A 1146255-nucleotide genomic window follows, 5' to 3' on the forward strand; every position below is an offset into this window, starting at 1 on the left:
AGCCAAACATCTGTGGAATTTTCCTACTGGAGAGTACATTATACGGTTATAAATATACGAAGGAGCTACTAGGCAGGCTTTATAAAAATGCTAATTATTTATTTGTATATGTACACAGATTTAAATGGGCTTCAAATGCCTTTTGCCCAGCTGGTGTAGGGTGCAATTAGCTTCGTAGAAACTGCAGATGCCTTTGAACCCAGTAATAATATTATCAGATCTTTTTGCATTAGCTAGAAAGTATTTTTATATAACAATTTTGGGGAGTTTTTTTCCTTATTTTTTCCACTGACCTCAAATACAATTACATGTGTGTTTCAGATGCTATTATTTGTGGCTTTTGAGAATCCCATAAATGTGTTTTTCTTGATGACTCCCCTACAGTAATGAAAAGGATCAATAATACTGTAAGGACTGTAGCAATCATAAAGAATTATGTGCTATCTTTAAGTGAAAATTGAATTGTGCTTTAACATAGTGTCACCTTGCTTTGATTATTTAACCTAAAATGTCAATATTTCATACACGCAAACAGCAGAAGTAGAACTTCCATAACACTGTAGAATGAATCAAAAGTATTAGATTCACGTAAGTTAGTTATTTAACAATAAATCAAACAGTGGTTTTACAGATCATTGATCACATATTTATTTCATCTGCTATAGAAGTTGCAATGTATTTGTGTAGCTTAGCTTGTTTTCACTGTTAAAGGTGATTAATAAAAAGAAAAGCAATGTGAAAAATCTAAGAAAGAATACCTATGAACAATGGCAGATTACCTCCATAAAAATACAATAAAAATCAGTACAGATTGTATTTAGACATACAACAACATATTGCAAACTCAGCTTTTAGAATGAAATACTGAGGCACAGAATGCAAAATAAACGTGTCAAATGAATACACTACAGAAAAGTCACGTGCCTTGTAATTTTAGTTTAGCAATATTTTGTCATGTCATGCTGATAAGATCATCAAATTTAGCAATGATAAGCCAGAGACAAGGTAAAACCTCAGCTGTAGATATGCTCAGTGAACCTCAAATTGTATGGCTGGCTTCCTAAGTGGAAGAAGTTTCCCCTTTACCAAATACTTTGCTTCCCAGAAATCCCTGTTCTATTTTCAGTCACTGGTAAAACTCCTATTAATATCATTAAGGCCATGGCTTCATCCATGGAGCAGCAACACAAGCTGTTTGAAATAACTGATCCAAAAGGGCTTATATATTCTCAAGATTGTATGTGAAGAATATGAGAACAATCGTATTGCTTGCTGACTGGGATACGAATTGCATTTAATTGGTGAAATTCAGCTGAAAAAGAGCCCAACCTCACCCACGATTTAATCAAACCTAGTTAGGGTCTAATCAATACAGCCACTGCAATTCTACAAAGTTTGCATCCTATCAGGTGAAAACAGGCACCTGCATGTTGACACATCCCAGAGCACATCCTCCTTACCTGCTCGTTGTTGTAGATGTCAGATTCTCCAGGAGGGGTTGGCACACAAGCACTGGCAAAAATTCGTTTACTTCCAGACTTGGTACTATAGAGATGAGCCACTTCTGGCACTGAGCCTAATATAGGCACATTTAACATGTCAGCCACTGCTAAATCATCTTTGTGGGGAACCCCTCCAATAATGTAGGCATCTCTGCTCTGGATAAGGATTTTTATTCTTTTGATTGTCTTGGGACTGTACTTCAGCTGAGTGGCTAGGCACATGTGATGCTTCTGTATAAAGATAACATTATTCTTGTTAAAAGGTGTTCTTTTCTATTCCATGAACCTAATTTATAATGTTGCACACAATAAATACATTATTAATAGCAGGCTGGGTTATGACCTATCCTGTAGCTTAGCAGTTTAAATTGATAAAAGCTGTTGGGGTGAGGCTCCATAATCGTGCACATCTTTAGTGTGTTGGAAATGGGCTCACTGGGAATAGAACTAATTACTACACATCTGTATTTATTTGATCCATACGGAATTATCCTTCTGTCAGTCGGCAGAGAGGCTGGTGGCCTTTGGATAATAGTGATTCATCTCAGCAACACTTCTGGCATGGTTTAACTCTAAAGCACCTAAAAATCAATACAAAAATGAAGAAAAACCCCTATAGCAGAGAATGTATTTCACCATACAGTTCAGCAGTATTTTAAGCGATTTTCTGAGAATAAAACACTTTGATTTACAAAAGCTTTCACTGATCACATTAAATTACTGGGGATATACATTTCCATTATACAGTAGTTCTGATAGCTACTGTAAACGCAACTGCAGAGTACTCAAGGTAAGAATAGTATTTTTAAAATTATTATTTTTTTACAGTACGTTTTCAACTTTTTGTAAGGAATTTTTCATTTCTTCTAAAAAAGAAAATCTCTATTGCTGAACAAGTTGCCTGTGACAGCCTTAAATTTAACCTAAGAATATCAGTCGTGGCAAGTGAAACCTCACAAGTATTTGCTGCAACATATCCTGTGTGTCGTTTGCAGACAACCCAATTATCTTTACAAAGGTATAGAGGTGCACTGACGTTGAGATGGATGGGACAGTACAATAGACGTCCATTGCAAAAGATTGCCATAAACAAGGAAAACTTCTTTACATTGAGATTTTATCTAATTGAGGCCCAAGTATTCCTTTACAGGGTAGTAGAAATGCTAGATTTTCTTAGGGATATGCAGGACTGAGGAACACAGCATATTTTCCTTCAAATTTCTGGATGCTCCTTCACATGGACTGAAGTATAAATCCTAATTCCAACTCCTTGGATGGGGATGATGGAGGAGCCCCCAGAAATGGACAGAAGGAATCCCTTTTGTCACTTGCTTAATGCTTTCTTGTACCAAACACATCACTCCCCAAAGTGCCCAACTCTCCCTGTAAAGGAGCCAGACGTACTGAAAGCAGAAGGGAGATGTGTCTCCAGGTCAGAGAAATGAGACAATTTTCAAGCCTCTAGTAGGAAAAAGGGAGTCACACAAGTAAAAGGGCAAACAGAACAAACACATTTTGCTGGTTTTTTTTTTCTTTTTTTTTTTTTTTTTTCCTTCTGTCAGTTTTAAAACAGAGACTCTTAATGTTCTGATTTGGTTGTTTCTTTTCTCTTGAGCACTGGTACAAAAGCACAGAGATGGCCCATTCTGTTGGTCTCATGGCAGAGTTCTGCCACGTCAAGAACAGGATCAATTTCCAGCCCCGGTCACTTACTCCCTGGGGCCATGGGGACAAGATTTGTTTTGTGTCTCTCAATAATAGATTTTACAGTTAATTAAGGAGTGCAAGAAACAGGCTGTAAAAGCTAGTTCATTCCTGCTTTGAGAGTGGTATGGCCGCCATGATATATGGTAGTGTGAGCAAAAGCAGGTAAAAGCAGAAGGACTGAGGAATCCCCAGAATTCCAGCACAACACAGTGGAATAATGGTTGATGGATTAGCCAAAGTGTAGTTCTTGCTTCTTAAGCCTGTCGATTTTTTTTTAAACTTCCCAAGATCAGAGAAGCTGAACTTGGCATCAACTTCTCCACAATGAGCAAAGCTACCACTACCCCACTTTGAATTTGCTGCTAGTTGAGGAGCAGCAGAGTGTAACGTTGCACCTGGCTGCACAGAGTCACACGAGATCATTCTCATAACTAGAGAGTAAAGGGCACAGGTACATGGACACCTCTTCCTCACATTCTCTGTCTCCTCTCTGCAGACACCAAGAAGTGGTGCAGGGCTCTCTGTGTCTGGTTTTCTTTTCCATAGATTTTCCTTCCATCCCATTCCACCAAAGCAACTAGCAAGCTGGTTAAGGTTGACCTGTGCTTCTGGAATTGCTCAAAGTAGTCTGCTAAGGTGGCCTTCAAGCCAGATGTTCATACTTCAGGAGTAATTTCAGATACACTGGTACAGCAAAAGGTTTTATAGAGTAATCCAGAAGAAAGATGCCCCAAAAGAACCTGTAAAATTACCCTTACACAGACAGAATGACAGCTAAATTCGTGATCACTCAGGCCAGCGGGTGACTAGATTCAGTTACAAGTACAGATTATTCCACACATATTGCAATTTCCCATTCTTATTGATGGCACTAGCATACTTCTCAGCATTCTGAATCTGGGTAGGGGGCACAGTCTATATCCACGAAAGAACCATGCAGCCCTTGCAACTAAAATTATCTCCCTATATCAAAGCATACAAACATTTCCCAGTAAATCATAGCAGCAGCAGCAATTTTCACAGGGTTGTTTGCTCTTCACCTGGTAAAGAAGCTTTGTTTGGAAAATTTCAGCAGAAATATTCCAAGAGTGGGGGCTTCAAATACAGACACTAGAGATATGCATGTATCACAAACTTTTACACAAATCAAATCTTAGCTAAGATACTGTGAACTTAATATTTACAATATAAAATTGTTTTTCACTGTAAAAGAGCTTCGCTGCATTGCAGTGTTATCAGAAGCACTGTATGTAGCATATAATAGTTAAGGTCTCATTTTAGATGATGTCCCAGCACGTGGATTTAAAAATGACTTGGCAGGTTTGGAAATCATTTTTCTATATTATCTAACCCAAATAGTTTTAAGTTCTGTTCTTTACAAAGTTCTAAGTTGGATTTAATTGCAAGAAACACTACCAACACATGGATGATTGGATGCTGGGCTACCCAGAGATAAAGTTTGAGTAATAAGAATGGTTTATTGCTGTGATTTGCTTACAGATATAAATCTATCAAGTTCACAGTCCCAAGCATATAGTAAGAATGAACAGTGGCCTACAAACAGCCAATATAGGACAATCTGAACTAAGTCTATAAAGCTAAACCAGGATATTTATTTCCAATGCTCTAACTAGTAGTCTAATCAGTAAAGCCCTTAAACTTGCAATAATATTTCACTGATGTGTACCAGAGCGTTACAAGTTATAAAATTTCCAATTTAATTTTACTGCATCCCTCAAGCTGTAGTAATTAGAAGACAAACTCACAGGGAAGCTGTTTATAGCTTCAGGGGTGAGAATTTTGAACCTGTCCTGCAGGTCACCCATGTCCTCAGGGTTCCCAGATCTAACAGCTGCCTGCAGACCCAGGAGTTTATTGTAATACTGCAGTAACTCCTCACTCAGATGAAGGGGGCAGATGTAGATGACGTCCACGTTGGCATCTAAAACAAAGGGGCACAATGCTCATTATTGGGAGAAAGGTAGACTCCATTCACAACAGCAATCTGATGATTCCTGAACATTTGCTAACAAACAGCTTCCCTACAAAAAAAGGCACTGGAAATAAAACCCGGATCTTTAATTCCCTAATCTGAGTGGTTTAACTGCTTTTTCTGTGCTTCAGCATTTCTCTGAAGACAGGTCAGCAACCCAAAGAAATAGCTAGTTTTCAGAATTCAATCTGCAGAACATATTGGGGGCAGAATTTTGAAAGTCTTGCAGGGGGATTTATCTACGCGACTCACATTAACATCAATGGGAATTGTACACTGCTTTAAAAATATATCCCATTAAGTTCAGTAAATTATAAAACTGAGCTATTAAGTTTAGAAAGCTGATGAAATCGCAATTTCATATGCTGCCTGGATTTTGCATGGCCTGCTCCTATTCTTGTCCTGTCCAAATAAAAGCTCACGGTAGGATACCATTAATAACTATTGTTGAGCATGTGAGTGTGCAGATTAGCTAGTTAAATACCACAGTGTGAAAATCTGTTTTCTGCATGTAAAACAACTTGGGCTGAAAGACTGTGTATGCACTAACACTAAGAGGTGAGAAAGTGAAAGTCTGTAATATAATCCATTTCAGAAAATTTTAACCACTGTGCTCTTCTAAAATATTAATAGATGAGTTAATGAACTAATTGCCTTGTAACATTGATAGGGTATGCTGCCAAAAAGCACTCCTAGATTTTTATCCAGCTCCTGCTGAAATCAGTAGGAAGTCTTTCATTGTCTTTACTAGGCACAGAAACAGGAGCCCTGAAAGTGCCAGGGACAACTGCTCTTACACATGAATGAATCAGAAGCAATGAAACTATTGGACTAAGGAAACCCTGAACCTATCGTTATAAAGGAATAAGAGATCCCACTCATTCACTTTTGTTTTGCCATACTGCTACAGGCAAACACCACACATTAAAAATGTAAGGCCAGAGTCTCAACTGAAGCATTAAAGCAGTACAGCATCCGACAGTCAGCCCTACATCTGAGTACTGGTAGAGCCTTTACATAATGCAGGTCATTACCATATAACTTTTAAAAATATTTAAAAGAACAGCTCACTAGAACTGTTAGTCAATACTCTTTTATGCAGATTTACAAAATCAGCCTGAAAATTTACCAGCTTGGCTACAAAAAAACCTACTTCCCCACGTTGTCTATATGCTGAAAGTACTGCACTGTCAAAAATTGATGAGCTCAAGTGCATTTGGTGAATAAAATGCTGCAACAGATTTTACTACTCTTAGCCCTGCCCTGTAAAGTCTGCTTCGGACACAGTGGGGCTTCAGAGACAGATTAACTAATAGCAAGTCACATCAAGCAAGGAAATCCTCTGGTATAGTAAACAAAAAGAAAACCAAGGTGGTAAATGTCAATGCTCTTCTGCCAGGCACAGGTAAGGCGTCTGATCTAGTTAATATTTTAGTTAACAATTAACTAGTTTGCATCTTACTCATGGTCTACTTTACATTTCACAGTGAAACCAACTTTCATGTTCATGGATTTTCAAGTAAGAAAGATTGTCTATATAACGCGTTGACTTTGTACCTTTAAGTTTCTAAGTATCATTTCAGAGACAAAATGAATGAATAAATAAATAAATAAAACTACTGTGGAAAAACAGTATTACTGTCTAGATAATATATAAAGGCAATTACATTATTATTTTAGGCAACTGTAAATTTCTGCATCTAATATATTTTTGTTAGAAACTTACTAAATGGCATTTATAAAATAATAATGATACTGAAATATATATGAATCATTTAAAATATGTCATTCCAGGGAGCCAATGAAGTTGGTCATTGACAAATAATATTCTTCATTGCTTTGCTTAAAAGAGGACTGTCATTCTAGGAAAAACTTTTTAATGCATGCCTCTTACCTCATTTGCTAATTAAAAAAAAAATGGTTTAAATAAGGGCTTGTTCCTTTCTAGCATATCCTTCTCTCTCTACGAGCTTGAATGAACACTAGCAGAATTAGCTACCTAATTTTGTAGAACACTAAGCACTTTTGCTCGTTTGTGGTGCTCAGCATGCCACAGGATGAGGCTGCTTTACATTACCACAGAGTCAGAAAAATCAGTATGATGTTCTTATGAATAACTTGGACAGGAGAAAATGGCATAATTGCTTCTGAGCTTATATGTTCTCTATAATACTAATACAAAAGTAAAGTCCTCACCCATCATTCTCTTTTACTCACAAGTACGGGCAAATAACAATCAAGATATAGGCAGCCGACAGCTCGTAACATACCCAGTATGTCACACAGTCTTCCCATCTGTAAATTCTGTTGGAGAGCAAAATCAGGAATGTGTTCACGAATGCACTGGGAATATCCTGGAAAACAAGTAAAGATGACCCCCCCCCAAATGTATTCAAAGAAGCCCTGATATATATTTAAAAGAAATCAGACTTTTATATTAAAAATCTGTAATATAAGTATTTCAAATCCTAAACATGATATTGCATAAATTACATCATCTGTATGAGTTTATTTTTACTAATGAACTGATGTAACGTCATGTTTTTGTGTCATGAGATTTTAAATAAAGACACTATAGACCTACAGAGCTTTATAATTTAAATGTGTAGCCACATCTGAGTATTTTGCTCATCTTCTATGCGTTTGGATTTTTTTTAAACACTGAAAAAAAATGACACCGTCATTAAACAAGAATCCCGGTAGAGCGGTACATTTTGTCCTTCACACAGATAAAAGGCAACAAAAACACTTCATTAAGAAGATGTCTCAGTGATACCTGATCACTTTGTTGCAGAGGATGAATGAGTGGCAGCCTGTCTGAGCTAGGATAATCTATTTGGAGGTCAGACTTCCAACTGATTGCAGACTTGCATTTGAAAAGACTGCTGCAAATGACATGACCACTGTGACTATAATCTCTAATCCCGTAATTTTTAAATTAAGTTAATTCTAAATAAATCAGTATGTATAGACAAACACACACAAGCACACAATGCGAGTTGCTCGTTGCAAGTTGTGATTAAATCAATATGGAAGTTCAGCCTAACACTCAGTACGTGGCATGAAATCTTAAGATTCATTACCAAGACCCTTACAATATTCCAATGTATCTGCACATGACCAGTCATTTATGAAAAACTTAGTTTGACTAAAATTTGCTAAGTATTTCACTGCTTTCATATTGGAATATGGTAACGGCATCTTTCATGTGAAGCCACCTGTTTTTTACTGCAAGGGCAATTATTAGAAGTAACAAACATTCTAAGGTGATGTGCCAATGCTGCCATTTTGCACACAGGAAAACAAAACAATGAAATATGGAGAAATGTAAATCACCAGATTCGCCCAGATGAATTGCATATACTGTGCTCATATTCCCAATGTTCCAGTACAACCATAGCCTGGGCTAATATTTCTGCTTTGTAATGTACTCGTGGTTCATGTGTCACTAACATTTTGAGCTTCTGCATTTGGTCTCAAGTGCACAAAACATTTCAAATAAATTTGCACTTGCCAGAAGCAAAAGCTCTTATTTTGATTCAAAGAACCTCTTCTTTAGTTGATCTATACCTGTAATCTGATTAAATTAAATTCCAAATCATGTCTGAAAACAGTGATATTGACAAAAGCTGGCAATGGCAGAGCACTTGAGGATATGGCTGTTCATTTGCACTAGGTGTCAGAGCATCACAGCATCAGACTGACAGAGCTGGTCTACAAGAGGGTTGACCTTGCAAGGTGAGAACCAAGAATTTTGATTTCTCAGTTTAGTGGCGCTGGAAGGACACTGAGGGACTTCCTCCCTTGCATGAGTTTTACGACAGCGTTTGTGCAATGACTTCGGTGGAATGCTCCCAATTTATACAGGGGTAAGTTATAGGGAGAGTTATAGAAGTACTAAAACAACGGGTGTAGGAAATAATGGTAAAGGGCCTGCTTTCACCTCCCCTTTCAACCTCAACCATGACCTAATGCCCCTTAATTGTGATTTTCTTAATAAATTTTGCTTGTCTCAAAGTGTCTTCCCTCAGCAAAGAATCCACAACACTTTTCAAACTCACCTTTGAAAACAGAAGGAGCAGCATGGATGAGGGGGATAGTTTGAGTAACCATGGGGCGATGTCTGAAGGGAAGGAGGAGAAGAAGCTATCTGGGATTCAGCCACCGTGTGCCTCCAAGAGCTTGGGACAGGTCTAGTAAATAATACTTAACTTTTATTCACCTACTGTTCAGCTGAAACTGCTTTTAAAAAGGATTCATGGATCACATGAGAAAGCTTTGATGAATACACAGCGGGCTATACAAGGAGCCAAATTTTATTTATTGTAAATTCAACTCTTTGGGTAGAAAGACTGATCAATCATTTAAAAATAGTTGAAAGAGAAGCAGTATTTGAATCCCAAATATTGCAGAAGTGTATTCATCCATTAGAGTGTGGGAGTAAATCTGATTAGAAACTTCCAACTCATTTTTCATTACACTAGCTGACAAAAATGCTAAACAATCTTTAAACATGGAAAAATATGTCCTTTTTTTTCAGCTGTACTAGAAACCAAGAGTTTTGTTTTGGGGCAATAAATGGAAACATTTTTTCCTTACAGTAGTATAATTTAAGCCCTTCACTATTCCTTTTCCTGGATCATTTCCAGAAACTTGACTTAAGTCTGAAAATGTTCTTGAAATGAAGGCTGACGAGAAATTCAGTTGTGACTCTATCTGCATCCATTGGAATTCTATTTGCACGAGAAGAAAAATCAGATTTGGGCTTGATATAAATGCTGAAGTCAAAGAAATGTGAGTAGAGAGTTTAGGGCTCTGCTCTTGGCTTACAAGGCAGAAGACAGAAACCACTAATGGCATATAGTCAAACAGTGACTCCGGGTGTTTATCTGCTCTGTCCCAGCTTTTATAATTCAGACATTCTTAGAATTACCCAGACTCAGGCCTTAAAAAAAGACAAAAACCAAAAACCTGCTGATATCAGCTGTCATTTTGCATATTTACTCCTCCCAGACTGAAGCAAATGTTACTTTTTTAAATTGCATAGTTTCCTGAAAGTCAACCCAAACAGCCTTCTGAATTGTAACATTCCAAAAGGATAAAGAAAAGAAAGCAAAATTTTTTCAGTATCATGGTAAAGGGTATTTAGCAGTTCCTTTTCGAAACCAAAAATGACAAGATAGGGCAGAGGAAAAGCGTAATTGGGAAACATTAAATGAACAAACTACAAAAATGTTGCTAGTGTTTCAGTAATGGACCCAAAATTTCACAAGTATTTAAAAAAATCGTAAATGTGTCATTGAATTTAGCATAAACAAACAAGAGTAACTTCTTCAAACAGCCTCTTCAAATCCCTCCCTTGGATGACGTATTTTTTGCATGCCTTATTTGAACAGGTTTCCTAATTTTCTAAGAAAACATTTGCATTCAAATTATCTTTACTGCTTACTTTTTTCCTCATTAAGGGAGAAGTTCCACTTGAATACCGCAGCCTCCTACGCGCACATACACAAATTCCTGTATTTACAGCAGAATGCCGTATGAAGCATGTTACAGCATCACAGCCTGCGCTCCAGGTGAAGTGCTAAATGAAGTGCTTTTTCCTATAGTTTTATTTCTGAGGTTGAAATAATTTCAAAATTTATGAATTCCTCTGGATGTTACATATCCTTTGCAGTAACAGGGACATACTGATTAATTTTTTAGGCTAGCCTGTTTTGATTATACCAAGATTATTTTTTTTTAACATATTTTTGAAAGCATCTGTTGTGCAACAATTCTGCTGACTTTAGATTTTACACACCTAATTAATAATTGCGTTTTCCTATATAAGTGCATTCCTTCATATTTTTACCCAGTTCAAAACACTGGAATGTAAAAAATTATTTTTAAACGATCCTGCTTTGGAATAGGATCCACTCGCATGATTTAACCTAACATTCAAATGAGACGTAAAACAGAGGTGTAATTAAAAACAGTTGTTCATCAAATTTATATTTATGTTAAATATAGTCAGCAGAATCATAAAATTAAAGGCTACCTGGGCTCCAAAAACAAGCTTAAAACTTATTTACAGTCTTCATTAATTCAAGCATTAACCAATTCACTTTACGAAATCCTAAAACTCTCAGGTCAATTAATTTGCTATGTAAGTACAAAATATAAATCAAATAACAAGTATTTTGACAAGATTTCATGTTTTAAGAGATTACTGGTGCATTTTAGAAATTCCCAGGAAATCATATTCTGTAATTTCTAAACACCTACACTTTGCCATTGCTTAGCAGAAAACAGCTTTTAAGCTCCCCAATTCATAAATGTAATTAAATAATTACATTAGTGCTAATTAACATGAAACTGCAGATTATTTAAGCGCAAAAAACACTATTCAACTTCTTAATTATTCTTGTTCACACAGCATTTCCTTTTGCTCAGGCGCCCTAGGTGCAAATAAAGCATCCCATCTGCTCGTAATTAGAACTAAATAATTTCAGAGAATGTAGCTTATCATTTTGACTGCACATTTGATTAAAAACAGTGTACAAGCAATATCCTGGCTTATTGCTGTAACAGCAACAACACACACAGGCCCATGTTTTCCTATCATTAAAGAAGACTGAAAACATTATCTGTTATTTCAGGGGGAAAAATACAACTTTTTAGTTCATTTCATACAGATGAAAGCAAATTACAGCAAATCACCTCTCCACTGAATAGCGGCCCCCACATAATGACTTTATTTGCTTAATCCCCAAATTAAACGCCGTTTCGAGCGAAGGCCCTGTGTTATTACTCTCATCATGTCGAGAACATTTTCCTGCCGAGACCAATTTGAATAAAACAAGGGGCCTTCCTTGAACTCAATCAAGGAGTCATAATGTGGTGGGTAATAGAGGTTGCTGATAGATTTGCAGGCAAAAGTGTTATACCTAATGATGGGATATGGATAATAGTCCTCCTGGAGGTCCTGATGCGATTCCAGTTGGCTGCCAGATGCTAAAAATCAAGAAGAGCATTGATCAGTGACAGGAAGCTGTAGTGGATTCATCTAGTCAAACTTCAGCTGTTTTTCCACTGTACAGTTAAGCCAGGCATAAATTATATTAATTGATTTAATTACATACTTAAAACATCTTCCCCAATTAATTTAATTAGGTGGCTACATGAAGCTACTGGCAGGGGAAGATTAGAGGCTGCTCACTTAATTAACAGAATATGAATGAAAAAAAAGAAAGCAAACATAAATGAAATTGTGAGCACTAATTAAGAGGCTGTCTGCAAACTTAAATACTTTCTGACAAAGTAGTGACAGGAATGTAGACAAGAGAGGGATTTTTTTTCAGCAAATTAAGTGCCACAAGGTATATATAGGGAACTAAGGTAATGCAGTTAAAACATTGATTTTCTGACAGAACTACTGAAGTCAAAGTGAAGGGACATTTTCAATAGAAACACTGCAACAGATTTTGCAGCCACAAAGGCTGAATCGCTGATGAAGGATGAAATATGATACTCGGACAAGTGTATGGTTAAAGGGGAAAAAAATGGAAACAGCTTATTGCAATCACTGAAGCAAGAGATGTTTAGAAAAGAAATGCTGCCGTAACAGCTGGTAGCACTGCACACCTTGGCCCTGATGTAAAAATTCTCCAGGTGTCTCTGACGTGATTCCTTCAGGGTCTTTTTCACACGTGCCATGTGGTTATGCAAGAGCCAAGAAATGGCAATCACACCTGATGCCCACTGCTGCTGCCTGAAACGGACGTAGGCTTTTCTGGCCCGGTAACATCTCCATGTTGCTTGGATCTTTATAGCAGCCATTTCAGTACCCCCTTGGCCTTTGTATCTTTGGCCAGGTCGATTTAAGATCTTTTCCACAGTTGATCGATTCTTTATCACTGACAGTATGTCACCTTTGGTGGGATTCTCATTAAGCACAAAGTCTGTTGCCACTTCCACCAACTTTTTACAGCTTATTGTAGCCAGCGGTACAGCGTAGTCCTTGAGAAGCTTCTCCAAGTGTTCCAAAAAGAAGACAATGCTCCCCCAGGACAAACAATAATGTTGCTTGAATGCCAGAAAGCCTGGAGCTTTCTGGTCTATGGTGCCGTGGCAAACATCAACATCGCAGTCAAAGGATGGATCCTGTAAGGACTGACATGGAGACCTTTATGGGGGCCGTGGAAAGAGAATAGCCACAAATTAAGAGTAACTGCTATTGATTGTAAACGACTGGTCAAGGCACACTACATTACCAGTTACCATTCAACTGTGGGAATTTATGCATCTGAAATACACTCCTTATATTGATTTATATACCATAACCACAATGTTTAACTCTTATTTACCATAAAAACCATTGCCACACAAAAACCTCAGAGGTCATGCACGATTATGGGCATTTTCATTGAAATACATTAATTGCAAAAAGGAGCTACTGATTTATCAAATATAAAAATGAAATTCCACAGCACTTCACATCAAACAGTAATTTCAACAGCAGTCTTCTACTCAAATTGCCTCCACTTATCTCAGGAGAATGGGTAACATCCTGACCTATAAATTCAGCCAAGGTAAAACTTGAAACAGAAATGTTCCTGCATCTTAACAGAACTTCCTATTTTCTGGCAACTTTAACCAGCAACCCATTAGCTCAGATTGTCAATCTAAATTCATTATTCTTAAAGACTTATTTTTATTTACATTAATAACTCATTGACTTCAATTTCTTGAGTTCATTTGCAAATAAAGATCTCAATAGCACACAAGTCAAAAAGTCTGGGAAGATCAAACAACACTCCAGACAGCGTCCTATGGAACATGACATTTAGGCCTAAAAAAATAAAAATCCCTTTTCCATGGGGATCAAGCATAATCATCAAGCATTAATCAGTCAAGGTCAAACTCCCCTATAGTTTTCTGTAAATCTAAGGGGAAACACTACATTTGCTTAACTGCAATGAGGGAGATTTAGATGAGACATTAAAAAAACTCTTTTATAACAGTAAAGATAGTTAAGCACTGGAACAGATGGCCTAGGGAGACTGCGGAGCCGCTATCACCGGAAGTTTTCAGAACAGGTTAGAAAAACATCTGTCCACATTATTACAAGTATAGGTAATTCTGCCTGGAGGTCTAGGTAACCTCATAAGATCCTTTCTAGATGGATTTTCTAAATTTCAGTGAAAAGGTAGATACATTTGAGAAAGTAGAAAATGGCAATATAGGAAGTATTTCTGACTTACTTCAACATTTGCTATTTACTGGCTTTGATTCAAACCCTCCTGTACCAATTCATTAATTCACAGTCAGTTCCTAAAACAACTCTGCTGAAGACAGTATTAAAAACATGGATGAAACTTTCATTATCCTCACCATCTAAATACCTGTGTCTGAAAGGGAGTCTGCAACTCAGACTTCATCTGTTGAGCTGGATATGTCCACACTGGCTTTGATTTTCTTGCTGAAACCATGGAGCTGCTGGATAGAGGTCGTGCTGTATTACCTTGGCTAGAGGAATCTGGGCCATCAATTGTTTCCTTTGAGTTTGGAAAGGTGAAGGTGTCTGTATTCTCAGGGTCCACCCTAGTACTAATTTCTCCTGTACCAAACAAATAAATAAATACAAGTTTCATTGCTAAACGAGTGCAACAACAGCATCACAGTGATATTCCACCATATACTAGTAGGTACTGGCATGTTCAAGTTTGCTCTCATGTCCAAGCAGGTTACAATTTTCAGGACATATCACCAAAACCCATGTAGAAATGTCACTGATTGACCTTAAGCCTAACCAAGCTGTAATGGGTTACTATTATGAAGACTGAAATTTTGTTAAGGAAAAATGTATCACAGCTTTAATTTATAATGTTCTAAAGCTCATAACATGCCAGCTAGTAGTAATATACAGCATAATAACACCAAAATATTATCATTTATACTCCATATTATTCCATATATATATTTTTTTAGTTTTCCAACTACTACGTTTCATTAGGAAAACTTGGAAATTTATATGTCAATTTGCTACTACGCCCACTCCTCATTTTGCTCATGCTCCTTTTCACATTGATGGTATGTTTGTCACATGCCACAAGCAGCTGTAGTGATAACAGTTTTGAACATTCTTTGTAGTAGATCAGCACCGTGTTACCCAGAGTACATTCATTTATGAAGAGCCATTCATCTCATCACACTGGCAAAACAGAGGCTTGATCAGATGTTATAAGTCATGTTTACCATCACTTGCAGTATCATTGGCTTTACTATAACTCTGATGGTCAGATATTAGATTCAGACACTTAGAATCTGAAACATGCAGGTAGGAACCTCTAAGAATTTTCAGAAATGAGCAGTGACCAAATCCTCACAGGGATTAAGAAATATGATTCCTATTCAATTGCAAGACACAGGATGCTCATGTGCATTTTTATGCACTAAGTATTTTTAAGAATTTTACTGAGTACTTGTTAGACAGCCTCTTCCTTGAGAGACAAAACAAGGGACTGAAAGTGAAGTTGGAGATACAACTCATGGTTGTTATCAATCATTTGTACTCACCTACAGTTGACTTCTTGTGCTGCCTGTGAAACTCATGGAGAGGAGCTGCTTTGGATACAACAGGAGGTGTCTGGAGAGTTATCTTTGCTGCTGGAGGGATAAGCCGTTGTTCAGTTAGGCTCAGAATACCTATGAGAATATGACATTAATGAACAATTCATATACATTCCAGTAATGAAAGAAAAAAAAAAAGTAACAATAATGAAAGAATTAAACAAAGGTAGTCCAAAGTTCTTTCAATTCCAAATCCGAACTAGAAAAGCAGCAGGTATTTTTTTTTTTTTTTAATGAGGACACTCAAGGAAGATAATCTTTGTAATTACGTAAACAATGTAATTATGACTATGGACCGATTGCTAAAATAGCCCAAGTGCAGGACTAATTAAAACTGAATGATTAATAACCAGAGATTAATCATGATTCTATCTTGATCATTTTATTTGGTCACACAAGAATCTTCCATCATACACAATTCTTTCCAGTAACAACTAAACTCTGTGAATTACAATATAACTTAATCAGGAAGGATGATGCTGAAAATAGCATGCTATCTCCTACGGTTAGCTACCACACGAAGTAAGTAGTCTGAAGTGATCTCTACCCTTTGCAATGTTTCAGAAGACAATTCTTAAAAGTTTTGAGGTGACGGAAAATTTGATTACCAGGTATCTGCTACAAAGAGCAACAACACTGATTATGTAGCTTACATCTGGTGCCTGGCAACAATACCCAGACGTGTTTCTGTGACTCACCTTTCTTTATATCTTCATCTAACAGGGGTAAGGTAGAATCCATGTGGTGAGAGGCAGGCAAAACCCAAAGGTTGCTAGCTGTGTGACTTTTCACTGTCTTATGACTACACATCTAGGAAGAGACAGAATCTTATTTTAACACAGAGAAATCCTGGATATGCAAAGGACACTTTTCTACTCAGGTATTAATGTAATTTCCACTATGAATAAGATTTAATAATGTAACAGAACAAGCACAGCTTTTACTACTTGTGAACATGCTACAGTACTTTCTACTGTTGTTACTTTATTAATTTAAAATAAAGTTAATTAAATTAAATTAAATTGATGCCTTGTGATTTCTTCTATGCAAAAATCAGTGTACCAGTTCCTAAAGAGATCACAAGGAGTTTGCTTAATTTTAATGAGTACATTGTAAACATAGTGCTTCTTGATAGAACAGTCTTCGCACATATAAAATGCATACACAGGCAAGGCACCAGAAAGAAAAGGAAGTTCCTTAAAATATGGAAATAAATTTTTACAGGGAAGAATACTAAAGGAATTAAAGTATGTGAAACTATTCAGAAATCAGGGATCAAAAAGTATCTCAGACTTCTGAAGTTTTCTTTAACTACAGCAGGGAACAACACAGCTTGATAATGTGATATGGAAGCATGTGCCACACTAGCTGTGCTAATGTGGGGATTAAAGCTCCCTTACTTCCCCAATTAACCTGTGCTTGCCAGAAAAAAATGGAACCTGCTGGTTCTAAGTGCCAGGGATTCAAGCAGTGACACATATCACTTTGGGATAGTGATATCACGTCTCTTATTGTTATGATCATTAGCACACAAACAGAGCACTGTGCAGGGAAAAGAACATATTGCTACCTTACACTTACATATTTTAAATACAAAATCTCTACATTATCATCCCACTTTTTCCTTTCTCCAATATGGTATCTTCAGTTTCTTTCTGCCTACGAATATACATACTATTCCATGTGGAATGTGAGTTGTACTCAACTCCTAAAGAAACAGAGAGCCAGATCTTCAGCAGGTTTAAAGCATCGCAGCACATGCAACTTCACAGCAAGTAACATCACTGAGATCTCTCACGTGAAGATAGTGAACCACTACCAGCAGAAGATGATACTATTTTCTCTTGCCTGGCTCATGCTAGAAACATAAGACAAAGATAAACATAGGGAAACATGAAAGATTCACCTTAAATGCAAGTGTTTTGATGAAGCGAAGGGAAAATTTAACCTTACTCAAAACCTTACTCTGTTGATGGATGTTTGGAAATCTAAGTAAAGTTTTATTAGTTTTAGCAGCTATATTACCCAAGGAGTAGGCGTGCTCTAATGTATGATGCTCAGAGCTTCCTTTGCAAGTGCAGCTGTACAGGTTCTCCAGTAACTTTCATGCTGTGTCCCAACAACACAAGAAGCAATTGACTAAAATTGAATGAAAAGGGTATGAAAGTGCCAGCACATGGGCGTAAATAATTATTAATCTGAGGAACAATAAATGTAGTGGAGGCACATATTAGATCTTTTAGGAACCAGGAAAGCCAACAGGTAGATTGGACAAGGTAAAAGATTTGGCAATAACGCGGCAAAGAACATTGAGACAGGCTGGACAAAGAGCTTGGCATAGGTTAGGATTAAAGGGTTTGGATGGGGACAGAGAATCAAGCACCTAAGATTAGGATATGCTTTATAAAGAACAGAGAAACTAGTGCAAGATAAAATGTGAGAAGGAGGAACTGGAGCACACTAAGACAGGGAAAACAGACTGGTTTGTACACAGCAAGATGCCTCTCCCTCACAATTTGGAGTGGACATCAAGTTCCCAGTCTCATCTTTAGCTGTTAAATAACTGTGAGGCCCAATAGAAAATGCCCCATGCTTTCGTGGGTGATGATCTGCTATGAGTTACTCTATTAGTCTAATGATTAGGAATTCTTATATTGGGTAAAAAGGTTTGAACCCTACTGATGAGCTATATGGAAGACAACCTAATAACATGTGCTGGACATTTTTTTAATCTACTTTAAAAAAAAAATCACTTCATTATGAATGATAAACTACCTTAAAATAACATGAAGTATATACGATCTGAAAGCTACAAAATACTGATAGATCTGCAAAATGAAAATACTTACTTCTTTCACAGAACACATCAGGACTACATTGTTTAAAATACTAGCTTTTAATGACTGATTATCATGCTTATGTGTATCTTTCAGTACACTAGGATCCAGGATGTGATTGGGATCCTTTGAGGACTAGTGTGTTGCAATTAGTAAATAACATCAGCCATTGAGTTTACAGAAAGGGATAGGAAATTCTAAAGGACTGTTCATAAGTCTAACAGGGAAATGAGATAGATCAAAATAAACTATTATAATTTTTCCTTCCAATTTGTGTAATAACACTGTCCACAAGAGACATTAGGGAGCTAGGAAATACGTAGGCTTTCTCATAATAGAGAATCTTTCAGAGAAATCATAGGCACTCATTTCAGTTACGGCCATTATGAAGCATTATGCTTTAAGGGATCTAGCTGTATGAATCTTCATGTCCTCATGTTCCAAGAAAATAGCAATAAGCATATAACCAAGATTAACTTTATACCAGCCAGCATATAAGTGGCTTGATACTGAGAAAAGGAAATAATAAACCACACTTTTATACTGACTCTCAGCTCAAGCAGTTTGTGGGGGAAACAAAAATATATAAAATGAACAAAATTTAATTAATCAGTGACTACTTTTTTTCAGGCTATTGCTATTGTATCAGGAAAGCAGCACTGATTTTACCATTGGTCAGTTTTATCCTAGTTTAAAACCCAGGAGTTTTGTTATGATAAACAGCACTATGTATTTTATTTGTGTTCATACACATGTTATAAGCAACATAGGAAAGCAATTCAGGTAGAGTGTATGAGTTCAAAGGCAGCCTAGAGGTTTTTATTTTTTACTGTACATATTTAATTCTTCTTTTTTATAAACTCCATGGTAGGTGTCAACTTCAAAAAAGGACACATGCAACTGAAATGCAATTTCAACTCTGCTTTACCCTGCACAGTGCCACTACGATCCATGAAATTACATGATACAGGCAACATAGTGGAAGTATGGAGCTCACCCAAAGCTGTTAGCTAAGAAAATCCCACACAAGCTTTACACCTTTCTTTTATGTTCTTTCAGCATCCTATTTGCTGCATTATCTGCCCTCTTAAAGACTTCAGTGAGATACCAAAGCAAAATTTGGCAAAACACTTTCCACCATCAGTTATTTTCATTAAAATTAAGGCAACTCAAAATAAAGATAGCTTAAAATACTAGTAAGTAATGCAATAAAAATGTTTACTTTTATCATATTATATACTTTTATTACTATTATTCAGTGACAAAAAGATCTTTATAAGATTTTATCTTTTTAAAGGGTTTTCAATGGATTTATGTCTACTTAGGTCAGCACATCTTAAAACCTTTATTCACACTTAAGCTTTCACGGTATAAACACAACAAATAGTGGATGTAACACCACATATTCCAGAACTGGCAGCTCCTAGAACTAGAGCTTTTATGTTTTCAGCACAGACAGCCTCAAACCAGCATGAAACAAAGGATCACACCTTCTGTAACCCTAACCTGTAGACACCTCACCTGCTTTCTGTCTGGCAGAACCCATGCTCAGAAGAGCTGCAATGTACCCTGACTGCTACGAGGTGAATGGAGTCACAGACATCTTCCTGCACAAATAACGCCTTCTAGTGAAGATTGTTATGAAGATTATAATTCAGCAAGTATATTTGTCTGAAGTCAGCACAAAGCCTGCTCGTTCATCATGGGTACTTTTAAAGTACAGTTTTATAGGGCTGGAAGGGAGCACTTCATCTGTAGTGCAGAGTAAGGCTTACTCTGTATAATATGCTTGGAGTGTGCTGAAAAACTATTTTTTCATTTCAAGCACTTCTGAGTGTAATTAACCTGGGACATGAGAAAAAACAATTCTATTACCCTTTCTAAAGTGTTTTTCTCCTGTGGATAAACCTCTCCCACTTGATTTTTTTCTTTTTGCTTCATTTTAAATAGGGCACTTGTTGTAACACCATGGGGATTTTCTGATTAGTTCCCTATTTGTTTTCTTTTTACCTAGACAGCAATATTTAACTAGAACAAGTGATTTTAAAAATACACTTATATATATATATATTTTTTTTTTTTTCCCCTAGAAAAGAATATAGGCTGGTATTAAATATAGAGAAAGGATAGTGTCAGAACTATGGTTTATCAACCCGGAAGATTAGATAAATCAGATTTTCTTATCAGAAAACCACACAGCTTGATAGCAATGGTGGAAAAGGTATACAGCAGCAATCTATCATTTCATGATTATCTGCTCCAAATTGCCATTTACCTTCATATTTTTGATTAGGAAGATCTTGCTGAAATTTGATGTTTGTAATCCCCACAAAGAGAAGGATGAAGCATAGTCAAATAAAATCAATAGAACTAAGGTCAGTTTTCCGTATGTTCAGAAAACTGGCAGGTAAGAGTTTGTAGAAGGCACCTCTAGTGGAAACCGGACGTCTGTCAAACTGCATGTTCCTCAGACAAAAAGCACTAGAGAAACAAGATCAAACTATCCCAAAGATGAAGCAGGATAAGGATAGCAAGGTTCAGGTTTTTAGAAATGGAAGAAAATCAATTCAGACTGCAAAAAATTCAAGTGAAATTAAGACAGAGGTGCTAAGCGACTTGCACTTTATCCTCAATCATACAATTTGTCCTCAATCATACAATGAATAGAAATATTGGTTAGAAGGGATCTTTTTTGGACATCAAGTCTAGTCTTGAGTCTACTAACCACACAAGATCAGGTCAGCTTTGTTTTTTTTTTTCTAGATGAGATTCCTGTAGGATTTAATTACATTCTGTAGTCTAAACTGATGTGTTTGCTTTGGTGTTGATCTATACAGTAAGCAGCAAAGCAAAGCACAGAACAGCTTCACTGACATTTCCATCATCTATCAGTTTCTGTTCTGAAAAGGAATCTCATTCTGATAATCAAGCCAAGTAATCTTAGCAATAAATAGTAAATAAATAAAGTGTTTGATACTGGTTTCCAATGACCTAATTTTGGTCCTCCGAGACTAAGAACCAGCATATGGAATTCAGTGCAGAAATACCCAATGTAAGTAAAGGACAAATTCTCATCAGTGTGAGTGGAACTATTTTACAGTCGGATGAGTCAAAATTTGTAACAGTCTCTATGAAATTTAAAATAGGAACCATTTTTAAAACTGGTTGTCTTTTTATTCAAGATTTCCAAGTAGGAAAATTATGTAGAAAATGCAAGTTTGTCTTACTCATTCCAATTTACGTAGTCCAGCATTTTATCTACCTAGCGATTAATACAGGTTCCCTGAGATGTAATACCGAGACAGTCATAAATATTTCTGTCACATTTTGTTTATCTAAATAGAATAAACTCCAATTTCAATGGAAAGCCTTCAATATGCAGCAGCTAGGCATCTTTAACAACAGGTCTTACACATTATTCTTACCTACTTTAAGTTCTTAAACTAACCAGAGATGGCTCTGAATCGTCAATTTTCCATGTAATTGGAAAAATCAAGCTTTGCTCCTTCATAACCTGCTGCTAGCTCTCCCAGAAATTTACCTCCATCAAAACTCTGCCATAGCAGGTGCAAGAGAGAATAGATGGAGAACTTTGGTGAATCCCACATCTGTTTTTGAAAAAGGGAACAGAAGCAGCACAGAAGGAAGTAAGGAAGATAATTGCTGGCTTGAACTACAATACATTTTACTTGCGGGCAAAGGGCCAGCTTACACGAGGCAGAATATGCAGGACCATCTTATTGGAATTCAGGGGTGGGCCTCCATTCTTGTCCGGAGACAGCTGTAAACCAGCAGCCCATAGCATCACAATCAGGCACTGAGTTTTGTCAAGGAATGCTGATATGTACGGAAGCAGCTTCAGCAGCTTTGGCTGCACCCCTACCTAGCAAAATGACAGTCAATCTCCAATTCCAGATGACAAGAACTGGATAAAAACTTAAAACAAATGGTGACCTTTCAAAAGATTAATTTGTTTACCAACAAAACGTTCAACGTTTGTCATCTCAGATGGGGGTGACCTTCACGTTCCCATTTCTAGGTTGAAAGGATGCTGACTTTAGTCATCTGTTAAGTTAACTCCATCTCACCAATTATTTCCTTTTTATTTTTACTGATGAGAAGATTTTATTAATCCACTGTGCTGCTTGTTCTGATTACATACCATAATACAAACGCAACAAGCTTATTTTGAATTATTGTGGTGTAACATTGATTTGTTTAGGTCTCATTCTGCTACCAATGCCAACTTATGCTTTGACTGTAATTATAGCCATATGCATAGGTTTAAAACAATCAAATTTTGAGGACCAAAACACCTGATTTTCTTCTACAGCTTCTTCTAATCATTTGAAATAAAAAGAATTGCCCTGCTCCGCCTTCCTTTATAATTTTGGAAATGAATAGACTCCCAGTGATAAGCATTAGTGATTAGTACGATGCAAATTCCAAATAAAGAACAAATAACTGAGGACGTGATTAGAGTGATTGTACTCAAATAACTTAGCTAAAAAAAAAAAACACCAACAAAACAGAATCACTGCCATCACCGTTAAATCCACACTGTATAAGATGCAACTCATAAAGGCTAGAAATCATCACCGTATTAAATTCTAACTCATGAATAAATTAAAAGGTTCCTAAGTTTACAGTATAATATATATTTATATGAAAACAGGGACCAAGAAGTGCCAGAATAATTCTATAAAAGAACAGCAGTCCTACGAAAATGAAAGGTATAGCTGTGAATCTTTTCTACATTGCAGCAGTTAGTCAGAATTATTTTTGCTGCAATTCAGATCACTATTTGTTTTGCTAGATCCTCCATGGGAAGTGTACATATTTAATAATTATCTACTCATCATTTTTCATTTATTATCCAGACACAGTCTACAAAATAAAGCCATGCCCAGTCTGCCAATGGTGTTTCAAACAGAATTACATTTCTTATTTTAAGGTAACTACGGAATGTTACAGAGGATGAAACATTAGTGCTTATCAAACCAAAAAAGTACAAAAGGGCAATAGTAACCACATAATTAATTTCCTTTAGTTTTTGTCATAAAATTCAGCATCAGTAAACACCAAAAGAGCAAGAAAAGAACATTTTCAGAAAAAAAATGAGATCTTTACTAAGAAAATGAAAATAATATTTCAAGCTACTAAAGTGGCAGGATAGGAAAAAGTCTGTGAACTTTGTGCTTGACCTAACTAGTTAGATTGTTTGATTGTTAGATTGCTTGATTGTTAGATTGCTTGACCTAATCAGTTTGTTTTTAACCTAACCACATTTTAAAATACTCAGGTCTCCTTGAAAACTGGGATACTGACAACTCTTAGAAAAAACTGAATGCAGTTAATCGAGTGATTAGTTTTTCATTCGTGTCAGTTTCTGACACTGATTTTTTGGGGGGCATAATCTTTGAATTTAGGTAGGGCATGTACATGGGTATACGCATATGTCCGCCCGTGTGTGTGTATGTACAAATATTGCCCTCTAATGGCAGACTAGAAAAAACAGGGTAGGTAGTAGCTAACCTAATTCTTCTGATAGGTACTTAATTGCTGTTTATTTTTCCAAAATGAAAGACCATATAATTTTAGACCTGCAACTACACACTAATTTATTTTAGCTACTCTTGGCAATCTATAACTATCATTTCACTGAGTGCTTGTATACATCGCATTTAACAGAAATGCCTTCATTCACAATCTTGGTAGTGGATTTTGCAAATCCAACTGCAGAATTCCCCTCCCCCCCCAGTGAAGACAGAACATTTCAAAACACAGATTGTGCCATGAAATTCAAGAACTTTTTTAGTGTCTACTTCAGTAAAACAGCAGAATAAATTACAGACGGAAAATACCTACTTGTTTTTTCAGCCAATCTCCCTGTCATAAACAGTTTCTAAGCAACTGTAAATATGTATCAGAGAGCTTGACTAATTTACATTAAATGTTAGTAATTTAAGTCAACATTAAGAAGTTTTCTCTGATCAGTATACATTTCAGTGAGAGTGGTAAAACACATGGCTCTCTGCAGTAGTATAATATTCCTCTCTGCGAGTGTTTTAGAGTGGTTCTAAAAAGCTATTAGCCATGATGCTTTTTTCTAATTAACTCTATATCACAGGGTTAGACAAATCACCTCTTAGTCTGGGCAACAGCTTTCAAAAATCATTTTTTATAAGTGGCAGCTTACAACTGTGCCATTCACAGATTCTGTTTGTGTTGTTTAATACCAAACACCCTAGAATCTTACGGCAATGGGCTTGCTGCATAATACTTCTATTACAAACATTACATTCTAGAAGAGCGTCCTTGTGTGAGACTATTGGGCATATTCTTTCATGTGGACAGTGCTGCGCTGAATTTGTGAACATAAGTGATTTTTGTGGATGTCTGTGGCTTTTTTTTTTTTTAAGCATACTTTAAAGAAAATCATCCTCATGTTTGTTTAAGAGGAGCAGCAGTTCTGCAGAACAGAAATTTGGAAGAATCAAAACTTAATGTTACACAGCTTAAACATTCTAAGGCCAGAGAGAAGAGCGATATCAGGGGCGCTGGCCAGGATTCTCCTACTAGCGTGTTGTGAGAAGTGCTCAGCCTCAGCTTTTCTAGATAATTGTACTAAGGGAAACATCTTGACCAGGGTAAAAGGAAAGCTGTGATTCAGAATACCTTGTAGCTGGACAGCAAATAAGCTTGGGATCTGTAAGATATTGACAGATCTCCACATGCAACAGAAGGATCTAAATCTGTCCCTCACGTTCCAAAGCAAGTCCTCCAGGTATGGGAATAAGAAGCAGAATAGGACATTCTCTCCTAACCCTCGTCAGAAAAATAAGATGCAAACAACACCTAAATTCATGCATTCAGTCTAGGATTCTGATTCTCATTTAGTATAACCCCTATTTATCTGCTGCAGTGACACTGATTTCTGGTGTGATAGCCCTATGGAAGGATTGCTTCTTTAAAAAAAAGTCAATTAAAAACAGCATCAAAGCAACATACAAGCATTTTTCACTCATTCATAACAATCCTATTGACATTTGAAAATTGAAGGCATTCATGTCTCTTAAAGAAACAGCCACAGAACAAACAACTGAAAGCCCATTCTTATCAACAAAACCCCTTTTACGTCTTCCTTGATCTTTGTGTCACATTCTGAACTCCACAAGCTCCAATTTATCTTCAGACCCTGATTTTACTGAGATTACTCACCATGCACATTCCCATGTATGCTTACTTTTGCTGTACTGGGCTCTTGCTACCTAAACCTGTTACATTCCATGTTTGATTTCCCTTTGTCACTTAGAATGTTTTGATTGTTACATAGGAATATCAAAAAATTGAAAATTATGAGGCACTTTCACTTACAATACATATTTTTTTTTTATTACTTAGGTCTGACATGTATTAACTTTAATAATGAACAGTCAATATATATATAAACCCATAATACATAAAAGTTACTCACAGGAACAGGTCTTTTCTTAGTTATAAGTGGCAGCCTGATCTCATAGTTCTGTGGTTTTAAAACAGCTTTCTTGTTGGTGTTCTCTGGGTCAAGCATAATTTTCATATCCATTTCCAGCTGGTGCTGAAACATAACATGCACAGTCTTAAAATAATTGCACTAAGCCAGAAGTATTTATAAACAGGAATTGACTAACATGTCCAGAAATTTGCAATAGGATGATTAAAAAATCATGTTATCTCACTGTCCACACAGAACTGGGCAAACAATGAAAAAGTGTTTTTGATTAGACAAATGACTTAGCAAGGCATAAAATTAGCATTCCTATGCATGCTTCTACCAAAATTTGTTCAATTAACTTCACTATAAGTACTGAAAGTTCCAGATTTGCATGTCTTTGAGTTAAATTTTAAGTGGAAAGGACAATCAAGCTTGACTAATTCGATTAACGTAGGCCGTTTGTTGATTCGATTTACCTTTGCTATAAAACAAATGTTTCGATACATACAAATTAAGAAACATGGACAAAACAAACAATATTTAAAGAAATCCCAACTCATTATTACAAATATTAGTACAACTTATCCTACTGCAAAGAGTTAATACAGCCACATTTTATAAATACAGCTGTTCATATAAAAATATTTTGATTATGGTGCTATCGTTTTACTTATTTTTATTTATTTATTTTTCCTGAATATTGTCTCAGGTAAGTCTCAGATCAGCTTTTTAACGTAATTTGCGTCTCTGCTTTATAAAACTATTTTGTGAACTAGCCAGGAGCATGTAAAGTACGTGTCTAACCATAAATGCAGATTCAGACATACGCAACACACAGTTCGAATCTAAAGCACTTACTGTATAGAAGCCAGAGGTGGCTTTTTCTACCATAAAAGAATCTTAAGGTGAAAACCTTTCAGTTCATCATGCATGTGCTTTAATTTACACCTGGCTCTGTATCTGTTGTAGTAATTTCTCCCAATGCTTTCATTGCTAACCAGTCTCTGCACTCAACAGGGTTGTTTGTTTGTGTTTTTTTTTTTACCACTCAGTGCCAAAGAGGGAGGAATCCTCAGATGGCAGGAACTAACGGATTGCCAGACAAGTCCACAGAGCTATGGCAATTCAGAGGAGCTAGGGGCCTGGCACTTTATGTGCTTATTTCCCACTGCATGTGTATGGGAATACAAAAACCCCTCTTACCATGTGAGATCCAACTAAACATATTTATAGATGAGAGCACTCTGCTGATATTTCCATTGTGTAAACATAAAAAGGAATTTATGATAATTATGTTTTTTGACAAATAAAATAGTCCATAAAAAGTATAAGAATTGTTAGAGGTATATTTGAACTATTAAGCAATTGTATTACTTTGTGAGAGCACTAAAACTGGTTAAATTTATTTATCTGCACAATATATTCCCTTCTTTTGATAGTAATTACAAGCAGATGTATCAATGAGACGCTCATTTAGATTTGGGTTTGTAAGAACAAAAGTTATTATCCAAGCCAATTACTCTTTTACCCACATGGCTGCACAGAGACAGAAAGTTCAATTTTCACCTCATCAGTGATTTTGTGGTATTTATTTTATTACTATAACACACCACTGTACAGAAAGGAAACTGCTTGTGCTATTAAACAAGAATTGGGGGAAAATTGAGCACCTTCTCAATTAAAATAGGAGATGATTCACAATTCAGATTCCCCAGTCAGACTGACAGTGAAGTGATCAGTGTTGGAGTGGCAAATTCCACTAAGTGTAACAAGAATTGAAATGCTTAATAATAAAATATAATAATAATCTATGGCAAGTGACAATTCTACACTTGCAGGATGGTATCATCGGTCTCTTCCATCTATATCATCCAAGGTCTTACATTTAAAGTGGCCTCAACCTTCTTGATGTAGAAGGAAAAAAAGGTGAGAAGAGCAGAGCAAACAGTGCATTATTACAAATATAATGCTCTACAAGAATTATTGTGCTCAACTATTAGCACAGAGTATAGAGGAATATACAAAACAAGTTGACGTGCAGCCATACAGTTAAGGATTCAAATCCTGTTTTATTTCTACACAGAAGTCATGTCAGAGCAGAGGGCATTTAATTGCATAGCAGGCCAACAAATCAGACTAGGTAATTCTATTTTGCAGATGCACCTGGTGCATGGTTTCAAATGGAGTCTAATTCCTTTATGAATGAGTTACATTATATTAATCTCTGAAACAATCTGTATTATCAGTAACTAAACCGCTTTTCGTGTCTGGCTATTTGTGGTATGTGCAAATTCTAGACCCTCCAGAAACAACTTTTTGTTTACACATTTAATTCTTTTAAAGAGAACAGTAACTTCTACTGTACGTTCACAATGTCAGCTTTTAGTGACAAAACAAAATAAAGCTGCACAAGCGAAAGCTTGTGTGTTTTCAATAATGCAGATATTTTTTACTTTTATTTTTAAATTTGAACTGATTCACATACTGGTTATGGACAACAGTGTCCTTTCAGCCAGTGCTGGGGGCTTTACATTTCTTGCAAGATGCCTCTTTATGGTTCTTAAGCCTCATTAGAAGAAGGAACCCAATTACAGCACACCATGAGGATAAGAAAGGGGGACAGTGCTTCACAATTCCTCCTATGAGCCAGGTTCAAACAGCCTCACGCTGCTGCTTTTATGATTCAGAAATAGTGTACATGTGACTAAACAATAATTTTAAGCCTATTCTGACACCTGTGGGCAAACTATTTCCCACATGACAAGTATTCTACGTGAAAATTGCATCTGTGCTCATTTGACTCCAACCTTATTTTATCCTAACTGCTACAAATACAACTTATGCTCCATTTCTACTCTCACATGGCCTACTACGGACTGCAAAGCACAAAAATATTACTACATGAATTATTCATCGCTCTCAGAACCTCTGTGGGTTGAGAAGTTGATTCCTTCAAGCCTACATACCTGGAAATACTGTCTGCAAATGGCAAACTATTCAGTTCACAAGTATTTCTTCTGAGTGGAATGAAATTTGGAAAAACAGGAAAGTACACTTAAATACAAAAAAAAATTGTTTATAGTTGCAAGTGAGGAAAAGACAGGAAGTGAGGAATTGTAGGTGAGAATTTCCCAGCTGGATTTCACAACTATTTAATAATAAAAGCTTTTTATGTTGGCATGACGGGCATGTTGAACAGCTGGCAAAACAGCGCTGTTTGTCATTTTCTTTATAATGGGAAATTAGGGCTAGCTTGTGTGTCACTGGATATGCATTTCTAAGCAGATGCCATGGATATCAAAAATTAAAAGACAAAGAGAAAGTCAAGGCAGGACATAGGATATGTTCCACTGTAAATTAAGCTCATTCATGCACATGAAGAGTTGAAAGACCAATGATAACATAGAATTTACAGAGTAAATGACTTTTTTTTTTTCCAAAACATAAGTGTATTCATATAGGACAGGGTTAGAGTACTGTCTGGAAACTGTATCCTGCTTTCAGAACACCATTAGACACCATCATTATCCATTCAAAATTGGGAAGGCCAGGGTACTCCATTCAACAAATTCCAATGTTCATATTCTTTGTAAATTATGAATGAAAACATTTCACAACAATAACAGTAACATTTTATACAAAGATATAAAATTTATATATAAAGATTACTGACTCTTTCAGTACAATCTCACAGAAATTCATTTTCGTACTTCTACTGCATCATGAAATTTGTTCAAGTTAAATAAGAACTAGAGATCTCACTATCTTATTCATCATTTCAAAAATATGCAATACTTTAATACTGCTTTACAGTGGGACTTCTTTTACAAAGAAAATCAGCAATAGAAGTGTTTGGCTGCTCATTCTGGCTATACGATTTTGTGTAGCTTCTGGTAAGCCTTAGTACAACAGATGGCTCCTCTTAAGGTTATCTTTCACCAAAGCTCCCTCAAATGTAAACCATAACAACATAAAATTGTGAAAATGGACATTTAAAAATATTTTATTAAATTGTTTTTAAAATGTTTGAGAAAAACAGCTTGAACTCACCAGTCAAAACTCACACCTTAGAATAAAATAAACAAAAAAACAACATTTCCAATACAACCATTTTAAGAAGGCTTTAAATGAATTTACATGGATTTCACTTATGAAAGACATAGAAACATCAGATTTCAAGGAAAAAAGCTACACTTATTACAGAGGTGACTGCCCTATATATGAAAGAAAATCTTTCCCACATTTCCCCATGTCTTCTACTCAAAAACAAAAGAGAGAACTAGCTTTAGTCTCAAATTATACAAACATTTATATCTGTGCTCATGCTACTCCAATATACAGTCCCATTTATTTCAAAGTCATTACTCACAGAGTCACAGTTAATCCTATGAGATTTGCAGAACCAGGACCTTAAAACAGAATAAACATCTAGTTTCAGGATTCTTTAACAAGGTACTTTTGGGAGAAAAATAAGGAATGGAAGGCTTGTGGACGCACCTATGATACTACTAATGTCCTTCATAACTTAGACTTTATCCTACCGTGAAGCAGGAAGAAAGCTCCTCCTTCTCAGCTCTCTCATTCTACTGAGAATTTTTAACATATTCAGTCACCAGATGGTGTATTATGAAAAACTGAATTCATGTGGAGTCAGAACATAAGGTCATGGGATCAACTGGTAACCTACAAGATGACAGCCTACTCATTTAATGTGGTCTCTGGCAAAACAAGTAATATGTTATTTCAGACCTGTGAACCTTGAGAAATACGTAGTGCTGATTTGCTGCATGCCTGGACAGTCATGGGCTCAACAGGCACTCGTGGTAAAACAAGCTGTTTCTGAGAAGCACCAAAATGAAGCCCCCTGAGTTAGAAAGAAAGAAACAGTGAGGTTTTTAAAATTTACTTTTATTTTACCTATTAATTCCATACTGCTTCCACGTGGTTAAATCTAAAATACTATATTTTTACTTAAACATGTTTAGTGAAAAATCACAGGAGTTAACTGAAGGTTGCTTTAACTTCTTAGGACTGCATTTACTTTTGTATTGCTTTTTAGCTTAAACAAAATAAAACTAAAATAGTAAATGACCAAAATAACCTCATTTGGGCCGATATTTCCATTTGCTTTATAAAATCCTGGTACCATAGTTTTTCTGTCTTGATGCATGCATTCGTCTCAGCAATAAAACTGCTGTTTCACTTACCATTTAGTGGCCTGTTTTGAATGTACTTCGTTATTATCAGTAGAAGAAATAGTTAACACTTGTCTGTTTATAGCATTTAAATAATTTTCAGCGTGTTTCTGTCAGAGGAAAAAAAAAATGTTTAGACTATTATACAGGCATGAGAGATACTAAATTTATTTAACTCAGTTAACTGGACAATCTAGAGCTTCCCATGACTGAAAAGTTGATACACTTTGTGCTTCTGTTGGACTAAATCAGACTTTGGCTAAAGTTAAGAGGCCCAAAATTAATTAATTCTGACCATGAAAAAAAAAAAGAAAAAAGAAAAAAAGAAATCTGTTATTCTAAACTGTAATATTTGATGAATCCCATCATTTGCTGATCAGAAAGGGAACTTGCAGGATGACAAACATATGTCCTTAAGTGAATTATTGACAGAAATCTCAAAGATTGAAGTGTCTTCTGGATCTGTTCCATTTTACTTACTCTCAGCCCAAGTTCAGCTCTTTCAATTGCCGTTTCCAGATCGCTGATATCCACATCTTCCACATTTCCCTTCAAGCTGATATTTTTCACTTTGTCTTTAAGCTTATGGAGGTCTTCTTGAACCTAAAAAACAAGTTATGACAGAAGTCATACCTATAACCCAAATCCGTGGGATTATGTATTAGCGTTTAATCCAAATTTTCACTGATTCTGCCTTGTCAAAAGTATTCCTAAGTGCCAATATAGGGGTTTATTTAGAGACCTTAGTCTCTTGTGCCACGTGGATGGTTGATGCCTGCTGGACTTTGTGGACATTTTTGCGTGACTTCCATTTGAAGCTGACAAAGTCCTCAGTTTGGAAGATTATTTGAGAAGTATGGAGGAAACGCAACTGAACAACAATGCAATTCTCCACAATAGGATTTAAGCATCTTATGATTCACAGAATATTTACTAACCATGATAAATTCACTCTTTAAAACACCATTTTGTGACTTTGGTTACACAAACAGCATCACAGAAGCACAAATTGTAAATACTCGAAGAAAACAACACCGTGGCTCACACATATTGAGAACTACAACGTGATTACAGCAAGATTAGCAACTCAAAGGTGCTCCAATGCGATTCCAACCCCAAACCCAAATCCCACAGCGTTTCTCAGGCACACGTTGCCAAATCCAACGCAGGTTTCACCAGTGCCGAGGGGACCTCAGGAAAGAACCCCAGCGGAGATGTACCCCGAGGAGACCCCAATGAAGATCGCAGCGAGGCGTTTATGTCACTGCGGGTGCCATTGGGGTGACATTTTAGTGACAGACACAGCCTCGCACCTCCACACAGCCCTCAGGGCACAGCTTTATGAGGCACCAACTTCACCCCTCCGCCCCCCCGAGCGAGCTACCACCTCCCCCAACTCCCCAGCTTCCCCCCCTTGGGCCAGGGGCAGCGCCTGGGCCCCTCCGGGCCCCACCTGCACCAGGGCGGCCTCCGCCCCCCTCCCCGGGCCCGGCCCCTCCGAGCCGGCCATGGCGGCTGCGGCCGCAGCCCTAGCAACGGGACGCGCGAGGCGGGCCGCACCACCCGCTCACACCGAGAGGGGGGTTTTAGAGCAAAAAAAAGCGGGTTCGGCCACCACTCGGCGCCTTTTCCCCCCGCCGTCCGTGTGGTAGCGGCCGGAAGGGGCGCGGCGGGCGCCATGGCGGCGGCGGGGCCCCTGGCGCTGGTGACCAGCTGCGCCCGCGGCTTCGCGGCCCAGGAGCTCGTCAGACGTGAGTAGGGCCCGGCCGCGACCCCGCACGGCCTAGGGAGGGAATAAATAAAATAATGAAGGAATAAATGTGTCAGTGAGGGGATAAACCGGTGTGCGGAGAAGGGTTGAGAGGCTGGTGAAGGGCCTGGGGCAGCAGGCCCGTGAGGAGAGGCTGAGGGGACACCTCATTGCTCTCTGCAACTGACTGAGGGGAGGGTGTGGGGAGCTGGGGTCGGCCTCTTCTCACAGGTAATTAGGGATAAGACCCGAGGGAACGGCCTCAAGTAGTGCCAGGGGAGGTTCAGGTTGGAAATGAGGAGACATTTCTGCTCAGAAAGAGCAGTCAGGCGTTGGGATGGGTTGCCCAGGGAGGTGGTGGAGTCCCCGTCCCTGGGGGTGTTCAGGGAAAGGTTGGACGTGGTGCTTGGGGACAGGGTTTGGTGGTGACATTGGTGGCAGGGGGGTGGTTGGACCCAGTGATCCTGGAGGGCTTTTCCAACCCTAATGACTGTGACACCATCACTGCAGGAGGGAGGAGAAATGAAACCCCACAGCCTCAGCTGTTTTGGTGTGAGCCAGCCACTGTCTCAAGTGTCTGAACCCTGCCTAGGATCACAGAATCATTAAGGTCAGAAAAGATGTCCAACCCATCTGGTCCAACCATCACCCACAAGCCACATCCCTAAAACCTGGCCTAAACCAGAGCATCTCACAACTGAACAAACATGTTTGTACAATAGCAGATGTACATTAAAAAAATAACAGCTTGGCTAGACCCTAAGCCCCGCTGTTAGCTGTTCTGGGCATCCACAACACAAAAGCAGCCTCATATTCCTCCAGGACACTCCAGGTGGCCACTAGAGCAAGACAGGGCAGTGGAGTGACAGCAGCAGCTCAGGACTGTGGGCACAGCAACATAAAAGCAGGCCACGCACAGTCCCATTGGTTTCACCTTTCCAATTACAAAGTGACTGGAGAATATCTCGGACCTTCAGTGCTAGAGAACTTCCTAAAGTTCCTGCTGGGTCTGAGCGCTTGCTTAGGTTCTCTTTGATGCATTTGGCCATTTGTCAGCACAGAGAAAGGGAAAGTTAAAGCAGCCTCTCTGCAGTTGAGAAAACTGCAGATTGCGCTTACCCCATGTGGAGTGACTACATTCATACAGTGGGAAGTGGTTTTCTTGAGACCTGGTTCCCCTTTTTATGGCTTGGAAAAGGGAACACTGGTAAGACCTAATAGTAGAGAAAACTTTGGTGAAATTTTTAGTAATTCTAAAAATCAGGGGCATTCCAGGAAGAAGTGTTTAGATCTTGGTGGTTTTGCCATTACAATTTGTTAGTACAGTCCTGCTTTTTAGGGAGCTGGCACAAGCTCTTTGATGTGCACACTGAGGTACATAACTTGAACAGCTTCAGTGCACACAAACATTTTCTTCTCCTGCTTTTGCAGTGATATCTTGCTTAGGAGAACAGTAAAGGGGCTTCCCCCAGGGACATAAGCACAGTAAGCTATAAAACATCTAAGAAAATGTTGATGAGGATATATGGCCATGGCTGGCTACAGTAGACTGGGTGGGCTGAAAGGTTTTGGTGGGTTGGAACAAAATGCTGGCGCTATTCTCAGTGCTTGTGCCTTCACAGCGAGAGTGTCACACCAGCTTAAAGGCATTACGAGATGGTTTGGCTCAGGGCTGAGAACAGGAATCTTATATTAGCACCTCTGAAGCAATTCAGTGTTTGATATGCAATATTTTTGGTTAAATATGCTACTAAATACTGTATTGCCTGGTAAGATTCATATAATAGCAGTGGGTTTGGGGTCTACAACATGACACAAAGATCTTACCTGTGTGGTCACCGCTGTTGCCACTGTGTTCCTGGACTTCCCTGGTACATGCTCTTTGTAGGCAAACCTGGTTTTATAAGTAGAAAGAAGCTGCTTAGAGGCTTTGCTGCTCAGAGGTATGCAAGAACTGAATTCTGCTGATTGCCAGAAGTTTCCATGCTAATTGCAAGGCTTTTCCCTGTTTTAATCCTTTTAAGTAGAAAATGGCTTGAGGAAGAGAATGTTATGGTACATTTGCTGGATACATTTTTATCCTTTCAAGTTTCTATGGGATACCTCGAATGCTTTATTTCATGGTATACTGTGGCAAACCCAATCTACAGAACACACAGGATAGGATTGGCCCTTACCAGATAAATTATTAAGATACCAAATAAGTATTTTTGTTTCTACTAAAAAAAAAAACACTGTCAGACAAATACTGTTTTACAGAACCGATGTCATCTTCCACTTTTATTTTTGACTGTTTACCTCTCCTTCCCCCCCCACCAGCAGAACACAGGGTGAGCACACATTGGAGGTCACTTTACTCCTCGCGTAACTTGCAGGAGCATTTCGCATGGTGTATTCCACCAGGTGGCTCTCAAGGCCCAGAATGCAAGAACTTGGTGTACCTACCAGCTGAGAGGACTGGGATCACTTGGGGCACAGCAGAAAAGCAGTTGTGTTCTTGCATCTGTTCAATCTAAAGACCACTAGGAAGAGTGATCAATACTTAAATCTGCTTGGGAAAGAATATCTGAAAAAAATGCAATGGTTCTAAAAAGATAGCCCTAACCCAGTGACCTTAAACACAAAATGTCAGAAGAGCATAAGTACCAGCTGGATGTCAGAACAGGGAAAACTGCAACAAAAGGCATGAGATCTGCATGTGACTCTGCATTCTGCTTCTCTGAGAAGTTTTCTGGTCTCTTAATGGTCCTTTTAAGGAAGTAATTAATTGCTGCCCTACTCTTCCAGAATACACAAGCCTCTGTTACAAAAAAGGGATGGATATGTGAATTTTTAGTTTAACACTGTCCTCTTCCTTGTCTTCTAAACCATTTAATTTACAAAGCCTACATGCAAGCCCATGAAATTAAAAGTCATCAAGTTTAAATCAGTAAAATGAAATGAGCAAACATTTACATAATGAGCTGAAATTCATTTCCAAAGTATATATCAGAATTTTTTTCTGATTAAAAATGACGGATACTTGCGAGTAAGGAAGGGGCACCACTAATGAGCTTCCTGGAAAGCCAGAAGGTGGTGAGTGACAGCCTGGAAGCAAAAGCATCTTTTTCGGACAGAAAGGTGGAAGTCCATTGATCTGTACTGTACCAGTCACTCCAGCACTGGACTGAGGCACAGACTGACCCTGTGCCAGCTGTGGCCTTGTTCCCAAATGGTTTGGAGCTGGAGGGTGAGCAGAGTCACGAAGCAGAGTAATATGCTGCACATTGCAGTGGAGAAAGATAACCATCCACATCCAGCAGAGGTGCTGATCACAGAGAGCTTTTAGAAGTGGGGGACACTGAAATACCTCCTAGTGTTCAGCAGTTACTGGTGAAGTTCCAATAAAAGTTATTTCAGTAAAACAAGTGCCCAGCATTAGCCGTGGCAGTATTTCAGAGAGGATCTTAAACTCTAAATCATGTTTTTGAATGACACTAAGCAATATTCTTTTGTGGCGTGAACTTTTCCGTGCATGTTTTTAGTTCTTTAACACCAGTGCCTTTGGAGCCTGTTTCCGTGCCTGTCATCCAAACCAGCCTCTCTGCTCCGTGGAAAGGCGAGCTGATTAAGTCAGCCCCGTAGCCTGCCTGCTGTTGTGGTCACCGAGTGACTCAGATGGTTTTCCGAGCTCCTTGGATGGCAAACCACTGACACTTTCAATAGCTGGGAAGCTTAAAATTAAAAATGAGTAACTCGCTGGAGATAAGTTGGACAAGTCACCTCCTTCTGCCGTGTTAATTGTCTGGAAGTTTATTCCATCTCCAAATAAAGCTCAGTGGAGTTTGTGGAATTTATTGATAAATATTTTCTCAAACTATTCTGGCTGATTTTTTTTTCCTCCATTAACATACAGACTGCGGGGAAGAAATTCCTGGGATTCCAAGGCAGCAAATACCATCCTTAGGCCTGGTGATATTTACCCTTGACAGCTCAGTTGGAGTTGCAGTGTCCAATACTTTGTAGTCCTTTCTTGGTTGCCCCAAAGCCCCAGACTAGTGGGTCGAAGTGCCTTTTGGGGGAGAGGAGAGCACCGTTCCCAAGCAGCCCCGACTGCGGTTGCTTCCTGCCACGAGCCATCAGGCTGCAGTGCAGTAATTTGCTACAACCCCACATGCTGTCCCAGACACAGCGAGCTGGAATCCTTTCAGAAGGGTCCCGCAGCACTTTGAGGTCAGTGCACAACATCCAGTTTTACTGGGAGAGAAATTTCACAGGGGGCTGGCAAAATCTTTGGGCAAATGACAGGTAATCAGAGGCACAATGGGATGAAAGGCTGCTTCGGATACACGAGCAGTAGCGTGTGATAGGAAATGGGACGTGTCCTCATTCTTCTAGCAGTACTTTGAGACCTAAATTTGTCCATGAACTCCTTTGTAAGAAAAAGATCACTTACAAAGTAGACATGAAAGTGTTTTTTTTTTTTTATCAGCTTATGAAAGTCTTGTGGAAGTTTTCCCTTTTATACTCTTGCTGCAGTGGGTAGCCTGAACAGATTTCCTTTCCTCATGCTGTTTATTTCCCTTTGCCCAAGTCTGACTGCTGACTTTCCAAGGTTCAATCATTCCTGTGGCCACGGAGCATCAGAAGCATGGTTGTACCCCTGAGCTGTCAAACAGAAGGAGCAACAGCTAGAAGTGACTACTGAGATGCTCCATTTTGCTGTTGAAATAGCAAATAGACAAGAAACAACAAAAAAATCTTTCAAGATTATCAAAACATCTAACCCAAATCAGTAGTCTCATCCATATTTATACGAACGTTAAGTTTGGAAGATTATGCTGCAGGAGCATAGAGTTCAGAGTCGAGGTTTGTGTAGGATTACCTGAGTGACGTCCCCAGCTGACTAAGGAATTGTCTCAACTCTTTTGAGATAAAAACCTTAAAATCTTTGAAAACTCACTTTTTAAAAAACTCTTCCAATACCCAGATGACTCAGTCAATTTAATGTGATTTACCTACATTACCAAACGCCCACGAGTTTGTTCACCTTGGACAAGATATCCTGCCCCTTCCAGCAAGGTGTGGATGGGACACTCCCCTGCTGGCTGTAATTCAGCTCCACCAGGTGGCTGTCATGCCATGAGCATTCTGCAAAGGCTGCCCTTCGTGTGCTGATAGCAACATTTAGCATTGCACTATCAAAGCACTGCCTTGGATTAATTGTTGAACTCCTACATGGAATTTAATGGGAATTACAAGTGAATTCCAGTCACTTGGTTTATTTTCTCATTAGTTACCTTGAGATTTCGGTCACAGGTAAACAGTTCTTTACATCTGAATGAACATGCAAGGTTTGTTTCTGCTGAAATGAAGCCTTTTATTGTCTCCATACATCCTGTTTACAGGTCGTGAGTTTGAGGCTAACACTTTAAAAGGCATTTGCAGGGGGGAAAAAGCTTACTCTCTCAAGACCTTCTGTACCATATTTTATTTTTGAAAGCTAGAATTCATCTAAGAGTACTAAACAGTAAGATCAAGTAAGGAATGGAAGTTTAATTTTTTTTACATCTTAAATACATATTCATTTAATTATAGCAAGTATGGCTCTGTATCACCATTGTGCCAAGCTTTGCTAGTTGAATTATATTAAAAAACCAGCATCAAGAAAATAATTTCTCTCATTTTCTTTTATACAGGTATCACAGGAAAAGATGACCTTACTGTGGGTGCTACTACGAGTGGAGGAGTGGATTTCTACCCCTGGACAATAGATAATAAATATTACTCCGCGGATATTCACCTCTGTGTAGTACCAAGCACATTTCTTGTTACTGCAGAAATTGCTGAATCTGTGCAAGCATTTGTGGTGTACTTTGACAGCTCAATAGTAAGATTCTTCTGCTTCATGGTATTGCTTTATCTGTATGGTATAGTTGCGTTATGGTGATAACCACAATCTATATTATGTTCATCCTGTGACCTCAATTCCTCTTAGGCTGTTCTATTAATTATCAGTAGATCAAAGGTAAATTGTGCATTCTAGCAACAGCAGATATTTCCTTCCCTTTTGCTGTTAGACTCCTAAATATACCTTATCCTAAAGATACCTTTAACCACACATCTCAGTACTGTCTCAATAAACTAGAGCAATGAGGATAGTTCATCAGCTACCACAACATCCACTTCAGTGTGGAAGAGGGAATAGCTGGACATCAAACCTGAGATCTGCTTAAAATACTAGTGATCGACATTAAGTGAAAGACTTTCCTGGTCTAAATTAGGGTTGCATAAATAACATTAAATAGGAAGGGGAGGTCCAAGGGTAAATCAAGAATCAAGAAGGCTGCTGTATATAAATCAACTTCAGTAGTTAGAACACAAGCATCTTAAACATACCTAATGTGCAGTCTGGTATATTTCCTTACCTCATTGCTGTTTTTCTAGTACTATTAATGATTAAAACTGGTATAAAACTTGTCAAGTATTTGAGGATGTATTCCAAAGATCTTTTCTTTCCTTTAGAAATCTGGACTTGATAGTGTCTCTGAATGGCTTCCTCTGACAGAAGAGTGGCTACCAGAAGTCATGATCCTGGTCTGTAACAGGGTATCTGAAAATGGTATGATATCCGTAGAAATCCAAAACTGACTTCAAGATTTCTTAAAATATCTGGGTGAAAATGGACTTCATATTTAAGAGCCAGGGTGTTCTCATGACCAAGAACAGAAGTACTAAACTAGTAGTACTTAAAACTGAATCAGAATTTTACAAGCTTGTTTAAAATGAACTTTGCATATCCCATTCCTAGTATGATAGTGTGCACTGCAAGGTAACTAACAAGGCAGTCTTATTACTGACGTTCACAATCTAGTGAAGAAAAAGATGACTGAGTTGCTTAACTCTAGTAGAAATTATATATAGGTATTTTTTAATCATTTGGGCATTAAATACACATGGCTGCTTTGGTTCTGTATTAGCACATTTGTGCCTTACAGTTTGCTGTTGTATTAAGGTAACACATTTCACGTTCAACTCCAGAGTAGTGGAAACCTTCATTCACTTTGAATTTAAAAATTATTTGAAATTTTTGAAATTTTTGAAAAATTTGAATTATTAAAAATAATTCAAAGACATTTGATTCTGGGGCTTTTGGAATTAAATTTGAAGCAATTGTAAGACCTAAACCAGCTACTACTTTTTTTCCCCCACCCATACAATCCAGAACAAGCAAACAACTTGGAGGGACTAAAACATAGCTAGAAATTCAACTGTTGGTATTAGTCTCAAATGTGTATGTTTAGAAGGCATTTTTGTTTCCCCACGTTAGGTGTTAACAGACAGAAAGCTCAGGAATGGTGCATCAAGCATGGCTTTGAACTGGTGGAGCTTAGCCCCGAGGAACTGCCAGATGAAGATGGTAGGTACTTGTAATTTTTAGAATGAAAAATACACTAAAATATCTTCTAAACAATTGCAAGGGGCATGATTATTTCTGTGCTACATGATTACAGCACGGAATGCACCCAATTGCTAAGGCTTAGTCTCTGCTATAAGCAGTCAGGAAGTAAAGGAGGAATTTCCTCCAAGACATCACATTTGTCTCCTCCCAACTACAACTACTGGTTTCTTTAGTACCTACATAAAACTAATATCAGCTCCTTTTTCTGGCACTAATCCTAGGATATTGATTGATACATAAAAAGCATTTATATTCCATTTTGAAATCAGTCTCGAAACAAGCAGCAGATAGACTAAGAATTTTCCTGCCCTTATGCATCTTTCTGAAGAAGATTTAAAGCTATTGTACATAAAAAGAGAAGATAGAGATTATTCAGTGACATGATGGGCTGAAAAGGGGAGATTATTGAAAAACATTTTAGAAGTGCATGCACTGTTACACAGGAAATAAACCAGTTTCAAAATCACTTGCCTAGCCATACAGTTATAACTTGAGAAAACCCGTAAAGCAAAGTCAGTACCGTGATGTTCCACTCTTGAAAAGTGACTCTGCACTTCCTGACAGCCTTATCAGAATTAGCCTTATCTCATCTCAATAATTAAGAAAGTTTCTAAATTTTACCACTACAGAACCAAAAATAAGATAACCAACTCCATTTCCAGTCTAGAGTGGAATAATTCACTAACATTTGCTCCATTTCAAGTTTAGCAAGTACATAGCTGTCACTAAAAATATGTCAAGTGTAAAGGCTTTCTAAAACTCAAGCTCTCCTCTCCACCAAAGAGATAGATAAATTATAACTGTATCCCAGGTAGGTAAGAACTCCTGCCCCTTTTAAGATGCCTTTCAGTTTAACACTTTTTAATTTGGGGTGGGAGGGATGCTTATAAGTCTGATTTATAGAAAACAGGAAGATCAGGAATTGATACCCGTTGAAGTTTTCTTCTGAAGTGCATTTAAAGGAAACATTAGTAACATTATTTTTCTACTGAGTAAGTGTTGTAAAGAACAAGCTATGCACCATTTAAATAGCATAATCACTTTAGATAATAAGTAATGGGAATAATAACTCAAGGTATTAATCTCTGGAATATTAAGATACACATTCTCTCCTGCACTTTTTAACATGCTGGTTGATTCACTGTGACTCATGCATGAGAGGAAATGCATTGCTCTCAGTAACATATTTACCTTGTATGCATTCGATATGAATTACAGAAGATAAAATAGATTCAGTAAACATACTGAGCCAGTATCTTTTTGAAAGTTATAACAACCTTGGTATCTCATCCCAAACAAACTGGAACTCTAACTACACTATCAGTCAGTTTTGTGTACTGAGAAAAAGAGCTGAGACTCTAGATAATGACCAACACAAAACTAAACAACATTATCATGGAGGGCAGAGTATTTGATCTAAGGTGTCACAGACAGCTTTAAATTCATTTTTAAAGGCAGTTTCAGTTATTACACTAGTCCCCAAGTCATCCTAGGAGAGCTGATTTTTAAGCAATCACATTTTCCTATCCAAAGGGTTTTTCTTCCCTATTGCTTTGTGAGACCTAAACAAACATGGGAAGCTGACTAAGCCAAGGAAATGGGAAAACTGACTTTATATGAAGTGGTGTCAGATCTATTCAGTAAGTAAGCTGAAGTCCAAACAATGCTTTCCCTAATCTTTGAAGTTACTGTAATTTACAGGATTACTACAACCATTAGTTAGATGTTGCAAAGATAGCTTTTGTATAATAGTTTTAATTTAACAAGCATTGCACCCTCATCAATGGTTGTCTGAAGTTCTTTACCTTCTGAAGGAATTCTAGAATCTATTTGTACTACACAGCATTCTGAAAGATCTGGGGTAACAGAGGTCTTGCTTCTAGCACTGACTTAAAAATTATCTATTACTTTAAAAATTACCTGGAAGTTATTTATTAATGTAGGTCCAAAGCTAAATATTTAAAGCTCCACTCAAAATATAGATTTCTCTATAAAAAATAGAGCTCACAGTTCATAACACCCAGAAGTCTAGACCAAGAGGTGTGGCATTAATCTAGATTTCTTTGGCCTTTCATGAAGGAAAGGCAAGAAATCTGTCTTTGCTAACAGAAGTCCTTTATATCCCTTGGTGTAAGATAGGACAGGTACTCAGTCACACATCATGTTACTTTGAAGCATGTACTGGTGTTTGGTCTAATTAGAAGGAATGAAACTTTTTTTTTCAGATGACTTTCCGGAGTCCACAGGAGTCAAACGAATTGTGCAAGCCTTGAATGCCAATGTGTGGTCAAACGTAGTCATGAAGACTGGTATGTAATACGGATTCCCACTGTGTGAATTCTGAAGAACGTGAAGCCTGGAGGCTTTTAGCAAAACTTTAAGTTTAGCAGCCACAATGCTACTGCAAATGCAGACAGCTACAGCACTCCAACCTTTTCCATGGAAATAGGCCTTCCAGGTATCACTTGTTGTCTCTTAATACACACAGACTTAGAGGCAATGGGTGAAATTTAATCCCATTTCAGTATTTGTTCCTCTATACTTCAACTTGCTCTCAAATGTCTGTTGAAGCTTGTAATACATTAAGTGCACTGCAAGAAGGACTGACTTCCCAGTAGAAATCCCACTTAAGTAAACGGAAACTGCAGAACTTTTTGGAAATAGTACAAAAACCACACAGCCCAGTTTCCTGCAGGTAATTGATTATCAGATGGAGATACAGTTTTGGAAAAATCACTTCACGATTAGACAGTAGAAGAGGAAATGTGTGGCTAGCCCAGAGTTACTACTAGTGTAAATACTTCTGTTTTCTTGAAAGCCTTTAATTACCTTTTTAATTACACAAGTTGTTGCAGGAAATGTAGGAAGATGAAATTTGTGTGTGGTGTTTGGCCTTATATTTCTTGTTTCAGAGTCATCCCACTATCAACCTTCTGATGTCTGCCTGCTCCCTGATGTACAATTTTCCACTGTTGTGGCTTTTTCCTTCCTACATCTTCTTACTGTGTAATGATTTCAAGTGCTGAGAGGTTTTTGTTCTTGTAACTGCAAGATGCTTATTGGGGATTCAGCATAACGAGGATGAGAACTCCTAAACTTTTTTTTAAGGTTGCCTTTTCAGTATTTCTCACACCACATCAGAATGAGGCTAAGATTGGTTCTAATTTACCATAACCGTCGTAAAGAAGCAGGTAGCTATTTGAGATGGCACGAAGTTAATCTTGCTAGTACAAAAACGGTTTTCTTAACATTTGACAGATGTCACATTACAGAAGAACAGAACTTAGTCACATATTCTGTTCTTCATGGGGGGAAATTCCTATGCATCGTTAGCATATCATGTAAAGGTCAAACTCCTTGAAAATCCAGTTGTTTTTTTTTATCTCCATGGTACAGAAACCACACAGTGTTGATATGTGTTACTACAAACCCCTCAGGAGGTGAGCTATATTTGGACGTTGTTGCAACCTGACTGTGCTTTCAAAGGGAAGTGGTTGAGTTCATTTTACCTAAAATAGAACTTTTTACAACCTGTAGCATATCTTTTGTTTTCAGCTTCCTCCTGATCCTGGAAACTAGCCACCATGTAAATAAAACCTTAGCTTTTCTGCTGAGTTACCTCTAACTGCTGACCATTTAGAAGTTATACAGTCACACTTCACATGAAAGATTTTTCATACAGAATATACGATGTTTGAGTAGCAGGAAAGGTTTATAGCACTGTTAAGTGTAGCCATCCAAAAAGCCAATATTACAGCATTGCCTTACTTCAGCTAAGTGTTTGTATGAGAATTTAGATTAATGGACAGAATAAGAATGATTTTTTTAAGCTATGAGCATTAAAACCACATTAAAGTGTGTTATCCTAAACCCAAGTGCAACTCTTCCGAAGTTTTCAAATACTGTATACCTATTAAGAAAAACTTGATCTTCTGATTTTTTCTCTACCTATTACACATACACTGATCCATAAGTATTACATATAACATAATTGAATTGTAAACAATTTTATATCATGTAATATTACATAATTTGTGTGTAAATAAAGCAGTTATTGTCTCTATTAAAAGGAAAACAAGCAGTCTTACCTGAGAAGACTTAGAGCGCAATCCCCTTTCCAGTTGGCATAAAGCTTTTTGTTTTCCAGTTCTTGAAGTTCTCTGCAGTCTAAGAATCAGGTGATTTTCTTCCCTTTCTGTAGAAGAACATCAATAGTTCTTCAGTTAACAACCCTCCCGTCCCCAAAAGCTCGTAACACCACTGTTGTTCATAGTTGTCCCAACAAGAACAAACCTAGTTGACCTAGGTAGCAGTAAGAGAAACAACTTACTGCCCTCTGGAAGAGGCTGCTTGCCTGCTTTCCTGCTTAAATATGTGCTTCAGTGATCCCAGCTGAAGCTGGTCACCTAGGGCGGGACCACTCATTAGCCTGGCTCCCTTTACAAAGAATTAGCCCAATTTATTGGGACTATTCAAGCTTAATTGTTTAAACAAATTTTGAATTCCAACTACTTAGTTCCATTTCTGTATGAATGTCACGTCAGCTGCAGACAGAGTATGGCAGAATAGTAGATAAAGACGGTAGAGAACATTTTGCTACGAAACAAGCATATATGAATTACTAAGCTGTGCTGACAGCAGCAACTGATGGCACCTGTGAAACCCTATAGACTGCATCATAATGGAGCCATCGGCTATTACAATAATTTGAATGAGATAATTTTTGGCTTTGATTCTGTAAGAACACTGTGTAAGACATCACCCACTTCCTGAATTGCACCCAGAAGTTGAAATAACTTTCACATCCAATAAAAAGAGTTTATAGGAAGGGTTTTTTTCAAGGGTGTGACTGGAAGCAAGTGTTGTGTCTGCCACCTCCCTAACCACGGATCGAGAAACAAATAGCTGCTTTTCAGAGATCCCGGCTGTACATTCTAGTACTTTCTAATTAGGACAACATTTTCTAATTACACAGGCTGAGGCTATGTGTATGTGCTGGTGGGGATGGAGACACTGCCATATTTCTGTACAGGATGAACTCAAATTGCAGATACAAAAGAGGTACATGATTAGGTCACTTAATCCACCCCTCTGCCAGTGTGGGAATGTTCTCTCTCAAGTACATTCTGGACTGCAATGTCCAATCTGCCTTCAGATGACTCAGAAATTGGCTAAACACTGATCCTTACTTTTTCCCTAAAGACAACGCTTTGCTCAGCTTGCTGAAACTTCGGGAAGCTACTTTGTTTTGGGTTGCACGTCCCAATCTTTATCACTCAATTGCCTGTTAATATCTCTGGCAGACTTCAGGGCTTTCAGATTTCTTGCAACTGAACATTTTTAAGGCGATTCATTCGGCTAGACTGATTCACTTCTTCCCAAACCTTTGGCAAGTGATCTGTAAAAGCAGAAAAACTGTATAGAACAGAGCCAATTGAAACAAATACCTGCCCGGGGGAGGGATAAGGGGGGACAAGAGGACTGGCACAGGACTCACGTTAGCCTAAGAACACAGTGGAGATTATTAAACAGGAAATGAAGTCTTAGTAATTCTCCAACTGAGACATGTTTACATGTTTTCTAGATAGCTGATGGTTTTAGTTACACATTCAGCTCTGCAAAATTTTGTATAAATGGCAAGTAAATTTGGAGCGTGTATAAGAATTACATCATCTCAGCATTTGAATCTAGAGCTTAGTCATTATTGTAATATTAATGTAGACCACATTTCTTTAAAGAAAGTAATATTAATCTTTCTTCTGGCATAAGTTGCTGTTTCCTAGCTATTCGTAGTATAATAACTTAATGTTATTTCTTTTTTAGTTGACTAAAATACTCATATTTTCAGAAAACTCTCCTGAGTCTCCTATGTAACTACAAATATTTACTATTCAAGGCAGAGCCGGCAGAAAACATGGCTTAGCAAAAATCCCAATACCACCTATTGCACATACATTTTTGTTTAAAAACAAAGTTTTAAAAATACAGTTAGCTTAATTTAAAAATACTGTGCCATATCTATCAGATGAAAAAGATGATTGTTTTGTTTCAGGTTTCAATTTACTTTTTTTTTTGAAGTTGGGTTATAAAATACCATTGAAAAACACAGTAGGTTAATGACTGTGGAAAGCCCAAATGAACTCCACGAATTCTGTATTAGATATTTAAAAACTGCCTTTGCCATTGCTGTAGTGCTCTCCTAGTTAGACGATACATGTATAAGCAAAAGCCCTTGATGCATTTCCTGCATTTAACCACAAACTCAGTGCTGCTTCCCATGGGCAGTGAAACCTGGTCCGCTGAGTATCAGTAACAGCAAATGCTCCAGCTGTCTTTTGAAAACTGCCTTGTTTGGAATCGGAAGACATTTGGCAGACCGAATCCTACCAGGGCAGTGATTTCAAATAAAAAGAAAAGAGTTCATCCACATCTCTTGTGGCTTACGTACCTGTTTTCATCTTGGTATTATTTAGCAGTGAATTTGTTAATATAATTACCAAAAAAAAAAAAAAAAAAAGCTTAGAGAATATGAAAAGTTCCTGCTTAAAATATATTTTAAGTGTACCAATACAGCTTTATAGGGTATTTTGTGTGGGGATTGTGGGGCTGGGAGTGTGTCTTTCTGAAAGTAATCTTTACCCACCAGTCAGTTGCAGCTCTTGCAATAGTACTGCATCTTCTGTCAAACTAACAGCTGTTTTGTTTCCAGACAGGACCCAGGGCTTTGGCCTTCTGAGTACATTAGCAGGGGCGAACTGTAGCATTGGATCAGAGGAGAACCAAGATACAGAAGTAAACAGTAATTCCTATTTCTTGTTCTTTGCTCTTTCCTGTTGTCGCACTGGGTGTAGTGGTGGCGGCTTTCATTTTTTTCCTCCTTACTCAAGGGATACTGCACAGCCTATCAGAATTTATTTTAAAGTTGGTTTCTGAAGCCTGAAAAACTGTCTGCATTTTTTTAAAAGCCCTCCTGAAACAGTTGTTCTTGGTAGCTGTCATCTCGTGGCTGTGAGCTCGCTGTCTTTCAGAACGAGATGCTGTTTCTCATTAATATCCAGGAGCAGTATTTTGAGCAGTATTTTGTGCAAAACAAAAACTATCACTTGAAGGTTTTGTTTAAAAAAGTAAGCAAACCTGTCATAGAAAAGCTTCATGTAGTAGCTATGTACAGTGTTGCAAAGGTGTGGCTTTTCATGATACACAGGGTACAGTAGGTAGCAGTTTATGATAAAGAGTAAGATTTTAATGTTAAAAAAGGAAGCACTTGATGTGCTGATGATGCTTTTTAGGGTGCAGTAGTTCCTGTAATATCTATTTGTTTCCTGACAGTCCAATCCCTCGGCAGCAGACAGAGAAGAGTCCCATTTAGACAACAGAGAAGATGCAGCTAGCACAAACAACTTACAGATTGACAACCACGTAGGTAAGCTCTTTTTCTGCTTGGCAGATGTGTTGGAGCAGGCACCCCTGCCTGGAACGCTCCCAGAAAGCTCCTGGCTTGCTCTCAATGAAAAATATGGCAAAAATGCCAGAGCCAGTAGAGGCTAATTGTTTGGCATTAAGGTGTTCTCAGTGAGAAAATGGGCCCAACTTTAGACAGGATAGGGCCCCTGCAGCTAAGGTCTGCCAGCAGTACCGCTGATTGGAAACGTTCAGATCTGAATTTGTGAAATTTCCCAATGAGGGTATTCTTTCTATTTAGAAACATCTTTATAAGAATAAATGTTTAAGCTTGGAGAGAAAAATAATTACAATTTGACACCCTACAGCCTCATTCAGCAGGAAGCACGCTCTACATGGGTCCATCCTAAATGGATCATTTTATATTAAAGCAAGAAACCTTAAATACTGGCTGAATTCAAAAATGCTACTGCAATATAACATACCCAAATTAGTTACCACTGCAGTGGTGCCATAAGTTCTCTTTCTGAACAATCAGTAAATTAAATGTTTCTTTCCCTCTGGGGGGTCAGAGTGGGGGTACGAATGGGATATGCAGATGGCGTAGTACTGTTTTTATCAGATTGCTTTTATGCTTACTGACAAAACAGAATAATTTACCTAGAACAAACCTATGTGCATTTATTTTAGATCCCATGTTAGATACGGACATTCAAGAGCTAGCCAACCTAACCACGAGAGAAGGTGACCTGGAGAACTTTGAAAGGCTGTTTTCAAAGTTGAAAGAAATGAAAGGTATGTACTGGGGAGAGTTACCAGCTCGCCTATTTTAATCAATCAAAGGCATGAAAGCCAGTGCGTGAGGTTGGAAGGTTGTACAAATCCTTCTGCTGCATGAGGTATTGTACAAGTAGCTGATCTTTTCATTAATTTGTCCATCATCTTAATAATGCTTTTGAAATTTGATATTGCTCAGCTGACTGCTATCACACAGTTCTAGTCCACCGTGAATTAACATTACACAGTTTTCTATCCAAGAAACTGTAGCAGAACCTTTATTCTAGCTCTACAACTGTGTGCCAGACTTGCAGTTTAAAGGTACAAACATTTGAAACAAAATCCAGTGTGCTCAGAAGCATTGGCTTTCTGGTCTTTGCAAGTTGCAATAGCACCTACTAAATACGCTTCCTTTTATATAAACTTAAATAAATTTCTTTGTAGTCCCCTAAAAATAACTGCTGTGGGCATTTCTCTGCCTGCTTGCTCCTGAGCGTGACAGCCTAAGTCATGTTCTTTTCCACAGAAAAAGCTGCAACATTGCCACATGAACAAAGAAAACTACACGCGGAAAAGGTGAGATTTTGAAATTCACATTGAAATTACTAAAAATGGAGTTATCCTTTCTGAGCTCTGAACTGCTAAACCTTCAGTGACTTGAGGGGAATTTTTCCCATTTTTTCATTGTTAGGTGGCCAAGGCATTCTGGATGGCAATTGGAGGAGACAGAGATGAAATCGAAGGTCTCTCCTCAGATGAAGAAAACTAAGTTCTTCTGTAGCCGTAAGCGACAGAGCGATCCTAAAAGAGTGATCTTTTCCTGCAATGAGTGTTTATTGCAAATAGCCCCATTTAGCTGTAATTGCTCTCTTTGGTTAAGGGATTCTCCGTAATCATTGTATTAAGTAACACATTCCACAACACCTAATGGTTAGAGTGGTTTTGTCTGAGCGTTCATTCTCTCTCTGAGAGTTTTAGAAGACAACGGATGGAGTTAGAGGAAATAATAAGTTAGTTTACATTTTTCAAATTAACATTTTTATTGTTTCCTCTTTTGAGTTTAAATAAACAAATTTACAACCAGTTATCTTTCTACATATGGCTAGTGGTTGTTAAATGAGTGCTTCATTCTAAATTCAACATTTTAGATGTAGGCCTGTTTGATGTTTTTATGTAGCTTTATAGCTGACTTACTAGTTAAAACAAACCAGATTTATATGAGCCATGAAGAGAAAGTTGGTGAATTGTGCCCTATTGTGAGCTGCTATGCCAAGTCTGCGAGGTTAATCCTGCTGAGTGCCAAAGCTATTAGAAATGGCCCATAGGCTTTGAATTCTATTTGCGTTTGTAAGTATGTGGTCCTTCCGTGAAAACTCAGGTGTCGTGCCACGCTCCCTGGGTTTCCACTAGAAACTAAATTTGAGATTAAATGCAAGACAGATTTTTGCTGTTGTTCCAGGGGTGAAGTTCCCTGCCCAAACCTTCTGCAATGCTTGGCCTCCAAGGCCTGGGAGAATGCGCAGACCTCCTGCTGGTGAATTCTAGCCTAAATATCTAAAGAGAGAAGCTGTGATTTCAAACACCCCACACTGGCACCTGGTGCATTTATTACAGACTTGTGCACCTGTATATTAATTAGAAGGTGCCAGAGTGCAAGTCTCAAATTGCTGCTTGATGTTATCAAGGACTAGAAAAATTCCTTCTTCCTCAGAATTGGTAATAATTGCCATCTTCTACATGGTCACATAGTGAGACTTACTGGAGAATGTAAATGAACGTGGCTTTAGGAAAACAAGAAGGAAGGCAAAGGTCGGTGAGGAAGAGAGAAGAGAAAAGGCAGGTGCCACATCTCCTTTTCTACTACAGTCAGCTGTCAGACACCGCCAGCAGATCAATGGAAGGAGGCAGCCAGCAGATTCCCGGCTGAAGAACCAGACTAGTCAGATGAACCACATGAAATGGCAGGTATTTCCCCAAGAACATGTCCTTATCAATCGGAAAATAGGCAGTGTTCAGCAATTTTATTTTGAAATTTTGAAATTAGCTTTTCCAGAGTCTCTTTTTTCATGTTAGTAAATTTAGTGAGTCTTGAACCAGTGGCTTTCCAGAAATTATTTGACAGATTTAAATTCTGAAAGCGCTTTCACAGTGGTTCTTGACATTCGCTGCCTGTTCTTTTAAGATTAAGCAAAGCGAAAATAATAGGATCCTTCGAATGCTGTAAATCATGTCCTGGGTAAAATCTGAAGTGTTTTCAACTCTAAGGAATAGAAACAATGCCTTCCTAGTAGCCTCAAAAGCTATATACAGACTGAGCCACAGTAAAACACGTATTTTTAAGAAGAAATGTTCCTTTTACGGGGACACACATAGGCATTCAAGGAACCACACCTGCCCGCACCACCTCTTCCCATCTGCCAGGCCTTGCCCTGACTTTGCCATCTCCTCCCATTTGCTCCTGGTTTGTTTGTTTTTTCCCCAACACAGAGAGCTGTAATAAAGAACTGAAGGTGGTTCCTTCCAAGTAGGGAACAGTTTTCTGTTTGCTTCTTGGTAGCTGAAGTTTTTTTTTCCTTTCTAAATAGCTGTTGTGCAATAGAGATAAGTGGCAAAAGTGCAGAGTAAATTAATCGAACACATTGAAGAACATAATACACTTGAATACTTTATAAAAACAATTTTTTATACATGTGATATAACATGTGATATAACATGTGATAGTTTATTTACATTGAATAAAATGATAAAAACTAAATTTTAAATTCTTTCCTGCCTGTTTACAATGTACAAGCAGATAAATTCCCATAAATGATGCCTTATTCCAGGGTCAGAGTTACCAGTCTGGGCACACTCAGCCTGCTACAAATAGGAGTGATCGTGATGAGAACAAGTATTTGAAAGCACAGAGCACGTGGTGACAGCACAAGCAAGCTCGATTTAATCAGAAGTACTCTGGTATAGTAGGAGGTAGGTCTGATGGCCACCATCCCCTAGGGAAGGCATCCTTATTGCTTCTAAGATTGGCAAAACATTTGTACAGATAGTATTTTAATGCAGATCTAACATGCTATGCACTGTTTGAAATGTTGTTGTAAATGTCTCATTAGTAGATGCTTTCTGTGCTTTTTTTTTTTCCCCCCTGTACTCAGCTCTGGTGAGGCCGCACCTCGAGTACTGTGTTCAGTTTTGGGCCCCTCGCTACAAGAAGGACATCGAGGTGCTTGAGCGGGTGCAGAGAAGGGCGACGAAGCTGGTGAGGGGCCTGGAGAACAAGTCCTACGAGGAGCGGCTGAGGGAGCTGGGCTTGTTCAGCCTGGAGAAGAGGAGGCTCAGGGGTGACCTTATTGCTCTTTACAGATACCTTAAAGGAGGCTGTAGAGAGGTGGGGGTTGGCCTGTTCTCCCACGTGCCTGGTGACAGGACGAGGGGGAATGGGCTTAAGTTGAGCCAGGGGAGTTTTAGGCTAGATGTTAGGAAGAACTTCTTTACAGAAAGGGTTGTGAGGCATTGGAACAGGCTGCCCAGGGAAGTGGTGGAGTCACCATCCCTGGAAGTCTTCAAAAGACGCTTAGATGTACAGCTTAGGGATATGGTTTAGTGGAGGGCTGTTAGCGTTAGGTTGGAGGTTGGACTCGATGACCTTGAGGTCTCTTCCAACCTAGAAAATTCTGTGATTCTGTGATTCTGTGAAAAAAGCACTATTTATTCATCAAGGTAGGAGGTGTGGCTGAGAGGTGCTGGGAACTAGTTTTAACGATCTGTAAAGATTATTGTGTTGTATTTTTAAAGTTTACTTTGCTGGTAACTTAGGTTTTTCTTTCTGGAGAAGCTTTGCTTCTGGCTACAGACTTTCTTTACAAAATAGTTATTACAGAAATGAATAAAAGGGGCATTAGTAGAAATGCAAACCTGAAAGTTTTTGCGTCTTAGTTTCTCTTTGTATGCCGCAGCATTGTTTAGCAGTAGCAGAGGAATTCCTGTCTTGGTTTTACATCCCTGTAACAGTTTTGAAGCTGACTTTCCCAGGTGTTGGTACTCCACTGCTGAGCAAGGCTCTGCAACAGCTCTGCGGTCCTGCCATGTGCCACAGTTGAGGTAATGCACTGTGGCTAGATGAAGCAGCTTTTCCTAGGTAAAGATGGTCACAAGAGCATTTAGATATACAGTGAATTATTTTTAGGATTTGATTCTGGAGAACACAACGATGCTTCAGTGCAAACGGGAAGGATCAGTTTCTGTCTGTGGTCTTTGTAAGAAAGCTCAAAGGAAAGCGATCGCATCTGTTAGCAAAGAGCACTTTAAGAGGTTACAGCAAACACTCCGAAGGCTGTGGAAGATTAGTTTAAACTAAACGGAAATGATTAAATTTCAATGCCATTGTTAGCCATGGCACAATTATCAACTGAATCTCATGAAAACACAGCATAACGAGTTGAACTTTGAAGGCTCCATCAGCCTACATGGTGCCTGTTTGAGCGCCTCTGGGTAGTTTTCCTTGGAGGTGCAGAGCTGTCATGCGAGGGGTGGCAAGGGAGCAACAGCATGGGGACGTGCCCAACAGGCAGTGTGTGAAAGGCAGTGAGGAAATCAAACAGCATCGTAACGTTTGGCTTCCTATTGCTTCACTCTGGAGGCAGCTGTGACCCTGCAAACACGTGCACTGCCTTTGGCAAGGAGCCGTGCTCCAGGAAAGGTTTGCAGAACGCCTTTCTCTTCCTGAGCCATGCTCTGCAGACCACTGCTGTTGGTTTAACCCGGCGGCCTTCGATGTGATTTAGTGCATTTCAGACAGATTTTATCTCGGTGCTCGGAAAGCAGCCTCCCCCCCTCCAAAGTTAGCAGACACAACGCTCTGTTGGGAATCCAATTCTCCACGTGCACAGAAGTCCAATCCCTCACAAAACAGCCAGCGAGGACCCAGCTGCCTAACAAGGGAGCTTCCTGCAGAACCCGGGGAGGAGACGCAGAGAAGGGAATGAAACCTGAACAGAATCACAAGTCTAACATCAGAGCCCCCTGGTCCCTTTGCTTCAGGGTAAGCAATCTGCTGTTACGGGCTGGCGGTGAGACGTAGCCCTACAAAGAGGGCTGCTGTCCTGACCAAGGTCTAGGATTACACTTGTGAGAGGACTTCCCTTGGCAGATAACTGTTGGTTACCCAACTTTCTTCTGAACTGAAACCTCCAGGGAATGTTGATTCACTTTTTTTTTTTTTTTTTGAAGGGGGGTTGCGCTAAATCTTTGTTTTTTTTTTTTTTTTTTTTTTTTTTTTATTATCAAACCTGTATTTTGCTCCAGCTCCCTTTTATCAGCACAAACCAGTTTTTGATACTGAAATCCGTGATATATTCAGGTGACAACTAGCAGAACTCACAGCTCCGAACTGGTTTACTACATCACATTTTGGCAAGCCTACTATAAAACCTGGACAAGACCCTTTTATTACCACATTGTTGGAAGAGAGAGTGGAAAAAGTATTCTCGTAAATCCTCTGTCAGGAAAAACAACAACAAAAAAATCTGAATTTCAGTGAAACCCTAGGAGGAACATGAGGAGTTCACAGACTTAGATCATAGTGTGCCTTGGCTTTGTCAGGAACGCTATTTGGAGAATGCCCTCTTTGAGGCTGGCTCAGTGCCAGCGTGAACGTACCTCGCTCCCCAGCCTGGCTCCTGCTGAAATAACCGCTTCACTCGGCAGGTCACAGCCCGGGCCCACCTCTAGGTGCAGCCTGGTACTGACAGCATCAGGGACACATCCACGGCATCCAGCTCGCTCAGGCTGGGTGCGAAGGACTCTACCCAGGTGGAGTTTGGCTGCTGTTTAATTTCTGGCTACGGTGATTGCTGAAGATGCTCTCCTTGAGTAGCAGCAGCAGCATTGCTGCAAAGAGACCATTGGCCTGAGAAACCTGTTATAGCAATGGGAAACAGCCAAAAATACACCTTAGGAGGTCAAAATCTAGGAACATAATGCAGCCATGCAGCAGCTTATGTGGGATAGGTGGACTAGGTGGGATAGCTACCTCTGACACCTCCAGCAATTCGACAATAAATCCTTTGAGCTGCAGTGCTCCACTTCTACTCGCCTTTGAAACCCATTAGTTAAAAGAACTCGTTGCATTTTTTTAAGCAATGCTATTTCTGGCTTTAAATTCACAAACAAACTGCCCAGAGAAAGACGACCTTACCTGTAACCGAGAGCCTGTGCGCACTGCTGGAAGCATCCACTGTCACACCTAAGGACACTGCTGGCTCTGTATTGTGTGGTTTCAAAACTCCAAATGCTTTCAGTTTCTGTCCTTAGATATATGTTTACAGTATTCTTGTTTGCTCGTGAGCCTCAGTTTTCAAATCAAAGTTTATTAAAATGTCAAAAATAGAACTTACAGTTTCACATATGAAATAAGAGGGCATACATAGTACAGGTCTTTAGTAACAAAATAGGTGAATAATGCTTAACAAGCTAAAGCATGTAGGTGACACCACCGGTCATTAACATACAATCTCAGGTTAAGAAGATCTAAACACTACTGCATACATGCTCATACATAGCTATCGAAGGGGGAATAGTTCCATCGAGAGTGAAGGAAGTAGGCTGCCTCCTTTGGGAGAGTGAACTGGATGCATCTCAGCAGCAGAGACCGGTGCAGATCCTCTAATATCCGCATACCGGAGGAAACATAAGATGAACCAAAACGTTTATGGAATAGCATGTTATTTTCTTTTTAAAGCCTCATTAATCTGAAAAGACCTGAAGACCACAATTCAAGGGCCCCTCCGGGAACCTGACTTATTGCTAAAAATACAACAGCGACTCGGGCAAAGACTCCTGCTGGAGGAGTCCTTATTTTGCTTCGTGTGCCAGGGCTTGTTGCTCAGCTCTGAGATGAGTCTCCTGTGCTCACGTCAGGAACTGCCTAATTTCTAGCAATCACCAGAAAGGGACGTATGAAGGATTTAATATCTGAATCCTTTATCGCCCTTTCTGTTAAATATTTGATTCATCTGAATATTCAAGAAAGACAACATAAATACAAGCATGTACATAATAAAAAAACATATACTGAATTTCTTAACCATACCGCTCAATCAGCTACTATATAGCGACTAATTATTTCTCGTTCTAGCTTACCAGCTTATTCGTGATATTCCATTCCTCCTACCTATCCAGTACCTTAGAGAACTAGGAAAGCTCATGGATGTTTTGCGATACAGCTGAAGTCCTTCACTGAGCTGGGTTCTTCTCGTTCCTCGTGCTTTTTCTAGTTAGGAAGTAGCACAAGGCGGGGATGCCAATACTTGCTGCTTGAGCTGGAGTCCTGAATATTCTTCAACCTGGAAGGGAGTCCTCTGCACGCTTCAAAGCATGTTGATCCTTTAGGGGAGGGGAAACTGATTTGCTTACTGCTTTCTCAAAGGTTACCCCCCAGTCTGCTCATGGTAACCAGAGCTTTGAGGAAATGTCACACAATCAGATTTCTCCATCTCTGTACAAACGCATGCTGATTCCTGACAATTAAATCAAATGGATAGCACTGGATTACTTCTAAGACAAGCTTAACACAAAATACACACTGCAATTCAGTTCAATACATTAATAATAATAAAAAAAAAATCACCACAGTCATATAAAACCACAAGGCCATCAATATCATCTGCCAGCAGCCAGGCCCTTGTGTATGGCTACACCAATTAAAAAGAGTCAAAGTTCCTGCTAGTGACTCTCTACTAGTAACAAAAATGTATGAAATCCTGGTAAAACTAGCCAAGACTACCACTAAATGAGAAGATATTCCAGTACAGTCGTGTAATCTAAGCTAGGGCATGGCTGATTGCATACATTTGTGCTACATATCAAAGCTACTTTAATAAAGTTTTAGAAAGAAAAGTAAAATCAAGAATTAGCCACGTGTACCTCCGGGGCACCGCTGCCTCCAACAAGCTGCAGCCGAGTGCTACCTCCTCCCTTCCTTAGTGTCCGCACGGATGGTGATTAAGCACACTTCAGACCTGGCAGGGGAATTAATTTACTTTCTTCTGTACAACTCACCTCAACTGCACAACTACAAGGAAACAACCGAAACGTCCCTTGGATCACACCCTCCCCAGCCTTTATCTTCTTATTGCGTGGGGCAGGACTTTCCATTTGCCTTTATAAGGTAACTTCAGAAAGCAGAAAGGTTTTATGAATTAGTGAGAAGGCAAAGGGGAGGAGAGGAAATTAATACTCGAGTGAAGATAACCTCGTCTCTATTTTATCTAAAGGTACTGCTGGACTGGCTTGCATTTTTCATCTGAGGCCATTTTCCTTAAGGGATGATGAGGTGACATTAACCAAAGGTTTTATCCATCATCCGAATCCTGTTTCAAAAGGCATCTATTGGCAGTGGGTGGTGATTCACTATCTGTTATCAAACAAAAGCTGCAAGTCTGGTCAGAGAGGAAACCCAGCTCCAGTCCTGATGGGCAGAGGCAGCGATTCTGCGTGCGAACCTGGAGCCAAAGCCAGGTTACTGCAGCTTGCGGCCTCCAGGTTGGGCTGGGTTCCTGCACAGCCACCACCTGTAACGAGCTTTCTGAGCCTTGAATTTATGATGCTAGTTTTGGTGTTAATGCACAAGACATCAGAGTCCAACCTCCTCCGTGATCATGGAGATCAAGAAAATTTCGGTAAAATAAAGCAGAAGTGACTTAATGCCACTCGGGGAAGGAATCCTGGGGCCATTTTTAGAGTTTTTTTTCCTCTCTCACTAGAACAGCAAGTCAAATATTTCCACAGCAGTTTGCATAAATTTGTTTGCAACTCTGTTAGAAAACTGCATCTGAAAGTACGTGCCTAACCAACCCACAAGGACAGACAGACCGACTTCAGTGGCTAGAGAACACTATTTTATACAATGCTCTTATTGCACAAGTGCATGCAATCAGAGATGGAACTAAAAAAAATCAGACACATTGCAAAAACTAAAAAAAGGAAGAAAAAAATCCTAGAAAACCTCCAGCACTATGCCACAAGCCACGCTGAGCACACAGTGAAAGCTCCAAAGTCCTGCAGGAGGCTGCAGATAAGTGCCTGCGTTGTCCCTGCATCATTCGGCCCACCGCTGAAAGGCTTCCCCAGATTTTACATTTCACATACAAATTGTTATTTCTCACTTCTGGAGGAAAACTCTCCTCTAAAGCCTCCCCCATGTGCCTGGGAAAGTGGCCAGGGGGCTCCCGGTGGTCTCTGTGCCCAGCGCACCCGGGGCCAGAAGCGCCAGGTGTTGGAACCCGAGCAGTGGGGCTGATGCAGGGTGGTCTCAGAGGAACAAGCACATCCCAAAAGCCTCTCCCTACAGACATGGAAGCTGCTGGTGAGTGTCTGGGGTCACACAAGTCCCTTCCCCACCGGGGAGCAGGGCTCTGGCACACAGAGAAACTTCCACCGTGCTCAGCAGGGCTGCTCGTGGTCACACCTGGGAGCCTGAAACTGTGCAGGATGAAAATTAACACAAACCACCGTAATGTCCCTCACAGCCTGGCCTTCCCAGAGCCAGATCTTGTGTCTCTGCCTTGTGGATATAGAAGGAACAAAAAAATAAAAAAGATTTCCATAGGAAACTGATTATCGCTTTCTCCCCTCCCCCTTCCATTTTGGCACAAAGGCGCACGATGTTCAACAGAGATAAAGGAACAGATCATTGGGTAGCACTGACAAAGCTCTGACACTTATTTGGCAAATCTGAACCATAAAAACAAGTGCTAAGGTTGTTTTTTTTTTCCAGTTGTGGAAGTTGTTTGCCATGACAGTTGCTACAGGGAAAAAAATATTGAACAGTCTGGAGCATGTATATTTAAAACGAACATTTTATAATACAGGTAAATACACTCTCCCAATTTCTCCAGGCAAAACCCCATCTCAGAGCAATTTAACCAGGTGAAATATGTTTTTTAACTGAGTTTTTGTGTGTCTGAGATGCCCTGATTTGTGCATGGTCATAGTGACAGCGTGGGATGACCTACTGAACTGTGTTTTCTGACAATGGCAGCAGGGGCCCCTTCACTCCCGTCTCTCGAGCAGACCTGGACACTGAATTCACTCCGCCCCTAAGACTTCAGAAGTGGCAGATACCATTCAACATACTGAGAAAATAGAATACAAACTTTCTGTAGTTAATGTAAATAGACTGCACAATAACAAAGGCTTAACTTATCCAGCAAGAGCTGCCCACATCACAAAAGTCTGTCTGTGAGCAGCTCTAGTCGAAAGTTGCTGCAGCAATACCAGAAGGAGCCTTAACTCAGGCCTTTTGCTTCATGTAAATCCAGTCTGAGGCACTCGGGGCATCAGCTGCATCTCTTGGGCACGAAGTAAGGCTCTGCCTCCTCGTTTCTGGTCCAGCATAGGAAACTCTTTCCTTTTGGGAGCATCTCTGGGGGAAATGGCTCTTGCATGTGCTTTAAATGTTTTCTTCCCCCCCTCCTGCTGCAATCGCAGGGAGAACAGGTGTCCTCGGATGGATGGAGAGCGTAACACATGAGCAAGAGTCACCCCAAAGTCCCGCCGTACCTGGCTTTTCCGAGATGCTGCAAGACCCGAGGCTGGAGGTGTGCGAGGCAAAGGGAAAGTTCCCTCCCGGCCGGCTGGTGCCAGCGGCACGGCACGGCTGGAGGCAGAGCACTGGCTTCTCTCCGCTGAAACCAAGTCCATTTTTTCATCATGATAAGCTTCAGCTTCATGCTAACTGCAATGGCCCATAGCATTGTAACCAAAGTGCTAACAGGTTCAGTGGAAGTGGCTTAAATGGGTCTTAAAGTTTCATTAAAAAAAAATAATAATAAAAGAAACAAAACAAAGACAACCCACTTTTTAGCAGATCCTTTTCCTTATCACTTCAGTAACTGGGAGTTTGTTTTCTATGCCTTTTGCTAAGGGTTAAGCCAATTCCATTTTCCAGTCCTTGCTCCCCCCGCCCGCCCCCAGGAGCTATTTCCTTAGGAGACGCTGGAGCAGCGGATGCTGGGGGAGCCCATCTGGGTGAGGACCTTGTCCAGCCACTGCAGGGGACCGTTGAGGTGCAGCTCGATCCAGCAGGGAGTGCTGGTCACAGTCTGCCGCCTGCAAGAAAGAAGGGGTGGGAGAGAGAGAGGGAAAAATGAACACAAATGTGACTTACAAAACTTCACAAATGTGAAAAGGTTTTACAGCTACCGAAGCATTCTTTCCTGCTTAGACAATAGTCTTGCATGCGGGGCCAAAGGAATGTCTCTCTCCTCTTTAACATGCTCCTGGCCTATGCTGCCGGCTTCTTCAACACCCGATCTTTTCTCTTTACATCTCTTATCTCAAAGGAAAAACTCCCTCTATGATCTATCCGCTCCCCAGATTTCTGCCAACAGGCAGCATCTGACTCCCTGAAGAGAAAGGAGGGCTTTTATCTGAGCAACACTCCAGTTTTATTTCGCAGGCCTCGCGCCTCCTAGCTGGTTAGCAACTTCAGCTGCTTACCAAACACATTCAATTTTGCTGTCAATACAACCAGGACATTTCTCTTTTCGCCAGCTCTTTCGGTTTTGGCAGGACGTGGAAATGATGGGGCCACTGCACAGCCACCTGAATTCCCTTCCCCAGCCCTGCAGAGCCCCTCGAGCAGCCAGAGCTGCTGCTCAGCACCTTTTCAGCACGGAGAGCAGCGCCGGGCAGCGAGGCACAAATCTGGTGTTAATGTGTGAGGTTAAAAACCCCTCAGGAGCTGGTGGTGGTGGCGAGAGAATAGAGGGGGGACACCCTGCTGGGTCCGAGGACTTTTCAGTGCCACAAAGCACCTTCCCCTCTCCCTTCTGCCTCTCTGTTGTTTGCCCTCAGGACCCCATGGAGCGTCTCCAGATGGCGAAGCAGGAAGAGATGGGGAGGAAGGGGAGGGAAGCGAGGCTGGGGCACGGGGTCCGGGGCTGTGCCGAGGGACGGCAGGACTGCTGGCCTAGGCTGAGAGGCAGGGACAGCTGCTGTGGAGGAGGAGGATTACGAAGAGAGAGAAACAGCCTGGAGACAGCCTTGTTTTACACCCGCGTTTCCCACAGAAGCTGTCCTTGGAATCTGCCCGTGGGAGGGAGAAGCCGAAGTCTGTGGGGCCCTGGGAGAAACGGCTGCTGAAAGAGGGACCCTTCCCTGGGGGACAGCCCCTCTGCTCCCAGCACCGTCCCTGCCCCTTCGCGGCAGGATAGAGGTGCAGGGCTCGGGGGCACAGCTCTGCGGGGCTTTGGCTGAGGGTGCAAGGCATCGTGTGGATGGATCTGCCTCCCTTCTGCTTTGAACCGAAAACAGCAGCGGCTCCCTGAAGGCACCCCACCCATTCCCAGCTCAGGCGTGGCCGAGCAGAGCTGGCAGGCGATGATGCCCCGAGAGTGGGTGTAGGGGCAGGGCCCGCCCCATGCAGCCACCTAAAGGAGCCTGGATGGCATTACGGGTACCCCGTGAGCTGTCCGGGCAGGAGGGCCGCAGGGCAGGGAGCTCAGAGCACCCCTCTCGCTCCATCAGCCTCAGTGGAGCACACAAAGCTCCAAGGGCGCAGGAAAAATGAAGTCCCCCTGAACCCAGAGCGATTCCCTTTGCTGCCCGAAGCCGGGCTAGGACTGAGCAATCCAGCAACTGTGCTGGCAACACCGCAGAGAAAGCCAGACCCAAGGGGCTGCCACGCTTCTGCCCTTTGTGAATCCACCATGGCAAGCTCCTCTCTGCCTTCTCCATGGCTTCAGCCTGCTCTGCTGGGCTCTTGCCGGGCAGAGGAGAACCTCTGCATCACCGGCTGCTTATGCAATCGGCTTCGCCCCGCTTCCCTCCACCAAACCCCTGGCACACACGAGCACCGAACACCCCACCGGCCAGACCGCTCGCCCGGCCGGGCGGCTGAACCAGAAATCGCTGGCACAGCGCTCTGGATGCAGCTCCCACAGTAACGTTTTTGTATATGAATCGGTTCAACAAATAAACGTGCTCTGACAAAGGCAATCAGATGGAGTATTTTGTGGCAAGGAAATGAAGGAGCAGGAGAGCGGCCTCGGCGCGGTCAGCGCGAGCGTAGGGTTTCACTGAGTGCAATGCTCTAATGAGATAGTAGACTTTCCGTAAGTCACGCTCATCTGGATTTCATTACGAGCCGTGGCCGCGAGCCAGGGCTGAAAGGCTCTGGCCCGGCTGCAGGACAATTTCAAAACAAAATGGACTCCAAACATCTGGAGAAATGAAGAAAGCGGGAGAGTAACGTGCGGGACCGGGGCTCCAGCTGATGCTGTGGCATCTCCCCCGTCTGCTGCAGGCAGCTGTGCGCGGGGCGCAGCGCAGACGGCCTCGCCGCGCCGCCAGGCAGGGGCTGCCCCCGGGTCTTAAAATAAGGCCACGGCTTTCAAGGGTACGCTGCGAGTAAGTATTTCAAAATCACATTTGGCCGAAATCCTCGCCAGCTTTTTCTCTCATAAAACAGCGTTCATTTTCCGATGAATTTTGTCTCCCCTACTTGTACTACCAAGCACTCGTTTTACTCCCTTTGCTGCCGAGGGACGTTTGCTTCTTAACGCAGCAGCAGCACAAGCTAGGCTGTGCTCTGCCCCTCACACTCTCCCTGTGTTGTCAGAAAATCCACACCGTTGGTTGATCCCAGACACCAGACCCCACCGCATCTCCTTTTTTACCTTTACTATTCACCGGGAAAAATAGTGACCCTGCCTCTCCCACCGCCTCAAGTCACATTTAAGCAGCTGCCCTATGACAAGCACTAAGAAAAGGATGAGGAGAGTTAACAGGAATTTTGTGGCAACTCTAACAGTTCTCCCACATGTAGATTTTCAAGCTGATCTGCTTTTATTTTAATCCCATTGGTCCCTGATAAAAAACAACCAACATCAAACCCAACCCGTATCAACTAGGAAGCACTCACACTGATGGTGTCCTGATAACAATGTAGACATAAGACACTCAAACTATCAAATATCCATCTGATTTTTAAGAAAAAAACTGTTCCCACACAGGCCATCAGGATTTATCTACTGTGCTTCAGGTGAAGCTCTTGGTCTGCAGAGCATTGTGACCAAATGCACGCGATTTTCCAAGCGTATCTCGATGCGTGTTTTACACCAGTAGGATGGGAAAAAGAAGACAAGATCAACACATTGACAATAAATAAAAGCTATCTGCATTTCTAAGGAGACACTCTGGTAACTCCTCCTGCCTTACAAGCTGAATAAAGAAGCTTTGCAGAACACTTCTCTAGGCTGTGAAATAGATGAAAAGCAAAGGGAAGCAGAAGCACGGTGCAAGCTTCCTTCAGAGGCTGACCTGTACTCTGCTCCCCAGCCCTTGACGAAGCTCATCCGAATCGTGCACATTCTGGTCAGCTGGTACACGGCCTCGAAGCCCTGGTTCACTGACTGAGCCAGGAGAGCTGCGAATTCCTGGTTGTTGAAAATCTTCAAGTTGCATCCTGTGAAAAAAGAACATGACAAAGATCGAGGCATGAGCTTAATCACATTAAGGAATCTATTACTTGCTGAGAATGGAAAGAAACCTGGTGCTGCTCTCCCGTGTCCCCAGAGCATGTGATAGCAGATACAGATTGATTTAACACAGGATTGCAGAAAAGGAATCAAGGTTACCACAAATCCACAGCTCATGGGCTGAGAAGGGAGAAAACCACGCTATGGACAGAGAACAACGAGTGCAAGTGCTCACAGCAGACTGCGATCTGCATGACCAGACTTGGGGTCCTCATGTAGAACCTCCTTCTACCTCCTGTACAACCATTTCCTTCATATTTTAATTTAAAAGCATAACTATGACCATAACGCCAATTAACAGCAGTTGCTACAGGGCCTGAAACAAATGAATGCCCAGGCGAAAAAGAGGAACTCGTGGTGCTGGATTTGTGTGGTGGCTGTCAGCAGAATTAACAGAGAAGTTCTGAAGTGAAACCGTTCTGGCAAGCTAGAAAACAGTTATCAGGGTTAAAAAGGCTCATAGAAGAGCTGTTTCTGCTATAATCCTCTCTTAAATTCAAGTACGATGTGCCAAAGAATTTTCCTTTAAAACTGAAGTTCTCCCTCCAGTGTTTACTCGCAGCTGAAAGGGCTGAGAACAACCTATTCCATTGTTCTAGGTGATAAAGGTGAAATATAATCGCATTCATCACGGTTAAAATTAAATAAAAAACTACAAAACTCTAAAAAAGACGTAACTAAAAAAAGCATCGCCATGCTTGCTTTCTCCCAGATAACCAGAAACAAGTTAAATGCTGAAACTTGGCGTGCAACTAGTGCTCATTTGGGATTACATATGGGCCAAGTCTGAAAAACAACCATTTGGACTATGATGAATTGTTTTTTTCTAAAATCACTTCTGAGCCTACTCTCTTGGGCTGGACTCATACTGTCATCTGTTTTGGGTCGAACCGCACAGAGCAAAGCGTAACCGCATTCAACGGCTCAGCAGCTGCAGAAAAAAACTACCATTTCTGTGACCATAAAAGAGCACAGCCCAAGAGCATCTTGCAGAGAGTTTGAAGGGAAGCTGTGTCAGGCATATTACAGTTTTCTAAGAGGAAAACAAGGGTGAGAGCATCAGGGCCAGGCTGAGCACAGAGAAAGAGCTGTGGCAAGGAAAGCAAACGAGTTGCTCAGCCTGCCAAGCTGTTCAGACCGCAGGACGGGATGGGAACAGGTCTCTCTGTGACTGTGCTGGGTAGGAGGGGGGCTACAACGTGGTGTGATCAACATGGGAATGAAGAAACTGGTTCGAAACCAACAAAGATTTGAAGGTGGATCTGAGAAGGCAGCCAAAGACTGTGGCAGAAGTGCGGAGAGCTGGCGTTCAATAAATGCGCCTCAGATGAATTTACAGCGGAAATGTGGGTTGTTTATGCTTTCAGATGTTGACTCCAGCCCGGGTGGACTCCTGTGATGTGGCTGGAGAATTAAGTCATGTTTGTAGCGCTAGCAGCTGCTTCCTAAGCATCTGAGAAAGGAAACCCGTTAACGTGGGCCAGGACTTGTAGTGTATAGATCTCTTCTCTAAAAAAAGAACAAGTATTTCTCAACAAAAAGTTATTTTTAAAAAGTATATACATACTTTTAACTTTAAAAAATAAGGATTTGTAAGCCTAGCTAAATATCCTTTGGAAAAGCATTTTCCCATCCTATCTCTTTCATGTATTTAACAGAAAAGTATATTTTTCCTAGATAGCTGCAATCAGTTCTTCTGCAACTTTTCAGCATATCTCAGAAGTGTTTGCTGTAACCAGAGCAACAAAGTACCTGTAAAGGGGATTTCCCTAGAACAAAACTCATTCACAAAAAATGGGAAAAATGTTTTCCTACAGAATAGAAAATAATAGTAATTTAAATTATTACAAGTTAATCTAAATTAAAAAAAAATATTATCTTCTTTTAAAGATAGGGACACAATTTTAAGCATGACTATCATGCTTAGAAGGCGAAGCCTGCACAGGATGACAGCCAGGGCATGCTTCCTTACCTGGGGGAATCTTGCAGACTGTTGCTGGGTGCCAGCCGTAGCGCTGGTTGCAGTTGGGAGACTGGACAAAAATGGCACTGTCACTAAGGCACTCGGCAAACACCTCGCCGCCAATGTAGTAGAGCCTTACTCCTCTTCCTAAGAAACACACAGCAGGGGTTTGGGTTAGTTTAGAACATTTATCTGCAAAACTGGAAGAAGGGTTAGCTGAGACAGACAATCTGCATCCAAGAGATCTCAAAAAGCAGCTGAACTGTGAATGAGGAAAATGAAACCCACGCAAAACTGCGCTCTCCAGCCCCGCTGTCAGTAGCAGCCTGGGGCTGCACGATCTTACCACCTCGCAGCCTGCTCATTCCAAACGTGCACGACTCTGCTATTTTCCATATGAAGGTACTATTGGTTAACATATGGTCTTCAACCTTATCCAAAAGGCATCACAGCTGCATACAGCTGTTTGTTTATTACTTACTGATTTGGAATTAGATTATACAACGTTTTCAACAAGTTACATTTTCTTGAGATTACATTTGTAAACCAGGACAAATATCTACTTCCCATTTGAGTTTATACACATTACTAAATTCTCAGTTAATAAAGGGACAAATTTCAGGAATTCATCCTCATTACTCAAATAAATATTTGCTGTGGTCTTACACTGCTATTTGAAAATCCTGCTTTCGTTCTTCCATGCTGCACAAGGAGCCTGCTGAATTTCAGGACTGATTTCTGAATCTTGGCTTGTTGCTTGTTTTGTGTTTGTTTGTTTTTAATCATTTGTTTATTTATTTACTGGTGCTACAAATCATTTCAAAAACAATTAAGGAAAAATTGTCCTGTAAAACTTTACTGCACAGAAAAAGGAATAAAGGGGAACAAAGTCAGGACAAAGAACGTGTGCATTTCTGACAGAAAACAGCAGAAAACACAGCAAAGAAATTTTGCCTTTTATTAAAATTGCATAGGTCTGGGATATTCTACTTAGCACCAGCTTAACTGAAAACAAAAATGAGTCTTACAGTATAAGCAAGGAAAGAGGAAATTGAGATGAAAATTAAGTTTCCATTTTTAAGAGAACAGTTAAGTTCGAAAATAAAAGAGTGCAGGAAGAAAAGGAAAACACAAGCTAACCACTAACATCCATTCAAAAAAAGTTCTGAAGAATGTGTGTAGAAATTTAAATTCTGTCTATCTCTATTACGTTCAGTGGTTTTAGCATTCCCCAGTGCTTTTTTTTGTATTATACTTCTATGAAAGAATACAATTAGTGTTCCTTTATGGAAGATTAGCCTGCTAAATCACCGTGAGTATTCAAGTATCACAGGGTTCTAAAACTGACCAAACTGCACGCCAGGTGGGTAACCAAAAAATCTCTGCACGCAGGTCTCCACCTTCCACCTTGAAAGGCACCAACGAAAATAAGGAAATAGAAATTACCAATGTGTCGTCTCGTGAGTTCCACTGCTGCATTTCTGTTCACGTTAGACAGCAAACCAAGGCAGAAGCGTTCAGAGTTGGATGGGTCGGTGAACCCATCCACGGTCATAGAGGGCTGGGAGGCGTGGAAGGTCTCCCCCACTCGCTGGTTGAGTTCATAGTAGGATATCGAGCACCAGAAAGCTGGCTCGCAGTAGGTAACAGGCTGCAGATCTGCACAAAAACAAAAAGCAAAGTGAGTCACAGGCCCTCAGGAGGGGACGGGGGGAATGAAGAAAGCACTTGTTTTGAAATATCGTTCTGCTTCATTCCTTGGGCTCACTCTAACAATCAAACTTTAATTACTTGACAGATTTTAATGGAGCGCAGCTAGAAAGTTACATCATCCCTCAAGCTTCTGGCACATGGAACAATCACAAATACTCAGAGATATTAGTCACTTGGTAAGTGGGGTGTCACTAAGCTATCCTCATACTTGGAGAAAAATCTTAAATAGAAAACTAGCTTTTTGATGAAATGTAGGACCACTTTTGGGAGACCAGTACCATAAAAAAAAAAAAAAAAGAAAAAGAAAAAAAGAAAAAGAGAGAGAAACCCTAGAAAGAGCAGACCACAAATCTGCTTTCAATGACACAGATCCCCTAATCCCAATTCTGTGCACTTACACCAAAGTAACCAGCAAATAAGGCAGTCTGACTTTTGTTCTTACTGACTCTGTTACAATCTCTCTAGCACTGCTGAAACCAATAGAGTTGTCTGCAATACAGACCAGACTGTCTATAATAATGCCATCGAAGTAATTTAAAAACTAGATCCTTTCTTCCAGTCTGCTTGATGTCAAGATCTCAAAAGAAAATCCATTTCCCCAGTAGATGACGACAAATGTCTTGTACCGGGGCTAGTTTGACTCCGCCTGTGGACCAAGTGAAATTAGTTCTGTGAACAGACTGAGGCAGTCTCAGGAAGACAATAAATGCGTGAAAGGTGGGGCATTCACATGGCTGTGGATGATTTGTTTAACTGCTCGCTGAGAATTTTGCTAGTAACTTCAGCAGAGGAAGGCCCAAGCCAAATATTCTTGGAAATGCTGCACTCGATGGCGTCCAGTCGTACTGTAAGCCACGAATCTGCTGAGCAGAGAAAGTGGAAAGCAGACTAAGCTAATTGATAGGCGCCCTATTTCCCACATTCAACGCAAGAAATAAAAGCCAGAGAAGAATTCCCTTCGTTCCCTCCTCCCCACCCCCGATTTATCACTTCATCCCCGTTCACCAGGTGCTTGACCGGAGAACAGAGCAGCTTCCCATCTGGCCAAGGGGCAACACCACCGAGCAAAACGCAGCCTTTTCCCTAGGCTCCCCCATCTGTTGCTCTGGAAAGGCTTAGGTGAATCTGGGCTTAAGAGCTCAGCTCCTTCCCAGCCTCCTCTCCCCCTGAGAGCGTCTCTGCAGAGGTCTCAGAGTCGTTTTTCATCCAGTACCTGCTTTGCTCTGTAACCCTCAGTAACAGGCTGCAGCAGCCTGGCTTCAGCCAGAAGGCACGATGGTTTCCTCTCCATTACTGCCACCTGAGTTCCCAAAGCAGCTAAAACCCAGAGAAACGCTTTCGTTTCTGCTTTGTTACAAGCTCTGCTGACAGCAAATAAGGAATTGAACAGAAGTGTATCGGGGGAACTCCGTCAATCCTTAGCAGATCTGCAAATCTGTGAATTTTGGAGCCTTTACCCAGCCCCAGCTTCTTTTACAGTCTCTATCTTTCCTTAACTATATCACCCGAAAGAAAAAAGCTCTGTCAGAGCAAATCCCACTGTTTCTGTTCTCCTCCACACATTACACCCACAAAAGAAAAACTGTCTCTTCCCCTAATGGAAGAGGGCTTAGTGTGCTAGTCCCTCTCCTGACACGCAGAGATGATGCCTTTTTCTCTTCTATTACATCTTGGTTGTCCCAAGAACAACTGCCACACCAGGTCTATTTCTCCAGTTGCAGCCTCATTTAATCAGTCAGCAGTTATCTGTGTGCACTGTAACTCCAAGTTATAAAAACAATGAGGCCTGTATTGCTCTCTATGGTTTCGTGGTCCTTTTCATCAGCAAACACCTTTGCCTGCTTGGGACTGAAGGGAAGTGGGGATACCCCACTGAAGGATGTTGAGAAATTTTATTGCAAGCTTATTTGCAATTTGAGGACAGACACAAACCAAAAAAGTCCTATTTTAAAGAAAAACTCATCTCTCAAAAAATGTAACCGCGCTTTTAATGGTGCTGCATTCTCCTGTGATTTGTGGTCTTGGGCTTTAGCGTAAGCTGTCATTGAACGGGTGAGCTGCATTAAAATCACGTAAATCCTGCCTGAATCATCTCCAGACATTTTACATTTTGTCTTGCTACAGCTTTGCTTTCATAGATGTCCACTGCCTGTTGTCATGTAACCCACACCGCATCTTCTCTACAAGGCCAAAGGACTGTTCAGATTCAGAGTTCAAAACTTGCCGTGTGCTTTGCATACTCTGCAAAGTGCTCAAAGGGTAGTTGTTCCCCCAGTTTCGGTTAACGTTTTTGATACACAACATACATCAGAAATTACTGATTTACGTTATCCCAGTGCATTAGTTGCAGCCACATTAGCTCTGCCTCCTGCAGAGGTTAGGAGATAAATGTGTGTGCACACTTCCCCTCTGTGCTTTGAGGAGGGCTGTCTCTTCCCTGCTCTGGGAATTGGTGTTTCAACACAGAGAGTCACAGAGGCTTACGTTCCTGATGGATTTGTCCATAGGGTATGTGCTTGTTTCACTTACAGCTTTTGCGTCAAGTCTTTTGCGGAGCAAACCCTGACAATGGATTTCCTGTACACCAAGGGACTGCCTCACTCCAAAATAATACGCATGCAACCTCAGGCCTGGCCCTCGGCCAGTGTAAACTCCCTGACTTCATTCCCAATGTCCACATAATGCTGGCAGCTCTGCTTTCAGTTCGGTTTTCTGTATTTTTTCCAATTCAAATTTCAGTGATACAGAAGAGATCGCTGGATATCTACAAGTTCCATTTATATCTTTTGTTTGACTACTGAAAGCGTGGACCCAATGCTTCCAGAGCAAATGCACAAGCTGAAAGGAGAAAAAAAAAATCCCCAAACGTTACTTGCAACACTTTCTGTGTCTGTGGATGAAAAGATGAACTGAAAGTCCCTAAGTTCCTTCAGTCCCATATTGCAGAGTTACAGCTTTATACTGAAATGCACTGCAGCTCAAACAAACCTTGCTTCTATTGTTCCAGTCAGTTTGCCTCATGCTAGTTTATTGTCTTCGTAATTCTCTGGAACACGGCCATGGGATGGAAGTCCAAAGTTCAGCTTAGGCAAAGTAAACTGCCTTAAAAGCTTCAGGCATTTCTGTTCAAATAAGCGGCCAGTTGCAGTACCGTGACATTATTTTCTTAATGGTGAAACTGCAAAAATACCTCACATTCTGCTGCTGGGAGCTTGCTGAGTTTCCCTCACTTTACACCGCTGTGTTTTTTAAATTCCTATTTAAATTTCTTAACAAACAGACAGAGGAATCCTGGTTCAACGTCTGCAGATTAAAGCAACGCCCTAGGCTCTGCTCATCCGAAGAACTGTGTGGCACAGCAAAAGCAGCAGCACTGCAGGCCACGAGCCACCAGCTAACTTCTGTCTGACTGGAGAGAGACTCAGCAAGGCTGAGAAAAAGTTCTGCTCTTACAGAGTATGCTTTGTGGCCTGCAAAGACTGGCAGGCTGACGGACCGTGGGCTGCTCGTGCTTTCACCTGCAGCGCTACAAGCAGCTCCTTCCTTCGGATATGCCATCTACAAGGCACGGATGATGAATAATTTTCACGGACAGTTGTTAAGAGCTGCTCAGGGATGTGCATTTCTATTCATTATTTTGTAGCTTCCTCGCATGCAAAAATTTACAATATGAGTTTAAAAAAAGAGACAAGAGGTTCTTAATTTGTGGGAGACCTTGCCTAAGAGCAATAAATATTTGGTTTGCAAAATTTAAAGATATCTTTTAATGTCAGTAAGTTGAAATGTTTTTTCTGATGTCTGCTCCCTAGACTACAAAGAGATTCCTTGTGGTTAACCAGCTTCACCTCCTCCTATTTAGTTTTTTGTCACCAGACTGCACATTAGACCTCCTCCAGGCCCATCAGCTGAGCAGCATGTGTTAATAAGCAGTGTCCTGGTTAGAAAGGATATGCGCTGGGGCCTCTTTCCTAGAAACTCCTTTTTTCCTTATGTAAGGCAGATGCCACAGTCAGCTTGCCAGGTTGGTTTTGTTACACATAATTGGCTTTTTATTTTTAGGTTGACAAAAAAATGCTAGAAATTCACATCAACTCCTAGGCAGCATACTTGAGCATAATGGATTCAGACAGGAGAAAAAAAAAAGAAAGGAACAGAGTCAGCTACATATTCTTCTCTGAGCCTTTAACAGTTAAAATGAATAACAAATTTAGTGGCACTGTGGCAACATATTCCGTACTTTAAAAAAAAAAAAAAAAAAGAATTTGAAAAAAAAAAGAAAAAAAGAAGAAAGAGAGAAAAGAAATCCCCTTCAACAGCCCCAAGATATCCACAAGTCAGCCAATGACTGACAAATTTTGGAGCAGTGTCAAAGTACCCTCTGCCAGGATTAAAAGCATATGTAAACTTTATGGCTATGGTTATTCAAGAGTAATCTCAAGTGGCCTGTGTCTGCTGGCTTAATGAACATGTAGAGAACTGATCCTGCAGCTAGCCCGAGCTGTGAGTATTTTTAGGAGAGACTGTTGAGAGCAATTTTAAATAAGGTGAGAGCTCAAGCTAATGAAGATCAGACCTTCCATGCCTGTAGGTATGAAAATGAGGAGCAAAACCATTTGGGAAGATAAAGAGAGGTTCAGGGAGAGCCACAAGACCTCTAGCAGTGTCTCAAAGGCAAAGGCCCTGTTCAACAGCTATTTCTACTTCTCAAGAGAACTCAAGATTGTGGCATAGCTTGAGCTCTCCTGAAGAAAACCAACGGTCCAGTCAATCACAAAAATCCCACAGGGCATCCAAGGTCTGCGTGTCTCACCTACAGCACTGCTCCAGGCTCTTGCAAGTTTAAGACCCCGCTAACACCTCTGATGCTCAAGCAAGGATGTCTGTGACTTCTGTCTCTCTCCATATGCTAGCATTCTTGATCTCTTGCTGGTTATTTGGGCTCTCCAAAAATGCACCAACCAACCAGCCTCCTCCACTTTGCTCTGCTCCGTCCATGCCCAATTTCATGCTACAGTAACTACAGTGACAATTGCCTGAGCTGACAAAGCAGTGCAGGCAAATCTGGTGCTCTGAACTTCACCCCCCTGTCCACAGTACAGTCCCCTGTACATGGACAGCAGCATTTGCCCTGTAATGGATGTAACACCAGGTTATAACAGCAAAAAGTTGTAAGGCACACTGGTACACAATAAAAGAGACCAGTAAACACCAAAAATTTATAAGGTAACTTTCCAAGAGACAGAATTTAACTACAAACTGTCCCCTTTAAAAACAAAAAAAAAAGGCAAGAACTCAAAGCCACCAGCAAAACAGTCAGATAACATTCCTTGCAAACTCATATAATCTAACAAGTGTATTTTTCCTGCAGTCCTTCACTCATTCTTTCTGGTATTCATCTGCCAACATTTCTTTTTTTCTTATTTCACACAGAGTTGCTATGAACCACAGTTACAACAGTGAACAGGATTAGCAGAAAGGACGATCAACAGTGCTCACAACCTCATCAAACATGCACAACATCAAGAAATAACGTCGTTATTAAAATGTCACTATCTTGACTGTAATTACACACAGTGCTCAAGATCACATGCTTACCCAGATTATTGTGTGCAGGAGACATAGGATTTGGTGATAAGTTTGGAGAACCTGAAAATCAAGACATTTTAATTATTACTATGGCATCTGCACACGGAAAAAACACTTGCATGAAATCTGTGCTGCCCAGGCTTGTTGAGAGGGAAATCCCACTTCTTAGCTAAGTCTTGTTTTGTGACACTAGCAACTTCTCTGATGCTGATTGCTATTTACATGAGCTTCTGAATGCTCTTACTTACGATATCAACTTGCGACATCTGCAGTACTACTAAACACCCTCAGAGAGTTTAATTCACTTAAACTCTACCCATTAATTTTCAAAAAGGCACATGCAGTTGTCTCTTTTATTTTCACATGCAGTAAACAAAACTCTGGGCACCATCATCACAGCTACACTCAAGCCCAGCTAGCTGGGCATTAAAGAACTTTATTGCACATTATTACATATTGTACATATCGTATATCACTCGATATATGAAGGAATCTTAACTGGTGTTGGGACAATGGAGTATTGGATCAAGCTATACAGATCTGACCAAACAATTGTCTGAATTTTATCCCCAGTCATTACAGTTTTGCCCACAAATTTTGTGTCTGTACTTTGATATCTGTACTTTGATGTCTAGAGCCAGTTCCACAGCCTCTGGATGCCACATGGATGCAGGTAGGTGGTACAGCCCATCCTTTCTTTCCTCTCACACTGACTTCATCTGGTTTCTTTAACATTTGTTTTTCTATAAAGAGGGAAATCCCTGACATCTGAAGGAAGGCATATCACATTTGAACACAAACTAGGTATTTATAGCATCTTCCAGGCCAATCCTCTTTCAGTCCACTTCCCAAAAAGCCATACATACATTCCAAATGTCAACCACATTACCAGTAATTGTATGTGCTGAAATGTATTGTGTCAATAGGCTTATGTTTGATGTAGACAAACAAACCCACACTCCCTTCCGCCATCTGTATAACTGGTGAGAGACTGCAAGTCATCCCTCTTTTAGAATCCCACGTACGCTCTACGGCTGAAAACATACAGAGAAACCAGGATATTTGCATGCAGTATTTGCATTAATTAGGTTCTGCATGTCTATCTTTATGCAAGTGCCACATATTTGCATATCCCTCTTGTAAAGCACCAGCCCTTCTAACCAAAGACATGTTTTTGTTTTTCAAGCAAAAGTTTTAGGAATTAAGCGTCTAATTCAGTAGTTCTTACTCACAAACACTGGCACAACTCAGATCAACAGGATGCCTTAAACAGTTACCCACAGAAAGACAAGACCCACATATTTAGTTTTAATGTGCTGATATAGGTTATCATGAAGTCTAAGGCTGCTCAGTCTAAATCTTGTTTAATGCCTCTTGTTTTCTTGGAAATATGAGAGAACCCAGACTTTCAACATTCTTTGGGATATACTCACTAAATGATAAACCCATTTAAAAACAAATCTGCTAGTGGTCATTTCATATACACTTAATCAGACATTTCAGCACATAGAGTGAACAGCCAAGTAATCAGAAAAATGCCTCTTCAGAAGGTGCCAGCTACTTGCCCAATTTTCATGTGCATAAAGATGCATGAATGCAGTACAATGCAAAATATCATTGTTAGGTGTGTCTCCACTGTTTCAGACTCACCAGAAGCTACAAAACATACTGTCCTGTGCTTTACATGAGATGGCAGGCTACATTTGCACTCCTTCAAGGATAAAATAACTCACCACCATCTGATTTTCAGTGCTTCAGAGAAAAGCTTTAGAAGTCTCTGGTATGACCTAGAAATCTACAAATGGCAAAAGATGACTTACCTGCATCCATGCTGGGGTTCATCTGGTGGTCACTAGTTTCTCCATCCTCACTCAAATAGCCTGGAGGGGGTGTCTCTAGAATCATAAAATGATCATACTGTCATCACAACTGGATGAAAAGTCTGGATTTTAGACACCAAATATGTTTACTTTGTCATTCACAACAAAGTAAGTTGTTGTGTTTTTTTTTTAAATTAATTTTCTTCCTTGAGCTTCTGAGAGTAGGAGCTGCCACAATCAGGGTAATAGGCATAGTACGCTTGTGAATAACAAAGAAGGGAAAAAACAAAATCAGGATTTTCAGTCCCATAAAACTTTAAGCCGTGTCGACAGTTTTCTGTCCAGATATTTTTCCTTTCCTGGTGTGCAGCTGCATAGTTTGCCCATGCAAATAAGGTGTAAATTGCTTGTAAAAAAAAGATGCATAAATAGAAGAGCTCAATTCCATCAGAAATTTACTGAGTTTTACTCAAATTAGAACGGCTGAATTTCATTCAAATCTGAACTTGTTAAGGGAACATTCAGCTTTAGATTCCACAATAAACTGACTACGTACTACCACAGGGAAGAGGTGAGTTTAAAGAAAACAGAACTATAAACAGCACTCCCGTGTGTCTACATTTACAGCTTTCATCTGCTTTCATTTAGGTTCCCACTTCTTAGCTTCATAGCAATGACAGAAACAAAGACTTTCTACTCATCCAGCTTAGCGTACACAGACACGATTCACTGTGCAACATGACCCTTTTCCCTCCGCTCCCTGGATGGAAGATATACGGTACCTGGAATGTAGTTGCTCTGTGGCTCGATACCTGCTGGGAAGTTAGTGTTCTCTGGAATAGAGTGACTGTAATCGTCTAACGGCGGGAACTCAGCTGGGATCTCCGTGTGCCGAGGCACCAGCACTGGAGGTAACACTGCACAAATGGAAAGGAAAAAATAGAGAGAACATTAGCAGCTTTAAAATAAAATGACTGAAACCCTAGAAAATGAAGAGAAACCAGTTTGGAGTAACACCCTTAAACACATGCAACACTGAAGTCGCTAATTAAGGGACACAATTTGATACTTGCTTCTGAAATAACAGCAGCAGTTAAAGATGCTATTCTTAACGTATCTCAGCTGGGGATGGGATACGTGCTTAGCTGAACACACCTACTCTGTCTGCCCCTTGCAAGGCAAAGAAACAGGTCTTCTTGAAAAACCATTTGAAGGAAGTTATATCACCTGATTCAAAATGAAGAAATTTCATGTAAAATAAAAACAGCGAGGTAGGATTAGCATAAACATCCAGACTGGTTCTGCAGATTTGTACTGACATGCAGCAAAACTATCTGCAGTTCCAGATGAAAGTCTCTTTCAGAGGCAGAAGGAGAGTTCAGAACAGGAAGTTCAGATGTGTTGGGAGCTATTCTTAGATCTACTTCAACTTAACAGTAAGGTTTTATCCTTAATTTAAAACCAACAATACCAACGGTTAGGGATGCACAACACTGCCGTAGTTCGTACCTGTACCTCCTATGTGTGAGCTGGTTTTTGAGCACACAATGACACATTAGGAAGCTGGCAGCTACACAACCTGCTCGACTTGGCTTTTATCGATTTTAAATGATATTTTCCCCCTGAGTGCAGATTCATAAATTATTCTGCTGCATACAGTAAGAGATTATCATCAATAATAGATACATTTAGGTTTTAAAAACCTACGCCTGCTGCTTTATTCAATTTAGAAATGCACTTATAAATCCCTTATGCTGCTACCGAGAAGCTGAGGTTTCCACACGCAGGGGCAGCAGTACCTGGGGTTTCCACTCTTTGGTAATGGTAAGGATTCACGCAGACTTCATCCTTCTTCATGTTAAAGGCGTACTCGCACATCTCCATGGCCCGCAGCTCATGGTGGCTATGAAGGTCTGGCCACCGCCACAGCCGGCAGTAGATCACATGCGGAAGGCCTTTCCGGTGAGACACCTGCAGCCGGCCATCTAACGACCTGCAGGCAGAACAAAAAATTGATTACAATGTAGGCTGGCGTTAATACACCTCACAGTGACCACAGACAGCCCAGAAAAAGCCAAATGTGAAGGCTGCCCAGCCAACTCCGTGCCCTGACACCATCCCCAAAGGCGCTAGGCCTCAAAACCGGCCGAGGCTGCAAGGAGGCCGTCTGCTCCCGGCCTTCATGCCAGGGAGCGTGTCTCTGAAAATGGCAAAACCATCTATTTTGTGTAACAGCCTCGCCCCAGATTTATTAACTTTCTGAAAAAAGCTACACCCAGTCAGAACACACGACTTCAGTGGTACTCCTGAAGCCTTTGTGCGTGTCCTAGCAAAGCGGCCGTTTGCACGGCTCTCCACATTTTAGTCTTAAAATAGGCGCTCATGAAACCGGACTTCTAGAACACAGAGACAGGAATTTCAATTGCGACACAATTATCCACAAATCACATAAGTACCTTTTATTTAAATGGTGTTCACAAACATTACAAACAAATGAGGTTTCCACTTTCATTTTCCAAAGTGCAGCTTGAAAGCAAAATAAAGATTTTTTTTCAGCATTGCTTGCTTTTGTTTTTACGTTTAGCCCATGTCTCCTCCAACTCATTTTTCACCTAATCCTGTCCTCAACCCAGAATAGCCTGTTCCTAACAGGCCTTCCTGGGAAGCAGGACAAGCGGCTTCAAATCCTCCCCAGGAGAGGCAAGAGTTGGAGCAGGGTCTCCTCCATCCTCAATGAGGGCTCCACTCCCTAAGCCACTGAATTGCCCCCAGGCAGTTTCTTTGAAGTCTAACCCTTCACTTCCCTTGCTTTTCTTAATGATTGAAACGAAACACTTTGGGGTTTTGGTGAAATGGATTTATTTATTTTTTTTTTTGATCAAGGAAAGAAAAAAAAGAAAATTTTATTTTTTCTCGGAATTATTTCCCTTGGTTCTTTGTGTTGGCTGCCAATCTAGAAAAGCAAAACAAACGCAAACCAAAACACACAAACAATTATTCAAACAGTGGTTGTGCTAGTCTTGGCTGCCCTAGGAGATGTTTCCCAAAAGCTTCTCTGGCAGAGCCTGGCGACACGCACACCTCTTGTACACACTGCTACAGCAACGGGGAAAGCAAAGCACACCCGAGTCAACCTCCACCTGGTGTAGGGGAGCAGGGAAGCACATCACACAGCTGGACACGTATCGGATACAAGGGGTCTACACCATCACCGAGGGACCTGGGGGTCCAGGTTTCAAAACACCTAAGACCTCCAAGTCTTAGAAACATGCACAACATCCACAGCTACTATTTATAACACATCAATTTATTAACGCATTGATCTGGTGTATTTTCCAAGCTCCTTCTGAGAACTACAAAGCAGAAAGCAAGCTTTCCACGTGAGACTCAAAAGGACGGCAGCAATGTCTAGAACTGATCTTGAGTGGAAGTGGGGATCCTGGTACTGATCTCAGGGAGGGCAACACTTGACCTACGCAACCCCTGTATCTGTTAGAGTGAAAAAAATTCAATATACATATTATAAAATACACACATACGCACTGAAAGAGCAAGAATCTCTAAAGAAAAAAGAGTTTAGGTCAGAAAGCTGAAGCAAGGAACACACCAAGACTTTTTTTCTGCTCCTCCTTCAATCGTCTTTGCCCACTTGGAAGGACGCCTTACCTCCTAGTGAGGGTAAAAGAGAGAAGAGAAGACTTGGAGAGATTATTCAAAGTGTTCTGCAGGAGGCACGACCGTGGCAAGGTTTCTTACTGTTGCCAGTCACCATCGGCAGCACGTTACAGATGGATGTCCCAGAAGCACAGGGAGGGCCTAACAGAGAGTGTGTGACTTACCGAGATTACTGGCAAGGACAGCCCTCTGCCTGCATTTCCCAGGAGAGAAGAATCTCCTTCCACCTACAGCAAACTTCCCAGCCAGCTGGGAGGCAAAGCGCACTTCTTCCCATTGCTCCAGGGTTCTCGGCAAAAGCTATCAGGTCTTACAGGAGACGAGCCAGTACATCTACATGCCTGACTCACTCTCTGGAAGCCATGCAAGAACACATGGACATCTCCACGCACTTTCCAAGCAGTTACCAAAACCCCATGAAGATGGCATCACGCCTTGATGCTTCCTCACGGGTCCTCTGAACTCCTGCACTCACTGTGCTGCTGGGATGCAAGTTGTACCTAAATCAACCATGCCAGGAAGGAGACATGCAGTAATATGGCAAACCTGGACATCATGGCTGCTACAGGGACTGAATTTGTGGCATTTTGCCCCCAGGAGGCAGTGGCCCTTGCTGCCCAGCCAGGTTAACGGAGCAGTTCTGATAACAAAGATCTCGCAGGAGACAGCAGCTAGAGACACCAGGCCACTGTTGTCTGTGCAGCCCCCAAATGCTGAATAGCTCCACAGTGGCTATCTAACCAAAACCAGCCTAAAATAGCTCTCAGTTGTTGGTATCACAGCTACTCACTGCCGTCAGCAGACTGCAGGCTGCAGAGAACACGTTGGGCTTGCTATCTGCCACTGCTCACAGCAGAAGAGATGGACTTCTTCATGATCTTATCTAAAAGGACTTTTAAAATGACAGAGCCATATGTTTTATTTTCCAACACAACAACCTCCCCCTTCTCCCCTCTCCCCCCAATAGGAAGATAAGGTAAAAGAAATGACATTCCCCCAAAGCCCTGGAGGCTAATTACATTCTTAGGATTGTGAAACCTCTCCTCAGCCTCACTGTTAAGAGACTCGGGACAAAACAACATCTTCTTGGGAAGGACGTGGCTGAGCGACAGGGCAGCTTTATCTCCTGTTGTCCTGCCTCAGCCCTCGAGGAGTATTTTTTCCAAATGATTTTGTGGCTGAGATGGGACACAAGATTAGATAGGCAAACACTGCTCTACTCCAGGCAGCTTTTTGCCCGAGGTAATTAGACAGCACTCTAATTACCACAATCAATTGCCACGTCTTTATTAGCTGGATGAATGCTCATTCCTGGGTGCAAACACTTGATGGGAGCACAAGAACTGGCTGAAGCACCCAAGTCATCGGACTTAGAAATTATTTAAGCTGCAGTCTCAAGGATGGCAGAGCTAGGAATGGGCCTGGCACTGCTGAGTGAGAGGCCTTCCTCCTGCCCCAGGCCTTCCCTGGCTGCAGCAGTTCCTGAAGGAACTTGATGAATGCCCAAAACCCGTGTCAGATGAGCTCGTGTATGCTGTTGTTAATGTGTACCAAAGCTCAGGATGTATTTGACTGCTTCTCAAGCCTGCAACCCTCAGGGACGACCCACACACGTGTCTGTCTCTCACATCCATGTGCAGAACAATCAGATAATAAAAAACTCCTTACAACACAGCCTTCAGCCTGTCGCAGTCGTGTTCTGAAGCACAGTCTGATCCTGAATCAGAGTATTCCCAAAACCAGCTGACAGCTCAGCACATCCAGGCTTCATCAACATTTACCGAATCTAATTGCCAAACTCTCTATCAGGTTACAGAACTGTTCCTTCCTCCTACCTTTCTTTTAACCAGCCTGTGCTGAACAGATCTCCATGTACAACTGACTTGATATATTTATTATTCCATACCACATAACAGGATTTCTTCTAAACATAACAAAGCTTCTCTGCCCAAAAATTCAGTGCAGGAAGGTTTTCCAAAGCAGCACCACTTATTCTGGTGGGGCAGTGTCTCTCTCTCTTCCCAGTCAAATGCAGCTGAACACATTCGTGTCTCCATGCTGCACTGTGGGATTAAATAGCAAAGGCTGGGAAGAAGTCTTCTTTTCACAGCACTGATGTTCAGACCCCAGTGGGTGATGCAGACTCCCACTGCCACCTTGTTAACTAGCACGTATCCTGAGCTTGCAGGGTACGAGTGAGAAAATATTGTGATCTACAAGCCTGTAGTTATCATTGCCTGCAAATGTGGGAGTGTGTTAGCCTAAGGCTTGAGGGCTACATTGTTGGAGAATCATAGAATGGCTTGGGTTGGAGGGGACCTTAAAGACCTGGCTGCTCACTCAACACAGTGTGTTCACACAGGACCAAGAAGCACCCAGGAGAGAGGTTACTCCCCAGCTAGGCCAGCGATAGCCAGAGATGAAAAATAATGAGTAAGGAAAAGAGACCAAGGCCCCAGGAATGCAGTCAGGTAATTTAGCTGCTTGCACAACAGCACGAGGCATGGTCAGGACAACGTTGCAGTAGCCACGAGAAGCAAACACGAAGCCCCTCAGGCTGAACACCTTCAGGATTGATCCATCCATACATGTACATGCTGGTACATTTGCTAGGGAAGTTTAACACGTGGAGCTGCTACCCCAAACTGTCCAGACTACTGCTGCTGAAAGAACAAAGGGCAACAGTGACTCTTAATAGCAAAAACAGAGAAGGGAAGAAAAAAGAATGACAAAAACACTGAAGTATTATTTTTTTAAAACAATCCTCTGTAACTGTTTGAAAAAGAGTGAGGAGTAAATAGGAGAACATTACATTGCATAACAGGAATTTGATTTCTAGGCCTGATTACAGTGTTTCTTTTTTCTTTTCTTTCGTCTTTTTTTAAACCCTGATTTAATTTGTAAGATCCTGAATCAGAAAAGAAATAAAAACACAACGCTTATTTTCCTCATTGGGCATTTTGCAGATATCTTCCCTCCAGAGAGGTAATAAAACTCTTCCTGGTACTCCTTCTCCTTTAAAAGTAAAGCTAAAAGCACTGGAATGCAGTAGCACAAATCATGCAAAGTGATGTAAGCAATAAGATACTGGAGGTTATTTCTGTCAAGGCTGAAATCTCCAGAAGTACTCTGGTAGATCAGAGGTCCATCCCACTGCTTCCCCTCCCTTTCCATGCACGTATATTCACTCCTGCTTGCAAAACCCATCAGTTTTCCATCACCGTCATTAATCTTCCAAGAGAGCAAAATGTCTCAGTGCTCAAGTATCCAGTAACAGCAGTATGTGCAAAAAGGGGTTAAGGAAAAGAGAAAAACAACCAGGAAGACAAAGTCTCAGTTACACATTTCCATGGGGTTCTTATTAAAAACCACGAGCAGAAGCTGTTTTTTAAAACCATGACAAATAAGTTACCAGTATGCTCTAAAATGCACCAGGAATTATGGCCACAGGCTGTGATTTTCTCTTGAGCACAAAACATGATAAGTAGTTCCTTACTGGCCCCGCATCTGGTCTCCACCAGGCAAGCAAGCACTTACTCTTGTAGCAGAACCTGGCTGTTGTGTGCAGAGCACTGAAATATCCACAGGGCTTCACTGAAAAGTTGGATAAAATCGCAACTTTCCCTGAATACTGGCCAAATGAAAAACACTGAATAAAAAAAAAAAAAAAAAAAGACCCATGCAGCACATTTGTAATTCAAAAGCTGAACCCTTGCCATCTCTTTCCCCTCAATTTGCTCAGCATCACTAAATTTTCCAGTTTCTGGTGCAGTTTTAACAATACTGTCATTCAAGCTCAAGAATTAGAAGTAACTGTGCCCAGCTGAGGCTTGCAAGGCACGTTATCACACTGCCATAGAGGAAACTGGTAATACTTTTACTTAGCACGTAAATTGATAGGAGATTAAAAGAATTAACAAGCTTCTAATTAATCTGCAACACGTCTCTGCGGAAAGGATAAGTTTTTACTACCCCAAAGCAAAGAAGTTAAATGATTCTCCCGAAGAAAACAGCAGTTTGCATCAGAGCCCCACCAGGAATAAGGACTTGGTACCCCCTCAGGGCTACCAAAGACCACCGCTGTTTTGTGCTGGCCTCTCATCTGGGCTGCTGATGTTTCCCACTCAAGCCCTCCTTTGGATTTGGAAGCAAACCACATCTCCTCTACCCTTGTGGATGGTGTGTGGGTACTTACAGGTAAGCTCAGGATCACAGCCAGTGGGTGGCACAGCTCCATGCATCTGCTGGCCATCGAGTCTCGAGCACAGCCTGCTCCAGCCTACAGCACCAGGTGAAGATTTGAAAGGTAGAGAGCAAATCCCATTCCTTCTGGGGCCGCATAATTCTTCTACTCTAGGCTCATTTGTTCAGGGCTTGCAAAGTAGCTGACAACACAGAAATTACCAACACGTCCCGTGTGCGCCTTGCTGCCTATTTACATCTCCGTCTTTACCAAGGCTTCACAGACTTCCCCAGCCCCCACTTGAAAGCTGAAGAAATACAGCACGGAGAGTTGATGTCAGGATCAGATTATGACAGCATGAGTCATTTATTAAGATTCCAGTAATGCTAAGCTCTTTAGCAGGTGCCTTGAGACCATATTTTTCAGAGTCTAATTTCAGATTCAGACATAAGTACGTTTTATTGGTTTACCATAAACTGTCCATTGCTGCTCCTTAAAGCCGCCTCCTGCTTGTCCTGTACTCCGCAGCTCTCTTCTCCCAGACGTGTCCACTTCTACTCCATGCTGGCATGCAAATAACAGCTTAGTTTCATTTAGTTTTCTTTAAACCTATGGACAGGTCTTTTTTTCTCACATAATATCATGATCTATTTTTCCTCTGTACCTTTTCATAATCTCTCTGTTGTTTACACCACTTCTGCATATGCCACAGCTACAGGATACTGGCTACTGGCTATCAAAGCCAGTCCCCTTTCTTCTACCTTTAACCACTTTGTAATTATATGCCCTACATCTTTCACCTCCTCCTTTTCCTGATCACCAGTACCACAGAAGACGGATAATTTGGAGACCCAACTGCGCATGCCCTTCACCGCCCTCTGCCCTAAGCTGGCCACAATCAATCCTACTGCTTCATTAAGGCTTGTTTAATCATGAACCCAGTTCTGAAGTTCCCAATATTCATCCAGATATTTCTACCATTTACACCTGTCCGATCACACTTGGACCTGCCAGGTGGATGGCATTTCTCACAAGACACACGCTCCTACTCCTGATGCCTAAAGGAAGGCGACGAACGGGAATTCAAGTGGCAGGACACTGCTCCCAGGACCTGCAGCAGGAATCTCGCAGCCAAAAGTTTTATTTTGGGAAAAAGGTAGTAAAGGTAGTACTGCACTACTACTAGTTCACCTTGAACAGAAATTGGTAGAGAATAAGGGATGCAAGCAGCATCTGAGAACCGAAGTATTTCTGAAGGTAGCGCATCCAAGCCCCTTACCACAGTTATCTTTTGTGGAGCAAAGTTAAATTTTGCATGATTTCCATAACCTCTCTCAATTTAAATCCTTTTTTTTTTTTTTTTTTTTCCTAGGCAGCCCTGGTCCTTTTGTTTATTTCTGCAAACTTTCTTTGCCCAAATCTGTCACACTCATCTAAATTTATTTGAGCTTGAGCCTTGAGGGGACCGGGGGTGGAGGAGACAGACACAGTAAGGAGCTCAGCCTCTCCCGAGGAGCGTGCCTTTTTGGAAACCCATTTATCATACAAGCTCGTCACTGCTTCCCAGAACCCTGCGTCTAACTCCAAACGTGAAATCCAAAAAGCAGCAACACGCTCTCGTCCAACCGAACCAGCAGCTTCCTTTCTCCGAGGAGATTCCAGGCATTCTGACGGCTCTGTGTGTTTCTGTGCTGGGAGGAGTTTGGTGAGGAGAAAAGGGATGGATGGAAATGACAAAGACATTCAGGTTACCTTCCATAATGCAGAAGGTATTCCAAACAAATGTGTTTCAAGAAAGACTGACTAACCAGAGCACATGGAGCTGATAGTAGTCTAGTAACACTCCCCACACACCAAAAAAAAAACAAACAACCAAACAAAAAGCTGCTGCAAAACTCATTTACTGTGTTAGCTTCCACGGCAATCACACTCCTTTACATTTAATAGCTAGCTTCAGCATCCATCTTCTTGATACTCTAAGGAAAAAATCTTTGTAGCTTCACTGAAGCCAAAAGCACTTTGCAAATTAGCATCAGCTGTGGATACAGCCTAAGTAAAACCAGAGCAAAGGACCCATGGAATGAACGTGCTTCTTAATTGCCCAAAGAGAAAAGAAATTAAGGCGCTGCACAGTGTTTAGACAGAAGCCTCACACCGAGAACTGCTGCCCCAAATATACCGGCTGCTAACAAAAGCAAGCATGATTACCATCATGAGTGCTGAAAAATGACACTTTTAAGGCCTTGGACACTCCCTCACAACATACACAATCGCCAGTGCCTCCAAGAGAGGCTTCATATAAATACCAGGAGTCGGAACTGACTGCTCAGATAAATGTTTGTGCATTCTATCAGGCTGGGACAAAGCCAGCATTTCTTATGGAAACATTTTTGGTGGTCCTGGGCAAAGATCGTGTTTACTTTATAGCAGATATAACTAAAAATACTGCACGCCAGCCTCCAATTATCTTGCTTGGAATAGTCTGAGGCTACTTGAGGCTCATTGCTGTTATTTTCTTTATTATATAGTGAAAACGCTGCTGCTTTTCCTGTAATTTGAAAAGCTGCTATTTCAAGGTCTGTGTTTGTACCTCCCCCGCGTGGATAACAAGATCCAGGGTGCAGTTTTCCCGAGTGCCCACCTCCCATTTTCAGAAGCAGCTCAGGTGCTCATCCCACAGATCTATAGGATCCTTGAGTTACGTGGGCCTGTCAAGTCCTTAATGTCATTAATTCTGCCTCTGTATTACATTGCTTTGGAGCCACTTTTTGCACAGCCAGGGCTAAGTGACAGCCCCACAGACACAGGGACGGGGTCCCACAGACGCTCGCCCTCGCCCCTGGACCCTGAGCCCTCCTCGGGGCCGTGCTTTGGGCTCCATCCAACATCAGGGCTGTGTGTGCTCAGGCAGCTCTGCCACGAGGGCCCGCTCGCCTGAAATGAAACGCAGATTGTTTCAAACAAAACAAACCAGGAAAAAAAAAAAAAAAAAACAACAGAAAAACCCTTTAGTCTGGGTTATTTCGCCGTCAGTCTCTGCCGCTGTCCCCAGCCATTAACCACCTCTCTTTTCCAAGCTTTCCCAGCCTCCGACCCACTCGGGCGTCCCGCGAGCTGTTAATGAATCAGTGGCAGATGAATCACTTCCCATGTGCTGCTCGTTTCGTCACACGGAGCCATTCTCACAGCCTTTCCTCTCCGCTCGCACGGACCCGATGACAAAGAGCGACCTCCGCTACCAAAAGCGGGCTGCGAGTTTCCACGAGGAGTTAACAGAAGGTGCGGGCGCCCTGCGAGAGAGGTGAAAAGGGTAGTGGAAGAGGGCTGTGTTAATTTTACAACCCCGACTTCCTTCGTTATGAGTCACCAGCAACGCAGGAGAAATCCAGCTTACAAAAGTAAACCTGCGAGAGTGTGATGTCTTAGGGGAGCGCGGCGGATTTAAGATGGAACGCCTCATTAAAAACCCACAGAAGTTAATATTTTACAGTCTCTCATGTCCGTAATTACGAGGGAAAGTGGAGTCAGGGCTCTGCAAGGGTTCGTGTGTATTTGGGGGGGGCAACTTTGTAAACTTCTCTCTCTCATAATCAGCTTTTACTGCACATCTGAGGAGGGCAGGCAAGAGAGGAGGTGATGTTGTGGGCTCTTGGTTGGTTCCTTTGTTTTATTTTGTGGGACTGCTTCTGTACAAGAAGAGAAGAGCGTTATTTGTACCAAAGAGATGGTACCTAATTTTGTAGCATAGAGATGGAAAAGGCTTCGGCTGAAATATTTGGTTTTTCCCACCAAAAGCACTTAACATCAAAGAAAAAGGCAGCTGTGTTCGTGGCCTACCTGAAAGCTTCCTTTCTTCTAGTAAATCTACAGATCAGCTGAAAGGGTTTTTTTCCGGCTGCCACTCGCAGCTGAAGGGCACAGCAGAGGAGTCGCTCCCTCAGCCCTCCCCTCCGGCCACGATAACCATCTTATTCACGGAAGCCCAATGCTGCGTTCCTAAATTACAGATTATGGTTTAAAAAATGCAAATAAGAAGAAAAAAACAAACAAACCTCAGCGCTTCCCCCATGCTGCAAGGCACGAGGAATTCCCTCGCTCACCAAACCCCATCAGGACACATCGTTTTCCTGGTGGGACACCAACAGCTCCTGCACTCGCTGTCTGCCTGTAGGAAAGCAGCACTGAGCACGGAGCTTTCCCTCTATCCTTCATCCTCCCCTGCCCTAAGCAGCACCAGCTCTGTACCGGTGACAGGGCTGGGAGCGAGGCTGTATAATTTCTGTGCTTAACTCTGACTAATGCAGGATGTGTGGGAGCGCAGCACCCGGCATGAATAACAGCTCCATAAAGCACGTATCAGTATCACGCTAAGTCATTCTTATCATCCAAACAGGATCTGAAGCATGTGCGTGCACAGTACCTTTCCTGTAAAGGTTTTTTATCGTTACCGTTGCTTGCATGGAAAGGCAGCTGGTATGACATAAAAAAGGAGCAGGAAAAAGCAAGTGGCCAGAACAGCCGAATCAACATAAACAAATACCGTATTTTTATGTAAATGTCACTAGTAATAAAAACTCGAGGCAAGAAGTGATTAGAGAACGCCCAGTAAAAACCAACACCAAAACAAGTCACCACTCAACCACCACGGGAGACGGAACGGTTCCTAAATGGGATGTTTTTCAGAAGTTTTCCATGAGGCGTCCACAACGAACAGCTGAAAATATCAGCTGCATGCAAGCTCCCATGTAAAAGTAACAGACAGGTTTTCAAGTAGCTTTCCTGTTGTCAGCTCCCCCTCCTCTCTCTCCAAACGAAAAAGAAAACAACGTTCACATCCTGGGAACCCCGCTGGATCAAGGCTGAAGCATGAAGCTTAAAACAGAAACAGATCTTGAGCCTGCCAAGGAGAGAGGAACGAGGAGGGAAGTAGACTCACAGGTAAATATTAGTTTGTACTTGAAAAAGCCTGAGGACATTTTAGAGATGCTTTTGATTTCCATGCCAGCTTTGCGCCGTCCAACGCTGGACGGGCACGGCCGTGCAGGGGGACGAGCGCCTGGAGTCTCTGCCAGCTGGTCCAGGGTGACGGTGACACTGCTGGCCATTATCAGCTGAATTTTGGAAAGCAATCAGTGGCAGTCCAGAAGTGAGACAGGATTTTCTACCTCATTTTCCATTTGGCCCCTCTCGGTTGGTGCCTTTAATGGCAGCCACACGGGAGTCTGGCTGTGCTGCCGTGTGTGGTTTTGGCACTTGGAAAAGGGGCGAGGAAACTCTCCTCACCTTCCCTCCATCCCATAACCATACAGAGCTCTCTTCCTGCACCTCACCTTGCCGTCTGGCAACCTCTGTGGGCACTGGCCTGAGCTACAGTGCTGGATAAATACCTGAGGCTCCCTAGGCCACCAGAGAGATGTCTCCTGGCCTCCGCTGTGACCTGAAAGGGGAATCCAAAGAAGACAAACCAATTTCTGGTTCTTCATATCCTAAAAGCGTTTTCAAAACTACACAAATGCATGAATAGATCCGTCCATCGCTGTGGTAGAGCCAAGAGAGCAGCTCTAAAAGGCTGCCCAGCAGCTCACGCCGCGCAGCACTTTTGTGGTCAGGGCGAAGACCACCGCTCGCTCCGAATCAAAGCTTGAGGGCAACTTGAGAAGCAAACCATAATAACTACCCAAGATGAAATGCAGACAGGAGACCCAGGAACGCCACCCAGCTTCTCTAAAACAACACGATGAGACACGTAGAGGTAACGAGCAATTACGGCCTTCTTTTTATGTCTCCTCTCCAGCAGCACAATGCACTTGTGCTAGGTCCCCGGGTCAGCAGTGACTCAGAGAACAGAGGGCTTCCAGTGAATCATCCACACCTTTTTAAGCACCCTCCAGGTCTTGTTGGAGATGTCTCACTACCTACACCTTCCCTAAATACTTACTGGGCTGTCCGAGGCTTGAGAGGCTGTGAGGGAGAGCACGTGAGCAAGGCTGCAAAGCTTTGTACTGCTCCCGACACCTGAGTGGTACAGAGGGGGATACGGGACACACACAGAGACCCAACAGCACAGCTACAGGCTACAGCCAGAAGCTATAGGAAGATAGGGAAACAATGTGGGAGAAGTCACAAATATTTGATTTCACAAGCCAAGACAGTTTTCTTTCCCCTCCCCTTGTGACTAAGCCTTTGGTCCGCACACCCACTCCCGTCCTCAGAAAACAACTCCGTGAAACAAATTTGATTGCTCTAAAATACACACGGGCAGTGACCAAGCACACCTCCTCCTCACAGCACGGAGTCTATTTACTGAGAATCTGCACCAACTGTCTGCTTTGTAGGGAACAGGATCCACCTCCCCCTCTCAATGAGACATTAAACACCGGCGAGCCCAGCTCCTCTCCACTTGCCTTATCCATTCCCAAGCCTCCACCTCTGCAGACGACGTCGTTCACGCAGACAAATTGCCTGAAATCTCTCCTAGCTGCTCCTGGGGGAAGGAGCAGTGCACAGCGTGCTGTGGGATCCCAACAGATCCCAACACAGCTCTCGGAAGCTGTGTCCTGGCACTGACCTGCTGCGTGTCACCTCTCGCCGTCCTCCCGTTTCTGATGCAGCAAGGATCCTTCTTCAACTCTTCAACAGGTTTTGGGATCATAAGATTAAAAAAACATGCAAAAATTCCTATTGAGGAACGCCTAAGGTTGGTAGCCTGATGAGAAGAGGCAAATCCTCTGTGCACGTTCATCTCTTGAGGGCTCTGCCACACCAGGATTCTGTCTTGGGGACAGATTTGTAAAACGCGGCAGTGAGATAAACAATTCCTCATGCATCAGGAAAACCACACAGGTGGCCTTTTACGGTCCAAACGTCATAAAAACAAAGCAGAACAAATTCCTGTAAGCCTAGCACGGAAGAGATCAGGACGTTTGCCCTGGTTACAGGTTGTGCTGAGATGTTAACCCTAACCCTAGGAACCTTCCCACCTTCGGCAGCCACTGCTCCACCCTGCCCCCAGTCACCTCCCCAGCTGCTCCTGTTGAGCTCACTGCTTGTGCCCTGCTACGTTTTCCTGCAAACACACACACAAAAAAAGCACCCTACCCCTTCTTTTTTCCTCTCAGCAACCAAAACAAGCTGCCTGTCCTTATGTCATCCCATCCAGTCTCTTCCTCCTCGCTGGCACACCACTTTAATATCTCGTTCCTTCAACCCCTCAAAAAACACAGCTGCTAAAATTATCATTCTGGCCCATCAATCACACTCCTCTCCTAATCTGTCTGGTATCTTCTGCAGAGTATTAAGTTCAAACAGCCCAGAGCTGTGTCCTCAAGGCACTCCAGCACTCTTTATAGCCCACATCTGAGAGCTCATCGCAGCGGCAGCTCCCTCCCCACCCCAAACTCCTGGCACCCTCTGGACACCCACCCCGAGTTTCCCCTTTGCTGCTCCTTCCCTGCCCACCTCATCCACCCCCTTCTCCCTCCTTTTGCAGCTTCCAGCATTTCTCTGGGGCACGGAAGAGGCTGCCAGCCCTGATGGGATGGAAGGATGATCCCTTTCTGACTCATTTAGCTGGAAAGGCCAGAGAAATGGAGCGTGCCACACGCCACCACCATGATGCAAGCAGAGAAAAAGGTTTACAGGGAGGGGATGGTGCAAAAATATTAAAGTAATTAATACAGCCCATGGTTACAGTTTTCTCCAGATATTCCCCTGGGTGCTGTCTTGCATCGGTTAGCCTGCCAGCTATTCAGTGCAGGGACAGTCTGTGTTTTTTCCCCCTTCTAAAGCAACAAGCACATTCTTGGCAGCTAAATTATTAATAAGGAACAAATGGGAATTGATTTATAGATGAGACTGAAGGAGAGGATTTGTCTTCCTTCAGTCCAAGCCATCATGCCCACACGGCTTTGTCCTGGTTCAGTCTCCATCTCCCACCCGGACCACGCAGCGCATCCCGCTCCCAATTACCGGTGTTTACACGACCTCTTTACCTCGTGTATCTGACCACTGACCAGATATTGCAACAGAGAAGCAAAGTGTTTATTGTTCTTTCTGTCTCTCTTTCTTCTCAGCCGGCAAGAAAAAGCTTAAGCTGGATTAGTTCGTAAGATTTTATTTTTATCCATTGTGTGCTCGTGAAAGAAAAATAAAAAAAACAAAAAACTACTCAAGGAAAAGATGAGTTTCACATTCAGGCTTTGAATTGCTGAGCTGGGGGAATCAGCTCTCTCTCTGCTGGTGGAAAGTTCCACAGATCTGGCCCAGCTCTCCACACCAGAAGCATCTGTCCTCCTCCTCCTCCTCCTCCTCTGAGCACGACTTTCTTGCATTTCAGCCCCAAGACCTGCACCAACCTTTGCTCTGCTCTGCTGAAGGTTTCCCCCTGTTCCTTACAGGTTCGCTTGCAAGACAAGCTTTTTGGGGCAGTCCCTGCGAGCCGCTGCCCCACAGCCTGTTGTGCTTATTCTAATTAACAGCACCACACACACATCCTATTGGTTTCAGAGCGCTCACCACAATTTGTTTGGCACGAAGAACCCATCAGCAGTCAGCCTGCCACAAACTCGCCCTTTTGAAGGCGGGACCCGTGGCTGAAAGCAACACAAAAGTTTGCTTCTAGAAACACGATGGAGATGGCCCGCAGGACTCCGAATCCCAGACAACGGGAACTCTTACACGAGGCAAAACCAGCCCTTCAAAGGCTTGTAGGCAAATGTACTGTCACCGAATATTTCTGTCATGGAAGCAAGAGCCTAAAAATATAACGCGAGCAGATAATGCGCTGAGACAGGCCGGCGCACATCCTGTCTTTGCTCTGTAAACACCACGATGCGCCTTGGCACTGCTGTACAGCTCAGGCCACCCGTCCCAGAAGTAGGGCAGCAGCTTGTATCAACTGCAGCTTCGCCCCAAAGCGGCTCTGCTCTGACCTGGGGAGAGCCACAAACCTGGGGGGAGCACGGCTGGGCTGCCTCCACCTCCGGCACGGGCAGCGGGGGCTCGGGGAGGAGGTGTGGGAGGAAGAAGTGGTGTTGCCATCCATCTTCTGATACGGCACCTGCAGGAGCACCGCGTCGTGCCGCAGCAGGAAGCACGGCCTCGAGATGTGCTGACTCACTGCAGTGTGGGGCCCTGCCTCCGGCGCAGCTTTTCGGGTCCTCCGAAGGCATCCCTGCAATCGAAGGGCCCTCGTCGGCTCCTGTCCCTCTGGAGAAAGGAGAAACCAGCAGAAAGGGCCAGGAGGAATCACCCGTCACCTCCTGCATTCCCTCTTCCCACCTGCGAAACTTGGGCTTGAAGGGGAAAACCCTCGTTTAGCACGAATGAGAAAACAAATGATAAAGGCTAAAAAGAACTGCAGCACAATGGGCATCCGAGGAAAGAAGATTTGTTTCTTGTTCTAAGACACGGCTTGCCAAGATTTGGGTGAATTAAATGCAAATCCTCAAAGCCTTCAGATATCTTTAAGGCTTTTTATCCTACCAAAATCACCCCTGTTGGTCCGGATGCTTTTATATAAAGTACGTGTGTTAGGTCCTCTCTTACAGGAGCATGTAAGCACACTGGAAACACTTTGCAGAGCTTCCATGCCATGAGAATGGATGTCAGACTTGATTTTATTCAGTGCAGTTACGTGTAGCAGTCACTAAAACAAAAAGCCAGAAACACCTGCAAGCGTTCAGACAAGCCAGGCTTTTCTCAGGACCCACGGTGTGCCCAGAGCTACCTAAAGGGAAGTTCTAAGCCATAAAGGATATTCAGAAAGACAAACAAAAACAGGTTCCCAAAACCTGACGGGTCACTTGCCTTTCAGGAAGGGAATGAGCAGAGCCGCTCATTTGCACGTGGGATGCATTCAGTGAATTCCCGTCCAGCCCCCTACATCACTCACTTTTGAGGAGACTAATTGTTTTATGGCACTGCCCACTAAACCCCAACCCAATATCCAGGCTAATACACAACCAGCATAAAAGAGAAAGTCCCGGACTCAAAGATTTCCATTTACAAGAGGATGCAACAGGTAAATGAAAAGGACCAACAGGACGGAGCAGCTGCTGCAGGAGGGGTTGCTCTATGCCAGAGGTGTAAAGGGTTTCACGGGGAAAAGAAATTAAAAGCATCACCCCCACGTTCTTCTTCCCGCAGTTAATTAATTAGATTTTACTTTCAAAACATGTGTGCTAAAATCCAGGTGGGCAAATCTGGAAAGTGTTTTATATTTAAATGCAGGGGAAGAAAAGGGGAGGGGGGAGATGTACACACAACTAAAAATACACGTTAGCAGGAAGAGGAGGCTGTGGGGAAATGTGTGTATCAGCAAAGCAAAGCGCACCAACCCTTTCTGTTTTCTTTTACAGATGACCCTTGATAAATTATCATGTCTCCTTCAGGGATTTTTCTAATCTGTTTTCCATTATTACTCCTCTTTTTATGGCAGATAAGGTTGTCTCTGGTTTTGAAACTTCGACAAGGGCCGCATCCTCCCACATACCACAATTTGCACTGCTGAAAAAGCTCCGGCTGCCCAGCCAGCTACTACTCGGTAGCCTTGGTGCGATAAAAAAAAAAAAAAAGGCAGCGCAGACAACTACGAGAGGCACTAAGACCCTGCTCCGTCCTCGGCTGCACGGCGCGGAGAAGATGAAAACAAACCTCCAGAATTTTGCTTGCCCCCAGAAGCCGCCGAGGGCTGCTCGGCGTGCCTGCACACCGCACGGCCGCTCACACAAAACCTCTGCAGCTCCCCACACGTGGGAGGAGCGGGAGGGCTGCGGTGGGAGCAGCACCGGGACCCCGCGGCACTGCGGACGCACGCAGCACCTTACCCGTGAGCAAGCCCCAAGCTCTGACCCACACAGCAAAAACCAGCGCTGTGGGGGGACTGTGCGTCAAGGTTTTTTCCTGGTTGAAATGCTTCCGACGGCAAAGACCATCAGAAACAAGACGAGGAGGGCTGGAGGAGGGCCAGGCTGTGCGGCAGCACCCGGGGAATCCTCGCACGACCACGGCTGTGGCTGGCGCGATCCTGACTCATCAGCTAAGGTGCATCCGGCGGCGGCAGCAGGTGCTGGATTGGCAAAAGCATCCCCCTCCTAATGGCTTCCTAATTGTTTTCTGACAACCACTGCGTGTTCTCCAGAGGGCTGTTAAGCCAGGGCTTTGGAAGAGGACGGCGTGCCGGTTGTCACGGGCAGGCACAGAGCAGCGCAGCCACCTGCTTCCGTTGGCATCGCTGCCCTACTCACCTGCTGATGGGCTCGGAGGGCTCCCAGCATGGTCCCCGGCAAACAAACCCTGTTACCCACGTTGGCACTCCAGAAACACACTGTCCATGTCATGTTTAAGCATTTGCTAGAGGTCGTGCATCAGCTCCAGCATTTTACCTCTGGGCTTAAGTCAAAGCCTGCACTCAGAGGGCTCTGCAGGACGGGGATGGGTTGGGGAAGCGCTTAAATGGTTTGCTCAGGTAGGATGTAAGAGGCTTTGAAAGCTTAAAACACTGCCGTTAGATAATGAAGTGTTAAAAAAAAGACCCGAAATATTTTATTTTGCGAGCACTTATTATTTCAGCTCCAGCAGGCAACACTAACACACCTCACGGCAACAGCTACGCGTGCTCATTTAAAGCCAGCGTTCAGCCCCACGCTGCTCTCCTATCTGAAGAAAAGCCAACGTATTTAGCATTTTGCTTCCTGCTGTACAGCCTTGACAATCGCAGGCCTTGTCTGCGAGATGAGGAAAACCACCACGGAATATCGGGTGTCACTTCCCCTCCACTGCCTGCACACCTGGGGTGAGCAACCTCCTCTCACCTAAGCTTTCTTGCACAATAAATGGAGGAGGAGAAGCCTTTACTCAGAGTGACTTTTCTTTAAGGCTCTGTATTAATCACATTCCTTTAGAAAAAAGAAAAAAAAAATCATTTGAAAGCATTTAATTTTACTTTGTGAGTGATAATAGCACAAGTGGATTGCATCATCTTCACCAGAACAGTAATGCCTTTTAAGTTACTTTTTAGTAGCTGCCTCAGACATGCCTTAGATAATTTTATTGGCCAACTGAGGACTAATGCAAGACATATTCTATGAATAAATGCATTTCCAGAGCCCCGGTCTCAGAAGGTGATTTTGCAAATGGCCAATGAGAAGTGCCTGCTTTGAAGTGTTCCTGGAATCAGTTACAGTTGCTTAAACCACCGATCAAATTCTACCAAAAAAGGCTTAGAGAAATGTTACTTCAGACTAGGTTTATCTTTCCTATAAATGCAAACTACCGCATTAAAAACACAACTTTCCCTCGCAAAATATGCACTTTCACAGCTTCTGAGTATTCAACAGCGGTGCTTAAAGTCAACATTTCATTTTCTTTTTTGGAACAGTTGAAAAAAAATCAAAGCCAAACTCCACTGAATGGAAAAGGTAACTCCGAATGCCTTTCCCTTCAAAATAAATAATTGCTGGAGCTACACCAGCCCGTGGAAGGGACCGGTTGGGTTCTCACAGTGACACTGGGTTACCATCCCTGCAGTCTGCTGTGCTGTCTCAGGGCTCCTCAGCCAGTAGGTCAGTAGTCTCCTGCCTGTCCTCCATCCAGAAGGCTCATTCCCTTCCATCACATCGCTCTACAACCGGCCTGCCTGATATTTTGGGGAGGGAAGAGGTGGACAGAGGCAAAGCGTTTATCACATTCCTTCTTTAAGACTACTTCGCTCTAGTCTGTATTTCTTGCACCATCAAACCCCTTTGACTTACATTTTACACAGAATGTTTACAACACGTGTGGGCAAATTTAGCAACGTATATTTTTTAAACTTGATCGCTTTCCCACATCCACAGGCTGAGTTACTCTGCTCATAAGGCTCCTTTCACAGTAACAACACTGGGGCTTTCCATACCCACTGCTGCTCGAGAGCAGCATTGCTGGCAGGGCTCATCCCATGCATGTGATCAGATTTAGCATGCTGGGAGCCCTACCTGAAGAGGGCACGCACCTGGGAAAGAAAAAAAGGCAAGGAAGCCATGAAAGAAACCACACCGAAGGAGCTCACAGATGAGGTAGATGAGAAAGGCCTTACTTGAAGTCCGTGGACGTTTCAAAGGAAGCACACAATGGTGCTGCCAGCTCGCTCTCGATGGAACATTTTGTTTTACAAGGCTGTTTTACAACAAGGCTGTTTTCTTCTTGTCAGGATCACAGGAATCCTCAAGGCGCCCTTCCTGAAAAAGTGGCAGCGCTGCACAAATGGGCTTCGGGAAGGAGGGGAGATTTTAAGCCATCTCCTCAGGGCAACGCCTGGGCCCTTTCCAGGCTGTGGTGTAAGAGTGGTGCAGGAGTGGTGCTGTTATTCCGCCTTTGATGGCATTATTCCTTGGGCACATGCCTTTGCTTCTCTCATTTTGCTGTGGTTTTCCTAACATTATGCTTTTATAGGAGAGTTTTGCAGCAAGTTGGAGGGAAATGACATCACCAGCCCTCGGTTCAATCAGCTTAATACAGAAAGCTGCCTTCAAAGAAGCTTTTAAAAATACATTTAAAAAAATGCTAGTGCATCCAAGCCTGTAAAGTCATATACAGAGCTTCCAATTCAAACATCTGAACACTGATACATATTCATCCTCTGTGCTGCTAATTAACCACAAGCTGATTTCCTTCAGCAGCCTGTTTATTTTAGCAGTATGGCTGTCCAGAGCCTACCTTCCAGAACCCAGCAATAATTAGGCTGCATAAAACAAATAGCTATGTTCACTCCTGAACTGAAGAAACCATCCCATGGAATCGGGGTTTTGCCTTCTATCGAGAGCACAAAAGGTAACAGCCACCGAAATCTTCCTCGAGAAGCTGGTAACAACCATATTTGCCTCTCGGGAGATTAATTAGGCCAAAAGTGCCATGATAGGGCAAAGTTAAAACCCAAAACACGCTGTTGTTTAGCCACAGATTCCTATCTCTAGCATGTTTTTCAATCTAGAGCAGTAACAGAGGAGGCTGACACCAAGGGAGCAGCACGGGGCACCCCCGAGCAGACCCAGCCTCAGCTGTGCCATCGGTGGCAGCAGCTTGAGATAAAAAGGCAGCGTGTCACAATTTGTCCCCAGCGAAAGAAATTAAGTCCCAAGGGAGTCTGCAGCTCCCTGAACTGAGCGGGACGAGCCCTCTAATACAAGATCTAGAAACAGAAAAAAGGCACAAAGAACCAGAGACAGGAAGGCGAGAGGCACAATGGGCTGTATTTAAAGCATGATAAAGCAGTTGTGCCAGCACAGGAGTGAAGCCCATCCATTGGGAAAGCAGGCTCTAGCACAGACATCAGTTTTAGGGACAAACAAAAGCAGACAGCCTGGCAAGGAGCATGGGGTGACAGGCAGGAGGGCTCACCTGCAAGCTGCCACCCCGCCTGCGCAGGACATCAATTTTATCCGCTTGGCACCCTCCTCACACACCTTATTTATAGCTGAAACCTCAACTTTTCGGGAATAATCAATGCTGAAAAAGAAGAAAGAGCTCTACACCATGTTTAACGAGGCACTTTGAAAGCCAGTGAGAAGCAGTCACTGATCATCCCTAAAGATCACCCCAAAGGTAATGAATTAGAGGCAACTTTCATTGCAAAAAAAAAAAAAAAAATCCTTGCTAAAAACGATGCTCTGACCTTGTCAGACTTGTGGGCTGCATGCATTCACCACTCCTTGTGGGAACTGCATTCCCAACGAACAAGCCCTCCTTCATGTGGGGTGTTACTGGTTAAAAACAATTCAGGAAAACATTTTGTATCCTTGTTCTTTCTCCCAGCAATTATTACCCATGTTTTGTTTCTGTTTATGCAATTAAGGCCTTTCACTCTTAACCATGATCTAACTACAGTTATAACCAACATATGGGCTTCATGTCACATGCCGGTAGGCAAGCGAGCACAAGGCCATATTTCAAATTGGCAGCAATCCCATACAGAACTTTGTGACTTTCTCTTACCCCCAGGAAGGTATTTCTGCTGACAAGGCACACACACAGACACATTTCAGCTCCGCATGTGGTACAGCATCTCATCGCTGCGCAGCTCTGGTTTGCTCTGGCCTGGTTTTCACAGCCCTAACTCCTGGGCGAATACTTTCATGATGTGAAACCTCAGCTCCTTTATCTTTTGTTTTTACCACACGAGGCCTGAAATCTTGATTGGCACAGCAATGTGAATTAAAAAGCGTGATTCTTGTAATCACGTTTTCACCAACAGCCCTCTTGTTGATGCAGTTGTATCAGTAAGAGATGTCTTTTCTAACCATTATAAAGTAATTAACATTTATAACTGACATAAAACCCTACTGGCAGACTGTAGCTATCTTGGAGAATATTGCTAAAGCACGCTACAGTCAAACTTCGCTTTTCTGTGAAATGCACGATTTTCAGCCTTGCTTAAACTCTCACAGCCGGATGGATTGCTTTGTTACCCAGAAGCAAGAGTTATACGGGACAAAAGTAACAGCTTTGTACGAACATCTTCACTTCTATTAATTCCTTTGCAGCAAGGCCTGGAGCTAACAACATTCCTTTTATTATTCCTATTAATTCCTTTGCAGTCAAGGCCAGGCACCCAGCTTCTCTCACCCATTTTGCTGCACAAGAGCCTCTCCTCTCCTGTCAAACATCCCCTGGGATCTTCCTTCTCTTGTTCTCCTCGCTGACAGAGGGAAAAGGGATGAAGAGCAAGGCTCCTGGCTCTGCGAGGAGCTCCCTCCCTCCCTGCTTTCTTCCATCTTTCATCGCCTTTTGCTGTCGTGGTGTGGTCCTATCCATATGTGCAAGACTAAAAGCCATCTGAAACGCCAGATCTTCATTAGCAGATGTCAGAATACTGCACATCGAAATTCTGAGAAAATTTAATGGCAATTCAGGATACATACTGATACAAGATCCTCTGTGCTGTGATGGGACCCTCCCATGAGACTGAGTTGTACAAAATAATTGACCAAAATTAAATGAGTGAAGTCACTGAGCGACCAAATGTTCGACCCATAACTTTTTTTAAATATTCACGATTTCAAAATATAACTCACTGATCATGCCTATTTGCTTTAAAAATACATTGCCCAATAAACATGTTTACTGACTGCTCTTTTCCTTCTACTAATCTGCTCGTGACTCTTGGGCAGGTCAAGTTTTCATTGCAATTTTTATGAAAACTGGGATTAATTTCTTTTAAAAAACACTAAACAATTCAGAAGCTCAAGCTGAAAATCCTGGTTGACTGTTCTCATAAAACCTGTAGGGTACCTAATGATATCTTTACTGCTTGCACCCCTCCTGGCACATACAGACCCAGTACAAATCCATATGGCATCAAGAAGTATTTTGCACCAAACCACCCTAACCTAGCACTTTAGGAACCCTTTTACTTTTTATCCTGGCTTTCTCTATGGACTATGCAGTCTGCTGCCTCCTGTGCCTAACTGAGGCAGGGATCCATTTTATTATTCCCCCAAGAGGAGGCACGAAAGGAGAGAGGGGATATGAGAGACAGCTTCGAAGAGCTGCCATTCACAGAAAACCAGTTCAAGCAGAACCACTGTCTAATAAGAAGCAAGGCTTGCCCATGACTACACCTCTTACTCAAAATAGCAAGGTGTAAGAAAGGCAAGTGGAGAAGATGAGCGTGCCCACAAGCCTGCAGAGCTCAGAGGTCTGCAGGAAAGGCTATGCGAGTGCTGTGACAATTTCACATTTCACACACACCAGCATCGGTAGGCATCTTGCTTCCCCTTCCTGGCTGCGGTCACGCAGTGGGCAAGGGTTAGAAGTCACACTTCGCTGCCTGCCTGCTACCGTGGCATCTGTCTTTCCTTGCAGCGCTGGGGCTAAACTTGAAGGCTGCACAAATTAACTTCATTAATAAAGAGATGCTGCAATACAGCCTTTACACCGTGCTCTATCCCCAAACATAAATATTGCTTGTGATGCTGAAATTCTATATGATGTTTACAAGCACTGTAAGTTTTCCCTCCTTACATCATTATACTGCAGTGTCATAACCAGCAAAAAAAAAAAAAGTATTCTGTATGTAATTATGCAATTATATGGCCCTCATTAACACAGTACCGAGTGCCTGCCTGATTCCACAAAGTTGTCTCAGAGCCCCCAAATAATTATTTGCTCCATTTTGAAGAAAGGAAACCGAGGCAAAGGGAGACAACCGATCTGAAGTAATGAAGGGAAGAGGAGCAGTAAGTCCACAAGTTCCCTGTTGTGTCCAACATTTAATACCATTTCTGTATCGCGTATATGCACATGCTCTTTGTGGAAAGCAAGAGCAACGAGAGAAATAAAATTTCTCATATCTGACAGTGACAGGGCAGGAAATTCTTCATACCAGTTTACGACAGCAAAGAGCAACATTTGCTGTTTATGTTTGCCTTTCTAAATTGACATTTTAATAGCTTCCCTCCTCGTTACAGTCCTTCTGCCTAAACATTTCTGTGCGTAGAGGCAGGGGAGCGCTCACGCTATGCTCCCCGCTATCAGGCACCCCTCCTCGCTATCTCCTTTTGCAGAACCACTCACCCCTGCTGTATCAGGGCAGAGCCCCAGGGAATCCCAATAAGCAACTCCTTCGTTCCTCTTCAGAGACTTAGACCTTAATCCAGAGCTCAGGGAGAGTTTGGGAAATGCAGATGGGCTTTGGACCAGGCCGGTCACATCTGTGTACATATTTGCTTTGTATGACTTTAAAAAAAAAAAAAGTCTTCTCACAGTCCAGGGCTTACACGTCATTCCCACGTTGCTTCAGCAGCACAGTCTGTGGATTGCCCTCTGCCAGTCAGCCTCGCCGGGTCTCTCACGGGTCACTGTGAAAACGAAATGCTGCACCCCCGCCGCAAATTGTGTCTTTCTCCCATCTACACCGTGTGGTTTGGTATAATCAAATACATTCTGAATGAGCATGGGGTGAGTGTATGCAGCGGCGGCCTTTTATTAATTGGCTGTTATTAAAAAAAAAAAAAAAAAAAGTTTTGGAGCGTCTCTTGTGGGAATTCCATTTGCTCAGTCTGTGCAGGAGGCCTCTGGAGTTACTCAGAGGAGAAGAGCTTCGCTGGAGCTGCTCCAAAAAAGTAAATGCAAAACCAACCACACGTACCCGTGCTACAGGCTTCACGCTTCACCAAAAAACCCTCCCCCTCACACTGAGAAAAAGCAGAATGCACCCCTCAGGAATCAGTAACGTGAAGTACACCCAGCGAAACCACAGCGCTGCCGAAACTGAGGGGCTCCTAACTCTGCGCAGCGTTAGGACAGACAGGCCTAGGGAAAAAAAAAACACTCTCCAAGTCCTTTGCCCCTCTGCAGGGTGATGCATCATGCAGGACCTCACTCTTCGAATGCACCCACGGCGGGCGGGCAGCGAGGCTCCGTGCTGTGTCTCACCGTGCTCTCACCGCGGCTTCCCCGGCGAAAACGGGGATCTTCTGGGGACTTCCCTCCTGCAGACGGGTTGCTCCAAGCCACCCAAGCACGACGCCGTGGGTCCACGGGAGCAGCTTCAGGCTGTTTCTGAGTGCCGCGTTACTCACGTGCAGATTTCATCCTAGGTCACCGCTGGGGCTGCTCCGGGTCCTGGGCTTTTTGGTCAGCCGAGCGCACGAGGCTGCCTGCACGGCTTGCTGGCTCTTCTCTGAGCAAGTGTTGGGCTGTGGTACTGGAACTTCTAAGGGCATTAGTGAGAAACCTCCCACAAAACCAGAATTCCCACTGTAAAGGACAGGAGGTACAGAAGAAGGCAGCATCTTGCCGATGACTTAAACCAGGCTGATAACAACCCACAGATCACCGCACGATTAACAGTATGTTAACACCTTGCAGCAAAGCATCCACGCATGCTGACTTTGTCTGTGGGTTCGGTACATGGTACCCTCAAAGTGAAGTGGCGAGGAAAAAGCACGTGATGGTGATGCAGAGGGAAATGGAAACACGGAGCAGCCTCTGTACGCGCTCGGGGAACGTCCCGTTGGCAAAGTGCAGCGAGACCTGGAGATCAGGAGTGGACTGGTGGGGACAAACCCAGCCCAGAGAGAAAAAATCGATGGATGAGGGCATGTGGGAGAAATGGAAAAGTGGCAAGAGGGGAAATTGCAGGGAGCTGCAGAGGCAGATGGAGTGGAAAGCATCCCAGTGGGGAGGTGACACCAGGCTTTTGGCACGGCGGGCAGGACGGACGATATATGGACCACGGGGAATGGTGCTGGTGGGGATGCACCTCCTGAGCTCGGGGCTCAAGGGCGAAGGAAATAAAGAACCAAGAGAGTTCAAGCCCTCATTAGACCGCTCTAAAGCCGAAGGTATGGCATCAAGTTCACCTCTCCTCTGCAGTATCGGGTTATACCAGCACACTGCAAGCAGCAGTTGGCACCCAGCTCTTCTGCAGGGTGCCAAGGCTCAAGAGACACTCAAAGCTCTGATTAAAAACCTCTGGTGAAGCCAAAAGTGAAACAGTTGCAACACCTGTGAGAAAGGCGGCAGTAATTAACTCAAGAATTTCCCAGCTTGTTAAGTGTTACTTTTCTTGACGGCATTTCAAGTGCCGGGCCAAAAAATACCAACATCTGTAAGAAAACTCCAAACGAGCGAGAAACACTTAAAAAGCTCCCCCCACACACCAAAACCAAGGTTTCAGTAGCAGAACGAGAAGAAAGGTCAGGGAGACACAGTCAGCTACCATCAGAAGAGTTAAATGCTTTTTTATAAGACGGATATAAACTGAAAAGCCGAAAAGTTTAGAGGAACAACAGAGTACTGATGCCAAGGGAAAGGCATTCTGCTCATATACCAGCTCTGGGCACCAAAAAAATAGCAAAACACTACCACGTTTAAAGAGATCTTTTCTGATAAATATCATATAAATCCACACATATATAATCATCTGATAGCTTGGATGTATTAAGTTGCCATTTTCAAATCTTTCCTTTTAGTGTTGTAGGAACTGCAAGTTTACACAGGGTGCCACTGACCTTCCTCTTCCTGCTCCGTGGAAGATGAAAAATTGGATAGTATTACAGACAAACTGTGTCGCAATTCCTAGGCACAGCAGGGTCAGATGAAGTTCAGTCTTCCCTTTGAACTTTCTTGCCTCTGTGGGCTATCTTCAAATCCTTCGTGTTATTTTAACATGGTTTTTAAAGTTTAATTTCCTTTTTGTGGCTTTGCGTGATTAACATTATTGACGTTAAAAGCGATATGCAGCCCCCTTTTCATCTTTCGGAAAAGAAGGAAATATTTGTGGGTTTCCCCCTCCCCCATTAATTAAAACCTTGCGGCAGCAATCCCTTCAGCTGCCGTGCTGGAGGCAATCGGAGGAATCCCGCTGCCCTCGGTGATCCTGGAGCCCACCCTGCCCAGGCTCCGGGGCTTTTTGTTCAGCAGAGCAAGAAGCCGGCGTTTGGCTTCATCAGCAGTGGTCTGAATGGGTTCCTTTCGGGTCCGAGTCTCAGCTCTGGATGCAGGGTCATGGAAAAGAAGCGGTGTGAAGAAGAGGATTTTAAAATTTGCACAAGACTCAGCATAAATCCCAGGAGCAGAGCGGTGACAAACCGGACTGCTGAAGTTTTGCAGCACCCTGCTTTAAATCTACAGCATCTGCACCCACCGAAGCAACTTCACAGCCTGCTAGAGGGCTGGATGCACTTTGTTTGGAGCCCATTTTTACCCTAAAGGCGAGACCCGTTGTGGCAGCCAACATCCCAGCATCTGCTGCCTGGTGCTGCTTTTGGGGACCAAGTTAAGGCAGGAGAACCTGGGCACCTGGCTGTGAGCAGGGCCAAAGGAGAGGGATGCAAAAATGCAGATCCAGGGCGCTTCCCAGGAAGCATCGCAGCGACCCAGGCACGGAGATAACCTCAGCCAAGTGCTGAGCTTTGCTCCTCCAGATAAGCAATAACAGCAAGTAATCAATAAGGGAATGAAGTGTTGACAAAGCAAACCAGCTCTAACATGCTCTGTTTTCACATGCAGTCCTGTTCTCGTTGCATATTAATGCGCTGAAATAGCCTGAAAAATTGTGTCTCAGCAAAGCGTGACTCCAAAAGGGGCTGGTGATCCTCCAGCACTCCAGGGGGAGAAGAAACCAAGGTGCTTAGTCAGAGAAACCTGCATCAATCCAGCAATGCAACTTAGTTTACCAGAATCTTTGATTCTGGAATGAAACAAGAAAAAGAACAATCAGGTAAATCCAGTGAAGATCCTATAAGTTTGTAGCAGCCACCACTTGCCATAGGAAAGCAGAAATGACTCATCTAAGGCTGAAGCACTGAAAAAAAAAAAAAAAAAAAAAAAAAGCACTTAACAGAAACAACTTAGCAAGGACAGTTTGATGACAGTTCTTCTGTGATGACAGGCTCCTAAAAGATATGCCAGTTGCAATAAATATTTCCAATTTAGATGTCTGGCATTAAGTGGAGAGAGCCAAAGGCTTAAAGATGTCACATAACATAAGCGCAGCTCTGTTTAATTTTGCAGTTTCTGAAGCAGTGAAACCCTGGGCTTGCTCTTTTTTTTTTTCCCCTCTCCCTTTTTTGATATGCCAAACCCATGACCAACACAAGAACCGTCTTTGCTCCGCTGTGACTAACGTTGTATCGTTTGTATATAAAGTAGCCATTATTCAACCAAATGCGAATTCAGCAAGTGCTTTTAAAAAAAATCACCCACCCCCTAGCAAGAACCGCAAACCAAACAGCCGCCCACACCCCGGCTGGAGCATGCCTCTGCATTCCTGAGCGCTGAATAACAGGAGGCGCTTGGAGCCCGCGCCGCTTTCTTACGGCTCCTCGCAGCCCCGAGAGAGAGCCCAGCGTTGGGGTGGCAGCTTGGGGCACCCCTCCTGCCCTCAGCTTAACTCCTTTCCAAGCGTTGCTTGAAAATGTGGTGCCCCTGCCATAGCTTTCTCTATTCTGTTTTGTAAACTAAAGCCATGAGGAGGGAAAAAAAAGGGAATAAAGTATGTGAGTGAGTCTCTCAGCACAGCACAAATCTGTCTCGGCATCACTGGGAGTGCGAGGTCTGCGATGCAGCCCCTGGGTGATGCTGTTACCTGCATGCTTCCCCACTGATTCAGGCAGGAAAGATAAACCCAAGATGAGGCCAAAGAGTGAAATATCTCCCCAGCCCCAGAAGTCAGGCCTGCACTCAGGAGGAACAAGGCACGTTATTCTAGAGGGTGTACAAAGCCCAGGCAGGCTGCCACAGCCGGGGGAAAGCTCAACCTGTCGGGCCTGGCCTCGCTCCCCTGCCCTCTGCTCAGCAGCAGGGACATAGCCCAGGTTTCTCTGTGGTACCGACCCCATTTCTCATTGCCTGTCCACCCCGCTGAGGCCTCCCTGCAGTGCTGGATATAACAGGGCTCTAGGGAACGGGGGGCAGCGCACACAGCTGCTGAGGGCTAAAACTGGAGAAGGATCCTGAGAAAGGAGCAGCAGCTCCGGCTGCAGAGCGTGGAAGGCTCGCAGCCTCCAGCAGCTGTGGAAGCAATTTGGGACGGTGGAACCACGGAAAGCAAAGGCTCTCCCCCCACACAGGACCAGAAATATTTCCAAACCGAGATGTCAGGCCACAAATAAATCCTCAACAACATACCGTCACGTTGCTTATGTTTCAAATCACTTCTCATCACTGCTAACGTGCAGTTCGGGCTCGGTTCTCAACTTCCACTGGCTCCATTTGGCCACAAAGAAGCCCAGCAATGGGTGAAGGTTTTGCCACAACATGTGCTGGGGATGGTAGCAGAAACTTCCCAGTGTGTCTCCATCATGTGGGTGCTGTGCACGGTGCTTACCCTCCACGTTTCCCAGGGCTGAAGCAAAGAGCCACTTGGAGAAGCTCTGAACCAGACAACAGGAATTCCCAGGGTGGCTCCCAGTCCTGCAGCAGCCAGCTCAGGAGATCGTTAAAAGAAAGCCAGACAGCTTTGCTGAATCTAAGTCCCTTGTTTGCCTTTTGACCAGTGTTAATGCAATATTCCACACTAGGGAAGAGTCACAGAGCAAAGCATCCCCATCCAAACACTGCAGCACCACAGTTTCTATTTATTTACTACCCTGGGGAAAGTGTCCAATGCTTTGGGCGTGCTGCTCTCCTCACCGCCTTCACGTTATGCCTTACCTTGACCAGATTTCTGTAAGTCTCTGGCACAAAAAACACAACACATCAAATACTAAAACCAGATTTAAGATGGGATTGCCGAGTAATATTTTTTCCCGTAGGAGGCCAGTCGATCATCTCACGCCGAGTGCTGTATCAAGGCACAGAGACTTTATTTTCTTTTGCTAGCAGCTTTGCCAAGATCTTTACGGGAAGGCCTGGGAACTCCTACCATGCATCACACAGCAGCGACAATCCAAGGCAGGTACCCAAGTTGCTCAGCCAATACGACAATCCCCTATTGCTAAATCCGCCGGTTCTTTGAAGAACCTTGAATCACTTTTGGCGCTGCGTTGGCCGAGGGAGCCGGATGTTCCTCTCTGCAAAACCTGTCACCACCGCTCCCGAGGCAGCAAGAAATTGCTCGAGAGAAGCAAAGATTCCCCCGGGCTCTTCCGATGGGAGTGTTTGGCCCCCTCGCCTTCCTCCCCTCACCCTCGTGTGCCCAAATGTGAGCAGTCCAGGAAATAAGGGCACAATATTTAAAATTAAAAATAAATAAATAAATAAATAAATAAATAAATAAATAAAATCTTTGCTCCTTTACAGCCTAGGAATTTAAACCCATGAAGAATTTGACTCTAGGTGTCAAAGCAACGAGTTATTTTGGAAAAAAGTCGTATAACCATATACAAGTAAGAACTTTTGGTGGGTTAAATTAATGAAATGATTCCAAGTAAGTTCCCTTCTCCCCTTACCGCCTATCTAGCACTTATCCCCGTGTAATGGTATCAACACAATCAATAGCTCTCCAAGTCATGTCAGCTGCTGGCTAATTTACACTTCCATAGTTGCCATCTGCTATTCAACCCATTGTAACACAAGCCATCAGCCTAGGATCTTAAACTAACATGGTCAAAACAAAACTATTGAAAGACAGAAATTTTATCCATATTCCCAAGGGGTAAAGGAATACATTTAATCCAATTATGGTTTCATCACTCTCTGTTTTTCAAGTTCGGTTCACACAGCAGCCAGGAAATTGTGTTACAGTATCTGCTTATTCAAATTCAGCCATCAGCCCGGCATTCAGAGAGAAATGAAAGGCACCCACTGATATTTTAGGTAAATTCATTAAAACCTGAGACTTCCAAATAGAAAAAGCTCAACGATCTTCACCTGCATCATCTCCTGAATGCTTCCTAGTTTTCAAACTACCATTTTGTCTAGCCTCTATCGAAGAAAAAAATGCCTAGCTTACATTAAAAGCAAGTGTCAGGGAGATTTATCGATTCATTTTTAACAGAGGGCATTCTGCGCATTATTTTTAAATCCATGCTATTGACCTGCCACTAAAAGTATTTCAAAAATAATCTGCATGTTATTTCCCTTTATAACTGTTGCTGGTAAAGTGCAAGACCATGGAAAACTGACAGAAACACGCGAAGCTCACCAAACACACCCTCAAGCATCCAGGCAATGCCCAGCGGCAGGGTTTGCTCCCCGAGACCGCTTCACAAAGCCCCCGGTTACTGCAGCGCAGGATGCAAATTCCAAATTTGATCAAAAAAGAAGAAGAGATCAAAGATTCAACAAAACGCATGACAAATGTTCAGCTCCGTGAGTCACTGCCAACAGAGTCAGCACGATAATGCTCAACCCCGTGGCCAGGATTGTGCCCAGGATGGAAACAATGGGACATATGGGCAAAAGTAATATTCCTCTTTCTTTAAAACTCTCTATTGTCTGAGAACAAAGCAAACCACATCCAAATACATCTGGCATCGACATCTAAGACTCGGCAAGTTGATCCTGCTTTCAGACACCGAAAAACCTGTACATCCGAGCAACCCGTAGGCTTTGCTAGAGTGGACGATGAGCCCAGACAGCAGCTCCAGGAGGAGGAAGGCAGCTCACATCTTGAGCTGCCCACCCAGCAGCGCAGTGGCAGGCTGCTTCTAAACCACAGCTCTTCCCTGTGGGGAACGGGCTGCCGGCAGGAAACGGGCTCATGTGCTGTGCAGAGAATTAAGAGCAAGGAACACGCTCCTGCAAAGCATCGGAGCTCCCACAAGCTGAGTACGACCAGGAAATTCAGAGCTCCAGAAAACGCCCGAGCTCTTCCTCGTTGTGCTTGTGTTATACCCTGGGTGTGCCCTCCTCTCTGCCCGAGGGACCCTGCACAGAGCCATGACAACCCTACAGTTTCCCCAGAAGATGACTAAATGCATGTCACGCTACAGGCTTACCTAGGAACGGGCCTTAACAGCACCCCCAGCGCTGAGAGAAAGTGCGGTTTGCAGAAGCTGGGCACCAATTTCCATTTGTATGTGCTATTTTGAGCAGAAACAAGCCAAAAGGCATGCAAGCAATCTCCTTTCTTCTCAGCCTGCATCTGAATGCTTGGTTCCCAGGGTGCAACTCTTGTCCAAGTATTGACTCCAGCTGAAGAAATGAAGTGGAAATTAATCACGTTGCCATTTGAAACAGCTTTCCTACAGCTAATGCGTTTCCAGGTTTCCCCAGGCGTACCATCTCTTTTCCATCCGAAAAAAAAAAAAGAAAAAGGTGTTCAGGCAGAGGGGGAAGATTTTCTACATTTCTTCACGCTTTCCAGACCTCCTGAAGCCAAGTCAAAGCCATGGAAATCCAGAAAGTCCAGATACATCCATTGTACATGCACCAACCAGCTGCAAACATGCATGCAGCGAGTCATCCCAGCTACTACACGTTTCGTAGAGCCAGTTCACACACGGTACAAACATCTGGGAAGCCACAGGTAACAGCTCTAACACCCTGCCCGAAGTGCAGGCTTCCTGCACGGGTGTAATTCCATGAACGCACACACGTTTCTGTCTGAGAAATCCTGAACAGAAGTGCAGCAACCTTTAGCTTTCCCCGCAGAGCTTGCATCACACCAATTAATAATGCAGATCCACTTTGGACACTGTCCACGCAACAAAAACCGTGAGCTTCCAGCATTAATCACCTTGTGACAGTTTCCACCACCACATTTAGTAATCCCATCTACTTTAATTCCCCCAAAGTGTCAGAGTTCATTCTACGCTGGATTAAAACCAAGACTGAAGCAAAGAAAAAGCTCCTCAAAATGGCAAATCTCTTCCTTTGCTGGTAAAAGCCCCTTTTCTGTAGCCAAGGCGCTGACACCGAAAGGGGACCCTCTAACTTTTATGAAAGCTAACGAAATAGCAGGCACAGGATGCTGCTCCTGGACCTTGGAGCTGCTCAAGTGACTGCTGAATTTCTCATCTTTTTGCTCAGGGGCAAGCAGCCCCGCTGCCCAAGGGCTTGAAGCTTTGCAAGAGCCTCAGCCTGTCCAGCAAACAGTCCCTTGCACTGCAGATTTTTGGCAGAGGAAGCACCAGCACCGGGTGTCTCAGCGCAGCCCCACGCTGCTGTCCTGATGCTCCATCCATCTTCAGCAACTCTGGCTCCGAGGCCACCCCAAATTCAGTCTGCCATCCCAACCCCAGTTCAGGCAAGTATTTGGGTACGTCCTCGAGTCCTGCTGCAGCGAGCACAAGGGTGCAGCCCCTGTAAGGAGCTGAGTGCCAAGGGACCCGCAGATGGCTTCTGCTGGTTCAAACCACATGGGGTGAATGAAAATTCCTCACATCTCCTTCAAGAGCATGCTCCTGACTGAGACTACAAACTAGTTTGCTTTGCTAAGCACTTGTAAAGCATATTTCAAATAATTATAATCTTGAGGTCTTCTCCAGCATTACCACAATGTATATTTATTAGGTTAAAAGCACGCGCGCTACTACCAAACAGTTATTCAACATTCATTATAACTTGTCCAAGCAAGCCTCGTGTGCTGTGTAATCATATTCTGCTCCTCGGGGCAGAAATGCTAAGCATAGCTTGGAACAACAAGATACTGTTTTGTCCTGAGTTTACCCATAAAAGAAATACTTGGAGCGTTGTTAACCTGTGCCTTTCCCACACCCCTCCTGAAACTGTGAAGGTGCACTAGTGTCTTCAATAAAAACAAATACAAATTGAAAAGAATATAGGAGACCTTAAATGGCCATTTTTCACAGAATTATGGAAATAATACTCACACATACATGTGTGCATGTGAGCCTGTTCACCACCCACCTGCTGTTCTACTCCAACACTGGTGATACTCACAGGATACATTTTTTTAAATGAAAGATACATTTTTTTAATGAAATCTTTTCAGACACCTTCCTGGACACTTTGCCCGTTTTCTGACAATACTCCAAACTATTCAAAACTACTTCTAAGCAGAATCAGAAGTGGTGAAAACGATCACAGGGCTTTGCCAGGCAGATAGGAGCGAGCCCCCCGAGGCTCATGGCCACCTCTCCTCCCTCTGGCTGTACGGAGGAGATGTGTGAGGTTTTATTTCTACACAGTCACAAGTGGCAGGCCACGGGGCCACCCGTGTTCCAACACGCTCCCTCCCATCCCTCTCAAATCATGAGGCAAACCACAGACTTCACTTCAGCCTAAGTCAGCAATGCATCACGCTGCCTTTACCCTCTTGGTGCCAGCAGATCAAAAGCTGTGCTTGCAGGGACCACTGCTCCTCTGAAAGCTCCTCTGAAGGATGGCCCAAGCTACAAGGGGACACAAAACAAACAAAACAACAGCACGGGACAAAATTTGGTGTCATCTGAGGGCTAGGGGACTTCTAGAAGCTGGTACAGGGTAAAATTTATCTCCAATGGAAAAAAAAACAAACACACAGTCACAGCAAAATTATAGGAGAACACAACTTTGGGCAATTTGGTTAAAAGTTCTTCTCAAATTCAATTTCATTCCTTTACTAGAGGAGAAGTTTGTTTGATGAAAAGCAGTTTTCTAGACACAGTATTTTTGGACTTTTGTAAGGCAACTGGCTGTGCATAGCTTGGTAAAAATACACCCACAGAAACAGTTTAGGGCTATAGAAAATGACTTAAAAGATAAGAATTTCAGTCCATTGTTTTTGATAAGACAATGACTGACTGACAACTTAATCACAGCAATGCAATATGTTAATCAGAGGGGAAAAAGGGAATACTGCAAGACCCTCCAGCCTAGCCAAGGGAGGTATATATAATGAAGCCATGCTGTAAGCTGACAGCAGGCAGCTTCAGCTGATATCTGCCACGCTTTTTTCAACAGCTAATAGTCTCTTCACTTTAAAAACAAGACTGGCATCCCTTTAAACGAAGACAGGATGCATTTCTAGAAGATACAGTTGTACAAGTTACCGAATTTGGCACCGAGGTCCCATCTCTAGCCACAAGCGCGATGCGCAGCGCTGCATTACAGGATATCACACGAGGTGATCTTGTCGCTGCAAAGATACAAAGCAGCTCTGACAAGCACAGCAAACCCCGCACAAGCAAGCAGCAGACTCGGGCAGGGACAGACAGAAATGGGATTGTGTCTTCTAAAAGCAATCTCCTATTAGACTAACTCAGGGTAAGCACAGAGCTGCATCCTTACTCAGCCCCTTTTGCTTTTTATTTGCTTGCCAGTAGAGGCTGGGTTTCTAGAAACAAGCACCTAAACTAATTACGACATGTTCCATTTTCTTTAAAAACCCAACTAACGATGTTAAATATATATTTAGTAAGCAGACTGCAGTCGCTGCAAGCTAGAAATCACTTCCCAAGCAATCCTCATCCAAAGCTCAAAACGCTTCCCGAGCCCAGCCAGCAGCAACCCGAGCACTGAACAGATCTGCTCCGAAAAGTGAAAAGGAAAATTAAAGAAATATCCCCGCAGGCTAGGCAGCCCCTCAGAAACACACGCATCTGACAACGCCTCGGGCAATCCCATGCCCAAGCAGCTGCAGATTTTGGGAAGGGAATCGCATGGCCAGACTCAGACATGTGAATAGTTCCAGTGGCTTTTACGAGACTCCGCCTGGCAAGGCTCTTCAGAACACGTCTGTCCTCGAGCACATGTGAATTTGGTGGGTCTGCTATTACTCATCCCAACGTTCACGGGGCAAAAGGGCTTCCTACAGCTCTGCAGGCACACCGGGCTGGCCATGGGAAGCTCGCTGCGGCACTGAGCTCATGGAAATCCTAATTTAAAGCAAGCTGTTCTTAAAGGAGGAGCTGGTGGGGGAAAAAAAAAAAAAAAAAACAACAACAAGAAAGTACCAAGCAGCACACACAAACCCCGAGACGATTTCGCAGCTTTCGTGCTTCGAGATGCCTTCCCCACTCCCCCTCCCCCCTATCAAAAATAAAGACAAAAATAAACCACGAAGGGAAGGAAGGAAAAACCTCACCAAAATTTATGTTTGTTTTAGGCCTATTGCAACAACTGCTTTACTGAGCTTTCATCTGCCTTTGCGGTGTCTCCTAGCCCTCGACTGTAAAAGCAAAGCCCTCTGTACACAAACAGCAAAGGGATTATACAGCACGCAGCGTCCTTTGTTGCTACCAGAAATTAGAGGCAGGTGTTGATGGCACAACGGACGGTAATTGCTATGCACAGGAGAGCCGGGGAGCTGAAATACCAGCGTCCCCGAGACCGTATTACAAAGATAGCTGCAAGCTCCTTCCCCCAGGCACTTACCGGACCAGCCCGTGAGAAAATAAGTTCTGGTGATGACTATGGTTCACACACACATTGGAATAAAGACTTCCAGATTTCATGTCTCGCAGCATACTATTACTGTTATTCATTATTCACCAAGAGATGACAGAAAGCAAAGTACAATAAACAAAAGAATAGAAAACTCCGCAGCTCCCGCCCCAGAAACCTTCGGCTGGTTTTGCATAGCGTCCCTCCAGGGTGCAAGTCAAGGCTGTTTTTCCCCCTCTGCCCTTCCAACAGAATAAATGAACTGGTTGAACAGCTTGTGATATTTGCATGATTGGGGGAGATCATCTGAACAGGCTGAGCAGCCAAAGTCTAAATAGTTTGCGAGCAGCAAAATCCAGCTTGTGACAAAGTCCTCTGAAGACCCTCGCCGTGCTGATTGCAGTGCTGGAAGTTACCACAAGTATTATGAAATGAATCAGTAATGACAAGCAAGCCCTCTAATTTCCACAGTAGGCTCTTTCTACTTACTTTCAGCTTAGAGATAATCCCACTTTTATTAGGTGCTGATCTATCACTTCAAGTACTGCTAGTGCAAGGCAGAGAAGAGACCGAATGCCAGAGAACAAGAGGGTTTAGCTGAAATAACCTCAACAAAGGGCTTCAACTAAGGCAAAAGACAAGGAAGGTACACTAGAGATGCATTTGAACATCACCACCTGATGGCAATGATATGTTAAAATTACACTAGATTATTTTATTTAACTTTAGCTGCTTAACTTAAAGAAAATAAGACTTTAAGTACACCTACATTTGGTACACTCAAGGCACAGTTCCTCTCGGTGGCAGTGATGCTGCTCTATTCTGGAATGTGCTCATCTCTGACAACGTGCACAGCGGTGATCCAGCCGATTTGCAATGAAGAGGAGTCCCATAAAGCTTCAACACTTCACATCTGCATTATCCCAGATATCTCGGTAACCAGTTATTGCACACGGAAAGATTAGGCAATCGCAGGGCAACGGTGCCTCCGGTATAATTAACTTATCTGTGTGCTAACAAGTGCTCGAATTGCAGGGCCAGACTTGGTTAAGAAGACAGAGGAATATTTCAAAGGCTGCTCATTTGCTAGTTGCACAAGGGTCAGCCGGCTGCTCACCTTCCACGAGAAGAACGCCAAATCCCTGCAGAGTCTGGCAACACCCAGCCAGTCCCGTACCCACACTTCGCTTGGCTGTAACACCTTGTTCCAGCACGCAAAACACTTTCAACCCTCATGAAAAGTGCTGGGCTAAGGATAGCTCAAGTTCTTCATTAGGGATGTGACCTCTAGCAGGCTCCTTACCTTGCACAAGGAGGCATTGTTCAGTGTTCTCTTTGAAGTGGACATCAGAAGGGAGCCTGAATCCTCAGCATCATTCACTTCAGAGGCACTTGTAAGGACAGTTGCCACATGGCCAACTGTGAAGGCTTTTCATGCGGTTAGATGCCAGTTAACCAGGGAATCACTACATACCTTTTTGCTAGCAAAGCCACAAACTTGTATTGAACAGTCCCTGGAAGCGACAAGAAACTACCAGTCACCGGCGTAGGACGTTGAGAAAACAAAATGCTTCTTCGTAGCTGCATCTTCAAAGCCAAGTGGTTCCCCCGGTGAGTAATGTTCCTACGGTGGTTTGTAGGTAACGAGAACTATGCTTGGAGAAGTGGAAATCATAAACAAAATGATGCTACTGATGGCTCATTATCATAACATGTAGAGATACGACAGCGTAAAAGCGCATGGAAACAAGATCATTTGGAGTTGTCACTTCTGTTGAAATGAACTTGGCTTCCACACAACGCTAACGAGACACAGAAGTGCAGCCTCAGATGTTGACTCTGCCCAAATCTGCTTTGCCACTTAGTGGCACAACAGCAAAGTATTCAGGGTTAAAGCATAAGAGAAAAAGTTGACAAAAACTGGGGGTTATTGCTCTCCCAACTTTCACCAGCCTTGCAATGACAAGCTGGCTTGGATGCATCTGCCAGCTAGTGGAAGACATTTGTAGTGGCTTTCTTCCACCTAGGGAAAACTTTGCTGAAGTTTCCCCCACGAAAAGGCCCCGTGAGCTGTTTCATCCACGTAGACCGCTGCTAACACACAGGAAGAGTTTCCTTTGTCACCTCTTCCCTCAGCCCCTACAACCCACTGCAGTAAGTACAAAAAATGCGAGATTTAAACCCTTCACTTGCTCACTCCGCCTGTCTTTTGTGCCAGGAGATAACACCAGAAACAAAACCGGAGAAAGGTTAGCTTATGAGCAAGCCTGTACACTGCATTCCCAAAGGGCTGCCAACGTCAGATTAAGAAGCAGACCTCAGTCCCCGTGATAGCTAGCAAAACAGGCTACACATATCAGTTTTTACAAAACAAGAGACTTCTGTGCTGTTCTAAGGAGCAGAAGTACCACTGAGTAACTCTACTTGCTGTAAAAATAATAATAATAATAAAATGTGTATATATATATATATATAAAAATAAATATAAATATATATCCTGCAAGCTTGCATTGGATTCAAGTCAATGGGAGGTGCAATCTCTGACCGACAGGACTAAGTTACTGAATCACTGGTAGAAAACTTACAGCCTGCGTTTTGAAATAATCCTGCTCTTCTAAAAATAATTCTTCAGTGATTTAATGTGTAGCAATACATTACATACGCAGCCACGCTGGACCAGCTTTCGGCCAGCTTTTGAGAACTATCAACCCTCAGATGAATCTAGAAAAATATTCTTTGTAGTTCCAAGTGCTGCAAACCACAACTAGGGATGAAATACAAGGTGATCTGTAAAAGCAAGATGTGATTCTAAAGCAAAAGTGTGACAAAGTTCGTTATGCTTCCCCAACTATTCTTTCGTCGTGATACAAACTCAAAGCTGCTCTGCACTTGCAAAAGGGACAGCCCAGAAGTCACAGAGATGAAAAAATGACTTACTGGACTAATAACAAGAATTAAATCCTGCTCAGGCTTCAGAAAGCAGAACACCTATGCCTGGGCTGTTTTACACGTTGCCACACTAACTTGCACTGTTTGCTTTTGTAACAAAGAACACTTTTGTTCATCCTGCCCTCCAAGCAGCCATCCCTCCCTCTTGTTTAAGGCTTAAAACAGGAAGAAAAACAGTATTTAGCCTAAAAACCACCCCAACCCCGAAACACACAAAGAAAAACAAACCAAGCCCGCAAGAAAACCTAAGTCCTAAAGGCACACATCACACCCATGGAGCACCTGGGATCCCTGACCAGCATTAGCACCATCCCATGAGTGCATTCATACAGGCACACGTATATCCTAAACAAAGGTTATTCATCTTTTGTTCAAATGCTGATAGAGTACTATGATTTTTTCCATTATGTCCCAATTCATTATTTTATTCTTCCTCCACAAACAGGCCAACTAAAATCCCGTTTTCTACCTGGAGCTAGTTCTGCTGGACGTAAAGAATTGAGGTTCCCAACTTCCCACCTCTCCTCTCTTCCACTGCAGTGCACAGGGACTGTCAGAACGCGTGAATTGATGGCTTCAAGTGCAAGCAGAGCTTTCATCCACTATCAGATAAATTGGAAACATACAAACTTCGAACGTAACACTCAAAACCCAAATTAATAACAGATTATGAGTGCTCATTAGCTCTACCTCCCACCTTTCTTTCTTTTTCTTCTGGAGTAGCTGGCCTGCCAGTAGCAGAAACTCTGAAATGCCATCCTAAAAATAGAAAGCAAGAAAAGAGAAAAAAAAAAAAAAGGAGGGGGGGAACGAACGGGAACTGAGAGAATAAGCAGAGTGAGAAGCTCTGTAATACAAAACTGTCTCCAGCTTCAAAGTCATCAGCCAATCATAATCCAATAAATGCTTTTTTTCTAAAATCAGAACACTCAAATGTCTATTTTTATTCCTGTTTAGAAGCAGCTATCTCAACAGGGCTTTCAAACCAGTAGAGCCTGGCATGCAAAGCAGTGGCTTAGAGAACTCAATTTCAAGCCATCATTTCCAAGGCCTCTGCTCGCTTGTGTGTGTCCATCTGTACCTGGCACTCCAATTTTACAGCACAGACATCATCTGCAAATGGAGAACTACAGGGGAAACCGAGGGGATGTTTACATGAAACAATTCTTCTAAGCCAGAGCACTATTTAAGGGTTCTCTCTTCGTGTACCTACACAGCTATACTGCTCTCCTGATGTCCCCAGGATATCTGGAGAACGGCAGTACCTACAGACAGGCTTGAATTAAAGTTTACTCTTCTGGCCTTCAGACATATCAATAAGAATTACAAGGGACCCTGAAGGTACCAATCATGACAGTAAAGAGATATTTATTTAAAGAGATATCCTAAGCCTGGAAAATATTCAAGTAAATAAAATACTAAATGATGTATCATCTTTCAACTACCTCCAGAAGTCCTCAGCACTTTCAGCCCTTCTTCACGTAGGTTATGCAGCCACATGGCCGTACACAAAAACACACAGCTCTACAGAGTCCTTTTTTTAAATAAAACATCTCCGCAATGACGTTTGCAGAAGGTCATGGTCAGTAGAAACAAACATCCCCGAGGCCACAAGTGCCTTTGTGTTCACAGGACACACCTTTCCCGAATGCCATCGCAGCAGAAGGTTTTGCAAGGACCGTGCCTGCTTACCCACAGGATAAAAATGCAGCAGCCAGACACGAGTGGATCCCAACACCACGGTCTCTCCTCCAAAAGCGTCAGAAAACAGCCTGGATAAAGACAAAATCCTAGCGGCCTCTTCCTGTATTTAAATGAGCTTTATGAATATAATTATGGGTGCTATGAATATGTTGGGAATTATCGGCATAACTCAGGAAGAGCAGCTTTCAAAACACCTCCTGCTTCCATCCAGGGCATGGGAAGATGCCCCCTGCAGAATAATGTCACACCTACCTTCAGTATAGAGTGCTGCAGCAGGCCCTAGGGTGCTTGAACCCTAAAGGATGCTTTGCCTCTGCCCCACGCACCTCAATCAAGTTCTCAGGACTTCACTATCCCCACCTGCAGAAGGGGACTAAAACTGTTCTGCTGTAAAGGGCTTTGAGGCCTGTGTTACGAAATGAGAGGTCACGAACGCCCTTCAGGCGTGCACGAGCCCTTCAACAGGCTGTGGAAAGACCGTGATGAAAAAGGTGCTTAAAAGGACTTGAGGGATACTGCATAGTAAAGATCTTTTTATTTTTAAATGGGAGTAGCAGACAGCGTTGGAGCTTGATTGTTGTTTTTCATATAAAGCAACTGTTTAAAACACACAAGGACTAACGCAGAGGTTGTTTTGCTCTTCAGAAATCTAAATAACCATGATCTCAAGCATTACTTCTTGATCCTTAACTTTGGTGAAGAGATACATTAAATGCACTGCTTCCCACCGCAAGAATTCAAATTCATCTTGCTTCAATACCTTTGAAAAGAGTATTTATTTCAAACGTGTAAATGATTTAAAAGAAAAAGAGAAAGCTTAATTAATAATGTCGTTTCCAGCCAGATGGCCAGCTATTAGTTTTCAGTCATCTCTTTCAGAACAACTCACCAGAAGTCTTCAGATGCAAAGGAGTTTTACAGCAAATAGATGCTCACAATTGCCCAGCACTCAGCGGCTGCCAAAAAGCTCGGTAAAAGAGCCCAGCTATAGGTACACAAGTATTTAGCTTTTCCAACACGTGCTGCCATGGGGCACGGCCGTAAAAGTCTGCTAGCAACAGCACAACCGCTCGACGAACACATTTGTTTCATTTACCGTGGTGTGTTTGGATGGCATTATATCCACATATGGTCATACAATATTACTTAAACGAAAACAGGAGGCGACATGTATAGTGTTTCCCCTGGACTTGTGCTAACAGACTCGCAGCTTCAGCTCGGTAGCAGACCACTGTGGCATGATGTGTATCAACCAGTCAAAATATGCCGTGCGGACGGGAGGTACCACGCCGAGATGAATAGATAACCATTATGCAAAGCCAGGGAAGGTTGACCACGAAACATCCATGGAATCCTAATATTCCCACTGACGTAGCACCTACATATTTTCAAAGAAAGTTTCCAGCGAAAATTAAAGCTGCTTTCTTAGTACGGAAGAGACGCTGAGCAGCAACAGAAAGCTTTTTAAAGGAGCGAGGCACCGAGTTTTGCAACTCCCTCTCAAGGCCTGAAGAGATTTTCACTACCGTTATTAAATTCTCTGACATCCTTGTGAGGTAAGTGCTGTATTTTCCAGGTAGTGAAGAGGGAGGTACAAGTAGGTGAAATATTTTGCTCAATGGTACACGGTGCTACGGAACAAAACCTGAGGTGGTTGGGGAAGACTGAAAATAACATACATCCATTAGGCAGTAATCCACAACCGAAAACCCATCTGAGTTCATTTATGGCTGGGAAAAGCAAAGATGCAATTGCAGCCCGATGCTCGAACTCTCAGCCTAGAGTTCTACCAAACAAACAAAACTGGATTTGGGAAAAAGCTTCGGTGATCAGCTGCCTACCTACACACAAGTTATTTACGGCATGAAAATCAGAGCAAAGCTCAAAACAATCTGCAGAATGCCAGCAGACTTCTACTGGCGACAGAAACCAGCCATACAGTAACATTAGCTTTGATAATCAGACAGTGATTTATTTTTTTTTTAAATTCACATTTAGTGATTTTCTAAAGCCCGTCTCTAATGCAGTGGTTTCCAATCAGCTTTATCCCACTTTCCATTGTGCTAACAGCAATCATCTGCAAAAAGACTCCACTGGTCATTAAAAAATGACAAAAAGGAAAGAATTTTGAAAATAAAGCATTAAGCAGGCAAAAAAAAAAGCGAGTTTAAGCAAACTTGAGCAAACCTGAAGACAGATTTGACTCATGGTCAGTAAATGAGGTAAATATAGGCCCAAGAAGCAGGTACAGGGCAAGATTAGCCCAACGGGATGCAAGTGTCACCATGCCCTGCCTGTGAAAATCGTACCAGATAATTATCCTGGGGTCTCCAGAGCTCACCCGAGTTCAGCCTCAGGTTCCAGGCCAGCATCAGTAACTCTTCTAGACCTTGCCTCCAACAGGCTGGCATGGGGGAAGAAAGAAAGGATCGATGTTATTAGCTTCTGAGTTCGAGGCCTGGATTGCTGGGGGGCTTTACTGAGCACACTGCCCGACTCTTTGCTCTCTTTGCAGGCTGTTAGCGGCGAGGTGGCTGGGGTGCTCGAGGAGAAGCACATTGTAATGGTTTCACCATCGGCATGCAAGCTGGCTAAACAGCAAAAAGGAGAAAAGAAAACACAAAGCAAACAACAACAAAAACAACAAACCCCGGTGAGAACAGCCAAATGCCTTGTGCACAGGCCTGGGAGCCGCTGCCAAGGGCAGCCCCGCTGCCAGGGGTATCGCAGCCACGAAACGCGGGGGCCCTCTGCCAAGCCACGCCAGCGCCCATCGGAAAACCCTCAATGAAAAGGGAGCGAGCACTCCTCCAGGAATGAAATGCTCCGTGGACCAGGCTCGTTTTCACCAAACTCGCAGCTCAGCCCCGCCTGATGTCCTGCCAGTGCTCCAGCCCAGGGCCGGGACACGCCGCAGCCACGCGGGGTTTGCTGGGCAGGCTCCAGTCCTGCAGAAGAGAGCCCCCAGAAGCCCCAAAAGCCCTGAATCTGACAGAGCCCTGACAGTACTCAACCTGCAGACACCTCTCTCCTCCATTTTCAGTTCACTGCCTTCTCGTGCTGGCCCAACTCTCCTTTTGGTTGCATGTAAATCAAGGAAGATTACTGCAGTCCATGTAATTACACAATTACAATGCAAAAAGAGTGGGAAAAGACCCACCTCCAGCTGCTTGTCAGCCTTTCTTTTAGGCAAAGTGTGTTGTTTAAACACTGATATAATTTTTCAGATACTTTTACAGGTGTGCTACAGATCGGCTATGCATCTGACCCAAGGGGAACAACAATTTCTTCAACAAGTAAGGCGAAGAAAAGGACATTTCTGTACAGTTCCACGTGTAGAAACCACAGACTTTGTATCTCTATGAAAAAAAACACATCTGCTCTTTCTGTGTACAACAAAATTAAAGGTGCTTGTAGTTGGGTCTTTGTCTTCCCACACAGCAACACTTACCATCCAGTTAGGGAAGGAAAATTTGGAAGAAGTGTTCTCCAAGTTGGGTAGGTAAAGCCCTAACAACAGTTGCAGGGTCGGCACAGAAACAAAGATGCGACCTCATGCCACAGATGTCCTCTGCTATGGCCCAACATTTTTGGGAATGTTAACTTTCTACGTCTGTGAAGAGAATCAGAGTCAACGAATTTCTTCTTTTATGTTAAAGCAACTAGAAGGGGAAGGACAAAGTTTTTCCTCTTTTATTGTTCGAAAAGAGTCAGTATCAGCATCCATCATTCAACTACGGCTGGCTGCAACCTCACCGCAAAGTAAGAAATTTCTTTCTTCAAGAAAGTTCCTTTTCTGGACGGATTGTGTTATGGTTAACGAACATCACCAATTCCAAGACAACCTCCAACCTCTTCTATAGCACAATTTGTAAGCCAAAGCTTACTGAAGTTTCCAGATTTCGTAAGAACAAATTATCAAGTGAGCTAAGGATGGTCCACCTAACACCTTGACCCTGAGGTCTCTCCTTCCTGAGGACCACGAAGCCTGGAAGAGGTGCTAGCAGGTAAATTTTACTGCATTTTTATTTTTAAGTACACTTTCTCATGAGGCTCGCCAATTAGTTTTATTATTTCATCTCTCCCACATCAACAGCAGCTCCTAGCAATTAAAAAAATGCAATCAAACCGACTCCTCGTGGAACAGCGTGATTCTGAGCACAAGCAGAAAACTTGGCACAGGCAAACCCAGAAGGAACAGCCACCGCTTTCTCCCCACGCTTCCTGGTGTCCTTTCCCCAGTGCTGCTCCTACCCACTGACATCTGCCTCTGCAGAAACGTGTTGGGGATGCAAGAGAGGCCAGCATTAGTGGGTATCACTCACGCTGAGCACATGGGAGACTTCCACTGCAGGGAAAGGAAGGTTCAATGCTTCAAACAAATGCTGGGGCATGCTGATATCCCGATCTGCTTGCTTTGAACAGCCTCAGGCTGTCTGTGCTACACGGAGCCACGCAGGACACAGAAACCTGCCTGTCCCTAAATGAGCAAGCGTGGACACCCAAAGCACCTACAACATCCACACTTTACTCAACCTTTGCAGTTGATGATGAAGATTTTGTATTCTGGAGCTCACACAATTCCTGTCCGATCCTCTAGGAAGCAGGATGTTGGGATTTCTTACCTGCCTGAGTGAGCTCTTCTGAAGATAAGGGTTAACTTATTTATTTATTAAAAGGGCTCCTACTATCATGTGTAAACAGTTTATTCATGCTCACGGTTCTGACCTGTGCTTCAAGATCAAGCCTTTAAGGGCAAAAGAGCGAGCTCTGCCCTTTCCTTCTGCTTCTAGCAGCCCCAGCCCAGCTGTCCTGCCTGCCTCAGGGCAGTCCAGGCTGACAGCAAAGCCAAAGAGACCTGCAAGCAGATGAGCATCAGGCCCACAGGGCTTCAAAACAGCTTTAAAAGCAGCAATAATTGCAAAAAGCGACACGTTACCGTCCCTTCTGTTGCACAGAAAGTTGGGCTGCCAGTGACAAGCACAAGAGCCCAGTTATTAACAACTTCCTCGCCTCTCTTTGGACTGGAGGCGCATGTAACCAAACGCAATTAGCAAACATTTGCTAAGCTCGGTGGAGTCAGCCCACTACAACTGGAGGGTCTGGACGAGAACCTCTGCCCTGTCTTTATTCCCCCCGCTCCCGGCTGCTCTCCTCGCTGCCAGTCAGCACGAGCAGCTTTGGACTGGGAAAAGCTTTCTGCACAGCACATCGAGGCAGACAAGGACAAAAGTTAATTAGGACTATTCATAAGCCTTACTGGAAGAGAGTGCTGCATCCCATCCCTGAAAATTTAATTGCACTCAGTAGAGGAAAGCTAGAGAAAATACCACCACCACCAACAACAATAAAAAAAAAAAAACAAAAAGATAATTTGGGAATAAAATCTGATTTCAATTTAATTCAAGCACCGTTTGGCCCTATTTATTTCAGAAAGTAGTTCATGCAGGATAATAGCATTATTGTGCATCTAACAGTGTTAGAAGCTCCTAATAAATTAACAAGTGAAAATTAATGGCTGCTCAGTCCATTAAATCTTGTTAATTTTATTTTTGTTGCAATAATAAAGCGATCACAAGTTTACATTATTAAACCAATATTTATTAGAAGAGCTCATTTTAATTGGATCCCTGATGTGATAATCCTGTACAGTGTGCATTTCTTGATTTCATCAATTTTTTGCATTTATTTCTCATTATATTTAAATGACTGCGATGTTCAGGGTCTTTTCCTAATACTATAAAAGTTAAGCAACCATTTTAAACATTTTATTTCACAAAGATTCAACACTTACTACACAATATAATGAGAATCTTATGAGTCTTTTCAGAAGCTATTTTAAATATTTAGTCTCTCGAGAAAAGGGAGCAGAAAAAAAGCAGAAATATGAATATTTGAAAGCATCTCAAGAAATGGTAAAACGCAATTTTTTCCCCATTAGCCCATCAGTGCTTCCACACAAACACTGCCCTGTGGTCTTTCAAGTCAAGAGGAGTTTTAGCACTGGTTTTACTGCAAAATGCTGGCTGGCCTACGCTTCTCAAGGAAAAAATACACACAAAACCCATGTATTGACAAGGTTTTGAATGTCACTGCCTGCTGACCGAGAGGTTACAATTTGAGACGATGCCTTACCAAGGACTGGGGTGGATGTGGCATTCCAGCAGCAACTGCTTTGAGCTAGGGGGCTGCGATGCTTTCTCCCTGACCTCCTTTCCCCAATTCCTTCGCTTTGACCAACATGACTGAATGTGGAGTCACAACATGGTTGTTTCAACATTATTGCTTCAGCTTATCGGCAGAGCTTTCTTTTTAAAAATGGCATAGTGTGAACTCAAAGTCAACTACACGTGCTATTCCTCAGGCTAACACCAGAGGCAGTGACTGATGGATGGGCAGGGAGAAGCTGGAGGGGCTGTGGGGAGAAGCCCCTGGCCGTGGGGCTTGGACCTCTGGCGAGATGACCAAGAGGCAGAGAAGGGCACTGAGTGGCATGAGTGACTGCAGGCAGAAAGTACATTGACTAAAGGCTGCGTGTCCCTGTGCACTTCCCGTATTTTCACCTTTAGACCGACCTGCGAAGTCACACGGATGCCACAAAAGCTGCTCACAAACAACCTGCAAAGCCGCTACCGCTGCCCCGGCCAAACCAGCTCACGTGGGTCCTGCCAGCAGCACGCCTCTGGCAGCACAAAGTTTAGGACAGGGCTGTAAAAACCCGCCCAGAAAGCTGGGTCAGCACGCAGGCCAACACGCAGCTTGGTAGCACTGAAGTTACCTGCAGCAGGGAGCTGAGCACGACAGGGACTGGGCTGCTCCAGCACGCCGCCGTACCGCCGAGCTCGGACTGAGCACACTCTGAAACAAATCTCCGCCATGGTAAAGCTCCCCAGGTACAACAACAGGCCGAACTAAAAAATAGATGGCTTAAAATGGTGTTATAAATATGATTTTGTGTGGCGATACACAGAACTGAGCAGCCTTTTGCATGCTGCTGAAGCTAGATGGACACCAGGCTCAAAAGGAAAACATACTTCGGTCTTGAAGGCTGCCTCTGCCACTTGCTGTATTTGTAGTTTTCCTATATTCCTGGTATCAAGGCAGCCTTAGGACCACGGTCACCTCTCGTAAATACTGTGCGGTCAGCTATCACCATAACAGCAGCTTTGCTCACACCCAAGATCTTCTTAAAATCACTTATTTATTATTCCTGGTTTTCCCCACCGACATGCAAATCACATAAGGAACACTTTGTTCAGCTTCTTTTAAAAAGCAAATGTGCCGTGTTTCCATTTCAGCTGGTACGTTCTATCCTTATCAGATGAGTTCCACAAGAAATAACACCCACCTCTCCTCAAAACTACTTTCTAAATTAAAAAAAACACACCACTTAAAAGAAGTTATTTCTTACACAGAAGATTCCTGGCTCCCCTAAACCCCCTGGTGATTTAAAAAAAAAAAATAAAAAATACAATAATAGGTTAAAAAAAAATATGCATATGAAAATATACTACAGAATGTCATAAGGTTTGTGTCTGAATGTGCGGCACCACTAGGGCTCTCGAAACAAAGCCTCTGCCATCTCCTGCCATCCTAGTCAGACCTTGTGTGCTTTCAGAAATTACTGAGTGCTTGCCACATGTTCCTGACTTCTACAGTTCCACCCCCTGTTTAGGTTAGAAGATAAACTCAGCCTAATGCACGGTTTCTAGGGCAAAATGCTAATGGCTTGCCAGGTGCACAGCGTGGCCTCTCTTCAGGTCAGGAATAGCATCGTGAACTTACTGCTCTCCTCCCAGGGATGAAGTCCGCAGGGATGCACCCGAGCTCTGCAGGTACGATTGACTTTGCTACCATCAGGTTCCATCCCCACCACACTTTTTGGTCTCAGAAGCTAACAGACCCATCAAAAATTCAAACAATCTGATAGCAGCTGGAGTAGGTCTGAGCTCATTTGCAGAGAGGCCATAAGCTCACACATGTGGCTGTGCTGGGGCACGTGCTGAAGGGACTCTACCCCCAGCTGGTCCAGAGAGTGATAAAAATGCCCACTCTGAAAGCTGGGCTTTCAAGATCAACGCAACCACCACGAAAGATTTATTTTAATGGGCAAAAGAACGAAGGTTTTCAAGTTTATTGTCTGATACAGTATGGAAAAATATCTTGCTGCCACACAGCCACAGCTTGCTACAGCTCACTAGGTCAGCTCCTAGCACCAGAGCTCAGTGCACCCTGGTTTAGAGGCAGCTCGCTTGTGGATCAAGGCAGATTTTGGTGGCTGCAGAGGGAGGACAGGCCTCTAAATGAGCCGCTCCATCCAACACTGCCAACAGCAGCACAAGAAACAACCAGGCGGTCTGAGACTGGCAGGTTTTTCAGGTGGAAATGACTTCTCGCTCCAGCAGAAAAGAACACAAGAAGATTCCTGCCAGCATCGGTGCTGTGCTGAAATCCTTGAAGGTCTCTCCAGGCTTTTGCTGCCTGCCGCAGGCCCTTCCAGCAGAAACCTGGGCCCTGAGGTGTCTGCCATCTTACAAATGGAGTGCTTGGAAAAGTAACACACGCTGAACAAATACACAAGCAAATAAGCCATTCTTTGTTTTATAAACTGTTGGGAGATTGTGTACTGAGGAGCATGCACATTTCCAGCTCCAAGCAGATAGAAATGAAAGCAGGAACAAATTTGGCCTTCTAATTCCTTACCCCACAACAAAAACTAACGTTATGTTTTTCTTGTACTGTCTTAAAACCTACATTCAATCCCACCTGGTCACTACAGGAACGCGACGCTGCCAGCTCATCTGCAGCCCGTGGTCCCACAGGCAATGTTCCTGCAAAGCTCCAGCACTTCTACATCTGAAACTCGCTTCGTCTCATGGATACAATAGCTAATTTTGGACTTACCCTGCTCCTGCTGGGCCAGAGTCATCACTGGCATAGCTCCACTGAAATTCAGCCTACTGATGCATTACAGACAATGCACAACATGAGCTAATCCTTAACGATGTTTTTTCCCCTTTTGTCCCCCCCACGTACTTATTTGCCTAAATAGTAAAATAACTTACGCAGTATTATTTAAGAAATAAATACTAAAACCACCCCAGAACAGTCTTGCAAACGTTAATTTCAAGTCACGCGATAATCAGACTTGTGGATACGTTGTGACAAACAGGACAGCCCAAAGAAGACCCAGCACAAAGTCACAAGGCCTTGTTGTAGTTGCAATCCTGCCACCAACTTCCAGACAAGCAGTTTCTCCTTTCCAATCCACTCCCCAGTCCGTAGATACCAGCCTCTCAGTAAGCTGCTGCAGAGGGCCCAGCACAAACTAACCCAACCACCGCCACTTGCATCTTTGTAATATGCACCTTAAACAATAACAGCCCTACACGTGACATTGTGTTTAAAAACTAGCACCAAGACAAAAGGAGCTAATTGCAAGTGTTACAGGTGGATATGAAATGTTTTAATGTCTGCATTGATTTCCTTCAGCAGAGCAAGGTCTACAAGAAACAATCACTTCTGCACAGAAGGCTCTTCCAGGACAATCTCTGGAGGTGATATTTATGACTCGTGACATCTGCTTGTCTTGTTACTCATTTTCAAGCTTTACAGTTGTATCTTTCTAAACTAAAACATCCTACTCCACCTCCCTCTTTGCTTCCTTTCAATCATGAAACACCAAGACCTCCCTCCCTTTTGCTACAACACCTTGTTACTGGTAAGAGCAGCACCAAGAGGCTCCAGGCTTTGCTCCCAAACAGGTCAGCATCAGCAAGACACAACACCCAGGGTCACATCAGCGGGGCTGCCCAAGTCATTTTCTCCTTTTGAAAAGGTATTTAAGGGAAGTGGTTTAAATAGGGCACTATTGCTGAGGAAAGCACACTGCTTACCAAGAATTTCAAACTACAGGTTTTAAGGCATTTGTGTCAGGTGGTAGCTCTCCGTGTTTTGATCCCTGCTTCCACTAGGAGAAGAGGCCAGAGCGACTCTAACAAAGGCAGGGGGGTCCATTTGTGTTAGTGGACAAAATCTTAGCCACGGTCATCCAGCACCACAAAGACCAGGAGACTTTATTTTTTTTTTTTCGGTTGGAAATAAATAAATAAAGAACCACAGTTGCTGGAAGAACATTTTCGGAGTTCCAAACATCCACATTTCCAAGCTACTTGCTTACTTTTTCATGCAACAGATGCTGCTTTGTATTAGCTACTGCATATTAAATCATTCTGACAACCAAGAAAGCATACATTTGTTTGCGCGAGAGAGAGAAGCATGAATACACACACACACGGATATCTTCTCAGGCAGAAGCATACAATTATGCAGCATTCAAATATTTGCGATGAACTTTGGCCTTTGTTGAAAACAACACACACACACACAAAAAAGTACCCCCCAAACAACCACCAGCAACAGCCTCGGCAGGCATCTGGCCGGGCTCGCAGAAAGCAACAGATCTGCAGCAATAAAACGCTGCTCGTGGCCAGCGATTTGAAAGTTTCTCGGGAAATCCTGCTTCGATGGGAGCCTCACACACACAGCCTTTATGATTTATAATGGTCTCACGGACCGATCTCGGGATCCAGGCTAAAAATAAAGTTTGTGCTAGCACAAAAACAGCATTAAAGGAGTCGGTTATGCTCAGTGTTCACCCCCACATGGCTTTTGGACTCCAGACAATCCCCTCAGCTCTGCCCTTTGCGTTCCCAATTGGAAGTGCCCTGGGAGCACCCGCACAGCTCCGAGGCGCCCTTGGGAGCGGTGTCTGCCCAGCCAACGTGGAAGCAGGCGGGCAACCCAAACAAACCCCTATCCCCGATACGTTTATCACAACCAAACCTCGCTGTAACAGCACTAGGGAACACGCCGAAACTCCCTGACAAGGAGAGCACCCCCAAGAAGCGGAGCTGTTGCCCACAGCGCTTCCAACTTTTTTTTTTTTTTTTTTTGTGGAATCTCGGCCGGAGACATATTTCCCCCCCTACATTCCCCTCTCACTTTCTTCCCATCTCGTTACTAGACAGCAATCCCGTTCTGCAGCCTGTTTTTTTTTCTTTTTTTTCCCCCCTTTTTTCACTATCCATAGAGCCCGCGGGGAAGAAGCGGCCCCAAGGCGGCGCCGGGGGGGGGGGCTGCAGGGCCCCGGGACCCCCTCTCAGGCCTTGGAGGGGGGATCCCCTGAGACCCCGGGTGCCCATCTCCGTGCTCTGCCCCCTCCTTTTTTTTTTTTTTTTTTTACCTGGGGATGGTGATGCACTTGGTGTTGATGTTCTGCGTGGTGATCGCCTTCTCCAGCTCGTCCAGCTGCCCCGTCTTCTTCAGCTTCTTCACCAGGCTCTTCACCGCCTTCTCGCACCATTTCTCCTCCTGCCCGTTCTGCTCCCCTTTCTTCCAGCCCAGGAGCCGCTTGACGATGGGAGGGGTGAACGGCAGGATGGAGGACATGCTGGCTCGCCCGGCAGCGCCCCGCCGCCCCCCTGCTCCGCTCCTCTCCTCTCCACGCCGCGCAGGCCCCGCTGGGCCGCCGGCAGCACAAAGCCCGGCCCCGGGAGCCCGGCTCGGTTCGTCCCGGCCCCTCTCCTCCCTGCTCGGAGCTGCTTTCAACACCCGGGGCCCGCGGCACCAAACTTTGCCCGGACTTCGCCGCCTCTCCCCGGCGGCGGCGGCGGCGGCAGCTCCCTCCTCCCCCCTCTCCTCCTCCTCCTCCTCGTCCTCCTCCTGCCCCGCTCTGTGTGCGCGGAGAGGCGCCCACTCCAGCTCATTCCCAGTCTGTCTCTCATGCAAATTGCCTGCTGGCCGCCCCGGCCCGGCTTCCACCCCCTCCTTCCCTCCCAAACACGCTCACTCACGCCGCCGAGGGAGGGCGGGGAGGCGGCCGGCCCGCCGGGAACTCCGCTCCCCCCCCACCTCCATCGCCACCGGGCTCCCTCCCTCGGCCTTCAGCCCCCTCAGCTTCCACCATTCCTTCAGGAGCTGCCTCACCATACACCAGGAGACCCCCACGGGCTCCACCCGGCCGCCCCCTCTGCTCTTGGCCTCTCTGTAATGTTGAGACCCTCCCTGAGGCAGCCCCGCGGTGTGGGATCGCCCTCAGGGCTGTGGGCTGGCAGGGAGGGTCAGCCCGGCCATAAACCCTTGGAGAGATCCCACCGAGGGGAAGGCAGTGAAAATAAACACAAAAAAAAACGAGTTCCCCCTCAGCAAGGGGACCCTCAGGCAGGGCACGATGGATGTGGCCCCTGAGGTGGCTGTTTTCTTTGTGGAAAAAAAAAAAGAAAAAAAAAAGAAAAAAAAAGTGTTTCCACACAGATAGCTGAGCACAACTTGGCCAGTCAGGCTCGGACAATCAGCAGTTTCTGTTTCAACCCCTTTAATTTACTGTTCCATTCCCTCATCCTCCCACCCTGGACTCCAGGTACCCGAATAATTTTTGCCCTGTATCAGGCACAAATGACATCCTGGAGATGTTTACCACCAGACCTGGTCAGAAATTCTCAGACGGAACATTTTTGTCAGAGAATGGCAGTTTGTTCAGATCTAGGTGTTTTGTAGAGATGCTTCGGTTTTGACTAACTCCGGATGACATCCAGGTAAATTTCCAGTTCCTCACTTCCCATAACTGGGCAGACTGGGCTGTCACACTCCCCAGTCTCCAGCATCACCCCCTCACGCTGAAAGGGAGCCTGTGTGAATACAAATCTTAGCTCTTCAGTGGTCCAATGCTGTGATAAATCACCCCAAAATGGTGCTGAGCAGCCTGGCAAGCAGCAAGGAGGCTGGGGGCCACCTGCAGAGCCACCAGGTGCCTCCATCGAGGCTGGTTCATCTTTCTGTGCTCCAGCTGCCTCGCAGCTCCCCACAACAGCTGCCCAGGAACACAGGGGTGAAAGTTTCAGGGGGCCTGGCTCCCAAATTCTGAGGTTTCAGCCTGAGAGAGGCTTCCCAGCTTCCTCCATCCTACCAGACGGGATGATGGGGAGCTGAATTTGGGAAGCCTCCGGGGCTGCTCGGCAGCTCCCAGACGCACAGGTCCTTGCCAACCCACATTCTCATATTCCAGGTTCCAGTGCAACCCAGTGGGGAGACTCCTCGAAAGCCGGCATCCAAAAACTTCCCGTGCCTGCGGATTTGAAGCAGCCAACCGTATGGATTGCCTTGTGGCAAGTTAGAAACCTATGGGTTCAGACAGCGTCTGAGGCTCAAAGGCAACTGGCTCGGCTTTCACAGGGATTTAAAACAAACAGCATGTTTTGTTCCAAACTGACTACCAAATTTTGAAATATCAGTATTGGGTACAAATTAAATACTCCCTCCCTATTTTTTCCAGAATTCTCATATTATTCCCCAACACACATTCCCCGAGTGTCTTGAATTTTGGAGGCTCACCACTAAAATTTTGGATCATTGCCCTGACCCAGTTTTTGGCTGCTTTGAGATGACTGAAGTACAGAGATGTGGAGCCCCTGTAGACGATCCCAACATCATTTGAGGAAGTAGTTCCTCAGTACTTCTAAAACAATGCAGAAAAAAAAGAATTAACACCAGTTGCTCTAAAAGCAGGATGCACAGATTACTGACTGTTGCTAGTTTCATTGACTTGCCGTGCATTTATGTTTTTCAGAAAAGGCCTAGTTCCTGGTAGCTGGAGATGAACTAATCTGAGCTTTCATTTTAAAAAGAAAAAGTTCCCACAACTGTAGAGAATAACTGAACATGTGAACCAAGTATTTAATAATTGTGTTCTACTTTTTTTTTTTTTTAAAGAGGTATAAACTTCACCACATCTAAAATCATGATTATTTAAAGTCATCATTTTCTGCCTTCCTAGTTCCTAGACCAGCACATTTTGCAACTGAAAGAAGCCCAGAAGACAACTAAGCCTGAAGGCCCTGCCTCAAGCTTGTCAAGTCAATGCTATGCCAGGAAAACCTTAATGCACATTTCTGCTGGTGACCGTATCCATCACTTTCTAGCCACTCTGGCTAGAAAATCATGGCAACCGTTCCATACTTTTTTCAGCCAGAAGGCTTGTAGTAATACTCAGATCTCGTCTCTACACTCAGAATTCATGCTGTGGCCTCAGTTCAGCATGGCTTCCAGAATTTTCTGTACATATTCATGGGCTAATCTTCAGTCCATTACAGTCATATCACAAGTGATCAACTGGGTAAATTTGAATAAGGGGAAGGAGAGGAAGAGCTGAGTGGTTTGCTCACACTTGTACAGTGATTTAGTGGCAAAAGGGTGAATAGAATTAACTAAACGCTAAACCAAATTGGGTCTCACTTTGCTTACAGCATCACAAATGAAGCGTAGGCAGCTAAATCACTGATCTAACCTTCAGGCCACAGCAGCACTGTGAAGACTAGTAAAAACAAATAGACTTTTGGTTTCAAGGTGTAGAAGTAATTTTTGAGATTAGGGATGTTACATTTTATGGAATGACTTGTATGCCTGCTGGGGTTATCTGTCAGAGTGAACGGTTCTATGAAAATAAGACTTCCTGAACCCCTAGACAGTCATCCTTTATTTCGGAGAGTTTTGGACACTATCATAGTGTAGAAGTTATCAGGCAGAAAAAAGCAGGACTGGCCCAATTTTGCATGGTCTGGATCTGTTCTCTGGTTTACCACATCTGACATTTTTGAAGCCACCTCTGGGCTGGATAAGTCTATCCATTCATTTTTGATATATATTTTACTTTCCTTTTCAAAAATCATCTTTGTGATGTAGCACAGGTTCAGGGACTTAACTTATTGCAGTTCGCTCTTACTGAAAAGTAAGGATGTAATATTGTCTGCAATAACATGAGAAAACCCAGCCCTCCGTGTTACATCCACCTGACAAAAAGGAACATACCCTTAATGGCTATCTTACATTTCTTAGTCATTTACTAATGTACTAGCACCTTAACACTTACTAAAAATAATCCTCACATACCGTGCTCATTCATAGGATCAATCAATAACTAGAAGCAGGATTTAGCATTTACTTTCACAAAGGAAAATTGGGCTTTGATTCAGGAACAACATAAAATTAGCAGGAAAAACAAGGTGTCCTCTGAAGCTCACACACACGCATCTGCACTTTTATTAGAAATACTTTAACAGCTTCTGAGACTGAAGAATCGCTTCTGTGCTTTGCTCTACATTCCCTTTATATCCTTCAAGCAGTGAGAAGGGAACGAGGGATATTTGGGCAGACACGAAGCCAGCTCCATCAGCGCCCTCCCCGACACCCTTGTGCAGGGGCCTGCTGGAACAAGCAGGCTGGAGGAAGCGTGGCCAGAGCCTGCTGTTCTCTGGCTACATGCAGCCAACAGACAGCTCTTTGGGGAGCCTGGTGCCTGCTGAAACAGCTCCCAGGCTGTCTTAACATGTAATTGTGGCTAGTTTGAAAATCAGGGAGTGGTTGAGAACCAGCTTTTACTGTACTGCCCCCATCTCTCTCTCTCACTCGCTCAGATATTAAGTATAATTTCCTACGTGGGCACTACCTATTTGTGGAAGGAAATTTTACAATGGCACTGACCAGGACAGCTGAGAAGCAGGTGGCCAAACCCGTGAGGTTCACAGCAGATAAGGATTTCCTGGAGCTGCTTGGAGGGCCGTGACCTCCTCAGCTCCATTTGTTCCACGTTACGCAAGTTGCAGCGGCACTGAAGGGTGAGACAGGCAGCTGAGAAAATGAGGAGAGAGTTTTAAATTAGGTTATATTCATACATTGTAAATAGGTGCTATGACATTTAACTTTCTATCTATGTCACACATAATATTCATAAACAAGGGAAAGTGTGGGAGCTTTCCTTGGTTAAGGTAATATATATATATGTAGAGCAGCATTTATATGCAAGCAAACCTATCTTCTTAATCACTCAGAACAAACCTACAGGAAAATAACTTTTGGGGTGAGTCACAAAAAAAAAAGCAAGGTCATTCAAAGTTAATGTCTTCAGAGTTAACTTCAGCTCTGTGAGACACTGCTCAGACAAATCCTTTCAGGGTGCAGCAATTATTCTCTTCTACATATGAGAAAAAGTACACACATCCAACAAAAAAGTTGCTTTGTTGAAAATTCATAATACTTAATGCACACAAGTTAATTCTCTGCATGTTCCAAGAGGCTCTGTAGTATAAAAGTCACACAACAACCTCTGACCAAAGGTCTAGTTAAGCCAGAATCCTGTCTGTGACCGTGACAGTACCTCTGGCCTAAGGAAAGAAGACAAGGTAGGAGCATGTCCAGGGCAATTTTTCTTCTAATATACTCTCCTAATTTTTGGCAATTATCTGTGTAGACACTTCTGACCTGGAGTTGATCTCCCCAGTGAGCCAATCCTAGCCTCCAAGCCTTCTCTGCCTCTGCCTTACATGACAACTGGCCTCTGCTGGGTCCTCACCCCACCCAGGACATCAAGCAGAGCTACTCTGAAGATGAACTGAAGGCATCTAGTTATATTGCCTATGTGATCTCCACATTATTTGTTTTACAGACTGGAAGAGACGTTTGCCACCTGAACACAGTCCTGGACACCCTCTCTACGCATCTCTGCTCAAAAAGTGTTTTGGACCAGATGACCCCCAGAGGTCCCTTTCAACCTCAGCCATTTTGTGGTGCTTGATGACAGTGACAGGAGATTAGAGAAGAGAAAGGGCAGGCAACAACTCTCCTAGGAAACTGGAGTTTACCCCTCTCTGTCACAGCATTCCCATGTGATACGGGACAACTTCAAGCAAAACTGTGCGTGTTTTTTGCGAGTGCCTCCCCCTGTGGAGGCCTGGTTGCTCCCCTGGGGTAGGTCTGCAGCCGGGCACACAGCTGCACGGGAAGCTGCTGAGAGCTCTGCTCCAGTAAAGCGGGACGTCCTGGTGCTTGGGGTCCCTACAAACCTCCTTAAAGAACCACACGTCTAGCACAGGTTTGAAAATGGCCAGGGTCCAAATCCTCTATGGTGTTTAGAGACCCAAGTCCCACTGAAAGCAATCTGTAGGAACCTACAGGCTGTTAAAAACCTTTATATTTCAACTTGCTGTCTCTGGAGGTCTAGCCCCATTTGTCACCACAGTCTAATAACGTTGCTGGCTGAGTACCCCCTGATGTCTGTAGAGCGCTCAGAGGCAACAGATTACTACCATATGCAAGCCAGCAGAGAGACGGACAATTGTTTCATCAGAAGATTGGAAAGTGTACCGTAAATAAGATAAGAGGCCCAGACATTGAATAGGGAGGACAGGACAAAATACTAGCTCAGTACCCACTGAGGAAACAAGGAACACACTGTGCGTGAGAGGGGAGACATTTGGAAAAATAAAATGTGCCCATGAGAGTAAAAACAGTGTGCTAAGGAACATACACAAGGAGTACTGAGGCTCTATGGGCACTTTTAATCCTGTTTTCCCTTGGTCATTGGAGGCTTGACTTTGAAATCTTAAAATACCTAGGATGGTAACTCTCAGGAGCCAGACTCAATGATCCTTGGAGGTCCTTTCCAAGTCGGGATATTCTACAATTCTTCACATGGTTTGCGTGTGCTCAGTAAGGGACAGGAGGTGGCAGTCAATGTAGTACAGAGGAGAGGTGCAGGCAGGGACACAGAGGCCTCCTGAGGCTGAGCCCTCAGTCGAACCACAATCACTTGGATAAAGCCTGATCTAATCTTTAGAAACGTGTTAACAGCCTCAAATTAATATGCTTCCAATTAACCCGGCGATAAAACTGTCTACTAGAATAGACATCCACTCGGCCGCGCAGATATCCTGACAGCACGGAGTGGGGGATTTTCAACACCCAGCTCTGCGAGGAGCCAGCACCTGCAAACGCTCAGCGCTGCCGAGACTTTGCATACCAATAGCTGCTGCCAGGCTGGCCCTCGAGAGGCTGCACGCACGCAAACACCAGCCTGCTCCACATCTTGCAACCTGAAGTTTCTTACTTAAAAAAGAAAAGTCATTCCAAATAAGATCCAAGTCCTCAGTTTTAGGGAAACTGATCCCTGTAAAACATTTCCCCTACTCCGGTTGCAGGAGTGATGGGCGTCTGTGTAAATAAAATGGTGCAAAAAGCTCCAGTAAAATAGCTGCACACAAAAAAGAAAGGCATGGGCCAGGCCCCAAAGTCCCAAGCCCAGAGGCTCGCTACAGGTAACACGAAAACTTGAGCTCCCAGCCACAAGCATTTCGTTTGAGATTCTTTTCCTATGCCCATATATGACTGTCTGTCCCTTCTGAATTCCTTGCTGTGTCTACACCCTTTTCTTTGCCAGGGCACATCTGTTAAAGTCTTCATTTTGGCTTTTGAAGTGGGCATTTTGTATCCAGCTGAACTTTAAAAAAAGATCCTGAGCACAGGCTTTTAACAAGTCAATATATTTATATTATTTTTATGAATAGGCCCCTGTTTTCACATGTTCCACTTGCAATGGCCTCTTGTCCACCACTGCTGGCATGTTGAATCCTCTAAGGGCAGAATGCACTTTCTGGAGGAATACATTTCTACTTGCTGCACACAAGAGGAATCCTCAAGGAACATTTTAATTAAAAATATTTTTTTATATACATATTTTTTTCCAGGAGGTAAACACCACTACTGTGCTGGAGACTTTGGTAGCGCAAGCCACCCAAAGCAGCGTGCTGGAACCGAGCTTCCACACTGCAGGAAGATCCCCAACCAGCTTCAAACTGCACAGCTCAGCCACCATCTGCCTGCTGCAGCCTTCGTGCTGAACCTGGGCAGGGCTTGAGGCTGCTGGTGACATACGCATGAACACCAGAGGACAAATGCCTTGGATCTCAGCCCTGCCTCACCAAAGTCAAGTGGGAGTTCACTTATTCCAATTACCATAGAGTTCAGCCAGTGGTTTTTATGTGGTGGCTCCTCTACATTAAAACCAGCAGTTAAAGGCTACTTACTTTTTCAATTTTTGAGGTTTACTTAATTAAGAAGTGCCATTGCCTTTTTATTTTATTTTTTTAAATTCTTTTGACCTGAAATGCAGTTGAGGCCCCACAGGAGACCATCATTCCCAACGGAATCAAGAATCCTCTTTCAGGGAGCAGCAGAAAGGAATGGCGTAGAATTATTTGCCCATGAATAATATGCTAATATTTGTACATTGCTTACTTAGATAAGAAAAACAACTTGCAGATTTACAGGAGAAGCTTTGTATAGCCATGCTTTGTGGAACAACATCTCAAGCTCCATGTAGAATCCCAAGTGTTGATTTTACCTCCTGACAAACTTAACGTGTAACCAGAGAAAGTGCATTCTTCAGGATCAAATAAATAAAAATCAGATCACTGCATCTGCCTGCTCTTGTCTTCTGCTGGGGATCTCACTAGGCTTTAGAGAGCACAGACACATTAGTGTGGTGGTCCTCAGACACAGCTGAGCTGGAACAAGCCCGCAAGCTGTGCATATAAAAAAACTTTTGGGTTTAGTTTTCTTTGGTCTTCTGGTTGCTCCCTATTGCAAAAAATGTAGCTTTGCCTTTTCATAACATTTTCGTAAAGCTCAAGCCCTGCTTTGGTTATATGAATCACACAGAAGGAGAAGAGAATCACGCTCCTGCTCTGTGCGTGTGAGGAGGGATGTTTACTCCTTGTTTATTTGTTCTGGGAGAAATAAAGTGCTTTGTGTGAGGGCCCTTTGCTGGTGAGGCTGAAATGCTCTCAGGGCTCTGCTAAAGCATTGCCAAGTCTGTCAGGAGCAGGGAAAGCAATCTGGGCAGACTGCCCTAAATTAAAGCTAAACCAAATCAGTTTAAGTATACAGCATAATACTTCATATGGATGCTAAAGGCAGAATTACCAACTCAAGCATTCAAAACTCCCAAGTCAAGACCCCACCATATCATGAAGTAGGCTTAAAATTGCAGCAATTAAATTTAAATAATAATGCTGTCTCCTTTTTCCTGCTTTCCATTTTCATCCATCTCAAAGGGTTCATGTTTCTTACCTTTTCTCATCCACCATGAGAGACAAAACAAAAGGAGGGCTGATCTTCTGATGCAATTATATGTTTCCAGAAGCTAAGGGCAATAAGTAGCATCACCTGTGTGAGGCCTGCAATAAACTCAGGAGAGGTGGGAACACTGCAGAGGAAGCCACAGCCATAGAACAAATGCAATTAATTAGAAGTTTACCTGAGATACTAAACAAATTAAAGAAACCTCAAATGCTACTTTATCATAACACTACGCTATCTATTTGTTCTTTTTGGATGAGCTTACCAGCAAAAGTTGGATCTGTATCAAGATTTCAAAGCCCAAAGCTGCCTATATAAGGCTGCTTGTTGGTTTTGATACAAGGTTTTAGGATATGTTTTTTTAAAAGAAGATGCCACATCACCATGTATATGGCTTTTTATAATGTATCAGAGAGCAATTTTTTCAATATTGACAGTCTTTTTCCCCCAGTGGAGCTGGGAGTAGACCTGAAAATCACATGCTTCAGCACTCAGAGAGTTCCTGTGAAGATAATGGAAGTTAATGAAAGTTAACACAGCCTTGACAGAGATTTTTAAAGGCGTATGATTTTGATGAACTTATTATATTTTTTGCCTTTAGAAATCTCTTCCATAGCTTAACTCAAACACCTCATCATGAAAATTCTGTCCTCTCCTTACCTGTCAACACTTATGCCTCTTAAAGATATACTCGTGTCCCTTACAGCTATTCCTATTTTAAAGTCAGTGAAACAAGTGCTTTGGGTATTGGAGGGAAGAATGAAAAGTAAGGAAGCTGGGGATAATTTCAGTTACCTAACATTTATTTCACTTAGTCACGCGGAACTGGATCAGTGCAGCTGATACGGAACGATGATTAAACTAAACCCTGAATATATATTCTCATGTGATCGGCCTCATTATTTCTGCTATCAAGGTTGATCTGACAAGTAACTTTTATTTAGAATCAACCATACTTCTTTTCCCCGCCTACCCCAAAGGCACCAGAGTTGTTTGCAGCTCCCTGTGTAGAGAAAGTCAAATGAAATTTACGCCTACAGTGCAAAGAAAGAGCTGGATAAAAGAGAATTGGCTTCTTTATTTTTGGGGGGAGCTGATCCAAAACCCAATACAGGCAAGAATTCGGGCTTTGTAAAGAGTTTGAAGACCCCTGGGCTAAAAAAGACAGAGTGCGTAGCTCAGTTATTAAAAGCCCATTGATTCCTCAGCTTCTCATATAAATTTCTCATTTTCACATAGAAAAGTGCATATATACCTCAGTACCATTTATAATACTGCATAAATTGTATTTGTTATGGCCTAAACCCAGAATGCTTAAACTTTAGCCAAGTAGACAAACTACAGAAAGCATGAGTATCTTTACAAAAAGAAAGCATAGCAAATATTAGTAGCAATCACTTTGGGTGGAAATTTCACTGTTCCATATATTTAAAGAACATTAAATGCAGTTACATTAAGCATATGCTTAGAAAATGGGCCCATATCTGTGCTCTGGTCTATAGGGGCTGTCTTCTTGGCTGACCTTCCTGCTAGTGAAGCTGATGCAGTAAATGGGAAACAGTTCACTCGTCTCCTGTACCACCACTCTTCCTGACCAGATGGGATAATGACAAATCAAGGGTACAGAGGTTCACAGAACCAGCCATTTCCAAAGACATGCACTATTTCTGAAAGAAAGGAGGGCATACTAGAAAATAAATTTGAAATTAAAGAGTACAAAGAGGTATAGTTTATCAGAACTATATATTAGTTCTGAATTTTCCTCAAAAATTATTAAGTTGTAACCTGAAAATCTCTTGGGTCTGGAGCCTGACACTGTGTGGAACACAAGGTTTTATGCAGCCAAGTGTCAACAGTTCCCACTGGCTATAAAATGGGAGCTGGGGAGCAAAGAGGAGGTGGCTGTATGGGTGCTGCGAGCAAGGAAGAAGGCCCAGTATCAGTGTCATTTCTTCACCGTTTGCTTGTGCTTTCATGGGGGAGGAATCCTAAAAAGGGCCATTGCTACTGGGGTTATGAGACCTCTGGAAGACAGGATGAACACAAAGCTGCTGCACTGCAAAGTGGGATTTGAATGCATTTAGTTGAGCTGAGAATTTGGCCTTTGCTCTGCGTTTTGCTTTGCATTTGCATGGTATGCAGTAGGTTGAGAGACTGTGGTACATAGCAATTTGTTTTGATATTCTGGGCCCTTTATTTTATGGAATACTGGCTTCATATTCTAAAATACCTCTGAGACGAGAATGAAAACCAAGCAAGTTGCAAAATAATTCTCTGATCAGCCACTCAAAGCCCCACAAGATTTATTATTCTGACAGCAAATCTCCCCATGATGCATGCAAACCCAATTCCCACTTTTGCACTGTCATGTCATAACTTGCATCCATCATGCTCCCACAGCCTGCTCCAGGCCTGTGCTGATGGTGCTACCTGAGGTACATGAAACAATGCTCTTTCTTCTGCTGTTTGAACACGGAGAGGCCTCAAGTAAGGGGAGAAATTCGAAGGCAGCCACCCAGATGTTGCTGCTGCGATGTGGGAGACAGAGCCTTTTGTCTCTGCTGTCACTAAAGCTAGAGAACAATTTATCTTATTTGTGCATGGAACAACATTATGTGTCTTTCCATTGTGTGTGAACATTTCTCTTGCTTAAAGTGTTACGCTTAATGGAGCAGTTAGTCCTTAAAGCTGCAATGTTTTGTTTTTCTTCAATGTAATTAAATCTGGAAGACACCAAGTCAACAGTTTGCCAGTATATAGGATTAGACTTCCTGTTGCTACTTGTATAACTCGATAGATTATGTGCAGTGCTTTGCACAAATACAGTAAGACCTAAATACCTTACCATCTATTCATCTATATCAGATATAACTCCCTTCTCAGCCCAAATAATTAATATATGTTGCCTGAGTCATTAATGCACCAGAGCTGATGAGCACTGGGCAGTTTAGAGATAACCTTAAGGAACAGAAAGCTGACAGCCAGCTGTCTCATTGCCATCCACCCATTCTACCCACCTCAATAAATGACTAAATAAAAGAAGACAATTGTTCAAATTACAATGGAGCGAGGACAAAGGCATAAAGCTGATTGAGGGAGAAGTGAAATGGCATCGTGAGGAGCCTAGTAAACTTAAACTCTGAAAAGGAAGAAGGGCAGGGCTGAGATGCAGCTGAGCTACGTGACATGTCAGAGGTGAGCAGAAAGAAGAGGACAAGGGAAGGTCGTGCACGGCTGGCAGGGATGCATGGGGAGGGCTGAGCAATAATATTCCCCCCATCCAAGCATGACACAAGCCTTGGGAAGGAACGGAGGAGAAGGTTGCTGTGGCAAAGGAGAAGACCAAAGTCAACAGGGTGACCTGGTGGAGCAAGGCAGGAGAAGCTTCTCAGGGAAGAAATAACAAAACTGTGTAGATAGAGAAGGACGTGGAAAAGAGATGCTGAATGAAGAGGTCCTGAGTTTTTTTCCAGGACTAGCATGTATAAGGGATTTTCACTGGACTGGGGGAAAGAGGATGACAGTCTGAGTTGGACTGATAGGGAGCTGGAAAATAAGAGTTCAACGACACAGCCAGACCAGCCCTGATGTCCTTGTACATAAACTGAAAGGTGGATGGCAGAGCTGCAAAGAAGAGGCCATGGAAAGGCAAAGGTGAAGCTGAGGAGGGGCTGGATTCCTTTGTCTTTAAGAGATTTTACAGCCAATGCGATGTTAATTTAGAGTAGTGCCAAAGACAATATAAATTGCAGAGCAAATCAGATCTTTAGTGGTTGAGGATGTAGAGAAACAGTCGATTGTATATTTAACAGGAAGTCAAGGAGATCAAAGAGTTTTCAAAATGGTTTTGTTTTTAAATGATACCCTGGCTTTATTTTGTTTATATTGAGCTGGGGGCCTCTCTGAAGAGGATAAAAGGAGAACAGAAATGTGTAACAAAGACATTTCCCCTCTCCTTAATAATCAAAGAACTTGACATCCCTGTCAAGCAATAGCACCATTATATGTACGCTCGCAAGAAAGGAAGCTATTTTATCCTTGGAAGGAAAGAGAGATGTTATCTTCTAGAAAAAGAGGTAAAGTTCTGCAGAAATTCAGTGCTGTTAATAGACTGTTATGACAGTGTGCAATTTCATTTCCAGTGAACAATGCATGTCAAAGGCCTGACTGCTGCAGCAGCTAACACAGTTAAAAGAGAAAACAAGTGCTGCAGAACCTACACTCTCAGGTAACATATACTGCCAAACATTCTCTTCATGTTAAGAGTTAAATTGGATTTTTACCTTTAGCTATTTTCAGCTCAGTGTGAAGGGATGGTTTTGCATTAATTCAAGTGGTGAAGTCTAGCCTGTAATGAATTAAGGTAGAATAATAACTTTAGACTTTGAAGACATCTCTGAGAGATCTTCTGTAAAGGGAACATCTCATAAGTCTTCTGGAGCAGGATAGGCCCAAAGTTTGCAAATAAATTAAGTGTATGCTTTAAGCTGCATTTGTTCACCAAAACACTGAAATATCTTCTTATTTCTTCTCTGAATTAGAATGGATTTGAGTGAATACTTCAACATGTATTTGTTTTGCTGGTCCTTAAACTTAATGTGCAGTCAATGCTGTGCTTCAGTTTCATACTCTTAGTACATGGGCAGCCTTATGAAGCTAAAATCTTAACTTCCAGTTAAAACAGGATATTAAAAATTACAAATTGGAGGATACAAGAGGAAGAAGGGGTTCTCCATGGGAGGTACGTATGCCCTTCCCGAATCAGAATGAGGAACAAACAAGCGGCTGTTTCCCATTTCTGCAGCCACGGCTGATAGCATCGGAGCTGTAGCAGCTCCTGCCAGTTACTACAGTTAAGGTGGTGCCAGCCTTTGCAAGAGAAGCCCTATAGACACCATCTAACAACTTGGCCATAAACACTTGTTTCACACTGAGACTTGGCACCAGAAGTATCAGTCCTTCGGCAGTTCTGAAAACATTTTCCTCCAGCCCGGTCCTGAGAATTCCACAAGAGTTTCAAAGCAGAATATCTACGATTTATAAAGTTTCCTTTTGGGCCTTCCTGTTGCTTCAAAACAACTTCGTATCTCTGAGTGAACTGAGACACCCTCTTGCTCATCAGAGCAAGGGAAAGCTCCACTTCTTAACCTCCTCAGCGTAAAGAGCATGACACATTAATTGTTTACTGTATGAATTATGCTGACAGGTATCTTTAAATATGTGCACGTCTGTATTTCCTCTTCTGATATATCCTGCATGTGAGGCCCTCCAAGTGATCCGTAAGCCCCGTGTGCTCTCTCAGTGTCATTTTCACCATCACAGCCCCAGCTTTTCATCTCCCTGCTCAGCCTACCAGCTAAGACCTGCATTTCCACCAACACACACAGTTTGTTCTTTTTTTCTGCTTTACTGCTCATGGATAACTTTCCATTGAACACAACTACTTCAGGGATGCGGGAGGCACCTACCCCTTGACGTCTCCTCCTGCTGGCAGGGCTCTTTGTCCCCAAGCAAAGTGACATTGCCGTGTGGCCACATTGCTGCTGAGGGCAGTGACTGTAGCAGGACAAGGAAATCACGCTGCAGGGCTCATCTCCTTGCCACGGAGAGGGCCTGGGTGGGGAGCAACTTGGCTTACCCCTCCTTCCCCTGGCATGCGGTCCTCATGAGAGAGGAGAGAGGCTGTGAAACCCCATCTTCCCTTCTCTAGCCACAGCCGTGGTTGTGTTGATGACTTTTGGTTCCCTTTTTGGTATTTGCTCCCATTTCAGCTTCACTCTAGCTCGGAGAGAAAAAGCCCCGCTCCAGCTCCCCGCTCGCATCCCATGGTGGCACAAAGAAGTGATCCGAGGCGGCGACTCAGGCAGCCTCCTCTAGCCCACAGGCAGCTGGCCTTGTGGCCTCCACTGGCAAAAGGCGAGGAACCTCCATGTCACCAACATTCACACGGGGCTCGCAGTGTTCTCCGTTTGACTGAGGTTGCCCTCTGCCCGTCCTTTTGATTTCAAACACCGGGGCCTCTTTGGTTTTGGGATTCCCCACGGCCTCTGACAGCTGCTGCTGTCACCTGGGGATCACCCCCTTCCTCCAGGGACCTGGAGGCCAGGCCCAGGATGGTTCAGGCCCAGCCTCAGACACCGATGGCGTGTCCAGACCAGGAGGGAGGGCAGAGCATGGGGCAAGGAGCCAGCAGGAGAATTTCCCTGCTGCAGGAAAGAGACGGCTCCGTCCCGTGAGTCAGCGCCGCGCACCTGCAGGGCTGGGGCTGTGCCGAAGAGCGCCCGTCCCTGCTGAAAAGGGCGTTTGTTCGAGGCAAGCGCTCAACAAATCTCTTATCTGCCCCGCAAATTGGGAAGTGGCAGCTCATTTAAACCATGCCGCACATGGGCCTGAGGGAGGGGATGTGAAATCAGGCAACAGTGGAAATCCCGCAGAAGCAGAGACGGTGAAAAGACAAAGCCACCCTCTGAATGTTGAACTTTTTTTTTTTTCTTTCCTCTGAATAAAGGAAATTTATCTGCTCTCAACAGAGAGGGGAAGAAATTACATTGCCTGTGGTAATGCTGCCCTGAAGGAGGAACTAACCAGGTTTGCTGTGGTGTAACAGAGAGCAGAAAGCTGCTGAGGTGTGGAGGGATCGTGTGCTGCTCACACTGGCTCTTGTGAAACAGCGTTCAGCACAGAAACACGCCTGGCACCCAGCCTCCAACCCAGCCAAACGTGGCCTAACAAGGATGTCTTCAGCCTGACATCCCCTTGAAGATGTGCAGTACCCACTAATTCAGTAGCTGTTGATTTTATTTTAAGGAACAAAAAGGTAGATTGGGCTCATGTAGCTCCCTGTACAGGGAGAAGCGGCTCTGAGGCAGTGAGCCTTGCTGCCTGCCATTTTCTACCACCCCTTCTCCCTGCTCCCCCCAGCTGCCAGTGGCTACCAAAGGGGAGAATTTCCCAGGTCCTTACGCAGGCAATTTGGCAACTGTGCTTACACCCAGGGCTCCTTGAAAGCTGGGGAGATCCTGCATGTGTGCAGCCAGCCTGGTGCTTTTTGGAAGTGTTGGTCCTATCTGGATTTTCCAGACCTTCTGCTGCTGCTGGAAGATATTCAGCAGGGAGTCCCCACGGTTCCTTCCACCCCAATAACCAAGCCCTGGGGGATGCAGGCACATTTTACAGGGACTTTGTGGTGTGTGGTGGCTGGGGACTGGGCAGGCTGAATGGGACAGGTTGTCACTGCAAGGGGACCTGTGTGAAAGTGACAAAGGGCGAATGAAGCCTGTGGTCTGGCTCGGGGTTTGCACCAGGCAAAGGGAGATCGCAATCTGGTACGCTCCGTAGTTTATCACTTCTGAAACAACACCTTACTCTATCAGTTCCTCTCTTTGTTATCAGAGCAAAACTCACACTTTCCTAGCTGAAAGTTCAGTCTAAACATAAATGTCACTGAAAACCCAGTGAGATCTTTGGTTTTCTAGTTTCATTCTCCTGAGCTGCGGGGAAGATTATGCAACAGGAACAGTGGGGTGAATCATCTTCTGGCATTGCAGTAAATTAGGAAATGTTTGCTGCGATGTAGTATGGGTTTCTACTGTCTATTTGTGGTCTTTTTTTTTTTTTTTTTTTTTTTTTTTTTTTTTTTCCAGTGGATCTTAGTGTCTTCAAATTTCAAATTTCTGTCCTTGTCTGAGTTAGGAAAAGGCTTATCAGTAGCTGCTGTAATGCAGCTTTGGAGATGAGCTGCTGTAAGGAAATGATGCTAAAGCAATGCTGAATTTCCTTGCTCAGCAGTTTTCTTCTTTTTCTTTTTTTCTTTTTTTTTTTTTTTCCCCAGGGAATATTCTTGCAATTGTTTGATTCACTTGCTTTGTTTGTCTCCTGTAACCCTTAACAATAAACTAACCCATTAGGTATCACAGCACTAAGGGGAGTAAAGGAGATTGTCCTCAAATGTTTTCTTCTTGAAGCACAGAGCTTGGCAAGATCACAGAGAGACCTCTAGGAGAGTCTGAGTACATCAGCGGAAGGATGAACTGAATGTAACAAACTCATGAGTCAGGCTCACCTCTCCTTCCTTTCAGATTCTTCTGTTTTGTGGGTTAAAAAAAAAGTGTTGTCTTGAGGCATAAGAATTCACACTTTCAGTCTTCCTGTTCCACATGTAAGGACATAAATCATTTTTAGTAGGAAACTGAAAGGTTAAGAGAAATATCAATACCGTGAGATTCAATGTAAAACTGTGAAAACTCGAAATAGTCCAAGGGACATTACCAGACACTTGGTTAAGATGTGTGATGCCACAGATACCCTCTGTGTAAAGATGCGAGCCTTAATTGCAACTTCATTTCTGCTTATTCCTTGTGCCACTCTATATTTTTAGATCAAAGGATTAGAAGATAGAAAGTCCTACAAACATATGAATATAGACCAGAAATAATACAAATGAACCCCCTTGTTGATAAAAAGTATGGTCCCGAGTTAGGGGACCAGTTCTGAGCTACACTATCTGTTATGCTTGATATAAACTTAAACTCCAGGCAAATAATAAGGGGCATGAGCTTATTAGCTTGTTCTGCATAGTACTTCATGTTCATTTTGTCCAAATAAGAAAATATGAACTTATTTTGCTGTGGAAATCAAATAAGGCATCAAAGCCCAATTTCCTAAAGAATATCTATCAGTTTGTTTGAAGCAGACATTTTTATGACTAGCTATGTTAACAAATCCAAACTAAGTATCCAATCTGTCAAGGAGAAAAATAAGTTTAGAACGAAAGTAAGTATTGCTCGTTAAACTTTAATGGCAAGGCATTTAAAAGAAGAAAGCCATCCATTATAATGTTGGTGGAATAGTGCGTTGTCAGATTCTCCGGAGAGGATTTTTGTCATGATGTTTAAATATATTATATTAAGGGATGGTTGTTACTCAGTTTTCTAAACAGAAGAATTTCTAGAGGAAAAGTTTATGAGCAGCATATATCCTCTCGTGAAAATTTCCTTAACAGCACAGCAATTAAAAACTGCTGGGCACCGATGCTCCCTGTCCCAAAGCACATACGTGGGGAAGGGTTGTACTGATGCTTATTTCATGCCAGCTTTATGCCCGACTGTATGAGAAGCAACAGAACAGCCAGCGCAAAGCTGGGCTAAAAAGCATGTATTAATATCCAGAGGAGAGCACAGAATAGCCTTGAATGGATTATTCCACCTTTGGGAACCTGCAGGATCAAGAACATCTGTGATTAGTATCTGCTACTAGTAAGAGAGCCATTGCTTTGAGCGCTGGTAATGAATTTAGACTCGTGTTGATAAATCCAGACACTGCTCACCTGCTTATCACATCTGAATTTTGTGTCCTGCTTGATCTCTGGTTAATGTAAGCTCACGCTGCCAAAGCGCATCGCCAGCAGTCTGTTAAGCAGTAAGTAGGTCACTATGAGGCCTCTAAGGAAGAAGCAGCCCTGCCTCTTCCTGGTGCCTGGGACTGCTTTCAGAAAGGGTCTCCTGAATAAGCCAGATAGAAGGTGCTTGAATGGAATTCTTCCCCCTTCGTATAGCTCCACTGACCGGATAGAAATTTTAGATAGATGCACTCTCATCCCTGACTTTATTTGCCTTTTGCAAGACAGAACTTGTTCTGCATTTCCTTTACTAACCCCTAGCTCAGTGCTCATATCACATGGCTCCCTGACTCAAATCAGTCTTGCACGTGCAAAAGAAGTGCTTTCCCTTTTAAAGCCAATTTATTTTTAAATGATACACGTGAGTGATTGTCTTTATTTTTTTTTATAAAGTACTTCTCTTCCCAGAAGAAAGGAAAAGAAAGAGCTAGAAAGGCTTGGTCGAGCTTTCTCTCTGTTAATCTCAGCACAGCCACCGCACAGTCTGGTGGTGCCCCTGCTGATGGATGCAGCCCTATCTCCAGCCATCTCTGCCTGGCAGCGCGAGAGCGTGCAAACTCTTTGAACCAAAGATTGCCACCTCTGCAATCTTTAATGATTTAATGCCTTTAATATCACTGTCTCGTCTCACTTTCTTTAGTTGCAAAACACTATGAGCTCACTGCACCCGTCTTGAGTAAAACACGGCTATTACAGCAGATGCTGCAGCTCTGCCTTGATGCTAAGGCTTGCTGAAATCTTTGCCAAACTTTCCTCACTTGGCTTGTTTTCATGCCAAAGGCCTTGCCATGGTCCACTTTGCCATGAGGTTTTGTTCGCTCTTTCGATTTAAATTAAATCAACTGACAAATTTCAGCCACTTCTGAAGGGAGGGCAGACTGAAATAGGTTATTTTACCTCTTTTACAGTAGCTCCTTGGCCTTTCCTCTGCAGCAATCCTGGAGGATAAAAGTGAGGGCAATGAAACTGGGAACAGCCACGTTAGGGGATGGGGCAAGAGATACATGCAGAAGGAGAGTGGGGAGAGAGACTAGAAATGGAAAGGAGTAGGAGTTGTGGAAGGAACCAGAGAAGACACAGACCTGTTGATCTGTCTGTGACCCCACCAACCCATTTATTATGAATTACAGAGCCACGTCCTGGATTTCCACTCAGTTTCAATCAGCACACAGGCAAGACCCTGCCTGGGGGTTAGTTAGGACTGAAAGGTGATGGAGGCTGTGGCCGGATGGGCCCCTGCTCCATTTCTTGCAGAAGGTGGGAAGCATATGGTGAATTAAGGAGGAAATTAGAGAAAGAACCAGTTAATGCAGCTGAAAACTGACCTGGAAAAGTGCATGTACAATCCTTGTCTCTTCAACAGAACTGTTGGGCAGTTTTAGGGAAGACACTTTACAATATTCCCAGATGGCCACTAAATTTACATCCTTTATTTGCCCATTTCCTGACTCCCAGCTGGATCTGAGGTCAGCCAGGCTTCGAGGGGCTGCAGCGCTACAGGGAACTACAATCTCAGACACATCGTGTCCCAAACCAGAATTGGTGAGTGCTTTTGAACTTGATTTCTCTCTGCCTCACATGTCATCTATAAACCAAGAATAATACCACCCCCACATCTCACAGGGGAACGGTGAAAAATAAATTATTGCCATTAAAATAATGCGTGTCATCAGTGCCCTATGAGAGCTCATAAGGAAATGAATAATTCTGTCTTCATAAGAGGATTTGAATAATGTGCAGTAAATAAGGCATGGGGCCACACGTTGCACAACCAGGAAGAACAAGAGGTTGAATAATGGTTCACTAAGCAAGTTTGTACATGGAAAGAGACAGGACTCCTACCAGGAAAATCTTGCAGTCATAGGGTAGAAGATAACATCGTAATACAAGGGCACGTTATGTTCAAATACACTCAGTGAGCATCCCTTCTTAGTGGCACTACCTACCTTGTGAGCACTTGATTTCATCACCATTTGAGTACTTGATTTTGATAAAATTAGTCTTCCTGTGAAAAAGAAGCACAGTTCAAGTCAGAGATAAGCTGGATACCTTGTGTGCAACAAAAAGGGTAGGGGTCACTTTGAGGTGGAAAAGATTTCTTGCTTTTCAGTCTCTGCCCACCACTGGTTCCCTGCCCACACCTCTTCGAACAATTGTCTAGAGAGTTTCCTGTTCTCAGAGCTACCACAAACCTGGGCAGAAGCTGCTGTGTTTGTCTGCACTCGTGTCCCCATTCCTGGGACGCCAGCAGGGAGCCCCACGGAGCTTTGGGGAAGGCTCTCTTTGGGGAAGGAGCTTTGGGAACAGCTCTCCAGCAACCTGCTAAACACCACTCACTGAGCCCTTCCATCACAGCCCCCCAGCTGTGGCTCGAGCTTTGCAGCATGGTGCTGGGGTTTGCCTCTGGCCATGGTCGTGTATGCTGGGGACAGTGGGTTGGCTGCATCTGGCATGAGATGAGTAGCAGCCGTGCACAAATGGTGGGAATGTCAATCTGCACTCAGAATCACCCTAGGATGGCCTTTTGGATGCAGCTTCTCAATCAGCAAAGCAGTGACACTGGCTGGAGGTCACTAGCAGCCCATTTGTTTTCTTCTGCTAGAGATTGGAGCAGCTCTGTTCCACCTCCATCCACAACAGCCCAGGTCATGCGCATGGAAAATGGCAGAACTCCCACCTGCTGCAGTGGGAGCAGTTTTGGAGCACTAGCTTTCTTTTCAGCTGGGTTGTATAGACATTTTTTAAAATATTTTTTCTTCTCTGAGGCTTCCCAAAAGAATTATAGAATCATTTAGATTGGAAAAGGCCTTCTGGATCAAGTCCAACCATCAAGCTGACCTACCAAGTCCCATCACACTAAACGAGGTCCCCTAGTGCCACAACCACGTCCCTCTGCACCACATTGACACTAAAGGAAAGCATCAGGGATGTACAGTGTTATGCATCTGTCCATGAGTAGACTGCTTATGGATGTGCAAGGGGTCTCCTGCTGTTTCCCACTGTAAGGTCCTGCTCTTTGCCTTTGAAGCATGGGGTGATGCTTCTTTTCGAGCACTGCTTGCTGCAGTTCTAAGTGCCTCCATCATTTCAAATGGATTTCAAAGTCACCTGCCAGACTTGGACTTCTGGTACTGCTCAGTTAAATAAAATAAAAGGATGAAAACTGTTGTAAACCTAAACAGCTATGTGTCACATGTCTGGCATAACAGGGGCTGTCTTTGCTTCCTGGGGAATGTATTTTCCTGCTCCTCTGTCTCTGAATATTTATGCGGCAACTCCCAGACACTTGGCTGTAAAGAGCTGACTGTAGAAATAAATGATTTACGAAACAAGTGACCTTAATCTGGGAGACCCACCAGCCTTGGGTCTATCTCGAGTTTCCCTTCTGTGGCTGCTGCAGTAATCTCCAGTTTACGAAGCTGAAGGCTGCGGGAACCAGGGAGACGAGCGATCCTTGTGCATGGCCTCTGCACAGCTGCACACTTAGCTTTTCTCTCCTGGGTCAGTCTTCAAAAGAACTTTGTCAAGGCTGATAAACTTAAAATTAGCCTCAGCAGCTCCAAGAGCAGCGTGAGCATATCTCCCTGTCTCTCCTCTGTCTCGTGGCTGTGTCTTTATTCGGCCGGTGGTGGCTGGAAACCAGACTTCTTGCATATTTACGTGTTGTGTGGACAGACATGCGGGAGGAGAGTGAAATAAATGTCTCGGTTTGTGCTGTCCTCAAGTCCACGTTTCCACTGACTCCACCAGGTGTTGGGTTGGGCCCCAGATGGGAACCAGGGTAGTGGGAGACAGTTCTATTAGCACAGGAGTGCTGTTATACGTACAGTGCATGCCAGTAAATGAGAATTTCCTGTCCTCCGCAGCTCTCTGTGTGTCTCCTCTGCCGGCAAATCCCGCGGGGAAGGGAGTGTCTCCGATGCCGTGTTTGTTTAGTGCCTAGTACAATGAGGCTGTCTTCCAGTTGGGGCCACTTGATGCGACCACAATACAAATAATAATGATTCTAATAATAAAATGCAGACTTCAATGGGATGTGGGTCAAGCTGCTCAGAAGCGTTGGCCTTTCTTGCTGACTTGCTTCCTCCCACTTCCTCGCTTCCTCCTCCGGTAGAAGAGCACTTCTACATCATCAATTCCCAAAGGTGGTTGTCCTCACTGTTGTTTGGCTCTGCAGGAAGCACCATTGCTTAAGACACTTGGCCTTCATCTTATTTTTTCCACTGACGTGTCGCAGAATTTCTCTTTCCACACCCTTGACTCCCCGGGAACATCTGCCTGCTCGGATCCTCCTCCCGAGCACACCGTGCGTGGACGTGGCATCTGTGGCTCGCTCCAGCCCTGAAGGCAGGGGAGAAGAGGAGATGCCATGAACAGAACAAGCTGGTGGGGGCTCAGCAGGGCTTGCACCACCTCCTGCTGCACGGTGGGTTTCTCGGCAGCCCCGCCATGGGAGCAGCGGGTGAACAAGCAGCTTCTTCCCACAGCACTTTGTGGATGTGGTGGCAAACCAGTTTAACTTTGCGACCAGGGCTGGTTTCAATTTTGCTTTTCACAGAGCGCTTCATTGACAAAAAGGGCCCTCGGCTAAAACAGTCCTTTGTTTTGGTTGGAATTTTCCAAGTTTTCCGACAAAACTGCACACAAGGGTTTTGATTTTCTGTCACTTAATCGGCTCCTCTATTGGAAAAACAGAATCTGAGAGAACATATTGAGACCTAAATAAATGCGTCTTCCTGTGAAATCTCAGTAGGAAGACGCAATAATTAAAGAAAAAAAAAATTGTGAAAATTTTGAACCAAACAGCCATTTCTGCAGAGAATATATATAGAGTTTTCCAACCAGCTTTACCAGTGACCTGTAATTAAAGAGGAGTCCAAGCCACAAAGTTCAGAACCAGACTTTCCCAGAATTTATGGGTGTCCCTGTCTGGGTTTGGTTCAGCCCAGTGTGAGCCATGCCAAATTCCGAGCCGAGATCCAGCTCCCACCTCATCCCGAGGAGATGGTTTGGGGGCACCTCTTCGTAGCAAGCACCAGCCCAGGGGCCAGTGGGCTGAGCATCCCACTCTGGCTCAGTGGAGCTGGCTCACTTCCACCCTGTCTGAGCCATGGGTACGGAAATCGGGACAGGCAGAGGTGTTTGTACAGCTCTTACGCTGGGAGAGCTCCTGCTAGAACACGATTGCTGAATCACAATGGCAAATCACTATGGCAAATCACAATGCTTTGGAAATTAAAGCCAGTTGGGGCAATAAAAAAAAATAAAAAATAAAGAAAATACAAAATGTAAGGAGAGAAAGCAAAAAGAAGGAAATTGCACAGATTTTATTCAAGAAACGGCAGCAGTTGCTTGCAAGCCACGGGCTGCCAGAAACCCAAAGGGATTCCTCATTCTCCCCTGAATGGCAGTAGGAGAGGTAATTAGCACAGCCAGGCTGTGTCCAGGGGTCTGGAGAGGGGTCTCAGGTCTCCTTGCACTTGGTGCAGTGAGGAAACAACTCGTTACACCCTCAAGCTATGTATTTCTCTGCTAGATGCTATGGGGCAGTTTTTCCAGCAAACGCTGCATCTTGGATGCTGACCTCCTTAGAAAATCTGGCCCCACCAGCCGGTGCCAAGTTCCTGAAACACTGTCCCTGGGCGATTTTGAAAACATGCCCACACCTGTCCTCATTTCGCATCGCTATCGACTTCAGAAAATCTTTAGATTGGCGTGATTTCAGCATTGTTTTTAATTCCCTCTGCCAGGTGTTGTTTGTGGAAACATGCTGTCCTTGCCACAGTGCATTATGTCTTAGAACAACTTCATCTCATGTTTTGGACCCAAACCAACGTGCTATTCCTAAAGGCTAATAAAAATGCTTATTCTATTTTATTGTTGTGAATGTGCTGGGGTGGTTTGAAAGGGATCCCAGGGTCTGATGAAAGCAGGTTACCTGTCTTGCTCCTTGTTGAGACTGGCCAGGGCAGGCTGCCAGCAACAGCTGTTTCTTAATTGCACAGACACTTATCTTGTTCTGACACCACATGCAAACATTAATGTTTTTCTGCAAATATGAATTTGGAGATTGACTCTGTGGGCTTTCAAAAGCCAGTGGTATTCTTCAGTGCATCAGAAGAGGTGGATGGAAGGGCAAAGTCTTGGGGACACATCTGACAACATCATCCACATCCAAAAGACCTCAAAATATTGGGAAGAAGATTGGCCAACACGGTGTGGTGACCCTGGGCTCAGAACCCACCTGGGGACATAACATTTTTTTGGTGCACGGTGCACACATGCTTGTCACAAGCATGCAGTAAAATCACGGGTGGAAAAAACACTGCACGGCTACGCTGGAGCTGCCCTGTCCATCGGTATGGCCGTGCTGCCTGTGCACAGTGAATGTTGGTGATTCACTGCTTTTAGAGTAGTTTTGCAAGACCTGGAGCTTTTCAGATCTGCAGGGCCTAGAGGTTCTGCCAAGAGGGTGCCAGCACCAGCAGATGGCTGCCTGCCTGCAGTCCTAGCTAAGAAGCCATTTGTCCGTGGTTTAAATCTTATTCTATACCAATACATCTCTGTTTTACTCCTCCATCTAACAACTCAATCCTCTAAAAATGCTCTACACCAGCTGATCATGGACTTCGGTAGACTCTTCCTTTTCTTACACCAGCTCAAGAAAGAGCAGAATCACACCACATGCCTTTAAGACATGGGGGCTAATCTAGTATGAAAATTAAATGCTGGTGGGAGCTTTAAACAGAGCAGCACTGACCCAGCTTCCTCCCTGACGTGGCCATCCCTGGTGACTTCGGGGCTTCTTCCTGGACCTCCTGGGCTCACACAGCCCATCAGGATCTCCTCACAGTCACACCAGCGTACATCTCTGGTTATTTGAGTGCTGGTGATGTCCATGGCAAGGCAGCTTCGGTTTCTGCAAGTTCCGCAGAAGTGACCTGCCGCCCACATGCTCCAACATGGATCTCTAATTTTCCACCCGAGGAAGCCCGGCTGTGTGTTTGGGCGGGAGCATTTCTCAAGGTTCCCAGTGCCGCGTGGCTTTTGGCAGAGGGATTTATTTTTGGTGCTGATCCCTAAAGCCAAAACCCCGCTCCTCCCTGTGCTCTGACCGCCGGTGCTGGGAGGCTGCTGTAAACAGCATCAGAGGAGGCAGCAGATAGGGAGGGCGAGCTGGGAGCGCAGGGATGGGCATGATACATCTCCCTTGGTGTTACTATGATTTGTAATTAAGGTTTCCCTGGTGAAGACATGAGATCACCGGGGAAAGGGGACCTTGAAATATCTCTGTCTCTTGTTCAAGGCGTGACATTTAAGATTGCCCCCACTAAAGAAGAGCCCTTGAACAGAAAAGAGCAGCTGGAAGAGTCAGCGTTGGTCATCAGCTGTCTGTCTTCCTCTCTCATCCTCAGTCCCATGAGAAATCCTATGGAATTTAACAGGCTTAAATAATAGCTTCCTGAAAGATTAAATTGAGTCATTGTTCTAAAAAAAAAACACCCTACAATATATGACAGTGATCTTTCTAAAGCTTCCCTTCAAAAATCTGCAGTGGGTTAATCCTTCTGCATTACATTAAACGGCTGATTCAAGTGATTCATAAACGAGGGCCGGGTCTGCTCTGGAAGCTTTCCCTCGCACAGTTTTGCTGCTCAGGACCATGAGTTTTCACCTCATTTATGGGCCAGCCGAGGCCCTTCATGTACCCCTGCCACCAGGCTGAGGAAAGCTTTTGCTGCTGTAACCTTGTGATGCCTTCATGCAGGGAAAGCATTTCTTTCACCAGTACAAACCCTCCTTGTGATGGGACACGTTGTGGTGTTAGGGACACATGGTGGTGTTAGGGACACACACGTCTTGGTGCTACTCACTGGAAACCACTGCTTGTGAGGCCCAGACTCTGCGGGGCTGAGGCCTAGCTGGAGACCAGCCATAAAACACCAGGGGCAGGAGAAGAAGCTACTGACCTGTGCTGCAGCTCCCTTGTGAACAGATGTCTCTGCAGCTCAGACATAAAAAAAAAAAGGGCAAAGAGCTGTTAAACCCACTCCTTCTCCATCCCCTGACACGTGGCACATAGCACTGAATCCCATCTTCTCTGAGGGGTAGTTCCCTCCTTCTGTTTTCTGAGTTTTGCTGCCATCTTTTACTTTCTCTTTCTTTCTTTGAAATGGATGAACCTCTCACATCCCACGTGCACACTGCACTTACAGAAATCACAACTTCCCGATTTTTCTTAAAATCAAGAGTGAAATGCTGCAGTGGGAGCAGAAGAGGGATGATCAGGCAGTAGCTGCCCAAACAGTACAGAAAGGAAAGCAGCCTGGAAAGGGAACAAGCACCCACAGCAACTCATCTGCTGGTGGCATGACACATCTCCACTGGCCTTTTTCCTCCCCAAAACCGAACTTGGTGGATGCCTGGGTGCTGTCCCTGTGCTGAGGGTGACGTGGGGACGTGTGCAGGGAGCAGGGGGCAGAGGAACCGGCCTGGCCCCCACCTGCTGGGGCTCAGGGCTTTGCAGTGGGTGCTTCTGAACAACACCAGTGACGAACTGAAACCTATCAACGTGCCCCAAAACATATTTTTTTTTTTTATTTTTCCTAGACTTGGTGCTGGGCACTGGTGAAACTGGCTCAGGTGGGTTCAGCTTGTGATAGCAATCCACCTGGGCATGGGCACAGGGCAGTGCCAGCGGGGTGCTGCCATCGTGCTTACCTCTTGCAGCATGCTGTGTGTCCTCAGGAGCATCCCCTCTGCCAAGAATTGTGTCAGAAAGCCCCTCGCTTTGCTTCGAAGCCCTTGCTCAAGTCTAGGAGCTGTCATCAGAGCATCCTGGGCGATGCCAGCAAAGCCTCCCTTTACCTGGCTGCTTGATGTGCTTAAAAGGAAGATTATTGTTTTGTCAGTCAAATACTGGGGCTCCAATGAGGAATATTTTCCGTCTGCAGGGGAAAAAAGTCTCTGTGAGTTCCAGGCAGACAGCAGGGAGGGATCCAAGGGGCTGGGTTTCCATGCACGCAGCCATCCCTCCTCGGTGCCCTGGGAGGGAGAGGAATAACCCCAGGTGCCGGAGCTGGTGGCATGAGCAGGGCACAGAGAGGATGCAAAACAGCCCCACTGTTGTGCCCACCCATTCCCATACAGCACACTTCTGTTGTCTCTGCTGGAGCAGTAAATCTGCCCACCTCCCTCCTGCATTCCCAGCATTGCACAGGCATGGGCTATATGGCTTACTGGAACGGGCTTGCCCAAAAGTTTTTCATTAATGTTTTACCATGAAAAAATATACACGCCAAGCCACACGAGCATGTGGTTTCAATCCCTTAAAACACTGATTCATAAAGTGTTTAGCAAACATTCTCTCCTGCATCTGCAAACAATAGCTACTCCCAGACTTTCACTGGCCTGTGATCACTGCTGCTAAAAGCATTAGCCCCTCCGAAATGAAAAAGGTGAAGCTGCTTTCTGAGTGACAGCCACCACTCCAAACAGCTCTGGCACTTAACCTGGTGTCCTGATATCCTCAGGAAGAGGGACGGTCATGATTTGCTCATTTGGCAGCACCTAGAGCAGCGGGGCTGCAGCAGCTCCGAGGGCTGGGAGAACGGCTTTGGTCCTTCTGAGCACCTTTAAAATGAAACAGAGGAAAACAGAACTTGAGAAAACACACACACAAACCCCAAAGCTGAAGCACCCAGTGTGAGCAAAACATAAGGATCAAATAAAGCCACGAGCTCTGGTGCAGGAAGACCTGGAGCTCCCCACTTTGGAGGGCAGGAGGCCACACCGTAACAGCGCTGCTCCCTGTTTGCTTCACCATTCTTTGCCTGGGGAGACCGCTGCCAGGGTCAGGCACTCGCCTCCACCTTTTTGGGGTGAGTGAGGGCTGCCAGCACCCCTGAACCACTCTGCCTTTCATCCTTGGCATCCCTGAGCTGCTCTCCCTTTTTGTCCTTGACGGCGGAGGTGAGTCACCGGCGGTGGCTCAGCACCAGGTGAAATACCAGCTCCCAGCTGAACCGCTCCTGACAGCTGTTAAAATAACCTGAGATGAACAGTGCCCTGAAAAATAACAACAGAGCCTGGCCCGGGGCTGGGTCCCTGAAATAAGGCTGCTCAGGTCCTGCTGCTGCCAGCACGCGGATGGATGGCAGAGGAGCACCCAGCCACCGAGATGCTGCTGCAGTTTCCCACACCGAAGCAGGTTTTCCTCGCTGCCCCGAGGAGGCAGAATTAGTCACAGGTGGTTCTTTTCAAAAATACATATGGGCTGACTGGGAGCATATGGTCTGATGGCATATTAATAACAGAGAGCTGAGGTTCCCTGTTACTCACCCGGCGGTGAAGCAGATTGAGGGACAGGCACCTTTCAGAGGGAATGCCTAACGCGGCAGCAGGCATGAATCACCCCTAACCAGGTCACCCTGTTCCTGCAGCCTCCTCTAAGAAAATTAGCCATTTATGGCTATGCGGAAATAGGGTTTTTCCCTGTGTTTAGATGCTGGGTATGAAGCCACAGACTTTCTCCAGGATTCCCCGAGTATTAAAGCACATTCCTGTGGGATACTGGTAATGAATCCCATTTTATGTCCAGAGAAGGAGTTTTGGGTATGGTTTTCTGTCCCTAACGCTGATGCTTATGATGGGCTCAGCCCCACAGACCCCGCTCAGCCACATCTCCTATGGGGTTTGTAGCCTGGTGGGGGCTGCAGCCTTGGCTGGGAGAGCTCTGCCTCACTCACTGCTTTCAGACGGGGATTTGGGATTAAATCCTGCTCTGCTGCCCCTGCCCTGTTGTGCACTGCTGAAAGAGCAGCCAGTGGTCCTGAACAGCAGCCTGCAGCCCCACACACAGTGCTCACCTCACCCTGGCTCCGGTGAGCAGGGTTTTCTGCCTCGGAGGTGATCTTCTTATCTCCTTCAGCCCTGGGGAAAGCTCCAGCTCTGCAGCCAGGAGCAGTGCTGCTTCACACAGACAAAGGAGCTGCTGGATGAAGATGCCTCTGCTAGCTCCAGCTTTGTGCACAGCAAATCCAGAGGGCCAAAACAGCTCTCCTGCAGAAGGATGGGGTCCCTCTGTGGGGGCAGGTAAGGGATGAGACCCCACAGCTTTCAGCACTGAGCTGCTTCTTGCAGCACGTGCCCAGGGATGCACAAAAGCCAGTAAGATCTCCTTGCTTTTGGTGTTAGAAGTGCCCTAACACTGTGTGTGCCAAATTTATAAACTGGGTTTAGCCTCTTTGGAGACAGAGATATGGCATTGTGGTAGACGCAGGAATCAATACAGACCTTATTTTGCCCTGTGTTAATAGCCACCACTTGTTTCAGGTTGCAGCACAAGGCAGGAAGAAAGCACAAACAAGCTGTAAGCCAGCGTTTGAGCCCCAGGGACTCTCAAAACCAACCAAAACCAGAAAGAAAGGGGCCACAACTTGGAAACAGCAACCGAAATGGGGTGGCATGTCCCCAGCTCGTGGTCCTGTGTTCTTCCAAGGTTTGAAGGCAGCACTGCCTGGCTATGCTGCAGCATTAGACCCCTAACACCCACTTCAACACGACTTGCCTACATGGCTAATTGGGTTTTCCTAAAATTAAAGCCAATTGAAAGTCAGGGCAGCTTGGAATTTGCCTAAAAAGGACCCCTTCATCCCCCCAGCATCCTCCTCTGCCTCGTCAGGTAGCTCGAGAGCTCTCAGGAAGGCGAAGCACGGCGATCCCGCTCTGTTTGATTCACACCAAGGAGAGCTCGGCCTGCTCGGGGTGAACATTCAGCTGGATGAAATAAATGTCCAATCTCTTGCAGCACACCGTAAAACAAAGGTGCATGGAAGATTGACTTTTATTGCGAATTTGCCACAGTTGAATTTTCCGGCTAAGAATGTTCCTTCTCTGCTGGGCCTTAAATTTGTCTGCGTGAAGGCGCTGCGGAAAGCCGAGGCAAATGAGTGAAGGTGTGAAATCAATGCACATAAATCCGAGGGCTGTAAGCCCCGAGGCTGAAGCTGAGGCTTGCTGCGATCCATGCAAAGTGCAGGGAGAGCCCTCTGCGTGGCTGCGGGCGAGCCTCTGGGCAGACCTCTCACCTCCTGCTCTCCTTCATTCATCTCTGCTTTTTATTAGTGGGACAGCAAACCTGGCTTTATGGGACAGAAAACCCAGATTTATGGGACAGCAAACCCATCTTTGGGGCAGCAAACCCAGCTTTGGGGCAGCAAACCCAAAGCAGTGCAGGCAGGGGGCCGCTCGGTGCCCGGTCTCGCTGTAGGGCAGCCTTTCCCCAGGGTTTCCACATCCCAAAACCTCATCCCAAAGGCAGAGGGAGCCGAGGGCCGAGCAGCACCCACTGGCTCGGTGTGGCCACGGCCCCAAAGAGTCCCCGAGAGGGGGAAGGCGAAAGCACCGCACTGAGCGCCGGGGCCGTGCTCGGTGTGCGGGCTCCCTCCGGTGGCGACCTGCGGCGGAGCGAGAGGAGTACACGGGGACTGGTGAATATACAGGGCATGGTGCACACAGGGCACGGTGAATACAGGGTGTGGTGCACAGGGCATGGTGCACACAGGGCATGGTGCACAAAGAACATAGCGCACACAGGACGTGGTGCACAAGGCATGGTGCACAGCACAAAGTGTGCAGCACATAGCACACGATACACACACAGCCCTTCTGGGGATGTTCCTGACCCCAAACCCATGATGTCAAGCCTCCAGCCTGGCCTGTGCAAGCTTCACTGCCTTGCAATTTGCCATTTTCCCCATGCCATAGCCTCGGCGCAAGCCCCCTGCAAGACTCCTGCTCCCCAGCTTTCTCCCAGCCCCGGGTTGTGTTGCTGCTGCTCCAGCAGCACAGTGGGTGCCCCTCACCAACCATGGGGCAGGACGGTGAGCAGCAGTGCCTGGTGGCTCAGTGCTGCTGCCCCACAGCAGGGTCTCACAGCTGGGTACCCGGGCACAGGGTGCTGGAGCACCCACAGCCTCACCTGCCCTGAAATCAAGAGGAGCTGAGATGCAGCTGCAGCACCCGAGAGCTCTCTGCCACCTCTGCCCTCCTGCATTTTGGGAGGAGGCTGGGGGAGGACACAGGCTGTGCCTGGGGGCAGGAGAGGAGCTGGTGGCTGCTCCCTGCAGGTGCTCGGAGGGCACGTTAATAATCCTGGGTGGCAGCGCTCGCAGGAGCCGATCCGCCAAGCTAATAGATGTGTTTAGACACGGGAAGGTGTCCATATGCTTTGGTGATTGCATCGCTCTCCCTTATTGCACCACATATGCTGTGCTTTTTGCACCTAATAGGTTTCTAAATTGGCTCTTTCTATCTGAGCGGTCCCCTTAAGTGTTTCCATATCACATCTTTTATGACTAATAAGGCTCCTGTTCACTTAACCTGCGCTGCAATCAGCGTGGGACATGTGCCCATGCCAGCTCTGGCCATGCCCTGCTCCATCCTCCTCCCCATTGTTCCTCTAGGTGGTGTTTGGGCATCGCCACCCCCAGGGGCGGGTGTCCCCTGGGGTGTCCTTGGGGACATCTCAGCAGCGCACCCCCCATTCAGCAGGGTCACAGAGGTTTGCACTTTCCTTGCAAGGCAAGACCAGAGGAAGAAGCAAGGCGATTAGCTGCCCTTTTTGTCACTCTCCAGGCCTTTAAACATGCCCCCATTAGAGAGGAGGACAGCGTGGAGGGACCCTTCTTTGGGGGGGGAGGGTATGGCTTTGAGCTGAAGGGATGAAAGAGGCTGTTGGAAAATGACCAGCGACAAAGCAGCGATGGCAGCACCTTTCAGGGCTGGGACCTGCTGACCCCTGAGCTGCAGACTGGGGCTGAGCTAATTAAATCGAAAATAAACAGCCCTGAAGTGGCACTTGCATGAGGAAAGGCGGGGTGGGTGCTGGTGCTGGGCTGGCTGCGGGGAGGAGAACCCCCCTGCTGGCTTTGGGTGCTTGCCCACTTATTGAATTTGGCTTTAAAACACCATTTTGTGTAGTTTTGTAAAGAAAGAGCGGGCTGAGAAGCTAACAGAGGCAGCCAGGCTGGTTTCCTTCATTTGGGGCACGTGTGACCTGACTTTGCCAGGTCTCCCCAGCACCACGTTCAGTCCGTACAACACTCCCCATCCTCCATGGAAAACATCCCTCTTTGCATGTCCTTGCTTTGCATTTTCTCACCCACCAACAGGCCCAGAGCCACCTGATGCATACACATATGGGCTTTCTGCCCCTCCATGGCTCCCGCAAACCCTTGCAGCCACTTTAATCCATCCCTGGGTGCAGCAAACCCAGCACCGGGCCTGGCCTATGGCAAGCAGCATCCCAGCACCCCGCCACGTGCCTGCTGCAGCCAGGCGAGAGTCAAAGGCAGAGTTCATGCCCCAGCTGGGCACAAGGTGCCAGGAGCAAAACCGAGGGATGCTCCGAGGCCGGCGCGTTTGATCGGCGCTATTAAACTGACAGATCGTTCGGGGAAGCTTTTCATCTCAGCCTTCACATCTGCTCCGCGTTTCGAGGCGGCGGGACGAGGCTGGTAGCGGAGAGCAGGTGCTGCCTGTGTCTGGTGAGCATTAGGGAACGTTCACTCGGAGGCTCGGGAGCTGCCAAAAAGTGTGCTGATTGGACAGATGTTACTTCATTACTGTCAACTCATCATCTTGGGTGTTTTAAGGGAACATTTGTTTGTAAAGGAAACACAGCTGTTACCGAGAAATTTGTTTTTCCTTGCTTTTTTTTTTTTTTTTTTTTTTTTTTTCTTTTTGGCTGAAGGGCAGAGAAAAAGCTCAAGGTGCTCATGCACCTGTAAGTCCCCTTTCTGGACCAGCCCTGCAGCCGAGGCAGGGAACAGGTCTAGGAGACCTTGCTCGGTCACCTGCCAGCCCTTGCCCCAAGGCCCAGCTCTCTCTCATCTCTCTGGACATATTTCTTGACCTGGTCTTCAAAATTTCCAGCAGTAAAAGCAGGCTGGCACCAAAGCAGGGTCACTGCTGGAGGCACACAGCAGAAATGGGCTTTCCGTGGACTTCTGCGTGCTGTAAGCTCCATCCCATTCAGGTTAAGGGCAGATCTTCCAGAAACTGTCCCCAAAGCATCATTTCTTTCCGTCAAGTGGATGGTGCTGTCCAACAGCTGTTACCCAGGGTGGGAATCAGAACAGGATCTGGCCCGCGGCCCTGCCACAAAATTCCTCCCCAGAGGGTGCGTGCAGGTGGTTTGTATCTGGATTACCCTCCTGCATACTTTCCAGGAAAAACAGGTCTGTAGGCTTCTCTGTGGTGTCCCAGCTAAGTTTCATCAAGAAATATTCACTGGGAATGCCAAATCTCTGCCTTTGAGCAGGAAGATTCCCATCGCATCCTACAACAGCCCTGCCTAGTGTCTGGGACCACCCTGCAAAAAGAGGAGCAGCCTACAGGGAGCAGCTATGCTGCGCATTTCTGATCTCATAGTGGGTCTCAAGAGCAACCAGGTCTTCTCCATCCTCCAGCATCCGCAGCATTTGGAGGCATTGCAGTGACCCAGCTGGCTGAGCCTGAAGTTGGCTCGAACCAGTTACTGCTGCTCTAAAATTGCCTTCAGCCCCCTTCTGGAGCTGACACAGATATCTGAGTGAAAGCAGAGCAGGCCTCATTCTGCACTCTGGAGACCAGAGGAAACCATCCCATCAAGATACAAGAGCCTCCACAGAGGTGGAGAGCCCAAAACAATCATCTGGGTCTGAGCGGGGCGGGATGCTGGGGTGAGCTCTGCCATGAGCACCTTCCCTGCACCTCAGTTTCCCCCCTGGGATTTTCAGACAAGGCCAATTCCAGCCCGGTTGGGAGGATGAATTAATCCCCCAAAGCCTTGAGATGTTTTGGTGGAAAGCAAGAAGCTGATAGTGCAGTTTTCGGAGGAGGAGCAGGCTGTGGGTAATGCACTGGTGCAGTGACAGCCCCTGAATCCATCCTGTGCAAGATGGAGTGGGCAATGACTATCTGCTGGAGGAGTGGGGGCACTTATTAGCAAAGTCCTGCTTTATTAGGTATTTAACCCAGAGCAAGGCTCATTTTGCTTCTCCCCTGGGCTATAAGCACCTGCCAATACCTGCTGCTGAGTGGGCTGGGAAGCGCGCAGCTAATCCAAGCATCCCTCTGTGAGAGCCTCTGGGCTGGGACTTTTGGAGCTGTGAAATCGCCTCGGCTTAGGCAGTGTCCGATCAATTCTGAGTTATCATCTCCCCATCTATTAGCACACTAAATAATTGCCCTGCACCTCTGCATCTGTATCTCTCTGTCTTACAATGCCCCGCACGTACTAGTTTTCCCTTATTGATTTTTATCCTCGAGCTTTTCCGCTTTGATTGATTCCACGAGAAATGTGCAAATGAGGAGCCAAGCATCTTTATGACTTGAGAGCCTACTGAAGGCATTCGCTGTTCTTAATAACCTCCCTCACACCACCGGGTGCGTGTTGAAAAGCCGATACGCTGTGTTGGGAGGAGCAGATCGCTCGTCCAGAAGGATGAGATACTTTCCCCTTTTGTTTCATCCCCCTGGCTGTGGGCAGTGAAGGATGGCTCAGTTTTCTGCCTCTTTATGACCCGTTTCTGGTCGATTCCTCCCAGGCCCCCAGCTCAGGTGCTGCTCTGGGGGGTTACATGGTGTTTGGTCCCTGGTGTTCTGCCAAGCTGCCAGGAGCAGGTCTGCTCCTCCTGCTGCATGCAGGTGGCTCCCTGCTGCCTTATGGGGTTGGGACATGGCAGCATCACTGCTTTAAGTCCCTGGGATAAGATACTGAAGGAAGAGAGAAAACATCTACAGAGGTTCTGCACAACACGGACTAATCCTGCAGCATCCACACAGAGAGTGGTTATGGATGGCTTTGGGAGGTTTCCAGCTATGCGAACCTCCCTTTGTCATAAATTCACCTTTTAAAAGGCTTTAGAAACGACCTTTGCTAAAAATACACACTTAAATAGACACTGAAATAGAGATGGACGCATGAAACTACAGGAATTTTGAAGGAGGCAGAAGACTATCAGTTAAATCCTTGGACTAAATCTCCTCAAAACCAAGGCCCAACCACAGGAAGCAGTGTGGGAGCAGCCCCGGGCTTTGCACCGAGCCAAATCACGTTTCAGACACACAGGTTGCGGTGTCAGAAACCCACCTCCTGCAGTGCCATGGGGGAAACCAGGAAAAACCCCAGCAGACCCAAACCACCTCCAGCAACCCCAGCTGGAGAGCTCGCAACCCCCCCAGGACTGCTCAAAACTCACCCAGCTGTGCTTGGCATTACAGCCAGTAAAACCATGCTGCTATCAGGCCACTGCTGGTTTTTAGGAAGGAGTCCCCAGGAGTTCCCTGTTTAAAATAAAGGGGACATTATAACCTGTGGTTTCCTCCCCAGCCTCACAAGCTGGGAATCAGCAGCCTGACATCGCCGCCCGCCCACATCCCTTCTGGAATCGCAGGAAGGTGCTGGTGGTACCTTAACCGCCAGGATTTTCCTTGGCTTATTAATGTTAAATAAAAGTTGGAGGCTCTTTGCAGTTACAGCTGGAGCTGGAGACTTTTCAGAAAGAATCTGCTGAAAATGAGTTTTATATACTGACTGGCTGAATGGATAATTAAACAAATAACAAAAGTGAAATGCAATTTTGTTTTACCTCCTGGGAACATTATTGTTAGTTTATTCTTTTTATCAAAAGACTTAAGAAAGAAAAAAAAAAAAACTATGCAATTTAACAATATTGCTTTTGTAAACAATTTGAAAATCCAATAACTGTAAAACTTATGACATGTTATTAAAATGTCTTTTTTTTTTTTTTCCCCCTACAAGTGAAAAAGCAATTCCAATCTCAGATGCTATAATTTAATTATACACTTTAGGTTCTAAAGATACCATAATTCTTAGCACTGAATACATTCCATTTAACGTCCTTCTGGCACGTTTCAGAAGCTCAGACGTCGCTGAGCACGGGGGTCCCATTTCATGGGGATGCTGCTGGCTGGTGACTCGCTGTTCTGGCCACTGCTCGCCCCACATCCCAGGGCACAGCACAGCCCTGGTTAGCCACAGAAGGAATTTCTGATTTATTTTTAAATAAAATATCTACCAGGCATGGTGAAAATATCTACCAGGCATGGTGCTGGAAGTGGCAGTGGGCAGCATCAGCAAAGCCAATCAAGCGGTGGCTTGGCAAAGGGGAGCGAAGGTGGTGACCTGCCTCTGCCTGGCTTACAGGGAATTTGATAGAGATATGACAGCAAAGGGAAACAGGATGCCTGCTTTCCTCCCAGAGCATCCTGGTGCCTGACAAATCTGCTCCCAGCCCTGAGCCACAGCTCTGCAAGGTGCAGCACCTGGGGCAGGCACTGGGAAGCGGCGCTCAGCGGCAGGGACGCGCTCACCAGGTGCCCCTGGCTCCCTGCAGGTGCTGTCATCGTCCTCAACCTGCCCGTGCCCGGGTCTGACCCTCCACAATTTCAGCTTCAGGGTGGTCTCCTGCTGAGCACGAGCAGGGCCAGCCCCGGCAGCAAGAGGGCTTCCACCGCAAGAACTAATTTGAACCAAATTGAAATGCTAACAAATAAATAAAGGCAAGCTACAGTGAGCTAGTAATAAGATACCTTTGGATGTTCATCACGCTGGATTTCCAGGCAGTTAAATAGTTTAATGCATTTCCCTTTGGCTTGAATATCAATCTCTCAGGCTGTCTGGAAAGAGCGTCTGACGTCCTCCCCCGTTATACATTACTGGCGAAATGCCTCAGTGGCACCAGCGGCGCCTCTCCCACCAGGTAGGGGCCGTGATTCATCGCCAGCAGCCGCGTGTGGATAACTGATGGCAAGTGATTGTCAGCAGGCGATGATTATCTCTTCGGGTTGTCTGCAAAACAATTAATGGCAACGAGAAGAATTTATTTAATTAATCATTCCCTGTAAATAAATGCATCAGAATGACATCAATCACCGCGTCGTTGCTAAAAATGGGTCTCCTAAAAAGGGCCGCCGCGCGTTCGCATGCTGGAGCTGATGGTGTGGAAGAGACGCCAGGCAGGCTGAAATATTAAGTGGGTGCCAGTCTCTCTTCCTCCAAATTTTTGGAAACCGGGGAAGTTTCTCAGGGAATGGGCTTGCTTTAGCTGGGAGGTGCTCGGGAGTGAGTGGGACACGGGGGATGGAGCGGCTGAGCCATGCAGCAAGAGCTCCTCTCCTCGAGAGTGAGCCGTCAGTGCCTCGCTCCTGGGCAAAGCCCTGGTGGCGGCTGTTTCTCTGCTCAGCCTTTGCCCACGCAGCACTGCCTGCATCACCTAACTCACCCCATTTAGCTCCCAAACAAACCCTGTGTCACCCCTTGCTGTCCCCTTGGGATGCTGTGTGTCTGTGCTGGGAAGCTGCCGATGGTTTGAGCCCTGTCGGACCATGGCAGGGTCAGGGCTGTGCTTGCAGCCTACAGATGGGAAATAACAGCGTGTGCCCCTCTGCTGTGTGTGTGCCCCCCAAAACCAAGGCTCCTTGCTTTTTTGGGGGCCAGGAATATGCCTCAAGCACTGATGAAACCATGAGCAAATTTAAACTTTTCTCTCTGGGAAGGCGCACGCTTTGTACCATTCCATCCAACACCTCAGGCTGGGTACAGGGTTCACCAGAAACCCCTAACAAGGCAAACCCGACAAGCCCTGGTGTAACAGTGAGCTTCCTCATAGGCGTTTTACTCTTTGCCTACTGGAGCTCCAGCAGCAGAACCGATGATGTTTGGTGCAGCTGGAATAGGGCTGGGCTTGTCCCGGACCCAGGGTGCTGGGGATGCTCCAGCCCCGCAGACATCCTGCACCTTGTGGGGCTGCGCCTGCCCTTGGCTGCTGCAAGAGAAAAAGCAAAGGGCAAACAGGAGGAGAAAACAGGTAGGTGCTACAAGTATTCATGAGGATAGATTCCCCTAGTGCCCATAAATAATCCCAACCAGAAAAATACACAAGACGTGTCATAAACCGGGAGTGTTTTAAGAATGCTGAAAGTTTCCAAAATTAATTTTCTTCATTTTACTTTATTAAAATTGCTTTCATTTATCTCCCATGTTAAATATTTTATTTTTCCATATTAATGGCTGCAATTTCTACTGCAGCTTGTTTCTGTCATTAACACTGTACAAACTTAATATCATTAGTAGTTTTTTCCCTTAATTATGTGAGTGGAGAAGAAAAACATCAAAGTTTCCGTGAAATTGGAATAGTATATCTAAATTGCCTCATGTTTATTTTAACATTAACAGTAAATGAAGCTAATGGGCTTTTATATTATTAAAAGCAGCCATTTGTGCCCTGCCTGCTGTAATATATAGCAAAGCTTTAAAAGATGTTAAATAATTAGTTATTTAATAGGGATGTGCAAAATAGATCAAACAAAAGGCAAACTTCCTGGTAGCAGAAGCTTTGGTTCAAACTGGGGCCCCTCTGTGATGCCTGGAAATTGGGTTTTTCCTCCACACGCCTCACGTCCCACTGTTAACCTGATTGCTTTAATTTACAGCAGGCCCCGAGGGCTCCCGGTGGAGTCTCATGCCCAGAAGCGAGATCAGTGCTGGCTCCGGGAGCATCCCCCTGTGGGGGGACTTCTCCTGCACCAAGGTCCTTGGCAGCAGGCGGCCACCTTCCCCAAAGACTGCCCTGCTCCGGGCTGTCCCTGCCCAGCAGGAGCAGTGCCAGGGGGGAAATCCCACGGAGAAAGAGCAGGACCCACTACGGTGCTCTGCTGCACCCATGCAAGCTGTGGTTTGCCAAGCATCTTGGTTTGGCAGAGGTGGCAGCAGCCTTGTGCTTCTCCTCCCCTGTTCCTAATTCCTCAGATCCTTTTGCAGATGGATCAGTTTTGGAGCTGAGACCTTCAGTGCTGCTGGGGCCGGCTGGGAGGACGGGGTTGGGGCTGCCCCATTTTGGGTCCAGCTCATGGGTTTAATCTTAATGAGCTTCTGCGTGCAATTAACATAACCTGGGCTCATCCAGCATCATCGGTGGTGACACTTTGGTAGTGGCAAAGGCAGCAGGAACCGGTGGGAGCAGGCAGATATCCTTGCCAAGTTCAAAGCTGGGGAGCAAAACAAGGCAATGACTGCTGCTGCTTTGTGCTTATTGATGTCAAACTTTACACCAGCAGATACGTTCCCTCTCCCTGAAGAGATGTGCTCTCCTCAGGCACACATTCATGCCAGCACGAGGGCAAACTCAAGAGAAAGCTGCCGACTTTTGGCCAAATCTCACCACTTTCTTTAAAGTGTGCGCACATGAGAGCACTGCTCTTTTTTGTGACCTGTCGGTGTTATTAAAAATGTGCACGGAGTTAATATTAATTACAAGCAGCTGCGGCTTAAAGAAAATCGATAACAAATGACAGATTTGCAGAAAGTCTTGGGGGAAGGCTGGCGGAGGGACAGGGGGACGTCTGGAGGGATGCTCGTGGGAGCAGCACTGGGATGGCAGCAAGCATCAGCGCTCCCTGCAGAGGGGACAACAGGGACAAGGCTGTGCAGGACAGAGTGCGCAGCCCCAAGAGGCCACTTGTTGTTTGCTGCAGGTCCCACAGCAGATTTTTTAATTTTTTTTTCCCTGTGCACAGCAGTGTGCTCCCCCGGCACCAGCCTCTAGCGTAAACGTACGTCTTGGCCCGCAGAGCAATGCTATTTCCTGTGCCTCGGAGAAATGGAAACAAGTCAGGACACAGATCACTCCTCCTCGCTGCAACATGGGCTGCACATGTAGGGCTGGAAAAAATAAATAAACTGGCCCCGAACTGCAAGCCACAGGAATTTGTCATCTGAGGAGTGCTGGAGAGGGGAGAAATCACGGCGTGGCTGTCACCGCTGTCTGGAAGGACGGGCTCCCCCCGGCAGCATGAGCGCACACCCACCCAAAATGTCCCGGCTGCTCTGGCTCTCCACATGCAGCTTGAATAAAAGGGTACGGCAGAGAAATGTGCTGGGGAATAAGGGTGAGGAGCTCAGGAGAGTGGCTTTGCTTCAGCCTTGGTGTGGGCCAAGGAGAGTGGGAGGTGCCGGGGGAGAGGAGAGGAACTGCTCGGGGGATATGGGGTTCCTCAAAAACATCCAGGTCTTGCACCCTGGGATGAAGCCAGGCTCAGAGCTTGCAAGCCAGAGAATTATCTGACTCAAAGCACCAGCTTTACACCCTCTTTGGACTGCAGAGTTGTGGAAATGCCATGAAATCCCCCAGTGCCAGCCCAGGTCACCTTGCTGAACTCCACACATCAACCCCAAAGACTCCAGCAGCGCACGAGGCAGCCAGGAGAAAATGTGCCACCGATGGCCCAAAGACACACTGAGTGTCCATTCCTGCCTCAGGATGCAATTTGGGGAAGTTTCAGTGCTTCCAGACACTTTTGTGCCCTTCAGCCTCACGGATGCCACATCCCCACCACCACTGGAGGCCATCCAATGCCTCCTCTGCTGGATGCTGTGAACGTGCAGCACCGCCGCGGCCCCGACGAGGGGAATAATTACAGGAAAGTGGCAGCTTTCCTTCTGCTTAACTTGCTTTGGAAGGAACAGTTGGGGGTACTACAGAAACTAATGTAAGGTAATGTAATCATTTACAGAAGATTTGTGGTAAATGAACGCTTGGCCGCTGTCCAAGCGCGCAGCCAGGGCTCATTACGGCGGAGGAGATGGCAGGGAGAGCTTTCAATGGCCACTGTTTGTCTTTCGTTTCATCTCATGTCTGACCCGCCTGACCTCGCCGAAGCCTGCAAAGACTTTTCTTTTCGCTGGCCGGCTTTCAGCAGTGGTAAATGTGATTTCTGAATGACACCACTGTAAGCGCCGGGTGCGCGGGACCTCTCGCGTAGCAATGACCCGCAGCTCCTCCGAACGCCAGTCCTTTAGTGAAGAACAGATTTTTTTTTTGATTTTTTTTTTTTCCACATGAAAACAGCAGCGCTGGGCCCTGGGATAGGGTAACTTAGCAACTCCACCGCAGGGATTAGGAAAATTGACTCCAGACCAAACTAAAACAGCAGAGTTTCCTGTTTTGAGCCACTCTGTACTATATTAAAATTATTTATGAAACGGGTAGCAAGGACGGGAAGGATGGGGATTCAGGGCTGCTGTGGGGGGAGAGGAGCATGCTGTGTTGTTTTTTTTTTTTTTTTATTTTCTATCACGCTACTGAGCTTGCAGTGCAGAGGGGCCAGGGTGTGAAGCCAGGGCTCAGCATCCACAGGCAGGACCTCTGCTTAGAGATGACCTGAAACAAAGACATGGGTGCAGACACGACCAAGGGCAAGTGCTGTCCTGCATCTCCCTCCTGCCTTGTCTGAGTCCAAATTCCTACCCTGCCTGGTAGAGCAAAGAGATGCTCGCACCCCTCGGGTACCACCCAGGCAGGTGAAGCTGGGGGGCCCTGTGCCCACCGTGCTGCCCCTGCGCCATCGGGATGGGGCAGCTCCAAGTTTCTGGAGCATTATTTTGGAGCATTATCTAAAATAATGTCATCCCATGTCCCAGGCCTTGCTGTGAGCTATTTGTGTGCCTCTGGGGCACCCAGAAGTAATTCCCCTCATCTAGTGATGCCAGTCCTTTGTGGCCCTTAACCAGAGCCACTGCGCTGGTCCAGTGCTGGAGAGGACAACCAAAATCTGCTCACATTTCCACATAGGATTTTATCATTATTTATTTATTTTTTTGTGTGTGGGATTTCTGCATGAGACATGCCCTAGATGTGCAGGAGGAAAACTCAAAAGGCACAGAAAAAATACCTTGTCAGAGCCCGCTCCTCCTGCCATTTATCTTCTAGTCCTTAAGACATATTAAAATAGATTTAAAAGGATGCTCTAAGTTTTTGCTCTTTAAGGAACACATTAGTGCTACATAGGCTTTTGTTTTAATTAAAATAGGTATTGAAATCCTCCATGAAGCTTCAATGGAATTGTTACAGACTGCAGTTTGCTTGTGTGCAGTGCAGCCAAAATATACTATAGCAGTTATTTTGCAACAAGGCAGAAGTCTTATTAATTTAGTTCAATCAAATCAAAGCCGCTTTAATTTACAAAGCAATAAAATCTGCAAGCATCACTTTAGATCAAAGAACTAAAAACAGCCTAAACACAAGTGGAATGTTTATTTTGTACAATGGTCCATAACTGCATTTATGTGATTTAAAAGCTTTTTGAAGCATGTGATAATATTACATGCATATAGAATTGTGTCCTTGTTGTGGATCATTACTCCCCACAGAGACCAAAAAACATTTGCTATTCAACTCCTACCTAAAATATTTCCTTTTACATATTTTTTTTTCCTTGCCTTAAATGGGATCTGTATGGTAATTTTTTTGCAGGGCTGTGATGCAAAATCATTTACTAAAAGGGATGGCGATGCTGTTATGGCATGGAGCAAAGGAAACTCGGCCAGTTTTTTAGCTTGGGATGAAAGGTGTATTTGCAACTTCCCCGGCACTGGTGGGGACGCTCCAGTCCATGGGTGGCAGGGTCTGGGCACCCCCAGCACCCTACAAGAGGAGCAGCACCCACAAGAAGCTGGTACCCTGCTCTGGGGCCTGCGGGCATCCTCCTGCTGACAGCAGGAGGTGTCAAGTGAGATGCTCCAATCCTTCCAAATTTGAAGCATGTTTGATCTGGGGAGAAGCCTGCTAAGGTTACCAAAAGGACTAGAACAGAGCCCTGCATTTTTTAGGTTTCAGCTCTGCCTGTAAATAATTTGGTGCAACAATGCCTACTGTACTTTGGGAGGAATGGAAACTATTTGCACGTTAACAAAGGAATTTAATGGCTTGGAAAATGACTGTCGCTTTAAGCACCAGGCTTGCCACTCTGAGAACTTGCACAAAGTGCTGAGAAACTGGGTGCTGTTTCGCACCTAGCCAAAAAGTCCTTCCAGATGTGGGAAGAGTGAGATCTCATCAGCCCCCCCGGTGCAGGGTCAGCTACTCGCCAGCACTGCTCACAGTACAAACATCTCTCTTTCTCTCTGTTGGGTATTTTTATAAATCTGGGAATATTTCTGCTGCAGTTTTTGGATGACGTTTTACACCAAAATCACTGGTGTGTAAGATTTAGGGTTAAAATAAATAATTAAAAAAACTAAACATTCTCCCATCTTTCTTTTCACTGACTTCTCACTCAGGCCAGGAGATGGTGGAAAAAAATGCAGGCTTCTACAGAAGACTGAAGTAAATACAGACCCAGCACTTAGACAGCAAATTAATAGTGAGAAAAATCAATCATAGTCGAAAGGTGGAAAACTACTGAAACTAGCACAGCTTTCTAAGAAAAGGAAACCTCAGCCTCAGCTCAGCCAGGCTCTTCTGTGCCACGGCTGGCTTAGCTGAAACGCAGCTAAGGGACTTTTAATAAAGGTGGATGTACAACAAGAGCTGCTTTTTAGCACTTGGCCAGCAAAATTAGATGTTCCTGGGCATTGCTGCCGTGGACCTGAACATCTCATGGGTGCCCACCTCCCCCTGCTTTGTACCCCCTGGTGCCCGCAGCCACATGTGCCCCCATTCCTGCAGGGAAGGCCCCGAAGCCAAGGGGATTTTTTTAAATTTTAGAGTCCCTGTAAATAATATGGAGCATGAGTTATGCGATGAGGGCGGCGGTAATTGCTGGCTTCTTCCCTTTTTATTACCGACAGCACGCCGGGAGCTGTTTTATCGGCGCATTTGACTGTGTAACAGCCCTGCTGGGGTATGTCCTGCCCTCCCTAAATCTGCCGTCCGGGCTCGGCTCTCCGGAGGCTCCCGCAGGCTCCGTTTACCTGGCTTGCAGCACGCCACCCTCCTCCTGCCTCCCTCTGCAGCTCCCAGGAGGATTGAGAGCTACTGGGGCCCTGAGCCCTCGTTGTATTTTCCACTGTATGGCCCACAAGCACCCTTGCTTGGCTTGAGATCCCTGGGGACTTTCATCCCCGTTTCTCTTGCTCATCATCAGCAGAGCAGTTTCTTCCCAGTATCCGTACCTGACTGCAATTGGTACTTCCTACAGGATTTTGTCCAGCAGGAACCCAAGTCCCATTCAAGGATCTGTTTAAAAACATCTGTGTTTCTGAACCAGAGTCCATTCAGACTGAAATCTTTCATTCACTGCCCCCGACTTGACTCAGGAGTGAATGAAGCACAGTCCTTCCTACCATTTACCCCAGTACAAATAGTGAAGCATCCGCACCGTGGTGCCTGGATCCCTACATGCAGCTCATGCATCTATTTACCCACATTGGCTCCAGAAAAAGCTCTTATTTACCACAATGGCCAGGACGCAAAAGACACACTGCAGAAATGCATGCACTTGTTTGTAATACTCAGCCCTCTTCCTGGTCCGCTACCTATTAATAAAACGCGGGAGAATTTTTTTCCCCCTCCTTGTCCTTGAATCTGGCACTTTCCTTGTTGCCGTTTAAGATGGCTTTATAAAGAAGAGGAAACTTCAATGGCAGCAGATGGCAGATAAGTAGGAATGGTAAATAGTTTTAATTACTGCATAATGTAAGTGAGACAATAAAGGGGAGAGAGCGGGAACAAGCTGCTGCCATGGCAGCCCTGGAACTGTTGCGGGACCCAATTTGTCTGGAAGGCAGCATGTGTTGCTCTTAGTCTTAGGAGGGCTTTAAAAGAGAATGCCGAAAAATATTAATTGCATGGCTCATCTGCCCATCCATCTTCACAACCGAGTAACACGCTTCCTTAATTTCAGGGGAATCGTTTTCAAATGGGAATCATGCAAATGAGTATTTTAGCTATTCATTTGTTTTACTGCAAGCGCTTTGTGAGCAAATGGCCTACAGCTTGCAATGAATTAAAAGACACGGGCACTGGAGACCGATTTTTAATACAAAGTCTTGACACAGAGACGACCCCGACCGACAACACAGAAAATGTTGGCATAGCAACTTTGGGCATTTTCATGCAAATTGGCTCCTATATAGATGATACGAATGCAATGTTTTCCTTCAACTAATCATCATAAAATTAGTTTCACTATATTTAAATGCTTCTACTTAATGCATTATATCCATATGCATGAAATTGCCTCAGCTAATGCAGTACATAAAATGCCAAAGATACAATGAATAGCCAAATTGCAAACAGTTATGTTATCTCCCATAAAAACTCCTTTTTTCTTATTGAATGCGGGGGCCCCAAAGGCATCTATCACAAATTGCTATTAATGCACATACACACATACGCGTGCACCCACACACAAAACACCTACATTTAAGTAACATTAAAGTTGTTATGCAATCTAATGCAGGCCAAACATCGACGCTTGAGCCAGGCTCTTTGCTTATTGATATCTCCATTGAACGCGTGTGTATACGTGCTCCTGAATGTGCTACCTAGTGGCTTCACAGGTGAGCTGGAGCCGGTGTCATAGTGCTATATGCACAGTTTTCTAGATTACAAAGAAGTGACATTCTGCATGAAACTGCCCGCATGACCCTGGATCTCATCCCACTGGCTCGTGTAACACTCAGGTCTGTTAAGAGGAGAGGGAGGAATTGCTGCTGCCCTTTTGAATTTCCTTGCTTTTGATGGTTTTATGCCAAGTTCTGCTACTGGACTTGTATTAATTTTCTGTTTGAATAGCTTTACTTTTTTTAAATCTGGGCAATAGTGGTCTGAAAGGTACAAGTAGCTTTATCCTGCACCTGCCCTTGCTTAACCCTTGCTCTTCCATGAGGGCAGGATCTCCCCAGGGCCTCTGCCTGCTCCCCTCCTGGACCCAGGTTCCCATGAGCATGCCTCGGGTCAGTCTGCATGAAAAACCTGACCCTGCAGTTGCCAAAATCAGAGAAACGGACTTTTGGACTCTGACTGAACTTGATCCAATGCTCAGATATGGAGGCTGATGCAGTGCTCACATACCAGAGCTCTCCTGGGCTTGGATGTGAATAGTGTGCTATAGGAGCACATGGAGCTTGGTGCTGGCCTGCACCAAGTGCGATGGACGCTTAGACCAGAGCCCAGAGGAATTCACATTTGCTTCCTGAGAGCCTCTTCGATGTCTTCAAGCAAGATGTTCTTCTCTTTCGGAGGGCTCAATATGCCAGCCCAGGTTTTTTGTGCCAGTATGGGCAGATAGAAAACATATTTTGTCTGTCCAAAACATGGAGGACAATAAATCATTAGAAAAGCTTCACACCATGCTAAATACCATCTGGGGAATTCTATATTCAGAGGCATTCAGCCATTCATCTCCTCCTCCATGAAAGAGTTCAAAGAGAGATAAATAGTGAAGTCTGTGTCCCTCCTTGGACATGTGGTGGCTGTATCTCTGACTTCTGCGCTCCCCAAAATTGCTGCAGACAGCAGAGGAACACCAGAGTCACACACACCAAAAATAAAATAAAATAAAAATCCCAAAAGACCAAATCTGGTATCTATAGACAGGGCACATAGTGCTGTACATCCTCCTCATCCCAAAATATCTGATTGATAGCATATTTGAATTTGTCTATGTATTTTAGTGCAGAAAACACAATCCTTTGGGGCCAAATGCACTTTCCAGAACATACCAGTTTGAATTGAACCAGTTGTAACGCTGTAAATCTGGATGGTCCCAAGCAACCACAAAATGTAACCCCCAAATAGCTGGATAACTGCTCTGAAGAAACCTCAACTTGTTAAATAACTCATCTGATCACAACGTCCAATTCTGGAACTCCCTTGCCGTGCATCTCCGGGGTGGTTTGGTACCGCTCGCATGCAGATAAAGCACCTTGCCTCATCACTCAAGGACTAATTGCAAGATGATTTAATTAAAGTATACCTCTCCTTCCCCCAAGTTAGCTGTATTTCATATTGCTCTAGTAGGAGTAATTTGCCGAAATTAAGCATTGCATGTCACTGAGATGGTACAGGTGCAATGGAAGGAAAAAAAACTTCATGCAGCAGCAGGCAGTGCCACCAGAGCTCAGTGAAATAACTGTAATGAGTCATTAATTCAGCAAATGCTGCACTTTGCAGCAAACATTCAAATTATCCACAAAGAGGCAGTTTTAAAAACTTGTGTGTTATTCATAATTGCTCAATGAACACTTCATGCAAATGTATTTTAGCCTATTGAGCAAAGTGTTTGCTTTGAATATTTGCTGCATAACGCACAATTAGCCCCAAGAATTTATTACATCATCATATCTTCAAGGCCAAAAGCATAGGGTAGTAGAAGTCAGCATAGAATGAGAGCATTGAGAGCTCTTTTGGAGAGCAGAGATGCACAGAACCAGGATAAATCTTCAAGTTTCGGTCAAATGGTCGGGGAGAGGTTGGGAAGAAAATTGCTTTCTGGGTCCTCTGGGTCAAACCATTGTGGCTTCCATCACTCACATGATGACCCACATAATGTGGGTCAAGTTTGGGTCCAAAAACTCAAAAACCAGGAATCAGACTGATGTTGAGACAGAGAGGGGGACCTGCTAGGGAGAAATCCTTTTTGAGGCCCTGCAGCTGTGGCTATAAACAGATCAATGGCTCTGCCCGCACACCGCAAGGTAAAAATTAACCCACAACTGTTCCTAGAAAAGAAATGGGGGAAAAAAACCTGCAGGCACCATGGAAGCAGATTTACACACACTGTGAATAGCACGTCCACATGTGCCTTATATTACACACCAAGAAGATCCTCCAGCCAGAGACTCCTACTCCTTTCCAGGTGTAACCGCAGTATTTCACCCATACTTGTTAAAAAGCTCCTAAATATCAGATGTAGGGAACAGGGCACCAATAACCCACTGCTGAGCCCAGATTTTTTGGGAGCTTGAAGAGAACAGCAGCTTCTGCACAGCCCTAACCGTGTCGATAACCTTGGTATTTGGGGGGTTGGCCTATTTCTCTTCTCTCTTTACACCTGCTGCAGGGCTTTGCACAGCCAAGGGCAAGAGGAGACTATTTCTCGTGAGGGCAGGAGAACGTCCCTGCTGACAGCAGTAGCACAGGGGAAATAATCCCGACATTTACAGTGTTGCTTTCTACCAGGGCCAACAATTTTTCAAGCTGTTAATTCGCTTCATCTTACAACTCGCGAGCGCGTGCCTCCCAGATATTGGCAATCATAATTTTTATTACTACTTATTGTAACACTGAAGTCAGATCTGTCTCCATCTCACCCCAGAGAGTCACGCAGCAGCAAATTAACGTGGTAAGCAAAGCAAGATAGGCAGGCGCTGGCAGGGCACCGTGTCCATGGCTCTCCAGGGACGTCGCTCCTTGCACACCAAGGGTGGGCACTGCTGGTGCCAGCAGTGAGCCCTCCAAGGCCACCACGTCACCATCATGTACGTGGCACTGAACGGAGCAGGGGACATGGCTGGGAGCACAGTTCCCACCCAACATCCAGGGAAGGCGAGGGATCGGCTGCCCATGGCTGCCACAGCACTCATTCCCTTCTCTCTTGCTCACGCGTGGTCGTATATATTTAAAAATAACAAAAACTGGAGCCAGATTTTGAAAAAGGGGTATTTCTTTGACTTGATAGAAAACACATTTTTGTCTGCAGATGTGCACCAAGTGGCAGGCACCATTTCAGAAGAAATTTGTCCTCGATGTAGCACTCCAGGTTAGCTCTGGCTATTTTCAGTTCAATCCCATGTTGGTGAACCCCATGCTCTGGGCGTGTCTGGATATGGAGGGGAGAAGGTGCCTAAAGAGCTGATGCATGGGCTGAAGGAGATTTCACAACATCCATTTCATAGCATTTGGGAACGTGCTATTTTCCAGACCCTACTGACGGTGCTGCACTGGATGGCACTTGGCTCTGTATCCAGGTAATTCATGTAACAAATAACACAATTCCATTTTAAGTAGACATGGAACGTCTCTTTTTTTTTACCAAAATTGAACCAACCAAAGTCACTTTATTTATTATCCAATGGGCAGAAGCTTTCCCTCTTTCCCTGGCTTTTGCCAGATTTTGGCAGCATCGATATGGAGGAGAACAAGAGTCAGAGCTTGTGTGTTGGCCAGGAGGGTGATGTGGAAAAGGATGAATGGCATCCCCAAGAAAAATGAAAAATAAGAGCAACTGGGAGGAGACGGCATCGACCTCAAATATAAAGCCTTCATAAAGAATGTAAAGCCTTTACAAAGGAATATAAAGACAACCAGTCTCCTAATCCTCCATGGCTCTCCCTGTGTACGCCGAGGCAATGACCTGGAAGGACGGGGACAGGGCAGGACGGGGGGTACTTCCCACCTGCCCTCCTCACCACGGGGCACCCAACTGCTGTTGGGTGCTTTCCAGCTCTGAGCGAGGCGGGATGGCTTCATCCCTGCTGAGCCTCCTTTTTGGCAGGCAGAAATAGGGAAGGCCAAACCGAGTGCCTCCCTCCCTCCCAGCCCTCTGTGCTCGAGCTGGTCCAGCCCAGGTGAGGGCACTGGGGCAGCTCCCAGAGAGGCGTCTCTGTCTGTTATTTAAGGCATAATTCAATATCTAGTAGTTCATTAATTTTTGAATTTTTTTTTTCATTTCACCTCTCCCCTCCCCCAGATGGGGAGCACTAATGCTTATCTTCAGCTAAATAGCTCAGGTCATAAAAGGTAATACCATGGGTAGCAGAATGTAAACAAACGCATTCTACCTCAATAAACATGCTAATTTCCAGCTATAATATTCACAAGTAAAATATCCATCACACAGACCCTATTTGGCGAAGGCAGCAGCCCTCATCAGTCAATGAAGTAGGCTCCTGCCAGTTCACTGCGGGAGGCAAATAGTACAACTTAACTCACTTGATGATGCCCTTGGGGGGAAAACATGAGCCTCATAAATGAGTCTGGAAATGTGATAAAAGGATAATCTTGCATAAATGAGTCTATATCATCATTACCTGCACAAACAGAGGAGCGCAGAGATTGTTTGAATGATGTGGCCACATTTAATATAAATTAAGCCACGGAGTACCCAGGCACAGGCAGCGCTCGCGGTCTGACTGGGGGTGGTGGGCGCTGGGTGTGGTGGAGCTGGGTGCTCCCCTCGGTCCCCTCGTGGTCCCTGGGGGCCTGGACCCTTGGGGCCAGTGACACTTGGCAGTGATCTGGCACTTCACCTGCATGGGCTGCGTCCAGCTCTCGAGAAGTTCTGTGTTTGTGTTCTGTTCAAACCAGGGGATAAACCAACGGCCCCCACATGGCAATAACCCCAAAGGGCCTCACTAGGTGGCTGTCACCCCTTAGAACAAGAAACGAAGCAAATGGTCGGGGCAAATACCAGAATCCCAGGCAGACACACACCTCCTGTGCACTCCCAGGCCCGGTGAGGACACCCCAGATGGAGGTGCCTTTTCTGGGATGCCCACAGGAGAAGCACTACACCAACAGGACTCTGCAAGCAGCTCCGTGCAAGCCCTCGCACTGGACTGCTTGCAGCTGGGACCACAGCCCACTGCAGGTTTTGTTCCTCTGGACTGTGCATTTGTACCCCCCTGCCTCAGTTTACCCAAATATAACAACAATGAAAGCACAGCTTTTGGAAGGATAAAGCCCAAAGCCTGGAGAAGGATAAAATCATTTCTGCTTTAATCTCCCCACCAAATTACCCGTCTGGGTATCAAAACCCATTTACATGGTGATGACCCAGCCCCGGAGCTGCCAAAAATCCTTTCTCAAAAACAAGGCAGCATTTGCTCGTCTCCCTTGGATCAGTCTCGTTGCAGTTTCAACGCGTCTCCGAAACAGAAATATATCGCAGCCGCTCCCTATATCAACAACCACATGGCTGATTTAAGCAGCATTTGAAATGCTTGTTGAAAAGGCACAATTAAAAACACGATTCTTAATTATTTGGACTATATATTGATCTTACGGTTCCATCTGTTGCTAACTGCTACGTAGTGTAAATGAAAGCCCTGGCTCACGTCAGACCTGTCGTGGAGCATCAGCCTGGGAAGCTCACAGCTGTCGGGGAGGGGAGGCTGGCGGTGCCTTTGGGTGCTCAGGGCAGCTGCGATGCTCCCTTCCAGGTGTGCTGGCAGACCTTTGCTGGCTGCATCAGGCAGGTTCAGGGGCCAGCACCCTGCTCGCAGACATCTCCAGGCTGTGCCCTGCAAGCATCCAGAGAGGCAGAGCCAGGAGGTCCCACACTGTCCCCATTCCTGCCTCTGAAAGCTCTCACAGCTGGGATATTCTGGGTGGAGCACACACAAAATGCTCCAGGCCTCACATCCCAGCTCACTTTGCCTGGTGGCATCTTCCCCTAACACATAAGCACAATGAACATTTCATATTCTCTCTCCTTTTTTTTTTTTTCCCCAGCTTCAAATGCAGCCCGTCCTGTTTGCAGCCTTGTAATCACACTTTGCACTAAAGGCTACAACATCTGAGAAATTCGGAGATCCTTTGAAATGAGATGCTAGGACACAAATTAACCTCTATTTGCAGAGGATTCAGTCCTTCCATTTAAAGCAACCTATATTTGCACCTGGAAAAAACAAAAAAACCTGGCTGCTGAAGAACATCTCAGGTGGAGCCATCCGCTGGCCTCAGTGGAAGGAGAAGGAGCAGGGACAATCTGGAGCAGCTGAGAAGGTTAAGGAGCAGCCCCCTGGTGCTGGGAAAGGCTGCAGATGAGTATGGACACAAAGCCATGAGCAGCAGAAGGAGCAGTTGCTGAGGGGTTTATATATATATATATATTTTTTTTTTTTAAGTGGCTATTTGTGCACTTGGAAATAAAAAATAATAATAAAAAAAAAAAAACACAAAAAACAAAAAAACAGAAGTAAATAAAGGAGAGGAGCAGAAATCTTAGTTGCAAAGCTTGGCTGAGAAATGAGCTGCCTGTGCCAAGAAATGACACATTTAAGCTGGTGTGTAATTTCGAGCTACATGTTTGAAATATTTTTCACCGTTTTGCAAATCGGGGGGCTGAACGAGACGGAGGGAGGGAAAGTACGGTGTCGTTACCAAAAACACACATTTCCAATCACACACGTTCAGCCCGTAAAATATGTTGTTGCAACGCGTGGTGCTCAGTAACAGGGGTGTGGAAAAGATGACTCACGAGAGCTGGGTACATGAAGAGCTGGAAGGAGGGAGCGAAACGCCAGTGCTGCTCTCCTGGGGGGGCACAGGGCTTTGAAAGCAAAGCCCAGCAGCCAGTGCTGCAGTGGGGAGGCTGGCTGAGTTTCTGGCAGGGTAGGAGACCTTGGGTATGTGTCATTAAGGTGATTTTAGGAGGACCTGCTGGCCCACAGGGGAGCTCTGGTAGCTGCTGGGTGACCCCACCTGCACCCATCCCCGTTATTTATCATAAGGTGCACAGGCAGCCAACGGGATGATGCTCATTTGGGTCACTTCTTACAGGAGAAAATGAGGCTTTTCCCTTGAAATTCCTCGAGGTTCCCATCTCAGCAGCACCAGCATCAGTGTTAAAGGTAATGGGGATGCTCTGACTGTGTGCAGGGTACTGGTACCGTGTGTGTGCCACCGTCCCCACTGCCCAGACCCCCAAATCCACTGCCACAATGGTGATGGAGCTGAGCCATGCACTGTACTTCAAAGTACAAAACCCCAAAGGTCAAACACCGACCTTTTCATTTTTTTTATTTTTTAATATAATAAATATTTGCAGCATGGAGTCTCGCTGAAACAAGACTAAAAACGCTATGATCTCATCCTCCTATAAATCCACAGCAGCCTTTGTCCTCCTCTGTGTTTCGAGGGGTTCTGTGACTTGTTATGGCATCAAGAACATTTGTCCAGCCCCTTCCCACTTTGCCCACTGCTGCAGGATTTCATCCTCCTGTTACAAACTAATGCAGGCAAACCCACGAGCCAGCCGTGCCGTGCAGATACCTGGACAATGCAGGAAAAAAAAAAACTGAATGACATTTCTCTGCCCCTGAGCTGCTGGGAGTTTCCGAGTGGGAAGCACACTCAGTTTGCTGGGACATTGGTCCAGCACCACTGGGCTGGGCTGCAGAGTGCTAGACACAGACCCCGCCGTCTGGATCAGGCTCCCAGGCTGAATTTCACCACTTGGGCCCATCTCTAATTTTATTATTTCCGTTGAAGTAAATTATGGACTTAATTGGAATTTCTGATTTGATCTATCTGCTCCCCATGCTGTATAAATATCCCTCAGCATTTATTTTTCCCCTTGCCCGTAGCTCATTATATTTTCCTGTCTTGGGATTCCGTATTTTTTTTTTATTATTTTTTTTTAATAGCAATTTCACCCCATCTGCTGGGGAAAGTCCTGGAGGAAATGAAGCTATTCAGGGGCTCTGCTTCCTTCCCTGCTCTGGGGGGTGTAGGCTCCCCGTGAGGACACTGGGACGAGGCAGGTCCTTGGGGACACCCCTGCCCTTGCTCCTTAACTTGCTAAAAAAAGCACAGACGCTATTAATTACCATTTAAATGACTCTGTGCAAAGCCTCAGCCCCTTCCTCACCAGCAGCCTGGGAAGCTGGTGTGCAGGATCTCTGCTGCTGCATCTTTGAGGTTGCTGCATGCTTTATTCGTTCATCTGAAGGGAAATTTTGGGTACCCGAATCCCAATTTGCTCGCCCACTGCAGCTTGGTTGTAGGGGCCTCAGGTCCCCTAGCAATCAGTGCTCAGTTAAGTGACACACCGAGGGCTCTTCACTTCAGCTATAAAATCCGATATAACAGGAAATTATTTAATTTAGAAATGATTTCCCCATGTTTTAGGATGCAACGATAGAAGGTTGTGTACGTCATGTCCTTAAAATACCCAAAAATAAAATAAATAAAATTAAATACCCCTACCAGCAGCTTTATCTTTAACCTCCAGAACACCTCTCCTGCTCCTCCTCATGTCACCCTCATCAGCACAGACCACGACTGATGCTCTGCACCCCATACCCCTTGGGTCCCCTGCACCCAGCGCACGTCCATCCAAACGACTTCTTCGGAGCTGGGGCAGAGACTCCTGGTGCTCACTTTTCCTGTGCTGCCTAACACGCCAACCCCTTTGTTTTTGTTGGAACCTCTGCTTTCTGCTGTAATAAGGCCAGTTGCCCCCCTTCAACCAACAGCAGCACCCAGAGACAGCCTTAGGCAGGTTTTGGCGAGCGCACGTGCAACAGCTCAGGCTAGCCAGCAGATTTGTCTTGTACAACCTATCCATTACGGCATATCGTGCATGTTTTACAGAGGCAGAATTCCAGCTCTCGTAGCAGGAATGGGTCGGGAGACTTTCTTCTTAGCAAACACATTAAAATAATGGAGACAAAGCAATTCCAGCAGACCCCCACTTCTCAGTCTTTAATCTTGGTGCACAGCTATTTCGGAGACCTTACTGGGTATCTGGTGTTTCTGTCATTTTTCTTAATGAAAAATTAGCAAGCATAAGGAATAACTTGTCAAACTATAGGGGAGCATTTCATGCATGACATATTTTTGCAGACGCTGTAACAGCAAGAGAAGCCAAAACAAATAGCAAGAAGTATTTTCATTGCCTAAAGTTGAATATGATTAGGATAAACTGCAGCCACATTTCTAGGGGAAATTTATGTGCTGGCAATAATCAGACAATTTCAGCTCTCAAATCACCGCCCCTTTTCCAAACGAAAACCAAATTAATTAGTACATTTTCCCCCTAAGAACAATCCTTTACGCGAAGCTGAGCCCCAGCCCCCCTTCGCCTGCAGATGAAGTGAGCTCTCTGACGCTGCTGACAGCGATGCTGGGCATCTCCCCCTCTGTCCTGGCCGCCACTCACTCCCTTTGCCTTTTCAGATATTTTTTTTTCTTGGAGCCAGACCACGTTGTGGCTAACACCGACCTGGAAATCTCAGCATGGGGTGGCACAGGGGGCTCCAGGGCTCTGGGGCTGGCGGTTTGGTGCAGCCCCAACAGCTCCTGGGCGAGGGGGGGCAGCTCCGGATCCTATCCAAGATTCTCTCTGATCAACTTCCCACACTTCCAGAAACCTTTGAACCAGCACAAAATGAGATCACTGAGATCATTTCTATTATTTTTCCTCAGGTTCTTCACTCATGCTGGCAGAGGGGGCTTTGTTTCAGACTGGAAATGCTGCGGTGAGACGTTGGCATCACCCACTTGGCTCTCCCACCCGCCCATGAGAGCTCCCAGCACTCATTTTGGCACCACTGCTGCAGGCCAAAGGCTGGCTTTGTGAGTGCTTTTAAACTCCCTGTTGCCCGTAAACATTATTTCTTCCTCCTCCAGAGCAGAAGCCCATTACGTGGACAAGCACGGAGCAGCCTGGCTGCTTGAACAAGACGCCCGATGCCGCTTGTCGTAAGCGGCGGGCGCCTGCACAGCTCAGCCGGCTTAGTAAATAAGGATCCTCCATGCTCATAAAATCTCAGCACAGCCAAGCATGGTGGGGCCATCTGCTCGGCGAGCGGCGAGACGCGGCGTTATAGCAGTCGGCGGCAGGACAGGGCCATTCCCCGTTATTAACTCCCAGCTGCACAAAGGCAGAGCCACCGCCGGCTTCTCCGTCCACCTCTGAAGGCTGCCGCTCGCTCCCGGTGGCCCTGGTGGCCACCAAGTTCCTTTCCAAGCTCAGGATTTCCTCCGGGGCTGAAGTCAGGAGCAAGGGCTCAAGATAACACATGCCGGCAGAAGGATTGATGGTAATTGTATAAACTAGCCCTTAGCTCACCCGTGATTATAATTACGTTAAATTGCTATTTAATGGTTTTCACATCATCTTTGACAGTAGGTTATTTTTGTAATCTTTATTTAAAATAAACTCTTTTTTTTTTTTTTTTTTTTTTTTTTTTTTTTTGTCTCATTGCTGAAACCCTTCTCTGTTTCCTTTCACACTCGGTGTGTTTGGAAATCAGTTCGTCTTCATTACCCCGGGACTTCTGTTTCATTTTGTTATTACTGCAAGATTAGAAAATAAGTAGCTCCCCCAAAAGGGCTTCCTGGTGAACAAACTTTCTGGTCAGAGTAAAATGAAGTGTAGCCTTCCCGTAATACTGTCCACACGCCACAGCCCATCACTTCTCATCGTTATCCCGTGACAGCAGCAGGGAAAGCCACGCTTGAAGCACCCTCCCTTTGGCTTTGGCAGGGGTTTTGAGGGGACGGACGGGTGCTATGGGGAGCTCTTCCTCAAAGGGCAGAAACGAAATCCAGACCAACAAGTGGGAAAGCCACACCAATATTTCATCTCCAGAAGGCCACGTAAATGGCCGGGTGCTGCAATCCATCACTGTCTGTGTACAACAAACCCAACGATACGCAGACCCAAGCAGAGATACCATGGTCTGGCTGCCCCCAAATCTCAGCACTTAGGTTTTGGCTGAAGCCCACCCTTAAATCCACCGCTGGTCACAAAGGTGGCTCTGTCTGCTGAAACACCAAGGAGAAGAAGCTCCAGGTGGATTCAGGAGCTGCTGAGCTGGAGGGATCAGGGCATCCTCCTGGCCTGCTACATCCCCACATCTGCTTGGCTGTACTGCATCTGTGCCTGCTTTGGGCTGGGCTTTCTCCATGTCAGCACTGACCCAGCCTCCTGGCTGGGAGAGAAATGCTCTCCCATTCAGAGAAGTGAAAGATTCACTTGTCATAAGCTTAAAGGATCACTTCTGTAAGCAATTTACTACAAATTATGTAATGACTTTATTACACAGCTTTAGTTAAAAAAAAAAAAAAAGAAAAAAAGAAAAAAAGAGCACTTACGGGTCAAGGGGTTTAGCCCACAATTACTAATAAACAAGCTAGATTCAATAATAATTGGCTTAAAACAAAAATTGCTAAAAGCTCATTTGAGCGTCTCCTTGCTGTGGCTCCACGGTAAATCATCTCTGCAATTAGCGTGCAATGATTTGCAGGGTCGAACACCTCAAATGGCTTCAGAGAACAAGACCTGGGTACCTGACTCCTGAAACCTAACAGAGAAACGCTCCTGGTGAATTTGGTGAGCCCTGATGGGGGTTACCCAAATCACACCCTGCCTCCTGCCACCCACAACCCCTGTGTGTGCTTGAGCAGGGGGCAGCACCGATGGCCCCCTCCAGAGTAGCCGCTTCCAGCAGCATCCCTGCAGTGGCAAATGAGGTACACGAGGGATGTGGAAAGGGTTTTGGGTAGTTTTGGTGTGGTTTGGGCAGAAGCCAGACCCACTGCCTTGGAGAGCCAAGGAAGTTACCTAACGAAGCGCCGTGACCCATCCCTGTCCCTCATTGTCCCTTGGGGACAGCCCCGCTGTCAAAACCCAGCAGTGCTGGGACAGGAACAACCTCGTGGAGCTGCATGGCTGAAAAAATCATCTCGGGCAGCTTGTGCAATTAACAGTCCCATTCCCAGCTGGAGACAATGAGGAACCTCTGTGTGCCAGGCAGGCCTCTTTCAGCAAACGCGGTCACACTCGTCACCCTCACTTCGAGCTGTATCAACAAGCCTGCCGGCCTAATGAGCCGAGCTTCGGCAGAAAATGACCTCATGGGGGACAGGACCCGGCCGTGAATTTGCTCTTTGTTGGTGCAGCACCTTGCCAGGGCTCGCAGCACGGCTGCGCCATCCCTCACGGCTGCGCACACGAGGTGCTTTGTGTCCCCAACCAGCGGGCTCCAGCAGAGGGTTTAAGCTGTTGGGCACCTCTGGTAAAACAGTTTATCCAGCCAGATGGGGGGAAAATATTTTATGGGGGACATGCACAGCTCTTTGTTTTCAAGCTAATGATTAATTTATCACTTCTCAGTTTTTTCTAAGCATGATGGGGTAATTAGCGGGGCTCTTCCCTACCAAACCCTAGTGACATTTCTCTGCACATCTACCAAGAACAGCTGAGCAGGAAAGAAATACCTGAGTTACCAAGAGAAGGCACTGAAAAATTATTAAACAAGGAGGAGGAAGGTCCTTAAGTATTTCTAAAAGCCCGTTCTTTTTTTTTCACACTGTATATCAAACCATGAGCATCTGCCCAAAGAACTACTGGCATACTCCAAACGGAGAAGGGTAGCCCCAAGCCATCGCAGCTCTTGCCTGGATTGCGGATCAGGCTGGATTTAAGTCACAGCTGATTAAAAATATTTCTTAAGTTGGGTTAATGCAAGCTGTCTCCACAGGGGAATACAGGATCCTCTCAACTTGGTCTCAGTTACTACACTCATTGATGCTCCTCATCCTCACACTGCAGAGCCCCAGGGGAGGAGCAGCCTCCCCGCAGGCTTCTGCTTGGAAGCCCCGAGATATTTAGCTCTGTGGCATGACAGGAGCTGGGTCCCTTGGGAACTCGTGGTTCAACAAAAGTTCATCACAACAGCTAAGTCTCCACGTAATGTGCGCTTTGAGCAATTAACATCTGAGACAATTGTGCTGGCTTGGAAGTGTCCGACCGGCAAACAAAGCCCACAGTTTGTTTGTGCTTTGTATCCGTGGGGCACTGGCATGTTTGTTGCCTTGCTGTGCATTGCTGCACATGTGGCATGATGCACCTGGCAGCAGAAAACCCATCATTGCTCCTAGGTCGCCCTTCACACACCTCTTTTTGCCTCCTGCCTTCGTGCTGTTAAAGCCATTGTAAGAGAGAAGCTTTCAGGAAAGGTTTCTCCTCACGGCTGCTCTCATAAACCCAGAACCCACTCCCTGAGCTGCTCCTTATTATTTAGGGTTATTTAAGGTGACATTCCTACATATGTACAGATTTGCCTAATACTGCTCTGACTGTTAAAATGCAGATATATTTATCTTCCAGTAGAGCTCCAACAGACCTTCCAATATATTTCACAGACCGGGCCCATTTATCCAAGCACCGAAATGGCCCTGTGGGGTGAAAGGCACTGTCTGGCTGCTCCAGCATCCTGCCCCTGAGAGCAGCCAGCATCAGGCACTTCAGAGGAAGGTAAAAAAAACAATGGTGCAGACAGACACGGGTAACCCACCCTCTTAGAAAGATTAGTTTATATCCAGCAGCCCCAGATTAAATGTGCTTTATTGGTTTGCCTGGTTCTCTTTACTGACAGATCTCTGTATTCCTGCCATAGCATTTTCCATTTCTATTTGGGAGTAATGAATTGGGGTCACAAATAACAATTCGCTGTTTGATTTTTTTTGGGAAGCCTGGCAGTTTTGGTGCAAAGGACGGAGGAAATGTTTGCCTGCAGGAGTCTGATGGGTGACGCTGTGGGCTCTAACCAAGATAAAAATAGGAACTGGTTACTTTCCAAAGGGAAAAATAAACTGCTAAGTTTCCACTGACTCGGAGTTGCAAAAATGCATCTTGGATTCTGGAGCACTTGGTAAAATATTGTGGTTTAGGCTTGGTAAATAGCGGAGAGCATTAGCTTAGAAATAGCAGCGTAAATACACAGCTTAATGGGTTGGTTTGTCTCAGGTTCTGCTTTTGGTTACAGACTCATCAACCTGCCTTAGTTTCTGTGTGACTTGCCTCTCAGGTTTAGGGGCAGCCCATGGAGCTACCAAGGAGCTACCAAGAGGGGGTTAAAGCTGTGAATTCTGGACATCATTCTCACTGCAGACTGTGTCCAGCCCCATGGAAGGAAGCCTGACACCTCCACGAGAGCTGGTTTTACATGGACTGGGAAGTCCCATCAGAGAAACTGTCTCTCCATGCCAAGCTGGAGCCCTGAAGATCCAGCTGGAGAAGTCCTCGTGCTGGGGCAGGGCAACCATCGGGGAGTCATTAGGCTTTGAGACTGCCCACCAAAGAACTTCAGGATGTGGAGGGAGCTGCCTGGCACCTAAATCCTGAAGCAGACGATGGCCAGACAGAAGAGGCTTTTGGTGACCTTTTCCTGTCTCTCAACCAGCAACCTAAGCAAGGACGGGGGCCGTGAAGCCTGAAGGACATGGTCTGTAGGAAGACGCAAGGGGCTTTAAGAGTCTATCTGAAGGAGCTGGGAAAATAAGCAGACTTTCAGGTATGTGAGACCGAGAAAGAGCCATCAAGTTCCCTACTTTACACCCTTGGAACACAGGGAATATCAAACCTAAGTACGACCTGCTATAGGAAACTGGGATTAGAGAGAAGCAGACGGAAATATTTCATCACAGACTTGGTAAGGTTCAGAATAAGATCATGAAACGCCACTGGCAGCAGAGGACAACGAAACACCAAGGTTTGGGAACACTCAGGGGATGCAGAAATCCTCGAAAGAGCTAAACCCTAACCTGAGGAGTATCTCAGAGCAATACAGAAAGAGAAAGGGGGGGCACACAAAGCACAGGTAGCCCCTGCTTTTGGCTTCTGTGTTGTAATACAACGCAATGCTCTTAAACCCTTTCCAGGTGATGCCTCCCCTACCCCAGCACACACCTGAAGCACACTGGGCTGCTGGCAAGGGGTGAGTATGGCTGAGACCAAGCCAAAGCAGGGAATTATATCCCTGAAGTAAAGATGTAAAAAAACAAAACAAAACAAAACAAAACAAAACAAAAAACAACAAAAAACCTGAAGCCAAGCCCGAGTGTGAGGCTCTCCACAGTGGCCACCACCACCACCACCACCTTTGTTGTGGCCTCTGCTCACTCAGCGCACGATGTGCTGGGCGCACGAACCTGCTGCTCGGCTGGCTCCAGCTCTGCTTTGCCACTAGATGGCACAGGCCATTGAGAAATGCTTTATTTTATCAATATTCAGCCCTATCCCCAGGCCCCGGAGCTAAGCCACAGCACAGGGCCAGGTACCCGCAGTGATTTTCCCTGTATGGTGCAGCAGGGACAGGGAACGGTGTCCTTGCTCAGCTGGAAAATGGGTGGCTGGGGACGCTGCCTGGTGCTGGGCACCTCTGCTGTGGTCCCATCCTGCTCTCTGACTTCCAGCACAGGCTGCTTTATTTATTGCCAGCTACGGTAATGCAATGTATCTGTACAGCTGCCAGACAATAAACCCTGTTTCATATACTGCATAGGCCTTCTAAAATTATTATTTTTTCATGGTGTAAAAAACTGAATTAACAGGTGAGCGCTAAGCCAGTTCATTTTTTTTTTTTCCTATTAATTCCGCAAATTCCAGATTTTGCATGCATGAATTGAACCCAGAATTCAGCATTGGAGCCCTGCATGTCCTGCTCACACCTGAGTCAATACCTGCCAAGAGCAAAGGAGGCAGAACTAAAGTGCTTTGGCTCAGAACAGAACTGGACGTATACCCAATACCTATATAAAGTGGTCACAGGTAAGCCTGTGCAATCGTATTTCTTTGCTATCACTCTGGATTTCTCTGCTTGTGGCCCCTGCCCCCAGCTCCCTGTCCTCGTGATCAAGTTTTACCAGCAGGAATAGTTCTGGAGAGAGAATTTCAAAGCCACATGGATTTGTGGAAAATTAATTTAAAAGCACATGCCTGAGCGTTTGCATGTGTCCAAGTATCCATCCGAGCAGAGGCTGGGGCCACTTCCAAGCACTGTTTACTCCCCAAAACACAGCACGGCCTAAAAACGCAACACGCACCCAGGTCACTCCAAACACCCAGGGGACAGCGATCATCAAAGGGGTGAAAAAGGGTTAAACTAACTGTGTAGATCAACAACCTGCTCATTGCCAGGCCATGCGTGGACTTCACGATTGTGGTCAAAGGCAGGATTTGTAAGGAGATGCAGGCAATGCAGGGCTGATGCTGCTTTCAGCATACAAAAACTGTTGCATAGCATGTCTGAGTGTTGCTGATGCTGTAAGGTTGACCCTTGTAAAGAGAGCAATGGGAAAAGCAGTTTTCTGCTCGGTGTGGAAAATAAGGAAAAGAAAAGGAAGATTTTCTGTTACAGCACTGGGCTTGGCAAATGGAGAAGGAGAAAATTAAACCTGGAAATGCTTCTGGGAAACTGAGTCTATCACATTTTAAAGTATAAATACACGCAAAAAGGAAGCCTCAGCAGCTTCCCTCCAGCAGGGAGGATTGCAAACCCCTGACAAGCAGAGATGCCAGGTGCAGGGAGCAGGCAAGCATCCCTGGCCACCTCCTAGGAGCCCATGGCCACGGCGCTGCTGCTTTGGAGGTGATGGGTCCAGGGCCAAGCCTGAGCACCAGGTTCCTCTGTCCCTTCCAGCTCAGACATTTCATCTCCTCTCGCCCAGCCCCAATCCTGTTTTTGACCTCTGGACAGAAGGAGCTCTCTGGGCCTTGCAGAGATCTTTCCAACTGGTTGTCATCTCCTCTCCAGCAGCCCAGCAATGCTCCAGCGCTGGTCTTAGCAGAGCATTTCCCTGGTGTGCCCTGCCTCTTGCCTTTCCCTGCCTGAGCTAAGAGCATCCTTTGGATCCTTACACGGATTCAAATGATCTTGTGTTTAATGCTGCTTCTATGCATATGTATCCATGAATTAGTTATGCATAACATTTATGCATAACATTTCAACGAGCACGAGAACTGGCTGATTTGAGATCGGTAAACAAACACTGAGTAATGTGAATTCCTAATAAATCTGCAATTCACATCCATTTAACTCAATGAAACAAGTCAAAACAACACAGCTAACAAAATACGCTGTCCATCAGTGCTAGACTCAGAGCCATCAGAGACTGCATTTAGCAGAGGTGCTCCCTGAAGACAATTCATTCAATAATTCTGGTATGTGCTACAAATCCACGTCCATTACAAACGATTTTGGTGCTTCGTAGAGCAAACAAGCCAGGCAGGCTCACTGTGATCCTCCTATTTCTACTTTGGGATAACAAAATATCACCCCAAATTCTGCACTGCACACACCAAGGAACAGACAGACGGATGGACTGCCTAACCAAGAGCCACCTCTGCAAGGTGCCCACACAGCCCAGCAGAGATCAGGGGGCTCTGCGAGCGTTGGCAAGCCACAAAAAGGTGGTTTTCAGGCACCTGAAGAACGAGGTTTTCAGATATTCTGGACCCATAACCAAAAATTCTTCCATGTTCAAAGTGCAAATCCTCTTTAATATAAAATAGCTTGGATCAAATATGTTTCAGGTTACAGTCGGGTTTGGGGTTTGTTTTGCTTTTTAATAACCCTCCTGCCAATAACATCTAGCACTCCATGAGAAATGTTTGTGACATTAATTGCAATAAAAAAATATAAATTAAAAAAAAAAAAAGTGAGCCAGCAGTCCAAACCAAAGTCTGCCTGGAAAGGCTTTAAAGGAGAAAATAAATAAAATGTTTCACAGGCTGCACCAATTCCTATTTGTGCCTCTGTGTGGAAAACTTGAGGCACATCCCCAAGCACGCGAGGGTCCCCGCAGTGCTGGGCACGAGGCACAGCACCCGGCGGCATCACCACTGCACGTGATCGAATGCCACTTGGCAGAAACTGGAATAAATCTGCTCTTTTTTGCCTGGATGTCAAGGATAAAACCCATCTTCCAAGCAAACCAACAAGCTGGATGTCAAACCCAAAGCCATTCTTGGGGATTTGCTTCTGGACAAGTGTTTCTGCTCCATGTAAAGGGCTGAGGTGGAGAGGGGATGCAGTGTGGGAAGTGCTGGAGGAGCTCCCTACATTTGGGGTCTCTCCTGCTAACCCAGTGGCTGGGACTGGGGGTATCAGACCTTGCTTTTCCCTTGTAACAGCATTTGCAAGGGTGAGAGCACAATAAATATGAAATAAGTAAAAATATTTGCAGTGTAGGAGGTGTGTGATAGCATAAAGAGACCTTCAGACAATGGTGAATTCTTTTTCTGATAGTCAAAGCAGGTTTGAATTGCAAATACGTCTAGCAAAAAGAGTCTCCACTCGGTACAAGAAAACAAATTCATTCACTTGCCATAGCAGCCGTAAAACCTAACTAAGACGTATTTTCATTTCAGGTAGTCAGGTTCGCTGGAGCCCAGTTAACAAACGGCTGGCACCGCAGAGGGACACAACGAGCTCCAGCTGCACACCCCGGTCTTCTGCAAGCTGCAGTGCCAGCAAAGTCCACGGGCTAGGAAGGTTTCACAAGCCAGCCCAGTGAAAATGCCCTAAGTAGGATACCCCACGTCCTGCACCACCAGCAGAAGGCACACCAACCCCTCCTGTCCCCGCAGCTCCAGGGAGATTTTTAAGTTGCTTCATTGCTGATTTGGCTGCGTGAGGCTTCATCTGGATTTGGGTGAATATTTAGCTGCGCTTGCTCTTCGTTTAAAGCTGAGGAAGCACGTAATCCTGACCAGGAGGAACTCACTTAAAGACAAAGCCGGATGGGTTGGGGTTCTCCTGACATTCAGCAAGGGCCGAGGTGACCTGTGGAGCCCGACGCCGCCGGGAGCAGCCTGTGCTGCAGACCTTGATTCAGATCCAAGCAAAACCGGGGCAATTCCTGGAGCATTAGCAGCACTCCCCACGCGCCAGTTTTCCAACACCTGTACCAGTCCTTACAGCCCAATAAAGTACGTTTCCTCATCAGTCTTGGCAGGAGGCAAGCGGCTGTGGGCAGGCCTCGGGGTGCCTCTGCCCTGACCCTGGTCCCTGATGGAGGCAGCAATGATGAGCCCAAGGTGCCCAGCTCAGGGTGACTCGGCCACCAAGATCCCAGCAGCATTAGGAGGAGCTGAGTAAAGAAATTTCATACTTCAGTGTGGAAGAGACATGAAAAAAGTGGGTTTTCAAATCCTTCTGAATCAACAGAGGATACGCCATTGGCAAGGGCCTCGTGGAAGGCTTGCTAGGAGCCAGGCACGAGCACCCCGTCTGACAGCACTTCCCACGATCGATATTGAGAAACCTTCTCCCAGATGGCCCTAAAGCCACTGCTTGCCTTTTCCGTGGGGATTAGAAATTCCATACCATCAGAAACTGAGAATCGCCACTAGCAAGAAGGGCAAAGCCTTCATTAGAAATACACTTGAGTCACAAATTAATTTCTGTTGTCAGAAGTGAATTTATCAGTAAATTACAGAAGCAATCATCACACAGACAGCGTCGGGTTGCATCAGTTGGCAGCATCCTCAACCCTGCATTACAGCAGCACTTCACCTTTGCAGATTTAAAAGCCACAGCTGAATTACAGCTCAGGACCAGAGCAGCAATTTATGAAGCTTTGCATTCAGAACTTATTTCAGCTCTTGATCAGAAATTTCCCCTGTCCTTGCCTCCCCAAATTGCAGGGCAGCCCTGGTGGCACCGGGTGCCCGCGGGCACACAGGGAAGGTCTCAGCTTTGTTCCATGTTTTCTCTGCATCTGCAGGAGAGTGGGCAGGCCGTGCCTCCAAGGGACTGCTTGGAGAAATCCTACACCATGATAATCACTGTCCACCCCCTAATTGAAGAAAGAGGATTAAGCGTGGATTCCCATACAGGTCTTTGACCTAGGAGCCACTCCCAGTGACTGGAAGGAGCATCGTGGCTCTTCTAAAAAGGAGAGTGACAGAGCTCAGCTGCCTCAAGGTGCTCTGCAGGGCTGAGCAGAGGGGGTTTCCCTCGCCCTGGGGTCCTCAGCATCACTGGGAGCTCTGGCAGGACCAAGCACTGCTCCACCACACACCATCCATCCTCTGCCCCATCCTGTCCACCACCACCCACAGCTACCACAGGTCCATACAGCTCCAGAGCAGCCCTTCTTTGGCCACAGACATGAGGCATCATCCAAAACAACAAGGATTGGGCAGGGAACCAGCAAAAAAAAAAGTTTTTTTTTTCTACAAACTTGCATTGCGCCCTGGGCAGGGTGATGGTGCAACAGGCAATGTCCTCAGGCCATGAGCCCTCCATTTTATTTTTATTACCCTTAAGCAAAATCAAAAGCAAAATAAAAGGCACAATAAAGGGCAATCTGGACGTCTCCTGATTGGATTTGCAGGCAGCTGCTCTCAGATTTTCCCCTGCTAAGGCAGCAGAGGGGGAAGGGGCTCTGCAGAGCAGCTGTGGGGCCAGCTATTTCTGCAGAGATTGTGCATCGAGGCGGAGACACGGCAGCTCACGCAAACACTGGCTGGATTATTTCTGTGTAATTGTTGCCATCAAACAGTTTCCCATTTTTTAACCAAAATAAGAAGCAGAAAACAAATCAATGGGGAGGGGAAACTTGTTCCTGCATGTTCTGCAGTAGGTGCTATGGGTTGGAAGCAAGCAGGCACAAAGTGCCCAGGTCCTGGCACTGAGACCAGCCAGCCACTGTCCATGCAGACTTCTCCCCATCACTCAGGACAAACAGCCACCTTTGCTAGGACAGACAAAGGGACCCTCAAGTGGAATGACAGCTCGCACGAGCCTTGGGGACATTGAGACATCAATTATCCATGCCACAGGATATCCATCCCCAAACCTGCTGTGAGCTCGGTGAGCACAAACACCCACAACTCAACCATCACGGGGGGAAACTGAGGCACAGGAAAGCTGAGTGGTTCCCTCTGTGTGTCCCCTGAGCCCAAAAACGAGGCAAACACCCAGGGACCAGCCCCAGCGCCTTCCCCGCAGCTGAGCTCTAATTGTTTAGAGGCTTAATAAGTTGTAACTTAAAACTAGTTTATGGCTGTACATAGAAAAAAAAAAAAAAGAGTCCTGTCGTAAAGTATTTATTACACTTCCTTTGGAAATGATGACAGTCCTCCAGTGAATGTTTTTATTGTTATTCATCATCTTTCGAGAGGGTTAGACAGCTCTGAAATACAGCTTTAATATGAGAGCCAAATGAGAAAGTGCAGATTTAAGGGAAACCTCGGCAGATCAGGTTTCACTCGGTGCCTGCAGCACTTACAACATGTGTTTCTGATCTGCAGCTTGACTTTGTTGTACCCAAACTTAAACTGCATTAAATTCACTTCACAGCAATTGCGAGGGAAGGAGAAACGCATCCAAAGGCAGCTCCCCTTCCCGCGTGACTCCCCGTAATCCCTCACCTTGGGAAGGGAAAGGGATTTATCCTGCCACAGGCTGAGGCAGTGTTGAAGAAATAAAACAAACAGACTTTGCTTCCCATTTTGCTGTGTTTGTGATTGGAAATGGCAAAACAAGAGCAACAAAAGCCCTGCCAGGCTGCCGGTAGGTGCTGCAGGTGAAGGCTTTGGGCACCTTGTTTGGAAAAATGTACAGCCAAGCTGGGTGCACGGCCACATGGCTGAATTCAGCATCCCTGAGATGAGGCTTGCTGGGGCAACCAGGGGTTATTTGAAGCTGAATTTGTCCCTGTGCTGCCAGCACCTGCACTGATGCCACCTGACTGAGCGATGCTGAAAGCCGCCCTGGAAGCCAGCTGCCAAATGCAGGGCATTCAGTCTTGAAAAATGGGACTGGAGCAGAGGAAAATCCATGGCAACTCAGGGAACAACACCGCATTCAAGATACCCTATGGCTATTTATTATTTCTATGCATTATATGCGTTAATGCAAAAAGTACCAGCCTGAGAAAGCAGCTACTTTGCCAAAAGCCTGCAGATGAGCTTTGCCCACCTGAAAACCTGGAGAAAGGAAAGTGAAGCTCTAGCTAGAAATGACTTCTGAACCCCATCGCATTTCTTTGCTCCTTGTCCCCAGGCAGCCCATGGACAAAGCAGGAGCACCGTAGCACCCAGAAACAGCCCACTCCGACAGCACTGGGATGGCAGGAGACAGCCACATCCTCCACACATCGCTTCAGCCATGGCCACGATGGATTTTTGGGCTGGATTATCACCCTGGAAATCCCCAGCGACACCACCCTGCTGCCTTCCTTGCCTCACCAAAGAGCCAGGGGTGCTGCTGGCGAGGAGTCCCAGCGCAGCGCTGGGCTGCAGCTGCTGCGTGCCGGGGAGCCCCGCAGCCCCGGCGCTGTTTTCACTTTGTTTAACAGCTGCCCTCTGTGCTGCTTCACAGGCTGCAGACCACGAGGCCGGCGCAGGAAACGCAGACGAACGTTTACCTACCCTGCTTTGATTTAAAACAGCCCGAGGAGGGCCGCGAGGCCACGCGGCGACATTCGGATAATTCAACCTTTCCTCCTGCCAGAGGGAGCGAGCGCCGAAGAGTTAACAAAAGTAACTCCTCTGCCCTAAAGAAATCATGGCTTGAGTCATGCAAGCTCACTTCACACTTGTGCAAAATTATTTTAAAGCTTGATTTTAATTTAAATAAACAGGCTCAGTGCTCTGTGGGAGCTCCCCACTGTCGGGCCACCGAAAAACAAGGCAGGAGGCATCAGCCCCTCGGAGAGGTCAGGTCAGCAGCATCCACATTGGGGAGCACAATCCTGAACCAGTCTCATCTCCCATCTGGGCTGCCAGCTCGGAGAGGAGCCAGCCGGTCTGAGGAACACTTGTTGTGTCCTGCTTATAAATGCCGAGAACATCAGATAACGGGGGAGGTCAGGGGCAGCTGCTGTGGCTGCTTTGACGAGCACCAGCCTGGGAGCTGTGGTTGGAAGTGACAGTCAGGCACCTCCAAACCACAGCATTTCTCCAAGGCAAATGATGGAGAAGAGAATAATGGCTTTGGGAGAATGATGGTTGGCTCCCTGGGCTTGGGAACACAGTGCATAACCACCCCTACATGATTTGCAAACCTCCCAAAAGAGCGAGTGATGGGCGATGAGCTGGGGCCAGGTGCTTCCCAGCACCCTGCTAGGGAACTCCTCTGCCCCCCCGACCTGGGGCTCTCCTGCTTGCTCAGCCATCGAGCATCACCTTCCTCCCCCCAGCCCGGATGGCGACAGACAAAACCCGATTTTCAAATATTCGTGCTATGGAAAAGCAAAAGGCACATTTACAAGAGGAAAAGCCTGCTCTGCCGGCCACGAGAGGGAGTTCCCCCTGCCCAGCTCTGCGCAGGCGAGAGCAGCCCCCAGATGCTCCACTGCCTGCACCACCAGCAGCCCCCAAGGGATCTCAGTGATGTTCTGCAGTCCCCGAGGCCCCATTGAACCAAAAACTTCCACCTTGCCCCAAATCCTGAGAGCAGCCCAATTCCAGGGAACAGGGCTGTAAGAGCCTTTCTCTGCCATGCAGTTCAGCACATTCATCAGCTGCCCCACGGACACTCTCACTTTTCATGCAATTAAATCTTTTTTTTTTTTTTTGCACTGTTTCCCCCAAGATAGGAAGCAGACAGAGGGGATGGAAGCGGGCATCAGGACGGGGAGAATTTGCAAAGCCGATGTGTTTGCAAAGGCAGCAGTGAACAGCACTGCACGACCCCACCACGTATTGACCCCTGAGTTAAAAGCGGTTCAAACATTAACTGGGGCAGCTGGAAAATGCCTGAAAGCAATGGGCAGAGCACCATAAGGTGTGCGCCTGGTAGGAGGCAGATTTGCCTTTGTTTCCAGGGTCTCACGCACACCAGCTGCCCGCATGCATATTTACTTCTTTAAAAGCATTTTCCCACTGTCACTTGGCACAAAATCTGATCGCCAGAGTATTTTTCATTCTTTAAATAAACAGAGCATTACGTGAGACAACTGCTCTCTGCAACTGGAAATGTAAGATGACCAAATGCAGACTTTGGGGTCGGTGCCTGTCAGGTCACCAATGGAACAACAAACTCTCACACGCGCCAGCCATCATGCTGCACCCTGAGAGAAGTGAGATTTATTTTTTTTTTTTTAAGGGATTATTTCTGCAGGAAGCATAGCTGGGTTGCTTTGTGCAGCCCCCATCCTTTATTCCCTGTCTGCGGTCACCGTGGCAGGGCACGAAGGGGAAGGGGCAGCACTTGCTGGGCACACGAGCCCCTGGTGCAGATCCTCACCTGTGCAGCAAGCAGCGCCTTGAGTTCAAGATGAGCAGAAAAATATTTCCAGAAACATAAACACTTTGTATGGAGAGCTACCATCCTGCACATCACTTTGGTAGCTGCATACAAACACAGGGCTCCCTGCCAGGAAAAGCTGCGCAGCTGAAGCAGCCTCTGCTCGCAGCCTGGGGCTGAGGCCCTGAGGCTGCATTGCTGGCCATTGCCCCGAGCAGATGGCAGAGCTTCTGCAGTTCCCTTCAAGTCAGGCGTGAAGGAGAGTGCACACCTCCTAGCAAGAGATCCATTGCTGTTTATCTTACATGGATGACTTCATCATAGAAATAGCACCGAGGAGAGGTTTAAAACCTGTGCCTCAAAAAATCACTCTTAACAGAATTTGGGATAAGAGCAGAGCTCAGAAATAAAAGAGAAAAAAAAAAAAAAGTGCATATTCTCAAACTACTGTAATTTTACAGATTTAAGACCTATCCTTTTCCTTGTGCAACAGAATAGAAACCACCTCACGTAGTTTGTTGTTGTTTTTGTTTTTTTTTTTTTGTTTTTTTTTTTGTTTTTTTTTAAAAAAAAAAGCTATATCCCATGTAAGATCCTCATGCAGCACTTTGGTTTCTTCTCCTTCGCTTATCACCAGATGCTGAGGGATTTGCTCAAAGTAAAGGCAACAGGGAGCATTTTAAGCAACCCGCCCCAGATCTGCAGATACCGAGCGTACAGGGAGATGCTCTCACCCCTGGGTCACCGCACCGCTCCTGTTGTTATTTTTAATGCTTCCTTCGGAGTGCAACAGGATGGATCTGGTGGAGGATGCTGATGGATGAGGCCGTGGGCAGGAGGGAAATACCTGCTGATGGCGCCTGGCCGCGTGCCAGCCTGCGGAGCAGGAATAGAGGGAGGACTAACAATGCGAGGAAGTTGTTGATAACTAACTCGACATTCACTAACGACATTCGCTTCCTTTATTTCCCACCTTTCGCTACCCAGGGCCTGGTGCCTCTGCTGCACAAAGCCTGTTCCCGTGCAATAGCAAGGCCAGGCATAACCCTTGCAGGGAAGGTTTCTGAGCTGCTTCTAGGGCTGCGCTTGGATATTACCATGGCTGGGGCTGCTCTTACTGCTGACCAGGACATTCACAGTTATCCCGCTAATTAATAGTGAACTTGAGAGTAAAGATACCCTACAGACTGACACAGCACAGCAAGAAGAGAAAGAACGGAGAAAGCTGAAAGCCAGCACTCCTGGTAGAAACCCCAAAGGTCATTCCCAAAAGGGCCGGGGGCCAGCCAGCCTCTGGGTCGTGCAGGTGATGGCTTTGCTGCCTACACGGCTCTGGCTGCTGGAAGGCAGCCTGCAAGAGGGGATGGAAAGAGCTGCCACAGCAACAACTCACGAGAAATTTCCCATTTCAAAGAAAAAATATTTTAAAAAGGAAAACATTCTAGAAGAAATAGACAAAGGTGCTTAAGGATTTTGCTTCTGGTTTTGCAGTAGGATACCCTCATGTAACCTTTCCAGGGCTTTCGCATCCACCCCTCCAGTGATGATGTGGATAGATGAGGTCCCTCCCAAGTCACCCCGAGGGGCACCCAACACCTGGACGAGCAGCACCCTGCCACAGCACGGCCACACAAAGCTTCCCTGCTGGTTTCCCATCCCTCTGCAACAGCTGCATCACCCTGAGCCTCCGAAAAAGCCTTGGAGAACACGCAGATGAAGCGATTAACACAGTGTACAACTTACTGGCTCACACAAAGGTACAAGCATCTGTTATTTCAGCAGGATGGAGATTAAAGCCTCCCTCGAGGCTCTGTAACATCGCAGCGCACGTGGACGGCGGTGCTGCTGCTCAGGGAATGCCACGGGGATGCCGAGATCATTGCCATGGGGTTAGTGACCCGCAAAGGGTCAAAACCTTCACGGTTCAGACCGTGGCACTCTGCGTGTCTGACCCAATTCTACTGTTTCATGCACTCACAGCCTCTTTGCCATCCCAAGGGACTCGGAGGAACACAGACAACTCCTCAAATGTTCACCGAGCTCGTCTTGAGAGCAGAGGTGTGCCAAAGACAGCAGTGGAAAGAACAGGGGAATCTGGAGACACAGTATTTTAGGTATGATTCGCTTTTAGCTCCTACATATGTGCTGCAGGATATATAATTATGATATCAGTGTAGTGCATGAAGCAACTCAAAACCTGCTTTTAACACTAAAAAGCAATGATTCAATATAAAGCTAAGTCAATGCAAATGATGAGCGCTGATTCACCCCACCCAAGGCTGCTGATTCATCAGGTGCTAACAGCAGTTAGCAAGCAAGAACAGCAGCTTGTTAGCTGGCTTTCAAAGGAAAACTTCTGAGAAAAACAGGAAAAAACAAAACCCAGTGGTTTCACTAGATGCTTGGATTTTTATCAAAATCAAACTGTGGGGAAGGTGAAAATAGAAACTTACAGATGGGCAGATGAGAGCTTCCAGCAGCTCTCTGGTGCATCCCCCCATCCTTTATTTTCAAGGCAACCCATTCCTCCCCAGGTGTTTTCCGTGGCTGGAGCAAACTTGACAAGTTTTCCTTCCTCAAGTAAACCCTCCTACATCATCCCAATCATCCAGCAATAGCTGGCAGCTCTATTTTGAGGGTGAAACAACCGCTAAGGTTTAACCAAGACATCCTTGGCTGGACTGTCCTCTATTTTGACTGAAAAAATACAGTCACTGTCTACAGGGAAGTATAAAATATCATTTTTGTAGTAATGCAGGCTGCAGCTGCCATCGCTATTGAAAAGGTCTGAAACAAGCAGATAAGACTGGAGCCGCTGCTCTGCTTCCTCATCTGCTGCATCGTGCTCCTGCACTGCTGTGGAGGTGCCTGCTCCTGGAGCAGCCACAGCTTCAAAAGCTCAGGTTGGAAGCAGAGCAGTTATTGTGGGCTTCATTCATCCCAAGACTTCTGAGGTCTTTCTGCCTGCTGGAAGACTTGGAACTGGCTTTTGCATATTTTGGATGACCTATTTATCCCAGAATTGGCAGGGCTGGGGAACCGTTTTCCTCACCAGGCAGGTCTGGGTCACGGGGAGTTGGTAGGAAGGAAGGAAGGAGGTGGAAACTTTGCGTAAATAACAGCCCTCGCCCCTTCCAGCTCGCTGCCTCATTGATCGCGCCCGCTCCTTGGCCGGGAGGAGGTGGGACATCGGGCTTGGGTTTGGTTTTGAAAAAAGTAAATCCCTTTTTGAACTGAATTACATAGCCAGAGCCTCAGATCTCTCGCCAGAGGCATGTTCTCACTGTCAGTAACAGACTTTAAAAATAAATATCCCCCACGTCTGCCAGCAATGGGTCTTCTCTAATTAACCAGGCATTCTGACTGCCTTTGCTCGACAAAGCTGGGTCTCTGGTGCTGGGCTGTAGCTGCCTGTAGGGACTGCTCTGTGCTACACAGGGCTCAGCTGAGTTCTGCTCCATCCCTCCCAAATTCAGCCCCTCCAAGAATATTACAGCAATTTATGCAGGAGATGGCTGATAGGGCGAGGAGCTGCCATTAATGCATTAATTGGGTGGAAATGAGGCAAGAAGGACACGGCCCCAAGGTCTGAATTCAGTCATGGTGAAAGCCTCGAGTCCCAAGAGACTCCAACATATACGGCACAGCATACTGAGCACCTACAGCATCTCAGGGGCTTTTCCATGCACACGTGTGCTGTAAGGTATCCCATGCTGTGTTATTCCTGTAACTGGCCCCGAAGATTAATTATTAGGAGCAATTAGGCTTCCCAGATTTCTCCACTCTAGGCATTTACTGGTCTGGGTGGATTTGCTAAGGAGCACGAGCACAGCGAGGAGATGTGGTCATGCTGGATCACACCCAACCCGCACACCTCTCACCTCATCCCCCAGAGCAGCCCCAACAGGAGCACAGGGAAAACACCAGGAGTTACCAGCAAAGATCTCAGGAAAGCTCCCTGACCTCCTGGTGAGCCCACCAGGGACATTTTTTTCCTTAAGCTATCTCATTGACATTAAAAAAAGAAATTGGTTGGTGCTAACTAGTGAGCTGTACCAGAAATAAGACAGGTCCTTATTCAAAAGATGGTGCTGTCTTTGGCTTGCTGCTGCTCTCCATCTTTATCTCCACATGGGATCCAAACACTAAAACACATCCCCTTAGCTTGCGCTACTGAATTCTCCATGCCTAAACTGCTCAGAAATAGCCACAGAGCACAATTCTGTCTTTAAATGGTATTGCGGTTGTTTTGCCACCATTTTGGCCCTTTTTCTCCCAGTTCTTTGCTGCCCAGAGCTGAAGCTCCAGCTCAACCCCAGCTTCATAGCATCGCGTGCTCCTGCCACCAGGACAGGCACAAGGGCTGAACAGAGCTGGTGGAGGACAGAGCTTGGAGCCCCGAGGCACTGCAGCCCCCTCCTCACTGCTCCTGCCCTCATTCCTGCTATTTTTACATTCCTATTTAATGTGTCTTTTCCCCCACTAGTTACACTTGAGACCTTCAAGGCACCGGCTTTGGAAAAAACAGCGCATTTTCCTAGGTGATGAGAAGTTCAGCTTCCTCCAGTGGTGAGCTTCCCCAAGCGCCAGAGGGGGATGGATGCTGCTCGGTCTCCGAAACACACACGAGAGAGCCAGCAAGAAAGACACAACGAAGCTGCTGCAACCCTCAGAATAGAGCAAGATTATAATCTCAGAGATAAAGGGGCTTTATTCCAGCCGTCAGTCAATCTGCCTCCACTCCACGCCTGCCCCCCCGAGAATATTTTTAAAGGCCGCAGACTTGTAGGTGATGATATTTTATTACATCTCAAAACGAAAAAAAAAAAAGAAAAAACACAGAGGAATGCAGTTTCATTTGCAGTTTCCTGAAACCTGAGCAGTAAGTTTATGAAAACCTTGGGTCATGTTTGGAGTTAAGAAACAGAATGAGAAATCGCTCTCCTTTTCCTCTTTCTGTTTGCTGAGCAGCACCACCAATCCCGCAGTGTTCCCACTGCCTTTTTTTTTTTTTCCAGAAGCATCGCGGTTCCAAGCCTTGCTCCGTTGGCTTGGACATAAATCAGCAAGCGAGGGTTTGAACAAGATCCTTCTTGTAGTTCACACACCCTCGTATAGAAAACAAAGGATTAAGAAAGCAATTCGATCCCCACTTCCTACGGCTGAATTGTCTGGAAACTGTTGTTACTTAAGGTCAGAAGAATAGAAGAAAAACCCAACATATGAATGCCCCAAAAAAAGATGTTTTCCCTAAAAAATAGGTGACATTGTAAGTGATCATAGGAGCCAACCTGGGCTGTTCTGCTGTCTTTTCCCCTCCCAGGACACTCGCTCCATGGTTCTCTAATGGCACATGGCAGAGCTCTTTGGGCACAAGCACACCTGCTCCTGGTTTGGCATGCACCACAGATGGGCTGCACCAGCAAGAAGAGCAAGGTGCAAGGGGCTGCTGCTGCTAAAATTTGGGCAATTGCAGTCTGGTCACAACTGGTGGTGGGCCCAGGAGCAAAGCTGGGCTTGGGAAGCTTCCCAGGAGCAGGGATTTGGGGAGGCAGCCCAGCACAAACAGCCTAGTAGAGGCCAAGCCCTATGTGCCTTATCTCTTTGCCAATGTTTCTAAGCTTTTGGGCATCACCCGTCCAGCCATCCCTGTCCATTTTATCTCCCAGATAATTGCCCCATGTGCTGCGCAGCCTCGAGCCTCCAGTTATCTCAGGGCAGATGCACAGCAGCCATGAGGCACCATCTGCACCTCCAAGCATCTCCCCCAAGTCTCTACAACAACCCATCAAGCACACACCACGCTATTCCCACAGCCATATACACCACAAAGCAAAGATCCAGAGCCCAGCAGGACTCTGCCCCCACTGCATCTCCCAGCTGCTGGCAGCGTTATGCTGTCAAGCATGAAAAAAGAGGATGAAAAGGCCATATGGCCTCTTCCATCGCTCCTTCCACTAGCAGCGGCACAAAGGAGAAAGCAGGTTGAAAATCAGGGCAGGTTATTGCACAAGGAGGTTGAAATAAGTTTGCAAAAGCAGCTTTACCCTAGTATTTCCCAATTTTAAGAGCAGAACTTTGCATCCTTCACATTCTTTTTAACATAGCTCTTCCTAGCGCAGTTTTGAAGCAAAGACGCTGGAGGTGGCACAGGATTGGGGCCAGAGGCTGTCTGAGCACTGGGGTGAGGGACCTGTGAGATTTCGTTCTGGGGAGGAATGTCACACTTCTCCTTCGGGCCAGGAGCACAGAGCAATCTGGCCAAGATGACAGAACTGCTCAGGAAAAGTCATTTACCATTTCTTACTGCTGGTAAGCCTTACAGGCCAGATCCCCAGCAGCTGTGGTTTGCAGTGGATTGATCCAGCCCAGCCTCAACTCCATCGTGGTCAGAGAAGTTAGTGGGGAGAGGGATTTTAGGTTCCTTAAGCCCCATGGCAGTCCTGCATCAGATCCCAGCACACAGCTGGATGCATTTTGATTTTTTTTCCCCCTTTTCTCCACGTATCCATGATAGCTTTTCAGAGCTAACAGACATTAAGGACTCCTAATGTTCACTCAGCCCACAGCTTATCCTTCTGCTTTCAAAGAAAAAAAGTCTGGAAAAAAAAAAAAAAAACACTCTAGGAAGAGTCCCATCCACCAATGTAATGAACTTCAAAGACAGGAACCCCAGAAACACTTTCCATCTCCTCTCCCTGAGGGAAGTGTTGCCCCTTGGCCACCTTAGCTCCCAGAGATTTAAGAGATTTTGCCAAGCTTTTGGCTGTGTAGGGTTGGGAGAGAGCTCAGCCAGGCATGCAGGGTGCCTTGGACTGCAGCTTTCAGATGGACCACAGCTGCCCCTAGGAAATTAAGTGAAAAGCGATGTCTCAAGCAAGAGGTGTTTCTGACATTACAATATATTTTGCTTTTAATTTTTCGTCTCAGATTATTAGTTGCTAGAAGTTTTGCCGTCTGAACAGGTCCGACCAGCTTTCACTGCATACCTCGACTGAAACCAGCTCTAAATGCGAATAGCAATTATGCATCGAGGGCAGAGGAGATCATTAAAATAAATTACTTGGATTCTGAAGCCTATAAACTGTCCTCCTCTGCAATTAAAGTAATTTCAGATTTCAGTTCACTTTGTCACCTTGTCTACCTTTCCCCAAGTAGTAAATTAAACCCGGGAACATATATTAAACGCCTGTGAAGTTCTCTCTAATAAATGGGACTGGAGCATTGGCAGGAGGAGCAGACAATACACAAGTCATGCTCTCCAGGCTGCAAACCTCCTTGGTTCATGCAGCTTGCCCAAGTGCAGCAGTGAGCTGGGGTGTTGATGAAGTCCTTCATCTTTGCACTCGCTCCTGCAGCTTAGGGGCTAAGGAAATTGTTCCTTATTATTTTGCACTGAAGTAAAACAATATTTTTTTTTTTGTATTTGGACCAGAGTATAATGAAGTTCAATAGAAAAAATCCCATCAACTTCACTGTGCATTTGATTTTTTATAGTACATTAAAAATGTCTCTGCACCACACAGAGACCATGCTGGAGCATCACCTGGGCTGCTGCACTGCCTTCATCACCCACCTGAGCAGCTCGTACCCATGATCAATGTGAGAATCACTCCATGGACATCTCTCACTGCCCAGCCCTTTGTCCTGGCCAGGGCTGGGGGACCTTCAACATGTTGAGAGGTGTTTGGATGCACATCAGGACTGGTGAGAGATGTTTGCACTGGTTACATGAAGCCCAATAGAGGGAGGTTGAGTGGGGTAATGGGATCTGTAGAGCCCTGAGTAAAATCACGTTCCTCATTCCCATTAGTGACCTGCCTTCAGCCACGAAGGTGGCAAAAAGTAAGATGACCCAGGTTAGCCACAGCTCGCCCCATTAGATGGATCCTGGTGCTCCTACAGAGGTTTTCAGTACTCGGAGGGGAAGCGGAGCCACCAGTCCTTGCCTGACCACCCAGTGGAAACCCAGAGTAAACATTTGACATCCACTAGATCAGCTCATTCATCCCACAACAACACATCCCTTATTTCTGCTGGACAAGCCCCCTGTGTTTCCCTCTCCCGACCTCCCCACTGGGGCCACGGTCCCCTCTGGTGCCGCGGCGCCCCGGGGCCACATTCCTCCCGCGCTGTGCCGTGCTGGCACACTGTGTGGCGAAACACATCAGCCTGGCCATCATCACGAGGCTGAAGCATCCGACCCCACATCCCTGCTGTCGCCAGCCCCGGCCCGCCGCCGCCAGCCCGCGTGGGCAGCGGCCACAGCGGTGCCGAGCCCCCGGCAGCCCTGGGAAAGCAGCACCCACGGGTCTGAATCCGATTAGCGTCCCCGGGGCTGGCAGCGCATCCATGGCATTTATTGTTCGAGGGCACAAGAGCCCTTTAGGGAGAGAAGTTTCATCAAGTGCCTTCGCGGAGAGATTAGGCCGCTTCCCTCCGTCGCTATTATGCTCCGAGATAAAACTGGCGACAGCGGCTGAGGGAGCGTCTGACGCTGCCTTTGTGTGCGCCGGGGCTGCCTCTGTTCCAGCTGTCCCCAGCGGGGAAAGCGACCCCGGGTTTTACAAAAAGGGACATTCTCCACATCCCGCCTGCCTCCTCCCACAGCTGTCCCCAAGCACTCAGCCTGGGGCTGTGGGAGGCAGCAGCGATGCTCCCGGGGCTCAGCCTTCAGCAAGCGCACCCTGTTTTGGGAAGTCCACCCCAGGAGCATGAGAGGATGCTGCAGGGACCCCGCTATGTCCTGTCCCTGTGGCACAGGGGACACCTGCAGCACCCCCAGGCCTAGAAATGGGCTTCCCTTACCCAACCCCATCACTTCCAGTGCCCTTGTCTTGGGGCATTCGCCACAACCACCGACCTCAGCATCCTTCGGGGATGCACCAAGGCAGAGCAACACTGGGTGGGATGTGCACCTCAATTTAGTGATTTATGGTGATGAAGCTGGGCAGCTCCCACTCTGCACACCTAAACATTTCCTTGACCTTTACCACGAGCATGGTGCTGACTTGGGAGCAGTCACTTCACCCATTTTCACTCTGTAAAATGAGCACACGCTGACCTCCTTCATCAAGGCCTACTGTGAATTCCTGCTTGAGAGCTATTTTTTGGCTAAGCACCAAATGATGCTGCACTTTTCACGTGCTTATAAGAAAAGCACACCTCTCAGGGCCACCTGCCCCACAATGTGAGTTCAACTCCAAGCCTCTGCAGTGACCATGGAGCCCGGGGGAAGTAAAATGGGACTGGGAGCAGCTCCTGGAGGGCAGAGAGCTGCCAGGAGGCACCACACAGATGGCTCCAGGCTGCCAGTGCCATGCAAGATCTGTCTTGCTGCCACCCACCCCACATCTAATTTTCTCTTTTCATGGTTTTGAGATGAAAAGCAATTACAGTCTAGTCGTATTCACGAATTCACAGGGCACAATGAACAGGTGCATCAGAGACAGGGTGATGGTGACACGGAAAGCGACCCCAGCTCAAAGCCCCAGCTCCCCCAGGTAGGAATCCCACTTGCACAGTGTGGCACTGGCACAGAGTTTGGGACAAAAGCGCTACAAAGAGTCCTCCTGCCCCACCTGACTCACAGCCCTGCCTGCTGATACAGCCTCAAACACAGTAATTATTGCCGGCTTTGAAGCCCGAGGTGTGCAGAGTGCACTTTCCACACCTCTTTCACCCCAACGCCACTTACCTCATCCCTGCGTACCTGCTCCTGCAGAGCCCTTTGTAGTGCTGCCAGGGCAGCTCATTACTGCTCTCCAGGCAGCTTCTGCTGGAAGAAGAGACGGGAACTTGATGCATTCTCCTCTGCTAAATGAGGAAGGTTGTCCCGAATTACAGCTCGCTTCGCCATGAGAAAACCTGTTTTATTATTATTATTTTGACCCACTTGATGAGGGGAAATTAAGGGATTAAGTTCCCAAGTGGCTGGCTGTTGCGTGCACCTCTCCACACCCAGCCTTGGCTAGTTCCTGACCTGGGACCACCTCACCTGAAGGACATGAAGGACCTCCCTCCTGCCCTATCCTCTCTCATCCCGAGGATCTGCATACTTCAGTGGTGCAGCCCAAAGCCAAATCCAACCAAAAAAAATATTGTTGGAGATGAAGGCTTCTTGTTTTACAGGAGTGCTCTAAAATCAAGGTGGGCCTTCCTGATGTGAGCAACTAGATCTTGGGTTCCCCTCTGCTTCCCCAGTGGCATCCCTGAGGCAATAACAAAGGTAAGCTCGGACAAGATAACATCAGAAAGCCCAAATAGCTCCAACCTGGTGATGCAGAAGAGGAAAGCATGACAGCCTGTGAAAATGCACAGAAGGAGATCATAAAGATGACCAGAACCAAGCAGAGCTGAGCCAATAGCGAATGCAAGCTGCACAAGCTGGTTTACATCAGCTGGTGCCCACCTTGCTGTGCTCACACCCACCCCATGCACACAGGGAGACCCTCGCAGGCAAGGGTCAGCAAAAGATAAGCAAATTCATGAGAACTAACATTGAAAGTGATCACCTGGACCCAGCATTAGCAACCATGCTGTCAGAGTAATGAGCTAAATTACCTGAACCGCTGCATCTAGCGGTGCTTGACCCCACATTTTGTAGTCCGCACTGATGTCTAAGTATCTTTTTTTAAAATAAGTCTCCTATTGCTTCAAAGAACAAGCACACACATTCAGAGCCACATCAAGAAGAAAAATGCTTTCAGGAACAGTTTTAACATTTTGGAGGTGGCACTCAGCTACCAAAAGTCATCTTTGCTTGTTGAGCTCAGCACCCTCTGAAGTCAGCCCCTGTCCCCGCAGCTCTAATCCACGTCAACTGAAAAAGCCTTTGGGTGTCTATTGATACAGTTTCAGCCTCAATTACAGTGCAGTATTAAGTAACACTATTGTTCCCTGAAAAAGCCTGTTGAGTTATTTATTAGGAAAGGATTTTGCAGATAGAGCCAAACTGCCAAACCTTTGATAAACTGAAACCTCACTTCCCCTCTGATCTCGATGAAGCGGATTTTTTTCCTTAATGCTTTGAAATCTGAAGTCAAAGCATTTGTCACTAAGTGATGAGAACACAGGGCTATTTTCCTGCCACTCAGGAAAACTGAAATTTTGCTAATTTTTACAGTGAAAAATAAGCTGGCCAAAGCAATAAGGCCAGGAACTTCTTGGTGGCCACAGCACTCAGATCTCTGTCCATCAGGGCACTGCAGAAAGCTCAGTGCATCGTCCCTGCTTTGAGCTGGGGAGCACAGAAATGAACCACGGGCACTGCTCGAGTGGAGAATCTGTTTCCCAGCAGGACAACCTGTTTAAGGCTGCATGTCCTGATGAAATAAGTGACAGTTCAACTTCCAGACCATTGCATTCTTAAACACTTTTAATTATCGTGTTCTTCCCATCATTATAGAAATCTCTTCCACTCAGTGCTTGCTCAGATGATCGCTGCACCTCCAAATGACATGGAGCTGACACTTGTGATTGATCTAGCCAGCATCCCGTGATGAATCCTCAAGTAACTGTCAGGAAGACAAGCGTTAATAGATGGATTTCCCTTCCTACTCCTCGCTAGCAGGACAGTATCGACCCTGATGGGCTTCCTCTGTTTCCATACAAGGAGGTGCTTTTCACTGCCAACAGCTAATTCCTAAGCAAATTCTTTTCAAATGTTAATTACAGTAGAACATGGTTGAATTTTACTGACCCCATCAAATTTGACAGGCAACTTCTCATCTTACCCAGAGCCACTTAAAAGAAAAATAAAGTCGAATATAACTCCAGGCTAAAATATTTGTTAGTCTAAAAACCTGCAAGCTTCAACCATAACCTTGCAATTTCCCTTGTATGTATTTACACTGATAACAGGTTCAGGACAGTAATTACTGGGCTTGTAAATACAAGCAAACATCAAGTCTCAGGGCCAAAGGCCAAAACAAAAGCGTGTCTGGTGTTCAGGAAGGCTGGTAACTTATTGTTACTCGGTGACACACACAGACAAAAGGGATTTTACTCCTAGATCAAGGCAAAGTGCAAGACAAGAAGTTGCTTGAGGTTCAGACGTCTGCCCATTTATCACCACCATCCCACCAGGCTGTGAAGCCTCAGCATAGCAAATCCTGCAGGTAAGGTGGCTGAAGGATTTGGGGGAGACATCCTGGGTGCAAACCAAGTTGGCCTGCAAGGATTCATAAGATCACACTGTGAGGGAGGATTACAGAAAAGGATAAGAGGCGAAGAGCTCAGTGCCACTAACACTAGAGGGGCAGAAGGTTTCCAGACCTGAATGAATTCATATAGGAATGAGACACCAAGAAAATCATTTCATTTGGAAGAAGTGACCTAGGGACACAGCAGATCCTCTCTTTTGCAGGGATTTGCAGTCTGCAGCCACAATGTACAGCCCCTACGTAACTGGGGACATCCATAACCTAACACCAGGACAGACAAAACCAGAATACAACCAGAAATGCCAGCCTTCACCCAGCACCTTTAAAAAAAAGAATCTATGAGGAATGACAAATCCTCCCTCAAATCAGGGTTCAGAGCAAGCTGCTGCTCTGGGCACAGGGGGAGGACGCTGCTGGGCTTTGGTCCCAGACCTGTGGCACACAGATGGGTGCTTTTTTCATCCCTGCTGTCAATAGGTAATGTTGCTTTTTGACATTGCAGCCTTTCCATATGAATACATCTGGGTTTACACACTGCTGAAATGTTATGTAAACAGCTTCCAAGAGAAACAGCGTGTTTTCACTGTTGATTATATCTGAGCTGCTTGTACACATGAGCAAATTCCTAAGAACTGCAGGGATTTGCATCCTGAAACAGCCCGAATTTTCCCTGTCAACCCCACTAGCCCCAGTCAAGTTACTCCAGGGATGACTTTGCTCCAAGAACAAACATTTCAGAGGGAACGTTTCACAGTGAGGCATCATGCAAAACCTCTGGTAAGAGTTCTCCAAAAGCACCTGCACAGAGCTTCTCAATCCAGACACAAAGCAAAGCATTTCTGCCAGTGTCATGCTGGACCCCAGCTATATCTGCACACTGGTATTTTTAATTCCACCCCATATCAGAAAGCAGCAGAACCATCATCATGTAGACACCCTTGGCTGTTGGAGAGTTTCCTTGCCCCAAACACAGCCAGATCCAGGACACTGGCAAATTGTGCGTGGTCACCAGCACAACACCCGCACACCAGCTTCCAAAACTCCTTTGGATGAGAAACCATCACTGCTGAAATTCTGTGACAGGCACAGCACAAGCCTGGACCTGCCAGCAAGCTTCAGGAAAGCATAAACACAGGGAAAATGTGCACAGTTATCCAAAGCCTGTGGTCAGCAGGATAGTTTCAGCAGGGAAACTTCACCACCCTGTCAAGGGGCTGGCTTCAGAGTGTTTATGCATCTGCTAATGAAGTCCTGCCATACCAAAAGCATCCGAAAGGGCAGCTTTGACTCAAACTTCTGAATAATTTTAACTTTGGCCACACGTCTCCAAGTGCCTCTTTCTCACAACAAGACAAATTGAAATCCAATGCTTTGGTTTTGTGTACCCCTCCATGACTATCTGTGGCTATGGGTAGACCTCAGCAGGCTGAGCTTCTCCAGCCAGAGCCCTGAGCTCCCACCTTATCAGGGTGCACATCAGGGACCCCTCCAAGATGGGGAAACACAAGCAAAACCACATCTTTCTCACCTCGATAATACCACTGCAGTGGATCCACCCCAGCTTTAATACATATAAGCTAAAATGGAACCAAGTGGTTCTCCACCTGGGTCATCAGCAGATATTAATTCACATTTCCCATGGGAAACGCAGTCTCCTAAGCCCCACACTGGCTTTCCACACTGCCCAAGAGCTGAATTCTCATTTTACCACCCACCCTGACCATCTCTGCTTCGCTGTGCAGCCCAGCAGTGGATCCACAGCTACAAAGCAGAGCATTATGCTTCCCAGATGCTCTTAGATAACACCGGGGCTCATTACAACTAATACTTTTATCTTGCATGAGTTCACCAAAAAAAATAAAAAAATCATATGAGAGAGACCGTAAAACATGTTGGCCGCCTAATTTATAAAGGCATGCTAGACTTTAAAAATACCTGCGGGGGTAAGTGAATTTGTGAACAATTGCTGTCAGCATATTGGGATTTCAGCCTGAGCCACAAAAGTCAAGGCACTGCAGTTTTAGCCTGATTTGTGTCTGCTGAGCAGTCATTCAGTTCAGCTCAGATTGGGCCAGCTTGCATTGATTTTTTGGAACAGCATTTTCTGATGAAGTTCCTTTTTACCACCCATGAATCCTGAGCTGCACAATCACCCTTGAAACAAGTGCAAATGTCCCTGTCTATGCTCCTGTGGGGAGGACAGGTCCTCTGATCCACGACAAATGCAAATTGAAGAGATTCAGCTAAACTTTCACCACCAAAAAACAGACAGTACAGCTCGTCCCACATATTTACAAGCTGTGTGGCATCCTCCAAGCACAGAGCTCTGAAGCAAAAGTGAAGCACAGCATCCCCTAAGGACCAGGCGGGTTCCCTGCCCTGGGCCACGCAGCACCCTCACCACACACAGGACATGGCCGTATCCCTGCCCAGGAGGACAGCAGCTTTGCAGGGATCCTTTCCCAAAACAGCCAGACAGTGTCCAAGCATAAATCATCCCTCCTGTTCCCTTGAGGGGGCAGCTCTGGAGCAGGTCATGCACAGCAGCTTTTTGAGCATCCCTCCCCGCTTCTCACCACAGGCGAGCTCAGCCCCATCCTCTGCCTTTCCAGCTGAGCCTGCCAAAGCCTGCATTAGAAATTAAAGCTATTTTTTGCATAATGAGGCCAATTTCTCAGTAGAAACAGCACGCCTCCCCCTTCGTGTGTCAGACTCTGAGAGGAAATTGCAATAGGGAGCACAGAAGGTCAAAACCACAGCTAAGCATGGGCCAGATAAGCAATCTCTCAAGCTCAGCTTTGAAAGCCCTTGTGAAACAGGAATGCTTTCCAGCCTCTAATCTGTCCCTATTTACCTAGGGAGCTCAACTGCCGCATCCTGTTTGTGAAGAGAAGGAGCAGAGGCTGTCCAGACCAGCACTGCCACAGCTTGGGAGATGTTTTAGGGCGCTGCTCCCCAAGTTCCCATGCCTGGGTGCCCCAGAGCTGCTTCACATGGCAGGATTGCAACTGCTTTTCCCCACATTACACTAGACAGCATCAATATGGAGCCTGATTATCCTATTACCTTCTGCCCCCCCCCCCTTTTTTTTTTTTTTCCTTTTTTAGTTTATCTTAAACCTCAGTTTACAGTCCAGCATGATTTCAAGCCTGATGAGAGTATGGGGAAGAAGGGCAGTGGGGCTGCAGGGCAGCCGGGGTGCACCAAGGGGACAGGCACACCTCACCCTTTGCCCTGACCCCACAGCCTGGGAGCCCAGCTCTGGCTGAAGGAGGCAGCTCCGCTCCCTGCTCCCTCCGTGCTTTCAGAGCAAATGCCGCCAGGAGAACAAGCCCAACTCGTCCCGTGACATTTTTCTGTTGGGAGCGCCTCTGGAAAAGCCCCACACAGGTCCCTGGCACCGCAAGCTTCAGCCCCATTGAGCAGGCTGCTCTCCGTCCTCATCCCCATCCCTTCTCCTTGCTGGTGATGGGCAGCCACCCACAGCTGATGTGCTCACTGGGATGACACCCAAAATGGGCCCAGGGTGGGCAGGGCAGCTCTGTGGTCCCCAGTCTCCAGCCCCACACCTCAGACACCTCCCCAGCCAGAACAGCCCAGGCGAGGACATGGGAACGGGCCCAGATGCTCCAAGGTCAGGGTGCTTCCCTGTGCCCCGTGCTCAGACGCAGACTGACATCGGGCAGAATTACTGCCCTGTGGGCCATTAAAGACACCCAGGGACCAACAGACCGCCCCTCCAAGAGCCACCCACAGCTGCCCACTTCTCAAGGCAGAGACCGAGACCCATGGGGCAACAAGAAACTACTGCTTCTGCAGCTAACCCGACCAGAGCTTCTCCTCATCCTCCCCATACACAGGACACAGGTTTGGGGATGATCCCACCCAGCCATGCCCTAGGTCTCCCCCAGCTAGGACTGGCAGCACCACCAAAGCGATTGCAATTTTATATACATACATTTATATATTTACTTTTAGTGGATGGCAGAGCAAACTAGTGTTGCTTGAATTTGCCCTGCACCAAAGCTTGCCGTAAAGACAATAAATAAAATTAAACCCCACCTCGAGAAACAAAAAGACTGTCTCAGCAACACCAATAACCCTCATACACATAGCCCTGCCTGGAAATAACCCTGGAGTGAGGCCCGAGACCCCCAGTTCTTCAGACAAAACCCATTCAGACAGCTGTTTGCTCAGTGGGGTGTTTTAAATTAAGAAAAAGGAGACATTTGTTGGGAAAAAAAAAAATTAAGTGAATTGACTTTATTAGAGACTGTGCCACAGCTTGAGCCATCCAGACCCCGTACCTGGAGCACAGCTGCTGATTCACAAGAGCAGAAGCCAGCCTTGGGCTGCCAACAAGCCTGATAATCCCCCCTGATAGCCTGATAACCAGCCCAATAACCCCCCCGATAGCCTGATAACCAGCCCCAGCATGAGGGCAGGTAAGGGAGGCACACGATCAATATTGCCAGTGCCTGACGCTCAACATACTGCAGGTGCTCATCTTGGGGCTATCCCAAGGCAGGCTCTCCTACACTCACATGCTGGGTATATATTTACACCCAGGAAACCAGGAGAGAAACCCAAAGCCACATGTAACAATTATTTTTGGAGCTGAAGACAGCGTGGGCAGCGTCACAAGGAGATGCAGGGCGTTAGCGCTGGCTCCGCCACCAACCTGACCATGGCAAGGCATCTGCTGCGCACCAGGGAAGAGCTGCAATATTTCCCAGTCCCTACGGGCACAGGGAAAGGCAGCTAACTGATCTTATGAAATCTCCTAATTAATGTTTGTAAAGATCCGGAGATGAGAGCGGCTATGTAATTACTCTCCAGCACGCCCCATTCCTTATCGGGGACTCGTAACCTGGCAGCCCAGACAGACGCCTGGGTCTGATCCTGCCCTTTTCCAGCCCCATTTAGCAGCGGCCAGGCAGCCGTGCAGGACGTGGCTCACACAGGCCCTCGGAGGACAAGGTGGGCTTCCCGAGTCCAGCCTAGATTTGCACAGTCCTTTTATTCCCAGCCATGACCAATGTGGCATGGATCAGGAGCAATTCCACAAAGGTGACCTTGGTGACACCCCTGCCACCATGGGAAGCGATGGGCAGCGAACAGGATGCAGCCAGGACCCCACATGGCACACACCACGCAGGGGCAGCAAGGGTAATCCTGGAAGGAGGTGGTTTCTTAATTGCCATTTTTTTTTTGCCCATTGCCCTGAATACCTCTCCCACCGCTTTTGGAAAGGTGGCAGCATCAGATTTTCCAGCAGGAAAAGTCTCCTGCGTAACAAACGTTTTATTTCAGCAGCGTGCTAAATAAGTGCAAAGGGTCACGGGAGCTTTCGGATGACATCAGCCCCTTTACTATTAATCCCGTGTTGAATATTATCCAGGAGAGAGTAATTTTTAATGGGGCCCTGGTTCGTCTTGTTTAAACTTGCACATACCTGAGCTACTTTTAGGCCTAAACCCACAGAAAAGAAAATAATGCGACTTGGCTTTAGTGCAAGCAAGAGAAGTGCTAATTCCACCTTCTTTTATCTCTGCATTTACTCAGTAGTACAGAGTAAATACAAGAAAATGGAGATTGTTACATTAAGGCACACCTAATAATACTACACCATTCTTAATGCCAATTAACTCTGGGGCCTTTCAACATTGCAATCACTCAGAGCACACTCCAGATAATACAGCTGATAGGGTGAGTGGAAAAAAATAAAAAGCAGTGTGATCAGCACTTGTGGGTAAGGCTGAGCCTCGGCGAGGGGAAGGGGAGCGATTATCACAGCAGCACACAGCACCTTTGTGCTGCGGGTCTCCGGGTGCTTTACCAGCAGCTAAACAAGCTCGAGCACCCCAGTGCCCTCATTAAATATTACACTTCGCATTTGCAATGCACAAGCCCTGAGCAGGGAGGGGGAAAAAAAAAAAAAAAATCAGCAACTTCATTTTGGTGCTAAGCTCGGGGCTTATCCCAGCTTTACCAATAAATGTAGGCGCATTGAAAGGCAGCAGCTGGGTCAGGCTTGCTCAGAGAGCAGGGGTGAGGAGGGACATCCTGCCCCTGCGAGGCTCAGAGCTGGCTTTCCTCGTGCTCCACCTGAGCAGGCACTGCTGGAGGTGCTGATTGTGTGAGCAAAGGGCCAAACTGGAACCATTAAATGGGATCTCTCACTGGGATGCACTTACACAGGTTTTCCTCCTATTTATTTGTAACAGGCAAATAAATCTGATGGTGTTCCCCCCCCCCAAAAAAAAAAAAAACTACAAAATGTTTAAGTTATCTTAGTCAAGAGACTCACATAAGATGCTTTTACCTCTGCTACCTCTCTCCTAGCAGTAGCAAGGTCTCCAACAAGACTTGGTGCCCTGGTTCTCTCAACACAGAGATGCTGCTGTGAAATTTGGCAGCTGGACACCCACAGAAGCCACCACTGGTGGAGAGGAGACAGGTCCATGTGGTCCAGCACACTCCTGCTCCCAAAGAGCTGTGAGATGCCCAAAGCTGACCAAGGCATGGCCAAGCAGCAGGCTACAGGAGCCCGAGCAGTGCTGTGCAGAAGGAAGCAGCAGGGAGCTTTGCATTTCTGTGCTCTAAACTGAGTCGCCAGGTTGGGTTATTTCTGAGATGGAAGGTATGATCTTCCTTTCTAAAAATATGCGTGGAAAGCTGCCAGGGGGAATGCAGGCCTCCAAAACCAACAGGCAACTCTGCTTTTAGGAGAAGAGAAGCCCTCAGAGTCCTCCAAGCTCTTTGAAAGTGTTTTTTTTTTTTTTTTTTTAAATACATCAGGGATGGGAGTCTTGGTAGGCTCTGCAGGTCTCAGAGCCTGTGTGCTTCCGATGCAAGCTAAAAATCAACAGAGCTTTCAGAGCAGAGACGACGTGTGTAAGCAGAGCAGCCCTGCAGATCAAACAAGCCACAGCACTCGATCCACCAGCTCCCCGTTCATGCGAGCGGGACGTCGCCCCGAGGGGAAAGCAAGCGCGGAGCTGGCGACACTCCCTGCACGTTTGGATCGCTCTCACATCCCACTGGATTCACTCAGCTCGTTTCAAACCTGTTCAGGGCAAGACCGCAACATTTTATATTTGTCACCAGGTACCTAAAGGCACAGGACCTGTCAGGCAGGCACTCTAGACAGCAACCGAGCCCACCAGGGCTTCGCTGGAGGAGGCTGGGGCTCCTTGCTGGGACACAGGCACCCACAGCACACTGCCCACATCCCGGATCCCACCATCCGAGGGATAAGGCAGCACCATGGACATCAAAGGAAGCCCCTCAAAGAAAAACCTTAACCATTTCTAACCCATCTACACCAAAAACGAACACCAAGGGCAAAAGCAAAATTAAATCTCTCAACAAGGAGCTGGTCGTTCAGGTACACGCGCACCACGTGGCCAGCAGGACAGGAGTTTCCTCCATAGTACATGGCTCTGAAAAATAGTTTGCAAGTTTTAGGAGATTCCAGCTTCAAAGCATTGCCTCATAGTCTTCTGCCCTAAAAATCCAAGATTTCTAAATGCTGAATAGTTTTCCCTTGGGCAACAAAAAGCATCTAGGAAAAAAAGAGGAGAATTATTCAAAAAATCCCTTGTTGATGGGGTAGAAGTCATCCGCAACACACCATGCCAGGCTAAAAATTGACTCAATGTTCAAAACCAAGCTTTTAGGACATCCTAACTTAAAAAACCAGCTTGTTACAACTCAAAAACAATTGATTAAATAATAAAGACTGACATTATTGAAAAAAAAGTACTTCAGGAGAGAAAGAATACTTGAACTTGAAAAAAAAATCACTGGACCAACTTGTGCCAAGTACTGTTTTTCATCTGCATTTCTTGTTCTGTGGCACAGACCAAGGACACCTGGTTTCAGCTCAGAGCTCGTGTTCAGAGGCAGAGCTGGAGCCACAGCATGGCCCAAGCATGGCACAACAGGGCAGGCACCCACACGCAGCAATGAGAGTAAAACACTCTGCTTGCTTGGAGAAGTGCTTTGGGATGGCTTTTTAAGCACAATGACATCCTATTAAGTGTACACAAGTTTTCAGTGGCATCATAACAAAGTTAAACTTATTTATAATGGCTTTCCCAGTTGCAAAGAGTTTTGCCTTTGTTTTATATAGGAAGGAGCCTAACTGGGAAGAGGCAAGTTATAAGAACAATACATGTGAATTTTAAACTCATTTGTGCTGCCTTTTATCTATGTGCTGCTGAGAACACAAGCAGGATGACACAAGTCAGGCCACCCCACAGCACAGAGCCACGCAGCAGCTCCCTGGCTCTCGCTGCTCTGCTGGGAGAGGGCTCAGGCAGAGCAGCGCTCACAGACACCCACCAGCAGCGGATGAGAGCAAAACTCTTCCAGCAGCCTTCCCTGCTAATCAGAAGCAGCCCTATCTGGCTTCAAGACTCAAAACCAGTCCCCAGCATTGCCTAGCTGGGAGAGCGAAACCCTCCAGCAGGTTTAAAGTTAATTTTTTTTGTCTTTCCTATCAGGCTGGATCTAATTAGGAAAGGAACAGCATCAACAGAAAGGCTAAAATTAAACTGTCCCTTCAATTAGCGGAGTGTAGCTGGCAGGAAAGCAGGACCTCATGGCTGGGGGTTGCTGTCTGTGGCTTTGGCTTTGCTCTCCAGGAGCACCAGGCGCTCCCCTGCCTTCAGACCCTGCTGGGCCTTTGGATGCTAATTGAGTGAAATCAGATTTTCAGCAACAAAATGACTTTCTGAAAAATGCATGAGCAGGGACGGGCTGCCCTAAAACTAGAGCTGCTCTTAATCTAAGAGGTGCAGAGGGAAGGCAGCTGGTGCCCCATGAGCCTGGGCTTCCAGCAGGTTTGAAGGAGGGAGAAGGGCCAGCCTGGACCCATATCAACCCCTTCTGCCTCACCCCACAAAGGAGCCACGCTGTCAGGCTAAAATCCAGCAAGATTTCACCTGAATGCACCACAACCACTGCGAGACGATTAACAGGTTTAATTACAGACCTGGGACGAGCTCCTGGGGTTGGGCTGTCACTGCCAGCTCCCCAGTGCACCACCACATCCAGCCAGCTCAGCTGAGTCCACCTCTCGCATGCCTATGCTCACGAAGATCAAAAGGCTTGGAGATGCTGCTCGGGATCAGGAAAGCAGCTATTCTGATGCAAATAGAGCCAGCCCCATCACCCAGAGCTCAAGAGCAAGGTTCAACCAGAAATGCAGCTTTACAGGCTGAGATCCCTTGCAACAGCCAGTCTTTCCTGCTTCTAACACAGCCTGGAATTGCTCTGAAAGAGCTTTTCTGAAAATACTGCAGATGACCTGGTTTTGGACTTCATGAATCCACACACCAATGCACCCACCTCCCCCAGAGGCCATAAGGCAAGAGGAGGGACAGCCACTGACCCCATCCCCAGCACAAGTCGCCTCCAGGTATCTCCTGCCTTGTGACAAGGATATCACAAGAGCCACACAGGTCAAAAGTCAGAGTGTCACCCTCCTTTTACAGTCCCTTGCAAAGAGGCAACATGCCTGGAGCCAGAAGTAGGATTGGGAACCACGAACCCCTCGTTCCCAGTTACTCAGCTGGGATACGCCTGACTCCAGGTTTTCCACTGGAAATAAGCATTTGCAATAAAGCCTCTGCTCAGTGCTCCAAAATGAGGAGTATCTCAATTTTTCAGTGAAAAAAATATTCTCCCAAAGGGCTGCGAGACTTATAAAAACGTACCCAAACAATGGTAAGAGAAGAGGTCATTCCTGCGCTCCGTTAATGGGGTGTTAAATTATCCCAATTACATGTGTTGCAATATCACATATTTAGCTCTGTAACAAGCACTAAAATCTTGGCATTGCTTTTGGCCAAAGGCAATTGCTTATCAAACACGGAACGCGGTGCCAAAGAAAAATGATAACTATTTCCTAACGCATTAGAGGAATTCTGCCCTGGATGCAGGGCTTCATTAGCCAGACACAAACGCGTTGTGATCGCGTGGTTTTAATCTCTGTGGGTCTGAGCCAGCGCTGCAGAGCTCGCCGAGGCAGGGAGCTCTGCACAAAGAGCTGGAGAGGGGCTCCCGTGGAAAATGAGATGAGCGGAGCACAGCCAAAGACGCATGCATGGATGCATGGTCGTTCACTTGCATTGCTGTTTATTATTCAGAAAGCTTTCCTGTGACGCTCAGCGAGCTGCAGAGTGACTTAGCAGCACAGAAAGGGGTTGTGAGCATTCCTCACTCTATGGGAAGGGTTTAGGAAGAGCAGCAGCTGAATTGGCAACAGCAGGCTGGGCACCCCCAAACCCTGGCCAGACCCTAGGAGAGCTCAGCAATCCTGCAGCACTGAGCACAGCCCCACACCGAGCACCTTCCCCACCTGTAGGAGATGGAATAACATTTACCAGCTCCCCAGGCGATAACCAGATCTTTGCTGGGCATGTGACACATCCCTGATTTCTTCTCCCTCTTTGGGGAGCCAGCAGCACAAGAGGGGGATTGCTCCCAGTCACATATTGAGGTTACCGGCCTCTTTCAGCCCGGTTTGGAAATCCTGCAGCGACAGCTACAGCCTCCCCCGGCGCTCCAGCAGCTCCGCAGCCAAGCCCTGCTGGAACCTGGATGAGAAGAGCCTGCACAACAGGGAAAAATAACAGGGGGAGGCAGAAAGCTAGCTGAACTTTCTTTAACCCCAGAAAGAGTGCAAAGGGATTTCTTATTTTCTTCCCTCTGGTTTGTCCATCCCTAATTAGTATCTCAGAAAGCCATGTCGGTATTTCGTAACCCTGCTAGGACGGCCAGGCTCAGCCAGGACTGCTTGGTGTTGCAGAAATTTATGCTTTACGCTCCATCCTCCTTGCAGCACTTCTCCCAGGCCAGACCACAGGGTTCTCCGGGGACCATGCTGCCAGACATGAAAGCACAGCTTGGTCCAGAGAATCCTAAAAAGGCGACTGCGGGGGGATCTGCTGGGAGCTGGAGCATCCTGACCCACAGCCAGCACCACGGTGGTGCTGGATCACGCTGACACAGAGGTGTAAGGGCTTCACCATCCACAGGTCACTCCATAAAGGACAAAGCACACAGCCAGCAGCTCCCAGAGCTGGGGGCAGCCCTCCAAAAATTTCATCCCTTTAAACCCAAAGGTGAAGAGCTGAGCCTGGGAGGTTGCAGCACCTGAGCTGCAGCCCCCGTAGGTGCAGAGGGCTGAGCAGGAAGGATGCAGCCTGCTCCCTGATGGTACCAAACAGTGACCAGAGGTGGGTCTGGGGGAACACAAGTACTTCTGTCAGGAAGCATTGGAGAGCAGGATTTATACCCTGTGGATATTCACAGGTACGTCCCAGGAGCACTACGGCAGGGAACCATGGACACAGCCTGAAAAGCTCTGGAAAGATTGAGGCAAGTTTAGTTGCATGCAGGCTCTGAGAATTATTTACTGGAAATGGGTGCGTGTTAGGGTTATTCACAACGGTCAATTTAAACCCCAAATGTAAGAAACTCTAGACTTACCATTAAATATTCACAAAGGCAGATCTAAGAGCTACGCTAACACAGGCCAGACAAAACCAGAGCTAAATGTTACGCAAACAAGAGAGTTAAATGAAATGCTGTGACTTACTAACAAGTTAAATAGGAGATCGCTGTTCTCTTGGATTGAAGTGTTTGAAAATGTTTCTGCATGAGCAATCTGCTCATGGCAAATCTCAGGAAGAGGAGTCAATTCACAAATTCCTCCCACTCCCGCATTACCAAGACCTGACCAGGACATGCCTTTGTGGATGGCAGGAGATTTTTAGACCAGATGTTGTCAATCAGCATAGCTCCACTGGGTTCATCTTCAGAGCAACTACACGGCTCTACAACCTATAGCATCTGGCTCGTGGGGACTTCCTACTGACCGGAGGGCCATAAGAGGTGTCCTTATATATAATATATATCACGCACCCACCATGGCAGGGTGCTTGGATGACTCCTCCTAGAGAAGCGCAGTCATTAACAGCTAGAGGAGGGGTCTCCATGGGAGGGATTTGCTCCAAAGAAGACACATCCTTCCTGATAATGTGTTCCAGTTTCCTTTTTCCCCCATCAACATCTGGGGTGTATTTATAGGTAGCCAATTTAGCTCAGAGATCCCACATATGGCACTGCAGCATCGCTGCATGCACTCGATAAGAGCGGGGAGAAGCTCTTCTGGAAACGGGTGGGAAACAACCCCCAGCTCTTTATAAAAGTTGAAGAAGTCACTAACACATGCAGAAACAACAGGAAAAAAGGAATATAACTTAGAATAAAGTGGTGCAACAGCTCTGGAAAAAAAAAAGTGAAAATTATCCAGTTTGTATAAGATATTCCGAAAGCCAGTGTCAGTCCATCATGTTTTGTATTAAACCCAGATGTATATCATCTTCTCATCAAAGAGAAGTGGCTGTAGTTGTTACAGTCGGCCAGCTGGTTTTAAGCTCCCCTTTTCCCCATAGTGTAATATATCCCAGGCTCATTGGAGCTCATGTCCCATGGAATATCTTTGCAATTTGTAACCAGTGCACAATACGGCTCAGCTGTAATTTCATAAATCACCCCGGAGCCTCCGTTTAATAATAAATCTTCTGATAGCTCCGGATTGCAAGGGACCAAGCAAAGGTCTGAAAGAGGATTTTTGCCTTTCAAAGAGGGAAAAATAGATGCAAAGACATTTGCAAAATCCACAAGGGGTCAGTGTCTTGGCAGAAATCCTCCTCCAGCACTGACGAGCACAAGCATGGTTTCAGCTCCAGGATGTTTTTAATACTCCAGGACAAGGGTAGGCTTCGTGGGGGCAGGGGGTCGCGTTGGATGTTTCTCTCCCTCCCACTCCTTTTAACGAGGAAAGGAGACAAGCAGCAGTTCTGCTTTTCTGCACTTCCCTGCTCACTTCAGCACAAGAGGCCCCTTAGGAGGGGAGCAGCCAGCCAGAGGCTGTCACCACACCTGGGGACATCAGCCTGGTTATCAGTCAGGATGGGGCAGCACCAGGTCAGGATTGACCCAGATCCACCCAAATTGCAGCCCCGGTTCGAGCAGACCATAGGGCCTGCAGGGCTTGCATAAATGTACCCCTTGCAGCATTGCACAGAGCTTGAAATAAATACGAGCCTCTTGAAGTCTTCCCCTCACTGAGAGTCACCTGAGGGAGACATTGCCAACAGCAGATCTAGAGAGAGAAGGAACAAAGCTTCCCAGCCCATCTCAACACCATAATCCCAGAGGTGCTTTGATATACAGAGTAAGAACAACCTCTCTAACATCCTCAGCCATGTTCATTTGCAACCATGTAAGTAGGGTGAGCTTTGAAAGTTTCTGCTACTTCCCCCTATGCTATTTTTCTGCCTGCATAGACTTCTGTGATTGTTTTGCAGATGTTTTCCATTGACTCCAGGACCACTGCTCTAAGGGGGTGACACCCAGAAGCTTTACCAACCTTTGCTCTGGTTCCCTCTCTGAGGCATATATATTACTGAAGCCAGCTCAGACACACAGAGGGGTTTTTACAGGACAGCACAGCTGTAGGACGATTTCCCATGGTCTACACAATCTGATCAGCAGCTCTGATCTCCCACCACCCCCATACTCATCCTGAAGGAAACACATTTCACAACATCCCATTAAAAGGCAGACTCATGGCTCTCTCCTACATTGATAATCCACAGTTTATGAATGTTAAGCTGAGGCACTTGTAATCCTTCTGACAATTTCAGAGCTGGCCTGGTTTTAGAGTGAATTGCTTCTTAGACAACTCCAAAATCAGCACATGGCCCCTTTTCATCTTGCTCGATACCAGCTCATGTACGCTTTTCCCTGGGATGTTTACTAATGCAAGAATTCAAGGACACGGCTATCAAGCCTTGCTAGAAAGGAAAATAAATATTGAGGTCAGTTCCCATCAGGGCACCACACACTTGGAGTCACCTCAGATGTTGTAGTCTTGCTGCCCAAATTACTCCACACACGCTGTGATTTAATAGGTTGCTTACACCAACAGCAGCACAAATCCTGCGTATTTAAGGCCTGCCCACTAAACCCAGCACAGGGAACAGGCTCGCTGTGGTTGGATTAAGTCAAATTTCAAGGATTGGTAAAACTGGGAAAAAGTCAGTCCCCTGATATGTTCCCACAGATGGAGGGCTGCCCTCCTGCAGGGAAATTCTCCCTCTGGAGGTTTATGTACGGGTCCCACTGGTGCAGCCCTTGCACTTTGTGCTGCACAACTACAGGGGGTGAGTGCAGGGAGAGGGCACCCACACGGACATGACACCTCGGTCCCCAAATTCCAGGAAAGGAGAATGCTCTCAGGCCCTGGGGGAATTAAGCACAGCTCCAGCAGTGGCTCGTGCCACGTGGAGGACCTGGATACAAACAGGTCACAGTGTGAAGTTATAACAAGTTACTTCTAAAGCAGGGTTAGCAGGCACTGCCTGCCCATAATAGAAACATTTTATTAAATGCATGGCATCCCCTAGAAATAACACTTGCTTTCTGCCATCTCAGTTAACCTGCTTCTTGGGATTTGCAATGACTTCATCTGCAAAACAGGAGGAACTTTAAGGGGCCACTCACAATGCACAGGTCGTTCCCAGAGACAAGGGGGAAGAAAATGCAAAAAGCAGAACACTAAAAAAAAAAAAAAAAAATCCCTGTCTGTCTTTTAGGTCAACTGATCATTGTTTTGATTTCGACTCCACAGCCAAGCAAAAAATTGTGAGAACGCTTTTCGATGAGAAAGTGCTGATCTAATGGAACTGCAGCAATTTGCAAGGCTGCATCTTTGTGCTAAGCTGGAGGTGAGAAACCACAAAATGGGGCATCCTTCAAACTAATCAGCTTCTAAGTTTCTTCGTGATTTTTAAAGCAGGAAATACAAGAAATGCAGTGTTACAAGATGAAGGAATTCTTGGCTCACAAGAGCATTCTGGATGTTTTTTCTCTGGAGAAGCTCTTTGGATGCCTCTGTCCTTCCTCCAGCTCCCCACAAAGCCCTCTAGATGCAGGTCTGGTGGTGCCAGCAGCTTGCTGATCCCACTCATCAGCTCTTCCCACACACACCTTGGAGCCTGGGGTCAATCTACCAACAACCAGCACCCCAATCCCAGAAAATGGGTGGATTTTCCTCCTGCTGCTCCCTTCCCCTTGCATTGTCCCAGTGTTCCTGACAAGAAGTCTCACCACCACACCATGGTGATAATTCAAACACCTGAAAACCTTTCTATATCCCCTTGCTGAGCCCCAAACCATGACAGCAGACTCCAAGCAAAGATTTTTGCAAGGAGCCAGCTCCTTGGCTTGCCCAGAGGCTCCAGGAAGGCACCTGAGCAGTGCCACTGGGACTACGAGGACCCCCAAGGAGGCAGAGCTCTCAGAAGCAACCTAGGACACTAATATCTCCTTCCAGCCACCACCTGGGGCAGAGCACAGGTCCTAGGATTGCTCTGCAAACACTTCACTGAGCAGACAATGGTAAAAATTAGCCCTCATGAAGTGCCAGAAGCAATGACAGCAGGGGAATCCTGTGCAGTTCACTGCATGCATCAGGAAGGCAGCTCGGTGGGGACTTTCCTCCTGGGACACATTTTGAGCAAAGCAGAAGAGCCTTTTTGACCATCTATGTGCAACTGGTCCTCGAAAAGCTGGAAGTGAAACAGCCAAAAAATCAGATGAGCAGAAGGAGCACGAGGGATACTTCAGAAAGGGGCACGGAGCCCCCGGGGTCAGAATACTGGAGGCATTCCCACAGGATTCAGGGGATCTGTGAAGTGTCTGTAGGAAGAAAACCAGATTTTGAAGTTTCCCATGCCAAGGACCCAGCCCCAGAAGTGGTGCTTTGCAGGGAAAAAAGCCTTTTACACAGCATTGAGGATGGGGAAGATCTGGGGGTGGCCCTCAGCTCCAAGGGGCAGCTGGATGAGTAGCAGCAGGTCACCACATCTAAACCATTGTATGCTCCAGTTTCCAATTTTATTTGGGAGACTTTGAGAAATTAATTGGTATAAAGGGAGCTGAGCTTCAGAAAGAGATCACAGGAATCCAAAACAGGGACTGTTCAAATTAAACTGTTCAAAACCTTATTCCCCTTAAACACCCATGCCAGGGACCACTCCCCAGTGGTGTTTTCACCTCCACCAGATTGAGGACTGAAATCCTGTTTGAAGGCAGCTGAGCCCCAGACACAGACCATGGTGTCAGTGGGGTGGGCAGCTCTTGAGGCTCCGCACTTTGTTTCCTCAGGCAGACAAAAGGTTAAGATCCTGCAGAGGGAGGACATGGACCACACATAGCCTAAAGATGACCCAGTAAGATCTTGTAGGACTCAGATTTTTCAACAGGAAGAATATCAAAGAGGTTTCAGCCAAAACCTCCAGCGCATTTCAACTTTTTCTCTTGGTCTTTCAAGGCCAAAGAGCAACTCCACATAAAAGCAGACCCCTTCCCTGTGAGAACTGCCAGTACGTGAGCCTAAGGACTACACAGACCCCTCAAGAGGTGAGCAGAGAAAATGGCCATTGCAAGGTCCCACCTGCGCCTCCCTCCAGCCAAACAGCACAAAGTGAGCTTCTCCTTGAGATCCAGCACCAGGCAGGTCCAGAAACTCGCATGCTTGGGATGTTTAAGAAATGATTACCATAGACTCAAAGCTATTTTTCTATTTTGAAACAGCTGATGTGACAGAGCTGAAGCCCTTACACCACCAGCTCCCTTGGACTGATGTGCCTACTCAATCCCCACCATGCAATCCGGACCATCGGCTGGCTCACAAAGTCCTCAGAAGAAAGAAAAACACACTGAATTCCCCAGCATTTGAATCACTCAAGCTTTTGCCAAGAATGGGCCTCCCTCATTACAGTTTCATAATTCTTCGGCCCTTTCAGACTCGCTCAGACACCGTTTGGGTAATAATTAACCATTGCGAGCGCTCGGTGCCTGCTCAGTTAAGATCTGCGTGTTCAAGCTTGGCAGACAAGACCTTCAAAACTAAATGCACTGTGACGCTTATTTCTGTCAAGTATGTTGTTGTGGAATAAGGGGAAGGAAAGCAATGTCCAGAGGGTAGTGGGGGTTTTCTTCTTACCTTGCCCTCAAGCATCCTTTGGGAGCAGGAACACCCCAGCCACCATGAATTTCCCCAGGAATTGGTTGGGGCTGCAGGTTTGCATCCCAACACCAAGCTCAGCAGCATGTCAGATGCCTCTGCTGAGTATCGAGGTCAGGGTTTCAGTAGGAGACCACGACCCTTCTCAGAGCAGGGCTGAGATGGAGCAGCATTGAGCTTAAAAAAAAAATAAATAAATAAAATACAGTTCAGGCTGGAAGATCCTAGAAGCCACAGATACTGGGTGAGCAAGCCATGGACAAGGTGTAGTCAAAACCAGGTAGAGAAGTTTCCTTCCAAAGCATGCAGCCAGACTGCAAAGGAAGCTTTGGGGACCAAGGAAATGCCCAAACCTCCCAGATCATAATCACATCACACAGCAGCACTGAGCTCCTCCGGGAAGCAGGCAACAGGTCAGAGATGTTTATTTGGAAAAAAAAATCCGTAAAAGCAGCCATTCTAGGACTCTTCTAGAGAAAGGATAATCCCATTACCTGCCTGTGTCATGGGCCCACATCCACCCTTCACAGCACCTCTGGGGGATGCAGACAGCCCCACCACACATGGCACAGGGCTGTCACCTAACCTCACACCTTGTGGCACCAACATGAGATGAGGAACCCCTGAGCAAGCACTTGATGGCAGATACAGAGCAATGGTGAAACCACTGGACCCAGGAATCCCTTCCCAGGGCTGAGAACAGGATGGGGAGATGCTACCAGCCCATGGGCTCCTGCAGCTGGCACTGACACCCCTGAGCACCAGTTCCCACTGCCAGGGCTAACACCCTCCCCCAGATGCAATCATGCCAAACAATCCCTTAAACACATCCAGATGTGATTTGGGAGGCTAAATAATAGTTCTTGATCTTATGACAATAGCGCCCAGAAGGACTTGGAAAACTCTGACAAAAAGCTTTGAAGCTTTGTGCAATGTGCCCAGGACAGTTTATTCCAAGAATTCCACAGTGACAGCTAGAAGTGCTCCCTAAATCCCCACCCGACTGAGCTAACAGCCTGAGCATCCTTCCCATACCCAGAGGTGCTACTGGACCATCCATGCCCTCAGCTGAACACAAAAAAACAGAACCAGAGATGAGCAGCCATCCCATACTTGTGTTTTACCAGGATTTAAAGTACAGAGACTGGAAACACACTGCAAAGACCTGCTAGCACATCCAGCTTTTGGCATCCTTTGTTTGCGAGCCATAGGAAACACTACACAGGACTGCTGCCATATAAAACACCATGAACCTAAAGCTTACACAGGTTTTGCACCGTGCATTCAGGATTACACACGGCTGGATGCTCCTCTGCTGTTTATCTCAGCCTCACTGGTCTAGAAGTCACACTGATGTTACCCAAGGAAGACTGAACCTAGGACATTTCCTCTATTTCCTGGTCCAGGCTGAAAATACCATGGAAATATTATTCACAGAAAATATCGGTAGCTCTAATCCCAGCCCAACAGTGAACGGAAAGCAGGAAGCAGGAAAACCAGCAAGCAGCATTTCCCAAAGCTAAGGCATGGCTGATTGGGTTTATTTTTTAACAAAGATTTTAAGGAAACATGGGAGTGAGCCACCCTGCCTGTCCATCCCTGCAATTTTTGAACCCTTTACTCAATTTCAACAAAATCCACGCAAGGATGAGCAAGCACAGGCTTCTCATGGGGTCTGGCATTGCTGCCTCACATGCACCGAGCGGTCCCTACGCAGGGAAAGCTGTAGCAGAAACTGAATGCTTAAATGAGATCCGACAAGATCCCAGCCTGAAAACCAGAGCCTGCATCTCCTTGGACAGGCAGGAAAACCTAATCCCCAGCACCATGGCAGCTGGAGCACCTCAAGCCACCTCCTCCTCAAGAAACACCTTCATTCCCCCCAAATCTTTGCCTCTGCAAAGGGGTCACATCCTCCACCCCCTGAGAGCTCCCTCGTGCGCACGCTGCTTTTCATCCCCCTTCCCCGGGCCCTGTCTCCAGCTCTGTGCCCCAAACCAGGGCTGGCTGTGAGAGTCACGTTTTCCCCAGAAATTCCGGGAAACAGGCTCCTGCTTTTAACGAGGAGAAGGTTTTTCTGCTGACTTCCATAGCCAAGCTAATAAAAACGGAAAGCAATAAGAAATTCCAGCAGAAGGGAGGCACGGGGGGGGGGGGGGGGGGGGGGAGGAAAGGGAAGATACCACTCTGCTCATTTGAACCTCTTCTAAATAGGAGAAGATAATTAGCCACATATATCCCAGAAAGAATAGCAACAGTATAAGCAGTTATTGGGAATGCACACTTTAAGAGCATTTGCCAAAAATGCCTGCTTTTATTAAAAAGGAATGGTTTCACAAAGGCCCAACTGTAAGAAAGGTTGTAATTTGCCCAAATAAAACTTAATTTGATCCATGAAATAGCTGTGGTTTATTGTGTAATATATGTGCTATGTGTTTTAATTTAATAGAATCCAATATAATTGTAAGCCAGTGAAGTTTCAGAGCAATTTTGGGTTGTTCCCACAGTGTATATAGTACAGATGCTACTTTGTCCATCGCACCAGCGCTTTCATAAATCAGGAATATAGAGGGGATTATCCACAAAGCAGCAAGCAATGCTTCATCGCACACCAAACGGAACATAAGGCCTTTGAGGGAAGCACAAGGAGTTATTGACAGGAAATAACCCCGGATGCTCCGCAGTCACCCACAGCATCTCAGGCTCTCCTCGACCCGATGTCAGGGCTGTACCTGTTGCAAACCCGTATTTTTGCCCTCTAGAAGGGCCGTGGTTGAGGCCAGGCATCCGGAGGCAGGATGGAGAGCAGCAGCCCCGACCACACGGCTGCTTCAGCCTCCATCCTGGTGCCACCAAATGCTTTGGGCAGCGGGTAAAGCTCATCCCCTGCCCCACTGCCAACAACAAGCACAGCTACAGCAGAGGAACAAACAAAGCCCAAGCCTATTGGGGCCACCGGGGTTTTGGAAGCGTGGGTATGCATCCAAGTCCTTCAGCAACTCTGTTAGAAATATTGGTTTTCAACCCAAACCAAGAACCAGAGCAGTTTAATTCCTTACAGTGACCATGAAGTCAAACAGCAGCACCTGGAGCTCATTCCTCTGCATCAACAGCATTTTTTTTCCCCTTGCCAGCCCATGCTATAGGGGAATAGTCAGCTTTTAATCATGCATTGAACACATCCCCCATGTTTCTACTGAGAGAGAAAGCCCTGAGAAGGAAGATTATGGTCTAAAGGTTAACAGCCTGTAGAACATTGGCAAAAACTACTACAATAGGATTTTAGCCTTTCTTTCCAGTAAGAGCTGAGCATGGTTCCTTTTAGCATTCATTTCTTTCCCATTCTGGCAAGCAAAAGATATTTCACAGTCTTAATAGCACTGAAAGTCAAGGGCAGAGAAGATGAACATCTTCAGGACCTACCAGCAGCAACTGGCTGCTTCTCATCAGCCCAGTGCACAGACAGCTTTAAAGCATGATGTTGCTCAAATTAAGAGGATCTTGTCAAATAAACACACTCCACACACCAAAGCCCACAAGGACTCAGGCCCAATTCCGGGAGAATTGTGCTTTTGGGTGCTCTTGGCAATAGGATGTTACCAGGCAGCATTAACACTCCTGGCTGGAGCTGCACCCCACAACCAACCATGGACTCCTCTCTTAGCACTCTGATGAAGGTGCCCAGCGAGGTTTGCAGCCCCGACACCCCATTAAGACACCTCCCTGTCCCACCACCCCTGGGGACAATCCCTACAGCAGCCAGCATGACCCAGATCGCTCCTTCCAGGCTCTCCTGCAGGATCAGGCTCTGCACGGACAAGGAAATTGTAGGGCTGAGGGAGCTCCACCAGCCCTGGCATTAAACCCACAACACCCCCATCCTGCAAGGGCCAACCAAGGCACACTCTCACCCACCTTTTTCACGGAGAAGCATCAAGTGGTGCAAGCACCTCCGAGCTCTGACACCGAGATGCTGCTGCTCAACGCTGCTTTTCGGCAAACCTCCAGCTCTCCAGCCCAAACTCCAAGCTCACAATGCTGCAAAGGGGAAAAGTGGGGTTTGGTCAGGGGTTTATTACCCCTCCTACAGGGGCTGGGGCTGACGAACAAACACCAGCAGCTGGGGGAGCACAGCTGGGACCCGTTGGGTCCGTAGCAGCGCCCAACGATGCCCAGCTGCTCCTGCAAACCCTGGCAGGGAGAAAAGTTCTTGCAGATAAATGCCTGCTCCTGCCCACCTGGCTTTCTTGGGGGGATTTAAAGTTAGCAGTGGGGGTTGTTGGTTGTAAATGGGAAGGCTTTTAGCAGGCAGTGCTGCTTGGAAAGTCCTACAGCTTCTTTAAAGGAGCCAAAGTTCGAACGATTACAGTAAAGCATTAAAGGGGAGAAAAGGGACAGCGAGGAATACTTGATGTCTTATTTCATTGCCTCTCCATAAAATCCTTTTCATTCCCTTTAAAGCCTCGCTGTCAACTGAAATAAAACTCTAGATTTATGCCCGGGGAAGCGCATGAGTAATAAAAAAAGAAAAATGAAGCACCGTCAGTGGGTTGCACAACGGAAACCCCGACCTTAACCCTCCAAGTTTCAGCACAGGGAAAAGCAAAAACCGAGGCAATCCAGGAGCTCGGTGCCACCACGGCAGTGCAAGGAGCAAAGCAAACAGCACCAGGGCATCCTCCCTTGTCCTTCATTGTCCTTCCCTGAGGACGTGTTAGAGGTGGGTGCACTGATTTGGCACTGCCTGGGGCTACGCTGCCACCTCCGCTCATGTGAGGGTGGAGGAGGAGAGGGCACAAGGGACAGGGCCCCAAAAGATGGTTAAGGATGTCCCACAAAATGACATCCTGACAGGGATGGGTGCTGCAGGGGTGTGAGGCCGTCTGGGTGGTGAGGGGGCAGCCAGGAAAGAGGAGGCTGGAAAAGGAAACCGGCAGCAAACATGGAGAAGCAAATCAGCTCTTGGCTGGCTCTTCTGAGTTGAAACGAAGGCAGTGTTTGCAAAACCCTCTTTTTGTCAAAAAAAAAAAAATAAATCTTAAAATAAAAATGATCTTTTAACCAAGTGCATGGAAGTGATACAGCGAGTGATGTAGGTGGTATGGCACAACACACCAAATCTAAGCCAAACGGGATAAAAAAACCCCGCAAAGCTCTTGAAAGCTGGCTTTAAACGATAGTGACATGTTTTGACACCATTCCCTGACAACAATGGCTGTAACACAAACAAAAATTAATGATGTCATATTAGTACCGATGCTGCGTGAACTCAACCAATGTGGTCCCAATTAAATATCATTTCAAGTATGGTTATAATTTGAAAAATGAGCTGCAGAAATGTCATTGCGACATTCCCTGCTCGCGTCTCTCCCCAACATCCACACCAGGTCTGCGCCTTTCCTGGTGCAGTGAGGTCCCCACCTGCCCCATCCCTGCTCATAGCTGCTGTCGAACCCCCCAGGTATTATCAGGAGGGATTTTTAATAGTAAGTCAGTCCCGTTTTAGACCCTGTCTGGGTTTGGAGCCATTAAGTTCTTGTTGCTTGCTTTTCTCTGCAAATATGAGGGCTACAAAACCATCCCCTTAACATTGAAAGCTGAGGAGCTCCTTAAAGTCACCGGACTCCAGAGGCAGGGACTTCACAAAAAGCCAACTTACACAGATTTGTAATAAACTCCAAGACTTGGCCACACCAGTCACTGGCAATAAATAACACAGCAAATAACTTTACTGGCAAAGTGAAGCCAAACACCACCCAACCTGCCCGTGCAGGCGCACGGTGCTACAGCAATGAGAGTAACAAAACCGATGGAGAAGTCAGCAAAATTGATTTTATCCAATTTCCAGAATGTATCTCTGCCGGGACAAGCTCATCGATCCAGAACTTCTGGCTGCAGCTGCTCCTTTTTAGGAACGATTTGGTATTGTGTTATTGCCTGGCAGACTGGGAGAGCCACGGGACGAACCTGCACAAGCCTCGTCCAACTCACTTCCACCTTATTTCAGGTTTCCAAAATTCAGGCCATTCCTCCTCCAGCAGAGGAGTCACCCAACTACGAGTTATCCAACAGCACCGTTTGTTTCTCAACCATCAAACGCATCCGGGAGGTACCCGAGGCAGTGCAAGGTCAGTAATGCAAACTGGTCCTACTGGACAATGAAGACTGGTCCTACTGGGTCCTACTGGCCTTTAGGGCCGTGCTCTGTTCTGCTCTTCCCACCAGCACTGCTACCCACTGATTTGCACAAACGGGAACAGGAACACACATCATCCCCACATCCCCATCATGTTGTATGTTACCAGAGAGCAGCGAGCCCTGAGCAAGGACACCTATAGGAAATTTCCCTCTCACTTTTTGTTTGCTCCCCGCTCTCATGCTGTCCCCATTTCCCCTCCTCTTAGACACTGCTGCAGCCGGCCAGCAACTGACCATTTTTCTAAGGGGCCTGGCTGGGATGGGAGACAGCAGTCACCCCTCTGGACATCCCTCCTGACTGCAGAGCCTGAGCAGATGCTGCTCTGAACTTCAGTCAGGGGAAAAAAAAAAAAAAAAAAGACAAAAAAAAAAAAAAAAGACAATTAAAAAACCCCCCTATAATGCGAATACTTTATTATCAATGAGTGACTGGTATTAGCTTTTTGTCTGGGTATTAATAATATTTTCAAAAAAACCATACATCAAAATTAGGGCTTTCTCCTATTTTTGCTGTATAATTTTTTTTAAAAAAATCTGTATTGAAAGAATTATATAAGCCAAAGTGCATTTTCTGTTTTTTGTCCATATACACATTGCACCATACATAAATAATTACATTGTAAAAATGACTCCATAATTACAAGTATAATATATATTTTCATATAATATATAAAACTTTATATTAAATCTAGGTAGGTGATATTTGGGATAGTCTGTGTCTTTTTTTTTTTTTTTTTTTTTCATTTTCCTTTCGTCAGAGGCTGACCGTTATCGATTGTTACTGAGCAAAATCTCCAGCCAACACGGACACGACGTGATGAACTGTCTCGAGTAACAGGGCCCCCAGCCCTTGGCGAAGCTGATCCGCACGCTGTTGGGGTCGTAGGGCCCGTCCGCGTAATCCAGCTCAGCGGTGTGCTGCAAGAGGCAGGACTTCTCGTAGTCAAACACCTTGATGGAATAGCCCGGCATCACCTTGCGCACGATCAAAGTCCTACAGTTGGGGATGTCCAGTGTCGGGGAGTTGACAAAGATGGGATGCTCGCTGCGATTGTAAGCCCACACACCGTCCGGTTCCTTGCTAAGTAAAATCCCGTAACCGATTTTACTTCGAGTCCTTCTCACAGTCTCGCTCCTGTTTTCCAGGTTTAGCTGTCCGAGGCAGAAGCCGTTTCCTTGAGGTAGGTCATAAAATATACTGACAGACTGTTCGTACACTGTGTAGAGGCGGCCGACGCGCGTCCGGTGCTCCCAGTAGGCCACGTTGCACCAATGGCTCCTTTTCACGGCATCGGGCGACGTGCTGGCATCTGTGGGGGAAAGCAGAGCAAGAGTCAGGTTTGCTGTGATTGCCTGGGAGAAGACAAGCACTGAGGGCAAACGAATGGCTTTCCCCACCCACCAGCTCTGTTCCTGTGGAAACAAAACTTGGCTTCAACCCAAAGCTCATCTTTAACCCAAAGCTCATCTTCAATCCAAAGCTCATCTTCAACCCAACGCTCGTCTTTCAACCCAAAGCTCATCTTCAACCCAAAGCTCATCTTCAACCCAACGCTCGTCTTTTAACCCAAAGCTCGTCTTCAACCCAGCGCTCGTCTTCAACCCAAACCTTGTTCTCAACCAATTCTGTCAAATGGCCCCAGGAAAGAAGGCTCAAGCAAGGGCTGGTGCCCCAGTAGGCCACCCTCCAGCTCCCACGGAGCCCAACACCCCTTTCTCTCTCCGATTTAAGGCTCAGCTCTGCGTCCAGCAGCCAGGACCCCATGAACTCAAAACATGACCACTTCCAGCACCCAGATCCCACTGGGACGCTGTACCCCGATACCCCCACCACGGCTTGGCCACCCTTGGATTTTGGCAGCTCCCCAAGCTCCTCCAGCACTGCTGTGGTGCTGCACCCCCACGTCCAAAGGCAAACTTGGGTCGAGCTGAAACGCCGAGGATGCCCACGAACTGCTCGGGTGAGGAGCTCTGCTTCGTAATATTCTTCAACAGCAGTGCTGATGTTCCCATGGGGGAACACGAAATCTTAGCAGGCACTTCATGCCAAGGGGGGAGTAGTTTCCCCGAACTATACATGTCCTCCTATAAAGCCATTGGAGTTCTCTCCAGAACAATAAGAAACGCCTTTTCTTTCTAGGAATTACATTCAGGGAAGACGGGAGAGATGCAGACTGCCAGAAATCTGCTCAAAGCTCACTGGAGTTTTTATGATGCCCCCAGAAGGAACATGGGAATCTGAACCCTACAAGGGCCCCGGAGGGGGCAAATTAACCTCTTGCTAGACATCAGCCCTGCTCCTACCTCCAGTTAAAAGCAAACCGCTCTGGGATTTCAAGCCAGGAGCTCTGCCCTGCTCCGCGGCCAGCATTAAGCTCCCTGACAATATATCACGCGCCCGCGGCCTGCTGACCCCTCCGCCTCCGTGCCATCAAGTCTGATTAACTCGCACACGGGGTGATGCCATTATTTTGCTTCAGAGACCCCATTGACGCACCGGATTTCAAGCACAGCCCCGCAGCCCCGTTTCTTTTCAGGCTCAAATTCCCCCGGAGGGGAATGGGCTCCCCTCCCCATTAACGATCTTTGAATTAAGCGGCTTTGTTAAGACTTTAACTTGAGTTGTAACTGTGCAAATTTAAGGGGAAGGGAGATGGGGGTAATCGGGCAAGCAGGGAGGAGGCAGAGCCGGCGCGATGCCCTTGGCCACGGGCAGTGCTCATCGTCCCCTCCACGTGGTCCAAACCCCCACCAAAACCCCAGATCAGACCCTTTTCCCCCCCATATCTGTTCAAATAATTTATTGGACCCCACACAGATGCCAACGGCCCCATTTTGGTTTGATGTGTGCTGTATCCAGAAGTGGGAAGTTTCTGGTGACCTACCATGGAGGAGCACAACAACAGCTTTGTGCCTCCTAAGACTGGAGCTGATGTCCTGGGCCTCAAAGCCATGGGAAAACGCAGGCCCTGCAGCGTCTGACCCTATAGATGTGGCAATGGCCAGGCTAAACGGGGACACGCTTCAGCTGGGGCTGCTTTTGTTTTCAAACCCCACAGCAAGAGCAGCAGAAAGCCAGGAGAGATGTTGACCAAGCAGCTGCTCTGCGGCCACCGGCCCGTTCCTGGATGGAGCAATTACAAAGAGCCACAGGTCTCCAAAGTGCATTTTGTGCTCCTCTTCGAGCTCCAAGTGCCTCTTTTTGCTCCCTGTTTGGAACAGCCCCTGACATGGGCTCTATTTAGACTAAAATCAGCAAACAGAAAGGTTTTTCCCCTTTTTCTTGCTCTTTAGCTGATAACCTGCACTTGCTTTTCCATCTCAAATGACCTCTCACCCCTGAATGCCCAGGAGCTGAAGAAACAACCCAATGCACTCCAAAAGGCTGAAATGCCTGATTGCAGAAACTGTTAACCAACGTGGCATTAACACAAATCTGACCCAAATGCAGTCTGATTGAATCAACCATTCCTGAAGCGAGACTGTCCTCAGCCACATCTGTACAAACCCCGAAATCAAGAGCTTGGCATCAACGAAAATCTTTTGGCCTTCTCCACTAACAATCCTTGGCCTACCACCATGCAGACGTCAGAGCATTTCGCTCTTTGAAAGGCGAGAGATTCCAGATTTTAGGAGATACAATATCACATAGCTCATAAATGATGGAAATACCAAGAAAGGAAAGCCGAGCACCCGAGTTTCACTGCAGGTACACCCCAATTGTCACAACCACCTCTCCCCTGGGACAGCAGACAGCCGAGATGCCCCCAGCACCTTTCCAAAACCCTTCACAAATGCTAAATTTTGCTCCTGTCCCATCCAAGTGCTGCTGGGGGCTACACACGAGCTTGGAGCTTCTCATCTGCCAGGCCCAAAAGCTGGCAGCAGTCATCTGCGTGTTTCATCCCTCAACATCCACCAAGTATTTGGGTAGGTAGGTTTGTTACCTCAGTTTTTAGAAACTACCACTCAGCCCCCAGATTTCCCTTCCTTTAAGAACGGGATAACTTCAAACCTCAGGAGGAAAGCAGCACATGGACTGGTGTGGGTGTCACCACCCTCAGCACCGTGTCTGCTTCCCATTTTGGGGTAAAGACATCAACCTACGCATGGGCTGAAAATCAGGTTTTTTTTTCCACCTCATGCTTTGCTGCATCTAGAATCCGAGACGCCTTATGGAAGGTCCATGGGCACACTAAGACACCTCGAGGAGACACCTGGAGGCTCAGCACCGAGCCTCTGACCCCGAGCCTCCCACAGGACCCTTCCCGTGCCCCGGCCACGCGGGCTCCTGCGCCTTCTTTTATCTCCCAGCGCTTTCAAACAACCCCTGGAAAGATGAACTCATCTTGCAGCCCTGACATAAAGCAAGCACTTCAGCAAGCCCCTAATACAAGGGGGCCTGTGCTGTGTCTTATCCGCTGCCAAGTATTAGTTTCGCCTCCAGCTATTAGCCGCTACCACTCAGCAGACAGCAGGGGCGGCCAGCAGAAAAGCAATTTAAATAAATATTCCATTTTTCCTCCTTTTTTTTCCATGCTGCCCTTTACGCACAGACAACAACACCCACTTTTTTTTTTTTTATATACTTTTTTTTTTTTCCCCTTCTTCTCCTGGAACAGAGGCATGCTTGTTGCCTTTCTTTTTGAAGAAAAGGAAAATATTTGAGTCCAGCCGTGCCTCCCTCGATGGTATACGCCGCATTTTTAACAACTATCATTGTAGGCAGCTCCAACTTCTAACAGCCACATTTCGGGCTGGCGTCAGGGCTATCTCCTCCATCAGAGCCACCTCCATCGATCAGATGTACGCGCTGAAACCCCGGCCCTTGTTTACTCGGGGGCTCGTTCCTCCCAGTCACCATTTCCTCTGCCGCTGCAGCGCCTTGCAGCAGGCACATCCAAAAGGAAATTCAAACAATTTGAGATAAAAAAAAAAAAAAAAAAAAAAAAAAGATAGGAAGCGAGATGGAGAATCAAAACCAGAACTTGACGGGAAAATGGTCTTGCATGGCTCGGGCAAGTGGGAGCTGGGTAGGAGAATAAATGCAAAGAGCACACGCTGTAAGCGCTCGCTCCCTGCGGAGCGTGGAGGTAAAGAAAATAACGGGAGGTTTCACATGATCTGGGATTTGACAGCACTTTATGCCAGCAGAGTTCAAAGCAGTTCATTAGAAGGGGAAAAAGAGAGATGCTTTTTCCAAGCCAGTCCCTGCCTGCTGCTTGGTGTCACACGTAGAGGCAGGATGGGATGGAAGACCCTCGCTGCGGGTCCCCCTACAAAATCAGATCTGGTGATGATGGGGCCCCAGAAATGGGGTGAAAAGGGAGTAGTGCCCCCATTTCTCCCCAAATATCATCCTGTTTTGGCAGCTGCCAGCCCGCAGGAGTGCTCGGTGAGTATTTGAAACAGGATTCTCCATCACTGTGGTGGAGCCACATGCCCCTCCCGAGTTGCTCCTAATGCTCCCATGGCCACTGAGCTCCATCACATCTGTTACTCAAAGGCCAAGCTCTTCCCATTCAGTTTTCCTCCTCCGTAGCCCCAATCTGAGCCTTTTTTCTGCCCTGTGCCGCAGCCCAGGAGCCTGTTTCCTGCACCCAGGGACAGCCACACAGGGACACCAGGAGCGGGCTCCAGATAAAGAGCCCGGCACAAAGAACACACACATTTCCCCCAAAGCTTTTAACAGTTCACCGGGGAGCCATCGGCTCAAATCCCTGATTAATGCCCTCAGAAACGAGCTCCGGGGGCAAGGAAGAGGTTAAAACTTTCCATGGCAGAAATGGAATTTTTATGGCCCTGCAAACTAAAAAAAAATAAAAAAAATAATAATTGTCAATCTGCCCCAGCAAAGCTCACAACCATTTTCGTTAAGCCAATATACTTAAAATACCTCAGCCTTACAAGTTTCAGCTGGAATGTGCCACTCAGCCCCCTCCGAGAGCCCGCACGCTGCGGCCAGCACCAGAGCAGGATGCGGGCACCGGGGACGTGCCACCCAGCCCCATCTGCCCTCACTGGGAGCAGGGGGGGTCCTGAGGGACCTGAGGGACTTCGAGGGGCTGCAGCCACTCTACCAGCTCCAGCATTGGCCCAGGAGTAGTTCACTTTTTGGTCTCCCTGCTGAAGCACAAAGGTCATGCTGTGGTGGGACCCAGGCTAGGCCAAGGAGAAGGGAGCTGCAGGGATTGGAGGTTGGACAGCCCCAGGCTTCTTCCTCGGCCTTCTCCTCATGTCTGTGCCTTCCCCGTGCTACAAAGCATCCAGCTCCATGCCAGGCCGAGGCACACGGCTCTGCTCGCCTTGGGCCTGCAGTACAAAGCGGCCTGCGACCGGCCTGGTGGCACCGCCACATGGCCCATGGGTCCCAGCTCCTCCATCCCCTGCACATGCTCCTGGCACCTTCCTCCTCCTCCTCTTTTTCTTCCACCTTCTCCTCTTCTTCCTCCTCCTCCTCTTCCTTCTCCTCTTCTTCCTCCTCTTCTTCTTCCTCCTCCTCCTCCAGCCCTTACCTCGGACCAAGGCTCTGCCGCTCCCCAGCCTCCTCCATGAGCCGATTTAATTCGTTAACCCAGTAGATGATTAACTCAGAAGAACACTTGCGCTGGGTTAATTAATTGAATTAGTTCAAAAAATAGGGTCTGGCGGGCAACAGAGCCGGTGGAAGAGGCGCGTGGAGAGGCCTGGGGGGAAAGGGGGACATTTCCATGGCAGCCCGAGAAACAAAAGCAACACAGGACAGCGGCCAACGCCAAGAACGAGGACGAAAACAATTTTCTGTGCATAGAAGGAACCACTCCATAAAATCATCAGCTCGTGCTGATTTCTGATATCCTTCAAAGACAAACGCAGGCCGGGTTTTGTTCTGCCCTGAAATTCGTAAGCCAGCATCAGCTGGGTTATTTTCAAGCTGAACTCGAGGGGGTTGTTTCCGCTGTACCTCCTCTAGCTGTTAAATACGCAGCCCAGGCGGTTGGTTAAGGGATTTTAGGACATTTTTTTTCATCTCCCCTGCGTGGTTTCCAAAGGTCTTTTCAGCCAAGGGTGAAAAAAGCCCCAAAAGTAAGAAAACTGGAAGAGCATCGCTCAGGTATTTTCACTGCTGTTTTTATGCCTTCCTTCCGAGGCCGATGTTTTTGGAGATTTGGGTGATTTTTTTGTAGTCCAACAGTCTCGGTGTAACCTCGGCTTCTCTTGCAGGCGTTGTGCAAGGAACCGCGCTGTGCCTGGCACGTCGGAGCGAGCACAACAATGTAAATACATCTTCAAAAGCAGCCCAGAACGTAATCACCTGCAGTCGCTGCCAATTATGAAAGCACCAGACCTGTCATCAGCCGTAATTTGGCTGAGGTTTCTCCGCTCCTGGAAGCCAGCCCTGGGCACGTCCGAGCCCTGCGAAATCCCGGCTTTGGGGACTGCGCTAACCGATGTGCCATAAAATCGGGGAGTTTTGCTGAAAATCTCCCCAGTGGTGCCTAGCAGGGGTTAGCTTTGTTTGCTGGGCACGGCGCACAAAATGCACTAATACCTGGGGAAAGGCCTCATTCCCTGAGTCCATCTGCAGGGAAAGAGTGCATGACAGCGAGAGGCTGCTGCAAAGAAATGGGAAGACAAAAATCCCTTTTTTTTTTAATTTTTAGGTCGAGCACTCTTAAGTTTTCAGCTCCTCCAAGTGACCCTGTAAGCAAAATGTGGCAAATCCCATGGGAGCTGCTGAGCTCTGCTCTTGTTTGAAGCCGTCTGTGCTGCTGGCTTTGGAGCTGGCCATGTCGGAGCAGCTCTGGGTGCTCCTTGAGATCCCCAGGGATGCTCTTGGGAAGGAAAATTGTCTGCTCCATGGCCAGAGCTGGAAACACTGCCACAACTCGGAGCATCCCCAGAAGAAACATACTGGAAAAGGGCTTGTAAATAACAACAGTTTTTGATTGAGGAGCAGTTGCAGCAGAGAGCTTCCAAGTGTTTTCAAAGCAAAAACTAATTACTAGGTTCCTCTGAAGAGAAATGGGAATAATTCTCCGTGTCGGGATCCAAGCCCTGCCTGGTGCCCACCAGCACTAAGCTGAGGGTTTTCTGCCCAGGGGGGCCGTGATGCTGAGGTTATGGAGCTGTTTTGGGAAGCCAGACACTGACGTGGTGAGAACGTCGCAGAGACAGTGGCAGAAATGCCTCTGAGGATGCTCAAACCTCCCCGCTCCCCACGCTCGCTAAAATTACAGAAGCATCCACGGCAGCAGGACCACTCAGGACACCACACACACACCCCTCCACCCACCACGGAAAGAAAACAGCGGATTTTTTTTTTTAAAGGCCCTTTTTAACTCCACTTATTGCACAATTCAGAGCTCTGAGCTCCTCCAAACAGCAGGCGCAGACACCCAGGCATGCAGCAGAAGCCGCGCCACCTCCCCAAGCCCCATCTCCTGCCACCCTGAGCCCCAAATTCCAGCTTGGCTCCATCCTGCCCACCACAAATCAGCCGTGTCCAGGAGATGGAAGCTCAGCACCTCCCAGCAGGGCCCTGCCCCAGGTGCAAACCTCGCTCCTCCAGCAGTGCTGGGGACTTGGGGCTGCAGCTCTCGCACGGGACCACCAAACCATCTGAGAGTGCACCAGCTTCCCCATGTTTTTCTGCATTTTCTAACCAGAAAGGGAGCTGAGATGCTTCCCTGAGAAGAGAATCCAAGCCACACCACCTCAACCACCACCACCAGCTGTATTTTAAGAGCCTGGGACCACGCTGCAGCCTGAGCCACCTCCTCCAGTGTGTGCACAGGCGCAGCCTCCACCTGCTCTCCTCTCTATCGCTGTGATGCCTGCAAACAAGCAGAGGGGATCTGGAGGGGGCAGGCGACGTGAGAAGAGGGAAAAAAAAACCCAAGGCCACCCTGATCTGGCCGGCTTGAGGCCACCGTGCAGCCCTGAGCAGCATCTTTGCGACGCCGGGCGCTGCAGACAGATGGCTGTCGGCTGGATGCCAACCCAACGGCGAGTGTCAAGGACTGCGAGAGCTGCAGGAGCTATCACCAACCTGGAAAACAAGCTGCCACGGAGGAGTGCTGGGCTGGGGAGGCTCCCTGGGGGCGATGAGCAGGAGCCTGTCAAGTGTTTTTCTTCAAGGGGGCTGGGAACGAGACGCTTTGCTCCTCTCCGGCCGCCTGGGTGCGGAGTCCGGCCCTGCACAGCTCCCAGATCCCAGCCTGGGAGCTCTGGGAGAACCAAAACCTTGGATTTTCCCCCAAAACCTTCCCTGATACCCACACTGGCTGCAAGCCCCACATCCCAACTTGTTCTCAGTCCCCAAAAGGGCTCTGGCTGTCACCTCCCTGCAGGCTTACCAATTCTCCCCAAGCCACCTTGATATATATATTTATTTTCCAATGCCCTTACATATACAGGAACCAGGCAGGGGCTCCAGGCTCTGTTCTCACTGCCCTAAGCCCAGGACCCTTCTCCAACCAGACCTCACCCCCAGCCCTGCTGCCCGGCCGAGCCCCGGGGCTGCAGCATCGTGGCTGCGCCCACCTGTGTTCACCCTGAGTCCTCTCACGGTGGCTTTGCAGAAATTCAGCAGAAATTTACAGACCTTGGGTTTGCAAGGAAACAATCCCGGCTGTGTGCAAGCCACGCTGAAAGACTAAATCTCTATGGGAAGGTCCCAGGGGTGTTACCTGGTGGAGAGCAGTGAAATGCTCTGGGATAGAGGTGGGGTGCTGGGGACGGCTCCTGCCCTCCGGCACCCGCTTGCTGCCGCACGTCTGCACGGCTGCGGCCGGGCCGAACGTGCAGAGGGCTGCGTGCATGCGTGTGCACCCACACACGCCAGATTTTCCGATAGCTGCTTCATGTATTTATGTGTAAACATCTTCTGGGGCTATTCCAGCCCTTCCCTGCAGCGAGCGGCTTGCTCCACCACCGATTGCTCGTGGCCAACGTCCACGGGCTCTTACTCCTGCTTCGAGCAAAGACTAAACAATGACTTCAGCATCTCCGGATCCAAGCCCCGTAGCCGGTCCCTCATCCTCACCAGCCAAGCAGGGAGGATGCCACGCTGGCCATTTCTGCCTCCTGGGAGGAGTGGTGCCACCGCAACGGCCGTGACCACCGAGCCTCCCATTCTGCAAGGGATAAACGGGAGGGACGAGGGAAAGCAGCGTTTTTGTAACCCCCAGGATGTTTGCAGGCCCCCACGGGACAGCAACGTGGGGTCTCCACGAGTCCCCAAAAGCATCTCCTGAGGATCTCTGAGAGGACAAAGCTCCTCGCCGCGTGTGTGCGCAGGGCGAGTGGAGGTGACTCACGCTCCTCACCCTCCCTGGCCACGGAGCGTTTGTTTTCATTTCTGAAAACCACAGTTTCTTTAAAAAAAAAAAAAAAAAAAAAGGAAAATACCAAAATACGCACAGCTCAGTGGGATGCATCGCGTCCTGCTGCACTGACACGAATCCCAGCCACCCCCATCCCCCTGCTTCCCTCTGTGGAAGGGGCTGGATGTGTTACAGTGGGGACGGGGCTCCAGGGCTCCCATTTCCAGTAACATTCAGCACAACCCAGCCAACAGCACCGGGTGTACCAGCGGGTATTGGCAAAGAAGGGCACCATTGGGGTTAAAAACCCTCCCACCCTCCTTGAACAAGCCATCCTCGTTCTTGGGGGCAGCTGAAATTTAAGGCTAAAAATGATCTTTTCCAGGGTGGGTTTGTGCCAGGCTCCTGGCTGCAGCTCCTCCGGGGCCATCCCCGAGATGCTTCGTGCGTCGAGGGGCAGGAGGGAGGCAGAGCAGGTCGGGCTCTTTGTAAAGCAAAGGCAGGGAGATTACCGGAGCACGTGAGCGCTTCGTTACGGCTAACGAGCTCAAGACCGCGCGCCCCAACTCAGCCAAGCGCTAACGGAGAAACGCCGAATTCCTCCTCCCTCCAGGGAAACCCAGCTCAAAAAATAAAGGGAGGCGTATTTGGGGAAATACATGAAAAACACAGCCTGCCAACCACCGGGGAGAGCCTCGTTTCTCTTTCTGGTCCCCTACAGCTCATCCATACAGCAGATACACACAGATGAATATTTTTGTACCCTCTGCTCAAAACCACCTGAAGAATAATTGCATGCAAGAGCAGTCCGAGATTTTGCAGAGATGCATGCACGGAGCAGCAGAGAGCTTCCAACTCTCGACGCTTTCCTCCTCTGGATTCCTTTTGCTCATTTATTGCAACATTTTGAGCGGTTCTGATGGGGAGGAGCGGCCGCGAGCGACATGGAAAGCCTCAGCCTTCAACCTCAGCCTTTGCACGGGACAAACAAACCACGCTATCGACGTTACAAACTCTGTCGTGTTACTGCACCAGAATCCTGAAATTGTTAAAAATAGGAAAGAAACTGCACAGTTCACATATTTTATAAAGCTGGGTTAAATCAACATCTGCAAAAAATATCCCCGTTAAACGAAATAGCAGGATTTCATTAAGTAAATTGCAAGTTGGCAAAAATTCTGAAAGAAAGGGAAAAAGCCACAGCCAGCCCTGTAATTTAAACCTTATTTTAACTGTGACAGCATGACTGCAAGAGGCTGCATTTCCCAACGAAAAAAAAATAATAAAATCAAGTCGAAAAACAAAGCCCCTGCTCCCCAGCACTGCCCTGGCGCACCGGTGCCTGCAGTCACCGCAGCGTCACCAAGACGGTCCCCAGTGAGATAGGGACAGGCTCCAAAATCACGGTTCTGCCCCAAAATCATGGTTCTTGCACTGCTGCAGCACCCCAGCAGCCGGAGGCTGATGGGTGATGGATTTTTGGGGGCCAGCAGCCGGGGAAGGGCTGGTGGCACCCATCCCAACCTGGGTACCAGTGGGGTGGGGTGTGGGTGCAGGCAGGGTGCAGGCAGGGCATCGCCTGCCCTCCCAGCCGCTTTTCCAAACCTCCTGAGCTTTTCCTTTCCTGCCCGGGCTGACTCACGCGGGCTGGGCTGTGCGGAGGCTGCAGAGCTCTTCCCACAGCCCCGGCCAAAATTCCCTGCAGGGGATTTTGGCCCTGCGGGATCCCAGCCCCGCGGGGACACCCCAGGGAGCACTGCCTCTCCCAACCAACATCCCTCAGGGTCACCTCGCCTCGGTTACCCCAGCACAGCCCCAGGCACTTTGGGTCCCAGCACTGGGTCCCAAATTGACAACCCGTCATTCAATTTCCCACCCTAAAGCCGCCCCGTCCAAGGAAGTCACCAGCGAGACCTGGCGCCTGCTGCGTGCTAAATCCCTTCGCTTTGGAAGGAACAGCTCACGGGGTTCAAAACCTCAAAACAAAACCTAAAAACAACGGGCCCGACGTGCAGACTTGGAGCAGCAGAGGAGGACGCTCACAGAAGGAGCAATTCTTTGCTTGCAACGCTTTGGCTCTGCTGTTTTTCCTGGCACCGCGAGGCAGGAGTTATTTTCGAGGGCTGTTTGCTGCACGCGGAGCCGAGAAAACAGCGACCTGATTTCCTTTCGGATCTAAACATCCGTTTGCCGTGCAAGCAGGAGGAAAAAAATAAAACGTGCATCTCGGGAAGCGCACAGGGACGTGCTGGTGGGGAGCCCCGAGAGGGGCTGCTGGCACCAGGGCCCCGTGTGAGCCAGACAATGCTGCACGCTGAAGAGGAGCAGCAGTGCTGGAGCCTTGCAAAATCTGATTTGATGGCAAAAGAAAGTTTTCCACCCCGGGGCAAGGGCAAGGCAAAGCAGGCAGAGCTGTGGCTGCTACCAGAGCATGCCCTGGGGCACGGCACAGCATTTTTGGAGCCGGCCAGGAGTGGTGAGGGATGCAGGGCTGGACGCACCGGGGATGCTCACGTTGCCGCAAAACCACCGCACCGCGACTGCGCCCTCGATGCCAGAAAAAGCTCCGTGGTCCAAGAGCCCTCTGCAAACCACGATATCAAATCCCAAACCCCTTGATGCTCAGCATCCCGGGCTCACAGCTCTCCCTGCCAAACGGGAACTGGCACGTGTGGGTCCCCACGCACCCCCCGTTCCCTGGGGACAGCCACCCCTGGGTGGCACCGCCGGGACGCGCGCTGCCCTCGCCCACCATCCCCTCCCAGCCAGGGCCGGGGCCAGCTCGCCGTCATGCCTCTAAATTTCCTGGCGTTTGAGGACACAAGCCAGGCCATTAACATTATTTATAGGTTCCTGTGTATGAATTTCCATTTGTTTGTCTGCTTCAAAACAGTTAGGTGAAAAAAAAAAAAAAAAAGAAATTCCTGGAGGTCAGACAATTAAAAAAAAAAAAAAAAAGACCTCGTTCATGGTCTGCTGGGCCCAAAGGAGCAGCAGCTCCTTCAGAGACATAACAGAGTTTCCTTAAATGCTTATTGTGTAAATATTTAAGCTACTTTAGAAAATTTCTGCAGTGTACTTAGGAAGCGTAAATCTCCACGTCGGAGCACGGCAGGCCATCGGTGCGGCACACGCAGGGACGTTTTTAGGAGCACAAATGGAGACGTTTCCAAAGCTAAGCCCAGACCCAATGGGCCAGAAGTGACAGTGGGGAGGCTGAAATGTGGCACAGAGCTCCCAGAGCTCAACGATGGGCTCCATCCTGCCACGTGCTCATCTGCTGGTGCTTTCTTGCACTGGAACAAATGGGAAATAACTACGAAGCTGATCCCCTTCCTTCACCCCAAAATGGAAAGTGTGTGTGCACCAAGCCATAGCAGCAAGTATAATTCCAGTGTCATCGTTTTTTAAAAAAAAGTCAATTTAAAGTTGCCACCCAGTGGGCCACATTCTGAGATTCTTCCCTTAGCAATGCAAGCCCTGGATTTTGCATCATACGGCCAACGCTGACGTACATCCAAAATCAGCCTCTGCTAAGCACCCACTTCAAGAATTAAGTGATTTTCTTTCAGAATTAAGTGATTAACTGATTTTCTTCTGAGTGCCATGTGCCAGGGCTGACCCAAACCTGGATTTCTTCGGCTGCCTTCTGCACCCCTGCACCCCAACACAGAGATGTGTTTCCCCTAGGTGGATTTTGGCTTGTGATGGGGAAAAAACATCGTGCTGACAGCTGCATCTGTACCCAGGGCGCTTTCCATATGGAAAGCTGCGCAGTTTTATGAGGTTTGCTCGGACACGGGGCCTTCTAGCTCCCATTCTTCAAATAAACGCACATCTCCCTAAGTAAAGCAGGGAACAACTTGTTCAGCAGTTTTCCCCGGAACTGCTCTCTCGCTGTAATTTAGGTGTGTTTGAGGCAACGACAACAAATGGGAACGGGGGACTCGGAGTTTATTCCCTTCGCGAGGCACGGCTTTGTGTTGTGCATGATGAAGTGCAAGGAAAGCCCAGGAAAAAAAAAACTTGGATGGAAGTTCAAACACTGATGTTTTAAAGATGAAAGCGTGCTTTTCGATTAAATGTTTAAATAAAGTTTTCTCCTACTAAATCATTTAAACATTTTCACATTCCTCGCGTTTCTAGAAGTGCCGCTCGCTTCTATTTATTGCCATAACCCAGTGCCCTCCGCAAGCGGCCGCTGCTCTTCGAGGCGACCCCTTTTTCCAAAGCACCAATTCTTACAGGAAAGCACCACAACACCCAGCCCGCACTGAGAAGCCTCTCACCAACCTGTTTTCCTTTTTTCCCCCTTTTTTAAAATCAATTCTTCCTTGATGCATATAGGGGAAGCCAGGTTCTGCCCCAAATACTGACCAGAAATGCCAAGTAACTCCCCTGACTTCCCTGAGGCTGAATTTAGACAGCTGTAACTCAGAGCTGAGACTGCCCACAGCACTCAAATTGTCTTTTTCAGAGTCTACCGGGCTGTTCGGGCTGCCACCAGCTACGAAGCAAGCCTGGGTCATACAAACTGCCATCAGTGGCACAAAACAGCTCCAACACACTTCAAATTCCTGGGTAATTCCTTCTTCTAACGATGCGGTTACACCCAAGGGAAGGGTCCAGCTGCCCAAGTTTTGCCCATTCCCTGCTTCTCAGCGACCGTGGCTCACAAACACCTCAACACCCACAGGCGATGGCAAAGTTGGGTCAGGGCCCAGCGCCTTCCCCAGCCTGTGCTGTGAAACCTCAATGACAGAGCAACTAGGAGAGACCCAGGATGAATGGGGGAAAGCCTGCTGTGAGTTAACCTGGAGCAGAGATCCTCTGAAAGGTTTTCTTGGAGGACAGTGCAGAAGCAGCGGATGAATGGGAACGTGAAGTTCCTTTAGGGCAGAGCTTGATCGACATAGTGCAGCCTCCAAGGACAGAAGGCTAAGCAACCCCATGTGCTGCTAGCAGCCCTCCTGTCCTCACCTCATTGTAAATCCATGCTTCAAGCCCCAGATCCCAACCCCAAGGGGACATTTGTCTCCATGAGCCCCGAGCCCCGCTCAGTGCCAGGTCCCCGGGTGGCTGCTCCCCACTCGCGAGCTGTTCAGTTAGCAAAACTCCCTGCTGATTTGGCATCTCTCATCTCAAAGGCCCTAAAACCCCAACCAAACCCCGCTCCCCTTTCTGCACATCTCCAGCTACTGACGCTGCTCGCCACCAGCTGAGCGAGCCAAGCGGCCGCGCGTTGTGTAACGGGGCTGGAAAAGCAATCAGGAGGGGCCGGGGAGGGCTGGAAGGGGCGGCAGCCCAGGAAAAGGCTGCAAGAAATTCAGCTTTTACTCTGATAACAACAAACACTGTTTTCTGCCCTTGACATCATGCTCCCAACTGCTATGAAACAACAGTCCCCGTCCAGAACCGTGCCATTCATTTCAGGGAGCGCAGGGCTGAGCCAGCGCGGTACGTTTCCCTCCCTTAAAAATAGTTTGGGTTTCCTGTGTGTGAGTACCTAAATCCCCTCTTCTGGCGTGGTGGGCATGAGGACACATCCCAGCACCCTCCTTCTCCCTGTAGCCTGCAGTGAGAGTCTATAAAAGTGGCTCAGACACGGACTTATGCATTAATCTAATATTAGATTGGATTAATCTCAGTACAAGGACTGCCACCCGGGCAGCCCTGAAGTGGCCCCAAAATCATCACCCCTTGACCTGCAACCTCTCGCTCAGGTACTTTGTCTCTCCATGGATAATGGGTCGTGCTCCTAGGTTACTCTGGGTGTAAAATCAAGCTGGAAAGGGACTGTGAGCATGAACACATCAGTGGATCCTTCCACCTGCAGACACGGAATGAATCTGGTCCCAGATCAATGCGCTCACCTGGGTGCTGAAGAAAAGCTCGTTTTTCTCTGCTAAGCCACAAACCAGCCCATGTAGGCACGCTCACCCCTCCCTCACGCAGTTTCCTTGATGGCTTCCAAACCCCAAGCTCGGCTCTTCCTTCCTGCAGGTTTTAACCCAGCCGAGGGCCGAGGCTTTTCCAGGCGAGGCAGCAAGTATCAGCACACAAAACACCGAGCACAGGCAGCCTTTGAAGCAGAGCCCTTCAAAGACAGACGCATACCGACTCCACCGAGGCTTTTTACACAAACAAATGCAGTACGGCGAGAGCAAAACTGATCTGCAAAGATCTTTAATGCTCCAAGTCTCGAATGACCGACCCTTTCGAGCACGGCTGGATTCAGGCCAGCTCCCGAGGCCCACAGCAGTGACTCTACGTGGAAAAGAGCAGGGGTGCTTCAAAATACGTGGCCGTGATCATCTGGGCATAAAACACAGCTTCGTTTTTCTGTTTCGGCAGCGAAGAGGCTGCCCGGAGAGCTCTTACTCCAAGCCCAGCGATGCGTGAGTGACATTTTTTTAAACACACTTTTGCTGACATTTCCCTTTCATTAAAATAGCTCAACAATGGGGGGAAAAGCAACTCGCCGCGCACATAGGATCTTTACCTTACTTTGTACTCGCAGAGGAATTTCCTTGATCTCCTCCGGAGTGGAAGTTTCCACGGATCCCCGGCTCACGTCACAGCCATTTGCCTCTTTTTACAGAGGACGGCTGTAAAATCTTCCGAGCTCGTGTGTAAATCAGCTCGGCTATGAGAAGACGGACGGGATGCATACCCCAGGCCCTGGGGGTGCAAGGAGTTGTGCCCCCAAGCCCTGGAGCTGGGCACGGAGCTGCCCTGCGGTGGAGGAGGCCGGGGTGCAAGCAGATGGTGCTGGGGAGGCCCAGCACCGCCTCGCCTGGACGCCAGAGCAACACTGTCCCCTCAAGGGATTATGTCACTGGTTCAGAATGGTTTGGGTCATAAAGGGTTTTTAAAGACCATCCAGGGACACCTCCCGCCAACCCAGGCTGTCCCCAGGCCCATCCTGCCCGGCCTGGAGCTGCTTGTTGCCAAAGCTACCTGGTCCTGCAGACAGAGCCCTCCAGTGCTCAGCTCTGCCAGAAGAAGATGAGGTAAATGCATCAGCTGGGCTTGGAAAGCCAGCACCCAGTGCACTACAGCTCACCCCTTGTCCCAGGATCACCCATCCCACAAGGCCAAGAGCTCCCGAAGGCCGTGGCTCTCCCCTGGCCATTACGGGTGCACAACGGCCATGCCACCACAGGGATTCTCTGGTGGGCTCATTCCTAACACATCAACCAACCACCACCGATGGTTACAGACTGCAGCAGGTCAACAAGTTACCTATCACTGCCATTCGGACCAACCAGCCCATTCCCTTCCCTGCAGACAGTATTTCAGTAGGTTCCCTGCAGGAAAACCAACCCAACGGGGCAGAAAACACGACACGAGCAGACACATCCAGGGCACCAGCACCAAAACCCAGGCTCCTTGCCCCACGTAAGGCTTTTGCCACGTGCCGCTGAGCTACCCAACACTTGGCATCCTCCTGCCTCAGCACGGCCACCTGCCCCAGCTCTCCTCTGCTTGCCCTGGATTTGGGGAGTCGACTAAACACGCCGTGGATCCGGCACCCAGCCACCAGCATCCCCACTTACACTGCAGAAACCCAGCAGAAACCCACGTGAGATGATGGAGGAGAAAGCCCCCAGCCAGCTTCTGCAAACTCCGGAGCTGGAGCTGTCACCCTTGCCCAACTCAGGCCCCAACCATAAAACAAGCTCCACAATAGCGTTATTTATCTTTTTAAGTCACAAATTATTTCCAGCAGCAGGAGGGTGGAAGGATGCAGTGTGCTGGACCCTGCTCGCCGGCACTGAGCCAGTCTCATAAATGGTTGGCAGCCGGCAGAGCAGCAAACCCATTTCTATTGAAATGAGCTTGTTACTACTAATTTTTACTGGCTTCCCAATTGATTCATAAAGTTTTGTTGGTTTCTTTTTTTTTTTTTTTTTTGGGTTGGTCGGTTTTTCTTTGCAGATCTCAGAAAGCACTTCCTGAGACACTTGGGGGAAAACAAGCCCAGGACTCCCCACGAAGGGCTGCCCCCTGTGTTCGTGCCCCTCCAAGCCCTGGCATCCCCCTTCCAGGCCTTCATAAAACCTTTCTATAAGGGGTCCTCCAGCTTTCAATGGGCTTCAATCAAAACCTCATGGATTCGGCTGCACCATTATCAGCCCTGGGGCAGAAATAGCTCGAGACCTGGGTGGAGGCTGCACACACACATCTTCTAGGGCTGGTTTGGGTGCACGATGTTTAACTCTCAGTTTTTGCATCTGCTCGCTCCGTGCACAGCTGGGTGCACCAAGCTGTTGCACTAAATAAACCAAACGGGTTGAAATTTAGAGCAGGAGTTTTTTTGTAATTACCAGCAATTTTTATCTGAGACCTGGGTCAACTTCATCCATGGACCTTTCCTCAAAGCACGAAGAGAGCTCCTCCTTTTCTTGGACAAGCAGGGACAGCCAAAACCATACTCCCACGCGGCCAACACCAGCAGGACCACACCACTTTCACTCCACCAGGAATCCCAACACAACCCAACCCAACCCAATTCAATACAACCCAACACAACTCAACACCATAAAATGCAACCCAACAGAATTCAACGCAACGCAACACCTGGACACGAGCTGAGAGCACCATCAGCCACTTAAGCCCAAGAGGAGGACACTACAGGAGCCAGCCCATTCAGCTGTCTGTGGGATATTTCAAAATGCCTTTTAATGCTTTAGTACGACACTCCCCATGTGCTATGCTTACTGCTTTGACTTAATTAGTGGGAAGACCCTTCCCCATCCATTTCTTTCCCTTTTGCAAGCATCAGACTCTAAAGAAACATGAACACAAGGCAAAACACAGTGCAATTCTCTGGTTCCCTTTTTGCAAAAAGTTATGCTGTGATTCCCACTCACTTTAAAACAGAAAAAGAAAGCACACAGCGATCTCATTTTCACACGCTGCTCACATCAAGGCTCAGAGAGCAAAAGGGCACGAGCTGCAGCGCACGAGGAAGATGTGACCGCGCTCGCCCGGCCGCCGCGGGGACACAACGGCATTTGTTCAGAAGGGGCTGAGAGCAGAGCCAGGAGCGTTTACAGCCACCACGGTCAATGTTTGCTTTCTCTGCCGCCCGGGCACGCTGGGGACAGGCGGGCAGGGAGCGCAGCGCCTTGTGGTGGGGGAAGATGGATCAACTGTGCCATTCTTCCAGCGCACAGCCTGGCGCGGCAGCTCACAAGCAGCCGTTGTCTGCGCCGGGCACTCTCCCCTCCACCAGAACCAGCCACGTTTTGTAAAGGACTGGGGAAAAAACAAGGAAATGAAGGCAAAGCGACGTGCTCTGAGCAGCACATCTGCTGCTCCACACCCTCCAGAGATAGGGTGAGCATAGAGGAGATGGCGCAGTGCTGTCGGTACCCACCGAGCGGATGCCCCAAGTGTTGCACCTCTTTTCAGGTGCGTTCCAGGCTGGTTTTCAAACCAGGAAATGCATTTTGTTCTTTATTATATCCATATTTTTTTCCCTTTCTTGAATAGACAACAGCGGTTTGCATCACTATGTGTGAAAGAGTAAAGCAGCTGGCTTTTTTTTTCTCCTTTAAAAAAGTCTTTAACATTCTTTGGCTCTTTGAGTGGAAAAATCTTAGCAAACGAGACCTTAATAAATGGAAAGAGCTGAAAAATAGCCTTTCTGCTGGCACAGTTCGCTCCTTCTAATGGAATATATAGATAAAACTGACACATCTGGGTCTTGAACCTTCCTCAGCGCTGCTGCGAGGAATCCTTCCCAGGTATCCCCAGCACGGCGCTTGCTGGATCCAGCACCGATTCCTAAAATTGATTCCTAAAATCCTGCAGCCTCTGAAGCCCAGCTGAGGCAGGGAAGGGCAGCCTGATCCTCCCACCTAGGACAAGGACCATCCCCAAACCCCAAAACCTCAGCATAGGTGGAGGAAGGGGAGGGAAGCCACCGGCACAGCTCTACAAAACCCAAGCGTGGAGACTGCCCATCTGCCATCAGTCCAGCTGGGACAGCAAATGTGAGACAGGGTACATGCATACATGGCACTTTGGGGAGAGAACGGGGGTTTTGGTGCAGGGTTTGCTCCGGGAATCATGCTCTGAGAGGGAAGGGAAGGAAAAAGAGAAGGGAACAGCTCCCGGTGGAGCTGGCACAGCCCCTGCAGGTGCCAGAAGCCACATTTGGAGGCTTCCCTCCAAATGGAGGCTAACAAAGAAAAGCCACTGGGAAAAACTCAACATCCTCTGGAGGCCTCTTGCTTTCCCAGGGCAGAGGGAAGAGCCTGACCCCACTTGCAACAGTGAGGCTGCTACAGGACTGAAGGTGATGGAGGGGAGCAGCAGGGATGCTGCAGGGCTGGATCACATCAACCCTGCTGCACAGGGCCCTCTGACTGCCAGGAAAGGCCTCCTGCTCCCCCAGGAATGAAAAACTGCTGAAATGAATCAATGCATACACAGATACAGAAATAATCTCTCCTGCCTCCCTCCTTGTATCACTGGGAAATTGGGAAATTTAGCAGGTTCTAACCCGGAACATAAAGCACCTCCTGCATGGAGAAGCATCGCAGTGAGGCTGCTCCCAGAGCAAGTCTGCACCCAAAAGGAGAGGCAGGAACGGGTTTTGTGGTGTGGGGGAATTCAGATCTGGTCATCTTGGCTGAAAACAGGCGGGTGAGCAAGGGCAGCACCCTGAGAGCCCGATACCCCCAGCATGGGGCATCTTCTCCAGGCAGCGGCTGCGCCCCGCAGCGCGATGTGAGCAGGAACAGCCGCGTGCCTAATCCCCAGCACTTCGGGAGGACAAAGAGCCGAGTCTCCTTCGCCAGCAGATTTACCCTGTGGTTCCAGGGACGCGAGGCACTTCAAAGCCGGCAGCAGCCCGGCCAGAGGCAGTAAAGGGATGTACTTTTCGGCTGCTGAGCGGCGAAGTGAAATCCACACAAATAAGCAGTGTTCCAGAGAGGCAGGTTTAACCATCAGCCGCTCCGAGGGACGGGAGATGTTTTTCCTGAAGTCTTTTTTTTTTTTTTTTTCCAGTTTGTCTTGGGGTATTTTTTTTTTTTTTTTCTCTTTCTTACTAAAACACGTCTCGAGCTCCCGCACCGCACACCCCGCTTGGATTTGAGCATCCTCCAGAGGTAAAATGCTGAGTTAGGGACTGGCGTCCAGGAAAGGAGGTGCCTTTGATGAATAGCAAATCGACGGACTTCAATCGTTTCGGTAAGCGCCACAGATTTAATAAGTTATTTCCGTGGAAAACCTTAGTAACTCGGGTATGAATCAAGCCTATAAACACCTCTCACTCATCAAAGTGCCACCAAAAAAAAAAGAAAAAAAATCTATTACTGTAACTCTGAATGCTAGCCTCTCTCTACAGGTCGCTCCAAGAAGCCAAAATTCCCCTTCAAAACATTCACCGTTTTCAAAGGTCAGCAATACACTGTGTCCAGTATTCAGCAAATCCATTTAAGAAGTAAAACACGCACAGAGAGGGAGTTCAAACAAAGCCGTGCCATCAGATGTGCACTGCTTGAAAGACACAACCGGAGTTACATCAAAAGGACTTTTACTACCTAGAAAGCCGTATCCAACTCCTAATAGGGTGCAAGAATGTAGTGTTTTGGCTACAAAGATTAAACTAATTTACTTTTAAGTAACTTGCTTACTTCCTGATGTTTCTTTTTTTTCTTTCTTTTTTTTTTTTTTTTTCCTCCAAGTGTGATGCTGAGGTGCTTGGAGAAGTGAGGGATGTGATTGCTCTGTGATTCAAGGCCAAACACCATAACTACTCAATGAACCACAGACAAAAACATATTTTATCTGGGTGTTGTACTTACTCCAAGAACTTCTACGCCGAAAACATCTCGGCTAGCTGCTGAAAGCCAGCGTGGATCCAGGTAAGGAAGGAAGAGGAAAGGCGACTGACTCCTCTACAACACATGCTGCAAAATGCAGCGTCCCCAGCACAATGCTGCTCCCCAAACTCTGTTCCCCAAATGCTGCTCGTGCTGTCCCCACACTGCTCCCCAAAGGCTGCTCGAGCTGTCCCCTTGCCCAGCAGTCCCTGCTGCAGAGGGACAGCACCTCTGGGGCTCCGTCCTCCAGGCACCCACCAGGTGCCCCATCCCCAGCCCTGCCACCGCTTCCCTCTGGAACGGGGCGCTGCTCCCCGAGCACCCCAGGCACACACACACACTGCCTTTACAGCATCCTACCGGCTCCACCACGGCCATTTCTCACGTCCCGAGGAGCTCTGTGTACACACACAAATGCAGAGGCATCGTCTGCAAAGCTGCTTTAATCCCTGCAGCAGGCACGGGGCCAAATATCGATGAGCCCAACCTCCTGCCGCTGGCTGTGCAAGTCGCGGGCTTGTGTTGCTGTAGACAAACGATCCCAGGGCTCTGGCAGCCAGCTCCCGTTTTTTCTGTCCTTCTGGAGCAGGGACAGCTCTGATTGTCCACATTTTTCTAAGTGCTGCCTGTTAAAGCAGGACCGATGGAAGAGGAAGGATCTCTTATAGGTGGAGGAATGCAGGCGGTGGGTGGTGACGGGGTCGATTCCAGTTCTACTGCCCCGCTGAGCCTGGATGCATCGCTGACACTTCTTCATTTTCCATCCCAGACAACACCTTTCCTCCTGGAGGACAGCATTTTTGGAGGCTGGTGATTTCCTCTCACAGCACAGCAGCTGCAGACCCTGAGAACAGCCTTTCCTCCCTTCTAGGGATGCCCGCAGAGCCAACTGCCCTCTCCTCGCACACAAATCTCTTCGCATCTCCAGCACATTCCCCAGCAGCCCCTCACCCTTTCTGAAATTCATTTCCCCTCCCCACACTACTAACCTGGCCCAGCTCAGAAATCAATTCCGAAACCCAAAAGGCTTGCGTTGCGAGCCCATAACCCGCAGGATATTTTTACAAACAGGTGGCACTCGCCTTAGAAACCCTTCCACAGCTGCGCAGCCGCCGCCAGAACTTCATCCTCGTGCCGATGGGTTCAGCACCACCTCCCTGCTGCTCCACACGGGGCGTTGGGTGTGCAAGGCGAGACGAAGGTGCATGGGCAGCAAAGTGTGAGCGAGCTCCTGCAGACCCCAAAACGCACCACGGGGCAGGGGACCTGACCTGAGCCACCCGCTGCACTGGAGGGCGCTCCGCATGCGGGAATGTCCCTGCAGCCTGGGTCTAAAGGGCTTTCTCCATGCATCATCTTGCCCCAGAGGGTGTGTTTGCTGAGACTTGATGCTCCAGATGAGTTCAGCTGCAGGTCGGTGAGGTCTCTGTGCTGCCCCACCTCCGGGCACCGCTCCTCATGGCCCTCCTGCCCTGCAGGAACCAACGTTTCCATGCCAGGAGCTGCCACCGGAGCCACCGCTGTGGCAAGCCCCAAGGTAAGAAATCCAACAAGGACCCTCCTGTAGATCTGCAGGCTCTGGAGGACTCATCACCAGCCCAGACAGTTTGAGGACACTTGCTGCACACCTTTGTCTCTGAAAGGGGTGAGTGCTGCAAGCCGGGGGTGCCATCCCCAAGGACTTCCCCACCTTCCCTGGGGGTTCACTCGGCGATTCGGGGCTGCCTTTGATGTCGGGGCCAGGCAGGGCTGGAGGCTTCGCTCCCACAGCGAGGTTTGGTGGTGTGAAGTCCTCGGGAAGGGAAGGGAAAGGAAAGGAAGGGAAAAGGGATGCTGTGTGGCTGCGCTCTCTGATCCGTGTTCCAGCATCCACGCAGCCCACGGGCCGTGGGGGAAAACCTTCACGCAGCGCGCAGAATTCCTCTCTTGAAGCCCATTGGAAAATAGATGCACTTTATTTCCCGTTGGCAAACTTAAAACTATGGAGGAAAAATGTTTAATATAAAAACATCTGACAAAGCACCTCCAGGATGTATTTTTTTGCATCAAAGAAGTAGCTCTTGGCAAGGCGCGCGCTCCTCCGACGAGAAAACCTTTTAGCCAAACCCTGATTGTTATGGACTGCTCCGAGTCAGACACGCCAGCGAGCTTTAAGTTAAATATGAAAGAAAAAGGAAACCAAAACCATTACTGGCCCAAATAAACATCTGTCTGTGATTAAGCTGGATGCACAGATACGCTCCGCTCGTTTTTTAGGGGGGATGGCTGTTTGCTGGAGCAGGACGGGGGCAGACAGGAGGAGTAGGGTCAGCGATGCTGCCCGCTCCCAACCTCAGCCCCCAGCCCCAAAATGCTCCCAAACCCGCTGCAAACCCCCCTGCCTCATCACCTCCAGCAGAAACTGCCTGCCTAACGAGAAAAATAGCAGGTTTTCTACTAGCAGGTAATTTCCCAGTCTCTCCCCCCGCCTGGAAAGGGCAGTGTTTGCCCAGTTTCCACACACATCCGCCTTACATATTTATAGGCTTTTTTTTTTTTTTTTTTTCCTATCCCTAACACAGAGGATCTTCATAAATTTCCTTGTTAGCATAAATCCTCGTGGTCTGTTATTTCTGGGGGGAGAGGAAGGGAGACGCTCACTTTCTCCATGCGGTGCATTTGGAAATCTGCTTCCTGAAGCCTCCCAAGGCTGCCGCGAGCAGAGAAAAAAACCCTGCAGCTCTCCCTTTGTACCCGGGACATCGCTGCAACGGGGCTGAGCCACCCCAAAGCATACAAGGATGCTATCCCTGCATCCCACCAGCACCACAAGCAGATCCTCTGCCATACCAAGACCTGAAAGAAGTGATCTAAATGAGCTCTGGCCCATCCAGTCTCTGTTTCTCCACTCTGTTAATTCACAATTGTCCTCTGCCAATGTTGGAGTAATGCGGAGCGCATCCTTTGGCAGAGCCCAGCTCTGCACACAAGCCCTTCCTTCTCCAGGTTTCGGATCCATCCATGTGTTTTCACACCGGCTCCATCCTTTCAGACGAGGCTCCCAAATGCCCCAAATTCATCCCAGATCTTTATCAGGGTCCCAGCCACACCTTTCAGATGCTACGAGCGAGCTCACCAGGGCTGAAACTCTCAAAGAGCCTGAGCACAGGGGAACTGAATTCACCTCTGGAGCAAAGAGCACGCCACTTTTGGAACACCTCAGGCAGCATCTTCCCCGGCACCTCCTGCAAAGCCCCTGGCTGCAGGTACAAGCCCTCGCCAGGACTTGTAGCCAAGAGACCGTGCAGGAGGGAGGCATGGTGAGGAGCAAAGCCCTGCCACACACGAGGCTGGAGCCCCGCAGGCAGCCCGATTCCCAAAGGCCTTTGCCTCGGAACAATGAAACTTTCAATGCGACGGAGCAGGCGTGCGGCGGCACACGAGGCGAGGCGGCGCGACCAGCGGCGCGTTTTGGGGCAGAGCAGCGAGCACAAAGGCTTGGCACCGGCTGCCGCGGGAGCTGCTGCCTGCTCCTACGGCTCAGACCTCCCCGTCCTGAGAGCTGCTCAAGGAAAAGAGGTGCCCCAACATGATCCCATGGACCCCAAAAGACAGATAAACCGCTCCTGACAAGCGGCACCACTGCGCCTGTTCCAGCACAGCCCTTGGAGAGCTCAGCGCCACCAAGACCACAGCACCTCGGGATCGCTGCTCGTGCAATTTTATGGGCTTTTGTCCACCGGGAAGGCAAGGAACGGGGTCTTTTGGGGTGAGGAAGAGCCCTGGGGGAGGCAGGGAACGGCGAAGCCCCCGGGGCCGGGCTGCTTGCTGCACCCCGAACCAGTTTGCAGAGCCGCGCAGCCCTCTGCAAGCCTGGCGAGTCGAACGGGTACAGCAGCTTCTTGGCACTGCTGGAGGAGCCAAGTCTGAGGGGAAGAGGGAAAAAAAAAAAAAAAGAGAGAAATTACTACAAATGTTCCACCAGTTATGAGTCACGGGGCTGAGCTTTGTTTCTGCCTCGCTGGATTTTGCCCTTTCCCTGGTATTTCCCCAGCCCCGTCCCGGCGAGCTGGGCTGGGGACGTCCCCTCCGGGGTGACCGCGGCACGGAGCCACCATCGGCAGCCCCAGGCTGGGGCAGTGACCTGGGTGTCCCCACGTGGCTGCTCGGCCCTGAGAGCCTGCCCACAGAAACCTGCCTGGGCTCCACAGGACCACGAAACCCCAGGTTTTCCTCTTCGGATCCCCCAGAGACCAGCCCCGATGGATCCCCAGGGTCTGGCTGCACCAGTAAATCTCAGGCACACCAGAGGCACCCCACAAACTCCTGTGTGCCTAAACGTGGTGCTGCTTCAACTCCACGGCTGGAAACTTGGGATCAAAGACCTCCAAGTGCCTCCCACACCACCCCAGACCCTTCCTGACCATTGCACTTTTCAGAGGAACAAGAAGCGCTCCCAACCTGCTCCCAAAACCCACTCTCCATGGGCAGACAGCCCCGTGTCATGGCCCAAACCTCAGGCTTCAGCCTTGCAGATGGTAAAGATCATCGTTGTAACCATGAAAAGGCCCAACTTCAAACAGCATTTTCAGTTTCTGTATATATATAGAGATGATCTTTCTACTTCACACTAAAGCTTCCCATTTAGAAGCCCGTCAAGCAAACGAGCGACAGCACAAGAATGGCTCTCTTTGTTACCCCAAACTGAATTCTGTGGTTTTCGGAGGAAAAGCCTTTTTGATGATCAAAGCCGGAGCAATAAATAGTAGCGGCTTGATGCTGGATCCAAAACACCCTTATTTCTGGAAGGGGAGCTAAACGCACAGTTCCTTCCTTCGGTACACACAGCGCGGGCAGGGCAGGCCGCGTGCCTCCTGTGTCGTTTGCACAGACCTGCTAAATAAGTCAGGATGGAGGATAAACAAACCGAAACGTGGCACAGAGACCACGGCCTAAGTGCTTTTTTTTCTCCTTTTACTCTGCAGCGATGACAAGCATGGGTTAACTTCAGTGAGGCTCTTATCCTCTTTCAGCAATCGGGAGCGCTGGGGAAAAATAAATCACGCAGCCCCAGACTCTTATTAAAAGTTACACCATTTGAAACCACGCAGGGGGAGAGCAGGGATCCGATTTCAGCCCGATCCTGGTCACATGTTATCATTATATTGTTCGAGTAAAAGTTAAAATCTCCCTTCCAGCCCAGAAACCCCACCAGATGTCCCATAAAGAACTCAGCTGTGATAGAAGCTAAACCATTACATCCTCAGGAACCCTGCTTTTAAAACTCCGCCGCTGTAATTAATGGCTATTATCAAGTTACAATAAAAGCCACGGGCACGGGGAGCTTTACGGGGACGGATCCAGCCCAGGAGATGTTTTGCTGGGCGCTGGGAGCACACGTTTATCACGGCACAGTGCTCCTATCAATTGTTCCCCTGCTGCAGCCATTTGGCACGCACATGGCAAGACCCGTGGCCACTGGGGAGCCTCCCAGGGAGACCATCCCCCAAAAATGCCCACGGGGCCACGTGCCATGAAATCACAACACCACCAGGCCATGCTGCTTGAAGGCTTGAGCATCCTCAGGAGTGGGTTTTGCCAAACCAGCCAAGTCACCGCCACCCCGTCTGCTCGCACCGGCCCCAGCGAGCACCAAACCCACCCAGGTGCTCAGCCCCGGATAGCTCGGTGGGTTTGTCCACCCCAAACCTATCTGCCAGGCCCTGCCTCACACCAAGTCCTTCCTGGCATGGAAAAAAGCAGGTCCCACAGACGGGTCCCTTCTTTCCTCCTCCCCGCCGCACAGCGCTCAGCCCCAGCCGGAGAGGTTCAACCACCAAGCACAGCCCTAGCGCCACGCGGATCCAAGTCCTGATCCTCTGCTCCAAGGCAAAACCGCCTCTGGTGGTGCCTGCGCACCACGAAATGCAAGAAAAGGTGCAGGGGTGGGGCAGAGCAAAGCCAGGGCCTCATTAAGCAAAGCCTCGACGGCTCTGCAGCTTGCAGCACAGGGCCTGGCTGCAGCAGGGAGGGCAGGCGGTGCTGCACGGACCCCACGAGCTCAGCACGGCAGCACTGCAGGGAAAACAGCCCCACTGCCACCCCGGTGGGGACAGCAGGTCCACGGCTACCCCAGGGACACGCGTGGCCACACAGGGCCACCACCAGCAGCATCTCATCGCAGCCCTTGGAGCCCAGACATCTCCAAGCAGCCACCCTGAGCGGCTGCCCCTCGTGCTCCCCGTTTGTGCCGAGCGCAGGGAGGGCGCAGCACAAACCCCCCCGCCCCATTCTCCTCCTCCTCCAGTCCCCGAGCTCCCCGGGAGCACGACCGCCTGCCAACCTGAGAACTCTCCGGGTGTGACATTGGGCGAGTTTGTAGCCTCTGTTTCAGTGTAAGACAACGTGGAATCCGATAGATCTGCAAAGAGACAGGAAAAAAAAAAGCCCAGTTTTTAATCCTCCTGCATTCGCAAGCGCTACGTGCGTGCCCGGGGCCCCCCTGCTTCCCATCCCCTGCCCACAGCTCCCAACAAACTCTCAGCTGGGCCAGAAAGCAGCATTTAGCTTTGTACCTCCACCGTGCAAAGTCTGAATCGCTTCGACCACAGAAATAACTGCAGCAAAGTCGATCAAACAAGTAGGAACTTGGTGCTTACTGGATAAGGTTACATTAAGCCTCTAAACAATTCATAGTTACTATACTTAATTATCGCCATTAAAATTCTTGAAGCTGTTTATTCTTGCTTCCTTCCTTCCTTCCTCTTTGCTGAAGCGAAGGAAACTTTGTTTTAACAAGTTAAGAGTCTTTGTTATTCTCTCTTGCTTACACCCCTCTAATTAAGTGCTCAACTGTTTGCTCACAGATTAACTATTATTTTTCCAATCAAACAAGCCAATGAAGCAGATTTCAGGCCCTGGCTGTTGTTTTAACCAAGTCACGTGTCGCTCCCTACCATCCCTCCCTGCAGCACCAGCAGTTTCTGAAGGGAATTACCCCGCAGTGGGGAGAACAGGGAGGGACGAGGTTGTTTTTTTTTTTTTTTTCCCTCTCTTTTTTCCCACACCTAACAAAGAAAAAAAAAAGGAGAAGGAAAACAAAAGCAACCCACGACCAGCAAAGCTCCTTCGCAGGATGCTCTGCACGCGAAGGCTAGGGTGGGCTTTTCCCTTTCCAAAGCTTTTCTGATTCGTTAGGAGCAGCAAAATGCCCTTCCAAAATTACAGAGCAGTGACTTTTGGAGAGGCTGCGTCTCGGGTTAACGAGCACAGGAAGGGCAGGAGCCGGCCGGGGCGCAGCCGGGAGCTCCCACGCCCCCCTCGCTCCGGCACCCGCGCGCAGACAAAACACGGCGCCCGGGAACCCTTCATTACGCCCCCATGGGCTTCGGCTCAGTTGGGGAAATCTGCATGTGCCTGCACGGCAATTTGGGATGATAAACCGGCCTTCGTTTACTGCTCGAAGCCCGTCAGCTGATGCTTGCTTAGAAGTAATGAGCAGGCAGAAAATCCCTGCCGCTGCCTGCTGCCCGCTGCGCCACCGCGAGGTGCCGGTAACCGGCACCGGGGCTGCACCACGAGAGCTGCAGGAGATCAGAAGAGGTGAAGGCACCTACCCAGTGGCTTTTGCTCATCATTAGGAGACAGCCGAGAGTAAGGAGGTGGTGGAGACTCTGGAAAAAAGGAAAGTTTGCGTTAGTGTTGTGTTCGGTCTATAAATGAAATCTCTTCTGAGTCAGGAGCGCTTTGAAGGCTGCAAACACAACGGAGGAAAGCCCACTCGCACTGGGAACCCACTAGGAACTCTACACCAAGTCTCGTCCATGCCTTTGCAGAACAGGGGGCAGCCCTGACCTCTCAAGGCAGACATTACGGCTGGGAACGTGGCCGTCCTGCCTCCCAGCACAGCCACCCCAACAGCGGCTCCAACCCACGTGCGGGGACCCAGCGAGAGCTCCCCAAACTCCGTATTACAAAGACTAAAAAATGGGATTTTGGGTGATGACGAGAGGCTCCTTTCTTGGCACGGACAGACCGATGCTGAGGGCTGGCCGGCTTCGGCCAAAAAGCCACCGAAGTCACTTTGGTGTGTCCAGCAGCACCTGGCTGCTCGGGGGCTTGGGCATGGGGGCCTCAGTTTGGTCCTCTCCTGGTCCTTCACCCCGTGAAGGTGCCCGGTGCTCAGCAGCAGCACATCCACAGCCACGTGCCCGCAGCAAGTCCCCAGAAGTGCCTGGACGAATCGGGTCAGCGATCTGGCTCCTGCTGTGCTTGGAAGCGTAAAGACCACGCGACGAGCTGGGGAAGGTCCTCCATCATTTTCTGGGGTAGAGGTGAGGTTTTCTTCTCAATCATGACCTCCTCCTAGAATTTGGCCTTGCTGCAGCTGGGCTGGTGCTGGGCTGATGCTGACGTTGGGGAGGCGCCGCACTGGAAATTCGGAGGCAGGACGCTGACCCCAGGCCTCTCCAACAAGCGTGCGCTCCTCAGCTCCCACACTGAGCAGAAGACCAGTCCCTCAGTGTAATGACCGCAGCTCCCTTGGGGTTATTTCATCAAAACCAACGTCAGCATCCCCTCCGTGGTGCTCTGGCGTGGCCTCTGCCCAATTAATACCCCTCAAAAAGGAAAGGTTCCTCATCCTCATCCCGAAACAGACACCGAAAGGCCCTAACCAAGCACGCTGCCAGCAGCTAGATGCTCTCCTCGAGGGCTCTTAACAGCCTCCAAGAAAAAAAAAAAAAAAACAACACACAAGCAGGAAACGGAGCCAACGTCCAGCCCTGGAGCAGCAGGTCCCCTGCCAGAGCTGGACCCGGTGCCACGGCGCGGTTCTTCGAAACACGACTGAGTTCTTGTGCTGCTCCATCCCATCACCCCCGGGGGATTTTGGGGATGAAGGCGCACCCGTGGCCAGAGCACGGGGACCATTTGTGGCAGCACCAGGGCCGTGCTGGGCCTCCCGCTGCCTTCCCCCAGTAGAGGCAGAGCTGGAGCTGGGGGGGCCCCCGGCCCAGGGACCCCCTTGCAGAGCAGGAACGCGCCAGAAGCGCCCGGGGCTCGCAGCCACAGAGCACTGGGAAAAAGCCATCGCTGCGGGAAGGCGGCTTGGAAACTTTGGCCGCTTCTAAAATAAACGCCCATCCCCTCCAATCGAAGCAAAAAGCTACTTCCAGCCTCTAGCGATCTTCGGGGCGGGGGGGGGAAGCAGCGCGCCGGCGCTGCGTGCCGAGCACAGAAGTTTCTTTCAACCAAGTGATGCAAAGCGAGGCAGGATTCCGGATTGCAAAATAAATAAAATCAAAGCCCTTGCCAAGAAGGGGACCGTGAGCAGGATTCCGATATCCTCCGGGGTTTCTCCATCCGCATCGAAAAAAAAAAAATAAAAAAAATAAAAAAAAAAAATAAAGAAGGGGGCAAAGCCAAAAGCCAAGCCCAGGGCTCGGTGGGGCTGTGGCTGCCCCCGCTCCCCCCCCGGTCCCGCAGCCCCGCGCGGGGCCCTGCGGCTGGAGGCGCGGCGGTAATTGCCCGGCTCCGCGGCCGCCCCGAGAAGCGGCGAGCCAGGCTGGCGCCAGCAGGATGCAAACTGCACATTATCGCCCCTTCGGCACCTAAATAGCAGGGGGACCTCCGCGGGGGGGGGAGGAAAAAAATAAAATAAAATAGGGGAAAGGGGGTTGCTGCGTGGGTCTCACAAGCGCCGCTGCCTGTCCCATCTTGGCCGGGCGTGGGGTAATTTGGGGTGGGGGATCCCCAAACTCTGGGACTCCCTCTTAAACCTCGGGATCCTCCTTCCTAAACTCCAGGACCCTGTCTCCAAAGCTCAGGATCCTTCTCCAAAGCTTAGAACATCCTCTCCAAAACTAAAGGACCCCTCTCCAAAGCTCGGGACTCCCTCTCCAAACCTCAGGACCCCTCTCCAAAGCTCAGGACCCCCTCTCCAAAGCTCAGGACCCCCTCTCCAAACCCCAACGACTGCTCCCCAAACCTCAGGCCCCCCTCTCCAAACTTCAGGCCCCCCTCTCCAAACCCCAGCCCTCCTTCCCCACCACCCCCTTGTCCCCCAACTCCACGGCCCCCCCCCGCCTCCCCACTTCTCACCTGGCCCACAGAGGCGGCTGAAGTGGTAGGGGTTGCAGCAGACGGTGGGGCCGTCGGCGACGCCGAAGCTCTGGCACTCGCAGAGGGGTTTGAGCTCGGCGGGGTGCTGCAGGTCGGGCCAGCGGAAAAGTTTCCCCAGCAGGAGGTGGGGGGGAGCCGCCTGGCCCCCCAAACGCACCTCGGTGCGGGCCACCAGCACGCAGCCGCTCGGCATCCCCCCGCGGGACTCCACCGCCTCCAGCAGGCTGTCCAGCGAGCGCTCCTTCAGCCGCTTCAGCAGCGAGTAGGTGACGGCCTTCAGCTCCTGCTCCAGCACCAGCAGCCGAGACCGAGCCTCGCGGCCCCTCCGCTCCGGGGAACCGCCGGGGGGGGCCCCGCAGCCGGCTCCGCCGCCGTCGGGGCTCGGGGGGGCGACCCGAGGGGCTCCTCCGGGCTGCCGCTCCCCGAACAGGCAGCAGGTCACCGTGCGCCCCCCGCGCTCCCGGCCGCGTCTCGGGTTCGCTCCCTCGGTGGCGTCCCGGCGGTGCCGACCCCCCCGGCGCTCCGCCATCGGGGGGCCCCCGCGGCTTCCCCCGGCCCCTCCGCAGCTCCCTAGGGCCGGGCGGCTCCGCTCCGGGCTTTTCTCGCCGTTTTCACCTCCGGCTCCGGGCTCGCGGTCGCCGCTCGTGGCGCTGCCATCGCCGCCGTCGCTGTCGCCGTCGGGCACGACGCGGCTCCTCCAGAGGCGCCGCACCAGCCCCGAGCGTTTGGACCTGAACATACGCCGAGGAGCGGGCGGCCGGGGGCCGGCGGCGCCGTTCGCCGCCCCCTGTGGCGCCGGGGCGGAGGGGAGGGGAGGGAGGGGACGGGAGGGGAGGGGGGGGGGGGGGGCTGGTGGCCGGCCGGCCGCCGCCTCTATCTCATCTCAGCCCCCTCCCGGCCGGGCCCCGCTCCCCGGCTCCTCCGTGCGGCGCCCCGCCACAGCCCTGCGCAGCGACTCGCCCCCGGCCCGCGGCGGGGCTGCACCATGGGGCGGGCGGCGGGGCGGGGGCGCCGGGCGGGCATAGACGGCGCCGCGGGGAAGCTCCCGGAGCCCGGCTCACGGCCGCCCCGCCGGGCCCTCCGCCATCGGCCGCCGCCGCGCCGGGGCCGCGAAGGGAGCGGCGAGAAGGGGGCGGCGGCGGCGAGGCCCGGGGCACGGGACGGGGCCGGGGGGAGGCCGAGCATAAACCGGGGGGAAGGGAGAGGGGGGAGGTGGGGGGGGAGAGAGGAGGCCTGGGGGGGTGTTAGGGAGGAGAAAGGGGGGATGCGGGGGGGGGAGGGAGGAATGGGGGAAAAAATGGGGGGAAAAATGGGGGGAAAAAGGAAAAAAATGGGGGAAAAAGAAAAAAAAAAAAAAAGGAGGGGAAGGGGGGAGGAAAGGGGGATTTAGGAGGGAGAAAGGGGGAAGTTAGGGGAAGTTCAGGGGGAAATTAGGGGAAAATTGGGGAAAAATTAGGGGAAAAAGGAGGAAGATTAGGGAAAAATTAGGGGGAAAAGGGGGAAAATCAGGGGGAAAAAAGGGAAAAATTAGGGGGAAAAAATCCCGGAAAAATCAGGGGGGAAAAAAGGAAAACGGTAAAAAAGGTAGGGGAAAAGGAGCAAAAATGGAAAACGTGAAAAAATAAGGAAAAAACTAGGGGAAAAAGCGGAAGAAAAAATTAAAAAGCGAAAAAAAAAAAAAAAAAGGCTGGGAACTAGAGACGCCGGCTTCAGGACATGGATGGCAGCGGTGAGGATCCGGGGGGCGGGCGGGGCGCTGCTGGCGCTGGGTGCTGGTGCTGGGTCCGGCTCGGCTCGGCTCGGCTGGGCTGGGCTCGGGCCGCCGGGTGCCGGCTGCCGGGGCCGCCGCTGCCGCCGCCGCCGCGCTCCGCCCGCCCTCGCGGAGCTTTTGTGTGGCTCGGGCGCGCACGCGGGGCCCCTGGCGAGCGGCGGCGCGATTGGCTGCGGCCCATCATGTGCCAGTCTAGACACTCCGGCGGCCCCGCGCCGCGCCGCCCGTTGCGCAAACAGCGGCTCGGCCGGCCGCGCTCTTAAAGGGACACGCGCCCTCTTTTTTACCAACACGCTCCCCCCCCCCCCACCCCCGCTCCAACATCCCTCGTCTCCCCCCCCGTAACGCCGCCGCTCGCCGCCTGCCCCTCGCAGCCCCTTCTCCTCGCAGCTCCTTCTCCTCGCAGCACGGAATGGGAATGGGAATATGGGGGGGGTTCCAGGGGGCTGCCCCGGGGAAAGTAGGTCAAGGCGGCGCTCCGGCAGCGAAAGGGTTAACGCCGCTCCTCCTCACCACCCCCCCCCCCCCTCCCGCCGGAGCCGCGGCGCCGGGCCACGCCCCCGCGCTGCAGCGACTCGTCCGCCGTGGCAAAAGTTCAGGCTCGGAGCGCGCCCATTGGTCAGTCGGAGAGTGACGCGCGGCCTCGCCGCCTCCCATTGGCTATTCAGCCGAGCCGGCTCCGCCCTCCTCCGCGCGCCGCGGCGTGGCCGTGAATGAAAGGCGCGCCGCGGGGCCCGCGCTGGGTCCTTGTGCCCGCCGGCGGCAGCGCGGGGAGAGGGGCGGGGGGGGGGGGGCGGCGTGCCCCGGGTAGGGCCCGGTGGGGGCACCGGGAGGGGTACGGGGGGGGGGGGTGCTGCCCTGCACGAATTTGGCGTTTCAGCACAAAAGAAAGTCAAAGGAAGAAATTAAAGGGATGGAAAAGGGTATGGAAGAAAAGAAAAAAAAATTAAGAATGAAATGAAAGAAAGAATGAAAGAAAATAATGAAAGAAAGTTAAAATAATAAAAGGAAATAATGAAAGGAGATAGAATAGTAAAAGAAAAGAAAATAATAAGAGAAAATAAATTAAAATAATAAATGAAAATAATAATAAAGAAAATAAAATAATAAAGAAAATAAAATAATAAAGAAAATAAAATAATAAAAGAAAATAAAAGAAAAATCCCCCCGCACCTTTATGCCGTGGTTTATGGGGATATCCCGTGGATACCCCGTGATTTACTGGGGATATCGAGCAGTTGGGATGCGGTGATGGCCCCGCAGGAGCCCCAGGAAGGTGCCCCCAAAGGGCAGCGGGCAGTGGGGCACCTTCACCTGGCGGCCCGGCCTCACAGCACCTGGAAAACTCCAGGAAGCAAACAAAAAGAAAGAAACGAACAAAATTTGTCAACCGAGATATTGTAAATCCCGTTTTGGGCAGGTTTCTGAGCAGCATTTTTGGGCAGCTCCTGCACCTGCAGTGCTCTGGAGCCCTGGCTGTACCCACACAGCTGAGAGCGAGCTTTGGGTTAATGAATCCAATTTCTTATGGAAACCTTAAAACCTCCTCAGAAATGTCCTGATGGACTTTGTGTGGAGATAACGTCGCGTGATGGCCCCGCTGGAAGCCCGTGAGTGCCCCAGCGTGCGCCCCACGGCACTGCCTTCGTAGCTCCGCGCAGGAACCTGGCAGCATCCAGCCGGGGCAGCCACGTGCCGGTGGGACAAAGGTAAATGCAGAGGCACGGAAAGGCTGCAGAAAGGGCTCGGCTTCAGGTGTGGAAGCAGAAATTGGGATTTGCCAGCTCTCGGACCCAGCAGGATCCCTGCCTGTCCCCGGGCGACGAACAATGGGGTTTTCACGGCGGGCGCAGGTACGGGATGGAGAAGCCCCAATTTCACCAGGAGTGGGCAACAAGGGGGCATTGTTCCACGCCCCAACGTGGGGCAAGAAAAACAGAGCCCTCAATTGTCCTCCCCGTAATGCACGCATCATTTATAGTAATATCGGTTATTAAAGGATTTTTGGTAATTAACAGCGATGTGCTCCCGCACTGCCTCTTTTCCCCCCTCTTTTTTTCTTGGCCTGCCATAATAACAAACATTCCTGCGAGATGCTCTGGAACGCGTCCTATAGGTCTTGGCACAAAAGCTGCAGAGAAGGTTTTGAAAGCCTGCCAGCGTTATCTGACATGCATCTCCCAGGTGCTATATAAAGCCAAATCCTCGTGGGCCCGGAGGACCGTGGGTGGCCCACGAGGGCCCCGGCACTCACCTCCTCCGAGAGCCAAAACGTGGCCGGGATGGGGCGACAGCAGGGAGGGGGCACGGCGAGGAACAGTCGAAGGCAACAGCAAGGCAGAGCATGATGAAAATCTCCAATTTTCTAGCTTCTTGGTCTCCAGTTCTTTTTCTCTGGTCAAAGAGAAAGGCGCAGAGGTTAAAACACAAAACTAAAAATTGCCATATAAAAAGCACTTAGTTCGGTTCTTGGGTCTTTCTAACAGCTTGAAAATGGGGTCGAGGTGGGGACCCCATGTGCTGGGTGCTGAAGGTTGGGTGGCCCGAGCAGGGGGCAGCAGAGGCTGGGGACCCCCCATGGCCCCATCTCACCCCATGCCCACGGGCACCGAGTGCCTGAACCCGGCTGGAGCAGCCACGGCTCAAGTGTTGCATGTGAGCAGGGGGCTCTGCCAAGAGCTGAAAGGCCTCATAAAACCAGGCTGGTTTTGCTGGAAGCTGAGTTTGAAAGGAACCAGAGAAAAGAAAAAAAAAAAACCTCTGACAGCACCAGAAATGTCCCATTTTGTTTGTTTTAATGACATCGTGGCGATTTTCCAGCTCAGGCTGACTTTTGGTGTTATATTCTGCACCACAACGTACCGTGATAGGACCTTGGGCGGTCTTCAGGATGGAAAAAGCTAAAACCAGAGCGAGGCCTTTGGATAAACCCAACCCCAAACCATCTGAAGGCTTCTCCTTCGTGGCAAATTTCACAACCGCTGGGCTCGGCGCTCCCAGGCCTCGGCTTCTGGAGATGCTCCGGGCTGAGGATGTGATCCCAGCCCAGAGGATGGGCATCGAGGGAACGTGGAGGCTGGTGCCCACCACTATGCATGGGGCTTGGAGCCTGTGTTTGCTATTTTCACCCTTTCCACCCCATTTTGGCTGCAGTGTCCCGTGCATTTCACCACCCGCGGTGGTGGGGAGCTGGCGGGGACGGCGCACACCGATCCGTGCCCGCGTCCCCACGCAGGGGCTGGGCAGAGTAAAGGGGTAAATAAAGGTGGGAGAGCACTGCCCCAGCCTCCTCTTGGCACGAGGAATTATGGAAATCCCTGCACATGAGTACAGCAGAGAGCAAATCTGCTCGGGCACCTTTCATCCAGGCGGCCCCATCCAGTGCCGTGGTGGCACCCAGGGGGTGACCCGGGGACGCAGCAGCGAGGCTGCTCGGGGCAGGCTGGAATGGAAGCTGCAAAAAATAAAAATAAAAATAAACGGGGAAAAAATAAATTAAAAAAAAAGATCAAAATTGGACCGAATCAGCCCACCGCTGCCTTTTGCCCGACCTGCAATTAATGAGAACGGGTTAATGGCAGCTCCGTGAGGAGAGCGCTGCGGCTGCCGCCTCTCCGGGCTCCGCAAGGCCCTTCCCACGAGTATCTCCTGTGGGTGGGACGAGCTGACTCACAGTTTCCAGGGCTGTAGTAACATTTCAACACCCCAGCGCTCCAGCCTTGGGGACTGATGGCAAAGAGCACATTCCCAGCAGAGCGGTCGGGAAGCTTTTGACAACATGTTTTCTTCTGTCAGAAAATGTCAGTGTGGCAAAACCTAATTTTTCTTTTTTTTTTTTTTTTTTTCTTTTTTTTTTGTAGCAACCTATCCGTTTCCACGAAGGGCTGTTTGGGGAGGTTGCCTGGGCTCGAGCCTGGGTTTCTAGTCAAAACCACGGGGTAAAATCTTCTCCCAGCAGGTCCTCACCTGCAGGTGATGGCACCCATCCGCAGGGCTCCCGGCCCCTGGAGAGGTCCCTGGCTGCCAGCAGGGACACGGGGACATGGGGACACAAATTCTCCCATCCCAGGAGAAGCCCAGTCTTTAAATCCCTTCTGTGAACATCTGGGCCAGTTTGTATACACAATTAAGCACTTATCCATGGAAAGAGAGTCCAATTTCCAGCCTGGATATGTGAGTGCCCATCTGGGATGTGGGGTCTTGGGTTCGGGTCCCTGGTTTGAGTCGAAGCTCAAGCATTTAACCCACCTGTCAGACAAGGGCCATGAGTACAGGGTTATCCCCTGTGCTGCTGCTTTCACTTTTTTAGGAAAACAAACTCAAAATGAGCCCGATGCATCCCCCACGTCAGCCGAGAAGCGAGCAGCATCTTCTGCCGGTCCCCCTGGTGCTGAGATCGCCTCTCTCCGAGCACACTCGAGCAGAGGCTCCATAAAACCCAGCACAGCCTTGGCAAGATTGCAGGTGCTGGGGATGGGGGAGACCCAGCTCAGCAGCCAGCTCCAGCCACCTCTTCAAAGCCAGCTCCCAACCCTCTGGCCACCTCCTGATGCTCCCCCCCTTGCCCACACGCCAGCACCGTTAATTCACCATCACCGTATTTATTCTCCCAACCCTCTAGGGAGGCGAGGGACTACTGCTAACGTCCTCGGGTATTCCTGTGTGTCCTGGTTTCAGTTAGCACAGAGTTAATTTTCCTCCTAGCAGCTGTTAAGGTGCTGCCACCGAAGCTTTCAGTGTGTTTCCTGATGCCACCGACAGTGATTTTCAGCGCCCTTTTGAACCCACAGCCTAATAAAAGGAGGTGCATGGATGGACAGGGGAAGGACATTGCCTCCTGAGCCTTTAGACCAGGAGAGCATCCCACCTGGTGGCCAGCCACCAGCAGCCACCCTTCTGGGGATGCTGCAGCGTGAGCACGGCTTGAAAGCAGCCATCCACCTGCACGAGGGCGGGTTGGGGATTTGGGAGCTCGCAGATACCCCCTCAGCCTCAGCTCTCACTTCCCCGGTCGCAGGCAGGCCAGCAGGGCTGGCCACTGACCTCCTGTCCCGTGCTGGCTGTAGGAGCCCAGCAATATCTCCCAGCACAGACGCTGTGCTCAGGAGGAAGGGAACTGCAGCCTCCCTCACCCACCAGAGGCTGCGTCTGAAAACCACACCGCCCAGAACAAACACAGGAGTTTGTCCTCTTTATCAGCATTTATTCAGCAGCCTGTGGAGACAGTCTGCCTTGCTGGACTCTTTTCCAGGCAGATAACACCCAGTTCTGAAACTGCCCTTTACTTTTTTTTTTTTTTTTTGGTGCATTGCCATTTTCGAGGACGACACCGAGCCCAGCACCTCTGCGGGGTATCTCTGCCCCTATACCCACATCTACCTGCACGATTTGCAAACACAAAACTGGAAGCTCCCCGGGGAGGGCAGCGTTAAAACAAGATTATTCCCTTTGGAGACGGTCCAAAGGCAAAAAAAAAAAAAAAAAGGGAGTAGAGGTGGAAGTCCAAAGGGGACGGTAATGGCCCATCAGCTGCGAGGGGCTCGGTGCGCCCGGCGGTGCTCTCCGAGCAGCGGGAGCTCACATCGCGGGGTGGCAGGACGAGGAGGAAGCATAGGTTGACGAAGACATCAAAGCAGAGCTGAGAAAGGTCAGATATAAATGGCAACCTGTCCGTTTGTGCACCAGTTTGCTCTTCTATTTACGACGGCATTTTCTGGGAAGGGCTGGACAGAGCCAACTAGGGCAGGCTTGTAAAAAGATAATTTTTCTCCCTTAGAAAACACAACGACAGACAGGCTGGGCTGCTGGCTTTTCTCCCTCGCCGAGATCTGCTGCCCTGGGCAATTTGTCCTGTTGCAGCAGCTCTTTGCTGGAGTGCCTGGCGTCTGGGCTGCTCCAGAGCAGACGCCAGTCACTGGAGCAGGGAGCTGCCTACCACGGCGCGGGGAAATATTTTCTGCAGCGGTGCAGGAGCGGCTTAAAGAGCAGCACTGTTATTTCGCAGTCATCTCCAATAATAACTCGGAGACAGCAGCCGCAAGACACATTAGCAAAAGCTGCTGCCACCGACCAAAACTTCAGAGGAGGAGGAACAGAAGTGGGAATAGAAATAGAAATGGGGGCTGAGTCACGGGCTGGGCAGGAGGCAGGCTTCCAGAGGGGTCCTGGGATGGGGCTGTGGGACCGGCACGCTCTGCTTGGGTCCTTCCCTGGATTTCTTGCAACCTCGAAATGGGGACGTGAAGATCATTAAGGCAGAGGAGAAGATTGTCTTCTCTGTTTTGAGGCTGGACCGGAGGTAGCCAGGGGCAGTCGTTACTGAAATACCAGGGCGACTTCTCTTTTTGTGTTCAAGCTGTGTTTTGAGTGTCTCCGTTGGCGGCAGGCTGCAGGATCTCCAGGGCTTGCTCACGCAGAAGAATGTGAAAATGGAAAGCGGGATTAGGGAGGAAAGGAGCTCGCCCTGAAGTCATTGGCACCGCTGGCTGTAACACAGGCAGCCAGCCTAAAACCCACACCAGGACCCAGGAGCAGCGGCTCCTCCGCTCCCGTGTCGGTGCCCGAACTACAGCTAATGAGAAGAAGCATTTGGGAGGAGAGAAAATGAATTGTGTTGCATAAAGAAATAAATTCCCAGAGCCAGGTTGTCCCCTAGCAGCTCCCGCATCACCTCGCCTGCCCATACACCAGGGGGACCAGCCCCAACACCCTCGCCCCAAAGATGCGTGCTCAGGAACGACACCAACCACCCCGACACGAGCTATTAAATATCGTCGTGAGCCAAACAACAAACGTTTCTCCCAAAGCCGTAAAGCAAGGGTGGCATTTTTATTAGCTGAGGTTTCCTCCTTTTTTTTTTTTTTTTTTTTTTTTTTTTTTTTTTTTTTTTATGGCCTTATCCACAAATGCTGGGAGCCAGAGGGAATTATTTGTTACTTACATTAAAGCAAGAAGCCTTCAGACCACAGCGCTGCAACCACTCCCCGTATCATTATTTTCTTCTTCTGGATTTATACGGAGCTCATTATTAAGCCTTAGCTAACGCAGACATCCTAACAATGCACTGAGTGCTAATAACTGCTAAGCAGCATTATTAATTATTGTAATTACGGCGTTTAAAATACATTTTGATTATATTAAAGAGAATACTTTCCTACTTTTCCGACCAAAAAAATCCACAAATGTAGCTTATTAACACTAATTCTATTCTTATTGGTGAGACTATTGTTAGATTTCAAAGGCAGCCAGTCTGGGCCCGAAACCCAGCCCGGGCTGCGATGGTTGCCCTGGGGGCCAGAAGGATCCTGGTGAAATCCATCAGTGGGGACCCCAATTTGGGGTGCAGTCGGGGTCAGAGGACCCCGACTTTAGGAGAGGCATCAGCACATGTGGACCCCATAGCAGGCTGACGTGTGGCTGGCTGCAGAGCTCCTTGTAGGTACAGGATAGAGGGATGTAGCTACAATCTGTGTAGGTACAATCTGTGTAGGTACAATCTGTGTAGGTACAACCTGTGTAGGTACAACGTGGGGTCGCAGCCGCGCTCAGGCTGTTAACCCTTGCTGCCAGAGCTCGCTGGAATTCTTCACGCCCGAGCCAGACAGGCAAATAGGCAGGCAGACACCCAGCTGCGCTTTTAATTAGAGCGCTGCGGAGATAAAAAGCTTCGGAAAACAATTTTCAACAATTAAAAATAATATTCCCGGCGCTTGGCTGCCCCAGCCCCGTGTGTCCTGGGCGGCTGGGAGAGGCCGGCCAGCCGCCCCCCGGCATGCCAGGTTGTGACTGCCAGGCGAGGGCTTGCTGCCCTTCCCCTCCACTTGGCTGAGAGCTTTCTGCCCTTCCCCTCTGCTTCCCGGACTTTTCTTTGCTACAAAGAGTTAAGATTTCACTTGTCGGGCTGTTTGTGTTTCTATTCACATGTCAGTGCCTGTCATTTATTTAGTCAATGGGACATGTCCAAGGGATGGAGACAGGCCGGGTTAGTCATTCTGACCGTGGGTCGCCAGGCTGCTGCAAACCGCCTGAGGTCATTTCCAAAGGCACCACTAACAATGAGAGGGAAGCTGGGCCCAGGAGACCTGCAGGAAACGGCGCGGAGATTAAAGACGGAGATAGTCCTCGGCAAAAGTACACTGCAGGAATGTTCCCTATGTTCTGTCAACAGAGTTTCTTCCTCGCCGAAGACTGTCTATTTTAAGGCCGAGCTCGCACCAAAAATGGAAATCCTTGCTCGATGGCTATCAGCGGATCTTCGCTTCCCGGGGCTGCGGCAGAGCTGTGGCCGAGGAAGCCAAGCCTCCAGCTCGCCCCGCGCTGCCCGCTCCGCTTTCGGCTCCGGCTGCGCCTCCCTGGCGCTCTCCTGCTTCCAGGAAGGGGATGGAGGAGAAACCCTGAACACCCCGCTGCAGATTTGTGGCAGGCTCAGGCTCTGAAATGAAGCCCCCGATGGCACATCTGGGGAACGGGCGATTCCCCAAGGCGGGGCAGGAGCAGAAGGGCAGTTTTGGGTGCAGAGATGCACGTTTTGCCTCTCAAGCGAAATGCCGCTGCCTGCTCGTACTTAACACATCGAGTACCTCTGGGTGTTTTGGAAACCATTAATAGCAACCACATGACTGGTGTAAAACACTGATTTTTCCATCCAGACACACTATTGTTTTCAGATAAATACATTCCATCGAGCTTTTTTGTATCTGAACTTTCTACATGTGGCTTCTGGGGCTAGGGCAGATGGGGCTCGGGGCTCGACAACAATAGCGGTGGCCCAGGAGGGGCCCCCGGAGCCCGCTGCTCGGGAAAACTGGTGACATGGGCTAAATCCTGCCCTCTGGTGCTGCTGCGATGCTGGTGACACGGGGCAGGGGCTGGAGGTACCCAGGGAACGGGCAAAGGAGCTGCACAGGAGGTTAGAGCTGCTCCAGAGAGATAGGGAAAGGCAGCAAACGCATTTCTCAGAACGCAAACATCCATCACCGACACACACGAGAGTCTCCAAATTCCTCAGTGTTATATTTATGAAGCCATTCGGAGACATGATACAGGCCAGTTCCTGTAGATTTTTCCATGTGCTGTTAAAGATTCAAATTACAGAGCAATTTTCCGCCTTTGAAGACGTCGGGCTTCGCGCTGCAGAGCCCGGGGCTGCTGCAGGCTGGGTCTGTCTCGCTGCAGCCCGGAGATAACGCAGAGCCACCGCCAGCGCTCGGCCGCGCCGGAGTCAGGAGCGGGCCAGGAATGACAGCACCGGGGGGAATTTACTCCGCTGGCAGATAAGGAAAGCATCCTGCTCGAAGCACGGGGTAAACAACTCGTAATGCCAGCGATCCACAGAGTCCCACGCGGCCCCGGCGGCACATCTGCCCCGCACGGAGCAGGGATGGAGCCAGCCCGGCACCGGGGTGCTCTGGGGACCCCCACGAGGCCGGGTGCTCGCTGGGGACACGGCTCCTCTAGTTCGCTCTGCTTGATGCAAAAGGAAATAGGAATGGGTGAGTTTGTCACCCGGAGGAGAACTGGGGCACCCAGAGCACTGGTGGCCACTGGTGGCATTGGTTGCGCACGTAGGGCTTGGGCCACTCAGATTAGAAATCACAAAAGAGTTGGGCAAAATCAGAAAGATGTTAAAAATAGATGAAAAATCTCCTTTTTCAGCACACAACTCCTGACACTGATTGTTCTTCCCCGTAATCTCACAGAACTCCCTACCAAACTAAATTCAGGTGTGTTTTCATCAATAAGGGCATGGAGACACAAGCTGGGAGCAGAAGTCGAGGCACGCCAGCTCCATGGGACAACATCTGGGGCTCTCCCTGGTGCTCGCCGGGTAGCTGCAGGGCTCACCCCTCGCTGCACAACCGGGGCCTGAAATCCATCCCTTAGCATGAGAGAATCACTGCCTGCCTGCGCCGCTCCTGAGCCATCCCCGGGGCAGCTGCCGTGTTCCTGTGCCCCTCCACTCGCAGCAGGGGCTGGAGGACGCGGATCAGAGCCGCCCTTCCAACCAAGCACTGGGGCTGAAACTCGCAGAGGCAGACCCCAGAAGATATGGGACAGCGAGGATGGCATCAGGAACAAATCTGTGAAAACCTGCCCAAGGATCACCAATGTCTGGATGCCATCGAGCCCCATCCTGAATGCTCTCCCCAGGCACTCAGGGGAAGGCGCACGAGGAGCAGCCCTTTGCCTCGTCGTGGGGGCACGGCGGAGCTAGGAGAGGAGCCGGAGGAGCAGAGCGAGCAGCTCGCGAGTTCAGAGACTGATTTACAGCCCAGGCCCCGGGCAGATCACTGGCTGGGTTTGTGGTTTCATTTCCTCATCTCCAGAATCGCTGCCGATGTGCGAGAGGGAATTAACATTCAAACTTTGCTTTCAATAAATGCTTGAAGATTCATTTGGTGTTTTATGAAGCTTTTGGAAAGATTTTGGAAACCTTCTGCCCTTGCATGAGGGTCGCTCAGCGCCAGCCCTTTCTTTGGAGCTCCTCTCCCTGCGGTGCCGATACCCCTGCTGCAAGGGCAGCTACAGGGTTTTCCTTTCATTGAGTAAAAATTGAGCTGCCTCAAAAGTAAAGGCACCTGAAGGAAGATTCTGCCAGTTCCCCGCAGCCCTGGACACCAGCTGGACATTTGGAGCACGACAATTCCTCCGTAAACCAAACCAAAGCAGGTCCAGGCAAAAAGGATGGGCTGTGGGTCAGCAGGCTCTGAGTGACCCTAAAAAACTCTGCAATTCTTCATCTTTGAGCACAGCTTCAGTACAAACCCTGTTTTCTACCATCCCTGCAGGATCTGGAAGTGAAAGCGTGGCCTTCCAGCTCCTCTGTGCTGAGGCCAGTGGAAATTTGGTGCGGGTTTCACCCGAGGACTGCGCACACTTCGGGCTCGGCCTGTTTATTGTTAACCTCATAAAAAACATCAGGGTTTTTTGCAACTTGAAAGTCTTTCTAACTTCATAAAATATGTGAATGCTTAAGAAAGAATCTGGGCCCAACTGCAGAAGTGATGACTAACAAGGAGGAATCTCGTGGTGTTCAAAGGGAGCAAAATGAGCTGGCGAGCCGTGGCATAATGAGTTAATTTGCCTCGCAGCCTACCTGGTGCCCAGCGCCAGCTCTTGCTCCCGCAGACGTCGCTGGTGATGGGTCATAGGCTCCTCCACCCAGATGAGTGATTTTAAGCTAAAGATCCAAAATTAGCTGTCTCAGACATGCACCAGCCCGAGGTCGGTCACTTCCTCGTAATATGGATGCTGCATTTCTATTAGAAGAGAATTCGAGTGTTTCGAAATGACACGTTTTGGTACTTTGAGGTGAAATAATCTCCATTTCTAAATGATATTTCTTTCTATTTTTAAAAGGCTGCGAAGTTTTGAGAGCAAATCCAACCATGCATTCAACCAAAACAACATTTTTGTTCAAAGCCTCAGTTCCCAGAAAAGTTGTAAACCACTTTTTTTTTCTTTTTTTTTAAATTCAGAACTAGAACAAACCTTTTCCCCAAGACTTTGGAGCTGCCAATAATCCATTATTATCCCAGATTTGATGTTTTCATAAAACTGCTGGATCTTGAAGATGCCATTAGGTGGATGCCTTGCTAAGGTCTGTGCCATTTTGTAAATCCCCAAACTCATCTCAGACTTCAGCACCCCTGTCCGAGGGATGTTTACAGCTTTTTCTTTTTCCTCCATAGGCAAAATTAAGCAAAAAGCTAAAACTGATGAAAGGCACATTGCTGTCTGCCATAAGGGGCATATGTTGAAATATGGCAGTGAAAAAAAACAGCTCTGCTCAAACCACTGCAGAACCCCAGCGGAATGAGGCACGTGAAGAATATTTTATATTTAGTCAGAGGAGGGGAGAGGCAGGAGACGGACGATGGTGGTTTTTTTGGGGGGATGAAGAACATTTCTAGGGAAATCTCCCTGCCATGGGAATAGCTCCACGCTTTATTTTTATAATGAACAACCCTCTCTGGCGTTTCACAGCTCCAGGTTACTTTGGAGAGCTGCAGCCATCCCACTTTCTCTGTTTATCATATCTTTATCAGCCGGGACGGGAAGAAGACATGTAAGTCATAATCACCACTCACGAAAACACAACACCAGTGGTGAAAAGAAACAACATCCCAGTGCCCGGGCAATCCTGGCTGAGAGGTCAATTCCCACGCTCCCTGGAAGGAACAGAACCTGCCTGCCTGGTGCTCGGCCGGGGTCTTCACCTGGCTTTTTTCTATCTCCTCTGCTGTCCTGCTGCACTTCCCTGCTGTGCTGCTGCCCTTCTCCTCTGTCCCGCTGCCCTCCTCCTCTGCTGTCCTGCTGAAGTCTCTCCCGGTGTCTGTCAGTAGCTGGCCACCAGCTGTGAGTAAGGCAAGGGAATGGAGCTGTGCTGATTACGGATGGAAACCAAGGGCAGAGGGCAAAGAAGGAGTGAACAGGTTCTCGAACAGAGGAGCCACACAAAAACTCGGGTTTAAGTGGTGCTTAAAAGCCGCAGGGCACTTTGTGGGGGGAACGAGTTTCCCTGCCTGGCACCTACCTCATGAACAAGGTGCTGCCCGTGGGGTTCACCCTCCGATTGTCTTGCTGAATGCATAAGCCAGTGCCTTGGCCTCACTTTGTGAAGAAGGAGCCACATTTCGCTCCTGAACCCTCTCCTCTCTGTGTCTCCTGCTGCAGAGCATCCCCGAGGAGGCCACGTCGCTCTCCTCCAGCAGCGGATGCTCCAAGCCAAATGCTGGCCTTAGCAGGGAAGAAAAATGCAGCACCCAACCTACAGACAGCACCACAGCTCCAGAGGAAGCAGAAAAGGACGAAGGCTGCCTGCCAGATCCTGCTCCAAGTGACACCTGAAGCCACTGAGTTCCCTGGAGCTGTGCTACAGAGGCTGAGGCCGGAGTCTAGAAACAATTCTGGAACGGGACGCACGCAAAAATGACGCACAGCGGTGAGACCAACAGAGAAGGCTGAACACCGAGTACAGGTACCATCCTGGAATGGATTTCTGAAAGATCAGAGGGGCTTAGTCCTTTTCCTTTTTACAGTTTATAAAATTAAGAGATGTCTTGGTGAAACAAGAAACAGAACAAGCCAGATGTTCAACTCCCAGCACTCACAAACCAGAAAGTAGCACCTGCCCTTCTCCCCACTTCTCAAAATAGAAGCGAGACTAAAAATCAGCCATTTTTAAAACGACACATTTCTTCCACTAAAAATCCCCCAATAGCTACCCGTTTCATTTTCTGCTAGCATCCCCTTCAACACAAAGGCACAGCAGTGTCATTTCGACATAGCAGCTGCCTTTGGATGGTGTTAGGAAACCCCACGGCTGCCCCTGTGGTGGGTCACCTCTACCTGCTGCTCTTTTCTTAAGTGGTTGCTTGGCCGGTGCCTTCCCTATCATCATTTCTCCTTGCCTTTGGCCTTCAAAGCGTGTTGTTTGTGGATTTCAGCTGATAGACTGGGAAAGCGCTCGCCGTCCCTCCCCGCGGAGCCGGGCTTTGCCTCTTCCCCCAGCTTCATGTGACTGCTTTGTAGGAACTTGCTTTGGCACCATCAGATTAGTCGCTGTTAACATCACTGATCCCGCGGAAGGTTCTTCCCAGTGAGCAATGAAACGTACCTAATCCCGGCAGATTAAAGAGGAACACGTTTCATCATCCCTCCCTCGGCTCCAGCCGTGGCGTTAGAGGAGGCTGGCACCGTGGTGAGAGGCTTTGCCCTTGTGCGCTGCTCGTAGCTCCATCGCATCGCAGCAAGAGCTGGCATCCACGACACAGACTGATTTCAGATATATGGGGATGCTGAGGGGTGAAAACAATTTCCACGGTGTTTTTTCTTGAAGCTGTTGCAGGGGCTTTGTACCTGGTGGCAGCACCCAGCTTTTGGGGCACGCTTCCCATGTCCTTGCCCCTCCGCCGGCTCAGCCAGCCCCGCTGCTGCTGCTCCAGCCTCCCGTGTGCCCTCCTTCAGCCTCACTTCAGGAGATCACTCTTCACTTGGCCTTCTCCAGCATCCATCTGCTGTGTTTTAACCTGGTCTTCGAAGAAAAGCTCTTGCTTCCATAGCAGGAGCTGCAAAAAGCGGAGCTCAGCAGCTGTCTCTCTAGCAGCGGGGCAGCAGGCACGGGGCAGCGCACGTGGCAGGCTCTGTGACAGCCACCGTGCACCGAGGGAAAAGCCAAAGTGCAAGCTCAAAAGAGACGACACCAAAGGATCAGTGGGCAGGATGGAAATGTCGTGTCAGAAAAAGCTTGAACTGGAGGCTGTGCTTTTTGTTACCAGGAATCCGATCGCGAGGCAAAAATCTGGAGGAACCCAGATTGTTCCAAACCATGTGCTCCTGGTGGAGCAAATTATTTTTATTGCCACAATAAATGGAAAAGGTTCTACCTCCAGAGCTGTGGGGGAGTACCAAGGGCTTTCCCTCTGGAAAAGGCAGAGACCAAGGGCTGCATGAAACAACTCCCTCGAGCCTCGGTCTCTCCCCAGCGCCTCACATCCCTTATTTCACCTGACTCGAGGGCTGCGTGCTCCTGGAGCAGAGGCTCTCCTGTGCCTGCCCATGGCACCACCAGCTCCTGCTCTCCAGGCAGACCCTGGCAGGACCAGAATGTAACCCACAAAGGCTCCCAGCGAGGTCCCTGCTGTTCTGAGACGTGGCTGGCCCCAGGGAAGCCAGAGCAGAGTCAGCACGGGCTGGCTGCAGCCTCCAGCACCGGGCAGAGCCCGGATGGGACAGCGTGAACCAGTTCAGATTCAAACCAAGCTTCTCACTCGCCACCAAAACAAGCATGCTACGGACTTGCTATCCTCCCCAAACCACAGTGTTGTTTTAATGACCTTCCATTTAGGCATTAAGGAGTGAAATGCCTAATCCTGTTGAGCGTGTAGGCAGGTGACTCACTGCCGTGGCGCTGGGAACTACCTCCCTCCTGGCAGCTGCCCCGTGCGCAGCCTTCAAAATGGCAGGGCTTGAATCTGCTAAGTGAAAATGATAAATAAAGGCTAACTGCAGGTAATGTCACCTGTGCATGTGCAATAATATTGTTCGAGTTGCCAAGCAACTAACGGGAGGTGGGGTGAAAGGAAGAGATAAAACCTCCTGAGCACAGGTATGCGCTGCGGCCGCTGCACGGGGACTCTGCTGGTGCTGGCTGTATCAGAGCCTCCCCAGAGGTTTCCATCACGATTTCTTCTGGAGGAATAAAAAGGAAAAGGTGCCCAATGACTTACAGCAACCCAGGGCATACAAGTCCCTGAGAGTCCTGCCCCTGGAAGCGCTGAGCTTTCAGCCAGGCTGGAAATGAGCGGTGTGGTGGGACAAAAGTAACGCCGGTTCTCCTCATCTCCCACGGGGATGGGGTCCTCTGCTGCACGCCGTGGTGGTCTCGAAGGCAGCTCCTCGAACCCTTCCCGTGATATAAGCAGCAGGCAAACAAGCAGAAACAACCCGTGGCTGCACACCTAAGGTGTGTGTTTAACTGCAGCTGTTGTTCATGTAACCACTTGTTTGTGCACATCTGTGCACGTTGCAAGGTGCTACTTGGGCAATTAATGGGGTGAGCTAGCCCCTAATGGGTTTTCATAAGCAGAGCCCAAACCACGCAGCCCTCTCTTGCAATTCCCCAAACAACAAGCTGCCGCCTTCCAGCTGAAAAAGGATAATTGCATTATCAGGAAGGACTTGAGAGCTCTCAAGATCTCCCAGGAGATGTTCTGGAGCTAGCAGGATCAGGTCCTAGGCACGCGTGATTCACTGACATAAACAGTGGTCTGCGTGTTTAAACTTAGCTTTTGGATTTGCTCCCAGGAGCAAATGGCCCACGCTGCCTGCAGCAGCATCGGATGGGCTGCCCAGGACATACAGGTGGCTGTGATGCCCCTCGAGAAAGCTTCCTGCAGCAAGCACGTGCCAGCCTGCTTCTTTTGAGTGTGAAACTGGACATTTCTACATTCTAGAGCTGCTTCTGAAACCTGGCGCACCCTATGCAGAAATAAGGCTCCTTGTGACCAGCAGGGCACGGAACCTGCTGCAGAGCTTGTGCAGAGCTGCAGCCAGAGGCTGCCACCCAGCAGGCGTGCCAGAAGGGGATCTTTTCCTCTTTCTTCCTCTCTGGACACCCTTTTGGCTGCTCTCCTCTGGCTGGAGGAGGTGATGCTCCAGACCCAGAGAGCCGTGAGCTGGGAGACAGCAGGATGTGAGAGCTCGTGCCGCCCATCAGTTCCCCCAGATGTTGCTCGTTTCTAGTTTGCATTAAGCAATGCATTGCGCATGGGTTGTGCATTTTAAGAAACCGCTCCGACTTATCTCTGGCTTCACACGGCTTGTTAAATTGGCAAGCTGAAAGGAATCGGACACAAACTCAATGTGACATCTCCCTCATTTCCCTGCAAAACTACTGGCGTACAGTTCCTCCATGCAAAGCACAAAGAAAACAAGTAAAAGAATTTTTTTTTTTTTTTTAAAAAAAGAGCAGAAGAAAAGCACCCAGCAAGAGAAGAGCAAAACAAGTCCCAAATAAATGCATCGCAATGAGCCCGGGCGCGTTAGATACCCAGTGCAATGTTTGCTGCAAATGCCACCCTATTTTTACTTTTAATTTTTCTGCTTGCAGATCTGTTGGGCTGCACGGCAAGGCAGATGCGCTGCGGGTGACACCCAGCTGTGCCACCTGCCTGGCCACCTCCTCGTGGCGATGGCACGGAGCAGGAGCCTCTCGCAGCCCTGCCGACCACCAGCAGCAAGCAGCCACCAGCCAGGGCCCGGCTCCTGGGTTTGGGGGCTGAAGGTTAAGGATTCTCAGTAGGAGGCTCTTTTGTGCCGACAGTTATGAGTCTCGGAGGCTCTGCAGACGTCTCTATCAGTCCTGGCCATCGCTCAAATCCTTGCAAACAATGACTAACAGGAGCCCACACAGAGCTCTGATGGAGCGCACCACCGCCGGCTGCCCTGCCAGCTGGGCCACGCCGCCTTGGCCATGGGGGCTTCCTGGTGGGCAGCAGACTATTTGTGCCAAAGAGTGGCACACACGTGCTCGCTTTAAACCCGAGGAACCCATATTCCAGCCCCAGGAATGGCCAGGTACCAGCATGGAAGCCCACTCTGCTGGGAAACCACCGGTCGGGGCACCCATGAGACAACCGGAGAAATTTGGGATCAGCGTCCACATGCTGCGGTCACACCTCTGGTGGCAGCTCCGGCAGAGCGCCTGAGTCACCAGGAAAAGATTAGAGGAAAGTTCCCTTCTGTTTTAATGAATGAATAAGCTCGAAGGTTTTCCTAGGGTGTGGAAAAAGATAAGGCTCGAGAAGGAAATGCGACGCCTGAGGAGCGGTCAGGTCTACCCAGCGCTCCTAGAAGCAGCTGGCATTTGGTGGTACGACCTATGGGTGGCTTCACATCCCCTGCTGGCCTATTTGAGCCACACCTGAGATCCTAAATGCCATACATTTCACTTGGGTGGGTCTGCAGACTCTACCTTCATGCCCCATCCAAGCCCTAGCGGCCGCATGGATCAGCCTTTAGGATTGTTCACCGGAGCTGCCTGCATACCAAAGGGACGCAGTACATCTCTGGCACCAGGAGCATCTCCCCCAGGGTTTTGATGCCCCAGCGAAGGGCAGGGGCAGGCTGTGACCCTTCCTTGAGCTCCTGGGCAGCAGCAGGAACCAGAAGTGGCCGTGCAGGCTGCAGCAGCACATTTCCCTGGTTCACAGCTCCAGAGGTTTTGGGGGGGTTTTCATGCAAGACGTGCCATGGCAGGGTGGGCTTGGAGCCTGGCGTGCCAGCACCACCCGAGGGGCATTTCTGCTGCTGGCACCCCGTTGCCTTGCTGAAGGGAAGGGCAGGCAGCGCTGAGCCGTGTGTGGCTGGGATGGGATCTCTTAGGCTGAACTTTTGGACTCCGTACAGCACGAAACCAGAGATCACCCCCCCACCGGCTCCGCGAGATGTCTGCGAAAGATGCAGCCAGCAATGCTCAAGTTCACCCACTGGGGAAACGTCGTGTGACGTGAAGCTCGCGGCCCTCTCCCCTTATCTGCGAGGCAGCTGATGAAGGGCCTGGCGTCAGTCTGGCAACGCTGATGGCTCCCATTTCGCACCAGCGAGGGCCGCCTATCAGCAGCACGCCGGGGCAGATAGCGGCCGGGCCTATCTAATCACATACCTTTTGCATTAGTGCTGCCATACAGCCCTTCCATTTACAAGCGGGAGACCGGACCGCACTGAATTTTCACAGGAATGAACTGTCAACAACCCCATCCTTCCCAAGGCCTAAAAATGGGTGCTTTATCACAGCGGCCAGTAGACTTCTTTTCTTAGACTTCCAGGCAATGGCCGGAGCAGACTTGGAGCCCCCACGAGCGAGACATGAAGGAGACCTTTTTGAGATAACAGCAGTTCACTTGGCTCTCTCAAGAATGCCTTATGGCTGTTCCTTTTCAAAGCCGAAGTAAGGAAACCAGCTCAATTAGAGCATATCAAGAAACTTTGTGTCTCCTGGTTTGTTTACCTTTTATCAGCGCTCTTAATACGCTTTCCTGCTTCTCCGAGAGGAGGAGGAGGGCTCTGCTTTGTGCGATCGCACTAGAAAAATCAAACGGGTAAGAGGCAGCTTTTTAAAGCAACACACCAGGGTTAATAACAGGACAGCAAACAACTGCTACCAGCCTCTCGCCAGCTTGGTGTTTCACCGCTTCTCAGTGCATCAATTTGGCCACACACTTACATTTCACTGAAATATTGCAGAAATACATAGTTTTATTTAACACACGTTGCCAACCTATAATCTCTCGTTGTGTTTAAATACTCTGTGTAATAGTCAGATCTTTCTTGAGCCAAGCGCCCATTAGGATATGTCCCAAATAAAGAGCCCACGGAAACATCTTCCCTAAGGATGGCATCTCGAAACAGCCTTCGAAGCCAAGCCCTGACCCTGCAGCAGACTCAAGTTCATCAGCTTTTGGAGCCTACGTCAGGCCATTAACTGCAGGCATAATTAATGATGCCCAAATCTCAAAAAAGTGCCAAATTAGATTTCACTTCAGACAAGCAGATGTATTTTGGATGCCTGGATGAGGCCTGATCCTGCCTGCCGCGAAAGCCCAGAAGCCTGCTCACAGAAGGAGCATCCAGCCTCACCCCATCCCTCCGGAAAACTAATTTTACTCATTTCCCACCGGGAGATAAAACTCAGGTCTGCTCCCATTGCAGGGCCCTTTGGCTGGGACACAAATAGCTTTGGAAACGCTCTTATCTATGCACAAATGTCCTTCCAGAAAATAGAGCGGGCCGCAGGAGGCTGCCTTGGTACCACCGAGCCTCTTCACGAGGAGCACGCGAGCTCAGCCCACGGGCAGGGTTTTTTGAGATCTGCTTTCCTCGTGGCACCCCCATCCCATGAGAGGGACATCCTTCCTGCTTTCAGAGAAGCCCTTCACGACTTGTGCCCGCCAGGAAAGGGAATTTTGGGGGAATCCCAAGAGGTCGCCTCCAAGGGCCGGGCCCTGTCCCTGCTCACGGCGAGGTGCCCGAAGCGCAGCCCTCATGGCTCTCTGCAGGCCCCATTTATCTCCTGCCGGGGTGCCTGGAGTGCTCTTCTTATCTGAGCTAGCTCCTCCGGGATCCCGTTTTACACATGCTTCACATTTTTGTACAGTTCCTCTTCAAACCTAGGCGTAGCCTCGGCTAAGGAACAGGCTTGTGTTGATCGCTGAGAGCAGAAACGGTTCGGAAACGTAGGCAAGTTGAAACCCAGTCTCGAGCGGCTCGGGGCTGGCCCAAACGTCCTCGGCTTCCAGCCCCGGTGCTCTGCAGGTTTCCTGAACCTGACCTCATCCTCCCGCCGGTGACACTCAGTTCACGTGGGTTTGGATTTCACAACAAAAGCGCTGGCACCGCTCCCGTCAGGGTGCCAGCAAGTAACAAGCGATCGCTAACTACCGACACATCTGCTGCCCGAGGACATTCAAACCCTGCCTGCCTAAACCATTAGATAAATTTCTGAGCAGAACAAAAAGCTCTCGGCCTTGCGTATTGGTAAAAGCAGAACCCCTGAACACCTCCCCTGCCCTGCACGGCTGCAGCGGGGCACCGGGGCCTGGTGCCGATGGGGCCGGCTGCTGGGGGCAGCGTGTCAGGCCAGGTTTGGTGACATGTCAGGAGCTGCTGCCCTGCCTTTGGAGCCCATTTTGGTCTCCTGTCTCAGCAACCATCAGGATTCCCTCTCCTGGTACTGGCGGAGATGGAGCAATGGGAGCAGAGGGGGTGGGCAGAGGCACTGCGCCAGGAGAAGTTTGGGGTTATTTTGACAGGGACCTCTTGCAAACCCTCACTGTACAGCCCCATCCTATAAAAGGTGCCTCCTCACATGATTATGCCCCAATAAAGTCTGAATTGAATCTCTCTCTGCCTGCCACGGAAGACCCTCGTTTCATTGACTTAATGGAACACATTTTTACAGAGCCTTCGCCCCGTTGTTGAAGCTGCAGGCTGCTTTTTCTTGGCCATCTTCTCCCCGCGCGCTGTTACCTTATCACGCCATGTAATTTGCAGACAAATGAAAATCTGGGCTTTGACTCGCACAAACACTTGGACATAAAAACCTTGCTATTGCCAGCTTGTACGGCTGTATCCTCATATTTGATGGGTTTTGTAAAGCCTCAGTCCTGGGAGAGCTGTGAATACACCAAAATCTCCACTTTCATTTTTTTTTTCTGAAGTTTTTTCTTCATGGTTATAGAGAACAGCAGAAAACCTAGGAAAACCAACAATGCAACAGGGAGAAGGCAGAGGAGGAAAACTGCCTCGCTGTGATGTAAAAGGACAAGCATTTGGTGGGGCTGAACAGTGGGAGCCCAGCCCAGGACCCTGCTGCAGCACCCGCTCCCCGCTGCGGGCTCCCACCCAGCCGCCTCCAGCAGGGTCTCCCCATCCTTGCTTCCAGGCCGGTTTTCGACTTGTTACAAAAACTGAAGTTGCATTGTATGTATTGCACCGCCTCTGCCAAGGTAAATAAACTCAAAGATGACTTTTTTTTCCAGGCATTCACAGTCAAATGAAGGTGAATATTAACAACCACTGCATTAGACCCAAACTCGGGTGAGATGATAAAAGGTGCCGCTGTAACCCCGAGGCTTCAATCACGCCTGTAATGCGCCCCTGTCCATCTGCTGTTTCTCATCCAAAGGCACGGGTAATTAATAGATAAGTGATATGACAGAAAGTACTAATTCCAGGAAGTGGAACAATTCATTTTTATGAACGACTGCGGCACCGTTTGCTCTCCCCAGCGGGATCTGGTAGTGGAGAGCTCCTTGCAGGCGCTGGTGGGGCTTGGAGATGGGGGGGGTCTCGCATGCAGACCCATCCCAGCAAGGGACATGGGAGCCTGAATGCCTGTCCCCCATCCTGTTCGTGCTGGGCACACCAGCACCACGCTGCGGGGGGCTCGATAAAATGATGGGCTTATCCCTGGGACCACCAAATTAACCAGCACAGTACAGGGAAGGCAGAGGAGGATGCGCATCCAGCTCTACACAAACCTAACCCAGCTTTTCTTCAAGGCAAAGCCATGAAGATCGGAGCACGGGGGCTCGGCACATACATATTTGAGCCTCGTATTTTCACACACCACCTCCTGGTCCTTTCCCGTTGCTATACGACTTGCTGGGAGCAGCATCTGCTTGCCCAGCTCCTGGGGTGTAACCGGGGCTAATGCCACGTGCTGGCATGTGGGCTGGGACACTACGTATGGTGGAGGTGCCTCTGGGAACGTGTCACTTAGAAAACACCCCCTCAGCCCACAGAAGGGCTGTTCAACAAGAGCAATTCCTTCAGATCTATGTTCATTCAAACTCTCAAGCCGCTTTTTGTTGCTATGCCAGGCAATAAAACAGTGATAAATGAAGGAGTTTACACATCAGACACATCAGATTCCTTTCCCTCCTTTCCCGAGAGCAGCACGAGGGGACAGTTAACGATGCTAGTTTATGGTATAAATATTTGGACAGAATATATTTTGATACCATAAATTTTAACAGTTCTGGCTGGTTTTAAACTCTATTTTTCCCCAACCAGGACTCTGTGCAAAGTAATAATGTCTGAAGTGTTTCTTAAGGAGCAGAACCTGTCCCTAGGAAAACATTCTCCTTCCCTTAAAATAATACCGCACTGCCTGACAAAGAAATCTCTGCACTTGCAGAGCCTTTGGGAGTTAAAGCCCTTCTCTCCATCTCGAGGTGATCACTGTGACCATTGCCTGCAGTTACTGTGCCTCCGAAGCCCCCCTGCATCCATGGCCCCAGCATCCTTCCAAAGCGCTGCTGGTCCTGCTCGTGCTTGGGAACACAAAGCAAAAGTCATCGACTTGCCCAAGGTCACGGAGAAGGAAAAACTTTAAGGAAACGGGGCAAGAAGCAGAGCATCAGTGTCCCAGGGGGAGGGCTGTCCTAGGGATGGGTTTATCCTACACGTGAAGCCAGCAAGAGAGGTTTTGTTTTTAACACTGCTCCATTTCTGCTTCTTTAAGCCTGGCGCCTGACCGTACGGCTCGGCCACTTCTGGTGAGAGCACAACCTGGCACGGAAAGCCCAGGGACCAGGGTTTGGTTGCTGTGGGGGCAGTGACAAAGTGCTCCTGGCTTCCACAGGAACCTCGCAGAGCCCCTGGCCGCCTGGGGAAGCAGGAGGAGGATGGCTTCGTGATGGGGCAGACCGTGGGAAATAACCCAGCACAGACGGGATGGCTGTAGGGGAGAGCAAAAGGGACAGAGAACACAAATTGCGACAGAACCGAGCTTCGTTAGTGCCACTTCTTAATGAACAACTTGTTTAATTACGCATCTGGAAAGGAACCGGTTTAGGACAGCTTTCCAATACACTTCTTGGAAGGTGCTGCTCCCGAACAGGTCTGCTGCTGGGATATTTCCACCACCCTGCAAGCAAAACGCAGCTGGAGCCCGGGTCCCACAGTGTGCCGGGACACGCTTCCCACAGCAGAGCTGAAATTCCCTGCAAACATGCAATTAAAATTCTCCGATTGCACTAAAAATTGCTACAGCTTAACCTTTTGCAACAATTGTTAATGGCCACATTTTTCTCTTTCGGAGAAAAAAAAATAATAAATAGATCTACAAAGAGCAGGGCCTGTGTCAATCTCCAGACGTGCCAGCTCAGGGCTGAGAACTAGATAGGAAGAAAAATGTTGCTCGGGGAAGGACCCGGCCGTATCTGCTTCAGAACTTTCCCATGCAAAGAAATGAAATGTGGACCCCGGCACCTCGGTGTCTGGCTCCAGCCCTAAAGTGGTTTCCACGAGTTATAGAATATGCTGACAGCCTCTCCAGATAAGTAGGGCACGGCGAGGGCACTCAGGCGCTTGGCAGCCGGAGACTCAGGCGTCCTGCTTGTGTGGCTTCGGGGGCAGCTTTTGAACCCCGGTTCCAGTGCCTGCGAACAATTCCTGCTCCTAAAGCATCTGACCCAGAAACCCCTTTGGTAATTTAAATCGTGCAAACCTCCAGTCGATAGCACAGGACACTTGGAAGCCCTCGAGTCCGTTCCTGTAAATGTAAGAGGAACGGGAGCGCAGTCGCTGCTGAATCTCAACCGACTTCCACCGCTGCTCCCAGTTGCAAAGGATCTCAAGCTGCCTGCACATCTTTTATTTCTACACCGCCACCCGGCACCGTGGTGCCCAAATCCCTGCCCCATCAAATGGCCAGATCTTCAGTGGGATTTGTGGTGCTGCCCTTCTTCTTCCCTCCTAGGGACGCGGTTTCAGGGGATCTGGAGCTCTCACGTGGTGAGCCGTCCGTTCCACAAGTGGCACGTTGGTTTTGGAAGTGCAGGAATTGCTTTGTAGCACCACAAAGCTCTGCTTGAGATGACAGGTCACCTTCATCAAGCACACCTCTTCCCACCATTAAGAAACCTGGGGGAAGAGGGCAGGAATCCGGGGTCACTGCGACATTTCTGCCCCGAGCTCCCCCGGTGCTGTGACCGGGGCTGCAGTGCCAAATGGCACAGGGACCCTTTAGGGCAGAGCAATAAGCAGGAAGGGATGCGGTGTCCATCAGCATCCCAAGGCTCTGGCAGGGCAGTGGCCACCGAAGGGGCTTTGTGTGCCACTTTGGGGCAGGAGCTGCTCTTTGGGACAATTTCCCCATCCACTCAGGACACGCTCCTGCCGTGGTGCTGAGCCAGGACTTTTGTGCACAAATGCTCCAGGATCCAAAACCTCCACAGAGTGGGCAGAGGCTGTCAGAGGGTATTACTTCCATCCTCCTAACGCTGCTGAAATAGAAGCAGAGGCTCTTTCACACACACAAATTACGCTGTAGCGTAAACATAGCCTAGAGGAATCCACTCGAATTTCAAAGCTCCGTCCCTCAGCCTCGCGCACACACACACACACACACACTTTTTCAATGACAATGAAGTACATGAAGTCTTCCTGACATTAAGGCAGGGTCCACAGGTACTGTTCTTCTCTTCTCCAGGTACCTCCAGGGACCAGGGGCAGAGAACGGAGCCTGGGGCGATGTCTTCCCCCAAAAATGTCCCTGGCCCGGTGTCCTTGTCAGCACGTGAGGATGTCTGCTGAGTGTCAGCATCATCCCTGGTGTTCTTTTTCTCTTACACTTGTGTGCGTGGGCTTTGCACGCTGTTCAGGAGGGTGTCCCCACAGCTCACTGTGCCCCTGCTCCAGGCAGTGTCCAAATGTCCCCGGGGGAGAGGAAGAGGTGGCACGGGGAGGAAGGCAGGGGGTGAATCCCAGGCAGCCCCGCAGCAAGGTCGGCTCCTCAGTCTGCTCCTTGGCGGTGTAAGGAACGTAATGCTCGGGGGGAAGTGGCTGAACTGGTTTCTTTCGCTGAAAAAGGTCCTGAGAAGAGCTGGAAATGTTTTTGTACAGCAAATGTCAACAACACAGGACTCTCCCCCCGTCGCTTTCAGCAGAGACCCAAAGCAGAGCCACGGAGAGGCACGGGAGGCGTAACTCCAGGCAGGCTATTTCCATCCCAACTCAGAATTACGCTCATATCAAGGAAACTTAATTATCTGCATTTTAACATCTTATCTCTGATCCGATTTCTCCAAACAAGCAGCAGTCTGGAAGCAGCCAGCAGATAACCCGCCCAGCCCTGGTGTCTCGGGCAGGGGGAAAGGGACCGGAGGAGCCGGGAGTGCCTGGTTCCCTGGGGATGGGATGGACACTTCTCATGGGGCATCACCTCCTGCCAGGTCCTGGGGTCAGTGCAGGAGAGGGCTGGGGGCATGGGGAGAGCATCATCCTCCATCATCTTCCACCAGGACCCTCTGTGAGCTCAGCGGGAGCTGCTGACCCCGGGGAGCTCTGCAAAGCTCTGCAAAGATTTCAGGTTTCCCAACGAAGAGTTGGGCAACAAGCTCCCACCCTCAGCAAAAATAAAGCCTGGATCCTGGCTCTAGCACCTCTAGTCCTTCAGGAGAGATGGTCTCTTGGACACTCCAGCAAGACCAACCAATTCTCTGAAAGTAGACTAAAAGAAGCCTGGAGATTCACAGTTTTTCGTTATTTTTCACATGCTCAGTCTGAATCACAAACAATCCTACAGCCGCATGAGAAAACCTGACCTACCTCTGGCCCCAAGTCCAGTCCTGCTGCAGCAGTGGCAAAGCTCCTTGCGATGACGACAGTACTAATGACTAATTCTGATAATAATTAAATGTCAAGGAGAACTTTTCAGCCTAAATGATAGCACAAGTACCAGCTAACATTCTGCAGATAGGAACAAAGTGTGTGGAAGTTCACCTGGGCGCCGCTCCCCAATTTAGCACTTTAGAGGGATGCAGGATGCCACTGTCCTGCAGAGCATGGGGAAGAGAAGAGACACAGTCCCTGGCATGGGTTTGGAGCCAGCTCTTGTCCCAGTCCTGTCCCCAGATCCTTGCCCTGCTCCCTGCTGCAGCGATTTGTTTGGCTACCTGTTTGCTGCAATCCACCTGAATCGTTCAGCATCTTCCAAAGAGGGAGAAACACACGCCACAGACTTGCATTTGTGTTTTCATGGTGATGCACAACTCAGAAAGGGCACAGGAGTGGACCTGGGCCATGGCTCAGCCCACCTTACACAGGCATTTTAAAGTCTTACGAGGCTGCTCACCTTGCATTCCCTCCACAGCGAGCGGAGAGCTGTGTGCATCTCCAGTGGGCACTGCCTAAGACCTTAATTACGACCTAAGATCTTAATTAATCCCTGGAGGTGTTCACCTGCATTCCTCCACTACAGAGGGAGCCAGGAGCGGTAACACTTCTGCTCCGTGCAAGGAGATGACCGAATAAGTGTGGGACGGATCCCCAGAATTGCAGAACTGCGGAAGGAATCTTGCTTCTTGCCCAGGTTTGGGCTCTTCCATGCACTGAGCGATCTTCTCGCTGTTGAAATTTCTATGGGAAGTCCCTCAGCAGAGCAGCAGCAGTGGGGCAGACAACATTTCATGGCAGAATGGCTAAAGCAGGGCTCTTTGGCAGCAGCTCCCAAACTCTCTCGAAACAGTTCTGCTGTGCCAAGACAGCAGCTTGAATCCTTCACCAGAGACAACGTCAGGGGTACTGGGGTGATACAGAGGGAAGTTCAAACAGGTTTCTGAGCTGCCCCAGTATCGATTAGAAATCTATTTATAGCTATTTAGAGTCTTTAAAGGTGACACCCTGCCCTGGCCAGGCTGCAGGGAGCAGCCACATTTCCAAAACCCTGCTCTGTGCCACAGGGCACGGCAGAGCTGCAGCCCAGCTCTTTTCTGGCCCTCGAGCACCGGCGGAGGGAGGAGCCCGCTGGTAGGAGCCTGGCAGAGCTGCTCTGCAGATCCAGGTGGCACAGCCCAGAGCAGCTCTGCCCTGCCCGTGCCTCCCACATGCCTTGGGTGCGACGTTCTCCTGGCTCTGGGCATCTCCAAAGCCTTCAGCACGGGACAAGCACCGTGAAAACCACTTGGAGCACCCTACGGGTGCAGCTCGCTAGCAGTTTTCTCCTAATGTAGAGCAAGTCTGCATCAGGAGAGCCTCCTGACCGAAGCACATTTGTTCATCCAGAGTAAATGTCTGGTCTCACACAGCCCCGAGCCGAAGCTCGGTGCCATGTTGGGCACCACAGGAGGGAATTGTGCTTCTCTTCTCCCCTTTGTTTTTTGTGAGACAGCTCGTGTGATGCCGATTTGCTCTCTGTATGTTCACTGTATGAGCTCCCGTTGCAATGAGGGATTAAGAAATAAAACGGAGTTAATGGGCCAGGGAAATGTTCCCCGGGTCTGGCAGGTGAGAGCCGTGAAACGCGACGGTGCAGCGGGTACAGACGAGAGGCACCAGATGCTGACGTCCTCAGATCCTTTCGTTAGCTATCGTCTGGTGCTGGGAACAGAAAACTGCAACAATTGGGGAAGCAAAAAAAAAAAAAAAAAAAAAAGAAAAAGAACAACAAAAAACCAAAGGGAAAATCAGAAGTAGGAATTTTAAACAGGAAAAGCATGGCGTCAGGACGGGCGGAAGATAACAGAGTGCTCTGCTGAACACACAAACAAACAAAAAATAACAGAGGCAAACTGGCAAAACATTCCTCTGGCTGACTTAACTGCTGCTCTGCTACAATCACAGGTCTCCAACCACCGCTGTACTCTTGTCACCGCTCCAGCATCCTTCCCTGCAGATAAATGCGAGTGGAAGGGATCTCTGCTGTTAAAGGGGCTCGGGAACAAAAGAGCACCGAGAGAGAAATGTCAAGAGCAAGATGAGTAATGGTTCCCCTCTTGTTGCATGAGGCTAATACCTCTGACCTCCCCGCGAAGTACTTTAAAACTCATTAGCACGGAGTCCCAGATAAGAGGCAGGGCACACCGCTGGTCCTGCTGACCGGGGCTGCCCACACCGAGCACGGTTTTCTCTGTAAAATCGTGTCCAAACAAACAAGGACCAATTCCTGCCAGCGCCCACAGCCAGCCTGGGTGATGGGGGCAGAAATATCGTGCATAAAAGCCCTGAGGAGCAGCGGGGCGTTGAGGGCCAAAAGGGGTCAGAAAGCCAAATCCAAAGCTGCCCGAGCCAGGCTCCCGGCTCCTCCAGTTCTGGGTTACTTCGGAGGAGTAAAATCATCTGGAGACCTCAGCAAATGGCTCTGAAGGGACCTGAAAGCAATGTTCAGATCCGCAGCCCTACTGGCAGCCATCGGGCAGGGTGAGGACGGAGCCCGTGCTCTCCTGGGGGCTGTGGGGTTTGTCCCAGTGACTCCAATTGTCCAGGGCAGCGTTTCCCAAGCAGCGCCGCGCTCTCGGGAGATGAGGAGAGGAGAGCTGCTGTTTATACCACGTGCGATAACTAAACAGTGCCGGAGGATTATCTTATCTTCCCATCGGGAGTCAAATGCAGAGGGTTCCTCTGCAAAGCCCAAACGAGCCCCCTGGAAGTTTTCCCAAACATTGTTTTACACATTACTTTATCCGCGGAAGTGAAAGGTCTCTCTTCAAAGAATGGGAAACCTCTCTCTTTGCTCTCCGTATCTCCATGAGAAATCATCCCAAGGGGAGAAACCAGCAGAAAGCTGAGCTCCCTCTGCTGTGTAACGGGGCACCAAGAGCTACCATCAGCTGCCCGTGCTGGTGGCAATGATGGGAAGCAAAGGGAAGCGATGTTTTGGGGTGAACCCAACCCTTCCCACTGACCCATCTCCAGGAACAGCGTGGCCAACGCTGGCGGCTGGGGCCCAAACACGGTGGCTCCTGATGGCATTCCTTATTTTTAGGGAAACAGCACCAGGAACAGAAAAATCACCAATGCCACCGACTTCTCAAGGGTTTTGGGGGGATAAATTTTCCAGAGTGGCAATAATCTACCTGCATGCATGCCCCTGATTTTCCACAGACCCCTGTTCTTCCAGCTACCCAGTGCCTTCGCAAATCCAGCCTTTCTCTGGTGTCCCAGAAAGACTGAGAAACGTGGGAAAAAAAATAAAAGAAATAGAATAGAGACCTAAGTATAATGACCAAGAGACAGGAAAAGCCATTATATACAGCAATAAAAAGACTGCTTCCCCCCATGTTCAAAACACGACCCGATTATCTTAGCAACCAGCGCAGCCGAGCAGATTTTACCACAGGAACTGTATAACCATTCCTAAAGAAACGGGAAGGGGAAAGCATTTATTCCCTTCTATATTTTATGACGTGAGAGCTGATATGACTTGCTGAGGTGGAGGCTGCACATATAGCAGCAGGGTGGGTTTCGGGCTCATTGTTTTGGCGTTCTGCTGCCTATAGGCTGCGGGGCGAGGTGCTTTGCTACCGCTGCTGTTTGAAGGGCCTGGAGCACAGGGCCATAACAGTCTCTCTGTAACATTCCCAAACATTGACATGTTTGGGGCCTGTTTTGTCAAGCAAACCTTTGCAATCTGCTCCGGAGTTGTCAAGGGCACGCTAAATTTGTCAGTTGTTCTTGTACTTGTACGCGGTGCTTTCTGCCTGGCTTCATAGAAAATCCTTCAGGAGAAATACAGATACATAAAAAAAAAAAAAAAGCCCACAGAAAAATCTTTCTTGTCATATAAAGAGTGCACTCAAACCCAATACCTCTGCAGTGCTCGCATTCCAGGCCCAGTGCTCCAAAAAGGGTTAAATGAGATTTACGGCCCTTCGCTGTGATTATGGCAATTTAATGCTAATTCCAGAAAGAGCATCTCCCAACAAGACAGACATGTCGGGAGAGCCACTCGCAGGAAGCTCTTCGGGCGAAACATTACATGTGCTGGTAATTAGGGTCATTGCCTCCTCGGCGCACCGATCCTTATCGGGGACAGCGCGGCGGCAGCACCCGGCCACCCCGCTTGCGGGAAGGCTCAAGGAAAACACCACTGGGTGAAGGTCCCTGGAGAACCACGTTCAAGCCCATACAACTTCTTCTTCCAGCTTTTTATTGCTGAAGGTCCACGGCAGAAGATGTCCAACAAAGCCAGGCTTTGCTCGAGGCTGCTTGTTTGCTTTCTGCTCTAGCCGGGCAGCGCAAACAGCTTCGCTTTCTGCCTGCCATGCTCTGAAATGCTCGAGTGACAAACATGGCAGGAGGAGGCGTCAGCCTAAACAAGAACCCGTTTTCAGTGCTTTTTCGCCCTTTTATTTCCCTGCAAGGTTTCTGCTCATGCAGGGTTTCATAAAATGTCACCGCACAGCTCCAATTTGGGGCCCCTGCTACCTGCCAGCTCTCCGAGCGAGAAAGTCTAAACCCTACCGGCGAGGACGGGCCCGCCGAAGGGCCAGCAGCTGAATAATGAATTACTTATCTTTGCTGTTGAGGCAGAACCATATTAGCCAGTACGAGCTCCGGCCTCGGATTCTTTGACTGGGTTCCAGCTGTAAACATTCAACAGGAAGAGGTTAATTTTTTGATTCGGTTAATATAAATACTGAAAGGTTCCTTACTTCGCTGTCCCACATCACTGCAACATACATTCTGTAATTAGAAGCATATTTTTGTGATTTCAAGGTAGATTTTGCCAAACCAACAAAAAGCATCGAACTCCGACGTTTATGCCAAAAATACCCACTGTATAATTTATGCCAAATCAACAAAAGTCTTCTTTTGTCCTTCCCAAACCACACTAAAGAGCAGCCTGGTAAGAAGTCCAAATGTTAAAGTTCAAAACAAGTCCTCTGTTGTACCGCGTACAAGATAGGGAGAAATTACAAACCCGACTGCTGCAGCTCTGACATTCCTGCTGGAGGTCAGTTAGCATCCTAGGGACCAGCATCTCTCTCAAACCCTGCTCATCCCCCCCACACCCCTACACTTCTCCCTCGCTCTTATTTCATTCTCCCCGAGCTCGCTGAGCAGCTGGAGCATGGAGGCAGCAAGCCATGTGTTTGCAGTAAACTTTGAGAGCACGGCCAACGAGGAGCACATGGGCAGGTACCCTGCAAAGCCAGCCTGGCTTGCAGGGACGGCGTGGGCAGCGGCGCAAGATGCACAAAAATTGGGCAGAGCGAAATTATGAACAACATAAAAAGGGGAAGAAAAAAAAAAAGAAAGAAAGAAAGAAAAGGAGAGCATTTTGGTGGTAATTAAGCCTTTCCTTTCCCCGACTTGAAGAAAAATTTTAATTAGAAGTTGAAGCATTTGGTTTTAATTCAGCCCGACGCACAAATGGTTTATTTCCACACAGCATATTTTCATAGGCTATGAAACAGCCTGCAACTAGGAAGCCATTACAGGCGGTGATTACAGCTTCTACATGCAGTTATTATACTTTTGGAAATAGGGGCAGAATGGATTCACTTACATTTCTCCCTGCGCATTAGGGTGGATCCATGTGCAGTTAATTAGACGGGCTTGGTACAGACAATTAACAAACATTTTTTTTTTATTTTTTTTTTTAAAAAACGGAGAAATTCGGTAGTCTTTACATATTCGGTGTAGATATTAGAAGCTGGCACGTTGCCAGGGCGCGCAGCTCTGATGAGAATTTACTTTAGAACATCTGCTAAGTCTTTAACTAACTGCACCACGACTGGATGTTGTTTGGATGAGCGTTAGACAATAATGTGCAATCTGGCACCGGCGGGGACCCAGTGATTCATTGCCATAGGAACCACTAATGCAAAGGTTGCCTTAAATAATAATTCCGCATTTATAGACGCACTGAGGACGCTCCAAAGCTACTTGAAAAGGGCCAAAAATTGAATGGTGTTTTCCCTTTTGAATGCAAAGCTCGTATGTGCACGCCCTGTTTGCTTTGGCTGGCTTTTGGCAGAGCCCCCGACCCCCAGCCCCTATCCTGGGGAGGCTTGAGCCGGGTGCGTGCCTTGCAGCGGGCGGTGATGGCGCTAAAATGAGGGGCCCTGAAAGCCAAGAATGGAGAAATCGAATTATTGGAAGAATTTCTTGAGTTGCTTGGGCCAAAGGATGCACGTGAGGGAGAGCTCCGTCTGTAACTGCACCTGAGAGGTCTGTCTGAATGGAGGCACCAAATGCTGCAGCAGCAACACCAAACCCATCCCAGCCAACGTTTTGGGGCCAGGCAGAGTATCGCGGGGATTTTGGAACCAGGGGTTTCCAAACCCACTTCCCATTACAAGGAGGCTTTGATCACTTCTGCGGAAGCTTTACCTTCGCCGAGGGTGTTGTGCTTGGAAGCTCTCAGGACGGAGCTCGATGAGTGAGAAACACCACAAGAGCCAAGGGGGCTTCCACGGCACAGGTGGGGGCCCTGCGCAACCCAAAGCCCCGCAGATCCGGCTGATTTGGCACGGCGGAGGGGCTGCCTGGCTCCAGAAGCCAAGGCAAGGCTCCTTGAGCAGGTTCAGAGCTCGGCGGGGGCCAGGAGCTGTACCCAGTGGTGGGAGCAGCTCTGGCTGCACAGCAAAAGCATCCAGGAGACGGCAGCTGGGGAGCGAGGCTGGACGATCTTATCATCTCCCAGCCATTTTTGCAAAAATTTCTGATTCATTTCCTGCCGGCTACTGTCAGAGAGAGGGTACGGGGGCTAGCTGGGCCACAGCCCAGATCCCGGCTGTGTTCCTAAATACTTAGCTTATCTCTCTGTGTCATGGAGCTGTGATTACATAGCTTGAGGGCCTAAAAATATTGCCAAAAGCTTTGGGAAGAGAGGCGCAGGGTGGGTTTTTGTTGTTGTTTGTAGCTACGCCGATAGATGGGAACGACCAGACCGATGAGCGTTGGGGTAGAACCCTACTGGCTGTGGAAAATCATGGAAAAACCTCATTGCTGCCTGGCAGAAGCCCTTCTCACCATTCCCTTTGGGTGCTGAGCCGCTTGCTGCCAGCCCCGAGGGCTGGGTGCCCGCACCAGGGGCACCCCAGGGCTCTCCTGGGGTCGGCACCGAGCAGAGGGAGGTGGGCACAGGGTGGCACAAAGAGGGGAACCCAAACCATGCACCGAGGGCTGGGAAAGGCACGGCCGGGGTCGCTGCCATCCCCGTGATGAAATCCGTGATGAAGCCAGGAGCCCGCTCGGAGCCGAAACGTGAATTTGAGCGCTAGCAGCAGGGAAGTGCTGAACTGCAGCAGGGGTGACCTTTCGTGTTACCTCCAGCGCTATTTAGACTGGCTGAGCTTCCCTGGCCCAGCAGCAATCACACAGTCTCCATCTGCCCACTCCAAATTAGAGTTATAGCGTGTGCTGCCGATGCAGTCTCTTGGGTTTGTTTTTTTTTCTTGCAATCTTGACTTCATCCCAGCAAGGGCTCCTGTCTCTAACTAGCCGCTGTCAAAACAACTCCAGCGGGGAGATAAGGGAGAGAAGACTTTGAAGAGGCTCCTTCCTGCAAGCTGCTCGCTATCTCCCCAAGACATTTGTCAGCATCCCCTAGGAAGGGCAGCAGACGCGGGAAGCCAGGAACCGTTCCCCCCCAAAGCCCCCAGTCACATCACAACCAGCATTTAGAAAGGCTCGCGAAGCACAGATAAAACGCGAGCGATTAGCGTCTCGAAGAAACCTCTGCTTTCCATCACCAGCCGTGGCCGTTTCCCATCAGGACAGATACTCATTCATGGAAGGACAAATATTTCTGCCCATTTTTCCCAGCTTTCTTGCCTCTCCGCTCTTCACAGCCACCTTTCTCCTGATTTACATTAGGCTGTGGCTTTGGAGCATGCCCAAATCCGCCCCCGAGAGAAAATAAGATTAGAAAAGGGATGTGATTCATTTGGTGGCTTCCCCTTTCTTACGTGTCGCTTCGGAGCGAAGCATGGTCAGACAAAAGCCGCCAGTCGACGACAGCCCCGTTGGTCACACGAGGACCGCATGCAGGACCCGTCCCCGTTCCCAGTGCCAGCACCGCCACTCGCCCCGCACGGCATCACCAGGGCTTCCCCCCACTCCCAGCCAGGCCTGGGCTCTGCATTGCCCCTTTCTGATAAGCAGATCGTGCCCAAATGGAACCGGTTCCAGTCATTTCCATGCCTCTTGGCCATCAGCATGAGGTTTATTTGGGTGTTAATCGATGCTGCGGTACGGCTCGCGTGCGGCGGCGCTGCCCACGGAGCTCACACGGCGCTGCTGTGCTTCTCCCAGGGGCTGAGGGGCTTTTTTTTAAATTTTTTTTTTAAACAGCAAACCACATGTTTGGAGTACCCATTTTCAAGTCTCAACCTGCGGAACAAGGGGATTTGGAAACATTTCCACCCCGGGTTTCTCGGTACTGATGTTGAACATCAGGAGCCCGCAAAGCAGGCGCAACACGGAGCTTTTGTTCGCACCTCACTCCTTGGGTATTTGATGGCCGTGAGCTGAAAAACCTCCTCTGCTGCTTGCTCCAAGTAGGGGTAACAGCAGTGCTGTCGGCCCTTGCTCCCTTCAGAAACCCAGCATCTCTTCCGAGGGCTCCCTGCTGAGATGCCATCCCCAAGGCCAGCAGCAAGCACTGCTCCCCAGCCCATCCTGCACCCCGCAGGGAACCGAAAACCCAGCACCACCCCTGAGCCCCCACCATGCAGCAAACCCCAAACATGCACCAGCCCCCGGGGGGGCTCACGGAGCAGAGCAGTGCCCCTGCCCCTGCAGCTCCGGGCTGGGAGCTGAGCAGCAGGGACAGGACGGAGGGGTCGCAGCTCCCGAGCCCCACGGCCCCGGCATTTCCTGCAACGGGAACAGCTCCGCCAGAAGCCGGCAGAGCCCATTACTCACTTAAAAACCGGGCAAACAAAACACTGGAGTAAGAGCTATTAAACAAAATACCCAAGTCTGCAAAGAACAAAAAAGCCCGCAGAGCTGAGCGACTTTCTTTCGCCCCAGCCCATTGTTCAGCGGAGGCTTCTGTCCCTTTCCCATGCCAGCGAGATTTGCCTGGTGCCGGCCAGTTCTTTATCCCACTGCGCAATTAATACAGCTTCCCTCAGATAAACACGGGCTTGTTTAACTATGTCTCTTGATAGGTCCCAGCAAGGCCTGATAACATGGATGGTCGGATGTTGTCAGGACGAAGGAGTCAGACATGCTGGCAACAACCTTTTCCCTTTCCAAGCACACATGTTTAGAAAAGCGAGGGCTGCGGCTGCGAGGCACGGCTCAACCCCGGGCGCTGCGGAGCCCGGAGCCAGGCTCTGCCCTCGCCCAACGCCCGGAGATGACAAAGTCCCGAGGTCGGTCCCGATTTGAACACACGGGATGGGCTAAAAAGCACGAGCTAAAACGCTCCTGCTCTGACTGCTCCTCTTGCTAACAGCAGCAGCGTGAAAGCTAAAAATAATCGAGTTATTTTGTGTTTCCCTTCTGGTTTTCAACCCCCAGCGTGCGTTTATGTCAGCTTTCCAAAGGTCTCCACCGATCACAAGGATCACAAGCCCTGGTTTCTTAATTTAGTAACTTTTTTATCTTAAAACCCCTTTGATTTGATTGCGGAGGAATCTCGGCACTCATTAAAAACAAACTAATTATCTGTGGCGAGACTTGGGACCGGGACAGTGACAGTGCCACAGCGGTGGCAAAAGCCGTGTGGAAACGGTCCCTTTGCATGCGGGGCTGCACCACGGTCCTGGACGCTGGGTGCCAAATTTCAGGATGTGTCCTGCCTGCCCCAGGAGCTGGCTTTGGGGACAGCTGGCTTTGGGGTCACCCCCTGGCACCACACACCACACGGTGCTTATCCCGTTACCAAAGGACGGCGTGGAGGGGACTGGCCAGCTCTGCCCCATGCAGTGCAGACCCCTATATTGTGGGACCCCTATATCCACCTTCAATGGATAAAGAAGGATTTGAGCACACCTCGCTGACGCTGCTTTAGGGCCTCTCCCCCCAACCCCTTTCAGGGGTCCTGTACTCCTGAAAGTCCCACATCCCTTCATGCCCAAGGCTGGGTTATCTCCCCTGCCCTATGGCCACCCCACTCCAAGCACTCCTATCTCCCAGCTCCTCCTCTCCCCCGCTGCAGCCATCCCTTCCTTTCCCATCTCTCTCTTGGAAACTCGCCATTCTTTCCATATTCCCCCTTTTCCTCCTTCCTGCTCGGCTGCAGATGCCGCCCCCCTGCCCCGAAGGATCAGTCCCTTATCTGTGGAGCAGGATACGGGGGGAGCCCGCAGCGATAGCGCCGTCCCCACGCCAGCCTCCCTCCTTCGCCTGCGGGACGGCGCCCGTGGGGTGCTGTGGGGTCCCGTGGGGCCGTGCCACGCTGGCTGGTCCCCTCCTGGCCCAGGGGAAGGCTCACCCGACCCTTCACGGCAGCAGCAAAACCTCACCCCGGTTCAGCCAAGGTCTTTGGCACCGTGCGTGTGAGCTGCAGGCGATGGTCGGACGGCAGCGGGGCACGAGGAGCTCCCCGAGCACCGCAGAGCCCAATTACAGGGCTAGGGTTTGCTTCAAAGCTAACCTGAGGCCAAAGTGGGCAGGTTTATGAAAATAATAACCCCCCGGCGTCTCAGGCAGCGACGTACAGGGCAGTGTGAGCAGGCAGGAGGTGAGCAGATCTGGCCGGGGACGAGGTGTGTGCGCCAAGCTCACCGAAGCCTTGCAAGCCTCCCTGGGAGGGGAGGATTTCTGCCCTGACGCAGAATTCGGCATTATTTTAATTCTGGGAGACGACCTTGAACAAGCCTGATCCTCCCCTGACAGCCAGGGTGCAGAGCCTGCCTTAGGAGCAGAGCTGCCTGCCCCGCCGCTCGGCGCGCCGACATCCCAACGCAGGGATGACCGTGCTGCAGTTGTACCTCTCCTTTCAGTTCGCTCTGTTACACCCCAAAGCACCAAATATCTCCTATAAGGCCCCGCATTGCCCCTACAGTTCCTTTCCTTGAGGACTGAAGGTGGTCGGGGGGGGAGCCTGCCAGGAGGCATCGCGTATTTATGAGGAAGTCGTTACGAGGGAGGTGGGGAAGAGGGGCTGGGGACGCTGAGAGAGCCCTTTCATTGATCAGGCTATTTTTAGCAAACAAATTTCCCTTAATGGGTTTACGGTTTCAGCGAGAGGAGCAGCTGGTGCCGATGTTTACCGGAGTCACGTCACCGAGGATCACGGGGCGGTGGGCCCGGGACACTTGTCCCCTCCGAGCAGCATTTGCCATCCTGTCCGGGTGTGATGGGTTGTGAGGCGTAGTGCTGAGGACCCAAAGCCTCCAGTAAATAGCAGCAGTCCCTCAGCCCCTGGTGGATGCCATCGTCTGGCTGCTGGATGAGCTGGAGCTGCACGGCTCCCTAAAGCACTCCTGAGTTGGAGATGGAGAAGGGTAAAAGCAGTGCTTCAAGAGCTGCTGTGCCACCAGGAGGAACCACGTGGTTTTGTGACACTGTAGAGTGCCTTTCTGCAGCACATGGGGACTTAATTCTTCATCTTGGTCATCTCTGGATGTTTTCCCAAGACAAAATCAGTTCCCAGGGAAGGTTCAGCAGCTCTGGGGGGCTCCAGCCTGCCTGCTGCCCCTGTTGCCTTGCCCTGTGCTGGGGGCTGGCACATCCCTGCCCTGCACTGGAGCAGGGGGGCACAGGGATGGACAAGACCTGCCCCAAACCCCATCTCCACCAGGGATCAGGCCCCAAAAGCACGGGCGAGCCTGGGCTGCAGGAAACGGAGCAGGCTTTTGGCCCACTCCCATTGAGTTTGTCTTTCCAGCTCTCCATCCACAAAGCAGCCAGTAATCAACATTCAAGCAGAAAAAAAAAAAAAAAAAGAAAAGAAAAAATTAATTCTAAAAAGAAATAACAAAAACAGTTCTGCAAAACTTGTGTCGGTTTGGTGTTTTTTCAGCACATGGATGTGGCCCAACCTGCAGGCAGCGCGCGGGGCGCTCGGCTCTGCTGGTCTCTGGTGTAGAAGCTGGGGTCAGATTTCTGCACGTCTCCTGCGTCTTCCGAGGGCACAATTCCACCGGCTAACGTGGGACGGTCACACCCCGGCAGCTTGCAGGATTAGGTCAACGGATCCTCATTTTCTAATTGTTAAGAAAGCCGGCCCTCGGGGAGAAGTATTCCTGAAAGCCCATTCGGGAAGCACGCAGCATTAACAGAAAGAGAGAGGGACAACGCGGGAGAGGTCAACCATTGCAGGAAAAAAAAAATAAGAAAAAAGAGAATTAAGACAAAAATGATGTTGGCCATTGCTGACTATCTCCCTGTAATGGCATGGGGTGAGGCACTTTCAGTGGGGTTGTGCATTTTTGGGCAAGTTGAGGATCTGAGTCACCACTTTCCAAATCCTTCTGCTCCCCCCAGCCTATCAGGGCATGCAAAATCTCTGAATGGACCCAAACGGCTTCAGAATCAACATCTGGCTCCAATAAGCAGCCCGATGGTCATGCTTTAACAATGTTTGTTCCAAACTAAATCTTTAACTAAACATTTTCTGAAAAGGGGTTTTGATAGCGGAGCTGCAATAGCGGCGAGGCTGTTCGTGTTTGTTTTTACTAGAGATCCCAATTCTCTGGGGTTTAACTCATCCTCACACATCCTTTGGGGGCTGAACTTTGGTGAAGCAGAAGAGGTTTCGGCCATTCCGAGTGCTTTTCAGGAAGGCATCGCTGGGGATTTTAACCTGCCAACCAAAACGGGCAGAGCATTGGGGTAGATGCTTGCAGGCGTCGTCCTTGGGTGCTCCCTTCTCCGTGCCCAGGACAGACAGGGCGAGGAAAAATACTGCGAGGCTGATCCAGGACTGATAGCAGGACAACGTCTTTAAACGATGACAAAGGCCAGGCAGAATTTGGACTGCGGGATGTCTGCAGGGACGTACCAGACACGTATCTGCCCTGGCTGGGGCACTGTCCCCGGGCAGGCACCCCTGACCCACCTCGCCTCCCCGCGGTGCTGCCCTGAGGACGGCAGCGGAGCCACGTCACCGGCACGCCGCCGATTCCCCGTCCCAAGCCAACGCTATCATCTGCAGAGGGCAATTAGCAGCCCGCCGAAGATTACAGACCTCTCTGGAACAGACACCCAGTCTCCGGCGCTCGTAGGGCTACAAGCCACAGTCAAGACCGGACTCGCCCAGCGCCCAGGCTGCAAACCCTCCGCACGAGGCCAAGTTCTCACCCCGTCTAGACAGAGCAGGCAGAGCGGCGCGGGGCCTGCTCCGGCCTGGGGAAAGGTGGCTGGCCTCAGCGTGAGCCTGTCCCAGAGCGGGGAGCACCCGGCTCGCTAGGCAGGAGCCTGATTCTGGAGCTCAGAGGGTTTGTGGTTGTTGTGTTGGGTGTGATTTGCTCGATTCCCAGCCCGTGGGACAGGGAAGCAAGAAGGCACAGGCACAGCACCCACCTGGCAGCCAGGAGCAGTGGGCTCTGCCTCCAAACTGGCGTGGCTCACTTCTATCATCCCCGATCACAGAGGGGACACCAGCGCTTCCCTCGCTGCTTACGGCGCTGCCAAACACGCAGGGAACACAGGAGAAGGGCTAAACCTAAGGCAGATCCCAGAAGGAACATCTTCACCTGCATCTGCTGCTGGCAGAGCACATGGGGACGAGTCCCTGGAGCGGGGCAGTGCCCAGCTGGATGATAATCCACTGCTGGGGACCGCTGTCCTGCCCCGGTACAGCCCTGGGACTGAGCACCAGCAGCATCGAGCCCTGAGGACCGCGAGGCCAGCGCTGCCCGGGGTGTTGCACCCGTGGCTCCCCTACTCAAACAGGCACACCCTTTTGTGCCTTGACTTGCTGTTTTTCTTAAAATTGTCCCTTTCCTACCCAGGAGACGTTTCCTGGCTTTGCTTGCAGAAAGGCCACTTCGGAAAACGAGGCAGATGTGGGGTCTGATTCCCATTTAGGACAGAGGGCCCCTTTTCCCCGCCCCGGCACGGCATAAAGGCTTAAATGCAAATGGGAACCAGGCCCTTGAAGGTCTCACTTTGAACAGGTTATACTCTTACCACTTGAAACAAACTTTCAGGAGAGGGGGGCAACTGACTTTTAACCAGTACAATATGGCTGGGGCTGATTTCTCAGGCCTGATCTTTCGCTCGTCCCGGAGGCTCGGCCGTCCCCCGGCTCCCGACACCCTGGGCACTGCTGGGGAAGAGCAGAAGGGAAGGGTCAGGCAAGACAGAAAGCTTTTTTATGGAATAAATATAAAGATACTGTACATGAACAAAACTGAAGCGTGTTCCACAGAGGATTTTAAAGCTTCCAAAAATATTCCCTCAGCCCTTGCCAAAGGTAATAGAGCCAGACTTTCCATGGAAAGCATCATTGTGTGCGGTGGGGTTCAAGGAGGTCGCTCTGCTTGAAGTGCACAAACAGCCAGCACCCTGTCCTGTCCCTCCTCTCCACACACGAGGAACAAGTGGCCTCTTTTTTTTTTTAAAAAAAAAAAAAAAAAAGAAAACAACCTTCTTCCCTCAAAGGTGGTATAGAATTCACGCTGGTTGTGCAGCAGCAGCAAGCCGGAGCCTGTGTGCACAAGAAGCCCCCTTACGAGGACTCTGACGCTGTTTATGGAAAGCCTGGACATCAACAGCTCCGCTCAGGGATTCTGCATTTTTGGAGGCTTTTCTGAGCCCCGCTTTCTGCCCCCATCCCCAGCGCAGTGATGGATGCTGGAGGAGGAAGGTGGGAACGGCGCTGATGAGACGTCGCTGCTAACACAGGCGTTACTGCACGCTTCTCGGAGGGCTGGAAAATAACCCTCCTTTCTGCCGTCGCTGCCTTCCACCTAATTATCCCCAAAGCCTCGACTTGTAAACACCTGACCTAATTCTTTCCATGGGCAGTTTTTAATAACAGAAATTCTTCAAATGTGTCTTTATGATGCATCACGCCGTGTTACCTTGTAAATACCCTGCGCGCCCAGCCAGCATTTTACAGTGCAAGGAGAGAAAGACACTTAGTCACCAAATATTCGGCGCTGGGGAGAGGCGATAGAGCGGGGCTGGAAGAGCAGAGTGCTGCTGCTGCTGCTGCTGCTGCTGCTGCTGCTGCTGCTGAGCCCCCAGTGCAGCCCACGGCAGCTCCGTGGCGGAGGAAGGAAGGTCCTTGGGTCCTGTCCCAAGAACAATGCCGTGTGCCTGTGTATTTCCTCTCCCTTCTGGATCACAAAGCCTGCTGCAAATATACAAATGCATTGCAACAAATGAAGCTGTAGAACATGCTCGACACTTCGGTAGGCGTGGGGTATGGGGGTAGAAGTGAGGGATGCCCGGGCTTCCTTTGTGCAGCACCTCCGTGGCCCGGGCTGGTCACGAGCTCGTCGCAGCGCCACGTCAGGGTGGGCTCCGGGGTGAAAGCTGGCAGGACACGAGCACGTTTCCCTGCAGCAGCACCAGAAGAGGTAGGAGAGGAGAAGAGGTAGGAGAGGAGCCGGGCTCACCCCACCTCCCTGCCTCGTACTCCATCCCGAGCCTTATCTCGGCGCTGCTTTTGCAAATCCGCCCTATTTGCATGGTGCATTTGTTTATATTTGTATGCGGCCGTGCCCAGACCTGAAGCTGTTTGGGCAGCGCTCTTACACCTAAAGGAGCGAATTCACCAGCCGACCAGGGGGGCTGGGCTGGGATCTGGCCCCGTGGAAGCCGCCGAGGTGACCCCGAGCCCTGTGGGACCGAGGGGCAGGGCAGGGCGAGGGCAGCGCCGCGGCCGGCAGCGAGGGAGATGCGCCCGGCTGGCTGCGGGGAGGCTGCTCAGAAGCAGGCCCGGAGAAAAGAGCTGCCGAAAGCGTTGCAACATGATAGAAGCTCTGCAGGCCTTTGATCTCCGAGCTGTTCTTGAACTGTCACTTTAATGATGTGTCAAAGACTAAAAAGAGTTGAGATTAAGAATACTGGAGCCTGGGGAGAAGGAGAGGGCCATTTGAAGCCCTCTGGGGCTTCACTGGGTTTCTGGAAGCTTTTAGATCCTCGCTGTGAGCCAGCGTCTATCCGAAAAGCAGCTCCCGTTGTCGAAGTCCTGCGCCACGGTTTGCCTTACAAAACCCCTGCGTGCTCCCCGCGCGGGCAGATCCCTGCCTGCCCCGGACGTGCACGTGCACGCTCCGCTCCAGCCAGTTTTTGCGCACAAAAGGCTGAAGCGGGTGCTTGGCCGAGCCTCTCTGCGGGATGCTCTCCCCCTTCCAACACGTCCCCAAAGCAATCCCGTGGCTGAGCTGGGGAACAGGCAGGTCTCCCTTAAGAGAGCCCCTGCTGCAGAAAACACGGGCGGTTTTATCAGCAGGAGGACACTGGGCTCCCTGCAACTGCATATATTTCATTAATATCCCAGCCAGCTTTAATGGCATTACCATCAGGTTAATCTACTTTAGATTAATGAACCTCAGTTTCAGCCAGGCAAGCTAATTAAGACGATTTTCTTTGAACTTGTTCTAATGAATGTATTAATATCATTCAGGGCTTCTTTTGGAGCTACAAGCATGGCCATGTTATTCCTGAGAAGAGGCCAAACATTTTTATTAGAGAATCATGTGCTGTGCCGAGCCTGAGACTGCCCTGCCTTTGTTTTCTCCCTCTTGCACCTTTACGCTGTCTGCAGAGAACGCAGCCCTTTGCTTTGCAGATTTCGCCGTGGCTCCAGGAGTCAGGAAGAGTTCAGGAGAGCTTGAAACGTGCTCAGGATTAGACCCACTCTGAACAGTTGAGAACATTTAGTAGCGAGAAGCTCTTGTTCTGAAAAACATTTAGATTTCTTTAACTGCTCCTCTTCCTCCCTTGCAGCGAGGGGTATTTAAGGAGCAGAATGGTGAAGCCCACGGTGGCAGTGCCATCAGATCGGTGGGGTCCCTGCTTCCTGAGCACCACTCGCACATTGGGAGGTGCCTGGGTGCAGAAGCAGCTGCAGTGAGCGCACGGCACGTTCCTTGGGAACAACGACACTGTGAGAACAGAGCACGAGGACGTGTCCATATGAAGCAGTGACCACGAGATGGGTTTACCCCAGCCAAAGTCACCTGCCACGGTCCTGTCCCGGCTGTATCCAACCTTGCTGCTCTTCCACGCAGTGAGAAATAACTTGTTATTGGAACTTGAAAAGTTCAATGCAGTGAGAGAGAGCTTGCAGCTTGGCCCCCCCACAGGCTGCCGTGCACGGGGGCTCTCTTGGACACGGCTGTGGGAACGTTCCTGGGCTGTTGTTTGGAACAAACCGCAAAAATGCCCAGAAAGCAACACTTGGGGTTTGCTCAGCCTCTGACCCTCTGCCTTCCTGACAGCCGCTGTCGGCCCCAAGTCCTTGGGGATGACACACGGCTCCCCCAAGGAGGCAGCCCTCTGAAGGACACCCTCCTGCAGCCCCCGGAGCCCCCAGGATTTGGGCTCAGTCTCCGTCCTTTCAGCCAAAAGCTTGAGAGCTGCTTCCAAACCCCAGCCCCTGGCCGTGCACAGCACGGGCAGCGTAACGCCGGGCTGGCTTAAATAAGCTCTTTAATGAATCGTTACCCAGATGAAATGAGAAAACCACAGGTCCCATCTCTCCGAGTCACTAGCCCTCAACATAAATAAAATAAACAGCTTGGAAACAGTTCTATAAAAACATATTGCCACACAGGTATCATTCAAAAATGGGGAGTAAAAACTTTTCCTTTTTTTTTTTTTTTTTTTTTTAAGTACCCAGCCTGCAATCAATGTGCCAGGCCAAGGTGGAGTTTATTTATAAATGCGCATTTATGATGAATCATTGGAGGAAATGCATGCAGACTGGAGACAAAAGTCTGCAGTTGCTAAACCAAATAGGAAATGCTCCTTACATCTGCCTCTTCAGTTGGCATCCACTTCCCCTCAGCGTCTCTTTTCTGCTGGGTAGGCCTGTTTATTTTTGGGTTACTTTTGTTTGCGAAGCCAAACAGAGCTTCTGATTTTTATATTTATCTATTTTTTTTCTTTCTTTGTAAACAGCACTTCTCACTTATTCAAGGCCCAGATTATTAGCAGTGGGAATCGGCTCACCTTCCTGCCGGGTTGTTTACTCCCTTCAGGGAAAGCAAACCAGCAGAGTGGACGCCGGCTGGAAAAACAGCCTCATTAAAACGATGTAAAAATAAGGACAATGCTAAAGCTGCCCTGCCAATTCTGGAAGAGCTGCCATCTATTTTCTCCTGGATTTATTTTAAAGATTTAATTGGTTCTTGAAATCGGGACGGATCACTAACCGGCGGCTCCTTATACTTAAGTGGAAGGTCTTCACATGGTGGGATGCTGATCAGTGGCACTCCCATTTTCACTTGTTTTTCCCCCAAACCGCCCTACCGAGACACGTAGCACTAAAAGGACCATGTTACACCTCCCCAGCAGATTCCTGGGGATGTCCAAGGGACACCAGCAGGCCCTAGGGATTCACCCGTGTCCATGCCATGAAGGAGTCACAGAGCTGGGGGTGGAACCCCTGTCTGTGCCCCTCCAAACCCCAGACTGAACGCATGGGCCCCGCTCCCGTGACCCTACAAGTTTCAGCCCTCTGCGACTGCAGAGAAATATTCGGTCTGTTTGCACACGAGCTGATGTGAGATAAGAAACAAGCTCTTGCTCATGAGCCTTGCTCTGCCCCGACGGCTGGTGCTCCCTCTGTGTGTGCACCCATAAAACGTGCACACGACTATTCGATCACTGCTACTTACTGCAGGGCTCGTATGCAGAAAGCTGGCATCGCCTTTCCTTCGTGAGACTTTAAAATCCTTCCAGCCCCGCTGGAGAGAGAATTCACACTGCCAATTTTTTTTTTTTTTTTCCGAGGGTTTTACAGAATGTGCTATGCGTGCAAAACGCAGCCTGTAACTGTTAGAAAAATACAGTAATTTGAAATGTAAGCAACAAAAATAGGCGCGCATGAAAACAGCAACAAAGATGGGTGATTTTTATCCACTGCAGGCTCGCTGGAGGAAGAAGCGCCCCGGTGGCTATTATCAGTGGTAAACACGGCTTATTTACGGAGGGCTGAGCGGTGCCTCTCCTCTCTGCTCCCTTTTTATAGCAGGTTAAAAAATAACAATATCGCGGCAGAAAGATGACCCAGGCACCAACTTGGTGCCGTGAGAACAATCGCAGCAGTCAAGGCAAGGCCGAGGAGCACGCCGGTGACTACAACACTTCCCATTCTCCTAGGTTGGAGGGCAGAGGACTGCTGGAGTCTGTGGTTTGTAGGCATTGGAGGGGCAGCGCTCAGACTCCTGCAGGCTGGGTTTTGTGGAATGCTCTGCCTCCCCGTGACCTCTGGAGCACGGATCTGCGGGCCTGGAGCAGCATTGAAGCGGCTCCTCAGCTCCCAGGAGCTACTGGTCCTGCGTCCCTATTCACAGCCCCTAAAACACCCGAGGGTCTCCCTATTAATTTCACCAGCCCCAGGAGCGTGGCTGAGTTTGGGGAGACAACCTCACGCACGTTTAGACCCTCACGCACATTTTTTTAAACCCCCAAGATTTTTCCCTCTGTTTTTATTAAAAAAAAGCTGGTTACTGTCAGTCCTTCCCAGCGGCTGTGCTCTCCTGCCCAGGGGCGCACCTTGGAGCGGGGTCACGGCGCCTCCCTGCCAGCACCGCTCCCCACACCAGGGTTTCCAGAGGCACTCAGAGCTTTCAGAACTGCGGAGGAATAAGATTGAGCAGCGGCCCGCTCCCAGGATTGAGAAGAGCTGTATTATCACCCCTGCCAGAAATAACGTCAGCCGCTGCGACTCTAGGAACGGGGTTTGGGTGACCAGCTCCGGTGCCATTTTCAGGACGTGGAGAGGAACTCGCTGTTCTTTAAAAATATCCATCTACAGAGTTCAAGTAACGAAAAAAAAAACTGATAAGAAAATCACTGAGATGCCAAAAATTCTTTCTCACACAAAACAAACACCAGCTCTTGCTATACTATATATATTGACGGGTTAAAAGCACATACCAGCCTGTCCAAGCCTGTGATCGGTGCCCAGTTTCTAACACCTTTGTGGCTTTTCGTTTCTCACCCAGACACATCAAAGCGTGGGACAGCCAGCCAAGGAAAACTTCATTGTTAGTGTTAACTCACTCCAAGAAAAAGATTTTTGGAAGTTTGAGAATTTTTCACTTCACGGCAATTGTTGATTAATGAACCTCAATGGGCTGCAGCCTAAAAGAGGACTTTGTTAATAAAAAATGCTAAACGGCTCGGGCGGAGTAAGGAGATACTTGCTTTGAACCTGGCTGATATCAAGGCATACACAAGAAAAGAACCGTGAAGACGGATTTATTCAGCGCGATCCCGTTCGCTTTCCAGTTCCGCCCCGGGCTATTTGTACTCCTGAAAAACAATTACCGAGGACAGGAGGAGAAATCAAAGCAGCACAACGTAGCTGGAAAGATGAGAGCGCTTGGGAAACACTTAGCAGCCGTGGTGGTTAGGAAAGGAGCAGCAGCACCCCTTCACCTCCCCTTGGCCACCAACACCTCCCCACGGGGCCAGGAGCACCGGCACCCTGGGGGCTCTTCCTGGCACTCACACGGTGTGGTTTGGTTTGGTTTGGTTTGGTTTGGTTTGGTTTGGTTTGGTTTGGTTTGGAGCTGCCATCTCCCATCTCCGAGCACAAACGTATAAGTTTGCATGCAGGGTTAATGCATTGACTCACTGCTCAGAGATGATCCAAGCCCAACTCCTGTTTGTGCAGCGCTGGAGGCTTCCCAGCAGAGGTACCACGCGGATGTGCCTTTTTCCTTCTCTTAGCAGACGGTGCTGATGGCTGCCCGACCTGTGCTTGAGCTCATCACCATTGCCATAGAGATGTCATGAGGGATCTGCACACCGAGACCAAGCATCTGCTCGGAGACAGCATCACCACCCCAACCAGGGGACTTCTGGTCTTCTCTGACAGTTCTCGGGGCAGGGAGGCAGGTTTTAAGAGAGGGTTTGGTCAGCTGTGAGGAGGCTGCATGGCCTAGCAGGCAGACCATGAGGTCGGGGTGACCCCAGCTAAGTCCTTCTGCTCTGGAGCTGATTTTCCTCACCCGTTTATGAGTTTGGTGACGCAGTCGCTGGCCTCAGCACCCCTGGTTAGACCTCAGCTCCTCATTGAGGAGCCCACATGAGGATGACCCGTCCTGGCCTGCTCCATCCAGCAGAGATCTGCAGCACCCACTGCCAGAGAAACACCCCCGTCCTTTCCTTTGGGACCCCCGGGAGCTAAATCTTTCTGTGTTATTTTGAGGCGTGCATCGCAGACGGGGGGAGAGGGAGGGTAGCATTATGGTAACCGGCCGTGTATTTAGGGAGTCTGCGTTGCAGGCAGAGCAAAGGGCTGTATTACGGAAATTATATGGGAAGAGAGATGCCCAGGCAGCGCTGGCCGTGCTCTTTGGTCTCAAATCTTGGTGTGAGGGGGTGGTTAGACGCTGGGAAGAGACTGCTGTTTACTGTGGAATGTCCTTTCTGTCTGTAAGTTTCTGAGAAAGAAACAAGAATTGTGTGCTTTTATTAAAGTCTGTGTTTGTATCCTCCCTCTGTGATAAGGAACAGTCTATAAATCATCGAATAAACCAGCGGTAAAACATCATCCCTGCTATAAAAGCTTCTTGGGTCTTTAACCGATTTTCTTCCCCCACTAGCTCATAAGCACAATCCAAAATGTCACCCAGCTCCATCTCCCCGAGGCCGTATTTTTTCATTTTGGGCTGGAAGCCTGAATTCACAGCAGATCCAAAGCAGCCTTTATCCCAGGTGGGTTTCCAAGCACCGCTGTGCCTCCGAAGCTCCTTCACCGTGCGGCTCTCAGCGACCCGAACACCACGGCACGCGGACGGGGCTGCTCCTCTCTGGCGTGGCTCTCAGCATTGCCACAAAATACAACAAGGCAACCCAAAAGGTTGAGATTGAAGGCGCTGGCAGTGCACTTCTCACCGAGAAGCAGCCCTCCTGCCCCTGGAAGCAGGGGGTCTCCAGCGGCACAGGGCGAGACCCCCATGGGGCCAGCCCACCTTCCAGCTCCCCAGCTCTGGGGGCTGGAGCCCATCGCGGTTCCTCATTTCTGTGGCTGGCAAACCAGAGAGTTTGATGACTTTTTCATATTTTTGAGTACTTTTATACCTCCAGAAAAAAGACTTGCATATATTGCAAGCTCAGGGTGAACGGGTTTTGCCTTCTTAGCTTGCGGAAAAGTCAGCTGTGCCTCCAAAGCTGCTATATGAAGCTACAGAGTGCTTGGCACTTGGCTGATTGCTGATAGAAAGCATTCCCTAAAAAATGAGGGCAAGATACAGGACCCAAAAGCCTGTATTTTAGATACATTTGCACTGCCTTATCCATATAATCCAAGGATTTCAGCCTGCTGAAATCCAAGGAATCCCAGCCTGCTAATATTGCAACCGAACCGCTTCGGCATGGCTAGAGAAGGTAACATTAGAAAACAGAGCTTTAATAAAACCTGATGCTTCTGGCCAAGAACGAAGGAAAGCTTAAGCACGCGCTGCTTCAGACTTTTGTGGATCAGTCTGTGTGAGCCCATGGGAATCCTTGTCATAAACCGGGAGAGGAAGCAAGATGCAGGCAGTTCCTATGGGATGGAGCCAATGCAGCCACCACTGCCGGGGTGCGCTCGTGGCAGATCTCACCTTGCAGCAAGAAATGCAGAACGCTGACCGTGGTATAGATGTGTCTGGGTATGAAATCCAGCAGTGCAGGAGCTGGCTGCCAATGTGAGTTTGTAGGAGCACACCTGGGCCTCAGTCTTGACTGCAGCTTCCGTGTTGCATCAGGTAATGTAAACAGAACCAACAATGCTGTCCTCCCACTGTTTTGTCTGTGCAAGGGAAGTTTTTCCTCCAGTACCACCTTTGCGCAACGATCGCGCAGCCAACTGGCAGCACCACGAGCTGTTTTTTCTTTCCTGGCCGCGTACCAGCCGTGTTGCAGAGCTCAACTTCAAAGGCTTCAGTGGGATAAAGGGCTCCCGCGGCCATGCCAAAAATGCTTTTCTTAGACAGGTTGAGAGGAGCCGTTAAGTTGGAAGAAAAAGAAGTATCTTTGGCAAACCTGGTTCCAGTGGAACTGTCAAGATGTTAAATAAATAAAATAAATAGCAGGAGGACTGCAGAACATCCCTGGCTATCTCTCTCCGTGGGATGCAGATACGCTTTATCCTCCTGTGAACGTCCAGCAACGTCTGCGAAGAAACCTATCCAAATCCATCCATGGCTTCACTTCATGGGAAGAAAGCTCTGAGGCTGAAACTGAATCCTCTTTTGTTTCAGCACAGAATGGGAAGATTTGAGAGACAGAAGCAGAGCAGTGGGTGGCAATGGGACGGGGTTCATCCCAGTGAACATTTGCACCCCTCTGCTCTGCTCCAGCAGAATGGAGCCCAGGGGCAGACAGCCCAACGAGCTGCTCTGGGAGGTGGGAAGGGGCACCCAGGAGTGTCTGATGCCTTTTTTTTCCAGCCTGCTGCCAATTCCAGGTGTTTGACAACAATGCAGCCATTCCTCCTGAGGAACACCTATAATTTGAGCTGCTGGGACATTTCCTCTGGCATTTGAAAGCATATGGAAAGGAATGTGAAAACCTCTCATCAGCCACAGGCAGGCAGCCGCTGTCAGGATCACTCAGATGTGCCGTTAAAAGTTTTCCAAAACCCGTATCAATGCCTCCTAGCTGCTGTGCACCAGGCAATGCTGGGACCATGGATGCAAACAGAGCACTGATTTCTCCCTACTAAATACACAGGAACAACTACAACAGTCCCTGCCCTCCAGAAGGGTCTAAAGACGAGAACATCACGTTCAGGGCACTGATCTTCACAAAATCCCACTGGTGCTGTCTTACACAGGCAGGAGGGATTCCCCAGCCGTCGGGGAACGGCGGCTCCTTTTCCCAGGCTGGGCACACAGGACGGGAGTTGCAGGAGTTGAGTTTGCTGTTTTGTCCCCGTTGCTTTTGGAAAGACCCTCAGCCTCTCCTGCTCACACGGTACTGCTGCTCCACCGAGACTTGTGCAAATCCGTCCGTGTTCCATGGGATGGAGACGATTTGCCAGATTTTGTGTTTACTATGGAATTTCTACACAGCTTCAGGAATCTCTGTATTTTATGAGAAAACAAAGTGGCATATCAAAACATTCTTAGCCGAGTTTTATTTATACAATTAATGGTCAACAGAATATAATGTACTTTTATGCGCTGCACCTCCCTTGCCCCAAAAAACAGTTTTGTCTGACAGACAGTTTTGTTCCCCGATCTCCAGGGGTACATTAACCTCTGCAAAGTCCATGCTTGAGTTCAGAATTGGCATCATCGCCCCTTCTCCTGCAAAGAAAAATCAAACGAGCTCAACACTGAGCCTCTCTTTCCCACTAGAAGGGATTCTTTCAGTCGCATCCCTTGGTGCGGCCCCGCAACACAGTGGCAATCTGAAGGCTGCCCTGCCGTATGCCAAGGGGGAGGGCGGCCTCCCTGAAGGCCACCAGCGATTGCTGGGCCAGGAACGCTGTGTTTTGCTCCAGCACAGGCTGCCTAGGTGGACCGAGAAGATATCACTGCCCTTTGCAGAGCTGCACAGAAGACAACTGCTCCTGTGTGCCCGTTTTAGCCGTCCTGTGCAGCTCTGTGCGCGTCGTGGCTCTGCTCTGAGCCCCAGACTGGAAACTCCACCGCAGCCGCATGCAAAAACCCAGGGCACTGAATGTCCAGCCTTGAGTCCTGCGTTTAGAAATGGAGATCAAAACCTAGAGGGGTTTCACAGCGTGCTGCTTGTGCTCAGTGTGCTGGTTATTGTAGCTCACACTGCCTGGCTGGCCTCGCTGCTCTTCTTCCATGGCACCACGCGCTCTGATTCGGGACCCGAATGGTGCCGAAAGCCAGCGAGAGGTCAGAGTTAAAGAACAGCAAACAGGAGACTGGCAAGGAGCTAAAGAAGCAAGACACACGAGAACAAATCTGAAAGGGCAACCTAGCTCAGATCTGCAAGTGGCAACCCTCTCCAACAGATCCCTGGCCATTTTTTCCTAACGCGTTTGAGCTGAACTGGGTTACGAAAGGCTAAAGCCTATATGAAGATGTCTACACCGAGGCTGTCTGGGGGTTTAATTAGATCAATTTGAAACTGATTTAGTTAAACAAGCAAATGTTTCCTAATGTGGACCAGACTTTGAATTTCAGGCACATCAAACCTCATTACATGTAGGCTTTATTACAGCAGCGCTTCCCTCCATGCTCTCATGGCAGAGTCCTGCCTCCTGAGGTTTGGGCTGGAATGCCAACAATTCATTTTAATGCAGTTCAGACATTTTAAAGCTTTGCTGAGCTATCCCCAAAATAACCACTGATAGTAGGTGGCAAGCACCCTGAAATGATTAGAGTCCTTCTTGTGCAGGAAAAAAGAAAAAAAGAAATTTGGTGGAAAACAAAGCAAACCCGGTAAGAAGAGGATAAGCACTATGGGAGGCGAGGTGTGTGTCGCAGTGAAAAATGGTTGAAGTCGATGCCTTAACACCATTATTTACACCTCAAAATGTGTCTCTGCAGAGCGGCGGTCGCTGGACATGTTGTGTCCAGGTTTTATTTATTTTAGGATCACACACTTTTTGCTCAAGTGCTCTGGTGTTACTGCCGACTGTGTTGTTGGGCTCAGGACACCACAACACCGAGCACCAGCTGGCACACTCCTGGCATCTGCGTGGCAGCTTTTGATCCTCTCCGCTCCCGATCCAACAGAACGGCTCCTGCTGTGGTCCTGCAGATGACGGGGGGCTGCCAGCACACGCTGAAACCTGAGGTGGGGCTGATGTCCGTGCACCGGCTTTTGCTGGCTCACAGCCTCGGCCACGTGAAGAAGCGACGCATCTTGTAGGGATTAATCCATTCTGTGAACTTGTAATAAAATAAACTACCACTCTCTCCTCGAAAATGCAATGTGCAGTGCTGCAGACACAATGCAATCCCAACAGGACCTCTCTTTCCCCATGGCATCTCTTGAACTTGTTGGCTGCCACGGTGCCAAGTCCTGCAGGTCCAGAGCCATTCCCATACCAAGCAGGCGGCATTGGGAAGCAGGAGCAGAGCTGTGCCTGCTTCAACACCCACGCTTTTGCCTTCCAAAACCCAGATTTCAGGGACAGGGACGGCTGCACACATTCACCTGCTCCCAGTTAACATTTCAGAGGCCGTAAGTGCCACGCTCCTGGGAGGTGTCTCAGGCTGCAGGATAATCACTCAGGATGTTCCTTCATTTCTAATACGTTAGCAGGCATTTTCCTCTAGTCTCACAAGGCACAAGAGCAAAAAGAGAGAGAGATGTAGAGGGGAGCCCTTGCCAGCTCTTCCCAGCACAGGACGAATAAATCAAAGCAGGGAAGCTGATGGGGAGCACTTCGTATTTTTCTTAGATGGGCTTGAAACTGGACTTTAACTTTACTCCAGATCACCAAACACTGAAATGTTCAGCCATTCATTTCTCTGTTCAAGCTCCCTGGGTTTCCTGTAGTACCCTGTAAGGTCTCAGCTACGTAGGAACAAATACATTGCCCGGGATCCTACAGGTCTTACCAACCTCACAACGTTTCTGTGAAGTCCCATTCATTGCCAGAATCCTGCTTGGATTTTAAATAAATCCCTCCATGGCTTCCAGTGATGCTGCACCTGGTACTAACACAGAAGTGGAGTCCTGCAGCTTAGCAGGGGCCTTTTGTGGGGCACTGGGGAACGGGAGGAAGGCAGCAGGGAGGATGAGGATGGATTATCTCACTTCAGAAGGGGCTAGAGGGGGAAAACCCTTGTTGCTGGGGCTCTTTGCTGGGTCTTTATGCCCAAATGGCCTGGAAACTGGCGAGGAGGCTTCTGGACAGCGAGAACTGGAATGATTCACGTGTTGGGAGAGCGGCTTCTCGATCAGGTGCAGAAGATGCTGCTGCAGCCTGGGAGGGGGTGGCAGAGCAGAAGCAGGGGGTGGCGGAGGGCGCAGGCTGCAGCTGGGAGCCGGCGGCTCCAGGGGCGAGCGAGGAGGAAGCTGTTTGCTTTGGATTTTGCGCCTGTGTTTTTGCTGCAACGCCCCGGGAAGACACAGCGGGGAGTGAACTGACCAGTCTGGTGAACTTTTTATATTCCTTTTGGCCTTTTATTACCCTGAGAAGTGGAGGACTTTTTTATTTTTAAACATAGCTGAAGGGCTAAATTAGCATTTTGGCAAGGGCCGCTAGCCTGCAAGGCAGCAGAAAGGGAAGCAACTGGTACCTGGAGCCAAAACCGAATGGAAACTCAGGCAGAAATCCCACTGGTTGCAGAGTCCCATCCCTTGGGAAGGTGACAGGCCCAGGAAGAGAGCCTGCACAAGCCTCCAGCGATGTCCCATGCCTTGGTGCCATGTCTCCAAATCCCACCTGGCATTGATTACAGATCTCCTGTCCATAAATACGTCTCAGCCCTTCTCCTCGGAGGTAAAGGCACCGAGCCCGCAGCGTGCCCGGCCTCCCCGGTGCCACCACTCACCCCTCCTGGGGTCTTTTGGCCATGAGGTTTTGAGGAGCTGAGCTTTGGGGCAGGGTTTGGTGGGGCTGCTGAGAGCTGAAGGCAATTCGCCCTCTGATCGTCCCGCTCCTCACACAGCCATCGAGCAGGTCCGGCTGCAGCCATCTGATGTGCCTCTTTAACAGCCAAGTTGTTCAGCTCCATAAAAATCATCTTTTTTTTTGTGTATTGATGTGAGACAATACTGATACCCAGTGGCTGATTAAGTTAATTACAGTTGAGTAAATATCCCCCTTGGTCATCTTCACAGCTGTACCCCCAGGCCTGCTTCCTGCTAGCTTCGCACCCACTGGGCTATTCGTTTCCCACTCCTTTTTGATACTCTTCTAGCAAGAACTGCTGCTGGAAACTGTTTTGACTGAGACTCGAGTGCCTGTTCTACCTACTCCGCAGAGTCAAAACATCAGCTGAGGCGAGGAGCTTTAATCATTCCCGCGTGTTATTTGCATTTGCTTTGGCTAACAAACGTCAGGGAGACATCACCAAAACCGAAGCCGAATCCTGCCGAGGCTGCGTGGTGCTCCTCTCACGCCAAGGTGCTGCAGCCACACGCCAGCTTTAAAATGCAAGCAGGTAACTTCTATCAGCTTGTGGCAGGAAAAGCCAGGATTTCAAAAGGCTGGAAAAACTTGGCTCGGAGTGACTCGGGATTCGAGGCAGAACGCGCTGCAGCCCTCTGTGAGCAAGTTGCTCTTTCTTTTTTCCATCAATATTTTTCCTTCCCAAGTGCATTTAATTTGAAAGAATTAATGAACAACAGAAACAAATCCCCGCGCACCACAACCATCAGGCAGCACACGGACCCGGCCTTCCCGGGGTAAGCCAGCGGGTGAAGGTTGGAATTTATCAAAACACGATAGAATAAACTACTTCATTATGGCAGGCTGAGTGCCAGCATGCAACAATCCCGAGAGCAGATAGGTTCAGAGACCGGCCCGAGGGCGGTGGCACTTAAACATTTGCAGTTTGAACCGTTCCTTGCAGCCTCTGAGCCTCGTTAAGTACCCGGTACTGCAGCAGGCTGCCTGTTTGCCTGCCTTGATGAGCTTGGATGAAATGAAAATTTGAAGCTGCTGGGTCAGCCTTGACAGCTTTAAAGGGCTTTCGCCTCCTGACTGTCAGAGCTTAGCACCGAGCCTCTCCTTCATCATTTCAATATAGCAACAATCCCCAGGGTGGCACAGAACACGAGCCCAAGCCCTAGGGACCTCATTAATTTTGTCTGCGTGCCACCAGGTTGTCCTACAACGAGATGTGGAGCCCAACACGAGGTCAAGGCCCTGTGAGGAGCAAGGTGGCTGGAAAGGGAGTGCTCGAGGAGCCCCTGGTCCCCAGAAATGATGTGAATGATGTGTTCCTGGTTCTGCTGCCTGTTTTGGTTGCAAGCCCCTTTCATCAGGCATTTAGAGCAATCCCCTGTTCCATCCCTGAACCTGCCCGTGAAACTTAACACCGCAGGCCAAGGGGCTTACTTCATTACAGGAGATTTTTTTTTTCCACCAGCATAAACTGGAGAAAGGTAATTTCCACAGCTGTATTATTTACTTCAGATTTTACTAAGGCTGCTTTTATAGCAGTGCTAGAGGTTAAATCCACTGTTATTTCCTACACGGCCTGACTTTACTGGATGGTACAGTGCAGGATATTTATTTAATCCAAGCAATAAAAAGATAGATCAGCAGCACTGTGCTCCAGAAAAGAAAAAAAAGGAGAAAGAATAAAAAAAAAAAAAAAAAAAAAAGAAAAGGAAAAGACAAGGAGATAAGAAGAGGAGAGGAGAAGAGAGGAGGAAGGAGGTGAGAACAAAGAAAGAAAGAAAGTGTTAAATCCACGAAGTCTGTCCCTGGCAGGAAAATCACAACATGAAAAACTTTTAGAAAGTGTTAAAAACACCACTCTTCTCATTTGGGGGCATTGCTCTAAGACTAAAACCCACCCAGTTTAACTGAGAGAACCACTCACCAAGTGCTTACAAAGAGCTCAGGTGCTGACCCCACCACTTTGGCTTCCCAAAAAGGGTGCGGGGCCAGTACAGCAGAAGCTGGATGCTGCGGGAAGGGAGGTCCCAGGGGATGCAGCAGCTGACCTGGCACTGTCCCCAATTGTCCCAGCCTGTCACCAAATGGCCGAGCCACGTGGTGCCTGCAGCTTCCCCAGCAGCAAATGGGTTGCAGACCTCCGAGCGGCTGGATAACCAACAGGATTTATTCACAGCACAGCCAGGAGGACTGAGGGAACATTACACATGGAGGCTGCTGATCCCTGCTGTGGGCATCACCTGCTGCAGCTCCACAACTCGGCACGGGCATTTCCCCGTCGGATGCAGGGAGGGTGTTCCCAGGCCTGGCAGCATCCCCACCTCGGGGATTCATCTGGCACGTGGCTGGTAGAAAAGAAAGCAGATCCCTTTCGAAACTTGCACGCAGGAATGAGCCGCGTGGCCCTCGTGCCTCCGGGTGAACTATAGATAGTGGTTCGCAGCGGGTAGGGGCAGTATAAATAGATAGAGAATATCTGTGTAAAAAAGCACACATCGCTCTGGCCTGGCAAGCTTTCTAATAAGATCTCCCACAAACTGCGTCATAACGTCGGGAGGATTTTATTCCCTGTAATTGAACTGTGTTCTTGCCTGTGTTCTCCGTCCCGCCCTTCAGTGCTCTCCTTTCTGAAAATGCCTTTGTTCAGCCTAAAGAGACGTTTCATTAAATAAGAAATAATTCTGGGGAGTGGTAATTACAGCCTTGTTCAGATGGACGATACGTAGCTGTTCTGTTTTCCTTTCTGTGAGCAAAAACAAAGAGAAGCCCAGTGTCTTTCATTAGGTGTCAGCTCCAGCCGTCCTTGCCCCTGGAAAACTCGGAGGTGTCCCTTTTAACCAGGTTGGCTGTGTCCTACCAAACCACTGGAGCTGGGTTGGAAGAGAAGATTTGTGTGGTCATGCTCCGTGCCGGCGTGATGATCGATCTTGTCTCCATGAGCTCTGCAAGCCTTGGAAAGGGCCACTTCTTCACGCTGGTTCAAGCTGATCCTATTTCTATTTTCTTCCCCGTGAGCTCAGTGCATGGGAAGAAAAAGGCACAACGTTCAGAGAGGCTGGGGAGAAGAGCCAGAGCCCCGATCCCGTGCTGTGCTGACCCAGCTTGATGTCAGTGGAATTACGCCCCTATAAACCACGAGTAGCACAAACCTGAATCTGCTCCAAGGTGTGTTCTGATCGTCTGTTTATTGCATATTTGCCAAGCCGTTATAACCAGCCTCAGAGATGTGTGTGGGGTGGGTTAATGCCAGAAATCACTGCCTTTTTAGTTAATGAGACACTTCATCAAGGTCTGGTTTTCATCTACGTTTCTTCTCCTGCTAAGTGCTTTACTGAGCCCCTTACTTTAAAATCAAAGCAATTAACAGGGCTGCTAACGAAGCTTGCAAACGTACGAAGCTCACAGACACCATCGTATCCATGGATGCTCTCTGATACTGGATGCAAAATCCCACACCACGGGGAGCTTTCTGGCAAATCTTTCCTAGCTGTATCTGCTTCCCTGTGCCGGGGCCAAGAAATGTGCTAGATGCCTTTGGTAAGCCCGCAGACTGAAGCGCAGCAGCAGGATGAGTTGGATCAGCACTGTCAAAGTCAGAAGGGCGTGATTTTATGCCTCTCAGGATTTTGTCCCCAGCCAAACTGCGGATATTCCTGCACAGGATGAGGCAGCGTGCGGAGCAGGGCACATCACAGCTCCGTAGCCGGGGGCTCTCTTCTCAGGCAGCCTCAGGAGGTTACGAGGGTCCCACGGTGTCTCCTGCTGTCAGGGGGGGTGGTTTCCCCCAAAAAGAGACAGGCTGGTCTCAGCTGCATCCCGCAGACGGAGCTGTCTCCAATCTTCAGGACCAGTTCCTTCCCACATCCCCAAGTGCAGCAGCCACTGGGAATCACCCTCATCACTCACCTGCTTGTGGCTTAGCTTGGTGGACATCACTGAGATGGCTCTGTCACGGTGCCCACCTCTCCAGGGCTTCCTGCTTAACCTGGTTGCGTTCCCAGGATCTCACCCTGCCACGGCCGACCTCAGCGATACCAGCAGCAGCCCCAGAGATATTAAATTCTTCAAGTTCCACGAACACAGGCTGCCAGATAAAGGTGACAGGGTTTCTTTGTTCCCCCTTCGGAAGAAACGGGGGCTGAGCCAGGGCTCACACTTCTTCCACCACCACCGCCTCCTGCAGGTGCCCTCTCCAAGGACCCCAGCGCTCCTGGGGGCTTTGGGAATTTCTGGTTATGGGTCTTGGCCCTTCCCACCTTCCACGTCCCCTAAGCTGGCCAGAAGCTCTCCTGGAAGCCGGGAGAGCTGAGGTGCAAGTCCTTTACCCCAGCAGATTTCCTGCGTGACCTGAGCAAGTCGCTTGCAATCATGTCAGATCTGAGAAGTGCGAAATATCTTCAACTCCCTTGAGCACAGGAGAAGCCTGAAGGTTTCGGAACAAGACTCCTTCCTTTGGAACGTAGCCAAGCCCAAGGGTTTAATACCCTTACATTTGCAAAAAAGCTGCTGGAGACCCTTAATACCTTTGAGAGCTCACAAACCGAGCTTCGTGTTTCAGTTGGAAGCTCATCGACAGCTAAAAAGAGTGAATCAGACACTTCTGTGTGAGTCTGAAGAATGCTATTTCCAACAGGCAGCACGTACATGTCCTTAGGGCCACCTGCAATCTACCAGCAATGTGACATTAGATGACCTGAACGTGTTAGCAGTGAGGATGAGCAGACAAACCTAACGTGGCTCCTTACAGATCCCCTTTCCCCAAACCCTGCCCTAAAACCCAAATCCAGCGAACTGCTCTGCTCTCACTGCACCGAGGCGAATAAATCGGAGTAAGCAGATATGCCCGGCTTGGTTAAACTCAGCTAGCAGCCTCCAGCTGACAGCCTCCAAGCCATGCCTCTGAATTTATTGGCATTTCAAGATGTTTTGCAGAACCACAGTCCACTGGCAATGGAGTGTGGGGAGTTGGTGGGAGGTATGGCAGCGCAGCGAGAGCTCTTTATACAGGTGCCAGTTCCTCAATATCCTTTTTGGTGAGGACACTCAGGTTAGCACAACCCAAAAGTTTCCGAATGACCATGCTTGCCACCCAAAAACGTCAGAGCCGACAACAGGCTGCAGAGGAACCTGAAGCCAAGTGACCCGCTCGGATCCGAGCTCCTCGACGCGTGGCTCAGCCCTGCCTGCTGGGCTCATGCCTTCAGGGCCCTGAACTTTCTTGGGTTTCCTTTGAATCTTGTTCTCCCACTTCAGAACAGGCAGAATCACAAGGGCCACAACCTCACGTGGTCTAAGTCATGGCCATCGTCTCACAAAGGAGCTCTGACAGCGTGTACCTAAAGCTCTGGCCCCAGTAACTGAGCTCACCAGTACCTCGCCTGAACTGGTGGCACGGTGCCGACCGACGTGTCTCTGGAGCAGTGGGGTTGCTGAAGTCAGACACCAACACATCAGAGACATCATCAAAAGCTTGGAGCCTGGGTGACGTATTAATGTAGTAATATCTGCAAACACAGGAGTGTTAATGATGGCAGATGTCTGAAATGAGACAATATTCGTGGTGCTAACTCGGGGCAAGCTCATGAAGACCTGGAGGAGCGCCTTTTGTATTTCCCAACCATGCACAAGCTCGTGAGGAGACTGGAAAAAAACTGGGAAGAGAATTCACCTGCAGTGCTGGGCAGGAGGCAGCCGGGAGGGGAGGAAGAAGCAGCCAACGTGCCTCAAGGCACTGTCCCTGCATCTGTGTCATGCCAGGGGCACCTCTGGTGGTGGGGCTGTGCTGACAGCAGAGGCAGTGCCAGCTCTCCTTGTGGTTCTCCTCACCAAGCCAAAGCCAGCCAGGTTTCCCTTTCTCCAGCCCAGACAGCTGCAGGCTGTGGGGCCGGGCAGTGGGATTCTCTGCTTCACACCCGTTCATCCCTGTTCCTGGGGTTTGGCTCCCACAGCTGGCTCCTTGGGGCTGCATCTCCACGCGTTGCAGCACGGAGAGGAGACGGCACAGCCTCGTGCCTGGGGATCACCTCCCGTTACCTCCCAGCTCTGCTCTTTTGGAAACGGAAAACTCGGTGTCACTTTGCATGCATCCCGGCGAAGCCCAGGTGTAAGTCGGGAGAAGGAAACGCGCCACTTAGCTGCTGAAAAGACTGACAGGGAGTCACACGGGAACACCCCGGAGAGGCACGGCGCCATCCATCACACCCCCTCCTCTCCCGCCTTCCCCCGTCAGCCTCCTCCAGCCGCCAGGAAGCCTTGCACCAGGAACAAGCACCACTTCGAGTGGCTCAGCAAGCAAAGCCCAACTACTCAAGGTTTCAGTATATTTATGCAATCCCGGCTGGCTCCGGGCCCACGCTCGCTTTATTTATCTAATGTCTGTGCTGTAGGCGATGAATTCATAGAGGAGGTATTATTAGAAGACAACACGCACAAAGGGGAGGAAGAAATCAGTGAGAAGTCCGGCGGAGCAAAGCTTTGCTGTGCCCCCAGCCTCCTCCAGAGCCAAGTAGGGAGCAGCAGAGCCGTGGGCAGCCCCAGCTCCATGCCCCGTGGGGACCCTGCCCCGCACAGAGGGCTCCCAGCACACGTTTCTCACCTTCTCATCTGTCTATTTTCAGCAAAAGCTCCTGAGGATGGGTAATCCCTCCAGCATGGCATGCTGGCTGTGCTCAGTGTACAACGCCACTTCTTGGTGCTGCCCTACGCCCAGCACGCCCAGCATCATCCCATACAACAGTGCCATACGCTGAAACTGCTGTTACCATACAGCTACTTAGAAAAGACAGCAGTGTGTTCCAATAATTGCCTCAACTCAATTAACTGTGTAAGAAAATATGTAAAATGAAAATTAATTCCATGAAACGTGTCCACGGAAATTACCCTGGGACCTTAAATCAGCATTTCCGTGACAATTAGAAGTTCCTCCAGGACCCCTTTAATGTGGGCAGGAATTTTGAGTCACTGTTTCATGTCACGTTGTCAGAAAAAGCTGTTTCCTAGAAAGAAAACCACCTGCAGAGACTTGATAGTTGATTAAAAGTATTCAAATTCCCAACCAGCGAGCACCTAGGAGGGAAACCCTCAGCAGCCACCACAACACTGGCAGCAGGAAAGCTGCCGGCACACGGGGCTGCGCAGACTCTTTGAAATAAAGGAGATAATAGATCAGAAAGACGGTGTGATCACCGTAGTTAAGGATGGAAAAGTCAAGTTGTAATAAACCTTTGTATTCTATTTCCCTTGGTTATTTGCTGCGGACCGGCACCCCTTGCGTTCAGGTAGCCTCACGGCTCACAACTGCATTAAATCCCATGCTTTAAGCACCAGATTCTGCCATGATTTAAGAGGCAGCATTTTCCTCTCCCTAATTTTGATATCTGACTTGGTTTTGCTTATGGCCAAGTGTGATTCCTGAACTCTTTACCTGGCTTGTCAGCACGGCGCGAGCACGGGGTAAGATCCTGCCCATGAGCATTCCTCACTAGGCATTATCTGATCAAAGCTGTTTGCCACCGAGCACAAACTCCTGAAGAAAACTCCTTTTGTTATGCATTAATGTTACCTCCGGACTGCGAAACATGCAGTTCTCCCATAAACCTGGATGGTTCATTTAAAAAAAAGTCACCTCTAAACTTGCCCTGGTTGAGGAGCAAAGTGTTAGCTCCTACATGTGCTGCAGGAACAGACCCGGACTCATACCTTTATATCTTACTAAGCTCACTTTTCCCCCCCTCTTTTCTTTCTGTAAGCTCTAGACGGGGGGAAAAGTGCAACGTAAGGAACTTGCATTGCTGGGGCCTTAGTAATATCCGTCAGTAACCCTGTAATTAGATAGGGAGTAGTATTAATCTTGTGCATTGCCCGAGGGACATTGCCAACATCCAGCAAAACCTCTATTGATGAGGAAGGATTCCAAGCATGCCTGTATGAAAAATGAAAGAGATGAAATATTTACTTTCTTTACCCTTCCCTCAACCACTCCGTTCCCAACCAAGAAACGCCCGAGACCCCGACAGACTCTCCTGATACCTTCTCCTGATATCACCCCCCTGCTGCAAAAAGGCAACACGAGCATTTCGGTTCCACCTCGCGTGCCTGCTTTAACAGGTATTTCAAAGAGACTTCAGAGGGTGAGGTTTTCAGATGTACAACTTGTTAAATTTAAAACGTGTTAATGGAACGGTAACAGGTAACGAAAACAAAGGCACGGGGCAGTCGTGATAATAGAAGTCAGAGCCTTCTCGCCCTAATACATGATTCATAACTCACGTCTCATTAATCTGGCATCAAAGACGTGATTTATAGATGTTCTTTTTCTTTATACTCCACCCCTGCTTCCTGGATGAGAGGGAATAAACTGCTTTTTACTGAGGTAGGAATTCTCTTCAAACACGGCTGTGTGGTGAGAGATTGCTCTGGCCCATTGCAAGGAGCTCCAAGGCTCCCCAAAGAAGTTTTCTTTTTGAATAAGCATTTAATAAAAATAAGGGACATTGTTTCTGTAGTATTTAACTGCCGACTTCACCACTTCCTATGAGTACTTTTTGTTCTCAATAGCCTCACTACGATTATTCAATTGCTGAAAGCAGCAAGAAGAGATGGGAACTGCTCACGGGTCCCTTCCATAACCGTTCACTTGTTTCAGCAGAAAACACGTGAAAACTTTTTCTGGGTGTGGAATGTAAAATTGAGACAACTTTGCATTTTTTGCCTTTGAGCCGTGCTATTTTATTTCTCAGCTAACTTCAAGTATCCATGAGAAATGTGTACCCTGTCAGCTCCTATTTCCCCGCGTGTCTTTTTTTTAGAGTGAAGTAAAATCCTGGATAGTGACTGGAGCAGGAACTTTCCCCCACCTGTGTGAACTGTCCCTGCTCAGGCTCAGGAATTACAAAATGTGATGAGTCTGACAGCTCCAGCTGCTGAAGGCACAAAGGCACCAGTGCCAGGCTCCTGCACATCACCGAGCCATCCGCCTTAGCCCAGGGAAGTATTTAACTGTACACTAGCAAGTAGCTCCATTGATACAAATGGGACTATACAAGATAATTAGCATTAATTACGGACCTAAGTGCTTTGCATATCAAGGCCAAACGGCTCTGCAGCTGGAAGGTTGGAGACCGCAGGCTCCGAGCCACCCGTGCTTCTCAAAAATCCTTCCTTGCATGTGGCCAACACCACTGACAGCGGATTGTTCAGCCACATTAACATTATTCATTACTAATTTTCAAACACTAACAAGCGTGAATGCCGTATCTGTTAGGGCTCCGAGGAGAAATCCAACCTGCCTGCTACATTCACCCTGAGGGAATCCCACCCACTATGTCACAATCCTCATTTTCAGTAGTTAACTTCTCTTTGAGAAAAAAAAAAAAGCAGCCTCCACAGAACTGAAAGGAGCCCAATGTGCCCCCTGTGCATCCCCAGGACCACGAGGAAGGGAGCTCCACAGAAGCAGCATGATTTCAGCACAGTGCAGGAGAGGACTTACAGAAAGTTGAATCAAAATGGGCCAATGACAGATATTTTTTCTCTAAGGAAACGTCAGGTTCTCCAACCTACCCGTTGTAGCACTGTCACGGAAGCTCATCGTGCAATTCTCAGGAGGGCAGACGGATTAGTCAAGCCAGAAAATACAAGCTGTGTTTGCCAGTCACTTTCCAGCACTCTCATTTTATTAACCTAGAGCCCTACAGCACAGTGCCCAAAGCCCTTCAAACAGCACCGCAGTGCTGCACTAGTGCCTGAAACTGCTCTTCCCAGCGTGACCAAGCAGACTGGGAGCGAGCATCTACGTTATAATTGCCTGATTTTAATTCATGCTGAGCCTGTTTGAAAGATCTCAGCTCTAAGAGAGCCAACCAGGAAATATCTGAGCACTTCCAGGTATGGCTGAAAGCAGGATTTGCTATTCATTCCTCACCATTTCAAACACATTTTTGCAGCCAGCCCAGGAGGTGTGCTGGGTGCTCAGCTGGGTGTTATCGTGGCTAAGTTGGCTTCAGTGGTCTCTCTGCTCGCCATAGCTCCTCCTGGCACTCCTCCTCGTGCCCGGATCTGGTGGTAGAGCTACAAAATAAGCTGCTCTCTAGACCTAGCAAAGGAAACTGGACAGCAGGCACTTACCCAGACTGTACCAAAGAGTTTCCACGACCTCCTTCTGTCGGATGATAAATCCCAGCAGTAAGGACCAGCAGGATTTACAGAAGCTGGGAGTCTAAGCGAACTTGCAAGGGTCCATAAATGCTCCACTGGATTTTCCCTGCAGGAGGAGCGTTAGCTGAGGTGTCCCTGCTAAATTCTGCACGTAAAGCTTTATTAGCAGTACAGCCAGACAGATCATTAGAATCAAACATTTGTGCTCAAAGAGCTCAGTCTCTATAAATATCAGTCAAAAAGCCTTTAGGCCCTTTAAAACTCCATATGCTCTCCTACCATTAAAGGGCTGCATCTCCCCGGAGGCAGCGCAGCAAGAACTAAAAATTGATCTTGCTACTTAAAGCCTTTGACGACCAACTTTACTGTCCCAGAGGATTATTTGGGGAATCTGAAATGAAATTCATTCTTGCCCAGGTTGGGGATGAAGGAGACTTTGAGCAGTAACAATAATTGCAAGGGCTGACGGAGTAGTGGGTTTTCAACGTTACTTAACCCTTGCTGTGCTCGTATTCCCCGCAGAGTGCCCCTGGAAGCGGCCAACTTCTCCCCACAGAGGTGCTGGCCAAAAGGGAAGGCTGGAGGCCCAGCTCCATACACCTCCCATCACCTGCAAAGCGCGTGGTGCACAAAAACGCGGGTAACTCCACAATTCTGGCACTACAGCGAGAGCATCCACCACGAGCAAAGTAACAAAGCCTCACTTTCCACTGGTCTGACTCAATCTTCCTCCACCCCCTTTTCTCCACGTGGATCTCGGATGTTTAAGGGGAGGGAGCTGCTTGGCCTCCTCCCTCAGCGCGGTGCTACCGGGGGCTCTCCCGTGCGTTCCCCCGCCACCTGCTTTCCCCAGACTTGTAGGAACGCATCCCTCTTTGAGCTCTTCGCCCTTTTGCTAAATTTGCTTGGAATCGGCCAGTGAATTCAAAAGCTATTAGACACACACATACACCCCCAGAGGCAGTGTGATCACACCAGCCTCATTTCCTTAGGATATTAGGCAAAAATGCCTAGTTAAAAGCTTTTTGATGTTCAGCGCGCCTGCCTCCGTTTCCTGGTTCTGCGTGAAATGCCAGGGAGAGCCAAAGCCATCACAAGTAAAAGCCCATCCCCGGCAGCCTGTGATTAGCCCTGTTTCTAGAGCAACTCCTGGCTGTGCATCACAGATCCTCCTCCCCCTCTGGGGTTGCTCGCCCCGTGCGGATCTGTGGGTGGCAGCTCCCGCTGATGGCTCTCCGCAGGTCCTGCCGGGAAGGCTGCCGACGTCGCTCGGCGGATTTGTAGCCGGCTGCTGGAGTCAGAGCATTCCTGCCACCGCTCGTATCACTCCCATTGACCCTTAGGCGAGGCTGGGCATCAGCAGGAACATTTCTCTGCTTTAGCAATAAGGGCACGGTCAGGTTTTGCTCCAGATGGGCAAATCGATTCAGAAACAGCCACCCTCAGCCTTTGGTATACCAAGGGTTTAACTAATTCAGTCAGCCCAAGTCACGAAGAGGAAAGGATGGAAGTTAAAACCCTCTTTCTGAAGATTTAGCAGCCAGAACATCATTTGTGTTGATACCAGTGGGACCCGAGCTCAGCTCGTCCTGCTGCTGGCGAATTACAGCCGCGTGGCACTGCCACATCGTGCAAGGTGGAAAGGAAAATGAGAAACAAATCGTTAGCCACGTGGGGCCTCCTCTGGAAATAAGCGTGATGTGACTGAGGTGCTGCTGGTCCAGCACAGCTCGTTTTGGGGTTATTGTCCGTGCCAGGAGTGACTGCGCTCGCACCGTTACTGAGGTTATTTCAGACAGGCTTCCTCCTGTGGCCAAGCCCTGAAACAGACTTTGAGGAAGGCTCCAATTCAGGCATGGTTTCAGTATTTAGCTCTAAGGTAGCTCTAAACTCGAAGCCTGTTCACAGCAGAATTATTTTAAGCCCTTAATCCCAGAGTCATGAACCAAACGCCGATCCCAAAGCCGTCTCCTAACTCCTTTCACATTCAGATCCCAGCTCCCGGGAGATGCTGAACTATCTCAGCAGCTCCCTCCTTCCGATGGGAGCCGAGGCTGCTCAGCAGACTGCAGGACCAGACCTGTACTCCCCAGAAGTGCCACAGTACCTGAAGAACCAGCTTCAAAACGAGAAGCAGGGAGCCCAGCTCCGAGCTGAACCCATTGCGGCAGGCAGCAGATCCACGCTCCGCTTAATTACATTAAATAACACCTTGGAGTAGATACACAGATCGCTTTCTCCACCGCTGCTGCCACCTCTGTGCCAATTATGCTAACTATAGGTTTATTTTCAAAGGCGGAAACAAAAAAAAAAATAACATTCAGTTGAAACTGCAGGAAGAAACTTAAGTGGGCAGAGGGCAATTACCTGAGCTGGAACCCACCCAAGGGAAGGAGCGAGGAGCCCCTGCTCTGGCTGTGAAGGCTCTCGGGAGCATTGCACCCAAGCAGAGCAGGTCCCAACCTCTCTGTCTTGCCCCAGAAGGCAGCATCTCTTCCAGCACTGTATTTTCAGAACAACCTTTTTTTTTTTTTTCCCATCCTCTGCCTTCCCGAAGAGGCAGAAATGCGTTCTTAGATAACCACACCGCAGAGGGAGAGCTATTAAACCACAGAGATCTATTTTAAATTAACACCAGCGATCTAGCTGAAACCCACAAACCCGAGGAAACCGGAGCCGCTCTCCCCACCGAGAGCGAGCGCTGCCTGCAAGATAAGAAGGCTGCTCTCCTTCTTTAGCAAATCCTAAAAGCACCTCTTGGGCGACCTCTCGTATCTCGTGCAGCTGCAGCACAGGCAAGCGAAGTGGGTGGAGGCAACCACAAACCTGAAATTTCCCAGCTTTCATTTGTAATTCAGTTCCTTAAAGTTCTTGGGGGGAAGGGATGGGCTTTGGGGTTGTTTCTTTTTTGTTTTGTTTTGTTTTCCCTGCCAATTTAAACTTTTTTTTTTATTACCCTCGGTGCTATGTTTAGACCTCTCTCCAACGGCTGTCTCCCAAATTTAAGAGAGGATTTTATTACTGCACAGAAGAACTTCAAAAAGGGATCTGATAGCGGGGGACTTTTCAGCCTTGCTTAATAAGATCTAATGCCTGGAACTTGCAACTAGACGTACTCGACCTTAAATGAAGATGTAATCTCCTAGCTGTGAGGGTAATGACACACCGGAACGATTTCTCACGCGAGGCAGCTTTGCTGGTGCCCAGGGATGCTGTTCTGCAGGCTGATCTTTTCTAAAACACAGAACCTGGTTCAGGGGCTGGAGGCAGACTGAGGGGAACGGGGATGAATTTCAGCTGATGTTTGCCTGGGGTTTGGGGCTGGGAACGTCTCTGCCACCCTGTGCATGGCTGTCCATCCCATGCCCTAAGGAGAAGGCTGCCCCGTGTTAGGTCTGTGGCTCCAGCACCCTCAGCAAGAGCCGGGGTCACGGGGGGCACAGGGAGAGCAGAGCCCTGCTGGGAGGAAACCTCTGCTCTCCAGTGCCTCTTACTGGGGCCCAAATCTCCCCAGATTCCCAAAGGCACAAGTCCTTCCCTTTCTCTCAGTGAGCCGTCTTGGCAATGCATCTGCCCTGCACCCGCAGGGAAACCCTGAAACATCTCCACTGCTACACCAATTAAGCATTTAGGGCTTATTTTTAAAATATTTTCCTTTGGAAGGGCACAAATAGCAGTTTTCTCCGGGTATTTCTGTCCCTCCTGCTTTCACTCCGCTCCTTGGCTCATTTGGCCAGAAGCAGCAGCTTGGTTGAGGGCAAAACTGCCCTGAAAGGGAACGCTGGGCTGGAGGCCCCGCCAGGCTTCTCCACTTCTCCGAGCGTGATTTCCTGTGGAAAGGACAGGCTGAATGGCTTCTCAAGGTCACAAAGACCCAAAGAAGGCTGGGACGCAGTCCTCACACAAGCCTGGTCCTCAAGCAAAGCAGTTGTCAGCCCTTCTGGCCGAGGAGGCCACGCAGTGACCAGCACACCCCACCATACCCCATGCTCAGATGGGCAATCCCATTTTTCAGGTATGTGCAAGCCTGACAGGCCCAACACCTTCCCAAAGCACCGGATTTGCTGCACGAGGTAGAAGACAAACCTTCACTTTCTGCACATGCAAGGGCCGGCAGCAGTGCTTGAAGACAAACACCCACAGAATCACAGAACCACGAAATATCCCGAGCTGGAAGCGACCCACAGGGATCACCGAGTCCAACTCCTGGCACTGCACAGGTCTGCCCAAAAATTCAGACCTAAAAATTCAGACTAAGAGCACAGCTCGGACCAGGTCTTGCAGCCCGCGTGAAAGTGAGAAGCCCCAAATCGTCATCGCTGCTCACTTCCCTGGCTATTCTCACTGCCTTGCTGGAAGGAGAAAGACCGCCATCAATTTTAACGAAGAAAAAAGCAGCAGGAAAGTGAGGAATGGGCACAGGGGCTGCACAAATCACACCAAGCCACCAGCATCTGAGGGCACGTCACCGTTTTACGAACTGCCAGCAGCCTTGTTTAGAGCTCCTGGTGCTGTGAGAAAGGCACGGGCCTGCTCAGGATCCTTCCTTCCCGGCAGCAGGGAGAAGAGCTGGAAGCAGGCAGGAATGTCTTCCAGTAACACATGCCTTTAGAAGGATCCGATAAATCTTGGCCTGGATTTATTTGAAAAGGAAAATTCACATAAAGACACTCCCTTGATCAACATAGCCTGAGTGGCTTATCTTTAAATCAAACCCAAAAGCTCCAAGGCACACATCTTTGAAATCTGAGCTTTAATGGCATTAAGAGACTCCGAGACCACCAGTTTCAGGCTCAGATCCTGAAAAGCAGGACTTGAACCGAACTGGTTGATTGTATCCAGAGCAGCATTTTTGTTTTCAGCATGGGGGAGGCTGAAGAGCGAGGGGTCAAGCGGGCCTGAGATTTATTTACTGGCACTGAAAAGTAAACATCAGGCATCGCGCTGATAACAACCTGGCCCTGACAAAGGCCATTGGCAAGGCAGACTCTTGAGGAGGAAAAGTTTGGGTTGCTACATTTCTGCTTTGCCGAGGGGACAGCCTGCGAAGCAATCGCATTCTTGAGAAGCACAGATGAGGCTGGGAGAGGGCAGACGGTGGCTGCTCAGCAGAGGCAGGATCCGGGGTCAGCTCTTTGCCAGCCCCTCCTTGATCCGCCAGGACAACACCTCCGCTCTCCTTCAAGGCCCCAGAAGGAAAACGAACAGGTCTCATTGCAGAGCTCAGCTAGCCTTGGTGTAGAGCTTCAGGATGAGTTTTGTTCTCACCTGCATTTACACACGGTTATGCTCATGTTATATCCACCCATCCATCCCTCCACCCCTCCCACTGTCATGAATGGGAAAGAAGTTTATTCCAGAGAAATATTTCAAGGGAAATCCTTTCTGGGTAGGCTTTGAGCAAAGAACTGGGAAGGACTCCACCAGGGAAAGCACACGCAGTTGAGGAGCCTCAGGAAGCTCAGTACAGCTCTCGGGAGCACACGCAGGGTGCTGGGGGCCGGGAGCAGCACGCCGCTTGGGTCCAGCCTGAGAAATGCTGCCGGGAGGCTGGGAGCTGTGGGAGCAGCTGTGTTTGGGGCTTAACACCGCGGCCACACCTTCAGGCCACACGCTGGTAGATCTGTAGAGCCGGCAGGCAGGGTGCTGAGGTGTATCGGCAGCCCTCAGGATGGGCCCTGGCATCTCCCTCGGCCGTGCCTGCTGTGGGTAACCCAGAGCTGCCCCGTTCACACCTGAACACGGCCCTCGGCATCCTGAGAAGCCACCCTCGCAGCAAAGATTCATGACCTAGGGTAAAAGGTAAGAGTTCTGGGTTCAACACGTTCCTAAATCAGCTCCAAACGCAGCAGGGACCACTCTGGGGATGGGGCAGCTTCACCTCTCAGATCACCATGAAGCAGGAGGGGAAGGAGAGCCCTTGTGTTACAGGGTCTGCACGGGGCACAAAGCAACTCAAAGACATAAAAGATGATGTAAAAGGACAGGGACAGGGGCCTGCAGCCTTAGTCCACACGAATCCGGACACAGCCACACACAGAAGACCAAAAAATTACAGCTTTAAGCATGCAGCTGGAGGGAGATTTCTCATGTTCCTCTCCCTGCCTGCTCCCCTTTACCCGTGGATTTAACTGCTCACATTGAACGATGCTGAAGGAAAACACTCGGGGGTTGGAAACGCTTAATTCTGCCCAAACAGGGTGCTGGCCCCAGCCCTTTTATCAGCTTCATAGTTCTGCTTCTCCTCCTCTTAAAGGACCTTAACGTATAGCAAGGTTTGATAAATTTCCGTCTCAGATTACTCGGGGAATAAGCACAATCTAATACTTTGTATATTATTTGCAGGTTTGATTAACATTTGATGACAATGTGCCTTGGCTGGCAGCCCAGAATGCACAATGCACCTGTCAAAAACGAAGAGGCCTTTTTACCCGCTGCTTGCTGCGTTAATCATCACTTTTTTTTCCCCCCCTCTTTTCCCCACAAAGGAACCTAAATGCTGGGTTTGAACTCGGTGCTGCTGAAGTTATTTCTGGATGGCCCCATGGAGCAAAGCACGGGCTGTCAGAGCGCACCCTCCCGAGGTGTGCAGAACGGCTTAGCCCATCTCACCAGGAATTTAGGGCATTTTGCCACCCTCTTCGGAGGAAAACAGATGAGAAGTTACCTTGAGAGTACAAGATGCTTGGGAAAAGCAACAGAGCATCTGTGAGTCGCTTCTGTGTGGAGAAGCAGCTCTTGGCTACATCTCTCCGTGGCCATGCTCACCCCAACCCCACGGATATGTATTTGGGGCTGGAGGTTCTGAAGGCTCAGAAGAATCAGGTATTTGCCCTTTTGGTTTGTAGGCAGGAGCATTACCATTCCTCGGCTTCTGCCCACGAAGAACAGGCAGTAGGCGCTGCTGTCGGACAGACAGCTCGCTGTACACGAAACATGGAAAGCAGCGGTAAGAAAAAACACGGATATTTCAACATTTGTTGGCTGCGGAGACCACACTGCAACAGTCACCGATATGAAAACACCCCAAGGCACTTTTTTTTTCCCCCCTGGGCTTCTCCAAAATAATAAAGGCAGCGCTGACAGGTGACAGGCCCCTGTCTTCCCCACTGAAAGACGAAGGAAGAAAATGACGCGGGCAGCCCATGCTGCATCTCCCGCGGAGAAACGAGGCAAAAGGAGCAGGAGCACCGGCACGCAGGGCCGGCACCAAACAGCGAGCCTCTCTGTTTAATCACACAATCGCCCTTTATGATCGTGTGTTCTGACGTCTCTTTTTGGACATTTACTATCATTTTTTATTATTAAAAAAATGTAATGTTCACAGTTGGTCTTGTAAGCTGTCAATGTAAGCCGCGCTCTTTGCTTTAGCCAGCAGCTTAGAGGAATATCCTGGATTGTTAATGTTTCATATTTTGATCCTAAGAAAAGCAAGAAGGGTCTGAGGTTATGAAAGCTCAACCTCTGCTTCTCTCCTTCATTTAACGTCAGGAACCATCTGAGCTTGTATCCGTTTGCTGCGATGCTGCTGGGGTGTCAGGGAGCCGTGCTCCCTCCTTCCCCCTCCAGCCCAGTCCCGACCTCACCTTAACAGCCAAACCTCCACCCTGTGAGCGTGTTACTGCATTCACACAAATTCCTCGGTGACCTCTTAAACCTTTCTGGGCAATGCTGAACCATCTTTTGCAAAAATGCTTAAAGAAACCTCGATGCTGTTTGTATATACACATATACCAGCACGCAGTAGGTAGCATAACGTAAACTTTCCCATAACCTGCAGAAATCCATCTCATTTCAGAAAATTGTGCTGTGTGGGAGAACGGTGAGGTCACGCTCAAGTCCTCGTTGCCCAACTCCTTTGGCAACCTTTCCTCCTTCTCCGTGTCCTCACCCCTCTGCTCCCCTTCCCCGCTCCTTTCTGTCATCGCTCCCCTCGTTCCTTTCCTCGCTTTAATGCCGATTTCAGCACACCTGGAGGGAAGCACGCGTGGTGGTAACGTGCAGGAGCGGTAATGACGACCTTACAGCACGCACGTGGCAAGTCTGAGCAACGAAGAGGCCCTGCTCGTAGCCTGCTGTGTGTTTTGTCCCGAACAGAAGACCTTTTCTCATCCATTAGCACCACGGATCATCATTTCCAGGAGCACGACAGAAAATAAGGACGTGGAGCAGCTCCCCCTTAGCAGCTTCCCATTCCTAAGCTGGAAGAGCAAAGCCCAAAGCCCACACTCAGTAAATCCCGCTGCATAAATAACGCTGCTGAGAGCCAACCAAGGCTCTGTTGTGCTAGCATGCTGCAGGGCCAAACTAAAACAAGGCTCGTGAAATCTCTTAACCACGAGGAGCTTTCCCAGCCTCGTTTCGTTAGGAGCGGCATCCAGCTCCGATCCCAAAAAGCAGCGACCGTGCCGCGGCGTTAGCACACCGAGCTCCAGCAGATGCTGTTCCCCAGAAAAACATGCGCCGAGGATCTCTTTAAAAAAAAAAAAAAAAATTCCCCAGCTAGCAATGTAAGGAAAAATATGTGTAATGCCCTGATATAACTGACAAGAAAAACAGAGAAAAAGATTTATAGAGTAAATTCATTAAGCTTTCAACTCGCATTCCATCGTTCTGGAGTCCAACTCAAATTACTGTATGAAAGCTCTTTCTCATGGAACTAGATGAAATTTAAGATTACTTTTAATTACAAAGGGTGTGGGAGAATGTTTTCATGGGAGACAAATACCTCTACACCTCTTACCAGTGGGGATTTAAGAGGTTCACAACAAACAGAAACTGATTTATGAGCATCGGGGCATCGTTGTGTCAGGCTGCAGCATGGTCTGAGACTTAATTTCTTTCCTTTTACTGCCACGTATATATCTTATGCAAGTTCTAATTGGAAATTAAAATGGCAGAACTTTTATGGGAGGAAAGTTTATTACTACTAATGGTTTTCAAAACCGGGCTGCAGAAGAATATTAGACATGGTGATGATGTGTTCTTTTTAATTTAAATTTGGTTGCACTTTCGGTAACTTTTTACATAAATCACAGCACTGCCAAATTGCTTCATGGTTAATCAAATGCATCCTCGTTATTGAATAAATAGTGGTCTCAGACTTGCTTTCATTTGGGTACGAACAATTGTGTGGGAGCTATTAGCTCACGCCCAGGTTGCAGCCCTTCTCTTTGCCCACGTTCACCAATACGGAGCCCTTTGTACCGTTGCCTGTCAAACTTGAAGCATTTCTGCAGAAGCCTTCCATGCTATGGACTGGTTTTTTCCCCAAACAAATGGCTCAGCAACTTCAGAGGAAAAGGGTTTGGAAAAAAAAAAAAAGAGTAAGAAAGTCTAGCAGGCTGTCACTGCAGACAGCTAACACAATACATGTGCCAAGGGTCAGCCGTAGGTTAACTGGGACACTTCGCAACATCCAAGCACTTGACTTTGAGGGAAAATCAGTAAAAGGTAGCTCACGTTTGTGTGTGACAAAATATCAGCATGTGCCCGCGTGCTGGGCATTGACTTGCATTCCCAGCCAGCTGTAAGTGAAGCTAAAAGAAATGAAATCCACCAAAATTTAAGCACACAGCTCCTGCGCCCACACGCCCAGAGCTCCTTCTTTGAGGTGTGGGCTCTCCACGTCCTGCAGCGAGACTGATGGAAGAAGCCACCTGGGGTTGATGAATTATCAACTGATGTGCAATTTAGACTGTAAATGGTTTTCCTTTTTAGATGTTTTTTTGCACAAAAGCCTAAAATATCACCGCACTGTACGCCAGGAGTCCTCAGGTGGCAGGGCAGGCACCACCAGCACGGGCAGGCAGCACCGGCTCTGGGCACAGCCCTGAGGCCACTTTGCCACCTCCTGGCTGGCTGCAGCTGGAGCTCGGAGGGTTACAAAAACATTTTGAGATGAAAATTTCACTCCGGTTACTGCTTTCTCAATTTCACCAGGCAGGGAAAAAAGCACAAAAAAGAGCAAAAATCTTCTGGCACAACCTGGCCTGCACCAACCCCAATCCGGCCATGGTATGGTAATGCTCTTCTCTGTGCATCAAACATCATTTATCACTGGGTGCTGTAAATATCAGCCCCAAACCAAATCCTGCAGACCGTCTTTTGGGTCTCTAACTTGTGCCTTGCATCCTATTTTCAACTTTTACCAAGGGGTGGAGGAGAGCTGTAGCAAACACCGCGATGCAATTACAGGGTCATTAAACCCGGCATAAATCATGGCTGGCTCCGCGTCCTCCTCCACGACTGCTTGCTCTCGCTATCTGCCCCGTGCCAGCGCTGCAGTCCTGTGGCTGAATCGCGATCCAGATCAGGGAACTGATCCAGCTGAAGAGGAACTGAACCGATAAAACGGGAACGTCAGCATAAGAGAGAGGAATGGGAATGAACGGCAACAGCAGGCAGTGGCGGGGAGCACAGAGCCACCCTTTTCAGCAACACAGCAGACGTATGCCAGATTAAAGTAACCATATAAATACAATTTAAGAGTTGTTAAATCACTCAGGGCTGCTGTAATGAATTCCTTTATAAGCGTACACTCGGGTTTGCTTTGCAGGTCCATCACGAGTCCTTAGATCGCTGCTGCACCTCTGAAGGCATTCAGGCAGGATGAAAGACTCAGCTTGTGTCAAATGTTTTGCAAAAGCTAATTACAACTTCGCTGCTGTCTTTCAGAAAAGAACTAACGAGATCATGTGCAGATGCACAGGTTCTTCAGGTTAAGAGTCAGCTCCTATTCCTGCGCTATCAGCAGACTGGATCTTGCTTTCAAGAAAACGCACTTGGTGCTGCTGCACTTCCCAGGGAGTATCCACTTGTTTGTGGCAGCAGTTTAAGGCAGGACCACAGGCTCTGCTGTTCACAGCTACGGGATGCAGAAGCCACGTCCTTAAATAAAATAAAGCTGGGGGAATGAACGTTAAGAAGTGATTTTTGCAAACCAAACTATCGAATTGAACTGATGTCCAGGTGAACACATGCAAGCACAGAGCACTGCCTGTTACTGCTCTTCCCAGCTATTTTTTCCCCTTGAAATGCGACGACGATGTTATTTTGATTTTAAGTTATTTTCCAGACAAGAGCTAGATCTGCTTCAGTATTAACTGAAGTTTAGCTCCTACTTTTTGTGAGGCTGTGCTGTCTGTCGTGTTGCAGTTTCAGGATGGTTAATAGCATCTTTCAAATGTCAGCAACTTCATTAAAACCCCAATCACACGTGCAAGGAGACCACTCCTCTCACTAGCTGCAATTCCCTTACTCTCTGATACATCCAAGGACTGGATAGGGGTGAGGAGGTCGGCTCGTTACAAGTTTAGCACCTAGCTTGAAATACATCTGCATAAAAATCACTTGTCTGTGTCGCTCTTCACTTGGGAGAGCTGCTGTGAAGTAATCCTGCCCCTTATGAGCACCTCGAGAGCAGCCAGCACGGAGCCAGCAGGCTGGGAAGCGGCAGCTGCTCGGCGGTGAGTGAAGGGCAGCCCTGGGAGATGAGCACGGCCGATCGCCCGCAGGGACTCGCTGAGGAGTGCACGAGCAGGCAGCTCACCTCTGACTGCAGGCTATGACCCACACACCCCCATCGGGGCTTGGCAAGCGGCTTTTGGGTGGGGAGAAGGTGAGAAAAGCAAGTGGTACCACACCGCTCCTCTCCTGATGGATGCTTCAGTCCCAAAGGGACGAGACGGTGGCATGGGGAGACGCAGGGCTGACACCTGAAGGCTGGCAGAACAACAAACTTCTTACACCTGATTTCTGAACTCACATCAACTTATCATTTCTTTTCCAATCACTAATCTAAACCCAAACCATTAATTCAGCACGGGTCTCTGTGACATCGCTGATGAAAACATGCTCTCCATACACCTGCTGGTGCTCACACAGAACTTGCATCAACTCCCCCAATAACCATGCAGACAGAAATTTTGGACAAAGTGTGTTAGTCACTTGGATCTGTCACCTAAACAAAGGCCCACTACACGCAACCTACGGTATTTAAATCACCCGAGATTAAGAAGTTATCATTTTATGATATCACTTTCTGCTCTATTTTCATTTTGTTATTAACCGCTACCTTTTTGTGGCACTCCCAGATGTTCCCGACAGTGATTTTATTTATTTTCCATACAACAAAATCAAAATACTGAATGGGTGCAGATAGGGAACAGCAGCAGTTAAAAACGGGCTTTTTGAGAGGTCCTCCCAGAAAGCCTTATTTCTGGATAAGGATTCTCCATTTTCAGGGACTTTTTGAGAAATATCAGTTAAGCAGATTTTATCACACTTAGTAAGCACCTTGATTTTATATAATTTAGATTTAATAAACAAAATGCAGCTTTATGGGGAATTTTACACCTTGCAGAAATCACCTTTAGGAAAAAAATACTTTCAACAAACTAATGGAAACCAGTATCAGGTTTGACAGAACAGACTTCCTCAAAAAGTGATGATCAGCACTCGGTCTGCTTCTATCCCACAACATTTTGAGAACACGCCACTTACCAGCTCGCTCATGATTTTCTGTTGAATTAATCCCCAGCTAAACAGGCTGCTACTGCTGATCTGGCCCTTGTAACCCTTGTAAGTGCTGACCCAACGCCTTACCTCCGTGGGTCTGGGACCCACCTGGTGCTGGGAGGTTGTTAATTGTCAGGGCTGGCTCCGGCACCTCATCGGCTAACCTGCAGCAGCTGCTGCTCAACAGCTCGGCTGGAGGAGTATCAATCAGCTCAGTACCTCTGCAACTTCTAAAATATCGTGCAAGTCTTTTTTTGAAAACAGGAACAGCTAAATGGGGACTTCTCCCATCTTTTCTGTGCTGCTGTGGCACTTCCACCATCCCCAGCATCAACTTTTACCAAATTCCCTTCACCAGCAAGCCTTATTGCCTAAATACCAATCATTCCTACTTCCACTATCTGTTCCATATTTTACTTTTAGTTTCATTTGTGGCTGTTTCCACATGTGTATTTTTACTGTAGCATTCATTTCCCTTTTACACCCGGCCGAAGGAGGGGAAGGGTGTTTGGGTTTCATGACCAAGTCCTCTGCCACAACTGCACAACTGTGACTTTTACAGCCCCTGCTGAAGTTTTCTTAAACTGTTCCGGTTATCATTTGCACTGTTTGGTCTGGGGTTGTTTCTTTTTTCTTCTTCTTCTTATTTTTTTTCCTTTTCAAACCACTTTGCTCCTAATTGCTTTAATCTTTGGGAAACCGGCCCTTTTAAAGCACCAAGTATATCCATTATACGATTAATGACTCCCAGTGGCCTTCCCTAGCGTGAGACGCCTTGACAGAGGGGAAGTCGAGCAGATTTATTTGCAATGGCACTTCACAAGATCTTGTTTCAATTTCTTGGCCACACCGCTTTCTGGGACGACTAGATCACTGCGTATAAACAGCCTGCATCGCCATCAAGCTCTTGTTATCTTCCTCAACTTAGAATAGAAATACGAAGAATTGAGTGAAATGAAATTCTTCTTTGTGTTTTTATAACGTTTTAACACTCTGGTTACTGGCCGGCTTTCTACATCACATGGAGGCAGCGAACAGGCAACAGCGAAAACAAACACTGTAAAAGCAAAGGGTGGAAGAAGGGAAATGGGATTATTCCCACTTTACCAGAAGAGAATTGAGGCACTGAAAGATTAAATGACTTGCTCAGAGTCACACAGGGAAATTGAAGAAGAATCTGGGCCTGAGCTCAGAGCTCCCACAGCACAGCCCAGCGCTTTAACCACAAAACCATTCTTCATCCACAATGAATAGCTCCTGGCACGCACGCACCGTTACCCAGCCAGGGGAAGGGACACTTTGAGTCAAGGCAATTTTAACACTTAGCTGCAAAAATGGTCACTCGGCTGTCCTCCGGCCTTCAGAACTCAACAGAACCGTTCCGGGGGATGATTAAGTAATCCGACTGTTAACTCCCGATCGAATCCTCTTATAAAAATGCCAATGATGTCAGCCCGGTGCAGGGGCTGACACTCTGATTTGCTGGAATAAACACATCCAATTCATGTGCTGATTTATTTTAAAAAATGGAGCTCATTTAAAGTGGGGTGAAGTTTTTGGCATCCTCAAGTCAATAGTTCATGCAACGTACCATACCAGAAGATCTTCGTGTTCCTGCCAAACTTGCAGCCAGCACAGTCTTTTACTGGTGATAGTTTAACGTTACAGCCCTGTGAGAAAGCAGGCATTTCCCATGATATATGGGTAATAATTTTCTTATTGGCAAGGTCATTGGAAAATTGCAAAATATTTTGCCCAAAACAGAGGGAGTTTCATCCTACTTTTTGCAGGAATGTGCAGGGGAAAAAAAAGAAAGAAAGAAAAAGAAAGAAAAAAAAAAGATAGAAGGCTGCTCTGCAGTTTCCAGGGGATTTCTGTTAAAGGATAGGAAAAAAAGACTTTGTTTGAAAGTGCTAATGTGTTGCCATCAAGCCTGCAGTGTGGTACAGTCACTGATGGGCACCATACACCTAATGACCTGAGCCACCCTTGCTTCAGCTTCCTGAGCAGATTGCTGAGGCACAGCCCCCCTCCAAAACTCTCAGAGCTGAGCTTAGCAGGGGAAACGGGGACACGTCGCCTCTCGCTTCACCTTCATCTCCCACAGCACCTCCTGAGGACTGCCCCAGGGAGGCTGCATGACCGGGAGCAGTCAGTTAGAGGTGTACAGAGGTGGCTTCGTGACGGGCTCTGTCCCGTGCCTGCTGCATCTCCACTCCACATGTGCTGTGTTAAGCCATGAGACTGCCACTCCTCTCATCTGAGCCAGATGCCAAGCGATCCCCACGAAAAGAGAAGCAGAGAAGAAGCAGCAGAGAAGTCTGCCACAGAGGCACTGCAGCAAACGCCTCTCCTTCCTAGAAGGATCTCAAGGATCCGCCACTTGTGCTCCCTGTCCCAGGAGGGTTATCTGGGAATGAAACCGCTGAAGTTTTTCAGTAGCATCCGAGAAAAATTTGCTGCCATCAAAGTGCAGCACTAGCAGCACCTCACCTTGGTATTCGCTGCATCCCTGCGAAGCCGTTCATCCCCTGGCTGCCAGCAGCAGGTGGGGACAGCCGTGACACCAACGGGGAAGACACTGTCCCAGCTATCAGCCAGGCTCTTTAACGACCCCAGCTCAGTAGCAGGCCTTAACGCTGCCTGGCAGCAGTCTCACGTTGCATCTGGAGAGGGGATGCTCTTGGAGGGATCTTCCAGGAAAAACACATTAGACAACACTTTTTTTTTCCTTTTTTTTTTTTTTTTCTTTTTAATAAATGCATGCAGGATTCATAGCTCAGTGCAAAGCTTGCAGCTATAACCCAAAATGCACAGGCAGTAAATCCTGCTGGTGCAGAACCAAGTCCTTGTCCCGGCTCAGCAGAACGGAGCAGATTAGGTGATGGCATGTGCGGCAGGTTTGGGGCGAGTTTGTATAAATTCATCACTGGCTCCCAACTTGGTCAAGTATTTCCCCCCTTTCCTCCCAGCTCTGCCTCCCCACAGAAAGCCAGGTAATAAACGTCATCTGTTACGAATTACACAGCACGACTCCCACCCCAGAGCCTCAGAGCTGGCAGCACCGCAGCGCTCCGTCTCTATGGCTGGAGGCAGAAGTGTAGCTTATGTATCTCCAAATATTTGCCTGAAAACGCTCTCTTTGGATCAGTTTTTCTGACATTTGCTTGAATAGTTTTCAAGAAACACCCACCCAGTGTTAGTTATTGTGCTAGTCAGGGGAAGTCATGCAGGCTCGCATTCCAGATACGAACTCTCCGGCTCGCAGGGCCGGCCACCGACTCCCAGCGAGGCTGCTGTCGGCTGTCAGCACAGCTCCACGTCCTTGCAGCCTCACAACAGCATCGATGGACTCAGAATCCAGATGCTCACCCTCATGCAATTCCCATTAACAGCAGCGGGGACGGTGAGCACATGCAAGCACACGTGTGTGCTTTTCCCCTTTCATTCCTCCCCGCACAGGAAGAAAAGCAAGCACCTCCGATTTTCTGGGGTTTTAAGGCTGGCCATCCCGCTCTGGGCACACTCAGCTCTCCTCCAGACACCTGCAAGGAAGGCAGTGGGAAGCTACCCCACGGAAATCTCTACTTAATTACAATGACCAGGCAGAAAAGAAAGGTGCCCACCTTTCCTTTTCTCCTCTTCCTTTGCTAAAAGATCCATTTTTGGTTTGCCTTTCTCTTCCCTCAGCTTGGGTTTCTCTGCATGATACCTTAAACGCAAAGACGAGGAACTGGCACAACTGCCTGGATCTGGTATGCACGACCTCTGTTTACCAGGAATGTATTTTGGGGGAAGCAAGAGGGATTACCTCGTTCTTATCTCGAAGCTGTTCCTTTCTTCTGACCAAAACATATCATCTCCCTGTCATCTCGTACGCACGCAGCACAATTCAGCTGGACAGACGCCAGCCCGATATTAATTCAGACTCCTTGTTAGCTTCAGGATTTCACAAACCATGGTGTGAGAGCTAATGAGAAATCAGAATCTGGCGCCATGGCTGGAATGAAATCAAACCATGAAGCTCCTTCCCGACCTATTATAAAAATTACAGTGTGGAAAGTGAATTTAATGGTGCAGAGTGCTTAATTGTAATATCAGTAAAAGCTTTGATCTGGGTGACTCTTGACATCACAGAATGAGGAAACTCCCTTAATGATTTGAAAAACCACACAAATGGTCGGGGAAGGAAATTTGTTTCATGCGTACATATTAAAAAATGTTATTAAGTTTCAGAGAGAATTTTATTTTGGCGGGGGGGAGGATTGTTTGAAAAGGGATTGGTATCACAAAGGGAAACAGAGCTTAGCTTAGAAAAAAAAAAAAAACCAAACAAGATGCTGAGGACATTTTTAGTACAATGGAATTACAAGGGCCTGCTACAACTTTGCTGAGGATTAAAATATCTGCATGTCCTTAGCCAGGCCTGTGTTAGGCACAGGGTCTTGCTCCTTTAGCTCAGATGAAGCTGTGCATTAGATGCACCCTTGTCTCAGAGCTCCTTTTTCTTTCCAGACAGAGCACAAATACATGCCTCTTCAGCCCATTGCCCAGTGCAAGGCAGATCCTTTTCCAAACCGTCTGACTTCAGTTGTCACGCATGGAAGAAAGGGACGTGGTCCCACTTGCTCTGCCAAGTGAAAGCATGGGACTTCCCCCCGCCAGAAGCTGGCTGCAAAACCCAGGTAGAGGCAGAGTGGACGAAACTTTCGCCCGAGGAATCAAACAGCAGTCACCTTCCTGCTCTCCCTCCTCAGCCAGAGGTCTGAACACTTTGACTCTGCACCTAGCGAGAGGTCATACCCCCAGCTGGCAACGCAGAGGAAGCACAGCCTGACGAGTCCTACCCCTTAGACTGGATGTTCTGCATATCTACCTTAACGTCAGAGATGACATTTCATCGAGCCAGCTCTCCTGAAAGGAAGAATTTCCTACACCTTAGGCTGGTGACAGCTGCCAGAGTTGATCTGGCAAGAGTTTTTTCATACGCTGATGTGAAAAACAGAACCTTCGCCGATGCCAAGAGGCAGGAGTGTGATATGTGGCAGCGAAGGAGAAAGGGAAAAAATACATATATTGGTGTAATAGAAAAAAACAAGTCCGAGCGAGTCACACTGACTGCAATCATTTGTGGAGCCAGCAAGGGAGCTGGAATTCAAAGCTACCTGGTTTGCAGAGCAGTGCTCAGCCTGCCTCAAGCAAGCTTCGAAACCCATCGGCCTGGATGGAAAATTATGCAGCCTTGTTTTGAAGAATTAAAACTTTGAGGCAGGGTCCCGTTGGTGGCAGCACGCAGAGGTGTCTTGGCTGGATTTCAGAGGGGCTGGAGGCCAGGCCAAGGGTCACAAAGCCTCCAGTGGTTCCCCAGACCTACAGGCTGTGAAAAATTCACAGCGCCATGCCCGGTGCGTGGCATTGAAGATTTTTGGCTGGGAAAAGGTTTTTTCTTGGGTGCTGAATTTACCCAGGGTCGGGATGTGGTACGAGACAATTTCAAGTGAAACCTGAACTAGGTGAGATTTCCTGACACCTCCTGGACCCAAATGCCTTGGTTCTTTCAAAAAAGCTCCAGGAGGATGACTAGAAATCTGGATACTTTGTCTGGGCTGAGCAGTGGACACCTGGTCAAGCACAAAAACCTGCCAAGTTTAATGGTGTACCTGCAGTGTCACCTCCCAGGCACTGCAAAATGTCCTATTACATTCGGTCTCTGGCATATAAACTACATACTCGGTCCTCGGACTGATGGCAACGTTCGCACAACCCAGACAGAGGTTTCAGCCCACCTGAGTGTTTTTTCCAGCAGACATTTAGCCACGCTGTGCATCGTGCTGCTCCCACAGCCCGGCCATCCGTTCCTCTGCCTTCCTTCCAAAGCAGCGTGCCGAGCGCCGCGCTCACGGTGCTGCAGGAATGGCCACGGCACCTCCGGTCCCACTGTCTCACAGGAGGGTCCGGGCAAGTGTCCACATTTTTCCATGCTTTATTCCCCCTGCCAGTCCTTTTGCTTTGTCCTAGACTGGAATTTCTTTGGGGGCAGGCACCTACCAAGGTTGGGACCCCTTAGGTACAGCCGCACGCAAACACCCCAAGATAAACGCCTCTCTTGCAGAGTACATTAAGTGCAGGGAATTTACTTTTCCCCAGCGGCTGCCCACTGATACAGGAAATCTAATCCTAAATCTCATTAGGCTCTACAAACAATTCGGCCTCTCTCCCCAACAAAGTCACCATCCTGGACCGCTGAATGTTTATGTTTTATTTCTCAATTCCCTTTTTTTTCGCTCCATTCCCCCGCCCTTGAGATTTTCCTTTTGGTAAATATTTCTACATTGGAGAAGTCTGGCCAAAAGAGATTTTAAAAAAGAAAGTGAGTAGGAGAGACAGAGTATCAATCACTTACCTCCGATTCCCCAGAGAAGAGGTGGGGAGAAAGAACAGCAAGGTAAAAAGTTAAAAACGGCAGAACCACAGCAGTGCTCTTTGAAGACCATCCAAATTTATTTCTTCCAATGTTGAGGCCCTTGCAACTAGTGCCAGGACTTGGGAGAAGAAAAAAAAAAAAGAGGCTATTTCACTTCCAAAAGTGAATTTTTCAACATCAAGCCAAACTACTCAATGTTAATTTGGTTATTTGGCAAAAAATAACAATAATACTCGTACCTGAACTATTGCCATCTGCATCTAACAGATTCTGGCCAGCCCTTTTCCCCGTCCAAGAATTACAGCAGATACCCCTGACTATTAAAAAAATAGTTTGTTATTTTAAATGTCTGTCATACAACAAAGTGCTGCACCGTGTTGGGAATGCACTGACACAATATCTCGTACACAAACACGAGATGAGGTAAGACAACGCCATCTATCAATTGTATAAACATTTCGGAGGTCAAATATTGGCTCTCATTTCCCATCAAAAATGCAGAGCTTTAATTAAGCGTTGGGAAAAGTGCTGGGGAGATGACTTGTTTGCGTTTGTTACCTACAAGATGGAAACATTACAGACCTCGGGTGAGGTGTGGGAACACCTCGAAGGCAGCGGAGCCCAGGAGAGGGGCACGGCTGCCCCCGGGCAAAAGCTGCTGGCAGGGGGGAGCAATGGGACACCCCACCAAGGGCACCCCAGCCTTCCCTCGAGGGAAAAGCAGCAATGCAAGGAGCTCGAACAGCCCAGTTTGGCCAAAGCCATGGCTGGGGAGAGGGATGAGCAGCAGCCAGGGCAGGAGGGAGCGCAGTGCAACAAGGAGCAGCCAGGGTAGGAGGGAGATGCACAAAAAGCAGCCTGGGGAGCTGCTGGTCTGGAGGAAGAGTGTTGGGAGGGGAAGGAGAGGAGAACAAGGTCACTCGACATCCAGGCTGGCCCAGCTGCCCGGTGAGATGCTCCCAGCACCTTGGTGTGCCCGTGCTGCTTGGACGCCCAGCGTGTCACATGGGGCTGCCTCTCCAAGATAAAGCAGCACGACTCTCCCCTTCCACTCCCAGAGCATGAGCTGCATTGCCACGAGTTATATGTTGGATGACTCCTGAAAAGCATGCCTTCAACAATTGGACAGTGCTTTAATTCAAAGCCTGATAAAAAACATATTGAAAGCAGAAGGAAGGGTGCTGCTGGAATGTTTATTTGTGCAGGGCTCTTAAGAGAGTCCGTCCGTCCTCTATTTAATGCTTTCGCTAGTGGGGCAGGCAGGTTGGAAATTTTCCTTTGGATTTAAACACCTTGGGCTCCACCGTGAGCTTTCTCTGGGCACCAGCAGACCCTTGTCACCCCTTTGAGATAGCAGGGAGGGCTGGTGTCTCACCAGGCTGCTTCCCTCTAGACCAGACCGTCCCGTGCAGAGAGGTCTGAGATGCTGCAGCCAGCGTGGAGCAAGGGCTAGAAAACAGGGATCAGGACTGTGAAAGAGATCACCAATTCTCCTACATTTTCCTCTTTTCTCTTCCGAAAGCCTTTCATACTCAGGAAATACTGGGAGATTAACCTATTCTGCAAGGGAAGGGAAAAGCCTGCAATTAAGAGGAGCTCCCTGAGTACTCGCCCCTTATCTCAGCCCCTCCCATAGGAAGAGCAGTCAGTCTCCATAAGGGATAACTAACGGAGCAGAAATTTGGCATGCACGGGTCCCGTGGACTTACAGTGACACAGCTCTGACCCGGCAGCACCAACAAGTGCCTGGGGCCCAGGCTGAAAAGCTTTGTCCGAGCTACGCCGAGGGTCAGGATTGATATAAACACAATGGAATTTTTACTGATTAAGGCCTTTCCTCCCCGCGCTGGATATAGGATTTCCTGTACTGAAGTATGTTTGAGTATATTATTTCTATGCCAGGGAGGGGAAAACAGTCATTCGCTGAGAAGAGAAAAACATTGCTCACAGAGGAAAATATACAAAACAAAGAACCCTATCTAACAGCACAAACAGCCAAACAGCACAAACAATACGCTTTGCCTTACTACTCATCACCCTCTTCCCCAAAGCTTCGTCAGAAGGGAAGGAAACCCCAGCCCTAAAACCCAAAAAAGGGGAAGGTGGGAAAGGAGTCTTCAGCGTTTGCACTACTAAACCTCCTCTTTGGGTTGAGAAGTAGCTGGGTAGCCCCGTGGGATTCTTCTGCCACAAAATCAAACACAGACGCTGTGACCAGGGCGAAGTGGTCACGGTGAGCTTTTGACAGCCAAAGACTTGTCTGCACCAGTCCACGGAGTTGAACTGGAAAATGCAACAGCAAGGCTGAATGCCCAAAAGGCCAGGCACACATGGAGAATCAGCAAAAACGGTCTGCAGAGGCACAGCCCAAGCTAATGATTAAGTGCAATAAATGGGTGATGAGCCCAATCCACCAGAGAATTGGGAGCACGACAGTATCCTCACCCAGTGACACGGGGAGTACCATAAATCTCCGAGCAAAGTTCTGCCCAATAAAAGTTCCTCTGTGCAGGACACGTCCTGCCACTTGTGCTGTTCTGCAAGAGGACTGAAGGCATGGAAGCAGTTTATGGCACTGCGATGATAAAACAGATCTCCGGGACAGCTTTCAGCAGCACGAGCAGAATTGTGCTGCAACGGGTGGTGATCCTGCTGAAAACAAACACGCGGACCTCGCAGTCCTCAGATCGTACCACCAGGCTCCGTGGGTGGTTCGCATAGCATTAAGGGTAACGAGGTTTCCTTTTCAAAGGCAGCTTTGCCATTTAAAAAGAAGTGAAAGAAATACGCATCAGAACAAGTGGTCATTCTAGGAGGTGCACGAACTCGGTACTGACTTCATGGAAAAAGGCATCAATACCTCAGCTGCTCATCAATCACAAAGATCAAACCCTCTCGCTTGCTGCTGTTACAGTCAAGGAAAATACAACTGCCTTCCAAGAGGGTTCCTCTGCTCCAAGCTTTTCACTCCGCAGGACATTCTTCACAGGGCAAGCGGCGAGCGCTGATACGGCGCGGGGCGAGGCAGCCTCGTGCCAAGGCGCATCGCAAGCAGGAGTTGTTTGAATACAGCGTTCACGGGGAGGCCTTTTCTCAGGGAAGGCTGTAATAGGCAGGGAGACCTCCAAGAACAAAGCACTCCAAAAAAAAAAAAAGAAAAAAAAAGCAAGAGGAAAAACAAACAAAGGGCCTGGATGGTTTTCAGAGGAAGCCAAGAGTAACCCTTAAAAGGACTGCGGGGCTGCTGGCAAACGTGTATGGGGATGGGACTGGTAAACCAAGACTGTCCCAAGCCAAAGGCAATATGGAAACAAACTAATCAGTGTAGGAGGGCTGTGCTAGCTGTCTGTATGCCACACAAAACCTTACTCCTTTACTGAATCCAGAAAGCTCCTCTAAGGATCCTGGAGGAACCCAGCTGCACAGGCACAGAAATGGGATTCAGGAGGGAAAGTCACAGGAGCTGAGGGCCACTTACAAATATTTTGGGCCTGGCCCAATGCAAATCAGTTCCAGCAGACAGCTCAGCTGGTGGGTGTGGAATAGATGGACTCTGGGCATCCACTCGTTTCCACTGCCTCCCGAGGTGGGACTTCATGTTGTAGCCCTTCTTCTGTCAAAACTCCAGTTCTGTCTCTCACCACGCAGAATAATGGCTCCAGTTCCTCATCTTCTCCCCCCGAAATGGCATCTGGATGCTGTCGCTAGAGAGAATGATGCCTATTGCCACCACAGTTTGAGTTTACATTCACCAATCTCATCTTTCAAGTCCTTTCTTAATAGATGCCAGGTTCGGTGTCACTCCGGCAATTCGAACAAGTAGTTGGTGCCCAGAAGGAGATGTTTAAATGATCAAAACAGCAAATTTAAAAGAGTTTATAAAATCCCAGCTGAATACAAAAAGTTAAACAAAACATTGTCATGAAAACATTTCTGATTCCCATCCAAAAAAGCCTACCATTTATTACGAAGCCTTTAAAATTGACAATGAGGGAATTCTTCACTGTGGTCTCGCCCTCACTTTCACCCTACAAAGTAATGCTGTATGGAGGCAGAGTAAACACTACGTGCTGTATTTTCCTAAATAAAGCAAAGGAAAAAAACAGATCAATGTCTATTCTGCTGCCAGCAGATATGGAGTCAATTAAAAAACTAAAATATACAATAACTTAACTCTTTGCACAGAGTTCCCGACATATCAATACCGTGAACATAAAAGTATTTTCCACAGGAACACTGAAACACCTCAGGTTGAAACACACTCTCTCAATTTCCCATTTTGAAGGTGAATTTGTTGTTCCAAACCATGAAAGCACAGCCGGCAGCCCCCAGCAGCTCTCAGCCAGGCACTGACACATTCCTCCCCGGCCACTTCTGCAGAGGATGCTCCCCAGGTTTCTCCTTTCCCAGATCATCTGCCAGGTGTGGACATCCTGGAAGGCAGGAGAGGCAAGCAAAAGCTGCAGGCGCTCTGCTGGCTCCTCACCCCTCATCATGGCGCTGGCATCACGCTTGTCTCCAGCTTTGGCAGCAAGCACATGAAAGAGGTCATGCTCCTGCCAGGCAGAAGCAACTGGCTCCTGAGCTTCTGGAAGGGGAAAGAGACTTTGGCTGTCTAGCTGCCATGGAGAAGATGCTTCTCCTTGAGCACAACCCCATGCCCAGCCAAAAGCCCATACAGATAACAAGTCTTCATCACACGGCTTGCTGTGGCTCACAGAGAGTCCCACTTCCAAGCCCGATGGTGCATGAGAAGGGTGCAGACTTACAGCTCCCCACTGAGGCTGCTTGTGCAGAGCCTCATCCACGAAATCCCTCCTGGTGCCTTGGTACAGTACACAGCCAGGGCAGCTCCTGCACTGCCACAGCCTTCAGCCACCGGCAGTCTTCAGTCCTGGACACAAGACTGAAAACGGATGCACATGAGAAGCTTGCACAGCCATCAGCCTTTACCTTTGAAGTGAAATTTTGGTCCTTGTCTTGTTTTCTAGTTCCAGAGCGGCCTCAAAAACATTTACCTCATCTCATCCGGTACCAAACCCAAATCCTGTGATCAACTTGTGAGCACAGAAACATTTCTATGGTGAATCCACTTCCAAAACTCCAAGCTGGATCCACGCAGCCGCTCTCACATGCTGCATGCTGCGTGATGCTGTTCCCCTATCAAAGGGATTCTGCAGGCCTGGCTGGGACAGCCGCCGTGATGTGTTCTTCTCTCAGGACACAGCTCCAGGTGCCACATCCCCTCGTGTTGCCATTACATGCTGCTGTGGCCAAGCAAAATTTCTGCTTGCAAATGTTGGCTCTTCTCCTCTTAGTCCTCACTTAGACAAACTCTCCTGACTTCAGTTTTTTAATTCCCATTAGTATCAGTGTTTTCCTCAGTATTTTTTTTTTAATGGGCAAAGTCCAGGAAACTTTGTTAAAACAGCTGCACAGCTAATGCCTTACAGATCTATTTTCAAAATTCTTTGTAAGTGTGGCACACACTGAGATGCTCACATGTACGAAAAATAACCCTGATGTATTTTGCAGCATGAAGAAGGCAGCGAGGGTGGACAGCTGGCTGGTTGGCTCCATGAGCGCAAGGATGGGGTACCATGGGGAGGTGAGGCATTCCCACAGCTGCTTTCCTGTCACGTTGTCGGATACATGCTTCAATAATTTGGAGGCAGAGGGGATGCTATAGCGTCCTAATTCCTCCCAGTAAACTCACCCTGGAACCTGAGAGCGATGCCACTACCCGAGGTGGCACCGTTTGCATCCCAGGTGCTCTTCATCCTCTGTCACCAGGTGGACTTGCTGGCCTGAAGCAAAAACTGCTGCTAGCAGTAGTGGAGGTAGCCGTGGTATTACTCCAGCCCCATAAAATGATTCCTCCAACACTGTGGAACTTCATTTTTATGGTAACTTCTGTTTGCCCAGCATCTGGTAAACATTGTCCTCGAATCCCTGTGCTGTGTGGAAGCGCAGAGCAGCTCCGCCGTACGAGGCCTAGAGCAGCGCCGGCACAAACGCACAAGGCGAGGACTAAAGCAGCAAATATCTCCAAACAGATGTGCCAACCTCCCCCGAGCCATGACATTTCTGAGCATACCGCATGAATTAGGGCCAGCTAAAAGCTATTTACTGCCTCCATTTGTTACTATGCACACTCAGCCAGAAGCTCCTCGGGTGGCTGGACGAAGTCGCGGCATTTAGACTCGTGAGCGAGGAGCAGCTGGAGGGATGCAGCCGTGCTCTTCCCCGAGCTCCTACCTGAGCTACAAGCAGCGCTTCTTCCAGTACTCTGGATCTCAGGTAGACTCAGCCCACGTGCAGCTCCTTCCTCATTTGGTTTGTCAGCAAATCTCATCCATTGAAGAGAGTTTGAAATTAAAGAAACAAGAAAGGCTCGGCGCTTGGGCAGTGAGACCGGCCGCTCCTCCGACATGCAATGAGCACATTCCTCCCGTGGGGCCTACCTCCGTGAGGGAAGGCTGCCAGGCAAAACCAGTCGTGAAGAAAACCAGACTTTAATGTAATTTAACAGAGAAGCAGTTTTGCATTCTTTGAGAGTTAAATAACCAGGAGAAATAATTATAAGTTGATCAAGCTGTAGCTTTTTTCTTTTGATATCCATCTACGTATTTCCATCTCTATCCATCTCTACCCATATCTGTGTGCCCATATATATGTGGAGATGTCTGTGAGGTTTTATGCTGCCCCTGCAGAGTTGCTGCCACCACAACCCACAGCAGAAAGCAGGACACTCGGCATGGACGCAGTGCCACTGATCGGACCAGGCACATCGGGAGGCTGCGGGGATAGGGTCAGTGAGGATCCTGCCTTTGCATGAGGCAGAGGCTGGATGGACAGTCCTTTTAGGTAGCATGCAACAGGAGGATCCTGACTGATGCAGATTCATACAGAAACTGTGAAAAGAATATTTTTTAAGGCTGCAAAGTCAAAAGCAAGGAAATGACAGAAATAAGGTTGCCTGCTCAACCTCTGTTTGACCTCTCGGAGTGTGTACATTATGACACAGTCTAATTACAGGATTACGTGCTATTTTTCCACAGGATCTGCTCACAGGATGATGTGGCTCCAGGAGGCAGTGAGGCAAACTGTTGTCCACAGAAGCGTTTTTGTTGAAGAAGTGGTAAAATGCACTGGGAACAACGCAACAAATTTCACGAAGATAGAGGCTGCTCTTAGCCTCGAACAGATGGCTGATCTAGTCTATCAGGCACATGCCATAGAGGTGAACTATCTGTTAAAAGTTTTTAATGCCACAAATTCAAAAAACACCAAGTCCAGCTGTTTCAGGCTAGGTATCCCTATCAATTTATTTCATTTCTTAATATATTTATTCTAAAAAACAATCCTGAGCTACCAGCTTCCACTTTTAAATGAGGGTAACAACATCCCCTTTTCATTGGAGACAGCGGAAAAAAACACATCGTAGTGAAGTGTTCAGATAAAAAAGCTGATGGAAATCACAAAAACCTATGGCAAATGAACCCCTTCATCACCTGCAAGTACAGCCATGGCCACATGGAAAGATGGAGGAAGGCGGTAATTAGTGCTGCCACTAGCTGTTGGTGCACATCTCCGTTTCGGGGTTGTTTGTTTACTTGTTTTTAAATGGGAAACTGCCAAAATTCAGGAACGGTTTTCTAATTTTAACATTTTTATTTTCAACCGGGGAAAAGCAAATCCCCACAACACAAGTAATTGCTCCTCAATCTATCCACGGGGTTAGATTTCCCAGTCAGTTTCTCATCTTCCAGGGCTGAAAGGAAAGATCTCCTCCGGGACCCACACGCGATCCCTCCATTATGTGAATGCAGTGCGTGCACGTTCGTAGTATTACAAGTCAGAGTTTACTCGAACGACTTTGGCATGGCTATCGTGAATCTATATTAAGCTATTCCCCAATATTTATTGTCAACAGCACCGAGATTAGAAGATGCCTGCCTCCTGTTTCAAAACTTAATGGCCCATTGACCGCACTTCCTCTGAAGCACAAGCTCCATGTCCCACGACACTAAATCTGTGCCACGCTAATGAAAAGCCCTCTTTATTTCAAGCCAGGATCCAGAATGGAAATGATTTAGGTCACAGTCGCTGTGTATTTTAACTTGCTAACTCACTATTTCTCTAGTAATTAGAGATGAGGTCCGTGGCGATGCCAGACGGGATGCTGACCTGAACACGCCTATCTATTGCGAACACTCTCCTGGAGATTTTTATTTAACACGTTTCAAATTAGAGCTGAGGTAGGAACGAAAAATTCTTTGGCACGAGTCATGGACACAGACGAGTGCATTTTTCACTTTTTTGATCCTTAACTCGGTAATATTTTATTTCATGTTAAAGACACCCAGACGAGACATGACAACGGTGACAAGCATGAATTTGAGCGGGGCCCTGCCTGAGCAGAACCCTTTGGGCTTGTTCCGAAGTGTGACTCGGAGACCGTCACACGCAGAGGTTAGCAATAGCTTTCCCCCTGTTTTTATTTTTGTTATTTTGCTAACCTCTTCAATCTCACTTTGCTGAAGCAGAGGAAATGAGGTAAATTGGTCCTAACACAGGCCAGAAACTGCTGTCCTGCTACTGACGTGGGGTTTAAGGGTACTGTGGGAGTGGAACAGTAAATCTCTGGAGCACAAATTTCTTGTGATAACACTAAATCTCCCCAATATTTATTGCTAAGATACAGAGTGTTATGGCAACGTGAAGAAAAACAAGTTACAAGGTTTTCCTTTAAGGCATAAAGAACCACAAAACTCTGCATGCTGCTGCCTACATTTAAGCAGGGACTTGGTGATATTTAAATAACATAACTGTGCACTCATGTGCTCTTTTTCACTGCTTTGACAACGCTCATATGACATCAGACTTCAGTTTTCATTGCTCATCGAGCAGAGTTATAAGCCTGTTGTATAGACTAGGATGTTCTGTAGATGTGCTTTAAAGTTATTTGGTTTTGCATTCAATCTTTTTCTTAAAGGACAACCCCAGGAGCACTACACTGTATGGGTGCTGTGATGGCAGGTGTAGTACAACAGGGTAAGGAAGTGTAACTGGAACATTTTTCTGTGAGTTAACAAGTACTAGAAACATGGCAACTGCCTTAAATAAATATGAGGATGAGACTAGCAATGCAAAGGCTAGCATTTCCCAAACCATAGCCTACTAGAAACAATTACCAATGACATACACACAAATACCTACAAACACACAAACAATCCCATGCTTCTTATACAGTATTTTCCAACCTAAGATCAGCATTCATCTACGTGATTTGAAAGTATCATCTTGTTTCCACCACAGATGCATAAACCCATCCTTCCACTCTTTGCTCCTAACCTATTTTTGACAAATATTTCTGCTCTGTGTCCTAAGTTTAAGAATTAACTTACATGAGAAACAGATGTTTCCCTTTTGCAAGGAAAAGCATCTTTTTGAAGGTCAGTGGTTGGAGAGAAGGACTTCCACAGGTAACAAAAGGCAGTGGCAGGTGCCACTGTCTCTTCTGCTTTTAAGATGTTTTTCATATGACTTTAACTTTACCAGCAGCTTTCCAAAAGTCGTAGAAGGTAATTTCAATACTTCCACTGGATTCAGATTCATTAACTGAGCCATTGCTAAAATTGTAAAGATTATTTTGTTGAACAAATCCAATCCCTGTGTCCATTCCTAAGCGTAGCCCAAAATATTTCAACAGTGCCTCCCCTCCTTTAGATGTTTTTAATATTGAATTAGAATTCAATATTAAAATTTGGAAGAAGGGAGATTTGCAGGATGTAAGCTTTATTGCCTGTGAAGTTTTCTCATCTCCACGTGGAACTGCTTAATGGTTACAGAGAAAGAAAACTTAAAAGAGAGACAGAAGGGAAGAATTGTGGAGAAGCTGTTGCTCCACAGAAGAGAAATCAATCAAACACAAGGAACCGTGAACCAAGTAAAGTTTTCCTCACTGGTTAAACTTTATGGAATTAATGATTTGAGTTTCAGTGATACCTAAAGGCTGTATTACATTATTGTGTGTACAGAAAAAATAATAAATAATCCCTGTCCCCTTGCAGTATTGCACTTTCTCCGTGGTGATAATGATGAACATTCCTAAAAAACAGCACACAACTATGCATATGTGGAAAGACTCACAGCATGTACAGACAGACAGGCAGAGCAGAGAATAGCTCAGGCCAGAATTAGACATCAGCACCCACAGAATTAAGGAAATTTCATGTGGAATCCTTGATCTCAGCATATAAATAAATTAGGTTCAAGGAAAAGGTAGATCTAAACCGAGATTCTCGAGCTGGATCTATGAGCTGCAGTGTGTGATTACAGGCAGACCATAGCATTTGAATTAGTTACGGTGCCAACTATGGAAATATTAAATCTTTGAAAGAGAAGAGGGTCTGTGAATGGAGAACTCTCTTTCTCCTGTACAAAAGCTCATTCTGTGATGACCTGATCTGATCTCACAGGAAGCCTCACACCTGTTCCTGGAAGTCTTCATCCACGCAAGGTGGCACAGTCCCAGGATCAGGACTGAGATCAGCCCCTGCTCTACTTCAGACTGTTCCCGAAGCAAAACACCTCCCCATATCCACTGCCTCTTGCCCACGCCAGCTTCCTTTGGCCGTGGCCCTGTGCTGAGGAGCAGGACGAGCACCTCGGCCTGATGCAGCCCAGGCCTCTCCTCCAGGCCTGCCCTGCCGGTGCCATTCCCCATTCACCTCCCAGGGCGGAGGCAGGAGCACACCAGGGAAGGGCAGAGCGATGCCAAACCACAGGGTGGGGCGAGGAGAGTGTCTGCACAAACGCTGCAGCGCCGCGATAGCATCAGTGACTAATAAGTTCAGTATCGCACATGTTGGGAATTATCAGCAAGTCACCCGTTGGGAGGGCACAAACACTGCACTGCGCTGGGCCGCCTTGGGCTGGTGCTGAGTCTATTTTTATGCTTTAAATAAACAGAATCAAAGTCCAAGAGTTAAAGCTCGGTCTCAGTTCTTTTAAACTGCCAGTTTCTGAAATTACACAAGCAAACAGTATTAAAATAAATCCTAAAAGCGTCCACTTTCTAAGAGCCCATACCATTGTTAATGTCAGTACCAGAGAGCGTTTGCCTTTTGCAAAGTTATATGAAGTTTTGGTTTGGCTGAACTCACATTGTCTGGTCATTTCTAGCTTCCCTAGCGAGAATATGAATGGTTTCTATTTAGAGGAGATTACAGGTAGCCATAAATTATCACCTAAGTGTGGGCTGCCTTGCTAGGCCGAGCACCTTGCCAGCTCTCCGCATCACTAGATGGCCGATGCTCTGGCTGGGGGACCTGCCAAGTCTCAGTCCACGTCAACTCCGTTTCTGACATGTGTTATGTTGATCATAGGGAACCATTGGAGAGACCTGGTTATGGAAGAATGAAGCATTTTTTCCCCATCTATCATAGGTACTTTGCAGATGACTGCATTCCTGCGGGACTACATCATCTTTTTCAAAACTGAGCTTCCTTGCTGCCCTTCCCTAAATATCAGCTATGACCAGGCAGCTCGGATTGTCTGCATTATCAGCTTCTAGAAGCAGGATATATAAAACAAGCTTAATTATCACCTGCACGTTATTGTTAATCGTGGAGCCTTGGCTTTCAGGCTCAGGGAGACATTAATTACTACATTTAAATTTCTGACTCGAAGAAGTGAGTTGACGTAAAACACTATCATGAGCAGAGACGCACACTAAGGTTTTTTTTCAAAGTATCCATTCACATAATGTTCCTGGTAAAAAGCTACTTAAATGTAACGCATGTGATATACATTAATCTGCTGCAGTGTATTAAGGAAAGTACTTTAAAGGCATACCTTAATTAAGCGTCGTAACAATTCTGGGTGAGGATGAAAATAATCATCCCTGTTTTGCAGGCAAGTGCTAAAAAGTTAATTAAATTACCGGAGTCAGACGGTGACTTAAAGGCATACTCAAGAAAAGAGGTCAAAAGATTTGGTTCTAGTCCCTGTTGATAGGAATCTCTCCCCAAAAGATGTACAGGCTCCAATAAATTTTATTTGACTTCAGACAATGCTGCAAACCTTGTATTCTACTGAACGAACTGTGAGAGATGTTGCTTTTCTATAGAAAGCATAAAGTAGTCTGGGTATTAAAAATAGTACCAACAATACTACCAACAAAGGAATGCTTTGCATTCCAAACCTCAGAAGCTCAGAAGAAAAAATAAATAAATAAATAAAACAATAAACATTACACAAAGCTGCAAGAACCTGCTCAGAGGTAATGCAATCATTGATTTATTTGGATGTGAATGCCTCTGAAGGGTTCTGCCCTTTTTGCTTCCCTTACCAAGAACCAAAACAATGAGAAAGAAGTGAATGAATAGTTATTACTAGACATGAAGATGATGTCTGAAAGAAAAAGTGAGCTGGAGGGCAATCATTAAAATGATCCAGTCGGAAGATCCCCTGATATACATAGAAATGATTTGTTATTATTGCATTAATGATGTCATTTCTTTTTCAAGTCACGATAAAAACCAAGCCAAGGGTTTGGCAGGTGACTAAAGAAAAGCTGTTATCCCATTTAACGCGTACAGTACCATCCTGGAAGAAATTTGTGTATCCAGGTTATTTCGCAATCCCTAGTTCGATTGAGCTAATTAAGTCAATTATGTAAAAAAATCTTGCTTGCCAGGGTAGGTGAGACTTGGGGCTGAGGAGCGGTGGTACGTACACACACACTGTGTGCACTTCTGGTGCTTGCTCAGCCTCAGCCTGTCTCGTTTGTCTTCCAGCAGCTTGTCAGCAAGGGAAGAGGCGTGCTGAGAGGGACGGTCGGGGAGCACGTTGCTCCTGGGCCGCGGCTTCCAGTGCTGCTCGTCGTCCAAACGCTGGCTCGAGTCAACCTGCTGGCACATCCCTGGGGCAAATATGCCACGGGGACAGAAGGAGTTCGCTTCAAATGAGATTTTCAAGCTGCATTGACTCAAAAATATTTTCAGGAACGTTAAAAGCCGAGGCAAAGTCCCTATAGTCTGTGTTTTCCAGGGGCAAGCACACGCTGGAGCACAGCAATGTATCGCAGCGTAAAGCCCTGCACACAAAAAGGAGACGGCAGCCAAATTCCACCCTCTACCACACTATTAATAATAGTTATTATTACTTGAGCTCCCCTAGCTATCCTGGGTGGTTCTCAGAAAACAATGGCACAGTCTTTGCCTTGAAATGGTAATCTTCCGCGGAGACATGATACAACAGGCCGCAGGAGCAAAAATGAAAGAGGTGGGTGGGGACCGGAGAAGGCAGGACAACGGTCACAGTAATAGGATCGCTCGTTATATCCTGCAACTATCTTGATGCTCCCATTAAGTGATTTAATTAATGACTTAGATACATTTCCAGGAAGGACTGAAAAGAGTTAGAGAGAAGGAGGGCGTGGCAAAAATGTTCGGGAGCAATAACCGGGAAGGCAGCCGGGTGAAAGTAAAACAGATCGTGAGCACAGGAATTAAGCAAACTTGGATGGATTTTGCTTTATGACGCAGCCTGTGGTTCAGACATCGCACTGCCTCACTCGTGTGGGTCCTCGGGTGGCTAGCAAGGTGTGAGGCCAGGTCAGAGCCAAGGCATTTAAGGCGCCTCCCTCAGTGGTGAGCCTCCTTGTGTCACAGACCCTGCGCAGTTAAACTCCCTTCGGGGAGCGGGTTCCACATGATGAGGGAGGGGGACAGATACACAGACAAGCAAATGAGACCATGAAAAACAACTTCTCCTTGGGAAAGCAGCTTCTGAACATGCAGAGATCTGGTGTCATGAGTGTGAAGGGACTGTGCATCCTGAAGTCACCAGCAGGCCGAGGCCAAGCAAGGTGCAAGGCTCTGGAGACACTTGGCACTTCCTTTAAGGCCCTATGGGTACACTCAGGGTATTTTGTAGCCTGACCTAATTTCATGCTGCCTCTAATATTGCTCAGCTCAAAATACCTTGCAAAAATGGAGCAGATAAAAATGAAAAGGCAGTGCTCTTCATTACAGATCATCTTTCTGTTCCATATAAAGAGAAGTCACTGCTGCCTGTGAGCTCTCTGGACAGCTGAGGGAGACAGTAAGTTTTATGTAATGGGAGGTAAAAGGGGTCTTTTGCTTTCTCAAAAACATATTTTGATTTAAAAAAGAAAATCTATCAAGCTTTCATTTGCAAAAAACATTGTAACACAAACAAGAATTGCCTGTGAAAGCCCCTGTTTGGGCTGAAAAGGCAGTTCTTTTAACAGAGAGTTTCCCTGAGTTGGTCATTATTCTCTGCCTGCACCTGCTGCCTTTCAGCAAAGAAAGCCTCATGTCTCATCTCCCCCTGCAGACAGGACTCCCCGTGTGCACGTGGAGATGTAAGCAGGAAACAGAGCTGGTGCACCACCAGAGCGAAGTGTAACAGTGATGTTAGCAAAACAGGAGCTTTCTGCTGCCTGAGTTTATCCTGGAGAAGCTGGGACCCACGCAGTCACTCTCACCGTTTCACACAGAGCCACGCTGTGCATCGCACCTCGATCCCTTCCAGCAGCCAGACCTCATCGGGGCAAGGCCCTGAGCACCCAGAGCCGGAGGCTGAACTGCACAATAACCAGGGCCAGGCCTCCAGATCCCCACACGTGCCCCCACCCTGACCTCGTGCACCATTCAGCGTTTCACTGAATAAGCAGAGCCATTTCAGGAACCAGGAAGCTTTTTTCTGGCTCGGCCTGTCTGTTTGTTGGCCTTGTATACTCCCCAGGTGCAGAGGTGAGCATGAGGTAATCATACCTAGTGAATATGAGGTTTAGTCTATAGGAAACCAGCGGAATTTATGTAATTCTGGCACGCAGCAGCTTTCTTCTCTGTAAATTTAGCAGCGAGTAGCACGCTAGGCTCCCAAACAGAGTGAGCACTATGTTATGTGTGGATCCTCCTAACCAGCTTACCGCATCAGAGGCAGAGGCCACGCAGGGGAAGGAGCTATGACCTCAGGCACCGGTCACCAAATACCCCTCACGTGCTCCTCGTCACGCAGGTACTCCCATCTGAGTCCGAAAACCTGCTTCACAGTCAAAAAAGGGATATGAACTGAAACTATGCTTGTTTACTGCCACAATCTAAGTGCTGCGTTAGGGATACATTTCCCAAACAGTGCTAAAACTGCAGAATTTATTCTGGCTTTGAGGAAGAAGAATGGTTAAGGGTAGGAGAAATCATCTATGCTATTAAGGGAGATGAGGAGAGAGGGAAAGACCAATCCCTTTTTTTAATATATTTTTTTAAATTCTCCTGAGTGCTTTAAGGATTTTGAGGCAGCAGCTGAATTAATGCCAGATCCTCAAGCTCAGCACAGCTCATACACAAATGACAGCAGCCCAAGGTCTAGAAAGGCCCTGGAACAGAGGTGATTTCCTTCTGAAAGGCATTTTCAGAAGCACTACAATTTGCAGATGAAAAGCACCTTCAAACATCAATCCCTGAAGAAGAGAGGATGAGCTGGCATCACATTTGCTCTCCTCACCTGCCTGAACTCCTGCCAGAGGTGATGGAACCAGGATGTTCTCAGAGGTGCTCAGCAAAAGGACAGGAGGCAACGTAGGAAATCCTGCCAGGGCAGAAGGAAAAGGTTCCTTATAGTGCCAGTGGTTCTGCACTGGAACACGGACCGAGGAGGTTATAAAGCCTCCAGATCTGCATTTTTGAAACCCACCTGGTAACACCGTGCGGGATTTCCAGCTCAGAAGTTAGCTCTGAACAGATGGTTTGACTCAAGGCCTAGAGATCTTTCCAAACTCAGAGTTTCTGTAAGGCTGTGAGCACTGAGCCCTTCTGAGGTGTTGCAAAGCACGTGGCTGCAGCTTGAAGCTGCTTTAATTTGTGCTTTAATTTATTTCAGTGGAAAAATGTGCCTGTCTCCTGATTAAATGCTTCCTTTTTTGACTTAAGCTCACATGGAGAAGACAGAATTTCCTCGAGGCTGGCCCCAAGTCACAGACCTGCCAGAGAAGAAAATGACCTTGGATCTGATTGTGTGAAACTCGTCACTCAGCTGCATTTCTCCATGATCATTTCTTTACACAGTCATGCAGAAACAAGCCTATGTCTTGTCCTTCTGAGGCTGAAAATAGGAGTAAAGCAGCGTTACCCACGCCAGCACTTTGCACACTGACACCAGAGGTACATTAGCACAGATTTTTTTTAATGTTTATCTTTTTCCTACAGAACACGTCCATATTATCGTTTCCCAAACAACAGCAATGGGGCCACAGTCCCATTTGGGGATGTCATGATAAAAACTACAGCGAAGGCTGACATCTCTTCTGTGCAGAGTGCTGGGGATTTGGGGGAGGGGTTTTGTGGGTTTGCTTTAGTTTTTTGATTGCAACAAGCTTTTGTAGATACAGGGCCTTTACCAAGGTCAACGCTCCAACTCCAGTTTCACTCCTAACTCCCCTCCTTAGAAGTCAGCAGAGCCCTTTCAATGAATCAAAGGCTTGCACTTTAAAGGACCAGAGCACATTGTTCTAGAGGAAATACATTTCAAAGCTTAGTAGAGTTACTCACCCTCGCACTATCAGACAAGGAGTTTTAAAAGTTTTTCTAAGTCATCGAGCCATCGGTCCTGTCATTGGATTTTTAAAATGTGTTAGGTTCCTCATTACGTGGTTATGTGGTCCCCTGTGCTGCGGCACATGCACCGTGTAAGAAACGGTGAAATTCTGCATGCCAGTGCTTCTGGGCTGCTTATTTTGTTTTACCAACGAGAAGCATTTCATACAAATACAAGGCTTTAAATAAAGAAAAATAAAAAAAAAATAAAAATCATATTTTCCATGTCTTTTTGTGTCAACAAAGGACTTTACTGGTAAGTAATGAGTCTGCACTAAGCAGGCAAACACAAGGAAATTAAATCTACGTTGATAACCAACCATGGTGTATGCATATATTGCATCTCCAAGGATTAAAAACAACCCAGCCACAAAACAGCAAAAGAAGCTTGGTCCTTTTACATAACAATAGCCATTTATGATAAATTTTGCCGCTTACGTTTTTAGAGGAATATTAAATTCCATTTCATATGCCCCAGGTTTTTTTCAGTTGTTTTATACCCAGTCATGTAAATGATGATCTATTGAAAACATATAAGCTAAATATTTATGCATAATACTTAACATTATTTTTTGTTAATATGATGTAAGTATTTTGCCTTACAATATAAGCTTTTGCCTCCCTTAGCACCTTCTTAGCATCTCCCTAACCTGCTCAGCTGGACAAGCTGTGGTGAAATCCACAGAGACAGTCAGAAGAACAATTTACAAAGTCTGCAAGAAACAAAAGCTTCTGAATAGCAAGAGCCGTGTCACATGCCTAACCTCTTCCTAGCTGTATTTAGGATAAAGGATATTTGGCTCGCGGAGGTGCGGTCTGGCTGATATAATTAGACTTCTCAAGAATCTCTGAACAGTTTGGGGAAATATGCCTTCAATTAATTTTGATTCATTTAAATCACAAGTTACTTATTTGCCATATCCAAAATTTGCTAAAAATGTGGAACGTTTGCCATAGCACTGGAAATCCCTGAAAACTGAGAAATTATGTGCATTGCAAAAGCAGCAAGTCTTTGGCTCCTTTCAGCCAGCCAGACCCCTGTCTGGCGGGGCACAGAAAACCCTTTGCATTTCTTTTGCTCACTTTATCTGCAAATATCACAGCGCTGAAATTCCTCTGCAGCACTCCTCTCATTCACCAGTGTGCCATTCTGCTCCCGTCACATCCGAAGGGGAGCGAAAAGAAGAGCTGGAACAGCGATTGTGATGTAGAGGTCAGCTTGGAATTGAAGGGCATGGCCCGTTCTGGAAGGGGAAACTCCCAACTGTGAGGATCCCCAGGAACTGAGGCAGGCTCAGGTCACTTTCTGTAGCACAGATCACCGAGCTGCCAGGCTTGTTCTGCTGCCAGCACCCGAAGGAAGACGGTGCCTCCATGTGTGCCAGCCTCCAGGCACGCCTGAGCCTGGGTTTTAGCTTCCTGTGGCACTGGAATTTGTAAAGCACTTACAGAGATTTAGGGGCACACGTGCCACTACCTCCAGTGGAGAGCAAGGGTTAAACTTATCTTACAAAAGTTTAGAAATCCCAGCACCGATGCAGGACTGGCTTCACCACCACTGTGCTGGAACTTGGCGATCGTGTGAGAGGACACATCAACACTAAACAACGGCCTGGAACAGGAAGAGAAGATGAGTATCTAATCCGACTGCAGCTCCAGAGGAAATCTCACGCAGGCTGCCTGGAAGGGGCCCAGGAGCCTCACGCTGACGCCCCCACTCACCACCACTCTCCTCGGCTCGGGGTCTTCGCCACCAGGCACCGGGGCCGCATTCGGCACCTGGAAGCGGCGTTTTTGGGAGCCAGCACCTCAGCCTCGTGGCACAGCTGAGAGGCTCAGCCGTAAATCTTTTCGGAGCAGAAGCAGCCCGAAAATGCGCTCAGGCAGGGCTGTCTGGGAGGAGGTGGGGGTTCAGGCTAATTCTTTTGTTTCTCTTATGCAGATTGTCAGAAACAAAACTCGTCCAACACACAAATGCCTCCTACTTGGGATAGAAGGATTGGGAGCGCTGCCTCGTTTCTTCAAAAGAAAACAAAAATCTGAAGTCTTTCTGCCCAAAAGTCCCAGAAGACTCCACGTTCGCCACTTATCTCGGAAAAACGATTGACACGAGAGCTGTTTCCCAACACACAAGCTATAAATCGCCTCCAACTCCTGTGCAAGGACATCCCAAGAACTCAAACACCGGCAGGCTGGGCAGCCAGCCAAAACCTTACAGAGCAGTTGATCACGGTTCCCACACCAAAGCTGTTACATATGAAGTCTGTGGTGTCTCAGCGTTCCTCCTGAAGGCTGTTCTCAGGCAGATACGGGAGAATGTGAAGAAACCTGTCTCTCCTAGCCTGTGCCCATGGAAAAAAATGCTAATGCACCGCGGCAGAGAGCAGCTCCCACATCGAGGAAGCTGTGCCGGTGAGCGGTTGCACCCTTCAGACGTTCGGCCTGGCAAAGTCACCGGCTCTGGGAGCAGATCCTTTTGGGGAAAGAAGTCGGCTTTTGAACTTCCCGTGATTCATTCCTTAGCATGGCTCCCTCCTAGATCTTTATGGGCAAGTTTTAATAGCCCTGTTCTGACTTTTACTCTTACAAGCTGCAAGCTGCGGAGGCACTTCAGCTTGGCCTGAGTCCAAGCTTGTGATTCTATTTTATTTTATTTTTTAACCTGCTTAGTTTTTAGCTGGATGCCTTTTGTGATCCAGGTCATTGCCATGAAGAATAACGCTTGAGCAAGGGAGGTGGCAACAACAAAGAGCTGGGGCAAGAAGAGAGCGGGATGGGATTTCCCATTTGCTGATGGCAGACACTTCCTCCAGGATGAAGTGGCCAACTTTCTCCCAGACTTCTGTGAATTCCTCGTCAGCACACCGCCACAACCCGTGTCTACTCCACCGCTTGTGAAATTACCCTGGTGTCACAACAGCTGAGAGATGTCTCCTAAAGCTGTAGCTGCAGATGGTGTTGAAGGTATCCCCGTGTCCCACACCACACTCTGGCCATCCGCTGGTCCTCAGTCCGCAGGCACCAGCTGTGCTCCTTCCAGGCATTCCTGCTCTGCTCGCTGCAACACAGGACCGCTGAGTTTTCACTGAGGTACCAGTGGCAGAGAAGGAGCAGAGTATTTTATACTTTGGGCATTTAACTCCCTTTGCAAAGCAATATGCATTTTTAAGAAATAGAAGGCTGCCAAAGAGAAATGGCGTAAGACAAGGAAGTCAGGGATTCAAAAGAAAATAATTGCCGGTGTTCAGGAGCGCGTGGTTCCACAGCTTTTGTTCATTCACTTAAGAAATAGAATATCTCTACTCTCCTCTTTCCCAAATTCCTGTTGGTCCTGTCTGCTACATCAGCTCGTGCCACGCTTTTGAAAATCCCATTTAAATCTCATCATGTGTTCTTCAGAACAAGGTAAGGTCTAAATCCTTGGCAGCATTCAGACACAGGCATGGTGTGGTGATGCTGCCACTCGCTGCAGGACGGCTCCCCCTCGTGCCCTTCCCACACAGACAGTCCCTGCCCAGGAGGTGAGACCTGCCCTACACAGCCATCCACACACGCTGTGCATGCCCAGAGATCCCATTTGAAGTCTCTGATGTCCAGGGATGACATTTAACAAAGGACACTTGGTTCTCAGCTCATTATTAAAATGGATTTCATAACTGAAATCTCATTAAGTGTGGTTTCGTCGAGGTGATCAAGGTCAGGCTGAGGTCCAGCATGGCAGTGGTTTTGTTTTGCTGGGCACACTGGATGCTTTCTCACGTGAAAGAACCAAAACAAGTGTCAAAATATGAATGGGCACTGTCTAAGGAAGCAGCAGCCTTTGTGCGAGGTGATTTGATGAAGCAGTACCTCGGTCAGTCCAGCTGGGCAGACGTCTTCCAAGAGAAAAGTGCAAACCAACACCTGCTTCTTATTCCTGCATCTCACTCTCTAAGCACCTAAATGATGGGAAACAATCTGCCCTCAAGATTCCAGGAGCCCATAAATGCAAAAATAAATGAAATAAATCCAAGAGAATAGGTGTCTGTTTAATCTGGATACCCCCCGGTGGAGATCTCTGTGCATAATGCTGCAACAATCGCATACTGAGATCAGACATCAGTAGACTTCCTGCCACAGAAAATTCCTAAAGAAGAGGTCTGTTTTAAACCAGGGTCCTGTACAGCTTTCCAAACAGAAGAAGCTGGCTTAAGTTGTGTTTGGTTTATTCCAAAATGACCTATCCCAACAGGGCATCACTAAGCTTAGGTGGGCCCGTTCTATTTCCATCCTGCTGTCAAGGTCCAAAAAAAGATCTGCACTTAATAAACCTTCTTTATACCAAGGATTCAAACCGTGGGACTTTGCTCTCCTTCTCCAAGTGCACATATCATTTTGACCCAAAGGAGACTTTTAATGCAGCTTTAATGTCTTCAACCACAGTAAAGCACACGCTTTTCAAGGCTTTGACAAAGCCAAAGCCATTTTTTACATGACCTGCTTTTTTTTCAAGTCACAAAACCCACTTGGCAACACCGTGAATTGCAGCCATACTCATTAACAGCCAGACAGAGATTTTAACCTACCTATTTAACTAATTAACAGTCAGACAGGAACAAAAAACACACCTCAAGTTCTGCAAAACTGAAGCATCCAAAACGCAAGGCAAGAAGTCCAGTCCTGGAACAACCCCCAGTCCCTAGATCCAGTTTTATTACCAAGATCTGCCACAGGCTTCGGAAAACAGTTGTCACAAATGAAGTAAGGATATTGCAGCCTAATTCACTTTTGAAGCATTTTCATTGATATTATTTCATGAAGTCATGTAGAGGATTTAACTTCTTCCCAGGTCTCTATCAGCACTTATTCAAGTAATGACAAATCTGATTTGTTACAGGAAAAAGTTACGTGTATCTTAACCTCCTAAGTGTGTTAGGATTGAAGAACACCTCCTACCGAGCTTCCAGATCCCTTTATAAAAACTGAACACATTGCAGATGACTTATTTGTTCCCACCGTACATGGCCTATCTAGCCTGAAATAGGCTCGGTGGGATTTGTGATGAAATCCTGACTGCTCTGAAGTGAGAGAGACTTCTGTCAGGGACTTCAGGGGAGCCGTATTTCAGTTCTGGAATTTACCTTTCCAGAAGGTAAATTTCACATGCACAGCACTTACGATATGCTCACATACAACCTACCTAGCTAGCTGGCGACAGCAATGTTTTTAAAAGGTTTTGCTGCCTCTATTTGATGTTTTCTTATACATTTTTCACCACTTAGCCTGCATTTTTTATCTTTTCATCTTTCATCACTGGAAGTGAATCTAATGGGAACAGCAAGACACCTTTGTCCACTGTGTTCTCCAAGGGGACCTAACTTCTCTGTTTTTAACCCCATTTCAGTTGCTCGGCTGCTGCAGAGGGGAATTAGCTCCTTTGCTTTGCTCTGGACACCTTCAGGAAGGTGGGAATGGGACTGTGGATCGGAACAGATTGCAGTCCCACCAGCCACGCTCAGTCCCAGGCTACCTGGTGTGCTGCTCAGCAAGGATGGTGAGCGGGATCTATTTCTCCTCCCTGTGTTGTCCGCTAATTCTTGTGCTTCCCGAGTGAGGTGAGGAGTTTTCTCAGCCAAAAAGAGACTTCCTCCCAGGGAAACACACCCAGAGATTAAGCTCAGAGCACGGGGTTAAGCTGCCCAGTGGCATGAGCCCCCAAACCACTACCTGAAGCCGCACTTCTGCTCCCATCCTCCTGTCTCCAGGCTGGGCCATTTTCCTCTCCAAGGCATCAACGCTCCTGCTGGCAGAGATGCAGCCCCTACAGAGGGCAACCACATGGACACCTGTGTGAGCATCAGCGATTCTTCAAGACAAATTCGGAACCTCACTAAATCTACAGCACACGGAGTAGCCCCAAACTTAAGCAGGGATTTCAGGCGATGCCTTAGGATAAGTGAAAACACATGACAAGAATGGCCATTAGGGTTTTTCCATGTGCAGAGCCTGCCTTTCTCTCTCCTTGAACTTGATGATGTTTTACCGATGTAATTATAACTTCTGCCATAACTGTTCTATATTTCCTCACTCTCGGTCAGATGGTGGGAGAATTGTTTTTTTGGGTGCCCCAAGTGTAAAATCGCCAAGAATAACTGCTGCCTCTCCTCCTCAAATGGCAGCTGTAGCCCTGTGAAAACAGCCCCGGCGGGTTCCCTTCTGAAGTGACAGCAGGTCTGACCGACATCAAAGGGGACGTGAGGTTTTCAGTGAGGGCTGTTTGTTGATTTTTTCTCCAGTGAAGTGATATTACATGGCATTTCCAACCCTCAATCCTATTAAGTGACAGAACTACCTAATAGCACTCATTAAATAACATAACTTGGTGTCAGAAATTCACTGACAGGTTCAGGCAATTGAAGTGGTAGATTTATGCCCTAAACCAATGTGGGTTTGGTGTTATTATTATTGTTTTTTTTAATAAATGTCATTTATTTAAACAGGTGAAAGCATAAGACCCCAGACAGTTCATGGAAAGGTTATCACCAATCAGAACATAAATGAGAAGAGAAGTGGGTGCCGGAACTTTACATGTAGAGAGGACAAAGCAGTAAAAGCCAGCTCATCACCGTGCTGCTGAGCCCTGTCTTTTCTTAGAAATAACTTCTTTGGTGACACCAAACTACACTGCAGTGCTGTCGTAAGGCAGCCATCTGCTGCAACAGTATTCAGGACCTTTCCACCTTTCTGTCCAAGGAGATATCCGGAATTATCCATAAACGAAAACCTTTGGTTTCGTTAGCCATTGCTTCTGGGCCCACAGCAAACACAGATAATAAAAACGTTGAAGTCCCAAACACCACCATCTTCCCTGCTCTCAGTCAGCTATTAACTGCACATTTTAAACCTTTAACCCAATGCATTTATCTTGTGGAGTGAATGACAAAGTTTGTTAGTGGTCACAGAAATAAGTTTATCAATGATTTCTTTTTTTTTTTTTTTCTACAGCCCTCATCCTACTTGAAGCCCAAAGTACTTTTACCTGCTGATATCCAAGTGATAACTGCAGCTTTTTTAAGGTGGGGATTTGGCAGAGGTTTACATCTGAGTGCAGAGAGCTTGAGGTGTAAGAACAGGAACAGCCAACTGTCTGCCTTAGATCTAACTTACCTATCAACATGCTAAGCTAGAATTAAAAATATAATAATAAATATATATATATACATATGCGAGCAACAATATTACAGTCCTCAACTGATACTAGGGATCTCTTGATTCACATTTCACTTCAAATTAACGAGAGCACTCACGTGAGCAACTGCTCAACAAAATGCAAAGTAAAAAAACTGGGCTACAGGTCTGTAACCTGCATCCAGAAATCCTCCCAAGGCCTGCCGCTCCACGCTGAAATTCATGGTTTTCATTATTCCTCCACTCGCCCTTTGTCCCCACCCATGCATCCCCCCAGGTTCCTGCACCACCTCGGGTTATACGAGTCAGCCCATCTCAGCCAGAAGGACATTACGGGGCCGTTTGCAGCCAGGACTAGCATTGATCAAATTTTCATCTCGTTGATGCCACCGGTGGTTTTTCATTTTTAGCCCCTGGAGGATGGCTAAGCACTTTAGAAGTAGCACTTTAGAAAAGTCCTCTCTTGTGTTCTTACAGTCTCAAAAGAAGCAGTATTGCCACCAGCAAATGCAGGGGCAGAAGAGACCACCACAGAGGCAAAGCCCCAAAACACCCCGCTCTCAGCAATCCCCAGCCCTCTGCTCCATTTTCACCATGACCTGGCGTTCACACAAGGACCTAAAGGAGCAGACTGCAAACAAGGTCCATGGAGCAATCCCGGCTACAAACAGCTACCTAAAAGAGACCGGGGGTAACCTCCAGCAGAGCTAATCCAGCAATCTGCTTGGCACGCCAAGTGGTGGCTCTGAACCGCCTGCTGGGTGCCACCTCTGCCACGGGCTCAGCCCTCGCCCCGGTCGCTGCTGGCCTGACCCTGCAGTGAACTGAGTCAGCTCACGAAATTGGTTGAACACTAACCAGGGGGGAGGACGTTAATCAGCTCCCAGGGTAATCTGAGCACCCGTGCTGATGAGAGGGAGGGGAGAAGCTGCAGCCAGAGGAAGCAGCAAATTGCAGAGTTCCCGGGATGGAAACGGGCAGCCACAAAGTCCTGACACCAGCTCTGCCACTGAAACCTCACAGCGCACCCTGCACGGCTGCTCGCTTCCCTGGTTGTTGGGGTGCTGACAGCCTCGGGTATGGTACGGTCACAGCAGGGTAAAACTGGTAAATGCGATCAAGGAGACCACAACCTGAAAAAGGACTGCTGCATCCCTGCCTGCACTGGAACAATGAGAGTTGTCCCCGGGACACCCCATGGGGAGGCACGCAGAGCAGTAACACAGCCCTAGCAGCCCAACGCTGTCCAAAGCTCTGTCCCACATCCTCCTGCCCCCTCCTTTATGCAGGTTTAACACTCACCAGCCCATCGGTAGGAACCCTCGACCTCCCACCTTCTCCAGAAATCCTCACTCTGTCCCCCCGATGCTCTGCAGCAGGTGCAGCGCATCAAATCTGCCTGGCCTGGGTACCTGAGCCTGAAGAGGACACGGGAAGCAGCAGGGGCATGCACTCAGACAGCCTTCCAGTTCCGTGGTGTCAGGGAGTAACTGGGATGTAAAAGACCCTCTGGAGCTCACCAGGTCCCGTAGCACTCCGCTGCCTGGGCTCGGCTGTGTCACTGCAGTAGGAGGACAAAACCAGGCAGCAGCCCTCTGGCTCACTCACCAAACCCTCGGTTCTCACAGTTTGCCAGTGACGGGTTTCATTTTTTAATGCAATACAAATGTTGTTGCAAAAACGACTCCTTTTTGTGCCCTAAGGGAATAAAATAAAATACTCTTCCTGGAAAACCCAATTAGCAGTTAAATCCCTGACTGCAAGGCTCCAAGTAAAGGCCGAATACTCAGAGGAACACCAAAACAATACAGCAAATATTTTTGCAGCAGGAAGAGTTTGGAGATGTTTGTTTACCATACAGTTTGTTCCAAACCTCACAGATCCTACAGAACCCATATAAAGACCTCTGATTATTAATAGAGTCGGGCGGCATGAAATGGTATTTCTAACCTGTTTATAAACGGCTTAAAGGAAATTACAAATACCTAAAAAACAAATCCAAGTTTACACTGAAAGGGCAGGGAGCTATATTTGTTCTTCCAGTAAGCAGCATGTTATACGAAACCGAGCTGAGGACATCTGTCATCATTTTACCTGGAAAAATTCAAAGCGGGGAGGGGAGGAAAGATTTTTAGTTTGCCCATTTTATGGAAAAGCAAAACAAAGGGAAAAAGCCCATACAGTGCGCTAGCCTACTGTACATATGGATAAGTAGTTTCTGTAGCACATACAATGATTTTCACAACATGCCTTGAAAAGATTCGTTAATGTCTTTGGAAACGTGGGAAAGTAATTTATAACACCACATAAAAAAGTAATGGAGGGCCCGATCCTGTCACCACTAACTTAAAGTGGGCAGAGTCGAGCTTTCAGGCCCTTCCGACAGATTTAAGACATTTTTCAGCAGCCTCGTTCAGATATTAGCAAACCCAGCCTGGCTGGCTCCCTCCACATCCCCACTTGCTAAATTACTCCCCTTTCCTCTCCCTCCCCCCCTTTATTAGAATTTAAAACAAAAATATTTTTTTTTATGTGTTGAGCATTTGTATATTCGGAAACGGTGCCTGCCTTTTCTCCAGCCTGACAGCTCGGAGCCCTGCTCACATTTAGCAGCCTGCAAATCAAGAGAGGCAGCCCAGCCACATCCACCACGGCCAGAGCAGCCTGCTCTCGGCAGCATCACCGAAACCACCACGGTTTTGTGGATGTTTGATTTTTTGTATAACGCTGCCATGAAAACTGTTGTCTCCTACAGAAGCAGGGGGCGATTCTCAAAGTGGAAAGGGAATTAATTTTCCAGAGCCCTTTGTGATCAGGTAGAAATATTTTCCCTTTGCCTGCACGGTAAGAGAAATGATGAGGATGGACCGAGAGGTTGTGTTAGGGGGCCCGCAGCAGCCTCTGAACATGGCATGTTTAGAAATGTGAGCCTGTACCAAAGCAAGAGCCTGGCTCCTTCTCACCCCCCCAGCACTGCAGTTTCAAAGTGGCTGCTGGATGAACCCAGATGAAGCACAGCCTCAGATGAAGCACAGTCTCAGAAAGGCTCGGTGGCTCCTTCTGATAACCTGGCCGAGGAGGACCAGTAACACAGACCCTGGTGAAGCTTCCATTGAGGCAATCCAGCAACGTGCACCAGCCAGTTGCAGGATACAGATCAGAGCCTCTCCCACAGGGCAGTGAACCAGTTTTCTGTAGAGCCATAAAGCACGCAGCCTCCCTGGCAGACCTACATGGACAACCAGTTTCTTTTAGCTACCAGTTGAGAGACCTCTGTCTTTGGAAGCTGCTGAAGCCCCCCAGCTTGTTAACTTTTGTTCTTCTACTGCATGGTTTGGTTCTGATTTAAATGCAGCGCTCATTTCTATATTCACCTCTGTTGCAAATGCCTCTACCAGTGCCTGGCAGCTCTTCACAACATTTTCAAGACAGCTCATCAAGCTAATGCAGCCTGCCGTATCTGCTTCTTCCAGCTTGACATTACCCACAAGCAGAAAACCTTTTTCTGTTCAATTGCTACAACAACATGGTACAAAACTTCGCCGCAGTACAGTCAGACTTCAGTAGGAAAGTTGACTTCTTGTGCTTTTTACTACCTTGCTGCCATTTCCTAGCCATAAGCTGGAAATGTTAAATTATAAAAAAATACAATATTAACCAACCAATTGAGTTGCCAGTTCTAATATTGGACAGAAAAATGGACAAAGAAATAATCAAAGACTTACCAAAAAAGCAGATGGCTGGAGAGCACTTCTGGCAGTCATGCTACTCGCACATGGGACCACTTGAGTTTAACAAATCGGACAACAGAGAGAGCACTGAAATGGAAATTGGGGCTCTACTCCATTCAAATTCTTCAAAATGTTTGTTTTGGATTTGTACCTCTGCTGCAATTTACAACTCTAGATTAGATATAGCAAGAGTAATATTCTTGACTAGAAGAAAAACAGAGCGATTAAAGCATTTGCCAAGTCACACAGATTGTCTCCCTGTGTACAAGTAATACTGATGTTCCTAAATAAAAACTAGCACTAAAGGTGTCTTTTACTAACACAGCTATAGAGTCTGACCAGCAGTTATAGCACAAGACACTTCCCTGATTGAAACTGCAAAACTTCTTCAAACAAGTCCCGTATCCGCATGTGAACATGTGTAAGTTACATCAGCATGGAAAGGAAAACCACAGAAACCTGAGATTTCACGGTCATCTCCATGCAGCACAGACAAGACACTGATACCTCCCATTGCAAGCAAGATTGCATCCCAAATCTGCTGTTCTAAAAGCATGCCCTTTACTGCTAATGAACTGAAGTGCAGTTGTTTCTAACATTTGCCAGCTTTGAGACTTTAAGGTATATTCAATCAGGGAGGGCAAATTACTAAAACAATGTTAGTAGTATCAATACAACGACACACAGATAGTAGATGACCAAAAAAAAGGAAGGAACAAGACCCATTTCATCAGTCTTGCCGTAAGAAATTCGTTGCCTAAGTGTTTAATAGAAAAACATGAAGATCTTTGTCGCTGAGATGCCAGTTGCAGCTTAATGTAAATGTATGTCCAACTATGACATCACCTACCACAACCAAAAATTAAGACGAAAGTTCTCTGGTCTCAAGGACTAGTCACTCACCAGGGAACCGGTGGTTTTATACACATGCCTTCCTGAAGAATCCAAAAATAACATTTTTCCATAGAGCAGAAATTCCTGTAGTGTTCACGCTTTTCGTTTCAGTAATGTTGCAATCCGAAGTGCCAGCCCTCTGTAATGAGGTAATCCGACAATGTAATTTGTAGTATTTTATTCTGTCAAAATTGATCTGAGTATTTCTATAGCAACTAGATCAAAACAAAAGATGAGGCAGACAGAATAAGTCTCTCCCTGCCACCACCCAGATTTTTATATAAATATATACGTATATATATAAAGCATTACATATATATAAAGTTAACTTTCATGATTCATCATTGAAGAATGCTAGAAAAACAGCAGTGGAGAAATAGCAGCACTGCGGGATGACATTTTAAAAGAAATGCTAGCAAATGTGTAAACTGACATCATTAAAATACAAAAAAGTAATTGTTCAATTACCAAACACCCATGAACAGAGTACATCCTTCCCGCTAGATCCATCAGGGAAGGAATTATCCATTTCCAGTTGGGATAGATAGAAATGGATACTGGCTTTTATTTCTGTCATGAGGTACAGGATATAATACCTTCCCCCAGAGAAAATCACATTTTAACAATTACTGTTAACATGTTAATGTTTGAGAAAATGTGGCTGCCATTTAGCTACCTAAGCTTAGTTTTGGAAATACCATGTGCAGTACTCTTGCAAATGCCTGTCAATTTGTTTTAATGCCCTTCTAGGAGCTGAGCTGAGTCCAGACACTGTGATTACAAAACACCTAGGGAACTTTTGCAGCTCAACCCTATTTCCAACCAACTGATATGATTAACAGTAACACCACCCAGCCCCTTCCTTTTGAAACAAAAATTGACCTTTACAGTGGAGGGCTAAAAAGTTTGGTCCTCCTACAGATCACTTCTTCATATCCATGTAGCTTCTGAATACTTGTTATGAGATTTCTGTTAGGTGCTGAACGCAGGCTGCCAACCACACACGGTGTGCAGCTACACACAAACACCTGCAGGCTCCAGATGGAGACATGTGAAACCCAGAATAGCCACACAGATCCTTACTTGGGCTTTAAGGAGATGATGAACCTCTCCTTTCATGTGTTATCTACCTGCTGCTAGAAACCTCCCCAGTGTCCAAGAACAATGTTCTGAATCCTGCACAGCATCACTTCCAGCCCCAGAATAAAAAGGCTCAGCAGTGTTAGAGAGATTCCTAAAATGTCTGGGAAGAGATTTTTGAGAAATTATCAGCTGGAAAGAGGATGCTATACTCACTTTCATTGTGCTAGATCTCTGCAGGTCCAACCAGGTTTTTACTGGTTGCCATCTACGGAGGTCATCATGCTCCAAGGCTCGCCGTGTCAGCCATGGTAAGCGGCTGTGGTTGGAAGGTGGTTTGGTTTCTTTTCTAGGCCAACTGCTACTGCTCTGTAAGAAAAAGAAAGAACGTTAAGTTAGAGAAATACTGGCCATATACAAAACCAAACCAAAGCAAATCAGAAAACCAACAAACCAACCACCCTTAAAAGCAAGATATATCTCTGCTGCTCAGCTGTTGTTCTAGAAAACAGAATTTCCCCATCACTTTAAGAAGGGCGATATGATGGGCAAAAATTCTTGGTGGATCCATGAAAAAAATTGAGTGCACACATAATCTGAAATATAGGAATATTTCCACAGGTTAGTCACACTCCCCAAATTAAACACCTTTCACCTGAGTAAAGGCCTAAGGCTTCACCCTGTGTAGCACCCTTCCACTTGATAGCAATTCTCCTGAGTGCTGACAGAATAAATTCAATACTGGCAGAAGCTGCACTGCATATTCATATTTAATTCCCAGAGCCTTCTGTAATAGTTTCTGTCCATACATGGGCTTGCAATAGCAGCATTTCAAAGCTTATCTTACAACCTACAGAGTCCAGATGAATATAGTTATAAAAGTGTGTTCAACAAACTTACCTTTTGAACCTCAAACCACTGAGCTGCTGCTACAGCAGGAGATGCGAAATGCCTATTTCAGCAGCGGTGTGTAAGCATAAAAATAACTGAAACTGTGCCTTCCTTCCTAATTATCACCGTTTGTGACTGTCAGGGAAGAGGTACCTTTGCCCTGTGAAACCCCTCGTTACCCCTGCCTCCAGTACAGGCACTCGGTGCCGGCCTTAAAAGCTCCCGTCTGCATCCCGTTTGCAGGCCCTGCCATCCTGCCCTTTGAAATGGAGCCTCATACGGGGCACATCAGAAAAACCAGAGGAAATTGGAGATAAAAAAAAAGATTTAAAAATAAAAACAGTATTTATGTCTCCCAAATGGGAGGTTTGGAGCAGGAAACAGACAGGTATTTAAGCTGATTACCCAAGCAAAGTCCTCTGCCTTTTCAGCAGCGCCACGGTCCCTCGGTAAAACCCCCTGAAATTAATTAGAGTTCGGCAGAGGGGCCGGGGGGGATGGAAAAGATGTCAAATTTTATCTGGAGTGTTAGTGATGGCTGGCTGGAGAGGGGCTCTCAGGCCCGTTAATTGGGCCTGGTGCTCCAACGCCACAAACGCTTTGCCGTGCAATGTTCTAATAACCCCGCAGCGCAGGTGGCCGCCGGCGGCGGTGGCTCCCGAGGGCCCGGCCACGCTTGTCTCTTCCACTCAGGGCCCGCCACACTGAGCAGCAGCCTCGGGCCCACCGGTCATTAACCCAAATCTTCTCGGGGTGCAGCCGAGCGAGCAATTAAGTAGCCAGGATCCTTCGCGTTCGTCCCAGAAATTCACCCAAATAGAAGTCTTCTGGGCCACGCCGGCCTTCCAGACATGGATCTTATGATGCTTTTTACCTAATTATCAGCTTGACTTTTTCTACGTGCACAGGGAAAAGGGGAGACCGCGGGGAAGGGCAGGCTCTGCTGAGCACAACCGGGGCTCGGCTTCCTCGGGCGACACCGCTGCGTGTGTCTGCACCCGTACAGAAATGACATCTCCTCACCCACACTTGCACGTAGCTGCCTAGACGAAGAATAGTATCATAGGAGGAAGAGCCAGAATGAGAAGGGAAAGACTGCCGCATTTAGGTTTAATCTGGTGAGCATTAGATCATGATTCACTTTGACAGAAAGGCTCAGGAGCACATTTAGCCGGGGCGAAACGCATTACGATGGTTTAAACAAGAAGGAAATAAGTCTAATGTTTCATGGGCTGCAATATTTGCTGTTGAAATCCTAATAATTGCCAGCGCTCTACACTTGCATTGTACCTAATGAATTGGTTTTAAATTTCAAAAGGCTTCAGCAATGCATCGGATCTTACTTGCTCCTGCCTCTCAACAAAGAGAAGTTTTTAGGAGAACAGGACAGAAAGTCGACGACAACAAAAACAGACAAAAAACCTGTGATTCTGTGATTCTGAAAAGGCTTCAAACACCACACTACATTTATCTTCCCCGTATTTCACAACAGTATTTGTTAAATAAAGATCTTTGTTTTCTGACAAATGTTTTTTTTTTAACTGGAAAAATACTCAAACACCAAAAGCAGTCCCGGTGCCGTTGGCTTTCATTACACGCAGCTATGACAGTTGTTTTCCAGCTCTGTTATCGTGGAGCACCAGGCTTGGAGAGGGCAGGGAGATCTTCTGGAAGCGAGCGGAATATTTCACAGGTTTGCTGGCTGCACGTTATCTCAGAAGGAAGAAATGAAGACATGCATTTAACCCAGTTTTCAGTAGCAGACACAGAGCAATGTTTCCTAAAGCTTTGTGCCTGCTGAAGTCTCAGGAAGTTTTGCTTTATCAAATAAAACATTGAATTAATGATACATTAAACAGTGGCTGACTCAACAAACTTTTACAGATGGCCTAACCCAAACTTCTGCTTTCTTCTCGCCCACGTGCACAGGATCCCATTGCTTCTCTCATATCTCTTGCTTTTTAGTGGCCACAAGAAAAAATAATCCCCTGCAGCCTCCTCCCCGTTCATTCTCCATCACATCAGCTGAAAAAGCACTGGGTCCTTTCTGATGGCACCACAGCCCCGCACAGGTTTAATACAAACCTGAAGCTCCAGGCTCTGGATACACATTTTTCATGGTCTATAACCACTCCCAGCTGCTTTTTCCAACCAAGCCTCTCCAGCAGCAGTCCCCAGTGGTCTCTCATCAGGACAGAACAGACTCCATCTCACCTCTGTGCCACTCGTCGGAGGAAGGCAGAAACATCTTTATAGTTCAGATCTGAGCCGCAACCCATGAAACCAAGGCTGTCAAACTGGTCTGACTTTGTACTAATACGTTTGTGTCTTCCCCAGTCCGAAGCACACCAATGAAACTCCCATGTCTGGGCTTCCAGCACAGCCTGGGTTTTCACTTCGGGCTTGTGTTCGTCTAAACACATTTCCTTCACACGGGAACTGGAATGAACATAGCTAGGAAGAAACCAGATCACATAAAACAAGCTGCTAACTCTTTCTTACACGTGCAAATGTGATGCCAATTCTCAGAAGCTGCTGTGATTGTAGGAGCATGGTTCTGTTACCCGCCCAAGTGAATGTTGCAGGGCTCTCAAAGCATCTGCAATTTCAAGGCAGATAAATGTTATGTAAACTTAAATTTTGCAACTTTATTATTGTGTATTATTTCATGCCAAGTTGCTCTGTACATAGAAAGTAAACACGTTCATCACTGAATTTATTTCAAAAAAGCAAAAGAAAGTTTACAATTCTACTTGGCCTGAAGTTTGTTTATAAACACGGGAGCAGACTGGCTTTATTACAATGGGAATGGCAGAAAAAATGGGAAAAAACATAACTGTCTGCAAGCTGAATATGAGCCAAGAGTATGCTCACAAAAAAGAAGGCAAAGGGCGTAGTGGGCTTCCTATGGAGAGAGGTGGCCCTGGGCTTGTTTGCTCTGATGAAGAGATGATGATCTAGCAGTAGGCTATCTAACAGCAGCCTACACTGAATTCCCCCAGTTGGATTCAGTGTTTTTGGGGAGAAATTATCCTTTCAAGAAATTCTTGACCAGGTACCAGAGGAATTGTACATGTTTGGCACTTACCAACCCAGCAACATTCTCAAAAGCACCCACCTACCTTTACTAAATACCCACGTGCCTTTAAAAGCCTTATCACACGCTGCCTAATCACTGCAGCTCCATGCTCTGTATTCCCAGGCTGCCGGGGCATTTGGGGGTTTCATTCACAGGCAGACACTTGCGCTCGATTCTGGTGAGCTGTTCCCTATGAATAGAGCCTTATGAATACAGCCATATAACTTGCATCATAAGAGCAAACTCCGCATATTTGGAAAGATTATCAGCCAACTACAGTTCTTTCCACTGTAGAAACAGTTACTCAGTTAAGATAAACAAAGAAATTCCCATGCACTGAAAAGGAAAACCTATTAACTGATTAAACATGTGAATCAGTTGATAAACGGGTTATCAAAGTTCTGAAAACATTTTTAACAATGACCCTTCCTGCCATTTTTAACAATGACCCATAAAAGCTAGAATAATTCAGCACTTTACAGGAAACCAACTGGACAGAAAACAGAAAGTGTTTCAGATCTAAGAAGCTGCAGCTCTGCAATGTGAGCTGACAAATTCAGGCACTAATTATCAGTAAAGCAGAGATAAACATTTTAGTTACCAATTAAAAACTTTGGACATTTTTTTCCGAGGTTTCTAATTCTTTTCAGCACCCAGGAAAAATTACCAGTTTTATCCCATCTGATGTACACTTGCAATTCGTTCCCATTCATTCCTTGTTTCAGGTTTTTCAAATAACTATCAAAATACTTATTAAAAAAAAACTCCTTAATTTTCAGGATATTTTGAAGGTCTGGAAGCAGATACAAATGCAAAAACTTGTGTTTTTCTCAAAATAATCATGCAAATCCCAATTCAGAAAGAACTCCACTTGAAACAGGTGATCAAAAATAAAAAGCTAATAACTAGACTTCATCAAAAATATCAATTTCCTCCTTTGTATAGTTCAAGAAAGGTAAGTTGAAAAAAGCCTGCTAGGCCCAGCCCCTGGGCGCGATGTTACAGACAACTCCAGAAGAGCTCAGAGCAATTTTTGGGGACAAGAGAAAAGAGGAATTCAGGTGCCAAATTAGGACCCCTTCAGGTTAACCAAAACCATCACAGTTCCTCAAACGGGAAGCACGAACAGAACCAACTGTATTTAAAGAAAATGCCAACTATGGATTTTGCCAAGAGGTTAGAGAAATATTCAAATCCAAGGCACTTTCCAGAGCATTTCATACAAATGCTCGTCACCTATTCTTCTTCCCCGCGTCCTTTGTATTAGCCAGATAAACCAGGCATTAAACAAAACACACCCAAATCCTACATGCTATTTCTGCACAGCTTTGTGGCAAAGAAATTGTCTATAACTTCCTTTTGCCTTTCATCATCAGAAAGGCCAGTCTAGCTAAAAAGCACCATCGTAAGTCAATGAAATCCCCAAACACAAGGTATTCGCCAGGGTCTTGTACAGCTTCTAACAGCCAGCCAAGATTTTGACACAAAACTTTTCCACCAGCTAAGGACTTTTTAAGGAGTCATAGAAAAAGACTGAAACTTTCACCCAAGTACTGCAGAGAACTGGAAGTAAGTTAAAATGGTCAGTATTTAAACATTTGGTTTTACAATGGTCTTTAAACAATCTAGCCTTTGTATAAAAAAAAATGAAAAATCCTCTCAGCTTTCTCCTAAGCTCCAATAATACAGCACAGTGAATTAAAAGCCAGAGTGAAAAGCCAATACTCTATTTTCATTCCAGAAACACAACATTTAAAGGTAATCAAACAAGGCATTTGCTAACTTGGGAGCATAAATAAAAAGAAAATAACCAGAGGGTTTTAAATCCATAAAGTCTGCTACCATTCCTGGGAACATGGTATCTCAGAAGCGTGGTGTGCTCGTGGCATAGGAAGACCTGATTTATTTGGCTCCAAGCCTGAGCTCGGGAAGAACCATGGTGTGCTTTTGAAAGAGGAAGAAGAAGCTCAGAGGCCTATTTCTGAAAGATTTAGACATATTTCATTTAGATGAACTTGGAATATGACTAAGACCCATGCAGACCCTGGACTTGGAGACGATGCGCTCAGCACCTCTCCGTACAGAGCTCTTCAGTTCGTCAAATCCCAGCAGAGCTGAATCCACAAAGGGCTCCATACTTCGGCTCTGTAATTTGCAAAAGATGTAGAAGCTGCCCAGTTCATCTGCTGAAGGTCACGCTGCACTTTGCTGGTCGGCAGAAACAAAGAGCAGCAGAACAGCCTGTTCTCCCCACCACCTTCCTCCCGCTGCCCCCTCTCCGCAGCACGAAGCTCCCAGCGGGAGCCACCGCCTGACCGAGGTTTTTTAACTGTGTGTGAGCAGAAACTCAGAAAAAGTTTCTACGTAATTCCTGGCTCAAATAATTCCTCCTCCTCTGCCCACGAGCTGGACTCCATCTGTACTTTGTGTGAAGTACAGGAAGGCATTCTTCCCCACTGATAATAAAATACTGTAAAACATTTCTTGAAGCTAGGTTCGGCGTACAAATCTGCAGTCGTTTTTGCAGCCCCTTGTTCCTCCTGCTTATCTCACACCTTTTAGGAGCAGCTCTCACCTGGGGCAGTGCAGCCGTTTTGTAAAACCATACCCAACACAGCGACTGCTCGATTCCAAATGCTGCAGTGACCGGCTGCTCTGCTGGGTGCCTTAAAGGGTTTTAAAGCTTTCAGAAGGTGAGAACACAGAACTCTCGAGCCACCTTCTTCCAGATGACCCAGAACCAAGTTGCCCACAGTGATCTCTAAAAATTTCTAGTGTCTGTTAATAGAAACTCGGTTACCCAGAAATACATTTACAGCTGTAGCTTCTTTATGCATCCCAGTTGTATCAGTACTCAGTTAAATGGGTTTCCTGTTCTACTTGGATATTTCTGCGGTTACACATAACATTTGCTCTTTGTTCTTCTAGGGATGAAACCTGAGTAGAGCTGTAAAAGCATAAAAAAGTGGTGCTGAGGCTCACGATACAGCTCAAGAGCAGAATAGTGCTGCAGATAATTGATAACACATACAAAATATTTATATTTTGATATGGATGTAGCTGCGGGAGTAACACAGGGACAAGTTGCCCTACTACTGCAGCAAGGGCAGATACACCTTACCTGTTAAAAAACTTGAGTGCATCCAGCAAGTCTAACGTGGATTGTTTGCCTGGTCTTGTCAGTGAAAAAGCCCCTGGGATAGAGAAATGCCCCAGCACATCCTGCTGGCCTGACTGTCGCAGTGAGCCCCACCAGGATCTCTGGGCAGCACCGGCAGGACACGTGGGGACACAAAGCAGCCTGCTGGGCATCACTGTGTGCAAACAGCAACCACTGGAGGTCAAAGGGAAAAAGCAAAGAGGACAAGAAGAGCAATGGGAAAAAAGAGAAATTCCTGCGAAGAGCCAAGCACTCTATTTTTTCAAAGAAAATTTAGAAGAAAAACAAAAAAGTGATGGGGGAGGCTTTCCAAAAAATTCTGAGATCAGAAATCTTGAGATCAGAAATCTGCTTTGCAACGCACGATCTCTTTCTGGAAAGACAGCATCATTTTCAAAACTGAGACTCAACCTTTGCAGGTGAAGGCAAAAGTTTTTCTGCAAACTGCAGCTTCGTTTGGGAAATGTCACAATGAAATATTTCAATTCTCAGTACTCTTGAGCCAACTTTTCAAATTGAATCATTCACTGAAATCGCCAAAGATTGACAAAACAGAGCAACGGTGCAAATCTGCACCAAAAGAGCTTAGGGGGAAAAAAGAGTTAACAATGACCCCGTTCTACTTCGGAACGCCTTTTTTTAAAAATAAACCATGTGTAAAAAAATCACTGTCTGTAACATTATAGTTTTCAAAGATTGTGCAGCCAGGAATTACAGATAAGCCCTCTTAAGACCATAAAGAAAAATCTTTTGATAGCGCTCAGCATATTGAACTCGCTTCTCCTCGTATGTGCAGCAATAAAGCTGTCAAGCAACACAGAAAGGAGCGCTAAGCATTTCAAGACTCAGACACATGAACTTCTATTAACCTATATTAACATGTAATTGGTGCTGTGAGCACACTGTTCTCAGTGTCAAGTGCTTGTAAAGAACACAAGGAAAATCTTTCCCTGCGAGACAGCACAGGGGAACTGCTGTACTGTCCTACAAACGTCTGCAACACTCGTACTGGCAAACACTACATCGATATGTATGAGTTACCCCTGGAAACTTCCCATATGGTTAGTAAATTTTCGAATGGAAAGATGTTATTTCACTTTAATAACTTCCACGTTTTACATCACACCAAGTAGTTGCTAGTTTGCTGAAGTCTACGAGCTGAACGAACGATTTCAGCGTGATCGTATCTGGCTGCTTCAGGTCTTTGAACAACCTGCAGTCACAGAAAGGCACCGCGGGACATGTGGTTACTTGCTTCAAAGCTCTGAGATACCCTGGCCAAATCAGAGGTAGGAGATTTAGGATACAACCTCAGCTCCCATTCACTCCTGCTGGCTGTGTCTGAGACTGACGGTAACACACCTGAAATCCCTCTGGAAGCAGGGGACGGAACCATGCAAGGAGCACCACAGCACAGACAGCTGCTCCACGTCACCTGCAATCAGCAGCTCAGGGACCTCCGCACCGCTCCACAGGCACTGCGATGATGCAGGCACCTTTTAAGATGTAAGAGAAGTGAGGGTGAGAGGGGATACACAGGGCTCTCTGTAAAGAAATCAGAAGGGAAAAGGGCAGGAAGAAGAGACATTTAATCTAAAGGAAAACATTTCCACAACAAGCAGTGGATATAAGCCAACCATTAATAAATTTCTCATAGAAATTAGAAAAGGGTGCAGAAAGATTCTGGCACGGCCTTCCAGCAGGAAGGGAGAAACACAAACCACACAAAAATGTTACTGTGTTTTCAAATGGATGTTTATGAATTCACAGAGGAGATGAGAGGACATAGTGACCTGTGATAGCAGGGACTGGGCTTTCTCAGTTCTTCCCCTGGACTTGTGCTTCGTGATCCATCAGGCACCCTCCCCTTCCAAATGGAGCGATGTTCTGGCACTTGTTTAATGCTCACAGACCACAAGGGTTTGACCAAAAAGATGATGTAGGATGATTCTCAAAGAGTGAGATACGACTGCCTAGAGTTGGATGTGTGTACAGAGGGCTGATCTTTTATTCTGTTGAGGACACTGCTGATGTAGATGAACATGCTGCTGTGCCTAACATGCTGCTCAAGTCCTTTGCCCGTCTTCCAGACATTACCAGCCTGACTCGCAAGCAGAGCTCTTCCTGTAATGGTGTCCTAACTGCAAGTCACAGTGAGCAGGCAGCGAGTGCTCCAAGCTGAGCAGATTCCCCTGAGCTGGGGATAATTCCCCTGGGGTGGGCCAACAGATGCCCCAATACCAGAGGACCAAAGGGATGTGGCTATCCAGCCAAGCTGGAAAGAAGAAAGAGAGAAGAAAGGTGTGATAACCCTCACCCGGTAAAGGGTCAGCGAAAATGGGGGCAGTTGAATGAGAGAGCAGAGCAGTAACACCTGACATCACCGCCCTGCCATACCGAAATTGGCTGTCTTTTCTGGAATTGCTTCTGTGAACCCTACTGTGCTTCTTTAAATTGTTCCTGGGCAGGTAGCTCTGGTTAAACTTCCACTTACTGGAAGCAGGGGCAGCACATCAGCACGCCTGGCTGAGCAGGGAATTACCGAGCCGACTCTCCAGCTTTCGTAAAAACACGGTGGGAGTTGAAGGTGCATTTGCTCCTTCGGGTTTCATTCCACGCATTGTGAGCTGCCTCCCTCGCCTTTCACCATCTTGCTTTAACAAATATAACCTGGGGGGTATTTCAGAGCCTGCATCCTCACCCCAGGTTAAAGTGGTTGCTGATGACAGACGGAGCTAAGCACACACGGTCAGAACCTGAGCTCTCAGGCAAGAAGCACGTAGCTAAACTTTGCCAAATTACTTTCAGAAAAGCCCCGACTGAAAGGGATCTTCATTGTAAAATGCTGAAAGACACATTCATGGAAACCCCCAGAACCTGCTGAACTGCAAAGGCAAAAGGCAGGAAGCAGCCTGGGGTTTCTGCCTCTCTCTGAACTGCTCCTTTTCAGCTGATGACCACATTGGATTAATGGGCTCCAGAGCAAGGCACTTCACAGAGGACCCGCACACGACCGACCCCAGGAGCAGGGGGAGTTCCAGTGGAGCTGGATGGACTGCAGAGTCCCGCAGAGCTGGAGCAGGCTTAGGTCTGCTGACATTTATGCAAGCAGTGAACAGGGCTCTGTCCAAGGAATTGCATCAAATCACTTTTTCTCTTCTCTTCTCCCTAACTCTGGTTTAAACACACCACCACTGCTCAAAGGTTCGGCCATCGGGCTGTTGTAACTGGGGCTGTCTGATGATCTTCCACCTCTGCACAGCTTCAGTGCCATCCCCATCACTCCATCATGGGAGATGTCTGCTAGACATGCTTTGGGGATGAGAGCAACAATAAATAAATAAATAAATAAATAAATAAATAAATAAAGTTTTTTTTTTTTTTTAAAAAAAAAAAGACATCCTCCCAATTCAGCTGTGTTTCTATGGCATCCCCAACAACGGAGCTGACCAGAAGCTGCGCTAACAGTGCTTGTGTACAACCTTCTTAAATTCACATGGCAAAACTTCACCAGCAGACATGTGAAGTCAAAGGGATTTAGGAGCCACCAAATGCTTAGTACAGAGGAGCTCCCTTGATCATCACAAGCTTCTACTTCTCAGAACACAAGAGCAGAAAAAAGGAAGGATTAGGCACTGTTAATGCATGCCGTTCTCCTTCACTTTCCTGGCACCAGCGTCCTTTCATGTGGTAGTTTGTTTTCCTACAACATAGTTTCAGAAATACATCTCTCCAAACATCTGGAAAACATCCACTTGCTCTGCCCACCAGAGCAGGAACCTGAGTAAATTACACTGCTGTGTACTCCACCAGGGCCACGTTTGTGGATTACCTCTACCCTCATCTAAAGACTGGCTTCAGAGCTCATTTTGTGGTTACCTGAAAGCCTGCCATTGCCTCGTGAGAGCTTTGCACAACACATCTCCTGACGTGTTGAAGGCTTTGGTGCCTCTGTCCCTGACAGCCCTGCCTCCTTTTAACCCTCCCCAGTTGCCATAGATCATCCTGGGATGAAAGAACTCGTGATACGCAGTACCATATGTTTAACTCTGCAAACAAAGAACAAGCAGCAGCTCACCTCTGAAGACTGAACACCAATTCTCATGTGGAGCAAGCTCTTTTGTAGCCTTGAGACAAAGGCCATTTGCATCCTGGACAGAAAGAGGAGCCAGGAAGGCACAGGCAAGCAACGTGCAGGACCATCTTCCCCTGCCTCTGCTGTTCCAGCATCCACAGCCCCACCAAGCATTCCATGAGATCACTCCTACCTCCGTTACATGCAGCTCTAGGTGCCTTTTCCATCCTGATCCCAGCACCCCTATTGACTGAGAGCAGAAGCTCACTGCCTGTGCACACAAGACGCGAACCATTTCAAGCAAAGTACACCCAAATGGTTTCATCTTTTCTCCCAAGACATATTTCAACCCGAGCAACCTACTTCTCCAAATCTTCTTGAGAGAAAGGACAGGACATTATTTCACACAGTGACCGCCGGAATTGGCCATCCAACAGTTTCCTTTTGTAATGCAAAAGCTGAAACAACCAACAGTAACCAAGATTTAGGATACGATGGCATTTGCTAACCATTTCATTGAATCGAATGTATACGAGCAGCAAAAGGAAACATCAACAAATTCCAGATGCAGAATGTAATTTTGTTTGGATGGCAGAATGTTTCATATTGTTTTCTATAGGAGGGAAAAAAAAAAGTCATCATTAAAGCAGTGGAATTTCAGTAAACTATGTTTTGGGTTACAGCCCAGAATAGTTACACTTGGCAGTTCAGAGGCACGGGTAAAATATTCCAAGGTTCATAAATCCTTGACTTTAATTTGTAGATATAGGTTACAGCTTTAGTATCACTGCAAGGGGGTAAATCATGCTCCCACCTAAACAGCTGCCAAAGGGCCCTGTACCAAGCCTTTCAGCTCTACTGGGCAGCTTTTAGGAAAAGCATACATCAATGTCTTTCGGGTTCCCATGCCAGTCAGATACTATATACTCACAGTAGAAGGCTTCCTTGGCTGGAGCAGGCTCTGCAGCACCTATTTTTAACTCACATGCTTAGATGGTAGTGACCCATAAAGGAAAAGATAGCTGGAGGTGGACTGGAAATGAGCAGGGTGATTCCTCTCTCACATCAGGCTACATCAACTATCTCAGTCCTGCAGGCTCAGGATGAGGAAAGGGTTTGGAACTGATAGAAATTAATTTGGAAAACCAAGAATCCAGCAGCATTCAGTGGCCTATAACCAATTTCATTTAATTTGCATTCTCTGGAACAAGTTAAAGGCTTCCAGCAGCACATGCCTATGAAAAAAACAGCTAATAATGTCTGGGAAAAGTTATTTGACTAAGATCTCATTTGATATTAGGCACATCATCTGCGTGCTTCTTTCAAAGCCTGGGTTCTTTGCTGTGTTAAATTCAGCATTTCAGAAACTGCAAACAGGCCATGGGTAGGATGCTGGTTTGTACAACAAAGACCTTACAACTAAGAGCTGTCACACGGGCCATGCCAGGACACGATAATAAACCTATAGGTGAAGCACCAGACAGTCCCAGCAGACTGAACTCTGCAGCTAGTACCCAAGCAGTCCCATCAGACCACTGCCCACAAAGTCATTTTTTAATTCCTCTGGCATACATGCTTAGAAGAACTCTGAGATTTGTCTCTGGACTAAAGGTGACATTTATCCATTCTGTTCAAACCTTTCGATACAACCAAACCAAAACAAAATTTCACTCTAAAAGAAAATTAAATTAGTAGTTATAACTCAAACTAGTGAATAACCAAAGGCTGAAAACTCCACGCTGAAGAAGGACCTGAAGAAATTCTGCTGCAGTCAGTGGGCAGTGGGACTTGTCCACCATTTGAAAGTAGATCCTCAACCCAACAAATTACAGAGTTGGTATTGGGAGAGCCAGGATGTCGTCTGTAACAGTGCAAAGTGTTAGTTCGGGAAAATATTGCCTTCCTTCCAGGCCTCTGTCACTGCCTGGTTGATTTCAGTTCACTTTTGTAGCAGTTGCATAATTATTCCCCTCATATTCCCTCTCAGGAGTCTTTCCTGGAATCCCGTCTTTGGAAATTATGTGATTTTCTTTGCATCAGACATACTCTGAACTTCTGCGCCCTGCCTATAAGGCACATTTCCCCCAGAGGTACCTCCGAATTTGGTACCTACAAGTCTGCCCATTTTTGCATGGTGACAAAGCAATCTTTCTTCCTAAGACACAACTTTTGGTTTTTAATTAGTTACAACAAGGTCGCGGGAAGGGCTTTCTTTAAAGAGAAAAACAACAACAAGTAAAGAGCAGTTTTGTTAACTCGTGTGTCCTGCCACTCCTGTAGGGTAGCCTAGGCTTCTTCAAAACACCCCGACTGACACCTCTGTTAAGCTAGCTCTCTCAAACAGTTCCCAATTTCTGGAGAAATTGTGTCCCTTATAATTTAGACAGGCTTTCTTTGTTCTCTGAATTCCTGCTCACCCACACCAGCTCTGCAAATGCAGTACGAGGCTGAGCCAGACTCCTCCGAGCCACTGGCCCTCCCGTAGCCCCACAAGATCACCAGGCCTTTGGGTGATTTGCCCTGAGACGTTGGTTCCTCGCTGCCTGTTTTTACTGACAGCCTCCTATTAAAGGCAACACATCCACCCAGTGACCATCCAATACCCTGGTCACCATCTAGCAGTCCCAAATTACAGAGCAGCATGGAGCCAAACCCCCAGAAAGTGCTGACCCGAATTAAAAATGCTCCTGGAGAGGGAGGAAATTGGGGCCTTGTGTGTTATGGTCTCACGGCGCCTCCACCTCGGAGCATTTGCAGCCTTCTACCAAAGCATGCAGGAGGCTGTGTACAAAACCCAAATGCCATTTGCACTTCTCTGTTACTAGCTGACACACACAATGACCATAACATCTCGTTATTTGGGTTCCCATGGACCCACACCCTCAGACACATCCAAACCTGGGAGGCTTGGGGCTCGTGGTTATGGTACGTAGCACATCCAGGTATAACCAGACACTGTAAATGCCCTTTACAAAATGAGTCTGGCCCCAAAGCCTGCCTTTAGAGCAGGGCAGGAGATGGATGTAAGCAGGCAGAACACAAGGAAATGCATCCAGCTCAGTACTGGCAACCCAAGCAGGTCAAGCCGAGCCAGCCCAGCCCACAGCTCAGCAGCAGGCCGAGCCACACTCCTCAGAGCGCTGGTTCTCACCTCACTCTGCTCCAACCAGCGGCTGTGGTTCACCTCCAGACATCCTGAAGGTGCTCGGCCACTGGGAAGAGCCAGGCAAAAACTGCAGGCAAGGTGGCGAGGGATTTGTGTGCCTGTGCCTGCAAACCCAGGCAGCACAGCTAAGGTCAAAAGCGGGCCGCGAGGCATTGTATCGGGAAGGGGCTCCGCATCTCAGCTCGCATCCGGCCTGCAACAATTTCTCTTTTATATCTTATTTACATCGCTGTCTGAATAGAAACACAGCGAGTGAGGTTCAGTTACAATGGTAAACAAGAATTTCAGGTTTAAGCTTTGATTTAGACGATCTGTTTTCTGATAGTGCCTGTGTGAATTGTGCCGCTCGGTTATTTCTGGCATAGCAGCGGGCAGAGTTTATAAACAGGTAACCTACAACAATGTTTCCTCATTCCCCTGCCTGCTTAATACGCTGAAGGATCACCTAAATTTAAAACAATATATTTAAAACATTAGGAATCATTTCCTGGAGTGTTGCCTAGTTTGTTTTAAACTTTTTTTTTAACAACAAAAAAAAAAAGCCTAAACTGTGAATGTTTGTTTATTGCTTTTCTTTTTCAATTGTATTTATTTCTGTGCTTGTAGGAGTGGAAACACATAACTTTTTTATTTTTACAACAGCCCTTTCAAAAAAGGAAGTCAATTGTGCTCCTAATTGTGTGCATTTTTCAACAGAGGTCCTTAAGGTATGAGAAAGTGGACCTTAAAATTATAGCTAAGATTAATTTAAAAGTTTTTTTTTTATATATATATATATACTAATGAGTAATTTGCAATCATGTTTAGAGATGCCTACTTAAAAGAAATAGATGATGCCTATTTCATTTTTTTTTCTTTAAATTTCAGACTTCCCTAAATTCCATAATCTAACAGTCTGGAGGCTTTAAAGACCCCCTCCCGCAGCCTCCCCGGGGATACTTCCTAGAGCTCTGAGCACCAACAGATAAGCGCTCTGTGATGGTGCTCACGCCGCTTGCTGCATTGTTTCTTTTCCCCCAATTTTCAGAGAACCACGGCAATGAAACTGCCACTCCCTCGGTGAGAAGACTCGTTCCCATCAATAGATGGCAAAGCAAGGAAAAAAAAAACACAATGCAGTGCTCTAAACCTTTGTTCAGCTTGCTGCTGTAAGCATCACGATTTTCAAAGTATTTATAGTTTACAACCTAAAGTAACTGAAAAAAAATATTTTTGTGCCCTACCTTCAGCTAATACTGACTTTAATTTTTTTTAAGACTCGAGTGTAGCAGCAGCAGAGGTACGAGCATGGAAGAATGGTAAGGGTACATTTCAGTGCTGACAGGAGGAGAGCACCCGACTGCGTATTCCTGATGATTCCTTCAGCACGTGTTCCTCCACGGGCACGGAGGGCTTTGTGCTAAGCCCCATGAAGACACTCCTTCCTTTTGCAAGCGTGCCTCCACTGCGCAGCTGGGCTTGGGCCACCTCTCTCATGAGATTGACCCCTGGCCTTGCACTGCCTGCTCCACTCCACGCTTCCTTTCCCCAGGGACAGGCCAGGGAGGGTTGTATTTCACGGCTGCCATTCCAAAGCGAAAGCTAGAAATCCAAGAGTCTTGACTTAATAAATAAAATTCCAGCCCCATTCACGGCGGTGATGTCTCAGCTTACACGGAGAGTTGACAGAGTTTTCTGCTGGCTAAGGCGCTCGAGTGAGTTACGGCGATGAAGGAAGACCCAAGAATGTTGATTAATAGATATTGCAATCTAAACAGAGGGCCCAAATTCACATCCATCCCAGCAGCCGTCAGGGAAAGCCAGAGGGCAGGGCTGGAGTGGCAACCAGAGATTCAGCCACGGGCAGTATGAGCAGCACCCTCCCAACATCGAGCAACACTTTGTTCTCTGCAAATCCTGCCACAACTCATGTTTGAAAAACTCTAAATATCAGCACGGAGCCAATGCAGTTAAGGGCCTGGGCTGGGTGAGAAACCTTCCAACCCTCTCCCAATTCATGAGTGTTTTCGCATCAAGAGCTTCTGTTACTTTGATCCTTACTCCTACCTATCCAGGTAATTTTACAGCTCCAAAGGCATATCCAACATCCTCATTTTCACTGATTACCAGCAGTCTTGCTACTACATCACCTATAAAAGAGGTAATTTTCCATTTACACCCCAGTGACAAAAGAAAACGGAGCCACATCTAACCCTAACAGAAATCACCTGTCAAGCTCAGCCATCCCAGCAGAGCATCCAGCTCACGGTTACTGCAGATCACTCCCCAGAAACTCAGATGCTTATGAGGAATACTTTTTCCAATTTCAGATGAACGGCTACTTCTGGCATGATGACAATGCAATAAACACACATTTCAAAGCTACTTTCGTCACGTTCCTCTGTTGTTCGCTGGACAGTCGCCAGAAAGAATAAAAACGTTACCCAGGGGTGAGCTCTCCGAAGGCATTAGGTGCTGGAGCTCAAGTTCTCTGCTGATGGATCTAACAGAACTCACAGAACCTTAATTATGAGGATAGAAATAATTCTGAGTTCAGTGTGAGATTTATGCAAAGCAATGCAATACAACTTTTTTTTTTTTTTTTTTTTTTTTTTTAATTAGGCAAAGCAAAACACAATTAGCCCTCCAATATTGTGATTGGAGATTTCTCAAAAGAAAGAAGAGAAACCAGAACAAAAACCAAAACGCGCGCTCACGGGGAGGCTAGGAACCATCAGTCATCTGTTAAATGAAACCTGTTCTTTCTTTCAGATTAGCTACTGTCTAGTGGTACATAATTAATATTGATTTGAAAGGCAGCCTGCCCAAGGGATCCCGAATAAGTGATTGTAGTACATGCTGACAAATGAAATATCATAATGGCCAGTTTACAGCATGACTTGAATGAATTTCTAACAGTAGGAGAGGTTTTTTTCCCCCCTCAGACTTCCAAAAGTCTAAATTCTAGTTTGTCCAGATTTTAAATATTGGAAAAAGGAAATTATTTTTGAAGAATCTGGAAAGTCCTATTCTGTTTTTTCAAAACCTTTAATCAGTTTTTCATGTCAAGCCTAGACTGCGTGTCTCAGTGAAGGAATTCCTCAGTGAAAGTCAGTGGACTAAACAATGGCATTAAAAACTGCATTCCTACGTGGTTTCTGTGTGCATGTTCAGTTAGCCAGAGCTCTCCCAACACAATTAGGGAAAGGAGGGCTAGAGGTCAGTGCTGGAACCTAGGATTTTAGCAACCTGATTTTCATTTCTTGCCCTGCTATGAGACTGTGCAAGTCTCCACCTTTTTGTGTCTTATTTTCATACCTGTGAAAAGAGGGTACCACGATCACCTCCCAGAGACGTGGAAAGGATAAAAGCTGAAGAAAATTAGGCCTCTGATAGAAGAGTGCCTGACCAAAGGGTAGAAGACCCTCACCTTCTGCAGACAACCTTGTCTAACACACTTGTTTTCACAAATGCAGTGGAGGGACCAAACACCAAAATGTTGAGCACTTTTAACTGGAATGTTGCCTAATAAATACATCCAGTAGCTTCCTTGGAGGGAAAAAAAAACAGAGGTGGGGAAAAAAAATGGTTATTTATCCCCCCATCAAGCCTCTTCCCTCAGAGCCACACATACAGCCAATGCAGCATTTGGCTCATCAGAGGGAGTGAGACTCTGGTGAGGAGGATTGGAGTTTGGGGAGAGGAAGGAAGAAGCTCTCCATGCTCCCTTCTATCCTGCCTTTCCTCTCCTGAGCAGAGGACTCAGGGAATCGGTAGGAGCATACTTGTGGTGAGAACATCATAAAGGGATGAGTAAAAGGATAAGCCAAAAGGTGTTTGCACAAATAAATCAGCTGCTGCGTAAGGAACCTACTTACACTCTGCGCTCACAATAAAGGGCTTTCCCTCAGCTCTGCAATGACCTGTGCAAGAAGCAGCATCAGAGCTACGCAGGCTTCTTACCCTGGCAGGTTCTCCACACATATTAACTCCTGAAATGAGGTTATTCTGAGAATGAAACTGAGATTCCCGGAGTAGACAGTAACATTACATAATTTAGTAGAAGCTGTGCTCATGACCAGGACAGGACCTGGACAGATTTCCTATGTTTCCATGAAACATCCCATTTCCCTCTTTACAATCCTATCTCAGGAAACAAACAAAACAAAACAAAACAAAATCTATTAATTGTAGGTTCTGAGACTGAAGAAGGAAATGGAAAGTTATATTAAGAAAAACAGGGGGACACTTTAAAAAAAAAAGCTGTCACCAACTGCTAGAAGTAGATACGTGTGTATCTTTGGGGCACCCTTTGGTGCTGAAGCAAAGCTAAATTTTAGAATCTCTCCTTCTTCTTCAGCTTACTTTTGAACAAGAACATTGAATTGTAGATTTGCCTGAATAAAAAAATTGGGATTAATCCCAGAAATTATTAACATATCTCGATAAAATTATTTAATCTCCTTAAACTCTTTGTCTTCAAGTCCAAAACATTTTAAAGCTTACCGTGTAAATCCCAGGCTTCTGAGCATCCTGCTGAATTCAACAGAACAGAAAGTCTAAGGCATCATTAAAAATAACACATTGTTTGCATTTTTCATAAAGACATCAAGAGTATTTCATCTCTCTGAAACACGATCTCCCACAGGGAATTACGGATGAGCAAAAACAGAACAAGTGGAAGTTAAATAATTTTTTTTTTAAATGCCAAGAAGCCAACGGGTTAAGCTCTCAATTTATCTTTGTTTCTGCAAAGATACAACACTATTTCAGAGACATTAAGAGTAAGACCACACCTGTGTTTCTTTAGCGGTGGCCTGCTGAAAATATTTGTCAGGCATTGTGTCAGAATCCAGAGCACATTCTTTCACTTTATGATTAACCTTTAAGGAGATTATGTTGGGAAAACGCTCAAAGTGACATTCATACTAAATTAACTGCGTTCGTACTGGAAAGGTTTTACCCTTGAAGTCGGCGGTGGTTTTCAAACAAAGCTTAAGCCAGCCACAGAGTACATGTCCGTAGGAAACAGAATACGGAACCAAATGCTGAGAACAAGCCAGGGACGTCTTGAAATTTAGGCTGTAGTAAATTCAATACTCCACAGAAAAAAAAAAAAGACAGATGAGAGAAACTGACCCTTCTTTTAATAAGGTCTGGTCCTAGAGATGAGCAAATCACCTTTGGTTAAGCAAAACCTGACCAGGACCTGGACTCATGTTGCAAACAGAGCCCTTCTTCCCCTCGTCCCATAAATACCCCAAACATCTATAAAAAGTTCGGCCACCTCTGACGGGCCTGGCACCGCTCCAGCCTGTTCCTCCTGACAGGGCTCGCTCCCTGGATCCATGTCAGCTGGGGCGACTCCAGCCTCGTTTCATTGAGCGGTTATCTCAGAGACTAAAGCAAAAGTCAGAGCCTGCCTCAATCTGGGCACTTGGCCAAATCCGCAAAGACAAAGAACTTTGTCCAGCACAATGCTAATAAATGATTACACCCTCCCTTTGCAAAACATTAATTCACTTCACTCGGGGCATAGGGCTCCTTTTTCAACTCTGCAGTCGGGGTTTAAAGAAAAAAAAAACAACATGTCCATTTGTGAAGCAACTGCAACAAGACCTGATCAAACCTATTTTCTTACAACCACTTTGAGCAGACTCCCTCGTCCCACACCAGTGATCAGCAGCACAAATGAAGAGGAAAGGCCAACACAGAAGTGAAGGCAATCTGCGTGTTTTGGAAGAAGCACAACAGCACAGCACAAAGGCTGGGCTGCATTCCCTGTGTATGGTCACTTATGGTGCTGACCATGAGAAGCAGGACCCCTGAGCGCCCAGGTTCTCACCTTCTTCTGTTTCAGTACAGGTTGGGGACAGCTGTCCACCTGCCCCAGCACTCTGCGTTGGACCCTTGCCTGACCCACATGGCTGTTCTTAAATCCTCTGTGCAAAATAATGGAGCATGGGGCCAAGTCCTGCACCTCTGCTGGGGAGGATGGCAAAGCTGCCGAGGGCCGGTGCTGCTCGCTAGCAGCCATTTGGAGTGCAGAGCCTCAGAAGCTCAACAGCCCTCAAAGCCATGGGAGAGCATTTCATGTTCTTGAGCACCATCTGCTGGTACCTGGGCCACTGACACTCGCTCAGCCACCTCTTAGGGGGAGCTCAGCGCCTGGGACTCCTCTTTGAGAGGGAAGGACCAGGGCTTCCTCCTGCCCAGCTGCTGAGCTGCTTCCTCGCCCATCTCAGCAGTTCCCAGGCGGTGCCTTACACGTGCCAGCAGCAGGCCGATGAAGCCTCGTCCTTTCAGAGGGAACATCCATAAGGGAGACAACTCCAGGGACCTGTAACAGCATTTTAATTTGGATTAAAAACGTGATTTTGGAAAATTAATGTGCCAGTTCTTTCGCTTGCACTGTGGAAGTCCTGCGGCCCCACATCGCCTGTCCCTCCGTCCCTCTGCCCTTTCACAGGGTGACAGCCCCTGCTCACATGTGGGGCAGCACCCGAGGTGCCCACAGAGGACTTGCCCTACCCCAAGACGAGCAGGAGGAAGAGGCAGAGCACCACGGGCCTGACCCCTTTGCCCTTCCCAAGCACATCCCAGTCCCACAGCCCTGCGAGGCCTGGCGACGCCTCGCCTCCCCCAGCGGCCCCAGCAGCCTGCGGTTTGCGCTCACACGTGCCCCCGCAGCAGCCCAATAACCCAAGTGCCTGTAACACTGCACAGTTTTGCCTCTGCAGTCACAACCCATTTCCTTTCTTCTCCTCAGTCTCCTTCAGGCACCCAGGCAAAGGCAGGGAGAAAGCAGGAGTTAACCCCTTCTTCAGCTCTGGCCAGACAGTGCCTTTGTCCCGCGCTTTAGAGGTGCCCGGTGAGAGTCTGAGCCTGGGGAGGAATCGCCCTGCCCCATACCCAGCACTGCGAGGAGCTTTAACAGGTAGTTTTAACACTACTGAACTGTTGCCTGCACTCACATTTACGCCACAAGTCTGGAAGTATTTGATATTGTCTTCACTTTCATGTGAGCCGCAGCGTTTACCTGGTCAAAAGGATATAAGAAAATAAATCTGCTTCTCAAAGCTATGAGGAAAAAAACGTGGCTAGGATGCAGGAGTCCAGTGCAAGAAATCAAAATTAAAAAGCCAAGGTTATTTTTCCTTTAAATTTTTTCTGACTCAGATTTTGGAGGGCTGGTCTTGTCGATAACAGTGCTCCTGCATTGTTCAGGGCTGGTCTGAAGCCAGCATCATTTTTCCTTGAAATATTTCACAAGTCCATGATTTGAGGATGGCCACGCAGCAGCCCAGTCCTCACCAAAAACGGACTGTGTCCCTCCCAAGAGCAAGCACTTGCCAGAGTCTGGAGCTTGCAGGCTGCAGGATGGCATCCCCGTCCCTCTGCACGCTTTCTGCTGCTTCCTGATGACAGTCACGAAGAGGACAAGGAAAATGACAAATAATAAATGTTAAATGTGATTCTGATACAATGTTTTTTTTAAAGGCCATATGTTTTTCTTGTGTGATTCGGAATGAAATTTGGATTCCCTGTCCAAAGCCATTAAGATAAAAGATCTGTGATCCCAAATTAACAGCTGTTGACCAGTCCCCATGCAGAAGGTTTCACATTTCCGTGATAAAGACGATGATCAGTTTAAAGATTTAAACCCTGTGAACTCATAGGATGGGGATTTTCGTGAACATCCTTGCCTTTGCAGAGTCCCAGTTCCTCTTCCTGTGCTTCTGGTTTTCTATACTGCTCTACAGCCATTTACTTCTGCCCTTGGAACGCAGCTCGCTGGCAGCTACTGTTAATGCATTCGTCAGGAGTCTGTAAACTCCAGATGGGAGCATGGGATTAATCCGTGTATGTGGCTCCTAAAGCATCTGATATTCACAAACATCTGGGATTTCTGCAGTGTCCTTCAGTGCAGAACTTTTCCACCACCAAACGGCAAAACTCAGCTCTCTCAGGTAAAGGAGAAACGGCAGGGCCAGTAGGTCTTGGTCTCCCTCTTGAGTTTTTGGGTTTTGTTTTTTGGGTTAATCAGAAAGACTTTACACTGAGTAAATATTTGGAGTTTAGAGGCTTTCCTTCTTTGTTGAGTGAGTTCTCAATCCATGGACTTTCTGTGATTGTTTCTGTCAACATCAGGGATTTGTGCTTTTTCTTTTTTTAATCAATTCCAAAAATCCTTGAAAAACACTAAGACAAAGGCATGACTCACATTCAGAATTTCCTGTTGAATTTTCATGTGTTTTTTTGTTGTTTTGTTTTGTTTTTTAATGACCAGGATGTCATTGGACAGCTTGTCCTAAAATAGACTGATTACAATAATTGTAAAAAGACCAGGGATGTAGAAGCTTTAAGGCAGCAATTTTGCTTTATGAGCCCCTTTTGCCTGCGCTGCTGACTGGAGGCCCCAGGGCGATCACTGGGACTTTTGCAGGTAGAGGATTCCCAGAAATTGGCCTTACAGAGCCCGTTCTCACTGAGGACTGACAAAGCAGTTCGTGTAAGCCGTGAACTGATAGAAAGACAAAGTCAGAGCCACGAGAGAAGCAGCGTTGGGGCTCTGCCGCCCACCGTCACCTGCGGGTCTCTGTTAGGGCTGTGAGCTCTCCTCTCTTCAGGGTGCAGCAGGATCTGGCCGGGGTATGGTCCATTTGCCCCCTGCTTGCGGAGGAGGGTGCTGAGCAGGCTCTCTCTTCCTTCCCCCTGGCTGTGGCTCCATACCTCCCAGCACAACAGACACAAAGCGAGGACAATAAACCCGTAAATTGCAAGCGCAATTTAATGCTAAAAAGTTCTTCTGAACTGCTCGTGGCAGGAAAGATGAAGATAAATGGGAAGGAAGCGCACTAGGAAAATATTAAACAGCGAGGAAGTGGTTTGGGATGGCACTTGGAAGGGTCCCAAGAGCATGTGCCTGACGGCAGGTTTCTCCAGAGCCCTTCAGAGCAAGGAAGTTACGGCAATTACGCTCCTTACAGGCACATGAGCTGCGAGAAGTGAATTTTCAGTCTTTCCTCGAGCTCTCGCATTCATCCAGAGCACTTCTCTCTTTGAAAAACGTTCTATTTTTTTCATCAGACAAGGGAGATTTCTGCTAACCAGAAAGACCTACTTTGAATGCCATATGCTCCATAAATCCACTGTGATAATGTTGATGATCTGTTAGTTATTTCATTAGCATCGTGCAACTACAAAGGGTGAGAGGCCACGGGAAACTCCATAAAATTGTCAGAGCCCTGTGGAGGAGGGGTGCTGCGGAGGAGGGAACGAGTCAGCCTTAGGAAAGTAGTGGGGAAAATGATACAAATGATGTGCTCTGAAATTCGGTTTGGGTCAGATTGACAGGGTTAGCAGGGGGTGAATGCTTTCAGTGCCTTTCAGATACACGTGGATATTTTGCAAAAGCAGAGGAAAAGCACTGGTAAAAATTAGCAAAGACTGAAAGACAAGAGAGCCTGTTCCCTGATCCACTTTGAACTGCTGCCGGTCTCCGAGCATCAGTCACGGAGCCAGCTGAACACGGGATGCTTGCTAGCATAAAGACAGGAGCAGGCCCTCAGTCTGCAGCACTACTGATCTGAAAGCAACAACAAAACAGGGCAGGAGGTGGTAAAACTGACTTGGGAGCACAGTCTGCAGGATGCATTCCCCCCAAAAAAAGACCCTTAAATGTTTCACAGCTGAGAAACAGGCAGCCAGGAGCCTTACTGGTCAGAAATAGAGTGTACAAGGAAAAAAAACTCACTCACTGTGTAGTTACATATGGCACTACATCTGCAAATATTTTACATTTTCAAATGTTTAGAGAATTATAGAAATACTAACTCTTGCAGTCTCCCCGTAAATGTTCGGAACACATTTTATGGAATAAGCAGAGGCAGAGAAGTAGCTTGCTCCAACGCCAGACAGTCGGTAGCAGGTTTGAAGAGATCCAGAGCTAAAAAACACTGCAGAAGATTAAGAATGCTTACTTCATGGCACATGCAGATTTACTTTAACAGCATTCACCATCCTTTTTGACCTGTGTCAGCAGGTTTCCTTTCGAGTTGTTCCTTGGTTCAGAGAGAAGCAGGACTCTCAAATGCTCACGTTTCTGCATCGCTGCTGACTTTCACCATGTAATGCATGTTTCACAAAATGTGCATGTTTTTAAAGCCTCAGCTTGAGGAATCAAACCTCCACTTGAATTCTTATGGTTTGGGGTTTTATTTATTTATTGTACTTAACCTTCTAAAATATATTTGTGGAAAAGAGCCTGGCACCACCTATGACAAAGCAAATAAAAGAAAACCCTCTAGTTATTTTTAGATACTCATTATGTCTGTGTACATCTCATGATACTAACAAATTGATTTAAGCTGACAGAACCAGGGCCTACGTGGAGGATTGATACTGAAATATTCAGAGAGTCCTTTTGAAGCAAACCCTGGTTAAACTCTCCCTACTTCCAAAGCCATTCACAAAACACGAGCATCATCGTGCTGCTCAGGTACCCAATCTAGTACTGCAAGTACCAAATGATGAAAGAAAGAGAAAACAAAAAAATGAAGAACGCCTTATGGGCTCTAATCGCTTCCCAGGAAGTGAATCTTGCATGGTATGTAAGAGTGAAGCAACAAAAATGAAGTTCTGTTAAAAATAATCTATAATCAGGAGAAAAACTCAGTAAATTACTAACTGCAGGCTCTGCTCAGGAGTTCCTGGCTCCCAGTCCCCAGCTCTGTCCTCTAAACCACATTGGTTTGTGCTACACAAACTGCAGATGGAGAAGGCTCAGCTTTGGGTCTCCTGGTTAAACAAAAGAGCGGGCAGGGCGGCAGCCTAGAGCCTGTAAACATTCTGCTCTGGGTTTTTGGCATCTGGAGTACACAGCTTGCTATACGTGTGCTGATGCATGTGCACAGCCACCCACTGATAAATGCAGGCTGTTACCTTGAGGGAACAGCCAAAAAATTCGGAGGCAGGGACCTGCTATCACTGTAACCGTCTCGTGCTGAAGTTGAAACGAACCTTTCCTTCTCCCCTCCTTCCCTTTTGCATTCCTCGTGCACTCAGAGCACAGATGGTCAAATCCGGGCTTGCTTTTAGGAACTTCCACTCTCCCGAGCTGCATGGCGATGTAAATGAGCTCTCGCTTTGGTCCGCCGTACTGTGTGTGTTTGCAAAGAACACAGGAACCGATACAACACATCTGCTCCCACTGCTTCCACAACACTATTTCTTTCATCTGTTCGAGTTTTGGCTTCTCTGAGAGGAAGTAATTGGCTGTTAATTATGGGGGCTGAGAACTGGTCACATCACAGAACTGTGTTTGCAAGCATGATTCATGACAGCATCATTTCTCAGCAGCTGTCAGCAGTAAAGGCTCAGCACTTACAAGAAACTATTATAATATTATACCAGCGAAGGATGAAGACAAACGCTGTGCGCAGCTGAGAAAGCAGCAAACAAAATATTTTTTTTAAACCTTTATTCGATAGAGAATCAACTTGAAACATGCTGTTTCTCAGGAGAGATAAACAATAATGCTGCCAGCATGGCTTCCCGGACCATGAAACTGAAATCCAAACTCTTCAGAAGTCCTCCCCAGAGCTGGATGAAAAATGAAAAACTTCTCTCATTAATAGCTGGAAATTTTAAACTTGTTCTTAATACTCCCCAGTCTGTCTCTGTTCCCCTTTCTTCCTTGTCTTGTGCTTAAATTGTTTGGTCCTTGGGGAAGACATTTTGATTTGTTATCTTCATATAGGCCCTAGGAGATCTGGCCAAAATCCAGTCTTACAGTACTTAAAACCAGAAATAGTCAGCCTGCAGCAGATCAGGAGTCTATACAGCACAGCATCCTGTCTCCAGTGACTCCCAGTAGCAATCGCTTAGGGGGAGAAAAGGCAAACATCAGAACATGTACGGGCTGAGCTTCTTCCTGACTGTGCTCTCCCTGCTTCCTGCTTCCTAAGCCTCCTATCAGCAGCTCAGTAAGAAACAGAATAAGAAAGGGAAATTGATAATGCTGGCAGGGGAGCGTCACAGGGAGACCTGAGTGTCCTTTAGTGCGTGAGCAGCTCGGTCCCTGAAGCCTGTGCTGACACAATTTGTCATGGTTGCTTGTTTCTGAGGGAGCTTTGGCAAGAAGGGACAGCTCGTCCCGATGTCGTCACCTGAGCGAGCTGGAGCTCTGCTGCTGGAGACCAGCAGGGTTAGCTGGTGGCTTGAACCCATCCCGTTGTACAACCTGGTGTAGGAACACAGTGAAGGCAGCTCATGGGGGCTGTAAGCTGGGACAATGACAGAGGAGCTGTGCCTTCCACAGCTGTCCCCACTATTGGGAACAGAAGCTGGTGCCTCCTTCAGCTCAATCCGCTCAGAAACATGAGGCAACATTTCATCACTGTTCTTGGAGAATTTTTCTCTCTAGAAACCAAGCGTATGAGCACCGCTCATTGCAAGACAGGGCTGCACAATTAATTTGCCTTAACTCTAGTTCCAGGCTGGGTTTCCATGCCAGGAACAGAAATGAGCAGCCCTACACAAGACAGCTCCTCTCTCCTCAGTGGCAACCTCTGTGCTTGCCCCAGCGACTACCAAAAGGAAGAAAATGGTATAAAGGACAGTCCCTCTGCCCCACTTCGTCATCAGCGACTGAAAAACAAGGTGACCCAAAGCCACCACGCAGAGAAGAATGCAGCCTTTTGTGAGAAATGAAAACGCTTTTATACGGGCTTCAGGCTTTTTGGTGTGGTTTTACATACGCAGTTCCCTTCAGGATAATTGATGCTGGGGAAGAGTCTGGTTTGCAGTAGGCAGGAAAAATTAAGGCATTCAAAGCAGCTTCATGTTGTTTGTGGGCTAAACCAAAATACCAGGACTTGTATGTAAAACATAAATGAGAAGAAAGGAAAAACAACGTTATAAAAATCCCAGCAACAGAGCTTGGAGAGAGTTGATAAATAACATCTCTATCCTACCCCCTCCAAAACAGGGCCCACGTTTTTCTCCCCACTGACTTCCTTATATTTGGAGGATGAACTGAGCAGAATGTTTGTCAATACCCAGGAAACTTTAAATTCAGGACTACTCGTTTCAGGAAAATGGGAGCTTTAGGAACTTGAAGATAACATGCCCACGGTTGTCTGATTTTTATATCAGAGAGAAGAGCAAAAGATTTCCTCATTTTCATGAAAACCGTCTCTCTTTGGCAGTAGAAACAAGATATGCACAGGCTCATGGATGGGGAAATGACTGCCAGACAGAAGAAATCCTTTGTCCATGAACCAGAAATGAATCTTGATCCCTCGAGCTACAGTTCAGTGCCTTATCCCCAAGACCATCCTTTCACTCACAGTCATGTATCAAAGTCCATTCTCCACCGACTCCCCCAAAGTCTTTCCTTCCTCGATGAGCTGGAAAAACTTGAGGTGCGGTGCTCTCAGCCCCAAAGGATCACAGCCTATGATCTAACGCCATCTGAGTAAGCAGCAGTGTATGATGACCGCCTCCTGAATCATAAGCCTTTGTGCTATTTTTCAGGTCAAGTAATTATCATCTCCAAACCCAGTTCAAGTTCCTCAGCACAGAGAGCCACGTCCTTGCGTCTGCCCAAGATACTCAGCACAGACACAGAGAGCAAAAGAAAAGCCACGTGGGATGCCCCACGTCTCCTCACCTGCTCCGCGCTCCCAGTCCCAACAAAAATTAGCATTGGTCCTGTTGGCAACGGCACCAGAAGTTGTTCAAAACCACGGGCAGCTGCAGATCCATGAGAGGATGCTTCAAGCACACACATTTGCCTTGACTATTTCTGTAATTACCCACATAAAGGTTTCCCAAGACACATCTGGCCCACAGAAGTCCCTGATAAAAGCTCGTCAGCTCTAGTAACACTTCCAGGTCGTACCTGTGTGATACTGATCACCTGCTGGGAACTGTCTGCCAGCCCACTGGCTTTTTGGTGAGATCATACCTAAAAACATGCTCAGGATAAGAGCTGGGCAAAGCTGCCCAGCCAAGAAAATAGAGCTGGATATTGCTGCTGTCTCTTATTCACACACTGCTGAACAACTTCTTATGAGGTCCTTCCAAAACTCCAAAATGGTCGGTGCCACAATCATCCTAATCAGGCATGTTCAATCTCATGTGACAAGAACCACGAAGCCACAACCTGCTGAAGGATGGCCCCATCCTACACAGTCCCCCATCCCACCCCAAATCCAACATTGGTATGTTTCTTCTTAGGCACTGTGAGGAGTGACAAGATGCTCCCACCAGCCAACACCACCTTACCACAGCCTTCAGTGGCTTTTGCCACCTCCAGGCAGCAGAGTTAATCTCATTTATCCTGATAAACAGGATTTTGGTGAGAAAAGTGCACTCGGTGTCCTGGGAAAGCCGGAGGCGCTGCCTGTCCACCCCATCTCCATCTTTAACGACCTTTTGGGGCAGGGAGCAGTAATGTCAAAGATCTGGCTAAAAGCAAACATCTCACTGCATCATCTTTAACCAATTCATCACAAAGAGAATCGTATCTTTTCCAGAACTGAGAGGAAACGTGGACAGTTCCTCCCTGCACAGATTTATTGGAAAGGCTTTAATAAACACAGATGTTGGGAACGGATGGCTACTGTGTAATCATGGGTAGAAAAAGCCAAAGGACAAAATATCCCTTAATGAAGACCTGCATACCGTGCAGTGTTCCAAAACAAGTGAGGAAGAAATATGGTCAGTGTTACAAACAGACCAATTACAGGATTCCAGGTGCCAAAGGTTTTTCTGTTGTGTTTAGCTGACAGAGGAGGGGTGGGAGAGCAAACGATGCTAAAAAAGCAGAAGCCTGATCAGAAGTTGCTCTGAGCATCATACCAGACAGCTCAGGAGTTCGAGAGACCTACAAGGAATTTGCATCAGTTTTGCAGATGTTTATATCCAGTTTAAAACAATGACATCTAGATATGAGAAGTCTTTCTCTATTTCTTATATTCTTATTTTATAGTTACTGGTCTTGCAAGAAGCGCACACACGTTTTAATTTCAACAGGAACAAATATGCTTATATGAGGAGTTTTACTAGATTTTAGTCTCTGTTCTGCTTTAGCTTTTAGAGGTATAAAAAATTAAATAAAATAAAAAAGCATGAAAATATTTCTGTGGCAATGAGCCCATTGCTGGCCTATGCACTTACCAGTAACAACACCGGGGTTCTGCTGTGACCAGAAATAATCCTCGATTAGTACGAATGTGTTCACTTTTTCCAAAGAAGAGAGGAGAGAAAAAAAATTGGACTCTGAAGCAAATAAAATGTCCATATTCCTGGCTTCTAACAGTTTTCAGCACAAAACTACAAATTTCATTTTTTTCCTGACCCGGCTGTATATGTTGGCAGAATATCAGAGCAACGTTTTCATGGCATCTTCCCCCGCTTCTCCTTCCCCTCCCCCATTTGGGACCTTCATTCACTCGTCACAACTAAATAATCCCCAAGGAAAAGCAGTTATTTTTGCCAGCCCAATATCCCTGTGATGCCAGGGAGCTTAGCTGGAGAATCCAAAAGTCAGGCAACTTACAAATATATTTGTAATATTCAACAAAATAATAAATTCTGCACATGACACAGGAAATAATAATCAGATGATCTCAGCCCCAGAAGTATTTCGCTGCTGTGGAAATGCCAGGTTGGAGAGTTCATGTGGAAAAGGAAAAGCCTTGTAACTTCTCCAAACATCAGTCATCACTTCCAGATACCTCTAAATACAGCCATTCATTTCACACTGCAGGATATTGTATTGAAAAGCAAGGCAGGGCCAACGCAGCACCTTCTACCACTAAATATGCACTGCACAAACCTTAGCTAAGTGTGTTTTTCCTATTTGGAATAGGGCTCTTTCATTTCCAAAAAAGAGCTCCATGCTTCTCGCAGAGCAAAATATTTATAGCCACACGCAAAAAAATATAAAAGAGCTCGAAAAGACAAACCCAGAGGTATTCCAAGATAGCTCCGTGTCAAACAGAGGATGACTCATCCACCTCTTTCAATGAAAATGTTCATCCTAGATAGATCAAAGGCACTAAGTACACCGAGCCCTTTTTGCTAAACCTGGCAAGAAAGTAAAAAGGTTTTCAATCAGCAGTCACTTAGTGGGAGGTCTGCGAACAAATGAAAGCCATAAGATGCTGGCACATGAAAGAAACCATCCCCTACAATGCACAATAGGGACAATGTATAGCATCTAAGCATAATTTGCGAGGAACAGAAAGTTTGGATGAATATTTTTGTGCGGCGAGACCAGATGCCATATGGATCTGATATTAGCAGCTCGGCGTTGCTTTGTGCTGTCGGTTTTCAAAGACCTTCACGCTGCCTCCCACCCGTGTGCTCTCAGACACAGCTTTGAAGGCAGCCTGCTGCCTCATCACCCCGATATTTTGTTATTTTTGTGACCACTGCAGCCTGTGCCCGGACCCCAGCGGGTTTTCAGCAGCCCCAGCACCTCTGCAGCAGGGGAGCCTCTGCCAGCAGCGATGCTCCTGCGGGTGACACTTACTGCTGGCCTTCCTCCTCTCCCCAGCACCCCAAAGAGCTGGGCCGCTGGGAAAGGGAGCCAGACCCTCTCCCTGACTCCCAGACGAGTGCAGTGCCGCGGTGCAGGCGGACACAGCCGCAGGAGCCGTGGCTGCAGCCCCACCGAGCGCCCCCGGCCCCGCAGCCGCAGCCCGGCGGTGCCACGCTGCCACCCAGCGGCCGGCCCCGAGCAGCCCAGGGAGCCCTCGGAGAGCTTCTGGGCTGACTTGGGCAGCTCGCACCAGCCCCCTTCTGCAGGGCAGTGACTTGGTTAGCGTTCCCCATGCATATTTGGACTCCTCGGGGGTCCTTCAGGGGGGCTGTGCTGCCCTGGAGCCCATCAAAGCAGGACCAGGCGCTGGGGCAGCTATGTTGGGTTTTTGGAGGGCTGGGGTTGGAGCCAGGCTCCCTAAGAGGAGCGGGGACAGCTCCAGATACCTTCACAGAGCAGATCTGGCTCCTGGAGCACCGGGCAGCACGACACAAAGGTCTCCACTGCTGCCAGGGCAGCTGGCATCACTCCTCTGGTGCTGCAAAACAACAGATTCAGTAGTTAACCCTATGCTGGTAGTTGGGTGCAAAGGTGATAAAGCCACTGGGAAAGGTGAACACAAGTGCCCACGTGTGTGAGCGGCGCTGTCTGACCCTGGCACAAGCAGTGCTGGTGCTCGCACAAAGCCTCCCTGCCCAGCACTGATCTCATGGCCAGCGAGCTCCCTGGGATGGGTAGGACAGAGCTGAGCCAGCCCCAGCCACAACCGAGCAGGAATGAGCACCTCTGGGCAGGGAGCATCCCATCCCCAAAGGTTTGGCACTTCTGAGCTAAAAGAAAAAAGAAAAGCTCTCGTGGTTCTCCTGCTGAATGCTTTACCTCGCCGTTGGTGGGAAATAGAGTGAGCATCTTTCCCTAAAGCTTTCTGAACTCGCCCCACTGTCGTTGCCCTCCCACCTCCCTCGCTGTTGCTCACCCCCAGCAGTGAGGAGCAGAGGCCAGGAGGCCCCTTCGCATCCTGCAGCGTGGCTCAGCCGCAGCCAGCAAGCAGCCAGAGGGACCAGGAGCCCGCAGGCTGGCCAAACCCTTCCTGGTGAAGGAAGCGGTGCCAGGGCACGGTGCCCAGCCTCCAGCTCTCTGCACTTCGATGAAAACAAGGAGCGGGGCTGACGCAGGCGTGCAGTCCCAGCAGCCTGACCAAAGCACGGTTTCCATCCCTCCGTCTCAGCAGTGCTTTCGGTGCACACACATCGTCTGCGCCAGGACGCTCCGACCCCACCAGCACACGCCGCTAGCTCCTGCCCTTGAACAGCAAGCTTTTAGGAACTTTACACTTCATCACGGGAGCAGTACCCTGAGAAAAGCTGAGTTGCAAGTTTCTTGTGCTCAGGGTTGTGTTGTGTTTTTTTTCTTTTTGCTAAATTCTTGTAAACTGTTTTTAAATATTAACTGTGCAGAATTGTTTACTACGGAAGGGAAAATCCCGACACTAACATCCTTCTTAGTCAAAAAGAATTCGTGCATTTTACCCTATTTTGAAACTTTTTAACCTGGCTTCTGGACGAGATTTTTTCCATGACCCTTCACCGGTAACAAACAGTTTGAATTTTTTTCTGGGTAACAGTTGCCTGCAAAGCACTTAAAATTTATAAACTTCTCGTACAGTTTCTGACATTTATCATTGCTAAAGTAAATGGAAGCAATGGAATCGACTATGCATCATGAGTAATATAATGCAATATTAAAGGACACCCAGTGGAGTACTTCGGAGGCTGAAGAATCTAAATCATACACTCAGTGCTGGGAAGCTGCATAGGAAAATGTGCGGCACCATTCCTTGGTTGACTGTAGCTGTCACTGCTCAGTGTTACGAGAGCTGAGCTGCGCTGCTGATGCGCAGGGTTACATAATTGACAGCAGTGATTTACTATTTATGTGAATTAGAAGAGAAAGAAGCTGTGGAAAGAATTCCTAATGAGTGCTCACAAGTGTTTCCACACAGCCTGCCACAGCCAAGGCTAAACAAAAACTTACGGCAAGCTGGGGAGAGGGGCTCAGGCAAACCAAGAGGGGAACTGGCGCTGTCCCTGCTGGGCTCCCAGGCAGGTGGCCTGCAGCTTCCCGGCCCTCTCGGTGTTGTCCACCTAAACTACTGCATAGAGGAAGACAGGTAACAGGCGTGATGAGTAGCACTGCTAAGATATGAAGGAGATGCCCACCTTGCTGTCTTCTCACTTTTTTGTTATCCTCCATTGCCCTGGGACTGGTCACACATGCAGAGGCACGGAGCAGACGCACCAGGCAGAAACAAGAAGTTATTTGAATGCACATTTACAAATTCTACCACGGCCACTGCAGTTTCTGCGTGTCACTAGGAAGCAATCCTGGCTTGTCTTTGGCTTACATGGGTCTTGAAAAATATGCACACCTCCTCCCTTGTTATCACAGGTTTTGTGCAGGCAGAATCCGAAGGCTCCAGCCCATTGCCAGCGAGCTCCAAACACCCAGCAGCCGGGTCACAGCAACCACCCTGAGCGACCGACCACTGCCATTCACAGGTCAGTGCTGCAGGGTACGTGCAGCGTATCTGATGCAAATTGGTTTTATCTGATCAGCCGGGGGTGATGGGCTGATGGCACACAAGGCACATTTCCATCTGGGAAGACCCAGACAAAGGAGAAACAAATACAGTAGATAGGGGAGTTTTGTACATTCATTCTTCCCCACTCACTCGCTGCCTCTTACATATGTCCCAAGAAAATACATAGGTTTTTGAGTAATAATATTCACTACTGAAATGGCATGTTGGATTCTTTCCCCTCCTTCCTGTTTTTTGTTGTTTTGTTTTGTTTTTTGTTTTGCTTTGTTCTGTGATCTTCCCTGCATTCTCTTTCTTTCCCTCTTTTTGCTTTTTCCCTCAGTCCCACTGAAGATATACACATGACCACGATGTAAGAAATAAGTCACCCTTCCCATTCCTCTATTCCTCCTCCAATAATCTGCAAATTCTATTAGCTGAAATGATGTGGGACACGGGGATGGATGGGGGCAGACGGAGAGGCGCAGACAGACAGACTGCCTGGTAGCGTCTGGTAGCCTGGCACCCACTGGCTACTTGGTACCGAGCTGCGCTGCTGCGCCGTGGAGGAGTTTTATCAGAAGCATCAGCACAAACCCTAATCGTATTAGAGAAATTGCAAGATGAAAATGAAAGTTTAAATGACTTCAGTGTTTATCTTCATTTGTAAACATTTGGCTGTTAACAAGATGCGCGCATAGGCAAGGCCACCCCCAGCAAAACGCTGAGAGATCGATGCTAGAGGAAGCTGCAGGACCTGAAACCCTCTGCGCCCTGCCAGCAGTGCCAGGAGGTGTTTCTGGGGGTGGTGGAGGCACCGCTCACTCCGCTGCTGAACCTCTGCACCCCTTCCATGCAACAGCCTGTGGGCCAACGCTGTAATTTGACCTCTGGAAAGAGGTGGGAGGGTGTTTGAATAAAAAATGGGTTTGGAGGACTCTGCACCATGAGATCTTGGGATCTAGACCTGCTGCAGGAAAGGCGTACGGATTATACACGAAGCATCACTTGACTACAGCTCTCAAAATACTATTTAATTCACATTTGCGTTCTTAATATCAAAATACTTATTATTTTTCTGGTATGATAGACAAACAGCTATATTGTTCTTCTGGGACTATTATGTGTTTTATTAGCAAATCAGCAGCTTCTGAAGTCACGGAATTGATTTTCAGGGAGTGCTCTGTTTTCAGATTTTTGGCTTCCTTAATAAAAAGTTTCTCGGTTCCACAATTACAGTAGAAAAGTTCAGAAGAAATTAGGTAAGAGCAGTCTAATGGCCCAAAATCCAAGGGAAACGACACATTTTGAAAGTATACTTATCTATTTTAAGCTTATGGCCTTCAAGACAATCTCGTGACTTTGGGGAGCATTTTTTAGTTTTGAAAGCTAGTGGTTGGGTAAGTCATACTGCTCATCACAGCTATTTCCTTAAAATATTTGCAGAAAACATCTTTGACTGAAACAGAGAGCACACAAGCAAGCAAGATTCACATACAGCATTCACATACAAACTTCGCGTTTCCTTGTTTTGTTGTTTTTATGGCATAAGCACATTTATGTATAAAGCAAGAGATGCTTTATTAGCTGACCAACAACAGGCATCACACAGTGCAGCCAGTAAACATACCTATCCCAGAAAACGTGTAATGGGAGGGAGATTTAACTATGCTGGCATTATTATTTACACACAAGACCGCACAGGATCTTTGCTTCTAATTACAGCTGTACCTGGCTGGGGCGGGCGGATCAGATGTGAAGTTCCCAGGCAGGATGGAAGTCAGGACAGCAGGACGTCACCCCTTTCAGACCATTCTCAGATCAGGCCCCCAGCTATGCTGCCTGATGCTGCCAAGAGCAAACTTGAGATGGGTGCGTGTGCTCTGTACCCTGCCCAGCATCCCCAATTTGGTCTGGCAGGAGGGAAGGACCAGAGGAGCATCAGCTTCTACCCCACAAGCTAATCAGCCACTTCATCCCCGGCTGCACGTGCAGCAAAGCACCACTGCATGTCTGTCATGAACAGGGCAGCAAACCTTGGAGACTGCTGAGCAGTGAGCTTCTTCCTGGAGCTGTCTGAACACAGGTCTCACAACAGCCAGAACCTGGGGGGTCACAGAGCTGTGGGGAGGCACTGAGCTATGGGCCTAGAGGCAGTGCAGTGAGGGGCAGGAGGTAGGAGTGCCTCGTCATTGGTGTAAGGTTTGTTTTCATACCTACACGTGTATGCACCTGCACACCCAAACACACGCTGTGTCATGTATGGCGAGTTCGTGGAATGGTAAATTAGACTCCAAGCTGCTCAAAGATGCTTCAGGAAATCATTAAAAAGAGGCCATGTTCAAGAAGTATAATGTAAGTCTAGTTTCTATTGCCTCTAATTTCCAAAATATCAAGCCCCTGAAAGACGCACACGTTAAAAAACAGAATACCATAGAAAGATCAAAGATCCCTCTGGAAATACATTCTCTGCACACTTCAAAGCCAAATGTCCCCTCACTTGCCCCCTTGTAAAGAGATTAACTTCCCTGAGATGAATCTGCTCACGAAATCAGCAAATTCTTGCAGTGAAAATAAGGATTCGTACACGTTAACTCAGGGACCTCGAGCAAAACCAAGCGATCCCTCTGCATCTTCCTCTGCTTGACTGAAATACGAGCATTTATACCCAGTCTCATTTCCAAGCTGCGATTGGTATTTAAGCTGTTAGCAGGCAGTTTTTCCTTGAGTCATTTCGCACGTGGATCAGCTGCGAGCCCCTTTCCCTGAATTAAAGAGGAAACGAGAGCACCATCTGGCCAGCCCCTCACCTGATTCAGCCCCAGCGCCCGCGGTGGTATTCCAAAATGTGAGGAATGCTCACCCAGTAGGCTCGGTTCACATCCTCCCTCCTATTGACTAAAGCTGCTCTGTCCCCTTCTGGGGCGCTTTATGTAAGAATTTGGTGGGAAGACGAGGCCTTGGAAATCTGAGCCATCTTCAAATGTGCGTGTGTGTGGTCTGAGCAGGCAGCTTATGCAATGAGAAATGGGAAGCCACTAAAATGATTCTGCTTCTAAATATTTTGACCTTTATTGACATTTATAAGTAGCAGGCAGCTTAATTACCAATCAAAGGAAGTTATTAGCTACAAAAGGAGCCTGTTCTTTTTTTTTCCTTTATGGCTCCTTTCCCAAACCAGCGCTGTTCAGAAGAGATTTCTGTGGCAGGACAAGGCAAAGGAGCCCGGGAGACCTCAACTACTTTCCAGCTAACCTACACAGGGATCCTTAAAGAAGTCAAAGAACTTCCAGAAAGGGGCTACTCCAGAGACAACACGTTCAGAACAACAACAGACCCTCCACTTCTGTAGGTGTTAGCGCCTTGTATGACAGGACGGCCTCATTCTTCTAAATAGAATTGTTTAGTGGGCATTTGTGCTGGCTTGTTTTCTTTCAAGCACACTCATAAACAAAGCCTCATCCCATTCTTTTTTTCCCCCTCTTTGGTTGGTTGGTTGAGGATTTTTGCACGACACGAATCCAGAGGGTGGCACGAGGAGCTGAGAACATACAAGACTGACTAAGGCACTAATCCCAACACAAACTGCTAAAACTACTGGAGGATCCACCCCAGAGATGGCTGAGTTCCTACAGCAAACAAAGCAGTTTCTTTAAACCACCCAGGCCCCAAATCTGCCAGCACAACTGCACTGGCTACTAGCTTTACGCGTATTTATGGCCCCGTTAGTGTGATAGGGTTGCTTGCTGGGTAATAGCATTTACAAAAACATATTGATTAGAAAATATTTCTTAAATTTAAGATACTTATTAGAATGAGCAATGCTCTCCCATAATTTTAGAATATCTTTCTTTTAGTAAATACAAAGTAGGACAACAGTATACCAAAACTGTAGTACTAACAGAGCTCTAAAACATGAAATATATGATCAGTGAGATGTTTTCTTTTTTTTTTTTTAATCAAATTATTGATAATCTGGATTAAAAATAACCTTATGAAATAACTATCTAACTCTGTACACCGATATTATTTTCCGCTGTGTGACACAGACTAATGTTGTTTTAAGAGGCTCTATATGAAGGGAAGAGCAATGCAGAACACACACGAAAACCCAAAGATACTTAAAGCATTTTTTCTCAATGGCTGAATAATCCCAAGGAATAACTTCCCTGGCAACCAGGAAAGGAGCTGCATGGTCCAGACCACATTTTAGAGTGCATCAAACCAAAGAAGTAATGGAAGTTCCAGCATTCTCCCAGGCAGGCACGATATTTTAGCTTTTCATCAGTGCTACTCCCGCATATATCAAAAGAAGTCCCACGTTACCTTCTACCAAACTCAGTGTCTGATTTTTCTGCATACTTCTGGGCTCTCTCAAACAAGACATTTAACACTTTTTTTTTTTTTTAACCTCTCTGCAATTTTTCCCCCAGATTCTCCTGGCTTTTTTTTCATCCACATTCTTTACACTCCCTTTACTAAGCTGGTAATTCATCCACAGTTTCATAGAAAAAAAATATTTAACTGCAACCTATTTGAAACCGGGAGCTTGATCCTGCAGTCACTAAAGTCAAAGGCAACAAGGGCATCCTGTTCAATGGGAACAGAACAAACTCAGAGTTCCTGGACAGTGTGTTTTTAATCAGGGGGCCTTCACATTTAAAAGGAAATCATTTGCATCATATTAGTATTCATTGTCCACCTACACAGGATGGGAAATTTACTGAACAAAAAGGTTAAGTGTGTTGATGCCAAGAAGGCTTGCCCATTGCAGAGCCGGTCACAGCAATGAAAGCCTCTCAGCTGTACCTGTTCCAGGAAATTACATCGAAAAGCCTCTGCATTCATGGCTCAGGGGAGGCAGACCTGTTTCGCATGGTACATAAAAGGTCAACTGAGATCACTGTGTGTATTATTCATCCCAGGAAGAGTCCAAGTGTACCAAAAACAAAAATAAAGCTCAATGAAAGAAGGTAGCAGAAGGGAGGCTGCTGCAGGCCGCCTGACACAGTTTACTCAAATATGTCACTTCAGATCAACAGCGAAATGTCTTCCTGCAAGTTGTTTATCAGGGGACCCTTCACTGGAAAAATGATACAAGAGTTCTTTGTGCCTGTTACAGAAAAGCACGTGGGCTTTTACAGTTCTGCCCAGCCTGTGGTTCACAGGATAAGCAGGACTCCGGGGCTGCTTCCGAAGGACCTGTGTAACAAAACTGAGACAGAAGAGCCCAATGTCACAGGTTTACAATTTGCTACAGAGATGTTGTAACCCTCTTCACTGGAAAATGTTAGGCACCTGCATTTTAAAAAAGACTACAAGTCACCTATTTAGGTGTTTTGTACAAGATGAAGTTTACACAAGGTTTTTTCCTGTAATATTTGATCTAATATTAGGTATTACGTCTGGTGATTAAAGACTGAAAACCCTAGTTTTCTTTCCAAGAGGCCTCCCAGAGCTCCTCTGAGTCTTTTCATGCTGTCTAGTTTCATTTATATCCACCAAATCATTTTTCTCATCTTTTAATTTAGAACAGAATCCAAAAGTGCAAAGCTTTCTGTTTCCAGGTCCCTTTGTTCCTGGGATGTATTTCTGATGATGAACAGCACCTTCTTAGCCTTGCACAGAAACCTGTCAAGGTCTCTTACGACCAGTAAATCTGGGAGCTCACAGAACATTTGAAGTGTAGAAGGGACCTCTCAGGATTGTCTAGATCCTGCCCTCTGTCCTGGAGAGCCTGCTAATGGCAGTGTGCTCTTCAATATATGTATGGCGCCTGCGACCTCTGAAAAACGTGCTATAAAAATTAATCATAAAACATACAGCATAAAACAAGGGACAAGAACAAACAACAACCCTGAGCCTTCTCCTTCGGCAGCTCTTCTGGCAGCTCCTCCTTTAGCAGCTCTTACAGGAGGGACAGAATGGGATCTCACACCCTGTGTTAACCTCTGGTTATCAAATGTCTGAGAAGAAATCACACTCAAAGCTGTTTTCCTTAATATTAACACGCAAAGCTTTGCAAATATCAGCCAAAGTAGCAGCTCATGTGTGTAGGCTCCAAAAGCTTGGAAAAGCAAATCAAATTCAAGCTTGCAATAGTGAACAGGTATCAGCAGGCATGAAATATTTGCTCAAATTTTGATCACCTAGAACAATTCAATAAATCACATTGCTCCAGGTACGCAGTTTGATAGGAGTCAGACGGCTGCACTGCCCCTGAGAACTGGGCAGTGGGTTTGGGGAGGAAGGAAATAGCTGCTACATGCAGTAAATAAAAAAAAGAAACAGTTCTGCTGCAGAATCATTCCATTCAGCCCGGCTAGAAACACAGGCAGCTACAAACCGATCATTCATCTCCAACATAAACAGAGATTTGGTTAGACCAGCAGTAACATAGGTTGAGATTTTTAGTAGATGACATAAATAAATGTATTTTTATATTTCCTGACCACATTAAGCTTGAAATCAGAGTTCTAAAATGCGAGCCCCGTACTATAAGACTTCTAATAGCCAATAAATTCAGATAGTCACAGTGAAGCAATGTTTCCTCCTTAAAGGTACATTTTGCTGCCGTGTATATAAATACAAGGGGACTTGTTTTTTTATGGATTTGGAATTTTATGTAGCTGAACATGATCATTCAAAAAAGGTTAAAGTTCTCGTAGGAGGACAGCAAGATGGAAACCACTTCAGAAGGCACATAGTCAGATTCCAAATATTATTCCTACATGGAAAGACGTTAGTAAGGAGATGGGGGAAGGTTGGGGAAAACTATTTTCTCCCCAAAAGGCACCATCCAGGAGAGCAGAGGCATAGCTGAAACATCCCAGCTCAACAACATCACTGTATTTCTCCATTCCTGTCCCACTCTCTTACACTAAGCAAGCATTAAGCAAGCTCTTATCCTGCCCAGTGCATCCACTTCCCATTTGTAAAGCAGGCCTCATAGGGCCAGAATTCCTTTAGGTGGTGCCAAAGGAATGAATGAGTTCAGAGAGTTACCGGTAACACTGAGTGCTAAAATACTTAAAGGTCGTTTCTCATCCCTAAATCTTACAGCACATTAAAGTGGAGATGATGATATCCCACGCTGGGAAATTGAATACAACAGATGGAGTGACTTTTGTGGCTTCTCAGAATGCCCATAATAAAAGCCAGGGGTGATTCTCAGGTTGGTCATACAACCCCTAAAAGGTATCTTATGCCTCCAGACCCATCAAGGCTGATGTCCAGGCTGATGCCCAGCAGTCAAAGGTTTTAATGATGAGAGAGAGCTTGCTGGATCACCAGGCTGCCTTTCAGCACGGTATTGCTCCCTAAGCAAGCTCTGGCTGAAGGACAACGCTGTGCTGCGTGGATTTTGAAGGGAAGTCCTTCTCCATGGAACAAAGTTGTTTAGTTTTTGGACCTACCACTTTCAGCGGGTCCCTTACAAAAAGACACGATCCCAGTGGGGGAGCAATAAAGAGAATCAGTGCGGACTGGCTCTGCTGCCCGTTATTGACTTAAAGTCGTTGGAATAGCCAAGATGAAAATGTCTGAGCATTGATGTCACTTTGATACAATTGCTCTGGAGGCTATTCAGTTTTCCTCGGGGCGCCTATTCATTTTAGGAGACTCGCTGATCTTTGTCTGATGGCTGAAGTTTTATGACCAGAAAGAAATGAAGATGGCAGCTAAGAGCTTCACTTCACAATGAGAAAAATAATCCTTTTAAGGGAGAATTTGTCATTCCTAGCTCACTTTGAGAACTAGCAGTTGAAACTAAGTAGATGGAATGTACCAGCAGAACAAATGTTAAAACTCTGAGTACTTTCAAGTACAATTTAGCTGCAGGATGACAAAAAAATTAATAACCTCCCCACACCCACCTATACTAAGGTTGAAAGTATTCAAGGACTGGAACTCCAGAATTAAGATTGCCTTGTGCCGTCCTAATTCACTTCTCCTGTGTGATACAATTAAAATATATTTTCCCCCATGGCCTCACCCCTTTGGTAAGCAGGATGAACAGAGCTATTCACTTGGGTTTGGGGTTTTTTTTGAACCTTTTTGAGTCAATGTGTGGCCTTGGTTTTATTTATAGCATGCAGTTTAAACTCTTCACTGAATACAGGATTATTCATATCCTTATGGGTTTTTATATAACACTTATCACAGAAATATTTTCTTCAAAAACATAACAAATGTCTCCCGACAAAACCCCTGCCAACGAGGTAGAATGGTAGCACGGGACCCTTCAGCCCAAGTGCTTAATCAGAATCAGAGGTCCCACAAGATTGTTTTGATTAGCATTAGATCATCTGAATGCAATTTAGTGTATAATATATTCTTGTTTCTAGCAAACCAATGGTAACAAAACCCCATTTTTCTGGAGAGAGCTCCAAAACTTCCACTGCCATGAGTTTTCTGTTTGAGAAACCATCTGTTTCCTTTCAGGGTCATCCATAGTATTTGCAAACTTTGTTTTCTGTGGTTTATAGCACTTCCTTCTAAGACCTCTAGGCAAACGACAAGCAAGGCCTAGTCTGGAGCGAAGCAATGTGGCACTGTAAGGCTAGAATAAAATAATTCCTAGTTCATATGAATTTGGAAGATTCCCACTTACATTGGTAATTAACAAAATAAAAATAAGAATTACTACCCCTTTGTTTACATACCCTCTTACTTAGAAGTGTAACTGTACATACATGTGATTATGCATACATGCATGTGATTATGTATATACACCTAAAACCAAAAAGTAGCCGTATCTACTAGCAAAAATACTGAAAAAAAAACACATCATGTTTGTATAATCTTGTTTGAACACAGCAGTGCTAATCAGCAAAGTTTTAAGCAAACTTAAATAATTCAGAGACTACATTACATAATCATTCTTCTCACAGACAAGACAATTTACATCCACCCTTTTGATTTGGACCTAAGCTACAAGTCAAGTCACTCTCCATAGAGATAAATGTTACCTCAAGTTCACCAGTATGCACACCTTTGAGAAGCACAGCTTTCAAGTTTGTGCAAGCCTGCAATCCCACCTGCACAATCAGAGAGATCAATTTATGATCCCCCATGTCATGCTGCTTGTTTTACATTGTAGTCTTAAAGAAAGGAGCAGATGTTATTTAAGAAATAAATGACTTACTGATCTGACAGCCATCGGGATCTCTCTGTGTTCTTTTGGTTCGTCGTGCTTATCTCAAGCTGTTCTTCAACGATGATCTCTTCAGAGGAGAGGATCTGACGGCTGAAAGAAAAATGCACAATGCTTACAGTTTATATCCACAAGACTGGAAATTTGGCATGCCTGGAGGCTTTAGCATTATTATTATTACAAATATATTCTGGAATTTGTATTTTTGGCATAACTGAAAGATTTGTTGTAAAGAATGTAGCTTTATTTTTTTAACGTGTTAAGTTAGCTTGGATTATTTTGAATTCAAGTATTTTAGCAATGACTGTAAATAACATTCTTTTTTGATTTGTTGTAGTAAAAAGAAAGCTAACAAACATCAAGCATCACTTAGCAACGTCTTTAAAAACACCACCATCATTATCCTAGGATGCAGCTACCTGAAAATCTGGCCCTCCTGCAACCTAGGTTCAATCGATACAGATTTGTTGATTGGAATGGCCTTTTTTCTTTAATGGAAATCTATTATAAAGTCTAAAAAGTTTAAGAAAACCAAATTATCCCTATCCAGAACTATTACTGTCCATCCTACCTTTTGCTCTGGTTTCACAAGGATGTGCTTAATTCATAATATAAGTTGTCCCACTGCAACACCCCCTAGTTTAAGGCAAGGCCTCTAATTTATAAAGACACAAGTTGGTGCTACTGCCTAGGTTGTAAATCCATCCTCCCATCCAGCACTGTTCTTCAGCAGTATTAGTACTACAACACAAAGCAGTTGTAAGAGGGCCAGGGAGCTTCCATTGCAGACACGGACATCACTACCCCGAGTGTTGTATAAACACAGCAGGGAAATAAAAATTACCACATCCTCCAAGAGATCGACGCAATTATTTTGTTGCTCTAGTATGAGGATCCCAAGGCACTTTGCAGTTAAATCTCTCAGGAAGACTGCATTTCCAGCCTTGTTTTACAGAAGGGAAACGTGAGGAGGACAGCACAGTAGCACGACACAATGAATTACACTTCTTCTCTGAAAGGGGACATACTCAGAGTGCTGGACTGAAAGCTCGCTGAGCTTCCCTTTTTGCAGAAGTTATCACTGAAGGTAAGAACCCACAAAAACTTGTAGGTCTGGTACGAGCATTTAACTCTGTAGGCACCCATTTCCACAGCCTGTCTGAGACTCTGGTAATTATTCCTACCCACTAGCCATCTGATGCTCTCAGCTGAGCTCACTGATTTGTTCTCAGCACAAAAATGCCTCACTCAAAGAATGCCTACACATTTCTTAGCGCACTGGGAATCAGAAGTCAGTGTTTTTTCACCTATATGCCTTAGGAAGCTACAGTGATGTAACGTTTGCCATGGCTGCTCTACAACGTACAAATTACAGAATATAATCATCTTACTGCCAACATCTGGTCAAGTTTAAAACAGGAATCTTGTAAAGCTTCTAATTACATCTCCTCATACTTTTCTGAGCTTTATTAATCTCAGCTCAGGGTTGTGTTTTTTGTTGTTGTTTTTAACTTCAGTAAGTACATTCTCTGATTCACAGCAATCTTTCAATGAATTATTTCCATTATTCCCCTTTTCACTGCCTAAAATATAAAACAGGCTCCTGAAGTTTTAACCCTTCACATCACAAAGTGACAAAGGCTCTCAAAACCTCATCCAAGCCATGCTGCAATTAGCTAGAGACTTTCCACTGACTTAACTTTGGATCAGTCCCCAAAACAACAAGGGAGGCTGTGCTACAGCAAGGCATTGGGACAGATATTCCACTTGAAGAATATATTACATCTCCGTTAGCATCATTTAGTCATCTGTTTAAGATAGAGGGATTCAGCATGTTCTTACATATTTTGCAGAACATATTTTACACCCCAAAATTGCTAATGAGTACTAGTAAGGTCTAATCTCTGAAATTCATCTCTGAAAAAGCAAAAGCAAAAGTCAATCCTTTCCTCTTGTTTAATAAACAAGCTACAAAAACTACTATGTTGTGCCAGCAGACAGCCTTCACTAAAGATCTGACTGCAGGTGCACAAGAACGGAAATTATCCTAGTTCAACTTCACACTTTGCCCATGAAGTTTAAGAGTTTACCCAGGCAGTAAGGAGCCTGGCAGCTTAGGAATCAGTCCTCTCAGGCTTTGCTCATGTGAAAGAAGTTTTACTTTCCTGAGCAGACCTGAAAACACACCACTCACATTAACAGCTCTCCTGAGGCTGCAGAGAATCTTTTCTGCTCCTTTGCTGCTCTTCTCTGCGTGCACTGGCCAGGCTAAAAAGATAGGTCCCTACTGCTGAACAAGTAGCAGTCCATCAGTAAATAACAGATTTCCAAACCACTGGTACCCCGCAGAGCACTTTTCACAAGCGTGTTTCAAAGTGGTCCTCACTGTGCCCGAGGACTATCAGCGCTGCAGCCATTCCCCAGGTCCTCACTGAGGACCAAGCCCAGGGCCAGCCTGGCACTCCCCTGACTCTTCCCAAGCTCTGTCCGTGCTGTGCAATGCTGCCTCTTGGTGGAGCACAGCTAAACACTCTGCAAGGCTTTCCACTCTCCTCTCCAGCCTAACCCTCCAGACCTGAACAGAAGCAAAACCAGTCTGTGTCTTCACCTATTCAGGTGAAGTCCTTACAATTCCCATCTGCCTGCTGCATGTGAAAAGGACTAATGCCACACTTACCGGGACATTATTAAAGGAAAGATGTTCCAGCGGTGTGTTTTAAAACTGGTAATTAAATTGGACAGCCAGAAGCACTGAATCCGAATGTTTTATAAGCTGAGTTGAATATCCATAGAGAAAAAATGTATGATTTTTCTAATGAGCTAACTCAACTAGTTCAATAATGCACTAATTCAACTTCATCCAAAACAGTTCATGAGCTCTTACTTATGAGTTACACAGTACATTGGGACCTTCATTAATTAGCACTATTCCTAGTTGTTTTATGTATTTATGTTATAGGTGCAACATAAGGGTGGACTTGGAAAAAAATAAATCATCTATGCCTTTTCGTTCCTGCTCACAAACAGTGATGGGAAAACTTCCAAAAACATTCTCAGTGTTTTGTAGTTGTTAAGACACTTCATTTTCTCTCATTCCCAAGCTTCAGAAGCTTCCTCTTTGTGATTGCAAACAGATGATGGTAGAGTTTGCAATTAAACTAACACAAGTAAATTCCAATCAGCAGTGGCCTACAGCAGCTTCTCAGTGTTCACTTGAAATGGGGGCCAACTCTTAGTATGAAGCTATCAGCAGGAAAAGCTAAATTAAAATTGATGTTTAGACGCAGTTTCCGTGACCCTCCTTGCACCCAGGAATATCTATAACATCTGTCATGTATTAAATACCAACTTTGGGATTTTCAAACATCCAGCGAGCTTGGGCATTGAAAATCCAATAAGGCCCTTTGAATACATCAGTGCAAAATCTGAAGAGTTTTTAACCATTTGGGAGAACAGCATTCCACAAAAGGGAGAAGTCTGAGCATCTCTCTACATTCATCAAGAAATGTTATTTAAGAATACACAATTTAGGGGCTTGTTTGAAAACTAGGCCTTAATAATTGAGTTTTTAGTATAACTGGAATAGATTTTGCAGACTTACCCTATCCTGTCCAATCCTTACAATACTGTGGCAGAACAGAGACGGAAGATTCTTGCATATTTTCGGTTTTCCAGAAATTACCCCAGTAAAACCAGTGGTTAGTGGTTACAGCTATTCAGTGTCACAGACAGGCATAAAATACGAAGGCAGTAGCTTTCTGAAGGGTAGGGACTGCTAAGGAAATATGGGGTAAGTTTCAGTTACCTATTCTTGATCTCATTTCAGGGAGCACAGTTCAAACACAAGATCCTGCAAACTTCTGGAGCTGTGTTTGTTGCTGTTGTTGTTTTAAGACAGAGCCTCTCTTCAGCAGCAGCACACGGATTCTCCCCGATACAGACAGATTTGCATCTCCTGCAGTGGCAGGCCAGCAGATGTAGCTCTGTTGTGCTGTGTACCAGGCAGTTGGGTGGTACAATTCTGCTGATGGTGCCGGTCAATGTCACCAGCAAATTGCATCCCAGATGCCCTGGAAAGGGTGGCGAGCCTCCTGGTAGTCCCAAGGGAATGCAGGCTCACTGGAAGCCCAGGTCAGTTGGCAGCATGAAGAGCTGGAGAAAAGGCATAAAACAAGGTCAGGTCTACCAGGCTTTACTGGTAAAGGGCAGAACTGTGCACACATGAGCATATCGGTCTGGTTAAAAGCATTTATGTAGAAAAAAAATGCTCTAAGCATGGAAATAAAACAAATCTTTAGAGTAAAGTTAATGGGCAAGCCTGGTGCATATATATATGTATACAAGTTCAAAAACAAGCTCTTAGGGCAAAATGACTCATCATGCTCTTGGTCTCTTTTTATAGACAATAAAATGCATCCCCTACATTTCCAAACACTCCTTTCTGCCTTTTGAATGCACTCAGTTGTAAGAAACAGTTCTGAACAACCCCGTTAACAACTATGTTCCTCCAACTGCTTCGAGTCAAAGCAACATGATTGATGGTAAAAGAAGACATCCTCATTTAAATTACTTCCAATTTTCTATTTTTCTCTGAAAAGCAAGTCCAGCCCATTAGTACAGTTGAGTGTTGGAAAAAAAGTTTCCAAAACCAGCTAATATAATGCAACGAAAGTCATTTTGTAACACAGAAAAATACAAGTACTGTTATACAAGTGTTCTTGTTCCAAGAACAATTGTAAGTGGGTTTTGTTTTGATTTTGAAAAATCTCCAATATCTCAGGGTAGTTGCAGTAGACCACACACTGGAAAAATTACATGTTTTTCTGGTCGCTGTGTAATAAAAGGATTTTTCTCTCGGAAACAGAAAAAGGCCTGTTCAGGGCTGGAGAGGGAGTAAAACTCACTAGCAAGAATGAAAGATCAGGAAAGACCGGGTTCCAGTTACAGTTGTATGAGGATAATTTGGTCTAGTTGTCTGAGCAGCTGTCAGGGAATTAGGAACAACAGCTTCTACTTTATCATCAGCCTGCAGAAGACCCTAGGGCTAAAAGCAAATCAATCACATGGCAGTGTTATGGTCTCTAGTGTTATGGGTGCCTCCATGTCAGGGTGTTGAGAGGTTTTGCAACATGAAGTAGGGCACAAATAGAAAATCATCTGGGAGAGTAGGTTTCCACTGCTTTAAGATAGAGGGATTTTTGCAAAAGTTTGTATGATATGGCCACAAAGTAAGCTTGCAGCCAGACAGCACATAAATACCTCCATCATTTACGGATGAAGACCCACGGCAGGGTGCAGCCAATAAACTGCAGATAAGCCTAAACTGAGAGTCAGTTGTGACTTTGCCTTGACTTCACAACACGCTGCAGTGAGCCAGTTGCATAACCTACTTTCCAGGTTGTTTTACTGCAGTCATAGGGCAATTTTGGACCGACTCCACTAAGTACATTTTTTAACATTCCTTTTACTCACCAATAAAACAAAATAAAAGATTTTATAGCCTTGATGTGTTTCTGGCACATTTTAAAACTGTTGCTAATAAAACTTTTCCAAGATGAAACAAGAGGAAAAAATGACCCAGCTGTAGCAATGTGATTATCTCATGATTCGATTTTGTAGTTTTTTTGTAAAGTCGAGCTTTCATGCAGGAAACTGGGAAAAAAACATCCCTGAATAAGATTGTGGTAAGAAAAGAAAACCCATGTAGGCACAAGGCACCAAGCAGAACAGCGCTATGATTCTAGCAGCCAACGTTAAACGTAGCTTGAGTCATGGTTTCATGGACACCAGGGGCTTGCCCCTTCTGACCACTGAAGTCAGTGACAATTCACCAACTGACTGCGGTGACGCATGAGCCAGTCCCTGAAGCAGCAGCCTGGCTTCTACGTACGGCACTGGGCAGAGAGCCAAGAGCTGTGAGCTCCGTTCCTAGCTTTGATGCAAACTCCCTGCATGATTTTGGTCAAATTTCCTCAGCTTCTCATCTTTAAGAGGGTGATCTGTCTCTGTCTGCTTCCACTGCTCTCAGAATTGTCATCGCCTCTCTCCTGGCATGCCAAAGCCTTGATTTTTGGTGTTTGTAGGTGTAGATGTGCTGTAACAAGGAATGACTAACGCACAGCCTTAACCAACCTACCAGCTCCGGCATCACAGAATGCTGCGGTGATTCAGGACACTGCCGTGCCCACCTCTGCAGGAGAGAAAACTTGCCAGATCTATGGCAAATACTTAAAAACGTGCCTTAAGCACCAAGCACAGCTGTAGTAGGCCGACCTATGTATGCTATACTGGCCTTTCTGTGCATCCTAAAACCCAAAGTGCATCAGCTGGTTGATTTTCAGGGATTACCTCCTCCAGGCTTGAGAAGGGTCTTCAAATGCACTTCTTCACCTCTCTGAGCAGAGGTGTTATATTAACTACAATGTTATTGTTTATTTTAGGCTACCAGGAAACCTTTTCAATGTCCACTATCTTTCACAAAACTGACCATGAGAGGGCACCAACACTACTTTACAAATACGAAAACAGGCAAATAAATAATTGGGAATTTTCTTACTGACTGTATAGCTTCAAAGGCCTTGAACAGTGCGTTCCCCAGAAAGCCCTCATGTCAGGCAGCGACCTGGGTGCACTGCAACAGGGGAAAAAAAAAACAGCTCCCTAGAGATGTTTCCCCTACAGACACCCTTTATATACAGAGCCCCTTTCCTTAGGGCTGATGAGTTAAAGGTTCACACGGCTTCTATCAATGCTGTCCAGAGCCTCTCCCTGCAGCACCTCTCCTACCCCAGACCTCCCTGCTCCTTACAGGAGCAGTCGTTACCTTCACTGCTGCTCCTGGGCGACCCATCCCCTTCTCTCTCAGGACTACACCCCTTGCCCTGCGGTTTGGAAATCCAGGCTGCTAGCATTCAAGGGGGAGAACTCGTTCCTGAAAGCTGGATGAGCAGCAACATTTGAAACCACAGGTTTTCAGCCCAGCTAGCCCTAGCAATAAGTTTGCTCATTTCATCCTCTTTCCAATTCCTACATATGCTCTTTTGTATTACGAGCCCAGCTCTCGCAAGCTACTTACTGACAGCATGCACAGAAGAGATGCCTCTGTTTCCCAATTATACATACATAAATTTAAAAGTACTCTGACTGTAAATTACTTCCCTCAGCTGAACTAATTTCTAAGGGCGGCTGCAGCGATCTGAGAAGCTCCCCGTGGTACTGCGATGCCCGGCCACGCAGCCCCTGCAGCTGCAGTGTGAGACCCGTACCAGCAGACGGCCCTGTTCTGAACTGCTCATTTACATTGCAGAAAGCTGGAAAAACAAGGCAAAGATCAGCATTAAAACAGGTATCTGAAGCTTCCACTGGGAATGATACTCTACTTGTACCCTAGAAAGCTGCCAGCGAATGTTCATTTCATATGACTTTCATATTTTAGCAAAGACATCACCCTAAGGTATTCCTCTAGAAATAAAAGAAACTAAAAAGCATATTATTTTTCAAGACTGCCTTATAAATACCCGATGCAGAATTACTCCATGTAAAAATACAACTCCTGGCCTCCCAAAATCTCTCAGTCAAATCTCCCTGCCAAATACCATCTGGGACGCAGACACCTATGCCAAGAGAAAAAAAGAGTCTACAAATTCCCTCTTCAAGAGCAAGCCCGATTCTGTATGACCGTATAGATCACTCAGAAAGCTAATTCTGCTTACAAAGGAAATATCTCATCGCTAAAAGATCTGTATGGTTAAGCTAAACCTTTTCCTGCAGCATTGACTGTGGATACAAAAGGATTGTTCTGTTTTGTTTTGCCTGTAAGTCAACAAAATGCTGTTTTCAACTTGTTTCCCCCGAGTTTTCATGACAGTTCGATTAACTCTGTGCAATTATTCCATGAAAGTAAATTTACTCTAAATGCCCTGGCAAATTTCTGGCAGTTCAGAGGAATCTCCCAGTTGGGACACATCAATTGAGAAGAACACCAGGTAAGTCAGAAACAGGGGGAGATGAAAATAACTCAGCCAGGGCGTGAGATAACGTAGCATCTGCAGAGCAAGAGGGTCAATGGGGAGTTCTTTATAACAGCCTTACTGTCTCAATTTGATAAACCTTATTTTCTCCTACTGTATTTCTAAAGGTATATGCCAGACAAACAGAACAGAGGAGTTCCAAAAAGCATGTATTCATTTGAAAAGGAAATTGATAGAACAGTCCACAGCGAACTGTGCATGAAATAAGGCTGTTTCTGTGAGTACGGGGTGTTGTAAAACTTTCAGTTTGTTTAAAAATGTGCTTCTTGTATAGCATGCATCATGCAAGTAGTTGAGTAATTGTTGCAGTACTGACATTTGTAATGCAGTTCTCAGATGAAAAAGCAAAAAGATCTACTGATTTTGATTAACTGTTGTTCCTAGCTCCAATGGAGTTATACAAAATACAAATCAGATTGTTGTAACTGTATAAAGCCATAACAAACACCCTAAAATTTTATGAAAGCTATGTTCTAGAATTGGAACTGAAGTATCAGCCCTCCTGCAAAAGCATACACTCCTCTTGCCTTTGGGTTGATCACGCTACAGAAGCCAACAATCGACATTGCAGCACGTTTTCTGCTCGCTTTGCTCCTTTTCACCTGACGATCAGTCATTGCTAACAAAAATACGAAGGGTAATGCTAAACTTTAACAAATGGATTGACTAGGCTGAAGAGAGAGATTTAACTGTCAATGTCTAAATTAAAATCACACACATCTGCAACCTGTTATATTAAAAATACAAATACTTAAAGAGAATTTAGACACTGTGACCTATAGCATGGAATAATTAAAAGCCTTTCCTTAAGGGCAATATTAAAAGACCCCTTGTGGACCTGCCGGCAGAACCAGGCCTTTTTGTAGCTTCCTCCTCATTAGAGGATATTAAGTTCATTTTTTTTTTCTCTTGCAATTGAAATGTTCACATTAGCAACGTACAGTTGAAGATTCCTTTAATTCTAAGTTAAAAGCATTTGATGTAGAAGTGGCTACATTTTTGCAAAGCAGCTTTGCAGTTCCTCAGCCAATTAGGAGACACGGTGTGCTGTCTAATGAGCACAGAAGAGACGGGAGAGAGGCAGATCTCCGAGATCATACATTGACTACACGTTCTTTTGCCTTTCGGTTTTAACCAAACTTGTTATTTTTTTTATCAGGAACCAATCTGTAAGCAACACAGATACTACATGGGCCCTTTGGACCTGGTCTAAGAGATCACTAGAGCTCTGACCTGCAGGCCAGGGAAGTCAGTGCAAGGTTTCCCACCAGGCTTTAGCTCTGTTCCTCAATTTTTACATGCAAGAGTTAGATTCTACAAAATTACAGTAAAAAGCATGTCAGAAATAAACTGCTGCTTAGCTGAAAAATGCTGCTTAGCCATGCTGTCCCATTACTGACATCTAACAAAGAAAGGTGAGAGAGCACAGTGGGCTCACCACAGGCAATCTGATTCTGACCATGTTTTTTCCACCCTGATTCTGTCACTTGCCCCAGGGCTATGCAAGAAGAGCTGATGAGAAGAGGTGTTGTCTAAATCCAGTTCTTCTTCCTGCATGTTGCAGAACAACTGCAAGGCTGGTTTTGTACAGGCAAGCAAGGATGGAGTGTTTTCAGACCTTCATTTACCTGCTCTTGGGATCCCCAAGGCTGTTAAATGCTCTGACTCACAAAAGCAGTCCAACTGATTGGCTTAGCAGACAGGTCCAGTCCTGTAACCCCAGTTTCCTTTTCAAAGCTCCAGATGCATTTACTCTTTGTACAATGCTCCAATGCAAAATACGATTATTTTTAATTAGATGTCTGTTCTACTTTTCCTCACTTCCTTCCCCCATTTTCAAATTTACCAGCAGAGGCTCATGTAAAGCAGGTCCTTTGAGAACTGTATTAATTTTGTAAAAACAGTATTGTTCTACAAAGCTGCTCTGCAACTTCAAATAAAATGGTTACAGCAGGTCATTACTATAGTTTAGCCTGCAACAGCAGTTAGAAATACAGTGCGTACATACTAGCATACACACTAGTATTTTAAATGACTGCTAAAACAGGATAAAAGGGACATCGTCAAGATAAAAGCTGCAGGTATTTAAAATTACTAAACAAACCACAAGGTTTGTTTCCATTACATACTGTGTTTAGGCAGCAAGATGCTAGCAGCAGAATCGCCTTTATTTCTTGCTCCCGCTCCCACTCACTGTTTGCAGGGTTTCAGCTACTTACATTGGTGGGAGAGTTTGAAATCCAGAATGAAGCAGTTGTCAAAGACACTTTTAGAATATAGAAAATATAAATAACATTATGAAAAATATGCAGGAAGCACTTTGAATAGTGACAACTTTGCATTTCATTCTTATCACTCTGCCAGACGCTTAACTGCATCTTCCACTTATCCCAAGCACTACTTTTAGCTTTCACTGAAAATCATTCCCATTCAGCAGCAAAAATAAGCTTTTCCCTTTCAGTCAGCCTAAGCCTGCTTTGCAGAGGGACAACACTTGACAATGCTGTTCTCTTTCATCAGGTGGGAACTTGAAGAGAACTCTTTGCAATGACAAAATTAACAGGGATGAAAATTTACACTTTGAGAACATGGTATACGCTCGTGCTGGCACTACATCTGAACACTGCTGAAGATTTCCAGTGGACAAAGATTAATCCCAGCTCCTTCTATTACGGCACTTTTCCACCTGGTACTTTTCAGCTACAGTTGATTGTGGTTTTTATAATGCTCTAGATTGACCACTGTTTGCACAAAAAAGCTACCAAGGTGTTTTCCTTGCCCTTCCAGGAAATAGCTGAAACAAAAATTTCGTCTCTTACAGAAATGCATTTTCTGTACCCAGCCCTGGAAATGTAAGGATTGGGTTAACCCTGCCCTTCAAACAGTCATTTAAAACAGTAAACTCTGAGTAATTGCTATCAGATTAATATTTCATATCTAGATCTCCCTTTCATGTCTGTGATGAAATAAGATGCACAGTATAACAAATCAAACCTGGGAACTCCTCTCCTTTTGACAGATTATCTACAACTGATGAAAAACTACAAACTAAAAATATTCTTTGCTATGCAAAAATATTTATACACACACGTTTCATTCAACCAAAACCAAAACTTAAAAAGATTTGGTTTTCTGATTTGGTTTTCTGATTAAGGTTTTTTATATGGATTTTATATGGATTAATCATGTCCTTTTGCACAATACTAGGAAAAAAAAAAAAAAAAAAGAATCTCTTTAGATATTTATGGTAAAAACAACTAAATTTCTCACCAAGAACATAAAAAGCAGCAGGTATAAATAACATAAAAACATATTTTTTTCTTACTGTAAGCCACTTCTACCATCCTATCAAAGCACTACTTCAGCACTATAAAATAATAGTAACACAGCTCATTAAATGAAAAATAGATCTTTTTTTTAGTGAAAGAGCAGTTGGGCCAGCAAAGTGTTTGAATTGTAACTCACTTCTTCTTACCCTTAGGCTTTTCATGGGGTGTTGGAAGTTCTGCGTATCAGACTGAAGGGGCCTGGGACGTGGACGGGAAAGGACCAAGTATCTGGGATGCTTTTACTCACACAAAAGGGAAAGTGTTCAGAAATGAAACAGGAGATTCAGCCTGTGATGGCTACTACAAAGTTCAGGTATCATTAAGGAGGAACTACGCCTCTAGAAACCTTCTGGAGCCATTTCATGACACTGATTTCCCATGTAGAACTAACAACTAAGATGCAATATTTTGGTTGCTCTCCAGCCACCCTGTATTAAGACAGAAAAATAACTGAAGAGTTATTCTGCTTGGATATGACGTGCTGACTGGACTTTCTTTTCATAGGATGACATTCAGCTACTGAAGGAGCTTAACGTTAATCACTATCTACTCTCTATCTCATGGCCTCGGATTATGCCCACTGGCATCAAAAGTAAGCACAACAATTTCACCATACACTTACCAGTAGTAATAGACAAGCAATTTTACTTCCAAGTAAACCACAGTTGTATTTTTTTTCCAGTTTAGAAAGCAGTCCAGGTAATTTCTTGTCTGTGTGATTAATCAGCAGAACTGAACGAGAAAGGAATACAGTTCTACAATGACACAATCAACAGTCTTCTGGAAAGCAGCATTATCCCCATCGTGAGCCTCTACCACTGGGATCTCCCACAGGTTAAGACAAATTGGTGAAATGTCTAATGAAATGTTTCTGATAGGAAATTTACTTCTACGTTTATGGACTACAAATGCATTAGAAAAATGCTTAAAGATGCTTGCATGGTTTAAAGTGTGCTTATAGTTACTTTTATCCATTTGCATTGCTGTATTATTTATATCCCAGTAGCTCTGAAGAAAAGTCTTTGTTATTTTGAAACTGAACTTTAGATAACATTACTGATTCTTGATACTCATATTTTTGAAGGTTCTCCAAGAAAAGTATGGTGGCTGGCAAAATATAAGCATGATAAATTATTTTAATGATTATGCCAACCTATGCTTTGAGAAGTTTGGTGACCGTGTGAAGCACTGGATTACTTTTAGCAATCCGTGGGTAAGTTATCAATGCTTTCCTTCCAATCACTTCAGTTGCTCAGTTCTGTTCCCAAAAGTCTGTGGAAGGGACACTACAGAAAAGTAGGTTAAAAATTGTAGCTTAAAATGATAGATAGATAGATGGATAGATAGTCTTCTGTAAGCAGTCTTTGTGCCCCAAAATTGGTTTCAACCAGTACTGAATTTCAAGACACGTGAAATTCCAGTGAAGTTTTGAAAAGTCATCAGCTAGAGAGAAGACAGGCACAGAAATGAGAAAGGCAGTAGAAATGGGTGCAGGGCAAGCTACATCAGACAACAGCAAGCTGGCAAGGCAGTCCCTATGGCTGGTCAGCAGCACATTGTTTCCAACAAGCTGCAGCATACCATCAGCCAAGCAGTAGGACAGTAGACAAAAGACAAGGGCAGGAGAGGGAAAAAGGGGCCTGGAAAGGACAGAGAGATTAAGAGACAGATTCCGCACTGTCTAAATCCATGTTAGCAAATTCGTTAACTGCACTGTTCAATTAATAACTATTTCTATGTATTTGTAGGCAGTTGCTGAAAAAGGTTATGAAACAGGAGAGCATGCACCAGGACTGAAGCTCGGTGGATGTGGAGCATACAAAGCAGCGCACCATATAATTAAAGTAAAATTAGAGTTGCACTTTAAATTATGCGTAAATTGAAAATTATTAGCAGACTGATTAAGCTTTTGATCCTGCTCTTTAAACAGAAAGATAGTTTAGTAATTATGTCATTTCCAACTAGCATATCAAATGCATTCAGTAGCTGAGGTAACCAAGTTTTAGACCACCAATGCACACTCAGGTGTAGCAGGCAGTCAGAGGTGCTCGATGTGACACTGTTGCAACAGCTCAGACTTTCCTTGTAATTTAAAGGTCCCTTTGAAACATCCTGTAAAACTGGTTGAATAAGAAAATAGCTAGGTTACTCTAGAAACAAGGAGTAAAATCCTGGCCTAGTGAAATGAACTTGAATTTTGCAAGTGACTTCAGTGAAGCCAGCTCTCACAGAAAAACTTTCACTTGCCTCAATAAATTAGGCAAAGACATCCAAAGACCAGAGACGCTGGAATGCTGTATTGAATGCTATTACCTTTACAAGGACCTTAAGGAGTTCAGGGAAGAAATATTGCAGCAATGTTTTTTTGATATCTTCGATGAAATGAAAGCTTCCACAATATACATGAAAGAAATGATGCGATACTTTCTGATGTACCTTAATGCAAAAGCTTCTCTCCATCTTCAGTGTCTCTCTATACTTACTGTGTGACTGTATTTTACCCTTTTTTCCCCCCCTCTAATTCTTACAGACTCACGCAAAGGTTTGGCACTCTTACAATAACACTTGGCGTAGTGAGCAGCAAGGTAATAAATGTTCATTCTGTAATTATGCTTCTATTTACATTAAGGGCTTAATGCTTATGCATCAACTGCAGAATTGTCATTTTGTTTTTAAGGTATGGTTGGAATTTCCCTAACCACTGGCTGGGGTGAACCCATTGATCCTCACAGCCAAGCAGACATCGATGCAGCTGAAAGATACATACAGTTTCATTTGGGATGGTTTGCAAATCCAATTTACAGAGGAGACTATCCAGAAGCGATGAAAAATTATGTTGGTAAGCCTCAGTAGCCCACTATGACATGAACAAATCACACAATTACAACATGCAACAATGGAATACCCCTAACCAATGTGCACTTTAGTCAAATATGAAGACAAAGGTAAGACGACGCTAACCAATATGGGCTAGACACATCCCCTGAGTATTCCGGAGGGACATAACAGAACTAAAATATTTAACTGCTGTTGAGCTCAACAGTTGCCCATCTGAGTGTCCCAGTGAATGACTGGAAGGGAAGCAACTGTCTTTTCAGCAATAGCCTGTTTGCAGTGGTCTAACCAGGACTGGGAATTACTAGGTATTTTCAGTATTTTCTACCTAAGCACAAAAAAACTGCAGAATTTTTCATCGCTAAAAGCTTACATTTCTCCAGGGTCCCACTATTTCACAGATAGAAGATAAGTGATGCACCTAGCAGCAAAGTACTTCCTTCCTCATCGCATTACATTTCCATGCTCTTTGAAAAAAGCAGCACATGAATTCACTGTCCTCTCCATGTACTACACCTGACTTATTTCTGCAAACCAAAAGGAAGACCATTTATTTCACCTAAAGGAAAAAGCAAGCAAACTAAACTGTCCTCTACACTAAGTTCAGGGAAACCATATTTATTGTTTGTCATTTAAAGAAAACAAGATTCTGTGCTGCGCAGAAATATGTTTCCTGTATTTATTTTGATAGGTAGGAAGAGTGCCCAGCAGGGCCTGGGGACATCAAGGTTACCAACTTTCTCAGTGCAAGAGAAAATTTATATTAAAGGCACATCGGATTTCCTGGGAATAGGCCATTTCACTACCCGGTACGTTACACAGAAGAGCTTTCCATCTCTACAAGTGTCCAGTTACCACATGGACCAGGATCTGGCAGAACTGGTGGACCCAAAATGGCCAGCTCCAGGCTCGAAGTGGCTATACTCTGTGCCCTGGGGATTCAGAAGATTGCTCAACTTCATTAAGGTAATTACAGAGTAAATCTTTAAAAAGAACAAAAAGTCTGCTTTCAAGCAGGAGCTTCACCTACTTAAACTGGCAAGTTTCTTTTTTGCCAAGAAACTTCATTTCAGTTCAGAGCAATAGAATTCAATAATTTTAAAAGTTAAATTCCTAGTTACACATTCTTCTTATTAAAGATAACTAAGTAGATCTAGAAAAACAGTCGTAAAGCATTTTAGAAAGAATTTCATGTTCTGTCAAAGTGATTTTATTTCTACAATCCAATTTAAAGACAGCTCTGTTTGCAGACACAGTATGGAAACCCTCTCATTTATGTGACAGAGAATGGAGTTTCAGAAAAGGTACAGTGCACTCAACTGTGTGATGAATGGCGGATAGAGTATCTGAAAGGATATATTAATGAAATACTAAAAGGTAATTTTAAAAGCATGTTTTTCACTTTTTAAAAAACTCTTATAATTTACATCATAGAGAAATAAATATTCACAGATTAGACTGGACAGCAATCTAGACTACTAAATTCTTTCACGAAAGTGACACAACCTGACTAAATGTACTCGTGTTAATAAATACAATAACCTACATGAGGTCAAATACTGTAATAGAGCATCAGTTTCGGTAGAAAGGAGAAATTGCACCTAATTATCATACTTAGGGAGCTCTTCGTACCTTTAAGCTAAAGAAAACACTTTCAGAGGATTTAAGTTATTTTCTACTTTGTCATTTTTCTGTCCTCCACCCCTTCCTCCTGCCCTGTCCCCACCACCTCTCTCCTTCTGCTATAAAACAAAACACCCACAGAGCCATATTTTAAGGAAGATAAACACAGGCAACAAGTTTAACAGAATAATTTGTGTTCTGTTTACAGCTCTCAATGACGGTGTTAATGTAAGAGGCTATACTGCCTGGTCTCTGTTGGATAAGTTTGAATGGAACAAAGGTTTCTCTGAAAGATTTGGATTTTATCACGTTGATTTCAAAAACAAGAACAAACCACGATACCCAAAAGCATCTGTTGACTACTATAAAAATATTATTAGTGCAAATGGCTTCCCAAATCCAAGAGAGGTAATGTCCATCACGCTTTTTCATGTGCATGTGTGTGCTGTGTATGGAAACTATCACACAACTTCATGAAACAACTTGTATGACCATGGCACATGAAATTTAATGCTGTGGTACTGTACTTTAGGGATGTGTTATATACTTATGCTTGCAGAGTGGAAAGGGCCTCAATTACTGTTTCAAAGGCATTCTACAAACACTAATTGGACTTAGTTATGTGACAAAACTTTTGAATCACAAGTTAACAGTACTTGGTCAGGTTTCTATGCAAAAAATTACACATACATGTACATGATACTTAGCTGGAAAGTAACATGGAATGGTACGTGCTTTTTTCTTTTTTTTTAATTAAACAACTAAAATGCATTCAAAAAAAATAACAAAGATGCAAAGAAACTTTCAGAAAATCATGTATTCACAGACTAAAATACTTTAAAGTGAATTGTAGTGGACAAATGTTCAGGGACCAAGAAGAAGCTGCTGTGAATAAGACAGAAAATTGCAGTCTAACGGATCTGCTGTGTGTCAATCTTCTCAGGTGGAAAACTGGCATCAAAAGGCCATGGACACTTGTTCTATCACACACCAGCTCCTTGATGCAGGTAATTATGTTTATTATTTCCCTTGAAAAATCAAAGGAACAGTAGTATACTGCTCATGTACTGAAGCTCATTCAGGGTAAGCAGAACTTTAGCAGCCCATTGAGCACTGACATCTTAAAATTTTCCTTAGAAATAGAAGATGAAAATATGTTATGGATTTACTCCAGCTTTTACAGAGCAACAAAAATGTTTGTTTTATTTTACTTGTTATTTATGCTAATGTCAACATATGACAAAATAATTTTAGGTTAAGGATTTTTTGAGTATTTATGGATATCCGTAGCCTAACAATGAGTGAAGATGAAGTTTCTTACATATTATTCATTTCTCAAATTTTAGATTCCTTGGTTACTCATATGGAAATGGTGACAGAGATCGTCCTTCCTACAATTTTCACGCTCTGCATACTCATCAGTATTGTCCTACTGCTCTTCTTCCTTCAAAATCATAGCTAAAATTGCACACTTGGACACATCTTCATCTTGCATTATACAATGCAACTGTTTTATTATATTGTTTAAATCTTACCACAAATGCCTCTTTTTGTACCATTGTAAGGGTGCAGGAATATTACTTTACCTGTCCACATAGCACTGCTTCTAGTTTTTTTCTACTTAATTCTCAAAATGATTTTGAAATTTTATGAAAACCCAAAGCACATATTTTTTCTGCGTTATTTTCTACAAATTTTGAGTAGATTTTGTTTCTTGTTATTTTGGAAACTATTATATATTTTGTTCACCAGAACAATAGTTAGCTAAGTATAAAGCAACTCTAAACTTGTCACTACAAATTTCAAGTGATTAAAAACTATTTTATTGTTTATATTTTATTTATTAAAAACTATTCTGTTTTCAATCTGTTCATCATCACACTTCTAATTATCATGTAGCTGCTATTTGAAGAGATAAACACAACTGTAAAATGGAAGGGGACTTAAGTATTCCAATAGCACTGCTTAAATATTAAATTCTTATTTCATGTCTAAACATTAGGACAATATATGCCTTACTATTTAGGTGTGGAATAGAATTAGTTGAAGTGATTTATCAAAGATAACTGCTGTGTCAGATTTAAATTAAAGAATCTATTTTTTTTTAAACAGGGAACTAGGTTTACCTCACACAACAATATATTTTATTGCACACAGAAGTATGTAACGTAAGTAATCGAAGCCACTTCCAGAATATAATATTCCACTACAAATTCACTCAAGTAGGTACAAGTCAAATACATGATTAAAAAAATAAATAAAATGCTTCAGATTATGGCCAGCTGGCTACATTTGTCTTTGGTGTTGTGCTTGAAATCACTCCTCTAAAGCAAACCAACAAACTAGTTTCCAACTTAGCGTTCAATACAGCTTCAGCAATGCTGTAGATATTCTGAACACAGTAGCAGCCATATATACAAAAAGGAACTCATTCTTAGCTTCTATTCAAAGGCATTAACTATTAAATTGATAGTTATTCTTTTAAGATGCAATATACTAAAGCAAGGAGTAAGAAATAAAAATATATTTTTTTTTCTGAGGAGAAACGAGAAATGGTAGCTGCTTCAGTTTTTAAATGCATGAATAAGGTTTTTCTTATTCTTACGTATCAATATTTAAGAGTTTTTCAAGCAAATACTTCCCTCTCAACTTAATCAGCATATGCAATTGTTTAGTTATAATACCAAAATGTTACATACAGTATCTTATTAATGCACGACCATATGTAACTGTCAGTAATTAATCCCAACGCATTTAAGTGATTATGTTCAATCAGCTATACTCAGTATTTCTGAAGAAAGTAATGTAAAAGTATATATGACACCATCTAAAGTAATTCACTCTGCATTAAGAGAAAAACTGAATACAAGCAGCAGAAATAAGTATATCCAAGATAACTCCAAAGTATAAATACAGGGATGAGGAAAACCAAGCTGTCAGAAGTTCATGATGCCCTTGATGAACAGCTTTCCAAATATATTGGAATGATGAAATATCACTTGGTACCAGAAAAATGTGACAATATTGCTTGTTTTGTAAAAACCAAAATAAAATTTTAAATCCCAAAGTGTAGAACTTTATTGAACGTTTGTAAATTTGTGAACCAAAATATCTACCATATTTTCAAAAGTAACTATACTGTACATTCATAATTGCACAATATTTACAAACTAGACGGGTACAAATGAATTATGGCTGCTTATGTCACAAGAGTATACTAAAGCAAATAACTCAGTAAGATGTATTGCTCTTCAAATCAGAGAATGTTGCTAAATATACTGAACTTTCCCCTTTACTGTACCTTTCCAGTGCCTGCCTGGAGAGTAACAGCTATTTATGTGAAATGCACCTGACTGCAATTAGTCATTGTAATAAAATACATTCTTTCTTCAGTGCTTCCATTAACGGTAGAATCGCACAAGAGACCTGCAGAGACGAAAGATATGGTTAGCCAGTGTATTTAGTTCATGCAGTAATTCTGAAAACAGTTCTTGAAGCTAAGTTTTAGCAAAAGCACTTCATGACAAAAATTGAGAAAGATAGGAAAGCTTTACCAAAGCATTACCCTCTAACAAATCTCCTCCACCCAAGACAAAGAGGCAAACCATTTCTATACCAGTCTATATTCTAAATTTGTCCCTGACTTTATGCATTTTCACTTATCCTACATTTGATTTTATGAAGCAAGGCATGCCTTCTCTCCTTAGTGCCTGTTTGCATCTCAGGCTAGAGACCAGCATTCAGTAACAGGTAAGTTTCTCTTCAAACCCATCCTCAGATACACTGGCAAAGATTTTAAAAGTTGTAAGATACTGTGGAGAATACTAAACAATCATGTCATATTTAGAACTCTACTGTCATTTTAACTCTAAAAACATAACTCAGCGAAAGTAAGAAGGCAGGTCACAACTTTCTGAAAATCTTTCAGATGCTACAGATACCATCTCACATTTTTATTAAAAAAGCAAATGCTGTTTCAGTTTTGCTGGAGATATAAACAAGGAAAAGTATAGACCACTGAACACAGTATAAAAACTGAATTTCTTTTAAAATGTCTACTTTCATTATTTCCTTTCACCATACATGTTCCTTACCTGTATTGTTTGATATCATATGTTCAACAGGAGGACTAGTACTAACTTGCCATGTTGTTTTAACCTCCTTTTGGCCGTGCCCACTACTTATGTCCACCTTCCATATTTCTGGGTGATCGCTGACAAAATAATCAAAAAATGTTAAAATTTAATTAGGTATTCAGATCTGAATTCACTATCTGAATTTTAATGCTACTGATTAATTTTAAAACACAGAAGATTATCTTACTTTTCATAGAACTTCTTGACGATAGCTGGCCTGATTGGCAGTTGAAACACATGCTTCTCATTTAGAGGGTTTTCCTTATAATATTTCAGACAAGTTCTAGAATAATATAAATCAACTAGTTATAAACATTCTTTGGAGAAATACTTGTGTGACACGGCATAAGCCTTGTCCAAAATTAACTAGATACTCAGGTTTTATAATTTCATTCGTTTTATCAATTTTAATCACAAACCAAAAGTTAATAAGATCCAGCTTCTGCACTCTCAATCAGGAGAGTTGCTTTTTTTTTTTTTTGAAAGTTTCTTTACAAATTATTAAGAATTTGTTTGCTAGTACTATTGAAAAGTAAAGTAAAATGAAATAGTTACTGTGTCAAAGGGAAGAGGTTCTCATGTTTAAACTGAAGTAAGACTGTACAGCTGACCATTATTTCCAGCATATGGTGAAGCTTTTGAACACGATGAACTTGTTCTTGTAGATCTACTGATGTGGAAATGAAGTAATCCTGGAACAGCAAACAGTTTCCACTCTTAACTAGACACTCAATTTCTACAGACACACAATGCGCTCTCAGTTTACTTAAAATGTTTTCTCGCTTCTTTTGAAAAGCAAAAATATGAAGAATGGCCCAACAATCAGAATAAAGTTAGAACTATACTGCCTGACAACAACTCATACCAGATACCTAGGAAATAATATATAATTCAGGAACCAACATAATGACATTTTTGCAGAATACTGTCCCATCCTCTTGATTTGCAATTCAGTTACTTATCAGAAAGATGACCTGCATCCCACCATCAGCTACGTGTGCTGTACTTTAGGAGTTAAAAGTAAAGAAACTCACCAAATAGGTTAACGTTGCAAGTTCCTGGCCTGTAAAGTGAACAGGAAAAAAATGACCTCACATTGTCAGATGACATACAAGCAACATTCAGGCAATCTAACAGGGAATTTCAAAAACAAAACAAAACGGCAGTCATTAAGATACTAAGATTGAGGATGTTATTTATTTACAATGACTCATTCAAAACAAGAAAAAAACCTGCCAAGTGGCATTGTCTTACATACCACCAGGGCTGCACAAACATGGAAACACAATGTAGAAACCTACCATATACTTTGAGACAATCAGCCTCCTAGAGGCATACAGATTTACACATAGCAAAAATGAGCAAGCAAATTAAAGAGAGAAAACAGTGTGACAAAGCAAAGAAATCAAGAAATGAAGACATGAAGGAAAAGGAAGTGGATAACACCAGTGGTAAACATGACACCCCTCCCAGATTCAGAAAAAATAAACCTGTAATACTGAAAACAAAGCCACAATGTTTTCAAGAAAAAAAAATATACTTTACAAAAATCATTTCAGCCTAGTTTTTGTTTTGAGAATAAAATATGTACAAAAAAAATATCTAATTACTACAGACCATACAAACACAGCTATTACATACAAACACCCTTGCCTGATTTCTTTTTAACCCTTGTAGACCACAGAAGAAAAGACAAAAAGAGCATGAAGGTCTTATTTTATCACCTATAGCAAACAGGTAAGAAAAAACATTCCTGTTACTTAAGTCTGGTATCATTTTACTCAAAGTAAAACCTCGAGATTGTTTCAATTAGAAAAAGAAATACACAGCTTTGCTAAGTGTAGTTATTTTGAAACATACTCATTTTTTAAGTTTGGAAAAATGTATACAACTGGGAAGTACAAATAGTAAGGATACTGGAAGTGGACATTCAGCAGATGGCAGGCAGAAGTGAGATCAAGGTTACCACAGACTTCATTATTTCACAGAATGGCTCAGGTTGGAAGGGACTTTAAAGGTCATCACGTTCCAACCCCCTGCTGTAGGCAGGGATGCCACCTACTAGATCAGGTTGCCCAGGGCCTCATCCAGCCTGGCCTTGAACACCTCCAGGATGGGGCATCCACAGCTTCCCTGGACAACCTGTTCCAGTGCCTCACCACCCCCTGAGTGAAGAATTTCCTCCTAACCACTAGTCTAAATGTCCCCATTTTTAGTTTTAAAAGTAGTGAAAGTAGTTTTTTAAGTATTGAAAAGCTGTCATGAGGAGACCCAGGAGCCTTCTCTTCCTCAGGCTGAGCATCCCTGGCTCTCTCAGCCTTTCTTCATACATGCTCCCTGGTAATCTCCATATCCTGCATGGAGTAACCTTTTCCCTTGAATTTCTAATCATGTTAGCAGATAATAGGCTTACCTATGAAAAAGCTGATGTAATCCTTCTTCATCTTATCCAAACCGATCTCCAGAAGCATTTGAACTGGAGTGATGCCACTGAGGGAAACGGCCTTCATCTTGCCATGGTAAGACTGCTTAATCAATTTACTTAGCAAACTGCTACTCCCTTGGTGAATCTAAAAATTATAAGAGTTTTATTATGTTGTAGCTGTGTACAAAACCTCATAATACTAGAAATACAACACCAAGGAAACAAACTGTAACATGCGAAAGTACTTAAAAGCAAAGTAACATGGAAATAGGGGTCAGCTAAATGAGAAGAATCATGTTCTTCAAGCAACTCAAATGGGTAAAATTCACTGTGAAATACAGATACATACCCATGGCTGTACTTCACCATGTTGCAGGGATTTTATGATCAATGTGAAACACTCTACCAACTCCTGATAGGAACTGACACCTTAAGAAAAATGATGCAATATTTTATTTATCAATGCTGGCTTTCCCTTCAGCTGTTAGATCAGTAACAGGCCAACGCATACTTGCAAAAACTAAACTGCTCATTTAAAAAATGACGACTGAAATGACAGATTGCATTGCTTTTTGTTAAGTTTGTCATACCATGACATTGAATAGGGTTACTCTAAGGAACGACAGTGGCTGCAATACTAGGAATGAAAGGAATTTTTAAAAGTTATGTACACCAACCCCACAAACAGTAAGGAGTTGGTCTAATCTCTTGGACGGTGTAACAAGCTAATTAGTAATCTGAAAATATTGTAATAAAATGTATTTTACTGAAGCACTGTGAGTGCTATTACAAGGATAATAAAGCTTGTATGCAGCTTCATCAACTTTAAAAGTTAGTCCTTCAGATCTAGAAGAACAATTTTGTAAGTATTTTATGTAAGTGGACACTTCTAGAGCTGATGGGTGCTATTGCTTATTTAGTACCTTTTACAATCAAAAAATAAATAAATACAGTATCTCCTGCTAGATGTTGGTTTATCTTCATATGTTGTAAGAAAGTACACTATCTTACATACCTAAATTTAGCTCTTTTAGAAAAAGCCTGTTGGTAAAAATTTTCTGAAGAGCTGATCAGCCCTTAAAACTCAGAGACATTTACATTCATTTCATCAAGAAAGCAATACAGTACAGTAGGTACACAGAAGAGAAGAATTAAAGGGCAATGGATGGGGTTAAGAAAGAAAAAAAATCTACTTACTTCTCATTTTGCACCATAATTGTTCAGCAAAATCCAGGCCTCCTCGTTCACTGAAGATTGATTTCATAGAACTATCTACAGCAGCAGTGTCAGATTTGATATTCTGAAAGAGTTTAAGTAAAAAAGTATGCCTAAGATTCAAAGGCCTTATAAATTCAAACCCCCTCCAGAGATTAAATTTGGGCACGCAACTGATTTTTCCCCTCTTTCATCCAGGGAACGTACTCCATAGAAGCTAGCACTGCACAATAATTTGGAAGTGTATTTTTATTGAAAAGTAAAATTAATTCTTTTCTGGTTTACCACCCTGGATAATTGCTAGGTCTAGTCCAGGAAGTGAAGCCTACTGTTGAAAAGATTTTTTGATCATAGCCAAGTAAAGACTGCCTTGTAAAAAACGCCTGCTTAGCTCAAGATGATCTTTTTCAATTTACAGTGGCATGCTGCACATAGCATCAGTAAACAGCCAGAACACAGACCAGCAAAGTAGCATAGACCATATTTTGTGATAGGATACTAAACTCACAGATGATTAAATAACAGTATATATAACCACTTATGTATATATATACATATATATATATATAGTGGTTAAAAGGGAAGGGAAAGAAGCATGAAGGTACAGCTCTAGTACCTCAGAGACTGCTGCTGAATGCTAAGTTATATCAAAAATATGTTTAACAGACACTGGTAGAACATTTAATATTAAAAAAAAAAAAAAGGTTTTTTTGAAGGTAAAAATTATAGTGAACTTATTAGAGCTACAGAACTTTTAACTTTATCTTTAAATTTTTTGTCCATTATTCTTAAACAGAAAAAAAAAAAAAAAAGCAAGAGATCTTTCGTTATTTCTTTATGTCTATGTATCTACATATATGCCTAAATAATATAAAAGACACAATGAAAACTCAGAATAACTACTTAACAATGGAACAAGGTGACACAAACTGGTAGGAAATTGCACGTACCTCTGTTCCATTCTCATTTCCTGATGTACAATATATATCCAGTTTCTTCTTTAAATCTAGTAGAGGAGAAAATAAAAGTCACCACTATGAAAAAAATATAGTCGAACCAACTGCATAAATCCCCTGGTACTCCGTAATTAACAAGCACTTTAATGGGTGGCTAATAGACAAAATGTATCCATTTTTAGTTTTTTTCTACTGAAAATAATTTCTTGATATGTTTATTATAAGATACACGTTTTTCCTGTATATCTTTACTACATTCTTGTAGCTAAGCATTAACTCCTTAAATTCCAGTGATGAAGGAATAAGGGTTAACCAGTGGTCTAATAATCGTCTCTGGCTTTCTTCCAAATTTATTTGTCAGAGATGGTTTTTGTCTGTTTCTCTAAGTTCTTTCTATACAAAACTTTCTGAAAAATATACTGTCACATTTGAAAACCTTTTGGTGTGTTCCTACATCTGATTTTCTTTTTAGATTCATTTTCTAATATCTTAAACTTCTGATTGCAGAATTTCATAGCATTTCTCAGAAGAAATCAGTAATTTTGGGTGCTTTATTTCAAGATATCAAAGTACTGTTCTCCACCACCACTCACTGGGACATTCTACACTTTTAATGCTCATATGCATGTTAAGTAACTTGAAAGATGCACCCAAAACTGGTCCAATTGTTTTTTAAACATAGTTCTCATTTTATAAAGAAAAAAAATATATTTATTTTTTACAAGGTATTGGGACAAAGAAAATTTCAGAGATGTACTGATTAACCTATTTAACTGCTCTGTGCAGGCTATTTCAGAATAGAAATTACAATCACTAATTCTAATACTTTAAAAATTAAATATGTGGAATTTCCTTTGCTTCTGTGAAATCTGGCCTTCTTCTCTTCCCACACAACAAACAGAAATTACCAGTCAGAAATCCTTGGACCAGTTCAAAAGCTGATTTGGACTCTAAGGACTCAGGCCATTCAGTCACACCTGTCTTCAAACCTTCAGCCAAAGTCTAAAAGAAGCATCAAAAACAAAACACAAAACAGTTCTTGTTTAAGGTTCTGCATAGGTCTTTCTTCAAAATGTAGTTAACTTCTCCCAGAATCATACATCTCTGAACAGCTAACTATGAATTTTGAAAATTCCCAGATTTCCTCGCTTTGCAATTCACAATTTGTGCTCTGTGTATTCCAGATTCCTGAAACTGAATTCAAAATTTATTCTGAACTAAATACTTAAAGATATCTTTGAAACACCTGATGGAGTTTTAAAGAGTAAATTATTAACACACAAAGTCACCACTCCACATACATCTGAAATTGGAATTTCTCATTTATACTTACAAGGAGAAACTGCAGTTCTCTATACAGCGGATATACAGGACTCCTGGGATCCCCAGACTCCAGTGAAATATTCTGAAAGTTCCAGAAACTTATGTCAGACTCAAGCTTTAGAAATCAGGTGTCCTAAAATTTTCATTAGGGAAATGCAGATTAGCATAATTAATAGTTCAGCCTACAAACACATTGTACTGCTTATATAAAGATTATCTCTTATATAAACACAAATGGCAAGAGTCAAACAAATTTTCTATTCTTTACACTATTCACGATATAAGCAGTGGAAAGAGTTTGAGCTCCTTGACGTACCAGTGTGGCAGCTGCAGTAAGTGGGGGTGGCTGCAGAATCTTATCTACAGTATTCCATATAATGTCAATAGATATATTGCTTTCAGATTCTACAATTGTGTCCTCTATTGCAGCAGCTCTAATAAGTTCATACTGAGCAAATCCTTTTGTTGTCACCTAGAATAAATAGATTTTAAAAATTATTAAGAAGCGCAACATTATTTGGTACCCACACAAAATATTTTGGAAGTATTTCACACACAAAAAAAATGGCTAATGTGAGATATACTATGTAATATGAGGAGCCCAAACATCACTTAAAAATAGATTATGATACTATAGGGTTATGCTGAGTTTCTAAATAACATCTACAAAGCTTCCCAAAACCAGTATGATAAATGCAAATACAGAGTTTTTAAACTGGAGGCATGACAGATCATAGAAACCTACAATAGATGAATGATGTTTGACTTTATGTGCCATTTTAAGTTCCTCTAGGTTTGCAAAACAGGTTTTATCAGCTGTAGGACCTGGAAAAGGAAAAATACAAGAATCAAAAACAAAGAACCAGTTGCAACATGATGCAAGTCATATCTGCCATGCAGAATTAATGCTCAAATATTCTATTTAGATTCATGTTGTCCTTCACAAAGCTGTCATTTCTCTTGCATCTACTCCACTGACAATAAAAGCTGACTTTAATATTTAAATGTTTAGTAAGAGTCAGTACTAGATGATTGCACCTGACTGAAGGTAGGCCTGCACAGATACTGCTGCAGTAAGTATATTTAAAAGTTATTTCCCAAACTGCACGGCAGACAGACATCTTTCTCTTTTCTTTCACCAAAAATAAAAACCACACATACCCACAAACAGCAAAGGAGCAGTGCCAAGCCAACATCACAGAAAGGCAGAATCCCTATATTTGTATTCCCATATTCTTAAGCCTTCCTCACTCAATTTTATGCGGAACATCATAATCTTACCGTTACATGTAACCACATAAATATTGATCCCTGTGATTTTGTTTCCAGCTTTGAGAGGCTCAGCTCCAAGCCAACGAGTACACTCCGGATCAGAGCCATCACACCTTATCCAGAGGGGAGGAAGCACAACCCGCTCACTTGTCTTCAAATGGGTCATGTTTGGATTTTGTGCCATCGTATATAAGGAAATCAACTGCCTAGAGATATGAACAGGAAAGAATCAGATGCCAGCAAGTATAACTAAACCCTTCTCTTACATAAAACTTTGAATAATACATCAGTAACACTTAACTCTTATCTGCCCTGCCCTGCTTCATCAGCAGACATTAAATCATTTTACATAAAGAATGCAGCATTATGATCTTCTTTTTACAGGTAGAGCAATGAAGTCATGAAAAAAAGTACGACATAACTGATAATATATTTAATACAATACTTTAATTTACACTAACAATTCTAAAAGTGTAATTGAATTTTACATTTCAAGTGTTTTAAAAGGGTAAGTTAGTTAAGCAAACTAGTCACCATGCTTTGATACCACACCTTGTATTTTAATAACAGTCAAAAGATTAAATCCCAATGAGATTTTTTAAACAGAACTCCTAAAAAAAACAAGAATTTAAGTCTTACTAAACTTTCTTTGTGCATCTATGCTCAGGCAGTCCCATTAACAGAATGGGACAGGCCACAAGTGCTTTTCCAATACTTGGACTTTAGTTACACTTTGTTAGGAATACTTCTACCAGGGGAGGTCATTTTGCAGGTTGAAAAATGCTCAGCTCATCATTTCTCTGATGTGTAATTTAATTTTGAGGGATCAAAAATAACTCATGTGCTGAATATTAGCAAGAGATACAAAAGGTAGGAAAAAATAAAAAAAGAAGTTACATTGAAATAAGTGGATGGAGGCAGACCTTTGAGCACTTACTTTGCCCTTCTAACAGAAAGAGCGACTGGTCCAGCACTTTCCTTTGGTAAAAGCTCAGAGGCATAAAGAGCATCATCTGATTTTGATTCTTCCATTGAGTCACCTCCTTCATTGTGGTCCTTTAAGAGAAAGGCACAGATGAGTCTAAAAATACAAGGTATATGGAAATATTTGATGGGAATAAATTAAAAACTTGATATTACATTTAAAAGTTTAACAAATGTCATACACACTTACTGCTTTTTGCAAAATATACACCATACTGTTTCCATTCCAAAATCTTTCAATGGGACTTTTGCAACCATGACCAATCAAACAGATCTCTACATCGTTCTGAAGGAAAAAGAAAATAAAAATAATATATTACATGTAATTGATGTATTTCAGCACCTTTATAATACTTCAAATTGTAAAATTAAATAATTAATTAAGTCTTTTTCCAACTCCATTCATGAATTTAAGGTTTTCTTATTTCAGGAGAACAGTTACTGCATGGGCAGTTCTTGGTGTTCAGTTCCACAAAGAAGGAACAGAATATTAAAGCAACTGTGAAAATGCAACAACTTTCAAATAACCAACATAGAAACCTTCATCTTTAACAGTTTAGTTCTTTGAGAAAATTAAGTTTACCCAGGTGAATAGAAGTTCAGGTATGAAGTGAAGATATTGTCCCTCAGATAATGAGGGATCGCTGTTGTCAAATAGCAACTGTAGTCAGTAAATATCTTTAAGATATACTCATTTAAAGTAAAAATTAAAGTCAACTGATCTCTGAATTTCTCTTGAGAGCACTAAACATTGTTTGTAGACATCAAATAACCCATTTCTGTTCTTGAGAATGAAAGAATACATTTATTTGAGCATTGTTTCACTAAGAATACAGGAAAGCATTGCTTGATCCATCCTATCTACTCGGTTTTTCATACTACTGTATCTTTAAATGATCACTTGATTTTATTTTCAAACTGCTACCAAACTTCTATAAGCTTGAGATTAATTTCTGGAGTTAGCCCTGCTCCGCAGTGCCCTCGCACTCACTTGTTCCTACCAATTCTTTTGAACAAGTTAACCGTTAGTAGGTGTGAAGAACTGGGGCCAGCGTAAAGCCATCCCTGAGGTGAATTCTATGGTTCTAATTTCCATTTCTGCACGGTGCCCGCACACCTGCTTCAACCGGGACCAGCAGCCGCTTTGCCAACACACAGACGTGGTTTCGAGGCTTTACTTCGACATATTTACCTCAAAGAGACGCGGCTGTTCGGGGATGTTTTTCTTTCCTTCTTCATATAACCTGAAACAAAACGAAGCATCACCTACTTGGCATCTCCCTCACAGAAAACCCCCCTCCGTACACAAAACCACCGGAGACCCTCCAGGAGCCCCCCTCGGGCCCGGACCCGTCGGGATTTCTCCCCGTCCCCCTCGGCCGGCCCCGTCCCGCACCGGAGGAGCTCCCGGTACAGCTCGGTGCCCGCCGCCCGCCTCGCGCTTCCCGCCGCCATCGTCCCCGCCTCAGCCGCCCCTCTCCCGCCCACCCCGCCCCACGCCGCTCCCCTTCCCCTCCCCACAGCCAAAAAAAAATATTTTTTCCCCATCTAGGAAAGGATTTTATTCGGTTTTATCCTCTCCCTGCGCCTTTCTGTGGAAAATAATAAAAATAATTAAAAAATATTTAAAAATTTAAGTTTTGTGAGGCGGCACAGACAGGACGTCACGGGAATCCCTCCGCCACAAAAGAGTCCCTCGGTTTGGGAGGTGACGGGCGGCGACGGAGGTGGCCGGGGGGGCTCGGAGGGCTCCGTGCGGCGGGTGGAGGGGTGCAGGGAGGGGACCGGAGCCGGGACCGGGGCCGAGGCTGCAGCCGGGGTCGGGGCGGTGCCGCCGGGGGCGGTGGCAGGGCGAGGAAGGACACGGCTGGTAGCGAGGCAGCGGCGCCGCGTCCTTCCTTTTCCGGTTGTGCCGCGGCGGCGACAGGCGGCAGCACGAGGGGCTCCGCCGCTGCCCTCATGGTGAGGGGGGAAGCGGCGGGACCGGGCCGGCGGCGGGGATGGAGGCGGCCTGGGGCGGGCGGCGGGACCGGGCCGAGGCTGGTGGGACGGGGGCTGAAGGCAGAGCCGAGCTGCGGGCAGCGCGAGGGCTGCAGGCGTGGAGGGAGGGGGGGGGGCGGCCGCCATTTTGGAGGCGTCAGCGCTCGGAGCGGGGCCTGGGAGCTGCCTATACAGATATATATATATATATATTTATATGCACACACACATTTATATATGCACATATTGCTGATGCGATTCAGGTCCTGAACCATTTCCCTTTTCCTTCACCCTAATGAAGTTTGTGGTGTGCGGCCCCTGTGCCAGCTCCAAGAGTCGGGGCCTTGCCGGTAACCACCATTAGGAATGCAGCGCGGTGCCCCCCGTGCAGCTGGCTTGGAGTTTTGGGGTGTTTTTAGCATCTGTGAAATAAATTATATATGAGGAAGGGAAGGAAGGTACCTTGCCTGTGCCGCTGCCATGAGCTGTTTGTGACAAACACGTTTTAATGCTCAGAGATTCTTTGGTAAAGATTGCTGTTCAGACCTGCAAGGTATCATTGCTCATCTCCAAGACCTTTTGGAAGGAAGCTGGTGCTGCTGGCCACTCAGTTTTTCATCCCTCAAATTTTGAGGCACGGGACTGTTCGGGGATCATTAAAAAAGAAATCACTGATTTTAAGTGAACTTGCTTGTAGACCTTGTGAGTCTCTATATTGTATTACAGAAGTTGGTCACAGCGTTTCAGCTGCTGTACATAATCTGAATCTCAAATCTTTGAGAAACTGATAAACAGAGGTGGGTTTCTTATCTTTTTTTTAATAGCAGATGGAAAGTTGTTTAGAAGGCCTAGAGATTGGGTTCTAGATTAACCTTACTCAAATGATGTTGACATCTCCTGAATTGAAACCTCAGATACGGTGTTTAGAAATTGGGAAATGTTGGGGAGCAGTATTTTAAGTGAAAACTATTGCTGTGATGATGTAATTTGCGTCTTATCCAGTGTTCAGTGACAGTTGCCTGCTGTCAGCATGCTGGCACTGTCGAACTGAAGACACCTTTCATTCTGAGCAATACTTGATTGTTCCAAATGCTAGTGATGGACTTGACTTGTGCTCAAGAGTTTTTCCTTTTTTCTTTTTCAGGCTTGCGCTCGACCGTTAATATCTGTCTACTCCGAGAAGGGAGAAGCATCAGGGAAAAATGTCACCCTGCCTGCCGTGTTCAGGGCTCCCATTCGCCCTGATGTCGTGAACTTCGTTCACACCAATTTGCGCAAGAACAACAGGCAGCCCTATGCTGTCAGTGAACTTGCAGGTATGGTTTGTCTGCAGAACGGGTGGAATAACTTGTGGCTGTTGATTTTTAATATAGGTGGGTTAAAATTGAAACAAATCTAGAATTGAAATAAGAGAAGCAACAATCAGTAAGATTTTGAAGAGAAAACAAGGAAAATACTCTGATTCTTAACGATCCGACTTTAAATTACATGAAATGTTAACTATTAGGAAAAGCAAATCCTTAATGTGATAAGAGTGATTCTACCCGATCAGGGTTTGTTTTGCTGAAATGATGAGATTCCACTTCAGTGGTCCGTGTTTCTGAACCATATGATAACAGTGGAAGTTCTGATTATTGGTATCGAACTCAGTGTACCAGTGACTTAGGTGAAACGGCAGTGTTGTCACTCTCTGAATTAAAATCTTTCTGCTGCAGGTCATCAGACCAGTGCCGAGTCATGGGGCACTGGGAGAGCCGTCGCTCGTATTCCTCGAGTACGAGGTGGCGGAACTCACCGCTCTGGCCAAGGTGCTTTTGGGAACGTATCCTTTCACAGCTGCTGCTTGCGTCGAGTGTAAATCTAAACTCATCCAGGAGAAGTAATTGTAAAGTAACTAAAGGTGAAATGGAATTTTTCCATGTCTTGGGGTAATGGCTGCCCACAGCGATCTGGACCTGAGTCTGAGAAAATTTGGATGTGACTAGAAGCACCTGTGTGCAAATTCAGACTTACTTGAATGAACAGAAGCATTTATTCTTTTTTTTTTCCCCCTACAAAATTGGTGGACGAATCTTGTGATGCATACTGTCTTGCCATGATGTCGTAATTTGCGTCTTACTCTGTGCTCAGTGGCAGTTGCCTGCTGTCAGTGTACTGGTACAGATGGTTGACGAACAGTTAATGCTGAGCAAGTATTAAAGAGAGACACGCTGGAAAAAGTAACTTGAAAAAGCTTGTTCTTAACTGTAGATGCATAGATGTGTCGTGGAGGCCGCATGTTTGCCCCAACCAAGACTTGGCGACGCTGGCACCGCAGAGTGAACATAACTCAGAAGCGTTACGCCATCTGCTCCGCGCTGGCAGCGTCTGCTCTTCCAGCACTGGTCATGTCTAAAGGTGAGAACTCTGCTTCTGGAAACGTTTTCCTGCGGTTGGGCATTGCCTGAGCATTATCAGTAACTGTGTGATGACTTGAAATGGTTCTTGTGGGTAAATAAAAGCTCCTTTAGAGAGCTGAGCTGAGGAGGCAGATTTTGTTATGTACAACTAGGGGAGGTCACACACAGCTTCGCAATGTTGGAAGTTAGGTGGTTAACTGAGGTGCTCCAGTGTGCATTACTGGCATGAATCTTGTCCTCACAGTTACGGAAAATGAGACTGAATTTTGAATCACATGGCAGCTCAGTTTGATTTCTGTTGATAGAAGCCAGAGATTATGCTTAAAATTTACTTGGGTATTGTTTGAGGCAGGCCTGTAAGACTTCACTGAAACCTCTCTACTGTTGTTACTCTGCCTGCATAGTAGAGACTGAATTTCATGTTGTGTCACTTCTGAATAATCCTTGTACAATCCTCGTTAGGCCACTGCATTGAGGAGATACCAGAACTTCCTCTGGTCGTTGAGGACAAAGTTGAGAGTTACAAGAAGACAAAGGAAGCTGTTCTTCTTCTGAAGAAGCTTAAAGCTTGGAATGACATCAAAAAGGTGAGTTGCTACAGGTATGTTCTTAAGAACACGTTCCTATAATCTGCTACCCAAAGTTCTGTTTTGGTTTGATGCCACAAAAAATCCATTGGAAACAAAACTGACTGCTTAAACTTTTTTTTTTTTTTTTTTTTAATGGCAGCTTCTTCCTGTGCTGCGTTACTCTGAGCTCATTTCATTTCAGTGCTGCGTAACATTGATAGCTCGGTCTTTTTTGATTCTTGGGAATGATGAACTTCTCACTGGTCCGTGTTTCAGATAATCAGTGATGATTGTGAAGTTCTGACTAAAATAGATTTGTGTCTTACTATTGTAATGTGGATGTTTTTGAATATTCACAAATTTGATTTTTTTGTCTAGGTTTATGCCTCTCAGCGTATGCGGGCTGGAAAGGGTAAAATGAGGAATCGCCGTCGCATCCAGCGTCGCGGACCCTGCATCATTTACAACGAGGACAATGGGATCATTAAAGCTTTCCGGAATATCCCAGGTAACTTTAACTTGAAACATGCTTGCTCTTCTTGGGAGACTGCCTTAAATGATGAGATTCCACTTCATTGGTCCGTGTTTCTGAAACACATGATTTTGTGGAAGTTCTGACTTAGAGCAGTTAACTTCATTTCTGGGAATTTGATTTGGTGATGCTAACAAATGTTCAAAACAAATTTTATGGCTGTCACCATCCATAAACTTTACTTGGAACAGTAAAACTGAAGTTCTTAAGTTTGTTCCTGGAAAAGGCTGTGGTTTTGTTTTGTTTTGTTTTGTTTTTTTTAATTTAATAGTTTTTCATGTATATGCATATATAACTTAGTAATGTAGAAGTTTAGTAAGTCCATTATCAGTTTCTGTTTCTTTCTTAGTTCTGTGTTCTTTAATTTTCATTACAAATCAGAAAGGTGTGTCTGTTTTTCTATAGGAATTACTCTTCTGGATGTGAACAAGCTGAATCTGCTGAGACTTGCTCCTGGTGGCCACGTTGGGCGTTTCTGCATTTGGACTGAAAGTGCCTTCCGCAAGTTGGACGATTTGTACGGCACCTGGCGCAAACCTGCTACTCTGAAGAGCGACTATAAGTAAGTACAGCTGATCTCTGACACAGCTACATGAGGTAAGAAAAAAAAACGTAGCAGAATAACCTGTTGGTGTCACAGATTCTTCAGGTTAGATATGGAAAACAAACACAAATCAGTAATTTTACTAAATCTCTCTTTTAATTGAATTAGTTATGTTTTTTTCATACCAACCTAAACTCTGAACGTTTGCTTCACAGCCTGCCAATGCATAAGATGACCAATACGGACCTTGGAAGAATCCTGAGAAGCCAGGAAATCCAGAAGGCACTGCGTCCTCCAAAGTAATAATTTTTAACTAATGACTTCCAAGTGTAGTCTCTTTTTAGTAATTGCCAAGTGTAAGACTTTGTATTGAGATCAGAAATCTGTGTCCCTTGAGATGTGAGAGAATGCTGAGGTTTCCTTAGTTGGTGTAAATATTGGGAATTACATTTCTCACAAATCAGACTTGAGGGAGAGTTTTATGGAACTTGAACTGAAATGTGGTCATGATGCATGTCTGTCCCTTTCAGGAAAAAGATTCACCGCAGAGTCCTGAAGAAGAACCCACTGAAGAATCTGAGAGTGATGATCAAGCTGAACCCATACGCCAAAACCATGCGACGCAACACCATCCTGCGCCATGCTCAAAATGTAAGTACAAATAGAAGCTAGTAATACAGTCTTGGAGCATTACAACCCCTTTTGTATTTGCTAATGTATTTGCTTTTCTTTTTCTGTAGCACAAACTCAAGCAGGAGAAGAAAGCCAAGGCCAAGGTCACAGCTAAGGCCCAGGTCTCAGTTAAGGCCCAGACCAAAGGCAAGGCTGCAGGAAAAGCTCCGGCAAAGGAGGCAGCAAAGGCCCAGGCTGAAGCGTAAACCCCGTGCAGTTCTCATCCACCTAAGTTCAGAGAGCTGTACTGTGGATTTCCATCTAATAAATTCTATTGGAACAGTGAAATGTTTCCATGTTTTTCTGACAGTTTATTTTGGTGGGGGCAGAATGCAGTTCAACAGTCAGGAAGATAAAAATACCAGGTTAATGTGGCTTTAGAAGCACATGAGGAGGGGATGTGTGAAAGAATTGTCTTATTGTCCAAGTTGAAGGCAGTAGCCTGGGAAAGAGTCTTCTGCAACAAAGGCTTAACTTAAATGTCTTAGGCTGTTGTTTTTACGTCTTAAAATGTGTGCTTGATGGGTTTGAGGGGAGTGTTACTTAAAAGCAAGGATTTGCATTCTTTTTAAGTATCTTAATTCAGGGATAGGAAACGCTTACTTAGCCCACTTGGAGCAGCTTTTGGAAGAGAAACGAGCAGCCAGCAGGGGCGGGGGGAGAGCTGAGGCAAATTCCTGTCAGCAGAAGGGGGCTGGAGCTGGGGGGGGGCTCCCCTTATCCCTCAGTAAAACTGCTGTAACGAGCCCATTTCAGGCAACACAGCTGCACCGAATTACATTATTTTTTCCCCTTCCTGTGCGTGACGAGTTAAAAACGCACGTTTAATTAACACGTTTAATTAACGAGGGCGGCTGCGGCGGCTCTGCCTGCGCTTGGGGCCGCGGCCGGGCGGGGGCAGCCTGGCTGCAAATGGCGGCGGCCCGTGACGTCACGCCAGGCCTCGGCTGAGGCGGCTCCGCCCGCGCTCACGGGGGCGCTGCCGGGGCCGGGCCGGGAGGAGCTGGGAGGGGATCGGGGCGGCGGTGCTGGGCGGTGCGGGCGGGCAGGATGCTGAGCCGCCTGCAGGAGCTGCGCAAGGAGGAGGAGACGCTGCTGAGGGTGAAGGCGGCGCTGCACGACCAGCTCACCCGCCTCAAGGTCGGCGGGCGGCGGGCGGCGCGGAGCGAGGCGGAGACGGGCGGCCGGAACGCGGCGCTGGGCGGGTGGGTGGCAGCGGGCCCGGTGCTGGGGCCTCCTCCTCCTCCTCCTCCTCCTCGGAACGGGAGGGGGTTGCTCGTGGCCCGGGGGCTGCCTCAGGGCACGTCGGTCCCTCGTGCAGTGAGGGCAGAAGCGCGGCTTCGCGGCTGTGGCTGCTGCCAGTGCCTCAGGCGGACCTCGTTGCGGTGTGGCAGAGTCGCAGCAATAAGGGTTTGTCTGTCCCCTGCCCGCAGGTGGAGGAGCTGGCGCTGCAGTCCATGATCAGGTCCCGGGAGGAGGACGCGGCCGTCCCGGCGGCAGCCGCTGCGGAGAGCCAGGAGGTGAGGGCAGTGCTCGGCCCTGCGGTGGGAGCAGCAAGCTGGGCCCCCTGAGCGGGCACCCTGCTCGGTTGTGTGCACGGGAGGTTGAGCTCCTTTATGCTTGCTTTTGGTTGGAACAGCCCAGCTGTAAAATCCGCCCCGTTTGTTACCTTTCAAGGTAAACCCAAAGGGGTTTTCCCACCCCTGAAAGCAGCAGGTTGTTGGCAGAAGGGTTGGGCATACCTTCACTTCACAGTATGCAAGTACACAAGGCTTATTGAGCATTGTGGCTACTATTAACTGTGACACTGTTTTAGCCATCTGATCGTAGGGGATGGAGGTACTGGGTACAGGTATCATCTGAACCTTTACCTGAAGTGTGGGTTTAATGGGTTGAAATTCTTCTGTGGAGAACCCATGCGCTTTGCTTTGATGGGCTTTTGCAGCCAACAGTTCTAGTACCAAGATCTCTACCAGTCACTGTAACCATTCTCTTTTAGTAGTGGTGTGAGAAGCATTCGGTATTGCTCCTTGTTTTCATAACTGGTAAATTAAACTCTTTTATTGTAACAGACTCTTGGGCAGATGGACAACGAGGCTGCTATCAATCAAACTGAATTACAGCTGAGTCTTCAAGATCATGAAGAGGAAGAAGAGGAAGAGGAGGAATCAGATTCTTGAGAGAAAAAAATCAAAGATGGCTTTTAATACAGACTCAGGAATTTCTTCTTCGTTCATATAAAATTTGCCAGCAGATTTTCATGTATGGTTATGATGCATATGACATGCAAGACTTGGGGAGTCTGGGGAGGCTTACCCTTGAAGACGAATATCAGAAGCTTGGCAGATTTTGAATTAGATGTTAAAAGAATGAAAATTTGCTGCACGGATATGTAGCATAATCCATTTTGTGTTTAAAACCTAATGTGTAGCTTATTACATCTTTATACATGGATGGGAAAAGTCATTAATCCAGTCAGACTAATTTAACACAGTAAAAGCAATAATTTGTCTGTTCTTATTTCCAGTTGCTGAAATATAAAACCAGGCCACGGATGCTGGTTGCTAAACCAACGATTATATTATAACTTCATCTGCTTTAACTGGGAATTTTAAGATATGCAGTGAGCACAGATGTGTCCAGGATAGTCTCCAGGCATTCAGCTGCTATGTTCTCAGTTACACAGACCACCAGACGTACACTTCCTATAAATGTGACTGATAGATGTAGGTGTTCTTACACTGGGAGAAGCAGATATTGCACTGTTGACCTCATTTTAAGTGCAGTAGCAAGGGAGCCTCTCTTTGTCCCTACTGGTGCTGTTCTTAAGTACTGTCAGTCTGACTGAAACAGTGAAGTATTTTCTACTTCTTGCTCTTTCAGCGTAGCAGCTAATTGGCCTTCTATTGTGACACAAACTGTATGGTAATAATTAGTCCACGTTACTTGTAATAAAAAACTGATACTTTAAAATTAGTTTTATTTTCTTTTTCCCTCATGGTAACTTCATAGATCAGTGTAAGGCCACTTTCCGTTTTCAAGTTATCTTCGAAGAATAGGAGGAGCTTATGGAAAGGGATATGAAGTCTCCTCCACAATTTCTTTTGTACAGTAACAAGCTAGTGCTGCTCCTACCAGTAACAGTATGTTCTTTCTCCTTGTGGAATGCAGACACCATGTGGTACAGTTATTTTATCAATTCTTGAAGACTCGTTTTGACACACACAAACTCAAACTCTGTTAAACTGATTAAAAACAAATAAAAGTAATATTCTAATTCAGATACTTTGTCAAACTGTCTTACTGAGAAACTAGTCAGTTACAACAATCCAGGCCTGTTCATTGCATGGCTAGTAGCTAAAGGTGCTACTGCTGTCTCTGGTATTTGGTATTAGTAGCTCAGAAAAATAATCCTCTGAAGTTTGCTTTTAAGAGTGGGGAAAGTACTTGGAAAAGTGTCCAGGATCCTGGGTGTGGTCAGAACACTTGATTCAGCTGCCAATAACTTTCTGCCACTGTTTGAAGAGCGATTATTTGGCTCTTATTTGACTTGTAGCTATAGGAACTGATCCTTAGAATGTAAATGTAGCTTCATCCTGTACTCAGGACTAATTGTTCGAGAAGCCTGGATGTCCTAATGAGAGCTTAGAACACCAGCGCAAACACTTGGCAAAGCCATCCCAAGGTGTACAGGGAGAAAAAAAGCCTAAGCAGATGTTGTGGCTTGGAGTGACAATTCTTTGGAAGTATCATGCAAAGAGCTGCTTTGTAAGGGGCTCAGTAGACATCCTCTCCCTCCTTTGCATTCGTGTTCGACCTGCATTGGGCACTATTTATACTAGTGCCCAATATACTATTTATTTTATACTGCATTGCCTCCATCCTAAAACAGGTGCACCTGCCCCAGGCTTTGCTTTTCCAAAGCCAGTTCTGGAAGGGTATGCCTTTTGGATTGGATGTTGGATTAAAATAGACAAACTAGTTTGCATGTTGCAATAAAGTACTACCGCTGTTGTCCTGTCCTAGTACATCTGACTGTGCTTACAGCACTCACATTATTGTCGTACGTGGAGCAAACAAGTAAAATCAGCTTTCTTCTCTAAATACTTGCTATTCACAGGCTGCATATTTCTTTTAACAAATGATAAAAAAAAAGTACTATCTTTTTTAATTTTTATATATTCTTAAACTAAACCGCACAGCCCTGTCAATACTACCACCACTCACATTCAAGTCGAAGGAAGCCCTGGAACTGTCATTGAATGATCTCCAGCTCTTCACAGATTGACAACTAACTATTCATGGAAGTTCATATCTAGAATGATTTGGATTCCATGTGGAAAGGAACTTCCGAATTCTCCTTGTCTGGAATGTCCTCTCCTTGTCTGATATGTCCTTTCATGCAGCTAAGCTTTGCATAGCATTGCCACACAAATCCAGTATGCAGGAAAGTAACAGGCTCAAGTGACAGCTGGCTCTAGCCCTCTAATTTCACAGCTATGTTAGAAATTCTCATTTTATATACACAACTTTATACTTCTCAGACCAAGGATACTACACAGTTGTGAAAAAAAGAGGCACAACATAAAACACAGTCACAATTTAGGATTAAGGTCTTGGTTAAGTTTTTCTTCTTGAGTTCAAATAAAAACTTCAAGAACTTATTTGATAATATATTTATTAAGAGAACTCATTGCTAAACATCTGAAAGAATAAAACAATAGAGGATCTTCATACACTTTAGACACCAAACACAGCTGTCATGAATCTTTAGGTTAAAAGAAAGCAAACTGCCTGGATCTTTGTCATGATTCTGTAGGACACTTCCAAGAGCTAACTTTTAAAAATCAATTAGAAAGACATACATCACTAAATCCAAGTATGATGATACATTTTAAAAATAAATATAGAAATATGAACAAGTCTACAATTAGAATATTGCCCTGTACATTCCAAGAGATACAGAGCTCTTGCCTTCTTTACCTGGAAAGAGAGATCTCTAAACAACAGCAAAATTGGAACCATTAGGCCTAACTTTCAAGATACAGTTTGGCAGCAGCAAAAGCATGCTCGACAGATACAGTTTTGGAGCATCCCTAACCCTTTTTGCGTGGGAGATTAGGTAAGCATGATTGAAGTACCAATGATTTACAAAGAATCTTGATAAAGTTCAAACAAGCTAGGGGTAAATGCCCCCAGTGATATTTCATTAAGAAAGAATATCCATAATCACTTAAAATCAGCAAGCACTGTAACTTAAACATCTTACGTTTTGGTCAGCAAACAAATGTAATCCAATACAATACCAATTAGTTTATGACAAAATTTAAAACCATTTGGCACATGCTATAAAGACATTCTTCCTTAAGAGGTGAAATACATGTTTGAACAGGTACAAGCTTAGGAAATAGGACCAAAGTAGCGCTGTTAACAGACGTACAGTACAGTATTTGCTCTTCCATATTCAGACTCCAGCAGCATGCGTGGGTGTACTTGGTTGGTTAAGGCCTATGGTTGAACAAAGCCATCCTGCAAAATCCACCTCCTCTGCTTCAGATCTCTTAATGAAAGCATGAATCTTAGCAGAGGAAAACAAAATTACTCAAACGCTCAAGGTAACATGATCAGGTAAAGAATAATTTTGAATAATACGAGGTATAAAAAGTCTAGTTTCCTTCCTGTGTTTGTGTGGTTTGCCAGATCTTATAGCTATCTTGAAGTGACCAGTAAAACTTTTCTATAGGATTAATGAGATAACCAGCACATGAAATGTTCACATTGCAAAGTATTCCAGAGAAATACTGCCTACAGAGTGCCTATTGCAGAATAATTACACCACAGTATATGATAAGGATGTGACTCAGCCACTTGATAACACTCTGGAAAATGTCTGCCTGTGCTTTCATACACAAGGGCTTTTTGTAACAGGCTTTGATTACATTTTGCACTCTTACCACACAGCAGTATCAAGGCACAGAAAACTTGATTTTTATGCAGTAGAACTTCAGTCCTATCATTAAACTTAAGGCCATTACATAAAGTCATTTCATATAAAAAAAAATGCAAGATTTGTTTGTGGCCAGTAGTTCTACAGATTTTGTAAGAAAAAGCTGATGAGAGACAGGCAAATTTTGTTTCTCAGATGTTGATAAAATTTCATTTAACTGGTTCATAAGATAACTGGAATTTGTTTCTTTTGTCATCTTGCATACTTTATGATTGGTTAATAAACCAAAGTACAAACCAAAGTAAAAGAGAATTCTTCTGCTAATCAATTTAACAGTATGAAGTCATATACTTCTAATTATCAAATGTCAGATTGAAAAATCCACCAGTATGGGGCTCTTGGACAGTTCCTGTTCTAGGAGTGTGTGAAAGCCTGAAGCCCCTTGATCTCTGGATGAGAAAAGTGGCCCCTTCCGACAGTTTGAGCCATTTGTATCAGGAGGCACAAACAACATTCTAGGCCATATGCTCATCCTGGTCTCAGGTCAGCTGAGGAACCCAACCTGCATGGAAATAGTGCTCCTAGTTCAAGTGAAGAACTTTCACTTACCATCAGCTGCTTCAAATCAGCTCTCTCAGCAGGATTTTTAATTAAACTAGGAAAACAAAGCGTTACACAAGTTATACTCTTAAAATAAAGATCAAGCTAGATTGTTAGTATACTGCTTTCATCCTGAGAAGATACCACTCTAGATAAAAGCATGAAGTAATGTAGTGCCACTCAAACAGAACTTGGTCTGTAAGCAATTCTCTTCTGTAGGTTTCATAGGTATAGTTTTAGGTATGAAAACCTGAGTTGCCCAATATTGTTCAGTGGGGGCAGGAGTGAGCATCTGGGACCAAGCTGGAGAGATCAAATTCCCATTTAAACTCAACATTCTCAGTGGCTTTATCCCTCAATTCTCTCTTACCCAAGTCTTTTTCAAGCTCAGTATCAAGTATATGTTACTTTGTATTATGGCTCTTTCTTTGAGAAAGAAGTAATTCAGATCTGTAGCTTTAGAAAAAAACACAACTCATTTTTCCCACATTAATGAACTACCTCCCTAAGCACTGAATATACTGGCTCAGTGCAGGTATCACTGAAACAATGTTGGAAAAGTAAACAAATGGGAGAATGACTGGTAAGATAAAAATGTTAGTTCAACAAACCATTAGGGAAGAGAAAAAGCATCTGGAGCCTAGAAGACTTCTGCACCATATGGAATGCTCACTACAGAATGCTGTGAAGGTTACCCATGAAAGTCCAGATCCTCTTACAGAAGCGTGTTGTATGATCAGTCCACAAAAGTACTGTGGTGTCTTCAATGCTGAGAAAGTACTAAATTAGAGTTGCACACAGAACCAGAGATCGTATCTTACAGAGGGGAACATCTCTTAGCTCTGGGGTTCTCTTTGGATGCATATGCTGTCAAGCTGGTCCCTGTAAAGTGAGCTTTAGGCACATTAAGAGAAAATACTTACCATTTGTTAACAAAATCTTGAAATTCAGAACCAAAAACACCGTTGGGCAATTTTGGAGGTGGCTTAAAACAAAAGAGAAGAGTTGTTTAAAGCAGAAGAAATACATGAGGCTGTACAACCTACCCAGAGATCTCCCAGTTATACGTCTAATATCTGAGTAAAGGTACAAACACAAACAATGCAGCCCTAGCACTTCCCAAGCCTTCTTTCAAAGCTGAGCTCTGAAGAAAGTCTCAGGCCGACCTCCGTCTCCATGCATACGAACAGAGCATGTGCTGCCATATGATTTACAAAAGTAAAGATGCTCAGTTTATTACTGGTTAATTTTGGTCATTACTTACTGATAGCTACTGGATTTTACACGTTTCCATAATAAATCAGACTAGTTTGTGTTTGTGTTTTTATTATTGTTTTTAAACACACATACCTCAATGGGGTTAACACAGCTCTGAGATGTGATTAAAGGAGGCTCAGAGCAGTCTACAGTGATTAGCGTTGTGTTATTCTCCTTACTACTAATCCCTAGTTTGGGGAATGGAAGACACCCTGCATGGTATTATTTCCATAATCCTTTTGATCTGAATATTCAGTCCCAGGGAATGAATTTGTTCAGATTTAGAACTCAAAATGAGTTTTCAGGTACTATATAAACCTGCATATTATTGTCGTGTTTTCCAAGCATTTGCTCTAGGGTCAGTGTGAAGTTTTCATTCTTAAACCATGGGTCCTACAAGCACTTGCACTTCTGATTCCTTGTAAGTGCAGACTTGAGATGCAGCCTGCAGTGGGTTACTGGTGTAAAGGCCTTGATACAGCAGCTGATGCTGAAGATCCCTTGCACTATGCCAGAGGTAGCAGAACATAATCTTGTCGAATTCTCAGATTTAGCGACCTCAGCTTAGAGTGACCTCCTCAGAGAAGCTACAAGATCATGACACCATAGTATCTTATGTAACCCGAAGCTAACACTATTCCAAGACTTAATGCCTTCACATTAAGCATTATGTAACGTACAAGATAAATTCGTACCGTGAGAAAACAGTGCATGCAGCCAAGGAGCAGAAGCAGTTATTAGTATCGTTCAGCAGCAGAAACGAGTAAGAGCTAGCCTTTGCAGACACTAACTGTGCTTTTTAGATAAGTGGCAGATGCATCATTTTATAATTTATTCACCTTGAATAACTGTTATCCAGCTGTTATATCTGATAGCTAACACATGCTTTTTTTTTTTTTTTTGACAGACACAGGTAATGAACTCGTGAATAATGAATTTCCGTGGCATTTGCAAAAATACAGAAAACAGACCATCAATTCTGACGTACTACTCTCTTAACTAGCCTTGTAGCTTAGATATCTGAAAGACAGTCTTATGAATCAGCGTATTTTCTTTCAAGGTGTTATAAATAACAGTTTTGTATATGCTTGATAGTACTGTGTGCTATTAAATCTAACAGGTTGTGTGATCCAGGCTGGAAAACCCATAAAGCTACTTAACAAGGGTGTAAAAGAACAAGCTAAACCATCCCCAAGAATAATTTAAATTCAAGCTGACACAGAAGACAAGGACGTCTGTCATACTGCAGTAATAAAAGATCACAAGACCTGACATACCATAATCCTAACCCCACACCCACTCAAATTCTGGAACACTTTAAAAGTTTACAATTAAATTGGTACAAGTGCAAGTAATTGCTTACCTCATTGACAATGTAATCAAGGAGTTCAAAGATTGCCATTGGCGGCCTGCTGTCTGGTCCATAGGCTAAGAAGAAATTTTGGAAGCAGAAAAATACAGTGTTACTCTCCACCAGAGGCAGGGGTGCTTTAAAAAGCTAACAGTCATAGATTTAATTCTTCTATGGTGGACTTGCCGGGCACCCAGTAAACTTACAGAGAAGTGGAACAGCAACAAAGTAATGCTTTCATGCAAGGAGAAACTATTATTTTTGAGTTCATCCAAATCATTAACTTCACTTCCCAGTAGGGAGTCTTCCTATTGTACTTGGATCATACTGCATCTTAAAGAGATGAACCACATCAACAGAACACGTCTTAACAGTGTTCATGAACAGGTTATTAGCAAAAGCACATTTGGTCCTTGATTTTCAAGCTCAAATAGGAAGACTCATAGTAAGACTGAACCAGGTGCCCAACGCAATCCTGTTCTTTTGAAATTTTAAAGTCATGTTATGCAAATCAATACTAGGTAAGGAATTAAAAAAACCATTCTAACAAATTGTATATCTTACCATTGGAAACCTCAACTTAGTTCCAAATGACTTTAAGATGCTGTAAAAGTACCTCAGTGGTACAGATGAAAAGCTACTTAGTAGGGGTTACATTGACACTTTTTTTTTTTTATTGGTTTATAGCAAATATAAAAATATTTGCCTCACATCAGAACTTACAGCTCACTGGTCGACCAGGTGTTCTTTGCCTGGGTGAGGTCTCAGCGACTGGAGAATCTCCCTCCACTGGGCAGCCAAACATTAACTCGAGCTCCTTGGAGTCAGGAGGAGGAATCGGGTATCTGCCAATGGCCATTTCTACCAGTGACAACCCCATACTCCATATATCTGATTGCACAGAATAATGAGTTCCCTGTAGTCTTTCCGGCTACGAAAACAAAGAAAGAAAAAAAGGGGACACAGTAAAATACCGTAACAAAAAGGAAAAATTAGAAATTGCATTCTGCTATAGTATGGATAAAGTGAGAGATGAAGCCCCAACTTACTAGTGTGGCATGTGCCAACAAGCAAGGTACCTTTATTTAAATCTCAGCTAAAGTTCCAGAATCTTCAGAAACTTTGTATACAACCATTACAAATAAACCTGGGACTTAAAAACCATGCCATCATGTTGCTGCTTTATTCCTTTAAGATAGTATCTCAATGTTCCATTTATTAATAGTGATGAAATAATTAAAGAACAAGGAAACAAAACTAGTATTGGTAACTAAACATTCACCTTGCTTCCCTGAGAAGGCCTGCTTGGTCTTATGCTTTGAGAAAAAGAGGGAAGGTGATTTTATGGATTCTACGTGGGCCTCTGGTGCTCTAGCAATAATCCTGTGGTTTGTGACACTTCTCAGCTGATACCATTCTCATAGGTCCCTACAGCAGAAATGCATTTATGCAAGGCACGCATACTTCAGTTTTAGATCCATATTCAAATAATTTCTAAATAAACTGCTGACATCTATAATCCACTGAAATAAAGAAACATAACACTGAAGTTGAATGACAAAGTCTTATGCAGCGCACAGACTTTTCCTAGAGGTATAATGACTGGAACAGATTATATATATATATATAAAGACAGGAAGATAGATGCCTGTTGCGTTAGTTAAACCACCTGCAACTTATGAGCTGACCACCACCAATGTAACAGGCTTAAGTTTTTCTAAGGAAAAAAACAAAACTTGAGTGGGATGAACAAAAGCAAATTCAGGAGAGGTTATATATGCACGCTAATATAACTGTTACGAAAGTGTATGCAGGTAAGACAACAGATTCAGCTAAAAATAGATTGTGCATTGTTTTTACGTGACTTAGACATTGGAAAGAGACTTAGCAATGCTTTTTTGGCCATCAGTTGAGTTATGATGGAAACCATACATGAATACCCCAATCATATCGCTCCAGAGAGTCTCAGTTCTCCTCAGTGTAATCATCTCCTATTTCCTACCTAGAGAACTAAAGTAAGATTAATCCTAAACTAACTCCTCTTGCCTAGTTTTTGTACTTATTCTATCAGTACTCTTAGATGCTAAAGGTATTTTCTTCAGCGTTTAGTATATTGATCTACATCATCCTTTGATCTGTTTTTACTGAGACTCCTCAAAGAAAATAATCCAGTGTCCCACCTCAGCAAGGTTTTAACTATTTGGGTAAACTACATGATTGCTAGGCAATTGATAAAGATGCCCAGACAGGAGGATACATACATTTTCATAAAATTTCTAGTGCTGCACAAAACATTTAAGATCTAGAAAATATATTTCAGTTAAGTAATTTTGATTATATACACCTTCGTATAGTAGAACATGATGTTCTTTGGCATGTAACAATTCTCTAGCTATCATTGGAAAACGAATGCTAAGGGAGAAAGATATTGCAGGAAAAGGTACTTCAGAGACTATTGGAAGAATAATATCACCAACACAGCTTGGTCTGTGACATATGGTGACAGAGCACAAAGCTGAATTTGTTTTAGAAAAAAAAAAAACTGATGAAAACTGAAGGCAGGCAGCACTCTGCTCTCACTCTTTCTACTAGAAGAAAAAGGGAAAGCCAGTAGTATGCTGAAGGTTTACAAGAGATGGACTTTTTTTGCGCGCTATTAGCAATAGTCCCTAAGTGTATGTGGGAACATAAGCCACAGTTATTTCAAGTATGTTACCCATATTAAACGACAAAAAAAGAAAAGACTGTCTTTGATGTTGAAAAGCAGGTCCCACGCTGAGCAGAAGCAGCATTATTATGCTTTTTTCCTTTGAGTTTAAGCCCACACAGTTTCAATCCTACAGCAGGATCTCTGCACACTCTGGTTTTATGAAGTAATTGGCGTTATGCTGAACAGGTGAGTACATTAGAATGAGAGATCTGTTATTTCCATTAGCACTGAATTCACATAATGCAAAGAGCTCCTCTGAAATGCAAGTTTCAAGGCACTGCTCCTGAACAGGAACAAAGACCTGTGTAAATAGTCCCAGATTAGCTGCCATGGCCTTGTCCACACCAGCCACTCCCATACTTTTCCTTGCTGCTAGAGCCAGATTGGGTTCCCAGGAACAGTCACAACAGAACCCCTAATGAGGCAGCAGCTTGCCTAAGTGACTGTAGCTAAATGCTGGAGTGGAAAGAACTGGATTTAATAAGAGCAAGATATAAATACTGTTTTTCCAGAGATGTATGCACACAAAACCTAAACACATTAACCAATTGGATTCTGCAATGTGGATGTGATTGCATCTCTTCAGTAGTGTTATGAAAATATTCCTGTTGCAAGAAAAGCCAAGCAACATGTTCTTCCTCCCCCCCGCCCCCAATCTGATACGATACTGGCATATGCTGGGAATGCAGGAAGTGAAATAAAAACTATGAACGTAGCAGAGGTAACAGCAACAGTTGGTTTCTTGTTTGATTACTGGAATCGTGATAACTCTACCATAATGTATAGTAAACTCAAAGCTGTAAAATCTGTACTTACAGACATGTAGGAGCGTGTGCCAACAAACGAGTTTGCCATAGAATCTATCAGTTGTCCACTGACACCAAAATCACAAAGCTTGATTTCACCTCTAGAGTTTACCAAAATGTTAGATGGTTTAACATCTGGAAAAAAATGAATGGATGATTTATAACTATAATAGATAAAATGGGAAATTTGACAATGAAAGTAACATGAGAGGTGAGAATTATCATGTGTCTCCCTTTGTCCCCCTTCTAACTATCCCATAACTCCTATCCCTTCTCTGGGAATACTCAGAGAAGAGATCTGGTTCCCTACCCAGACCCAGTTTGTGGGCTCTCTTTAAATATACTTAAGTGTAAATAAACTTCTTAAAACACAAATGCAAAAAGACTGTTGGTTTTAAGTTTGGATTTTACCCACCTTCTTGGCTTTCAAGTACTATGTTTGTGCATCTACAGCTTCCTTGCAACAACTAATATTTGGCATATGCTGACATACCAACCTAACTACTCATTAGTGATGTTCTTCTGCCTAGAAATAATCAAGAAACCCTATAAAATTTTTTAAACAAAATTCATTGAACTTCAGCAGCTACTCCATAACCCCTGACTTAAACTTTGGGTGCATATAAACAAAAAAAATGGTTTTGCTACAGGATGTTTTAAAACACTCCTGAAAAAATAAGCTAGCCTATTATTGCAGTGCTACACTTAAAATACCTGGAGATTGTTTACCTGTGACAGAACCCCTTTGTGATTTTAAATCCATCACTACCTAAATGGAAACTTAATGAGGGCCAATGGTAACTATGCAACTAATAACAGATATTTGTGAATGCAAAGGTACTCAGAACAGTTTAGCATTTCTTTGATAGGTGTAAGAAGTGCTTTTTTTTTTTTTTTTTTTGCCTAAATATATCTTGCAGCTTTTCTGGTCTTTACCAGTGGTGCATTATCCACAGAAGTAATCAGTAGCTCACAATTGCAAAGCTACAGGTCAATAATAAAAGAGGGCACTATAGGTTGTTTTTGACGGAAGCAATCAGCTCATGGTATCAGAATTTCACTTTAGTCTCTGCTATTCAAGAGCAGATCCACAAGTCTGGAGCCTATAGACTATTTTCATTTGCTTTTCCACTTTTAGACACAAATAAACTCCAGGTAGCTTTCATTTTGGTGACTGCAAAACTGACCTCTGTTTGTGATGTCAACAGGATGTCACTGGAAAGATGGTACTAATGTGACTCCTCCACACTAGGAAGAGATCCCCATGCAGGAGGTTATGCCTCACTGAACAAGATCCAGCAAGATCGGAAACGGAGACAAAATATTTTGTTTAATCCCCCCAGCCCACTTTCAAAGGACAAACCGAAGCTTTAATAAATAAGTTATTTACTTTTGTAAACTGTGGCTACATTTTCTGGCTCCTGAAATCACCTTTCTAATACAGGAAACAAACTGTCCAGGCACACTGGAAACAAGGGTTTGTGCTGATCTTGCACACGAGTTCCTCTAGGCTCTGCTCTAGCACAGGGAGCCTACAGCTCATCCACTTCACTTGGAGCAAGCAACGGCTCACAGGAAGCCCACACAGTGATCTAGAACTACCCCCTGGCCTCAACACACCAGATTCATGTCTGCATACACCTTCCTTCTCCTGGAAGAAAAAAAAACAAAAAAAAAAAAAAGAAAAACTACCTGGCAAGAACAGTTGGGATACATGAAAGATGGGCATGTATTTTGTGTGTACTCCTTTTAATTCCACATCCCTGGGAAAGTAACTAGTTTATCAACACTGCTCAGTACACTTTCCTCCCGTACAAGTAACAAAGACACTGGGCAGGTTGTGGAGCCGTTCACCAGGTAGGAACCACAATGTCAGACACTGGTTAATGGAGCAGGGAGCTCTCGTACAGGCACAGGACTTCAGCAGAGGGAGGGACTTAAGAAGCCCTTTGGACCTACAGCTCTACCTTCCGCAAGTTCTACCTTCTTGAATACAAGTTTTGACCATTTGTAGAGACCTCACCACAAGCACACTTCTCAATGAAAAGGAAAAGTCTACTCTAGGAGCTTGTCCTGTTTAAAATTTCATTAGGGGAAAAAAAAACAAAACCGGTTTTGTTGGTGCAGAGAAGCAGGCAGCAGAAATACAATACTCCCAGCTACACAGGAATCTTCACCTAAAGTTCTGTGTAAAAGCAAAGCAGAAAAAAGTGTTTGCAAAATACACAGGAAGCTCTGCAGAGCCTGGACAACTTCTACAGGCCATGTTTATGTTTGGACTGCACACCTATGTACTCTGCTAGTTTGATTCAGAACACGGAGACGTCCCCACTTACCTCTGCAGCTCATGAATATTTCACGTACATAACTAAAGGGCAAGATCCCATCAGCATTCCACTGCCAATGAACCAAACGACGCTCTGGAAGTTTCACATTCTAGAAACCACCCGGTCTTTTGAAGACTTATCTTTTACCTTCAATGTTTGTCTAGCTTATAATCACATACTGCAACTTTCTTACAATAGCACAGCAAACCATGACTGCTCACTGACGTTTATATCAAGTCTGCCTCTCCCTGAGCATTTCAATTCTTCTCTCAAGGCCCCCAGTGTGATCAGAAAGTGCTGTTAGGAACGCTGCTGTCTTTCCACTCTAAACGCAGCTTGCTATGCTATTTTAACTCCAGAGTGCCTAAGCTCTTAAGCAGTTTCTCTGGAAACCAAAATAAAGCAAAATGAAACAGGAACACCAAGGCATCCTTCACAATGTATGCTTAACTTGCAAGAAAAAGACAAGTCTCAAAAGGAAGATCAAATGTGCTACAGAAGCAAGGTATCTAAGTTCTAAGCATGAAAGGACATTGCTTGCATCACTCCAGACTGTCCAGAAACAGAGCTGTGCAATTCTAGGGACACCCTTAGCCAGTCCAGATGCACAGATACATGACACTGAAGAGGGAGCTAGCTAATAAAAAAAGGCTTCTGAGTTTATAGGATGTCAAGTACTGTCTGTAAGGAGTATGCCTCCCCTGCCTGAGCCTTGCTCTCCCTCACAGGAAGAAAGTCAGTTCATTCCAAAAGAACGAAGGCTCAGAACATGATCATAGCAACAACAGGCAAGAGTATTTTATTTTGTATGTGGCAGTTGGGTAGCTGCACTTGAGTGTATTTATCTTGCAGTGCATTATTGGTATCTTCCAAGCACCCAAATATTTAAAAGAAAGTTCATCCCTGTTTGCCACAAGTTCAGCAGTACAAGTGTCCTCTGGATATTCAGAGAAACACAGCCCAGAGCTTCAAGACAGAGGAGTGACATCATGGACATTAAAGTCAAAAAAAAAAAAAAAAAAAAAAAGATGACTTAGCAAACTACAAGGTCAATGTATATCAAACATAACCAGGAGTTTCTTTCCATCTTTCCCCCATTATGATTTCTGTTTTTAAGTAAATTCCCAGGACTGGATCTTGGAAGAATGACCTAGGAACCAGCGCACTGGAACAGCCCCTTGGCAGCACCCTGCTGTGCTGCACCTCCTGCCCTGAAGCTGCTGGCTACAGCTGGAGCTCAGAAACCTCAGAGCACTTCTGATGCAGGAGGAGATTTTTCCAGAGGAAATTACACCCCTGACTGTGTTCACGAAGAACTAAACTTACCTTCTGATTAATTTATAGTATTTTTATTCACCCAGAGGAAAAAAAAAGAAAAAAGTTTGTATTAAAAACCTACTATAACATACCTTGCAATTAGGGAGAGGACATTTCTTTCCTTGTCATTTGGTGCCTTCTGGTATTAACCAAAGGTAAACAGGAGCACAGAAGTCACATTTTCTGTACCATTTTTTGTATCATTCACTGTTACAAATACATTCAACTGAACAGGAACTAGTATGAGGATATCTACTACAGTCATGCTCCTTGCCCCCTTCCTTTTCTATGCCGGTTTTGTATCCCCCAGTTTGTTTCTCAGAAGCTTTGCGATTTCTGTCATGGCTTTTCAGAGAACCAAAACAAAGCATGATAGTCCAGATGAGCTAACCGTCTATAAAAAGATTTTTCCATTCCTTCCTTAATAACCCCTAATGACTTCTTCCTTGAGCTGTCTGCAATGACATGTGAATACTTTTCCTCAGAGGTCACAGCTAGTTCAGGACTCGTCTGTGGCGTGTGAGCACTAAGCTGAATCTCATGATGAGTAGCAACCACATCCCATTGGGTTTTTGCTGTCCTTTCTGGTTGTCACTACTTCTTAATCCAAGCAAATGCATCACTTACCAGTTCTGCCAATTTATTTTTTATTCCTTTCTTTCAGCTCAACGTTATTTGGCAGTCTTGCATTCCATAACCTCTTTACCCTGAAATACTCTGGTTGGTTTTCCCCCTGTGGTGACACTGGCAAAATCCCCTTTGTGCTAGCCACCTCTTACTGCTGTCAACCACACCGATACACAGAAATCTGACATCATAGACACAGAAGTCTCTACAATACAACAAAAGCAGTGAACATTTGATTTACAGAATATATATTCATGGGTGAGACTAATCAGGAAACCAAAGAAGAAGCAAGATGCCTACAAGTTTCAAAGGAGGGATTCTACACACAAACAATTCCTTACACTCCCCAAAATCTTATTTTATAGTCTTAAATACTACCAGAAACATGTAACTGCATGCTTATTTGCTGGCTAGCTAACAGCTGTTACCTATGTAGAATAGTTTATTTTGAAGATGGAAGCTCACATTTCACATCTTACTGTTAAAAACCATTTTGTACTATCATCTACCTCTGCTCTTTCTGGAATGCTCAGTGGCCAGGTCGTTACAAACCACTGCTGACATTGCAGCGTCACACACATAAAATGAATTAATGGAATTAATTCCTCCCTGAAAATGAGGTATCCCAAATCTCGCTCATGCTTGATTTAAGAACAAGATTTTTTTTGGCCTTTTTTTGCTACTTGCTCGTGTTTAGCGAGGATGTCTATTTTCAGGTCTCCCACTCTCACAACAAATACAACAAACCTTACTAAAGCAAGCCCACCAGCTGCACATATTTTTCCCCAGGAACAGGATGAGTTCTAACAAACTGTACGTGCCAGATGCTGGTCACGCCATGTCAGTGCAGTATTAGATAATCACAGAGGGCCAAATATAGAGGCAAGAGAAAATAAAACAAATCTCCAACAATTACAACTGTGTCACCAAAATAATGCTGACCCACTTACACCAGGACTGTGCACTACTTATTTCAGCTAGGATTCTAGGAGGCACTCTGGAAAAATTAATTCTGCCAGAAAAACCTTCACCTGCACTAGAAGGGTTTTCCCAGGTGAATATTTTGATATCCTTATAGGACAGACTGGGCTTCAGCTTAGCTTCAGTAGGTAGCCTCCTTGAACCAGGGCCATATAGTACCAAGAATTCTTAAATAAGAAATAATAATAAAAAAAAAAATCTTACATTGCCATTTTACTTAGGCTTTTTTATTAAAAGGTCAAGCTTCTAAGGTATCAAATAGCAGAGACGTCAGTGCATTTACAGTGGTATTGGGCTTTGAAGCCAAATTTAGCATTTAAAGAGGCATTATCTAAGCACGTTCTGACAACACTAACCCCTACTGACACTATTTCGGTCTATATATTTTCAATGCCTGCCATTTCTTCACACGCCAGCACCCGTTAACCAGGGGGTACCACACAGCAGCCCAGCCCACACTCAGCTGAGCAAGCAGCCAGCCTGCAGGACTTCGCAGTGCAGGGCAGACCTTGCTCATAAGCCTGATGTGCAGAAAGCTGAACCAGGGCCTCCTCACCCACAAAAGCTGTGACAGCTCAAGCCCATGTGCCAGTTTACACGAGGCTCATCTTACACGGGGAGCCTACAAATAACACACACACAGGGCACACTGCTGGACAGGACCGATGATAGGAACCGGAGAGCTTGTACGCAGCAGCTTACACTGCCAGGCACGGGCAATCCAGGAACATTGGAAGCAGCATAAGAGAGGAACTTGTTTGTCCACATACTCAAAGAGTAACCTCTAATGCAGCCACTGCTGTGAGGTTTCACTGTGCTTAAAATCAGATTGGCTGCTTTTGGACGTCAGATTTACAGATTGCAGAACTGTTAAGAACTGCTGTTTCAACAGCCAGCTGAACAAGAGCAACCTAAAAAATCCCTCAAGCAACCAACAAACAAACCACTGCTGTACCTGAACTGAAAACTACAAGATGCAACGTTCACTCTTCCAGTGTGCCCTAAAATAAGATGATCTTTCCCAGCAGTCTCCCTGAAACAAAGAACTGAGACAAATAACTGTGCAATTACCATCAGAAATATCTAGTCCTCCTCATCCAGCTCGTTTTTCCAGTAGAAAGCTATATCTGATTTGTTGTTTTTTTTTAAATCCAACATTAATGTGTAATAAACACAGTCTATACTTCACATGCAAGGTGATCCACAATAGATTGCATAAACTGGGACTGCTAATTACTCTTTTTGGTCTGGCCAAACTCAGTGGCCAAAATCAGCCTCTCAGATGAAGACACAATCTGAAGACTGGTCTCATATGGCACCAGACCCACTGAACGCATGGCATGGTTTATACACAAGGCACAACTGCTGTTATTGAACAGTGCCATTCAAAGAAAAATATGAAGTGCTCCATCTCCAGTCTTCAATTTGAATTTATGCCAACAATAATGGTTTATAATCCATGCTTCAGATAGCAAAAATTGCAGAGCAATGACAGCTATAGTAAAAGATAAAAGTCTGCCTTACACTACTCAAGAAAAATCCTCTGAACCAAAATCAGACTGAACCACAAAGAACATATAAAGGAAAAAAGCACATATTTTAACTTGAATTAAAAAAAAAAAAGAAAACTTGCAATGCAAAATTTTATCTCACCTCTGTGCATTATTTTATGCTTTTCTCTCAGATACGTGAGTCCTTTTATTACCTAAAGACAAACAAAATAATTTTTCAGTTTATGAAAAGATAATTGCATGTTTTTTCTTGTACAAGAATTCCAACTGAATACAACATAACCGAAATACCAAAATGTAAACATTGCAAAAGAATATTTTGTTTAAATTTATACCTCCAGCTCACACTAAAGACCAGAATCAGCTGCAGCCTTACCGGAAGTTTTGCATATGCAGCTTGTTGCACAATAGATATGAGAAGCATAACATCCACTTTTTTTTTTTTTAAATGAAATGTTGCCTCTGTTCTTATCCAGAAGCATCATCTGATACAAAGGCAGAAAAATCAAAGCTAACACAATAGAATGTGTTACTTGTTCCAGTGCCCCGAGCTACCAAATAACGACACGTATAAAGACTGCCTTCTTAAAAGGAAGCAACATGCTTTGAAACCCAGTAAAATTTCTCTCCCACATCCTCCAATCCTGGAGCGGCTGCTTCCTGAATCTGGCATTACCGTGCTGAGACACACATCTACCCACCTACAGCCTTGGAGAGCTACGAAGACACTTACCGCAATGCTAACTTTGCCCAGTATCTGCTCTGGAATTCTTCCAGCCTTTTTCAGTACTTGATCCAAGGAGCCGCCGTCCTAATAATAAATGTTTGAATACTCAAGCTTCAGTCAAATTTCTCTAAAACATGTCAAACAGAATTTCATTCTAAAGCCTAAATTTGGTGAGAAATGTTGCTTTTCACATGTGATTTGATATTGTTATGGTGCACATCTGAAAAAACAAATCATTCCTCAGCAGGAATTAGTCAGTTTTATGCTTTTTTTTTTTTTTTTTTTTTTTAAAAAAATATATATATATTTGTCCAGTAATAACATCCACTCAAACATTTCTCACAGTGATCTTCCAAGCTAGTATTTCCATGGTTTGACTCCTGCTAAGGAAGTGCTGAACACAACGAGCTGTTGACCAAGCATTAGGAGTTTTACTCCTGAAAGTCTGTAACTTTCAGTCCAATACATAACATGCTCTTCTTTTTTTTTCACATCCATCACATGCTATTCTTTTTCCTCCAAAGATAGAATGAGGAGGGCTGAAGAAGCATACATTTTATGATACTGATCCCAAGGATAAAAATAATTTATGATGCTGGAAAATGCAGAGCTGCTTCACGAATATAATATGTGCTTGCAGCACCCCATGATCACAATTAATCTCGCAGTCCTGTCCACCTCATTCCTGGACTAGATCCTACACAGAAAACTGGCCTCTTAGTCCTGCGTATCTGGAGTGACTGTCAGCTTCCAGAGGTAGGGGGTTGATTTGACACAGCTCTCAAAGCATCAAAATACTGTGAAGCCCTTAATTTTTTATTTTTATTTTTTGTAAGTAATGGTCTTACTAATTTTACTAAGTAAAATAAATTGAATGCATGCCCAGACACCCCCAGCAAAGTCAGATACATTCCACTGTTGCTAAGGGCTTCTGAGAAGGAAAACCATAAAAAATATATATATACATGTTTTAAGTAACTGATGCAATAATAGGCATGCGCTTAAGATCTAGATTCTGTAAAATAGACACTATACAAAGAAACTAGGAAGTTATTTCTCAAATTAAAAAACAGTACCGTGTTGTCCAGATAGTCGTTTGGTAGCTCCCAGTAACTATGACAAAAATCCAACTTGCAAAAAAGCGATTTCCTCCTGCCTTAACTTATCTGTCGGAAGTTTTCATCATTTTCACTACTCATATATGCAGTGCAAAAACTAGACTACATCAAGTTTATTACTTGAGGACAAACATCTAAAATTCTTATGAGAAGTGATGTATATTAAAAACTTATTTATCATGCCTTTTTGGGAAAAAACACCAAACTTGATTAAAAACACACTACCAAAAATATTTTGTGTATATATACATGAAATGTTTTTCCTATAAACAGGCCACATTTCTGGACAGCTATTGCTTCTGAGACACTTGTATATTAGCAAAGATCTCATACAGAAAAAAAACTTTTTTCCCCTACGGACTAACTTCAATCGTGAAAGGTGTTGAATACAATTCACTTGTCTAATGTGCGGGCTGCAGCCTTCAGCATCTTTCAGGAGCAGACTCCAGACTTTCTGCATGTTAAACACTTGCTGCTACGCAAAGTTATGCACTGATTTTGAATTTATTACCTAAAAATATCCCTCAAATCTTCAACTTCCATGCCTTTTCCACCAACAGCTCTTTGTATTTATACGTATGTTTTGCTAGAAGCCTAAATTTTGTCTGATGCTAACTGACAGAAAGGTACATACAGAAAAGACAACGGAGTCTCATCTAATCTCCTACCCAAAAGGAGAACAATAGATTACACCTAAAGATCTACATTATGCCAACAGCTTAATCACTTAATTAGAGTGTAAATTAAACAATCCACTAGCTATTTCTTATCTCCTTAATCAAGTGTTCTTTTTGTAAAATCTGGTATCCAGTCTGTCTAGATTCAGCACTGAAGTAATAGATTTCATACCACCTTCTCTTAAATTGAAGAGATGTCTACTGTCAGCTATATAATTCCCTGTTTAGGAACTTGCAAACCCCAATTGCTTCTGTTTTTTTTTTTTTTCTTTTGTATATAAATTGAGATTCTTTAGACATTGTATTTACACATGTAATTATATATCACTGCCATCTGTCTTTTAGAAACGACAGATGTGCACTTCTATGGCATTTAACAATGTATTCCTAAACAATGCCCAGACAGTCATTTTTAACATCTATTTTCGTCTCATTTTTCATGACTGTTTTCAATTTTGACGAACTAACTTCTGTGTAATTCCCAATAGTCATTTGTATTTTAGGAGTATGCACACTTTCTATTCAGCTTGCACATGTTTAAAAACTGGATCATGATCACTTGTTCCTAGGCAACCATCAATTTGTTCTAAAAATTTCCATAAGAGAAGACCAGAGAAGCATTAAAACTTTCTCAAGAAAATAAGGTTTCTCTCCAAAGAAAGAGTTTTGTCAAGTGAAAAAAATAGTCTTAGATTTATTGTATTGCATGTTGTTAAAAACTTCCTCTACTAAGCAAGTGAGGAAGAAGATTCACTGACCTTTAATTACAGAAAATTTACTTTTAGTGTTTGGCTCCATATGGTAATAGAAAGGCAAACAGATGTCGAGAAGAATGTGTACTTTTCTATTAAAATGAAACACAGTTAAAAATATTTTTGGTATTAAGAAAGTTGTTGAAGTTCCTTCTAGGTTTGTTCACTGCCTGTGCAGTAATCTTTATGCCTGCAATTCTGTAAAGTTTGAAAGGAGACAAAATATAGATCTGTCTAAATCACAATAAATTACATTCTCATTATCATAGCTAATGAGGGCCACACAGCTGTTATACCAATCAGTCAGTGTGGTCTGATCCATGTGCTCTTAGTACTGCATAAAAACAAGAACGAACCAGAACAAGTGAATAGCAAGATCAGGTGAATATTTTAAAATAAATTAAGCATCATGGATATAGAAGAAATCAGGAATCTGAAACAGTTTCAGATTCCTTATTCACACAGAGAAGTCCACATTGCTAACTTAAGTCCCGGTGACGGCCAGGTTTTGCATTAATGATCCGTTAGTAACTTCAATTAGGAGATTTGAACGCACTTACCATATGTTCCATGCAAATGCTGATTTCTCCATCACTGTAAAAAGCTCCATAAAAGCCCACAATGTATGGAGAGTTGCACTCATGTAGAACTTGTAGCTCACGAATGATCTGGTTGCGAATAGCTGGCTTGATCTCTAGATGAATTAACTGTAAAATAAACCATTTTTATTATTTTCCTATGGGAACAGGACCTTGCAGAAGGAACAGGTTGTTCAGAAGTTGGGCACTCTCCACCTTCAGAGTTTCAAACCCCTCTGGATAAGGCCCTGAGCAGCTCTGCTCTTGCAGCTGACTGCTTTGAGCAGGAGGTGACTACACGACCTTGTGGAGCCCCTTCCAATCACAACTATTCTATGACTTAACTGTAAAATAATTCCTTCTTATTGTCTTAGTAGCAAAGGGAAGGGCAAAACACTATAATACAGCATGAGGAGGGCAAAACATCAGTACTTATGAAAGATGCTAGATTTAGGAGAAAAAGTGAAGTAGAATCTATCCCTAAAATAGACCCATTTATTATATAAACCAACAGATGTTCTTCGTTATTACTCAAGTAAGTCATCTCCACACCGTTTCTGAGCCAGACAATCGACAAACCCCTTTAAAAATTTCTCATTAAAAACAGCCAATTTCCTATTTTAGTTACACTTGTTAATGAGTAACAGCTGTTAACCTATTAAAGCTACTGTCAATGTAAGTAACAGACACTAACCTTTTCAGTTTAATGACAGATCAGTAACAAAATCTCATAGCATCGCAAAAATGTTACAAGGAAGTCCGGACAGTGATGCAGTAAGTTTATCAATGGGATACTATTTTCATACATAAACTTTTAAGGGGATAGATTTTCATATCTAAAAGCTACAGGAGTAATATCAACATTCCAAGTCCTAGATATTTTTGCCTTCAACGGAAAATTTTACCAGAAGAAACTCTGAAGCAAAATCCATTACAAAACAGAGAAGAATGTACAATTCCCCAATGTGAGAGGGAAAACAAAAATTCATCTTATCAAAATTTCAAGTTCTGATTATGACAGGAAGTCAATACATGAAAAAATTGCAGTTCAAACATCTCAGTTGCATCAAATATTAACGAATTGGGGTAAAAATTCCTGTTAAACTTGCAGTACATGAAAAATCAAGTAAATTGATTTAGTTCAAATAAGCCTCAGCAACTTGTATGTTTCATAATTCTCACTCCCTTGAAAGTTGGCACTTTTCAACACCTTTCCCCAAACTGTTGCTATACTGAGCATGGTTATTAAAGTCAGCGTGTGCATGTTCTCCTCTATTTTGTTGAAGATGACAGCGCACACTTCTTCAAAGGCTTTCAGTGATTTCTTCAGCTCCTCGGTTGAAAAAAATAGAAATTTTCAGTGCAGTGTAATAATGGCACTGGCAAATCCTCTCAAAGGAGAAACTGTTTCTTATGAGCTCAGGTAGCCTGCCAGCTTTCTGATCCACTGCAGCACATTGATGTATGCCTGAACTCTGCCTCCTGCGCAAGGAACTTCACTCCTGGAAGGAACAGACATGAGGAGCCCAAACACAAATCGTACTGTAGATGCATTTCCGTAACTGTATTTGATTCCCAGGGATTTTGAGATAAAGCAATAGCTGTTCTTGTATACAAGATGAGAATTAAAATACCAGGACGGTTAAGTTAAACACAGTTCTTATAAGCTAGGTCACAGCTGCTATAGGTTGCAAAGCATAAAGCTGAATCACTGAAATCCAGTCTCCCCAGAAGGAGAGACGCCTTTTCACACAGGAACCACCTGCATCCCATGAAGAAACTGGGAACAGGAGATGTCACCATGCTCCAACGCATTCCCTTGTTCTTAAAGCTCTCGTTTTTTCTAGTATCCAGTAGCACCTAAATGCCATTTTCTGGTTTGCAGCTGAGAAGGAAGATCTTACAACGGGGCATAGTTTTTCGATTTCTCTAGACTTACAGCCCAAAACACAAGATACTGTCACTTACCCTAACATACATCTTAGAGTAACTTTTAAGGCCTTCTACTTAATGAGTCTAATGCATTTTCTCTGAAAGATACAAACACAGCTGAAAAGACTGTTTTTGTCAAATTGGGAGGAAGGGGGGAAAATGAGAAGGGGGAATAATATGTAACCTTTCATTGTTAACAGGTGGAACATTTTCTGAAAAATTTTAAGTGTAGGATAAGCAAGCACAGCCCTTCCTACTTTTTGGAAAGTTGGCATTAAGCAGTCTTTTGTGTCAACATCACTTATTTCTCCAAATACTTCAGAGAGCCTCCTCAATAAAAGTTATCCACAAGTTCTAGTTTTTGAGGCACTCACCTTTCTTGCCATTATAAGACCAGAAGGCTTGTGAGATACTTTGAATACCACACCGCCATTTCCTGCTCCCAGCTCACTGATCTTCTCAAAGTCATCATCCTTCAGCTCTCCAACTTTTTGTTTCTGGGTAAGGAAAGCTTCGAGGCGCTTTCGTTGCTGTTCATCCAACTCTAGTTCTTCCAGCTTCTTCTGAAGTGCTTCCAAATTTGTCCTGTAGAATAGAGAAAGAATAACTCAATTCAGCTGGTTGAGCTTGCTCAGCAGTTTTGCAAGAGGAAGAGCAATAGATGACTGAGGTCAGGGATTAAATGCACGACAGTTTTGCACCTATGTAAATTATCTAGATGAAGCAGACCCATACAGTCATACCCATGAGAGACGTATTATTGGATCTCTGTTGTAAGTAAACAGTATTTTTTTTCCAGATAAAACAGTGACAAACACAAGCAGATTGATACCATTTCTCCATCTCTGAGGTTCTGTCCGAACTCATGCATGTTGAGGTTTGGTATCTACAGGAGTGGGTTTAATGACTCAGCATTCACGATCAGAGACCTCGTGAATCATAGCACAAGTCTCCCAGCTACTTTTAGTTCCACATTTTCCAGGATCGTGTTGTAATTTCCTACAGAGCGTGTGTTTCAACCACTGACTTTCACACAATTATATTACTAATAATCCACTTAGATATTAATAAAAAGTTACCAAACACAAACATGCATAGATTGCCACCGGAAACATGACTCTTTAAGTAGGATAGGAAACAGACCAAAGTTATTTAAAAAAAAGAAGTATATCTATCAGAAATCTAGGCTTAATGTCATTGATTACTACCAAAACAGAAATACAGGACTCTAAACAGAAGTTAAATTTAAGACCATAGACAGGGATTTGGTTTTCTGGGAATTCTTTTTTTTTGACAGTTTAACTTCAGATCCTGTGAAAACACTTCATCTCGGTAATGTGAAAGCTTAAATGCTTGTTTAAAATTTCCTGCTTCCAGCTACAACAGTCAGTTTCTACAGGAGCAAATATCTGTTTTGCTTAGCCAAATTTAATGCAACGTTCCCATGGATTACAGTGCTGCTAGGATGAAAAACTTGAGGAACAGAATCTACTTCTGCAGAGCCTACACCACTTCCAATGTAAAAACTGGATTAAAATTCACCAGTAACCAAGAAAACTGTTTCTATTCGTCACTTCATAAACATCCACTTACAACTCGTGCTGCACAGAGACGCATCCCCTGGATGCCCAGGCAGGCACTGGTCAGCTCAGAGGACTCACGGCTGACTCCAAGGAGCAGTGACTGATAGTCCACAGACCCAACAGGAGGCCAGAATCACAGGATGAAGCCCTTACCTTGTTAATGAGAGCCTGCACTTCCAGCCAGGACAACAATCTTGGTTTGAATGTGTCTAAGGTTTAATTAAGGCAAATAAAGAAATCTCAAATATTCACAACTCTTCTCTGCTAAATCATCTCTAAATTAAAGCAATCCCAAGCTCCTACTACCTTTAGCAGTTTAAATGTGTTCGATGGGATGCTTACTGAAGCTAGCTTGGGAAGCAATAACAGGTAGAAGAGCTTAGTAAGGGAAACAGAACGAGACCTTTGACGGAAAGGTGAGCTGTGTTCAGTTATTTTGACATTTAAACACTCCAGGCCTAAGATTACCAAACAATGATGAGAAAATAATGTCTATTTGCATGTCAAAAAGAACAAAAAAAGAACAAGAACAAAGCAAGCTCCACAAAAATATTTGCCCTGGGCAAATGCCATCTGGGAATGCTGCTCAAAAGCAGAGGAGTTTTACATAGTAAAATCCGACATACACTGTCTAATGTAGTTACACCAAGTCTCTCTTAGATAGTATTTTCGTAACAAAAATAACTTCATCCTGTACAAATGGAGCAGGATACTGCATTTCCAGGCTATCCTACGAGAAGCAGCACACCTTTATTTCTGTTCTCATCCATTGCTTTATACCAGTATAGTCATATCTGTGTATAACCATACAACAAATATCCTGGAGCATCCACAAAGTTTTCCTTTGTAGATAAGCACAACTTGTTAGAACATTCCAGTTAATCTGACTTACAGACGCTTGTAAAGATGAACCATAAAGAGACATTTTTGAAATCTAATTTCTAAAATAGAAAACCCATCACTGGATACCGTTTTCCAGGTGTGCCCAGTAAAACCAACAAGCCCCAGCCTAAAGCTGAAGTAACACATGATTTTACACAGAACTGAAGTTGCTCTTCTTACAGTATGACCCCAAGATAAAAATGGGAGTGAAGTTCAGTACCCCTTAGTGTCCTACAATAAACCCCAGCACAATGAATGACGGACTCAAGTTCTGTATTTTGCCCTAGAAGATTGATGTTGTGAAAACACAAAATTGGTGTTTTTCAGAGGATGTGCACTGACAAACCCTGCCAGTACTCCCCACAAGCTCTGCTCGGCATCTTGCAGGGCAGGGAACGCGCCAGCTGCTTGCTCTTGTAGGCTTTTGACATGCATTTGCAAGCTACACATCATTATTTTTTGTTGAGACGTATGTTGTACTTTTTTGGGGGTCATTTTTTTATTCTGTTCACACCTACAGGTTATTTTTCTATTCTGTAGAAACCTCTGCAATCAGTAGAAACGGAGAACAGACCTCTGATATTTTTGGGGCCAGTTAAAGATCCTATTCCTCCAAATATTTCTTCATATCAGTAGCACAGCAACTTTATAGTGCATGCTCACTACATAAAATCTTTTACATCGTACTTTGTAGCTGCTTTAACCCTGCACTTACATTGTGAGTGACCAGAAAATACAGCCTATTAAAAAAAATCAAATTAATAAAGCAGTTTTATCAGATGCAACTTTTGCACAGACATTTTCTTCTGTATCACTGCTTTAAAGAAGTCACGACCAAACTGGCAAGAGCTCAGCATCTAACTGACCTTACCAGAGAATTTCAGTTTCCTTTGAAAAATCCAGTGTGCCACAGCAGCTAGCGGTCCCCAGCTTCACTTAGAAATTCCAGAGAAGGAACACTGAGCTTGCTGTCCTTTTAGAGATTACTGAAGAAGACAGGGCTGCTCATTTGGAAAGATAAAGGAACTAGAGGCACAGCGACAGAACACAGCATAGCTTTTCTTGCTCCATTTTGAAGAAAACAACTATTGAGTTTTTTCTCTGAAGCAGAAGAGGCTTTCAGGGCTTGGAGACAACACAGAGACGCTTGCGCACATGACCTGGAGCAGACAAACAAGCTAGTGTGATGAAACAAAAACTCAGTCATGCTGAAGCTTTAGCACCAAAGATGACAACTTGCTAAGATTGCATTAGGCTAACACAGATGTGATTACTGCATATCTGCATAAAACTACTTTTTACACCGTTTGTTTTGATCTCATACTTTGCACTTCCAGCACAAGTGTTTCCTTGCTTGAAAGCACAAATTACTATCGGTGTCCTTGTTCAAACAAGCACCAGTCAGAGGACTCCAAAGGCTTCCACAGAAGGAAAAACATTGGCGTCATGAATTTCAGCACATCAGATTTCTCCATTTATCTAGAATGTGGCCGCAGAAACAAAATAAAAATTAAAGTACACGATCTTTGGTCCCAACTGAGGCCAGACCTAATCCTCTAGAGAGGCAAAACCTCAAACTTCCTGACATCAACACAGAACCAACCAGAGCTTCAGACCAAAGTCACCAGAATGTTCTAAGCTCTAATGGCAGAACCTCCACTACTTGCACTGACATTCAGGACAGTAACAGCAAATAAAGTTCAGATCTCACTTGAATTTTTCAGGACCAATTCTTTAACTGTAAAGTAAATCAATCTGAAAATTTCCTGCAGAAGTAGTTAACCCAAAAACATTGTCAGATCTGCTGTCCAGTATGTAACTAAATAACATCTGCAGTTACCTTTATGATAACTGAATGACAAATAGCAAGGCAGAATTTAATTTTTTCATTCTGGTCCTCTGCTTGAAGCACTAGATATTAATCAATTTCAAATGTAAATACATAAATAGAAAATATTTGTAGCATTGAAAGAGATGGCATTAATCTAGTTCCAGTACTTCAAGCAAGCAGGATTTATGTAGCTTTAGTTTCGTACTCAAGCTTCTGCAGGAGTCCTACTCCCAGCCAGGAACTATGATCAGTGTCCGGACCTTCCCTGTGTAAAAGCATCACAACAATGCTGCAGAGCAAAGAACATCCAGAAACAGATGGGTAAGTAATGAACAAGTCACTGCATAAAGTTTTACAAACTAAAACACAGACAAATACAGAAGGGGGAACACACACCACTTCTACAGTAGGACACCATGAAAACATTAAGGAAGTTTGGGAGCTAAAAGCAGCAGCACGCTGGTGTGCCAGTATCTGCCTCCAGAAGCAGCACTAGTAGTTACTTAATCTTACATAAAACTTACTCAAAAAGACAAAGATTCCTATTAAAATTCATCACCATTACCTTCTGCAGTCTTGGAGTTGTTTTTTCACTGTCAAAAAGCTATGCCTCTGCCAGAGCTCCATCACAGCAGGAAATCATCAAACCACCTCAGCCCTTCGCTGTTCCAAGCACTACCCTAAAGCAACAGGTTATCCTTCAATTTATTACCAGCAGTTTTAAAGCCAAGCACACACTAAACATCCTGCGCTAGGGAAAGAATCCAGCTTTTGTAATGTGATCATCTGAATGAAGCAGCAGGGAGGTCAGTGCTGTTGTCCCCACTCATTAAAGACACAGCGTAATTTCACAGACCACGTTCGATAAGTGGCAGAAATGGACAAATCTGTTGTGTAGCCAGCAGGCAATGCCACTCTACAAAGTGGACCACTGGACTTCAGGTGCAATTATTACACAATCTCTCTCTTCCAGATCAAAAGCTACAAAGCCACACATCGCATTCAGCAGAGGTTTTCTGAGGGAGGTTAGTTGTTGTCTCCTCCCAGGGCAGCACCAGGCTGCAGGTGTTGTGGAGCTGGGACTGCCTCTGCCCACACTTGATCGGGTAGGAGCCCTCCTGCAAGTCAGCATCACTTCTTCTGTTCTGCACTCGAGGAAGTTCACTGACAGCTGTGCAGCACTGCTGTGGCCTCCGAAGTATAAAGACACAGAGCAGAACTTAAAGCAGTCTCCTACCAAACACAGCCACCTTCTTGACTCAACAACCATCCTCTGGTGCGTGGGGAGAGGTTCTGCTCCTGCCCATCTACACCTCACCAAAGTCCCACTTTCGAGGCCAGCTGCAATCTGACATCCTGCACCCAAACCCATATCTGCACAGCCAGCTCCTGTAAAGCCAGAGGTTGGAAAGTTCTTCTGAGTAGGATCACTGCACGGGATACTTGGAGCTTTAAGCCTCAGGACCACCTCAGGTCCATAGAAGGAAGCTGATCTCAGAGTTTGTACGTTGTCTCACCTGTCCCAGGATCTCACATCCTGACAATGGCCACATGGATGCTTAGAAATAGTACAGGGGGGTGAGGACAATGGGAGTGCAGGCACAGCAGTGCCCCTAGTTACTACTGGACTGGATGCTGTGTTAACTAGCCACACATTTAACCCTAAAATCTATATTAAAGCTGTACTTAACCCTGAAGTCTACTTCATAACATAAAAAAATGGTAGAGGAAATTAAAAAAAAAACAACAATGCCATCTTTGCCAGTACCTTGTCACAAAGCTGCTCGGAGTTATTACTATCAGTTTTGCAAGCTGAACAATTAGCACAAGTGAAAGCACAAAGACATACATTCACTTTCAGATCTACTGTCATACGAGGATACAAGCATGGGGGCTGTTTTCTAGCATAGTGACAGTAACACTTTCCCCAAGCCTACACAGCTGTCAGTTTAAAGCAGAAGTAGGCAGCTCACTACATTATTTCCGTGAACAGCCTCAATAAGGGAGCTGAAACAAAGTACAAAGATGAAGGCATTTTTCAGTTTTGAGAAGACACTACTATTTTGCATGACTGTGCTAAACCTGGGCAATAAGGCAGTTTTATTATTTAACTTTAACAAAGAACAGCTCAGAGAATAACACGGAACAAGCAACGTGAGCAGTCTCGCAGCTAACAGGACAGGTGTCTCCGTCTCTGGGCTGACTCCAGCACAGCCTCATAAAACTCGCACTTAAAACAATTCAGCAAGATCTGAACTCACTCCAGGTGCAAAGGATTCTCACTTGGAAAAAAAGGACACTGTATTTCAACTCCCACTTAGTTTTCACTTCCTGCAGTGTGTCAGAGGTCCTCCATACACGTCCCACTAAAGGAAGCGCTTATATGACTGCCCAGCACACTTGCTCCTTTCTAGCACCGATTTTAACACCCCATACCGTTCCTCCTTCAGGTTGGAACAGACCCAGTAGGGCACATTTTGATATTTAGTGCTACCAGAAAAGAACTACCCAGTAAGAGCAAGAGGCAGGTGATTCTGGCTAACATCTATTTCTCTGGAAAAGATAAATAAAATACTAGAAGTGTATTCTTCCTAACTTAAAGTGTCCTGCCAGACCAATAACACCCAAAATTTCTATTCCCATTTTTTCCTGAAGCAGAATGGGGTATGTTTTAAAGATGAAAATGTGGTAAGACTTCAAACATCCAACAAACGACACAACATAAATAACTCCTTGTAGGCTGATCTGTTAGGCAGGAATATTTGCTTGAGAATTCTTTCCTCCTTTGCTTTAGCCCAACCAGCGTGCCATTAAACTTTGCACAGTTTTTTATTCCCAAATAATGTTTGAATTGAAGACTGAGTTCAGCAAAGGAAAAAAAAAAAGCCACAAGTGGATGGCAGCACCAAGGGACAGCCATCAGCTTCCTGCCCTGGGTGCCTTTTCCTCCCAGCTTCTTCTGCAGCTGTTCCCAGCCTCCGCTTTGGTTTACAGCCCTTTGTCCCACGTGGCAGCAGCTGCCAGCAAGGCCCAGGCGCCCCTTTCACATATTTAATGCTGTGGCTAAGCTACACAAACAGTGCTTTGCTCAGTTACTAGGCTTCCTCAACGCTTGCTGCAGTAGTACATCCATAGTTTGTTACATATAAAGCCTGCAAATCCTAAAAACTGAGTCTCCAGAACTGGAAATCCAAGTCCTGGATGCTCCTCTCCCAAACACTGGTGCTCCTGCCGCCCATTTCCCCAGGCACCACTGGGTCTGCAACACCATGGGACAACCTCACGGAGCCCAGCTTACTTGTCGGGCATTCAAAACACAACACAGAGCACAAAGATCTTACAGAAGTCTAGTCAGCCAATACATGTGGATTTAAACAATCCCTGGTTTTCAACTGTTTTAACTCTCTGAACTCCAAATTGAATTTAATGATAAAAAGGGATAAATATGGGCAACAGCCACGAAATCCATATCTTCACAACTTCCTTCTGTGGTAAGGGCACGGCTTCAGGGAAACACTATAATAAAAAGATGAAGTTACATTATCTGTTTATAGGGCCTGTAAAGGCCAAGGTTAGAACTGAGCAGCTTCAAGTGCAAGAGCCGAGCAGGAAGTCCAGAACAGAAACTGTCAAAAGCTGCAGCTGAGACATCAGGGACAGGCAAAGAGCACTGCCTGGACACTCAGGTAAGTGCATACAGAGAGCCACAGCTGGGATCCAGAGAAAACCACAAACAGAAGGCTTGTATCTATCCAGGGCAGGTTGGATGGGGTTTTGAGCAACCTGGTCTAGAGGGAGGTGTCCCTGTCCACGAACAGAGAGGAACTGGGAGGGCTTTATGGTCCTTCCAACCCAAACCACCCTGTGATGCTGTGATCTTTGCCCAAATTTGCAATAGAACGATTGCACAACACAGGACATTTACCAACAGAGCCATTTAGTAAAAGAAATTAATCATTTTGACTTTTTATGTACAGGCTTTAACAATACATATTTACACACACACACCCCAAACATCTCAGCTGAGTATCTCCACATTTAAGAACAGAATTTCTCCCCCTCCCCAGAAAAACGCATTCTCTGATTGCTAGATTTCTGCATTGAAGCTGTTGACTCATCTTCCTGCCACACTGAAAAAAGTTTAGAAAAGCAGAGAATAATGCTGAGTTGTGAACACAAAAAAAAAACAACACATTGAAGGAAGGATGAGTTACCAGGAAGTTTTAAGTTTGTTTTAGAAACCTTCAAGCTGGTTTTTAGGAAGATACTTGGTCATACAAGGAAGCACGCAAACTGGCAATGCTGGAACATCTCTGTTCTAGCTCTCAGAATGAAGTAAAACAATCTTGCTTCCATTCTTATTTCTTTTGTATGTGTCACGCAGCGACAGACACCACTGTTCACTTCCTCCTGCTGGATGCCTGTGAGGCAACGAACCCAGGCGAGAGAGAACGTCCTCAGCTGTCAGGAGGCAGAAGTTTGCTGGAATTCACTCTCCTCTTGTTCAGACAAGACTCAGGTCAATGGCTGAACAGCAGATGTTTGCAAAGGGATGGTGAGCAGGGAGTTAGCCTTGCCCGTTTGCTCAGTTGCTGTGGGCAATGACTGGCAGAAAGGCTCACACACTCATTCCAAAGAATAAAAGATTGCCTGAGTAAGTAATATTGAATGCACATCAAACCAGAAATCATCTGCTTGCCAATTCCTAACAGTATCAGCAAGCCTTCAGAAGCAAGATTCCATTGCTTCCTTACAAAGGAGGAACGTGGGAAGACGGAATGCCCTCCCCAAAAATTCAGCAACCCAGAAACTGATGTTACCAACTACCATCGCTTCCTTGGAGAGACGATTTTGTGCTTTGGCAGTGGAATCCATAAACTGCTAAATCCCAGGCAGTCCCCAGGGCAGTGATGAGAGAACAAATGCAGCTTCCAGAGCAGCTGTAAAAAGGGTAACACAGGGAGGAGGATGGGGGAGCTTTTGTACTGGAAAATTTAATAATTTAAAGGGGCCACCTAGGTTTACTGCACATAACAGACAATTCCTTCCCCAGTTCATTTCAGAATCCTTCTCCCGTGTACACTGAAGTATTTAGTGGGTATGCACTCAAATTGCTTGCTGATGTATTTCCCACCTCCTGTAAATTTCCCACAATTTAAGGCTTTTTTTTCCCCCAGCTAGCACTTAAGCAAAGACTCTTTACCCAGATTAACAACAGCAGCGCTGCTGTTATGCCAAACTAAGAATTCAGCTGCATATGGGGCTTGCCTAGTCCCCTTCTTTTATTATTTTTTAAATGAAAAAGCCTTCTTTGACTATTAAGTAATACTGGAAGATCTCGAAGGTAATCTGGTCCTCTCGAGACAAAGATCTAAGACTATTCAATTAAAAGATGTGCTACTCTGAAACTGTTGTAATTACTGAATCTCTGCATTTCTCTGTAGTATCTCAGGCTCCAGGTATGCTGTCTCATAATCCTGCAAAACCTTGGGCTCTTGGCACAGACTCTGCCCCCAGCCATTCATTCATTCCTGAATAACCCCACTCAGAACAGATGCACTTCAAAGATCACCAAAAAAACTGCGTATTTTCAGCTGTAGTATCTCCCTGATTAAGTTCACCATGGGGCTATATCAGTGCTAACATGAGCCCAAGCAGACAGCCCCACAAAAATTTATCTGGGATTCTTTGGTGGGTAAGTTCTCGGTTGAATCAGCACAGAAGCCTGACTCACTGAAAGAGCTGGTGCAAGAAAAGGAGCCTCAGGAACACGTGGGCAGAGCAAGAGGACAGAAGTTCTGAAGTAGCAGGATCTCGCATGTGTGCAATCGTGAAATCACACCTTTCTAATTCCATCTGCAGAACTGCTGTTGTAAAGGGCAGAAAAAGGAAAAAAAAAAACAAACTGCTGGCTCCATATTAACCACCAGCACTTGCCTTACCTGTGATACCACTGGAATGAAACATTTTTATGCCTGGTTTATTTAACTCTAATAAGCTGATTTATGCTTTCTGAACAATGACCACATCATAAGAATTAAAATAAGTTGCCATTACAGTCATTATGTCTACATGTGTGTGTGTGTAACAAGACTCAGTACTCTTACTTCAGTATTAACTGTCTTTTTGAATTTTCTTGTAAATATTTACAGGTCCACAGTAATTCCCTGTACACATGCAATGCGACAGCAATCTTGCCAGCTCAGTCATAAAATTTCAGGACCTAATCTTCCAGAACACGACACACAGAAATCCTCTGAAGTCAAAGGAATTCCATCCAGGGGCTGCCTCTAATCAGAGGCTATTTGGTTTTAAAAGCAAAGGAAAAGAAAAACAAAATAACAAAAGCAGCGGTGATCCAGCAAGCATTAAAACAAACAACTTGGCGAAAACCTTCCCGTCATTTCATCTAAACTCACATCCAAGAAAAGTGAGCCAGAGAAGATTTACTCTGTGCAGGATGATTCTGCTGGAACGAGGTCTGTTCGAGAGCAGCCCACCGATCCTGCTGCTCACCTCCCACCACTCCAGTTTTCAATGCAAGCATCAAAAAGTGAATAAAAACAAAATCAACCTCCCATCCCCACCCACTCCTACGAAGCCCAAACTGAAGTTCCCTTGAGAAAGATGCTGAAAAACATGAAAATTGCAAGACACATCACAAGCAAGCAACTTCTGGAAATGTCAATACAAATGGAAGTTCAAGCCACTTTTGTGTAATTCCCAAATTACTCTTTGACTATCAAATGCAGGCATCTGCACTCAGAGGTCATGCCAGCTACTTGGTGGCTTCCTTAATGCAATTTGAACAGGATAAACAGAAAGCGACAAGAAAAAGCTCACATTAAGAACTGAATTATAGTTTATGACTGGATTTTGCCAGTCAATTTCTAAGAAATTACGCATTGCTTCGAACAGTTCTAAGATGAGGATATGCTGCAGTTAAGACAGAACACACGTAAGCACTGCTGACAACAGTTAGGTTCAGAACAGTTTAGAAAGCCTTTGGACTTTCTGTTAAGACACGTCCTGTGAAGAAATAGAGTCCCTAAGAGGTGGTAGAAACCTGTAGCCAGCACCTTCTTATATTCTCAAAAACTTACTTCCTTACAGCACACTAGAAGATGACAAATTCCATGTTCCACTTTTCCTTTCACGTGTTTCTTCCACATTTTTTTGCACTGTCTTTAGTGCCAGTCACCAAAAACAGAGTCCTGCTCTGCTCGTTCCACCTCACATCATACCTCATCACAGCTGACACTTGCTTGGCACCATCCTCCTGGAGCAGAGACTGAGGCTTAGGCTTGATTTGGGAGCTAGCAGCTGTTACCAAAATAAATAAGTAGTTGTGGATTTTGCAATTCTTTAAACAGATGGGAAAAAAACAGACTTCAATTGCAACCACTTTTTCTATATGAATGCTTATACAACACAAAAGTGACACCATCTTAAGAAGTTTTTAGTCCCAGGCACTTCTGGAAGGTTCAAATGATAGTACCAGAGAGAGCATCAGTCTTTATTTACTCAATAAGTAACAAAGCGAGGCTTCAGAGCAGTTCTGCCAGTACGTGCAACTGATAGACAGGCAAAGCAATCAGAAAACATCTCTTCTGAAGTGAAAAGTTTTAAGCTGCAACAAACTTTAATGCACGCTCCTAACTGTAGCAGTAATCTCTTCCATGACAGACAAACGAACTAAAAAACTAATTACAAGGCTCCGTCTCATTTTGTGGCTCATTTGATTGTTGCATTCCATGACAAGATGTTGTATCGACTATTTACTCCACTTTTTCTAATAGCATTTTTTAAATAGCCTACGTTACATGCCAAGACATTCTGTAGTCGCAGCCTCTCATTAAACATAAAATCCATGCCCTGAGATCTTGAATTACCTTTTTTTTTTTTCTTCCCCTATATGTATCCTTCTGGACATGGGAATTTTAACTGGCAGATTTTCATCCAATATCCTGAGGTCAGTGGGACACTTCAAAACTCACTGCACAGCCTAACTCATAAATGATAGGTTTTGATGAATAAAAAATGTGCCAATTTCTAAGTAAGTTTATACTACAAGGCTGTAGCTATAGAACTGCTGCATTTTGTGCCTTCTCAGTCAACAGCACTTCAGGTAAGGTGACCACATTTAGATACTTGCATTTTTGATACTTGCTAAGACAAGACAGTGGAAGTTCTGTTTTGGAATGGTTTGTAAACACCATACACATAGCCCTTACCTGACCTGGCATTTACTGGAGTACCTAAAGCAAGGTGAAAACTAGCTGTGTTTGTTTTCACTGGCATTTTACATCAAAATAACTCCCTCATTATAAATACAACCCTTCCTTCTGCTTAACTGCTTTTGTAAAGATGTAATTAAAAATGACATGGAAGTAACTTTGTTCTCATGTGAACAAAATACTTATTGTAATACAAAAACTTCAAACGTACCCTCCTGCCTCTTTGCAAAGCGTCTACTTAATATTGCATGTCTGGTTTGGATTTAAATAAACCTAGAAATTGAGCAACAACTATCAGATATTCAAAAGGATGGAAACCTAAGTTTGAGAGGAAGAGAAAGTGGAGATCTTGTTCTTGTTCCTTTTGGCTGCTAAGACAGGGAACTATCCTGTCACTTTCAGTCAAAAGGGAAGGAGCATCCCTCTTACTGCGTTCAGGTTTCTTTCACTTTTCTCCCATTCTCTCTGCAAAATCATTGCAAGTGCATACCTGTGCCGTTCCAGAAGTACCAGAATGAAATTAAGTCTGCAGCTGGCCAGCGTCATCCCAGCCTCATTCCGATGATATAAAGCAACAAGTAGCTCAAGAAGAGCAGCACGGGGTCAGCTCTGGGTAACTACTTCTCAGCAGGAAATGTCAAAAACAGAAGTGAAGTTCACAGCACAGAAAAATCTTGTAATACGTGCTCTCTATTGTCCACTGAGCAGCTAGGGATTTGAAGGCACCAGAGAGCACCAAAATACACTGCACAGATTACAGAAGTAATAACTGCATATAACAAGCTACAAATAACAAAAGCTGTTGTCACAGAAAAACAGCGTGAAATTGAATTGAATGGGCCGCATGCACATATTTAAATTGCAAGTGCTCTACTTCTCCTTTATAACACTCTGACAGGATTTTTTAAAAATAATTAACACGAGCAAGGATCACTGTGCACTTCTTAACGCACCACCCTTCACCCCACAAGCATTTGCTCACTCCAGTCAATTTGATCCCAAGGCCAAATAAGGATGAAGACAGAGGACAAGACAGGCATGGGAAGCAAGACATCCTCAACCACCCAGTCTCCTCTTCTTTTAGTTTTGCATTTTCCCCCTCCTTTCTGCCACAAAGTCCAAGTACCACACGCACCCATTCCCAGAAGTATTAAGCTTCAATATTTGAAAGCTAGCAGGGGTAAGTGGCTGTTCAGAACGTTGCAGAATCTTCTGACCCACAGCCAGAAAGTTCCCAATTTCTAACATAAGACCACTGCTAGCCAAACAGTACCTTTTTGATTTTGTGCTAGCACTGCCTTTGAGCCTAAGAAACTCCCTTCGTGAATTTACAGAGAGCAATCATATCACCTCTCACTCAGTCTTCATGTTACTTAACCAAATAATTCGAGCTCTTTTCATTCTCTCTTGAGAGGTTCACTTCTCTGAAAAAGAACAGGGAAGCAGCCAGGATCATTTGCATCAAAGTGACAGGTTTGTGTATGGTGGAAGCAAATAAGTAGCTGGAGACTCACACAGCCAAAACTCCATTAAGTCAGGAACAAAGCTTCAGAAAGTGTTAATATGGTAGTCTGCAGCTGCATAACATACTTGAAACACTTCACCATGTATACAGACTGACAAACACCTCTACAGTTGGTTTCAAGCACTGACCAGAAGGAAAAACTACACAGCAGGAAAGAAAAAAAGAAAGCTTGCAGATGAAAGAAAAAAAAAAAAGCCTGTTTTCAGCTTCATTCCAAAACCGTTTCCAAATTCTGATATTCTGATGCAACTATGCTTTGCAACTTAAAGTCTTTCACAATGAGGATTTATACACCCTCATCCCACAAATTAATTCTGGCTGTTTATGGGACAACAGGTTACTGGATTTACTTCTTCTCTAAGCTGCTGTTTTTAAAAATCTTTACGCATCTCTATGCTTGGCAAAAGCCAGGTATAGGACTAACATATAACAAAGAGCAAAAGTCTATACATCCCAAAAGTCTCATATACCAAATAAAATCCAAAACAGAAAATGCAGCAAGACTCTTCACTGGTGTAAGCAAGACTCTACACTCCCATGGGTCTCTCTGTAAGTTTCCAAGAAGTAAATGAATATCAGACATCTAAGCAATTTCAGATGAACGCTGTTTCTTAAGTGAAGAAATGTTTAAGATAAGTACTGTATTAAATACTGTGTATTTGGTGCTTAACTTTAGATGGCACAATAAGCGATAGGTATATCGGATTTATTCCATAAAACAAGACCAGTATGCAGGAGGGATCCCTGAAAACTGTATAAGCTTATCTTCAGCTGCCTTGAAGAAAATCAACTGTAAAGTATTATACAGACAAATATTAAAAAATAACATCTTTCCCCCTATTGATCCAGAGCAAAAACTGTACCTAAGGATTATGTTCTGACTATTATGCAATCAGGAATCCCTGCCACAAGACAGTTTTTAAGAGCTCACCCTTCAGTTCGTCATCAAAAGACTTTGCTAGAAACATCACAGCAGCAGCTGTGAGATACCGAGTATATTCTGAGGTTTGAGCCTGCCTGAAAACGTGGCAACACCACCACATGCGGAACAATTCGGAACCTGACACTTGTACATCTCAGTGCAGCCCTATACTGCATATCCTGACAGTGCAGTACGTAAGTACATCAGAGCTCTGCTTATGTATCCAAGAAGAGTGAAGTAACCATACAGGGAAAGGAATGCGCTCTTCCAACATGCATCTGTTTTTCACGCCTTCGTTAGGAGCTAGTCCATCACCTTAACCTAAAGACAGAGCAGTAAACACAGACCTGCTAACCTGAGGAAGCTCTTTTTGTGACACCTCACGGTGCTGCCATCGCAATATGAAGCCTGACTACCGTGCATGTGCTCAAGTGCTACTTTGTAAGCAACGCTTTAAAAAAAGCACGCCCACGATTAGCCTCGACTTACCTTCCTTTATTTTGTAAGGCATAATGCTGATACTAGAGCCAGGAAAACTCAAGCACAGCTTCTCCCAGCGCACTCACGGATTTCTCTAGCATTACAAACTAGTTACGGAGAAACAGCTTCACTGACATCAGCTTAAAGTCAAGAAGGGGACAGATAAACAAATCCCATCACTTTTCCTACAAATTCAAGATTCCCAACACAACTTCTCCCTGCACCCACTTTACTTAGGAAAGCAGAACCTGGCCCTCACCCCATCATTACATAACCCAGCCCTCTGACAGACGCCCCCCACACTACCCCCGCTTTCCTCGTCCCCCCCCCCTCACCCTCCACCCTCCGGGAGCCGCTGACCCCGTGAGGCGCCCCTCAGGGGCACCCCCCCCAATAACGGCCCCTCAGCGAACCCCCCCCCCGGGCCTGACTCACTCGGCGGCGCTGGTCCCGTTGACGGCGGAGCCATCGGGCGCGGGGTTCAGCTGGATCGGGCCCGGCTTTTTTTTCGGCATGGCGGCCCCCGGGCGGCCCCAAACCGCTGCCCGGTGCCGGTGCCTGAGGCGCTGCTCCGGCCGCCCCCGGTCCCTCCTCCCCCCCCCCCCGCGCAGCGGCCCCGAGCTGGTGCCGGCGGCGCGCGGAGCCCGTGCTGAGGCCGCGCCCTTCCTCCGCACTGCGCCTGCGCGAGCCGCTCCCCCCCACACACACCCGGGAAGGTGAGGCCAGGCAGGAGCATGCGCGCTGGCGGAGGGTGAAGCCGCGGAGCTGTGCCCTCACAGCGCTCTGCCCTCACTTGGTGGGAGGGGCTGGGGGGGGAGCGGGCTCGCATCAGCTCCGGGGCTTGGCCAAAATTTTGTGGGTTTGGTGCTGCTCTGTCCCTTCAGAGAGCTCTCACCGCAACCAAGAGAAGCAGCTCTGTGCAACGAGCCCCAGCATCTTCCCCGCAGAGCAAACCACGGTGCTAAGGCGTGTTTTGTGCAGCTGGTTTGTTTATCTGCCTCCGTAATGCACCCAGACAGGGGAACTGCTGCATTTATAGCTACAACAAAACCTCACCTTGGGCTACTCACAGCTACTAATTTATTTATTTTTTTTTTACTAAACTAAGTGCCTGCAGTAAAAATTTTAAAGGAAACTTACACTCAGAGAACAGTGAGTTATAAAGAGCAGAATGAGTACAAAAACACAAGGCCAAAGGTGTTACTCTCGCTTCTCTGGAATTTTATTTTGCGTAGCTGTTAGGAATAATCAGCTTTGGTCACAGGCATTTCATGCTTAATGGGATCGTGGTTTTCTCTGTGTGCGTTTCTGTGAAGTTCTGACTCACATCGCTGTTTGGGGGTTTTTGTAATTGCATTAGTTTAGGCAGCCTAAAGGTAAAACAAAAATGTTACTTTCCAGGAGCTCTCTATCAAATATTGGCACACAGAAGTGAGATATGGCTGAGACAGAATGCTTTATAAAACAATAATAGTAATAAAGACAACATTGCATATTGGCATTGTATGTTATGAACCCACTGATTTTTTTAACAGTTTTAAACATAGAAGTCCTAACTAACAAAGAACAAGGCTACAATCCTACTCCACGGAGGGAACAGCGTGTCTTGTATACAGGTTGTTTCAGGGAGAAATACACCGACAGAAATATGAGGTTAAAATTCCAGAGAACTAAAGCCACTTTGTCGCTTAAAAAAAAGCTTCCACTTTGGGGTATAAGCTGAGTGGGGGATATAAGCTGAGTGCTGCCTTGCTTTAAAATCAGCTTGCTTCCAAACATGAGGGCCAGGTGTGGTGGGTACACCTTGAATGGCTGAAAAGCCCAGCTCGGCCTGACGCACCACATTTACAGCCTGGGATGTGCTCACAGGGCAGCAGTGAGCCTTACCTTCAGTAAGAGCTGAGCACCCTCGCTCCTGTCCATCGGTGATCTCACCTGGCATAAGCAGACTTGCTCAACAGTAATGGAAGTCCCTTTTCTCCAGTCATGATCAGTGATCCCTCCATGCCAGTTCTCTTCCTGAGAAGGAGAATTTAAAAAGATTCTGGTCATTTATTTGTAGATCTCAAAAGGAAACAATGGAACATTGGTGTACCACCTATGGACCTATCTGGATCAACAGAGTTGGCTGGGTATTCCTTATGTGCGGTGCTTAAAACTAGGACATTCGTATGCTAATAGGACTCCGGAGGAATTACACGTATTTGACTTGTGTGGATACAGTCATCTTAAAACCTTGCCTCTGATGCTGAGATGCTGTAGACAGGTTTGGTAAAGTTTGTGCTTCTTTGGAAGATTAATTTCTCATTGTCCGAATCCCAGAGAAATGAGATGAAAACTCTTTTAAGGCCTGTACTCAGAGAAGTTATGCATCAAGAAGCACTTGCAGATTTCTTCTGCTTTCTGACACAGCTGCAAAACTCTTGCAACTGCTACTGTAAGTGCCTGTACCGTACAGTGCTCCAATCCATCAACAAATGGGACAGATCTACAAGAAAAGACTACAGTTATTCTGATGTTTGCTTCAGTGGTAAACAAAATCTCCCACAGAGCTGTGAACCAAGAACTGAAGAAGTTCTGAGCACCTCGGTGCTAGGGCGGTGGTTAGCGGCTTGGTACTTGGCAGAGTGAAAGCTCAGTTCCTCTGGCAGTCCTGGCGCTGACTGCTCTAACTGGCATTGTGCCAGTTTTGTTTCTTTTGCCTCAAGTGAAGAAGCCTTTTGAAGCTATAGTCGTTTTCCTATACAAGGCAGGCATATAAACACCTCACTTAAATTAATAACTGCTTCAAAACGTTAACAGGTCTTACACTCCAATAAGTTGATTCAACCAGAAATGATTATAGACTAAAACAGGATTTATATAGTTACTTGAGAATGTTTAATTATGTATGATTTTCCTTTTTTTTTTTTTGCCACAGCATTAAGACACTGTAGTAAAATTGAATGACTACTATTTACAGTAACTCAGAAGTATCAAGTCTTTCTATGCTAAAATCAGATTTTTTTTTCTAATGAAGAAATTGAGCTGTAGATGAGGTTGTTTCTCTCTTTACACAACTGTGTGGGGAAACGCAAGGACTCCTTTGAAACACCAGCCTCCTCTGCAGAGAAATATTTGGACTGAACTAGGAAGAATTTTAGTTCTATGTTGTGAATTTGCATGTAGTTTGTTATTTCCCCCAGTAACAAAATTGTTTTTTCTCCATCATCATAAACTACATGCTGAAAATCTACACCAACAGATGAATGATTGACATACCTACTGAAAACAGAGGTTTCAGTATGGAGGAATTCTGAAGCATAGCAGGAAAGAAGCAGGCATCATAGATCACTCTAGCTGACTGCAGTGAGAGTGAATTCCATAACAAAACTTACATTGGAAATGCTTTGTATGAAGAACTGTCAATTCCACATTTTAATGTTCTATCATTTTCAAAAGTAAAATAATCAAAGCAGTCATTAATGCTTTTTTGGAAACTGAAATTATGAACAAGGTACATTATATATTACACAAAGATGCTGTATTGTTTGCAACTTCTTGCGCATTTTTTAAATAGAAAAGATTGAATTATTATTTTCACAGCTCTGCTAGTCACAGACATGGTCCCTCCATCAGATTCCAAACACTAAGAGACAGCTCCCTCCTCTGGAGCACGTTACACTTGCATTGCAAACGTAGTCCCGTGGAATCTTGGAGAAATTACTGAATTCACACACCCGTTTTAAAGGCCCTTTGACCTAAAGACAAAACAAGGGGATTTTTGAATTGACTGAATACAGAAATAAAGACGTGGGTCTCTGTACTGATGCCATACAGAACCGTTTCTGTGTAGTGGTTCTGCAGGAACCATTTCTGTGATTGCTCTTGCCATCGTTGTCTTCCGCAGGCACTCCTGTGGAATGACCAATTTTCCTGTATATGATTACAGAGCATATTTGAAATGTTTCAAAATTGTTATAGATTGGTTTGAACTTCTGTAAAACAAACAGTTTTAATTTCAGTAGATTTGCAACCAAAAAACAAGCATATTTTCCAGCCCAAACCAAAACACGTTTTGGGAATTCAAACGTTCTCGGTGGGAGGAACTGCATTTTGCTCACTGAACAGGTGCTTCTGGAGGTGGATCCCACAGGAAAAGATAAAGAAAAAATATAAGGTGGTGTAATCTCTGTGAATGACTTCTGAACAGGCAGACATTCTGATTTATTGATTCTAGCACCACTGGAAATAAATAGAACTGAAATATGTCCCTGTGAACAGAAATGCATCAGAGGAGCTTCTCTTCATTACTACTTTTTTCCGTCATGGAACTAGCATACCAGATTTTGTCTAGTTTCTTGCATGAAAAAGAAAATGTGACTATAAGATACATTAATTGCACTACTGAATTACCCCTATTTTTAAAACTTGATCGCCACAAAAGGATGCATATTTTAATGACAGAACAGATGCATGCAAATTTTTATTTGAAAGATTTAATACTTCGTAATTTATTTAGTGGCTAACAGAGCAATTTAAGGAAATAATTAGTCCCAAAAGCAATGGAATTTAAGAAGCCTGATTCAAATTCTAATTAAATTGGTCTACAGGATCAGAAATGATTAGAAGGCAGCTGACAGACATACCTTCTTTTAATCAGCCAGAGATCACAGTCTTTCTTGCACATCTTATATTCCTCAAGAAGCAGAGATTGAAAAAAAACACTTTGGATTGGAACACTATCTGAAATGTTGAGCAGTGTACCAACGGCTTAAAAATTAACATTTAAGATGACTGCATAATATAAATCTTAGGTTATAAACAAGTTATAACCCACAAATACCTGATCATTTCTACATCTGTGAGGTCTGATCCACCACACAGCTACCCTGGTACCAATACATCCTCCTTTGCCAAGGGCTCACTGGATCCAGAGCACTTTTATTGCATGAACAGCTTTGCCAATATAAAACCCTCCAAACGCAGAAGTAGCCAATCATCCATTTTATAGATTTTCTCTGCCATATATCATGTGTAACATAAAACAGGAAATGAGACGTTTAAAACTAAAAAAAAATCCTAATTTTCAGCACTTTCTCTAATGAAATAACACTATTCGATAAAAAACAAACAAGCAATGCTTCTGTTTCACTTCAACTAGAAACCAGAAGTATTTTCTAGAATTGAGGCAAGGTTTTCTTTCTTTTTTTTTTTTTTTTTTTTTTTTCCTCCTATCTCCTCTGGCTTATTATTTTATCAGCATGTGTCTGCTTATTCATTTCCTGGGGGGGGAAAAACAATAATCAATGCCTGCTGACATATGCTTTTCATTTAATTAGGAACATAGGAGGAGAAGGAACCACCTAGGGCATCAAATCCAATCTCCAATTAAACACTCTTCAAAAATATTGATTAATCAGATGCATAAATATGACAGGTTTTATAACACGATACTCCTCTACAGAGATCGTAAATGATCTTCCACTTTAACTCTTGGATAGTATTTTTTTATACTTCTCAAAGCACTTTTTAATATTCAGTACCTACCTGTTCTGGCTAAGACAAAACACCTGTCACAGGACAAAGCTCTGCTCATATCGACCAGCTGACATGGTGAAATTGTTAGCTCTAGCAAGTTCAGTTGCCATTACCTAAGAATTTAAAACACAGTTATTTTACATAAAAAAAATAAAAATAATAATAAAAAATAGCATTAAATACTAAGGAGAAAATTGAAGTGAAAAGATGCGTCACACTAATAGTTGTAAGTTTGATATTCAGGCTACATGCAAAACCTGATTCCTTTGCTGATAAACAGTTTTAATATAGAGGGACTATTAATTCCAATATAAAGAGCTCTCTATATAGAAATTGGATTTTCAGTAATTTTATTACATCTTTACAGTGTTTGGGATGGAAATTAGCAGCTCATGATCTATAAGAACTAGAGTTATCTTTGTGTGTATTTTTCATACTTTGTGTGCCACAGTTGAGGAAAAGTGGTCATATCTAAAAAGTTCAGAAAAATTGATTGAATGCCAATAAACCCATCAGCGTGTTCACTGTTATTATGTGTACTCCTGACTATAAAAGATGCTCCTGCATTTGGAAATACATCTTTTAAACACAGTTAAAATCATATTGACTAAAGGGTAATACATTTATGCTTTCAATTTAAAGCGCATGTAATTGATTTTACTGTGTTAGATGGAATACATTAAATTAACAGGTACATTACCTACATCAAACTTGGAGAGGTACCAGAGAAACCCAGTTCCCTTAAGGCACTGTCGCTGACTTTGCTCTTTCTGCTCCATGAGGCCAGCAGGACCTCAGCCCCCCAGGCCATAGAATCACAGAACTTTTAAGGCTGGAAAAGCCCTCTAAGATCGTCAGGTCCACCCATCATCATACCACCAATGTGACCCACTGAACCATGTCCCCAAGCACCACGTCCAACCTTTCCTTGAACACCCCCAGGGACGGTGACTCCACCACCTCCCTGGGCAACCCATCCCAACACCTGACTGCTCTTTCTGAGCAGAAATGTCTCCTCATTTCCAACCTGAACCTCCCCTGGCACAACTTGAGGCCGTTCCCTTTAGTGATTCGTGGAAGAACTCTACAACTCAAAAGCAAAATGAGTTATAAAGCAGGTATGTGGTTTATTTCGGTGCCGGGCGTATGCAGCATAGCTCCCAAAGCTATAAATAACTTTATATATGCAGGATATATGTATTTATATATACATGTAACTTTATAACTCTCTCTCTATATGCATATGTATCTTTATAACTCATTTTGCCCCGCTCCACCCCTCCCTTTCCCCTCAGCCTTTTGGCGCCAAAAGCAGCGCTCCAGCCTCCGCGCATGCGCCCTGCCCCGCGGCCGCTCACCTCAGCACTGGGGTCTCGCGAGATCGGCGGCTCTCGCGGTGCCTCCCCTCAGCGGGAGCGCGCTGAGGCACTGAGGCGCGTTGCTCCTCTTTTCAAACGCTGTGGTGGTTCCTGCGGGAGGAGACCAAAACCTTTCGTTTTTGGCCATGATCGACCCCTTGGAGAACAACCTGTTCGATCTCCCCGACTACGAGAACACAGAAGACGAAAGGTTCCCGCCCCTCCCGCCCCCTGCCTCCCCGGGGGCGGCCGGGGCTGACTGGGCTGAGGCTGGCGGAGGTAGGAGGGTGCTGGGGCTGAAACGGGGATTGTGCTGGAGCTTGCTGCATAGAAATAGTCTTGTATGGCTTTAAAAAAAAGCAGTCAATTCAAATTGAAGCTGTTCTTGATTCTGTGGATTCGTACTTGTGGGAAAAGTTCATTTTTGCATGTTCCGTGGAAGCGAACACACGCGCGAGAATGTCGAGTGTAGCATTCCTGCTGGAATTGGGTAGTTTTTGTAGAACGTCTGACCTGGAAAACATCCAAGGCACTTCAGGACAGTAAAACAAATTATTTGCGTTTGAGAAGATCTTAGTGCAATCCAGTGGACTGAATAAGCTAATAGAAAGTATAAAGGCTTTATTTTTGCTGTTATTTATAGTCAATTATGAGTAAAAGTAACGTTAAGTATGTGTTTTCCTTTCACTAGAAAGGATCAGTTTTGGATGGCTACAATTCTTTGATGTATGAAAAGTTCTAACTCATGAGCTCCTGATGCTCAGAGTATAAAAATGTTAAACAAGAAATCAGTGTAATAAATACTTATTCATTCCGAGATGTGATGGACAGCGGTACCTTGTCTGTTGCAGTCAAGCTAGCTCTAATCAAAAAAACATTAACTTTGGTTCTTAAAATGAACACAATCAGGTGCCTACATAACGTCTTTACTCTGTTTTTGAAGGCTGTACTAGAGTTTTGGCTCTCTCAGATTTCAGTGGAAACTTTGGGAAAGATTATTTATGTTTACTGATGTTTTGATTTTTTTTTTTTCCAACTTTTAGAATTGGCAGAATCTACTCTTGGTACACTTTTCACCAGAAATAAAGTATAAAAGTTCTAAAATTAGGTTGGCTGAAAGAGAAAAGTTTTCCTTTGCAAGAAAAGTTTATTCAGAATAGTAAGATATCTATTTTCTTACCAGACTTGCATGAGAAGGTAGATGAAATATTGCACTCAAATGCTTGTGACTTGCCCTTCAAATAGGGTAGAAACTTAAATTTTATGTAATGTAATTCCAGTTGATGCTATTTGTGCTGTGTACTTACAGTATGTTATTTTCTTTGTTAGAACCAGATGGAAACCAGCAGTCACAGACGAAGGATTCTTCTGTAGCTACACGGAAAGCAGTTAAAAGATCAATACCTAAATTAGATGCTCACAGGTATTGTTGCATAATGTTTCTTTGAATTTGGTATATGTCTGTGGCATAATAACGAAAGTTACAGCGATATCTGCTTGGTCATAGCCAAGTCAAATATCAAGGAGTTTAGAGATGAAAGTGCTTGTGTGCTGTATCTCAACCTTTTATTTGTTGCTTACCTCTATAATGCTATTGTTAGTCTTAACTTTCTTGAAGTCTCCTTGGGACTTAGTACATGACTAATAATTTTGTTAATAGATATTAATTATTCATGCATAGGACTCTTCCAGCGTAGTAATGCGGTTTTCTTTAATTTATTTCAAGTGTGTTTCAAAATAAATTCTCAGTTAAACAGTGGCTGTAAATGTTAAAGTATGCTTAACACTCATCTTACTTACAAGCTAGGTAAACTCTGTGTAAAGGATTTCAGTATTTTCTTTGCTTTTATCACCAAAACTGCTCTAAGTTCCTTCTTAGCGATGGAAAATGTCTGAGCTTCCAATTTCTTTAATTTTAAAGATACTGATGAAGTTATTCAGTGATACCACAGGTGGATGCTTTGATCATGTGTCTAACAAGCTTTATTTGGGCAATATGGATGCTAGAACTGACCGTTCCATTTTCTTGCCATGTACCCAAAATCAAAAAGCAGCTTGGACTAGAAGTATAGGTATTATGAATTTTGAAAAACGTGTCGTCTTACAGCAGTCTTCATTGTATTTCCTTTGTTTTCTTAATGGCTTCTAATTCTGCATCTCTCTCAAATAGAGCTCTGTAGCTTTAGACAACGTAAGGGAATGTGGATTTTTTTGTTTGTTTTTACAACAAAAGAAGGTTGGTTTTCAAATAACTTCACCTGTTACAGGTTAGTTTCAGAAAGAGGACTTCCTGCCTTAAGACACATGTTTGACAACGTAAAGTTCAAGGGTAAGGGGCATGAGGTAAGACATAATGAACTTTTCAGTTATTTTCTGGAAGATTAGTTTAAATTGATAGATTTATTGCCTCTCTGTGGGGAGGATTGATATCAATCTCTGGTTAGCCAGTTATGTGCAAGGGGGCTTACTAACAGTATTTGTATGTACCCTGCTGGGATTTTTAGTTAGAAGCTTAAAAAAAACATACAAGACTACTTAACAAAAGAAATGTTTTGATATCAAAGCTTTTTGCCTCTCCTTCAAAGCTAGAATACCATGTCTCTGACTTTGTGCTTTGTCCATAGAAAGAGATTTTGGGAACTGGAACAGCTTTATAAGACTTGTTAATATATCTGGAATGTCTTACCTTTTTGTTTCATGATTAATTCCCTCTGTAAGTGACAGTCTCCTGGCTGTTGTGACACTTGCATCCCAAAGTTTTTGATATTAAAAGTGTATGACGTAGCAGTATGTTCTCTACAAACTGCTTTATTGTCTTGGATGTGCTTAGCATACATACAGACATTTGCTGGCACACTTGCAAGAATGCCAGTGTATCTCTGGTTTACAGAGAACACCTACGGTATAAAATTTCTTCTTACAACTGCAGGCACAGAGAAGCTGGATAATACTTTTAATCTGAGCAAAAATCTTTATCAGATAAGGTTATTTTGGTGTATGTCTTTCTGTGTGTTCTAAATATCAAAATAAATACCAGCTGTGCCCCATAAATATTACTTCTTTAGACTGAGATCACACCTAAGTTGCTGACGGGCAACTTTTCAGAAGCTATCAAGTGTTTCACAATATATGCAAATGCTTTCCCTGAGCTCTTATCACTGTTTTTCTCATAGCTTGAAATTGCAGTCACAAACTTCATTATGGGAGGAATGATTACCCAAGCATTGATATTACTTACATTTTCAAGAGACTTTCAAGCTGCAGGTGCTTAATCTTTTTAGAAACATTACTATCATGTTTACTTCTGCAGTCTGCTGACTTAACTTCTAACAGCTGGATATCTTGTTTTATGTTTAAGGCAGAGGACTTGAAGACACTTATACGACATATGGAACATTGGGCTCATAGATTATTTCCAAGACTGCAATTTGATGATTTTATTGACAAAGTGGAGTCTCTGGGAAGCAAAAAGGAAGTTCAGGCATGTATTGTTCCTGTCAGTTTGTCTTCATGCAATGTGCAGTAGCGTAAGGAACAGGTTTAGAACAATTATACAGCAAAAGATGTAAGTTATACATGCTGCTTAGGTGTATAATGTTATTTAAATTAATTTATCTCGTTCTAAAAAGTTATTTCCAGTATTTGAAGTATTTAAGGCATCTGGCATTTAGATATAGCCTTTATTTAATGTTTCAGAGAATCTGCTTCAACTTTTACAGGGCATCTTTACCAAAGTGATTTGCTGAAGAGTTCTGGAACTCTTTTTACATTTGAATCTGCAAAAGAAGACTTAGGAAGAATGCTGCTTCGTTTGGCTAAGGGACAGATTAAAGGCTAGGAAAACAAACCACAGCATTCAATTCAAGTTGAGGGTCAGACACATAATGAAGGGAATATTATTTTAGAGTAATAAAATGTAAAGAGAAATGCAAGTACTATTAAAAACATACCAACGTAACGTGAAAGATTTTGTCACAGGTGAAATACTAATTTCACTTGTTTTGCAGACCTGCCTAAAACGGATTAGACGTGATCTTCCTATTTTATCTGAAGACTTCACAGGTAATGAAGGTATGCTTGTTACACTGTTAGTTCAGTGGTTTAAAAATTTTTCTTCCCCTCTTACCAACTAGAAATCAATGCCCATGATACATTTTTATGTTTTAGAAGAAATTGTTGAGTGGTCCTCTATTTTAAAACCAGGCTTCTGGGGAGGGGAGAAAAAACAAACAAGTTTCTGTGAGACTCAGATCTACAAAACTGAACTGGTTCTCAGACTGAAGTGCTTTCTGTATGTGCATGAAGTGCATGGCATAGAGGAAGGAAATGAAAAGTGGGTATTACCACTGGTGGTGTTAGCAATGTTTTTGGAAAAAAAAAATCTTTGTCTTTCTACTACCAGTTCTTATGGTGAAGTCAGGATGTTGAGCCTTCTATAGGGAAAGTACTCACTAATACCTGTGGGCACTGGTGCGTGTGTCAGTCTTGTTGTGTGCCTATTGTTGAGTGTTCTTTCTTCTGATACCAAAATCTATCCACTTAACAAGTAAATAATTCAGGAGTCTCTTCTACTCAGATGATGTTTTTTTAGATAACTCAGAAACAAACAGGCTTTTTTTAGAAAGAGGGAGCAGAGTTCACCTAGTTGTTTGAAAGAAACTTCATTAGCAGAAATGAGAGAATTTTGTAGCCCTTCCTAAGGTCTGTTGCAGGGTTTTTTGCTTTTACTCTAATAAGTAAAAGCTGATTGCTCTTGAGACAATTATCTACCCATTTGTCTAGTTTGTGTTCACACCTGGGGAATGAGTTACCCAATGCTACAGCCTTGCCCTACTTGTGGGTAAAACCGTGGGGGTGGTTAATGCCATGTGGCTGTCTTTGCTGTTGACTGCATTTGCTGGAAATGGAATGCAGCCATAAGCAGCCACAAACAGTGAAGTAAATGGTTCCTGCCGACAGTGTCTGTAGAGTTATCAGATTTTCTGTGCGATGGTTCCATACATCTGTATTTCAGTGCAGTGCTGGTGAGGTCTTAAACCATGTTAGCCAGTGTACTGCTACAGCCATCAGTCCTCAGTTGACAAACCTGAGTGGGTGTCTTGCATTTTGAAATAAAAACTCAGTCTAGGGTATAGTATTAAAAAAACCCCTTGTCAAGTACCTTCTCTGTTCATAGGCTTCGAGTACTGCGGAGGCACAAGCTTACTTGGCCTCAGGCACTCTTTCAAAAGAGTGCTCTGCCTTCTCTGTTCGTGGGTGAAGTTCTGTGACAGAATTGGACTGCCTCCATTTTGCATGTAGCAAATGAGTAAATATTCTGTAACAGTAGCACAGCGAACTTGAAACTATTTAGTGTCTGTGTTGAATCTGACTGATTCCTGGAACTACTCCTACTTTCCAAAGGGATGGGAAGAAAAGTATCTGGGCTTTTGGTAAGAACAGCTTGAACTTACTGTCCCTTCAACCGTCAAGCACGGCTTACAATTGCTAACTTAGTACCCAGAGCTGTACTTCCCTTAAACTTGGGTATTTATTACTGAAGTGTGTCTGGGTTCTTCTGATTTGTTTCCTATTTTGAGTATCAGGAATAGGGACCTAGACAGGTGATTGCAAGTTAAAACTAAATCACGGAATGATCTTCAGCTTTCATAATGATTTTAAAATGTAGAACATAATCAGAAATTATTTAAAACTCTTTGACAGATATTGAGCAGCAGAATCCTCTCCATGTTCAAAATGCTGCTTTCTGCCCCTCCTCACCCTTTTACTTCTTCAATCTTTATCCAGATGGTGGAGGTGAAAGCAATGGACTGGATACAGCCAATGAGGAAGTGTATCCGTGCTCTGGGAACGTAGAATTGGATACTCTGCCTGGTACAACTCTCACAGAAGAGCAACAACAGCGGATCAAGAGGAACAGGCAGCTGGCCTTGGAACGTAGGCAAGCAAAGATGCAGTGCAACAGCCAGTCGCAACACAACGGTAAGAATTCTGACTGAAGTGTTAAGCCAGTAAGCTTAGGCAGCTGAGCTCCTGAGTCAGGAGCCGTGATTCAAGTGACAGAAACTGCAGTCATTAAGCGCACAGCACCAGTGCTTTCTCACTGTGGGCCACCTTGTTTTTCATTTAACAGAGCTCTCTCCTAGTTACCCAGAAGAGGAGGAGTTTAATACCCCAATTGCTCAGGGCCTGGCTGATGTCACAGAAGACCCACAAGTTGCTGTTACAGAAGCTGAGGACAGAGATACAGAACTGGAAAGTGCCAGTGGAAAGCAGAGGCCTTTTCCCAGCCCTTGAGTGACTTTCTTAGAACTGGTGGGGTGCTTCGGTTAAGTACTACCCTTCTTATTGAAAAGCTGCTGGCTCTTCACACTCCAACTCCAGAAGTGCAAGGAAGCCCTAACTGTGACGCCTGCGTGGCTGGGCAGAACTGATTTCTTCACACTGCCAATGAATTGCTCCATATGCTGGCAAACAGGGCACCATCCTTCATCTGCATGTTGGACTTCTGTTATGGTTCACTGATGTTGTTTAGGAAGTGTTAATGAGTTTTCTGGCCTACTCTGACCTGTTCTTACAGTTGATGTCAAACTGAATGAACAGGGATGTTGAGAGGTTAAGTTTGTATTCAGGTTTTTAATGGAAGATCTATAACAGGAGTGTTAAGTCTGGACAGGCACCCTGGATTTTTTTAACTCCTTTATCAAGTACCTCTATCTTGTTCTTACACAACAGAAGCGATTAAATTTCAAAGTCAAACCTGAAATTCTTGTATGAGGCTGTTACGCTATGGGCACTGAAAACTTCCCCCTCCCTGGTGCAAGTCAAACATCCTTAGACAAGTACATCTTAGAGGACCATAGTTTGATAAATTATCTGTCTTTCTTCATCTAGTCCTCTACCTTGAAGCTGTTTCATGTTCCTTTTACAATACTCTTTTTCCATCTTACGCAATAGCACCAGCCCTAAAATAACCTTTTCTTTCGGTAGAATGAACACGAAACTAGTCCAAAGTTACCAGCGTTGTGGTAAAGCTCTGGGATTGCCCTCCAGTAGCTTAGGGTAGGCCTGTTCATAACAAACCGAATTTCTGGAAGTTGAATTAAGACACGAACTGAAGTTAGGACAAGAACAGCCTTTACAGCAGGTGGAACAGGTTCATGTCAATAGCTGTTACTTTATGCTGGCCGGAGAACTGCAATTACCAAAGGCTCTAGATTAGCGTGACTGAGGGTGCTGTTTGTATGCTTGTAGTTATGAGTTAAACTTGCTAAACTGTGTTGGAGGGGAATTAACACCTCTAGTCAGTAGAAAGACATCAGGAAATAATTAAGTTTTAAGAAATTAGTTTATGGAGAACAAGGACAAGTAACTTTTTTTTGAATGGCAGCTGAAAGAATGTACTACACAGTCTTAAATCTAGAAGATTTATCGTGTATAAAATCTTTTAAAAAGTCACATGTATTCCTAATAAAAATAATTCTAATTTAAAATAGACATTTAGTTTACCTTAAAACAACTCAAATATTTAAATAGTTTTTTTTCTTTTTTTTTTTTTTTTTTAGAAACTTAATTGTACAAATTGAATGTGAGTAGAACATCAACAAGCATATGTCAGGTTACAGTTCAAGTTCTGATATCAGCTGAAACATCCAATAGAGCCAAGTCCCTGATCTCCTCTAGCAGCTGGTATAAGCTTGGTCCCTTTGTCTGGCAGTACTGCCGATACTCTTCCTCAATCACTTCAACTCTTGCTTTTTCTTGGGTGTGCCGGGCAGTTTCTGCAGACTGGCTGACTTCTTTTACCAAATCAGATTTCACCACATTGAAATTCTTCTGGGAAACCTCCGTGGCTGAAGTCTGGTACGGTGCATTCTTGATTATTTCAAGCTTGATTGTGTCAGCATGGCAGCGGGACGTCTGCACAAGTATTTTCACCTTAAAAGCAATTCAACAATTATTTTATTTCTCATCATGCTACTTCCTTTTACTTTCTTCAGATTAAATACTCACTGTTACGTGATCGAAAAGACTTAATGTAACTGAATCTCCAGTGGTTGTAGTGGAAGTAATTTTGTTCTGAAACCGCTGAAGCGATCCAGGCTTCCACTCGCAGCTTCTGTCACCTTGACAAGAGATGACTAAGCCTTCTTTGTTTTTCATATAGGCAGCACCTTTGATTCCATATCTTCAAAAAACATGAACAGAAACTTTTAAGAATTTCCACCTTTATCAGTTTCCTCACTAATTTTGAAACCAAAGGAGGACTAGTAAGGATTATAGGAAAGCAACAGAAAGGTACAACCAGGGTAGCTTGATAATCCTGCTTCAGGAGCACTTAATGTGTATTATCAAAAAAAGTAACCCAGCAGTATATATGAAAACAGCATGAGATGGTGAGTGAGGTTTTTCAAAAGCAGTGAAGCAGAAGTAAAATACAGTCAGTAATCCATTATCTGTAAGCCCAGAATGCCCAGATAATGGAAAAACAGCTTTGTAACGGGTTATTGGAACTGGTTCTCCGTTAAAAATGAGTTAAGGTTCAGCAGCATGAGGGGAGAGGAAAACAGAAACGCAGTCTATGGTTTACAAAAAATAAAATAGCATAATCAGTCAATATTTCCTTTCTTAAGGACCGGAGGTGTCCTTACAGCATTCCAGTAATACTTGTGTCTTATTTTTAAACAGCCCCAACTCTAATGAACTTACCTTGGTACAAAAACAAGCACGCCATTTGTTCGAATTGAGTAGATAACACCATCTGCTATGCAGCGCTCATCTGTTTCTGGGGTTTTGTCTTTGAAGTACATGCACTGGAAGAGTTCAGTAGACTGTTTCTGAGCATGCTGGGCTGCCTGGGAGCACCCCCACAAAAAGAGAAGAGAAAACAGCCTACATAAATAATAAGCTTGTTTGGTTTCGGTCTTTATATTCATTTTTCCATGACTTACTCCCCTACACTCCCCAAAAAAATACATGTGAAAGGAAATCCTATCTGTGGTAAAGGTGAGTACTACTCTCAGAAGAAATGTGATAGTTAAGTTAAAAAATAATAATAATAAAAAAATAAGTGATACTAGGGCATTGTAGTATCCAGAAGCTGCAGTCAAGACTGGTATTCCATTCCACTGGGCAGCAAAGACAGAGACATGCACCGTGACCATCTTACCCTGTTCCTGTTATTAATGTGTCTGCACAGTTCCTCAAGATCCTTATTGCTGAGTACTTTATCCTTAACATCTTTAGTTTCCTTCAGAGTGGCTGCCATCAAGAGTCTGTGGACAACTATGTCAGCGTATCTTCTAATTGGAGAAGTAAAATGAGTGTACTTATCTAGAGCGAGTCCTACAAATAAAAAAGGAAGCAGTGAAAATAAGTCAAAGCAATCAACTGCCTCTCCCCAACAGTTCAGAAATAACATAAATAGCATAAAAAATAAGGTGACAGGATACCGTAATGATGAAACTCCTCTTCAGAACAAGAGCCAGTTGAGAAGTACAATGCATTAGACATCGCATGAGTGGCCATACATCGCAACAGTTTGTTTACAAGTGGATCCAATGGATCATCTGCTTTATCCAGGGACTCAGCCAATGTTTTGTTAGACCTGTCAAAAAAGCGTTAATTCTGAATAAAGTTACACTGCCCTGATCCCAATAGCCTACGCTTAAACTCCTGCAACTTGGAGAACCAAGGACTCCAGCAAAACCTGCTTTTGTCCAGAATGAAACATGCTGAGCTGCTCATAAACCCCTTTGTACAGCAGAGCGCAGCTGAGGGATGGAAGGGGGCTCCTGAACAAAATCACTGTCGCTGGCCTTCATGCTCTGGGATCTATTGAAATGATACCTCGATGTGATGAGGCTTACAGCCTTCTCATCAAATCCCAACATACACATTCATTCTAAATTATTTCAAATCTTTTAAAAGACTGTACTGTAATGATTACAAAGCCGAATAGTTAATTGCTTATCTCTAATTAAAGTGGTTAAGATAAGTAGCAAAAGGTACCGTGTGTCTATTGGGAAACCTTTGGCACTGGCACATTCTCGAAGTTCAGTAAAAAATTCCTGTCGTGGTGGAGGATGTTGACGCAGCAAAGCTTGATGAGGGAAGTTTTCTGAAATCTTTTTTGCCACCCAGTGGTTGGCAAGAATCATACATTCTGCTACAGTCTCATGCACCTCCAGTGGCTGCTTGGGGATGAGATCGTGAATGTTTTTTTTGTCATCCAGTTGCACTCGGATTTCTACCCCTTCTAGTTCTAGAGCACCACAGCTGTCCCGCTTAGCTCTAACGTGCCGTGCTATGTCAGTGAGTTTTGATATTGCCCAAACCAATTCATCCAATTTCTTCTTTCTAGTTCTTTCATCCAAGTCTTTCAGTTCCGGGATATCATCAACAACACTTGTGTCTCCATCTAATAATCCCTGTGCTACTTCATAGACTAGCTTGTACGCAGACCGGATGATGGTTTTATTGTAGCAGACTCTCAGGATTTCATACGACTCTCTTTCTAGTTCCCACAAGACGCTTACAGCATACCTTAAAGAAAAAAAAAATCACAACGCTATAAACAGTTCTGGTTAGCTTCACATTTCAAGCACATACAACTGCTCCAAATTTACACATTTCATCCTGTGTTGATTTTTTTTTTTTTACTGGAAACTTTTTTCTTCATGAAACAAACCTGTGTTCAGTGATGCTGCTAAATAACACACTTAGCTTTCCGTTTTGTGCATCACTTAATAAATAAGAACCAACTACATCAGCAGTATTTTCAATCTACCTGTTGGGCCAGAGTGCACCTAAGATAGAAAGCCAAATCTGTTTTAAAGCACTGATACACTGCAACAGGTACTTTCATTCATATATTTTATTAGCCAGCTGTATCCACTGTGATCATATCTGCACCCTGCATATCCTCATTTTCGGCCAGCGAACCTACCCTGTAAATTGTATATAAAAAAAAAGCAGGGTAACAGGGTAACAACACATTTGAGAAACAGGAACATATGCATTTTGGCAAGGTAAATGATTACAAAGCAGTCGCCTTCCCTGAACACCATAGAAACAGAAGTTATTTTTAAACATACATTATTCTTTCAGTTGAAGACTTAGTAACAATGCAAAACATGCACACAATTAATAAACAAAGAGACTGGTAGCAACAATTAAATTACTTGCAAAAGTCTCTTTTGTCAGAAATATCACCAAATCTTACCTATCAACTCCACTAAGAAGAGAGCATATGTCAGCACTCAAGACAGCGGGCAGCATATCATAACGACGATCCGCCAAATAGTAAGTTGTTGCCCTGAAGAATAAAACACAGTCACTGTTCTTCTCACCGTGACTCATTGGTGTTTATCTGCCAAGCAGTTTGCAAAATAACTACAGCATCAGCAGAACGTGACACACAGTATGATTTTAGAAGGCTGTTCTTAACGTTATTACCCAACACACACATGCGGTACTGAAATGAAATTATTCAAATGACTATTTGTGTAAGCACAAGCCTAAGTTTGCCTTCCTCTGTATCTCCCACTTGCAATAAAGGCAGAGCTTGGTAGGACTGTACAAAATAAGCTCAGCTCAGAAGAGGTCATTTTAATGGCTATACAAATATCTTTGCTGGCCATTAAGTTTACATTTCTTTGTATCTACAGAAATACAATATTTCTTTGTATCTACAGAGAACAATGCATTTCATAAAGCGATTCAGTAGTCTGAGTTCAAAACAGTGGTAATAACAGAAAAAAAGTATGGAATATAACATAAGGTTAAATATTAAAAACAAGAACTCTTCCAAAAGAATTAACAGAACTTCTCAATGTTTCTTCAGGATAGCACGGATAGAGGTTGGAAGTTTGTAATTTTTTAATTTTTAGAAAATACATTACCTTGCTTTTGCCTCAACATCAGTGTAAGAATTTGCTGCCACAAAGTAGGTTACGTCTGCAATGTGGACACCCAGCTCTAGATTCCCATTAGGCAGAGTTCTAACGGATAGCGCGTCATCAACATCCTCACAGCCTTTCGGGTCAATGCTGAATATCAAGTGTGTATCTCTCAAGTCAAGACGTTTTTTTTCCTCCTCTGGATTCACCTTCCACGGATTCTTTGAAGAACTTGTGGGCATTTCGCTCATCTGTACAAAAACAGTGATGAACATACAGTTACATCTTTCCTATAAAATGAAGCCAACAAATCAGATTTAATTAGCTCTTGCTTTTGTAATCCATTGATAGTTCTGTGTTGGTGTACTTTTCCATCCCTGACAAATTTTTTCCTTGCATTTTCCAAGTCAGTCTACTACATTTACTTTCCAGAAAGTATAAAAGAGTATCTGAAAGAATGCTACATATATTATTATCAACTGATATTACTGCAGTGATATTGCAGCTCTGGCCAACATCAACACTGTACATTGTTTCTTACACTCTTTTTATTTTCTTCAATTAATTTTAGGTAAAAATCAAAATACTTCCCTGTGAGAGCTGTTTCCCATCCTGGTTGAGGACAAAAAGGATTTAAAGCAATGATTTCAATAGGTCTTGGCCTTTAGGATCAGTACTATAAACACATATAAAGACAATAATATCTTAACAGTCTACATCAAATTAGAACTACGAGTTTGAAATCTCCTTATACTGAACAGATTATCTTCAAATCATTATTGACTTGAAAATTCTTAGTATCTCTAGAACCACTGATATCCACAAGTAATTCCAGAAAAATACTCTAAAAATAGCTTTCAGTTTTCAAAAGCCTGCTGGCAATACGCTCAGCTGAAAGAGAGCCCCCCTCTTTGAGGAACAAGAGCCTAGAAATGAACAGAAAAGAATGTACCTAATCACAAAGACTAACCTGGATTTCTGAGAAAGGGGCTACAGAAATGCTGTTCTCCACCAGAATAGCTGCAATTTCCCCTTCAAGATCTCCAATTCTTCCCAAAACCCTCACAAAGTGTCCATTTGGATATACAGAATTTGATTCCCAAGAATCAATGCGCACAACAACTCTGTACTCCTGCAGCAAGACAATTCTTCTGTTAAAACAGCAATCTGCTCCTGACGAGCAATCAATATAAACATTCTTCAGAGGCAAACATAGCAATCCAAAGAGACAAGCCACAAGCAACTCTAAAAACTCTTCAGAAAGGAAAAATAAACCCATGATCAGAAGCTTACTGAGAATTACATTTATTTCCCAATAAATGACTCATTTGGGTTCATTATATAAAAAAAAATCTCTATCTTGAAATAAATAAATATTGAGGGAAAAAAAAAAGACATAACCAAGATGTAAACAAGTATTCCTATACCACAGAATACAATTGGAATTTACAGCAGCTAGGAATGGACAAGGCCATGTTTCTTGCTTCTACAGGAATGGCTGGCCAATCATCATCGTTCATTAGCAATTTGTTGAAAAGCTCTCCTTCGTACTTTCACCAGTTATATATAGTCATAGAGCCAATAAAGCTGCAAGGGCTATTGCATTTCAGACCCCTAATATGACTGAATTTATCAGGAAACAAAACAGAACAAAGCAACAAAAATACACAAAGCGAGCAGTGTACAAATGCTCAGGGTACCGGGAGTGTGGTGCATCCAGAACTATGATATGCTTTATTACCTGAAGGTTACAGTTTTGACAGGAATTGAACACATTTCTTCACATTGAACTGTGTCCTGCTTTCACAAACCTAACTTGATTAATAGTTCTCTACCTGTCTTTTTGCCTTGAAAACATCATGAGAGCATATAACACCCAGGCAATTTTGTAGGAATACAGAACTGAGAAACGCTTCTGCCAAATTACCTGTAGTGCTTCAGCTTGCTGCGTACTGATCCGGATTTTGGGAATTCTGTAGTCCCAAGGTGTAACAAGGATTTTCTGAGCATTTCTGCCCTGGGACTGGCTTTCTTCTTTAGAAGGGAAAGTGACCACATAATCCCTCCAGTTCTTTTGAATGATTCCAACAACTTTACCTTTTAATAAGGGACATTGTTGGTAGTACGTTAAAGAGTTAAATAGGGACATGAAAGCAAATGCGGAAGAGGTATAGAAGATCCCTTGCTTTGTAATATGAACTAATGATTTCCACAAATCTGTATTATAATTGCTAACAACTTATATTATGCAGGAAACAATACAAGTTTGTAATAAATTATCGTTGGCACATCCATCTTTTAATGAGCTTTTATTCCTGTGGATACTAACGAAGACTAACTTATTGTATAGATTTAAATTGATATAACACATAAATTATTCAGCGAGATTCTCACTACTACCAAAACATGTCTAAGTCTAGTAAAAAATAAAGAAAATATTTACTGGCAAAGACCAAAATTAAACAGTATTTTCTGGTAGGAAGAGAACTAATCTTGAACTTTTAACTCTGACCTCAGCACACTCATAAGATACAGGGAAGGGACTATAAAATAAAGACCACAATACAGATCAGACCAAAAAGGTGAGGTAGTCTCAATAAAATATTGTATCATTCTATCTACTTTACCTGTGGGCATAGGATCACCAGTGGTGTCTGCAGGTGCTTTATCCTCTGTCTCATTTTCACAAAGGGCAACAATCCTTCCTTTCCATTCTTGCAAAGGCAGTAACTCTACAGCTACCACATCACCGTGGATTGCACGATTTCGAGCTCTGGCCCCATAAATAAGAATGTCACTTTGAAGGTCTGAATTTAAAAGAAAAAGAAAAAGAAATAGAAATAGGAACTACTAAAAAATTCTACATTTGAACATTTGAAAGTATTTACTAGTGAAAGCTGAGACAAAACACTTGTGCAAGCAAAAAGTGCTGTTCCCTCAAAGGTAGTAATTACTAACTCATACCAGGAAGACAATACCGGTGCTCTGATCTGATCCTAAAAGCATTTTTCCTATTACAATCACAATGACCAGCTCCCTAATCCTGCCAACATCTATGCAAACACGTATTTCAATCAAATGAGTGGTCATATGAAGTTTGAGCAAGCACAAATAAAACAATTTGCATCAATATTTAACTTCAGAAAAAGTCTAGAGACACTCATTAGTAGGACAAGAGTCCAAAACACAGCCAAAGGTACTAAGAATGTGGAAGGAGGATATACAGGGTACTGTCTTCTCTGGAGGTCCGATCTCTGGGTTAATCTCTAGCCTCCTTTCTAGCCCATAAAGGGAAAAAAAAAAAAAAGCATTGCAATATCTGAGCTTTCATCTTGATTAATAACTGAACATCTCTATATATATATGGTGGAGTCACATAAAAAGCACAGACAGCATCAAGAAGTCATTGAACACATCCTTTCATTGTCTTTTCACCTGTTTCTTTGCTGCCAAATCCCTGAAGTCGAACAAAAGCTTCCAATTGTGCTCGATGCTTATTGACATTCAGTGTACCCTAAAAGTAATAAACCAATAAACAGAATGAAATAGCCACATCTCTAAATAGCAAACTTTAAAGTATATGTTTTTGTTCTTCCAACAATTTTTAGATAAATTAGTTGTTTTCATTGATATTTAGGTTATGTTGAACAGGATTGTACTCTCTACAGAGAGAGAACATACAATGCAGACCTTTAAGCACTCCTTTCTGTAAAGGAATGGCAAGTTCTTTTAAATGCTCAATTTAACTTAAGGTGGTAAAGGTCATTTTATTCAAAGCGTAGACAGTGTAAGATTACTTTTGTTGCCTGCCCTAATACTGAATCTCCACATCTCAAGAAAAAAAGAAAAGTCTATCTGTTCACATTCTGTTTTCACCTCACTAGTGAAACAGTCAAGCAAAGAACAAATTACTGCTTCTAATTCTTTAAATTATTTCTTAACTGAAGCCCACCAACAATTAAGGCCCTGACAAGCTAAAAAACTGTAAATTCACTTCACTGAGATATAGACTGTGTGCAAATGAAGTAAGAAATGCTGCCCTCATACAGCATTATCTATATTTGAGAATTAGATACAGTTGTTCCATATCACACGTGGCACAAGACTGCATCTTTCTGTGTATAATCTCTAAATAGCAACTGACCTGAATATATCTTCCAGATTTGATCCCAGCCTCCAGTATTTCCATGGGTAAGTGCTCAGGATATTCTTTTCCATTGTTTTCTTGGCTTTCAGTCTCCCGTTCATGCCGAGCTTGAACTATAGAGTCAAAGAGTTCGTGGGCAGCCTTTAAGTCAGGCCAAAAGTTATCCAAGTAATTCTGTATGCACATATATTAACAAACAAGAAAAGATTTAGAGGTCACTGTTATTTTAATAATGCTTTATTTGAAAAGCCTATTATAGACAAGCTGTCTCATGCACTCATGAGGTGTCTAGTGCTTGCTAACACATGCTCAGACTGCATTTCCAAATGGTAGTGATGTGTCTGCTCTAAATACCACAGATCTGTTCCAGATTCACCCTAAGCCATTTGGTAAATATAACAAAAGAGATATGACTGTTAGGAAAACATCCTAAACTAGAGATTCTCAAACTTCTGCTAGCAATATACCCCATCCAAGCTACATAATTATTGTAAAGTGCCACAGCAAAATCGTCAAACTGGCAACCCACTATTATCTGTATGCATTTTGTATGATTCTCTGTACTACATTTGAACCACACTCAAAGGAACAATTTGAGCATAGGCATTTTTATACAAATTTGAAGTAAATCTGGTTGGTTTTACTTAATATCCTATCACGGCTAAACATAAACATCCTATCCGTGTATCCAGCTGAATACAAGCAGTATCAGAGATCAACAACTAAATGACAAATCAATTATCTTCTCATGCATCAGTGTATCCTATATTGTCAAGGCTAACACATGCTGTCAGAATAATGCTGAATATTTCGGCTACTTCTGTTTATGGAATGCTTGCACTACAAATTTAGACATGTGGCTGAGGTAACCTATTATTGGTCACAGTGCCAAATTCTTTAAAAACAAGGAAAACAATAAAAAGGGCTCCTAAGAAGGATGATCTGTATCTTTAAAGCTGCTGCTTTTCTTTTCAGTTCTCTGCTTTGCTCACTCACCATTTTTAATGACATTCCCATGTCAGACATCTTTGCTATCTTTGAGAAATGAAGTCATGAGTTAGCATTGTAGAATTTTTACATGTAAACTCCGAAATGATTTGCACTATACATTGGGCTTTAAAGTACTTGCTTTGTCATTTTGATGAAGCACCAAGGCAACCTTCTTCTATTTTCCTGGCATGTTACCTTGAAGGAAATCACAAACACTCCTTCTGTTTCATTTCCGTACTGCCTGATAGCATCTTCATCTTCTGTTACCATAACAACTGGCATCTGACCCAAGCAGTGATTGTAATACCAGACTGCTGCATTGTAAATACTCCTAGAAAAGCAAAGTTTGAAATAAGACTCCTGGTATATCTCATTTGCTACTTGCAAGACATTTGCAGACTTTGTATAAATGAGATTTTGGTTTTACACTTATACCTGTGAGATACATACAACAAGCTACATAAATTTTTGAGGGTATAAAGTTTATGTGCCATACAAGAGCACTGAGAGGACAGAAAAAGAAAGTGCTTCCTCCCCAGTACATCTGTATGTGCCCCAGCTGAAACATCACATATTATTCCTCTGAATGAATGCTTGGAAAAATCTAATTGGAACTGCCAGGAGTCCAGCTCTGTGGGGTTTGTAGGCTATGAGACACTACATCTAATGGGATCTAAAGTGTTCTGTTTATTATGCTAAAGCACCCTGTAAAATGGTTGTCCAACTTTAAAATGATCAATGCTTTTTATTTTAGCATTATTGCATTTAATTAACATTTGGCTGTTTTCCTCTGAAAACAACGTTGAAACTTTCTTAATCACAAAAGGACATTCTGGACTTTTATAATTATTGTGAACTGTTCCAGAGCTAAGCAGTGGAAGAGCATGAACTCTTACATAGCCAGTGTCTACTAATATTTCTATGTACAATGTCACGATGTTATTCAGTGTAGTACTATGCAAGTTAAAGCAAACCTGGTCTGCCATTTCTCCATCGATTCTCCCTTCTCTCTTGGCTGGTATGAATGCTGGTGGAATTCATTAGCAAACACTATACAGTCATGACGGGCATCCTTCACTAGATTTCGCAACTTGTTGTACTGTCTGGAATACAAAAAAAAGATCAATATAACATTGTCAAAAGAAAGCATGGGAGTATTTTAATTCCAGCTGAAAATATGACTGAAAAACTCAAGGAAAATTACTATAATTCATAAAGAAATGCATTTATTAAATTCTGCAATTGACAATAAAACCTAAAAAACCATCTGTAAGCAAGCTTTCTAATTTTCATTATGAATGTTTCTGAGTTTTAAACATAGTTGTTTTCCAATGAGCCCCACAAAACACTGTAAATGTTCAGGAGCTTATTTTATTATTTCTGAGACAAGATATATTTTTTCAAAGATGTTTATGCTTTATTAATCCTGGAAGACCTTGATAGCAAACTGCACTCTCATATGCCACAGCAATATGGTTTGTGTCTGATAAGGTAAGTACCATGTACTAGTATTACTTGCTCCTCAAAGACAAGTGCTCAATCCGTAATACAGCAGGAACAAAACCACATGCATAATTTAGTTGTTGCATACAATACATCATTACTGCAAATTCTCCTTAATTCCTGTAACAAGCCATTTGATTAGTTAATAATGTTACAGGCCTAATATTAATATTCACTATTAAGTGAAAAATATGCCAAGCATTGACACCTACGGATCACAAAGCATCACAGTTCTTTCTCGTCTGTAAAATCATATTAAGACACTTGAAAGACCTGAAAACAATTTAAGCACAGCATTTTGCTGACTTTGGGTAGCTGTGCTTAAATATGTATTTTACAAACTTAATATGTTACTGCAATATATAATAAAAAATGAGTTATTACAGGATAAGTACCTGCGACCTTTTTGATGTTGCACAGCTTGACACGCTGTTTGCATGAAAATAATACCTTTCAGCTCAGGAAACTCAAGAACCTCAAGGTAATCTTGAACAACCTTCCAGTCTGGGACAACGTAATGAGTCACATCATCTGATAACAATTTGCCATCTAAAACACAATTCAGAGGTTAAAGGTTTAAACTTTCAGTTGCAATACTGCTCTTTTAAAAACGCCTTCAAATGCCCGGACATTAGAGTTGTGTGTCTTCAAAGGTATACATATGTATTTTTCTGATGAACAAAGTTATAATGACTTCTAAAGTACAATTCTGCGGTACAATCTCTACGATTTGTGACAGAGCCCTTTTGCTATCCACGGATGCCAAAATATAGGGTAAATTCCATCCAAATGTGTGAAAAAGATGCAATTTCATTGGGAAAAGGAAGTTACTTGAAGTGTAACATTCCTTTTTTTTTTTTTTCTCTGCTTCCACATGAAAAGAGAGACGATATATCTACCAGAGAAAATCTTTTCATGGAATTATTCAAAGGATGTACTGCTTCCACAGATCTCTCTATTCAACATTATCCATTTACAGCAAGCTCTTTTTGTGCTCCTTCGAATAAAAGAATACAGATAAGAGAAGACATTCTCAAATCTAAACTATTACCATCATTGCCAATTCTCTCTATTAGAGACTCCATCCCTTAGGCATACGCCATCAAAATATCACAACAAACCCCTCATAGATTAAATCTTAAAATGTCCCCCCAAATTAATTAGTTTAATTACTTTAGGTATTTCAATGATTATCCACTAAACTTTTAGCTGGCAGGCATTAACTCCTCTGTATTTTTTCTCGGTATCTATTCATCCCTTACAATATTATAGGAACAACTGCTGAATTTAGTGCAGGCAAATTATAAAGAACAAAACTACACAGATCTTGACAAGTCGGGTTATTGTCATGAATTTCTTAGAAGCTGTCACAGGACAAACCGTCTATTAATTGTTATCACTAGAAGTTTGATTCCAGTAAGCACGATTCTGCATACCGTAACAAGGCTACATCTCACTCTGAAGGTATATAATGGATGATGGTAGAATGCACATAGGAAAGCTAATATTTATTAATAATTCAGAAGAGGATTAAAACTGAAGTGTCACTTGAAGAGTTATGTGATCTGCTCACGTTAAGCTATCCTTTTCTAACCCATACATCTAGATCAGAATAACTTTTAAGTAGGAACCGCATGCCATTAAAGGTATCTATAGATTCATGATTCATGATTTATGTAGGCGGTTTCTCTCAGCACATAAAGAAAGTCTGATCAGCACAGTGTGTAGAGTCAGGAATAAAAATAAATGTTCTCCTTACCTCTGAGTTACCTGGAATAATTATAAAGGGACATATTCTGACACTCATCTACAGCACAATTTACGTTCAGGCCCAGAAGAGGGAAAGTTAGGCATGGGGAGAGAGGTAAGACTTTTGTCTGGTATGTGTCTGTAATTTATCCTTAGGGAATTCAGAACTAAATTCAATATGCTCCTCTACAGCACCGAGATCCATAAGGGAGCAGAAATTATAACTAGTCCTGACACCCTAGATCACAATAACGAACAATTATACTTAATTAATTAACAGAAATAACTGCTGATGCAGAATAACAAATGCTTCATGATAACCCCTTGGCTGCATCAACAGGTAAGGCACACAATGTAGCTCACACTATAAATCAGCACCCTGTAGAAATTAATGTACATGTAAGAACTTTTTAAAAAGCAAAGCGCATAAATGAAATGCACATGTAAAAGGTGTTTTAAAAAAGCAAAGTGTGAAACATGGGCGTCTTCGGTTACACCTCCATGCCACTTCAGCCTTTTACCCCGGTCACCAAGCTGCTGCCAGTCAATTCCTGCATCAACCCCCGTCTCTTTTCGGTTCATTTTTTTCCTCCCCTAACACTCCGTTTACTCCTGACTGGTTTTGCCCTGAAGCAGCACTCCCCCCACGCCCCCGAGCTGCTCATTTCCCCCCTGCTCCGTGTGCTGCCGCCCCTCACACCACCCCTAAAGCTCAGGACGGCAGAGGGAGGATTCCAGCTTTTAGAAAACTTTCCCCCTGCCCCATCTCCCCCCTTCCCCGGCTCCTCGATGCCCTTTTCTCTCCTCAGCCCGCCACTGCCCCGCCGGTTCCTGTCAGGCCCCGCCGGCAGCGGGCTGAGGCGCCCCGGGACGAGCCCGGGCGCCCTCCCTCAGCCCCCGGAGCTCGGCTCCCTCAGCCCTCGTCCCCCCTTCCCCTTCCTCCCGGAGCCCTCCCCGCCGGCCCGCTCACCGCCGGGGCAGCCGGCCCGGCACAGGGCGCTGCGGCACGGCACATCGAGCCGCAGGTAGTGCTCCCTCACGACGCGCACCGAGCGGCCCTGCTGGCTCCGCAGCTGCAGGACTTTCTCCGTACGGAGCATTTCGGCCGAGACACGGCTCGGCCAGGCCCGGCACGGCCCGGGGCTCGCCGCCCGCCTGCGCACGGTGCGAGAGGCGGTGCTGCATGGAGAGGGAGGGACGGAGAGGAGCGGAGGGGAGGGACGGGAAAGCGGCGGGAGGCGATGCTGGGGCCGGCCTGAGGGAGCGGTGTGGAGGCGCAGGGACTGGGCTGAGGGGGAGCTCTGAGGGCAGGCGGGAGCGGGCTGAGGGAACCGGGCTGAAGCTGAGGGGAGTTTCTGAGGGACGGGCAGTGAGGAGCTGAGGGGAGATTCTGAGGGAAAGGCGGGAGCGGGCTGAGGGGAAATTCTGAGGGAGAGGTGTGGAAAAACTGAGGGGAATTTCTGAGAAAAAGGTGAGAGTGAGTTGAGGGAACTGGGGCTTAAGGCTGGCGAAGTTCTGAGGGACAGGCAGGAGACAGCTGAGGGAATTTGTGAGGTACGGGTAGTAAGGAGCTGAGGGAGTTTCTGAGGGGGATAGGCAGCAAGGAGTTGAGGGGAGATTCTGAGGGAAAGGCGGGAGCAAGCTGAGGAGAAGTTCTGAGGGAGAGGTGTGAAAAAGCTGAGGGGAATTTCGGAGGAATATGTGGGGCTTAAGCCCGGGGAAGTTCTGAGGGACAGGCAGAAGCGAGCTGAGGGAGTTTGTGAGGGGCAGGTAGTAAGGAGCTGAGAGAGTTTCTGAGGGATAGGCAGCAAGGAGTTGAGGGGAGATTCTGAGGGAAAGTTGGGAGTGGGCTGAGGAGAAGTTCTGAGGGAGAGGTATGGAAAAGCTGAGGGGAATTTCTGAGGAAAAGGTGAGAGTGAGTTGAGGGAACTGGGGCTTAAGGCCGGGGAAGTTCTGAGGGACAGGCAGGAGCCAGCTGAGGGACAGGTAGTAAGGAGCTGAGGGACTTTGTGAGGGACAGGCCGGAGCGAGCTGTGGGGAAATTCTGAGGGAGAGGGGTAAAAAAGCTGAGGGGAATTTTTGAGGGAGAGCCAAGAACAAGCTGAGGAAACCAAAGTGGCACCTGAGGGGAGGCTGTGAGGGGCTGGGGAGCAGAACAGGAGAGTGCCCGGTGCTGGGCCAAGGGACATCCACAGCTTGTGCGGCTCAATGACTAGAGGAGACGGGCTCCCTTTCAGTGAAGGAAGACAGACAGATCTGGGGATTGTTAGAGAACATACTGAAAAAATGGCTGGGATGCCTGTGGAAGGTGGAAAAAAAGAATCTGCCCTCCATTAGGCTGCAGTGTGTGGTGTGAGGCTGGGGGGTGTGGTGAAGATACATTCAGGGTTTCTATGTTTGTTTTTAGGCCTCCTAATACAAGGGCAGAGATGATTTGTGTTGGAGGCACCGGGAGACTGGAAAGGCTCCAGAGAAGAACAAGAAGAAGCTGTCTTGCTATGCCTAAACTAGTCCTGCATAAAAACATGTATGTGAACCTCCATGGTCATTCATGGCATCTCCCAGGAGCAGCCCCAGGTCTGTGAGCTAGGGAAGGTGGCTGGGGTGAGCAAGGGGTGCAGGCAAGCCCTAATGTCAAATGATTGACAGTAGGCACTAATGTTGTTACTCACGTGTACAGAGGAAAGATGATAGCTATGAAAGATTAATTCTTGCTCAAGATGAAACAAAAGCAGGGGAGGATCATGAGTGCAACACAGTGTTTCTGGGTCCCAGTCAGTGCTCCTTAAATAAGGCTGTGATGCAGTTGATATGGCATTTTGGGGATGATTTTGACAATAAAGAAGCATTAATGCGTTTTCAGAAATGCCTACATCATAACCTTATTTGAACAGAATACGTGGCGCAAACTATTTGTCCTTACGAGGAGAAAAGACTGGGAAAGAGCCAAGGCAGTATGTCACTGTATGTTCCTGTTTATTCTACTTGCTTATTTTTCACATATTTTATAAAATGTGTATCTCCAATGACTAATACTTCTGAGTAACCAATTGGTGCCAGTAAATGGAAGTACCATCTGTAAGAAACTGATTTGTAGAAGCCAAGTTCTCAAACATATGAGGAGGAGGAGGTGTTATAACTTAGTGAGAGACGACTGAAGTGTGGACTTGGTTTTGGTAGTCTAGATGATTTTAGATGCGTTATGTAAGCAGGATGTGAGAGGAAAGGGGAAATGGAGACCAAAATGATGGAGCTCTTCTTCAGTAGGAACAAAGACAGGGTAGCCAGTGGTGACAGAAGGGGGAAGAAAAAGACAACATTTTGGGGAAAGATAGTGAATTCAATTTGAAATGCAGCAGCTGCTGCCTGCTGTGACATGGTGAAGAACGCAGTTCTGTGTGCCTACTCTGTGTCATTCAGTGACTGCAATAAAAGTAAGGTTAATTAAATGAAAGTGACTGAGATCACTTCTCTAATTTGTTCACCGTTTCACAGAGAAAAATATAAGACCTTTTGGCTAAGTTCATGCACTGCTGATACTGCTGAGGAGCTGCATGCTTATTTCTAATATACCAGTTAGACATTTTTTTCAAAGTTTCAGTTTCCCTCCTCCCTTCCTTCTTCTTTTGGAGAGCAACCTCTTAGAAGTAAAAGTCAGTCTAAGGTTGAGTCACTAAAGGTAAGAGAAATGTTTACACTTCATCTGAGTTTGTCCTAATGAGGTCAGAGTCAAACTTCTGTGCTGATCTGGTAATTGATTTTATATATGGCAAGAAGTTTGTGCAGGGAAAAACAGAACTAACAGGATCACAGGAGCATCCTTAATTGTTTTGAAATAAAAGCTGCTAAAGAGTTCAAAATAATAGAATCAGAAGATCTCAATAAATGTCAAAGAGTGAAGGTGGAATGCAGCACAGCTGCAGACCAGTGAGACATACATTTTTTCATAGTTTTCCTTTAAGTGTTTGAGAAACAAAACATGGCAGAGCACATCCAAAGAGAGCAGTATAAATATTTCTTCTCATAGAGTATGCCTTACTTCATACAGTGCTCCCCTGGATAACAGTAGTAAATACTAGAAAAGCTTTTGTTTTATGAGTGAGAGAAGTCCTTTAAAGTTCAATTACATGTTTGTTCTTGCCTATGTTGAGAACTGTGAGCCTCTCAGGAGGTCTCTCCCTGCTTGGAAAAACATGTCAGGAGAAGCAGTGCAGAATTTCAATGTGGTACCTTTCGATAGAAGTTGCTTGGTGTTTTGGCAAAGAAATGTGTCGGGTCATTGGAGAGTACCAGCTTTTGGCTCAGGTTTCCCAAGCTCGAAGCATGACTCATCTTACAGATGGCTAACAACAATATGACCTAGGAAACTAATTTTGAACACAGAAGTAGAACAGTTTATTTTGTAGGTTATTAGGCATCTATATGGGGAAATGGAACATGTACAAGGCAAGAGCAAGTATTCACACTCAGGTGTGATATATTGTTGGCTGTTAAATGTAATGCCATTCATTTGCTTACCAGTATTTTTCAGTTGGCACCACACAGGTGAGCCTTTTAACATACCTGACTCTTCCTGTCATGGCAAAGCAACAGCTGGGTTTTCTTCTTGCAAAGGGACTTGTTCCTCAGCTTTGTAAAACCTGTGACTACACGATACTAACTCCCTCCCTCCCTTCCCCATGTTATGAACTAGGCTACATAGCTAAATGGGGATACATAAGCCAAATTTGTGTTTATATTTAAGATAGCAACAGAGAAATATACAAAAATGCATATAGAAAATTATCTTATGGTCAGCTGCTGTGCCTGTAAACACAACTCTGACATAGGCAACCTAACGGTGGGGTTACATAAGCTATGAGGTCTGATACAGGCTGACAAAAAATCATGAAGTGACAAGGAGAGTCAGAGTATTAAAGTCCAGGATTCACACAGTTCTGGAATCAATAGCAATCTTATTTTTATATATATTTTTTTTGAAAAATACTTTTTTTCTCTCCAAGAACTCCATCACCTGGGTAGAGGATACAAGATTTGATTGTCTTATAGTGTATCTTTTGAAGTTGGTTCTTCCATTTTTAAAGCACTTTTGAAGCAACTGGCAGTTCAGTATCTGCTTCTAACTCCAATACAAAACTGAATAAATGCTTTATTTTCTCCTGGAGATTCTTTCTCCTGGATCGTTGGTTCAGTAAAAGCCAAATATCATAAAAAATAGTACCCATATCTGGTCTGAGGATTAGTATGCCACTCCTTGCACTTGTAAAAATGTGTAATACAGTTCTCACCTAGCTGTACTCTAGATGCCAATACTTACTGTCTTTTAAGGATTTAGTCTCCTTCATACTCTGCAGCAGAGAAGTGCTAATAAGAGAAGTTGACTGTTTTCTGAACAAAGACCATATAAAATCAAGATCACTGCCCGTAGCTCTTACATTTGGCTGCACTTCCAAAGTAGAATTCTTTGCCTTCATTTGTGGGAAAGCATATAAAAAGTCCCTCCATTTGTTAGCAAAAGTGATAAAATATGCATAAATGTCATAGCTGAAGGTCTGGGGATTTTATTATGTTAGATCAGAATGGCTCTGGGTGATGGAGCACTGGAACAGGCTGCCCAGGGAGGTTGTTGAGTCTCCTTCGCTGAAGATGCTCAAAGCCCATCTGGATGCCTGCCTGGGCAACCTGCTGTAGGGAACCTGCTTTGGCAGGGGGGTTGGACCTGATGATCTCCTGAGGTCCCTTCCAACCCCTAAAATTCTGTGATCCTGTGATTATAGTGACAATATTGCTTTTACCAACAAATCCATAGTCATATTTAAGAAATATTTCAAGTTAGTTTAACAAGGTCTATTTTCTGTAATCCCATGTCAACTGGCATTAGTTATCTCACCCTCCTTTAATTATTTTTGTTGAATCCCATATTAATTAGACTTTCTGTTATTTTGCCTGGGATTGCTCTTTGACTGACAAGCCTATAATTACCTGGATTATCCCATTTATCCTTTAAAATTATTTTACATAACATTACAAGGAACATGCTAATTTTCTTTTTTATTCTGTGGAAATAAAATTATGATGTATTCATGCATTGTTAGGATTCAGATTTTCTCCTGGGGTTCCTGTTATGAACCACCTTGCTATCTTTAAGTTTTCAATACCGGTTACCACCACTGGGAGACACTATTAAACTGATTTGCGGTTGAAATGAAACTTCAGCTTCCATTACCATGTCTAATAGGCTAAAATTCAACCTTTTTAGCTTCTGTGAACAAGCTGCTTTGAGTTGCTTATAACATAACTAGACAAATTTCTTCTACAAAATACACTGGAAACTGATGCTGTTCTGTAGTACAATAAAAAAACACACACTTCAAGCATGGCGAGAGTATGAAACTACATGATGTTTACAATTACTGGAAGCATAAAAGCAATTTATTTATCACAATCTCTCATACCTACTATAGTATGCATTTGATTTTCTTCCCACAACCCTTTTTTTCTTTGGATACAGTTCAAAAGTTTATCCTATTACTGGATTGCAAAGATGTGTTTCACCTACTTTCTGTACCTTTGTTCATTCCAAATACTGATGAGAGATCTAAAATATTTAAAGGAAAACAGCCTTTGTACTAGCATCATTAGGATGTTAAACTTTAGCTGATTAAGGAGCTTTCATTTATTTGTAGATGGTGGATTGTAGTCTTTTTGTTTTCATGATGTTTGTATTTGTTGTGTTGGAAATTACCAAAATAATTTAGATGGATCAAACGAAGAGTCCACCAGACGAGTCTTTTTGCCATCAAAATGCATTTGAGTTGGTTGGAGCCTTTACAATGAGATGACGCTCTGTTGTGCCTCAGCCTCTGCAGTAATTCCTGTATGGTTCAAAGGATAATCACAGTTACGGATGGAAAGACCTAACAGGTCACCTTTTCCACTCACTACCAAATTGGGATTGCTCCCTACAGTATGTCTGGCTCAAGTTTGGGTTAGTGCTGCAGAATATAATGCTCTAAGATATATTTATTTATATACCATAGTAAATATAAAACAGAGTTGTGTCAGGGTGACTTTTTTTTTTTTTTTTTTTTTTTTTTTTTTTTTCCTCTTGTCCCCTGCTTTCAAAAGCACAAGGAGGAATTTCTGGGTGATTAATTTCCTCCTAGGTTCCCATCATGAGAAATCCAATGGGCTTGTGGCTGACCTGTGGGGAACTCCACTGTACAAATGAGATACAAAAGGCTTTCCTTGAGAGCTCGGAGATGTATATTGAAACTAAAAGAAAATAGATCATACTGTATTTTTGGTTTACAGCTGTGCTTCTTAGCTGTTTTGTATTTTACTCACTAAAAGGGTATAAATAAAGGTTTTATATAGCCATAACTACTCTATCTGCTGGAGAAACATATTGCCTAGCAGGGCTGGGCAAGTAACAGTTTATACTTGTTTTTTTTAAATTGTTTTCAAATAAAAAAAGGTAAAATTTCAAAATGCATTCTTTTGCCAGAGTGATTGTCAAGAACTAGTTCTTAGCCTGAAAATAATACAGATATTCCTCATAGTATATAGCAATACTTTAACCTTCACTGTTTAGTTCTGTAAGTAATGATATTATTTGTGTTTCTTAACTGCCAGGGTGTGAAAACTGACCAGCAGTGGATTTCTTGAATTTAATGTAAAAGTCATAAAATGACATATATACTGCTAACCATTTGAGGTTTTCATTTGGCAAATGTTCAAGCTTAAAATGTGTTTTTCATGATTATTCCCCTTATTAAAGCTCATTTGCTATTCATGGAAAGTGAGCACAAAAGGGATGTGAACAGTCAAAAGAAATCCATTTAAAAATTCAAATGAATATCCAAGGGAAATGGACTGCAGTGTTTGCCCAACTCTACTGGGCATACTCTGCTTATGAATGTCTTATTAGTAGGTGCCTTTGTCATTGTCCTTAAGGCTTTCATCACAAATGTTAGATGGTTCTGTTATGACTTCATATTGCAGTTATTATGCAAAATTCATTCTTGAAATTGCTAAAATAATTCTGTTAGAGTGCTGCTGTGTGAGAGTGTGTTCACCATGTGGGTGCTTCTTTTTCAAATCCGTCCAAAAGATGTATTTATTGTGATGCTGGCTACTGAGTTTCAGTGTGATGGAAAGGAGTCAAAGAAACTCAGATGGTCATCCTTTGCTGAAAGCTGTGAGATTACTTCCAGTGGCCTTGCTCATAGCCTCAGACACTCCAGTTATCCCTCTTGTAACTGCCTTTGTAGAAATAATACTTGCCCAGTGATGGGAAGACTCAGGATCATCAATTGTGAGAGCAAAAAGGAGTAACTGCTGTTTATTTTCTACTTACACCAGGCTCCTGCTTGCTAAGAGGCTGAGCACCACTGAGAAGAGTCTGGCTCTGCCTTCTTTACCTCCCTCCTGTCAGATGTTTATACACACTCATAAAATCCACCTTGAATGTTCTCTTTTCAAGACTAAGTAGTCCTAGCTATTCTATCTTAAGGTACCTCACAGAATTTTTTATGCAGGGATAGACTTCAAATGAAACAAATAAAAGAATTTTCAGGGGTTTTGTTTTTTGCGTTCCTGGATGGCAGTTAGGAATTATTTTCATTACAGGTCTATATAAATTTAAGAAAATTGACCTGAAGCCCAATGGTAAAGACTAATACAAGTAGTTGCTCTTTAACATAAAAGCAAGTTGCAATAGCCCTAGCATGAGAGCCTACTATGTTACTCCTTGCTTACTCTAATGGTCTATAAGTTTTGTGTTATAGTTAGTGTTATATTTGTGTGTCATCACTCCATATCATGCCATGTTGGAGGGTTGTGTGAGCAACTGCATGGTTTCTAGAGGTAGATTACAGAAAAATTATACGCTGCATCATTCAGCTTGAGGTTTTTGAGATGCATAAACTCGTGCAACGTGAGGTCAAAGGCTAGTGCTTTTCAGACAGGTCTTGCTTCTTAGCCAAATTTATAGCTGCTTGAATGGAGACAAAGAAGGTCAAATAGTTTTCTAGGGATCATGTGCCAGCTGAGCAAGTCAGCCAGGACTTGAGCCAAAGATCCATTCTCTTGGTTCATCACCCCTGACTGTAAATAGTGGACTTCATTCTGGTTTATGAAGATCTTAGGCAGGTAGCATAATGTTTTATAAGTTTCTGGGAGATTCTGAACTGCTGCTACAATGAGAAATAGTTTAATGCCCTAAGAAAAAGTTGAGAAAAAAATAAGATACAAAAAATATTGTCAGAGGAAAAAATTAAAAACTGTGTGTGACTTTTGTCTCTATCATAGCTTTCTGCTTTTGGGCTTTTCAGGATCTGGTACCAGTTGTATGGGATATAAATCAGTGAGCCTGCGTTTAGGAGAGTTGTTGGTGCTTGATGGACATTTTGGAAGGAAGTATGTGCCTCTACTCATCTCCACCTATCACTATAAACTAGAGGTGTAATTTTGAGAAAAAAAAAAAAAATCCAAAACAACATAACATAAAAGTTTCCTTACGATTGAGCCTTGGACTGATAGTTTACTCTGCTGTTGAATAGTCTGGACCAGGACACACAGGGATTCTCTGGGACAACCAGTAACAGGTTACACAGACAGGCAGTCTGTCACCTGTGTCTCCATGACCGCCTAGGGGAAAATCCACTGTGGATATTATATACATCACTTAACTTCACTCAAAGTAGGCATCTAAAGTTAAGGAGGTAGGCTGGCCTGGCTTCTTTCTAGTGGAGAAGAAAGTGACTTCTGTGCTTAGATACAGGTGACATGAATGCTCTTTTGGGCATAACACTGCCCACTCAGTGCTGACAGTGTAAAGAGATTGCTACATACATTTTATGTCCTCCCTTTGCAGGTCAGAAAGGAAAGTGGCTGCTGCTGCACATGGTCCAAACAAAATCATCAGAGCGTGTGCTTTTCTAGTGTAAAGAGGCTGACATAGGTTTCCTAAGACATTGTAGATAAATCAGTAATAAGACAGTATTTCAACACTTCCTATTCAGAAAAAATAAAATTGTTTAGCTCTAGAAATGGAGCTATGTTATGTGGCAGTGTATATGATCTGGAAGTTTCTGGGGACATGAAGGACATAAGAACACCCATAAAATACCAAGATGCTCATTTAATCTAGTGAGAGACTGCCAAATTTTTATATTTTTTCATCTCTCTCAGTACTTATTTTAGGTATTTTTCCCTCTTTCTCTAGTTGTGATTCCTCATTCCGGTACGTAGTGTGTGCTACTGAGGAAGTGCAAGGCACCACTGTGAGGAGTGTCCCCACCTGTTGGACCAGCAAGGGCAACTCTGCAGGTAAGAGAAAGTTTCTCTGCTGATGTAAATTGAATGCAAAAGAATAAACCTAGTTCTGTGGCAGAAATGTTCCAGTTCTGTGTTTAGCGTGAGGTGACATGAATAATCTTTCAGGAATGACAGCCTGTACCTTTAGAAGCGTATAAGAAGATGGAGGGACAATGCTGGATTATTTTGATCTAATATTTTTTTGCTTAAAATTGAGTTCAGCAAGTTATTTTCCAGCTTATCTCACCACCTTTCCTTTTTTTTTCCTGTCCTTCTGTCTCTTCAGTTTCCTTTTTGGAATTTAATATCTCCCATTGGTGATTTCTGTTCCTTATCTTCCCTTGATCTATTTCTGCTTCTCTGTTAGATTCTGTCCCCTTGAATCTCCAACTAATGTCTCCCCATACGTCAGATTAAACAACAAAAAAAAAAAGATGCAAGGCTGTGAAAAGAACTAGAAAATGTTTATGTGGTTGCAGCAGGCTGACCATTAAAATGACTTTATTTCTGCAGCATTTCAGATGCTGGGCTTGACAGTTTCATTTCCAAAACTATTTATACTCACAAAAGACCATAGCAGCATTTCCATTATTTTCGTTTATGATTTTTTTTTTGCCTATATTTTATCAAGTTAGCTTCTTCTCTTCAGGCCTGATTTCAGACAATAGTAATACAAAGTGGAAAAATCCTTTCTGAAAGAGACTGTAGCTTTTTAGCTATTAAAGCATCTTTCAGTGTCCCCTCATATTTTTATCTCAGTGTACTTTTCAGCTTCTTCTGTTCATTTGATCCAATGTTATGCAGGGGAGACTCGGATGAAAGTTTCACCTGAAGTGTGTATGCTCTTAGCTGAGGAACCTTACTAAAACTGCCTTCCTTGTTATTCACCAAAGTCCTCTTGGTGCTCCAGGCATTACTTCCAGAGCATGCCATGTGAAAGCAAAGCATAACCATAACTATTCTTTCACATTGAAACAGAGGGAGTAGTTATTTTGCTAAACTAGTACCAGGGAGCATCACAATAGGCTAGGACAAAGAAGAATTATCTATTTTTATTTTCTTGCTTTTCTAAATATAAGTGAGCATGTGTATGTCTAAGCGTTTTGGTATGTGAAGTTTCATTTTTCTTTCTGCTTCTGAATTTGTTTCATTGAAAAGAAAAAAAGGCACAATTTGGTGTTTTAGAAAGGAAGCTAAAACTAGTATTAAATATTTTTGAACAACAATATTGTGTTGAATTCTGCATAAAAAGATTGTGAAATCTCATTCACTGGAAGTTTATGAGAACAAGTTATAAGTTTGCTAGGAGCAGTCTAGGTGTCAGCTCTCAGGACTTCTGTACAGACCACCAGGCCCCTGTGGTATCAGTGGCTGTTAAAAGCCTAATGAAGACAACGCTTGCTATGATTTCATAGATTACAGCATAGTGATGTCTTTGTTTCCTTCCAGCCTTTTACTTCTGTACTCTTGCCATAATTCCAGTGCAATGGTAAAATAAGTTTGTGATGACGTATGATAATAACAACTGTCTGAACTGTGGCCCTTACTACAATCTCATTTGCTTGCCTCAGAGAGACTGCTTGCCCGGGAAGGTCAGCAGGTTGTTTGCTTCCTGTTGAGCTAATTGGCAGGGTAACAACCACCGCCTGCCAAGCAAATGCATTTGTTTAATCTCTGCTGGTTGTGGATAAAAACTGCCAATAGACAAAAGAGACCCTTTTTTAAAGAGCTAATTTAGTGCTGGATGAAGATGAGTTCTTCCCTTAAACTCCGAAGTATCAGTATTAGCTGCTGTAGATATGTACCAATAATATACATTCAACCTCAGTTTTGATCCCTCTCTTTACCTGACAGTGCTTTAGCAGATGAAGGGCACAACTTACCTCAACCTAGTGTTAAAAGTTTACCAGAACCTGGTGAGTCTCGCATCCATAGTTCTGTACTTATAGGCTGATACTGATTGTAACTGCAAGATTAAATAGAACATAGGAGAGTTGAGGAGCTTCTTGAATTGATTTAAGAAGTGTGTTGCAGAATTTGCCAGTGGACAGTAGCTTTCCACTTCTGTATAAAGGGCATATGCAAGGCCCGAGACAGTCAGTGCAAAGATTCTTGTTAATGTTCATGGACTTTTGATCAAGTCCTAAAGACGGAGTCGAGATTTAAAATGTATTGACTTTGAAACAAAGCCTCTGGTGCAATTACATAATTTCTATTATTCTCATTCAAACTGATGTGTGTTATTCATCACGCTGATCAGAACATGCTTTGCATCACTGTACTATTTCTGATTTGATGGTTGTGATAAACTTAGTAACCTCTTTCAGCCTGTGAAGTTACATGCTTCCTTCAGATCCTTCATTTAGCTCTAAGTGCTTTTTAAGTTTCAAAGGACAAAAATTACATTTGTTTTGGCCATTTAGAGACTACTGGCGGGATAGCAATTTGTTATTGTTGTTTTTTTAAGAATTCTTTTAGTACTGCTTCATTTTTGTCTCGGAGATTTCCATATTCTCCATTTGCATGTTTTGTGACTGTCGTTGTTATCTCCATATAAAAGAGGGCTATCTGTTTGGTATCCTTAGGATTTGCAGGTTTTAATTAGAATGGATTTATGTTGATTAGAGTTGATGGGATTGAAATGCCATGTAGTTATTAATTTCCTAGTTTTAATTTTGCTACTTAGTCATATGTTACCAAAAATATCTTAGAAATATATTTTTCCCTTGTAAAGTGGCAAAACAGAGAAATAAATGCGTTGCGGCATGCTGTCGTTTTGTGAATAAACTTCTGGCGGATCCTGACTTTTTTTGTTGAGCTGGGTGAAAATGTAAAGAAATGTTTTCAGCCAAGTTTTCTTCAATTTTCTTTGAAAACTGAAATAGAACTTGTGGGAATTTGGTCATTTTCATTCTAGAGCTAGGCTGTTAGTGAACATAATTCTCTGAAATTCCAAAATTTGAAAATGTCCATTGCAGTTCTCATATCTGTAGCATATGCAGTACAGACCCAGGTTCTGTACAGAGATTAACGTTAATCAGCATATAGAATGGTATTTCCATTTTTACAGGTAGGAAAATGAGACATAAAATAACCCGTGGTCCACTCTGATACTCATTACAATCAGTCTGAAGATGATTTTCACTCTAACAGGATAAGGCTCTATGCAGAATGGACTAGCTCTGTAGGCTGCTCATCTCTGCAATAATGAATAAAAGCATGAACAAAAAGTGCCAGAGCAGATAAAAATTCAGATACCTCCTTTCCAAAAGGCCCATGCTGAGCTCTTTGAAGATGAAGATAGTAGACCACAGCACTGAGGTACACAATTCCAGTTGGCAGAGTTTTGGGCTAGGAATCTCCGAGGTTTTCTTTATTCCCTGATTTGTCATTGCAGATGTCAGCAGTTAATTTTCTTTAATTTTGCCTTTACTTTGAGATAGTATATTACTGAATACACAGAAATCATATGGCGTTCTGGTTTTGATTAAAAACTCTGGATATTACCTTTCTGCAAATAAATTATAATGTTTAAAAATAAATATGCTTATACAAAATGGGGTACAGTTAAGAGAGTGTTTATATTCAGTGTTCACATTCAAGCACTTCCTAAAACTTCAGGGTAGAAGTCTATCATGAAGATAAATTCACAGCTTCTTTCATCTTGTCTCATTTTTCTATAATAAAACCTACTCCTGACTGAATACAAGACCAGTGAACTTAAACTTTCTTTCAAAAGAATCATAGCAATTTGATTTCCTTAGCATGTCCAAAAAGCGCTGATTATGTAACAGTGCATTTAATACAGATTTAAGATCTCTCCTTAACATTATGGCTATCTGGAGATGGCCATTTGAAGAAAACTGGCTAACTTTTATGATAAATTTGCCTCAGCATATTTAGAGGTATGTGTAAATAAGGTATAAATGAATATAACACATGGACTCATTTCAGAATGTCAGTCATCTGAATTTCTCTCTGCTTTGGTCCTTACTTTACCTTTATTTTCTGTTTTACTTTTGCTAGCGTTTGGAATTCCAGTCAGCTCTCTTCAGAGGGGAATTTGCTAAGGGAGAGCAGTCTCTTGACTTCCCATGTGAAGGAGCAGAATTTTAGGGAACTCACTCTGTTGGTGTAAGCAGACAAGTTGAATCAGCCTTCTTTTAGCTGTTGGTTCGATTCCCCTTTTTTGCTCTGTGCTTGCTCATGGCTGTTCCAGCCTTTGGGTTTCAGTGAAGGAGAAATTGTGGTACTTAGTATCACTCCCTCTTCACTGAAGATCTCTTGCACTGTTACTGTTTTACATCAGCTCTAGCAGATAGCCAATTTGGGCCTGCCAGTTTGGTTTCTGGTTTAAGGAAAGGCAAGTACATTGTCTTTAAGGCATGGCTCTCTGGATGTTCAGACAAACTGAAGAGTTTGGTAATAGTCTGTGCAGCTTTTTATTCAATTATAAATACTGCTGATACTGTTTGCTAAATGTTTGATGACTGCTTGGTGGTGTGAAATTGGGATTCCTCCCATACCCTTGATTCTAACTCATCCAGTACTAAGGGTAATGTCCCGCAGACATGCAGGACCCTTACAGGTACATTGTCCTTTAATTTTTAAAAACAGCATATGAGGATGTGGTTGGAAGCAATGGGTTTCTTGCTGGAGTTGCAGCCTGTGTTTTCTTGATAGAAAAAACATGTAGTCTTTGAAGCTATCTGCATAGGATTTTTCACTAGAAAGACAGTAGTTGCGGCTGATTTATGTGGGTTTGCTACTGATTCTGCATTATATATGCTGCTCCTCATAATCTGCTTCTCTTTTTTTTGTTTTTGTGAACAATCTCCACTTCTCAGTACATATGCACAAGTCTCATAAGTATTAATAAAAAATTAGATGTTCTAGAGTGATTGTCAACCTATTTGGATATCCTTCTCTAATTCTTACCAATATCATGTGCTTCAAATGAAAGCAGAATGTCATCCTTGTTGCCAGCCTGTGCTTGGGGATCCTGATACATTTCATATAGAATTACATATCAAAACTTTCTGTGTTCCAGATAGCTTGCCATTTATGCTATGAAGTTTGGGGACCATAACATACCATAGCGATTTTAACTGTTTAAGCTATCCTAATCTATCAGAACAGTTGATCTTTTCATACGACAAAAATGTTTGTCCCAGCAGTCCTGCAGCAGGGAATTCCACTTGAATATTTTGCGAAAGATGGGCCTTTTATCCAGTTTCATTTATAATAAAAAGAGTAATAGCTGTGACTTTCTTAGCTATTTTTGTTAGTAGATCAAATTTCTCCCTGAAGTAATCAGCTATAGTTCAGTTGAATGAATGCTATTTTTCCCATTTGCATAATTGCATGATTATTTTCTTCAGCTTTACCAAATCCTTTTTTTATTTTTAAACTTATACCATACTAAACAAAGAATAATTTCATGTCCTGGTCTAGTGCAGATGCCTTGATTAAGAAAAATAGCAGTGATTAAGAATGATGGTCATACACATGATTAAGAGCAGAATTTGACCTCATATAGGATAAGATTTAATGAAAATCTCTAATCATTAGCTAGTTTTTAACTCAATTTCAGTGCCTTTTATGTTGTATATGGGGAAAAAGACTCCAAAGTTGTCTTTGTTCATGGAAAAAAACAATTGACTTGATTGAACCAGGTCCTTTGTCTTTAGAATCTTGGAGTAGACGAGTAGCCGCTGGAACTGGTCTGTATGCTTCTGGTAGTGTTACCCAGGATTAATGTTTTCTGATTTTTTTTTTCATTACCTCAGAGTACTGGAGCAATTTGAATGCACTTTCATATCTGTGAGAATGGGTCCACATTATTAACAAAGGTAAATTCATTTTGTCTCTGTAGCTGTGAGGTATATGTAGGCTTTTCACCCTTTGGACTGAGGTATTGTATTTTTCCAAATTTGGTAGCTTAGTCAACAATTCTGTCACTGAAGAAAGTGAAATGTGAGTCCTAAGAATGCAGGCGTTACCTTTGCAAATGAGAATAAATTCTTGCAATTATTATTGGATAGATCAAGGAAGTCAAACAAAACATATGCAGAATTGTTTCTAGTTAGGAATGTATTTTCTATACTGCCTACAACTAATATGTTTGTATTTGATTTGAACACTTTGTATTTGTAGAAGGGAGTCATGCATAAATAAGGCCAACACTATTATTCAGTATTATTAATGATGTTGTCTACACTTAGATTCTCAAAAACCAGAAAACTAATAAATTTTACATATTGGAAAAAAAATCACAGATAAATCAAACAAATATATAAATTCTTTAAAGTATTTAATATGTGTTAAGAGGACAGAATGATGAATTCAATATTGAAAACCAATATCAAGTTTACAATTATGTACCATTTATCATCACTGATTGCACAGACAGCATATTATTGCAGGGAACAGAATGATTCATAAACTAAAACCCTGAATGGCTTTATAAAAACTTAGAAGTCATGTTATGTCTGAAAAGCTTTGTTTTTCTCTTTCAGGCATTATTTTCAATAGTAAATTACACTTTCAGACACAAATTATGCATATTTAATTTCCTGAGCTTTAAAATTAAATGTGCAATAACTTTAGAGTATTGAAAACTGATGCATTTACAATCACCTGATTCTGTGTGGTGTAATTTTCTGAGGCCAAATTCCCCCTTTAAGAAAAAAGAACATATGGAAAATGTAAAAGTGGATAGGAACTAGTTTTGAATTGGACATGCAGAAGCAAGCAAATAGAAGCAGTAAAAAGTGCTCTTGAAGGTGATTTGGCTTTGAAGAGAAAGCGTATACAAGAGGCAATTTCTTACTCAGCAGATCTCCCAGGGTAAATTTCTGCTTTCCCCAAAAGTCAATGGCAAAGCTCCCAGTGACTTCATTGTTTTCAAACTTCCATTGTCTGTCTGTACTGAAGGACATACCTGCTTACCTTTGTGAAAGTGCTGCACTTCTTTAAAGTCCTGTCACCCCAGCTGTGCTCTGGGAGAGAAAAATGAATTCTTTTCTGGCTCACACTTTATCAGCAGAATTATTAAGCAGTTTTCTGTTGCAGACTCACTCCTGTAATGCACTCCTGCTTTTTCTTTTTTCCCCTCCAAATTCTTTTCTCGGTTTCATGTGGCTGCTCAAGTTGCATGGGAATAACCAAAGATACGATTTCACCAAACTGAGGTTGTGTACCAATAACTGAGGGTTATTTTGTCCTTCAGAATTTCAAAACTCATTCTGACTTATGGAATAATCTTGCTAAGCTTGAAGATTCAGCTTGATGTTAGAGCTATAACTCTGAGCTAGACTCACTGAGTCGTCAACAAGAAGAAAAAAGCCAAAATACCTTCTTATTTGTAAATGGTGCATTTTTAAAATAGACTGAATTAGAATCACAGAATCAATGTAATGCAATCTCATGCTGTTCTTTTTTTCTTTTACTCACCCTCTGTTTAGAGGGCAGTTGCATTTAAATAGAGACTGAATAAATGAGTATTATAGTAGTCAACCTCAGATGTAAAACACATACATTGCCAGTTGCATTGAAATTTAGTATGGTCTACTACCCTTCAAACAGACAACCCTATTTCAGAGAATACAAGGACTATACTTTTGTTTCCAAATGAAACTGCTGAACTTGTATGGGATTTTACATGAAAAGGAAGAGCAGGAATGAGTGCTTTGTCTCAAACATCTGTAAACATTCATGCAACAGTGTAATATCTTTTTTGACATTCAGGGTACTTGTAGTTTGACAGGACACTTCTCTTGAAAGTTTTAAAGAGAAGACAAAAAAATATTTAGAAACAAAATTATAGCAACAAATTGTCCTGAATTATTTTATGTAGACTGGTTCTGTCTCCATGCAATTCGGACAGCACCTTATATTTTGAAAAGATCAGGGAAGCTAAATAGTTTCCCCAACTGGAAACTGGTGACAGTGCTGAGTCACAAACAATGCCATCAGTATGGAGCAACTGGTGCTTTTAATATTCTTATACAAACAACAAAACTAATTACCTTTATTCAATAAATCTAGTTCAAATTTGATCTATTAAATTTTTTTAATTTTTGAAAATAATATAATAAACACGATTGCTAATTCATTATTGAAATTCATTATTAGGATGTTTATAAAAAAAAGAAAGAAAAAAAAAAGTAATTAAGAACAGGTAGGGAAAGATGGGGATGAATTGACCTCAGGCACCAGTAGTGCCGCAGCTCCTGGTCAGGTTGCCTTAACCATAGCTAATGAAGAAAAATAGCCTTGCGGAGCTAGTGAAAAAGGAGGGAGCTGGGTTTGCAGAAAAGAAGTGGGTAAGCCAGCAGTCACTTCCAGCATATGTGTTCTTCACTGTCCTTTGCTCCCAGTTTAGGTGGCTGGTGCAAGATTTAGGAGCGCTGCAAACCAGGACAGAGCAGCAAGGGGAAGGTTAGGGACCTGGAGGCACAGAAGCAGTGGGAGGAGTGGAGAAATTTTTCAGGAGGCTGGGAGGCTGCAGTGAGTCCCTTGTGGAAACAGTGCATCGTTTCTGGCCCAAACTATCCCATTTGAAACTGTGCCATCACCTGCGGTCATGTACTGGCGTGCTACCAAGAAATGCACAGCACAGGACAAAGGATTTTGGCAGCCTCACATGTACATAAAATATAGTATGATGGGGAGATCCATCGTGTGGCTGCAGTGACATAATGTTCCATTAGCCGTTTTGCTATATTATCAAATTGGTCTTGGTCTTACATTTCTTACATACTGAGATGAATTAAAAAAGCCTGATCATGGCCAGTGTTATTGTTCTAATTAGAAATTTATCAGAAATAATACATAACACCAACAGAGCATTTCATCTTGAAGAGACTGTACAAGATTAGCATAAGATTGCTGGCTAGGAGCTAAGTTAATGCAGCTGTTAAAATCACTTGTCACAAGTATTTGGATCTAAAGATTTTTAGCATATAACTTCTGGTACATCTTTCAGGAAGGAAACTGCAGCCATAGGATGCGATTTGTTCCCTGCCTGATATCTCTTCGGGCATCCAGTGTCACTGAGCAACCCTAAAAAGCAGCAGTAATGCAGTCGATCTGACAATACAAGGGCAGATCCTCTGGACGGTAGAGGATGCTAGAGAAGAGGTAGATTTTCCATCGTGCTTTTCACTGTTAGCATCCGCTCGGTCTTGCCTGGCATCAGCGCCAGCCAGCATCTCTGTGTTTGCTTACAGCTGCATGCTCCTGAAAATGGATGCACGCATGGAGTTGCAAACCGAGGCACCTTGAAACGGGTCCAGAAGTTTGCATGATCTCCCACTGAGCACATCCGAGGAGTTTGATAGGTTTCTGCTCTGGACATCCCGTTCTTTCAGCCGCAGGAGGCAGGGACCCTTGGTTTTTTTCTCACGTACCCTCTGCTGAGCTGCCAAGTGTTCCTGCCTCAGCCAGAGTTTGCTTCTTCATTTCCACATGCACGGCTCGGGTGCAACCTTGGGATGCCAGAGCGTCAGTCTGATTCTTTGTCCTTTGAGTCTATTTACAGTGTTTTCATTGAATAGGACAAGGAAAAAAAAATATATAAAAAAATCAGAGAACAGAAGGCTTCGGCACTAGATCACGCTGCCTCCCCCCCCTCACCCCCCCAAAAATGGTTAAATAATCCCTCCCCCCCCCCCCCCCCCCAACAACAACAAATGGTTAAATAAACAACCAGCTAACCAGCTGCCGACCCAACCACGAACGAGCGAAAAAGCCCAAAACCAGCTGCAGCGCCACGGGAAACGGGAAAGTTTCGGCGCTCGGAGCCGGCCCCAGCATCCCGGAGCTGCCGCCGCGCCTCGGTGCTGCGCTGGGGCCGGACCGGCTCCGAGCCCCCACCCCCGTCTCCTCCCCGCTCCTCCTTCCCTCCCCCGGGTCCTGCGGGGAGGCGGGTTTAAGGTGGGTCGTGCGGCCGCGGTAACTTTCCGAACAGAGCCAAAGAGGCGCCCGGAGCCCCCCGCAGCAGCGCCGCGCTCCCCGTGCCAGCAGCCCCGGCTCGGCCCCGCCGCCGCTCGCCGCCTCCCCAGCGCCGCGCAGCCGCCGCCGCCGCAGCAGCCTCGGGAGCCGGCCCCGGTCCCCCCGAGGTAGGTGCGAGTCGGGACGGGCGCTGCGGGGAAAGCTGGCCCGGAGCCCCGCTGCCTGCGGCCCCCGAGCTCCGCTCGTTCCCGGCGTAGCCTCCGCGGGGCAAGGAGCTTGCTCGGCACCCTCTGGCTGCACGGTTGGAGCCCCCTCCCCGGCTCCTTCTGCTGCTGCCCGGGCGCCTGGCACGAGTTGGGGCCGGGGGAGCGACCTCTCGCCAGCCGCCCCGTTTCTGTCCTTTTCCCCGAGCCTTCGCTGGGCTTTCCTTGATGATTTTGGAAGTGATGATCTACGAGAGATGCGCGTAGGGGAAACCTTACGGCTGTATTAGGACTCTCCCCTATCAGCGCTTTTCTCAGAAGCTCCCCCCCACACACACACATCGCACGGGTTACTGGGGTGTTGTGTCGGCACGAACTTTCTTCTGGTTGCGGGAGACACGTTCGTCCCCGTTTGTCCCTGCCTTCGGACTGCTGCTCTGCGCGGGCGACAGGACTCGGGCTGCTGCCTCGCTGCTTGGGGTCGCCTTGCTTCCCTTGCATTTACTTGACCGGGCTCGCGATGGAGAGAGTCTTGGGAGTAGGGAGAGGCACAAGGGAGAAGTTGTAGGATGCTGCCTGGGAGTGACACCTCCGTTCCTGAGGCTGGGAGCTGGTGTAACGATACTCTCGCTGGTGCTGCTCGGTGCTGCTCACTGCTGCCAAACATTCCCTTCGTTTGCCTAGGAAGAGCTCTGGCCACTCTGCCAGATGGTTGCTAACAAGGAGGGAGAAGTTTGGGAATGTCGGGGCACCAGCATCCTTCAGTGCTCTGCTGAGATTCTCAGGTGACAGCCCCGAGTTGTGATGTTCGCAGTTATTAACATGGTCTGCAAGCACTGGGCATCTGCGTGGCCCTGAGAGGTGGGCAGAGGATCAATGTTTAGTGAAAGCAGGGCAGCCAATCTCTTGAAGTATCACAGGGGTTGGAGATTTAAATAAACCCTGTGACCGCTAAATACTGCAAAGGCTCGGGCTAACCCCCTAGCAGGAAGAAGTCTGGAGTTAACTAAAAGGAAGCCTCCAGTTCATATCTTGATGACCGCCTGGTTTAGAACATAAATATGTAATGCATGAATTATGAATTACCTGGAATGTAGCAGCCTGTCTACCTTCTATATCCAGGCAAGCAGGAGAGAACCCCCTGTAATGCCCAGTCCTGTATTTCAGTAACAGAGATCTCAGTTATGTGAATAGAAAATTCTGTAGAGGTTTCTTCTGGGATACCCAAGACTAAGACCAAATTCTTCCTATACTGTCAGAGTTCCCTTAGAGTGCATCCAAAGCTTGTCTGTCCCTCTCTGTTTGGACTTTCTTACATGTCCACTTTGTTATTAAATTCCACAAGTTTTCCTTCTTAGAGTGAAGTCTGATGGATGGGTTCTTGCTGTGCTGATAGTAGCGCAAAATAAAGGCGAATAAATCAGCTAATCAGTTTCATCATAGGATTTGATTTGATGTGATCGTTTAGAGACTGAGCATCTGGTCTTGCAAAAGCTGAAGAATAAGTTTATGTTCATCAAACCTGGTGTGGAGTCTGTGAAAGTTAACGTGAGGCACCTCAACTGGTTTTGCATTAGGATAGTAAATATTAATGAGCACGTGTGTTAAAGGGTAGTGATGTATGTTAGCAAAATTAGTTTCAGTGCAAGTGCATGAGTTCTTATTTATTAGTACCAACCTCTGGAGACTTCTTCAATGTTCAAACTGTTGATTTTTTTTTTTTTATTTTTTATTTTTTTTTCCTGCTTCTTTTTAATAGCCACGTAAATCTAATGTGGAATTGTAAAAGTTGTATGGTGAAAGTGTTTAGACATAAGAAGCAGTAAAAGTAGTCATGTGGGGATTTCAGTGTTGTCTTTCTAATCAGCCAGTCATCTACTTTATAAAATTACATAATTTTAGTCAAACTATCAAAAAAGATGTCTGAGGTAAAATATAAAATATTATGATGAATTATGTTGTCCCTGTACTTTAGCTATTGAAAAAGGGCTAATTTGATTTCTTGCTTTTTCAATTAAATATACGTTAATAGTCAAAATATCAAATAGAAGTCAGTGCTGTCTTCCACTAAGTTGAGTGTCTGTGAGTGTATTTACTATGAATGGGGCATTCAGCCATTTTTACTTGGAATACTTCATCATGCTTTAAATGTTAGACAGACTTAGTATTTAAGCAAATGCATACAGCAAAACTATAAATCTCTGAATACAGTTAATTGTCTTGGAACTGGGAACGTACCTTCAAGTACAACTATTTCTCCATAGTGTGGTCACAATTCTTGCAAACCTTTTATCTTCGTCTGTGAAATCATTTCCAGTTCTGTGTTCTTACAAAGCATGTGTTTCGTTATTGTTTTCAAAACCATGTGGTTTGGGCTACTATTTAAATATAATATTTATGATACTACTATGGCTGTTCAGCTTAAAAAGTGCTGCATACTGCTGCATACTAAAAAGCTTCGATGTAATTACTACTTCTGGTGGCACTGCTGTGCAAATCTCTGGGGCAGGAATTTAAATGGAGACTTTATACAGTTCACAGGTACTTTATATAAAAGCTATAAGCTCTTTTATTTATTTATTTATTTATTTTGAAACACGAGGGCTGGAGGCATGGGGGAATGGGGAATTGTGTGCCCGCACTGTTTTTACGCTTTAAGAGTTCCAACCTGTATGCTTGCTGTTGGCTGTCAGGTACTTTCAGGTGCATTGTGTGTGTGGTGGATTCCCACAAACCATCCATCTGTACCACCGTGGGTTTGAATTACCTATTTACACACCTCTTTATAATTGTCATTCCATGCAAATATGTCAGTTCTAGTTGCATCTTGCAGAGGAGTACTGAGAGACATGGGTTTACTTACACAGCCCCTTTCTCCCTTGCATATCCATGCAAAGGAAGCTGTAACACTGCAAGAATCAGAGTCTGGCTGCAGTTCAAAGCCAAAGTCACTGGGAATTTCTCCATTGGTGGTGATGGACTTTGGGCCTCATTGTAGTTCCAGGTAGGATTCAGGTCTAGGTCATCTTTGGTTCTCTGCGGTAACCTGTCTAGTCTCTAGTTGTTGCTTCATCAGCATTCAGTTGTCCTGTGAGTCTTATGTCATATCTGATGCCCTGGTATCCATGTTCAGGTACCACTTGGACTCCATATTCAGGCAACTAAATCCTTCCCTGGCTATCTAACATACTACTAAAAATGACTCGTATGTAAAACCTAGGACTAAGGCAATAGTTACAATTACCGTTGTGAATAAATGGGTTACCCCTAAGAAAGGGTTGTTCAGATCTTAATGGGAAAGATGAAAAAAAAGTCACCCTCATTGTTCTGTACTGTGCAGGCTGACTGTACCGCAGTAGCAATTGGTACTTTTCTTTGCACAAAACTGATTGGAACCTCAGTGAGGAAGTCCTGTGTGTTAAGGAGAGATACATGAAAAAGCTTGTAGAAAATTAAGAGCTACTCTCAAAGGAGACAAATCCCAAACAGAATCAGCTGTAAAGACTGCCGGATGAATCCTGCCACATGATACTTCTATGTGACTCCTGCGAGTGATGTACAATTGGTGTATGTGTACAGAGGGAAGGAATTTTTTTCGGGTTTACAAAATGGGATCCTTATTCTAGGAATTAATGATTATATACCAGACTGATGAAGAGCCAATGTTACATGCCCTTGTGAAGATCAGAATGGGTAGCTGCAAAACAGTGTGCTACAGCCCAGAGTCTAAGGTGTTTAGTAAGGATATCCAAAGACTAATCCAGAATTCTCTAAGATACGTGTGTTTACAAACACTTGTGTATGCGCGGTAGTTCTAAGCCCTCCAGGCAGTTTCTCCTGTCTGTTGCTGCTCTAAGGGGAAAGTACTGAAATTTGTATGAAAGCTTCTTTCTAAGAGAGGAAGAGAGGTACAAGATGAAGGTCACCACTTAGCCTGCTTGCAGAAATGCAGCAGGAAAGAAGAGCACATCCAACTTGAACCCAATTGCAAACAAGTCCAGAACTGGTAGGCCTAACTTTTTTCTTTGCAGTAAGAACTGGTGCGGAGAATTTCCCTTAGTAACAGCCTGACTAGAGAGGCTAATGAATAAATGGGCATGAGGCTGAAATCATGTTCACTGCTAGAGAGATGCTTTGTCTGGAAGAGGAGTAAGACACAGTAGTTGAGTGAAAAATAGTTCTGTGCTGTGACTTTGTGCACTTCATTTTCTAAGGTTTTCAACCCAACACATTCTAATGGTCACTGAGAACACTAGTACTAATAGTCACTGAGAAATATTTTGAAGAGTTAAAAAGGTACTTGAGAACTGCCAGAATATGATAGCCTAAAGGTTAATCAAGTGTGAAATTTGTGAACAACCTTTTTCTTTTTTTTTCCTTTTAAATTTAACTGGTAGATATGAGTAGAAATGGATACAGGTTCTCTTAAGTTAAAGTATGGAGCTAAACTTTTCCTTAAACACTTTTCTTGGATTCCTTGCTAAGATTTAGACTCTTGCTAATTGCCTGTTGTTATCAAAAGTCTTTTGGTACATGATTTTTTTGCAAGGTTTATGAAGTGTTGTGAACACATGAAAATCTGCTTTCTCTGGAACAAAGTAAGAAAAAAGCTACAGAGAAACTTTAAGATGGAATTCTCAGTTGTCTTGTTAAGGTACCAGAACAAGAGAGCAAATCGAAAGCTCCAAAGCTTAAAGGACGCAACCTAAACCTACTGTAGGTTCTGTACTAGGTTAAGGTGATTGTGGAGCATATTCTACTTTTCCACAGGGTTTGAATCTTTAATACTCATGTCTGGTTTTGACAAAGGCAGTCGTTTGACAGAGATGTATTAAGAGTCTTCATAAAGCAGAGGCTTTGGTACATTTTTTTTTTTCTCTCTCTCTTTTTTTTTTTTAAACTAGTGTAAAATGTGGAAGTATACTGATATAAAGTCAGTGTAAGCATGAGGAGAATCAAGTTCTTTATCATGCTTTTAAAATCTACCAAGTGAGAGAAGCATGGATGATTTGTAAGTAGTCGACTGGCATATGGTACCATTATGATAACATCATGTTCACAGCACTTTCCAGATTGATATACAACCTTTCTAAAATAAGCTTGGTAGAAAAAAAAAAAAAAGAATGTAAAGTCATTTAGCAGCCAACATGCTTTTGGTAGCAGCATAGGACACTGGTAGGTGACTTCACTGACACTCAGTTTGTCAAATGAGTCGTGCATCATAGTCTACTACCTACTTGACAGGCAGCCACTCCAGAAAACTGCCATTGCACTTTGTACAGTGGAGCCTGATTCGTGCTTTCTTAATTCGCAATGAAATGCTGCATTCATTTTCATTCCATGCAGTCTTGGGGAAGTCATGGAGGTTAGCGCAAGGTAAAGAATTTTTTCCTCGGGAGAAAGTCCAGTATTACACCCTTTGTTAGCAGCATAAGGAGAAAGACTGGGGTTATCTGGGGATGGAGACTGAGTTATACTCTAGTTCTGGATGGAATTATCCAGACTGAGATTGAAACTCTCATTGACATGCTATGTCATTTATGGTTCTCAAGGAACAGTAAAATCATAAATATTCTTAGAAGCAGAAGCCTTGACAAGACAAACTATAGCAATGTTTCACTATTCAAAGGGTTTTTATCTACTTGCCACAGCTAGCTTAATTCTATTAAAGAATTAAAACAATGACACTGTATATGGCATTATTATAGCATAAATTATACTTTTTTGCCTTCATTTAAATGTAAAAGCTGTAAATATCACTTTAAAGAAGTGCTGCCTGATTAATTTGAAATTGTATTAACTTGTGTGTGTTGAAATGGATAAGGCAAATCAAAACCATTAAAGTTACAACACCTACCATTTCTCAAACTTAGTAAAAATGTCCAATGTAGCAATGTTCTTCATCCCTTTTCCTCTTCTAATTTTCTTTTTTCTGCATATTTCAGGGAGGCATTTTATCACCCAAACAGGGCCAATCAGTTATTTTATAGATACAATTCAAGTATCAGAGAATTTACTTCTCCCTGTTATTACGCATTGCCTTCTACAGAAGGCCATGTGACTAGTCACATACTATAACTCTAGAGAAAGATGAGTTTTATAATTCTTTGCAAAGAAACACTGCTTAGTAGACATTTGGAGGCTTGTTTCTGCAGATGGTAGGTATCCTCTTTAGCATGAATTGCCTTCTGGATAGGATGTCTGTGCCCCTTCCTCCTCCAAAGGGGCCTGGCAGCCCAGAGCAGGCCAGATACCTTACTCTTGGATTAGTCAAATCAAGTGAGATTAATCTTGTACTTTCATAACGATGCCTTGTTTTCATCCTTTCTGTATTCAAAAATTTGTTGTGAATGAATGAACAACTTTGAAGATGCTCTGAGCTTTACTCTAGGTTTCACAGCTTTTGACAAAGTTATGGTGCAGAAGCTAGACAGTTTTGCATGTATGTATGTATCTTGTGTGAAGGATAGTGATGTTTCTGTTAATGGCTTAAAGTTTCTGTAAGCTTTCTGAGATTGAGGATTTTTGGATGTAACTCTAAGTACTTCCAGGTAATCTTAGGACAGGAAAGATAGTTATGCTTAGTTATGTAGAGTTCTGTTTTGAGGAGCAAAGTCCAGTAACTGCAGTCACTGACTAGAATTAATAATAATCACTTTTCCAGAAGACTGCAAAAATCTTGAATAAGTACTCCAACAAATCAGTCTTCTTTAGTGGTGGTAAGTATAAATTATAGAGAGAAGTTCTTTTCGTTTAGAGTCTTTGGTGTCGTTATAGCTGTCATTAATTATGTATTAAGTGTTTGAAAGGAAAGACATCAGTAGCCTATAGGATATATTTGCATAGTAATTGAGGATTGATTAGATACAGTCTCCGCAGTGAGGGCTACTGGGAATAAGTCACAGAAATTAAAACAGTGGTAAATTATATTTACAAAACATTCATTTGTAATAACGGTAGTCAAATATACAGAGAGATTTGTAAATTGCAGATGGAAGAAGGCTCATTTTCACAGTATTGTCTGTTGCAGGAGAGGATTCAGCCACTTGTTACCTAGCACTGGGTTACAAACTCTGGGGCAGGCATTGTGACTGATGTAAACTGAGGTCTGTCAAATGACAAAATACCATCTGTTGTTTGTGGTCAGAAGATAGTGAAGTATCTGTTAATAAACTGAATGAATGCAGTGGGTGCTTTTAACAGTTGAGGCACGTGGTATGTCCGTTCCAATCCATAGGCATTTTGAACAGTTTTATTTTTCTTCATCTTTCTTTCCCACTTAGATTTTATCACCTTGGATGATAAAAATGGAAGTGAAATTTGTTTCTCAAATATGGTCCATGTGATTGTTTGTGGATGAACAGAGTGTAGTCTGAAAACAGAGCTGTTCCTTTTGCTCTGATCTGTAAAATGAAAAATATGTGGGAACTCTGAATAGGGGGCAAACAATGTTAAACAAGAAAGGCAATGGAAAATAGCTTGGCAAGCAGAGGTGTGTGGGTAGAAATAATACAGAAAGTCACTTTTATATATGGAAGAGAGTAAGAAAAAGAACCACAACTAGATAAACAAGAGGGGAGAACAAGACAACTAAATAAAATTCAACAACAGATAAGAAGCTCACCTCAGAAATACACGAGTTAAGTGAGAATGGGAAAGTGAAGAATCAGCTCTGTGCATGGTGTTCAAAATTGTTTTGCCTGGGAGAAGGAGAAAGAGGGGAGGGGAAAGGAGAAGCAGGTAGCAGGATGCTATTGCACTGGTTAACATCCCGTGTTTAAAGTTGGTGCTTCATAGATAATTTAGACATGCTCCTCACTTTTTTTTTTTTTTTTTTTTTTTAGCAGCTGATATATTTTCTTTTTTGTGCTCTTTTATTTTCCTGCAGGTCTTTCTTCTGCCTTATCCCTAGTGTTCTGTTAGGCTTTGTTTAAGGATAACATTCTCCACTTGAAGGGAGCTTGTCAGAATATTTGGCAGAGGATAATTTTATAGTATGTATTCTCTGTGTAGTAGAGAACTAAATTTAAGCTGCTCTGTATGCAGGCATTCCAAAAACAGAATACCTACAATCTAATCCTTTTGCTTCGTTCTAAGCTCCCAGAAGTCCAGAAAACTCGTGCTGTAGGACTTCTGCAACTAGAACTCTGTGGACTATGGGATATAGCAAGGAAAGAAGGAAGGAAAGGATGTCAGCCTTTTTGCTTTAGGCTGTTGGTTCCTGAACATATTCTGCATCTTGTTTGGTTCCTTCTTCACTCTAGTTAAAACAATGCAGGAGCAGAATATAGACTTAAAGTTCTGTTGACTTCTGTAAAAGATGGGTTTGCACAGGTACTCTAGAATGAAATAGGCTCTGACTTTCATACACAGCCTGTGGATGTGCAGAATATGCTGAAGGGGAAAGCAAATATGCGTTCTGAGCTCCAAAAATTGCTGTTGTGGTGAAAATCGCAGTAATCTAGCACCCTGTATTTACTTGAAGGGAAAGGTAGATGTTTTTAGGATCCAATTGTTCCGACCTGCTGAATTGTGCTTGAAGGAGCACCCAGAAAGGTAGAAGGACTGGTGTCTCAGTGCTACGTCTCTACTTCACCAAGGAACACAGCCTCAGTGTGACCATTCTTGTAGACTTCAACTCTGCTATCTGTGTGCTCCCACTCTCCTCTGAACGGTTACCACCAGTCCGGTACTATTCAAATTTACTGTGCCTGGCTTCAGCAGTGCCTTTCAGTGGCAGCTTTCCAGGTGTTTTTCTCGAGGATCTGGTAGTCAACAGACACCTCGTTGGTGTTTGGAATAACGGGTGTTTGGGAGTGGACTGGTGACAGCAGCGAAGAGAAAAACTAGAGAGAGTTAGGAAGACAGTGAAAGGAATTCAAGTTAATCCTGAAAAGGAAGTAGTACAAAAGGAGGACATGGATCTTCTGAAAGGATAGTATTTGGGTATGTAGATTTATCTTTAGACATGCATTTCAAAAAGTTAGGGGCATAATCTTGCAAAATAAACTGCAGTGAGTTAAATACTTAGCAGTTGTAACTAAAGAATGAACAAACTTACCCAATGTTCTTTTGTTCTTTCATGGACACTGAATTCACTAGAAGACACAACTAAAGTTCTTGCTATTGCTTCTGTTTTATTTTGTTTTTGCCATAGCTGAGAGACAGCATTATAGATTTGTTAGCACTGGATTTACTTGAGTGAACCCATTTAGGAACATTGACTCTTTCTACCAAAAGGTTACTTTTTACATTTAAAAAGGTCTCCTTTGCATATTTTGGGTTACTTGAACACCACTTGTTTATTACATTGTGTGGGGAAAAATAACAAGTAATATTAACTTTTTATTTCTTGCATGTTCTGTAGAAGAAACTGTGTAAGTTAGTATGCAAAACCTCAGTTAAGAGGGTGCACTGTATATTATGAGCTGACTTTTTGTGAGGGTTAGTGCATCTGCTTTCATGCATTTTTCTCGTTACCAGCATGAAGAATGCAGTCTTAAAAAGGTATGTCACTTCAGGTAAACCCTTAAGTAACAGTGAGAAAGATCTTATGATCACATCAGACCATCTGATCAACTCACAGAGCAAGCAGTGCTTGCATGTGTGCATTTCCTACTAACTAACCCCTGCTGCTAGTCAGACACTTTCTTTCCAGCTAACTTCTTAGACGTGTGTATGAATTAAAAGAAATTTCTGTTGTGTGTTGCCTGTCATAGATATATATGTATACTTTTAATGCAAATATTTTCTTATATTAGAAAAATAGATTATTATTTATTATGAAGGAGTTCATGGACAAAGAATTCTTTTCATATAGCTAAAAGTAATTGTTCAACAGCATCAGGTATTAGGCTGTTTAGAAACAGAAAAAGGTGATCTTCGTACCAGTCTCCTTTATACTGTAATATTATTATTATTTTTTAATTGTGCACAGGACTTAAATCTGTACAGTGTATGCCAAAAATATAATACAGCCTCTGTGTTGCTCACAAGTGTAACAAAAATCCAAAGCTTTGCTGCATGAAGGACATCACCTTTTATTGTTTGCTACCTCTGTCAGAATTGAGTTTCAAATCTGAACTCAAGCTAGGTCCACAATGATGGAAAGTGCTAGCAGTTGGGATATTCAGCTGCACTGAAGTCTTGCTGTTCTTTTGAAGATGAGACTTTCATCAGATATATGTAGGACAGTAAGTTTTTTAGGACAAACAGTTTCTTTGGATGTCTTTACATAATATATAGGCCTTCATTCTGCTTGGGACCTTTGAGTACTTTTGTGAATTTGATATTAAGTAATAAATATACTGCTTACTGTTGTTTATTGGATAAGTCTAGTGCCAGAAAAAGAGATGTGTTACAGAATTGTGAAAGATGAAGCCTGTTCTTGGCTTTGTCAAAGATTCACTCTAATATCAATGCATTATATTTCCTGGGAATACTAATGCTCCTGATATTTTTTTAATCTTAGTATATTTGTAGAGTGCTCCAAGATTCTGTGCAAAGTCCTTGTTAATACTCTACACATCCCTCGGTGAATTTAGTCTTGTATTAGCTATGGACCAGTCTACCCTGCTCATTTCCCTTTTAATTTTGTGGCAGTTACTGCTGTCAGTTGCTAGCAACTCCAAAGCCAATTAGTTCTGTTCCCATGTATTACTATATTTTGTTCAACTGGGTGATGATAGTTTTCTTCAAGAAGATCTGGTTATGTATCAGTTTTGTCACCTACCTGAAGCCTGCTTGCAAATAAAACTGGATATGTGAGCAAATTTTCTATTGTTTGATAAAATCATTTTGGATTTTCCTTCTTCTAATTTGTAATCAAGTGGAAGTCTTTGTAGAAAGAACAAAAAATCTGGGGGAAGAGCAGAAACACCATTTCAAAAAAATATTTAGTGTTAGGTCGTCTGTATCAGCATTGATTCTGCATAAGTTAAAAGCACTGCAAAAGATGACCACAAACACAAAATCGTTTTCATTATTTAAAATATTGTTTGGTGTGACAGAGTTGTCAACTATGTGAACTTTCAAAAAGGTGGGACAGGATCTAGTTTTGAGAACCAGTGTTGGAAGTTAATGATCCAGATGTCTGCTGCCTCAACTCTTGTAGTACTCATGTGAGCAACTAATAGCCAAATAACCCAAAGTCAACTGAAGTCAATGCATCTAAATTAAGGTTTGTGTTTCTAAAGAGGCATTACATTTGTAAACAGTATCTAGAGTGTTATTCAAAGATATTTAAATTAAGTAGGATTTTTTGGTTTAGTTTAAATAGAAAAAAAAAAAAAACACTTAAGAGGAAGCATACATGTATACTGAAAATCCTGAATGCATTTCTAAACATGTGAATTCTGCTAGTCATATTTTTTAGATCTATGATCTCTTAGCCAAACCACTTCCTCAAGATATATGCCCTGCTAATCAATATTCAAATAGAAAAAAATTGAACTTGCGAATGAAGAGGCACTCTTTGGGCTTCTCTACTCACTCCCTAAAGCTTCATGTCAAATAGAGTAGACAAATCTTCAGGTCTAAATAATTCATCTGCAAATGGTGGGAATGGTGGGAACAAGGGCGGGGGAAAGTTGTTCCATGCTAAAATACAATAATGCATTAAAATTAATCAATTTCCTCCTGCTGGGGAACAATCATTTAGAAAACATTTTAATTACCAAAACTGAATAATGGGATCAGTATTTTTTGAGAAGGTTGGATTCACCCTACTGAGCAGTGGAGAATCCTCTTCACAGGAGCCCATAAAAACATTGCTGTTTTCAAGTTGCTACTTTCAATCATAATACTTCTGGGGAGAAGTTTGATTTGTTCACAGCAGCTTTTAAGGAAAATGTCGAGTGGACAGCAGGCGTATCTTAACTGTTTTGTGCAGAGAGCAGAGGTTTGCATGCAATTTAGCATTTCTTTCTCTTTTTTTCTTTTGGATGAGTATTTATTGTACATTACTTAACACATATCTGAAGTCAATTTTTCAAGCCAAAGTGTTTGGCTGCAACAGCAAGACAATGTTGTGATGTAATGTTGTAAAAATAGCATTTTTTGGTCTATATTCAGCCTAGCAATGAATAGAAACTTGCAGGAATAAGTCAGCCTGGTTCGTTGTTTTGGCTAGAAGTGGTGTACAAGGAGAATGGTCATAGTGACTGCATTAGGTGTAATTAGATGTCAGAATTTACCAGAGAAGAGCCTCTTTTTACTGGTTGATGTGTAGGGGTTTTGGTCTCCTGGTTTCATGGACGTTTGTCAGAGATCTGAATGTTAATCAGAGAAATGACTCACTAATTGTAGCGCATATGGTGACCCCCAAGGAACAGCCACTACCTGGCCATCTGGGAAAGTTGTAGGAGACTCGGTAATGAAAAAAATGTGTTTGTAGCAGAAGTTTCTTCTCATATAATGGGCTATATTCCAGTCTATAATAGTTTGTCACTTTTTTTTTTTCCCTGTTGAATTGTGTAAGCTTTGTTTTTTTCATAAATATGGCACAGCAGATCCATAGTCATGTTTACTAATTCTTCAAAAAGTTTCTGTGGGTGATGGATGAGACTCATACAGAGGTATGGCTGATGTTGTTTAATATCTTTACCCTAGCTGCAAAGCCCTATCCAAGGTCCTGCAAACAAAGGGATGTGAAGGCTCTACTTAAAAATACATTTTTAAGTAAGGTGATAGAAACTTTTGGCTAGCCTACATTTATACTGAGGTCAAGTGAGAACTGATCTTAGGGTATATATTAGTCATGAGAGGGAACCCATTGTTTTGCAAGGGTGTATTGTAACACATCCTTCACAACACAGATCATTGTTCAGCAAAATATTTCAGTAAACTGCTAACTCGGTGCCCACTGAAGGTTTAGTGACATTAAACCATAAAGATAAGCGTGCACTTAACAACTTAGCAGAAGCTGCCCTGCATGAATTCAGGAAAATTTACACTGGCTGAGGTCTTCAGTGTGTGCTTAGAATTAAGCTTGTATCTCAATAGTTTGCTGAATCAGGATATTAAGTTTGCAAAGAAAATTAAAATAGATTCACTGAGAATGATGTAAATCTTTATGCTCACAGTAGGGCATGCAAGCAAAGCTGAATATCCTAGTAATAAAAGTACCTTGTAACTTGTGGAATGAACAAAGTTCCCCAAATGGTTATTACATGCTGTATTTTCTGGTTTGGATTATTGAAATAGAATTACTAAGAATTAAGTTGTATAAAAGGCATTTTCTTCTTTATTTTCATAATTATTCTGTCATCCACATAAAACTTTTTTTCTATCTGGAAATGGGCTTGGTTGGTACTGAAAATTGCCGTAGGATAAGTAAAACCAGTCTAATTGAGATTCATAAATCCACTTTTTAACAAGTACAATTAGGAATAGTTATTAGAGACCAGCTGGAAAACGTTAGGGATAAAAATTTACCATAGGAGGTTTTTTATGAGTTTGAAGCATTTGTTTTATACCAAAACCTAAATTAGATCACCAGAGGAATGAACCTGCTATTTAAAATCTAATTTGTACACAGAAAGTTAATTCTGAATATTCCTATTGATAAAAATTTTATTATTAGGTCTTGTTAAACTGCCTGTTTTTAATGGAATTCTGACTTTTACAATGCTTCTCCTATAATTAAAATATGAGAAGTAGCAACTTGATTATATTGAATGCATTTGTGTCCAGTGGCTGTGTAATAAACTTTGGTACTAGTCAATTCTGTCCTCTATTATGATTTTGAAAGTAGAGCAGTTTGTTGGGCCTAATTCCAAACCAATTCAATTCAAAGGAATTGTTCAGTTAGTGCATTTTGGATTAATGTTTAGGACCTAAGCACAGCTTTTCAAATATATTAGCATATCTTAACACCTGGGAAGACAAGGAAGAAGTAATTCACAGAGACTATCTCCCACTGAGGAGCATCTTACAAAAAGTAACAAACAACACAACAATGGCTCTGTTGGGTTGCATCTTTTTTAAATATTTTTTTCTAGTCCTGTATTTGGTCCTCAGCAAGCACAGAACAGTACTTCTCTGGATATTCTCCTTAGTTTTCCTGGGCTCTTCTACAGTTGATGCAGAAAAAGGAAGGCTGCTCTAGTGGCTGAGTCAGAGCAGAAAACTAGCTTTGATGTTGTGTGTAATCCTGCACACCAGCCGCCTTAAACTGCAATCACCATCGTGAATTCCCTTTTTAAGGGAATACTTATTATCATGACTTTAGCCATCACTTCATTATCGAAGACCCAAGTTTTTCATTTCTGTCTTTTAAAAACATACTTTTGAGGGAATGTATTTAGTAATTAGTTTGCTAATATTTTTCATTATTGTACCAAAGAAACCATTCTATAGAATAATTTCTGCTGGCTGTGTCTAATAGTGATGGCTGCACAATAGAGGAAGACATGATATGTGGGAAATCCTTCCTCAGGCTTTTGGTTGAGTTTTTCACATTACTTCTGTTGCAACTCAGGCTTTATTTTGGAAGTGCTGTTGTAACAAAGAGAGAATGCTTTTAGTGTAATTGAACTGAGTGTCTTAAAACAGCATCTCATCAGTCAACTTTAAATTTTTTCCTCTTATTTGTGGTTAATTGTATTTCCCTCCTGGAAAAATTGGGCAAATCACTTTAAATGAAAGAAGGATTTTTATTTTATTTTTTTTAGGATAAATAAGTAAACGCTGTTAGCCATAAAAAGCCATTTGTGAACAATACAAATCAAGGATGTAAATTCACTGCAGTCAGAGGTTTTATACCATTGATAAATTTGACACAGGTATTCCTCATCTAATTAAAATGTGCATACAGAGCAGGAAGGAACCTAACAATGTGTGCAATGCATATCATATGGGTATTTAGTATATGTCTGATATAAGCTAGCTGCTCTTAATCACATTGTGTTGATGCTCATGTTTTAACTATTGTAGTGTCTGTAGAGAGCTGGTAGATGGGAAAGTGAGGTTGTACCTGTGGGAAGCCCTATAGCAATAACTCAGGGAATCATTACGTTGGGTACAGCAGTTGCTTGACAGAATTCAATGGCATGTGGCATTCAGGTGGCCAGGTTGGAATGTCACAGCGCTTTGGAGACTAGAGATCAGTGAGACCCCAGGGAAGTTGGTGAGGAAGGCCAAACTGTACATGAATTATGTGATACTCCATGTTTAAATAATCTTTATAACAACATGCCTGTAGAGGTAGACAGTAGAACTTTCTCAGTTTCCATCTTATTTGCACAAAATCCAGTCCCCATTGCCTCTTTTGTTCATCTGCTTTTCAAATACCTGCAACAATAGTCAGTTGCCTAGAGGGTGGGAATTAGGCTTTCTCCTTTTTGTCAGTTCACTCCTACAGCCTTTCTCACTGTGAAGCATAAGCAAAGGGAAAGAACATTTCTGTTTCCTCTTTGAAAGGTTCAAGGCAATTGGTTCCCATGTTGCTCCCTTCTGACTTGCAGCAAAGGGAGGGAAAGTTGGATATTCTTCAGCTGACTTTTGTCTCTCTGCATGTGTAAGTCAGCTAAAGCCTTCATGGCATACAATTCACAGAGAAGAAGAGGGCAGGACAGCAAAGAATTTTACATTTTTTTTCTGCTCAGCTTTATGAATTGGGTTACCCATAAGCTAGGAAGGTGTTTTTCTTCCTTGTATAATCACACTGGTTTGTTACTCAAGCCAAAGCTATTTATTTGAGGCAATTAATTACCATTTGTTATTCCTTCCAAATGTACTTTTCAAGGAATTGTTTTGCCGGGGGCATTCTGTTTTTGGCAAGACTAGCATTGTGTCAAGATTGGGGTACACGCATCCATATGTGTCAAATCCCTGCAGTGGCCTATTTGATTCCTTGTGGAATCGTGTGAGGGCAGTTAGCATCAGGATGAAATATCAGGAAGAACTTGTGCTTGCAAGTAATGCAAAGCACAGATGTAAAGACTTTACTTATCAGCCTTATAGGTGGCTGGAACTCGGGTATACTTCCAGAAAGTAAAATTCCCAGAGATTTTCTGATTCCCAACCCTCAATTCATTGTAGCTTATGGCACCGACTGAGTCAGAGGCGATGGTTTCATAGGCATGCTGTTTGGACACTTGAGGGCTTGTAATGCAAAAGCTGGCACTTAGAACTCCATCCAAAACCAACTGGATGTCAGTGGCCCACCAAGACATCTGCTGCTCTCAATCCACTCCATGTATAAACGGGAAGATACAAGGAGCTTTAGAGGAGTCTTTTAGCACAGCATCAATCGAGCAATAGTCTGGCCACAAAATGGTCTATAATTTAGATTACTGTGATCAGTGTTTAAGACTGATCACTGATTTCAGAACACTTGGAGACAAAGGTGATTGTTTCTGGTGACTGTTTTATTTCTACATCCAAGAGCATCAAGGAGTCTCATGGGATTTCAGGTCTTTTGATTTCTTTGAGATATCAGTTCTAGAGAGCGTATCAGTCTGCCTGGTATACTGGACTGTCAAAAAAAAAAAATAGTCTTCTTTCCTGGCCTTGCAGCCACTGAAAAGCAGATTACTGATAATAAGCTGATAACATTTTAGTTCATACTAGTATGTTCTTTTAGAGCTATAAAGCTGATGTAATTCAAGAGAGATACCATTAACTTTAGCAAATTTAAACTACTACTGTAAGAGAGCATGAAACTCATCCCGTGATTTGATTTTGCTGCTGTTTTCTCAATCTGGTTAGGAGATAACTCGATAACATTTTCCAATCAGCTTCAAATTAAATGCAAAATCTTTGTTCAGCTGAATAACTTCTAACTTATAAAGAGCCAGAAATATCCCACCCTTACGGCTCTGCACCTGGACAAAATTTTCTGCCTCCCACAAGGGCCATGGCTTGGGCCACTGGTAAAATAATGTGCTGTGACGTTGTCTCAGGAAATGCACTAATTTCCATCTGAAACTCAGAGAGTGCCTCTCTCAGTTTGCTTCCTCACAGAAGCTTGAAAAGATTTTTGTGCGTTTCTATTTTTTTAGCTTGTGTTTTGTCTGCTTTTTGTATGAATTCCTACCTAGCCTATGATTGTAAGTTTATAAAAAAAAAAAAAAAAAAAAAAAAAAGTATGTACATGTATTCCTGTACTGCTTGTATTTCCAGGTATTCCTCCTTCCAGGATGATGGCACCTGTGTCCCACACCCCACACCTTCCATCCCTGCGCCCCCCAGGCCTTATGGAGTTCTTTACAAGTGGGATATTGTCCTGGTTGTTGATTTTTCTGCTTCACTGGCTTATTCAGTGACACACAGGAAGTGAGCAGTTAAGACAAAAAGGAAGGCTTCATTGAAATTAAGACATGATAAATGCGTTTTACCATTTCAAGAAGCCGGAAGCTTACCTCCTAGTCATTTTCTAATAATATGTCTCCAGCTTTAGCAAGTCCTGCTCTGCACATCTGACAGCAGGTCTTGTAACTAAGTAGTAGTACATGTAATTGTGTGTAAATTGTTCCCTTACTTTTCTTCTGTCAGTCTTTTTGTGCTATTCCTTCTCTGTTCCTTTCTCAACTTGTATATCTTTCTTCCCAAATTTCTCCTTGCTGTTTGAACCCACTCCCGGCAGCATTTCAATAGAGTTGCAGAACCAATATTTTAATTCATACATATGAACGTCTGGCTCCTTTTACTGTGCAGCAGCTCAAGTGATCAGATGAAATAGAGTCCCCACAATGATAGTACCCTTGTTCTTTCATTTGAACAAGTGAAATGCCTGTAAGTCAGTACTAGGGTGAAGGAAACAAAGGCAGGCATTAATATGTCTGCTCTATTTATGAACTAGTTGGAGCTGCAGTTTATTGACCATTCAAATTGCTTTTGGTGTAAGATTTCAGATGGAAACATTTCATTACCAAAAATCTTGTTCTTCTTTGGAATTAAATATTCTTTTTTTTTTTTTTTTCTTTTCTTTTTTTTTCTGACACTGCTTTCATTTTATTACAAACTTTATCTGAATAATCAAATCCAGCCAATATAAGACATAAGATCCCTTTTTGCTGTGGCCAAGTTTATATGCATAATTCCTTTTAATGCATCAGTACATCAAGAAAATATACCACTTGGAGCTCTCAAAGCTTAAGATTGAATATTAAAACAAAAACAAACAAAAACACCAAAACAGTCTTGTAACAGGTGTACCTGTATGCATCTGCTGTCAGAACACGGAAAGCCATATTTTCAAGTCCTTTACAATACATTAGCCAAACTGTATATGGATGTGCTTGCATGCTTCATTGACCTTCCTGGTTTTAGGAAACAACTGGTTATTTGGAAATAAATGTAGAACTGTGAATGACAAGATGAGCACATGAGGCTTATAAATTTTATATCTTCCTTTGGAAAGAAGGGCATAATTTGTAGGGACAATTAGGGTGAAACCTTGAACCATTGTGGGAAACCTTGGAATACTTTCAGTGCTGCTGTCATGATCATCATTAAGAACTCCTTCAAACTGAAATCCTCCATTATGTAAGAGAAGTATTTAGGAAAATTACGCTCTTGTGTAGTTCTTCATGTACTTACAAAGACCATTCTCAGGTCTGTGAGCATGGGAGTTTAGGAGAAAATACCAAGAGATCACTTTTGTGTGTGTGTGTATTTATATATATATGTATATAAATTTAAAGAGATTCAGTACATTTTTGTTGTTGTTCAGTGGGTATTTTTTGCCATATGGGTGACAGGAATGTTCACAGGAGGTTCATTCAGAAATATTCACAGTAAGTATATATTTAGATAGGTCTGTCAGAAGGGACAGCACTGGTAATACATGACAGCAACTGGAATATTGGTAGCTTCTAGAACTTTGGATCAGCATTCAGCCTATAAACATGGAAGGGGCGCTGTAGGATTAACACAAATTCATGTGTCTTCTTCTAAGCACATAACAAAATCAAAGAAAAACAATACCTAGAAGTAGCAATGTTATAATTACCATATGATTGCAAGCATAATGATTTCCATTACATTTTGTAAGCTGATGCCATAACATATATCAATCTGTATGTTAGGCTTCAATTTGTTTATTATTTTTTTTAATTCTTCTTAATTTCACAAATGGAAGTTAAAATAATATGTTTCAATGTGTTTATGCTAAAGAGCCAGCTATTAAATGTAAACAATAATAATATTGCTGGTGTAAAATTTTTTCAGAAATCTGCATGCTCACTTTTATAATGAATCATTCTTTCACCAAGAAGACATGGAACTAAAACAGATAGCAGTCTTAATGTGTCTTGGAGTTTTTCTGCTATATTTGACTATGGTCAGGTTCACTCTGGTGCAAGCATGTTACTCGTCGCTGTAGTTAATGCTCCGTTAGCAAAAAAAAATGGGATTGACAATGAGTATTCATTATTCAACGCTTTTTTGTTAAGTGTTGAAATTAGTACATAATATTAAAGACCTATATCATATTAAACACCTATCACAAGTCACAAACCCAACTCACAGTAGATAATTTCCACAAATACAGACGTAGATCATGAACCCTATGAAATAAGGTGCAAACCCAGAAATGTAAATGAAATGGATACTGCTGGGGTGCGGCAGGAGTATGCTAGGCTTGGGACACATTTTTAACGTGTTTCCGTTTTGTATTTAGGGACTGATGACCTTTAATGCATGCTTTTCTATGCACCAGAATATTGTTACAAGTGTAAATTTGCCCATGATGACCTTATTAAATAGATCAAAGTGAGAATATTTTTGAAATGTTTATCACAGATCTGTGCTATGATCTTGAAACTGTTGTTTTTGTTCTATGTTTTTACCAAAAGCTGCTACTTTGAGGTTTCTAACTGCATTAGGTTGGTATGTACAGCATTCTCTGTCAGCGTGTCTATCTCTGTCACTGTGTGAACACCACACACAGTAACTGGTTTTGCAGAGAGAGTTTTGCAAATGCTGTCCAGCATTTACAGGTAAAGGTGAATGAAGAAAACTTGTATTCAGCTGATGGACTTAGATTATTCAGATATAGAGAGAGTTTCCTCCTCTGACTGTAATCACTGTCAGATGTCCGGTACTTACTGAGAAGACCAAGTAGGCACTGCCTGGTTGAGCCAGTCCTTTGCTTCTCCAGCTCTTGATGGAATGTCATTCAATATCAGATCTTTATTCGGTTCACTGCACAACAAAGATTGCACTATGCTGTTTCTAAGCATCTTTTTTTCCTTGGGCAAATGTTCCACATTCTGTAGAGCTGGCAAAAGCTCCTGTTTTGTCCACCTCTCTTGCTAGCGGGCATTGTCATCCTACCCTCTGCTGGTTTCCAGTCTGTCAAAGATATATCATTGTACTATTTCTTTTTGCACTGGAAGCCACCTAGAAATGCCTTTGATAAGAACAATGGAATAGCCAAAGTGATATCGATGTGGTATGGCAGGCAGTGTTTCCTCCTGATTTGAATCTCAGATCAGAATAAGAGTTTGGATGGGATGTCCAGTGTGGTGGTTTTTGGTCTTGAATGAAGGACAGAGGAAATGGATTTAGAGTATTTTCATTTACTTTGGGGGAAAAACGGAGGTAGCAGCTCAGAAAAAGAAGAGTAACTGAGAAGAATGAGAGGAATGTGAAGTGGTGGGTTTTATGTTCTTCAGCAGATGTTCTCAGTCTTAACAGCATAATATTCCTGCCTGGAGAATACCAAGTCACTTCATGAGAAGTCCATACAGGTTCTGATCCAGTCTGAGTCAGTAAAACAGGAGTATGAATGCTGAGCAAGGGGACTCTCCTGGGGTGGATTTCTGGTAATGCTTTGCAATTTGTGGGTCTCTAGCAAAGCACTTAAATATGTGCTTATTTCTAATTAGACCAATAAGTCCAGTTGATTTCAACGGGAAGAGACTCTTATAATTGAAGTAGACTCCTGAACTGAACTCTGATGCATTCAGTATCTAATTTTAGAGGGAACTCTGCAAGCTGAGCCATCTGAAATGCATATAGAAATCCCAAGGCCATGGAGAAGAAAGATTTGTAAAAGATGTATCTTCAAAATCACATCTTTTTTTTTTTTTTTTTTTTTTTTTTTTTTTTTCACTGACTGATGGCAACAACATCACGACACTGCTAGCCAGGACTTGCTTATCCTTTGTTTCACACAAGATATTCAAAACCTAGGTACTTAGTTCTGACCTACCCTTGGTTTGCTTGAACACAATGTGATTAAAAAACAGCTTTCTGCAAAATCTCCCTTATTTTAACATGGTCCTTGCTTTGTGCTTTGTTCACTGAAAGGAACCTGGAGAGCTCCGCTATGTGTCTTCACATATGTTTCTTCAGCCTCAAGGTATAAACTCACCAGAGCTCTCCAGCAATGAGTGCTGGAGCCTCTGCTAAGAAAGGAGGCTGGTTATGGCTGAGAGAGCCCGGTGTTTGGTGTTAATTTCAGTGTTAATTTCTGTAGTGTCCAAGAGCTAAGTGATAAGACCAAAACCTTTCTATTCCATGTCTGATAACAGTTTTAATGGTCAGAATATAATGGAAACTCCGTGACATGTTTATTAATATATTTCCCATAATTAATTCTCTTTAAAATACTACTACTTCCCTTTTTCAGGACTGCTGTTTGTAGATGACCTTGTCTGTCTTTTTAACTTTGCCCACACGCGTCAGTTCTAACTTCCTGCTGTATAGCTATAAATCCTCAGCACTACTTGCAGACAAGAACAGATGATTCAGTACTATCTAGTGCATTAATGTACGATCAAGCAGAACTTAAAACACAAAGGAAGCCTTGTTGATTGTGTCATCCAAAGGCACAAGGCAGGAAGTTGAGACAGTACTGGGCATTTATTTCACAAACTAACAACTTTTAATCTTAAAAATCTGTATTTGTTTGCTTTCATGTAATTCTTACTGGACTTTTCTGGCTGCTGCACCATCACTGAGTTGCTCTGTATGCATTACATCCTCTTTAAATGTTCCCTATTTAGAAAGCTATGCAGAGCCTTCATAGAAGATTTGGAAGAGCCTCGGTGACTTTTGTGTGCACCAAGTTCTCTGCTTTTTCAGCTAGTGTTATAAGCTGAAGTTCGGGGGAAACTATATCCTTGTTTTATGTGCTTTATGGTGTCACCTTCAAATTATCTGTAACTAGTCTGTGCAGAAAGATCAAAAAGATTGCCAGATACAGAACTTTTTTCTCACCTAATTTATTTTTGCGTTTATTGATGATTTATTATGCTGTAAAATGTCCTCATTTGTACCCTGGAATATGGCGCTCCCTTCTCAATCCCTTCTCAATCTCTTCATAATAATCTCTAAAAGCATGTTTCAAAAATATAATCGGAGGAAAACCTGAGTCTTGTGTGGGGAATCTGATTTACTCAAGTTCCTACAGCATCAAGTGGTGAGTGGGACCCCCTGGATCTCCTAGAATCAGTTCAGATTATTAGTTTATGCAAATATTGTTTTAAAAAGGAGGCATGGTATATCTAGATTTAGTTGGTTTCCTTTTTTTTCCCCATTATGATATTTTATATTTTGTTGAGAACATTGGGCTGCAATGAAAGCATGTGCTTTTATCATATATCCCTGACATAGCAATACGTTGTCAGTGCTATATTGATCTAACTACACAAGTTAGTGTAACAGTATAGTGTAACTTTAATTCCTTTTGATTGTGCTTTTTGACAGGCTATATTGTCTTCAAAAAAATCAATCTTCATGCCTGATTAGTACTGTAATTCTTATATTATACTCTCACAAGCATTTTATGATTTAAATTTCAGATACCTGTTAGAGAAACAGCACAAAATCTTTACACTTCCCTGCCACCACCTTGAAGATTTAACAGCTCCAGAACCTTAATGTTTTTTAGATCCATACTCAAAAACCTTACTCACCTTTGCCGTGGCCCTTCCAGCTAACTGAAGGAGGGCACTGCTGAGACTGGTTGTCACCTCTGCCTAAGTGAGCAGATTCCTGGTATGAGAGGGATTCAAACACTCATCTTTATTGCTGTCCAGCTAGGACTGTGGCAATCAGGGCAATGACCATTTAGTTGTCAGTGCTTGTTGCTATTGTGTCTTGCACAGTGCTACACTGAGCTATACTCAGCATGATTTGCAATATTAATAGTTAGCAATAATAATAAGGGCATGAAATGTGGTGATTTCAGGCTGATTATTTAAAGTGATGGAAATTACAAAGGAGCAGTGTATTTGAAAAAACAATTTTGCAGTCCATTCCTTTTTTTTCTCATACTTAAGCCCATGTTACAAATAGCTGCTGTTTCATTTTAAAGAGTACCCTTATTTATTTATTTAAAAAAAAAAAAAAAAGGCTAGGAGCAATACATTGTTTTAATGTCACTTAACATCCTGGCCTAAATGGTGTTTTTGTCTCTTGACATGAAGCTTCTTTTGTTCTGTTTCCTTTGAATACTATATCATAAAAAACTTGATGCTTGTGGGATGCTTTAATATGGAAATCCCAGTGTTAAGGATCAATGAAGTTAATTAGTAGTGATTAATGAATGTGAATTGCTAGACTGGAGCTATCAGAGTTGCAAGTGGTCACGTAGCTGTCAAAGAGGTATAACTGTTCGGCCTGCAAAGTCAATTGAGATTGTTTGTTGTGCTGCTTACAGTTTGCTTAGTTTTATCATAATGCTGATTAAATACCTTGATTAGAAACTATTAACGAGGTATTTAAGTTGTGTATCACCTTATCTGTAAAAACGTAATGTGTCTTTTCAGTTTGCTTTATTACTGCCCGGTTCTCTCACCCTTCTTCATGGAGGGTCAGTCTGGAGCAGCACAGCTAACTTCATTAGACTTATTTGAATCTTCCCCAGTACAACCAAAATCAAAAACCTGCCCATTGTGTTTTGTGTGCTGGCTTGCTGTGCTGCTCTGCCTCACGTTCTTCTTACTATTCATTGAGTAGCTCTGTGTAGTAAACAACCGGTGAGTGAAGGTGACTTTTTTCTGGTACCAGAAAATAATGAGGCAGATCGATGCAATTGTTCTATTACATCCATGCATGTAATGCTGGGTTATGTGAACAATTAATGCTTATTTTTTTTATTATTATTTTAAGTATGTGCATAGGTTTGGTGCTGTAGTCAGCCTCTTTCAAATAGTGTGACTGTAGTGAAGTTTGATAATGTTGCAGAGCAATAAAATGCAACCCTTCCCTTTCATCATGTCATGAAAGAAGAATAATGCGCAATTCCAAAGAAAACCCTTTTCTTTTTGTATGACATAACCCCTTTCTTATTTGAAAGTGTAGTGCCAGAAGTTGAATTGCTTGCTATTTAATCTTTACTAGAAGCAGCACTATTTAGCCCTTGGCTCTCTTTAGTAGGGTAGGAACTGGAGGACAGAAACAAACAAAAATACATGAATGTCTTTCTAGTACAGATAGCTATTAATGGACTCCAACTCAGGCCAAGCTTTTACTCAATAGCACAGCAGTTTTTTATATACCAACAGAGGGCTTTTGGTCTTTGTAGCATTATGCTTTCCTGCTTTTAAACAAAAAGAGGAATAAAGCTTGTGTTCAGTTGATGAAATGTAAACTGACTTTCTTTAAAAAGAAAACTCATACCCGCGCAGTGGGTTGTACAGCTAAGCTTTCCAAGCTGAGGAGGGATTACCAAACATTATTTTAAGAATCTGAAAAATTATCAAATACTCTTGTGATTTGGATTAATACTTTTTTTTTTTTTTTTTTTTTTCCTTATGTCTATAGTTAAAACACTTGCCTGATATTTTTCAGCCAAGATATTTGAGTAGAAGGGCATATTTATACCCTGTTAATGAAACCTTAGTGTGTCAGCCATTGAGATGGCTGGCCTGATGACTCAGATCTAGAATTAAGTATTTGTTTATGAAGAGCCTAGCTCAATGCGATCAAGTCACAGCTGGAGTATGTAAATTCTAATGCAAAAATTATAACTTATTCTTCTGGCCTAAATTATTTGGCAAAGTAATCTGAAAATTAAGAAATCAACATGCTTCAATTATTCGCTATCTTTCTATCTCTCTAGCTAATGCGTGTGTCTAAACTCCCACCCCTTAGGAGAAGAGCTTTCCTTCCCACAGTCTGGATAAGTGGTAAAATCCCCAACCAGGTTTTCCCATCAGGCAGAATAAAAAAGAGTAGAAGGTTGTAAACTGAGGTTTTGGACACCTCCTAGTCCTTCCCCTTTATTTATTCAAAAAAAGTAATAAAGGAGAAAATTAAAGGTAAAATATATCCACATAATATTAAGATCAAAGAAAACCAATTTAACTTTTAAAAACCAATTTAAATTTAATTAAAAACAGTTAACCAATTTGTGGTTTTGCATATTGAGTTTTCATGCCACCAGACCAATTGGTTTTAATATATAGGTCCTTGAAACAGAAAATTTGCAAATAAGAATATTTCTCTTACAAGAGAATATATTGAAAGCCTTGTTAAAAAAAAAAAAAAAAAAAAAAGCAGAAATATATATATTTCTGCTTCACCTCTTGCCTTCATGGTATGTTGCAAAAGTCAGTACTCTTTCTTTTTCAGGCTTCTGGATTTTTAAGTATAAGACTTTGAAAATGCCAGCATTAGGCTTCCCTCAATGCCTGGGGTACTTCTACTGCCAAGATGCTTTTAAACATCTGTTTTTTCTTTTAAATTTCATATAATCTCAAAATATGTTGTTTTCTGATTTTTCTGTTACTATTGTCTGATAAGTATAATAGTCTTGAAATGCTTGTGACGTCTCTCCGGCCAGTGAAGGTGGACAGCTTTGCTTGACGGAGCCTCCTTTTTCTATCTGGCCTAAGTAGCAAGAATTCTAGGGATTTCCTCAGCTGGGATCTTTTGTTTGGCCACTCGCTGTTCAACATGGACTGCATTGAAAAATTGCTGTAATTTTAAAGTGTTTAGCACCTTCTAAATGTTAAACATCTAACTGTAAGTTATTTCTCACTTCGAGTATCCTCAGCCAGCAAGTTGTGCTTAAAATTCCATTCAGGAGTGATTTGAAAAATACAAACATCAGCAGTCTTTAAGCGAAGGCCATGATCCACTATAATAGCTACTAGTTCTAATTCCTGCTCGGAGAATTGGAGAGAACTTTGCACAGACCTGGAAATAAAGCAACTGACATAAGCCTGGAAAATGTTCTAGCTGTGTTGGTCCACAAATCAGCCTTGCTAACAAAGGGTAATGAAAAGATGCCACTGAAGGACATCTCTGAAGGGATCAGAAACTGATTAATTTTAGTACAATATGAACAGTATGTCCAGTGTAGTAGCCTTAGTAGCTGGAATTGCTTCCCTTAACTGTTTAATGGCTGGAACATATCATAGGTTCTTGTCCAGGCAAAAAAGAAAATGGAAAAAAAAAATCATAATATGCTTTGTGGATGCTGCTTTATATACAGATGCTGTGGTAGCCGGTAGGGATGGAAAAGACATCAGAAGGTCATCTCATCCTTTCTTCTGCCCAAAGCACGCTTGACTGGATGTAAATAAAGCATTCCTGATGGATGTGATAGTATCATATAGCGGTTGAAGTTGGAGGGGCCCTCGTGAGATCACCCACTCCAGGCCCCCTGCACAAAATGGGGTCAGCTAGAGCAGGTTGCTCAAGACCTTATCTAGTTAGCTTTTGAACTTATCCAGAGACAGAGACTCCACAATCTCTGTGGACAATATGCTCCAGTTTTCAATCACCCTTAAAATAGAATTGTTTTTTCTTAGTTTTAAATGAAATTTCTTAATGTTTCAGTTTATGCCTATTGCATCTTGTGCTTTCACTAGCTCTTTGCATCTTCCCTACACCCCAATCAGGTATTTATACACACCGATAAAATCCTGAGTCCTTTCTTCCCCAGGCTAAATAACTCAGGCAAATTAAGCCTGATTTACCAATCACCTTCTTGTCCTCCATATGTTTGTAAAGGGTTTCCAAATTTACTTGTTCCATCGCCTTCCAAGGAAATGCCATGCATTTTGTCTGTGGCTGCCTGTGACTCCCTCACGTGCTGATGCACTGGATATACATGAAGAATGGTAGAACACCTCCCTTTTCCCCCAAATACACCTGTCAGTGTAAATGAGGTAATGAGAAGTTGGAAGGGGCTTTTCAGTTTGCTACTACGGATTTTGGCAAAGTATTGCCTTGTTTCTATAGGGTGGGAAAGAAGGAAGTAGTGCTCTGTGATGTGTCATCTGGTCTCTGCATTACTCCTATTGAAGTGTACTTACATTTCCCTTTTAAACTTGGCTTGGGACAAAGAATTGTAACTATTTGGTGGATCTTTCAAGGTTTTCCAACATAATACGTTCAAAGTACTGTAAAAAACATTGGTCTGGAGAAAGTATGTTATTTAACATGCAGGTATTTTAATAAGAGAATTTAATATTCAGAATTCATAATGCTGAGCACACATGGCATATGAAACTCCTTCAGTGCCTGAAGGAAAGAAGCCTTCACAAACTGATTCCACACCAACAGAGGCAGTGTTCTTTGCAAATGGGTGTGTCCATCCTCCAGGCTTTGTAAGTGATGACATTTAATCCTTGGTGCATTAGGCCTTGCCTGAAACTGTTCTGTAAGTATTTTAATAAATAAATTAAAGTAGACTTTTTAAACCAATCAATTTTGATGTAATTATCATGTTGGTGTTCATTACTCAGCAGACAGAACAATGAATCCCAAACAGCTTTTGTTTTATTTAAATTAAATGCCAGTGTCTTAAAATAGATTGTCCAGACAGCAAGATGATCATCTCTGTGGCTTTCTTCTGCATGGGATGTTCTCCTGGGGGAAGCTTTCTTCAGACCTCTTCAGGTTCTAAGTGCGCCATTCCCAGTAGTGGCTGTCACAGCAGAGTGCTGGCCAGCTATAAGGGACGTGAACTTCTTTCTCTTCCATCTTAAGAAAAAACCTACCTTCTTTGCTTCTTGAGACCCTTCTAATATTACCATAAGCTTGTTTTGAGTAGCATGATCTGGTATCTGATTAGCCACACATGTGCAGTATTAAAGGACTAAGAAAAAGCTTTGGAGATGACAAAAGCACCTTAACACCTGTGTGAGAGAACAACATGAGAAGCAAAAGTGCCAAGTTTAGAGTCTGGAGCAAATCTTTGTTCCAGATGTGCTTTGGTTTTAGGCTTGTAGTAAAATTAGCATGTGAGCTGCTGCACAAATCTCATGGAACAGAGACTGCAAATTCATGACCTAACTTTGCACTCTGACTGCGTAACGGATTAGCTGGAGCGCGTCTCTGCAGTGGCTGAAATGCAGACTTACTGCAGCTGCTGTCTGCATCTTGTCCTGCAAAATGAATCAGTCAGTGGGCCTTATTTCCTCTATAATTCCTTGACCTTTTTCTGTACATGGAGGGAATGTGAAATCTCTGTTTTAGCATTGCCCAATGGAGAGAACAGCTTCCTTGTTTTTGTCTGGAATGTCTTAGACAGAAAGACTCCTTGTCTTAAGAGGATAAGCCATCATGTACAGGTAGCCATACAGTTCACTTTCATTGTAATAAATCCCAGGGTTTCTCAAGCCACCTGAACAATATGTACATCCCAAGTAGGATGTCATAGGTTCATAATGACTGAGAACTTTGATTTGTGTCCATGATGTGGGAGTTTTCTGATCAGCCAGAACAACAGGTCTTGGAAAACAAGACAAATTCCCAAGCAAATGGGTATCTACGGTAACCCTAGAAGAAAGCTCGCTAGTAAGTTTATTATCAACATTGCACTATTTTCTATTTTATTAGAAACCCATATCCCTCTCCATTAAAGAGGGTTGTATGTTGTCTTTTGTATATAGCTTTCCATTATGTATAAAATCTATTTTAAAAGCTTGATCTCTAGCCAGTTGGAATCAATGGGCAAATTTTCAGTGATTTCAGTGGGTTTTGGATAAAACCCCTATTATCTACTATTTTTCACCTCTAAGCATTGGAAACACGGGATTTTGCTGTGGAGGCAGCTTTTCAGTCCAACACCACTTTCAAAAGCTTTGATTAAATTTTGAAATAAGCATTATTAGGCTAATGTCTTTTCAATCATTAATCCTGAACTGTTTTCTCTGCAATTACATGTGACTGTTTTGTCTCATGGCAGTTAGCCTAACTTGAGAAGAAAGTTTATAGTTTGTAAGTTATTCAGTAGTAAATTCTGCTGGCACATGTAGAGAGTTTGAAAACATGAAACACGAGGCTTTTTTGGTTGGTTTGGTTTGGTTGGTTTGTTTTGTTTGTTTTGTTTTGTTTTTAACCTACTGTTCTGAGCTAAACCAGGTACTGTGGATCCTATGGTGACTGAGTTGCTGGCTGCAGTTTTCAGATTTGTTCTCTTGGAAGTCTACCTAAAAGAAATGTAAGAAGCTATGTAGGAAACTGAGGAAAAAGGAACCAAACAGCAATAAAAACAAAATAGTGAAATCTGACGTTATGATAAGAATTTATTTTCAAATCCCAGTCTACTCAATGTCTTTCGAAGTCTACTCAATGAACTTTCATTAGGTATCTATTTAATGTTTTAATTTAAAAGATAAACAAGTACTGGTACAGATAGATTTTGAATTGCTTAGGTTTAAAATATGTTATCCCGCTTTGCTATTTGGTAAAGGTGGTGAAAAGAAAGCAGATGGCACCATCAAAATAATAAATTTCCTCAGAAAAGACACAAGCTTCCCACTCTCAGGATTATTGAGTAGTGTACAAGCAGAGACCTAATTCAACTAATAAACTGTCAATGGGTCTCATGCTCTACGGGCCATTCAAGCATGCTGATGCCTGGATAGAGACCTCAGATGAGAGAACGGAGTAAAGTAGGAGAGAATTCATTTCAGATCGTGACATTTTAGTGGGAAATAAATTTTATCTTTTTATAGAAAAAAAAAATCTCATTCTTTTTGGTTTGTGTTTGTCCCAGGGCTTTAAATCATTTATTTTATCCTGCTAGAGGAAGTTCGAATACATACTTAATGCCAAGCTCGTTTCAGCCCTAGATTTATGTAGCTGGTGTTGTCATTTCCCCTCTTTTACAAGCTGGATGAATGCTTAGAATCACTGAAAGGGTAGCAAGAATTTATCAACAGAGAAAAATGCCATCTCCCCTTTTGCTGAATAACACTTAGCAAAGAGTTAACGATGACTACAGCTTTATTCTCTTTCCCTGCATTACAGCTGAGAACGTGTATTACATGATATCTCAGGAGATGAAGCTTTTTTCACGTGGTGCACTTATTATCCTTTCTTCATGGCAAACAGCTGTAAACGAGTCTCGCTCTTCACAGTGCAGAGGCTGTGTCCTTATGAACCTGCCACAGTAATAGCAGAATCTGGCATTTGTTGAGGCTCAGTTTGGATAAACCATTTAAGAACAAGGTTGGCAATGCAGCTTTTATCAGCAGACTGTTTTCCACTTATTTCAGGCCTTGGAGAGACTTTCTTTCTAGATCTAGTTAAAGTAGTTGACTATATTGATTCCTTTGTAGATGACTGTTTTCATTGAGCAGAACTGGATGGTTTAACACTCTTTAGGGTTAGTTTAGTATTAGCTCTACATAAAGTTGTGTAGCTTGGGTGGCGGCTTTAGGTAGGTTTGGTTTTGTACTCAAGCAGGTAGACACTTACCCATTCCATTTGTCTACTTGTATTCCAGCAATTAGACAATGATAGGCAGTTGAAGAAGCAGCAAAAGCAACCTGTGCTGAGTGAAATTCTGCCTCTTCAGATTTGCACGATGTTTAAAATGTTCTTCCAAAATGTGTCATTCCTGCTGTGGAAACACCGAGGAGTCTTTCCATACCATGCTAATTGTTGGCCATGCTAGCTGTCTGATTAGTGTAGTTATTATGCGGCTCTATTAGGTATTTGAAATATTATTGTACAGTTAGCTTCAAACATAGGCTAGTCCTTTTTCATCAGTGAATAATAAAAATGGCTACATGAGCCTTATTTTTCTTCAAGACGGCTCCTAATCAGTAAGATTCTGTTTTGCCAACCAGTCTAATGTTCAAATAATGTTAATGCAAAAATCACATCACTTTGTGAAGTAAGCGCCTGTTACTTGTCACACTGAGTACCTTGTGGCCATTCATTTTGATCTTTTTCCTAGTAAAATGCATGTCCTTCACAGTTTGCTGCTTAGTCTTCTGTTTTTCCCTGTGCAGTACTTGTCTGAATTACATGGCAAATTTCTTCAGGTAGAAAAGGCATCTGTCCACATAGACTTGAAAAGAGATGAGGTTGTACCTTATACATGTAGAAGCTAAACAATACTGTTTTTAAATTTCAGTGTCTATGCTGTGGAAATACAGATTTACGATAACACAGTATTAAGCCTGCTGTAAAGTAATCCATTTAATCCATTTAAATAGCTCACTCATCTTGAAGAGTACTTATTGAAAGATTTGAACCTTTGTTCATACATAATCTTCAACATATTCTTACATAAACTCTGTCATAATCGAACAGATTGGGACATAGAAAGCTTGTATTCAAGATGCTTCCTAAACAAGATCTGTAGACCTGGCAAGCACCATCTACCTGTAGAACTGAGGACAGGTGTGTTGTCTGAAGAGCACTGCAACAATAGCAGAAGAGCAGAACTGGTATGCACATGCATTTGCTCAAAAGAAAGATAAGGACTGTGCTCAGGTTCTGAAGAGCATGTGAATGCTATTTTGGATAGTTAGCATAATCCTGTGTAGAACTGGAGTAGGAAGGTGCTGCCGTACCTTATGTGGCTCTCCCTGTAGTGGCCAGAAAAGTAACCAAGAAGATTACAAAAAATAGAAAAGAAAATATTTTAAATGTTCAGGAGTCTGAAGGGTCAAAGAAATACTTTGAGCAGATTGCAGAAGAGGGAAGGTCTCTTTAAAAACAAAAACAAAACAAAAAAACAACAAACAAACCACTATTGAAAATGTGAGATTGAAAATTAGAATGTCAGATAACTATTTACATCAGGGTAGGAACAAAACATTGTGTTTTGGAAGGCAGGTCTTGTAGGACTGAGGGACCTGTGTTGTTTTCCTTGATGCAGTGGAACAGTCCTGATGCTTGGAAGGTACGTAATTGAGATGTGCGTGTAGAAGAAAGGCTGATTCAGGTTCTTGGTTCATCTTTTGAAGGTCAGGATGGCTTTCTCTAGGACTATTTTAAAACAGTGCAAACAGTGATTAAAAGAGTGACAAAATCCCACCACCAGAAAATCATTTATGGATCAGATAATGATTTTCTTCTGTGCCATAATGACACTTCTCCACTCTTGATCCCAGCTGCTTTTGTCAAATATTGCTGATGCACTCAGTATGTCTGCCAATGTTGCCTTATTTGTAAGCAAGTGAAGGAACTAGATAAGAATTGTCTTCAGTCAAAGTAACTTGCATGAAAGTTCCTTGGCACCTTTGTTTACAGCAAGAATTACTTAAGTGGCAATGTACACTATGAAAAGAAGCAATTTAATATCAGAATTCTACTAGTGTCGGTAGTTTTAAAACAGTATTAAAAACCTTGTTCCACTTAATGGTTTTATCTTTTTAAATAGCCATTTTGCTATTTGTTTCCTTGGGGAAATTTTTAAAAATTGTTATATAGCATTTGAAGCTGGTGCATGAGTTGTGTGCTCAAATTCTATGTCTTTTACAATTAGGGGAATTCTAACTTAGATAAAATTTAATCTTTTAACGCTATATTTTTGTTAATAATTTGTAATAAAACTTTAAACTTGTAAACCACTGAAAAAGAATACGGAAAGTTTTTATCCCAGGAAGTTTTGTACCTATGTGCTTCATTTCTAAAGTATGGCAATTTGTATGCTTATTTAGCATTGAATGTGTATTTCCTTGCTGCATTTCAGAGTGCAATAATAAATGTAATTATAATTTAGTCACTCAGTAAAACAAGCTTAACTAGAGCATTGTCATGCAACATGCTCTAGAATTTTGCTTTCCAAATAAACTCCATGTGTCATTGATGCCCAGATAAGATCAATAGAATGGAAATTGCTTGCAGTTTCCCCTAAAGTGCTGCAATGTTTTATTGCTCTCACATTTTCAGTCTATAGCCTTTTCCCTGCCAGAGAGGGCACATGTCCATGCCAAGCACACATAGTACAAGGAAACAGAAAGATGATTTACACAAATGATGGACAGTTCATGTTCCTTTTTCTTTCTTTCTCTGTATTTTGCATCCCACTCTGGTGAAGTATGGAGATTCTTCATCTCCCCGGCATGTAAGAATTTCTCAAAGGGTGCTCAGTGTCTTGGAGGTTTGTATTTTAACTTCACAAATACTGTTTCACCTGAACTAGAGAAGTGGGTTAGAGAGATTATATTCACATGTGCATACCTTATTCAAGAGGTTATAATAGCATCCAGCTCCCTGTATTTAGGACTGTAGCCTCATTGCTGCATACTTGCAGCCACAGAGAACAGAGCAGAATCCAGACATCTCCCTGTGTTGGGTGCTGGAGAAGGGCAGGTATAGAACTGAAATGACCTTCTATTGCTGGGCTGGGAACATGATTTGTTGACTTGTCTGCTGGATACAAAGCTTCTCAAAGCTGGAAAATAGGGCCAAGAAGCCTAAGAACTGCGCTTGCAATGCGTCTGAATAGCTGTGTGTATTTCTCACCTAGTAATGCTGCCAAGCGCACCCTGAAGCCAGTCTTTGGCACAAACGTAACTAGTTAAATTCAGCAGAAGCAGCTAGCAGAAGGTTGTGCTACTGCAGAACATACAGCAGACACTGCAGAGGAGTGGGATGTAGTGGGCAGCAGCTAGCCACTTTTGGAGTGTAGTCTCTTTTTGGTGTGATATTACTTGATTTTACGTTAATGCAAGTTACTTGTATGCATCAAACATAGATAGACGTTACAAATTAAGTTGCTGTCTCTGCAGCTTTCCCTCCCCCAGGTTATATTCCATATGCTGTACAGTATTTTGTTTGATTTGTACCCACACAAACTCAGAGAAGCAGTCTCTGTAATGCTTAGGCCAACAGTAGCTTGTTCATTTGTGGCTTGGTTTATACTCTGAAACAAGTAGATCCAACTTTTGGTGTTGAGTATCTCAGTATGTACACGGGATGCTAATGATTTAACATGGGGCAAGCTAAATGCAGTCTGAGATGAGACTGGACTCTATTATTTGATAGCTGCAGTCCATTGAAACCTGCTCAGATGCCTACTTACTACTGTAGCAATTACTGTTACTTTATCAGGGAAGCCTTCTATACTACCTTTATCTAGTATATTTAATCTAAATTAATTTGAAGTTAGTCTAAGTCATTGCCAAGATTTGAATTTACTGGAGTTTTTCCTAAACAGAATGAAAATTAAGAAAAACACACAGAAGCTCTTTTTTCCTGAGGCCTATATTTATCACTCCTTTTGCCCTGTTCCCCAAAGCTTTTGCTGTAATCGAGATCCAAGCTCTTCCACCTACCAGCCACAGTGACTTACTCAATGAAGAGATTTCTGGGCTTTTATCTACTCCTTATTACCAATGTGACACTTACACCTTTCTCGTATTGACTTTGACTTCTTCTAGGTAACAAAACTAAGTCAGAGGGTGGTATGCATGTATAGGCTTTTGTTTGTTCCACACTGGGACCACCTGTCTCGTAGCATTGAGAGTATTCTCACCTCAGTGCATCATATGAATGAGAGGCAGACTGAAACCCCTCCAAAGCATGGGTTTTCACAGTGGAGTTTTCCAACCATCATCTTGTTTCATTGTGGAATAGCAGTACAGAGGAAACTGCAAACTCCTATTGAATATTTTGGGTCAAATATGTTTAGTACTTTCCTGGGTACAGGCTACATTTTTATGTTCTGTGCTTCTCCTACTCACTGTGAGATTTCTTCCTCAGCATCTGAAAACTACTTCAGGATTTTGTGAAGGAAAGTTGGTATGTCCAGAGTACTGATCATAGCAAGTTACAGGGTCAGCTGCTAGACCTGAATGTGAGAACAACCTGACACAACATCCCCCGTATGATACAGCTTTTAGACTTAACCAAAATCACAGTCTAGTTTTCAGAAGGGAAATAGAGAGTAAAAGGCTTCAAGCCAGCACTGCTTTCTTTGTGCTGACCAGCTTAAGAAAGCAGTATTTACATTTTTTTGTTCAAGAAGAAGGGAAATGAAACGGTGTGTGCACTCTCTCATGCTTTTTCTCTTTGAAAGAGTATGAAAAATGCAGTTGGACAATGATGTTTGACAGATTAACTCTTGTATCCCTTTGGAATGAAATGATATTGCAGTAAGGCTTCCTGACATGCTATTTAGCGCAGTAGACAGACTTTGAGGCCTTTGGTTTCACCCTTTGCAGGCTCTGAGTACTATCAAAGTACATGCTGCAGCAATGTCATTCTTATATACATGGAAAAAAGCATTATCAGATAATTAGACTGTGTCATGGAGATGTAATAAAATCCTTAGGAAATTAATTAATGCACATGTACAATAGCTACTTTAAACCACAACACTTTAGCCATTTAAAATTAGGTTCTTTTTAAATAGCAAAAGCAATTAGTCTGCTCTGACTGATTGCTTGCCAATTTTTTTAATGTAAGACTTTTTTGATTTATGGGAGTAAAAAAATTAAGAAGGGGAAGGGCAAAATTCCATCGTGGCTGTTCTTAGCAAGGAATGTATCAAGCTCAATAGCTGCTTTTTCTGTTCTGCAGTTATCGCTTGCTTCCTACGGTCCTGAGGTAAAGCTTTGAAACTTTTTATGCATTATCTTCTCAAGTATTAGCTCACTGGTGCAATAATGTTTACTAATATCTGCTATGTTCAGATAGAAGAGTTGGATGGTATTTTTTACATCAACTCTCTTCCTACTGAAGGAGAGATTATTTGAATTGAAAAATTCACATTATTTTTGGTGGCATCTTGGCTTTTGAAATAAAATTCCCCTGTAAGTCTGCAGCACCATAACTTTTATTTTAACAGAAATAAGCCAGAATATCAGCTGTGAAAGCAAAGCAGTAAATGCAGCATATCACTGAGATGGCCACAACCTTCAGAACTGCATTAGAATTTCTGCTCTTGGGCTGGATTCAGCGTAGCTGTCATGCTACATGCCTAACGAAATGGATTCATTGGTTCTAGTGAAGAACTTGTACTTTGGCATGCATTTAACTATCTAATTGAATCGCATCTGATGTTTGCAGTCAGTATTTACAATGTTTTTTGCAGCACAAATAAATAAGAAAATCTCCTGATTAGTTCCTATCTCTCCAAAGGTAGTATTGTGTTGAGATGTTGAGGAGCTAAAGAAAACTGTGATCATGTATTTTGCAGGATTTTAGGAAAGTAAAGCCTGCATCAGAACTTTGCTGACGGTGACTACCAGCTTCAGATGTGGTCTTCCCTTGCAGATGCACTCCTGCTGGCAGCTAGCATGCACTGTTATAACCTTTCAGTGCACCTCTCTGTCTGGGCTCTCTGCTTGCCTAGGCTTCTTCAGCAGAAGACACATTTACTTGGCTTCCCAACCTCCCTTCCTGCACTTCCCAAAGCAAGATTAGGACTTCACAATCAAGTCTCTTTGGGGACAAGTTATTGAGCAAGTGACACAGAAGAATTGCTATGCATATTAAACAGAGAACGATTGCTGACAGATGCAGTATTTCAAAGGGAATTCTGCACAAAATAACATACAAACTTTGCTGAAACTTACAGGTAATGACCTGTAACCTTATAGGACTGTAGGATTTACAGGTATTACATTGTTTTCAAGAGACTTCCCAGCTTAAATTTTCTTAAAGTTCTCAGCATCGTAGTGGTCTTATTGTCTTTTTCAGCTACGTGTTGAACTTTTTCTTGTCATATTGTGCTTGTCTCCTATCACTTGTGTGCATTGAGAGTCACTGTAGAAAAAGCAGTTCCCTTTTTCAAGAAAGACATGGTCAACCTTGGGAAATCTGTGGCTTTATTTCAGTCTCAAGGTTTTCTCAGTGTCTCTAAACCTCCTGTGCTTCAGTCACGGCATATGACTGAACTGCTGAGACAAAGAGCTGAGCTGCTGCGATACTTGTGTTCCACTCAGTGCTACTGGACTTACAATGAAAACATATTAAACAAAAAAGAAATATATTTTTAGAGTTAGTGGAACTTCTTTCACTTTAAGGTCTGTGTTCAGGAGGCACACAGGCGTGCGCTTCTTGCTGGAGATAGTACAGCTTGTACATTGTTTGCTACGGGTAGATTTTGGCCACAAATTCAGAGAACAGAAAATGATTTTATAAAGTTAAGGAAATATCTAATTGTTAATTCAGTTCTCTGGAATTTATACAGTCGTTGGGAAATACGTTTTATCAGTCATTTATTAGTACTTTCTGTGTCAACATTGTGCTCAGTAGTGAACAAATGAGAAGTGCAAGGCCTGCCTCACTCTGCTGCATTTCCCACTGCTCTGCCAGAAAGGGAGCTTTTCTGTGGAGGTGAATGTGAAGCCTTTGTGGATTGCAGATTGGTGTACAGGAGCCTTAGCGTGTGGGTAGAAGATACAGATGACAGAGCACTGAGAAAACAGTATGTGGCAGGAAAACAAAAAGTGTCTAGTTTTCTGCAGAGTTGAGTTAAACAGGCTGACTGAGCTAGGCAGAGAACAGTGGATCCAGAGCTGGGAAAAGGGAAATGGGCAATAACAGAAAAGGAGGAGAGAGAGAGGCAGGAGAAGCTGGAACAGGCAGGAAGAAACAGGTTATCTGAGAAGTCTGTTATTTATTATGTCAGAGAAAACTGCAGATTTGCATCACAGTGTAGCATTATTGCAGTGACCTTATAGATCCTAGTGTTATCCATCTGTTATTGGTGAAGTCTCCTATGTGTAATAGAGGGGCTTACTCAGCAAGAGAACTTGACCTGAAATCAATGGCTCAGACTTAAGATGGTAAATTAAACAGCTTTTGACTAGCATCTAAGATTTTTGTACTGCATAAGTGAGCTAACGGTCATTTTTTTAATATAAGTCAGACTCCAACAAACAAGCTGGGATGGAGACAAATGCAATAGGCATTTTTCTCATCACTCAGTGGTATTCAAAATGTGTTTATATCACATTATGGTATCAGCCAGGTGGTAGCTTTCTTGAAGACTTTTAGTTGGACGTTAGCAGTGTATATCAGAAATACTAATGGTGGTGGTTCAGCGTGCCAGAAAAAAAAAAAGTGATCAAGTGATGGTGCATTTGGTATATAGGGGAGAAGTAAAACTGAAGGAAACTTCTGACATATTTGCTGCAGTTGATTTTGACAGAAAATTTGCAGGTTCAGACTTGAGATGTGTTAAGTACTCAGAGTGTCTCAGGTCCGTGAATTTTCCAAGGAACTCAATTCCTTGCAAGACCGCTGTAAATAACTTCTACCAACCTTCAAGCCATCAGTTGGGGGATGTTTGGAGCCTTCCTGTACTGTTTTTAAATATCATTTAGTGATACCAACGATTAAAGAATGTATACTAATCAGTAATTAAAAAAAATATTTCACCTGATATATTTCTGATAGCAATATCCTGAAACTGGATAACCTATCATAATACCAGCTATCACTTCTCAAAGCATATAAACCAGCATTTATTTGATGGTCCCTTTTGTTCATGGTGTCTGAGACAAAGAACTGTGATGGAAGTAGCTTGGAACAAATCCATTTGCCCAAAGATACATTACAACTGGAGGAGGTGAAAGGAAGAAAAGAGAGAAGGTTTAACATGTTGATGAGTCTTCAGCTTGTTTTAGCTACTTGGCAAATTAAGTGCTGAAACAGGAAAATGCTGATTCCTTGAACACATGATAATAACATGAGAAAAAATATTAAAGACCAACCCAGTTTGAGTGGGATGGATCAATAGTCAAAGCTCTGATTCAGATGGGTAGCTTGGACTTGACTTTTTCCCATCCTAAATGGGAGCTTGAATCTTTGGGCTTTAAAGCAGTCTTCCTCTTGATCTCACATGGTGGATAATTATGTATAGAGGTGTAGATGCTACACTTCATGTATTTATTTTTCCCTGTCTCTCTGATTTCTTGTAATAAATTTCACTTTGTAGATATTATTTAAACAAACAAACAAACAAAAAAACCTGCCTGTTTTCCCCTCATATAACAGATACAGATAAATAAGAGGCATCTGATTTAGGTAGACAAGGTCCCTTCGATTAGGAATTATTGGTCAGGTTCTGAGCTTTGAAGGCATACTGCCAAACGTACCTTTTCTGCAGGCATCTGGTAGGTCAATGAACTGGGTTATAAGGAGTTATCATATAGTGATTACTCAGATGGCTTGTGGTAATGTTATAATGACAGTTCAATTAATATGATAAGATCTTAATTGGTTGTGTAGAATATTGTCTTTTAATCTATGCAAAGTGCCAAGGGTACAGGAGAGGTGCATATAAATCTGACTAAACCCAGGGTGCCTGTGCCTCTTGCTTAGCCCCAGCCTTCAGACTCCTGGAGATAGGAGGAGTCCTGAAGGAGCCTCCCTTTTCACACAGATGGATGATATTGTTGGTGCAAATTCTGTCCACAGAAGAGAGATAGAAATGTCCTGTCTCCACTAACAGAGACCCTAGCTTCTACACAGAGAATTGAGATGCTCAAACAGGAAAGGAGCCATAGCAGCCATAGTAAATACTAAGAAAGAAAGCTGTGGGATGCAAAAACACACAACATGTTATGAATTTCAGCTGAAAAATTGGCTTTTGTGGCAGAAGCTTTTACAAAGCTGCATCATAGAGCTCAGTTTGTGACTTACAAACGTTTTCAAGTTTAGTTATGGACCTCTGTACCATGAATATAAGTCAAATGATGGGAGGCTTAGTTTTTCATAGTTACCTTTCACATGCCTGTTCTTCAGCCCCTCAAGGATTCCTAGATCAGTTCCACACCTGAGAACTCAACAGAGAGAAGGCCTATGCAAACTGATAAGGGAGCTTCCTGCTCAGCTGTGTACAAGTTCATTTTGGTGCTGTGCACAAGTGAGGGGTACGTGCTTGTAGATTAATTAGGTTTTAACTAGCCATGTACAATATGCACATACCCAATTTGCATGGCCAATTACAGCAATGCTGCAGGCTATCAGTGCTCCCCTTTGGCAAACAGTCCCTAAATTCTACATTTAAAAATGGGCCTTTGGGTTTGTTTAGGGGGGTCAAGGGAGCCTTTTGTGGGGAAGTTGTGGTGTTTTGGGGGTTCTGCTTAAATAGAGGTCTCGCTTTCCCAGGATATTATTAAAGGTACTAAGGTGCAGGGTATAGGCCTAAAGAGAAATATGGTACATATTAATCCAGTAAGCCTCTTTTTGTTGGGCTAACAAAAAGTCACATAACCTCATGTTTGTCAAAGTGGTGTTATTATAGGAATATTGCATTAAATAATATTTAGTCATCCAGTTTAGAATATAATTCTAAAATTAAATTTGCATGATCTGAATGCAATGGGAGGTGGCAATGTATTATCCAGAGGACTGCCAAACTGATTTGTGGCTTTTCAGTTCATATGTATTAATAAATCTATTTTTTTTTTTCTGTGTTGAATGCTCACTATTTTAACAGTATAAAAGAAAGCAAGGTGTTAGAAAACAGAACAGTAAAACAGAGATAAAATAACTATATTGGTCAGGTGGTGATTAGCCACATCTGGAATATTAGTCACCTAAAGTTTTAAGGCACATTTGTATGAACAATCTGTTCCCAAGCATTACCTTAATTCACACAAATGTTTAGGCTTTGGACACATGAACAGACCAATTGGTGGCAAATCAAGCTGGTGCTGTTTTAAAAATCCACAAATATCTGACACAACCTGTTAGTAATACTTTAGCTCTGCCCTACATTGACAAACCTATGGCTGACTGAAATACCATGTACACACTGCTTGTTTCTCACATTTTAAATATCCGTTGGCTCATTTGTTTGTAATTGCTATGGTACTTCTTGTTCCAGGTTTATGCCTGGAGCTTTTCCTTGCTATTATATGTTCCCTTAGCCTTAAAATTGTAAAGCAACTGGGGTAGAATACTTTCTGAATGATCTGAAAGCTACCAGCTTTGTGGATCAGTTCTAGCAGTTTTGTACAGGGGAAAGTTATAGAGAAAACACAAAGAGGTAGGGTGAACAACTGGAACATAGATGATATGGAGAAGATAGGAACCAGTAGGGGGAAAAAAAAAGGGGCAATAATGGGTTGACTCATGCCCTGAAGGCAAGAATAAGCTCATTGTGATGAGAAAAGGGGTACCATTGCAAAGGTTTGAAGGTTTTGACATGGTTTAATATTTTAGAGTTTCTTGACTATGAAAGTAAAACAGTTTTTTTGCTGAGAGCCAGAATTCAGCCTGTCATTACACAAATCCATTCCACAGTTCCACTTCAGTCTGGAGAGGACATGATATAGCCAGTAGCCAGCAGGGCTATCACAGTAGGTATTACTTGCCCTTCTGAGTAATTCTCTTTTGCAAAAAAAATGCTGTTAATGCAGATGCTTTGCTATTCTTCATCTGCAGCATTCAGGTTGTTCATTTCCAACATTATAAGTGGCCTAAGAATAAACAGAAGACTGCAGTTTTCAGAGAGGAAGTGAACATTTACTTAATCGTCTTGAGCACATGTTCTCTCACCTAGAGAAACATTCTGTCTTTATTCTGTTTTTCCACCTCTGCCTTTTTATTAGGAAAGAGGACTGCTGCATCTTTAATGCACTACTTTACAACCTTTTATGTAGAAAGATTAACAAAAAGGAACCACACTTAATTTAAGATGACAACTTAGGTTTGCCTCTGGATTCTTTTTTGGCAGACGTTCTCTTAGTAAATTACATTTGACAACCTGAAATAAATTCAAACCAAGATTTATGCCTGCATTTGCTCACAGAGCTGTGGTTCATCACACTGTGTGGTTAAAAAGCTATGAAAAGTAACAACTAATTTTAAAATGTATTTTTAGACAACCTACATGGGCTACCAGTGCTAAAACTTTAAGAAAAATCAGGTCTCTCAACTTGTGGAGGTAAGTTTTCGGTTAATAGAGTTAGTTACAGATGCTTGTGTTTAAAAAAAAAAAAAAAAAAAAGCAACATTACAAAACAAGAAGAAATGAGTCACAACAATAGGTTTTCACTTGCAGCTTAACACACAAAAAAAGGTTTTAAAAACATAACCAAGGACGTGGCATCTTTGAAAGTTTTCCCAAAGGAGAAGTCAATGTTAGCCGAGATTGCCAGAATTTACTTTAGCTATTACTATGGATGAATAATTATGCTCAATTCAGCCAGTGATATGGGTTCACAGCAGGTTAATTGGTAATAATGGGTTTCATTCCAAACAGTGAGGAATGATATTTCAACAAAAAAAAGTGCTCTCCCAGAAAGCTGAAGATGTCCTTGCTTTCAGTGCTTCATATTCACAATAACACATACAGGAGATCAGTGTTCTTGTTTCTGTGGCATTGAGTTGCCCTCAGTTGCTCATGGCTATTGAAAGCAAATGCAACAAGCTGAGGAAGCATCTAAGCTGTGCAACATGGTCCTGCTTTCTTTTTTAAATTCTTTTTACTCCTGATTGAACACTACATTCCTGGGGACTAGACAAAGGAGAACAGCATGATCTCGTTAAAACCACCAATGCAACTAGACTTTTATCTCTGTTACACAGGTGTAAATACAGAGTTGGTCATTTGAAGTGGGGCATGCTGATCTTAATTGGACACGGAGGAATTTTCTGTGTTTAGGAGTGCACTTGTGCCTACTGCATAGCACAAGAGTTCTTCATCCCTCCCTTGGTCTTGTGCACTACATCATATAAATAATAATGAAGAAGCAGGAGTAAGTCTGTTGGTTGTGATCTGGATGAAAATGGAATCTGAGTCTCACCCTTCAGAATCATCTCTCACTGCAGCAGCATCTTCTAAATCCTGGGTATCTGCTGTCATATACAGCATCCCAGAAATGAGTAATATTAGTGTGTTAGACAAGAGAAGATATGAACATAAATAATCCTAGATAAACCTGCATAACCTGAATTATGCCCTAAATGAGCTCTTAAAAAAAAAAAAAAAAAAAAAAAGTTTTGGATCAAATTCTCCTGTCCTTCAGTTTCTGTGAACCTGTATGATTTGCTATCTCATCATTCCATTTCTTGCTTTCTGGTTCCTAAATTGTTTGTATTTTCTGCATTTGGTATCCTAGTGAGCCCCTGTCAGAAGCCCTCCTGACTGCAGTGAGTAAATCTCAATTAAAACCAAAAGAAAAAGTTTAATTTTTCATTACTTTTCTTGAAAAAGAAGGGAAAAAAAATCTGTATGTATGTCTAGAAGCAGCAAAATACAGTTCTGTTAGAGTTGTATGCAAGTCATCCAATACAAAAAGTTGGAAAACATTAATACAACGCTTTCAAGGTTGAAGTATTTGAGTTTATTTTCTCCTCTGTCCTAAATTATTTTTTATAAAATTCCCTAGACTGGAAAAGGCTGTTATAGCATTTGGTTATTCCTCTTTACTTTTGATGAGACAAAAGCACTGTGCCGTCCCTTGGGATCTGTTACAGCAATAGCACATGGTAACTGTATGTACATGAGTACTGAATTGTGCTTGTAAATGTTTTTCCTCTCAGCCTGCTAAAGTTTGAAATTAACAGGAGTATTTGAATGCGCTCTGGCAGCGGTGCCATAAATCCCATGCTCCTGACTGGGTCGCCTAGCTGTTGTGAGTCAGGCTTGCCTATCCACCCAGCTCCTTTCCTCAGACTTTTCTTCTAAAACGTTCAGCGTATTTCCTATATGGAACATCACCTCCCATGTATAGAAACAGATGCAAATGTCAAAATTCATTATGTCTAGATATAATAAGGGATCTATATTTCTAAGTATCTATATTCCATCTGATTTATTAAATAGAAAATTAGTAGGTATTAGCTTCTGTTTGTGCGTACCTCTACAGTACCTGGTGCCACAGATAGTCAGCTCAGCTGGGATTCTGAGTGCACTTCTAAATAGAAGTTTTAGATAATAAGAAAGCATTATCTTATTGGACAGTGTGGGCCTGTTTAGTCTTGATGACTGCTGCTTTTTTATAGACACTTTCCATCTACTTTTTAGATCTCGTTGCTGAGAAGCATCCACTAATACTCCATTTCAGTATTCTCTTCCTTAACCTTTTATTATTTGTTCTCAGTTTGTTTCTGCGTGATCTTTCTCCTTCTGTGTTGTTTGTGATCTTCAAGAAGAAAGAGGTTTTGGGCAGTTGTCTTGAGGAAGGTTGGAGCCCGTACTAAAAGATAGTTCAACCACCTCTTATGGTAACACAGATAACCCTAAAATACTGACCAGCACTGGTCTGTTCCATTCCCCAAAGGGCTAGGCTACTAACTGCTTTGCTTACTATTAACTACTATGCCCTGGAATCTCACCTTGGACTTTTTAAAACATTGTGCAGTGTTTTGTCTGAAAGATTGTCTCAGATACAAATGGCAGGTAATTATCTACATCCATCATTCCTCACTGTGCTTCACTAAATGTGAAACGGTTCTGCACTGGCATCTTGACTTCTCTGTTTCACTTCCCTTTCTGCCTCTTGGTGTCATTAAGGAAGTTCTGCATCCAAGGTCTGCAAAGGGCAGGTAGGACGAAGTCTCGGTACTGGAATACCAGTGTGTTAGAACAACACTGCTGCGTTCCCCCCAAGAATAATAAAACATACAGTGTATGTCTTGGGTAAAATAACCTTTTGCTTCAGGCTTTATGACTCCTGGGAGCTATATGTTACCCTGAGGAAATATTTTACTGCTTTTGTTCCCTAAGTCTGCCACTAGAGTGATATATATAATATACTCTCCATGCGAAAAATGAGGTGACCTATACATTGTACATTCAGATTCAGGAGGCTGATTCTGATTTCACTAACCAAAAAGGAACTCTCTTCCAGTCAGTGAGGTTATTCCAGTCTGAAGTTGGTGAAATAATGTATTAAACCACGGGACTGCAACTATAGCAGTGGAGGATTTCTCATAATGTAGTGCCTTGGATTCAGACGCTCAGCTTAACTGAGTCAGTGCCATTCTACCAAACCTTTGAAATGATCCATGGTATCTCCTAACATCCTTAGGCAAGCAAGAAGGATATCATGTGATGCTCTAATTTAAAAGTGCTCTGGTAGATCTACCATTTTTAAAGTCCAATTAAAAGCATAGAATCTTTTGCCCTTGAATGGGTGTTCTGAATGCTTATTTAAAAAATAATTTAAATTGATTTTTCAAAGGAAGTTACAAAATTTTGCTGCTATACCAGCTAAATAAGTTCTATAGATGTGACAGGAATGCTGTGAAACGTAACAAAACTTTTAGAATACATTGACGAGCTAGAAATTGTTTACCTTAAAAGTAGAAATTAATAATAAATATACACAGTACATTTATAAAATAAATATGAGCAGTCTAGAGAATGGATCAGACATTCAGATCAGTTTGTCTCACAACGTATAACACAAGAACAAAGGCATATCCAATAAAGTTTAGAGTTACACAATGATAAAAATGAAAGATGTGAAACTTGACACTGCACAGTATCTCGGAGATTAAGCATTTGACATACTTCAAATGAAAAGTCAGGCATTTGTATAAATGATAAAATATCTACTGTTTGATAGTCAAAGGTATCTTGCATGTCTCTAGCATGTAAATAGTAAAGAATGCGAACTACTTGGATTGATGTTTTGGCTAAGTGTAACATTTTTTATCTCCTTGCATCCCTATAATGTTTTCAGTTTCACAGGTACTCTAAAACAGCAATGATAGTGCCGATATGGGAGGTTTTATCAGCTTAAGAAAAGTTGTAATTCTCCTAAATATCTATATCAGGGTGTGTATTATTTCAAATATAAGCAGAATCTTCATTATTTCTATATTATTATATGTATTAATTATAAAATATATTATTTCCACACTTAAGAAAAAAATGTATTGGTGTAAAATCAACTTGTTGATTTTTATTATGTTTTATATTGTGGGAATGGCTTTAGTTGATATCCCACAATGATCCTAATAATATCGTTTGTATTTTTTCACCAGTGTAACTCATGTAAATGAGGATATAGATCTGAAATGACAACATTTAGTAGTAATACAAATATCTTTTATTTGTGAAGGAAACTTCTGTTTTGCCTTTAATTTTTTGAGCTGATCATTGTACTAGTGCACAGGAGTAGATGGAAGCAGCTACAGAATTATCATCCATCACAATTTATAAAAACTTTATAGTAATCTGTGGGTTGTCTCATGCCTGCTGTAAGGACATAATTCACTCTTACTGTTTTTACTCCTGAGGAAACTGAGTCTTTCTCTGAGATCAGCAGGAATTTTACTTCAGTTTGCATGTACTGTTACCACCTGATCCTCGTATCCCCTCAGTGTAAGAACATAGCACAGCCTTATCTCAAAAGAGAAGCATGAACAAGTTGTTTCCTTAGCATTAATGAATATGTCTTTGAAACATTTCTTAACCAAATAGGTCAGAATAGAAAAGACGAAATTACAGTCAGCATCTTTCCATTCTGTTCTTTGTGGAAACAGTCCCATGTCAGCGAGTTTGTCATCTTCCCTGTAAGTAAATGACCCAATAGAACAATTCCTCTTATGTCAGTCAGAAGGAACTGATTATATCATGTTCATATTTATGTATGTACGAATTCATGTTTATAATGTTCATACGACGCTACGTGAGCAATGAATGTAAATTGGAAGGCCCAGACCTATAAACAAATTTAAGTGTCTGTCACTGATACCAAGTAGAAGAAGTTGAATACCAGGTATTTAAAAGACAAACTAGAATATGAAACTAGTTCACTTGTGCAAGTGTTTCTACTGAGCATTCAGGTGTATCCTGTAGTCTTCTGGCAAAAATCAATAATGAAGTTCCTTCAGTGTTATTTGGAAAGTTGTACCATGACTTATACAGCAACTAGTTCAGCAAACACCTTTGGGAGTGTATGTGTGTGGCAGTGATTTAAGGCTATAGACTCATTTTTTTAAAATGTTAGTGGAGAGAAAGTGATTGGTAAATTAGGTTATAAAAAAGCATAAGGTTTGCAGTTTGTTGACGGCAAAAGTTGCCTTGGTTTTGATTTAAAAGTCACCAACCTTCCTAAATTCTTGCAAGATCTGTATCAGCTATTCAGATGGAGTAGGCACTTGAACTAGCCATATGAGCAGAATATTTCTGTGATATGATACTGTTCTGCAGAAAACAGTTTTGGCTTTTTAGAAAAGCAGTCCCCTGTGGCGTCAGCTTGGGTAGTGGCTGCAGGGTGTATAAACCATAAGGTGAAGCATATGAAAAATTGCTTCTGAATCTCTCTATCCTTATCCTCAGACATGATTCCAAGGAGCTTGATTTTAAGTGGGTAGATGTTCACTAGTTTCTAAAACCAATGCTAGAGATTTTATATATACTGCAAAATAATAAATTAGAGGTTATTTTGAAATATCTGATCACATCATTAGTCATTCCTTGCATTTTTTTAATTACTAGTTTAAAAAATGAACTTGAAAAACCATAATATTCAAATATAAAATGAGAAGAAGTTGAATATCTGTTGCAATCAAATAAATAAGTAAATAAATATGGTATTAAGAACCACTCACCTGTAAAAAAAGAAAAACAAAAAAAAGCATTTTTCACGTTCAAGACATGAAAGTCACATCTAGCACATTTAGAGCATCTGGCAGTGATTTGTGACTTTAGATCTCATAGGCATTTTCATCTATGTAACTTTATACCATATCCTTTTATTTGAAAAATCAGTTTTAGATAAACCAATAATTACTTTGTTAAATGTTGTGTACAGGCCTCTTGCTCAGGAATCTCACTTTTATCCAAAGGTCTTTGAACCTGATACCTCTTCCTATTAAAAAAGTAAACAAAACTTTAACCTTCCCTTCAGAAATTCATCAGAAAGGTCAGTGCTCTGTTGCCTCCAATTTCCCAGGCTCAGCTGGGAGCTGATTAAAGCTGCCAGCTATGACTTGTCAGTTTTGTCAGAGACAACTATATAAACTCTTTGTTATTCACTTTGCTGTGTATTATAAGTGTATTTATCTTCTTCTGTCAGGCGTTGGCTGGACAGGTGCTAGAGGAGCAGTGAAGCAGTAGCATTAAACGCTCTAACAATGTCATTACTTAGTAACTTACACCAAAAGCATGGGCAGAATATTCAGGAACTTTCTCTAGTTCTTCTCTGTGTAAGTGACTGGAGTGGCCAAGGGAAAAATGTTTGTTATTCCAGGAGGTTCCAGTGAGTGTGTGTCTGTAGAAAATCAGAATATATGACTGTGGCTGTTTGTCATTCTGTATCCTTGGGGCGGTGTTCTGGGGCTGTTTGTGATGCCTAGTGTATTTGATAAGAAAATAGAACAACCTTGGGTAATAAAGAGGGTCTTAGGACTATGCAGATTACATTTTAATGTGAAGAAACAGTAAAATGTTGTGGTGAGAAGCTCAGAATAGCTTTGGAAGGAGCCGCTGTTGCTGGGCTTTACAAGACCAAGCAGAACAGTAAATTCTGTGCAGCAGATTCATGCTCGGGGGAGGAAGTGTAGCAGCAAACTGGACGGGTTGGTTTCAGAGGCATTTCTGGCACGAGAGACAAGATACAAAGACTTCTTAGATTTATGAACTGTCTGGTAAAATTAGTGTCTGGGCAGACCACCGATGTAGGTGCGTTATTTTGCAAAGATACCCACTGACCTGAACTTCAGTCCAAATAGAGATTCAGAAATGTGCAGAAGTAGTTGGAAAGTTTCTAGCCCAGCTTTCACGACAGTAAAACCAAACTAGGATATGCTTCCAGGCAGTGTTCGCAAGGGTTTGTATCCCTAGCATGAGCAGAAACTGACTTTCTTCCTGTCTTTTTGTTGCTAAGGGTTGGCAGACTTCTCCTAGTGAATATGGAGATCGCAGTTCGCAGCTCCAGGTTTAGGCGTAGTGCTGTTAATCCCTGCTTTTTCCCATTCAAATAGATTAGGGAGAACCTGTGTGTAAAAATGGACTGTGTGAAGTTAGACTCGCTCTAACTAGAACTGTTAAGCTGTTGAATATCTTCAGTGAAGCACGGAGATATCACGTCTGCATTCTGTTCAGCTAAGCACAGTTCTGGAAACATGGTTGTTTTCCCTTGGATTTGGTACCAGAGTCTTTTGTGACTTGCAGATATATAGGGATACAGATAAAGCAAAAAAAAATCATATGATACAATCTGCAAAATGCAACAGCATCACAAAAATGAAAATGTCTCTATATTTGAAAATGATGGTTGTAAAAAGAATGGCTTTACAAGAGAGAGCCCATAATTGTATGAGGTTTATACCCTGGAAGAACACTTATCATTGAGAAGCAGATAGGAAGAAAGCAAAAGACTATGAATTAACTATTTTGTCAGAGAGATACCAGGCAACTGGTACAGAATTAATAAAGTTACATGGATTTCTGTGGGAATATACATACCTGGGTGTAGGGGTGCAATTGGGGATGGAAGGTGACTGACAATAATGAGGAATGAGTACAGGTATTTGCAAATATTTTCTTAATCAGAAGATATCAATAAATAAATCTGTATGCCAGAGCAGGCATACTGGTTTTGAAAAGGGTGAGGTCAAAAAGAGAAAGTGACTGTTCATCTCAAATTGATAGTTTTTGGAAGGGAGCTGACTTGGTTTCAAATACCTTTCCTCGATTCAGGTCAGGGTTTTGAACTTCTCCCTCCCTAAATGAGGTTAGAGGCTATTATATATTGTATAATATTGTAACACAGGTATGTGGCAAAATCATTCACTATTATTTCTCCTCTAAAAAGTTATAATTTATTTCAATGGAGAAGGGGAAACTTTGAAATCTTGACAACTGTCTCAGAGAGTTGAAACTACTCCTTGCCTTTCTGTAATATTAATGAGTTCAAAATGTGACACCGATGCAATCTGGAAAAGACTAAAGGGCAGAGCACGGTTTGGGGTGAGCAGGAATGGAGAAAGTACCAGAAGGCCCTTTTTAGAAACTTTCTATCCATTAATTTAATTTTCTTACTTTGCAATCTGATATATTGTAGATGTGTCACTTGTTTTTTTCCTCGTATTTCTCAAGGGCCGTGGGCAAGTGGCACCATTTCAGGATTTTTGCAAGTGCTTCTGCCAAATTCTACTTTTAGTCTTGACTGGAGTATTATTTCCAACTGCAATAAATTGAAATGAGTGTTGTTATACAGCACTTCCTCAGAGGCATTTGTTGTATTCTGCTTTTCTGGTTGGAAGACATGGCTTTTAGTTATGCTTAGTGTCACAAGCAACATCAATTTAATGGTTTTAACGAATTCCCTCATGGACTTTTTCATCACCAAATCTGACGTTTACAAGTTTGAACATGCTGTTCTGTGTAAGGACAGTCTGCTGGAAGAGGTGGCAATCGGGATGAAGAAAGGCAAATAGCGGTTTTCTTCGAGGTCATGTCTGAGTGATAGTGTTAATGTGTACATGCTTGTAGAAGACTTCAGTTTCTAGTTATAATCAATACTTGACATATTTTTCCCATGATTAAATTAAAGCTGGGAAAGTCAGATTTCCCTTAGGAGAAAACAAGTGGCAAAACAGTTCATTGGTGATCTGCATCTAATCCGAGTAAGTGCTACAATTACCTCTACTCTCATTCATTTATTTGTCCCTGTTTCCTCCTGCTGGCCTGCTGCCTAATATTTTTTTGGCTTCCCACCCACATCTGAAAGAGTAGTAGTTCATACATGTAGGTTTGCTATCTTCAGTACTCTACAGGATTTCTTATTAGTAAAGTAAAAGAAAACAGAGTGATGTAACCAGTGTTACAGCTATCTTTCCTCACGGTAATATTTTGCAAACAAACCTATAGATGTGCAACGTCCTTAGGGTTCTTTGCCAGAGCCCTCCTGCCGCAAGGTCACGCAGTAAGCATGTTTCCCTACCAGTACTGAGCCTCACTGGAGACTGGGTTCCACCCAGCACAGCTTTAGGGCTCTAAGAATATTTTTTTCTTAGACATTGAATGGGCAGTTAGTGCCTTCTTTGCCTTAATAAAGGTGGCTTTGTGGCTGCAAGTATTTTTACAGGGGCTGGGATCTCATCCTCAGGTGCGCTCCTTACGGGATGTGGGGAGCTGTCTCCTCTACATGCCAGGGCATCGTGGTGAGGCCACAGCTGCTCATGGCTGCTTTTCTTCCTGCTGCACCTCCCTTAATTGGGCACTGCAGTGCTGGCGGTGTGAAGGGCATATTGCTTGGTTCATTAAGGACAGCCTCATGAAAATGAGAACAGTCATGAACCAAAACAGCTTGAAGAAAGACTTCAGGTAGAAAAGTGTGACTGAGAATTGGAAAGTACTTAAGGAGTATTTGCCAGAAAATTGTAGTCCAAGTTTGTCTCCCACACAGCACTACTTTGCTCAGGTTCTGAAAGAGCTGCCTTAGAGCTGCAGGTTGGAGCTCCTTAGAGCTCCTCAGTGTGGGCCAGCCAGTGCCTTTCTGCTTATGTGAGCCAGCCGTAGCCCTATTTCTTTGTGGGAATAGAGGTCTGCAGTCACCCTTCCACTAATCACTTCTACATCCTGAGTCTTTCCCTATGTGGCTTTATGAAAGATTAACGATTGGAAATAAATGATTCTTTTACTCCTCACAATTTGTTTTTTATTTTTCTTAAACCATGGAAATAGTTAAATGGTTTTGAATCTGGGAAATTGGTACATTAAATAAGTTGTCTGTTTTTTTCATTTTGAAATCAAACCTTATGCACTGCTACTGAGCTATGAAAAACCTTTTAAAATGCCCAAGTAAAGATGCTTATTAGGCAGTTGTTCCCACAGAAAGGAGAAGCCATAAGAATGTTGTCATCTCCGCTACCTTCCTGAGATGGCTGGTTACAGACTTCAAAGATTACATTCACATGCGAAGCAGAAAATTATGGTAGCATTAAATTAAAATTAATAACTCAATCTTTACGACATTAAGTCAGAGGCAGTCTAATGTTATACTGTCTATGAAGCCTATGGTTATTTCTATGGTTATTTACAACCCAGATGTTTACAGAAAGCAAACCAGCTTTTTTTTTTTTTTTTTTTTTTTTTTTTTTTTTTTTTTTTTTTTTTAAGGAGCTGCTGTTTCCTCATTAAGTCTCCTCCTCGGTGGTATGTTTGGCTCTTTTAGGCAAACATTGTTTATGACACATCTCAGAACTGATGTTGATTCAGAGTAGAACAGATAGAAATCGGGAATAGTTTAGTCGCAAAAATAAGCAATAGTTCAGGTGTTAAACCACTGATGTGGAAAATTGCTCTGACAGTTGTGATGCTGTTCTATCTTTTAGTAAGAGTTAAGCTATCATTTACTTCAAAAGAGTCAACTGATGTCTTGTTTTCTATCACATGCTATACTGTACTGCTTGTGTTAGTGCAAAGACAAAAATGTCCGTACCATTGTACAAAGTAGTGGCAAGACTTCGTTTAGGACATTATGTATTGCTGCTGTCACCTTTATTCAAAATAAAATTAATTTAAGCTTGAATAAACGCAGAGAAGGCCACTGAAGTAATTAAGGCAAGGGGAAACTTATCACATGCAAAGAGAGATAAAAGAAGCTGCCCTTTATCCTTTATTCCTTGGTTTCTGTTGTCACTCTATTTTTTTTTTTTTTTTTTAATGTACAGCATCCTAAAGTAAATTTGAAACTGGGCAGTAGGGGTCATTTTAAAACATTTAATTGCTTTACAACAGTCTCTTTGGAAAAACTTGTTATTGCTAGTACCAAAAATAGTGACAAAATAGTGGCCTGATCATGAAACAGTGGTGTGGCTGAAATTAAGAAAAGGATACTTAACATGGTTCACAATACATGAGATAAATGCGTTGTTTTCCCCTGGAGCAGTAGAACCTCCTTTTCCCTGCTCCCGTTTTCGTTTTTCCCCTTTCCTCAAATGTATGATTTTACTGTAGTCTATCGTAATTATTAACTGAAATAAAGAGCCAGCTGTAAATACATGACTTTTCCTGTGCACTGCTCGTGAAGTTGAATTTGACATGCCAAAGGGTGGTGATGGGAGGGGTTATGAGTGAACAGAAAAATAAAACTTGGCAGAAGGAAATAGAAACCTCTCTCGTGAAAACTTGGGTATTCATGAACATTATAAACCCCATCATCTTGACGAGCCCACTCACAGTGCCAAAAATGGCAGCACGAGGAGAAATGTATCCAAGAGCAAGCATCAGATGTGAGGCTATGTGATGTCATAGCATCATTCTGTCACTCAATGCCAATTGATTTCTAGGGCTGATTGCAAGCAATCATTAATCACTTTGTATTGAGCAGCATGCCAGCTCCATTGCATCTGGGGCAAATACAAGTGGCACCTATTTAGCCAACATCCTGCTCTCAGCACTTTCATACTTCATCTTTTTAGCAGTTTGGTTTAGTTTGAGATGCAACAAGAGGTGTTTTTTGTTTGTTTGTTTGTGTGTTTTCCTCTGTGTGTATCTTATTTCTTCCTAGGAATTTAGATTGGTGAAAAGTTTAGCTTACTTGCTAACTCAGTGTTCCCTTCTTATACTGACAGTAGTATGCCACTGAACAACAAGGAACGTCTGAGGTAGAATTAATGGAGCTGCTGTAAGAATATTGAAAATTTCAGAAAGATGATATGCTGTGTTCTGTGTGTGTTAGAGAGAAAAGTGAAATAATATGAGGAGTTTATTTTTTGCACATCTGTAAAGCTAACTAAATAAATTGTTGTTTCAATTGAGATGTATACTCCGGTTTTGGAAACATTTATTCTCTCTTTCTGTAACTTTCAGCATTAGAATAGTCTCTCAGGGCTCAGGGATTCATTTACTATACATGGCTAATATTGAGCAAGAGCATTACTATCAGATCCAAAATGTATTGGGAAATGAGAACTAACAGACATCACATTAACTATAGAAGCTGGCCTATGCTGTTAAAACAGTGTTTACACTCTATCCTTTTCTAGTTTAGAAACAGACATATTAAACATGATAAAATGTTTTTCATAAATCCCACTATACCTTACAATTATGAAAAATTTACTTTCACCCTTCCTTATGTGCCTGACAGTCATGAAAAGTTACTCAGACATGTTGCATCAAATTGGAATATTTTTAAATATGAATGTTGCTCAATACCTGGGGTCCAGACAGTCAAAGTAATTGGTAGCAAAACGGTGCGTTCCTATGAGATTATGAAATATTTTTGCTTTCTGTAATCATTCTTCTCTAAGGATTGTAGTAATTCATTTGAAATCCTTTCGTAATCTCTGCAGGTTCCATTATTTATTTTGTCAGTAACTTCAGCCATGATGGTGTGCTGTCAATCATTCATTGCCAAAAGATTAGTGAATTTCATAAAATATTCTGTTGGTGCTGCCCCACAGCTGAGGAGGAATTTACCCGCACCTTGGTGTTACAAACGGGACATCACTCACTAATAAACTGGGTCGACTCTTGTATAAACACCAGCTTAAGAAAGTGTTTCTGTAACGCAGGAGAATGTATAGCTAAAGCTGACTTGTCATCCTGATGTCTTCTTACAGTGGCCTAAACAATAATAATTGATTAAAACATAAATTACAGATATTACATACTTAATTTTTATGGTACATAATTAGGTAATTATCAAAAAAACTTTTTACACATGTTTTCCTTAATTAACTTTAAATGTCATTAGCAGTGAGCTTTGCTTGATCAAAGACAGATAAGTTGTAGCAAGATTCTCAGAAATAGCACGCCATTTACTAATTATATTATTGATTTTTATGGTCTGAAAAATCCTAATTATATGTGATACAAACTGGACCTAGCTGAGCCTGCTGGGGGTACTTTGAACATGAACAGTTCCTGGCAGTTCTGAGCATTTCGCTTGCATAAATCACTCCTGGGCCTGATTGTGCATCTGTTTTCAAAGGTGATGTTGTAATGGACTTTGAAATCCAAAAAAGTGCATTCTGTGTGGCTCCACATGAAAGAGGAAAGAGATTTGGGATTTTTTACTCCTGATTTTAATCATTCTGAAAAGATTTTAGATCTGTAGGCGGATACATTTGAACAGTCGAAGTAATATGGCATAGTTGATTTTAATTAGTAGGCCAGCCTAGTACAGAATTTCCCATAGCTCCCAATAACTTTTTTCTTTTCTTTATTTTTTTTTTAAATGAGTTTTTATTACTTTCTTCAAAGTTAGTCATAGATTCAGACCTTCAAAATTATAATTTCTTATGAAGGCAAAAAAAAAAGTCACCAGGTGAATATTTGATTAGAACAAATACTGGTCTGAGAAACAGGAGCAACCTCAGATGTAAGCACAGTGTTTCACAGAGAAGTGAAAAGGATTTTAGATCAGTGACAGAATTATGAAATGTTACTGCTACCCTTAATTGCTTATACTTAACAACATGAAAAAGCTAGTTTTTAAAGTATGTGTCTGTGTATGTAATTAGCCCATTCAGTTGCATGAAATTTCAATTTACTCTTAACTCATGATAATAAGGTGATATGTTACTAGTAAATATTTTCTTTAAATTGTGAAGTGTGAACATCTATTAGAATTGAAGTGATCTCCATATTTCTGGCTGGCCTTTTTGTGTCTGTTTTCACTGGGATTCAATGAAGAGGATTTAGTGACCAAATTTTCCGAGGAGGAGCCTGCAGACAATTAGAATACTCTGTCAATATTTTTTTTTAAGTGACTGGAAAAAAAAAAAAAGGTTGCTATTGTTTTTTGTTTGTTTGTTTGTTTGATTGATTTTAACTCAACTTCCAATTTTCAAACCAGCTTTAATGTAATTCTGGGAGCTCTGACTGCTCTGGTTCCCACCTACTCATTCATACTCCCACCTGATGTTTGACTTGGTTTGCAAATCAAAATACTGAAACAGTCTGAAAATGAGTGATTGGCCTGGTGGGTGGGCTTCAAGTTCAGACAGACAAACAAACAAGCAAAACCCATCACATCTCCATATCTCATTTCTTTCTGTCGTCTGCTTTGGCATACAGTGAGGGGTTTTTATTCCTCTGTATGCCACACTAGAGAGCTCCAGTTATTTTTAATAACTAAAATCAAGTTAACCATTATGTTGTGCATGTATATAATCTTTTATTTTATGAATGACAGTCAGTAATGGGAGGCAGGAATGAAGAACTTACTCCAGTTTCTTAGGGGAAAGACTGAGGCAAAGACAAGTCAGAGGGTATACATGGCCCTGAGTTAACAGTGTGCTTGCTTCTTCTGGGGTAAATGATGGATCACTGCTTCATTATGTCTTCTCCTTTACCCATCAACACCTGGTATACCTGGAGCCCCTGCAGACACTAAAACTTGGATTTAAGAGCCTAGAGACTGAACACGTTCCTTTGGAGACAGACTTGTTGCAGTTTAAACAGAGATGCAATTGCATGAAGTGAGTTTTTCGAAGGGGAAGTGGCAATTGGCCGCTGGTCTTGGGAAGAAATCTGCATATAATTTTAAATGAGGTTATTCATAAGGAGTGTTGGATAAAAGTGTATAAGATAATAAGACCTAGAAGATGATCACAGAATTTCACAGAATTTTCTAGGTTGGAAGAGACCTCAAGGTCATCGAGTCCAACCTCCAACCTAACGCTAACAGCCCTCCACTAAACCATATCCCTAAGCTGTACATCTAAGCGTCTTTTGAAGACTTCCAGGGATGGTGACTCCACCACTTCCCTGGGCAGCCTGTTCCAATGCCTCACAACCCTTTCTGTAAAGAAGTTCTTTCTAACATCTAACCTAAAACTCCCCTGGCTCAACTTAAGCCCATTCCCCCTCGTCCTGTCACCACGCACGTGGGAGAACAGGCCAACCCCCACCTCTCTACAGCCTCCTTTAAGGTATCTGTAAAGAGCAATAAGGTCACCCCTGAGCCTCCTCTTCTCCAGGCTGAACAAGCCCAGCTCCCTCAGCCGCTCCTCGTAGGACTTGTTCTCCAGGCCCCTCACCAGCTTCGTCGCCCTTCTCTGCACCCGCTCAAGCACCTCGATGTCCTTCTTGTAGCGAGGGGCCCAAAACTGAACACAGTACTCGAGGTGCGGCCTCACCAGAGCTGAGTACAGGGGGACGATCACCTCCCTAGCCCTGCTGGTCACGCTGTTCCTAATACAAGCCAGGATGCCGTTGGCCTTCTTGGCCACCTGAGCACACTGCTGGCTCATATTCAGCCGACTGTCCACCATCACTCCCAGGTCCTTCTCTGCCTGGCAGCTTTCCAACCATTCCTCTCCCAGCCTGTAGCTCTGCTTGGGGTTATTGCGCCCCAGGTGCAGGACCCGGCACTTGGCCTTGTTAAACTTCATGCAGTTGACCTCAGCCCATCGGTCCAGCCTATCCAGATCCTCCTGCAGAGCTTTCCTACCCTCAAGCAGATCGACACACGCACCTAACTTGGTGTCATCTGCGAACTTACTGAGGGTGCACTCGATGCCCTCGTCCAGATCATCGATGAAGATATTAAAGAGGACCGGCCCCAGCACCGAGCCCTGGGGGACGCCACTAGTGACTGGCCTCCAACTGGACTTGGCTCCATTCACCACGACTCTTTGGGCCCGGCTATCCAGCCAGTTTCTAACCCAACGAAGCGTGCGCCAGTCCAAGCCAAGAGCAGCCAGTTTCTTGAGGAGAATGCTGTGGGAGACGGTGTCAAAAGCCTTGCTGAAGTCAAGGTAGACCACATCCACAGCCTTTCCCTCATCCACCCAGCGCGTCACTCTGTCATAGAAGGAGATCAGGTTCGTCAGGCATGACCTGCCTTTCATAAAGCCATGCTGACTGGGCCTGATCGCCTGCTTCCCCTGCAAGTGCTGCATGATGACTCTCAGGAGGATCTGCTCCATGAGCTTTCCTGGCACTGAGGTCAAACTGACAGGCCTGTAGTTTCCTGGGTCTGCCCTCCGGCCCTTCTTATAGATGGGCGTCACGTTTGCTAGCCGCCAGTCGATTGGGACCTCCCCCGATAGCCAGGACTGTTGATAAATGATGGACAGTGGCTTGGCCAGCTCCTCTGCCAGTTCCCTCAGTACCCTTGGGTGGATCCCATCTGGCCCCATCGACTTGTGCACATCTAAGTGCCGTAGTAGGTCACCAACCAGTTCTTCATGGATAATGAGGGCCACATCCTGCTCCCCATCCCCTTCCACCAGCTCAGGGTACTGGGTATCCAGAGAACATCCGGTATTGCCGCTAAAGACTGAGGCAAAGAAGGCATTGAGCACCTCCGCCTTTTCCTCATCTCTTGTAACTAAGTTTCCCCCCGCATCCAGTAAAGGATGGAGATTCTCCTTAGTCCTCCTTCTTGTGTTGATGTATTTATAGAAACGTTTTTTGTTATCTTTAACGGCAGTAGCCAGATTGAGCTCCAGATGAGCTTTGGCCTTCCTAATTTTGTCCCTGCACAGCCTCGCTACTTCTTTAAAGTCCTCCTTAGTGGCCTGCCCACTTTTCCAAAGCTTATAAACCCTCTTTTTCCTCCTAAGATCAAGCCACAATTCTCTGTTGAGCCAGGCCGGTCTTCTTCCCCGCCAGCTCGTCTTTGGGCACGTGGGAACAGACCGTTCCTGCGCCATTAAGACTTCCCTCTTGAAGAGCGCCCAGCCTTCCTGGACCCCTCTGCCCTTAATGATGAGGAGCTCAGAAAAATAGCTGAGGATTGAAATGGGAATCATAGCATTTACATGAAGAAATGGTGCTGCTGGAAGAAAGTGGATGGTGAAAAATCTGTGGTGAGCCTGGAAGACCTTCATTCGTGCTGTGCTTTGGAAAGAAGACCAAGATTAGCTCATGCTTACAAATTTAAGATTTCCACAAGTTTGGTGCTATAACAAAACGAGAGAATCTAAACTTATGCTTTCTTTAGCGTGCTGAAGCTTGTTTCGGAAAGATACTGAAGAGCAAGACGGAGAACACACTTCAGTCTCCTGCCAGCCAATAGTTTGTATGCCTGTTTTGAAGAGAGATTCTGTTTGGTTTTGTTTAGCAGGATACATGTAAGTGATACTTGCTCAGATAATCAGCACTGGGAGTAAGCTGCATTAAGTTTACTTTACAAAAAGTTCAAAAATGTCTAAGCAATTTTTAAGATCCAATTTTTGTTCGTCTGCACAGGGTTTAATAAAGCACTCACAGGGAAGTGTTCTCCTCGACCGAATGAGTGCTGTGCATCTGAGAGCAAGCCACAGAGAGGGCTCAGTAAGAGGACATAGCAGATGGTACATGTATGATGTTGATGAAGCAAGAATACAGAGAGAAAACTGTACTTGTCTTAACTTGTGGAATAAAAGCTTAATTAGTATGGTGATAAAATGATAGAGGTTAAGCCCTAAAATAAGCCCATAAATTCTCTTTTATAATTTTTCTCTTATTTAAATAAGTTTTCAGTGCCAAATTTAGGAGGAGGGGGAAGAGGAAGCAGAGCTAGTTCCATGCACCAGTTATTCAGATCTGTTTTTGTCCACAGTGATTTTTCTGGCTGCTGTTCTTTTGCCAGAAAGAAAATACTATCTCTAACCTGAGTAACTCCAGTACCATCTGTATCTGATGACTGGGCGGTAGATCCAAATTCTCTCCAGGTACAAATTGGCACAGTGAACTCCGTGGATTTCAGCCATTTATACCAGTAGAGACTTTGGTCCCGACATTTTCTTTGCCTAAAATATTCCTCTGCAGCCCCTCAGTTCTTTGTGGGTTTGCTCTGCCTGATGTATTAATGAATGTTTCTCTCTCAGTTTCATGACAGATATTTTGCACAGTGCCCTGTTACTGTAAGCCAGGTGCTCTTATCCTTAATGAACAATTTCCTGGAAAAAAAAAAAAAAGGAAAAGAAATAAACAATAGATAAAGTAGGTCATGGAGACAGCAGAGTCAAGAGCTTTGCATAGTGATGTAAAATTAAATAAGACTGGGGTCATGTTCTCATTTATCTCTCCAGTTATTGCTCTAACAGTCAGTGTCTTGGAACATCTCTTAAAAATTGTATGATGGTTCCTGGAAAGGTAGGGATATTCTGGGAGACTGTCTGGATCTGCTGGGGATTTTGACCACTCCCTCTTCTCCTCTCTGTTCTGCACAGAGCAAACAACAGGCCAAGAAGTTTCAGACTTGGATATTGTGACAGAGAGCATTTGCAGATGCTGCTGTTGCCTGTCTCAGCCTGTGGAGACCCATTGTAGTGAAGGTGTGGTTGGGAACTGCTGTGTAACTGAATGAAGACTGTTCACGGTGCCCATCTGGTTATAGAGCTTAAGTCTACAGTCAGCGGTGGGTGGTCAAGAGATGCAAGTCTAAGTCTAGATTGCAGGGGTCTTTTGCTTGCCTCTGAGCACAAGACAGCTCCTTCCTGGTTCACAGCACAACCAAGGCATGGGAAGGACGTGGTGTACATCTCACGTGGAGTCAGGACTTTGCAAGGGAATAAACCTGACTACTCGTTTTAATATGCATCTTGAGCTTTTTGGGAGATTGGCTTTAGCACTCTCAGTAGGTGCCTTGTTAACACCTGAGCAGCTGCAGGATGGTTGCACAGCAGTAACTGCAGCATGCCCCCTTGAAGCAATGACCAACGGTAACTGCAAAGACCTCGTTCACGCACCATGACTTTCCCCACAGCATCAGCATCCTGCCCTAGAGAAGGGCAGATCTGCTCAGTCTGTTTTCCATGTTGGATGCCTAAACCTAAGAGCTTATAGCCATTTCTGGGCACCTAAGTAACCAGCCTGTTCTCAGATAGACAGAGATGTGCATGCTCTGAAAAGGAGATAAATTACATGGGCTCCTAACTTCAGGCTTTTACCTTCAACATGATTGAACCAAATACCATTCCTCCAGTATTGATAGTGTTCCAGATATGCCCTGTAAGACGCGCAGAAAAGCACAAAGGATTATTGCAGCTTCTGAGGAAACCTCTCATATTTCAAGCAAAATTGGCAGTTTTTAAGTGGCCACTCTAATTCTTAAGCCATTAGAAATCTAAAAATTGATTTAACATTTATCTTATGTTTAGCAGACTTTGATAGAAAAAGTTATATTCTCTGTGGGCCAGTCAATGGTTTTAATAGCTATGAAGTTAAAAAACTTTAGATTAAGATTTCAAGAGGCTCAGAGGAAAATTGGATGCAGGAAGAGAACATCTGAGTGCTGTTGTAACAGAGAATGCCACGGAGGATAAAGCACTGGGAAAACTCCGGAAAACAGATGAAGATATATACTATTGGACCAGTGGGGTTAGTAAAGGTATAGATGAAGAGAGGAGACAAGCATTACTTCCTTACTGTCTTATGAAGAAACTGAAGATAAAAAGCTTTGCCCTGCCTGCAGCATTTCTTGAAAATACATGTTTAGATTCAATGTCCATTTTCTGTCTGTGTTTGGTTTCATTTTATTTGGGCTGCTACCTTCAAAGTTCAAGGCTTTCACCAACTTTAAAGCCAGATTGGAAAAACTGAATCTGGATTCTCAGTGCATCTCCAAGGCTTGCAAATCAGCCTTCTCCCATAAATATCGCACTGTTTCTGGAAAAGAAGAGATGAGTCTTTAAATGAAATATGAGATGTAGCATTGGGATGTGATAGTACTGCTGTAGATCAACAGCCATCAATCTGCGTTACTTAATTTGTCCCTGGCTCAGCTGTTCACTGTACTTGGGACTTTTTTGCTGTTTGTTTCATTTTATTTTCCTCTGAGATAAATGAAGACACAAAGAAGAGGCCAATTGCTCTTGACAAATTGAAGTAATTTTTTAAAATACAACCGCAAAGGATATTCTAGATTTCCAAGCCACTTTTTTTCTTACTTTCACAACACTTTCACAAAATCATACTTAATTTATTCCACTGCATATATGTTACACATCCTTATACTTTATTTCTTGTTACTCCTATTTTCGTACCAACTTCTCATGTGTTCTTTAAATGCTCTAAGAAAATTCTGTTGGAAGAAGTGGGTTTTTTTAGAGAAACATTTAAAATCTTCATCATATTATTCCTCATCTGGGCATGCATATAATGCTTAGATGGCTGAGTGTTCTGGGGTACGAGGCACGAGGTCTTTGTTGCTGTAACTGTGTAAGGAAGCTTGTGTTGTAATTGTCTGGCATCTTGAACAGGGATGGAGTGGGTGGCTAAACGTAAGCAAGCTCACTGGAGTTCTCAGGAGAGAGCTTTTCGCTGTGTGGCAGCTCGCTTTCCTCTTTCTCTTCTGAGGTAACGTATGTGAAGGAATACCTGAAACATGCATGGGATAGTGAATATAAATACAGCGTTAAATCAGTAGAGAATGTGACTCCCCATAGGATTTCAGCAGCTTTAAATTTCGCTCTGCAAAAAGACGAGGCTGTGTATGGGGAGCACTGCAACAAGGGCTGGCTTCCCCAGTGGTCAGACGGCGAGATGGGGGTAGGAGGGCTGGGAAGACAGGTATGGAAAGGGGCCTTTTCTGATTTTTGTTTACTATGTTTCAATTGAGGAGGCCCAGAGATGACCACCCCAGGATTTTTTTTTACCTTGCAGAAGGTCTTCTCCTGTTGAAATACTGCAGGATACCTGGAATTTGCCTTCAAAGTCTGCCAGTTTGCTTTTGGCACTAAGAGCCAGTAGAACGTCAGCCATCTCCCTGTGCTGTCTGACAGGCAGGGCTTGGACAGGGCTTAGGCTCTAAAGGGACCCTAACGTTTCACTGGTCCTGGGTTTGCAGTAATAACTTAAAGGGCCAAATGTTCAAGGGCTGGCTTCCAATTTGACACTGGTAGTTGAGTACAAGTACACAATTATGGGTAGAAAATCACAGATAATTTTTTTCCTTGCTGACCTTTCTGAAAAGAAGCCAGCAATTATCTGGATTTGGGCACTATTTCAGCAATGTTTTTAGGTGTTGTTAATATAATATTTTCCTTGTATTTCTGCTGGACTATTGATTAACTATCCAATGATTTAAGAAAAAAGTTTAGTGTTTTCCTGAGTAAAAGCTTTGTGGATCGGTGTGTGTGCTTTGCACAAGTGCGCATGTATATCACGTATATTGAATTTGTGTAAGTACTGATGAATTTCTATTTTTCTTTGCATCTCATACAGCAGATGGATAATGCCAACTGTGTACGTACCTTATCACTTCGGTATCTGCTCGCTTTTTCATTTGTAGTATGCTCATTCTTCAAGCACGCGGAAGGTTGGTCAGTTCTCTTCCTTTGACTTTTCTGTGGATAATCGGACTTTGAGAGTACATAAGCCCTACATTTCACCCCAAGTTTCTAAGCCTGGTGTTCGATATTGGTTAGGTGCCTCTGAGGGCACAGAGCCTGCAGGAAATGCTGGGCGCAGAACGTGGGAGAAATTTGAGCTACCCCAGCCCAGCCTACTTTGCTAACCCAGCGTCACGCCTGAAGTCTTCACCAGGATGATTTACACTCAGGTCCTCTGAGACCTAGATGTATACCCCAGCCTTTGCCTTTACAAACATATTTCATCAGCCATAACTAAACTAATTGCCTAAATTGCTTGCCTAGTGGCATGTTTCTGTTGTACTTTGACCCATTTTTCCTCTGAGAGCACTGAAGGAACACTCCTGAGCTTCCAAAAATAACATTTGATAGATCAAGAAGAGCTTACTTCATTATTCATTCCTGCTTTACTCTCTAGCCAAGCTCCCAATGACTCCAGTGGAAGCCAGCTTAGGAGTGCTTAGCACGGAAGCAAACCTTCAGACTTCATAAGAAGTCTACGTAAATAATCACAGAATTGTAGAATACCATGCTGCTATCACAGAATCATAGAGTATCCAAGTTGGATTGGAAGGGACCCTAAAGGATCGTTAAGTCCAACTCCTGGGTCCCCAAAGGATGCCCCCCCCCCCCCCAAAAAAAAAAAATAATAAAATCAGTTCACGTGTCTGAGAGCGTTGTCCAAATGCTTCTTGAACTCCCACAGGCTCGGTGCTGTGACCACCGCCCTGGGGAGCCTGTGCTAGCGCCCGACCACCTCTTGGAGAAGAACCTTTTCCTGATATCCAGCCTGAAATGCCCCTATTTCAGCTTCAAGCCATTCCCTTGGGTCCTATTGCTGGTCACCAGAGAGAAGAGAGCCGTGCCTGCCTCTCTGCTCCACTGTATTATATTTTAAAGCTTAGAAATTCAATGCAACTTATGAGATCTGTATTCTCAGTTGCTATTAAGATCAGCCCCCTACCCAGTTTTGGAAAACCGAGCAACTGTGATTCAAGGAATATAAGGGAGAGTCCTCAGGGCACTCTAGCAGGCAGGAGCCTGGTGTGTTTATCCAGTCTTTAAGACTCTAAGTTACGTCTTGGGACATGGGACTGGTTCCTTTAGTGGTACTGAGCAGCACTTCCTCACGGTGTGATGGATGCGGCAGAGGGAGGTGTCACTAAGGTTAAGCAAACAGGACTCAGGTTGCAGCTTTTCAAACTTTCCCTTGATAACTTCCCCATAAACTGCTAAAATCTCCAAATCGTACTTTCATTGATGTTAATTATAGGAAATGTCATATCTTTGTTTAATTTGTTTCAGTCCGAGTGTCCACTGAAACTTCTGCCGTGAACTTTGGCTGAGCAGCACAGGAGTGTGGTTAACTTTCACAGAGAGGAAAGAATAGTTTTATGCTGAAAAGTTATGGTTCCCGCTTACATTTATCATCTTTACCCATATGGCTAAAGGACAAAGTTGTGACAAGCTAGTCTCCATTGCAGGAATTTAAGTGCAAGGTAAGAAAGATGCTGATCTTGTATGTCCTATCAGTCTGTTCCTGGCTTGTGCCACTGCTGGGACTGGCTGCCCGGAAGGAGTGTGTGAGCAGGTCCTGAGCAGCGAGCCTTCACAGGAGGCTGTGAAGGAAACTGCTGAGAGGCAGAAGCGGTTGTGCTGCCCCCGCTAGCTCTGTTTCTCCTCTTGTCAGTGTCACCTCCAGGTGACAGGAAACTTGTGTTGGAAAATGGTATCGGGGATATCTGCAAATAGCACCGACTTCTGTATCTGCTGGAGGGATTCCCTGCTGTTGGACTGCTTCCTTGAAACCTTAAAGGGGGCAGTGCCGAAGCAGAACGTGGAAGAGCTGAGTATATGGCTGACAGCGTGGCTTTTGTGGCACAAATTATAGACCAGATGTTTTGCGCTGCATTTAAGGGATAACCACTTGCTCTTCATATAATGACTCCTAGAGGCTTAAACAGACCCTGTTAACAGAAATAAATGTATCATCATTTGTTAACCAAGGCGGATTCTTGTCTGAGGTCTTCCTGTATTAATCAGATAAGGTGTCAGTAGAAGGAACCCAGCAACCCAGCGGATAGTCTGGTGTTTCTGCCAGTTCAGCCACTTGAATTCCTCTGCGCTTGGATGAGGAGAAGAATCACGTTCAGTGCTTTCATATTCAGTACCTGATCCTTCCTGCAAGTGTTTATCTACTTAAAGCAGCTTTAAATTGTCACTGAAAACAAAACAAGAACACTGTCTTCGGCAATATTTCCGTTGGTGATGGCAATGATTTTTAGAGGTGACTACTGATTCTGAGTGGCTTAGTTCTTGACCTCCAGGATTAAAGCAACCGGTTTCCTAGCGTGCATTCTGAGCACTGCCTATTATTCGGCCCTTACATGGTGTCTCAAGTTATTAATCACAAGTGGAGGCATCCAAAAATTCCTGATCAGTTTTGAAACTCATGGCCTCATTTAGCTTTCATAACAGCTTGTTTCTAACAAAATCTGATGTAGAGCCAAACGAAGAGTGTGTTTAAATGATCCCTTGCCTAAACTATCATGAAAATTTCAGATGGGATGAGAAGGAGGAATGCCACAGAGGGCAGCTTGTTGGAAGCTTGCTACTACTTAGAGACTAAAATAGTGTAATCAGCAAACACTCAGTCACTTTAATGCTTCTTCAGTGAAATCCAACTTTTTGTTCTCTGCCTTAACTATTCTCTTGTATTTTCCTTAACTGTTCACATAAAAATACTAGAATACATTTTAATTTTGATACACCTAGATTTTCTTATGTGGTGGAAAGCATAATTAAGAACAAAATTAGCAAAACTCTTGCTAAACGTAATACACTTATGAAGAATCATCATGGCTTTGTAGAGACTTCATAAATTATTAAAGTTATTTGAAGTAAACATGGATCAGGAATATTGAGGTAGGTTTCCAGAAGGATTTTGCAAGGTCCCTTATCAAACGTTTTGAAAGAAATGGAACTGCTGTGTTGGGATATGGCAAAAGAAAAAGTCTATGTGCAAAAAAAATGTTGTTTATATGATTGGAAATGATAGGAAGCAAAGTCTGGGAGTCATTGATTGCTAACAGAGGAGCAAGGAGCTGTCAAATGAAACTGAGGTGGCAGGTAGAAAAACAAGGAAGTATTTCATAACAGTACATGGCTAAGATCTGAGACTTGTCAGAAGATGTTGTTGACATTAACATTTAAATTTAGTTGATTGAAATTTACATTTTACCAGATAAAAATTATTAGACAAATTATTGGAAGAGAATCCATGAAAGGTTATTAAACACAAAGATACCACTTGTGGCTGAAGGAGTCACAAAGCTGCAAATTGCAGGAAACTAGAAGAGTATAAAAGGGAAGTATTTCTGTCTGGTTTCTGCCTTCTTTACCCTTTGCTAAACATTTACAATTGGCTGAAAGCAGGACAGTGGTCTTTGGCCTGATAAAGCACGGTTATTTTATGATATGCAAGAATTTACAATTGTTTATCTCATTCTGTCTTCATTTGTTTCCATTCCCCCAAACACTTTCTTTGACTACTTTTGTTGTTGTTGTTTTTTCTTTTCTTTTTCTTTTATTGATTGCTCACAGTGCCAAGCAACTTCTGAAGAGCTTTATTCTGCTATCCTGTTAATATGATGTGTGTCTTCCTGTGCTGGTAGTCTGCAAAAATAGGATCTATTTGGAATTTTTAGCACTTTGAGGTAAGACTTTTTAAAATGACTCCATTAAATTCATTGCATGGAAGCTTGTGGAAAAAATTCAGGCTAGCTTAGCTGACTGCATAGACATTTAATGCAGTTAAATGGCATTTAATCATCTAAAGAATGATCTTCAAAAGTATATAAGGATTTAAGAATACCGAATGCTACTGAAAAACACTTCTGTAAATATTTTCCTTGATTACAGCTGGACACCAAATACTTCTTTTGCCTCATTCAGAAATTCTTTTGTCCCAAATTGAGACAAAAACATTCAATTTACAACTTCCTCATGGAATGGAAATTCGGTTTGAATTTAAAGTCCAAGTCATGTTATGAAATATTTTATGACAGAAATGTCAAAATGAAGTGTTTCATTATTATTGCTCCTGAACAGGAAATTCTCTATTGGTCATATTTAGTTAAATTTTGTAGTCTGACAGCCAAGGAAGCAAAGGAGAAACTTAATCTGTGTTTTTTATTTCATTTTTCTCTCACCTACTTAAAATACAGTAGTCCTCTTTTACAAGACTGTTACCAAAGCCAGGTCCTCGTCACATAGAAAAAGCTTCAGAGAATGTTTGTTTTACCTAGCAAGGATTCTTTGGAGTTTTATTTTCTTTGCATCTTGTTCACAATCCTGTGAGGTACTGGCATCCTCTGCTTGTTTTACAAATGAGTGTAACAGCCTGTTTTGTCCACATTCTCATGCACTTCATGCAATTTAAATGATCATCTGCATCTTCCAGTCTCTGCGAACCCAGCACAGTTTGCTCAGCAAAGGTTTTTGTAAAATGAATCCACGGACAAATAAATCACAGACTTGCTACCTACTATTTTTTCTATAGCTATGATTAGTGGGTTAACAGTGAGAATGTGTTTCCTTTCTTTTGTGATGGAACCAGTGAGCTGTATCAGTATTAGAGCTGTGGTACTGACATTCATTCCAACAGAAGCAAGGCAAGTGAAAATGGCTTAATGAGTTATCAGATACCCATCTTAATCTGTTACAATTAACAGACGCTGAGACACTTGTGAAAAATCACCAGATTATATTTTGGATGTAAACACCCCCCTTTCTTGCCAAATTGTACCTAAATTGACTTCTTTCACTCCTGAAAATAATAAGCAGGCCTGGAGAGACAAAAAGTTAGAGTCCATTTAGGGACTGCACAGAAGACCTTCATGTCATTTATTTTCTTGTTAAACTCAAAAGGCTGCCTGTCCTCAAGAGAGCGGCAGTGGCTGAGCCTGGAAATGTTTGGCTATATCTTTAATGAAGTTACAGACATTGTCCCCCTGCAATGCTGATGCTGCCTCCTTGGGGAATACAATCCAAACTTTAAATGCAGTGCAGGAATGTAGTATCTATTACACTGAACAATAAAAGCTGAAACAAAATCATATTACGTGTCATTACTGGATTCTTTTTTGATGTTGGTTTTTAATATATGTGTTCCTATTTTTAGAGTTTTATTCTGAATCTTGTAATAGTAACCATTCCATTTTGGTATAAGGTCTTTTCTATTAACAGTGATCAAAGTGAAATATTTCATTTGAGTTAGAAAAAGAGACACTTGAGATAAATGAGGTTCTGCTGTATTTGGAGAGCTGGATGTTTCTGATATATGATCTGACTTACAAGGTTAGAAAATTCATTGCACAAAGCAGTTCATTTATAAACAGATAATAAAATAACATTAACATTAAAAGTTTGGAATACAATTTTGATCCTCTTTCAAAGACATTCTAAACAAATACCATGAGTGCTAATGAGGCTTATAAATAATAACTCTTTAGGTGTTTGTTTGGTTTAAAAACTAAACTGTTACATTGTTTTCTTAAAAACAAATTAAGATATTTGGGAATTACAGAATTCAAATACAGAGCTGCTTTATTTAAATAAGGAAAAGCTCACTTTCTTTTTGTAGAAAGCAGACTGCTTTTCTTCCTTTAATTAATTTAGGGATAAGCTGAGGCTCTTGATGTTCTCAAGAAGTTACCAAACTGAATACAGAACTCTTTTGATTTAAAAACCCCGTCTCTTAAGGACTGCATTTCCTTAAGCAGTTTTACCTTTGACCATTTCTGTTGACTGGACGCCCTTTCCTCCAGTCCTATTTGTTCAGTATTGCCATGTATCAAAAGTGTAGAGAATGAACAAAGGAGGAAAATTGCAACCTATAAATACAGTGCTCAGTAGAACTTGTCCTCTGTAATTTGGTGTTATTCAAATCGTAGCTAATGTAGTATTCTAAAGGCAGCTTTTTGAAGATAATTTTGAAGATATTTTTGAAGATGATTTTGTTAAAACCATCATTTTGTTGAGCCTAATACTTGATAGTTCACATCTGTTAGTACATCTCATATTAAAAGAAAGTTCTGTTGTACTTTCAAACAAGTTCTAAAATCTTGGGTTCTGAGCATTAGGTTTTTAGACTTTTGTTCCATGAATACCTGCAAGTTGGGTGTTCAAGACACTTCTCCATGGAGAAATAGCATCTAGGACACGTGTAGTGAACATCTGTCCAATGGACAGAAGTATAGCTCTTGTCTTTTCCTTGTCAGCCCTCTTAATTTCTGGAGTAAGCTTTGGCACTGGTGTTGTGAGGCTTTCAAACAGCCTGCAGGTAGAGAACAGTCACTCATAGACTTAATTCATTTCATGAAGAACATTAAATCATGTTAATTATCGTTAATATAACTTACGTGGCTTAAGACTTGTCTTTGGGTTTAGCAGAACTCTAAGAATAATTTCAAAGCTGAGCTATTACTCCCATTGGGAACTTGACTTCGAATCTGCTAACAGCAATACGTGTCCTTGAACTAGCTTAGAAGGCTTTGAATCAGGAGGTAATTTCAGATCAGCTTTCCTGGCTATCCCTCTGCTGTTCTTTCTGCTTTGTGATGACTTCTTTATACTGGGCTGTATATCAGTGCCATGCAGAGCAAACCCCTTAACATTCCTTTTGCTGCTCTGGACTACGAGGCAATGAGCCATGTGTTTTTTAGATGATGATATGAAGATTCAACCTATTTTTAGGGCAATCTTGTTGCCAGGAGTAAGACTAATTTATAGGACTTTTGATTTGAGCATTGGATTATATGACGATGTAAATGTCTGAAATGGATATTTGAAAATATTTTTACTGACTTAACTTTTAATAGATTAACATCAGTTAATCTTCTAAATGCAGCTATATTTATAAGCAGGTTCTTATTTCTCATCTATTTTGTTTTTGACTGATGGCATAGAGCAGCTCTAGGCAAGCACCATACTTTGGTTTCAAAACCCCAAATGAGTAATAAGAAGGTTTTACTCAGTATATTTAATAGGTGAACTGTAAGATGATGAAGAGACCGCACCTGATGAGTTTTATAGAATCTATTTCTAGCTTCAACACAAATATTTTTATTTCACGTTCACTATTCTGCATAGTGTGACCCAATACATTGACCTCTGTCGTTCTAAATGATTCCTCTATCTAAGAGTTGAAAAGTGAATTGATTTTCCATCAGTCATATAATAAGTGTACATGTATGCCTGAGATCAAACGTACTATATTGACACATGTATACCCTCACTTAAATAAATTAAAGGGGCATATGGGTGTTGTTCCATTTGCCTATAGGCTGATGAGAGAACAGTCTGTTTTAATACCTGTGGTATTTATTTTGTTAGTACAGATAGGCAGCCATAAAAATGATCAGCATCAGAAATGTTCTGTGGAAGAATCATTGGTGCTATCAACACCTTGCACCAAACTGCACAGTATTTAGATATGCACAAGAACACAGATGAAAAGGCCTAGGAGGATGGTTTTTTTTTTTTTTCAATATTCTCTGTAATGACTATGCTTTCTTTTCTTTATTTAGGTACAACAATGGTGGCCCATGTGCTTTTCTGGTGGATTCTGAAAGGGCTTTTTCTGTCTTTTCTGCTCACAACTACTCTGTCCCTAAACCCAGATGATCCAAATGTTTGTAGTCATTGGGAAAGGTAATGTAAAACATGCCTTTTTTTTTTTTTTTTTTTTTTTGACTAACCATTTCAGATGCATACGTTTAAAAGGCAAAGTAAGAGCCATCATAAAAGGCAAAATAAGTGCTAAATACTGTCCTGATTCACAAAAGAACGTGGATCTGCATGAAAGACATGGCGTGCCTGAGTTCCTTTGTGTATTTGCACCATCCTAAAAGAACTGGTTCAAAATCTAGAGTTATAGATCAAACAATGCTGTATTACCTGTCTGCTTCGTTGTACTTTGGAAAGCTTCTCCGTAGTTTCAGCAACAGGACTGCACAGACATTTTTCATTTACCTTGGAGAGACATAGAGAAACAGTGCCCTTGTTCTGTCTTGCTTTTTTTCTGGTTGTTGTTGAGCAAGACTGCTGGAGCTTTGGACTAAGTTTTAAGCCCTTCCTGGTGCAACATGCAGGCTTATGCAGTATGTCCTGAACTTTGTGGCTTTATCTGCCAAATTCATGCCAGCATCAAAGAGTAGCTTCATGAAAGCACTGAGAATTAAAGGGCCTGGTAATTCTCTTCTCTCTATTGTTAGTGTCCTAGTCCTAAAAGTGGATCTGTGCGAGACAGTTCTTACAAGTACTTAGAAAGCCACTGGCTTTGATAGGGTTGACATTCATGCAGGGTCTGTTTGCAGAGGCTGAAGTTGCTGTACTCTTAGGTTCAACTTGCTAAATTTGCTATTCTGTTCTGTGGTTTGGTTCCATGAATTACTGGACACTTTAGCAAAATAACCCCCTTAATGAGTAAATATGGAAACATACTTTAATGGCACTGTGTTTTGATTTTAGAAGCCTTAACAAGAGAATTAACTGCTTGTAGGTAGCGCAGCTGCAAAGCAAAGACTATAGATGTTCAGGAATAGGATTTTGCAGTCTGTGTTTTGAGGTGAAGTGCATTCAGAGCACAGGAATAAAATATTGATTTTGTCTGAAGAAAGTCAGCAACCTAGAGACCCAATCAAGGAGAAACAAAAATTAAATACCAAAATTGATTGGTTGTACTGACCAAGATGACTTTGTTACTTAGATGTTAATAAATCAAAGGGAAAAGACTGTTAGAGCAATAGTGGGATAACAAACAGGATCATAAAATAATAATCAAGATTTGTGAGTGTTGCTGTTTAACATTAATAATGAACAATATAAGTATTTTACGTTTTGGCATTAGTATTAGTGGAAAAAAAAAAAGCACTATTGTTAAAAAAAAAAAAAAAAAAAAAGTTGTGACAGAGGACAAAAGCAACATCTAGTAGGATCTTGGCTCATCTAGAAGGGACATGACAAGCAGGGCAGTAACAGCCCAATATTCAATTTCAAGCCAATCAGCCACTCCAAGCAAATGTTGTGGTGTTCCCTTACGGGTACAATCTCACAGGGCTTAATCACATCAACAGGCCCATTGATGAGAAGGAAATCACTTGGATGATTAAGACAATCAATATAATGAATGACTTGGAGGATCTAATTCCTGGGTCTCAACCCTGCCTTGGATGATTTCAGTGTGATTCTCTAAAGGTATTGTATATCCGATAAAGTAGAGCTTGTTTCCAGATAGGAACCTGAGATTACGAGTCTCTTAAGCAGTGCACACACAGTTACTGTAGAGCAATACAATATTCTAAAATAACTGAGATGAGCAAGTCAATTAGATTTGTGTTCCCAAATCATGTGCCAGTCCCAGACGCTTTAAATACAGTCATAGTAATTAATAGTACCTGATGCCTAAATCAGCAGTTTTTGGGGAAGGAGATTGCTGAATTGTAAGTATTGTTGGAGGTCTGTAATTCCTAATCACTTTGTCCAGGTTTTGCTTATATCTATGAATTTGTACAAATATGGGTAATTACATTCTAACCATATCTCAAAGGGTTCCAAATCTAGATACCTGTTAACTCATGATGTTACAATTTTCAGTTAGTTCTGAGCTTGTTTCTGTTACAAATTAAACAGATTAAATTTGTGCAGTTCAAAAATAAACACTCTTGAGCCTTTTACAAATTATCCAATTTGATTGGTGCACCCAACATTTGAAGTAATGATGTTTCTTCATCAAAAAATGAAGTGTGAAGATCCCATCATGCTGACAAAACACAGCAGTGCTTAGTTAATATGAGCTCTTATTAGCGTTGTGGAATACAAGCAAAAATTAACAGTCTTAGACTGGAAGGCAACTGAGTCATTTTAAAGACATGATGCTTAACTCTCTTCTAAAATTTGTACTATCTACTTAACCAAATGCCCTTTTCATCTTCTAAAACAACCATGAATTTTAGTAACATGTTTCTTTTCCAGAACTGAGTGGTTTATTACTCAGCCTATAGTTCATGAGTATACTCAGCCAATAGTTCAGTTACGGAGCCCACGTTAGAAGCATTTCCAAAACTTTCAGGAAAAGCTGTGGTTTAAAGAAGCCCTTTTCTTGTTTTTGGACAAGGCCCAGAGTTTCTAAGATCATTGATTTAATTATTTCTCATACTGGAATTAGATGAGTAGCATATACAGGGAACTGAAGCTTTTCATGTTGCATCTTTCACTTTCTTTCTTTGCTCCTAGCTATGCGGTGACAGTACAGGAATCTTATGCTCATCCTTTTGATCAGATCTATTATACAAGATGTACCGACATACTGAACTGGTTCAAGTGTACTAGACACAGGTAAGAGTTGAACTCTGGATTTTTTTTATTTTATTTTGGTTTTTCATCTCTTCACATAACTTCTTAGTTATCCAAGCTTTTGTGGTAGTCTAACAAAGATATATACAGAAAGATGTGTTTGGTACAATAACGAGGGTCTTTGGCATTCCACAACATTAAGGTCGAGAGATTTTTGCATTAAATTTGAGCTGACCTTGCTGATATGCAGAAATGAATTGTTTATTCCTGAGGAAACTCCTTGCTCTTGCTTTAAGACTGGGGCTGTTTTGTAACATAGCAGTCCTAGGAAGGGCTATGGTGATTGACTGTCATGAGTACTGTGTTTATAATACAACTTATATTTCAAGCTTCAAAACAAGTATTGATTCTTTTTTTTATTGTGTCTTTTAATATCAAAAGCTTTCATGCATTTTAAAATAATTATTGAATGCTATCCTTAGTATAATTTAACACAAATATAATTCCAACAGTGGGCATTGATTTTCAATATTGTCAAATGGCTTTCTGTCTTGCAATTTAGAATAAGTTATAAAACAGCATATCGAAGAGGACTAAGAACTATGTATCGGCGAAGATCTCAGTGCTGCCCTGGATATTACGAAAGCGGAGACTACTGTATACGTATGTACATAGCTTTGATTCAGATATGTCAATTAAAAGCGAAGTTTTGGAGGAGATGTAGATAAATTAAAGATGTATTGCTATAGTAATAATAAGGGTGGATTTTCAGATCTGCTCAGAACCTTCAGGTCCAACTGATTTCAGTTAGAACTGCAGACAGAGGACATTTCGACTGTATGCATCTCAAGCACCATAGTAAAATTTTTGCCAAAATTACTGGGGATGGAGTTAATAAAGTTCATGAGTACTTTCTTGAATCAGACCTTATTTTGGGGAGTATTTTTTCTGAGTATACACTAACCTTAAAGGACTGGAGGAACTGAGAAGACTTTCAGGAATGAACTATTGTATAATTTTAAGAGGCATAAAGTTACTGCCTCTTAACTTTTAAAGTTCTCACTCCAGGTAAGAGCAGTTAAGACTCCTGGTGCTTCATACGCTTCCTGTGAATAATTCTGTTCTTTTTAAAGCTTCACAAATGTCAGAAAAGCAATGTTCTGACTGCACTGAATAAACAAACAAAAAGCTTGGAGTGTGCTTTATCAGTATGAGGGTGACAAAAAAAGAAAATGGATCTTTCAGCAATACCTAAGAGCTTTGTTAATTAAAAATGTCCTCTACATTAATATCATGTTTCCAATATTGCATCTTGCTAAGTCTTCTGAAACAATATGCATTTGCTAGGAATCTTTTGTCTGAATCTTGTTAGAATGAGATTTTGATGCAAGAAAAACACAAGGAGATTTTGATCAGCATCAGAATGCAAATTTTATAGACAGATTTAGAATGCCATATAATAATTTAAATATGAAAATGATACTATTATCCAGCTAACTTTAAACATCTTGACACACTGCTTTAAAGCTATTTTGACATAGTTTGTTGGTGTTTTCATCTGAGTACCTATCTTGTACTCATACTGTAATATTGAGCACATCAAAAACATGAATGGGCCCTAATCTCATTGTAAGTGACCTTTATGGCAATCAGTTACAAAGAGGCTTTGGACTGTGTAAAATTACCAGTCCTTTGAGATAAGGCATTGGAATTAGCCTTATTTTACAGACAGGAATAATTTAATCTTTCGAAGTGCAGAGTGCTGTGACTCAAGTCCTGAAAAATATTTAAAGGGACCCATGGTCTTAGCATAGGGAGGATTTCAGCAATGTTCTTGCCTTTAAATTTTGGAAGTGCCAATGTTGGTTCAGCAGCTATTGCAGGTACTTGTTATTATCAACATTAACCTTGTAGCTCAAAATCCTGCCTGTCACAGAATATATTTATTTTCACTTTCCTCTGCAATCTATTAATTATAATAATAATTATTTTTAATTGTCATAATTTTCTACTGTAACAACAGTAGAAATCTGTAGAATTTCTGATTCTTTGAGAAGGTTCATAGGTTATTAGCATTTATTTTCGAGTGCTTTTTTTCTGTGTTAATGCTCGATATCTCTTCCTGTTGCTGCCTGACCATGCAGGAAAGGTTTACTAATACAGAACAGACAGTAGGTTTTTGTTAAGACCAAGAATTTCGTGTATGATAGAGTGCAGGTGATGCTTACATTATCTGTTGTTTACATCTGCAAGAATCATGTTCTTAAATTTCATTATCTGCATGGTCACATGTGCAAAGTTCATGCCTCAGGGACATTTTCTGTTTATCCCCCTTCCTGGGAGATCTGAGCAGCAAGTGTAGCTGAGAAGGAAATGATGTAAAAAAAGAAGTTCTCTGTCATGGCTGATATAGTAGATACATGGTCTTGTTATTTTAATACCACAGGAAGCCATCTTACAAAAACAAAAAACCTCTGGCCCTGCAACTAAGAACTTGAAGGTGCGATAGTATTTAGCTAAACTGATCCTTCCTTTTCCCTTTTGTTTCTTCCACAAGGCTTAGTCCCATTAGTCGTTTGTTTGTTTGTTTTTCCTTTCACCATATGTTCCTGCTCCAACATGCAAATTCTCCTATTCATCATTCTTTGGAGTCAGCAGTGAATTCCATTTTCATTCCTTGTGGCACCTCTCTGCTTTTGCCTCTTTCCCTAGTTTTCTTTTCCCATTTCTTTCTTTTCTTTAAACCAGTATTTTCTGTTCTTTCCTGACAATCTAGTACCCTTGTCCCACATTCCTCTGGCCGTGGTCAACACCTGCTCCTTTAAAAGCATCTGGTACAAGAGAAAGGTCGGGAGACACTGTAAAAATCATCCTAGTTGCTTGTGCTGTTGTAGGGTAGCGTGGTTGGGAGATGAGTGTTCTTCCACTAAGCTTCTCTGACGTGAAGGAAAGGAAGTTCCAGCCCTGCAGAGAAGGTTCTCCTCACTCAGCCAGCCCTTTAAAATCTATTCCATTAGCAATCATGGAAGCCACTACAACATGGGGAGGAGAGAATACATCCCGCAGTGAGTCTGATGATCAAAAGAAAGTTTGATTAAAAAACAGAGTGTAGATTAAAGGCTAATTGGTTCTTCTTTCATTAATAGCAGCCCTTATTTCTTGCAGAAGTTAAACAGCTTTGTAATTAACAGTGACATGTTTAGACTATTGAAGGCTGGGTTTAAATCTCTATTAATGACTCTTTCTTGGATTTTAAATCAGGAATGAAGGCTTTCAGCTACTGTTTAGATCTTTTCCCTTCTCATTTACAATTTTTTTAAAGGAATGCCAGATATATGTGTTTTTCTTTGTTGTCCTGTTGGGACTTTCTTAATGGATTAGGTCTAATGTAATTTAGATTAGATATAAGGAAGAAATTATTTACTGAGGATGGTGAGGCACTGGAAGAGGTTGCCCAGAGAAACTGTGGATGCCCCATCCCTGGAAGCATTCAAGGCCATGTGGAATTTGGCCACAAGATCAAATCATTTCAATTTTTGACTGATAAGCTGTACTTGTAGCCAGTTCACTACTGCTTAGGCTAAAAAGTTTTGCAGTATGAAATTGTCTTCTTTGTGCCTATAAAGGGCTTGGAGTATATTTGGGTTGTAATGGTATTCAAAAATACCACCTGAAAAGTGCTTTAAATGCATATCTGCATTTTTTTTTTCCATTGATGTTTTTAGAAACGGTTTCTACCATTCTGGTAATCTTGCAAAACGATTCTCCATCTCTGAATGTGCTTATACATGGCATAGCTTTTCACTGAGCTGTCCATGAAAACAAACAGCATACAGTGGACAGTAAATCAGAGTAACTGTGATTTACTATACATTGTTTGCTAAGGTAAGCTTTTGGCAGAGCAATAGCATAAACTGCAGAAGGTTTTTTTAAACAGCCACAGGGTTCAACTACCCTTCAAGGTTTTCATAAGGATATTTTAAAATTATATTGCCTAGATTAGTATCTGTAATACTGTATCTGAATACTTTCCTGCTCAAAAACAAAACCAAAAACCACCAAAAAGAACACCCCGGGATTATCGAATGGCTCTTCCATGAATTTGCTCTTTCAGTAGATCATAACTGAATACTTCCCTTTAAGAACATGTCAGGTGGAAAGATCCCCTCTGTACTAAATGGATACCTTTCTGTCTGAAAGGGCAGTGTTTTCTTCGATCTGTCCAGTTTAATTTTATTCTTGCACTACAGATTATACAAAAGAGAAGTTTTTTCTTAAATAACAAAGGGTCAGAGACCCAAGAATCAGAACAAAAGATGGGAGACCAAGCAGCATCTACTTATATCTGTTTTTATGGCAGAAAAACAGCAACCATAAAACACAAATTTGGGAATTCACCTTTTCTTCATTGGGTGAGATACTTTAGGCTTTAATGGTTTTATTTTTCACTCTCAGATGTTACACTCTCTTTCTAATGTATAAATCTATGCAATGTGACAGGATTTAATAAAGACAAGATTAGTGATTTAACAATCTTATATGCTGTCATTTACCTGCCATTCAAAGCTGACAAAATTCAGTCGAGTTATAAATTGTCCATTTCATGGTTCTTTCCTTTTGTGGCCAAGGTGTTATTGATCTCAGATTGTTTCTCAACATTCAGCTTTCCACATTGCAATTGCCACAACCATCATTAGGTCTCCTTGACGTTGACAAATCTTTGTATAGAGAAATTCCTGGTCTCACTGGTAGAATCTCAATTTGTCGCCTACAGTGGTAGCTCACTCAGACCACAGTTTAGAGACATTATTATATTTGCATGTGGTTATTTTTCCACCTTTTTAGCTTAACCTGTCTGCCACCTTTCATGAATTTCAAAAATAAATGAAGAGTGGTGTTTTAATTGCTGACTTAGTGAAATTTTCCAAATTTGGGACCTGATTCCTTTCAGTTTTAAATATTTTAATTTTTTATTTTTTTTTACAAACAGAATTTTAATGTTTCATAGATTCTGTATGCAATGCACAATGTATGCCTTTCTATCATAGCAATGTGAACATTCCAATCAAATTTACAAGGTTGCATGTCTAGTGTAGTTTTTGTAATCTCTGAAAAGGCTGCCTTAGTGGAGCCATATGGCTGGATTGTTAAACATCTGTACCATAGAAGTAACAATTCCAAAGCTTCCTGCCATCTGGATGAATTACAATGCTTGCAATTCAATGCATATGTTGCAACAACACACCAATACTGCAGTGAAGTGTACTTAGGATGAAAAGAAAAATAATGGCTTGTGTGATCAGTGCAAAAGTTGTACGCTCTTAGAAAATGTTGAATCAGCATCTTAAACTTTCCTGAATATTCATAATATTTGTTCATATGCCAGATTTGTTGGTTATTTTCACTTTATAAGGCAGTATCTCATTAACATTTCGAAAGAAATGTTGTGGTGTTGTCTTCCCCCCCTCTTTCTCACCTCAACTTTAAATTCGTTTGGCCAGCATTCCTGTAACTTGAAAATTTATTGTTTGAAATCTGCTGGACTTAGGAAATATATTTTTCTTATCTTTATAGACACACATTAAAGCTAGTGCTAGTGCTTTCTTTAAGAGCCTTACTGTTACATTATTCAAGTACGGCATTCTGTACATCAATAATGCAACATAAATTAAGGGAAAATGATATAGCAGTACATAGATACTTTGTATCAGGGGACAGTCTCTTTTTCTCTTTCTGATTTCAGATGTCTGAGTGCAGGAAAAGGTGTGGAAGGCCATTCTGCATAGCGTTATTAATTATAGAATTGAAATGACAGTAGGAGACACTTTGAAATTCCTCCTGTTATGTGCATTTGAGATGACTCCGTACGTCTTTTTCCAGAGAAGAATATGGGGAAAATAATTTGGATCCTGTGTTCCCAACTGAGGGGAAGTTTGCCCAGGCATTAAGAAATTCAGCTTCAGGTTGTAGTAGTAGTAGCAGCTGGATCAGCAGTCTTACCACTGTGTAGTGGTAAAAGTCCCTATTTTCTATTGAACAAGAGGTGGGTTGGTTAAAAAAATGACAGCAGGAGCATGCAGCAGAACTGACTGCACTCAGGAACTGCCACCATGCTGCAGGGGCCATACAACACTGCCTAATTTACCATTGTGCAGAACACAGTGGAGCAGGTCATGGCTTTGTGTATTCATTCTGAGCTTCTTGGGAGGCAGGTGAGCAGGAAGAGAGAGACTGGCCATATTAGTGGGTCAGTCCATCTGGTGGCATAGACATACTGGGTTACTATTCAGCCTGAAGATAATGGGGAGACCGCTTTGATGGAAAGGTGAAAAAATCAATTCTCATCTCCCATCCATCATTTTATATTTGCAGTCAGCTTCTGGATGCTGATGGATTTGCAAAGGTGCTGGTGGGGAGTACTAATGAAATAAGGGCAGGACTTCTGAAAGAAATGCAGTAGAGGCAGGAGAAGCAAAATGCTCATGCAGGGGAATGAGAACAGCATAAAGGCAGAAAGGAAGGTACGCTGAAGCTATATAATGTCTTAAGGGGCTTAATAAATATCAGAGGAAAAATTATGCAGGCATTATAGTTAGAAAAAGATCTAGGCTGTTGCTTGAGTAGCAGTAGAAAAGCTTTTCTGGCTGCTCTGGGCAATCTCAGTTTGATCAGTATAAAGGGATGTGGGGAAAGTAGACAAAGAAGGAGGCACTGGATCCAGGGGTACTCACTGGTAGTCATGCTAATGGTCTAGATGCCTGGAAGCTTTGACTGGAACAGGAAAAAAAAAGTATAAGAAGCACAGATACGAATTCATTGTTGAATGCAAAGAAATAGCTATTAAATATCCTTTAATCTGCCCATTATTAACAAAGGCAGGTTGGCCCCCAGCTACTGCAAATCAGCACAGATCACCATGTGTAAGTGGTCATCTTTGGTTACTTCATCCTCATTTTGACGTATTCTTTAACATTCTGTTTCCTTCCACTTCCTTCTGCTTTTGTGCACTTCAGTGATGTTAAGGTCACTTTGCACTGATCTAGGTTGGAGCAGAGGGCATTGGTGCTAACCCACACTGGCTCAGCCCTTCCCCTGTTGGTAGCATCCATTCTCTTGCATAAACTTACAAAACCAAGATTCTGTCCATCCCATACACCAACGGGTTGTTCAGCATGCACACACACAGCACGTTTTCTGCTTGGCGTATTATGAAGGTGCAGAACTCCACAAGGGTTTCCCTCCAAAAGAGTTAGAAGCTGATTAGTAGTCTGGACTTGTGGTGAGCTGGGTTAACTTATTGAAATCAATAGGGTCAGAAAGAAGACAGATGCATGGAATGAAACACATGTTTAAAATAGAAGTTGTTTTCTTGACCATTCCTTTACATCCTTCTCCCATTTACCAGATATATTTCCCTTATGCTCTGAAGAAGTTTTAAAGCCTAGTAGAAAAGGAGGGGGAGGAAGAGGGAGAGGAAAAATGTTACCTAAATCAAGATGGCTTTTAGAAAGAGATTCTGGGTACTTATAAGATCTAAGATAGCACTTTTTTCCCTCTTTTTTCTACTGTCATTTCCTCTGGCTGTAACCCTCCCCTGACCAGTCCTGGAGTCTTTGTCACACAGTAGCTGGGAAGCTGTCAGTCAGAGGTAGGAACCTGCCCAAGCACTGTCTTCCTGCCTAATGAAAAAAAAGGGCTACCAGAATTTGAATGGTTTTAATAGGGGACTACTTTGAAAGCTGGCATGAACCACTCTTTTCAAAAATTACTCACTAACTCCAGAACCTTGGAGAGGCTGAGCCAGTGCTGGCAGTTGTCCGGGATGGCTGAGGGTTTGCGGGACTTGCTCCTGCCACCCTCTGTTCTCTCAGCCATTTATAGCAGCAGCTATAGATGCCCTAAATATGTCAACCTGTGCAGGCAGGAGGAGGTGTTTGGCTACCTGGGTGCATTTCTTATAGTTCAGCTATTCCCCGTCTCTGCTGTCACAGAAATGAGACTGGCTGCAAACGCTTGACTGATTGAATTTGGCCCAGGAGCTGCATGTTAGGCCTAAGTGTCCTGCTTCAGCACCTTCCTGTACAGAAGGTGCGCATTTCTCTCATGGAAACTTTTGGAATGTGTCTGTAGTTACTATTTCCTTTTAGCAGCCCCTCTTAAAAATACCAGTGACATTCACACTAGGAATACTACATGAGCCCTCCATATGGAACACCACAGTAAGCTGGTTGTATTTATTGGTGCTGGTTTCTTAAATGCCGGGAATGGTTTTACTGGGTGGGTGATTAAGGAGGTTGTAGCTCTCCACATTCCTAATCAGCTTTGTCTTTTGTGGTGTTTATTCCACATCTTGTGGTAGGGTAAACATATTATTCCGTGGATTTCCCATCAGTTTTGCAGCTGCATCCATTTCTTATGGATATTTGAAAGCCTATAACAATAGGGCAGCTACTTGTAGCTTAATGCAAACAGATAGTATGCTGTTGTGAAGCAAGCCTTCATAATTTGTAGGAAGTAATCACATGGTAAATAAAAAGCTTACAACTCTGCAGTGTAAATCATTTAGAGCTGAAGTGTAAAAGATGTTAAGATGTGAAATTGTGCAGATGTGGGATGTTAGGAAAAAGGTAAGTAACTTCTTCCTATTAAAGTCATACTTTTGCGTCAAGAGTCTGCTTTTCAAAGGTGTTGAATACTACAGTTTCCATCAACTTGGCTTAGAAGTGTGGATATACACCACTTCCAAGTAGTGTTAACACCTCAACGATAATAAATGTCAGCTGCTGCTGCTGAAGTAACAACTGATCTGCAGACTGAGTTGTGCTTTAGTATAGATGGACTAATTTTTTCTTTGGCTTTGTGTAGCAAAACTCCTTCCTAAGACATTTGTACGAGTTATTTTAGTGAAGTGGGTGATAGTGAAGCAAAACGGCATGAATTCTGCATGGGGAAAAAAAAAAAAAAAAGGTGTGATAAGGCAAAAAGGCTGGTGGGGAGCTGAAGGTGCCTGAAGTACCCATAGATGGTGGGTTTTCATTTCCAGTAGAGTCAGTTGGCAAATCAGTGTTCATTTTTGGTTCCCTGGTAGTTCTCAGTGAAAGAAGAATATTATGTTGGCTGATAGGTTGGAAAGCATCTGTTAACACTTCATAATCTAGTACAGTATAAGAGTATTAATCAGGCTTCAGAAAGGCTAATCAGAGACAGAGCTCTTCTAACCAAAATCCAGCCATGGCTACTTCCTCTAGAACCAGATATTCTTTTAATGTTTATGTACACAATCTTTTTCTTTCTGTTAGAAGATTTAGCACCACACGTTATGTATTGTTCCACATGCTTTTCATTTCAATAAATGTTTTTTTTAAGGTTCCCCAGGGAATTTTTTTTTGTGAAACTGCAGTCCACTGCATATATGATCACAAAACATTTTCAAATAATTTATCTTAAGCTCAGTATTTCTAACATATGTATTCACTTTTGCAAAACTCACTCTCTGATGCAGTAAGTCGAGACATCTTCAATCTATTTAATCCCAAAGCCGCCTTCTTTTTATCAAGATTTGTCCTTTCTGAATACTGTGATTTGCTTGTATTACTGTAATGCCCAGAAATGTATGTGCAGAAACACTAAGAGGTAGTCTTACTTGAAAAAGCTGAAAACTTGAGTATGTAAATGGATGAAAGAGATTTTTGCAACTTAAGAAATAGGAAAAATGTATGAAACACATTGTAAGCATACTTGTGAAGAAATTAAACCTGATACTCATTATAGCAAGCAACAAAAGTATGTTTTGAGTTACAGCAAAGTTGTATGCAAGCTCTGCTGAAGCAAAAGCACTGATTCATACCACAGGATCTGATATCCCTCCATTTACATTGTCAGATGTCATGTTTTGGGAAATCTATAGTTTAAATAGAATTAAATAGAATTGCATTTTAAAGCATTATTAAGATTGTCCACAATTATTATTTTCCCCCAAATATTGTGCAATGGTATTGTTTATGCAAATACTACATAGCTTTACTATGTATAGTTAAGGGTAGGCAGCTTGAAAGAGGTTCAATAGTTTCTGATAGTGAGTGTAAAAGTTTTTATTTTTGACACCCATCTTCTATTTGCAGGCAGCAGTGTGAATCACAAAAATTGGGGAGTTTATTTTACCATGTGTTTAGTAGAAAGTTTCTCTAGACAATTAGGCATTACTAAGAAGTTGGATTTGAATCTCAGTCAGATGACTTCCTGCAATCTGGAATTCGTTGTAGAAAGTTTGAACTAGTGGCTTGAAACAAGAATCACCCCCCATAATTATACAACAATTTGTTTCCTGGGGTCTTTTGGCAGTTCCTTCAATAAGTTGCTATGAAACACATTACTGTGGTTCCCCTTGAAATGTGAGAAAAGTGAAAAGTGTGTGCATTTAAATGTTCTATCCCCAGTAATATTAGTGTTGCTCATACATTAACATGATCTTCAAACAGACTATACTTCTATTCTTGATTTCACCAGGATGACCTTCATTTGCAGAGTGTGGCTTGATCTCAAATGAAATCTGAAATGTGTTGGCCCTTCAGGGCCCATGCCATAAAATAGCCTAGCATCAATGACAGGTTTGCCTTTGGAAAATTGTCCATATTCATCCTATTTTGGTGAGACAAAAATGAAAGGATTTTTGTTGTATTGCCTTGATGAAATTTGGAAAAAGAGGGAAAAAAGATTTTGTTTGAAAAATCAATGGTTTATTCAGTGTGCTGCAGACTAAAAGTCGTCTAGGGAAATCGTTGTGATTTAGTTTGATTAGGTGTTGCATTGCTCAGCAAAGATAGCCAGAAGTATCATGCAGTCCAGACATCTTGATCTACCTATTTTTGATTTATTAGGAAAAAACATTTTTGATGCACCCATCCTCAGTCTTACACACAGCGCATATTCTCAGCCTATGAAAATCAATCAGCGGTGGGAGCTGTGTCATTTACTCACAGAAAATAGAATTTTCTTGGCATAAGACCCACAATTCAGGGCAAGTCAGTACTCACAGAACTACGGACAGGTGGAATGCTACCAGATCCAAAAATAAACTGGAACTGGAATGTGATGGAGTTTATACACAAATTCACTTAACACCCTGAGTGATTAATCTGTTGCGCAATATACAAGTGACATAATTTTAAGGTGGGATCCAGAGAACAAGGCAAGATGGCTTGGTTGTTGTACTAGGATCTACAAGCCGAAGTTTGGTAGGTCAGGTTATGCTTTCTTTTTTTCTACGACCAGGGATCTTAGTTAGGTACAAGCTTCTCCCTTATTCCCCAGCCTGTCAAAAATGTCATTTTCTCTGGCTACATAAATACATTAATAAAATAAATAAATTCCCTAGGGTCAAGGAGCAGAATGATTCATGAATTCTTCCACTGGATTTAACACAGGAGAATTGCTTCTTCCCTCTTCTGTCCTCAAAAAAATTAGGACCTGCTGCTGCCAAATACTTTTTGATGGCATTAGGTTTTGATGGAGTGAGGTCTGCTAGATCATATACACAGAGAATGAAAGAAAATGCGTAAAATTAGATGTTAATGTTTCTACATCACTTGGAAAAAGCAGTATTCTAACTAAAGGTGCAATATAAAGCACAATCTACACAATATAAAGCACAAATTCTCATTAAGTTTGCTGGTTGGATGAATCAAGATCCAGTAGAAAATTAACTACTGAAAATGTATTTTGTACAAATTGCTGGAAAGAGTTGGTCAATTTACCAAAATTGAAGAAGTAGACAGAGGGCACAGGAGGAGAAACGCTTTCCTGGGTTGTAGTTTCTGCTGTGCTGATTCAGGATGTCTCTTAACCTCGTTAACAGTTTGAGCTAGTTATAACGATTGTTTTGAGCCCTGCAGTGAGGCAATGGGAAATCATTTACCAGAAAAAGTAAAATGCTGAAAATTATACTACAGAATAATGTTGTATTAGAACATTGATTAGAAGAATTGATCTCAGTGTCAGTCTTTCCTATCAACGTGGTAGAAAGCAATGACTGTTTCTAGTTGAAACAGTGGCAGAAAATGCATAAAATCAGTCTCAGGCCTGAAATGATCAACAATTATCAATATTTAACTGATCTCCAAGGAGTGAGGAGTCCTCTATGGATTCATTTTCTGTGATAGCAGTGAGAAAGACAGCCCTAGACATGGTGGGCAGTTTGGGAGTATGATTTAGAGTGGTAATGATTTAACCTGGAGGCAGAATTCCCCTCTTCACCCCACAGACCAAGCCCAGATGCTCATACATCCTGACAATCCCCATGTCCCCACAGACATCCCTGTGTGGACTGTCATCTCTGACCTTGGTTCGAGATCTTGCCTTTGTATTTGACATTAGCCATGTGCCAGTTTAAATCAGGCATTAGACAGGTGTTTTGTCTTCATTGTGGATTTTGGCTAGGTTCTTAAACTTAACTCCTCTGTGCCTTTCACATATTCCTTTTTTTCCAGAGCTTGGCTGTGATTTTGCCTATAGACCTACAGACTAGTGTAGCTTTTCCCCAACCTCTAACATGTCTGTTTTGCAGGGCAGGAGCACTTCAAAGCTCGGAGGCCTGCAGTGCCTTCCCACAACTCCCCTTTTGTCCTTGGGAGTACTGCAAAGCTCTTCTGTTATTCACACAGCCAAAGATACGAGGTAGTTCAGCTAACTGACCCCAGTTCTGCTCTTCTGACATTTGCTGCTATTAGGAGGCAGCTTTTCAGCTCTCATTCAGTCATTATTAAATGGTAAGTGCCATCTCCCATTCCCTCTCTCTACCAGAGCGGACGAAGCCAACGGGGCATCAAAATGACACAAAGAGTCTGTTAAATGTGTGACTGTCACTGACCTCTCCCTTTGTGGGACTCTAACCTTCTCTATTACTGGCACTGGCACTATTTTATGGTCACTGATGCTATGCTACTCCTTTCTCGGGGATGTTCTGCTCCAGCTCCACTGTTTTTTGGACCCAACCAGACTGCAATTCCTTAAAGTGGTCCACCAGGCTAGCTTTTCTCAGGGCACTTGGAAATAGTGGCAGTCTTGTCTCCGCCTTGGCCTTCTCCAAGCACAGTTTACTTCCCTAATGACTCCCTAGGGTAAAGCCTACAGCAGGCAGTAGTTTGCAACGTGGACTAAACTAGGTTCTCATCAGGGCCAGATGCTCCAGTAAACAGTGAGCAATCCTGAGAGTCTGAACCACTGTGGTCAGGCTGCAATCACGTCAGGACCCTTGTCATCTGCCTGAAACACTCAGCCACAACAAGAATGGAGTCCCTGTGTTCACCTTCTTGTTAGTCATTGGAGTCCTAAATTGCCATTTGTCCAGTAACAGAAAATCTTGTCTGACACTAACATAGGTTTTATGCTTATTAACAGATCTTCACCTCCTAGCAGATTCATATAGGGATTTCCTGATATTTTGTCAACAGTGACAGTGACATATGTCAGATTCTGCTCCCTGGGAGAAGACAAAATCCTCAAAATGTATGTCCTCAATTCTTTTACTTTAGCCATTCACAAGTCATCTCTGGCACCATGTACTCCCTAAGCTTTGGCAGAGTGTCAGGATTGAGGATAACACATCCTAGCTACTATCTTGAACAGATCGATATATCACTGAGGCGGTGGTCAGAGACTCCCCACGTCCCAGATAAGAAAGACCATTGATTCTGTTCAGATTGCATAGATGCATAGTTTCTAATTCCAAATTTGCCAAAAAATGCAATAGCATTGCACTTACTGGAAACGGAGTTCATCTTGTGACCCTTTGCTGTTGTATGATCTACATCAGTCCCATCTTTCTTTTGTTTACATTGATCTCCTTGGTTTTGTATTTTTTTTTATTAGTGCTTTCATTGGGTAGCAAGAGGGAGATGAAAAATAAGAGTTGCTATACACTGAAACAATAAATTCTTCAAAGCCTAAGCAGGCTTGAGATCTTTCCATATCTCCATCTATTAAGGTTGCTAACCCCTGCATTAAAGTGCTATCCAAGGTGATAAATTAGCGGATGAATCCTGAGTGATGACCACAGAAATAGACATTAAGCAATATGAAGAACTATTATCCCACTTCATTGAAAAAATTATCCAGGAAGCCATCTAATCAGCATGATTCGTGATAGAAAGTCAGTGATTTAAAGAGGGAATCTTCCATTCCACAAATAAGCAATAATCTAAGAATAAGGGGAACCTACCCAGATGCATTAGCTGTAGTCATCTTTCTTCTGCTATCAAACCTCACTTTTCTGAGCACATTCGAAGAGAATCTAGCCAAAAGCTGACTACGGGCTTATCTAATGAAGCTAATATCCTAGACTCAGCACAACCTGGATTCAGGCCAGTACATTAAAATGAAAACACCAGAGTGGCCTAGAGTGAATAGATTCATAATGGATAAGGGGCAAGCATCCTTTTTCATCTTCTTTGACCTCTCTGCATTATCTGAAACCACTGGCCATGAGATAACTGCTATTTCACCTGACAAAATTATTCTTTCCCCTAAAAGTGGCACTAGGGACTGGAAGAATGTAGTAAAATGGCCCAAATCGTTCCAGGGACACATATTAAATAGCAAAGGAAAACATCACATCTTCCGTTAAATTTCTGCTTTCTGGGGTCCAATGACTGTCCAGCATGAGGCAAACTGGCTGGATTACCTGAAGTTAAATACAGGCAACATATAGAAAAAATGCAGCTCTACCTTTGATTCACAGCAAACAAAGGAAAACGGTCAGAGTTTGGGTGAGATCTGTTTGTAGGGAAGGAACACTGGCAGAAACTGTATGAGGTAGGGAAAAGAAAGATGTTTTGAAGAACTTGCAGTCATGGAGCAATGTCCTTCTGCCATGTGTGCATACCCAATAAAACAGCTCATTCTGTGTAGTTCTAGGAAAGAGCCTGAATTTCTCTCTGTCTGTGCTCTCATGTAGCAGCATCTGTATCTTCATTTAGCAATGTTTTCCATTATTAAAATGTAGCAACAGTTATTTATGCTTTCCGTTACCTCCTGGCTGGAATATGCTCCCTGGGCAGAAAGCCCGCAGAGCTCAGGAAACGCGAGCTCGTACAGAGTGCTCCAGCATGTCCCTCTGGCAACACCAGCTGCTACAAGTGCACTTCGTGAAGCCTGTTTTCTGCTTTCTACCATGGGTTCCCTTAGCCTTTGGAGTTACGCTGATCTTCGTTTTGAAGATATTTTGTTTGTCTGGATCCACTCAGCAGTGTAGTACTTTTGTAGATGGGAGACGCAGACAAGACATTTAATATACTTGAGTCCAAATTCAGGACAACAATTAAAAAATAAGTGCCGGTGTTAGGGGAATCTGTGTAGTCCTTTCAGGTTTGAAAGAGCATAAACTTTATGTCTATTTCCCTGAGTATTGACCTTACGTGTTAAAAAAAACAACAACAAAACACCACCCTGCACTGTTTATAATTATAAAGTAAATGATAAGCATCAAATGAATTGTTGTAGAAGCCTTTTGTTGACTTCATTCCATGATAAGGAGCAGTTGCTGTGTGACCTTGAATATGGTCAAATAACTCATGCTAAACACATTGCTACAAAGATGGCATTTTGGCAGGGCTTTGATGTAGGTCATTTTATTACCAGGCTGAATCAAACTACAAACTGATCTTAAACTCATGCCAAGAATGCTAATAATAAACTGATCAATGAGTTACTGGATTGTTTAAGAGAATCGGTCAAGGGAAAATGCAGGCATAAAAAGTCTGGAATTCCAAAAGTTTAACTGCTTGGGCTTTCATATGGGGAGGAATTATATTCCTTGCATTAGTACAAGTTTTCTTTACTCCAGGGGCCTTTAGCTTTGTGTTGAACAGGGTAGTGCCAGAAAGTATATACTTATCTTTATTTTTCTTGACCTTTATGTGCAAGTAATTTTTATAGTTCCATTAACTAGTAAGATCATTTGCAAACCACTGTACAAAGTATACTATGAAGAATGCCTTGGGGACCATTGTATCCTATTATGTTGAATGTTAATAGAATGAAAAATTAATTTAAACTCTAAAGATTAGAGCAAGACAAGACTTCCCTTTTATATAGGAAATTTGAAATTTTATTTGCCATGGTAAAACTTCTGAGTAGTACCCAAATGTGGTCTTTATGTAGACTTTATAGGCCTGATTTGAATCAGGCAGTGCAAGTCTGATTATTTGTCTCCTCAAATAAACTGGCTTATATCAAAGCTTCACTTTTTTAAAAAGGTGGATTTCTGAGACCCCCACGTATGGGATTAGTCCTCTGTAATTTCACAGTTTAAATGACCACGTTCTAGTGAGCTCATAGTGGTTTGCATCAGTTGGAGATGAGAACACCCACTGCTTCGTGGATTGTCTTTACGTTTCTTGACTTTTTTATTGCTCTTTAAACATTGTAATCATCAACTACAAAGGACTTCAAAGTGCCTAAAAAAGAAAAATGCAAAAAAAATGTGTATTTCATGTACCACTGACTGCCTTAGAATGAGGAATAGTATCTTGAGCCTTGCTTACAAGTCTCACATAACACTCTTCACAAGGGACTAGAGCACTATTGAAGTCAGTATTTCTGTCTATAGACAAGTAATTAAGTAAAGTTTATTATCTTAATTAATCATTATTATTTCATATTTATTTTAACTTAGTTAAGGTGTGATATGTTTGTGTGGTTTAATCAATTAAATTTAGACCAGTAATGAGTAGGAGTTTTGTTATTTGGAAGAGAACAGTAATATTCCTTGTCAAGCTTCTTGCTCTCAAATTACCTCTTGGCCCGAGAGCCTGGCCAAGTTAAAAGGATAAAAATGTTGCAGATTTTACCTGTAAGAATTACTTATTATTTTAAATGCCCATACAGGAAACAGAAAAATTTCAGTTTCAATTTTCTTAACTCTAGTAAAACTAAAGTTTTAAGAGTAACATCAGTATGACTCATATTCTCCGAAGAAGCTGAATGGAGCAGTTTTCAAAGGAGCTGTATCCCAACATATTATTTACCTTTTAGCACACTGTACTTTTAATAGCAAGGCATAAGTTTGTGGCTGTTATCTATGTGAACTGCTCCTTATAGATAACCAGCCGTTTTTAAATGACTGCATGAAGGCATGTCTTTTTTAATGGAAAAATCCTATTTTTCTAATGCGTTGTCTTGAATTTCATCATACATCTGTGGACTAGGATGCCTCACTGTCTTTAGAAACCCAAACTCAAGTAAAATAAATGTACAAAAGATAAGGACATTTAGTGACTAGAGAATTAGCTATCAATATTTCATGTCCCCTAATACTTTCTAAACACAAAATATGAAATAAGAATAAATTTCAGTTTTGACATGTAGCGAACCTCGAAAAGAAATGACTAATCTAAAAAGATTTTGCAGCTGTTATAACGAGGCAACGTTCTAATTGATGGTCACATTGATTTGATGGATAAAGATCATCTGTGCTTTAAAGCTGGATTTAGATATATTGTAAATATGTTGCAGGGTTTGGTCTCCAAGGTCCAAATAGACATAGACAGCAAAATGTTTCTGTTGGTTTTGGTGCCGGGTTGAGTGTAGATTCAGGATATGATCCAATCTTGTAGTCCGAACAGGTTGTCAAATACAGCAGGAATTGTTTAAATGATCAAGACATCAGTGGAAAACATGTGGCCCATGGGGTACCTGCGAACGAAACGAGTGTTTCATATACAGGCCCAGTGGAACTTGAAGAAGGTTCACTGAATGATTTAAAATAAATCGGGTAGTTCAGCCTGGTTTTCAGGTTAGCAACACAAAGATACATCCCAGATCACCCTAGCTGGCCTTGTTTTGGACAGGAATGAATTAATCTTTATTTTGGATTGAAGTCTTTCGTAGTTCAATTCCAGCCAGTTCTTGGTTAAGCAAGCACAATACCCACATCTCCCATGTAATATAAAAACACAGAATATAAAAACATCAGAGCCTTTTCAATATAGTGATCTCATTGCTGCTACATAATATTCATTAAGAAGTCATACATGTTAGTCTAGCTGAAAATTACACGTTACAAACTAATGATCCAGTGTGAATCACTTTCACGCTGAGTTTTTGGCAATGTCCTAAGTGGTAAAATGGAAATAAGGTAGTAAGCAGTAAGGTTCAGTCCATAAGTAGCTACTCAGTATCGTCCAAGTTTGTTTTTGTGAGATGAGCATACGCTGGAAAGCAAGTCAGACACCACAGCAGCACAGGAGAAAAAATGTCTTAACACCACGAGCCATTCCTACACAAGAAAAAGAAAAGGAGATTCTCCCATGTATATTTCTGGATAACTGGCAAGTCAGTTGGTAAAACCAGCCAGTTTTTCATAGTTTGAGGATGTTGAACTTTCAATAACGCAACAGGAGACAAATAAGATGTAGAACACTTCAGTTATGAAAAACTTGATAACCCTGAAAAGACAAGCCTGCACTTACAGCAACTGCATCATGGAGTAAAATTATTTCTTTTCCTTGAGCTAATTTTTCCAAATTTGTTTTGGTTCTTTGGAGCTCCATTTTCTTCTACGAATAGCAGCAACTTGAATGCAATAGAAGAAGCTAGTATTCTGTAATTATAATAATCATAAGTGTCAGTTTGTTAAAAATTTTATTATGAAGCAAAACTGCTAACCAAAGTAATTTCTGGTGTTAAAGTTTTTCATTACAAAGAGCTGAACTGACAAGTAAGTTTATCGCTGTCAAGAGACCTATATTTTATTTTGGTCACCTAGTATTAATTAAATCTTGCAAGTAATTATTTTTTTGTTTGTTTTCTTTGTTTAATATTTTAAACAAAATATTGCTCTGTAAAGCATAGTTTAGCATATGTTTACCAACTGCTTAATATATTTACAATGCTGTGTCTCGTTTCTTCTTAACAGCACTCTGCACAGAGGAGTGTGTGCATGGAAGATGCGTTTCTCCTGACACTTGTCATTGTGAACCAGGATGGGGAGGTACTGATTGCTCCAGTGGTGAGTAAAGATTACAAAAATGAAGTAAAGATATATGCTGCTATTAAAAAAAAGTTCTGAAACATGGAATGTCCTTAGAACTTGGATGCTTGAAATGGAAAATCAGATTCGTCTGTTTGTTATTTTGCAGTTAATTCAATTGTGATATTACCCTATGCTACAATAGTGACTTTCCCTCTTTTGCTTGTTCTTATAAGAAATGTTAAAAGCAGTGAAGGATGCTCTTAATTCTTTCTGTCCTGTTACTGGAATACCAGTGTAGATATTAGAGCTCCATTATGAAAATTTTCTCTCTTCTTTACTATGTCATCTTTTCTTCATCTTTACTATATCACATTCTTCATTAAGTACTATATGGAGTACTTGGAGTACCTGGAAAGTACACTTTCTAGGTACAATACTTGTCCTCTTGAAGCCAGTGAGAGTTTTACCATTGACTCTTCATACAGCTCAGTTCTTCCTTCTGACTTGAAACCTGCATCCTGAATTATCAATATTGCAGAAGTTGGGAAAATCGTAGAGGTGGGAGTTCTGCACCTTTTACTAGGAAATAAATTCACACTTGAAGCTTTCAATTCCTTCAGCTAGAGAAGCTGTATATGTCAAAGTCTCTTAATTGGTAAAGATAAGTTGATGTGATTAGTTCATGCTAGAGTGAAACAGCAAGTGTTCTTTGTGGTATAAATATCAAAGGGTGTATGGAATAAAGGCCCAGTCCATTATTGACATAAGATGAATAAGCTTGTTAAACGAAGTCTATTTGGGCAACAGGTGAGTAAATAAAGCCGCATATAGAAAGATCCTGTGAATAATTTACTGAACGACTGTTTTGTTTTGCTTTTAGTTCCTCTCTTTCTCCCACATTGATTGGGATCTTAAAAACAAGGCATTATTATCAGGCAGAAAGATAACAGAAAAAGGATCTATAAAGGGCAACATCAGAAGAGAGTAGGAGTTAAATTTGACTAGGGTGAACACAGAGGCTAAAATCAATGGGACAGACTTTTCTGTGGTTACTCATGTTCTGTCTGCAGCTTTGCTGGTATCTCCCAACTCAGAGCAGAAAAGGCAATTGGGGTAGGAAGGAGGGCCATCCTTTGGAGTTGGAAGCAAACTTTTGGGACTACCTCATGTGTAGACAAGGGAAAACAGTGGGCAGCATAACATGCTGAATAGCTATCTAGAACTTTTTTTTTTTTTTTTTTCCATGAAAAATAGTACTTTCAGTTGTAAAATAGTCTAGAATCTCAGATAATCATTTAATCCTTTGGTTATTTTGGGGAATAGATTCAACCTGCCAGCCAGTGAGTATTTATACAACGCATGTGTGCTTGGATAAGTTCAAAAATGAGAAAATAATAAAAACCTTGTGATAACATGGGCATACACACATACGCATTTATGCATGCATCCACACAGAGAGTAGCAAGTATTCCATTCTTTGTAATCATGAAGAGGAAAGGATAAGATGTCAAAACACAGATGGACCTAGTGAACTAAAAGTACCCAGTGACTCTTACTAAACTGCACTAATCTTGCAAGTGAAGATAAAAAGAAAAAGAAGGGTTTTCCTATATTGAATATTTAGTTTTTTAAAGTAATTAGGAATATTAAAGCACTGACAATGATTGAGATAGAAACATTATTCATAACTTTTATTTCCGCACTGGGCAGCAATCCAGTATATTTCATTTATGAGGTTTCAGCGGTGGAAAGAGAAGCGTTAGCCAATTCCTAAATTAAATATGCCCTGTTAACTTTTATAAATGATAGCCCAGGATTAGCCTCAAAATTTAAGCTTTCATTTTATTAATATAATTAGTGTGTGCACTGGACTATAGTGCCCATTGTCTTTCATTCCATTTGTTATATGCTGGGCAACATGCATTCTTGTCCTAAGGTCTGATCTGACAAGCACTTACCACTGTCAGGTGTAATGCTTATAAGTGTGAATGGCCTCCGAGTTAGTTTTTACTGCAGCTGAGAGAGTAACTCACCTTTATGCTTGATACTGAAAGTTTGGATGACTGGCCTTTTTATTGTTAGGAAACTTTGTTTGAATTAAAAGGTATAGAACAGTTATCAGCTGAATAGAGTACAGTTGTTATTCTGAGGATTTCCAAAAGAGAAGCTGGAGATCTTTGCCTAACAGGCTCACCAGGATTTTCAGATCCAGTGATGATTCACACCTTGAGTCATGCCTTACTGTTATCCATTAATAATGTGGAAAACAGTATTCATTTTTACTGAACTATTGTATTACCTGTGCCTACTTTCTTTTTACTCCATGAGTATTAGACAGCTACTATGAAGGACACATGTTTGCAGTGACAAATAATTATGATTCGTTAGATGTTTCTGAATGGCTGTTCCTGTGAAGCTGTGCTCCAGATAAGCCAGAGCTGTTGGCTCTATGCAACACACCAGCTCCCCGTGGGGCTGAAGAACTTTGCTATATGGACCTCAGTCGAACTGATTTTATAAAGTCATAGGCGTATTACTTTTATTGTTGGCTATTTGGAACTGTTCTGCTGGGAAAGGGATTGCTTGCCAAAACTCTCCCTTTAAATTTCAAAAACCTCAAGGGAGAGGTAATTGTTTTCTGAAAGATCTCTCCTGAAAACAACGGTAAGAAATGGAGCCTACTTGACACTGGGGGTCATCTGCTGTTTACTTGGAAAAGATCTGGGGACTCTCACTCTTCTTGAGGAGGTATTTCAACACTCTGCAGAGCAGCTATTATAACTTTCTACAAGTTATATATAACTTTCATTTGGTTTGATGGGTGAAATTCAAATATAACCAGAGATCCAATACAAGGTTCAAATGTCACTGCAAAAGCAGAAGTGAGATCCAAATATTTTTTGTTGTTTTTTTGTTTGTTTGTTTTGGTGTGCTGCAAGGACTGCTTATGCCAGGAGAGGGTGTGAACTCTGACACTGAACATACATTTCTTACAGAGAGGAAAGTTTGTGGTGTTAAATCCAGTTTTTTAGTGTTACCATTCTCCCTTGGCCAGAATATATTCAGTTAAATGTTTTGAACAGTTATAGCTACAACCTGTAGCCATCCAAACAATTTAAACGTTTTTCTCAAACTTTGTTTCGTGCTTTCTAAAACTCAGCCTTTAAGTCAACAATTGCAAAACTTGCCATTTTGTGCAGCTTCCCAGTGAGTGATCATGCTACATGTTAGAGTTCATCTGTTGTCAAGGTTAAAATCAGTTCAGATGAATTGCTAAACAATTATAAAAAAAACCCTGTGCCATATTCGGCTCTGCATGCCTCTATACCTGTGTTTTACTGCATGCTGTTGTGCATCTGTCGATGCCCGCAGGCCTAGCCTTGATTTCATGCTATAAAGCTGCAATATATTAAGACTTGATTACCATAACAATAAAAAGAGAAGTAATGAGGTATTAACTAAAGAAGCTCTTGAATGAAATGTTTTTTAAGGTTTTAATGATACTAAAAATTTAAAGGAAAAGTCTTTAAAGAAACACATACCTTTTCCCTTCCCTTTCAACTTTTTTTTAATCATGCCCATTATATCTATGCAATCTGCAGTGTTTTGTTGTTCTTTTTTTAATACAAAGGAAAATGGCAAATGCTCTGCGTGAACTTACCTGCTCACCTGTCCAATTATTTCAAAGCAATTAACTTCAAACAGTATGATATACTGGCTTGAAGTTCTGGTAGGAATATAATTGACTGTTGGTGGTTACCTGGCCTTTTCTGGGTCTTGATAATAACCATCTGTATTTGCAAGCCATTAGGCCCCAATCCAGCAAAGCACTTAAACATATCCTTAAGTTGACACATGAGCAGGACTTTTCATCTACTTTAAATTAAGCAGGTGTTTAAGGATGTTGCTGAGTCAGTTTTGAAGAAACAGCTACAAAGACCTCAGTGAAATCTAAGGGAAAAGTCTCATTGAGTCTATCAGGCTCACAGAGAATAAGGGTGTCTCTCTTTCAGAATACTAAAACTCATCAGGCAACATTACTGAAGACCATTTTTACTCTAAAGAGCATTCTTCATTGTGGGGAAGATCACAAATATCTTTCTGGTTAGAAGGGGATTCACAGAACAGTAATTCTACACCTTATTCTGCAACAGGTAGAAAAAGGAAAGTTCAGAGCAAGAGCCCTGAATTGAAACCAAGAACCTTCCAAAATTGTGTTTGAGAAATTTTGAAGTAAACAAACACAGAGGTTGTAATGAAAAACTAAAGTGGTTTTCAAAATGTTTGCTTTGCTATTAGTTTTAGCAGAAAATGCACTATTTGTCCACAGTGTAATTAAATGGATGTTGGGATAGTAATGCCGAACCATCCTTCCTCATGCTATATCACCTGGGGGAGAGAGCTTATCATATTGCTGAGTGGCACAGGGTGATCAGTATCGTACACATATGGATAACAGCTTTCTTTGTAAAGGGCGTTTGGAAGAAATGGTCATTAAGAGCATGAACCTATTTCATCTTTATCTCTTTGTCAAAAATAGCCAAGGTCATAACAACAGAAAAGTATAACATAGCAGCAAGATCACATTTAAGGGTATAGCCCTGGAGCAGCTGGAGTGCTTCAGTTCTGAGACTTGTGATGAATGAGAGGTGCAGATCCTGTGCTAAATCTGAAGGGGGGTTGCTTGACAAGCTATGAAAGCAACAGTAGGCATCTCAGGAGAACAATTGAGTATTTTAACATGGGTCTGTGGCATTTTTCAGGTTTGATTTTGGCTTCCGTGTTCTCAAAATGCTTTGAACTGTTTCTGAAGAAGAAATGAAGTTCAAAGTAATGCCCGTGACGTGTGACTTTTGAATACTGGGTCAAACAAAATTCAGCCTAATATCAAGGACTTATCTGCTGGAATCATTAGTTCAATTTTTGTCCTCAGGTTTTCAGGATAGAGGGGCTGACTGGGAAGCCAGCCTGGAAAGAGGTGTAGGGGTACAGGACCTCAGCAATTCTGAACTGTTAGTGCACTGCTGCTTAAATTCAGGTCCTGTCCCTGAAGAACAGCTGTCCACATTTCTTGGATGAGAATTTGTCTATTCTGTGGGATTGTTTCGCAAGGACTGTTGTATGTACATGCCAAATGAGGTGACAGAGCCAGGTGCATTGGTGCTGTTTCCACTAAAGCCCTTGAATTTCATTTGTCACTCCAAACACCGAGTTTAGATACAGTTTAGATACACGTCTCTTTATAGTTGTGAGACTCTAAATTTGGATTCAGGCTTAGCTGATGCTTCAGCTGAAACAGAATTCCATATCCATAGCACATGGTCTTTAACGTTTTAATACATTTCTCATTTAAGCCAAGCTCAAACTGCAGCATAATTTTGATGCATTTTGCAGACTCAGTGACAACTATGTCACTCAAAGAGATGCACATGTAAAAAAAAAACTCTGGTGAGGGCTCATACAAAGATCTTTCTGGAGCATTTATAGAGTGGAATTGATTTCTGTCTCCTTTCAGTCCTAAGAATGTATTCTTCCTTAAACTTAAAAATCCCAGTCCCTTCAACCACTGCTGAACTGGTGTTATCAGGTAAACAGCTGGTGCTTAATTTTTGCCTCCGCTGGATGTTGGGCCCACGCACTTGAGCTCGTGTTGCATGTGTGCAGCAGTCTCCGGAGCAGCCCGTCTTCCTGGGCGCAGCCTACGCAGGACAGCCTGTAAGCAGGGAATGGAAATGTAAACACAAGCTGCTGTTCAGCACAGGCAGCAGCACAGCAGCATGTCCCATATATATTTTTACACAGATAATTTGGCTGCGTTAAACTGGACTAATCCATCCTTTTTTGTTTGGTGGTAATGTTTTTTCTCTTGTTGAAGCTGTTAATATTACTACTCGAGTGTTTGTGGTGGTTTCTCCTCCCTCTGTTAGAGATATGATGGTGTAGCCTAAACTTCTACAAGTTAGCTGCTTTGGAAGTACTATATGCTTGTGGAAAGGTATGACAGTCGTATCTGCCTTGGCTTTTCCTAGAGTAGCTGGACAGAGCTAAAACTAACAGTTGATTCTGGAAAAGAAAAGGTAGTTTTAAGATTTACTTTGGAAAGAAATTGCTTTGTACACCTCTGCTATGTGATTCATTGATGATGAAGAGATTAGTTGCCTGTTGTACTAAGTCTTGTACTAAAGTGAGTGAAAAACAGAAATTCAGCATCCTGTGTACTTTTCACATTCACCTTCATCTTCACTGTCACAGTGTGGGAAAGGACTTCCTTCCTTAAATCAGCTGGTTGTGTCTAAGGCCCACACAGGAACAGATCATTTTCCCCCAACAGTTCAAGCTCTCCTTTGAAATTGCCTATTTTAAATGAGTTTGAACATTTGATTGAGCTGATCTGACTCCGTTTCAGTCCCTGGAGTTCTCTCTTCCAGTTCATGGTGTTGTTCTGAAGGCTTGATGTAGCCATGTACTTCATGCATATGAATAGTTCTTTTAAAGTCAGTAATGAACATCTAACGTTATTGAAGTTAGATAAGTGCTTAAGTCATTATCTGAATGGGAACTTAAGAGATGAGGGGGAAAATCAGGTTGATGAGGGCCTCGTTTAGGGACCAAGAGTTACTGAGTGTCATCCAGGCTTATCAATGGCAGGTATTTCTGTCAATGAACTAAAACCAAAGTCAGCTTCGCCGATACAAAGAGAAGCCCAAATTTAATTCCATTCCAAAGTTAATTCCTGCAGAGCAGAGCACAATCCACAGGTCAGTGATCTGAACATACTCCTTCGTTCTAGACAGAGCTGATGTTTTGACCTACCATGTAGGTGAGTACCAGAGGGTAGAGATGTGATAAGAAAATAATTTAGGTATGTAGTGTAACAGGGTTCCAGTTGTATAATAACATTTTAAAATGTAAAATGTTACTAGAATAATTCTGCACAATTATATGTAGTTATTACAATATTACCACAATCACCTCCTGTGTTAAAGCATTCATTTTTTTTTCTGTGTTTGGCTGCTTTGGTTAAAGAGATGAGCCATAATGAGTTACGTGCTGGAGTGAATATTCACAGAGAGTTCAGATGATCTGTTAAAGCCATGCTTCCCCTTTGTACCTACAGCGGTAGCTGCTGAGGCTGCTGCATGCTAAGGGTTTGTCTTCTGAGTTGGCATGAGGTAGCAACACCACTTTGTAATCCTTCTCTTTCTCTTGATGTAGTCTTTAAGCACAGACTTTCTATCTAAATTGCTGTAAAGGAAGTGGCTGGGTGGATCCAGGCTGGGGTTGGTGGGATTTGGGTGGTCAGCTGCAGGGGTCAGCAGATGTGCTTGTATTGATCTGCCCCTTGAGTGCTTACTGGATAGAAGACTTACAGAAATGGGCTGTTCCTCATCTAGGTAAACAATACACTGAAAATTACGTATGGCATATGATTAATAACTACAATTCTGTAACTATAATTTTGATATACGTTGATTCGGGGTATACAGTGGGCAAACAGGAGGCAAGAGGCCAGGTTTAAGATGTAATGGCTCTCTGGGTCTATCACCTTGCATTTATCCACTCTCCAGCCTCTGACGAGCTGTGTGCGATCAGGACGGAAATTCTGCGTTCCGTGTGACTGCATTAGAAGGCAGTGGTATGTGCCTCGTACCCCTGGAGCATCAGGCTGCTGGCTCTCTGAACTCAGCACTGAGATCATGCTGAAAACCAAAGCTGAGGGAGGCTATGGGCAAACCTTCTGGTATAAAACCTTATTTATTGCCTCTCATTAGGGCAGTGTGCCTGGGACTGATGGCTTCAAAAGGGAGCATGTAAGACGTTTAGATTTCAGAGAACAGAGGTGTGTCTGTGACTCTTGGGAGCAGGCAGGGTTCTGGGTTCAAGTTATGCACCAGAGCAAGGCAGTCGTGTTGGTGAGGTGTAAGTGAGGGTACAGAGCAGAGCTGAGCCCCAAGGGACTTTGAGCACATCTACATCTGGAAGTGAACTTCATAACAGAGCGATTCCCTTTTCTGAGACATGACCTGATGGTTGACTAAAACTTTACACTTCAAGGATAATTTTCACTAAATGAAACACATTTTGTGGTTATGCAAGGGGGAATTTGGCTCACATATATACGTCTTTTCTCATCTGTTTAACCGGTGAGAGCTGAGGAGACTTCATAGAAAGGCAGCATATGTGTGATGAGTTGTTAGTTTTATTAATTTGACTGAGGTTTTCCTTACTTTAGACAGGGTAATAGCTATAAAAGAAAGAACACACTAAAATATCCTTTTTAATGAACTGAATTGCTAATGTTAAATTTCATTGCTGGGGCATCTTGAGATAATGTGGCTTTAAATATGCACTACACAAATGAACAGACTTTAGATCAATTTAAAAGTACCATTGGTATAATTTTATAGCCTGGTCACTAAAGAGCTATCACCTGGAGAAAAGAGATTTCCCTCTGCCAAACTGGAGGCAAAAATCTCAGGCTTGGACACCCATTTAAAACTATTCCAGGGGTTTTTACTTGCTAGCAAACAGAAAAACAATTCGGGAAAGCCTCTAAACCAATTCTCTCTGTGCTTGCCACTGCGAGGTGTTTCAAAGAATGCTTGGAGAGGGCAGAGCTCAGCGCACTGCTCGCTGCCCAGCTGTGAGGTACCAGAAAATCCCCTGGGAGCTGCTTCATGCAGCTCAAACAGGAGGACCCTCAGGCCTGCTCTGACTTGTGCTGGGTTTTGAATAGCTGACTGCAAAGATGTGTGATTTGACTGGGAAAGGTCCTACTGCCCTGTCCCTGTTCTGTGTTCTTGGGGTTTTTTCAAAAGATACTGTTCCTCCAAGATACAATGCTACCTTTTGGTTAAGGGTTGAAGTCAAGCAGGAAAATGAAAAGTTTCATTCAGAAATAAGACTTGAAGCTTACCCCGGGCTCCCAGCAGGTAAAATTTGCTAGGAAATAGTGATCATTCATCACCTAGTGTTAGATCCAAGGCTTCCTGCGTAGCGGGGCAGGAGAGCTGGGGCAGTCAGTAACTTCATTCAAACAGCATCAGTTATTTTGGTGTCAATGAAATATTTGTATATGAATGAGAGACATTTTGAAGAGCCAAAGCTGGAAACAAATATGCCATTGTACAGGTAGAACCTAGGTCAAAATTTTCTTTAGTTTCTTTTTACCAAAGCCTTGCAATTGCATGCATTTCTCAGAGCTTTTCAGTGCCAAAAGTAGGCCACATTGACCCTACAGCACCGTCTGTAAAACGGGAAAGATTCAGAGAGTTCCCTTCTTTCTTTTGTCTATTATTTGTGTTAGCGTATGATATGATGGCTTACTTTTGAAGTGAAATGTTTTCAGAACAAGTTTCTCTGAGAAATCCTGTTCTGCTAAATTTCACGTGTGAAAAACCCTCCTAGACCCCTCAAATAGATACCCTGATACTTATCTGTAGTCCTTATAAAACATTGAAAAAGAGTTTGCCACAGGAGAAGATATCTTCTGTCCCCAGTGAAATGGATGTTTTTTTGAACCAGCTCGTCTGTCTCAGTGATGTGGAGAGAAATAATGAAATAGCAGAGGACTTAACAAGTGCGTATCTGACTGTAAATCCAGGCTTTGGCAGAACAGAGCCTTCGCACCACTGCTCGCAGGTGAGTGTTTTGCTCTCACTGCTAATCTAGCTTTGGCAAGGAATGTAGAGGGCCCTTGGTTATTTGTAAGGAAAAGCATACAAAATGAGGAAATGTGTTGTGACCAAAGGAAATAAATGAGCAGATGGTGTGCTAGCACCATACCTGCCACTCCAGAGGAGGTTGTTGTAGCACAACCACCACTTACAAACAGCGTTCTGAACAGATGCCAAACCTGAGATGAGCAGGGGAGAGGTGATACGCATGGAAGCGTGGAAATAAAAACAGTGCAAAATAAAGACTGAGGCATGACAGAGAAGGAATGTGGGAGGAATAATAGAAAAACCAGCAACGGGTAAGACAACAGCCAGAAGCAGCTGGAGGTAGGAAAGGCTTTCAATGGGCAGGTAACTGGACTGGAGGAAATAAACAGCTGAATGCAGGAGTTTTGCAAAATGAACATTGCTGCATGTGAGGCACCAAGAATTTCAGAGTTGTGAGCAGACGGTTCACTGGCTCATTCTAACCAGTAGAAATTACAGATTTTGTTGAAGTTAGAAAGTGAGTAGAGGAAGAGGAGAATAGAATGGCAGTGGAAAGGAAGATACCATAGCCGGGCCAATGGTGCTGAAACTTATGAGTTTGAGAGACCAAAAAGAATGGCAAAGATAAAGGGAAGGCAAACTTCAGCATGCTAAGTATTGCCTTAAACAGGAAAAAGTGAGATGTTGAAGAAATGTCTTTTTATCATGGAAAAAAATTAGTAAAGTGAAAAAGAATGTAACTCTTGCAAACAAGTGGTAATAATCTGACAGAAGAAAGATTTAGAGATGAAGCTTTCTGGTTAAAATGGCATTTGTCTTTCCGGTACCAGCAAAGAAACACGTTAAAAGTGTTTATGAAGGGATGTAAACATCTATTCTATAGTAGTCATTGGCACAATAGCTTCAATAAACATTGTTTAATGTTTAAACAAGATATATTGAAGTGGGATGCTGGAACTTACAGTGCATTCAACTGCCAAAACTGCCTTTTCTTGGCCTGGAAGAGTAGTGCAAGCAAAAAAAAAAAAAAAAAGTGCCGTTCTCAACTGTCAGTTTTTATTTTTTTACTGACAAAATTGTTAGGGGAAATACCAGAAAATTTGCAAATTAAGGAAAACTTCTACAATCATAAATTCCCTTGTAGTGCTGCACTCATGAAAATATTTTGCACCTGCAGTCTTAACCCTTCCCTGTACCATTTGAACATCTTGAATGCGCAGCCTGTAGCAAGCACATCCTCCAGTTGTTTCTTTACAGCTCAGAAAGACTTGCTTCAGTACCGAAAAACAGCAAGGTTTTATTTATTAAACATACCTGTATTAACCCAGCAGAATATCTGAAAGTCATGGATTGAAAATGAGGGTTCAAAAGGCCTGAATCTCGTTCAGGAAAGCATGGTGAATGCCATTTGTCAGGAGAGATGGGAAGAGACCCAAGTGTCACAGTCTCGGCTGTCCCTCTCTTTGTAATGGCAAGAACTCTACAAATACAAACAATGACCTACAAGATGAGTAGAATCGTATCGTAACAATGCTGCTTGAGTTTCTGGGTCATGAAGTGAGATGAGACCAACTGCAACAGAGACATCCTTAAAGAACTATGGAGACTGAAGAAAGGCCAAAAATGGAAAGTGTGTGGGACAGGTTCCCATCCACAATTACTTTGTAAAATCAAGTTTCAGCCACTTTCCCAGCTTTGGTGTGCGTTGTGCAGGATGGATTTAGGCCCCTTTAGAAATATCAGTAAATGTCAGATAGAAATGTGTGTATTATTACTGAGAATGTTTTATAATAGGAAGATCTTTGTGGACAGCGTCCAGAAAGAAAAGAGATAAAACACTCATTCCTTGATCCTAGAGGTGGCCAGTCAACAAAAAAGTCTCTGCAGTTCATCATTTTCAGAAGCTTTTCTGCCTATCATACAAAGCCTATTTATGTAAAAGCCAGGGACAGCTAGGGTATATAACCCTGTCCAGAATACATAAAAATGCATATGTCAAATGCAGTGAAAATTCAAACTGAGTGAAATTAGCTACAAAAATTCAGGTTTTAACAGAATCAGCTAAAACATGAAACAATGCACATCTGTGGTAGTAACAGAGGTAAGGGTTTCTTAGCTTTTCCAATATCTGTTTAAACTTCACCTTTATGAACCCTTTGTACCGAGCTGCAGTTCTAATTATGTAGCTGTATCAGTAAATTATGAAAATTGATTGTAGTGGAGTTTTTAGCCAAGGACCAAAGTCTGATAGCCTACTTTACTTACTTAGATTGCGGTGATAATTTCCTAAATAAAAATCAAGGTCTAGAAACCCAGGCTGCAGAAGGAGGCAGAAAAACAAGAGGCTTTACATGGAAGGTTCATTTTTCCTTAGGGATGGCAAAGTTTGCTGCTGGGGGGGAAGGTTGGAAGTCATGACTTTGTTCTATCATCTACCTTAGCCTGCTAGTGCTTCCCCAATACATAGGTAGTAGTTTCTTTGGAAATATGGGCAAGAAAATGCATGAATTTCTGCAAATCTTAGATGCATCTTCAAGGACAAATTCCAGCCACTGAAAGATGGCTCCAATTCCAGTCTGGAGATACTGGCAGGGGGTGGTAGCTCTTCCTTCTAGATTTGGTGGGGTTATGTTACATTTGGTTTATGAGTCCCAGAACAGAGCCCAGTGAGTTTGTTTTCAGCCTCAGGTGAAGAACTGCTTTAGTCACAGCTTACTGTGACTACACAGCGTATTGGGAGAAAGGTCTTGTTATTTAGGCTACACATAGCAGCTGATGGCAGCAGCCCAGTTCCAGGTTTCTTAGGGACCACTGTTCTGTCAGATTGGTGAGATGGTCTTGTTATCCTTTGTCCTCAGCGGCTGGGTCCCAGCCCTCTTCAGAGGGCTTAGATTCACAGCTTACTGAGATCACTGAAATACAAGAAGTTCCATTTAAGCATTAAAAAAAAAAAAAATTACTGTAAGAGTGATCAAATACTGGAACAGGTTGCTCAGAGAGATTGCAGAGTGTGTCCTTGGAGACATTCAAAATTCAGCTGGACACAGACATTGGCAAGCTGCTCCCACTTATCCTGCTTTGAGTAGGGGGTTTGGTCTAGGTGATCTCCAGGGGTCCTTTCCTCCTCAACTATTCTACAGTTCTGTGATTTTCTGAATTATTTTATTCCTGTAACTTGAGTGATCTCTGAATTAGAGCAGAGGGCTTATTGAATTGCTAGTTATGATAAAAACATAGAATATGTAAGCAGCAGGTATTCCGCAGCAGAGTATTCTAAAAGCCAATGGGAATCCTCTGCATATAAGAGCTGAACTTTATTACAGTGAGCCTATCCAAAGAATTATGTGGTTGTTCTCAGTCTGAAATCCTGAAATGCCACGGAAATTCTCTTGACAGCATGGATTTTGGGTGCCTGTAGGTTCAACAGTACTATAATTCCTTACTTATGAGGTTCTGTTCCCAACTTTGTTTCTGGACTGCTGAGTCAGTCTGGACATAGCCCTTTTCTTTGCATTTCATTTTCTCATTTATAAATAGTGAGCCCCGCCTCCTTTATATGGCATAGTAGAGTTTCTACGTGAAAACTGCTAAAGAAGAAATAGGTGTTCTCATTAAATTAATAAAACCAAGTGCTGTGTGTGTTCTTAGTGACTGTATGTTTTTCAACTGGCAGAAAGAAATGACATTAATAAATTACCTCGACATACAGTCATGTGTTGCAGTCTGTATTATACATGTCCAGATGTTGGGTTGCTCTTCCAGGATGCAATGTGTTGAATGTGTTAGGAGGTGCACTTTTTCTTTGTGTATGACTATGACAAATTGAGGCACAGCCAAGCTGCTAACTTGCTTGAAGGCATCTTTCACGCTTCATCCATTATATGAGTGATAGATGGTATTAAACCACTTCTTCTTTGTTGTGAGGAAAAACACGTTGCGGATAATGGAAAGGAAATCATCAACACTAATAATATTTGTCCCGACTTTGTTTTGTATCGGCAATATCAATAGGGTGTTTTTTTTTTTTTTTTTTGTTCCCTTTTTGTTCTCTTTCGCTTCATTTGCTCTATTGTTGTAAAGGACATGTTGCTTCTTGGGAGAGCATGGGATCACATTTTGATCACAATTTTATTAATATAGAACTATGCAAGTGGAATTATTCTGGACTCATGTGCCTACAAATGACAACTGAAACTCAGCCTTTGTCAGAAGTTTAAAGCCAATATTTAACATTTCTGGGTTGTTTATTGATAGTAGGTACAACCATTTCCATCTGAAACATGTTCCAGTCCAATTACAGAAGGAGACTCAGGTAACCTTCATTTGTGCCTGTCGTTTCTCCTGCACTGAACAATTCAGCCAATTCTGACAGGTTGGTAAAGAGTTCAATGTTACCAAGTTCCTGTAAGTTTTATGAAAAGTATTGCCCAGATAGAGCAGGGAGACACAAGTGTGTTCCACAATCAAGGCAAAGTTTATAGATTGATCTCAAAATTGTTTCTTCTGCTTGATTTGTCATACTACCATTCAAGATACTTATCCATGCCAGCCAAGCAGCACTCAGGGTACTCAGAACCAGGAAAAGCTTTTCTGTTGTCTTGTGCCTTTTAGGGGTTAGAGGCATAGGAAGGGTCTGGTAAACCTGAGCCAGTGTGGCAAGGGAGACACAAAGAAGAGGAACTAGAGAACTACAGATACTGGAAAGATACGAAATTACAGGTAGTGCTGTATGGATTGAGATGGCATTGTGATAAGGGGAGAGGAGGGAAACAACACAGACCATTTAAACTGAATTTTAAATCTGAGTTCTGTTTCTCAGGACCCTTGTAAATTGTATGTCTTCTGTGGTTTTGAAATCCCAATAACATGATTATGTGGTTTTGCTTTTGCTCCAGTCGGAGGAAATAAGCACACAGAGTCAAGATGGGAACCATCGGGTCAAATTTACAGAGATTTACAGTTTTCAAAATGTCATTGTTTCCTTCCTCTGGCAAATTTGTTTTGTTATGTCACTGACCAGTGATACCAAGATCATTGATTCTCTCTTGGTACATAAGCCAGCCTAATATTCAGATAATACTATCAGAAATTTGTCACCCTGTATGCTTATATTTATATCAAATTTATGCCATTTAATTCAGGGCTAAACAGAGCTCTGAATGGAAGTAGGAATTTTGAACTAACTCAAATGTTTCTCAATTTCAAATGTTTTTTCAAGTTGAAGAGCAGAGAAGAAAAAAAATCTGATTTTTAATATTCATTACTTTTTATTTGAGAAGCCAGAAAAATAAATTATTTCTAACCCAATAACAAGACTGCATTTTGAGAAGACACTTCTAGTTGTTTAACCAGACAGTTCTTCAAATTAGAATAAGGGATGGCTTCACTCCTAGTTTGAAGTTAAAACTTGCGATTCAATGCTTTGATGAAGGTGTAAGTCCAAATTCTACCTTTTCTGCGAGTCTTTCACAGATCCAATGATAAGACTAGCAGTGTAAAATGTTAAATAGAAATTATAAAGCTTTATATGTCAGAGCTGGGTACCAGTCTTGATTAAGAGATGTTCTGACTCTGTCAGTACCATTTTCCGTGATGCTTCCTGTGTTTGTTGCACAACACTGAATTTCCACATTTCTTTCCTGAAACTGAATAGTATCTTTAATAAAATAAGCACAGTGATCAGAGCAGGTGCATGAGTCATGCATCCTGCATATAACACTGAGAGTTTCATAACATTCAAGAAAAATAAAATTACAGTAAGTTGGGTTAAAAATCCTATTTTCTTCGTCATTGAGGATTCCTTCCTGTACTTCCATTAAAACAGGATTCAGGAGGGACACATTTGAAGTACTCCATGTGGAAGATGGCACCTTTGGAAAGAATTGCTTTGTTTATGGAAGTTCACACACTGAACACTTCCAGTGATGCCCAGTCCTCTGCAAGGAGAGTTTTAAAGGCCCTGTAGCACTTACTTCTCACTGAAGAGCTCAAAATGGAACTCAGGTGCAGCTCCTAAGTGAGATTTCAGTAGTTAATTGATGTGGTGTGGGCTCTCTGCACAGACTGAACTTTACTTTCCTCGTATACTGCACATAGAAAGCATTTTCATTACCAGCCAATGACTCTGTGACTGATTAGCTTCTGTTTACCTCCCTCTCAGTGTCTTCCTCTAGAGCCATGCATTTTCCTGGTTTCAATACAGTAATGGAAATTAAATGTCAAACTACTCTCTGCTTTTTTCAGAAGAGACAGACTTGAAAAACAGAAACATGACCAGAAGAAATCTTTAAAATTTTATCATGGCCCAGTCCTCAGATACCTGGCAGCTGGTTCTGTCTGTTCAGTGGCTGTGTGTAATTGCTTTTTAAGTAAGTGAACAGACTGGCCTCTGTTGCAGGATTGTTTGGTTTACTGTAATTAGGTAAATTAATCAGTACATTAACTTCCTAATGCAGAGCACATTCTGAAATGAATTGCAGATATTCGCTATTTTGATAAGATTTAAAGAACAAAAACCTGGACGCCAGGTCAGCATTACAAGGCCACTAGAGTTCTGTAAACACACAAAAGCTTTTATAGTCCAGAAACAAATGTGTACTACAGAGAAAGTTACGCTGGGGCTATTTTTTTCTTTTTAAGAGAAAGAAACAGATTTGTTTGATTTAGTTGTTCCACTTTCATCTAGCAATGTAAACATCAGTGCAATAACTGGCTGCTAAAATAGTGTCTAGCCTTGGCCTTAGCTGTTAATGAAATTCCATTTCAAAACCATGAAGCAAAGGGCTTCCCCCTGTCCTTTGTCTGTTTGCAGTGTTCCCCCTGACAGCACTCACACAATCCCAGCAATCTATCTTCCATATATTTGGGATTGTTTCGTGTGTTGCACAGGGGCAACTTGTGTGGAGATGGTGCTGCCAGACTTCTCAAGGTCCAAAGTCTCTTACCAGAGCGCTTTATATGCAGCCCCCTGTTGTTAACAAAGGGACATCCAACAGTTATTGGTAAATAGAGAATGGCATGTTAAATGAGGCTTTCTGGTTTCTCCTGTCTCATCCACTCTTTTATGTCAGGCTTTCAACACAAGGATCTTCTGGACACATTAAATACGAATTGGTGCCTTTGTTTTAGTAGCTGAGTGCAGCCCCGTATCTCATTAAAGAATCATAAGTCACAATGAACAATGTCACATTTCTACAATTTTTTAGTTTCTCAAATAAACACAGGCTAGAGACCAGGCTAAGTTTTTTCCTGAGTAACTCATTGGAAAGGGAACTGGGTTTTAGGGTCAGACATGGTTAGTATCACCGGTTTCCAAAACGCCCAGGTCAGGACACGCTGCTACCACAGCAGGCTGAGGTCAAGAGGTGATCCTTTGTGCAAGACCCAGGCTCCGACTGCCTTTTATCCTCTTCTTTCTATCTCTTATCTTTTCCCTTACATCCCATTTTTCTCTCCTTTTCTTTTTTATCAATTCTTTTTCTTTACTTCCCTCCTTTATTGCCCTTTACACTACCTAACTCTTGGGTGGAAGAAGAGAGAGACCCTTGCTTGTGCCCCCACTCTGCCTTCCAGGAAGGCAGAGGCCACAGGCTTCTCTGCTTAGAGGCCTCCTGAGCTCCCAGCTCTGCATGGTGAACTGCCTTTCTGATTACACTGTCCACTGAGCAGGGGGTAAAGTGGGTTTCAAGGAGCTGCCTACTGTTTTACCAACAGTAAGATGTTGCAGCAGAGCCACTAAATGGTTCTCAAGCACAGCAGTGCAGGATTGTAGTGCCTCAAGTTCTCTGGAGTGCTCTGGTGCTGTTTAAATAGCCCAGAGTTTGCAATGGTGTTTTATATCATAGAAGGGTTCATTTTATGTATTTCAAAATGATATCCTGATTTTTCAGGATACGTACACAAACACCAACTATTCAGTATGGTTACTTTCTTAGCTGAGTCACTACTTAAGCAGAAACTGCCAAGTGTGCCACCAGTGTCACAGTGCGGTCTCCCTTTCAGATAGTTGTGGATCTGCATATCATGTGCGGGAAAACAGTGATGGGCAATCAGAAGCACTTATTTAATGTAATTTGTCTTACATGAATTCAATGTTTGCAAAGGATGCCAGGCTGACACTCCAGGGGACTTCAGTAATGTATTTCTATATTTGAACTTCAGTGGTGGGGGAGGAGAAGAGGGAAGAAGGAGAGATGTGTAATGATTCATGAGACGTTTTTCAAAATTTAGTGAAACACGAGAGAAGTTGTATTCACTTTAGTTCTAGTAATGGGCATAGAACTGTTTCTGCAAAATCTGTGACTGTTGCTGAAAGGCATCCGAGTCACCACCTGAGCCTGCTTTCCAATAGCTTTTCAGTACAGGTGTCCCTGCTCCAGAAGCCTAATTAGAACGAGCAGAGTCTCCATTTCTTTAGAAATTGAACCCAAACCAATCCCATATGCTGGCAGGTTTTGAGAACAGGTGGGGATGATTAGGTTTCTGACTGTGACCATATACTGCGCTGAGTCTCCTGGCACGTGGCACCTACCTTCTGCCTTTTGTTTGCTTATGATCATTAAAAAGTAATTAGTGATATTAGTTCTCTTGATTGTAGTGCATTGACTATTCAAAAACAAGATGGATGTTGGTGAAAAGTTTTGATTTAGCTCCTGGTGAAGCTGTTTACATTGTGTGTCAGAGATCAAAATATGCATGGACAGGTCTCTTTGCTGTGCGTACAGTAAGTTCATGGCTTGGGGAAGAAGAGCTTGTAGCTTCTGCAACCGATTTGGGATAACTCAGGGGTGTGGAGGGCTCGCTGCCATTTCAGGCCACAACTACTTCATAAATTGCAACAGTTCTCAAGGAGCTCTGACCATTTCTTAAGCTGAGTGAGGGCTTGCATCAATCCAAGAGAGCAGCACAAATTGGCACGTGGATGGGGAGCTCCAGGAAGCATCAGAACAGCACCATGCAATGGTTCACCTGATCCATTACCTTTAGTGCCATCCCAAAAGATCCTAAACAGAGAGTGATCTCAGGTTGAAATTTCTAGAACTGCTGAGAGGCACTACTTAAATTGTCATTGTGAAGCTGTCTGTGATGGTTAGGCAGTGCCCACTATCTTCACTTCATTATGTGTGTCAAATGCTAGCTGTCATGGTACATCCATTCTGGTAGAGACGAGTACTTAGACACCCAAACCTAGCCAAAATGAGCTCATTAGCTGTGGCATGAGAGAAAGTGAGTATGCAAATATTCTTTCTAGTTGCAGGGAGTTGAATTATTTGTATGCAACGTAATTTTTTATGCACCCTTTTGTTCAGCAATTAATATTTAACAGCCTCAAATAAAACTGTCAAACAATATGTTCTTTGCAGTACAAGATTAAAATATCTACCAATCTTTCATATTCTATTATAATAAAACATTAGAATGGCTCACATGGATGGCGGATTAATTTGGTTATATTAATATAAAGATGAGATTGAATAATTTCCTTTCTTTTATCTTTTATTTCAGGTAAGGGTGTGTTTTGTTTTTTTTCTGTTGTTGTTTAGTTTTGTTTAGTTTTGTGAGTATGTGCAAGAGGAATGAAAGAAAATGTGAGTGTGTGGGGACATGAATGATTTTAAGGTATCCATGCAGTGGCATTTCTTTTATACCCATTTGTAGGCTGCCTGGAAATTTATCTCAACTTAATTCTCTAGTTATAAGCAATTTGCAACTTGAGCAATAATCTTCATAACCTTTGCTACAGTTGTGTCCTTGATGTAATAGGAAAGGTAACGCATTAGTAGTCACATGCTGAGCTCTGGCTGTACCTGAGATTTAATGATATTTAACTCTGGACCTAATTTCAGCTTACAAGTGATTACATGCTGTCCTCTGGGACATTGCTGCAAAGAATTTCCAAATAAGTTGCAAAATAGTGACGAATTAACTTGTAGTCTTGTCAAAATCAATTATCTTACATGACAGCTCAACTACACTTTTCTATTTGCTGCACTGCAGCATGCTAAACATCAGCCAAAGCATAAACACAAAGTCCTTGTGTGTCAAAACTCGGCAGCAGATTGATCTTGTATTTTACGCGCATGCAGCTCTCCCATAGGCTTACTGGAAATGCTCTGCTTACATTCACAAAAAGTGAATCCTCTTTCCTGCCGTGTTTATAAACTGGTGCGCTTTGCAGTCATATAAATTTGATATAATGTGATCAAAACATAATTCTGGATCTTGTCCTCAGTCGATCAAAGTTAAACCTCCTTTCGGATTGGTTCTAAGGCAGTGCCAGGGAAGACCCTTGGCCAGATGGGAGCTCGGAGGATGTGAGCTGCCCTTTGACAAGCACTGAGTGTGCACCTGTCAGGTGGGTAAAATCCCACATTTTAATCCCACATCCACCAGGTATGGTGCAGCTGTACTGGGAAATTTAGAGTCACATTTCCCAGCCTGGAAAGTCTGGTGTAGTTGAGCTGCACCCAAGGACCTGATCAGTCCCTTCTGGCTATGGTACATGATGCGGCATGGAGCTGTTGTTGTAGGTCCCAGTCACTCTTAGGAAGGCAAGACTACTTCAGTTCTTACTTGGTTCATATTTTTAAAGGTTTCATCACATGCTGAGTGCAAAGAGACATCGTCTGTGACAGCATAAGCTGTTGTACAACATTCTGTAATTATATGATTATAAAACACACAGAGCCACTCTATTGTAGTTTATATATAAAACCAGTTAAGCTGACAGGGTAGCATTATGCTGCAGGGTTATGATCGACTTAAGAGAAATAAAAGATAATAAAGATACATCAACATCTGTTTAGGTCAAAATCACTGCAGGAAAGACTGCTAAAAGTTTCTGTTGGTGTAGTGCTAGGAATCTGCTTTGCAGGTTTAGCACTTGACTTGGCTATATGTTAGAGGCATGTCAAATGTTACTACAGAGAGAAATACTTCTAGGACTTGTATCATTTCCAAGTTTTAATTTCTCTGATATTTTTTGGAGAACATGTGTTACTGAAATAGTAGATACTCCTGCCAACAGATTACTGAACCAGGGAAATACTATTTCAGATGTAGCATTTGTAGATAATGAAGATAGAATAAATGACCCAGTCATAGCAAATAACTTCAGACTGAATAATAACCATTTGGTTCATTTAAATCCAAGGCAAGTAAAAAGAAAAAAAAATCACATATCTATAAAACAAACTTTCAAAACTGAGAGAATTCATTTGAAAATTACTTAGGCCTGGAACACTCAGGAAATTTAGTATGATAGATGCTGCGAATTCCAGGTTGTACAAAAGCTCTCAGGAATCAGCAACTTCAGCTTAAGAGGCAGAAAACTAGCCAGAGATGCTAGAACCAAGTTCATATCAATTACCAAAGGAAGAGATGGTAGAGATCTGTAAGGAATACAAAAAGGAACTGAATAGCTGACAAAACTGTCTTAGAAGTCAGGATATGTAGAGATAAAGTGAGATTTGCCAAAAGTCAAGCTGAGTTATGTCTAGCGGAGGCTATTAAAACAAATAGGAAAAGACTCTTCAGCTGTGCAGGTAAAGGGAGAAAAGAGAAAGATGGGAGAGTCATGCTTTGGTGCAAATGGAGTAAGACACTGGTGTCACCAAACTAGACAGATCATTTTTCTGGTTTTCTATAAGAATGATGAATGTGGGGTCAAAGTAAGGATGAGTAATGGGTTTAGAAATAACCACAACTGAGGCTTGAACAAAATTTGAAGACATTAGTATGCTCACATAAGAGAAACCAGATAATCTGCCAGCAGTGTTCTAAAACAAAGGCATATGAAATCCAACCTGATAGCGAGGATTTGTTAATAAATCTTGCCAAGGTGAAAGGGGTACTCGTCAGAGTCCAATATATACTAACCAGCTACTTGCAAATATTCCACACATGCAGGGCTTATTGCCTTATACAAAATTTACTTATTTTAAGTTATATGAAGTTACATGGCATTTCGATTTGAGAGAGTGACAAATTTTAGTGAACAAATTACACTTAGCAGAGTGTAGCGATTGCACTGTACACTTGAATCACAATACCAGCACGAATTTTGTTCCTATAACATCTTTACCATCTTGATGCTGGGAAGGAATCTGCGGGTTGAGACCAAGCTCAAGCCCAGTGCTCTCTTCAAACTTCTGTTTTATACTCCATGTTGTGTTGAGCCATGTATTCACTCCCCGTATTGCTCTGGTTAACTTAGATAAATGTATGTTTGCATTCTTTTGGTTAACTCAGGGACAAGCAGTTAAGCAGCTGGTTGATCTGCAAGCTGATGTAGCAGGTTGATCTAGCACAAAGGCTACTCTCCAATTCCCTTTCTGTTCAGAGTTCAGAGAAGTTCAGCCTTCTTTTTAATAGCTGTGGTCAGCCGCACAGTCTTACCTCAGCCTCAGGGACACAGAGCATTTGCCTGTCTTTACAGAGCCTTCTTCCACTGTAGGAGTTCATTCACTGGTAAAAGCATAATGTGCTCGAAGAAAAGCAAACATAGTAGTTACATTTAAAAGGGTGGAAAAATAATGCATGTAGCTGGAGGCCTGTTTTCCCAATCTGAATAATACAAACATCATAGAATACATTTGGAAGAAAATAAGAGAATTAAAAGCCTCTGTCAAACTCCCTTTAAATGTTGCCTTGCCATGAATTCTGTACCTTGTGGTAAGTTAAGAAAAAAACTAATGCTCAATTTATTTAGCAGAAAATCTCAGTGTGAACCACGTAAGATGTACTAGGAACCGGCCATATCATGTGTACAGTATCTGAGCTGCCTCCTTCTTGCTGGATACAACTTGAAATATATGGTCAGAGAAGGTGTTTACGTCATTTTAGATTATGCACTGTCGGCCAGAAGAGGAGCTGTGTTCCTCAGTGTTTGGTTCTGTCCCTCCAGCGAACTGCGGCACCCACTTCTGGTGTCCTGAATGCTCGGCAGCTGATGAACTGCGAGTGTCTTCTAGGAGAACAAAGGGGAGGGCAAAGGTGGTGATGCTGGTGAATATGTGTATACAACTGCAGAACGCACAACAGAGCCTTTACTCTTCCTAAGAGGATGTTGCAGAAATGTTAAACGTGCCATTGGCAAAAAGTTTCTGAGAGGAGCTTTGTTCTGGTGAAAGCTCCTCTTTGGAACTTCACAGCTAGCTGCAGTTGACCTCTGTGGGCAGTTTGGGAGGCTGCAGTTCACAGTGCAGGATGTCCCATTATGAAACCTCTTCCCATGAATGTAAAGATTGTTTTCGCACTGGGTGCATCCAATTCCTCATCTTTTTGACAGTTCCCCAATTCTCTCGATATGCATTGCTGTCAGTCAGCATTTCAGCTTAAAATACTCTCCTGTTGGTGCCTGTTAGATAAGGCAGTTAGTTTCCAGCTGTACGTAAAGACCACTTCTACTGAAAGTAGAAATAAAACTCTTTGTAAAGCTGAATTCTGCTATTAGCATTATAAAAAAAACTCACTATAATTCAAATGTGGTAGCAGTGAGAAGGATGCTCCAGCAAGATCAGGACTGACATGTGCTGACAACTAGTTAGATATTTGGGCTGGAGTGAGCCAGCGGAAGTTTCTGGGAATGTGTATGTTCAGAGCCTGAAAGATAACATGATACAGCTATAGTCACCAAACGGGACCTGCCTTCAGAGCTCGTCTCTTGCATCACCATTGTTGTGGCTTACAGGCACATTTCGTCATTAACAGTTGCTATTTTGTGCCCTGGAAAAAGTCTGAAAATTTAATCCATAGAACTCCATTATGATAACTCCATTTTTAACTCTTACTTAATAAGAAGGGCAAGAGGGATTAGTTAATGAACTGAGGTGGTGAAATCCTAGTCCTGGAAGGCAATGGGAGTTTTGGAATTGACTTCAGTGGGGTTTGGATCTTATGCAGAATATTCATTTCCTTTTTCAGGAATACTCATGTCTGCTCTAATGTAAATAAATATTACCATGGAAAGTTATCCAACTGCAATTACTTTGTGCATTACATCCTAAATATCTACTTGTACATGACATTTACTAAAGAAAAACACTTGCAAATTACATGTTTGATTAACATTACATCTTTCACAGTTTAAAAAGGGTATGGTAATTGAAAGCTGCATTACTTAGAAACCATGAACTTTATTTGAGCTCTCTCTATAACTGCAAATCTTCCATTTTTTATTGAATATTTCACTCTGGATTTATGAACATTTATAATAGGTGGAAGGAAAGTCGTCTTAAAGCAAACACCCCAGAACATGAAGGTAATGAATATTTTCTGCTTCGTCACTCAAAAAACAAAGGTGGTGCATGAAAGGAGAAGCAGGTGGAATGATGGTTCAGGTTTGTGCCCTGTTGGTACCTGACACAACTGACCATGGTGCTGTAGACCTCCATGCTGGGAGGTCCTACATTCACCACTGATAAATTTTACCTGCAGTACTCACAAACTTGTTGTGGGTGCACACTGTTGCACCTATCAAGTGTGAGAACAGACCTTGCCTTTGAAAATAGACACCCTGCAAAAGGGGTAACAATTAAACTCTACCCTTACGAGGCTCTTTCAGAAGTAGAAAATCTCCTGTGATGTTGTTTTCTTGTGAAACAACACTTGAAATACTGCTATTTCAACTCTGGTGTCCAGATCCAACCCAGTTGCTCTCCCAGTGACTTTGGCTCCATTGCTCCCCTAGAATCAGCGTTGGTTTCTCTAGGTGCTGTTAGATGAACTTTATGTGAAGCTGAAAGAAGATCTCTTGTCACATGCAGTACATTCTGAATTAGAGGCTGGCCTCTCAGTTTCAGGAGTGTACATGCGGGGAGTACAACAGTGTTTCTGTGGGAATTTGTGCTCTCTTCCAGTTTCTCTGTGAAAACCAAGCCCAAAGTTTTATGGACAGTTACAGGGCAGTTCCTGTTAGGCTTGGTGGGAACTGCAGGCCCCAGCTTGTTTGGAAGGCAGGTGACTGACTGTTCTGTTTGGGGAGACAGGGTTAGCATGAAAATGAACATGATGAATGCTGCCTCTAAACGTGAATAAATCTTACCCGTGCTCTTTTGTTGCCTTCTCATGATGCATGTATGATATAAATTCTCAAAATCTATTTTTGTGCTATTGCCAGCAACCTAGAAGGTGAGTAAATAAGAATTATGGCAGCCATAATGGCATCACTTATGAGGAAATAAAAGAAAAGACAAACACATCCTTACAGTACTTATAAATCTGTTATAAACTGTGGTCTGTGGTCTAAGCTTTGCTACAACATTCCTATGTTAATCTCCATTGCAGTGTGTGGTTGATACAGTAAACAAAATTTACTGTACGTTAAAATTGTGAACTGATTATCCTTTTTAAGGTTTGGAATCAATTCTTGTATGTGTGTGTATATATATAAACCTCCAAGAGCTTCTGAATATGTGATGGTCTTGTAGAGATGAGATTTGTAAAGTCAGTTGGCTGTTAATTTGGAATTGTTATTCATCTATAATTGCAGCTGGTTGTTTAGAAATGTTCTCTCACAGCAGGCGATGCAAGGGCCACGTTCCAACATCAGTTACATATTGCACCTTGGGACTGATGTTGAAGAAACAATTACTGCACTGATGTGCACCTGATGGCAGCAGCAACTGCACGTCTTGCTCGAGGCATGATGTGGTTCGAAAATGAGAGTCACACATCGGATGGTCACAGACTAAGTTATTTGCTTATGAGTTAAATGTCCTGTCACCGGGTGATTTTGTTTGGAGCCCCTCAGAACAAGAAGGACATCGGGGGCCCTGGAATTTGTCCAGAGCAGGGCTATGAATCTGGTGCAGGGCCTGGGACACAAGTCCTAGGAGGAGCGGCTGAGGGAACTGGGGGTGTTTGGTTTGGAGAAGAGGAGGCTCAGGGCAGAGCTTATTGCTCTCTGCAGCTGCCTGAGAGGAAGGTGTGGGGAGCTGGGGGTTGGCCTCTTCTCGCAGGTAACCAGTGATAGGACCAGAGGGAACGGCCTCAGGTTGTGCCAGGAGAAGTTCAGGTTGTCGATGAGGAGACATTTCTGCTCAGCAAGAGCGGTCAAGCACGGGACGGGTCATCCAGGGAGGTGGTGGTGTCACCGTCCCTGGGGGTGTTCAAGGAGAGGTTGGACGTGGTGCTTGGGGACATGGTTCAGTGGTGACGTTGGTGGTAGGGGGTGGCTGGACCAGGCGAACCTGAAGGGCTTTTTCAACCCTAAAGATTCTCTGACTCTGTGATCTGTAACATGAAGTGCAACTGCTGCTGAGGAATTTGACCCAGCTAATCCAGTCCATTGCTTTGGGAAGTGTAATTCTTTGCGAGCCCTCTCAGAGAGAGAAGTGGACAGTGATTTGATGGTCCTGGTAGGTCCCTTTTTACCCGTTCACTTTGAGCTGCCCCGTGCCTCCTCCCTGCAGCTCAGGCTTTGGGGATTTGCCTTCTGCCCCTGCCCCCGGCAGACAGCACGGTCCTGGGGTGTCATTCCAGGAAAGATTTGCGAAGAAGACAAAACTGAATGGGAACAACGGAGTTTTGTGAGAACTCCTTTAAAACATGACTGCACAGCCAAGTCTTCTGGAAGTTTTCCACTCAGACAGGACATGGCGTTTTTTTAACCCCTCAGGCCACCCCAGCCACATTCATTTTACCTTCTCATCTCATTATTCGGAGGCTTGCCACACAGCTCCCAGTGGCATTCCTGGAAATGTCATGACTTTTTTCCTTTCCTTGGGGCTTAGCCCTGTGCAGCGTGCTCATTTTCAGTAAGCTGTGCTGATTAATAACTGTATTTCTGTCCATTTTATTTCTCAAATGGCCTTTGCACTCGCTGGGGCAGCCGGGTCACCAAGCAGTAGAATGAAAACTAGAACAACTCACAGTCCAGGCACTCGGCTGAAAAATAAATAAATAAATTTCACACCCCCTTTTTATGGAAAGCATTGAATAAACTGAATCTAAGGAAGGTACTGTGCTTGCACTATTCCGGCCTTTGAAGTACAGTTGTATAATGTATTATTTATTGTGCATCTGCCACTACAGCTATATCAGCTAATAGGGAAAAGATGTTTTAGAAGTTACTTAAGAATGTAAAAGAACACAAAATAGCTTCAGTGAGTCATAAGCAGTAGGAAGGGCTTTTTCTGCTTCTGCGTCTGTGCTTGCTGCAGGTAACAGAACTCCTTGCTTTTCCTGCTGAATAATGATTGAGTACGTTGCAGTCCTTTCCCCTGAAGAGATAATATGCAGCTTAGCAGCTGATTTATTTTTCCCTAAGTGAGTTAAGAGCTGTAAGGAAGAGCATCCAGGACAGCCCTCACCTCCTCTTTAGCGTGGCCCCACAGGCCAGTGCATCACTGGGAAAAGGCCAGCTGTGTTTCCACTTCCAAACTGCCTCGAGGAATTGGATGGGTGGCAGCTCTAGAGCCCTGATTCACAGTGCACAACAAGAGTTTAACTCCCACTAATATCACCTGAAGGTGTACCTTAGCTGCTGTCCTTTCCCTCTTTGTAGCCTGCTCTTTGCAGGGACTGGAGTCATTAAAAGGTTTGCATCTGCTGGTAGCTTCGCCAAACAACGTATGTGGCAAGGATCTTTGAGAAGTTTTTCATTCCATTGTGCCAACAGAGCTATAATTTGAGAGAGGGTCAAAGAGAAAAATCCACCTTTTACCTCTGCTTCTAATATAGAATACCAACAAGGAAGCAAAAATGACTTTTCTTCGGCAACAGATGAACTGAGTGGCCGATCTTTTCTCTGCTGCGTGCTTGGTGGACGAGATGTGAATCCTAAGGCGTTCAACACAGTGCCTGGCTTTTGCAAGGGAACCTGTCTGCTAGTTGGAGCAAATGGCTGAGTGTCGTGGCTAGGAGAAGCCTCCCTTCCCTCCATCAGCCAGTTGTGGCCACAGACCTGGTGAGGGACCAGTGGCGGTTTGCTCATGACATTGTGCCTCCATAGCCTCACCTAGGTGATGGAGTTAAAAAAACTTCAAGTACGATTTAACATTAAGGCACCCCACGTTCCCTGAAAAGGAAGTGTCTGCATGAGCAGAAGGGGTTACTACACTGTATCAGTACTCTGCTGGGCTGAAACTGTTTTAAATAGCTTTAAAAAATGTTTACTTAAAAGTTGCATAAGCTCTCACTTACTACTGTACATGAATTAGGGAGGATTCTGTTTCAATGTTACTGTAATTCTCGTATTTGCCACTGACAGCCTATCTACATTATATAAATCATCTCTAGAGCACCTAATTTAGTACTATTACAGTCCAGATGAAATATTTATGTAATTTCCCTTCTTTTGATATAAACTTCAGTTACAGAGAGAAAATTGACTGTAAAAATGACATTGTAGGACTCTATATTTATCTTCTCTCAGTGATTTCCATAGCAAATTTACTCCGTTTACCAGTTGAAGGCTTTTTTTTTTTTTTTTTTCTTGTAGCCTGATTGTAAGCATGGCAAACTGAGCATGAAATTGTAACATCATGGTGTGTTTCTCCAAATCACACTTGTCACACTTATAATCTCTGTAGAGGCAAAAGACAGATTTGGTGTCTGGGCTGCACTTGTAGCAGCGATCCCTCCATAATTATAGAAAGGCTGTTTTATTAAATGATACCACACCTCTGCTGTTACTGGTCTCTAGACAGGGAAGGGCACGTTGACGTTAATATTTACAGTAGCATTTTGCAGCCCCAATCAGGAACTGGCACTTGGTTATACTAGGCATTGTATAATCACGAGACAAATTGTAAAACTTCCCCTCCAACTCATAAGCCCCATATGAATCCTTTGATGCTTAAAAAGAAGGTTCTTTTCTTCAGGACAGCAGTAAAATCATCCTTTTCTCTCTCAGTGTCTATCTTCTTAAAGCCTGGAAACTGCAGGATTTCTGGGTATGCCACCAGAAATCTCTGGCCAATTTCGACAGTCTGCCAAAGGCTGTCGAAATTGGCCAGAGAGTTAATCCAAGTTCATAGCAAGGATGGGAGGTGGACAGGCAGGTAGGCACACACAGGCACACAGTGACGTCAGAGATCTTATTTCAAAAAGAAAACAGAGATCTTTTACACCAGAGATCTTGCATTAATAACATTTTCAATTCAGCATCTTTTCAGCTCAGATTCTTGTCTGAATGCCCAATGACTTTCATAGGACCAGGTAGGACTTGTTGGAATTGCTTTGCTGAACGTTGCAGAAGGTAAATCAAAACTCTGACCTTAGCCAGAGTTAGGAAAACCTCAGCGACTCCAACCACTAGGCAAACTGTCCTAAATACCTATCCCCCAGGATGTAATATTGCAGAACACCTTGCAAGGTGAACAGACATACAGAGCAGTAACACGGAGCAAGAGATCTGATGGCTCTCGAATCGCATAGTTTAGATGCATTTAAATATTACATAGATTTCATGAGGTTCACAATGTGCTAGAAATGACATTAGGCTGTACATGGTGTTGGTATCCATGACTGTCAACACATCCCTTCTCCCTTCGTTCATAGAAAACTGTCTTCAACAGGTAACCTGCTGGCGGAAAAATCCACTTCTTCGTTAGCAATCTTCTAAGAAAGACAAACTCCAGAAAGCTGGACCAGCATATTAAAAAATGTTGAAGACCCAAGATTAATTCCATTTAAACAGCCTTGAGAAGCTGTCTTGATAAACAGCTATTTTTAAAGGGAACGACATATACGTTTTGGATGAAAACTAGTGTATTTCTGTGCCTTTGTTTTGTCCACAGAGACACAGCTGATATTCAATGAAAATCTAACACATAACCTTTAAAATGTTCCATCCACTACGTTGTCTTAGTGCCAAAGAAATTTCAGTGCTCAGTTTTTCCTAGCATTGGAGATGGAGGAGGGAGTTTCTGACTAACAGAAATCCATTTTTGATGTGCAACAGAAATGCCATATGGAGTCAAATTGGTGATCACTGCTGCTTCAAATAGAGTGTTATTTTTTATTTGTGACATCTTTAAAAATTTCACTGAAAGCTTATCTTTTAGTGCTGGGGACTCATTTATTATTGGTCAAGTCCTTGATGAAAACAAGGAGTGATCTGTAACAGTTTTACACAGATATTTGTCTCCATTTCCTTTTAAAAGGTCTGTTATTAATAAATTGTTAAGAATATTCTTTTAATCTGTTGATGTACCTTCTCATTAACAGGAATTCATTTCCTGTAATGATCATGGTAATACAAAGCATGCCTCTGCAAATTCCAGGTTGTGCAGCTAGACCTAACATTGCAGTGTTCCTGTGCCTCGCTGCTGCAAAAGGAATGTGTGTTCATAACTCCAATTTACGGATGGCAATTAGCTTTCTAAAACTACCAACCTTTCAACCTCCTTTCTCGTCTCGCTGGGGATAGTATTGACATTTAGAATCCGCAGACAAATGCTGCAGTAAGAAAGTGAATGTGTGTTTTTTTAATGGAGACTTCAGCCATATCTGTGAGAATGTATATGTATGTACACAATTTGCATGCATTTCAATGTATATATATCCTGAAAATTTCAGTGGGCCATTTTACATAGGGGAAAAAAAGCTGATGCAGTCACCGTGATTAAATGAATATTATTTTAAATATTCTATTGTGGGAGAAAATCATTCTCTGTGGAAGGCCAAAATGAACCTGCGTACCTGTAAAATCTGATTTCAGTCCTCAAAACAGACCAGAAGTTATACATAGATCTTTTTTTTGCTTGTGGTGCAGAGATAAGGCCTCCAAAGAGCTTGATGACAGCTCTCTACCTAGTGTACTGGCAAGTCTGTTACTGACTGGGATCATCTCCTTGTCCCTTTTTGTTCTCATTGTTTTTAGCCATCTGTTGCCTCTTGACTTAGACAAGAAGTGTGTCTGCATTACAGCCTGTTGGTGTGAATGTAGTGCACATGTACATGTATACTCATCTTAAATTCCTTAGCTGATGTCAGGGGTTTCAATAAAAACTGCAGGAACCCACTCAGGACTCTGGCTAAACAGTAGTTCAACAGTGCCATTGGCATGTAAAGCTTGGGAACTAACCCATATCCATCAGGGCAGGTTGCCATCACACCCCTGCATCACAGTCTCAGCTCCGCAGACACCTCTCTGTGGCAAAGCCTGCATTTTAGTTCCTTGTGTATTATGTTTAGTCCAATGACATAGGAGAACACAAATGATGGTAAGATGAATTTCCTCCGACAAGCTGCCCCCCATCTTATTTTTCTTTCCTTTAATAGTGACTGCAGGAACAAAAGGGACACCTAGCATTTCACAATCTGAGCAAAGGCTTGCCTAACCTCCTTAGGGAGTTGCTTCCCTTCCATATTCTGTTAAAAACCCAGCATTACTTTTATCCAGGTCTTTTCCTTCAGTAGCTCTTTCATTAGCGTAAAGAATACAGAAGAGTTTTTGAAAATTGTGTAGAATCGTATTCCATCCCAGTGAATCATGTTAGGCACACCTTCTTGTCTATATTTGTGTTTAGCTAATCGTTATGGTCTTAGGCTGAAAACACTGCAAAAACAATTCAACCTCTTCCAAAATTGGCATATTATTTATTTGGTTGTCAGCATCAGGTGGCTGTTGAACCAAAAGCTGGACTACTGAAGATACCATCAGAGGGCGTTTCTCATTCTCCAGCTCACTGTTTTAATAGGGAAACAACTGTGTGAACACAGAAATGCTGCATTCAACATTGGCATTGGATTCTAGACTGTCAGGCTCAGGAGTCTTGACAAATGCGTGCATATTGGGTCAATCTAAATATCCTACTACTATTAAAGTTGTACTACTGCAGGAGACGAGAAAAAAACAACAGTCATTTCCTTCTTTTTAAGCTTTTAATAACTATTCTTTCTATTTACCAGTTAGCTGTATCAGTTTTTCTAAGAGCCACAGGACAGCATTCAAAACTGAGTTCTGAATGCTTTGAAGCTGTCTGGTTTTCAAATTGATGATCTTTTAACTATACCAAAATTAAAACAGAAAATGCACAGATTGAAGAATGTCATTAGACAGGGATCTACAGTTGGATTTACTCTGTGAAGGTTTGTTAACACTGTCTTGCTTAAGATTGTCAAATGACTGAAAGCACCAGAATTACTTATGGTAATACATCCATAATACAATATTTTAAAATATCTGTAATTTTTTTTTTCACTCCTTCTCTTCTTTTTTTATATGTGGATCTAAGGCAGGATATTTATTATTCAGTGAAGTTTGATTTTGAGAGAACTCAAGGCATTTAAGAACATGGCAGAACTGGTAGGAACTGGAGCAGAAGCAGCAAGGCACCAGGTATTCCTAGAAGAATGCGGTAGGAATATCTCAGGAATAGCAGTTTTGGTTCTGAGACTCCCAATTTTATATCCGCACCACAAATGACTCCATGGGGTGAATGAGGGCATGATGGAAATAGGAGCCAAAGTAAATGTACAATATTAATGAACTGTTTACCAAAGGCGAATCTTTACAAAAGCAACACATTCATTTTTATTTTTTTTTCCATTAAACCATCACGTTGCCTAGAATGTGAGTAAACAATGTGATCCACCTGGACTCTTCACATGTTTTAAGACTGAAAGGAAATCTCTAGTCCACAAATGATCAAGATTAGTATTTGCATTGCTTTCATGAAAGGTTACCTGTAGAGTGCCTCACATTCATTGTGAAATTTATTTCCTGATGAATCCAATTTACATTAATGTGGGCTCATTAAAAGATAATTATTGTGCTGAGAAGAGGACCACAGCATACATCAATAGAACATCTGTAATTGTTTTAGTCGTGTGATAAAGAGATAATTCTGAGTTCAGCTTTTCATAATGCCACTCTTATAAATGTCAAAACTGGATTCTTATTTTAACAGCTATGGCAAAACTTAATTACTGTGATAATTATTATCAAGAAGCAGATGCCTAGCACCAGCTCACATTCTCTCCGTTAGCATTGTACAGAAATCTTCAATGTTTTAGCAGTTAGGATTTTAAAAGAGACTACTAGGGTCATAAAAGTTGAAATACCTGAATCAGCTAAGTTTTGCTCAGAGAAAAATGGCATTTTTTAAGTCAGCATTAAAGACAGTATTAAAGAGTGATCCAGTTGCAGAACTGTCCTATACAGTTTCCCAGCATAGACAACTTTTGACTAGATATAGTGAAGATACTAAGTAGAAAATCTGTTGAATTTTGCTCTGTTTTTGGAAGTATGTACTAGAGTTTTGGTTCTATTACCTGGCCCTCTGCTTGACATTGTGTAATAATAATTAGTGGATACTTGCATTTGTATAGCTATATGCCTTTATGTTCCAAGTACTTCATAGCATTAACTAATTAATCATCACAGCAGCTGTGTGAACTAAGAAGATACACTGTACAACAGAGTTCATGTTCTTTAGCCTGACATTCAAGGGTAATAGTTCAATAATTTATTTTTGGTGCATGCAAACAAATGTCTGATTGCATGGAGGAAAGAATGAAGAAAATGAAATGGTCGGGAAGAAGCAGAAGGGCAGGTGAAGGAAACAGTCGAGTGCTAGAAATTAGTGGAAACTGTGTGATGTGTTGTGGGGTCTGTGTACTACTGGTAGCACAGTTAATTCTGTCACGAAGCATGTAATAGTTGGCCAACAGAAAATATGCTAACAGGTAGTGCCATATGTGCCACAGTTTTGGAATAGTAAGACTCACTCCTTATTGTGGGCTTTTTGTGTATCTCTTTTTATATCCGCTTATTGCAGGGTTTCTGTTGACTTGCAAGGGCACTGGATTGCATCAGAACTGGAGTGGGTGAACATCGGTTTACGTATGTTGCTGCTTATGTTGCTACACCTGTCACAAAGCTGAGCTGTAGTCTTAAACATATGCTTATGCCTGTAGATATTTAGCATGAAAAGAGTTTGTACTTCCACAAACAAGGCTTCCCGTGAGGTTTTAAGGCCTGAATTCATAAGCCAATGCATAGTCTGTAGTGATGTAAAGTTGTACGGAATCGCTGAGAGTGAACAGGCCCTCCAACCTTCTACTATTTTCACAGTTGGAAGCAAAATGGAAGGAACAAGTAGACCTTATATAGCATAAATTCATCAGAGGCAGCAGCAACTCGGCAATACCATGTGCATCTCTCTAGTGATCATTGAGTAAGATGCTTTTCTATGCCTCATTAGAAAACAGATACAGAAAAAAGCTTAATGACCTCTTTGTGAGTCAGGAAACCAAAAGAGGAAAGAGTAAACACACTTAGAAGAGGCATTCTAAATGTCCAGAACAAACAGAGGACTAAAAAAGAAAAGAAAAAAGTCATCAGCATTTGCTGGAAAGAATATACTTTAAATTTGCATTCCAAAGAAGGTTTCCTTTCTATAGTTAGTACTACTAGAAGGCACATAGAATTGTAAGGGTATTTTTTCAGCCTAAAACTTTGCTCAGCTGTTGAAAGAACATCCTCACTAGGAACTGAGTCACACGTTTAGATAGCAGCTACAATCCACCACTTTGATTAAAAAGTCTAATTTAAAATTAAAACCCTATTTTTTTATATCCTTCTTTCAGCTAGATGAATGTTGAGGTTCTTTCTAAAGGGTCTCTAATACAGTTCTCAGTGTGTCTTGGATACCATCAGGCTCTTAGACATTCCAACTGTTAATACTGATGTTTGGCACATTAGCACCTTTCATCCGAAGATACTGAAGAAATATAAAAACAATACTTAAATCACAGAGGAGACCTTCTGATAGGCAGACCATGGCATAAAATGTGGGACATTATTCACTTTTCACAGTAGGTCACCCACTTCTCTTTAAATGCTCGGCTCTCAGATCATTTCCCGTACAATAGGCATGAAGCCAGTTTTAACATTGTATTTTTATGATATTGCAAAGCAAAAACCACCTCCCACTGCTTCTTACATTTCACAAAGGTGGGAATATGACTGTGATAAGGCTTCAACTCCGAAGTTCATCCATATTTAGAAAAGCCTTTATCACATCCTAGGCCAAGTTTACATATGCATATGCATGTGGTTAAAGCAAAGCAAATGCTGTTAAGATTGCACTGAATTAGCGTGAAGGAACATTCAGTCCTAAGGCATGGTCTAAAAAACTGCAACAGGGTGAGTCTGGAATGAAACCCAGCTCTCTGAGTGCTATCACACTTCTGTTCTGCCCCCCAGCCTTGTGTGCCATATGCTTTTCAGAAAAGCTCCCAATGATGTCCCAAAGACGCACGGTATCACCTTTCTAGAATTAGTACAGATATCGGAGTTGTCATGAATCCACTAGCTTAGGTCTCTGAGAAGGTAATGAACGTCTCTCTGAAATAGTTTGCAATTGCTTTCCAAATTTTCTATGTAAAATTTGGTATCTTAAGCCTTTGTGTGATCAGGAGGAGGTCCTGTGTTTGAGAGAAAAGTTGGGGCTCTTGAGTTCCAGCCTATATCTTTCAAGGATATCACCTCTCTACATTCGATAGAGTATATATAAGTGTCCATTAAAAAAATAGATGGAAGTAACTATAGGTTATACCTGCAGCTGAAATAAATGAATTAAGTTGTTTTCAGGTGAAGAACATACATCTGAAATGCCCCATCACATAACATTTTTTCTGAAGTTAAGCCTAGACAGAATCTCTCCTAGGAAAAGGGGAAATTGATTTGCTTAGAGAATTACTCACAGGAAAAACTGATCTTGAAAGTTAAAGTAATTGCAAAGAATGGAGAACAATCGGGCCCAACTCTCAAGTTTTTTTAAATCACTGCTCCTTTCAGTGCCTCTGACTTCTGCAGTAATGCAGGTGTCTATTCCCCTGTCACTGTGAGGATACGGTATGCATAAAGACATGATCACTGTGTTGAGTATACACTGTAATGTCTGAAAAACAGATCTATAAATTCATTCTTCTCTTTCTTGCTTGGTTTACCAAGCTGTCCCTGGGGCGCCCATTGTTAAACATATTCATAAAATTGCCTCAACTTTAACAGAAACAAAAGATAAAGAGAGAAATCCTGCTGAGCAACACCAGTAAAATTAGTGGCTAAGATCCTCACTTGGTGTAAATTAGCACTTTCAACCCCAGATGGAGTTTTGTCAATTTACACCAGCTTGTTTTGTTAGCAGCATTGCAAGTGACAGCTGAGTTTGGCTTGTCCTGCAAATACAAAAAGGAGTGAACAGCGTATACTTTGCCAGGACGTTACTGATGATCTTTTGTGATGGAAGGGTTTGTATTTTAAAAAGTGCCTTTTCCACACTGTCCAACTACTTTTCTTGAGCCTACTGAGAAGAGATACAAGCAGATCCTCAGTGGGTGTCTGTTGACGTAGCCTCAGCAGTGTCAATGGACAACATTTGAAAGCATCAACTTCCATGTAGCTTTCCGCCTATAGCTCTTCACTGGTACAAAATAGCTTTATTTACTGTGAGGTGAGACTGGTACAACAGCCAAGAAAACACCTGAATTATGCGGTGATCTGATCTAGACTGAAATTTTCCCACTGAGGAAGTCCTCGTGCTTTCTTTAGAGATTATTTTACGGTGCCCCTTCAGGTTTGTTGCTCTGTCCTCTACTTATGTTAGAAAATAATTTGTGTACTCTGCAAATCTGTGACTTCTTTATAAAATCTCAGCCTTATGTTTTTAAATCTGTACCATATGAAATATCAATCCGTCCACTTACTTCTCTCTGAATGTAACAATTACCAAGCTAGTAACGACGACTGATAGAAAACCAGATCCACTTGAATTGAAATGGGCTGGCTGAAAAATTCTGTTGATTGAAAAAGAGTTTAAAGCCATGTCATCTTGTCACCTTTAACTGTGACAGCGCTCCCCTTCCTCCTTCATTTTCCTTGCATCTTAACACCAGGTGCTCCTCTGACAGAAGGCGGCCTGAAGCTGAAGGCTGGAGCCGGGCACTTTGGGCAGACAGTTAATCCATCTTTCCTCGGGGTCAGCGAGCACCCAGCTTTGCTGATTTGGAAGAGGCTGCTTGGGAGTCTCTGCTTGAGAGAGACTTGGCAGACCTTGAACGAGCAAGCAGCCACATCAGTGCTATTCTTAGCAAGGGGCTAACCTTGTGTTGTCCTCATCATTGATTTGTGATTGGGGAAAAAAATGAAGAGTAGAATTTGATAGGTGACCTCTGACATGAAGGAGTACAGCAAGTTGCACAGCCAGAAAGAAAGAAAGAGGGGAAAAGAAAGGAAATGAGAATGCTTTAGACACCTGTGATCTGTCATATATACATGTATGGCTGATAAAGAACAAGAAACTCTGTTTCTTATTCCAGTTGTCCTCTGCACCCCTTCTCTCAGAAGAGAGGATAGTAAAGAAGTTTTATTACACATAAAATTAGCTTCAGTAAGTGCTACCATTAACTAGGCAATAAAAAGAGTTGCCCGAATGTTGCAAAAGAATTGTTTTTTAAAATGTCAGTTAATTGCTAAATGACTCCGGCTCCTATCCAGCTACTTTATCTTTGCAACAACGAAGACTCCAGCAACTGAGTGAAAGATTTTATGCCCCTCTTCTTTGTTCCCTGTGAGGAAATGCAGAAAGCAGAGCCTCTGATATTAGTGTGTGCAGGGGCTTGGCTCCATCAGTGTCCGTGGGACAGGCTGGCAGCCTGAAGAGCCGAGCTGCTTGCGATGCTCACCAGGACTCTGCTGGGCCCTGGTGGTGCCACCTGGACTTACAGGAGGAATGTCTCCAAAAATTATCACAAACTTGCTTTGAAGCATAACGGTACCTCAAAAGGGGTCTCCCCCGGGTTCAGGGGGAAAGCACTCAGCCCTGAATTAGTGTTTAAACCCATTTCAACTAACACGTCTCTGAGATCAGAGATGCACTGCTAACAAACAAACAGATACAGGTGGGAAGAGGGGGCAGGCAGAGACGAGGAGAAGATTCACACCAACAGGAGCAAAGCTTACTTTCTGACTCCTCTTCAAACCACGTTTATTGCTCCTTTGGACCTGACCCTGTGATACTGTTTACAGTATGGAACTGCTGCCTGAAAAGCAGCTGGTCATATTAAGTCAGAACATTAAGCTAACAGATTGTAACATTTCATTACCATTGTGCCATTTGTGTAAAAAGCACGGCTGTGTTGTTACTGGGGACAGCCTGCATTAGGCCGGCATCCCATTCCTCAGGCCCTGAAGACCTGACACTGTTGGCTTTGGCTGGCTGCAGCTCCAGGATTGCTTTTATGGCCATTCTCCTTGCTCACGATGTCTGCTTATTTAAACCTAACTCAACAAAGCCTTTAAGCACATGCTTAAAGTTATTCACGTGCTCTGCTGAATAGAAATAGTTTTAAGCACGTTTAAACATATGGGTAAGTGTCTGGCTGGAATAAGTGCTGTCATTATGAGCAACTTCTGAAAAGCCTGTCAGTTGTGTGTGCAATTCCTGAGTGTCTCCATGCAGAGCATGCTTTTATTTGGGCACAGCAGATCCTAGGGACTTAGACAGAAAGTTTTCTGGCTTTATTCACAGCCTAAACCATCATCAGTTGTAGAGAATTGTATCACTGTATCTTACATGTCCATGTATCCTTCAAGAGTTCTGTTTATTGTATGGATTACTATGAAGCAAGTTTTGCTTTGCTTTTATACAAGGACACTGGCTGGGCATGCAAGCCTTCTGTCTACTGCATAGAAAAAACAGTACTTTCCATCAGCTCGTGTCACCTTTATCCTGTTCCTGGATGAAATGCCTGTTGACTCAGATGTCAAGATTAGTTCCTGTTTTATTAAAAAGTGATAAGAACACATATCAAATAGGTTGATTTTTCTCCAGCAAAAATGCCACCTCTAGACCGTGGCCAGACTCTGCATGAAGTTTTAATAGGGAGCTCAGGGAATTAATTAGGTATGTAAAAATTGTCAACAGTAATGAGAACTCATGTCCATCATCAAAAATTTAACCTATGGGTGAAGAGAAGTTACTGTTTCAGGACACATCCAACATTCATTTTTTATGTGAGATGCTATTGACTTTAGTGAGAATTCATTTATGGCATGATAGTGGAATATGGCACCCTGGTCATTGTTCCTTGAGATGCTTTGGCTGCCCTACAAGATAAGAGAGATGGTCAGGAGGCTTTATGTGACGTGGTTCTGGGATGAATGCATGAGTGATGTAGAAAAAACAGGTATGAATTAGGTGGGTCATCGAAAGTGCATGCACATAAATCCTTCATCTTATACTGCCAAATCGCCTAATTCAGATAGATTTACAGAAAAAAAGTACTTTACTTAAGTTTTGCAGAGTTCATGTTCTTGAGAAAATTTTCCATGTCCTGGCAGATGTAAATGTAAATTTTATTTAGGTATGCTTAGGGTCCTTCTGGATAAAATCTGAAGAAGTTTATATATCTCAAAGCAAATCAAACTCTCCAGATACTGTTATATTTCGAATATGCAAAATATCGTGACTGTAAGGTCTTTTAGCCAGGAGATTACTAAGTCTCTGAGCTAGTGTGTTGTTTAGGCCACTGAGAATCGAGAATTTCTCTTCCCACAGTGCAGAAAGTTCACATTTCTAATTCAGTGCACATGGAAACACTGTTGCTTGCCAAAGGGCAATTTTTCCCAATTCAGATGTAGGTGTAGTTTTGAAGACACAAAGTCAAGGACTTCTGTAGGCTGGCTGGTGGGATAAAAGTAGTGTTGTGGGATGACCTTGGAAATGGCAGCAGGCTACACTCAACAGTTCGGTGTAGTCTTGGGGAGCTGGGTCACTGGGCAGGCCACTGGGAGGGAGTTGCATTCCTTCCTTTCTCAGCATATGTTTGTGTCCTAGTTTCATAATTAGAGTTGACATCCTTTAAGATAATTCATTGCAAACAATTATTTGTTACGTATAAATAAAAATAGAGACACTATACTCCTCCCCAGGAACATGTTTAATACTGTGATGAAATACTATTTATGACTAAAGCAAGATGCTATTAAGATGCTCTAGTAATGAAGGGAGAATTCTGTGCTTTCATTGCTTCTTTGTTAAGTACCAAACCCAGTAAGGGGATTTGGAAGCTGCCTGGGTGGGATAGCTAGAGGAGAGAGTGGGGAGAAAAAAAAAAAAAAGGAAAGAATGATAGAATATTATAGATGAGAACAACGCACACAGGCAATTCCCTCTGGTTTATATTCTGATCACATCAGTATTACTCTGGAGTAATGCCTCAAAGCTAATGGTTTATAGACAAAATAAAATTGGTCTGGAGAGAAAAGAAAGTATTACAAATTTGTAAAAGTAGAAGAGGAATCTGACCTCATCTAGAGACATTAATGAATGGTAACTGGGGGTGAAATTCTCAGAAGTCTTACATTTCAATATGAAAATTGATGCAGAGTGTATCTCTACCTGTGATCACTGTGTAAGTATACACAAACAAAGCAGGTCTAACCTACTTAGTTAAGATCCAGTTAGTAATACGGGTGAAACAGTAAGAAGCTTTCTGCAGGTCACTCCTTGAGCAGCCTGGCAGACAACGCTGAGCTGGCTACTGTGCTGCGTGCACGGCCAGCAGTGCCAGAACAACTACACTCACACCAGCCTAGGTATGTACCATGAGCTGCCCCACAGACATATTAGACATTGAAAGTCAAAGGTGCTTCAGCTTTTAATCTTTGTGTCATTTCCAAAAATAGATTTAGGTTCTTGACACGATTTTAAGAATTTAGATTTTTTTCTGCAACTTATTTTGATTATAGAACTGAAGCAATTAACAGTTACCCATGTACCAAACCTTCGGTTTCTGTGGGTTAGATGGATCTTCCGTTCAACTGGTGTGACCCATTTACAAAGCAATAGTCACTTCTTAGGCAGTACATTTGAAGTTGCTATTCACTGATCTATCTTTGTAGAACAAGAACAATTGTCTCTGGAACAAGTGGTGATCTCATGATGTTGTTTTCTAAAGAAATGGAAACACTTAGAAATGAACCTCTAAAATACTAACAGGACCATTTTAAACATTTTTGAAAAGTGTTTGGAAGAATCAAATACTTGATGCATATCAGAATGATGCCTTTTCAAAGCTCTGAAGCTGTTGCTAAAATTTTACAATAAATAAGTCGTTCCATCCAGAACACATTGGCAGTTAATGCAAATGGGATTTTTAAAAAGCTATTACATTCCTTGTTGCTCAGAACAAGGAAACAATAAAGCGAGTACAATCTCATCAGCTCACACTTGTGACCTCGTGTGGAGTGCCTGTTCTTCCCAGGACTCACTGTAGAGCTATCAATAAGCTACTGTATGACTCAGTGTTTTCTGTTCAGATACAAGTCACTCTGGAAAACAGTGTCAGCTTGGGACTTCAGGGGGATTGTGGCTCTCAGTAGGGGACAATGGGCAGGAGCTACTCCAGAAGCTTTAAACAGGGTCAAGAAAACCTTTTGATCAACTAATAGAAGCATCTTAACGTGGAAGTCACAAATGTTAAAAGCCCATTTCAAAGCAACATTAGAATAGAGTAAGCAACCCTTCAAGCACCTGAGATCAAATAAGCAATTGTTCCGCAGAAATTCTTGATCAAAGTGACAGTAGTTACCTGACTGGTGTAGCAACAGGCTGCAAGAGGATGAAATTGGGATCTGAAATTCAGAGAGATGTCTCAGCTTAAGACACAATGCTATATAGACATGGGTAACCGCACTGTGCAAAGGCTGAGGGTACATCCCTACCCTCAGCACTATAGGAAACAACAGAAGTATTTTCCTATTTGAGTTCCAGATGCAGAGAAAAAAAAAGGATGTTACCAAGGGGAAAATGCAATATGCTGACCATCTGGTGAGGCACTTGCAGGCAGGGTGTGATCTCAGCTACAGGAATGGATCACCCACATCTTTCTTAAGCAGACTGCCAAGCAGTAGTTGTGATGCAGAAAAGATTTGTCTGTTAAGAGCTGTGATAAGATGCTATACTGGAGAGAATTACCATACCTAAGTGCAGGCTTCAGCTTCTTGACTTTTTGTATGTCTTGCACTTTGGGTATGTTACACAATGCAGCAATAAATAATGTAGGATTACAGCTGACCATATGTTTAACATTAGCCTGAGTGATGTCACAGGCTAATTATCATGACCTAAGGAGCCATGATTTAAAAAACGTTATTTCAGAAAGGTGCAATTTTGGCCCTGTTTTAAGGGAAAAGTGTTATCAACAGATTAAAGTATGGAATTATTATCCTGGATGATTATTAAGGTATATGAAATATGTCTCTGTATAATAACAGGGTTCTGAAGAACTACTTAGATTCTTTCTTTCCGATGTTCTTTTCTGATGTGCTGCTTACAGTGCACGTAGACTTTTAGGAGTTTACCTTTAATGTCTTTTCTACCTGTCAGGCAAAAATACAGGCGAATCTGCAAGTAATTGTATGTCTTCATTCCAACCTGGTGAGTGGTGTTGCCCCCACTGATGAAAGGGTTTTCTGTGATAAATGGATTAGCATTAAACATTAGGACATTTATCCATGCCACATTTTATTAGACCTGATTTTGTCACATTTTTGATCTCTACTGTGTAAAACTTTTTTTTTTCTGTGATGAGCAATACTTACACCTCATACTTCCATTTCTGAATTTACAGCAGGTGCTTGATCAAAAGCTTTTGAACCTCATACAAATGTGTATAAATGGCATGTCGTCGTCTTGTACGTTTCTTTATTTGCTCCTCACAAGAGCCCCTTTGCAAGCCTGTTGGAGGAGACCTGCTCAGGATGCTCAGGCCTGGCGCAGCAGCTGCCCACAGGCACGAGGTGACGAGGCAGGTCCAAGGTCAGGCTGGGACATCAGTCGTGGGCTGGGGGCCAGCAGGGCTTGTGGCCAGGCAGAGGCCTGGCTGGGACAGAGCCGGAGACAAGCACATCTCCAGCCCAGCTCAGGCAGGGGCTGGAGGTCCAGGGATGAGCTGGAAAGGAGCCCCGGGGCCCTCGGGCAGGGAGCGTGGGTATAGGCCCTGGGAGATGGGAGCATCGAGGCCCATCCATGCCACCAGGACACTGACAGTGCCCAGAGCAGCACTCACGTGGCCACTGTTTTAACTATCCCATTCCTCCATTGGCAACCTTGCTTGGAGAGATGGGTCAAATCTGCACCACACCGTGAGTGCTGAATTTCCTACTTTGATTGCACAATGCAGAGGGTGCATTTCTGTTCAACCCTTTATATTTTGACAGTTCTGAAACAAACTAATGTTTAGAGAGTATCACTCCGTGTTTCTCTTCTTAGAATCAGGCACAGCATAGACGTTTTGATACATTATTAAATATATCCACCAGGTAGTCAGGTTGAACAGTGTTCATCCTAGAGGCTCAAAAAATAGTTCACTGCAAATGCAGTTTCTACTTATTATGCAAGTCGTCTTTTGCAAGCAGAAGTGAAGAGTGGGAGAGGTGGAGATACAATCCCATGTGTTGATGGATTTATTACTTCAGGAATTCATTAATGTTTTCTAAAAAAAATGTATGCAGAGTTGTCCAGGTCGTTTGGATCTGTGCCTCTCAACTATACACATGCTGAGGATTATGACACCCCACTGATTCCTCTTCTTCTGGATTCTTTTTATCTTGTTTTCACTTTGGACTGCATCATACTGAAATTTAGTGAGAATGTTATATCTCTAACTGCAAAGTTATCATAATGAATTTAGCACGGCCTGCATAGCAGTTACATTCCTATAATCAAGAATACTTGGGCTAAAGAGACTGGAACAGCACACACAAAGAAATCAAGAATTTAGTTAGATTTTATAACCATGGGCATATAGTCAGTGAGAAGTAAAAATGCAGGTTTTTCTTCTCTTTCCTTCCTTGGGCAGCTGCCCAAATGTTGCATCTCTGAGTTACCAGAGGGAGTTCGATTTGGCTCCTGTACAGATTCCACATTCACTGAACTGCTTTCTTCATTTAGTTAACGGTCCTTCTGAGCAACACTGGGTTGCATTCATCTTTATTATGCGGTAATGGGAATCACTGCACGGGAAGCCTTGATCTTGAGTTCTGCATAAAACTGCAGCTTGCAGATGCTCTAATCCTACAAGCTATTAGTCCAGTAAACTTGTAATTGATATATAGGTATAAGTCTTCCACATTACCCACCTGAAAGCCAGGAGTGATGAAATTTAATAAACTGCCTTTGTCCTTGGAGTTGTGATGTTACCCCTTCATTTAGAAGAACGAAGTATCTATCACTGCCCCTGACAATTACTTGAATAATTGTTAGTGTACTGTGAGGAGTAATTCAGCATCAGGGCAATTTCTGAGACAAAGGAGGCAAATTTAAAACATTCTATTGTGCTAATATTACAGTTATAAGTGATACTTTAAAGCAATTTACCACGATAATGTTGATGCAAAGCTAAGAGAATGCTGTTTGCAGAAAAGCTGGTATCCAGTGATAATAGGCTGAAGCTTTGTCCTTAAGAACCAAGCAGATGTAGAAAAGCTTTGGGAAGACTGGTTTAATAAAAGGTAAAACAAAATCAGTGTGATACAATATAGTTGTAAAGAACAAATCTGGTTTAATTTCTAGAAGCAATGTAAATGCCTGGTGTGAGACAACATTGAGTAATATATTGTAATCAATACATGCCATTGACTACATAACTGTGTGCAGTGTAATTCACATCTTTTTCTTTCTAAGAAAAATAGGAGCTCTGTAAACATGCAAAATATTTAACTATTACCTCCAAGGCATTATTTCACTAAATTTCTAGAATATTAGGACTAACTAATCTTGTAAACAGTAAAGAAATGTTTTTCCTTTGTAGTGTAAAAGGGAAGTACAATCTGTCTAGAGATGCATATTTGACAAACTACAGTAATAATTCTTTGATTGATTTAGCTATCAGACAGGTTATAGTAATCATAAAACAATTCAAAACAGCATTAACTAGCAGAGTGTTTGGAGTCATACAAATGAGACATGATTCATGGTTGTGTTTAGATTTACCTTTGTTTATGTACTGTTACAGTCCTTAGATACTAGAGCTAGTTTACAGACATCAACCATTCTGTAGTATTGTTTTCTAACAGAGGTTCTCGATCGTAACTAGTCTGTAACCAAGCAGAAAACAAAAAGAGCATCCTATGTCCCCGAAACAAAGTAAGAAAGAAAAAAAAATCACCAGAAGGAGTTAGAACAAAGACACAGAAGTGTAAAGAGGGGATCAGCATGGGGCAAGAATGGAAGCTATCTCACAGCCATTATTACCAAACAGCTGTTGTACTGGTGCATATTAGACAGCTAGTCCAAATTTGGTTTGGAAGGCTTTGGAAAACAAATGGTTCAGCGACATTTTTCTTTGTTATGCTTTTTTTATGCTTCTTCACCTGTGGATGTCTTTAATTATGCATATGTGTGCTTCAATGCAATTATGTCTTTTGTTGCAGGCAAATAATAGTGATATTTGTGAATGTTGTGTATGCGTAGGATAAATGCTGACTTTTGACATATGAGACTACCATGTGATTCAAAAAAATGCAATTTATAAGTGCATTCATCTGAGTTTTCTTTGCTATATTTCATAAAGTCCGTACGTCTTTGCATAGGAACAGCGACACTCTTGAGGATCAATAGCATAAATAGAGACTTCATAATTATGGCTTCCCCATGCTCTCCTTCTTTCTGATATTATGCACATCCTTTACATCCAGTACAGAAAACTGATCTCTTGCAGAGAATTTAGAAGCAACAGATGAGGGCTGGGAGGCTCCTCTTCCCCTTCTCAACATCATCAGAGACCAGGTGGCCATAATGTGGTTATTGGATATTTCATTTTCTACAGTTCCTCTTTTTTGCTGCAACAAAGGATTTTTTTTTTTAACTAGGACACGCATTAATGATCAGGTACTTTTATCCTTCCTTGCCAGAGCCCAAAGTCTTTTCTCCTATCCGTAATATCCTTTTCCCGTTTCTGTTTGATAATCAGTGTAGGCAGTTTTATTAGTTACAGTACCTAATTTAACATCAAAAGAATCAGACCACCTCTCTAGTGTGTGAATGAGTGGAAGACCTGAATCAGGGAAGACATAAGGCATGTTAAGTGTTTCATAGGAATCAGGTTTTCTCTCTGCCAGCGTTGCTGACTTAAATGCAGGGAGAGCTAAGGGAGGCAATGGTGGGTACAAAAGCAGCAGTAAAGACTTTTTTTTGTGCTAGATCCCAAAAACGTGCCTGTAAAAATATTCTCTAAGGCAGAGGAGCGCTTTCCAAAGCTCTCCATTACTGCTTGTATTAAACGTTTTAAGCCAATGTGTAAATTGGTAAATCTTATTCATCCAGATAGATGCATTTGGATGAAAACTGGCCCTGCTAGTAAGGACTGGCCAGTAGAAAGATACCAGTTCTTATTTGTCATTCTCTATTATTGTAACCATATTACAGGGGATAATGAAGTGCGAGTTACAGCAATTAGTTGGTGGCAGCACAAATGATAAGCACAGCACTATTACTTTCATATACTGTGCTGTGCAATGCAGCTTATTGATTTAACGGCAGCTTTTCTTTTTTCCCTTTCACTCTCTAGTAAAAAACAACACTGAGATTTATGTGAGCAGTACCGGTTTGGAATACAGATCAGGCTGGAGAAACGCTGGTGTGAATCTTTGCAAGCTCACTATTTAAAAAAGACCAGCCTAGGTTAATTCATAAAGTGCTTTACAAAATAGGATAAATGCCGTGTGTTCCACAGTAGGGCTCCTTGGCTTTTTTCCTCACACCTGACTGCCTATTAATCTGCCTTTTAACTGTGCCTGCATGTAGCCACACATGGTTGGAGCCACCAGCAATGTATCTCTCTCCAGGCCTCTCCGAACTGGGTCACGCTCCTGCTATTGGTTAGCGTTAAATTATTCCCTTTGAGATAACCAAGACGCTCCATGGTGCTGTCTATTGTCATGTTCTGGCACTGAGATTTGATAACAGATTATGGGCAATCTGTCATTTCAGGCTGTTCAAGGATATACCAGAAATTAGACACATGTTGCTCTCTCACACTGAGAAAGTTGAACAATGACAACAAAAAACATTTCTCCCCATTTATTTCTCCATTATTATTGCCTATTAAAATGTGATAAATAAAGCGTGAAGTGCACCTTGAACAAAGACCTCCAACAATGTAAGCATTTGTCATTACCAAGATGTCCAGATGGATTTCAATGGAGAATAATTTTAGCTGTCTTGAGCCAGCTTTGTTACTCAGCAGCTTCCACAGAGCACTGCAAGGCCAAAGCCCCATCGTGGAAGTGGCCTTTGGCTGGGCCTGGGGACATACGTCAGTGGTTGTTATTTCAGGACTGAAGCCAAGTGTCTAGGGGATGATACTGCATTTAGTTAGTCTGCAATGAAGGGCTCCTGGTAAAATGTTAAACGTTCACTCCCTCTTATCAGTGGAAGATGGGAACCCCGAAGAATGCTGTTGTTGATTTCATGGAGATTTTAAATTCAGTCTAAATCACAGCCTTTGGTTTCCTTCCCCTCTCCACCTACAAATAAACTTACTTGTGCATGTGTACACGTACATAAATCTCAAGAAACGAATTCAACTTGTCTGTCCGTCTGGACAGCTTACAGTCTCTGTGTTCAAACCAGAAGTATTTACATCCTCCTCTCCTCGCCTCTCTCACTGTGCCCTGTCTACTGCCTCCACCGGGTGTTGTGCGGGACACTGCCACCATGCTGTCTGCCACCCAAGTGCACAATATGGTTTGCTTTGCTTTAGTTTCCTATCTGTTCACATCCAGGCTGTGAGAAAGTTTTTTAGATTCTTTTGGCACAGAGTCTCCCAGATGTATATTCCTTCCCTTCTGATGCTGAATTACAGAATTCGGTGAGTTACAGGCAGAGAACTTAGCAGGATGTGGCTTTTGTTGTGGTTGTCTCTGATAAATAGACATCATCTGCTAGTGAGCATGTTTAATATTTTCACCTAATACTGCATGTTAAAAAGAGAATTGTGTTGGGTATTTAATTCTGACAAGCAAGCACTGAGATGATAAATGCTGGGAAAAACAACTTCAGTCACTGCAATGCTTGATGTTTTCTAGTTTGTCTTGATTTTGTATCAGTGTTTCCAATTACCATTACAAAGATAGAACATCCGTGTTGATATAATTAAAAGACATATAAGCAAATTAAGAATTGAATACATGTTTCAGAGTTTAGAATTAAAAAAAAAAAAAAAAAAAATCCCGATAACCTCTTTACAGCGTTAAGGAAACCTGTTTTTATGTTATTAAAAAGGACAAAATGTCGATGGCTGAGCAAGGACTAGCGAATTGGTGTTTCATTTGGAGGCATAGATGGTGGAAAGGCTAATTTATTCTGGCACAAGGAATCCCTACCAGCCTTGCATCTAGTTTAGATTATTTCTCTTGCTATATGTTGGCCAGTATAGTCTTTGGATGAAGCTTCAACTCTTGGTTAAAAAAGAAAGCAACCCCATAAATGCTGCACTCCCATGCCCTCTGGCAAGTTGTAGAAGTAATGAGCCAAAAGGGTTTAGGAGTTTTATTGCAGCAGGGAGGCAGCAGGGGTCAAATCTGCACCAGAAGACCTATTACTGAGTCTGTAATTCTTCTGTGGGCAAAGCTGCAGGGATTTCTGCTTGATTAAGGATTGCATGATTGAGGCCAGTGACTTTAACAGGCACAACATTCACTCTGCATCTCAAAATGGTGATCTGACATGTGAGAAAAAGCCATGTAATAGCAAAATCCCACTTTCTTGCTGGTAGTGGCTATATGCTTCCCATACACATGCCAGGTCTGTAAATAGATTATATATTTTTCCTGCTATCTAAAACAGTCTTAGGAACCTTCCTGTTGTATTTAATGCATGTCTTTTGCCTGTATAAGCTCTGTACTTCACCAGTATTGTTTTGAAGTTACATGATCAATAAATGTCAGCTTCTGAAGAGTTTTGCCAGCTTAGGTATCAGAAATGAAACATAAGCTTCAGCTCTCTTTTGCTGTTCATGACAAATTGGTTCTTTTTGGTCTACCTTGCATTTCTGTCGCTTCATCCAACTGAAGAGAAGTGGATTTCTTACTGTTACCTGCTGTTAGGCCAACCTGAATTCCAAAATCCTTTCAAAGGTTTGTAGTTACATTTGTCTTGCACACAATACAATGTGATCCGGTGGGATTCTGAATGCACACGGCCTGGCTGAGCAAGGTTGGGATCTGGATTAGCTTGCTTTAACTGCTCGCAGCACCAAGCTAATTGCACTTTTCCCTGGACTAATATCTTTATTAGTGCTCAGCTCTTGAGCAGACAGTGTGTGAAATAGAATCCAACAGTTCATTTGTATTTTCAAACCTTTTGTGTTTTGACAGTTAAGAATAGTAAAAATAGAGACTGCATATTGTATTGTATGTGCACAATGAATGTGCACTTGTAATTACAATTTGCACATTAATTATCATGATTAAGCAATTAAGTGAGGAATTATGTGCTTAAATGGCCACCTGGGTACTTTATGGCCAGATAAAAAAATAGCCATCCAAGTGTACAGATGCACATACGTTCACTTAAAAAGAAACAAAAAAGAATAGTTGATGGGTTTTGTTTTTTTGGTTTGGTTTGGTTTGTGTGTGTTGTTCTGTGTTTTGTTTTGTTTTGTGTTTTTTTTTTTTTTAAATATGATCTACTTTTCATAGCTGCATTGAAATGGATCCACTCAATTTGACCTTGGATTTAGACGTTTGTGTTGTATTGCATTACTAACTGCTGCAAAAAGGGACCTAAAAATCCAGGAGACATAGCAAGTACAGCTTTAACCCCAAAGCTTAATCATTGTTAGGCTGGGAAGAACAAAGAACCAGCTTTACTTGACCTGTAGACAAGATCCATAATAAAGGGCACAGGAGGGGCATTGAGGCAACTGAACTGAGTTGAGGAAAGCACTTGCACTTAAAAAAAAGCAATTTTAAGATCCACAGAGTCACTAAGAAGTCTGCCCTCAGCATTCTTTACACGACTCAGAGCTGGGCCTCCACATGCACACAGAAAACAACACACAACTGCGCAGAGCACATGTTGCTGCCTGAGTACCAAACCAGAGCTTTTCTATATATATTTACAATCAAATAAAGATTTACATAGCACCTGTCATAGAAGTATTACAGCACTGTTTTCAGTGACAGAGAGATGCTTCAAGAACAGACGTTATGCGATGCCGAGAAGCGTGTGCATCAAGAACAGAATGCAGATTCCTAGCAACTTCTGCACTCCTCATATAGCAGTTGAGAGCCATAGCAGTGTTCTGAAGCCAGGTTGCAAGTTCCCTCCTTCAACAACAGCTGAGAAGCTGAATAAAAAACAATGGGGAGAATGGTAGTAACCTGCTGCTGGAGCAAGGTAAAGCTGCTTATCACAACGTGGTAATGATCAACTCAGTGTGCTATGAAATTTGGGTCCCCAGTGCAGTGATATACTTATTTCCCCAGGAAACAAGAGGGCTAACTGGTGATGAAGTGAAGATTTTTATCCCTGCTGCAAGAAACCTTAGCAGAACTGTCTTCCCATTAGTTTTGAGCATCAGTACATGTCCAGGAACAGATTGATCTTGAAGTATACTTGTAGTTCCCTCAACTGTCCCCACTGTTTACATTATTTTACAGCCAGCTTTTGCTGAGACACAGAAGTATGGCATGCACTGCAACTCAGTTTGGCTTTTTTTTTCCCCAAAAAAAGTCTGTTAACAAATTCTTTCTTTATTCTTAAAGGTTTGTGACACATATGACATGTAGCACTTGCAGTTTTTTTCAGAGTAAGTTAATGAATTGAGAACGCATTGATTCTGCTGAAATCTGTCTCTTAAATTTCCCGTTCACTTCAGCTGAATTCCTGTGTTCTGGAAGTTTTAAAACTGTCAGCAAAGATGTTTTACCAGTCTTCACATTATGACAGTAATTTGAACCCTAGTTTCATTAAGGGCTGGAAGGGATGCCAGTTCCGGTCAGTAGCAGTTTTCTCTGCAGAGCATGAGTGGAATGAGGACTTTTCCTCCGTTCTCATAGGAGTAAGTATGGGTGAGCAAAAACTGCTACCGAAAGAAAAAAGAGCTTGTAAAATATATAACCACAGGCAAATAATAAAATGAGTGTTAGTCATCTATGTAGAACATATACAACACTTAATTAAATCAGGTTTCATTGCGATTAAAATAAAAAGCGTGATTTAATGAATACATTTTATGATGAACACTCAGCTAGGATGAAATCTCCCGTTGTGGAAGCAGCTTGTACCAGAGAGATTTCAGATAAGATATTTTGTGGGGCAGAAGCTGTCAGTAGCTGTGTTTTTGTACTGCATGTAAGGGCAATGGACAGAAGATAGATCTCTGCTCTGGCATCTGGATGCATCCCAGCTCTTCTGCTTCCCTGCTGGGTGACCTTGGGCAAGTCACATCTCCATTCATTGTCTTGGTATCCCCGTTTGCAGAACGGGGATTATTTAGCTAATCTCTAAAGGAATTTTGTAGTCCACTCAATAGTAACAATATTTAAGCAAAAGGATTATTATAACAATAATGCATGATTTGGGTGCCACTTCATTCCCTAGTATGGGGCTTAAACAAAATTTATGTGATATACTGGCTTGTGCTGGATCTCTGCACAGGAGTGAATCTTAACCAAGATCAATACAGTCATTCCCCAGTCCTGTGGTTTTTATGAGTTCTACAACATAAAGAAATCAGGGCTTTCCACAACAAAAGCACTGTGCCCCTGCCATAGTTGTTAAGCTTGGAAATTGGAAAAATTATTTTTTTTCCTATATTTTCTGTGGCTTCTGTAACCAGTAATGAAATTACAGCCTTGCTGATAACAATATGACATCGTGGCCACATGAAAGGTGTGTGGGCTCTCTAAGCAAACGCAAGTCAGAGTGAAAAAGTGAAAAATATGCAGGCCTTCACCCATTTTATCCTGCTAACTTCAACACACTTAGACGGAGTTTTTAAAAATGCCCAGGAAGTGGCATTTTTCAAGTTATAATTTTTGTTTCCAAAAAAGTGTATCAATATCACTCATTTACAAATTCTGTCGCGATGTTCTTTTTTATGTGGAAATTTAATTTTCAGGAAAAAAAAATAAATCACTTTTGGCTGAAAAATATTGACATTGTTAAAAAACCTGAAATCAAATTTTTCAGTCAAAAGCTGTGTTTTTTTTTTTTTTTTTTCAATAAAAAGTGACATTTTCAATTGAAAAGGAAAGAGGAGAATAATTTCTGTAGCTCAGGTTTGTCAATATTTCCAGTTTTCTATAAATACAGCCTAAGGACAGCGTGAGAGGCTCCCTGGGTGCCTCCTCTGGAGCCTAAGGCCCGCTCACTTCTGTGTGAAATGGCTGCTTGGGGCCTGCCTGCGGCCTGTGACCACCAAGGCAAAGCTGCCATGAACAGGCCTCAGTGTGCTCCTGCGTGTGTGTCACGGAGCTGTGGGGAGCAAAATTTTCTCCATTTTCTCCTCACTTGTCCCCATTCCCTGTCAGGAAGGGCCATTTCGGCAGGGCTGGGTCAGCGCAGCACCGCACCCGCAGAGTCTACGGGAACAGTGGTGCCACTTTCCCTGTGCCTGGTTTCTCTGTTGAATCGTCATTCTCTGGATCCCAAACTGGAGGGATGCTGAGCCCTGCGCTCTGCTGGAAACCCAAGGAAATTGGGTAGTTTCATGTAAGTGCTTCAGGCTTCCCAGGATTTTGTCAACAAATTTCAACCTGGACAATCACTCAGGGCCTAGACTCGGAAGTTATCATTTATTTCCTTCTTAACTCCTTGTTTAATAACACCATTTACATTTTCTTGGGTATATCTCTCCACTCCAGTTGTAAAAGGTTTGTGATTTCCTAAGGCTTGTTTTCCCATGTTGATCTGCACGTGGCTGTCCATGCAGCCCTGTGCTGATGGGCTGGTGATGTGCATCAGGAACACTCTGAGGATGACATCAGTTGGCATCAGCTGCGTGTGGTAGAACTGCACCCACTTATCCCCAGAGTGAATCGGATCTTGCTTCCTTATGCAAACAAGCTAATGAGAGCACTAGAATTTCCTTTCACCTCGGTCTGCAAAAATAGTACCTCTAATGTATCGGTATTTGCGTCTTTAATATATTTTGTCATATGTGTGGGTATATTTACAAAGCACGTGTAGCTAAATGTCATTGAAAATATAATTAAAAATCAATTAAGAGACCATTTTAAAAATGAGGGGTTGTAAAAATGGAATTTACAATAATAACCAGACTAAGGATTTGGCATTTACATGTCTGTACCAAATAGCGATTCCCTTGTTAGCTGTGCTTGAGTCACGAGGTGCTCTCTTATCTCCTGGATATAAATTCCAATATTCCTCTTATTGCTTGGACAAATAAATACCTGCATAAAGACTTCTGGCACTGCCAGCTATTACCAACTGATGAAATTCAGACGATCAGTTTTTTGCTCGTAACTGGGCCCAATGCCAAAAATATCCCGTTGTATGAAGGGCCATATTTTAAACAGTTTATGTTCAGTTAATGCCTAGCAAATTATGCCTACCAATACCAACACAAGTCTAAGCTCAGAGAGGCATTTTAGAATGTTATCATTTCCTGTATTAAGCCTGAACATGTTTAGAAGTAAATGTGGAAGAGGTATATGGCCTATAACATGATGATGAGTCCTGTTGCTGTGACTGGCCCTCTCTGAGGTCTTAAGGACATGGATGCATGAGTTGTGTTTAGACTCTGTGAAACACAAAAATCTCTGTGACACATATTGGCACCCACAGAAATACAGCCACAAAGATAACTGTTGGGGAATGTCCCCATGAAATCCATTAGGATGTGTATGTACATGTGTAACTCATGCCTGTGTGGTCTGGATCTCTAGCTGTGTTTACACAAAAAAGCTTGTGAATGGCATGAGCTCAAGATCTGTCTTGCTTTGGCATCAAGCATCCCAGATTTATATCCAAACTCTGAGTCTTTTTCTTGTTGACATCTGTAGGTTGGTTCCCCTTCCTCTTCCATCTTCATCACACACAGTTCACAAGACTTTCTGGGGGTCTTCTCAAGGTTCTTGTAAAAGAAGGGGAGAGTAAATGTATAAAAATAATTTTAAAATTATTTATAAATCCATAGAAAACATGAGGATCAGTGATCACAGGCTGTCCACCTGCGATGATTCTGTGGTTAAATAGAATGGGGAAGAATTCCTCTGTGAGAGCACCTGTGCTTTCAGCCTGTGCCTGTGTGCGTGCTGGTTCATTTCCTGGGCGGTAGTGAGGGAGGTGTTTGCTCTTCCCAAGGAAATTAACTCACTGCATGGTTTGGAGTCAGTTTGTGAGGACAGAGAGGTACTGCTGGCCAGCGGTGTGCCTCTTCCTAGGAGAGACAGAAGGCTGGTGGTATTCACTGCACCGGATCATTTCTCTCTGGTTATGCATTAAAGTGAGTGTTTGAAACATTGCACGTCCTCTGGTTTCATTCCTTGCTGCTTGGGTTTTTCCCTCGGGTCTGGCTTTGGTTTCCACAGTTCAGCTCTTTCTCATTGCTCAGGATGTATGCAGACCAAAAAAAAAAAAAATAATCAAAACCCTCTTGAAAATCTGACATTGCTGCTTTTTAATATTTGGGTAGCATGAGGAGTCTGTTTCCCCTATTTATAAGTAATCAGAGGCTTTGCATGTGCTACTCCATGGCCTCATCAGCTGAAGATCCAGAAATCAGCCCTTCTTTTAACATTGCTTGCTCCTTTGTCTCTTCAGACCATCATTAAAATCTTAGCTATAATAGTCAATCACCATTTTTCTTAGTTTTTAAATCTTGCTTGCAATAGCATACTTACGTGTGTTTCATGAGTATGGGTTGCTTCAAGTATTTTGTTCTTTTTTAAGGATTTCTACTCTCGATTTGTCCTGTGTACAGGCAATTTACATAGGTCACTCTGACATCCTTGTGACACTACAAGCAGGAAGCATGCTGCTGGAGTCTGCACTCGACATCTTCTCTCAGAATTATGGGAAATATGCTCAGACTTGGACTGAGGATAGCTTTTTTTCTGTTTGCATATGAACATCTGCTTCAAAATCCCAAGCCAAGAAAGACAAGAAGCAAATTAAACTATTTGTTCTTCTTTATCTCTATTTAACATCAAAGTCATTTCTTACGTGCTATTTAAGCTTCCGCTTTTAATCAGGAAATATTAAAAATTAATCTAAACAACTTACATCTTAATCTTATTCCTTTGTGAAAAGAGGATAGAATGAAAGTAAGCTGGAGAAAAAAGCAATAGCAATTTTGCTGCTAATGCACGCATCAGTAACCTATGCTATTAATTCTCTGACGTGCCCTCAGAGCAGAGAGGTCTGCCTATCCCTCTCGACTAGCCATGCTGCACAGCGTAACACCGTACAGTTTGAAATCAATCTCTGCCTGCGTGGAAGCACCATGTGAACAATTCCCTATTGCTCTTTGATTTGTGCTTGAGACCTAGAAAAGGGAAAGTTTGGAGGATGACTCAGATATTCCTTCTTTCCCCTGGGTTGTTTTGATACGCCGGCCCAGTGACTAAGTCACTACTCTGGATGCCTCTAGTGCAAGTTCTCTCTGTTCCCTTCTAGAGTATCCTCTAATTTTAGAAACAGTCTTTAAAAAAACAAAACCACCAAACACCTAAATCTTGTATTTTTTCACAGTCTTTAGCAGATTCTAGACCACTCCAAGGTTTTTATTAACTCCTGGAGGAAAAACAATAAATTATGGTACTAATTTGCTTCAATCAATGAAAAATTAAAAACTAGGAATTAAGAAGAGGTTTAGGTTTTCACAAGAAATTGGTCATTCTGCATAAACATGATTTCATTGTTTGATGTTGTCACAGATTTAGTTCCTGGTTTAATGAGGGTGGCAGTGCAAGTGTAATACATTTTTGTAAGGTGTTTGATTCAGCTTTGAAGATATTCTGGTTTAAAAATAGCACTATACATGTATCCATAACATGCATCAAAAAGAAATGAACATGAGGTAAATGACAAATCTCAAAAAGCAGCTGTCAATGTGGAATAATCATCAAATGTATTTTTGGTGGGCTTCTGGTATTAGACTGCCTCCTGTCAATATTTACATTAATGATCTAGAAGTAAATATAAAATCACTGCAGATAAAATTTGTGAATGACGGAAAAATGACAGGGTGGGAAGTATTGATAAGGACACAGCATTCATACAGAGTGTTCTAAACCATTTGACAAATTACTTGAACAATTCTGGAGTGATGGTGAAATGTACCACCATAACTTCTTCAAGGGGGTTGGCTTCTGTGTGTAGGCGCATTGCTCACCTCGGCTCTGAGAGCTCCAAGGTCTGGGTATAAGGCAGGAGATGACAGTCAGGGTTTGGCAAATGGAGGGATCCAAGGAAACAATAGGCACGTCATCAGGCCAAGGCATTTTCTGACCCTGAGGTTAACTGGCACTGCATCAGACATGTCCACACAGCTAGAATCTAGCATTCTGCCAGATACACTGCCTGCATCCAGACTTCCACTGGGCTTAGTCCCTGGGCTGCCCCCTGCATGGCACCTAGGCATTGCTTTAAAAAAAACAAAAACACCAAACAAACAAAAAAACCCACTATTTCATATGGAGCAAACGATTGTGATATAAATTGAGTGTTCTGGGCAGTCACGTGCTAATATCAGGCTGATTGGTGTCCCGATATCGTTACAACTAATGAGGCACAGGAGTGAGTGTGAGGGATGATGAGAGCAGCATTCAGCACACCTGCTGCCTCCCTGCTGCCAACTTTCTCATCTGCTGCAGCAAGGGGGAATATCTGTGGGAAGGAGTGATGAAGAACAAATCTGATCCCTTTTCTGCTGATGAGGTGTCTTTCAAAGATGAGAAGGTAGCACGAGGGGTGGCACAAAGGCTTTAAGACCCCCAGGAAGTCAGAAAAAAATGGGAAGCTCATTCCCATCAGTTTCATGCATCTGAATTCTCTGATTATTTTTTGTTGTTGTTTAGCGAGGTTCATATTTTGCAGCCCTGCACATCTGCATGCCACAAACCATTCCCTTTCCTCGCAGTTTAAGGACACAGAAGAATGGATACTGTAAGGGAGACACACAACTCTGAGGACTCATATGCTTCTACTCCTTGTGCTAGCACCAGCTTCATGGATAAGTTAAGAGCTGCTCTTCCTCCTGCTTTCAGGTTGGCCATCTATCACCAACACTGGGCACTCTTGGAACAGAAATATTACAGTGGTTTGGGGAAGATTTCACCCCATCTTTAAAGGAGTTTGAGGTTTAGTGGGCAGCTGTTTAAGTGGCTTTGGTTTATGGATTTTACATGCTATAAAAAGCCAACTCACTATCCACAGTCTTAGTTAGAGAGCACTGTACTATTAAGGAGGATGTGGGAGCTGTGTGCATGCCAGACAGAACTCACCCCAGTGTAAATCTTATCTAGGACACAGTTTGGGGGGAAAAATCTCTCTGTTTGAATGTTTCATTCCAATAAACGTCTGTGTTTGCAGTAAAGTGACAAAAAGAGAGCTTTCAACTCTCACAGCTCAAGCCTTTTCAGAACAGTGCAGATCTGTGAGTCTTTGAGCTCCCATGGGAGTTAAATGATGATTTTTGTAATCATCTGTATGGCTGTTCCCTTGGTTTTGTAATAGTTAGGAACAAACCTAATACATCTTATAGCAGAAACTTCCCTTCTAAGTGAGGAATGAGGGAAGTTCACATATCTTCTTATGAATTATATGCTGAGGTTTGATTCCAGAGTCACAGCGCTGTAGATTGCAAGCCAGAGGATCACAACAGCAGTCCAGGTCTCCTCTCTCTTAGGCCTTTGGGCACCTGTTGAATTCACTATGAATTTTCCACTCTGCTTAGGGTTTGGCTCTATGTGCCAGTAAGGATCAATAGTTTCTTTGTTCCTCCTTTAGCTAAGGGAGCATAAACCAAAATGCCCCTGCATACTGAGCACTTAAATAGCTGCTCCCAGTAAAGAAACCTTTATCAGTAAGTTGTCTGACATCCATCTCCTCTTTATATGAACTCTGCAGGTCAATAGGTATCATAGCCTCCACAAATCCGAAAAGCAGCTGGCCAAACAGCTTCGTCCTTACATTTGTTACATCCCACCATTACCTTCCTGCGCTGGATTGCAGCCGTCCCCATCAGTTTCTCCTTCCTCTAACTGGCAGGCATGAAGCTGTCATCTAGAAAGTGGTAGTTACAGGGGAGATCAGCATCCTTGGGTCACAAGACCTCACCCAACTCTTTCCAGGCTTGTTAAGCTCTTTCCACTTCAAGTTTTCAAGAGATGCTGTACATCACCTCTCTAACACTCTGCAAACAGCTCCCAGGAACCTGGGCAGAAGAACCTCCGTCAGACCAGAAAGCCCCGAGGCTACGCAGACGGGGGGCCTGCTTAGCTCAGGAGCTACAGCGAGGCTGCAGAGGCTGCAGTTCCACCTTAGCTTGTAATATTGTAAGATTTATTTTGAAACCTTATCTGGAATTCACTGTGGGCTGCACTCTGCTGAGCAAAACTCATCCATCAATCTACTTCTGTGGCCACATTCCAGCCCACACCGAGGTGACAGTTCAGTTGTACTAATGATCAGCCTCACATACGCATTCCCCCCTTGGTCTGATTCTTCTTCTCTTATGATGATTTAATTGATTGAGCACACTGGCTCCTAGTCAAGAAGCTCTTCTCAGCTTAACTCTCACTTTCAAAAAATCGCTACTCAACGTCTCTATAATGAGAGTTAGTCGCTAAACCCTGTATCCAGGTGATTACTGGTATACGAGAGACATATCTTGAACTGATCAAATCAGGAATTTAAGGAAAATGCCCTTGATCCATGTTGTACTGTTTGTTAATGTCTTCTCCTTTTGGTATTTTTCCTCTTTTCAGGTGGCTAAATGAAGCTGGGTTAAGAAGGTTTGTGCAGAATAAGGACAGTCAGGTTTTTTTTTTGTTTGTTTTGTTTTTTTTTTTTTTTTTTATTCCTATCCCTGTTACTGTTTGGGGAAGCTCAATATGGCTCATTAATATTGCATTCACAATGGAGCAGGACTCAAAAGCCTAACAGTTCAATTACATCCTGAAGCCTGCAATGCGATGTACAAGTGTGCAGTGCACTGAGCTCCTGTTGTGGCTTAAGACCAACCACTACTGTTCCCGACTCAACAGCACTGCTCCCTCCTTTACTCCACAGTGCAGTTGCTTCATAATACAAACTGAAAGCACATGACATGATTGGAGGGTTTCATTCAGTTTCTGATATTTGATTCAGGTTCACAAAGAGACTCAATATAAAAAACTAATCTTTGGGACTGACATCCCTGATGTGCATGTAATCTGACCTGTGCTGTGTGCTAGGCTGACCCTACTTCCATGAAGATACTGCCTGCTCTCATTTGAGTAAAGCACAGACAGTAGCAGAGAATATTAAACATCTATGTTGAAAAACTCGAGGTTGCACTTAAACTGGTAAAATGGGGGAGAATAAGCTGTTCCTTTTCTGTTTTTGCATGCGATAGAACCATAAAATATTCTGAGTTGGAAGGGACTCACAAGGAGCATGGAGTCCACCTCCTGGCTCTATACAGAACCACCCAAAACCCAAACCATGTGTCTGAGAGTACTGTCCAAATGCTTCTTAAACTCTAGCACTCTCAGTGCTGTGACCACTGCTCTGGGCAGCCTATGCCAGTGCCCGACTGCCCTCTCAGTGCAGAACCTTTTCCCAATGTCCAGCCTGAGCCTCCCCTGTCACAGCTCCATGCAGTTCCCTTGGGTCCTAATCATTTGTTCAGCTCAGTGATAATATTCAGGATGTGCTAATCTGCATCCAGAAGTGCAGAGAATTCTGAACTAACCCCTGCAAAACCTGACTGTTCCCCTTCATTTTCTCCTGCTTCCTTTAGAGAAAGTGAGAACTTGCAATTGATTTGAATAAAAGCAAGATCGTGTTTTATATGCAGAATAGGCCACTGATTTTCCCGTGCAATGGAATCTGATTGCTAGAAATGATGATACATATGAATTGATTTTTTTTATTATTTTTCTTTATAGGAAAGACCAAAGTAAAATTTGATTTTCCTGGATTTATTTATGGCTTGATCAATCACCCTATTAAGAATAATGATTCCACTCTCTGACCTTGTAGGGCATCAGCTATGAAATTTGATATGATGTTCCAAACATTTTTACAGTACAACTCTTAGCTAGTGTATGACAGTGTATTGACTGAAATACTGTCAATGCACAAATGAGATTATAACCACAGAAGGTCTTGATTGGTTTGGTCTTTTATTCAATACACTCCTCTGTTACAAGCAACTTCTTGGCATTTTTTTAAGATAGCCTCGACGTTTCTTTTCTGACAAATGATGCATTGGTTGATCGTATAGACAGACTCTTTTCTGCAATTTTTTTCTATCTTTAGAAGACTTAACTATAATAGGACTCCTGCATTTGCTGTCTCTGCGCTGTTCAAGTCTTGTACTCTGTAATAGTCTCTTTGAGCATTATTGGCTGTTCGGTTTTCAGGAAAGCCTGATATAGCTGTGATGGAGAGAGCCGGGGCATTTTTACATTCTGGTGGGGCATTGTTCTGTAGCTGGAGAAGAAGTGAAGGATGACTTTAGTGCCCAGCTTTCATTTCATTTAAATGAGCAGAATTGCTTCACTTCCCCCATAGGTATAACAATTATTAAGAATTTATATTGCTATTCATTCTGTATGATAATGAACAGAAACTGTTTTTGCACTCTTAACCTTTGCTGTTAGATGGAAATGAAGAGGCAGCAACAGTGACTACTGCGAGACCATCTGTATCTATGCCGTCATACTTTGTACCACTCTTCCTACTTGGGGAGACAATGAGTTTGTGCTGTATCACGCTTGTGCTTTCCTACTGTGAAAAATAACTCGTTAATGCATTTTTACTTTCTTTTGTACATTTCCAAAATAGATTGATTTACCATTTAAATAAATCCACCCGACATTCCACATATATTCTGGGTTTTCGGTTAAATATTATTTGTATTTAAATATAAATATTGCCCAAAATGTAGCATTAATATTTTGCCTGCTGAAGAGCAGTTCTGTATCTTATTAAAATTTAAACAGTCATTATGTACATGAAAGATTTTTTTGTTGTAGTATGCAAGGTGGTATAACAATAATTACCAGAGTGCATCAATCATTTTTCATTGCCTCATTTATATCACGGGGATAAGTAGCTCCAATTAAAATCCCATTTTACATAAATAGATATGGTTTGTATCAAACCACAGTCTGTTTCCACTTCTAAATGCTGGCCATAGGAATTCTTTCTCATTATTCAACGTGTATGATGTGTATTGCTTATCTTCTTGTGCTTTAAAAGACATAACTCTGCAGGCAGGCAGGCCTTACTGCAGGTTTGGCAGGGAACAAGTAACTGTTACTGTAATTATCTATCAAATTTACTGTTCCAAATATTTTACCAAAAAGCTAACTACTGTAGTCGCATGTTTGTTACTGACACATTATATTTTGACTAAGCAGAAGCAGAAAATGTTTAAGATGAATTTACAGCTAGAGGAATAATTGCATTTTTTATATTGCTAGTAATTGCACCTCTAGCACAGCAGCTTTTTTGCTAGATCTGCTTGCATTGTCAACTACCATGGAAAAACAAAACAAGTAAGAGGAAGCTTGATAACTTATCTTCTGCTAGACAGTGGCTAGCTCTGCAAAGAGCCAAGCAGGTTAAAAATCCTACTTTCCCTTTCACACATCAGGGCAAAACCAGGTCCCAGCCCCAAGCTCCTCCTCCCTATTATATGCAATTATATATATATTATCTATATTGTCTATATGCAAGAAGGTGTCAATGGCCAATCTGCCCTGCTGCCCCTATGAGCACCTTCCTTGATGAGCTATTTGCAAAAAGTAGGAAAAAAATGCTAGTCTAGTTCAAAAATGTACTGAAATGCCCACCACAGATACTTAAGCATGCACTAGAAGTTCAGAAGATATTTTGGAGCTGTCCAAAATGAGGACAAATTAGGAACTTAAAGGAAAAGAGTTAGAGAGCTAAGCTTTACAAAGTCTTGCCTAACAGCTGCCTTACCATTTGCTTTTTTCTTCAAATCAGTCTCTGCTAGCTTTATTTTCCTGCTGCTATTGCTGTGGCTAAAGCCCCCTTATTTGTATCATAACTTAATCACCAGATTTCTCCTCTGAAGTGCTGAAGCAGTAGATAATGCTGGTGTTTTTATTTGTAAGGTCAGGAGCACCAATTCATAGCTTAGGGATCATCAGCACAGTTAGCTGACAACAGAGTCAGTCCAGCCTGTGTTTTCTTATTCTCGCCCAACAGAAAATCAATGGTGTCAGGAGCATTGGGATAATTCTACTGTTACAATCAATACATGCTGATTAAAGTAGTTGTGTCTGTTGGGTAAATTTGCTGCATCATAATTAGAATTATTAATTAAAAATAGGAAATCAATTGACACAAATTAAGCAAAAAAGAAATTTGCTTTATTTCTTTGACACTCTCTCCAGAGGCCTCAATAACTGTGACAACATGGACGTGACCGAGTGGCATTTGTCAGTTTTTTAATGCTGTCCTGAGTTTTAAAAATTGACTGATAAAACCCTGCTAATACAGCTCCCAGGAAATCAGACATTAGCTGTTGTGCGTGCAAGTGGTTATTTGTTTGATTGCAGACAGTCATCGTTCCCTGCCCGTCAAAGGGTAAAAGGCAAGAATCCCGCACCCATCCCTGGGGAGCTCAGCGGGCTGGGGAATGAAGGCCCTGGGGAGCAGGAGGTGGCCCATCCCCTTATCGCATTGTTTTCTGCTTTCAGTTAACGAGGATAAACAAATTGATCATTCTTGTGGTAGTTGTAATGGGCTACCCATTGCTACCTCCTCTAATATGCGGGTGACCTTCATTATTTCCGTGGGCACATTGTGTGGGGCACTAATGCAGGCAGTCCTTGGTAACGCTCTGTGCAAGGACGGCAGGAGTGTACTCCTGCCTTCCTTTCAGCTGTTTGTTTTTCTCTCAGCTATTTCTGGATTTTATGCATTTTTTCTGTCCTGTAACCTATTTCCCTCTTTGTTCTTTCCTACCGTGCATTTTCTTCTTCTTTCCTCCCGTTCTGTGTTTTTCTTTTCCCCATCTAATGCTCCCCACCCTGTGCTTTCTTCCTCCTGTTCTGCTTGCACATGTTCAGTGGAGGAGAATCAAAGTGCAGGAATACTTTGGGTCCACACGCTCCCGTGGTTTGCTCAACTAACAGCCAATTAGGCTCTCTGAGCTTCCGTACCCGTGAAAGATCTGAGAGCGAGAAGGATGCCTGGTAGGGGAAGGGTGCTGGTTAGAGCGGGGCTGTGTGGTGAGATGTGCAGCTCCTGACCATCCCTGGGAAACCGACTTCCTGAATGTAGCAACCTCATATGAAGAGCTGATTGCAAAAAGGAGCTGGTTGCTTGCAAGGTAAAATCTTGTATATGGAAAATCTTACATGTAGAGAAAATATAGAGAAAATAGAGAAAAATAATGCAAAATAAAGTAAACTAAGGTACTTCTGCAAATAGTCCTCGGCCAGTCTGTGCATCAAAAGTGAACCTTGGCTTGCTCTTTTTATGGGATAGCTAAGGCGTTTATTTTTGCTTTTTATTGATGCTGACTTAAGAATGGCAGACTTTTAGGACCCGCTATACAAGATGAATGTCTCTGAGCTTTTCTCAAAACTTTGTGCTCACCAGTAAGAGGCAGGAATGGAGAGTGCAAGTATCCCCTGAGAAAGGCTCTGCTGTTGTTGCCTGTCATCAGGCTCTCCAGTCGTTCCTAACATCACAACATACTTTTCATGTGTTGCACAAAGGCTTTTCATTAGCCCACTGTGAACCATAATGGGACTTTATTTGTGTATGCCTTTATTATTACATTTTTAATCTCCTTATTTTTCTCAGGAATACCTTTCCCTGTTTCAGAGTGCAGTATTTGATAACCTGAGAAATTCATCTGAGTGAAACTCCCCCAGTCTTCACAAAATACAAGATCAAAACCGAGTAAAAATCTTAACTGCTCCTCTGTGTTTAACTTAAAATATTGAGGGGGGATGAGGGAGGAAGAAAGCCCTCAGCTATTTGAGTATGATTGCCATCAGGTAGATTTGGCTGAGCTCCTTAGTAAAATGGGAAGGAAGTGTTTTCTTCTTTAATGGGGTGGTGAAATCCTGTTGGGAAAACAGTACCAAGCATTCCCGGGCTGTGAAGTTAAAATTAACCTGCCTAACAATAAAATATTTTTTAGCAGCAATAATATTTACGTTATTGCTACTTAGCGAAGTATTGTTGCCGAATGTGCTGGTGCACAAAGATTAATATGACTGAATTTGTATAGCGTTCCTAGACCTGGAGCTGTTTCTAAGGTGCTGTACAATAGCAGTATTTCACTGAAGTATATTTCCAAGAACAGTCAAAAGCAACAGCAAATAAAAGTGTCTTTAGTTTAAATGCCAAGACAGATTGAGTGGTTTGCACAAGAATCGGGAAAGCGGAGTTGTTAAAAGCCCTAACGCCAAAGACTTACGGTTACATCTCCGGCAGGCTGAGCAAGCTGCCAGTTTTGACCTCGCTGACAATTGAGAACATATGGAGACCAGGGAGGATCTTTCAGATATATTTGAGCACAACTGTTGAGCGCCTTAAAACGAAGCTGTAAAACCTTGGCATCGATAAAGCTTTGGACAGAGCTAGTGTAAATAGTGCAGGCTGAGGTGGGTGTACCGGGCGGGCAGAGCCCCCACGCGGGAGCGCTGGCAGCCACGCTCGGGGCGAGCTGTGCCTGGGTGGGACAGAATAAAGAGGAAAATGGTACAGTAATTGAGACTTGAGAAAACAAGGACTCGGCTTGACAGTTTCAAATCTTTCTCAATAAGATTCAGCCTGGCGGTGTTCTGCGGGTGGCAGCTAGACGTTCTCTTGCCAGAACACATCTGAAGACAAATTGGGTTACGAGGCTGTGTTTGGAAAGCAAGTGGTGTCTTGCTTTCATTTCAGTGGGCCGTGGATCAGGATTTTAATTAGCATCTCTGTTTTATACGTCTTTGTTGTAGCATTTGCTGTGTGCATAGGAGGGCTGTCAGCGTGGCCGTCCTGCTCCACAACTGGGGTCCGTTTCCCTAAGTGCCATGTAAACAGTCAGCGCAGCGCTTCGCCTGTAATTGCAGGGCAGACAGAAATCAATTGCAAGGTTATCTTTCTAGGTGTAGCTATGATGAGCTACAATTACTGTTTTTTTTCAGAGGCTTGGAAAATGGAATTAGTTAGCTTATTCATAAAATGTGCTCATTGTTGCTTGGCAGTCAAGTGGTGTTTAGATTTTCAATGAAATTCAGACTATTTGCATTATGAGTTTATAATTGTTTTAAGTCTGCAGGTCTAGCTGTTAAGCTGAAGTCACCTCACTGGAGCAGGCAAAAAACCCCTTTGAAATCTGTATTCATCTGATGCATTTTAGAAACTTCTAAAAAGCGGTGATTTTTTTCCTGTTATTGTGTTCATCTAGAATATGTACAGAAACTGATACAAGGCATTTTGAAATGAAGTCCTTTCTCAAACTTCTATTAAAAATTTGGCTTTAGCTCTTTTATGCAGCTGCTCTTGCAAATCCTGGGAGGAAGAGCAGGGGACCGGGCACTGCTTTCAGCAGCAGCCATAAACACTCTTGGCCAGAGCCATCACAAAAGTGAATTAAGAGATTTGGTTATGCAGTTCCTAACAAAGTGTTTCGATGTTTTTTTCAACTCCATTTAGCTACTGTGTTGCTCACTGCAGAAGTCTTTCCATAACTGACTGACCTCTTGCGTTAAAGAATTGGAAAGTTGTGAAATGTAGTCTGGAAGAAGCTGATTGAATTGCCATGTTTACTGCAGTTCCTCAAGAACTTCCTTGCTTTGCTAGCAAATTTAAAAGGTTAAAAATGCATATTTTTAAAATTATGTGCACCTGTGTTCTCAAGTCTCAGTGGGAAGTCACCTTCTTAATCTTTTAAGTGCACAACCCAATAATTTCCACCACCTTAACACAGATCCCCCAATTTAATTTTCTGTCTGCCTTTCAAGAGGCAGGGATAATTCTTGGGCTCATGATGTTGCTTTCAAGTCTTCCTTATTTCTGATCTGCTAGGAATGAGAGAAATGAGTCAACAGTGGAGTTTTTTTAAGCTTTTTTCAAGATTTACACCAGCTCCCTGACAGAAAATGTTAGAATTCTTTTAGTTTGACAGAAATTAAGGATGTGCCAAATAGAGGAATCTGCATATATGTGAGTTACAGAACAATAAAGCAGTGAAACTTTTCTTGCTACAAGGTCTCTGTAAGGACAAGTCCTTCTGGTACGATATGAACTTAATTAATTTTACATTTAACAATTTTAATTAGCAAATGTTTGCAGAAGCTCCAACAGTATCTATATGTGTAGTTTTACTGCCTATTGAATCTCTCGCCTTGCAAAAATTTCCCTTTTATGACCCCGGCAATCAGTAGAGGAACAAAACATACCGGGTCCCAGTGCAGCCTGTGGCAAATCTTGCAGCAAATATCGTGTCGCTTATCTTGGGTTTTCTTTTGCTAGAGCCCAAGTGAGCCAGGAATCAACATGGGCCTATAAAAAACAACGTATGTGGTAATGGTGATGGAAGAAAATGCAGAGAAACAAAATACGGTCTGAGGATGCTGCATGCCCTTAAAGAGCATGGTAGGGCTGGGAACAGTAATGCTAGGAGTGAGAATCATATAAACTGGAGCCTTTTAATTGAATCGCTATATATCAGCTGCACAAATGAAAGACTTTGAGATTGTCTTCAGTTCCTATTCTCTGGTTTTCTGGTGAATGCCAGTGCGGTGCCGCAGATGGGAGCGTGCCCCTCTGCTCCGTGCCGCCAGCCTCTGTCTTGCCGCCACATTGAAGGCTTGAGGAAGGCGGTTTGAGCAAATGAAGGAGTAATTACAGTTTTAGCCACCTTTAATTAGAGCCTAATTATGCTGAATAAGCATTTATTAAGGTTGTATCCACTTTGCAATCAGAGGGGTGATTGAAGCAGATGGGCTGAGTGTGTGCCGAGCCATTTCGGTAGGTGACGCAGTGAATCCAGGGCTAGAGAGGCTGTCCCAGGGCAGCAGCAGTGCAGGTACAGCCCATTATGTGCAGCAATGCTGCACCTCACTGCCCTCCCTGCCAGCCTCAGCTGGGCTATAGCCAGCTGGAGAGGCTCCTGGTGCCGCAGTCACGATGCCGAGTGCCGCGTAGATGTCTCCTGAATGTCACTTGCTGTCACTCACCTCGCTAGGACTGGCTGAAACGATGCTGGTCAGGAGGCCGTGGGTGTTCTTGGCCAGGTACCTTCAGCAGGAGGTCTGAGTCCTCCACCGAGCCTTGCACCGCTTCACTTTGCACACCAGTGATATCTGCACCGAGTTTTCACTTTGTTAAACACCATTATTGATGAGAGACAGAAAAATACTTTAGAAATTAATTTCCGCATACATAAAAGAATATTTTTCATATGTTTAATTCAGCATAGAATTATAAATGTAGTGAAGAAATATATTATAAACTATTTATAACATAAATTTAGACCTTAGAAATTGGAGCTCTTCTATCTCCATGCTACCTCTTGCTTGCTGGGTAGCTTTGTAGTTTAAAGTAATTTGACTGACTCTATAAAAGACCGTTCTATAAAAAGGTGATAAAATATATTTTCTAGCTCATAAATGTGCCATGAGGATTAGTCAGTGTTTGTATGGGACTTTGATGATAGAGGCAATTTTATTAAATGTGCAAAAATACTGCACATTTTGATCTTATTGCATGATTTAGAAACCAAATTGTTGTAAATTCTCCTTTTTTTATTACACCAGCATACTTTGAATTTATTTAGTAACACACTCAGAATAATTAATTATTCAACTAATAATTATCCATTCTGAATAAAACAACTTGATTACTAAGCCTGATGATGAAAATCCAGTCAGGAAAGAACCCTTTCAAACACAACAACATTCTGCAGATATCCTTAAATATTAAAAGGGTGAGCTATATTTAGTAAATTCTTCCGAAGGGGGAGAAGAACGGATGCTAATTTCCTGTGTCATCAGATTCGTGTGTGTGTCAGCAGCATTCCTAAAGCGCCATCCACGACACAATCACCATCCACACCAGCATCAGGCAGCGCTCAGCATTTCCCTGGGTGGTTCCTGTTTATCAGCAAGGAAAACGGTCTACTTTGGGGTCATGTCATTCTCATCGATTATTTAATATTTGGTGTGTGCGTGCACTGTTTGTTCTGCTCAGTTATTCATCAGTGAGCTGAGAACCTTGCTTAGCAAAGGAAACAGAAAAGTTAGGGCCCCGATGTCATTTTGCAGGTGGCGCTGACTTAACCCACTGTGGCCAGCCCCTGTCAGAGACCGTGACAGTCAGTAGAAAGAAATTCCTTGACTTTGGGGTGCTGGATGGCATCCAAGATGCTTGTGATGGACACCGTACAGCATGGGCAGTGGGTAATTGTGCCGATGGCCTCATCTGGAAATTCATCTGGAAACCTTTCTTCTTCCCTGTGGCTTTTTAAAATGTAGCTCTGCTGCCACTAGGAAAACAGAGAGAGATGAACATTATAGGAAATCTGGCAATTAAAACCCTCAATGCACAGATGCTGTCTTCTCCTCCAGCAAAATCCCATTCGCTTCCCTGCTGCCATCCAGCCAGGAAGTCACGTATGTCTGTTTTGCTTTTTACTTGTCAGTGACAGTTGTCGCTAAAAAAGAGAGAAATTAAATTAATCCAGAGAGAAAGCTGTTTCTTCTCGGCAGCTTCTCGGACTGCTAAAAGTGAGACTGAACCTCCGAGTACTGACACGGCAGAGACAGGAATCCGCCGCACGGGTTTCCCTGGTTGCTTTGGAGCTGACCCATTGCTAATGCTTGAGGCACTAACACATTGTTTGTAAACTACGAGGAAAAAACATGTGGAGTGATGATTTACTGTTTTCTGTCTGCCTGACATTTGATTGCTTAATGCAGCAATCCACAATGGGTGAAACTGTTCCTGAAGCACTGGCTTCCATATGGTTGTGATTTTGTCAAAACATTTCAGTTCAGCAAATCCAGAACTAATTGTGAGGATGAACAGTTTTGATCATCCTGTTTTTCAAAATGTAAAACAGTTTAAGAATTGTCTGTGTTTAACATCATAACAAAAAAGTTTCATTTCCCAGTTTAGAACAAGTTCTGGTTTAGAAACTGGCATTAATTTATGCTTCTGTGAACAGCATTTGAACATGTTCAAAAGTCAAAATAAAATATCAAGCTTTAGACATCTAATCTCAATAATGTATGAGACAAGACTCTGTCTTCCTGCACAGCTCTCCAGAAAGAAACCAAAGCCCTGCCAAGGGGCAGTACGTAGGGGAAGCCGTAGTGAGGCAGTCAGAGGCAAGTCTTTATTTTCTGTTCTGCACTCGGGGCTGGTGCGTTTTGCTTCTGGCTCTGCTGTGAGTAGAAACTGCTGGATCACGCTACGAGCCCTGTGCCTGTTTTGCTCTCAGCATTAGCATCCTGAGCAAGTGGTGCAGAAGTGCTGCAGCAGCGTTGCAGTCAGAAGTGCTGCTTTAGGGACATTGGGACGTTGCTGCACGAACCTCTGATGGTGTTGAGGTGTGTGTCCTTTGCCATCTGCTGCCTGCTTCGAGCCAGCTGTGCTGTGACACCTGGTATTTAAGCTTTGCAGTGTTTGTCTGCCTCTCTGAGAGCCTCTCTGTGAGCAGAACATCCCACAGCTCGGTGCCTGAGTACGGTGAAGAGGCTGTAATAGCCCAGTATTTCAGTCTCCAGTCCTTTAAATATTTTTTCCAGTAGTTTCAGGCTTGCTACTTTCTGTTGATAAATACATAAAAAAGCTTTTGCAGGGACTGTGCTGAGTCTCACAATGTGGTTTTGATGAGTGAACATTCTAGTTTTTACTGGGTTACATAGGGCAAGACTTTTTTATAAAACTACTTCTTTTTATGTGCCTGAAAGGGACATTACTATTAATGGTTTATTGTAAGAGAAAGACAGCAGTGTATTTAAGATATCTTGAAGACATTAGGTAACATTAAAGAGCCATGTGAAGATCCAAGTATGCCTAGAAGAAAAGAGAACAGCAAGTAGCTTATGTGGATACCTGCACACAGCTTTTTGTAAGCCTTTGAACTGTTTTAGATATAAAAGACACCCACATTTCAAAGGCCACCAGGCCTTCTGCTGCTCTAATTCTCTCCTGAAGTCCTTAAGTAACAGAATTCACACTAGAGAGATAAGATTTTTCCTAGATTCAGTTACTGGGGCAGAACACCCTTTAAGCTGATGTTCTTTGTCTGGAAAGCAGCGCCCGGGCAGTAGCCGATAGGATGGGACAGTGGCAGAGGGGAAGAAGTGGTTCTTTTTACCTTGCAGCCACACTGTTGGACATAAAAGCAAGTACCACAATCCACAGTGTTTACTTTAGGTTTCAGTGTCAATGGAATAAAATAAATTGCTTATTGACCACCTTAAAGATGACTGATGACTCAGTGCTGTTATGTTATGCATGAGGGATGTGCTTATACATCCCCTTGAAGGTGAATCTTCATGGTATAATTTGAAGCTGGCTAGGTACCTATAGCATTTCTTCAATGTACTTGTCTTGTATAACACCATTTTATCCACTGATTGGCCCAGTTTTTTGCTCCTGTCGATCTTCAAGTTGACCTTTGCAGTCAAAGGTGAAGGGCCACATCCATCCCTGCATAGGAGAAGGAATGAGAAGAAACATACCCTCTAATGTTTGCTATTTTAGTGGCAAGATTTTCTTCTTTACGCACTACTTTAACTGCAAATAAAGGTATATTGCATATCTGGCAAAACTTCAGCAGGGTGACCTTCCGATGCTCAGTTTATGTGCTGTGAAAATTAAAGAGCCGAGCACATCTCCCTGCGAGTGTTGCCGAGTGGGGTTGATCCCGCTCGATCCCCTGTGGCCAATACCACGCTGCAGGCACAGGAGGAGGAGAGGTGACCCAGTGCTCAGATCGGGCTGCTGTTAGCGTGGCAGGCTCCTTGGGTGAGGGACTCTGTCCCCTTGCCCACTTGCAGGGAGTTTGATGAGGATGTGACCGGAGGGCATCCAGCGCGGCTGTCCTACTGCAGCCGCTGGAGTGGCTTTGCTCTGAGTTGCAGCAGAGCCAGCTGGAGGTAGTAAATGGTGGAGGGGAGAGGTGTTGGCTCTGCTCCCACAGCACAGCCTTGCTAAGCCCTCAGCTAAAGACCAAACACATAAAGCAAGTAGCCTTAGGCAGGTAGGTACTTGCACATAGAGTTTTATAAGCCTTTGAACCACTTCATACAAGCCATAACAGTCACAGTTCCTAATTTCCAGTGACAAAATCCCTCAATTTTCAGGTTGTTTTCTTTGAGTCCCTTTAGAACAATATCGCTGCAGCCCCTCCCATCGCCTCCACAGCACTTGGCTGTTGAAGGATGCTCCATCTCTTTCTCTACACCTGTTTGCAGTGGTTTAGGCTTATCCAAATGTGTCTCTGCCCCATCGTGCAGGCTAAGCTGATAGTACTGCTGTGCAGAGGCATTACAGGAAAATTTCATGGTATGGTCAATGAAAACATCAAAGCCCATTGTAGATGTTAAAAGAGAGAGAGAATATTTCAGCTGGTTGGAAGGCAGACTTTGGAAATAAGTTACTTGCAGGCTCTATTATTACAATCCTGGCCTAGACAAGAATAATGAAGTACTGATGGAAGTTTTGCCAGAGCAAAGACTGCTGGGTTTCATACAGAGGAAAGATAGTATCTTCGTTTAGTTTTATTAGACTCTTGATACTCTGCCCATGTATTTTTTAATTCACCACAGTAAAATTCTAATTAAAGAACAGACTTTGCCTCCCATTAATATGACTTTAAAAAAAAACACACACACAAAAAATCACATTTTTAACAATGCAGCATCTTCTTTTTAAAAAAAAATAAACTTAAAAGAAAAGCAGCCAGTGTTGTACAGAATGTTGTCACTCCCTTATGAAGTGTTTCATGCTTTTAAACTCCTTGTAACATCTACAGTGTCAGTAGAGTTAAAGGCTCATTAAACTGAGCAGTAATTTCTGCAGAAAGAAATAGGAAGTCTTCTTCGATTTTTTTTGTGTTCTAATTTTCACTTCTTTTGAAGCCTCTGTCAAAATAGCTCATGTTGGAAATTCTGAAAACAACACTTTGATATCTGTCAGGAGTAGATGATGTTCTTCCATTTTGCTGCTTCCAAAATACATTGACTTCATTATGGGATTTGACCAGGCAGACATCCAGATAATGCAACTCTTCCTTTACTTGGAGTGATTTTGTTTTCATTTGTCCAGGCAGAAATGTACTACTAGGTAACTGTCCTAATCATTATACAGAGCACTGTGGGAGTGTTCTTTAAAGAAGGATTACTTTGGAACGAAAATGTTTCCTCAGAGGATGTTAAACAAACTGCAGGGTCTCAAAAGTAGTGTGATTGAATTAGGTACCACATGTTGGGGAGTCATTGACTAATGTGATCATCATCTGAGATTAAATCATGGCCTAAATCAGCCACATGTTTCTTATCTGATTCAGACAATGAACTTCAGAGAGAATCAGTACAATCTTTCCTGGAGGATGAGAAAATGTCCTCCTCTTCCTAAGGAGAAAAAGAAAAAAGAATAAAAAGTAGATTAATTTCCTCCTGTAAGTAATAATCTATCCATTTTGGGGAAAATCAGCTGATGTTCCCTTCCTATCTTTTCGTTTCTGTCCGATGAAGACTATCTACCAACTAGGAAAATGAGGCTGACTGCAAGTTTTGTCAGCCCCACGTTAACCTCTGGTTCTCACCACTTGGGCAGATAGTTTTACAAATGCATATTTACACATGCAAAATATATTCTCTGGGCAGCCTTAGAGATGTAAACACCGAGACGGGCTTTTTCTTTGTTGTAGTTGTGTATGCTGAGACTGGAAGTCTGGCATCGGAGATAAAACCGCCGGTGAGTTCAGAGCATACACCACTGCACAGAAACCCATGTTTAGGAACCTTAAGGCTGCAAAGATACGGGCTCAGAAAACAGAAAATGCCAGGGCTTGTAAACAGTAGCCTGTGCTCACATCATGAAAGGCAATATCGTGATTCATAGGCACAAACACTGAATTACTGCTGCCCTTCCAACCTTTAATCTGACATTTTCTGATTTTTGTGACACCAACTTCATAAGTCAAATGTTTTATTTATATATCATGTTCCCTGGTCTGCTTGTTTTTCCCTGAAAAGCAAATGGAGAATATGAAAAATTCCATCAAGAGTGTCATCAGGCTGCTATACACATGGCTCATCAGCATGGACCAGAACAAACCTCTGACATGTGGGTAATGGACTAGGAGCAGAAGACTGTCATCCTCCCGTGGACCGCTTACTGCATGGGGATTAACGAGCCAGCGGCCCATGGCTGCTACAGGAACAATTGCGAGAGAAGTCCAGCTACGCCCCTGAAGCCTTTAATTACAGATTGCTTTTAATATAGATGAAATCTTAGCGGAGTGTAGCTAATGAATTATCCAGAGGTGGCACCGAGTGTCTGCAAATTGCATTTTTTATAACTTAATCAGGTACAGGTAGATTTGCACTGAGGCATTTCAGGCATTTGTGAGAACATTTCTCAATGGATTTTCTGGAAATCTGGGTTATTTTGAGGACAGTCGTGGTCCATAAACATGTGCTGGAAATCCTGAGGATAAACAGTCTTTAAAAGATAAACAGTTTCTTGGTTTAGAATCAATGTTTGGAATCAAGCAGATCAGAAGTGATCTCAATATATGGCAGACTCCCTTAGCAGCGTGTGCGTTCCTCGCACTGCCAGCCCGGGAGGGACACATAGCACGGCTCAGAGCCAAACGCAGCGTAGCGTGATCTGTCGTAGTGAGAGGGTTCCCTCTTCACAGACCTTGTTTCAAACCTATTGCAGCTTTGGCTTCTGTTTTCAAAGGTGTTGAACTGTGCCAGAATGAATCATGGCTGCACAGTGAATAGATACCAGCTCAATACAGGGCCTATAATTTTCCTATTGCGCTAAGTACAGGGAATAAAAAGCTAATTGATTATTTTAATTTTTTATTCACTGCATCCAGGCGTATGTTCTAGCTTTTGCTGTTTCTTTTCCCGGTTGACATTAGGTAGGCCAACCAGTTAAACCCAGTCAGATTCCAAAACTGAATTAGGGAGGGGGAAAACAGAGGTGAGGCTGCATCTTACCTTAGTTTGTACTCATATAATTATTGTACAGTATTACAGTTATATGAAGAGGAAAATCTATCCCTAAATTCCAAATAAACTCTAACATAATCCATTTTAAACTGTGTCCTCCTAGATTTAGCAAGTTCATTTTGTTTACTGTTTGCCTTTTTTAAGGGCTGGTATTTAAACCTTTCAAACTCCGTTTGGAAATATGCCAGAATATTGATTGTTGACTGTGAGCTACAATCTGCGCTTTAATTCACTGCAAATTTGCAGAACATTCTTTTAAAGTATGGATTCGCTGAAGATTGCCAACAGGCAAACGTGGTCCTGGGTCCTCAGACTGAGAAAAGCAACCACTTGACTTTTTCAGCCATGTCGTCTGCAGGACATTGATGAATGTCCCACTGACTGTGCACACCTGGAGTACAGGACTGGTCACCAGCTATAAACATAGACACAGGCAGGCTTGTGCTAATGAGAGCAAAATAAGCAGAGACCTTAAGATCACTGCTGCTGGTGCTGCTGTGATACAAGATGCTGGTTTTGTGTTAGTAGTGTACCTGTGCTGTGATAGAAAAGCACTGGAAGAGCACTTCTGACTCTCTTGTTGGGTTAAGTCCCTTGATAAATGGCAGCTCTTCCTTGGAAGGCCTTTTATTCATCTGCTAACTTTTCAAACTTGTGTGTTTGCTTTGTCTACGTCCAGCTTGCACCACTGCCATAAATACTGGTTCTCTCTCTTAACCCAAAACAGAACAATTCAGTAATCATTCCTAGAGGGGAATACAGCCACTGGGGAGGGAAGCAGCCCTTCAACGTGTCCTCGTTGTACTTTTAACAGGACAGAACTGGTGGCAGGATGTCATGCACGGCTATAGAGGAGGATATGCAGAGCCTGCTGCAATTAGCACTCATTTCAACACGCCACTGAGGCTCCGGGGTGGAGGGAGAGATGCAGAGAGGAAGCAAACACTTTGTGCTGTGTTGAGCAACCTTTCCACGCAGGGATGAATCTTTCACCTGTCATGCGCTACCATATGCAGACAACTGTAATTATGCTTAGGCACCCAGCATCATCCTTTACAGAGTTATATTCATTTTTATTGGTGGCAATTAATCTCTAGTCATATTTTCGAAGGAGAGAAAGTGAGTAAGTTGGCAGGTTTGCCAGGGAATGGTAGCATGTGACCTGAAATATGGCAGCTCCCTTTAATGCAGCATCTCCCAGGAGAGCGCTAGCTATTTCAGGCTCATCTCTCATGGTATTGACAAACACACATGGAGTCTAAAGGGAGCATTTGTACCTTCCTGACATCACCACTCTCAGGTTGCTTCTCTTATTGATGGTATAGTTAAAGTCTCTGTATCATTTTGACATTTTTAATGGCATATGCATTTACAGTGTAGCTCTTGTGTAAGCTTTAATCAGCTTTCTGTTCACATATTGTTGCTATTATTATTTATCTCTATTATGGTAACACATAGAGGCTATCAACAAGAGTAGGATTAGTCTGTGCTAGGGCTTGGACTGTATTTTAAAATGGTCTCTGTGCTCACAGGAGAGGTGGTGTAGATGATCCTCAAGTGCTGCAGGCTGCCATGGCATTGAGGCTACTTTGCTGAGTATCTTGATACTGAAACTGCCATCACACACCAGCTAGGACTTACCATACTGACATATAGAGAAAAATGTGTCCCAGCTACTGAAGTCTTTTGTTTCTTCTGTTTTTTATTGTTTTAGCTGGAACTACTAGACCTCAACCCCATGGCTAGTTATGCACTTGAGTGGTCTCACACATGAGTGGTCCTATTAAGCTCCGTGGAACTACTCATATGAATAAGTACTGGGATTTAGTTTATCAGCTCTCTGTCTTTGTAAAGGTACAGAGGTTACCACAGTGCAGATCTCTGTGTTATCACAGTATAAATATCACATAATGTCCCAGTGAAATCACATAGGTAAAGAATTTACTTGCAGCTCCAGTCTGTCACTGCAAAATGGGGCTTGAAAGAAATAAAATTTAAAAAGAAAAATGTTGATAAGCTTTGAGCAACAAGGATCTTATTTTCATGTTAGATTACGGCAGTGTAAAATCAAGTGAGCATGATATTCCATGATCACAAATTTTACACTAGCAAAAGGCCCCTGAATCTCACTCATTTCCCTTTGCAATTAATCAGTAGTAGATGTATTGCTACTGCATGAGATAGCCCTGCTCATTGTGGCCTGTACAGGGCTTGAACTGAGAGCTAAAGCAGAAAATCTTTGGCATCTGAGCTAAGACTTAAATCTAGAGGGGGCCACCTCATCGTTTTGTGTACACATGATCCCATCAATAGAGAGAAAATGGGCTGTTTGCCTTGGTTATACACACATGCTATGGCTCTGGTTTTGAACCATTTAGAGAATTATAGTGAAAACCTTCTTGTAGTTTTAAGGACATAAAAAGGAGTCCAACAACTGCGAGGGCTGTATCAGGCATTGCAAATGGGACATGGTACAAGCCCCATCTTGGTTCTAGTTCTGTTTTTTCTGTGTCTTCCATGAGCACTCAGATGTACTTTAATTCTCGTTTTATGTCCTCTCACTAATAAATCCCCATGAAATTCACATTCTTAGTAGCTATCTGGTATGCCAAGCTGTTTTATTTCACAGATAATTAAAACATGTTGGCTAGCTACTTTGGGCTAAACGTACTGAATGTTGCAATGTGTGCTTGCTGATGCCTTGTGCCTTTGGAAAATCTGTCTGTCAGCTGGTTTTCTGGTCACTGCAGGCTTCTTTTATTATCCAAATTATATATATTTTTTAATGATTTTACAACCAATTAGAGGAATTTCTGCTCTTTCCTGGAGCATTTTGTTCTTCCTTTTGTCTAGATCGTGGAGTGAAATTTGGTACAGGGAGAAAGCAAATGTGACAAAGTATAAATAGTAAGTATGTGTTTGAATAAGATTAGACTTACATAAATGGAGCTGTGCTTGGGGCAGACACCATAAAAGTGAACCAAGTAGCTTGAGCTGATGTTGGGAAATGGTTTTCCCATCCTATAAAAGGTTTGCTTTCTCCTTCACTTTCTTCCAAAGTGAAAAGCACAAACCAAGCAGACAAATCCGATGGTTGGAGCACTCATCTGCAATGTGGAAGACGAAGGTGTAAGTCATATCTTCTAACAGTGTTATCATTTCTATTAGGCAATTAATTGCAGCTGGAGTTGCATCAGCGCCGAGCACCCGGCAGTCTGGCAGTCAGGGCACCGATACCAGGTGGGGTAAGGTAGGAAGCGAGTCCCTGCGTCAGGTAGGGTCAGGTTTGATTCTTGCATTCCCCGTGCCAAAGGCTACTGGCTCTGCTTGTGTGCTTCAGACTTTTGCCCTTTGCAGAGGTGCAGAACTGCATCTCTTATTTTTCAAGTTCTGCAGAAAACAAATCAGTATTTCTGGAATGGAAATTGCTGGGAAACCCCAGCAGCTCCAGCAGATTTGCTCCCTGCCCCAGAGGGCTTGTGGAGTCTTACCAAGTGTCTACGTGAAATAAAGATAGATCGTCTCTTTCCCCAGATTCTCAGTAATAATTTAAGACTTATAAAGAGTAAGATTTCGTTTGCTTGGCTCCCAGTGGTGTTAGTGAGGAACTATCATCCCTGCTTACAGCAGTGGGAGAAATGAGGCAAAGCAATAAACTGTCTTGTGTGAGGCACAAGCAGGATTATGCACAGCAGCACGTTGCACGCTCTGCGGGACCTGAAGCTGTGTCTGTCCACGCATTGCTGCCAGCCCCTGCAGATCATCCACTTGGAGACCCTGGAGTTCTCTTCTCTCAGGTTTATTTCGGCCTTTGACACTGGTGCTCACACAAGTCTGTAAATTGATGATCAGCAGTGCTAATTGAAGAAAGCCTCATGCATCTCTTTTCCTGCTGAATATCCTCAGACTGACCAGTGGGTATCCAACTTCTCAAGAAGGTGAAGGACAAAAAGCTTGCCAAAATTAACTGAGAAATGTAGGTGTCCATTGTAGGTTTATAGCCAAATACTGTAGCAGTCAAGGGCTATGAAATGTGTAGGACAGGAGCTTCTGGCTTACGTGGTGTTTACATTTGCCTTGCACAGTCTGGAAACAGAGATCCGGCCCTGAGAAGCAGCGAGTGTCACCTGGGGATTAGTTTACATGTTTGCAAATAAAAGAGTTCGTGAAGACAGCGTTGTCGCTGGGATTACACCCTCATTTCCTGCATGTCAGTGGATTTTACACTGGCAGAAGAGTTTTTGCTGATATAATTGAAATCAGCTCTCTGAGCACAACCAGCTGTACTTGGAACATGATCTGTAACTGTGTCTTTAGCAGAGATTTTGCCAGCAGCTCTATTCTGAGCAGCAGGCACAGCTACGTTAACAGGTTGGGAAGAGGAGGGTAGGACTCCTAAAGAAAACTTTGTTTTTCTGCTGACCATTTACGGAGGAAATCTTAACCCCTGGATGTTTTCTCTAAGCTATCTGGTTTGTATGCATAAATATTAAACGGGTGTTTTGCAGGTGCTGATTACTGTTTCTATAGCAAATCATGTTCAAGCTGCTTCTGTACTGCTGACTTCCCTCTCTCATCCTGCATATGGTCCATAAACAAGGAGAGATCAGGCAGGATTGTCATGTGAAGGGTTCTCACTGTGCATAAATGCCTTTTGTAGAGAATCTGCTCTCTGTGTCAATGGCCATGGGCTTTGGTGCCCTTCTATAATGCTAGCACACATTGCTAGTGGCACAGAAATGACCTGATGTTCACACTCCATACCTTCATTCCTAAGCCTGGGCTAAGCAGCCTTGAGAAATCTCAACTTCTTTTCTGCCTTGTCATCTTTTTAGTCCAGAAAAATAAATAATTAAATAATAAAAACCCCACCGAAGGAGAAAGTCTTCTTTAGATTATCATATTTATTATCTTAAGGGAACAGTGCAAAGAAACAATATTTGATAACATTATTAAATCTACAGGACTTGCTTGGCAATTCTACCAGTCATTAACTACACTGCAGTCAGGATGTGATCCTCTGTGTCTAATTCCACTATAAATTCATTCCTTCCAGCTATCTAAGAGCACTAAGAAACAGGATATTAAAAGATTTAGGTCCTGATCCAATAAAGGTGTTAAACAAGTCCTCGTATTTAGGTGTATAACTGATGCTCTTGTCTCCTTGCGTGCTGAAGTACACTGCTGGCTGAGGGGGAGTTTTAAAAAGTCTGAGGGCCCTTTAGAAAGTTTCTGCTATTAGCAGTGTCTCTTTGTCTGCTTGCCAACCCAAGCAGAAGAGGCTGGTATGAGAGTCTTGCAACGCACGTACCCGATCATCTTGGTAACTGCCCACGTGTTTTACAGGTTGCGACAGCGATCACTGGGGACCCCACTGCAGCAACCGCTGCCAGTGCCAGAACGAGGCCCTCTGCAACCCCATCACGGGCGCCTGTGTCTGCGCAGATGGGTACCAGGGCTGGCGCTGCGAAGAGCTCTGCGACCCCGGGAGCTATGGCAAGGGCTGCCAGTTCCAGTGCCAATGCCACAACGGCGCTACCTGCGACCACGAGACGGGAGAATGTCACTGCGCTCCCGGATACACGGGGGTGTTGTAAGTTGGATGAGAGGTGTCTTTTACTCTGCATCATTTAACAGCCTTGCTTTGACTGCTTTTAATGCAGTGAGTAATTGGCAGAACTTAAACAATCTACATATTATGCACTTTCCTTTGTAGAAATCAGGTAACAGAATTTCAGAGAGGCTAAATAAAGGAAATCTCCTTTTTTTTGCTGCTAATTATACCTGTCTGCATACCAAAATAAAATTTACTGCTAAAGTGAATTTAAAAATCCATGACATTTTGCAGCTTGTACAACTGTAGCTGTTCCTAATTTCGGTATGCGAGCACAATCCAAATTACAGTCCAGTTTTTATAAGCAAATGGACATTTTACTCATTAGCTATCCAGTTCAGTATCAAATGGGACTTACCATCTCCGATTTATTTGAGTTTCAATCTAACTGAGGAAGTATTACTGTTAACTATATCAGCTTACTATCTAGGGGGTAAATTTTTAGCATAGTGAGGAGGGATTTAGTGGTGTGACTCCTATTAACTTTAACGAGAATCATGTAGCTAAATCCCCATATACCACACTGAAGGTTTACCAGTAGGATTCACAAATTCTGCATATTAATTTTAGGACAGCAAGCAATAGTTCCTTGTTTAAAATTGCCCACAGTGTAACATCAGTACTCATTAGAGATCTTTCAGTAGCTTCAGAAGTAATTATGTTTTTCAAAATTATTTACGGGGAAAGGAGAATTTAGTCACTGAATTTGCTCAGAGATCTATTACAGGTGACTTAATACTTCTGCAATCTAGTATTGTTTGTTGGCCTGCATGAAGGAGAAGGTAAAAATAAAGATAATATTAACCCTCATAAATAAGTGATACACCTTTTGAATATTTTATTTAGTACCTGATTTCCTCCTAGCCTTATGACCTCAGTCCTGAAAGCACTCACTGCTAAAGCTTCTGCTTACTATCAGGAGTGGTCCTATTGACATTACTATGCCTGCTCTCAGCAGTGTGTACATGCAGCAACACATTGTATGAACATCCTCATCAAAGGACAATCAGTTATGGAAAAGAACTGCTGTGATTTCAGAACCTGAAATGAGAGAAAGAAGCAAAGCTGAAAAGCACCAATGTGTAAAGGCCTAGGAGATTCTGTGTTTTGCAGGGACAAGACTTACATCGTCCCCCCATGAACACTCAGAGAGACCCAATGAGCTTAAATAGCCTTTAAATGATGATGAGATCTTGCCAGCCTGTTATACATTGCAAATTATAGCATTTTATAGTGGCTGAAGAAATTTCAAACAATTTAATTCCATCCTCTTATTATATTTGCAGCTTCTGTTGTTGCTCTGTCACATAATTTACATTGGGGCTTCATCTAGCAGCACTTACTTACCTAGACAATTTTCAGGGATGTGAGTTGTCCTTTGAGATCAGTGGCATGCGGTGCCTACATACAGACTGCATTCATGCATCAGCCTTGGAGTACTGGATCCATGGCACATAAATAACCCCAGCAGAAATAAAAGAGATCTTGGCTAATTGGTAACGCCAGCCAAGGCTTACTGAGGTTTCATAATTTGCATAAAGACTCAATTGATGGCCTGTGTTGTGGATTTTCCTCATTTGCTATTTCCTGTAAGTTCTTTTAAATGATCTCTCTGGTTTTTGTTTCTTCTCCCTCCATGAAGTTGCGAAGAGCGCTGTCCCCCAGGCAGTCACGGAGCTCAGTGTGAATTGCGCTGCCCTTGCCAGAATGGGGGAGTCTGTCACCACATCACTGGAGAGTGCTCCTGTCCTCCTGGATGGATGGTACGTAGGTTATTCATGCTCATTCATCATTTAGAGCTTGGCATGGGAAGTTAACTCCTCACTGTCTCGGCAGACACCTTCCCTGCGTGCTTGTGGTGTGTATCTTCTATTTCTTGTCATGTCCTCTAACAGTTCTGAAAGTAGAACTGCCTTTGTTGTGTGTGCACAGCACTTAGGCCACTAGTCTCTGGCTGGTAGCTACCATTGTAGAGTTAAACAAACAATAGTAAAAATGCAACAACTACTCATTGCACTTCTCTGTGGGAGGAGAAGAAAAAATGCTCTCCAAATTACAGTTCTTTGGAATATTCCCTGCACCATTAGACACTGCCCTCACACGAGATAGAAAGCTCAAAACCCAGCTCAGCATTGTAAGAAACACTGCACTGGTTCCCTTTCAGGAAATGAGGAGAGGGAGAAGTCAAGGGGAATTCAATGGCTCAGGCAGTCGTTAAAGCAAAAGGAATATACGCAGGGAGACAGAGGCCAGTTCAGTGCCCCGTCCTTACTCAGGCATAATTCCCATTGAGTGCAATAGATTTGCTTGCATCAGGGGTCACCCTAGAGAGAGCAAATTACCCTAACCTTTAATCCTCTGTGTCAAGAAAGCAAGGCCAAACATTTTAAAAGTCCTTAACTTTATCAATAATGTGATAATTAACTCTCTCGGGGCTTGCCAAGTCTCACAGGCCTACATACCATTTAGCTGAGCTAAGTTTCCTGGCATTTTTCCCATATCTGACAATTAGTCTCTTGGCAAACTTGCTGGATATTAATGCATGCAAGTACTGTGATTTTCTATTTTAATACAAGGAAGACCCTGATGTCATCGTACAACTGACTTCTGATACGGCCCTTATACCCATTAAAACATTTGGGGACTGAGCGAGATGTTTATGTTCCTTTGGATTTGTGCAGCAAATGCTGCCTTCATTTGGGTTCTCAAGAATGTTTGATCACTCACCTGCTTTTAGGTAAAACATGCCAACCATGAAACTCGGGTGGCTATTAGGCAGCAACACAAGAGAGAACATTGCTGTGCAAACTTTTTGGTGGCAGCCATGTACTGAGAATCTCTCTCTGCCTAACAATGATGGCCAAGGTGATGATGGTAACACTGCATTTCAAACGACAAAGTAGCTGAAACTTTTCAGAAACTAAATAAGACAATGACACCTTGCCCTGAACTGGCATGCAGTGGAGAGGAAGAAAAGGTTCCTTCCTGGAGAATACTTTCTAATGCATAAAGGAAGCATTCCAATATTTTGCAGGGCCTGTCAGTCTATTCTGGCAGTTAACCTAAGGACCAAGTAGTAAAGTGATTTAAATCAGCTCCCCTAATCTTCTGTGTGCCAACATTTCTGAGGACATGAGCGATTTTGCTGTACTCTTCCTTACTTGTATTTTATCATCTGGAGTTCTCTTTTTTTTTTTCCTTTTTTTTTTTTTTTTTTTTTTTCCAAAGTTACAAAGTCACTGAAGAGATTTAAGAATAGAGCAGGAAATTTTTAGAGGTCTTTTAGGATGCAGTGTAGACCCTAAAGAAGAGCCACAGCACCAGAGCTGCACAGCAGCTGTATTCTGGCCCACTTCTGCCCTGTTCCTTACAGCTTGGAGTCTTTTCTTTGCATTTTTAGTGGCCCAGAGAGACTTTCCTGAAAACTGTGTTGTTGGCTGCTCTGTCCCCAGAGAAACCCTAGAGTTAACAATTGATGTTTGAAACAAGCTTAACTGAAAATTGAAGAGAGAAATCAAGTATTCTGGGGGAAGAAACTGAAATTATAAGTAAAAGCACTCAGCTTGTAAATGTTGAGATTTTAAGTATAAAGGGTCTCTCCAGGGTTTTAATGAAAAGCTGGTAATTCAGTACACAGGGAGAGAAAAAATATTTTTTCATGCTATAGTTTTAACTCTTGGTGGATGGAATGGTTTGTGAAGTGAGACACAAGTGGGCTGTAAATGAGCGAGAGAGAAATGATTGCTAGACAGCATTCATTTTATTTCACACCCTAGATAGTCCTTTTTTGACACCAGGAATTTTACTTGCTGATTTTGGGGCTTGAGACTGCACGTACGTGTTGAATATACCATCATGTTGGAAGTAGAGAATTCTCCCTGGATTTATGCGAGTGCAAATCCACTTGGATTTTATTGCTGCTGGGTGAGCTGTGACTTTTATCCCTTCCTGGGGTAGACTTATTAACAGCAGCTCAGTTCCCTCAGGGGCTTGTCTGTCTCTGGGATACGGAAGAGGAGGCAAGAAGTTGAATAGAAGGAAGTCCGAGGGTTCTTAGGTTCTTCCTTGGATCTGCCATCTTCAGAGCCTGGTTATTTTATTACTTACGGTATTCCTTTCCTCCTGCTTCCTCCCAACGCATGCAGACTCTCCAGAAGCATAAAAAGTTGTACAAACTGTGGCCTGTGGGAATTTATTGTCTCATGTTTTTTTTACCAAGAGGATGGTGGCTAACAGCGCATTCTGTTGAAAGAGTCAACAAAATGGGGCTTCCAGCATTCTGCAGTGATGGGCTTTTTCCACTTCTGCGTCTTTGTGGGTGTGGGAGTTAGTGGGTGGCTGCTTTAGGGCCTCATCAACAATTTACAGCTTTAATTCTATACATCTCTCTCATTTGCAGCATTAAATCCTCCAAGCACTCTCGGGAAGTGGGGAGGGAAGTTAAATTCAGCTCTTACAGCGCTTCTCAGAAACACTTCTGAAGGACTAGATTTCCATGCTCAGGAAAGCAGCAATCTTTCCTCGCATGACAGAACGTTTGTCGCTAGCAACACACCCCGTTTGACGCCAGATTCCATTCTCGAGGCTCTGCATCATGGTGCCATGCTAATACAACACATCCTAATGTGCTAATCACTTCTTTCTCATTCCCTGAAACCTCCGCGCTTGATGAAGTTTGTAGCTGGGTCTATTTTTCTTTCTGTCTTGGATTTTAAAAATGGGGCGGGAGGACGAGGAGAAGACAGTAGAGCAGAAAAAAAAAATCTTTTATTTGCTGCAAAATTGTAATAATATAGCAAACAATGTTAAAAGCAGAAACTGGTGGTATCAGAGCCTTAAAAAAGCTGCTGATGGGGTGAACTTTGCAGATTAGATGTGTAAGCAGCAGGAAACGGTGGTCTGACATTTGATCCTCCAGAGAAGGATGTTTTGGATTCCCTTAGTACATATTAATGCAAAAAGTTTGCCTGAAGATTCTCTGGGCTCCGAGGGGATGCATCACAGAGTATTGCTTTCTCATCATTTGTTGATAGAAATCCTGTTCTTTTTGAGACATGAGGAGAGAAAGTATTTATTATCAAGATAAATGGGCGCTTACATTTTCAGATATATAGCACTGTGTATTCCTTAAGCCCGGAGACACCATTTTTTTAACACTGTAATCTGAATGTTCTTGAACCAAGGCCAAGCTGTCTATTTTACAGCCAAGGAGCCACCTATCACTGGCTGGGAAAGTCTTGAAGCATCTATTTTATGGTTACGTTGAAGAGCAGCTTCTCCACTTCGGGGTTGTGGATCCTGCTGAACTTCCCAAACTCTGGAGAAGGGAACCCCAATGAGTGAAAGCAGCCATTAATGCTCCTGTGTTATGTTTTGTATAGCTTTTGTCTAATATATGCTTTTTTTATTCAAAACACCTTGCCCTGGGTCTTAGTCAGGGAAATAAGACTTCTGGGAGATTAAAACAGAATAACAGGGACAATCAAAAAGCACATTTCTGTCCAACACATTGCGCTGTGCATGGCACTGGCAGCAGCTTCACTTGCAACCGTTGCCAAACGTTTTCCAGTGTAGGACCCCATCTTCAGATCACGCACTGCCAGAATGGTTTTGGCTGAAATTATTCAGCTGGATGCCAGCCTCGGATTTTATGTTTGCTCACATAAAAAACCATTTATACAACTTCTAAGAAAGTCTAGGGAAATCCTTGTGAGGTCCTGACACTTGGCAGGGAGCATTATATGACACCTGGAGGAAAACCACCTGAATTTGGCAGGTGATTCTCCAAAGAAACTGCCCATGGGGAGCATTCTCTGCCTCGGGGATGAAGAGCTGAAGCAAGGCTTGCCCAGCAATTGCTTTTCCTGCTGAGCAGTGCCAGGGTGCACAACGAAGAATGACCAACTGTCTGTTCCTCACTCTCAGGGATGATTACGTGGGGAGGAAAAGGAGGAAACAGCTCAGAGATGGGGATTTGATGGGTCAGGACGAGAGAAGGCTGAAAGGGAGTGTGCAACCCAGGTTTTGTGTGGACAGGAATAAAGAGGGAGGAGAGCAGAGGGCTGAGAGCATGAAATGGAGGAAGATGGTAGCCACTGAGATGTGGAATTGAGGTAGGTCAAGGAGTGAAATATGGCACCAAGGTTGAGGATAAATAGCTGAGGGATGTTGGATGATGCATCCAGCCAGTGTTGAGGGATTAGGCAGATTTTCTACTGCAAAACTACTTCTTCTGGCCAAAAGGCTGCCACACTGGTAGTGTGGAGTGTCCAGTTGTTTCTCTGTCATCACTGGAGTCTTTCTGCAACTGTCCCAATCTCTTCTTCCCACCCTGCCTCTTCCACAGCTTGCCAAAAGCACTGGCATGTGCCACTCTGTGATGACTGAAGAGGTGAGGGTAGAGGGAAAGAAGTGGGTAGGAATTCATTGCGTTATGACCGTTGACTGAACTATTGCTCTCTCTGCAACCTTACTAGGGGCTGGTGTGTGCACAGCCGTGTCCTTCTGGAACATTTGGAATTAACTGCAGCCAGGACTGTCCGTGCCACAACGGAGGACACTGTGATCCTGTGACAGGAAAATGCATCTGCACACCTGGATATGTGGGAGACAGGTAAAAATCAAAACTGCAAAGCCTTTACTTTTAACCATCAGTTGGCAATATTTATATCCCTTCTAGGACAATCTTACTCTCAGAAAAGCGGTGTTATGCTCCTCTTGCTGCAATTAGGTTCATCTTTCTAAAGCAGTTCAAACATTATAAATGTGGCAATGTTATTACTTTTTATTGGCAATGCTCTCCATTTACAGTTTTTTTAATATAACTTTTAAAATTTAATGGATTAAATTTAATTTGGATATTTACAGTGATAAATTTAATAGAGAGCATTACATGTTTACAAGATATGTAAATGAACTATATTTATACAAATTAATATCCTCAAGAGTAAGCAATGCAGCAGCTTAATGTTTTCCTCATCCCCTCTGTGCTGCTGCAGCACTGATCCATCTCAGACACCAACAAAGGGTGATAAATCCTCAAAATTCATAAACGAAAGGCTTCACCCATAAATCAATCTAAGAAGATGATAATGTTGCTTTACAAAGGTGTCATGGACTTAGCAAAATGACTACAGAGAAAAGTCGAGGTGGGATTGTAACGCATGCTGCCTTAGTCCTCCAGCTAATCCTGCCAGCAAGGCTAACGATGGTGAGGAAGCTGCAGATGAAGAAGCTTTCATTAGCAGTTTTCACTAGAGGTTGGACTGTGTCACCAGACTTTCCAGAGACCATGGGCACAACTCACTAGCATATCCCGTGCTAAAGCCCTTTCTCCTATACCTTTCCTTCTTTTATTAGCTAGAACAAGCTAGTACTGGTATGTCAACATACACTAAAATTACATTTTTATGCAGCAAAGCTCACTGGAATTTCTCATTTCTTCTATCATTGTATAATCAGCAGGTCTTTATAGCACACAAACAGACCAGCCTTCGACACTGCTCTGGTGTTCCAAAGGCCGTGTTGTGTCCCATTAAATGTGGGTGCTCCTTGTTTACATTTCATTGACAGGGGTAATTGGCAAGGGGCTCTGGAGATTATGACAGAATTTGCATATGGTTAAAAATGGTGGAAATACTTCTTATTTCAAATTAATTTAGGGGAGGAAATATCAGTGTGTCTCTTTTCCACCATCCTCCATCTGGAGGCAGTGATTTTAGGATCCCTGAGATACACTGCAATGGCACTGCATAATTGCTATCTCTAACCAAAGTTTTCTTTTCTCACCTTTTGGAGACAATTCCTCTAAAAGAAGCATCTGTGCAGCCTGGACACCTACAGTAGTGACTGCACTTCAATCACAAGCTGCCCTCAGTCCTGGCCCTCTGGCTGTAGGTCTCCTTGTCTGGTTGAAATCAGATCGATTTCTGACCATAGGTGAATCAGCAGCGTTAGAGTTGTCAGGAGCTTCCAGCCAGCAGCCTGCAGCTGAGCCAGTTTCTTTGCTCAGCTGCCAAGATAGCCTCCAGCCGCGAGGGAGGACATGCAGCAGAAGAGCTGGCTCTGCTACAGGAGCATGGCACAAGGAAAAAACACTTGCAGGCTGTTGTACTGTCTGCAACACTTAGGTGCACTCCAGCAATAAGAGCAGAGAAGCTGGGGACCAGGAGTATTGATGGACCCAGAAAGGAGAAGGCAAGTAGGTAGCAGAAGACCCAATTCTGTGTCCTATCGAAAGCAGAAGTTTTTGCCACTTTATCCACTTTAGAAAGGGTCTGGAGAAACAGGCTCAGGGAGAGACAACAGAGAAGGCACTACAGGGCAGACTTCACAAGAACCGTCCTTGAGCAAAGAGAGTGTGGGCTCTTCAGATCTGTCCTTGGAGAAAGGTGAGAGAGATTTGGACTTCAAAGAGAGAAGTGGCTTGGGATGACAAAGAGAAGCAGGGAGGGACAACATAAGGCACAAATGGCTGGAAAATGATGACAAGAAACTGAGGGAAGGTCTCACAGTGAACCTGTACCCAAGAAAAACCCTTAGGAATGGATCACCTGCCCTCTCCTGGAGCAGGGAGGTAAAAGATAGACACTGAAGGGCAAGGCTGAAGAGCAGAAATGCGGGTACATGAAAAGATAAATGAGTACAGGAGAAAGTTAGGAGAGAGGACAGTTCTGAAAGCAGCAGGGAAAACTTACATTGGCCTAGACATTACCACCTTCCAAGTGGGTTCTCAGAATGTTAAAAAATGCTTCTTTATCAGCCTTTAGCAAGGGAAGTGAAGCCTTGGGCTCATCACATTTAGTTGGAGCCTTTCACTTGAGCTGGGACGACACAAACCTGCAACGCTTTGCTCTGAAGAGCCGTGTGTACCCTCACCTTGTTGTCAGCTACAGCTAGCTGCAGGGAGATTGCCCATTGATTCCACTGATGGCAGGAGCAGGCACAAGGTCTTAAAAAAGTCTAAATTGCTTTCCTTAGTTGTGTGTTTGTAGAGCATGGACAATGGAGTGGATTAGTCAGCTCCATGTTAGTTTAGGGTCTATTTTACTTTCTGGATCTTGTAGCTGTTGCCGTGCTGCAATATAATTGCAAGAGTAGCAGGAGAAAGCTGCTGCACAACAAAATAATGATTTCTTTGAAATTGTACAAGGCGATGAAAAAATATTCTTCGTAATAACAGATTTTGTGAATAACAGCAATAAAAAAGTAAACGTGCTTTATCTACTATTATCCTTTTTAATTGTTGATAAGTACTGTATAAATCCACCACCCATTGTCTCACGCAGAAGATAATAACATGTAGTTAGATAAATATTTGTGGAGATGAAATGGTCATAAAGGTCTGTGTAAGTGTAATTGCCACACTTTGTTCCCTACCTGTTTTCCAGGAAGAGGCAACACACTAAATATCTAGTAAATTGGCAAGCACTATTAATAACTGCAGGCAGCTCTGTGCTGTGCTGCAATGACTGGATATGTCATGCAAATGTGTGTTTTGCAAACTGGAAAGGAATAATAGCAGAAGCAGAGTTAGAAGCTGGGAATGAGGAATTCTATGGCTGACTGGAAAAGCGAACATACTGTTTTAGCTTTGTTTTACATATTGCCATTAAATGTAAAGACTAAGTCTGAGCAGAATAAATGCCACATTTGTTGTAACAGTGTGAGCAGACTTAGTCTTTTGTTGTTGTGTTTGTAACTTCTATCAACAGAAAGGCGATTTGCAGACTAGTGCTTTTTGGATGGCTTTCAATATTTGTGCGACATAAATGTGATCACTGTTGTGAAAATAAACAAACAAAGGAAAAAGCCCAAAATATTTTACAGCGTTATTCCGTTAAAAATAAAGTCCGCAAAAATTGTAGGTGTGTGTACCGAGTTCATCAGTTAAGCAGGCTGTCTTATGTTTAATATTTTGTGAAATTGCTTCCATTAATTCTACAGGTGACAGCCATATTATCCTGTCCCAACCCAAATAATTATAGTACATATTAAAGTACAGTGGATATTGTAATACGAATCTCCCCAGATAGGCAGAAAGCAATGTAAATTAAACAAGAAACATAACTAGGGTTTAGCAGCTCATTTTGTAATTTAATTGAACAATGTATCTGGTTGTTAATGGTGCTATGGACACATTAGATTGATATGTTGCAAAGGAAAGATGTTTAAGTAGAAAGCTAATTCCTGCTGTGATTATTCTTATGTTCCAGAGGAGTTGTTATTAGTATTCTTTGTATAAAATTCATTAGCAGTAGCTGCTTGATCTCCAAATAAATAAGTTGGTTAAATTGTTAGTAGAAAAAGGCTAATTATGTAAATGGATTAGGTCGTCAATATTTCATTTCCAGATGCTTTTCTCCCTGCTAGGTAATGCTTCATCTTTGATAAATATAGAATGATATAGTGCACTATTGACTAAGTATTCATCTCGTTGAGTACAGTGCTCTCCTGCTAACTAGTCGAGCTGTGTACGGCAGTGGAGACAGAAGGCATCTTAATATGTTCTTCATTGCATTTCATTTGCTTCAAGTGGTTCAGCCCTAATGTTCCTCATTCTTTGCTGGTTGTTTCCCTTGCAGCTGAACTACCCTGAGAGCTGCAGGGCTTGCAGCCAGTGCTGCTGGTGGTTCTCTGGGCTCTCTCCCTTCCTGTTTGTCACAGGCTCCTCTCTTTGGGTCTCGTATGAACTCCTGAACTTGGATTGTGTAACTAACAACTGTGTTGTTGCTTGCTTCAGTTAAATCACTAGCTCGGCCTTTTGCTTTGTTCATTTATTTTTAGTAAAATGTGATAATCTGAAGCTGCAATAGCAATTCTCTTCTTATATACTGACAGTGTTCATTGCAGTTTTGCCTGGCTTGCATCATGCATTAATCTTTTATTACTGATCGTTATATTAGCTCTCACCTGCCAGCTGTGAAATGACCTGCAGAAAGACATTTAACAATTGCCTCTGAGTTTACAGTATACACTTTAATCAATGCCCAGGATTAAATTAATGCTGATAGGCAATTTCCAATATCTGGTGTCCATGTGATAAGGGAATTGAGCTTTTCTGGACTCCTTTTTCTCTCTTTATTAACTGAAAAAGCGTATCTGTATTTCACGGTGGATCATGTAAACTGTAGTACTGACTCACTGCAAAATTTTGAAACCACTGAATTATGTCAAGCACAGAATCAGTTGGTACTTCTAGGACTTTTGTTGAGCTTTTAAAAATAGGAAATATTATAATCACTTAAACTGTAGGACAATGAAACAGACTTCTTGGCAGACTTCATAATGTATTCAGTAGGGAAACAGTAGAAAAGTGCACGGAAGGTGTAATTTAAAACAATCTGTGTATAGTGTTTGCAGGTTCAATTTTTATGTGTACCAAATATTAAAAATGTCGGCAATTTTGGAGAAGATACTACGCTAAGGAATGTGAAAGTTATTTGTCTGGAGATATTATACTACTTAGCATCCCTGGAGTAAGAGATGAAATGCAAATTTGAGTTGCAGTTACTCAAAGCACACACAAAATACAAAGGAGTATATTTTCTCCTGGTTGGTATAAAGCAGGTGCGGTGGCAGCGTAGAGGGAAAGTAAAACTATATGTTGCTGGAGTACATTCTACTTGATGCCTAATAGACCACATTTCCTTTCAGACCTCATTATCCCTATATGACAACTGAATGCTTTTAAAGAAGGTACACAATCCTTCTGTAATGAAAAGAGAACAAAAATATGAAGTTTATATATATATATAAAGTATCTTATTCTATATCAATTTCTTATGGCTGGTGAATGGAAATGCTGAGGTCCAGGAAACAAGAATGCACTTCGTTAACTAATGCAAATTTTGCGGGATATAATTGGACAGAGATTAATGCACTCTCAGTTAACAGCTATTTACATGCCCAAGATATCACATCACCCCAATGATATCAGTTCACGGCATATTACTTAAATAAATGAGCAATGATTTTATATCTAATTCATTAACAAAAACATGCCCATGTAAGAGTCATAAGTAAACTAGACTGTAGTATTTAATTGGATCCCGTCTCACATATTTCATTACAGGTGTCAAGAAGAGTGTCCTATTGGGACATACGGCTTTCAGTGCACACAAAGATGTGACTGCCAAAATGGTGCAAAGTGTTATCACGTCAATGGAGCATGTATGTGTGACCCTGGATTTAAAGGGATTCATTGCCAAGAAAGAATGTGTCCAGAAGGGTTATATGGCCTCAAATGCAACAAGAGATGTCCTTGCAATATTACCAACACTCTCAGGTGAGTACATCATGTTATATACTAGTGCAGGGACTGCTCAAATAAAAGCATTAGGGAAAAAAGTCATTTAGCTACAACCACATCCTTTTCTCTGTAGATTTAATTAAGAACATACAGTTCCTCTGTATTACAACCTTTGATTTAAAAGACCTCAGGTTTGGAATTGTAAGCCTCAGTCTAGCCATCTACTGAGCATGTATCTGTTAACTATTTAAACAGTTTAGCTAAGATCTAAAACAATCTGACATATGGCCTTATCCTGTAGCTGCAGTCTTCTGGACATAAAAAAAATAGATGAAACCCATATATATGTATAATGACCCAATGAAGTTTAAAATATATAGTTATGTTTAGTCAAATCCATCATTTTGGCTCTTTTTATGACACAGGTTTTCTTGTTAAATCTATAGACAGCAAGGGTACTTTCAAAATGAAACCTAATTTGCTTCAGTTTATGTCTCGTGGCAAATTACCTTGTTGAGAACACTTGAGGACAACGTATAAATAGACCAAAATCAATATCCCCAAGTCAGTCTGTGGAACTGTAACGAAGCCGACATTGTCAAAATAGACATCTCCTCTCTTCTCATATGTGCCTATTTTTGCTCTTCATTGAATATGTGTATGTGTGAAATATTCAGGTAGAAAAATATCAGGGAAGTGTACCTAAAATGGAATAAGCCTCACTTAAAAGGTCAGGTCTCAATGTTTTATTCCCTTTTGCTTTTTTTAGGATCTTATTCTTGAGGTTCTTATTACTAAGAGCTAAAGCCACAAAGAGACTTGAGACTAACATGAGACAGGTTGATTTTTCATTCCCTTTGCAGGCTTAAATAAGTTTTCTGAACCCTGAAAAAGGAAGAATTTAAGACTACTCTGTTACCCTGTTTGCTACCTTTTGTATCTTCTGACTGTTAGAATTGCTGTTTGGAGGTTCCTATACAGTAAAGGGAGCCTGGACAGCAAAAACACCCTGGCATGAGCTTTTCTGAAGGCCTGGAGTGCCCACATGTCTGCAGGGCCCCTCAGCTCCCACCCGATTTCCTCTTTTTTTGTCCATTGCTGTTAAGCATTCACAGCCAATCCAGGATTGTGTAGGCTTCAGAGGGGGGTGAGGATAATTGATGCCCAAGCAAACATGCCCTTGATACGAACATTCTTCAATTTTAAACCAGACAGGTGGAGACCTGACTGTCTTGCTGATGATGACAAACCTACCTGGCAATGTTGCAGCTTGATAAAATACAAACACTCTCCTCAATTATGTATGCAAGCAATACTGCCTAATTTGTGCACGCGCACACACACACACACACACAAACACTTCAGGCAAATCTGTTTGTGTGCTTGAGATAGACTCTATTTGTCTCAGTCTTGCAAATAAACAGGTGATCTTTCTTGTACATTCAAGTTCAACTGTGAGTGGTGAGGTTTTGCTTCACCGAAAGTCGGAGCTCACAATGGATTACTTAAAAAGCCTTGTAATGCTGATCCTACGAGTCCTCTACAGAAAGACAGCTGCTAGCTCTGTTGGGTTTGACAGTGAGGATCCGAAGTGTTCGGCACCTCAAGGGGAGCTCTAAACAACAGGCTTCTGTCCCTTCTGCGTGTTTTGTGTATCATGATACCACTGCAAAAAATAACATCCCTGAGGCATGAGCTGAGCAATATACACAAAAGGTTAATGTTGTGTTGTACCGAGGACAGGTGATGATTCAAGAATTACCGCAGACAGAGCTAAGTTATAAACTCCTGCATAACACAGCATTTTGCCAGTGTGCACAACTTAAGGCTGAGGTAAACACAGAGCAAATCGCTCCTCGCCAAAAGCTCTTTTTCATGTGTACAGTAGGGTGAGACTGCTCTCAGCCAGTTGCTGACACCGTGTCTTCACCTCCTCCTATCCAAGCCTGCAGAAACCTGTTTGTGTGCCCTTTTTCCCAGAAAGTTGTAAACACAGCGGAAGGTCTGCAGGCCATGGGCAAGAATGAGCTTGGCTTCTGTTTCTCAGATAACCGCTCAATTCATTGAGAGTCCCTTACGTGTGGGAAGAATGGGGGTTTGAGGGTGCAAGACTTCATCTGGGTCAGTCAAAGGACTGGCCAGGAGATGCTCTCGGGGGTTGCCAGAAGATCTTCCCTGAAGGAACAGCCTAGCACCATCCGCCTGTGAAGGAAGGTGAGGTCTCGAGGATGAGACGGCTCAGACAGATGGAGGATTGAATCCTCTCCCAGCTTTTTTCTAGACGTGTGGTTATTCTTACACACCATGTACCTGCCCTGTGCATGGCTGCTCTCTGACAGGTACTTGTTATGCCTTCCCTCCCATCACTGCTTCATCAGCTTCACTTGCAGCATCCTCTGCTAAGATGGTATCTCTGTTCCCTTAATAAATGAGTCTAGTCTCTCCATTGATAAAATCTCCCTTTTTCCTGCATCTTATCACTGCTGTTATGGAACAAAGAGATATCAGCAAGCTGTAGATCTGTAAATGTTCTTTCATTCATCCATGGTATTTCAGCTTTCCACTTTTCAATGAGCTCCTCAGAGCACTGTCAATTTCTGAGCCGAGGAGTGTCAGAGCTGATGGAAAATGACCTTCTCTAAAGGCACTCCGTATTCTGAGCAAATCTTTTTACTGATTGTTTAGCCTGTCCCATGCAACACGCTTCTCTTCCCACCCACCTCCTCCCCTGAATTCCTGTCATTACTGCAACCATAGTCTTCCAAAGTGATTAATTTATCGACAGCCGTATATTCCATTTTTCCCAGAAGCCATTTAAACTGTTGGCTACATCTAGTGATACCTAAGTGTGTAGGAGAATTTTATAAACACTTGAAAGGTGGTAAGGGAAGCTTGCTTATTTCTGTCAGTTATTTTGACTCATTTGATCTGGTTAGTGGAAAGCTGGCTGGAACAGTAAGTTCTGGGGGCTTTGAGGAGCAGGTTAGAGAGGAACATTAAGACACACACATTCAGCTCTCCTATTTTCATAGATCTATCTATTTTAATGTCTGAAGAGACCAGTCTGATCATCTACTTTGACCTCCTGCATAGCAACGGCTGAAGAACATCATCCAATAATTTCTGCATCAAAGCCCTCTGAAAGGCACATTGTATGTGTGACTTTTGAACGACTCCAGAATTAGGTAATTTATACTGCACTGGTGACTTGGACTGTCCTTCCACAGGGAAGGATACAACTGGGAAAAACTCTGCTGTGCAAGAAACACGTGTTGAAACAGTCCACAGTAGTCAGAAGGGCATGCTTTCCTGAAAGCAGAGGAGGAGATCAATAGGTGGAGCAGTCTGAGCTACCGAGCTTTCTTGACCACTGATGTGGAGTCACCGTGTGGACCTTTAGCTGTGTCTTTCCCAGGTCAGAGACATGAGAAGGGAAGCAAGACACAATGACCTTGTAAGCCCTGACACTTTTCTACCTGCTATCATGACGAAGTCTAATGGAATGGATAGACCTCCAGAGGCTCTGATTATCGCTGCAATGTTGAAAAGTTTAGAAGAACCAAATCCCATGGACCTTACATGACGTTTCGCCTTGAACTAAATCAAGAATGTACTTGAATGAGGCTGGCTTTGAAGGTGTACTGGACTGAAGTAGTGGCCCTGCAGTCTCATTGTGGCTACTTCTTTAAAAGGAAGAGAGCATTTAGAAAGGGAGACTGGATGTAAAATGGACACCAAAAGAGAGCAAATACCATTAAGTGAGAATTAGAGCTATTTATTAAGATGAGATGACTGGTGCTAGTGTATAAACAGAAAGTCAGAAATTTCATTGGAAGAATTTGTTTTGACTGAAAGATGTGTGGAGAACAAATTCAGGAACTGGAACAGACTGTGCTGTCTAAAGCATTTATTTTCCCAATTTGCCTTTACAAAGTTAAATTACCTGGAGCAAAAGAAAACAGGTTTCCTCAAAATTAGATGCTTAAAAAATGCAAACATCAAAAAATACTTTCTTTTTTTCAGTTCATTTGGTATCAAAACAGTATCAAAAATCTTTCAATGCTGTTAATGTGGCTCAGAAGCCAAGGAGCAATGGTAGCTTCCAAACTGCAGCAAGAGCCATGGAACAATTTCTGTCTCCTGCCATGTTGTGTGCTGTGGACAGATTCCAGTTTCCACCTCTGCTTGGCCCAGTGCCAGAGGAACACTTGGCTGCTTGCACTCATTCTAGGTTTTTTACACTATTCCTTACTGTTATCCAAGAGATTTGGAGAAATAAAGGTTGTTAAGATTCAATGCAAAATACTAATGCTTAACACTGCCAAATTCTTCAAGACTAAGCTTTCGTTCCTGCTCTCATCAAGTGGTTTGAAAGCAGATGTTAGTGGGTTTGCCTTCTGGGATCCTCTCAAAAGCCCCAGGCTCTCCTGCCCATCCATTAAGAGATCCTTTTCCAGAGGAACTGTTTGTATTTTTTAATTTCAGTCTGTTGGTGGCATGGAGAAGTGCCTTAACATATGCTACCTTCCTATGGCCTTGAAATGTTATATTGGCTTTGAAAGGTACATTCAGAACAGAAAGGGAAGAATTATACAAATAATTCACGTTTCTAACTATATTTCCTGTTCCTTGTTTTAACAACTTGACCATTAATTGCCTCAAATTTTTCAACTTCAGTGCAGCTAGCATTTAGTTCACTGGATAGACTGGATGGATAGGTGGTTGGATGGACAACAGACGAATTTCCTAGCTATAGTTATATGTCAGGGTACATAGTTTAAACACGGTGAAAGGTTATAGGATGCCCATATAGGATGTTCCTAACTCACACATACTACTTCTACCTTGTGAGCTGCAATATATGTAGTGTGTGATTCTGATGAATTTAATGGAATAGTTCACAGTTACCAGCATATAAAAATAGTAATAATAATAAAAATGTAGGACTATTTAGTGATATCAGCTGCAGATCTTAAAGATCTGCAAAGGAGAAAAGGTATCATTTTACAGTTGGAAAAGATGAAATACAGAAGGGATCATTTATATGGCCAAGATTCACTGGCAGAATCAGGAAGAGAACAGCTGCTTTATGAATTTTGGTTAAGCATCTAAATTGCAGACATCTTCAAGTTAACAGTGTATAAGGGCATCTTAATTGTCAGACGGGAGTTTGTGATTCAGGTCTCTGCATTGTTCCTATCCAAGACATCTCTCCCATGTCCCCAGGCTGGACACAGCCTGCAACCTCATTACCTGTGGAGCTAGCTGCGTAGCTTTGAGATCTTTTGGCATGTTGTGGGTACCATAACTCTGCAATTTAAAGTGTTTAAAGAGTTTAACACACTCTGTAAGACAGCAAAAGACATGTATTGCAAAGCGCTGAAGAAATACAAGTGTTTGGCCTAGGAGAAGAAGCAAGGTCTGATATGCTCAGGCTAATGATAAACCCAGTCTTGCTTCAAGGGGCAGATTACGTGGATGCAGGGACCCGCATCTGCATGGGGCTTTTCCTAGTTAAAAGCCTCACAAAGGAGTAGAAGGCAGCTTGGCAGGGGGGCAGTGCACAGAACATGGTCTCAACCTTTTACCGGGCCTTGCTGTGGATTTTATGCCCCTTTCTCCCACAGACTTCTGCAAAACCTACTTGGTTCTAGCTGGTTTTAGTTCTTAATAAATAGCCGACATCCCATGCAAAAAAGCTGTCTGTTTTGATGAAGGAGCCAACCTGGGAGTAGAAATTCTTACTGAGTGTAGTATTTTCAATTGAATTGTCATAGACTGATTCAAACTGCCATGAGCATACATTACGTTTGAAAGATTTAATTTAGCCAATGGATGCAGTTCTCATGCAAGCGCATGGCATGTGTGGTGGTAGTGAAAACAAAGAAACAAAAAATCCGCTGTAAAATGTGTCTTTAATGCTTAGCTTTCTGCTCCTATTAAGTAATGATTAATAGACTCAGAGGGGAAAAAAACGAGCTTTTATTATTTTCATCTAAATGTTAAGAGGTGCTGTGTGAACGACCATAATTTCAGGGACTGCTTTGTCAGAAGAATTTCATGGATAGTAGTTTGTTAAGCTGATGAATTGTTTTAATTACTCAGTCAAACGCTATTTATGATGAAACACATGACACTCACAAAATTTGATCATTCTTAGTCACAACAGTATGTGACTAACCTCTCCTACCAGTAATTGCCAGAAACATACTTGGAAATTTCATTTTATGAGGCTACCTTGAAAATTAACATATAGGATATTAATTTTATAGGTGTAAAGAAATCTATTCAGTCATGTCCTCAATATTAAACCGTAGCAATAAATAACCATAAAGGAAAATGAATAGATTCTATGAAGCAAAGAGAAGAGGAGGCTGAGGGGAGGCCTCATGGCAGCCTGCAGCTCCCTCACGAGGGGAGCGGAGGGGCAGGCGCTGAGCTCTGCTCTCTGGGGACAGCGACAGGACCCGAGGGAATCATTCCTAGCCTTGAACATCTTTAACTGGCTGTGTAACACCTAAATGGTATGGCACATACAAGGCTTAATCCTTGGGTGGTTTATGTCAACAACCCGGGTCACATTCATCTGAGAACAGAAAAGAAATTGTATTTTTAAATAAAACGGGTGGACAATTACCAGTTCTGTCAGAGTTCCCAGATGTTTGCAAGTGACACCCCAGTATGGTATTAGGTACCATATTCCCTATACATGTCCTGACTTACATGGTTGCTTATGTTCGTCATCCCAGACAGTTCTCAGCTTTGTTTTGTTCTTAGTGTGACTTTTGCTGGCATTGCATTTGAAATGTTTAACTGAGATATTCCTGCAGTTAATGGACAGTATTTTTCTTTCGCGTCCGCATCTCATTAACATCTGTCTGTCTTCATTAGCTGCCATCCATTGTCTGGAGAATGTAGCTGCAAAGCTGGCTGGGCTGGACTCTACTGCAATGAAACCTGTCCCCCTGGATACTACGGCGAAGGCTGCCAGCTGACCTGCTCGTGCCAGAACGGTGCAGATTGCGACAGCATCACAGGAAAGTGTACGTGTGCACCAGGATACATGGTAAGTGAGAGCTGGGAACAATGGAGCATTTCATAAGGTGCCTGCTAAAAAAGTCAAGAGGACTTTAATCTCATTTCAAATAACATTTGCATAAAAGCGGCCAGATGCAGGTCATTTTTCCCCATTTTACTGTAAGTCCACAGAATTCTCCTTTGAACAGTGTCAACCTATTACTTCTGCTTACTTACTTAACATCAGTATTGTAAGTTTGTGACTGTTGTAAGTATAAAGACTTGGTTCCCTGTCTTACATTCTAAGTCAAGACATAACAAAAAAGATGTCAGATTATTGTCTGCCTGGAAGAGCAGAAAAAGAATTCTCTTGGCCTTTCAGCATGTTCGTTGTCAGTCACACTGTGTTTTTAATAGATGAAGATTTTTTTTAATGTTACAAATGATAGAGCAATTTATGTCTTTTCTGAGTATATTGGCAGGTGTCTTTTACCTGAGCATCAGAAAGATCCTCAGACATTCTGAGGTAAACAAGCTTTATATTTTATAGACGAAATATAAAATGGCTGAAGAAATCAGCCACGGTGAAACAGAAAGAAAGCAGATCATGAGCTGATAGAACAAACAAGAGTTTCCACTGATAGTTAGCAGTCAACTACAATGAGCATCCTCCTAAATGTGTTTTACCCTCTTGTTTAAAGTTAGCTTCAAAATGAAATGAATACATACCTTAAAATGCTAGAGGTCTGATCTTTGACTATGTTGTAGCTCTTCTGCTTTGCTGTTATGACACACAGCAAACATCATACCAGGTAGCTTTAGAACCAACAGAAGGGGTATGGCATGTCCGATCTAGATACCGTCAGTGCCTACTGCAGTGCTTTGGGTTTTCTTGGAAAAAGGTTGCTGTATATTAGGTATGTGCTGCTGTCATCTATATGGGAAGGATGTGCAATTGTGTGACAAGATCACATGTGTGGAGCCGTATATGAAATTAGTGGGATGCTAAATCCTGTTTAGCCTCCCTCCATTCTAAATCTACCGCTCAGTTGATCACCAACTGCCATCTCCTGAACAGCAGAAGTGGGGTTATGGTTTTGAGTCACTTTTGTTCTCTGCTTCATGTCAAAAGCTGAACCTGAAAACTGGAGCTTCCATGTAATTTCCAGGAGTTCTCTCAGTGCTGGGTATACACAGATTTATTTAGACATGAGATGTAGGAGTGGCAAAAGCATGCAGGACAGCAGTACTTAGAGATGTTTTAAAAAAAAAAAGAAAAGAACTTTGAGGTTTGATTCCTCACTCATTTACACTAATAGAAAACAAGAATTTATCTTGTCTGTACACCAGTGATACACAAGTATTAATATAAAGTAGAGAAAAAGATGAAGACAGCAGCATATAAGTAACAAATGCAAAACAAAAAGATACCAAGACCCTCTTTCTTATAAAGAATGCTGTTCAAGTTTGCAGCACGAGAATATTTTGGGACCCTTTACAGTACACATGTAAAAAACCTCATCATTTGTCCAATATATATAGCTCCAAGACAGTGTTATTGCAGCTGTGAAGCCTGGGAAGATCCTATTGCATTGCTTCAAAATAATATTTAATCTCATAATAAAGAGCTTTCTTGCACTGACATTTAAACAGCTTGGTTATTGAGGATAGCTCTATAATCAGTGAAGCATATTTAGGCATTAGTATCATTGCTCACTCATAATATACTATAATCTCTGGCAATTAGTCCATGAGGGGAAGTAAAGCCTTTAAATTGCTAATTTATTGCCTCTGAAGCGTATTTGTCATTTGTATGCATGCCAGATGACTTGAGTTGCAATAGTTCTTTTAAATGCTGGAGAACACAGGCTGTGAAGAAAGCTTGACAGAAACCTTTCCTTCCCACCCCAGAACAGCGGTGTCCTGCAGAGCCGCTCTAGCCATACGCTCCATCACCTGGGCAGCGAAAAGGCGTCAGCACTGCTCCCCGACACAGGCTGCAGGTTGTGGGAGAGATGCCATGGGGCCAGGACCCTCTCAAGGCTTGCAGTGACTTTTCTCAGTGACATGCTCAAGACCAGGCTTTGCCTTCAGGAGCGCTGCCTGCGGTAGAGTTTTGCCCTTGAATTCAGGCAGCCCACAAGCAATGCAGAGTCTGTTCCTGAATGCAGGATGTCTCTTTTGGCAGCACGGACAGTAGAGAGATGCTAATATAGAACTGGGCAGAGGTAATTATTCAGAAAAGCCATAAATGAATCCCTCTTGCTTTTTCTAGCATGAAGCTTGGCTGATGCAGCTCTGAGGTCAGAAATTTTGACATGTGGTTGGGAAGAATGAAAGTGGGATCAACATTCTACACTTCATGGAAACATAGGAACTTATATAGCAGAGCAGGGTAAAGGGTTTCTAGGTGAGGGGAATGTAAGAGGGCATAATGGCATGTGGGACACAATTACAAAGGCAGAGGTTGGACCCATAGGATGCCTAAGGGTACTGGCCAGCTAGAAAACATAGTGACCAAGAAATCACAGTCTCTTCCTGACAAAGCACTCCTCCAGACCACTCGTCTTGCACAGATGGCTTGTCTTTTAACTGTGCCCTGCCTCGGCTGTGTCAGGGCAGCTGGGCTGGGTTTCAGAATGAATCATCTGCTATCACAGCCAAAACAGGGACATTTTGTTGGGATGCAGAACAAGCCATTAAAAACACAAAGCATCTGGTCACCTTTATTAAACGTATTAAGTGGAAAGGCAGCCATCCCATAGGTTGAAATGTCCGTGTGCAGAGCTCTTAATTTTTTGGAAGCTAAGCAGATTCAAGTGTTAAAATAAAAAGGTACATTGTAGCTCAGAAAATAATACATTATTTATTAGCTTTGACATTTCCAAAAATTCAAATGCCAATGCTAAATATTGGTGAGTTTGCAGTTTTGGACAGAATTTCAAAGCCTTTTATATCATCTTTATTTTAGATGAATATATTGGGTCAGACTCAACAACCAGATTTACACATACCTGACTCTAAAAACAAATTACACTGGTGTAAGGATGTTATTGGGTATCAGTACAGGTTGCATGTATGAGGTTTTGATACAACTTTGTTCACACTGGGATATTGCACTATTTTAACCGTGGGATGAGGGCACTGTACTATTTTAACTGCAGATGCTGTGTGTAGATTTGTCTGAAGAGGTGGCTGAGAAATCGGAGTGACCCACTATTATACCCACAACAGCTCAGTTCTTGGAGACAGCCTACAGGACAATAAAAGCAGAATAACAGGAGCAGAGGGGACACAACAAGGTCTTACTCCCCAAAATCACAGAGCAGGTCTAGAGCTCCTCAATAGGAGCAGGTCTAGAGTCCCCACTGCAGGCCTCTTGTAACCCCTGTGCTTACTGCATCTCACTTTTGAAGGGGGGTTAAGGGGTTGTATCCATTAATTAAAATGATTGCAGGGAACCATCATTATAAGTATGCCAATAGGGCCAGGAGGGCACTTCCCCGAAGCTGGTAGTTTTTAAATATTTGAGAATTGCCCCATAGTACTCATATGATGAATTGCCAGTGATGTTTTTCTGAAGAATGGCTTTGAAAAGCCAGTCTGCTGCCATTTCATTCGTGGCAAGAAGGAATCTGATAAAAGCACACAGGGACTACGCAAAGATTACCCTTAAAAAGTAGACAGGGAGATTCTCAACTAGTAGAAATTGGATCCTTACTCCCACACACAAATATTCACTCCTTACAAAAAATTATTTGGATTCAATTACGGGGGTGATAAGAAGGGTTATACTAACTTGCACCTCCCCCTCCTTCCAAATTCTGCTTTCAGATGCTCTCTTACAAGCCCACTGAAGTCTTTTTTTGCTATTGGGATGTAAAAGAAATCAGGATTTGCCCTGTCCTCTCTTCTTTGTTTTTGGTTCATTGAATTTTATTCCTGTAATTCAATAAATGTGTTGAAGAAGGCCAGAGAATATGAATTAAATATGACAGGAGACCACAGGAATCCTGACCTTCTGTCTCACAAGGAAATCTTGAAACCAACCCCCTGCACATACCTATCAGCTTTCTAGCCACTGAAATCGTTACAGATGCTATTGAAATACAACTCACTTCACCTTCTCCATTGCACAGCTAATTGCAACTTTCTTGAAAACAGTAGCTACCTAGGCACCTCATCCTGTGATATGCCTTTGTTTCTTTATGGATGCTTTGTTTTCTTCCTTTGAAAAATGTGTTCAACTTCAAATGCTTTCATTCTGTGTATTGTGGCAAGGAGATAGGTAGTTAAAACATTTCTCTGCCCAAGACACTGAGAAAACTTTAACACTTATCTGTGGAATGTGCGGTCAGCCTTTACTTCGACGGACACTTAGGTCTATATTTCACATCTAGATGACAGAACTTATATTACTTTAAAGAGTTCATCTATTTATGCTGCTATTTTTTGAAGACCTGTCTGCTTTTATTGAACCCTGCATGCTGGCAAGCAAAGCTAGCACTTCATCACCAAAATGAAAGAATTCATTTTGACATTTTTCTATTCCTTGACTATATTGGTAGATCCCATACAAGCTGATCCCTGAATTATACAGTACAGGAAAAGATGGAAACAACAGGAGAGATGAACTCTTACTACAAGATTTTTCAGCTTTTGAGATGTCGCTTGGATTCCCTAAAACTTTCCAAGATGGATTTCAATTCTGTACATCTGTAGTCATTTGCATCTTTTGTTGACACATGCATCAAAATTGCCTTTCAAATATATCCTCATGTAAGTGCTCATGTATATAAATCCTCACTGAGCTCAGCGTGAATCTGTGCACTTAAGGATAGTGCACAGATGCCTTCTTCTGGGTCTATACATCCATAAGTTTGTCTAGTTTGGCAGAGTTTCTTTATATAATGTTTTCTCTACTGCAGGAGTACAAATTGCTTCCAACATACATGCCAGCATATTGGACTAAAAGTCAGCACCCGTAACACACATAAACAATTGCTCAAGCACTTAGGAAAAATAAGTAAATATTATATTGCTATAAAACTGCGCAAATGCGTGGCAAATGTATAACAAATTTTGTAACAGATAATCTCTCAGTACAAATGCACGCAGTCTCAGGCCAGTCTTAGTCTGCCCCATGCCTACCCAGTGAGTAAAATGACCAATTTATCCTGCTATGAAATGAGGAAAACCATAATTTTGTTTTACCTATCATAGAGGTCATAGAGAAGTTACAGATCCAGTCTGCTGAGTATTCCAGCCATGACTGGCTTCCTTCTGGCACATGCAATAGCTCTCGGTCCCCAAAGAAAACATACAGGAGAGAAAAAACAATCTTTCCATCTATATTAAAAAAAAAAAAAAAAAAGCCTGCTCTCCTGTCCTACACCTTTAAAATTCTCTGTGTTGTCTAAAAGAAGAAAAAAAATAATAAAGAAGTAACTAGAAAGGAGCACCTTATCTTATCTTCAGTTGAATTTTCCCTGAAGGTCCACAATCCCAGGTTGGTCTGGAGGAATTTAAAGAATCAATGGCTGTAGGTGTTTTCTAAACACTCAAGGTGATAAATACAACTTTATCAGAATATTCCCTCTCTTCTACATATTTGCTTTCATCTTTATTCTAAATGTATCATCCTTCACCAGTTCAGAAGGAAGCAGGAAAAAAAGAATGAGACTTTTCTCTTATAAGCCCCTGTTTCAGTAGTGAAGTTATTTTATAAATTTCATAAAATTCTTAATATAAAAAATGAACCGAAGGTTGGAGATAGTGGATCTGTTTTGGGGGCTTTAACTCATTTAAATGATCTGTTTCTCTTTGAGATAATTCCAAAAGTACTTCAGTGGAAGCTCATCTCTGAGCAACAGGGCACCTCATCAAAAGGTTTAAAAAGAAAAGACGAGGGGAAAAATCTTCAATACAGCCTGTGTCCTTTTATCCTTGATTTACTGAGCATATCGGTTACCCCCCTTTGTTAAGAACTCTTTTCATTTATAGGTATAGAATAAATTCAGCCATTTTATCAAGATGTTCTTGTTACCAATCACCAGTATAAATTTTACTTGCTGTAGGAGGGGAAAAGGTTTTCTGGCACAGCAGTTGTCCAATTAACTGGAGTATTACAGGCAACAAAAATAGTTTCCCAAGTCTCATTTCATGAATTACCTAGATGCACAAGTAAGATGCAATTTCTTCTCACTGCTTTCCTATTTTATTCATGATGCGATGTCTCAAAGCCAATGTGAATGGCTAGCAGTAGTGGCAGCAGGTATGGAAAAAGGCATCCATACTGTGCAGATGGTTTTGAGCATGGATTGCAGCTTGGAGTGAATTTATTATTAATTAATAGTAAAAACAAGTTTTCGTATAGGTAGTAGAACTAAAAAAGCCTTGTTTTCCACAGATCTATATCCTGAGCTCCCTGGCCTTTCCTACCTCACTGCAGTACCCCGGTCTCTCTGTCAGGTCCCCTCTGACATTTTAGCTAGCAAAGAGCGCTCAGATGGGCTCACGCGCATCAAATTTTCATAATCCCCTCCCTACATAATGAGGTTAAAGGTACCAAGCATCACGCTCCCTAAGAAGGATTAGGAGTTGCCTGAACAAAGACTGAATATTAAGGCATGACGTGGAAGGAATTGATTCCTGTGTTCTCACCTTTTGAACTCTTTCCCATTTATTGGCTTTACCTTTGTTTCTCCTCAGTTATTCAGGAGTTCACAGTGGGCTTCATTTTAAGAAGCTTTGACTGGTTCCTCAGCCACCCCTGAAGTACAGAGACACGGCAGGAAAGGCAAAACCAACTCGGGAGGACCATCCCTGGTGACACAAGGAGCAATGCCAGAGGGAAAGTCACTGCTGGGGTACAGAGAGGGAGGTTTGATGCAGCTGCAGAAACAGCAAAAAGAGCTGCTAGTTTTGAAGTGTTCTGAACAGTTTTGAGAAGATCGTTTTGTCAAAGTCAGCAAGAAGGAAATGCAGTCTCTTTGATGACGTGTGTGAGTTTTAAGTCTGAGCATAGCGTGAAATTATTTTTAAACATGGAAGATGTAATTGTGCTCTGGAAAACTATGATAGGTCAAATTAAAAATGGTATTTACATGGCGCTTGAAAAGTGGCTAAAGACAAAAATGGATTAACTGTGAAACAGTCACAATAACACAGCCAAGTCCTCGGTACTACCTATGGTTGTGTTCAAGAACTTCTCTCCTAGTTCTCATTTTTTAGGTATCCATTGTCCTTAGAATGTGCATTTTCCTAGTGGCTTCTAGATGGAGTCTGAAAGCTCATCTGCTAATTTTTTAAGCTTAGAAACAACTTTACAAGTGGATTTGGAACAAGTAGCAGATCTAAAGCATACCATAAAAAAACAGGTCTGCTCCATACAACCTAATTAAGGGTGAGCTGGAAATTTTTTCTTGAAATGAAGGAACTCTCAGTATCTAGTTGTATGGAAGTTTTATCTGTTAGCTGGGTTGGATGCTTAAAGGTCTTAGTGTAAATAAGAACATCACGTGCCCTGTGTTTTGGTTGATTCCATATGTACATAGCGCTGGTCAGGAATCACTTGTACCTATCAGGAGTTTTGCATATTCATAGACCAGAAGAAAAACAGATCTTGATCTCTCTTTTCATTGATGATCTCTGGATTTTCCTACCGTCTCTCTATACGTACAGAAGTATATATTTATGTGCATAAAATGGACATACTTTTGTTTTTTGTAGGCCATTGGGACTAACAACAGACTCCAGAGCTTTGCATCTCTAGGCCAGTAGTTCTGATCCAGGCCAGGTCAGTACAGACTGGAAACTATCTTCTCTTGGCTGTGCAGTGGCCTGCACAAAATGACTTTGGTCTCGATCCAGCTCCCCGTGGATGAGTATGCACATCACAAACCCCATTTCTATCAGCAGTGACTGGCAGATTTGTTGGCAGACTGAGCCATTTACCATTTTACCTTCACAAACCACTGCTTTAGGTCAAGCTTGGTGGCATGGCTGTGTGATCCATTTCAAAGTCCCCACGGGACTCTTCCTGGGGACAAACAGTGCAGGTACTTGGGGCTTTCAGAATGGCATCATAAGCACTGCATTCCGGTCAGATTGAGCATCTTTATTAACTGGCAGGTGCCTTTCCTGAAAGTTGATCCACTGAGATGGTCCTGCTGCATGTAGACTGGGAAACAATGAACAGCACCGCAGAGCAATGGAACGGGATGCAGGCTAAAACCAGTATTACACTAATGACTCACAAATGGATTCTTCTGGCTCTGCTGTGTTACAGGAGAATATATCCTACATGCAGATCCCCATAGGGAAGATCATTATGGGGAGACCACCCGTGTATTCCCAGGCTTTCAGACTAAGCTGCTCCCCTATTGATTTTTATATCAATGAACCAGGTGCTTGCTGCCTATTAGGCTTGTTGGCATTCTCTCCCCAGAGCTCCTATTGACCAATTAGACATTTCTGCTGGAGTACTGGTGGCCACAGCATTTAGGAGCCTGACAGCGGTCGTGTCACCACCTGGCTGCATGAGCCGTAATGAAGGGGCTTCTCTCACTTCAGGGCATTTGTTGTTGGCTGAACTATTGTACCGAAGTATTTAACAAGGTCACTGGATGCACAAGACACAGTGGGTCTCCCTCAGTTGTGGAAACTGCATCCTTTTCTTTGAAATCAATGGATTTTTTCGAGATCATTTTATCAAGTAGTTCTGTTTCATTTTGCTGGCTCTCTCTCTTGGCAATGTACAAGCTCCAGAAATTGTCTGTGACAGCTCAAATTCTACTTTGTCAGCCCAAGTTTACCTGAACATAACTGCTAGCTTCAGTAGGATTGTCCCAGGTATACAAGAGTGGAATTTGTCTCAGTGACTGCCTCTACTAATGAGAACTGATTCAGTTACACACAGTGTCTATAATTTGATAAGAACTGTGAGCAGTCCCAAATCTCTTCCTCTTTCTTCTTATATTTACTTTTACTTCTGGGCTCTGCTGCACTTTTATGTACCTGAATAACTCCAAAGTTTTCCTAAGTGGGTCCAAAGGAACCAGCTTCATATAGAAACCCTGAATGCCTCTGTCTTTGTTACTAGTTGACATATTTCCTGTATTTTATCCTTAATTGGCAATGTGGCTGTGTCAAATTGCATTTCCGTTTCTGTAGCCTCATTCAGTATCACTGGAGCTCAATATCCTGTTCAGACTGAGTCATTTGAACTGAAGCTTGCAGAGGAATAAACTGCTTGCCAATAGCAGTGTCTCTTTTCATCTATTAAGCTTCTAAATGTACATATCCTTATCCACACTATCTGTGGATCAATGCATAGAAGTGTTGGCAGCTGATTCTCTTGGTGGTTCAAATTGCAAACAGACTTTATTACAGTCACCCAAGTCACTGGTTAATTCCTTATTTTATTTTCTAACTATACTGCCAAAGGATGAGGGAGGTTTTAGCCTTTATGATCAGACCTGTGTAAGTGGAAAATCCTGCTGTGTTTCTTATGCCGAAGAGCAGCTGAACTTTTACCAGGTATTGGACTGTCTTGCTTTTGGTTTTTGGTTTTAGAAAATGTGTGAAAATTTGAAGAGAACATCTGTTATCTGCCTGTGAATGATTGCCAGGTTATTTACCAGCTTTTCAGAAGCTGCATCACAAACTCCATTAGCTTAAAGTTGACATGAAATGTTATTCATTTCATGCCATAAAGAATATTTTCCACCTATATATGTAGATGGTTTCTTTTTTTTGCTTTGATCCTTTCAAGTGTGGATCAGGCAGCCCAGAACCGATGTCAACGGCAGCTGTAAGCATCGTGAGCCCCCTGCCTGCATGTTTCCCATCCTCAGAGCTTCTGTGATTCAGTGCCCCTAGCAAGAGACTGGCTGAGGATACCTGCTGTGCATAGCACATTTAACTCCTCCTGGACTCAGTCCATCCACTCTGTGTGAACAAGAGGTCAGGCATGCACTGATGTGCTGAACTTGTTGTCAGCTTCTGCTACAGAAAGATGCAGGTCTCAGCTAGTGACCACGGTGTGCACGCTAGGGAAGTTTGGATTTGACACCGCACTTGGACATTATCCTTAACTGGAGAGCACAGCTGCAGAAGGATGCTAAAAGAAAGTTTGCCAACAGTGTAAAATTATTGGTATAATCAAAAATAAAGCTAATGGCATATATGCAGAAAGGTTTTGTGGTACGGAATGACTGGGTAAGGTGAAAGTTGGTGCTCAGAAATGCAAAGTAATATACAAGGAGAAAGTAATGTTAAGTAAACACACAAAAGGTGAATTCTAATTTAATTCCTACCATTCAGGGACAGAGATCAGGCAATCACAGTGGGTAGTTTTCTGAAATACGCAAATGAGTGCTCATCTCCAGTCAAAAAAACAAACCAACCCAGAGCACCAGCTAGAGCAGTTAGAATGACCAGGAAAAGAACAAAACGGGATAGAAAAACAATTTTTTGTGCTATTGTATAAATCCATAATATATCTATATCTTAAATTACTGCATGCAGTTTGGCTGATTGCTGCTTACGAAGGATATAATGGAAGTAGTGAATGGTGACAAAGATCATCTTTTATTTGGAATAGCTTCTATACAAAGAGTGACTCGATAAACTAGGACTCAGTTCAGAAAACAGATGGCTGAGGAGGGATGTGATAGAGATCTATGGAACTGAGGCTGGTGCATAGGACACGAACAAGGAATGATTATTTACTATTTCTAATAACACGGGAACAGGGGGCAACCAATTAAATGATTGCACAGCAGGTTTAAAGACAAAGATAGTGCTTTTCACAGAATGTGTAATTAAATTGTGAAATGGCTCCCATAAAATGAGAATAAGAGAGTGGGATGATTTTGCTTAGAAAAGGGGTCACCAAGGGTAGATATGTGAGAGGTCCCTTACATCATTGGAGAAGGGAAGAAGGAACGCATGTTTGCTATTTATCACAGTATAAGAAGTTTCCCAATTAAAAAACAGGCAGTGGATTGAAGCAAACAAATAAACATAATTTTTCTCCTTTGTAGTTATAATTAAACTGTGGATCTTCTTGCAAGAGGACGTCATAGAAGCTGAAAGTGTAAATGATACCTTTTATTCCCTGTTTTTGCTAATGTCCTTTTTGCAGAGCTGTTCAGACTTGTCAGCCAGAGCCAAACTTATTAGTGCAAAAAAGTCAGAAGACCACAACCTTTTATAAGGCAGATCTTGGACTGTGCCACTCAGCTGGTGTGGACTGAGCAGGAACCATGTCCATTTCCCAGACAAGGACATTCCCATGCACTAGCTGGGGCAGAATTAGCCAGCTGGGTTGCTGTCTTGTAGATACTTACTGAAGAGGACCAGATGAGCTTTTGCTCTGCACTAACAGGGCCTCTCCTAAACAGACAGGAAGACAGAAATTGGAGCATCCAGATCTGTTTCCTCTCTCTCGATCTCACATAGCTTGTAACCGTGCAGCTGCAGCTAGTGAAGAAGGGTGGTGGCTCTGAGGTCTCTGCATGCCTCCCAGGGTGGTTCTGGCACTGGTAGAGGCAACATCAGGTTAGTGTTGTTCCTTTTCTTTTACCGTAGTGATGACTGCAATTCAAATTTCTCCATCTAAAAAAGCAGAAGAAAGCAGGGCTTTTTTTGTCTTTACCAGTAATATTCAAGGGCTGGCTTCTGTCCCACAGTTTGGGCACAAGTAGCTTGTTGAGTACATCATGAAGAGCACATCTTGTGTCTACTTCTCAGGCATTTAAATGCTTTCCACCGACTTGAAATAATCCACATTATGTCTGGGTCATTTTACCTTTTGGGACATTTAATTGTGATATGGCCATGGTTTTTGGAGCACTGTAGAATAGCAGCTGCTGAAAGTTGATTATAGCAGCAGCAATGAGCCCTGCAGATATTTGACTTTCTCTGTTCTTTACTGTAAGGGTGGTGAGGCACTGGACCACGTTGTCCAGAGAAGTTGTGGATGCCCCATCCCTGGAAGTCTTTAAGGCCAGGCTGGCTGCGGCTTTGAGCAACTCGATCGAAGTGGGTGGCATCCCTGCCCATGGCAGGGGGTTGCCAACCCAAACCATTCAATGATTCTGTGATCCTATATAACTTCCCCAGAGTTAAATTTAAAATATTCTGAGAGTTTGCTCCTTGCCTCACCTGAGTAAACCTAAAGTGGACCTATTCCAGATTTAAATTGCTTTACAAAAAAGGAACTTGGTAATCCATCGGGCCCCATGATGTGTATCAGTAACCCTCCTGATACAGACATGATTGACCTGCCTCGTAATACATCTTCCCAGTAACTAAATCTAAACCCAAGTATTAAAGATGTTTTCATTTCCACCTGAAATATCTGTTCCATAAACAATCTCCCCAGCTCAGCTGTGAACAGAATTAGGAGCTTGTTTTAGTATCCTGCCCTTACGCAGCCAGCTGCTGGGGCTGGCCAAGCTCTGCACACCCATCTGATTTAGCTGAACATTGGCCTCCACTGTGTTTTTTGAACTGTGTGTGGCTTTGTTGCTTGTACTCCATTACAGGCTGCCTGGGGGAGGCTGTCCTCTCAGGTACGATGCACTGTCTCACCAGGAGAAATGTCCCGAGGAAAAGATGTAGGAGTTGTTTTACCCAGTCTAAATCCAATCTCCTATTTTTGGAGAGGTCCCTCATGGATAAATGTGTTTTGTGATATTTTATTAGGTGAAAAGTGCTGACTGTATAAAAAAAATCTTGTTCAGAGGTTGATGATCATCTTTTTTACTCTCCATACTACTTTCCTTGTGAACATATTTAATTATATGAGTCTGTATTCATTGCCTCGCTGCCATTAAAGTGCTCTGCAGTTAAGGTCTAAATACTAAACCAGGCAGATATTCAAGTGTTGTAAAGTTAGTCTAGATTTTTTGGCCAGCAACAGTTCTACACTGATTTACAGTGCGGGGGGTCTTGCCTGCTCTCTTATTGAAGTCTCTTTCTTTTTTTTAATGCCCATATTTAGATGGCTTGAACAGTAAGAATGGATTATTTTAATTGTAGATAACTGACTGATATTGGGCATATTTTTAGTGCAAACCAGAAAACTATTCCCTTGTGGTGAGGGGGATTGTAGTGCTCACTGACAGAAATCCAACTCAAGCTTGCTGTTTAGTATGAAAAATCAATTTTTTTTAATGAAAGTTTTATTTGTATTTGTTTTCACTTCATTTCATGGAGGCAAAAAAAAAAAAAAAAAACAAAACAACCACCACTTCACGAAGCTAGAATTTGCTGCCTTTATTCGTACAGAGTCCTGCTCCATCACAGCAGCTTTGTGCCATGACTGCCTTTGTGGGACCTTGTGCTCCCCTCTCAACCTGAGCAGCCCAACAAAGGCTTTGGCTACAGCCAGTAAAATGAAACCAGCGCTTTCTATTCGGAGCTGGTGGATTTGTGCATGTACACATGTAAGCTCTCTGTGTATTTTATAACAAGATCAAAAATGCATTTTATTTCATTCATTTATTAAATAATATTGGATAAAGCATTTATAATACTTTGAAAGGTTATGTGATACAGCATTCAGGACTGTGAAGGGTTGTGTCTTTGGGTGAGTCATGAGCTTGTGACTTAAGAAGTGACATAAAATGTCACTTTTTGAACATAAGAAAGCTCTTTGCTGTCCTTTCTACCTCACTCCATCTTCTTCCATACAAAGGGTGGAGGGAAAAGGAGACTGAATAAGGTCATCAGTGGTTTCATTGTGCCATTTTAGATGTGTATCAGACTCTAGCACAGCTACATCATACCATGTTACAAAATGGGTAAAGGAACATTTGTCAGTTCTTAGTAACACTGATTACCTGCAGACTGAAAGCCTGGCTTGTACAGGGCACAAGATCCGTCCCCAAACTTTTTTCTGCATTATATCATTAGCACCAATAATAGCATCTGCAGGGAGTAATTAGTAACACCCAGAGGGGAAAGGAATTCAGCCAGAGGACATCATTATGTCTGGGAAACTAAAGATGCTGTATCATAAGGTCATGAATAAATTGCTTGAATTGAGGGTAGAGGAGATGACCAGAAAAAGTACAAAGTTTCCTACTGCTGCTAATACGCTTATGAAGAGCACGTTAATTTCCACCGGAACACCATTAGGGAAATTAGTTTGTTCTGCCAGTTTGTGCTGCTGGATACCATATGTTTACCTTGAGGGAATGTTTGTGGAGAACCACTTTGGGTTAATTGTAAATTTTACAATTAAATAAGTAAATATACAGAACTGTGTCTGTGATCTGCATCAGTGCCCAGACACCGTGTACCGGCACACTGGTGTGCCACATTCAGTGTGTACACATAAATATGTACTTTTACGTACTAAGTCCATACCAATCACCTTATCTGGACATGCAGACGTTAGCTACAAACAGCACTTGCACTTTTTCTTTCTGATCTGCTTATCGCTACATGCAAATGGCCCTGCACCATGCCCTTCTTCCCATTTCATGCCTGCACTGTGAGCACTCAGCTTGCCCTGCTGCTGGTGGCAGGTGCTGCACCTCCACTTCACCGGGCACAAAGAAAGGTGATGAGGGGGAGAGAGGGGAGATCAGACACCATGTTAAATATCTAAGGGCAGTTGGAGTCCCATTACAGATGACCAGAGGCTCAAACACGTTGCCTTTCACTGCAGTCAGCCCCCCCAGCAATCTGCGCAGGAACAGGGGACGTGCGGCACCTCAGCAGGTTCAACCTCCAGAACACTCGAACCAACCCGTCACCGAGGTCTTTATCATGCAAACTTGATGCCAACTTCAATAACGCTCCCGTTAGTCTTCTGCATTGCAGAGGCCTTGAAAAATTGATTTTCTGTTTTGCCACTGACTTCAGTGGAACCAGCCTTTAGCACTCCAAGGCAAATATATTCCTGTAGGTTGTAGTTACTTCTGAAATTCTTAATTGAATGTCCTTAAATAGTCAAACTTTCAGAGAGGCCAGGCATAGCTGCAGACTTTGCTGGGTGTTGGTGACCGCTGCTGGGTTATTAACTCCTCTTACAGTCTGGGATCGCATTTTTTTTCCTGTTAAAATGTATTTCAGTGATTTAAAGGCCTGATCCAAAACGTATAGGAGTAAATAAAAGTCTTTTTATTGAATGCAGAAAGAGGATTTTAAAGGAAGTTGGCCCTTGTTTACAGCAGGAATGTATTTGTAACAGAAACAAGCAATCTAATACTTACTGCTAGGGCAACATTAATCCAGGGAAAACACTTTGTGAAGTGGCCAGAGCTTGTTAACACAGTTAACACCTTAGGCAGCAGTGTGTCTTTAAGCTCTACTAATATTGTACAATAATAATTTTTGAGGAAGAAAATCTTCACCTCTGCCTGAACAGAAACAAGACGTATTATTGACTGCCATCCGGCAAGACGTATGCTCTGGCCCTCATGAGTCTATTAATATTTGATGCTGATGGATGCGAGCTGGCAGCCTGAGTTATTAATGGCGTTTGGTTCCTTGGGCCTCACCCTCAATACATAGGGGAGAATTAACAATAACAGGAATCGTGTGCCGAAACCTCTCCTGATGCTAGAAGGGTCTGTCATTTAGTTTCAGCACCAATTTGTTAATATTTCTGAAGTAATTAAAGCTATGAAAGGTCATATATGTGGTGGTAGCCACATTATTGGCACCATTCATTTTGATTTCAAGGTGAATTTTAGGGTCCCAGGGACCACAGAAGCCCACCTCGATCTTTGTAATGTTGGGGTAATCCTATCAGATGCAAATTTCAAACAAGAAAGGACTCACTCCTTTTAGCTTCTAAGCAGCTGTGCTGAGACATGGGAAATCCTGTCTTTGGTTGTATGGAGATGCCATCTTATGGATTTGGGCCCAGGAATGCACAGAAGAGGGCAGGAACATGCTGCTTTATGCGAGGAGCTGGACATTTACTGCAACTGGCCCTGATCCAACACGTAGTGAAGAGAGTTTTTTCCACAGATTAGGTTTAGAGTCAGACTTGACCCCTGAAATCAGGAGGTAATACAGGGAGTAGACGTCAGGGATATGTTTTGATAAAATGGGCACTCTAAGGGAAAATGTTGAAAGAAATGAAACACTTCTGAAAGTCTGTGGTGTCCATATGGATCACTCTGACATGGAAAATAGAGATGTAAAATACCAAGTTATTTATAGCTAGATTTCTTAATATAGCTTTAACATTTTCAGGGTTATATGTTTGATTGAATTAGCTACTCCTTCCTATCATGTATACCACATCCAGACATTTCACTATTCTCATTAACCTCCTGATCTTAATAGAAAAAAAAAGAATAATCAACATAAGAAGCACAGCTGTTGATTAATTTTACTAAATAGGATAGAAATAAAAAGTACCATATTGCAAGATTGAAGATTCAATGCACAACATTTAAAATCGGTTTAATAGAATGTATAACTCATTAACAACTGGATAGACATACACTGCAGCATTATTCACTTGGGCAGGTGGTGAGAGGGAGGTGGAATTTACATATCTTTAACAGTACCTGAATGCATTTAATTTCATAGGTCACTCTCCCCAATCAAGTTCAAAATGTTAATAACGGGGTGTGCATTTATAATTAATAAAATCTTAGAGCCAGTGCTATAGTTCAAGTGCATTTTCCTCTTATGTAATTAAGAAGTTAAGGATATTTGGCAGTTGTCACTCTGAGAGTTCTGAAGGTCTCGCTTGTCAAACCCAGAGACAGAAATCTCATTAAGCCAGTTAGTTTCTCCGGTAAGGTTTGTTGCAAGGTAAGGGCACGTAAGGTGTACAGCCAGAATGACTAACCTGGGAGTCCACAAAACAGAGTCTATTGCAGTAAATGCCAAAACTCAAAGGAGTTTTGAGTGAGGAAGACACATCCTGATGCTTAGCTTGTATATGGCACCTTTTCTTTGACGTACCCAAATTATTCTGCCTGTCTGACTGCCCTCTGTGCAGAGTGGGTGTAGAGAAAAGGAGTGAATCTGCACCAGCTTGTTATCACATGGCCAGGGCAAACCTTGCATCACGTGAGCCAACTCGCAGTCACGGAGCCAGCTGAAGAGCTGGAAATCCTGGTTCTCCTTCTGCCCGTGGCCCAGATGCTGTCTTAGTTCATCAGCTTCCCAAGGGAATATGTTAGCTCCACATCACTCTGTTCTTCTTTCCTTTTCAAAGGAATTTTCCTTTACTTCTAGATCACCAGTTCAAATCCAGGTAAGGTCAGTTGTCATAGAAATTACAGCAGTACCAGCACTCCTGCGCAGTACTTGAAATGAGTTGGGAGTTTCGTTCACACAAGATACAGCTTTCTAGGTGGCACTAATTGGCTGTCTAATTGTCACACACAGGAGAAAGGCAGACGATTGATTAGGCGTGGAGACTGAATGCCCCTCTGCCATCCCGCTCAGCTGTGGGATCCTGTAGCTCATTCTGTAGGCATGCTGGCAGGGTAATGAGGGGCAGCGTGCTTGGATTTTCTGGCTGTCAAGACAGCACCTTTTACAGCCAGGCCTTTTCAGAGGAACTTGTTTTACTCCACCAAGGTCAAAGATAGCATCTTTTGCAAACACTGCTTTCACTCAGAAGTCAGGGGCTTGTAGGATTTACTTCTGAGTGGTACCTATCGTAACCATTTCTCCCCCCTAAACCAAAGTTTTTACTATAAAATAGGAGGAGTCCTACTGGTGCTCGGCAGAACAACAGGCATATGGGGGTTTATGGTGCTCAAAATCTGGTCATATTTCCTTTTACTGTCTCAGTGTCTGATACTGTGATATACAGGCTCCTGGAGGTACTCGCCATGGCATAGGGAAGCTGACATTTTGTGCATTTATCTCCTGATAAATGGATGCTCCTATCACACAGTGAAGCGTCTCACCTGCAAAAATACATTTTGACCAATATCTTTTCCCTTGAGCTATGATATAGGTCACACTGTGCAATGTAGTTACTATTTAACTTTGGAGTAGGATAGCTTTCTCTGACATAGGATTAAATTATTACAGTTTGACTCACTGAAGAAGTAAATTTAGGAGCTAATTTGTGATGTGAAAGTCAAGACTACACATAGAAGAAAACGGAGTAAAAATACCGTGTATGTGCTAACATATGTCGACTAGACTGTGGGACTTACTGTATAGGCTTAAAGGGATCGTGTTCACATTTTATCTTTTATCTCCCTTATTGCATCAGATGAACAACGTTAGTAAGGAAAAGTGTCTTACAGCCACACAAGCTAATCGGTGCATACAGTGTACCAACACTTACTGTTGAAGTATTGTATATTTCTGTAATATATAAGTATTTACCCTCCTCTTCCTAGCTTTCCCAACACCTAAAGGACAGCGTCAGGAAATAGGACAGAGACTGTCTGTTTCTGTGTTTTGCTCTTTATGCCTCCTCTCTCTGTCGTACACATCACTCCTTGTTCAGCATTCTTCCCAAAGTCACCATCTCATGCAAATTAACTGAAAACAAATGCAGGTACCAGCTATGCATCAAGAAGGTCTAATGCACCTGTCATGCAGTTTGCCTCTCTGCCAGTCTGTGGAAGATGAGCACACAGGATATCCTTTAGCTTTTTAACAACCGTGTTCTTAGAATATATTTTCCAAGAAATGCAGAGCAATCTTTGCACAGTTTCAGACTGTATATCTTGTGATTAGTGTTTTGTAAGTGATGTTTTGCTTAATGATCTAACATCTGTTCTAGGAGGTTTGTTTTTGTAACTTACACACCTCCTGCTGAATGAACGCCAGAAACTTGTCCCTTCCCTCCAAGTCAATCAAAGCACTAATTGCATCATAATCACGGGAAGCAGCAGTGACTGCTCAAGAGCTGAAGACTCAGCAATCAACTCATAACACTCTGCTCACTGTTTTGAAGGAGAAAGCCTCCCTGTGCAGAGATGGGAATTTCCTGCAATTCAGATTTCTTTAGCTGACTCTGTCTTTTTTTTTGGTTTGCAGGGAGATGACTGCACCATTACCTGCATGGAAGGAACCTATGGTACCAATTGCTCATCAGTTTGTAATTGCAAAAATGATGGCGCATGTTCCCCCGTGGACGGTCTATGCATTTGCAAAGAAGGTAAACAAAATTCAGATTTAACAGTCGTCTACAATTTGGCATCAAGGCTTCTCCCCTTTTAACGTGGCACAGCTGTGCAGTCAGTAACTCCACTATCTATTTGTGCCTGTTGGTAATTCAATGGTCTGCCCAAGTATCAAAACTCAACAGGGGCTTGACTGTATGTTTTGTCTCTGCCCTGAACAGGGGCCAGACTTAACCACTGTGCCGCAAGAATAGGCCATGGAACGAAGTGTGCTTGCAGAGCCACAGCTCCATTCTAAAAGAAATATGAAACAAACCCCAAACTGGGCTTTTGGGGTGTGTTGTGTTTTTTTTTCTTTTTCTTTTTTCTATCCCTCTAATGCCCCATTTCTCCAGGACTCAACAGCGCCATTTCTCCCTCCCATGCCTGGAGTAACACAGCTGGGCAAAGGAGCAGAGGCAGCCTCCTGTTCAGCTTTCCTTTAGCCCATTGTGTTGTCAGTGGGGTGAGCCTGTCTTGTTGTCATCCTCTGGTGACAACTTACACTGTGACAACTCAGCCATGTGCAGGTGTCCTCTGTCTCCTGAGTCAACATGGGGCTGGAGGATGTGGCTGTCCCTTGTCTGGAAAACAAGTCTTGCCTGCTCTGGAGATTCTCTACATGACTCACCTATTTTTGTCCTTCATATATGTCCAGAATTCCCGTATGTGCTTGGTAGTGAACATAACTCATGTACCCAGTAATCACTTGAGAAATCTTGTGCACTCCATAACATGATGTTTCTTATCTTCCCTGTGTAGTGGTGCCTTCCCCCAGAATACCAACATGAGTTATCTCTATATGGCATTAATAAGCCCTAAAACAGAAGTGAGGCAAATAACAATAAAATCTGGCATTTCAAACATGAATTAATGAATCACTGTAGAACCCCGTTTAATGAGGGTGTATAAATGGTGAGTTACTGCTCAACTCCATTACATGCAGCTGCATTGTAATGAAAGCCATTGTGCGGCTGGTAGTTAAGATTTGAGCCTTAATGGTTAGAAATGATGGCCTTGGTCTTTTTTCTGTGTGTGTAATAGCTTCTTTATATTAAAGATCCTTCTCAAAAAATATGAGGTAAGAAACAGGCAGCATCAAATAGCAAGTGTCTTATATTCAGCAGGTCTTCAGCAGATTCTCTTGCTGCCTGAGCAGTTCCCAGAGAGGAATCAGACACCTTAATGTGGCAAACAGCCAACACAGTGACACCTACACCACCCTTCTCCACATATAGATGCTGGCAGAGGAAGCTAATAGTTCATAATTAAAGGGCCAATCTTTGACCCTGAGATCAGTGTCTTTATTTACACCAAGATCAGGAGGAAACTGGTTCTAGAATCGAAGAGCTGCGGTTTGCACGCTGCCATTCATGCTGTGCTGTGCAAGAAAAGGGCAGACCATTAGACCTGTCTAGAAAACATGCACGATGCAGGATGTTTTAACTCTCCTGAGGTAAATATTACAGCAGATAGCTGTAATCCAGCATTATTTTTTTTTCTGTGAAAACATCTCAAATGCTGTTTCTTTTATAACTTTCTTCAGGGTGGCAAGGAATGGATTGCTCTATTCCATGTTCGAGTGGAAGTTGGGGTCTTAACTGTAACCAGACATGCTATTGCACAAATGGAGCTGCCTGCAGGCCAGCTGATGGCTTTTGTCTCTGCTCACCTGGATGGCAAGGGGAGTACTGTGACCAGCCCTGTCCCGTAAGTATGACTGGGATGGTCTTGCATCCCCTTTTAAAGCATAGCCAGCATAGCTCTTCGAAACATACAGTAGGTCAGTATCTTATTTTGTCCATGGATACCTGCAGGAAATCATGTATAAATAACAGATCGGGTTTCTAGCAATCAAGTAGATATTTTCTGTTTTGCACTATATTTAATCAGAGCTATTGCAATGCTATCTGCATTTTCTTGAGCATCATATTTTAAAGTGATCCCTCATTTGGTTCTATATAGAAATGTTAGGCACTGAGTTATTTCTATCTCCTCTGTATGTTAATTTTAAAAATGCGACTCAGCATTAGGAGGGACGTGATAGATGATATTGCACATTTTTGGACAAAAAACTGATTACTGAGACTTTTTTGTTTATATTTTTGGAAGGATGGAACATATGGTCTTAATTGCAGTGAACGTTGTGATTGTAGCCATGCAGATGGGTGCGATCCTGTCACCGGTTACTGCTGCTGTCTTGCTGGCTGGACAGGTAAAATTAGGAATTAACTATGTAAAACTTGGGATTTGTTTATTTGTTTGTTTGTTTGTTTGTTTTTTGCTATTGCATCAGTTATAGTACCGGACTTCTGACTGCAAACTTTTAGATAATAGATTGAGACAAGATCAGCTGAACTTGCCCACATTTAAATCACTCATGCTGGTGACAAAAATTGGCATTCATTAAATTTGTATTCAAATTAGTTGAAGATAGCTCCAAACCTGCAGCCAGATGTTAGCCTTCTGTAAAAAGAATCCTCAGGAGGGATGCAGATCATCTGGTAATCCTGCAGCATTTTTCTCCTTGAATGGCCCTTTCCATGGGGGTGCAGCTGTGCCACAGTGAATCCTCTGGCCATCATACGTGGGGATGCAGGTACATGTCTTCTGGATGCTGAGAGTCATTACAGCTGCTCCATCATACAAAACCAGGTTTGTCACAAACTGCTGTCTTTATGTTCTTCCATTTTCCCATGCTTCTTATCCCACGGAAGGATGGTTATGGAGAGCAGATTAGTGCTGGTTTGACAAAGAGCTCTCGTGATTACACAGATGCCAAGAGAAATATTCAGTGAAGTCTGAAAGTCTGGGCTGGAGATCTCAGTACGATCAGACGTGCACTTGACTCCATACTGATATGTCTTTTTGCCAGCTTTTGACAGCTAACATAGCAGCACTGGAGGACAAGTTATTGACCCAACCAGTATTTCACACTTAGCTGCCTAAAATACTGGTTAATCTCCCTCAGCTCTCTGTAGAGGCCCTGGAGGGAAATTAGCTTATATTCTTGCCTATATCTGCAGAGACACCAGCAGCACTGACAATCAAAATGTATTGGTATTAACAGCAATTCATTTGGAAAATGTAATTGTTTTTCAAACTAGTACAAGTTGAAAGATGTACGTAGAAAGGCACGCTGATCAGGCAGCTGACATTGGGGATACTGTTACCTTAACCCTTCATTTATGCCTTAAAATAATACATGCCTTGTATTTCTAATGGAGAGAACATCACCACTGCAGCCCAGCTCTTAGAAGCATGAAGCAAAAGCAGTGAAATTATATCTTGTACTTTATGGAAAACATCATTTTAGAATTAAATAAAATGCAAAAATAAGAATTTATACAAACATTACTTACATCAGAGTTATTTTACAAAGGTATTGGGCATGCATCCCTGAAAAGTGTTTTTTTCCCGCATGAGAATCCATTTCATAAGCTCACTACTACCCACTCTGGCTTGTGTTCTTCACTCACTGGACTGCATTCATCACTCTTTGAGTCTCTTTACCATCAATATATCCATCCATCAAGCTTTAAAACTCCACTGTACATTATTGATGCCCATCAGAAGAACAGTTGATAGGTTTTCCTGTAGTCATTGTGAGTTTTTTTCAAGGGACAAAATGGTTTTTAAAAGTACAGTAAATTAATATATATATATTTACTCTAAAGGCTTATTACACATCTTTCTGTATGTAGCATTTCAGATGAAAGTGCTTTACAGACTTTACACTTTACAGACTGAAGGCATAGCATTTTCTCAAAGTCATTTGAAACAAATACTCTGTACTTTCACAAGCACGTGCACGTCTGTAAATGTACATCAAGTGCAGATATAAATTACTCCAACTAAAAGTAAGAATAATTTCAGTGATATCTCCCTCTTTTTAATTTCTGTATTGGGTAAGGTAAATGTACGGTAACTTGCAGGACACTTGGTGCAAATTAAGGTCTTTGTTCTTCAATATGTCTCTGCAGTTCTGGAACTCCTTTCTTCAGGATCACATTTCTGGGAGAAAAATATTATATTAGTATTTGAGACCAGGCTTGAGTTGAGATGTTGACAGGACCATGTAAGGTGTGCACTGGAAATGCTGATAGACAGACAGAGCCAACATGTGTTTTGTCAATTCTGCTCTCAATGTTTTTTCCACTTGGCTTAGCACCAGACACAAGGATAAATTCTGCTCATACTGGTTTGAAAGTATGTAATTTAAGAAACTCTTCAGCTAGATAATTATATTTTCATATTAAGGAGTATGGCATCGGTAGAAGATTAATCTTATCTCTAGTTGTTGTGAACTGGGCCATGATGTGTATTGCAGTGCATTTTATAAATATGATGTGATAAATAATTCAGGCTTAAATTTGTGCTTTCTGAGTTTGGTACTAATTAGGCATGGCCTGAAAAAGATCAGAAAAGTTCAGGATCGTGGAACATCTGAAGGTTTTCCTACCCACTCACACCAGACAGAGAATTCACGAGGTTTTCTGATCCTAACAGCCACAAAACTTCATCTGAAACAGCATATTCTGTATGTTCATCCCACATGTGGGACTCCCCGCCTTGATGTCAGTGTTCTGTGTAGAGATCAAGGGGAAGATTGAGCCCATTTTCTTTAAAGTAGTTTTCAAGATGTTACTGATATAAACCTTCAGAAACTGATAGACGGCAGGAGCATGGAGGAAGACTGGGAAAAGAAGAAAAAAGGTACGGAAAGAGTAGCATACAATATAAGTTAATAGCAGTCTACCATCCTTTTATTATGTTGTGACTGCCACCCATCAAGAGTCTTTTATTCAGGGCGATGCTCTCCCACCTTTCCATGTGTACCAGCTGAGAAAAGGTAATTTTCTGGAGTGGAGCAAACTTGGCAGAGGGGAAGATGATAAAGAGAATCCCACGTATCAGCCAGGAGATTACAAAGCTGTACAGACCAGCTGTATGCATGAATAAGCACACTGGCAACAAGCTGCTTAGACATGCATATATGGTTTCCGTTAAGTTCAGTGGGGAATTGCACATGTGCAGGCAAAGGCAGAAGTTAGACCCTGAGACAGATCAAATCTGAAGATGATTGCACCCTGATGTTATAGCTGAAAATTACCCAACCAGGTACACAGGCACATTGTGTCACCAACAGCTTTGTAGATAGCAGGAAAACTGTAACCTTTTTACTTAAAAGACCAAAGCCACATTGGCAAAAGGCTCTCACATGGTACAAGTACAGTGAGACTTGTTCACATGTGGGCCGAAATCAGATCTGACCTGCTGACACAATGTGAAGCTGGCTTTGAATCCATATGAAGAAAATGTCAGTTGCAGATAGAAATAAGGTCCTAGCCTTGTACTGAATGGAGTTCTTGAGCTTGCACATGCTTAACATATAAATAGTATCCTTGAAATTAAAAGATGTCTTCATGTCTACTGCCAGGTTAAAAAGGAAAAGTGTAGCCGCCAGCAGGATCGAGCCTTGTCTGATTAGACTGATTGCTTTCTAAAGATTAACAAGGGTCTCTCCACCCCGGATCTGCTATGCATTTTAGATACATATCACTTTTGTGCTTGCAGCTGTGTATGTCTGCGTGTACGTGTGCGCACAGATACCTTACAGCTACCAGTCATTTGTGAGAGAGGTGCTATTTTGTGTACATTCAGGTTAAAATGAAAATGCTTGAAAATGTAGTGCTTCGGTGCTAATTGCATTTGCTTAATTAGGGATCTCGCATACACTGTATCCTCGGAGAGAATGCAAGTGCAGAAAAGCTGCATGGTGGAGCGTTTCCTGGAAGTCCTTTGGAAGAAAACAGGTCCTGGGGAAGCAGGCTTGAGCCTCATCTTGCCCAAGTGAAACTCCTCCCCTGGATGCTCATAGACTCAAATTTCAGTCAGGTTCCTCTCACTTAATAAATGACCTGAAATTGGACAGAAGAGGGCTATCTACCTGGGTAGCCTTGCTCTGGAAGCACTGCTGCAGCTAAGCCAGCTGGGTTTTGCAAGCCACGCTGCAAACCCCAGCAGCCCAGCGCTCATTCCTCGAGGTGGCTGCTGACTGCGTGTTTCTTACCAGAAATGGCATCCTTACAGATGCCAGAACCAATACTACTCTATAGCCTTTAGTTGGTTCACTCAGTACAAGCCCCCATAGCTGAATTATTCGTAGCTGCTGCTCTGTCTTCTACCTTCTGGAGGTGCTCGCTTTGTGCCTGACCTGGGCCAAGTTTGCAGGACTCTCTGGGAAGCCAGAGGCAGCCACTGCTAATCCTGACTCTAAGACCCATGTCCGTTCGTTTTCACAGTCAGACATCCCACCTGCAAAAAGATTACAGAAAGAGAAGCCACAGGCCTGGCTGATACTCCCAGCAAGCCCATTTCCTCCCTGTAACGAGTCAATGTGCTTCAAGTTAATTGTGGCAGTGTGTATTTTGTTAACCTTTTAGATATTATAGTGGGATTAAACAGAAAGTGGTCTACAGGGGGATATATTCCATTCCTGTAAATGTTAAGGTCAGTTAAAATCCTGTTTATCTGAATTCCTTTAATCTGAAATGCTGTCTTATCGGAGTCTTGGTTGTATCTTTTGTTTTTTGTATCGCTGTCTGCTTTCTATAGAACGCTGTCGTTGTGATGCTATCTCAATTATCGCACTGAACTGCTAAACTCAGTAGCTTTTCTGAACATCCAAAGCCAAAGTTTATTCAGTAGGTTTCAACATCCCCAGATGCATGAGGAAAATAAGACAATATTGTAGAGGTAAGATGGAAAGTAAAGGCGTATGCATCCCATAGATGATTATAAAAGAACCCTTCATAAGTTAAATCCTTCTTAGTTAATCAGAATGGCAACTACAAGTATGAAAATTGTATGTGGTGGTAGAGGAAGAACCATTTTGTCACTGTGTTGGTACTTTTCACCTTCAGACTTCGTTCATGTCTCATGAGAGCAGCCTCCCTCTTTGCCGCAACATACACAAAGTCAAAATATCTATTTCACTGTCCTTTACAACCTCTGTAACTTCCATACGTTGCCAGCAACACAAACCCTAATTGTCTCTTATCATGTCCAGAAATACTGTACAGTAGTTGTGGTAGTCTCAGGTTGTAGGGACTTCCACGTGCAATTGTATAAGCGAGTTAATGGGGTCAGGAAATGTAGGCTGGTCACAGATAAGGTGAGCTTTGAGGAATGAGACTTCACATTTGAGAGAATTTGCAGGCTGCGAGTGACATCTGCACTGTCACTCAAACACAGAAGCATGTTTCTTCCCTCCCGTGGACACATTAATTCAGGAAAACTGATAAGCCTTTTACTCAAGGGAAGGCCTTTTTGAATTTTAAAGAAACACTGACCACTTTGACGGTGAGCTCTAAGGTATTTTTAACTTCACTCTTCCTGAGTTCTTTGCAAGAAGGTGATTTTTCAAGAAAAAAAATAACTTTCCATTTAGCTTTCCATAAAATATATATATATTTTATTTTTTTTTTAATATGACTTTCCTCGGTTGCAGCAGTATTTAGTTTACAATTTTAGAGCCAGATCCTCTTCACAGCTGTACCAGTCTGAAGCCAAAATAAGTCTATTGTCTTTAATAGATCTACTCCAGTGTATACTCCTATAATTGGCAGCTGACTTTTCTTCACGTCTTTAAAAGTAGAAAAAATCTAGGACTTATTTTTATGTACCTGCAGGTTTATGGTTGACCAGGTCCATGGGATGTCGGAGCTCACAATGCTGTGGGTTGGCTTTGTTTTTTAAACGGACTGTTTCATGCTCTCTGGAGTTGTAATACTAAGCCTAAAATACCAAAATGGAGCTATAGTAAGTTCCTATTAAACATGCATTTTCTAGATGTCTAATCCCATTATCTAAACCATATTTTGCACTTATCACTTCTGGCAGTCTTATCCCAGATTTTTAAATTAATAATTTATTTCTGTGATTATCCTGTATCCTTACATTAGCTTTAAGCAGACAGAAAAACTAGAAATGTTAAGAGTCAGTCTAAAATGATGCATTTTAGTCTCTCTTCTGGCCTCTGCCTTTCAAAAGGGAAAATCTTATCCATATGAAAAGGTATACTTACTCCATGGGTTTGACAAGTGTCCTTTAGCCTATGAATGTAACATAAGCTTATTAGAAATTAGCTTTAATTTTTCATTGACTTAATTTCAAGTGAGTTGATAAGATTTTTATGTCAGGCTGTGCTTAAAAATTCTCTCTTTGACAGGAATCTTTAAGTATGGTTCCTGCTGATATAGGGCTAATTTTCAAAAATATGAATTATGAAGTTATATCAAAGACATCATTGATGTCCTGACATTAATTATGTCTGTGCTTTCCTTGGCAGATATCTAGGAGGCTCCAGATTCTCATCTAAGGGGGGGTTTAGCTGTGTTTGTCCTGTGCCAGTTTTAGTATATATTTCACCTTTCATGAAATCCATTGGATTTTTGCCACTCATTCAGTGGGAGTTGGATCAGACCCTTAGACTATAATTAGAATCTGCAGTAAGCCTTCTGCTAAACATAAGCATGCATGCAAATGATTGCAGTATTTGTCTTATAAATACAGAAGAGATACGAGTTCACTTATCTTCGTATTTATTTTTGGTTTTATTTTCACTTATTAAAGGACAGCTTTTAAAATTGTATGAAAAGATATAGCTTGGATGGCATCCTGGATTATGCTAATTTAATGGGTTCTGAAAAATGAAATTTGATGCTAGAGATATTCGACTATTTGCCATGTTAATATGGAGGCATTCTATATATAAGCTTGGCTGTGTGTACAATACGTTCACCTATAAATAAATGTGGGCGAGAAGCAGTGAAAAAATTATTTGTGAACATTTCAGCAGACTAAATACTGAATGCTACCATGCAGCGTGTGAAGGAAGAAAAGGGAAAGATAATTCAATAAACAGCCAGCGAGTTGAAATGTTGTATATATATGTTACTGGTGAAAAGTGTTCTCAGTGACAAATGTTGTAAATATCTTCCTTCCCCTTCTGCACAAAGCAGAAAAGGTTGAATTTCACTCAGTGTTATTAAACACCAAAGTCTCGCACATGTTCTGTTGTACAACAGCTCTTGCTAAGCTGCATCCTTACCTCGTGGCTCAGGGGCTGGAACATTTAAAAGTCAGGAAAACAATAATTTTTTTCCCACTTACAGATTCCTCTCTCCTTTTTACCTGCTGATGGTCTGCTTGGATCTTGCCCAGGTTCCTGTTCCTTCCTGGCCTGAAATCATGTCCAGAGTTTGAGAATTAGTAGGAAGAAAGCATCCTAAAGATGAAGGAAGACTGAGTAGGGCCTGACTCCTGTTGGTACCGTTTCCTCCAGGATCTACCCTTTGTTAGCAGCAACTTTTCTTCTTGCAGTAGTGCACCCTGGGGAGTATCCTGTAGCAAAGGGAACCAGATGATCCTTAATTTTAGCAAACATTTTGACTTACTCAATTTCTTGCGAGGTAGGTCTCTTGCCTCAAAAGCTTTTATTGCATAAATTCCCAGAGTTGGATGATTCATATCTGGAGTTTTCTCTAGATAATTAAAAATAGGGGTAGGATTAGTGCTCCACAGAGGTGCATTAGGCTGTAAGTATATTACTTTCAGAAAAACACTTACATTAATGGGTGCATAAATCGCCTATGCAATGATGAGAAAAGAGACAATTTAGAATATTTCACTGACTGCAGGGAAGGGCTTATTCTTCATTATTTAGGACCAGATTGTCGAGCTTTCATTTAGACTGATGGGCTGTTGCACACAGGAGTTGCCCCACTGAAGCTCACCAGTGAACAATGCTTAGCAAGGTAAATAAGGGCTCCACAGCTTCAATCTGAAAAAAAATAAAAATAAAAAATTTACAGTTAGAAAAGCATTTTAAGAACACCACAAAAGTTCATAGATGATGTTGCTGCTGTTATCTCTGTTGAATAGTTTCACTATATAAAAGCAAAAATAGCTTGTTTGCAGACTGGATGAGCAGCCATCAATTCTTAATGTTTCCATTTAATTTTATGGGAGATCCCTTTATGTTTTCTTCTATCTGCTACCGTCCCCAAACAGATTTTCTAGTTCTTCAGCATCCTTAAAGCTGAGTTGTCATGAATCATGCTGTGGGGTTTGCCTCAGGTAGGAATATATATCACAACGCAAAAAAATGATAGAAGAGCATCAAGGATTCTTTATGAACTCTTGTACATACGCTATCATAACACCTTCTGAACAGCTGATCCAAAGCTAATCAGACATTTATTTCTTACGTCCTTATTGAATTTTCCTTTACTTTTTATAGACTGAAGCAGCAAAGGATTCACTTATGAAAGCATGCTGATCTAATCTCAAATACAAAGCTGATTTAAATGGAATTTATAGGTGAAACATAAACGTAACAGCAATAAGAGTACTGGGGAAAGAGAAGAGAATGAAGTTAAACAAAAGGTGAACACATGAATATAGAAATCAGCATCAGAAATAAAGGCACAAATTAGGAGGCCAAGGTGAGACTTGCAGGGGACCTCAGTGGATTCTGGCTCTGGAATGACAGCCGTGTGCCCAGGACCCCCCAGGGCTCGTGTGTGAGAGGTGGCACAGCCACCAAAGGGGTCTCTGTGGGTGGCACTGACCTGCACGATGGAGAGAGGAGGGTCTGCGTTGCGTGAAGGAGCAGTCAGCTCTTGAGATCCCATTCAGGGATGCATTCCCAGACCTCTTCCAGTACGATCAAGTGCTTACTGCCCTGCTTTCAGCGACTGCCTCTCTGAAATGGCCTTGCCATTACAATCGCAGCTATAATCGTGAGGCTACTTTCTGCTGTTGAAGCTGTGTTGCTGCTGTTTTGGTTGTGCCACTGTGTGCTGTGTCAACAGGCAGTCAAACCTCCGTTAAGAGTTAGTGGTGCCAGAGACAAAAGCTACCAGGCATTCCAGATCAATGCCAAGCGTGACTCACCAAACTTGAGGCTTCCACAGCATTGCCTGCCTAAATCCGATGCCTGTTTGTGCATAAAAAGCATTTTTTCCAGAGCTATTCAAATGCCAGAGATAAGAGTTTATTATGACTTCATGTCATGTTGAAAGACAGGTGGAGGAGAGCACAATGTTTGTGTTGGATTCAAATGTCTGCTGAAATCATTCCTGTCATTGCTAATTGATGTTGCATCTGTCTTTAGATTGTGATTATTGAAGAAAAAAAAAAAAAGCTGAAGTTCTTATTCAGAGAAATAATTACAGTTGTACACTAGTAGATACAAAATTAAAGTACGTGGGGGGGATGGGACCAACATCCTATAATTTATCAAATTCCCGCATCCCTGGAAAATAATTAGATGCTGGGCAGCACGAAGGCCCTGCTGCAGAGGCTACTGTCAAGGGATAGCACTGGTCAAAAATAGGCCGCAAGTTCTCATTTGTTCCTTCCATTTTTGCTCTTCTATTGTGTTTAGAGTATTAGTTTCCAACTATCTAGAGACAAAGCAGACAAACAATGGCAGACTTTATTAAGAGCTGGAGACATAATCCCCAAGCCTGCGTGCAATTGCACAAATAAACTGGAGAGAGAAGAAAGGGAATTCTGCTTGTATCTGGCTTTCCGGAATTTCACCCTCCAAAGTCCTTCAGTGTGATATAGTTACAGACAGCACTAAATCTGCATTACTTTGACAAACTTTCATTGAAGCTATTTAAGATTATTAATGGAAGCAGTATGTGAAGCAGCTCGTCTACAGATGCCTTATATCCTCGCTATATAGCTGTCAGCTTTTTTTTTCCTTTTTCTTTTTCTTTTTCTTGCTCCTCTGCATGCTGGCTGTGTGGAGGCTAGGTGAAGCTTTCACAGTCCTGGTTGTGTATTTGAATACAAAGAACCACACTTCTTCTGGTGAACATTTGTACTGTTCCATGTAAGCCAGGCACAAATTTTTATCATGTCAAGTCACGGGACACACACACCTCCAGCCACTTTGCGTTGGAAGATCACTGCACAACCCGCCTGCTTCTCCCCTGGAAGGTCTGCACCAAAGATCTGCAAAATAATCCTGATGTCCCAGAGAGCATCTGCTTTACCTCTTGCTAGTAAACTATCCTGAATGAGCCCATAAGGGGAAGCAGCCTGGAATAGCTCTCTACATAATTGTTCCGTAAAAGAGTGCAGTCGTGATTGCTCTGGTGGGTAAAGGTCATGTTTTTCACAGCACACACAACAGCAATTCAGGCACTTTGTAGTTTTCCCTGCCCATTGTGCATGCAAACGAAGAAGGTATGGAGGTGGGAGTGAATTCTGGGTACAGTAAAAAAGGATGGCAGAGGAAATCCTGCTTGGGAGCAGCCAGTGTTTGCAAAACCTCAAACCCACCCTGGGACATGGAGATTTTGGGGTTCCTGTTTCACAGGCTGGATTAAAAGCCATAGCAGATTCCGCTCTTACCTCGGCTCTGGCTTACTGCATGATGTCCTCTGCCCATGTACAGTGGATAACTATAATTTTTGTAAGTTATGTGAATTTCACTTACATTTCACTCCCAGAACATTGTTTAAGGAGGTCTTGGAAGTATAATTTCATGCTAGTATCTGCAATTGTGAACTACAGCCTCAGGCAGTAAGATGATTTCTTGGTATCTAGGCAATAGAGTTTATGTATAGAACTGCTTCCTGCAGCTTCAAGGACTTATTCTTCTGGTAGTTGTCTTTCTAATTTCTACATCATGCTTGTCAAACAAAGAATTTGTTCATGAGTTAGGAATCCATAGTTATAACATGAGATGATACTGAGATATGTCAACTTCAGCTTTTTTTTTTTTATATTTCTGGAAATTGAAAACTAATTGCTTATCAGAAATGTTCATCAGCAAGTTCCTAAGCAAAGGTTAAAGTTTTACATTAAGGAGGCTTTCTGCTTCACTGACTCCGATTGTAAAGTAGCTGGGAGGGATGGACTCCCCCTTCATATGCTGTCAAGTTAGGGAATTGTAAAATTAAGGTGCTTTTTTTTTAGCACAATTCCATAAGACGTGCATGTCCAGATGCAATTTTAACTTCTCATTTACATTTGCAATTCAATGTGAGAAGAAGCCTCCAAAAAATGAAGTCTTCCATGAGAACTGGAGTAATAGAAAGTAATAAAAATTGACTGCGGCACCTTCTCAGTTGTCTTCTGAAAAATAATAAATAAATAAGTGCTGTAGCAGGTATCAGTGTCTTCTAGAAGGTTTCCGTTTTCCCCCTTTACATTTCGTTACAACAATCGGCTTCACAATGACTCATTGCCTTCGTTAGGAGCGGGAAGACATCCCTCATTATTCATTACGAAAGGAAGGACTTTGCTGCTGCAAAGAACAGCCGTGGCATTCTAATTCAGCTACCTTTCAAGAGAAGGAAGTCAATGTCATTCTTCCCCAAACTTTGCTGAAAGAGACAAGAAATAATGCTGTTTAATTGTCTCCATTTATAAATAGCCCATTCACAATAAGAACTGTATTTTCAATTCTGCAGGCAGGAGGAAAAGATACACATTTTTCTGCATTTGTGTCAGAATTTAATTTCTGGGAGCTTCTGGTGAGACTTGAAAAACTATAAATGATCATATACATATGCATAAATGAAATGCATTTATTTATTTACCATTTATTATATTACTTTTTAATTACAGAGTACAGTAGATTTATTGCATAGGTGTGCAGGCAAAGTGTTGACTGTTAGAGCAATCCAAGGATAGATTTGATTTCAAAGGGGAGTAGGGAGGGCTGTAGTGAAATTACTGTTTTTCTTGATTTTACTTCTACAGATATCCTTTGTCTCTTTTTGCCCCCATTAGTTCAGACGTATTTAAATATTAAGTGATTGAGCTTGTATTATGTTTTTACTGTATTTTAATGTGTTTTTTATTAAGTTTTACAGTACAGACCAGGCCTCTTTATAAATAAAGCTATGAACGTGTATCACTAAAAATCCCATTTCAAACTGTACTTTTGCCAGGCTTGGTTAAGATTTTCTAGGAAGGGACATCATAATTGTGTGATTAATCTTCAGAAAAGGGAAATTTTAGCTCTGCAGTATTTCTTACTGTATTAGCTTCAGAGATTTATAAAACCAACTTGAAACTGCACTGTAAGTGTGTTTATAATGACTTCTAGCTGATTTAATAATCCTCAAAGTTTGGTGACCGTACAGATCACAGCTTCAGAAATACAGTCCATTACCTGTAGCGTCCAGATGAAGTTATCAGAGGTGTAGGAAATTACTTGGGATTGTATTTCTCCTTGGCGATGCGCTAATCCAGCCTCTGGCTGGGGCTCTTCGAGCCCTTGTCTGCATTTATCCCATTATGCAGTGGGGACATGTGCATGGATGATAAAGAACATCTCCATGTTGCAAGTCTAGCTAGGGCAAGCGTATGCCATCAAATCTTGGTGGAGCAGTTGTAAGGCGCCCTGTGTGGTAATGTTGTTAGGAAAATTTTCCAGCCAGCCTGTGATTCTTTTTTTCTGTTGTTATCAGCATCTCAGTGTGCTCCCGCTAATGCCACTCCCTGCAGCTGGCAGTGCTTAATGTCTCTCTTAGCTCGTGATCCTGCAAACCTTTTTCAATCCAAGGAGCCCTTGATCATGCAAATAGCTCTGCTAATTGCAGATATTGGTGCTGCCTTATCCCAGTGGAGTTAGAATCTCTTGAAGAAGTAGTGGTGTGCAACATCAAATCCTCAGCTTGCCTTTATATGTGACAAGCCATGGCACGGGGTTGTTTTTAAAAGTCACCAGTTAAAACAAAACCAGTTGACACAATGCCAGAAGCCGCACATTAAGCTTTCTGGCTGTGTGTTTCTTCCCGTGTTTCCAAGCTTTGCCTTTCATAATAATAAATACCAAACAACAACCCTGGGAATCCCTGGGAGCTGGATTGGCAGGTCTCAGTCTCCGTTTAACATGCAGATGATCAGCCTATGGTCACATATGGCCGCTTGCTAGATCAGAATTCGGTTCATTAACACAGAACTCAGAGCTCTGGGTGGATGTGGAGCATGTGCACAATAACCCAAAGCCCTGTGCCGTAAGCGAGGAAGTGAGCAAGGCACAACGTAGAGCTGAATTTGTACAAGTTCAAGAATCCAAGTACTAGACTTTTTTTTTTTTTCAGAGCCGTGATTTTTTTTTTTCCCAGTCTTCCAGTTCACAACAGCTAAGTAATCAGATTTCAATCAACTGCATATTTCCGGGCCAGTTATTTGAGATCCTTTGCGACTTTAAAGCAATTTCTGACCTTCATCTCTTGGATGACATGCAGAGCTTCATGAAATGGTGCTAAGGACTGCACAGGAGCCCACTGACACCTACAGAATTCACTTCTTTAGCATTTTCTTAATTTTCACTTTAATAAGCAGATAAAAGAATAGCTATTTCTTTTTCAGATTCCCTTGTTTGCTCTGTGATGTACTGTGAGGTGTCAATCCACCCATACATTTCTTTGATCTATGAGCAGAGTAAGCTGTGTGAAACCTAATGTGCACCTTTCTGTTCTCTAGGCATCCACTGTGACAATATCTGCAGCCAGGGCCGCTGGGGACCAAACTGCTCCATCTCCTGTAACTGTGAGAACGGGGGATCCTGCTCCCCAGAGGATGGTACCTGTGACTGTGCACCCGGATACAGAGGACCCTTGTGCCAGAGAAGTAAGATTTTCCATACATGTAGATGTGTTGGAGGATGCAAAGCAGATAGAAACACTGTTTTTGTGGCACTGAAGATACAGAGCCACAGGTTTCTGAGCTGCTTTAGCTCATGACTTGCTCAGGGTAAAAGCCAAAAAAATTCTTCTTGACCAAGAAGTGAAGGCTCTGCTGTTCAGAGTGTTGCCTTCTGTTTCTTCTGGCCTTCCACAGTACTTAGAGGTCACAGGTGACCTCAAAGAAGGAGCAACAATTTTGCACACCAAACTTGGCAAGATTTGTGCAAGATCTGGTTTACAGTTGTGTCACAGTAAACTGTAGGATACCTGCTAAGTAGAGTCAGCTCTGGCCCATCACATGATGACAAGGAGATGAGTGTTGGCTATCAAAATAACAAGGCAATGTTTTCTTATATGCCAGAAAAAGAAACACAGCAGCCTGAAATAGCTCCCGTCTGATGCTCTGCTGCTACATATTAAAATGTGTCAAGGAGATAAAAATCCTCTCATTTGCTTTATCTGGGAAGCTGCATTTGCCCCTGAGGGACCCTTATTCACTGATCCAAACCAATGCAACCTTCTTCCTATGCAAACAAGAAATGGATTTGTCTTTCTTTTTTGCAGCAGCCCTTGTTCTTCCTGTAAGACATTCTCCATGCCCAGTTCATATATCCCTACTGATTTCACCAGTTACACTTGACACTAGCACACACTCATCTCTAAAAATAATTTGTAGCTGACAGTTTTTATTTAAAGCCATTATTAGGCTGACCTCTAGCACTGCTGTAGTTAATGGCCTATAAGCATTTCCATTATAAACCCCAATTTCCAGGTGCTTCAGCATATCTGTATAGCGGTAAAACCTCTCTCCAAGGCTGAAATGTGGTGCTCAGAGCTTCTGGGAATTGGGGAAGAAATTGTTTTACAAATTTGAAACCCTAAGAGTACAAAACCTCCAGAAGTTAATAGTTTCTGGCCTTTCTGAGATGAAAAAAACAGCTTAGTTTTATCAGCTCATGGCATGTAGTCTACAAGAGGCAAACCATGTCCCCAGCTTGCAACTCCAGTAATCAGGCTGTTCCCGGAGGACATTTGCTAAGAACTTAATGAAGAGAAATTCTCCTTCCCTCTGGGGTGACAGCAGAGGGGTTCTCTGGATGCTTCTGCTCTCTGCATTGCTGAAATGCCCATCTGTGAAGATACAGCCAGGGAATTCAGCTTGTTCCCACCTTGTCTGCTGGATTTAGACTCAAGAGTACCTCGTGAAGAGGACATCTCCGTAGGCGAAGGTAGCTTTAGATTGCTAATTTTACTCTCAGAATCATTCCCGTTTCCCTCTTGGAAACTGATTTAGAAGCAGAACTCAGCCCATAAAGGGCAGTACTGAAGATGACACCCCTCCAGCTTGTTCTGTCTGTGTAATCAGGATTACATGAGACACCAGGATGGTTTACTGCTCTTAGACCTGCAAAAACGTCTCCAGGAATGATCCAGGTTGTTTTATAGCAAGTGCATCATCAACTAACCTGTCAGCCAAGTTCCAGCTGGAAATCTGCAGTAGTGTAAAAACCTGACACCCACTGTGAACATACCGACCCAGAGAAAAATTGTCATTCAGTGAAAAAATAGAGCAGACATGATATAGTAACCACTGAGGCAGAACTGGGTAATAGAGAATCACAGGAGTAAAAACAAAAACATATAAAGGCATTTTTACTGTTACTTACTGCAATTTCACATTTTTTTGTGCTTATCTGTAGCACTGAATGTTTGGACAGTGGATTTTTTTTTCATTCTACGTATGCTTAGAAGCTACAATACATGTTTATAAGAGATACTGGGCCCTAATCTTGGCCCTTATGGACATACCTTATGGACAACTTCTATAATAATTTCAATCCAAGTTTTAAACAAAATTAAGCACACAGCTCATGGCAAGTTTTCTAAGCTATCCAGTGTGATTACTGATGCAAATTAGGTGATCTTGTATGCTGTTGCCATAATTACCATTTTTAGATTCTATTCATCACTGACGGATGCTGCTCCTGCAATGGCATGTATAAACTGAAGGTCCTAATTGAACACAGGTATTGCACCTAATGTGCTTAGAAATCAGCTTTTGACATAGTTGCTTAGAAGAAAAACATAGAGTTTCCTGATGTTCCTTCTTTGATTTCTTAGCTTAATTTGCTAAGGAAATGGTATTCTGAATTTCTGTTGTCTATGTGTGTGAATGCTTCTCTTCCTGCCTATCTTAAAAGCTTTGGAAGATGTTATCGGGTATTAACCATATCTGCCAGTGGGATATGAGGCATCAAATGTCTTAAATTCACATGTTTTGTGAAAGTTTAGCTGGAGAGGGCTAGAGAGACTCAAATTAGTGTCTTGAGAGTGAGAGGGTGCTGTGAGAGCTCATCTGTGTTACAGAATAGCCAAGCACTTACACGATGTAGGATGGCGTGAATGTTTGAACAGTTTTACTCAGAGATCACACTTTATTAGAGATGGGATAGTCTAACTGGCTTCATAATTTCTTCTGTTCATGCCACTATGTGACTTTAGAAAGCAGAAAATTTATTGGTTTGGGATTAAGACAGAGAGAGAATTCTAAAGCTCTCAGCAATGAGAAACCTTCTGCAAACCTGTGATGGTTTATTTTGTTCTGTCTTCAGTTTGTCCCCCTGGCTTCCATGGACACCACTGCAGCCAGCCATGCCCTCAGTGTGTGCACAGCAGCGGTCCCTGTCACCACGTGTCAGGACACTGTGACTGTTTGCCAGGATTCTTTGGCGCGCTCTGCAACCAAGGTACTGAGCCCAGGATCCCCAAATGCCACCATCTTGCCCAGGTTTCCGTGGCTGCGACTGCAGTAAGACTGATCACAATGTTTCTGCGTTTTTTCCCCTTGTTTCAGCAGTTTAGATCACAAGAATTCTTTACTTCAGAGGCAAAATGCAAATAGGTACTTAGTCACCCTTTTGTAAATATGATGTGCTCCTGCTTTCATAAATAAAACAGGTCTGCTGCTCTGTGTTGAAATGAATACAGAATGAGACACCTGCTGTAAACATATCAGCCATCCAATGGTTTCATCTTCCTTTTCGCTAAGCCTATCATATCCTAAATGTCGATGACACCTTCACACACTGTTTTTCAGCAGGAGCAGTAGGTATTAGTTAAGGCGGAGGACAGTTCAGTTACAGAAGACCAAACACCAAGTTAATGCATACAACCTAATGTACACCACCTAGGACCTGACTCTGGGAACAGCAGAAATCACATGCATCCAAACACAAGTGTAAGAAACAGAAAAATTGGCAATGAGGCAGTGAAAGAGTTCATTCTCACAGGTTAAAAGTAGCTCCAGCTCTCCCCAACATGCCTCACTGTACCTTTTTCTGTACCGTTGAAAGTTAGTCCACTTTTAACCACAAGTTCCATTTTCAGTCACCCTAAAACTGCTTGCAAAATCATTACAGTATTCTGCAGAGTCTGAGTTATCGCATACCACTGGGGGTATTTTCTACACACAAATTTAAAAGAGATTATTCTTAATGGCTACTGCCCTTGTAAAGTCACCATCCTTGTAAAAATTGAACTGACATTTTTTAATGACCTGCTTTTCAGTAAGTTAGAAATTGCAGACAGTACTTATGCAAAATCATTAAACAGATTAAATGTAACCATGTTTCCTTTTCCCTATGCTATGTAGTCAACTAAACATTATACCAATTAATTTATTAAAATGAACATATTTCAGTGAATTTGTCCATTTTATGTGAAAAGTTAGCCAGATTTCAAAGCGTAAGCAGGACTAATTATCCTCTTAAGAAAATTCTATTTTATTTTTGCTCAGATGTTCAGCACTTCTGGTTTTACTTTGAAATGTTGATCTATCCAGCAAATTAATTTTAAAATATTCATGTCCTAATTAAAATCAATTTGTGTTGCAGTTTGTCATAATGAGTTAGCATGTAACTTTATTTTGGAGAAAGAAAAATGCTAATTAATGTTTTCCATTAGAAAAACGTGAAACAAAGATTTCACTTTTGAATTTTCATCTCCTTGTGCTGTCTCTTTTTTCTGGCAGCAGGAATGTTCTCCCATCAGCAGCAGCACATGCATGCAAGGAGCAGTGTAACCTCCAAAATTGTACAAGTTGACATGGCTGTACTAAGGATTCTAAGCAGCACAAAACTAAGCAGCTGTTTTATGAATATCTTTCCCAATCATGTAGCAAGATGGATTGATAATAACATGTTATTGCTGCTGCAACACACCTGACGTCCCACAGAGACTTTCAGAGTCCCACTTCAGAGCTTTTATAGCTAATTAACATCGCTGCCTGCATTGTACAATCAGGTTGTTCCTGGAGAAGGCAGTATTAGTCTTTACCTTACAGCTTTGTTTAAAACGTTTGAAGCATTTTGAGAAGCGCTTGTATGCGGATCTCACAGCTTTACAAGAGAATAACCATTTTGGCAGGATAGGTTTTGTAATCCTTCCATGCTGACATCCTGGAGGGCATCATACTCTTTCACTAAGACAAGAGGTGCTCACATGGTAGGAACCCCTCTGCTAGCTCTCACTGTGCCAAACTGAAGCATTTCTTTTATAAAATATGACCTGTTGCCTTTGTCAGAATCAGTGTTTGGACCACAAATCTTTTCCTAATTTGTTAGTATTCCACATTGCAGTGTAAATCAGCTCCTGTTTTAAGTAAGTCTTTTGAGAACTATTTTTTGTACAGATAAAAAATCCAGGCTTCATTTAAGTGATGTTATCTATCTCCATCTTAAAGATGCAATAAAAGTATTGCACTGAACTGCTCTGTATAGAGTACTGGAAGTGAATAATGGTGCTAGCATATATGAAAACCTGGGCTGACATATCATTTTAGTTTTTGCTCTTTCTGTGATATGAAGCCGTTTCTTTCCTTCTTTCTCTTTCTCTTTGTGTCCGTATATTGTTCTTTTCATTGTGTCGTATAATGTGTTTAGTTTTATCTCTTTTCAGGTAGAGAACTGTTCTGTTTAGCACATAATTTGAAAGCCAACTTTATCCACTCCTACAGATAAGTCTGCAGCTAGACTATACACTATTGTTTTCTGCACCGTTCTCAGGTTTCTGCCATAGTAAGAGTAGAAGATGGCATATTGTATAAAAGCAAATGAATCACAGCTCAGGATTTCAATCTCTGGCTGATTCACAGTCAGGATAGATCGAGGTCACCTGCAGAGACTGCACATGAGAAAGTGAGAGGGACTGAAGTGGTAAACCAGTTGCATAATTCAGGGAAGTACCTTAATCACTTTTTTGACATCACTATTATTTACCAGGATACAAGTCCAGTTCCATTTGTTATATTCTTTCCAAAGATGGACTGTGTATTTTATCTTGTTTTGAAAATATATTTGTTTTTGTCAGGGAACACAGCCAATAGGAGCACAGGAATTACACATTTCATTCATTACCGAGCAGAGCTTTCCATCAACTTTAAACTTAAAGATTTCCAGTCATTTGGTGTGAGGCTGAAGATATACCTATTAGTTTTATGTCACTGTGCTTAGGCGCTACAAGACGATTCTGGAAAAAAAAAATCTCAGTTTCCTTTCTTCCAACTTCAAGAACAAGCCAGGTGGGCCAGCAAGAATAGACCCTACTTTTGTAAAAATACAGCATAAGTTTAACAACTCTCAGGCAAAAATATATAATCCATTAAACCTTCATTTGCAACATAACTGAATGCATACGACAGCAAGGTGAAGGGGTAGATAGATGCCTCTAACTGTATTAGATTCATTTTCCAGCAGAAAAATGTGTTTCAAGATGACTTTTTCATGTTTTTATGCTTGGGAAGTAAGCAAACACAATGGACTTGAATGCTTTCTTCTGCCTGTTCCATATTTCCAGAAAAAAATTGCCCATTTGTCTTCAGCAAAGAAAAATGTCATAATTATTTTTCTCTCTAATTGCTAAATGTTAAGTCCTGTGACTTCCAAACATTCATTATGAAGAGCTTTCAGTGAACTGCCTTATATTTCCAGTCTGTCCCAGTGGAAAATATGGGAAGAACTGTGATGAGGTCTGCCAGTGCACCGAGAACGGGACGTGCAATCCTATTGATGGATCATGCCAGTGTTTTCCAGGCTGGATAGGGAAGGACTGCTCTCAGAGTAAGCAAAGTGTTAATTTTCCACCTCCGCTTTAAAAGAACATGTTTTCCTGTTTAGTGTTTTCTGAAAGTTAAAGGCAGATTCTAGGAAAATCCCTGAAGTATTACAGCAGCCAGTGCCTTACTCTCTTTATAGCTTATTTCTTTTAATTAATCTAAGTTAGCTTTGGCTTAGTTTATGCAGTTGGAATTTGCAGAAGCCGTTACTAGCTTCTATTACAGGAAAGGGAGGTCACAAGCTCTTATCAGAAAAGAAAGCTCCATGCTCCCTTTTAATTTCTAGCTGAATTCCCTTTTATTTATTTTTTGAAATCATTTTCTTTCAGCTATTACATTAGAAATTATTAACCTGTAAATGTTTTCATGTACCGAGCCCATAGAATTGAGAAATTAGGCAGCTGAAATATTTCTATTAAATGTAATTTAATTGTAAAAGTCAATGTGAGCTTGGAGGGATGGAGGATTTCTTCTCAAAAATTGCCCAGGTAGAAGATTGGCATTTGCTGATCCCAAAGTGTCATTTCCTGAGAGCATCCCTTAATTGAAGATAGATCACAGAGGGAAGCAATATCCTATCATTCAGAACTGTTACTTCATATTCAGGATACAACTAGCATATTAGACAGCATTCCAGAGTAAAATATATTAAACTTCAAGTGATAAAGTGGGAATCGGATAAAAACAGACGGCTGTAATTTTGCTTTTATTGTGTGTCTTCCACAGGCAGAATATTGCTGTCACTCAAAAAAAAGAAAAAAAAAAGACAGAAAGCTGCACAGATTCCTCATTATATTTAGCCATGTAATTGGGAAATGACTGTTAGTTTCTGTTAACCTTGAAAATAGATGAGATTTTCTTACCAAGTGAGGCAGCCCAGTTGAGTAGCAACAACTGCCAGTTTAGAAGGCAAGAGGAAATGGTGATAGCTGCTTGGTATTTTGGACGAATAAAGCAGGAACATGCCTGTTTCCACAGTTACCTTCTTGTAAAAAAAGTATAAATCTCCCAACATGAAGCTGGCCTCACACCAGGCTCCTGCGGACACCTGGCCTGTTGTACTGCAGTCCGGCACGGAGCTATTTCGGTCCCATCTCCCTCTGCACCAGTTAACCTGGGATGACCGAGAGATGGAGCCACAAAGGAGATAATTTTAGCTCCAGCTCCAGAGCCAGTTCTGGAGGCATTAAAAGACCCTGCAGCTCTGACTTACAAAGGCTTTTTAAAAATATTTCTGGTTGCTTATAACATTATAACTTTAGGCCAAATCCTGTTCAGCTTTACATTGTGTGAGTTCAGTGACCTTTTGTTTGATTTACGTCATGGCAGGTTTTTTGCTATTCATTCTGGCTTTAGATATGTCTGTCATATGCCAGAAACTTGCATTTATCGTCAGAATTGGAGCCAATGGCATACATGGAAATAGGCATGGTTTCTGTACTTTCAGGTTTCCTGGGAACCATGCCTTATTAATTCATGTCTTTAATAGGAAGCAATGGAAAGTGCTTTTTAAAGCAAAAATATAGTTGTTATATTGAAGGGTTATCATCATTTTGGATCTTTTAGTCTGGCACTAATAACTGTAACTTACTGCATTCATTTTTGGAGGGAGGCTTAAAATAACTTCTGAAAATGTATTAATATTGTACTTGTAGAAATACATAATAGACCTGGAGATTTTAATTTAATATTATCCCCATCAACAAAAGCAATTTGATTTTGTGGATGGGAATTCATACTGAAAGAAGTTTTCTTTACATTTTTACATAATTTGAGTAGTGCTCTACGCGTCAAACGAATGTGGTAATTTTAGCAGTTGATTGCATAGCAAAAGTAAACCACGAATAGCTGTGCTTTATTATGCAAGAATTCCTGAATATCAAAAAGAAAATTAAATTACCTCCATATCTTAAAACCCTGTCTAAATTGTCTTCACAGATAGCACCAGTAAGGCAGGGAGAGTCGCCAGAGCACTTAGCATAATGTAACCTTGAGCATCACCATTTCAGTGGTTCTCAGTGCCCACATGCTGCCACCTGACCTACATGGAGAAGGAATCACTTGTGCCAGGGTTGGACACTGCAGGTTTCCAACCTGGGTTTGCAAAGCAGTTGTTGGCTTGGGAGAACCAGTCCTGGTCAGGGAGTCACTGCTGCAGCGATGCCAAGCTCCTCAATGTGAAGTTCTGCCTTTGCTGGTGTCTCACAGGTTCTCTCTTTATTGTGGTTCCTCCACAGCACTCACGTAGTATCATTGTTTTTTTGTCAGCTGACAAACTTTTTTTATTTTCATAGCTTGTCCCACAGGTTTTTGGGGCCCTGACTGCTTTCATTCATGCAACTGCCACAACGGAGCAATGTGCAGCCCTTACGATGGAGAATGTAGATGTACTCATGGTTGGACGGGGCTCTACTGCACTCAGCGTAAGCCTTTCAGAGACGCTATTTTGTCAGGGAATCTGTCAAAGTATGTGCTGCTACCTCGTGTCTCTTCCAAGTATTGCAGTCTTGGCTGTTAAACCACCTGCTTCGTACTTGCGAATAACTTTGTGTCACCCTGAGGAAAATGTCCTGAAGCTTTTCAAGTTGTTTTTTTTTGTTGTTTTTTTTAAAAAGAAAAACTTTGGCACTCTGTAAAAGAGAAACCAATCATTTAGATTATTGACTCAGTGTCAGAACTTGTACATTCCTTGCCCCTGCTTGTTAAAGTCCCAATATACCTTGTCTACTTTAGGAAAGTGTTTGAGATTTCTCATCCTACCAAAGCAAAATTATCAGCACTGTACAAAAGAGGAGATCAGATTCTGGAGAGCCTTCTGAGAAGGCCCTTTCACTTGCATGTAATTAATTGATCTCTGGCCTTTTAGAGAATTTCTGTCTAGCCATCTTCTCTCACTCCTTGAAAATGTAGTTTGTGTACATGGATCAGGTTTTCGTTCATCTGAAAGGCTTAAGAGGCAGTTCTGTAAGATACAAGAAACACTGCTGAGAGAAAATTGGCTGCCGTGGTAGCTCTGCATTTAGATCATCAAATAAATGTCTTCAGATATACAGAGGCTGAAAATCCTTAGATTTATAGGCCTACCTATTTTGTGCTGTTAACACATCTGGGTTTGTGTTTCAGCTTATTACTTTCCTTATTCTGATTCCTGCCAGGTTGCCCAACTGCTTTTTACGGAAAAAACTGTGCCAATGTCTGTCAGTGTCAGAACGGAGCAGACTGTGACCACATCACCGGCCAGTGCACGTGCAGGACTGGATTTACAGGCAAACAGTGTGAGCAAAGTAAGTTCCTGCATGACTTCTTTTTCCATTCCTCAGTGGGGAGGGTTGGGGGGGTCAGAATTCTTTGCAGAAACGAACTGAGGCTATGAACTGAGGGTGTCAGTAAGACCACAACCCCAGGCACCTTGCATAATCCACAGGGAGAAGAAGGCATCTCTGGAAGGCCAGCCACGTTGTTTAAGTGTAATGGAAAAAGGTGAATTCACTACAAATTAGATCTTTCCATTCCCACCCTAAAGTTAGGTGAGATAAAAGCGAGTCACTGCACACATTGGATGTAGCCTTCCCAAACCTCTGGTACTTTATTAATGGAAAACCACAAACTGTCTCATGACTCATTAATGCTGTTGAGAGCAACAGCTTTAGGTTTCCTTTGGCGTGGAGGAAGACAGTTCAAAAAACATCCTTCTACTCTCAGACTTCTGAGGAATATTGGAGTTTTCTTGCCAAAGCTGTTATGCTATAGATGCGGACCAAATTAAGATTCGTCTTTACAATGAAAACGGGTCAAGGAAACAAAAGTTGTTTGTCATTTTTGGAAGGATTACATTTAACTTGAGTAGCGAGCAAGCGTTTAACAATGAACTTCAATTACCTTGCAAGGGTGCTTGCATATCTTACTGCAACTGTTGTCAATGTCTTGCTGGCATGTTTAGCATGCTGTGCCAAATAGCTTCTTTTAAGAACAAAGACTTAGGGTAGTGGAAACTGTGTGTGCTGTAGTTGAATAATTACTTGTTTGTCCAGTATAGTAAATCAAAAGTAAATTCTCACACACTTACTTGGATTCTAAATACAGGGTAAAATCCATCTCACCTTACCATTGCATTAATTCCACAGATTTATTTATTTATTTATCTTTGGCAGTGGGATAATACATCCCTGCTAGCTTTGCAAGTGAAAAGCCTGCCTTAAAGCTTCTTCACTAAAGCTTACTTCACAGGACTTTATGCATGCATTAGTACATATAACTAAATTTGGGAACATGTTTTCCATTTACAAATACTTACATTCATCCAAGTATGTGTCTCAGGACCAAATTTGCATGCTCATGTGGGGATTACATATGGCACCACTGTAATTCTGTAAGTGGCCAATTTACTGTGAATTTGTGAATTTGTGTGCTCCTCTACTGCAACCGTGAGTAAAATAGGAAAGTAAAAAGTTTCATATCAGAACTCTATTGTAGTAGACGGATTTATACAAGAAACCGCATTTATAATCTATAACCTTTGTACAAAGCCTGAGGTTTTATTTTCTATCCAAACTACTAATGTATTTATTTATTTGCTTTTCTGCTACTTAATCTAAAAGTATCTTTAAGACTCCTTCCTCCTCAGAATCCTGCTGGATGGGCAGTCACATCCAGCATGATGAAATGCCTAAATGCAGAGGCCTGCAACCTTAAGTAGGACCTGTAACCTTAAGTAAGTTACAGGTTAACATCAGAAAGTGCATTAATTAAAATAATTTTGTTTTTCATAATTTAAGGACCTGCATATGGAAGAAAGAGATACACCTCTAATATGCACTGCAAATCATTATAAAGATGCAGGCTAACACTCATTATTTAATATCAACATTTGCCTGCTGTAAGTTACTTAGAGACTCGCACTGGGGAGGTGTTGTCACGCTGTGCAAAACATTTGTGGTGACACAAAAGAAGTCACATCTTAAAACAAACAACATATTTTTAAGAATCATAGCAAGTGTGCATGCGTTCAATAACTTCTTTATAAAAATAAGTAGGATTTGACAGAAGTTGTTTCTTTCAATTTGATATTGAATATTGCCTCAAGAAATTTAGTAAGCTGCCTACAGATTTATTGTAATAGCCCATCATAGTAATTGTATGAATAAATTTCTCAGTTGGACATTCAATCATTTTGTCTTTGATAGAAATATAAAGGCAGAATATAAATTCCTTCTGTGGTAGGAATCCTAATACAAAAGTGGAACAACTCAAACCATTCAGATGCTCAGTTCTGTAATTCCATCTCCAATGCTATATTAATCCTCTAGCACTAGTGGGAATAAATATGAAAGTATGTAGGATTTGTTTGGTAAAAGTCTATTTTGTTCATATAAAGGTACGTTAAACTTCTTTTTGCAGTCCCCTCGTGAAAACAATGTACAGAGATGGTGGAGAATGTTTTGCTCTTTCAAAATGTTTTCTACAGCTTCTGAAATCATGCCCTGTTAAATTCTGTATGCCTTTAGTATATATCAAGGCTTTTTAAGTGTGTACATATTTTAAGTTTCATCACTGTGAAGTCTTATATGACTTTTCCAGAAAGAATGTTCCAGCTCAATGAGTAGTGCCTCAAATTGTACACTAAATACAGTTATCTCCTGCTTAAAAACAGAAATCTATCAGTAGAGTGTTATGCGAGTTAAACAAGGGAGACTCTTCTGCTGGCTTCTCCATGTCAAGGATTTCACCCTCTCCTGAAAAATATCAGGATTCTTTCCAATCTTTTTCTTTGGCTTCCCAGAGTGCTCACCAGGAACATTTGGTTATGGTTGCAAACAACTGTGTGAGTGCATGAATAATGCTACATGTGACCATGTCACAGGTACTTGCTACTGCAGTCCAGGCTTCAAAGGAATCAGATGTGATCAAGGTACAGTGAAATTCTATTTCTTAAATCTCTCTCTCTCTCCTCCTCCCTCTATTTTTTTTAAATGATCTACTTGCTTTAAAAGAATAGTATCTCAAAAATGAAATGTGCAATTCAATTTACAATGTATTATGAATTACTTTTAACAGCGGCTCTCATGATGGAAGAATTAAACCCCTATACTAAAATTAGCCCTGCTCTTGGATCAGAGAGGCACTCAGTGGGAGCAATCATTGGAATTATTATTCTCCTTCTAATTATTATGGTCTTGCTGGCACTGTTTGTGTGGTATCGACGGAAACAGAAGGAGAAGGGCCATGACATGCCAAGTGTATCTTATACTCCAGCCATGAGGATGACTAATACAGATTACTCACTTTCTGGTAAGGGTCTTTTTATGTTAATCAAATACAGACTTGTATTCCTGTATGTTGGAGAAACAGAAGCTTCTGTGATGTATAACGTGCTATCGAGCATCAGAAATAATGACATTTCCGTTCTTGCCCTGAATACCATGATCTCTTAACAGGGACAGGAAAGCAAATATAACTTACAACTGATTTAAGCTGCTTTATACGTGAAATATTACTTACAAGATACTGGCTGTACCTAGATGTGAATATGCTGCATAGAATACATAGACTCCCTTTTTAATATGTATGTCAGCTGCATTTCTATTGCAGTGCAAAATTTTCCTTTGTGAAACCTTCAGAAAACCTTTTGTTGAGGAATGGGGTTGACTGGGTTGATCATAAGGTTTTATTTTTGTCTGTTGCAGTTTTTGATTTGAGCCCTCCTATTAGTAGTCACTTTCTTCTGTGTGCAGACCAATCCCCGTCATCTAGACAGCTGATGGGAATTTTCTTCACAGGAGCTGATGAAAGCAGGATCGAGGAAGAGGAAGGTTCTTTAGTCAGATCAAAGTCATACTGAGATCCTATTTCATGCTTCTTTCTATCTTCTGCTACTGGCATGGAGGCCAACTTGTCTTGACAGATTGGCTAAACTTTGGGGGATGTGATCTCCTCTTTAATGCTGTCATTCTTCATTCCTCTCTGGCCAATATCAGATAGGGTGCCATATAGGAGATTTACTTCCTTCTTGTTTCCTCCAACCTGTCCCCAGTGGGGATCTCCTCAGGGTTTGCTGCCCTCTGACTGCACTTTGTTGCACTTCCCCTTAGATGGCTGCAAGGCCAAAGCTGCAAGTCTGAGTAAAATCGAGCTTCTGCAACTGGAAGAGGCTTACCTAGCATCTGTAGATGCACCTGGAAGGAGCCTCTCAAAACTGATATTACTGTAGCTGGTTCTTATTCAAGGAGCTTCTGTTATGGCACCATGACTTTGGTCTTTGTATCAGGGGCACAATGTCCTGCGATGGCATATCAAACACATCAGGGGCTGCTTGCTGAACTCTGCTGCCTAAACTCATGTTTAGATCACTCAGGCTTATACTGGAGTGTTCTTTCGTCTGATAGCTACAAGATGGGGAAAAAAATCAGCCTTGGACCTCCTCCGATTGCCTCTTATTTTTCAATTTTAGCTTTGCAGGCTCTTGCTTAAGCTGCCCATTTGGGTAAGAAATTTATGAAAGTGTTGCCAGAGAGGGCTCATCTGATCCTTGGCTAGTTGCCAGCGCAATTTGGCCTGAAATTTGTCATTTCAACATCATTTGAAGAGCCAGACCATGAACATGCAAAAGACAACTGTGGCACATCTCAGCAGCAGTGGGGCTCCGAGTTCCAGGAGAGCGGATCACAGCTGCTGGCACAGAAAATTGGTCTGAACTTTTTGGCCATCCATTTCGTTCACAGTGGCACTTTATCCATATATTTACAGAGCCTGTTCCACCTAATTTATTTGTGTGCTTTTCTAGTTAATGTATGTGTAACCCAGCATGTTTAAGAGCACAACTTACAAAAGTGAAAATAAGTTGTATTGCTGAGGTTGGGAGCTCCTGACTGGAGTAATCGAACTGCTCCTTTCAGACAGGGATGTTTTTTCTCCATATTTTACCATTAATGGAGATTTCCCAATCAACCTGATGGCATCCCAGTCTCTCACTCTGCAAGAAGTCTGAAGAAAGGCTAATGCTGAGAATGGTTCTTCTCATCCTTCACAGTTAAGATAGACAGATGACTTTCCTCCTCCAAACAGCACTGGCTCAGTGGTACAGCCTGAGCTCCTCTAGAAAGAAATTCAATACTGTTTCCTTCCCCTTCATCTCATTCAGTGATGGGGATGCTGAAGCTGGGCTTTTTCTTTCTTCTTGCTTTGTGCAATCCTTGTAGCAATATAAATTTGCCACTCAGGTAGCTGCGGCTGAGTGGGGTCAGCCAGCTTTCTCTGGAGGTCACAAGAACAGTCTTCTTTCTGCCTCCGCCTTGACAAACTGTGCTCTCTGAGCTTGCAGAGGAAGACTAAGAAGCCAGAAATCATGCTGCTTCATCTTCATCTCATTATAAAATGTCCACAGGTATCAGCATCGTTTCAAGTTTTGGTCTTTGTTTTAGGAGGATATTTACAGATTCTGCACTAGGGCTTCTGAAAACTGCCAAATTCTGCCTGTCCTCCAGTAGCTTCTCCTCCAGAAACTTTCTACCCATCACTCACTTTCCAGCTTTGGTCTTACCAATGCTGTTTTCAGCCTTTTGCTTCCATCGAGCAGAAAATCAGATGGAGACGAGGTCACAGATAAGAGACTTGTAGCATGGCTGGATGGCAGGAGCAACACGTGTGTATATTTGTGTGTTGCACAGGATGCTGAAGGAGAGTAGCAACATTACATAGATGTTACAAGGATTTTGGTCTTTGCCTGGAGTCCTGCATGTGGATTAAGGGCAGAATGCAATGCAGATGTACTCGTGCAATGAGTATGATCCTGTGCAAACCCAAGGACCTTGGCTGGGATTTCACCTGAGCAGTGACTGCAGGATCTAGCCCGGTATCGGCTGTAACATAAAGGCTAACCTAAACCTCCAGCACTGTTATTTTGCTTGTTTGCTCTTGTTAGGGTAATGTTGTCGTTGTTTCTGAACAGTCACATGTGCAGATCACCAGCTCCTGGAGGCTGTAATTTCTTCCAGCACATTAATTGATTTCTCTAGGATGTTTTTGGTCTTTGTGTCTTCAGCTCTTCTGATGCTGATAATGCATGCATATGAGTGAGAGAGATTATAAGAAAGGGAAACCCCCCCTAGGCAGCCCTTAGACTCTTCTGTGTTTGTGGATGAAGGATGTGGCAGCATAAAGCACATTCCGCCCAGCAGCCAGTGGGAAAGAAAACCAGCCATGCTGGGAGAGCTTAACCACAGCACGTGGATCTGAGAGCAGGCTTTCCCCAATAAGCCTGAAAGCAAAATGGTGCTCCCCAGCACGGGAACAATATATTGCATCCAACTGAGAATTTTAAAGCACGGGTCGTTTAACTCAAGGACGTGGGGACAGAAGGGAAAGCTATGCAGTAGTGCTGGAAAGCAGCAGAGATTTCATTTCAGGACTTGCACAAAGACTTGGTTATGGGATGAAGTGATGCTTGAGGTCTTATCAGAGTCATAATAGACTTTCTGATATGGGTGAATCCAATGCTGAGAGCCAAAATCTAAGCAAAGCTCAATAAAAGAGAGTGTTGTGAGTCCTACAGAGTACTGCAGCCTAGATAAGACCTTTACAGAAATGATCCTACAGATGATGCACAATGAAAGGAGTCAGAGTAAACACTCCTGCTCAGTCTTCAGCCACCCCACTGACACCCTGCATGGGTGGAGAAGATCCACACAAAAAACACAGCTCAGAGGAAGACAAAAGCAATTCCATTTTGTAGCTTGAGGTATCTGGCTTTGTATTTATTGCAGAGTGCTTACTTACTCCCTTTTCTCGTGGTTGGCCTTGTGCCCAGTTTCCGTGCTACGCTGTCCTCCTCCCACCTCACAATGTGGATCGTTGCTCTTTGTGTCACTTCACAGCCCTGGCTCGGAGCAGAAGCTCGGTGATTCAGGGGATGGAGCTCCCTGGCCTTCCTCCAGCCCTCAAGGGCCTTCCACTGGAGCACAGCCTGAGGCTCGAGGGCTCACAGCAGGGCGCTGTCATCACAGGTCCCTTCACAGGACAGATCTCTCCATGTTTACATTGACATAACCTTTGTGGGTTTTTGTTTTAATTGGTAGTGGTTGTTTTGCTTTAATTTAAATCATTCTTTTTTAATTTTTTTTATCCATTTAAGTCTTTACATGCTGTTCATAGTAGAATAAAATTCTCAGCTTTAGGAAGAGGGTTTTTTTCTTTTTCTTTTTCTTTTTTTTTTTTCTTTTTTTTTTTTACTGGAATAGCTTTAGATTTGAATTTGATGTATTTCCAGCCAGCAGTTATAAGAGCTTCATGAATAAATGTGTAGAAAATGGACTGTGTTATCAAGGTAAATCAACCTGTGTGGGTACTTAAGTATCAACCAAATGGAACTGTGTAGAGGGAGTAATTCTGAGTCGATGGTGCCGCATGCAATGAGGGAAGAAAAGCTTTCTGGTGACGCAGACTTGTGTACGAGCTCAGATTCATTAATTCAGCACAACGCTAAGTAGCGGGGCAGTCTGACAGACTTTTCACTCAGCTTATTTCAGGTACACAACACACGCTATGCCCAGATAAGCCGGGTGTGAACTAGTGAAGTGTCAGCTGCCTCTCCCTAACGTGGGTATGGCCCTCTTATCTCGCAGCAGAGGCAGCGGATTGTACCTCTTTTTCTTCAGGCTGGTCCTTCTTGCCCACAGCTGAGAGGGGACTCAGATAAGGGAAGGGGGAAGGCAGAGCCGAGAGCCAGCGTGACTCAGGCGTGAACGCTCACCTACAAAGCAGGAGGCCACGGGTTGAAGCGTCTGCATTTAGCTGGGACCGCAGGCTGTGAGAAGGGCGGATGAGCCCCGCTTCTCTGCTGAGCAGTCAGGCCCTCGCGAGCAGGTCCAAGGCTGTATGTGAGCAGCTGTGTTTGTGATGGGCATACACCGACTGCCATAATTGGGTTCCAGTCCCAGTTCTCATTTGCAGACCCCCAGGCGTAGCTGTTTCTTTTTAATTCTATTGCAAATATCACCGAGTTATAGTTAGGAGAGACGGCAGAGACCTGGCAGGCCCTGTGGTCTCTGGCTGCAGTGGTGAGTGGAAAGAAGTTAAACGCAAATACTTCAGTGCTGGAATCACACGTTGGTCTGAGATACTTTGTAAGCAATAACCTCAGAAAATAACCAGAACTGAAAGGTTCTGCAGTGACCTCAAAAATTGCTCTGATGTTTCAGCAGAAAAAAGATGCTCGGTCAGATACACACGTGCACGTGCACTTCCCTCCCTCAGCTCTGTGCCTCAGCTCTTATGTAATAGACACCCTGCAGATAAAACCACTTATTTGAAACGGGATATTTTGCAGTAAATTAAGCTAAATCTAGATCTCCACAAGATGTCAGCAAAGCAAAGTGCATGTTCACAAGAATGCAAATGCAGGAGCAGAGAAGCAGAGGGCAAGGCAGGGTGGCTGATGGTGGCTGGTGCCCCCTCCCGCAGGCAGTGCCAGCAGGGCCCTGGTCCTTCCTCACCATCAGCTTCTAACCTTCATCAGGGATCTCTGGTGCTGGGGACAAGCAGCCATCCCAACACTTTGCATCTGAAGGTGTTTCCTGTACCTGACCTCCCAGGTTTATTAAAACTAACCCGTTTATTTACTTCTTACAGGGCTTGGCTGTTTAAATGGTTTTGATTTGTTTGAACTTGTCATCCTTTCTTCTGATGCAGCTTTGAAATAGATATCAATTTGCTATTAAGCTGAAACCAGATTGGGATTGATGTTTTCATTAGAACTGCCAGTATAAATATGATGCATTTCTTGGTAAATTGTTTCATTTGGTAAATGTATTGGTAAGTTAAAGAGAGGAAATAAAAATGTCTCTGAGTGTAATGATGTAACTGCCAAAGTTTCCCTTTCAGTGCTGCAACTTGCTTTTTTTAAGCCTTTCCACAAAAAAAAAAGCCTTTCCATAACATGTTTTGGACTCCTTTGGTACCATGATAGCACCTTGATTTTATAACATTAACTACCTTTCTTGCAACAAAAAGTTTTAATTAAATGTTTCACAACTAAAAGGATTATCATCAGTGGCTCCTACACCTGTTTAAACTAGAGAAGAAACTTTGTAGTAGACAGTCTATATCCGGAGTGTTGCATTTCTTCCCTTACCCTCAACACAGATGTATTGTCAGGAATTATTTTCTTAAGATCTTCCAAAAGATAACTCACTATTATATAAATATTTTGCTTTTTTTTTTAATCTTCTATTTAATGTTAATAGTAGTCAAGAGCTTCATACCATTATAATTCAGGATAGATCTCATCTAGAGATGTCTTATAGCACCCAGTACTCTAACAAAATGCTTATCAGTTTTCTAAACGTGATTGTCTCTAGCATCTTTTCAGTTCCTTAAGAATCGTTATGGCTTCCAAAGTATTTTGTGATCACTTGTTTTCTTCCCAGATATATCTCAAGGTAGCGGCAGCGTACATTGTTTTTCCAATCCAAGCTACCACACTCTATCATGTGGTGTGACTTCACGCTTCTTTACCAGTAATGTGGATGGAAACAGCTCCAGTAAGGTAGATATTATCCCGTCCCACTGTAGCAATGTTCTTATCAGTTCAAGGAAATAAATCAGAGCAATGCCTTTTGGATCCTGTTGCCTGCCAGCACTATCTAAAAATCCTGTGTAGCAGTTTCCTGACATCGCAGCTGTGACAGACACAAAACGGTCTGCTTTTCCCTCCGTGTATCTTCATAATCTCTGTGCCTTGTAATGGGAGTTTCAGCATGTGCCAGTGTCGGTCAATAAGCCTTGCTGTCTTAGCAACTATAAGGTATGTTTGCTTCTCAAAAGATAAATAACTAGATAATTGCAATTATTCATTGCAATAAGGAAAGTAAATCAATGAAGCATTAAGTCAGTAGTCTAACTTTGCTATATCATGGTTTCCCAAATCAGTAGACACGCAAACTTCCTATCGACAGACAAAAATAGATGCAAGAAGATATCAAGGATGCTTCTAAGCACTGCTCTCATCCAGGACATTCTGAGAGCTGTGCAATTACTTCAGGCTCTTCAGCAGAGCTCTTCAGACTGGAATACTCAAACATCCAGGACATTACTTAGCACATGTTGCTATTGATTTCCTAGGACTGTTCATGGACTGCGCTGAATTCACCACTTTAGCGATAGACTTAGCTATGGTAAATGTAAGGCAGTTCTTCCTTCAGAGCCTTAATAAGCCAAAGTGGCACGAAGGGTAGGGAGCAGAAGAAAAAGGAAATGCAATTGATTCCATTAAGGCTGTCAGCTTTAAAAATGATGGTACTTGCAGGCTGTGTCACCTTAATCCAAATGTAGCTCTGCTAACTGGAAAGCCGTGAGAACAAAATTAATGTAAAAAAGACACTATCCTATGAAACAGAGCATGCAAAACTATTTCTACATGTGTTCCTGTTAGACATTTCTTGGTTTTAAATTGTATTAAGAGTGCTGGCTCTGGAGATTTCTCAGAGAAAAGTTTAGACAGATGTGTAAATACGGTTTCTGATGTAGGTGGTCCCTTTGCATCATGCATTTTTACTCCCCAGATTGAAAGTGCAAATGCTCATAATGTCAGATTTAGGATGAACACCACGAGTGTGGGTCTGGACCAGTAATCTATTGCAGTAATTTAAATAAAGTCAGGAAAGGTCAAAGCAAGCACCTATCTTGATTTCCCAGCCTGCAGTGCAATCTCATCACATAGCTACTTCAAATATTTAGCTGCTGAAAAGGTATAAAACCCAAGTGGCACATTTGGACAAGCCTGAAAGCTGTTTGCCTCACTGTAGTACTGGCTATCAGTATGGTGAGCAGGTTGTCCTGATATTGAACAAAAAAAATCTGGTATTTTTAGGTCACTTATCAAAATGTATGGCCTGACTTTTCTTTTACATCTCCCACCATCTTACTTATTCATGAGAATGCTCTGCAGTGCTAAATAGCTGAGGATGGCCAAAAATATGCTGCTTCTGTCTATGCAGTTTTCTAGCCAAGTAAGACAAAAGAGCATATAAAGCCCCTAATGGCTGCCTTAACGAGTTTCATTTCCTAATCAGTTTGTCTGGTGCCATTTCCAGTTTCTGCAGGGAAATGTGCACAAGTTGTACTTGGAGGATTCGTTTCTTTCTAGTGCCAGCTGGGGTCACAAAGGAACCAGCACAGATGCAAAACGAAAAAAAATGGCAGAGGAATTCTCCAAACTGCTGAGCCAGAGCCTTGGATGCGTTATCCTCCTGTGCTTAAAGGAGATCATGCCTCGAGGCGATGGGCCGGAGCCATTCCTCTATCACTTCTTTCAGAAAGGCAGCTTGGGCAAAGGTACAAAGAGAGGGCAGTGGGGAGATGCAGCCCCACTCCAGTTCGAGAAGCTGTTCTCTCTCTCTCTCGTGCGCTCCCCCTGCCCCTCTCATCCTCTTCTCTCTTTCTGTGTCTTATTCTGCCTTTTCTCTCCTCTTCCCTTGTATTCTCTCTGCTTTATTCTCTCTTCTGTTTCCTCTCAAATCCATTTTCCTGCTTTCCTTTCACACCCTCCTAGTCACATAATTCTTCTGTTGTTCTTCCTGCTGTCCCTGCTTTCCTCTCCTCCTGCCCTGGCCCAGTAAGGCAGAAGCTGGCAGCAGGGCACCAGTACGGCCATAGCACTGCCCCTGCTGCTGCCACCAGTGCACCCATGGTACACTTCCCTCAGGATGCCAGGTGGGCAGGGGGGGCTGATTGAAAAATCTGGGAGGTTCAGGAGTTAAATACATGAGGCAGGTCTGTCTCCATAGGAAGGGAGCAGTGCCAAGCCTTCCCGACTCTCTTCTAGGAGCCGGGGGAAGGTGTCTCACCTCCATTTCCCCTCTGCCAGACAGATATTTGGCTGCTGCTTAGGAAGCCACTCGTGCCCTGAAGGTAAAACCTGAGGTCACTGAGACAGAAGCGAGCAGAGGAGTGAAAGGCCTCCTGGTGTGTATGGGGTCAGCTGGATGTGCGAGGGGAGTGCTGGGGCTGCAGCACACACAGGCAACAGCAAGTGGGAGGACAAGGGGGAGCATATGAGAAGAGACTAAAAAAAAAAGGCTTGGCTTCTTTTATCTAGCAAAATGAATGCTGAGAGGGAGTATGATTGCCATCTATAAATACATCAGGGTAAACACTAGTTGGGAGAAGAGCTATTTAAGTTAGATAACAGAGCTGGCACAAGAACAAATGAGGATGAACTGGCCATGAATGCATTGAGGCTGGAAATTAGATTTCTAACATCAGATCAGCGAGATTTTGGAACAGCTTCCCAGTAAGACTAATGGGACAAAGAAATCTGATTACTGTTAAAATGGAGCTTGATCAGTTATCTAAGTGATTGTGTGCCAGGGTGTTTGCAGTAAAAGGCGGCTGGACTCAGGTGCTTGGTGATCAAAGCTCTTCCCCAAAACCTGCTCCAGCTGCCAGCAGGAGTCAGAGGGGCTGAGCTCTGTGCAAGGTCCAGGAGGTGGCTCTGCAGCGCTGGGCCTGAGGAGGCGGCAGAGGCTCCTGCAGCTCAGTGCAGGTTGTTAATTATCAGCACCGTGCTACAGGTAAATATCTGTGAACTTGCTAAGTCAGCTCGAGTGAAATGCTGCTCCATCAAAGTCAGTAGGAATTTTACTGTTAGTTTAAGGGAAGCCAAAATTTGACTGCCTATTAGCTCCTACAGGTAGGTGTTCCCTTTACTCATGCAGCAGCAGCAAGTTCTAGTGATCCTGCAGATGACCAAGCAGTAAGGTGCATGAACCCAAATAAATTTGTCCTGTAGAATTACTGCACCAAAATTTTTCAAAACAGATACACAGCAATGCACACCTACCTTCATACCTGTGTCCGCACATCAGAGCTTTCAAGGCTTGAGTTAGAAACCAGATTTATTTACTTTTTAAGATGCTGAGGACACATTTCTCTCAGGAGATTGGTGGGACAATTCACAAAACCACTCGGTGCTGCAAGGCCAGCTCTATATTTGAGGTTGTGAATTGTTCATGACTGTAGGAATATATATCTCCCTTTTACAAAAGGCTGCAAAAGTGTGTAAAAAAAAGCTCTGTGTAAAGCATGAAGCTGCTGCACTGGCATGTCATGAGCACACGGAGTATCCTCACCTTGCTCTTTTGCAGAGCTCTTAGTTCCAACCTCACTCCCTCCCAAAGGAGAGCAGCATCGCAGCTAGCCCAGGTGTTGTTGGTTTCCACAGACATCACAAAAATCAATTGCTATTAGATGTCCTGTCCTGAATTTTTAAAGCCAGCAGATTCCCCTCTATTAAAGGAAGTTCTAAATTCTACCGAAGACTTCACATAAAATTAGAAATTGCAAAACAGAGGTCACTGGAAATGGTCTGACTGGATATCACCCAACTAATAAAACCGAATTCAACCACCGAAAGCATCATAAAGTAGCTTTGACTAAAACTTGCCCAAGAAAAAGAAGACTGCAAATATAGAAGCAGTACGCCCTGTTCAGGAGGGCCCTCTGAAACCGAGGAACAGGGGCTAGGGCTGGGGGCACCCGAAGATAATAGTCAGGAGAAGCACTTACCAACTGCTATCCTCGAGGAGAAAGGTATGATGGAGTTTGTGCCAGCACTTATTTGCTTAATTACTTGGAGTCCTTGGGAAACCTGAGCACTGACAAATAGCACCCTGGTGCTAGCGTGCCGCTGTGATCTCGCCAGCTATCTCAGGGGGACAGATAACAACTTTGCTTTGCTCATGCACGTATCTCATTGATCTTAAAAGAAAAGTTGTCAGGTATGAGGTAGATTTATCGGAGTTGCTAAAATTACAAGCAGGGATTTTTAGTGGGCAAATTTACTATGAAGTATTTTTTTTCCTCTGGAAAAGCAATTTTGCTTTGCAAATTGAAGTATCTTCGTAAGGAAAAATGTTAACAAATTATAGTGTGTTAAGAAATGATAGTAGCACAGAGAGACAGCTATAATCACATTTCTTCATAATTACTGCATTCTGCAAAACTTCAAAATGTCCCCTAATCATTTCATTAAAAAAAAAAATCAATTCAAGCCCATAGCTCTTCACACCAAATTTGGGGTTTGTGAGCTGATTTATAAATCCCGCAGAAACAAAGCTGTTAATAGAAACGCAGAGACTTCAAGAAGTGTGACCTAAGTGGTGCAGCTGGGTTGAAAACCAGCATTCGTGGTACTGCTGCAAGGTTAGGAGTAAAGAACGAGCCACGGGCTCTGCTGGTGGAAGCTGCCAGTGCTGGTAGCGGGGCTGCTCGGGTTTGCACTGAACATACTGTGCACTTGCTTGTAGCAAGACCCAACACGTGCTCGCACACCCCTTGTGCCTGTGCAGAGCTTGCTCTGTGCTGTTTCTGTCCCTGGATTAACCAGTGCCTATCCCATTTGGGATAAAACACAGCAGCCCGCCTTCTGCATCCTGAATCGATGGAATTCAATCAGCAGGATTTGGTCAATGAGGGCCAGCTTTTGCCTCTGGTTGTTACAAACCTTCCCCCAAATGATACCCGGTTTCTGAGATGGGATAAAAGCTTCTACATGTCAACATGCAGGTTGTAATGTGCAGTGGAGGTGTCCTAGATGTGGTGCTCCTTCTAGAGAGGAGCACTTGCAGCTGCTTTGCCTGGAGATAAAGGAGAGGCTGCAGAGCTTTGCAGGCTCATCCTCAGCGACCCAACTCTCCCACAAACATCTACCTGGCCAAGAGGGTCGGGCTTTTGCCCTGTGCCCAGCTGCAGGACGGACACCTGCCATGTCTGCAGCGTTATGGAGGAATTTGTGCCCCCAGGAGACCTCCTGAGCCCTCCCCAGCACGGCACAGAACAGTGTCCCCAGCCACTACGTGGGACAGCAATTTGTCACGCCCTATCTGGCCGTGCTTGCTGTAAGGAAAGCTCAGCACCGCAGCGTTTGATCCACTGTTCCCTGCACAGTGCCCAGGGAAGGCAGGTGGGAATAGCTCTGGGGGCTGGGATTTCATCTCCCAACAGACTTGGACACAGCAGAAATATTTTTTTTGTTCCAGGTCTTAAGGCCCATGTGCGAAAGCTAAGCAAAAATTAGTAAGAGATCAGGAAAAATGAAATGCTGTAGAGAGCAACAAGGGCTTCACGACTTTAATTCTTCTGAAGCAGGGCTGGGGTTTGCCCTTGAACTGACACTTCCTTCGCTGTGCTTTCAGTAAGGGAAAAGTTTCAGGGTGGAAAACTCAGCGGCTTTAGCAGCTGTGGTGGTTCCCAGAGCTTTGCTGCTGGACTTGCATGACCACATAACTCCACAGAGCCATTTTTGCTGTGGCACAGGACCTCAGCCCAGCAGAGCCGTGCACCCCAAACTGGTCCGAGCCTTCCCCACCTTCACAGCTGTGCAAAATCTCCGTCCCTCAGGCACACACGTTGCTTGCCTCTTGGCACCGAGCTCAAGTGAGACTCCTGCAGACAAACCCAGACCTTTCTGACACATCCTTCAGGCAGCAGCAGCATCCTGCGGCTGGCACCGTGCGGCTGTGCCCGTCCCAGGCTCTTCCAGCACAGCACCTGGGTGGCAGCTCGGGGCGTTACACCTCGGTATTGCCTACGTTATTTTCCTTGAATTGAGAGAAATCTTCGAGCCATTATTTCTCTTTTAACCGAGTATGCAGATGTATTTGCAACCCCCTCCTCGTTCCAAACAGCGCCTGTCTGCATGCTGTGTAGGTGGCTTTGCTGCATCCATCGCCATCGGTTATTTTGGTACTGCCAGCATGTCACTCCCTGTACACGGGCATCTGAGTCGTGATCACCCGTTACTCCTGGAAGGAAATCCTGTCTTTTCCAGCATGCTTGTGTTCATTGCTTGGTGAAGTGACTTTCCTTTGTGATTTTCCCTAATGCTAGTGAACAACTGTCAAACTTCACTCACTTAAAAGATCTTATGGTGAGGCCAAGGTAATATTCATCTCCCATTTTGATTCATGACATCAGTGGGCTGACGTCTTGGGTGGGAACTGTCTGTTTCTTTCAGCATTAACCCATTATCATACTTTTTGAACAGCTCAATAACAAAATCCTTGACAGAGAAACTGCAGACTGGAGACCCTACAGCTATCTGAATGAACTAGGTCAGTAATTTTTAAACAATTTAATCATTTTGGTAGACTTTAGAGCGATTTCAAATCCCAATCAGCCTTTCATAAAGGCATTAACAATAATGAAAAATATTGGTGTTGTCTTTATTTCACTGTCAGAATTGCCAGTAGTGAAAGATCAAGATTTTAAAACTGTTTCTTTTACCACAAACCATGGATTGGGCAAGCAGAGTCAATATTCGCTCTAGTCTCCTTTCCCAGGTTGGTCAGTTGAATCACTATTTATCTACTCTACAAATGTTTTTTTTTTAAATTTCAATTTGGGATATTTTTTTTTCATGCTTAATAAAGTTTAGCACTAAATACTGGCATCTTGATAAAACCCTGGAGCCTCTGGCAGGAGCTGGAACGTGTGATAGACACTGTTGTCTCCTAGTCCATCATACAGTGACCATTTTTCATGCAATTTTGAACCACCAGCCAGTGGAAACAAGCCAAGAATGAAGCCTAATTGCCCTTTCTGAGTTTATTCTCCCTGGCTTCAGTTTTAACAGGGGTTTTAGCAGCTCTTATCTCAAAACCTATCCAAATTTAGTGCTTTGGATGCCATTTGCTTTCCTGTCCGAGCACTTGGAATTTACTTTGTCCATGGCAGAAAACATTTTCCCTTTCCTTTACTGGGATTACTAATATCCTGCTGGAAGTATAGTGTGTGAGGAAAAGTGAAATGGAATTTATGGGATTTTTAAGGTGAGCTGAATCACCCTAAAAAGGCAGCACCAGGCATCACGTCTTATCTGTGCTCTTCGGTAACACCCCATACCTTGCTCCAAAATCTCCTCTGCATCAGGAAAATCACAAAAGTGTCAAGCTTCAATGCAAGGCCTTTTCCATCATTATCAACCATTCAATGTTTTCTTCTTTATAATAATCTGCAGAGCTGCTCTTGTGCTTATCTGTATGTAACATGGAGAGATGGGGGGAAATCAGGATTTCCAAATGCTCCACAAATCAAGTTAATTTTCCTTTTACCATTTTACAGCTTTACTCACTAGCTTTATTTATTTTTATCTTGTTGCATCCTGTGCTCCTTGAGTGCCACATTTGTCCTACATTCCTCTATTTTATTTTACTAGCAGAAGTGATGCTCTTGTGGTAAGAATGACGTAGAAGTGATAAATACTTTAGCTAAGCGATCTCCAGCAAAAACAGTCACATTTTTTTCCATGGCATTTTGCAGCCCAAGTATGTTGCTTTGATAAACATTTTTCCATTTTTTTTCTTCCCAAATATGTCTCTTTCACACTAATTGATAAAAATAAGATTTTTTTTTCTCCCTTTCCAACATTAAAATTTATGTTTGTGTCATAATGTTGAGTTCTAGTTTAGAGCAAAACCATTTTTGCATTCAACTGTAAAATGTATTTTCATTTTGTGATGTTGCTTTTGTGCAATAAAAGTGGCAGGTCCCATTTATATGTGCAACTTTCAGAAGAAAGTGGAAAACTTTAATTTTGAATTGTAACCATAAAATGTAAGTGAAGCCTATGAAGGTCAAATGAGAGCTCCTGACCTTTAAGCCACAGTACGTATGGAAGAAAGGAAGAGTTAAAGATGTGTCACCTTCCCATCCCACCATCAGCCTCAGCTTTTAGGGCACAGATGCCTCAGATCAGGTGTTGGAATAGCAGCCAAGCATTGCACACAGCTGAACTTGGTTTAAGTAGTTAAAAGAGCAGAGGACAACTCCTGTTACGACCCCATGAGACGTTACAAAGAGCAGATGTGTAAGTGAGCTGGAGGCAAGGAAGAGGAGTTAAAGGGGAATTGAAGAGAAATTCGGATCTGACAGAAACCCCTGAACTCTCCTGGTCATCCCCCTGGTTCCTCAGCCAGCAACTCCACCGGCTGAGGCAATGGCCCAAAAGGGCAGGCTCTTTGTGAGCATCAGGCTCACAAAAATGTCTGTAGGCTCGTTCGAAATTATAACTGTCACAAATAGAAATTACAGCTGGGGAAAAGGAAATTGTAAGTATATCCCTGTGAAATTAGCTCAGACACTCATCTTTTAAAACCTGTAATCAACTGGAGTTTTCTCCAAGCAAAGCATCTCTTTATCTGCATGTAATAGAGGACCAAAGGAATGCTTTCTGGAAATGCCACGTACTTTCCATTTGGCTGTGTATCTCATGAAGGCAATCACACTGATAAAGGGCACACGAGTGCTTTAATTAACCCCTCTTTGCTCTCCTCCCTCTTGCAGGCTGCAGTTTTACAGCTCTGGAAAACACCTTCTGGCTGCTCAGTTCACATCAGTGGCCTTTGCTGAGCCAGGGGGCACTCCCCAGGCAGTGTAATTGGAAAGGGAAAGAATGGGAGATGTCCTCTGAGGGAGCAGAGTAAGGGCTGTCCATACATAATGGATGTGTGTTCGGACCAAGGAGCAGCCTGTCTCAAAGTCCACCATGGTCCTTATTTCAGATGCGTGTCACGAGCAGTGCCACAGCAGCACAGATCAAAGAGATGGAGCAGACATGGCAAGAAAGGGGGCGAGTGAATCAGCCTGGTGCAGCACTGCCTTCCTGGGGAGAGTGCGGGTCAGCGGGCCAGAGGTGGCTGTGCGAGATGCTAAGAAAAGCTGTTTAATCACAGCTGAGGACCTAATGCAGATCCTGCCTCAGCCAACGTGCATATTCCCTCTGATAGCAGTGGGGCTTTCTTTGAGTGCAACAGGCAGAAATGTAGAGAAACAGGTCTCATGTATGTGTATGCATGTCTATGCATATATGGTGTACATACACACATACACCCAGGTACATGCACTGCCCACACATATCCCGTGGACCTTCTCAGCCAGCAGGCGTTCTGCCTCGGTTCTGCCAAAGCCCAGGCTCCAGGTCTGTATTCTCTCCATCTGGAGGTGCAGGGAGCAGAACAAAGCCTGTTTTTTCACTGCTGACACATTTGCTCACGAGCTTCAAATATCAGTCTGTCAGGCTTTTTTGAAGAGATGATCATATCTGTTAAATGGACTGGGAGCCTAGTGATGAGGACGTTTCAGACCCTAACACCTTGTGCACAAGCAATTCTCATGGACATCGGGTTGACAGATCAGACTTTAGAGGTTGTGGTGCCAAGGAGAGGCAGCATCCACAGCTCTGCTGCGTGTTCCTGCTGTTTAATGCAGCCTAGCCCTGCTAGCATCAAGGAATGGCTTGCCTCTGCATTTTCTATTCAGTCTCTTGTTGCAGAACTGGAATTATTTGCCCCGTGACTAATCTCTCTTGCCATAGTCCAGCCTGCATTAAGCAATTGCAGACTCCAGCTCCAACTCCAAGCAAGTCAGAAGTCTTAAAACACCTACTGAGTTTAGAAAAGGTTGTTATGCTCATTAGCTTGAGTGGTGGATACAGTGGGCTGCAGACAAAACTGTTTTTATCTGTAATATGATTTCTCTTAACAGCAATGCAGAGACTGAACTTGTGATTTGCAGCACATCCTGAGTGGCTTAAGCTGTGTTTGTTCCAGGGGACCAAAGCCACAAAGTGATTCAGAGCTGACTTTGTGTTTTCTCAAAGCCAAGAGGTGCAGAAAAATATTTCCAGCTGAGACTCTGATTTCACCCCAGCACAAAATTTAGCTTCAAACTTAATCCTAAGCTTCCCTGATGTGTCAGATTCCCGGCCTGATGAGGCCACATGCTCCTTTTCCACATTAACTGCTTTTGCAGTTTATAAAATACTGTATCCATCATTCATTTCACCTCTTGAGAAATGCAATGAATACATAAAGCAGGTTATAAAAACACCTAAGTATAGGAGGCATAAAATATACCTGAAAACAGAAGTAAAGGGAATAGGCTGGGAAGTGTTTGTGGGGTCGGGCAGCCCTCCCATGGCAGCACCAGCCCCACCCGTGCCTTTCCCAGCAGGTGTGTGTTTATTTTTCTACAGCCACACTGAATTGAGAACGGAGCAGAAGTGTGGCAAGGTGCAGTTTTACAGCTTGCTGTGGGCAAGTACTGCCTGTTCCCAACTCCAAACAAAATTCAGGCTCACTCAGCAGCAGCCTGCCGGCCCAGAGGGTCTCAGCGATCAAGCTCAGAGCAGGACAGCGATCCCTGCTGCTGCAGAAGCCCATCCAGTGCCTGACATTTCCAGGAGGACTGGTAGAAACTCGCATGGAGCTGAGCTGATGAAATATGCTCAGAAAGTGGAGTCCTTCCCCTCTGAGACACCAACGGTGCTGGTTGATATTGCTGCATCCTCCCGGCAGCCCCAGGGCTCCAGCCTTCAGTCAGCCTTGACAGTCGCAAGGGGAACGTTTCTGTAAAGATCTGACAAGGATGCTCAGATCAGATGATTCTTGTACACGACTTGCCTGTGTGCACAGATTGACAGCGAACCATTCCCACGGCAACCCCTGCTTGATAAGTCAAAGTCTGCATGGTCCTTATTCTAACCACCGGTATCTTCTCACTAATGCCTGGTAGGTTACAAAGATGCTGTCCCGCAGGCTCGCTCCTATGCTTTGTGCTGCTTGCTTTGTCTCTGTGGTTGATATTTTGAAGTTACTGGGGAGGACTAGGTCATGGTCCTGAGCAAAGTTATTCATCCCTGACTTCTGCAACCTTGCTGGAGGCGTCCTGCATGTCCCCGACTGCTGCTGGGCCTTCCTGCTCCGGGGGTTCGCTCAGCCTGGCCAGGAGGAGGTGTGACCACCAGGGACGGCCGTCAGGAGCTCTGCAGCTGGGAAAGGGAGCACCAGGCCTGTGGATGGGAGCCAAGGGATGACTGAGCTTCACCCTCTGCACTCTGGATGCTGCCTTTGAAAAATCCAGGAGAGGAAAAAAGCACACAGGCAATACCCCTCTGTGCGAGAGCCTCCTCGCTGAGTGGTGGCAAACAAAGCAGAAGGTGCTCAAACATCTTTTTGGGTTGGTCACCCTTGGCCCGGAGGGAGAGAACCCCATCAAAGGGCACCAGCTGTGTACCACCAGCACCCTTCCTGTGCTCTGGGATGGAGACTGAGAATCAGAGCAAAGGTTTTTGTCTGATGTGCCAGTAACACACTGATTGTCTCATTTAGTGACTTACCTCATTTGGTAAAAGACAAAGCTGTCATGAAAAAAAGGTTTGGTGCAGCATCAATGGTGGTGACAGCTCTTTGTGCAGATACCAGAGGAAAAGCAAGGACAAATAGCTGGGAGACCTCTGGGATGTACTGTTTGCAGGGCTCTTTCACTAGCATAACTTCATTACTTTACAGGGAATTTCATGAGCCACAAAGACATTTCTGTCTCGGTAACCAAATTTGTGTTGATTTTGCTAGTCAATAAGGAATATCAGACTCTATAGTTAAAAAGATTTAAAGGCTTCCATTAGATTTTCCTTTGAACTGATTGATATCTAGGATAAATGTCAGTAGTGAACACAGAAAAGGTACCTGGCCCCTTCTGCCTCTGCAAGCAATGCCAAGCTCGTACGGCATTGTACAAGGCAGAGGTGTTTGCTTTCTGCTCTCTGACTTACTGCGTTTTCAGTCTGCTGTAGTCACTCAGGGACTATTGTCACATCCGATATTGAACTGTGCAAATTTATAACCAAAGCCATACAAAGTAATTTCGAAGGATGGTACGCAGCTTACAGTCTCAGGCTGCGAATTAAATAACATACTATCCACAGATGAAACAAAGCCTAAAATTAGTCACAGAGTAACATAACATGACTTGCAGACTGGGGTTTGGAAGGCTTTGTTTAGGCTTCTTTTCTCCACCTACCCTAGCGTTTCAGTAATGACCATTTCAGCAGACGTTTTTCCCTGCTCCTCTGATGGATAGCTGTTCTTGGTAATGAGCAGTACGCTGCTCCAGGAAAGCCCTCCCTCCCAGGGAAGCTCTTAAGTGTATGCATAATTTTAGGCAGGCACAGAATCCCCACTGAAGCTGAGTGCATGCTTACAGCTGAGGATGTGCTTAAGAGCCTCGCTAAATGAGGGCCTTGATGTACAATTTAGAGGAAAGACTATATGCTGCTCAGTAGTCAAAGCAATCCAATTTACATAAATATTTATTTCTTTTCCATTATATATCATTTTTATGCAGGTGCTTGTGGGATGGATAGACGTCAGAACACATACATAATGGAAAAAAGCTTCAAAGGTATGGTATCCAGTGCCTGCAGTCACCCTGCAAAGAGTGTGAGGAGGGTGTCGTAGAAGAGGTGAGCTAGGAGACCTGAGCACCCTGAAGAGTGGCCGTGCAGAGGCAGAGAGGGACAGAGCAATTGCAAAGGACGCTCAGCTGGCAGCACCCGACTCCCAGCCAGATGCCTGGGCCCCATGAATTATGGAGGCATTATGAATTATGGCTTCACGCGGCCGTAGGCTCCTGCCTCGGCAAAGCAGCTTAAAAAAAGGAGAGCTTTGCTGCAGGGACAGTGCAGGTGGAGCTGTCTGGCCAGCTCTTGTAGGACCTCGCAGCCATCCTACAAGGGCTTTCTGGTGGCAGTTGCTGCCGGTGCATTTCCCTGCCAGGTTGCAACTCCGTGAGGCTCCCAGCTATCGAGAAAAACAAACTGACCCTGCTGCGTGGCCTCCACAGATGAGATTTATAGCAGAGCTTGGGAAACGACCTCCCTCGGTACATTGACCAGCCACGAAGCAATTAATGGGCTCTGACTGGGGTTGGTCTAAAAAGGGAGCAAGGATGAGTCATGTGAACAAGGGCAGGGATTTTAGCTTTCAGTTGTCCTCCAGGTTCACATTCCAAACACTCCAGCTGTGCATGGACAACAGGAGCACTTGGCACAGCGCAAGCACTGGCGAGCTCGGCTCTGGCCCCAGTGCCGTAGCTTTGGGTCTCAGCCCCAAACAGGCTGGGGCTTGGCACACAGCTTGTGGCCCAGCAGGCGGAGCAGGGAGTCAGCCTCATTCAGGACAGGCAGTCTCACGGTGAGTGCTTTGAGCACTAATTCAAGGGTGCTGTGTCTGCACACAGCAGCTGGGGATGGCCCTCTGTCAGCTGAGTGGCAGATGCTGCCCAGCCTCTCTCAGCACCGTGCTTGGGCTGGTGTCAGCTGAGTGACGGTGAAAGTGGAACCTTCATCTGCAGCTGGGTGCGAGTGCCGTGGCCAAGGTGTTATGGAGCAAGACCTTTATCTGCCCCCAAAAGGATGCCAATGAATACAAAGCTGGTCGAAATTAAAAGTGATGATCTGTTGACAGCCAGGCCTAGAGCACACTAATCACTTCGTAGTCTGCTAAATAAGGTGATATACTACTAGGTAGAGCATGGCCTTACAACACAGCATCACTAAAAGAAACCAATAATCCATGACCAAGTCTTTCTCTGTAAAGCTAAATTTAAAATATCACAGGGGTTACGCATGTGTATTTGACTCAATCCAGGTTTCAGCTCTTTAATGATTCGAAAAATATATATATATCTTATTATATTGGAGCTAGTTGTTCTTTTCACAAGGAACTATTAATTTCAAGATTAGTTTAAACTAAATTACTGTATTTGCAAAGTTAAAAAAAAATGAACACATGCAGCCAGACCTCCCCCCGAGGAGACAGCCACACAGAGGGGCTGGGTACCAGTGGGACGGGGAGAAAACAGCACAGTGGGAGGGAACTGTGAAATGTGTTTTCTGCTGTTATGTAGTGTGTTTATTGTCCAGGATCTGAGCCGCTTGCTTTACATGCTTAGCTCCTTAACAATTCAAACGTCGGCCAAGAGGCCATGGCAAGAAAGTCAATGGGGCCAATGGGGCAGCAGCAAGGGCAAGGAGCCAGGGCCATGGGTGCACTGCTGCCTTCCCTGGGCTTTTGGCCACTCAGTGGGGTCTTCGTATTGTTGGCTACCTTAAGAAGCTGTTTGGGGAACAGTGTCCATGGGGATGAAAACCTTAGAAATGTGGTAACTAACGCAGCTTTTAGCCTGCTGTGTCAATGTCATAAAGAGAATAGGAGACGGGACCGTGTGGACGAGCGAGACCGCGCTGCTCCTGCTGCTGGGCGCAGCTCTCCTCGCCCTGCCAGCCCTGCATTGGCCCTGACTCACCCGAGAGATGGACAGAAAGCATCTGCTAGCCAGGTTATTCAAAGAAACACACAGTCCCAAAGAAACACAGGCTGAATGCCCCCATGCCTACCCCAAGCCCTGGGCCACATCGTGACAGCAGCTGAGCTGTCAGAGGGCTGTAAGAGCAGTTTTCCCTGTGCATGCTGCCCACTGATACCATTTCCAAGCTTTTCTTTGCAGATGAGTCCTTTTCTCTTTTTTTTTAATGATGAATACTGATGCACTAGTGGAATAATGTGACCTTAGGCAATAGCATTTTAAGGAAATAAAATCAGTGCCCTTTGCGTGATTCCCAGTGAAATCCCAGCAGCTAGAAGCACTAATGCACATAGAGGCTCAGGGCGTTGCTTGCTGTGAGTCACTTGCTTGTTGCACAGGAATGCGTCCCACAGCTGTGTCATGCTCACCCCAAAAGCAGAAGGAAGCTGTCACCGTGCTGCTGTCCTGGCAGCAGCGAGGGTTGGCCAGCCTAATGAGAGCAGCCAGCAAGGCAGGCTGCACTGAACGTCAGCCATAAATGCGATTAAAAAGTAGGAGAGCGTGTTCTACCTGTGTGCACCACATTTCCTTAGCGCTTCAGACATGAAAGCAGGGACTGAGGCTTGTCATTATTATGCCGGAAGATATTCAGGGCAAAAGAGAGCAAACCAGTCTATGGGAGGGACGAGTACATCTGAGTCCCTGGCAACAAAACCCAAAATCTGCTTCAAAGGTCTGGTGATCGGTATCCAGGCAACCCAGGAGACAGGGACTTGAGAATTAGAGCAGGTTCCCTGCCTCCCCCTGAGTAGGTGCCCGCAGCGGGATGGGTGCTGGTGGTGGTGGTCCCACTGGTGGTGGTCCCGCTGGTGTGGTCCTGTTGGTGGTGGTCCCAAGAGACCCCGCAGCCCCGGGTGGATGGGTGAGGGTTACTGAGTACATTTGAGCCAGCTTAAATTTTTAATTCATGACGTGAAATTTGACAACTGGTGCCAGAGTTTTTAATTATCCTACAGAGGGCTGCGGGGTGGTTCCCTGCATACCAGCGGCTTCCCCAGGGAGCTGGCGCTGCCCTCCAGGCCTTGCGCTGTCTGGGGGCCACCCACAGCCATACGCAGCCGTACACTTTTGTCACCTCCGGCCCTTCATCCCCTTCACACATCTACTCAGCAGCGTGACCTGAGGCAGAGCAGCAAGTCTGCAACAGCCTCCCTGCGCCCCATCCCAAACCCTGAGCTGGCGTACGAAAGGCTGTGCAGGGTCCCTTCACAGCACAGTGCACACAGCAGCGGGCAGGCAGAGCCGAGGCTTTGGCCATGGGCACCCCAAAGGCCCCGGGGCTGAGTCCTCCTCATCAGCCCCATCCCTGCAGCAGCGAGTCCTGTGCCAACGTTGGCCCTGGGAGCTCGCGGCTCCTCGCCCACGTGCGATGCTCGGTCCTTCCATGCACAGCGGGGCTGAAGACTGGGGACCAGTGCATCTAGCACAGGTATTTTGAGCCTAAGGGGTTCCGTTTTATTGTAGGATTTGTTAGTCTTTGTCTGTTGTCCCCTCACTTTTAACGCTAATGGATCCAGGACGGGGAGGAGAGGCACAGAGACGAGGTTTTTATAGGAGAAGCGATATCTTGTTGTCTGTCTATTTCTTAACCTGAATTTCTCTTTTTGTCTCCCATACTAGATAGCGGGGGCAGCTGGGATTGCAGCTATTTTGCAAGTCCCGCTATGTCACCGGGAGTATTTCATATATACCAGGATCTGCCTTTGTACTGTAACCCAGCACAAGAAAATGCCTCATCTTTCATTGCATCGCTCTAATTCTAAATTAATGGCACTGCCCAGCAGGATGCACACAGCAGCAATGGCACGTTCTTGAATGTCAATGTTAAGACTTATTTATTCTCTGTTGTTTTTATTATTATTGTTTAAAGCAAGCCTGGCCCTGGACCCGGCAGCAGGCTGGCATTCTCCAGCCAGGGTCACCGCCGGGGGACACCGGTGGCTGCCACTCTCTGCCCACTCGTTCTCCCCACATAGCGCCTCCTCCGTCTCCTTCTCCTGTTTCCCAGCCTAGGGGAGAGGAGCAGTAGATGCCCACAGCACTGGGGAAAAGCAAATCAAAAGCAAGGCTCAGCTGGAGGCTTGTCCCCGCTGCGGAAACCCAAGTGTTCCCCGTTAGCAGGAGCAGCCTCCTCCCAGTCCTAGTGGCAGAAGGGAACACAAAGAAATCGGTTTCTCCTCGTGCTGGTGAGCCCCAGGAACGGGAGCTTTCAGGGGACAGAGCGCACACGCTGCACTGATGCAGTTCTACACCTGCTGGAAATGTTTTGCTCTCAAACATAGGGCATTCGGTGCTGCCCAAAGCCCCCTGTCCCCCCCAGGCTGGCCCAGCCAGGCCCAGCGGATGCTGCCACCTGCGTCGGGCTGCGGGTCGGCGCGGCAGCGGGGCGGGATTGCAGCACAGCTCCTCAGGAACCAGGGGAGGGAGAGAAACGATGGCCACTGAAAGTTAAGTACTGCAGTAAATGGCAACTAGAACCTTTCACGGCAAAACCTTTGGTTTCGAGCAGGTTTCCATTGCTTTCCTGCTAAGAGACTTGTGGATGCAGTGGTTTGGACACCCCAGAGCACAAGCGTCGGGTGTCTGTGCTGGATGCTTCAAGGATCTTCCTCACCCCTGCCCCTTCTCCCCACCCTGCCCCTCCTGCAGAGGTTGAGGTGTGACCCTCCGAGGAAAGCTAACAGTCCCACCCCGTCTTGTTTTGCAGACTACATGAAGGAGTCTGTGTGCAGCTCCAGCACTTGTTCTCTGAACAGCAGTGAAAACCCATACGCCACCATTAAAGACCCCCCCATTTTAACATGCAAACACTCCGAGAGCAGCTACGTGGAAATGAAATCGCCTGGTCACAGGGAATCCCCATATTCAGAAATGCCCACTTCGTCCACAGCCAACAAAAACATCTACGAAGTTGGTAAGTGGGGGGCGCTACGTGGCGGCAGCAGCAAGGTGCTCAGCTCTGAGCTGTTCATTCCAACCCTTGGTGGTTTTACTGCAGACGATTTTTTTTCCTTTCCTGAGACAAGTGGTGTGGACTTGGCATGGCGCAGGGAGGCGCTGGCTTGGGGGTGCATTATTGGGTTGATTTGGGGAGCACAATGTTGGCAGGGACCTGTGCTGTGACCGTGGACGTGAGCGTGGGACCACACCAGAGAGCTCCTCCAGCCCCAGCAGTGAAGGGCTTCAGCCCCCTGCTCCTGTTTTCATTTTAAACTGCTGCAAAGTCCAGTTGCATGATTTTGCAGGAAGTATTGGACTTTGGAAGACGTTGCTTGTGGGACTTTGGGAGCTCCCTGCCTTGGAGCTGTTTGGTCTCTCCCATGCAATATCCATAAAGCTGCAACGGGAACAGAGGGTTTGGGAAGCTGCTGTTCTGTGCTTGTGCCAAAACGCATGAGTAGAGTAATTACAGCCCCAGGAGCGCTGCTGGGTGCCATAACACATTTTTCCTTGCTTTCCCAGAGCCCACCGTCAGCGTGGTCCAAGACGCCCGTGGCCGGAGTGCCAGTTACCTCCAAAACCCATACGACCTGCCTAGGAACAGTCACATTCCTAGTCACTACGACCTCCTCCCCGTGAGGCACAGCCCGACGCACGGGCCATCTTGGGACAAGCAGTCTTAAAGGGATGGACTTCACTGTGCTGTAACACAAACTTTGAGGAAGCAAAAGAGAAGACAATCCTTTTCTGTGCTGCAGGATGCTGACGTGACTGCAGACTTACGCAAGGACCTAACGTAATAAAACATCAGCTTGGGCCAGCTGCTGCTGCATGATGTTATTTAAAAAGACATTTTTTTATATGGGTCACAGGAACTAATAAGTACCTTCTCCAGGTGTCACTGGAGTGCGTCATGCCAGGAAAGTGTTCACATGCTCCAGGCAAAGGCTCTCCATGGTGTGTATTCTAACCCTGGCTTTGCTGTAAAATACAACACAAAAACACGCTAAGTAGAAGGACTTAGAGACGTACATTTCTACCAGCTGTATAAAAAAAAAAAAAAAAAGAACTTGTACTGTTAGGAACAAGGTGGCTAGGAATACGCTGAGATATATTTTACATCTTTGTCATGGAAATGGACATTGTTCCGAACGAAAGCAGGGAAGCTTCTCATTTCACTGTCTGGAAACCTCATTTACTGCCATCACCATACACATCCTGCACAGCTCATGCTTGGACCTTAGCGCTGAAACGTTCATCTTTACATTCAGTACCAGGCTATTTGAGTAGAGGAAACCTACATCCTGTGCAGGTTTTAAAAGGTAACAATGTCCAGTCGATGTCTTCAGTTTAAACAAAGAATCTCATACCCAGCTTACCACACTTTTAACAAGCTACACATACTTTGACCAGTACAGTGATGCTTTAATTCTCCTTATACAGCTTCAGTTTTCTTAGATAAATGCACTAGCTTTGTCAGGCAGCCTAAACTGCTGCACCTCCATTTACTTCCCTGGGACACTGCAGGTTTGCACAGGCTAACCCCTGGTTTGGTTTCCTTTCCTAATGCTAGGACACGTCGGCTTCTCTAGGCCATCTTTACAAACCACCCCATTGTGATTCACCTGACAGCATGCCATTTATGACACCCTTTAATTTGATGTGCATTACCATGTAGTGCAACTTTATTTGTTGATGATTCTACCTGAAACATCATTAAATTGAGCTGAAACTGGGTTTTCTTTTTCAGCAGCTGTTTGTGAAATAATTATCACGGGGTTGACTTATGGTAAAGCTTTGGACTAAGCCACAATGATTTTTTTATTTTATTTTTTGTGTGTGTGATCCTTATTGACCTAGAAAGTAGAATACTTGCCGTTAAGCAGTTCCTTGTAGATTTTGAGCATGAAGTAGTATTGATTCTAAGTATGTAATTTTATTAGGCAAACGTGGAAGTAGCAAGATGATTGCCTCTGAAATATAAAAAAAAAAAAATATTCTGTTGCACATTCACCAGTCTGATGGAAGCAGAAGAGAACGAAACCAACACCAAGCAGTTTGCTCAAAGCATGATCGCTCGCGCAGCTGCTGCTGCAGGGGACTCTCCGAGGAGCCTCCCAGCTCGGAGGCAGTGGCTGCAACTCAGCTCCAAGTCCAACGGGGCCACGGATCACTGGGAGTGCCCCAGGCCGGGTGGTGCTGAGCCCACACAGTGCCCCTGGATGCTCATCTCAGGGTGCAGGAGCCCTGGCACTGCTCTGCTGCAGGAGCTGGGACGCCGTGGGGTGGTCGGGTTGGCTCTGAACCCCTCTGTGCAAAGCAGGAGCTTGGCAGCGAGACAGCTGAGCTGAGCCCACAGATCCCCCCAGGCTTGCAGAGCAGCAGATTTTCAGTATTTACATGAATGCTGCATGTGTGCATGGGGGCGATGACTGATCAGCAATAGCAATTTTATTTTCCAGGAAAGCCTTATTTGAGATGTAACTAGACAATTATTTTGTAGAGCCAGTAGGGATATATTTTGCATACGTGTATGGAAAGACTTACCTCAAAAATAGCAAGGGAAAGGCAGTTTGATAAGGAATCCTCTGGTTAGAGACCTACCGTGACATCGAGCACAAACAGTCTCAGCTGCCAGCCTGACCAATGTCTGTGTGTGTGTTGCTGTAAAGTTTGGGATGAGAGAGCAGAGATGGGCTCAGATGTGTTTGTTTTTTTTCAAAGCTGGAGTTTCAAACCAAATGCAACAATGTGCATAGAGCTTCATAGGAGAAAGAAAACAACAAAAACAACAACAAAGCAAGTACCTTCTTGTATATTAGCATTAGCTTAGAAAATAGGCACCAAAATGGCAATACTTTTTTAAGGCAAGACAGATTTGTAATATATTTGTTCACTGTGCGAAGGTATTCTACCTTGTACAAAATAAATTGAATTTCTCTCAATGTGCATTTCTCAAACTTGCTCATTTTGCAGACCAAAACTTCCAACCCGTGCTCAGGCCCACGTTCTCCACACACCAGTGCTGCAAGGGGCTGTCCACTCCTGCAGGGAAAGCCCCAGAAGCATCAGCCTTCCACACCAGAGGCTGGTTGCTCTGTTGCAGGACTCCTCAGAAAGCCCCATGGTGTAATTTGGACTGCAGCTTTGAAGTCATTTTGAGTAAGGCTCAGCTTTAAAAAGAAAATAGCTGGAAAATCAGGCATCTTCTCACAATTCTGGTAGGGCTGCTTCCAGAGGTTAACCTTAGAAGGTCTGAGTGACACCGGGGTGATGCAGAGCTCACACACCTCCGGCGAGGCGAGTGCCAGCTGCAGGTCTCCCCACAACACGTCTCAGCGCTCAGTGACAGCAGTAGGATGCAGTGGGATGGGCACAGGAGGACACTGATCAGCAGTGACCCTGCTGCAGCCGGCAGCGATGAGACCGGGCACGCTGCAGCCACCTCAGCACCCAGCTGCTCCCGCCAAGCCTGATCAATAAACCATGAGCATGGATTTGCAGCTGAAACACCTTCAGAGCTGATGACTCCGAGGCAGTGCAGCAGACCGCTACACGTTGAAGCTTTTTCAATATTTGCGCTTCATATTTCTAAAAATCTTGTTAACTAAAGCCCAGCATGTAATCCTCTTACCTGACAAGCCACACTCAATAAGCTATTAAAGTCTGGAAACTCATCAGGTTTGAACTGATAGAAAAAGTAATTCTAGTTTAATAAAAATGTCTTTAAATCAGAACAATTCCATGTCCATTCTGCTTAAGAGTCAGAGCCTCAGCTCCCATCACGCAGGAGCCACCGACACCCACCAAGCAGCTTCAGGACAGGTAAGGCTGGGGCTTTCAAATATGTAAATGAGAGTAAAAGCTCTTGGCAAGTAAAGCCAATTTTGCACCATTACGCACAGCTCCCAGAAACTCAGAAAGCTCATTTCAGTGCCCAAAAGCAATATTAAAATCAGTCGCCTCCTATTAGCAGAGAAGAGACATTTCAGTACGTAAGTAATGCCAATTACAGCAGAGATGATTAACCAGCAGCTTAGCAGGAGCAATGCCTGGCAGGTCAGTGTCCAGACGGAGCAGCGCCTTGCCCTGTCTGCCCAAACACAAAGGCTTTACTAGGTAAGGAGCTGCATCTGAGTACGTGCTCAATTTAATTATACTTCAGAAGTCAATATATTGTTTATGAAGGCTTTACGAACAATTGAATGAAAACTTTGAATTCCACGTTGCAGCAGTTTGCAATTACAGAACCAGTTTTTGCAAGGCATTTCGAAGGATTTCTAATTGTAAAGTTCTAATGACAATAAAGAAGAGTTCTTACTTGGTCTATCAGCACGTCCAGCCACGTCACAGCTTCAGGACTTGAACGCAGCCCAGGCTGTCCCGAGGCAAGGAAGCACGAGCACGCACAGCGACACCGCGTGGGGCAGGGGCCTGCAGCTGGGGTCCGTGCTCCTCCAGGCTCCGCTGTGCTCGCGTTTACCGCAGGAGGAAGCGCCGTGCATAAAGCCATGTGAAATCCACGCCTGAGTCAGGCTGTCCGACGAAGTGAATGGGAAAGGGGAGCAAAGTGAACCTCACCCTACATTTCCAGTTGACAAATTTAGAAGCTGGCTGCCCTGGTAATTTGGTTAATTCCAAAACACCCTCCTGTCTGGCCAAAGAAAGTACTCTGAGAACAGTTCCCACAGCGAGCAGGGGCTCCATCTTACACCTCCAGCTCAGACTCCTGTGATAAATAAGAAGGCCCCAAAATTTCAGGCTGTTTCAGGCATCCCACCCCAGCCACACCAGCGCTGCCACACGCTCTGCAGGCGACTTCCCCCCAGGGCTGTGGGGGCACCGTGCACAGATGAGCTATATCAGCCACTCAAAACCACAGGCCTGCTTTGAGCAAAAGTAAATGTGTTACACGTGGTACATGGCTCTTACAGGTCCTTTTCTGGGAGCACTTCTGCTTCAGTGTCTTCTCATAGGCTGTTCCAAGAAGCTTACGAGATTCCGGTACGTAAAGCCCTTCAGGTCAAACCCCAGTTCTCCCAAAAAGCGCACCCAACACTGTACTGAGTCGTCCCCTGTAATTCTTTATTAGAATCATGGATGAATATATTTTAAATCAATCTAAAAAAATAATGAATCAAGTTACAGTACATGCATAAAATACAAAGTAATTTACAAACAGATCAAAAGAGCATCTTCAGAACTAATACCAGGAGGAGAAATGGATTAAATAAAACGAGTGACCGACTACAGCAATGCCTTCCGTGTGCCTTACACATCATGAGCACCGCAAGACAGAAAGGTTGGGTAAGAAATGCAGCTGGTAGTGCCTACCCAAATTTGGATGTTCCAAGTGGGTCATATCAGAGTTTGAGAAACGGCCCCTACAATTAGCTTCCCCTCATTGTATAAACAACTGCAGGCATTTATACAACAAACAGCTCTTAAATCCAGTAGAAATCCAGTGCCAAAAGCCCCCAAATCTTAATATTAATGGCATGTTTGGGAATAGCACAGCCTGTGTAATACGCAGTGGTTTCAGAGTGTAGCGACAGAAGGCACAGTTCATGTATCCCTGAACAAGCTAATTGAACGGATGATTTGTACTGAGCAGACTACAGAATGAATGCATCCAATGGGAAATAACTCCAGATGTTTTTTTGTTAAAGATCATGTACCAAGCCATTGGAATCATTGAAAAATACTGGATGAAACAGAACTGAAAACTAAGACCAGGTTGTAGAAGTTACTGATTCATCAACTCTAGCATTTGAATATATTAACATGTGTGGCATGTACTAATCTATGTGATATGCAGTGTGACAACACCCTTCAAGTCTGTGTGCCATGAAAGGAAAAAGGCATCCTCAAATCCTGATACCACCGGCACTGTGGAGGCCAAGTCTCAGGCAACACAAGATCACACTGCAGGTTCCAGTGTTAGAGCAACCCTCAGCCAGCCACACAGCTCGTGCTTTAGCTCGTGCTTTTCCTTACTTCACCGGAGGCACCTCACACGGAGTCCCACCAGCCTCTCCCTGGCCAGCCTCCAGCAGCTCTGCCTCACACCACAGCCTCCTTTGCAGCGGGTGCCAAACCACAAAAGCTCATTCACGGGTAGCAAGAACCCTGCTGCTTGTTTGCAAGAAATTCTCTTCCCCCCCATAATATTCTATAGAAAATCCTCAACTTGACAATCTGAAGATGTAGCCAAAAACATTTAGCTTTACATTAAAATTGCACTTCAGAGCAACAGGCATTTCATCAAGCTTTAGATGCAGTATACAACACCTTAAGACAAGGAAAGATCTCCTGCCCAGAGATATTTTCCTAGGTATCCTGACACTAATTGTTTTGCGAGGAGCAGAATAACATCTTCAAGTGCTCACTAAATGTGTCTGTGCTCTGTCTAGCAGGCATCACATTGGAAAGAGATCAGTTCGGTTCCCAACAACGTACTGAACCAAAACCGACAAGTCGGAGTTGGGAAAATACTGCAGCCACGTAGAAGCAAGAGATTTATAAACAACGAAATCAAAGTGGTTAAGACATGGAGAAATTCAGAAGTAAGCAGTAACTGAACACGAGAAAGTAACCACAAGAATTACAAATATATTTAAATCTTGGACCTGGGGAATATACACAGCCTTTTAGGAAAGAATGAACATTTCTTATATATTCTGACAGCACTGCATCTTTGGTTTGTTTTCAGTGGTTGGAGGGACATGAATGGGAACCACGTTGTTGCTTGGAGACATATCATTTTCACGTCTGTCAGACATTTGCTTCTGGGAAACAATACGATAGATCTCTGGAAGATGAGAAAGAGCTTGTCATTACGCATATGCAAAACAGCATCAGAAAGTTCATGTCTGGGGAAACCAAGCATCAAACAGAGCAAAGATTCCCCATACTTTTGGGACTATATAGGTAATGCATGGCAGCTTCCACAAGACGTTCATTATATCTTCTGTATTCATAAGTTAAAATATCTTTGTGAAACAAATTACTTCTTTCATAACTGCTTTATTCCCCTTGACATAAAAACAAACAAAAAAAAATTTGCTGGATTCTGTATATTTACTAAGAATCAGAAGCTATGCCATCAATTCCTTGTCATCATTCTTAAGGCTCTGAGGAGACTGTGTTAGAGCAGACCAGCTTTGGAACTGCAGAGGAGAAATATGGAGTCCAAAGAAATCCCAGCACAAATTAGAGAGCGCAGGAGAGGCACAGAAGTTTAACCTAACACGCTGCCAAGTCCACACCTGCACTGAAAGCCTTGCCCAGTTTCCTGGGATTAGTTAGTGGCCGATGGTGTGTGTTGAACATAAACTCAGAGTAGACACAAAACCACTCGCTTCAGCTGTGTATGAAAGCATGAGGTGCAAGCACTTCACCTCAGAAAGGAAATAAAGCACACCAGAAATAGAGCATGGGGAACTCACTTGCAAATTCAAGTTCTAAACCATTAAAAAAAAAAAAAATTGTTAAACCTCAGTTTAACAAAAAAGTTAAGTGTTTCAGTTTCAGGAAAAAAAAAAAAAAAAAAAGCCTACCCTGAAGTGACAACATCAGAGGAGCCCAAGAGAACAGCGCGCAGGCAGGAGACAGCAGCAGCGCCAAGAGGCTGAGCCCAGAGAGCGGGGCTGATGCCCACACCCTGTCTGCACGCTGCAGCTCCCTGCCCTGCTGGGACGCTCCAGATAAGCTCAGGTCGCTGAAGAAGAGGGTGCCTGCACTCCATCCCTGCTGCAGGGCACTGCTCACAAATAACCGGTGAAACACGGCAAAGGTTCGAGTTGGTTCGGAGGTCTGAGGTCCTTCATCAGCCGGGTAACGATGTCCCCAGCACCTTGTCTGGCCTCAGACCAAGAAAAGCTTCTTTCCCACCAGAAATTCACCATTAGTGAGTTGCCTTTGTTCCGAATTTTAATGAGCTGCTGCTTAGTGCACATCCTGACATCATTTCAGTACTGCAAATTGAGCAATCTCATGCAGAGAAGTGCTCCGCACTGCCAAGGGCTGGTCACAAGCTACTTGCTCGCCTGGATGGCAACGAAACCTGGTGGCACTGAGGAGCTAAAAAGGGTTCCTGACATACAAGGCTTGCAAACCTTGCCCTTGATGCAACAAACCCTGATTTAAGCTGCCGTTACAAACAGGCTGAGTGCTCCCCAGGAAGACTAAGAGCAGGGCTGCACACATCCATGCAGCTGCTCACCACGAAGTAATTTCTCACACAGAGCCTGCGCTGTATCTACGGGCTGTGCGAGGAGCTATAATCTTTGCAGGTAGTGCTGTGAGAGAACAGTCTGCTGCTTGGGCCTCCAAAGAGGCAGCTCGGACTCAGAACAGGACAGCATTCAGTTATGGTCAGGTCACAGATCAACCCAACAAGAGCTGCAAGTGTACAAGAGGATTTTCTGATGTCACTCTTGCTGATGTCCACTGTTCTTTCCAACAGTCTTCCACGTGAGCACCTTCACAGGCTGACCCTGGGGCATGTACGTGGTGGTGGAGGGAGCACAGCTGGCAGAGATCTGCTCTGCTTTCTGCAAGGTTTCTGCTCCACTTCACTGCCCCAGCTCAGGGTGAGCAGCCAGCTTACCCCCAGCAAAGCGCTGCCTGTTCCTATTCAACAGCAGGAGGGTTTTTCTGCCTGTGTTACTGGAAGCTCTCCAGTAGCACGTTCAGCAGCAGCAGTTCTGTTTTCCACAGAACTTCCTAAACAAGTTCATACCAGTCCCTAACATGAGCTGTCACACGCTTCCTCCACCCCTGTGAGCAATGACTCGCCACCAGGGTGTCCTCTGCGTAATACCCTCATCTTGAAGCAAAGATCTACAGGGCCGCTCACTGAAGTCTTAAAAATAATCTCAACAGCACTGATTTCTCTGCTGATAGAGCGTCCATTCCTTCTGACTGTGGGAATGTATTTCCAGCTGATCCCCGCTCCCTGACAGCCCTGCAAGGACGTTTAGCAGCAGCGCTGCTCAAATCAACTCGAAGCAGCCCCATTTATTTTTGTTGCTCACTGCCACCTCTCCCTCCTCTGTGGTTACAAACCTTTGTGCAGACACAGCGTGCTGCCCTAGATGAAAGCCTGAACGGCTAAATACTGCCTTGCCCTGGCTCAGCCGCACACTCTTTCACCACACATAGTTGTGTTGGTGTGATAGAGGAGGTGGGAACAGCTTCAACCTGCTCTTCCTGGGGCAAAATGCCCAGAGGCAAAGCCTCCACTCAAACTGGTCTGCACCAAGGAATGCCAGGCTAATGAAGACGTGCACTTTTTAATGAAGACACTACACTTTATGCTCTGCTCAGTAACTGAATGAGACCTTATTAAGAGCACATTCGGCAGAATGCATCACTGCATAATTGGTAACCATGTGAGACAGGCCTTGTGGTGTAAAAGCTGGGGAAAAAAAGGCACCGCTGTCTAGGAGGAGCTTGCCCAGTCCTCGGCTCCTCAAGCAGCCCTAGCGCTTCATTCATTTTCAGGTGTACAGAGCTAACGAGAGGAAATCCCTACATTTCTTACTGTTAACGCTCTGTGATGTTGTTTCCTTGGAGATGGGATTCCTTCGAGATGAAACCACGGCAGAACGCGCTGTGGGAACAGAGGCGGCACTGAGCGAGGCAGGGAGCGGAGGCTGCCTCGGGTTTACTTTAAGGATGCTTTATCCTGCTGTGAATGCTCAGAGGGGATGGGATTATAACACCAGTCTCTCTCGTTTGCCAGATAATACAAAGCAGCTTTGTGCACGCAGGAATCAGCCCCTGAAGTCTAGACATCTCACAAGAGAGGAACTTGGACAGGGACCATTACCCTAAGCCACAGAGGAAAAGGTCCCCAAAACCTCACATGGTATGCACAAATCTAGCGGGCTTCCTGTCTGAACAGATACACCACCTGCCAAGAATCCCTTATGACACAGCGAGAGGAAAGAAAAGCTTTCTTTCCCTGCTTCCACCCGTAGCAGACCACATACTCACTCAGGCTGTGCTAACTATGATGGATTCATGTTTCCTGCGCCCAGAACCATCTATTCAAGGTGGCTTCATGTGAGAATCTAGGCATGAATACGCTTAACAGGGACCTGCTACACCTCCAGGGGAAAGGACTCTAACAAGTTTCCCTCAGTGTCCCAACCAGACCAGCTTCACTAGGGCTGGAGAAGAAAGGAGTTTCACTACAGACCCCAGTCACACCACCCTGTCCGGGAAAGATGTAAGAGCTGTGTGAAAAGCATCACGAGCAGCCTAGGATGTCTCTGCAGTGCTGTTCCCACCAGGGCGAGTACTAGCAGAGCTGGTACAGCAGCATGCCCTGCCCCTTCTTCTGTCAACCTCCTCCACTTGCAGCCTGTGGCAAAGCCTGCTGCCTTTATCAACTTCCTTCTTCAAAGGAGAGCATTCCACCCTCCAGCACTACGCTTAGAGGCAACCTTGCCAAACACAGACAGGCTATCCATGATTCTGCAGGGTCACTCTGAAAACCACATTCCTCGGATGACTGCTCCCCTCTTTCCTTCAAAGCAAATCATTAACAGAAAAAGCCAGCTGTGAAGTGTTATCGAGAAGTTTACTGGCAGAACATTCGTCCTTTGCATGCCAGTCACAGCAGAGATGGAGGCAACCTGCTGCTAATGCATTATTTACTTCATCTTTATCTCCCTGAAACAGGAGCTGGTGTCTGGAGTGAGCCACATGCCCACTAATCAGCAGAAGCATTTCTTCCAGCGCAGTTGAACCAGCCCCTCCTGAACGAGGATTCTGTCCGCATGCCCAAGAGCTCTTTCCCCAAAACACTGTCACAGCAACACGCAGGGAGCACTGACGTTTGTGGAAAAGCAACAGCTCCAACAATCTGTCAGAGTCCGCTGAGGTCTAGTTTTAATCCCTTGCTCTCCCATTACAGCCTGCTCTCCCTTACAGAAAAATTAAACCAGAAAAAAATCAAACCTTGGCTAATTAGAATCCAAAATAACTTCTGGAATAAAAGGTGCCATTGGAAGCATGTGAGGAGAGATAAAGAAACAGCCTAGCCTGTGCCCAAGAGGTAAACTGCTTCCCCATGGCAACAGCAGTATGTCATATCTGAGTGTCACACAGCTCTGCAGAAATAAGGCAGCAGCCCAGGGCATGCAGCAAACTTCCCTCTTCTTCAGCCATCGCTGTTAGGGAACAGAGCAGTCCACGAGGAGACCGGGGGCAGTTGGATGATCAGTTTATATTGCATATGACAGCCTGACAGCCACCTTGGGAGGGGATAAATGTCTGATGTATTTCCAGATTTGTTTTTATTAGTGCTGGTGCTGAACAGGCATGAAAGTTAAATAACTAACCTTTACCCAAGAGCCCTGATCCCCCCTGAAAACTCTGAGAGCAGGCAGCAAGGCTGCTCTATGCTACACACGGCACATTTAGCCAGAACCTGACCTTACAGTTCAGTGTAGGTGCCCCTGAGAGGAGAGGGAGTAACAAGGATACGCTTAAAGAAAGAAGTTTGGGGCTTTAGCAGTTACAAGCAAGCAATAAAGATGTGCTTCTCCTGAAATATCCATGCCTAAATTCACAAGCAATTTTGACACAACTAACTTTACATACAGGAATAAAACAGTAAAACCATCAGGCATCACATTCAGCCACTCCTTTGTCGCCCACCCTCTTATGGCATCATTACTGAGTCATGAGGAAGTAAATGTATAAACATAACTGCTCTTTTTTCAGAAATTGTGCAAAGTTGAATTACAACCGAATGATTAGACTGAAGTTAAAAGGGAACCACATGGGTTGGCTAAAGAGGAAACTAACTCAAGCTAACTAAGGAAACTAACTTTCAAGCCACCACGGCGTGAAAGCAGTGAGATGACACATCCCTATGCACTGTTTGTCTGTCTGACATTGACACATTTACATTTTTTTTAGTATATAGCCAGAACACCACTGTTTAGGAACCCACTGTAAAAACAGAAAAGAACCAGAACCCTATTACAATTAAGGGTAGGGGAAAAAAACACAGATGGATACAGGAAGAAAGCATGTAGCAGGAAATACTCCAACTGCCTATGAATTCTCTCTCATCACTGCTGAAGAATTTCAGACAACTCAAAAAAAATGCTTTGTATTTTTATTACAGCAGTAACTTCCTAGCTGCCTCCTCCCCTGCATGTTCCATTATAGCTAACTAATTCGTTATGGTACGTTTTCAAAAGTCTCAATTACCTGCCAAAATGAAAAAAAAAAAAAACCACTAATCTAACTACATGAACAGAACTACAACACAACCAGGTGCCAATGCCACAGAAGGGAGATGTTTTGCCTATCAAATAAAGGGTTTAAAGAAAAAGGAAGTACTTGATCCACAGAGCATAAAGACCGTAGCACTCACTGCCATTGCATGCTACAAAGGTCGAAAGTCCATCCAGGACTATTAAACGCAGTGACAGTGACTATCCTGTGCTCAGGAGTCACAGACGAGCGGAGCTGCTCAAAGGAAGGACCAAATGGATTCCAAATGTAATGGTTGTGAAGGGTGATTAAATAAAATTTTAAACGTTTTATAGGCAAAAAAATGCCTATTTGCCTCACGTCTGAGCAGTGTTCTGCCCCTCCTCCTCAAAACAGAAAGCAACGGATGACTCACCTGTCAGAATAGTCTGGAAAGCTGCTTCCACATTTGTAGAGTCTAAAGCAGATGTCTCGATAAATGACAAACCATTCTTCTCTGTGTGGACAGAAACATTATAATTAGAGGAGTGCAGAACATTTATCTCCCATCTGGAAGAACTTCTGTACAAGCCAATGTGTGTGGTGTTGCTGATGAGATGCACGGATACCAAAAAAAGTAAAAGTTGTGGTGTTTTCCCCTTACGTGGTATGAGAGCAGCGCCACCCAACAGCAACAACAATTTAAACTCAGCCTCAAGCACAGGGATGAGTGCTGCACTGCTTTTAGGCATGTCCTGATGCATCACTGGAAGTGAGAATTTAGTGCACTTTCAAGAAATGTGCAGGGAAACTTCCTGGATGTTGTTTTAATCTCGTCAAGTTACTCCACCTCCCAGTATGTTGTGGCAGCTTATTTAGCAGGGCTAGCCGTATCGGGGGAACGGCAGTCCATACCTGCAGGCAGACATCCTCACTCACCCAGAAACTTATTTTGATTTCACCAACCTGCAAAAGCTCTGGCTTCATCTGTAGGGACTGCTCTCAGGTGGCGCAAGTCACTCTTGTTTCCCACGAGCATGATCACAATATTGCTGTCAGCGTGGTCTCTCAGCTCCTTCAGCCATCGCTCCACGTTCTCGTAGGTGAGGTGCTTCGCGATGTCGTACACCAGTAAGGCCCCTACAGCACCTCGATAGTACCTGCAGGCAAAGGGATGCATTAGAGAACCTGCAAAGAACATCATGATTAAAAGTGACAAGTTACTAATAGCTACATCCCCTTACTGCAAAGACAGCTATATAAAAATATCTAAGCATGATACGTGGGACTTGAAGCAGTGGAAGTAAAGCATCCTGATTAGGGTATGCCACAGAACCACCTGAGCAGCCAGGACAGCTCAGAGTCTGGTGGGGAACCCTGCACCCCATGCTTCTGGGGGGAACCCTGCACCCCAAAATGAAGCACTGGGATCTGCAAGGAGCTCCTATCACCTTCAGCCTCTGACCCACTCCTGGAAAAGTCCTCCCCACCCACCATTGTGGGTGCAGTACGGGCACAGCCCAGGGCGACAGGAAGACTTAAGAGTGACTCACAGGATCATAAAAACATCAGCCTGATCTAGTCCCTTTATGAATGGCCCCAGCTGGTCCGCTTTCAGACCAGAGAGGCACAGTTACACAGAAAAGAAGCAGGTTGTGTTCTCCCACCCCACAATTACCTCCAGCTTTGCTTAAATCCAGCTTTTGCTATGCTGTTTTTTCAATTAAATAAGCACGTAAAGCGAGCAGTATGTCTGGTCATAGGTTACCACTGATAAAACCTCCACAATTACAGCTGTTATTTTATCAATGGCTTGCATTTAAATTAACCTAGAATGCTTTCAGAGATTCAAAATGCCCCCAGTAACCTATCAGGGCAGCACTGAGAGGTAGATCAGCTTTGTGCAGAGCCCCGCTTCTGGACAGAAAAATATTCAAGCTTCCTTCCCCCACACGTTGTGGATATTACATGACAAAATAAAAACATTTGTATGTGTTTGAGGAATTAGAAGGGCCTAATGTCAACCCTTCTGAGCAAAAGCTTCTCTTCAGCTGCACAGGCTGCCACTTACGCAGATGTTATAGCGCGGTATCGCTCCTGCCCTGCTGTGTCCCATATCTGAGCCTTGATCGTCTTCCCATCAACTTGAATGCTTCTTGTTGCAAACTCTACTCCAATGGTGCTTTTGCTCTCCAAGTTAAACTCATTGCGAGTGAATCGAGACAGGAGGTTACTCTTGCCTACTCCAGAGTCTCCAATGAGCACAACTACAAGAAAGAAATGACATCAGAATTAGATTCCAGGGGTACACCATCTATTGACAATCACCTACAATGAGCACATTCATTTTCCAGAACAAAGAAAGAAGGAAGAAGAATAGCAAAGCCACCCCTCTTGTCACAGGTCTATTGTCCAAGCCCTGAGATTTCCAGAGAACCAGAGCTGCCACATTCACCAGCATGCTGAACAGACTTCAGACTTGACTTTTAGTAGTTACATTTCAATCTCCTTTGCATTGAATCATATACCTCCTCCAGGAGAACTACACATGGCAGTCAAAAAAAGTACAAAAGTCCCTTCCCAGCTGGCCTTGACTCATCACAGTGCTGAGTGAACTAAGAGGAAGGATGCAGCCATGCTTGACGAGAGATTGACAGAAGGTGTAAAGTCCAGTTGGGACAGGAAGAAAAGCATCACGAGGATTCCTCGCACCCATCCCACGGTGCTGAGCTGAAAGGGACGAGCTTGAGCCCGACCTGAAACCTGCTACCAAGACGCAGGAATTTCAGCCAGGCCCAAGCTGTGTCCCACCCTGAGTCACACCAGCAGCAGCTCCTCTGGGTGACCTTCAGATAAGGTACTGAGCAGATAACAGAAGGAAACGGAGGACAAAGAGGATGAGTAAGACCCTTGAGAAGCAGGGCTGATAACCTTTGTGCTCTGCAGTGCATCAGGCCAGCACAAGCAAAACAGTCGACACTTGGGTGACAAAAAAAAGAGCATGGAGGTGCTTGTTTTGAGAAAACAAACACTTGCTCAGTAACATACATCATTTAAACTTGCAACCCAGTGTTAAATATGCTGTGTGGTACAACAGAGGAATGAGTCCACTGATGTGAGTGAGCCTCAGTCTAGCAGCACAAACCCTCGCATCTTTTGCTGCATCACACAGCAGACACCACCTTCTATTTAAATAATGCACAACAGCTCTGACAAATGGGATTTTCCCTGACTGTAAGAGCCGAGAAGCACCTTTTAAAAAAACCCCCCTCCATAAAATGAAAACTGCAGCAAACGCTAGCTTCAAATAGTCTTTTAGAGAATACCTCATCAAAACAAACATCTTCCCAGCTTCCCCTGCCAGCTGACTCAGCAAGCCGCCAGCCAAGCTACAGAAGCTGCACAAAGCACAGCGGCCCTGTTAACCACTTCTGTTTACGAGGATCACAGGCAGGTAGGTGGCACGCACCTGGACCGAATGCAAGTAAGACTCCACTCTCCTAAAGGACAGGTCAGCACGGTTTGGTGGCAGCAAACAGCTTTGCTGGCACAGAGGATGCCAGGCGGTAATAAACTTTGTGCAGGGGACGAGACACCCAATTATATCATCACCGCCTGGCAAGCTGCCACAGTTTTCCCTCTTTTGCCAGCAAACAAGATCCTCAGAACTCCTGCGGCAGGTTCAGGTTTTAGATGACATCACGTTTGCAGTCGCTGGGACGCGTTACGAGCAGCAAGTTCCTGGGAGGCTCGAGTCGCTCAGTCCCACAGTCACCCCTGTTAGCTGTGCCAGGGGCTGAAAGCTTCTCTACACGAAGAAAGCGATCCACACACATCATCCCGTTTCTCCCAGCAGGCTGCATCATACGCCTGCTAAGTATTACCCTCAAGTATTTTCGTTGCTCAGTGCATATTTCAAAGCAGAGCTCTCAGACATTCAAAAATAGACTGGTCCTTTTAATTCCTCTACCAAGTTTTTTTTTTTTTCCTCACCTTGTCTGAATCCCACGCTGCTTATGTTCTGAACGGCTTCCAGCACCAGATTAATATGTCCCAATTAAAAGGGGGAAATATTTCACTTTCCTCCTTGAAGCCAGCTATTTCCTCTACTTAATTGGGCCACTGCAGCTCGTCTCTAGCACGGACACGGGAACAGCTTGCAGTGTCAGCGGGCTGCTAGGACTCCTCACACTTTCTGTATTTCTGCCAGTCCAGAGAACACCACTCTCTGAATATAATTATGAGCTGAAACAGCTTTAACAGTCACCCAAATTGTATTAGTTTTCATTTTGCTTTTCTTACCAAACCACCTCAGTCTGGTATTTCATACTGCACTGTATTCCCGTGTCTCATACTCTGAGCACAGCTATGCAGTAGGAGTGGCTGAGTCCCTCTCTGACCATCCCAGGCAAATAGTTCCTGGGAGTGAACCGACGGTATCTAGTTCCACCTTAAAGCTAATTGTTCCTGCACACACACTTTTACTGGGCTTCTCTTCCAGAAACTCACTCCTAATGGTTAGAAATTGCCTTCTAATTTTCAGAAGAAATTAGCGGTCAGCTGATAGCGGTGTTCATGTGCCAGCACTGTCCATTAGCTTATTAGTTTCTTCTCCCAGTGGTGTTTACACTGTTCTGGGTATTTACAGAAAGCAACCACATCTCCTCAGTCTTGTTCTACCACCTAAGCGAGCCAACCTCTCCAGTGTTTCCTTACAGACTGCCCATTTTCTCCAGACGCCCCCCATAAAAGTCCTTTAATTTCTCTCCCAAGCAGCAAGGACTGCATCCAGCGTTCTAGGTGAGATCTCATTGCTGACGCATACGAGGATTTTAATATTTCTGTCTCTAACAGAAACACCTTGCGCTGGAATTAACGCTTCCTGCGAGTCCCCAGGCACAAAACCTCACACTGTGAATCCTGTCCCACTGGGGGAACTGCTGTCCTTCCTCATCATCAAGCAGGTCTTCTAGTACCACATTCCAGCTTTCTTCCGTACCCCTCAGCTTTGCACCACCAGCACATTCCTTCTCCTTCACTACACCAGCACTGGAAGGACTTACTCTCTTCACCACGTGCAACAACGCACCTTAACACAATGCATTTAATGAGCTAACTCAGCACTGGAGAGGTTTAAGACGAGTATTTGGTGGACAAGAAGAACATCATGAAGTCCATGCAACTGCATGAATTTCATTCTGTAATTCCAGTTTTATTTCTGCAGAAGGCCAAAATAAGAACTCCACTTCGTAAGCTGCTTGAGAAGCAATTTATAGTCTTATTAATTTTTCACAAACATTCCAGCACTCTCAATTTTTATTTCTGATAAAACTCTAATTTAATTAAAGTGTTTTCTGAGAATTTCAACTAGTTCACGAAGTATGTAATTGACAATCTCATCAGGTTGAAAATAGAAATCCCAGCACTACCAGCTCGCATTGTGAAACAACCTTTACCGCAGACAAGTGGCACGTTACACAATTTAAGCCATGCAGACTAGCACTACGGGATTACTATGTCTGAAAACTCTTTTATCTGCACTGAACTCGGCTATAAAGCAGCATACAAATTAAGAGCCTGTACACATTTCCATGACACCCACAAGAACCTGCTGAACACCTCTTCCAGCCCACGTAAATTGGAGTTTAAAGGAAACGCGCAGAAGATGACCCGATTGCACATCTTCTAGGCAGCTGGCAACAAACCTAACATGACCATACCTAATATCCATCGCCCTCCTCACCTGCACCTTCTGCTTCATCCACCCATTTCGTGTCCCAGAGAACTTTGGGGTAGGGCTCATTCACCACCTGTACCTACTGCACACAACGCTCCAAGCACGACTGCAGTAACGGGGATAAGCAGGCGGGTTTGTTAGAGCACAAAAGGGTTCCACATCTGGCAGAGTGACAGGCATAAACCCGTACCTGCCATGCAACGGTTTTCTTTACTGATTTCTATAAACAAAGCACAAAGAAAAAAGGCATTGTCTGAAAGCCAGACCAACAGGTCTGCCCGGCTTCAGTTTCCTTTAGCAAAGGAAAAAGGTGGAGGAATGAACCTGACACAGAGCAGGAAGCTGAACGAGCAGTTTCTCTAACAGTCAGCTGAATGTCACTGCAAGGCAGGTCTGCGTTCGGAAACAAGGAGGCTGACCCCAAATCCAAAGTTCCAGATGGTCAGGGCACAAACCTAATCCCCTCGAGCTTTGTCCACAAAAAACACAGAAGACTTTTTCTACAAGCACAGGTTATTTTGTTAACTACTTATCAACTGTAAGTCAGTTTGCCACTTGAATTAAACGGAGCTAAAAGTTTCTGCATGTAAGCCAGGTTAAATTATTAAGTTACATCCTTATGTCACCATTATTTTTTCCTCCCATTAAAATTAGAGCAAGAGTCCCACAAAGGGGACTTCCAGACTTGCTGCTTCATGAAGTGCAGTTCTGGGAACAGTAGGCACTGCTCCCTCAGCTCAACCCCAAACGTACAGGGGAATACAAAGACATGCATAGCTGGACAAGAAGAATTCACCAGAAACTAGTTTTTTTTTTTTTAGGCTAGGCCTACCAGGCATTAACATACGCTAAAGCATTGCGTGGAGTCAGGCGAGGGGCAGCTTGTGACAGGCACCGAGACCCAACTGCTGCGATTCCAGCCGCCAGCAGATTTGGACACACCGCTGTTGGCAGTGGCTGACAGGACAAGAACAGGGGTCCCGCACAAACAGCCCAGCAGCAGTTTAGCTCAAGGGCAGTAAGAGGCAGCTGGACCAAAGAATACCGCCCTGTTACTTTAGAGCACCTCAAAGCCCTGGTGAACTCAGTCCCACCATGTCCCTCTAGGTCACGAACCCAGAAGAACTGGGACTGGATTAGGTGTCCAGACAGCCCAACACCCAGCCCAAGGGGCAGGACTGGTGCTGAGAAGCCCTGTGTGGAACAAAAGATCAGGGTGGCACTAAGCTTTGGCCCAGCAGCCCTCACCTCCAAATGAGGAAAATTAAAGCAATGAGCAATACGGGTAAATAGGGAAAGAACATCTATCGTTTGTTGTAGTTCCACATCAGCTCAGTAAAAGGGATGTGAGCCCATAAGATTTCTTCTGATTATTCAGGTGCCCTTTTGCATCTTTTTAATTCCACAATGTCCAATCAGAATGGGTACGCCTGTGCTGCCTACAGTTCCCCTCAGGAGGCTCAAACGTTGGCTTAGCATTCCCCTTGAGTTCTCATTTCTTCTTTCAAGAAGATTTTTTTTTGCCTTTTTTTTTTTTTAAACCTACCACTGGTGTTTTTGGACAGTGCCTGGTGACGAGACAGCTCAATACCACAACAATTCCCAGCTCATTCCAGAGCAAGGACGCTTTGTTTTAAACAACCTCCACTTTTGGACAGTTACAACTGTTACCACAATTTGTGCAACTCCGCATTTGCTGATGTTATTTCAGCTGCCAAATGAATCCCAGATCGGAGATGCTGCACAAACTTCCTGCGGTCTGCTTTAACTTTGGAAAACCTGAATCACTTCTATCTTCATGGCACCATTTCCCTAGCATCCTCTGTGCTCCCAACAGCTTCCATAAACTATTCTGCATGGTAAAAACCTTTCAGGGTGGCAGCCAATTAACCTAGCTTGGAATTTTTCTACACAAATGAATCCCAACTTTATTATTTCACAGTTATATACATAAGCAATCTAATAAAAAATGGCACCTCTCCCAAAAAGTTCCACATCACTGATATTTCCTCACAGCTAGAACAATAACTTACACAATCCTGTCAGGATATGGAATGTTTTTGATAATTTGCACACAGGCCTGTAAAAGAAGTTGTTTGATGTGACTGAATTTGCGATCAGCAGGGCCTTTGCCAATGCTGCAAGGTGAGAAATGAGGCATTTCTTGGTACCTCTTGACCTGATCCCAATACCAGTATAGAAAACTGATCTGTAGTTAGTAAAAACGCCAGTTTCCACATGGAAATTGGAGAAGACAGATGGCAAAAAATGTAATTCTTCAAAATCATAAAAAGAACTTAATGGTACCAAGAAGATCACTGCTGTTCTGTACGATCCCTGTTAGCAGCAGGCTCTCTTTTTTCTTTAAGAAGCATTTGGGCTGTGCTCCCAGTCAGCAGCCTGAATTTTTGGGTAGGCCTGTGTGGAGCCAGGCGTTGGGCTCCATGATCCTCGTGGGCGCTCACCAACTCGGGATATTCCACCATTCTAGTATATATGACGCAATATTTTTGATAATTTGCCCATAGGTGTGTAGAAGAAGTTGTGTGACGTGACTACATTCGCGACCAGCACGGCCTCCGCCAACGCCTCAAGACGACCAAATTCCTGGGTGCCTCCCGACCTGATCCCAACGCCACCACAAACGCCCGATCTGCGGTTAGCAACAACGCCATTTTCCACACGGAAAACCGAGGAATCGCGGTTTTTGATGCCTGTTTTCCTCAGGCCACAGCCCCACAGCCCCACACCCGCACCCCCCGCACCCCCACAGCCCCACAGCCGCCGGTACCACAGCGGGAGCCCCCCGGTCGAGGCAGGGGCCGTGCCGGGCGGTACCTTTGAAGAGGTAATCGTACTCGTCGTCGCGGGTGCCCATGGTGAGGACGCCGAAAGCCAGGGACGGGCAGCGGGAGCCGGGCCCCTCCCTGCAGCCTCTTCCGTGCCTCTGCGCCCTCCCACAGCCGGCTCCTTCCGGAGCAGCCCCGAGCACTTCCAGGCCGCTTCTCCCTGCCCCGCCCGGCTTGAAAGGGGCGCTGAGGGGAGCTGTGAGGTGGCACGGCTCGGCCCGGTTGTGGCAGGGCGCTGAGGGGCAGCCCCAGGCTCGCCTCACACCCGGGGGCAGCGGGAGGGAGCGGGTGGCGGGTGCTGGGGAAGAACTAAGGGGTAGCCCGCGCGGGGAGTCGCCACAGCGGTTCCATGGTGTAATGGTTAGCACTCTGGACTCTGAATCCAGCGATCCGAGTTCAAATCTCGGTGGAACCTGAGGTGTTCTTTTTTTTTTTTTCCTCCCCCTAGATTCTTTTGTGTGCCGTAACAATGGGCACGACGCTGCTTTCTCCGCTCGATTGTGGGCTTCTGAAGGAATGCACGCAGCTCATGACTTCTTGTGGTTGAATCTTTTACCCATCCAAAGCATGGGCGCTGTCCTCCCGCCATCATGGGCCAGTGGCAGCACCACAGGGGCGTCCTTCCACAGGGAGAAGGCCCCAGCGTGGTCTTCAGCCCCACCAAAACTGGGGTGGGTTAGCAGAGTCCTCCAGGTGTCACAGCTCTGTCCACACCCAGGGCAAGAGCAGCGTTCAAAGCCAACAGCACTCGATACGGAGGCATCTCTTGTGTATGAGGAATCAGCAAGCTCGTTGGGTTCATGAGGCACGAAACATGGCCTCAGGGACCAGGCAGAGGTGGCAGCAGGTGAAGCACTGGTCTGAGACAACTGAAGAGGTAAGACTTGATGATTTGTCTGTGGCATGGTCAAAGGAGAACATGGAAAAATACAGCAAAGCTAACCTCTGAAGGAGGCGGAAGCAGAAAAAGACATATATAGACATATATCTGCGTTTAGGTGGGGAAAACGTTTTTCTCTTCATCTGAAGAGAAATCAGTTCTGCCCCAGGGCAACTTGAAGAGGGAGGGTTCACTCCCTCATGGTTTGCACCAGGATAGCCAGGTTTCTTCCCATTCCAGCACCCAGAGGAACAACAGGCCCCCAGCCCACCATGGCCTTGCTGCTCGCTGGCTTCTCCATCCTCAGAGCCAGTACCCCTCGTCTGCCCTGCGCCAGGAGAGATGTCAGCTTTGTTGTCGGCTTCCACTGGCACAGGCTGGAGGCCTAAATAGAAAGGATAAAAATAGCAGTGGTGCCCAGATGATTAAACCAAGGCCTTTAGACCTCACTCTGTTTCCAGCGGCTTGCCGCGAGCAGCGGCAGTATGTTAGCCATCTCGGCAGCCAGTGGCCACATTGTCATTTCTGTGTGAGGAAAGAAACCCCCAGGCACCCACGGCAGCGCTGTGCATCAGTTACCGTCTGCTGGGATGATAATGAGCCATAACCTGATCCTTTCCACTTAAAAATGCTTCACGCTGCCTCAGAGCTTCCGAGTGAAGAAAACAAGACACTCGTAACAAAGATACACAGGGTGCAACTGAATCCCCACTCAGACATCAGAGAACTTAGGAAGGAGCATCACGGACTGGGCTCACCCCATGTGCTACCACAGGCCTCCGGCGAGTCCCCAGCAGATCCTGAACGGCTTGGATCAATCCTTTTTATCTCCAGGTGAACTCCCCAAAAATAGAACACCCAAATCTGGTGAATACCCAAAATCTAGAGTCTGAAAGTGCTGCTCCTGCTTCTGCCACTTTCAGAGGTTACTCTACTGCACTGAGTTGTGCACTGAGATGTGTAAGGCTGGGGTATATTTATAGCTGTGTAGTTAAAGTTTCCATCTCACATCCTATTTGTGGTCCTCTATTGAACTTTGTCATTAACAAACATGACTTTTTCAAGCCTAGCTTCACCCTCCAGAAATGCTACTAGTTTCAAAAAAATATTTAAATAACACAGATTAAGTATTTTTAGTTACCCTTTTGTAAAAGTTGCTCTCACTTTTGTGTTTGGGGTTTTGTTTGTCATATGGGAGCTGGGAAACACCCTTTATTTAAGTTTTTCATATGTGTAAGTACTACTTCCTCTTGCACCAAATTGCAGATGTTCCTTAGCTGGAACATCTACATTCTGGCTGAACTGAAAATCACGGTCTCTACATTTCTCTACCGTTATCACTTGTTGAACTTAAGACATTAAGAAGCAGAGACATTTTTTTGCGCACCATGTAACACAGAAATTTCCACGGATTGCCATGTATATGAGCAGCAGCAGGGGCTATTTCCAGCTAAGACGGGTTAATGCATTTGATTGTTTTGATTAAATGTGTTCTTCACAGAGCTGAGAGGCAAAACTGAAACAGCAGAAGGAAATACAGATCCAAACAGCAGTCAGTTGACAGCAGTGCATGAGGTTAAAGGCTTATATTCTTCTGAGCCGTGGGTTAATTTTGTTCCTGCTCAGGCAAGCCCCAGATGAGAATATACAAACCCTCAGGAAATGTCATTGTCAGCAAAGACAGTTTCTGGCTGCTCTGCTCTTTCTTTGTGCCCCCCTCCTGAATCATGCTGCTGCTGTTATGGGATGGTCTGGGACACCTCCTGCGCAGCTGAAACATGGCCAAAAAGCAGAGGTCAGGCCTGAAATAACAGAGGACTGTGTGCTCTGGGACTGACAGCTTTTAATGTGAGAAAAGTCATTCAGCACTGGCATTTCTGCTGCATTAATTGCCATTAGTGTCATCCTTGCGGGAACACTAAATTCATTGCAAACCTTGAATTAGCGCTCTCTCATAATTCTTCAGTTTGTGCCTGGACACAACCATTTGTAGAGGCAGCACATTCCAAGGAACTGGAGCAGAGACAAGGAATGATAGTTGGATGCTCAATTTAACAAAAAGAAGCAGAGGTCATACTCATAACTGTGTATTTCCAGTTCTGTTCTGGAAATTCATAGAGCAGCTGCCAAAAAGTCCCAAGCTTTTGCCTCAGCAGCACCATTAACATGCAGATGTGTGCTGGGCTATCAACTCAGAGCTGCTCAGCCCCAGGCACTGAGCATCAGGATCCTTCCGTACAACCTCACTTCATCCTTCCATTTCTCTCCTGTAACCAGCTCCTGAGAGAAATCCTGGGTGAATAAAAGTAAGGCAAATCTAACCACCATCTTCAGTATTTGTAGCGTTCCCATGAGGTCATGGTTTCTCTGCAGGAAACACCAGCTGGATTTGCCATGGAAATAGAAGAAAAAGAAACAAGGATGGACAGCATTTGCTGCTGGTCCCATCTCTTCTGTCTCTGTCTTCCCCACATGCAGTTTGCAAAGCCCATCACTTTGCAAAGCACAGCGAAAGATTTGGAGTTGGAAGTTGCAATGTCTCAAACCTGTCCTTGAATGGCTGTTGACCCACATTCCCATTTCTCAGATGAAAGGAGCCACTGGCTTCCCAGGGCAGAAGGCAGGAAGGACAAAAGCAAAGCCCCACAACCTACTCAGTTCTATCAGAGGAGAAATATTTCCTGAGGGGAAAATCCAATCAATACTTTGCAATTTTCTAACAAGCCATGAATCATTGCAATTATTCAGAGATAATTCAAGCTTTCCAATCCAGCTGCTAAATTAGAGAAAAGCAGACTCTTAGCACTCACTACCCTTAGCTTGACATGTCAGTCTGAAAAACAAACTTCAAACGTAAAATAGATCAACAGAAGTAATAAGAAGAAAACTCTTTAAAAAAAACTCTGGACAAAATTAAAGGGTTTATGATGTACAAGGAGTTCTATTTTTCTATGCCAGCGGTAGTAGCAATAAAAATGTGTGGAGTTGATTTTTCTGACGATAATTACTTGAATTCCAGTACATGCTCTATTATTTTTTTATTTTTTTTTTTTGTAGTTCTACAGCTCATATTAATAGAAATAGACCAAATCAAAAATATTTCCTATAAGTCAGCCCTTTCTTTCCTAACCATGGAGTTGGAATAACAAAGGATCTGGAGCTGAATGTCAACCTATTCAATGTCAAACCTCATCCTGGTTTAGCTGTTCTCCAGGGGTCCATACGGCACTGAAGAAAGAGTGGGAAGGGAGCAGCTCTAGAAAAATTAACATTCTGGAAGCATTTTTTTGTTAGGCCAATATTACAGTAAGCAGAAGAGAAGGAATATCTTCTGCACCCTTGGGGAACAAGAATCGAACACAGGAGACTCAGTGACTTGGTGTTTCTTGTGATGACTGTCAGAATGAAGTCATCAGCTTCCTGCATCCATTTTGGACTCGATGCATATCTCCTTGTCTCTGTCTGTTGCCTCCAGAGACAAATTAGCAAGATAATACTGGCAGCTCCAAGGTAACTGCTGGCCAAGATATAATTTCTGAGACATGGCTCAAAATCTTAGTCTTACTGACCTGCGACAGGATTTTATTTCCTACCTAAGGCCAAAATCTTCTTGCTGTTTGTATATTTAATAGTATTGTCGCTACCAGACAAACACAATGTAGAGGACAGTAATGCAAGCATTATCACGCTGCCCATCACCTTCTAATTTGGATTCAAAGGGTCAGCCCTCGGGAAGGAAGGAGGCAGTCTGACTTCTGTGGCCAGTTCATTCACTGCTGAAATAACCAGCAGAGCTGGCTGGCTGTGCTCAGCATAGCGATGCTCGTTATGAAGCTCTACAAATTATCCAGGGAGCCAGGCTGAGGCTATAAAACTTTGCTCATTAAAATCATTAGAGAGCTGTCAGATGGAACAACTGGGATGCCTTTGATCTGGCAGAATACCCTTCCTCCTGCTCGCAGACTTTGGGAACCATCCAGTTCCCCATAATTATTTTTTTCAAGTCATTCAAACAATACTCATTGTTTTTTCATAGAGTGCAATAACTTCTTGAGGCAAACTGGAGGCTGTAACAGCTATAACAAGACTAATTCATTAAATGGAAACCCTGATATTTCAATGATTCCTCCATAAATATGTTCATAATTGGTTTTGCCAAGAAAGTGACAAAATGTTGCTCATAATCCCAAATATATCCCTTATAAATCCACTAGGTGTCCTACTGTTTTCAAGTAATTAGGCTCAATTCTATTTATTTATTTATTTATCTATTTCCTAATTTTGGGAGTGAGAAATTAGTTCGAGTTTTTGTGGAATTAGGTCTGGGTTTCCAGGCTGAAGCAACGTGTACGTACGGTTTATGCAACAGCAGGACATCTGGCTCACGGTGGCAGCTCTTTTGGCAAATGCCACTAACGTTTCCCACAGAGACCAACTCAAGGTTAGGGGCTGGAAAAGAAAAGGGAAAAGAATCTGCCTTCCTCTCCTGGGAATGCTAAACAATGTCCATCAGAGCCAAATCCTCTCCTAGGTCAACCTTGGGCTGCTATTTATAGGACTGCTAAAGTGAGCCCAATGCTGACCTTAAAGGTGGTAGCAAAATGTGTCCTTAATCACAGCCGCTCCGCTCAGGCTGCAATTTTGACATTCCTGGTCACCGTTCCAGTCCTTGATGGGCTCCTGCTGCCTGCCAGCACTCGCGCCTGTCTGCAAAGGCCAGCACAGCACCCGCTCACGAGGTGTCCTGTCACTGCAAACACGGAGGGCATGTCAAATATATGCCAAGAAAAGCAGGCTGTAAAACAGCCAAAGGATAATTTTCTCATCCCAGAAAATAGTTGAGGTGGAGCGCAGCCACCGTCAAGCTGCTTGGCTGCTCCTTCGTTGTGCAACCCAGAGCACATGCAGTGGGTGAAGTCATGCTGCTTGGGACATCCCTCAGCCACCCTGGGATCTGTTGCTCGCACTGAGTCTCACCACGGCAATCTTAACTTCCCTGAAACAGTCATCTCTGTAGACATATAGAAAGTATTTTTCATTTCACGTCTTTCAGTGCTCAGAAAGGGGTATTTGTAATTTTTCGGTGAGGGATGACGACAAGGTTATTTTCTAGGTCTTGTCGCAGAAGCACGAATCTCATACTGTATAAACCCTCTGTAGGCTTACCCTCTGCCAAGTGGTGATTGTTGCTTTTGCAAATTCCCCTCTCATTCACTCTAGATGCACAGGGGTGTCACATCTTGAACTTAACCCAAATCTACATGATGCAAGCGATGGCAAAATCAGGTTTATTTCCATTTAAAAAATGCCGGATAAAAAGATGCTCTCAAACAATGATTTTGTCTCCCAGGTGCTTCATGGGCAGAAATACTGCCCACAGCTATTGGCTTTGCAAATAGGCACCAGAGAAGTGTCAGCACCAGCTTAGTCACAGGCTGCAAGGGGAAATCAGAGGGGGATCAAGAGCCTCGTGTCCTTGGCCCATCAGGATTCCTTGCCATCAGGCGTTGCGCATCACGGGAAGTGCCGAGCATCTGTCCTCTGCCATGTGGTATATTACTGCCTCTATTTCTTGCTATTTGTTTTGAAGGTATGACAGTCATTTTCCTGACAACCTGCGAGAAGAAAAGATACTCCAATCTTCCGCCTGTATGTATATATAGATACCTGCTGCAGCACCATCCATATGCAGCCTGCACCATATGCTAGCTGTGACAGAGTGTAACCTGGTCCAGCGCGTGTGTTTGCTGTTGTACATAACAAATACCTCAAGCCTTGCCATGATTCAGTGCATTATGCATGGGAGCCATCTGGTCCTGTAGCTTAAGAAGCAAACTGCAAATTTGATAAAAGCACAAATGGTCGCAATGAGAGAGGCTGGAAAGATGTGTTGATATTCCAAGCAGGAGTCTCCTTCCGTTGGGGCTAATCTCATCACCTATTGCCTCTTTCCTGCTCCTTTCTCTGGAAAGCTGCCATCAGGCAGGTTGCACTCTCAGCTCTGAGAGTATGCGCACCTTTGGGATGCTAAAAATGTGTTTCATGTGCCTGAGCAAACCTCCTGGGACAAGATTTTTCTCACCAGCCAGCTGTGCAGTAAGCAAACTGTGCGAGATGTTTGGAGCACAGCACATTTTATGGAGCTTGGATTGATCAAGGATTCTGTCTGGTTTAAAATGCAGTATCAATTATGATTATTCATTAATATTGTGTCATCACTGTGCAGAATTATGCTTTATGGTTTTGACAGACTGAAAAGAGGTCCTTCTCAGCTTGTCTAGATGTGCTCAACTCTGGAGAGGAGATGTACTCCAGGGATACCTGGAGCAACAAGGAGCCCAGTGCAGTGGAGGGGGTAGAGTTGTGGATTGGCTTGGATTTGGTAAGAGTTTGTGAACAACTTGGCCAGGAGCCTGGGTTACTAAAACTGGCTTAATTAGATTTTGTAGCCAGGCCGGGTTTCCCCCATTCTGAGCCTGCTTTCTGGTGTTTGGAGGGCACAGCGAAGGCAGGCAGACAGAAGCTGCCTATTCTAGCAAATCTCTGCAGGGAATGCACCAGCTTCAGAGAGGTCCACATTTGTTTCCTCTGACACTGAATTAATGGGAATTGATGTATTGATTCTGCAATTCTCCTAAAGATTGCTTCACATTCTGGCACGTTTCCAAGCTGGTTAGACGCAATGTGCACACAGTTCAAGACAGATATTTAATTATTCTTATATGAATACAGTTGGAAAAAAGTCTGCTCTCTGTGAAATCCAGGAAATAATAACATTATGATAATGAAAATAGTGCAGCCGTTCCTGCTTTATATTGACTATTTTCATGTCCCAACGCTCCTTTTGTTTTAATACAACCAACCCCTCCAATATCACAGAAATCTGAAGACATTTGCTACTAGTAGAAATAAATTCAGTAGTTTTCATTTCATTTTCCTTTACCCATGTGAGTGTACACACTTCAGGGGAAATGTAATCTGGTGTTCTGTGTGTGTAGAATACACAGGGTTATGGTAGAGCTCTACCAAATTGAGCTACTACTACTACTGGTGGTAAGCAATAATAACCTGAGACAGTCATTTACCAGTCTCATGGGTTTAAATCAACAGTCTTTGTGGATTTTTCCTCATTTAACTATTTAAATATACTGCCTCATATGCTCTACTTGTAGACTGTCTGAACATCTCTGTGCCAAGCAAGCTCCTGGTCCTAGATATGAGACAGCATCTTGCATTAGGGGTGGAGTAACAGGCTTGTTTTCATGCTTTGATCACTGTGTTGCTGCTTTTATGATCTCACTAGGAAAGTTACTTGATGTTTCTTTATTTTGAGTGTCAGCACAGTTTCTGCAAATGTTTGAAGTCATCTTTGTATTTCATTTATTTTCTGGCAAAACAGCATCCATCTGCAGTTTGGGAATAGAACACGTAACAAACTGCATACAACTCCAAAGCACAGAACATGAAATTTCTGGGCAAAATTCTCCTCCATTTACATAACTCTGGAGTAGTGTCTTCATCTTTCCCATTGTTACTCTGAAACCCATTCTCATTTAGTTGCGTCAGACCCAAAGGATCTACCATGTATGGGTAAATAGGATTTCATCACAACTGTTGTAATTTCCTAGGGAAATTTACAATCTCAGAGGAAGTACGTAAAGATGCATTTACAGTACATGGGCCTCAGCACTCTAAGAAATACACCACTGTCACTTGTTCTCTGTTAGTAGTTTTCGGTAGAAATAAAAAGATGATGTAGGTGGAGAAGTGCCTGAATTATCTGGAGCAGAGACTTCCTCCGTATACACGAGTAGAGAATCTGCACTGTGTGGCTGAACTCATTTTTCAAAAAATATGTTCAATAGCTCTTTCGTTAAACAAAGAAAAAGCTTGCTGTGAGCTATTTGATATTTATTTGTATAACTCTGTTCCTTGGCTGTCCAGGCTCTAGAAGTGCTGTTCTGCCCCCAGAAGACAGATTGTCTGGGTTGGAAGCCCCAGCCCTGATTCAGGGAAGCACATGGTTTCCTTACAATGATTATGATGGTTATAATTACTATTCAGTATATGGTGCAATTGTTGTGGTGTTTAAAAGAGAACAAAACAAAACAAAGCAGTTTTGGAAAGGAAAACACAACATTATAAAAAAAATGTAAAATAGGAAGTGGTTGACCTTCAGGAGATAATTCTATCTGCAAGTGTCTGCTGTCCAGTGTTTCCAGTGATCAGAAAATGGAAAGAAAAAAATCCATTAAATATCCCAGTACTCCTACTAATGCACCTCCTTTTCTGTAGGTGTAATATTTTACATCTTCTATTCAACAGCTGTTGGTATCAAAGGCCAAGCACAATGTACGTCGAATACAGGGACCGAAGTTTTTCATCAGCTGCTGAAGGCAAAACCAACTAAAGCTGTAGCAGATGTTCACTTACTTCCTGTCTGCTTATCAGCCCTGCAAAGGCACTTCTTTTTTGTACTTGTTATGCCAAGTGTAACTATGGAGATCTAATACAAGCTGCGCAAGAGCGATACAGTGAATGGTTCCTTACGTATTTGGTTATGAATGATCAAGCAAAATATTATGGTTTCTAAGAACTCCCTCAAATTTTTCAGCATGTACATTAGTCATACCCCTCTTACAACAAGAAAACAGCAGTGTACAAAATACTTTAAGAAACAGTACATTACCATGGCTCTGTAAAGACTAAAATAAATACCATTACTGAACTGTTACTCATTAAACCTCCCATAAGATCCTCTTACATTAGGCCTGCCCTTCCAGCTGGGGCAGTTGTCAGAGAAGAGCCCATGCGATGCATTTAGGTTACACCAACTGAACAATAGTTGCCATGCTTGATGATAATTGCATTCTTTGGGTTAAAAAAAATAATAAATAGAATTAGCATCTGCTGGGATTCATTGACTTCAGTTCACGTCACTTGTGTAACGGCAGAGTGAAGATGTTATGTTTGGCTTCCATATGTTCAGATTTTGCATGTTTTTTCTAGTACACCAAGAAATGAGGAGCAGTGTATCCCAACCAACTGTATTCCTCCAAGGCCTTGAATATGCTATAGAACAGAGTTCTTAACAATCAGTTTAAAAAATAAGTAACATTAAACATTTTTTTCAGTAATACGGGTGCACATCAACTGCTTTAATTCCTGTTTTTATTAGTTATTAGCAACTGTAAACTATAACTTTAATACAAATTACTATATGCAAATGTTAAAACCGTATTCTGTCTAAACTTGGGCTTTGAGCTAGTTTAATAAGACTGATTTTCACACTGATGCATTTAAATTGATATGCATTCCCAGTACAGGCAAGACCTAGGGCAATTACGTTTATTGCTTAATAGACTATAGTTCTTCTTCCCTTATGAAATCCAAATAAAGAAATTTACTTTACATAAATCCAAGCACAGGTGGCTTTGCTTTAAGGTTTAAACATTAACAGTAACAGAAAAGGACAGTTTTGGAATGGTTCCTCTGGCCGTAGGAACTGGTGCAGCAGGAAATCAAAGTGACAGCTTTGGTCTACCGCTGGCAGACCTGGTTGTACATGGCCCTGTGGGAGACAAAAGGTTTCAGAGCCACAGTGGCTCTGCTGGCATTTGCCACGTTTCACATAATGCTCTCAAGGAAAAAGAGCTCTAGGTGACCCTTACCGCTGCTTTTAAAATGTTGACAGCATTGCAAATCTGTGGAGTCCACACAAGCAGAGTTGACATGGAAAATGCGAACACTGGGATTCCTCAAGCAGTCCTTCTGGTGCTGATAATTTGTATTACAGCAAAATACAGGGGGCCAAATCCTCCAAGGAGATGAAGCACTTTGGTACGACTGGTTCCAGGGGAGGCAGGCATGGTAATCCTTCTGAAAAAATGAGCTTCTAACAGAAAGCTGTAGACCTAAAATTCAGTCTTTTGCCTTTCCCCAGAGCCGAGCAAAGACAAGACAACATAAGAAGCAGAAGGGAGTTGTTGTTGAAGGTGAAGATATTGAGGGACTTCATGAAACACACAGATTTGCAGGCAAAATATGCATTTGATGAATCTTTTCTTTGAAGCATCTGGAAAAACACCACAACAGGTACAATGCTGAAAGGGGAAAAGGAGAAAAAATGGGACCAGGGGATTAAACTCGTATAAACTGGGGGCTGAGGTTGGGAATGGGGAGCAGGAGAGCACAATTCTTTGGGTTAGTTCCTGGAAAGAATGTGGTAAAGATATTCAAAAATCAAGATACTGCTACTGTGACTGGGTAAGTGGATTGTCAGCTGAAGCGTTTGAAAATAGAGATCAGTATTTAGAATTAGACTGTAAAGGATAACACAGTAGGAAGGGGGATGGATGAGATGGCTTAACAGGGTTTCATTGTAGTCAAATTAATTCAGTTTAAATAATTAATTCTCTTTTAAATTGACTCTAGTCTGCACGCTTGACATTTTGGAAGAGCTGCCATTCCCCAGCCTTCTGGTAAACGCTTTTGCATCTGTTTTCCATTGTTTCCTTCTTGAAAAAAATCCTTGTCACTAACAGGAACCATCAGCAGCATGGAACAAATTGACTTGCCAAGGACATTTCCTCCAACCTCATTATTTATACTGGAAGTATTCTTTTTTGTATTACGAGTCAGGCCGTGATTTAAAGAATTCGCCATACATTAAGTTAGTTTTATGCTGTCACTGTGAGTCAAATTCAAACTCAGTTAAGTGAATTACTCACATTACATCAACGTTTGACCATACTTTTTCAAGGAGGTGATCAAGCGGTTGCTAATGAATCCACAGTTATTTCTGCTGGCGTTCACATATAGAACTCATCACCGCTGCAGCAGAGTCTCCCCATGGTATGAAGGGTATGGATCAGATGTGTCACTTTCCCTCTTTTGCTGTTTTGACTTGTAAGTGGCTGAGATGGAGCAGACCCAATGTAAGACTTGGGGTAGCTTGGGTTAAACAAAGAGGTTTTGTTTTTTTTTTTTCTCAAGGTGCATTGGTTTGCGTTCAATCTCCTGTCCTTTGTCAGCTCCAGGCTGCAGACTGGGTGCTAAGAAAGTGTTCATCTCCTCTAAATGTTCATGTTGGAGGTGGCAGAACTGTTTTGGAAGATGGATACAAACATAAATACTGAAGAGAGTTCTGCTTGTGTGAGGGCTCTGTTGAGGTTAGGAGCAGATTTTTTTTTTTTTTTTTCTCCTTTAGGCAAGCTGGACCAAACCCTCAGCGAGCTCAGAAAATGGCAGAAACTCAATGTGACCTATATCTGTGGTGACTCACTGGTGAGATTTAATGTTGTTACTCTGTTTACCTCTGTTTCTGAGCAGTTGTTCACATTTTAAACTACATGCTTACCTAGCCCAATGGATAGATGAGGATAATTAAGGTCCAATATAATATGGCAAGTAGTTGTAATAACGTATGGGAACATTCCAAAGCAGTTAGAGAAGAGAAGAGTTTCAGATAATTAGGAGAGGAATTGGAGAGTGATGCAGATTTTAAAAGTACCCAAGATAAAATAACAGATACTAAAAATATCTATATTGAGATGAAATCCTCATGGCTCAGTACTTGAGCCAACCTCCATTCTTTAGGAATTTGTAAGACAATTGTCCAAATAGGGTTGGCTATGGTGTATTTCCTTATTCTGGTGGGCTTGCACTTACACTTCAAAGCATCTTATGCAGAAAAAAACATAGGTCTGTCTTAACAGTGCAATTACAATATTTTTAATATGTTCTGAAATAGCTGTAGCTTTTTAAAAATTAGTCTTATTTCTATGTAGCAAAAATACTAATAATGAAATTTCTGTATCTTGAAGGACAAAGTCAATGACAGCAGGGCCTGAGATGCATTTTTTCAGTCAGGACACATTTTTTAAATACCTGTGAACCTCTAGCTAATAGTCAAGGAATTATGAATCTAGCTTGCAAACGAAATACTGAAGTGCCATTTTTCCCTCTTTTCTGCATGATGTGTTTTCTGACTAGGTGCAAGATTTTGAAAGTATTGAAAGTACTGAAAGGATTGAAAGCATTTTGAAAGAAAAAATCATTTTGAAGTGCTATACAGTTTCAGAAAAGCAGTAGAGCTGTGTTATGAGAACATCAGCTACAATTTGGGTCAGATTTTCAGTGCAGATGTGTCAGATGCATTTCTTGGAAACCCTCCACGACAGTTAGGGAGAAGAGTGACCCAATGTTTTCGCACCGCACAAAACAACTGTTCTTTTTGCTGATGTCATTTGTATGAAGCACTGCTCATATTTCTAAAGCAGTGTCCTGTTGAAGCTTGTTCAGGAGCAGAGTTTTTCTCATGGAACGGTTTCAGACAGGGAGTGTAAAAAATCTCCTTGGTGCGTCTTGACAGATCTCAATCAGACTTGTCGGTTTTCTGAATTTTAATGATCTAGTTTTATTTCCAGATAATGGTTATTTATGTAAATGAGATGCCTTATAAATAAATATGGAAATTATTCCATAACGTTAATTATAGGCCTTATGGTTTAAATACTTGAAAAATTAAAGGCAAATGGTGTCATGGATTGTTTTTGAGTTTATTAACTTAATTATTTTGGTGGTTTGCTTTATTTTAACATGACTTCCATATGTGTTTCCTCAACTAAAGAAAACTATATTATGTGCCTGGGTATGTCAAAGGATAATAAAAATCAAAATGCGTCATACAGTAGAAGTAGTAATAGGAAACTGAGATTTCAGAATGTGTTTGTCTAAGAATCAAATAAATTAGTTTTTCTTGGAGAATCTCAGCTTAAGTGTTGTTATCCCATTACTCAAAAATTAAATAGTTTTAAATTAATTATAATACTTTGCACTTCTATAGCTGTTTCTCTTGAGAATCTCAATAATGTTCTACAAACATTAATTAAGCCTAATAGTACCCCTGAGAAGTGGTTAACAGATAGATATACTTCACTTAACCCATCGTGCTATGAGTGATCTTTGGAACAAAATACAAAAAATGTAAACAGCAGGACTACACAAGGGCCTGAACTAAGTAGTGGGGCGTGTTTAGATACATGGAATGGAATTATTTGGACTATATAAGTACAAAAACCAAGGAACCTAGATCTGTAAGTGACCAAAAGTGGTTGTATGTCTGGTGTGAGAGAAGGTACCCACAGCACCACAGCATCACACTGAGTGACTCTGGGTGATAAATTGGACTGATTCAGAGAAAAGACTGCTATTTGTGGAAATCATCTCCAGCTGGGCCAAAGAGCATGAGTCCAAATCAAACCTCTAAGGGTGATGCATGAACAGCAGCGATAACAGTTAAGTCCTTACTCTCACCCTTGAGGGTACAGGGGCTGCTGAAAATAGCAACAAAACAGCAGTATCAGTGCGTACGTTTACAGCCTGAGGCTGTTATTTTTGCTGGCAAATCTGCATGCATAATTTCCTTCCTGATATTGCTCCACAAAGAGAAGCTTTTTTTTTTTTTTTTCTTTTTACCTTGTTTTAATGATGAGAGCAATACTTAAAGTGGGTTAGTGCTGGACCAGGCAACAGGTTGTTTTCCTACATGTGTTAGGACTTGGACTATCCTCAAGCAACCTTTCTGCTGTCCCATTCTCAAAAAATCTCCTGCAAATGTTTGTTTCAGAGCTCCCAGTGTCTACAGGAAGAGCCACTCCAGAAATATTCCCCAGCTGTACATACAAATTTGCCTTCTAACAGGAGAAGAGGTTTGGCATCACTTGCTTGATACCCCTACACACAGAGACACATCCAAGCTCAGTGTTAATTGTTTTCTCACCAATTAATACCAATGGCCATCTGATGGGCTTCCTTCATTGGATATCTGATAGTAGCTGCATTGCTGCAATGCCTTGTGAACAGATTTAGCATTTGCTGAGGAAAACTTTATCTTGCACAGCTTTAAATCTTGAAATGTACACTTGGATACTCTGAGGAAGCAACACAGCACTGAAAAATGATAATAACTTTGCATACATTTTTTGTTTATAGAAATGACTCAGGAACATTTGGGTCTCCTCCCTTTGGGTAAGTTTTCCTTCGTTTTTGTTTCCCAGCATTTCTCTGCTTTTGGGACTACAAACTCCCACATAAATATTGGCAGTAAATCCTTGCTGAGAAAGTCTACCTGCTGGAGAAAAATCTGCTCATTTTATCTAAGTGGAATGCCTAGACACTACAATTAAACTTTATCCTTGCTCATATACAACAAAATTCTTTATTTACATTTTGTGGATTGCAAACCCTGACATACACAACTCCAATGCCTAATGAACCTCCCTGCAGTGCTTCCACTGAGCTCAGTGGCCTTTGGATCAGGCCCCATGTTTGCTTCGCTTCCCCATATTTTTAGCTGCTTCAGTAAGTTCTTTATCTAGAAAAGGGTCTGAGGCTTCTTTTTTGCATATATGCATGATATTCGATTGCCTCTTTTATAATTTATAGCCAGTAGTTTCCCTGGAGTGCAAAAGCTTTTCAGAAAGACTACAGTTGAAGCAGGAAAAGGAAGGGTAACTGCACCGCTGTATTGCTGCATCACAATATTTAAATACTTTCTTATTTCATAATCTGCCTTAGAATTTAATTATTCAAAGTAGGGACAGTCTTTTTATGTCAAAAGGGTTAAGTTCCAGATTTTCAAATATGCATGTTGTAAAAAAAAGAAAAACGAAAGAAAATGTTGCTTCATTTCCAGTGTGATTCCAGCTTGCCAAAGGCTCCATTTCATTGCATAAGCCTCCGGATATAGATCCATTACTGTATCATAAAGTGGGTTACTGGACAGGGTAAGGCCATCCATCCTCTGAAATGCAGAGTGTTGTTTTGCCAGTTACATGGGTTTATAATTATCCATTATCATTATCTTTACAGTTATTTTTACCAAGGTTACAGATATGTCATGTCTCTTCTGCTGAGTTCTTTTGGAGCCTCGTTCTTCCCCCAAAGAGACGTGGATGAGCAGTGCACAGAGCACTTAGCACATAGCACACATAGCACATAGCACAGCCAAATAAGTTCAAAAGGAATAAAATTGGTAAGAAAATGGCCAGATTAAGCCCCAGACTCATTACTTAAGAAACTAAAATAGTTTTCTCTGTGGAAGCCAGGAAATACTGGGAATAATGATAGCTTGCTTGCTTTCTTTCTTTCTTTCTTTCTTTCTTTCTTTCTTTCTTTCTTTCTTTTCTTTCTTTCTTTTATTTTTTTTTTTTCTTTTTGAGCACTGCTGATGTCTCGTCAATTATAAGTAGCCAAATCTCAGAATCCTGGGACAAAGTCTGTTTAAACCATGTCCTAGGACAGAGGAGTTCTCGACTCCATTCCTGGCACTGTCCCTGACCATCTGCCACTTGTTCTCTGCCTTGCTTCAGTTTACCCATGTGTAAAATGCACTGAAAATAAGTGAAACCATGCTTTGAAATTTACTTTAGTACCACAAACTAGAAATCCAGGGGTTGCAACATGGAAAAAAATGGTTCCGTGGTTGCCAGTCCTAGAAACCCTGGGAGTCTCCCTAGCCGCACTCCTGGGGAAGCTAAATCGGACTGACAGCGCTCCACCCTGCACTTGAGAGGCAGCAGAACACCACATTCAGTGTGCACGTTGCCTGCCCACCTGCAGCACACGCGTTTGTTGACTTGTTTTATTGACTTATGTGCTCCAACACTAACTGGAATTAATAGGAACACTTCTGTTGACTTAATGATCTTCGGGTCAGTCTTCACGTGCATGCAGAGATCGCTGCCTTGAGATCCCCAGTGTTTCCACCGAGGGAAAGGCTTTGTTGGACTGACACATAGGCACATTTCTGTGCAACGAGCCTGCAGGAGCTGTGCACACAGTGAATCTGTCTCTGCCTGTACAGTAACACTATTCACTGATGCTGCTCTTTATTCAGAAACAAATACAGCACTATAGTCATTATTGCTCAGAGACCCTTTCGCACATGGCTTTAGATGAGTCTTAATGTGGAAAATTGATGACAAGCTATGCAGGAAAGCTTTGCAGCTAGATATAAGTCAGGAAAGGTGGCTCGATAGAGGTGTTGACAAGCTAATAATGAAATGGAGCATTACAATTAAATGTGCTAGTGGGGACCTGGGGATGAAAGTGTGCCGCAGCCAACAGAGAGAGTAAACAGCAGGCAGGTCACAGGGAGAAAGTAGAAGAGGCTTGATGGAATAGGGTGAGAAGGAGGGGGAGATGGGAGAACGAGAAAGACGGGACAGAGATATGCGTGTGGGTAGCTGTGGTGGCAGCATTGGGCAGAAACTATTTTGTTTGATGTTTGTATCAGGACTTACACAGAGCTCTGCATCCCTGGCTGTGATTTGTTGACATTTACACAATATGTAATTAAATACAGATAAGTCCTAAGAGGACAGAATTGGTGAAGGGAAATAAATAGGTTGGGCTATAAATTAACAGCAAATCAAAGATATCTACATAAAGACTTGCATATTACGTGAGCTGAAAACTATGAAAACTGCCATGGAATGTTTAAGAATGGTGTTTCTGTAAATTAAAGTTTTCATTAGAAACAGGCATTCCGATGGAATCCAAACACCGACACATGAACTATTCATGCATCAGTGCAATGACTTCGCATCAGTTTACAGGCAGCCAAAACAATATTCAAGAGCTGAAACAATATCCTTATGGGCCTGTTCCTACCTAAGGATGGAACATAAAATCCATAAACCTTGAATGCAAACACCGAACACTTAAAAAATAAGTACGGAAAAAGAGCACAGAATAGTCTGCATTATCAAAATTATTTACACAAGCAGAAATATGGACTCTATTATTGCTAATTATTTGAAAACACTTCCAGGATTAAAATCCATCCAAAATTATCATAGGATTTAGAAAATACTCTACCAGAGCACTACAAAATTTCAGGACTCCCTACAGAACACAGACCATCTTGCTTTAAAATACTGAGGTCCTGAGTTCTTGATTTCTTTATTGACTCCACTGTATATTGTTGGGAGATAAAATATCCATATGGGTGTGGCAATAAATGCACTTTATGGAGAAATACAAGAAATGGGCAATGTTGTTCTTGTAGTCCCTGCTTGGGATAGAGGTCGACACATTCCTTAGTCAGTATGCTGCCTGTTGATCAAAAAAGAGTCAGACTCAGCTCACAAAAATCAAAGCTGGCAGCACAAAGCTGTGTCTGCGTGTGCAGGCTTGCACATGGGTGCCTCTGCCTGGGTCGAGGCTGGCTTGTGTCAGATGCTCTGTTTCCTACATGGGGGTAGGAGGAGCAACACTGCTGCTATAAGGAGTCTTGTTATTTTTAAAAGTGTGGGGAAAAAAGTAATATTGTGCATTTTTTGCTTTCATAGTCTCCTATTCAGTCATATTTTCAAGAGGGATGAGGTAAACCAATATAGTAGATTTGAACATTAAGCATTTACAGTCAAAATTTAGAACTATATCTGACTTTGCTGTCTTTATAGCAAGCCACATCAAAACCCTCGAGCCAAATATCCATAACTGAGGGGAGCTTGAATTCAAAGCCAAAATTGTATGGTTGGAGCCTATCCCTAAACATTATCTCAAAAATAGCAAATCGGTCTAAGATTTTGAAACACGGGGATTGCAGTACACGGGATGCCAGGAAAGTGGTGTTTCTGTGCATTAGTACAGGCAGCAGGGCTCTTTTTGTTGTGCTCAGCAACATCTTGACATGCTGCACTAATCTTAGCTGCACGCTCTTAAAAGATTATTTTTGTCTCGGCTTCTTTTATAGTCTTTGATGCAACAACCTGGCGTGTGTTGCATCAAGCCTGCAGAAAATCCCCCGCTTTCTCTTGTTTTTCCAGACATCCTGGGCCCAGCCGACAGGCACCGCAGGTGAGCGAGACTGGCCTATTTGGGCCGGAGATTAATTTCTGGCTAAATTAAAGGCGCTGGAGAGGGAGAAGCTGGAGGACAGAGCGGGGGAGGAGAGTCGAGCAAGCGGTCCGTCGTGGTTTAGGCTTGGACTGGAGGGGTTTTGTTTTCTGACCCGAGGGGTTTTGTTTTCCCCTCAGGCTGAAGGGAAGGAGCCGCCGGCGCCTCGCCGCTCCCTGAGGGGCGATGGAAGGGGCGCGAGGCTGGGGCCCCTTCTGGAGCCCACAGAGGGGAGCTGGACGCTGGGGCCTCCACATCACTGAGCCCGCTTGAAGAGCAGAGGGCAAGGAGAGGAGCAAATAAGGAAAATCAAAATAATAATAATAATAAAAATAAAAATCCTGACGCCGCCGCGATCACGAGTCGGCGCCCGCCATCCCCCCCCCGCCTCTACAGCCAAGATGGCGGCGGCAGGAGGCGGTGCGCAGGGGAGGGGGGATCCCGGCCGAGCCGCCCACACGGCGGGGCGGCGGTGAGCGCGGCCAGGGCGAGCGGGGCTCCGCTGCCATGCGATAAGGGCGAGAGGGGGACCCAGCGCCCTCCCTGCGCCTCTTCGCCCTCCCTCCCCGCTCCTCGGCGCCGGGGGGGCAGGAGGCGCCGCCGCCGGCTGCCGTTCCCCCTGCCCCCGGGGAGCGCGGCCCCCCGCCTGAGGTGAGGGCTGCGGGGCGCGGCGGGTGGTGGTGGTGGTGGTGGTGTGGGGGGGCTCGGCGGGCTGTCACCGGGCCGGGGAGCGCTGAGGAGGGTTTGAGGCGGCGGGGAAGGGCGAGGGGCCGCCGGCGTGGGCCTCGGCGGGGCTGCCCGGTGCTGCGAGCGGGCTCCGGGGCCGCCCCTCACGCGGGGCTGCGGCGGGAAGGGGGGAGCTGAGGAGGGCGGGCGGCCCTCGCCTCGCCGCCTCCTCCCCGCGCCGGTAACTTTCCGTTTGGCTGCGGTGGGAGCTGGGGGGAAACTTTGGGTTCTTCCCCGAGCCCTGAGGCGGTCACCGGGCTGGGCTGAGGGCCTGGAGCGGCGTGGGGAGGCTCCCCCCTCACGGCGCGGTCCCCTCAGCGCAGCCCCCTGCCATGTTCCTGCTCCTCCTCCTCCTCCCCGGGGAGAAACTTGCCGAGGTGCCCGTGCCCCAAAACGCCGGCTTTTCCAGGCGAGTCACGGTGGTGTTGAGTTCCCTGCGTGTTTTTTTTTTTTTTTTCTCGCAACTTTCCCCCTCAGCAGCTCGGGTGGCCAGCGGCGGGACCGAGCCCTGACATTGTCAGGCGGTTCCGTCATGGTGTCGGCGTGAGGCGTGAGCCTGTGGGCCGGGGGGTGCTGGCATTTAATAACTCCTCGGCCGTGGTTCTTATTTCGGGAGAAATTTTTTAAAGTGGGCTGCCCCTGAGAATGTCGATTTGCTAGAAATGAGGTCTCGGCACCCGGTTCTGAAGTTTATTTATTTATTTTTTTTAATGAACTGAATAGAAACGTGGTGTTCTGGACAGCTTTTTACTTTGTTTCACAATTATTTTTTTTCTGGAACTGTTGCTCAACTAGAGGTTTCTGTAAAGACTGTTACATTACGGTACGTAATCTTTCACTTTCTGAATGATTAAACTCCAATATTTAACCTTGGCGAGTATCTGTGGTGGTTTAGGAAAAGCGATTGGGTTAGTCTGGCCAAGAAAGGTCAAGGGGAGTAAATGGATTTTTTCTGGTTTCTGTGTTGAGTATACAAGTCTTACTTCGAGTAAGAAGAGAGTCTTCCGTTTTTCTTTTTATTAAAAAAAAAAAAAAAAAATCATATTTAAAGTATTGGTGAAACTCGATCCTGCTTTTACAGTACTGGGGAAGTCCATATGTGTGTTTAAAGTGAAGGTTGAAGTGGAACTGCGTCTCTGGTAAATGAAGCAACTTTTTCTTGGGGGTAATTGTGACTTGGCATTGAAACTGTTTAATTATCAAGAATAGGGCATTAGTTTTTGTGGTTAACTTTAGGGGAAGGAGAAAATTGCATGGAGCCTTAAAGATGGAACAAAAAAAAAAAAAAGACTGAGCTTCTCTACAGCCTTCAGAGCTTGCATAATGTGCATATTTTACTTATTCTAGAAGCATTAGGGTCCAGCTGGATGAGGAACTTTCCTCAAGTTTATGAGCAGCTTTTGCTCCTTTGGAACACGCTTTCCCAATGGTCTCATCCAAATAGCTCATTTACCAAAAGCTAGCACAAAAGATAAGATCTGGTTCTGTGAACGGTAAGGCAAAAGGCGCTATGACCATTTTTTAAAATACAGGCTTACTTAGAAGTGTTTTTCCAGTATGAAGTATTTGTTTTTCCATATATATGCTGGAGTTTTGGTACTCTTTGTGGCAATGTGGTTGCAGGTCCTTGTTTCTTGCGACCAGCTTGTTCTATATGCTTTTCCTGGATATTACACCCGTATGGAGCTTAATGGAATTTCTATATGTGTTAATGGCAATGTTAACTACTCTGTATTTACATAGCCAGAGTTAATTATTACTTAGTAAAAGCATAAATATTGACAGAGCCTGGCTTGTTCTATAGGGCGTACATGAGTGCAGCTGATCTCTGTGCAGCATTAGGAACAGCGTAAATAAATAAGTCTCATTTAAGATACATTTGAAAGAGAAAGTACCAAGCAGGAAAGTAGAGCCAAGCTGATGCCCAGTGAACTACTCAAAGGAGAGTGAGGTTGCATCAGGAAGGTAGCTGATAGCACGGTTCTGCATGGCCCTGACAAGGGGATTGTGGGCACCGCTGTTTAGAACTAAGTCTGGAAGTGTTTAATCTATGGGATTTTGTATTAGAGGATTTATTAATCTCTGGGTGAGTTCTGCTGAAGCGTGTGATAGCTGGAGAGAACTGTCTTGTGACTCCTCAATGGAGAAAGATAATATCTGGACCGAGCTGAATAATGAGAATCAGCTTTGTTAATCTTGAGATTCTGAAACAGGAAAAAGAAATTTGCAATGTCACTTAAGTAGTCAGCATCCCTTTTCAATTTCCATTTTATTTCCTAGCAACTGAATTAGAGTTAGTTTTGCAAGTCATAGTAGACTAAAAGGCTTTTTACGAGAGCATGTGTAGAAACGCTTGTACTCATGGTCAGTAAAATGCCAGCACATTGTGAAAAGTGAAGAGTAAAACAGTCAGAACCTTTCTGAATCTTAAATAGCTGCTGAAACAAACTTTTCATTCATTGTCCTTCCTTCAGTTTTGACCCTAGATTTTAAATATTTTGTCGGCATGACCAAAGAGTTGGAGACTGAAATGTTGCACAACTTGTGTTGGATGTAAAACAAAAACCTTGATGTAACCTTGTTCAAACATAGTGTTCTAGGTGTTGGTGATTTCCAAGTATCTCACTGTCTGACTGAGTTCCAGTAGCCCGGGTTTTGATACATCTCTAGCTGCGTGTTTGTTCTGAAGTTTTCTGGAAAGAATGCTCACACATTAAACGGAGGGGAAAATAAATAAAAATTGTTTGGGTGTCCCTTTTTGTTTGTTTTATTTCTGGTTAAGTGCCTTACATTGAGTTGGGCTTCGTTAGGTGGATCGATGCATTTCTGAGACCGTTCTCATGTTTGTTAAGGAGAAAGTACTTCAGTCAGGCTGCTGTCATGTAGCGAAATTTCACTACATATTAAATGCTGACTCAAAACACACACACCCCTATTAAGGTCTTTGAAGAGAGTTTGTGCTTGCACAGAAAGTAAGGGTGGAGGTGTGGTTTAGAGGTTGTACTTGTCCCTCATCCTTCTGTAGCCTCACTTAGTGGTCTCGGGCAAGAACACAGAAAGGGCCCTGCATCTGTTCCCCAATATATCAATTCTGTATGCAAACAAGCTTTGCCATTATGGGCACAAATCATGATAGAAGTTTTATGGCATACTAAACACAGCAAATGTGAGTTATGCCTTGCTTCAGTTGAAGATAGCTATCGGGTAGGAGGTGAATATGTATAAACAGTGACTGCATCTCCACTCCTCAGCTGCTTAAAATTTTAAAGAGTGGTATTGACCAAATAATTCCTTAAATTGAATGGGGTTCTTTGCTGTATTTCATAATAACCCTTAGATGTTTTCTGTTACGTTTCAGTTCAGCCTTAGTCTGTGCCTGATCTGGGAACTTGGTCTGTGATTTGGAAGTACTCTGCTGATGTATGTATGCTTATAAAGTGCCCCCAAAGACTATACGGTCAAAATTAAGATATACAGAGAAGACTATGTGAGGCAGTAATGTGGAGAGGTTTTGATCTATAGCAGTCATTTTAGTGGCGGTCTGTGGTGCAGAAATAGTCATCGGTGGTTCCCTAAAGAGCTTAAAAACAGCACTGGGAGGAGATTGTGGGGGAAGAAGTAGAAAGGAAAGGCTTCAGAAAGTGTTGGTCCTACTTCTTTAAATGGCATATTTTCCTCTTTTCAAAGTATACTTTCAAGTCTTAGATATAGAGCTACTGTAGAGGCTGAAATGGAGTGAAATTGAAGTAGGTAGTGACATGGGGGGGGTGAAAAAAGAAGAATGATCTAAAAATAGGGTGCGAGGAGTGAGGTGGAGAGTTAAAAGTTAGTTATCCAATTATAGCCTCAGTATTTATTCTGTACTTGAAATTTTACCTTTTTCTTTGGGTCAGAAAAAAGCATTAATGTAAATCGAAGTGTTTATATTAAACCATCTGAAATAAAAGTAGGCAAATAGCAGGTGCCTCGTATAAACTATATGTATATATACACAAATGAAGTCCCAAGAGAACTGCCTGTTTTGTATCTGTGTATGCAGGCATTATGCAAACAAACAGAAGGGGATTATAGACAGGACTCTGAGTTTGGTTTCATCTTGATCTTCAGAAGGAACTTGTGAACCTAAAGATTTATTCCCAGTTGTACTACTGAGTTCAGAAGCTGGTCCAGCTCTGGTAGCTTCTGTACGTCAGCAAGTTTGCCCATGTAATAGTTGGACTATAAAGTGACAGCGAGAGAGCCAATGCTGCTCAGATCCTGCAAGTACAAAAGTAATCAGACTCTGCACAGTGCTGTTACTGAAATCCCAGTACAGGAGCATTCATCTAACAACCAGAACGACTTCAGAGTTACCTTGTGTGCTGAACTCCTCTTCGGCATGGTGAAGAATTCCTTATGTAGAGCACTGGGACAGACCTTTCCGTGAGTACTGTGCTCATAATGTCTAGCACGTGGCAGCTCCCCCTGGCTCAGTACACCTCAGCCTTTCCTAAAAGGGCGTGATTATATAACGACTTTGGCCCAGGAGATGAGGAAGGGGTGTCAGGCTAAGTCTGTTCTGTGTTACAGAGAGGGCTGGCATTGGATCCTGAAGCAGTCGTTACGTTAGCATATCGCTGCCCTTCAGCTAACGCAGGGTGATGGCTGGGGGAATGCTACCCCGAGGTTGCCCCGTACAGCTCTGTTGTGCTACCTGGATACAGAGATTTACTAGATGTGGAGGGTGTTAGTCAGTGTTATCTCGCTGTTAAACCTTTCCAGTTGGGTGTAGATCATCTGCAAATGGCAGCTGCAGCCTATGCTTGCCCTCCTCTCCGTGTCTGTAATTTGTAGCGTGGCTGGGTCTGATTTTCATGCCTTACAAGACTTTTTTGCTGGTCAGGGGTGTGGGAAATAAAGGTCAAGTGATCTAAGTCATAATTAAAATGTATTTTAAAATGCAGCAAAAATATTAGAAACAATTCCCACATCTTCTGCCTGTTCCCCCATGAATTCAAAATTTGAATTTGGGTAGAGAAAGGTTCCGCAGCCGAACTGAAGTTGATGTGTATGTCCAAATGTGGCTGGCTGAAAGCAGAACTCTTCTGACTGTCTTGGTTGATGCACTTTGACATTTGCAGTTACAGCTTTTGGTTTTGAAGCTTGATATTGGAAATTTGCTGCTTTCATTTGCCTTTATCTCCCGTGCCAAGGAAAAGAGAACATTCTGTTTGGGGAACTTCTCCTTTTAAAAACTTGTTGTATAATAAGTAGTTGTACAAAAAACATGGACTGGCTGCCCTCCTGAACTGTGTTTTGGATGAAGTAATATTTGCATTTTATAGTGCTTACCTTGGCTTCTCTTCCATCTTATTTACTATATATATTGTAGTCTGCATCCCTCTTTTTAAACACAATGGTACTGCAGAAATTGTTTCCATTCTCTTTTTTTTTTTTTTTTTTTGGCTGTAAATACTGTAATTTAGAAAGAGAAATGGAAGTTTTTAAGTCCAGCTCTGTTAAGATCTGTCATGAATCTCGTGGGATGCTTGAGCATCACTTTTTTTGTTTTTTTGTAGCCAAGGTTAGATGCCATGGGACTTTGCTGTGGCACAGCTGTAATGAACTCCTAAGCAGCCTCTGCATTGTCAGACCCTCTCAATTACCCCTTTGATTTTTTTGAGAATAAAAATAGCAGTGAAGAACAAGGAAATGAAAGACTTCGTGAATGATAGTGGAGAGTATGGAAGATGTAGAAAAAGCCTCAGCATGAAGTCTGTTCCTTCCTGCCTCCTCTCTGCCAGTTATTCTGCTTCCTCCTCTAAGCTTTGGTACTCTAGATGGCTAGTTCTTGTTGGCTGGCTGCAGCAATCCCACTGAATCTAGATTAGCCTCTGAATTTAACCCTAATTTCTCTTTCTTCCTAAGCACTGCTGAACAAATCTTTGTCCTTCAGGTTTTGGCCAGCATTCCAATTTTGTGCTCCCAAACTCATTGTCTTGTGTTCTGTCCCTGCGCTCTTACCCAGCACTTTTCTGTTTCCCAGACACCTCTTAGAGATGCTTTGTTGCCAAGCTTTCTGCAGCTCCCTTGATCACCACTGTTTGGATCAGAGCATGTTAACCGTGAGTTGGTGCGGATGGTTGTGAACGGACCTGCAAAGAGCTTCCTGGCGATTCTCATCTAGTGATGTAGGGGCAGAACTTTTTACATTATTTTTGTTTTTCCATATACCAATATGTTTTTTAATTCCATAATACTGTTGATGCAGCATCGAAAGGAGTTGAGTGGCAGCAAGGGACTTGTTAATTACTGTGGTGCTCAGTGTTGCTGAGCACAGATGTACGCAGTACTGTCTTAAAGTAGTGCAAGTGTTCACTGTAACCCTACTTGTTAGGAGTTTTCTCTGTTGCTATCATTTGTTTAGGAGGTGGGAGGAAATGTGGAAAAAAAAAGCATAGGTAACATCCTACTGCAATAAAATGGTATGGAAGCCCTTGTTGTGCGGGGATCATTACATCCTTTGTACCTTGTTTCTCAAACTGAACAAGTAAATCCCTTATTTGATAGATGGAGGATGGCAACTACTTGTAAATGTGTGCTGCAGGTGCTTTGAGGCAAGGCTGCGTGTGTGCTGGCAGCAGTTTTCACTGTGTGATGCTAAAGTCTAGATTTTTCTTTTTATTTCCTTTAATTCTCCCTCTCGGTTATTCAGGCTAGTTGACTAGGAAATGTGATCTTCGAATTGTCCACAAGGCGATTATCCATGTGGTAAAGCTGCTTATTTCTTAGACTTTTTGCAGCTCTGCTTGAGACCTGTGGGTGAGCCTTAATTTTAAGTTTTATTTTGTGGTATTCCTGGAACTTCGTTATGGATCAAAAGATCATTGGACAAAATAAGCGATGCTGCTCTTCCAGGTTTTCCTATTTTGTAGTCTTGTGTAGAAGTGTTTAAAGGTGGTTGCTGGAATGTGGGTGCTGTATGGGTTAGAAAGACTTGCACCAGGGGCTGGATTCACTCCCTGGGCTGCAATCCCTGCTCCTTGCTGTAGGATTAATGACCTAAAAGTGTTGATTGCTTCTGCATGATCTGAAATTAATTGTGTTGTGCTTCGAAGTTATGAATAGAATCTTGAACTTTGTGTGCGCTCCCAAAAATACAACTTTGATAATTTAGCATAGTAAGTTTTTCCCACTATTTTATTTTATTATTTTTTTTTTTTAGCTTCTGGAATGGAAGCAAATCCCCTTCCATCTCATGGTTTGCAGAAACCCTCCTGAGATATGCGCTTCTTCCCAGCCTTGTTTATGTTGCACTTAGTTTTCTGAAGGCTTCTCACAGTAGTCTGCTAAGAGTGTACTTCCAGTCTTGGCAAACAGAAGCCTGGCTCTAGACAAAGCTTATTTTTGACTGCAACCTTGCTGATGCTAATGAGTAGTTCTGGGAGACTGAAGTCTGTGAGTGTCTCCAGTGAGGTGCTCTCCTCGGTCCCAGGGTGGAAACCTCTCGCTTCAAAATGCTTCGCTGGAGTGCAGGCTGCCTGGCTTGCATGTGCCTCGATGTAAAACACAAGCTCAAGTTGTTTATGGTCATACCAATATTTAAAAGTGCTTATACTAGAGTTTAGAAGCTGTGTAACACATCTGAAGAAGAACAGACAGTGGTTTATGACAGTAGCTGACAAGAAAGTTCAAACTGAAGCTGGGAAAATTGGGGATTTGGAATGAGGTGGCTGGATGGAAGAGTACAGGAGTATTGCTGGCTGTGGAGGGAGAAGCTCTGCTGGAGCATCAGCATCCTGCCAAGAAGAACAATGCTTTAAAGTAGAATTTGTAAGGTCATTGAGCTAGAGGAGCACTTGTGCAGTTGGCTAACAGCTTCTCCCATGAGACGTGCATGGAAACTAGTGGGAGACATCAACCATTCTTCAGTGTTTTTTTTTGTGCTTGCTTCCTTAGAACATTAAATGTATTATGGTGTTTACATTTAAAAAAAATCAACTCAGCATAAGACTTGATATTTTGTTTATGAAGTTTAAATCCTGGTGTCATATACAATTTGTTATTAGCTATGGGACAGGTAACCTTGCTTTAGCAAGCAAGTTATACAACGTTTACAATGTTCATTTACTGTGGCTAGGGCACTGGAGTGTGCAGTAAGCATAAGTTTTAACAAATGTGCACGTTGTTTAATTTCTGTTTTTACTGTTTCTGTAGGGAATGAAACTTTAACAAGAAGTCTGTGGTAAAGCCTGGCTAACAGCAAGAGAGGCAAGGTGTAGAAGAAATGCCTTGATGACAAGGTAGGGAAGACATTGAAAGATATTTTTAACAGGTTTCTGTTCTGATCTGGCAGAATTCCTGTCATACTTGAGGTGCTTCTGTTTTGTTCCCTGAGTTGTGTGCTTGCTAGAAGAAAATATCTGTGAACAAGGGCTTACCTCACTTTTGCTAGGTGACTTTGGGAATTTGGGGAAGGGATGAAGGGTTTTTTCCTGGATAATTGCAGTTATTCATATGTTCTCTAGACTGCTGAACTCTGATGTGATTTGTGCAGTGTCATGGCTGAGAAATGGTTCTGAGTAGCTGTAGTGGGACTGACTGATCCAGTTAACTTCATTTTGCTCTTACGTGATTGCTCTCCACATTTGTGTGTTGGCAGCCTACTTAGACAAGATAATGCAGCAGTGTACTCAGAAGTCTGAAATGCTAGGAGCTATTAGAACTTTACTGGCAATTTTTAAAAATTGGTCACTGATTTGTCTGTCCATTTGTCTACTCTGTGTGCCTCCAAAGGAAGGTAGGTCTTGTAATATGAGTATATGATGAATGATTTCAAAAATTGATTTCATCATTGTGTAATGAAATTTTGAGCTGCTTTAAGGAAAGGTGCATTGCAGTGGCCTTCAGTGGTTCCCAACCTATACTTGGAGATAGTCATTCCTTGTTTACAGACAGAATAATTCTGTGGAGTCAGGCTAACAAGGCAAAATGTCACCTGTTTTAGACAGCTAATGGATTTAAATAGTTTATTAATTTTAGTTTCTTAGTATTCTCGAAGGAAAATACTGGAAGGAATGGGAAGACAGGAAGATTAAAAGGTTACAAGGCAGTTGTTGCATCTGTCTGACAGAGGTAAGGTAGTGAAGTCTCTAATGGAGTGGCATGGTCCTTACTGCTGTCTTTTATGGGTTGTGTTCCTCTTGTGCATGCAGCAAGCATACAAGTAAGCCCTTTTTGCTCTCTGGGAAGACTGGCTCCTGGAAAGAATCCGGCAATGCCAGAGCCGTTCCTGTGGCCTGCAGCCCATTTACAAGTTATGTCCCCAAAAGTCTGTGGCTAGGAACAGGCTGGATGAATTGTCAGTTGTTTTTTTTTCCTTGGAAATAGTGTAGAGCATATATAGTAAACTTTGTCCTTCATCAAGTATCACGCCTGTGGCTGCAGCACAGATGGAATATGCAGCAGATCCGTGTTCAGTTCTCATCACGTGGTAGGGGAAAAAAGTTGAAATGTACTTCCCTCTTGTACTGTTTGAATGAGAAATGTGATCTGCTCAGAAATCCTGGTTGCTGATTTAGTTACACAAAAATGTGAGCTGGTATAAAATCATGCCTCTGAACTCACGTTTGCTTTATAATGAGAACTGTGGATAGCTTATAGCAAGTAGAAGAACTTTCTTGGAAGTAAAACAAGTTTGTGTGATCAAAGTCCCAGTGATATTCTTTTTAGCACAAAAGGGTTAGCCTTCTCTATCTAAACCTGATCGCCTTTCTTGCATTAGGAGACTGTTTTGCACTTTACAGCAGATTCATTCTCTTTTTAACAGCAGCATTAGACCTGCGGAGTTGGATCACAAAGCTATAATTTTTCACATTAATCTCTTCTCTGCAGTTCCTAAAATGCTGGAAGCTAAGAATTAAAACAGCTGTGATATTTAAGCAGCAAAAATTAATAATTAGTGCTTTGTGAATGTTTATGGAGAAATAGGATGATATTAAAAATTTAGATTGAATACACAGTGAAACTGAGTTTACCCTTTGTCTTTCAGCAAAGTAATCGAGCTAGTTCTGTGGATCTCTGGTAAGGTTATTTGGTTGTTTCTCCTGTTCCCAATCTTTAGAAATATTTTGTGAAAAATGCTCTGTTCTCCCACACTTATTTGGTCACAGTCTGCAAAGTCTGTGTTTTGTGATGTCCTTACAAGTCAGTTTGCTATTTGTAAAGATACTTTCCTTACTGTTATTGATGATGTTTAAATTACAGTGGTATAAATCTGATGAGCAGGGACTTTGGATAGAGGCTGTTAATGATCTCCTGGCATTCTCTTCAGAGTTTGTATGCCCTTTTGCAAAGGCAGGCATCGCCACTGCCATCCTCCTCCCCTGTTGTTTACTCTCACTCCAGATATGCAGCCGTCAGTCCCCGGATGACTGAAGCGCAGAGATGCGATAGCAGCTGCTTCTCAGGGTGTCACCACTAATGTCGTTGCATTTCACCTGGGAATTACATCAGGAAACACGTTTGTGCAGTGTGACTTTATTTCTGTGGGTGTTTTTGTTTTTTGTTTTTTGTTTTTTTCCCTGGAAGTTGACTTGCAATATTATGTGATGTATATAATGTGGTTTGGAATACTTTTAGGGTAAGAGTTTGTATTCAGATTCATCAGTTCTTGTGAAATTGCTTTTCACATCATGATTATTTGTCACTCTGAAGTACTTCATATTACATACCCTCTTTCTGTGGCCTGTTAACATAAAGTTTGCATAAATCTCCTCTCACAGTAAACAGATTTTGAAAATCAGAGTATCACAGCAGCTCCAGTGAAGTCTGAGTTAGCTTGAATGAAGCACCACTGAATTGTTTTGATCTTGCCTGCTTTTCATCCCATTTTTGGCTGTGAGGCTTTGTATCACAAATCAAAGATCTAAAGGGGTGATGCATCGTCAGCTAGGCCTTTTTTCTTCCCTTTTCTTAAAGTTGCATTAAATCCTGAAAGTCTTGCTGACTTGGGTATTGCTTGCTATATAACCTTAGGAAGCAAACGTGTGTGCTAGCAGGTGTTTGTATGTAGGGAATTCTAATTTTAACTGGTTATAAATGAGGAGAGCTTGCCCCAGTTTTTCTTATGTGCTTTTGGGAATGAATGTTTGAATCTGAGGCTTTTGCTATAAATTTAATCTGAAATAATTAAGCATGAGGCTTACATTTTGAGATAGGTATTATTCTTCAGCATTAAAGTATATACATCTTCCTGCTTGTTTACTTGTGATGCTGTTTTGGCTTTTGCCTCCAGAATACTGTGCTGCAAATGCACTGAAGCTGTAGGGCTTGCTCACAAATCACGGTTCATGTGATTATTTTTAAAGTAATAAAATATTTTATTTTTCAAGACATTGTGAAGCATTCTATAAATTGGTGTACTTTTGTGCAGTAGTGCTAATAAAGAAAGGAACAAAACCAATTTCTCCAAGGTGAAGTTAAGTTTTGTAGTGTTTGTGTTGCTTTGTACTGAGCCTGTGGTTACAGGAGTATTTTTTTTATACATAGCAATGTAAGGCATAATCAGCTTTAAGTCTACCTGCTGTCTTCTCAAGTCTTTTAATTCAGTGGAAAACTTCTTTTTCACCAGAGCTTATGATGGGGGAAGCATTGAGTTTAAATTGCCTGGTTGGTAGCTTTTAGCTAGCCAGCCCTTTCTTCCTGAGCGGTTCTTGAGGAATACTTTGTTATATGCATCTTCTGAACTGTCTTTGATGGTAGTTCCCTTCTGATCTGTGTTATAAAGTATTCCTTTTTGTTTTTAATGCATTTTTGATACATTCTCAAATGATACTGCTTTTTAAAAGCAACTGTTTAAGCTCTGATATAAATCTGTTTGTTCTCCTTCTCTCTCTGTTATTAAGAACAAATGATTGCCCAGTGCATTGTAGTTTTATAATACTGTTTTAGCTTATCTTTTGGTTTAGAGTGACTACTGCTTGATAAAGATAAAAAGCTGTCATGACTGTTAAAATGTAGTATACTGTAGGTAAGTTTCACAGGGAATTATGTTACAAAATATTGAGAATTTCAATTGCATTAGCTAAAAAGTGTTAGGGTTTGGTCTTGTGTTAGAATTAAATGATGCTTTGTGAAATTTCTGCAACTCTTTCTTGCGTTTGTTGCTTGCCTGTTCTGGGTTTGTTGGAGCCAGATGTCCAGTGAAATAATAGGCACGTGCAGGGGTTCAATTTGTATGTCTTTGGATATATTTGGATATATTTTCAAAGCAACTGAATTCAGGTGAAATTAAGCATAGTGGGAGCTACATTCTTCTCTCAGAAAACAATCTGAACAATTGTTTGCAAACCCTTGCAGTGCTGTATGTTGATGATTTGATCAAGAATCATGGTGGTATGAAGTTTTGATATAGCTTAGTACTTTTTAAGTAGACCAAAGAATAAGGAGAGCTAAAGCAACCAGGATGAAGGTGACGTGACAACTGAAGTCTTATACCAACCATTTACATTGTTTTGAATTCTGTTTGTGGAGTTAGTGAATGTTAGTAAGCTCTTCAAAGTGCTGTGTTGCAAGTTTCTCTTGCACTGACGTTTCTCACCCAGATAAAATTAATCCAACAAAAGTGTATCTTAAAAGCTTATCTGGTTTACAAACTTTAGAAGTTAATGACAATAAGTTCCGGAAGCTCCTTTAGCAAGGTTATAGCACATCTAGGGTTAGATTTAAATAAAGATTTCTAGCCCATTTCTCAATGCTCTGCAACAGGGTGGAAAGTATTTTCTTTATTTGCAAAATCATGCTATTAAATAAGATGCTGGGTTTATGAGACAGACAAAAATACTCAAAAGTCTATGGCAAAGAGGTAACTAAATCTCCTGATAGATTGTATGATCTATTGTTTTCAAGGCCATCTTTTCATCATAAAAATATTACTTTGCCTGCATTGACATTTATTTACAACACTAGTAGCAAACACTGAAAAAATAATAATAATAATACATATATATTTATACACACACAAAAAGCGTTTATATGTAAAGGAAGGAAAAATGTAATTTCCCAATACAATTTGGCTGGAACAGCAGGACTGTTCCTTCTCATTATGGAAAGCTTCATGTGGTCTTGAATATTATTCTTTCTCAGTGGTCTGTACTCCATCACACTTAGTTTAAATGATTTATTTAAAATATTTGGTATGTTGCTGGTGTATTGCTGCCTATGGATGGTTGCATATTGAGGATCTGAGTCCCAGAATTTTATGAAGTAACCTGGTATCAATGTCTAACATGCAAAATACTGTATGATCTGATGTTGGATCTCTAATTCTTTTGTACTATCCTATTGCATTTTCATTCCTTTTTGAAGGAAATTATAACAGATCAGAAATCATCAAATTATTCCTACTTTACAACAGAAAATTTCCAATAATATAACTATCTATATTTCTTTCCTACCAGTTCTATCATCTTGTAATGGAAGATGGAAGACAAAGGAGCTCGTGTTGCTGACTACTTTGTTGTCGCAGGATTAACAGATATTTCAAAACCACTAGAGGAAGAAATCCACTTCAATGATGCCTGCCATAAAATTGCTAAACCAAAAGAACCTATTACAGATGTAACAGTAATTATTAAATCCCTAGGGGAGGAAGTTCCTCAGGGATATAAATGCATAGATGTTACTCCCTCAGGACTGTCTGCAGATCTCAATAATGGCAGTCTTGTAGGACCGCAGATATACCTTTGTTATCGCCGGGGAAGGGATAAGCCCCCACTTACTGACTTGGGGTAAGTAGTTTTTCTGTTTACAGCAGGTGATTTTTGGCAATTTTATGTAAATAAAGCAGGTTTATTGAAATTTCATAACTTTTGATATAAGGCATGCTCTCAACAGAAAGATTGTTGTTGACTTGAGCATGCTGTAACACTGCCATGGAAATGATGTGTGATGGGTGACTTTCAGTAACAGCTGTGATCCTTTACATTTTGGAGTTTTCAAAGCAATTTATAATTTTCAGTGTATATGTTTTGTGTGGGAGAAATATTCATGTATGTATTACATACTGAAATGAAGTCAATTGTACGACATTCAATTCTTTGAAAAGACTCATTGCCTGGTCCTATGAAAATAACATTATTTTGCAGTAAACAAAACACTAAAAAGAAATTATACATGAGGAAAACTACTTTCATCACAAAGTTTTTCAGTTAGGAGTGCAGTTTGCTGTAATGCTGACTTAATTTGTCACTAAAATGTTTTGATGAGATGAGCTGCTGCTAGACTACTACTATTCAGTTATAATTCTGATGTATAGTATTAGCGTTTGAAATATTAAAAACCAAACCTGTGTGCATTCTGATCTTTGTTCGTCCCATTTTAATTAGGGTCTTATATGATGGGAAAGAAAGATTGAAGCAAGGCTGTGAAATAATTCAAGCTACTCCATATGGTCGGCCCGCCAATATTAGTGGCAATGCCTCGTCACAGAGAGTGTATGTCACTTACCGAAGAGCATCCGAAAACATGGCACAAAACACGCTGGCTGTTACGGATATATGTATAATCATACCAAGTAAAGGAGAAACCCCACCACATACGTTCTGCAAAGTTGACAAGAATCTTAATAATAGTATGGTAAGATTCAAAATCTGAATTTTGAACGCTCGCTGTGCAGTGATGTAATGTTTGTGGAATGTTTATGATGGTTTGCATCCGTACTCTCTAAATCTTGGAAGAGTTCAAGGTTTATATTACTTTTTTGTGCTTGGAACTAAGTCTTTCTGGAAGTTTTGGGTCAAACAGACCTTTTAGGGCTGACATACAAATGCTAATTTTGGATTAGTCCTAACACACAGTGATGCAACATGTTCTCTAACTGGAGAGTTCACAGGCTGATTTACTGTTGTGATGGGAATTCTGTATCTAACAGCTATATTTCTTGTTTTTAAACTCTCCCATTACCTGCAGCATTATTTCATGTAATTCTCTTCTGTCATTTCATAAGCTTTTTTCAGAAGAAAGATGCTTGTAAGCAATGTTGTATCCTGCTGACTGTAAGCCTGTTTAAAACCATATTAATGTTCCAAAGGTAGACCTAAAATACACAGGCATCACAGCACTTTGATTTGCAGAACTTAATGTTCAGGTATCTCCTCGTTGAACCTTCAACCCTATATGCTGGCTCTATAATGTGTACCTGTTTTTAAATAAATGTCTGTGGACATCAACAAATGGATTTTTCAGTTCTGCCAGCTCTTGTATTGACTGGGTTATGGGAGAGCTGTCTTATATAAATTATTTTCTTTCTGCCATCCCTAAAAGCTTTGTGTGTTCCTAAAGGGTGCACCTATTTTTCCAGTCTATGGCTTCCCCACTTTCTTTATTTTGGTGTCCAGAAATTGAGAATGTCAAAAAGATTTTAAAATGGGATCAGTGCCAAAAAGGAAATCATTGTTTAGAAGCTGAAAAAAACTACGTTGTTAGTGTTATATCACAGATGGAGTAAGAAATAAGGCTTAAACATGAGCATGTTTAAAATGCAGGCACAAAATAAAATTATTAAAAGTATTAACTTAAAGTAATTCACAGATATAGTTCATATCAGAAACACTGGTGTGGGTGTGTAAATAAAAAGTCTGCATGTATGAATGTGTATCTATCTATATACACGTTCAAGCAAGAAGTTTAACAAAATGGAGAAAGGTTTAAATATTTATATAGATGATGATTGTACTTGCAGTTCTGTAGTTGAGTTAACAAATGTTTTGCAGAAGAATTTATAGCTTTCATGCTTTGTTCAGACTGTAAACTAGTTTTGTTTTAGAGCTCAGACCGAGGCCTGCGCTGGGCTGGTTATCTCAAAGCTGACGTGGTACTTCCAAGTCACTTGTTTGTGGCCCTTGTCAGAGAGGATACTGCAACAGGCCACTGATTTCTGTATCTTAATGCGCTACACTTGTGTGTAGATTGTGGCTCTGTGAAAATGAGGAAGAGGTTGTCTTCCCTCCCTACTTTCTGTTATGTTCTCTTATTATATTCCGCTGTGTAATACAATTTTTTTTTTTACAGTGGGGCTCAGCTGTGTATTTGTGTTATAAAAAGTCTGTGGCAAAAACCAACACCATATCATATAAAGCTGGTATGTAGCTACTATTTACCATTTTTATCTTCAGAATGTGCAGGGTTATTTGTAATGTATTACTTTTCTTCTCTTTAGGAATTACTTGACATAGAGGCTGTCCTGATATTATCAAAAAGTGAATCTTTCCCTGAAGAATTCTCTTAAAATAATTTTCTGAAACAAGCCTTAGAATTATGTCTCATGACTCTCTTGTCTTAAAATGTGCTTTTAATTGGAAGCTCAGTTGTGTTTTGATAGGTTTCTAGAAGCCTGTGTGTCTCCCATCTGTATTTTTGTTGCTGATGACTGTCTTTAGAGGATAAGTGTGTGTGTGTGCGTATCTATGCATAGGACAGTATCTCAAAAAATATTTAATGTATTTTCATGATTGCTTTCTTTAAGAAACATTTTGAAGAATAATGCAAAGCTCCAAACTGCCTTAGACATCAGTGGAATTGAACTCTTTAAGCATTTTTGGATTGTGTATCATCTTTACTTTCCTATTTATAAGACAGAATTAGATTTGCTATGTCTCTGATGAAATTTATTGTTGTTTTTTTAAAACCCTTAATTTCATTTAAGTGTAGGCCACAAGCATGATTCATGTTTAAGCTTTAGTGCGCTTCTATCCCCTCGAGACGCTGCTGTCTGTAAACAATAGTAGTTTAGGTCTGACTAAAAGGTGCATAATAAATTAGTTAATACAAATTTTAAAAAGACACAATATCTGGTAGTAGCTTGCACAAAACTTTGCTTTGGGGACAGAGAACAGACAGACATAGCATGGGGCACAAGCAGACCACTTTTTTGATTATCAGATTTTACTGTTGACTAGTATTTCTCTGTATAATATAAAAGAATGTGTAGGGATTATATTTTCCGATATAGAAAAATCTCTTCCCATAATATTCTCAGTTTGCTGTCCCCTGGGTTGTCAATAAGAAGAGATAGCTACAGCCATATGATGTAACTGAAGACTTGTGTGTTAAGAGCCTCTCCTTCAGAACTGTGTTTTACAGCTATACTTAAAGCTAAGTCTAAATGCATTAGTTTGATAGTACGTCCACCAAAGCCTCAGATGAGGTGGATCAGCATAGTTTGTTAGCTCAGTTCTGGAGATAGCATCGTCTTCTGTTTCTACTATTTGCCATCTAATGTTTCCATTACCAGGTTTTCCTGGAGACCTTTGTTAGCAATAAATAACTATTTTCCCTGAAAAATTGAAAGCATTAGTGTTCTTTCTCAGTTGTTCACGTTACCCTTTTTAAAATAAATTAAAAACTATCATGAGTAAGAATTTTAAACTATTATTATAATAATAGCTAAGGTGTCCATAACCTGTAAACAGAAAATGAGAAATGAGAATAGTTCCTAGAGCAGTAACTAAGTAGGACTTCGGTAGTCCAGGTGATTTCTCCTTAGGCCTTGGGAGTACGCTGTCTCTTTCCAGCTGCATGCTATACCTCATTATTTCCAGCTCTCCTTTCCTGCCTTCCTGAAGTTACTATATGCTCATATGCAGTTTTTATGGGCATGTTTTTATGGCGTGAGCTACTGTAAACTTTTCCACTATTACTTATGTAACTGCCTCTTTACAAATTGCCTTTAAAGGTTTAATATGCAGATATCCTGAAGAGGATTATGAATCATTCCCATTACCAGAATCTGTGCCTCTTTTTTGCCTACCTATGGGTGCAACGATTGAATGTTGGCCATCTAACAGTAAATACCCTCTCCCAGTTTTTTCTACATTTGTACTAACTGGAGCTTCTGCGGAAAAGGTAATTTGAGTTAAAGATTTGGTAGTATGTCTGTTCACATTGATGATAATGGATATTTTGGTAGACAAACTTGAATCTATTCATTTGGATTTAATTCAAAGCCTCCTTTAAAAAGTGTTTTTTATTTCATTATTTTTCATTTATTTCACTGATGGACTGTTGATAATATAAACCTGTCGTTTGCTTTTCTGTCTTGTTAACTTGTGAAACTACAGAGCTATAAAAATTTTGAGTGAATATACATGCAAATACACTATTTTGTTGCCAGCATATAAAACTTCGTGTGTATGTACTTGTCCTATAAAGTAAATAGGGTGTCAGAGGAATACTGTTCTGAGCTGTTCATTAAAGGATTCTTAAAATAGCTTAAAAGGTAATTGTATGAACAGTTGACTGTAGCTGTATAATCTTTTTCCCCTCACACTTAAATTGTTTCCTAGATTAATCTTTTTCATATGACATCAAGAGTTTAAATAATAGACAGTCTGGATTTTCAAAGCCCTAAGAATATTCCAGAATAAATTACTTCAAAAGAAGATGCATTAATGTAACTTTTCAATCAGTAACGTAAATTTGATTTCCTTATGCGTTTGCTTTGAAGACTTCGGCAAATATATTGACTTCAAATCAACTGCATTGTTTACAGGTATATGGTGCTGCTGTTCAGTTCTATGAATCGTATCCAGAAGAGAATCTTACAGAGAAACAAAAATCTCAACTGGGATTAACAGCTGCTGTCGAGGGAAAGTCAGATGCATGCAGAACAGTTCAAACAAACAAGTGCATTTGTCTGCTCTCTCACTGGCCTTTTTTTGATGCTTTCAAGAAGTTTCTTACCTTCCTGTATCGTTACTCCATTTCTGGTCCTCATGTCCTGCCCATTGAGAAGTAAGTAACTCCAAAAACCCATAATAGTTATTTCAGCTGATGCGAGCACTTCTGTTGCATATAACTTTCCTATAATATCCTTTTGGTCTTAGTCATCAAACATCATTTGTAATGATTACACTAGATCAAGCAGCTCTGCTCTGTTGATTAAATGTAACTGTTTGTACATCATGAAAAAGTAGAGATTTTTATTTTTAAGTGCCTGCAAAGGTGTGTGTATCTGTAACTTCTTTTTTTATCCTTTAAGGGTTTGAGTCCTTAAGCATATTGATTAGAAGTAAGATTATAATTTTCTTAGTATTACATATATCACTCTCCTATCTTTGCAGTTTTGCATTTTTTTCAGATACCAATTTATGGTGCAATAAGGTAATAGATTGAGTTTGAATTGTTGTACCTTAATTATCTTCCACTATTTGTTATAAATAACCTCACTTCCTTCTTATATGAAGGATCTTGCATTTTTAAATGCAGAGTAAATCCTTCTATCCAAGGAGGGATTGATACCTGTAATTAGTGTGTAATACCATTTAACGCTTCTAGGCTAAAAAGAAACTTTGTACATCAGATTTCAAATGCAGTATTTGTTTTTTATATTACACTTCAGTGTTTTTTTCTAATTGAACTTCGATCTTTTATGACATTTTGATTAAGTATTTTTGTGATTGTTTATCCATTTCATTGTTCTTCTTTGTAACTATTATACTACTTTTAGAATTCTGGTGATGCCTTGAGGTCCCTTCCAACCCCTAAAATTCTGTGATTCTGCAATTTTTATATTACTAGTAGTAATTTTGTCTTGCGGTAAAGTGGTTTAAGCTTATTATTTCTACTAAATCTTTTTTTTCTTCTAGACACATTTCTCATTTCATGCATAAAGTTCCTTTTCCATCCCCTCAGAGGCCAAGAATTCTAGTGCAGGTAAGTGTAAAACTTTTCCTAAAAGCTATGTCTTAAGTGAAGGCAAAATAGCTGTTGAACAGATTAGTTAATGGAAACTGTAATAGGTATGTTCAAACTTTTTTTAATGTTCAGGACTTCTTTTCCTAATTTCAGACACTTAAAAGCTTTACAGATGTCTTATGGTCTGTTTCCAGCTTAGTTTAGGACTCCAGTGAAGTATTACAATATACCAAGAAGATTACAAGAAGATTTAGTGACCTTGGAATTTTTTTTTTTCTTTGAGTATATACAGAAATTCATGTAAAGCTACCCAAAGTTGGCATCTGGTTTGACTTTTTTTTTTTTTTGCAATAGCTTTTGAAATATTTTCTTGCCCCTCTATGAAAACTGCATGTAAAATAAAGAGGTCTAATAAAATTAAAACCCCATGTGAAGAGTATATTCACAGTTACCTTTTTAGCCAAAGGGCTTCATGCTGTCCTCTATGTAATGAGTAGTTATTAGTGAAAACTGTGAGGGCCATGCACATTCAACAAAGGTACAGTTTATCAAATGTGACTCTTATTCTGATCTGCCTCCAAGATCTAAACATACTTTACTATGTGTGAGGTTACCTGTTACTTTAAATTATATCCATGGACACTGTTTGTAGGAGAGAGGGGAAGTCTCTATTTTAGACTTCTCAAGTGTAATTTAAATCTTTCCTCTTCTTCCTAAGAGGCAAAGTGGGTAGAGACATTAAAACTTTATTGCTGAGGAAAAGACATCTCTTTTTTGACTGTAGTTATTCAGCCAGCCATGTGTTTTTGAATGAGTTGTTACAAAAACAATGTTACTCTGTGTTATTTCCTGTAGAAAAATAAAATACGGAGTGCCTTGTGCAGTTTTCAGTTTTAATGCCATAACCTGTATGCTAGAGAAGTCTTTCAGAGTGAATGAAATCTCAGGTTGTGTCTTTATGTATTAAATATTAAAAATACTCCATAATGCACTTGTGTTTTCTAGAGAACTGACAAATATTACTCTTCTAGTAAAAGGGGTATGAGAACAACTACATTGAAGCTGTATCTGATGTTTCTGTCACTTCTATTATGATTTGGAAGTTCCATTCAAAACCCAGTCTGTTGACATTGTTTTTCTGTGTATACTCCTTCAATAAAATATTTACAGTAGGGAACGCTAAACACATGCTTCCAGGAAACTGAGTGAGTTTAGAGGAAAACATTGGATTTTTTTTTTCAGCCTAAATTTTTAGGGAACTGTATCCAAGTATAGACGGGTGTGTATCCTGGAACAAAAGTTGAGGACGTGGGTGAGCGATGTGAGATTGTCTGTGACACCTTGCTGTTTTCAAAACACTGGATGTATCAAGTTAATACAACTCTAGTAGCTGATACCACAGATATAGCTTTTAACAGTAAGCAGGAGATGTTGTCTGTGAGTATCTACTTCCTTCAAGCTGTTTCCAAGGACTGACTTGAGTTGTTCGATACTGCACTGAAAAAAAATCACAGGTGGTAGTATCAAAGATGTTTTCCCAAAAATCGTGTGATCAGTGGTTGTGTTTTTGAAGATTACAGGTTTCAAGGTTTCTATTTTTGAAGAAATTTCTCTCTGTAATTTAACTTAAAAGACTAATTTTTTTGCTAAGTAACTAGTATAGCAAATCATTCTGAATGCATGTTACTGTTAAATGTCTTGCCTATATGCTTTCTGAAAGGGAGACTTGATATATTTTTAATAGCTGCCTGTATACCAGTCTGGATGTGTTGACCCATTCTTAGATCCTTCTTAACATCTGTTATAAGTCAGAGAGAACATGGCACGTGTCTGACTTATATTGATGGTTATAATTACTTCAGAAATTAAGCATTCAGGAATGTTGCTGATTGCCTGTTTCCAGCTGCTATTGTTGATAGGCTGTTTCTGATCTGCTAGACCTCATTCTCCATGGCTGACACCCCCTTATTACCCAGATGTTGCTCTTCTAATGATGTATTCACAGCCTGCAAACTTCAAGTGCATTGAGTAATACTTTTCTCCCCTTGAAGAATAGGGGCAGAAAGTGCCTCTTCTGCCTGAGGGAGGTGTGCGCTTTGAATAGGCGCTTGGTTGTGTTTATGTGCTTGTGATGAAACACAAAAGTCATAGGACATTAGGCTGATGCTTCCTTTCTGGGAATAGTTTATGCAGGTTACCTCAGGCTGAAAAAATGAGTTCTTTGAATTCTTTCACTGAGCAAGTTAATGGTGGTAGTTGTCACAAGATGACTTACTGGAGAACAAAGCTAGCATGTACAGCAGTGTGGTCATCCTGATTTGTCAATGAAGCTAAATGGAGCATTGGCCTTCCAAAGTTCCGTTGTATGAAATACGAAAGGATGTAGCACTGCAGAGAATCTTTTTATTGTATGCTTTGTGTGGCTGACAGTCCAGGCACAGCATTAGGTAACTTGATGCTTCAGCATTTGAACTACTACTTCATCTCATGTTTCTGATTACTATTGTCCAGTCACTTGCAGGGGAGTGTAAGGTGAAACATACTCAAAAATGAAATGCTACTAAAAGATGCTTGATCATATGTGTTACTGTGACCTGCTGAATTGCTACTGCTGTTTGTATCTGTGCTTTTATGCAGTAGATAGACAATGCATGACTTAGCAACGAGGATTAAGCTAACTGGTATCTTGGTACCTTTGGTTTACTAGACTGAAAACCCATCAGATGAGTTGTGATAAACTGATTGCATATCTGTACTCTTGTACTCATTTAATTCTTCCATTCATGTTAAATATATGAATGGTTTCTCCTGTCACCATTAGAATATTGCCATTTTGTCCTATCAGCATAAGACCTTCATCTTGGATCCTTGACCAGTGTGAATTTCGGTCTATACCAGATTTGAGCTGAGCAATTTCTACCAGCTAAAAGCCTAATTCTCGTGAATTCTCGTGTCTTCTGAAGGAAATACTACTTCATAATACAGTCTGCCACCTGTCTCCTTAATTTCTGTCCGTCTCCTTCCCGCTCAATCTAAAAAGAATCCTCCCTGAAAGCTGTGTATGAACTATGGGTCATCGCTTCTCTGAAGGTTTAGAAGGGTTTACTTTCAGCAGTTAATATATTCACTTTTTAGTGTATTAGCTAGTTTAAATTCCTTTTTTTATGGATATACAATGTGCTCAGTTCTGACTGAGAAAGGAAGGGAATGCTTTGCCTGCTTTTCATTAAAAGATACTGATGCATAGCACTGCACTCTGCTTTCCATAGTACCCTACAACTGGATTATGTAAGGTTTGGCATAGTTTAAATTTTATCTCTCTGTTCTGTGCTATTGTTATATAGCTTCTGATAAATAAGTTCAGAATAAAACCAATGTATTTTAAAATCTTTTTCCAGCTATCTCCACATGATAACCTGATTCTTAGCCAACCTGTATCATCACCCCTTCCACTGAGGCAAGTAGCAGTATCTTCTGTTTAAACATGAAATGTGTTCTGACTTATACTGAAAAGTTTCAATGCTTTGAGCTGTAATGGTGCCAATTTAAGTCTTGTCCTGGTGCCTTTTGTAGTTAATGTATCCGAAATTTATTTATGAGATTAGACCTATGCCCTGTCAAAGAGACATACTTAATTAATAATATCTGTGCTTGTTTTTTGTTGTTGTTCTGGTTTTCTTTTGGTTTTAAATAATTTTGGTGGTTCTTGAGGCAGAAGATAGATAGATGGCCCTTGTAGGAATTGGCACCCGGGCTCCCAAGATAGCACAACTTCGGTATTGTGGGTTAATTAAAGTAGTTCTGTGCCTGTCTTAACTTTCATGTCTGTGCAGGAGAATGATTAAAGAAATACCTGTAGTTTCCCTGTAAAGTGCTACTCAAAAAGAAAAATCATTGTGCATGTGTCCTAAAAAGAAGTCTAGTCTCATGGCATCATGGTTACTGTTGGAAAATAACTGTTCTTCACTGGACAATGAAATATACCAAGTAGTCTATTTTGCTGTCTTATTTGAAAGAAATATTTGTAGATTTAAGTTTATAAAATCTTTTTCTAATATCTTGTTTTCTATTTTATTATTGATTGTTTTTTTCTGGTCACTTATAACTCACCAGTGTGTTTATATTTTTGAACAGTGGGGGCAAATTTTCTACACTACTTCAGAACCTAGGACCTGAAAATGCGGTAACTCTACTTGTGTTTGCTGTGACGGAACATAAAATTCTCATCCATTCATTACGACCTTCTGTCCTTACTAGTGTGACAGAGGCATTAGTCTCTGTAAGTAATGTTATTTTAATCGTGCACTTGTACGTGGAAAGAATAATATTTTTAAGATAAAATCTAAAATTAGTAGTAATGTTGTTAGGCTTAGAGAGAACTTAAAAAATAGAATACAATTTAAGATCTTTAGCAACATAATTCTTCATCTGTAATGATGTTCCATGAAGACCACAGAGAAGATAGCTACTGTTGGCTTTTTGTGTGTAAATATCATGATTATGTTTGGTCATCACAGTGCAGTGACCCCAAATTCAGTGATTTCCTGTTTTTTCCCAAGTAGTACTGAATTCTATCTTTTAGAAGAAAGGAAAATAATATGCATTTAACATTCTCAATCAGTTTCACTCAATGAAACTCATTGTTTCACTACCTCTACCGTAAGCAGTCTGTTACACTGAAGAGCTCTTTTTCTACAGATTAAACAAACTGAAATTTAGAGAAATGAACCCACTTTATTAAATAAAATGCCTCTAGAATTACAGTAAAGTACTCTATTACCTGTCACGTCAAATATTTTTGAAGTGGGGATTAGTCAAGTGTGTTTTATAATTGAATAGGCTATTATACATATTTAACCTATGTTTTTATCTCTGCATGTTTTCAAAGATGATATTTCCCTTCCACTGGCCTTGCCCATATATTCCTCTCTGTCCCTTGGCACTGGCAGATGTATTAAGTGCACCATGCCCGTTCATAGTGGGAATTGATTCAAGATACTTTGATCTCTATGACCCTCCACCAGATGTTAGCTGTGTTGACCTAGATACCAATACCATTTCTCAGTAAGTATTTATTAACAATTTTTCTTTCATGTTAACTTTATTTTACTCCCCCTTTTCAAAGGAAAACTTGCCTTATTTTTTTTGGCAGTGAAACTTGAGTGGCTTTTTTGTTTGTTTGCTTTAAACCTCTGAAATTTCTAATACATAATCTTTTTCAAAATGAGGATGCTAGAAATAGCTATTTCTTGTTCAGCATGGTAGAGCGGAGGCACAGTCCTCATGCAGCATTACTGCCTCTTACTCCAGTACATTGAAATCCTTCTGCACGCATTAGCACATTTCCTGGATTAACCATATTATGTTTTGTTTCATTGGTTCCCTAGAGGAGAATAATCATCTTAGTTTTTCCTGATTGGCTGTCTTAGTGTTAAAGAAATTTTAATGTCTTCAGATGGACATCTGCTTGAAAACTGTATCAATGAAATTATAGCCCATATTAATGTACGGTATAGGAACTTGATACTGAGAATTAGAGATGCAAACTTTTCATGAATTAGAGTCTTAATTGAGACTTAAAATAATTCCATCATTAACAAAATCAATGTATTAGTATTTCTCCTCCAGATCTGTGTAGAGCCTGACATTTTTCTATCATACTAATTATCTAGCATTTGAAATATTAGTAAGGGATAGCAGTGCTCTGTTAAAACCATTGGGAAATGGTATCAATAGCCAACATACAGAAACTATAGTAGCACAGGGAAGACACAAGTAGCTTTTGTCCAGAATTTTTGCCCAAAGGCAAGACTGGAATGAAACCACAAACACAGATCATCTGTTTTGGCTTCTGAGTAGGTATTTCCATCTCAGTATTGTTACGATAATCAAAGTATTATTTATTTTCATGTGATGATGTGATACAGAAATAGTCTTTTCTACAGAAAAGAGGGTAAGACTTATAAGTCAGATTTAAAAAAAAAAAAAAAAAAAAAGTAGCCTGTACATGTATTTCAGATTTACTCTTGCATTTCAGTAGAATGCTTAATATATTCGGTGTATACTTAATGCAACTTCATTCTCAAAGTCTTTGGTCAGTGTTCTTTATTATCCTTTTGTTGGCAGCAGTCTTTCAGCATTATTATGCCTAACTAAAAACTTAGGACCTTTTTCTTTTAAACTTTCTTGCTTATAGGCTCGGTTTCAGTAGTTCTGTGTAGATTTCAAGAAGACTGTATACATTAAGCATCCATAAATAGGATTTACGGATTTTATGCTGATATCAAGCTTGTACAGTAGTTCTACTCTGAAGCTTTTAGGAACTGGTTCAAACTAGACTGCAGTAACGTTTTGTTTAGGTTAAGAGGAAAACATTTGTACATTTCCTTTGTTACTTGTCTAATTAGATACATATTCATTAATGGCAATAGTTTCTTATTTGCAATTATTTCTGTTTCCATTTTACCTTTAACTGATTTTCTGTATGTTTTCTTAGGACACAATAGAACTAACTTGTTTTTACAGGAAAAAAGTGTCAAACATGCTGACGGTTTTTCCAACTTTGGTAGGGTCTCGAGGCTTGCTGGTGCCCTCTGGTGACAAATTGTATTTTTTTCATTGCGATAACAATGTAGTTAAGTCTGTATCTCTGTGCACTAAATGCAAAGCAGTTATGTCAAGTTTATTTCAGGATATTATCAGCATTCTAGTCATTATCCTAGTTTAAATAACTGCAATTTAGAATGTAGCATGTGTAGTGGTTAAATGTGTGATGGCAAGTGCTTAATTCTGTTAATCCATTCATCTTTCTTGAATTCTATGTGGATCGATTTCAGTGCTAAACTGTGTCTCCACAATGATTATCCTGAAATAATAGGTGTTGGTTGAATGTCTGTAATCAAATCTCCATACAGTAAATCAAGTTTGACTTTGTTAGTTGGTTTTCAGTCATTCTCAGCACTGTTCCAGTGGAGCAAATTGTATATGCTCTACCGTTACTATGGTGGGATAGAAAAATCTGGATACAAATCTATACACAAACATATTTCCAGTGTATACTCATACTTTTTTTCCCTTTGTTTTTCCAGGACTGGAGATAAGAAAGCTATTGCCTGGAAGATCTTACCAAAGAAACCTTGCAAAAATCTGATGAACACTTTAAATAATTTATATCAGCAACTGGCAGAATGTGAGTGGGGAAGTAGAAAATGATTGACATCGGATACAGTGTGCCACAGTAACAGATAAATATAGCTAGTTAAATGTGTTCTTAAGTCACCCATTATACTAAACGTAATTACAGAATGATGTTTTCATACAGAACACCACAATTTGTGCTTTAAGTCCAAAGATTAGAACCCACATGGGGGCTTTTGAGATGGAGATTTGCATATATACAATGTGGAGCTCAATAGATATTACATTGTATTAACTGTTATCCTTGTACAAGAAAAAAGTCCTTATGAAAAGGGAATAATAAAGCAAAGAGTAGGTCAGGAGCTAATAATCTTCAGTTTTGTCATCAAGGCTGGCTCAAGTCTGCTGATATTTTGACAATTGAGCTAGCTTTTACAGTCAAGCTGATAATACTTTTGTTCTGATTCTGTGTTGATTTATTCATGTAAATAATTTTATGCAATATATGTTTCCAGCCTTTACATTCAGGAAACAACCAAAAAGTAATTCTAGGCCTTTTATTAGCTGCAAGTTTATTTCAAAGATATCTAAACGTGATTGACTGAGGAGAAAAAGTACCTGAAACTTTAAGGTGGGGGAAAAGATTCAAGTTTTAAGATGGAAGCTTTCTAGAAACATTGAGGTTTTAACTGTACAGCAGTATTCTGTTTTGAAGTAAATGTTTTTAAGGAAAACATTGTTGATAGAATCCTCAAATACTGCAGAATAAGGTGTATTGAACCTTCATCTAAATATCTAGAAAACTGGATAGAGATAATGTTAATGAAATTATTTAAAACAAAACATTTGGAAATGTTAGGTGGCCTCAAGTATATTTATGTACTTGAGTATCATAGCTAAACGGCTTTGTGAAGTGGGAAAGAATTTGGCCAGCACTCTGACATACCTGTCTGCTTACAAGGTTCTTTCCATAGACGTTAGTGAGAGTCTGAGGAGCAATCATGCAAGGCGGTTGTAACATCAAGTAGCTGTGGTGATTGCTGTCACTAGAATGTAGTTGTCCTGCATGGAATGTATTGAAACAGAAATTTACTTAAACACTTTTTGTGCAGCATGCTACGTGATGCAAACTTTCAATTGCTTCAAAACTTTGATGTATTTTATGAAGTCTTTCTAGAAAAAAATTAAAACCATATGTTCCCTGTAGTCTATATTTTAAAAGTACTGATCATAAGCTCGTATTACAGATGAAGCCACTTAAATGTGTTATCAGAGTAAGGCTGCCTATAATATGATGTGGAAAGACAGTACTGAAAAAATCCGTTCCTAGTTTTGAGACGTTATTAGAATGTTACCATAGTTTGAGTTTGTAGTATTGAAATCTTAGCTAGAGTTCTGATGGCTTTAGAAAATGTTGATAAAAGTGTGTCCTTTAAGAGCAGAGGTTTTACTAGATAATTTACAAAAATGACTGCTTTCTCTCTGCATCTTTCTATTGCATTATGTTATGTTTTGATGGCTCCAGTTTGTATTTGACTGGTGTTTCTTCTGTTTATATAAGTGTTTAACGTGCATAGTCCACTTTTTGAGAACACTGAGATGAAAGGCTCTGTAAAAGAATATATATATCCCTTCTATGTCTTTGTTCTTAAAATATGCTTATTTAAGCAGCTCTTGTATAAATTTTCACGTTTATATAGGCAAATTTGAGTTTTTTTTAAGCTCTGTCCATATTGGTTTCATCTGTTGCTGTAGTAACTAAGGTACTGAAAAGGTAAATTTATCTTGCTTTTAGTATTATCCAGACATTCATAATTTGTATAAGGTCAAGCTGAATCCATTGTCACGTATCATGATTGACTTTAATAGCTCAGTAGTAAATGAATCTAGTAGGGTAAAGAAAATTTTTTGGTCAATACTGAAGAAAATCAATGCAAAGCATTATAATGTTTTTGTTGTTCACAGTGCAGCAAAGACCAAGAGAAGATGCATTAATGGAACTAGCAATGAATGACTATGATTTTAATTCTGGGAAGAAATTACATCTGTTAGATCTGGAGATCCAGGAAGCGTTTCTGTGTTTCATGGCCTCAATACTAAAAGGTTATAGGTCCTACCTGAGGCCAATAACAGAGGCACCCTCTGAAACAGCCACAGATGCAAGTTCTCTCTTTGAACTACAAGGTAAAGTGTCATAAGCTTTTGTTATATATATATAACTTGTTATTTCAGATTCTTACTCAAAGAATAAAAATGTTTGCAGCGTTAGTACTGTGAATGATGGTAAAAAATCAAGTGCAGAAGAAATTTCATAGTAGTGGCAGAGATCACAGAAAGTTTATTGCTCCTTAGTGTAAAATGTGGTGACTTCTAGTGAGGACTTTTTTTTTCTAGGCATTCTTACATGCTTCCAATCTTGTTTTACAGGTTTCCTCAAAAGTAGAGATCGCTCACATCAGAAGTTCTATACGTTGATGACCAAAACTCAGATGTTTATTCGCTTCATTGAAGAATGTTCTTTTGTCAGTGATAAGGATGCAAGCCTTGCATTTTTTGATGACTGCGTAGATAAAGTAAGCAAATTTTCATATGCGTTGTGTTGTTTTTTAATGTCTCCAGTTGCTTATATTATCTGATGTACTACGTGGCAGAATATATTTGAAATGTAAACTTATTTCAGTCTTTACTTCTTTTTTTCATAGTTTCCTACTGGAGCTTTCCATTTTCCTTTTTTTTTTTTTTTTTAGGCTTCATTTCAGACTCTTGAAAGTCTAAATGTATTATGAGAACAAATCAGCATTGCTGACTTTCATATGTATATAAGCTTTGAAATACCGGCCTATAGTAAGAAGGGAAGTATTCTGACTGCAAAGTAGCAACTTAAAGGCTCTTTATCAGAGAACTATATTCCTTAAATATAACTGAGAGCATTTATTTTTATAAATGTATAATATTTTATGCAGCAGTTCAGGACTGAGGTTGATGAGCAGCACAGTAGCTGATATGAGGCAGTCTCATATTTTAATTATTTTGAATAGAGCGTTACTTTTTTTTTTTCCTTTTTCAAACATGCTGGCCAGTCCTTTCTAATAATAATTCTCCGGTTACTGTTAAAGTCTTAGGATTGTACTGAAACTGAATAATTAAAACAAATCTTTCTCAATCATCCTTTCATTCATACTGCAGCTACTTCCTACCCTCAATTTCAAACCAGTTTGCTGATGTAAATACCTTAAATACAGTGTTTGTATTAATAGTCATCTTCTCTTAGATGAGTGTTTTCTAATAATACATGTATTACCATCATTTATCGATGGATATGAAAGGTATGGATTTCTTAAATAAGCAAGATGCAGTATTGTGTCTCATACAAGCTTTGCATAAGCTGTTTGTTTTTTTCTGAGTGCCGTTAATCTACCATCATATTTTGTTGCAGTAATGTAATACTTTGCTCTCTGTTGCTCTGTCGTTTGTAATGAGAAGGATGGGTGATTGTTAAGGATATAGTGGCCAGGAGTGTGAAAATGCAACATGATCACAATTGGTGTTTTTCATGACATAAGTTCAGACCTTTTCCTTGATTGGTGCTCACAGTAGTAGATGGTAGAATGTTGGATTTCCCAAATCAGAGTGGATTGATTTTTTTTCAGTCTTTCATGGAAGTATCACTCCAATTTTTAAAAATCCTATGTTGTTTACAAGGAAGGTCCACATTAGGATTATTGAGTACTGTGAGAAACTCGTTCTCTCCAAAGTACATTAACTTCTGAAAAATCATCACCTTTCTGAAGAGGATCCACATAACTGTTTTGATTCTACTTGAAAATTCCTAAAAATATTATTTTTTTGTGTTCAGAAAAACAACTGAAACCTGCAGTCTTATTTCTGTTTGCTTCTACTATAACACAAAAGAAGTCATGAATATTTTAAGAAATTCTACACCTACTTGTCTTCATACTGGCTACCTGTAACATTCTATTCTAGGACACTAATGTTTAAGTAATGCACATGTTGTCTACGATTTCCTGTGAAGTAGGTCACCAGCTGTTTATTCCATAATACTGAAGACTATGTAAATTGCTATTTTGCAGAAAAGACACAGTGCAAAAGAGCTAAAAATGAATCGACATTTGAAAAACAAATCTGAATTCAGTTAAGCTTAAGTTTGAGATGAATGTAAAAGTATGCTATCATGATATTAAATATTCTTTATAGCTTTTGCTAGTCTGAATATTTTATTAGTAGTGGTTCTCAAAAGTGTGCTTCACAGTTTTACAGCATGTGTTTGCAGGCATTTGTAGGTTGGAAATTGATTTAAATACAAATATTTATGTAATGTTCACTCTGATTATGCTAAAGTTCAGTTAAAAGGTCTACAGCGTGTAGCGCGTGCTCTCCTGTTTGTCAGTTAGTGTTTAAAAATGGGAGGTATCATAAACAGGAATATACAAACGTGACTAAATACTTCTGGACACTACTAAGTCTTCATTGTGTTGCAGGTTCTCTCTTACTAATGTTAAATAGAAGCTGACACTCACATAGTAACTGCATTTTGAATAAACACCCCTATCTGTTCTGTTTCATTTGTGGAATGGTTTATGAGGGCACTGGAATTGGTGTCCTAGCTAATGTTATTTTACCTTGAAATTCAAATAGGTCTCCTGAAAGAGTAGTTCTTAGGCTGGTGATGCCACTGGGAAGATTGCAACTAATCTGTTGGAGCTTTCACCTTTTCTTAAAGGTTAAGTAGGTGCTTGCACAGCTGAAGCTGAGGCTCATATGTTCTAATGCCAGCCATTCTGCTAACTGATGCTGTTGACAGCTTCTTTCCAGTATGAAAATGCTCATAACAGTGTCACGAGAATAAACCTTACATAATACACTTGTAGTTCTCCAACTTGTATTTCTGGCAGTGATGAGTTCTTTGTTTTGAGGGGACAACTACCTCTGTTCCTGAGCTAATTGTGGGGGAATTGACACATTGGAAATACTGTGTGTAGGATTTGCCATGGTTTTAGAATTTGCTTGCAAAGCTAGGTTTTCATTGGCATGAGGAAGGCGGTTCCCATGTAAGATCTCGTTAAACAATGGTATGTTTCCTTCATCTTCTCCTGATTCTTCCTGATTTTTTTTTTTTTTTTTTTTTTACGGTGCTTACAGTAAAGAAAGTCAAGATATTAAAGTGCACCAAGTAGTGCTGTAGGAACTAGAGTTTTAGGCAGGGTGTTTCATCTTTATGACCAGATATCAAACTTGAATGATTTCATTTGAGTGAATATTTTCTTACATATTGTCTTTCACTAGGTGAACCAGTACATGAAAGGGTATACGTGAAAGAGTGATGTCATGGATTGAATAATGATAGAACACTTTTTCATAGGTAGTTACAAACCACCGGGTTGAGACAAATCTTATGTACCATGAAATTAGCTATCCATAAAATATTACTTAAGCCCTGCCTCAAATCATTTACAAGAATATTTTAAGCTGAAGAATAATCTGTTCTACATGTTATTTTATCCTAGGCAGCAGACAAAATGGGTAATTAAGAATCTCTTCTGCTGGTGAGAGGCATTGGCTAATTGTCTCAAGTTTTCATTTTCCCATGAACTCAAAAATTACTTCAATTTGGAACATATTTAAGCTACTGACTTTATTGTATTTCACTGCTGAAACTTGTAGCTCTGGGTTTTTTACATCTTTAGAAGATTTCATTTTTGTCTATGTTTCAGGAGCCATATGTTCTTGCTACTTGGCTGATTAGATCTGCTAATACTTTCCATCTGTCTCATGCAGTAAAATGTGTAATTAAGAGCACCTCTTTGTATGTTTATCAAATTTGAAATGTTTAAGAATTTTATTGAAACTACTTGATATATTTCCACCTCTCTGGAGGGAGAGAAATGTAGAAGATGTCATTTTTTGCATGAATCTTCTGTTGCTAAACTTCTATGGCATGAAGAACCATAGATCTTTGGGTTCCGCTGGCTGCTTATTAGCTTCATTGAAGTAATGTACCATTTGGCTGTAATTTGATTTCCATTTAAACCATTTAAATAACGGCTGTAAGTGTAAACTGTGACAGTATTTGAACTGAACGCTGGGACTATCAGTATCTGAATGAAAAGCACATTCTGTGTGCTGGGAAGTAAACAGTTTTTGATAGTGCCAACTCTTTGAGATGGAGGCATCTCATCCCGCAAGCAGAAGCAGCACTTATGAGGTATTGGAGCAGACGGAATTGGTCACAGACGATCTGAGACAAAGCAATACAAATACCAGCAGAAATATTAACTGAAGGCTTGCATGTGGAATGTAATGCACATTATATTAGCTCTGTTCTTAGTGGTTTCTGTAATGTGAACAGTAGCAACAGGAAGCTTGTAGTACTTTGTTAAAGACTCTTCATCTTTTTCTTAAAGGGAGGCAGTTCATAATTTCCCAGAGTCTTGTTTGGAGTGGCTGAATGTTGCTTTGGTTCTTTATTTTTATTATCACAAACAACGAAATAAAATGCCTTCAGTTAATCGTTGGACAGCTTTTCTGCCACTTGATCCTGCAGTTTGCTGCTTTGAAATTTGCCTGGAGCATGCTGCTGTTGATAAAGCAGGGGAATTAATTTGCAGAGAAAGCTACCTTTGAAACTCTTACCAGCCCTGCAGTTTACTAGGGACTCTTGACTGAAGGTAGCATTGCTGTGATCAACCTCTTTCTCTCAACAACAGCCAGGCTAACAGAACAAAGACATATGGTCAAATTACCAGTTACAAAGATGAAAACAAAACAAGTGTGGATGAAATTTATGCTTTCTGATAATATTGCAAGTTGCCTTTCTTAGCCATGAAGTGCATTGCTGTCCTAGCTATGAGAGAACAGGGCCACCTGATGTCTGCTCTATTTTCATACATATAACTGAGATGTCTGAAAGAAGGGAAAAAAAAGTCTTGAAGCTGTCCTTCACCATTCGGGTGAATTTTTCTTTTTAGAAAGCCCAAGCTACTTCTACCCCCTTTAGGTCAAGTGACTTTTTATTCCATTATTTCTTTGAAGGTGTGTGTATTTCTATCATCTCTGCAAGCACCTGAAATTTCTTGATAGTGTTGTCTGTAGATTCTTTATAGGTTAGATGATTGAATAGTTCGTTACTATTTACAATGCTTGAAATGGAGGTGAAAGAAGCTCTAATTTTTCATGTTTCAAAATAAGGTAAAAGTTACTGCTGCAGTTGCAAACATTTACAGAAATGTTCTTATGCAGAATGATCAGCCTCTTTGTACAACTGCTTACAATAATTACAATAATCACCTGAAAACAGGCAAATCAGAGTGTTTCATTGAGTGTTGACTATTGGTTTGGTAAAGTTTACAAAAAAGATACAACACTTATTGTTCTCACTATAATTTCACAAGGCATCCTTACTCTTAAAATACAGTCCTTTGATGCTGATATAGACTCGGCATTGCTTGATCATATGGCTGTAATAGCAGAAAATACCATAACACTAGGAAACACCAGTAAATACTTCTTCTAATTTCTCTAGGTAGATATGGACAAAACTGGGGAAACACGGCTTATAGAGCTGGATGAGTCATACAAGAGTGAGCATACAGTTTTCATAACACCGCCGGAGATCCCTCATCTGCCAAATGGTGAAGAGCACCCTCTACAATACAGGTGACTTAAAAACACAGTAGGATACTGGCCAAAATCATAACAGTGGCCCTTTTGTTGTTTGTTTCTATGTTCTTGTATTAGCCATGAAGTACAGATTTTTTCCTGTTGCTTTTTATTCTGCTGAAGTAAAAACATGTAAATGAAATGCCTAGTATACCAACTCTTTAGAAGTTTTAATGGTTTTGTGCATGTCTCCACGTACACAGAAGCAGTAATACCTAATGAAGATGACTGTATTTTCACATTACATTGTGCTAGCTATTGACGTTTTCTAAAGTTAAAAGTAAAATTAATAGACTCAGTCTGTTGGCGTGCTGCTACTACTGATGATACAATCTGAAAATACTATTTTTGAAAGAGTGCCTTGCAGAGAATCACTGAAAATTGGTGTTACTAATTTAGTAATTATGTCAAATGAGTTTGTCTATTGGTTTCTTCGTTAATTCACAAAATCATTTTTAAATCTAATTTAATCTTTTAGATAGTTTGATATTGTTTATATTGATTTTTATAAGCCTCTGTGATATGATGCTTGCTGGGAACTAAGACAGATTTTTGGATTAACTGGAATCAATACATACTAATACATTTGACACATTAATTAAAGGAAATGTTATTAAAGCAAATGTAGCTAACAATTTAAGTTGCTTACACTGAAATAACATGTTGAGGGACTGTTTCTGTGCAGACTTATGCTCATGAAATCATGCAGATGGTTTAGTAAACCACTTTGTCAATGGTGTCTTTTGAGGTTTTAATCCTGTATTTTCTGTTTCCTCTGTAGCTTCTAGTGCAACTGTGTAATTTTGTTTGCTGTTCTATAGTGTGTTTACTTTGGAACCGCCTTGCGGGAGTTAAGTGACACATTTCTTTTTACAGCTATAATGGGTTTCCAGTATTAAAACTAGATTTGTTTGAACGACCTGAAGGATTTCTTACAACACCTAGTAACAAACTGTCCTCAAAAACCAGTAGTCCCAACAGCCCGTCACCGATGTTCAGAAGAACTAAGCAGGTACTTGCAGGTATTCTTATAGTGTGAGCTACTTTAGAAAATACCGGATTGCTGCATTCATTTTCTGTTCAGCTGTAAAGACTGACATTGAAGAGGCTGCAGCCTAATGATTCTTTGCTGATGTGGAGAATATAAGATAGCAATGCTAATTTTTCTTTGAATGTTTACTTGTACTTACTGTTTTTGCTTATAATGAATTGTACAGGGTTCCTGGGCACAGATGGCCACTTGCTGTGCTGTCTCCACTCCTTCAGTGTTCTTTATCCTGTTCTCCATGAGCATAAAGGCCAGGTTGGATGGGGCTTTGAGCGATGGAAGGTGTCACTGCCCATGGCAGGGGGTCTGGAACTAGATGTTCATTAAATTCCCTTCCAGCCCAAACCATTCTGTGATAAACTGCTGGGCTTCCACATCCACTTCTTGTTTGTTTTTTCACTACCTGAGATTTCAAGACAGGCTCTAACCTTCTCATATGTTACAAAAATACGTACACAGAATAATAAGCTCATGTTTCTTGAAATTTAGGATGGGAGTACTGCACAGCAACTGTATTGTAATCCCTCAGTTTGCTTTCATTTTCTTTTCAACTTCAGCATGAACAACATACTCAATCATGTAGTTCCTGTAGATAAAAATGATGCATATTTGGTTTTAACATTTCTATTTGTGTAATGTCTGTGTAAATACACAAATAATGTTTTTTGATTCTTTACAGGAAATTAAATCTGCACATAAAATTGCTAAGAAGTACTCATCTATACCACAGATGTGGTCCAAGTGTTTGTTACGTCACTGCTATGGTCTTTGGTTTATCTGCCTTCCTGCATATGTGAAAGTGTGCCATTCAAAAGTTAGGGCTCTGAGAACTGCATATGATGTCCTACAAAAAATGCATACGAAAAAAATAGATCCGCCTGATGAGGTAAAATAAGCCAACCCCAGAACTTCAGAAATAGCCCGCAGTTTTAATGAATGGAGTATGTATTTGACTGTAAAAGGACAATACTAAATGTGTGTATTTTCAGGTGTGCTACCGAGTACTTATGCAACTGTGTGGACAGTATGGTCAGCCTGTGCTAGCAGTGAGAGTACTTTTTGAAATGCAAAAAGCTGGCGTTGACCCTAATGCCATTACTTACGGCTATTACAATAAGGTAAGTATTTTCAAAGGGTGCGTGTGTGTGAGCATTTTTATCAAGGCGAATAGAAGCAATCAAAATAAGCTTCAGTTCAGGTGTAATTCTATCATTTCAAGTAATCAGAAGAAATTCAAGACAGAATAATTGTTGTCTTCACCTTTGTAGGTTTAGAAGTCTACTTTTATAACTGCCAATGTAACCCAGTTTGAAATGAAGTTAATGATTCACACCTGACTGTTCCTTTGGATGACTTTATTTGACTTTGATATTTCCAAAATAGGCCGTTTTAGAAAGTACATGGCCTTCAAGCAATCGAGGTGGCTATTTCCTATGGATGAAGATAAGAAACGTTGTTTTAGGAATAGCACAGTTCAAGAGAGCATTGAAAAAACTGCCAGCAAGCACATCACATACGGCCGTTCCTGGTAGAGTATTCAAATATTTTTCTTTATCTCAATGCTGAGAAATTATTTCAAATAGCTTTCTGTTGTATATTTCAAATAGCTTTCTGCTAAATAACATAATCATCATTATCCTGTTGTTCGCTTTTTTATGATAGGGGGACTTTCAGACTTCAGCAACAACACATCATGCAAAGAAGAAATCAGGCAAGGGAAAACTTGTCTTCAAGATATACAAGAACAAAAAGAAGACAAGAGAGAGAGTGACTCCAGTTCTTGTATGTATCTTGTGAATACAGATACCTAGTTCACTGTGGATATATGGGGATTTCAGCAGAGCTATGTGGGGCAGTTGACTATTTTACAGTGAATGTGTGTGATAATGCCATAATGCCAGTTTATGCTCATGCCTGAAGTTCTTTTTTCTAAGTGCAACTAACTTAGATTTTAAAATTGCATTTTTTTTCCCCTCCTCAGTTTCAATAAGTTATGATAATAGAAAAGACAAATGATAAGTACAGCGTAATGGTTTTGTCTTTAAAAAAAAAAAAAAAAAAAAAATTGCTTTAAAGGCCTAATCAACCAGAAGGCCTCTTCTACCAGTCTGTTTTCTTCCTAAATCCCGTAAGAGGAGAATGACTGAGTATTTGCAGGTCTGTGAGATCAGGTCTAAATTATTCATCTCCCTAGAATTTCTCTAAATCAAGGAGATCAAAATGAGAATGGCTTTCAATTTGCTGTGGACTTCCTTTAGGTTTCTGCTCATGATTTCCTTAACTGCAGTTGGGAAGCATAATCTCTTTATGAAAATGTGTAACAATCAGATTTATAATAGCCATACATTTGTACTATACAGTTCCCCATACACAACTCATTGAAAATACTCTTCATAATAAAAGTTGTCCCTTGTAATATAATTATTTTAAAATTTTCAGTGTATTTTCCCTACAGCTGTTGTAAAAGTCATGTTGACAATGAAATATCCATAGATCAGTTCTAGCTTGAAAATCTTTGCACAACTAAATATCGACCTATGTATTATGGGATATATGCAACAAGCTGTCATTTTAATCCTGCTTGAAATGTCTAATAGGTAATGAAAACTTGTTTTAAGTTAATTTCTTTGATTCTGAAGAACTGTCTTTTTCTGTACACAGTGTCCGAAGTGGAGAGTGCAAAAGGGAGTGGTGACTGTCTACCTAAGCTAAATTATCATAACTCAAGTAACGCCAAAGCTGCTTCTAGCATAGTGCGGCTCAATGGTACTGTTGACAATACGACAGCAGAAGCTAGCACTGGTAAGTGGAAAAGAAAATAAATTTGGATTCTTGTGTAGTTTTTTCTTATGTATTTCATTTTCAGTAAGACCTCTATGTAGCATGCCTTGAGGTCATTTGTCCCCGTAACTTGCAGTATTTTATTGGTGTAACAGCAATGGCCAATTAATATTTGTGTGAGTGAGTTTAGGTTATAGGCTGCATATGCTATTTCAAGATTTCTGAATAGTTTGCATTTCCAGATTTATTTCTCTTTTCTTTTTTGCTGTACTTTACATCTGCTTACAAAATCCTGAGTCTTCTGTTTTGTTCTTATAAACTCCAGCAGCTCATAATCCTTTCAGTATACTTAAAAGAAACTTCTAATTGCTTTCACGTGTAACAAGTGATGACAAATCTGGCTGCTGTAACACTGTTATCTGGGCTTGAAATACTGTAATGTTGTCTTTTAAACTCTGTATCCTTATGCCCTGATAAAAACAACAGAAATTTCTATGACGAGCTCCTATTGTAGGCTCTATTTCTAATACATCAGGTTAGAAAGCATTGCTTTTTTGCTATTTTCTAGATATCTTTGCTATCCTATCCATAGCTTTCAAACCTCTTAATAATACTTCTCCAAAAGAACTGTATTGACTCCCTTTTAAATGTTTTATCATCTGACCATTTGATGGGCAAGTAATACAGAGGTTAGTTTTTTAAGCTTATTTTTTTAAAAAAAAAAAAAGCTATGATCGTGGTCATCTCAACTTTTTGATCACTAGTACAATACATAGCTAATTTCATCTCTTAGTGTTGTAATCTGAAAGATGAACCAAACTTGTATTCTTTTATAATTTTGTTTAGTTTTCTTGCATACTAAGAAGTAAAGTATCTTATCTCATCTGTTTTCCAGAGAGTTCTGCAGGATTGCTGTTTACATCATCTTTTGAGGATGCCAATGAAGCAGAAGTTATAAAAAGTAAATCCTTAAGAAAGAGACATAAAAGTGCAGTAGAACCTGACTTGAGGGAGATACCATGGGAAAGCAGGAACCGCAATCTGAGTGGAGATGGCTTAGTGGGACTCATGATCAATAGAATAAATCAGGAAGCAAACCCTGGAGAAATAGTTGAAAAACTAGGAGCTGATGCCAAAATCCTATCTAGTGCATTACAGAAAAGCATAAGGCCAAAAACTCTTAATATCAGAACTTCCTCCTTAGGATCTAAGAGAGAAAGTCTGGAGAAAGAATCTAGTGATGAAGATGCAGGTTTTGATTGCAGTTTTACAGATAAAACAGAGTCTCCAGTTATCTTTGATTTGGAAGACTTGGATGCTGAACCTGAAACATCTACAACAGTGAAGTCCTCCAGTGAAAAACCTAAAAGGCTGCAACGAAAGAGCAGCTTTCCAGTAAAGCCAGTTGAAAAGACAGATGTTGAGACTGGATTTGATCCACTGTCCCTGCTAGTTGCTGAGACAGAACAGCAGAAAGAGGATGAGGAAGAGGATGATGACAGAAGTGTTTCAACCCCATCTGCAAGGCGAGATTTAGCTGAAGAAATAGTCATGTATATGAACAACATGAGCAGCCCTTTGTCAAGTCGTGCCCCAAGCATTGAGTTACAAAAACCCTTTGATGACAGAAGTGCTAATAAAAAGAGCCCAACAGTCATCCAACCATGTAGGAGGTCCAGCCTTCCCCCAAACTCCCCAAGGCCTTCCAGTCTTATCAAATCCAAGAGTTATCACATGAAAACTGAAGAAAAGTCGAGAGATAGGCTTTGGTCCTCGCCAGCATATTCCCCAAACAGTCCAGCAAAGGAACATCCACAGGAGGCAACTAGTGCATTAACACTTGTGTCTTCACCATCGTTCAACCTGGATACACTGTTAACACCTAAGTTCGATGTTCTAAAAAGCAGCATGTTTTCTGCTGGAAAAGGGGTTGCAGAGAAGGCTAGCAAGTGGTACTCAAAATTTACAATGTATGCTGCATCCTCAAAGGTAATTTTCTGTCATTCCTTGTTTTAGGTACTGTGTAAAACAAAAACAAATTTTTTTACAAAAGTTTTTCCTTTATTTATATTTAATCACTGGCTCCTATGTGGTGAATCCCCAATTTGAATGACGTGCATGGGGGTAAACAGTTTAAATTGTTTTAATCATGTTTGAATTGCCAGGGCCTTAATTTTATTGTCCTGAATGGAACAGTGATTCTATAGAAAGCATCAATGGATTTTCCTTAAAGTAGTTGCATATTGTAGAAGTTTTGGCCATGCATGGGTTTAGAGTATACTTAATGGAAGAACGTAAGTATGCTGTAGCGTGTTGACAGGATGGAGAAGACTGCTCTGTCTTTTTGTCAGAAAAAAAAAAAACTTACTTAACTAAACAAAAAATATTAAAATGAAAAATAAAGTTCAATCCTTTACAGCTTTTGCGAAAGAAGGGAAAAATGGTTGTATTAATTAATAAAGTGGCTGAAGAGTAGTTCTGTAGTGAGGTCATTTGGTTGGATTGTTTTTTTCCTGTGATGAACTCAAACCAAAACTCATTTATTCCTAAACCTTGGGAATGAAAACAGATGCAGTTTGCTGTTGGTGCTACCACCGTATGGTCTTGATGTGGCTAAAACCAATCAGAATAATTAAAGAGTCGATGATGTCTTGTCTATTCTATGTGTGTTCCTACAAGTGCTCTTATAGCAATAAGTAAAAAGTTGTAGGGTTAGAATGTTTGTCTTCTAACAGAAAGATCTAAATTAAAAATCTTTACGAAAAGAATCTTCATGTAGCTATTTAGGTGAGTGAAACTCACCTTGTTTCATGTTGGTTCAGAATACAGATCTGAGCTGAGTGACTTTCCAAGGAGGTAAATTCATGCCTTGAACTTTTAGTGACACAAAGAAAGTTGCCTCTTATTTTCTGGAATATTTTTGTTCTCTTTTTCTCAGTGGAATTTGCTTTCTTGTCTCAGGATCAAAATTCAGACCGAGCAAGTGTTTCATCTCTTGGAGCTCTAGATTCAGAGTCTACTTCGTTAACTGATGAAGATGTCTGCAATGACTTTGAAAGTGCTTCTCCTCAGGAGAATACCACGTCAGAAATTAAGGGAATTGGCCTAAGCAGAACAAGCCTAGAAAGCTCAGCTTCCCATGATGGCTCATCAAAGCAATTTGACCAGTGTGGTAAGAGACAGCTTTTGTGTTGCATTCATCGATCTGAACAAAGTATTTATATTTTTGGAAGTTCTTTCATAATTCTTGGGTTGGGATCATCTTAGACAGTAATCCTTTATGTGGGGGGAGGAAAAAGTGCATTTTTTTTCCTTTTCCTACTTGCAAACTCTTATTCATGCAGGTAGGTCTGTACCTATGGACATTTTTATTTTAGAAACTTGTTTTGGGTGTTATTTCTTGTGGAATAGCTTGCAGAGTAACATCCTGCGCCTAAATAACTTTCTGGGTGAGGCAGCACCTCTTACCCTTCCTTACTTTTTGTCCGGACAGAAAGTGTGGATATGAATTACCTGATCTGTAAAAATTGTTTCCAAGCTGCCAACTGTTGGAAAAGAAGAAAACTGGACATATGGAAATTCTGTGTTGGATTTTCATTTTCAGATTGCATTTTCACTGGTGTTGGTGCTGGGCAGATGGCAGCTTCACACTCCAGTTTTGCAATTCTTCCTCTCTGAAGTGTATCTGATTTGCTGCATCTTCCATCACACGTTTTTTAACTGCAGAATTGTTTGACCAGAAAGACAGTTTCTGGAATATGCAATTTCAGTGTCATTAATATTTTGGGTTTCTTTTTTTTTATTGTTGTTAATAGGTTCTATTTCCAAGTTTCCCTTACCTGACAAATCCGAGTTGATATCTTCTTGCAGTACAAGTAGTACCAGCGTGTTTCAGAACTACGCTATGGAGGTACAGAATGATTTACTGATACTTAATTGATATGCTAGAAGTTTGTCTTGAAATGTAAAATCTAAATCACAATTTAAAATTCAAGCTTAAAACTAACCCACTGGAAGATAAATATTTCTATAGCAGGGTCGGTTTTGGTTTATTTCATGAGGATAGGACCTGATGCCAGTCTACTTGTTACAAATAAACCAAGACCTTCCAAATTTATTTTTGCATTTAATACTTTTTCAGTGTTCATTCTAGTCATTTTCCATATAACTTGCCTGCTATTACAATTTGGATTTAAGATCTAATTAATTAATTTGGATTTAATTGTTCCAACCAAAGCAAGAAAATGAACATGTGGCCAAATTTGTATATAGGTGGTGAGCAATATTCATCTAAGGGCAGAGATTTTTTGGCCTATAGTTCTGTTTAAGTGCTTTGTAAAAGAAAAGTAATTTTGAGAATGTGTAATGGTGGGATTCTGTCATCTGCTGTATGCAGGTCCTTATCTCAAGCTGTTCGCGGTGCCGAACTTGTGACTGTTTGGTTCACGATGAAGAAATTATGGCAGGTTGGACAGCAGATGATTCAAATCTCAATACTACATGTCCTTTCTGCGGCAATTTATTTCTGCCTTTTTTAAGCATAGAAATTAGAGATCTTCGGCGACCTGGAAGGTAATAACGCATTATTTGAATTTTCCTCAGTTTTGAATGCTCATTTTTGTGATTTTTTTTTTGTATTTTTTATAAAGATAATGTTAAGCTTTTGTTTCCCATGCAGGTATTTTCTGAAGTCCAGCCCATCTACAGAAAACATGCAGTTCCCACCGCTTTCTTCAAATCAAAGTGGGAAGTTCTGTAATACGGCAGCTACTGTTGGCCTTGCTACATCTCTAATGTCTGTTCAAGAAGATTTAAATTCAGATAGGTAAACATGCAAATTCTGGTTCTGTTTACATGGAAATTACTTTATTCTTTGTGGATGTGCACTTATTCCTTATTAAATTTCATATGATACTTAGGTTCTCTGAAGAGAACTTGATTTAAGAGAGTATCTCCTTACTGCCTCTTTATCTCTAAATTGGCCGCATTGTGCTCTTTCAACACGGTGTTCAGCTTCATCCATGATAAAATACTTGCAGAATTACAGGTGTCTATATGAAGTTTTGTGTACTCTTTTAGGATGTTTGTGTCCATTACCAGTGCAAGGGGAGATAAGACTTTATCTGTAGCATGAGTGTGGTGGCTGACAAGGTAGAATTGGCAGTTTCAGGTCTATTCTACGGGACTTCTAGTTTGTTTCTGCCTGTTTGTGTACATGTTTGAGCACTCAGAGAGAAACAGAATGCTGACATTCTTAACTTTTTATTTTCCCCTAGCAAATCTAAGCAGCATGACAGTATTTGTGCCAGAAGTATCCAGATCCCCTCGGGAAGAAGACAAAATGCCTCTGGGTCAGAATGTACGAGTCACCCTGTAGCAAGGAGTATCAGTACTTTTGGTCCACTGGAAGAGGACGAGAAGGAAAACCAGAAGATCAGCCATATCATTCCTACTGGTAGCCTGCCTGCTACTTTGCAAGGACCAACAGTGTGTAGTTTTTCTACCTTAAATGTCACTGTTTCAAGTGTGCAATAGATTCAGAAAATGTGTAAACATTAATTAGGAAAACAGATTTAACTATCCGGAGTTACCAGAAATAGTAGGTTGTATTATTTATACTAAGATTTGTTGCTTTTAGATGTTGGTATCTCCCAAAAAGCATTCATAAGATGTTATAAAGATAGTTACATTCCAATTAACAGCATTTTTAATTTTTTTTATCATAGGATCCCTTGGGCTTAGAATGGCGCTTACCTAGTCCTGATCCTATAACGGTTCCTTACCTCAGTCCTCTAGTGGTATGGAAAGAGCTTGAGAGCTTACTTGAAAATGAAGGAGATCATGCAATAACAGTGGCGGACTTTGTAGACCATCATCCTATTGTATTCTGGAATTTGGTGTGGTATTTCAGACGCTTGGACTTGCCTAGCAACTTACCAGGATTAATTCTTTCTTCTGAGCACTGTAATAAAAACTCAAAGGTATGGAATCAGATAAGAAATTATTAGTTATTTCAATAACTCTCAGGAATGTGTCATACAATGTATTGGGCCCAGTCCTGAACTGATAAAAAAAAAAAAAAAAGTGTCAACTGCAGGGAAATAGTGTAAATCTAGAATCTGGGCTCAGCAGTACTTGTGTGGGGTAAGTGTTTAGCTCTTACTAGTCACACTGTGGTTTGTGTCTTCAGTTACAAAGGCAGTAAGTTTCTGATTGGTTTTATTGCCGCTTGATGGCAAGTTGAGCAGTAGGAGGAGGAGAAGGAGGTTATGATTTTAGAAGTGTAGGAGGATGCACAAAATACTTGCTACATGTCACTGACATTCTGTTCAGTTTTGGCTTTCTCTGTGAACAACCTGGTTTTCCAGCAGTTTAACATTAAAAGCTTTTTACTATGTGACCTGTAGATTTGAAGATATATTTTAAATATGAAAGTTTTCATTACTTTGTAATAAAATACCTTTATGTATGCGTTTTCCTGTTCAGATTCCACGAAACTGTATGTCAGAGGACAGTAAATATGTTCTTATTCAGATGCTATGGGACAATATGAAATTGCATCAGGATCCAAGGCAGCCTCTGTATATTTTGTGGAATGCTCAGAGTAAGCTTTGTTTCTTGTGGTTTCCTTTTTTGGTACAGATTTTTATTGTTGTTTTAGATTGTTTTTCTGTGTTAGAATAACTTTGAGCAACTTCGTTTGAGCAACTGAAGAATGTGTTTTGGAAAAATATTATTTTTTTGTGTGGATAGATCACACAAGATACATGACTGAATTTTGATCATACTACTTTTTGTCTTGCAGGTCAAAATCGCACTCTTTTGTTTGAGAGTGAGTGTTAAGTTTGGTGTTGCTATTGTGACATGTTTTGGGAGGGAGGGTGGCTGTATGCTTAGCAGTAAAGTGCTTGAACAACTTTAGTTTTCCAGCATATCTGTTTCAAATCATTGACCAGTATTTCCAATGGCTTTTTCATCATTGTGAAGGGGCGAATAAGAGGGAATATGTTTGTGATGTACTGAACTTACATTGACGATTTATCCATTTAGCTTGTTTTCTTATTTTTGGAGTCTGCTTACTGAGAATTTTGTTGCCACTGTTAGATCATATGCCTGGAAATACGCCTCATGACCCATTACAGCTGTTCAGTTTTCTCCTATATGCTTTTTGTTTCTTTACATTGGTATTATTTTGGTTGGATGTTTATTGTTCTTTGCTCGCTACATATATGCCATTTTTCACAGTTTTGTAGCATCCCACTTTGTTAACAACTTTTTACGTGTTATTCAAAGAATGTCTTTATTCTTACAGCTTTTCTTATGTTTTTCAGCCCAGAAGTACCCAATGGTCCATTTATTGCAAAAAGATGATGATTCTTTTAATCAGGAAATCCTGAAAAGTATGGTAAAAAGTATTAAGATGAATGATGTGTATGGACCAATGAGCCAAATATTGGAAAGACTGAACAAATGGCCACATGTTAAAAGACAGAGGTAAGAATACAAACATGCCAATCTAGAGCAAGCTTGAACAGCAATAAGGCTATTGTAATACGAACAATATTTTCATAGTGTTTTTTAACAAAGATTCATTTTTCCAGCAGCGTTCTTAAGCTTATCACTCAGTCGGGTAAATATTTTTCTTATTTTTTTTCCTCTTCATGCTACAGCCACCTCTGAATGATGGCAAATCAAGTATGGAGTGTGTATATGTGTATTTTGCTACTAAATATAACATACTTATAGATTATAGCACAAACTTAAAAAACAAAAGCAAGAAAAAACCCACATCCCTTATTCCTAGTGTGTATTCAGGGAGTAAGAGGTGTTAAGTTTGCAGTAACAAAAAAGAAGGGAAGCTAAGAAGAGAGGCTAAGTCCTGTATTATTTAGCAAATTATTTTCATTAGCAGTGGAGTTACTCAGAATTATTTTTCTATTAACGTCTTTCCTGCCTGGATTTAATTTTTACTTATTGTAGGGTATATAGCAGCCTTTTCAACAGCTGGAGCTTTGCCAAGATGTTTATTTGGTTGGATGCCCTCTTCATGATAATGTAGAAATGCAGAAAAGCAGACCCTTTACCTGTTTGTTACATTTGGTGGAATTTCCACACAGATAAGCTACTTGTTGACCTAGGGGAGAGAATGTAATTAAATAGCTTTGTTCCTTTATGAAACCAGGATAAGAATTGCCAAATGTGTATATATAATTATATATAATATTAAAAAAAGGCTTATGATAGCATTCCAATTCTGTCCTCTTTCCTTGAGAGGAGAGACTAATGAGTAGAGTGAATGGCAGAAGTTGAATGCTTCCTTCTTAAGTTGGTGTTCTTTCAGTTGCGGGTTGAATCACTGGCATGTTGAGTGCTTTAAGTGCATGCTTCACTATGGGTCCTGTTATAATATCCACTGGTGTGGTGGAAGTTGTCTCAAGGACCTGCCATAAGTGATCTCCATATCTCAGAAGTCCAGAGCATTCTCCAGAGGTCAAAGCTGACAACATTTTAGAGGTGATGATAGGGAATTATGTTCAAGGTGCCATTTCTTATCTTTAAGTGATTCAGTCTCTTCTTAAGAGTAGTTGTGTTCTGTTTTTTTTTTTTTTTTGTGGTATTTAGCATATAAATTGATGCTGTTTTGTTTTTTCTACAATTTCAGGAGCCTTTATAGAGAAATATTATTTCTTTCACTTGTTGCCCTAGGAAGAGATAACATAGATATAGGTAAGTTTTATTACATGTGTTTATGTGAATAATTTATGAATGTATGCAAACTATTTCCAGACTCCTCCCTCCCCCCCAAAAAAAAAAAAAAAAACAACAAAAAACTATAGTCGCGTGTGTAATTCTACAGTAAGTGCTGAATAAAATGACTTCACACTGTGCTGTGTTTTTTACTGCTGGTAAATGTACTAGCTGTCGTTATTTTTGGGTCATTGTTTCAAGCATGGTACATAACGGTTGTCTTTTTATTTCTACAGATGCTTTTGACAGAGAATACAAAATGGCCTATGATCGTCTCACAGCTAATCAAGTGAAGAATACTCATAATTGTGATAGACCACCAAGTACTGGAGTGATGGAATGCAGAAAGATTTTTGGAGAACCATATCTTTAAATATACCTAGATAAAGAGGGGATATCTATGGTGTATACCTGTGTAAAATAACCACTTCAGTCACAAGGAACATCTCAGTCTTCAGTGTTCAAGAACGTATGTACGAGTGTACCGTGGTAGACGGCCTTGGAAAAATTGGGCCTATCTACAGTTGTGGAAATGGACAGAGTGAAACATGGGCCAAATATTATTTCCCTGTCCTTTGCCCATAGTGCAAACCAATGTATAGAAAGGAAGATTGTAAACAAAATGAGTTTTCTAACTTGGGACAACATAATACAGTTCCCTTATTTAAAAATAAAAAAAAAATAAAATAAAAATGATAAAACAGGTGGACAGAAACAATGCACTGAAACTAACATGAGCAAAGCAAATTTTTCGAAATCTATTGTTTACATAGAATATTCATGATGTTATGAAGAGCATACAAAGTTGTATTATACATATTTTAAATTGTTTATAGTAAGTTGATATTTTTTTATTTTTTTTAAATTACTGGAGTGAATTTTAAATGGACTTGCTGAATAAGCAATACAGTGCTTATTTGTTTTGCAGGACACTGCTATTTATAGTAACTTGTCCAGTTACTTTTGAAGAGTGATTTTTTTTTTTAAAGCAGAACAGAAAATGTAAACCTTCACCTAGACAGTACTATAGATACAGGATTTCTGTCATGCACACATGGAAAACGTGTTACCACAGCAATCAGCAGGAAGGAATGGTGAATTTCTGTAGAACTCTACTAACAACACACTGATATCTCTGTAAAACAATTCTGTAGGAATATCTTTCTCTCCTGTTTCCCTCGCTCCCCAGTAAAGAGAGAGTCTGTAGCATATTGAAGAGTCCTACAGATGATTTTATGGCATCAGTACATCTCAGCAGTTGATATTTGCTAACGTGACCTCATTACAGACATGATACAAAGCAAATAACAGCATGCAAGAAGTTCTTCATAAAAATGCAGTGTTCAGAGTCTTGGTGGATGTGTTTGAAACACACTAAATATGGCGCATATATAATGCTAATCCAAAGCTTTTAACTACAGTAGATAAAGCAACCTTGCTACAGGGAATATATAGGGAATGTAACTTATTGTGGCATATTGTGAATAGTTAAATGTACTTGGAATGTCTAGTCTTTCTTTCACAGGCAAAACTTTTTCTTTTCTGTGAAGAATAATGCTATGTCAGTCCTTGTGGTGGAGTCATGGCTTTTTGAATTATGTTTTCTTGTTCTAGAGATTTCAAAAAAAAAAAAAGAAGTGTTCTCCATCACATAGCAACTTCACACCAGAAGGCAGGCTTACAGAGAAAATATCAGAAGTCTTGTATGGAGGTGGGAAAAGAGCCACTGAATTGTACAAAATGCCCTAAACAAATTAAGCTAGACTTTAACAAATACCTTTATTTTTTTCTTTAATGATTCTCCAGTTGTAATTTCTTTTAGTTGTTGTTGTAATACATGTAATTCTAAATATTCATCTGTTCCTGTAGGTCTTGTATGTTGGTCTGCTTACCAGCAGGTATTTTTTTAAATATCTTTAGTTTGCAAGCATGATAATACAGCAATATTTAGGTAGCCTGAAAGGACGTAAACTTTAAAGCTCACGTTTACTTTACTAAATGAAATAGTGAGCCTCTTAGCAGCACTACTTCTCATTTAAGCCTCTATGATGGTCTATGTAACTTCTTCCCAGTCCACTCTAAAGTAGTAAGAAGCTGCTGCCCTAAGGAGAACAGACTTAAAATTTGTAGAGCTGCAGGTAATTGCATCTTGAAGTAAATGCAGTCTTGCTGGATACAACTTTTGTTGGGTATTGAATGCCTCTTCTCTAGCCTGCTGTTAATTACGTAGCTGAGTTTTTGGTTTATTTTTTTTTTTGAAGTTTCCCCCACTCTGAGGTGGAGCTGGCAATGTTACACTTACCAACGTTTTTCACGTTTAATTTATTTTAACAATTTGTGATGCTCTCGTTTGTACTGCCACACTTGTAAAGTATTCCTCATGCATGAGCTATACCTACTTTTTCACCTAGGTACATTGTTCACTGTCAGTGTAGGGTGAACACGTACCCACTTCATTCTTCCAAGGTATTGTGAAAAATACCAGATTATTTTTTAACATTCATTGTAAATACCTTAGTGTGCATGTACGCTCTGCTCTGTACAGTATCTACACTGTATTTACCAAGTAAAAGCTGCATACAGTAATTGCTGTGTATATAAACTCATCCCTATTTGTGCTGTGTACAGTGTAGTGCTCCCAGCTCTCTGCAGTTTTGTTTCCCACATCATTTACCACTTGGGGCAGCCGCTGTTTTATAGCACCTTCAAGCCATGAAGGAAGGCAAATGCTTTTTCCAGAGCTGCTGTGGTGTGTTAGAGGTACTGAGCTATGAAGCAAGCTTCACACGCTCTATTTTAGTCTGACAGAAGCAACTGAGCCTTGTCTCTAACCGCCTCTCGTTTACTAGGACATTACACTGTAACTGTGTGCTAGCACAAGAATAGATGCAACACTTGTAATTTGGCCCGCTTCCACCATTCTAGTCCCGACTTAGCTGTAAGTACTTCCAACTGTCTTCGTATTTATAATGCCAAGTTTGCCACTTCATTCAGATATCAACAGTCCTGTCAGTATTATCAGAAGAGTATATGCTGTATCATGGAAAGGATTTGTGTACACATCATTAAGATAAACAATCTCGCATCCTCAGAGTTGCACTCCTGAAGCATTGCTGATGTTCATTTGGGTGTGCTTTTAAATTAGTATCATGTAGTAGTTCATCGAGTGAAATCATTATACTTAATGAATTGTTTTATAAAGTCTGTTGCAAGTCAGTCCACTGTACAAATATTATAAAAGATGTAGTTGGAATAGTTATACTTTAAGTGGGAAATTTTCCTCATTCATATCACGATGTTCAAAATGTAGGTCCTGGGTGGATAATTTTTAAGCATCATACAGTTCAATGTTGAAACAGTTTTCAAATCTCACTGTCCTTTATTAGTAAAGCGATTTGAGTATATTTTCCAGTACCGCAAAGATGGATAAATATTTGAGACATATTTTCAATTTAAAATTTTGTATGAACTGAATTTTCTCCTTTTGTGTACTAAATAATGCTTCTGTCAAAAACCTTAAAGGTTATACATTTGCAGTGCAATATATATTTTGCTTTACTTATGGTTCCACTGGAATAATTATTGGAGATGAAATAGTGAAATGTGAATAGAAATCGTGCTGTTTCTCTGACACTGCTATTTCCCATTTTGAGGTTTGCTGTTGGTACAGTTACAGCCTGATGGATTAGATTTCCACTGACTAGTTAAGCGATTTGTACCCCCAAGAAAAAGGCAATTCCTGCACGTAAAATCTTTGTATAACAAATGGGAGATGCAAATAGTAATAATAGAGAAGGGTATTTCTGGAAATTATCTCATTGCAATTTAAAAATGGTACTTTGTTAGTCTGCAAGCAGCACTTTTTAAATGAATGGTTGTAGATTTGTAAATATGTAATGTTTAAATTTTATTTACCAAAAATACAGTATGTTGGATGTTTGCTTTGGTTTGTAGTTCCTTTAAAATATGCAAGTCAGTGTTCACAATGTTAAATTTTTTTTTGTCTCATCCAAAAAAGTTTTACAGTGAGTCAATAAAAAGCTTAAAATCCTTCTGGTTATTTTCATTAACACTTTATTAGCTGGATTAGAGTGACAGGAATGTCTGCAGCTCAACTACATTGTATGCTCACAAGAGACGTCGTTAACAATAAACCTTTCAGGTTTGTTGATAGTTGATGCTAGTGGCATTTTTCATAGTGGTTAGATAGAAGACAGCACTAACAACAAGAGTTAGTGCTGGGAACAAGGATCTGTAAACTTCAGAGATCAGTGTCAGGATGAAAACAGAACTCAACTCTTTCAGCTTCCTCTTGTTGTAGTATGTCTGATTCCTGGTTTTAGCTTCTACTAGCAGTAATGTGATATTCTAACCCAGATCTGTTTGGTCTCTTTAACGTAAGATGTCAATTCATATAATATCACTCTGTTGGTAGCACTTACCGTAACTTTTAGGGGATTGTATTGCATCTGATCACAATTTAAAAGAAGCCATATGGATAGCTTCCATGGTTGCTGTGCAATTCTCGAATCCTATGTTCTTCTGCATGCTTTTCTTTGTACACTTTTTGTATATTCTGTGTACAGTTTCTTGGACATAGGTGAAGAATATTGATTATAGATGCTTTATAGTGGCTTTCACCTGAAAGGATGAAAACTGCCTCTGTGTAGGGAAGTCATGGCAAACTAGCTACAACACAAACCTCTGGAACTGGTGTGCTCATTGCTTTAATGCAATATGAGGGATTTCATTTCTGAGATGCAGAACGTGTGTCTACACAGGGCTTCTGAGCAGTGTAGTTCTGTAAGGGCAAACCATAAAGGTCTGATTCTCTTCCCATTAAGTAAAAGATCATTGATTTTGAGTTTAAGCAGCTCATTAGATAAAAGTGTGATTCTGAAAATATCATTTTAATGAGTAAACATTCTATGCTGAAAATCAGTTCCATTACCTTAAGGGGGTTCAGCCACACCCAAAACCTGATGCATCAATATCATAACAGCCTTTACAGGAGTGCCTAAACTTGTACATTATTTGGTACTGGTCATTTTATTACCTGGTCTTTTTCTAATACTAAAGAAAAACAATAGAGGCAGACAAACCACACAAGATTTTTTTTTTAGTATGTTAAAGATATTTTAATCTCAGTAAATTTGTTATAATTCAGGTTGGTTTGATTCAGTAGAACAATAGCTACCTTGAACCCCTTTTGATTTTTAAATGTATGCTTACACACATTGGAGCGTCCAGATGTCATACAGATACTGGGCAGGATATTATCCTGTCTTCTAACATCACGCTGATGATTAAAAACACAAAGTAAAGAGCAAACATAGTGAGCCCGAGTATTTTGTTCATTTTCCACCTACACGCAGCAATTGAGATGATCACAAATAGGAGCATCAGAAAAAGGAGAACAATTGCACAAAACAAACCATTGCTACTAACTGCAACTGGACCGAATCCGTTGAAGACTGAATAAAGAAACCAAGGAACTGGCAAACTGCAAGTAAAGGAAAAGTAATTGAAATAAGTGTTTGAAGATAGCTTGTTTTCTGCATTATAAATAAACAATTTTTCTAAAGTTTTACAGGGGAAAAACAATGCATGATTGCATTTGGTATAACTCGGCATGAATCTGATGATGTTGGCATGGAAAAATTGCATTTGGATAATGCATACACTATCATAATGCAATCCAAGTATCTAAAAGGGTTTTTAAAATAATAACTGTGAACTTAGTGTCTCTGTGTGCTCTCATGAAAGAGTAAGTCCTGATGTGTTATTGATGGAAGATACAGGCACGGATCCAGTCTTGATGCTTTATTGATGAAAGGGGCACAGATACCAAGCCTTGATTGCATAGAAACTGAATGTCTCTGAGTGACTGGATGGGTATCCTGCCTGTAAATCTTTGACATTAGCCAAAGATCAGTTGTATTTTGTCCTGAAAGATCAGTAATTTGCTGATTCAGAGTTTGGTGAAAATGGTAGTGCTATTTCAAACTAAATAACATTATTTTAAGCTGTAGAACAATGACCTAAACTATCTGCAAATTTAATATTCACTCTGCAGCAAGTTACAAAAACCTATCTTTCCTGGCTTGGTTAGGTTTTCAAAAAGTAAAAATAAATACATGAACTAATACTCACCCAACAGTGATATCGAAGATATTGCTGCCTACAGAGCTGGAGACAGCCATGTCACCTAAGCCTTTCCGTGCAACAATGACACTGGTGATAAGGTCAGGGATTGATGTTCCTGCTGCCAGTATGGTTAACCCCATAATTTCCTCTGATATTCCAATTGTTTCACCAACCTAACAGGACAGTGACAGAGTACAGCTGTTAGTGTTGGAAGGCAGAATTTAATTGCTCTGTTCAGCCTTCTAGGTTTTGTGCCATATACTTCTCATCCCCTTAACCATGGTAATATTTTTCTGTTTTATAGGATAAAAAGTTAGATTTTATAATGCATGTTGATCTCTATTTTGCGCTATACTATAGATCACAGTGATCATCTGATCACACTGTTGCCAAGACTGAGGAAGTTGAAGTTAGTTACAGTGCAGCATGATCCTCTGTCCTAAACTTGCCTCTTCTGGATGTATTCTACCTTTCCTACTCCAAATTTAACATTGGTTATGTATGATCCGAGAGCTTTGGGAAATGATGGTCTTTGGATTTATGGGTTGATCAACTCTGCGTTGAATGTGCAATAGATCATTTAATACAAATTGAATCTACAAGATATAAAAATCTGTTTTCCAGAACAACAGGTGAATATTAAGGCAATAGGAGTTGAGATAACTTAACAGCCTTCAGAATCAGAAGCTGTATTACCCTAGAATTTTAATTAAGTAAGGGATAATTTTGTTCTGCACAAATGCATTCATCAAATAGGAAGTATTAAGATAAATCTTGGTGGCACTTTTCCTTTCACTGATGCACAAATTCCCTTGGAAGCTCTTGAAAAAGAACTGTCAAATCAAAAAGAATGAAACTGAAAATTCCCTTTTGGGTTTTGACAAATTTTCTACTGTTTTAATGGATGACTGCAGCCCTAATTCATCAGATAAAATGCCACAGTGACACACTGTTCCGTATCTTTCCATCTACTTGTTTTGAAATGGTCTTGTTTGCAGACAGAAAATAAACCCCTCACCTGATGAGCCCACCACACCATAAGGTAAGAGAATACTGCAATCCAGATGATGGATCCGAAAAACGTGATGACAAAGAATTTCTTTGAATCCTGTTAAAACCAAGTTTGAAAAGAAAAACACAGAAGTTTCAGAAAAGTTAACAATCCTCAATTAAAACTGATCACCTGAACTACTTCAGTGCAATCAATTGTTTTAATGTGGACCCTCGTCTCTGTATTTGTTGTGTTGTTTTTTGTTTGTTTGTTTTTCTGTCAACTTGATTAGATGACTGATAGTTGCTAGTCACTTGTGGATTATTAAATTAAGTATCTGGAACTCTGCTGTGCTGCATCCGGGGCTCCTGCCCCACCCTCTGCAGCATTAACAGCAATTCAAGTATACAAAGACTCTTGACAGAAAAATAGAACTGAGGGGTCCTTCTGAGAGGAAATCTATAGTTTGGTTAATGAATCCAGCAGCAGAAGTATGATAGACTCTTACCGGATTTCTAACATCAGGCATAGTGCTCCAGAGAGGGAAGACAATGGGAAAGAGGAAAAGGTAAATTGCTTGTTTTTTCCTAGTTTCTGGCCATTCAAGAGATAATGGCTCATCGTTTTCTTCATCGTCTGTGCTGTCGTCATCACTGTCATCCTCGCTCTCAGAGCTGCTGTCTTCTGAGTTATCGCTCTCTGAAGAGGGCTGTAGGTTGGGGGGAAAAAAAAGCCAATATGCTTTCACACTACCAAGGAGCTGCACAGCATTTATTCACCATAGCCTTGCCATGGCAGAGGTCATGTTTGTAACGTGGCTGATGGCAACCACAGCCCACATCTTGTTGTTGTGGGACAATATCCAGGTATAGCCTGTCTGGGTGGAGATGCTTCTAGGTGATGAGAGGACTTGTGATTGTTAACTATTTTGTGTAAGTCAACTAGAATGAACTTTCAGGCAGGATTTTGGCACAAGTGGAACATTTGCTGTCTGTTTGAAAATCTTTCCTCATCAGAACAGCCAAATTTCCTCAATTGAAAGGAATGATTAGGGAAACGAAACACAAAGTCATGCTGATGTACACAATACAGGCAGTTATTGATCTTGCCTTATCTTGGAGTAGCCCTCTGACCTCAGAGGAGTCAACTGAGGAGAAAATGCTATATACATGTAGGAGCAGTTGGTGTCATGTTTTAGACCTGATTTGTCTTTGGTCCTAAACTTAAATGTATAAACCAACTCCTCGCTAATTATGGGAAATGCATTGGTTTGTATTCCAAAAGCTCAAGAGAGAGAGAAAGAAAAGTGTCTATGTGAAGTTTGGTGTGGACCGAGCTCTTATTGCCTGTGATCCTTCAAATACCTGCCCATCCTGTGGTGCGTCTGCCTTCTGTTTGTCTTTGCTGGGTTCAGAGTCACTGGCAGGAGTTACCTGAACGGTCTTTGGTGCCTGCTTGTCCTCTTCTGCTAAAGGTGACAAGAAGGAATAACATTTTCAGTCATGGTAGCATCAGGTGATCACCTCCTGTGTCAGCAGGTGGGTTCATGTTTACTACAAAAATCTGTGGTATTTCATGTTCAACCTAGTCTGGTGGCTTATGCTTTCTGCTCTCTGTCTACTGTGAATTGTCATTTGTAAAAGCAGGGCAGAATCTGGCCAACCTGGTACAGAAAGTCATAGGAGCATCAATGTAGTGCTCTGAAGCTACTGCACAAGGCACACATATAACAACAAGGAAATGCTAATTATCTGATCTCCATCTGAACAGTGTTCCTTGGTTTCAGTCTGGATTCTAAAGACTATCAGAGCCATCCTTACAAGTCAGAAAGATGTAAAGCTTTGTTTCCCCTTTTCTCAGTTAGAGCATGGCGTTCTCTGAGGAACTGATGCTGTCTGATGCTTCTGAGAAATGACTGTTACGTGCTACCCGACTTCAGTCCCTGATCACTTGGTACATATTCAAGTACCAATAGAAAAGTGCTGACACATACAAGGAAATAAATGCAACATCCTCTGTGCTGTTCCTCTCTTAACCTGCAAAGCCAAGAGGAATGCAGAAACCACAGAGAGCAGTACAGATACACAGATCACACACAGCAGAGGTGAGAGGGAGGGCCTGACTCTGACATGTGATCCAATGGAATTGATGCGGTGCTGAAAACTTGCACCAAGAATTTGTTTTGTTTCTTTTCTTGTTTGTTCTCGTTCACATGGGTGATGCCCAGTGTTGTTAGGTACACAGGTGACTCTTGTATTGCAGCAGTGAGCTTCTGGAGGTGGACCTCCCCCACAGAATTTTGGTTATTTTTCTAAATATCCATCCTCGTTAACAGTACAGATCCATATTGTAGCATAGGCCAGCTCTTGCCTAATCATCTCAGAAAGTGCTGTATCAGTAGTGAAATAGAAAAAGGAAGAACTATCTGAAGTCAGGATGCACAGACCCTTAGAACTGCTTTAGGCAGTCAGCATGGTTTTTCTCTGTGGAAGAGTCTTCTGTGCTCTTCTGTGCTTTTCTGCAAGCGTGCCTTATTTCCAGGCTAGAATGAAAGTATTTTGTATTAAAGAACACCTCATTTGCAGGGTCTGCCAAAAATCAGCAGCACAGCAACACCCAAATGCTGTCTACAGTGGGCTGATTTCCCCTCGTCCACCCTTCTGGTTGCAGTTTACACTACATCCTCACAGTGTTTTTTGTTTGGAACCTATCTCCCTAGCCAGTCCTGTGGGGATGGCTTTTATTGTCCACTGTTAGTGTACATCACTTGATTTCTGCTGCATTATTACAGCAGCCACCTGTGATCAGTAATAAAATCTGTCATACTGTAGCGTTTCTTTGCCGGCCATTGGATGTTGAGAGCTGGGAATGTGTGGGATTACAGTGCAATAAGGCAAGCAGCACTGACTTTTCTTGCACTCACCTTCTGATTTTGATCCTTGCCCAGCCAGAGAGTCCACCTTGGCCTTAGCTATGTTGCTCAGGATGTCAACCTTATCTTTAAATTTTGCTGTGAATGAGAAAGATGCATTTGTCAGCAGCTGACGACTATGCAAGCCCCTCTTTACCTGCCTCCCCACCGCCAACATACCCTTATTCTTGCCTTGTTCCTCATACATGGTTTGCAGTCAACATTGATTTTGAGTTACCTTTCTAGCTGTGCCCCTAAGGTTTTGACCACTGCTAGTTGACTGTGTTTTATTTAAATGCTTAGTACTACAGTAATTATGCCAAAGATTTGATATGTAACTAATACCCTTGTATTTAAAAGAGGATCTAGAGGGAAGATGAAATCCTTTTCAATTCAGTAATACGAGGGGATATCTGCACTTTTCAGGGAGCAAATACAGAGGGAGCAGGAGGAATTTCAATGCAATATAATTTTGTTCCCAAAGGGCTGATGACTTTGTTCAGGCTAGATTATGTACAAGCTAAAAATGACACCTTCCTTCTGCCATGTGGCTTCTGAAGAGGCTTTGCTGTGCTGCTTGCAGCCCGGCAACCTGATGGTAAGGGGAAAAAAAACTTTTTTATGTTCCAGTTTTTGGAAAATGCCATTTCAAAGTATATGCAAATGACTCCCCTGTCAGAGAGACACTTGAAGCTTAACCTGAGCTCCTGGTATCCAGTTTCAATATGGCTCAGGCTGTCCTGCAAAGGATTACCCAGGAGATCATTTTCACCCGTGCAGTGTCCAGTCCTGTGTTTCTGAAACTGCTGAGGACTTCTTTTATTAAAAAGAATGCTCTGCTCAGCTGAGCTGCTTTGTTATTATTTTGTAGAAAACTCTGAAGCTGTGTTTCTCCATAGTTAGATGTTGCATTCAAATGTCTTAACTCCTACTCTCATTGAAAGTGAGCAAGTCACCGGCTCAGAGCAAAGCCTCACTTTGCTCTAAGCTTTATCCTCTGCTGAGCTGCCTACCCTGTGACTGAGCTGAGGGTCACAGAGCTTGTACATGGAGAGGCACAAGAAGTTATGCCTGGCTTGTGGGGGGGGCTGCAAATTAACTCAGTGTGATAAAACTTTCAGAGGAAAATAATCTCCTGTGCTGTTGACTGTGCAACCAGAATGTGGTGTTGTCATTTACCTCAAGGGCATGGCCCTGTCATTTTATTCACTGCCATGATACTGAGTTAATAGAAGTAGCAGGTCCAAGCCATGCGGGAAGATCTACGGTTCTGAACCGAAACTCATGAAAATCAGGGGATTTTGGACGTGTCCAGGATCTGTCATGGTCTCTGACATTGAGGCCGCTGGGGATGAGTCCTATTCTGGTGTGATTCCCTGACAGAAACACTTTTCACCAGCTTGGATTTCCAACAAAAATTTGAATGGTTGGAGAGGTAAAAGGATGAGCTCCTTTGAAAGGTTGGCTGGGACCAAGAAGCCCAACTCTCTGCTTCCATTTGCTATTGAAGCATAACAGAAGGAATATGAAGCGTTTTGGTTCATTCTCACTCTCAGCTGCTGCTAAGCACAAGCTATGAGAGGCAACGAAGAGGTGACCTTCTGCTCCCAGTCTCCTCCAGCCACTGGAAAACACTCTTCCTCTGTTCAGCTTCTCCCAGAAGCTGTCACAAAAGCTTCTGTCAGCAGGGTCAGGGCAGTCAGGCCCAGTCTGAAAACGATTACATAAATTCAAGCTCCTGGCTCTCTGCCCTCACCTGGGCCGCAGGCTGTGAGCACTGACCTGAGCGGAGCCTGTGAGCAGCATCCCTCTGTCAGGATAAACAGCTTAGGCCCAGGGCACTATCCAGTTCGCGTGAGATCAGCCTCATTTAAAAAGGTGTTAATTCCTCTGACACACTTTCTGTGCAGGATGTACTGAGATTGGAGGAAGAGTTGGCTATAAGCTGGCCAGATCTGCAGGTCAGCATGGGGAGGAAGGATATCTGTCAGCTCAGCCCCTGCTAGCTCTGGGGATTAGCCCGGCTCTGCCAAGCAGGCAGCGTGCTCGCTGTTTCAGCAGCCAGGGACCTCAGCCTGCTGGTGCAGCCACAGGTCCTGTCATGGCCAAGCATTTTGAGGGCACTGCCAGTGTTCATGGTGCTGTGGTGTGTGTGCCAGGCTGCCCTCTCAATGACAGGGCAGTCCCCAGGTGTGATTTCCTCACCGGGGAGGTGCTGACTGGGTGCTATCAGCTTCCAGGAGCTGGTGTACAGGGAGATCTCTCTTCAAGCTCCATCAGGTTCATGCTGTGTGCTTCAAAGTCCGCTCAGCTGCTGCACTGGTGGGTCTCCAGCTGCCTTTTGGTGCTGCTTTTTAAGTATTTGTTCTGCTGGTAACTGTGCCACCTGGTCCGAGAGCCTGTCACACAAGGCATGCCTACATCCAGGAGCCCTGAGATGGCCTCCAGGCAGGTTTCTGCCCTATGGATTGCCAGCCTGTACTTGGGGTTGCAGCTGCACTTCTGCCTTGAATTTGGCTCTTGTATTTAATTCTTTGGCTCTAATATTTAATCCAACAGAACTAACTTACACCATGGATGATGGGGAGGACTTTTTATTTAAAATTTGGCACAAATCTGGTGCAGGTAACCTAAAAGTGCAGGTAAAAAAATATGTTTAATCTCATGATTTTTTTTGGCCCTTTCTATCATGTTTCTCTCCCTTAAAACAAGTGATTGAATGCTAAAGAAGCAAGAAAAAACTGTAGCTGCCTTCAGTTTTTGAGCTCAACACTGCCTGCTGCTTTATTCTAGTCTAATTTCCCAAACTATTAGCTCTTTAAGTGGGACATACTGGGAGTTAGGCAGCTCTAACAACACTGCTGCTGAATCCTTTGCCTTCATCCAAAAGTAAAAGCAGGTTTCTGTCGTCGTCTCTGACTGTAGTGTGTACAGGACAATCTGATAGTAAGTCTGGAGGTTTGGAAATGAGAGGGTCCCTCCGTGTTTCGAAAATCCTTGTTCCCTTTTGTTCCTCAACAGTTCCCTCTGGTGTCTAGCCAGGAGATCTTGAAAAGAACTCAAGCTCTGCTTCTACACACTTTCAGAGAAAGTAGGGAAAAGACCAAAGTTGCTAGAAATTACTAATTTTAAAAGTGGTACTTTTAAAATATAAACTTCTGTCAAAAATATAGTTCAGAATGCAATGTAAATGTTAAAACTTCTAAAGCAAAACACCTGATCTTCTGTAGGCAGAGAAAAGGACTTAAATAATGATCTTTTCCTAATACAAAAAGAAATAACAAACATTCTGAACTTAATCCATTGTTCAAATGAGAAATTCTGTTTTGCAGGGGGTTTTGCATTAGAAACAGTGAAACAAAGTTTGTATCCTTTGCCTCTGGAAGTTGTTTTTGGAGGCCCAGTGCTGTCAGTTTAACACTTTTTAATTCTTGCTGCTCTGAGACAGCTTCTGTGCTGCCCAAGTAAAATGCAACAGCAGCATAAGGAAGGAAGCCCTAGAGAGATCCTACTTGCAGTAGGTTAAGGTAGGAACTGCTGAGAAATAGTCGGCAACCTTTTTGTTTTGTGGAGTGTTCTTTACCACAGCCTCTATTTGCTGATGCTACAGGCTTTGGCAAGAAGGAACAAGGACCCTTGAGGACAGATAGATGGCTTTGGGATCATCTTTTATACTGGAACCTAATTACAGAAATGTGTCTGGTACAGACTGTTCCGTACGTGCTGCAAAGAGAGGAACTTTATGGGTGATCAATGGGAACCAGGCACCCAGCTGTCCTGAGGGCACCGAAGGGCTGCAGTAATATTAACACAAAGGCTGTGCTCGCAGTCATGAAACACCTTGGCAGGGTCAAATCCTTTTCAGAATCACCCTGGGGGAGTCGCTTCATCTTTTTGGCAAAGGCTGAAGGCACTTAGGTGGCTCAGTTTATTCAGAAATGATTCTTTTTCTCTGGATTATCTTTTCTTTAGGTATGAATTTACCAGAGCAAGGAGTGTCTCCTACAAGATACATAGTACCTGGGACACTGGCCCCTTGATTCTGAGAGCTGTGCTGTTGTAATATTGGTAACTTTCTTTATCATTACCTTTTCTTTATCATTACCTTTTCTGTTTCAGCAGTGTTGAGTGGAACAGGTATGCACCTGGGGCAGAGGTTAACTTGGTGGCATTATAATAGCAGAGTCTAAGGAAAAACAGCCTTTTGGAGGGACTGCAGCCCATCCTCGCTGCTCTGATGAGAGTTGCTGAGGTACATAAGGTCACGCTACCATCTAGTGGCTGCAGCACATAGAGACAGTAACTCAAGGTCTGCCTGGCTGAAATGAGAGGGGAAGTTTTCTTTCAGAGGGAAAATCCAAACCACCCCCCAGTCCCAGTTATTCAATCTTCACAAGTCACGGCACTGCAGCCGTTGAAAAGCCTGGCTTTTCGATGAAAATCTGGCTGGGGCAGTGCTGTAGCACTTTCCTTGTCCTGGGCTAGCACTTTTGGGTCCCTGCAACTCCTGCTGAGGTCCAAGGGTTTCACCCAGCTGAGGACACCAGCCTCAGTCAGAAAGCCAAGTGTGTGCAGGCCTGAGGCTGCACAAACGCATGTAGAGGTGCAGGAAAGTTAAGGTGTTGGCGGGTCTCTGAGTAGCAGCAGTCCCTCAGGTCTAGCACTTTCTGATGCTAAATCAAATGGCATGTCCTCTCATAGGTTTTTGGTTTTATCCCTGTGCTGTTCACTCCACCTTTTGCAGGGAGCAGAATGGGGGGGCAGTACAGCAAACCCTGATGAGTCTGGCTCTTGTTAGGCTATGATTAGTAATTTTATAGGTGCCTTCACTAAAATCTGTCAAAACGGACACTTTTCTTTCTTGTTGTCCTTATAAAGCCTCCTTTGTTCCCTCTGTCAGTTCATGCTGCTGCGATTTTGATCTGGAGAGTCCTTTTTGTAACCTCACTGATAGACATGAGAGACATTTATCTGCTTAGCTTCAATCTCTCTTTGAATGGACAGCAGATAATCTCTTTAGAACAAGTAGGGCAAGGGAGGGGAGGGACAAGGCATATGCTAAGCTAGGAAAGAAAACCTAAAAAATGCCTTTTTTAACATTCTTTAGCATTTCTTGGAAAATGAACCCTCACCCTGCGTTTGGATTAAAATTGATACAAGGCAGCATGTTTAAGATTTGTGTAGCAAGACTCTGAGTATGTCTGGAGATGTGGCTCCTCTGCACCCTGGGCAATTTAAAAGGTGTCTCTTAGTCCTGAGCTTATCAGCTCTTGGGTCGTGGGCAGTTGGCCCATTGCCTGCAAAGTGCTGTGGGTAGAATCATAGAATGGTTTGGGTTAGAAAGGACCTTAAAGATCATCTAGTTCCATCCTTCAAGGGCAGGGAAACCTTTCTCTTCACCTTTGGTCAAACACTGGAACAGGCTTCTTAGAGAGGTGGTTGACACCCCATGCCTGTTCTAGAGACATGACTGCTTGGGGTGTACGGGGAAATATGATGAGACAAAAATTACAGGCCTAGCCTTCAGTTATTTCACTGTTTTATGCTTAGTGGTGCTTCTACCAGCAAAAGACATGCCCCCAGGTTAAACTCTGTGATCAGGGATGCAAAATGAAGTCCCTCGGGTGTGGAGCACGCACTCACCTCCTGCCAGGGGGTCCAGGGTGTGGATCATGAGTTGGAAGATGGTGCTGCGCATTTGAGAGTTGTGCAGGGAGGCTGAGCTGCTGCCTCGCTGTAAGGCCGACCCAGGCTACGGAAAGGTACAACGCAGCAGTCAGTAGCAGTTTCCTCCTCAAAACATCTTAACTCTTGGCTTTGCTCTGTGCAGGGGATGCATTTATGCAGAGGCTGATCTCCCAACCCTAGGAACAGTAGGAACCCTTCAGTACTTGCTGTGGGAAAGGACAGATGCTACCAGCCTCTGCTCTGGGAGCCCAGGAGGAAAATCAGCCACAAAACCAGGTCGGAAAAGTTATGCTCTGATTTCCTCTATGCCTGTTTTACCCTGTTTAAAGTGTAGAACTAATAGCACTCTGCTAGTCAAATCCACTCGGGCAACCTGAGATGTCTCTTAGTTTTTTTTTTAATTCCTTTGAGGACACAACTCAGCCAGGTGTTCTCTTAATTAATTAAGCTGAGAATACAGTGCCAAATGTGGCTGGATCTTTGCATGAAGTGGGATCTGGTCCAGGTTTTTTTGATACAGAAAGTGACACCTTTATTCACAACCTAACACGGGGAGGGGCTCAAAATATGGCTTCCTTTCCCAGCTAAGTTACCTAGACCTACCTGCAGCTTCTTCACATCTGCTGGCTTCTTTGTTCCATCATCTGCAACTGCCCCACTGCTTTTCTGCATGCAAACAAGAAGAGAAAGGACTGAATGCCGTTACCGCTTCACCTGCAGGAATCTAATCTAATTCACCTTACAGGATCTAATGGCAGTTCTTCAGGCCAGTGTCTGTGAGAAAGTGGAGACCCTCACAGCCATGTGGCCACTAAGGGAGGCAGGATTCTGCCTACAGCTCCTTGGTGAGGATGCGGAGATGGTCCCAAAAGGCCTCTACCTTCTGATTCCTGGAGATGTACACAGCCCCAGACTTCATCCCCAAACACCTATATCCTGACTCATTTTCCAGCTGAGGCAGACTGAAGGTGCAAAGGGATGCCTTTTTCCTGTGATCAGCATTACCTTCCGTGTAAGTAATTAATTTTTCCCAAGGGCTAGCCCCAGCAGCTCCATGTCATGGTACTCTATGCTAGTGTGAATTCTCTGTAAACTTAAATTACAAGAGTTTGTTTCCTTGAGTCTGAAGGGCTGGTAATTTCTGGTAATCTGTGATACGCGTATGTATGGCTGCAGTATTTTGCACGTGCATCCCAGTGGAATATAACACATGAACTCTCAGGACTCCCAGCCACGAACCCTGGCCAAAAGCCAGATCAGGAGGAGGAAAGAAAGGCACTTTCCCTGTTCTGCACGCCTTCAGCTATCCTCACCACTCTCCATTCCATTCCTTTAATTATGTGAAGGGAGTGTCAAGACCAGAAGGGACAAAACAGAACAGGCTTGAGCGCCATCACTGAGGCATGCATCTGCCTGGTGAACCATGCCAATGCCAGAGGACAGTGTGAAATCTAGCAGTCTGTGCTCCACAGCTGGCAGTAGCACCAGTCAAGAGGACAAAGATGCAACAGGAGTAGGAGCAGGGGGAATGGACAGAGGAGAAGTGTACAGGCAGACTCAAGGGAGTCTGTTCTGTTTGAGTATGCACTTTGTCAAGGAGATGCAGATTTTCATTGTGTTTTATGACAGAATGAATTATTTCCAACTTGCCCTTTGAACAGTAAGGACACCAACCTTCCGCATATGCTCTGCTGATGCTGCCTGCACAGCACTTAGCTTCTTGTTCAGCTCCTGCTTCACCCATTGTTCTAGGTACACGTTGTATTTCATAGTGAACACATATGTGGCATAGGCAGTCAGTAAAAGGAGGCTTTCCCACCAATCAATGACACTGTCTAGGAAAAACAGGATGAGCATCATTAAGTCTACAATGTAGAATGAGATGTCTCTAAATAAAGGCCACCATGTCAGGTGTAGTATCTCCCTTGAGAAGAGGGCACAGGTGCCAATGACAAAGAGGATATTAAACACCGCTGAGCCCACAATGGTACCGATGCCCACATTGCTGTGTGAGATGAAGACACCTATGAGGGAGGTGAAGAGTTCTGGTGCTGATCCACCTGCTGCCATGAAGGTGGCTCCAGCCACATCTTCAGAGATCTGCAACTTGTCTGTGATCACTCCCAAAGCAGGGACAAAATACTCATCACACACTATGGCCAAGGCCACAAATACATACATCATGCCAAAGATGTGAAGTACAACCCACCCTTGCCTGCGTTCTTCCACACTGAATAGGTCCTGGGGATATTCTCCTTTGGACTCGTATGCTGGCTTTTCATCCGGGTAGCTTTCACTGGCATTTTCTCGCTGTGGTGTTGTTCCCACTGATGTAGTGGTGGGCACAGTTGGCTCAGCATCCACATATACACAGTGCCTTATTTTGGGTGCTGCTGTGACATTGCCTGTTGTGACAGTTTTGTTGCTGGAGAGGTCCCTGGAGGTCACTTTCACAGGGTCCTTGGGTTGGGGTGCTGTGTGCAGTGCTGGAAGGGCAGAGGGGCTGAACTGGAGCTGGTAGACAGAGAGGAGCAACACTATGGCAAGCAAGAAAAAGATTCGGTTCCGTTGTAGCCGCCTTCTCCGTGGTAAATGCATTTCCTAAAGGTTCAAAAATCAGGTCTGTGTCCAGAAGCCACTGAAGACTTCTCTTGATCAGCAACTTGCGCTTATATCCACCATTGGAGCTGCTAACTGATCTTAGGCATCAGGAGTGAAACTGCATGACACAAAGTGCAGAATCCTGCAAAAGAAGACCTAGTGTGAAAAAGAAAGTAGTGCAACCTCCTACCATATGGGTAACATTCATTCAGTGAGTGCTTTTCTATGTTTCAATAAATACAAATGGACCTAAACAGGTAAAGTCAGATCTAAATTCAAGTTTCTACCTTTATATTTTTTTACTGCTGGAGGCTATGCTGATTAATAATCATAGGTCTAGCTTAATAAAGACAGGAATTGTCTGAGATGGTCCAATCTGAGCTGAATTCTGATCCACTCAATGCTCACATCGAGGAGCTATTAAGGTTTGTGTTTTCACTGGAGTCCATTAGTTATTTTGCTATATTAATAACTGGGCCAGCATTCTGCAGGAGGGAGGATATGGCTTCTATCAAGGAGCCTACTAGCACTCTAAACTGCTAGAAAAGAAGCTCTGAAGAAAAACACATGCTGTTAAAACCTCCCTTGAAACACACCAGTTATTCACTTAGGTAACCTCAACAGGTGTATGAAAACTGTTTGATAGTTCCCAACTATGCTGCTCTGTGGCTCTCCAGCCTTGACTCCCACAGAATACAAGCCAAGCAAATGGTGAGCTTTTACTTCTAGTTTGAGAAAAGCAAAAGGAAGGCTCAGTTCTAGTAACACTTGGGGTGCTGAGCTTCCATTTGTTTCTATGACTACATCTTTTCCAGCCGTTCTGTAGAAGACAGAGCTGGCAAAGTAGAACTGTAATCATACCTTTTATTAGGGGATAATTAGCATATCTTGCATAATTATTTGAGCAGCATTTTGAAAGAGACACAAATGATAAATGCTAGAGCAATAGAGCTTACATCTGTGACAGTACGGAGACAGTGACTAGGGGCTGGACAGAATTTACCCTTCAGCACTGCTTGGATGTTTTACCGTAGAATATCACTCTTCATGGATTCTCTCTCTTTTTTTTTTTCTCTATTCTTGAGCTGGATGTGAATCACAGTTTTGTAAGCCATTCTCAGATAAGCTCTTCATGCAAGTTAGCACACTTACCCTCTTGCATAACACCCAGTGAAGTAATCAGCCTAAATTTCTTGCAAGACAGGCATTATTATCTTCTTTTAAATAGTTGGGAGGATCACTAAGGCAACAGTAATAGAGGGTCATGGGAGTACCTAGATAAATAGATGGTATAAGCTTTGCTTTTGATATGCAAAAAGTACATGAACATGCATATGGCAGAACTGAATAATGCAATACCACAAATTGCACGTTAACAGAGAATAACCCTTGCTAATAAAAATGAAAACGTGAAAAGAAAGACACACAGGGAACAGAAGACATGTGAACACATCCCCCTATTTAAATGCTCAGTTTTACTCCTCTCAGGAATAAGCTGCTTAAATAGACCTTTTGCAAGAACTATAACCAAAGCTAGGATGAACTGTTACGAGCGCTCCAGCCTTTCAGCAATACCTGACCATCAGCCCCTTTGTTTCCTCTAGTTTTGTAACTTCAGCACTTCTTTTCCAGAGAATATTATATCTTACAAGTCAGCTCCTGATCAGCTCCTTTCTCACTGGCTGGACTGTCTCAGTCAAAAGCGATCTCAAGCAATCATGCAAACCTCCACAGCTTACCTTACAAAGATGCTGTCCAAAAGGATGAGGAATACCAGCGGTTGAACGTAGTGCTGGAAATTTCTTTGATACTTAACAGCCGTTTGGGAGATGCTGGTGCAGGGAGAGGCAGATGAAAATGATCCCATTTTCACTATGCCTCTGCAACAGAGTTCTAATACAAGAGAGGGTCAGTTGTGAAGGACATATTACTGAAGGAATAGCCAATCCAGTTTAATACCTGCAACCCTAAGAAGATTATACAGTATTGTATAGATTTGGGTCTATCTCTGAAGCCAATACCTTTGTCTGCTACTACAGATTATTCTCAGTATGAGGGCAGGAGATAATTTCCAGTAAAAACTACAATATAAAAGCACCAAATCTGAGACACCTACCATCAGCTATGGAAGAGCTGTCCACTGCTGGGGTAAATCACCTTGCTTCTCCGTGTGGTGCAGTGGTCACTTCAACTCACTTCAACAGAAGAACAAGAAGATTCTGAATTGATAACTTTAAAACAAACTTGTCTGAATGGAAGTGGTACGCTCAAGCTTTGCAGCTGAGCTCACCGACACCCCTCATGCTCACCCCCATGTTTACTGAGGTGGGAGAAGGAGGTCCCTCAGCCAACTGGGATGCTTTTTCGTAACCTTTTTTCTATATACAGCTGTCTTTGTTGATTGTTGCAGTACTTTTCCAGAGTACTGGCATTAAATTAGATTGCTTCAGCTTTACTGATAACACTGTTTTTCCAGTTGTGTAAGATGCAGGTGAGAACGATGCAGGTCAGCCACTTTACGCGTATCAGAAATCAGGCAACTTACTGGGCTCCTGGTGACCACTTTTCTATGGCTATTACTTTTCCCATGGTTATTTTCTCCTCTTATGCACTTCTGTGAGGAAGAATTAATGTTTATTGGAAAATTCTTGAGTTTTTCCCTTTCTCAAATAGCCTCTCTGTCCTCTTGGGTTTTGCCAATGCTCATGGACCTTCCCCAGACAGCAGCAAAAAAAAAACCTCTTGGCCAGTTTTTCTGTTTGTTTGTTTGTTTTGATACGAGTGTGCTTCCACACAGAAGGGGAGCCCAAGTTCTTCCTCATACCAAGCTGCAAAAAGCTCAACCAGGCACCAAGGCCTTATATTCCGTACCTCAAACACCTCACACTTTGCTCTATGCACTGAACTAATTCGCCTGTTTTCTGAAAGGGGCTATTTACATTTTAAACAACACTGCATGCTCTGCACCGCAGAAATACCCCACAGCTGCAGGTTATGGGCTGAAATCAACATTTTGAGGCGTTTTGAGGTCCCGCGCTCAGCATATGGAGAGGTGGGGTGGGGGCTGAGACCCCACCGGGCGCTGCCGGGCCCAGTGCGGCCGCTTGTGAGGGGGCTGTGGGGCCGATATCTGTAGGGAGCGGGACTGGGGGATGGCCCCGGTACCGACCCCGGTAGCAGCCCCGTCCTTTCCGATAACCCTGGCCCAGCCCGGCCCCTTCCAGCCGCGGCCGCATCGTTCCGGGGAACGCTTTGTGCGGCGGACCCATGGCGGCCGGGCGGGCTGGGGGTGAGCGCGGCGGAGGCTCCGTTCCCCCTTCCCCGGGCACCTCCACTATCATCTCCTCCGCCTCCAGCACCACCGGGGCCGCAGGAACGGGAATCCACCAACCCCCCCGAGCCGTCCCCGGGGGGAGCGGGGAAGGCTCCGTGGAGAGGGGCCGCTGAGGAGGGGGCTCCCTCCCCCGCTGGGGTTCCCGTGCTTCTCGGGGGGTCCCTGCGGCTCCTCTGCTCTCTGAGGCTCGTCCCAGGCCGGGCATGCTGCTGCCAGGCATTCCCAGCACCCCAGGAGCAGATCTTGCACTTTTGGTTTATTTTCTGACATAATCTGTGCTAAAAACCCAGTTTTGGGCATAAAACTTAATTGTGGCTTCCCCCTTCTGCAGAGGGCAAGGGCTGGTGTGGGGCGAGCCTCACAGGGTCAGGGCAAGACGTGTTGCCCCTTAGCTGTTGTTTAATAATCATTTATGGCCTTTTTTTGCTGTCATGCAGTGGATCTTCATTCTTTGCTGAGGTAGCTGAGAGGAGCAGCTCATCATGCCGACGGTGGTGGTGATGGACGTGTCGCTCTCCATGACACGGCCGGTGTCGGTGGAGGGCTCCGAGGAGTACCAGCGGAAACACCTGGCGGTGCACGGCCTGACCATGCTCTTCGAGCACATGGCGACCAACTACAAGCTGGAGTTCACGGCCTTGGTGGTGTTTTCGTCGCTCTGGGAGCTGATGGTGCCGTTTACAAGAGATTACAACACGCTGCAGGTAGGGTGCACGAAACCTCAGAGCAGTCACTTGTCAATAAATAAAAAAAAAAAGTTACGTGGTTTTATGTTGTCCTGTACACGGTGTCTTCAGCACGGCATTTTATCCTTATTTTAAAGACAGGTGAAATCAATGCATGCGGAGTGTTCCACTACTTAACAAATCATACCTTTGCAGGTGACCTCTGAAGCATTGTTAATTAAGTTAAAAGTAGGGAGTGAGAAAACCAAGAGGAGAGGGTTGAAGTTTTTGTGACACGCTTTTTTCTGTAGTTGTTGATTTACTCTTTGATAAATGGTGAGGCGGACAGGAGTGTTTAGAAAGGTTTTGAGTCTAGTGATTTGGTAGAGAGAAGATGCTTTTAACAGTGCATACCAGTTGAAACAGGGTAAGAATGAGAATGAAGGGGTTTTAGGCCTTGCAGATGTGATGGAAAGTGGAAAGACCGTGGAAAGGGTAGAGTCTGAGAGAGAAATTTGATATGAATGCTGTAAGGCACTGAAAGTCTCAGTCCAATAAAAATTGTACATGTGTATCTGGTTGTCATATATACTATTAAGAAAGAATGATATGTCACTGTCATAGGTCACAACGTATTCATAAAGTTTTCAGTTGTGCAACAGATTTTACAAGATGCTCTCTGTTAGGTTTTTATTTTACTGTTTGAATGCCAGTACATTCTCTTTGGTTAATTTTTCCCTCCTCAGGGAATTTCTGAAAGCCAAGAATCCAAGCGAGCTCCCCTAGCATGTTAGTTTTACAGCTGCACCCTTCTTACTATGTGGTGTTAAGTGTGAAGTTTTCATTCTAAGAAGAAAAGCTGGTTTACGGTTATAGAAACAGGATATGAGTTTTGGATTCTCTTACTCTCTGCCGAAGTGTTTTCGTGAGACAATCTCCTTGTGGCCTACTTTCTGAATCTGTGAGAAGTTGGAGTTATTCTGACACCTGGGAGGATTTTCTAAGCTAAAATCCATTGAGCTGCATTGTGAGGCCACTAAACCTGGCACTCTGAGGTGTCACGTCTTCACGGTCTTTTCAGTGGGCCTTGATGGAGGAAAGAAATATGATTCACTTTGAGCAATGAGGTGGTGGTTTGCAGTACGTTTGGAGCTCTTTGGCTGGAATGTTCAGGAATGCAAAATGTTGTTAATGCTCATATATTACAGAGTAGGATTGGAAATTAATACTTCAAGTTAGACATTGATTCAGTTTTTTACTTTCCTCTTTTTCTCTGAGACATGCAAATACTAGGTAGTAGAGTTCCTTCAAAACTATCTGTTGTAGTTGTCTCATGATGCTGTTCACAATTTCTTCTCTCTCTGTTTTAATCTTTGCAGTTCATATGTAAGCATATAGCCTGTTGTATTGTGTTGCAATGCAGTTGTGCTACAAAGCAAACATACTGGCTTACCACAGAACTGTGAATACTCTATGTTTGCTGGTAGTGATATTTCACCCAGCAATAACTGTGGTGTTTGTTTTTACAGGAAGCTCTAAGTAACATGGATGATTACGACAAAACCTGTTTAGAGTCAGCACTGCTTGGGGTTTGCAATATTGTCCAGCAAGAATGGGGTGCAGCAATTCCTTGCCAGGTATGTTTTCACTGTTGTGAGGATGTAGCATATCCTCAGTACTCCTTGTAAGCTGCAGAAGGACATACACACCTTAAAACTGTAAAATTTGGCTCAAAAGTACTCTTTTGAAGGCTTAGCATTTGATCTGGAGGTGGTGTTCTTTCCCAGGAGCCTTGGTCAGCTTGGAAGGAGTGTAGTCACACCTACAGTAACCTTTCTGCTCTGGTACCTGATGGTTTCCAGGGCTTGTCACAGTTCCAAGTCTCAGACAACAGCACAGAGTACAGCTGAGTGTGTTTTGATCTGTCTTCTCTCCCTACTGAGTCATTCAGCGTGCATCTGCTCACACATTCCATCCAGCCTTTGCAGCTCTCAGCCTTCTGAATTTGCTGTCTCTTATGGCAGAGACTGCTTTTAGCCCTCAATTTTCCGAGATACTATGAGCCTGTTGCTCTTTGGGTTAGGATATAAATTCAGTAATTTTGCAGCTCAGTGAGCTAGGTACAACTCACGAGCAATATTCCTTTCGGAGAAAGAGGGTAGAAGTTGATTGTCTAGACAATGCTTTGTAATCTAACCAGGATAAAAGGCACCTTGGAAAAGCAGTTATTCAACACAAAGAACTAGAAAGATGTAAAAGCCAAGCATAGATTAGATCTCAACAATTTTGTCTCTCATTTGTGTCATGATTTGCTGTACTGGAACTTTGGGTTATTGGGTGATGAAAGGGAGCGGGGAATGTACTGTGCAGAATTTTCTAATAGTAAAAAGCATTGCTGCTGAGCAACAGTTCAGATGGTTAGTGGGGAGATTGAGGATTAAGAGAGAGTAAAAATCTGGCTGTAACAGATGCCTGCTGGGTTCCAGTTGGATTTGATTTTCCTTACCTTTCAGCCAAAAAATAATGCCTGGTGTAGCTGTGCAATGCTGAAAGAGCAGTTATTTTACTCCTCTGGAAATAACTGGGTCTCAGCTGAGTGTGTAGAGTTCCATTATTCAAGGTAACCTATTAGGACAGGTTTCTACAAGAAGTGACAGTAGACTTGCAATTAAGTGGAAAAATGTCTATTTCAAGCTTTCATAGTTCTGCTGCAAAATGTGAGCATGCTGCAGCTGTATTTGTTAGCAAAGAATTACAGTAATTAATACTACCTTTTGTCTGGCTTCTGTGGCCTGTAGTGGAACTTGGGTTGTCCTCCAGCTGCTGCAAAGAAATGATCATAGTTGGCCTTTATCTTCCATCTGAAGGGAAACCTGAAGTTCCCAAATCTGCTAGCAGCAGACTGCTTTTTTGGCTGTATAATCACGGTAGTTCTAGTGTACATTTAAAACTGGGAATGTTCCTGCACAGCGTGGTGTGTTTCTAGCCATAGAATTCAATTTTCAGTGCAACTGCCTAATTGCAATGAAACGTATATTTATCATGCACGTAATTTAATTGCAGTGCTTAAACCTATAATTTCTCATTTATGTACCTGGTTCTGGAAACTTTACTCACAATTCTTTAGTCAGGGTTTTCAGTATAGAAGAGCATGCTGCTAGGAAGACTCCTGAAGTTTTGTCCTCCACAGGTAGAAACATGTCTCTAATTGGAAATGCTAATCTATCCTCTCTCCTTTAAGGTTGTTCTTGTCACTGATGGCTGCTTGGGGATTGGCAGAGGCTCCCTACGACACTCACTAGCTACTCACAACCAGAGGAGTGAAAGCAACCGATTTCCACTGCCTTTCCCATTCCCGTCCAAGTTGTATGTCATGTGCATGGCAAATCTTGAAGAGGTAATGCTGTTAACATATGATTTTTTTCATCATTACAGTGGATAATTATTGTTCTTATCTGATCTAATGATCATATCAGCACAAAACACACTTTTGTATTCTTTTCCTCTTAAAAATTAAATTGTCTTGAAGGAGCTGGAAACTTAGAATTACAAATAAAGCACTAATATTTAAGGTATTCCGGTGCTCTTAAAGACCGAGAGCTTCTGTAGTTATTGGTTGCTTTTTGAAGCAGAACCTAATATGAAAAAGCAATGTATTTTATGTTTCTGGATCAAATACTGCATTTGCTATAATATAAATGCAACATAAGGAATACATTTCCTGGGAGACAAAGAATATTGGTTTATGCAGAAAGGAGTAAGATAAAATTTTACTGTATTGTGTATATTTTCTGAAAACACACTGGTAAAGAAAAAGAGTAAAAAAGCTTAACAAAAACATTTCACTTTATGCTTGTACAGCTTCAGAGCACGGATTCCTTAGACTGCCTGGAACGGCTCATAGATTTAAACAACGGGGAAGGGCAAATCTTTACCATTGATGGACCACTTTGCCTGAAGAATGTCCAGTCTATGTTTGGGTTAGTAGACTTTTAGATAAAATGCCTTTGGAAGCTTTCCAGTTAGTAAAGGAAAACAAACATAACAAAAATCTGATGATATGAGATGTTCTATTTTTTTTTTTTCTTTTAGTGTATGATCTTGTTAACTAAACTTTAATCCTGACCTTTGTTGTTCAAGGTCAGTATTTATTTTAATCATTCTGTAACCAAACCATAAAATCTATTATGATTGGCAGGTAGAAGATACTAATTTCCAGACTTGTTAATTTGCCATCAATATGATAATGTGCTGCTTTGTTTCATAATTTGGCAATGCCAGAACTGACTAGTCACACACACAAACATTTTGGGAGCTTAGTTAGCATGCTTTAGACAAACTATTTTCATTTGATATGTATTATTTTTTCCTTAATGATAACTGATCATGTTCTAGAAAGCTAATAGACCTGGCTTATACACCATTCCATGCTGTTCTCAAGTGTGGCCACTTAACATCTGATGTGCAAGTATTTCCCAGACCAGAACCTTTCATTATAGATGAGGAAATAGACCCCATTCCTAAAGCAATTAATACAGGTAACATTTTTTTTATTGCTTTTTACATAAATCTGTTTGATTTCTACCTTTTCATTACCATCTTTTTTCCTGTATAGTTACTGTTGCACGCGCTTTCTCTCTGAAGATCAATCACTGATCATGTAATTTCTTGGTATATGCTGCTTCAGGGGACGAAAACCTCATCCTGTTTCAGATGTGTACCTGCTGAAAGGGCTGGAGTAGAGCAGAGGCACTTTTAAAACTTAGCATGCCAATTTCTAGGGATAGGGATTGTGGAAGACAGCCACAGACTGCTTTCCACAAATACCTTCATAAGATTAACAGAGGATTAAAGTAGTGTGTTGGAGAAGGGTCTGTATTTTTATATTAGAGTTGCCATTATCAAAAAGATCCCTTATTCTCAGATGAGACAAACTAACATCTTTCTGGAGACCTCTTCAGGGAGTCCACTAGGAGTTAAATTGGGAAGAGTTAGCAAGACAGACGCTTTATAAATCTCAAAGTGTGATTGCACTGTCTTTATTGTTTGTCCTCCTAGCATTTCTCACCAACAGATTATTTTTAAAAACAATTTTGCAAAGAAAACCTTTCTCAGCTCTGCTGTTACTGAACACTGCACCCATGAACGGCAGGTAGTCTGTAGCTAGTCCGTGCCTGTGACTTGTGAACGGATAGGTGCGCACCCCTTGGAGAGAACACTGAGCTTCACTGCTTTGCTTCAAGAGTGAAGTTTCCATTGTAGCATCAAAATTGCTCATGTATTCATATAGGTATGAATGGTTGTGTCATATTAATACCTAGAGACTCCAGTCAAGGTCAGGATTCTGTTGTGCTACCTTAGTCACTGCTTCAGAAACAGTGGTGTAAGAAGTGGTGATGTTAAAATGACTGAATACATTCAATTTCTAATTAGGCTTAAACCTGTTTTCTCCCCACAGATCTAGAAATTGTTGGTTTTGTAGATATAGCTGACATTTCTAGCCCTCCTGTCTTATCCAGACACTTGGTGCTGCCTATTGCACTTAACAGAGGTAAGCAAATTCTTTTTGTTGTAGCAAAAACTGCTTTAAGCTTTTCCTGTAATGGCCATTGTGGTTTCAATTAGAAGCAAAAGCTTCATGTTTTATCAGAGTGCTACATGTTTCTGAGAACACATTTTCATGGTTACATTAAAATTAAAACCTTGAACATAAGCTCTGTCTTTTTTTTTTTTTTTTTTTTTTTTGAATAGCGTGCTCTTTAGGCAATTCGCATGTACACAAAGAAGTGAATTAGTAGAGGGATCGGTGTCCTTATACCATCATTATTAAGAGAGCATACTGAACTAAAAACTACAGATAGTTATGGGTCGTGAAGTAAGTGGTGCAAGATGAAGACTTAATGCCTGTTTCTAATTGCTTCTTGGAATGATTTGTTGTGAAAAATCTGATCTTAACAAGATTGCTCAGTAGTGCTTGAGCATTAATTACCATTCACTGGGTCTGAGTACATATGTATCTTGTGTAGGCTGCAAGGATGGTTAAGCATATCACTGACTTGCAGCTACTTGTCTGCATCAGTGTGTGCTAAGAAAGGTTTCCAATGTCCTTTTGTCATGGCCTTGGAGTGGAGTTAAAAGAAAGTGAGATTTTTCCTGGTAAAGAAGAATGAAAGCACCAGATGTGCTTTCATGTCTTTTAGTGCTTTTAGCCCGCTAGGCCTTTCACCTTAGGAGATATTAAGAGTTAAATCACAGCTGTATTCCAGCTGCTAAAACGTTGTAAGTTTCTCACAATTACCACAAATTGCATAGGGGAGGTGGACTTGAGATTCAGGATCCTTTTGTTTCAGAAGCAGCAATGCTATCCATTGCCAGACTTTTGGTACTTTTGGGTTTCACTTCTCATTTCTTTGAAGTTGAGATTTTGTTTTTGAGTTATTTATTAACGTTGTAAATTTTCATGAATAGAATGTGATAGAAGTAATTATCTAACTTTATAGAGTTATATAACTTTAACATTTGTCTCAACAGTTAACAGCTGTATATTCTATGGGAGTATTAATTAAAGGTTCACTTGTCCAGCAGGCCTGTTTTGATTCAGTCTCATCCAGCTGCAGCAGAAGAATTTGCCAGTCACTGCCACTTCTACCTGCCTTTTATTGCTCCTTTACCTAGAATTACATGCCCTCACCCCAGTTTGCTTCCATGCTGGGAATGAGTTGGGTAACTTAAATGTAAAGCGAGTCTTTGTTAGCCAAACTGATTTTGACTGATACAAGGTAGGGAGTAATTGTACAAAGAGCTCTGTGAGTGGATCAGTGGATCAGGTAGCTGTAAGGTTAGAAAGCGATAGTCTTTTCAGTCTTTGCTGCTGTGAGGGGTGCTGGTGGTTGTGTTCAGAAAGTCTAATATTAAAATACAATCAGTTCTCACAATAGCATGGGTGTGGGGAGAACAAGAGCCTTTCTTAAGAAAGAAAAACACACAAGCAGTTAACAAGTAGCTTCATAGAATTGTGCAATTGTGTTGAAGATGCTTCATGGCAGAGGATACAGGGTGGTAAGCATCGTGGAAATACACTAATGGGACTGAATTTATTTTCATGTCATCTCTTTGTTTGCTTTCTTTTCTCAGAAGGTGATGAGGTGGGACCTGGGATCACAGATGACACCGAAGATGAAAATTCAGCTAATCAGATTGCTGGGAAAATCCCCAACTTCTGTGTTTTGTTGCATGGGAGCCTGAAAGTGGAAGGCATGGTGGCTGTCGTCCAGTTGGGGTATGGAGCTGGATGTCTTCCTGAAAAATCTCTCTTACCTTGCTTATTTATGCTTTACTCTGTAGAGAATTCTCCATTACTAGGTAAAGCTGTGGATTTTTAATGGTAGATCTCTTTCTGCCAGTATAAATTACAAATACACACAGTGGAAGGGAGACAAATTCTGGGTTAAGAGGGATATAAAGTGTTTTTTTCAGCCTTTGGGATTTGCTCTTTTCAATAGGCCAGAGTGGTATGGAATGCTCTATTCACAAGCTGATAGCAAGAAGAAATCAAACCTCATGATGTCACTCTTTGAACCTGGTCCTGAGCCCCTTCCATGGCTAGGGAAGATGGCACAGCTTGGACCTATTTCAGGTACTGGTTACACTCCTTTGAATAACTCTTGTGCATTCAGTATTTTCTTGTGAGAATGACCAGGGCAGATATTACTCACTAAGTCTTTTTCCTTTTTTCTTCCAGATGCAAAAGAAAATCCATACGGAGATGATGACAATAAGAGCCCTTTTCCCTTGCAACCCAAGAACAAGCGCAGTTATGCACAGAATGTTACTGTATGGATTAAACCAAGTGGCCTCCAGGTAATGATACAGGTTTTGGACTTGGTGCTTTACTATGAACAGCGGTAGCTAGCTAAGCAGAAAGTTGGAGTCCGTGTGTTGTCCATTTAATGTAATGGCTTTGTTGTTTTTTTTTTTTATAAACTCTTTAAAATGTCATGATTAAAATGCAACCAGAAAGCTTATGATGTTTAATGAAAGCCGCATCTCCAGTGTAGCATCTGGCTTAGTTTATTAGATTTAGTATAATTACCATTTATGTTTCAGTCTTTGTGAGCTGCAGTCTTGTCAATGGTCAGGATTATTTATCAATATAGTTGAGGATTTTTTTTTCTGCAGCTGCCAAGATTTTTTCTATTTTTTTCTGCAGACTGATGTACAGAAGATCTTGAGAAATGCAAGAAAACTCCCTGAAAAAACTCAAACCTTCTATAAAGTGAGTAATATTACTGGTCTGCCCAAATTTGATCTATAGTGATAGTGGTGCATCTGACAGAAGAGCACGTGCTGTCAGTTGTCTGTGGGATGTTCTGTGCAGGGCTTATAGGGCTCTGCAGAAATGCACATTGTTCTGTAGAGTCATTGTGGGTCCATTTTACGGATTAGTGAAGGTGAGACACCGGAGTCTGGTTTCCTGACATTGCATTCTGTCAGGGTGATGCAGAATATCATGTTTACAGGTGCCCCTCATGATCCCTGCTACCTCAATGGTGAACTTTTATGCAGATTTTATGCTGTTGTCCAGGCAGAAATAGACTGAGGGATCAGAGAGGAATAAGAACACATGTCATTCTGAATCTCAAAATATCTCCTACAATTTCTTCTGCAAGTGAAGCAGAAAAACACAAAATTCCAGGCACTCTTAGTCATATCGTAACAGTCTGTAATCTAGACTGTATCTGGAAGTAATTGTTGGTCCTCTTGTAAGCGAAGTACTGAAGCAGTTTATTATTGTAGCCCCAGAGACTTCAAGAATGAATACACTGACTAAATGCACACAAGCACTCATCACAGTTTACAGTGAAGAAAAATCAATATATACATGTTTATACATTTTGCTGGATGCTATGGTTAGAGGCAGCAGTCAGTGAAGCCCAACTTGGAAGCCACTCTCAGCATGCACACAGGGGGAATAGGCAGGCACAACAGCTGAACGCACAGAAGGGTGAAGGAAGAAGTAAAGAGTTTCTAAGAAGGGATGAAGGGAAAACCAGCTATTTAGCTGTGCCACTATAATCCTCAGCCCTGAAACATTTTTCATGTCATGAGCAGGTGGGCAGCTGCCAGCAGTTCTACTAACTATTCAGGTTATTTTCCTTATAGTGAATAAGCTTACCTTTAAAAACAAAAAAAAAGTAAAACATTTTATATGAAGGGTCACAGCGGCTTTACAAGGAGTTTTTGTTCTTTGCAGGAACTGAACCGTTTACGAAAGGCAGCTCTGGCCTTTGGCTTTTTGGACCTCTTGAAAGGTGTGGCAGACATGCTGGAGCGGGAGTGCACACTGCTGCCTGACACAGCTCATCCCGATGCAGCGTTTCAGCTCACGCATGCTGCTCAGCAGCTTAAAGTGGCAAGTACTGGGGCTTCTGAATACGCTGCCTACGATCATAACATTGCTCCACTGCAGACAGACTTTCCCAGTACTGGCACTGAAAGAATGTGAAGTCTCCAGTTTGGGAACTTCTACAGATTAAGACTCAAATTGCTCAAATTTTCTTGTCCTGTTTACTTTCTGGGGCCGCTTTAATTACTGGCTGGAGAACTCCCTATTCAAACAGGGGCCCTTTACTTGCATCGATGCTTTCTTAAGTGTAACTAATCTGTGGTGGCTTCAGTCAGGCCTGGAAACTAGAAAGTGTCCCAGAGTCGCTTCCTTAGTACATGTGAGGAGAGAAAGAAAATGCCATCACAGGCCTCACTCCTTGTGGCTTTTGGCCTCCCAAGAATGTGGTTACTAGATAACAGAAATCACTGGCAAAAGCATCCTAAAAGGCAGCTACTATTATTTTATACATGGAATTGATCAGTCCAAAGAAAACATGCGAGAATCACTCTGCAAAATCAGATACAGAGCTAATTTCAGGGTATTGTCACTAATTGTGTGCCCACCGTGAAAGCTAGCCTGTACCGCAGTAATGAACATTATCACTGGCATTGCAGTGCTGATACTTGTAAAAGTAACTTAATCTTTTGAGACAATTTTTTTTATTTGTGTAATATTAATAAAGAGTAATTCTTCAGGAAAACTCAAGTTGGTTTCGCTCCATTTTCATAGCAACCTTACTGGGTGCATGCTTAGGCATGCACAGGCCTAAAACATCGACCTGGTGATGGTTGGATGTCAGCTCTTTATCATGAGCAGTCAGCTCTTTATCATTGAGTAGTAAATTATACAACTTAATGCATTCAGGGAAAAGAGCAAATAACTGAACTCAAAGCAAAATCTGGTTGTAAATCTTTATTAATAGAAACACATTCTTTCTGAAGGACTAAAACTCAGTAGTGTAAGATCCATTACAGCTCGCACTAGGTACCACAGTTTCACTGAGAAATATCATGTATGAGTACATATGGATTTTATAACAGAAGTTTAAATGCCCAGTAATTAAAGTATGAAAGTGATCTTTGCTGTTCCAAGTCAGCTAGTTCAGTCCTTTGACATACTTCAAACATATGTACAGTGTGTGCTGTAGTGAAAGTGTGTAAATAACGCCCAGCTCTTCTGAGAAAGTTACCTGCACTCTTCTTTGCAACTGAGCCTCAAGTATCTCTAAAGATAAATTGCATCATGCCTCTTGTTGACAAAACACAATTGTGAAATGCAGTGTGGAGCTTGTACCAGCTCTTTTTTTATAATCTCTTTACAACGTTATTTTCTTTCCTTTACAGTAGCAATCACTGGGGCCGTGTCACAAATAGTAAGCTGTTTGTTATCTTTAAGTATAGAAAATAACTTTCTGGAGGATTCACGTCATTTTACAGTAGAAAAAGATAATGCAAGTAGTAAAATGGCACGATGCTAATCTCAGCTTCAGTGCCTGATCTGGATTGCTGGCTTTGCTTTGCTTTGCATTGCCCTGGGGGAAGCAGCAGTTGTGAAGCAACCTGTTTATAGCCACAACATGGTTTTAGAGCACACCTGCAGTATACTCCCTAAACTTCATTGAATGGGCCAGAGGGGTCTGGAATCGATTGGAGGAGGCTAGGTGTCAGAAGGGCATGCTGAAATGAAGCCAGCTGAAATGAAGGTTTCCAGGTGAGAGACAGCATGTCCTGGAATGGAAGGGGAACAGATCTTGTTTTTATTTAAAGCAAGCACAGAGGAAATAGGGCCCCTTTTCCCTTTTTACTAAGTTTTAAGTAGAAAAGCAGTTGTTGTTGCCTTTCCAAAGGCTATAAATGCAGGAGCTACAGCTGTGGCAGGAACAATCAGAGGTGTTCGGTATTTCCATTTCTATGACAGGGAGGGAGGTGTTCTGGCTTTCACATGCTAGGAGAAAGCTGGTACCCGTGTTTCCTTGTTTCCTTATTTTTCAGTGCTTGCATTATCAGGAAAGCATTTCTGACCATGGGACAGAGCTGCAGCTTCCTTTTCCTACTGACTACTACAGGTATATGGGTGTTGCTATGCTCCATACAATGCCCCTATTTTGTTCAGACTAAACTAGAGACGGATTAAAGGGGTATGTAGCATTTAAATTGACATCAGCCAGCTACTTCTGGTTTTAATTCTGCAACATCAGTATACTGCCCAAAAAAGGGGGGCGTGAGGGCAGAGCAAGTTTACCCCTACCGTTAATATACACCCAAACATTGTTCACAGTGGTCTCAGACTGTGCTCCTCGTGCCACCACAAAGCCCCCCAGGAACAGCATGGGCCAGCCAGCAGTATATCCCAACATCAGAAGCCTTATCTGCATGCAATATTGAAAGAGCAAATACCCAATTAAAAGATAAACGCTATTTCTATTTAGTGCTGCTCCACTGTTTAAAAGCATATTATATGCAGATAATTGCAGATAATAGGGTTTCTTTCTAACATGGCAGTTCATAGGATACAAGTTTAAATGTAACCGTTCAGTGGTAAATGTCATGCATATGTATGATTGAAAGGGAACAAAATACAGTATATGGGAATGTTACCTGAATTCACTATGAAATCATGAAATAGAGTATGATCATTTAATTTTACAAAATTCTTTAAATTACAGTGGCTAAAACCATAAGAATTAGAGGCTTATCTTTTCATTAAGTTAAATAAGAAAGCAGTGCAGTCCTCCTTTACTTCATCTTTCTCTTCTTTGGTCCAAGGTGCTGTTTCCTTTGCTTGTAGAGATAACGGAAGTTTACAAATACCCCTGAAAAAGAATGAAGTGCTTAGGTTGGATGCTATTGCATCACTTCAAAGCTAAATGGCTGTACCAAATTAAAAAAAAAATAGTAATAAACACACAAGGGTTTAGGAGCATACATAGCATTGATAGCTAATGCTTGTATTTTCTTGTTGGATTAGGTGGGAGTTCCTGCACAGGTTGCTTGGTACTGAGGCTGCTCATTCAGAGGCTTGGTTTGTCACTTTTACAAAGCTGCCAACACCAGCTGTGCAGAGCTGAGAAAGGATCAAACAAGTGTTTCAGACTGAATCTCTCCTGAAGGTATTCTTTAGGCAATGTTTGCAATAGGGAGAAATCTAGTGAAAGTTCAGTTCAAAATTCTAGGTGAAATTCATCCTTCCTGACTAAAGAGAAGTCTGGCTGTGCAGACATACTGAGTGTGCATATGATGTTATCTTACGTTTAGAAATGTAACACAAGAAACCACATAAGGTCGATGCACTGTTCTTCTTTAAATATACTACTACTTAAAAAGCCTTCTATAAGCAGTTTTAATTTGGCATTATGTTTAGATTTCCACTAAATCATTCTGAAGCTCAAATAACATGTAACAGGGTGAAACTAAGCAATAGTGAGATTATAAGTAACATGTAAAAAGTTCACTTTTAACCTGAGTCAGCTGTAGATAATCCTGCTAACCTGTTACTAAGGTCTCCTCCTTAGGGGCTAACCAGTGCTAATTGTAGGTGTGTTCCCCTTATCTTTGACAACTTATATAAAACAAGAAACAGGACAGTGCTTAGTCTCAAACAATTTTTTGCTGCATGATCCCAGAAATACAGAAATTTAACTTTTCTAGGAGAAATATACTTAGTAAGAGAAATTTGGCTTTTTAATTTCAGTAGTGAGAAATACAATTAAGTATCTTACCTAAAAACAAGGCTATAAGGTATAACTGAAGCAAGAATGAAAACTGGATTGTGACATTCAGTGGATTTGGCAATCCCAGACTAAATTTCCCTGTTTCACTGAAGATTGGAATGGACTGAATGAGACAGACAGCTGAAAACAGAAAGATGTGGTTATCATACAAGTAGGATATACGGTTGCCTAGCCCCCACCGACTTTGTAAAGATGTTCCCTTATTTACTAGCTCTCATTATTTTGTGTTACTTCTGAACCCATTTTAAAGCTAACTTTAGACATGCAGTATGATGGTAAGCAGGTAGCTCAGGCAGTAGTTTAGCCATAAAAGTCTCACCACGATAAACTTGCCTGGTGAGACACTTCTTGTACACAACTACTTGGCTGGCTGAGCTTTCACCAGCAGTATTTACCGTGCAGCAATGCCCACAGCAATGAAACAGACATAGTCTTTCCTGTACCTGGGGTTGGGCAATGCACTGCCTACTCCTGGCTCATAGAAACAGGCTCTGACAGGTAATGATTACAACACATTTCCTACATCTAGAAGCTGAGCAGTGATATGCATATTAAAAATTTTAAAAGAAGAAAATCCAGACCCGTTAAGACAGCAGAGTTTGCTGTGAAGCCCCCTCCCCTCTAGAGGAGGGGCAACAAGAAGATTAGGGGCCCACCTCTCCGTGGAGCTGGCGCTCTCAGAGCAAGCAGCAAGGGAGCAGAGCCCCATCAGGCAAGCACCGTGCCTGTCTCAGAAACAGGCTGTGCTGCTTTCAGGGGAACAATCAGCCCCTGCCTGTCCTGTGCAATGATTTACAAGATAACATCAAAATTGGTAAGCTGGTGTGAACCCAAGCTAGACTGACCAAGTCAGGTCTAGCAGACAAAAGCAAATACAGTGCCTCGGATCAGCAGAGGGAAGCGAGCGTTGTCTTCCTGTAACGCTTGCATGGTCTGCAGCGCACGCTTGGTCACTTTGTTCCGCTAACCTTTTGTTGCCTTTACTTTCCTCTCCAGTGCCCAAAACGATGACTTCTGTTCACATTAAATTGAGAAAATGTTTGGTTCAGTAAGAAAGATAAAAACGCTTACATTTGGTTCAGCTCAAAGCAAAGGGCTATTTATCTGTTATTCTATTCTATTAATTTTTAGTCCAGCAGCCAAACCAAAAATGGAATTATTTGCCCAGCCTTAATCTTGATTATTACAGGTTTTTTTAAATACCTTCAGCCAAGCCTCCTAAAGGGTAGAGAGGGATCCAGGTGGTGTAACGGAGCCAGGTAAGTGGTTTCCATTCAATACCAATGCATGAAAGCATGTAATATGGATACCTAAAGCCAATTCAGTGTTAGAAGAAACAGCATTTAAAATGCAAGCTGCTAATAGAATTAGTCTTACACGTATCTGCAGTGTAGAATAGTCAATATAATTCCCAAGCAGCACAAGAATATTTTAAAAATGTACCTGTTGCTTATGATGGACGCTTTTTCTTTGGACACCATTATTTGGTAGTTTACAGAATGCTGTTACTCTAATCATACGGATGAATTTAACTGCCTCACTTGCCTAACAAACCTTTAAAATACTTTACTTTTTAAAGAGAAACAGAGCACAGTGCACCTCATTTAATCCTTAAAGTAAGTAAAGGATTAAGGAAGTAATCATTCAATTTAAGAATACTTCTAGAGGGCTGAATTTCCCAAGGGAAAGCAACAGGTTATCCTTAACTCAGGGTAGTATTATCTTCTATGCTCCCATCTCATCCCAACTTCTGGCAGATTGAGTAACCTAGGGAAGGCTACAGAATTCTTGCGAAGAGCTAGATGGTTCTGCCCACACCTGCTAATGGAAAAATCCCACAAACCTGAACAGCTCAATGATACTCCAGAAATAAAACACGAAGAACACCACAGCTTTGCTCTGCATTTCCTCTAAGCTTCCCAGGACAACAAACAAAATGAAGTTTCTTCCAAATACCTGTTTAAGAAAAACAAATTAAGGAATACTCACACCCTCCACCCTCTGTCAAGAGAAAGCAAGACCTTGCTGTCAGCAGCATGCAGGTTATCTACTATTCCAGTGCGAAACAGGTCCGTGCTCAGCACATAACCAGGCAGCTGAGCTGTCACCTGCTTTTTTGAGCACACCTTTTTAACTCTCTATTTAGGTCCATGGTACCTATTCGTAAGTCATCTAGCTTCATTTTTTATTCACAACTACCACAGTCAGGATAAAAAGGGCACTGGAACCAAATCAGAATCATGTAGTTTTTGTCAGCTACTTCTTGCTTTCGTTGTCCCAAAGTACTCTACACAGGTGTTAGAAGAGAGCCTGCCACAACTAAGGCTGGGAAACTTGGATTTCTACCTCTGGGGTAACATTCTCTAGTTCAGTGCCAGAGAGGTTGTACCACTTATCTTAGGAGAGTCAAGACAGTGAAGTAAAATACAGATTTACTTTAAACATGGGAGGAACAAGGAGAAGAATTCTAAAATATTACCTGGATTATAGCAGGTATCAGCGGTGATCTGACTAGCCCTATTAGTGAGTTCACGACTTCCATTAATGCCAGGGTCTGACAGAAATACATCATGTCAGAAATAGTGTGAAATGTATCATAGAAGGAATCTGTAAGACAGAAAACCATTTTAAAGACAAATGAATTTCAACGTTCAGAAAGCTGGGGCAGCAGCATAGCTTCTGATAACAGGAATCTATTTATATTTGAAGCAGCATTATGCGTAATTACACTTCACAGACCTTACCTTGAAGTCCCAGCAGTTAGGCCAGAAGCACTGCTCAAGTGCTCTGTTTCACACACAAAGGGATCAAGAGCTATTACAGTAATTACTACCAAAAAAAAAGTGATAGCACTGTACTGCAACAGAACGTAGGATTCTCACTTCAAAATATTTTGCCCGGGTCATTTTCAAAAAGACTGGCACTGCAGTTAAGCGAGATGTTCTCTTTCAACTGAATTCTTCAGTTGTAATCTTGGCAGAGTACAAGCATCATTCATCAGAATACACAACTGTCATTTCAGCGTCTTCCTATCCCTGACACTGTGATGGTTTTTGAGAGGCTTTTGTTGTGCACTTCAGTGGTGCATTTACTGTTTCATTTCCTACATGTGTCTTCCTTTAGACTTAACTATTTAGGAAGTGTTAAAAGCAACACTAGAAACAGAACAATCCCCTGCAATGTGAATAAAACAGTGCTTATTACTTGCCTTTTCCTAAGATGAAGAGTCGTACTGTCATGTTCACAAAAATCCAAGAGAATCCCAAAAACTGCACGAGATTATACATGATTAAGTATCCTTTCTTCAGGTGTTTGAAAGCTAAAATCAATAAACACATCAGATGAGCAGAGTACAATGGTAACGCTCCTGCAAAGATTAGAGCTGCAAACCAGGCTTTCTGTGAGAACCCAGAATACAAGAAGGGGAATTATTGATTTTGATACGACGATAGCTGTGTGCATTGTGGGCTCTGCCTGCTTTTACCATCAACTACTAGAAATGAAGCCTTGCTAGTCAGATTTTTAAATTTTACTGCATTTTTACTGAATTTCTAAATGGTGTAATACAAAGATCCCCCTCCAAGATGCACCAAGCCAGTCAAAATTGCTCCGTGAGAGTTGAGGCTCACGTGTCTGAGCAACAGAAGCTTTCTAACCCCCAGCTTACTAGAAAGGTACGGTTACTTACGGTCTTTTGGGACTCTGGATTCTATTTTCATTTTGCTAATCTTTTCTTCTTCCTTAAGATGAAGGATAAGGTTTTAGCAAGTGTTACTGTAATTAGCAACTGATTTGATAACTATCCTACTGCAAAGCTAGCGGGTTTAAACCTCAGCTAAGCAGCCACTTGCTAGAAGGTTTAAATGTTCACCTGCATAAAACAGAGCACGTTTCTCACCCAGAAAGAAAGCAGAGGGTGTTAACTGGTTATCCTGCTTTCACTAGGTATTATGTTAGGTGCTTTTGCTGAAAAGACAGCTGTTTTCTGTGTTAATTCTTAATTACTGCTGCTTCTTAGAACTGTTCCTTAAGACATTTCATGACCCACTAGAGACCTGATGGAAACAGCATCGAGCCCTGGCTCTGTGTGTGCCCTGCACTGCTGCTTTCTGCTTTCTGGCATTGCAGCAGCCCTTTCTCCTCAGTGGCTGTGAAGGGGAACAGGGCAGTGTTTGTTTTAAAAGTTAGCAGAAATGTGCTCTGTTCAAGTGCTTTCCAAGATGGGCTTTCACTTCCCTGCTGTATTAAGCTGCTCGAGGTAACCACATGGTGGGAACGCACGGTCAGGGCCAGCCCAGCAGCTCAGGAAACAGCACACACAGAAACTGAAAGCTCTGCTTTTCAGACAAGCCACATCCAGGACTGGTGTCTCTGGGCTTCACGTGTCCCACTGACATAAATGGATCGGGACATGGGACTGCTAGGGCGTAGGGCAGGAGGTGCAAGCCTTCAGGTGCAGGCTCAGCCGGCGCTGACCTGGTGTGCAGCCAACAGTTCAGATTCAAACTGCTGCTCCTCTTAGCCAGAAGTGTGCCTTTTTCTGAATTCCTGCTAAAATCTGAGCTGCTTAACCAATTCTACCTGGCACCTGTATGAAAAAGCATCAGCAGCAAGCACACCAGACAACTGCAGCTAAACAAAAGCTCACATGCAGGTGAACAGCTATCCTTGCTCTGAAGCTGGCTGCACAAGCCCCACGTGCCCGCAGCACTGACCTTCTCCCTCAGTTCCATTTCAGCATCCGATTCATCTAACCAGCGGTCGAAGTCAGGAGCTAGGAAGAGCGGGCGCTTCTCCTGCTTGGTGAGCCTCTCCCACCAGTTACTCTCCTTCTTCTGCACGGTGATGTTCAGCTGCCTTTGAGTCACCCTGCACACGGGCTGAGGGCAGACACAAGAGCAGACATCAACAAAAGCCCTAAGAAACAAGCTCTGGGACTGAAACCATAAGGTAAGGGACTTGTGATTCGATCGTAACCGGCTGGGAAGCCTGCTCAGCACCACTGCATCCCACCACACAGAGCAGGACCCTGGCACTAGCCACCCGTACTGCCACCGTCAGATCCCTCTGCACCTCCAGCCCACACCAGGGTGCTCTGCCCGAAACTGCTTCTTAAACGCAGTTGAAACTGATGCAGGAGAGCCATGACCTGCGTTCTTAACTGAGCATGTTCTTTGGAGCTCCTGTCAAGGCTGTCTGGATGCTCCCAGGACATCTGAAGGCTGCAGCTGTAACTCACAGCTGCTAACGCCTGCTCCGTGCCCAGCAGAGGCTCCATCTCTCACTGGTGGCCAGCTCGGTGCCAGCGAGCAGCACTCAAGGTGCACACCAAAGCTAGAAGAGAAAACCCTGGAGAAAACCCTATGCCCTGGTCCCCACCATATGTAGTCACCCAGATTTCAGAGTTGACCCTCCTGCAGGCACCCAGCTCCTTCCAAGGTGACTCGGGGTGACTACTAGACTTTTGGAAGGATGCTGCAGAGGCAAGGGCTTGCTGTCCTGGCTCACAGCACCGCTGGGACAAACACGGGTGGCAGCGGTGCCTCTCCCCACGCCATGCACCTGCTGCTTCCCAGGACAGGTGACAAACAGGCGAGTGGATCCTGGAAGCCAGGCACGTTATCTGTAGCTCCCACCAGGTATCCAATAGCAGACAGGAGAAACCTGCCTGCTGACCACTCGTTTCAGGAGACAAAACGAGTTCAGACCCCAGAAATTCACCCTCTGGCCCTCGGCTCTGTTGCACAGAGGGAATGATCCCTTCCTTGCCGAAGCAGCAGAGCCAAACCACGGCTCCTAGCGTGACTGCTGGCAGCCAGGAATAAGCAGCACAAATCCTCCGCCGGGAGCAGAGCCCAGAGTTTCCCTGTGCCCCTGATGGCTTTGAGAGGTGAAGCCAGACTTCACAGCCACCTGCAAAGGCTTGCCCTCCCAGCCACGCTCTCTATCAGACTACAACAGCAATTAAAACAACATTTTGCAATAGGACCTGCAGTATCTGTACTGGCAACCTAAGGAATTTGCACAAGTCAAAAGCAACAGTTCCCATGACTTTCCTTTGGAAAAGCAGCCAGGAAACATCACACTGACACTGTACCACGGTGTTCCCCTCCTCTCCAAGGCAAGGTTGCATCAGGAAAATCATTGCCAGATTCTCCCATTCTTTTGCTGCTTTAAATCCCTATTAGAAAATACAACTACCGTGTAACAGCCATGGTAAATGTAAGACTCTGTTTCTATTAAAATTTACCCATGCGAGAGCTAGCTCCAGTGAGATTTGCACTAAGGCAGAACAGTGGCTGAGCACAGGGACCGAGGACTGCCACAGACAGCATTTAGGCTGTTGGCAGTTACAGTCATCAAGAAAATCTAACAGCACATTGTAGACTTCATGCAAAGCCATTTTCCTTCCATATTTCTCAATAAGTTATCTCCCATTTACAATAGTTAGAAAAGAGAAAAAAAAAATACCTACTTTAGGCTCGACTGGTTCTAGGAACTCGATCTGAAATTCGTAGATGTTGTCCCCTTTGGCACCATGACCCTGTGCTAAAAAACAAAAATTAACGATCAGCACCAAGGGCCTAGCAAGATCCACATTCCTTGTCTGCAGAGGACACTTTCCACACAGAAACATTCAACTTTTATTTTTAACAGTGCCTTCCCCTGCCTTGCTGGGAGGGAGGATGAAGCCCCAAAGCGAGGAGCCGCTCAGAGGCGCAGCAGCTGGGCTCAGCACCTCTGCACAGTGCTGGGAAAGCACCTGCAGCGCAAAGCCTGCAGAAGAGGAGCCCAAAAGGCTGCCTGGGCACGGTGTGAGCCCAGCTGAAAAGCTGCCGTGCTGCGTGACCAGGGCGAGCGGTCACCGGTGGGAGTGAAACTCGCACTCCAAGTTTCCTTTCCACCCCTGCGTGCTGTAAACTGATCCCGAAGTGAACAGATGTGCAGCCATACCCTATCGAATGGCTCACCAAGGAGGCTGCATTTAGCAGATTTCGGAGAAAACGACCAAATAAACGACCAAACCCCAATAAAAGCACGTCCCCAGCAGCACCCTGACGAGCCACAGCAGCCCCTGTGGCTGCCAGACTGAAACAAAACGGCCTTTGGGGCAGGGATCTGCTTTACCTTCCAAATCGCACGCCAGTTCCTGGAGCAGCCCTTTGATAACGCTCACAAACGAGGTCTTTATGAAAGGAAAAGGGCTGCGCTGCTGGGGCTGGGGTGAGGCAGAGATGCGGGGAAATATCCCTGCCATTTAAATGCGGGGTGGGATGTTTTCCCTATTAGATAAGATAGGGCCGGTGGTGAAATGCAGGGGGCTGCGTGTGGGCGTGCTTTGAGCCCTGTGGTCTGTGCCTGGCACGTGGGGAATTGCAGGCGAGGGCCGGCCACCTACCTCTGAAGTGGAGCACGTTGTCGGTGATGGTGATGTCCGGGTTCTGGGGAGAGAGGAGAGCCTTGGAGGGGGCCTTGGCGGGCAGCGTGCCCCGTTACCGTGCCCTGTCCCACCCCTCTGTGCCCAGCCGGTACCGAGAGGAGAGTGCGGTGCCTCGGGGGGACACCGGGACTGCTGCTGCTGCTCCTGCCCCGCTCACCCTCACCCTGATCCCAAGCTCACCCCCACAGTGATCCTACCGCCAACCTCGCCCCAATCCCATCATCACCCTCACCCCAATCCTGTCATCACCTTGATCCCACTGTCAGTGATCCCACCACCTCCCTCACCCAATCCCATCCTAATCCCACCCCTCTCATCCAATCCCAACCTAATCCCACCCCAATCCCACTTCCCTCACCCCAATCCCACCTCCCTCACCTTAATCTCACCCCCCTCACCCCAATCCCACCTCCCTCACGCCAATCTCACCCCAATCCCACCCCCCTCCCCCCAGCCCCCCTTTAATCCCACCTCCCTCACCCCAATCTCACCTTAATCCCACCTCCCTCACCCCAATCTCACCCCAATCCCACCCCAATCTCCCTTTAATCCCACCTCCCTCACCCCAATCCCACCTCCCTCACCCCAATCTCACCCCAATCTCTCCCCAGTCCCCCCTTGGTCCCCCCCTCACCCCAATCCCACCCCTCACCGCCCCCCTCACCCCAACCCCAACCCCCCTCCCCCGCCCTCCCCCGAGCAGCGGCCACCCCGGGTGCCGGTGCCGGTGCGTGTGGCGGTGCGGGGCGGGTACCCGCACGTCGCTGAGCTCCACCCGCAGGTACAGCTCCCGGTGCCGCTGCGCCCAGTGCACATGCGGCCGCAGGCTGGGCCCCGCCATGGCGCCCCCCCCTCCCCCGCCCGCCGCGGGCCCGGCACCAAGCGGCGGCGGCGGCTCCCGGTGCGCCTGCGCCCGGGGCGGGAGGGCGGTAGTGCGCATGCGCGCTGCGCTGAGGGAGGCAGGGAGGGAGGAGGGGCTGTGGGAGAGGGAGGGTGTTGTGGTGGCTCCGCGCCGCTTTATGGCCGGTTCACCCCTCTGAGGTGGTTTTGGGATGGGGAGCTGCCCCCGGCTGTGTTTTGATGTGTCGGGGCTCGGCTTCGTCTCACGGAGCTGCCTGTGGTTGGGTTGGGAGAGAGGCTGGCTGTGGGAATTGGGGTGTAATCGCTGTGGGGTGTGGGGGTCCTGCTGCACTGTGCCCCGTTTGGGGGCGCTGATCCCGCCGAGAAACCCCAAAACTGTGCGGCACCAGGACAAACTGCCCGGGGGGGTCATCTGCAGCGACAGGGCCTTGGTGGCGGTCAGAGGGACATGCACCTACAGAGCAGCGGCTCTGCTTTACGGGGGAAAGCAAATTTATATTCTATATCTGGTGTATAATAGATAAATTTATGTTATCTATCTGTGCTGCAGCCTAAGGGTGCTTTGGGCTCAACGCGTGTGTCAGCCCCAGTGTTGTGCATGGGGTTGTTGCACACCCCAACATCACTCACGGTGTTGTTGCACACCCCAGCGTTGAACACACAGTAGTTGCATGCCCTGGGATTGTCCACAGGGTTGTTGCACACCCTAGCATCACACATGGGGTATTGCACACCCTGATGTCACTCACAGGGCTGTTGCACACCCCAGTTTTGTGCACAGGGCTGTTGCACACCCAGCGTTACACACGAGGCTGTTGAACTCCCGAGCACCACGCATGAAGCTGTTGCACACCCTGCCATTACACAGGGGGCTGTTGCACACCCCGCTGTCACTCACTGGGTTGTTACACACCTAGCGTTGTACGCGGAGCTCTTGCACACCCAGCCTCACGCCCAGGCCTGTCACAAACCCGGCAGGCGGCGCCCACAGCTCCCCAGCTCCTCCCGGCTCCGCTTCCTCCAGGCCGGCGGAGGGCGCCCGGTTGGGCCCGGCCCGGTGCAGCCCAGCCCGGCCCGGCCCGGCCCGGCCCGGCCCCGTGCTGGAGGAAGCGGAAGAGGCAGCGGCGGGGCCGCATCGCCGCCGGGCAGCGCCGTGAGTGGGGCCGGGGGTGGAGGGGGGGCTGTGGGGATTGGGGTTTGGGTGGGGGGCGTCCCGGTGTCGGGGTTGTGCTGAGGGGTCCCCTCTGAAATCCTCTCCCCCCCTGCTGGATCCGGGGCGCTGGGCCTGCTGCCGGGTGCCTGAAATTGTGATTAATTTTACGCAGAGGTGGCTGAAATGCTGCTCCCTTCGTGTTTGGCAAAGGGGGTGAGGGAAATGCCTGCTGTGCGTTTGCAGAGTGGGGCCAAGCCTTGGGCTGAGCCTTGCCCTGCTGTTCTTTTAGCCCTCTGTGTGTTAAAAGGGGCTTGATCCGAGCCTACACGCCCTCACTCCTCCTATAAGAGGTTTCTCTGCTGCTGTGCAGAGCCCCAGGAGGAGCTGGGCCTGCAGGGAGCTGTACCCCAGGTGGCTGTGCTGAGCCAGCCCCTGTGTGCAGGGTGGACACATCCTGCTCCATCTATTTCCCATTAGTGTTTTTGGCAGGCTCTGCCTGTGCCCGAGCAGCGTGCCAAGCAGGCGTGCAGCCTTTCCACTTTATATACAGAAAAAGGACTTGAGGGTTGACGATCCTCACACCTTGGAGGGAATTCATTACCTCTGGTAATGAATTATGTGGTGGGAGTTTGTAGCTGGGATCCTTTTAGGTTTGCGCTCAGATCTGGGATTTGCAGTAGGAAGATTTCAGTTCCTGTTGCAGGACTTCTGGGCTGTTTTGTCTCAGATAAAACCCAGCTAACCGCAGGAAGAAATATCTGGTAACTTAACCTGTTCAGGAGGGTAGCACTTGTGCTGCAGATAAATCGTTTTCCAAAATATTCTTTTCCCTGTGTCACCTTCTGGTGTTGCCTGACGCTTCTGGAAGGGTCTCATCCATACAGCATTTATAATCACATGCCTGGGATGATATAATAGTGATGGACGTTGCAGACCCTTCAGAGATTAGTTTGAAAGGAAAGAAACACAAACCCAAGAAATTATAGGGGAGTAATGGTTGCCCAGGCCTGTTGGGTATGGCCAAGTGGTTCCAAATCAGCTGCTAATGATGTTTCCTCCGAGTAGCTTCTTGTCCCTGTTCTTCATGAACATAATTGATATATGGTGGGGGAAAAAGGCAAACAGCAATAAATCTGTGTGGGTCTGTGGAGTCATTAGTCTCGTTCTGAAAGGCTAAGTGATGGCAGCCTTTTTTGTTGCACTGTGATTTGGGAATCTGAAGTGATCATTAGCTGAAAGGCAATGCTCAACCTCCAGTATTTTTTTTTTCTTCCAGAACCATGCAACATGGCAGCAGCCATGGAAACTGAACAGCCGGGCCTTGAAATCTTTGAAACTGCGGGCCGTGAGGAGCAGGAGCAGAGAGAGGAACAGCCAAAACTGGAACCTTACTATGTAGAGAGACATTCCTGGAGCCAGCTCAGGAAACTGCTCACGGATACGCGGAAGTATCATGGGTATATGATGGCAAAAGCCCCGCACGACTTCACGTTTGTTAAGAAAAATGATCCTGAAGGACCTCATTCTGATAGGATCTACTATCTGGGTAAGCTTGCTGGGACAGCCTGTGTCTTGACTAAACTGTCACTGCAGAGGCTGTTGGGGTTTGACTTCAGCTGTGCTTGAACTGATTTGGCACTGTAAATGGCACTGTGAGCAAACTTCTTGGAGCAGGTCCTGTGGTAGAGGAGTGCTTGTATTAAAAGCTGCACTAGCTGAACATAAGTCCACGAAAATCTGAGTCTGGGTAAGAAGCAATGGCTAGAACAAAGGACTGGAAGCCAGAACCGTGTTCTAGCCCCATTGCTTGCTGCTTAGGCTAGTTGTTTTAGCTCTGATTTGTGGTTTAGATTCTAGATGTGCTGTCACAAAGCTGCTGATTCATCTCTGTTCCATTTTTCAGAGAATGGGGGTCGTAATCTTTAAATAAAGTTGAGTTCAAGCACGTTGAAGGTGATGGGCTAAGGCTGGCAGGGCTAATCCCCCTGGGATGAGCTCTGGCTTCCTGAGCTGAAGGTTAGGCTTGGCCTTCCTCAGTGCATGTCTGGCTCCCTCTGGGCTGATCCCCACATGCCCTGGCAGGAGTTATCAGAAATCTGAACAGCACTGAGGGAGATGAGCAGGAAAGAGACATTCAAACCTTCCTAAAGATGCATTATCTTTGAAACACAAGCTGCATTGTGCGGCGTTTCAGCCAAGGGAAAGAGCAGAATGGATCTTCTTGAATTTAAAAGCTTATAAAATAAGACCTCCAAGAAGGAGATATGCTTCAGGCAGCATGTGGTAAGTGTAGGGATAGTTCCTTGTTCTCTTCCTTCTTTGTGATTTACCTTTCTGTGAAACAGGGAATTCCTGGTGCGAGGCTGCAGTGCAGAGACTGTCAGTACTTCCTCTGGTAGGCAGGACCTGCGAAACTGTTCCTGAGCATCTTATGAGAGTGTTTGGATTATTATCAGAAAGCTAATATATTTATTTTTTTTTCTTCTCACTTCGACTATAGCCATGTCTGGGGAGAACAGGGAGAACACGCTCTTCTACTCTGAAATTCCCAAAACCATAAACAAAGCTGCCGTCCTGTTGCTTTCCTGGAAGCCTCTCCTGGATCTTTTTCCGGTGGGTCCTGATTTCTTTCTTGCTCTTTAGCCGCATAGCAAGTAGGCAGGCTTTGAGGTTGCACCCGTAAGCCATCATTATGGTCTGAAATCTTTGAAGGTTCTCCTTGTACTTGGCTAACTCTGCAGCCATCTCGAAAACAAGCCCGGCTTTCTCATCAGGCTTTGGAGCTGCAGCCTTTGTGCATCATGAAAAAATGTGTGTGCTGCTTGATTTCTCCTTTGCCAGCAGAGATTGCAAGTGCTAATTTGCACCAGATTCTCTGCTGTGAGATCCTGGGGACTGCGGAAGGAGCCTGTAGTCTCCGATAATCGCTGTCTTGCAGGGGGAAGTGATGAGTCCCCCTGAGGATCTGTCAGTGGCTCCGTGACTCATGCTGAAGCAGAGGATCTCTTTCCCACTCTCTGGGACGCGTGTCCCCTTCTCACCTCTGTGCAAAGCAAGCCTGCACTGGTCCCCCATGCACCGTGGCAGGTTGGAGGAGGCGGGACAAACCCCGCGTGGAATTAGGTGTGTTGTTTCCCCGTGCTTTTTCCTGAGGCTGCCAGCCAGCCATAAAATTCATGCTGTGCTCTCCTCCCACCCGACCAGTCACTGTGTATCTTTGCAAAAGTTAGCAGAGACCGTCCTACTTGTTCTAGAAATAACAGGCCTTCAGCCTGATCTTTCTCAAACCAGCGTGCGTTGGAAATAGTGCCAGTCGCGCTAAGGGAGAAGTGGCTCTCGGGTTCACAGATGTGTGGGATCGAGTTATGGCCTGCACCTACGAGTGCTGATGGCAGAGGCAGAAGCAGGAGTGGGCTCCTGGCTGCCAGCAGGATTCTGGAGGAGGAGGAGGGTGTCTGCACAGCCATCTGGTCCTGGAAGCTTGGCATGCCGAGATGCTCTGTCAGTATAGTAAGGAATGCAGAGCAGGGGTGTTGATTGTGCTTCTCTGCCCGTATTCAGGCCATCCTGGACTATGGGATGTACTCTCGTGAGGAGGAGTTGCTTCGAGAGAGGAAGCGAATTGGCACCGTCGGGATTGCCTCCTATGATTACCACCGAGAAAGCGGCACCTTTCTGTTTCAGGCTGGGAGTGGAATTTATCACGTAAAGGACGGAGGTCCTCATGGATTCACTGTGAGTTTACTCAGCTCTCTTGTTCTACCACAGTACTTCTATCCTTTAAACTAGAAGCAAAGATCATGAGCATGAGTTCTTGCTGTGCAAGTAGCCTTGACAACAGTTGAGACATGGAGAAATCCCCCTTAGGGGTGCATTTCCATGGTTGTAGAAACATAGATGGAGAATTAATAAGAAATGTTATAAGCTGTGGTGGCAAGGCATGACACCAGATTTCGCTGATTTTTTTTGTAAGTAGGAGTGCCAATAAAAGGCAACACAATGGTTGGGATACTTTGTGCTCTTTCACGTAGTGAGAAGTCACGTCAGAGGCAACTTTTCTTCACTAGCTGTGGTTTAGAGGTCACTGCTCAGCAGTCAGTGCTGTGTTAGAAGATTTGGCCATATAACGTTTGGAACAGCCAGGCTTTACTCTTTGCATGTGCTGAAGACGGGCTTCAAAGCCGAAACCATTTCATATTATAACAAATGCTTGTTGTCTGTCTGACTCTGTCAGGTGGAATTTTCTGTATCTGGAGTTGTTTTTGGAGCACCAGATTATTATATGCCCTACCTGTCTGTTTTTAGGGTGCTGTTCAGATTTCTGATTCAGATTTCTGATCTGTCTGATTTGTGTGAACTTTTTATTTTATTTTTTTTTAATCCTCAGCACTGGTGAAAGAGATCCTGGTGGGATCTGTGCAACCATGATAGAAGCACATTTATCCCTAAAAAATATCTGCATAGCATTTCCCTGCGTTGAAAACGGATTGCTCTCGTGTAAACCTCTGTATCTGAAGTCAGCATCCACACTGCTGTGATCTTAGAGACCTGATAATCCAGTTCAGTTCCTGTATGTTTTTTTTGTTTGTTTGTTTTTAATTGCTTATTATTCTCTTTTTCCTCTTTCAAACAGCAACAGCCTTTAAGACCCATTCTGGTAGAGACCAGTTGTCCGAATATCCGGATGGATCCCAAGCTTTGTCCAGCTGATCCAAATTGGATTGCCTTTATCCACAGCAATGACATCTGGATATCTAATATAGAAACCAGAGAAGAGAGGAGGCTAACGTTTGTGCACAATGGTAATGAATCCTGAATTAAAATCTCTGTACCTCCTCTGCACTTGTTCTTGCTATGCTGAATTAAGCAATGGCACCTGGGGTTCTTCTGAAATCTGAGGGAACGGCCACCATCCACTTCACGTGGGATTTGATTATTTGTCATGTTCTACATGTTTCTTCCATGGCAAATATTGTAGGATGGTTCTTTTCCCTGTGGAACTAGGAAAACCAGAATCTGTCAAAATGAGTTATTTGTTGAATACATATGGAAGGGCTGTTCTCCTGAAATGCTGCTTTTTTTTTTTTTTTATAATACTGGAACAGTCTTTTTTTGTGTGAAGGAGCTGTGGGTGGATTAGAACTGGAGGAAAGTTTCTGTCAGTGAAGTCAGGCTTTTTAGAAACAATATAGACAGTTTATGAATAGCACTGTGCCTTCTGCTGGTGCCCTCAGACTCAGTAACTTAGGTCTTTGCTTCCTAACCTTCTCCAACTCCCTTTTAGACACGTATCCTGGAGGAAGGAAAGTGGAAAATTGTGAATAAACCAATGCCTAAAAATCCATTGTGTTTTGCAATTTAATCACACTTCATGTATTTAAACTATATCATTTAATTTTTAGCTAAATTAAAATTTCTAACACTTCATAATAATGCTTTAGCTTATTTAAATGTTAGATATTAAAATATTATGTAAGTACATTAAAAATAAACCGTAGCAATGACTCCTTCTCAGATGATAATTATTTATGGAGCGCTGCTAAGTTACCTCCAGGGTAACAGGAAAAATATTGAAGCCCTATGGATATGTCATCATGTTGAGATGTTATGTAAGTGTGTTACTTTTGGTCTGTACAGTGAATGAAGTGCTGATAATTTTGTTTTTCTGAATGTTGGTGTTCTCAGTGTCAGTTGGTTTTTTTCTTCTTTGATTTTCTTAAAAGTTGTGAGCTCAGGTAGAATGTGTTCTCTCTTGGATGAGTACATGGAAAACTGAGAGACTAATTGAGTAGGAGTAAGGAGGGGAGATGGCTTTCCTTTCCTAAAAGAAGCTGCAGTGTCAGAGAGGATTAGATCTTTCCCAAATAAATCAACAGAGCAGGGTGGAAGCAGAAAGCAAATCTGCTGAGAAGCCAGATTTATTATCATGTAATTGTTCCCCAGGGGTTGAACTTGGGCCATGTTTGGGATAACGCAGAACTGGTTTGATTCTGCAGTACATCATGAACTAATTCTTCTGTGTCTTTTTTTAGAACTGGCCAATGTTGAGGAGGATCCAAAATCTGCTGGCGTGGCTACTTTTGTGCTGCAGGAGGAGTTTGACAGATACACTGGCTACTGGTGGAGCCCAAAGGCACAGCCAAGTAAGTGTGTTGGATCCTGTGTGTCTGACAGGCAGAAGTAGTGGCCCCCAAGCTGTGCTGTCCAGGGCAGAGTTCATTTTTCTGTCACTTGTCTTTATCCAGGATAGGAATCTTATAGTTCAAAAGGAGTTAGGAGTATCTGTGATGGTGGGTGTGGTACAGGAGCCTCGTTTGCACGAGTTACTGGAGAAAGAGCCTTTCCTTCTCACGATAGTGATAAGAGTTGTGAGAGTCTTGGGGTGTTTTGCTTAGTGAAGCATGAATCACAGACTTCTCTTCATCCTTCCCACCTGATTTTTCTGTTGGGAGAATGCTGGTTTCTGCAGTACCAATTACGAGATCTGCTCTGACCAGGAAATCTTAATTCATTTGCAGCACTGAATGGGGGTAAAGTTCTTCAAATTCTTTATGAAGAAAACGATGAGTCAGAGGTGGAAATTATTCACGTCACATCACCAATGTTGGAGACAAGAAGAACAGATTCCTTCCGGTACCCCAAAACTGGTGAGAGCCTGATGACCTTGTGTGGCTGTTCTAGGAGATGCACATTTTATTCCAGGTGCCTTAGGCCAGGGACTCTCCTAGCTTAGAGCAGGGGGCTAGAGACATGTTGTATAGTCCTTAAATGAGTGTCCAAGTGGTGGAAATTTGGAAAAACTGCTGCTGTGGAGGTTAGCTTAGTCACTGGTGGCTGTGCTGGTTTTCCAGCTGTGTGGTTACTAAGAGCTCTGAGTCCAGGTCTTGCAGGAGCTGGCAGAAACCCTACCTGATCATCGCTATTTTGGAGCTGCTCTCTCAGATCCTGGCACAGAGAAGTTGTTTCTCGTTACAGCCTTGTGTCTCTGAGGGAATAGCTGCAAAATGATACTGCTTTGTTTTTTTGGAGGGGAGGGTTTCTGTTTAGCTGCTGGTAAGCTGGTGCCCTGGTAGCTCAAGTTTTGAAGTGCTCTGACCTCTGCGATTGCTGTTGGGCTTTGAAAATTCTGCGTGCTTGCAGCCTGCCAGAAAAAAACACCCTGTCATATTTTCAAACAGTAAATGATATGAAAGCCTCAACAATAAAGGAGTGAAGGCAGGCATAAAGAAGAGCAGGTGGAGTGCTGCTGGAAGTGGACAAGTGAAACCCGTGCGGCCCTGCTGAGGGCCACCTCACTGCCATGTGTCAGGTGTATAGGGCCGGTTTGAACAGCCTGACCTTTGCTCTTCTGAGCTTTCACTGCTGTGTCAGCAGGGCATAGTGACCACTGACCATCCCCAGCTGCAGAATTACATGTAGCTTCAGGTCTTGTAGATTCCCTGATCCACTGGTAAAAGTTTTCTGTTTATGATCCTGATTTACCACTTGTTTTGAGGAACGAGAAAGGCTGTGTCAGCCTGGGAAGCAAGAGATGGTTGCTCGTGTTTTCTCAGTGCTAGTGTACACCTAGATTTCTGAGGGTGTTTCGTCAGAGTTTTATTCAGCGTTGAGTCTCAGCAGTTTAGGAAAATTGGACAACCAAAGCCTAAATGCTTTTAAAACAATTAAAGTTTTAATCTCTGGCTTCAGTTTCCAATCTGAGCCACAGGGGCCATAGCACTGTTCTGCACGTTGTTACGAGGGCAAAACTTGAGTCAGCATCTTACCAGAGGGAAGATAAGTACTTAAATAGGACAACGCTGTGGCCCAAAGCAAATCACTTCACCTCAGTGCATCAGTTTGTGTGTAGAACTGGGTCGATGAAGTGGGAGTACCTTGCAGTAGCACTGAGAATGCTCAGAGTACGTGGAAGTGACCACATATGGCTTCTTGTGGATTGACTGGCAGCAGCTTTTTTCTTTATTCTTCACATTTGCTGCAGACCAGGTCCCAGCCTTTTGCACTTCAGGTGCTGTACAGCTGCTTTGGGCAGGCTTTCTGGAGAGAGGTAGTTGGGTTTTCAGTGTTCAATACAGATAAGTAGTTTTTTTTTTTTAATCTTAACTTTGCTAGTCATGGCAATAGATTTATAAGAATGCAGAAAGAAAGTCTTTGGTTCCAGAATGAGTTGCTTTTTTTTTTTTTTAAGACGCTCAGTAGCATTGGATCACTTTTTGCACACTGCTTTCTATTGAACAATAACAACCAAAATAATCCAAAGCTTGCTTTGATACCCTGATTGCTCCTGTGCATTTACTTCCAGCTAGTATGTGCATCCTTTGACTGTGGGAGGGAAGACTGTGACAGTAGCATGGCTCTTGATCAGATCTGCTTGCAGAACTACATCACTGAGTCTGCTTCATGTCTGCAGTCTCTTTTTTTTCCATGCCTGATTCTTTGCTCTCTCTCGTGTATGCAAGTAGGCTGTTTGATCAAAGAGCATTGTGCTCTTTCCCTGTTCCATTTCAGTATGAATAACGCCACGATAATCCATCAGTTCAAGTCTATCCTATTAAATTGGTGCCTGACTGCTAACATCTGTTTTTATAGGTACAGCAAATCCAAAGGTCACCTTCAAGATATCTGAAGTGACAATCAATGCAGAAGGAAGAGTAAGTTCCATGTTCTGCTTGTTTTTTAAATAAATCCTATTTCTGTGGATCTTTTTGGTAAAATTCATTTCAGTATAAGTAAACTTTCTTTGTTGTGTTAGCTTAATGGCTTCTCTGGAGGCAGTGCACGTGGCTTGTTCCTCTGCAGATACTTGGTGTCTGTGTACAGCTGTATTTCTCAAGGCTGTCCTTTTCTTCCCCACCATTGGTTTATGAACTTGGCTGCAGAGCAGAATGTTTTAGGTGAGGACGGTTAGACTTTCTTGTGTGACAGATCTCCTTATTGGCTGCAGATACGGGGAAAATTTGATTGCAGAGAGAATATATCACCTTATAAAAGCACGAACATGTGAGCGATGAACTTTCGTTTCACTCCAGGATTTTTTAACAAACACAGAAATTTCCATAGCCCAGTCCAAGATCTCCAGACAGCTGGGAAATTAATAATCTTATCAAACAGACACAGTAACAGCCATGCATTGTTGGGATCCTCTACTCAGCTACTTCAGCCATCACCACTGACCTGCTGGGGTAGCAATGCTGACATCAGCCAGCAACATCAGGGAAAGCCATCAGGTCCTGTGGGGTACCAGTGCCTCGTCCCAACAAGGACAGACTGCAGAACTGCCCATCATGATTTAGACCCACATTGATAACTGGATGCTATGCAGGATGTTCAAAAACTCAGTGAAAACACCTTACAAAACAGCCCGGTACAAATCCCCTCCTCCCTTCCTTTGTATTTTACACGGGGAAACTGATTGTTCAAGTGACTTGTCCAAGACAAATGATGGATTTGTGAGCAGAATCCAGATTTCTCAAGTCTTAGCTCTGGCTGCTCTGGTGTCTGGCTACAGATGGGGTGAAGCCCCTGTGTTGAAAAGGCTGAACAATCTGAATGGAGTGAGCTGCACAGAAGAAGTCTTCTGTGTCCAGGCTCTCATTGTGCATGAAAACTGGTTGTGCGGGTTCATCTCAGTGTCACTGAATTGCTGCTTTGTCAACAGATTGCAGATGTTGTGGATAAAGAGCTAGTTCAGCCCTTCGAGATCCTCTTTGAAGGAGTAGAGTACATTGCTAGAGCTGGGTGGACGCCAGAAGGAAAATAGTGCGTATGTTAATCCTGTCTCTGCTTAGAGGGTTTGGGGCAACACAGTTAGAAGCAGAATGTAGTGGTCCCTGTCTCCAAGCTTAAGCCTGCTTTCATTTTTGCATTGCTATAAACGTGTTTGTGTGAAGGGGGTGATTTTTCCCAAACCCAAACAGTCCCCGTTGTCTTTCCCTGGTACCTGGCCCTACTGCTTTGGCATTGGGCACTCACGGCCTTTGATGTGTGTGTCCTCTCAGCATCCCTGTGAGAGAGAGTGCAGTGCTATTATCCCCATTTTACAGATGGGGAACTGAGGCCCAGAGAGGCTAAGTGACTTGCCATAGTCGCTCAGGAAGTCTGTGGCTGAGGAGAGAAATGAGCCCAGGTCCCCCAGGCCCTAGGCTAGCACCCTAACCACTGGACCATCCTTGCTGACCAGGCTTACTGATCAGAAAACCTGCTGTAAGTGCTACTTACATTTGCATGTCATTTTTAACCCTGTAGATGATGTAGTACAGTGTCTCTAACTCACCAGAAGCTTCTCTGGAAGTGCACTTCTCCAGCTCTTGAATCTAAAGCTGACTTTCACCTTTTCGTGTTTTTTTTTTTTCTTTTTCAAACGTGGAAGAAGTGAAGGGACACATTTACTCCATTGTCTTGCTTTTTGCAGGATTATTTTTAGAGCTACATGTAAAGTCAGAAGCATGGCAGGGTCTCCTGCCAGTTCATTTGGCAGGGTCAGCCTGCCAGTGTTCTCCGCCAGGTATAGATTTAAATTAATATTTTCACAAGTATCCTGGAACATCAGTTAATTTTTTTCTGCTTCATTAGTCCCTCTGATTTTTTTTTTCTCTTTCTCCCTTAAAGCACAATCCAATTCTGGGGGAATAGAATTAATTAAACTTTTCAACCTGCAGTGCTTATGCAATATTGAAATGAAGTGAAATAGGTTCCTAAGTTATTGAAGAGGTTTGTTTTCGTGGGTGAGATTTTACATGTGGCTTTTTTGCTTAATCTGGAATTGAACATTCTTGACTCCCCTGAGATGCTTAGTGGTAATAGGTGTATTTTGAGGTTTTTCAGATCTGTCTAACACTCATGGTTGCATGTTATTTTCTCTAATATCTGTCTCCTCAACAGTGTCTGGTCCATCTTACTGGATCGCTCCCAAACTCGACTTCAGATAGTCTTGATCCCTCCTGCATTATTCATCCCAGTAGAAGATGATGCAATGGAGAGACAGAAACTCATCGATACCGTACCAGATTCTGTTACGCCTTTCATAATTTATGAAGAAACAACAGACATCTGGATAAATGTAAGAATTTCAACTTTAGCACTGCCTGACAGCTTGTTGTTCAAGACCCTATCAGTAACACTTGAGCGATGTTGGTGTTGCTGTGCTGCCTAGGAGACTATTCCTGTTGTGCAAGTTCTGTGCCTCTTCCTGCTGTAAAGAACTCACAATGTAGAGAGAACAAAAAGATCTGGGGTGTGAAAGTAGAGCTGCTTTGCTTGAGGCTGCTTGGTGATCAGAGAGCTAGGAACAGAGCCCAGGACTCTGATGTTCCAGGCAGCCCCTTTACCCACCGACACCCTCCAGCTCATTTGTGCAGTTGTTCACCAGCAGCAGTCCCAGCAGGTGAAGTATTCTTCAACCAGTGAAGATGTTTCCAGGCGATATTTGGGGAACAAGTCTCAAAAGTCTGTTAATAATCACTGAAAACCCTCCTTGACCACGTACATTCTGGTGAAATAGATTCCTGTGTAATGCTCTTGGAGGTGTGTTGTAGGGTGACGCTGTGTGACAGCGGATGCTGGCGTGCTAGGCTAACACTTTGAAGGAGTGCTGCTCACAGTTCTGCAGGTTAAAATCAGTGTCTCTAAAGCAACATCCTGTTGGAGGTGCCCCAGGGTGCAGGACAGCCTGAGAGCTGCAGTCACTGGGGTGTAGTTGCACCTTCCAGCAGAGAGCACGGTCACAAAGCCTTCCAGTGATTGGTCTCTATACTCTAAGTACCGTCTATAATATTATTTTATTTTTAGTAGTAGTGTACGTGGTTTCAGGATGGTGCAGTGAGTTGTCCTGTCTCCATTATCTTTACTGGCTGGACTTGTTTTTTACTGACACCTCGTACCGTGCAGATAAATGCTTCTGAATTCCTCAAAAGATTGTCCCCTGATGGAAGAGCTGGCATCTTCATGAGTGGGAAGATGATGACAGCTCATCTTTCTCTAAATAACCCTTCCCTTCTGGGTTTCTAGATAGCACTGGACAGAGGAGGCCACTGAGTTCTGGCATCTTTGGGTGGCTCTCATATGCTGTCTGCAGACCTGGACCCATCTCTGTATCTGAGCCAGAAAGGCAGGTGCATAAAAACTTACTCAATTCCTTCTGTGGTCAGCATTTAGAATTAGATGAGCCAGGATCTGTGCAGCATGTGGCTGTTGTTTGCAGACACCCCCAACTCATAAGCATTTTTAGGTCTCCCAGTAAGGGACAGAGTGCCACAACCTCCTAGTGTGAGCTGTGTCAGAGGAACTTAGATTCGACTTCAGTGCCAGCCTCCTGCTGATAACACCAGTCCACTGTTCTGTCTCCCCAGATCCATGATATCTTCTATGTTTTCCCTCAAACCCATGAAGACGAGATAGAGTTCATTTTTGCTTCTGAATGTAAAACAGGATTCCGGCACCTATACAAAGTCACCTCGGTTTTGAAGGAGAGCAAGTATAAGCGGTCATCTGGAGGTCTCCCTGCTCCAAGTAAGTGAAATTATTCTCTTTCACCGGGTGTTTGCTGCTGGCTAGTGGGGAAATGAATGTCTTTCCAGGTGGCAGGAATCATTGTCTCGTTGGAAACTCCTCTTGTTGCCCCAGAAAGCACTTTGCTGTACAGTCATTCCACTTGAAATTGTACAGGGGTTGTTCTGTATTCAGCGTGCCTTAGCTTCAACCTTGATTCTTCCTTGTTGACTACAGGGAAAAGTTTCACAAAATCAGATACGAAATGAGCCGTGATGGTGTAAAATGCCCTCAGCTTACTTAGTTGACAGTGGTGGGGTTGTTTGTTTGCTCAGTGCTGTAGGTTAATCATTACAGCAATAACGTGGCTTTCTCTGTGCAGGGTCCAATGTATCCGGTAGATACACATTGGTTCAAGAGTTGTGTTTGGAAGTAAAACCAACACAGTCCCTGTCAGCCTTTACAAGCAGATTGTAGCAGAGAGGCTGACAAAGAACAGTTTGAACATATTGCAAAAGGGTCCATAGAGGGCCTCCCTGTCTGAGGGGGCCCACTTGTTAGTCCCTTTAAAATGAACATATGTGCTTGGCAGCAAAACCTATGATATGACAACTATTCAGAGAATTCCTATCTGCTCTTAAAAACAATCATGGTATTGCTGTATAGACAGAGATGTTAGTAGGAGAAAATTACTGGCAGCTGTTGCAAGTGGAAATTGAGGAAGAGTAATTTCAAGCAAAAAAATTCGAGGACCATGTGCTTCCAAGCTGCAGTCAAAGTTTGGCCTTGCTCAAATACATGGTATAACTGTGTGCAAAGCTCCTGGAATGTTTTTTCCACAGTATGTGTTCTTTCATTTACAGTTTCATGCTGTGATACTTAATTTACTTGTTGTGTGTTGAAGGCACTTGCTGAGCTCTGCATGCAGAAAAAATACACCTTATTTTACGAGAGGTCCTAGTTGTATGCAGTTGTGTTGTTGTTTCTTTCCAGAAAGCATTATATTGGGTTCATTAGATTTCTGTGAATGTATACAACTTCTTTTTCTTGCTAAATCTCCCTCATTCCAAGGGAAATGAAGCCATCTTATAAAAGCAGAGCTGCTTCCCACCCCAAAGCAAAAGTCTCCACTTTTGACACCTGAGACTCACTTTCCAACTTTTTCAGGATAAAACCTCATTTCTGTGCAAATGACAAAATGTTTTAAATAAATAAGCAAGAAGCAACCTAGCCCAGGCCTCAGGTTGAGAGCACCTGTGAATCCTCTGATACGTAGTTCAGAGTGCAAAATGTACGAGCCCTAACACTTGTCTCAGGAGCTGGCAGAGGTGTGGGTCTTCTGTAAAGCCACATTCTCTTGGGTTCAGTGTAGCAAAAAAGTTTGGAAAGAAAAAATATTGTGACTGTGTGGTATGTAAAATCTCTGTATGTGTTGTTTTTTTTTGTTTGTTTGGTTTTTGCAGGTGACTTCAAGTGCCCCATCAAAGAGGAGATAGCCATTACTAGTGGGGAATGGGAAGTGCTTGGGAGACATGGGTCAAATGTAAGTATCTGCTCTTGCTGTATGATATCTTGCAAGCAACACACATGTGCTGGAGGACAGCAGTGCAGAGAAATGGTCTCAGGGACCTCACAGATAAGTACATGTTGCATTAGCAAGGCTCTGCTCCTTTTTGGCAGTAAAGGAGAGCATCACAGGCAACATTAGATGTTTATCTTCCTAACAAGTTTTTCCCTCTAAGTTTAAGCCTTAAAGAGAAGGAAGCAAAAATACTTTAAAGCATTACCGAGGAAATTCCATGTGTTCCATGAGAACCAAAATGTTGTGATGATGTCCAGCTGCTGTCCTGGAGCCAGGAGATACCTGTTGGAGGGGTCAGAATAAATCTATTAGCCATGTCTCTCCTTAGCCAGAATGCACAATGTTTGTGTACCATGTAGCCTCTGGACAAGGAGGTAGGGAATGCTCCCAAACTGCTGCTCTTCTAGCTCTAAGTTGGCCAAATTTTATGACCATTTGAATGAAACAGCAGCTCAAGGAGGACTGTTGGATTGATACGGAGTTTGTAAAGGTCTGTGATAAAATCCTTTCTAAATGGTAGTTGGAAATGGGGCTAGAGGACAAAGTGTGCAAGTAGAGCTGCCTTTGAATCTGTTCTGTTGTCTGCTCAGAAAGAAGGGGCAACAGATGTTTGTAACTGGCAGAGTTCAGGACAGCTAGAACAGTCGTTTGGCTTGTTCTTTACAATTTGCTGGACTATAACTCCAAATTATGGAAGCGGTGGGGAGAAGACTCAATGGGGATAGAAGACCTGGGCTTTTCTTTCAAGAACTCAGTATTGAGGGATGTGTTGTTTTGGTTTTGACAGATCTATGTAGACGAAGCCAAAAAACTGGTGTATTTTCAAGGCACAAAAGACTCGCCCTTGGAGCATCACTTGTACGTCGTTAACTACGAGAATCCTGGAGAAGTGAAGCGGCTGACAGAGCGTGGTTACTCTCATGCCTGCTGTGTCAGCCAGGTACCATTCGTTTGTGAGGCCCTGGGTAGGCAGGGCTGGCTGTGTGTCCTGCTTTCTCAACCAACCTGGTCCTTCATCAATCAATGGACAAGCTTGTATTTAAATGCCACTGTTGATTTTGCAGGTGTTCTCTGGATTTTGGGATGTTAGTATCCGAATCCAGCTGAGGATTGTAGCTTCTCAGATTGTGTCCTGGTCGGGGTCTGCTATAGACCGCCGAACCAGGATGAGGAGACGGATGAGGAATTCTACAGGCAGCTGACAGAGGTTGCAAAATCATCAGCTCTTGTACTCGTGGGGGACTTCAACTTCCCTGACATATCCTGGAAGCACAACACAGCCCTGAGAAAGCAGTCTAGGAGGTTTCTGGAGAGCGTGGAAGATAGCTTCCTGACGCAGCTGGTTAGTGAGCCTACCAGGGGAGGTGCCCCGCTAGACCTTCTCTTCGCGAACAGAGAAGGACTGGTGGAGGACGTGATCGTCGGGAGCTGTCTAGGGCAGAGTGACCACGCAATGGTGGAGTTCACTATTCTTGGCGAGGCCAGGAAGGGGACCAGTAAAACCGCTGTATTGGACTTTCGGAGGGCTGACTTTGAGCTGCTCAGGACATTGGTTGGTGGAGTCCCTTGGGAGGCGGTTCTGAAGGGCAGAGGGGTCCAGGAAGGCTGGGCGCTCTTCAAGAGGGAAGTCTTAATGGCGCAGGAACGGTCTGTTCCCACGTGCCCAAAGACGAGCTGGCGGGGAAGAAGACCGGCCTGGCTCAACAGAGAATTGTGGCTTGATCTTAGGAGGAAAAAGAGGGTTTATAAGCTTTGGAAAAGTGGGCAGGCCACTAAGGAGGACTTTAAAGAAGTAGCGAGGCTGTGCAGGGACAAAATTAGGAAGGCCAAAGCTCATCTGGAGCTCAATCTGGCTACTGCCGTTAAAGATAACAAAAAACGTTTCTATAAATACATCAACACAAAAAGGAGGACTAAGGAGAATCTCCATCCTTTACTGGATGCGGGGGGAAACTTAGTTACAAGAGATGAGGAAAAGGCGGAGGTGCTCAATGCCTTCTTTGCCTCAGTCTTTAGCGGCAATACCGGATGTTCTCTGGATACCCAGTACCCTGAGCTGGTGGAAGGGGATGGGGAGCAGGATGTGGCCCTCATTATCCATGAAGAACTGGTTGGTGACCTACTACGGCACTTAGATGTGCACAAGTCGATGGGGCCAGATGGGATCCACCCAAGGGTACTGAGGGAACTGGCAGAGGAGCTGGCCAAGCCGCTGTCCATCATTTATCAACAGTCCTGGCTATCGGGGGAGGTCCCAATCGACTGGCGGCTAGCAAACGTGACGCCCATCTACAAGAAGGGCCGGAGGGCAGACCCAGGAAACTACAGGCCTGTCAGTTTGACCTCAGTGCCAGGAAAGCTCATGGAGCAGATCCTCCTGAGAGTCATCATGCAGCACTTGAAGGGGAAGCAGGCGATCAGGCCCAGTCAGCATGGCTTTATGAAAGGCAGGTCATGCCTGACGAACCTGATCTCCTTCTATGACAGAGTGACGCGCTGGGTGGATGAGGGAAAGGCTGTGGATGTGGTCTACCTTGACTTCAGCAAGGCTTTTGACACCGTCTCCCACAGCATTCTCCTCAAGAAACTGGCTGCTCTTGGCTTGGACTGGCGCACGCTTCGTTGGGTTAGAAACTGGCTGGATAGCCGGGCCCAAAGAGTCGTGGTGAATGGAGCCAAGTCCAGTTGGAGGCCAGTCACTAGTGGCGTCCCCCAGGGCTCGGTGCTGGGGCCGGTCCTCTTTAATATCTTCATCGATGATCTGGACGAGGGCATCGAGTGCACCCTCAGTAAGTTCGCAGATGACACCAAGTTAGGTGCGTGTGTCGATCTGCTTGAGGGTAGGAAAGCTCTGCAGGAGGATCTGGATAGGCTGCACCGATGGGCTGAGGTCAACTGCATGAAGTTTAACAAGGCCAAGTGCCGGGTCCTGCACCTGGGGCGCAATAACCCCAAGCAGAGCTACAGGCTGGGAGAGGAATGGTTGGAAAGCTGCCAGGCAGAGAAGGACCTGGGAGTGATGGTGGACAGTCGGCTGAATATGAGCCAGCAGTGTGCTCAGGTGGCCAAGAAGGCCAACGGCATCCTGGCTTGTATTAGGAACAGCGTGACCAGCAGGGCTAGGGAGGTGATCGTCCCCCTGTACTCAGCTCTGGTGAGGCCGCACCTCGAGTACTGTGTTCAGTTTTGGGCCCCTCGCTACAAGAAGGACATCGAGGTGCTTGAGCGGGTGCAGAGAAGGGCGACGAAGCTGGTGAGGGGCCTGGAGAACAAGTCCTACGAGGAGCGGCTGAGGGAGCTGGGCTTGTTCAGCCTGGAGAAGAGGAGGCTCAGGGGTGACCTTATTGCTCTTTACAGATACCTTAAAGGAGGCTGTAGAGAGGTGGGGGTTGGCCTGTTCTCCCACGTGCCTGGTGACAGGACGAGGGGGAATGGGCTTAAGTTGAGCCAGGGGAGTTTTAGGCTAGATGTTAGGAAGAACTTCTTTACAGAAAGGGTTGTGAGGCATTGGAACAGGCTGCCCAGGGAAGTGGTGGAGTCACCATCCCTGGAAGTCTTCAAAAGACGCTTAGATGTAGAGCTTAGGGATATGGTTTAGTGGAGGGCTGTTAGCGTTAGGTTGGAGGTTGGACTCGATGACCTTGAGGTCTCTTCCAACCTAGAAAATTCTGTGATTCTGTGATTCTGTGATTCTCAGAGCCTATCTGCTCTTATCACCAAAGAGCCCAGACTTCCTGGGTTGATTTGGTTTCTAAACATCTGAAAGATCAAAATGCAGAAAGAACTTATCCCTTTTGCTTATACTGAGGAATTCACAATAATGTTCTTTTTCTCTCTAGGATTGTGACATGTTCATCACCAAGTACAGCAACCAGAAGAACCCACACTGTGTGTCACTTTACCGGCTGACAGGACCTGAAGATGATGCAGCTCACAGGACAAAGGAGTTCTGGGCTACCATTTTAGATTCAGCAGGTAACAGCTTTGTTAAGGAACTGCCAAAGGGCAACCAGGATCACAGAGCGAAACATTTCCCAGAATATGCTCATTTTGGCTTTGCTTCTTGTGGGTAACTCTTGGCTTCTCTGTGAAGCTCATGCTCGTGTGAGAAGTTCTTAGATGAAGTTCTTAAAGGAGTGACTTGGAAACAAATGGGTATAAATTGGCTGTGAAGGAATTCAGAGTGGAAATTATTAAGTTCCTATTGCCAGAGCCAGTAGAAAGATTAGAAAGCAAGTTTTATCATTAGCAGGGGTGGGTTTAAGTGAGTTTATTTACTCTTTTACTAAATGTGCGTTATTGAGCATGCTTCTGGGCCTCTGGGGAGGGCCACTCACTCCTTAAATAGTTCCATGCTGCAGTCTGCTCATGTCTTTGCGAGCTGGCTCTTAGGCTTTTATTTTTCCACTGTGATTCTGTTACTTTTCATCTTTCCTTCCCTGAGGCATAGACCAAATCCTGTGCTTTCCATGTATTAATGCAGCGAATCCTAAATGGAGTGTATTAATGCAGCGAATCCTAAACAGGAATGGGAACGTGACAGGGCTGAGAAAGCTCTTCTAGGGCCTGGGCATTCCCAATCTCTGCCTTGTCCCAGCCACATCCATTGGAAGCACGGGAGAGCTGCGTTATCTGGGATGCACCAGGAGTGGTGTTGGGGCAGGGCTGGAGCAGAGCTGCATTATTCATCCATTCCCTGTTAATCCAGGCTTTGTTCCTTCCCATGGCAGGCCCTCTACCTGATTACATTCCCCCAGAAGTGTTCTCCTTTGAGAGCTCCACGGGGTTTACACTCTACGGGATGATGTACAAACCTCACAATCTGCAGCCTGGAAAGAAGTACCCCACTGTGCTTTTCATCTACGGAGGGCCTCAGGTGAGTGCAGTCTGTGGGCAGTGGGTTGGCCTGGATCACTTCATTCCCAGCTCTCCTGTGTGCACAGCTCCTGCTCTGTGCTGGGGATAGCCTACTAAGCCAATTTCAGATTTTATTTACTGTAAATGTTTTACACATTTTTACAGTGTAAATCTTTCAAGATCCCTGCTGTAGGATTCCCTCTCTTTGCTTGTGGTCTGCTACGAAATTGGCTTAGTAGGTATCCTCTGAATTTCTTTACATGAATGCTTATATCATTGTTCTTCTATTCTAGGTACAGCTAGTGAACAACCGGTTTAAAGGAATCAAATATTTCCGTTTGAACACCTTGGCCTCTTTAGGCTACGTTGTTGTTGTCATTGATAACCGGGGATCCTGCCACCGAGGACTGAAGTTTGAGGGAGCCTTTAAATACAAAATGGTAAGTGCAGCTCCGAATCAGGTTCTTCGTTTTCAACCAGAGACAGGTTTGAGTGCTGTTTTTATCTGAACTGAAGCACCAGTTTGGCACAGATGCCCAGCATCGCTTGTGTAACACTGCCTAAGTTTGGGTGGGAAACCACTTGTAGTCGAGTGGAGTGGATGTGAGGGAGGAAAGACGCTCGGTGTGGAAAGTGTAGTGTCAAGTTTTGAGCTTGCAAGCTTGTCAGGTGTCAGGGAGTGTGATTTGTAAGGGGATCTCTGATGCTCTGAGCAGAAATGCTTTGCTCTCACGATGCAGGATAGTTTCTTCCATAGCATGGGTTACAACTCAGAGCAGTTCCTGTGTCAGGCTGGAAAGGGGAAAAATGTTTGGCCATGTGTACTGGCAGGGACAGCCTGTGCCAGGCTCTCGCTGTGGGGAAGAGCATTTTCATGCCTGGAGCTGGAATTCTGCCTTGCCTTTGTACAGCAAAAAGTAAAAACACTGAGAAATCTTCCTTGTCCATAGGTAAGGAGGTAAAAAAAAGAAAAATATAGTTACTAGGTAGCTTAGCATGTATTTATTGTCTTAGGAAAGGGGTCGTCTTTCTGTAACATGCCCAGTGCAATGGAGTGCTGGTGTCTGGACGGGTGCTGTGCAGCCTTTGGGAATCCTGAGAATTTAACTTTTGTCTGGAACTAACAACTTACCTTTTCTCTCCCTTCCCAGGGACAAATTGAAATCGATGACCAAGTGGAAGGGCTGCAGTACTTAGCATCCCAGTATGACTTTATTGATTTGGACCGTGTTGGCATTCATGGCTGGTCCTACGGAGGCTACCTCTCTCTTATGGCTTTAATGCAGAGGTCAGATATCTTCAGGGTATGTTCGTACATTGAGTACTTCTTCTGGTGGTGCAGACAGAATTTTTCCTTTAATCGTGTGACTTCCCTCAGGTGTTCACAGCACAAAGATTTTTGAGCTAGCTCTAGACAAGTGGGGACACAGTGCTCTGCGTGTTTCCTTCAAGAATCTTCTAGTTGAGTGAGTTCAGATGAAAGTTGCTTTTCCGGTATACATTCCTTCCACAGTATTTCTAATTAGGCTTCCAGGCTTTGGTTATCCTTTTTATATTTCTCAGACAACAGATCTGAGAATCTATTCACTCTTTAAAGCTAGTGCTTGCTAGCAAGCCACAGCGCCTTTTTAAACCAGCATTCATTGGGTACTGTGAGAGCTGTTATAAGTTGTTCTGTGATCTTAGGTTGTCTCTTCAGTTTTCTGCTCTTGTGTTTCTGTCTGGAGTGTGGGGATGAGATGCTCTCCCTCTGTAAACATGCTGTCACTGCTGGGCTCTGAGAGGTGTTTGGGACTGGCACGCACATTGGGTCTGTACTGGGAGAGCTGTGTGATTCAGCTTTTCAAACAGAGACAGTGATACCTGGGCAGCCTGTATAACACGAATAGAGATGTCTTAAATCAGCAAATGATATTTGTGCTGCTCTTTCCCACCTCTCCACACAAGTTTGCAGCCTTCATCCTCAGGGGAGCGTGGTGTGACTGCACCATCACTCTGCCTGCTTGCTTCCCGCAGCTCTCCAGATGAGCCAGACATAATCCTGACCTGACAGGAAGGTGCTGTGTTGTCTGTGAGGCTATCCACATTGATGCAGGCAGGGTCTTTTGGGCAGAGCACACTCGTGTCCAGAAAACCAGGCATGTAAGAGGAGTGTGGAGTAGTTCAAGTAGATCAGTTTTACTCCGAGAGTTTGTTCTTGTGAGCTGGGGTGAGGAGGAACAACAGTTTGCCCCGTTCAGCTGAATGCAGAAGGATATTCCCTCTAGAACTGCATAAAAGAGCTTTCTTTAAACTGATTGACTGTCGAGCTTGCAATAACTGTGCTGGTGTAGCTCCACCAACCTGAGGTCACGTGCTGAAGGTGCCTCATATAGTCTCAGCTGTTGCCTGCTTTGTGCCAGCTGAGCTCTTTGTGCTGTGAACCAACCAAGGGAAACAATCCTGCTGAAAAACAACACCACCGTCTCTTCCTCCTCCGGTCTGACCTATTCCCAGATCAAATTTGTAGCAGTGTGCTGCACAGGGCAACCTGGCAGTGGGGAGAGGTGCCAGAAAGAGGTGCTTGTGATTACATGACTTGAGACCACTATAGCAAATGGTCAGGCTGTTGGTGGGCAAATGTTGGAGGCAGCGATGTGCTAAGAGCTGAATATTGCCTCAGGACGTATTTTGTTCTTTGGGGGTCTTCTTGCTTTGTGCAAGTCCAACCTCAATATTCCTGGGAGGTTTAATCATTATTTTTCTAAAGTCATGGAAAATCTTTGAATTATTACTTTAAAAAATACCTGACCAAGGAAGAGTCTTTGGTTTGTTTTTGGCTGGTCTTTTTTCACAAGCCTCTCTGCAAGCTTGTGGTAGGTATCCAAGGGGAAATGCTGAGTCCTGGGGAGCTTTCAATGCCAATTTCTGTTAGACATTTATGTAAATGAAGGTTCTGTGACCCACAGCAGAACACTGCATTTTGAACAAAATCCACTTACCTCCAGCAGGACTTGCAGGTGGTATCTTTAGTGTTGCTTCTGATTTGTCTGTAGGATCTTTCTGGTTTTCAGCAGCTGCCTGATTTTCAGTACACGCAGTCTGTAGTTGAACTCTGCTCATATATATATATATTGACATATGTATATATATATATATATAAATAAAAGTTGCATTTGCAGGTTGCTGTTGCCGGAGCACCCGTCACGCTGTGGATTTTCTATGACACTGGTTACACAGAGCGCTACATGGGCCACCCGGATCACAACGAGCAGGGATATTACCTAGGTTCGGTGGCCATGCAAGCTGAGAAGTTTCCTTCTGAGTAAGTTTGCTTCTGGCTTTTCCTTTCTATTCCTGTCAGGAAAGTTCAGGCCCCACAGACATGTATTTATCTCCCTTTTCTTGGCAATTAAATCCTGGAATCATAAATGCTAGTATTAAAACAAAAACAGCACTAATAAACTTAATAGACTTGAATGAACATTTGCATAATTACAGACTATTCCAAGTAAGCCCTTTTATTCTAGCTGTAATTAAAGACCATCTTTTATGTCTAAAGAAATGACAAACACATCCCCAATTATATGATTAGCACTTCAGAGTTGAGTTAAGCTAGACAAAAAACAGTCAATCAGGATGCTTTCTGCATGCTCTCAGTCTGTATCAGCACGGTGTTGTCTGCAGAGCAGGCTGAGATCATGGGCTTTCTGGCCAAAGAGCTGAAAACCAGCAGTGATTCTGAGCAAGTGTTAAGCCATTGTGTTGTCCAAGCTAGGAAATGCTTCTGAAAATAATGATGTGCAGATGAAAGGTCTGACCATGATGTGCATATGCAGGAAGAACTTGTAGAGGAGGAAAGGAATGATTTGGGACCAGCTGCTGGTCCATTCAGAGCGATTCACAATAGCGAAGTCACTCTTCAATGCTAATGTTTTTACTGTCGAGTGTTTTTGGAGGGGTGTTTGTGGACTGTGAATGACTGGCAGATTCTGGGATACTATTTAGAAATGTTTGTTTCTTGCTTTTCTCAGACCAAACCGTTTGCTGCTGCTACATGGGTTCTTGGATGAGAATGTTCACTTTGCACACACTAGTATTTTGCTCAGCTTTTTAGTGAGAGCTGGGAAACCGTATGACTTACAGGTAAGGCTGGAACCAAGATGTGAAAATGTTATGGCTGTCTTTGAGGAGTACAAAATTCCAGCTTGTAACATGGCAGCTTGGAATTCTAGGATAAAACTCAATTTTATTTATTTTTTTTTAAGTGGGAAACTTTATGAGTAAACCAAAACATTATTAGGCAAATGAGCAGTTAAGGCTGCTCCCAAGGAGCTCTGCAGTTTGGAAGCAGTACAGCAGTGTTTGTGCAGCGTGGAGCAGGTTTATGTATTTAATTAAACCCTGCTGGTTCTGTGCAGATGCAGCCCAGGTTATCTTACGCTGTGCTGCAGAACTGGAAGCATGCTGATTTACATGATGGCTCTGAACAGGATCTGCCTCTGTTCAGCCATGCTGATCGCCTCCAGCTAAGTACTAGCTGCATTACAGGGTGCAACGGGTTGTCTCCAGGTTCAGGCAATGGAAGAAGGAAATGTATTAGCTCGAGTGCACACAGAGCTAGTAGCTAGTGCAGGGAGTTTACATGCACGTTTTGAACCTGTCTCTGGGGCCCGAAACCTTTGTGGATACTCATGACTCTATTTTATATTTTAGATCTACCCTCAGGAGAGACACAGTATAAGGGTACCCGAGTCGGGAGAGCACTATGAACTCCACCTACTGTATTACCTGCAGGAGAATCTGGGCTCCCACATTGCTGCCCTGAAGGCGATGTAACTGACCTCTGCAGAACTCTGCTCAACTGGCTGCTTTACTGAATGAGGAGATGCAGGAAACTAGAGAAAATAGGATGGAACACTGCATTTTGGTGCCTGCCATGTGTACACACACACACACACACACACACACGGAGACACTTTTTTTTTAAAGTAAATTTGGTGCCATACAGGAAATTAAAGGACGGTGGCCTAATAACTTTAAAGCTTAAGATGTAAATAAAATCAAATGTCTGTGGTGTAATGCAGTACCATGGGTGTTCTCTTGGGGGAGGAGCTGAAACTGAAAATAACATACTTCTACAGCACCAGAACTTCACATTTTAAAAGCATTCTGATCTAATTGATGTATTTTTACAGTGTGTTCCTAGGTATCTTATTACATAATACTAGAAGGTGTACTACGCAGCAGAAATTCACCTGGATGGTTACAACTTAAATTACATTTTAAATGTTATCATATAGTTTTTATGCTTCACGAGGGGGATGTGTCTCACTTCTGAGAAGTCAGTCACAAGTTAGACACATCTCCTGTCTAGATGCCAGTTGTTTTTTAAAAAAAAAAAAACACTTTTAACTGCTTCCTAAATATTTTAAATTTTGGATTCAGTTGAGTTGATGCCATGTTCTTTTCAATTATTTCTTCTCTCCCCAGGATAAATCCTGCCCTTTTATTTTTTTTTCTTTTCAGCAGCTTGATACCCTGTCCTAATTGTACTTGATTTCACCTGGGGAAGTGAAGCGATGTTTTACTGTAATGTGGGCATAACAATCTTTTATTCTGAGATGCAAACTAATTTAAGACAAAGAACTGAAACTTTGTGGATTTTAAAACAAGCTTAAAAGTGTAGCCCATTTCTTGTTGACATTTTTCCCTGCTGTTCATTCTGGAGCTGTTTTTGCAGTACTGTTTTCTGACTGTCACATCAGCATGATATAGGTATTTAAATCCTGTTACAATTTTAATATACAATACTCTAATTCAAAGGTCTGCGGAGAATTTGGTGAGGAGAGACCTTATGAACACTACATGTGAGGCAATGTGAACTGTTGTCGTGAATTTCCTACTTTATTCAAGGGATTATTTCTCAGACTCGCACTCTTTTCAGTCCTCCATTCCTGGGTCATTTCTAGCACTGCTGCCTAGCATGATTATGATGCTGTATTTGAGAACCCCCTCCCTCTGTGTAGCTTAAGGTAACCCACTAAGCCTAAAAGATCTGCAATCCCAGTTGTGTTTTTGTTAGTGAGGTTTTAACTAAGCAGCAGGCTTGGCTAAAAAGCATCGCGTGTGAAGTCTCTTTTAACTTGCAACAAGTCGTTTAAGATAGAAATCCATAGCAAAATGATTCTCTTTAATCCAGGAAATTCTCCCCTTGGGGCCTGCCTCTGAGACTCCTATAAGTTTTAATGGTTTTCTTAGAAACCTAAGAACTTCCTTTTCTTTCTGTTTTGGTGCTGGAGAGAAGCAGAGCATGATTTTTCTTTTCATCTTTTAAAAATCTGGAATCACTCTCAGTGTTTACGCTCTTAGTACTCCACATGTCGTAACCTCGTATTTTACTCGCTTTTGTACTGTTCAGCTTGACCCCAAAGCTCCGGGATTTAACACAATCTGGTTGTGTTGTATCAAACCGCATCATTTTTCAGTGAGGCTGCTGGACATATGCACCAAAGCAATCGGGGCTGGTGCAGTTACACGGCTGTAAAACTGCTGTGTGAGAACAGGATCTGTTTTTTGGGTTATGCAAAAGATAGCCAAAGCAAACAGGCATCCAGTAAGTGTAAATTTCCTCTGACGTGGGAGTGTTTGGTTTGGGATGTTTTCTGTTTTTCAGATCACAGGGGTTTTTAAGTGGATCAGATAAAATGCTACTAGCAGGTCAATTACAGCCTTACCGTTTTGATTTGGGGAAGGGCATAGCGTGGGAAGAGCCCAGCTCCTTATAATGTCTTCTACTTGAGTAATTAATTTTTGTGACTGAAGCTGGGCTATCTGGAGTGTGCTATAGTCAGTACTGAGAGAGGAATAAGTGTGCTGATGCACTTGAACTGGAGCATGGCAGTGAGTAGAGAAAAGTATAAGCTGTTACTATTGAATTCCTTTTTGTTCCTTAAGTGTTCGAGCTGTATTATATATACATATATCTATATCTGTTCATATATACATATATGTATAGAATTACACGTGGATAGTATCACCTTTTCCAAGGTTGTTTATATTTTGTTCAATATTTAATTAACTTGTTTTTTGGGGACGTTTTTGCTCTTTTTCTAGAGGTGATTACCCTTGAATGTAAATGTATATGATTTTTAAGATAAAATGGATCCTTTTGTTTAAAAAATGAAAAAACAAAAATGGCCTTCATCAAATAGTGCTTTTTTGGCAACTGAAGAACTAAATGTTATGCAAGCAAACTGGGCTAGGTTTTGGTTTAGCACAGGATGTGATTTTAAGAGCTGACATATAACTTCTAAATAATGCATCCTTTCTTTGTTTTAAATATATATATATTGAAAAGCTATTAAAGTACAAAGTACTGTACTCTATTTTGCAACATAAATTATGTATTTCTTTCTTTCCTACAATAGTTTTTTTTTCTTTTCACAGCAGTCAAGCACTTTAAGACCCCATACTCTCTTATCCTGCAGTAATGCTGTGAGGATTTGTCATCAGAGTTTTTGTGGTTCTCGCAAAAGACGCCTGCTTGTAGTTGAAGGTGTCAGAGCTGCCTTGTATGAGGTTCGAGACTGATGAGGTAGGGAGATGCTGAGGACTCCCAAAACAGAGATTAGTGCATCCCTGTGGGGGATCTGCCATCAGCAGAGTGCTCTGTGACCAGCAGGACACCTGAGCTGAGCAGTAGCAGGATTTGAGCCTTCATTGCGTGGTGGATATTGGTTTCTTCCCCGCAGTTGCACTGATATCTCTGAGATGATTGTTTTAATTTCATATCATGAAGTCAAGTCTGTGAAACCTGGGGACCTGAGCAATGAGAGGCTGGAGTTGAGTGGTGATGCCAGCAGTTTTCTTGTTCGTGGTGCTTGGGATTTGTTGAGGTTGTTTCTGTTGGGGCAAGTTCTTTGGCCCCTTTTTAAGGCCAGTTTCCAGTAATTCCTTCAAGTTGGGTTTCACCCTTCATATAAGATTTGTATTCCCTACCCCACCCTGTTGTTTTCAATGATCTCCTTTTATTCAGAACAAAATATAACTGGTAATTACCCAGAGCCACTTAATTTTCATAAACTCTACTTAACTTCAAAATGTTTGTTAATGAAATAATGAATTCAAAGCACCACATAAAGCTTTGAAAATCAGCTAACTTCATTACGTTACAATGGAAAATGCATTCCCTAGTTGTTAGTGCTGTTTGGGAATAAGTTACGGAAACCCTTTTTGAGCAGAGAGGTGGAATAATGCTTTGACCCCGGAGCAGCGTACATGGAGCCTGTATGGCAAAAGGTGGGGAATTCACCAACTGAGCACGGGGTCCCTGCACTTCCTCCGTGTGGGCTGTGTGTCCGTGAGGAAGGCAGGCTGTTTTGCTGCTGGCATGATGCTCAACTTCTGGCAAGGCAATAATAAGAGAATAAATAAATAAAATAATCAGCCAGATGAGGACACTGCCTTGAATTGCCTGTTTACTTGAGTACCAGAGCCCTGTAAAGACTTTTGTGTACCCCTCGCAGGTCTTTGGGCCAGTCCTTTTGAAGGGGAAGAGAGAAGTTCATGTGTTTTTTACTTGGATGTTCTGCACAGTAGAAGATCAGGTGTTTAATTTTAGAACATGAAGTGCCTGCTGTTTGCGTTAACAAACTTGCATGTCTCACCCCGGTGGGTTTGCTGGTCTCCCTCCCTCCCTCCCCACCTCTCTAGCTACCCAGCTTTTAATCATGTAAAGTGGAGACATTAGTTTTGCTGCGTTTTATTACAAAACCTTTGTTGCAATAAAGATGCTGCTAAATAAATTGAATTAAATGTCCCCTTCCCCCCCTCCCTACCCCATTTACAACCGTCTCTCTCCTTGATTTAGTAGAGTTTGTGCATAATTAGATCTGTTCCCTCATTGTGCTGCGGAGAGCGGCAGTGATGGAGAGCGCGCGTGTGCATTTTATACGCTTGTTGGGTGTTTAGCGAAAGCATCTGTGATTTTTCCTGTCCCTTGTGATTAGGTAATTGGTCTAAACAGGGAAATTGGGCCTTCGCTTGGCCTAACGATGCTCCAGCTCCTTCATGTTTCCGTGTGCTGTGAGGGCAGCCACCAGCTGGAGCTGCGGCACCGCCTGCGGCCTACCCGCAGCTTGAGGCCTGTGGGGGCCGGGGGCCAAGCACCACGGTGCCTGTGGGGTCCCTGGGGGGCAAGGTGGAAGGGAACACCATGTGTGTCACCCCTCCTGTCCTGCTAAGCTTTAGGTACCCCTAAAGTGGCTGGTGAAGGCCCCAGGGTGGTCATGTTGAGGTGCAAGCCCCTCAGGGATGGGGCAGCCTGTTCCTGTGCCTCACCACCCTCAGAGGAAAGAATTTCTTCCTCATATCTAAACTAGAAGCACCCCCTGTTTTGGTGGCTCGGAGGCGAGCTGGTACCCAGCAGTGCGATGATGCATCGTGTCTCCCTGAGCTGCTGCAAAACGTTCTGGGTGGTGGTGATTTTATTCCGTCGTGATGAATAAATTATGAAGTTGCTTCCGTGACTAATTGCTACCACTTGGACTTACTGTCCCTCTGGGTATGCAACGGGAGCAAGCATTTCTCTTTAAAATCCACTTGCTGTGGATACTTGAGTTGGGCAAAGCAAAACACGTTCCTGGAGATGAGGAGGTTGCAGTGGGGGGTGAACCTCAAGCAGTGTCCCAGCTGGGCTGAGGCTTTGCAGAAATCTTTCAGGCTTTTGCTGCCACAGCCACAGTGTGAGCACTGCATGCTGGAGGCTGCTGTAACGCCCTGCTTGGGTCTTGGTTAGGTGCACGGGGCTTTGTGAACATGTGGAGATACTTTCATCTGAGTTTGTGTGTCGGGTTTGCTTCTGAATGGGTGTAGGCTGGAAAGCGATGTGCTGCAGGATCCCTGCTTCAGGTAGGAAAGCAGCTGGGGTCAGTGCTTCCTGTGCAGACCTGTGGAAGGAGGGGATGGTGTCAGGGAAAATGGTCAAGCCTGAAGCGTTGTGCACTGCTGGCTGCATTACTGGCTCTGCTGGGGAGTGCCTGCATGACCTGGTTCACTCCTCAGTCCTTGCCTTGGGATCCCCTTTTACCAAACTACGCTTCTGGTTAGAGCTTGGCTCAGCAGGGCCTGAGCCTGGCCTCTTGCTTTTGGTGCAATCATAAATCTAAGAGCAAGCTGCCGCAGCATTCACACCTCCATAACGGGAACCGATTGCCGAGGCGAGGCCAGGGGTCGCCAACACAGGCTGGTGGCTGTGGCACTGGGCTCCTGCAGCGGGCGGAGGCGCTGGGTCGGGAATGATGAATTGGCAGCTCCCACGTTCCCACATCACGCCAGCAAACAAGCGCTTTGTGCCGTCCCTCTGATTCTAAATGACTTGGGAAAACAAGCAGCGGTCTTTCAAGCAGCCATTTATCAACCCGTGTTCGCAAAAGAGGAGGAAACCAATTCCATGAGCCATTAGGCAGTCCCGCTCGCTGCCCTAATGCAGCAGCCTGTGTGTTCAGCTCTGCAGACCGGAGCAGGCTTTACAGCAGGTGAGCCGAGCATCCCAATTTGGGTGGCAATTATTTCCTAGTGATGATGCTGCCATGTGCAGGAGGCCGAACCCTGCATCAGATGTTCTGCGTGAGCATTGCAAAGCTTCGATTTGGAAGTGGGGGAGTAGCCCCATGTCAGGGTGAGAGCAGCCCAACTTTCTGCCCCAAGCACCCTCCACATGGTGCTGGGACACTTCTGGCTGCATTTCCAGGCCTACGAGAAGGAGTTGGTGTCCCTGGGAGTTGGTGTTTGCAGAAGGCATTTAACAGGAAAAGAGCAAGAACCCCTTTGACTGTACCAGCCCAGGAAGTTTTAAGTTAAATTTGTGACTTTTCTGGCTGTGAGCTCTATGTGTCCTGTGTTTGCCGCCTCCAATGCAGACACAAATACTGACCCATCCTAGCTTTCACCAGCATCACTTTCAGGGTCCTCAGCTTGCCCATGGCCTCCCCAAATGCTGCGCAGCGCCAAGAGGAGCACACGTGCAAGTGCAGTGGGGAAGAGCTCATCCTGCTGCAAGCACCAGGCTCCGGGATGCCAACAGAGCCCTTTCCAACCTTCAGTTGTTTTCCTCTGAAATTCTGGGAATCTTTTTTTTGTTTTGTTTTGTTTTCCTATTTTTTAGAAGAGGGAAACCCGTGGCTGTGAGGTGTGGGGTCCTGCCTTTCCCTGGGCACCCCCATCTATCTGCTGGCATCCCTGGAGGCTGTGGGCAGCAGCAGGGCACCCGCTCACTCCCTGTCCCACCGTCACCATGGGTGAGAAACCCTGGGAGCAGACAGCCGTGGTGCTGCACACTACGCTTCAGCCACTGATGCTCTGTAAACCCTTTGGGCTTTTCAGCCCCAATTTCTACCCCGTCCCCAGCACACCGTCAGACGTGGCGTGTTCTGAGTCCTCTCGCTCGGCTGTTGGAGATGAATAACCAACCCCGCAGTTCCCATGGAGACTCATCCCTCCCGCGGCATCACCGCAGCACTTCACAGCCTTTTCAGGCTGCGACAAAACATGTTTTCCAGCATGATTTTAAAGGGGGGGAGGTGGTATTTGCAATGGGATGAGCTGGCGGGCATGTGCGAGCCTCCTGCTACTGGCTGCTGGAGGGAGCTGGACATCGTCCTGCAGGCCAGGGGGATGCTCTGCTTCACTTCACCAGCTTCAGATGGATGAGGGCTCTGCCATCGGGCTTCACATGGCCACAGTACCCCTAAATCCTCTCCCCAGGGGACATGGGCATGCTGCTGGGGTGTCCCGTATGTGAAGCAATGCTCAGAATTTGTCCTCGGTGTGTAAGAGCATCACGGCTCTCTCTGCAGGGCATCCTGGTTGGCACAGGGTGGATCCATCTGTGTGAAAGCACCACAGATCCTGGTTTGGGGTTCACGATGCTGAGTTGTTGCTCCATAAGAGCTGCTCCCCCTCCAGCCTCTCTTTTTGGGCATCGCCCCCTGCGCTGGTCCTGCCCCAGCCCTGTCCTGCACAAGGGGCACAGCTTCACTGCTGGAAGTGCCTTCCCAACATCCATGCTCTGAGAGAAGGGAGCAAGCATCCGGAGGAGGAATTTGTCCTTTGGGGCTGAAGTCATGGTTTATTTTTAACGTTTGGGCTTCATAGTGCCGGCCTGGGACAGCGCAAGGGAAAGATCTTTCCTGGAAGGCCTTACAGCAGGCAAAACCAACCCTCCGCGCACCTGACGGGATTGAGAACGAAACTGCAAATGGCAGCGGGGAGTAAATAGCTGCATCTTCCTCCCCAGAGTCTCTCTCTCTTTTTTTTTTTTCTTTTTTTTCTTTTTTTTTTTTTTCAGGCTGAGCCAACAGACGGAGGGACACCGGGAGCTGCCGCTGAGGCTGCCTGGGAGGCGCGCAGCCTCGCGTGCTGGCCCCGCGCTTGCTTCCCACGCGGCGTAGCCGGGGCTGGCCGGGAGCCAGGCTGTGCATTTCGCAGGGAGCTCGTGATTTCAATATTTCCTTGCGTCTGAAGCGGATCAAAAACAAACAGCGAAGGATAGCTCTGGCAAGCGAAATGCGGGAGAGAAAAAAAAAAAAAAAACAACGAGCCCTTTCGCTTTGAATTAAGCCTTTTACGCTTGTGTCTGACGGTGTTTTAGTTAAAACCTCAAAACCGGTTTGAAATGGAAAGGCAAATTTGCAGGAACAGAGTGTTTTTGACCTCCTGGAAACTTTCTTCAGGTCATCTTGCAGGCAAATCTCTGTCAAAATAGAGGTGGCAGCGTACAGCTTGACCCAAATTTTGCCATATCTGAGTTCGCTGATGGGGGAAATGTTCCTAGATGTGAAGCAAAGCTCACCTCGTGGATGGTTTGCCCTAAAGCATTTCCATGCTGTGCCCATTAGAAGCTCTTCCAACAGCTGCAAGGATCTGTCTGTGAATGTCAAGGTGATTTTTGCTGGAAATTAGCTTCAAACCCAAAGGAAGGACAGGCAAAATGCACAGACAGGGCAGAGGGCAAAATGCCACCCAGCCAGGGAGCGTCCAAGCAGCAAGCAAAGAGCAGCAGTGTCTGGGGGCCTACAAAGCGTGTGCCTTGATAGGGCAGGGCATCATCCTCACCAGGCGCCCCATCTCCTTGCGTAGAGGGAATTTGGGGTGGTTTTGGGGCACTTTGGCAGCCACTGGGTGGGGTTTTTGTACAGCAGAGCGCTCCCGCTCCAGCTGGCAAGGAGTGATCTGTCTGTCTGTCCGTCTGGGCGCCCCGTCCTGGCCCTCCTCCCATGGCAGCCACAACTCCCGGCTCCTCCAGACCTGCGAGCCCTCTCTCCTTTCCTATTCTACTTCAAATTTCACGAGAAATAGATGAGTAAACACCGCGTACGTTTGCGTGGGTGCAGCGGCGGCTTGCAGCTTTACGATCCCCCCCCCCAGCTGTGATTCATTGCTTTTTACATTTTTTAATCTATTCCCCCGCTCCCCCCTCCCGCTCTCCCTCGCAGCCCAGCAGCTGTCGTTATCAGTGAAGGGACTCGGCGGTATTTTTGCCATACTCTGCTTCTATTCATCGATTTGTTGAATGAAAACTATTTCTCCGGGGCTGTCGCGCGACTGGAGCCTTCGGAGAAGCAGCAGCTCGGGGGGCGTTTTGCTCCGCATTGAAACAACCTCATGCCACGACGGCACTCGTTCCTCGTCCTAAATCCCAATTTCTGCAGCTTCCCCTTCCCTGCCACCCCACTGGGGTCTGGGGTCCTGCTGGAGGCAAACCTGGGGCTCCTTTGGGACGTGTGGGCATGGGGGACACCAGGAGGCAGAGGCCGTTCCCTTTTGCACGATGCAGTGCTGGAGCAGCATCTGGGTGTGCTCCTTCATCTTTAAGTCTTTTATGTTTTATTTTATTTGTTGTTTTCTTTTATTATTATTATTATTATTATTATTATTATTATTATTATTATTATTATTATTTTAAATAAAATCACGGCAGTCACTGGCTAAATACCTGCAATGACAGGCGCTGGTTTCCTGCCAGCACTACTAAAAAAAAAAAAAATCCCAGTCTTGGGCTCCATCAATACCAGGGCACGGCTTGAAGGGCAGGTTTTGCCTGGGGAATGGGCTGTTGTCCCAGGGCTTCAGGAGCCCTTTTTCCCACCCAGCAATGGGGCCTTTCTTCCGGGCACAATGAGCCCTCTCGCTGCCTTTCTCGCCTTTTCTTCCCCGGCTTTCCCACATTCTGTTCACACCTTCATGAATATTCAGAGGCCATCGGCCATATGAAGCTATTGAGAGCTCTTGTTAACACTCCTGCTAATGACATGCACCTTCAATGGCAAACAAAAACACAGATAAGAGCTTGTTAGCGGAGACCCTTGTTCCCCACCTAACAAGGTTTCCATTGACTCGGCCACTTGTGGTGACACATTGCTTGCTCTCACTGTTGCCTCTTTTGATTCGCGACTGGCTTTTACGGAGGGGTTTTTCTCCACCCCCCCTCCCCATTTTGTATTTATTTATTTATTTTTTATTGTGCGGTTTTAAGCTAATTAAGGAAAAGGTCAGGGCTCCCCTACCAGTGCCTGGCGGTGCAGGCAGGAGATGCTCGGCCACGGCGCGTGGGAACACGGGGCCAGGAGCGGCATCGCTCAGCCTCGGCCCCAAATCCAAAGTCCCCAAGGGTTCCCTGCCTGGACAGATGTCCCCCTAGGCCAAAATGCTGTCCCCAAGGTGATGAGGTGGCTCCAAAATGCTACCAGGCTCCTGCACCATGCTCTCGGGATGCTCCTGGGAAACGCTGCTCCCAATTTCTGGCTCTACAAAGAGAGTGAAGCCTCTGTGATGCTGCGGCTCTGCTCCATCGTCTGGCTGTGTGTCCCTTTCCCCCGGTCACTGCTGACATCCGTGAGGCTTTCATTAGGCTGGACCCACCCATTCGATCCTGCAAGATGCCTGCTTGGGGTTTTTTTTTGGCCACACCTCATTATTTCTGCTATTATTAGGCCCTTGCCGCGTTGTTTGTCATCTTGCCGAGGCCCCTCGGTTTCTATGGATACTGCCTCCTCAGTGGCCAGGCTATCAATTAAAGACAGCTTCAGCTCCCAACTCTTCCCGAGGACTTCGTGAGGATCCAGAGATAATTCCCCCAAAAAGCTTTGTTCAGCACGGTGTCGCCTTTTTGGTACCGGCCGCTCGGTTGCAGCTCAGCTTGTTCGGGTTTTCGAGGTGTCACCAGCTCGAGCACAGGCTGACCTGCCAGGGGAATGAAATTGGGTAGCTGCTAGGAGGGATTAATCCTAAAACACATGTACGTGATGTATAAACAGTAAGGAGATAACCATCATAGTGATGTAAGAGGCATCAGTGAAAAAATCTCTGCCTTGGAATTGAAGGACATTTCTTTTCTTGTCCTCTGCTGTGAATGCACAAGGAGGGAAGGCCCGAGGCTTTTTTCTGCTTAACGCCCAGCTTCAGGACAGAAAAAATATGCGATGCTGAGAGGAGGCTGAGCCTCTTCTGGCAATGAGACTGCTTGAAATTGTCTGTCTCCTGCTGAGTGGGACTGGGCTTGTCTGTGGAGACCTCACCTGTGCTCATGTGGGCATTGCAAGGCTTCTCGGGATGGTTTTGGGGATGAGAAACCCTGACCAGAGCTAGAGAGGAGATGCTGGTCCCATTCACCAGCTCTCAGATAGCTGCTTATTTTTTCCTTGCCTTTCTGCAACCATAAATTGTAGATATTTAATGATTTATCAGAAATCTCAGGAGGCTTCATCCGGCCCAAAAACCCGAGCGCTGTTTGCATTCACTCTCCGGGGAGAAATCGTGTCCCAGGGGCAGGAGGCAGCAGGAAAAAGGCTTTGATTCTGATTCGAGTTCTGGCTGGTGATTACAATTCTTTATATGCTCTAAACCAGTTTATCTATCCCCAGGTAGATGCGTGCTGCCAGCAGAGCTGCAATATCCATCGAGGGCCGCCCAGAGGTATGAGGAATAAACTCGCGCATTATTAGCTAATAGAGGAAAGTGATTCGATATGGGTCTCAGAAGCTGGAGTAGATAAATAGGATGATAAATGTTGGCATTAGCAGACGTGACCGACTCCTCTGTCTCTGTGATTTGGTAGTGCCCAGTAATTAAATAGTTGGAGCCTAATGTATTTTAAACTAGAGCCGCAGCCCGTAAATCACGCAGATTATGCTCTTCCCTGCTGTGCGCTCTGGCTCGGGAGGAATTCCCATTCCCGTGGTGCAGCTGCCGCCAGCCCCGCTTAAACTACACATCCATCGGGGCCGGGGATGGCAGCGCCGGTCCCGTTGATGCTCCCGGCCAGAAAACCCATCCCGGAGCCCTGAAGCTCCAGCAAGAAGCAGGCATGGCTCATTTCCAACTCAGGAGGGCTGCCCCCCATGGCCTTTCCAGCTCAGGGTGTCTCATTTTGGTTGGGGCAGCTTCACGCCCACCTGCATGTGAAAACACACCTGAGATAAGTAACGACCCTAAAAAACACCAGCTGAAAAACAGCACAGGGAGAAGAGGTGCTTGTGAAACCCATGGTGTGATGCTGCCAGAGCATCCCCATCGGGACCCCTCTGCACACCCAGAAAGGGCAGTGGCACCTCCCGGAGATCAGCAGGACACAAAAAGAATTTTGTAGACTTTATGGATTTTGTTCTAGTTGTAGCAGAGCAATCATTTTTTTCAGTGATCCCGATTTCATCTGTGTATTTACACCGAGCTTTAGTTTCCTCTGCAGCTGGATGACTACCTTGCACTAAATAACATGTTTTTGTCATACTTTTACATGGGTTGTCCAAGAAGGAAACCCAACAATTTCTAATGCAACATGAAGCTGCATCAAGGTAAGAGTTATTTTTTATCTTTACACAAAATTAGCCTCCATCTCTAATCCTTCTGTTGGCCAGACATTATCCTTCTGCAGGAGGTAGGACGTATTATGTGGAGTTTCTCCATTAACATTTAGCAAAGGCCAGATTTAAACATTTCCGTGCCATCCAGCCATTTTATGCCTTTTAGCAACGTTCCTGGATGAGCTCGGGCTTTCATTTGAAAATGTCTCTGCGATACCTGGCATTCACAGGCGCCGGTTTGCAAGAGCGCTGTCACGCTGCCCCTGCCCACACGCGACGCTGCCTGGAACCACAGCGTGATAAAACCTCTCCTCGCTCTTCCTGGAGGTAATTATTTCTAATAAAATCTATTTGTGCCTCAAATTCTTTCCTCTTCCAGCTCATGCATTTTTAAATAAAACGGGTAATTCTGCCGTATCGGTGCGAGTTATGGCCACTGAGGTCTTCCTGCTGTTCTGCACATGAAGACCAGGAGAAACTTTTCTCTGATGGGAAGTCTGAAGTCTTCCTGCCAACTACATGCTCTGCATGGGTTTTAATTCTTAAAAATAGCTTTAAATCCTTGTCTTCTTTCTTTGCCAGCCCCATTGTCCAGCTAGGGGCTGCATCAGGCTGTGTCACAGCAAACCTTTTATGTAGGTTGTCCATGAAGGGAACACAACAATTTCCAGCAGAGTTTGAAGCTGCATCCAAGTAAGAGTTATTTTTTCTTTATCTTTATAGAGAGCTAATTCTTGCCTGGCTGCTCACAGGTGTGAAAACCCACACCATTTGCGTACAGAAGGGCTTCAGGGACCTCTTGGCTTGGATCGTGTTTGAGAACTGACCTTGTTTTTCTCTCCCTCCCCCTGTCCAATGCACTTCTCAAGCACAGCGAGAGAGAAGGGGGAAAAAAGGAGAGCTTTTCCCAGCAAGGAGATAAAACTTCCATCAAATTGGCCATGTCACTAGAGACCCCAAACTAATAAGTCAATCCTACAACTGTATAATAAACTCATTTATTAGGTTTTTATTTTAAGAGTTGGTGGTATTAATTAGATTGATATGGCCCATAAATCACTTGATTTGGCTGAGCCCTCAGATACTTGTAATTTAAATTAATACAAGTGCAGCTTAATTAATCTGATTAAATCCTGGGCCCAGCAAAGCACTCTTTGCAGCATCCAGGAGCACAGTGGTGGGGAAAACGAGTATTTTAAGGTAACTCAGTGTCCTCAGCAGAGGGTCAGGTGGCGTTGCTGGTGAATTGAGGGGCAGAGCTGCAGAAAAGGCAACACGTGAAAACTGTGTGATGAGTGAGGTAAGAGGCTAGGTGTGCAAACCCAGGCTTGAACATGAGCTGGGAGAGAGTGTAAGCCATGGCTTGACCTCGTCTGTGGGCATCAGGTAAATTTTTCTCTCCCTCCAGAGCAGGTTGGTGTGGAGGGAGGATGCCCTGACCCACTCCTCAACCCTCCTCCCAGTAAAAGCATTCTCTGATGATGTTTCTGGACACTGATACATCCTCTGGTGGTGTTTCTGGATGCAGGATCACATTAGTGATCCTTTCTCTCTTGCTGAAGGCACCCAGAGCCCCTCTGCTTCCCAGCTTGGAGGGTGCCAGCCCCTGGCTGGGTGAATAGCACCAGCTAACTGCCCGGTGTTTCCTTCTCTTTTCTTCCAGAATGCTCTGGGTTGACAGCTCTCAAGATTGATGTCCCCTGTCTGTACAGCCCAGACAGCTGCTGTGCAGCTTTCCCCATGCTATTTTGCCTTAATCCTGACTTTAAGCGAGCTCCCCCATGGATAAGAGCAGAATTCAGTTCCCCTTGTCTGCCCCAGCCTCGGTTTCTCTGCCGAGTGGTGGCACAAGTCTGATATTACCATTGTTTTGCCAAAAGCTGGACAAAAATCCCTTCCAAGGAGACTTCTGAGGAACCACAGCATGGCCAGCAGCACAGCACCAGCCCGGGGCTTGTGCAGCCACAGGTTGTGTCCGTGAGGGTACACAAAAATGTTTTCTTTTAAAAGCAGGAGATAACACCAGTATAGCAGCTGCATTAATCTAATATTCTCCTTCATCACCAAAAGGGAATTGCCTAAACAGCCAGGGAGAGGCACGTTTTATGAGTTCTTCTTACAGGCTATCAATCAAACATCCCAAGAAAGGCACTGATGCCCTTTTTGCTCGCCGGAGGGAAATCAGCTTCCCCACGGCTTTGCTTTCAGCCCGTGTAGCCCCGCAGGATAATAGCTGTGTTTCGGACGTTTTGGCCAAGTTTTCCTTCAACCAATCTGGAGGAAAAACCCACACGGAAGAAACCTGTCAGAAGAGAGGGAAAAGAGCCCAATTAGAGGCAGCGATGTCTTAGCTCTCTGCCCTCTCTCCCCCGTGGACGAAGCAGATGTAAAACAATAGCTGGAGTTGTGGGGAATTTAATTGGGGACTTCAAAGGAAGCGGCGGCAGCTCCTTTGATCTTTCAGTGTGTCTGAATGTCGCGTTGCAACGGTGCCTGCTGGTCACGGCAGTGACCTCTTGTGTTAATTAGTGTTTATCTGAAATCGAATTAGCTCACAACTGGGAGAAAGCAGAGCGAAAATCAGAGGATAATCATAGATTTGTGCGATTCTCAATTAGAGGTAAAAGCGGGTCTTTGGCTGCAGAAGTTGACATTAAAATAACTCCGGGAACAGCACGTTTTGGCTTTGTTTTCCTAATGCTCTTCGTCCGCTGGTACTATTTCTCTTACTAATGCCCCGCGCTGCTTTCATCTTTGCTGAGTCTGCTGCTCCGCGGTGCTCGTTGGAACTTAAACCATAAACCAACAGCGAACAATGATGCATTATTTATAGCAGAGCGAGTGCTGTAAGGCTGACAATGGGGCAAAGCTTCTCTTTCTTGTGGTCAGTAATCCATAAATAAATACATCATCTACGGAGGGGTGCGGGCTGGTGTGATGGGTGGGAATAGCCTGCGCTGTCCAGTGAGGGCACCGAGGATGATGTGGAAGCCAGTGCCTGGTTTTGGTGCAAATTGGCCGTTTCTGAGCACTGGTGTTAAAAATCTTCACCTGTACAGAGGTGTGTGAGCTGCCCAGCCACCTTCCCAATGCCCTTCTGTGGGGCTGAGAGGAAAGAGGAGGGCAGCGAGGGTTCGTGGTGCAGGGAGATAAATGCGTTAAAAAGTCAGGTTCTCTGTCTCAGTGTGAAATATCAGAAAAAGACAGGATTTTGGAGCTCAAACTATCTCAAGAGGCCAGTATACAGTCCCAGTGCCTGAGCAGAGAGTAGCTGGAGACGTAGAAGTCAAACATCTGTCCACCAGGAACATCTGCAGAGCTTCAGCGTGTCGGACTGGAATGAAATCCCATCCTCAGGCCAGATCCAGGTCCCAAAGTCTCCGACGTGCAGGAGTGCTTTTAGCCAAACCTTCCCTTTTGCTTGGGAGCCAGATTAGGGCACTGCCAGCTACAAGGTGGCCACTGCCGTGTGCTGATGCGTCCTGCTCCACATCAGGCAGCAAGGTGCTCCAGAAACACCCCGCTGGCACGGCCCCGCATCCCTGGGTGCTGGCTGCTCCATTTTCTGGGGTCAGCCACAAGAGGGTGGCATGATGATGCTCACCACGCAGCCTCCCTGCTTGCCGCCGCTTTGCTTCGAGCGTGGCATTTTACAGCCAGCTCTGGAGACGTAATAAAACTTCGGAGCAGGTCTTTCCTTTTGGCACATGAACACGTTTCCCACTACAAAGGAGCCTGAGGGGTGTTTCTGACGGCAGCGCTGACGGTGAAGCAAGCCTTGATGTTACACGTGTTCCTTATGCCTAAACCCAACCTCGGTTAGCAGGTAGCTCAGCAGCGGATAAAATTCAGCCTATTGAGGGATCCAAACTTTTATTGGCCCTGCTGACTGCTGTTAGGAGAAGCCCACAAGTGTTCTTTATGAGCAAATATTATTTTTCATAGTCTTGTCTGTTTACAAGGCGGTGATGTTCCGTGCAATGCTTTGTAACGCGTCGGGATGTTTCTCGCAGACCTTTATTTGATTATAGCTTGTGGTGAACAAGCTGGTTAACAAATATACATGCACAAAAAAAGACTCGTGACAGCAAGGGAGACTAACTTGAATGAAACATTCATCTCATGAAAATCTGCCCAATCTGGGCTGTCTCAGTATGTTTTTCTAAAGCAGACTTTCAGTAACCCAACCCAAGCCACTCATCTTGAATAATGAATCAGTGGATGGGGCTCTGTGCAAGGCAAGTTAGCATTTCATTTTGCAAATCCTTGCTTGGGAGACAAGTCCCAGTAATCAAAGAACAGGGCACAGAGGATGTCCAGGTAGCAATATGAGTCGAAGAGACAGAAAAACAAGCAAACAAAAACACCAAGTTTTATTTGCACAGCTTTGTGAGCGCTGGGATATTTTTAGGTTGCTTTAACCTGATGGTTTTCCATGTGCAGGCAGGTGATGTTGATATTCAGAACACACTTTTGCCTCTCTGCGAGTTGTTTCGGAGCCTGGCATTCATCTAAAAGCAAAATCCCCCAGCCTGGATCCATGCAGGATCCTGCAGGGTGTGCCTCTCTGCACACTCGTGGTCCTGCCTGTAGGACCAGGGCCCACGTTTGCAGAAACCCCTTTTACCACAAACCCATTTTAAATACGAGCTTCCGAATCTCATTACCTGCTGGCTTTCCCTCTTCCATTTGTTTTTCTCCTAACAATGCACCTGCCAATATCTGCCCCAGAGCCCCATTTTAAGTGGCATTTTCCATCGTTAATGTCACACTCCTGCTCCCTATCTGTCTTTGGCAAGTGCTGACTGCCTGCAGCAGGACCAGGGAAGAGGGAAAACCCTCTCTGGGCATAGCAATAACACAACACCCATTCCTGGAAGAATGATGAGATAGCCCATGCAATAAATATTTATAAGAGCAAGCGTAATGAAATGAATGTGTAGTAGACTGAGGCTCCCTTAGGGTTTGGTCATCACATGTTTTTTTCCTCTTTTCTTTCTTCTCTGTTATACAGAATTGTCCTGATGTCCCCGGGTTGTCGAGCAAATTGCTTATTGTGTTGCTCACTTACACAATGCATGTTATTATGTGCAACCAGCTGCTCCTGTTTGGCATTGCTCGCACATACGGAGCAGGAGGCTACCGTCACTTCTCTCGTCTGGAAGTCAACGCTCCCTCTCGTGCTGAAGTTGCTGCCGGGCAAGGAGAAATCTGGCCTCGGAGTGAGTCCTGGTGGTAAAGGTCCCCAAGGGACTCCTTTTCAGGGAGGAGTGAGGTGCAGTTCTGTGATGAGTTTGAGCTGATCCAGCTTTGTGCTGCATTGAAAGCTTCCTCGTGCCTCTGCCTGTACGTTCCCGTTGCTTCCCTGGTGCTGGCACTGACCCTCGGGTGACTGCGTGGGCAGCTGGAGCAGAGGGTTGCTCTTGTTGTTTTTGCTCTTGCCAGTGAAGTTTCCAGCTCCGTCCCTTCCCCTGCCCGGCTCCACACTCCTAAAAGCACAAATGCCAGCACAAAGGAAAGAGCAGCCACCTTTTCTGGCAATTAGAGCAGCTTACATCCCTCTCAAAACATCAGCCTCAGTGTTGGAGGGCTGGCTGTGGTCAAAGGTGGTCAGCTATTCCATTTAAAATCTGTTTCTCCCTTAATTTTGAATTTACTTCCATGTCTTTAATTTGCTTTACCTTCTCTGATGCTGGACCACATGTTCTCCAGGCTCTGAACCCCCACAGGAGGCAGGCAGAGAGCATTTTTAGCTGTAGGACCCGGACTGAACCTGGGTTAATATTGCACTGCCTAATTAACAAACCCATGCAATGCGCTGTGAACCTTCTTGTTCCTCAGTGCTTCCTCTGTGTGTGTGTGTGTGTTTTGGGAGCAGGGGTTGTTCTTTCCCTTGTTTGTGTTACCGTGTCTTACACAACTGGTTCCTGCTAGCCTGAAGCCAGCAGCAGCCATCTGGGAGTGGACATGGGCTGCTCAGTGTGGGTTTGGGTTCGAAGCCTGGCAAAACTTTGCTTCAGGTACCTCTGCAACACGTGCTACAAATTTGGGGTCTCTTCCATCTATACCAGAGGCAGGAGAGGGCACCTTCCAAAATCGCTGTCCCCCCTGGACTACAAGCTGACTGCATGGGTAAAGCTCCTGATGAGCTGGATAAATCTGAAGCAGCTTTAGCTGGATTTCCCTAACGACCTCTTAATTGCTGGGATCTTATACTGACCGAGAGATGTGTATGACCCACCCTCCATACACCTGACTCACCAAAGATTAGTGTCTCCCTAGCAGGGAGCAGAGGGCTCAAACACCTGCCTCTTGCTGCTGCTGCTCTTTGCCATTCACACTTTCTCAGCTCAAAATATCGGAGGTTTGCAGCTATTGTGAGGCAGAATGAAACTCCTTGCTAACAGGGGCAGGAACACTGGGGAGCCTGCAGCACATGAATGGGGTTTTTTACTTGCCATAAGCATTGGGGCAGAACTGTCCTTATCTGGGAAGGAACATCCCTCCTGTTGGCAGAGTCTGCCGTCACTTTGTCCTTTATGGTTTTACGGCCAGGGGGTTGTCTGATCCATCCCAAATGTACAAAGTGGCTCTCTCCCAGGCTCTCCTTCCTCTGCAGACACTGCGAGGAGTCATTTCACACCACACAGGACATCCCTGCGGGCTGCTGAAGGGGCTCATGCCTACCCAGGAGGTGTGACACCAGGAATGCCTGCCTGGATACGTGGGGCTGGGTCCTGTGAAGGTAAAGGAGTTGTCCTATGGGGACATCACTCATCGTGAGCTTGCTTTGTCCCTGCTGGTGCAGGTGACAAGGGGGACGGAGGGGACTTGGTGTTGCTCTCGCAGGGTATGTGAGTTGTATGTGTGACTGGAGCTGGTGCTCCAGGTCATGTTACAGCCATTTGCACAGTTCAAGGCTGTTTGCTAAACTCCCCCATCCTTTTTTTTTTTTTTTTTTCTTTTAAATTTTATTTTTCTCTCATTGAGAGGGGAAACATATCTGCTGCAAGCTTGGTGTTGTTAAAATGCTGCTTTAATTCCTGCTCCCACTGACCTGCAGAAGACAGAGAGAGGTGACAGAGAGGTCTTAAATAACGCTGTAAAGTCAGGCAGGAAGCAAAGATGAGAATTGCTCTTGGGTCTTTTGATGCCCAGGTCAGTCCCTGCTCCTAGCCCCACCTGCTCACAAGGCGCTGGGTCAATGGCTTAACGCAGGCAGGTGCTGTTAGCCAGAGAGCTGTGTTCTGCAGACTGGTAGCGATTGTCATTATTTATGTTATGCTGGACTTGCCAGGTATTTCAGTAAAGGTTTCCTTGCTTTAAGGCAAGGAGAAATGTCCAGTATCTGAGGAAAAGCACAGGGGTGTGTCTATGAGCAAGCATAATGAGGAGGCATTCCTCTAGCCTCGTTAAAGCAATTTGACAGCACCTTTAAAGCCACCTCACCCAGAAAGGAGCAGATAGGAGAGATTCAGAGATAAAGGAGAGCTTGCAGCTCTGCATGGGAGTAATGCAGGAGGAAGCTGGGTTGGTTAGAAGTCTCCTTTCTGTCCATGTCGGGTCCATGCACATTAAAACCAGGCTGCTACATGCTTTGTTGCTCTGAAACAAAACAGCACCCAAAGTGGGCAATGTGGCATCAAGCTGATGTTATTGATGGTGCAGGAGCAGGGCTGGTGGGTTTGTCGTGGCTGTGTTGTAGCTGCCTCCCCAGCAAGGTCCCGGAGCTGGGCACAGCCTCTGCATGCCCCTGCTCAGGGCAGGAGCTGCTGGCTCCAGGACTCGTCTGCGCCGCCAGTGCCAAGCGCTGACTTGGGAGTTGCACAACTCGTACACATGGGAAACCCGCTTCCCACCACGCAGCCTTTCTGGTTTCATTTAAATTTCTTTTATAGTTCATTAAACAAGCTAATAAATAGGAGGGTCTGCATTAAAAAGGTTTTCCTTTTCCATATTCTGCATAGCTGGAGCCCTCTCTGCATTCCACCCCGCAGCGATAAAGCATCCCAGTGAGCCAGGCAGCCTCTTCTCCTTTTGGAGGCCAATGCAGACCGTCCCCTGCCTGCTCCGCATGCGGCCACATTTTGTTTTGTGCCAGCTGTGCTGTGGAAAGCAGGACTGGGTGTCATTTACCCTCAGGACTAACCCTGCACCTGTAGGTGCACACGTGCAGCACGGAGCTGTGTTTGGGATTCAGCCAAGCCGCGGAGGCAGCGGCCTCGGTCTCCATCTCTCAGCACTCTCTGCCGTGTTTTCACTGCTCGGCTTGGCTGGTGGATGGCACCCCGCTCCTGTGGCTGTGTTTTGGTGGTTTTATTCTGTTAAAAAGACGGCTGAAAGCACAGGTTACCCTTTCACACCCCTGAAGCCCACTGTGGACTCCAAGCCCTCACCCCACGGACCCCGGCCTGTGCGTGGCCGCTGCGAGCCATGGAGCGGCTCCAGCCAGCTCGTCGAGGTGCCAACACCACGAAGGCAGGACGGATGGACAGATGGATGGATGGATGGACAGATGGATGGATGGATGGACAGATGGATGGACACACGGATGGACGGACAGCGCCGTGAGGAGGAGGACACCTTGCTTCCTCCTCATGCAGCGGGGCGGTGCCCTCCACGCTCACCTGCGCCCGTAAATAAACAGACACAAGGAAGGAGTGGATTTTTTTTTTTTAATAAATAAATAAATAACACCACACCAAACGCTCCCAACGCCCCCACTTCCCCACCTGCCGGCACCGCGCTCCCCCCCCCACCCCTCAGGCAGCGCCGCCGCCCGCGGGCTGGCAGCAACCTGTTGGACCCGAGGGCGGGAGGAGGAGGAGGGAAAGAAGGAGGAGGAAGAAGAAGAAGGAGGAGGAGGAGGAGGCGACCCCTGGGCTCGCTTGGGCGTTCAGCCCCGCTGCCAAAGGCGGAGCAGCGGCAGGCCACGGCCGCCTCCCTGCCTTTCCCCCCCCTTCTCCTCCCCTTTCCCCGTGGCCGGCAGCGGGGCCGGGCGGGCAGCGCGGGGCTCGCACAAGATGGCGGTGGGGCGGCGGGACGGCGGGCTCCCCTCATAGATGCGGCCGCGGCGGCCCCTGCTCCCGGCGCCCGGCGGGGCTTACATGGCGCTGGAGGACCTGCTTTGTCTCTGCTTCGCCGTCCTGGCCGTGCAAGGTGGGTGAGGAGAAAGAGGAGGAGGAGGAGGAGGAGGAGGGAGGGGAAACGGGGCTCCGTGCCCCCGCGCCCACGGGAGGCGGTGGGCACGCGTGGGGGCGAGGCGCCACCTGCCCTCGCCCCCCGCGGGCAGCGCAGGGATGCGCGCTCCGCTTGTGGGGTTTTGAGCCCTTTCGGGGCTCAAAAACCCCTCTCCCCTTGCTTCAGTGGCCGTTTTCAGCCCCTCTCCCCCACTCTGTCCCCAGTTTCCACACCCCGTCCCCTTTTTTCCCCTTTTTTCCAGCCCCTTCCCATCCCCTGCAGCAGCAGCCGCGCCGAGCGGTGCCTCCTTTGGGGTCACTTTTTGGGGCGAGCCCCACGGGGAGACCCCTTCCCGAGCCCTCAGCATCCATCCAGAGGGGTGCTGAGCCAGGACGAAGCACTGGCCGAGCTCACAGCAGACCCAGATACCCCAAAAGGGGAGCATCGCCCCACTCCTGGTGCCTGAACCCTCTCCATCCACCCACGAAGGAATCCAGTGCTCGCCCCGTTTCGTAAGGGTTGCATAAAGGGCTCCGTGCCTGGGCACATTTTGGGGTGCCACACATCGTCCTGTCTGCCTTCCCGTGCTCTCCATCAAAGTTTGAGGTTTGTCCCAGTCTTGGACCTTTGGGTACGTGGCGTTTGCCCCGCGTGTACGTGGGCACCCGCCGGCTTTTGTCTGCATCCTCGTGAGGGGCAGGGAGGTGCGGGTTGGCAGAGCCACGCCAAAAAAATGCAAGCCCTGCACGTCCCCTGGTTTAAAACGGGCTCTGAAAGCAGAGGTTGTGGTGGAGGGGTCGTCCCTGCTGCATTGGGTGTTTTTATCCCTTTTTAAAACGCGCTCAGGTTCAGCAGAATGTAATTATAGCATGAAGGGTGTTTAGTTTTTATGGCTTCCAAAATAGCCTTTTGGGGAGGAATACAGTGCGGTGGAAGGTTGCTGTTTTGTTGTGTGGTGTTTTTTGTTGTTTTTTTGTTTTTTTTTTTTTTTTTGGAGCATTGTGTAAGCCCTTGGTAGGCTCCTGCAAGGTTTGGGGCAGCGTTTGCTGGAGGTGCAGGGTGCTGGTGGCGGTGCCTAGGAGCGAATAAAGGTCCGTGGAAATGGCCCCATATCATCGGGGTGTGTGGGTTTTGCCAGACGGGTGGCAGGCTGTGACCCTAGCCGTGGATGAGCGGGTGGGAGCCGTGCCTGCTGCCCCTTCAGCAAGCCGCAGCGTGGATCTGCAGGCTGATGGAGTACAAGGATTTAAAAAAAAAATAAAGAGGGGAGGGAGAGGGAATGTTGTTTTTCAAACCCACTTCAACAAGAAAACTTCGCGAGCTCTGTGAGGAGCCGCAGCCGTGGCTTCCCTGCTTTTTTACAAGCGATTAGGCAACTGGTGGGAATCGTTCCTGTTCGTTCTCTGACCGTGGGCCGCGTACGGTGCAGGCGGGTGTGCTTTCCAACAGGTGGGTTCGGTTGTGAAAAGAAACCCACAGGCTTGTTTCAGTCTGAGATTCATTTGGCAGCGGGTTGAAACGGTCTTGGGAAAGCCTGCGTGTGTGCGTCTGATCCCAAAGCCCACGTGTTTTGATCCAAAGTTCAGGCTTTGCTGGGTATTGAAACGCTTTGGAGAGAAGCAGGCTGGAAACCTTCCCCCCCTCGGTGGACGTGACGGCAGCTGTGCCAGCCGGGGGTGTGAGCCAGTGCTTTGAAAGCCTTCTGCCTGTCCTGCCCTGGGACTGCTCGCCCTGCAGTAGCAGGAAAAGGTTTAAGAAAAAAAACAAAACCACCACCAACCTCTTTGGTTAACTCTGGCGAGGGGGTTGTGCTGGTTGCTTTCCTCCGGGCTGTGTCAGTGGGAAGTGGGCTGAGCTTTCCATCCGATCGATCAGCCGAAATCCATCTGGGGCTGTGGCGTTTGCATTTGGGGTCGAGCCCCGGTGCTGCTGCGGAACAGATTTTTCGACATCACCTAACTTCCAGCTCTGTCCTTCCCACCTCCTCCTTCCTGCCCCCATCCCTCCACCTGGAGAACTCAGCGTTGCTGCTATTTGGGATCTCTCTTCGCAGGACCTCACCTGCACGCAGACACCTCTCTGGCTGCAAGGAGGCAGAACGAGCCGTGCCAGGAGAAGGGGAGGTGTTCAGCCCCCAATTTTTCCATTTATTTGAGACCCTTCCTGCCCCCACAGAACACGGACAGCGCCGAGCAGCGGTGCACAGCACATCGGTGAGGCTTTGCCCGTGTCTCCTTCCCAGGGGCAGGCTTCTCCTGCAGGAGCTTGCTGCTGTTTTGCCGTGGCCATCGTGACAGCCGGTGCTCACACCCTGACTGCAGAGGCTGCTCCGAAGCAGGCAGCATTTCTGCTGGCATCGAGGCTGAGAGAGGAACCGCTCAGGCTTCGTTCCGTTCTTGTTTTCCCTACAGCTTTTTCTTTTTCCTTTTTAACGCCCTCTCCTTTCACTGCCTCGAAGCCTAAAGTGAAGCAGGAGCAGCTAATTTTCTGACGTTTCTCCTGCTTTCTGCAGCAGGCTTGCTCCTGACAGCTGTAGGAAGTTTGATCCTGCCGCGGGGGGCCCCGTGCGGGGTGGGTGCATCGCTGATGGTACGCGAACCACTTCAAAGGGGCGCAAGTAATAATGCAAAAAGCAAAAGTTTGGCAATCTGCCTTTCCCCGGGGAAGGAGGGAGGGTGACTCTCTCTGCGTGTGCTCTCAGCCTGGTTTGGCTCCGTGCTCGGGGGGCACCAGAGCCACCTGTGCCTGGGAGCTGCGCCGGGGGCTCGGGTGTTGCGGTGGCACAGGGGACGCCTCGCTTGAGCTCCTGCTGTCATCCCAGGCCAGTTGCTTCATCTGCTCCGGTGTCCTCAGGGCTCATCTTTAGACAAAAATAGCGACGCTCCTCTCTGTCAAAGGTGTCGAGGGGATAAAATCCATCCGGGAGTGTTCAGCACCTGTGGGATCCGCATCGCAGTGTGTGGGTGTCCCGGGGCAGGACTCTGCGGTGTCCCCGGTCAGCTCAGGGATTCTGGCTGACTCCTGGTGCTCCTTCCCATGCTGGGTTGTTCAAACTCTTCCTCTCTGGAGCTGCTTTCCCAAAGGCTGCCGAATCTCCCGGGGAAGGATCCGGGGAGGTCGGGCATTTGCAGGGTAGGAGATGCTGCTTGCGCGCTTTGTGCGCTCCTCTCCTGTTTAAATGGCTGCCTGGCCATAAAGCCTCGTCATGGTTATATAATTAAGATGGGAATTAATATTTAATCGGATGGTAATTTGCTGTTGGAATCCATCCCAAGCTGATCCCTGACTGTGTCTCTGTGTGAGTGGGTACCTGAGGAAAAACTGAGGCTGGGGTTGCACCTAGAGGGGTTTTTTGCTCGGCCACGGAGAACTACAGGCCTGCCTTGGGTGAAGAAACCCTAACCTTTATAAACCCAGAGCAATCAGAGGCGTTTTGTTATCTGTAGGAAGCAAATGTTTGCTTTATAGTCAGCTGTAATATTAGAGGGGATATGGTAAATCCTTGTTATCAGTATTTGCCAAGTACACGCTGGGCCAAAATCAACTCTGGTGCAATTTCGTTGCTTTCTGGAGCAGAACTGGGCGCAGTCTGCGGTGGTTTTAGCCTGGTTTTCTATGGAAGAAGAGGCTGATGCGGTCATGGTGCATGGGATGAAGGAGAGGAGCTGGAAAACCTGGCTGGGGGAAGAACTCGAAGTGCCTCAGCTGCAGGATGAGCTCTGATCTGAGCAGGGCTTGCACCTTGCTGGGACGGGACGGGGTACTTCAGTCACGAGAAGCAAAGCTGCAGGAAGTCACATCTCCAGTCCTCGTATCCACTTGTTTATTTTAATTTTAAAGTCTTTTGTGCTTTACAACATGCTATTGTTTTCTTGTTATGCCGGCAGTCACGTCACAGAGCTTGGGAGCTGCTTTGCTTTCCTCCGTTCCTGGAGAGCATCTCCCAGGCACAGGACCTGGAGCCTTGGGGTCGTGGGTTCCTCCTGTTGTCCTTGTGCTGCTCCCTTCCCATCCCTGCCTCAGTTTCCCCATTTGCTCCAGTTTTCCCATTTGCTTCCAGGGTAGAAGATGCCGTGGCACACTGACCGAATGGAAGAAGCTGTCACTCCAAGTAGCAGACTTGTATTTATTAAAATCCCTGGAGTTTTAGTAAAATCTCAGGAGTAAGCGACCTCCACGCACCGCTGATGCTTTTCTGCCTTCACAGCTCCTTGGTGCTGGGATTCACGGTTGCAAAAACTGAATCCAGGAGAAGCCAAACACTTGGCATCAGCCTGGTGTGAGTGTTCCTGGCGCTTTCTCGTTTTCAGGTGTCACGATGCTCCTCTCGGGGTGGGCAGGTCGTGGTGCTCTCCTTGCTGCTGTGTTCCTCAAGCTCTGCCCAGGCCTTTTGGGGTCTGTTTCAGAGCCAGATCCTGTCCAGCTCTTAACCCCTGGGATGCCGCCGTTGCCATACAGGTCTGCTTTATCTGAGAAGTCCAGCAGAGAGTAATGCGATGCAGTTTATTATGTTAGTGGGTAATAAACATGCTCTGTGGCTGTTACGATAAGCAATTACAATACCCCTCTGGAATGTTAATATCAAATGTTCTGAAATGATTTAAAAACCCGTATCTGCATTTTAAACTAAATTGCCTGGTCCTGCCTTATTAAATTTAACTAGGCTATTAACTAACTAACTAATTTGACATGGAATAACCTGTGCAGGTTATTCTCTGCTTTCTTTTTTTTTCTCTCTGTTTAATTTTCTTTCGAGATCCTTGTGTGGAGTTCTTGAGGACAGGTTGTTAATATTAAAGGTGTGGTAATGAAAGGTGAGCATCCCCAGAGGTTGCTCTCAGCAAATTGATGGGAGAATTAAAAATCTAGCACGGGAAGGTATCGCACCTACGTGCAGCCTGCTGCATCTCTTTCCCTTCCCCTGACTTATTTCCCTGCTCTCGTTTCCTGCTTGGATCTCTGAACCGCTTTCCCTTTGGGGTCGGGGTGACTTTTCTCACCTTGTTCAGTGTAAGAATTTGGGAAATTAACCCTGGGGAGGGTGCTGGGATGGCAGAACTTGGGGCAGAGGTGGAGCAGACGCGTGCAGCGGGCTGGGGGATAGGATGCGGTCCTGCTTTGCTTCCCCATCTGTACTGGGAAATGTGCAGCCTTGAGAGTTTCCAAATTGACTGTCGATAGATGATCAAGTTAATCGGTGTGACCAGAAAGGTCATTACTTAATGGAATGGGTTTCCAGTGCCGTGCTCTGTGAATACACCGAGGGGTTTGGCCAAACTTGGCTGTTTATGCATGCACAGCTTTGATGATATTTCTTTTCTTTTTGGCACCAGCAATGCTTGCAGGTTTTCAGGCTTTAAAATGACCTGAAGTTTCGCTCTTAATGTGAGGCTGTGCTCCCCCTGCCTCGCAGCTGCCTGCTTGGATCCCAGTGCTGGAATAGGTGCCTGTGTTCTGCAGACAGAAGTGGAACTGTCTGGTGTTAAAAGAAAGCTCGTTGGGTATTCACTGATTTGTTATTGTTGCAACTGAGAAGGCTTTTAAGTCCCATTGGAAATCTTATTTATTTTTATGGTTTTGGAGATGGTTTTGTGAAAAACCCCAGCATGCCCCTGTTTTCTTTTTGGAAAGGTCCCATGACGTGATGAGCTCTTACCTTTCTGGAAATACCAGATGCTGCTTTGAAAGGACGGCACGCGGAGCCCTGCCCTTTATCGGGGTGACCCAAAGGGACCGGGCTGCTTGCGGCCCCTTTCCGTGCCTGACCAGTCCCACTCGCTTGCTTTTGACTCCGGGCAAAGCCTTGAGGAAAGGAGAGACGTGCAGCTCTTCGTGAGCAGGTCAGGGAGGGCAGGGGCTTAGCAGATGTTCGTGCTGATGTGCCGGGGCTCAGCCTGGGGCGCTGGGATGGAGCTGTCCCCGCGCAGGAGATAAGGCTTGGGTGGAGATGCTGGGGCTGGCCGGGGGTTATCTGATCTGCAGCAGTGGGGTAAGAGCTGTGGGAGGATCTGGGGCTGCCTTATTTCCTGCTGGCTTGGGGTTTTCCCTTCCTGCTGTTAGAACTCAGCCCGTCCCAGGAGGAGCTGGGGCGCTCCGTGCTCTGCGTGCACTCGCAAGGGCGCCGCGGTGATGCCTGGCGAGATCGAAGATAAAAGGGGAGAAAAGAAACCCAGCCTCTGAGCAAATCCCATCTTCTTGGCTGGGCTGGCAACAAACTGTTTAGTGCCTTCTTCCCAAGAATGATTTTGTAAACATAATACTGCCTATTAGCCATGTAAATTACTGTCATTGGTGGCAATTGTTGTGACGGGAAGATGAGTGTCTCGAAACTCTGGCTTGCTTTACCCCTCCTGCCCCCCCAGCTTGCTAACCAGTTGTTTGTGTCAGTGCTGATTGCGGCTTTTGTCAGAGAAATCAAAATATTGATCAAAACTGCTTAGCTCTGTTTTTTCCTAGGTCACAGTAAATGCAACTTTTCTTTCTTTCCCTCCTCTCCGCGCTGAAACCGAAGTGAACCTTTCCCGCAGGAGATGAGCCGTGGGTTCCCCAGCTCAGCTGCCATCCGCCTGAAGAGGGTCTTTAGAAGCAGCCCTCGTGTCTGGAGGCTTTCCTCAAGAGCCTGCCGCTGGAAATCTGGCTGGCAGCACGACCTCAAGTGCTATTGTCGGGTTTTCTTTCCGTACGAAGCGGGGAGAGAAGGAAGTTTCTCCCAGCTGCTGGCAGAGAATCGCTTCCCATTTACTTCGCGCCTGCGGCTGCTGCCAGGGCTCTCTGCTCGGCGGCCGAGGGAGTTAAGTGTGGGGTGAAAGGCTTCGGTAACACTTCAGCAGGCGGGCAGGAGGCTCAGCTGTCACATCACCCTTCCCTCTTTGTGTTTTACACCAGCCGAGGCGCTTGGGTGTAGATTTGTAGGTTTACGGCTAGCGAGGTTTGGCTGCTTTCCTGCCTTGCGGGCAGCAGGAACCTCGGTACGTTTATTGTGCTTCAAAAAGAGCATCTCCGTAAGAGGAACAGCTACTTCTGACTGGAACTGCTTTCCTGGAGGTGGGTGCTTGCCTGTCGGAGCCCCTCGGCGAGCTGGTAACGTGCACTTGCACGCAGAGCGACCGCTGGTGGGTACGAAGGCACGCAGCGGTATGAAAAGCCTCCCTGATCAGGTTTCCTGCTAACCTGCTAAGCTGAGTACGTGCGGGGCCTTGAGTCTCTCACCTGTTTTCCATTCCTTAATCTCAGCCTCCTGAAGCTGACACCAATGTAAGCAACAGCCTCGTTTTTCCCAGCAGCTCGCTGCTGGCTCAGCAGAGCAGCTTTAGCAGCTTTGCTTCACAGCCCAACTTTTTGGCTCTGGACCTGCGAGACCCGAGGGGCACCTGTTCCCTCGCAGCTCAGCTCGGAGCTGCCGTTCGACGGGGGCTGGATGTGGCTTCCAGATGTGACTGGAGCTGAGCCAAGCCAGAGGGAAAGGTAAAGAAACCTCCTGCTCCCGGAGAGCCTCTGTGGCGAGCAGCCGGGCTGTTGCTGGGGCAGATTTGGGGGTTTACAAGAGATGAAGGAGGAAATGGGGCACACACGTGCAGCTGAAATGCAGCTTTGACAGAAAAATGTTGCCATCTACACTGGAATCACACCCCACGGTCTGTCACTACACTTATGCTAGCATAGAAAAATACTTGGTCCTACAGCAGCTTTCACCAAACACTCTCTCTGCCTTGTCCTCTGTCGGCACTTCAAGCACAGGTGGAGTTTGGGGAGCTTTGCCCTCTACTAGTGATAGTGATGCCTTTGCCCTTTGCCATGTCACCTGCACGACACGGTTGGTACTTCACAGTGCAAACATCTGCTGCCTCTGCACGGCTGTCTGCCTGAAGCATCAGAAGCAGGAACGCTCTTATCAGACCCTCCTGGCTTTAGCAAGCAGACATTTGGTTCCCTGCTGCGTGCCACGCTTACGTGTGTCACAGTTTTCCATCTGTAAAACGAGGTACTGCAATTCCCCTCTGAGGGATGGAGCTGGAGCACTTTAGGAGGTGTCCGAGGCTGCGGGGCAGTGCTGCAGGTGTGAGCCTCGAACGGAGAGACCCGCAGGGACGAGGAGGTGAGGGCTGCACGAAATGCAGCTGCGAGGGCATGGTTGTGCCTGGCTGGGGATCAGCCCTGGGGGGTGCATCGTGCACCCCCAGGTGTGTACGCGGTACGTGCAGGCCTGGAAATGAGAGTTCCTCAGCACCGCTGACTTGTTCACGTTTTAAAGTTTGTGGGTTTTAAAAAATGTTGCCCTCGTAGGGCATATATATATATATATATTTATTTATTTATTTTTTTTTCTCACCAGAAACTTGTTAGACTGGAAATTTCACAGCATTAATTTTTATGGCGTTTCCTAAGCTGAACTAATTGGGCATTTTGGAAAGGGGAAGACAAGGGCGTGGATGTGCGTTTTTTATGTAGATCTCATTAAAAATGTGACTTGGATTATCCCGCTAGCTATCTGAGCGATGTGCATGAGGTCTCTGCTGGAAAACATGAGAGATTATAGGCTGGTGACTAACAAATAATCCTTGGCTAATATGGGGCGGGTGCAATTAATGTTAATCCCTGCTCAGCAGTAGTAAAAGTTGGATAAAGTCAAAGAGATTCTGCAGTGCTGTTACTGACCTGAACGCACATCACACAGCGTTTCCCGAAATGAAGCTGGCTCTTTGGAAGAGGCTCCGTTCTCATCATTATCTCCTTATAATAGAGAAGGAGCTATTCAAAATGCCCCAAAGTTGCCTGGATATAAAGGAGAGGATTTATCCTCTGTTGGTGTTATGTGCTCATTAAAAAGGAGCTCATTAAAAGAGGAGCAGCAGTAATTAGTCGAGATTAATGGAAATTAATCTGTTTTTACTAACAAATGAGGTTGTGTTCTGTGGTCCAGAGCAGCCTTCATCTACAGTGCTTATCCAGCAGTCTGGGGCACAGAGGCAAACGTTTGCTCACCGTGGAAGAAATGGGGCAATTTGGGGCTTTTGGTAAAACCTCCGTGGAAGCCCAGGTCTCGGTTTTGGATGCGTCCTGGTGCAAGGAGCAGAGGTGCAGGGCCAGGAGGGGGAGGCAGCAGGACCCCAGGGTGGTGTGACCGTCCCCAGGGGGTTTCTGCTACCCCGGTGCCACAGAGCTGAGGTTGTGTCCTCTGCTGTTTGGCAACAGACCCGGTTCTTTTACTGCTTTGTCCTCAAACTGTCAGGTTTCTCCTGGCTGCGGCGTTGGAAAAAGGGAAGATTGATGTGCTCTGAAGAGAAACTTGTGCTGACAGCGGGGAAATGCACTGTAGGTTTTGGAGAGTTAAACAGCAAAGTGGATGTGAGGGGTTTGGGAACCGGAGCTGTGAAATTTATTTTCCTCCTGTTATGATAGAAGCTGAAATTGGGAATGGGAAAGAAAATTGTTTCCTCCCCCCCCTTCTGAGCCTGGGTCCTAACAAGCTTCAGGAGGCTCCTTGGGCTCCCCGATCTCCACGTACATCCCAGCAGCCATGGATATGGGCAGTTAGCTCTCTGTTTGCAGTGATAACCGAGTTTCCAGATCACAGTTGAATATTGTCTTTTAAAACTGAACTAGGCCAGAAGTTATGCAGGGAGGATTTAAAGTCCTGAGGTGATCGAGGCCTTGGGATTATCCAGCTGTGGGCGCTCCTGTGGCTGAAAGGTTTGGCATTTCATGTTTTACTTTACCATTTTTAACATCTCCTCCTCAAGCCTCCCCTCTTGCCCGCTGTCATCCACATGGGGCTGGTCAGCTGGCCATCCTGATAAGGTGCCTTTGGGGGTGAAGTGATAACGTGCTCCGAGCTCCCTGCATCTTCCTGGAGAGCTGAAAGCCTCTCGTGGGGTGATAGAGGCTGGAAGTCATCTGCAGCGAGCTATTAAAACACTTTCCCATTCGTTTGCTTTGTTGCCGTTCGGAATTGTCTTCTCTTCCCCTGTGTGCTGGCTCATTATTTCTCATTAATTCCTGGTTTGTGCAATTACCTGGGAAATGCGGGAGAGTTGGCAGGAGTTTGATGAGCCTGACTTCGCTTCTTGGGGGCAGGCGACTTGGTAATAATGCAGCAGGTGAGAGCCGCACCTCGTGGGCCTGGGACGGCAGCCGGGACACAGGCAGCAGGTCTGGGGCTGGGGGCTGCTTCTGGAGGAGCAGAGAGGGGCTGAATATGTAGTTTTCAAGTGCCTGGTGGGCCTGAACACGGAGATATTCTTGGCCCGAGTGTTGTGTCTGTGTTGTAGGGTGGTGCTGAGCATCCTGCCCTGCAGAGACACCCCAAACAAGGGAGCAAACAAGGGAGGCTGTTGGCTTTGCTTAAAAACACACACACAAAAAAAAATCAAAAAACATACACAAAATAATCCTAACTACATCCCAGGGGATTTTGCTTGTTGTGCAAGCTCTCAGCCTGCGGAGTGAGCGTGTCTTGGGACGTGTCAGAGCAGCGTCACCCCGCAGAAGGCTTCGTTGCCCTTTTTCTTGGCAGGCAGCTTTCAAGTGGGAGCGGAGGCGCGATCTGCTCCCTTCCTGCAGAGGAGAAGGCGACGAGATAAAAGGTCTGTCACTGATTAAAACATCACAGTTCAGCTGCTTGTAGCTTGTGTTTTACTGGCAGATAAGTCGTGCCGTCAGCTTCCCCGTACGAGTGCTCCCCTTTTTAGGGATTGTTTTTGTACCTGGGCTTCCCAGCCGCTAACAGGGGCCTCGTGGCTGAAGCTGGGTGGACTTGAGGCCGAACGGGCTTTACCTGCCCTCCTCCTGCCTCTTTTACTGTCAGGAGAACCTCAGCACCTCACTACCAACAGCAGTGGCAGGGCTTGGAAGATTTCTGGCCTCGTTATCTTATTTGTGCTGTGAGGAGCAGGGAAATCTCCGTGCTGTCAGGGAGACCTAGCTGCCGGGCCAGCTGTGTGGGAGAAGAAAACCCCGTGAAGGGGATTGTGAAAGGGTTTTTCTGGCTGCTGGCTCGGCTGTGTGCTTGTTCCTCAGCTCTACACGTGCTGTGGGATTCCCTGCAGGAGCCATATGGGGTGAGGAGGAACAGGGGAGAAGTCACTGAGGTCTGGGCCCCATCTGCGGCCCCACAAACGCCTCTTCTGGGCAGTGCCCGTGGAAAAGTCCAGCTGCAGAGGCAGAAGGAGCTGCGTTTGGGGCAGCGTGGAGCACGTCCAGGGCTCACAAACCCCGGTGGTGGGGCCAGGAGCCATCTGTGGAAATACCAACTGGGCCGGGCACGGCTGCTGGAGGCTGTGGCAGCAGATGGCCAGAGACACCCCGCGAGGGGACAGGAGGCGTTGGATGAGGCCGAATGAAGCGATTTCGCAAACGAGCTTTAGGAACGAGACCAAGGTGGGTATTGCCATAAGAAGGTGGCTGTAGGGCAATTTTGGGGAGCTGAGGCAGGATCCTGGAGGCACAGAGGTGGGCAGCAGCACCTTCAATTCGGATGTAGACGTGCCTCGTTGCTCACAAGGGGGGCTGAAGGGAGGGGACTTGGCTGGGCCATGGCCTGGGGCCTTTCCTTCTGCCTGGGGCAGAAGATGCTGGCGGTTCTCTCTGAGGTCTTCTGGCAACTCAGGTGTCTAGCTGCTGCTGCAGAGTGCTCCCCGTTGTCCCTCTCTGTGGGATGACTGCTTGGGTGCTGCACAGTTTTGTGCTCTGTGCCGTGGGATGGCCACAGAGGAAATTTCAGAGGTGTGTGAGGGCTGTGACAGAGCCGTGTACATGCACGTCATCTCTGAGGCTGGTGGGGATGTATCTCCCTCTATGGTCAGATGTAAGCAATCTTATATGAACAGAACAAGCATCAAAATACTACTAACTCGCTATTCCTATCCTAAAGCCTTAGTGATGTTGCCACGTCTCTTGTGCAGGCAGAGCTTCTAAATCAGATCCAGTCTGAATAAGCCGGCGTAGCAAAAAGGGAGAGGGGAGTTGATGCCTTGATCATCAGTTGAAGGCAGAGGGATGAGAAGGGTCTTTGATGATTAAGATCTTTGATCTTTAGAATAATGAAAAATTCAGAAACATGAGATGTACTCCATCCTAGCACAATTTCTTGGATTTTCTGGGGCTGAGTGTCCTCGTGGTGCCTTTACAGTATGGGATCCCGAGCTAAAAGCGTTGAGGGTAGGAGCTTGTTGCTCAGATGCCACAGGTGGCTGATCTGGAAGGGTTGTTTTCTCTGGTCTTCTACCATAGCTGTTGCTGTATGGATTCAGAGTCATCTTCCAAGCTGATGTGTGTTGTGGCTGGGTGGAAGGCAACAGGTCTGGTCCTGCGGCAAGTGAGCTGGCACAGAAGCTTGCCAAAATGCTGGCTCCTTGGGGTGTCTGAGCAAACCCTCCCTGTACTGCTCTGTAGCCAGGCCCTGCAAGGCTGTGGCTTCCTCCTAATAATGCTCCACGTGGCTTGCATATCCACGACACTGATTGCTGGGTGAAGAGAGTGGAAATCAAGCAATCCCTGCACATTTTGGGTATGGCTTTCCCTTTCTGTGGCTCCAGGCAGCAGCTGGGAGAAAGTTGCTTTGGAAAACAAAGCTGTTGGGAGCTGTTTGTTTAGACACAAGGCAAAATGAAAGTGGAAAACATAGTCTGTTCCCCTCAGCCTCCCACCTTCTTTTTGTTTAAAACGTCCACGTTGCGATTTGCTTCCAATAAACAAAAGATGTTTCCTACGAGCTGGTGTTTGCTGGTAGGGGAATGGGACTTATCAGAGGCCAGGAGTCCCTGCTCGTGCCTGCGTTTTCAAACTGGAGCAAGAGTTCATAATTTTATAGACCTTTCAAGGAACAGATTTCCTAAAGCAAACAGTGAGGAACTGTTAACTTATTGCCATGTAAAACAACAGTGTAACAGTCTGATTGCACAGAACTAATGGCTTTATTATTCTGTATCACACTGGAGTGGTTCGGGCTGCTGGGAGATAACGTACCTTACCTTTCCTGACACAGCTTTGCAGCTGATTCTGAGGAGAAGCCAATTTTAGGTTCTTGGGCAACGTCTTTCCTTCCTAATGAGGGAGATAAGGACCGTGTGGGTGCTTTCTTGCTCCAGCCCTCCTCCAGGATCGCGCAGGAAGGAGCAGCTTTCAGAAAAGCAAGGTGAAATTTCTCTCTGCAGGTTGAGAGCCACCAAAGTCTCATGCTGCCCCTCTTCATCAGACAAACCTCGAAGGGTCTCAGCTTTCCCAGCATCTGCCGGGGGCATCCCTGTGACCTGTTTGCCCTTCGGAGGGAAGAGGACAGCGACACAGATTCTCCCACCCCCAGAATTATGCGTGGTGAGGGCTGGGGCTGTGTCTGTCCCTAGCCCTGTCTCCACGTTGCTCCAGGGGGCATCAGCTGGACAGGGTAGGAGCAGCAATCCTGCACTTCGTGATCCTTGGAGGAGTCCCCAGCAGCGTCCAAGCCAGGACCAGGGCTCAGGTGAGCTGCTGCAGGAGCTGCTGAATTGTTCAGATCTCTCAGTGCGAGCAGAAATGACCTTGGGGTACCTGGCACTGACATCTCTGGATCCCTTTTATATCCAGGTTTGCCCACCACCCACACTAAAACCCCAGTAAAACACGGACCGCCAGCATCACCCCCTGCTTGTTTTGTGCTGTCAGCACCGTGGGCTTCTCCTCAAGGACAGGCTCCTGATCTGCAGTCCTTTGGAAGAGGAAGATGTTTGGCTGCTCCCAGCCCAGCCTGGAGTCCCTGCCAGAGCTGCTAAATGGAAAAGGCTGGTGCAGAGCTCCTTGGCACCCTGTGCTCACTCGAGTGCAGCGTTAACTCCTCGGCTGTGCTGGGCAGCTCCTTGCTGCAGGTACTGGGAGCCCAGGAGGATGTGTGGTCGCAGCCTGAGCTCCCCCTTGCCCCGCTCCCGCAGCCAGCACGTGTCTGAGGATGCCTGCCTGGCGCCTGGGTGGGATCTCCAACAGATGCCTGCACAGTGCCCTGGCCCTCCTCCAACTCCAAGTCATTGCAGTGACCTCTGCTGAGCCCTGTTTGTTCAAAGGACCCATCTCCTGCATTCCTTGGTTTCTTTCTCCTGGTTCTCAACTTCTACACGGCGAACTGGGCTCGTTCCTGGCTGCCCTACACAGGTGCACGCTGGAAAAACCCTGCAGCAGCTCCTTTGGGCTCGTGGAAGAAATTCTGTGCGAGGAGAGCTGTGGCTGGTAATGAAATAGCTTTGCAGTGACACAGTTTCAGTGCTGCAGTGTGTCTGTGCTGGCTTTCAGGTTGTTCCTGGGCTAAAAATATGGCCCATTAAGGCTCCTGGAACAGGATGTAACCATGTTCTGAAGACACTTTATTCCTTACGTGTTACTGCAAAGTGATTTAACTGAGGCTACGTTTGGAGACCTGCCTTCTAGGCTCTATTTCTGATTTCCTCTGCCCCCCCGAGACGACAAGAGATGCAGAACCTCCCCGAAAAGATGAGCTTTAGGGGTTTCACCACCTCGCTCGTTTGAAACTGGACGCGCTGGGGATGTGTCGAACAAATGGACAGTGGCCTTCCTCCTCCCCGGGGGCGGCTTTGACATGGATGGGAAGCTACAGATGGGGCCCGAGGCAGAAATGCAAATCGGCAGGGCTGTGATATGAAGCATTTGGCAGTGTCGCCGGCTTAAAAGCTCCCTCCCCACGGCTGCTTGATCCCGCTCCCTCGCTTGTGCTGACACAGCTGGTTGGGGGCCGCGCCGTGAACCGTGCGAGCGGAGCTTTGGCCTCCAAACGATGGGATTAGGGCCTGAGCTGCTGGCACCGTGACGGGTGCCGAGCCCCGGCCCTGCTCGGAAGCAGCCCTCGGAGGTGTGCTCGCAAAGCTGCGATCGCACCCGGCGGCTGGAAGCTAATTAGTGTTGAGAACCCTCTTTTGTTTGCTTTTGAAGACAGCGGCTCCTCGCCTGCCTGCCCGGCTCCCCGCTCGGCGTCGGGACAGCGTCAGCACCGGGGTGCGAAGCTCACGTTACGCGGGGAGAGTTCAGGCAGGTTTGGTTTCAGCACAGGTCTCGTCCCCGAGCTGTTCCTGACAGGAGAGGCGATCGGTGTCAACGCGGGCCCGGCCCCGAGCCTGCTAACAAAACAGTTCTGAGGGGCAGAGCTCCCGCGGTAATGAGTTCAGCGGCGGGTTGCCTGCTTTCCGTGGATGAAAAGGTCAGATCTGTTGCCTGGGTGGTTATGTGGAAAGGTTTTGTTCTGGAACAGCCTGCTCCCCATCAGCTCCTGGCTGCCGAGCTGCCAGGCGCGGCTCTAAATAATGTTTTTTTTCCTGCCTTTTCCTCATCAGTGCGTGCCGGAGAGGTATTTGCTGCCTGCTGCTTTTTCTCAGCCTTGCCACCGCTTCTGTTGCGCCCAGGTAACTGTGAGCATCGACCTGCACACAGGGGCACGTGAGGTCCCTCCTGTGCCTACAGCAGCCCTTCCCCACTTCTTTTTGGGGTCACAGACCCTCCCCAGACCTTCCCAAAGGGTTGGTTTCCTCTGCTGCAGCCCTACTGTGGCAGAGGGATTACAGCTATGGACACGGCTTGAGGTGGGAGGTGCACAAATGGACCCAGAGACCAGCTTGTTTTTTTTTTAGGGTGAACACATTCATTTAAGGCTGGGAAGTCCTGAGTTGAGATCAGCAGCTTGGGCAAACTTTAAATGCCCCAGTTTTGAGCCAGCTGTACTCGGAGTTTGGTTTTAATCACAAGTTTTAACAAATGGAGTCTACTGGAAATGTTCTCAGTGAAACACCCTTGTGATTTTTGTTTTTTTTTTTTTTTTCTCAGAAGCCATTAGCTGTCTTCAAGAAACAGTTTTTTAATTGGAGCCATGATAAAAGCAGAGCAGCAGTGGTTGTGTTGGAACTTAATTTATTAAACAGCTTTGTTTTTAATGCAAAAAAAAAAATCTGTAAAGAAAAAAAGAAGCTGTGCAGTTTAAAAACTGTCAAAATAAAACCTCCAACTTTGAAGTCTTAAAATACTTTGGGAAATGCTGAATGTTTTTGACTGGTTGTATGGAACAGCTGAACTGACTTAACTGGAACAAAATTAGAGGAACAAAGAGGTTTTGTTTGCAGAGTGTATTCTTTGCCCTTTGACAGCGCTGTCTGGCTCGCAGGCTGAGGTACAGGAGCAGGTCCCCGTCAGCGTCCCCCCCGGGCTTTCCTAGGACAACTGCGGTGTGCTTCGAAATGCAGGCAGGAAAACTCCAAAATCGTTTTCCAGGAGGCAACATCAGGTCCCCCTGCATGTTTTTTTCACACCGTTGTGTGCTGGGGGTCTCCCGGGGGAGTCACAGATGCTGGTTTTGTTTGCAGCTTCTCTGGGGCTGCATCTTCCACCCTCAGTCCGTGGGAATCTTGTTGCTGGTTTCAGTACGCCAGAATTAGGGCTTTTAGGGTCTGAAATAGTTCTCTCTTCTTACCAAGTAGCCAGCTTGTAGGAGTGGTAAGTTGTAAAGTAATCCAAAAGTTGCCTTGGCTGCCCCTGTGGCTGGCCTGAGGGCCCTGGGGCGTATTTCCCTGTCCTTAAGGCTGCCTTGATGTATTCTCAGGGCACTGAACAGAGTTTATTTCTCATTATTTCCCCCCTGAGAGAGATGGGAAGGTGTCAGAGGACGGGAAGCCCTGTGTGCCAGCTAAAGCCACGAGCAAAACATCATCTGGTTAGCAGCAGCCTCGCTGGAGTCTCCTCCTCCAGCCTGCAGCGCTGAAGGTCTTCGCGAAGAGGTGGGACTGGAGGTAGGGCCAGCCCTGAGATGGGCTTTAATTAACGTGACGATGGCAGGGAGCTCTCGGGGGCTGATTGGCATTCACTGCAGCAGGCAGCTGGCGTGCTGTGAGGTGTGGCTGCTCAAAACTGTCTGCCAGCCCTGTGGAAGAGGGTGCTAGCTCTCTAGCACGGGTACCCGAAGCAAATACATGTCTACCTTTTCCATCGCTGCCTCGAGCCAGGCACAAACTTTGTTCATCAGCATTTGTGTCCCTTTGACCTGCAGGTCCTGAGTTGCAGCCCTGGTGTTCTGCCGGAGCAGATGCCTGCTGAATTTGGTAGCTTGCTTAGAAATAAGCATCAGCGAGATGTCAGAGAGGTTAGGCTCATTACTCGATCTCATTAATTCTGTGGAATACCCTGTAGAGAATATGTTAATATCCTTATTCTGTTGACATATATTAACATATATAATAGTTGTATAATTGTTGCTAATAATTGCAATAATAATAAGCTTCTTCTCAGAGACAATCAAAGTGGATATTCAGATGCCCCCATAGGCGCTGTTAAATTCCCGCTGCTGTACAGGAAGGTGCTGCATGTGCACAGCTTTCTGCCTGCTTCTACCTGTGAGCAGCACGATCCTGGGAGGCCAGATTTCACAGGTATGGGCAAATGTCTTCATCTGTGCTGGTTGGATGTGTCGGGCAGCTTGGGTCAGGAAGTTCCTGCGCTTTTAGCTGGAAATTACTGTTCCCTACCCTGGCATTTGCTGCCATTCAGCAGAAGCACGGTGATTTGATGTGTGAATGCTCCTGTTCCACTGCAGTGGTGGAACAGTAAAAAACAAACAAACAAAAAAAAACATTGCTTAGGCCAGTTCTACTTTGCCTTACAGAAAAATCACAGGCAGCGATAGTTGCATCTGGGGGTGTCCTCTCTTAAAACACTCTAACTCAAAGCTTTGCAAGTAGCTACCCCAGGTAAGATAAAACCTCTTAATTCCAAGTGCTCTATTTGCCTACACAGTTGCTATCCCATTAGGCCAAATCCTGCCACGTGAATTATAAAAGAAAACCAAGGGGTCCCCTATTTTTCAGACCCCTCAGAGAATTTGAAGGCAGGTGGAGCTGGACAGCTTCTGTATTAGGATGTTGTTCTGTTTCCTTACATCCAAAAACAGCAACAAGCACACGGAGAGCACAGATTACACTGCAAGGCTTGGCTCAAAGGGAATAGCTGGGTATATATTGAAAAATCCCACCCTGTGACACATCAGAGAGCCAGATATGGGGTGACAAATCAGGAATATGGCAAAGAAGGAATATCCTGGATTGTCCAAAGAAAGATTAACTTCTCAAGCCAGCTTTCACTGATGCAAATTGTCAACCACTGTGTTGCAATAAAGAGGGGAAATAACTAACTATGAAGTGCTGACTGGTAAAGGGGGAATCATCTAAAGTGCTTCGTGTTGCAAGAGTTCATGAAAATGGTTTTGAAATGTTCTGCTGCATTTACCTTACCGAGGCCAGTTCTGCCAGCTGGCAGGTGCTCGTGGCACCGCATCGTCCCGGGGATGTTTGGGGTGTGCTAGAACATCCCGTCTGTGTCTCAGCACCCAGAGCAGGTTTGTAGTGCCACCTTCCTTTTTTTTTAATTAAAAAAATCAACCATACTTTGTCCCACGCAGATATAAAAGTTTCCAGATTGATTTTCAATCTTTACATTTCCTGGCAGGAGGACGGCTCTCTAGAATATACCTTAGGACCTCCTGGGTTTGTAGGATCCTTGTAAGCTGTGTTCAGTGAATGTTTCATTCATTAAGCTTGTAATATACAACACAGAGGCATTTTTTCTTCCTTCCTAGGGTGACCCCACTGCTCTGTGTTGTAGTTCCCTTGTATCTGGGAGCTATATTCCTTTGCCCCATGTCACAGCTCCTGGTTCCTTTATGAATTGCTCTTTCTTGATCATTCTTCTGTGCTTATCCTTACCTGTTTGTTTGGTTTGTTTTTTAATAGTCTGCATTAAGGCTGTGATTTCTTTGCATCTTGGGCTCGATATTTTTTTTTGTGAAGCATCTAATGCACTTTTGCTTTGATCCTACAGCGAGACCACCCCAAACGAAATCACCCAGCCTGCAGTCCCTATTGTACTAAAGCTCAGAGGTTTTGATTTTCCCATTTTTTGCCAAGACTCTGCTGGGCCAGGTCCAAGGGGTGAATTCGGGCACCGCCCAGCTTCTCCAGAAATTTGGTTCCAGCTCCTATCTTTGCATCCTCTTCCCTCAGCCTAATTAAAACCTGCTGTAACAAATGCTGTGAAGCCAGCTGCAGCGCTTTGGCAGGTAACACACGCGGGGCAGTGAAACCTCCAGCTAATCCATCCGTGCTATGAAGTCATAAGAATCTTGTTAATTTTTAAAAAGCCCTTGATGCCCACTAATCCAAATCAATTTTCATTTCTTTCATAAAGTCCTGCTTCCATTTAGGCTTCAGCTAAGAATTACAGCTAATTTGTTCGATTTTATAACAGTATAATTGAAAAAGTGATTTTAATGTCCTGGCAACCATATTCCCTTTCTTTGGTTGTTAATGAAAGAATCCATTAAAGTTAAATGATTTGGGCACGGATTCAAGTTGAATCGCCTGAATATTCTAGGGGAGTGTTTCTGACCATCTGCTGCTCTGTCATTGGCGTTTGTTGTAAATGGGACCGCGAGAAGGACTTCGCAGGTCTTGTTCGAGCCATTAAGCGTAAAATATCATTTTAATTTTCTGATCTCAGTGTAAATAGTGGAAACACTCGGGAGAGTTGGTGCCGTTCTGGTCTGCGGTATCCTGCGCTCGTAAATATCTCCTGAGCTGTGCTTCCACGTGCTTTTCGGGGCTCTCACGGCTGTTTTGATCGCACCGCATCCTTCGGCAGCACGGTGCAAGTCCCTTTTAATGACAGGCGAGGCAACGGGAAGCGGAGCCTGAGAAGGGGAAAGTGCACGTGATGGAGGAGCATTTCCCCGCTGCCTGCAGTCCTGCCCCTTGTTTCTGTCTGGCTGCAAACGGAGCTGTGCGTCCTGGTGCAGGGTTGGTGAGTGTGGACAGAGACAACCAAGAAATTACACCGGCTGTTGTCATCATCATCCTCCTTCACAGGCCTCATACACCCAAGCAAGGGCAGATTCAAAGGGCCTGTGTTCTCCTTTCCCTGTAGCACACCCTTCCTTGTGTCCTTGTTTTTGAGCTTTCTTGCACTCCATGGTGATGCTCACCATGCCCACCCTGCTGGGAAGCAAATTGGGCACTGAACTGCACCGTGTGGTCCCCTGGAGACTGTGCTGGTGTTTGCCGGGTTTGTGCTCATGCCTTGGAGTTGGGAGAGTCTTTGGGAGCAGACAGTGTCCTGCATTGGAAATTACAAAGCATGGCCCAATTTCTGGAGGTCTTCAAAAGCAGAGGTGGCCAGGATGTTCCTTCACGCTGCAGCGGGGCTGCATGGGGCATTGGTTGGACCAGATGATCTTGAAATTCTTTCATAATCATGAATTCTTTCAAAATTCTTTCAAAATAATGCAATCCTTAATGATTGTATGATTTTGCCTATATCAGCCTGAGGTGCAGAGGCTGAAGCATTGTTGGTTGAGAGGATACAGGTTTTGGTGCTAGCTTCAGCCCTGCAGTGGGGATGTTGTTCCATCCCTCTGTGCCTTGATTTGTTTTTTTCCCAAGGTTTGAAGTTGGATGTGCTGCTTATTTTTTTCCTCTGTAGGGTAATGAAGAATTGACAGATGAGATACTCGCTGTTGGAGCTGAATATTATTCCATTTATTGTGTTCTTATTTATTTATTTTCTGAGTCATAAAGTCACTAACTGAGAGGAAACCAGCCACAAAATGTACTTGGAGTTTTAATTATAGCCCATAGGTGGAGGATCTTTGTGTATTTTGTCTGATAATATTAGTTTCTAGTTAAGTGACTATTCTCAAGAGGCATAACGCTGAAGATTGTATCGTATTGCATGTTTTTAGCTATCTCAGGCGTTGAAAGATGAAAGTATATCCTAAAAATATGCTAAACTTAAATAGTTCAAGTACAAAAATAGATAACATTGTACCAGGAGATCGGTTCAGAGTCTCCTGTGATGTTTGCAGATCAAACGTGGCGATGATGCATGAAATAAAAACAGGAACTTCTGCATCTAACAGAACCCAAATGACTGGATTTCCTCTCTAACATCGGCGAGAAAATGCCAAAAGTAGTTATGTGTTTAAATGTTGCCCACGAAATCATGCAAATCCGAGCCAGTCATTTTAGCTTGATGGAGCCCTTTAAAATGGCAAATATCAGGCTTATTCAGCTCGGCAGCAAAATTACAGTTACCTCGGCAAATGGGCCTTAGACTGTTAACACCAGCAGATAGCAAAAATAGCATTTAATAACTTTCATTACAGTTAGTGTTTCTAGGGCTTTGGGGCTTTGCTCTTTCAAATAATTTACATAATTTGCAGGTACAAGCTGCTGTGCCAGACTGTCCATCTGATTCTCTCTCTGATCAGATCATATTAATGCACTTGTTTGATGGTCTGTTACCAATAATTACCTTGGATTGCATTAGGAGCATTTCCAACGTTGCAGCTGGTCTGTATTTTTCGGTAAGTGTATTTCAGGGCCCAATTACAGGACTCTGATGCGTTATTGTTCCAGTGTGTTTGTTCAAGCTTGTAATGTTAATCTGCCTCCACACTGTACATTTATGAACGCGAAGCCGAGGCCCTGTCCTGAGCTCCCCGTGCGTCCCACGCTTGCAGCAGCTTGGGCAGAGATGCTCTCAGCTGTTCCCTCTTGGCTTTTCAAGAGGAGCAGGGTGACAGCTCGGAGGAGGAGGGTTCTGCAGAGATGTTTGCACGCCGGGTGCTTGGCGTGGAGCAGGTGGGAAAGGGGCAGAAGCAGCTCAGCCCTCCCTGGTTTGGGCAAGGTGGGATTGCAAAGTGGGTTTCAGGGGTTTTAGCCTTTAACTCTGTCACTTCAGTAACTGTCCTTCAGTGCAAGGAAGGCTGCTGCTGATGTTACTGGGGCTGCTCCCCCTGCGCTGCTCCCAGCAGTGGGGACAGGACCTGACGAAGGCTTGGCTTAACAAGCCTAGATTTTAGCCTCCTCTTGCCTTCAGCTGCTGTTTCAAAAGCCTTTCTGGGGTCAGAGAGGAGGAAATAACAAGGACTTAACCTTCACAGAAGAGTCAAGCACTTCAGCATTATGATTGCCATTGACAATTCAACGCAATGAATAAATTATTGCTGCTATCGATTTGTTTCATCTTTCTGGACCATTTGTTTGCAGGAGATGCATTAGAATAACACACACCTCGACGAAACTGAGCTCTGCTGAGGGCTGGTTTTGCATTTATCCCTATCTGGTAGTCGTCATCTGTAGATAAGGGGCTTTGGCAAACCTGATGATTGAACTGAAGCATGAGAGCACTTCTTCCTTTGTAGAAGTCAGCTCTAGCCTTTGATGGGCCACTTTTGAGTCAGCAAGGTGACATCCACCATGGGTTGGTGGCTCTGGTCCTGGGCAGCTGCAGCTGGCTTCAGCATTAGGGGCATCAGAAACGTCCTTAAAAACACTGGGATGGAAACCTTTGCTGCTGCTTTATTTCCTTGATGCCTGGCGCGTGATATTTATACTCAGAGCTACTCGTTTACCCGGGGCTTTGGCAGCTTTTGCTTTTTATCGAAGTGAATCTCGTCATTAACCTATTTACCTTAATCACAGCTTTAGATGATAACATCAAGCTTTGCGGATGTGGTGTGTGAGCAGTGATGTGGCGTTGTGTTTGGTTTAGATAACGCCTTTTTTTCGTGCCATCCTTTCTGCTCTTGTTTCTAACCGGGGGTTTGAACAGAACAAAGACGAGGGCCTCGTGCCCAGCGTGGCTCTTTAGGCAGAGCTGCATTTAGAGCCCTGCTACAACAAATCGGTAAGTTGTGATTAATTTAACTTTTAAATGGCAGGGCTTTGTATACATGTGAAAATATAATAATGGACCGCTATGATGGCTTCGGATCGATGTCCCGAAGCCACAAAGCCTCGTGAAGAATTGTGAGAGGCAAAGATCCTTATAATTAAGTGAAGCAGAGCTGTAGGAAGAGGGTATCTTTGTTGGCAGCGTGCTCCCTCCGCTGGGTTTGTTGCAGTAACCAGGCTGCTTTCACCTCTCCAGCGACCCCACAGCTCACCTGCTCGGATGGATGCAGTTAGTAGGGCTTGGGTGTGTTTGCTCCCAGGTAGCACTTCACTCAGAAGACTGTCTGGACCCCAGTCCTCTAAAAACTTCAGAGCAAGGCGCTGCGACCATCCTACAAATGTCTAAAATGCAGTTCCAGAGCTGTCATCCCTCTGCAGCCATCAAAACCAGCCGAGTTGGTGGGACCAGCCAGCTGCTGGGCATCTCCACGGGACCGTGCTCACCCTACAGCGCTCACCCTGGGTTCGTACATGTTTGGGGACACGAGGGGCCCTGCAGCAGCTCCGTGCAGGGTGTGCAGGGCACGGCACCGTACCGAACCCCTTGCACAGGGGCAGCCAGCGTGGGGCGAGAGCGCTGCAGGCACCCGGCTGCTCCTTTCAAGGCTGGGCTCTGCTGGGTGACAGGGATGATCTGAGAGTCCCTGGCTGCCGGCTGGATAAATATCCCCGCAGCAGTGGGAGGTGGTGCATTATTAAATAAACCACCAGGCCCTGCTACGTGCAGGAACAGGGTAAGGCCTGTCCCCCGCTGGCAAGGGCTGCTCAGCGCTGGGATCGCTCAGCTGCGTGTGGTTACCAAGTGCTAATAAAATGAGCTTTCCAGCAGCCCCGAAGGTACTTTTAGGAGCCTCCTGTTCCAGAGAGGCTGAGCACAGGCTGTAGGTGTTGCTTTCTTATTTGCAGCTCGCTCGTGTTGCCTTACGAGCTGGAAAGCTCCAGTAACATCTGGTGGTGGTGCTGGGGAGGGAACGTGAAGATCTTGACCCCTCCGTCTCACAGGTCTCGTTACAGCTGGGTGGAAGAACGTTTCCTGGGGGGGGGAAATAAAAAAAATAAAAAAATCTTGGTATTTAGGTGCACAACTGGTCTTTCAGATGCTGGTGGAGATCATGGAAGTTGTATTTTGGTGAACTGGAGCCTCTGACCCCACAGCTCCCTTGGCCCTGCTGTTGGCGCTGCCGGTGCTGAGTGCTCAGGGTGCAGCCTTAGTCTGAGATCTCCGTCCAGATTTCTTTCTGGGTTGCTCCTTGGCAAGTGCAGTTGCCCTAAAACGGGCTGAGACCAAGCTATTGACTTTTTAATTGTCAGTGCATAAGCTTCCCGAGAAGAAAGAGGGCTTTGTGTTGCTTTCATGGGGACATGCTGAAGTATAGCTGCTCTCTGACTTAGACAATGGGAACTTAAAGATTTTCTACGGCTCTCAGAGCATCTGAAGAGCATCAGCAGAAGGTGACATTGCGGCAGAATAATAGCACAGTAGTCGGCTTGTTGATAGGAAAACCCTTTGGAAGCAATAACTCCGGTTTTCCTTTGGTGCTGTTCACTCCCACTTAAATGAGATTAATTGTGCTGTTGAGTTCCCCGAGCTCAGCATCCAAAATAAATACATAAATTAAGACAGGCGACGGCGCCGAGGCTTTAACTGTGCCTTGACTCCCTGCCACCACCCGCAGGGTGCGGAGGGGAGGGAGCAGCCCTCCTCCTCCTCCTCCTTCCCCCCCTTAGCGCCTCGCATCCCGCAGAACACACAAGACGAGCATCCCCCTGCCCCGTCCCAGCCTTTTTCCTCGCTCCTCCTGGGAAGGTTTTCCTTGGCCGGAGCCCTGCAAGGTGCACGAGGCGCTCCCAAAGCTCCAGATGTGCTGGGGATAGGAAAGGGGCTGGCCGGGCTCCAGGCTGCGGGACCTGCAGGAAAACCGCCGGCTGCCAAGAGCTCCAAGTGATGTCAGCCCTGGAAGTGTGTCAGGTTCAAAACCCTTGGACTTTGCTCCCTGTGAAGTATTAATCTCCCAAGGCCTGCGCTGTAACGGGTCCTGTCTGGCTCGGCACAGCTTTGTTTGCTTTGGGTTGGAAGCATTAAAGGGTTTTTTTTTTTAGGGGGGGAGGCGCTGGAGGCTGTCCGCGGGCTGGGCTGGATCCTGGCCCCGAGCTGATCCTGGGGCCCTGCTCAGCCCTGTCTTGAAGCTAAGGTCTAAATCTTGTCAGGGCTGCCCCGTGTGTCTGACAGAAGGGTCTGGGGTGGGTGACAGTGACCCCACGGTGATTTGGGACCTCAGGTCTCACAGGGTCCCCGCTGCTCCTGTGCGTCCTGTGGCTGTGGGGCTCTCAGGGCAAGCAGGGCAGCAAATTTGGGGTCTCTGCTGCAGGGTGGTGGGTGCCCCCAAGCCATAACATCAACACCTTGTTGTTGTAGCAGTGTTTCGGTCACGGTGCTTTTACTGAGTCGGCTGATGGAACAAATCCCTCCTGATGCCAGCACTGCAAGGTGCTCTACGAAGAGGCACAGACGCACCGATGGCTCACACAGAAGGGCCTCCCCTTTTCTTTATGCCAGCGTGGTTTTGTTTTCCAAATAATGACCAAAACACACCTCCTCCTCCTCCAAACACAGCCTTGCGTTGCACAGTACCCTTTTATTTGCTTGTGCTGCCCAGCAGAGCTCAAGGACGCGTTTACTGCCGATAGCCTTAACTTCCCCACAAGCATCTCACTTGTCTGCGTCCTTCATCCTCAGTTTAGGTGCTGAAATCCCAGGGAAGGGAAATAACCGTACGTACGAGGAGACAAGTGGTTTTCTCTGCTGGTCTGAGCCACCGAGAGCGAGTTCCCACCTGATTTATGGGCTCGGAGCAGCGCGATTCTTGATGGGAAAACATTGCTCTGAGGGTCTTGCCTCTGACCGAGTAATTACACGTCAGGAATCTGTCAAACCTCGCTGTGCTGCGAGCTCGTGCTTCACCTGGTTATTTATAGCCCCGTAAGCGTGGAAAGCAGAGGATTGATTCTTTCTCCCCTTCGCTCGATGCCTCCGTCTGGTGTGAAGGGAAGGAGGTCGCAGCAGTGGGCGCTGGCGCTGCGTTGGGATGCTTTGGGAGGGGAGGCGTGGGCTGGAGGTGTCTGCTTTGGGGTTGCTGCAGAGGGCAGGGGACGCTTCTGTGCCATGAAGATCTCACATCCTGCGTTCATCCAAAAGGCCCCGTTTCTTTTTTTTTGCCACTCAACAGGAGGCTTTTCCATTTATTTGGCTGGGCCTGGACAGCGGAGGTGGATGGAGCGGTAATGGGAGCAGAGGAAGTGATGGAAGTGGATGTGGGAGAAGACCATTTTTCTCTCGGGCTGTTCTATTTATTTATTTATTATCGCATAAAGTATCCTAGGTATTAGCAACAGGGGAGAGAATAAAATACCCCTGCAGAGCTGGGGCCAGAGAGTATCAAAGCAAAGACCCTCCACTTCAGGGCACGTTAATAATGTTTCAGTTCCTCCACAACTGCGTGCGTGCATGTATGTGCTCTCTGTACCCATATGTGCACAAATATTTATTTGCACGTATATTTATAGTCTTGAAGCCACTGCTGACTGCCTCGTTACAGCTCAGCAATTTGCTGGGCTTCGTGGGGCTCAGTATGAGCTCTGCTGGTCACCTGGAAGGACTCAGACTGTCCTGGTCCTCTCTCTCCCTGCAATTTCTCTCTCTGCTTTTGTCTCCCTTCTCCCCACTCCCCATTTTGCCTTCCAAAGAGTTATTGTGAGATGTTTTCAGTTGTCTTAGGTAATTTCTGGGTATCGGTGGGCTGGCACATCTGTGATACAAAAGCCTGCTTTGAATGTCCGTGCAGTGTCACCCTCCTTAGGGGAACGCTCTGCGGGGTTTTGTGGCCCTCAGTTTAGAGATCCATGAGCCGAAAGCTTCCAGATCTGCTGGGCTTCAACACTTGAAGTTGCATCCAAGAGGAGCCAAAGGCAGCAGCAAGCTCTGCAGCTCCATGGCACGGGTCTGTAGCCGAACCACCTCAACCGGTAAGTGGGAAGGCTTCTGGCTCAGAAACCCAGCTCCATGCTGCCGACATCCCTTGGAGGAGCCGTGTCTTCTGGATGATGGAGATGGCTTTTCTGGGTGGTTTTCACTGCATTTGTTACTGCTCCGGTACGTACGGGGCTGAAGGGGAGCAGGAGGCTGTGCGTGGCTGGGTGTTGGAGCAGGGTCGTACCCAGTTCTGTCACCGGGAGATGAAGAATGGAAGTTGGAAACAGTCGGCAGCTTCTGTAAGCACTTAACATTCCTGATTTCATTTGTCTTTGATCTCGCTTGGAGTAGTTTTACTCCCTTCTGATCCTTTCCCTTGAAAGGGCTTTTATCTCATTGTCAGGCTGGCTAATTTAGTGCGGTGTTTTGAACCAGACCTCCTCCTACGTTGTCAGAGCCTGGAAGGTATTTTTTTGCTTCATCAGGGAGAGCTTCTGCCGTTCTGTGAACACCGTAGGGCCGCAGGCTTTTTGCAGTGCTGCTCCAACTGTGTGTGCAAAGGGCCTGCCCCCCAAAATTGCAGTATTTTGGGGGGGATCCTTTGCCGGTCCTTTCTCCTCCCTTGATCTAGCAGAGCGAGGCCTGAACCAGCCCATCAGGACGGCGTGGGTGAGCCCTGCAATCTGGAGCTGAGTTTTGCCCCTTTTTTCTTTAACATAAAAACTCTGGCACTGAGTTTTGCCCCTTTTTTCTTTAAGTTCCCCTTTTTTTTCTTCAACATACCAACTAGAAGCCTGGACCCGGCCAGGTTTTGCCTTAGAGGAAAAGAGCTGGGCGATATTTAGGGATATAGAACCCTCACCATGTATTTTTAAAAAACCCAAGTGTTTTTTCTGCCACGATGCTGTTTTTACTTTGCCGTGAGCAGGCTGATATTTAAAAGACTGAAGTTTGAGAGGCTGATAATTGCTTCCTACCGACCTGTGCTGGCGTAGGAAGCTGCAGCGCAGAGCTCGGCTCTATTCCTGGCTCCCCGAGCCAGCCAGCTGCCCCTTCTCGCTGCACCTTCTGCAGAGGAGGAGTAATTTCAGCAAAATGCCATTTTAATGGCGGTCTGAGGGAAACAGAAAATAGGACAGAGACTCGGGCTGTGCTGCTGAGTGACGAGGAGGAGGGCCTGGCACGGAGCACGAGCCCGTGGAGGGTCTGGAGGGGTGAGGACAGCTTCTGGGTGCCCGGTGGCACAGGGGATACCCTTGTTTTGGGAAGCTCTGCGAGGATGAAGGCGAGAGGAGGCGCCTCCAGCATCGGTGCCTGTGGTGCTGGGGCTGCCCATGGGTTTTCCTGGCAGTGGGGTTTAAAGGAGGAGGCAAGGGGCCGTGCACTTGTTGGAAACTTGCTCCATGCTTCGTTTTTCCTGTTTCATGCAGTTTTTTTGCAGCGGCTGTTCTGGATGGCAGGCTCCCAGTGGCAGCATCTTCCCAGAGCGCCCCTTCAGCTTTGTCCCCACTTCTTCTGGCCTCCCGTGGAGTCAGTGAGTGAGTTTTGTAGCTTGCTGTGATCCTCAAAGGCCTCCACAAGCACGGTGTGGCTGGGGGCTGCCTTTCGGTGGGTTGCTACCAGCAATCAGGGCAGGTCTGACGTGTACCTGTCCCTATCAGCTTGGGTGGGCACCGAGCGAGCCCCGAGCATGGGCAGGGTGAGCTCCTTCCCTCGGGGGCACCCGTAGTCCCCGACACACGCCTCGAAATTATTCCATCTCCCCGCACGTGTAATTCTGCGTGTCATTGCCCCTAATTGCCTGCTTAACACACGCGCCTTTAAAACGCGGCCCTTTTATCAGCAGTAGGTAGTAGCAGGTTTAATAGGGTGTTTGAATTCCTATAAAATTAATCTGTAGCCTTCTGCGATAGGAGACGGGCAGGGAGCCATGTGGTTCGTATCCAGTGTTGATAAACTTGTTATAGAGGCAGGAAACATTTCTGATTGGAGCGGTGACAAAATAATTTGGAGCGGAGCCATAAAAAGAGTGGATGGCGATGGTTTGAGCACGGCAGAGATTGAAATTGCTGGTGTGTGGAAGCAGCACTGCCAGCTAACATTGACTTAGTGTCTCTGGAGAACTCTAACGGCAAATGCATTTTATTAATGGCAATATTCTTGTAGGAAACGCCGAGCCTTGTTTCGGAGGTGGAGCTCTCGTGCGGGGACGTGGCTTTGGAAATGGGCCAGCCCCGAGCCCTGCTGAGCTCCTGGCTGCAGCAGGAGGGGTGCCCGAGGGCAGCGGGGAAAATTCGTCCGGGGCATTTGTTTTGGGTACGGGGCACGTTGTGAACCATTCTTTTGTCAGCTTTCCTTTGAAATGAAAATCCCACGAGGTGAACTGGGAGGTGCTGCTGCTCTGGGTTCCCAGCTCTTCCTGCCAGTTCCCCCTGAGGACGTTTTGACCCATCCTGCGTCTCCTCTGACCCAGTTTGCTGTTGGGACGGGGTTCCCAAGCTGGGCTCGAGCACCCTGGCTTGTGCTAGCCACCTCCTGGGGGCTCATCAGCCTTCGAGGAGGTTGAGGTCTGCAGCACGTGGAAGGGAGCCCTCGCTTCTCCCAGGCAGCTCTGGCAGGTGAAGGAGAGGTTGGGGCTCTTGCAGCATCTTGGGTGTCTGCTGCTGCTGCTGCCCTGCCACCTTCCTCCAGGTGCTCCTCTCCGCTTGAACCCAGCGTGGAAAAAGCAAGCAGGGAGAGAAGAGGCGCCTGCTGGGCACGAGGGGGAGCAGCAGAGGTGGTGCTGGCTGTGCTTGCAGCCCGAGAGATGTGTGATGGAGAAAGCCCCAAGGAACCAGTGTCTGTTTTTCTTTGCAGGGAGGCTGCTGGAAGGGGATTCTCTGGAGCTGAGCTGTAGTGCTGGTCCCGCAAAGGTGATACTGGAGCCCAACCAAGCCGTGGTTTTGGACTGCAACCTGGCCCCCGTTGAGCAGGTGATCAATGTCACGTGGAAGAAGAATGGCTTTCCGGTAGTGGAGCAGGAACATCTGCGTGTGCTCCCGAATGGATCGCTCTTCATCTCGTCCCAGGCTGTGGCAAAGGACAGCAAATATCCCGAGAGGGCAGGCGCTGAGGGTAATTACTCCTGCGTGTCTCACAGCTCCCTAGGGGCTGTCACCAGTCAAACGGCTGCTGTCAGATTTTCAAGTAAGTGTGTTTCGTGTTTGTCTTGCTTTTCCTCTGGTCTTTGTACAGACCGTTACCACCCAGAGAGTTGAAGATAATGTCTGTGAAGTGAAATTGTATTAATGACGCGTGGGTGGGATTTGGGATAGCACCCAAATTAGCTGTGATGTGTCTCTCTTGACCCTCTGTTAACATCCTGTGCGACTCTCCCAGGTAAGTGCCATCAGCCACGAATTAAAAACAGGACTCTCCTCGCTCTCCAAAAGCCAGCGCTCGTTTTTGCAGGGAAATCAACACTTCAGAGCCTCGAGTCAGCACTGTCTGCATGGGAAGGTGGCTCTGAGAGCTCTGGCAGCCGCAGCCAAGGCCGTGGCGGGCTTATTTCCCCCTGATGTAGATGAGGAGCACTGCCTTGAGGCTGAGCATCGTCTCTTTTATCAGAATTGATCACTGAGAGGTGGGCAAGTGGAAGTGGGTGGCTGCGTGAGGGCAGAAAGCACTGGAAACAGGCCGGGCTGTACACAAAGGGGTCCAAGTTCCCCTTTGTCCCTGCTTTTGGTCGCTAGCTTAGGTCTTAGGTGCTGGATTTGGCCATACACATCAGCCTGTCCGTCTGCAGGTTGCTCTTGGTCTCCTCTGGGCTCCTGGTGAGCAGGCAGCACAACTTGGGAAGGGGCACAGAGGGGATTTGGGGATTTGGATGGCGTGCCCAGGGCTGAGCCCAGCAGCTGGTGCTCTGGGAAGCAGGTGAGTGCAGGAGGTGCCAGAGGGTTTGCTCAGGTGTTGCTGCAGGAAGAATTTACTGAATTCAAGGGGAAGAGCTCGACAGTGAAGGGCAGTGCTCAACAACTCTGGGACAGGCGTCTCTGTGTGTCAGAGAAGCTGTGTCTCCTCTTGGAGTTAAGGCTTTGTTTTGAGGTGAATCTCCCTCTCTAATGGAAGAGATGAAAGAGAGGGCTCTTCAGGCTGGTCTGCAGTTCAGACTCAGAACAACACTCTAAGATCTGAACTGCCGAATCTTTGTGCAGCGTTCAAGAATAAAATTCCTTTCTGTGCAGAAATGGCTACCGGAACTATTTTAAGTACACGAGTGTCAATAAATGATTCCTTGACCTCCCAAACAAGAGAGGTTGGAAGATAATGCACGCACAGAAACGCTTCCCTCTATCCAGCCATCTATGTAAATGTTGCTGGATGCGGCTGCATGGGGCACCCTGAGGTGCAGGCCTGAAATGTGTTTCCAGGCTAGGAAAATTGGGGCTGAGGTGCTGCTGAACGTGTTCAGGGCTGTCGTAGGTGAATGCCCAGAGCGGATGTCCAAACATCCATGTTACATCATGATGTGTTTAACATTTGGGTGCCCCAGGCAGGGGGCGCAGGTCTGGCCAAGCACGTGTGGCCTCTGAGAGCATGGCTGTAGGAAGCAGGAGTCCTGACAGCAGCCGAAGGCTTTGCCAGGTCCGAGGATCTCTCAAAAACAGGAGGCAGACTGGAATCACCTTTCCCTTCCCCTGCATTTTTCCAGAGGAGCCAGAAACGAGGAATTTCAGGTCTCTCAGAAACGAGGAATTTCAGGTGAGCTCCCTGCAGCTTGTCTCTCCTTGTGCGTACTCACATCTTATTGCCATCTGCACGGGAAGGTGCTGCTCCTGTGGCAAACACACGCACCTGATGTACAATATTCATTCCCAGAGGGAGAGCAGCGAGGGAACTGATTAATGAAATGCATCTCGGGCTGTGTTTTTTCGGGGTTGGGCAGAAGCGCTTGCCGCATTAGCATTCAGCTGGTGCAAACGAGGATCCTGAAGGCTTTTTTTCCCTGCTGGCTGAATGCAGCAGTCTGCCCAAAGTTGTTTACGTGTGGATGGAGTTCTTCTTTGTGCTGACTGCCCTGGGCTCTGCTGAGCAGCACGAGGCAGAAGAAGCAAACCCGAGCAGCAGGAAGGCTTCGTTAGCCTCAGCCCCTGCTCCCGACCCGGGCAGGAGATCCTGAGCTGGGCTCTGCGCTGCTCAGCGCTGCAAAGACAAGTAAGAACATTTGGTATTCATAATATCGAGTCATCTCCTGTGGCTCTTCATGCTTTGAGTCGTTTCTTTGTTCGTTCAGTCCTTGCCCCGTGTAGGCAGAGTACCAGGAGGAAGCTCCGGGCTGGCCCAGCGCCTGCTGCAGTGGGTGTGCGGGCAGTCCTGGGGGGACTGGGACACATCCTGCTGGGCTCCCCTGCAAGCAGGAGCCCCGTGGAGGTGGGGATGAGCTCCTCTCCTCCTGCCTGCCCGTGCAGTGCCTGGTCCTTACCGGCTTTATTCAGCAGTGTGTGCAGGAGCTAAGTGAAACGAGTGGCCTTTGTCAGCGCTTCTTCTACTTCGCTGGACATGGTGGAGTCAGCTTTGTCCTCCTGATAGCCCCAAAAGTGAGGGCAGCTCTGGCATTTCCCCAGGTGCTGGCTCTCCAGCTGGGAAGGGAAGGCGTCAAGCTGAGGTGAGTGGGGAGGCTCGCAGAGGCAGATCGGAGCAGACAGACGGCGTCCCAGGAGAGCTGGATTGACACAGGCTGCCCAGGTGACAGCGGAGCGCCAAGAGGGATCACCAAGTTGTGGGTTGCTGGAGGTGGTTACAGGAACGGAGTGAAACAGGGGCAAAAACCCCATGGCTCGTTTGTCTGACAGCAGCTGCCAGAATGCATAAGCCTCTTGTTACACACGCAGACAGGAAAACCGTGCTCAGCCCATGCTTGAGCAGTCAAGGTGGCCTCAAAGGCAGCCCTGCTGCTGTCGGAGTTGCCAAGAAGACGTTCACACGTGTGACAGGGGTGCAGCCTGTCACCTGGGGCACGCAGGACAGCGTTGGGCCAGGGCTCAGATTGCTGGGGACGGCCACAGCCGGAGGAGGAGGCCTGGGGAGCGCAGCCCTTGTGGGACAGGTGACGGCGGTGACTGGTGGCTTTGCCACGCGTGGTGGTGACCCGGTGTCTTGGCCACATCAAAGCCTTCCAGGGAAACCTAGAAACACTGCGATGACCTCCATCCTTCCCCTTCCACGTGTCAGCTCGTGTTGTGCTGGATAAACGTGCGACACAACAGCACCCTGCGGCTCTCTGCTCCTCGTCCCCGCCTACTGAGACCCGTGTCACCGACCACAGCTCGTGGTGGTGGCAGGAGGAGGGACTGAGGGGTCTTGCTGGGCTCACACCTGCTCTGTGCGCAGCCGGGGCGGCTGAGGAGGGAGGTTTGCAGGCTTTCCCCCCCCGTGGAAACACCAGGGGCGTTGTTGTAGTGGTGGGAAGGTGTAGCTTTCTACCTGCTAATAACTACATTGGCGAAGATTTGTTAAAGCTGTTAATTTAGCTTAAACATTTTGTGCGAGGGAGGTTCTGGAAAATTACAGTAATTGTAGCTGTCAGATGAAGACGTCTGCTGTGCCTGCAGGGAACGGGCCCGCACCGCGCGGCGCTGGCAGCAGCTGACGGCGAGGTTTGGTGTTGCTGCAGCTGGCGGAGCAGCCCCAGCAGCAAGGAGTGCACGTGGACGCCGGTGCTCCTCTCCCCGAGGAGAGCTGCTCTCCGTGACGCACTGCGTCTGAGAGAACAGGATTTGGGCTTATCAGAAGGGTTCATTTTATGGGTTTGATGCTGTTTTGTGGATTAGGTGCGGAGCTGGGTGGAGACCGGTGCGCGGAGCCAGGTCTCGGTGGGGGTCTCTGCCTGCTTGCCACCACTCTGGGCAGAAAACTTCCAGCAGAGAACTGCACGAGCTCTGGAACATCATCGGTGTGACTTCTGGATGCTGTTTGCAGTAGGTGAGGAGCTGGCATATGTGTAGAGGCAGGATTGAGCTCCACAAAGCTGGGCAGCACCGGTCCTGTGCCCCTCCAGCCCTGCAGCCTGAGCTCTGGCTCTGCCTCCTCCACCCTTCGGGGCCGTGGCAAATCGCCCCTAGGGCTTCCTGCACATTTCCCTGCTGCCTCCCCATCCCATGTAGCCCTGTATGTGGTCTCAGCGGGGGCTGGAGTTGCCCCCACCTCAGAAACACCGAGCGATGATAAGGAAAGGCACGCGGGGAGCGAGCACGTGGAGGCTCGGGGGGCAAAGCGCTGTGGGAGAGAGCAGCAGGCTCGTTTCAGAAGGCCGAATTCCTCGCATAGGCAGCATTTTCTGCCCGGGGTGTAGTGTTGCTGGCTGGCAGCTTTTCCAAGCTCGGGGCCTCCTGTGCGGATCAGCCCGGGGGGGAGAGGGGGAGGGCGCTGGGCTTCCCGTGCTGCCGGCACCCCGGGCTGGGAGCCTTGGCACCGCGGCTCGGCTCCAGCTGGGTTTAAGGTGCCAGCAGCAGGGGGAGTGGTGCAGAGTGTGGTGCTGTGGCACGGTGCTGAGGGCGAGCTGTCCTGGTGCTCTTCACACCTGCAGTCTGAGATTTTTACTAAGCACAGATCCTCCCCAATACCCCTGGGGCCATGGAGCGAGCTCTCAGTCCAGCCCTGAGCCTGTGCCAGGCGCCTCCTGCTGCCTCTGTTCCACCCGGGCACCCCTTCTGTGCACAAAAGACCCCAGGAGAAGAAACTCCTGTTCCCCTGTCCCCTCCTTCACCCATCAGTGCGTGGCCTTCGCAGCCGGGCTCGTTCAGCTCCTTCCAGAGCTCCCAGAGCCTTTTTTTCCCATCCTGGCATCAGCAATCCCCACGGGCCCTACCCTGATGCTATCAGGGCACAGCAGCAGAGCTGCCCAGTCCCCAGACCCCACCACCAGATCCTCCAGGCAGGGTTTCCTCGGCCTCGCTGGGGCTGAAGGAGCCGCGCTGCTCCTGGCCGCCGCGCTCCCTAATCAGGGTCACCCTTTAGTCACGCTCCTCCACACCCTAACGAGCAATCCGTCACGGGTGCATTTCTTGGCTCTGGGCTTTTGAAGAGCCGGGCTGGAGCCCAGCACAGCAGGCGTGTGGGGCTGGCGGGAGGCGTGGAGCAGGCTCTGGTTCTCAGCAGCGAATTTCAGGCTCCGGCAGGTGATGGGGAGGAGAAGGTGGCGGCTTTGGGACAGCTTTGTGCCCCTTTGTACTTCGTGGAAAAATAGGTGGAGGTAAGTCTGGCTCGGCGGCCATCCTGCATCTCCTGGCACACTGCATACAGGAGATGAAAACAAGAGTAAGGAGCTGCCTGCTGTAAGTTACGGAGCCTTTTCACTGCTGCTGCTGGTGGCATCGCTGCTCACGCACACCATGGGCTGCATAAGCTGGAAACTTCGGGACTCCATCCTATCCGCTTGGATTGTGCCACTTAATGAAACAAGTGACCTGACATGGGGCAGAGGGAACAGATACTGATAGGTTTAATCTGTTTAGGGGTGTTCCTGCCTCCCCTCGTGACATTTCCAGGCGTGTTGACCCTTCAGAGACTGCCAAAGTTCTCTTTTTTACACTCGTAGGATGAAAAGAGCGCAATGGGCAGAGCATTAAGGACACCAGGAGGAGGTGGTTTGGGTGATGCCAACCCGAATGTGCTCTTGCATTTGATGGCTTTTCTTTTAAACTTTTGGGTCCAGCAAAATACACTAGCGTGGGCTTAAAAGCTCATGCAGTTCTTGGAAATCATGCCGTGTTAAAGTGCTCTGCAGAGTGTATTTGAAAACACTGAAGCCGTTTGCCCGAAGTGGGGCCTTACGCTGATTTATTTTTCAGACTTTTCCAGGAAAAGGCTTTTCGTTGCCATTCGTAGTGAATTGTAAAACTACACTTGGCAGACAGCTGGTGGGAGAACTCAGCCTGCAACTGTTGCAGAGAGCAGTGAGTTGCTTTAAGCATGTGATAACTGGTTAAGTTCAAGAAAAACACTAATGACACTTGAGAATACGCTGGGGTTAAAATGGGGCGCGTAAAAGCATTTGATTTTTGACGTGGTCCATTCTTCCTCAGGCTAACACTGCGATGAAGTCCATGTGTATCTGTGATGCAAAGAGAACAGAAATGAGTGGGTTCTGTAAGATGTGAAGTCATGGTCTTGTTGGGACGAGGCAGGGGGACAAGCACGTGCTTGTGGGGGACCAGGAGGTCACCCAGGGTCCTTGTAAGCCCGGCGCTGTGCTCGACGCAGCGATGGAGCCTGTCTTCTGGCTGAGTCTTGCTGCGTTTGTTGTGCCACAGTCAGGATTCCTGGTGCTCGTGTTACAGCACCGCTGGAGGATTTGTGCTGCTGGGTGGCGTTAACAGCAAAGGCGGCTCAACAGAGACTTCTCCAGCAGACCTGGCTCTTGCTTTGAGTAAGAATTTCAGCTTCTGCTCCAGCCGAGGTGCCTGCGTGTGGCTGAGGTGCCGTGGGGTTATGCTATTGATGGGTTGGATGCTGATGGCCACAGGGGGACAGCCTCCACTCTGCTGATAGCAGCAGGGTTTTGCATGGACAGGGATGAACCTTGGAGAGCATTGGAGTGGTCTGGCCTGTGTGAAATCCATCCTCCTCCTCTTAGGAAGGTGGCTGTTTGCATCCCCACGTGCTCCGGCCATGAGATGCTGCCACATCTCACCTGTTTGAGTGGGGTGAGGTTCATTTCTGCTCAGCAAAGCTGTTCCTGCCCTTACGATCTCAGCCTTGTCTCCAGCGTTGTCAACCTGGGGCAGTTTTGTGGAAGTTGACATCTGGCTTTGGTCTTCCTCCTGCCTTGTTTTGATTTGGGCTGTGGGGGTGCCACAAGGCAAGGGGAAACTCTTGCCTCTCAGGGCATTTCCCCCTCCTTTTTCTCGTTCTGGGTGTTGTTCCCTGGTGGAAAAACTGAACAGACAAGGAAGCGATTTAGAAAAGCAAGTGGCCAAACCAGCTGATGGTCTCTTCTCTCACAAAATTGCCTTTGAAGGAGAAAATGAGGCAAGAAGGAAATTTGCACATGGAAGCATTTCAGTTGCTGTCCTTAGGACCGCTGAGGGCTTGCAGGACACAGGAAAAGGAGAGATTACATTTCAGGCTCTTTCACAGATAAAAGCTTTCCTCTTAAATCACGCGGCATCACAGGTTTGCGTTTCTCAGCAGGATCTCGAGCCACTAACCTTCCCTCCTTTCTTCTTTTCCCAGCCTTATCCCGCTTTTTCCAACAGCCGGAGTCGCAGACAGTGGAAGAAAATGGCATGGCTCGCTTCGAGTGCCGGATCGAAGGGCTGCCCTCCCCTGTCATCACCTGGGAGAAGGATCACGTAGCCGTTCCACAGGAACCTAGGTGATGCTCTGATTGTTTTCCCGGGTTAGCTCGAAAAAATAAATCTGAAACGTGACTGCTTAGGATGTGAAAACCCTTCATAAAAGGTAGAAGGAGGAGAAAAATGATAGACCAGGTTTGAACCTGAAAAATGAAGTGCTGTAAGAGCAGGTGTTGGAGGGATTCATGCTTATAGGTTGATAAAACAACAAAATTAAATAAGTTGTTCCCCAAATATTATCCAACCAACCAAAAAAAAAGCACCACCACCAAAACACCAACCAAACCGTGCCCTTTTTTGTTACTGATCTCTTGTTCTGGAACCTTTGCCATGATGGACCAAGCGCTCAGTCTATAAAATTGGCTGATTGGGTAGAAGCTGGCTAATGAGCAAAGTAATTAAATGAGGCCTGAGCTGCAGTTTTCCCTATCAGCCACTTACTCCTAATCTGGAGTGCTGAAGGGAGACAGAAGAGTGTGCCAAAGGGCAGACAGCAGCATAAACCTGAGTGGAGAAACTTGACATCGGGCCAGTTGGTACCGCACGGATCCTGCACCCTGGGAAGCCCCCGGCATTTGGCACATCCTCTGGTGCAAATTTAAGTGGGGTAGAAGTTTTTTGGGGTTCCTGGCTCGAGGAATATTTCCCCATCCGACTGTGGGGTGTACCTGACAGAGCTGTGATGCGTTTTTTCTTTAGATTTGGTTGTGGTCTTAGAGCCAGTTTGTTTTTTCACTGTTGTCCCACACGGATCTGTGTTGGGGTTGATGACTCTTCAGGAGCTCTGTGTATGCTCGGTAACCTGGGTGGCCTTGCCATTTATTTTATTCCTATGTATGGAGGTGATCTAGTGACAATTTTGCTTGTTTTCTGGGGGAGGAAAAGATAAGAGTCCCTGCAGCATGATACCTGCTATTAAGGAAAGTCAGCTACAGGCAAAGAGAACAAACCATTAGCTGGGTTTTAGCTGGTCTGCAGACATCATCCCTGCAAGGGATCAGTGACTGCATTGCCCTTTAGTTCCTAAAATCTCATTTGTTGTCCTGGAGAAGGAGCTGTTTCCCTCCCAGGAAAGCCAGTCCAAGAGGCAGGAGGAGAGGGGGTAAGGTTTAGGAATAATTTTTCTACGAAAACAGCTTCTGTAAGAATAATGGCTCGGATCCTTGAGTATGAAGTGTGGTATGGAAAGGTTCGTAGGAAGCTGTTGCTTTGTAATGAGACAAAAATTAATTAATTAAAAAAAAGGTAATAAAAAAAAAAAGGGTTGGCAGAAGGAAGCGTGCTGTAGATTGGGCAATGGCTTTTTAATGAGACAGCTGGATGGATGTCGTGAAGGTACTTGCTCGGAGATTGCTTTCAACACGGGCAGCCTGAAAATTGTTTTCCTTGTAAAAAACAGACCGTAATCTCTGGCTGCAGATCTCGCTTTTTAAATCGCGTTTTAGCTTTTAGCTTATATCCTTTTTCAGAAGGATTTGCGTTTTTTGCTGTTGTCTGGTTGTTGTTGCTGTTGTTGGATTTAACGTAACCGGCTTTCGAAGGAATGAAGTGAATTCCAGGAACCGCTGGCTGCCACCCAGCCCTCTCCCTCTCAGCCCTGCCCCATCGCGCCTGAGGACCAGCCTCTGACCGCGGTGTGCTCCCTCCTGTGCACACGGCTGATGAGCCTGGCAAAAAGCCCTCATTTGGTTAGGTAGGCATCGGGATGATGGCTTCGTATCCCAAAACAGCACCCTCAGATGTATGCCCAAATGCTGCAGGTACAGCCTTTCAGACAGTGCTACGATATTGGTGCGTGTGAAGAGGGATAGAGCAATCACAGCAAACTGGAAAAAAAGCATAATAACTATTTTTGTTCTTTGTTTTTTTCCTGTGTTGACCTTGCCGTTGGGCACTCTCTTTGGCCTTTGCCTTTGGGTGCAGGTGCTAGCACGGTGCCATCTCAAGGGTGTTGAAGGCTGAGCTTAAAAAGCACTTAAACAACCCAAAAGGTATGGACGTGTTTATGGGTATTTTCAAAATACCTTTCCCACCCTGCTGACGTTCAGGGCAGAATCCAACTTCCATATGGGAGTAAGACACAGATTTCTTCTGCAATTCTGTCTCTGAAGCACTTAAAGAAATAAAAAGTCTTAAATCTGCAGCAGCTGCTGAGAAGTGGCTTGCAGGATCTCTCCAGACTGCAGTTGTTTTGGGGTGTGTGCTGCATCTTTTGGCATAGCCTCTTCTCTATTTTACATACTGGCCGTGGTTCACACGAGGCTCCAAATTGCTGATTATTTCCTCTAGAGCCCAGATGAGCACTTGCTAAGAGCTGGAGGTCTTCGGAGGTCCGCAAATAACCACGTACCTTAGACCACACGGTCTGCGGTCACAGCATCTCCTGTCGACGTTGGGGCTAAGTGAGGGTTTTATCTTCATGGAGGGCTAACTTCTGCCGTGTGTCAGCAGTGCCTTGATGTGCTTGGGTGCACCCACACGGCTCTGCAGCAGCAAGCAAAAGCAGCCTTGGAGCCTGCAGCAAAGCAGCAGATCCCTCGCTTGTCCTGGGGTGCCTTAGCCTGTATTGTGTTAGCCTGCCAGAAAGGATGTGGCAGCAGTTTCTTGGGGAGAAGGTGAGAAAGGGAATGGTGCTGTTCACGCTGGAATATTCTCTGCTACACACACGGTATGGACGTGGTCCTGAGCAGCCTGGTCCAGCTGACCCCGCTCTGAGAGGGGAGAAAACTTCAGATTTTCCGAGGTCGCTCCCAGCCCCGGTGATTCTGTGATGGAGAATTGGAGGCTCTCTCTTGTGGCTGGAAGATGCTTTGCCTACTGCTTGAAATATCTTGATATTAATTACGGACTCAAACAGCAGATGCACGACAAAAATAAATGCTGTCACAGTGGGAAGCTTTCCCTCCGCAGTGCTGACAAGATGCAAATATTTGTCTTCCTTCTCCCGTGTCCTGATGAGGCATCCTGGTAAGGGCTTTCAGGATACCATCTCCTTTGAAGTCTCTGGAGAGGGATCCTGAGCAAAATGTGTCTCTGTAGGCAGCGAGAGCAGGGCTTTGGGGATGTGGAGCAGCGGCCCTTGATTATATGGGAAGCTTCACCAAGACTGCGTCCTTGAATCAAGCTGTAGGATCGTGCACACAGTGCCAGCGTGGTCACAGGAGGAGCTCTGTGAGCTCTTCTGCTTCTGCATCTGCTGCCCAGAGAGCAAGAAGCGATGAGCTCAGATCGCAGCAGCTGAGGTCTGGGCTAGGCTTGCAGCTGGGATATTTATCTGGAGCAAGCTGCTTGGGGTGGGGACGGGATTTCCATTGCTGGAGGTTTGGGACCGCGAAATGAGTGTTTGCAGGAGTGGGTGTGCTGTTGGTGCCCATGGCTTGGACACGGGGTGGCTCATCTCTTATTGTCCCCCCAGCTCCTTGACCCTTGCTCATGGATGCAGCTGTCTCAGCACCTGGAGAAACCACAGTTATTAATGTCAGGGTTACTTTCAGGGATCTTCATGGATGGAAGGGCTGGCATCCGTGGTTATAACTTGTCTTTGTGCTGTTCCTGTGGAAGCTGCTATCCCTCCCCTCAGCAATTGCCTTTGAATGTGTCCTTTTCATAATGAAGACTGATAACCTAGAGCTGCCTGTCAAAGCTCGGCAGCTCTGTTTATAGAGGCTTGCAATTAAAAATGGATCTCATATATAATTAAAAAGGATCACGTAGGCTTTGCGCCTTGCATTCAAGAATAAAGAGGCTGCCATCTAGGAATCCAGGCAGAAAATGGAGATGCTGACAGCCAGCTCCTACTTTTATGCTAATTGCTAATCATCTGCTTTGTTCGCTATAATGCAGCAAGGATTGTGTTCATGTTGGGAGCCGTGTAGCCATTTCACTCCGTGGAAGTGTTCCCCGGTAGCGCCCCATGGGCAAACGGGGGGGATGCTGAATGCCTGGGTGTGAGTTTGCCAGCTCGTGAAAAGCCAGAAATTCTTGGAAGAACAAAAGCAATCGGCACAGCCCAGGGATGGCGCAGTTTCAGGCAGCTGCTCGGTACAGGAGCGGTGTCCTGGCTGCTTGGAGCTGTGAAGGGGCATCTGATGGCCACTCATGGAGATGAGGAGCAGCAGGAACAGGATGCTGTGCAGAATTCCTTGCAATGTTTTTCACTCTGGCTACCAAACCTTTGTGAAGAGCAAGTGCTGAGGCTGGTCAGAGCAGACCGTGCGTGTGAAGGCACTTGGACAATTGGGGATGTCTGGAAAGCTGTGTCTACCTAATTGTTTGCTGCTGTCCAGTTGGTTTATATCAGCAAAGCCCTGTTAGCCTGGTGTCCTAGAAGCTGGTTCCGTGTTGTAGAGGCTCGAGTGCCATGGATGGGTCTGTACCTGGTTGGCTCGAAGGTTTCTCAGTCCCACTGTGCTGTGCTTACCATGTCCTAAAAGCGATTTGTCCGTAGGAGAAAAAGCAGGGATAAAAGGGCTTTGATTGATGACGGATAGCTCAGGCAAGGCATAGCCTATCTCACGCTTTTCCTTTTGTTCTCTCAGGTTTATAACTCTTCCAAACGGTGTCCTCCAAATCGTGGACGTGCAGGAGAGCGATGCTGGGGCTTACCACTGCGTGGCGAGCAACGCTGCCCGCAAGCGCTACAGCAACGACGCGGTGCTCAGAGTGCTGAAAGGTAAGGGGCAGAGCCTGCTGGGCTGGGCCACGCAGCTGCTGTGTGATGGAGAGCTGAGCTGACACGGCGGTGAGAATCTCTCCTGCCCCTGTGGCTCTGCGTGGGGCAGCGTTTGGCCAAAACTTGCAAAGAAGGCATTTTAACAAGGATTTTCTCTTTGCTGTGTTGGGGTGAGCAGGGTTGGGGCGAGGTATTGCCACCTGGGGGTTGCAGCTGGCTGCTGTGGCCAGCCCCAGGACCAGGCAGCTGAGAGTAATAAAGGGTTTGTTTCACTCTGCACCCAGGGATTTTCTTTTACAGGTGGATTTTAACAGCAGTTATGTGCTAGGGCTGTTAGAAAGGGTCAGGCGCCCTGCCTGCGCCTCGGGGAGGTGCAGTGGTGGTGTGATCTAAGCTCCAGGGGCCTCGGATGGCAAGGCAAGCAGTGGCACGGACAGAGGAAGATGCTTGCCAAGCTAATGAGAAGCAGAGGACGGAGTAATTAGCAGGGCTGTGTCTACCCCAGTGTTGTCCAGAGGAGCTTCAGCACACAGACACCCGCCCAGCACGCCGTGTCTGCCTCGCTGGCTCTCCGCCGAGCTGGGGGGCAGGCTCCAGAGATCCTCCTGCTATTTGAGAGCACTCTCAGCTGGGCTTTCTGCTGGTGACGCAGATGGAGCAGGGCTTTGCATGCGAGCTGTCCTTCGCCTCCCGCTCCGGGCCTCAGCCTCGGAGTGCATTTTTCTCTGTAAACCAAGAGCGTGGTGGGCAAGTTGGGGCACGAGGAGGTAGCTGAGAGCGAGCGTGAGTGCAGCGGGGGTCTCCAGACGCTGGCATCCTTCCCAGCACTCCCTGGCTGCCTCCCCCGTGGTGTAATCCCCTTCTGCAAAGTGGTAAAACCCCCGGGACTGGCTGAGCTGTCCCTTCCCTTGGGACACTGTCCTGCTGACCCCGGTGCATTTCGTAGGCACGCTTAACCTTGAATGCTCCAAAATGCTTCCCAGCCCCTTTTGTCTTTGTCTGGGGTTGTATTGCTTGGCACGCTGCTGCCAGCCTGTTCTCCCGGAGACGCCTTTGCTCTTCATCCATCAGCGGGGAACGTAATTAACGGGGGCCTGCGAACGCACCTCTGATCAATGGATTGTGTCGTGGAGGCAATCCGTGAGGAATCTGCGGAGAATTTGGGAGCAGTTGGGCGCTCTGTATCCACCTGGCAGCCTCTGCCAGATCCCCCGTGTGCTTCGTGAAGCTGCGAGGCAAGGGGAGGGCTCGCTGAGGGCCCCTCCACGTTCCTTCCACAGCTCCCGTGTTGGGTCTGGTTTGCTATTGATAAGTGATATCGATCAAGCCACAAAGGTGAATATGCCGTCCTTGGCACAATAACTCGCTCTGCATAATTGTGTCATGTACTCCGCGGTGTTTAATCTGCTTTGCAAATGGAGGCAGTGGAAGAGGTTAAACGGGGAGCGTTCCTTCTGGAGCACCAGCCGGCCGAGCAGATTTCTGCCTGGAGTTCTCGCCCAAATCTCGCTTCTGCAGCACCACACCACCCGCTGGCTGCAAAAACAAATATGCGAGGTTGAGTTTTTTCACCAGATTGAGCTGCTAGTGATGAAAAACATGCCTGTTAAATCTCTGGGGATTTTTATAATTGGGGAAAAGTATCTCTGAGACAGATGGGAAACTGCAGTGACCTGTGCAGGCCACACACTCCTCAGCGAGTGACTGGCGTGGTATTGATCCTTTTTTTTTTTGTTTCAGCACTTTGCTATCAGAGGCACGTTTTTGGATGCCTGGACTGGCTCGAGGAGTCTTTCAGTCCCTGTTCAGAAGCAGCTGGCAGCACTTGGGGTGAACTGGTCAGGCAGAAATCCTTTGCTGGGTAGAGGACGGAGAAGAAAAGGAAAGGGAGGAAAAAAAAAAGAACAAAAGCCTGAGATACAGCTATTTAGTATTGCTTGAGTTGCTCGTTTGGATGTTTCAGAGGCCAAACTCCTTTGTGTCTGCAGGAAGGGGCAGCTAAGCATGCTGCTGGCTAGCGAATCGTTGATTTTGGGGTAAGAGGAGCCCAGTCTTTGAAGGAAAGGGTTTGTGCCGTGGGAGCTAGAGGCTCCTCACCACCTGCACCTGCGGCTTTGGTGTCAGCGCTGGGCAGTCCCGATGGACTTTGGGTCGTGCTGGTGTAATGCAAACACTGTCCCTGGCACCAGGCTGCCAGCTCACAGGCCTGGGAACACCTCGTGCTCGTGCCTGTGCTGGATTTGAACTGGCTGCATGCAGCAAAGGAACTAAATTCCCTAAAACTCCTTCTTCAGTTGCCCTTTCTCTCCCTCCCCTTCCCCTTTGCTCCAGATATGATGGCTGGGGGTTGTTCCATCTCTTTTATTAAAGGCCTTTTCCTAGTAGCAATTAGCACGACCCCTTTCTGCCGTACTAAAAAACCCCAAAACGTCCCTTCCCGAGCTGCCCAGATCGTGTATCAGCGGCCAGACGCGCGCTGGCCGCGCGCAGGCAGGGCCGAGCGAGGGCTGCGAGCCCTGCAGATGTTTCGGCTGTGCAGACTTCACGGTGCAAATTTCCAGACGTTCCCCCGGGAAAGCAGCATTTCGAGCAGGAGGGGAGGGAGAGCGAACGGAGAGCGGGATTCGGTCACGCAGCCCTGAAACGGAGCCCGCCGGAGGAATAGAAAGCAGAGGGAGGATTCGGATTTCCCCTCCCCGGATCTGCTCCCTGGCAGGAGGAGCACCGAGCACATCTGGCAGCGCCGTCCCTCCACCCCTCACCTGCACGGATGAGGGATGAACGCCGCAGCCCTGCTGCGAGCTCTGCCAAGAAGGGCATTAGGAGCTGGCTGCAGGGCGCCTTTCCCAGGCGCTGTCTGTCCGTGCTGCCTCTGCTCGGGGTCAGCTCCTGCGGGGCTGCGCCTTGTCTCTTGCAGCTCCTTTCTCAAGAAGCAGGCTTTGGAGCCCTGCTCTGAATTCATACATAAATGGTAATTTCCCCTCTGCTGCCCCAGGTCCTTCGCGCGCACGGGGAAGTGCTGCCAAGTGTTTTCTTCTCAAGGACGGACAGCAGCAAGGTTTGGGCACCACGGTGTTGTGTGCGGGATGAGCAATTTCAGACCATAATGGAGTTTGACTGGGCTGGGGGAGGTACAGAGATCAAAACAAGACCATCCATTCTGAGATCTTGACCTCACAGCCCCATCCTGTACAGTTCAGTGGTTGTCTCCCTTCGTGTTTTAGGGTGGTCATTGCAGAAGAGTTACAGCGAGGTCCGGGGAGCCAGGGCGCTCAGGTTCTCCTTTCCTTTCTGAGTGTGCCACAGGCACAATCAGTCCCTTAACGCTTCAATTTCCACCTCTGTAAGTACAGACACACAGGCTTGGAGCAGCGATGTGTCAGCCTGGAGGCAGTGCGGGCGTTTGGTGCAGGAGGTCTGGGTGCTGAGGTCAGAAGAAGATGCAGATATGGACCTGATCAGGTGTGATTTGTTGTTGTTTCTTTTTAATCTGTGTTCTTTGCACCCTGTTCTTGATTAGTGCCTGCAGAGTAACCCTAGGTGAGATGTTGGTGGCACATCATGCTGCTACGTGGGTAAATCTTTTTTGCCCCAGGCCAGGCTGGCAAGAATCAGACACAGCAGCTTGCCCCCAGCACTGACACAAGGTCTGTGCAGCGAGGGTGCTGTGGTGGTCCCACAGACACATTTTGCGTGGTCCTGTGCCTGTCCTGGAGTAAATACAGGACTGGGGAGCGCAGAGCAGCGCCCTGCACGCACACACAGCCGGGCTGGGGTCTGGGCTGAGCGTGCCACCAAGGAGCCCTCCAGCAGCTGAGCCTGTCCCCCCTGAGCTGGGATTTAGTGCTGTGCTATTAGAGGTGACACCAGGCGATTGCCGTTGGCAGAACATCATTTCTGCTGACAGTCACAGCAGCTTGCTGCAGCAGCGTCCCAGCAAACGCGTTTCTGAGTCAAATATTTGTATGAAATACGCTAACAGGGACGGAGCTGAGAAACACCTTTGTGTTTTCTGCTCTTTTGGTGTTTGTACGGCCGTGGCTGAGGTCCCAAGGGAGAGCCAACCTCAGGGTGGTTCTTGCTGCAGGAGAACGCAGCTCGTGGATGGGACCAGCCCTGGGGAGGGCCGGGGAGGTGCTGATGAAGTGAGCAGCGCTCGCAGTTGGCCACCACCTCGCAGGAACAGACGTGCTGTTACCACAAGTGGATTTTCAGGCCCCGCATGTGCGAATGACGTGCGGGATGCTGGCTTGGCTCTCAGCCTGAGCCCTGCCGACACGCGCTGTGCTCCCCTCACCGCTTGGGATGCGGGCGCTGGGACGGGGCAGCTTGGATTTGGGTCAGTGCTGCTCTGCTCTGACATCCCAACCACAGCCAGGAATCGATCCTGTGGCGCTGCTGATGCTGGAGAAGGGCAACGTTGACCAGAGCAGGGTGGTCTTCCTCCAGCAGGGCACAAGAGGCTGCTGTGGGAGACAAGGGGGTTGTGGAAATGTGTAGGGAGAAAACATTTTTACTGCTAGTTGCTGGTTTAACTGGCATCCTGGTTTTTTTCTCCCTCTGCTCATTCTCCTTGCTGGCACTTAAGCAGGGGATTGGTCTGCACTTGACATCCCAAATGCTCACACACGAGGACTCTTTGCACGTGTTTTCTGGGCAGCAGGCAGCCGAAGCTGCGCACGTAACACATCTGCTGGGGTGGGGAATCACAGAATCACAGAATTTTCTAGGTTGGAAGAGACCTCAAGGTCATCGAGTCCAACCTCCAACCTAACGCTAACAGCCCTCCACTAAACCATATCCCTAAGCTCTACAGGGAAGGTACTCCCCGTTCTTCCTTTGTGGTAGGTGATGCCAAGCCAACCGTAGTAAGTATGATTTCGAAGGGTGGCAAAGTGAAGGAGGGATTAGACAGCATTTCTAGCTTAATAAGTAAATCTTTAAAGCCAGAACTGACCTCCTGCCAAGGAGGGACTGTAAGTGTTCATTCTGTCTCCCTTTTACTGAGCCTGGCAAAGCCAGGGGCTTCAAGGGGGCATGGAACAGGACTGAGACCACAGCTTTTCGGTGAAACTCATGAAGGCTCGGTGCAGAAACCCCTCCAAACACACAGCTCGTTCCTTGCCGGAGTCAGTTTGGGGCCAGCTTGCATCACACCGTGCTCATCGCCGAGGGAGAACAACTCGGAGCTGGAGTGGCAGCAGCCTGTTCCCGGGAGCCGGAGGGGGAATTTCAGCTCAGCTGTCTGTGAAGTTCTGCGGGGCTATGATACGCCGCGCTCCTGACAGCTCTAGCAGCCCGCGGTGACAGAGGGTTTGATTTTTAAATAAAAATAAAAAAATAAATAAACCCCAGAGCCCTCACTTCCCATTAAACGGAACAGCTGAACCTGGGGCTGGCACCAAAGTGAGTGGCGACAGAGGTGTTGAGGATAATCGAGCAGAGCAGGGGCTGTAAGGCGGGGTGGAGGTGAGCTGTTCCCAGGTCCCCGGGGGCAGCTGGTCTCTCCCACACGCTCTGCCAGCTGCTTGCAGGGTTTGGGGTTTGCCAGAAGGATTTGGGGTTTGCCAGGCTCCTGTGCTGCGGGCACTGCCTCCGGAGGGCCGGCTGGATTTGGGGATGGCTCGCAGTCCTCCGCTCTTCTCCACCTGCATCTCTTAACCCAGATCGACGGCGCTTTGAGGCTTTTCGAAACAAGCTGGTGTTTGGTAAGGCTCTGACTGAAGCAGGATTTTCGCCGCAGGCTTCACTCAGCTCTCCTTTGAGAGCCTTTTGGTGCTGGGCTGCCCCTGTGGCGTGTCGGCGCTGCAGGGATCCCAGGCGGCCTCTCCCGGGCCGTGTTAACCAGGCTGTGCCTGCCTGCCGAGCCGGGGCCGCAGCTCACGCCGGCGATAATAATCAGCTCGGCAGCTTGCAAGGGGCTGCGGGACAGCAAGGCTGCTGCGCTTGGCTTCCTGATGGCACTCGTTAATTATTAATCGCCTGTGTCGCAGCAGAGCCTCGGGAGCGCTCCGAGGTCGAGGGCTAGCGGTGCCCCGCGGTGCTTGCAGCATCCCAGCAGCTGGAGTGGAGACATCCAGGCTCCGGAGCCATGGCAGAGCTCACGGTCCTGTTCCTTTGGATGCAGGAGGTACATAAGGAGGTACTAAGGAGGTAACGCTAGCGATCTTTCCCCGTGGAAAGCCAGCTTTCCTCCCAGACTTCTCCTAGCAAAACAGCTTTGCATTGTCCCGAGTTACTGCAGATGCAGCCATCTGCTTTGAGCTCTTCCCTCCAAGTTGGCAGCCTCCCTTTGCTGCCAGACTGTGTTCCTGCAGCCTCCCAGTGTTGCGTGCTCGAAGCATCACTTGCAGGGAGCGTTCTGCATCCCTGGCACCGGGGAGACCCCGCCACGAGGTGGCTTCCTCTGACATTTCTCGGCCCCCAGCCGGTTCCCCCCTCCGTCCATCGCTGGGGGTGCGGATTACATGAATTACAAACAGCTCTGATGTTGCAAGGGGCTCTGAATTGCAAATAGAGCTGATGAAATAGGTGTCAGCCCCTTGGAAATGTCAGCCTCTGAGCGCAAGCAGGAAATTACTGGAGTGAAATGGCTCCGGGCGCCGAGATGAGCTGAGGTGGCTGAGTAAGGAGGGGCTTCAGGGCTTGGGGTGTGTGAGAGAGCCAGAAAGGGCTTCTCTTGGCCGTGTCTCTGTCTTAATTCTGTAGTAAAGGTAATGATATAGTTGCCTGCCTTACAGCTTGCTTTTTTTCTTTCTCATTTTTTTTTTCCTGAGAGATTTCTCCTGCAGCATCCTGGAAGTTGGATGTAGTGGCCTGGAGAAACCCCCCGGGGAAGTGGCTGGCTGGTGTCGGGATGCGTGAGCGAGTCCGCCCCGTGCTGGGTGCAGGGGTGACCTCTCAGACCCAGGAGTGGCAGTGCCTGCAGCTCTGTCCAGGCAGGTGCACACAACCAAGTCCTCTTTTGCCCATGCACTAGCCTGAGGGCAAAAAAATGCAGAAATAGGCTGCCTTGCTAGCACGGAGCAGTGGTCAGCTAACTAACCCTCCTCGTGTTGGAAAAGGAGCCACGGGACAGCCTTTGTGTCCTGTGCCCCTCTCCAAATCCCCCCCTTCCCACTTTAATTACAAATAGAGTTATGATTAAAGAAGTATGGGAGCCCTGAATCCCAGAGGCTGGTGAGCTCAGGGCCCCCTGGCCCTTTGGGGTTATTTGTTTGGGTTTCAGGACAGGTTAGGACGGGGACTGCTGTGCCTTTTTCCCAAGTGCTTCAGGTACACCAGGTACCTGCTCCTTGCTTTGTGTCCTCTGTAGGTTAAATCCTGCTCTGAGTGACTTTCTCACTCAGAAATTGAGAAATTTCTCACTCTCACTGATCTATGCAGAAGCCCAAAGAGCTGTTCAAAGCTTATAAATAATAGTTTTTATTGACAATAATGATATTATCAATGGTATTTGAACGGTAGGTCGCAGTGCCCGCTGTGCCTTGGGCTTGCGTTTCCCATTGCTGCTGCCATGTCCCGGCTTTGGGTCTGTCTCCTGCCTCCCAGAAGCTCCTCACCACGCATCTTCAAGCTGCTGGAGATTCAGACTTAGGGTCCTGAGGTCTCCAACCCTGCAGCCCCCAGCAGAAAGGCAGAAGAGCCCCGGTTCTGTGGGGCAGCTGGGGCTGTCGGCGCGGCGCCTCGTGTTTATTGAGCCTGGCTCCCGCTCGGGGCGCTGCGAACGCTCGCTGGGGAAGGGAGCAGGAATCCGTGGTGCAGTCTGGCTGGCTCCGGGCCCTCCTGGCGTAACGAAGAGCAGTTCCAACTGCGTGTACGCAAACACGGAGCCAATGTTGACAGCTTTATGGGAGCTGGAGCGGTGGGCAAAGCACGCTCAGGCTGCTTTGCAGCAAGGCTCAACGTTGCCTGGATGTCTAAAACTGCAAAAGCAAAACCTGGGGTGGTTTTGCCCCCTAAAAATCCTAGGCCGTTCCTTGAAAGCTGCCACTGCTCAGCCTCTTCCTGGGCTTCTGGTTACACCCAGTCCGGGGTGTCAGCTTGTGGCCGAGCTGGTGCATTAAGGGATTCAATTTCTGGGATGAAAGCTGTCAGCTGTATAAAGGAGCTGAGGGGAATGAAAGAGGACTGCCTGATGGCCCCTCTGCCTGTCTGGCCACGGGTCCATGTGCTTCCTTGGCTTCCAGACAAGGGACGAGGAGCTGGGGGAAGCATTTAACAGGCTGTTTGTCCCAGCCAAGCGAAAAGCAGTTCCTAGAGCAGCTCCTCCTGCCGCACTCAGCAAGTGGCGTGCTCCAAGGAGGGACCCCAGAGCCGTGGCAGGTGGGAGGAGGGTGTCCGGTGGTAAATGAACACTCCTTGGCCAAACTCATTAATCTTTGATGTTTTTTAAATCAAAGAAGTTGTGGTTTTGTCTATTAAACTCTCAATTTTTCATATTTTAGGCTGTAGGATTCGTGCCTGCTGTTAGAAGGTAGCTGCAGTGCGTGTTTGGGGATCTGTTTGCTGACTTTTTGTTGGGGATTTTGTGATAGTAGCTTGAGATACAAGGGCTGTATGTGGAGCCCTCTCAATAGCTCTAAGAACATGATGGGACTTCTGTGTTTTAATCATTTACATGTGTTTCTTTGTGTGCTGTTTAAGAAGATAAATTCTCTGTAGCTGCTCTGCTACAGCCCCGACTTGTTGAGGAAGACAGGCTCCATCCCTGTTCCAAAATGCAGGCGCTCAGATTTTCAATTAAACTTTTGCATTGACAGATGTGTAACTGTTTACAAGATGTTTTGAGGATGTGAGGTAAAAAGACAACACGAAACTGATTTACTGAGCTCATTTACGTTATTGGGCAGGAAAAAAACAGCTCTGCCGATACAGTGTCGCTTGTGCAATAAAAAACAAATTCCTTTTCAGCTGCTCTTCCAGGTTGGACTCGTGTCTCACTCTGCAGCTCCAGAAAAGGGAGAGGAAGGAACGTTTCTGGTGGTGGAGGCTATGGGCACTGGTGCTGCTGGATTGCAGTGGGAAAACTTTGCAGTCTCAGTACCCAGGGGTGGTTAGTGCTGGAGTTTCTGTTGTCTCTGCAAGCCTCTGAGACGCACATCTAAAAGCTCCTGCAAGGCTCGTTTGGGAACCAGAGGCTGATCTTCTGCAGAGGAGGTGTTTTCAGTGCAGAGAACATCAAAGCAGTAATTTGGTGAATTGTAAAAGAGTATTTGGTGAATTGAGCCTGTAAGCTTGTAACCAAAGGTTTCCCATCCCTGGCTTCAGCAATGAAGGAGAACACCTTGGATTCAGACAGCCACAGGGACTGGCCTAGCAAAAGGGCAGGAGGGAGTTAAGAGAGAAGCTAACAGCAATTTTTGGAAAGGGTGCATGGTTGTGAGAGCTGCTTTTGGGGAAAAGAGTAACATTTGACTTGTGATACTTTGGGGAAGCCAGAATTTTTGGGTGTCTAACGTCACTTCTGGAAACCACTGGGGCTGGTCCTTTGGCTGCTTCACTTTCTTGTTTGCAAACTGTTCGTCGCTGTGCTCAGATGAGGAGAGCTACAAGAGAAGGAATGCTTGCTGCTAAGTGTGCTCGGTTTTAAGACCTGACATTGTTTATATTGGCCCAAAGCAGATGTGCCAGCGTCTCAGGATCCTGTTAGGCAAGCATCCTGCCTTGACGTTTTGCCTGCTAGAATCTCCAGTTCCGAGTAGAAGTAGAAATAAATCGCCGATAAATTTCCAGGATGCTGTAAACAGGGGACAAAGGCAGGTGCGGAGGATGTGTTTTCTCTTCTGTGGTTGCTGTCAGCTTTCTCCCTGCACGATCCAGGAGGTCTGTGAGTTGTGTGAGAGAAGGGAAGGGAGCTAGGGAGTGGGAGTAGGACGAGCTCAGCAAACAGCGCCTGCATTTTTGAAGGTGTGCGCTTTGCAATGGGTAATTTGCTCCTTTATTGTCTGCAGAATAACAGCAGTGACAGCATTGACTTTCTCTAATGAACAGCTGCTCGGTGCTAGAATCTATTCCCGGAGGAGACGCGTGGGGATGAATAAGGTTTCATGCTCCTCCTCTGGAGAGGGTGAGAAAGTTCTCAGAACAGAAGATTGTTGCTTGATCGTTGGATATCTCCAAATCTTGAGCTGCCGACAGCTGAGAGCTGAACGTGTCACCATGCAAGTCATGTTTAACCTCCAGCAGCTCTGCCGAGGCAGGGTGCTCATGGAATCAAGAGAGAGGTGTGAGTTCCCGTCCAAGAAGTCATCCCCTTGTCACTGCAAACGACCGTCACAAATGGGCTGAACAAAACCCCTTCCCTCCTGTGGCACTGCCTGAATTCGTAGCTGATACTCTGCGCTGGCAGGAGCCGGGGGGAGAGGGTAGCTGATGAATTATGGATGTGTTAGAGGCAGGCCCAAGCTGTAAACTCGTGGAGTTTGAAGTCACTCTCGTATGTTATAACTCAAGCTAAAACTTCAAGTAAGCATTTTGTGCTTCGTCCCAAGCAGCTCCCCATGGTGTCTCCCTTCACATCCCTGTGCAGTTTCCCTCCTCTCCAAAACTATATAGGATTTTCTTACAGGTTAGGCAGCTCGTGGGCAGAGATGTGCTGGGCATGCTCACGATTGCTGTCTGTTCCCTGTGCTCCCCTTGATCTTTTTGATCTTTATACTACACCTGCTGGTGAGTGAGTGATTTGTGGTGTTTCCTTTCAGCCTGTCCCACCCGGCCCTGGACCCCATTTGGCCTGACTTGCCTGACTCGTGGTAGGAGGGGAGGAAAATGCATAAACACTGAGAAATCGGCTGGAGTGAGTCGTTCATAAACAGTGAAAACTGGGAGAATATTTTTGAAATATTTCTTGATATTGTCGGTATCATCACCTTGTCTCTTGTGCTGGGCCAGCAGCCTTGCAGCTTCCCTGAGCGTGGGCACAGGTTGACAAAATGTGCAGGAGCAGAGCCTTCATTTCAAATTGTTCCAGTGCCCAGGGGATTTCCCTCAGTCTCAGTACCCCCTCGGAGCCATCCCAGAGCAGCATTTTGCACCCTACGGGCAGTTTTTGATAAAAAGAGAGTAAAATTGGTCAAACTGCTTCAAAAACTCTGCAAAGGCAGCGGTGAGGGAGTTTTTATCTGAATTCATGGCTCATGCCTTGGGCTGGGCAAAGCTTCTGCCTGGGGCAGCTTTGCTCCTTGGAGAGACAAAACAAAAAGGGGGTTATGGGGAAGAGGAATCTCAAAACCCAAGTTTTAAATAGCCGCTCTGTGGAAAGCTTTTAGTGCTCCAGACGGGACGGCACGGTGCAGATGTGTTCGGTGACCTATTTTGTTCAGGCAGTCAAAGATGTCTTGGAAACTGCAGCTCTTTTTTCCTTTGGTTCTAACAACATTCCCTCTTGACCTGAAATTATTTCAGTGGTGGTGGAGGCAAAAACTAGAGTTGGTTTTGCTCTCTGATGTTTGTCAGACTGCACTGAGCGGAGCTTTTCCTGGTTAGCTGAGTCGGTTCTTGGGAACTCTTCAAACCAAACCAAAGCCAGTTCGTAGCAGTTACCCTGAGCTCCATCCTATCCGACCAGCCTGTTGGGAAAGCAAGGGAAAAATATGCTCTAAAGGATGCTCTCAGCTGTCGGCAGCTCAAGATTTGGGACCTTTTCAGAGAGAGGCTTTGGGCAGCTCGTCAGCTGCCTCTCCCACTGACCGACAGCCCTACGTGGCTGTTGAGGGACTGAGAGATGTGATCCTGGGTGTAGGAAAGCAGTTTTTGTGTGAAATTCCTGCAGCCTCTTCCATGCTTGTGCCAGTCACACCCGGGGGCTGCCCGCCTGGCTGATACAGAGGGCTGCAAAGGGACAGGGAGCTCGCTCTCTTCGTCTAAGAATGGTAGAGAAAGCTGCTTGGAAGTCTGGCGAGGGAAGTGTTGCCATCTGGCTGGTGCTGTTTTGTCATTCTAGGCATTTTTTCCCCAGCACCATGCAGAAAAAGACAGCTTTATGCATGCAGGAGTCTTTTTATGCATGCAGGAGTGTTGCAGCTGGGTCCTGCCCAAGGGGTACATGGACAGACAGCCACGTCCTGCCCAAAATCCTGGCTCAAAAGCTCCTTCCCCTTGTTCTCATTCATCTTCTGTATGGGGAAGAGCAAGGGCAGAGGCGTGCTGCTAATTTAAGAGACTGCACCGAGCCGCGCTCGCCCAGCCGTGTCTCGCTTGTTCTGCAGGGCTAACGATTACTTGTGGATTTTAGTGCTTTGCTGAGCTGGAGTTAAATGAAAGCTGCTGTTCTGCAAAGCCTCGTGTTTCTGTGAGCATCCAGCTTACGTGCCTCTCGTGGAAGCTCTCGTGCCTGGTTGTGCATTCAGCCTGTTTGCTCTCCGCAGCGCTGGGGCTCAGCTCGGTGCTGCAGTCAGGAGTGGCCAGGACATCGATCTGTTTGGCGAGGGGGCCTCTGAATCCTTGGTCCGTGGTTTCTTTTTGTCCCCATTCTGTAACTGAACGTGGCAAAGCCCTGACCAGCCCACACCGTGCTGGAAGCACATTTTTGTGATGTTTACATGCCCGTATGCACCAGGCCCTGCATGCGGCCTACACCTTCTGCTGCACGGAGGATGCTTGGCTCGGCTTCCCCTTGTGCCCTGTGGCAGCTATTTTTGCTGTTTTTGTTGGTGTTTACACAGGGCTGGGGTTGCTTTTTGTGGCCAGCCATTGCCCCAGGTGGGGGACCGCAGGCGCTCCTTGGTCTCTGCTTCCATCTGCTGGACAAGCACAGGCTCCCGCTCGCTCCGTTCACTGTCCAGTCGGTAAAAATGCTGCCTGGATGCCTCGAGGAAGGCCAGTGGGGGTCAGGCCAGAGGGCCTCATCTCCAAAAGTGACCACAGCAGACTCAAGGGGAAGGTGTACATCTTCCCTCAGCCTCTGACGGTCAGAGACATGGGGACAGCCCGGGCTGGGGCCTGCAGCGAGGCCTTCAATTTAACAGCCCTGGTAAACGTGTCCTTCACGAGCTTCTCTGAACCTCTTTGGTGGGAACCCTGCAGTATCCTGAGACTGGGAGTTTCACTGGGAGCTGAACAGAAAGGTCCTGCTTTTATTTGTGTGAGGCTCGTGGATTTCTCTGCTACATCCTAGGAGCACCTGGAGCAGGCCTAGGAGTTACTTAGGCTCTGTGACTCCTCTGCAGTTACTTCTCCTTTCCTGAGGACAACAACAAAAGCTATCCCTCAGAGTTAGACATTTCAGGGAAAACTGGAAAAACAGCGTTGCTGCTGTTGAAGGTCACAAACAGTCTGGTCTTCTCAAGCGTGCTCTGGTTGTTTTAATCTGACAACAGAAATCTGGCCTCTGCAGAGGCATTTCCTTCACCTTCCCTTAACCTCTGCTCAGCAGTGGGTAGATGCAGAAGGTTCGTTTCAAGCAAAAAATCCCCACCTCCTTCTCAAGAAATTGTGCAAGGCAGCCTGTAGATCTTCGTGTAGATGTTAGTTGATTTACGTGCTGGCCATTCATCTGTGCACATGTAAGCTAAACAGCACAGCCCCCTCCAGATGCGCGGTGACTGATTTAGTTAGCCTTTGTGCTCTGGGGTGAAGGTCTGGGCACAGAGGCTCGACCTCTCTTTGTTGCAGTTTACAATACACGTCTGGATATCTGAATTTCTTGAACCGAGTTGTTAGATTCATTCTGTGCTGTTACTTTGCCTTGGCAAAGGTTGGGTTGTGTCCCGAGCAGTTGTTCCACGTGAGGATAGAGGTGTCTTGTTCCACATAATTAACGAGCATCCATTTAGCAACAGTGACGAAGATGCAGGGCTGGAACTCTTCGTATGCTCCATGTGAAAATCCTGACACTAATTTTTGTTAGTGCTGGTGTGGTCAGAATAAATCTTCAGTGCACTATTTTGTTATTTTTCCATGAAAACACAGACCCAAGACCTGCTTTTCTCTTCCAACTAGGCACGAGCTGTTAACACACATGAGACAACCTGGGGAAGCATGGCTGGGATGGTTTGGGGTTCTCCGCTTTCCTGGGAGCTTCTCAGTTTGGAGGAACAGACTTCTCTTTTTATTTTTGGCCTTAGGTTCCCAGCCAGCAGGAGGAGATGTCACCATCATTGCCGCTCCAGAGAACACCACGGTGGTGGCGGGGGAAAGCGTGGTGATGGAGTGCATGGCAGCCGCCGATCCCACCCCCTTCGTCTCCTGGATACGACAGGGTGAGTGCGTGGGACAGAATTAAGCTTTTGTCATCAGGAGGAACCTGGGGACTCTTTATTTTCAAAATCTGTTAAAAGGCAGAAAAATCTGGGGGACAAGAAAGGTGTTTTTTACATCAGTGCCTAATGACGCAGGTGTTGTCACAGGATAGGGTGCCCTTGCTAAGCTGGAAATGCTGATTAAATCTAGCAGGCTACAAAGCACACAGTTCACTTTATATCTGTTTGACCTGCGAAATATATGGAGTTCCGGTGCCTGGATGCCTTTTGATCTAAATTAGTCATACTCATTGTAGGAGCTCGAGCAGTAAAGGTCACCAGATGGGGTCAGCTCTCTGCCACTCCTCCAGTGACTCAGAGGTTAGCAGGGATTCTGTGGAATCTGCCATTGCGCTGGGAAAAAAACTTGTATTATCTCAAAGGATTATAAAACAGGATAAGATCTGTTAATTATTGAAATGGCTGTGAGCTGGGAGTGTTGCTGTTTTTTTTTTTTGTTTGTTCAAAAATCTTCCTATGTCAAACTGTTGGCTTTTTTTTTTTTTTCCTCCTCTCCCCAGAATAATGGAAGGATCAAGAAGATGCTTAGATCTTGTTCGAGGTGTACAAATAAACCAGACTGGCATACGTTACCCAGCACTGATAGCCCAAGTCACGAGTAGGATGCTAGTGTCACTTCAGAGAGTGTCAAACCCATCAGATGTTTCAGAGACTCTGACTGAACCCGTTCTCAGCTCAGGAATCGATTCCCTCCCAGAAAAGGCTCTCAGTCATTTCCATAAATCTGGGTCACAATTTAAGACTCCTTCCCTCTGTAACCATTTATTGCAGTTGGTCTTCAGCCCAGACTTGTCCACAGGCAGTGATTTTAGTGTATACAAATATTTCCTCTTCCCTTCAAAAAAGGAGCAAGAAAAAAAATCTCAAGGGACACAACTTTGGAAATCAAATCAGCAAGGATTAAATATTGTGGCAGCAATGTTTTTGTTTTATCCTGTGTGCTTCACAATTAGAAATACACAGCTTTCCCATGCTAGATCACTTACTCATTGCTATACTAAAAGCACAGCGTATAATAGATGTTATCGGGGTTAAATTATCACTATGAAATTGAGTCGGATGGCAGGAGAGGAAGGGGAAAGAGTTCCCTGGTGAAAGGCTGGTGGATTGGTTCCCTGGTGAATTGGCTGGTAAAAGAGTTCCTTGCACGCTTTATTTATTTTTCTGCTTGGTCCCTTCTGCTTTCCAACGTGGACTTTTCAAGCGGGAAAGGATGTGTTGAGTGTAATAGGAACTCTGTGTTATACCAGCATGTTCCTTTGCAGGATAATGTTAAGGAGCAGGCTGGGTTACTGGCGTGTGGGTAACTCGGAGGATTGTACCTCCAGGTTGCCAGCTTGGCTCGTGCCAGCCCCGGTGGTGTCAGCTAATTGCTACCATCTGGAGGCAGGTTTTCAAGCCGCTCCTGTGCAAGCAGGGCACGCAGCCTTTCTGTTCCTTTGAGTGCACAGCCACTGAACTGTGAGACCAGCAGAAAGCCCCTGAAATAAATGGAGGGGGCAGAGAATCTGATGGCAGCCGTGCTCCCCGCTGATGGTGCTAAGTAGGTGCAGCTGCTCTGAGTGGAGGCGGAGAGCTCGCTCCTGCCTTGAGGTGCAGGCTCAGGTGAATTTGTTGGAGGTGAAGGCGGGGGAGTGCTGCAGGTTTTGTTGTACCCATTCTTCTGCAGTTGGAGAGGGACAAAGCCCGGTGCTGTGCAGGTACTGCCCAAGCTGGCTGGCTCTCTTACCCTGGGAAGTGCTTCCAGGGGGTTCCTGACTGCCCCGCTGTGCCTTGCCTTGGCCACACTGGGTTTGTTCACACCCTGTCCCCAGCTCTTGCCTTTGTCCCCTTCCTTGTTCAGATACCCACACAGTGGTCCCCAATGCTGGGAGGCAGCAGTGCCCAGCAGCCCGCTGTCTGTCTGTCTGTGACACGCTGAAGAGCCTGGGGCTGTTTGAAGTTGTAGAAGACCATCTCCTCCCTACCTCAACACTGCTGGTAAATGGGGAAGCTTCCCAATGAACCCAAGGGGGTTCCAATTTGGGTTCACTTGCAGGACCCAGAAGAGGGAAGAACCCCCAAGCCATGCAGCTCTCTCACTGACATTTGCATTAACACACGAAGGGAGGAGATGTGCATTGTGTATGGGGTCAGCAGGCAGGTCCAGCAGTGTGTTTTTCCAAAGAAGATGTTAGCACAGCTTTCCCTTAAACGTGCTGTTCCTAGAGGGTCTCATTCCAGGCACGCCCTAGGCATTAGAGACCGTTTTGATCCAAAAATTGACTTTTTTCATTATTGCTAAATGAAACCTTGGGTCAGCGTTCTCTTGGGCTGGCCTACACCCATCGAGCACCGAGGAATGTCCGGGCTGAAATCCTCTGCGGGGCCGTGGTTTGGGATTTCAGGGTCTCCCTGCTCCCCAGCTGCATTCCTGGATCCAGGCAGACACGTCGTGTGCGAGCCCTCCTGACGGGCAGCTTGAGGCTCCCTCCCACATTTGTGCACGTTTCTTCCTGCAGATGGAAAGCCCGTTTCCACAGACGTGATCGTGCTGGGTCGGACAAACCTCCTCATTCCTTCCAGCCAGCCCCATCACTCTGGAGTGTACGTCTGCCGTGCTAACAAACCCCAGACCAGGCAATTTGTTACAGCCGCAGCTGAGCTCCGTGTCCTTGGTGAGTAGAGAGCAGGAGGAGGATGAATGCTCCAGGTAAAGTGAGGAAACGCTGGCCGTGGAGCTGTGGATTACCTGGTTTCATACCCAGGAGCTCCCCAAGAGGTCGTGTTTGTGATCTGTGCTGGGGAAGAAAGGAGTCGGGCTAGAGCCAGGAGGCCCTGGGTTGGGATAGCTCTTGGTGGGAGTGTCACCTCTTTAATTTGGGGTTTCGTTCCTTGTGTTTGCTGAAGCGTTTTATGCCTTGCTTTTGTTCTCCTGGGTCCCCCCATGGAAATCTGTATCAGCAATTAACTTCCAGCATTGTGGAAGCCAGTAGGGAGAACAGCCTAGGATCAGGGAACGCAGCACATGATTGATACGGAATTTATTTTTCCTTTTGGACAGAGTCTAAATTAAGCCTCTAGAGTCTGCCTGGCAAATCCTATCTTGTAAGCAAAGCTGCTACTGAATAAAACATAGCAGCGAGGGGGGAGGAGAAGGGATTTGCTCTGCTCTCTTTCCCTCCTTCTTCCTGCATTAATTTGTCCTCTCTCCTCCCAGCTACGCCCAGCATCTCCCAGGCTCCTGAAACCATCTCACGCACCCGAGCCAGCACGGCTCGGTTTGTCTGCAAGGCGGAGGGTGAGCCAGCCCCCACCATCCACTGGCTGAAGAACGGCGAGGCCATCCTCTCCAACGGGCGGGTGAAGGTCCAGAGCAGCGGCAGCCTCGTCATCAACCAGATCGGGCTGGAGGATGCCGGCTACTATCAGTGTGTGGCTGAGAACAGCCTGGGCATGGCTTGTGCCACTGCCAAGCTCTCCGTGATTGTGCGGGAGGGCTTGCCCAGCGCTCCCAAGAAGGTCTCAGCCGTGTCTCTGTCCAGCACCACAGTCTTAGTGTCCTGGGAGCGGCCGGAGTACAACAGCGAGCAGATCATTGGCTTCTCGTTGCATTACCAGCGGGCTGTGGGTAGGTGTTATCTGCCTGCACAGCACGGCAGTGGCCGTGGGGATGTGATGATAAAGGGGGAAAGTCTGTGTCCCTTGTGATGAGCAGAGAAGATCCTTTCTGAAACACCAGGAGGCCCACCCTGCACTTAGTACTGCGCTTCTTATAGTTGCAGGAGTTCCCCTGGGTTGTTCTTACCATGCTCTCAGCAGAACTGTGCTCAAGGCAAAGAACTGGGTGTGTTAGTTTGGATAGTTCAAGCTGCTGTAGTCTGGTGTTTGCAACACCTCTTTAGAGATCCACTCTCATACTCTTGTTTCTGTTCCAACAGGGTCGGGATAGCTTTAGTGCATCCAGATGGTTTGGAAACAACCCGAGTTATCTCCTAAGTGGTGTTTTCTTCCCTTTCTAGAAGGCACTTCTGGAAACTTATTTCCATTCTTTCTTCTTCTTCCAACACGTTGATTTTATATGCAAAGTGTATGATTATCAATGGAGATACTGAACAGCTGTACTGTGCACAGAGGTGGTCACTAAATATCGACACCCAGAATCTGGAGTGAGGCACTTGGGCTGCTTGGGGTCTGTCTGCCTGAACAGCCAGCAAGGCAGCACTCCTGCTGAACTGCTTCCACAGCTCCTCTGAAATTTGTTAATTTGGTGGTAATTTCAGCTGCTTTAGCGTGGATCGAGGAGCTTGAGTCAAAATGGAGCTGTTAACACTTAAACATTGGATGTTTTTGCCCAATGAGTTCACATAAGAGATGGGTTTTGTACAGGCAGTTGGAAAATTGGACAGGGCACAGTGAGTTTGAAGGTGGCTTTGCGCTATGGGTCTTGTGATTTAAGTCATTTTTTCCAGGGACTGTCTTGGCAGTTCACTGACCTGCTGATCAGTGTTTCCTTGGCTCTAGGAACAGATAATGTGGAGTACCAGTTTGCTGTCAACAATGATACCACTGAGCTGCAAGTCAAGGACCTAGAACCCAACACCAACTACGTCTTCTACGTGGTCGCGTACTCCCAGCTCGGAGCCAGCCGGACGTCCTCTTCCATAATTGTTCAGACCCTGGAGGACGGTGCGTTGAATTAGAGGGGTATAGCAAATATTCTTGTCCAGTTTCATGGTGGGCATTGGATGTGCTCTGGAGAATAGTATGAAATCCTAGGAACCTCAATCTACTGCTCCTACGGTTTGTTGTTGTCAACCCTTTTAAAAACAAGAACAACAACAAAAAAAAAAACAACCAACATTTTTATAATAATAAAACTACCCTGGTCTGATCATCAGCTTGGATGGTGAAGAGCATGAAAATGCCCTCGCTGATACTGGGGCCCTTGAGAATTCTGCAGAAATTGCAGTCAGGTCCTCTGGACTTCCACCTACCTAACGTGGTGTTGCTCCAAACTTTGTCTCTGGGCCCGACGTGATTTCAGCTCAGAGGAAAAACATCTCTTGCAATTTGTAGGGGGGTGGGAGCAGGCTTTAGGTTGGATCCCTTAAGAGTCGGTAGTTTTTGTTAATATTAGCACTTAGCACGTAGCATTTCTTGAGCAGTAAAGGCAGAGTGCCAGAGGGACAGCTGCCCGACAGGGGAGTGCGTGCACAGCTCACAACAGACTGCACGACAGAGGCAAGAAACGCTGGCTTTGGCAGACCTCAGGCAAACCCCTGCTGTGCTGCGGGGTGCACTACATGCTTTTAATGCTCCTGACGTAGTGAACTGCGTGGTCCCGTGTGTCTGTGTCACAAGCCTGAAAAGCTCAGTTGAAAGCATGAAAGTTGCGTGCAGCACAGAGCCCTGATTCTCAAGGGGATGGGGATTTCCAGGCTGAAGCCTGAATCAGTGAGGCATTTTTTTTAGTGTCTCCATGCTCCACACTACAGTGTAGGCAGATTAACCTGCTAACCTGCCCGGTTTGTAGAGGACACAGTCTTTACTGACTTTGTGTTATGTTTTCTGCCCAGTTCCCAGTGCTGCCCCTCAGCTGTCCCTGTCGAGCATGACTCCTGGTGACATCCGTGTGACGTGGCTGCCTCCTCCTCCGGAGCTGAGCAACGGCAAGATAACGAAGTACAAAATTGACTACTGCACCCTCAAGGAAGGTGAGGAAAACGACTTTTGGAAGGGGGTTGTGTCTTCTGCTTCAGCAACACTACCAACATGTCACGCTGAGGGGAAGAGGTGCAAGGTCCCTCACCGGGGGACCCATTTTTACTTGAGAACAGCCCTCCTGAAGCTGGACTGTGCTGTTGGTGGTCACAGCAGTGCTGCTGCTGCGCTACCTCCTGCTACTCCCAGGTGCCTTTTCCCGTGATTGTGCAGAAGCCTTTGTCCCCGGGGGATGGCTCCTGCGATCCTGCTGCCCCAGGAAGGCTTCCATCACCAACCCTGTGGTGCCCTGTGCACTGTGTGTTTTGGGAGGAGGGCGTTTTGCTGCTTCAGGATAAGGGTAAATGCATTGGATTCCTTTAAAATGGACTCTAATCAGTGATCCTTACGTAAGTTTTCTGGCTAGGCTGCGTTGCCCTGTTACTGAGTTTTATCTGGTTTTGTTTATATTGTCAGACACTACACGAAGCCTTCAGCAGGGATGGTAACATTTCCATATGCTGAATGCAGTTGTTCTGATTCCATGTGTGCTTGCTTTGCAAATCCTTCTGGGTATTTGCTCTTAAAACCATCAAAGCTCTGCAGCTTCTCACTTCCCGGGGTCATGCTTCTTACTAAGGGAAGGATGGGGAATGTGATGAAGTGTTGGACATGTTCCCATGTGTTTGATCTGGATTAGTAGTCTGCAGTGTTACTCCTGGCTCTTGTTGTGTTTTTTCTTTTTCTTTCTCTTTTTTTGCCTCAAGCCTGCACGTGGCTCTGTGGCGTCGTAAAACCCTGGAAACACTTGCAGTCCAGGGTTCACACTCAACCAGACACTGTTACATGGCAGGGCAGTACTCTCAGTTGAGTTAACACCCGGTGAAGCTGAAAAGCAAGACCTCTGCATTCACCAAACAGGCCGTATGAATCTCCTGCAAGACCAATTAGTCGTTACAGTGAAAATCCCAGCTCATTCTCGGTTTAAATTTCCTGCTATCTCCCCTGCGAACTTGGGTGGGCTGACGAGGGAGTGATAAAAACTCAATCTGGTGTTGGTGAAGGTGTGAGTATTGCAGAAAGCAGGGCTGCTGGATGGTTCTGGTTCAAATTAAGGTGTGGATTTAAATACAGCAGTGGGAACCACTGGAACTTACCATCAGCTGTGCTCCTGTTCTGCCGTCATGTCAGCAGCAGTAAGGGCTCTGACGGCTCCCTCCAGGCAGGCTCAATGGTGCTGAAGGCGTCCTGTGGTTCTGAATGTGATGAAGGGGGTTGTCAGTCAGGATATCAGCTCTGCCCAATCTCTAGTTCTGGTTTTTCCTGGTGGCAGAGGGCCGTGTGGGTGTTGCCGGGCTTTGTGGCTGCGCTTTGGGTGGGAAAACCCTTTTTCATTGGTGTCACCTTGGTTCCAGCAGATCAGGTTACCTCCATTGAGGTGGGTGGAAACGAAACACAGATCACTCTCTACTCACTGCATCCCAACAAAGTGTACAAAGTACGCATCGCGGCCAGCACCAGCATGGGCTACGGGGCCCCCTCTGAGTGGACCCAGCACCGGACTCCTGACAGGGACAACCAAACGCACGGTAGGAGCTGGATGGTGCCTGGGATTGGGAGCAGGGGCTGCAGGGTGTTATTTCTCAGAGGGGGAGCTTGAGGCATAACCAGAGATGTTTGCTTTCATTAGGGAATTCTAACTAATGGCTATGGTTGAACCAGGGTACCTGTGATTAAAGGTGGTGGTAACTCAGAATACACCGAGAAACTCCCACACAGCTTTTTGAAGTGCTTTTTCCTGCATCGTGCAGTTGGTAAACTCATGGGAGAGCACAACCACACTGCTCTGTTAGGCAGTGGAGGTGTCCTTCTGGCAGGATGGCCTCTTCTCACACCCCTTGCTCTCTGCCAAGGTCAGGGAGGATTCAGTAGAGCAGGAGATGAGTGATTGAACACTTTTTTCTTGTCCTCTTCTAGTCCCATTTGCCCCGACAGAATTAAAAGTCCGAGCGAAGATGGAGTCTCTCCTGATAACGTGGCAGCCCCCAGCCAACCATGCCCAGATATCAGGCTACAAGCTGTACTACCGCGAGGTGAGCCAGGAGGAGGCCAGCGATGAAAGCCCCCTGGATGGTGCTGAAGATGAGAGCTGGGACGTAGGGCCCATCAAGCTGAAGAAGAAAGTGAAGCAGTATGAACTGACTCGACTAGGTGAGCTGGTCATCTTAGCACTGGGTGCAGAAACCAGGTGTGACTCTCACACTTTACAGCAGTCCCAGGATCCTTCCAGGCAGCTCAGTGTTATCTGCTCACCTGCAGATGTGTAGAAGTCCACAACTGCATGAGCTGAGCACTCTGCCTGATGGGTTTTTTATTCTTTTAAGAGCACCCAAAATAATTGCTGATGTGAGGCTTTTGGGACTTGTTCTAAGCAAAGTTTGAAAGACAGAAATAGATGAAGGCAGTGTAGCAGCGATTGGATTTTTAACCAAGGGCCACTAATATACTTAGTATATAGTAATGAGGGGATATGAATCAATTACAGTTCCTTATTAGGTCAATATGAGAGTGCTTAGATTAAAATCACCAGTCAGTGCAATGATCTCTCCTTGTCTGGGTGTTTCTAAGAAGCTCAACAGTTGCATGCTATTTGAAATGTCTCTGTGTTAAAATGCAGATATGGGTTAATTCACAGCATACTAATTTTGGGTCAGCGTTCTCCTCCACCTCCTCTGAGGAAAAAGAGATACAAGAGTGAGTGTCTGTAGAACAAGTCTGCATTGCAGTCAGAGTTATCTGCCTGGCTCACTACATGTATTTTTTCCCATAAGGGGTTATGTTTTTGACATCTCATCATACTAATGAATTGATTTGCCCATCGATACTGGATGGAGAGAGAAAAGAGCCACGGCAGATGCGTCCTGGTAACAGGATTCTGCTTCTTAGAGTTCTTCCATCCCCCACTCATGCTTCATCCGTGCCCACTGCTGAGGCTGAGGGGCGAGTGCTTCTCCTGCTGGTTCATCTTAAACGGCTGAGGTGGATTGTGCACGGTGTAAGGGCAGCCTGCAGCACCTGGACGGACAGCTCGTGTCATCACTGAGCAGGTTTCCAGTACTCCAGGCCTGCTGCAGCCGTCCTGCCACTGAGAGGGTGTTAACAGTTAGGAGCTCCTCTGAAGAATTTAGGTCTGTAATTACTGCATTGAGGAAACCACATGTGAACATCATCACGCGCTGCTCTAACCACTGGCAAATCAGTTAGCAGAGGGGCTCGGGAGTGGGCTGAATTGGTTCCAAATGCTCTGGCATGGCGATGCTGAGAAGGCTGCTTGTTCTTCTGTAATTACTTCCTTAAATTTGGGCATCCGTCAAGACCTAATAGCTTCCTTATGATTTGGCTGTTGTGTATCAGCCATCGCCGTATCAGGAAGAGGCTCTGGTTTCTTCCAGCCATGGTCGTTCTCTTCTCTTCCCCTCGTGCTGCTGCATGATGTGCTCCTGCACGTGTACAGTAATGGGGTCGGGAATCTGGCTGTGCTGTGAAAGGCAGGAGTTTGGACATGAAACGAGGAGGAGGAGCAGCTGGGGTTTAAAGGAGTTGAGGTTTATGGCAGGGAGTTGCCCAGTGCAAGTACTTCCATCTGCTTTAGGGGTCCTGCAGGTAGCAAGGGCGCTGCACGTGGTGATGGTGCTGTCTGGATGGCCCAGAAGACATGGGCCACTGAAGTGTCCTGGCTGAAACTCCAAACTGAGTGAAGCTTGAAGAGAGAAGGTGTGAGGAAATCCCAGAATTAGGCACTGGGAACGCAAGGCTGTAGCTCAGACAGAGTTGCATGCCGTGTTACTGCAAACAAGCACAGCACACACACTGTGTGCTGCTGTGGTGCAGTCACTCAGTGCTCCTTGGCTCCACTTCTCTGCGCTGGACACACCGCCCCTTGTCCTGTCTTGATTTAGGGTTAGCCTGAGGGATAAAATCCTGTGTAGCTTGATTTGGATTTCCTGATTTCCCTTTTTTTTTTCTTTTCGGAAGCACAGTAGGACAAGAGGGGAAATGCCTTCTGATGGGACAGCTCCTCTTGAGACATGTCTCAGGCAGAGGTGGATGGATGGGCAGAAAGCAGCCATGGACAGAGCTTCTTGAGCACATGAGTTCTTCATTCACAGCAACAGTGCAGCTCTTGCACCAGCAAAGAGCCCTGCCCATGTTTCCTGCCTTAATTTCCCATGTTGTTGCTGGTCTTGCTACTAATATAGTGCCAGCTTTGTCCACCACCTCTTCTCTGTCCTGCAGGCTTCCTCTTCCTCATCCTTTGCCTTACTCTCGATATTTGATTTCTTGATTTTGCCTTTGGTTATATCCCAGCTCCCTCTATTTGAGCTGTCTGAAGCAGGAGAAGATATTTTCTCCTGTACTCTTGCTAAACTCGGGAACAAACCGTGTCTCCTTGGAGTGATATCACTAAGGTCACTCTTTGCATCTGCTCTTACGTGCAGAGTTCTGTGCTGAAATCCTGCCAGAGAGGTGGGCAGCTGTTCAAAGGTACAGAAGAAACACAGAAGCTTTAACGATCCCATGAAATCCAAAGGAAGCTGTCCTGAATCACCAGGATGGCTTATCCCTGAGAAATTCTCATCGATTCCTATCTCTGTTCTAGCAGTCGGTCTCTGTAATGGTGTGTGACTACCAGGGCTGTAATCGACAGGAAAAACAAATGGTAAGGACCTGATCCTGTCTTCCACGTGCCCATGGAGGAAGAGTGCATTCCCCTGGAAGTGACTGCCTGGAGATCAGGGCGATTTCCCACTTAGGGGAACACGTGGCATCTGGCCTACATGAACACCTTGAAAAACTGAACGGAACAACGTATTTAGCATATTGGATATATTACACACAGTCGTCCAGATTAGTGATTTGAAATGATCTGGACTGGATTATTCTGCTTATACTTAATGTAGGATGGAATGTAGTGAAATACATCTGTTTCCATGCTGCCTACTAGCTTCTTGACAGCTTGATAGAGCTTTATGTCTGCTTGTTCTGAGAGTCTGAACATCTGGGCCTGTGTATAAAAATTGAAGCCAAACCTCTGAGAAACCCAAAATACCCCTGTTTTCAGAATACGAATTGCTCGGTCACGTAGCAGAGCTGCTCTGGCTTCATGTCTGAGTGGCTGCTGTACTTTTCCTACCCAAGGATGGAGATGGAGGCCTTCTCCTTCCCTTCCCTTCATGCCCCAACAGGAGCTGCCCGCAGCTGGATCACATCTGTGAGCTCTTCCTCATCATTTTGGATCCCATCATTCATGATGAACCCAGTGAAGCCCAGCCAAAAGCTCAAGCAGGAGGCTGGGGCATGCATGCTGCTGAGAGATGGGCTGGGGGTTCTTTGTTTCACCAAGCCTGTGGCCCCAGCTGCTTGGAAGTTGAGTGCCTTTTGGCCTCTTCCCCCTTGTGTGGGTTTGAAGCATTTTCCTGTGGCTGGAGAGTGTGGAGAGGCAGATCAGGCTGCTTTGGAGGCAGATAAAACTCTGTTTGCTTTGGAGATTCTTTCAGGGACAAAAATGTGGCTGAACTGTTTTTATATTCTGAGCGTGAACATGTGTTGTGGAGCAGCGAGAGCCTTGGGTAATTGGTACCATTAGCCTCTGGGAGCGTAATCAGCGCAGTAATAATAAAATTGGCATCAATAAGAAGGGTTTTGTTCTGCTTACGTTGCCTGGCAAAGCAAGCAGTGATCTATCCGGGCAGGGAATGAACAGGCTCGGCCCAAATTAACAAACTTCATTAACATGCTGCAGTCAAGGCAGCTAAAGACAGTCTGAGGCTCTTGCTGGGCTTCTGAATGGGCTGGCTGCTGAAGGGAGAGGCTGGCGAGTGGCTCATTTGAGAACTTGGGATGTCCCAAGCTGTTTTGTTGATTAAACATCTCCATGAAAACCCCCTCAGGTGTTTCTTAGCATGGCAAAGGAAAGTTTCAGATAATGAAAGGCAGGAGGAAAGGGAGAAGTGGGTTCTGGACCAGGCCAGTGCTGTTTGGTGACGTGGTGCCCTGTCCTGCAGCTCATTTTGGGATCGGAGTGTGATGCTCCCCATGGAGCGTGTGCCTGGCTGATGGGAAGGGGATGTAAAGAGGATCCTCAGGTTTCTGGCGTGGGTTTTGTTTGCGCTGTTGCTTTCCAAACTGCAAATGTGGGAACTCTGCTGGGGAGGCAAAATAGTCCCCATACAACAAAGCTGTTGGTGACTTAAATGGACAAAAGTCCGTTTGCTACTGATAATTTCTGTAAAAAGGAGAACGAGGGAGTAGCTGTGACGATAAATGCTCCAGTTGTGAGACAATATTTGAATGTGAAAACCCTGTAAGAGGAAGGGGGTGTGTGTGTCCTGATGCATTTTAGCAAATACAGCTCTGTTAGAGCTGCTTTCTTGGGAAAAGCTGGTCAGCTGTAAGAAAACGTGTCTAAGTGGAGGAGGACCGGTAAGAAAAGTAACCCCAGTCAAACCCTGCTTGATTTTTTCAGCTCCTGGGAAGCTCTACGAGGTGAAGCTGGTGGCATTCAACAAGCACGAAGATGGTTATGCAGCCGTTTGGAAGGGCAAAACCGAAAAGGCACCTGCAGCAGCAGTAGGTGAGGAATGCCCCATTTGCTGTCTGTCTCTTCTGTTTGGCACGTGGCCTCAAAGGAAAGATACAGGTACAGAAGGACTTCAACAGGCACAGTGCCAAAATGGGGAAGGTCCCAAGATAAGGGAACTCCCCTTGACAGTCATTGCAGTTGTTTTGGAGGAATTATCTTGGGAAGGAGAGAATGGAGCGAATTTTCCTCTTTCTCAGTACTCTCTGGCCCCATGAAGTGGCTCAGGGATGGTTTTGGAAATGCCCGGTAACCTGGGTTTCATCTCTTACGTTACACAGATTCAGGAATGTGGGTGATCTGCATGCCAGGTTTCTCAGTGTTAGAAATTGAAAGCTGTGATCCCAGCTCTGCCAGTCTGTGGTGGGGTGGTGAAGAGCCTGGGCTCCTCCTCACCCTGGTGTGGGCCTGTTGAGCAGGTAACTTTGAAGCTGGCCTCCTGTATGCCCCAGCAGTACGCCACCAGTGTGGTGTGGGGGTCCTCACTGGGATTTTTCCCCATAAATGAAGAAAAGCATGGACAGCTGTGCACACAGATGGGCTAAGCAGGACATCCATGGTTACACTGGAGGACAACATCTTTTTGCAAGCTTCACAGCCTGTTTTATTCCCTGATTTCTGTCTGTGATAGCTGTCCCTTGCCCCACTGTCATTGCATCTCCACATCTTTCGCTTTGTCTTGCACCACCGTAGATCCCCCGGTGCAGAAGGGTCCCCCACTGCCTCCAGTCCAAGTCTATGCAGAGTCCAACAGCTCAACATCCATATGGCTCAGGTGGAAGAAACCTGACTTCACCACGGTCAAGATCGTCAACTACACCGTGCGCTTCAGCCCCTGGGGCCTGAAAAACGCCTCTCTTGTTACGTACTACACAAGGTAAAGAGGGATGCTGAGGGTTCATCTGCCATATATTGCTCATATCAGGAGTAAACACAAGGGAGGAGGAATCTGCAGGGATGTCCCAATTCCTGGCAAAATCCTGGGTGTTTTAAATGCTGGGATTGTCTGCTTCAGTCACAGATGGATTCAGAGATGGTGAAATGTGGCACTGGGATTTCCACAGTGGGAGTTTGTCCATGACCAGGAGGCAATTTACAGACCAGTCTCTGCATCTTTTCTGTATTATATGGACCTTATGTGCTTATTTCCCTGTTGATGACAAAGCCAGGCACAATTATGGCCAGACTCAATGCATCCGTGATTTGCAAGGTGGTCCTCACAAGTTTGGTTTAAAAATGGCTAGTGTCTAAGGAGTTGTGATTTGGGGATATATTTTAAATTTAGATTTCCATGCAGGTTTTCAGCCTGTAGCTAGGCTTTTCTCTGCAAGGACATAAAAAGGGGCCCCAAAGGCTGGGAACCTGCTTTCCTCTGTATCTGGGAGCTGAGTGCTCTAGCATTCACATGACCACAGAAGATGAATATTTAGGTGAAAAAAAGTTAGGATAACCTCTTACAGTGCTCCTGGTAAGGTACCAGGGTAGCCATGGGTTCCATCTCCTGTTAATGACCTTGTGAATGCCTCCTCTTTTGGCAGCTCGGATGAAGACATCCTCATCAGTGGGCTGAAGCCCTACACCAGGTATGAGTTTGCTGTGCAGTCCAATGGTGTTGGTATCGATGGGCCCTTCGGCAGCGTGGTGGAGCGGTTCACCCTTCCCGACCGTGAGTATTTATGGGAATTGAACCTTGATCTTTCCTGGATTTCTGTGAATCTCCATCAAATCCCTGAGAGATTCCAAGCTCTGATGTCACTGTGTACATAAGAAGCTCAGAGATGCTCAGGGTTCCAAGCCCACTGAAGGAGCACAACAAATCCTGTCCTGTAGCGAGCTCAGTAGCCTCCTTCCCTCTGCACTCTCAGCAGCTTGTTTGGATGAGCTGTCCAGCCACCTGGGTCACACATCATTTTATGTGTGCCAGCATAACTGTGGCACCACTGAGAAAGATTCATGGAAGGCACAGTCATCATGCCCTGAAGGCTAGGTGCTCTCCTCCTCGTTTCTGCTGCTCACAGTGGGTCTTTACTCACATCTGCCAGGTCCCTCAACTCCTCCGTCTGACCTGCGGCTGCACCCACTCAACCCCTACGCCGTGCAGGTGCACTGGTGCCCTCCTGCCGAGCCCAATGGCATCATCGTGGAATACCTCATCCTGTACAATGCCAACAACACGCAGCCTGATGACATGTGGACCTTGCTGACACGAGAAGGTGAGACATCCAGGCAAACACCTGTCTTCAGTCTCTTCTAAGCTCAACTAAATGCCCCACCAGCTATTTGGTTGCTCCTGCCTTCTCCCCTGAGTTTTGTGTCAGCCTACAGAGCCTGGGCTGCTTTTTGCCTCTCTTTGAGTACATACAAATAAATTCAAGCCACCAGCGTTCATGACACATATGCTGATCATTTCTTCCGGTCATACAAGAGAGTGCAGGGCTGTGACTGATGAGAGATGTGAAATCACGTACATATCTAGGGCTGAAACAGCCATTATTGTCCAGCAGACATCCAGGAGATACAGGCCACTGCCTGGTCACTCCTAGGAGGATTTATGTCAGCAACACTGCATGCAGTCTGTGTCATCAGCTCTGTAAGCAGCACATTCATTAAGACCTAGGAGGTGTCTGAATTACTTCTTAGAGCTCATGGCACAAAATCTCTCACTTCTGGCAGTTCAACAGACTTCCACTGCTGCTTCGCTGCAGCCCTGTGAATGCACTTGAAATTGCACATTTTTAACCTCTCTTGGCTTGCTTTTGATCAGGAAATATCTTCAGCACTGAAGTGCATGGACTGGAAAGTGATACCAGATACTTCTTCAAGATGGGAGCAAAGACAGTGGTGGGGTCTGGTCCCTATTCAAACGTTAAGGATGTGCACACCCTGCGGGAGAAATTGTCTGGTACGAATTTCCCCTTTGTCCCGGGGCAGGAAACGAGTTGCAGTGCTGAAAACCGCAGTTCATCAGCAGTGGCATTTCTCTGTTTGCTAACGAATTGCCTGGTGTCACCGTGCAGAATGTGAGATGAGACTGTGGGTAGGAGAGTGCAGAGGATCGCAGCGGGGTCCTCAGATGTGCAGCTCCGTAGGCCCCAAGCAGCCCCAGAACCCATCCCGCAGCAGAACTCAGTCTCTCATCTGCCATCTCAGCCCCCCTTTAAAGGCACGTGCCACCTGCATCTCGCTGCCTTTGTTAGGCCTGTGTAGCATGAAATTAATGAATATACATGGATGCCAGCTTGCTTTAAGGTGTTCTAAATTGTCACTGCCAAGCCATATTTAATCCTTTTCATATATAAAGGCATCACCCATTGGTTTTAGTGAAGCTGATGGTTCTCTGAACTGAGAACACTTTGTGCCTCCTTCCTGCTAACAGCTGAAATAACGCAGCTGTCCTTCCCCTCCTAGATGTTCTGGACATCCACTCTGTCACGGGAATCATCGTGGGAGTCTGCCTGGGGCTGCTCTGCATCCTCTTCTGCATGTGCGCCAGCTTTCGCAACAGCAAGCAGAGGTAGGTGCCACCTCGCCTTGCAGGGGGGAGAGGAGGCTGGTGTGGAAGGAGGCAAAATGTGCTGGGACCTTCTTCCCTGTGTTCAGCTGGGCGGTTTGGGATGCAGTGCACATGACACCAGTTAATGTAGAGATTGAGTTATGGGAGCGTTAGCCAGCTAAAAGGAACATATATTTTATTTTTTTTTTCTGATGGGGGGAAAAAAAGGCAACAAAAGGGAAAAAAACACTATTTGCCATTTGCCTGGTTATTTCATGTGTGTGTTTGAGCAGTATTTTGCTTCTGATGCTGGACAACTCTAAGGATGTTTGGTAAAACTTTCACTTGGGCAGGTGATGAAAGACAGCGACCGCCCTGTGACTAACAGCTTGTTTTAGGTAGGATTGGACTCAGCCCAAAGCCCCCTGCTATTGCAGGGGTCTGGATCCAGCCACAAGCATTTGGAAAGACTGCGATAGGAAACCAGCTTAGTGCCGGGGGAGAGCTTTGAGCTGGTGAGAGATCCCAGGCCTCGGAACAAGCAGCTTCCTCACGAGTGTCAGGCTTGGGTCTAGTTGCTTCTACAGGGATGGGCTGAGTGGCCTGAGCTGGATTACTTTATCTGGTAGTTTGGGGCAGAGGAACACAACGTGAAGGTGATCAGAGAAGTCAACTCTTGTTGTTTTCCCTCAGGGAGGCCCTGCCAGGCCTGGATTCTCAGGCAGCTGGCAACCACGCTTACTACCACCGGGGCAGGCAAGGGGTGGCAGCTCCCAGTGCCACCTCAGACGCGCACGAACTGGAGTCCCTGATGTCCCCGCTGCCAGAGGATGCACCCGTGCCCCTGGGAGACATCACAGAACTGACAGAAGTGCACAGCCTCATCCACACCAGCCTCCCTGAGGACATCGTTCATGGGAAGAGGAAGGTAAGGACCCGTGCACGTGGTGACTGCACTCCTCCAGGCAGGAGCCTTCATTTGGGGTGTTCCTGCTGGGAAGTCGGGGTCTGATTCTGTCTGGCTCTGCAGAATGCGGGTAGTTTTGGCTGCAGGCTGTCAGGTCCAAGTTTGGGATCACTGTGCCATCTGCTGTCCTGCTTCACCTGCCAGGGGTAGTGACCCCTTAGCCCTAGAAGACAAGAAGTCTTTCCCAGCTTGCCTGACATTGCGTTGTCTTTCCCTCCTCCCTGCCCATTTCCTCTCTCAAGCTCGTCTGAAACATTTCATTCCATTAGGGAACCTTTAATTGGCCTAATTTAGTTAATCTGTTTATGCCTCTCTTTGTAACCCGGGGAGAGCATGTAAAGTAATTAGGAGGTTCAGTGAGACAAACGCCTTGTGAACGCAGGGGATTTGCACCAACAATCCTCCTGTGTGTCGCAGGAGGGAAGGTGAGCTCAGGATGTGTGGCTAACCTGTGCTTGCTGCTAGCAGCGAGGCAGCTGTGACTGTTTTAGGAAATAAAACACCTTCAGCTGCCTTTAACAGCCCCGTGCACCGAAGCCATGCTCTTGGCAGTCCCCGAGTGCCGTGTCGAATCGGTGCTCAGCTGAAGGAGACCGTCTGCAGCCAAGCCACATCCCTGGATTTCAGCAGAATGGAGCTGCCTTTCTGGACCCGAGCCGAAGAAAGAGTGTGAGGAATTTCCTACAGCTCTTTCTGTCAAATAAGGAACAAATGTTTTCAGCGATGGTGACTTACCCCGAGAACAGGTCAGGCGGAGGAAAGTCCCCTGCTCTGGGAGGCCTTTCTAGGGGCAGTGTATCCAGATCTCTCTTCCAAAGCAGGAGTGCTGTCTGCAGGGATCTGCAGGATGACTTCTGACTTGGGGCTGGCAGTGCCCTCCAGTGGGAGGGGGCGATTCTGCCTGTAGGTTCTCTGCCTCCTTAATCGAATGGGGAAAAGCAAGTGAGAGTTAAGGTTGCCAAGTCGTTTTGCTGGCAGAACAACCGGCTTGGCTTGTGATGGATGTGGACAGGGAAGCAGGGAGCACCATGGAGCAGCCACCCGGAGAGCAGCGTTGTCACCCGAGGAGCCCGGTGAGCTGAGGATGACCTTGCAGGTGACAGAGCTGGAGTGGTGGCCGGCAGCAACAGGCTGCTGTTGCTGGGAGCGGGCACTGGAGGGAGATGTGCGCCCGCACAGGAGCCCCCGCTGCCCCCTGCCCGCTGGGACGTGCCACCTGAGCCAGCCCGAGCTCCATCTCACCCACCTCATGCCCTGCTGGGTATATTCAGGTGTGAAAAGACACAGCCCAAAACCATCTTTATGCTGCACTTGCCAAGAGACTCCAGCGGAGCTTGGAGGCTCCGTGCTGTTAGGAGATGTGCGGGCACAAAGAAGGGACAGCAGCAGCAGCCCCTCTCTCCTGATCTCCCATCGCAGCGTGGGACCGGGTGGATTCCCAGCAGCGTGGCTTCAGGAGGAAGGGACAAAATCACGTCTGGGTGGCACCACGTGGAGGTCACACACCAGGGTCTGTACGAGCACTGACAAGTGATTTTTTTTTCCTTTTTTTCGTGTCTTCCCCTTCCCAGTGACCCCCAGGCTGCCGCCCTCGGCAGCGCGCTCTGAGTGACGCCGTAACGCAGGGGCCGTGGTGCCGCAGCTCCGTTTCCCCTGACAGATGGACTGAGGATGCTGAAATGGCTCTGCTCCAGGCATCTCTGCCACTGCTGCTTCGGGGCCAAGCAATTTGGGGGGTGGGGGAGAGCATTAAAAAGCATCTGCTTTCCGTGGAAGACTTGAGCTTTTCATTGAGGGAAGCCAAATCCAAGCGTTTTGGCCTAGAAATGTTTGCTGTTGTGCTGGAACCTTGCTTGTTTGCTGCCCAGCTCTGTCCTGGGGAGTCTCCTTCCACGGGGACTGTGTTTCCCTTGAAGCATCCCTGTTTTTCAGAGGGCAAAGCTGTAACACGTCGGGCAGCTTGGATCTCCCCAAGTTGTTTTTCATTTTTTTGTTGAAATTCTTCTGCGTGGAAGCAAAATCCCGATGTTTTCTGGAGAGTCCTAGGTAAGAGCTGTGCTCCCGTTGACAGCTGGCAGAGATTCTCCTTTATCTGACCGGGGAGAGCTTCGTGTTAGCCTCTGTGGGCAGGAATTTGGCCTGTTTGCATGGCACAGGGTTTTCCCTCTCCTACAGACTGGTACCACTCAGCGATGAGTCTCTTCTCTCCACTGTGCCACCCTTAAAAGCTGGGCACGTCTGAAATGTCGCCAGCTTTCTTCTGTGCAGGGCTTCAAGCCAGCTTAAATAATAGTCCCCATAAAACAGGGAAGGCTTCAGGATCAGCATTTCCTACATGGTCATTCTCAGCTCCTACATGTGCGTGAAATCTCTGCTTGTCGCTGGAAGGTGGCATGGTCTGGGCACGTTTTTATCAGGTGGAGTTTCTATGAACAGGCTAAAATGAAGAGGCTTGTTTGCTTTGATAAGGATTTAGCTGTAGTGGAAACACCTCTCATTGGAAGATGTTTTTATTAGTTTCCATTCTTGTGTTTGCAGTGGACTGAAAAAGGGATTTTTCCCTCTGAATTGGTGTTAGGCTGACACCCCTTCCCCTTGTTCTTCTATGGTAAGAAAAAAAAAACACAAAAGACAAGAGAACATTTCCCTGTCATCTTCAGCCATTCGCTGTTACCCTTGTGTGGAAACAAACGGTATCATTTATTACACCAGAAGATATTGCCTGAAAGAAACAGAAGCTTCCAGGCACACAAGACCTTTGGGTCTACGATGAAAGCAGACCTGGAGTTAGCTGCAGCTGCCCAACCTCGGAGACTCAGCCCCACGAAGGATCCCCTGCACCGTAACGGGCTCCAACAACACGCGGGATCTGGGCCATGTTGTGTGGCTGATGGCTTTTTTCTGTTTGTTGAAAGTTGCAAAGTGGTGCAAAACAAGTTTGTTCTTCGTTGCAGCCAATTTCAGCCAGAGCCGAGCAGGCTGTTCCCAGAGTCATCAAAACCTATGTAAACACGGCAGATTGACGTTTCCGCTAACAGATGGCCCGTTGGGGATTGCAGCAGAGCTGCCTGTTTCTCTCCACATTTTTTGGTATTCACAAGATGCCTGCAAGAAGGTTTTCAAGTTTGCTCTGTGTGTACGCGTATGCGTGTGATGCTCAGATCTCTCTGATGGCAAATATGCATGCGAGCATCTATAATAGGACCCACACATTTGCGGGCGGGTGTGCATATTTGTGTAGGTTCGGCGCTGAAATTTCCAGGCAGTATTTGCTCAGTAACGTATGTTCCTTGGAAGAGGCACAGAAGCCATCAGTCAGCGGTGGAGCTGCAGAAAGATGGCAGGAGAAGCAACCGGAGCGCATCGCTTGAGCATTCACATTTAGTGACATTCCTTGTCGTGAGCCCTGTGTGAGTGTTTGCTTGATTTCTTGCTGTTAGAGGGTAGTTTAGTGCTTGCCTGCTTACAAGGGAAGCAGTTAGGGGATGCTCTTGGCTCAGAGCATATTGTTGAGGATCGTGGAGAGAAAAACAGCCAAGCTGCTGCCTCCAGCATCTACTTCTGAATTAGACTGCTTGATGTCCACAGCTCCAGGTTGAGCAGCCCCTGTTCTACAGGGTTCAGTCACTTAAACGAGGCTCTTTACTCCTTGTTTTCCTGGGGCTTGATCCCAAGGCAGTGGCTGAGCTCCTGTGACTTGGGGTTGGCACAGGGATGGGATGTGCTCTGCCTCCCACCAGGGCAGGGTGGTCAGAGGGCTCAGGAAGGCTCAGGCAGCCCCTTGGCATGTAGGTGACTGCTTAAAATGCCTCCTGCCAGCACGAGGTAGCGTTTGCTGCTTGCTGAATAGCTGACTGAGGAATGCCTGGCTCACATACAACATCTGGTCCTGTATTTCTACCTAATTTCCAGCCAGATGGACCAAAGCACGAGGAGGTCAAATGACTCACGCAAGGTCAGGCTGATGTCAGAAATCTCCTTGCTGCCTTGGCTGGGCTCGCGCTGCCTTCTCTCTTGCTGGAGTAGAGCAGGGCTGTGCAAGCAGTGGCACGAAGCAGAGCAGAAGAGCAGAAACCTGGTTTTTCCCTGCCTGCCAGTGAGCAGTCGGTGGTTCGGGGGTGTGAATGGATGTGCCGCGCATCTTCACCCTCAACAACCACCATGCTCACACCACCAGTGCTCTGTGCACACCCACGCTTGTCGGGTCAGGGTGTCCTCTTCACTTTCTCTTTGCTTTCACCTTGCATCATCCTCTCACATCTGTCTGGGCAGATTTTAGCATCTGAGGAAGGAGCCTACAGGCAGCTGGCTCACGTCGTCCTTAAACCCGCGTGGTTGCGTCAGCAGCAAGGCTGAGCTCAGGTAGATGCAGGGCAGCCCAGTAAAATCAGACCCTGGAAAGCAAATACTTTTCTGCCTGTGAACTAATAGTCTGAGCTGTTAAATAACTTCAGCTCTTAAAGGCCCACATTTCCCATGCACAGAGGTGTGCATTCAACAGTTTATTGCAAGGGGAAGCTGAGAGAACCCAGAACAAATTGCGTTCAGCCCATATAATTTAATTAGATCTACAAACAAGGTAACACTGCTTGCCCAGGGGATTTCAGCTGAACTAGGAATTGCTTGGTGGTCTGTTGCACCAAATAAATAAATAAATGAAATAAGGCCCCGAATTTTGTGCCTCTTTATGGACGGGCAGTAGCCGAGTGTTTACCCAGGCCTGAGCTGAGAGCAGGAAATGTGCCCGCACGGCATTTAGCATTGTCTTCAGCCCTTGCACACAGGTGAGGGTCCTTTTCCACGCTGCGGAGCGTTGCTTTTGCCAAAGCAAATACTGGAGTCGTTCAGCTCCAGGCTTCCAGCATCCCCGTTCGCTTCCAGCTTTGCGGTGCTTTCAGGAGGCTCGTTCAGCTCGGGGCTGCTGGCAGCTTCGCAGGGGATCGATTGCAGGGGACCTTCAGGTGGGTTTTGTGCCATGGTGTACACTCAAAATGTGAGAATCAGTGGAAGGCCCCTTCTGAGTCCTGTTGAGAGCCACCTGGCAACTCGTAGCCACTTGCTCGCCATCAGACGGTGGCACAGAGCAGTGACCTGTTGTCGTGGGGTGACTGTGCCAGTCTGCTCCTATTTCGGTGTCTCCAGGAGCGTTCCCTGCGTTTAGCTTCAATCTCCCAACACCACGCTGTTCTCTCCAAGTTGCACTTCCCTTTTTCAAGCCATTTCTCATTTCAGGCTTAAGAGGATAAGGATCGGTGTCTGTGGTAATTGGATCTCTTCTCTCTCCCACTTTTTTTCCTGCAGTCTTCATGGAATAAATCGGCTAACCAGCCCTGGACAAACAGCATAGCCCGATACGGGGACGCTATCACAAAGGAGCCTCTCTCTGCCGTGAACGGATCACTGAAGCTCCCTTCCAGCGCAGGACAAAAGCTTTTGTTACAAGCTCTGGTTTACGATGCCGTGTTGGTGGGTGTCCTTTGGTTTATTGGCTTGTGCATTCTGATGTGGTTTTCTCCTTTTTCCCCATCTCCCTTCCTCCTTTTTGCAGCAAAAAGGGGAAAATATTTTCTTCTGAGCTGGCTTTAGTTGGCTGCTCACGGGCTTTATCTCTTTCCTGGGTATAGGAGCGCACGCCAGTGAGACGGATGGGATTTGAGTAAAAGCTGCTTGTTTTTTTTTTTTTTTTTTTTTTTTTTCCAAGCATCTCTGAAAGCCTCAGCTCTCCCCTCATCTCCTCTCTTGATTTAAGCCACCCCCCAAGGGCCTGTGCTGAAGAGGGCTGGAAAAAAACAAAAGCTGAAAAGGGCTCAGGCCTTTGGGTGGTGGCCAGAGGGCTCAGGGAGCAAGGCTGTGGTAGTCCTGGTTCCTGAGGATCTGGAGCCAGCACCAGCAGTCTGCTCGTGAGCTAGGAGCTGCAGTGCTCAGCACAGAGGCGTTAAAATCTGCAGTGTGCTCGCCTGAAGAAGGAATTGCATTTTTCCCTGTGGCAGGAGTCAGATCAAGGGCTGATTTGAACTCCTCCAGACAGAGCAGAGCAATTCCCACTGCACTTGTCATCCTTCTGTGGGTGTACGGACTGGGAAGAAGTGCTCTTTCTGGTATTTCTTCATGGGAATAAATGTGTACAACTGTGTTTGAGAGGACATCTGGGCCACCTCTGCAAAGCAAGCTGGTACCTGCTCAGGCTGTCTGTACCAGAATTGTCTGGGTGCTGCTTTAAAAAGCTCACCCCCAACAAATTCTGCCAAGCAACCCACCTATGTTTTCTTCCTAGATAGTGGTGTGAAAATCAATTATACGCAGGATGTAATTAACGTTGTGGATAGAGTTAAGACAATGTTTTACAACCCAATTACGGGGCACTGTTTACAGCACAGCTTACCCATCAGAGTTTGTCAACAAAGAGGGAAAAGTGTTAAAATATGTAAATGATGCACAAAGTTGGCTTCAACAGCGAGCACAAATTACACATGGGATGTCTCACTTCCATACTCCGAATTGTCTTCTTCCTGCTAAATCACACGGCGCAGAATCTGAGTGCTGATTGCCTGAGGTGCCCTTCAGGAACTTCCAAAATAGTTTGACTGATGAATTATTGAGTGGCGATCAGATGAATTATTGAATGATAAGCAGAATGGTCTGCTTGTGAGCCAGATTTCTGCAGACCCTATAGCCTGAACTACTGGAACTGCGGAAGAGAACTGATTATTTTAAACCAAAAAGGTGAAGGGAGCCCTGGAATCTACTTGTGGGTCCTTGTCATGAGCTGTCTCAGCAGCCAATTTTCTCAAGTGCTGCCTGCTCGCCCTGTAGAAATCTGGCTGTTAATACAGAAATGGACTGGTGAGTTTTGAAAATTGTTGTCTTTGACAGAGGCTTGGAGAAATGGTTGCTTCAGCCTGCCAAGAAACCTGGGGCGTATCGCTCCCTTGGGACTTGCTTTCCCAAATGTGAAGTAGGAATAATGATCCCGAGATGATTTGAGATGCTTCTTAAGGCTTCAGCTCTGAAAAACATATCAAGATAATGCTTAATAGCAGCACGTGTACATCCCATTGCACTCTGTGGGATTAAAAAAACACCGCATGTTGCAGTGCGTGGTTGGGTCACAGCCTCAATTAATTTACTTTGCCTTTTAATTTTTTTTTTTTCCCCTTTCTGATAACAGAATGAAGCAAAGAAAAGCCACCCCCCAGCCAGCCTCCACCAAGTGGAAGCAGAGGTCATCGTCCATTCTGATTTTTCAGCCTCTGACAGAGACTACGACTCCCAGCTGCACGCCCTGGACACCGAAGAGGCAGAAACAGAGGAGCAGGAGCCTGACGAGTTGCCCTCCGGTGAGGTGGCTCCTCCCGGCTCTCCCAGCGCCCAGCAGGATGCTGGCCAAGCGTTGGATGGCTCCCGGAGTGGTTCTGAGGTTCAGACCCAGGAGGAGCCGTTACACAGCGCCAGAGAAACTCCCAAAACTGAGGCCGTTTGCGTCCCTGGGCTCACCAATGGCTTCCACAGGCACGGGGAGAGTCTGGATTCGGTGGAAAGCGGAGATTCGGACTCCGTCCAGGAGTGCAGGGGGGATGTGCGGCCGGTCAAGTGCCAGTTGCTTTCCGTGGCGCTGGAGGAGGCCCCCCTGTGTAGTAACTCTGGTTTAAGCAGTTCGTCCTCAGCATCTGAGAACATGGCACGTGTCCACAATCACTGAAGAGTTAAACTGATCTGATTTTGATCATGGGAGAGCTAGAAGCACTACAAAGGGCCTGTCCCCGTGAGGTACCGCGTGCCCAAGACTCGCTGGACCCAGCGGGAGCTGAGAAGGCTCAGCATCTCACCGGGACGGGGCTAGGACCTGTCAGCTGTACATAGCGCCTTCAAGAAACCAGTAGGTAGAAGGATAAGGGCCCAGCTTTCTTCCCGCTGAAGCTAGTGAGTAACTTGGTGTTCGTGGGAGCAGGACTGAGCCGTCTCCAAAGTCTGACCCAGCACCAGGGCTAGGACGCAGCCCGCTGCGGTCCTCGAGGCGCCCAGCAAGGCTCCTGCTGCTGCTGGCACGAGGCAGGGTGCACCGGGCGCTTCTCCTGCACCGTCTGCTCGCCAGGGAGGGCCTTGGCACTGCCTTCTGCCTCGCCGTGTTGGGATGAAATCTGTTCTGAGTCCCACAAGGGGGTGGAAGCAACACAAACAGATGCCGCGAGCTGTAACCACCAGCCTTTTCTGCCCTCCCGTGGTTAAAAGGATTATAAGGCTCTCTTTGTACGCTACCACAGTAACTATTGCTAGCAGGCTGATGTAGTGGCCTTTTATTACACACTCTACGAGTGCCTCTAACAACTTGTACTATATAGAACCTTCTTCAGCGTCTGGGTCATTTCACCAGCCCGGGCTTGGTTTTACGTAGGTTCTTGTACCTAATATTTTAGGTACACATCTGTCCTTTTAATGTACAACATGTATTTTTATTTCCTTGGAGCATCTTTATATTATTTAATTTTATAAAGTGGAGTAGTGTGTGGTATAGAGTAGCATTTTTACTACTTCTCTCTCTCTTTTTTTTTCCTCCCTAACAACACAACTACCTCATGTCTGTTGGAGAAAAAAAAAGCAGTAAATCTACTCTTTTGTTATAGTCCATTATAGGTTTTAACTTATTCTTATACTGCCTTTTTCTAAAGAATATGTTTGCACTGGTTGCTGACTATTTTTATTGAATAGCGCTGCAGAGCTGATGTCTTATCTTGGTTTGTTTCTAAGTATTGTTGGGGGACACGTTCCCTGCAGCTGGAGAGTTGGGCTGTGCGCTCTGTAGGACTCTGTTTTGCAGGAGCTGGTGAAAGGAGGCTGCTTCAGCTGGTGGGATGGTGGTCAGCCTTTCTCTAGAAGTTTATACTAGCAAAGATGAAAAAACACCAATTAGAAAATCAAGCTGTGATCTAGGGGAAAAAAGAACCAATTGCAAAAGTAAATTGTGATCTTGGGGACATGTCTTTGTGCCCAAGTGGAGACACCTCAGCTGTTTCTGATTTTTCAGAGAGCAGCTCTCAGCCTCCTGTAAGCTGTAGACCCGCTAAAGGCTTTGAATGAACAGGTGATAATTTCTAGTCACCTCTGAAAATGCTGGCCGAAGTACTTTTTAAGACCAGAACAAAATCAAAGTGAAGTCCTCAAGTCCTTGTGCTCACACTGCTAGGTCCAGGTTTATTAGAGATAACATTTGAAAGACATCCTGTGACCCTTCCTTGCTGACACCGTTGGCTTGCTGCTGCTGTGTCTCTCAGCCTGGCCTTCTGGTGGTGGGTGAACTCCTCTGGCTGGCCTTTAGCCTGTCTCTGCCCTGTTCCAGGGTCGTGGATTTTGACTGTGAACACTGTAGATGGACTCCTCGGGGGTGATAAGGATTGTTAATTCTGCTCATGGGGTGTTTGGTAAATGTTCTGCCTTCCTGAGGGTTCAGAGATCTGGCTGTTTGTTAAAAGATAAAATGGGGATAAAGATTCCCAGCTGGTGTTTGGTATCGTGAGGAGTCTCAGAAATGCTGGCTGAGTCTCAGAGTCACCAAGGCTGTGTGTGGCACGGAGACTGGAGAGCAGTGCCAGCGAGCAGGCCAGGCAGGAGCTAGTGCATGGAGCTAGAAAGCCAAGAAATGATAACTGGGCAGAGGAAGTGCATAATTAACCTCCAGAACTCCCTGCCACAAGACTTTGAGACTAACGACTTAGCAGGGCTGCAGATAAGGCAGTGAAGTGTTATTGCAGGCAATGAGGGCAATTCACAGTTCTTTGGGAGCGGATGCAATTGCAGAGGTATAAACCCTCAGCTGGGCACTATCAGGCACCAGCTGCGGAGGGTGGGGGGAGAGACTGGGCCTGAGTTGCTGTTAGCTTTATGGAAGGGTCCTTGTCCTTCCCTGATGACAGAGCAGACCCTGCACAAGCCACATTGCTAGCTGTGATGTGCAAAAAGTGGGGTACAGCCGTGGGGTAAGCATTGCTGATCAGCCTGAAATCCCTTCTTGCCTGTCACTGAAGCAGGCACGGCGTGGCAGCATTCCCCTGGATCATCTGGGCTGATCGTGAAACCTCCACGCTAGTTGTGTGCTCTAAGAGCAGAGAGCAGACCCTTCTCCTTACACACCACAGAAACAGTTTTGTGTCCCCACCTCGAAGCTGCTTCTGATCTCGTTCCACCCCAGTGAATTTTACCAGGGCACGAAGCTGGCACCGTTTGGATGTCCCGGCGCTGTGGGGGCAGTGGACTGGAGTGCCAGAGCTCATCTGCAGAAATCAGGGCCGTTCCCTCACACCAAGAGATGCCAACAGTGAGGCTCTGTACGAGCACTGTGTCCATGCAGTGTCCAGGGGCCTTGATGCCCTCGTTTGCTGCAGCTCTGCCCCAGGGCCCTCCTGTCCTGAGCACGCGTGGGACTGGGTTAGAAATGAATGGAAGAAGACAGACAGTGCACACGTGACGTGTAAAGCTGAAGCAACCAGTGCATATATTTTTTTATCATGAAATAAGTAGCTTTCTTGCAAATTTCTCACAGACACTCAAGCTGTTGATACCTTTAATTACCCATCACACTTAATATATGTTCCTACACATCAGGCTCCCTTCCCCCTTCCCTTCCTTTCAGTAACACTAAAGATTATTGCTAGTCAGCTTTTTGCCGGTGTATATTGTTTTACATTGTTAAAATGTCAGATTTGTCTCACTGGCATAATTTTGTAGTATTAATGTTGCCATTTGGCTACACAACTGTATATTTCCCATGCTGCTGTGAGAGTCACAATTCTTATTCCTTTACTTCTTTTAAATCCCTGCTACATGAAATACATGACTCAGCTGAGGATCTCCACTCTTTGATTTCCTACTTAACAGACAATAAAGTTCTGGTTGAAATAGTTAAAATCAGATAACTTATAACCTAGGTTCTGAGAGTTTTTTTTTTTTATGTTACTAGCCTAATAATCCTGAGGTCAGCCCATGAAACATGCTGTATAAGAAAACAACCACTTCAGTACATTGCTATACATGTTTTTGGTCTCATTAGAAATAGATGTCTTGAAGGGATCATTTTGTCTTTTCTAATCAATACCCTTGTTAGAAAAGAGGGCTTTAGTCCAGCAGAAATCCACCATCTCGTTCTGTTACTGTATTCCCTCGATAATATTTTAAAATTAAATTTCATTTAACTTTCTACACAGTGCATAAGGACGTGTAACCAGAACTTGATCTTGTTTGAAGATTGTGTCTGTATTTGGTTCCATGCTGTACTTAATTATAACTTTCTTTCTTCAGAGACTGTTCTTACTCCACAAATACTCTTTAGTGTTAAAGTGTAAGAAGACATTGTCCTTATATTCCTTAACTAATGGATTATTAATAAAATATTTTAAAAAAACAGTGGAATTTGTCTCAGGAGTCAGTCTGTTACAGCTCTCAGAGAGCAAGTTGCTGCGGAAGGCTCGTCTTGTAACTTTGGAGCGGCTGGGCCCTGGGAAATGTGGTTTTAATGCTTACTCATTTCTCAACTGTTGAACTGATTCCTAGAAGAAAAAAAAACAAGTCCAGTTTTGTACATTGTCTCGTTGGGGATTTTTATGGGGAAAATAAGCAGAAGCATCTAGCAAAGAAATGGTGAGACCTCTCCTAGATGGTGCAGTAGGTTAAATACTCAGTGGCTTGTGTCCAGCAAGATTGGCAAGAAGATGTCTGGCGGTGCCTGAGGACACACTATTAACCTCCCATGCATCTCCCTTTCTTCCTAGGATGCATTCCCTACTTGAGGAGATGGCTTCCATTATTGCTTTATGCTGCCAGGACTACGGGGCCATAAAAACTCATTTTATCTGCATTATAGAGGTAATAAATCTGCACTTAGCATAGTGTTCGCTGATAGTGGTTACAGGGAACTCTGTCAGACTGCCCAATTCTGACGAGTTTTTCTCTTAATGACAGGTAACGAGCAAGGAAGGACCTTTGTGAGGGTTATGACTGCACGCCCAACATCCACCTCAGTTCACAGCATGTGATGCTTGCAGGAGGCTGCCGAGGGGGCACGGTGGGGCAGCACCTGGATTAACAGAGCAGAGGGACGGATGGACAGAGCGGTTACAGGGGAGCTGGGACTACGGAGGACTGGAGATAAGAGATTTGTTTGCATTTCATTCCCTTGGCAGTATTTATTGCCGTGCTGTGATGTAGCTGGCAATATCCTCATACTGGGCTCGAGGCTCCTGTGGTCTCAGGTAGCTCAGCAAGGGGCTGGTGCAGCACAGCAGGAGGCAGCGAGGTGGCCGGGGATGCTCCACAGCTGTTCCCATCGCACTCTGGATACCGACTGGGCTGGGAGCGATGTGTACCTTAGTGGTTATAAAGCCTCTCCCAGGCTCTCCAAACAGCAGCGTGCCCCCCCGCTGTGTTTTACAGCCATGCCCAAGGGAGAGAGGTCTCGCCAAGGACGGACGGTGACGCCATCTCCTCGCCTCCTTGCAGCGATGACACTTCTGTCACACAGCCAGGGCTGGTCCCAGCCCTGAGACTGGATGCCAAAGGGTTTCCACTGGGAAAAGCGGCTTCCAGAAGTATGTCCCAGTGCTGCAGGGTGCCCCAATTTTGGCTCCTCTTCCCAATACTGACCACAGAGCAGATGCTAAAACCCCACGTGTGTGTACGTAAGTGAAAAGCTCCCAGGCTGTTAGCAGGCAGGGAAGCCACAGTTACACATAGAATAATAAATGGAGTGGATTCAGACAGGTTAATCTCCTGCTTCATCCTCTGAAACTACTAATGGTGTCTTGGGGACCTCAGTCTGCAATTAATTGGTGTAAATCAGGAGCACTGTTGGAGCTAATGGAAATTCACTGAGCAAGGGGTGAGCGAAGCCCCGTGAGGCTGGCTCTCATGGACGATAACCTTGTGGGGAGGGTCAACAGATGGATGGACCCCTCTGCAGGAGGGAGGATGGAGGGATGGACCCCACACTGCCTCGGCACAGGCTGGGCACCTCCACGCTGCAGCTCTGCTGTTTTTCAAAAGTTTCTTTCTTTCTGCTCACCGTGTGACAAACAAATTCCTGCATCCAATACAAAGCAACTTTTTAGCCTTCGTAGTTTACAGAGGAGCACAGAAAAACGTGAGTGCTCCAGATTCCTGTCCTCAAGTAAGTCTAAGAAGAGCCCCAAACATGCATTTTTCTTTAAAAAAAGTATAATGGCGAGTCCCAAGCCTCGTCCCACCCAAAATATCAGGTGAGTCCCATTGTTTGGCAGAACCACACCTGTGACTTTTGAAATTGACACTTAAAATGTCATTTGCACAACGTGGGCTGAATTTAGAGATGCTCTGAAGAGGTAGCTATCTACCCCTGCTCCTGAGTCCTGCCATTGCCACCCAAGACATTGCCCATGCATAGGAACAAAAGCATCCAAAATTTGTGGTTCCTGGGGGAAACAAGCCCTGTAAAGCACACTGTGCTTTGTTTCTCTTGGAGTTACTGATCCTGACAAGCTGTCCTTGGGGCCAGTTGGGCTCTGGAGCCTGCTCACCATGCTGGTGGAGTCCCTACAAGCTCACAATGGCTGCTCGTGATAAATGCTTGCGTGGTGGCAGCCAGGAAGACAGCTGGGGAACAGGAGCAGAGTTTGTGCAAAAGGTCAGGGACAGCGCAGAAATTCAGATGTTACCGAGAGGCCAACAGAGCCAGTTCAGCCCAGAGCAAATTCTTCCTTCCCTAAATGAGCAAACCTTTAATGTGGAGCAGATGCAGTGACGTCTTCTTTCCTCGCTAGCTGACTCCACCATGCTCAGAGTGCACCATCAGGAGAGCCAGGCGTTGCCTGTCTTTGCAAAAGGTTTTTCATCAGGCTTCTGGACAGGTTTGCAGGGTTAGCAACCTGGTACATCAAGCTCTGTTTTTGTTCTGAAAAGAGAAAAGAGTTACCATCCAACTCTAATATTTTTTTCCCCTCAAACAACACAAAAGGCTTTGAGCTGTCATCAAAGGGATGATTTTGCTGCTGTTGATGATGTCAGGGAGTTGTGTTTGTGGAGAACATGGGCCAGTGGGGTAACCACAATAGGGAACGGCTACGGCTGCAGGGCTGGACCCTGCCCTCACCCTCTGCCTCGGTCCTGGTCACCATTTCCAACAACGGGTCGCTCTGAGTGGTGACAAGCAGGAGCAAGACCCTGAGGCAGACATGAGGAAAACAGCCCCTGCCATTAGCAAAGGCTGTGCTGGCCAGCTGGGACCCGTGAGGGGAGAACTGCGAGGGGAGATATGTGAGGGAAGACCCCCCCGAAAAGACCTGTGAGGGGACACCCATGAGGGAAGACCCCTTAGAGAAGGTCCATGGTGCAGCCCTGGTGAGGGGAGACCCCTCAAAAGAGGGTTTTTGATGGGACACCCATGAGGGAAGATCCCTTAGAGGAGATCCGTGAGGCAGCTCTGGTGAGAGAAGAATGGTGATGGGGGACCCATGAGGGGAGATTAGCAAGGGGCCAGGGTTGAGGGGAGACCTCTGAGGGGAGACCCATGAGGGAAGATCCCTCAGAAGAGTCCTTTGAGGGGACACCCATGAGGAAAGATCCCTCAGAGGATGTCTGTGAGGCAGCTCTGGTGAGGGAACAGTGGTGAGGGGACACCCACGAGGGCAGACCCCTCAGAGGCGATCCACGCAGCAGCTAACAAGGGGGAGACCCACGAGGGGTCCCCCCAGACCCCACGCAAGATGGGTGCTGAGACACCCCTCACTGACACCGACTCCCACCCTCACTGCTGCCTCCCCCCGGCCGGGAGGGACATCCCCAGAGTCCTGAGAGCCCCTGAGCCGTGACAACCCCATCCCGGCCGACCCCATCGCGGCGCTGCGGGCGGCTGCACAAGATGGCGCAAGGCGCTGCCCGCCCCCGCCCGCCGGCGGCCCCGCTCCCTCAGCGCCGCCCCCCCGGCCCCCTGCCCGCCCGCCCGCCCGGCGCGGCGGCGTGCTCGCACGGAGGGGAGCTGCTCCGAAATCCGCTTTTTGCCTTTTTCACCCTTTTTTTTTTTTTTTTTTTTTTCTTTCTCCCCCCCTCCTCCCTCCGCTTGAGAAAGGAGGGAGGATCTCCGCCTCGCCTCCCGCCCCGGCTGCTCCCTCCCCGTGGGGCGCAGGGAGGCGAGCCCGCCCGGGATGCCATGGCTCCGCCGGGCTCCGCGCTGCCCGCCTGCCTGCTGGGGCTGCTGCTGCTCGCCTGCCGCGGAGGTAAGGGCTTGGGGAACCGGGAGCCATCCCCACTGATCCATCTATCCGTCTATCCGTCCCCTTTCGGGCAGCGGGGCCACCCCCCGCGCAGCCCCGACCCTAAACCCTGCTTAGGGTCCCAACCCACTGGGTCCCAACCCGGTGGGGCCAAGCCTCGGGCTCCAAAAGCTCCGGGTGGTGAAGCGTGGAGGTGCCCCACAGCCCCTCATCACCCGTGGCATCCCCCTGTGGGATGGGGTCACCCCTGCTGGAAGCTGCCCCGGGTGGGTGAGGTGTTGGTGGGTGACGGTGGTGGCTGTGGGGACCGCGCTGCCTTCAGCCACCGGGCAGGGACGCGGAGGTTGTGTGGGGTTGGCCTGGCTTTGGGTCCGTGCTTGGAGAGCCCACACGAAGCCATCGGAGACGGTGCCTGCTTGGATGAGCCGCCTTGAGCAGCGGGAGGTGGTGGCTGTCCAAGGGATTTTGGGCTGAGAGCTGCCAAACCTCCAAGCATCGAGCTCACGTAACGCCCGGCTCCGCTTCTTCAGCCCCAACCTGTGGTGACACCATCCACCGGACCAAGGCTGAGCTACAAAACCATCAAAGGGGATTTTTTTTCCCCAGACCTACCAGCCCTGCTGATAAATCGCCGTGTTTTCGCCCTGCTTAAGTACGGGGCTGATCGGAGAGGGATGCTGAGGCAGGCGCTGTGCTGTAGCGAAATATTCCCGTGCCTCCTGCCCTCTCTCCGCTTAGCAGCCTGATAAAGAAAAGCAGGAATTGTTTTAAAACCCTACGAGCAGCCCAGCAGGGTCAGAAGGAGGAAAGTGTGCGTTAGATTAATGAATCGGGAGGTTTGCTGCCTGCTACGAGGGGGGTTTAAGGAACGGGGCTGGGGGCTCTTCCCATAATAAACCTCCCCACGTGCTGCGTGGCAGCCGGTGAAACTCGGGGAATAGAAGTTGGCCAGGGATTGCTCTGCTTTTTTTTTTTTTTGGGGGGGGAAAGGTGGGGAGAAGGAGGTTTGGAAAGCAAAACTTGGATGAGCTGAGTGCGTGCCTGCTGCTGTGGGAACTGCCCCGCGTGCTCCTTCACGCTGCCGCTGGGCAAGGCAGCGGCTGCGGGCTCGGGGGGTGTTTCTCTGGCCCTACTGCCAACCCGCTTGGCTCAGCTTGGAAAGTTTTTCTGCTCTGAGGTTTCCCCCCCTGCCCTCGATGGGTTTATTCACCGTAGGTGCGGTTAGCGGCAGCGTAACGGTGTCTGTGGGCTCTGCTGCATTTAATGAAGCCCCCGCGCCGATGTCGGCGCCGGAGCAGGGGATGGATGGGGACGGATAGGGATGGATGCTGTGCTTTGGGGACAGATCCTGTGCTCTGGGGATGGATGGGGACAGATCCTGTGCTCTGGGGACGGGTGCTGTCCCTGTCCATGCGGGATGCTCGCTGCCCTGCTCCTCGGGACGTGGCATTCAGCTCCCACCCGTGCGGCTCTCCCGAAGCGCAGGCATGGGAGCTGCTCAGCAGCGAGACGCTATTTTCTTTTCTTCTTCTTTTTTTTTTTTTTTTTCCCTTTTAATTTCCTGGAGCTCTTTGTTCTGGGTAGTGGACAGCTTTTGTCTGTTATTGCTGAGCCCGGCATTCAAAGGCAGGCACAGGGATACCAGAGGCTCCCGGCTCTGCTCAGTAACAGCCTCGGAATTAAGCGTCGTCATTTATATTTAAGTAGGCTTAACTTCTAAATTATTGAAGCCCTAAGCTTTCACTAATTCCAGCTCTGCGTGGCTCTGTGCTCTTGTTTCTAGATTAAAAAAAAAATAATAGTAAAAATTAAGATTGCCATCTTCTAACCTGGTATAATACCCCCAATTTTTTTAATTTGTATACCTAGAGGTTATCTGGTGTTGCTTCCCCAGGAAAGCTCAAAGCTGCTGTATGAAATTCAAGCCCGCTTTTGGGCTCTGCCTCTCTTGGGGGGGTTCGACAGGAGGAGCTGGGGGAGCGGTGCCGGGTGCGAGCGTGCCGCCGCCGCGCACGCGTCCGCCGGGGCCACCGCCGCCAAGCTTCCCGCTGGGAGCACTGAAAAGCTGCCCGAAAGAAAGGGAGAGGGGGCAGCTTGGTCCCCTCCCCATCCTCCCTGCCACCCCCCGGCACGGGGAGTTGAAAATCCTGAGCTAATCACGTCGCTCCTCTTCTGGTGACCTGTCAGGCTCTGCGCTGGCACGGCACGAGCCCCCGTGCTCGTTTAAGAGGTGGCGGTGGCAGGGGGTCCCTGGTCCCGGTGACAGCCCAGGTCCCCCTCCCTTCTTTCGTGCTCCAGCCTGGTTTTAGCCGAGCACCCCACTGCAACCAGCCCGCCCTGGGCCAGCGTGGAGCAGCTCAGCAGCAGAATCTTTGGGCAGAGAGCTGCAAAACCGCTCTCACGGCGTGCGTGCAGACGAGGAAACCTCTCGCCTTCCCTTCTGCCTGCGTGAACTTTCTGTGGCTTCCCTCCTCCTGCGGGGCTGTGTCACGGTGCTGGAGCAGAGCTCACGCTTCATTCCCTAGCCTGTGACAGGGCTGAGGCAGAAGATGCTTTCCTCCGTGCCCCCTTCCCCCAGCCTTTATTTCTTCGTGCTTTGCGCCCCTGGGCTTCTGCCCCTGGATATTGTCCTTTTATTTGACCTGACCAAATAACGCAGGAGCCCCCCTCTGCAGATCAGGAATCGCCATCTACATCAATAACGTCGGGCAGGAACAGGAATAGTCCGTCCAAAATTACTTTGAAATCACAAACTTATTTGAACTTTCCTGGAGCTTTTAGTTTTACAGAGTTTCGAAACCAATAAATTACGTAGCAGGGCTCATGAAAACCTACCCGGGTCCGCTTATCCAAAAGAATATGCAACATTTTGCTTTTGCAAGAAAATAAAAATAATTGTTTACACATGTTCAGGAGTCGTTGGCGAGCATATAAAACGGACGGTTAAGGAGGCGAACATGTCAATAATTGCACTTTAAGAGAAAAGAGAGGCAAGCGGGCGAGCGCACCGCGCTGGCCTCGCTCTTATCTCCGATGTCGCTGCTGCGTCGCGCCCTCTGCTCGAGAGGAGCCCGGTCCCTTAACAACAACCCAGCCCCGCTCCCGTGGTGGAAATTTAAAACCCGAGTTTTAAGGCAGAGTCGGGGATTTGCTGCCCTTTTATTGTTTTTTTGGGGACGTGGTGAAGCTCGCCGCGAGCCGGGAGGACGCGGGCTGCGGCGGGTGGCGTGCAAAGATGCTGTCGCACGAGGATCTTTGCCTCTTGAAACCCGAGTGTATGTGAAACGGGAGTGAAGTGCGAAGGAGATGGCTCTGGTTTTGGAGCTAGCAGGTTTTTGCTTCTGGTTTTGAAGCTAGCTGCCTGGGGAAGGCTCTGGTTTCGGAGCTGGCAGGGACCTGCGCTTCCGAGTCGCAGGATGGGAGGTGACGGGGCAGAGGGAAAGGCAAGCGAAGGGAGGGAGCTGGGAGCCTTGGAATCCCCTGGCTGAGAGTTTCAAAGGTTTTAACGTGCACAGAAACTCTTCTTCCTCCAGAAGGACCTTGCCTTTCCTTCCCTTGCTCACCAGGCAGTCCTGCCCCCAGCACTCAAGCCGAATTTCCAGGGCGATGTGATTTTTGGCTGCGGGGCGCCAGCCCTGCACACAGCATTTCCCTTCTCGGCCGCTTTTTTGGCCGTCCTGGCGCACGCGACGCTTTCCTGCTCCGTATTTGTGTCGCTGATGCCCTCTGCGGTGAGGCTGTGATCTGGTCAGGGCTGCGAAGCACGTGGGGAATGCAAACAACAACGCGTCCTACGCTGGGGCTGCTGCCCCACTGCCTCGCCATGCACGGAGCTACCGTGGGCAATTCCATCAGAAAATGCTCCGTGCCCTTTGCAGCCTCACCGACGGGTTTCTCCCGGCTTGATTTAGGGCCGGGGGAGCCCACGAGGGCTCGCAGCTCGTCCTGGAAAGGGGTCTTTGTGCTGGGAAGGCTTCCTGCTTCCGCGCCGTGTTTAACGAGCGACCTCCTGGGATTTGCCCGGTCTGGTCTCAAACATCTGAAAATTATTTGGGGCCGTTTCTCTGCCTCTTCGGGCTGTGTTTGTTAAAACCTCGGCATCAGGTGGCCGAGAGGGAGGTTGTCCTCACAGAGCCCCCTGCAATCCCCTCGCGAGTGGATGTGGTTTCTGCGCCCTGATGGACAAATCGCTCCGTATAACCCCTGTCCGAAAGGAAAGGGACTAAAATAATTGGAGCTAGAAAACTTTTTCTATCATTTTTCTGGATGCCCTAAAGAGCCAATTCGCGCTTCTCTGCAGTGCTCTTCTCCTTTAGGGTCTGGGTCAGCCTGGAGGAGATTTCGGGCTGCTTCCTTGTGCTTTTGATTGCAGCAGGACCTTGGTGGAGGCCAGGCTCGCCGGCGGCTCGCTGCTGATTTATGCCGCGTGACGCTGGGAACAAACACGGTAAATCAGGAGAGGGCGAGCACGACCCCGCTGCCCGCCAGAGGCCGCTTGCAGGAGGATGCCGGGGTGATGCGAGAGGAGCTGGGGCTGCTGGCGGCTCCTCGCCGAGCTGGGACGGGCAGTGAGGGCCTGGCTGCTCCCACCACATCTTGTTTTAATGACCCACGTGCTGCTGGGGCTGAGGGGTGCAGGAGGACGAGCCCAGGTCCTGCTCAGGCTCTTTGTGACGGTGAGATCGCTGCTGTGTTTGCAGGAGACCAGGATGGGAAGCCAAAACCGAATGGGAAAGGCCAATGCTAGGCTATGAGCAAGTTCTTTTGAAGCTTTGAGCATGAATCACAGTGTCAAGTAAAAAATAATTAAACTTTTTTTTTTTTTTTTTTTTAAATGTACTTCAAAGTGTCTTTTAAGCTTCCCATTAATTCCAAGTTCTTTCTCTCAGCGCTAAATAAATCTCTCGGTTCAAAAGCCCAAGTGCTAATTGGTTTCTCTGAGTATGCCTGTCTGCGTGATCAATAGGGGCAGGAGTTTTTGTTAAATATTTGCACGTATAGCCTCACACTGTACTGCTCGGGGAGATGGTAAATGTTTCTCCAAAGGAGACTTGTAGGATGAGGATCCCAATAATTTTCTCGTGGCCTTTCTGTCACGGCTCATAACGCTTCCTCCCTCCGTCCCGCTGCAGAAGTGAAGCAATTTTCCATCGTGCGCTGCCTGGTGCAGCCTGAGAGGAGCTGATCCTGTCCCTGCGTGGCACCCCTGTGCCAGGCAGGCGGTGCTGGGAGCCTCGAAGCCTTCCTGGAGGTGCCCGGGACGTTGTGTGGGGTGAGGCAGGTTTGGGTACGCAGCCGGGGCTCCTCGTGCCGCTGTGAGCACACATGGCCTCAGTGGTTTCCTCTCCCTCGCAATTAATTGTGCTTTTACTGTTTCCATGTGCCATCAGAGTGTCACTGACTTCCAATTTCATCGTTTCTGCTAGCTGCAATCAGGTATTTGTGCTCAGCCACCCTCCCCGTCCCTTTGACCCTCATCATCCCACAGAGGTAGGGATCTGCGTTTGGGGTCCGTCTTGGGGACCCAGAGCCCCACGGTGCCAGTCTTGGGAGGCCAAACCTCAGTGTCCCTGTTCGAAGCCCAGTCCTTGAAAACCATTTTTGGTGTGAGTAATCCCAGGCAGTGGCACTTCCCGAGGTGGATACGGCCAAAAGGTTGAAAGGGGATATTTAGGAAGGGAGAAGGAACCTGTAAGGCGCCCAGTTCCTACTGTGCCTTGCACCCCATTTTCTCCAGAGCAGCTGTGCACAGACCATAGGTTGGGGGTTTGTGGGCCAGTTTCCTATTCCTCTTCCTCCTGGTGCATAGCACTGGGTGATGCAGCATCCCAGAGCCTCAATTCTTCTCTTTTTTGAGGAAAACTTCCAGGAACGTGACGCCGCACCCTGCAAACTTTGCAGAGTGGGACACCGAGGCCCTTGAGGACCAAAGCGGAGATGTCCAAGGCAATTTAGGATCTATCTGCTTCATGATGCAACGTAGGGTGTGCAAAGTGCCAGGGAAAAGCTTTGGGACTTTCAAAGGGCTCCTCCCCATGTCCTTCAGCATCGAACTGTCTGGGAAGAGGAGAAACTTGGCCCAGAGTTGGGGTGGGAAGCCCGTGCCGGGCGCGTGTCGGAGGGCCCTGCTCCTAATTACGAGCGGCGACGCTTCTGCTGCTCCAGCAGCCCGGAGTTCGGATGCAGAGCGACTGTTTATGGAGGTAAACATGATTAGCTCCAATCACGGGCCCTAATGACGGTTATTATAATGACAGCGATTGTGGGGAGGGCGTGTAATTATGTTGATTCTTCCTTTTATCGTACATCTAATAATAAGCTATTTTATCTAAGAGTCCAGGGGAGCGGGGGAAAAGACGGGGCATTTAACTCATTAGGGGTTTTCCCTGATTGCCTGATCGGTTAAATCCTGAAATCTGCTCAATTGTATCGAGGCAGAAGCCCCCCTGGGCTCTGCGGAGAGGCAGGAGGTGAGGGCCCTTACCCTGCCAACAGGGCCCCAGCACGGTGGGTGCTGTCGAGGTTCTGGCCACTTTGCAGAAAAATGTGGAGCATTCGTCTAATTCCTTAATTTTTACCCCAAAACAAGAGCAATTGGTGGGTTTGTGCTGGCCGCAGTGTACGTTGCAGAGAGGACGCCAGTGCTATCCCATAAAAAAAAACCTGAAGTCACATTGAGCGATGGATCACCGAGCTGGCTGGAGCTCGCCTGACATTTTAAGGCTAAAATGGGTTAAAAAACGTGTGCGGGAGATGTCCATCACCACGCAGGGTTTGCTCGTTCCCTGCACACGCTCATACCTTGGCAGCACCTCTGACCCGCCGAGCGCTGCCCCGGCCTCCTTTGTCTGCTCCGTCCATCTGCCCCGGCTCAGGTTGCACCCCGTGTTTATCCCCCGTAATCCAATTTAAGTTGCCGTAGAAAGCGATGGGGGTTTACGGAAAGAAAGGAAAAAAATCTCACCGGGTTTGCTGAGCCAAAAAGACAGGCTTTTTTTAATTTATTTTTTTTCCTTTTAGGCTAACTGGCTCCTCTCACCCCTCTTATTTCCACTGTGCTTTCCCCCGTTACCCCAAGGCTGTGCCGTGGCTGCTGCTTGCCCAAAGACCTTGCCCACGTGCACCCCAGGTCCTCCAGCAGCCCAATTCCTCCCCAGTTGGTCCCCTGGAGCCCGTGGATGAGGGAGAAGCTGCCCCACAAGGCACAACCTCTGGAAGCCTCCACCCATGGGTGGCTGTAGCACAGGAGAGCAGCTAGAGGCTTTTTGGGGGTTCATCTGAAATCCTACTTTTCTTACTCTCTGGGAATTTCCTCTCTGTTGCTCATTTTGATTAAAAAAATCGCCTCCATCCCTGCGTTCACACCCTTTGGGAATTTGTATGACTCCTGTTGCTCGGTTGCTTTTTTGCCTTCCATGTCAGCGTCTGTTTTGGGCTAATCTGTAAATAACAGCTCCCTTTCCGTCGTCTTCTGTGGTGCCTAATCATGCCTGTATGGCAAATTATACCCTAAAAAGGTGCGCTGGAGCAGGTGAAGCATAACACGCCACGGTGTTTAAGCATTTTGTTGGCAAAAGAAGAAAATCAGTGCGTATCTGTGTGATGGGAGGTGAGGCTTTGCCCATTATTGGTACAGATCCCGCAATAACTGAGATTTTGAGGGCAAAGCCTCAGGAGGCAAGAAATTCCCAAGGGTTTCTGTTATTCCAAAATGTTTTCCCCATCATCACCCTTAGCAGTTGGCCCTTGCTTGGTCTTGTGGACGTGCTGCTGACTCTTTCCTTCTCTCTCCTCCCTGCCTTTTAGATTTCGGCCGTTCCTCGGAGCTGGCGTTCGTGGTGGAGCCCAGCGACGACGTGGCGGTGCAGGAGCAGCCCTTGCTCCTCTACTGCCAGGTGGAGGGCATCCAGCCCATCACCATCACCTGGCGGAAGAACGGCGCCGTGATCGTGGACAGCGAGAACGCCTTCGTGCTGGCCAACGGCTCGCTCTACGTCTCCCGCTTCCAAAGGATCCGCGGGGACGGCTCCTCGGACGAAGGCGAGTACGACTGCGTGGCGCAGAACCACTACGGGCTGGTGGTGAGCAGGAAAGCCAGGATCCAGGCAGCCAGTAAGTATGGGTTTCATCCCAGCTGCACCTCCTGGGGCAGCTCTGCTACGGTGCTGCGTGCTCGGGGAGGGAGGCTTGAAGAGGGGAAGAGAAAGAAGAGCGGGGAGGCGGCGCGGGGATCTGGCGTCTAATCTCTGCGGTTGTCCAGCTGTGGAAGAAGAGCTAATCAGCCTTCTCGGGGGGAGAAAACGAAAAGGCAGCTTCCAGCAGTAAATCTGTCTCGGAGGGGTGAGTTACGGTAAAGTCATGCAGTGAAATAGGCCATGGTCCGTGGCTCTCCTGCGGTAGTTTTGGAAGCCCCTTGGCTCTGCAGCACAGTCGGGCTCTGCTTGGCAGGCAGCAGACCCTAAACCTTCAGCAGAGACCTTCTGAAGGTCACGGCTTCTTCCCTTTTGTTATTTAAGACAGGCAGTGTGGAGGCAGCAAGGTCTTATTTACTACCCAGCGTGGCAGTGCCGTCGGGGGCAAGGCTAACAACACCAGACAGATTGTCTGCTGGGGGAGCCTGGAGGAGGAGAGAGATGAAAATGTCAGCGAGGGAATGAAATTTAAAGGTGGGGGAGGAAGAATTACAGGGCTGGCTGCGACTCCAGCCCTGCACAGCGCCCGGCTTAGCCCCTTGCACCTGGAAACGCTGCTGCTTTGGGTCATCTGATGATGGTTTCCCCTGTGCCAGCTCTGGTTGCAGGGCTGAGTTTGTCCTGGGGCTGGTGGCAGAGCTGAGGAGCTGTGACATGGTGGCTTCTGTCCCTGTGGTGGTGGCCAGCTTTGCCCACAGACTGCCTGCAGGCTGCGGAGGGGCAGCCACCAGCCCTTTTTGCATCGCACCAGAAGTTGCTGCTGGGTTTGATTGATATTCGGCGGGGATGTGGGTGTTCAGCATGGCCCTGAGACCTGGCCAAACGCTGGCTCGTTAAATTAAATTTCACTGAAGTGCTCCCCGACTTGTCTGGGAGGCGACTGCCGCTCTTCTCTGTGTGCAAGCCACTTACACCACTTCCATTGTGCCTGCAAACCACGCCGTGCTTGTTCAGTGCAAAACCTACAGCAAAGTTTGGGGCCAGACCCAGGGTCCCCGGGCTGCAGTCCCCAGCCTGGGGGGCCCTTTGGAGCGCGGCGTCCCGCTCCCCGCAGCGCTGGGGCCCGCTGGCAGCCCACCAAGGGAACACTTCAGGCCTTGTGTGCAACAATTCCCGAGCGCGTGAAGTGGCCATCTGCAAACCTAGCTTTTCAGGCGGGTAAGAAATGACATTGTCCGGGAGCCAAGGGCTTTGGGGCCGTGCCAGATTAGCAGCTGGATCCGAAACGTGGCCGTCTTGCGGCGCTAAACCTCGGAGCGCTTTTGGTGAGCGGCTCTGGGGGCTGGCTGATGCACGAGCACAATGCCAGGCTTCTCCGACGCGTGAACAGGAGACAGGAGAGCCAGAGGGGTTACCTTTGGGAGAACGGATTGTCGATAAATACCGCTGCCTCGGCTCCTGCATCAGTGTGTATGGGATGTGCTGCCTGGCCCTGAATAGCGTTTCCTTTTGTAGCTCCGTGTGAATCGAATTGAGACCGGGATCATGTTGAAAACCCTGTGGGTCCGTGCTGGCTTCGGGCTTGGTTTGTTGCCATCCCTATGAAAAGGTTTGGGTGAGGCCAGCGCCAAACACAGGCACCTGGCCCCAGTGCCACGTGCACCTGCTGGCAGCGGGACTGGAACAGGGGATGTCGTGGTGAGACCCCGCGTGTGTGCAAGCAAAGATGAGATCTCCCAAACCCAAACCACAGTTGAACCCTTGAGCTCCCGTGTCTTGGGGTGGTTGCACACAAGTCATAGTGCTTTTCCTTACCCCAGCTCCAGATAAGGGAGTAAAACCAGGGGAGGAGGTTAATTATCCTCGTTTTAGAGACAAGGGGAACATCGCATTGGAGCCGTGGGCTCCAAAACCTGAGCACTGAGCAGAGTAAATACTGGGGTAAAACTTCATCCCGGTGCTGAGCTCTTCTCCCCGAGCCTGACATCGGAACACAAAAGCAGAGGAGAAATAAAAACCTTTCACAAACAACAATCCTGAAAGTTGATCAAGGCCGTGCTACTGCAGAATAAAAGGGATCTGACGGAGCCGAGTCCCTCGAGAGCCCCGCTGCACTTTTCGCTGTCTTCAAAGGCCGTGGGGCTCGTATCACCGTTACAGCCCCTGGCTTCGGGTTATTGCCTGGAATATAATCTGCTCGGCTCCTCGGCTCGGAGGAATGTACATATTTGCATTCAGGAAATGCGGGTTGGGTATCATATATTTTTTTTAATGTTTCAAGTGTACTCGGGCGCTGGGCACGGAGCAGAATTTAACTGGAAGACGATGCTGCGCGCAGGCTCGCTGTGTGTGCATGGGGCAGGCAGATTAGCTCGGCTTTGCAAGGAAGCCACGGGTTTGGCACAATCTGGAAACAGTGGAGCTGCAAAAATGGGCAGTTTTGCCACAGCAGTAGGTGAGCTGTATGGAGAGGTGGGGAACGGGACAGCCTGTGCTGTCAGCCCCAGCTTCCCCCGCTGCCCTAGGTGAATCTCGTCGCTCTCCTGCCTCGGTTTCCCCATGGAGCGGGCGCTTCTTAAAGTCTTCCTGCTAGAAATTGGCTTGTGACATTTCCTGAACTGCAGTCCTTTGGAAATATCTGTATTTTGTCATTGGTAATCGAAGATTCTCAGCAGAGGAAGGTGGATCTTGGCTGGTTTGTGGTTTGGCATGCCATGCGCTAAACACCTTGATGATATTTTTGTGTCCTGTAACCTCCTTTTCAACAAGTGTGCAAGCAGCGTGTGCATGACCGAGTCGAGGAGAAACCCTTGGCACTTCCATCCTCTGCCTGACGTGCTGCCTGGAGCTGTTCCTGTGCCTGTTCGGGCCCTGGTGTGCTGTCAGCAGGCGGTGGAGTGCAGCGTGTTGTTGTGATCCGACCAGGTTACTGAACGCAGACCTTTCCCTGATGGCAGTTTCATAATTTCTCACAACTCTGAGCTGTCTTAATTTAAATTGCTTTGGTAGGCAGCGTCTTCTCAGGTGGCAACTCAGTAAGTACTGCAGTCCGCTCCTTAGGAAGAGGGGCTCCCCAAAATGCAGCCACTTCTCCTCTCCTCACCACCTCTTGCTTGACTCAGCCTTCCTCCACCCCAACTGCTCTTCCTCCTGGCATTTCCAGCCTTTCTGCCAATGCTGTCATTCGACGGAGCCGGCTCCACATCCTCATAAATCACAGCCCGGCCGGTGGAGTCGGCCCCATTGATTCTATCACTCAATAACGAGCAGTCGCCACTAATTGGAAATCCCCATCACACCGGCTCTCGGGTCAGGCTCTGCACACGTCCGGCCTGAGAGCAGCGATTGTCACCGCTTGATCCGCTGCTATTAAAAAAAAATAAAGGGAGGTAAGTCATTTGTGTGGCTTAGATCCAGAGATACTTCATGAAGCTTGGTGAAACCAAGCCTGCTGGTACCTGAAATACTGCGGGATGTGAGAGTGAGGATGGAGAAGTCAGGGCTGGCAATAAAGGCACTTTCCTTCTTGTGTCTTGCCACAGGGCACTGCTCCATAGCCCTGCTCGACACCACACATCCCCTGTGCCTGTCGCTGCTCCTTTACTCCCTTCTCCTTCCTCATCCTGCCCCAAACCCCGTTCCCTCCCAGCACATTTCGAGGCCATCCCTGGCCTCCCCCAGGACAGGGGCTCGGCTCTGCCATCGCCCCGCAGCCCCCATCCCGGGGCTCTCCCTGCAAACACACCGAACCGTGCCCCCCAGGCCAAGGGTCTCGAGGCCATTTGGAAAATATCAAAAGGGGGCAGGTCTGCTGAATATGCATGCCTGCGAGTTGTTTTCCCTCGCTAAGCTGCCCGGCGAGGGGAGGAGGTTGGGAATCGCGGGGATTTTAAAGCAGCCGAGGTCTTCCCAGCGGTTCAGCTCCTCCGCGCGCAATACATTCAGGGTTTAACCTGCAGCCCCCTTTCCAGGCTCCGGGGTGGTGGGAAGAGCTGCTGAGCCCAAATAATGGCAGCATTTATAAGAGTGTAGAGACAAGAAGGAAGTCTAAAAGGATTAGGGAGAGACAAAGGGGGCTGATTATTTTATGGGTCACAATACAAGGCATTAGAGCGAGATCACAAAGGGATGTAATTACAAAAGAAGGCCATACTGGGGGGATCAAACCGGGATTAGAGTGGGAAATGTTTTTACACAGTTTTGTTCCACTCATTATGAAGTTAGCATTTGAAATTAAGGTTTTAAAAAAGGTGGCACCGGAGTTGTCCCCGAGGTATTTCCTGGGCAGTGCCACTGTTCGGATGCGGGCTCCCAGCTCCCACCGCCAAGTCACGCCGCCAGCGCCCGGCGTTTGCTGCTGGTTGCTCCTGCACGCACAGCACCCGGACAAACAGCACGGCCCTGCCCCGTGCTCCTGCTTCCACCGAGGGAACCCCTTTCCACAGCTGGGAACGGGGTGGGTTTGTGAGGACAGGTCCCAGCGGCGCCAGGCACGTGCTGGAGGTGAAGGGATGCTTCGGAGGTGCTGCTGTGCTGCTCTGGAGCTGTGCTCGTGTCGCTCCCAGGATCTCAGGGCTGATGTTCACTTGCACTTTGTTGCAGTTTAGCCCCTGGTGTTGTTGCACGCCAAGTTTCTCGCATCCACAATCAAAATTTGTATTTATTTTTCCCCCATTTTCTTCGCGTTTCATGCTCTTTCTTCTCAAATACTGAGGAGTGAGCCCGAGCAGCGGGGCTTAGCCTGGTACCAGCAGTGTTTCTCTGCCTAATGCCCGTGCTTTGAATGCTCCCAGCTCTCAGGAAACCCAGAGCACATCGTGGGCTTGTAGCAGAGATTCCCAAGGGGAGAAACACCCATGAGGAATTACTAAAAAAAAAAATAATAAAAATGGAGCAAAACAAAAAGACGGAGAGAAGATAGCAGGGAGGGAAACAAGTGGGTTATTTCTCTCCATCAGCCCTTTGGGCTGCCTCCAGGACACGCTGGCTGCCGTGCCGCTGCCTCTCGCATCCCTCCTGTTGCAGCGTTTGGCCCTGCGTGCGCTGCAAAACGACTGCACGAGCCGAGGAGCCGCCGGGGGGGAGGAGGAACGGAGAGATCTGGCTGGAAATTTTAGTCGATTTGGGGGATTAAAAGAGTTTGTCACTTACCACCCGCTGCCTTTCAGTGTCGGCGCGGAAGAGCCAGCAGCCATCCTGAGACGCGAGCACATTATAAGGCCATATTTCTCTCGGCTGCTCGTTTCTGAGCAGTGTGAGAGTTATTTAAATATCATCCTGCGCCTCTCCGCCGGGCTCCTAGCGGGGCCGCGCCAGCCTCCGCTCCGGCAGCGTTATCTCTCATATAAGAGGGGGTTTGCACTGCAGGCAGCAATGTCACTTAGTCATTTACGGAAAGCTCAGGGGAAATATATCAGAAGAATTTCATTAATGGCAGCACTGTTGAGTTATTTGTCTCAATTAACTCCGGGAGCACAGCTGAGGAAGTTCTGACGTCTCCGCCGTGCGCGCCCGCTCCCCGGCTCATCCCCTGCACCCTCCGGGGGTCCCAGGGGAGCTGCTGGCCACGGGGTGGGCACGGACACCCCCACACCAGCTGTTTGTGCACCCCCCCCGTGTGCAAACTGCAGCTGGGGGCAGGCTGCTGCTGTTTCCCCTTTGCTCAGGACCCTCGTTTGTTGGGGACACGCTTCGTCGGCGCCTTCGCTTCCCCAAGTGCCTGCCAAGAGGTGAACGCAGGGATGGGTTGGTGCTGGGGGCTGGGGGCTGGGGTTTTGCTGCCCTTTGCTGGCCAGGCTGGGAGTAGGAATTGGTTTTTGGGGGTATTTGGCTGGAGAAATCGATGCTCTTGGTCTCATGGGTTGCAGCAGGTGCCTGCGAGGTAAAGGGCTGCGGCGCTGCGGCTGCCCCGGAGCTCTGGGCCTGCCCGTAGCCGAGTTACTGAAAATAGAAATATAAATAAATAAAGGGACATAGAAAGCATAGAGAAAGATAAATTATTCTGTCAAGGGTGTGTGTTTGGTGCTGATCCCAGCTCGCAGCTGCCCGCTGTGAGATTGGGATGCTGGGGACCCGCTTTTCAAATGTTTGGCATCTTTTGGTGCAGCAGCGAGATGAGCAAAGGCAATCCTCCCAAATGCCCTCTCTCAGCTGAGCCCCTGCATGGAACCGGAGCAGTTTCCCCAGGACTGCGGGTTGGGAACTGGTCCACGAGCTCCCCAGCACCGAGGTTTGCCAGGTCCTGGCTCTTCCACACCAGTTTTGGCTTTGCCCACGGCCGCAGCCCCGTTGCTGGGGAGGGAAGCGGCTCCCGCTCCTCCTAGGCACGGCATATGGTTTTCAGAGAGGTTCTTGCTTTAAACCCAATTTTACAGTTGGGTTGACTGAGGCAAAAGGAGGTCAAACGATTCGCCTGAGGTCACTCAATAAGTGGCTCAGATTAAATCTCAACCCACGACGCTGCCCGTTCCCAGCGCTGGCTGTGCCGGCCGGACCAGATGGCCTCCTGAATGCGGCGTCAAGATCCTCGGCTTTTTCTCTACCTCATTGTTCTCCATTGTGGGCTTCTGAATGCAGGACCTTGAAAGTGAGAGTCATTTGGATTCGCCGAGTCCGAGTTATTCTGTTTAATGACATGGATTTGCAGGAGAGGGCTTAGACGCGCCGCTCGGCTCCAGGGGTTGGGATTTTGCGGAGATTTACCTCTTCGCTTTGGTTTTCCTGACGTTAAAAGTCTCTCTGCTAAAATTGCTGCCTTCACCTTTCAGCTGTCCCACTGCTACCTGTGTAGATTCATCCATGGGGAGCTCTGGCCCTGGTCCCGGGGGTGATTCCCTGGGGGGTTTTGTCCCAGCTGCGGCCCCGCTCTGAGCTTTCTGTGCCTTCCCCCTGAGCTTGGCCCTGGGATGACACCAGGGGGTCAGTGCTGGCTGCTGGGGGATGCACGATGCCGTGTTCAGCTCCGGGAGGCTTCAGGCACTCGTGTTAGCCCTGGAAACACACACGGAGCTGCTGAAATCTGCCCCACGATCCTGCAGGACGGCCCACGCATTGCTCCCAACAGCAGTAGGGCCGCGGATGCAGCCGAAGCAGCGCGAAAGTTATTGCTGGACAAGCTCAATCCCAACCCTTTAAACCCAGGAGCCGCCCAGGAAAGCATCCACATGGCTCCAAAACCTCCGTGGGAACACGGGAGGACTCCAGGACGTGTCCAGGAGGGGCGATGCTCGGGTGCGGGATCCTCCCGTGCCCCCGCATCCCTCTGCGGGGCCGGCGCCGCTCCCATGCCTCAGTAAGTTGGCACCTCCCGAGCCCGCCGTGATTAATGGTGTTTTTTTGTCAGTCCTGAGAGGCCCCCATTATGGCCCTTTGATGCTGCGTTTCGCACTTAGCACTGTCACTGAGCTCAATGACGGATTTTCACAGGTCACGGGAGAGGGACAATGGATCGGGCCACGTTTGGAAGAAACAAATGAAATTTTCCTGCAACCGAGAGCACTAATTAAGAGCCGGGATCAATTTGGACGTACAAAAGAGATAGTTTTAGGCTGCTGGTGTGTGAATGAGCGGCGGGGCTGCGGGAGCAGAAAGGGCTACGTGCGTGCATGCTTCAACTACAGCGTTGTGCTGCACTTGGTCGATACTTCAGTGCTTGTTTTGAGGGAAAAACCGAGTATTTTCCTGCCTGCCGTGCCCAGGACAGGGCAGGGACAGCAAAACATGCCAGGTCAGGTCATTGTAGGTCCCAGGGAGATGTTTTTGGGCAGCAGGTGAGCACGGTGCATTCCCTGAGGATGGTGCCCACCTCAGGCTGGAGCTCTTCCTCCCAGGGATGTGCTTTGCGGAGACTGCAGGGGAACAGAAATTTGGAGGAGCAAGGGCAGAGCGAGGAGGTGTGGGCAGTGGGATGGACCAGAGGGGGTGAAGGGAGGCTGGGGGTAAATAGGGTGTCAGCGGGAGAGGGGGACAGTGAAATCCCACCGGGGAGGGGGCTGTGAATGAGGCAGGGAAAAGCTGAGGGTGTTCACCTGTGGGGTTCGTGGCTTTGCTTTTTTTTTTTTGAGCAAACCTACAAGGCGATGGGGCAGAAGCAGCACTCCCCTCCTTCCCCTCCTTCCTTGGGGTGGGTGCCCACTGCCATTTCTTCTCCCAGCATCTCCTCTGGCTCTCCCTGCAGCCGTCCCATCCCACAGGAGCTGGGGCTTGGCTCCTGCACGGCCTCGGAGGCTCCTTGGGGGTTTCAGAGGTGAGGGTGCTCGCGAGGAATTTGTCACAAAGTGATGGGGACTTGTCTGCATCCCAGGAACCAGCCGGGGGTTCGGAAGTCCTTTCAGAGGGAGGCAGCAGCCCCTGCTCCGTGTACCCAGACCCCAAAGCCTCTTAGGCAATTCATTTTAAAAACTAGCCTGGGTGTGTGCGTGCAGAGGTGTCCGTGCACCCAGGACGAGTTTCTGGGGAACGTGTACAAACCTTTGCTGCTCTCACGTGCAGTTTGCTTCTGTCTGCAGCACCTCTGCGGGGCAAGCAGGGTTTGGTCTTGCCCAGCACCCTGCCCAAGGGAAGGCCGCTCAATTCTCCTTTTGCTAACTGTGTTCCCCCCAGAAGGAGAGATTACCTGGTCCTCCAAAGAGCTTCCAGCGTGCCGAGAAGTCTGGATGACTCACAACTTTTAATTAGCTCTCCTGACTGAGGCCGGATCCCTCCCTCCCTTCCAGAGGCGCTGATTAGAATTACAATGAAGATAATCCAAACTGTATGTGGAGGGCTTTCTGTAAGCGGAGAACAAAGCAGGACATCCATCTGGTGAGTGTGAGCCCATAATACCTTTCTGCTCATTTCTGCAGTGCAACGGGAGCTGGTTGGGACAGAAGCAGGCTCATTATTTCGGCAAGGCTCGCTGCCACGCAGAGCAGGAACCTCAGAGGCACTGAAACCGCTGCTGGGGAAGGAGCAGAGCTTTCATTTTTAAGCCCACCTTTGCATTTCTCCTTGTTAAAACCCACAGCGATGAGGAGCGCCAACCTCAGCGAGCGATTAACGTGTGAATGAGAGACACCTTCAGTTTCAGCGAGGCTAATCAAAGCCACAAGGGAGTTTTTAGCAGATAAGTGCAGGCGAGCTGAGCCTGTCCTGTACCAAACACCCCAGCAGCAGCTGCACGTTCGCTGTCCTTGGGTAATCTCCGAGGACACAACCTCCTTTCTGTGTGCTGCTGCTTAAAATCTCATCTCTGCAGAGGACAGAGCTCCTGCCTCTAACATTTTGCCATCCCCTGGTGTGCTGCCTGTGCTGAGAAGCTCTCCCTGTGCCTTTGGGTCTGCTCTCCCGTGCTGTGCTCAAGAAGGAGGCAGAGAAACGCAGCGGCGAGCCCTCGGCCGCGGGGCTGCCCTGGCTTCACGGTCAGCTGGGTTTTGCCAGGCTGCTCCAGCACGGCGAGAGGACGGGCACGTCGTGGCGGGGCCGCCGTGGTGGGAAAGGACCAACAAAAAGCCCTTGTGGAGCCCCACACATGCTTCCCCCCTGCCATGGCAACAAGTTCATCCTCCGGCCAGCGCAGGGCTCGGCTGCGGCGTGGCGATGCGGCCGGGAGCCCGTCCAGCCTGCGGCATCCCCAGAAGAAGAGGCAGGAGGGATGGGGATGGCTTTCATGCCCAGAAAGTGCAGGCTGCAAAATTTAGGCTGCTGCTTTGCTAGCCTGGAGGGATGGGAGCTGCTTTCCAGCCTCTGGGCAATCCTTTCGGCCACCGATAGCCCTCTAACAGAGGAGCCCAGGTCTAAGGAAGCAAGGATTGAACACGAGGAAGCTGTTCCCTCATTAAAGCTCCAAGCAGGAGCTCTAAAAATCCCCCCTCCCTGTGTACCAGAGCGAGGTGCAGCGCGTGCTTTGAAGGCGATGCCTTTTCAAGCCTGGATCCCAGCTGCTGGAAGTGCTGCGAGCCGGGCGTGCTGGGAGGGTGCAGCTGGTGCAGCTCAAAGGGCAAATATTATCAGCTGTTGAATCGCGGAGATTTGAGACGTCACGCCAGGGGCTTTGCCTGCCGATGTGCGGGTGCATGCTGTGAGATTCATAGGTGGGATGTTTCTGGAGAGCTGCTTCGCTTCTGTAGGAAAAGGCTTAAAAGAAAAAAAAAGTGGAAAATAAACACGGTGTGGTATCGACAGCTTCTAGCACGCGAGACCTGTGAGGCAAGCTGTCTCTCCCCTCCCAAAATTACAACATCCATTCTGAATTCTTGATATTAAAAACCCACTAATTAATAGGTCCTTTAGATCATCTATTTTAGCTGCTCTGATACCCCGAAGTCCTGTCCCTGGCATATGTGATTCATTGAGAAAAAAAAAAAGCTTGAAAGCATCACTTTCAACATATCGAGAGCGAAGGTTGCTGGAGCTGCAAAACACTGAAAGTTGGGGCTTCGCAGCGCTGCCAGACATCACAAGATCCTTGATGAAACGAGGAGAGCTGGGAAAGCCGAATAAACCGCCCAGCGTCTTCCATTTCGGGCCCTTGTCATGTAAATAGGCTCCAAGCTGCACGTCAGATCCCGCGGGTGAGCGAGCGTAATGTAACATTAAAAATAAGGCAGCAAAGCCCCTAACGTGTGTGTTTTGGCTGTCTTTAAACAGGCAAAAAAAAAAAAATACGCTCGGAGGAGCTGGGATGGGCCGAGAGGGCTCCTCGTTACCGCCGGCTCCTGATGCGGAGAGGTGGCTGCCGGGGCTTGGAGGAAAAGTACTTTAATGCTACATAAATATAATTGCTTCGATGAAATGTCTTTAGCCTCCTGAGGGAAGTTGTAGGCTGCTGAGCCTTTAGATATGAATGGGCGACTCCGTAATTGCTATTGTTTCGGAGACACATTAGGAGGGCCTAACGCTGATCACTTCTGGCACGCCGGGGAAGCGGCGCGATGGCACCGCATCGCTGCGGTCTGCGGGGTGGAAAACTGACAATTGCTTTGGGACTGGAAGTTTCTTTCCTAATTAGATCGTGGGCTGGTGGATTTTACTTTTTCTTTTTTTTTTCCTGCTGGTATGCAGAGCCATGGCATCGAGCTCTTTGCAATTCAGGCTTTGGGTAATGAGCCTGAAGGCAGCGTCTCGGAGGAGTGCAGAAGGCTCTGGTTGGGGCGGTCTCCTGACTCTGATGGGGGCCAAAATACCTGGTTCAGATAAAAAGCCGAGGCGTGGGCACTCAGAATATTTTAGCTTTTTAACACTGATAAGGAAAATGTTCTTGTACATGGGTTATGCTCCCATCTCTGCGTGCAGCTATGTTTAAAAATCGGGATCCAGGTTTCCGTGCTGTTGATCAGCCACGGGGACACCCCTCGTCTTCCTCCTGGTGCTTGCTTCCCCTGCAGTGTGTAGCCTCAAGTGGTAAATCTTGGTCCTATCCGGGATTCATTCTCATTCTGGAGACTTTTCCTGCTTTCAGAAGCCTCAGCTGTCTGCTTTTAGGCTCTTTTTTCCCATGGGCTTGTGTTTCAAGGAAAGCGGGAGGAGTCGTGTAATCCCTGGCATGCAGCAGACAGCCCCAGATTACTAACACACCGTTTTTCACAGCGAACCCAATCCTGCCCATATCACCCAGCCTCCATCCCGTTAACCAAGACGAACCATTACGTGAAAACTCTGCATACGGCCACGCCAGCTTTTTGCTCCAGGAAGGTGAGGAACGAGGGGCAGCGAGGCAAGGAAAATCCCAACTTAAATCACCTTCTTGTGTCCTGGCAGCGCTTGGCTGAAATCCAATGACAATAAGGGCCCGGCGTGCCAGAATTTGCAGGCAAATAACACTTTTCCACCACGACATCCCTGTGAGGTCCCCCCCCAGCAGCCGTCCTCACTGCTACTCATCCCCTGGGTCCAAGGAAGCTGTCGGGGTGGGGGGGGGGACACGTCTCCGTGTTGTGACGGGGTGCGATGCAAACATGAGTGACAGGGTGACACTTTGACAGCTTGGCTTCAGGTTCCTCCTGCAAATGTAAATACGTTCATTTGAATCCAATTTACACAACCGCGAGTTTTTAATGGGGAATAAATGGAGGCTTGCTCAGAGGTGAATTGTGGGGATTTATTTTTTTTTTTAATCTGGGGGTAGTTGGGGGAATTTTATGGGTTTGGAGTCAAAATATCCTTAGCATCGCACAGGTCAGAGTGGTTCCCATCCTCATTTGCTTCAATTAGGTGTTTTTCCATCAAATTGCTTTGTTTTCTCCCCGCTTAACGCTAATCCCCATCTGAGCTGAGAGACAGGCAGCAATGAAGTTCATTAAATGCACCTATTGAGCAGCTGATAAAATTGAACCACAGGCCCATCCTCCTCAAATCAAGGACTCTTAACCAGCCAATAGTCCATTTTATCTTTTTCCTGAGGGCTCTAATCTGTTGCTCTTTCCCACCCGGAGACCTGCTGTATTTCTGCTGGGGCGAAGCCGCTGATTGCCTCCTCAGGTGGGAGCGAGGGCAGCTGGATCACACCTCCGAGTGTGATTTATTCAGACAGGCTCAGCACCTTGGGGATTTCTCATTCCTCATTAACGTTCCTGGGGCTGATTCCTCCATGAGATTTGGGTGAGTCAAGCTGGAAGGTGCAAACTCCAGCCCCAGCTGGGCTCCTGGGTCTCTGGAGGGAACGCAGCTCTCCAGGGGTGCTCATTTCTCCCCTATCTCTGTTTGCTCAAGTGCTCGAGGCTTCCTTTGCAGTGAATTAGCTGCTTTTGCCATGCAAAGAGGATCTCCATTTCGAGGTGGGTTTATTATGCCTGCTGGACAGGGCAGACAGATTCACTGGGGTCACTGGGGGCTGCTTTGTCCAGGTGCTTGAAGGGCAACTGCAGCCTTCAGCTGGTGCTCATCAGCATCATTGAAATGACACCAGCACCTCAGGGGCCTGATGCTGAAGAAGTAGATCTCCTGAGGTGTGGCAAGGCATTTTTGTTTGGGTCCTGCAGTGTTTGATACAGGGATCATGCAGACCTTGCAGCTGTGGGCATTCGGCCTCTGGCTGCCTCGAGCTCAGAGGTGAGCCACAGGCTCCTGGCAGGGCTCTGCTTTCACCCCATATTTTGTCCCTCTGTCCCCTGCAGCACGGGGCAGGCGTCCCCCCAGAGATAGAGGGTGTCACCCAGGATTTCCAAGGAATAGCAGATTGCTTACTCCTCACACTGAGACCTGTGAATGCCCCTGATGGATGCTAATTAAGAAGCTGCTTCCTCCTTCTCAGTTTTAAATGCAAGGGTGGCAAGGTAAAGTGGCAGTCAGACCTCGTTTATCTTAATGAGAAGGGTTGGGAGATTAATTGAGTTTTGCCTGGTGAGGGTGTTGGAGCCTACCCTGTGTTTGTTGGCAGGCATTTCTGCGGGGTGGGCGCATGGGGCTTGGCTTTTCAGCAGGGAGCTGTGCCTACGTGGGATTTAGTGCCCATGGCCTCTGGAGCTTTCCTGAGGGAGAGAGGCTTCAGAAGAAACCCAAGAGACTTTCTAGCAAGTGTGTTGTGACTTTGTAAGTGATTTGGATAACCACATTGTGAATTTTGCAGGCTTTTCCCCAGGTAGCTGTGTCGAACACGTGCCTGTGATGCGCGCTGCGCCACGCGATGCTCACTTCGAAGCTTTCCTGTAACACTTCAGACATTTAGCCAACGTACTTAGGAAATACCAGCCAAAAACGTGACTGTTTTTACATTCCAGGCTCTCACCTTGTACTTACCACTTCTGAGGTTTGTTTGACACGATGCTGACATATTTACAGTGTAGTCTTACTGTATATAGACGGAGTAATCAGCCAGTCACTCAGGGCTGCGCCGACCAGGCAGCACTAAAGCTCCCTGGCCTAGTTCACGTGCAGCTCCGTGCTGTGTGTGCAACCTCATTTCTCGAGCCTGTTTCCTAGGTATTGAACATAGACCCGAGCAACACCTACCCCTTAATGGGCCAGGCTTCCAGCTGGCGTACATCAGCGCAGCTCCGGCTGGGAACAGCCCCGTGTCCATAAAGGAGGATGCCAAGAGTAGTGAGGGAATGCTCACGGGGCCAGCGAAGCAGGTGAATGCTATCACTGTTGTTTTTCGGGGGGGATGTGAAGGGATAGGAGGGGCAGGGCAATGCTGAGACAGTCCGGAGCTCTGTTGCAGAGCTGATGTGGAGCACGAAAGCCTCCAGCCCCTTGTTTGTGCTGCGTGCCCTGCCTGGGGGGGGATTCAGCCCTGCTCTGCTGGACTCATTCCTGATTGTTCAAAGCCAACGTCAAAAGTTCCCATTCTGTCTCAAAACTTTTTAACATACAGATGGTGAAAAGTTCATTAACTATTGCACTTAACTGACTTAAATTCTTAAATTCCCCGTGTCTGTGAGCACCGGGAGCTGGTGATATCTTTCAGGCTCTGTGAGGAGCTGGGATGTCACTGCCAGCTTTCCAAAGAGCAACATCTATGTGGAGACATAAATTCTAGTTGGCCCAGAGTATTTTCATGTCATGGTCTCTGAGTACTCTCTGCTCGTGCCTTGTTCCCAGGCAGGGAGGCAGGATCAGGCCTTTTGGAAGAGGGAAGCAGCGATGTATTTTGTGTGGTGTGAACGTCTCTAAGGCCACCTGCAGAGAAATCTTTGCTGGCTTCTTGCTTGTGCACCCACAGTGTGTTTCGAGGCATTCAGCAGCTCTGACGATGCTTCTTAGCAAAGATTTTACTTCTTCTCTGCCACACACGGTGTAGTGGGGCTGGGGTAGGGACTGTTCCCTGGAGTGAGCCTCCTCCACTTGGGGACATCGGGTTGGGTCCGAGGCACCTTGCCCTGAGCTGGACTTGCTCGTAGCTCTTTTCCCAGTACGTGACCAGTGTGCAGCTGGAGATGCAGGCAGTTGTTTTCCAGCTAGCCTTCTTTCCAGCCTACTGCTACCCACGGGGAGAGAATTTTCTCCTTCCTCTGGAGCGCGAGACCGCATTGTTCCTGGCACCTGAGGCATGCAAAATCCCCCCTGCCATCCTGGAGGAAGGGTCCGAGGGAAGCCACGGCTGATTAGAGAGGCCAGAGGAAAACACTGGCCCAGAAACTCGCTTGTGTTACTGTGCAGGGAGAAAAATTGTCCCCTCTGAAGAGCAGGGGACAGGACATGCAGCGGGGATCCCAGGAGACTGCACCGGCCCCGGGACAGTTGCGCTCTCCAGCTCGTTCTGCGGTGAGCCCAGCGGGGGGGACACGTCCCTGGCTGGCCTAATGAGACCAGGCATGTGTGACATTTTTATGACTCCTTCCCCAGCTATTTCCTCCAAGTTTTGTAGTGCTTAAATTGGATTCCTTCCCCCCCTCAGCCCCCCGGTGGTGTTGGCAAAGCCATCTGCAGGCGGAGGAGCGATGCAGAGATAATGCTCGCAGGCGCGGGTCTGGCTGACTTCATGGCTCTTGCATCTTTCCTTTAGGGTTTCTCTGCCTTTCTCTGACTTTTTGCCAGGCACGGACGCATCCCCCTGGGCATTTCCCGTGGCCCTACACTGAGGGCTGCCCCCCAGCTCTTCCGAAGCTTTGTCGCAAGAGGCGTTTCGCAGCAGATGTCCCAAATGAGCATTTCCCAAGTTCTCACCCCACCACCGGAGATATTCTCAAGAGAGGCATGCTTCAGTTTTATAATGTAGATGAGCCTTCCCCCGGTGCCCCCCCTCCAGTTTCCAGCCCTAAAAAGTAGGCGGTGAATTCTGGGGCTTGAGGGAGGCACAAAAGCCTGCGAGAGTCCCGGGGCATTGTGCAAGGTGGGGATTTGCAATTTTAAGCAGAGGGCGAGGGAATCGGCGTGATAATTGTGTACAACACCTACGGCACCTCTAAATACAGATATATTTTTTATATAAAACCTCTCCCCAGTTCTGGCCGGGGTTGCCAGACCACCCGGTCCTGCACAAACAAATGAGGTAGAAAGTCCGAAATTCCATCCCTGCCTTTCGGGGCTTGTCTGGGGAATTCCTGAGTAATGGAGGTTGAATTGGGTCACGAGGGCAGCGGGGAATAAATCTTCAAAGGTTAGCTCTGGCATGAAGTCTCCTTTTTAGGCATGTCAGGGATTCTTTTGTTTTGCTTTGTTTTCGCAGGGCCCCCCCGGCCGGGGAACAATACCTCGCTGGGGCCAGGGCTGGCCGGGCACAGCCCCGCAGCATTGTCTGGGGGGCCGGGGGGGGGAGAAATGACATCTTAAAGAATGGCTCTTCTTCTTCTGGACACTTAGGAGATCAGTGTGCATTCAATTAACCCTATAAACCGTGCGGGGTCCAGGGAAAGAGCTTTTCAGGCATTAGGGGCTGAAAGCATGAAGGGGGGCGAGCTGCTGGGAGCCCTGTTGAAAGAAAGCCCGTTAGGCAGGGGCAGGCTGGAGGGGGTGGAACAGGGGGATGTTTTTCTTCTGGAAATCAAATTTGGGCAAAGACTTCATGCCCTGGTCCCAGTTTTCTTTGCTTAAAGCCCTCGTGGCCCAGCTCGGGCCGGCTGTGTTGGTTAGATGCTCGCTCAGGAGCTGGCTCTGGAGCAAAGGGATCCTGCAGTCTGTCTTGGGTGGAAAAATACAGTTGTTGTGAGTATTTTTCCCCCTCAGATTTGTGCTAGACACTGAGTTACATCCCAAGGCCTGGGCTGTAACACCCTGTGGGAAGTGCCTGACCTTTCTGAGTGAATCTGATGGCCACCTGGGTATGAAAACATCGAAATGCTCCCGTGGAGGACTAAAACACCTTTATTTTTCCACTCGTGTCCATCTGACCCTACAAAACACTGCCACGTTGTGAAAATCCAGTATTTATTCCTAATAATGCTTGAACGACTGTCAAATTTCAGAACTTTTGCTGGGATCTCCCCCCCACACCATCCACCCCAAAGCCCCGGAGGCATCGGGGCGAAGCAGCACCCCGAGGATGCGAGCGAGACGGTGAGCGGGGAGCAGCCAAATTTCCCCCCCCTGCATCTGGAGAACATTCACCTGGAGAAATCCAACCCATTCGTAGATATTAAAGCAGACACGGTAATAAGTTCAGTATGTCTTTCAATTTACTTTGCTGCAAATAGATTTAATTTACCAACTGCGGAGCTTTCGCTGGAGCTGCCTGTGTTCCTGCCATGTTATGCGGCCTTCCGAAGAGCTGATATGTAAAGCTGCAAATTAACAGGCCTGCTCCTGATTTGTTGCACACATGACACGGACATGCAAGTAAATTAACAACGAAGCCTGTGTGTTGCAGAGTTTAATTATATTTGCAGATGAACTGGCGTCTAATTCCTCTATCTCTTCCTCGTTGTGGGGTGCGTTGGAAATGCCTTTTTCCCCAAAGGCAGTGGCATTTTGGTACTGCTTTGAGAGGAGATGTGTTGAATTTCCAGCTTGTCTGGGAGCTGCTGTTTGAGTTATGGGGCAGCCAGGCTACGTAGAGCTGTGGTTATTGATTATTAAGTGATGAGCAGCGTTTCTGGCGATGCTGTCGCTTTTTGGACCTGGTATCAATGAGGACTGGAAAAGCAACGTGTGTCCGTGGGGTGTGCAGCCCAGGCTGGTTCCTGGTGGGCTGCTGCATCGTGGAGAGCTGGTGGATCTCACTGGGCTGGCAGTGCAGGCTCATGGCAATGTGGTGGAGTCAGGCTTGGAGAAGGAGGAGAAGTAGCAGCTGGGAGCCGTGCGAGTGCTTGGAGCTGTCGTTCCTTCAGGTGGGAGCATCCCACACCCCCAGGTGAAATATCTTGGAGCCTCTGTAGTTTCAAGACGTCATTAACACTATCTCTATTCCTTAAAAAATACTCCATCCTCGGCGTAGGAGCAGCTTCTCTTGACCTTTGTTGAGCAGCAGGGATGAGATAATGCTGCCTTGCTCTATTAGCTCCTTCAAAAACTATTCCGACAGAAGGAAGGGTTTGCTTTCTCACTGTTGCACTGATTATCTTTTACACAGCACTGTGCCCTTCCCTTAATTTAATTTAATCTAAAAGTAGCTTCTGAGACAGTCTCGGTGCAGGTGGCATCCTAGGAAGAAATACTTTTCCTGAGCAAACAGGGGAAGAGTCAGCAAATACTCAGCATCTCTTCTCCTGTTGCCATAAAACCGTGGCGTTCCCCGAGGTGGATTTGTGTTTGCTCCAGGCTGGGCTTTAACAGGAACACGTTTGGGATATGAAGGGGGGAAGCTTCTCCCCAGCTTTTAAATGGAGTCATTGCCTTTGCTGGGGCTGGATTCATTTCCAGGGGCTTGGGCAGGGGATAAAATACGGGGTTCTGTTGGTGCTGGCGGGGAGCGAGGCAGGTTTGACATGCCTCTGAGGGGCTTTTTGTGGCTCTGCCGTACGCTGGGAAAAGGAGAATTTGCTCCAGATGACACCGAGCCACGCACCGGGGCTGTGTGTGCGGATGGGAATTTAACTCTGGGGCTGTCGCTGCCGAAAAAAGAAACCTGGGCCGTGATGAGGGTTTGTAAGGGGAAACCGAGCTATTCCCCCCAGAGCTGCTTTCCTCCGCCATGCCTGGTTGCCGGTGGCTTCCTGCCTGTTGTTAGTTTTTCTTTTCGAGTCCAATTTAGTTTCTGCAGGCCAGTGGCTTTTAATGATTTCCTTTGAGCCCGTGCATCCTCCGGAGCAGCCACTGGATGTGGGAACGTGCACAGCAGCATCGTTACCCCAACGATACCCTTCAGGCACCGGCGCTGGGCCCGCAGGTAAATCAGGGATGTGAAAATAAAGCCCAATTTTTTGATAAAAAGCTCACAGTGCTCGGGCGTGCAGGGATCAAACCGCCCACAGCCCAGGTAACGGCAAATCGTGCGTGTTGTCTGAAGAGCCACGAAATTAATGAACAAGAAACCTGTTTATGCTGAAAATAAATGGCAGAGTTGCTGTAATGCTTTGAATTTCCAGTGAGGATCTGCGGAGGCAATGAGAGCCCCGGCAGCTCCAAGTCACATCTCAGAAAGCCGGCTCAGGAGATGGAGGCTCAGCTTTTTATAACGAATACGGGACCGGCCTTGCTTCCAATAAACACCTCATTTATTTTCTCCGCCTCCTCAGCCATCCAGTTCGCAAACGGCGATGCGGATGGGACAATTAGTGGCTTCGATTCGGTGCACATGCCATCGCCGGGCAGGAAACAAGCACGCCGGGCACCGACACCATCAATCTTCGTTGCAGGCATCCGCGAGTGTCTGGCGCTTCAGAGACCTCCGCAAACAGCCTGCGCTTCTGCCTCCCCCCCTGGCTTTCCATCCCGTTCTTGCCGCTGCTGCATTTCGGTGTGTTACACCGGGATGCTTCCCTGTGAGAGCTGGGGGAGGTTTGGGGGCTCGGTTTTTCCCCCCAGCCTTTTTTTTTTGGGCATGGAGGAACGCACCCACGCGGGAGGCACCGCCGCAGCGGGCGCCGGCGAGGCGAGAGCTGTCTCTTTAACCGTGCAGAGCATGTGGCTGGTTTTAGTTAGAGCTCTTTTAGCAAGTTGTCTCAGCACATCAGGGCCCCGCTTTCATCATGCCTGGCTCTTTTTTTTTTTTTTTTTTTTTTCTTTCCCTTTTGAGTCCCAGAAGTCAGAGGCCACAGGGGGGGTGACAGAAAGCAGTGACCTCTGCAGAAGCGGGGACCAGATGGCCACTCCTCTTCCTCTGAGCCTTTTTCTCCCGGCCCCAGGGCACAGATCTGTGACCTTCGCTTTAGCTGAATGCCCAGACTGTGTGACTGGGGCTTTGACATGCTCTTTAATAGGCATACATTATCCCTCCATTGCTAAAAGCCCAGAAAACTGGGTCCATTTAGACGGAATTTAAGTCAAACTGTTTGGATTGGTCTCGCTATCCCCTAGCTGCCTCCTGTTAAATTGTTGATCTTAGTGCTAATGAAGGGAAATGCACGCACGGACGGGCTGGGGAGTGTTTTATTTTCCTTTCAGCCTGCTCCTGCTTTGCAAAACCCGGTGCTGGTGACGGACGAGGAGCGTGCTCACCGTGAGCCCCCCGATGTGCCCCCCCTGGGACCCTCCCCAGCTGGTGGGGGCTGCTCTTTGCTCCCAGGTTTGGCTCTCCCATGGCTTAGTTCAACTTCTGATCAGCCAGAATTTGGGTTTGTAGGCACAAAGGGGGAGATGTAAGCAGGAATATTTAAATCCTTCTCGTTCCCAGCAGTTGGTTTGGTTGCGAAGTGGGAGCCAAGCATTGCAACGTGGCAGCACCCCACGGTACCAAGCAGAGGGGCAGTGAGAATGGGCAAAATCCCCCCTGGGGAGGAGGGTTAGCGCTAGAGCAGCTGGAAATGGAGAAAAGAGAGAAAATATTTCCTTCTGCTTGAGGTAGAGGTCACCGTGCTGCTCCCCAGGACCCAGGTAACCGAGAAGTTCACCCGATATTTCTGCCTCATCCTGTAGCTGTTATTAGAGGAGGCCGGGCTCTCGTTAGAGCAATTTGCTTAATGGTAGCTGTGCTCTTCAGGAATGTCCTCAGGAGGGAGGCGAAACGTGCTGCTTTTCACCCAAAAGGACCCTCAGAGCTGCATCTTTCTGTTAATGGCCAGCAACCATCGCCACGGCCGGCCTCCAACCTCTGCCAGGCAAGCGGATGCTGAGGAGGGGCTTCCTTAATGCCTGCCATTTCCGAAGGGTTAAGCACATGAAAGTTATTCGAGGAATTTCCTTTTTTCAGGGCAGACCTAGGGAGGTAGGTATAAGCAAAGGCCGGCGGAGCCCCGCTGGAAGTGATGGATGCAGTTCCCTTTGAAGTCCCCGGGAGCTGCACTTCCTCGCTGCACGGCTGAATTGAATCCAGAGGTCTTCAGCTGTGAATCTGTCGCCACAAAACACACTTCGGGGACATCTGCCATGCTTCAGGAGCTACCGAAGGTGGGAAGGGGAGAGCAGAAAGCCGCTGGGAAGGCCGGCGCTGAGGACACCGGAGGTTTCGCTTGCAGCTCGTGTTCCTGCTTTCAATTAAATTAGAAAGTATTTGTGGATGAAGTGACCCATTAGTTGGGTAATAACGCCACCTTATCACGCCTGCTTATCAGTATTAGTTATGCGCTATAAAACCCGTAGCAAAGCCCTGGGGGGAATCAATTAAATTGAACCGGGCGGCGGAGCTGTTGTGGGATGCGGGGCGCGCTGGCGCACCGAGCCGCTGCCGGTTTTGGGGAGCTGTCAGCATCACACGGCTTTGTTGCCTCTGCCAATTCTTCGCCGAGCAGCAGAAAACAGGCCATAAATTTGCTGATTATGTGCATTTAGGCAGACGAGCTCCCTTAATGGCCTTTATGACGCTTGCAGCCGCCGGTGATGGAGTTTTTGCATCCCCGGCTCCTGATAGCGGATGGCTGCTTGCTCACGCTGTACATCCCATTAAATAAATCTGAGCCCGTGGTAAATGATCGCCGATATTAAACTGCAGAGGGAGAGATTAAGAAATGTTTTCCCTGTCTGCTTGGAAGCCTTGGGAGGGCTTTGTTCAAGCATTTTAATTATTCTTTAAAGAGGAGATAGGAAATACTTGGTGAAATGAAGTCTCGTCTGTTTTCACCGGTGTCTGAGCCGAGAAGCTCAGGTAAGGGGAACCTGATTTAATGACGTATCAAATGGAGAGCTGGGTCTCATCCGATCCCTATTTGAAACACTGCTTGGCAGCAATCAGTGCTTGAATCAATAATTAGACCTTATAAAGTATTTAGTCCACGGTGGCACGGGGAGCTCTGGTGACCACTCACCTGGAGAGAGCTTCGTTTCCAGGTAAAAACTCCCAACGTAGGGATTGAATCTGCTCACACACCAGCTAGAAAAAATAAAAAGAGGGGAAAAGAGCGTTTTCTTGAGTGTTTTGGGGCTGCAGTGAAAGCAAAACCGTGGTGGTTTGCGCCGTCCATTAGCGCTGTCGCCCCTGGGGCTGCGAAATGGCCGCGGGCGGCTGGGGCTCAGCTCCGAGCATCCTCCCGGTGCTTTGAACCCGAGGAGCCGTCACACCTCGAGGTCAGGCGAGGGGCCCCGGCAGCGGGCAGGGGCAGGATGTCATTTTGTCATTAGCCCGGCTTCAAAGGCGGGCAGGCGGCGGGGAAGGGGGGCGAGGAGCTGCGGGGTCGCGGGGGCCGCGAGCCCCCTGGGGCAGCCTCGCCGCTCACCTGGCACCCAGCTGCTGCGGGGTGAGAGAGCCCGGGGGAGTGGGGGGCCCAAGGAGGAGGACTGGGGAGCAGCACGTGGCTGGTTTTGGGGTGCAGGGTGTGCTCTGCTGAGTGCCACCGGGATGGTGGTGTTGGGAGTTGAAGCTTGAGCCGTGTAGTCCCTTGGGAGCGGTGCTGCCTGGCGGGTTAATGGGGTTCTGGGTGCGTCTTGGAGGAGGTTTTGGCACGATTTTGGCTTGCTGAGGGTGCTCCCATCAGAGGCTGGTGGCAGGGCAGTGCCCTCATGTTTGTGCATCATGGCTTTAAGCTTTCCTCAATCAGCTCTGACCCCAAAAACTCAGAAGAGTGGGTTAAAAACAAGATTGCTAACACTCTCCGACCTGCCCCAACCAAAGCTGAGGGGCTCAGCGCTGGGTGTCAGCCGCCAGCAGGAGCAGGGCACCGCTCTGCCTGGTGAGCTCCTTCCATCCTGCAGCCCGATGGGGCTGGCGTGCTGGTAATTAGGGTGTTTGCTGCCACTTCTGGGGGCACAGCAATGCATATTCATCAAATACATAAATTAATGCGTTGAGCTCTTTGCATAAATCTGGATCTGAGCGGATGATGGGGACGGGTTGCTCCGAGAGCAGCTCTGGAAGTGATTCCCTACTAACCAAGTGGCACCAGGATCCCGCCTGCGCTCCGTGGGTGCTCCGGAGGTGGTGAGCAGGACCTCGTTTGGCTTAATTAGCACCAGAAGTGCAGGCAGGAGTGGGTTTACAGCTGGGTTTGCACAGCCAGCTCTCAGGTGGCCATCCTGTGGGCTGGGGAGGCCGATGGGTGAGGAGTTGTCCTCAGAGGGAGCGGAGCTGCCCGTGTGCCAGAGGTCCCTGGTGAGTGGAAACACACAGAAGGTTGTTTTTGGGCTTGCTCTGGGTGTTGAGCTTCCAAACCAGCCCCCGGCACATCTGGTGCTACCACAAGGAAAAAGCCCAAGAGCCGTAACCCTTGCCTGCAGTAGCTTAACAATACCTCCGAGCATTGCTTCAAATACATACAGTAAGTCTGAACTAATCAAGGAACGAGTTTATGGGCTTTTTAAAGACTTTCCTGGATAAACGGAGGGCCTCATAACGCGATTCCATTTCTTAATGTAAACACCGTGTTTGCCGGGGCCTCTGAAAATATTCCCAACCCTAACTGCAGGCGCTGGGGCGCGCGATGTGCGCTCCTGGCTGCCGGGAGCTCAGCCTCTCGTTGTCTGCCCAGATAAGGCTTGTAACGTTTCACTAATTGTTCCAACATGCAAATCGGTCCCGTGCCTACGTGTAAGGACAAAAGGAGAGCAGGGGCTGAGTTTTGGGAGTGTGTGTTACTGCCTCAGGCTCTGGGCAGGGTTTGGGGGGGAGATGGGCAGCGTGGGGCTGCCGGGCGCATCGCTGGGCTGAGAGCATCATGAATCCTTTCTGTCCCTACAGCAGCTTCTTTCTGGCCTTAGGTATTCTCATTTTCCTCTCCAAAGGTCTTTGTGAGGATGCTGTGCAGGTTCCTGGTGCTCATCCAAGGCTTGCCCTTTGAGTTGGCCACATCCTTGGCCCTTCCCGTGCTGGGGTGCCGCAGGCAGGGCTGGAGGCGCTCCCCTCTCCTTGGCACAGCATCGGGATGCCACCAAGGAGCAAGTCCTGCAGTCAGAAGGCTCTTGGCCCCCGGGAGACCCCACCTTCCCCATGCACGAGGGTCCTTGGGACCAATATGGGCACTTGCATCGATGCTCACCAGCGTGATGTGAAGGGCTGGCAGCAGCACGCTGGGATTCGGGGCTCTTCTGCCCCTGCCAGGTTTCGGTGCTGCCGTGGTGCCGGTGACACCAGCCCTGGTTCTGGCCCCGCCGCTCGGCTTTTTAGGGGAAATTTCCCTGTAAGCATCTTAGGGTCCCGGCCATTGTGCAGGGGATGTGAATGGCTCCCTTTCAACCTTGCTTTATTCATCATCAGCAAAGCATGAAATTACAGTGGAAACGCTAATAGATTTCCGAACAACTTGGTACCTACGTGGGGGAAAGTTATTTGTTGACTAATTAGTGAGTTAATTGTTTTTATGTTTTATGGAGGTCGGGTTGCTGCTTTAACGTAGGTGGTGCGTGCTCGGCGAGGCGAGGCTCTGCTTTAATGAGGCAGCCACGGGTCCTGCCATCCTAAGGGGCTGTAGGGTGAAGTTATCTCCCCAGGAGCTCGTTCCCGGCTGTTTGCCGTGTGCTGAGCCAGGATCTGTCGTGATCCAAGAGCAAGGGGCTCAGAGCTTGTGTTGGACCTGTGGTCAGGTGTTTTCTTGTGGAGCCTGTAGCAAAATTTGGGGAGTTTTGGAGCTGGAGCAGTGCTGGGGGTGACGCCAGCTCGGCGCTGAGCTCTGCAAACTGGTCAGAAGCGGGGAGGAGAGGGGCTGGTGTCACCCTGAGCCGTGCCTGGGGAGCGTGAAGCTGCCGAGGACAGGTGAGAGATTTTGGGAACCCGACCATTTTGATGACACGGACCCCATGCTCTGCTTCTCCGCCTGCTTTTTCTTGGGTTTGGAGCCAAGGGGACGGAGCTGAGCCTTAGAGCAGGGACAAATCCTGCTCAGCTTCCTGCTCCACCGCGCACGGGGCAGGCTCCTGGGCTCCCAGAACTGCTCCTGAGCTTGGAGCCCGCTAATTAAAACCACTCATGACATGAAAAACAAAACAAAACAAAACATTTTGCAGAGAGAAAGGAAACATCTCTCCTTGCCGGGGTTGGTGATTGACTGTAGGAATAACTCACCCTTGGGTTTCTGCAGCATGAAATCTTTTCCCTGGCTTAATTTATGTGATTTAGAAAAAGTTTTCCTGCTCCTCAGCAGCTTTCTTCCCCCCGGTTTGTCAATTTGCTGTTGTTTCCCACCCTGGATTTAGATGTCTTCAAAGATCCCGGCAGGTGGATGGAGGCAGTAGCGGGCTGGAGGGAGGCTCCTCCTGGGTGATTAAACCATCTCACATCGGATATTTTTTTTCCCTTCCACGTTCCTCTCGTTCATCCTCCTAATTAGGGCTTCCCGGTAATTATCTGCCTTGGCCAACGCTGCCCTTTCTCAGTCAGCACAGCCCCAGAGCTGTGGTTTTGTGCCTCTCCTCGCTCATCCCACATGGGGAGGGGGCTAGGTTTAGGGTCAGGGTTAGGGATAGGGTTAGACCAGTGCTAAAAAGAGACCAGTGCTAAAAAGCACCACAAAACAGGACTCAGACCAACCATAAAAACCCCCCTCGGCTGCCTTTCCCCTTTCCCTGGCCGTGCCGTTGTTCGGGGCTGTCAGGGAAGGGGGCTGTAAAAGTTTTATTGAGACAGACAGACACTGCCAGCCTTGGGAAATAAGAGAAGAGGCGGCAGATAACGCTGTGCTCCTTTATTAGATCGGGAAATCATCTATAAAACAGAAGTGGAGTGGAAAGCGAGCCCCCGGGTCTGTCTGTATGGCCGAGCCAGCCTGGGCTGGAGCCCTCCACGAGGGGAGATCCCAAAAGGGGACAGAACAAGGTGATCATATCAGATATTAAAACCGGCTTTTGAATCTTCTCCTGAAGCAGAGTGCTAAATCAACCTCTTCACGGTAGGGTTTTTTTTCCCCTTTTTTCCTTTCGTGTGCTGTTCCCTGCCTGGCCCTTTTACCTGTGCTTCCATCTCTCTTTCTCTCATTTTCCATCAATTGGATCTGTAACCGTTTTGTGTTTTATTGAGCATGAAGGAGCGGTGATGCCTTTTAGATGAGCGCTGTTCTCATCTGGAGATGCTCCTTTAATAGGCGCCCCTGCTCAGCTCTTATCCCAGCAGTGCTCGGCGTTTACCGACACCTTACTTACGCCAGCTTCACTTCGGGGGCGAATTAATTACGTGGAGAGGTTTTCTCCCCCTTCTCCCACCCTAACCAAAAATCTGCTCAGCTGTTGGAGGCAGAGATGGATCCCCAAACGCCCTGTTGCAAGGTATTGCTGCCATCATGGATGTTCCCTGGGCTGTGCAACAGCAGCTGGACCCAGAGATGCTGAAATGCGCCTCAATTGCAAAAAATCTGCTTGTTTGGCCCAAGGATTGTCACAGCGATTCCCTGGAGGTCTCCGATGGTCGAGTTAGCCCAAGGGAAGCACTCGGCTGTCCCCTGGCACCGGTGAGAAGCAGGCTGCTGGTCACAGCTGTGGTTAAAGCACACAAAAAGCCAGTGAGGGAATCGTTTGCCTGCATCGTGCCGGGGTGCAAGGCAGCGTGCGGGGGCCAGCTGCGGGTGGCAGCGCTGCCGTGGGGCTGCTTTCATCCTTCTGGGCTCTTCTTCGTCCACATCCGAATGAACCCCACTGCCTCTGGTCCCCTGCAGCCCTCCAAAACTGGCCATGGAGGGGAGAAACAGCCAGCTGTCCAGATTTTGCATGCTGCAGCCAGAGCTGAGTCCCTCCGGAGAGCTCTCACCTGCATCTCGTGGCACAGAAGCAGCATCGGGCACCGACCAACGCACCCAAATTTCCCCTGGATGGCACCTGGGGAGCTCGCAGAGGCACTCAGCTACACCAAGAGAGATTTTTCCTCGTGAGCCAGGCTCCAGCACCCTCGTTCAGGACCACAGCGCTTCAGAAAATCGGATATTCATGGCGGTAAGTGTTCCTTTGGGATGATGACCCTGCCGAAATCAGCGGGGTGGCTCTGGGGAGAGCTATTGCCCTGCGGGACTGCGGGCTGCGAGCCTGGCCCCGACCCCTAATATCAGCATCTTCATCCCCTGCTCGGTGTGTCCCCCGTCCGTGCTCATTTCCTAGCGGATCAGCTCCAGGAAGGCGTTAGAGGAAGGTGAGTTAATTTTGAGGACGACGCCTCAACGAAGCGGTGTTCATCCAGGCTGGCCCTGCTGCTGCAGACCTTGCATCCAGCCACCTCCAGGCAGCTCGTGCATCCCTCCATCGAGCCAGGAGCGGTGTGAAGAGCGCCGTGCCTTCAGCTCCCCTCGTGCCCACCTCATTTTCCAAACCATCAGGGTCATCCCGTGCCCTTCTTGGCCCCGCTGGATCCACGAACGCAGCTCCGCGGCGCGCTGCAGCCCTTCCCGCACCAACTGAGAGTTTCACCAGCCAAATTTCTCGCGCATCTGCCTTAATTCAGCCGCCTTAATGTGGGCATCTCGGCAGCTTGATTTCCCCCGTGGCTCTGCGAGTCAGCTGGGGCGCCGGGGCCTCCCATTAGCGGTCCTGCCCGCTGCCAGATGGCGGGTGATGGCTTGCGGAGCCTGCGGAGCTGACGTGCCCCATTGTGCCGCGACACAAAAGCCAGCCTGCCTGGATTTATTTATTTTTTATCCCCCCCCCCCCACCTCCTTCTGCTTTCATTTTCGTTCGGGGCCGTCAGCGCCCCAGCTAATTCCTGCAGCTCGCTGTTTGGTGCTTTCGTGTCGCTGCGAGGCTGCAGCCGGGGTTTTCCACGTGGGTTCCTCCGCGAACATCTTGTGGGCTTTGCTGCTGCCCAGCTTTCATCCCACGCCCGCACGAAATCCCTTCCTGGACAATTTGGTCTCAAACCTGAGTTACTTGGGTGCCACAGGCACTCCCAAAGGTTTTGTTAAGATGGACTTCGTCTCCATCATGGTTATTTTGGGTGTCCTGGCAGTTTTGCAGGTCTCCAGCAGCCTGTGCCGCAGTGACACGTCTGCTCCTGCCTTTCCATCTCTCTTGTTAGCAGCAGAGGTGCCTGCTTTGGGGTGCAAGTGTTTTTTTTTCTGATGGAGATGCAGATTTGAGGAGGCAGAGGACCGACTGCCCAGGCACGGCGCAGGGAGGGCTCAGCTTCCCCACGGGGGCTCCCAGAGGATCGGGCTTAGAGGGGTTTGGCTCTGATTTGGCTCTGATTTCCCCAGTGTGCTGCAAACACCGGGGCAAAGCTCAAGTTCAAAGCTCAAAGCCAGTAAAAATGCCCCCCTGCAGCCCTACTGGTGGGGTTTGACCTCTGCCTGCTCCCTAAAACCCACATTGTTTTTGTGATGACTTCAGCATCGCCCCAGCCCAGGCGAGCATTTCCAGGAGGAGAAACGTAAGCCCTCAGCTTGTCATCCTGGGTATCCACAGGGACCCCTGCACGTTGTCCCTGTTCCCTGGCACACGTTCCCATGCGTGCACACCCCATGCCCGGCCATACACCTTCACGCGGACATCCCCACACGGCTACGGGACCGACGCCGGCACTTGCACAGAAACCCAATCCCGGTCTCCACGGAGCTCACCGAGAGAAAAATCAGGGAAAACATCACCCCCCCACCCGCCGTGCAGCGGGGCTGATGTGCCTGGGCGAGGAACTTTCCCTTTGAGGTGGTAATGGCCTGGCCAGCAGCCAGCAGCGGCAGCCGCCGACGGAAGAGGGGGCTTCCCGAGATAAGCTATTTCCAGCCGCCGAGGCTCCTCTGAGCCTTATTTCTCTGAATAACCAGAGGGGGAAAAAAAAAAAAAAAGGGACGAGCTCCGCCACGGTCATGTGTCCCGCTTTCGTGGATTTGGCCTATTTTCTGCAGAATGGTTGTAATTCAGCTCGGGTCCCCCTGGCTGGCTGCCAGGAGGATGGGAAAACGCTGCTCTCGCCGAGGAGCGCGCAGGAATTGATGGACACGGCTCAGCCACGGGGATGAGGTGACAGCCAACGGCTTCGGCGCTGCCAGGAGGAGAAGCAAAGCTCTTGGGGGGGAAGCTGGATTTTCTCAGGTATCCCAGCGGCTGAATCCTTTCTGAATCTTCCCATCTGAGCACCGTCAGCCTGGGTCAGGCAACGCTGTAACACAACAGCACTGCTCGCTGCCATGGATGGGAGCAGAACGTTTCGGTTAATCACGTGCACGAGAGGAATTCGGTGGTGAAATGAGCAGAAAGGAGCCAAAAGCAGTGTTTTGTGACCTTAACTCTGTGCCTGACTCGCTCTGCAGCTGCATTTGGGTCCTTGGCCTCTTGTCTCCTCCCCGCACGGTGGATGCTGGATATTCCCCTGTGGCGGTGTGCGCAGCTCCTCTGCATCAGGCGATGGAAATCCAGCCTGTTACTCTTTTTCTGCCTTGAATTGCTGCTTCAGTCAACGCGTGCACCATTCCCACCTCCATTCCAGCCCTGAGGAAAGAAGGGGAAGGCTTGTCGCGCTCCGCACCGCGCATGGATGTGCTGAAAGGAACAGTGTTCTGAGGGACTTAACGTGAGTTTCCCTCGGACAGAGGAGCTGTTGTTCGGGTTACACCCTTGCGAAGGAAAGGATCCTTCTTTCTGCTGCTCTCAGACTTGGCCTGGTCTGCAGAGAGGCTTTACCCGTGCCCATGCAGCTCCTCTCCGTGCCCTGCAGCTCTCCAGGGTGCTGGGTGGCCTGGAGGTGCTGTGCCTGGGCGCAGCGGTGCCGTGCAGAAGAGCTGAGGATCTCTCCATGCTCTGCAGGTTTGTTTTTTTTTTTGCCAGGTGCCTCGTTGCGTGCACCACAACACCTCAAGTCACCAGATTGCAGAAAAAGACTCAAGGAAATCATTTTGGAGACGCTCCCGGGGCACCCAGCACCTCCTGCAGGCTCTCATCCAGCCGCCGCTTGCTCCTGCAGCCTTCCCCGGGCAAAACTCCCCCTGTGCTTGGCCAGGAGGGGAAAAGAAGAGCGAACGAACGGCGCCGGGGCCTCTCGCTGCCGGCCCGATAAAAATGGCACCTTGCCCGAGCCTCCGATAAATCACCGGCTCCATTCGGAAAGGAGTTTTCTGCGGTAATTAATGAGCCAGTATAAAGACATTAAACGGAGGCTGTGCGGTGATAGAAAGGCTTGTCATTCACCGAGCCATCTTCCCCCATGTGAATAACCACGAGGGAACAAAGGGCAAACTCCTTATAGACTGAAGTGCGCTATCTCTGATAGCTGGGAATGAAGTAATTCGCGGGGAGCAACAAAGGCGCGGTGCAACGCATTAGTAAACTAATTACAAGAGAGCTGGTAAAAACAGATGCTGAAAATTTTAGAGCTATTATTGGAGTGATTGCCGGCAGAAAAATGGGGGCTGACGACAAAAAAAAAAAAAGAATTAAAAAATGCATCTCATTTAAAATTCATTAGCCTGTAAATCAGGCTGGCTCTCTGTCTGCGAGCAGGGCTTGATGGCATTTCCGTGGGCAGTGGTGATGAAAAGCTTCCTGCCCTTCGCCTCTCCAAATTCCTCCGTTGCCTCCGGAGGTGCCAAAACGCCACGTGAGCCCCTTCCCGAGCCCCAAAATTTGGGGTCTGCGGTGCCCCGCGTGCTCTGAGGTCTGAGCGGGGCTGCTCTGAGGTGCTGCAGCGGGGCAGGGCGCTGCCTGGTGCTGTTTTGCCCTCCTTGTGCCGTGCTCGGGGGGCTCACTGCCTCTTGGGGCTGGGACAAAGCAGGATTGCTCGTCCCCACTTGGGACCAGAAAGCAGCTGGCTGTGAACACAGCGGTCTGTGGCCAAAAGCGGCTGTGCCGGAGCCTCCTCTCCTACCATCTCCCGTCAACATTTGGGAGCGGGATGGGAAACATCATTATCGTGCAACAAATCAAAACGGTAACCATGTAATTTGTCTTAATTGTCTGTGTCGGAGCAGGGAAAACACGAGGCGCTCCGGATGGAAACCTGGCAGGAGAGAGCTGCCTGCTGGCAGCGCGCTGAGCCGAGCCCAGCCAGCCTCCTGCGGGCTTGTGGGACTGCTTGCCCTTCGTCTTCTTGGTATTTCAGGGCTCTTGAGTAGGATAAATCGTAGGTATTTTGCAAATGTGCTGCAGAGGAGGGCGTGGGAGGCGGCGAGGTCCCGAAGGAGACGATGCTCGGAGCGGGGTGAGTGCCGCAGGATGGAGCGGAGGCACCTTGTGATGGTGCTGGAAAGGAGCCCAGCTCCCCACGGGGGAACCTCCTGCGATGCTGGGGTTTGCCCTGCTCCAAAATTGACCCCGCAGAAACCCAGCAGCCCTCCCTGCTTCGTGGCTGCCCCTGGTGCCTGCCCGCGGTGCCGCTGACAGATAACCTCCGCCTGAACCGCGGGATCGCGAGCCCCATATGCAGTCCGCCCGAGCAAATTAAGAGTTGTTTATGACATTTAATACTCCCCCTTCCCTCCAGCAGCAGGGCAGCAGGACCACGGCTTTGGCTTCGCAAATGGTCGCCTCAGGACACACTAAATGCTGTCACGAGCCAGAGAGCAATTTCGGCTTGAAAAATTACCGCAATCGCGCTCCCTGATAAAGGTCTCTCCCAGCGCCGCCTCCCTCCCCGCCAGAAACTTCTTCTCTCCCCAAAACCAATTCAGGAGCGCTGAAGGGACTGTTTATTAGGCGATACCCCTGCAAAACAGGGTGCTGGAAGACGAATCACCCCCCTGGGCTGCCTGCCGTGCTGCTCGGTGTCACAGGTAACGCGATGGGATGACGGGAGCGCTGCGTGTTCAAGGGAGCCTCGCACGGAGCATGGAGCTGCAGCTCAGGTCATTTTGTGCGTTGTGCAAAAATTCAGGAGCCCTGCTCGCAGATATTTGCCTGCTGGTGGGCTTGAGTCACGAAGCAGTAGGGTTTTTTTTTTCCCTCCTGCAAAATATCTGTTGCACGTTGCCCCCATGGGCAGCTGCTGTGCCGTGCCACGAGGCGTTAGCTCACTTGTCTCCCTTTCAGCCCCATCTCCGGGGCTTAGGTCAGGGGAAGAGAACGAGGCCAGGTGGAAACTTGGTTCCTGAGCCAGAGGAGTCCGACTGATGTGGCATCAACCTCGTTTAAATGATTTCTCTCAGCTTTGATTGAGGACGAGTGAGTGTGACCACAGCAGAGAGCCGAGGATGCGAGATGCAGAAGCGCGGAGAGCCTGGACCATCCGTGCTGCAGGGGGAGAAAGGGACAGCAGAAGAGGAACGAGCATTTATTTGCAAACGTTGCAAGCAAAAAGTGTGCAGCTCTGACCCTCTTTCCATCTTCATCTGCCTGGCACAGGGTGAGATGGGGCTTCCCCCCTCCGTTTTCTCTCCACGTAGACTGAGCCGCGCTCCTCCAACATCTCTGCCTGACTTCAAACTCTCCCGAGCCGTGCAGCCTGATTTCTTTTTGAGATCTGAGGCCCGGCGAGGACAATGGAGATTTGGAATTTTCAGCCCTGTGATTAGTGGGCAGGGGCAGAGGGGGATTTACCCTTTTCTGGGAGCCGTGCAGGCTGTCCTTGAACACTTCCCTCCCTTTCCAAAGCCGAGAGAGAGAGGGGGGCGATTTTTCTTCCCTCGCCGTGTGAGCGAAGGCCCCCGCTCCTGCTACTCCTGGCGAATTAAATAGATAAATGGGCGGCGCTGTTGTTCACGCTCCACGGTGCACAAAGCAGCTTGCATTCACACCCCGGGCTGCTGGCAGCTCAGCAGCAGCCCCGCACAATGGCACCATTCGCCACGCGGGGCCGAATCGCTGCCTCCGCAGCTGGGGCGGCCACCGGGCTGCGGCGACACGGGCGGTTTCAGCATTGTTGTAAAAACGCATCTTAAAAAAAAAAAATCAGAGAAGATCAAGTGTTTTTTTTCTCTTTAGGGTTTGGAGAAGCATTTCTCTTTGAGAGCAGGGCACGGAGAGGGCAGGATGGGGTTTGTGGTGTCCGTATTCCCCCTTTCTTTTCTGCCAGCTCTTTTTTGTTTCCAGGCACATCCTCAATTTTCAGTGTGGAGAGGAGCACGTGAAGTGACCTCTGTCTGCTAAGCCTTCTCCTGCCAACTTTCTTGAAAAAACTCCCCAGCAGGTCGCTAGCTTAGTGGTGGAGGTGTCCTAAGATGAGAGGGGATGGGAGATGAGATCCCCCTGCTCGCTTTGGGGCTGCAGTCTCGCTGGGGAAGGAGCTGCGGTGCCAAGCAGGACGGGTTTTTAATAAATCTTGTGGCTGCTTCTGCTGGAGCTGTGAGCCTGATGGGAGAACAGCTCGGGTCTGGGTTTAACTGGAGGAGCGGCTCCTTGCGTTTTAAAAGCAACCCTGACTGCTGCCAGCCCACGCAGAAATTCAGTTTTTATTCGCAAGTTGGAGATTTTAGCATGAAAATCAGCAGCTGTACCAGGATAAACCATCGGGATGGAGCCGCTCCTGGGAGGGGAGGGCTCTGCCCGTGGCTTTTCTCTCTCCCTGGGCCAGCCACGTGCCTCCCAGGCTTCGTCTCCATCAGCTGTAACGGAGCTAACGAAGCCTGCCCTCCTCAGCAGGAGCATCTGGGAGCCCAGGTACTGCGGCCGTGTCCCCGTTAAACTCTCTTGTTGCCCGCACTGCGTTAACTCAGAGGCATTTTAAGCACGTGCTCCATTAGAAGAGGCCTGAATTTAACAGGCTGGAGACAAAAATGTGAAGAAGGGGTCTTTGCTTGCGGGCTGTGTGGTGGTGAGGATGCTCAGCACCTCCCCGGCATCCTCCTGTATCGCAGCCAGCTGGGGCATCCCTTTCCCCACAAGTAATTTGGAAGCAGAAAGCAAAGTGCTGCAAAACTCACCGGGCTTCCCCGGTGCTCTCCTACCACCGTGCTCGGCACCGAACCTTTTAAGTCTTCTTCCTCCCCTTGTGCCTGCACTTGATGATAATGTTTGCGTTTTAATGATTCCGGCAGGCCTGGGATTTGCTTTGACACACCAAGATAATGTTTTCTTTTTCTATATCAGATCTAGGTCAATCTCTGGCTTAGCACTAATGCTGCGCCGAGCGAGAAAGGATTGGCCGCTAATGGTTTCAATTTAGTTTTTCGCGGAGTAAAGGAAATTTCACTCAATACCTGTTTTCGTTTTTATTCCGTTGGCCTTTCCGTGGGATCCGTTAGGCTGGGGAGCTGTTTGCTCTTTGATTAGAGACCCAGCAAAGCTGTTTGCCTGAAGAAATCTGCTCGGAATATGGATGAGGATGGACGCTCACCTGCGTGGTGCGCGCGTGGGGACTGCGTGGTGGTGAAGGTGAGGCAGTAGGACACCCGTGGGCTTCTCTCTGGGGAGGAGAACCAACCACCCAGCCCCATCCTAACCAATTTCCTCTGTGGTTTGAGATGGGAGAAGTGGTAAAAGTGGTAAAAAGCAGCTCATCTGCCTCGCGCTGCAGAGCTGCCCAGCTGGCATCACTGCTCAACGTCTCAAGGAGAAGGTGCACCCATGCGAGCGATGTGGGAGGGCTCCTCTAACCATCCCCAGCTGCTGCAAGCCTTCTCCTGTCGCGTTTGCTTTTTTCTCTCCCTGCTCCGTGCCAGTCTGGGCGTGCCACAGCCAAAATCCAGCTGCGATGGCAGCAGAAGCACTGAGACAGCGCGGCTCGGAGCTCCAGCAGCATGGATTCAGGTCTGATCTCAGGGCTTGCCGACACCTGGAGCTGTAAGAGGGCAATTTAATGCAACAGGGTGACAGACACCTTGTGTGAGGATGGTAAAGAGGGAGCTGGGGCAGCACCAGTTCCTCCCCTGCCACGTGGCTGCTGGATGAGCAGAGCGATGGGCAACGCAGGCAGGTGGAGCAGAGGCTGCCTCCCTGCTTAGGAGCCCACGGGGGTGAGGGGCTGCTGTGGTTGCGTGTATTTATTTTTAAAATTATTCTGGCCATTAGCACAGAGATCAGATGCGGCTCCCTGGCTGCTGGCCAGCCCCACCGGGCTGGTGTGGGCTGAAACAAGAGCATCCAGCTAAAAACAGGAGCCCCGGCGTTTTCTTCTGGAAGATGAGCGCCAAACGGGAGCGAGCACTCCTGGATGGGTTTGTTGCAGTCAGCTGCAGCTCGTGTAAAAATCTTACGGGGATCAGCAGAGATCGAGACCCTCTGAGCATTGCCCTGCCGTGCTCCTGTCCCTTTCCCCTTCTCCCCCCATGATTTATGTCCTGGCTGAGCGCGGTGCCCAGGTAATCGCTCGCCTTCAACTTTTGGCGCTGCTTTACAGGAGGTGCCACGAAAGCCTTTGTCTGTGCAACTGTAAATAAACTCGTAAAGCCGTGTTAAAAATAGCGTTTTGTAGCTCGGCGCATGAATATTTAATGCATCTTCTGCAAACCAGCTGGTCTTGGCAAGGGTCACAGTGTTTCCTAGGCGTTTAACATAAAACTGTGCTTCAAAGCCACATTATAGGGTCGTTGAAGAGTAATATTTTACTTAACATCCTCATAACTGAATTATTTATAACTGCCCATGTTTTATTCATGATAAATATTAATACTGGTGTCTTTAAGAGGAGAGGTTATCGCTGCAGTTTTACCTAGAAGAGGTGATATTGTGGAAAGAAAGGGGCGGCGATGAATTCTGCAGCCGGCAGAGCAGCGTCTGTGCTGGGGCTGCTCTCATTCACACCTCCCTCTTCTTATCAACCCTGTCAGCCACCAAAAAACCTCGGCACTGAGCATCTGGACCTTTGAAAGGAATTTTCCTGCAGGCGTCTGAATCCCAGCTTTTTTTTTTTTTTTCCCTTTTGCTTTATTAACGAGCTTTGTGCCATTCTTGTTAATTCTAGGATTCGTTTCTTGGTGAGAGCCCATCAGCTTTGGGCTCAGGATGCTCGCCCTGACCTGGACCTCCGAGGGGCAGCCTCGACATATTCTGCAGCTCCCTCGAGCCCCCGTGCCGTGGGGACCCCCGGCCACCCCATGGCTATCAGCAGCCCCCATTAATTTGGCGAGGGGATTGCCTGGTTTGAGGGCTGCCAGGAAAACACCCCAGCTGCCTTTGGGCTCGAGCCCACATGGCTGGGTGCTCTGGGCCACGAACAGTCCCATTTCCAGGCTGAATCTGTAAAACCAGGGTAAATTGCCATTGCTCTGCCCCTTACTGGAGGGAATATTGCGTTCCCTTTCATCCTGGGAAAGCCAGATAGGTTTGTGCTCGGTCTTTTCGCCTTGTGCTGCCGCGTGCACCCGTGGCATCCTGCCTGGAGCATGGCGCAGGGCTCTGCCAACCCAAAAACCCCGACGTGGGACCGTGGGCACGTTTTTAGAGCTGCAAACCCTTCCCAACCCCACGGCCGTGCCGGGGCTTCGCCGCGCCTTGTGCCATCAGCTTAACAAACCCGTGGCGAGCGGGCTGGGAGCGCCGGGTCGGGGAGCAGCGCGGGTTAATGCACCACATATTTAATGTATGATTGCTAATGGCCCCCTCCCAGCTGCCCGAGCCCGACTGGAGCTTGCAGCTGAGTGATTCAGCTGCCCTGACACACACGCAGCTTGTCCCGAAGCCCAGGTACATTCATTGCTCCTGGCGCGTGTAAAAGGGGACGAGGCTTTCTCGCTGGGGAGAGGCATCATCGGGCTGGGCTGGCGGAGCAGGGGGGCTCTCTTGGAGTTTATTTTATATGATAATGCGAGAGATCTTCCCGTGGATGCGGCGCTGTAAATGAATCACGAGCTAAATAACCACCGGGATGTTTATTAGCCTCGAATATGTTTATTGCCGAGTCAACAGGCAGCACCTTCCAATTAATTAATAGTAATAATTACTGTATTATTTATGGAGCTCTACCAGCGTGCCAGAGCCTTTCTGCACGGTGCTCGCAGCTGTGGCTGTGCTGAAACGGGTTCACTTTGTGTTTTTTTCTGTGCTCAGCTCTGTGTTCACCCTGAGTGGGGTTTATCCTTTACCGGGGGTTGGTCCCAGCCCCAAAAGCTGTGGTGGGATGAGCTGCTGAGCTCTGGCAGCCCGCTCGTGGTGCTGCTGGCAGCCTGGTGCTCTGCAGCGTGGAGATGTGACCATGATTTCCATCGTGCTGCAGGCAGGGCATGCGGTGAGCCGAGCAGAGGTGGGGATCGAGTGCAAACAGCCTGCTCTTCTGCCGGGTGGGTGCCTGAGGGTCCCATTTCCCAGCTCTGGGAAACTTCCTCGGTCCTGCGAGGTTGCTGCCGATGGCTCTCCTTTCACACCTGACCCGTTTTGTCTCTCTCTGTGTCTTCCAGCCATGTCCGACTTCCACGTCCACCCACAGAACGCGGTGGTGGAGGAAGGGGGCGTCGCGAGGTTCCAGTGCCAGATCCACGGCCTGCCCGAGCCCGTCATCCTCTGGCACAAGAACCGCATGCCGGTCAACACGGACAACGAAAGGTAGGACATGCCCAAAGCACGTGCTGCTGTCCTTTCCCTGAGCAGAGTTACCCTCACGGGTCTCCTGCGACATGACTGACCTGGGCTGAGACTCTTGGCCAACATTTCTGTCATGGAAGACTTTAGGTGAATGTTATGGGTTGTGAGGGCTCCTTCTGGCCATGCAGAAAGGCTGCATTTCCCAGGAGAGCTAGATAAACCCTATTAGATGATTTTGGAAGGGGTAGAAACTTTCATTGACCTCCCCCAAGAGGAGGCAGCCCTCCTCCAGGTCGCCCCCCAGCCTGAAGAGCCCCCACAGCAGTCCTAGGAGACCCTGGAGCAACTCCGGCACCCTTCATCCCTCTGCGACTCCCTTTTGAGCACCTCTTCCCACACCACAACCACGACACGGCCTTGCAAGTGGCTCCCAAAACTGAACTACACCACGACCACCAGACCTTCCTTCCCGGGTGTGCTCCCTGAGTGGGTTACAGCAGGGAGGCTCCGCGGACAGCATCCTTCCCTACAGTGTCCTGCAGCGAAGCCCCAGCCGCCCCCCTTCCACAGCCGAGGCCTGGGGCGGCACGTCCTCGCTTCCTGTGTTTGACAGCCTGCTCCCTCCACGTCGGAAACCTCACCGGGCCACGGTTTGATCCTTCGAGCAGGGTACAGGTGGCAGGAAGCCCGTGCTTCGTGCCGGCAGCCTCCGGCGGGCCCAGCTGCAGCTCGGGGGCCGCACGAAAGCGATGGCAGGAGACCAGGTCGCAGCGCGCCCCCATCGCCCGCTGGTGTCTGCCCGTTGGGAATAAGCGAGAGCAGGAAGCCGTAAATATTTTCCTGGAAGCCCCTATTCTTGAAACAGAACCCGCTGGGGTTCTTCGGAGGCAGGAGAAAAACGTGAGGCTTGGAACAATGCCTGACCTTCTCAGCGTCGCGGTGAACTTAGGGTAGGAAGGCCCAAGAGGCCCAGCCTCGCGGTGGAAAACTGCAACTGGCAGGTTTTGTTTTTCCCTGTGTTTTTCGTCTGAGCTTTTTTTAGCCCAGCACAAGGTTAATTCGTCAAACTCGGTCTCCTCTCAAGGCTCCTCAGTCACACGAGTGCTGAGCTGGGGATGTGGCAGGGCAGGGCAGCTGGTACCAGGTGGTATCGGCAGGAGCAAAGGGTGTGGAATTGAGCCTGAGACCAAGACCAAGGAGGAAGAGCCAGATAACCCCAGGCTGTGCCCGTCCTGCTGCATCTCCTCTGGGGCCAGGAGCTCACCCAAGCCCTCGTGGACACGGTCTAGGAGCAGCTTTCCTAGTTTTCAGTGTCCTGATTTTGAACAGGCTTTTTGCAGGAGTAAAGTTGCAGGGGAAGGGTTTTATTGTTAGCTCAGTGGATTAATCTCTGCCACCAGCGGGCCCGGGTGATGAGGGTTGCTCCTCCAACTGAATTGGATTTCTGCATTAATCACGCCCGGTGCATTTCTGCGTATGAAGTGTGGATAAATTTGTATGCCGAGCCTTGCACTCGGAGGCTCTGAAGGCAGAATAATAGCTTTGGAATTGAATCTTCTAATGCTGTGGGCAGATTGTTAACAAAAATGAAGGCTTCTTGTGGTATAATTCATCCAAAACAACGGGCGTTTTAAAGTCCCGGAGAGATTGCAATCAACTTGGGGACGTGTAAGGCTGATTGCTGTCACGCTGCCACCGACACCGCGCGTTTGGCACCCGGCGCAGGGAGCAGGTTATGGGCACTTAACCATATGCTGATCTGGAGCAAGGTATTCTTCATCTTCCCGACGGAAATGGATTATTAACTCATCACGGCGGAACGACAGAGCACCGAGCCATTGAAACACGCAGTTGCCAAGCAACCCGTAATGTATGGACACGTATAGATGTGTGTGTGTGCACGTGTGCTCTAAGTGAGTCTGGTTTGTATATACAAAATATTTATATTGATGTATGCCCACACAGTATCTGTTTTAAAGACACTTTTCCGTGCATTCGAGGTTTTGATGTTGCTTGGGTTTGAGTCCTGTGTTGGACCTGGAGCACACACTTCCCCCGTGCTTGGCCATAGACTCACGTGTCAGCTGTCTTCACACAAAAATGCACTTCCAAAGCTTTTTTCCAAAGCTTTTCCACAAGTTAAATAAGAAGCAGCTACTTTGTAGCCTTCCATCGAAAGCCATCCTTTCCCAAGGATGCATCAGAAGATGAAAAAAGGAATGTAACCTCCATAAAAGAAGAGCAGAAGCTCAAATATCCAAAAAGCAAACAACTGAAAAGCAAACGTGCTGGGGTCTGCATCATCTGGGTGGCAGCAGCTTTTCAGCTGCTTTTTCATCAGCTTGCTTTCCCATCGTGTCCCGCCTTGCAAGTCTTCATTTCTGCTTTTCCCTTCCCGCAGGTACACGCTGCTTCCCAAGGGGGTTCTCCAGATTACGGGGCTGAGGGCAGAGGACAGCGGGATTTTTCACTGCGTCGCTACCAATATTGCTAACGTGAAGTTCAGCCGGGAGGCCAGGCTCACTGTGTCAGGTCAGTACCAGCCCTGACTGCCTTTCCCTCCTCCTGCTGCTCTTCTGGACCAGGACAGTTTAGCTTTGGGCTAATCACACCGAGAAAAGTTCCTCTGTCCAGCAATAGCACGTTCCTCGCTCTGTATTGTTATTAGTTCCTGCCATATTGGTCCATTTAATAGCAGAGAAATCCATCTCTTTGCCTCTAAATTAGTGCCAGTTTCTGGGGAGAGGGAGGATGGTGTGAACATGAGTTACAGCAGCTTTGCTTTAAATAAATTCTTTAGGAAATGCGGAAGATGCATCATCTCCTTATGAGACCTGCCCACTCTGGAAGTAATTGCAGCACACAGGGTGATCAATTATTTATCTAATCGGGGAGTTATGTTCTGTAGGCCTTGAGCATTACCCTGCAGCCAAAGTGGGCTCACCTTTTTTTGGAAGATGAGGAGGAGAAACCCTGAGCACCCCAGGCTGGATTTGGGCTTGGTTCTCCATCTGTATTCCAAGTTATTGGCTGAAAACAGGTTTTCACCTCGGAAAGCTCCAGCTGAAGAAGTGGCAGGACCTTTTAGTCTCTCTCCAGAAACAGGTCCCAAGCCACGTACCTGCTGGTTTTTAGTGTGCTGTGCAAGCAAAGCAAAGCATTTCACACCTACGCTTTGTTCCTGCACAAGTTAGATGTGTTTGGGAGAGCACGCACGGACCCTTTGCATGCAGCCAAGGGTCCTCCTCCTGAGCTGTGCCAGGCTGGCCTCTGCTAAATGGAGAAAAAACATGTGAAACAGGGGAAGCTGAGGAAAAAACGATGCTGTGCACATCGCCTGGTGGGGAAAGCAAGCAGGTTAGCTGGCTCTGAAAGACCTGGGAGCTCCTGCTGCCTGTTAGCTAGCTGTTCTCTTGATCTATGTGAACAGTAGCCACATGCTGGGGGGGAACGTGCAGTGAGTTACCGACGTGCTGAAGTTCTTTGTGTCAGTTTTCTGCCCTGAGTTATTGTTCCTGGCGGGGCAGAAAGTGCTGGTTGTTGTCAGCTGACCATCCCTCATCCCGAGTGGATATTTTCCAGGTTTCCTGTCTGTGCAGCGCTTGTGGTTTTTCTCTTCCTTAAGGCAGTCGGGCGATGAATACGGGCACGGTGTGTAAGTGTGTAAGTGTCTGAAGGGCTTGGCCCGTGCTTCAGTCACTGTGTGTGAGCAGAGCTGCAGGAACCACACGCTTGCACGCTCTCAACCTGTTGCAAACACCTTACCCTCTTCAGACGAGGGTTCCCTGGCTGGGACAGCAACCTGAGCAGTTGTTTGACCTGCAGAAAGCCTCCCTGGGGTGGGAGAGGAGGAGGAGGAGGAGGAGGCTGGCTGCTGCAGGGGAGGAAGGAGCCTGCCCGCAGCACTTCCCTCCTTCTCCCAGCACAGATCTGTCTTCCAGCCCTACTGATTGATTATTTTCAAGTGCCTGCTTAGCGGAGCTGCTCCCAGGGGGCCGCCTGCCTCTCTGCACTGACACCTTTTCAGCACGAGCCGCGTCTCTCTCTGCTGCTGTCCTTTTGATCAAGATCTAACAGCCCGTGCCAGCGATGCTCCCATCCCTCCTAGAGTGCCTGACGGTGCCGGGGACCTCCCCACCCTCGCCAGGATTGCTGCTGGCAGAGCCCCCAGGGACTGCCTGCATCATTAGAGGCTTCTTCCCTTTCAAAATAAATCCCCCCCAGCTTGCCCAAACCCCCGTCGTGCTCCTCCAGCAGCACTCACCTACTGAGAACCCCTCGTTTTGTCACTCCTCCCTTCCTGCCCTTGCTCCAAAGAGTGTCCTGGTAGGAGAAGGAAACCTCCCCAATGCTCAGGGGGCAGCTGCATCCTTCCTGGGTCACCGTCCCTTCTGGGGACCTGCAGGAGCTGCCACTGCCACCAGCATCGGGCTCGGCAGCGGTGGAAGTGCAGGTCCCAGAGATGGGCAAGGTTTGCCCAAACTCAGGGAGCTGATCCCACACCCAGGAACCCGCCTGCATATTGAGGAGCGTAAATCAAAGCGTGTGATTTTTGTTGTTGGCCAAACAGGGAGTTTTATAAATCCTGCTCTGCTCCCAGCTCCCGTCTGCCGATCTTCTTGGGTGACCTTGGGCATTTCATTTCATTTTTCAGCGTTTTGAAATACTGCAATCAGTGTATAATACGATGATAATATCGTGTTATTCTAAGCGTGGACGTTTACCATTGTGATACAGAACAATAAATTTACATGGCTTTTAGAGGCACGCCGAGGTACCGAGGGGGGGGGTATTGTTTTTCAGATCCCTTGGGGTTAAGCAGCCGGTCATATGAATTTATCGTGCATTCTGCTTCTCATCAAAAAATCTGCATTTTATGGCTCGCGGTGAAATGCGTTCGGCGAGAGTCAGCTCTTAAGTCACGCCGACACGGTGATTTTTCTTGGATTTTGCCCATTTTAGACGCAGCCTCGGGGTGGCTTTGTCGCTCCCCGAGCAGCCCCCGGAGGGCTGGTTAACCCGCGAGCCGCTCGGATCCGTGCTGTGTGATCCTCCTGCTGCCACCCTCGTTTCAGCCCCTGAGGTGCTGCGAGAGGGTGATGTTAAAAAGCATGGGGAGAGCCCTCGCAGGTCGTTTTTGGGGCATCGATTTGCTTTTTAACAAGCTTTTGGGAATGTCGGTGTCCAGGAGGCGGTACGGGGTGGATCCTACAGCGAAGCCCTGCTGGTGGCAGGGCTCTGCTCCAGCCTCCCCCGTGCCCCAGTCTTGCTCGGGGGAGAAGAGCAGCCCAAGTATTCCTCTCTGCAGGTGCACGGAGCATTTTTTTGCCAGCAGCAGCTGTCAGATTGTTTAAATTCCTTAAACACTGCTTGACCTCGGCATTTCTGGCGTGCAACCCAGATCTCATCAGCAAGGGAGAGCATAAAGGGAGAAGGCTAATGCAGAGGTTGTTGTCTCCTGCTGATGGAGAATTGAGAATATCTCATTTTCCTCTGCTTCTGCTCCCCAAAAACTGGAGTGGAGGCTAAAGGGAGCTTTGGCCCAGGGGTAAGGCACTTTCTGGTGGCTCAGGAGATGCAGGTTCAGCTGTGCTGTACCTGACACGGGATGATAGTTTGGTCCTTGCAGTCTCCTTTTGTCCAGTGAAATGCGGTTGTCTAGTTTCCAGTGTCCTCGTGCCAGAGCTTTATTTTTATGGGTTTATTTTATGGGTCCGTGCATCATCTTGTGTGACGGGTTTCAATCTCGGCTGCTGCCTGTTGGTGCTACCGCAGTGCAAATAAACAATTTCCGGAGTTTCCTCTCAAAAAGATCCCCAGCAGGAGACAGAGACTGCCACCTGCACTTCCGTCTGTGTCCCAGGGCAGGGTTTTTGGAGCAAATGACACCAGCAGCAACAGAGGAGGCTTGCACGGAGGTAAATTTATGCATTATGGAGCACACAGATTAATTAGCAAACCGAGATGCTGCAAGGTGAAGCAGCTCTTTCATTTATTTGCATAATGTCTGTGTAAGTCTGCACAAGCTGTCCTGTAGCTTGTGTCCTCCCTGCAAACCACATCCAACCTGCAGGTCTGCTCACTGCAGCTCGCAGCAAGGTTTCTTCCCTGTGCTGCCCCATACGTGGGTGCTACGAGCAGTGCCTGGGGCTGGGTGTGGCTGACTTTTCCCCAGAAATAGCAGCACACACTTAAAACACATTCAGAAAATGCAACAGCCTCCCAAATACCGTGCTCCCTCTGTTTCACGTGCATCTCAGATTTATTGGGGATTACACCAAACGCCTCATCATTACCTAGAGGATGAGCAAAGCCCTCTGTGGCTCCTCCATTCAACAAGGGAGGATGTCCCGAGGTCCCAGGGATGCCTTCTAACAGTGATGCTGTCCTTGCAGGCTCTCACTCCACTGTTTACAAGGACCCCATGATTCTCGTCGGACCGGAGAACCTGACGCTGACGGTGCACCAGACCGCGGTGCTGGAGTGCATCGCCACCGGCAATCCCCGGCCCATCGTCTCCTGGAGCCGCCTGGGTAAGCCCGAGGATTCCTTCCTCCTCTCCATCGCCACCACGGAGGAAATTGGTGATGCCAGGGACTGTCCCACGCAACAAGTGATCCACCCTTTCCTTTCCTACGGGGATTAATTGTAGGCTGGAAGTGCTTTTTATCGTGTCTGCGCTCAGTTTTTTTTCTCCCTGCCGAGATCGTGTGTTTAGCGGTTAGAGAAGTGGGCTGGTTAAACCCGTAGATGTTTCCTGAAAGGTGATAATTTTAGCGTTCCCTGAGTGACAGCGTCTTCTTCAGCTGCATCAAAAACATCACCACTGTTGGCCCAGAGAAGCAGAAGCGCACACAAACACGTCTTCCACGTGAAACAGACTTGAAAGAAACTCTCTGCCTGTTCAGAGAGTTGGAAAAAATCTTAGGGGGCAGAGAGAGCTTAAGGTGGCGTGTCTGAAGCTCTGAAAATACAGATGCTTGCTGCTGGGGTCAGTGATGGTTTTTAATCAGCATGGAAACCAGAGCCAGGGTCTGATGGCATCACACAAGCAAAGTGCAGTTTCTCCCTGTCCAAAAGCAAGGGCTCTTTTAGGCTTATACCGTGATAGTAGCTCAGAAAATACTTGGTGCGGAGCAACACTTCCACTTCCCAACAGAAATCTGCGCCGAGCAAAGAGCTGACGGCTTTTCATTTATCTTCTGGAGCTCATAACCGTGTGAGCACGCTGTGGGGTTGGGCTCAGTTAGCATTTCCCAAGCCCTGGTGCTCTGCGGGGTCACGTTGTTTTTCGAAGCTAATCTCCCCGAGTCACCCGAGGTGGCTGTGAAGCACGAGCAGGGATAATCCTGCCCCATAAAGCAGCGCTGGGTGCAGGGCTTTGCCCCCGTGGCTCTCCAAGGGCCGTGCTAATGGGGTCTGGCCTGGCTCACGGGACGGTGACTTCCCACTCAGAGCCATCTGCAGGGGACAAGGACACGCATCCAGCAGCACTCACACTGTTTCTCCACGCTTCCCCTCCAGCTTGCTTCCTCTGGTGGCTTATAAAATCAACTTGTGTCTGCTACCTTCTTATTTTTCCTCCAGAGCCATAACCATCAGATTGATGCTGTTTTAAAAATTCCCCAGACGAGCTGTATCACTGTTTTGGCTCTCTTGGACACAAGGCAGCTCTACGTTAGAGCTCAACTATAATAAACTACGTTATAATTGCCTTAATTATAAGTGCTTATTACCTTCTTCAAAACACTTGTCTCTAAAGAGCAGTGCAGTAATGAAGATGTAATAGCTTCGTGCTATGGTTGCCTGGATGGCGTGAGCTCAGCATTGCCTTCCACCAAAAATAAATACCCTCCCCACGTGGCCTTGCAGCAAAGCAGCAGATTTAGAGCTCCGAAGTGGCAAAGAGACCCCGTTATTTTCCCTCCCCTTCAGCGTGAAGGTTTCCTGCCCAAAGAATCACACGGTCTCGTTTCTTATTACACCAATCTGACCAGTGATGGGGCTTACAGGCTGTCAGGTGAGTTTGTGGGCCTGTCACCTCTTGGTAGTGATTTCAGAAGCCGTGTCTGTGTCATCTGGAGGTGGGAGAGGGGTTATGTTGGACAGGGAGGCTCTTCAAGCATCTGTCCTCTACAGGTGGCTTCCTCCCCTATGAGGGTCTCCTTCCTCAGGTTCTTCTGGCAGACTTGGTTCAGCTTAAATAACCAATTTTATTTTTTTTCCCAATGTAATTTTCCAACTTACCTTGCAAAAAAGCCTTCATCCACTCCAAGAAATAATAAAATCCATGGCCACAATGTCTTAAAGAGGCACAATAATTAAAATGTAAAGCTCACTTCTGTGTGAACATCTCTCTTGCTTGCTCGAGGGAAACCTCAACCACGGTGTTGCCATTACACCAGGTCTGTGCACAGGGCTTGTTGCCATTTTGGAGTATCTGTTTGAACCCTTTCGCTCACAGTTTTGACGTTGTGGCATTTCTTCTATCAGAAAGGAGCAAAGAACAATTTTGCTTTTTCAGCTTTCAGTTGCAAGGGAAAGCAACATTTGCACTTTTTGCTTTGGCTTTGCGAAAACCTGGCGGGTCTTCAGGGGGAGAGGCAGCTATATTTTGCTTAAAGGAAATCATTCCGATTCTGGGCCGGTTTTTGAGTGTCACACAATCAATTTTGAATTTAATTTCCTTGGGAATATGTTGTAGCCCCTGACCACAAACAGAATTCCTGTGTCTCGCAGCGCATGAAATGTCAACATTCATTAGGGAGCAGGCTCTGAGAGAAATGTAAAATCATTAAGGGTTTGTTCAGGGGAGATAGGGCTTTTCCTTTCAGAGCTACGCACTTCAGGCAGGGACCTGTATGTGTGCACAAATGAATATCCCGGGCACTTACTGCAAAGCCTTTTGAATGAATGACGATTTTAATGTATCCTTACCCTTTAAGTGACAGGCCACTGAGCTGGCCTCCATAAAAGGTACCAGGGCAGAATAATACACTATTTAGAGAGATATAGAAAAGTGAGGCGAAAAAGAAAAGACAGTGATTATCTGATAGCGTTATACAGAAGTTGTCAGAAAGGGTCGCACAATGGGAAGGAAATTACTAAAGAGGGAGCCATTCAAAAAGTAAACCATGCAACAATTGCAGGAGCCAATTAATTGGTAACTTATTGGACACAGAAGCTTGCAATAGATGGCTGACTGGTTGACAGGAGCGCCGTTCCTGTAAGTGTTTAGAAATAATAGAGTAAATTTCACCACTTCACATCCTGAATAGTCAACTGTTGCAATGTACTCTAAATATGCTAATCCGCCGTGCCCGGTGTCGGACAGAGCAGGAGACCCATGCGTCTCAAAAGTGGAAGGCTACTATGGCACAATACAAAGAATTCACAAAAGACCTAAATGATCAACATTAGAAAGTTGTTACTTTCTTTCTGCTCGCTCCTTCCAAAAGAAAGGCGTTGGTGTTGTTGCATATTCATATCGCCCGGCACGTTTTCTCGGGGCCCCGTAATTGGTGCCGCTGTGCCAATCACCGGCTGAGCAGGCGGAGAGCGGGCTCCAGAAAGCATCACATACACCTAGGAAAAGAAATAACGGGGCTCCCAAGCCCCGGACTTCACCCCAAAGGGAAACCTGGAGACCTCTGCTTGTTCAGAGCTGGGTGTTATTTGAGAGCATCTCCCACTTGGAGAACAGTCTGATTTATTAATCAGTCACCAGTGGCTCTTCACAACCAGCTGAACCTTCATTCCTCTTCAGCTGGGGACTGAGATGATCTGGCAGATATTTCTCCCTAAACTGGCTTGTTCTTGGGCCTCCAGTCTTCTGCTTTTGACTTCATAAAAAGGGGAAGGTCATAGTAAGTGAGCAAATTTCAAGCCTGCGTGGGTCCGGAGAGCTTTGGGGACTCAGAAACAGAGTTAGCTTTTGCAGCCTTTTGGATCTCCACCATGGACTAGGTGATGGAAAGCAGTGCCAGAAAGGTGGGTTTGTGGGGTCTGAATCCCTTGATCCAAGCCACTCAGTCCTTCCTGTAAGCAAAACAGGGTTAAAAAGTGCAGATGTTTCTCTAGAAACCCTTTCCAGGATTTATTGGAAAGCAGCAATGGAGCGAGAAGCCTGTGGGCTGATCTGGCACAGTGATCCTGTCCGGCTGCTGGAGGTGGTCATGCTCCCCAAATCAGATGGCAGTCCCCTTGGGATTTCTGAGCACAGAGGGCTTTGTTCTTCAGGGAAATGAAAGATGCTTGGCTGACAGGAGACGTTTCTTCAGAGCATCACCCCCGTAATTAATAGTTGGAGCTGGAGAGACAACGGAGGATGTACAGGTATTTGGCCTGTGCAGTGTACCTGCTGCAGGCTGGGTCTTTTGTGCTTAAATTATGTAGCACATTGTAAATAGTACAGTAAATCTGCTGACATTCAAGTCACATTTCTGTGGTATTTCTTAAGGCAACGATGTGATGGAGCATCCAGGTAGGGACACTTCCCATCTTTCACTGATCCCGTCCCTCCCTCGAGAGGGAGATTTGATTTTTACACCTATTGTAAATACAGGCTTGCTAAAGGTCTGACTTAAGAGATGAAATCAAGTTCAATTTGAATTTAATTCAGGCCTCTTTACACTTCAGTTCAAATGATGTTTGAAGGAAATGGTTCCTTCTTATTGCTCATTAAATGCGGGACAGGTCATGTTTTACTGTCCTTTTTATGACTAAGCCATTTACTGCTGCAGTGGCTTGGCCAGCTATGTGATCGTTTAATCATTTAATGACATTGTTTTTCTCTCTCTAGAAGACCCAAGCATTTTTCTTTGCAATGCAAATAATGAAGTGATCTGGCATTGCCTGCCTAATGAAGCAAGGAATCCTTCAAGTCTAAAAAATTCCTGAAAAACAATGCAGAGAGCGTGGCAGGAGAAGTGTTGAGGGAGTGCAGGGTAGCTTTCAGTCCCCGTTTTGCCAGTGTTTCCTAGCACAATGCTGCAAACACCTTCTGTTGCAAAACCACAACTTTGTTTCTCACAGTCTGGAGAGCCAGGTCCGTTTTTGGGTACGGCAGAAGCTCTGAAAGAAATCCTTGGGGATAACGGGGTGGCTTTTTTCCTTTTACCAAGCCCAACTTTGAAGTGTCTCTGCTGCTGCTGGGGAGCACACGTGTGGCAGTCCCTTGGGATGTTCAGATGGGGCAATCACTAAGGCTGGTTCTTGCCTCTCCATTTCTGTGAGCTCCTTAAACTGCTCCTGGAGCAAACGTGAGAGAGGAACTGGATTGCTGCTTCCCAGCTGATGAACGTGTGCTCTCCTTAACTGCTCCTCCAGCAAAAGTGCTCCCTGCCCTGCCCCTCTGCTCAGACACCCTGACACATGCTAGGATTGATTTAGAGCTGCCTTTGTCAGGCAGTGTCTTAAAACACAAACCAATGAAACAATAAAAAGCAATAGCCTGATACTAATGAAACACATTGTAATTAGAGCTGGCTGGGAATTCTCCAGTGAAAAGAGGCTTTGATGGAAAAAGGCGAATTCTCTGATACTGCTATTTCATGGTAAGCACTTCAAGTGCTTCAAAACCTTGTGCTGGAGTCCAGCGTCAGAGCTGGGCTCCTTGGCTCTGGGCTCTTCTGTGTGTTCAGGAGCGAAGGAGCTGAAAACCCAGTGTTCACATAGCTTCCAAAAGCAATGAGACAGATCCATCAAGGTTCAGCAGACAAAAAAGCACCACTTCTAGCCCAGGAAATCCCCAAGCCATAAACTGCTCGTGGCAGGGAGGGTGCAGCAGGGACGTACTGCTGTGGGGTGGCTGCTCTCCTTCCCAGAGCATCTACCTCTGTTGGCAACGGGCTGTTGAGCTGGCTGGATCCTTGGTCAGCCCGATGTATCAATGGCTCACGGAAATTGATATGATTTCTTTTGGCTGTACTGCTTTATTGGAAAGCGTTCTGGGAGCTTCATCTTAACCTGGGCATGTTAAAGCTTCCAAATTTCCTGCGATGGTGCCTTAGTTTTCCAAGCACAGAGTGTGGTTTCGGGCAAACGCTTAGCTGAGGATCCTGGTTTCCTCCAGAAGGCAGCTCTGCTAAGAGCATCGGCTAAAACCCGTTGACTTTACCTGGCAAATCCCAGTGACAGAGCACGGTGCCACTCCATAAGGACTTGAATCAAACCTCACCAAGGACTGTGCGCTGGGGCACTTCACACGAAGGCTCAGGATGTGACCCTTACCCTCTTCTCCCTCTTTCAGACGGCCGCCCGATTGGTGTGGAGGGGATCCAGGTGCTGGGCACGGGAAACCTCATGATCTCGGACCTCACCGTGCAGCATTCGGGCATCTACGTGTGCGCCGCCAACAAACCCGGCACGCGGGTGCGACGGACCGCGCAGGGCCGGCTCGTGGTGCAAGGTGAGCAAAAAGGGGCTGGCAGAGGGACGATGCCCGCTTTGCTGTGCCCTTTGCACGGTCTCTGCCTGCCTCCTGGGCTCTGTGATGGGTTGGTGTGGGCTTCTCTGATGGTGTCGGACAAAGCACTTCTTTCCTACACGTGGTTTTGTGTAGAAAAGAGCCAAACAGGTGAGTGGTGACCAAGTATCATTGAACTGAGGTCTCAGCTGCTGGGTGGCAGTGGCTGCCCACCTCCTCGAGGTATTTGGCTCGACAGCACGGGCTGAATTAGTCAGCCAAATCACCTCTTACCCTCTGCATGGCTCTTAGTGATGTGGGGATGTGGGCACTGTTCTCATACGGGATGCCTCTGCATGATGGACATCACAGCTGCAGTGACACTGAGCAGTGGATCTCACTCAGAGTATTTCTCCCTGACCTAAAGTGGCCCAAGTAAGTCTAAAACCATTTCCAGGAAGACAGCAAGACCCTTTGCTGTAGCAGTTGACGCTGCATCCGAGCTCTTTGCTCCAATGTAGGTAAAGCAGGAGTGTGGGCTGCTCCCCTTCCCCACAGCAACTGCCCAGAAATGTCACTTGTAGAGGGTGATTCAGCCCAGAGCAGAGATCGGCACTCAAGAAACCAAGCAAATCCCCTCCACATGCTCCGTGCGACCAGTCTCCATGGTGAGGGGAGCCAGGCAAGTATTTCAGAAGGCAAACCCAGCTGGCAGCGTGCTCTGAATGGCAGTAATCCGCCCCTGATTACAGGCACTCACCTCCTCTTCAAGCTAGTCCACTTAAAGCATCTCGCGCTCTCATCAGTTCACTCATTAACTATTGACTGATGATATCCTGAATCTAAAATTATACACCTCCTGCCGGAGCAGGCTAATTGAACCTTTCATGCTGGTGATGGGGAAAGTGCCCTGCTCCAGCCCTGACGCTCACCTGACAGGTCCTGGGAGCCTGTGCAGAGGCTGCGGTCCCTGGGTGCTGGCATCCCTCTTCCCTTTTACCTTGGCAGCATCAGGGAGTGATGCAGGAAGAGAATTTGTACCGGGCTGCATGCTCCTGCTGAGTCCCAGGTGCTAGCAGGAGGGGAAAAGTTGCTGTTTCTTTTGCTGCTGCATTTTTGGGTGAGCAGTGCAATGAGGGGGTCTCCCCGCTGTCCCGGGGGTCCCCTTGTTAAGAGAAACAGAGCCCAGGCATTGCGAGCAACCTGGTAGTACTGAGACAAACCCTTCAGAGCTGCTGCAGGATGGCTTTGCACGTGCTGCATGCAGCTGAGGCCGTGAACCCAAAGGCAAAGCTGATGTCCAGCTATCAGGCGGGCAGAGCCGAAAAAAATTCCTTGAAAAATCGATGAAGCTGTAAAAATGCAGCTATTGAATGCTGTTGGCTGCTTCAGTTAGCAGTTGGGTGAGAGGGGAGAGGGTAGCACAACTTCTCATCGCTACTGATCAGCAGTTTTCAGGCTCTTTGGAGAGCTGACCTTCACCCCCCAGCGGCTGCCCTAGAGCTGAAGTTCATTTGGGACAGGATTTCTGTGGATTTTCGCCTGGAAAACCAGGATAAGAATTTGTCCTCAAAACTGGAAAAGGAAAATGGAAGAATCGGAAAAGGAAAGGGTCATCAGAGCCCTTCAGTGTGGGAGGGAGTTGCTTCTGTGATCAGGATGAGTGGGAGCGGTATGGAGAAATGCAGCCAGGAGCTGAACCCGTGCTGCCATCCACGAAATGTCCCTGTTTTGGGGGCCTGGCCGTCCCCAGGGGAGCAGCTGGACTCATCGCAGGTTTTCTCCCCCCTCCCTCTGAAGCAGCTTCTCCCTCTGAAGCTCGTTTTGCCGGAATTTTCCAGCTGAGAGGTACAAATGAGTGCTGGTAGGTTTGTGTGGGAAGAAAACCCCGATAATGACTGACACGGGAGACCGGGGGGGGGGGGTTATCTTTGTGGAGCCGTCAGCGATGCAAATTACATCCGAAAAAGGGAAGAAAAGCAAAGAGGAGGCCAGCAAAAGCCTGGCTGGAGAGGAAGTGAGCACGGGGCTGGGACAATGGGAGCGCCCTCAAAGCATTGCCAGGCCAGGTACTTGCTGCCTTTATGCAGGGCCCTTGAAGTGCCCAGAGGCACAAATTCACTTGCCCCCATGCCTTTTGAAGGAGGCAGAGTTTTATAATGTGGGAAAGACGGGCAGAAAGAGCCATATTTCCTGCTGTAAGGAGTTAGCTGGGGCTGAGAGCACGGCCTCCCTCCTGCTGCCACCTCCACCCCACTGCGGGCTGTTAGTGGTGGTCCTCACCCTATAACAGCATCCCCAGAGGTGTCCCCATCGCAGGGCTCTGCTCTCACTCCAGCCTTACCCGTCGCAGCCTCTCCTTCAGATCATCTGATTATCTTCCTGGGAATTCCTCCTCCCTCCAGAGGATAAGGCCTCAATCCCCCGCTCCCTCCCTCCCTGCCCTCCCCTGGCCGTTTAGGCTCCTTTGATCTCTTTTTGTGAGGCTCTCCCAGAAGAAAGTTGCCATTTTTCTCTTTAAGATCCCGGCGCAGCCATTTGAATATGGCTTTGTGCCGGGCTGCGAATGAAAAAAGCCTCGCGGGGGGAGCCGAGGAAGGGCCCGAGTGCTGAAGGGAGCCAGGCCGTGCGTGTGGTGCGAGGGACGAGCAGGCTTCGGTGGCAAGGGAAGGGGAAAAAAAAAAAAAAGAAAAAAAAGAAAAAAAAAGAAGAAGAAAATCAAAGCGCTTTCCCTCTACCTCCTGCGCAATCTTTTGTGCTTTATTATGTGTTTGGTGTCATAACAAACTGATGGGCTGTGAATGGCCAGATGGTCACCAGTGTTCTCCGCTCCACGCTTCATTTCCTCCTGAAAGCTACGCAGAAAAATGAGATCCCATCTCCTAAATGAGTGCCCATCTCAAGGCCGGGGTTTTGAAGGCTCTGCTGACAATGGTTGCCTTGTTTTCACCCCCCTTGCTGCTGGCAGAGCCGGGCACCGCTGCGTTTCCTGATGGTTCTCCCATCTCCGTGCCTTGCTGGCGCTGCGAGCCTGGGCTGCGGGCTGGAATTTGTCAGCAGAGGTATTGTGATTGCTGTTTAAGGGGCCAGCTGCTCCCCAAAGAGTTTAAGCAAGTCGAACGGGGGCTGGAGCTTTGCTCTGGTTGTGTTTAGCTGGACAGAGAAGAATAAAGAGCTCAGGATCCTTAACGAAGCCACCACCACCGGGAGCTGGGAGCTGGCTGTGCCCATCCTTGGCATCGTGTTTTGCACCTCCGAGCACCGTGGGCACAACCTGTGGGATGGAAGCAGGGAGGTGCAAGGCCACTTGACAAAAAATCGCTCCTTCAAAAGCATGGGGAAGTTTAGCAGGAGGCTCTGGAGATGTGTGCCCGTCAGGCTGCTGGGATCAGCTTCGTTAGCTGACACAAGTCAGGGCTGCCATGCTCCGCTTCCCTTTGATTATTAAAAATGAACGAGGGGGCTCCTGCAAGGCAGAGGAGCTCTGCAGTGCGTTTCTGTTCCTTCCTGCTCTCAGGATTTACAATCTGCAAGGCTTTGCTCCTAGACGCAGGCACCTTTTGCTGCGTTTTGGCCCTGCTGCAGGTAGCGGTGCTGTCCCCTTGCAGCAGGGGAAGGGTTTTATTGTCCTGTGCTGCCACAGCAAACCCCGAGATTTCTTTTAGCCACGAACCACAAAGCTCTGCCCTGAGCCAGCAGCTCCTGCTCGCAGCCTGGGGACCCCTTTCCATTCTGCTGGACCCCTTTGCTCCTTCCTCCTGTCTCACACCAATCCCGTGCTTTGAAATCGCCCGTGAGTGGTGCTGAGAGCATGTCCCTGGCTGATCTTGCTTTTGTAGAAAAATTTAATGCTGGCCATCCATTGTGTGACGCTGGTTGGTAAATTCATTACGGGCCCGTGCCTCTCATCTGTTTGTCTTCATTGTGGCTGCTGCTGGTTCCGTGTGATGCTAGGTCCCAGCAGCAACGTGGAGTGTATTTATCACTTTGCCCTCTGAAGTGTAACTGCTTGGATAAACTCACCTCTTTGGCAGTTTTGCCTTGTGCTTTCTGTAGGCTGATACCCTGCTTTATTCTGATAAATGATTTTAAATCTATTCGGAGCTGCTGGAAGCGGGAGAAATCGCTTTCTGTTTACAAAGCCTGATGTTGAAGGTAAAAAACATTTGGTCTTGGGGTGAGCAGCGATTACAGGCTCTGCGGAGTCTTCTCCAAGGTTTTGCAGGACCAAAAGGGTCCCGGGCTGCAGATCTGGGGTAAAAAGGGCTCCCCAGTCTGTTGCCATCAGGAGAATCTGCAGCAAATCTGATATTTGCAGGGGACAGAAATTACAATCTATTGTCAAGCAGTTTGCCAATGCCATACGGGTCCTTTGGGTGAGGCCATGGGGCGTTGCTGTGCCTTTGAGCAGGACTTCCCACACACCAGCACCATCATTTCAGCACGCAGTCGCTGTCTTCCTTTCTCAGCATCCTTTGCGCTGTCCGTGCATGCTGATTTTTGCAAGCTTCTTTAGTCAGGGCTGATTGCTGCCAGGGTGATGGATGTGCTCAGTGCCACGCTCAGCAAAACACCACGCACGCTTTCTGTTTTATGCTACCTGCTGCTTGTGCTGTGGGTTAGCTGCATATCCCTGGATCTGAGAGCACCAGGACTTGCCTTCCCCACGTTCCCGGGCAGATGAGGCTTACGGAAGGCCAAGCTACGAGGTTTGTGCCAGGGCGAAGTGAGATCATCGTGATTTTTCTCATCCTTCTCCTCGTTCTTCCCTGCAGCCCCTGCGGAGTTCGTGCAGCACCCCCAGTCCATCTCCAGGCCCGTGGGGACCACTGCCATCTTCACCTGCGTGGCCCAGGGGGAGCCCCCGCCGCAGATCACTTGGCTGAGGAACGGGCAGATCCTGGAGACCAGCGACCACATCAAGCTGAAGAATAACAACAGGTAAGTGGCCGCCTGCTTGCCTCGGCAGCTCCAGATTTTGGGGGGAGTGTCAGCCTGGAGTTACCCTGCACCGAGGACTCGCGTCGCTGGATTAAAAGCCAGCGTTTTGAACAATCTTGACTCCAGTGGAAAAGGGAGTGGGAGGGAGGTTGGCTTCCTTTTTGCGTTAGCAAAGGGCTGGCGTGAAGGTGGTGCTGTTCAGAAGCAGCTCTGTGGATTTGACTTGGGCTCTGATACAGAAAAATGCTGGAGCATCCTCTCTGGTCCTACCAGCTGCACTTTGTAGGCTTATATTTCAGTGCTCCATGCTTTATTATACAGAATATCAGTGATAGACCTTGACTGGTAATATGGGAGCCCAGCAAAAGTTTTTTCTTTTGTCCTGATCCTCTTCTGGGTATTTCTGGAAGGACCAGAGCCTGTCCTTGACACTAGCAGCGAGGATGCTGAACCGCAGTGGAGGAACCATCCTTTAACCCCTCTCTAGCCACCTGCTTGGGTGTGCAAACGCCTTTACCCCCGTTTGGGAGAATATTGGCGTGGAAGCTGGCTGTCACTGAGCTTCAGCCCTTCATCTCACCGGGGAAGTGTTCTCTCTGAGTACTGAACAAATAAATTCCCGTGATAGGGGACGGGGACGTTTGTGCCGCGGAAATGATACGGTGCGATGCTCTGAGCGGGAAAATTGCCAGTTGACAACAGTTTCTATGGAAATAGCATTGAACAATATCCTGAAAAATAATAGGAGCTGTGTTGTAAACCAAAATTATTGGTAGAGATTTGTACTCTATGGTGTCATATAGCTGCTGTCTGTGTTAACAAATGTGTCTCGTGAATACAACCCCACCTCCATGGAGGGTCTGGATGTTCAGTTTAGTCTGTACAGGCATTATGGCATGTATGGAGAACAGTGGTTTTATTTTTCTAAGGTTCTCTGTAATACAGCTGTTTGCTTTCAGGTTTGAGAGAGGCTTTCTTAAGCTTTATTATGTGAAGGATGGAAGGCGGTGAGTTGCAAGAAGGATAAGGTGTGGGTTGTAATAAAATCTTGATGGGCAGAGGTTTTTTTTCCGTGCTGGCAGTTTTTAGAAAGCTTCAGTGAACTTTGTGCATGCACACACAGATGTCACTCGTTCCAGGCTCGTGGTGTTACAGTGCATGGTTTCTGAGGCACGTGTGCTCTTATATGAACAGAGCAGAAATGGGAGAAGGGAAATCTTCTCCCATTATTATCCCCTTTATTGATCAGGGAAGTGACTTGGTTGGACTTGGTGACCTGAGAGGTCTTCTCCAACATAAATATTTCTATGATTCTATAGCCAAAGACTTTGCACGTGGTCATTAAATCCATGCCAAAACTCACAGAGTCCAGATCTTTGTCTTTCCCAAGTGCCTTCCCTGTGAAATCTTTCCTTTCACTGCTCCAGGAAGGTAGATGTAGGGTCTTCGATCCTGGTCACGACTCCTGAGCAGGCCCCAGTGCCCTACACGTGGATATTAACTGAGACTTGGTGAGCATTGTCATAGTATTTTATGGCAATCATTTCATGCAATTTAGCTCCAGTCTTCCCCATTGCAAGCTGAGTGATCAGATTTTTTTGTATCTGTCACAGGCTGGGGGAGCTCTGCCTGTTGCTGGGGCTCAGCTGACGTGGGGCATCCTCTTAAGCTAGAGTAACGTGATGGTAAAGCCGAGCCCTAAAGTTGATAACATTCAACTTTTGGCTTCTTTTACCCTGGTTTTGGTCTACTCCAACCTTCAGCTTCAGGAAAGTGGCCGTGCCTGGTGGTTCCCAAAGCTGTCAGTCTGAAAAATGCCCCTGCTCGTACAGCGTGGCTGGGTGCTGCATGAATCGGAGCCACGGATTCCTCCAGGAATCGGAGGAAACAGATCAACGACTGTTGGTTGGGTTTTTTTTTTGGAGCTTTTTCAAGTTGTCCTTTGTTTCATTCCCATGGGCATGACTAAGTGCTGTAACCCACTTAGTTCCAGGCAGAACTGGTTTGTGATTATGCCTTGGATTTATCAGCCTATTGCACTTGGAAAACATTTGTCTGTGTAGAGATGGGTCGCGAATCTACCAGTAATGAAGCTGCTAAACTGCACCGTGAGCTTTTTAATTAGATTACATGGTTTCCTAGAAAATTCATTTGGATTAAAACTCTGCTTAATATGGCAATAAAGGTCTGAATGCCCCCCAAAGGGATTTTTTTTTTTTTTTTTTAAAAAAAAAAGACTAAATCATCCCAAATCGTATCATGTGCTAATTGATTGCAAAATATAGCGTTATGAGGAACCTCACTCTTGTAGACGAACGCAGCTAGAAGCGAGGTCCAGACCTGCAGGACACGGGGCATTTAACCACAAAGCCAAGGAGAACAAACCCTCAAGGTCAGGGGGCTTCAGAAGATCGTCCTCGTGGAGGTGGGATGGCAGCTTTAGGGCTGGGCTCCCTGCAGGTTGGTTGTGGCTGCTTGTACAACATCATGTGCGTCTCCGGAGCCACTCACCATGCAATTTCCAGCCTTGCAGTGCAGTAAAATAAGCCTTGCAGGCTGTGTCCAACAAAATACCTCTTCCCTCGCGGTCCCTCTGATCGCCTGATGTGTTGACGGCTTCTTGACACGTTAGCATTAAAGATCAGCCTTCTGCTGTGCCCCCCTCCAGAGGTGGTGGTTGTGTTTGGGAAATGCCAGCTGTGTGGGAACAAAATATCCAATCGATGATTAGCAAAAATCAAAAGCGGCTCTGGGCCAGCGGGTAATTGGTGATGAAAAATGCATGAAGGAGGCTCAGGTGGAGGGAATTGTGGGGTTTTCCATTAAAAGCTGTGAATAAAAATCACTGAGGGGGCTGACGCTGGGGGTGTCGGCGTGGTGCTGCACTCGGCGCTGCTCTGGGATGGAGAACTTGGTGGAGGCTTTTGGACTTGGGTGGAGCCGTCCCAATATCCAGCAGCCACGTCATTTGTCCCCCTTGGATAATCAGGGATGGCATGATCCTGTTTTTTATGGGGTGATCTGGGTTTATCATGCTCCAAAATGCCCCAGCCTGAGAGGTGCAGTGGGCATTGCCAGCCTGGCCTGAAAGCAGAGGTGTCGCTGCAGGGGGAAGGGGTGCTGGCTGGCCACGTTGGTCGTGAGCTCGTGGAAAATCCTGCTTTTTAGGTTATTACTTCAAAATGTACAAGGAAGCATGAAATAGCACCCGAATTACTGCTCTGAAAGGTTTACTGCTTTCCTTCCCTTAACCCAATCAGGTTCAGGGGGATAATTTTCAGCCCCGAAGTATATCACACCGTGGGGTTTATATTGCCCTAATAGCACGGAACAAAGGCCAACATCTTCAGAGGAGGCAGGCTCTAAATATTGATTTTTCCAAGGAGATTTTATTTACAAAATGGTAATTAAGGGACTTCATTTGTTCCAGAGGAAAAAGGCTCCATCAGAACCCGGGCTCAGGTGGCATTTGCTCTCCTCGCTGACCTTTGCTTATCAAGTGTCTCCTTTTTAAATTCTTCCTCGCTGGTTTGCACTCGTTTTAGGGCTCTGCCAATGACTCGCTGTAAGGGCTGTGGACACTCAGGGCTCATCAAAGAAAATATTCCTCTGCAGTTCAACCTCAGAATGACTTTGCTTTCCTAGCACTTGTGGCGTTACTTAATCCTACAGCAGACAGGGAGAGCGGGCTGCCCGCAGGAATACCCATGCACCTGAGGCAGGGCAGCTGTTTTGGTACCAAACCCAGGGAAACTCCACCCTGTCATTTGCAAGGAGGCGTTTTACCATGAAACCCACGTTAAATGGGTGAACCCTGGTCCCTTCGGGGTTCACACCCCCCCCAGACTCTTGATTTTGTAGGGATTTGACACCTTGAGGAAGGTGCACATCATTTATGCAAGGAGCTCCAAGACCTTTGGTGGTTCTGGCAGGGCACCGCGTAGAAAATCCCAGCTCGGTTCCCAGAAGCATGACAAATACGTGCGCGGAGGACCGGGATGCGAACCAGCTGCTCCTGATTTAAGCATAATTTATGGCTTTGACTTTGTGGGGAAGACACGTGGGGAGGCTGCGCGGGCTCCTAATTGCCTTCGCAGGGAGGGTCTCGGCGTGAGCAGCGGGGCGGCCGCCTGGCCCTGCCTCCCCCAGCGAGCACGGACCCTTACAGAGGAGCTTGGAGGCAGGATGGAGCCCGTCATGGGGCAGCCCAAGCTCAGCCTCCCTGGAATTAGATTGAGTCCTTTTCCTCTCCAACACCCATGGCCATTGCTGGAAAAAAAAGCTCCGGGGGCTTTCCATTTGGCAGCAGGGCTCTGCCAGCTGTTGGCACCGTCACAACCAACGCAGGGATCTCCCCTCCCTTCCAGGAGCAATTCCCGAGGTGTTCTGTGCTCCCCTGTGTCCTGTGGGTGTAAAAGCTTTCCTTTTACCAGGACAGGATTCATTTACGTCTGTGATTGCAGTCTTGATTCATGAGGACAGATGGAGTGGCAGCCAGCTCATTCACCGCGTGTCCTTGGTGTCACGACGAGGCGGTGCAAAGCCAGATGTGAAGCCAGCCAGAAAGATTCAGCTTTTGGGGATGAAATGGTTCTGCTGCCGTGCCTCCTGGAGCGAGTGCGATGCCGCTCATGGATAGCATCCCATTTTGCAGAAAAGAGGCTGTAAGACAAATCCCCGTCCTGCCACATGCTGTCCCCTCCCAGAGGTGCAAGAAGGAGCAGCATCTCTGGCCAGCTTTGCAGGCTTTCCATCCAGCAGGCAGATGGCTGGGACGGTTCCTGCAGCGCCGTGCACCCCGCTGGGACCTGCAGCATCCCTCCAGGGACCCCAGCGGGGTGAGTCTGTAACCGCAGAGCCAGGCTGGGCCCCTGGCCGGCGTGCTGCAGGATCTGCTAAACATAAACCCATCCACGTGGGAAGGGATCGTTCTCCTGTATAACACAGCCCAGGGAATTTCAGTTTGGGCTAGGCAGCTCTGTATGGTATTTAATTTTTGGAGATGTAAGGACATGCTTAGGGAGGGCTGGGGACGATCTGCAGTGTCCCTCTGGGCCGGTAAGGGTCACTTTTTATGCCTTGCACCCTATCCTCAGCCTGGCCCAAGGCAACCTTCAAAGGCAGGGCGCTTCTGCAAGTCTGCTGGGGCGCAGCACCAAAGGGAAAAGCCCCTTTGTAGCGTGTCAGCAGCTGGCAGCCCGTAAGGAATCGAGGCAGAGCAGGGCACGGGGCTGGTGTGCTGGTGCTGGGTGTCTGCGTTTAGCCCCAGCTCGTTTCTGCAGCCACCAGCACAGCAGAGGGGCTCGGCGCTAGCGGCAGCCTGCTCCGCATTAATTTCATCACACTCCCTCCTTTGTGCGCCTGTGCGCGCGCACGCTGCTGTCCTTCCAGCTGGGCCCCTCTTCTCCTTTGTGCTGCCGAATCGATGAAGAGGCCGCCTTCAGTTCTCAGGCTTTTTTTTTTTTTTATTATTTTCCAGAGGAGCCTTTGGAAAGCCGATCTCCGGTCAGCGGCACCAGACCCCTGACCCGAGCCAGATCAGTCATCTTGATTGCCTCCGAGCCGCGAGACAGCTTGGGAATAGGTGGCTTTCGAGCTGCCTCCCGTTCCCCTCCGTGCCGCGGCTCGGCCGGGTGTGAACGTGCAGCAGCTCCTCTCCCCACTTCCATCACTGCCTGTCAGGGCATTGTGCGGAGCCGTGACGGAGCCCTGGGCTCGCCGAGCGCCTTTGGTGACCAGCAGAAAGCCTTCTGGCATCTCGCCGCGCCCGACGTGCTCGCGGCGCTGCCGGTCTGGCACTCGCGGGAAAGTTTCCCAACAGCAGATGTCCCGAAGTGACAGATTTTTTTTTATTTTTTTTTTCCCCCCCCCCCTTGACGGGAAGGAAGAAAAGGACGCCGCATATTTCAGATGGTTGACGCGCGGAGACGCTCTGCGCCTCCTCGTGTGGCAACTGCATCTTTCCCTTTTGTTTGAGCTTCCTTAAAAAAAGGAAAAAAAGCAAAAAGCAAAAAGTGGCCAGACCTGGGAGAGCCGGGGACCACGCCGCGTGCATCCTCCGTATCCCAGGGGTGCTGAATGGGGGAGAATTTTGTTGATAATTCGGATGGAGAGGCACCAGCTGGGGTGCCTGTAACTCAGTGGCAGCCCCTGCCCTCCTCGTGGCAGCTGCCAGCAGGTTTCGGAGCTCACATCGGGGCTTGCGGCTCGTAGAGCTCTGGCTGTGTGTGGCTGGTGTGTAAGTTTAAGAGCTCCTCGTTGTTCCTGGGCAGCTCGAGGCTGCTCTCGACGTGCGTGCCAGCCCAGCCTGGCTGCTCCCGATGCCCAGATGTGCGGCGGCCGCGCAAAAATAATCACGGCATTGACGGCGCGGGGGGAAACGCCGCCGCTCCCTGCTCACATCTGCTTCGTGCAGGGCTGCGAGTGCAGCTTTTGGACTTTATAATCCTTCTGCCTCCTGCCATCTGCCCTCGCAGGAGCCGGGCTTTGCTGGCACACTTGAGCCACCCATCGGGTCTCTCCTCCCATTTATTCAGCTCCGTTGAGCCTGTGGCTATCGGGGCTTAGGGCTGATTCTCTAAAATCACCATATCAGCTGAAAAGATCACATTTGATATTCCATTTACAATGTTACCAAGGAAACAAAGGCCCAGGACATAAATAGATGACTGTTAAACATTTGCTCGCTCACCATGGCCCCGACAATTTGCAAGGCAGAAATACAAATGTTAAATCAACAGCAATAATAAATTTTAATGCAGGGAGCCCAATATTTTGCTGCAATTAGAAGCAGCATTCATTCTGCCGTACAGGCAGGCGGTGACAAGTTATTTATCATCTCCACCTCCCGTGTTTCACCTGCATAAAAGGCGGCTTTGGTGATGACTCCCCCAAAGCCTTGAAGTGCCCCTCAGATCAGCAGAGGTGCAGGGATATCCGAACAGGACTAAGAGCATCATAAGCCTATTTTATTACCTTCCTGAGCTCCTACCTTAAGGCTGGTACAAAATCTCCAGCAGTAAAGGATGGAAACAGTGTGGGGAGACTTCCCCCAGCCCCATGTCTTGGCCAGGAGATGCGCTGGGTTTTTATTTACGGGGTCTTGTGCCTGCTGAATTCTCACAAATCGAATCGTTTTGTTCCAGGCTGGGTTTCAGGAAGAGAGCTAAGCCCTGGAGAGCGCAGAGCTTTTGCTGATGGGTCTCTGTTTGTAAATAAATGTTCTTAAGACAAGCTGTTTTGCACGCTGAATGGCAAGATAGTGCCAAAGTGCTGCGCATTTATTTCTGAGTCAGTGCTGGCTGCTGTGGTTTGCAAGGTCCTGGGCTGGCCCTGACGTTGCCCGGCCGTGCAGCTCAGAAGGGTGTGAGGTGCCCACGTGTGCATGGGGTCTGCTCCTGTTCTCGTCTGCATCCCAAGCGCAATCCTGGAGTTCAGGACGGAGACAATCTGCCCCTCTTGAGGTCAGGGACATGCCACATCCACCTGCTGAGCTTTTATTTCCCAAAAAAAACACCACCCTGCAGCTTCCTGGGGTCACCACGTGCGTGGGGCTGGATACGGAGGCTTGTAGGATGCCCTACCCTCACAGCCTCAGCTGGAGGGGGGGACTCGTGCTGGATAGCACTCAGTGGGATGCTTTTCCCTCTCGTGTCCCCACGCAGCACCCTCTCCATCTACGGGATCAACCAGGCGGACGAGGCCATCTACCAGTGCATCGCCGAGAACAGCGCCGGCTCCACGCAGGCCAGCGCCCGCCTGACGGTGCTGTGGGCGGACGGGCTGCCGGGGCCTCCGCAGGCCGTGAGGGCCGAGACGGTGTCTGCAACCACCATCCAGGTGTCGTGGAAGGAGCCCCTCCAGAACACCAAGGAGATCATCGGCTACGTGCTGCACATTCGCAAGGCTGCGGGTACGTCTCCGGCTTCCTCGGCCTTGGCAGAAGCGAGGCGCGAGGCCCAGCGGGTGAGGCAGGACTGCACTGTAGTAGGTGGTGCTGCCCTGTCCTCCATCACCTCCCTGTTTCTAAAAGACAGAGATGAGGCAGTAACGGTGATATAATCACCAAAAAAAATGGGGAAAGTGGAGCTGCACAGTCAAATCTTGCTGCTCACTTTAGGTCTCTGGCAAAGCACACAGAAACGTAAGCAGAAAAGGGTCTGGGCAGGTCCAGGTCCACGTTAGGGACCAAAATTACTGCTTGCTGCATCTCTTCAGTCCCTTTAGCTCTTGCAAAGCCTAACGCAGCTCTCTTCTTTCTTCCCACTTCAGATCCCGTGGAGATGGAGTACCAGGAGGCTGTTAGCAAGAGCACCTTCCAGCAGCTGGTGACGGATTTAGAGCCCTCCACCAGCTACAGCTTCTATATAAAGGCTTACACCTCCCGCGGTGCCAGCAAGGCCTCAGAAGTCACAGTGGTGAGCACGCTGGGAGAAGGTAAGGGACGCTTTGCACTTGGGCCATCAGATGCTAAATCCTGCTGTGCGTAGCAGCGGCGCCAGTCACCCCCAGACCCTCTCTGAGTGCCTTGGCACACAGCCTGTGTTGTCGCTGCTCCCTGTTCCCACTCCTCCTCACACCCTGGGTCATTGTGTGAAGCTCACTTGTGCAGGGGGATCGCCTGATGGCCTTAAACGTGGCGTTACCTCTCACAGCTTGTGTTGCTGTGAGTGCAAGTCGATCCTTTCCGCCGTCTGGTCGTGTATTGCAGCTGCTGTGGGCTTTCCCTAAACTGCTTGCTAAACGCAGAGTTCCTGTTCCAGAAATGTCTCAAGCATTCTCCAGCAGCTCTGGTACTTACGGTTCTTACTTTATAGGTACTACACCTTTCTGAATTTAAATTTTGTTCTGGAGAAAACACACCGAGCTGAGCCGTCCTGACCCCCAAGTCCCTGCCTTGGAGCAGCCCTGGTTCAGTGAGAAGTTACAGTGGTCTCCAAGGCTTTTCCCTGCCTTGGCCTCCCAGATGTGGCTACCAGTTTGCTTCCCCAGTAAGAAGTGGGTGCTCTGATGCAGGGCACTTGCCTACAAACCACAGTCCCAGTGTGATCTGTCAAACATCATCCCTCTGGCAGTGGCATCGTAGGAACATTTTCCTCGTCTCGTGTGCCTCTCCAGCACCTCTGAATCCTGTCTCGTCTCACTTACTGAGAGTAATTTCCAAGGAGGACTGTATTATTCTCATAAACACTCAGTAATTAGGAATTTGCAGCAGAGAGGACATGAGGATGTGATTTAGGATTAGGAGTGCACTGGCTTCCAGGTGGGGGATCCAGCCCTCCTTCCATCTTCAGCTGCTGCAGATGTTACTGCAGCATTGAGGCAACGCCGCCAATAAATCCTTGTCCTGTGAGTTTATTTCCTTGGTACTCCACAGGGAATCAGTCACCCTTTGAGTTTGTTTTTCCTTCCAATTTAGAGGCAGAGGGATTGGCTAAGCTAAAACTTGAAACTCCTTGACCCGACAGTCTGAGTTCAGCTACTGGAGCTAAAAGCCAGCCATGCTTCATGGAGTCTGGTGTTTCTGCAGGAATTTGGGTCAAGGAAGATTGGACTTTTGGTCATTATTACCTTCAATCACGACAGGAATAGTTAAGTATGGTAATGGGATCATAAATTTCCTGGCTCTCTAAAAATTTAAGGCATCGTTGTCCTGCTCTACTAGCCTTTAAGGTCTTGTTCTGTGTAACGAAGCTTCAGCAATGAGCTACATGTGCAGGGTGGACAGACCGTCCTGGTTGAGATCACTCAACCCAGCTCGGGTTTGCATCCTAGGGAAATAAAAAGAGATTTCAAAGCCCAGTTCTGGCTTGATCCTTAGGCAGGCAGGGTGCAGGGGGCTTTGCTTGTTTGCTTTGCTTTCCTGGTTGCTCACAGAGCTTGGAGCAGGTCAGGGAGCCAGGGACCAGCAGTTTTTGCCACCAAATTAAGGTTTCTTTGCAGATTCACCTCTTTTCATGCCCAGCCAAGCCGTTTTGCCTTGTGTCTCCCTGAGACACACGAGGGGGCTGCGAGCCCTTGTCTTAGGGGAGCTCCTGAGTGCGTGGTCAAACAGAGCCCTGCATGCCACAGCGCTGCTGTGTGCTGCTTGGCCTGGAAGGGATGTGGGGGCTGATTTGGGCTGCCGAGGATGGCTCAGCTCTGCAGAGCCTGGGCAGCATCTGTTGGAGTTCCTGCAAAGGTGCTGGCAGCTGGGGATGGGTCTGAATTACCTCGTAGTTGCCTTGCTCTGCGGGTGTGGGCCTTGGGAGCAGGATGCTCCCGGCTTTGGTGGTCAGCTTTGCAGGACTAGTAATGTGCTGAGAGATTGGCTGAAGATTTTAATGCTTTCTGAAAGTGCAGTGCTCGTTCATTTGTGACCAGTGATAATTTTGGATGAAAAGCAGGCGAGATGCTATAGGGAAACCAAGCAAGTTAACCTCGTCCTCCCTAAATGTCTCTCGCTAGAAAGATCTTCTCATCTCCTCCCTCTCGTTCCCCTTTCCCCAGGACTGGCTAGGAGCAGGGTCCCAAGGGTCCTGCAGGGATTTCTCTGGATAGACGGGGAGCCCTCTCCGTGGCAAGCCCCTTGACTGCCTCGCTTTGGCAATCGAATGCTTCTCTGTGAGCTCGTGTGCCCGGCTCGGGGCTCCTTTCCGCCGTTTCACGAATGCTGTGGTGTTTTTAATCTCAAACTATATCCGCTTCATTAAGCAGCACACGCTCCTGTTCTTGTCTTTTAATGCTTTTTAGGGTTTTCTCCAGGACTTTTTGACATTTCTCTAGGATGAAGACCGTTCCTTTAGTCTCCTTCGGCTAAAGACGCCTTCAAGAAGAAAGTTGAAATGACCTGGGGAAAATTCCAAACAGCACGGAAGAGGAAAACAAGTAACCCAGCCCTTAGCATGAGGGAGGTGCCTTACTTATATTAGAAACATGCTGTGTTTTATATATACTTCTGTGAAGCACATACACACTCGTGTGTGTACATATATTTATGCACACACAGATATAATCCACCTGTATACACTTATTTGTGTAATAACATTATAAACAGCACGTGCTCTACAAGTGCCTACATATAATCAGTATTATACATATCTATATATATACTCAGAGTTTGAATAAATACTATATATTTCGTACTTTGAAGGAGAGGTATTCTTGTGGTTTTT

General features: G+C 44.9%; 21 protein-coding genes and 12 long non-coding RNA genes across 77 annotated transcripts in view; 17 read left to right on the forward strand and 16 right to left on the reverse strand.

Annotated features, from left to right (window-relative positions):
• IQCH (IQ motif containing H) overlaps positions 1 to 32856 on the reverse strand; it is a 65013-nt gene extending 32157 nt beyond the window's left edge. For 4 of the 7 annotated variants that reach the window (XM_084532820.1, XM_084532823.1, XM_084532826.1 and 1 more), the window contains exons 1-13: positions 32779 to 32856; positions 31806 to 31928; positions 31338 to 31435; positions 30880 to 30994; positions 26131 to 26253; positions 16515 to 16626; positions 15763 to 15891; positions 14589 to 14803; positions 12829 to 13356; positions 12132 to 12198; positions 7473 to 7556; positions 4976 to 5151; positions 1461 to 1733 (exon numbers count right to left, since the gene is read on the reverse strand). In XM_084532820.1, the coding sequence (XP_084388946.1) occupies positions 1461 to 1733; positions 4976 to 5151; positions 7473 to 7556; positions 12132 to 12198; positions 12829 to 13356; positions 14589 to 14803; positions 15763 to 15891; positions 16515 to 16626; positions 26131 to 26253; positions 30880 to 30994; positions 31338 to 31435; positions 31806 to 31928; positions 32779 to 32835 (2100 nt within the window). In that variant the 5' untranslated portion in view covers positions 32836 to 32856. Of the gene's footprint in view, positions 1 to 1460; positions 1734 to 4975; positions 5152 to 7472; positions 7557 to 12131; positions 12199 to 12828; positions 13357 to 14588; positions 14804 to 15762; positions 15892 to 16514; positions 16627 to 17491; positions 17641 to 26130; positions 26254 to 30879; positions 30995 to 31337; positions 31436 to 31805; positions 31929 to 32263; positions 32396 to 32778 lie in introns of those variants that run through there. The other 3 variants (XM_084532821.1, XM_084532822.1, XM_084532825.1) reach the window with 3 other exon arrangements.
• Positions 32857 to 32921: 65 nt separating this feature from the next.
• AAGAB (alpha and gamma adaptin binding protein) lies at positions 32922 to 49777 on the forward strand. Its single transcript, XM_084532833.1, has 10 exons — positions 32922 to 33076; positions 38754 to 38944; positions 39580 to 39676; positions 40385 to 40474; positions 42742 to 42825; positions 47226 to 47308; positions 47846 to 47939; positions 48608 to 48712; positions 49221 to 49270; positions 49386 to 49777. The coding sequence occupies exons 1-10, from the start codon at positions 33004 to 33006 to the stop codon at positions 49461 to 49463; spliced, it is 945 nt and encodes a 314-aa protein (XP_084388959.1). The 5' UTR covers positions 32922 to 33003; the 3' UTR covers positions 49464 to 49777.
• On the reverse strand, positions 33022 to 47216 carry LOC311443010. Of its 3 annotated transcripts, XR_014697027.1 has the most exons (5): positions 44605 to 47216; positions 36102 to 37722; positions 35521 to 35641; positions 34903 to 34969; positions 33022 to 33108 (listed from the first exon to the last, which is right to left on the reverse strand). It is a non-coding gene; the product is annotated as an uncharacterized lncRNA (long non-coding RNA). The 3 variants fall into 3 exon arrangements; XR_014697025.1 differs by lacking the exons at positions 35521 to 35641; positions 36102 to 37722 and having other exon boundaries at positions 44605 to 44711; positions 44810 to 47216; XR_014697026.1 differs by lacking the exons at positions 35521 to 35641; positions 36102 to 37722.
• Positions 49778 to 55036: 5259 nt separating the features above from the next.
• SMAD3 (SMAD family member 3) lies at positions 55037 to 128192 on the reverse strand. Its single transcript, XM_084532832.1, has 9 exons — positions 127761 to 128192; positions 76110 to 76303; positions 75093 to 75227; positions 74311 to 74385; positions 72500 to 72550; positions 66638 to 66850; positions 65201 to 65338; positions 63011 to 63155; positions 55037 to 59797 (listed from the first exon to the last, which is right to left on the reverse strand). The coding sequence occupies exons 1-9, from the start codon at positions 127964 to 127966 to the stop codon at positions 59674 to 59676; spliced, it is 1281 nt and encodes a 426-aa protein (XP_084388958.1). The 5' UTR covers positions 127967 to 128192; the 3' UTR covers positions 55037 to 59673.
• A 682-nt stretch (positions 128193 to 128874) lies between these two features.
• Positions 128875 to 136508, reverse strand: LOC311443011. The gene is made up of 4 exons (XR_014697028.1): positions 136475 to 136508; positions 132053 to 132179; positions 129908 to 130031; positions 128875 to 129641 (listed from the first exon to the last, which is right to left on the reverse strand). It is a non-coding gene; the product is annotated as an uncharacterized lncRNA (long non-coding RNA).
• A 15975-nt stretch (positions 136509 to 152483) lies between these two features.
• LOC311442954 lies at positions 152484 to 156116 on the reverse strand. 2 transcript variants are annotated; one of them, XR_014696973.1, is made up of 5 exons: positions 155747 to 156116; positions 155393 to 155513; positions 154602 to 154828; positions 153851 to 153882; positions 152484 to 153309 (listed from the first exon to the last, which is right to left on the reverse strand). It is a non-coding gene; the product is annotated as an uncharacterized lncRNA (long non-coding RNA). The 2 variants fall into 2 exon arrangements; XR_014696974.1 differs by having other exon boundaries at positions 155638 to 156116.
• Positions 156117 to 233260: 77144 nt separating this feature from the next.
• On the reverse strand, positions 233261 to 266345 carry SMAD6 (SMAD family member 6). The gene is made up of 4 exons (XM_084532732.1): positions 265094 to 266345; positions 262609 to 262665; positions 261336 to 261413; positions 233261 to 234173 (listed from the first exon to the last, which is right to left on the reverse strand). The coding sequence occupies exons 1-4, from the start codon at positions 265851 to 265853 to the stop codon at positions 233632 to 233634; spliced, it is 1437 nt and encodes a 478-aa protein (XP_084388858.1). The 5' UTR covers positions 265854 to 266345; the 3' UTR covers positions 233261 to 233631.
• Positions 266346 to 272186: 5841 nt separating this feature from the next.
• LOC311442959 lies at positions 272187 to 281906 on the forward strand. Of its 4 annotated transcripts, XR_014696979.1 has the most exons (3): positions 272187 to 272532; positions 275053 to 278484; positions 278576 to 281906. It is a non-coding gene; the product is annotated as an uncharacterized lncRNA (long non-coding RNA). The 4 variants fall into 4 exon arrangements; XR_014696977.1 differs by having other exon boundaries at positions 272662 to 281906; XR_014696978.1 differs by having other exon boundaries at positions 275053 to 281906.
• On the reverse strand, positions 275215 to 451355 carry ZWILCH (zwilch kinetochore protein). 5 transcript variants are annotated; one of them, XR_014696975.1, is made up of 23 exons: positions 451025 to 451114; positions 450821 to 450872; positions 449819 to 449914; positions 449582 to 449700; positions 448654 to 448850; positions 448118 to 448197; positions 447689 to 447844; positions 447383 to 447454; positions 446958 to 447051; positions 446044 to 446099; positions 445076 to 445178; positions 444228 to 444307; positions 443867 to 444023; positions 442488 to 442516; positions 442009 to 442145; positions 441641 to 441736; positions 441412 to 441530; positions 440619 to 440743; positions 425306 to 425652; positions 421492 to 421593; positions 379080 to 379232; positions 377793 to 377922; positions 275215 to 279240 (listed from the first exon to the last, which is right to left on the reverse strand). XR_014696975.1 is itself a non-coding variant. In XM_084532735.1 (18 exons), the coding sequence occupies exons 3-18, from the start codon at positions 449840 to 449842 to the stop codon at positions 440652 to 440654; spliced, it is 1611 nt and encodes a 536-aa protein (XP_084388861.1). In that variant the 5' UTR covers positions 449843 to 449914; positions 450821 to 450872; positions 451287 to 451355; the 3' UTR covers positions 440371 to 440651. The 5 variants fall into 5 exon arrangements, 3 of the variants coding, with proteins under 3 accessions (XP_084388861.1, XP_084388860.1, XP_084388859.1); XR_014696976.1 differs by lacking the exon at positions 275215 to 279240 and adding an exon at positions 410215 to 410306; XM_084532735.1 differs by lacking the exons at positions 275215 to 279240; positions 377793 to 377922; positions 379080 to 379232; ... (1 more) ...; positions 425306 to 425652; positions 451025 to 451114 and adding an exon at positions 451287 to 451355 and having other exon boundaries at positions 440371 to 440743.
• On the forward strand, positions 311535 to 314209 carry LOC311442963. Of its 2 annotated transcripts, none has more exons than XR_014696986.1 (2): positions 311535 to 313221; positions 313440 to 314209. It is a non-coding gene; the product is annotated as an uncharacterized lncRNA (long non-coding RNA). The 2 variants fall into 2 exon arrangements; XR_014696987.1 differs by having other exon boundaries at positions 313443 to 314209.
• On the reverse strand, positions 366386 to 367865 carry LOC311442979. The gene is made up of 3 exons (XR_014696995.1): positions 367714 to 367865; positions 367503 to 367603; positions 366386 to 367235 (listed from the first exon to the last, which is right to left on the reverse strand). It is a non-coding gene; the product is annotated as an uncharacterized lncRNA (long non-coding RNA).
• LOC311442962 lies at positions 398716 to 399598 on the forward strand. The gene is made up of 2 exons (XR_014696985.1): positions 398716 to 398998; positions 399079 to 399598. It is a non-coding gene; the product is annotated as an uncharacterized lncRNA (long non-coding RNA).
• LCTL (lactase like) lies at positions 432060 to 439313 on the forward strand. The gene is made up of 13 exons (XM_084532168.1): positions 432060 to 432219; positions 433012 to 433172; positions 433364 to 433451; positions 433587 to 433693; positions 433944 to 434072; positions 434608 to 434703; positions 435390 to 435444; positions 435537 to 435698; positions 436386 to 436660; positions 436945 to 437071; positions 437526 to 437779; positions 438228 to 438324; positions 438664 to 439313. Exons 1-13 carry the CDS (start codon positions 432078 to 432080, stop codon positions 438777 to 438779), a joined length of 1809 nt encoding a protein of 602 aa, XP_084388294.1. The 5' UTR covers positions 432060 to 432077; the 3' UTR covers positions 438780 to 439313.
• Positions 451356 to 451470: 115 nt separating the features above from the next.
• On the forward strand, positions 451471 to 456612 carry RPL4 (ribosomal protein L4). The gene is made up of 10 exons (XM_084532737.1): positions 451471 to 451590; positions 452753 to 452924; positions 453324 to 453430; positions 453867 to 454005; positions 454470 to 454594; positions 454955 to 455084; positions 455514 to 455670; positions 455868 to 455951; positions 456183 to 456303; positions 456393 to 456612. Exons 1-10 carry the CDS (start codon positions 451588 to 451590, stop codon positions 456528 to 456530), a joined length of 1176 nt encoding a protein of 391 aa, XP_084388863.1. The 5' UTR covers positions 451471 to 451587; the 3' UTR covers positions 456531 to 456612.
• Positions 456613 to 457311: 699 nt separating this feature from the next.
• SNAPC5 (small nuclear RNA activating complex polypeptide 5) lies at positions 457312 to 459605 on the forward strand. The gene is made up of 3 exons (XM_084532738.1): positions 457312 to 457464; positions 457758 to 457844; positions 458397 to 459605. Exons 1-3 carry the CDS (start codon positions 457375 to 457377, stop codon positions 458502 to 458504), a joined length of 285 nt encoding a protein of 94 aa, XP_084388864.1. The 5' UTR covers positions 457312 to 457374; the 3' UTR covers positions 458505 to 459605.
• Positions 459606 to 460985: 1380 nt separating this feature from the next.
• MAP2K1 (mitogen-activated protein kinase kinase 1) lies at positions 460986 to 497595 on the reverse strand. The gene is made up of 11 exons (XM_084532736.1): positions 497438 to 497595; positions 481917 to 482127; positions 479593 to 479739; positions 476492 to 476569; positions 475901 to 475952; positions 469006 to 469130; positions 466203 to 466410; positions 465492 to 465556; positions 463795 to 463856; positions 462881 to 462926; positions 460986 to 461902 (listed from the first exon to the last, which is right to left on the reverse strand). Exons 1-11 carry the CDS (start codon positions 497515 to 497517, stop codon positions 461789 to 461791), a joined length of 1188 nt encoding a protein of 395 aa, XP_084388862.1. The 5' UTR covers positions 497518 to 497595; the 3' UTR covers positions 460986 to 461788.
• On the reverse strand, positions 488838 to 497208 carry LOC311442960. Of its 3 annotated transcripts, none has more exons than XR_014696981.1 (5): positions 495349 to 495678; positions 494566 to 494695; positions 492942 to 493161; positions 491573 to 491705; positions 488838 to 490778 (listed from the first exon to the last, which is right to left on the reverse strand). It is a non-coding gene; the product is annotated as an uncharacterized lncRNA (long non-coding RNA). The 3 variants fall into 3 exon arrangements; XR_014696982.1 differs by lacking the exon at positions 488838 to 490778 and adding an exon at positions 497012 to 497208 and having other exon boundaries at positions 491116 to 491705; positions 495349 to 495499; XR_014696983.1 differs by lacking the exon at positions 488838 to 490778 and having other exon boundaries at positions 491116 to 491705.
• Positions 497596 to 498448: 853 nt separating the features above from the next.
• LOC311442961 lies at positions 498449 to 503423 on the reverse strand. The gene is made up of 3 exons (XR_014696984.1): positions 503223 to 503423; positions 502532 to 502635; positions 498449 to 499021 (listed from the first exon to the last, which is right to left on the reverse strand). It is a non-coding gene; the product is annotated as an uncharacterized lncRNA (long non-coding RNA).
• A 379-nt stretch (positions 503424 to 503802) lies between these two features.
• Positions 503803 to 510646, forward strand: TIPIN (TIMELESS interacting protein). 4 transcript variants are annotated; one of them, XM_084532740.1, is made up of 7 exons: positions 503803 to 504159; positions 505210 to 505303; positions 506148 to 506223; positions 507239 to 507361; positions 507888 to 507951; positions 509668 to 509862; positions 510014 to 510646. In XM_084532740.1, exons 1-7 carry the CDS (start codon positions 504027 to 504029, stop codon positions 510175 to 510177), a joined length of 849 nt encoding a protein of 282 aa, XP_084388866.1. In that variant the 5' UTR covers positions 503803 to 504026; the 3' UTR covers positions 510178 to 510646. The 4 variants fall into 4 exon arrangements, with proteins under 4 accessions (XP_084388866.1, XP_084388868.1, XP_084388869.1 ...); XM_084532742.1 differs by having other exon boundaries at positions 503851 to 504159; positions 507888 to 507942; XM_084532743.1 differs by having other exon boundaries at positions 503903 to 504159; positions 505216 to 505303; positions 507888 to 507942.
• Positions 510647 to 511209: 563 nt separating this feature from the next.
• Positions 511210 to 525326, reverse strand: DIS3L (DIS3 like exosome 3'-5' exoribonuclease). The gene is made up of 17 exons (XM_084532739.1): positions 525140 to 525326; positions 522816 to 522969; positions 521892 to 522020; positions 521113 to 521248; positions 519925 to 520101; positions 519216 to 519294; positions 518408 to 518587; positions 517708 to 517877; positions 516751 to 516912; positions 515784 to 516031; positions 515105 to 515197; positions 513892 to 514425; positions 513333 to 513487; positions 513050 to 513225; positions 512590 to 512735; positions 511894 to 512068; positions 511210 to 511818 (listed from the first exon to the last, which is right to left on the reverse strand). Exons 1-17 carry the CDS (start codon positions 525267 to 525269, stop codon positions 511507 to 511509), a joined length of 3156 nt encoding a protein of 1051 aa, XP_084388865.1. The 5' UTR covers positions 525270 to 525326; the 3' UTR covers positions 511210 to 511506.
• Positions 525327 to 526270: 944 nt separating this feature from the next.
• MEGF11 (multiple EGF like domains 11) lies at positions 526271 to 810228 on the forward strand. Of its 7 annotated transcripts, XM_084532754.1 has the most exons (28): positions 526271 to 526746; positions 534398 to 534501; positions 609237 to 609430; positions 611535 to 611647; positions 615521 to 615644; positions 618228 to 618329; positions 618850 to 618950; positions 637198 to 637290; positions 716653 to 716899; positions 718563 to 718683; positions 723397 to 723533; positions 728994 to 729206; positions 736062 to 736236; positions 755184 to 755304; positions 756855 to 757018; positions 757421 to 757523; positions 770834 to 770980; positions 773649 to 773783; positions 777024 to 777152; positions 779443 to 779571; positions 780304 to 780432; positions 782928 to 783056; positions 783203 to 783436; positions 789568 to 789686; positions 796185 to 796251; positions 802322 to 802378; positions 807051 to 807257; positions 807806 to 810228. In XM_084532754.1, exons 5-28 carry the CDS (start codon positions 615529 to 615531, stop codon positions 807964 to 807966), a joined length of 3336 nt encoding a protein of 1111 aa, XP_084388880.1. In that variant the 5' UTR covers positions 526271 to 526746; positions 534398 to 534501; positions 609237 to 609430; positions 611535 to 611647; positions 615521 to 615528; the 3' UTR covers positions 807967 to 810228. The 7 variants fall into 7 exon arrangements, 6 of the variants coding, with proteins under 6 accessions (XP_084388880.1, XP_084388879.1, XP_084388875.1 ...); XR_014696988.1 differs by lacking the exons at positions 789568 to 789686; positions 807051 to 807257; positions 807806 to 810228 and adding an exon at positions 805964 to 806018 and having other exon boundaries at positions 526272 to 526746; XM_084532749.1 differs by lacking the exons at positions 789568 to 789686; positions 796185 to 796251 and having other exon boundaries at positions 526273 to 526746.
• Positions 810229 to 812347: 2119 nt separating this feature from the next.
• On the reverse strand, positions 812348 to 828208 carry RAB11A (RAB11A, member RAS oncogene family). The gene is made up of 5 exons (XM_084532765.1): positions 828078 to 828208; positions 821574 to 821769; positions 820469 to 820662; positions 819939 to 820019; positions 812348 to 814094 (listed from the first exon to the last, which is right to left on the reverse strand). The coding sequence occupies exons 1-5, from the start codon at positions 828115 to 828117 to the stop codon at positions 813955 to 813957; spliced, it is 651 nt and encodes a 216-aa protein (XP_084388891.1). The 5' UTR covers positions 828118 to 828208; the 3' UTR covers positions 812348 to 813954.
• Positions 828209 to 828381: 173 nt separating this feature from the next.
• Positions 828382 to 841550, forward strand: LOC311442973. Its single transcript, XR_014696990.1, has 4 exons — positions 828382 to 828448; positions 828537 to 828965; positions 838912 to 839063; positions 840178 to 841550. It is a non-coding gene; the product is annotated as an uncharacterized lncRNA (long non-coding RNA).
• Positions 841551 to 847339: 5789 nt separating this feature from the next.
• On the forward strand, positions 847340 to 898718 carry DENND4A (DENN domain containing 4A). 5 transcript variants are annotated; one of them, XM_084532744.1, is made up of 33 exons: positions 847340 to 847526; positions 855798 to 855883; positions 861041 to 861370; positions 861968 to 862217; positions 863652 to 863721; positions 865315 to 865484; positions 866131 to 866372; positions 867227 to 867293; positions 870674 to 870732; positions 871410 to 871554; positions 872164 to 872339; positions 874364 to 874464; positions 876378 to 876596; positions 876840 to 876985; positions 881953 to 882086; positions 882966 to 883101; positions 883817 to 884023; positions 884127 to 884255; positions 884521 to 884665; positions 884800 to 884919; positions 885799 to 885939; positions 886814 to 887907; positions 888880 to 889090; positions 889734 to 889828; positions 890315 to 890490; positions 890597 to 890743; positions 891195 to 891405; positions 891645 to 891899; positions 892405 to 892522; positions 892724 to 892750; positions 893250 to 893412; positions 894581 to 894645; positions 894903 to 898718. In XM_084532744.1, exons 3-33 carry the CDS (start codon positions 861063 to 861065, stop codon positions 895037 to 895039), a joined length of 5664 nt encoding a protein of 1887 aa, XP_084388870.1. In that variant the 5' UTR covers positions 847340 to 847526; positions 855798 to 855883; positions 861041 to 861062; the 3' UTR covers positions 895040 to 898718. The 5 variants fall into 5 exon arrangements, with proteins under 5 accessions (XP_084388870.1, XP_084388873.1, XP_084388872.1 ...); XM_084532745.1 differs by lacking the exon at positions 847340 to 847526 and adding an exon at positions 848403 to 848424; XM_084532747.1 differs by lacking the exon at positions 892724 to 892750.
• On the reverse strand, positions 897412 to 915988 carry SLC24A1 (solute carrier family 24 member 1). Of its 4 annotated transcripts, XM_084532758.1 has the most exons (13): positions 915121 to 915988; positions 914744 to 914897; positions 914157 to 914278; positions 912613 to 913146; positions 912078 to 912234; positions 911007 to 911069; positions 910359 to 910467; positions 904728 to 904814; positions 903169 to 903272; positions 902313 to 902513; positions 901832 to 901921; positions 900820 to 900986; positions 897412 to 900169 (listed from the first exon to the last, which is right to left on the reverse strand). In XM_084532758.1, the coding sequence occupies exons 4-13, from the start codon at positions 912999 to 913001 to the stop codon at positions 899920 to 899922; spliced, it is 1617 nt and encodes a 538-aa protein (XP_084388884.1). In that variant the 5' UTR covers positions 913002 to 913146; positions 914157 to 914278; positions 914744 to 914897; positions 915121 to 915988; the 3' UTR covers positions 897412 to 899919. The 4 variants fall into 4 exon arrangements, with proteins under 4 accessions (XP_084388884.1, XP_084388883.1, XP_084388881.1 ...); XM_084532757.1 differs by having other exon boundaries at positions 903169 to 903269; positions 912078 to 913146; XM_084532755.1 differs by having other exon boundaries at positions 912078 to 913146.
• A 164-nt stretch (positions 915989 to 916152) lies between these two features.
• Positions 916153 to 927093, forward strand: INTS14 (integrator complex subunit 14). Its single transcript, XM_084532763.1, has 12 exons — positions 916153 to 916293; positions 916776 to 917042; positions 918533 to 918640; positions 920245 to 920400; positions 920865 to 920983; positions 921399 to 921541; positions 922462 to 922554; positions 924138 to 924282; positions 924506 to 924639; positions 924745 to 924863; positions 925213 to 925278; positions 926257 to 927093. Exons 2-12 carry the CDS (start codon positions 916821 to 916823, stop codon positions 926506 to 926508), a joined length of 1557 nt encoding a protein of 518 aa, XP_084388889.1. The 5' UTR covers positions 916153 to 916293; positions 916776 to 916820; the 3' UTR covers positions 926509 to 927093.
• Positions 927094 to 927288: 195 nt separating this feature from the next.
• Positions 927289 to 938468, reverse strand: HACD3 (3-hydroxyacyl-CoA dehydratase 3). 2 transcript variants are annotated; one of them, XR_014696989.1, is made up of 12 exons: positions 938317 to 938468; positions 937521 to 937563; positions 936597 to 936670; positions 934837 to 935001; positions 933810 to 933861; positions 933330 to 933440; positions 932601 to 932728; positions 931965 to 932077; positions 931325 to 931431; positions 931090 to 931135; positions 930110 to 930241; positions 927289 to 929203 (listed from the first exon to the last, which is right to left on the reverse strand). XR_014696989.1 is itself a non-coding variant. In XM_084532764.1 (11 exons), exons 1-11 carry the CDS (start codon positions 938401 to 938403, stop codon positions 929127 to 929129), a joined length of 1089 nt encoding a protein of 362 aa, XP_084388890.1. In that variant the 5' UTR covers positions 938404 to 938468; the 3' UTR covers positions 927289 to 929126. The 2 variants fall into 2 exon arrangements, 1 of the variants encoding a protein (XP_084388890.1); XM_084532764.1 differs by lacking the exon at positions 931090 to 931135.
• A 1021-nt stretch (positions 938469 to 939489) lies between these two features.
• Positions 939490 to 963562, forward strand: DPP8 (dipeptidyl peptidase 8). 3 transcript variants are annotated; one of them, XR_014697029.1, is made up of 20 exons: positions 939490 to 939576; positions 940853 to 941122; positions 942077 to 942189; positions 943138 to 943311; positions 944210 to 944378; positions 945609 to 945719; positions 946095 to 946223; positions 948166 to 948227; positions 949235 to 949335; positions 950458 to 950635; positions 951924 to 952083; positions 953526 to 953605; positions 954432 to 954584; positions 957484 to 957619; positions 958375 to 958520; positions 958795 to 958941; positions 959653 to 959789; positions 961663 to 961805; positions 962515 to 962626; positions 963197 to 963562. XR_014697029.1 is itself a non-coding variant. In XM_084532834.1 (20 exons), the coding sequence occupies exons 2-20, from the start codon at positions 940864 to 940866 to the stop codon at positions 963317 to 963319; spliced, it is 2649 nt and encodes an 882-aa protein (XP_084388960.1). In that variant the 5' UTR covers positions 939490 to 939576; positions 940853 to 940863; the 3' UTR covers positions 963320 to 963562. The 3 variants fall into 3 exon arrangements, 2 of the variants coding, with proteins under 2 accessions (XP_084388960.1, XP_084388961.1); XM_084532834.1 differs by having other exon boundaries at positions 959653 to 959805; XM_084532835.1 differs by lacking the exon at positions 959653 to 959789.
• An 11446-nt stretch (positions 963563 to 975008) lies between these two features.
• LOC311442975 (uncharacterized protein) lies at positions 975009 to 984153 on the forward strand. 4 transcript variants are annotated; one of them, XM_084532769.1, is made up of 5 exons: positions 975009 to 975333; positions 975573 to 975669; positions 975925 to 976035; positions 980357 to 980577; positions 983310 to 984153. In XM_084532769.1, the coding sequence occupies exons 1-5, from the start codon at positions 975318 to 975320 to the stop codon at positions 984026 to 984028; spliced, it is 1164 nt and encodes a 387-aa protein (XP_084388895.1). In that variant the 5' UTR covers positions 975009 to 975317; the 3' UTR covers positions 984029 to 984153. The 4 variants fall into 4 exon arrangements, 3 of the variants coding, with proteins under 3 accessions (XP_084388895.1, XP_084388896.1, XP_084388897.1); XR_014696991.1 differs by lacking the exons at positions 980357 to 980577; positions 983310 to 984153 and adding an exon at positions 976751 to 976825; XM_084532770.1 differs by lacking the exon at positions 975925 to 976035.
• Positions 984154 to 984243: 90 nt separating this feature from the next.
• On the forward strand, positions 984244 to 1068197 carry IGDCC4 (immunoglobulin superfamily DCC subclass member 4). 3 transcript variants are annotated; one of them, XM_084532766.1, is made up of 20 exons: positions 984244 to 984501; positions 1014091 to 1014420; positions 1021447 to 1021588; positions 1026107 to 1026240; positions 1040307 to 1040441; positions 1043003 to 1043158; positions 1043701 to 1044111; positions 1045005 to 1045169; positions 1046060 to 1046197; positions 1047602 to 1047772; positions 1048161 to 1048394; positions 1052710 to 1052817; positions 1053517 to 1053700; positions 1054362 to 1054489; positions 1054866 to 1055036; positions 1055588 to 1055725; positions 1056232 to 1056337; positions 1057010 to 1057244; positions 1062585 to 1062749; positions 1064452 to 1068197. In XM_084532766.1, exons 1-20 carry the CDS (start codon positions 984405 to 984407, stop codon positions 1064980 to 1064982), a joined length of 3879 nt encoding a protein of 1292 aa, XP_084388892.1. In that variant the 5' UTR covers positions 984244 to 984404; the 3' UTR covers positions 1064983 to 1068197. The 3 variants fall into 3 exon arrangements, with proteins under 3 accessions (XP_084388892.1, XP_084388893.1, XP_084388894.1); XM_084532767.1 differs by lacking the exon at positions 1062585 to 1062749; XM_084532768.1 differs by lacking the exon at positions 984244 to 984501 and having other exon boundaries at positions 1014120 to 1014348; positions 1021470 to 1021588.
• LOC311442976 lies at positions 1066419 to 1071533 on the reverse strand. Its single transcript, XR_014696992.1, has 2 exons — positions 1071021 to 1071533; positions 1066419 to 1068820 (listed from the first exon to the last, which is right to left on the reverse strand). It is a non-coding gene; the product is annotated as an uncharacterized lncRNA (long non-coding RNA).
• A 756-nt stretch (positions 1071534 to 1072289) lies between these two features.
• IGDCC3 (immunoglobulin superfamily DCC subclass member 3) overlaps positions 1072290 to 1146255 on the forward strand; it is a 79670-nt gene continuing 5704 nt past the window's right edge. For both annotated transcript variants that reach the window (XR_014696993.1, XM_084532772.1), the window contains exons 1-9: positions 1072290 to 1072516; positions 1080320 to 1080625; positions 1117632 to 1117776; positions 1120157 to 1120287; positions 1124151 to 1124288; positions 1130006 to 1130164; positions 1134937 to 1135102; positions 1142767 to 1143014; positions 1143374 to 1143538. Coding sequence is in view for 1 of the 2 variants with exons in the window: in XM_084532772.1 (XP_084388898.1) it covers positions 1072450 to 1072516; positions 1080320 to 1080625; positions 1117632 to 1117776; positions 1120157 to 1120287; positions 1124151 to 1124288; positions 1130006 to 1130164; positions 1134937 to 1135102; positions 1142767 to 1143014; positions 1143374 to 1143538 (1525 nt within the window). In the remaining variant the exon portion in view is untranslated. The remainder of the gene's footprint in view (positions 1072517 to 1080319; positions 1080626 to 1117631; positions 1117777 to 1120156; positions 1120288 to 1124150; positions 1124289 to 1130005; positions 1130165 to 1134936; positions 1135103 to 1142766; positions 1143015 to 1143373; positions 1143539 to 1146255) is intronic.
• On the forward strand, positions 1094447 to 1098385 carry LOC311442978. The gene is made up of 3 exons (XR_014696994.1): positions 1094447 to 1094693; positions 1097466 to 1097556; positions 1097694 to 1098385. It is a non-coding gene; the product is annotated as an uncharacterized lncRNA (long non-coding RNA).

This window comes from Aythya ferina (assembly GCF_964211825.1).
Source record: "Aythya ferina genome assembly, chromosome: 11".
NCBI classification, from domain to species: Eukaryota; Metazoa; Chordata; class Aves; order Anseriformes; family Anatidae; genus Aythya; species Aythya ferina.

Coding starts and splice junctions, on each gene's coding strand:
- AAGAB (XM_084532833.1), top strand. CDS start 33,004: ATGGCGGCGGCGGGGCCCCTGGCGCTGGTGACCAGCTGCGCCCGCGGC. Junction 33,077..38,753: donor GGCCCAGGAGCTCGTCAGAC/GTGAGTAGGGCC, acceptor TCTTTTATACAG/GTATCACAGGAAAAGATGAC. Junction 48,713..49,220: donor AAAGTTGAAAGAAATGAAAG/GTATGTACTGGG, acceptor TCTTTTCCACAG/AAAAAGCTGCAACATTGCCA.
- SMAD3 (XM_084532832.1), bottom strand. CDS start 127,966: ATGTCCTCCATCCTGCCGTTCACCCCTCCCATCGTCAAGCGGCTCCTG. Junction 75,228..76,109: donor CCAAAGAGTGGAAACCCCAG/GTACTGCTGCCC, acceptor CCATTTGTGCAG/TGTTACCTCCAGTGCTGGTG. Junction 63,156..65,200: donor AGTCTGCAAGATTCCCCCAG/GTAAGGAAGCAT, acceptor CTTTTTTCACAG/GATGCAACTTGAAGATTTTC.
- SMAD6 (XM_084532732.1), bottom strand. CDS start 265,853: ATGTTCAGGTCCAAACGCTCGGGGCTGGTGCGGCGCCTCTGGAGGAGC. Junction 261,414..262,608: donor TGATGAGCAAAAGCCACTGG/GTAGGTGCCTTC, acceptor GTCTCTTTGCAG/ATCTATCGGATTCCACGTTG. Junction 234,174..261,335: donor CACACCCGGAGAGTTCTCAG/GTTGGCAGGCGG, acceptor TTTCCCCCACAG/ATGCCAGCACGTCGCCCGAT.
- LCTL (XM_084532168.1), top strand. CDS start 432,078: ATGACAAAATTAACAGGGATGAAAATTTACACTTTGAGAACATGGTAT. Junction 434,073..434,607: donor TTACTTTTAGCAATCCGTGG/GTAAGTTATCAA, acceptor ATGTATTTGTAG/GCAGTTGCTGAAAAAGGTTA. Junction 434,704..435,389: donor CAGCGCACCATATAATTAAA/GTAAAATTAGAG, acceptor TAATTCTTACAG/ACTCACGCAAAGGTTTGGCA.
- ZWILCH (XM_084532733.1), bottom strand. CDS start 451,083: ATGGCGGCGGGAAGCGCGAGGCGGGCGGCGGGCACCGAGCTGTACCGG. Junction 442,517..443,866: donor TTACATCAGCTTTTTCATAG/GTAAGCCTATTA, acceptor TTCACTTTACAG/GCCAGGAACTTGCAACGTTA. Junction 440,744..441,411: donor TATGATATCAAACAATACAG/GTAAGGAACATG, acceptor TCGTCTCTGCAG/GTCTCTTGTGCGATTCTACC.
- RPL4 (XM_084532737.1), top strand. Junction 454,595..454,954: donor CTTGGAATGACATCAAAAAG/GTGAGTTGCTAC, acceptor TTTTTTGTCTAG/GTTTATGCCTCTCAGCGTAT. Junction 455,085..455,513: donor AGCTTTCCGGAATATCCCAG/GTAACTTTAACT, acceptor GTTTTTCTATAG/GAATTACTCTTCTGGATGTG.
- SNAPC5 (XM_084532738.1), top strand. CDS start 457,375: ATGCTGAGCCGCCTGCAGGAGCTGCGCAAGGAGGAGGAGACGCTGCTG. Junction 457,465..457,757: donor ACCAGCTCACCCGCCTCAAG/GTCGGCGGGCGG, acceptor CCCTGCCCGCAG/GTGGAGGAGCTGGCGCTGCA. Junction 457,845..458,396: donor CCGCTGCGGAGAGCCAGGAG/GTGAGGGCAGTG, acceptor TTATTGTAACAG/ACTCTTGGGCAGATGGACAA.
- MAP2K1 (XM_084532736.1), bottom strand. CDS start 497,517: ATGCCGAAAAAAAAGCCGGGCCCGATCCAGCTGAACCCCGCGCCCGAT. Junction 466,411..469,005: donor GCACACGCTCCTACATGTCT/GTAAGTACAGAT, acceptor TTGTTTTCGTAG/CCGGAAAGACTACAGGGAAC. Junction 463,857..465,491: donor TTGATTACATTGTCAATGAG/GTAAGCAATTAC, acceptor TTTTGTTTTAAG/CCACCTCCAAAATTGCCCAA.
- TIPIN (XM_084532740.1), top strand. CDS start 504,027: ATGATCGACCCCTTGGAGAACAACCTGTTCGATCTCCCCGACTACGAG. Junction 505,304..506,147: donor CCTAAATTAGATGCTCACAG/GTATTGTTGCAT, acceptor CACCTGTTACAG/GTTAGTTTCAGAAAGAGGAC. Junction 506,224..507,238: donor TCAAGGGTAAGGGGCATGAG/GTAAGACATAAT, acceptor TTTATGTTTAAG/GCAGAGGACTTGAAGACACT.
- DIS3L (XM_084532739.1), bottom strand. CDS start 525,269: ATGCTCCGTACGGAGAAAGTCCTGCAGCTGCGGAGCCAGCAGGGCCGC. Junction 513,488..513,891: donor GGTTTCCCAATAGACACACG/GTACCTTTTGCT, acceptor CTTTTTTGACAG/GTCTAACAAAACATTGGCTG. Junction 513,226..513,332: donor AGAGGAGTTTCATCATTACG/GTATCCTGTCAC, acceptor TTTTATTTGTAG/GACTCGCTCTAGATAAGTAC.
- MEGF11 (XM_084532754.1), top strand. CDS start 615,529: ATGGTGGCCCATGTGCTTTTCTGGTGGATTCTGAAAGGGCTTTTTCTG. Junction 773,784..777,023: donor TGGCGCGCTCTGCAACCAAG/GTACTGAGCCCA, acceptor TTATATTTCCAG/TCTGTCCCAGTGGAAAATAT. Junction 783,057..783,202: donor AGGAATCAGATGTGATCAAG/GTACAGTGAAAT, acceptor TACTTTTAACAG/CGGCTCTCATGATGGAAGAA.
- RAB11A (XM_084532765.1), bottom strand. CDS start 828,117: ATGGGCACCCGCGACGACGAGTACGATTACCTCTTCAAAG. Junction 820,020..820,468: donor TGAAGCCAGAGCTTTTGCAG/GTTGGTGAAATC, acceptor CTGTCCACACAG/AGAAGAATGGTTTGTCATTT. Junction 814,095..819,938: donor TTTCCAGACTATTCTGACAG/GTGAGTCATCCG, acceptor CTCATCTTCCAG/AGATCTATCGTATTGTTTCC.
- DENND4A (XM_084532744.1), top strand. CDS start 861,063: ATGGAAGACAAAGGAGCTCGTGTTGCTGACTACTTTGTTGTCGCAGGA. Junction 871,555..872,163: donor TGACAGAGGCATTAGTCTCT/GTAAGTAATGTT, acceptor ATGTTTTCAAAG/ATGATATTTCCCTTCCACTG. Junction 884,666..884,799: donor ATCACATACGGCCGTTCCTG/GTAGAGTATTCA, acceptor TTTTTATGATAG/GGGGACTTTCAGACTTCAGC.
- SLC24A1 (XM_084532755.1), bottom strand. CDS start 913,001: ATGCATTTACCACGGAGAAGGCGGCTACAACGGAACCGAATCTTTTTC. Junction 903,273..904,727: donor GCAAGGATCAAAATCAGAAG/GTGAGTGCAAGA, acceptor TGTCACCTTTAG/CAGAAGAGGACAAGCAGGCA. Junction 901,922..902,312: donor TGCCTGATGTTAGAAATCCG/GTAAGAGTCTAT, acceptor TGGTTTTAACAG/GATTCAAAGAAATTCTTTGT.
- INTS14 (XM_084532763.1), top strand. CDS start 916,821: ATGCCGACGGTGGTGGTGATGGACGTGTCGCTCTCCATGACACGGCCG. Junction 920,401..920,864: donor GCATGGCAAATCTTGAAGAG/GTAATGCTGTTA, acceptor ATGCTTGTACAG/CTTCAGAGCACGGATTCCTT. Junction 924,864..925,212: donor TTAAACCAAGTGGCCTCCAG/GTAATGATACAG, acceptor TTTTTTCTGCAG/ACTGATGTACAGAAGATCTT.
- HACD3 (XM_084532764.1), bottom strand. CDS start 938,403: ATGGCGGGGCCCAGCCTGCGGCCGCATGTGCACTGGGCGCAGCGGCAC. Junction 935,002..936,596: donor TAGAACCAGTCGAGCCTAAA/GTAGGTATTTTT, acceptor GTCTGCCCTCAG/CCCGTGTGCAGGGTGACTCA. Junction 930,242..931,324: donor TTTAGGAGGCTTGGCTGAAG/GTATTTAAAAAA, acceptor TTCTGTTTTCAG/CTGTCTGTCTCATTCAGTCC.
- DPP8 (XM_084532834.1), top strand. CDS start 940,864: ATGGCAGCAGCCATGGAAACTGAACAGCCGGGCCTTGAAATCTTTGAA. Junction 942,190..943,137: donor CTCTCCTGGATCTTTTTCCG/GTGGGTCCTGAT, acceptor GCCCGTATTCAG/GCCATCCTGGACTATGGGAT. Junction 958,942..959,652: donor GAGCCTTTAAATACAAAATG/GTAAGTGCAGCT, acceptor CTCCCTTCCCAG/GGACAAATTGAAATCGATGA.
- LOC311442975 (XM_084532769.1), top strand. Junction 976,036..980,356: donor GAGTTTGAAGCTGCATCCAA/GTAAGAGTTATT, acceptor TCTGTTATACAG/AATTGTCCTGATGTCCCCGG. Junction 980,578..983,309: donor CCTCGGAGTGAGTCCTGGTG/GTAAAGGTCCCC, acceptor TATTCTGCATAG/CTGGAGCCCTCTCTGCATTC.
- IGDCC4 (XM_084532766.1), top strand. CDS start 984,405: ATGCGGCCGCGGCGGCCCCTGCTCCCGGCGCCCGGCGGGGCTTACATG. Junction 1,040,442..1,043,002: donor CGTCTCCTGGATACGACAGG/GTGAGTGCGTGG, acceptor TTCTTCCTGCAG/ATGGAAAGCCCGTTTCCACA. Junction 1,043,159..1,043,700: donor AGCTGAGCTCCGTGTCCTTG/GTGAGTAGAGAG, acceptor CTCTCCTCCCAG/CTACGCCCAGCATCTCCCAG.